This window comes from Mesoplodon bidens, assembly GCF_964165515.1.
Source record: "Mesoplodon bidens genome assembly, chromosome: 10".
Classification (NCBI taxonomy): Eukaryota; Metazoa; Chordata; class Mammalia; order Artiodactyla; family Ziphiidae; genus Mesoplodon; species Mesoplodon bidens.
The window spans coordinates 13,310,803-14,464,235 of NC_138172.1; the positions used below are offsets into that span (position 1 = coordinate 13,310,803).

Here is a 1,153,433-nt window from a genome sequence, read left to right on the forward strand (position 1 = left end):
AAACCTCCTACACTGTTGGTGGGAATGTAAATTGGTACAACCACTATGGAGAACAGAATGGAGGTTCCTTAAAAAACTAAGAATAGCGCTACATATGATCCAGCAATCCCGGTCCTGGGTATATATCCAGAGAAAACAATGGTTTGAAAAAATACATGCACCCCAATGTTCATTACAGCGCTGCTTACAATAGCCAATACATGGAAGCAGCCTAAATGTCCATTGACAGATGAATGGATAAAGAAGATGTGATACATATATACAATGGAATACTACTCAGCCAATAAAAAAGAATGAAATAAGGCCATTTGCAGCAACATGGATGGGCCTGGAGATTATCATACTAAGTGAGTAAATAATCAGACAGAAAGACAAACATCATATGATATCACTTATATGCAGAATCTAAAAAAATGATACAAATGAACTTATTTACAAAACAGAAACACTCACAGACTTAGAGAACGAACTTATGGTTACCAGGGGGAAATTGTGGGGTTGGGGGAAGGGGTAGATTGGGAGTTTGGGATTGACATGTACACACTGCTATATTTAAAATAGATGACTATTCATGGAAAAGACTGACAAGTACAGGTTTCTGGTAACTGACTATACTGCTGAACTGAATGAATAAGCATTTTCAGAACTCTAATGGAAAACTGATGAACTCATAAAAGTGCTAACAAAAGATCAAGATGAAAAAAAATTAATTACATGGGACTGAGTGAACTGATGAGGATGATTATAATTTTTGTGACTTTCTGTTTGAAATAGATAGATAACTGACAAGGACCTACTGTTTAGCACAGGGAACTCAGCTCAATATTCTGTAACAACCTAAATGGGAAAAGAATTTAAAAAAGAATGGATACATGTATGGATATAACTGAATCACCCCACTGTACATCTGTAACTAACACATCATTGTTAATCAACTATACTCCAATATAAAATAAAAATGAAAAAAAAAGAAAATACAGCCAATTCTTGATTATCTGTGTTAATGGAGGTGAACAGTAGCATTGATAATCCGATATGGTGTGCAAAAATCACCCGGTGGTTGATTACATTACAATACTTTAAAAATTACATGACATTTTAGTAGCTAATTATGTACTATTTATGTACTTTTTAGAATTCAGCATCCCTGCAGCATATTTGCAGTAAGGTACGGGTGGCAGGAGAGACTGGGAAAAGGTTCATCAGGATTGAAGGCTGCTTCCCAGATGTGAATAACCAAAAATTTGACGGTAGGAATAACTCAATCATTATTTTAAGATAAAAGCTTATGGCAGCTCCCACCTCAGGCTGGAAGAATTCCAAGCTCACCTGAAGATGAAATTTATCACCCATGTCTTTTGCCCCCATGGAAAGATGCTGTTTCGTACACAGGGTTTGTGGGCTTTATAAAAGCTCAGGAATGCTGAGAGAATCCACTTATCTGGCAAAATAAAGTCTCCTTTTATACAGTTAAATCACAGGTGGACTATCCACACACAAAATGAGCATCAGAGTAAGTGCTGGGAAAGATTAAATTAGCAAAGCAAATAGACACTTTTCTAGTGCTTCTCCTTCAGAATCACTGTGCAAAAATCCCAAGCAGTAATACATTCCCCCTGCACTTATTAACTGGTACTAGGGGTTGGGGAATCCTGCCTGGAGGGCTAAGCATAGAAAGTGTGCTGCTTAGACCTTCTTAGCATTTATTATCCCATCTTCTGGAAACATCATCTCAATTTTCCATTAACAAACTCTCTCTCCCCTATGAGTGCATGATCGAGATGCTTGGGCAGTATGACACAAATTGGATCGATCAGACTCTTCTAGGAATTTGGATACTGAACAGAGTGGCATCAAAATCAGAAACAGAGCCAATTCATCCCCACAATAGCTCCCCCAAAAGACTTTGCAAAGTTCCTGCAGGCTTGATCCTCAGAGTGGCCTGCTTCTTATTCTCACCAAGGCTTGAGCATTCAGTGTCTCCTTGGCTCATGTTATCTGACCAGGGTCATTCCTTTTTGTTTGCTCAGGTTATCCAGAGTTGCTTCTGTTGCTTGCAACCAGTGAGCCTAACCTGCAACAACCATGGAAACCAACAAATCAGACACGTTTGGGTGAAGGTGTTTACGGGGCACTTTTAAAAAACATCTTGAGCTCGGTCAGACTCAGCTAATCCAGGGCCTCATTTATCAGATGATGAAGCTGAGAGATTAAAGGACTTTTTCAAGGCATCAAGTTAGAAGCCAGGCCTTCTGACACTTTCTGCCACCTTGCAAAATAGTGACACTGATTGGTTCACTAGGGCACACAGGTAGGCAACTGATGCAAAATGCTACTTCAAAGACCCCTTCGATCAATTAAACAATGATTATTTATTGCAAGGCACTGTGCTAGGCACTATGGAGAGTACACGGAAGATAAGACCAAAGTCCCTGCCCTCAAGGAGCTTACAATCTACTTAGGAAGACAAGGCATACATACAAGGAAAATTAAGTAACAATACAGGAGTTAAGTTAAAATGCAAGATAACAGTACAAGAGATTTCCAAAAGTAGTACCTGATTAATTACTAAATGAGGGGTATCCACAGGGCTTACAGCTCATTCAGAGGAAGAATGTCAGCAAGGACTGGAGTGTGGGAAGGCTTCACAGACGAGCCTACCCTAGGACAGTGGGGATTCAGGTGATAAAGGACAGTGGGGTGTATTTCAGGAAGGGGCAGCCAGATGCCCGAAAGGCACAGAGGTGAGACCAAAAGCAAGCAGTGTTCAGGGGCCAGTGAGGACTCTGTGTGGCGGGGTACAGAGTTAAGTTGTTATTAGATTAAGAAGGGCCTCGGGCTTCCCTGGTGGCGCAGTGGTTGAGAGTCCACCTGCCGATGCAGGGGACACGGGTTCGTGCCCCGGTCCGGGAAGATCCCACATGCCGCAGAGTGGCTAGGCCTGTGAGCCATGGCCGCTGAGCCTGTGCGTCCGGAGCCTGTGCTCCGCAACGGGAGAGGCCACAGCAGTGAGAGGCCCGCGTGCGGCAAAAAAAAAAAAAAAAAAAAAAAAGAAGGGCCTCAAGTTTAGATTCTATCCTTTTAGCAGCGGGGTTGGGGAAACTTTAAAACAACAGATAGCCTTAGATTAAATACAGAAAAGACGTAGCTAATGTAGAGGATCTACTCAAGTTTGATCTTCAGGACATTTATTTGTGGATTTTTGTCCCTCTCTACCTCCAAAGAGGATTTGCAATGATGTTTTCAGGGTTGTCAATTCCAAAGGAAGAGCTCTGGGTCATCTAGCTTTGGATCGTGACCAGAGACTTCTGAGTCCCTCTATGATCTCAAATTATAACTAGCACAAGGGTGAGCTAACAAATTCCCTGACAGGCAGGCAGGAAAAATGCTCCCAAAAGACAAGTATCTTTACAAATGACAGAATATTTATTAACAATACCTTTAAAAAGAGATTACATATACTAGATCACTGGTAAATATCATTTACACTGGGGTTGGGAACTACCTGGGGTATCATTTTTTTTCATTCATTTTATTATTTTGTTGATTTTTTTTTGCATGTGATTTAAATGTTGTTTTATTTTAACATAGAAGTAACCATATCAAACTAAGAAAGGAACACAGCTTGAAATACTGACAATATTTTTTTCCAGTTACCACCCTAGTTTTTACACAAGTGGAATCCTGATTATGACTTTATTGGATAAATATAGCTAGAAGGTTGAAAAGTTAAGGAAAACTGACAAATTACAGGCAAATGTGAGCTCTCTGAGAAAGAAGAAAAGGTGGCAGTGTGTTTACATGTGAAAATTTTTATAGAAAATTTCATTGCCTTTTATATGCACTGTTCCACTAGTGTCAGCTTACAAAACCTCCCCCATTATTACAAATAGTTCTTTTCATAAGAATACAGTTTTGTTGATATTGTCATTTTCCAATGTGTGATTTTAAGACGTAGAAGATGAAGCTTGTAAAGCAACGAGGCTACCTATTGCAAAACAGGAGACTCATCGAGATACCACACCATTGCACTAAAGATCTTTGATAGAGTCATGAAAAAAATTCTTTGTGGCAGCTAGTTGCTGAAATAGGAGAGATCTGCCAGACTCCATACATAATTTTGATTCAAAAGAAGGGCTCTATTATTAAAGAGATACACGTATTATCTATAAGAAATTTTGTAAAGAAGTTACGAATCCATCAACAGAGAATTACCCTTTTAGTTGTTAAATGTACATTCAAGACAGATACATTTAAAGATAGTAAAATTATTTTTTATCCTTTGAAAGACATGGTTGACTCTATTAACTTTTGGTCTATGTTACTACAGGATATTTAATTTCCAATGTCATGTCTAAGATAATGCTACTACTACAAAGACAATGTTAACTGAGTTGACGGAAAAGAAAGTCTTACCGTAGGATGCTAAATTCAGGGATGGGAATATTGCACAAGGTGCCTCTTGGGCAGTTAGTTTAGGTTTTGAGATTGCAGCCATTCCTGAAACCATCTCAGGTTGTGTTGAACAACAGAATTCACAACAGGGCTGGAAAGCATATTGTACATGGCAAAACGACTTGATTCAGTACATTAGTCATCCCAAGAGTCATTTCCATACAGCAGCCTTGAGTTGCAGACCAAATCTTCAGCTGTTCTGCCACTAAACCCTTATAAAACTGTACAAGGAATCTGCAATGTATTTACCAAGGTGAGTTTCCAACTCTGTCTTTAAAGGAACTATTTTCAAATAATAACCATATGATTGTGTTGCCCATAGCATTTTACAGCAGAGGAAAAAAATTAATATCTACATTTCATGTTAACTTTAAAAAATTCTATAAAACACTAAATATATAATAAAAAATATGCATATACGGACATATGTAAACTGCTTTGGTAACATCATATTACAGATGTCTTCAGTGCATTGCAGAGTTTCCAAAGAAACTTCAGACAAAGCTAGATTTGCTTTGAGGAAGTACTGTAGAATGCCATTCCTAAAGAAGCAAAAAACATTTTTTTTTTCCAGTAATAAGATGTACTTGAACAACAATATTACTTAGTACTGGGTGTCTTCAAAACAACTAGCTAAATGTTGCTTATATTATAAACACCAAGTCCTTTAGAGAACTGTTGTCATAAACTGGACCTGGCTGTGAGGGAGATCATGATCGTACTGATGGCCGACAGCGTGCATGCGTTGGAAGTGGATGGCCCCGCTCCTCTTGCATAGGCATCTGGAGAGAGAAGAAATTTACTCACCCTGGCGACAAAGGGAGGCGGGGCCCCAGGGCTTTTGGAGACAGAAGAACTATCTGAAGTCTACTGGAAATGACCATCTCTTGTTGACTTTTTTAGTCTCAGTTCTATGACTCCCTAGCTATGAACCTGGGAGCAGGTGGTGGACATCTCTGGATCTCTGTTTAAGCATCTGTAAAAGGAGGGTGTCCCCCTCTAACATGAGAAGAAACTTCAATATGACTGGTAACATTACTGATAAATACTATGATATCAATGATGCAGCAAAATAAATATTGATGTTCCCTTTCGAATTCAAGCTTAATGCTGGGCACAGAGCCACATGACACTTAATTCCTATAAAAACCTTGAGGACCTCTGGTATGGTTATCACACCATTTAACTGGTAAGGAGATGGGGGCCCAGAGAAGTAAGATAAGTCTAAGATTACCCAGTTGGTAAATAGCTGAATTGGGATTCCAACTCATGTCTGTCTAAACATACCTCTTTTTTTATTTTTTATTTTTTGCCCAACAAGATAATCTCAATTCTTTTAAAACTTTTTCTTATACATCTTACATTTTTTCACAGTAAGAAGTTACCAACTGTGATTTGAGGTTTTATCGAGATCGTAAGATCTCTGACCAACAAAATGGAAAACCTCTTGAGAAAGAGATCATATTTTGCTCACAGTTACATCCTTATCATCTAATAATTTTACCAATAAAATTGCTTAAAATGTTTTTGTAATGAATAAAACCAAGAATCATCAGTCAGTCTTTAAAAAAAAAAATCCTTGCAATGATAAGCAAGTATGAAGTCAGATTTAAAGAAAGTGAGATAAATTAACCCCAAAACAAATTCTCATCTTGTGTGTTTTTGGCCTGGAGATAATATCCACATCTCACCATAAATCTGGTTCCTTTCAACAGAAGTTAGAGTCCTCTTCTGATACGTAGAAACCAATTCTCCCCAGTGTTTTAAAAGACAAAAATGCCTTTAGTGTTTGTATGCAAAAAAGGTGCAGTACCTGGAAACTGGCAAATTACTCCTGAATTCGGAGAATGTCTTGGGGCAGCCTTGGTTTCCCACCTGAAGTCCTGTTCTATGTTCATTAACATTAACAAGTGCTTATTCAGAAGAATGGTGAAATGACCATTAAACATTTTGTTTTCCGATTTGAGGCATCCAAATTTTATAGATGTAATTAAAATGGCTTAGTGGATGCTTTACTAAAACTTGATATCAGCAAGAATAGTAGACCCTTTCCTCATCTGAAAAATACTATGATGGACACTTGGCAAAGGGGCTGAAGCTCAGAACTCTGTAGTGAGGGTTGCCCATGATTTAAAATATCGTATCTCCACTGGTGGCTTGAAAGTTCATATCTCCAGCCTTCACCGAACCCCTCATCTCTAGACTGTTAAATCCAAAGGCCAATGAAAATCTATACTTAGATACCTAATGGCAATCTTATTTTTTTTATTATTGTGGTAAAATACACATAATGTAAAAGTTACCATTTTAAAGTGTACAATTCAGTGACATTAAGTTCACTCCAATGCTGTACAACCGGGACTGCTATCTAGTTCCAGAACTTTTTCATCATCCGAATGGAAACCCAGTACCCGTTAAGCCACAATTCACACCGCTGGCCAGTCACTACCAGCCACTAATCTGCCTCTATGGATTTGCCTGTTCTATTTTTTTCTTTTAATTTCAAATAAATAAAATCATACAAAAAAACAAAAAAATAATATGCTGCTGAGATATTTGCAAACATAGTATTTGAAAAGTAAGTTGAATGTGTTTGGCTCAGAAAAGAACACACTCTTCTACAGTCTTTGTAAACAAAGATAACCTTGACTATATGTAGACATGTGCATTTATGTATATATGTTACATACACATGTTCAAAATAAACAGTGTCAAGTTCAAAATATTCTCAGCCAAAGACATTATATTGTGTCACCACGGACAGGTTTCCAGAGCTTTTTAAAGAACGTTTTGCTTGTTCTTCCTGAGTCATGCTTTTAACTTTCTAAGCTGTAATTTTGGGGTTATTGTAGATGCAAACTACATGGGTCCACATGGAAAAGCCTGGGTGACTGATTTGGGGCTGCTTTAACCTGATTTTTGATTGCCAGCTGATTAAATCACTCAAAACTAGTCAAACTGTCTTCTGCACAAAACTACCTGAGATCAGCAAATACCAGTGGTCTGAGGAAGGGGGATGGCATCGTCCATTTTTATTTTAGCCTTTTTTTTTTTTTTTCGGGCTTAATTTCACCCTAGCCCTGACTCACTGGGAAGCTTAGGAGATAGGGCAGACAGGGAGAAGGGAGGCAAAAAAGACATTCTTACTTGATATCTTTGGAATTCGAATCTGTTCACTGCTGCTGCCATCTCCTCCATCACTGAATGGCTTAATTTCTATTATATAATCTTCATCAAAAGGCAAAGAAAGCTCCACTGATGTTTCATTTGTTTCAATGACAGATGTGCTGCTTTGTCTGCTCCATCTGTACAAGACCTGCCAATATGGAAAGAACAGGTATCACCTGCTGTCCTCACAAAGGCCCCAAGGATGGAGCATTCCTTCACTTTCACCTCTGGGCACCGGTGAAATGCAGGGACGCCGAGGTTGTCAGGCTGCCCACTTGCATTTGGAAGGCTCATTTGATAGCGAGGGGCATGTCTGCAGCCACCACTGATTTCATTATGAGGAAAGAGTTTAAAGCGTTGTGCAGCATGGCAGCGGGGCTAGCATGAGTCTGACGACGTGCTGTGTGGCCTCATGTAACCTCTGGAAGGTCAGTTAACACACATGGAGAAGGTGGATGTACAGAGCTCAGTTACACATGAGGGTCTTTGGCATGAGCACAGACTTGGCTGCTGTGTGACCGCGGTTCACTTACTTTCCCGCTCTGAGCCTCACTGCCCACATCTGTAAAACAGGGACAATAACACCCACTTTTCTGGCAACTCTTCACGATTGCACAGGATTGAATAAAATGAAAGGCTCAAAGGAAGCATGTAAGAAACAGTATCTATGAAGCCTTAAAGGGAACAAAAGGTACAAATACACACGCCAAAGGTTAGAAGCAAAAAGTAAGGCGTAAAAATCAGGCCAGGGCTTCCCTGGTGGTGCAGAGGTTGAGAGTCCACCTGCCGATGCAGGGAACGCAGGTTCGTGCCCCGGTCCGGGAAGATCCCACATGCCGCAGAGCGGCTGGGCCCGTGAGCCATGGCTGCTGAGCCTGCGCGTCCGGAGCCTATGTTCCGCAACCGGAGAGGCCACAACAGTGAGAGGCCCGCGTACCGCAAAAAAAAAAAAAAAAAAAAAAAAAATCAGGCCAAAAGTTATCATTGTTATTAATCCTTTGGAAAGAGGACATTTCAGAACAGGGAGAGCATCTCTGAAAGACAAGTGCTATAACCCCCTTTTCCTCCCACTGGACCTCTTTTTGAGCTACACAGAAAAGAGGGGATGTTATGGGGCAATTACTGTCACTCTAGAAGTGTCTGTACCTTCAACAGTGCCACTCATGTAGCTTCAACAGTGCCACTCTTTGTTCCCCTTCTTGGTTTCCTCTGGGTCAGAGACTAGGCTGGTAGTCCATGTGATGAGATGGGCAACTAGGTCTCTTGAAAATACATTCACCACCTGGCATTGCCTACTGTGGTCACCAACAATTCCCACCAGGAACAAAAGATAAAGGCCCAGAGAGGTGCACCTGCCTTTCTGGATATGATAATTGTGACGAGAACTGTCCCACAAATACTTTCTGATGTTTACAATGAACCAGGCACTCTATTGACATGACCATATTTAACTGCCACAACGACCTGACAGGAAAGGCACGGTTATTCTTTTCTGCAGATGAGGAAACTGAGGCCCAGAGATGTCACAGAGCTGGTGAGTGGTAAGATGAGGGCTCCTAAGCCTGTACTCTTGAATCACCATAACCCATCATTTCTCTTGACAATAAAAAAAAAAAAAAAAAGGGTTGGGTAACATGAATGGTTCTGGTCCTGGCTGTGTGTTAGAAGCACCTGGGGAGCTTGTAAAAAATACAAGTACTGCAGGCCACTGGTTCTCAACAGGGGCGGGAGGGGGGAGGACCAGTTTTGTCCCCGGCGGCATCTGGCAATGTCTGCAGACATTTTCTGTTGTCACAACGGGTGGGTAGGTCCTGCTATAACGCAGAGGACAGTCCCCACAACAGAGAATTATCCAGCTCAAAGTGGCACCAGTGGGGAGGCTGAGAAATCCTTCTCCAGCCTCGCCCCAGCCCTCCTGAGTCAGGCTCCATAGCAGAAGGGTCCAGCCCGTGACACATTGTTAAGAAAGATCTTCAGGGAATGTTCATTCAGGGAATCATGAATGAGATCAGGGTTCTCCAACCTGAGCGTGCATCAGAGTCGCCTGGAGGGCTTATTAAAACACAGAACACCGGGCTCCACCCCAGAGTTTCTGATTTAGTGGGTTTCAGGTGGAACTTGAAAAATCTGCATCTCTAAGAAGTTCCCAGGCAACACCATTGCCTCTGCTCCAGGGACCACACTTTGAGAACCACAGGACTGGCTTCTCTTTCCCTAAGACCCACTGTAAAATCTGATTGGCTGAGGTCAGAGACATAGGGTTACCCTACCATTGCAAAAAAAAAAAAAAAAAAAAAAATCAAACACAAGTGAAATTCATAAAATTCCCTTAAAACAGTTTAGATGCCATTTGTTTCCTGGCATTTCATCACCTTTATTTATGTCTCTCTAATACAAGGTGGAAAACACAATTTCCTTGAGGTAGAAAGATTCCTAAGTGTCCCCCTTCCTTCTCAGAGCATCAGTTGTATCACACTCAGCATCCCCTCACTAACGATCAGGCTCAAATAAACCCGGAGGCACCTTCAGGACTGTCACAGTATCTCATCAAGGCCCTTCAGGAACATGAGCTGCCTCATGGGATGCAAGGGCACACCTGGCTTTGAGGAATAAATTGCTTCTTTGACTCACCTCTGCCAGAGCACAGAGGATTCAACTAGTTTCAACTGTAAATCCAAAAGAAAGACTTCCAGGAAAAAAACTGCCCTTTTATCAGCATTGCTTATCAGTCTTCTAATGATGGGGACTGCAGTGGCACCTAAATAAAGGCCTGTAAAACCTTTATTTACACTAAACACTTGGTTCAGCTGCTTGACTTAAAGGCTGTGTTTGCATTTCCTATAATCCAGGGTGGAAGACACGGAGAAAGAGTGAATTTGTGGGAATAATGATAATAGAATCAAACATTATTGAATGCTTACTATGTGTTTGAACACTTTATATTCTATGTGCTAATACAGGTTACCCCTTGAGGTAGGCACTGTTATTATTCTGATTTTAAAGATGAGAAATCTGAGACCTGGAGATGTTTAGCCATGTGCCCGGGGTCTCATGGCCAGTAAGTGGGGGACCCAGCATTCAAACCCAGGCAGTCTGGGTTCACAGCCTATATTCGTAACTAAGACCAGCTTGGCCACCACTGTGGGCAACTTGCTTCTCTTCTGTGGTCTCTGTCTTCATGAATGCAAAACAAGGGGGGTTAGATAGTAGAAAGCTCGTGGCCCATGGGTAACATTTGGCCTGCATATTTTAACTATTGGGCCCTTAGTGGTTTTACGTGGTTTTTTTTTTTGAGTTAGATGTCAACATGTAAAAACCAAGAAACTATACATGATAAAGTTTTGGGTTCTACTAAAAACTGGAAGATATGGCCACACTGGTCTACATTCCTGTCTGGCAATAAATGGCTGGAGCTGAGAAGCTGCTGCCTATCCTGGACCATCACAAGCTCTGTAGCTTATCACAGTCTCCAACACTTCCTATTGTGTCACACTGGCATGTGTCTACCTCAGGACCTTTGCATATCCTGTTCACTATGCTTGGAACACTCTCAGAGAGCTGCCTATCTTACTCTCTCCTTTTTTCACGGCCCAATCGAAATGCCACCTCTTGATAGAGCCTTTCCCTGTGCTTTATTTAAAATAATGTCTCTCCTATCTATCCCATGGCACTGCCTATTCCCTTCACTCTGAGTTATTTCTCTTGGTAGTACTTTATTACCACTTGATCTATTTGTTTACTGATGGCAGGCAGAATAGCTGAGTGGTTAAAAGGTGGGACTCTGGATCCATACTGCCTGTGTTCAGAGCACAGGTCTTCAATATACTAGATGTGTTAACAACACTGTACCATATACTTGAATGTTGTTAAGAAAGTAGATCTAAAATGTTCTCATCACAAACAAGGAGCGGTAATTATGTGATGGGATGGAGGCATTAGTAAATGCTATGGTGGTGATCTGTTTGCAATATATAAATGTATCAAATCAACACACTGTATACCTTAAACTTACACAATGTTATATGTCAACTGTATCTCAATAAATCAGTGAAAAAAATACTAGCTATGTGAATTAGGCAAGTTACTAAACTCTATGCCATGAGTTCTTCATCTATAAAACTGGGGCTAATAACCGCACCTACTTCATGGGTTATTACAAAATTAAGAATTAAAACAGTGCTTGGCACGTATACTGACAGTATTTATTGAAAGGATTAAGCTAACTTAATCCCTTTACATAACCTGTCTGGCTCTGCAGACAGTTTAGTTTGTGATACTGAAACCAGACGCCCTCTTTTTAGCTCAAGTATCATAAAGTAGCTTGACACTTTGTGCTGAAAGAATATTTTGCACCTTAAACTTTCTAAAGTCAACTTCTTTTTGAGACTATTTATGCAAGCAGAAATCCCACGAATCTCGACAATTTAGGTAGAAAACCAAAAATACACACACATACACACAGATGTCTAATTTTTACAGAACTATATATATCCCTGAACATTAACATTGTATATGTAGCGTTTCAATATCTATAACCAGTTACAGTGAGATTCCTTGGGATCTAAATGAGGATGTGTAGGGAGTCTGGCTCCTCCAGTCCCGGGCCTAAAGGGCAGGGAAGGAATTGAGTCGAACTGGAAATCAAGAAGTCACAAAGGGCCCTTTACTACCACCTGGTCTAACCTTGTTAATCCTCTTTCCTCTACTGTCAGCACATGTGGTTTCTGCAGCATTTCACACACTTCGTACCCAGCCATGAGTGATGCTTCCTAAGGCATGAAATTCCCAACTCGGAGGTGCCACTCTATTTTTCACAGATATAGTTTAGATCCAACATGAAAAACCATATTTGGGGGAAAAAAAAGAGCCTAAATCCATGGCTCTTGTTGTGTTGTCCTTTTATTTTTTTTCTGAGATAGTCTGTTCTTTCCTTGATTTCTGAATAGGACTCTATCTTAAGCTGTGGTGTCCTTTTTCTTTTTTGTTTCTTTTCTTTTTGTTTCTTTTTTTTTAAATTAAGTCTGTGGTTGAGCCCTTGTGACGAATATATTAAACAAATACATTTTGGATCCCCCCCACACCAAATTAGCCTATATCATCCGATCTGCTGCTCACATCTGAAAAGGTTCCATGCTCTCCAGCTGTAATTTGTTCCAATGTTTTATTCTAGTTCTATAGAAATAAAAAGTTTCCCCAATCCTCCGTGAAGCCCCAGTTCTTTTCTGGGAGCTGAATACCGTCGTGTTGGTCTTATACTGCTTGATTCCACCACACCTGCCCGATTCTGTGCTGCTCAAGGGAATCTTCTAGATGTCTGCAAAAGTGTCTGTTGAGTTTTTAGAAAATACATAAGAAGGGCCTCCTTGGAAAAGTGCTACCAAGACAAGCTCATATGAGAGTTTCTGAGAGGGGGCAGGAAGACAAAGAAGTAGCAACTAAATAATACTCATTTTCCAAGTTTTCTTCTAAAACCGCCTAGAATCTTTTAGACCCAGTTCACTGAAATAAAATTCAGCTTGCATACAGATCCCTGCCCTGTGAAAGCTGAGGGCGCTTCAAGTCACTTTACTCAATGGCCTTCAGTCTTCGCATCTGCGAAATGAAGGGCTTTGGCTGGATGATCTTCGGGATTTCTTGCCCGACTAACATTTTGCTTGGTTCCCTGAAGTACTTTAGGCAGCTCCCTGCCTTTCAAATTTATTTCAGCACCAGCTTCAACATGAGCTTAAAATCTAGTAAAAGGTTCACTCATGGAACTTGTGCCCTTCCACAGGGACTCCTAAAGCTTTCTGAATTTTTATTGTGTTTTCTCTCTCTGTTCTACTGGGCGACACTGGAAGCAGGGAGGAAGACTTTCTCGCTCCTGTTTTTTTTGCTTGTTTGTTTTTTCAGTCCTCCTTGGTTTGGTTAAATTAATTCATCCCAGATCACATCTGCATCTCTCTCGTGCTGTGTTCAGTCCCGGCAGTGTCAGCCTGGGTCAGACCCCAAAGTTGCAAGGTCTGTCTTCACTTTTGCCTTCTTTCTTTACTTTCTTTTGAGTCTACTCTCTCCTCTCTCGTCTTCCAGCCTACCAAACCCCACATCTCTCTCGTCTTACGTAAAACTGATCAGATGAACTCTTTCCCATTATGTCGCACTAAGAGGCTAATGATTTAGGAGTTCAAGAAACGAGGGCTCCCTTTAATACCACCATAGTGAATGCATCCGTGGCTTGAGAAATCATGGGGACCACTCAGGCACTGTGCTCGTGAGGCCCACAGTCTGGGGATTCACAATAAGTCATCAGCCAATTACAATTACCCAAGAGGATGGAAAGTACTTTAAAAAAAATCTGACAAATAGTGAGAGCTCTGGCCATCAGGGAAGGCTTCTCATCTTAGACCCGAAATATGTGTGGCTGATTAAGGATGGAGATGTAAGAGGCGGCAGTCCCAGGGAGATGGAATAGAGGTGCAAAGGCTCAGGGGAAAAGGAAGATACTGGAAGATTTCTCCTTTAATAAAAGAGAAATGCAGTCCCAGAGAGGTTACATGATTTACCTAAAGTCACATAATGACTAGAGCACCAAAATGGGGTCGTTTTTGCTCTATTCTGTAAGACCCTTCCAGAAAGTTTGCTTTTACAAAGGGATTCAGGGAAAGGTCTGAAGATTAGTTCTTAGGGAATGTTTCTCTGCTGGCAAAATACAAATCACTGTGCCACATGGATGAAGGAAAAACAGTCCATAGCAGTGACGGTTTCCGAATCCCTCTCTAATCATATCACCTAAGGCTCTATGGCCGATTATGTCAGCTCCCAATTCCAGCCCTGGCTTTACTAACTGTAACTAGTGCCTGACAGCAGTCACTATGCTACTCTCAACAGCTGCATCCAAAAAATGTCACCAAATAGCAGCCTGCAGGCTTGATGCATCCTGCAGACTAGTTCTGTTTGGCCTGCCTTTGCATTGCCTCAAATGTTGTTTAAAAGTAAAACAAAACAAGATACTTAAAATGCCCTTTAATTGTGGCACCAGGGCTACATCCATTTTCTTTTCTAGTTCTTTAAAGTCAGGCTAACATTTATGGGATCAGGCAAACGAATGTCCTAAAAAATCCTTGTGTATATGTATGTATATGTACGTGTGTCTATGTGTGTGTGGGTGTGTGTGTGTACACATACCCCTAACAATAGGAACATGAACAAAAAAGATTAACCATTAGTAATAGGAAGAAGTTACTACTGTTGATTAAAAATACAATCAAGACAAGCACAGAACAAAACTGACAGTAGAAATGTTTAAAATGTGGTTCTTCATGATTTTTTGGAGACCCAACCACAGGGTCTTTAACTATTTCTGATTGTCTCTGCCTGAGCCCGAAGTATAGGCGATTCTCTAAATCCTGACCAGCTGTCATGGGCTGTTGACAAAACTCAGACCAAACCACTTTGGTGTTTGGGAGAAAGAGGCTGCCAGAGCGCTGTCAGGGAGAGTGAGGACAGGGTTTTGTTTTGTTTTGTTTTTTTGCGGTACGCGGGCCTCTCACTGCTGTGGCCTCTCCCATTGCGGAGCACAGGCTCTGGACGCGCAGGCTCAGTGGCTATGGCTCACGGGCCCAGCCACTCCGCGGCATATGGGATCTTCCTGGACCGGGGCACGAACCCGTGTCCCCTGCATCGGTAGGCGGACTCTCAACCACTGCGCCACCAGGGAAGCCCCGAGGACAGGGTTCATGAGAACAGTGTGTCCCCACTAACAGCAGGAGTAGGTGCCTCTGCAAAAAGAAATTACCCACTTTGTATCCTTTTACTTCCGACTCATTATCCAGGGCCTTCACTTGATCCCAATTCAGGATAATTTTGGAGTCCGATGAATTCCATATGATGTTTCCGGGGGGTTGACTTGGCGCTGTAAAAATTTAAGATATACGAAGTCACAGATTATTAAGTCTCAATGGATTCTGAGGAATATCTCCTTCCTAGAATTCGAGAGTGGAGGCAATTTAACGGGCTATTGCACGGATATGTGTCTTCAAGGTCACTAAAATCTGATGAGATACAGCATTGCAAATGGAAAAAAGATTCAGTTGGTCGCCTAACATTTATAGCTAAAAGAAGTGGCCCTTCCCAGTGAGGAGAAAACATTTATCTTTCTGTCCTCCGGAGCAATGAATTTTGCATGGTATTCGGAAAGGTTCAGTTAAAATGCTAAGGTAAATCTGAATTTCCATAATGACACCAATTAGTATGCAAATGATCACTGGGAGGTGGGGATGGGAATGAACTTGGAATATGTTTGATGAATCTCTAAAATATATCTGAGCAAGAATGTTCTTACGTGGCTTTCTGGTTGTCACGTTGACCGTCGCACTGGAGGGGCCTGTCCCTGCAGAATTATATGCCTTGACAGCTAAATGATACAGAGCGCTGCCTTTTAAGTTGGTGATTTTTGTTGATGTCTGATTTCCTATTGTTCGTATTTTTCGAGCATTTTCTTCTTTGTCATCATGTCTCCAATATTTTACCTGAGAAAATAAAAAGGAAGACCTTGGATGTCATACCTATCGGGGATATCTCCAACGTCATCAGGTGATTTTTTTTTTAATACAAGATTCTTATGACAGAGTTAATTTTCTATACAGCAAGTCGTAAGCAGAGCTTTCAGAACCAAGAGCTTTGTGCGTGCTGAGAAATTATCGATAATTAAAAAGGCCCCCTTTTTGTTCTTAGCTTCAGAGTGAGATGGTAAACTGGCACAGTCATGGTTGGGTATTTCTCCCTTTTTCCCCACCTTGTTTTGAGCCCAAGTGATCCTTGGTGTATCAGAAATCAAAGCTCATTTTGCCAACCACCTTATACATGCTTAGACCTGCATGTATTTAGGCAGAGTTCTCTGGAGAGTACCATGGAAATGGGTAATCTCACAGTGGAATGCTCAGGGCTTCCATTCATGCTCCTTTAGAAACAACTATTCTCTAAAACAAATGCCTCTAAATGGAACTTTAGGTCTTTTTTCATCAGAGGGTGTCTAGAAAGTTCTCATTGAGGGGTAGGGACCCTTTCCCAGAACCAAGGCACCTATCTCTTGCTTACCTCATACCCTTGTATCCGACCTCTATTCTTTTCCATGGGGGAGGCCCAGAAGACTTCAACGTCTGTTGCAGAAAGACTTCTGGCAAAGATGTTGGCTGGTGCTTTGGTGGGTTCTGCAGATAAGTATGGAAAAAGTTATGACTCTATTAGCTGCATCAGAATAGGCTTCTGGATGCAAAGGCATCTTATGGGCAAAGAATCAATGATTATAGAAGAGTCCTTAGTGATTATGATCCAAACCCTCATTTTACAGAGAAACCATCATTAACAGCTGGGAGAGGATGGTGATGGAGATGGTGGTGAAGAGACTTTTTCAGTCTTTGGCTTCTAAATTTAGGGGTAGGTGGAAGGGAAGTAACCCAGGACACTTAAGTTTAAGCACCATGTCTCATAGCCAGCAATTTATTTAACACACATCCTTCTTAATTAGCATTTGTCCTAGGTGAGAGTCGTAGTCACTGGTTACGAAAATTAGACAGAAAAAAGGAGAGTCAACTGACGTGACTAAGTTTCAGGAGGGCCGGGTAACGGTTCAGTTCTGCACAGCCAGCTGCACGTCTTACAAGCTTGGCTGTACAAGTCATTTATGCTTTCTGGGCCTCAACCTCCTCAGCCGCAAAGGAGAGTCTGGACCCAGTTTGTCCCCTAAATTTCAGTTCTTTTTGCCAGATTTTTGCCAGAGCTGTGTACCATTTTTATGTAAAGATTTTCCTTTCAGTGGTCTTTCTTAATGAACAACCTAGGCATGTTGTGAGTTGTAACATAAATGAAATCCTGGTTTTGATTTGATAGCTGTATTTTTTTCTGATGCAATTCAAATCGATATATAAGTATTAAATAATTTTAAAGGTTCATCTAGTACCATTTACAGTCAACTTGTGTGCTCCCTCTGGAATGCACATTATGTTCCAGAAAATGGTGTACATGGAGACCCCTAAGGTTTTGTCTATTTATAACAATGTATGATTCTATTTATGTGTTAATTCATTCAGTATTTATTAGGGGTCTGTGTGTCATACACGTTTTGACACTGGTGACACAGAGGTAAAAAATAAATAGCCGGCCCTCAAGAAACACACCTTAGTGAGAATATAAAACTGAAATTCAAAATTCATAATACATTGAGATGAGAATTATAACAGAGCAATGTTAAGACACAAGGAAAAAGAGAAGCACCTCACTCCGCGGGCCTGGGGAAATTAGAGAAGACCTCGGTTATTTGAGTTGAGTTTTGAAGGATGACCATGAGGTCACAAGGTGGGCAAAGCAGGGAACATTAAGAGAAGTTAAAGCATATACTAGGGGCTCAAGCTTGTTTGGATAATTGCAAGTCCTTTGGCTATGGTTGGAACATGGAGCATGCAGGGAAGAGGGGCAGGAGTTGAGGCAGAAAAGAGAGGTGGGGGCTAGATCATGGAGGACCACTGAGTCTAAGGGGCTGACTTCTTTATCTGGACAGAAAAATTTATTGCATCTTCACTTACTCCAAGTCAATGACTCAACTTTTAATATGGTCTCATTCTGAACATCACCTTTGAAACAATGAAGGCAAACTCCAGTGGAAATGAATACCATTAGGAGAGGTATTCTGAGAGCAGGGATAGCACAGAGGCAGTAAAAATGAGTGAGAACCCCTAAACATGATAACACCGGAGATGACAATGAGAGCAATCACACTGCTTTGTGACTTACTCTATTCTTTAATAACAGAATAATTTTTGAGTACAATATGACTTATGAAAAAATCATATTGAGAGGAAATACAAATTATATTTTGGCATTCACTTAAAGGCATAAAATAAAATAGAATTCTGTTGAAAGTAATGTGATATATACATAGACATGAAGATCTTATATGGTACTTGAGATTTTGGTCCTTAGCAGTGGAATTAATGAAGGATAACCATTTGTTTTTATATACCATGGAGTTGCTGTCTTTCTAAGAGATTGGTGGTAGATAATGAATCATATTTTTCATATTACGCTTTTCTTGATTCAGGATATGCCTTCAGTTTATGGGTAGAGTGCTAAATTGATGGTACGTCCTAAAGTCAACATCTCAGAATTGAAGAAACATCATACCTTCTTCTGCAGAATACACCACCGTTGTGGGACTGAAAGGGCCTTCTCCTTTATTGTTGAAGACACCCACTTTAACCTCGAAGGGAGAGAAGGGATGCACGCTCTCATTCCTGAACACGTATCTGGAGGCATCCGCGGAGGCCAGCACGGTCAGCATCCAGATCATTTTGCCATAAGGCCGGAAGGCCACCACGTAACCAAAGCCTCTGCCGTTCTGTAATTCCTCAGGGACCGTCTGGGAAGAAAGGGAGGTGGTCTTCAGAGGCCGCAGTACTTTGATGCAGATGCTACATTGTTTTATTCCACTCCCCACCCCCACACACGCCCCTGTGTTCACGCTATCTTATTAGGGGCTTTGCCGAGAGTCTTCAATTTGGGACTTGCCATCAGTCTACCAGAGATATTCAGGGGGGATTGAAGCAGGGCTAAAAAAAAATCAATGAAAACCTGCAGTGGAGAGCCTGGCTTCCTGATGGAGGAGACCCAGCTCTGAAACTGTAGGAAATGACTGTGGAAGACACTGGACAGTTGATCTAAAAACCAACATTCCCAACATGTACCATCTAGTAGGATCCTTCCTCTAGTGTCACACGGACACTCATTGAAAGAGCTCTCACCAAAGAAGTGGGGACCATCCTGGGTCAGGCAAGATCTTCCCTCTCAGCCCGGAAGAGCTGGGCTGGAAGGGGTGAGTGGTTTCTCTCACTGCTGGGGCTCTGGTTAAATGACAGATTTAAACTTCCATGGCTGTTGCCTAGAATCCTTCAAAATCATTGTGGACTCTTTCTGAAACTCTGACCTCCTCTCTCAAAATCAATTTTTAATAAAGTGGTGACTAACACACCTCTACGTTGGTGAAAAAATACTTTACACAAGAGGGCTCCTGCAGCAAAGCCAATCTTAGGAAATTGTGCTGGTACACGGAGTCTATTGTGGGTAGATGTTTTAAATCAATTGGCCTTGCAGTAATTCAGGAAAAAAAGAAAAACGGGTTTTCTCTAAACCAGCCTTCTTTAATGTGCATATTATACATATATACATTTTTTCTTATGTTGTCTTCCCTTTCATGATTGTTTTTCCTGTGATCAACTGAGTTAAAACTTGACTCCACAACTGATGGGCAAGCGCCATCTTCTCCTGCTAGCCATTCACGAGAGAGGGAGTGTTAGCGCTCAAAAGGAGTTTTGCTGTTAAAAACAGAGAAGGCAGCTTCCCATATATGTTTAACACGGAGTAAAATAATAAAATAGCCTAGGCTAATGTATGTTCCTTTCGTTCTGCGATTCATTTACCTCCCAGGTTATAACCAGTTCAGATTTGCTGCCTCCGCCTCCACTGACGTTAGCTGGGGTGACTTCGGGGACTGTACAGGAGACAAAACAACAAGTCATGTCAGGTGGCAAAGGCCAAGAGGGCCAGCAAGGTTGCCTGGCTGAGGTGACTCAGTTTAAACAGATACTCAGATGCACACAGCTTTGTCTTCTGAGATCAGAAATCGTATGGTCAAGGGTCCCGAAGCATCAGCTCGCGGAAGTGAAACATACCCAGGAAATTGCTATTAGTCACCTCTTTCCCATTCAACAAGAGGCACACATGTTATCTGACATGACTGAACAATGATTCAGCTCCACCCCTAGAGGCCAAAGTTCAGGGGGATGAGGAAAGGACTGAGGTTCTGGTTCCAAGGCTTGGGTAGGCGTTTATGAACCACGTGGCGGTACACAAAGAAGTGATGACACACACTCTGCCTGTGCAGAGCTCACAATCTAGTTGGAGGGTGGGAGCACATGCAGGACGATTACAGAGCGATGTCGACAACCAAAAACAGTGCAGCACAGACAGAATGGAGGTGTGCGGAGGCCTCCTGAAGCGCAGGCTGGGCTAATGGCTTCTCGGAGGAAGGTGAGTTTTGAGCTGGGTGTTGAAGGAAGCGGTGGACAGAGGTTGACCCCTGGCTCACTCTGCTTAACCTCTTTGACTCCCAGTTTTCTCTGTAAAAGAGGGCAAATTATGGTAGCTTCCCCCTCAGGATTGCTGAGAGGAATTCATTAAATTACGATTTTGGAGGGGAAAAGGAAGCATGGGGTTCCTTCCTATAGTATCATCCTATAAATGAAAGACTCCAGACAGAATCTAAAAATGTCCGGCTGGGGTATAGATTTGGTGACTGGGAATGTCCCCTTGGATAAAGCCAACGAAATAGAGCCAGACGGATTTTTGTCCAAGAGTAGGGTCAGTTTCCATTTGCTCTGGGGCCTTGCTCTTCCTTCAATAAACATTTGGCCTCATCGCAGCTGGGACCTTTACACACACCCACACTAGGCCTCCCACTCTATGTGAGACAAATACAAGGGATGCAGATGAATTTATGTCGTTCTCTCACCGTGCTCACCCAAGCTGCGTACACAGAAGCTCCTACAAACTACCGACCAGGCTTGCGTGAATTACTAAGATGTTTCCAATCTTAGCTTCTGGGAAGGGTTTATACCCTAAGAAAATCTTACTGAACATTTCTGAAGAACTTATTCTTTGCCACTTGACATTTCTGTGAGTTGATTTCATTTGAAGTGTGGGTGTGCATTAGAAAAAATAATAATCCTGGTAGGAGAGTCTTGGTGGCAAAGGAACCAGTGAAGAAAGACGTGGTGTTTGAGAGAACAAAGCAGAGTGTCTCACCCTGTACCAGGGAACCCAGTGAAGAGTGAGAACGTAACTCTGGATTGAAACTCACTGCTGGGACTCACAGAGAGAGAGAACAAACTAGTGGTTACCAGTGGGGAGAGGGAAGGGAGGAGGGGCCATGTAGGGGTAGGGGAGTAAGAGGTACAAACTATTATGTACAAAATAAGCTGCAAGGACATATCACACAGGGGAATATAGCCAATATTTTATAATAACTATAAATGGAGTATAACCTTCAAAAATTGTGAATCACCATATTATACACGTATAACTTATATAATATTGTGCATCAACTATACTTCAATAAAAGTTAATATATAAAACTAAAAACAAAAACACCAACAAAATAATGAAACTCCCTGGTGGTAAAGCTGAGCATCTATTGGTCTGATTTCTGATGATCACAGTCACTCAGGGAAGGGTGGGCTAGCATAGAGCCTCGTTAGGGCTGAAGAGCAGGGAGATTCAAAGCCTTTCCCTAAGGAACAGGAGCTCCTGTATCCTTGGTGCTACTCACGGGCCTCTTCTGTCCTCCGCTTCTCAGAGGGCTGACTGGGCTCCCCAATCCCAATCACGTTGGCTGCAACTGTGCGGAATTCATATTCGACCCAAGGGTTCAAACTCACCACAGTTGCTGTGAATGTCTTCCCATCAATGAGTTCTGGGACTGAAAGACATCAAAAGGTGAGCATGTTTCATAGGATTCCATGTTAGGAAGATAGGAACTTCTATCCATCATCATCACTATTACCGTGTTCAGGGCATTGCTGCAGGTCTGAGGGTAGCTGCACAAACAGCCCTTGCAGGGAGATAATCTCAGACCTCTCTGTGCCAGACTAATAAACTCAAATCACACACCAGCAGATGACATCACAAAAGACAATCTTCAAAGCCCAAAGCTACTTGACCATAATCACTGTTGTTCTCACCTCACATGTTTTTCAGCATTTACTGTATGGGGCTGGGCATATCGTTTAATTCTTACAACTATCCTATGAGTAAGGTGAAATTATTCTCTTCATTTTTATAGTTGAGGAAAATGTACCACATAAAGGTCAAGTGACTCGCTCAAGGTCATAATGGATTGCACCTTTGTCTGACTGCATGGCTCAAGCTCTGTAACTTATTATAACAATGGAGTAATAATGTTATAAATCCACACAACTACTGTTAATGAACTGTATTAGCATATCAAAAGAAAGAATCTGTAAACATAAAAGGAACGGCCCATGAAGAACAGAAAAAGAGTCAGAGAGGCAGAATTTCATAGTGTTCATCCAGCAGGACTTGGGGAAGGCCTCCCTTCACAGAGGACAGGGCCCCCTGCTTGATGCCACAAGCCATTGAGCTCTGGACTTGGCTTCTATGCTTACTGCACAACCTTTTGGGTTTTGAATTAATTACTATGAAGATTTCCCAATGGGCCCAGGAGACTCAGAGGGACGTCCCCTGTGACAAAGCTGAGGGCCCTGTGACTAGGCTTCAGTGGCTTCTAGCCTCCTTGGGGCCACACTTCCCTCCAAAGGTGAAGAAAGTGGGTTCTGGAGTCAGACAACCTGGATTCTAACCCTAACTCCACACTCAGTAGCCAAACGACCTTGGGCAAGTTGCTTCACCTTTCCATGTCTCGGTTTCCTCACCATGAAATAAGGCTAATAACAATATCTATTCACAGTGCAGTTGAAACACTCAAGAAAAGCACTTAGCAGAACATATGGCACATAGTAAGGGCTTAATCTATTCCAGCTGTTTTCTTTTGTAAACCATCATTATTATCTTCATCAGAATCAGCATCTTCATCCCACTCTTTTCCTTCATTATATTTATTCAGCAATTTATTTTTTTTAAGTATCACAATCATTTCTGTATGGGGTCATAACAATTCTTATTATTCCCATGTAACAGAAGAGGAAAATGAAGATGTATAGATATCTGCTGATTAGCAAAGTCAGGACTAGAATTCTTATCTCCTTAACTTCCAGATTTTTCCTTTCCTTCCTTCCTAAAACACTCCTGTGACTCAGAAGAAAGTCAATGATTCAGCTGGAAACACAGAAATCCATTTCAGAGGTTAGACAAGCTAAAATGGAAAGACTAGAAGAGTGTGTAACTTGCTTTCAATAACTACTTTTTTGTCCATATTTTCCTCAAACGAAACGTAAATAAACTAACAAAATGAGTCAATTTGGAGGCATAGACAGCAGCAGGGATGGTATGGCCAACACATGTATTCTTTAATTTTACAAACTCTCATGCCTCTTCATGCCCAAATATATCCACCTAAAAAAATGGGCAGCAAGTCAAGAGGCTCCACGCAGCCCTTAAATACAGGTTTCTTGAAAGCAGTGTACAAACTTTACAAAGACTGTGATTAAACAGTAACATAATCCACTGTTTTTCAAAGTGCCCCACTAGTGGTACACATAGGATTTTAGGCAATGCACAGATAGATGATGCATCTTATTTTTATAACTAATGTATTTTAAAATGTGTGTCAAAAATATAACACAACAGACCTACTATCATTTCAGACTTATTGCTTAGAACAAATTAACAAACAAACAAATATGAATCAGTAGAAAGAAAAACATAAAACAATAGTATACTGGTTGAGGTATAGGAAACACTGCCATAAAGTCTCATCTGTAGCTGTGTCTGAATGAGAACCTAGACGCCTCTCGGCTTCTGCCACAGAGCTGTGTCCATTCTGCTGAGTTTCAGAAGCCCCTGTGAGACACCAGCACCAGGCATCCAACATGGTACCTGTATTAACTGCTTGCCAGCCCACGGAGAAGGGAGTCCTGGCTTGAATGACATACATGGTGATGGGGCTGTGGTTGTCAGGCCCGGGTCTCCAGGAGAGCTGAGCAGTGGTGTCTGTAATTTCATCTATGGTCACAGCCTCTGGGGGGCCTGGAGGACCTGAGAAAGAGCAAGACCCTCAGAAGTTGAGCAGAGTGTTCAAATGTCCAAGGATGTGACCACTTTGTTGAATGGGGTGCTGACCTATTCAACCGTTGATTCATCCACCCACAGATTCATCACTTGTCAATTCCTTTTTTTTTTTGCGGTATGTGGGCCTCTCACTGTTGTGGCCTCTCCCGTTGCAGAGCACAGGCTCCGGACGCGCAGGCCCAACGGCCATGGCTCACGGGCCCAGCCGCTCCGCGGCATGTGGAATCTTCCCAGACCGGGGCACGAACCCGTGTCCCCTGCATCGGCAGGCGGACTCTCAACCACTGTGCCACCAGGGAAGCCCCGTCAATTCCTTTTTGAATAGCTATTAGGAGCCTGGCTTTCTTCTAGGCTCTGAAACTACAGAGATGAGCGAGACATGGCCCGGCCCCTTCCTTCCACGGCTTCACAATATAATAGGAAAAACCAGTAGGTATATATAGAATTATAATAGAATATTTGTTCTAGATGTGAAGAGAGAATATTGGGGTACCACCAGGGCCCAAATTCATTAATCCATCCATCATATATTATAAGTTCCTACTACGGTTGGACACTGTTATCTGGGGATATAGTAGTGGTAAGTGAAGATTGGAGCCTTCTGGAAATGGTCATTTCTACCCCTGATGATGTGAGCGAAGATGACTTTAGAACTTTGGGGGTCTCAGTGCTGCTCTGTACATTCCAGCTGCATTGGAATGTCCACATAAAATGCCAGCACACACTTGTGTGCCAGGGAACTGCTGTGAAAGTGGCTTGTGTGCAAGAGCCCCAAGACTGTGCCTTCCTCAAAGCGGTTTCAAAATCGGGTTGAGAGTCGAAGGACCACATTGGCAGTTTCTGTAAGTTTCATACCTGTATTTTCCTCCTTCTGCTCTGGATGTGCATTGTTTCTGCCATTGTACTCAGACCATCGAAACGGGAGGAAATCAGTTTTAAAAGAAGGCTTGCAAATCATAAAGAAACAGAGGGCTGGAAAGTGGTTGGTAAGCAAACACAAAATAACAGCAGAGCCAGAGCAGAGACTCAAAGCTGTCCTTGATTCCAACATGAAACGCTCTTAGCAGGCGGTTAAAGGCATTTCTAACAAGTGACCACCTGGGCAGAGAAGGTGAGTGTGAGGGACACATAACGACACAGCTTGTGTCCATTAGACAGGAGTAAGGAGATCTTCCTGGAGGGGATGTGCTGAGGCCCGGGACAGCAATCACATCTTCTTCCAAAATACTACGGGGCCACGGCACAGGGGCAGGGAAGGAAGAGACCTTTCGCAGAGTGCTGAGAGGTTAATGGCAATTTCTGGAAGTAACACTTTGTTCTGGGACTTACTTCCGTACCCTTTAAGTGATGCCCTAAATTTCTCTTTCCTTTTTTAAAAATCGTTTCTTATAGACCCACAGATGAGACTAAATTTACCTTCTCCCTCCTACTCCTGAATGAAAGGTCTTCAAGTCTGTATGCTGGCACTGATTAATTTTCCACAGTGACATTTCAGCATGTCAGTCTAATGCCACCTAGATAGAAGTGAGGTAACCTCTGGTCTTCAGGACTCTTATTAATCAGAGAAAAGTCCAGAAGACAAAATAATCTTTTTTTTTTTCTCACCAGCTTTCTCATCTTAGCATTCCCATCCTTTTTTAAAATAGATGCTCCTTCCATGGCCTTTAGAATCAAAGTACCACAAGGAGAGAAGTGTTCCTCTCCACATTCCTCAATGAATTAAACTGATAGAGGAAGATCTGAGCCCACTGTTGGCAACTAGGAAGAAGGACATGAAGGGGTGGCATGAAGTTGGCCACTGGGGGTAAGATGGTACTTTCACAGCGCGGTTTGCTGTTTGTTATGTCCCTGCTACCAGCCCCACCCAAGTGTAGATATGCTACACCCTACAGAATGTTTACCACCTTTGTTTTGGGGAAGTTGGGTCTCTCTTTCAAAATGACAAAATGAGCAAATGTTTATCCTCTGAGCGAAGTGTTAACATGGTCTGGGGCTCAAACAGTTTGTGTCACAGGCAACAGCAGAGGGAATGCAGGTGTTACACCTGCATCCCTGTTTCTTTCTCAGGGAAGGGTGGCCTTTCTAGCTGCTGTTCGAGTGCTCTAGATTAAATAAAGTAAATATCAGAGAATCAAGGAAGCCAGAGCCAAGACTCCAAGCTTTACTAGTTTCAGATACAAAAATCTCTTACAGGTCAGTGAAACGCATACCAGCCTTGCCTCTGCAACACGCAGAAAAGCTGAAAGGGCAGAGCTAGGAGGAGGTAAAACAAAAGATTATGGTTCAACATGGTATATTAATTTATTGGCTTTATTAACTGATCAGGCTAGAGGTTCTTTTAGACCGCATGTGCAAATTCCTCTTGGTATTTAATGTTCTTTTCTGTGAAATGAAATATACAGTATCATTTAAGAAATTCAACTATTACTAATTTAAATATTTATTAGTCTAATTTATTGGTGTTTAAACTGCTGATCTGAACATTATCCTATTGAAACAGAGGATACATTTTCAACAACAGAATTCTTTTGGTCCCCAGTGGGAGAGCAGACCAGCTCTGGTGTATTTTAAAATGGAAATAAACCCGGTCCCGTAGGTTATACTATAGGTAGCTCTACCCAGGTTGGAAGTTCTTTCTCTTCTCTGGCCCTTATTCCTTCCATTATAGAAAGGTTTTTAAGGCGATTTAAAGGGGAACCAAAGCAGACCTGATGGAAAAGCTATTTTTCTTTAACCTCTCTTGACAATCAGTTTGAGTTGCTAACTTCCACACACCTCTCCCCTCATGTTATGCCCACAGGATACAGCAACACTTTTTGTGGCTTCCAATAATATCTTATTCTCTGTGTACTCAGATTCATCCTGCCTCCAAATCTGATAACCCCTGGATTTGTTTGCTTGCACTCAAAATTCTGCTGGCCAAAGATTCCTAAACACCAATAGTTAGGGTTCAAATGAAGGAGACACTGGCTAAGAGATTATTTGGATGTTCTGATTTGGCTTTACATTTAACTTTAGCAAACTCCTGAGCATGCATCAGTTTGACTCTGGCATGTACACTGGTTCACAAAGACTTGAACTTTAATTAAAAAATAGTCCTTAAAAGTCCACTTACTGTTCCTTTAAACATTGGTTTGTTGAGGCTCAGCCAAGTCATTCACAGCCATTTGGATGAAGTTAGGCCATGTCTGTCATATGCAAGAGAATCTCACCAATGGTGTTGACATCAGTTTTGACATCAACTTCCTGCTTATTTACTATATCCCAGGCAGGAAATATTTCCTTATAAAGCCATATTTTAGAAACTGGACAGAACTATTAACTTTAGGGGAAAAAAAATGGGAAAAACTGGTGATGATTTTACTTAAGCCACTGTTACATCAGTGACCTAACTCACTACAGTAAGTCCCCTACATGCAAATGAGTTCCATTCTGAGAGCGAGTTCATAAGTCCAATTTGTTCCTAAGTCCAACAAAGTTAGCCTAGGTACCCAACTAACACAGTCAGCTATATAGTGCTATACTGTAATAGGTTTACAATACTTTTCACACAAATAATACATCAAAAACAAACATTAAAAAATAAAGAAAACATTTTTAATCTTACAGTACAGTACCTTGAAAAGTACAGTAGTACAGTATAACAGCTGGCATACAGGGGCTGGCATCAAGTCAACATGCAAGAAGAGTTACTGACTGCAGGAAGGAGAGGAAGTGGGAGATGGTAGAGTTGAAAGATTGTCAACAACAGGAGATAGAGGGCAAGCTGTAATTTCACTCACGCCTGACGTTGATGGAACGCAAGTTTGCATCTTTGAAAGTTTGCAACGTGAAGGTTCGTATGTAGGGGACTTACTGTAATTTGGCTGAGCCCAGATGAAACAGCAAAAGGCACAGTTTGATCCTTCTTTAAGCTATTTGCTTTTCTTAATCTAAAGTTATTCTGTTCTAGTTATTCTGGTGTTGAACTCCAACACTATAAATCAGACTACTGGGAGCATTTATAAGAGTTATTTTCAGTACAGAGTAACTGAATTTGCTCTGCACTTTCTGATCCCCTACGAGAAATAGCTGCACACAAGACTTCTGTAGACTCTTAACCACTCTTTACAATGTTTACCTTCTATCGTCTTTTCCCCTGTAATTCTAAACCACTGAGGTTTTTAGAACTCTGTGCAGGAGCAGATATCACGAATATATTTTAAGAACAAAACCCAAAATTCCCATACCTCTCACAATCAGGTCAGCAGCGGCAGACAGCTTGTCTACACTTGTCTGGACCATGCAGACGTATTTCCCAGCATGCTTCAGCTGGATGTTTCGGATCATCAAATCACCAGCTGAATCCTGCTGATAAAGTAGGGGAAAGTGGCTACAATTACTTTTTTTTTTTTTTTTTTTTTGCGGTATGTGGGCCTCTCACTGTTGTGGCCTCTCCCGTTGTGGAGCACAGGCTCCGGACGCACAGGCTCAGCGGCCATGGCCCACGGGCCCAGCCGCTCCGCGGCATGTGGGATCTTCCCGGACCGGGGCACGAACCCGCGTCCCCTGCATTGGCAGGCGGACTCTCAACCACTGCACCACCAGGGAAGCCCTACAATTACTTTTTAATGAGCTCTAAATATCATTATCACATGAAGGACACTGTGAATAACGGATTTATTCTACACTGGCTGATGAAAACATTAATGATGCAAGCCGTGGCCTATTAAAAATATATGAGCCTGCCTGAGAGATAAGAACAGCAACATCTTCAGAACACACCTAGGACAAGACCTCAGGTGTCTGGCTTCTCTGTGTCTCTGGAGCAGTTTGCCATCCATGTTGGAAGCACTTAAACTTACGTAATAAAGCGGCTGCTGACCTACTCCTGTGGGTTTCTTCAGATATGCCCTCAGACTACAGCCTTCGCTGGCACTGCAGTACTTGGGAACTCTTTTTTTTTTTTTTTTTTTTTTTTTTTGTGGTACGCGGGCCTCTCACTGTGGTGGCTTCTCCTGTTGTGGAGCACAGGCTCCGGATGCACAGGCTCAGCGGCCATGGCTCACGGGCCCAGCTGCTCCACGGCATGTGGGATCTTCCCGGACCAGGGCATGAACCCATGTCCCCTGCATCGGCAGGCGGACTCTCAACCACTGTGCCACCAGGGAAGCCCCTTGGGAACTCTTTATTTGGAAAGGGGAGGCAAGCCCACATTTGGAAGCATCTGTATTTTACTGCACAACCCTGTCTTATAGGCATCATTCTGACTGCTCCCAGGTTTGAATTAATGAATTATGAGGACCAGACTCTCCAAGGAAATCTTGCATCACCTAGTGTGGAACAGTGCTAATTTGTTTTCCAATGCCAAATGTATGTTTGATCAGCAGATGAATAGGACTAATTACATCCCGGTACGGATGTCTATGTGCCCTAGAAATATTTCTACATCATTCACCAGCACGGTACTTTTAATAATGTGGGGTGATGCCTCCACAGGCCATCACAAAGCTGGCATTTTAACTGAAGAACACTGCTACACCTTGGAGTTCGGTTTCAGAGCTCTGTTAATCAAAAACTTGGAGAACAGCTGCTTGAGCAAGCGAACACCCAAGGGTTCAGAGTCAGGAAGCTATGCTTATTTCTAAACCTTGATGGATGACAAGATAACATAGGTTATTTTGGCCCTATTGTTATTCTTCTAAATGACAATAATATTGGATAATACTTAATGGTACTTAATATCTGGCAGGCCTATATTACACCAAATACTGACATGTCCTGTGAGGTAGGTACTTTTATTATCCCTACTTTACAGATGAGGAAACTCAAGCACAAAGACATTATTCCTCTTGCCTAGAGTCACTTAGCTGATCAGTGGCAGAACCAGAATGTGAGCCCACACAGTTTCAGGCACCAGTCCCTACTCGTTACCAGACCGCTGTACTATCAGCTGGAAAGATCTTCTTCTCATTCTAAATGTGTACTTAGTTTCCCTCCTTGGTTTCAGTACAGCATATTACACATTTACCCACGGCAATGAAAGACACAGAACTGCTAATAGTTGTAAACAGGATTAGAAGAAAGGCAAAAGCCTATCATCAAGAGAGAGCTGAAGTTTTGGGACTTAGTTGTCTAGGGCTGATCCCTGCTGTGTGACTTCCTGTGAATCTCTTAATGTCTCTGGGCCTTAGCTTATTGACCTGTGAAAGAAGGATGCATTGCCTACTGTGCTAGAATCTAATGAGATTGTATGTGTATCTGAAATCCTGAAAACTGTGAAGCACAGGGTAAATTTAAACTAGTATTACGGACGGCTACGATCAGTTTTCTTTGTGAAACAATTATGTCAAAGACATTAAATCTAATTCAAGGAGAGCTGTGGTTTTTTTTTTAAACCTGAAATCTATTTTTCATTTATAACACGGGTTCTCATCCAGATTCTACTATTTACTAATCAAGTCTTATAATTGCTAGTAAAATAGGATAATTGCTACCATATTTCACAGAAATTCTGTGAGGATTAAAGAGCTGATATATGTGAAAATGCTTGATAAATGATTAGGCACTTTGCAAATATAAGGTATCATCATCATCATGATTATTAATACTACTTTACCTAAGACATTTCATGTGCTAGGACTTTGAACAGAGGCTTAAAACAAAAAATATGCCTCACAAGGCGGTATATGCAGGGAAAGTGGGAAGTCATAGTGGTTTAAAGGAAATGGCTACACTATCTCAATAATTTGTTTTATTCAACAAGGACTTGAACGTCAAAGAAACCAGTTGTAGCCAGCAGATTTCAGAGCACAGCAATCCATTAACAGAATTTTATGACTGTGTGGTTTGGAGCGTGCTCTCCTTATTTGCAGATTTTGACCAGATTTGTGTTTTTAATGTAAAAGTGAAACAAAGAAAAAATAAAGTCGGGATTGAGGTATGAGTCTCACAGAAGGAGACCCCAATAACTTTCTCTTTCCCTTCAAAGTCATACAGACCAAACTGTTTACTGAGATCTACATTTATGTTCCTACCAAAGAGAACAAAACAGCACTGTTGTCTGCTCTGTTCCTGACCGAACACTCAGAGCCGCTCAGACGACAATGAAATAATAACTCTTCCAAACACTGCAATAGGTTGGCTCTCCCAAGCATCTTCTGTACCATACTGACACAGGAAGTAGAAACTGAGAAATGGGCTTGACTTCAGAATTGCTTCCTTACCTCTACTGTTATCCAGTGCTAATCCTATAGACGCTAATGATCCTGGTGGCTAATACACTTAGCTCTCACAATTTGTAGCCTTGTCCCGCATTTTGCAGTTACTTCTTAGCAATGGTTGATTGGTGCTAGTACTGGTATCACAAAAGAGACAAACACTTCCCATACAAAAGGCTAATGAGAGTGATTCCATGGACAGAGGTCTCGACAAAAGGTGGTCACTAGTGCTTGACTCCATCACGGGTATCTCCATCTGTGCCTCAGCCCTGGCTGATGTGCAGCCCGTCCAGCATGAAGTGCGTATCTGTCTGACTGGCAGGACATCTATTTTGATTGCCCAAGCATCTGTTCTGATTGGCTGGTGCCTGTGCCATTCTGAGAGATAATATTTTTATTTTTTATTATCTCTTATGCCCAAGACATTTATTCTAGTCTGAAAACAAATATTCTGCTTAATCTATGAAGGTTTTCTCAGTATATATGCTCATGTTATTAGAATTAATTTTACCCTTCCTTCAATGAATACAACCGTTAATGTTTCTCACATACTTCTTGTGGTAGGCATTGGGCTATGTAGTTTTCTAGACCTGAAGGTATTTAATATCCTCAATGCCTTTGTGAAGTAGTTAATATCACTCTCACTTGGGCACAGTTATTAGGCTGAACCGTATCAAAGTGGTTCAGAATGGTTAATAATGGCAATTTCATCCAGCCCTCCTCAACCAGGACTCCGAGAGAGAATTACTAATGACTCGAGTCATCCACTGATGTAATGAATTAACTTCTGTCTCATGCATCTAAAATGGTACCAGTTGTATATGATCCTTGGGAGAGTTGAGAAAATAGTTACTCAAATCATTTTTGGTGTTCTGTAATTCAGTGGAGAGGTACTGTCTGAGAAAGGCAGCAAGAATGTAAATAAGAGGAATAGCACTATCTTTGAGAGGAACATAGGCCCTCCACATATCATACGGATAATTTGTAAGCCTTAGTCCATTTATTCCCAACATAAGGGATGGGGGTAAGATGAGGTGAGTAAATCAGATTCCTGTGGGACCATGAGGGATGGGAGGGCTTTTCAACACAGACTCATGTTTATATTCTGCTGTCTTTGATTGGACTCCTCCATGATAATAGCAGCCAGAATGAACCTATTTTTTTAATTGGACTACAGTTGATTTACAATGTTGTGTTAGTTTCAGGTGTACAGCAAAGTGAATCAGTTATACATACATATATCCACTCTTTTTCAGATTCTCTTCCCATACAGGTCATTACAGAGTATTGAGTAGAGTTCCCTGTGCTATTCAATAGGTCCTTATCAGTTATCTACTTTATGTATAGTAGTGTGTATATGTCAATCCCAATCTCCCAATTTATCCCCCCTGAATCTTCATTACTAATAGGAGAGTAGGGCTATGTTAGGGCAGAACAATTTTTTTTTAAGATTTTTTTGATGTGGACCATTTTTAAAGTCTTTATTGAATTTGTTACAATATTGCTTCTGTTTTTTTTTTATGTTTTGGTTTTTTTGGCCGTGAAGCATGTGGGATCTTAGCTTCCTGACCAGGGATTGAACCCACACCCCCTGCATTGGATGGTAAAGTCTTAACCACTGGACCTTCAGGGAAGTCCCAAGGGCAGAAAAAATATTTTTGAGAATGATTGTGATAGATTCAAACTGTTTCCAGAGTTAACCTCTTCCTGGTGTGAGAGTTCAATGATACTATGTGTATTTTATGGAAAGTTAAGGCATTTTGAAAATTCAACGATTAGAATTCAAATTATCTGGAGATATTAAATAATCTGATCAGACTTTCAGATTCATGAAAGAGAGCCCTAACCTCACAATGATAAGTCTTCTACAAGAGCCAAAGGGTGTTTAATCAGCAGCCTAAAAGCATCTGAGTAAACTGTCCTTAAGCTATTTTCTTCATCAGGTTCAATGGCATATGGTACAGTATGGGGCAGAGACTTTGGGATTTGAAGTTTGAAGCTGATTTCTGCAATTTAGTAGCAGTGAGGGCCAGGCAAGCCATATAGCTCCCATTAGCCTCAGTTTTCTCATTCATACACAGTAATGAATAACTAACCTATAGGGTTAAGGATTATGAGGATTAAGAAAAGGCATGGCCTATAGGTGGCTCAATGAGCAGGGCTGCATTCAACACACAAAAAGGAGCAGATATTAACCAAGAGTTTTTGGAAATAAGGTGTTTGAACAAAAGTTAGTCTAAACAACTCGTCTGAGTCAGTTTTGAGAACTTTAGTTGCTGACTGCATTTCCTGGGGATAGTTTGATATTAATACTTACCCCTCCGACTCTTTCAAAGTGGTCCCCGTCTTTGTCAAAGTCTATCAGGTGTCCATTAAATGACCAAGTAAACACGATGTTTAGCGAGTGATCGTGGGTTACCTGGCATGGCAGAACGATACTTTCTCCAACAGTGACATCCATACTGGAAGGGGGTACCATTACCCTTGTTGGATCTGGAGAGTGAAAACAAAGCAAAACAACAAAGCCTGTGAGCTGGTGTGGAAATAAAATGTAGAATCCAAGTGCTGGATGAAATACTAAGGAGTTTTGCTTTATTTTGTCTTAGTCTGTGCCCGGCAAACCTTAGTCATCTGGGAAGCTCAGAGTCGGGCCAGGAGGTCATTTTTAATATGAAAAGATGAAAACACTTATTATGTCAACCTTCACAGAGCAGCAGAACTCAGCTGGGGAGCACTAGGGTTAGCTCTCTTGAGACATTTATGGAAGGGCCTACTGCTGGCAGACTGCTCTGAAATTATCTCTTCGAAAAGGTTTTTAGATCTCCCCAGTTTCACTAGAAAGCAATACTACAGCTGAGTGCAAACAGGAAAATCCATGTTAATTTGAAGTTTGTTGGGGGTTTTTTCTATTATAAAAGCGATACATGTTTAGTATAGGGAATTTAGAAAATTCAGGGAATTTGAAAGAAGGGACCAAAACAAAACAAAATCCTACTTCATTTCTGACTGTCCAGATAAAACCCCTATTTTCATTTTAGTATAATTTCCTCCTGTCTTTTGGATTCATAGTTTTTCAGTTGTCTTGTTTTGCATTATTGTAAACATGCTACACATGTGATTTTCCTTTTTTCTCTACTTAATATAGGCTTACACCTTTATCCACATATTTTTATAATCTGCATAATATGCTGTTAATAGTTTCAATCACTTTGAAACTAGTACACATTTTAGCAAATTTTATTATAATGATAAATAATGCTGTAATGAACACCACTGACAAAATTATATGTATATATAACTTTTTTTTATTGAACAATAGTTGATTTACAATGTTGTGTTAGTTTCTGCTGTACAGCAAAGTGATTCAGTTATACATATATATACATTCTTTTTCAGATTCTTTTCCACTATAGGTTATTACAAGATATAGAATATAGTTCCCTGTGCTATACGGTAGGTCCTTGTTTATTTTATATACAGTAGTGTGTATCAGTTCCTCCCAAACTCCTAACGTAGCTCCCACCTTCCCCTTCGGTAACCATAAGATTGTTTTCTATGTCTGTGAGTCTTTCTGCTTTGTAAATAAGTTCATTTGTATCATTTTTTTAGATTCCACATATTAATGATATAATAATATTTGTCTTTCTCTGTCTGACTTTACTCATATATTACTTCTTTAAAATAAGGACTACTAATTCATTTTTAAATTCACCCTTTACATTACAGTTTTAATTGGGAGCAGAAAGGACTTGCTTAGCCAACACAGTTTATAAACTCAAAACTACATTCACACATAGGTAGTCTCTTATTTCTCACTGAAATAAGCTTTCATAAATGGTATCAGAGAATAAAATGGTGAAAAGCAATCTGAGTTAAATAAAAAGGTCATAAAAATGCCTAAAGAATAAATTATGAATTCAGCCATATTCCAGAAATTTCTCTGTACTAAACAAAGTCAAACAAAACCAACCAAACAAACCATAATAAAGAAGACAAATCAAAAGCAAACAAAACCAATATAAGAACAATGGTTAATCCCCTTCAACATTCACAGGATTGTGTTTCACACGCTGTGTGGCACATAAACATTTACTGAATGTAGCTCTTAGATTAAAATCTCAGCTGAGAATTTTGTAATGGAGTCTCATAGAAGACTTTTGATTGGTCTTTTTTTTTTCCAACAACCCACCCACTAAAATTTCCTCCTTAAAGAGAGTATTTAAAACAGTTTTTCTACCCTTTTATCTAACTGAGGAAAGCAAACATCTCAGGTTGTTAAAAAAGGAAAGTCTGTGTCCATAAATAGATTATAATCTAGTGGAGGGATATATTTTTGCTGTTTTCTGAAAGTAGGTAAAGCTCATGATGAGTGGACTGGTGTGCTTTTAGTCACTGCTGAACGAATGATGTCCATGAAATGAGAAGCGAAAAACAGGTATTTCTAGCTAAGAGGTAATGGGAGACAAAACTGTTTGTTTCAAAACCTGAGGCTTTTTGCAAGTCACATAATCAAAATATACTCCATTGGTTAACTGACCCACAGGAAAAGATTCAGACTGAGATTTTTTTAATGAGCGAAGGAGTTGAGAGCAAATCACCTTAGAATAATGCTAAGCAGAAAATCTAGGAATAGCTCCATTTGACTTAACATGTCATTTATCATTTTTTAATTTAAATTTTCACCTATAAAATGAAGATTGGAACATATAATTCCTGGACAAAATGATATATGTCTATGGTTTGTATTTGGCAAGATGTCACCTTATTCTATTTTAAACAGCTGTCCACTGATTTCACAATTTAGATTTTCATTTTAATGTACCTTCATTCATTTGTTGATCTATCTACCAAGCACTCATTAGGTGTTATAAGGATAACAGTACCCTAGTACCAAGAAAGATTTAAAAAACTTATTTGTAAAAACTAATTGAGCCCCTCACATTCTAGATACCATGTTACACACTTGACAAGGATTGTTTCATTTATTCTCAACAAATACGTAGTATTATCGGCCCTATTTAACAGATGAGGGAAACTGATACCTAAGGGTGGTTGAGGAATTATCTATTGTGCTAAGCTGACTCCCTTCATTTAGCTGAAAACATGATATCCATTCACAAATCATCCATGCAACAAGGCTAAGGGCATAATATAGCAATTTGCACTCTTGATTATGTGTAGTCAGCTGAGGATATGTAAATGCAGAAGAAATTCAAAGAAGGCCATGGGGTGAAGATGGTTTCAGAGGGCTTCACTGCAAGAGTAATCAAGTTACTGCCTTAGAAGGTAAAAAGCAGTGATGATTTTACACCTAAAATGCTGGCTCTAGCTATATGCTTACACATCACACTGATGAGTGCAGAGTCAAATATCCAGGTTCAAGTCCTTAAAAATGTCTTGCAGTTGGCACCTACCCTAAAGCCTAGAGTCATATACAACTCTGGCCGACATTTTTAATTGACATTTGTTTCCTAAAGAAATGTTCATCTCTTTATGCACATGTAGCTATCTGGGACAGATTTTATTACTGGTGAACTCAGTTGCCTGTTAACCAAGGACCAGAGAAATGCTCTAAATCAAGGATTATGCTGGTACAGTTGCTGTGCTGACAGCTGCTAATTCATTACCTTAGCACTTGTCACCAATTCACATTTTGAGCCCTGAAGTACCAAGAATCAATGCAAAGGAAGTCAAGCACTGTACACACACCAGAGAGGTCTCCTTGGGACTAGAGAAGATTAAACTAAAGAGGTTCAAAACCTCATTAGCTACTTGGTTATCTCAAATTGTATGCTTGTTCAGTACTCCTGTTTTCTGTGTTATGAATTCTGATGCTTTATATTTGATGATTTTCTTGAAATTTGAATACAAACACTGTACACAAATAAACAGATGGCTTCTTCAAAACAAAACTGTCTCCCCTCCTTTGGTTTTAATTCATTAAGATCAGGAAGAACCTATATTTACAACTTCTGTTCTGAAGAGTCACTCCAGCTATTGTTCTGCGCACAGAACTCTCAAAGGCAATTAGAAATCAAGATGTGAATTGATGCCTGGGTTTGGATGTAATTAAATAGCAACAATAAATAGGACCAACAACACTTAAACTTTCTAGCTTGTGGTTGGTTCATCCCACGGAGAATGATAAATTCAGAACTCCAGAGGACTGATGCTCAAAATATATATATATATTTACCAAGCACTTAACCCTCCTAGAGTAAAAAAAATTCTTTTATGCTTTATAGTGTTTTCTATAATATCAAGAGGTCAGAAAGTGAACTATGCTTTGTTCTCAAGGTCAAAACAATGATGGAAGGGAGATTTAATTATTAACCACTCTGTTAATGATTAGGTCAACAATTAGATGCATAATTTCTTACACTAACAATGAAATATCAGAAAGGGAATGTAGAAAACAATAGCTTTTAAAATTGTATCCAAAAAATGCCTAAGAATAAACCTGACCAAGGAGGTGAAAGACTTATATTCTGAGAACTATAAAACATTAATGAAGTAAATTAAAGAGGATTCAAAGAAATGGAAAGATATCCCATGCTTTTGGATTGGAAGAATTAATTTTGTTAAAATGGCAATACTACCCAAAGCAATCTACAGATTTAACGTGATCCCTATCAAATTACCCATGACATTCTGCACAGAACTAGAACAAGTAATCCAAAAATTTATATGGAACCATAAAAGACCCAGAATTGCCAAAGCAATCCTGAGGAAAAAAATAAAGGAGGAGGCATAACTCTCTCAGACTTCAGACAATACTACAAAGCTACAGTAATCAAAAAAGTGTGGTATTGGTATAAAAACAGACATATAGATCAATGGAACAGAATAGAGAGCCCAGAAATAAACCCACACACCTACGGTCAATTAATCTTCGACAAAGGAGGCAAGACTATAAAATGGGATAAAGACAGTCTCTTCCGCAACTGGTGCTGGAAGAGTTGAACAACTGCATGTAAATCAATGAAGTTAGAACACACCCTCACACCATGCACAAAAATAAACTCAAAATGGCTTAAAGACTTAAACATAAGACATGACACCATAAAACTCCTAGAAGGGAGCATAGGCAAAACATTCTCTGACATAAATTGTACCAACGTTTTCTTAGGTCAGTCTCCCAAGGCAATAGAACCAAAACCAAAAATAAACAAATGGGACCTAGTCAAACTTATAAGCTTTTGCACAGCAAAGGAAACCATAAAAAACAAAACAAAAATAAAATAAAGCAAAAAATAAAAACCCGCAAAAAAAAACCCCACAAAAAATGAAAAAACCTACAGAATGGGAGAAAATATTTGCAAATGATGTGACCGACAAGGGCTTAATCTCCAAAATATACAAATAGCTCATACAACTCAACAACAGGAAAACAAACAACCTGATTGAAAAATGGGCATAAGACGTTAACAGACATTTCTCCAAAGAAGACACACAGATGGCCAGAGGCACATGAAAAGATGCTCAGTGTCACTAATTATTAGAGAAATGCAAATCAAAACTACAATAAGGTATCACCTCACACCAGTCAGAATGGCCATCATTAAAAAATCTACAAATAACAAATGCTGGAGAGGGTGTGGAGAAAAGGGAACCCTCCTACACTGTTGGTGGGAATGTAAGTTGATGCAGTCACTATGGAGAGCAGTATGCAGGTTCCTCGGGAAACTAAAACTAGAAATACCATATGATCCAACAATCTTACTCCTGGGCATATACATGGACAAAACTATAATTCAGAAAGATACATGCACCCCTATATTCATAGCAGCACGATTTCCACTCCATCGACATGAGTGGATAAAGAAGGTGCGGTGTATATATCATACTACGTGAAGTAAGTCAGAAAGAGAAAGATAAATACCACATGATATCACTTATATGTGGAATCTAAAATATGGCACAAATGAACCTATCTACAAAACAGAAACAGAATCACAGACATAGAGAACAGACTTGTGGTTGCCAAGGGGCAGTGGGGAGGGAGAGGGATGGAGTGGGAGTTTGGGGGTGGTAGATGCAAACTATTACATTTAGAATGGATAAACAACAAGGTCCTACTGTATAGCACAGGACACTATAACTAATCTCCTGGGATAAACCATAATGGAAAAGAATATTAAAAAATGTATATATGTGTATAACTGAGTCATTTTGCTGTACAGCAGAGACTGGCACAACATTGTAAATCAACTATACTTCAATTAAAAAAATGTAAAAAAAAAACCTCACATACATTTAAAGCATGTAATAAAAATGTGGACTCTAACATCTTAATGTTTTTTGTAATCTCTTAAGTTTAGAGTTTATTTTTTAAAGAAAATTATCTCTCATATTGAAGAAACACTTTGTGTTCACTGTACTTTCTTTTCCTATTAATTTTAGCTAATATTTAATGTTTAATTTTCATTTTTGTGTTTTCTGCTTTACTCAGATTGCTTAAGGAGAACATGTATACTTTTATAAAAACAATTATTTTTCTTAAAAGAAATCTGGCTGCACATATTCCAAGATGTTAACATTGATCAATTCTGAGGAGCATGAAAAAAAAATTAGATGCATGAATTATAACATATTACTCAAGTCATATTATATTCTGACTTTCACTGTTGGAAGAAAAGCTTTCTGATTTCAGGCTTTTATTATCTGTAACAACAAGTGCCTGTAGTTTGTAGGATAAGAATTCCATTTTGATGTTGCTTGCCTTTTATTACATCAACCCTTCCATTTCAATTTATAATTTCTTTACCTTTCCCTCACAGTGCCAAGATATTCACTTGGTGCCTATCAAGGAAAGTGTTTAAAATGTGTGTTTTAGTCATCTTCATTCATGGGAGGTATACATCTCCTTTTGTTAGTGAATTTCTTTTTTTTTTTTTTTTTTTTTTTTCTTTTTTCTTTTTGCGGTATGCGGGCCTCTCACTGTTGTGGCCTCTCCCGTTGCGGAGCACAGGCTCCGGACGCGCAGGCTCAGCGGCCATGGCTCACGGGCCCAGCCGCTCCGCAGCATATGGGATCCTCCCAGACCGGGGCACGAACCCGTATCCCCTGCATCCGCAGGCGGACTCTCAACCACTGCGCCACCAGGGAGGCCCTGTTAGTGAATTTCTTAACTGTAATGGTTTTGATGATGCCTTGCAGTCAGGTTGTGTCTTCTTTTTTATATTAAATTTTGTAGGGAAACTTTAAAAAATGGGATCCTTCAAAAACAAGAGTTAGTGAAAGAGCTGACAGTCAACTCACCTCAAATGACACTAAAGGGGACTGGATAGAGAACTATTTTTTTTTTTTTTTTCGGTACGCGGGCCTCTCACCGTTGTGGCCTCTCCCATTGCGGAGCACAGGCTCCGGACGCGCAGGCCCAGCGGCCATGGCTCACGGGCCCAGCCGCTCCACGACATGTGGAATCTTCGCGGACCGGGGCACGAACCCGTTTCCCCTGCATCGGCAGGCGGACTCTCAACCACTGCGCCACCAGGGAAGCCCGAGAACTATTTTTAATAGTCGTTAAAGGCCACAACAAAGACAGTTGATTAATGATCACAATCAACCTGGAGGGAGAATCTCTAGGGATGAATTTAAGCTCTCTCTGGTTGGTCATATTTTTTTTAATAAAAACAAAACCAGTTCTGGATGTACTATTTTTCATCGATTTTGCATAAAACACACATAAGAAAGGGATACCCTACACATGAGATGAGACTCAAAGTTCCCAGTGATTTCAAGCTGGACCAATTCTTTATTTTAGGATGAGATCTAGTAGGGGTAAAGCAAAAAGCTACACTTATAAAATCAACTACATAGGTTCAGGCTGGGGGAAAAACTGGGTTGGCAGTTCACATGGAAAAGACTTGAGCATTTCAGTCTCAACACGGTCCATGCTGCTGCCAAAGAAAGCTAACGCAATCTTAGGCTGCATTTAATAGCATGTGGTATTCCATCTTAGAGAGGTAAAAATCCCATTATATTCTTCATTAATGAGACCACAGCTTACTAGGAACATCCTTTGGATTCAGTGACAGATTAGTCCACCTAGGTTAGTGAAGGAGCTAATAAATCTATAACAGTTAAAATAAATGAAAATGTTTGACAGGAGTAAGAGAAATGAGAGGAGACATGAGACTGGTCTGCAAATATGTGAAGGGCTTATAGGCAGAAGATGAATTGAGCTTATTTTGTGTTGTCCCAAAGTAGAAAGCAACAGTACCTACAAAGAGGCACAGTTCGGCTCTACATAAGAGAGAACTTTCCAAATAATCTGATCTTATCAACAGGAAAATGGGCTGCCTCAGGAGAACATGCATCACCATTTCTAGAAGTATTCAAGTGGAGGTGGGCTCCATCAGAGAGGGTGTGTCAGGAGACACTGAAAGCCAGCCAGGGTAGATGAAGCCTATTATTTCTCCAAAGAGTGTATGAATCCAAACCACTTTCCCAATGTTTTCCTGACCACTCTCCTCATGGGTGATCCTTTCCTTGTGTAAAGCTTGTCAGCATTAACTGTCTGTTCTATTTCTTCAACATTAAGCTTGAGCACTGCTGTGGAATATCACTGACATATATCCCATTTCTCCCTTGTAATCACGTTCCTGGGGGTTGGGGACCACATCTTACACTTTTATAAATCCCCTGTGCCTAGGTCTGTCCCTACTCATGAGAGTCGGTTAAAGATTGATTGGGTGATGACCCATGAATGGTAGTGTTGGTGACTAACCAAAGTAGGGACTTGAACCTTGACATGCTGTAGACTGGGAAGCTGTTGTGCTGCATTTCTTATTATTTATCCTGACTTAAATTGACTACTGAACAGAAAAAAGTAGCTACCTAAGGGCTCAATCACTGTGCAAACTCTGACCTTTTGTCTGTGCTCATTGCTGATTTTTGCCTCCAAGGCCATATTTAGAATTTTTTCTTGCTTTTAGAAAATAATTCATTTGAAAAGTAATTTATTTAAAAAATAATTTATTTTGAAATAATTTCAAACTTATAGAAAAGTAGCCAGAAAAGTACAAAGAACTCTTACACCTTCGCACAGACCCCTCCACTGTTAAAATTTTATTGCATTTGCTTATTTCCTGTTCTTATATATAATAAAGATATGTAATATATATATGGTATTACCTATAATTTATATTTACTTATTATCGTTAGTCTTTTTCTGAACCTTTTGAGAACAACTACAGACATGCTATCTAATGGGTAGACATGCTACCCTTAAACATTCCAGTGTGTATTTCCCCAAACAAGAACACTTTCTTAAGAACCAGCACAAAATCCTCCGAATAAGGAAATCAACCCTGGCACATCATCACTATGCAATTCAGGTCCCATTCAAAATCTGCTAACTTTCTCAGTAATGTCTCTTTATCTTTTGGTCCAGGACCTTACCCAGGAATAAATGTTGCAATTAATTGTCATGCTTCTTTAGACTCCTTCTAGTTAGAACATTTCTTCAGTCTTTCCCTACCTTTCAAATCCTTGACAGCTTTAAAGAGAACAGACCTTACATCTTGTAGGGTGACTCTCAACCTGGATTCATCGGATGTTTCCTCATGACCTGATTTAGGTCTGTATTCTCAGCAGGAACAACACTGAAATGCTGTGTGGTACCTTCAAAGTGTGTCAAATCAGGAGCTGTGTGATGTGATGTGAACTCATCTCAACACTGACCAATGACCATGATAACTCTAATCACGGGTCATGCTGGTGTCTGCCTGGCTTCTCTACTTTGTATTTAGCATTTTCCCCCTTGCAACTGATTAGCATTTTGTGGGGAGGTATTCCAAAATTACACCAATATTTTGATGCTCATCAAACCTCCACCTCCCAGCCTTAGGATCCACTGAAGACTCCTGCCTGAAGCAACCACCTCTCCGATGTTGCAAAATGGCAAATCTCCATCATTTCTTCTACATATACTAGATGACATTCTACTTTAAAAAAGAGCTTTCCTGGGACTTCCCTGGCGGTCCAGGGATTAGGACTCTGCAATTCCACTGCAGAATGAATATAGAAAATGTATCACTTTACTAAAACTGAAACATTCTGAGTTCCGCATTTCACACCTGGGTGAAAATTTAAGTCCATACATTTATAAAATACCTAAGGCATTATTTAAAATTAATTAAGCTTTTGGACAATAATTCATTATTAAACAGAATAAAATTTAAACCTAAATTGTCCAATAATAGATGAATGGATAAAGAAGATGTGGTATGTATTTACAATGGAATATTACTCAGCCATAAAAAGGAATGAAATTGGGTCATGTGTAGAGATGTGGATGAACCTGGAGTATGTCATACAGAGTGAAGTAAGCCAGAAAGAGAAAAACAAATACCCTATATTAATGCATATATGTGGAATCTACAAAAATGGTACAGATGAACCTATTTGTAGGGCAGGAATAGAGACGTAGATGAAGAGAACAGACCTGTGGACACAGTGGGGGGAGGGGAGGGTGGGACAAACTGGGAGATTAGGTTTGACATAAATACACTACTATGTGTAAAATAGAGAGCTAGTGGGAACCTGCTGTATAGCACAGGGAGCTCAGCTCAGTGCTCTGTGACCACCTAGGTGGGTGGGATGGGGGGAGTGGGAGGGAGGTCCAAGAGGGAGGGGATATAGGTATACATATAGCTGATTCACTTCATTGTACAGCAGAAACACAACACTGTAAAGCAATTTTACTCCAATAAAAAAATTAAATAATAAATAAACAAACAACAGAGATTAAGGCCAAAAAAAGGCATTACTTAAAATTAATTAAGCTTGTAGAGAATAATTCATTATTAAATAGAATAAAATTGATTAATATTCTAATTCTTCTTCTCTGCTAGGTCATTTGGCTCTACATTTGAGAGCAGCTATCGAAACAAAACAACAGCATAGCTTCCGGTTTGTTCTTTTTCTCTGACTTACTTCTTAAAAATCCATTCTGTCAGGGAGTCAGGTAGGAAGCAGGGAAGGAGGGGGTAGGTAAGGTTATCCTTGAGAAATGTACACTACTTAGTTAAAAGTCCTTTTCAGATTGCTCCATTATTGCTACTTTTGAGAGTATGAATTCTTCTCTTTGTTGTATTTGCCAACTATCTCTTATGGTGGCAGACTTCCTCACTGTCTTTTTTTTTTTCCCCCTCTGGTTGTGGCGAGCAGGGAATGCTCTTGGTTGCGGGGTTGCGGGCTGCACATTGCGGTGGCTTCCCTTGTTGCAGAGCACGGGCTCTAGGCGCGTGGGCTCAGTAGTTGTGGTGCATGGGCTTAGTTGCTCCGTGGCATGTGGGATCTTCCCATACCAGGGCTCGAACCCGTGTCCCCTGCATTGGCAGGCACATTCTTAACCACTGCGCCACCAGGGAAGTCCCCCCTCACTACCCTTCTAATTTTGGTTTGGAAGTTCATCTTGTAAGAGAGTTTTTCCTTCCTCATGAACATTCCTCCCTATGTGTGGTTGCAAAGCCCTGAACAGGTTATGGGAAAGGTTTGCGGTTTACACCCCATGGGGGAGCAAAATATAGGGCATCCCACCTTATATTGTACAGGCCTGGCTCTTGTTTCCTTAAGTGGCCTTGCTGCTCACTCTGGCCATAAATAAATTCCCTTTAAAAGTTCTTAAATCTGAGAATTCCCTCTCCCCTACCCGACCCCTGTTTCCTGGCAGGGAGCCAAGATCCAGGCCCTGACTTAAGGCTTAGGCAGCTTTACCTGCCAAAATACCCTGATGAAATAAAATATATTCAGTGTATAATCATCTAGATAAGATCAGGCATCTAAGTATTTGGTATTTGTTTCCAAGTCTCCATTTTGGTTATAATTACTACTCTTTTCGAAATCTTTTAGACACTTGATTTCTTTTAGACATTTACTTTTCACTTAGATTTGTTTTGTACTGAGCAGCTAGGCCTGTGAAATGAGAATTTAGAAAATTTTAAGACAAACGGAGGCCAATTCTCTTTGTTTATCTTATCTCTCTTTTTGTTAACACAATTTAAATCTGATTTTGTTGAGTGAAAAAGTGAAGGGCCCAATGATTTTGGCCAAACCAATGATTTGGCCAAACCAATGATTTTATCTTGGCTGAAGACAAGGAAACCTTCCCAATTTTGGTGGTGGAAAAACCACAGCAACGGCATAGGGCACTTCAATGAGTCAAGGTTTTTAAGCAATCCATGCCAAGAAGCACTGCCACGTAGTACTGTGACCTGGTTCTTTGAACAACTTGTGCACCTTGACAAACAACATTGGAAGAAAACATAAGGCAAATTCTGACCCCAGTCGGACTGAGCAGAAACTGGAGCCTTCTGTAAAGCAATTTACAAATCACCCCTGAGCAGAATGCTTATGGATCTATTTTCAAGGACTAGGGAAAAAACACAAAGCAGAGCTGTTTAATAAGCCTGACTGCCACAAATGGAAACTGCTACACACGAGTCAATTGAGGGTGGCCAGGTATGGTGCTTGGGAAACAAGCAGTCAAATGATAATCAAACTTATTAGATTTGCCTGGTCAAAATGTGTAGCATAAAGCACCTACTTAATTATGCAGACTGCTCTCATGCCACCCGGTTGCCTTTCAGGCTTCCAAGTCAGTTACAACTATTAATGATGACTTTTTGTTTTGTCTTGTTTTGTTTTAAATAACCAAATTATCATTTATCTTAAAATCATTCATGGTCATCTTGTTTGCTCTTTTTTTACCTGCCACCAGGGCAAGCCAACCTCCTGGGTTTGGATTTGTGCCATGTTTTAGAAGCAAGATTCTCAGTTGGGATGTCTTTCGAAATGGAAAGAATTGTCTGCAGGTGTGTAAGTGTCCACTATGAATAAGAATATTCTGCAAGCAAACTAGAAGCCATAACAGAGGTATAGTAGGATATGCTAAATTTGTCCTCTCATATTTTCTTTGTGAAGCCTTTCTTTAAGATTTAAAAGGAACGATCCAAACAGACTATTAGAAAAGACTATTCTCATTGACAAATTAAATAAATTGCATCTTCAAGTCAAGATATAATTAACATTAATTACTCTATGACATTTTTGGGATGGTGATTGAAGATGAAAAGGAATGATAAATGGGAGTTACAGGTATCTTTTAACCATGGAGAAACATTTTCATTATATAATAATTCGAATTTTTCTTTTTGAGATGGAAGGATTATAGGCCTGTTGTTTTGCAGCTACTACACATGAGTAACTCTCCCTTATGAGTCACTGGGCAAAAAGTTACAAAGAAATCCCATTAGTGTCAGTGAAAAAAAGTAAATCCCATCGCATGCCATGCATAAGAATGGCGAAATGAGGTCTTTGCTGATTAAAGGAATATATAATTGTACTTGATGGGCATCTGGCTGTATCTACCGATACAAGGTAAGAGAATATTTACCTAAACTACAAAAGAAGTGAAACGTACATCATGAGGCAAGGGCAATGACTTCCACAAACAATGCATTCCACTGTCATTATATGCAAAATAACAACTAGTGCCCCATTCTTGCGTTTGCTACACGGGGAAGCATTAGGATCTGGTCAGTAGGTGGTGCCAAAACCACAGCAGAAGGAAAAAGCATTGCGTCTTTCTGTTTATCTGGCTCCTGTCAGCAATTTTCTACGTGTTTTCAAATTCCTCCATTTAAGAACGCTGCAACTTGGAAAAGAGGCAATAATTCTCATCCTCTAAAGTGGTATTTCTTCGTTTGCCTACCGATGTAAGAGAAGGTCACCAAGGAGTATATGACGCTTAAAAAAGAAGGTATGACTATCTTTGTGGACATGACTAGGCCCCTCCCTCTATGTGGTGCAGGAAGGATTGATGTATAAAGCTTTCTGCACAACAGAATCAAACAAGCCACCCACCCTAGCACCTGGGCCACTACTGACTAGCTTGTTTGGAGGCTTGTCCATAATTCTAAGTGAACTTTTTCCTGAAACCCTTCAGGATGGACAACTATTAATAGCTCCCAGGTCCCTTCAACTGCTGAGATCTCCTGTGTGCACGGCAGGTAAGACATCCTGAGTTTAGCTAACTAACCGATTCCTCTCCCTGTTGCACTGCCTGCTTCAGAGTGTGATCTGTATACACATTCAATGAAATTTAAAGGAAGAAGAGGGAAAATGGGGTGAGTCCTCAATGAAGATTTCATTACTGCTCTTCACTGGAGGAGAAACAGGCAACTACCTGGGAAACACACTCCTGTCGAGAAGAACTCGTTTCTGGGGTAGATTTTGAGGGTCATTGCACGTTTAGTTCAATCTTCCACACCAGAGACAGGGAAACTTTTCTTTCTATTGAGAGTTGCTGACCCAAAGAGGGAAAAAAAATCAGCGAAGTAGAAAGCGACTTAGTTTATTTTCAGAGAGATGTTTACAACTTTTCATGTCTTTTCAACTAAGTACAGGGAACAAAAAACTCTAAAGGTACATCAAATAATTTAAAACTTACAACTAATATCTAAAAAGGATAGTGGAGATGAGGTCGAGTGGGAAGGCAGGGAGATGGAGAAAAGATGAAAACACAGAGAAACAGCAAGAGAGACAGAGGTAGAGAGTGGCAGAGTTGCCTTCTCCACAAACACCAAAGAGACTCTGTGCTGAATCAAGGACACAAACACCAAGAGGAAGGCATGCAGAGGCAAAAGAATTTTTGGAAAGTGAAATAGCAGTCTTTTGTGGAGCAACAAACATTCCATCCTTTGGTTTTTAGGCTATCAACAGAGAAAATCTTTGTTGGGAAAGATGCAGCTTTGTAAATTTAGTCATTTACAGATAAGTTCTGGAGGGGAGCGAAATCTGCTACCTTGAAATGTGTCTCTTTGGCATGAAGATTAATTTAGGCAAATTCTTTTTAAGAAACAGAAGACTCACAAAGTCTTTTTTTTTTTTTTGGCTGCACTGTACAGCATGTGGGATCTTAGTTCCCTGACCAGGGATCGAACCTACGCCCCCTACACAGGAAGTGTGGAGTCTTAACCAATGGACCACCAGGGAAGTCCCAGAAAATCTTTCTTTTTACCTCCACCTTAGCTGCCTAAGGAATTTAGATAGAGTGCCTGTTTCCAGAATAGGGCCATCACCAGAAATATCTGCCAAGAATACGGGCTAGGTGTGGTAGGGGAAACTCGGCAGGGCCTAGAGATCAGAGCCGCTCTGTGTCCCGGTGTCTCTGCCTGGCCCAGCAAACATTTGTGTACCAAACATTTGCTTTTCCATTTCCAGGTCCACTGCCTTCCTCCTCTTTGAGTCCCAAACCAGTACCCCCACCATCCTCTTTTGTTCTTACCTGAAGATGGTATTTAAAGTGAGGGTTTTGGCCATTTGGGGGGGTTATTCAGTTTTCCTGGGTCTCTCCCATGTATACCTATGGTTAAACTTCTGTTTGATTTTTCTCCTGTTAATCTGTCTCATGTCAATTTAATTCCTAGACCAGCTGGAAGAACCTGAAAGTGTAGAAGAAAATGTCTTCCTTCCTGAAAGTTGCATCTTGCTACTTGCACCTAAAGTGTGCTTGGAATTTAAGTCAGAGTTCTAGTTTGACCCAAAGTCCCACATTTTCTACATATTCATTGATTGTCCTCTACAATGACAACTGGACTTTGCCGTGATGATTACATGAAGCACTGAAGTGTTAATACCATCTAAATATACTGAGTCATGATCAGCATTAAAAATTGGTGAGATGGGCTTCCCTGGTGGCGCAGTGGTTGGGAGTCCGCCTGCCGATGCAGGGGACACGGGTTCGTACCCCGGTCTGGGAGGATCCCACGTGCCGCGGAGCGGCTGGGCCCGTGGGCCATGGCCGTTGGGCCTGCGCGTCCGGAGCCTGTGCTCTGCAACGGGAGAGGCCACAACAGTGAGAGGCCCACATACCGAAAAAAAAAAAAATTGGTGAGATATTTTAGAAAGGGATTTATTAAGGGCAAAAAGAGAAATTGTTTTCTGGCTAGGTCTTGGTTAACTGAAAAAAAAAATAACTACTTCCTCATTCCAGAAACATGTTAATTACTTGAATTAAAACCAACAAACAACCCCCCTAAAAGTAAATGTGTGTGTGCATGCGTTCAAATGTCCATTCTTCAAATCCTTTTAGACTTTACAGGGAATGTACTCATTTCCTATACTATCCATTAGAATCTAACAGCTCCTTTCTGGTAGGGAAGATAGTATGGCAAGACACCCAGCACAGGTTATAACAAATACAAACACATTATTTGTATGACTCATGCCAAGTCCCGAGGGTGTCTCTCTGGGCTGTGGTGCAAAAGAGTGAACAGAGTTTTGCAAATTGCTGCAGCATCAAATAGACCAAAACTCACAGTGAGGTAAATAAGAAAAATCAATTCATTCATTCATCCAAGCAAGCAAGATATATAAAGCACATGACCCTTTACATTTGGAGATCATTCTACAGTTTACAAAACAGTTTCTCACCCATTTCCACAGCTCTCTTGAACCTTAACTTAGACTCCACTGGGAGTTATTTCTGTATTACACAGAAAAGCAAACAAGCTCACAGAGGTCGTCTTGCATTTGGCCACTATACCAGGATACACTACTTTGCTTAACTCCAGAGAGGACCATTTCTGCAATGTTACCTTGTGCAACACAGCAGCCAACAGAATGCCCTGCCATTTCTTCCCAGTCTGGAAGCTCCCAAACAATGTTGGAGGAGCAGAATCAAGCTGGATGCTCATTTCACTGCAAATACGCCCAATCCCAGAGCTTGCCTCGGAAATGGCACCTGGGAGTTATTTCTCATGGAGTAAAATACCTTCTTTGAGTAATTCTTTGATGTTGACATAGGTTTGGCTAAAAATGTCAGCATGATAAAATGTATAAAACACTTTATTTAGTGCCTTAAAAATCTCATTTCCAGGTTTGGTCATACATCAGTGATTAGGTACATAACCATCAAGAAGTCATTCGACATCTGAGCTGTAGTTTTCTCATCTGTAATTTCGAAGTGATGGTATTTGGCATCCCAGGATGACTATGAAATTCAAACTGGGTTAATGGATTTTCACATGCTTCATAAACCATAAAGTTCTACCTGAGACACTATTATTACCATTACTATTGATGCCGAAGATTTACTTGGGAAATAAAGGAAAAGGAGAGACCTATTTTGAGGATAAAAAGAGGGTGACATTCTAAGGGAAAGAGCTCACTGTTGTAAGTCATAGTTCCAAGACAGCTGCTGGCTGCTTAATAAAAGCCAGTGAAGATGACAAAGTAATTTCTGGTTCAAGCATGAATGCTCAAGTACAGGTGTTTATGTTCGATTGCCAGATGCTTCAAGCTAGCAGCTAAATCCAAAGACACTTCATGCAACAACAATATCCTGGCTTCTCAAGTCAGAGCACTGCATAAATGCACATCCCAAAAGGAAAGGATGTCACTGGAAAATTACCCGGGAGGAAGAGTAATTGTGAAACTGATGAGAAAGATGGCAAATTCCACAAGAATCATTAAACTACTGGTTAGAAAAGGAAGTAAAACATGAATAGGGAGGGACTCTCCTGGTGGTCCAGTGGTAAAGAATCCGCCTTCCAATGCAGGGGATGAGGGTTCGATCCCTGGTCAGGGAACTAGGTTCCCACATGCCGTGGGGCAACTCAGCCTGTGCGCCACAACTACTGAGCTCGTGTGCCTCAACTAGAGAGCCCGTGTGCCACAAACTACAGAGCCCACGTGCTCTGGAGCCCGCTCCACAACTAGAGAAGAGAAAACCCGCACGCCGCAACAAAAAGCCTGCACACGGCGATGAAAGATCCCACGTGTCGCAACTAAGACCCGACACAGCCAAAATAAAATAAAAAAATTTAAAAAAAAATTTAAAAAAATCATGAATAGAGAAAATGCAGCATCTATAGTGTTGGGTGATAAAAAGATAACACTGCTGTTTTCTAATGATGAAGATGACCACCCTTCTCGATGCTGGAAGAGGCTGCATTCATTTATGATTTTTGGAAAGATTTTTGGAAATCTGTCAACGGAAGATTTAATGTGGGTGATTTAACAGAAATTGTTAAAATGTTTACCTATATTACTCTAACCGTAAGTTAAGACTCTAGTGTATTTATCAAGATGATAAGTAATGTGTTAATGTAACCTTCTCCCTTTTGCTTTGTGGTTATCTGGTAAATAATTTATCTGAGGGGGGAAAAAAAGAAAACAAGTAGATTTATTATGGTGCCTAGTTCTTGCTGGCTGGAATTATCATTTCAGGTTCTCGGTGAAATGGTGATGATCCATGCTGGCCACAGCACCATCCTTGAATACCATTATCATCATCATCATTGCAGCTTACATACATTATGGAATATATTTACATAATGACAAACATTATATTTACCATGTGTCAGGATCTGTGCTAAACACCTGCATTTATGACCTCACTAAAATTTAAGCATTGTGAGGGCAGGGAACATACCTTTCTTGTTCAGCATAGATACCTTGTATGTAGCATAGTTAATGTCAAAATAGGCGCCTGATAAATATCTGTAGCGGTTAAATGAATCACCAGCAGTTAAACCTCACTACTCTGCGATAGGTCTCATTATTATCACCATTTAATATACAGTGAACTTGAGGCTTCCCTAAAGAGGCTAAATATATTTCCCAAGGACACAGACCTAATTAGAGGGAGAAAATAGGTATTCAACCCCAGGGCTGGTTGACTGGAAAGCCCTATATGTTACTGATTTCCATTCCAGTATGACTGCAGCTTACTGCTCACTTTAATTCATTTTGAAAGAGGCGTTTGGGTGGCTGCCAATGTTTAGGTATAAATGAGCTTTGCCTCATTCTCTTTTTATTTTGATAGAGTGTGACATGATGTGTTGGAACTAGAGGTGGTTGCAGGAGTGAAGTCATAAGAAGGAGGAGGAAACAAAGGAAATCCAATGGAGCCCAGTGAGATGAGGTGAGAAAAGGATTCAAGAGAAGAATGGCAAGAATCAGCTCTGGAAAAGCCAGAAAGGAATCATTATGCTTTATTTCAAATGCTCTGAAAGGTAGTAATGTCCTAGTTATTTATAGAAACCAGCTCCATAAACGAAGGCTCAGCTCAAGAGGAGGAAAAATATATGGATATAAAACATTTCCAAGTTAAAAAAAATCATTGCCACATATTATATATTGGAAAATTGGACTCCTTGAATGATGGGCAATTTTGTTTACAGATTAAAAATGTGAAGAGTGGAGCCAGACTACCTGAGTTTTAATTCTAATTCAATCACTTACTGACTGTGTTGATCCTAGGAAAATTATTTCATTTCTCAGAGCTTCAGTTTCCTCGGATTTAATGGGAATAAGGACATATACCTGCTACTTTGAGGATTAAGTGAGTAAATTAATATAAAGATTTGGAAACTGAGCTTGCCACATAATGTTAGCTATTAGTAAGACTCTAGCAAAAACAAAGATGCCTCCATATTTCATTCTGAGTAAATGCTAAAATCCTTATCATGGCCAGTAACACCCTACCTGACCTCAACTGACACTTTTATTGAAGACAGAAATCTGAAGAACCTCTTTCAGGTGTAAAGCTAAATACCTGTACCATGCATATCCAAAATGAAAACTGCTGTGTAGACTCCAGACAAGAAAAGAGGGTGTAGATTCTAGGTAGACAGCTGCATGTACAGACAAGAAGTGGTTAAGAAACTGAGCTGCGGAGTCAGAAATATCTGGATGCAAATTTTATCTCTACCACTTACTAGGTGACTGATTGTGGGTAGGTCACTTGACTGTAAGTCAGTTAATTTGTTTCCTACCTTTAAGTAGTCCTGTGGCTACGTGTAATAGGACTAAAACATGTTAAGTGTGTGATACAAACTATCTCTCATCATCATCACCATCTTCATCACTGAGCTTATTTGTGCCTGGGTTCCATGCATTGTAACTGCAAGAACTTTCAGAGAATATCAGCTTCCTCTAACATGTAGAGATTGGGGAGGGGGAGAGCAAAATTTAGTGAGAGAAAAATGTCCCCATAAATCTCCAAAGCAATACAGTGGGTCTCTAAGTTATGACAAAAATCTGCCTCAACTTTACACGGAAGCAAAAGAGAAAGCAAATTGACAGCTACTAAAAATGATAACGGATGCTCAAAACAATTTGCTGCTAGTGGAAGTATCATAAGGAAATTATCATTGTACGTAGACATTTCTTTGCCAGAACAGTGTACAAACACCCAGATAAATAGCACAGGTGCTGTCTTGTTCACTTGCCAGGGCCACACACCAAGGCTGAAGACATTCCCCAGAATGACATCAAGTCAAGAGATTATCATGCTTGTTGTATTCACATTCCAGGACCTCCATTAACTCTCTGGACATCATCAGACACTGTGAAAAATGCTGAAGACAGGACAATATGACCCTGAGCTGAGAAGATTAATAACCGGTGAATATCTAAACTAGCTCACTGATAGTTTGATATGCTGATTTCTACAGCTATCTTAAATGGATTATTTGAGTAATTTATGGGCCATGGCCAAAAATATACTTTACTGGGGGACACAAAAGGTCTGAGCAAAGCCTAGGTGAGTGCCATCTTTAGCTTTTAAATACAGAATCTTTTAAAATCTTTGTTTTCTCCTCTTGTCCTCTATTTCATAATTTTCCAGAGGCCAGAAATCACGCAAGCACTAAGCATCAGCACAAATTCCCAAAGACACCGTAAGATTGCTCACCACACAGGGTCAGCCTGAGGCATACTGCTTGACTCTGTACAAGTGATACATGTGGGGAGGTGCCGTACCAAACTTTCAAGGGAATTCCACTCTTCGACAGAAGTCAGTAGAATCAACTAGTCATCAAGAGATCTGATTCCAATCCAGAGATGAACTTACATGATGCTAAACACAGAGTTAGAATCCTCATCATGTTAGTGGCTGAGTGTCACACACTCAATCCCTATTTCTTTCACAAGCTCAGTCTAAATCATCATGGCTATACAGATAACCTAAGAACAGTGGCAAGTGACTCTTGAATAAATCAGATAAATTACATAAGTCTCGATTTCACAGGGCTTTCCCTTTCTATCCTATTTGACTATAGAGAGAAGGCCAAAAGTAATTTACATACCGGGATGATTTTATGAGAATAGAATAATAAAACAGCAACAAAAAGTCATCACTATGATTATGTGTCAGTTACTGTGCTATAGCTTCTCTCCGTAAGTGACCTCATTTCCTCTTCAAAATAACTCTGTTAGGATTCTGGGACCTCTCTAAAATCTCTTTAAACAGTAGCACAGGGATTGTTTACAAAAGGGCATAAACTGTAAGGATAGAAGAATGGTTGTGGATGTTGGGAAGCCACTGGATGGTCAGCAGACAAGAAGCCCTGATCCTAAGCTGGCAGCGGGGAAACAGAAGGAGCAGCCTGACTTACTCTTTAGACTATCCCCCCAAGATCCAGGAAGTGGTGGCCTCAGTTGCCACCAGAAGTGCAGGTGATGGAGCACTGGATGAATGTTGTTTAGAATTAGTTAAGTCCCCAGTTACTTTTCCTTATTGCATGCAGCCAGATGACTAGCTTCCCTGCCCCAGAAGGATGCCGAGATTTTACTTTCTAAGCAGATAACAGAGGAAGGTTTCTGAGCCAGAGGATACCAGGTTCAAATGAGGGTAGCAAGGATTTTGTGAACATGTGTCCTGTGAATGTTGGGGTTCCCAGCTCCCTTCCTCAATATGGCTCTCCAAACACTGGCAATGAGATATCTGTCTCTAGGGACTGTGATGAATTCAAATGCAAACACCTAAAAATATTGACATGGGGAGGGGTTTTCTCCCTAAAATGGCTCAGTCATATTGAACTCAGAGTCAATAAACTTGACCCACAGGTTCCTGGCTTCAAGTTAGCATGTTAGTGCCTCCCTCTTCCATATGAGCCGACAACTGATAATCACTAGATATCTGAGGACAGCTTCTAACATCAACGATCAAGTCCAAGGCGAGTACAGAAAATCTATCATTAATATTTTCAGAGAAACAAGAGAGATTGAATTCATGCATAGACAAAAAAAACTCCCAATATCACAAATTAAGGAACATTCAGAGACTAAAAGAGAGTTGCTAGAAATTTAAGCCATGGTAATTGAGAGGTAAAGGGTAACTTGTCTAAGACTAGTCTCCTGTGGGCTGGCCTCCAGGAAAGGAGGAGAATTTTTGCCAGGCTCCATGGAAACTAGCCATGGCCTAGCATTTAAGGCAATTAATCCTAGTCAACTCTAACACTGGGCCTCTAGTCCCCAATAATGTCAGTGTTCTTCCCCAATCGTGAACACTGAGGTGGTGTTCCTGCACTAGCTCACACACTAGGAACCACAAGGCTTGGCCTCTGTTCTGCAAAGAAAGTGTGCTAAGAAAGAAGCCATGCTTCCATAATCGTGCAGTTTGAAGCCCTACAGCCCAAGGTTCAGCACCCCATTTTGTCATGTGACAGTTAGCTTACTTCATTTCTGTGGGTTGCCCTAGAACGCTGTGGACAACGGGGGACTTGTATTCCTACTAGTGCTCATGTCTCCGTGAATTTCTCCCTGGGAATGCTGCTTCAGCAGGTGTGATGTGTGTGCAGCCTGGATATTTGCCTCTGTTAGCCTGGCAGTGGCTGAGATGAAAATTAGTTGGAAGAGAAATCGGAGGAAAGTTTCTGGAGGATAGAGCAAAAACAGAAAGAGATAAAACATGGGAAGAAGGAAAGAGAAAATTACAGGAAAAAGACAGGAGAGAAAGGAATTCTTAATAAAAGAAAACCCCCGATTTCCCAGAAGAAAAGGACATCTGTTTCCAAATTAAATAGGCCCACTGAGTATCAAACAGAAAAGAGAAAATTAGATTTCACACCACATCACTCTACTGTAACATTTCAGAATAATGGAAATGAAGAGAACAATCTGTAAGTGTCTAGAGAGAGACAGAGAAAAACAAAACCAAAAACAGGTCACATGCAAAGGAACAGAAGTTAGAACTGCTTTGGACTTTTAAACAGTAATGTTGGAATTTGGAAAGCAATGAATCAATACCTTCAAAATTCAGAAGAAAAACTACTTCTAGCTTAGAATTCTATTCCCAGCCAAAGTATCATCATGTGTGAGAGTAAAAGAAAGAAACTTGGAGAAAGCAAGCTGTTTTTCAGGAAACCAGTGTAGGATATGCTTCAAAAAATGAAGGAATACATGAGATCCAGGAAATAGGTGATCCAAAATAGGGAAGAGATGATAGAAGTTTCCAGGAGGATAGAGGATGGTGAAGTAACATCCTAGAAGGATAGTTTACAGTAAATGTTTAATCACATCTGAAAAGTTTTTTGAAAGCTGGCCAAAAGTTTTGGGTTCAAATTTATGTTATAGAAATTACTGTATAGAAACTACGTAAATAAACAAAAAGATAGTAGAGAAATAAAAAATATGTGAAAAGAAAATATTCAATAAAAGGAAATTAATCATGGTTTGTTCCATTGCTCACTTGGGAATAGCTTTGCATAGTCATAATTATGTAATCACAGATTCATTATCTAACCAGGATTATGATTTGTTTATATTAGGAGGACATGGACAATAAGAAGGGTATTATGTAAGTATGGGGTATGTGAAAGAGAGCTAAAAACTCATTTTCTACAGTAAGTCAAAAAATAATCCCTAAAATGGGAAAATCAAGCCATAGCAAAGCAAGCATGTTATTTAAAGATATAAAAAGCCATACAAAACCAAAAAAAAGTCCCCCCAAATGAAAGTGGTTACCTCTAGGAAAGGGAAAAAAGGGAACAGGAGAGTTTATCTTTCTCATATGAACACTCATATATAACCCTGGAGAAAAAATTAAAACTGAGAAAACAAAATTTTGTCAGGTAGACACTGCTATGCCTATTTCAAAGATGAGGAAACTGAAGCTCAGAAAGTCACACAATTCGTAAGTAGCAAAGGGGAAATTGTAACCCAGATCTGTGGTTGTTCTTAACTAGGATGGTGAACCTAATTGCCTCTAGAAAGGAAAAGTCCTATCATTTTGCAGATTGTCTTTTATGCGTCAGGTTGTAGGCTAAGTGTTCTGCATAATGTACCTCACTTAGGCTCATGATAACTTGGAGTGGTGGGTATTTTTCCCGTTTTACAAAGGCAGAATCAGAAGCTTTGAGAGGAAGTGGTGAGATCTGGATTCGAAGGGAGGTTTCAAAGCCCATGCTAAGGAGCCCATAGCACTGAATATTTTAATCCTTCCCATCACATTGAATAAGGTGGGGATATTGTCAGTCTTTATGTAATATTCCTAAAAAGTTTTCTCAATGTAAGCCCTGCTTCTTTGACCTGCTATTTTTGAATCAAAAATTCAACTCTGATGTGTTCGTTTTCTTTGGAGGATCTGTACCAGCTAAAATGTTACCTGACACATTTCTCATTCTGTTACCTAACGTTCATTTAGAAGAAAGGCCGTTTTCTGCTTGACTCACTATACCTCCAAACAAAGATTTCAGTGTGGCACATTTGCATTTTCTCTAAACTGACAACAGAAAAGGATCTTAGTGCAGGCAGAAAACTGTCCAAACTTGATGTAAGATCATCCTTCCCAGGAATTAACAGCTCTCCTCTCCTAGCAGGAGCCATTGCCTCAAATACGGAAAAACACACATTCTCTACATGGCTGAATAGTAAGTGATGGTTCATCTATATCACCAAGGACTCTCCTCCGAGAATCCAGAGGAGGAGTACACCACAGAAACATCATCAACCCCAAATATCCCAGTTACTTAACATTACAAGGGTCAGTTCTGGCTTATCTGTGTTGTCCAGTCTCTCAACAGCATTCTACTTTGGATGAAAAACTATATAATAGTCTACAGATAATTCATTGTTGCCTCCATTTTTGTATGCGGGAACTGAATTGACTGCATCCCCTACTCTTTTCTTGCTCCCATGCCAACGTATGTGTTACCAAGCCAGTCCTTTGTAATGGAGATGGGCAAGGTGGCATCTTACCTTCTTGGTATTCTCGCTTTCTAACAGGGTATCAACCAGAAAACAAGTACGCATTTTCCTAACTTAATGCATTGTTCTACATACCGTTTTAAAATAAAGCTGACTTAACTTCCAAGATGCTTTAAATTAAACCAAATATGACGAACGACAGCACCGTTTTGGTCGGATATTACAGATAACCACGGGCAGATCCAGGTGACATCTGTGTAAGGTATTGATTAAAAGGAGCTGATATCCATCTTTCCAAGCACAGAATAATCCTCTGGCATTAAAGAAATGATGGCAATCTTACAGAGAAGGTTAATCAGATACATGGGAAATCACATCTGCTCCTCGAGAAAGTACAAGTCACGCAGAGTTCAGTCAGACACCAGGCATCCCCACCGTCCCTCAGAAAACAGAATTCAAGGCAGGCGGATCCTGGTTTGTCAAACACCTAGTACAAAACAAGACATTCTGCAGGTCTGAACAGTTTTGCCTGCTGAGAGCATTGATTTGTGGGTTTTATAATGCATGTGCCATGGTAAACAACATAAATATAAGAAGTAGATAAAAAATGATTTCCTTTTTCTGAGAAGAGAGTGACTAATCTCTCAGACCTCAGTGCTGCTACAAAAACACTGCTGGATTTTTGGCACAGCCTTAGGGAAACTTAGTGAGACACAAATTTAAGCACTTTGAGACACTGCTCTTGAATCACTGTAGTGGAGTTGATGGGGGGCAGGCAGTGAAAGGAATACAAGCACAATGCTACTGACTGTCAATTAAAGGTACCTACTAAATGCCAGGGGCTGTTCCCTGCTTTACACAGAGAATTTGAATCCTTACAACAGAGGCACTTTCCATTTTATAAAGAAGACACTAACACTCCTAAAGATTTATTTTTTTAGGTCAGAGACCTGCCCAGAAGTGTTGGACTTGGTACATGAAACTAGGCTTTCAGACACCAAAGCCCATATCCCTTTCACTGTGCCCCATTGACTTCTATTTTCCCCTAGTCTGTTGCTTATTAATTTCCTTAGCCATTGCTTTAATAACGAGAATTTGCTGAGCTCCTTTGGGAGGCAACATGAAAGAGTAGAAGGAAGAAGAGGCTATTGTGCCTTAGCTTGGATATGTAATTTCCTCTTTCTAGTTTCCTCTACAAAAAGAAGGGGCTGGAATAGATGATCTAATCTCTTCCAAGGATCTCAACGGGTTCTTTCAATTGGGTCAATTCATGAACAGACTGTGAGAATAGGCTGATTTTAACATGCTATAAAAGGAGTCTTAGTTAATGTGGTCTATTCCTTCGCTCGTTTGTTCATTCATTCATTCAAGAGATATTACAGAGCTTCTAATATGGGCAAGGCAGGTGCTAAAGACAGTGGTTACGGGTCAGTAGCTCCGATCCTCATGAAGCTTACATTCTAGGTAGGGTGATGGATGATGGGCTTATAAGTAAACAAAACCAAAAAATATGTTTAGATGTTGAAAAAGTGTTTATGAAATAAATGAATAGGGACCATGATAGAGAATAGGAAGAAACTTCTTTTGATAAGATGGTTAGAGGAGATTCCTGAAGGAGATCTGAGCTCTGAAGGATGACAAGGAGTCAGCCACAAAGTGGAGTTAGGAAGTGAGGTGGTAGGAGGAGAACTTTATGATATAGAGAAAAATGATCCAAATATCTCATATTATTATAAGAAAGACAAAGACAAACATGCAAGCATACTTGCACGAACACACACACACACACACACACACACAAATAGACCCTACTTCTGGTAGGTATTTACATCATCAAAGCCCACTGGCAAAACAAAAACAAAAGCAATAGAAAACACATAAATACATAAATAAATGAAATGGATTCACCTTGTCTTTTAGATGAGGAAACTGAAGCTCAGAGAGATGGTGCATTTTGGTCCTGGTCACCCAGGCTGAGAAACTAGATAGACAAAAGTTAAGGTTGTTTAATTAAGCCCACTGGGAGCAGACTCTACCATGTACTATAGCATTTAAGGTTTGCCTCAGTCAATGTAACTGGTGGGATTTATAATATCCAGAGTCCAACACACAAGTTCTCCTTGTGTCTCACCAAGATGGCCTCAGGTAATCAATTCAACCCAGTGACACAGCCAGCAATGTTAGCTACTGCTCCAGGCTAGCTTAGGGGATTTCATAGGAGATTTTTCTAGAGGCTTCAAACTTTAAATTGCCAATCTACACCATAATGACAATACTAATGACACCTAATATTTACTATGTTTACCACATGGACAGGTAGTGTACTGAGCATTTGAAAGAATTCTCAGTTAATTTTCTCAACATCTTTATGAGGTAGGCACCATTTTTATTTTCATTGTATGCTTATCTGACTCAAAGACTCAGAGATAGTAGAGTATAATGGAAACAACAGTGGACATTGTGTTTTAAGACTGGATTCTGACCCAGGATTACTATTTGCTAGCTGGGTATCTGAAATATGTCACATTACATTTCTGAGCCTCAGTTTCCTCAATTTCCTTAAAAAATGGGGAAATAAAATTAGTTTCTATTTGCCTCACTCAGTCAAGATGGTGTGTGTTCTGTGTTATGTGAAGTGTGTGAAGTGGCCAGTATTATTTTCTTGTAGATACTGAGTCACCTCTTCATTTATTTGAATAAAATATTAGTGGCAGATGACACAGGAAACCACCCAAGCTAAACTGTGTGAGCAAAGCCTGTAAGTGCATTTTGTCTACAGGACCCAGCGGGCATGGATCTAAGAAATGTTAAGTCAGTCAAAGTGCTAAAGAAGGATAGCGGTTGGCTCCCTTGCCTCCTTGGAGCAGTCTCTCAGAGTTATTTGAGACGCTGTCTCCCTGGGCTTGAAGTCCTAAGAATGTCCGCTGAATAAAACGTAACTCTCAACTTAAAAAAACCAAAAAACAAAAAGGATAACGGTTGGGAAGGAAGGCAGAGGGATGGACTAGGATAGGAGCACATAAGTAGATTTAAGTTTATGATAATAATCTAGTTCTTAAGTTGGTCATGGGTCTATAGATATTTGTTATTTTAATACAATAATAAAAAATTCAAAGAAGAGTAATAAACATCCAAGGGAAATAAACGCCCATCATTATTGGCTGTCAAATAGTTGGGAGTTACTTCTTCACCAGAAAAACAAACTATGCCTCATTACTCATTGATTTACCAAAATTTACTGAATTGTATGCTTGGCATTAGAGATTCAAAAATGAAGAGTAATCAAGGGGGAGTCATAACTAGATTGTTACAAAAATGTAATAGGTGAAACGAGAGAGATATTCACAAAGAAATATGGGAGTAGTATCAGGGAGTAATAAGGATAACTCGCCATGGATGGTGCTGCGACCAAATGAAAGAGAGCACTCAGGAGGAAGTGCTAGAGCTAAGGGAGAGGAAAAGAGAGCTAACATGGCAGAAATGCTTTATTTGTGAAGCCAAGTATGTAGAGGCATAGACAAGATGTTTGGAGAACATGGCTGATTGGTCAGGTGCTGAAGCTCTCAATTGGTGGGCTGTGAACAGTAGTCAGAGAGAAGAGGAAAAAAATATTTGAATGCTGATATGTGCTAATGAATGGAAATACATATCGAATAGTCTTCCCAACAATCCTGTGTAATAGGGTCTGTTATACCCATTTCACAAGTTCATTCTGAACAGCTTGGAAATGATCATGCTGGGATTTGAACCTCATTTGTCTCTCTGCAATGCTTGTATTCATCCCCCTTTAATATATTAGTAGAGAAGGAAAGAGGTGGACCATATTGGACATACCAGAGACCTTTTCTACCCAGTTACTCTGCTGTTAATATCTGGCATGGTGTTACAGCACTAGAGAGGAACAGCCCAAGATTCTGCAGAGCTACAGCAGATGGAAGACATGGTGAGAGTACTTCTCCAACCATGTCTTCAGGAGCAGAGTGGAGGGCTGTGATCAGAGTAGAAGCAGGATCAGGAGAATCACCTAAGTAACTGAGAATCATAGAGCTGGTGATCCCTGAGAATGTGTCAAGCTCTAGGAATTATATGACACCTGGATATCAGAGTTGGTATATTTATTAGTCCTTTTTCTTTTTCTTTCTTTTTTTTTCAGTGTCCAAAATGGATCATAACTTATTTTTTTCCTTTTAAAATTGAGATATAATTCACATAACATAAAATTCTTCTTTTAAAGTATACAATTCAGTGGTTTTTGTATATTTACTTTTGTGCAACCATCACTACTACCTAATTCCATAACGTTACATGACCTCAAACAAAACAAAACAAAACCCTGTGCCTATTAAGAGTCAATCCCAAGTCTCCCTTCCCCTATCTTCCGGCAAAAGCTAATCTACTTCTGTTTTCAGGAATGTGCCTGTTCTCAACATTTCATAGAAATGACATCATACAATACATGGCCTTTTGTGTTTGGCTTCTTTCACTTAGCATCATGTTTTCAAGATTCATCCATGTATCAGTACCACGTATCAGTATTTCATCTATTTTTATGGATTAATAATAGTCCATTGTACGGATAGACCACATTTGGTTTATCTGTCCATCAGATGATGGACATGTGGGTTGTTTCTACTTTTGGTTATTATGAATAATGCTACTATGAACATTCATGTACAAGTTTTCATTGCTTTCTCATACATCTACACAGGGCTCTGTTTTAAAGTCAGTACGTAAAACAAAAGTTTTATATACTGAAAATTGCCCTTAAAAATCAAAACATTATTCAAATGTGCCAGTTTTCTCACCAGCTCTCTCTTTGGCTATGAGTCTGTTGACATGGCTGGCTTGTGTTTGGTGGCCATAATGTAAAAAATCAACATGTAGTCAAACACTGCAATCCCATTCAGTGCTGTGAAGTGATCATATTTTCAGAAGTATATGAAGATTGAGGCACACTTAGCTCAGGGTCCTTTCAGATCCCAACCTCGTGACCATGCATGGATGGACTGGTTGATAAAACTGCCCACACCACATAATTTTCATTTTTTCTCTTTCCTTCAGGGATTATAGCCTGAACTAAGAGAAAATAGATGTTTATACAATGCAAATCTCCTGCGCACGAAGATTTCATCTCATTTTCTTTGAGAGCCCGAGTGAGAGCACCTCTGGATAGATTTTTTTTGTTGTTGCCATTGAGTGAAAAAGAAGTTGGCCATTAGAGGGCTTTCATGCTGTATTTCAACTTAAGCACTTCTTTATCAAACCACAGAACTTCAGAACTGGAGGAGGCCTTAACTCTCTCTATTCAAGGCTCCTCATTTTACAGGTGAGAAAACCAGAGTCTGAGGCAATAAGATCCAAGTAGTGTCACCCAATTGGCCACTAAGAGATCTAGGACCAGAACCCAGGGGATGGCAATCATTCCCACATTCACAAAATTTAGAAAAAGTAAGCCATACCTTCTCAAGTTTTTTTTTTTTTTTTTTTTCCTGTTCACAACCTTTATAACCCAGCACGTTGTCTACTGTTTCCTTCTTTCTCACTCTCTTTTTCTCATGCTAAAGCTGAACTCTAATCCACCTCCAGGCTGGCAGGGGTTCCAAGAAGACAAGTTAACCAAGGGAAAGAGCTATTTTGCTTATAATTTATGGCTTTTCCTTTATACATACAGAGCTTTCCCAAACATACTGGCACATTAATGACTGCAGCTGGAAGATGGCACCCTGATTTTCTGGAGCTGAATCTTAGCACCAATTTTGTCATTCAAACACAGTAGTCAAATCAATTAGAAATATTCATGAATATGAGAAAATGAGTTTGTAGGTATTTCACGACCACTATTTTAGTACCATTAAGCCACATCTTCCCTATTTCTTTGGCAGTTGACAGGAATCCTCAGTCAGCAGATAGAGAAAGCAGAGTCTTTTTAAAGACAGGGCTAATTTTTTTCCCGGTGAGAGGTGACAACCTGCCTCAATTTGCTTCAGATTTCTCAAAGATAATGACTTATGTTCTCTTGTCCCAATTAACCACTGGCTGCTCCTGAGAAGAGCGTGTACATTCAGATAACTGAGTTTCTATTCCCACTGATAACCTCCTGGTAGAGATATGGGAGTGAAATGCAGATTTGGAGTAAAATCTTATACAGAATTATAAATAGAAAGATTTGAAACATTCCCTTTTCCAGTCTTCTTTCGCTTATATTCCCACCATGGTCAATTTATATCGACTTAATAATTTAATAATTGGAAATAATCAAAAGGCTGGTCTTCCCCCCAGAGTCATGAGACCCACTTAATACTGGATGTCAAATGCTTACAGAGGTCCTGGCAGTATCACCAAAGTGTGATTTAGAGGTATGAGACAATAATGAATAATGAGGTCTGGGGTCAATTTAGAGAGCACATGCCCCCCTGTTTAAAAGCATTCCAATTCAAAAGTTTTAAACACTCTCACAGCCAAAGAAAACCAGTCTGTGGGTTCAAGTAAAGTCAGCCATGACAGCTACCAGTTTGCAACCTCTGGTCTACAGCTGACTTCTAGAGACTCTTGGTGTTTCCTAATACTCCTCTTCTCTCTCCTCCCCTGCCTCAGTCCTTCTCATTCAGTGGTGAGTCTGGGAAAAAGCAATAAAGAATTTCTGGTTCCATGCCACTCTTTCTCCTGCAAGTGTGAAGGAAGAACATACAGTTGTTTGATTCTCCATGTTGCAAGTTTCAAGGGAGAGATCTGATGTTGTATAGCGGCACAAGTCTACCCAATTTGGAGTTCAGTTTTAGGAAGCCCACCATTGCTGTTTACCCAGTCACATTCTTTTCTATACGCTGTATGAGTTACAAAGCTGACATTTGATTGCCATCTGCCTGACAGCCTTGGCTTACCTCTCAAAGGGTTCAAAACTCAGGCAATGAACAAAGGTATCATTTACTGAACACTCTCAAATTGCAACATATAATTAAAGAGAAAATTGATTTTTTATAGGACTCTATTTTAAAAATATACTATTCATAATTAGCAGAATAACCTTTTCAACCCATGCTGCACTGCTGATTATGGATAAATTCATGCTGGGAGAAAAAAACAGAAAGAGTCTGCCATAAGAAAATAAAGTCAACGTGACAGAATTCAACTTAGTGGCAAAATTTTTGCTCAGGGCTAGAAAAACACACAGGGCAGAAATAAGTTTTTAAAACCATAAAATCAAAGAACAATAACATTTCAGAATTGGGAGGTTCACATGGATCCAGGTTTACAAGGTCACCTAAGTAGACCATGAAAATGCTAAAATGACTAGGAAATGCCCCTTACAGGCCACTCAGACCACACACTCCCACCTGATGCATGAATTCTTTATGCAGTGTTTCCCCGGAGTACTTGTCCAGTCTGGAAATGAACATTATTGATAATAGAAAAATCGTTAGTTTCATCTTCTGCATGGTCTAATTATTTGAAACTTTTTCATCTTATTGAACACAAATAATATCCTCTGCTCCAACATTTATCACCCATCTATTCAGGGACTGTCTTTTGATACCACATAGAGTTTGATAGCTCTTTAAATGTTTGAAAACATTGATTAGCCCTCCCCTTCACCCTACCTAAATCCTCTTCTTTGGCTTAACCTCCTTCATCTGTGTCTCCTATCACCAGCTCAGTTGTCTTCCTCTAGGCTGATTTTAAATTTTAATGCCAATCTCAAAAACAAAACACAATCCTCCTCCAGTTATACTTTCATCAGGTCTACTGTAGATTTTTAGATTGTCCCTCTCTTGTTTCAGGTCCTCTATTAAGGTATAGATGTAATTTGCTTTTTTTTTTTTTAAAGCATAGAATATTGTTAACTCACCTTTAACACACAGCCTCACCCTAAAATTTGACTCTTTCAACCTAGTTTTTGGAGACAAGTGAAAATCTTTACATTCGCTACTATTAAAATTAATCTTGTTACATTTGGTTCACATGATTACCTTTTCAAGGTCATTTTTGGATACTGACTTTGTCATTTCATCTATTCCCTAATGGTTCATGTGATCAGAAAATGTACTCAGCATATTATTAGTAACATCATGTGTCACTGATAAGAAATTCCAATAGGAAAAGGTTGAGGAAAGAGTGCAGAGGGATAGTTCAGGATCTCCCCTCCAGGTTGACATGAATGCCCTAATCAACATTTTCACCAGTCCTCCAAATTATCCTCTAGTATCCTCTCTCCATCTTACCCACACAGGTATCACAAGAGAGTCTTTTTAAAGGCTTCTTCCTGATGCTATTTTGACTAGCAGGAGAAAGAAACGTATTTATAATAAAATAAGGCTAGTACTTATTTCTTGTTCAAAAATCTATGCTGGCAGAAAGCTATTAATGACAAAAGAAGTATAAAACAGTGTGTATAGTATAATCTTTAGTATAATCTTTTAGTAACAAGGATATTTATTTACAGGTTAGAAGACAGACATAGGGACTTCCCTGGTGGTCCAGTGGTAAAGACTTTGCCTTCCAGTGCAGGGGTTGAAGGTTTGATCCCTGGCTGGGGAGCTAAGATCCCACATGCCTCAAAGCCAAAAAACCAAAACATAAAACAGAAGCAATGTTGTACAAATTCAATAAAGACTTAAAAAATGGTCCACATCAAAAAAAAAAAAGACAGACATAGATTTAAACATACACACACACGTATATACACATACACATATTTCATATATATGCATGCCTAGATGTAATTCTGGAAGAAAACATAAAGATTATGTGGCTCTCTCTGAATGATGAGATTATCTTTTCCCCTAATATTTCTATAAATAATATGCATTATCACATACTTTAAAAATAATATTAGGGCTTCCCTGGTGGCGCAGTGGTTGGGGGTCCGCCTGCCGATGCAGGGGGCGGGGGTTCGTGTCCCGGTCTGGGAGGATCCCACGTGCTGCGGAGCGGCTGGGCCCGTGAGCCGTGGCCGCTGGGCCTGCGCGTCCGGAGCCTGTGCTCCGCAGGGGGAGAGGCCACAGCGGTGAGAGGCCCGCGTACCACACACAAAAAAAAAATAAATAAAAAAAATAATAATAATATTAAAAATCCTATGTTGGTGATAACTGCTTTTCTTTTTAAATTCTCTTAGAAGATGTAAAATTTCCCCTGAAGTTGGTGTCAAGATCATTTAGGTACAGTTGATGGAACCTGTTTTCTTTGCATTGAAAAGAAAATCAAAATGTTTGCCTCTCTATTGTCCACAGTTGCTGAAATGTGATTGATAGTGTTTCATGGGCTGCCTCTCTGGAAGTGTTCTCATCTCATCTTTCAAATGTATTTTTTCTGAACTTGCTGGGGATTTTCATTCCTCTCATACATTAGATAAATTTCTTCTGCCTGCAATTACCTTTATATTTTTTAACCTGGTGAACTTATTCATCTTTTTTTTTTTTTTTTTGGCTGTGTTGGGTCTTTGTTTCTGTGTGAGGGCTTTCTCTAGTTGTGGAAAGCGGAGGCCACTCTTCATTGCGGTGCGCGGGCCTCTCACTACCGCGGCCTCTCTTGTTGCAGAGCACAGGCTCCAGACGCGCAGGCTCAGTAGTTGTGGCTCACGGGCCTAGTTGCTCTGTGGCATGTGGGATCCTCCCAGACCAGAGCTCGAACCCGTGTCCCCTGCATTGGCAGGCAGATTCTCAACCACTGCGCCACCAGGGAAGCTCCTCTTATTCATCTTTTAATTTCCAGTTCAATGATTATCTTCACTCCCCTAGTTAGTCACTCACTCTGTTTTCTTCCTTCCTTCCTTCCTTCCTTCCTCCCTCCCTCCCTTCCTTCCTATTCCTTTCATAGTTTGAACACAACTCTATTTCTTGGCTATTGGTATGCATCCTTAGACTGTGAGCTCCTAGGTTTTTGACCTTTGATGTATGCAGGTATTCCCTGGGGAACTTACTAAAAATAAAAATTCCTGGGTTGCACACCTGGAGGTTTTTGTTCATCAGGTCAGGGGTCCAGGAATATGCATTTATTAAAAACAAAAAACAAAACAAAAAAAACCCCAGACAATTCTGTGGCTTGTGGTCCAAGGCTCACAGTGTCCTAGAGGGAGAGAGATGGCTACATATTTTGTGTCTTTGACTATTCCCTTATATTCAGACTGCATCAGTGTCCCCTCATCATCTATACTGGTCTTTATAATTTAGTTTCTTTTGTCTTATCCATCAAAAAGTATTAGCACAAATAGCACCAGATGTTTTACTTATGCTGTGGGCAGAGACAGTGGAGATAGATGTTATATCAGAAGAGATGTGGGCTAGGCTTATAAGAGTAGGTATGGAAGAGAGGGCACTTCTGACTGGACTCTTTGGATCCCACTCTTTTAGGCCGAGCCCAAGCTTGACTTTTATTTATAAGCAGTTCTACTGCTGAAGAGAGAGAAAGTTTGGGGGGGGGGCGAGTTAATATGATAATACGGGGCATGTTTTCCAGTTCGGGAAATTTTCAAAGCAGATGTTGCTAATCTTCACTAAGGAACATGTCTTGCACTTCTGCACACTGATTATAGAACTGCTAGAAGGCCATGTAAAAATCCACTGTTGTTCTAAATGTTCTGCTTACATTTCTTCTCCCATAACCAGTAGCCTACTTTCAGCTCTTCAAACGGCTGCATAAAAGAGACAACCATTTTAACCTTTTAGAAATGGATCTTGCTGGAGTAAATCAGAGAGAGTTGATGGAAATGTTAATTAACTTGTTTTCATCTTGGTCAGGTTCTCTATTTAACCTAAAGGCCTACACAGTCTTTTGGATGGTTTTCTCAGATTTGATTGCCTATGACAGCCAGAGAAAGTCAATCATGGTGTGGTGAGGTTACTTGTTTGGGAGGGCAATACCCCTCCTGCCTCTGGCATAGAGAACAAATGCCAAGAAAGGAAGGTAGGTGAGTCACTCATGAATTATTCTGACACATCTCTTTTCTGGTTCAGGGTTGGTAATAGACCAAATTTTCCTTTTCAAGGTTGGGAACCAAGTGTTGGCTTCCCCCATGGGGCCGCCTCTAAAATACAAGGAGAGGGATGATGTGAAACACACACACACACCCCTCTGCTTATGAGAGAGCACATCCCTATGAAACCGGTCTGCATGACAAAACATTATCCTCAAACCACAGGGAGCTTCAATATTTGGGAACAGAAGATAAAAGTGCTTAATTTTACTTTCCTCCTTATTTATAACACAATTAGCCATTCAAAATCCATTTCAACATTGGACATTATAAAAAAGAAAACTCACTATAGTTGAAAACAAACCACATGGATCTTGAAATACTTTATCACTGAAAAGCTCAATGTAAACCATTTTTTTCCTTCAGTAGGGGACTAGCTGTATGGCAAGATATAAGAGGACAGACGTAACTTAAAGGATGTATGTGAGAAAGAGAGGGATTTTTATTTACGTATTTGAAAAATATATAACTTTAATAATGCTGGGCATGTGTTCAGACATGGTAGCAGAGGTAGGTCAGAGATCTATGCTTTTTAATATCAACCTCCTCTCAAGTAAGGATTTTATCACATTAATAGCTAAATCATACTGATTGTAAAACAGCTGAAATGAGGCATTTAGTATGGCCTATGACAGCCGTGAAGAATGAAACGTGAGGTTTTCAGGGCAAGCCAGATGGATATCTTCAATATACTTCTTATTATCTGCTTGTGGTAATAAGTTCAATTAAACTGAATCAGTACAACACAAGTCTCTTTGAATTGCAGGGAAAGCAATTAATTATGTGCTTCACACTTAATGAAGCCAAAAAGTCATATTCTGTTTGCCTTTTTGTTTGTTTTGTTTATTTTGATTGGTAAGTACTCATTAGGAAATAACCATTTATTTCATTCTACAGTAGGGTTTTTTCCTTAAAAGAAAATACTTGGATTAAACGGGTTAAATATCACTAGGAATAAGGTCTTCTCTTTTCTACAATGTTTAGGAGAGAAGGAGACAATCAGAACCATTCTCTGGATGATTTTGACTATAATATCTGACCATGTAGAGGAATTCTGACCCGAGGTTTTCTTTTTAACTAGAGATATCACACATGTAAAACTACAAAAAATGTTTACCGATACTCATATTCCCATTTCTAGAATTAACAGTGTTTAACATTTTTCCCATAGATCTCTAGCCTTTTCCCCCTCTGAATATACATTAAAAATTTACCCCCCAAAATATTATCAATACAGCTAAAGTCCTTTCATGTAACCTTACTCCAGATTCCCTCCCTCGCAAATATAATCACGAGTTAGCACTTACGTTGAGCATGTATTTGTATGTTTAAACATTATATGGTATTATTTTTATCACTAATTCTCTATTAAATCATATTGCATGCATTATATGAAATACTACCAAATGTATTATTCTTTAATTTGCTTGCATTTTTTTTGTCATTGCAAACAACATAATGAACATCTTTGCAAGTCTACCTCAGAACATGTGTAATTTCCTCTAGAGTAAATACCCTGAAATAGAATTGCTGGGCCAATTTTACTAGTTCTCCCCAGTGTCTATTGCAGGTCACATTCCTACTCATACTGTGTGAGTACCATTTTCTTCACATTCTTACCAACAAAAGGTTTGGTTAGATGTCTATCTTTTGCCAGTCTTATATATATAATGTCATATCACACTGGTACTTTAATTTGCATTTCCCTGATTACTAATGAGGCAGACAATTCTTCAGAATCTTGTTGATACACACGATGTCTTTTATACTAAAGGCAAGTACATGAAAGCTGCTTTCAGCATAGAGGCCTTCCTAGGAAAAGGGCAGAGTTAGCGTAGAGAAGCACAATAGTTAAGGAATTATGTCTTCCCTCTGGACCAAGGATGGAGAAATGACGGGTAGGATGGAGTCAGGGTAGACTGTCCTGACACACAGTCTTAATAAATTTAAATCTCAACAGTATAAAAGGAGAGAAGCTCTTTTACAGAGATGATCAGACAAGAGGACGATCATACCCATGATTGATACTGCTAAAGGCACACTATTTACTAAATCTATGTGGCCCTCATTAGGGCTCACAAGAATCTCAGGGGAAATAATTATGCTCTGTTTCATTGAAATCTTGGCTTCGTGTCTTTGTATAAAGAGAGTTCTAGGTTATGTCATGCTCCGTGAGCACAGGAAGAACAAGAGGCACAATCATCTACACTTTCTTTAGGCTTCTATTTGAGTTAGCTGCTACAAACTCCAGTGTGGTAGGTCTTCTCACATCTAACAGGATCTAGTACTGAAATGTTCCGGCCACTGTTACTCTACCAGTAAATCTAACATAATTAGCATTTAGCACTTCTAACAACAAACTTTTCCTTCCTATTCTAGATGCCTTGGGTCAGAATTTGTGTCAATCCTATTAAAAAGGCCCTTAATTATCATCTCGAAATAACTGGTTCCAGTAGAAGACATCCAATTAGGTTGAAACGTATTCTGTTATAAGGGCCCGACGTTAAAAGCTTTTGTTGTGGGTTAGTAGCCAAATGTCATTGTTGGTTACTGATTTCTGATTGATCCTCAGTCAAATATGGATAAAGCCTTGAATAACTTTACATAGAAGATGTAGGCTGCTTCAAACTCATTTTCAAAAAAGGTTCCCATTGAAAAGCCTCTACATTATCGTGTCGGTCATGCCATGCCTGGAAAGGCTGATATTTCTGAATTTCCTACAGTTTAAACAGAAGAACAATTTTTTATAGTGCACTGTAGTAATGTTGCAGAAACTCTTTGGTGTTGGTAAGAAAATTCCTTTTTGTCTGCTACCTGTATGTATAGGATAGTATCTTGTCTTCTAAACGTAAGTAAACTCTTGATGGAATGGACAATGAGGACTAATTCTGACAAGGAAAAAATGAATTAAATGTTCAGGAAGCCAAAGGAACATCTTCACTTTGCAGGGTTACAGAATGAGAACACAAAATAATCTCTTATTAGGAATATATATGGTCTTAGTTAAATACTACTGAGAACCCTTTTTCTATCAAAGACAGTTAAACTACAAGTTTATTTTTTTCTTAAAATAAAAGTAATTCTGTGCACTGAATAAAAATTAAAATAAACAAAAGAAATATACTTATACATTTATTCAAAATTTTAAAAAAATTATATTAAATTTATTTATTAAGAAATCTTTTAAAATCCAGACGGAATCAGGATAAAATTTGTATACAGAAAAACTTCAAAAGAAAAAAAAAGAACAAATTATTAGTAAAAGACCAACCTGCACCTGAGAGATGTGTATTCTACATGTTGGACAGTTCAACTGATTTAGGCTGTGACAGTAGGAAGTTCAGGAAGAGATTAATATCTTGGAAAACCTCAGCTGCCATGTTTATATGCTCAGCTGATACACTTTAGGATTCTCCCTGGCATAACAGTCTGGTTCTAGCAGTGTGAGGGTTTCTCAATTCCTGGAGAGTCAGAGTGAGCACACTGTTCCAGTGTCTGACAAGGTTTTATCCTCCACTTTCTCAGTCAGTGATCCAATTGCCTCTCCTCTGGATTTTCACCTTACATCCCAGTACTGAGATCAACCCTTTTGATACTGGGGTGGGGCTAAGGGCCTGGGAAAGAAATCTCCCTACCAGTTCCAGCTTGTAATCAGACTCAGGAGATGTGAAAATTTCCAGTTGTGTTGTCACCTGACTAGGCTACACCTTGGAACAAATTTTGATGATCTGTCTGGGGAAGGAAAAGGTTATCAAAAGAAAGGATTAGTAAGTATTTTTCTGTAAAGGGCTGAATAGTAAACGTTTTAGGCTTTGCTGGTCAAGAGGCAAAACTGAGGATATTATGTAGGTACTTATATGATCTCTGTCATGACTGCTCAACTCTGCTGCTGTGCAAAACCACCATCATTAATATGTAAACAAATGACACAGCTGCATTTCATTAAGATCTTATTTATGCACACTGAAATAAGAACTTCATAAAATTTTTACATATCTGAAAGTATTATTATTCTTTTGATTTCTTTTCAACCAGTTAAACATGTGGAAACCATTCTTAGCTGCTGGGATGTACAAAAATAGATGGCTAGCTGGATTTGGCCCATGGGCCATAGTTTGCCAACCCCTGAAAATGCAGTCTTCTGAGACTTTGGTGTGTATGATGAGTTTATTAAAAATGTAGTGTTTTCAGGTCTCATCCCTAAAGATACAGATTTGTTAGGTTAGGGGTGAGGCATTGGGAATCCACTGAACTTCCACTTAGTAGGTGGCATGTACAAAGTTCTTTGATGTAGGATATGGTTTCTCAAAGTATGGTCTGGAACCACTAGCCACAGAGTTACTCAAGGTCACTTTGGATGTAGTTCAGCTTATAGCCGTGCATTTCATTTTGAGCCCTGGAGGTGATTAATAAGACCTAGGGTTGCTATTACCATAATTATCTTGATGAAGTATATCCAAGACAAAGAGAAGTCACTCATCTTGAGGACTGCTACTTAGAAATATCCGTTATAGGAAACCTGTACAGTAAAGACACTGTGTCATGCAAAATGGCATGCCTTTAACTCTGCTCTAGAGATAAAAATGAATTAGTAAGTACAATGCTGCATGGAAATGTGGCCTGCCTTCCATATAGTTCTTAACAATGCTCACAATCGCTAAAGCACTTCTTCCATGAAAGGTCAAATATGATGCTTTCTGTTAGGATCCAAGGGTCTGACTCGAGAACTCTTCTTGCTTAAAATGAAATAGCAAACCAAAATTCGAAATAGATGCTAACTAGCTAAAAAAATAAAATCAGTCAAGTTTAGAAATTCAGATGATGGGATGATAATCAAGAGCCCCCTGGGCACCTGTCAGAATTCTGCAGTTTGGAAGCCTGCCCATGCATAATCTGAATATTTCTCCATTTTGTGGTTGCCTGCTAGAGATGTATTTTAAACCTACTGTACCTGCTGTAGTGGATTTGTCCTCTCTTTCCCTGCCTCTACTTACTGTCCCTGTGTTTGACAGTATCTTCAGCTTCTCTCCAAAACACTGGGGTGGGGGTTGGGGGAAAGAGAATTGGATTTTAAAAGCGTTGTTAATGACAGAATTATTGTAAAACGGTTAGAGGAGATGTGTTCTCATGTCTGACCTTCACAGTGTTTTAATCTGAGACATTGGAGGAGATCAAAACGAATACAAGCACATTTTAAGGTTAGAGTGCAACTTCTCTGATAAATTAGTCCCTTTGTAGATCTCTAAATTGAATTAAAACACAGTGCTCCATCTATTTTGGACTAAACTGCTACATTTACATTAAAGGTACAGCACTCAAGTATTCTGATGTGAGATTCAGGACCTGGCACAGTTCATACGGAGTTCAGAATGGTTTTCTCTGCCTTTATCGTGCTTTACAGGGCAGATTTCTAAACTGTATTTCTCCATTTATGTTAATGTCCTTCTCGGAGACCTGGTGGTCTGGGTGCCCCTCTGCACACGCGTGTCCTTCCCATTAATGCTAATGGGAGTCAGAACCAAGCAATGGGAAATAAATGTTCTCTCAAACATCTTCTGACCTTACCCAGGTAACAGGATTAACCCTGTGAACATATTAACCAGATAAAGCTCGTATTTCTTTGTCCCACCTCACCTGGAAGAATAATATAAGAATCAGAGGGCCTCTGTGGAGAAAGTGACTACAGTTGAATACCAGAAAGAACTCTGCTTTGAAACAAATGAATTCCCCCAACAATCAGGTGGGGAAACATCATACTTTGACTTCACAGTTCCTGCCTACCTCTGCCTTCCTCTTTTCATAGGCCACCAGGCTCTTCTGGTCCCATCCTTCCCACTCTCTCATCTATTACAAAATCTCAGTTTTTAAAGTACTCATTTGTACAGGTGAATCTATTTGCAGGGCAGGAATAAAGGCGTAGACATAGAGAACAGACATGTGGACACGGGGGGATGGGGAGGGTGGGACGAATTGGGAGATTAGGTTTCACATAAGTACACTACCATCTGTAAAATAGATAGCTAGTGGGAACCTGCTATATAGCACAGGGAGCTCAGCTTGGTGCTCTGTGACCACCTACATGGGTGGGATGGGGGTGGGGTGGGAGGGAGGATAAAGAGCAAGGGGATATACGTATACATATATCTGATTCACTTCACTGTACAGCAGAAATTAACACTACGTTGTAAAGAAATTATACTCAAATAAAAAAAAAATAAAGTACTCATTTGCCTCATCAAAAACTAGTATTTTCCGAGCCCAATCCACCAGAGGGCAGACAGCAGAAGCAAGAAGAGCTACAATCCTGCAGCCTGTGGAATAAAAACCACATTCACAGAAGGATAGACAAGATGAAAAGGCAGAGGGCTATGTACCAGATGAAGGAACAAGACAAAACCCCAGAAAAACAACTAAATGAAGTGGAGATAGGCAACCTTCCAGAAAAAGAATTTAGAATAATGATAGTGAAGATGATCTAGGACCTTGGAAAAAGAATGGAGGCAAAGATCGAGGAGATGCAAGAAATGTTTACCAAAGACCTAGAAGAATTAAAGAACAAACAAACAGAGATGAACAATACAATAACTGAAATGAAAACTACACTAGAAGGAATCAATAGCAGAATAACTGAGGCAGAAGAACGGATAAGTGACCTGGAAGACACAATGGTGGAATTCACTGCTGTGGAAGAGAATAAAGAAAACAGAATGAAAAGAAATGAAGACAGCCTAAGAAACCTCTGGAGAGACACAACAACATCTGCATTATAGGGGTCCCAAAATGAGAAGAGAGAGAGAAAGGACCCGAGAAAACATATGAAGAGATTACAGTCGAAAACTTCCCTAACATGGGAAAGGAAATAGCCACCCAAGTCCAGGAAGTGCAGAGAATCCCATACAGGATAAACCCAAGGAGAAACACGCCAAGACACATAGTAATCAAATTGGCAAAACTTAAAGACAAAGAAAAATTATTGAAAGCAGCAAGGGAAAAACGACAAATAACATAAAAGGGAACTCCCATAAGGTAAACAGTGGATTTCTCAGCAGGAACACTACAAGCCAGAAGGGAGTGGCATGACATATTTAAAGTGATGAAAGGAAAGAACCTACAACCAAAATTACTCTACCCAGCAAGGATCTCATTCAGATTCGATGGAGAAATCAAAAGCTTTACAGACAAGCAAAAGCTGAGAGAATTCAGCACCACCAAACCAGCTCTACAACAAATGCTAAAGGAACTTCTCTAAGTGGGAAACACAAGAGAAGAAAAGGACCTACAACATCAAACCCAAAACAATTAAGGAAATGGTCATAGGAAATAGATAATTACCTTAAACATGAATGGATTAAATGCTCCAATCAAAAGACACAGGCTCGCTGAATGCATAAAAAAACAGGACCCATATATATGCTGCCTACAAGAGACCCACTTCAGACCTAGGGACACATACACACTGAAAGTGAGGGGATGGAAAAAGATACTCCATGCAAATGGAAATCAAAAGAAAGCTGGAGTAGCAGTACTCAGATCAGATAAAATAGACTTTAAAATAAAGAATGTTACAAGAGACAAGGAAGGATGTTACATAATGATCAAGGGATCAATCCAAGAAGAAGATATAACAATTATAAATATATATGCACCCAACATAGGAGCACCTCAATACATAAAGCAACTGCTAACAGCTATAAAAGAGGAAATCCACAGTAACACAATAATAGTGGGGGACTTTAACAGCTCACTTACACCAATGCACAGATCATCCAAACAGAAAATTAATAAGGAAACACAGCTTTAAAGGGCACAATAGACCAGATAGATCTAGTTGATATTTATATGACATTCCAACCAAAAACAGACTACACTTTCTTCTCAAGTGCACACAGAACATTCTCCAGGATAGATCACATCTTCGGTCACAAATCAAGCCTCAGTAAATTTAAGAAAACTGAAATCATATCAAGCCTCTTTTCTGACCACAATGCTAAGAGATTAGAAATCAATTACAGGGAAAAAAACATAAAAAACACAAAAATATGGAGGCTAAACAATACATTACTAAATAACCAAGAGATCACTGAAGAAATCAAAGAGGAAACCAAAAAATACCTAGAGACAAATGACAATAAAAATACGACAGGCCAAAACCTATGGGAGGCAGAAAAAGCAGCTCTAAGACGGAAGTTTATAGCAATACAATCCTATGTCAAGAAGCAACAAACATCTCAAATAAACAATCTAACCTTACACTTAAAAGAAACAGAGAAAGAAGAACAAACAAAACCCAAAGTTAGTAGAAGGAAAGAAATCATAAAGATCAGAGCAGAAATAAATGAAATAGAAACAAAGAAAACAATAGCAAACATCAATAAAACTAAAAGATGATTCTTTGGAAGATAAACAAAATTGATAAACCATTAGCCAGACTCATCAAGAAAAAGAGGGAGAGGACTCAAATCATTAAAATTAGAAATGAAAAGGGAGAAGTTACAACAGACACTGCAGAAATACAAAGCATCCTAAGAGAACACTAAAAGCAACTCTATGCCAATAAAATGGACGACCTGGAAGAAATGGACAAATTCTTAGAAAGGTATAACCTTCCAAGACTGAACCAGGAAGAAATAGAAAATATGAACAGACCAATCACAAGTAATGAAATTGCAACTGTGATTAAAAATCTTCCAACAAACAAAAGCCCAGGACCAGATGGCTTCACAGGTGAACTCTACCAAACATTTAGAGAAGAGCTAACACCCATCCTTTCTCAAACTCTTGAAAAAAAATTGCAGAAGAAGGAACACTCCCAAACTCATTTTATGAGGGCACCATCACCCTGATACCAAAACCAGACAAAGATACTACAAAAAAAGAAAATTACAGACCAATATCACTCATGAATATAGATGCAAAAATCCTCAACAAAATACTAGCAAACAGGGGCTTCCCAGGTGGCGCAGTGGTTGAGAGTCCGCCTGCCGATGCAGGGGACACGGGTTCGTGCCTCGGTCTGGGAAGATCCCACATGCCGCGGAGCGGCTGGGCCCGTGAGCCATAGCCGCTGAGCCTGCGCGTCCAGAGCCTGTGTTCCACAACGGGAGAGGCCACAATAGTGAGAGGCCCACATACCGCAAAAAAAAAAAAAAAAAAAAAAATACTAGCAAACAGAATCCAACAACACATTAAAAGGATCATACACCATGATCAAGTGGGATTTATCCCAGGGATGCAAGGATTCTTCAATACATGCAAATCAATCAATGTGATACTACTCCATATTAACAAATTGAAGAAGAAAAACCATCTGATCATCTCAAGACATGCAGAGAAAGTTTTTGACAAAATTCAACACCCATTTATAATAAAAAACTCTCCAGAAAGTGGGCATAGAGGGAACTTACCTCAACATAATAAAGGCCATATACGACAACCCACAGCAAACATCATTCTTTTTTTTTTTTTGCTGTAACGCGGGTCTCTCACTGTTGTGGCCTCTCCAGTTGCTGACCACAGGCTCCAGACGCGCAGGCTCAGCAGCCATGGCTCACGGGCCCAGCTGCTCCGCAGCATGTGGGATCTGCCCAGACCGGGTCACGAACCCGTGTCCCCTGCATCGGCAGGCGGACTCTCAACCACTGCGCCACCAGGGAAGCCCCAAACATCATTTTTAATGGCGAAAAACTGAAAGCATTTCCTCTAAGATCAGGAACAAGACAAGGATGTCCATTCTCACCACTATTATCCAACATAGTTTTGGAAGTCCTAGCTATGGCAATCAGAGAAGAAAAAGAAATAAAAGGAATACATATTGGAAAGGAAGAAGTAAAACTGTCACTGTTTGCAGATGACATGACACTATACATAGAGAATCCTAAAGATGCCACCAGAAAACTACTAGACCTAATCAATGAATGTGGTAAAGTTGCAGGATACAAAATTAATGCACAGAAACCTCTTGCATTCCTTCCAGCAAACAAAAGCCCAGGACCAGATGGCTTCAAACAAACAATCTAACAAAATGCAAATCTCTTGCATTTTTCACTGAAGATGAAAAATATGAAAGAGAAATTAGGGAAACACTCCCATTTACCATTGCAACAAAAAGAATAAAATATCTAGGAATAAACCTACCTAGGGAGACAAAAGACCTGTATGCAGAAAACTATAAGACACTGATGAAAGAAATTAGTGATACAAACAGATAGAGAGGTATACCATGTTCTTGGATTGGAAGAATCAATATTGTGAAAATGACTATACTACCCAAAGCAATCTACAGATTCAATGAAATCCCTATCAAATTACCAGTGGCATTTTTTACGGAACTAGAACAAAAAAATCTTAAAATTTGTATGGAGACACGAAAGACCCCGAATAGCCAAAGCAGTCTTGAGGGAAAAAAATGGAGCTGGAGGAATCAGACTCCCTGACTTCAGACTATACTACAAAGCTACAGTAATCAAGACAATATGGTGCTGACACAAAAACAGAAATATAGATCAATGGAAGAGGATAGAAAGCCCAGAGATAAACCCATGCACCTGTGGTCATCTAATCTATGACAAAGGAGGCAAGGATATAAAATGGAGAAAAGACAGTCTCTTCAATAAGTGGTGCTGGGAAAATTGGACAGCTACATGTACGAATGAAATTAGAACACTGCCTAACACCATACACAAAAATAAACTCAAAATGGATTAGAGACCTAAATGTAAGACCAGACAGTATAAAAATCTTAGAGGAAAACACAGGAAGAACACTCTTTGACATAAATCACAGCAAGATCTTTTTTGATCCACCTCCTAAAGTAATGGAAATAAAAACAAAAATAAACAAACGGGACCTAATGAAACTTAAAAGTTTTTGCACAGCAAAGGAAACCATAAACAAGACGAAAAGACAACCCTCCGAATGGGAGAAAATATTTGCAAACGAATCAATGGACAAAGGATTAATCTCCAAAATATATAAACAGCTCATGCAGCTCAATATTAAAAAAAACAAACAACCCAATCAAAAAATGGGCAGAAGACCTAAACAGACATTTCTCCAAAGCAGACATACAGATGGCCAAGAAGCACATGAAAAGATGCTCAACATCACTAATTAGCAGAGAAATGCAAATCAAAACTACAATGAGGTATCACCTCACACCAGTTAGAATGGGCATCATCAGAAAATCTACAAACAACAAATGCTGGAGAGGGTGTGGAGAAAATGGAACCCTCTTGCACTGTTGCTGGGAATGTAAATTGATACAGTCACTATGGAGAACAGTATGGAGGTTCCTTAAAAAACTAAAAATAGAAATACCATATGACCCAGCAATCCCACTACTAGGCACATACCCAGAGAAAACCATAATTCAAAAAGACACTTGCACCCCAATGTTCGTTGCAGCACTGTTTACAATAGTCAGCTCATGGAAGCAACCTAAATGCCCATCGACGGAGGAATGGATAAAGAGGATGTGATACATATATACAATGGAATATTACTCAGCCATAAAAAGGAATGAAATTGGGTCATTTGTAGAGACGTGGATGGATCTGGAGACTGTCATATAGAGTGAAGTAAGTCAGAAAGAGACAAACAAGTATCGTATATTAACGCATATATGTGGAACCCAGAAAAATTGTACAGATAAACAAGTTTTCAGGGCAGAAATTGAGACACAGATGTAGAGAACAAACGTATGGACACCAAGGGGGGGAAGTGGCGGTGGGGGTGGTGGTGGGATGAATTGGGAGACTGGGATTGACATATATATGCTAATATGTATAAAATGGAAAACTAATAAGAACCTGCTTTATAAAAAAATAAATAAAATTAAAAAAAAAGAAATTTGTGCAGATGTGAACCAGATCACAGGAACAAAGAGAAAAAAGAACTAGCATTTTCCTACTATACACTAAAAGAAATAATTACTTAAATTCAAAAAAACCAGTTTAACTCTGGATTGCCTAAAATAATCTGTTATATCATACATGCGGAATCACTGTTTACATTTTACTAGAAGGCAAAAAATGAAGTGTTAAGTTTCTTAACATGGAAAGAAGTTACTATGTCAGCAACATTTATATCCACCCAAGTAAGGAGGCGATCATTGTGCATTTCATCATTGGTGTCTCTCTAAGCTTTGTACCATAATTCACTACAAGAGGAGCAGCAGGGAACTCTATGCATGGTTAAGAATGTTTTTATCCTGGGGCTGGTGGTACTCCTGGGAGATGGACTCTGATGGGAAAGAGAGGACTTTCCTTTCTGCCAACTATTTTGAGAGCTGAGGAAGTCAGGTTTATAAGAAGGATACTAACCAAACACAGGACATAACTTATTCCTACATGTGAAAATACCCCAGTTTCAACAATACATAGCAGCATATATATGGCGTCTCTGCTCAGGTGTTCATAGTCTTTCACAGTCTCAGTCATGTCTTTGTGGCAGGCTCCCTTCTCTTTACTGATTCTCCTAATGGGTGGAAACTTCATGAATTTCCATTTCAATAAGATTTAGATGGTATGTATAGCCATTTTGTTAAAATACAAACAACAACAGCAAAGCAACTACTAGTATTTCCTAAGTGCCAAGCACCATGTTAAGCGGTTCACATGGATAATCTCAGTCATCAAAACAACCCGATGAGGTCAGCACTGCTATTATCCCAACACAGGTTAATTATCTCATCCAAGGTCACGGAGCCAGTAAGTGGGAGAAATGAGATTCAAAGCCAGATCTCTCTGACTCTAAGCCCAGCCTCTTCATCACTACTGAAGACTTCTGCCTACTCTTCTCTTTTATCTCCATAACTAGCAAATCATCTATAGTTAGGTGTCAGCTCTGTCACTGATCAGCTCTGAAACCTTGCGGTTCCTCCTGGTCCTAGTTCATCACTAAGTCTCCTTTTGTAGCTGAGAAAGCTATACATTAGCAAAGACGTCTAGCTGAAATTTTGTTTTACAAGTATTACTAACTTCTTTTTCCTCTGCCCTGTGAAACAGAACGAACACATAGTCACATACCCACACTATTGCTCTGAGTGAATAATAGGTTGAAATAGCTGGAGTCCATCCAAATACAGATTTACGTCTGACTCTTGAACTTACAGTTTTCTATCTGCATAGACAAGTATGTCTATGATAAAAAGGCTTCCATAAGTGGCAGTACTTTTCCAACTTCTAATGACTCCGAAATATGTAATTAGGTAATTTTTAGTTTTCTCCTTTAAATTAAAATAGAGGCAAATATTCTTTGGGGGATATTTTTATTTGCCTTAGGCTATCTTACTTCACAGAGGGAGCTACAAATGGGCAAGAGGGAAATAATCAATATGCTATAACACATCTGTATCTATTATAGAGAAACAGGAAAAATGAGTAAGATTTCCTGGCACAGTAGAAAGAACCAGGGAGAATGCAGAATCAGGATTCCTGGGTTCACATCCCTCTTCTGCTACTGGTGACCCTGAGAAACTCACTAACCTAAGCTTTATCTTCCTCAGTCAGATCATTGCCAAGATCCCTGACTCGGGGGCGAGATATAAAGTGATAGAAATGCAAATTAAATGTAAATTAAAATCTCATCTTTCACAATTCTTACTTGGTACTTTCAGCCCATCCCATCAACCTGGTGTTGGAATACACTTACATCCTGTGCCATGCCAAGAGCATAAAGGACTTTCTGTCTCTACTAAAAAGCACCCAGGCTAAGGGATGTGGAAAATTTTATTTCTTTAGAACTGACAGGGTTGGCTGGGTGACTGAAGCAAAACACAGGGGTGGTCAAAGCCCTTTATTAATATAATAATCCACATCCATACCCCTGATAACCAAGGCAGCTCTTTTAAAAAATTGCCAATGTCATTGCTTAAACAATGTTAGCTAAAATTAGTATTTGAGCCGTGGGTTTTTAATTTGTTAGCACAGTGTTCCTAGACATGAATTCCAAATCTATAGAGACTTGAAAGAAATTTAATTAAAGGATTGAAGATAACATTAGTTATAATGCTATCATAGCTACAATGGCTGTAATTCTCAAAACTGTATTGGATAATTCTGAAATAAGATAGCTTTTCAGTCATATGCATCACCAACAGTTCTCTAAGAAAGATTAATCATATCATGTTTTCCATGATGAATTAATTTAACAACACAGTGATATCTGTACCTATTAATATGAAGGATGTCACTTCAACAGATTTCATTATTTGAAATGAGGACACACATATTAATCTATATGTTCTCTGGGTTAGTAATTACCTTTTACTACCAGGTTTCCAGTACTGCTAGCAGTTCCAAAATGGTTAGTGGCTATGCAGGTATAACTTCCAGCATCTGATTTAGTCACATTGACGATTCTGAGACTCCCGTCTTCAGAAATGGTCATTCTGAAATCAAAGCAAATAAACCCAAAATGGTAAGTTTATCCCATATGACCAACTGGAAATTATTTCTGTCATTCTGTCATTTTCAAACGATTAAATCATGGCTACATCACTTGACAGCTTCATCTTTAGGATATTCATCTACATATACATAATTAGGACGCATGACTTAGTACTTTTAATACTTTTCTTGCTAATATGGTCTCAACAGTCCGTTGGAATAACTATTAGAAATAGGAGACAGGTTGTAACTATTCTCTCTCCTTGGCAGCTCTAACCACATTATGCAAAGAGAAGGCTTACTGTAGATCACCGTTAGTCTTAAAACCGCTGAAGAATAAGAAAAAAAAAATCCCTTGATTGGCCACTTTATGCATTTTCATTGAAAGTGTTTTCTTCTAGATGAGAAGGCTTAAATTAAATGAGTTATTATTAAGCATATTTCTTTCTGAAATATGTCAGGCAATACACTTTTAAAAAGATGTAAAAACTGAACTTAAAAAATTAAAATATTCCACAACATGGTATGACTTTGGCAAAATAGCAAATGTAGATGGCACATCTCAGGGCCCACAGTTAGGGACAAATATCTACTACCAGGTGGGAAGGAAACACTTTCACTGACAGACACAAAACTGGAACAGGAAGGATTCCAGAGAACCCTGTTTTAAACTTGACTACAGCTGAAGGGAGAGATGCAAAGATGAATAAGACATACAGCATGGCGTAGAGGCTAGCTGGAGAAACAAGAAATGTACACAGATGGCCCATTCAAGGTAAATGCTTGTTGAATCTTCACTGTATCTTTCAAATCTACCCACTTCTGTCTATCTCTTCTGCTCCCTCTTTTTCACCCAACCCTTCATGACAGCCTCTTAAATGATCTGTCTATTTCTACTCTTGTCCCTCAAATGCATTCTTCAGTCAGTGACCAGGGGATCTTTCAAAATATAGATCAGATTACGTCACACCCCCCAGGCTTAAAGATCCTTCTTTGGCTCTGAGTTGCACTCAGAAGAGATTCTTTCCTAGAACCTACAAAGCCTAAGGGATCTGGCCTTTGCCCTTCTCTCGCCTACTTTATTTCATCCTAATCTTTCTACCCTTTGGTGAACTCTAGTCACACTGGCTTCTGCAAGTTCCTAAAGTATCTGAACCCCTTTCCCACCTCAGGACCTTTCTGTCTGCTGTTCTGTCTGCCTTGATATCAGGGCATAGCTGTCACCTTCACACCCTCTCAGGACCTCAACTTGGAGATAGCTGTTCCTTATAGACTTTTCCTGACTCACATTTCTAAAGTGAATTTCCCTTTTCCTGTTATTCTCTTTTCCTGCAGCCACTTTATTTCCTCCCATTCAACACAATCCAGAAGTTTTGTTTACTAGTTAACTGTCCCATCACATGGACTATCAGCTTCTCTGAGGGCAGGGACTGTGTTTGTTTGAGGACTCAATCTCCTGGATCTAGTACACAGGACCGACATGTAGTAGATGCCCTGTAAGCATCTGTTAAGTCATGGAGTGAATAAGTAAATAAATATCATAAAGAAAAATCAATATTATGTTATAGGAATTCAGAGTCACTGAACCACTTGGCGCTAGTTCCAACCTTAACAGAGTCCTTCACAAAAGGACTAGGATGGGCACAGCCTTACTTAATAGAATTTTGGCTAAACATTTTAAAATCAAGGGAAGATTTAGATGCACTGGATCGCAAATGCTGCATATACTTTTCTCAAAGGCTCTTAGGGATAGAGAAGTGACAGCCTTCCTGACGACCCACTCCAGGTTCCGATTCAGGCTGATGAGACAGTATGAAGGTGTGAGAACTCTACAAAGGATGCTGGCATCAGAAGGATGGGTGTTCAAATTCCAGTTCTATCAGCTCTAGCTGTGTGACTGGACGGAGGCAACTTGCTTAACTTTTTCAGCTTTAGCGTCCTCATCTATAGAATAGAGCCGTAGTACCAATCTTCTAGGATGACAGTAAAAACTTATGTAAGAGGGTCAGTGAGATTTCTGGTAGTTATTAGGTAGTAGTTCTCTTTTATCTTCAAAACTGTCCTCTTATTTAATCATTGGCATATATGGGGAAAATGGGACACCATTCTCTTAATATAGTTATTAAATCAGCCTGCTTCATGCACTCCACCTATCACATGTGACAACCTGAAGGCATATACGAATTAACTGGGTCATCCCAAATCAATGTACAGGATACAGACAGGGAGGCCCTTTGTTCATTTACACCATAGATATACACATAACACTTGCTCAATAAAGAACATATGATACCCCATGAGCCAAAGAGCAGAATGTACTTACAAAAATAGTGGTGATTAAATCCTAATTACCTCAATAATCACAAAAATAGCTTTAAAGGAATTAATCATATTCCCATTTACAAAATAATTTGCTGGAAACTGTGAAATGTTGGCATACGAGAACTCAATAAGGAGGGTGACATTTGTGTTTTCGACATGGAGTCTTCTTCCACGAAGTAACATAGGCCTACGGTGTATTAAACACTCTGAGGGGTGAGCTGACTCTTTCAAAGCACCAAATTTATACCATTTAAAATTCCCCAAACCTAAAAAGCCTGTATCACACTGCATACTGTATAATGCCAAAGGATATGAATAAGGAAACAAGCACAGGATTTGTCATCAGATGACCTGGGTCCTAGCCTTGACCCCGATACTTGCTAAGTGTAAGACCTGGCCAAACGACTTATGCTCCAAGACAAGGTTTCTCAACCTTGGCACTACTGGCATTTTGGACCAGAGAAGTCTTTGTCCTGGGGAGGATGTTTAACAGCATCTTTATCCTCTACCCACTGTACTCCAGTAGCTCTGCCCCTCCTCCCAAGTCGTGACAAACAAAAATATCTCCCAAATATTCCCTGGGGGCAAAATCACCCCAAGTTGAGAGCCACTGATCTACATCAGTCTTTATTTTTTAATTACACAGGATACTATGAGGATTATCTTATACAACAGATAATATATGTGAAAGTTTCTATTAACTGTAAAGTGCTGTACAAATGTTTTTCCCAGCGTCATTTCCATCCGTGCATCCCTAATTTTGGTATTTCCATTGCACAAAAGGCACCCAACATATTATGGCTACTCAGCTATGGGACCCAGCTAGCTCTTCACAACCTCTCACAAGGCTCTTCTTTTCCTTTATGGAAATCCACTGTTTCCTCAAAACTTCCCTGTCCAATTTCCTATGGGTCTCATGAAATGAGAAAGGAAATTTATAAACTACTGTACTACCCAATCTTCAAGATTTCAGTGCCTCACAGGGGTTTAGTGTTTTAATCTTCCCATTGTTTTTCACAAAGAGTTGAACAAAGAGCTAAGCCTCCAGTGCTAGAGTTCCAGACAAGGGAGAAGATCAGTGAAGGAGAAAATTTGTAGAAGAATTTGTAATTTTTAGTAGCTGTCATTAAATCACATCATACTTCTACTTCTTCCTAGGGATAATCCAATTGTGGGTGCAATATGAAGCTGGGAGAACTGCTCTTTTGGGAAATTCAACCACTTCCTTATCTGAGCAATGCAGTGTAGTGAATAAGAACATATGATCTGGAACTCAATTGTTTAGACTCAAATCAGGCATGTACCAGTTATAAGCTATGTGACTTTGTGTAAGTTAATGTCTCTGTATCTAAATTTTTTAATTTGAGATAATGTAATAATAAAAGTAACTATATCCATAGGGTTGTTGTAGAGATGTGCAGTGCTCAGAACAGTGCATGGCACATAAAATGCACCATGTAAGTGCACTAGCCAAATGCTCTATTAACTAAAGCTCTGTTCCCTCCTAGATCCATTGTTTCAGGCATTAATAAAAGCCTCTGTTAAGACTAAGACTACTCTGCAGTAGTTCTTTCCCTCTGAAGTCTGGCAACACATGATTATGCTTAAGGAACACACGGGTGACCACAAGTTGTCATGGAAAGGGATGAAAAACTGGGCTCATGCACTTGTAGACATCTACTATCTACCTCCTGTATACCAGGCCTCTATAAATCAGGAGGACCTTAGATGGTTATATAACTAGAAGTGATTCCACTGTGTTATATACCATAACGCACACATTTCTATAAATGTATAGAAAAAGGGGCATTACTTTTTCCAGTGGAGAAGCTGTTTCCCATACTATCTAGAGTATAAAGATGGGCAAGGACGCAGGAGGCCTGGCCAATCAGGAGACCCTATTCTCCTCTCTGCAGTGATTGGTTTAGAAATAGGCAATTCACCAAAATCAGGAGCTATTTGAGGAAACCACCTTTCTGCTGAATTGTTAAGTCCGGAGATGGGCGTCTAGAACCGTTGGCAGTCATTTTGCCTGTCAAAGAAATCATGTCTTCAAGAAGCCAAGCAAAGATAAATAGAGCCCAAGAGACACAGAGAAAAAGAGAGGTAGAGACCTTATGACATCTTTGAACCCCTGTTTCCATCCATGCCTGAAGGCTGCAGTTTCCTTTGGATGCTCCGGTCATACGAGTCACTAATTTAAGATATTAGAAATTGGGTCCTAAGCCCTTATAACCAGACGAATCCAATCGCTTAAAGTAATTACCGAACTTGTTCAGGAGATAGTGGCAGTGAACGTGGAGAGGAGGGAATGGATTCTGCAGATGATTCTGTGATGCCACCTCTATAGAACTTGTTGCTAGAAGACTGATTAACTCCACTATGGAGGAATAACCATGGGGTGCTGAGTATGAAAAAACTGACATCAGCTTCTTCAAACCCAGCTGTAACATATACCATTTATTTCTGCAAATAAAAGCTAACTATACAATGACCTATTGCTTTGAATCTGCTTTTTGGGAATTTGATGAGGGATGAATTAGCTACAGAGCTAACATTTGGCCTTGGGGGCTAATTCGGATGAACCCAAAGAACTTCTGAACTGCACCTCAATACTAATATTTAGATACTTGCTTACCTTCAATTTGGATCCTATACCAACTTAGAAAAAGTATTTTTCACCTAATACTACTGCATCCATTTTTGTTCTATGAATAAAGTGCCTAAATCTAGTTCAAGGACGGTTTCATTTTCATGTCTGTTTCTTCATGAGGTTTCAAAGTTTCTACTTCATTTTTGTTTCCCTATTTCAGACTACTGACTGACCTGTAGCTATTAGCTTAATATGAACTCTGACTCCTCCTAATACTCACGCATAGTGATGGAGTTAGATAAAAAGAATTGAAAATGTAAATCTGTTTCTGGCTTAGAACAGAAAGGTTAACCTTGACCTACCTGCAGGCTCTTTTTAAAACATTGATAAGTATCAGAGAAAAGTCAAAGATGATAAATCAGCAAGCAGTAAAAATAAAGGTATGACATAGGACTTAACTTTCTCTACATGAGAAGAGGTCATCTAATTCACAATATAATAAATTACCAGTCACACAGAGAAGCAGTTGTTCCTCCACTGTCATTTGGAGACTTCAGATCCATAGTGGCTGGGAGCATATTTGGAATTATGAGACAAATTGAATCTCTCTTTCTCAGTATGAGGCTCTGGGTTACAGCCATTGAAGAGCTGACCTTGTCAGTCCTATAAATCTAAACCTACCTGGGGACATTGGACCTTTAAACATGCTGATCTTTTCTTTTTGGGGGCTTTAGTAACAGAGGACAAAAACTGCCAACTCCACAATACGCTATCACCCTACAGAGGAGGGTTATTCTAAAATGGCGACCTATGATTTTCTGGGTAATTCTCCATGGAAGCTCAGTTGCTGATGACAGAGGCAGCATGTCCTCGCCTGCCTCTGAGTCATAAGGAAACATTTCCCTTATAAGTAAATCCCTTTAAAGTGCAGCTTAGAAAATCACTTCTCCCCTTCTGCCAAGGGAGGAATTACGGATTAATAGTTTCCTTTCAACAAACAATGGAAGTATCAAACTGTTAAGTTAAATTTAATATTACCTTTAATATTGTTAGATCATGACTCACTTAAAATTTTACGTAAAAAAAAAAAAAAAAAACCTCAAAGGGTCACAACAGGTTGCCCCTTTGTTTTATACATGATGAGTTCCAGAAAACATGTTTGGAAGTTGAAAGCCTGACTGTCAAAGAATCGGTTTACACGTTACACTGGGAGTGAACACTGGGGGAAGGTTGTGGGGAAGGAATAGTTAGGGAATTTGGGATTGACATGTACACACTGCTGTATTTAAAATGGATAACCAACAAGGGCCTACTGTATAGCACAGGGAACTCTGCTCGATGTTATGTGGCAGCCTGGATGGGAGGGGAGTCTGGGGGAGAATGGATACTTGTATATGTACGGCTGAGTCGCTTTGCTGTGCATCTGAAACCATTACAATATTGTTCAGCTAAACTCCAATATAAAATAAAAAGTTGAAAAAAATTAAACAAACGAAAAAACCTCAAACATCGTCAACAGAAGCACTGCTACGTCTCAGCTCAAGCAAACTGACAGGATGGTGGGGTGCTGTCACAGGACCCCTGGTCCCAGGAACCACAGGTGATGCCCTAGAATGAGGAACTGCCTAGCCATACATGCGTTTGCTTCATTCTGCAACAAAATTTTCTTTTAAACCAAATAATGGGGAGAGTTCATGTAAAAACTCATTCCTGGCTAATTATGGCAAATGGAAAGATGGGGTAGTCCTGCAACACTTCCCCTCGGGCACCAGTGGGCTAGAGGAAAGGAGGGGAAACTCCTTTAAGCAGCTGGTGGGCTTTCTAGCTCCCACCATCCCTGGCTTGAACAGCTCATTAGTGTCTCTACCTCACTCCTGTGGCCTTCTGAAATTACTTTAAACCTTCATGATATGCTGAGCTAATGGGATAGGGCTTGGGGGCAGCCTTTAGGTTTAAGGGCACACTTGCTTCCCTCTTGGACTCTCCCCACCCCAGACATCCCATACAGAACAGAGCAGTGGCGTTCGAGGAGAAATTGGGCTTTGTATTTGTTTCCTAGAACTGCCACAGCAAAGTATCACGAACCGGGTGGCTTAAACCAAGAGGAATTTCTTGTCCCACAGTTCTGGAGAGCAGGAGTTTGAAATGAAGGCACTGGCAGAGCTGGTTCCTTTTGGAGGCTCTGAAGGAGAGTCCTTCTTGCCTCTCTTAGCTTCTGGTGACAGTCAACCATCCTTGGTGCTCCTTGGCTTACAGATGCATCACTCGAATCTCTGACTCCATCCTCACAGGTAGTTCTTACTGTGTGTCTCCTCACATCGTCTTCCCTCTGTGCATGTGTCTGTACCCAAATTTCCCTCTTCTTACAAGGACCCCAGTCATTGGTTTAGGGACCATCCTAATCTTGTATGACTTCATTTGAACTTCAGGTAGATATGAAACTTAAGGGACATTCTTCAACTGATTATAAGTGTTAAGAACGGAAACTCACCAGAATTATTGGTCTAGGTTGAGCAAGCAGCTTCAGGGCCTACTTTGCAGCCATCAGAGGATGAGGAGAAGGGGTGATGTGGGGGGTAGAACCATCATACGTGGTCTCCCCAGTGCATCCACTTCCCTTCTCCAGGGGCCTGGCCCTTTTCCCCAGGAGTAGCTAACAGAGACTTGAAATTATTGCTCTTTAGGTGGTAATAAACTAATAATCACATGTGGTGGACATATATACACTACCAAATGTCAAATAGATAGCTAGTGGGAGGAAGCCACATAGAACAGGGAGATCAGCTCGGTGCTTTGTGACCACCTAGAGGGGTGGGATAGGGAGCGTGGGAAGGAGATGCAAGAGGGAAGGGATATGGGGATATATGTATACATATAGTTGACTCACTTTGTTATACAGCAGAAACTAACACACCATTGTAAAGCAATTATACTCCAATAGAGATGTTAAAAAAAACAATCACATGCAGAGTCTGAAGGACAGTTTGATGTGGTAATGGATAATATGTAGAAGGGTAAAAGTCCAAGAGGAAAACAAAGATTAAGGTCTACCTCCAATTTCAATTTTTTCTTTAATTAACCCAGTTTATTTGTTGGAATCAAGTAGTACTTCCATTCTATCTCTTCTTTTTTGTCTAGACGATTAATTAGTATTTATTTTGATGTTAAAATTATGGTCAAAATTAGGTAGAGGAGATCTCTACCAAACGGTGAGCTACGGTTTTCTAAGTAGTTCTGCATAGAAGCCAAATTGCTGGAGAGCAGCCGTATCTTTACTTGTCCTTGAGGCAATAGCAATACAAAATAGTTTTAGAATACGACACCCATGAAGTAGTCAAAACTTTGAAGGAGTGGAGAGGTGGTAAGAGGCAAAGATTTGTCTTTTCAACCTATCAACTAGAGAATCAGCCTGTGACCAACAGACTTGAAGATATATGGACTCAGAGCTATCCCTGGCTTTGTGCCAGTTGAGAAATAGGAAAAGCCTGGCAGGTTAACTGGCATTGGTATGCTGTAGACATCAGCAAAACACACTGAAACACTGCTCTGAAGAAAAAAAAAATAGGGCTTGTTTGGGTTTGAATTTGGCTACCTATTTTCTAAAATTCAAAAGATATTTTAATTTTTGTGATGGTTAATTTTATGGGTCAGCTTGACTGGGCTAAGGGATGCTCAGATAGCTAGTAAAACATTATTTCTGAGTGTGTCTGGGAGGGTGTCTCTGGAAGAGATTAGCATTTGAGTTGGTGAAGAGAGTATAGATTGCCATTGCCAATACAGATGGTCACCGTCCAATCTTTAGAAGGCCTGATAGAATAAAAAAGCTGAGGAAGGGAGAATTCGTTCTCTCTTTGAACTGGGACACCCATCTTCTCCTGACCTTAGATGTCCGTGCTCCTGATTCTTGGACCTTTAGGCTTGGACTGGGACGTATGCCTACTCTCAGGCTTTGGAACTCTGAATGACGCCACCAGCTTTCCTGCTTCTCCAGCTTGCAAACGGCAGACCGTGTGACTTCCTGCCTCCATAAATCTGTGAGCCCACTTCTATAATAAACCTTCTCCTATATATCCTATTGGTTCAGCTTTTCTGGAGAATGCTGGCTACTACAACTTTTAACTGGAATTTGCTTGAGTTTATATACTTAATTTCAAAAGATGCATGGAAATGCTCAGCCTGACTGGGGAGAATGAATTATCCTGGTTTATGAAAGAAAGACTTTCGTAGTAATGCGCAATTTATGAAGAGTCAACTGAGAGCTCTAGGAGATGGCTTTCCTCCCCATCTTAAGAATAAAGGATGCTTTGGATGACCAATTTAAGTGAAGGTCAGTGGGAAGAAACTTACTCTAAGGGTGGTTTCAGGCCAGCCTGTCATTGATATTTCTGTGTAATGTCCAAGGCAGCAATAGACATCGCTATTGAACAGACACCCTGGTGATAAAGTTCCCTTAGAGATAATTTGCTTTCTGTCGTCAGATTCGAATTTAATAAACCAGTGAGCAACCTGTGTGCTTCTGCCTGCAGAACAACTGGCAGTTCAGAGCTACTGCCCTTGCCTGCAGCACTGCTGGAAAAAGAAAATAAACTCATGTTTGTTTAACCTGGTTTGATCCGGCTCTAACTTTCTCTGAACAACAATTTTAAAAGATTCATAAAATAACCTGGAAGGATCTATCTGCCCAGGGCAAGATGAGTATTTAATATTGTAAAGTTCATTTTAATTATTCTTTATGACATGGTGTGTGGATGAATGGTGTAGGAAATACATTTCTTGGGCAGGTAAAACTTTGTAATTTTCTGTATTACAAATAACACTAAGAATACCATGTTTGGGGGAGAAGAAATAAAATACAGGACATGGTTTTGTCTAAAATTTGTTTCTTAAATTGCTACCTTTCATTCAGGTAGTACTTCTCGGTGTCTCTATTAATATAAGACTTAGAATTCCTTTTTTCCAGTTTCTTATGACCTGAGATAATTTCAAATAAATTTACAAGGCATTGGGAAGATAAATGAGGTGGGGACAGGAAGGTAATATAATATTCTATTTTCTGTACCTCTATGTATTTTTATTAAAGCAAGAAAATGAGAAAAAAACTTATTATTAAACTACAGGCACTCAGGAAGTTTTACATAACAACCTCTTGGGACACTAGAATAGTTTAATAACCAAGTGCAGCTGTCTTTAGAAATCATTGGAAATAAAGAAGACATACACAGAAATGGACCAAAGGACCCAGAGGAATAGCTGTAAATATACTCAGTTGAGTGTTGGGCAGGGCAAGGTGTGAAAAAGCTTATTAAGCACCTACAGTGTACTACTGGGTGCTGTTGAGTGCTTGCACTTATCACATTTAATCTGCACAACAATCCTGAGAAGCGTTATTATTCCAATTTTTCTGTTGAGAAAAATGAAATCCTGAGAAGTGAATGAAAATGTCCAACTTTAGTTAATAAGGGATGGAGTATAGTTTCTAACTCAGATCTCACTACAAAGCCTGCACTCTTTCTACCAAGCCATCCTGCAGGGCTGGAGGGCCCAGGAAAGAAACGAAACAAGAAGCAGAAGAACGTTATAACCACGTGTGAGAGGTTTTCCTTAAATTTGCCATTAGATCTTTGATTATAATTAACTACATTTTTTGGCTTTTTCATTTTACTTTTTGAAACTGCTTTTTCTAATATTGAGAAATGTGTGTTCACACTATTGTCTCAAAGCAGAAGCAAAAGAAAAGAATGTATAAAAACACAGCAAAGTTGTAATCGCAGAAGGTTCCTTTACTGGGAAGTGACTAAAATGCCTGGAAGACAATGTTAATTATTAATTAGAAAGGGAGGGTCACTATATAGATTACATAATTTAGTAAGGAGAAGAGGCTTCTACAGCACAAATAGGTATACTGGCTATGCTGGAGAAAAACATGTTTTAATTTGATTATGTACCCAACTTTCAACCCTTTGGGAATTGCAGGATCATGGTTTATGTGCTTCAACCCCTCAACCCAGGACTTTATAACACTGTTAAGAGAGAAAATCAAAGTGGAGTCTCCTAGTTCCTGCAATATCACGATAGAACCCCACTATCAGGGCCCAGCAACAATTCCGTAAGTCCCCCCTGCCCTGCACATGAGCGGCACCTATCAGTTTTTGCCTTCTACAAAAGAACATAAACTCCTAACTGTAGCACCGTAATGGTCATACAATCCAAACTTTCCCAAACTCCCCAGCATGTTCCCAGTTTTTGTCATATTCATGTACTACCAGATAGCTTGAATCCTTGCTCCAATATTTATTAGACACGTGACTTGGGAAAGTCTCTTTCCCTCTCCGGGCTCCAGTTTGCCATCTCTAAAATAAAAATAACAGCACCTCCATTTCACAGGGTTTGTGAGAAGGTTATGTAAAAATACCCATGAAACGTTTATAACTGTGCTGGTGCATAGTAAATACCTAATAAATGTTAGCTGCAATGATCATTTTTACTATTATTATTTTCTGCATCATTATCATAATTAATAGTCACAATATTTTCTTTAAATGGCTCAAAGTTTAAAATTAAAGTAGTTAAAGGAAGCCAGTATCACTTGTCATAAATAGATGCTAAAGATAAAAATAAATATGATAAAAACATACCTAAGATATCACATTCTACCTGGGTGTGCTTATCTGCCAGGATACTGAACTGACAACCTGCTTTTTCTTTGGCAAAAGAGGTATTAAGCAGGATTTCAAAACTGTTCAGACACAGTAGGACCAGACTGACTTTCTCCCTGGTGGACTCAGGAAAGACAGAGAACTACGTGGTTCACTGGCATTCATTGTCTGTATACTGTGTACCGTCCTTGGAGAGGCACAAAGTCTTACACTTTGTGAAACACACACCTATTTCAACCATGTTCCCAGGATCAAGTTCCTTTTACAATATTATGACCAAGTGGGCCATCAACCTGTGTTGGGCAGGTCCCATTACTGCAAATTCATGACACTGCAAGGTTGTCCAATCTACTCACATGGCATTTGTCATATACTGCCTCAATATCCCATCACCCCACCTACCCAAACAATTTCCAGAAATCAGGGCCCAGGTCTTACAATTCTTTCTGTCCCCTTACTATTTCATATACCCCTTTATGTACAAAGAGGTACACAGTAAATATATTGATAATTGGATGAAAATTCAGTCTTGAGAACTGTAGAGACACTAGTGACACCTCCTTGGATAAAAACCTTGATTTCTAACCTTTTTTGGTGGGTGGAAGTCAGAGATCTCTTTAAGAATAGGAAGCAAATTATAACATTCTCCCTCCCCCCACCAAATGCAACTACGTACATTGTTTTTGAAAGTTCATAAGCCTCCTAAAGCTCCCCCTGACCCATGTCACAAAGCTAAAGAGAAATCATTGCCCTGGAGTAAATAGAGATGCCATAAAAATTTTAGTCATGAAAGTGTGTAAACTGTATTACTGTTTTCTATAAAGCTCAGTAAAAAGACTCTACATGCTGAAGTTAATATCGGGTATTCTCTTTTCCAGGGGAGTCATTTGTATGTGCCCTGTACCTGCAAGTCTATTTTGCATTGGAGAAACTTCCACGATCAACCCGAGTCCTTGCCCCAATCTTCTTTTCTCTCAACAAATACTCAACCAAGTGTCATGTGGAAAATGTACACAGGAACCTGGTGGTTATACTATTTTTTCCTCCCTGGCTGGAAAAGAAAGCAATTTCTTTTCAAGGAAGTCTTCACTCTTTTCGGACGAACCACCGAAAAAGAACTGTGAAGTCACATAGGTAATGGGTTCCAGTAAATAATTCTCATGATGACAGAACATTTAAGGAATTGATATATGGGTCCGCTTCTACTTAATAGCCAAAGTCTGCAAGGACCTTTTCCTAACTCCAAGGGGAAGCTGATGACAGAAGAGGGGAAGAGCTTAAGAAAGAAGCAGGAAGCTCTTATAATTAAAGGTGTCTTGGGGACGGACAGAAGATACTAATTTAGATATGCCAGTGATAAGGGGAGTTCGATAAGGATATTGCTGGGGCGGGTTTTGAAGAGAACAGATCATCGTGAATCTGACTTACTTAAAGTGAAGGACAGGATAATATCTGAACATATTTGTACTGTATATACATACAAAAGAGTTTTCTGGCAAATCCTCCTCTAATAATCAGCACACCACATTTCTTGGAAAATCTGGTAAATGAGGCTTTTGCATAAATGTTAAACTTGAATGATGAAAGGAATATAGCAGCCCTGAAAATACTGATAATCTCAAGCAACAAACCAAATGTGCTACCATTCTTTTTCAAAGAATTCACAGTAGTGAATTATTCAAATTGGATATCTCTAATCATTAAAAAATCAGACTGGCTGATATGAGCCCCAGCACTTTTGAAATCCTGCTTAATACCTCTTTTGCCAAAGAAAAAGCAGGCGTCAGCTCAGCATCCTGGCAGATAAGCACACCCAGCTAGAATGTGATATCTTAGATATGTTTTTTATCATAGTTATTTTTATGTTTAGCATCTATGCTTTTTTGCTTTGCTTTGCTTATGTGTCCAACATCTCAGTGATGCAGAATTGTTAGACATGTTTGCCTTGGGAGATGATAAGATTCAGATAAAGAACTTACTAGAAGCTTTTCCTTGATTGTGTGCCTGGGAGTGAATAAATCAGTGGGGGTGTGTGTGTGTGTACATCTATGAGTTCAGTCCAAAAATGAGGAGCAGAATGATGATTAATATTTATGAGTTAGAGTGATATGAGAAAACTGATGTGAATAGTAAATTCATTTTTAAAAATGAAGTAACCTGAATAACAAGTGATTTAGGATATTCGCTTTGTAGCGGTCAAATAGCAGAGGGAAACAAAGTTGAAAAGAGTATAAAACATCAGGAGGTCTGTATAATTAATCAGCAATCCTACAAAGTATGCCATAAATTAGAGCTACAATTACACTACTGTGCTTGGAAAATTTAAGAAACTGGACTTTTTATATAAGCACTCAGACTTAATTTTAAAAATCGAGCTCTAGCATAATGTAAAGTGCACTTTAGGAAATGTGGCTAAAAGAGTTGATGCTTCCATCGCTGCTATTTACAACCTAATTTGCAAGTTTTTACAGCACCTTAATAGTTATATTGCAGTTAAGAAAGAAATAGGGTTGCCATTTTTGAAGATCCTGTCAAGAAATAAAACTTTAAAAGGCACTGGAAAATAAAGCTTCTCTGGATGCTAAAATTTACTACGAACAATTTTCCTTTTTTGAAACTAAGTATAAAATTTACTTTTAAAATATAAGTTGTATCTTTGCAATTTTCAACTTCATTTCTTTCTACAGACAATATACTCCAAGGTATTCATTGTACTAAATTATTTATTCCAAACATTCCGGAATTTTGCATTGTTTTTCCGTTACGGGTAAAGATTTGTATAGTTTGAAAGAAAAATGTTTGCTGAGTGTAAATTACAACACGCGTGGGGTTCCTTGCCGGCTTATGTTATACCACTGAAATGATTCCTGGTCATTCACTAGGGTCACTTTTCTGAGAAAAGGGCATTAAGAGAGGCCCTACACAGGGGAAGACTCTGGTTGCAACCTGTTTTTGACTTTCTACACACATCCAGCCATTCTCTATCATTTGCCCATGTAGCCTCTCAGAATAAGCCCCAAATTATCAGCTTTTAAGTATACTAGTCATCTTCCTAATTTTGGTAGCCTTCTCAAGCAATAAAATAAGTAAACACAGAGTCCTTCATTCTTAGTCTGCTCTATGTTTTAGCCTAAATATAATCAGGCCACAGATATTTCCTGAGCAACTGCTACATAAAAGGCACTGTGATAACCACTACAGGGGATTCAAAAGGAAAGAAGCAGCATTTCTCTGATCAACAAGTTCTCCTGTGGAGTGGACATCTACTGTATTGCCTGCCTAGAATCCATTCCTGTTTGTCTAGTAATATCAATAACCCCCATTTTCCTTTGGGGATCCATGTCTCCCTATTCTCAGACCACAGAGTTTGGTGGTGATAACACCATCCTCTCAGTACCAGGTTGTTCATGTGACTCAGGCATGGCCAATGAGAGTATCCCATGCTCTTGGTTAAGGTGATTGGTTCAGGGGTAGGCATGTGACTTACTCTAGGCCAATCAGGGGAAACGAGTGTTATCCTAAGACACTTACTAAAACAAATGGAAAAGAGGTAAGCATTTCCTACTGGGGTTACTAAAATGGAAGATGATCTGTCAAGGGTCACCTCTAATTCATATCGGGGAATAGCTTGCCTGAGAAAGAAACCAAGAGAAATCACGTCTTGAAGATATTCCTCCAGCACAGAGACCAAACTCTGGAGTTTTCAGGTACGTGAACCAGTAAACTCTCTTTGAAGGGTGATGAAAATATTCCAAAACAGGATGACAGTGATACTTGCAAAACAGCAAATTTACTAAACCTCGTTGAATTTTACACTTAAGATGGGTGAATTTTATGGTATGTAAATTACACCTCCATAAAGTTGTTTAAAAATCCATTGTGTGCCAGTCTGAGTTGGGTTTCTGTTATCTGCAATCCAAGGAGTTGCGACAAATACACAGTCTTACTGGTGAGAGTGTGGACAGAAAGGAAATATTTGTATGGCAAGAGATGATGCATCAAATGGTGAAACACCAGAAGGGGTCATTATGGGTGCTTAGGCTGATTATAACTGTCCACTTCCTTATCTACCTCCTCACCAGACTCTGAGCTCATGAAATATAGTTCTTTTCCTCTCTCTGTTCAAAACCTAGTGCAGGGATGACTCAGAGACACTATAAACACGTTTGTTCTGTCGTAGTGGCAGTGGAGCTGCTGGGAAGCTGTTCTTGTGAGAAGTGGCTTGTGGAAAGAGAGTGATTTCAAAATGACCTTGATTGTATGACACACAAGAGGAAGTGTTTGGCTTTCCTTTTGGTACCTCATCAGAAAATGCTTTTCTGCCTTAAAACAATATCAGTCAAAGTTTGTCATTAGCTCTATGTCTGTTTCCCAGAAAATTCAGGCAAAAATTATTTGACACAAAGAAGTCTGAACCTGTAAATTCATCCTCCCAACTGGGCAAATTCCCTGGATAACTGCTAAAGTTTTCACCTTGCTTTGTCTACCTGGGGACAGAGTTCTTTGTAGGGATTATATAACCCAATACATTTAGGTTGGCCCCTCCACATTTTTTCTCAGCAATGAAGCATTTCTTTAGCTGTTTAGGAATACATTCCAAAGTATGAAATGATACATTCAGATATTTATCTTACTTTGGAGGAAGGAGGAGAAAAAAAGCCTATTGTAATCAACTTCCAAGAAGCTTAGAAAGTGATTTTCCTGTGAGAAAAAATACATACATGCTCACAGATTCTCTTCTCAGTTCAGCTGCTGACAAACGTCTTTGGAACTGTTCTTGAGATTCATGCAGAAAAACAGCAAACGCAATCTCAGCTTATTTGTTCCGGCTGATAACATCTGAAGAGAAGCCCAAAGGCATGGCCTTTTGAGATAAGGCAGACTTCCCCAACTTCCAACTGAAAACATGCATGGTTCAAGGACAGATGACGGACTCTGCTTTTAAAAGGGGGCACAACTTTGTAACTTTTATTTGAAGGTAAATCTCATCAAAATCGTTGTCATGGTTTTTCATAAACTTCTCTGAAGCAGGTATGTAGAAAACAATATGCCTTTCCTCCCAAACTTAGCCTTTTAGAATGTGTCCACGTACATACAAAGTTTGACTGAATTCACCACTCACTTACTGACTTACCAGGGGCATGTGTACAATTTCCTTTTCTGAAAAATGATGGGGTTTGATTTAGTGTTTTCTGGCTTGGAACATTCATAATCGTGTTGCCAGTCAATAAAAAAATTCAGACACTTCAGCGAAAGGAAAAGCGATTTGGCTGATTGAAACAATCTGCCTATGTAGAGGACATAATGTCTTTTATTTTGCACATTTTAAACTAAATTCTAAATATCAGCTGTTTTTAGGAAAGCCATCCAAAAACCATATCCAACTTGGATTTATACCAGCTGTTAATGATAAGAAAATAAAGTTAACTGGAAATTTGTACTTTCCAAATAATGAAGAGCCAAGATTTTTAAAAATTGTGTATATTACTGGTTTAATTCTTCTTTCATTTTTTTCCTCCTTCCTTTCTATCTTACATTCATTCAATGTCTTTGAGTGCTTACCAATCATGGTAGGTTCTTGGGCAATAAATTTGAATGGGAAATAGTCCCTGCCTTCAAGAAACTCACAGTCTGGCTAAAAATGAAAATCTCACCACCATCACCATCAAAAAATAAGAGATTAGACAATGTGGTTTCTTTCCTGAAGGGATATATATATTTGTAGGATATACTGAGAACATTTGGCAGAGGTGCTGAGAGGGAATGAATTGTGAAAGTTCTTTCATGGAGATAAACTGATTTTTAAAGGATATGTAGGAATTAGATACATACATGAAAAGGACAGTATGTGATAACAGAACCTCATTGCCAGGCATTAACTTGAGGAAGAAAGGAAGCTGGAGGACTCAGCAAGGGACCAGGTCACAAAGAACCTGTATGTCATGCTTGAAACAAAGATTTTATCCTGGGGACAAGGACTTCAACCATGGGAGGGATACCACTGGATTTGCATTTTAAAAAGATCACGCTAGTGAATGAGTAAGGAAAATGAATCTGAGAACAAGATGGAACCAGTGGAACCAGGAAGAAAGCTCCTGCAAGAGTCCAGGTGTATGCTGTCCAAGAGATAGCCACTAAGCATACGTGGCTACTTATATTTAAATTAATTAAAATTAAATTAAACTTAAATTTCAGCTCCTCAACTGCATTAGTCACCTTGTGAGTGGTCAGTAGACATGTGTGGTGAGTGGCTGCCATACTGGACAATGCAGATATGGAAAATTTCCATCATTACAGAAAGTTCTATTGGATGCTGCTGGACTAGACAAGAGATGAAGTGGCTCTAAACTAGGCAGCTGTGGCCAGGATGGCCTAAAACAGCACAGGAGGAACAATTTCAGAGGAGAATTATGTGAACAAACATATGAAATGGATATGAGGAGGGGCGTGAACAAAGGTTCAGACGTGCTTGATTGCAATGAGACAAAGGATGTGGAAAGATGCTTTGTACGGTGCTGATGACCTGCTGCATTCAGGTTTATTAATTATGACCATGCAGGTAGAAGATGATGTCTAAGGTAATGCCTTAATTCTAGAGTTACATTTTGTAAATATGGTATAGTTTAATAGAATCAATGAGCATTGGAGTTGGAGGGGCCAGTCATTCATTTTACATATCAGAATATAAAGTGAGACCTTTGTCTCATTCACTGTGATATCCCCAGCCCCTATTATAATGCCTGATGTGTAGAGAAGCATAAATAAACTCACTGTGAATGAATGAGGCCCAGGCGTGATGTGAAGCAGTATATAAGGTGGAATAACCATGGTTCCTGAAGTGAGAAACATGGTTAAATTTCCAGTTGTGTTATGAATTAGATGTTGAATCATAGGCAAATTATAAGTTTTCTAAACCTTGGTTTCCTCATTTATAAATGAAGCATTGGGTCACTGTAGGGATTAAAAAACTAACTTACAAAATATTGCTTTTTTTTTTTTTTTTTTTTGCCTGCGGTACGCGGGCCTCTCACCGCTGTGGCCTCTCCCGTTGCGGAGCACAGGCTCCGGATGCGCAGGCCCAGCGGCCATGGCCCACAGGCCCAGCCGCTCCGCGGCATGTGGGATCCTCCCGGACCGGGGCACAAACCTGTGTCCCCTGCATCGGCAGGCGGACTCTCAACCACTGCGCCACCAGGGAACCCCAAAATATTGCTTTTAAAACTATGAAGAGCTTCACTTGCATAAGATTGTTTATTATTATTATCCAGGCTTATCTAGTTCCTTACTCAAAATCTGGCTGTGGATCAGCAACACTGTCATATCTGGGTGCTTGTAAGTAATGCAGAATCTCAGTACCCAGCCTAGAGAGTCTCTATCAGAATCTTTATTTTAATAAGATTCCTAGATATTTGTATGTTTCTTAAAGTCAGAGAAACACTGAACTACTTACTACCAGACTTGGTATTTCAACTCAAGCCTTCCAATTCTTAGAAGACAATGAATGAAGCATCAACACAATTACTAAGCCAATTTGGTGGGAAACAAATGTATTTGAAGTGTGATTTATTCACATTGGATGTTCATAACTGATTGATGGCCCTAGAAAATTGCTAGACTCCAGTCTAATTTTCTTATGTAGATGCCGTCTTGGTGGTGGCTAAATTTCTCCAGTGAGATTGCTGACTACTTGGATGAGGACAGGGATAACATACCAACTTCTTCTCCAGATGATACAAAGGTGAGAGGGAAACCTCCCATATCGTGTATCAGTCAGGGTGCAATCAGAAGGCAGAAACCACATTATGCATGACAGAATTAAACTCCCAAATGATCTCTACCATCTGGAATCCTGGGCTGAAGATAATAATAAATGACATTTAATAGGGATAATTATAAATATTTCTATGAAGGTTCAAAAATATTAATAATGAAAATATGATATTCTTTCATTCATTAAACAGACATGTTATAAGAAACTACTGTGTGGCAGGCAATGTACTGGAAAAGCCTTGGTGAGCCAAACTGATGAGGTCTGCCGTGATGGAACTTAAATTCTTTCGGAGAAGACCATTTATTCTATGGATGACTATTCTCACATTCACTAATTCAACAAATATTTCTTGAGCATCAACTGGAAGCCCTATACTCTTCTGGGTATTGAGCACACAGCAGTAAATGCGACAAATAATGTCACTGCTCTCCAGGAGCTGACATTTTAGTGAAAGGAGAGAGATAAGAAACAATAAAGCATATATATGAATGTGGTAATTTAGATCAGTAATATGTGCCAAGAATAAAATACAGACATTAATAAGATAGATTTGTGTGTTCAAGGAACAGAAAGAAGGCTAGTGGGAGGGGAGAGGAGGGGGTAAGATATGACTTTGGTTGCTAAGGCTTGAGCCAGGCCGTGTAGTAAGAAATTTAGATTTTATTTCTAAACCAATTTGAAGCTAGTCATATGCAGAAATGTAAAATTATATCATAAAGGCTGCTATAAAGGAGAAGTACACAGTATTATAAGAGTTAATAATAAGAGGAACTGAGTCTAAGTAAGTGATGATGCCACTGAAATCTGAAGCAAAAGTAAGAGTTAACTAGGCAAAAACAGAAAACAGGAGAGTGTATTCTAGATAGAGGGGAGAGAGATGATCACAACAGGGGAGACATGGTGTAAATTAGAGGAACAGTGAGGAAATTAATTACTATATTTCAGGTGACCTAAACTCAGTCTGATACAATGGAATGATGAGGTTGCCAAAACTGTGAGCATAGTCGTGGGCTGCATGAATAGATATATGGCATCCAGAACGGGGAGGGAATAGTCCCACTCTACTCTGTGCTGACCAGACTGCAGCTGGAGCTAAGGCACCATCATTCAACAGCCTTTGAAAAACTTTACTGTGTTTATTTAGGACATATCGATGATGCGTGGGAAGAAGGGGGATGGGACTCTAAGCCTCTTCATGTGAAAATGAAAGAACGGTGCTCAACATTTGTTGTTGTTTCTTGACTACTTAGCATCCTTCTCCCCTTATAATAGCACCTACATTTTCTTTTGAGGACATCTTTTCCCACTGGATTTGACCTGGTGGGGCTGTAGTCAGGGGCTCTCTCTTCCCCTGTGGCCTGGGACCTATGCTACAATGGTCACACACAACCACTTTCCCCTAGAATAGCAGGACAAAGAGCCTGAAGATGGTTGGAATTTATTAAACTCAACAGTGGCAGCCTGATCAAACTACCCCCATAAAGAAACAGCAGAATCTGCATTTCCTGTTTCCTAACCCCAGAGAACCAACTTGGGCCCACTTAGTTTCAAACTTGCTTTTTCCATGGATTTTCTAAGTCCTCCATATCCTCCCAGTAAAATTCTTGTTTGCTTGAGTTAGCTAGAGTTATTTTTGTTAACTGCAACCAAAGAACACTGATACATTTAGCTTTGGTGAACAAAAGACTTGGGTGAACCTGGGGACAGGAGAGCTGGCTGTTTCCAAACATTTCTGTTTCAGAAAAGAAAGCTTGGATTTCTCCTACACCATACCAGGGAGCTGGCTTAGAACTCAATGATAAAAACTCTATTTATGGATAAGCATCTTAATAAATAAAATTTCCCTAAGGGGTACAATTCTCCGTGAAAGGCCACCAGGTTCTATTAGTTGAGGTATTTTTAGCAGAAGGGAGCTAAACAAGTTAGGCTTTTCTTAGAGGGATTTCAAGAATGGCAGGGGCGGGGTGGGGGGAATAGTTGAAATTATTTTTATAAGGTCCAGAGATTCAGTAATTCTCAGGGTTCAAATGACATCTGTCATATAACTTAAATTTTCAAATGTAATTTTTTTGGCATATTTCTTGCCAGTATACTCTCCCCAAGCTTAAACAGACTTTGATGGAGAAAAAAAAAAGGCAATGGATTCTTATAGGAAGTGCAATTAAAAGCAAAAATACAAAAAATTCAAGTATCTAATGGACTGAAAAAGTTAGGGCACGCTTTCTAGACCAATTTCCCTGTATAAAATGCTTCTCAAAGGTTATTCTGAAAAACAAACAAACAAACAAAAAAACGTTATGCTGTGCACATGGCTTTGTTTTCACCCTCAAAGCATGACACCGAAGCTAAACTGCAGCCTGGTAATTTCATTCTCTCCAATCCACATTTTAAGTGTTTGAGAGAGTGATAATAGCCTTTGCTTCCCCAGATACTAAGCAGGGTAGCTTTGCATGACTGAAAGGATGGCTGGTTTCTAATGACGTGGTTTGGTTCAGAGGTGGGCATGGTACCTTCAGCAGGAATTCAATAATATTTAATGTAGTAGGCACTGAGGCAACTAAAAAGTATTTTTATTTTTACATAAGGTATGCCCTCAAGGGTTGTCATTTTTTATAATGAAGATATTCCTGTAGTTGCTGAAAAACTACTGTGTAAGACACTATTCGCTGTATTATCAAATATCTCTCATATGAGACTCTGTATCAGTTACCTATCACTGCATAGCAAATAGCCACCAAATTCAGTTGCTTAAAACAACAAGCATTTTTATTGCTTATGAGTCTGTGCGTTGGCTAAGTGTTGGCTGGAGTGACAGGGGTGACTGGGATTGTGTGTCTTTTCCTCATCCAGAAGACTGCCCTTATCTTATTTGCAGGGTAGTGACAAGCAGCCAGGGAAAAGCTCTAATAGGGCAACCACTTTTAAAGCATTTGCTTGCATCAATTTTACTAACATTCCACTGGCCAAAGCAAGTCACATAGCCAAGCCCAGAGCCAAGTGGGAAGGCAATGTCAAAGGGCATGAATGTAGGCAAGTGTAAAAACCTGGGGACATTGCTGCAACCAATCTACTACTGGATTCAAATAATAATTGAATTGGCTATATAATTGGCTATCAGGAGAAAGTTGTCTCTTTTCAATAACATTTTTCAGACAATGAACCTTAGTAGCTCACTGATTTCTCTTTTGGCTTAGGTTACTAGAAAGCTCAAAATATTAATATGTATTTATCCAAACCACTACTAATATATGCTTCTCCCTTCTTGTACAGGTCTAATTGTTCTATTTGAACAGTCTTATTGTATATAACTTGTAAGCTACCTCAAGTATTTTTTTATTTGTTTCAGAGAGAGATTGTATATTAACAAAAAGTGAATATATGGTCATTGTCCATTAAGTACCTATAGACATCAAAATATCTGTGGACAAAAGAAGAGAGAGAAGCTTTCTTTTTGAAAGGGGCTTTAGTCATTATTACATATTACATTCTCCTGGTTCTACTGTGAACCAAAGTGACAGCTATACATCTCAATAAAAGTTTTTCTGGGAATTACCTCAAACCAATTTCCACTAGGGATGTAGCCTCTTACAATCTCCACAGGTTCAAAAAGAGAGGTGTTTTAAAATTCCGAACTCACACCGAAGAAGGTGACAGATGTAAAGAAAATTCATCCAAAAATGAAGTTCTTCATTTCATTTTAGAATATTTCCTCTAAAGATATCATGGGACAGATTTTCAAAGGACTTTGAAGATATAGCGGCAGTGTTTCATATCCATATGATTTGAGTCCAGGAAATATTACCTGAGCCTTGGCAGTAGAATTTGAAATGCTGACTTGAAATATTTTCATTGAAGTTATACCAACATTAAATAGAACTAGAAAGTTATTAAAGCTGGTTTTAACATTTTCTTATATATTTCCTCTGAACTGACGGCAAACTCTCAAAGCTAGTGAGACAAAGAATTAACAGGTGTTAAAAATATTTGGGGGAATTTACCTCTGGAAGACACCAGAGGATTTTTACAGATTCCAAATTATTTTTGAGGAGTTGAAGATTTCTTTGTGATAAATCGGTCACAAATCAACATGAATCTGAAAATAAAGGATGAGCTCTCCCAACTAAATGAAGAATAGGCTAGGTATTCAATTTAATGGTAAGGAAATGATTGAAATCAAAATAATAATTAGACTGTCTATACCAATTCTAAAACAAGGGATACCTCCTCAGTGATTTTCACACAATAGGTTGAGAGGTATCAATGTGAAAAGGGCTATAAAAGTTACAATCAATCTGAAGAATTCACAAACACCTTGTGTAGACTTGAGGACTTTCTGGTTTCATCACAATGAAATATGGTTAGGTATTTATAATTTTAAAGAGCTTTCCACAGAAACTCTATAGATATTACGGACGTAACTTAAAATATATTGCCTTCTGAAAACTTGCTCTGAAAATATCACCCACCTCCTCCTTTTTAATATATTTCCCTCAGAAGCGAATTTCATTGACCTAAAAGGACTTCAAAGGATTCTATTCTATTCTTCTTCTTTTAAAAAATATTTTATTTATTTATTTGGCTGCATCAGGTCTTAGTTGTGGCGTGCAGGATCTTTCGTTGCGGTGCATGGGCTCTCAGTTGTGGTATGCGGGCTTCTCTCTAGCTGTGGTGTGCGGGCTCTAGAGTGCGCAGGCTCAGTAGTTGCAGCATGCAGGCTCTCTTGTTGTGGCACGTGGACCTGAGAGCGCATGCGCTTAGTTGTCCCATGGCATGTTGGATCTTAGTTCCCCGACCGGGGATCAAACCTGCATCCCCTGCATTGGAAGGTGTATTCTTAACCACTGGACCACCAGGGAAGTCCCTATATTCTTTTCTTGATGTCAAATTATCATTGTAATTTCCTGTAATGATATTTATTCCTGTGCAGGAAGGAATAGTTTATAGCTAATGTTAAGGGCTTATATATTATACTCAGTATGATCCAGGGGAAGGCTCTAGCACAGATGCTGAGAACTTTGATTTCAATTAATGCCTCAGTTGCTCTCTTTATGGGCATGTCTTTGTCTGTAGGTATGCGGATACCCAAAGGACTGCTGATCTTTCTGTTTCCTAGGGGCACAATTTTTGTCTAACAAATCATTTGGGCAAATTAACTAGTCAGTACAATGGCTGTTTCATCTTTATGCTCGTTGCTCTACAGTTATGTAGGAATTTAGAAATTCGTAAAATCTATATTCCTCACGTTTGTGGAGAGGGTAAGGAGACGTATTCCTTGCATTTCATGAGTCAAGTGGGGAAACTAAAACTAGACCCCTCTGCCTACTATTTTTTAATGGTCCTTTTAACTTTGGAATGTTTTATAAGACTTTTCATGGCAGATTTGCTTTCTTGATTAGTTTTGCTTTAGCCAATATTAAAATAAGATTGCACTGCTAGAGAATCAGCCTGCTGTTATCTACCACATGCCCCTTCAAAATATTCCAGGTGGGGCTTCTCTGGTGGCGCAGTGGTTGAGAGTCTGCCTGCCGATATAGGGGACACGGGTTCGTGCCCCGGTTTGGGAAGATCCCACATGCCACGGAGTGGCTGGGTCTGTGAGCCATGGCCGCTGAGCCTGCGCATCCGGAGCCTGTGCTCTGCAACGGGAGAGGCCACAACAGTGAGAGGCCCGTGTACCGCAAAAAAAAAAAAAAAAAAAAAAAAAAAAAAAAAAAATATATATATATATATATACACACACGCACACACATATATATATATTCCAGGTGATGGGAAGGGGGAGAGGGACTATGGTTAAACATTAGTTTTACAATCTATGACTTCTTATGGTGAGAGAAAAAGATCAGAGAACAAAAGCCAAGATTTAAAAATCTAAACAAAATTGTCCAGAGACAGAAGCTTAAAATTAGTACCAGACACAGAGGATGAAAGCACTAGAAAATTCCATATGGTATTGTTGTAATTACTTACTAGACCTAGATTGCATGACTATAACGTTATTACATTGCAAGATTAAACGCACTGAAGCTATAGGTCTTTGCTATCCATCCTAGGCGTGAAACGTTCCAACTCCAATACATGAATGGTCCTTCCCCTCAGTGCAAACAGGAGGAAGGAGTCAGGCATTGTTGGCCCTATTGATTTGGGTGACGCATGTTCTCTGAACTACATAGAGGGACTCTCCGTAGACTGAATGAAATCCAAAGGTCAGAGAAAAAAAACTGATAAATATAATTGCAATTTCCTTGCAGCACCATATTTGATGACAAGACATTTGACACTGTGACAATTTAATATGTGGAAAGGGGAGAAAGACCAGACATACTGTCCATCTGTAGTAATTGATGTTCTGCAAGTTCCCACTGGGCACAGGGGGACAATGCTCATAAATAGCTTCTTTATGTAACCCAAAGGGAGAAGGTGAAAGACCTTGTTCATTTTGGTGAAGCTTCCTCTTTCTCTCTAGGAGACAAGCTGACATGATGACATCAAGCAGAGGGACCAGAGGAGGCTGGGTGATGTGTAGGCAATCAAGATAAGGTTTCTGAATGAAAACTCAATCTCCCTTAGGTCAGCCTTACTAGGGTGCAATTATCTTGTATGACATCCAAATGTATCTCCATTTTGGAAAGAATTAATATCTATTTTAGAAAAGGAAACATGGGGATGAGTGAGTCAGAAATCCTCCATTCACTGTGTATTATGGAAACTAAAAGCTGATTCTAAAGTTATCAATTTAATTTGGAATTACTTAGTGCTTAGATAAACTGCTCTCACATTTTTTTTTATACTCCAACAAAGATGTTAAAAAATCTATTTGAAAATAAATATAAACTTATAGCTATAGTCCCAAAGAAATAGTGAGCCAAGGAATAAACGTATACATTTCACTGTGCTTAATAAGTATATTAACATTTCAGTGATCCTGCAAATAAAATATAGTAACCTGTTAGAATGCTTAAATTCTTGTGACTGACATCCCATGATTTATAAATTCATATATATCAACAAATAATGTAGAATATTCCCTTGAATTAAGTTACTAGTCTATAATGGTTTGGAATAAGAAATTAATATAACTCTCAAAACTGAAATATCAAAGTTTATCAATGTTTCATGAATATTTCTCCTCTAATAAATATACTTCTAAGGTCTAAATCTACTATTGGCATTAGTGTTGTGCACCCATAGAAATCTGAGCAATTGGCAGTGTCATGTACTAATCTGTTAAATAAAATTAATGTTTTAAGATGGTATCATGCAGCCCAGTTTGCAAAGAGTTCTTCTGAGGTGTTTTACAATATTCTGCTAAGGAAGCACTGGTCATGAAGAATGAACTAAACAGTGTTATTTATTTCAGTGCAGAAGAACTCAAGTTTTTCTATTTCTTAACATCGTGGTTTGTAAAACCAGAAGGATGTATGAAATAAGTCCTGCCTCTTGATCTGTAAGAGAAAACTTTTAAGTGTTGATTTCTTTGATACATGTAAAAGATTGAGATATAGCTGCACCTGAAGTAGTTAATCATACAAAAGGACTATTTCAATATATAAAGGGTTAATGTTCTGTGTAGGAAACCAAAAATCAAGTACTAATGGTCAGAACCAAAGCTAAATGAACTTTCGCTGGGCATGAGGATAAACTTGAAACATTTGCAGTTGTTCTGATTCATTGTGATCAAAGTCTTTGTTCTATTCTGTTCTCGAAAATGTTTTCTTAATTTCTAAGTTTTTCTTTTAGCCCGAAACAGTATTAGAGAGCATAACAACTTCTCAACAAATGTATGATGAATAAATTAATACACAAACTAAATGGAATAGCAGATAGGGAAGAGTGAAAGAGGGACCCCATAGTGTGTGTCTGGAAGAATGGCGGTACCACTGGCTTGAGCAGTGGAGATGCTGTAGGGGGTAACAAATTCTTGCAGAATGTCTTCTCAGAGAATCAAGCAGTAAGTCCTGAAATTCGAGACCTAAGCCCTGCCCTCGGAGACAATATTGGCTTGGTGCTCTCACATTTTTATCTAGAGTCTTAGCATAGTACCTGGCACATGATGTTGTTTCTAAATAACATTTAAATGAATAGATTGATGAATTAATGGCTCCATTAATCAATAAAATCCTGCAGGTGGTTTGGAGAACATTTGTCGTCTAAATCAATAGGCCCAACAAAGCTTGATGGCTTTCCCCACCTTTCACTGAGGGGAAAGATGGTTCACGTTTTGGAGTCAGAACTGTGCACCACTGGCAAGTAAGCAAAGACTGAGGTAGATGTTCAATAGCCTACTTAATATACTCCTCTGAAGTTTGTAGAAGTCTGGGCTACAGATAAAGCTTGGGCTCCCTTAGAATTTAGAGAGCTTATAAGGCTGAGAATTAGATGAAGACAAGACACCTAGGAAGAGGGAACAGATAGATAAGAGGCCTAAACACTGGGTCCTGGGTCACTTTGGAGATTGTAGAGATGAGAATACAACAGACTCAACTAAGAAGGAGTGACTACAGTGTAGAAAGAAAACCAGGGTTCTGGATATCAAGTAAAACAAGAGTTTCACTCTGGGAGGAGTGATCCACATCTGTGTCCAGTGCTACTGAGAGACCAAGGTGAAGACTGAATCCTGGCCATTAGATTTGACAATCCATGGGTCACTAACCTTAACAAGAGTGGTTTCAGGGTGTGGTGGGGAAGGTGAGGGCAGCCTGGTAGGTGATGGTGTCCCACATAGAAATGGGGTACATTGGGGGACACATTTAAGGGAAGGGTGAGATGGTGAGATCAGCTATAGATGTGGTGAGCTTGAGATCACACAGGATATTGATATGATGGTGTTTATGCTGTTTTGAAGTCAAATAAATCTACAAATGAACTATGGTTTTGCCACTTACTCATCTGAAAGGCTATGGGTAAGTTAGTTAACGCTGATGAGCGTCAATTCAGTTCCTTCAAGTGTAAAAGAGCACAATAATAATGAGCTGGAATGTTCTGGAGAGATTTATACAAAGTATACACCTAGCACATATTAGTCACTTGAAAAATGCTAGCTGTTACTGTAGTCATGTTGGTGGAGATGCCCAAAATATGACTGCTTGGAAGTTCCCAAGGTTATTATTATAATTCTCATTAGAATCCTAGAGATTTGAAGTGGCTGATGTGAACTGCAGTGAGTTAAACAGCATTTCTCAGGAAGATACTGAGTTGCCTAAAACTTAAAAATACTTAGAATGAACTGACAAAATCACATAATGCCACAGGATCTAGCCATTAGAAATGAAAGAAATGAAAATATGTTCTGTACTTACATTATGAAATGATATCGACTGTACGTTTTAAATCGAAAAGTCAAGTTATAAAACAGGTATAAGAGAATGCCATTTTTGCAAAAATGTGTATAGGTTTAAAATCTATAGAATGAAACCTCCACGGTGCTTTACCATTTCTAAAGCACTTTCCCCTTTAATGAAGTCTCACCAGAACTCTGTAGGTATTTAAGTCCATTCTAAAGACAAGAAATTAACTGACTTGCTCAAGGCCACAGAGATGGTAAAACTTGGCCACTGATTCCATTCCCCAAATATAGTCCTTTTCATATCAAATCATGTCACTGCAGTAGCCTCAAGTTTCGAGAGTCTCTGGGACTAAGAGTTCAAAATACATGGGAAGGTGTGAGCCCAGACAGGCTCCATGGACATCTGCAAAACCATCTAAGGCTTTTAGACAAGGCTGTTCTGGGAAAAAGTAGTTCTCAAGCTCTTTATCTTTCTCCTCTCTTTGTGAGGACTTTTGTCTCTGCTTTAGTAGAAGCTCCCTATAACAGGGGCCGCAGGATTTCTCTTCAGGATTTGGGGCTTCAGGCCCGGGGTGGCTGCCAGGCCTTTCTGTGTTGGGTGACTTCCAGAACCCACCAGGCACCTGGGTATAGGGTTGGAAATCCCCTGGGTCTTGTTGTAGCTGTTGTTAAATCTGTCAAGTGTCCTTTAGTTCACCCAGTCATCTAAGTGCCCCCAGCACAGGGATCCGTGACATATGTGGCTAGTTTGCGAGTTAAAATCCACGCATGCCAAAACAAAACTACTTTCTAAAATAGTGTTTAGAAGGTGAAGTCACTAGAGGCATACATTCACACATATTATGATTTTGACTCTTGCAAAAAAACGAGTTGCAATGAAAGGAAATAAATGGAACTGTCATAGGGAGATGAGTCACATTTGCTGTTCTGACATACACATGAAGGAATGAAACTTTGTGGGAAGTTATAAATAAATATATTCATTTAGTATCTATTACATGCCAAATACTGTGTTAAGAACTTAAGATACCGCAATGACCAAGGCAGGCAATGTTGTCCTCATGGGGCTTACAGTCTAGTGTAGGAAGTGGACTCTAAACCACTAACTGCAGCTTCAAATGCTCTAAAAGCAAAGTGCATGAGCTATGAGAACAGGGATTTAGACCATCCTGGGATTCAGGAAGGTCTCCATGCAGAGTTGAAATCAATTCATCCAAGAATACTGGAGTATCTCTTCTTCCTCCACACCCACAAGGTGCTGGGGGGGCTTAAATTACAGCCTAGGTGAGGGGTCCCATGTTGCCTTTGATATTCTGCCCCAATGCCATCACAATGCTGTCAGGGCGACGGGCACTCATTTTGCTGAAAGAGGGTCTATTTCAGCATCTCTGGGCTCAAGTGCACTGCACGGACATGGGCAAAGTACCCTATCTGGATGTCACTGGGATGGGAAGCTGCTCATCATCACAGACTATGGCAGGTCTAACTGCTGAGCACAAAATACTTATATAACAAGATACTGATGTGTTAGGGGTTTCCCAAACTCATTTGGCATGTTCAACCCCATTGTCCAAATCTCCTTCAGCGAGAATCAATGAAGCAGAGAAGTTCAATGATTCATCCTGGGAGGATACAGATGCCAGACAACCTGAGTCTGCACAAAGGCAGCCAAAAGGTTTCATCCAAAGTATTTCACAGACGCCAGTGTAAGAACCAGAATGCTGAGCACATGCCCACGGCGGTGGGCAGCGTCACACTCCAGTGCGTGCTCTCCTTCTAGAGTAAAGAGCTCTCTGGAGGGCACGCATTTGTTTTAATTCCAGGGAATCCTGCCACTCCGCACGCTCAACTAACGCCATTAGTCCTGGACAACATACTTAATCAGGCTGGTAACTAGTTAAGTTGAATGCAAATGCCTTTGTGAAGCACAATGCTTCAAACTGCCCCTCATAGGTTTTAGATATTCAAGATAATAAGTTGTCTAGTTCAAATGGGATAAGGTGTAATCATTTTTAAGAACTAAGATAAATACCCAAATGATATTAAAAGGTTGCTTCTTATTTTTCTAAGGCAGATTTAAAGGAAAAAAAATCTTGTTACAGATAATCCAGCTGTTTGCTTATATCAGTTAGGGATATGGGGTTTTAAGTAACCCAAACAGACCTTGGTTAACTTATGCAACTCATTTGAAGGATATGGAGTAGCTTACAAACTGGGGAAGGAACTGAACAAAAATGGCTTGGAGAGGATAGAGATTAATAGTAAGTAGCTCTGGGGATGTAGGGAGTAGAATCTAAGGAGGAGTATCCCCAGGGAGCTGCCATCAAAGGACTCTGCTCTAACTTTGTTCTGCCCATAGGAAAGTTCTAATTCCTGAAGAGGGAGAGAATCTGGTTGGCTCAGCTGTGCCCGCTCATACCTCCACCCACTGGATAGAGAGGGCAGAGCACTGGGATCAATGAATTAGGGAGATGGCGTGAATGTGGAAAGGTACTTCCTGAGAAGATATTATGCTTTTTTTTTTTCATAATATCCGAATTCTTTCTGATGTTATCTCATCTATGAACCCAAGAGAAATCTGCCTAATTTACCATCACTCTTTTTGGTTTGCATGACAGGAACAAGGTCTGTCTGCAGAAGTAGCATGTCAGATGCGATGCAGGACAAGAGGAAGCCAGACGCTGAAGATCAGTGAGGTGTATTTCAGTCCAAGGGAAGAGCAAGTGCAAAGGCCCTGAGGCAGAGAAGAACTTGATGTCTTTGATAAACTATTTACAAAACCAGTGTGATTACAACTAAGTGAAAGAGCTGGCAAATGTACATACCTCAAAATATAAAAAGACTTTGTTGCTAAAAAATGTTAACCTCATCTCAGCCTTTAGCAAGTAGTAACATCAAAGATCACCGATCACAGATCATCATCACAAATATAATGAAAATGTTTGAAATATTGTGACAATTACCAAAATGTGACACAGAGACACGAAGTAAGCAAATGCTGTTGGAAAAACGGCACCAGCAGACTTGCTTGATGCAGGCTTGCCACAAACCTTCCATTTGTAAAAAAACGCAGTATCTGCAAAATGCAATAAAACAAGGTACACCTGTACCTTGAGCACGATGCTTAAAATCACTGAGTCTCAGTTTATTAGATCTTCTTTACAATGGTCTAGTACATAACCCAAATATCCTCAGGGAAAGCTGTGTTTTAGAATTCAGGATTTCTAATATTAAGAATCATGGGCTTCCCTGGTGGCGCAGTGGTTGAGAGTCCGCCTGCCGATGCAGGGGACACGGGTTCGTGCCCCGGTCCGGGAAGATCCCACATGCCGCGGAGCGGCTGGGTCCGTGAGCCATGGCCACTGAGACTGTGCGTCCGGAGCCTGTGCTCTGCAACGGGAGAGGCCACAACAGTGAGAGGCCCGCGTACCGCAAAAAAAAAAAAAAAAAAAAAAAAGAATCATACCATGGCACATAGTTTATTGTAGGTAACATTCCCCCAAAAGTCTGATGTGGCATCTAACCATCCAATACATGATTTAAACACAATTTCTGCAATTAAACACAAGATAAAAAAACCAATTAAACAGAAGATAAAAAAAAAGTTTATAGCCTCACTTTCATGTTGCCACCAGATGAGTTTGCTACAAAACTGCCAAAAATAGACAAATAAGTAAGAAGAAAAAAGGAAAAAAAAAAACCCTTCTGTTTTCAGAGCATTTTGGATCTCTAAGATACAGATACAGGACTGTGGCTCCGTGCCTGAAGGTAACGGTGTTCCTTGGTCCTGGCACTAAGGGAGAGTCAGTACATACTTGATAATTTTCCCTTTTCCATCACTTACCCACCCCCCCATCTCCCTCCAAGTCCTAATATCCAAGTAGAGCAGAGTGAAAACGAAGCACTCCTGCTGAGGGTTCTTCCTTATTTGTTCCACTCTGCATCATGAACTTCAGAGTTCCTTCCTATCCCTGGGCTCTGTGGGCTCGAACAAATGTGTAGGTTTGCAGATCACAGAGCCTGTCAGGTCTACAACATAATGGGACCAACTGGGAACACGACCGACAACCAAATCCCCCAAAGAGAACAAGACTTTCTAGAGTTTCTAGGTCAGAACCTACTCTAAGGTGAGCCAATGAAAGCTCCTTTATATAGTAACTTGTTTAATTAAGATAACAGATGTTACTACTATACGAGTCCTAGTGAGCCACTATTTAATTGGACACTCATTCACAAGGCTTGTGACTGGTAAAAACCAGTTCAAACAACCATTTCCCTTGCATGAGGTTTTTTTTTTTCTTTCTTCCTACAATTAAATTGAATAAACAATGCACCCAGGGCCCATCGGTTTAAAAGAGACAGCTTTAATGGCACAGGAGTTTAACATGAGCAATAATGTTAGAATAGAATAATTTCCTATTTAAAAGGCAAGTTTAATTCTCTTTTTTATCTATCAGGCAATAAGGCTGACAATCAGCTGCTCAGGAAAAACAGCCGAAAAAACCCCTCACCTGGGGTGTTGTTAGATATCTGATATTTATAACAGAAGAGAGGTCTGACTGTAGCTTTCACGTTCAAATTTTAATATACTCTGGAAAGAGGGATAATTGACAACCTGTCATGCATGTCAGTATGACAGAGGGAACAAAGTCAAAAAGAGGAGGAAAAAACACCAGTAGATTAGCAGAATCACCAGGGAAGACAAAATACAGAGATTCTATTATTTAACCATTCATGGGAAAATAAAAACAACACTGTGCTAGATAGCAGGAAGCAGATTCTTGTCCAGCCTTCTTCGGCTAGTCTCAGGGATTCCAAACCATCTTCTTCCTCCAAATTATCACTGCTAACATAAAGGAACAGAACTAGATCTAGATTTACAGATGCCATTACCTATAGGGTTTAGGTGGGTAATATACACGGACCAAGTTTGTGAGAATGTTTTCATGATACACTCTGCTTATATTTGAAAACAAGAATTTAATTATGAGCATAAGAAAACACACTCTTTTTCTTTTTTCTTTTTTTTTTGAAATGTGTGGCCTTTTTGGCCAAGCTTTCTTTTTCTCATTTTTGATAGAGAAATAGACACCATCAGTATATTACTTTTATTTTAAGTCTACTGTAAGAAAAACAATAATTCAAGAGCAGTGATAAATGGCCAACTGACATTACATCTTAATATGGGGTACGAGGGTTGTGTGGCTAACAGGAGATTTCATGCCCTTGCTAAAAGGATAATTGTTTCTCACCTCTGGCCAGCTCAGCTATAGACATGCAGGCTGGTTGACATAGATGATCTAGTTTTTTCAAAAATAAATCAGAAATCTGATTTATATGACATATTCCAAATTTTAATGGTTAGAATCTAATTAAAAAATGTAAACATAATTCTGGATAATGTCATGTGTTTGCCAAAGAAAACCTTCCTGCAAGTTGAATTCATTGAATCTTGGCTAGATGACTTTTGGGATCTTCTGATGGTATCTTTCTGGGATTCTAAATCCTACTCTTGCTATGAAGTTTTATCACCAAACCAAGAATGGGAAGGGGTTTCTTTAGTTTGGACACACTATTACATGAGCATGTATGTGCCAACAGTTGTGGGACCTGCTATGAGTCACCTAACCCCTGTGTTCTCATAAATGTAGATCAAAAGTGCTGGTGCTGGGGAACCAGTGATTCCCACAGACTGGGAAGCCATGCATGACAGCATATTCTGGAGGGATTTTTTTCAAATCATGTCCTGCCTGAGATTCTTATCTATCATATGTTCCTGGGCTCCCTCCCTCCTTTGCTTTCCATCCCCTGTTCCTCCCAGTCTCCATTGGAGATTCTCACTGCAAATAGCATAGTAAAGGCTCTGAGAAGGTTTGAAATATAGACATTATACTTGCTTGATCACAGAATACTGCTTTATATAAAATGTGTCACACACCACCCCCCACCCCAAGAACTAGCTTTGAAAAATACTGCTGTAGATACTTAAAACTTTACCCTTGGGTCAAGCCTCTCCATTTAAAAAGAATAATAAATTAACTATTCATTCATTCATTCTTGGCCCCATCTCACATAACTGAATTTACTAACTTGCCTATTATCACTACATAACTTGACAAATGTATAAAAAATATAAGGCACATCTATGAAATCTTGTATCTACTATAGTAATTGTGTCTCATGGGGAATATTTTTCCAATATTTCACTATCAGGTAAAACAACTACTTTAAATCTTACAAATACTACAGTTCTTTTAACTAATTATGTTTCTCTCTTTGCTTAGGTAGTAAGACAGGTATATCCAAATCTGTGAATTATACAGAATGTGTTTCCATGTACTAATTTCACTTCTGACATTTTTGTTTTCTACTGATTTCCCATTATTCCCAATCTCTAAATTACTAACTTTTATCTTTTCTATTGCTTGTATTTTTTTAAAGCAGCCTCAAATCCTTTGTGAAATGAGGTACACTGTAAGTTTACTGATTCTTTTCTCCATTTATTCAACAATTACTGATTCAACTCCTCAGCACTATTCCTGTACTAGTGCTGGATAAACAGTGGTGAATGAAACCAGGTCCGGTCCTACCTAGCTTACACACCAGTCTGGGAAGATAGATAATAGGTAAAACAGACATAAATATGTAACCTCAAATTCAGAAAAATGCAAGGAGGAATTGAAGAGGAAAGCAGGCACTGGAGATCTAAGGAAAAACAAGATACACACGGTCTTAGATATTTTGTCACTTTGATTAGTGAAGGGGAGGATACTGAAACAAAAAACAAAAATAATACAGTAAGGAACCAGATCATGCAGTGCCTTTAAGGTCCTGGTCAGCAGCTTCTGTCTTAAGGGTTAGTGATAAGATCTGAATTATGTTTCAAAAAGACCATTGTGGCCATGGTACAGGGAGCAGGCTGGAAGGGGGTGAGTATGGTACAGGGCAACTGGTTAGGAGATGTCATGGACTGACTGTTTGTGTCCCCTTGAAATTCATATGTTGTAATCCTAACCCCCAGTGTGATGGCATTAGCAGGTGGGGCTTTGGAAGATGATTAGGTCATGAGGCGAAGCCCTCATGAATGGGACTAACACCCTATTAAGAGACCCCAGAGAGCTCCCTCCGTCTTTCTGCCACGTGAGTTTAGAGAAGACCGTTGTCTATGAACCAGGAAGCAGGCCCTCACCAGACACTGAATCTGCAGACACATTGATCTTGGACTTCCCAGAGCCTCCAGAACTGTGAGAAATAAGTGTTTGTTGTTTAAGCCACCCAGTCTATGGTGTTTTTGTTATAGTAGCTCGAGTGGACTAAGACAGAGGCTACTGGAATAATCCAACAAGAGATGATGGTGGTTGGATGAGGGCACAGACAAAGCAGATGGAAAGGAGACAGATTCTATATATTCTCTGGAAGGAGAATTACCAAAATTTACTAATGCATTGGATATGTGGGACGTTGGAAGAGGAAAATCAAAGATGATTTCTAGGTTTCTGGCTGGAACAACCAGAGGGAGATGGGGTAAGCAGGAGAAGAATGGGCTTTAGGGTGGAGGCTGGAGGCTGGAATGAGTTCTCTTTGGGGCATGTCAAGCCCAAATTGCTCAAGCCTAGACTGAAGATGTACATTCGGGAGTTGTTAGCACAGATGGAGTTTAAAGCCATGGGAGGAGGTAGATGAGGAAGATGAAGATACGCTGACCAGAAAGATCCAACAGAAAGTGAAAGCGGAGGGAAAGTTTGATGAGGAAGGAAAGAACAGGGGTGACTGAAGGTGTGAGAGTCCTTGAGTAAACAAGAAAGGGGAAGAAGAATTTTAAAGTGCATTGTTTGTTCTGAGTCAGAACATATTGAATTCAGCTGAAAAACATTTTTCTTGGTGTTAAGAGCAGGCAGTTTCATTTTTTCTGTAACAATTTTATGCATCCTTTGGAACAAACCACCTCTTTTGGAATAAAACCCTTTCGAGCAAATCAATATATGGGAAAGTCAATGTGTGTGGAAGCAACAGAAAACATAAAAAGCACAATCCAAATCTTATCTAATTTCTATCACATTGACACATAGATGTCATAGATGCCAGTCTAGGCATCTTTCTCTCTGAAGCACACCAGCACCTCCCATGGCCACACTTTCATAAGATGACCTTGACTCTCATTTTATTGAGATCATGGTCAAGGCCATATTCCATGAAATTCCTCAACTCCCTCTTTCACACATTTCTCTGTGCCCTCACCTACCCTCCCTTCCTCCCCACAGTCAGAGGAGACAGGTTCATCCTTCTTTCCCACAATAATTGATTTCAGGTCCGACACCCTCCTTGAGAATACCTCCCCTCTCTTACATTGTTAACTCCTTCTTTACCTTGGTGTGATTCCCCTCAGCTATAAATATGCTCTAATGTCCTCCATCCTAATAACATCCTTGCCACAAACATGTCACTTCCCTCCAGTGTATCTGATCTTCCTCTTTCCATTACTTGACACCAGCAAAAATCAGTTACTGCATCCAGTCGCTGATCCGGCCAGAAAAACTTTTGCTCTTATTGAAAGTGTTTATTTCAAAGTTACTTTTCACTTCATTAACACCACTCCAAATATAGTTTGAGGTCCTGATTCTTTATGACCTCTCAGTGATACCCGACAGTGTCAAAGACTGCCATTTATGACACTTTCTTACCTGGGATTTACAACACCCCGATTTCCTGTTTCTCCTCTTAGTCTTCTGATGAATGTTTTGGGATTTCTTTTTCTCTTTCATGCACTTGACAGTTTTGAAGAATCTATCCAGAACTCTTTTGTTTTCCCATTTTTTCTCAATTAAACTTATTTACCATCGTCACTTCAAAGAAGATGAGCTAGAAAGCTGTGTTTCTAGTCTTCATCTCTCCCATGAACTCCAAACTGGCACTGCCAACTCTGAGCTGTGTTATGTCCCGCAAATAATGATGTGCTGGTAAATGTTTAACAACTGGCCCTCTATGGAAAAGAATGTCCTGATGTGTGCTAATTTCCATGGTGTAAATACTCCCGCTATGGTCAGTGTCAAGCTACCAAGGTGACATCACTGAACATGGTCCTGAGGAGAGTTGTGCACGTTTGGCTCTTACGAGCCCGTCCAAGTGGAGTCCAGGATACTTTCTCATGATAAGCCTTTCAAATTCAACACACTGACGCTGAACTCATCATGTACCAAACTGGTTAGTCTACTTCCAGAGATGATAAGTAGGCATTAAAAACCCCTTTTTTATTATTGGTCAAAGGATTCAGGCCTATTTTTGCTATATATTTTGCAGCCATTTGGGTAGGTTATTTTGCTTGGAGGGAGGAATACATCCATCAAGTAACTTATCTTATACAGAGCTGCTTCCAGCATTGCTGATTTACTTCACATGATAACTTTTAGAGGTATGGAGGGTTAAATAATTTATGCTAATAGTATCAATGATTTGTTTTATTTAAAAATGTAAAACTCTTATGACATAATTATGTTTCATGTGGGAAGGACACTTGAATTACAACCCATTTCTTATTCTGGGGAGAGGAGGAGGAATTGTATGCATTAAAACACACACACACACACGCACACAGAGCAACTTTGTTTAATAGAGTCTTTTATCCACTACCTGGGTTTCTCATCAGGCAACCTATAATTCCACTATAGGTACCCTCTAGGTGCCATATGTTGTAATTATATAGAGAGCCAAATGTTGCTCTAATTAGATCATTTGGCAAAAGGGATTTAGAAACACCATGATGGATATTTACTAGTAGAGATCTAATTAACTCTGGCATGTCTGTGACTGAAATATGAGGATAAAACTGCACTATAGAAATATAGGTTCAAACATAGTGCATGACACTAGACCTTCAATATTTCTACAGCATCTACACGGTCTAGCAGATACTATTTCTAGAGATGACCAAGTTAGGAGGAACCCAAATTACCTGCCTTGTCTCTACTGAGGAGGCACAAATATTGTCTTTCTGGTTTTAATATCCAGTCACATCACTTCAGTTCTAATTGCTCTCAATTACATGCCACTTTGGTTGGAATATTTTCATGATCATGTAAATCCATTTGACGATACAGAGCTATTTTCTCTGAGCAAAGGCACTGCTGAGGTAGTTCGAGGATTTAATTTACCTCTTCTCCAAGAGGCTTACATGGTTCTAACCCAAGCCCTGAAAACAGACCATTATGCCTCTTTCCCCAGGAAACTAGAAAGCCATGGATCTGAAGGCTGCCAATTTATTATTGAAAATACGAAATGAGTAACAGTAAAAGCTGCTTCTGGCCAATTTATCTGTATTAAAGGCATCAGCAATATTCCAGTTTCAAAAGGGAGGTAATGCAAGCAGAGCTTTATTTTTACTAATAATTTATTGGCTGACCACCAGATTCCATGCTCTCTTTAAGTAGAGAGAAGCATCTAATGCTGGTTCCTTCTTCAAGCAAAGCTGGTAGAGACATGGCTTCTGGAATAAGTGAGACCTGGATTTGAATCCCAGCTCTAACACTACCAAGCTTTGCAACCTTAGATAGGGTGAAAACCCTCTCTGGGCCTAGATTTCCTTATCTAAAAGATGGGATTAATAATAGGACTGATCTCATTAAGTTTTTCTGAGGACTAAAAGAAAACACATTTAAAGTGTTTAGCAGAGGGCATAGTAAAGACTGAAAAAAGCTAGGTAATATTACTCACAAATGGGAGAAAAGCGATGGCCACAAGATAACTAGGAAATACAGGAAAAGAGCCAAAGTAATCAGTATCCTGAATCCCCAAGGATTCCCAAGGCACAAGGTTTATTCGTGAATGTACTAGTGACATAAAGGGAGATCAAAGTCTCATTTCAACTTAATAACTAGAGATTTCTGAGCTGTTTCAGAGCCAAGACAACTCACAGTGTTTCTGTCACTATTATTTTATATCTGTCAACATTATTTCAAAACGTTAATCATCTCTTGTTAAGAAATCTGAAGCATCTCCCTACTGATTATTCTTCCATTTCTTCCGTCTAAACTCGACCGACACCCAGTCTCCCACTTGGCTGGACCCCTCCTGACTTGCTCACATCTGTCCCTTCATCTTGCACATACTCGAGTTCCCACACGGAGACCTCCCGCTTCCCCCTCTGCCTATGTAAACCACTTCTTTCACAACTGCTTAAACTCCAGTTGGAAGCCAGTTCTGGCAGACCCTGCCTAACTCGGAGAGTTTCTTCTCTGTGTGTTCCCTAAGCACTGCCGCCTATTTCTGTTTGGAAGATATTATGTTAATTTGTACTTCACTGGTGGTTTCCAAATTGTTTCATGTGTGTATATATTGTCATAATAGCTGAATTTTATAAAACCCTAGGAAGCGAGTCTTGGGGTTTCTATCTCCTCTCTCCTCCTTCAACTGAAACAGGCCATTTATCATTTAAAAAATAATTTTTATAATCATAAAGTGAAAATGGAAACCCCTCTGCAAAACAGTCAGTGTAAACCACAGATGCTTAACCTGGGATGAAGAGTTCCCATCGCTTCATTCTTTTACTGGTTTTCTAGAAATTTAGGGAAGAGGATCCAGAAATACACTTCCCTCTCCATCACCAACATTTCTCACCTTTTGGGTCTTCACTTTGCAAGTTGCACTCTGCTGATTTCTCCAGGGAGTTCAAGGCTTTGGGGGCATTAAAAGAAGTTCCCTCTAGCAAAATGTGGGAGCCACTGCTCTAGAGACAGAAGGGACAGCATTTAGGTCTCCAGCCAAATTTACTTCCTCTTCACTTTGCATTTGATGGACCCAGTAAAAGTGACAATTTAATCAAAACGTAAGTCACAAAGAACAGGTAAAAGACAGCAAACCAAAATAAAACCAAAATAAAAAAGCCAGGCAAAGGGAGAGTTGTGTTACTGGAAGATGTTTTAATACCCCTCATTTCTAGAAACATGCCATGAGTTGGATCGAGGGACACAAACTTTTTCTGTAAAGGGCCAAATAGTAAATATTTGAGGCTTTGCAAGCTAGGTGGTTTCTGTTGCAACTACTCAACTCTGCCGCCCATGTAGCACAAAAGCAGCCTAGACAATTTGTTAATGAATGAGTATGGAGCCGGGTCCAATAAAACTTTATTTGTGGATGCTGAAATTCGAATTCATCTTATTTTCATGTGTCACAAAATGCTATTTTCCTTTTTATTTTTTTCCTATCTTTTGAAAATGTAAAGCCATTCTCAAGCATGCGGGCTGTGCAAACACAGGTGGAGGGCTGGATTTGGCTGTGGGGCTGTAGTTTGTCAAGCACTGGATAAGAGAGTTTTGGGCAAAAAGAACAGCTTGTTGAAAAGCATTGTGGTAGGAAGAATAAGGCCATTTGAAGAAGTGACAGGAGGTCCACGTGGCTCAAGAAGTAAGATTCAGGGAGAGTAAGAGAGAGCAGTTAGGACAGTGTGGCTGGAGCGTGACCAGTTTAGGGTTTTGTTGGTCATGTGATGGGCTGTCTGTCCTGAGGTTAACGGGAAGCTATTAATATAGTGCCCCACCTGGCTGTGCATTAGAATCACCTGGGAAACTTAAAAACATATTCAGACTCCTGGTCTCATCTCAGAATTCCTTAGAAAGAATCTTTGGGGACAGAGAGTGGGATTCTGTATTTTTAAATGTACCTCTGTTGGTCCCAATGCAGTTAGATCAGCACCAGCCTGCAGACCTGAATCTGGGAACTACCTGTGGATCTCTGCTTGATGGATGGAGAGACCCTAGGAAGGTCAAGTGAGCTCCCAGATGGGTGCACAAGAAGGCCCAGCAGATGCTTTCTGAATACACACATCGAACACAACTGATCAAGGATGAGAAACAATTTAAAAAGAGTGCAGAGAGCTGTGCCCAAATCACTTCCTAACTCTGTCTGTTCCCCAGTGAAGTACCAGTTCCTCAGCCTGCTTTTGAGAAATTTTCCAGCCTGATCTCCCCCTGTTCAAAAATTCCTCTGTACTTTCCTTTTGAATATGTTTTATTCCTGCTGCTCCTTTCACTTAAATATCCCATCACCATCTTCTCCACTGATCTCCTCTAAGAATCAGATGATGCAGGATGGTTGGTTCATTCATTTCGTACAAAAATCCTAAGTATCTACGGTATTCTAGGCATAGTACCAGGAGTGGGGGCGCTCGTATGCTCAAACACACATGGCATCTTTGCTCATGGTCATTCTAGCCTGTTATGGGAAATAAACATTAATAAAATCATACCCATAAACACAAAATTTATAACTGTAAAGAGAAGGAAGAAAGGAAGGAAGGAGAGAGGAAAGGATAGAAAGAAGGAAGAAAGGAGAAAGAAAGAAATCCATACTCCCAACTCCCAGGCAAACCACTATTTTGGTGGACTTCCTTCCAGGCTTTTTCTCTGCATGTTTATCAAAATATGACTATGTATATGCGTGTTGAGACTACAGAATGATATTTTATATACTGTTAAAAAATAAAATTTATACCTGTAAAAGATGAAAAGTCTCTTTCCTTTAAACCACTGTAGAAATTTTTTCCCTTTCAAAATGACACCTGTATGGTGTTAGGTAGTGTTCTAATTTCATTCTTTTACATGTAGCTGTCCAGTTTTCCCAGCACCACTTACTGAAGAGGCTGTCTTTTCTCCGTTGTATATTCGTGCCTCCTTTGTCAAACATAAGGTGACCATAGGTGCGTGGGTTTATCTCTGGGCTTTCTATCTTGTTCCTATTGATCTATATTTCTGTTTTTGTGCCAGTATCATGCTGTCTTGATTATTGTAGCTTTGTAGTATAGTCTGGAGACAGGGAGCCTGATTCTTCCAGCTCTGTTTTTCTTTCTCAAGATGGCTTTGGCTATTCAGGGTCTTTTGAGTCTCCATACAAATTGTAATATTTTTTGTTCTAGATCTTTGAAAAATGCCACTGGTGATTTGATAGGGATTGCACTGAAGCTATAGATTGCTTTGGGTAGTATAGTCATTTTCACAATGTGGATTCTTCCAATCCAAGAACATGGTAAATCTCTCCATCTGTTTGTGTCGTCTTTGATTCTTTCATCAGTCTCTTATAGTTTTCTGCATACAGGTCTTTTGCTTCCTTAGGTAGGTTTATTCCTAGGTATTTTATTCTTTTTGTTGCAGTGGTAAATGGGAGTGTTTCCTTAATTTCTCTTTCTGATTTTTCGTTGTTAGTGTATAGGGATGCAAGAGATTTCTGTGTGTAAACTCAAAATGGATTAAAGACCCAAATGTAAGGCCAGACACTATCAAACTCTTAGAAGAAAACATAGGCAGAACACTCTTTGACAGAAACCACAACAAGATCTTTTTTGACCCACCTCCTAGAGTAATGAAAATAAAAACAAAAATAAATAAATGGGACCTAATTAAACGTAAAAGCTTTTGCACAGCAAAGGAAACCATAAACAAGACGAAAAGACGACCCTCAGGATGGGAGGAAACATTTGCAAATGAAGCAACTGACAAAGGATTGATCTCCAAAATATACAAGCAGCTCATGCAGCTCAATATCAAAAAACCAAAAAACCCAATCCAAAAATGTGTGGAAGACCTAAATAGACATTTCTCCAAAAAAGACATACAGATGACCAACAAACACATGAAAAGATGCTCAACATCACTAATCATTAGAGAAATGCAAATCAAAACCAGAAATGCAAATCAAAACCACAATGAGGTATCACCTCACACTGGTCAGAATGGCCATCATCAAAAAATCTACAAACAATAAATGCTGGAGAGGGTGTGAAGAAAAGGGAATCCTCTTGCACTGCTGGTGGGAATGTAAATTGATACAGCCACTATGGAGAACAGTATGTAGGTTCCTTAAAAACTAAAAATAGAACTACCATATGACCCAGCAATCCCACTATGGGGCATATCCCCTGAGAAAACCGTAATTCAAAAAGAGTCATGTACCCCAATGTTCACTGCAGCACTATTTACAATAGCCAGGACATGGAAGCAGCCTAAATGTTCATTGACAGATGAATGGATAAAGAAGATGTGGCACATATATACAATGGAATATTACTCAGCCATAAAAAGGAACAAAATTGAGTCATTTGTAGTGATGTGGATGAACCTAGAGTCTGTCATACAGAGTGAAGTCAAAAAGAGAAAAACAAATATCATATATTAGTGCATATATATGGAATCTAGAAAAATGATACTGATGAACCTATTTGTAGGGCAGGAAAAGAGATGCAGACGTAGAGAATGAACTTGTGGACACAGTGGGGGAAGGGGAGGGTGGGACGATTTGAGAGAGTAGCACTGACTTATATACACTACCATGTGTAAAATAGATAGCTAGTAGGAAACTGCTGTATAGCACAGAGCTCAGTGCTCTGTGACGACCTAGAGGGGTGGGATGGGGAGGGTGGAAGGGAAGCTCATGAGGGAGGGGACACAGGTACACATATAGCTGATTCACTCTGTTGTACAGCAGAAACTAACACAACCTTGTAAAGCAAATATACTCCAATAAAAAAAATGACACCTGTAGAACCCTGTTTTAAATTATGTTCATAATCTCAAATGTGTCTTATACGGAGGAAGGGTGTGACAGATGTCTACTGAATTGAATATATCAGGGATGTGATGTGCGAAGTTCGATCTCGTGGAAGATCTGAGTGAGGGCTGGTTGCAAATAAACCAGTTAAGAAGTTAGTTTAACAGTTGCAAAGTCTATACAAGAGATAATAAGGGTAGAAACTAGGACAGGGGCAGAGGACTGACCGACAAAGAAACAATGAACGTGGGAGACAGCTAGAAGGATTTTACCAGGTGTTGCCTTTAGACTGGGGACCTTATTTTAAATACTTCCACATAAAAATTCAGTTCTCTTGCCAGCATATCCTGAGGCATAACCAATACTGCGAGCATATGAATAGAACAGGTGGCAGGTAGTCCCTGCCTGAATTTGGATACCACTTTAAATTCTGACCATAAAACAATATGACATAACTATACTGAGGTAGGAAAGGCTGGTGGCTGAGGGTTAAATTCATGGAGTCTCCACAGGACAGGGTCTGTGTACCATTACAGCCATTTAAAAACAAATGTCTCTAAACTCTTCTGCAACTGCTCTTCAGGGGAACTCAAAGCCGTAACTATTTTATGCATGGCTCTAGGAGAGACAGACGGAAGGAATGGGGGAAAGTTCCAGGTCTGAACTGGAGAGCAGGATAAGCTCTGCCTATTTCCATGACTGCACATGCAAAATTTAAATGATATAGTACTGCCAGTAAGCAGGGCAACAGATTCTATCTAGAGCAATGATGCTCAAGTTGCTTTGATGTTGTTTTGCCTCCAAGACAGGATTTCCATTATTATGGAGATGAAGTGCCTCTAATTATTGCAATAACATAATTGTTCCCCAGGGCAGAATTCCTAATAACAGAGTTGTATGCCTCTGCAGCCCCTGTAAGAGATATCCTGAGGGCAGGTTTCTCATTAAGAGCACATATATAGACAGGTTGCCTCCAGAAGGGAAACAGAATGCCTGAAGCAATAAACTTTCCTTTCCACGCAAGGACTGCACCAGCCTTCTGGGCAAATACCTGCCATCACATTTGCTCTGCCTCCCAGACTGCCAGTGTCTTCAGACCAGAGTTTCATACCTTATAGACAACATGGAGTTTTGCTGCCCTGTGCTGGGATTTTCCTCCACGTTTTACATGCATTTCAACTCTCCCAAAGGCCTTTGGGAAGAGAGGCAAATTAGAGCCATGATCTAATTTCACCTTGGATGAAGACTTCAATGTCTCTAGACAAGACATATGCATTTTATTCCTATTTGGGTTGAACAGTCTCATAGGATGTTAGACTTGCTCTGATTATACCGTGGGGTCAGGCAAACATAAACATATATTTCAGTCTGGGAAGGAATGCCTAAGAATATGGATAATTATACCATTTTATTGTCTTCAGAATGTGTCCACTGTGGCCTCAGCATGCTCGCCCAAGGTGATGTTAAGGTTCCTAGGTCCAGCACTCATTTTTGAGCCATTATTTTGTCGGACCGCTTGGAAGCACCAAGCGCTTGCTCCTTCTTGAAACTTTCTGCTCCCTTGGTTTCTGTTTACTACGTTCTCCTGGTTGTTCCCCCACGTCTCTGAATTCCCACTCCAGTCCTCCCAGTGGCCTCTGCTTCCACCCATTCTTTGCATGTGGCCGTTCCTCAAGGTTCCTTCCTTTGATTCACAGGTGTTCTCATTCTACAAAACTCTCTCTGGATTCACTTCTCCACTCCATGGCTTCTTATCTACTGGTGACATCTAGGTCTCTGTCTTTACTCTCCTCAACTCAGACCCATAGTTCCTGTTAGACATTCATTCACTGAAAACTTACTCTATACCAGGCATTGTCCTAGATGCTAGTGTTACAGAATTGGACAAAACACAAAGGGCTCCATGTAACCGTGATGGTCCTTCAAAGTAGAAGAGAGAAGCAGAAGAGGAGGTTGAAGTGCTGTGTTGTGAGAACTCGACTGGACTGCACTTGACTTTGTTAGCTCTACACCACGTGCCAAGGAATGCAGGTGACCTCTAGAAAGCCAGACACCGCGTCTCCCCTAGAACCTCCAGGAGGAACATGTGACTTTAGCTCAAGAGGAACTATTTCAGACTTATGACCTCCAGGGCTGTATGATATTAAATTTGTATTGTTTAAGCCACACCCCCCCCACACACACACACGTCTCTGTTTTCATGGAATTTACATTATGATTAAATGGAGGATGGAGAAAACAGATAATAAAACAAAAAAGCAAATATGCAGCATGTTATATGGTGATAAGAACTATGGAAAATATAAAGCATGGAAAGAGGATGGGGGCGGTGTTTACAATTTGAAATAGGTTAGTTGGGAAAAGGCTTTGCTGAGAAGGTGGCACTGAATGGGAATTCCAATCTGAATGTGACATCGCCACTTACAGGCACCTTAGATTTAACGTGTTAATACTAATGTCTTTATTTTCCCCTCTCAAACTTGTTTTTTCTCTACTCAGTATTGTGGTAAATGGCACTGCCATCTACCAGCTGCTCAAGTTAGGATCCTAGGAGTCATTTTCTTTTTTGCTTCCTTCTTTCAAAAATCTTTCTACTTAAATTTAAATTCTACTCTTTAATAGCTCATCTATCTGTCTTCTCTCCTATACTCTCAGAAGACTGACATCATTGAAGTCCTTTTGATTTCTGTCCCAGCCTACTGCCTGCAACTGGTCTCTGTACCTGCCAAATCTTGTTCTACTCTGATTCTTTCTCCATGTCATGGGCAGAGCAACCTTTCTGCAGCACTTGTATGACTGTGCACTCCCTTGCATAAAATCCTTCAATTCTCTCCCAGAATTCAAGTCTAAACTCTACAGACATAAAATTCAAGGCTTCCACAATCTATTGTTGGCCTACCTTTTCCAATGTTCCATCTTAATATATCACCTTTATAACATACACCCTAGGATTATTGAAAAACATATTGCTATTTTGCTACTGAGCCCCCTGCACTGTTCTAAGAGCATCTTTTTAAAAAATAAATTTATTTATTTATTTTTGGTTGTGTTGGGTCTCTGTTGCTGCACTTGGGCTTTCTCTAGTTGTGGCGAGTGGGGCTATTCTTTGTTGCGGTGCACACGCTTCTCATTGCGGTGGTTTCTCTTGTTGCAGAGCATGGGCTCTAGGCACGCAGGCTTCAGTAGTTGTGGCACGCGGGCTCAGTAGTTGTGGCTTGGGGGCTCTAGAGTGCAGGCTCAGTAGTTGTGGCACACGGGCTTAGTTGCTCCGTGGCATGTAGGATCTTCCCAGACTCGGGCTCGAACCTGTGTCCCCTGCATTGCCAGGTTGATTCTTAACCACTGCGCCAGCAGGGAAGTCCTCTAAGAGCATCTTGAGGGCTGGGTTTATGTCTCCGCTTTCTCTCTGTCCTCAGTGCCAAGCAAAGGGCTTAGCATGTGGCAAGCATCCAATGAATGTTTCGTTCATTGATCAAAATTTGTGTTGGCTAGTTTGACAAAATAGTCCTGCTGCTGTTCTGAAACCATGCCTGTGACATGCAGGCTGTAAGTTTCAGATTCTTTTCGGAAACATTCAGCAGCATATCTCTACTTAGTTATTATCCATTAGCTTGATATAATGTATTAGCCTAATGTCTAAAAGGAAGCAGAGAAATTCTCAAGGATGAGTAAGAATAAGAAATCATTATTCACACATTGTTAACTAGAATAACATTTCACTCATTTCTTCAGCTTCAGTGAGAAGCAAAATACTTTCTCTAAGTGAATTTTCCAGACAACTAGATTTACCCCTTTAAGCACTAAGTTAATTTTTAAAAATAATCACTGGGAGGGAGTGGTCTTTCTATGATGTACACTCACCTGCCTTACTAATCTAAGCTCACTGAAGATAATTTTTCCTCTTTAGGGACATAATAAAACAATAATTGTCGTTGTTTGCTACAGAGATAAAGAAAGATATTTATTCCCTTATTAATACTGCTTTAATTCCAAATAGCAGATTTAATTCTGGCTTTCAGAAAGACATTGAAAGAAATGCTTAAGACAGTGAGAGGATGCCAAATAATGTCATATGAAGATGATCAGGGACATTTGGGCTTGGAAAAGAATTGAAAGAGGACTTGAGAATAGCTTGTTAGAATACAAGGGGAAGAGGGGTGGTGGAAAAGAATTAGATTGTTTAGTATAACTTTAGAGTAGAAATTACAAGGATATTGGTTATAAAGAAATAATCTAACAATTAGTTAGGTCTCCATCTTAGACGTAGCCAGGGAAGGTGAGGGTCCAGCCATTGTGGGGACCCCTGTCCTGGAATGGAGGCTAGGCTCCATGACTAGAGTAGGAATTTGACATTACTGCCTGCCTAGCATCCATTTATTCTTTTTCTGGTTGTAGGACCCTACATTTCTTTGGAGAAACCCCTGTCCCATTCTCAGTCCATGAGGTCTGAGGTGGCGCTTCTCCAAGGGCCTCGTAGGATAAGCACACGATCATGTGCTTCTAATCAGTGCATCATACCCCCTTGAATGTTACTGGTTCAGGGAAGATCACTGACCAAGGCAGGTTTATTCAATTTCATGAACACCTATTCTGGAACTGTTAGAAGAGAGGGCAAGCATGGTGCTGCTGGCAGCCATCCTACCACCAGGAGAGGACAACCCATCAGAAAATGGAGCCAACAAAGAGGAAGGCACTGGTGAGAGACGAAGAGAGCCATCCAGTCCTGATGTCAACGTGTAAGCACCTGAACCTGGTCACACCTCAAGTCACAGCCCATCCCTGGTCTTCTTAAATGTGGAGCCAATGAATTCCCTTTTGTACTGAAGCCAGCTCTGAGTTGGGTTTCTGTCACTTGCAATCAAGAGTCCATCCAGGTTGGTTTAATGGTTCCCTATAATTCTAGGAGCCTAGGTTTTTATTAATGATTCTGTTATTTCTATATTTTGATGTTTTTGTTTGTAATAGATCAACTTCAACCTCATCTGTCTCAAATGCCTTCTGTCTAGAAACTGAAAGTAAACAAAATTATCAACTTTATTCAGTTAGTTGGCTTAATTGTTCAATTAATCCAAATGATGCCACTGCTTTGGTGGCAACTAGAGGCCTCTCCTGAGAAGTAAAGCACTTGCACCTTTGTGACAAGTCATCCCTGTTTTAAATGTCTGCTATTGCCTACACTCCGATTGCTGGATAAATATACAAGAAAACAAGAAATGATTTATGTTTATGGCTATTCTGCCTACACAATAGCAAAGCTATAAAAATTAAAGATTCAATCTTTCATTTAGATGATTGGTTTAATATAGATAAGGCCAGTGTAAATATGATTTAAATTTCTAAAGCCTTGAAAAACCAAAGTAAGGATATACAAACATATTTTAAAAATTGCTCACATGTTAACATTAAATCAGTATTTTTGAATCCATACCCACTGAGATAATTATAATACCACCATATAAGATCAAAATGTAAACATTTAAAAATGTTGCTTCTTATACTTTTATTGTAAACTCATTTGTAGGCAGTTGATTAGTTAAATTTGAAATTAAAAATCACTTAAGTAGCATTTGGCAAAGTCAAAACATAAGCTCTAGGGAGAACATTAATAAAAAGTGGTGCTTGATCACAAATTTTGCTCCACTGAAACTTGGTTTATATCGATATTTTGTAATTGAGATGAATAATCTTTTATTCAAATGTTAAAGGCCATCATTAAGAAGTCTACAAGTAACAAACGTTGGAGAGAGTGTGGAGAAAAGGGAACCCTCTTGCATTGTTGGGAATGTAAATTGGTGCAGCCACTATGAAAAACATTATGGAAGTTCCTCAAAAAACCAAAAATAGAGTTGCCATATGATCCAGCAACCCCACTCCTGGGCATATACCCAGACAAAACTATAATTCGAAAAGATACATGAACCCCCTATGTTCATAGCAGCACTATTCACAATAAATAGCCAAGACATGGAAACAACCTAAATGTCCATTGACAGATGAACGGATAAAGAAGACGTGGTACATATATACAATGGAATACTAATCAGCCATAAAAAAAGAATGAAATAATGCCATTTGCAGCAACAAGGATGGGCCTAGAGATTATTATACTAAGTGAAGTAAGTCAGAAAGAGAAAGACAAATACCATATGATATCACTTATATGTGAAATCTAAAAATACGATACAAATCAACATATCTATGAAACAAAAACAGACTCACAGACATAGAGAACAGACTTGTGGTTGCCAAGGGGGAGGGGAGAGTGGGGGAAGGATGGATTGGGAGTTTGGGATTAGCAGATGCAATCTATTATATACAGGATAGATAAACAACAAGGTCCTACTGTACAGCATAGGGAACTATATTCAATATCCTGTGATAAACCATAATGGAAAACAATATGAAAAAGAATATATATACGTATAACTGAGTCGCTCTGCTGTACAGCAGAAATGAACACAACATTGTAATCAGCAATACTTCAATAAAATTTTAAAACATCTTTTATTCAAATGTTACTGCTTTTTGATTCTTAGGATCCCACATCTCAAAAAAGAATTAGGGCTAACAAGTCAGTATATTAGAAAGTATTACTCAACACTGGACACAGTCAAAGAATTTTTCCTTTTGTGTTGTTCTAACAATGTCAATCCTTTCCTAAAATAGGAACTCTAAAATTTTTCATTTCTGAATTCTACATATGATTGCTTTTGTTCACTTATCCACTTAATTATGCTTCTCCTTTATCACAAAAAAAGAGGAAAATGGTGGAATTTCTTCTCTGCCAATGAGAAAATAATGGTAATATCTTTCTTATTTTTCACACTTTTCAGAAATTACAGGATGTTCAGCTGAGATTATGTCTTTCTCGTAACTTAAAAACCAGCAGCCCATGGAGTAAAGTTGGTCCATGGATGTGTGGACCATATTGTACTAACATTAAAATTTTAAAAAGGTGCTGATGATTAAAAATTAAGATAGTTCAAATTAAATTCCTTATTTCTAGTTTCCCTTGAAAAATGAGATGGTGGGGAGGCAACGGACCTGCATCTCCATTTGGTGGCAAAAATATGCTAGAATTGAGTGGCAGGTGTCTCCCTTGGATGGGGCACATACTGAAGTCCCCACCATTCCCCTTTCAATTACACCTGGCCAGCTTTTGGATTCATTTACATTAGGGAAATCAACCTATCTGTTTAATACATTGTGAGCGAGGTAGCAGGGAGAAATAAAACTGTGAGAACACAGCACCCATGGAGAGAAAAAGTGCTAATACTGATAGTTTGGGTCATGCCTGGTAACACTGGAGGTGGAGGTGATAAATACCAAGACTTGAGCAATGATGGGGAGTTTCCTCGCTTTAAAGATACCTTTAGTGCCACATAAATGTTGAAGCAATATTTGAACCCCATTAATCAAGTCAGAAAAAAAAACAAAAATTGGAGAGAGATAAGCTTTGTGGTAAGCTAAATGGTAGAAACAGTCAATTAAATTCACTTATTAAAAATAATTCTTGATAGTGATATATCATTTTCCCAAAGTTAATTTAATCAACTTATAGCAATGATTAAGTTATAGCAGTGGTAAACAATCATTAATACTGTTCAAAATGTTAGGCTGTCCCTTTTCTTCTAGGCACATAGTAAGACTGGATTTCCCTGCTGGGTTGAATTTGGGCAGAGCCATGCGACTTGTTTTGGTCACTGAAACATGAGTGAAAAAGAAGTGTTTCACTTCTGGGCAGAAGCTTTAAGAGCCCATGCATGTTTAGCCACCCTCTTTCTTCTGCAATTCGAATGTTCCAGAGAGTGCTATTCTACCAGCCTAAACTTTAGAGGGCAGCAAAGCCCCCAGCAGACCCCTGGTGTGCGTGCAGTGTGGATGAGAAATTTCCTTTTGTTGTTTTAAGACACTGCAGGCTGCTTGTGACAGTGGCAAAGCTTATTTGCCTCTCCTGGATTTTGATCTACCATGTTGCTAGAGCTTCATTCATTCACGTTTTTTTTTTTTTTTTTCCAGAATGTGGGCCTCTCACTGTTGTGGCCTTTCCCGTTGTGGAGCACAGGCTCCGGACGCGTAGGCTCAGCAGCCATGGCTCACTGGCCCAACCGCTCTGCGGCATGTGGGATCTTCCTGGACCAGGGCACGAACCCGTGTCCCCTGCATCGGCAGGCAGACTCTCAACCACTGCACCACAAGGGAAGCCCCATTCACGGTTTTTGACATGTCTGTCTCTTATCCATATTATGAAAAAAAAATTTTTTCTTTATATCATGGTTATATTAAAACTTTAAAAATGCAGCCTTAATCTAAGCAATACATGTGGTACATAAAATAAGAAACTGTGCTCTCAAGTTCCAACTTTGGCTCCAGATTTAAATGCCATGCCAATAATTTGTAAACTATACTGCTTTCTTGATATGATAGAAATCAGAGAGAGATGTATATTACAAATTTAATATATGTGAATACACCATCTATAAACCATATCAGGTTTGTTTGCAAAAATCATTAATAAGGACAACATCATCAGTGCAATGATCTACTTTGCATATGCAAATCCAAAGGTGTACAGGTATAAAGTTGATACATACACATTTTTACAGCCTTCCCCAATTGCATCTTTGAGTACTTGACCTTTAGCATCCATGAAAATCGTTATGTATAGAGCTGGTAAATGTGATCTGATGTGGGACATGGACTCATGTGCAATTATCATTTTCCAACAGATTGAGTAGATTACGGAAAGGGGTGGGGAATATATTTTATGGAGGTGACGGCCAAGAAAAGGTCTTAAGAGATACCTGCCATCTGTCACAATGTGACCTAAAACCCCAACAACCCCTGTAATTACACTGTATAAACAACATGCCTTCTAAACGTAATTCCCTTACAATAGGAAACACAGGTGACGAGTTTAGATATCAGAAAGAAAAAAAAAACTTTTCAAAAAAAGTTTCTTTTTGGAACTCTGTTTCACAAAGCCATGATTAAAATGATCAAAACCATCCTATTTGAGAATGAGTTTTGGAATTAGAGACATTTAGCTCCAAAAAAGGAGAGACTAACAAGAGACATACTAGCCACTGCCAAATATCTGAGGGGTTGTCATCACAAAGAAGAACTGGATTTACTTGTTTATACAAAAAGGAGTAGGATGGAGAAAAGTGGGCAAACCTACAAAAATAAATCTTAGGCTAAAATAAAGAAAGATTATTTCTAGTTGCTCATCTTTGGGCAGCTCCAACAGCCTTCAGGAGGGATCATGTGACCTCTCTGTGCAGGAAGGGCTTTCTAGAATCTTAATATCAAGAAGGATTATAAAGACCAACTAATTTACCACCCTTTTCCAAAGCTTCAGTTCTTTGATTAACAGTTAGTTCACGAACAGCAGAGATTAAATTCTTCCCTCTAGGACTATTAATAACAGACTTATAAATTATTGCAGGTTAATCAAATATTAAAAATATTTCAAGATAATACCTTTCATTTTCTCTTAATATGTCTCTTCCTTTCTTCCAGGTGTAGGCAGGTTTCGGAGAGGCTTTCGGCTTACACTCAATGACAACTTCACCTCCCACTTTGACAAGAGTTACTCTTTTTAAGAGGGCTCTTGAAAAATCTGGGCCCACAGCTGGAAGAGAATATAGAAAATAGAATAATGAATTATTATGGAAGAAAAAACCCACTAGATCATTCTTTATAGCTTTTTTCTTTCTGTAATGGACTTACTGCTGTCTTGGGCATCGAAGGGAGGATGCTACTTTTTTTTCTGAAGTAAAGGGAGTAGCACTGGAAGTTTTGATAGATTATGAAAAGTTGAGCTGTAATTTGTATATGGTAAAATATACCAGCTGCAAGCACATACAGCTTGATGCATTTGGTATACTCCAACATGAAGATCAAAATACAGAACCTTCTATCACCTTATTGAGTCATTCTTTAAAAAAAATGATTCCATGTTCAAATGAAGATAAATTTAAAAATTTCAGGGAAGCAAAAGGGAGAGACAAAACAAAAACCCATAAGGTATTTTTCTGATTGTGTAGACTAAAGCTTTCCTTCATTGATAGTTACCACCTCTGCTCTTTTCCATAGCACTCTGTGCATGTCTCCATCAGAAGATCTGCTGAAATGTCTATAGCATCACCATGTGTAAAGCTTCTCCTTAAAATCAACGACTTGGTTCAGCTTTCCACTACTACTGCCCAGTGCAATGCTTGGTTCTTGCTGGATAAACTGTGACTTGCTCTTACAAAACTCTACTCCATCCTCACTTCCAGTATTCTAAAAATTCACTCATGTTGACATCAAATATGTAGTTATGGGGATATAATATTAAATAATTCTTTCTTTCCTAAAACAAAAGATATACATCTGTGTCCTTACAGAAATATAGAAGGGGCCTTTCTGAAAAATCTCTATTTTCTTCTGCATTTATTGAATTAATACGTTTTAGGATATGTTGTGAGCACAGATTCATCTCCTGGAATCTTAATTTTATCGTATTTAAAATCCCTAACTCACTGCCATTTGACCTGATGGAATTTAAGATTTCGTACCATGCTGAATGTGAAATTTAAATGCTAACCACAAATTACTTAAAAGAGGACAGGTAGTGAGTGTGTATTATGTAGGTGGGGAGGACGGGGGTCAGTTTTTTTAAACGTACTCAAGCCGTAAGCTGGTGATTAAAAAAAATAAAAGCAGGCTTCAGCAGAAGCAAGGTAAACCTTTATTAAGTGCTTTTGTCATGGAAATACTTTCAGTGTCTAGAAAGAAAGAAAGATGGAAAGGTTACTTTTTAATGGGGTGATGCAATGTACACATGGGGCTGGTTTTACTATGTGAAGGTTAAAGTAAATAAATGAATCTAGCAGGCAATTGATACTTCAATCTGTGCTCCTTGGATTCATGAGGGGAATCTATAATTCAAAGAGTAATTCCATAATGATAAATGAAATTAATAAGTAGAGTGCAAGTACAAATGTTTTTGCTATAATTAGATAAATGCATTCCTTGTATGATCTGCAAAATCACATAATAAAAATTATAGGGTTCTCAAAAAGATAAGGTCAGGACAGACGTACTCGATATTTATGTAACAGGAACTAACAAAACTAATAACAAAAACAATAAACATTCTAGTAAATATGTTAGCATGACTAAAAAGACAGATTAAATTCCTAATAGATAAATACTACAAAAAATACAGGACTTTAGTGTGTGTGTGAATGAAGACAGCTTGATGAAACAAGGAAGCTGGAAGAGAGAAGAGTTGAGATTGGTAAAGTATAAAACAAGTACAAAGTGCAGAAGAGAACCACACTCTGAACATCGCTATGTTAGAGTACGTGACCAAACTCAGTCAAGAGGAAAATGTGGGCTGAATGGGAGTCACGGTCAATGTGCTTTCTGCCTTGGCTAGCTGTGTTGACCTGAGTTACTGGGCCTTGTGCTCGGTTGCTGGAACTAGTGACATACATGGACAAAGCCAGCATCTGCTATACTGACCTCATTTGCCACTCCCACACATGCTAATTTTCAACACAGAGAAGTTACTGTTTTTTTTTCTTTTTGGCCTCACCACATGGCATGCGGGATCTTAGTTCCCCGACCAGGGATGGAATCTGTGCCCCCTGCAGTGGAAGCACGGAGTCTTAACTACTGGACCGCCAGGGAAGTCCCACAGAAAGGTTCTTGTAGCAGAATAGACTCACTCCCATCTTATGGAAACACCTGAACTGACACATTAATGTAAAAAAAAAAAAATCAAGTTTCTAGAACATTTTACAAAAGGGTATTGTGTGAAATAGTTACAAATCTGTAACATATAAAAATTCCTTCTTAAAACTATATCTTTCTACACATTTTATCACTTTAGGCAGACATTTTTCATCTGTTCAACAGGAATTCTGCAGTTGCATTTAAATGAGTTACATAAATCAAACCATGCACAACACATGGGTGTATTTGTCAAAAAACTATGTATTGCATTTACGCTTTGAAATAGCACGATATCAGCCACACAGAAGGCAGAAAACACACATTCCAATGTCAAAAGAATTTGTACTGTACTATGTATGTGCATATTATCTTTTGGATATCCTAGAGAAAGACTGCCTTTGAATGTCTTTCACTAATAAAAATGGAATTATAAATTTAAATCTTTTCTCTTTGTCTACTTCGTTTGCTTAATTTATTTCTAGTGTTATCAAACTCTGAAAATCTATCAGTTGCCACCATAAGCTGCAATGCTTCCTAGGGCAAAATTGTTAGACCTTCATCTGTTTTTGAATACTTGATCCATTAATGGATGTCTTAATACTCTGCCATTTTGTGATCATCTTTCACACTTGAGATACCCTAAAGCTTGTGGGATGACGCTCTTTCATGTCTGTACCTTATATTTATTCTGATTACTAACCAGGAAAGTTAGTAATCAGGAGAGGAGAGGCTTGAAGGCAAAGTAAAAGGACCCTGTTAATTTGACATTCACAGAGAATCAGGTTTTAAAAGTTATTGGTAAGGTCCCAACAGGGCACTGTTAGAATCCAACCTTTGGTGGCACTGGAAAAAGTGAGTGCACTTTGAAGGTGAGATTTCAGTGGGTTCCTAGTAGTTCAGAAAAGATAAAACCAATTGTCAAATTACCCACTTGAGCCTGAGAGTAGCACCAATCCTGGGAAATCCTCTTTTGCTAAATCTAATACACTTCAAGGACAATATTTCTTACATGGGCGACTAGGGGGCACTGCTCACCCAGTGTTGGAATAATCCATACTACAGGACCACTTCCCTGTGGGAAATCAACTTTTTATTATTTATCAATGATCTTTAATTCATTAACATTACATTACCTAGGAGAAGCATCATCCGGCTGAGAGAAGTCTTCTATGCAATTCTCAACTGTTTGTTTTTACTTAATTAAATGGTTCTTGGTCACATGTCAAGGGTATTTTAAGTGGCCAACAGAACCCTTGAAAACTGAAGTTGTGCCTTAGGATCATTTCTCAAGAGAGATAGTAAGAATGATAACTCCTTAATGGGATGTGCAGTGGCAGTCCCATCTGGGAGATAGATGGGTGTGATGTGTTACTCTATTATTGAAGGGGAAAGGATAATTCTGTGTGCCTGTTCTATCATAGTCTGTAGACACAACATTGGGAACACTGCCAGTTGATGGAGACCATTAAGGATGGCTCTTTTAGAAGTTCAGAATTTCATATTATTTTAACTTTTATTTATTATCTTTATTACCTCATCATTCCATAAAAATAAACCCAGAGTACATATATTCATTCAAGTATTTCCACCACTGAAGAGATAGTGCTGGTATCAGATACTAAAACCCCAAACTTCTCCTGGTTGCTGGGTAGGTAACTAGAAAGCTGGCTATACTGGAAATATTCTTCTTTCTAGGTCCATCATTTCAGAATGGCTGATGCAAAATCAGCCTCTCTGATTTGGGATGATATTCACAAGGAGACTGTCAAGAAATGCTGAAGTAAGAGTTTTCTGTTCTAACATCAACATAATGTGTCCCTTCTAAGTCTCTAATACTCTGCCCTGCTGGTTTTGGTCTAATTCACTGAACGTCCCGTTTCCCCAGGGCTCCTCCTACCATGGTAGCTCTTGTTGATGGGCTCCTGCTCTTTCGGGAAAGTTATTATAAAACCAAACAAATAATATTTACAGTCACAAGGTTGCTTTGCAGATTAAAAAAAAAAACATGTATTGTACATATAGTACTTAGCTCAATATTGTCCCAGAGTAAGTCCTTTATACCAACTCTTCCCCGCTACTATTTCTACTATCACCACCACCATTTTTAGAGCATTTTAAGTTTTGTTTGAAAACAGAAAAAAAACTTTTTATTTTGAAATAATTATAGATTCATAGGAAGTTGCAAAGATAGTACAGAGAGGTCCTGTGTATCCTTTACTCAGGTTCTCTCAGTGGTTACAGCTTATGTGAGCATAGTACAACATCAAAACAAGGAAATTGATCATGGGTACAGGGTGTAGAGTTCTATGTTATTTTATGAAATACTTCGATGTTTGTACCTTCCACTGAAATAAAGATACAGAATGCTTCCATCACCACAAAGCTCTCTCTCATGCTACCCTTTTAGAGGCACATCCAACCCCCTCCTGTCTGTCCTCTCCCTATGCCTAGAACCCACCATTCTGTTCTGAAACTCTATAGTTTTGAGAATATATATATATATATATATATAAAATCATACATTATATGATCTTATGGGATTTCTTTTTTTCTGTCAGCATAATGCTCTTGAGATCCACCCAGGTTGCTAGGTGAGTTCCTTTCTATTGCTGACTAGTCATATCTTATATCTTACCCATCCTGGTATGTATGAGAAATTCATCTTTACTGTTGGCATTTCAGGCACTATGATAACTGACAAATGCTTTTAAGCACAGGAACCATTTCAGGATCTTTCAACACTTTCTCTGTCCACAAGTAGCATGCAGATTAGCCCTTTTTTCTTTTTATAAAGGTTTGAACGCCAAAAATTAATTGTGTAGACATAGGTGGAATCTTTCTTATTCAAAGAAAAAGATTTTAAAGCCATTTTAGAACGTCATTTCTTATACAATAATTAACATGTTGATTGAAAATCATTCTTACATGTTTTAAAAGCTTTAGCTGCTAAACCCCTATTAACCTCCCTTGAGCTACCCTATCTGTATGACGATCATAAGACAGTATGCGTTTTTAAATATCTGGAAGCACTTGACCTTGCTATATCAGTCCAAATTAGTGACATTCCATTATACTTGGCACAATGTCCTAAACACTCACACATATTTGTGTCCTTGGTTAAACAAGTAGTGTATGGCAGTACAATGCCACATTTGATTACGAGTAACTTTGTCATGAGATCAAAATCTTTGTTGAATTTTATTTATTTAAAACAATTTTTTTTGGCTGTGTTGGGTCTGTTGCTGCACGCGGGCTTTTTTCTCCAGTTGTGGTGAGCAGGGGCGCTACTCTTCATTGTGGTATGCAGGCTTCTCATTGCAGTGGCTTCTCTTGTTGTGGAGCACGGGCTCTAGGCGTGCGGGCTCACTAGTTGTGGTGCGCGGGCTTAGTTGCTCCGCAGCATGTGGGATCCTCCCAGACAAGGCCACGAACCTGTGTCCCCTGCATTGGTAGGCGGATTCTTAACCACTGCGCCAGCAGGGAAGCCTCTATTTGTTGACTTAACAGAAGAGGGTAATTAGACTGTGAGAGTTCTGGAATTCCAGTGGTTAAGAAATGGTAGTACTTGTTATTAGCAATTACTAGCTCATCAGTTCCTTGAAGGAAGAAACTATGAATTATGGATCTTGGACTTAGCACAGTCCTTGGTACGAAGTAGATGTTCGATCAGTATGTGCTGAATTAATGTGTGTTGTAGGAGAAAACTCAGGAATTAAGTTCCAAACAGGAAATTCCCTTCTCATGGTGCTTTGGCTGGATATCACAGCCCTGTCTTTTATCCAAGTGGGGCTGTAAATGGCTTCTTGAACTTCCTGGCTTGTGTATAGGACACTCTGTCCTCTCTGGACCTCAGTCAAATGAAGCAGAATTACCCAAGAAACAATCTGGGCTGTTGATACGGTTGTCCCTTGGCATCTGCTATCCACAGGGAGATTGGCTCCAGGACCCTGAAGGTACCCAAATCCGCAGATACTATAGTCCCTTATTTGAATAACATAGTGCAAGGAATACAGCCAGCTCCCCATAACTGGCGGATGCAGAGTGCTGGCTGTATTCTCACACCACGTGAACTGGTGTGATGGTAGATGTTTAACAACTGGCTCTCCAAGCAAAACAAAACACCAAAGAACTTGGTTTCCGGTGCTTGCCAATTTCTGTGGTCTAAATACTCCCATTAGGGCTGAGCTCAGGCTACCAACAAGAAGTCACTGAACGCTGAACTGAGAAGGATACATCAACTCAGCTCCTGCCAATATGAACTAGCTCCAGCATATAATATCCTTTCCCTGCTTCCCTAAAGCACATACTTAGGAGAAGGGTACAGGGCAAGTGGGCCCTGGGAGTTCAGCTTTCCCCAGATTTGGGTCTTTCTCTGAGGCAACACACGACTGTCTCCCCTTTCCTCCCGGGTACTCCCTGACAATCCAGTGGTGAGAAGATGGGAACTTCAGTTCCCTTCCAATTCCTTTGATTGGTTCACTCCGTTTAAAGAATCTGTATCCTGGGGCTTCCCTGGTGGTGCAGTGGTTGAGAGTCCGCTTACCAATGCAGGGGAAATGGGTTCATGCCCCGGTCCGGGAAGATCCCACATGCCTAGAGAGGCTGGGCCCGTGAGCCATGGCCGCTGAGCCTGCGCATCCGGAGCCTGCGCTCCGCAACGGGAGAGGCCACAACAGTGAGAGGTCCACGTACCGCAAAAAAAAAAAAAAAAAAAAAAAGAATCTGTATCCTGACACTTCGTGAGTAACAATAACACAGCAGTTTTAAGGGCTTCAGCTACACGTGCCCTGACCTAGACATGCAGGCTCAAGAGAAACATACTGCAATGTGGACAAGCGATGTTTAAATAGCCCAGCAGTGACTGATCTCTTGCTTATCATGTTCCTTCAATAAGGCACTTAACTGAAGGAGTTTTTTGCTTTGTTTTTTTGTTGCTTTTTTTTTTGCCTTTGCACTATGCTTATTTTCAACCACATTCAAAAGGCTTTATTAAAAGCAACATGCCTCATACTAAGTACAAATGAATTTCTTCAGGAGCCCAGAAGAGCCAATGTCTGTTCATGTTGGGAAAAAAAAAGCTGGAATGTTGTTGGCACAAACGCTCTGTTTCTAGAAGAAATTGTCTCACATGATTAATAGAGCTTTTGTCAATACTAGGTTTAATCATGGAAGCACAGATTAATTAGAAGTAGAGTGGTTATACCAACAAATCATTATTCCTCCCTCCAACTCCTACTTGCTTTTACAAGTTAACTACTCTGCTGGGATGGCTTAAGACTGGATAACAAAGGGTTCTATAGAGCAGATCTTAGATGGGGCACCTAAATTTAACTGATCATAAGAATCACTTGGGGCTTCCCTGGTGGCGCAGTGGTTGAGAGTCCGCCTGCTGATGCAGGGGACACGGGTTCGTGCCCCGGTCCGGGAAGATCCCACATGCTGCGGAGCGGCTAGGCCTGTGAGCCATGGCCGCTGAGCCTGTGTGTCCAGAGCCTGTGCTCCGCAACGGGAGAGGCCACAATAGTGAGAGCCCCGCGTACCGCAAAAAAAAAAAGAAAAAAGAATCACTTGGAGGTCCTCCTCAATTCTACCCACCATGAAAGGGGGCCTGAGAATTTAAATTTTACTATTTTTGCCACTAAAACAGTGATCCTCAGAACAGAAGCACTGGTGATCACCTGGGAGCTTGTTAAAAATGCAGACTCTCCAGGCCCCACCCCAGATCTGAAATCAGAATCTGAATTTAACAAGACCCGCAAGTAGTTTAAAAATGCATCAAGGTTTGAAACTCACTGCTAAATCTTTGTGAACACCAATTCTAACACTCCCTGGGTCAGGCTACTAAAAGAGAATCAATTTGTTGCCAGAAAGTAGTGGAGAGAAAAAATATTTCATTTATTTATTTATTCAGTAATTCACAGAGACTTGCAGCAGATAATGGTAAAAGACATAAAGTAATAAATACATCTAAAATATGGCTGATGTCAAACATAGGAAAGGTAGGAAACTATCTTACTAGACTTAGTACTGTAAAGTGAGCTACTATGAAGCCAAAACAGACAAGTCAATGTGATGGGCAGAGGGAAAAAGAATATATTTCTTTCTAACTAATAAAAAACAAAAACAAAAAACCAAACCAAACCAAACTACATAATTTTTTAGAAGACAAACTTTCCTCCTGATTCTACACCTTAACAATTTATTGGAAATCCCTTTATGTAAAGGACTAAGGACTTTGGAATGGATAATGCCTTCATAGCACTTTTACAGAAAACTCAGACTTCGGTGGAAGCATAGTACATCCGGCCCTCAGTATACATAGCTTCCGAAATCTACAGTTGGTTGAATCCAACAAAAATGAATTTGCAGATACAGTGGGCCAACAGTACATGGGATTAAGACTCAGTGATGCCTTGGGCTGCATTCCTGAGTTATATTTTAAACTCTAACTCACTGAAGGCATTTCTTTGGGGGAAATGACATAAGGAATTGTCATAATATTTATCCTTCAGATTTCAAAGTCTCCCTTCAGTTGGCTTTAAGCCACTGAAGGGAGACGCCAAGAACATCTAAGTATAATCCTCACATGGCAGCCAAAGTCACTCTGTGGGCCTAATTCTAACTCACCATCTTGGTAAAATGGGTCCTTTAAGACATGGTTGGAATCTCTGATGCTTGATATTCTCTTCTGCAGAAGGACTTCAGTTTCAGAGTCCTGATCCAAATCAGAAGGTTTGCCAGGTAGACCATATTCAACTTAAACAAACAACAACAACAACAAAAAAACCCTCTGTTCAGGCTAGATCTCCTATTTTAGGATCGTGGTTTTCCAAGTGCAGTGTTGGACTGGCAGCATCGGCATCACCTGGGAACTTGTTAGAAATAAACATCCTCAGGCACCACCCCAGAACTACTGTGTCAGAAACTCTGGAGGTAGCGCTCAACAATCTGTGTTTTAACAAGTCCTCCAAGTGATTCTGATGCATGGTAAAGTTTGAGAATCAATACCATGGGAAAACTTAATTACCTTCTGATCTAATCAATTACAGCAGTAGTTCCCAAACTGTGCTATCCATTGGAACCACACCTGGGCGGCTTTAAGGAATAAAGGGTCCCAGGGTCCTGGGGTCCCAGGCCCAGGGATTGAATTAGTTGGTAGGGAGGATGGTAGAGTATTGGGCTCTTAAAGAACTCCCCAGATGACTGTCATATGCAGCACAATTTGAGAACCACTGAAATGGGGTTTTCTGGTGATTGTGCAGCTGTCTACATTATAAGCTTTTGGTATGGATACTAGTTAAAAACAGCAACAAACAAACAAAACACATCTTACTATATTGCTACACTTTTAGATTTGCAAGAAGTTTTCACATGTGATCACTTTTAGTTTTGGCAATGAGGAGTAGCACCCTCATTTTACTGATAAATGTAGGCTTAGCAATTTGTTCAAAGATACCAAATTTGCATTTGAGATCCGAGGGCATAGCTTCCCCTTTTCGTGATGAGTTATGCAAAGCTCCTGCCTAGATGATATTTGGGTAAGAAAGGCGTCCGTCCTCTCATTGGATGCTGATCACACTCAGCACATTTGATTATTTTGTAATCTGGCTCAACGAGGCAGTTGAGAAATCAGATGCAGATGAGCACTTGTGGAAGTCCCTCTGAAATAACTTTCAGTTGAGACTTAATGTTTTTCTCATTTGTGAGCCAATCGTTTGGACGAATGCCAGATGAACCAGATAATTGCGCAAGCCCGCACCTCACTTTAACTGGACTATCAGTTCCTTAACGGCATTGGAATGTCCTGCCAGGGTCTGATGTTCTCCACCACACGGGCCAGGAGAATCCCCACGGTCCTGAACCATCAGACGCAAACTCCTCAGGGTGAAGCTACTTCTATCCCTTACACAGTCTTGGCAAAGTCAGGTCACATTCAAGACCACTTGAATGTGAAGACACACACTTGCTCTTTGGGATAGTTCATCCCATTTCAAAATCAAAGACACTCTAGTGACACTGCTGGTTATGACCCAGGTAAACTGGACCCAGTACCCAAGCATCTTGCTCTAGCAAATCCCTTGCCTTCTGTACAGAATTGTTGGTTCCCTCACTCAGATTCTTTTTTCTGGCCCCAGCTGCTGCGAGCATTGGTTGTCTAACACCTCCAGCTGACCCCTTCTCTGGGAAATTGACTGGGAGGTTTTGCTCCATCTGCCCTGCCATCGCTACCACCACCTAAAGGGCAGTCCAATGAATAACTGATACAGAGATTTTTTTTAAAGGCCAGCCTCCTTGCCTCAGGTGGGAATAGCTCTGAGATGCAGTTTATACTCTAGACATCCCCTTCCAGGATGCAATATAGGCGAGACTTCATCTGAGACCATGTCCCTGCTCAGCTGCCCTCCATCGCCTCCCTAGCTTGCTTTCTCTTCCAGGTTTTTCCCAGAGGACACTCCTCCAGTGACTCATAGGTACCTGAATCCCTGCCTCTGCTTTTGAGGGCTTAGGCATCCTCTATCTTTACCACACGATATATATAGAATGACATTAGTATTCTGTTGGAGCAGCATAGAAAATGTCAAGTTTAGCAATTCAGTCAGCATTCCCTAGAACCAATATGATCATCTACCTAAGTGGACGCAAACATTAAACATGAATAGAAATATTTCATTAGAAAAGTTACTTTTCAATCAATAAAATACCTAGTTTGGTTTTTTAAATTATATTTTTTATAAAAGACTCAAATTTCCTCAAGATTATAAGAGTCTATTCACTCTAACTCCAACATGCCTTCATGAGTGGAGAGAGAGATGCGATGATGGTATGACCCAGGGAATTTTTTCTGTGTAGCACCCCAGGGATGCCCATGAGCATATGTCACACCAGTGGATCTCATCCATGACCTAGGCTAACACAGGAGAAAAAGTCTGGGAACAGTTGCCTTGAGGAATAATCAACTATCAATTGCACCCCAGGGATGCCCACGAGCATATGTCACACGAGTGAATCTCATCCATGACTTAGGCTAACACAGGAGAAAAAGTCTGGGAACAGTTGCCTTGAGGAATAATCAACTATCAATTGCAATAGGTCAGTCATAAACAAGGACATTTCTATTTGATGTACTCATTACCAGGCCTACTCTAATATACTGACCTCAAGGTAAAAGTCTCTCTATGGCATTCACCCACCCGGTGAGTAAATCACCCAGCACCTAGGTTAATTATTTAGCAGTTTTAATCCATTAATTATAGATATGTTACCTATACATTAAATACCCAGACAGACACATAAAATAAGACCAAGGGAAAAGCCTATTAAATATATGCTTCCTAACCATCTCTTATTCATGACTTTAGGGCTATTAGCCAGCATGAAAAGGAGTCTCCTCTCTAGCACTGGAGGATGCTTAAATTTGATCGATAGCTGGAACCAACCTCCATTTTTTCTTCCTCATACTGAAGTATCTTGTTTTCATTTTGTTTCTTTGTTCATTGCAACCTCTCTAAGATTCTACTACAGGTAATAACTACTCAGTTATTTGATCCATAAGAGTCTAACTATTACCATTTGACAAGAAACAAAGTGACTTGTGAAACACAATCGTATTAGAGCTTACCCAAGTTAACCAATATTGATTTATGTCTATTTTTAAATAGTCAAATGTCTTCTCCCTCCTTCACTTCAGATGGACTCTACGATTCACCCATTCAATACTTAACTGCCCTTCAAGTCACCTGGAATATACTAGTGTGATTTTTTTTGGGAGGGGCAGGAAAAATGTGATATTAAAGAGGGAGCTTCTAACTTGCTGTTTAAGATCCTCTAAAATTGGCCGTTAAATAATTTTTCCATCTTTCTCTTTCAAGTTTAAAGTTTGCCTGTACGCTTTATGTATTTGAATCAAAAATTCTGAAAAACATTCAGGATTCTCTATGGGCAAGAAACTATCCATATGTTTTATAACTTTGAACCTTTGTTCAGGCCATTTCACTCTATTCTGCAATGTTCCTGGTCCTTTCCTTTTTTCTTTTTTTTGCCTGTACAAAAATTATTTTTCAAAGCTCATCTGACTAGCCCAGTCCATTAGCTAAAGTCTTTTCTGAATTTCTGGAAGACTTACTATTTTCACCACTTGCTTGGCCTGTATCAGTTACTGACATGCCTTACCGTTCTCATACTCAACAAGGTTGAAATCGGGGGTTAAATAACCTCTCAGGCATTTTTATCTTATCTTTACTGATCTTGCTTGCTGATCTCAAGGGACTTAAGAAGACTCAGATGAAGAATTCATTTGGAATTAGTTCCAACTGGAAATGATTTGAAATAAACCCCTGAATGTAAGAGTTGAAGCAGTGATTACTACCTCACAGGCCTTGAACCCTGGGTAGGGGGAAGGGAAAGGATCTGGTGAGGATCTTGGGATATATAAATGTAAATCATAACATACATATATAGAGATAGATATAGATATGGATATATAGAGATGGATGTATACACACATACACATCTCTACATACTGTTATGTTCAGCTGTGGGTACGTGCTCTTGATAAAAATCATTTAACAGCCTTTCTCACTTTTGGCTCTGCTTTTGGGACTTTAGTCATCCTCTATTTTTATCCCATGACTATGTCGCATGATTTCCAGTCATCTGTTACTGTCAAATTTTTTCATTTTAACTAAGGGACCTACAAAATCTTTTAAAATTATCACGGCATCCCCAGACTTAGCAATTGGCCAGCACTCACTTAGAAGGTTTCAGGACTATGTGATTCATTTCTTAGGCCACACACCCTCAGTTTTAGCTGTTCTTCTAACCAGCTGACATAGTGTTTAATAGATAACACACTTCTTTCTGCAGAACATCCGAAGCAATCTACCTTCGTGAACTGCGCTCCACAAGAATCGGCTCTAACTACCAATAATCAGAGCCCATTTGGCCATGGTGGGATCATTGTACTTGTCCTGGAGGAAGCTGGAATTATTGTTCTCAATATTTATAGGGTGGGAGATATATGTGTTTAGGTCATCCTTACAGCAGGCCAAGCCAAGCTGATGATGACTCCGGGAGAAGAGAATTCTCCTAGGCCTCTTTGAGAAAGACTGCAGCCTCGTGAACTCTCACAAATTCTTGTCTTTGATGGGATGTTGGTTCAAGTAAAGAATTTGGTGAGAACAACAATTATGGAAGCTTTTCTATACGTTTTTACCTTGCAGAGGGTGGAAGGACATTCAATTTGGCAGCAACTACTTATGCATGTCAGATCTACAGTCCAGGCACCGAGAAGTGCTTTACAGAAGGGCAAGTCAGGTCTCTGAATATGGGAAAATTATCAGGGCTTATGGAATCAGCTCCCTTTGTGTGCTGCCTTTCTCTTATTTATAATCTTTCAATTATGTTCTAAGAAGAACTGTTGCTTAGATATTTAAGATAAATTCTGAAGTCAGAGTCAAGATTTTTCTACAAGACAAATGCAAGTTGATGGCCTGGAGTTCTTGTTTCCTTGTTTTTTTTTTTTTTTTTTTTTTTTTTTTTAATGCCCATAGGTTTGTTAAATCACTTAAGTGTGTTTTCAATGATTTACTTAACTCATTAATTCATTTTTTAACAGTCTCTCAACTCCTTCATCACTTAGTACAGTCGTTCATCCTTACATTCATTCATTATTTATTGAGCACATACTTTGTGCTTCAACATTGTATTAAGTCCTGAGGATTAAATAATGAGTTAAACCAAATATGGTCCACGACATCATGGGGAAGTTAAAGGGCAGTTAGAGAAAAAGACAGAAAAATCATATAAGCAAATGTAAAATGCAACAGTAGCATGATATATGAAGAGGGGACAGAAAAGCACTCTAGGCAGAGGAAACAGTGTAGACCAGTGGCCTGTGGAAGAAGGGAGGGTGGTGAACATGCAGCACAGAAAGCTCAGCATTGCTGAAGAGAAGAAGGAAAGGGCACATGGTGAAAAATGGAGCTGGAGGGGCAGACCACCAGTGCATAGCCTGGAAAATTCAGAGGTGAAAGAACAAGATGCACTTTGCTGGCTGTTCAAATACACCTTTCCACACCAAGTCCGCTCTTCCTCTCTCCAAGCCCAATCAGAGTGATAGCAACAGACGCCAAAGCATTTCATAAATTTCAGTCAATTTAGAAGAGGGGTTGATAGAGGAATAAAAATGAGCACCAAGGGAACTGCGCCACCCATTGTCAGCATCAGGAGAAGCTGATTTAGAAAGTGGTCTCTTCTTATTGCTTACAGAATGCATTACTTGTTTCTTGAGCGATATCTTCGGCCTAAAGATTTCTTCACCCCTTTTTCTTGGATTGAACGTTTATGTTTGGCAGAGGACATGGTAGTTTAGTGATTTTAAGAGTTTTTACTTTTTTTCTTTCCAGTATAAAGACTCACCTATAACACTAAGCTCTGCGCTGGAAAAGATAACTCCATGTTTATTTTCTGCCACACATTGATACATGCCAGCATCTGAGAGGTTCACTATTGTTATGTTGAGTGTTCCTTGCTCGATATGAATTCTATCCTGTGAAAGAAAAGAGGAACACAAAACAATGACCTTCTACAACTGAGACCTTAAGGCAATTTTGCTGCATGTGATATCAAAGGGGCTTAATGGGAAGAAAATAGCTATCACATAAGCAATTTACATACCATGATCTATTTATCTGTCAACTAAATTTGTGGCAGGTCAGATGCTAAATGGAACAACCCGTACATCACTTGGTAAATGGAATTTAAATTGTAGGACTCTCTTGAGCTCTCATTGATTTAACAGTGAAACCATTCAGATTAATATCCCCTCTAAATAGATGAACTTGAAATTTAAAATGCTTTTTTTACTCCAAGGCTTTGTGCTAACTGTGAGGAGTGGGAAATACAAGTAAGTTTACCTTTTAGAGTAGTTAAGACACTCTGATTATAATCAGGCAACACTTTGAAAGTTAATAGGATTGTAATCTTCTTGGATGAAGCAGAGACAAATATTTAATGTCAGCCAAAATTTACTAAGAAAAAGAGTAGGTATTAATAATTTAATGTTCCCTTACTCAATTGCTATCGGGGGCATGATCTAAGCTTAGGACCATCTGCTGGTAGCCAATCTGAAGAAAGCAAAGTTAGTGTACGGTACAATAGACCATCCTCATTCATGAGCCTGAGGCTACGTAACTTGAGGGGTCAATTTTTATAAGTACCCAAAAGGATCTCCTCTTCTCCAGAAGACCTGCCATTTAAGAAAGTAAAATATATATAGACATACTGGTTTTCTGTTTGCCCCAGGGTTGTGATTTAGTTGGGTGGATACCATATTAGGCTTTGATCAAATCTAAGCATCCATGTTCTCTCTCTCACCTTAAATAAAGGGAAGAAAATGCCAGTTACCTGGGTACTTACACTCTAGCAATTAGAGTTTGGCTTTTAGAATTGAGAGAATCATGGGACCAAAAAGAGTCCAGCAGTGACAGGCAGAGGTGTGGGTGGCAGGGTGTGGACTAGGCTCATCACACCAGTCCGTTTCTGCAGCTGCACACACCACACTGACGTCCTGGCCAGCGCTCAGAGCAGCTGCTCTTCTCTGGGGGCTGATGGGGGAGGAAACCTGAGCACAAAAAACTGGCTCTCAACTTGGGGCCTGAGGAAAATGTCAAATTTCAGCGAACATTGGACTTCAGTAGGAAAATTAAACTAGACACAATTGTTCCTCATTCTAAGGTCCCACCTTCACTTATTTTTATGGGCATTATTCCTTCAGTTATCTCTTTGAGCATCCTTAACAGACTTATTCCGATTTCTGTTTTAGACTGTTCTACAGGTTGGTTATCTTTCTAAAAAAATTTTTTTTGCATATGGTTTGGAATATTGGTGTGCAGGCTTATTTTGAAAAGGAGTTACTTTTGTCTGTCTTTTCCCCTCTATTTAGCAGTTTTGTGGTTGCCTCCACCTCACCCCCTGGGCCGCTGGTCCAGAAGCAGAACTACTCATGGCTTCTCTCAGGTCCTGATCTGGGAGGATGCTTGGACTACTGCAATTCCCATCCACGGCCAGTAGGGGGCATAACCTGGTACCTTCTACCTCTCTTATGTCACAGAGTCCTATTAAGCCAGGCAGCAGTTTGTTTGCATTTGCACTTAAGCCTTAGCTACAAGGATACTGTACCCTTGTCTCCAGAGAGGATTTTTTTATACCTGAGCTCTCAGCTACTACTGCCTGCTTCAGGGCCTATAGGCTGGTGCCTCCAGCCTCACTCATCACTTTTAGTTTTTCTTCTATTTCTGTTGCATTAGAGATGTTAGTCTCGAGCTTGCATATGGCATTGTTAAACGTCTGAGGCAGAGTGGGCATTTTCCTGGTGAACATACTGGACCATGTTGTCCACTAGTCGCCTCAGACGGAAGACGATAATAAAACCACATTGAAGGGGAGAATTTGGATGCTGAAAGGTGTTACTCACTCATTCTTGTCTAGCATACACGCAAATTTGTGTCTTAGCACAGTTACATGTTCCAGACCTTCAGCATAATTTTCCAATTGTAAAGCCAGAGATGTTAATCTCTGAAGACCAAAGATCAACAATAGATGCTTAACAAGGTTGAACAAGGCTGGAGTATCAGATTTATGTACAGTTTGTGTTTATCAACTGCATTCGCTTTCACTTTTTCCACTATTTATGGCATTGGGCTGCATATAATTTTGGAGACAATTGGTCATTTTTCTGTTTCCATAGCAACAACACCAAATTCAACATTACAGTAAATATTAAGACACAATTATCATCCATTTGCTTACCCAAGTTAACAGTGGTTCACCATTTTTCAGCCACCTGTAGGTAGGTTTGGGCCTTCCATTGGCTTTACATTCCCAGAAGACATTTTCTTCAATGGCCACATGAATGTCATTTATTTTTTGAATCCAGTTAGGTTGAGCTACAGCAGTTCACAAAGCAAAGACATACATTCAGTGTATGTTAAATCCATGTTTATCATATGCAATCAAGGGACAAAAATAGGCTTATAATAAAATTCCTTTTCCAGAGGTTACGCAAATTATAAAGCTGGGTAGAAGTTCAGGGGGTGCTTTTAGAAAACACCCCACCCTATGTCCAACTCTGAATGTCGTATTTTTGCAGCCCACGTGGCTGGTTCTTTCATTACTAAAGGCAGAATGAATAACACTACCATGAGTCACATGGTACAATTAACTGACCTTCCCCCCAAATATCTATTCTTCCTTTTTTCCTTTTAATAAGAGAAATCTCCCACCACCAGCCTACTACTTTTAGCTGGGCTCATGTTTTTTCTAGCTACACGCTGCATTTCCAAGATTCCTTTGCAGCTGGTGGTAACCATGGGCCTAAGTTCATACCAATGATATGTGGTGTGTGTGAAAGTGATGAGAGCAACTTCCAGGTGACTGACTTAAAGATACGTGTCCTGGACTCTCACTGCCCTTCCCCACTGATTGCAAAAAGTAACAACGGAAGCAGCTTTGGGCTCAGAGATGAAGCTATGTAGGATGAAAATGCTGACCTGCCAGCCTCAGACCTTGAATGGCCCTGTGGAGGAAAGCAGCACCAGACCCACCTGCCTAATTTTGGAGAGATACATGTGAGAGAAATAAACTTCTTAGTTAAGGCACTATATTTCTGGGTGTCTCTCACACACATCCCATGGATACTTTTTGTGACTCCTTTCTCCTTCAAGGCTATCATCGTTTTCTATTATTGACTTCTTTCATATCGATAGAATGTTATCCACAAGCGTATGGCCCTGGAAGTCCAAATCTCTGATGAGTCCTGGTTTTTGCCAAAACCTTCTCAGGAAATCAAGTCCTGCCCACAATCTAACACAGGAATTCAAGACAGCACTTAATTCCCACACTGCCCAATGCCCTCTTCCACCCTCCCCACCAAAATTATGCCTAATTTTTCATGCTTCAATTAAGGTCATATTTTCTTTCCTTGTTCTTAAGGGAGATAAAGACAATGTTAACCTATGTTCCCTAAAAAGTCTTCATCAATATCAAGCCTTCCCTAAAGCACAATTCGTGCCATTGGTAACTATAACGGCAAACATATTTAGGCAGAAGACCCTCAGCACAAAGTTCATGCAGGAGAGAAGCACAGCTGTCATTCTGGAATGTTATCTTCTAACAAGGCACTTCCACAGGATAATGCCTACCAATGTAAACTTAACAGTCAAAACTGGTATCAGTATTTAATTAGAAGATGCTACTCAATATTCTTAACTCATCTCTTTGCTGACTTGACCTCAGTATCTTTATTCAGTGAGGCTACTGATCATCCATAATTTAATTCAAAAGGAAATGACTAGTATTGAGGCCAAGCTATCTTATCTTCCCAGCAATAAATGAAACTGGAAAAACACTAACAAGTCACTTAACCAGCAGAGGTCTCTAGGTCCCTGAATAAATGCTGCTTTCTCCTTTTATCCATCTATAAGCAATTTCATGTTTTTCAAAGAGCAAAACACAATTTGACAAATCCTCTACTGATGGGGATGATGCATTGCTGCATATGCGGAGAGGCTGAAAGGGTCAACTTTCAAAAAAGTTATAACATCAACAAGTATTAACTTGAATGAAGGGTTATAACCTTTATCCTTGAAAGAGCTTCAAGCCGACCATTTTTCTTTATCTTCCTGCTGCTAATGCAAAGGAGCTCAAAAGGTAGACACCTTTTTAGTACTCTGCCTGGAAAATCTGATGTGTACTCCTGATAAGGCTAATGGCAGTTGTCTGCCTTACTTCACATTCAACCTGCTGAATATTTACCCCCCACAGAGTTTATGAAAACAAAGCAAAAAAGAAAAGCTACAGAAATCTGTGTGGAATATTAACAACTAAGCCAAACTTTTCAAAGAGAGTGAGGAAGAAAAAAAATGGAAGGGCAAATGTAACTTATGAAGCAATGTCAAGTTGAAGTTCAAAAAGGAAACATCAAAACGATGTGCAGAGACAGAGATTTCAATGTCATAGATTTCCTGTAACTCTTGGGCTTATTCATTGCTTTCTTTCAAAAATACAGAAAGCTGGAAGCACTACCTTGCAATCTCAAAAAGGAGATGGGGAAGGGAAGGGAGGGCCTTGAGAGGATTTTGAAAAGACCTTGCAAAGTTCTAACTAATTAAACACTTCTGAGGGCTCATTCTGTCTCTTGCAACAGGGTTATGGAGGTTAAGGTGCTCGACAGGAATGCTCCGTGGTAGTGATTTGTGCTGGGCAAGGTGAAATCGACAGCAAATTCAGCCTTTGGGAGACATCATCAGGTACTATCCTTTTTTTTAAGTAAAATTAATTCGTGGAAACCAAATTTGAATGGTTAAAAACCTATTCCTCCTGAAGTAAAATGAATTCATATATGCCAAATCTAAAATGATATAAACATGTTCCTCTTGAAGTCAATATCTGGACATGGGCCCAGGGGGTCAGGATTGGAATATCATATTATATAAATGGCAAAGAATGAGATAATGTTTTTTTTTGTTAACATAACTGCAGATCTACAGGGCAAAAGCCCACACAGTGAAGGTTTCTCCTGCCACTCACTTAGATTGGATGAATCATCTCTAAGTGGGTGAGTTTTTTGTAATAGAATAGTCCTGTGCCTGATGGAAATTATTCATATCTCTACATAGGTCTTAGGGTCACCCAGTTCAAAGTCCTTGGATGACAAATGGTTCATTTTAGTGCATAATAGAAAATATTGTTTCCTGTAACTTGTTTTTGATAATGTATTTGGGTCCATTGTATTTATCACTTAATATCTAGGTTCGACTACATTTTATAACTCCATGTCTGAAAAATAGCTCCAAGGAAGGCTTGAACAGGTTGATTCAGCCCTATTATTTCAGAAAGAAGGTTATGTCTAAATGTCTTTTGGGGCATTATATATATAGATCCCAAATACTAAACAGAATTAATCATATTCACATATTAAAACAGGACCATCTGTTTTGGCCATTCATGTTCTTTCAAGGTTTGAATAGAAGAATCTCTCCTCTAAAACATCTTTTTTTTTTTTTTTTTTTTTTTTTGCGGTACGCGGGCCTCTCACTGTTGTGGCCTTTCCCATTGCGGAGCACAGGCTCCAGACGCGCAGGCTCAGCAGCCAAGGCTCACGGGCCTAGCCGCTCTGCGGCATGTGGGATCTTCCCAGACCGGGGCACGAACCCACGCCCCCTGCATCGGCAGGCGGACTCTCAACCACTGCGCCACCAGGGAAGCCCTAAAACATCTTAAGTCTTGTTCTCAAGATACAAATTCAAATATACAGTTAAATGGTTGTGTTTTATTTGACCCTGTGACACTGTTTGTTAGTCTCTTGGATAAATGAACAAGCTCTTCATTTCAATCTTTAGTTCAATAACTGCCAGAAATGACCTAAGTCAATGTGTATTCCAGCCACTGGAATCATGCAAGCATCTTATCCAATAACAATTTATATTGCAGACAGATATAATTTGAACTTAGTGGTTAAACAATTCTCAGACATATCTGGCTCTCTCACTGTCCAAACCCAGAAATTTCTGATAGAAAGAAATGCCATCATGAGCCTTAGACCTTAGAAAGTTAAAATTTTTAAAGAAAGGATATAATGGGGAAAAACAATTTAAATTGCTATTAGGATGATGACCTGTGGGCATTCAAAATTATTTCTGGTTGCTTATACAGTCTTGGAGAAGATGAATCATGTCCAAGGAATGCAGAGGTCTGGCTAACATTACTTAAGAATTATACTGTTAGTGAGCTCTATGAACCTGAGGATAATTACTTGGCTTCAGTTTACCATATATATAGTTGCTTCCCAAATCTTTATCTCCAGCTGGAATTCTTATACTGTTGACAGAATCATTGAGATACTGTCAATATCTGTACCTTGAATCCAACATTCCCAGTATTGGCACTTTAACTATTCCTTTTCCAACCTTACTGTAGAGAGTCTTCTAATTTATTGTTATAGTTTCCTCTTAAACCCTCAACTTCTCATTTGCAGAAGTCACTAAAAGGAAGGACGAGCTTCACAAGAAATACTCATACTGTGTTCTGTGCTAGGGTCCAAATTTGATCTCCCCTCATAATCTCCAGTCCTCTGACTTCAGGCTCTCATCCACTCCCCACACAACACCAGCAACCAATATCCTAATGAGCAGCGGTCCCCAACCTTTCTGGCATCAGGGACCGGTTTTGTGGAAGACAATTTTTCCACGGACTGGAGGTGGGGGATGGTTTTGGGATGATTCAAGCGAATTACATTTATTGTGCACTTTATTTCTATTATTATTATATTGTAATATATAATGAAATAATTATACAACTCACCATAATGCAGAATCACTGGGAGCCCTGAGCTTGTTTTCCTGCAACTAGATGGTCCCATCTGGGGGTGATGGGAGACGGTGACACCCGAAGTGTGTTGCTTATGTCCAGTCTACTCCATAAGATGCAGCTTAATTGTCACTTGCCACTCACTGATAGTGTTTCTGCAAGCAACTGATTTCTTACGGTCTCTGTGCAGTCAAACCTCTCTGCTAATGATAATCTGCATTTGCAGCTGCTCCCCAGCACTAGCATCACTGCCTCAGCTCCACCTCAGATCATCAGGCATTAGGTTCCATAAGGGGCGTGCAGCCTAGACCCCTTGTACACTCAGTTCACAGTAGGGTTCATGCTTCTCTGAGAATCTAATGCCTATGCTGATCTGACAGGAGGTGGAGCTCAGATGGTAATGCGAGCGATGGGGAGCGGCTGTAAACACAGGTAAAGCTTTGCTCACTAGCCTGCCGCTCACCTCCTGCTGTACCTAACAGGCCACGGACTGGTACCGGTCCGTGACCGGGGGTTGGGGATCCCTGCTAATGAGGGTTTTCAAATTCAGTTCTATGATGCTCAGAGAATTCTTGGGAGGGACGTCCTTCAACTAGGACAGCCTTGCTTTGTTTTAAATATTGAAAATTTCATGTTTAAAAAAGTAACGTGACAATTTAACAATACATACATGTTGAAAAGTACTATTTTGAGGTATCTAAATCTTGTCCTTTTGTAGAAAGAGCTTTGAATTTGGAACCTGGAGATTGAGCGCATACATTTTCTCATTTGAATCAAGGGATGGCTGGACTTGGTGTCTAAAGTCCCTTCTGACTTTAATGTGCTAAACCTTTAATTACCTCTTGAACCATCTGAATTCTTGGATCTCCTGGGTTCTCTGTTAATTACTGTTTCACTCAGACTTTCCTATTTGTGATCTCTTCATCTCTGTGTAAGTTGCACTGTACTTTTACTCCTGGCAATGGCAGAGGAGGTGCCACCAGGCCAACTGTCTCACAGGTAACAATAATAAGCCACAAAGAATATAAAAACCAACAATGTGAAGGCACGCTTACGGGTAACCAAAAGCAGGTACGTTTCTATTAATAGGTACTCATTAATATATAAAACAGATATGATTGTAGGAAGTAATCCATGCATGAGATAATGGATAGAATGTGCGAATGTGCTTTGCACACTGTAAATGTTGTACAAATTAAGAGAACATTGCCATCATTTCATATTTTTAGGCTAATATTTAAAGTACTCTGTCATCTGGTTCTACCTAGTTCTCTCACTTTCTGTCCAAGTATGCCCAGTGAACACACAGCTCCTGTCAAATGAGGGTCTTCTTTGTTCTCAAATCCAATAAGCCAGCTCCTGCCTCATATATTTGTTCAAAACAACTTGTGTTTTTGGAATGTTCTCCTCCCCTTCATCCCTACCCAGTGTTCACTCTGCGGAAACACTTCCTCCACGAAGCCTTCCCTGATCTGTCAACTGCTATCCTTCTGAACACATACAGCTCATAGGGCACGAACAGCAAAACTGTTCTGTGCCATCATGTGTATTGTTTTTGAATGGGTTGGTTTAACTCTTTTTTTTTTTTTTCTTTTGCGGTACGCAGGCCTCTCACTGTTGTGGCCTCTCCCGTTGCGGAGCACAGGCTCCGGACGCACAGGCTCAGTGGCCATGGCTCACAGGCCCAGCCGCTCCACGGCATGTGGGATCTTCCCGGACCGGAGCACGAACCCGTGTCCCCTGCATCGGCAGGTGGACTCTCAACCACTGCGCCACCAGGGAAGCCCTGGTTTAACTCTTTTACTGCTACCTAATTTCTATAAGAACATACGTTTTCTCTTTTCTTCCTGGATGTGTTGTAGTCATTTCAGAACTTGAGAAATGAATCAATGAATAAAAAAGGATTGGAAATTAGCCATATGTTCATGAAAAAGGTCTTAAGGCTGGTTCACTAAGCCCACTGCCACCCAAACAAACCAAGCTATTATCTAGTTTAACACAGACTAATTTCTTTATGTTTATTTTTAATTCTCAACTCGGTCACTGCCTACTGTTTCTCTGAATGTGCTCTTATTGGGTTAAATACATTCCTTTCTCCATCCCCCTATTCACCTTCTAAAGAGAGTACTACCAATCACAGACACTAAAGTACTGACATAATACCTCTATCAGCATCACTTTATATGTGCTATTTCTCGACCTCATAATAACCTGCAAGTTAAGTGTCATTGTCCCCATTTTACAGATGAGGTCCAGGGACATGAAAGTCCAGATTCAGAAAGTGGCTCAGTTAGGACTGGTACACAGGCCTTGCTTGGCTTCAACATCCGTGCTCGCCTGACAGGCTCTTAAACTATGCCCCTACTGTCAATGGAGAAGGGAGTATTCTTTTGGACCCATGGTTCTCAAAGTGTGGTCTCAGGACCACTGGGGTTCCCCAAGTCTCTTTCAGAGAGTCCATGAGAGCCTTTCTTTCTACCTACACATCTGTGTGAGATCAGATTTTCTTTGTACACTTCAACCAAAACAACAATCGTGACAGATTAAATACAGAAGCACATACCAGAATCTAGTTTTTTCTGCTAAAATAGACATTAAAGGTATTTGCAAAAACCTAAACAACATCCCTCTTTTTTGTTTGGAAAAATACAGTTTTCTTAAAATACATTAATTATGTTAATATGCACTGATTATACTGTTGTCATTTTAAAATAAAGTACTCAAATTCTCAGGATTAATTTCTAATATGCTATATACTGGTAGAAATAACCCACATAAGCAAAAGTTTTTTGGAGTATACGATAATCTTTCAGAGTGAAAAGGCGATCTGAAACCCAAAATTTGAGGACTCCAGCTTTAGAGAAGCATGGAAATTTTCAGATAAATGAATATATGTATGCAAAACTTGCTACAAGTAAATTTAAACAATATTCCTTGATAGATAAAAATTGTAACAGTTACTTCTGCCTTCTGTGATGACAGAGTAAGGGAATGGAACTGCATTTCACTACATTGTCTTTGATGTGACTTTTTCTTCCCTGGTCTGAAGCTTCTCATGGGGTAAGGACCCTGTAACCCTACTCCTGTATTACTTCCCAATGACCATTATTTAAATATGTTTCAATGTGCACCCCTTGAAAAATTGCACCAACCCACTTAATTGGAACTACCAGCTGAAGTGAAGGAAACAAAAATTGTTGACTATCTGAAGTGACACTCAAGGAAACTGAGGGTCTCGATATCAGTTCTGTCTAGGACAGTTAAGCAGATTACAGCTTTACTGCAAAATTACCTTATCTGCTGTGTTCATTTTTTGGTCACTCAATCCTTTAAGCCACTTTGTGGGGCTGAATATTATCTAGTGATCACATATACATAGCACATCTGTGGGGAAATTAGTATGAGATGCTACACGATGCTTCTGTATTCTGACCTTAGAGATAACCCAACACCACGTGCAGTGTCATCATGGCTACAGTTTTGCCTTTAGAGCCAAAGGACCATTGCCCACAAGGTCTAGACATATAGCCATAGATGTAAGTTGGAGAGGAAAATAAAAAAGAACTCTTTTGGACTCAATAATCAGGTGATCACCTTGGAAAATAGGAAGTGAATAAGTCAACTGTTCAACTGGATGTTTTAATTTATGACTTTGGTTGTGGAAAATAAGCAGAAGAAGTATCTGGATGATTGATGAATTTTTTTCCCCTTTACCTATTTTATTAAAATGTCTTATTGGCAGGAAAAGGAACACAGAAAGAGCAGTTTTAGTCATAGCTCTGATTCTCGCTCATTCTATCACCTTGGGTAAGTTATTTTATGTCTCTGGGACTTTTTCTCTTTTTCTTTTTTTTTTTTTTAACTTATAAAAATCAAAGAGAAGGGCTTCCCTGGTGGTGCAATGGTTAAGAATCCGCCTGCCAATGCAAGGGACATGGGTTCAAGCCCTGGTCCAGGAAGATCTCACATGCTGTGGAGCAGCTAAGCCAGTGCGCCACAACTACTGAGCCTACGCTCTAGAGCCCGCAAGCCACAACTACTGAGCCCTTGTCCCACAACTACTGAAGCCCACGCGCCTAGAGCCTGTGCTCCGCAACAACAGAAGCCACTGCAATGAGAAGCCCACGCACCACAACCAAGAGTAGCTCCTGCCCACCACAACTACAGAAAGCCCGCGCGTAGCAACGAAGACCCAACACAGCCAAAGATAAAAATAAATAAAATAAATTTTAAAAAATCAATGAGTTGGCCCCAGTAGATCCTTCCAGCTCAAACATTATAGGATTCTATGAACAACAGCCTGCTCACCGCTCAAATATTATATTCCCTATTTCCTCATGGTGAAGATGATTTTACTCTCTTAACACCCGTTACATATGGGAGAAACTGAACAAAAGGCATTAAATATCAGGCTCCTTTAGTTCATGCTTCATTCTTCTAAATGATGTTACTCTGTTGGTCTATTTGTGCAAAAAGGAAGTGACTATACAGACATAATGAGGTGGAAAGATGAATAATTATCAAGTGAATTAAATCCATTTTATACTTCCCTTTCCTTTTTTCAAAGATAATTACTTTAGCACCCTCCTACTTTGTCTATGTAGACTGGCCATAATGCTTGATGTGACAGCAAGCTGGTAGCTTTCATGGGAAGCAGGAGCACCTTTGCTTGCATGTAATTTAATCTTAGGATTCACTCTACCACTTGAAAACAGCCTAGCACGAGAGCCATGGTTCTCACACTGTGGACTCCAGACAAGCTGCATAAGCATGACCAAGGAACTTAGCAGAAATACAAATTCTCAGGTCCCACCCTAGTTCTACAGAGTCAGAACTTCTGGGGATAGAATGCAGTATTCTGTATTTTAATAAAATTTTCAGATTACTCTAAAGCACACTGAAGTTTGAGAACCTCTAGCATGAAGGAACAGGCATAGAATTTGGAATCTAGCTCTACATAACCATGTAACTTCAATCAGTAACATTTTCTCTTTGGGAATCAATTTCCTTATCTATAAAATGGCTAAGTGTAGGAATGACTTGGGAGTGTCTTACTCATTCTAACTCCAAAATATATGTCAAGCCTCCATTTATTTTCCTTCTTTGAGTCCTAGCCACCAACCTCTCTCACCTGGTTGGCTTCTTGACCAGTTGTCCTGCTTTTACTCTTGGTTCCCTATAATCTAATCACCACAGAACAACCGGAGTGATCTTTTAAAAGCATGAATGTGATTGAGTCATTCCCCTGCTTAAAATCCTCCACTGGTTTCCCGTTATGATCAGAATAAATCCCAAACTCTGTGGCTGGCTTACAAGATACTGCATCATCTGTCACCCTCCTATGTTTCCAAACCTTTTGCCCTTTCTCACTATGACTAAGTTACACTAGCTTCCTTGATACATCTCACAATGCAGTGTTAATAGCAATGTTAAGTAGTTTCCTGTCTCAGGGGCTTTGCAGTTCCTTACCTTCTGCCTGGAATGTACCACTCCTTGAAAGCCTGGCTCTTTTGCGTCCTTTAGGTTTCAGCTCCAAAGTCAAATCTCAGACAAGTCTTCCCTGACTACCTTATCTTATGAAGCCTTTCTTCTGCTCCTAGTTATTTGCTATCATATCGTACTACTCATTTTCTTCACAACTCTTACCACACTATGAAATTTTCTAGTTCGTTTATTTGCTTAATAGTAAATTGCCCATCAGCTTCTAGTAAAAGACAAGCTCCTTGAAGGCAGGGATTTGTCTTACAACCCTAAGTGCCCAACATTGCCTGCCATATGGTAGGCAATAAAAATTTCTTTTGAACAAATTAATAATATATTAAAGCCATTTTAGAAAATGTCAACCTTTAAGTAACAAAGATCTGTAGTATTTTAACCCTGAATATATAACAGATCTATTTTTAGGAAGTTTTTTATGCTGAAAAATATTTGAAAGAGCAGATTAAAATTAGACCACACAGACAAGTATAGGTCATGGCAAAATAAATTGGGAAAATGGAGATGGGTAAAAATATTTTATGTCTGAACTAGTTTCAGTTCTTCCCATATCCCAACCACGAGTAGCACATGCTAACCTAAAGACACAGCCACAGTGGAAACACACCAACCAGGAACAGGGGCTTCTATCATCCTGACACAGGGAACATAGGAGCAATGGAACCATGCCCAGCAGGTCTTTGGAGGAAGGTAAAAGGGTTTTAGGGCAGGATCAGAAAAATTGCCATTTTGTCAGGCCAGAACAGAAGTGAGCACACCTGTCCGTGGCTGTTCAAGTGAAGAGTTGATGAATGGGATGCAGCAACTTGGAACCAAAAAGGAGAAGCAGGTTTCTAAGCTGAAACCCATGGTTTATAATCCCTGAGCACAGCACATATTAATGTTGTAAGAAATTTTCTTGTTAACAAAGACAGAACATTCATGGATAAGTGACTGGGGCTACTTTCTCCCCTTTTGTGAAATATATGGTGACTTTAATGATAATAACTCATTTAACTTGGAGATCTAGGCAGCTGGATATCAGAAACACAGCACTGGACAAACCCACTACAGACCAGAAAAAATATTTAAAAAGAAAGAAAAAAAATGACAGCCAAGCACTTTTGTATAATTAAGCTCTCCTGTGACAATGAAAACAATTTGATAATTTCTGTGTCAACTAGCTGATACGCTAGTTGAGGATAAACAAAAGAATAAACATAGATGCAAAAGCCCAGCACCATGAAAGTCAACTTATTAGACAAGCTTCTAACACCAAGGGTGGTTGACAACTGAGGAAAAAGCTGAGTTATCTTCAGAAAGTAGGCAGATTTCATTCTGCTTTCTTCTCCATGCATGGATGCAGACAACTTCATTTAAAAGGGAAACACTGTTAGGACCTGATTTTCATCTCCAGGCAGGATCCCTGAAAAAACCTTTCACTATACAAGGCTGGAGGCCAGTGACAAGGTTGATTCTCCAGAACAGTAACAGTGGACTCTTCTATTTCTGGTGCAGGAAATCTCTGACCTACTAGAAAGCACTATGTCAACTCCTGGTAACAGACTATTTCATGCCTTTTTAACATAGTGAAACAGATATTTCACTTCAAAGAAAAACATGAAAGTGAAAAATGACTCAATCAATTATTCGAGCAACACAAGTAACATTTAGGAACCACCGCCACTGGATGGAAATATCTATCCAACTAATTTTAAAAAAATTGGTCATTTACCTAAATATTTTCAGGTTGTTCCTACCTGATACAGGAGAAATAATTATTACACTGGAGAGAAAAATGTACCCTAAACACTTAAAAAAGACAGCAAGTGCATCTCACTGAACAAATCTGTAACCTTCAGTCTTATGTTTTTCCAGCCAATGAACTGTGATGTCTTTTGCTTTTCAACCAATCAAATAAGGTATCAACCATGACAGTTTATGAAAGAGCAAAGATCAAGCATCAAGTCTGTCATCTGGCATGAGTAGAGTTGGTCCTTTATTGTTGAAGGAAGATGGGTGATTAAAAAAGAGTGCATATTTATTCAAACAACTGGTGCTGAAGTCATCACGTGAAGCACTTGGTAAAATCATGTGTGTTCTTCCACCAAGTGGGCAATGTCAGAAGTATGAGTCCAAAATGCTGAGGGTCAATGGGAGAGGTTGCTGAAGGCTAGCTGATATTCAAAATCTCCGCCCATTTTCTAATCATGCTTCTAAAAAACCTTACATGATTACTGAACAAAATTCTTTCCCCATATCTTAAAACCAAAATGCTCTGGAAGAAGAATTGATGAAATAAATACACTTTCATGGTATTAGTTACTTCAAGAAAAAGGAAGGTTTAAAGCCTTTGCTACAACTTGGCCCTGCCTAAAGAACTGCTCTCAGCCTTTTAATATACACTGTTGTTTATTTAAGCCATTCTTGAATACTTATCAATCTATAATATTTATTTTCAATATGCCAGACAGATGGGATTCAGGCATGTTCCAATTTGGGAGAACTCAATTTGCTTTCAAAATGCCTATCCAGTGAAATCCCTTTCTGGATTTCAAATCAATACCCTAACAGGGTTTCCAAGATAGGCTCAATTGATGACCACTTGCTAGAGGTTTTACATTTATATTATGTTTGGATCAATGCCGATGATTCGATTGGAATAGGAGCAGCTGCGCGGAAAAAGTCTTTGGGGTGAGAGAGATTTGTCATGCTCTGCTCTGGTAAGAACTAAATTTGGACAATGTGCATTTTGAAATGTTCATAGCACCATATTAAATCACTACCAAATAGGAGCAATTACAAAGGATTAACACGAACTCCAAATCAAAATTCGAATGAAGAAAAGCAGAGAGCTTTAAAAAAAAAAAAAACAAACAAACAGGAACAGGAATAGCAAAACGTTTCCTGTGTCAGTTTTGCAGCTTGATGGCAGGAGAGAAAATAGGTCCTCTGCAAGTGTGTTCACACTAATTTCTATGCCCCAAACGTATCAGCCTATATCTTCCATCCCTGCCCCCCATCCTCACTCTCCCCACCCAGAATCACCCAGGGCATGCTAATTAAGCAGCAAACCAAGGGTTTTACACGATCCTATTTCGAACAATCCTTCTGAAAAAACCTGAATGCACACCTCCCAGCTTACAATGTTAATACCAGGAAGGTCAACAAATGATAAACTGGAATCACAGTCTTACCAAAGAAAGTCAGCTGTCCCCTTGCTATGTTTTTCCCTCTTGAATTTTCAGCCACACATTCGTACCAACCAGCATCCTCCTGCTGAAAATTGGGGATTTCAAGAATTCCATTTGACTTGTGTCTTCTGGCTTTCCTTGCTATTGGCTTTCCATCAGCTCTTCTCCAGATAATAGTTGGTACTGGACTGATAGCAAGAAAAAATGGGAGTGAATCAAGTTAGAGAGACTGTTTCTTTTATTTGAACCTAGGCTGCTTACAATCCCTTCCTTCTTACTTCTAAACATTATAAGCTTGCACTAGACAGTGTTCCCCAAATGTCATTTATTCACATATCACCATTAATGATTTTAGTGATATTCACATCTCCAGTATTATTATATACTTAGTGTTTTCCTTAAAATCAAATAACCTTAAATAAGTTAATCTATATCGTATGCAATATTACCAATGAAATAAAAACAGATTTTTATATGCTTCTTCTATTTTTTCTAGTGCATCTGTTTCTTTTAAAATCATAAATATGAAAATGAAAATGTCCATGCACAAATGGGGAGAATTAAACATGCCTTCCACTAAGGTGAGGTCCAGGCCCCCCTCTCCTTGAAACTGGTGGGTTCTTTGGCTACCTGGATTACTGAAATAAGGCAGAAGTGATGTGTCAGTTTCAAGGCTCAGGGGATACGAAACTGGCAGCTTCTACTTGCTGCCTCTTGGGACACTCTCTGTGGAACCTTTAGGAGTCCATTGTAGCAGTCCATTAGGAGGGTGGTTTCAGGAAACTCTACTTAAGTAGTGAGATAAGGAAAGAAACAATCTGTGGGGTCTTTAAGTACTCTCAAGACATCTATCATCCTCCAGCCGAAACTGTTAGGATGCATCTTTTTTTTTTTTTTTTTTTTTTACATCTTTATTGGAGTATAATTGCTCTACAATGGTGTGTTAGTTTCCGCTCTACAACAAAGTGAATCAGTTATACATATACATATGTTCCCATATCTCTTCCCTCTTGTGTCTCCCTCCTTCCCACCCTCCCTATCCCACCCCTCTAGGTGGTCACAAAGCACCGAGCTGATCTCCCTGTGCTATGCAGCTGCTTCCCACTAGCTATCTAGTTTACGTTTGGTAGTGTATATATATTGCAAGGGCATCACTGAATCTGCAAATCAATGGTTTAGTGAGCTAACCACAGCTTTTAAGATTGCGGCTTCCTAGTAGGGGATACAATTGTTTACATATTTATTTTTTACAAAAACACACACAGACAAGTAATTACACTAAAGACTTGCTAATCTTCTCCGGAAAACCTGAGACGGTATTTAAAAAATTAGAGCCATCAACTCTACTATACTTATTTTAGAGGAATTTAAGTTCATTAGGCAGACACTAACGCGAAAGGCAGAAAGGGCTCTATCAAAAGTACATTATGGGTGTCTTTACATGTGATGAGATAGACATTTAATACGTGCCTTTACAAATAACTGTACTTAGAGATAGTCTTTCTGCTCTTAAGCGGGCCACGATGATGTGTTTCCGCAGCTGGATGTGCATACCCAAACATTTCTGTGTAGATTGGAGGAGCCCAATTTGGGGCCTTTGTTTTCATTCTAGTGCCATTCAAGCAGCGTGAATAGTGTGTAATTCATACCCCCTTTGAAGTGGGAACAACGTAAATTTTGCTGTCTTCCTCCACAGAAGATTTTTCAAGGTGTCACCTTGCAGAGTTCACCAAACACATTTCTAGCCTATCCAGTTACCTTCTCTCATCTTTTCTTTGAATTAAGTTTCCTAATATATATATAAATATATATTTATATACAATAAAAAACAGGACCATCTTCTACTGTTTGGCAATCTGCTTTTAGTCTCTTAGTAATAAACCATGGGCATTTTCTAGGTTTCACATGTTGTTTTACAACTTGACTTTTAATGTTGGTACAGTGTTCAATCCTACAGCAAGGTCATAATTTATTTAACGGGGTAAGTTTTCAGGACATAGAAAATGATCACTGTATATTTCAGCACCAAAGTAAAGATACTACTGCAGCGTATACTACCATGACTTGAAAACAGGAAAACCAAAAGAATCCTTTCTTTAGAGCTAAAAATAAAATTGAAAAAAAAAGGAACAGCTTTCTTCCATGGTTGCTGTAAAACACAAAATCATGCTGACACAGGGGTTGAGCAAAAGTTAGTGTTGCTGCCTTAGCCAACATTTGGGTACAGGAAAAGGATGAGGAGTTAGCAGTGGGTTAGCCAGATAGGTGGGGTTGGGCATAGAGATTCACGTGCATCATTAAAGTACATAGATGACCAAAAAATTCTTATTTCAGATGACAGTTTTTATCACTGATGCCAAACCTTTCCTGCAGGGTTACTGGCAAAATCTTAACTGATCTGCTTTTCATCTCCCTTATGCCCTCTGACAGATACTGTAACGGAAAATCTAACTGGTTCCCAAGTAGGCTTATCTAAGAAGACTCCACAGATTGAATAATAAAATTGTGAATAATTTTCAGATGACTTTGTAAAATAAAGACTCTCTTAGAGAATATCAGGTCTTACCAATCTCTAGCCAAAGCAGAAGGAAATCGAAATCGAAAGTAGAAAGAAGATGCTATTGCTTACATGTGGAATCTAAAATATGACACAAATGAACTTATCTATGAAACAGAAACAGACTCACAGACATAGAGAACGGTCTTGTGGTTGACAAGGGGGCGGGAGGTGGGGAGGGATGGATTGGGAGCTTGGGATTAGCAGATGCAAAGCAGTATATAGAGAATGGATAAACAATAAGCTCCTACTGCATAGCATAGGGAGCTATATCCGATATCCTGTAATAAACCATAATGGAAAAGAATATATATATATGTATAATTGACTCACTTTGCTGTATAGCAGAAATTAACACAATACTGTAAATCAACTATACTGCAATAAAATAAAATTTTCAGAACAGGAGAAAGAAGAGACGGGCAATTTAAAAGGAAATACAAGACAAGTTTGATGCATATTCCGTAAACTGGGACCCGAATGAAAGTCCACATTTTTCCAGTCAACTTCACAGTATCTCAAATGAAGGCCATTGTTTTCCTAACATTCTGGGTTAGACAACATGTACATTACAGGTCATTGTAATAGAACAAAGCACTTTTTCAGAACTGCCCATTCTCCTCTCCTTTGTGGCCATGTCCATCATGGCAGCCTAATCCCTCTCGTTCCATGACACATCCCCTCTCCATGATGAGAGGGCAAAATCAAAGATGCGCACACAGAATCACAGCAAGAGAGGCTTGGCTTGCTTTTCAGTTACTTCAGAAACCATCACGGCGAACAGTGCAAAGAAAATTCTACACTTGCCCAAGCTGGAGGGAGGACAAGGGAGAAGAGAAACCAGAACTTACTTTCCTAACGCAAAGCATTCCAGCTTCACTGTTGTTCCTTTTGCAGTCGGGACCGTTTCTGGGAACTGCACTTCTATTTTTGGCTCATATTCACCCATCACCCCTGTGAATAAACAAAGGAGCTAAGTCTTGGAGATTCTTTTAAAACATACACAAGTGTTTTTCTGTTAACGTAGGATGCTCCTACACATCACTGTGTGTGCAATTAGTTCCTTCCTTTAAAACGGCTCCTATCTCTTAACAGCCGTGAATCATGGCTTCTCTCCCAGTTACTGCTACAGAAAAATTTGTATCACAGCACCACACCATCTGCCTAGGAGTAAATTCTCCATGCATACCCCATTGCTTCTTGAAAATACTTTAAAAAAAAAAGTAGTCATGGAAGAAAAAGAGGAAGGGGTATAAAGTCCTAGTCACCAGGAATATATTAATTATTTTTTTGGAAACGTACTGCAGAAAATTTAAAATACATTAAAATAATATGTTCATGCTTTATTGTGTCTATATAAAGACAATTTCTGAGTAATCATCACCACAAATTACTTTTCTTTCACTTTTGAAGGTCAATCTGAATTAGTCATAAATTGGTATATGCAAGGTAACACAAAATTCTTATATTTTTAATATATTCTGAAACAATGACAAAAGAACAATAGGAAGTAACCATTGAAAACAACCTTTAAGTTATACCCACCTTGCCAATGGCAGCAATGGCAGGCTTACTTTGAAGGTCATATTCTCCCACTTTTCCATATCCTGGAAAATTACTGTACAATTATAGCCAAGGCAGCACAGCCGAACAAATTAAGTCCACGCTTTATAACTAAATGCTTATGAATGATTTCTTATCAATACATTCTTGACACTGTCTACCACTACTCTAATTGTTTTAATACATTTATTTCTATTCAATTTCTAGTCATTTCCTGTGGTCTCTGATTCAACTGTGCCAATATAAAGTTTGAAATTATCTAGCTTACTAAAACATGATAGGATCCTCCATTTCATCTCTTCTTTAGGCTTCCCACAGTTAGAGGGAAAAGAGACTGAAGGATTCAGATGGAAAGGTTAAAAGTAAGGAACAGATGGGGACAGGTACAATGACTAAGAGAAACAGTTCCATTCATTTTGCAGAGGTGACCCTCTTTATCTGCAGCTTCACAGTTTGGGAAGCAGCAATGGGATTTCCTCAATGTGTAAAAAAGAAATCAACCCCAAGTGACAAATGATGCATTAGTCTAGCTAGGTTTGCTGTGACATATGTCATCAAAAGCGCAAAGTTGAACATAGCTGTTCGTTTTTATCCTTTCGTAGACTGACAGGGAGGAATGGATTTGGAAGACACCTTTGAGTTAATTTGGTTCAGTATTCTTAATCTTGGCATTCATGGATGCATACTTTTCTGCAGAAAGGACCCATACCTAGCAACCCATACTAGAAAGGACCTTAACCCCCGCAAAATGAAAACCACAGTTCTAGTCTGTCCCTGCCTTTCACAAGCAAGTCTGTAATCTCGAAGGGGTTAAACTGTTTGTCTTTAGTCCCACAACAGACTAGTATTCAAGGTTGCAACTCTGGTCCCTGAGTCCTCATCTTAATCTTTTACTATGGCCTCTGGCCACTGCAGGAGTAACACTCCAAAACTAAATTCCAGTACATGAAATCCATGCTTGACACGTTCAGATACAAAACCATTCCCCCCTTTCTGGTCAGTCTCTGAGTCCTCTTGCACTTATGTTTGGGTTTGCCTTCCCTTAAGCATGTGCCCTCACAGCAGGACCACAAAGAGACAGGGCTTGCTAACGCCCGCATTCGCACACTTCTGCTCAACTTGCTAATAAACAACCCATACAGCTGACTCACCATCCCATAAATATCAGTAGTATGACTTGGAGCTCAGGAACAACTTAACACCTCTGAGTGCTGTGTGTGTGGCTGTGTACCCCGAGAGCAGTGTTAATTAGAAAAACAACTGCCTTGAGAGAAAGAGGTCTTTGGTCCTCCCGGGAAATCAAGACAAACTACATTGCGGTGTATTGTGAGTGGAAGGGAGATGAAATGATACGGTTAAAATACGGAGGGTCAAGACTGTCTCAGCCATGATCAGGTTTCCCCCCTACCCCCTCGTTCTATCAACATTACATATAAACCTGGTTCCTGTAATCCAACTATGAAAGGATCATCAAGGATCAAAAATGTCTCACACATCCTTGTCCTGAGCAACCGAAATAGCACTTGCTCAGTGTCCCAGGTCCCCTCAGCTATTATCTCCTCAACCTAAAATCCCACCTTTTATGGCCCCGATTCAAAATCCCCTCCTCCAGCCTGCTGTACCCCTTTCCTTAGTACGCCCTACACTCTGTAGCCCACAGCAGTCTTTAAATGACCAGAAAGTATCAAATCTCTTTTGCTTCAGTTCTCACTGTTTCCCATGACTTACTGTAAAAAACATGTAATGATTTTGTAAACTGACTGAGTCGGGCAACCATCAGCATAATCCAGTTTTAGAACATTTTCATCACCCCAGAAAGACCCCTCATGCCTGTTGACAGTTAATTCCAGAACCAATCCCAGCCCCCGGCAACCACTAACCTGCCTTCTATGTCTATAGATTTGCCTCTTCTGGACATTACATATAAATGAAATCATACAGTGTGTGGTCTTTTGCATTCGGCTTCTTTCTTTCTTTTCTTTCTTTTCTTTCTTTCTTTCTTTCTTTCTTTTCTTTCTTTCTTTCTTTCTTTCTTTCTCTCTTTCTCTCTTTCTTTCTTTCTTTCTTTCTCTCTTTCTTTCTTTCTCTCTTTCTCTCTTTCTTTCTCTCTTTCTTTCTCTCTTTCTTTCTTTCTTTCTTTCTTTCTTTCTTTCTTTCTTTCTTTCTTTCTTTCCGTCTTTCTTTCTTATTTTTACTGCCCTAGATGCCAGGAATACAACTGGGAATGTAAGGGAGGAAAAACTTTTTCCCTACCTTTCTAAAATTCTTTTGGCTTATTTATTAATTAAGACATTAACAGGAGAAAAAAACAAATTTAATTTTGTACATATGGGAGCCTCACACAGGCATGAGAGGGTCAAAGACAGGCAGGCAGTTAAAGCTTATAGGCCATCCTGAGCTAAGGAGGAGGGGGTAGGGATATGGGTCTTCAAAGGGAAGGAAGACAACTCACAGAAATACGGGGAAAGCAAATGTTTGGTAAACAAAGTCTGTTATGCCATGCAGAGACAATAGGATAGAGTTAGGAATTTGAATACACAGGTCCACTGAGCCCTCCTGAGTCTACCACACCTAGGCCATACTCTTTGTAGTTATCTCTGGTAATAGCTCTCTTTCTGGACCAGGCCCTCTATCTAAATCCTTCTTTTTTTTGTTTTTTAATTTAATTTACTTATTTTTTATACAGCAGGTTCCAGTTTATTAGTTATCTATTTTTATATATATTAGCATATATATGTCAATCCCAATCTCCCAGTTCATCCCACCATCACCACTCCCGCTGCTTTCCCCCCCTTGGTGTCCATACATTTGTTCTCTACATCTGTGTCTCTATTTCTGCCTTGCAAACTGGTTCACCTGTACAATTTTTCTAGATTCCACATACATGCATTAATATACGATATTTGTTTTTCTCTTTCTGACTTCCTTCACTCTATATAAGTCTCTAGGTCCATCCACGCCTCTACAAATGACCCAATTTTGTTTCTTTTTATGGCTGAGTAATATTCCATTGTATATATGTACTGCATCTTCTGTCGATGGGCATTTAGGTTGCTTCCATGACCTGGCTATTGTAAACAGTGCTGCAATGAACACTGGGGTGCATGTATCTTTTTGAATTATGGTTTTCTCTGGGTATATGCCCAGGAGTGGGATTGCTGGGTCATAGCCATATTCTTCTTAACTGCCATCTTGTCTTGCCTACCAGTTGGCTCCTCACTGAACAATTTTTTTTTTTTTTTTTTTTTTTTTTTGCGGTACGCGGGCCTCTCACTGTTGTAGCCTCTCCCGTTGTGCAGCACGGGCTCCGGACACGCAGGCTCAGCGGCCATGGCTCACGGGCCCAGCCGCTCCGCGGCATGTGGGATCCTCCCAGACCAGGGCATGAACCCATGTCCCCTGCATCGGCAGGCGGACTCTCAACTGCTGCGCCACCAGGGAAGCCCTGAACAATTTTTTAAAGAACATCTCTTTCAAAGATTTCAACCTTCTGAAATATTTTGTTTATTTGTGACTTCTGTCTTCATCACAATGTATACTTCTCATGTTTAGTTCTTGTGTTTAGTTCTGTCTTCCATCCAGATTGTAAACCCCATGATGTCAAGTAATATGTCCATCTTTTTCATCCTTGCTTTTATCTTTGTCTCTGTACTTAATAGGTGCTCAGTAAAAAACTGCCATGAAACATTTTACAAATAAACTTCTGGGTGCTCTCGAATAACATTGCTGTTTTCTATCATCTTTATAGCTATTTATACATTTGTCATCTCTTCTGTTGTACTTTTACTTCTTTGAGGAATGGAAGTACTTCTGATTTTTTTCTGTTCCTCACAAATCTTAGCTCAGTACAAGGCATATGGAAAAAACTGTGATATGTAGGAATTTGTGAAAGGGAGAAAAAGATGTAGAAATGTGGCTCTTTATACTGATACTGGGACACATAATAGCCATTAAGTCAAACATGGAAGTCTTCCCAGGCATGGAAGTTGTTTTTAAGTATTATCATGGCTCTTGTCCAAGTTCACTAACTTCAGATCATGTTTCTCTAAAATGAGCTGTGTAGGTTGTTTATGTGGTCACATGGAGTGATTTCTGAGTGGACACACAGTGGTCTATATTTATGGCTATAGGAACCAAGTAATAGAGTTATCAGTAATGGTGAAGATTAAATGGTATTTATGGCAGTAGTTATAGGACATAAAGATAGGGATCAGAGGTGAAATGGCATGCATTTCACTGCTCTTTAAAGAATTTTTATTGTATGTAAAGACTGTCCTAGTATTTAAGTCATAAAAAAATGAAGGAAGACATTTTCTTCAATTACATTATGAACATTTTTTGGAACACCTGTGAAGCGTTCCATTTAATTTGATTACATCTTGCACAGGCTACATTTTTATTTGACTATTTCTTTCATTTCAACTATTTTGGCCTTTTTCTACATTAAATTTAAAAAGCTGTTGCCTTTTTTTATTTTTTAAGAAACAAAAGGCCCCTTAAAAGAGGAGCATATTTTTCAAGTCATTCCTCTGACCACCTGTACACTTTTGAAATTAATTGGTCTATAGCTGCTCTGGTGATTTACATAATAATTAGGCAAAAAGGGTGAGGCCATTGATGGAATTGCTCCAGAATCCTTTTTTCATCTTCAAACTATTTAGGAAGTCGGGAAGATATAAAGGCCTAGGTATGTGTACACAACCAAGGTACAGCTGAAGTAAAAGTGCATACAATATTGTCAGGATCAACCAGGATTTATAATCTCAGCAATATTTCCTTTCTCCTGACTGAAATATATACATTGCCTATAGAGAAAACTCTTGCTTTCAATTCTAAATAGAGATACCTATAATTTTAAACATAAGGTGAAAAAAGTCTTAATTCATTAAAATGCATTGTCAATATTTTCTATTCATTGGAATGAGAGCGCCGGCTGCTATAACAGTAGTGAAAGTTATATCACTTAAAATTTCATACATCAGAGTCTTCAGGAGTCAGGGGCTTAGGTGTATTTACATTCCAATGAATTCAATAAATATTGATTTAACACCACCTATAGCAATGGGGTTACGATGTGCATACCACAGACCTGATCATTATCTTCACGACATTTGTAGTTAACCTTTTCCAGTGCCTTGCGTAGTGATGTGGCATATGCAGGGAACAATTAATTGTTTATGGAATAACTGAGTTTATTTCCTAAAGAAGATATGCTATAAATTTCTAGGTGTTTTTTCCAAAACCAGTGTTCCTAAACTTTAAATCACCTGGAGGGCTTGAGTTTCAATTAGTAAGTTGAGATGGAGACTGAGAATGTGCATTCTCACAAGTTCCCAGGTGATGCTGATGTTTCTGGTCCAGGGAATGTACTTTAAGAACTTCTGTAGCAACCACGAGGTATTGAGCCAAAGCAAGAAGTTGCACCGAAGAGTAACATACATCATGCGCTAGTCACTGGGAGATGACTAGTAATGCAGAGTCACACCAGCCACGATGCCAATCAAGAGCCTGGATCCTGCAGACGACCTTGTGGCAATGATTATCTCCCTTTCAAAGCCTGAAAAATTATTAAGGCTGATGCTGATGTCTGTAAGAACTAGAATGTGACAGAATAACTGCCAAATTATAGAATATAAAAGAGAAATCAGCCACACACCGCTCTTGTTTAACTACAACTTGCAGACAGCTGTCTTGGCAGAAGGAGGCCAGTTTGCAGAATTTTGTGCCTTAAGATTTTGCCAACACCTGCCTTAGCTGGAATCTGCAGTTGTAAATTAAACCACAGAAGGGACTTCTACCAACTTCTACAGAGTGGGATTTTCTACTGAAGAAAAACTGCAAAAACTGTCCTATGAAAAGTTCCCACATGGCCTTTCTTGAGGAATGAATCATATGATATATATTCCATTTATCTAAAAATATTTGGAAATATCTGATTAGTCATACACATTTCTTTGGCTGAGTTCACTATTTTACTCTTTTAAGAAAAGCTTGTTTTGCCCTGGGTTGAAGGAGACATTGTAGGATCTAGGGGACTGTCCATGGAATCTCCACCACTACCCAGCCCCTAATCAGTGAATTCCCGTTCGAGGCAATAATTGTGCAAATAAGAACTTCCCCAGTGCTGGAAAAGAGGAATAAGACACCTGCGGGTGTATCTCACTTACACTTGGGGTTTTAATGTGACTTCAGAAGCCTGTGGGAGGTGAAAACAAACCCCATTATTTGACCTCAATCAAACCTACATCTCTTTCCTTCCTTCTCAATAGTTAAAGTGCAGAGATAACCTGAACTATTCCAGAAAGGTGTCTCCTATGAAGGTAGAGTAACTATTTATCCTTGCTTGCCTGGGACAGTCCTGGTTTACAACAAGTCCTGAAGTAATTTGCTAATAGTTTCCAGTTTGGGCAATTAATTATAAAGCCACCATCTTTTAGGTGAAAGAAAGCCGACTTTTGTCTTTTTTTGACGAAGTACTTTTATATTGATCCTACTAAAAAGTTCTTCATATTGTGAGCTAAACAACTCTCTCTCCCTCATTTTTTATGTCTTTCTTATGTATGTATGTATGTATTTATTTATTTTTGGCTGCATCGGGTCTTAGTTGCAGCACACGGGATCTTTGTTGAGGCATGCAGGATCTTTCGTTGCTGCATGCGGGCTCCTGTCTAGTTGTGGCGTGAGGGTTTTCTCTTCTCTAGTTGTGGCGCATAGGCTTCAGGGCACGCAGGCTCTGTAGCTATCACGTGCGGGTTCCAAAGCACGTGGGCTCTGTAGTTTGTGGCATGCAGGCTCTCTAGTTGAGGCGCATGAGCTCAGTAGTTGTGGCATGGGCTTAGTTGCCCCGTGGCATGTGGGATCTTAGTTCCCTGACCAGGGATTGAACCCGCATCACCTGCATTGGAAGGTGGATTCTTTACCACTGGACCACCAGGTAAGTCCCTCTCCCCCAAATTTGTACATGGTGGTCCTAGTTCAAGTCTTTGGAGCCACAAAGAACAAGTCTTGATGGACAGTCTTAAAATATTTAAAGATATTATCCTGTTGTCAGAGATTGGCAAAGTTATTTTTTGCATAGACACAGATAGCAAGGATTTTATTTAGGTTTTGTGAATCATGCAGTCTCTGATTCAACTCTGCCATTGTAGCTGGAAAGCATCCATAGACAATATGTAAACAAATAAGCATGGCTACTTTCCAATAAAATTTTATTTACAAAAACAGTGGTGGGTTATATGTGGCTCATAAACTAAGGGCTGGCTAAGTCCTGGCTTAGAAGAAATGGGGAAGACAGCAAAGTTTGAGAGAGTCAACAGCATCAACAAACTATAGAACTAACAAGATTTCAGCAAGCTTGCCAAATGCTGAATCACTTACAATTAAATAGAGAATGTAATTAAAAATAAGATACCATTTACAATAGCAATAAAAATTACAGAGAATCTAGGAGTTAGCTAAGAATACTCAACATTTTTATGGAAAAAAATGTTAAACTTTATTTACAAAAGCAGGCCACGGGCCAGACTGGCCTACAGGAGGAAATTTGCCAGCTCCTGGTTTAAACAAACACTGTATCCACTGCCTGGAATTCTTATCCTTCCTGTTAGATTGGCCAACTCTTTACGGAAGCTTGAGCTGATTCCCAAGACCAGGCCAGACTTCCTTACACACAAACTTTGATTGTCTGCATAATCTCACTGCACCTTCACTGCTCCTTGGTAGCTCTTACCACAACTGAAGCTTAAATAATCCTGCTTTAATTCTCCATCCTCCCCAGTCTGGCTCCACTCCTGCCTTAGGTTGTAATTAGGCTCCTAAGCTAGACTATTATCTATGAGGACATAGAAGAATTTTGTATCCCTAGTGACAAGTATACAACAAGCACTCAATGAACATTTCTTGCTTAAAGGCACAATCAAACGAATGCCCAAGTCATCTGTATTCTAGGCTGGACACCTCTCCTGTCCTCTTTCATTTCAAATCCCTCTATCTGTAAATGTGTTTCGTAGAACCCAATTCAATAATTCCAATAAGGATGAAACTTTAGACCTTTTATTAATTTGGAGTTCTCTAAAACTGCAGGCTCCCAGGGGCTCTGATCACATCTTTTTATTTTACAGTGTACTATACACAACGGATACCTCATAGATGCTTCCTAACTGAATAGTGAAATGACCATCTAAGACCTTTTGGCTCCCACGGACCTGAAATGAATCTGACTATGCTAGAGGTCTAAAGCTGACTGACAAGTTCCTAAGCTTGTCAAGGTTTCAAAATATCCAGATCATTGAGACACTATTAAATCAGATTAGCAATGGCAGTTTAGCAAAATATCTCACATCCTTTAGTCATTCAGATGTTCTTCTCATAAAACAAGTTTTATGCCCACAGATCCTCAAATGTGATGTTGTCAAGAGAATTAAATGAAAGACATGATCGCTGTGACAAAGCCACACGAAAGTTGCAATCAGAAGTGAGAGTAAAATAAAGCAACGTGTTTTGGGACAAACTCTAGGTCTTAGGTAATATAAAATTACATGCAAGTCAAGGGCACATCTCTCTGCCTGTTGCCTGGCAGAAGTTTCATCCTTGCCAGTCTAAAGGCTATATCATCAAAAAAAGGTTGTAGATCAAGTTTATAATCAAAAAGAGATCCTCTTAATGCCTAGGTTTTTAATCTGATGGCTAAGTTAATTAAATGGCCTACAATTGAAGCTGATCTATTCAAGAAGACCCATTGCGGTTGTTATTGCTCACTTGAGGATCTAACCCAATTTGGGGCAATATTAGGAAAGTTTACTATGAACAGATGGTAGTGTCATAATGAAGACTACATTATACTCCATCGATAATCCAGAATACTCTAGAATATTCTAGTTTTCTCTTTTCGATTTTTTTAGTCTTTGGTCTTAAATTTGGAACATTGAAGGGAATGTAGTCTTCTGAGCCACTAGGAAATCCAATGGCCACAGAGGTGAAGGTTCACAAAATGACCTGTGATAGCCTGAAAGAGTGAATGCACCTAGTTTTGCATTCAACTAGGATTGGTTGTTAGCACTAAGAAGAAATCTGATCCAATGAACAGCATCTGTGTGGTGAGTTGTATTTGATATTATGTGGCCTGTACAAATGCTGAGACTGGAGTAAAGTAAGGTAGAGAGTTGTGACTGGCATCTCAGAAAACAACTAGAAGGACCCTTAGATATAACTTATTATAACTCACTCATTTTTATAGCTAAGAAAACTGAGGACCAAGGAAATGGCATGATTTGTCTCATATGAGTTAGTGGTAGATCTGGGACTACACTTCAGAATCCTATAACTTTTTTTTTCTTTTTGACTTTTAGTGCTACCCTTCTTTTACTGCATCCTAGGTGGCGCCACAGCAAACAAGACAAAGCTGGTTGGCACCGATGATGGACACTCTCAATCCTATGTTCAGCACATCTGTTTCTGTCCCATCTTAGACTGCTCTGAAACTCTAGGCTGCTAGAGTTATCAGTTGGTCTCTTGTCCAGTAGGTTAAAATTTGATTTATGTTGAGAAGATTAAATGCTTCAATGCTGACCTTGTTCAACGTTTTCATGGCTAAATAAAATTAGGCTTGGGGAAATGGGTCAGGATTTAGAAAAATATGGTCAGTTATTTTGTTATATTGAAAATACAAATTTTTAATAATTTAAATTTACAATGAAGTATAATAAACATTCAGAAAAGTGTTTTACATTTTAACTTCTAAAGACAATATACATAGTGTATATAAATACATGTATATTTATACACACACATCCTACATATATATGCTTATCAATGTATAAAAATATGGGGATGGAGGAAGGAAAGAGAGACAGAGAGAGAGAGAATGTGAATTCTAAGATAGGATAAATCCTTTGTTTCCTGTTCCCTAGTAGCTCTTCTATTGAGAGTTCTAATTAGTGGTAATATTCAAAAATATTTAACAACCAATGTGCAAAGCAAAGAACCATCAGACACACACTGGCTGTAAACTGCTCAACATTTGTCTTGGTTCTAATAAGCAAAATAAGGAACTGCCCAACCAATCCCCAGCCAGGCTCAAGGAAAACACAGAAAAAAGGCAAAGGCCATACAGTAACTTTTCATGCTCAGTTACGTACCTGTTTATGTAAAGTACATGAACAACCTCACAGACCTGATCTCATTTTCCCAAGACTGTCCTAATTTTTGCTAATTTTTAAAATCTTTAGCCATTTTAGAGCAAGTCCGGGGTAATAACTAAAGACAGAAAACGTAGCCATTATGATTATCATCTAAATCTATGATTTCTCTCATGGTTATGCTCCTTGGGTGGTCCATTACCTTTGTTTATGGAAATATAGGTACAATTCTTTGAAATTTGTGAAGAAAGCACACAATGGAGCAACCTCATCATCAATAACCAGCAACTGGGTTAATATTCATCCTTGGACTACTTTAGTATCTGTGGTAAAAATAATTATGATATATTTTTCTCAATTAAATCTTTTTCTTTCACGGTACCAATGCAACTGGTGCACTTTCCCACATAATGAGTTTTATTATCATTTCAAAGCAGACTTGAAAATACCCAGATAAGGGAATTTGCTGGTGGTCCAGTGGTTAAGACTCCGCACTTCCACTGCAGTGGGCGCGGGTTCGATCCCTGGTTGGGGAACTAAGATCCCGCATGCTGTGCAGTGTGGAAAAAAACCTAGATAAATAAATATTAACTCTAATGTAAAATTCTCTCACATTTGTCCAGCTCTCAGTTTTATAGTACTTCCTCGTGATGAACACTACAAATAACATACAGGTTTTAGGAGAATTCCCAAAATAAAATTTGCAAAATCATAATGTAAATATATAAATCCAGAAGCCAAAAAATCTTTTCTGAACCTCAGTTAAATAGCATGGTAACTGGAGACTAAGAATTTGATCCCACTGCTGTCCTGACTTACTTCTCTGGTCCTTAGTTCCCTTCTTTCTCGAAGAATAAAGGTGTAAAATTGGGTGATCTCTAAGTGCCTTCTAGATTCAATAAAATGTGAATATCCCTTTCACCAAACATTTTTCTAAAACAAAAAGAAAATCTCTAATCATTGAAGAAAGATGAGAAAACACAGAGAAGCAGAAAGAAAATAAATTAAGAACGGAACATTTTACCACTAAAAGTTAACTGCTTTAAAGTTTAACACTGTTAGCCTGTTGGAGAGTAGGATTCCAGCTTTCTCTGTCATTCTCCACATACATTTTACAAAACAAGGATAACACTAACCATTCACTCTGTAATCTGTTTTTTTAAAATATAATTTGTGGAGCATATCTTAGGTAGGGAAGTTACTGATGTACAAAACAGTACTGCTGTGTTGTCACTGTTCAAAGCAGTTTACCTATAATTTCACACACGGAGTAAGCCTCTGAGGTAGGTACTGCTATCCTCATTTGACTGATGAGCACACCATGAGGTGAGGTTAAACTGATGTCCAAGGTCACGTCTCTAATTAGTGGTGGGGCTGGATTCCACCCAGGGAACCTGGCTTACCTCCTCAACACCCTGCCCTACATTTCAGTCACGATCTGAGATGTAGGCAGGGGTGAACCATGTGAAGAGCTGGGGAAAAGGGAACAACAAGTATGAAGGTCTCGCAGAGCCACAGTGTGCTGGGGGAGAGAGCTAAAGAGGGTCAGTGGGATCAACATGGAGCACATCGCCCTTGGATCCTGATAGGAACATGGACTGATGGCAGTTGTCCGCTGTTCACTTCTGACTCACTGTAACCTTTGGGGCTGGAAACAGTCCCAGTCCAGACTGCTTAGTTGAAACTCTAAAGAAATAACCTGAATACTGAGGATACCTAGCTCTTTAAGCTACATCTGCACTTAGCAAGGGAAATGATCAGCCATGCCAATTAGTTCAGCGCAGGCAAAAAGCTCCATTGCCTTGCTTATCCACATTTTGGAGGCAGAAGGAGGCTATGAAATTTTGAGTGAGCTTCAATTATCGAGATGCTTATACAAATTGTATACTCACCTTGCACTTAGCAGTCTAATATACAGTCACTAAATACCAGATTGTGCAGAACGAAAATTTCATTGATTTTACTCTCACAGTGTACACTTTAACAAGAATGTCATTTTTATTTTGCAATCTCTTCTTGATTTACATTTCTCCTTTTCTCTTACGTCCAGACAAGAGCTAATTAAATAATCTATTTTGTGCTTAGTAATACAGTTCGAGCAGCCACTTTTTTTATGTATTCCAGCCTAAATGGGAAAGACATATTATGAATTTTCACCATGCAGCTCTCATGGAAATTAGAAATGAATGGGCATTAATTGCTGAAGAATGAGATCCTTAGTCTGCTAATTTTGTGAGAAAATATTCTAATAAAACACATTTGTCATCTCTATGAAGATATACTAGGCAAGTCGAGATAAATCTAAAAGCCAAGCAGAAGGCAGAGTTGTGGCCAACTTGTGTCACCTAGGAAGATTATGGACTTCCTGTGTTCCTGAATTTTTGTTCCTTCTCTCTGAAGCAGCAACTCTGGGTGTTGTTTCTCCTGGGCTGTGTATTAGTGCATCAAAGTCAATATTTGACTATATTTTCTCCTTGATATACCAAAATGGATAACACCACCGAACAGACATTTTGGCATAAGCGTTATTATGGGCAGAGGCCAGAGGGGCTGTATTTTTAAATAATTCAGTACAGAATGCCCCTGGAACACATATCTCAAAACAGATTTTTTTATCCTTAGATCTAGAGAGACGGCACTGATAGCTTTTAACAGAATCTATCCTTTGCCTACCCTTCTCGTTAAACCGATGAGATTGTTCAGTTTTATTTAATGTAACTCAGCCTAATGCAACATAGTCATTTAACATTTGCCATGTGGCAAGCGCTGTGCTGCACCCTCGCACCAAACTGGTTGAAAACTGTGGTCTGTGCTTGATCACATGTCAGTGTCAGCAGGGTGGAGGAGGGCAGGCTGACAAGTAAATATGAATATACCAGATGAAAATTATGATAGAGAGATGGACAAAGAAGCACAAAACAAACAATTCTTTCTGTTGCCAAGGGAAAAGTCATGCTTTTGGCTTCATAAATAATGACTAAAATAATATTCTGAATTTCTCCCTTGTAGACCTGTTCAGTAAAACCATTTCAGTAAATGGCATTCCCATCCACCCAGGTACTGTGCCAGAAACCTATGTGTCATCCTCGATTTTCTCTTTCACCACCTCCCACATGCAATGCATCAGCAAGTCCTGGCAGCAAACTGCAAACTATATCCTGAATCCATCCCCTTCTCTCCTCTCCACTGCCACCCGCTAGTTCAAGCTGCCATCGTTTACTGAGTGAATTATGGCAACTGTCTTTAACTGGACTTCCAGTTTTGACCCTCACTTTTTTAAAAGTCCATTTTCCACACAGTAGCTAAGCAATCTTTTTAAAAAACATACATAACTCTCTTACATAAAACCCTCAAATGGCTTTTCATTTCACTTGAAATAAAACACAGTCTCCAACTTCAACTCAAACCACCCTCTACCCTGGTCATTATGCTCTATAAGGCTCACATTCTCTTTGCTCTCTGAACATACCAAGTGATTTATTTTTAGGCCTCAGGGCCTTTGCATGTGATGTTAACTCAGCATGGAAAGCTCCTCCCTCTGATCTTCACAGGACAGACTTCTTATCATTCAGGTGTCAGCTCATGTCATCCCTTCAGAAAGGTTTTGCATGACAACCCTGTCTAAAGTAGACATTCCGCCCCACAGAACCTCTGTTTCATCATATTCATTTATTTATTACTATCTAAAATACCGCATTTTGGGTTTTGTTTATGTTTGTTTGTTTGTACCTGTATCCTTTGAACAATGTAAATGCCATGAGAAGGGGTCTTATGGTTTTTGTTCACGGGCGCCCAGAGTAGTGACTGCCACATAGCAAGTGTTAAATGAACATATGTTAAATTTATGAATAAGTAAATGAATGATTGAAATCTACATTATTTGCTCAAAAATTCAAGCTTGGTCTACGCTGTAAGGATGCTCAGACTTTCTCTGCAGAGGTGGTTTGAGAAGGCACCCGATACAGCATAGTTGAGGGGGAGGGGTCACACAGACATAACCTCCTGGAGAAAGTAATATATTTGAAGAAACTGGAAGGACCAGTATAAGTTAGTCAAGAGACCAAGAGAAGGAAGAGCATTTCAAGAAAAGGGAACAGAATACATATAAAGACTCATTGTGAACGTACAACGACTCATGGTGGGGAAAAGGCGTGGTGCTATTAGAATTTGGCATACAAATCAGCAAGATTGTCTTCAAAACACACATGATGAATTACCATATACTGTTATGTCATCCATCTAAGTAAGTAAAGTGAAATTCATATATTTTCTTGAAATATTCGTACCAAAGTGTGGGAAATTAAAACTTCTATCTCAAATAAGACTTGACATTCTTGCATTTCACTGTGGTTGGAACTATGTCTTCAGTATCATAAATCCAGAAGTTATTTGGATAATTTAGAACTTCTCTTTGGACACTGAATACTAAATTACATAGAACTGATTAATGAGCTAATTGTTTAACCTTCTACTTCATTTTGCCTGTGTATACAATTTAAGTGGAAAGAAACAAGAAATAGATTCCTTTGTTATTTATAGTCACCTAAATCCACATTCCATTCCTGTTGAGATTAGCAATTAGATTTCTAATTAGTCTTCCAAAATGGATTCAAGGGTTTATTTCTTACATAAGTGTAGGAAATATAGGTACTGAATGTAGAAGGCATTAAACTTTTCTTAAATTTAATTGACACAGTCAAGCTTTGCATGCCAATAACATAACAACCTCCTGAACTCAACCTATGATCACAAAAAGCAGAATTACGAAAATGCCTTTGAAAACTCACCATCATTTCTCAATATTAGCGGTGTGGGTGGCCCCAGGACCTTTTGGTTTGTTACTGTATTTGTAACCACACAGGTATAATTTCCAACATCTGATTTTTCTACTTTGGCAATATACAGATTCCCAGTCTCTTGAGAAACGAAGCGGCGATTATCCTGATAGGAAGGGTATTCATTGAAAATCCAGGCATAGCTCAGCTCTGAAAGCAAAAGGAATCATCATTACAAATATGTCTTTTGTAAGAACTCTACTGTGCTCATGAAAGAACTGGTCAAGTTAAAAATTCATATTCCTGCCCAGTGGTCTTTTTTCAGCGGGCTAAATATCAATAGGAAGTAATTACAGTCCCTTAAAGCATTTATAGTCTTCCTACCATCAGTCAGTAAGATTTTACTCCTATATGCCTAGAAGGTACACTGATAGCCGATTAAGAGAAGTCCAATCTCTTTAAATCAAGGGAGTAAGTAAGCATTTATAGTTTGCTAAGCATGTGCCAAACACCATGTAATTACTTACAGAGCTAATGCTCAGATTACAGACCCAGAGAGTCTACAATCTTGATATACCCTGGAAACTATTTAGATCACTTCTTTCAACTGATAGATAATAATCATAATAGTACATCACGGTACCACATACTTGCATAGTACTTTGCGGGTTTCCAATACACTTTATAGTTTTCCATTAACTGAGAAACTTTGGCACAGAGGAACAAAGTAAAGAACCTGAACTCAGCCCTAGTTAGAGAAAATTCTGAGTCTCAATCCAGTCTTTTCCCAATGCCTCTTACTCTTGATGCAAATTCTTACTCCTTTCTCACTTGTGAGGTTGAACTCCTCTCCCACTATTTTAGTGAGATGGGGATTTAATATTGTAGCAAATACTCACTAAACATACAATGACTGGTTGCCTGGTCCCATAAATGCAAATATGTATTTTTAAAAAATAAGCTGAAAAAATTATTACATACGTAAGGGAGTGACTATAAAGTAGCCATCAAAGAGCAACCTTCTCACAAACACTTATTCATCCCAGAACGCCAGTGGGATGAGTGTAATAGGCAGTCATACTTGAAAATATTCCTTTGAAATATCTAACTTTTCTTAAGAACTAGGTGAATGTTTTGTGAACGAGCACGTTAGCCCATGCTTTCAATTTCAGAAAAGAAACCTAAATGACAGCGAGTTTAAATGATTTGCTGCAGTGAACTACTGTGCTCTGAGGAAACCAAACTTCTTTAGCTCCAGGCATTCCATGATTCCTCTCTTTAAAGTGTGATCCCCAGATTTGTTCAAAGCTGGAGAAGTGATATAGTACCCACTGGCACTGATTAGCCAACATGACCTGTTTTATTTTCAAAAGTTATTTTAGGCAGGAAGAGGAAGCAACTAGAGGCAAAGGGAGTCTCAGGTTTCAGAACTAGTTGGCTGTGTTCTTGTATGCCGCTCTTTAATATGATCCTGGCCTAAATTCTAAATGTATGGAGTGTCCTTGGAAAATGGCAGAAAGGTCACCTCAGCTTTGTATAGAGAATACTAACTATTGGAAAAGGCACTTGTTGTTTAGTACTTCAATGAGTCCCCAGTTGTAATTGGCCTCAATAACTGAATGTGCAACAGGAAACATATTCTATCTTAATAACCCACTGTTTACATACAAAGGAGGGGTCATGCAGATTTCTTTCCCTTTATCACTGGATTATAACATTTCCGTATGCATTATTTTAGAGAGATATAATTATGTTTATATGAGAATAGCTAATCATTTTATTTACACATGTGCATGTAATTATAAATAACCGCATGCTGATGTCAAGAGGATACTCAGTGTAAATAAACAAGTGCTTCCTAAAAAGCTAGTTACTTCCTCATGAAACTAAAATCTGGGGGAGGAAAGGCCCCTCTAATAGGTCATGAAGAAGTACAATGTGATATGGCAATTTCCCATAAAAACAGGAGATTTAACAAACAGCACAGAGCAATGTACTCCTCTCTCAATTTGGTATGTGAGTTTCAGGAAAACAAAGTAATCTCTGAGCTTCTCAATTTTCTCATATGAACAATGAAGAGAACACTGCTTATCCCCTAATTAACTATAGGAGAGTTTTAAGCATAAATTAACATATCCAAAGTCACAAGGTAGAAGTTAGAAAGTAATTTACCAGCAAAATATTAATTAACACACACTTCTCCAAGGAGAGTTATAATCAAATATATAAACTGTGTATATATATTTTTTCCTGAAGATATTTTTCAAAACTGTTACTAGTGGCTAGTGCCACAAGGCTTTCTTAATTTTGTAGAAGGACAGTTTAGTAACTAGAAAGTTGTATGGACCACACATATCAGGAAAAAAGACATCTGCTTTGTTATTTTCCTAATTGGAGTAAAAAGAAAAAAATGACGAGAAAACCAAAACTCAAACCTGTATTCCATAAAGAAAGCCATTTAAATTTAAACACTCTCCCTTTCAATTTCTTAATCCATCAAAAGGGGATAATTAATAAATGTGATACAGGTATGTGGTGACGATCAAGTTACGTGAAAGCCCTCTGAGTCATAAGCACATCTGTATCATTAAAAGTTAATCATTTTTAAAGTAAATATAAGAACAAAAGTCAATTAACATGCTGTTGATCTATTTAAATTATTTTGGTTTCACTGCTTTTGTTACTTAGTGCTTTAGTAGGAGATGCAAACAACTGTAAACATATTCTGCAGGATTTTCTAAACTGTGGTCCTTGAAATATTAATTCCCTGTTAACAGAAGTTCTCTACACCCCCATCTACCTCAAATTTAAAAAGATTACATGACCAAATGACTTTAAGAAGCACTGGATTAAGTGAAGTTTAACTGATTTAAAAATGTTTCCTTTCAGGACTTGCAAGAGGTCTTTAACATGCCAATGTCCCTCAAATTTCTTAGAGAGTATGTAAGCCATGCAAACATTTGATATAGAACTGCCTCCCAACCCCTCCACCCACACACTGTTTTTCTAAAAATTTATTAAGATGTCCCAAAACCTAGGTTGGGAAACCCTGAACTAATGCAATGATTTCAATTCAAGAAATGGTAAGTATAATATAAAGATTATTAACTGTATTACTTCAGTTCTGGGGAAAGCCATTAAGGTACAATAAACAACAGAAAACAACAAAATGTTGAAATAAAGTTGCAATAAGTTTCCAAAATTGTAATAGTAATATAACACTGTAACCATTTCCAATGCTGTAGACAAAGGAACAAACCATAGTTCTGAAGACAAGCCTCAAGTGGATTGTGCTAAGGATGGTAACTAACTAACATCAATTCAACATGCAACCTTTGTAAAATACTGTTGAGCCCCAAAGTGCAAAGGTTAGCCAAAGAATCTTGGCTGGTGCACTGGTGAGATCACGTTGAGCTAAACGCTGAGCCCCTTGAAGGGGGAAAGTCTCTAAAAATGATATTAATTTATTTTTCTTCACAGTAAAGAGCACTACCTGGAATACTGTATTTTTATTTGCCCACAACAATGAGTAATATAATATAATGATAATGCAGACATCAAAGCAGGGAAATATGTAGTAAGGCTAAAAATTATGCAACATATAACTTGTCTTATCTGTTCTTTTTAAAGGTATGAAAGAGGAACAAAGCTGAAGGCATCATACTCACTAAATTCAAACTATACTACAAGGCTGAAGTAATTAAAACAGTATGGTATTAGCATAAAAACAGACACACAGATCAATGAAAGAGAATAGAGAGTCCAGATATAAACCTATACATACATGGTTAGTAAACTTACTACTAAGGAGCCAAGAATATACCATAGGGAAAGAACAATAATTTGGTAAATGACATTGGGAAAACAGGACAGTCACATGCAAGAGAATGAAACTGGAACACTACCTTGAACCATACACAAAAGGTAACTCAAAGGGGATTAAAGATTTGAATGTAAGACCTGAAACCATAAAACTCCCAGAAGAAATAATAGGCAGTAAGCTCCTTGACATGGGGCTTAGAGATGACTTTTTGAATCTGACATCAAAAGCAAAAGGTAAAACAAGCAAGTGGGACTGCATCAAACTAAAAAACTTTTGCACAGTGAATGAAACCATCAATAAATTGAAAAGGCAACCTACTGAATGGAAGAAAACACTTACAAATCATATATCTGATAAGGTGGTTAATATCCCCAAAAAATATAAAGAACTACAACTAAGCAGCAAAAAAAAAAAAAAAAAAATCTGACTAAAAATGGGCAGAAGCTCCCTGTTGGCTGTTTGGCCTGAGGCAACTCAGCACTGGAGCCCTCCTGGCTCTTTTTACTTTTTTTTTGAACATCTTTATTGGACTATAATTGCTTTAAAATGGTGTGTTAGTTTCTGCTTTATAACTAAGTGAATCAGCTATACATACACATACAACCCCATATCTCTTCCCTCTTGCGTCTCCCTCACTCCCACCCTCCCTATGCCACCCCTCTAGGTGGCCAAAAAGCACCAAGTTGATCTCCCTGTGCTATACTGCTGCTTCCCACTGCTTTCAGTTTTACATTTGGTAATGTATATATGTCCATGCCACTCTCTCACTCTGCCCCAGATTATCCTTCCCCCTCCCTGTGTCCTCAAGTCCATTCTCTAGTAGGTCTGTGTCTTTATTCCCATCCTGGCCTTAGGTTCTTCATGACCATTTTTTTCTTTTTCTTTTTTTTTTTAGACTCCATATACATGTGTTAGCATATGGTATTTGTTTTTCTCTTTCTGACTTACTTCACTCTGTATGACAGTCTCTAGGTCCATCCACCTCACTACAAATAACTCAATTTCATTTCTTTTTATGGCTGAGTAATTTCCATTGTATATATGTGTCACATCTTCTTTATCCATTCATCTGTCGATGGACGCTTAGGTTGCTTCCATGTCCTGGCTATTGTAAACAGAGCTGCAGTGAACATTGTGGTCCATGACTCTTTTTGAATTATAGTTTTCTCAGGGTATATGTCCAGTAGTGGGACTGCTGGGTCGTATGGTAGTTCTATTTTTAGTTTTTTAAGGAACCTCCATACTGTTCTCCATAGTGACTGTATTAATTTACATTCCCACCAACTGTGCAGGAGGGTCCCCTTTTCTCCACACCCTCTTCAGCATTTATTGTTTGTACATTTTTTGATGATGGCCATTCTGACTGGTGTGAGGTGATATCTCATTGTAGTTTTGATTTGCATTTCTCTAATGATTAATGATGTTGAGCATCCTTTCATGTGTTTGTTGGCAATCTGTACATTTTCTTTCAAGAAATGTCTATTTAGGTGTTCTGCCCATTTTTGGATTGGGTTGTTTGTTTTTTTGATATTGAGCTGCATGAGCTGCTTGTAAATTTTGGAGATTAATCCTTTGTCTGTTGCTTCATTTGCAAATAATTTCTCCCATTCTGACACCCGGCTCTTTGGTGGGGCTAATGGTGGACTCTGGGAGGGCTCACACCCCGGAGTACTTCCCAGAACTTCTGCTGCCACTGTCCTTGTCCCTGCAGTGAGCAACAGCCATGCCCTGACTCTGCAGGAGACCCTCCAACACTAGCAGCCACGTGGCTGACAGGGTCTTGGTGCTCCGGCCGGGTGTCAGGCCTGTGCCTCTTAGGTGGGAGAGCTGAGTTCAGAACATTGGTCCACTAGAGACCTCCCGGAGCCATGTAATATCAAATGGTGAAAGCTCTCCCAGAGATCTCCATCTCAATGCTAAGATGAAGCTCCGCTCAACAACCAGCGAGCTACAGTGCTGGACACCCCCTGCCAAACAAATAGCAAGAAAGGAACACAGCCCCACCCATTAGCAGAGAGGCTGCCTAAAATCATAATAAGGTCACAGACACCCCAAAACACACCACTGGATGCGGTCCTGCCCACCAGAAAGACAAGATCCAGCCTCATCCACCAGAACACAGGTACCAGTCATCTCCACCAGGAAGCCTACACCACCCACGGAACCAACCTTTTCCACTGGGGGCAGATGCCAAAAACAACAGGAACTAAGAACCTGCAGCCTGTGAAAAGGAGACCCAAACACAGTCAGTTAAGCAAAATAAGAAGACAGAGAAATATACAGCAGATGAAGGAGAAAGGTAAAAACCCACCAGACCAAACAAATTAAGAGGAAATAGGCAGTCTACCTGAAAAAGAATTCAGAGTAATGATAGTAAAGATGATCCAAAATCTTGGAAATAAAATGGAGAAAATACAAGGAACATTTAACAAGGACCTAGAAGAACCAAAGAACAAACAAACAATGATGAACAACACAATAAGTGAAATTAAAAATTCTCTAGAAGGAATCAATAGCAGAATAACTGAGGCAGAAGAACAGATAACTGACCTGGAAGATAAAATAGTGGAAATAACTTCTACAGAGCAGAATAAAGAAAAAAGAAAGAAAAGAATTGAGGACAGTCTCAGAGACTACTGGGACTACATTAAATGCACCAATACTCGAATTATAGGGGTCCCAGAAGAAGAAGAGAAAAAGAAAGGGTCTGAGAAAATATTTCAAGAGATTATAGTTGAAAACTTCCCTAATATGGGAAAGGAAATAGTCAATCAAGTCCAGGAAGCACAGAGAGTCCCTTAGAGGATAAATCCAAGGAGAAACATGTCAAGACACTTATTAACCAAACTATCAAAAATTAAATACAAAGAAAAAATATTAAAAGCAGCAAGAGAAAAGCAACAAATAACATACAAGGGAATCCCCATAAGGTTAACAGCTGATTTCTCAGCAGAAACGCTGCAAGCCAGAAGGGTGTGGCAGGACAAATTTAAAGTGATGAAAGGGAAGAAACTACAACCAATATTACTCTACCCAGCAAGGACATCATGAAGATTCGACGGAGAAATTAAAACCTTACAAACAAGCAAACGCTAAGAGAATTCAGCACCACCAAACCAGTTTTACAAAGAATGCTAAAGAAACTTCTCTAGGCAGGAAACACAAGAGAAGGAAAAGACCTACAATAACAAACCCAAAACAATTAAGAAAATGGTAATAGGAACATACTTATCAATGATGACCTTAAATGTAAATGGATTAAATGCTCCAACTAAAAGACATAGACTGTCCGAATGAATACAAAAAAAGACCTATATATATGTTGTCTACAAGAGACCAATTCAGACCTAGGGACACATACAGACTGAAAGTGAAGGGATGGAAAAAGATATTCCATGCAAATGGAAATCAAAAGAAAGCTGGAGTAGCAATTCTCTTACCAGACAAAATAGACTTTAAAATAAAGAATATTACAAGAGGGCTTCCCTGGTGGCGCAGTGATTGAGAGTCCGCCTGCCAATGCAGGGGACATGGGTTCATGCCCCAGTCCGGGACGATCCCACACTGTCCCGGCCGCGGAGCGCCTGGGCCCATGAGCCATGGCCACTGAGCCTGCGCATCCAGAGGCTGTGCTCCACAACGGGAGAGGCCACAACAGTGAGAGGCCCATGTACCACAAAAAAACAAAAAACAACAACAAAAAAAACACTATTACAAGAGACAATGAAGGACATTACATAATGATGAAGGGATCAATCCAAGGAGAAGATATCACAATTGTAAATATTTATGCACCCAACAAAGGAGCACCTCAATACATAAGGCAAATGCTAACAGCCACAAAAGGGAAAATCAAAAGTATCACAATCATAGTAGGGGACTTCAACACCCCATTTTCACCAATGGACAGATCATCCAAAGTGAAAATAAATAAGGAAACATAAGCTTTAAATGATACATTGAACAAGATGGACTTAATTGATATTTATAGGAAATTCCAGCAAAAACAACAGAATACATGTTCTTCTCAAGTGCTCATGGAACATTTTCCAGGATAGATCATATCTTAGGTCACTAATCAAGCCTTGGTAAATTTAAGAAAATTGAAATCATATCAAGTATCTTTTTCAACCACAATGCTATGAGACTAGATATCAATTACAGGAAAAAATCTGTAAAAAATACTAACACATGGAGCTAAACAATACACTACTAAATAACCAAGACATCACTGAAGAAATCAAAGAGGAAATCAAAAAATACCTAGAAACAAATGACAATGAAAACATGATGACCCAAAGCCTATGGGATGAAGCAAAAGCAGTTCTAAGGGGAAGTTTATAGCAATACAATCCTACCTCAAGAAACAAGAAACATCTCAAATAAACAACGTAACCTTACACCTAAAGCAATTAGAGAAAGAAGAACAAAAACCCCTCAAAGTTAGCAGAAGGAAAGAAATCATAAAGATCAGATCAGATATAAATGAAAAGGAAATGAAGGAAATCATAGCAAAGATCAATAAAACTAAAAGCTGGTTCTTTGAGAGGATAAACAAAATTGATAAACTATTAGCCAGACTCATCAAGAAAGAAGGGGAGAAGACTCAAATCAATAGAATTAGAAATGAAAAAGGAGAAGTAAGAACTGACACTGCAGAAACACAAAGGATCATGAGAGATTACTACAAGCAACCCTATGTCAACCAAATGGACAACCTGGAAGAAATGGACAAATTCTTAGAAAAGCACAACCTTCCAAGACTGAATCAGGAAGAAATAGAAAATACAGATAGACCAATCACAAGCACTGAAATTGAGACTGTGATTAAAAATCTTCCAACAAACAAAAGCTCAGGACCAGATGGCTTCACAGGCGAATTCTATCCAACATTTAGAGAAGAGCTAACACCTATCCTTCTCAAACTCTTCCAAAATATAGCAGAGGGAGGAACACTCCCAAACTCATTCTACGAGGCCACCATCACCCTGATACCAAAACGAGACAAAGATGTCACAAAGAAAGACTACAGGCCAGTATCACTGATGAACATAGATGCAAAAATCCTCAACAAAACACTAGTAAACAGAATCCAACAGCACATTAAAAGGACCATACACCATGACTAAGTGGGGTTTATCCCAGGATGCAAGGATTCTTCAATATATGCAAATCAATCAATGTGATACAGCATATTAACAAATTGAAGGATTAAAAACCATATGAGCATCTCAATAGATGCAGAGAAAGCTTTTGACAAAATTCAACACCGATTTATGATAAAAACCCTCCAGAGAGTAGGCATAGAGGGAACTTACCTCAACATAATAAAGGCCAAATATGAGAAACCCACAGTCAACATCATTCTCAATGGTTAGACTGAAACCATTTCCACTAAGATCAGGAACAAGACAAGGGTGCCCACTCTCACCACTATTATTCAACACACTTTTGGAAGTTTTAGCCACAGCAATCAGAGAAGAAAAAGAAATAAAAGGAATCCAACTCAGAAAAGAAGTAAAACTGTCACTGTTTGCATATGACATGCTACTACACATAGAGAATCCTAAAGATGATACCAGAAAAGTACTACAGCTCATCAATGAATTTGGTAAAGTAGTAGGATACAAAAGTAATACACAGAAATCTCTTGAATTCCTATACAGTAATGATGAAAAATCTGAAAGAGAAATGAAGGAAACACTCCCATTTACCATTGCAACAAAAAGAATAAAATACCTAGGAATAAATCTACCTAAGGAGACAAAAGACCTGTATGCAGAAAACTATAAGACAATGTTGAAAGAAATTAAACATGATACACACAGACGGAGAGATATACCGTGTTCTTGGATTGGAAGAATCAATATTGTGAAAATGACTGTACTACCCAAAGCAACCTACCGATTCAGTGCAATACCTAACAAATTGCCAATGGCATTTTTTATGGAACTAGAACAAAAAATCTTAAAATTTATATGGAGAAACAAAAGACCCCGAATAGCCAAAGCAGTCTTGAGGGGAATAAAGGAGCAGGAGGAATCAGACTCCCTGACTTCAGACTATACTACAAAGCTACAGTAATCAAGACAATATGGTACTGGCACAAAAACAGAAACACAGATCAATGGAACAAGATAGAAAGCCCAGAGGTAAACCCACACACCTATGGTCAACTAATCTATGACAAAGGAGGCAAGGATATACAATGGAGAAAAGACAGTCTCTTCAGTAAGTGGTGCTGGGAAAACTGGACAGCTACATGTAACAGAATGAAATTAGAACACTGCCTAATACCATACACAAAAATAAACTCAAAATGGATTAGAGTCTTAAATGTAAGACCGCACACTATAAAACTCTTAGAGGAAAACATAGGAAGAACACTCTTTGACATAAATCACAGCAAGATCTTCTTTGATCCACCTCCTAGAGTAATGGAAATAAAAACAAAAATAAACAAATGGGACCTAATGAAACTTCAAAGCTTTTGCACAGCAAAGGAAACCATAAACAAGATGAAAAGATAACCCTCCGAATGGGAGAAAATATTTGAAAACGAATCAACAGACAAAGGATTAATCTCCAAAATATATAAACAGCTCATGCAGCTCAATATAAAGAAACAAACAACCCAATCCAAAAATGGGCAGAACACCTAAGTAGACATTTCTCCAAAGAAGACATACAGATGGCCAAGAAGCACATGAAAAGCTGCTCAACATCACTAATTAGCAGAGAAATGCAAATCAAAACTACAATGAGATATCACCTCACACCAGTCAGAATGGCCATCATCAGAAAATCTACAAACAATAAATGCTGTAGAGGGTGTGAAGAAAAGGGAACCCTCTTGCTCTGTTGGTGGGAATGTAAACTGATACAGCCACTATGGAGAACAGTATGGAGGTTCCTTAAAAAACTAAAAATAGAGCTACCATATGACCCAGCAATCCCACTACTGGGCATATACCCTGAGAAAACCATAATTCAAAAAGAGTCATATACCACAGTGTTTGCTGCAGCTCCATTTACATTAGCCAGGACATGGAACCAACCTAGGTGTCCATCAACAGATGAATGGATAAAGAAGATGTGGCACATATATACAATGGAATATTACTCAGCCATAAAAAGAAACAAAATTGAGTTATTTGTCATGAGTGGGTGGACCTAGAGACTGTCATACAGAGTGAAGTAAGTCAGAAAGAGAAAAACAAATTCCATATGCTAACACATATATATGGAATCTAAAAAAAAAAAAAGGCAGGGGGCAGGACAGGAATAAAGTTGCAGACCTACTAGAGAATGAACTTGAGGACACAGGGAGGGGGAAGGGTATGCTGGGACAAAATGAGAGAGTGGCATGGACATATATACACTGCCAAATGTAAAATAGATAACTACTAGTGGGAAGCAGCCGCATAACACAGGGAGATCAGCTCGGTGCTTTGTGACCACCTAGAGGGGTGGGATAGGGAGGGTCGGAGGGAGGGAGACGCAAGAGGGAAGAGATATGGGGATATCTGTATACGTATAGCTCATTCATTTTGTTATAAAGCTGAAAGTAACACACCATTGTAAAGCAATTATAATCTAATAAAGATGTTAAAAAAAGGGCAGATCTGAACAAGTATTTTTCCAAAGAAGACATATTGATGGCCAACAGGCACATAAAAAGACGCTGAACATCGTTAATCATCAGGAAGATGCAAATGAAAATCACAATGAGCTATTATCTCATATCTGTTAGAATGGCTGTTATCAAAAGGATAAGAAATAACAAGCATTGGAGAGGGTGTGGAGAAAAGGGAACCCTTGTGCACTGTTGGTGGGAATATAAATTGGTGCAACCACTATGGAACACAGTGTGGAGGTTCTTCAAAAAATTAAAAATAGAACTTCCATATGATCCAGCAATCCCACTTCTGGGTATTTACATCAAGAAAACTAAAACACTAACTTGAAAAGATACCTGCTCCCCCACGTTCACTGCAGCATTATTTACAATAGCCAGGTATAGAAACAACCTAAGTGTCCACTGGTGGATAAATGGATAAACACATCATGTATAAATATAAATACACACACACACACACACACACACATACAGAGAATGGAATATAATTCAGTCATTAAAAAAAGGATTATGGGCTTCCCTGGTGGCGCAGTGGTTGAGAGTCCGCCTGCCGATGCAGGGGACACGGGTTCGTGCCCCTATCCCGGAAGATCCCACATGCCGCGGAGCGGCTGGGCCCGCGAGCCATGGCCGCGGAGCCTGTGTGTCCGGAGCCTGTGCTCCGCAACGGGAGAGGCCACAGCAGTGAGAGGCCCGTGTACAGAAAAAAAAAAAAAAAAAAAAAAAAAAAAGGATTAAATCTTGCCATTTGGGACATCAGGGATAGACCTTGAGAGTATTATGCTAAGCGAAATAAGTCAAAGAAAGAAAGATGATTATCACATGATCTTACTTATATGTGGAATCTAAAACACAAAGCAACAAACCAACAAACAAAGTTTATAGATATGAAGAACAGATTGGTAGTTGCCAGAGGCAGGGGGTGAGGTAGTAGGAGAAATGGGTGAAGGTCATTAAAAAGGTAAAAAAACAAACTGAATTTATAAAATCTTAAAACAAAACTCTCTAGCAATTCCATTACCTCAACAGAATGATAGCTATCGTTTGGAATACCTTTTCAATTCTTGCCTATATGCCTATAGGCTTTCCATGATTTTAACCATAGCTTAAATATTATTAAAGAAAAAAAAAAAAGGGAATTCCCTAGCGGTCCAGTGGTTAAGACTCAGCACTTTCACTGCTGAGGGCCCAGGTTCGATCCCTGGTTAGGGAACTAAGATCCTGCAAACCACACAGGACGGCCAAAAAAAAAAAGTGTTTTTTTAACAAAGCAAAAAGCCCCAACAACCAAACAAAAAATATGACAATTCTGAGGCCTAGAAAAGGTAAGAGAGTCAGACTGGAGAGTCAGAAAGTGGCAAAACAGACTACATCTTAGTCCTTCTACACTCCCATTCGAATGCTCCCTCCCAAAGCAGTAAAAGCTCTTGAAGTTTGAAAGCAAGGAGTTAGTATTGTTATATTACTCACGAGACAATGCAGTTTTCCCCTAAGAACCAGTCTATTTTCATCAGAGCAGAACATTAATTCACTGGGTAACATGAAATGCTATCCACATTCTGAAAAAATAAAGCCAAGTAAATAAAACAAAATAAATGCTCATGTGCTGCAAAAATGTATCCCACTCCGTCTGATTTCCTTAGGGACTTTCATGCAATATTTATACTTGTTCAAACTTGACAGATTTCTTCTGATAAGTTCTCACACACTAATTGCTCTGGAAGTGACAGACAGTTCCTGTCTCATTGGCAATTTTTATCAACTGAGTAAACAGATACTTGGAATGCAATATTTAATAGATTGTGAGGTTTCTGATGCTCAACTGAAAAATACTGAGACTGGTTAGAATGTGATAGCTTTTAAGGCAGAAGGACCTAGGGATGGTTTTCTAAGTCGTAGCATCTAAGTCTATAGGAAATTAACTGTGAAACATCACCCTCTTAATTGGTTCCTTTTTCCATATCTTTGGGCCAACAGCGAAGGATGTTTGTTTATTATTTTTAAAAGAAGACATCAATCAAGGAATTTTCTAATTCAGGTACTCATTGAGCAAGTTTACCCTCTGATCAGAGTCCTCAAGATGAATGCTCTTAACTTCACCTTGATGCTGCCTAATTTCTTTCTAGAGTTATATTATGTTGCATGACATTCTGAGTCATATCCCAAGGGGTAGCAAAGATGTCAGTTTTCAAAGATACCTTTCTTAATCCTCAAAGTTTTAAATTTGAAAGGGACCTAAGTCCAACCCCTGTGATTTTACAGATCAGGAAGCTGAGGCCTAGAGAAATTACATGCCTGGATGACAGGCACCCATTTGATAAGTGGGCAGAAATGGGATGATGGGGTGGTTGCAATATTCAGATGAGCTGGTTCTGTTAGCAAGCCATATGTTCCTCTCAGGATTTAATCTGGAGCTAGAAGAGATCACTTTTCTTTATCTGTAAATTTAAAGAGTAGAATTAGATAACCTCTAAGTATCTTCCAGCATTAAAATCCCATGATTCTATAAGCACACCATCAAATCCAACACCCTGTTTTGACAAATGAAGAAAGTGGGATCCAAAGAGACTCAGTAACTTGCTAAGATTCACAAAGGTAATTTATTGGCAGGTCAAGAACTAGAACTTTTATATACACATACACACACACACACACACACACAAACAAACAGGCATACACACTTATATTTGAGTTAAGCTGTGCTGTGTAGAAGGATAACTGACTTGATAGTCAGGAGACCTGGATTCTAGTCCTTGCATTGCAACCAATTTGGGCTTTGACAGTTGTTTCAACAGCACGAGAGCCTCCTGATCTTTAGATAGATTTATACGCACCTCTCCCACTTTTTGCACAGTCTTGTGAGGTTAAATTTCAACTGAGATATGATTCTAAGCAAGTAGATGTGATAACGAAATAGGTTTTGAGAATGCAGTCATTGGTTTACTTGTTGGCCAAATATTTACCTGGCATTAACCATTTACAAAACCATGGAGCTCAGGGCTAGAATGGAGAGCAGCTAGAAAGACAGGGATCACCATCAGTGAGTACTCTGTGTGGGCAAAGAGGCAGAGAGCATAACTCATTGGAAAGATCCCTGAATTTGGTGTTAAGAAACACAGACTGAGTCTTGGCTTCAGTGTTTCTCAGCTAGAAAGTAATTTCTACTTCTCAGTTTTCTCATCTGAAAAACAGGGATAATAAAAAGAACACCTGTCCTGCTAGGTGGACATCAACTATGTTAATTTAAGTCAATTTTTTAAAGATTCTGCTGTTTTTGTTTTGCTTTGTTTGTTTTTGCTTATAAACTGATCGATAAGTCATTTGTCTTCCTCTGACCTGAGGAGAAGGGAGACATTATAAACTGTGAGTAATCTCATTAATTCCAGAAAAAAAAAAGAACTCAGCGAGGAACCTTAAACACAAAGCGGCCCTAGTGATTATGCACCATAAACAGGTAGTGGGAGAGTCAAAGAAAACAGTGTGTTTTTCTATATTGAAGTGTTATCCCAAGAGGGGGTGACTGATAGACTTCTGACTTCTGAAAGCTGAAGCCTCTGGATGACACCTCTAATACTAAGACGCTAAATGATCAGTACAAGTACATTTGAATAGCATCTTGGGAAATAGGAGTGGAGGGGAGGTGTCTAAGAGGAGCTGAAATTGAAGGGCTGGAATAGGACAGATATTGTACCTCTGTTAATTAGAAGATGGACTTACGGGTGTTTAATAGCTATGGTAATGGCCACAGCCCTTGACAACTTAGGTTGCTGAAATCATGGCTGTGGCTGAAAGGACCTCCGTTATAGATGCTCTGTGTCCCAGAGAACTGGGTTTAAACAAGGAGCCCATCATCAAGCAGGACCTCCCAGGGTTCAGACACTGTTTTGCATTATTCATTAGTGCTGAGTGGAGTAGGGATGGCATATATGTATCACTTGGGACCAGCAGGTGCCATGCCTTCTCTCATGGCAGACACTGAAAATTGACTATGCCAGACACAGATTCACAATCCTCAACGCAGCGCTTCAGGCTGTTACCTCCAATCAATTCATGTTGGCACATGAAGTCAAACCTTTTTACCATCTTGGCAAAAGTGATTTAGGGGAAATGAAATGGTGACCATGTGAGGCAAGGATTAGATAAGACCCAGTGCTAAAACTCATCCAAACTCGTGGCAAGCCTTTCTAAAAATAAACCTCCTGACTAAGCCTCCTGACCACTCACTGCATTCAATGATTTTTAGTACACGCTCTTTACTCACTCAGATGTGGCAGTGGAGGTATGGGGAGTAAGATGGAAAAAGAGTTTTCTAGTCATGTATACAGCTCTTGAATATTGCTCTTGTGTATGGCTCACGATTTCCCCCATTTTATGGGTGACTTCTTGGTTTTTTGTCTCTATTTTATTGGGAAATTGGACATTTTTTCTGGAGTATAAATTTTCTTTAAACATTTTTAGATGGAAGTTTAGGAATTTAACTTGAAGGCAATTTAACACATTGTTCTGACAAAAAGCCAGAAATGAGTATATGATGGAACAGTATAAAACTCACACAAATTTAAAGGTAAAAGGAAAAACTTCAACAAAATCTGTACTTTGCAGTGGATTGCTTTAGGATATGCTCCCAGATTCCCAGGGGCAGATGCTGACTCTCCTTTGCTCTCAGAAATGGATCAGTAAAGAAGTTTGAGAAATACTGCCTAGGCCTGGAGTCAGCAAACTTTTATACTCCAAGGGGAGAAGCCCTATAATTTTTAGACAGAATAGCATCCTTTCTGTTAGCATACTCAGACTCTTGAGTGGAGGCAGGAAAGTGATGGCACATGAAATGGATTTAGCTTACAAAACTGTGTGTGTCTTTTATGGCTAAAACTGTTTTGAAAACACTGAAAATCAAACAGACATCTAGATAATTAGGGTTTTCTTGAAACTCAAACACAGTTCTTAAATATCAGGCTTTGAGAGGAATCAGGGGGGTTCACACAGCACCCACTGCTCTAGTGGGTCCCCAGCTAGAGTGAGCTCCAGAATTATCAGAAGGGCTTGTTACTACACAGAATGCTGGGTCCCACCTCCAGAGTTCCTGATTCAGGATGTTAGGATGGGGACCGAAAATCTGCATGTCTAACGGGCTCCCAGGTGGTGCTGGTGCTGCTGGTCTGGAGACCACACTTGGAGAAACACTCCTTTAAAAGGCTGACTAAATTAGGCTCTCATTCTATCAGGGAAACAACTGACAGAGCTGAGCACCAGCTTCCCACTTGGAAGCAGGCAAGCGGTCTTCTGTTTGCCACAGTCTCTACCAATCCCTACTGTACACCAGGCCCATATTACTCAGTAGGCAATTTAGCTTGTGAGCTCTGCTTTGGTATCTAGAAGGAAAGACAAATCAAGATATGGGAGTGACCCTTAGTTGTGTGCTTTTGTTAGCATGAGAATGGTACTGGAGACCATAAACACAAGCTAACCTGAGTATTTTGATGAGATGAAGGTGGAGGTGGTGCTGAAACGACACAGAATCAATATCAGAGCTTTGTGTGACTGTAACAGGGAATGGTCCAGCCTGCTCACTGTGGTCAAACTAGGAAGGCCACAGCACAGCTTGAGTGGACTATGATGGGCAGATGAAAATACTGTTCATTGGGGATTACAGGATTTTTCTTTCAGTTATTTGTTAAATATTTAGCATTTAAAGCACTCAAAATAGCACCATATTTTATGAAGAGCTCAAACAACAGCCGAAGTTCATTTGAGAAGTATTAATCCCGTGAAGCATAGATACCCTTCAAAAGCCAAGTATAAAATGTGAAAACCACATAAAAGTTGACGAGCTCATTGCCCAATTCTAGAAAGAATACCACTTTTCCTGGGGTAGTGGGAGAACAGAACATCAGATGACAAAATTCTTTCAGCTTAATATTTATGCCCTCTTCATACAATGCCCTCCCCCAGATCCGAGATATTTCTAGAAGGTGTAAATTTCCTACTGCAGGGGGAAGGGCAAATGCAATCAGCATACAAGTCCTGTTTTTTGCACCCATGGCTGTCTCACCATTACCTCTCATTGGCTTAAGGACATTCATTTTGCCAACTTCAGGCTGACTGCCACTCCACACCAACCCACACACAACTGCCAGATTAATCCTTCTATGGAACAACTCTAAATCAGGCCCCTCCTTTGCACACAAGTCTTTTGTGAGCCCTGATGCCTCTTGGATTAAGTAAAATGCATCAGGCTAGTATTCAAGTCCTTCCAAAGCAGGACTCCATATTATCCAGTCTTAGCTTTCCACACTTCTTTACATGTAGATCTATATTTGGGAGAGGATTCCTCAAGCTAAACTCTACAAAACTCCAGGGAGGCTGAGGAGGGGCAGCCATGATTAATTTATTCATACAATACATCCTTATTCCCTCAGGGATCACTTTTTGATACAAAGATGAGGCACCAAGGGAAGGCTCTGCCCACCCTGTTTGGCTTTAAGTAGAGAGCTCTGTTGTATATCTTTTGTGTGATTTGCACTTCTCAACAAAATTGTATCTTAAGGAAGGTTCATACTGCTAAGTAGGTTCATTTAAGGTAACATGGAAAAACAGTCACTGCTCCCCGGAGAGTCTCCCTGCTGAGGCCAGTGCGCTGTCTTCCCAGGATTCCCTTCCCACTTCTGCTTAACTCAACCACTGCCTTCTGCAAAGAAGCCATTTTCTGGCCTGGGAAATATAAGTGATCTCTCCTCAACAACCAAATAAGCATGTGTGTCTTTTCTGCCTCATAGCAACTGCACATTCTCTCACATATTAAAATGTTTTTCCCTTATGAGAATGGCTCAATTGCTTGTCTCCTCTCTGACTACCAAACTTGAGTACTATTTGTGCACCAGAATACGTATGGCAGGAAAACACAGGTTTCACTTTGGTCCCTCACATTCTGGAAGCAACTCAGGTAAACATTAGTTGAATTGAACTGAAATTCCAAATGTCAGAAGTTTCCTAGAGCCACAATTTCATTACTGAACTCGAGGCCCAGAGTGCTAGTGAGAAGTAAGTTAACTGCAAATAAGAGGCTACAAGACTTTCATCAGACCACTGATGGCAAATCAAAATCACTGAAATCAGAGAAGGGCAAAAACTCTGTAATATCAGAGTCCATATGTTTTCAGTCAGAACGCATAAGGCCTTTCCCTAAAAAAGCTTTCTTTTTCTGTTTTTTTTCTGACTCTCGGATGCAGTTTACTAAGTTTACAAAATGGCAGAAAGAAAAGATGACTGATTCATAGTCTTTCGAATATCCGAGAGTGAGAAAGACTCAGGAAAAGCAGAGAGGTAAGCATGCAGGGGTGAAGCTGGCCCATACGACTTAACAGGCTAAATGACATATACTGAAGAAATGACTTGAGTTACCAGATGATGCCTGTGTGCCCTGGCCAGATTACGGATACTCAAAGTTAGCAGTAATCCCTGGACTAAGATATTTACATGCACAAGAAAGGTAAACCTGGCTCCAGTGAGCCAGATTTTCCCATCTACCTTTAAGTAAGGTTACATCTTATAAGTGTAGGCTTAACTCAGAGATTATTGGTTCCTGCCACTGCAATAAAGCACCTCATATGAGGGGCTCTGGTTTTCCAGTATATATAAAAGCTATGTTTAGATCACACTGTAGTCCATTAGATTTGCAATAGCATTATATCTTAAAAAATGTACATACTTTAAAACGAAAAAATATTAATACTTTATCCCTAAAAAATTCTTACCATCATCTGAGCCTTCAGTGAGTTGTAATCTTTTTGCAATTGTAACATCAAACATCACTGACCACAGATCACCATAATATATATAATAAAAATGAAAAAGTTTGAAATATTGTGAGGATTACCAAAATACGATACAGAGATAGAAAAGAGCAAATGCTGTTGGAAAAATTGTGCCAATAGAACTTGCTTGACGAAGGATTGCCCCAAACCTTAAATTTTTAAAAAATGAAATATCTGTGAAGTGCAGTAAAATGAAGTGCAATAAAATGAGGTAAGCCGATACATTAGCAGAACCATAACTTGCTTAATTCTTTACATTTCCAAAACACTTTGGTATCTATTATCTCATTTGTTGGCTCTGACAATTTTTGGAAATAAGTAGGATAAAGATTAGTTCTGGGGACTTCCCTGGTGGCACAGTGGTTAAGAATCCACCTGCCAATGCAGGGGACATGGGTTCGAGCCCTGGCCCGGGAAGATCCCACATGCCGTGGAGCAACTAAGCGGATGTGCCACAACTACTGAGTCTATGTTCTAGAGCCCACGAGCTACAACTACTGAAGCCCACATGCCCTACAGCCTGTGCACCGCAACTACTGAGCCCACGCACCGCAACTACTGAAGATTGCACGCCTAGAGCTCGTGCTCTGCAACAAGAGAAGCCACTGCAATGAGAAGGCCATGCACCACAACAAAGAGTAGCCCCCTCTCACTGCAACTGGAGAAAGCCCGCGCACAGCAACGAAGACCCAATGCAGCCAAAAATAAATTTTAAAAAATTGCTGTTAAAAAAAAAAGGATCAGTTCCGTTGGAGACAGAGGAAATGTAAGACACAGGAAAGTCAAGGGATCTATACCAAGACCACAGAGAGAACCAGTGGAATTAGTCTTGGGATTAAAACAGACATCTCTTAAGACTGTGGCAGAGATTTCTTTTTCTGTGCTACAAACCATCACAACCACAACCTTCAGATTAACTGAGCCAGTAATGTGGTGGTCCAGGGGTTATCATGACTGATGCTCCACCCCGTTTGCTGACAGAGCTGCAGTAAGGATTGTGGCAAGGATCGTGACAATCTTGACTGCTTTTGTATTCCACAGTACCTAATCCCAGAGCTGGCACTCAGGAGATGCTCAGAATTTCAGAGAACTAGCTGACCAGCTAAATCCTGAAATATCAGGATGTACACATCAAGTGTATCATCAGAATTTAAAGACATGCTCTAAGAAAAGGCTGCACCAATCATCATTAATAGAATTTGTGCTTTCTGTCACAGCATAATCAAAATCTGTGTTATTACTTTAAGCTAAGCCATTTCTGGTGACAGAGAAAAAAAAAGAAATATTCAATGTGGGAACTGAAATACATTCACAAGAATGATGAAAAATTTTGAGTAAATGGTAAAAAAAAAGTCAATTAAACTATAATTATTTACATTTTAAAAGGATTCAAGCAGTAATATGGTTAGCTGAACAAGCTTTCAAGCAATATCAACTCCCACACAACTCAGCAATACACAGCCTTTTCACCAGATTATTAAACAGTTCTACACCCTTCTCAGTTAAAGATGTGATCTAAAATTCAAATAACTGACATTTAAATTCTGAACATAAATTAACTTTAACTCAATCAAATTTATCAAGAAAATACTATTTTTCACTGGAATCCAAGATACTTTTTCTTGTCTCTTCCCTTTATCTTGCCAATGTTGAAGTGAAACCCATACCAAAGCATTCAGCTTGGTGGTCTATTAAAAATGAATCTGTCCTTCCCCAAAGAGAAATATTTTCTGTTTTTATTTGGACCTTTGAAAACAAAAAAAGTTTTGTACTGACTGAAATGGTCAAGTTTTGCTTTGAGGTGTGGCGGACAGGACCAGATGAAAGATTTATCACTCATGAGTTAGAGTTCATTATCTGGTTTGCCACGAAAGGCACTCTTCTTCTTCTTAGCAATATTTCTTCACTTGGTTCTCATAGTATGGAATCACCATTCCTCAAAGGCTAGTTATAGGAATGAGGGTGAATCATGAGGTAAACCAATCATATTACCTCACCTCCCAAGGCACAGTGACTGGTCCAGTAAGGGTCATATGACATAAGCCAGCAAGCAGAATTTTATAAAATTCAATCTGAGCACGAAGGGCTTTTTTTTTCTCAAGTTTCAAGACTCAGTCTGTGAGCAGAGTCCTCCATGCCCGTGTCTAAGGTGCTCCTGACAAGCTGGTGTGAATGGGTGAAAGGAAGACTCAAGAGGTGACAGGCAGAGCAAGTGAGTGCACGTGGTGTTGAGTTCCTTGAGAAAAATCAACTCGGAGGAAACATTCTTGCCCTTCATGTAATCTTCTTTCTCTTAAAAATCAATAAATTGTTCATTAAAAAAGAAAAATTCCCCAGGGATACTGAATTCCTGTCCCCTGCAATCAAAAGTGTCTTGGCTAATATGAACTCTTGGCATTTCTTTTCCTTCTTAGAGATTTACCATACCTCCTCTCCCAAATTTAGTAATGGCTTCTTCTTACCATCCTTCATTAAGTCCCCTCAGAACGTCCTTTGAAAAATACTTGTTTACTAATCTACCATCCACCCACTACCACTTAAAACTGTTCTTTAAATTAGTGACTCTTAGGAACTGTGGATTCTTACCAATGACTCTTCTATGTCTTTTAAGGCAATAAAACAAAGACCTGCAAGAAAAAAGGCAGCTTCAAGAAAACTTTTCAGTAGGAAAAAAACAAGTGATGATCACTGCCCTCTATGTGATGTTTAAGCAAACCTGTGTGTGTTTGTTTTTTTAAATAAATATTCTTCCCTCAGGTGTTTCAGAGTATTTTCTATAACTGGTCAAGTATCTACCCTAGTATTTGGAGTTAGACATACCTGGTCCTGAAACCCTGCTTTGCCACTTCTGTGAGACCATGGAAAGTTACTGATCTATGACTCAGTTTTCTCATCTGAAAAGTGGGGATAATAATACTTACACTTCATAGGTATTTGAGAGGATCAAGGGTAACTTGGTAAGCAAAGTGCTTAATTACAATTAGCACAATGTCCAGCACATACAAGCACTCAATAAATGTCAGTTAATATTTGTTGTTATTATGGATAAGGCAAAGATGGTGACTAGAACTGTCTGATAAATTATATATTCATTCAAATTCACTCTAAAGATACATTCTAAATCATCCACTTATATTAACAAATCAGATCAGGATTTATGATTAATAAAGCTACACTGACATCTCAGTATATTCTTTCTTTTTCTGAAATTATTTTCACTTATGTTATTTATTTGATTCATCTCTAGGAGGTAATATCTGCTTTCGGGAAAGGAAAGTGAAGGACAGAGAGAAAAATGACTTATGAAAACTTAGCATTAAACAAAGCTAGCCCAGAAAATCAAATCTTCTGACCATTTGTAGAGTGCTAGTATACTATGCCAATAAGAGGAAATAGCAAAATCATAACTCAAAATTAATATGTTCTCTCAGTTTCTAGAAACTGAGATCAGAGAGAAGCTGGGGAAGCAATGACAAACAGAGCTCTGTGGGTAATAAATACTGCACTGGGGAAACTTAGCATTAAAGTTAAAATCAGAGCTCATGTATTACAGATTTTAGCTAGAATTACTCTGGAGAAAATCTGACCAACACTTTCCTTTTCAGAAGCAGGGAGAGGCACCTAGAGGGGTTATCTAACTTTCATATTTTTTGCTTGTTTGTTTTGCTTTGCTTGTAGTTAGTAAGTGATTAGGGTAGGACGTGGTATCCATGACATTAGTCTTTATACCTATTCTTCTCTTTTCATACAGTGTAGTTGAAAGGCGGGAGGGGAGGAGGTGTCCTCCACCTAACTTTGTGATCTTGGCCAAATCACAATCTCTCTAAGCCTCAATTTTCTCGAATGTAAAGAAGGGATAACCCTTACCTTAGAGGCTTGATGACCAAATAAGACATCTATGTGAAAAGGATTTGTAAACAAGAAAACACCAAGCCAAGGTGAGAAATCATTATCACACGGGCATAGTGAATAGATTTCACCTTGACTACAGAGCCCTGCCTGATTGGTATTGGCGATCTGGAATGCTGTTAGGGTTTTGAGGATGCACTGGGACCCACAGGAAAAAGGAGTCATAATAGATCTGGGATGCTCCCATGGGTACAAGAGTGGAAACTGGGGACACATGTAACAATATTTAGGCTGCTGCCCCTGCGTAAATGTGTAGTGGCTAGGATGGGGAGGGGGAAGTCTTTAATTAAGAGACTATGTTCTATGGCATAGTTTTCTTTACCTCTCTGTTCCCACAAAATGTAAAATTCTGTAAAATGGAAATTACCAAATTCAGTGTTGTCTTGAAGATGCAATTAAATAGTATATGCAAAAGAGCTCAAGAAACTGCAAAGCAACCTCCAGTGGAGATGGATTAATACTATTATAGCATAAAAAATTACACATGCAGCCATATCTTACCCATAGAAAATAACTCCTTTATGTGTATGAAAATAAAAGTTAATTACCCCTCCATAATACAGGCAAAACAATATGAAACTGACATTCTTAAGTGAATGTTAGTAAAAATATTTTGCCCACTTTTTCAATTTCTAGCTTTTTGCCTGTCACTTTAAATTGGCTAAATGTTTGACAGATGTTCAATAACTGACATAGCTTATCTTCCTCTCTCAGGCTCCTTTCCTACTCAATTGCCAGCATTTCTAGTCGCTATAGCAACTGTAAACATTAATGATTAATTCTAACATGCCAAGGGGATTTAAACACATTCTTTCTTAAGGAAAGAAAGGAAAAAAAAATCTATCCATCTCTGGCAAGATGGAAAATATTATATGATTTAAATTCCTTAGTTATAGCGTTTATTAAACACACAAGCCTATTTCTATAGGTAGCATAGGTAATGAGTTTTATTTTCTCCCATTTGACTAACAAAAGGAATTGTGGGGAACTGAGAAACTCAGTTTTCTCTCATGTGAAGGAGAAAGAATTAGTCTGGATAAATGATAAATAAAAGAGCCTGAGGGGGAGCTTTGAAAGCAACCACCTGAGGTCACATGATACAGAGCATTGTTTCACAGGTATTTGGGTACAAGTTTAGGTCCTTCCACTTAAAGCCTCAGTGGTTTCAAAAGTAAAATTGGGATGATGGTATCTATCCTACCCACACATGTCACCCTCAACTGTAAAATATACAAAATACATGGTATCATTACTATCATCTGTGAGAAAGTAAGTAATAGTCTACCCTTTGGAGGAAACTAAAAATAAATAAAAAGAGAGTAGCATTGACAACATTTATTTCAAGCTGTTGGACCATGGGCCAGATCTGTATAATAGTTGTGTTCTATTTTCCATGCTTATGTTATAAATTTTTAAAAATTGATTGCTAACAGACAAAAATTGAAATATTTCATATAGAATTCCACATTATGGTTTCTCATGAAAAACCCTAAGATCAGGCAATACTAAGCCTATATTTCTCCAAGGCAATAATTGGCTTGAGATGAGCAGTCGCTGGCATGTTCGAGTGGGGCACATGAATCTTGGCCAGACATTCTTACTTGCCTGGGGCTTAAAGACAGAAGAGGTTTCAAAATCTGGCTGAACCTCTTATATACATCACATGCATTCATAAAATAAACCTTCCTGACTTCTATCAGTCCTAACCACTTTGTATTTCCTGGTTTTCTTGTGTGAAGCAGGAGGCAGCTAATACCTGTGCCCGACTTTGGTGGACCAGCACCGGATAACTGCTTCTGCTCCCACTGGTGACTAAACAACTCCTGAGGTCCAGCGACTCACTAAGGCAAGCTTAAAGGGAAGAAGCCATCAAAATATTGCCTTTCTTAATGGGCAGAAAGCCTCAGTAGACATTTTTCCAAAGAAGACATACAGATGGCTAACAGGCACATGAAAAGATGCTCAACATCGCTAATTATTAGAGAAATGCAAATCAAAACCGCAATGAGATACCACCTCACACCAGTCAGAATGGCCATCATTAAAAAGTCTATAAATAACAAATGCTGGAGAGGGTGTGGAGAAAAGGGAACCCTCTTACACTGTTGGTGGGAATGTAAGCTGGTGTAGCCACTATGGAAAACAGTATGGAGGTTCCTCAAAAAACTGAAAACAGAGGTGCCATATGATCCAGCAATCACAGTCCTGGGCAGATATCCGGACAAAACTATAATTCAAAAAGATACAGGCACCTCTATGTTCATGGCAGCACTATTTATAATAGCCAAGCCATGGAAACAACCTAAATTTCCATCGACAGACAGATGGATAAAGAAGATGTGGTACATATATATATATTGGAATACTACTAAGCCACAAAAAATGAACTGTCATTTCCAGCAATATGGATGGACCTGGAGATTATCATACTAAGTGAAGGAAGTCAGAAAGAGAAACACAAATACCATATGATATCACTTATATATGGAATCTAAAATATGACACAAATGAACTTATCTACAAAACAGAAACAGACTCACAGACATAGAGAACACACTTGTGGTTGCCAAGGGGGAGGAGAGGTGGCAGAAGGATGGATTGGGAGTTTGGGGTTGGCAGATGCAAACTGGTATATATAGGATGGATAAACAACAAGGTCCTACTGTATAGCACAGGACACTATATTCAATATCCTGTGATAAACCATAATGGAAAAGAATATAAAAAAGAATGCGGGCCTCCCTGGTGGTGCAGTGGTTGAGAGTCCGCCTGCCGATGCAGGGGATGCGGGTTCGTGCCCCGGTCCGGGAGGATTCCATGTGCCGCGGAGCGGCTGGGCCCGTGAGCCATGGCTGCTGAGCCTGCGCGTCCGGAGCCTGTGCTCCGCAACGGGAGAGGCCGCAGCGGTGAGAGGCCCGCGTACCGCACAAAAAAAAAAAAAAAAAAAAAAAAAAAGAATGCATGTATATATATATAATTGAATCATTTGCTGTATAGCAGAAAGTAACACAACATTGTAAATCAACTATACTTCAAGAAAAAAATCTTGCCTCTCTTGATGTCTAAGTTTTTCCCTTTAAAAATTATTGTGGCAAAATATACATAAAAATTACCATTTTAACCACTTTTATGTATACAGTTCAGGGCATTAAGTATGTTCAAACTGCTGTACAACCATCACCATTATCCATCTCCAGAACTTTATCATTATCCCAAACTGAAACTCTATATCTATTATGTCTGTCATTCAACAAATATTTAATGTGCTCTTACTACGTGCAGGCATTCTTCTAGGCACTACAGATAGGGCAGGACATACACAGCAGGGGTACAGTTCTACGGGAAACAGATTTCCCAAATCCTGATCATGTTTCCAGGATGGTAGATCTTGCGGTTCATGGAATTCACTTTCTTTATCCTGCAATAACTGTTTGAGGACGGGATCCTGAACTGTAACCTTATCTTTGAACATGGTAACAACCGGACATCATTTGTTCTTGTTGCTTTGCTTCCCCCCACCATGTACCCTCATCTCCATTTTTCATCAGGAACTATTTCTCCTCCCACTCTCAGTAGATGTTATTATATGAGTAAGGCCGATCCTCATTCTGGCTCCAGGAATGGGCACGTGTTCTAGGCCTGCTCAATCAAATAACCCTTCAGTTATCCTAATTACTTTAGAGATGGGCATATGACTCAAGGTGACACATCACAGGCACTTCTGAAACTTTTGCTAAATTTTGCAGAAATTATTGGGAATGCGGCATTCTCTTTCTGCTAGCGTTACCGTGAAGTGAGAGTCACTTTGAGGAAAGTCAGGCCAAGAGATGGAGAGACAGATTCCTAACACTATCATTAGAGAACTAAAATCCAGCTGCCTCTAATGGGAATTTTACACCAATAGATTCTCATTTTTGTTTAAGCCCATATCATTTGGATTTTGGCCCTTGCAACCAAAAGGATCCTGATTAACAGAACAATTAGATAATAGACGTAGTATTAAAGAGTGTTATATAATCTTAACAAGTGTCCAATGGCCAGTTGTATGGTGACTTCTGGAAATCTGTTCTCAAAGTTTACCTTCTAAATTCTCTTTAAAACAAACTTATTCCCATTGCCCCGCCCTAGTCCTGCTCCTGTTCTAATACATCCTTGGCATCTCTGCTTTAATTCTTCTTCCTCAGATGTGTATGCAGCCTCACTCTAATTGAAAAACATGTTATCTAAAAGCCTATGCTAAGATTTTAGATGCAATGTCACATCTACCAACTGTTAGCCATGTGATCTTGGGCAAGTCACTTCAACTCACTGAGCTGTCTGGCCATTAAGTCCACCTGTGAGAGCATGAGGATGAGGAAGGAGGCAGGTAAGTATTCCCTAAGGTATCTCTGTAGTTGATCTCTTCTGATGGATGGTGGTGAAGATTCAGGAGAGACGTGAGGGGTGGAATGAGGGAAGGTCCTTCTCACTAAAAGCTCTGAGCACAAGCGTTCACTGTTCATCTGGTATTTGCTAGGTGGTCAGGAACTAGCACACTGTGAGTTGGCACAGGAGAGACACAAATGACAGTCAACCACAAATGGCCTGGTTATCCTGCAAAGAAGAGCATGAGGCTGCAGCAGGGTCAGGGCTAAGGTCTGCAGAGCTATTTTCAACTGGCTTCACAACACAGAGCTATCACCTCCTGACGTGTCAACTTTAGCTCTAAGGGACAACAAGATACATATAATTTTAGCGTTCTTGCCACCCTTCACATCACTAATTGCTGGGTGAACACTGATTAGCTGACTCTTTTTGATGATGCAGACCCTAGATGCACTTGTTCAGCTTGTGGTAGAACTTCTTTTGCTCCCCATAAGCTTCTCAACCAAGACTTGTTGAGCAAGGGGTGATCTCAGTCTTTAGCTGACTCTCTGCTTGTGGATAGTTGCATGGAGCCCTTACTGACCTCTAAGGGTAGGGGTGCCAAGGTCACAGTTCAGCTATCAGAAGAAACGGCCAAGTCTATTTCTGGCAACACTTGTCTTTTCTCTCCTGAATATGATAAAGAGCTGAGAAAAATAAGAGTACAATAAAAAGATTCAGACCGGAGAACTATGGTCAACAAGCTGAGAGTATGTAAGAACAGGACTCCATATAAGAGAAAACATAAGCACACATTCTATAAAACAACATTTACAAAATGTGTGCATGGAATACTGCTTCAATTGAATTTAAAGTGGCATTACATGATAAAAACGTGGACAAATATGTTTGGGAGATACTGGGTTGAAAAAAGTTGGGTACATTTATTCACTACATTTTTCCTAATCTCGGCACTGTAAAATCTCCAAAAGATTTGATATGCAGTATTTACCAAATCAGGGAACAGCCTGACACCCTCTTAAGCTACAAGAGTTGGTCACTGGAGATGAAAAATGGCATTTCTATTATCACAATGTCATAGTCATTCAGGAGCTATTAAGTAAAATATATGATTAGGTCAGCAGTCTTTATTTAATTTATTTATTATTTTTGGCTGTGTTGGGTCTTCGTTGCTGTGCACGGGCTTTCCCTAGCTGTGGTGAACGGGGGCTACTCTTCATTGTGGGGCGCAGGCTTCTCATTGCGGTGGCTTCTCTTGTTGCGGAGCATGGGCTCTAGGTGCACGGGCTTTAGTAGTTGCAGCACATGGGCTCAGTAGTCGTGGCTTGTGGGCTCTAGAGAGCAGGCTCAGTAGTGTGGTGCATGGGCTTAGTTGCTCCGCGGCATGTGGGATCTTCCCGGACCAGGGATTGAACCCGTGTCCCCTGCATTGGCAGGCGGGTTCTTAACCAGTGCGCCACCAGGGAAGTCCAAGGTCAGCAGTCTTTAGCTGACATTTATTTTGAAAAAGCTGCATTATAAAAGATCTAAATAAAAAGTGTGGGAGAAGAGGTTCAAAGAGGCAATAAGTCTAAGAATGAAGAGCATGATTGATCCTTAAGTAAGACACATCTTAGTTCTCAGCAGGTTAGTTCTAAGTCATTTACTCTCCTTAAGTCTCATGCGTAAAATGGGAATAATAATTTACTTTTCTCACAGGATTGTTCTGAGTATTTCACCTCCTTTGCTATTCTCGACATGTCTGTAATGGGATTATAATCTCTACTTTCGAAAACTGTTTTCAAATAATGTAAAAACTCTCTTATCTTCATACACTGTTGGATCCTAGAGTTGGTTGGTTAATTGAAAAAGTTGGTAGAAGTGTGAGACCATAAAAAATTCCATATTTACATCTTAAACATATCATGCAATTAAATTTACATAGTTTATCTATTTATATAGTTTACATATATTTATTATTCATTATTTAAATGTTTATTTTTCAGGAAATTAAATTTATTATTTGTCATTCTTTTGACATAGAACCAAATGCCCCTTTGTCTTTTTATTTTTTATCCTTTTAAAAAAAGTTTAATACTGACTTGGGTTGTTGTTATCATTTTCATATAAACTACACTCATCACGTACAACCTGCCCTCATATCCTGTGTTGATTTCCTTAAAAACGGACTTGTAAAAATATATTAGTAAAGAATCCTACAAGAGTTTAATGATTCCCCCCAAACTCTTATAATTGTCTTGCCCACAGCATCTTTATTTTTTACTGACTTGCCTTTATTGAGTCTTCCCCAAAGGATTTCCTGTAGTTTTTATGGAAATGGAAATTTTTTCCTTTTCATGATATTTCAGCACTTTATATAATATTTAAAGTACATAATTATAAGTACAACTGGCATAAACAAGTTTAGGACTAAAAACAACTGATTCTTGGCAAGTATGCAACTCAACAGGTAGGAACAGAGAGATACACGTTTACCTGAAAGTAGCCTTCCAGCCACGAACCTACAGCTTGCTACATGGAACGATCACTGTGTATCACAGAAGGAATGAAGAGAATCTGCTTATCCAGAAAGTTAGTTAACGGACGGTGCTTTAAAATGTCATATTCTGCTTTATTGCCCCATATACAGACTCTTGCTCATTAGACCACGTAACTTTATCTCAAGGTCTCTGCAAAGGCTGCCTAGAGAGGCACTGCAGGTTGACTTCTAATTGTGGTTGGTACCACTAGGGGAGACTAATGTGGGACTTTACAGGTATGATCGCAGCTCAATGACAGATGAATGTGGAGAAGAGCATTTTTAGGTATCCCTCAACTGCATAATATTGATGATTGTCCAGTCCATACACAACAGAGCATTTCAAACTTTCCTACTGATGTATCCCTCATTGAGGAGTAGATCAACACACACTTCTGAAGGCCCAGAAACAAATCCTGAAGCACTTCCCCTGCAAGTCTGGAGTGTTTACATTACTTACTTATTCTACTTCAGAATGCCATGGCACAATATATTGATGCTGGATTTAACATAAAATGTTTTAAAATATTGCCATGAAATTCCTCAAATCTGTTAATAAATATAATTCTCAGGAATGAGCATTATGTCACACGGTGTCAAACACTATTAGGAAAAAAACCAAAAAACAATGAAAGACATGGTACTATTTTAGAAATATCAGGGAAGGAGTAAAAATGAGCATGGTTATGAAATGAGAGAAGGCGGCCAGCCATGCTGGTGTCTGGGGAATGAGAATTTAAGGCATGGAAACAGCAATCACAGAGGGCCCAATACAGGCAGGGGCACATTTAGTGTCTTTGAGAAACAGTCTATGGCTAGAGCCCATTGAGACAGGGGATGGTGATTGAGAGGTAGCCAGGAACCAGTTTATGGAGGCTACTAGCCAAGATAATGGTTCTATATATTTTTTTCCTGAGTGAGATATAAAAGCCTTTGGAGAGTTTTAAGCAAGGAAGAAACATGAGATGACTTATATCTCAAAAGTATCATTCTATGTCTTATAATAAGAAACAGCTGGAGAGGGACAGGAGCAGAAGCAGGGGGACCAGCTAGGAGGCAGTTATGAAAGTCCAAGATGGATATGATGGGAATCTGGATGAGGGTGGCAGTGGTGGAGGTGGGGAAAAGTGGCTAGATGTAGAGTATATTTCAAAGGTACAGCAGACAGGATTTGTTAACAGACTGGATGGAGGTATAGGAAAAGAAAGAAATTAAGGACTATGTCTTAAGTTTCAGTCTTGAGCCACTGGCTGAATGGAGTGAGTTGCTGTTTCTCACGACTGGCAAAACTCTAGGAGGATTAGATTTAGGAAGAAGATAAATGCTCAGGTTTGGTCATATCATCTTTGAGATAACTATTAGGAAACCAAGCATGCTAATGACAAGACAATGGATACATGAGTCTAGGATTTAGGACGGAGGGGTGTTGCAGATAGACATTTGGGAAATACGAGTATAAAGATGGCAGTTGAAGCCATGAACTGGATGACATGACTAGGGCGTATGCACATATAGGGGGTCCTGAGCCTGAGGATGCTTATAATTTACTTTAAGAAGATGACAGGAAAATGAGACAAAACCAGGAAGGGAGACCAAAATGTTAAGCCAGTGATATAAAGGGGGTACCAAGAGAGCTGTAGCCCAAAGGCCTAGGGAAGAAAGTATTTCAAGAAATTTAGAGTGATCAACTGTATTGAGGGCTGCTGACTGGCTGGATAAGACGACAACTGAGAATTTACCATTGGCATTAGTACCCTGGAGATCACTGACGAGACTATTTTTGCGCAAATGTGGAGAAAAGTCCTGTGGGGCTGGGTGCAAAAGGCAGTGAAACAGAAGATGTAGAGACAACACTTTGGCGAAGTTTTGCTGCAAAGGAGAGCACAGAAACTGGGTAGTGAGGTCAGAGGAGTTTCTAATTTATTTAAGATGTGAGACACTGCTACATTTTTAAATGCAGATGGGGAAGATGCATCAGGGAAGGAGAATATACCTAATGCAGGAATGAGGAGGAAAACAGTGCCTAGAGCAAAGTTCTTGAGTGAGTGAGAGGGGAGAGAATCCAGACACAAAGGTGACCCTAAATAGGAACCCAGAGAGATTCTGTGTTTGGGTTTCAGGGAGGGAGCAGAAAGTACCCATCACTACAGCCATTATACAGGACAAAGAATCAACACCTCTTAGCTGGCTACTGCAACTACCACTTTCTTTGTCTCTGCACACACCCCTGCCCTGATGCAGCCATTTTCTGCACTCTTCAAAAGAGTTAATTTTCAAACTATAAATATAATTACCTAAAACCAAATGGCTTTTCATTGCACTTACGTTACAGAACAAAATTCCTTACATGGCTTCATCAAATCTTAGTAAGAACATTTTAAATGTTGAATGAAGGCTCAATATCTTCTCTTAAAATTTTTTTAAAATTAATTAATTAATTAATTTTTTTTTTTTTTTTTTTTTTTTTGCTGCGTTGGGTCTTTGTTGCTGCGCATGGGCTTTCTCCAGTTGCGGCGAGCGAGGGCTACTCTTCATTGCAGTGCACAGGCTTCTCATTGTGGTGGCTTCTCTTGTTGTGCAGCACGGGCTCTAGGCGCCTGGGCTTCAGTAGTTGTGGCACATGGGTTCAGTACTTGTGGCTCACAGGCTCTAGAGTGCAGGCTAAGTAGCTGTGGCGCACGGGCTTAGTTGCTCCACGGCATGAGGGATCTTCCAGACCAGGGCTTGAACCCGTGTCCCCTGCATTGGCAGGCGGCTTCTTAACCACTGTACCACCAAGGAATTCCCTCAATATCTTCTCTCAATGAAAGTGGTCTTGAAAAAAATGGGGGGAGGCAGTTTCTGTAATTTTTTGTATGTTTCAACAGAAGAAAAAAAGGTCCCTCTGTTTTCATATCATATATTACAATGTGACCTAGTTAATCCTTTAAGAGCTAGCTTTCAACATCTTTGATCAGCTTCTTACTGTGATATGAAAGATTAGATCCTGTTCCTAAGACACAATCTCCCATTGAACATTTCCTTGGTGAAATGTTTAATATTGTGGCCAGTGGAGGAAAATGAAATTTCTACAAATGCCTGTGTTATCACGAATGAGAGCATTTCTAATAACTGTGAGGCATCATCACTTTCAACCTAGACCCTTCTGTTCCTCATGGATACACTTTTCCCACATAACAAAGAGCCTCTGGGGACTTCCCTGGTGGCGCAGTGGTTAAGAATCTGCCTGTCAATGCAGGGGACACGGGTTCGAGCTGTGGTCCGGGAAGATCACACATGCCGTGGAGCAACTAAGCCCATGAGCCACAACTACCGAGCCCGCACACCACAACTACTGAAGCCCATGCGCCTAGAGCCTGTGCTCCACAACAAGAGAAGCCACCGCAATGGGAAGCCCATGCACCGCAACGAAGAGTAGTCCCTGCTTGCTGCAACTACAGAAAGCCCGCAGGCAGCAAGGAAGACCCAACGCAGCCAAAGATAAATAAACAAACACATAATTAATTAATTAAAAAAAAAAAGAAAAAGAGCCTCTGACCCACAAAAATTAAAAAGATTTCTTCGAAAAGGATTCAGCAAATAATCAAATCCCTAGGCTACTGGCCAACTGTAGATTTGATACTGGAGCCAGGTTGGGAGTTGATAAATTCCTTTCTTCATTTCTGGCTAAAGAATGGAATCCTTTACTTGGTCTCCATAAGACTGCTGATGAAATTGTACCAGGAATATAAAAATGAAAGTAATCCTAATTTCCTTCATTTGTAAGTAAATTCTATATCACACTACCTTGTCTTGGTGATGATGGTAGAGTTGGCAAAATATTTTTGTGTGTGTGATTTGTGTGATTGTAGGCTATAACGGTATCACAATATGAAGCTGTTTCAAGGACTGTAGCCTCTGTAACTACCCTGGTAATAATCTCTGCGGTGTGTATTAACATATCAATGCTCTGAAAAACTGGACTGAAAGTCAAAATCCACTCAGATGTAACATTTCGGGCCCAGTCTCTTTGGGTGATGCAAACAAAAGCAGATATATTGGTCTTTGTTGGGAAATCTTGTCCAATAACAAGATTGGCATCAATCATTTATAGTTTTGAAAGACTTTTGACTATTTTACACTCACTCTTTGGTTTCACATGATAAAGCACGATAGAAAAACTGAGGGAAGAGAAACAGGGTCCTTGGCATTGAGCATATGAGCAGGAAGTATCAATTAGATAATAGCAACAAAATCATTAGAAATATCTTCTCACTTGAACTTAGGCAAGACTTTTACTTTACAGACGTAGCTCACACAGCTCATTGCTAGAATACTAGAACACAGCTCTTTTATTTTCTGGCCCAGGGCTCTTATTATAGTACTCTCACTTGAAATTTGGGAGATTTAACTTTTAAAAACTCTGGACTTCTATCCTTTTTAAAGGAAGAAGGAAACGAAAGAGACTGAGGAGGAGGGGGTAGAAGAGAAGGAGGAAAAAAGGAAAAGAAAAAGAAAGACCTGAGTCCACACTCCCATATGCCAGCAGTGGGTTCAGTGTTAAAAACCTTTCTTCTTCTCTATGGACAAATTTATCTCGGGTTAACTTTCTGGCTTGTGACCCCAGAAACCTGATGAAGGTGAAATGTCAGTCGTGTGACCAGGCAACGTTGTTATGGTAAAAATGACCCAGGATTGGCACCCTGCATCTGGCTGGGAGGAATGCAAATGAACTATTCATAAATATCTGGTGTTGGGCTTCCCTGCCTGTGATGATTTTCACCACTGGGCTTGTTCCTCTGCAGAACTTTGGAAGATCTGCCAATAGAAATGTTACAAGATATCTTTTTAAGACATGGGCCTTCTAAGTCAGGAGGCTCCACACTTAACTGATTCTTAATTGTTTGCTCTTAAAATATCACTTGGAAAAGAAATAATTAAAAAGAAAAAACTCCCTGGAGATATGTGTTTGGACTATTCCAGGATGCCCAGTGAAGAGAAGGGTCTGGCACAGCTCTGCTGGCACGTCCTGGGTCCTGCCCTTAAGTACCTGTTGCTAAGTGTGATCCACAGTGATCATGTCATTTCAATTGTCTAGTCCAGCCTATGAACACTCTTGGGTGAACTGTAGATATAACCAGGTACACCTTTTTGATGAAATGTATGCTCTCTAGTTCACCAGAGTCGTCACCATTCCCTATCATCTTACATCTGGCTTGCTCTAATTCAGTTTCAGTGTGACCTCTGAAAGTTTTCGAGCCCAGTTCTAGATTCTGGGTGGGATAATTTCTTCCTACAGTAACTTGACAAGTAACCTGTCAAGGGAAGCACTGAACCTCTCAATATTTATGAGCTTTAGAGAAATAAAAATCACTCACCTACAGGAGTCTAATATATTTCTGTTTTGATCACCTCTTTGTTCTTTCTTGTGTTTTCTGCAGAAAAGCAAAGACCTGCCATCCTGGCCCAGAGGGTTCCCAATTTTCTCTTTCCAGCCCCTAGTTTTTACCTGCACCTAAGGTGAATTAATAAGCACTCCAGCCAAAATCTTACAGGCAATTTTGACTTACTTCAGAAAATTCTTTTTTTAACAATTAATTGGAGAATAGGTCTTGACAACATATTTATCTATCATATCCTAGAACAATTCCATAGCAGACGTGGAAAGAAATAATGTTTTCAAAATAATTGCGCTCTATCTCCAAGGATTCAACCTAACAATTAGAAATATATCTTTTAAATAAAATTTAGAATGTGTGTGTCACTGTGGGTGTAGGGTGTTTTTCTTTTCTTTTTTTTTTTTTAAACTGGTTACAGGCTGTCACCAAGCTAGAGGAATGAGACCATTAGCACGACATTCATCATTCAGTATTTTCAGGAACTTCATTTGAGAGAACAATCTACCTGCTTTAGTTTTTATGAACCCCCTATGAGTTACAGACGCCAGATGTCTTTTCTCTGGCCGTCTCTCTGATGACAAGCATAGTGGCACATAAAAGGAAAAGCAGTCGGTGTTGGGGAGGAAACTCACAGCTTACAGCGGGCCAGTCCATTATTCATGGAGAAAGTCACAGGGTAGTTAATGTATGGATGTCAGACTTCCCAACTTTCAGAGAGTTCCCTTGGGAAGTGGTGCTGACAGATGTGTTGAAGGCAGAACTGCAAGCAGAGCGGGGTAGTCAGCAGGGGATCATTAGTCTGCTTCAAGAGCTGGGGCTCCTGAGTGATTAAGAGGTAACAGCTTACAAGAGCCATGCATAAATTACACATCCCAGGGTCAACGCCCCAAATTCTTAATTTTTTTCTTACAAGGCATAGGGTCTGAATGGCAAATAGATCCTACTAGTCTGTCAACAAAAACCTTTACAACTTTAATATTTCTCATACTATCTATAAAAGCCAACTGACTCTTTAATTAATTAATCCTGGACTGTCTCCCAGCTTCTGTTAGAAGAGGACTGTATGTGAAAGGGTGTCCAGGAGAACACTTTCATGTGCTTGTAACTCATTTTAACGACACTTGTTCACCGCAAAGATGAAAGCCATTAAAGCTAGGATTAGGGAGGATTACTTTTAGTCTTAGCCAGCCCTGTCTTTTAATGAGCCCATTCATTCTCAACCTGAAAATTTCAGTATAGTGAAGGAGAACAGAATACGTCACCTCAAAGCGTGCCATGCTGGCATATTGATTACTTGGCATTAAAGTTACTTAAGAAACAGTCCCTGCAAGCAAGACACTCTGACCCTCCTTTGTCCTCCTGAAAGCAGGAAATAAATCTCCCACGTGAAAGGCACCGTCTCTCTACCAAAGGTAGAGATCATCCCTTATCACCAGAGATAGGGAATTTAGGGCCAAGAAGGATGTATTTAACCAACTTTGTTACTTCTTCACTAATTTACTATCCTAGGCCCAAACTTCTTTGTCTTGTCAATTCTTCACAAGTTTATTGTTCTTTTGTCTAAAAAGTATAAAAGCTCCTTGTTTTGGTCACTTCTTGGAGTCTCATATTTGTATGGGCTCCTGTACACACAAAATTAATTTTTTTTCTCTTGTTAATCTGTCTTAGGCCAATTTAATTATTACCAGCCAAAGAACCTAGAGGGAACAGAGGAAAAGTATTCCTCCCCTACAAGAGCTACATGAAAATTTCTACACCTTAAACTTTATGGATCTACCCTGACATAAAAGCAGAAGTCACACGTGGTGCTTAAGGGGGGAGCACCTAACATGAGGTTTATTGAATGAAGCCGCGCATGGTCAGAAAACTGGCTGAACATCATTCTCGGCTTTACCCTAACATCCTCAGCCCTGAACCTCTGGATTTAATTCAGACTGGATCCTTAATTGCTTATGAACTGTCTGGAACGCTGGTACATCACAAGATAACTTGTGTGGATTGCATTTTTGCTGTTAAAGATTGCTGCTGGGGGGCTTCCCTGGTGGCGCAGTGGTTGAGAGTCCGCCTGCCGATGCAGGGGACACGGGTTCGTGTCCCGGTCTGGGAGGATCCCACATGCCGCGGAGCGGCTGGGCCCGTGAGCCATGGCCGCTGAGCCTGCGTGTCCAGAGCCTGTGCTCCGCAATGGGAGAGGCCACAGCAGTGAGAGGCCCGCGTATTGAAAAAAAAAAAAAAAAAAAAAAAAAAAGATTGCTGCTGGGTACATGGGATTTTGTGGAAAATAAAAGGAGAAGGTCTACCAGTGGAAAGCAAATTTGGTATGGTGTCTTCTACAAAATAAACCATGACATATTTCAGATCACAGCCACTTTCAGGCTTTGGACCACTGACTCCCCCTGTCCCCCCACCCCCCGCCTCTGCCATATTTCACTGGTTGATTTTTAGCGGCAAACGCTGCGTTTCCCCAGCTGAGATGAGTACGGAAATGAAAAGAGAAGCTATGTCAACTTGAATTTAAAGTTTTCTGACCTGAAAATGAACTAGTCCTCTTAGCATAATGTACTCCCCTGCAAGCAATTCTCGTAACTAGGCTACAGTGCCATTTGGGAATGGGGGTGTTTATTTTTTTCATTCCCTGCAGAAAGTCAAATCATCTGAGCATTGATCAGTGCAGATTTAATGCACAACACTGCACATTTGCCCCAGTAACACAGTGAAGGTCTGCCACTGGAGATTCAAAACAGCTCCAGGCAGAAGCAAAGCATATTACTGCCAACCCAGGCATTTTTAGTGATAACCATCTCTCAAGGCAGGGTAGCAAGGACAGCTATTAATAACCGGAGTGATTTTCAAAAGGAAAATAAGTAATAAAATAGCTATATGTCTGCACATCGTAGAAACTCCTCCATGCAATGCAAACATCTTCTTGCCTCAAAGGCTGATACAAAAATACTTTTATGGAGAAGGAAGTAATTAACAATGGAGGATCATCTAAAATCTGAGCTGGAAGCAACCTTGGAGATCACTAAATCCAACCACATACTTGTATTTTTAAAGTTTTTGTTATGGAAAATTTCAGACACACACCAGTTACAAAAGTAGAGATAATGGTATAAGGACCCCTCTTCTACCACCCAGCTTCAATAATTATCAACATTGTTTCATTCTTGTCTCTTTACTCTCTCTGGGTGTTGGCTATAATTTAATAGGACATAGAAGTATCTTTCTACAAGTCATTATATTGTTCTTATATAACTTTTTGTATTTTAAATTTGGAATATGGGAAGAATTTAAGCAAAACTCTTTTTGGGTTATCTGTACTTTTAAAACTTTTTGCTCCTTTTATATACATACCCAAAAATGGTTGTTCATAAGGTGTTGAGGAACTTCCTATTTACTTAAACAATGTCTCAGGGATTTTGCCATTTATAAAATGGCTGTATAAGGCAATTATATCACCAGGTTGTTGTAAGAATTACATTAGTGAATTTATGTAAAGCTTTTAAAATAGTGCCTGAAATATATTATCCATTATATGTGTTACTAACATTCATAAGTGAGGCTACCTCCCCCTTTTGCTGTCTTTGTCAGGTTTTAGTCCCAGTGTTATACCCATTTCATAAAATGAACTGACAGCTTGTCTTTTGCTCTGAAACACATTATTTGGCAAGGGAATTACCTTAAAATTTTGAAAGAGTTCTTTGTAAGATTTATAGGCCAGAGTACTTGGAGAAAGTAATTCCTGACAACTTTGAATTCTTTCCATGATAATTAATCTATTCAGATTTTCTGTATTTTCTTGGTTCCATTTTGTTGCTTATATACTCTCAGCAGATTGTTCATTTCATCCAGATGTTCAAACGATCACAGGGTTGTACCTAGTTTTCTCTTATGATTTTAAATCTTATATACAAAATTATATGCTCTTTTTAATTTCTAATTTTGTATATAGTCATCCCTTAGCTTACCATCTGTGAGGAACTGGTTCCAGTATCCCCCCTTGGATATCAAGGAAATCCGTGGATGCTCGAGTCCCTTATATAAAATGCCGTAGTATTCGCATATAATCTAGGTACATCATCCCGTAAATTTAAAATCATCTCCAGATTACTTATAATACCTAATACAAGGTAAATGCTACATAATTAGTTGTATACACAGGTAAATGCTATATAAACAATTGCCAGCAAGCAACCAATTCAAGTTTTGCTTTTTGGAACTTTCTGGAATTTTTTTCCATGAATATTTTCGATCCTTGGTTGGTTGGTTGAATCCGAGGATGTGGAACCAGTGAATACAGGGGGCTGACTGTATTTGTACTCCTCTTCTTTGTTCTTGATTTTATTTGAAGAGGAATACACTTGTATTTATCTTTTGTCTATCAAAACTCCTCTGTGCTGTTTCTATTTTCTCATCCACTAATTTCAACCTTTGTCTTCCTTCTGTTTCCCTGAGGTTTGTTTCATGTTCTTTTTTAACTTCATGAGGTGAATACTTAGTTTACTCATTGTGATTTCCAGAATTCCTTGCTTAATAATGAATTTAAGGTTACTGACTTGCTTCAGAGTAAACTTTTCATAAATTTCGTTAAGCGTAGATCTGTTTTCATTTCTTCAATTTTGAAACGTCTATAAATTATGGTTTTTATTTCTGTTTCAACCCAGGAGATACTAGAAAGCAGACTTGAAATTTACACGAGTTGATTTAAAAAAAAATTGTGGTTGTTCTCATTGTGTAAAACTGATCTATAGCTAATCTCTAGTGTAACTACATTATGGCAGAAAATAAGGCCTGATCTGTACAATTTCAACTTGTTGAACCTTTTCTTTTTTTGGCTTAATATATAACCAATTAAAATAAGCATTATATGGGCAGCACAAAAGGAAGTACATATTGTATTATTACATTATTCAAAGTTTTGTATCATTATTTCTATTTACTTAACTATCAAGTTACATCACAAACGTACTTTAGTAATTTCTCCTTGTATTTCCAAATGTTGAGTATTATAAATTTTTTTTTTTTGTGCTGTACGCGGGCCTCTCACTGTTGTGGCCTCTCTCGTTGCGGAGCACAGGCTCTGGACACGCAGGCTCAGCGGCCATGGCTCACAGGCCCAGCCGCTCCACGGCACGTGGGATCTTCCCGGACCGGGGCACGAACCCATGTCCCCTAGCATCGGCAGGTGGACTCTCAACCACTGCGCCACCAGGGAAGCCCGAGTATTATAAATTTTGACCCTATGTTTTGCGATGTTTAAAAGAATAAAATTGGAATGCCTTCCTTGAGGTTTGTGTATTTAATAATAAAAAGTATCTTTTGCCAAGTTACTGTTTTTGCATATGAATAATAATTGGTCCTAAACTAATAATTCTACCCTCTTTTCTTTTACAGTCTACTTTATAGAGTTTATTTGAAATAAATGCCATCATACTTCAGTTAGATCACACAGATTTTTAATTCAATTGTATGCTCTCATTAAATATAGAAATTATAACTATATTTTCTGCCACAAGTCATATATTCTTATATCTGTCATCTTTTTTGTATGTGTATTTTTTATTTATGCTGTTTTTCTCATTTTTCCTTTTGGCCTTCGCTTTAATAGATTACTATTTCTTTGATTGAACTGTCTCCAGCAACTTGGAAGGTACACATTTTGCTTTTATATCTATCTACCTAGATTTCTATTTCCATTAATTATTAAAATAAAGAATACATTTTGGCTCCCTCTCAAAGAGGAGAAAGTACAATAAGTGTGTCATGATATAAAACAAAATGGTATACACATATATACTGGTCAAATATCTTTATCAATTACATTGATTATATATAGATTAGATCTTTACTCCCTAATTGCCATATTTACAAAGTTTCCTGGTCATTATACTTTCCTTTTACATATTAAAAAACAAAACAAAACAAAACAACTTTAGTTAGTCATGCTTACCACTAATTCAATTTTCTACAATGTTCATTTGGCTTTTTACTGAGTCTGCATTCCAGATTTTAATTCTTTCATTACTAATTTTTGTTAGCGCCCTTTAAACCCCAGTTAGTATCAGAGTCAGGTCTCTCTTCACATGAGCATCTTTGTTTCACAGATTCCATGGTTTCTTGTGCTTGACAGAAGGCACAACAGAGATGCATTTTTTAATTTTATTGTATTTTCTTAAGACATCTCTTTCACATGCATTTCTGGTGTCTGTTTTGTTTTGCATCCTCAGGCAATAGCTGACACTTCCCCCCTTCCACCCCTCCCCTCTTTTTTTTTTGCCGTATGCGGGCCTCTCACTGTTGTGACCTCTCCGTTGCGGAGCACAGGCTCCGGACGCGCAGGCTCAGCGGCCATGGCTCACGGGCCCAGCCACTCCGCAGCATGTGGGATCTTCCCGGACTGGGGCACGAACCCGTATCCCCTGCATCGGCAGGCGGACTCTCAACCATTGCGCCACCAGGGAAGCCCAACCCCTCCCCCTCTTTTAACACTGAATATTTTCCTAGGTCACCATGGTGGAGTAGTTTTTTTATTTAACTCTGTCTATTAACATTGGTTGTAATTCTATCCAGGTCTTAGCTTCACTAACCAAAAGTGGGTGTATCCCTTTATTCCTCCAAAAGTGTGTGTGGGGCAGCTTCCAGAATTCCTATCTGAGGAACTCAGATGGAACTTTCTGTTGCTTCAGTTTCCACCTTCAGAGTAAGCTGGTATCACCCTTTTGCTATGTCCACACCCAATATGCCATGTTAGCCTCTTTCCCTATAAAGTATTAGCTAGAATTATTAATTTCCAGGTAATTTTTTGGCGGGGAAAGATGGTGTATGGCATGTATGTGCGTGTTGATAAGTATGGTAGAACATTTCCTCTGGATTCCTTAGAAAAATGTTTCCTTTATAACAAGCGAACACCTAATTTTTTAAATAGGTGTCCAGATTTAATACGTATTTCATAGAGAGATACAAAGTGGCTATTGCGGCTACTGCTGAAAGCTTTTAAAGATAACCTCTCTATCTCCCCGTGTTGTCAATTTAGTTCTTTAGTTATTAGTCTTTAGCCTGAATGTTTGTGTCCCCCCCAGAATTCATATTTTGAAATCCTAAACCATAAAGGTGATGATATTAGTAGGTGGGGCCTTTGGGAGGTGATTAGGTCACGGGGGAGCATCCTCCTGAATGAGATTAGTGCTCCCGTAAAAGAGATCCCACAGAGCTGCCATGTTCCTTCCACCACGTGAGGACATAGTGAAAACGTGCTTGTAATAAACCAAGAAGAGAGCCCTGACCTGATCATGCTGGCACCCTGATCTCACACTTCCAGCCTCCAGAACTGTGGAAATAAATGTCTGTTGTATATAAACCACCTAGTCTGTGGTATTTTGTAGTAGCCTGAACGGACTAAGACTGTCAGATGGTCACTTCTCAACTTGACCTGTGCTACAACTACAGGTAATTGTTCAAGTAAATTTTTAGTGGTTACCCTCTGTTTCTAGTCTGATTAAAACATTGCTTCTTTCTTTGTTTTTCATAGAAAGCTGGGTAATAATAAATCAGTCTTGGCTTCCAAGAACCCATTTTAAAACTGCCTTCCACTCTAACTTATAACCTATCTCACAATGCTACTTAAAACAATCTTTAGCAATTCCTAATTTCTTTCTGGAAAAACACCCAAATCATTACCACCACATCTGACCCTAGTTTCTGCCTGTATCCCAACCTGAGACTTATCCTACTCTCTCTGCTGCTCTGGAGGTCCCACCACACTGCCTTTCTCTCCTGGCAGGCAATCTCCCAGACTTATGCACTGTTCCATCTGTAATACTACTCCTTCTTTCATCTTTCAAAATCTAAGCTCCAGAGCTACTTCTTCAGAGAAGCCTTCTCCCAGACTACATCATGTCCTTCTATTCTACATGATCAGATCATTGAACCCAATTCTTCTCCCACCTCACAACCAAAAGCACACATCCCAGTGTGATTTTCTGATTACCCTCTTACTCCCCAGCAGACCTGTAGGTCCCATGGTAAGAGGAACCACTGTTTTTGTTCGCTCCTATATCTGCCATGTCTACTAAACGCCTGACATCTGAGAGTTTCTACCAAAGTTCGATGCTTTCACTTTTAAAAAATAATCTGTTCTCCTCAACCTCAATATCCTGATTTACATACTCCACTGGGACCCAATCATAAATCTCATTCATCACAACAGTTTCACTGAAGTAACCTGGAACTGCACATTGAGAAGGAATGCTGGCTTGCAATATACTGAACAAATTCAAAAGGCAGCAACACTTATAGAGAAGGTGTAGGGATGTCTTTGTTATAGTTAAGTGTTGATTTCAGAGGTGTGTCATACTGGCCTCATTTTGCAATAAGTGGGAACCACAAAGGGAAGAAATACATGATACTTAAATCAGCTACAATTTATTCTGAAAATCCCATTTACCTTCTCAAAAGGCAAACCTGAGTTTGCATGAAATGATAAGAACTGGGGCTTCAAGCACCTATAAAACTGAAGTATTTTGGCATTTCCCAGGTGTTTCCTATTGTATGTGCTGGTTTGAGGGAAAAAGAAAGTGTACAAATTCAAAATTACTTCACAAAGTAGAGATTCTTTGGATATTTCTGAGATGCTACATTAGCAACTGCAACTATCTTTCCAGCTGTGCCCGCCATACGGATCTATGAATTACTGCGGAGTGTCGTTATAACACAACTGCTTCCCAGGGGTTCATTTTGACGGTGAGGATGGTGATAATGTGTTAACCTGTGACTAGGCGATGAGAGAAAAACAGGGTGTGTTGCAGTTAGAAATGGGAGGAGCTTTCTTGGCTTGATACGATACGGCTGCCCACTGTCTCATCAGCAGCCAGGACCCACCTAAAATATCATGAACATTCTCCCAGCAAGCCTCTGAACTAAAGATACGACATTTCTTTTAGTTCATAATGTAGGCAGAGTTGGTCTCTCTGTGAAAGGATTACTACTTCATGTGAAAATTTGTGTTTATTCTATATGTCTCAAATGCCAAAATCGTTAGCGAGTATAGTTAACTCAGATAAGCATGATGCGTAAAACAGTTTTTCACCCATACTGTTTGTCCTCGATGAACAAGAGACTTCATTAAGTCATTTCCTTTTAAATCAGCAGCTATAAATCCTACCTTTAGACAAAATGCCACCATCTATTCCTTTGCCTATAAAAGTGAACTTTACTTGTCCAAATGCACAGTGTTGTCTGGTCTTTGATTTGACCGACTCCAGGTATTTTCTTCTTAAATGTCTGAAAACTAAACTGAATGAGTTAAAAAATGTATCAGAAAAATGGCCAACTTTTTTTTTTAAGTTTTTTCAAAAAATTATTTATTTTATTTATTTATTTTCGGCTGCTTTGATTTTCGTTGCTGCACGCGGGCTTTCTTTAGTTGCGGCAAGTGGGCACTACTCTTCGTTGTGGTGCATGGGCTTCTCATTGTGGTGGCTTGTTGCGGAGTATGGGCTCTAGGCGTGTGGGCTTCAGTAGTTGTGGCACGCGGGCTCAGCAGTTGTGGCTCAAGGGCTCTAGAGCGCAGGCTCAGTAGTTGTGGTGCACGGGCTTAGCTGCTCTGCAGCATGTGGGATCTTCCCAGACCAGGGCTTGAACCTGTGTCCACTGCATTGGCAGGTGGATTCTTAACCACTGCACCACCAGGGAAGCCTGCCAACTTATTTGTGCCATCACACTCAGAGGATCAAGATCCCTGACAGTGGTGAATATTCCATTTTTGAGACTTCAATTTCTGATCTCCCAACCTGAGTCTCTTTCCAAATTTCCAGGACTCAAGCAGCATTTCCTCATTCTATGTACTGCACCATTATCCTGCTTAATTCAATGTAACATCATGATGTACTGACCTGACAAAACACCGATTTGTTGCTGAAAATGTATCCAAAGGGCTGCTCGTTTCTTTTTCACCTGAAAAGATGAGATTCATATTTCCAGTGGACATTAAAACAAGAATGCTTGCTATATATCCTGCAGTGATTGTCCACTGGATTATTTATGAAATGCTCAGCCAGGTTCATGTTGTTAAAAGATCACTGTTGATCATTTGTTCTGCTCTGGCTGGAACATCCCTGGTAGCACTCTTAACTGGGTATGTAATGTGTTTTTCACATCTCCAGACTCTTCACCTCCCAATTAGCACTTGGGTTTCCACATAGCATCATCCCTCACTGCTTTCTGGGATAGGACAACTCCAAAAGGGAACTCTGCATGCAGCTGAGCTTTGTTGAATGATCACAGTTTGTAGATCATTTTGCTTTTATGGATCAAATCTCATTTTCCAAATGCCATTTCCTTTTGGTGCTAATGTGTCTGACCCTCACTCTGATGGATCAGTGGTCCTCCAGTTCTAAGGATCAAATCTGGAGATAATCACTTTGATTTTTTTTTTTTAATGTTTGAAAAGAAAATAGAGACCTTCCCAACTTGAATTTAAATCTACAATACAGTGCCTATCATTAAATTAAGTACAGAGTAACCATCAGCAGAGAAGCTGGGTAATTAGGGCCATCATTAATTTACTAAAATCCGTGGTTTCAGCCAAATAAAGAACATGGAAACATCTGCATAAAAGCAAAGAAGGAAAAAAGAAGAGATAGAAGAAAATTCTTGCAATGTATTTCTGGTTTTTTTCTAAACTAAATGATCCTCTTTAGGCTACTGAACACTAAGAAATTTAATTAACTGCTATTAACTAGCTAAGTCTATTTCTAAGTGCTACAGCCTGGGACTTGCTATAGATGCAAAAACAGCTTAAACATCTCTCTTACTAGAACTGAAAGCAGAATGAAGGTAGAAAGTATACAACTGCCACTCCTGGGGAACTTTTCTTTGAAAACAGACCAGCAATTCTCTATACAGGTTAAGAAACTGGGGGCTCAGAATTATTCTATGACCAGGGAATGTTTGCCGTCTATACAAACTCATTTCTTCTACTCATAAGTATATAGTTGTTGACATCTAGGCTTTCAAAAGTAACGTCATGGAACCTTCAGATTGTTTTAAAGAGCTGACAGGAAAATTCAAAGGCAAAAGTATGCTGGTAGCCTCACAGAACATGCTTAACTAATTCTGGAGATAACTGACATCACAAATATTCATCTCAGTTCTTCTTGTCACATCTAGTGATGGAGAAGCTCACCATTCTTCTAGAAATGTGGAGCCTGATTTCTCCCTTTTGCTTCCCTTGTTGATTCCTTCTTTGAGCTACGTGGCTCTCTCACGGCTGAGAGAAATGGAGCCTGTATCTGGTGTGGTAAGGACAAAAAATCTTAGTGGCCTCTCCTCCCAAACATGAAACACTCCACCAGGCCATTTAGGTTAGACAATTTTATAACAAGTAGTCCCTGATCAATGTGGCTTTTTTTTTTTTCTCAGTTGGTGAAAAAAGGGAGGTTTAATGAACGGAGAAAAGCATCATCTTCCAAATTGTTGCCCATTACTCTACACTGATTAAATCACTTGTGTGCTATAACCTCTGCTGGTTGGCAAAGTGGGAAAAGAAAAAAGGGAGGAACTGGCTCAATAACTTTCAGATAAAAGAATCGAGGTTTGTATTTTTCAAAGGAACATGGTAGAGTCAAGGAGCATCAAACAGGATTGCTTTAAGAATATTTAAAACAAGATTTAAAAAAAACACCTAGTACTATGGTGTTGATGAACCTATCACTAACTAAATATTAACCTCTCCTCACCGAATTTCAATAGATGTGCATTCAAATGAATATATAATATCTTGGGCTTAGAAGTGGAACTCGGAATGCATTTTCCATAGAAATAATATCATACAAGTTGGTTTACCGGAGTTTGATCCGTAATATTCTTGAAGACTAGAACAGTTGTATTATTTCAATGCTGCTCCAACCAGCATTTTAAACATTATTTCCCGGGATCCCACATCCAGAAAACCTCTTCTCAATCACTGATCTCCAACAAGGTCACTCTTAACTTACTGAACACCTGTGGTTCTAAAATTTATTCGTAGGAGATAGGGCATCTCTCAGGTAAGTCACTTCTCAGGTGACATGAAATGGGCATCAAAGGGCAGCTATTTCAGTGGTGACCAAACATTAATGGCTCAAGATCCTAAGATCACTTGTTATTTAAGTGTCTTAAAAACTGAGTCTATTTTTGGGCATCTTCCCTCACTCCAAAAACACATACACAGAACGAGATGATTCAAGTGCAATGCCGGCCCTTCATCCTGATGTGCACGTTCAACCATGTCCCCACTATAACCAGAAAAGGAGATTGGTACCACACTTAGAAAGGGACCCTTCTTATAGCTTTTCATGGCAATTAAGTGACTGTTAAATCTTATAACCATCTAAAAATTTCAAATTTTGCTCTTTTAAAATTGCCATACAAAATAAGCTGAAGATTATGTTCCCTAGTCTCTTAAAAAAAACTCCGCAACATTTTAAAACCCTTAGCTCCTCTGAGGCCCACTTAACGCTTTGCTTCTTCTAAGGAAATGAATGGAGCCCAGGCGCATACTGTGCACACTAATGCAACATGCAAACATAAAGAATTACATGGGGCTTGGCCTCTGAGAAGATGATTGGCAGAGTTCATCTCAATTGTCATGCTGAGTCTTTAAGAGCAATTTTCAAATGTTAGGAGAATGGCTAAATCAGCATTTTAATAAAGCCACAATGCCAGAGCATGATGAGTTTATGTTAATAATAGATGCATATTCCAGATGAATCTCTTGGAAGATATATCTGAAAAATATTTGCCTACTTAAGATTTGTTAAATGAATGTAAATCAAGAATCATAATATGTCTTCAAAGACATTCGATTTTCTGATTTAATTTTAATTCCAGGCTTAGGCAAATGAAAAAATCAAACCAGGCCTAATTAATAAAATCAGGAATGTTTGGATGTTTGAATTTTGCAAACTGGTGCCACATTTATTATGTCTTTAATCCTTACAACACACTGGGGAGATTTAAAGGACAAAGATAAATTCCATTTGGCTGGCATAATGCTGTGTGAGGATTTGAGAGTTATACTGGGAACCGAGATATGGAGGAGAAGAGCATGAAATCTCGGTGAGAGAAAGTAGAGGAATAAGTTGGAAGTGGAGGGACTGCTTCCTGAGGAAGGTGGTCAGTTGTCTAATCAACAGAGTGAGAAAATTAGAACCTAGCCAGGAAGATGTCAGTATCCAAAGGCGTCTGATATGGTAGGCAGGGCCTGGTAACTAGACTACCTGGAAGTTGCAGTACTCAGAATCCAAAGGATAGTGTGTTATGGTTTGAGGTTTGGAGCTGGATTAAAATGGAACCTGCATGTACCTTTGGGTGAAACATGAAGGCAAAGAGCTAAACTGTCTGGACTGCAGTGGAATGGGTTGGTATTTGGAGCTAATATGGATGCCCCTGAAAATCTAAAGTTATATGAAATTGGTAAGCAGTTTGGGGCAGGCATGGGAATAAGGCATGGAGAGGGGAATTAGGCACTCCTGCCTTATTCATTATACATTCTTGACTAGCATGTAGATGTCTTGAAGATTATTCTGGGCATAAAGGATGCTCATTTTAGCAGAGCAAGATTAGTTGTGGCCCAGTGACCTGTCAGCATAGTTTGGACTAATTAAGAAACTGGTGAGCCGGATTCTGAAGGTGACATCTTGATGCCGGAAGCTGAGTATGTGTGGGGAGATAGAAAAAGAATAGGGCTCAGAGAAGTTACATAATTGGCTCAAGTAAGTTAACAGCAGCACTAGGATTAGAATGTGGGTGTCCTAGTTCCATGCTTTTACCTCTGTCCTACAGCAAAGACAAAATATCCAGCTGAAATAACCATGCTGTGGGAGGGCGTGATTGATTTTTTTAAGACTATAATATTCATGATATGTCTAGATCAAATCAAATTTCTGGGCCCCTGGAGATGTTTGCAAATCGAAAGGTTTTGCTGGGACAAGACCTACTTGATTTTGTAGGGCAGACACACAAGTTTTCCACCCTGGCTACATATTCGAATCACCTGGAGTGCTTTCAAAACTATGAATGATGTCAAAGGAACCAATCTCAAAAAAAAATCAGATTGAATTGATATGGGATGGCACCCAAAGAACTAATGCACACAGAGTACAAAAAAGTAGTTGTATGGTTGTCTCCTGACTATAAAAAAAAATGGGGCACATTCTACGCAAAGGTAACTACTAGACCTGCCATTGATTAACGTGTGACCTCACTTAATCTCTTTGCTTTTACTTTCTTATCTATGAAACACGTCCTTATTTCTTATAGGATTATTGTAAGCATCCAAAGATAATATAAAGTAAACTAAAGATTATAAACACCATAAGGGACTCTACAGATGCTGTTATAAGGTCCCTGAGTCTGCGGCCGTGCGAATGGGATCTAAGTTTAACGGGGATGTGTTCAGCGTAAAAGCATCCAACGACGACAATTATAGCTAGTTTCTCTATAACTCATAACAACGAAAATAATCTCAGAATCAGAATCATGTGGGTTTCTGTTTTTATACTCTAGGAAGGCATACTTTCTCTAACAACGACATAGTAAGAGCTGTCCGAATGTAAAATGCTACTTCTTCATGTGAATACCTGAGAAAATGCCAGCCTTTTCTTAGTTGTTCACCTCTCTTAACAACAATGACAAAAATATAGGAAAGCCTGAAGTGATTACATTTTATTTTAAATTCTTTTAAATATGAATTGGACATAAAAAACGTTTAACACTTCTGCTTGGCTTTGATGTGGAAATCAAAGTACTCCACCTCAGCAGCGTGAACCTGGGCTGGTTTTGTAGAAGGTGATCAAAGTGGGCGCATCTTCAATCTGGTTCTGCCTCAATCTGTTCCAGTCAACTGGAACAACAGTTTTGGGGACCCTGCCCTGGGTTTATGGAATCAGAATATCCGTGGGCAAAGGCCAGGCACCTGTGGCTCTAACATGCTGCCCTGGTGATGCTCCCGCTTCTTGGACACCTCTAGCCAGAGGTGCGGAGTGTGGGGGGAGCATAGGTGAAGCTCAGGGCTTTTCAAACTTTAATGTGCACATGAATCACTTGGAGATCCTGTTAAAGTTTGAATTCTGATACAGTAGGCCCTGTGTGGCACCCAACACTCTGTCTTTTTAACAGTCTTCCAGGTGAGGTAGATACTTCAGGTCCAAGGACCACATTTTGAGTAGCAAGGATCTGGGTGACATATAAAAGGAAGGTGGAAATGAAAACATCCCTTGGTGAACAGTTCATGAGGATTTCACTGGTGAATAAGCTGTCATGTTTTAGTAAGCTAGGAGGAAGAATCTCAAAGTACCTCACTTCTGTTCCTATTTAATGAGTGGTTGAAGAGCACGAATTCCTGCTGCCAAATGACCCTGGAGTTGATGGAAAGCATGGTGAAAATTCTAGATCTCAAAATACTCTGTTTCTAATCTAAAGAAGCATCATAGACAACCAGAGCCCCATCATCCATAGTGATTTCTATTTTTTGGTGTCTGTGTTAAAGATTTAGTAGTACAATCTATGAGACGACATCACATCTGAATTTGTACCTATTAACCAAGAAATGACAAAGACGCTATGCATGGTGATTGGTAGAGCACTGGAAATACGTGCTGACGGACATGCTTTTCAAAGTAGATTAATTGCTGCTCATTTCTATGTTATCCTAAGAAGGTCTGACACTGCACAGCTTTTGAAATAGGACATGCAGCATCCCTTACAATGGATTTCATGCCATTACCCAGTATCCCACTGATACAATAAAAGGCTGACTCATTTCCTTTCCTCTTCATGATCTGTTACAATAGAAACTGGGATACCATATGCTGGGTTTAAAATGCTCAGTATGTCCAGCGGCTCTTGGCGATGCTGCCAGCTTTAAGGTGATTACAGCCTGGAGAAGCAATGAGCAAATCACTGCCGGACAGTTTGCATTGGAGGGTTTTGAGTAACTGGGGAGATTTCATCAGATAATCATTGACTCCACTGCCCCAAACTGATGGATGTCTGTGATGCTCTCTTATAACCTTCAATACCCACCTTGTTTTCTTGCAAATTTCCTTGCCTTGCCTGCCTTGCCTACAGTATTACTGAGCTCACAGTTTCTAATAGAGCCCATAATGAGAATATTTATTTCCTTGTCTTTCACCATCAAGACTGTCAGGAATGTCAGCACAACTCAGGGAACTGGATTTCAGAGCTGCTGACTGCTGCCAGTGGAGACAAGCAAATTTCAGTAGATGTCTACAGAAATTTTTAATATATTTCTGAGTGGGAAGGGGAAAGTATTCAGGTTCATTCATTGTGGAGCAGCACAACAGTGCTTCTTGTGTTTTGCCTTTCCCAAAGATATCATTATACCAGGGAGTAGTGGGGTATTTTTTTCTCAATATGCTGTAAGATTAATTTTCAGAGTTGCTGCCATGTTATGAAAGATTAATGCTGTGAAGGTAGCCTGCAGGAGAAATTAGCAAAATCTTCCTTTCTTATTTGATCAAATTTCATAATAAGAAGAGAACTGTTAATGTGAGTGAACATCACTTTAACCTAAATAGATGTCCAGTTAATTGCTCTCCGCATATAAAGGACAGGACTTCAATAATGCACATATAGTTTATAAATACGTTTAGTTTTTATTCAGCAATTATTATGTAATGATAGAACTAAAAGGGATCTGAGAGATTTCTTTTAATCTCTTCATTTGAGATAAGTAGAGATAGAGAATGTGAACATAGTAGCCCAATATCAAACAATGATTTGAAATAGAGCCAGGACCAGAATTCACGTCCTGGACTCCAAATTGAATGCTTCTGATACTAACTTGGCAAGAAAATTAAGTCCTAAAGAATAAACCCATTTCTCAGAAGACAAACTCCTGAAATCTAATCTGGATTCTCTGCCAGTCTCAAACACCAGAAACCCTAACAATTCCATCCCTCCATCCAGACTTGGAGGGGTGCCTGCCTCTTCCACCTGCTTATCTATTCACCGTGCTTGAAATGCAAGCCATGTAGCTGTTTTACTAATTGTTATTTCCTGCTAAAAACTTAGCTGGGGCATTAGGTGAGAAGGAAAAGTTAAAACTTCTGAAGACAGGACAAAAATAAAATGGTGCTTTCAAATTCTCAGTTTAAAATATTTTCTTTTTCCATCATATGTAAAGTCAAATGGAAAATTAAGGTAATAACAAGGAGAGCAGGTATCAAACTAAATTTTAGCCAGAGTGACCACAAATGGAGTTTATCAATCTTGTCAGCACAAACTGTAGTGAAATCCTAATAAATATCACTAACTATTAAACCTCCAACCTACCGAACTCTGTATGTGCAGAGTCACCTTACAGTCATCATTAGTCCTTTCTGCAGACACTGCAAACTGCCTACACATCATCTCTCCGCATTCTCCCTTATTATCAAAATTATGATGTTTTAGGGCCATTACATATCTGTAGAAAATACTTGATTTTTGTGTCTCTTTTGCCACTGGAGTGATCAATGAAATGTACATAAAAGTCTTTGGGCAAAGCAAACCTTCCATAATACAAAAGCAACTCGAAATGAATAGACTTCTGACATTTGCCCTGCCCTCTTCCCATTTCTACCTTTCTGCACTGCACATTTGGTGCCTTAGCCATGCCCCATGTTTAGGACTTCAGAGAAGGATCAAAGAAAGGGCTTGGGTCCTGGGAGATGTCCCCCCAAAAGTGGTGTCAGCTTTAGACCACATACCTTTGGAAGTCTCGTGTGTGAGAACAACACAAACCCAAGTCCACTGAAGCCAGTGTTATCTGGGTTTTCAGGGACTTGCAATCAAATGCATTCCTAACTGATCTAGTCATTATGCGTCCTTACAAAGTCATCTTGGATTCTGTGGTCAAGGGACTTTGGTTCTGGGTCTGATCCCTTCCCAGACCAACAATGAGATGAAGTGAAGCAAGGCCATCTTTTAATACGATCAAGTTGGAAGAAGTGCTGGCGGTTTTACCTACGTGGCTTTACCAAGCAACAGGATTCTGATTTTGATTGACTCAGGTATCTTTCCCCTTGAGCCAGGTAGACAGCAGGGGGATGGAACATTTGTACAATCTGATATTTTCCTATCCTAACTATGGGAGGCACTGACGATGCTTCCTCGACACAGAGGGACTTTGGGAATCTCTACAAGTGACACTGTCCCCCCTGCTAATGCCAAGAGGGTGAACAATCAGCAAGAAAAATAGCAGCCAGTGACGTGCACATTTCGGTGCAGAGTTACCTCCAGAATGGGCTGGTGGGCCGCACAGCAGTACCATCCCCTGACCTTGGCGGACAGACACGGTGCTTCTCGTTCTTGTTTTAAAGTTTTCAAGATCTGTTGGGAGAAATAAAGGAAAAGGAGTTTAAAATTTAAAGTCCTAAGACATTATGGAAGACTAATACTACTTCAAAAGAGGATAGTCTTCTGCTGAAAAATAGCCTTTACAGCACCCAGATCAGGGAAATTCAACTTGACTCTCTTCTTGCATGATATTGTCCCATCCTCCATGACTCTATATCTATACTGTAAGGTAGCTACTTGCCACATGTGCTTATTTAAGTTAAAAACAGTTACAATCAAATAAAATGTATGAATTCAGTTCCTTAGTCACACTAGCTGCATCTTAAGTGCTCAAGAGCCACACGTAGCTACTGGTTTCCATACTGGACAGCAGAGAGAGAGAGAGAACATTTACATCAGTGCAGAAAGTTTTATTGATTAGCACATGTCTGGATGGAGTAAGTGACCTCTCCAACTCTATCTGTAATTAAATATCATTATCAGGATGTAAATTCTTGTTTTTTGATAGTCAACTGTTTACTTCACAAACAGTTCCATTATATGCAATTATGTTTGTTACTCTATATATACCTAGAATATGACTATCTCTGTCTACACACACACACGCTACATACAATGTGTAAACAGACATACATACACAATTGTTTTATAAAGTTCCTGTGTATTTTTAAATACTTATAAGGTACTGTCCAAGGTTCTGTTTGGAATAAAGTTCCCCCTTCTCAAGGAGGTCAAATCTGGTTAGAAAGATAAGACATTACAAGCCCAAAGATCACAGTTGGAGTCAGTAAATACACAGTTGCCAATAAAAATGAGTTAATATAAGAAATATGTCTAATAAAGTGACAGACATATTATTGTTCAAAAAGATTTTTCTTTCATCCTTCCAAATGCAAATCCTCTCAGCAATGATTGTTTTAAGTGCTATTTCATTTTTTGTTGTCTGAAACATTTGATGTAATAACCTGTTACCAGATTTGAGGATTATTCTAAGCCAAGTATGTTCTGTAGGGTTGCAAGCCCTGTAACTGTGCACATCAGAGTTCAGTAACATTTACTGACTATTTCCTCCATTTTGGCCATTTTGGTAAGTATTTTATGGTGATTATTTCAAGCGATCCTGACAACAATTATATGAGTTAAGTACCATTAATATCCTCATTTTACAGACTAGAAAAGAGAGGCACTATAACATTTGTTAAAGGGTACAACATCAGGGAGTAATGGAGCTAGGAAATAAACCTGGACAGCATTGCTGCAGTTATAAAATGGAATGTTTCCACACTCAGGCTTGGTTTCAGGGAGTGTTCACAGGGTTAAAAATAATTTATACAGCGAGCTAATCCCCTTGTGCTATGTGGCTGCTTCCCACTAGCTGTCTATTTTACATTTGGTAGTGTGTATAAGCTCGGTGCTATGTGACCACCTAGAGGGGTGGGATAGGGAGGGTGGGAGGGAGATGCAAGAGGGAGGAGATATGGGGATATATGTATATGTATAGCTGATTCACTTTGTTTTACAGCAGAAACTAACACACCACTGTAAAGCAATTATACTCCAATAGAGATGTTAAAGAAATAATCTAGGGCTTCCCTGGTGGCGCAGTGGTTGAGAGTCCGCCTGCTGATGCAGGGGACACGGGTTCGTGCCCCGGTCCGGGAGGATCCCACATGCCGCGGAGCGGCTGGGCCCGTGAGCCATGGCTACTGAGCCTGCGCGTCCGGAGCCTGTGCTCCGCAACAGGAGAGGCCACAACAGTGGGAGGCCCGTGTACTGCAAAAAAAAAAAAAAAAAAAAAAAGAAATAATCTATACACATACATGTCTTCATTACCAGCTTCTTCTAGAATTAGGCAAATTTAAGCTAATATATTATTGCTTTTATTAATTAAAACATATACAAATTTGGCTGCCAGCTCAGGATACAGACATGAAAAGAAAGCTTCTGCCCTGTAGGGACTCAAGAGTTTGGTGGGCAGGACTGACAGGTAACACCTAATCAGGGGAATCCAAAGACTGCTGAAGTTGAGGTGTGCAGAGCGACACCTTGAGGACCCACACGTACTTAGTGCAAAACAAGACATGACTACAATTTAAGTTTTGATGTAATAAAATTCCTTTTATTATATTTCTGATGTAATAAAATTCCTTTTATTCCATGAGTACCAGGTGAGGCTAGGACGTGGTTTTTTCTTCTCTTTAAGGAAATGGTTTGAGAAGCCTTCGAAAATGATTAAACTAGAGATTTAAAAAACTTCATTATGGCATTAATACTGTAAACCATTATCCCTAAAAATGATACTGAATCATTCTAAATTGTCGCTTCTGCATAGAGGTTCTTAAAATAAGTTATCTAAGTTTTGGCAAAGACATCTCATCCAATCTCCAGAGTTGCATGAAAAATTAAGAACTGATGGATAATAGAGATCAAGTCTTATCCAGGCAAAATCCACCTTGATTCTGACTAGAGAAAGAGCATGAGGAAATGGGAAAGAAAATGAGAAATATATGCAATGATTTTTTAACTTGTCCTTATTGAGTTTTAAAAACTGCATTCCTGTTTATTTCCCTATAGTTTATGAGTCCATGCAGTTCCACAGGATTTGGACAGTTAGAAAAATTGCATTTATCTGGTATTTGAGATAATATTTCGATAAGATTCTTAGCAGTTAAGTGAAATAGATTCCAGATGGTAAACCCTACCTACATAGTGAATGGAAATATTGCATTTGGGCAGATCTGAGTTTGAAAATCATCTCTGCCATGTATTATGCAAGGTTTAATTTTCTCATAAATAACACGAGATGTAATTAAATATAATTTATTTTGAAATAAGAATGATGGGAAAAGATTAAATGAGGTAATATTTAAAAAGCACAAAGTCTTTCCTGCTACAAGTTCGGTGCTTACTATATGTTTGTTCTGTTCACTGAGGAATAATGTAATCCAGTGGCAAATCATACCCCTATTATTCCATTTAAGAAAGGGTTTTGAATAGCAAATGTACTCTAGAGAGAGGTGAAGAGGCTGGTCAAAGGCCACCATATTTATGCACATGTTTAAGAAAAGATTGCATGTCCATTATTGGTCTTTTCAGATGTAATTATCCATTCAGATCCTAATTGCTAGCAGCATGATAATTTTCCAAATTAAAGAACTATGTGTGTGTGAATGGGTATTTTTTTGAAACTTGGACATGGCCAGGCCTTTCCCAGAAATATTCTCATATATATTATCTTATTTAGGGTCATTTTATCTCCAAGGACTTGGTACTACGTAATGATCAGTAGCAACAGGCATTCCAAGTTAGAATACATTATAGATAATGTTATGTCATCATGACCGTAGCACTCATAGCAATAATTGGATCTACTTGCAAAATGTATTGAGTTCATACCATGTGCTAACAAATTTTCACACAGATCTCATTTAATTCCATTATAGTTTTAATTCCCAATTTTCAGGTGATGTAACTGAATTTCAGAACCTTCTTCACACACTGAGAAAGTGGCCAGAAGAATACAAACTCATCTGCCTCTCTCCAAACCCACCACTATCAAGTACCAGAATCTATAATTTCCCCACTGACTTAGTGAAGCCAGTGAAAAAGGGCATTCAAACTGGTTACTTCACATCCTAGGGACCAAAAAAAAAAGTTTGTTTGAATGAATTTTATGTTCTTCAGTGAATATGTAAGAAAGTCCACATTTCAATGCACAATGCGATGAGTCGGTACATTTGATTCCAAATTTTCTATTCCTTTGCTTTTCCTTGCGGGTGATCACTTGATGGGGGATTTTAAACATCAGGTGCAAAGGATGGACTGGAACAAGGAGAAAACAATCAGAAACCACCGTAATGAAAAGCAGGATTGGGCCTCCCTGGTGGCGCAGTGGTTGGGAGTCCGCCTGCCGATGCAGGGGACACGGGTTCGTGCCTCAGTGTGGGAAGATCCCACATGCCGCGGAGCGGCTGGGCCCGTGAGCCATGGCCGCTGAGCCTGCGCGTCCGGAGCCTGTGCTCCGCAACGGGAGAGGCCACAACAGTGAGAGGCCCGCGTAGTGCAAAAAAAAAACAACACCAAAAAAAAAAGAAAAGCAGGATTGCTGCATTTTTAGGGAGGTAGCTGAACCATGACACTTGGGTAGTATTCCCTTTAGCTCCGTGCAGCTAGTTACTAAAGGTAGTTGGATAAATGATAGTTACTAAAGGTATCTGAATAAATGATGTACTCGTATGACAAGGAATTAATATCCATGTACTGTGGTTTCTCAAAACATTTTTTGCAGCTTTGTATATGGTTCATTGAAAAGTGACTTGTAGACTTTTTAATAAAATGAGTGACCATACATTAGGGTGTTGACTTCATTCATCAGCATTTTATATAAATTTTTCCAGAAATCATGGGCTAAAAAATGCAGTTTTGTGGCAGATGTGTTTTCCTATCATGTTTTTCTGTGAAAACAACTGTCCTTTATTCTTCTGTAGAATACAATATTAGCACTTTATTTTTACATGAGGTTTTAAAAAATACACTATTACAGTACTTGGAATGTGTAGCTCATTGAGAGCTTAGAGGAAGTGCTTTAGCAGCTAAATTCCTTGAGGAGTAAAAGTGTACAAAGGTCTTAAAGCTGCAACATGAGATAAATAATAAAAGCCTTAATATAGGAAAACATTTGGAATTCAGGCCACAGAGTAAATCAGAGAGTGAGGGGGAAAAATCTCCAGATATTTACTGTCTGGAAAGTTATTAAATGTTTAGAGCTGGGGATGAGGTAGTCTACAAAAAATACCTGGATGGGTTGAAAGAAAACAAAATCGAGGGTCCAAGATATTTTTTGAGAAGTAATAACAGTAAATAAGAAAGGGTAACTTTCTTGTCCATCATTAAGGGACTGCCCATCACACTTATGAACAGGAAGAGTTAAAGCCATCCACGGGGTGGAGCCCGAGAAGAAGAGCATAAGAAATTCAGCTTTAAAATGGCCAGGAAAGGTTAATGAGATAGTAACATACATCATGCTTTGTCAAGAATCCACAGAGGGGCAGGAGAAGAGGAAAGAGGAAAAGTGATACAGTAAACCATGCAAGTAATGCACATATTTTTAATGCATGTATTATTTACTACAAGTTAAAAAAAATACCTATTCACTTTTTTCCTGACTTGGGTAGACCTAGATTCTATTAATTCTCACAGGGTGACTTTAGAACAAGAAATTGTCAGTGACAGTTGCCTTTGTTACTGCTTCCTTCAATTTTGAAAGAAGCAATCAATAAAAAAATCAATATCAGCTTGGAAAAATGGTCAAGTGATATATTTGTTATGAATATGCTTTCCATAATGATGATTGCACTATTTATTTTAAAAAGAGGTATTTGGGGGGCATAACTTTAAAAACCAGTTATCATGCAGCATATCTAAAATTATGTCTTGACTCTGCCATTTGCTCCTTGAGTGTGTACATATGTGGATCTGCATGGCTTCTTGGATTCTAGGGACTCAGAGTGACAATAAGTCTAACTTTACAAAAACCTTATGAGTTGCAAAGTCACATTTTTGACATTCTTTCCACACAAGAAGGAAGAAATCATGAGGGAGACTGGTATGGCTGACGGGTTTTTCCTGTGAGAGTGTATACAGCAAGAGGAAGAATTATTTAATGGTTTAGCACACTGGCTCTGGAGTCAGAAGGACCTGAGCACAAACTCGGTACTCTCACTCTTTAGCTGTATGATGTGGGTGAGTACTCTCCTTGAACTTCAGTTTCTTCATTTCTAATATCAGAAAAATAATTCCTATCTCATACGGCTCTTTAGAGATTAAGATCATGAATATAAAGCACTTAACACAATGACTGGCCCAAAGTCAGTAGTCTGTAGATGCTAGCACTATCATGATCATTTCTGAGCACCACAGGAAAGTCTACAGAAAGTGACTCACTGGGGCAAAGCTAGTGATTCCAAACTTCCACCAGATAAAGTAACAGTAGAGTAGTCAGGTCAATCCCACTGTGGCAAAATAAGCTGATAAGACTTAAAACATCTCTTCTTTTGCTGGTCTTAACTGTGTTTTCAAGTCTAGACTGGTGCTAAAGTAAGCCAGATACCTTATCCTTTGCAGTGCATGGAGTGTACTCTTCATGTGACTTAAAATTAAGATATACTCACATATACTGAGTTCAGATAATTTTCCTTAAGAAATTCCTATGATGGTATATTCTGAGCAGGTATAACTTTTTTTTTTTTTTTTTTTTTTTGCGGTACGCGGGCCTCTCACTGTTGTGGCCTCTCCCGTTGCGGAGCACAGGCTCCGGACGCGCAAGCTCAGTGGCCATGGCTCACGGGCCCAGCCTCTCCGCGGCATGTGGGATCTTCCCGGACCGGAGCACGAACCCACGTCCCCTGCATCGGCAGGCGGACTCTGAACCACTGCGCCACCAGGGAAGCCCAGGTATTACTTTTTAATGTTAAGGTGGGAAATATCATTTTCATAAAACAGTAAAAACTGATGTTTGTATATCTTTATAAAGGATACAAAATATTGTTATTTTAACAGAGAAATAAAAGACGAAACATACTATTTACTGATTATATAAATTTACTCGTTGCACTTAAAATTTGAGGAGTTTATACTGTATACCAGATGTAAATAGAATGGATATAAATGGAACTGGAAAATATATATATATATACATTATATGTTTGTCTTGCTTTTCCTGTCATTAATTTTTCCATCTGTTTAGCGAAACTTTAGCAAATAATTTTTGAGTTCCTCTTTTCCTCCAAGTATTGGTGTCAGCCATTTTATCTCTCCAACAACTAAGTAAAACAAAACAATCAAAAACCTATGGATATGCTCAAGATCTGACATTAAATATCCCAATTTGTTGGCAGTTTAAAGGAAGGGACCAAAATCTGATTCTAGGTAGCTGTTTGACTTTGAAAAGAAAAGCCAATCTCTTTCCTGGAGATCTTTGTATAGATAACAAAGGACCTTATCAATATTCCTAAATTAATGTACACACACTTTACAAATGACTCAGTTATAAAAATTGTTTATGACTTTCTTCTTTCATAGCCTAATGCTACTGCTATCGACATCCCTATGAAAATCCTTAGAGCACTTGTTTCAAAGTGGAAAAGGAAGAACTCATGGGAGCTCTCCCAGGTGCTGATTCTGACCCTCACAATGTTTTCCCTGTGTCTGAATTTTTCCTCAACCTCTTTAGTCATATCAGATGAAAGTCTATAATTTAGGGATTACTTTGGAATTATAGAAATGCCATTTTAAACCCATATATGGCTGCAAATGCATTACCTTGCTATGAGTCACTTACAGTGAAGAATTGATTAATTCAGAGATTGTTTCCTCTTAAATAAATAAGAGCAGTATGGATTCTTTGAACGTGAGTTTTGATTAACCAAAAAAGAAACAAAGAAAATGTAATCTATGGAGTAATAAGGAAGGCAACGTAGGGCTGAGAAAGCTCAAGAAAGGAATAATGACTTAAAAATACTATTAAATTTGATTTTCTTCACAGGTGTTTCTTACTGAAAGAGTTATGTACCAACAAAACTATCTATAAACAATACTAGTTTCTCACTCAAAATTCTTTACCTTATTTTTTTGTAGAAGAGCTGAAAAGGAAAAAGAAAATATATATATAGGATGAGAAAGGTGTGTGCAGATTGCCAAAGACAAATTTGTCTGGGGTCAGCAATTCCGCATTTAGCAAGAGGTTACTCTCCTCTTTCTCTTCCTGCACCACATTACTACATCACTTTTTCTTTCCAGTAACAAAACCTAGGCAAGACCTGAAAATAGCATAATGAAGGTTACCTGTTAAGGAGGCTTCTGTGGGCTGATTTGGAAATTTAATCACTTTTGTAAATATTAACTCTTTGGGAGAAATGTAAGGCCAGTTTCAACTAACTTATGTAAAGAACACAATTTCTCACTTTCCATGCATTCATTCATTAAATCCTCACAACAACTCTATGATGTAAGTATTATTACTGATTCCACCTTATAGAAAGAAAAAAAATCCATATCCAAGATCACAGTCCTAGTATAAGGAAGAGTGTGGATTAGACCCCAGCTCTTCTTTGACCCACAAGTCCATGTATTTAGCCTCTATTCTATACTGAGTTAAATACCAGGAATGAAACAACACATGTTGATATTCTGGTTGACTATTTGAGACTCATATTTTTTTTACCCCTCTGCTATTATTTTCTTGACTTTACAAGAAAATAAAGGTTGCTTTGCTGCCCTTTTCCCTGTAAGTGTACCACTTTCCTGATAGCTGTTTTTATTTCTGATTTCAGATTTTTTTCTTTCCTCATTGCTTTGACATACTCTATTTCACCTAGACCTTCATGCTATTTAAGAAGCCAAAGAACAACCCAGTTTCAGATGTTTGAGTTTCCCTGCATGTTCCATAAAAGTGTGCACCTACCAGACTCATGAGGTTACTGTGATTAGTACAATCTTCCATCATAAATACTGTTGTTCTCCTTTGGAGACAGGTGCCCTAAAACACAAGCTATTATTACCAGCATTTTTCTCTACAGGAGCACATCTCCTTTTGCATATCATCCTGACTCAGGAGTGTTAATGGTTAGGCATCTGCATTCTCTATCTTTGGTTTCATACTTACACAACACAAAGAGAAACAAAAGTTTCAGAAAACCATTTGGCCTAGAAAATTTTAGAACAAAATATGGACTCTTTGCTGAGCTCTACAATAGCCCTTAGGGATCTGATCCTTGCCCAGGTCCCCAGTCTCATCGCCCGTTAGGTTCCCCCTTACTTATTTATACTGTAACAACCATGTTTTGCTTTCTGTTCTTCAAACACCTTAAGGCTAATCCTGTTTCAGGACCTTTGAACTTACTGTTCTCTTTGCTTGGAATGCTCTTTACCCATCTTTTAGCTTATCATGCTCATTCTTTGGGATTCAACTCAAATGTCACCTCCTCAGAGTAGCCTTCGCTGAGTTTTAATCTGAAGTAGCCCACCATGCAGCTCCGGTTACTATCTATCACATAACCTCTTTATTATGTCTTTCATAGTGATCATCACCAACATCTGCGATTACTTTGTTCATTTATATAATATTTGGTTTATTGTTCCTTCCCCCTCGCCCCACCCCAAAATGAAGGCTTAATAGAGGCAGGAATCTTTTCAGTCTTTATCAGGCTATATATAGCACAGTGCCCAAAACATGTCTAATACATATGATGTGCTTAGTTACTATTTGCTGAACACTATTCCCTTTCCTGCTTCACACACTGAGGTGGTGGTCAGGGGACTTGCTGGAGTAGGGTGAACCTTCTTGTAATATTTGTCCATATGACACACTGTCTTCCAGCATCTTGGCTATGATGGACCTTTGTGTGCTCAATGACCAGGGATGTTCTAAAAGATAACTTTAAGAAAAGGTCTTTAATCAACTGCACCAAGCCACCTACAATGCCTTAAAATGAAATTTAAAATGAAAGCTTAGAGGCACACTAAGATTGGAATGCAAGCAGCATATGAGACAAATGCATTGCTTGGCAAAAGAAACACTCTCTCACCCACTGACACCTGCCCCAGGGAACATTTGAGATGAGGAAAACATGAAAGGACATCATGCAAATTGCACAGGCTTGTTGCTCTTTGTAATCAGGGCTGTTATCAGCTAGTCAGGGAAATATCCTATAATTATCTGTTCTTCACCTAGTGTGAGAGTTCTACAACTTGATAGACTTATGATCATTACAGTTTTGATGGAAAGAAATGTGAATCTTCATTTCGAACTTTTACTTCATAGGCTTTTTTTCTCCCCTCTGAAAATTAAAATCAGAAAGTTGTCATTCATTGCCCAAGGCTTCCTAAGAAATGGGCGACCCTAGTGGGCAAGTCAGATATATTCAAGTAACATTAGAATAAATATTCTCTGAAGAAATGCTGAAAAGGCACTGCATCAAGAGGACATCGTAAAGCTGCTAATCTACAGGAAAAACTTTGGGGATGTATTACTGGATGGAGATATATGGGCCACAGATCATGATAAAAACCCAGAGACCACAACTCTACCAGCCAAACGATTTGTCATGAAAAACCTTGCTTTAAAGTGAAGGGAAATTGCTTCATCTCTGACTTTTTCAGTCCATTTCTTTTCTTTTGTTAAGCTTTCAGGGGTACAAGCCTGAGTAATGAGATGGCTACCGAATTTGCCTAACACTTAATGGCAGTGGATACAATCTCTGAAGGAAGAGGGGCAATTTCTCACTCCTTGATCATATATAAAATTAGGTAGATGTTCGTATAGTTAAACTGGCTCTTAATTCTATCCAAAAAAGTAGGCATTTTCCCCAAGCAGCTTGGGAGGAAATTACTCTGATGGTTAACTTTAAAGGGAGACGCAAACTTTACTAGTATTTCCCGACACCAATGCTCTGCAGAACTTTTGCTTTAAAAGCAAGTAGAAGACTCCTCACTATGTACTCAGTTGTGGATTTCTGAACTAATAAAATAGGGATTGGTGACTCATAACGAAAAATGCCAGTCATGCTTAAATTCATTGCTCCTAAGAAATTGGACATGTTCTGCCATACAGCTATTTGGGGGAAATCAAAGCTTTTGGAAGTAACAGGTTTGTTTAACCACTGGCTCATAGAGGGCTATTTCTTTTCTCTTTTCCTTCCCCTTCTCAGAGTATAAAACATTTCTTGGGACACTGGATGCTGAATTAGCTGTATACTGGTTAAAATTTTTTAAGGGCATAAAAAATGCTGTATATGGATGAAATTCCCGGATGAAGAGCAGCTGTTATTTATGTTGAATTTAAGTTGCTTCGGCAACTCCAACCATATATTTTTATCTCATTTAATTACAGTTTTGAAAATAAAACCATCATCAAATATACATGCAAGCCATGTGTTTATTCATCATCTATTTAGACTTTGCTATGGGGGCTGTTTCACCGTTCCCTTCACAGAGAGAAATCAGAGATAAGGCTGCACTGTGGTAAAACTGCCAGTTTTTGGAAATGTCATCACTCAAGCACCTTGCTTTTAAATACACCCTGAGAACAAATAGAGATTCATTCAATACCTACAATAGGCCTCCAATGAGCATCTATTATATGCCAGCCACATTTTAGGCACTGGGGTTACATCATTGAAAAATAAAACAAAACAGATCTCTCCCCTTAAAGAAGGTAAAGTGGGTGAAAGGACCATAAACAAAATAAATAAATCATGCACAGCATCTTTGAGGGTGATAAGTGCTATAAAAAATAAGTTAGGGAAACAGGATTGGGAACTGGCATAAAAACTATAAAAGAGGAAGATAATATAAAAGTAGGATCTTGCTACTTTCCATCCCACTTCCAAATGTGGAGAAATAAATCACTCTCTCTCTGCCGACTCAGCTCCTGGCGCCCACGGAGGCTGCAGAGAAGGGCAAAAAGTAGTGTCAAGCGACACAGCTGTCCTGATTTAGTTTTGTACTTTCTTATTTATAACTGAAGTTGAAGTTTCCTTAGTTCAGGTAACACTTGAGGAAACTAATAAATAAGTATTTTCATCTCCCATCTAAAAGTTTCAAAGAGTGCTAACTTCTTGGTAACTGAGGAAGTGAGAGAAACAACTGAGCAGGCATACTAAAATATACACTGATTTCCTAAGGGAAGACAATTACCAAACCAGTATTGTGATAACTTATGCTCTGCTTTAGATACAGTTACTGTTTTCTGCCTCAGAAATCTTACAAAGCTAGAAAATTTTAGAGGTGGGAAGATATTACTGTCCGTCTTAGTCTGTTCAGGCTGCTATAACAAATATGCCATAGATGGGGTGTCTTATACAACAGACAGTTATTTCTCACAGTTCTTAAGACTGAGAAATCCAAGACGAAGGTGCTGGCAGACCTGGTGTCTAGTGAGGAATTTCTTATAGGTTTGCAGATGGCCGTCTTCTCACTGTGTCCTCACATGATAGAAAGCAAAGAGAGAGGTAACTCTTCGTGTCTCTTCTCATAAGAGAATTGACCCATTCAAGAGGGCTCCACCCTCATGACCTAATTACCTCCCAAAGGCTCCACCTCTTTATAACAGCACTTTGCCAGGGGGTGACGGTTAGAATTTCAACATATGAATTTTGGGGGAGACGCAAACATTCAGTCCATAACAGCATCCTTTCTTCAATCTGAACTCCCTCCCTTGCCCCCCTCCCTTCTTTCCTTATCTCCATCAACATAATTTATGGTACCATGTGTGGTGGATGCTGTGGAGAATATTATGGTAAGTTGAACATGATGCCTGACCTCAAGAGGTTTCCAATTTCGATTAGATAGGCACATAAAGAACTCTACTGCAAGGTACAAAGGAAGTAGTCAATTCTGTAGAGCTGTAGAGAGAAAGAGCTATGGGAGTTGATAAGAAGTACTTTTTGCTGGGGTGATTCATCCAGTCAGCATTTCAGCTGCACAAATGATGGACCCAAGTATATGGATCCTGGATCTGGGTTTTAATTTAAGTCAGTGCCCAGGACCTGTTTCCTCTCCATCTCTATCTCAGCCCTGCTCATTCTCGCCACTTTCTCTCCTACAGATCAAAGCTCACAGACAGCACAGGGCACTGCCTCACTCCTACTCAAGGTGTGACTGGATTCTTATGAGAACTGTAGCATCAAGTATGTCCAGGTCAGTTGCTCAAACCCATCAAACCTAGACTCTGTCAACCATTGAGACTACTGGTTTTCACAGGAGACAAGCTCATATGCAGCTCTAGCCTTATCTTCAGAGCACTGACGTGCCATCTTTCCATCTTCACAACATCACTCCTGAGGTCATTTTCCAGCTCAACATCTCTGGGTATATCTCTGCCTCACAACTTTAAGGCTAGGGTTTTGAGAATATTTCAGCACAATCCCCACTGTCACAAGACACTCTACAGCAACTTTACAACCTCACTGTGGCACCTGGATTTCCACAGACTTCTTTAAACATTGTAGATGAAGCCTACATCTGTGTATAAGGATGTTACACAGCACAGCAAGTGACAGACCCATTTTTAAATGTCCCTAAAGTGTGTGTGTGTGTGTGTGTGTGTGTGTGTAGTTGGGTGATCTAGTGAAGGTATTACAGATCACTGCTGAGGCATCCTGGGACTTAAGTGATGATGCAATGCTCACATCCTTCTTGCTCAGTTGGAAGTTTGGTACTAATTCAGAGGTGGCTCTGCGTTGCAGTAATAGTAATAGTAATGACAGCTAAGATTTATTGAGTGCTTACTATGTACCAGGTACTATTTTAAGCACCTTTCAGGTATTAACTCATTTAATCTTCTCAACAATACCATGAAATAGGTACTATTTATTCCCTTTTATCTATGAGGAAATGGAGGCAAAGAAAGTGAAATCATTTGTTCAGTTTCACACTGATAATAAATAATAATGCCAGCATTCTAAACCCAGGCTTGGGATAACCTGATAACCAGATAACCTGATGTTCTTCTTTATTTTGAATTTTTGTCAATCTGGTATATAAATGGCAATCCATGATTTCTCATTTGCATTTCTTCAGTTACTAATAAAGCTGTTTGGTTTTTTTTCATGTTTATGGGCCACCCACATTATACCATTCTTAAACTGCCAGTTCATGTCTTTTACCTAGTCATCTAGTGGACTTGTACGTACTCTTACTGATTCATTGCTGTTCTTTACATATTTGGGACCTTCTGTTTGTCAGTTTTATATATATATATATATATATATATAAATATATAAATATATATATATATATTTTTTTGCGGTACATGAGCCTCTCACTGTTGTGGCCTCTCCCATTGCAGAGCACAGGCTCCGGACGTGCAGGCTCGGCGGCCATGGCTCACGGGCCCAGCCACTCCGCGGCATGTGGGATCCTCCTGGACCGGGGCACGAACCCGTGTCCCCTACATCGCCAGACAGACTCTCAACCACTGCACCACCAGGGAAGCCATGTCAGTTATATTTTTATAATTATCTTCTCCTAGTACATGACTTTCTTCCCCACTCTCTTTCTATTATTTCTGATGAATGGAAGTCTTCTGAATGTATCAGTCTTTGCTTTAAGCCTCACATTCTTAGTTTCTTACCTAAGAATCTCTTCCTTATCCCAAAGTCATAAGGATATTCTCTGCTATTTTGTTTTCTAAAAAGATTAAAGTTTTGTCATTATCATTTAAGTTCTTGTACTCAATCACAGCACAACACTATCAGGTATCAACAGGCAGTTCTCAGCACTGATGGAACTATGTCCTATAAAATTGCTGCAAACACTTATTTAGTGAATACCGTACTGTTGTTCTGAAGGGAATTACAGGGTCAGGTTTCTATGAGTCTCTGCTCATAACATTTTCATCCACCGATCAACACATAACCTTGTATTATGTGTGTTTATATTTAAATACACCTTTTAAATATATAATGTTGATTCACTAACATTAACTCAATGCCAACAGCACTGTAACTTATGCCTGAATAAAGCTTACCTAACACACGTATTTTCTCTGTAAGGCACAGCACGGCCTTCTCTAGCTTAGGAACACTAGACAGTACTAAAGTACTACACTTTGGGCTATTTTAAACAGCAAAATCACCAACAAAGAGAATAAAAATGCAAAAAAAAAGGCACTAAAAAGACTGCAAAAAGAACACTGTTTAATTAATGCACAGAAATCTCTTGCTTTCCTATACATTAATGATGAAAAATCTGAAAGAGAAGTTAAGGAAACACTCCCATTTACCACTGCAACAAAAAGAATAAAATATCTAGGAATAAACCTACCTAAGGGGACAAAAGGCCTGTATGCATAAAACTGTAAGACACTGATGAAAGAAATTAAAGATGATACAAACAGATGGAGAGATATACCATGTTCTTGGATTGGAAGAATCAACACTGTGAAAATGACTATACTACCCAAAGCAATCTACAGATTCAATGCAATCCCTATCAAACTACCAATGACATTTTTCACAGAACTAGAACAAAAAAATTTCACAATTTGCATAGAAACACAAAAGACCCCGAATAGCCAAAGCAATATTGAGAAAGAAAAACGGAGGTGCAGGAATCAGGCTCCCTGATTCAGACTATACTACAAAGCTACAGTAATCAAGATAGGATGGTACTGGCACAAAAAAAGAAATATAGATCAATGGAACAGGATAGAAAGCCCAGAGATAAACCCACGCACATAAGGTCACCTTATTTTACATAAAGGAGGCAAGAATATACAGTGGAGAAAAAACAGCCTCTTCAATAAGTGGTGCTGGGAAAACTGGACAGCTACATGTAAAACAATGAAATTAGAATGCTCCCTAACACCATACACAATAATAAACTCAAAATGGATTAGAGACCTAAATGTGAGACCAGACACTATAAAAATCTTAGAGGAAAACATAGGAAGAACACTCTTTGACATAAATCACAGCAAGATCCTTTTTGACCCACCTCCTAGAGACATGGAAATAAAAACAAAAGTAAACAAATAGGACCTAATGAAACTCAAAAGCTTTTGCAAAGCAAAGGAAACCATAAATAAGATGAAAAGACAACCCTCAGAATGGGAGAAAATATTTGCAAATGAAGCAACTGACAAAGGATTAATCTCCAAAATTTACAAGCAGCTCATGCAGCTCAATATCAAAAAAACAAACAACCCAATCCAAAAATGGGCCGAAGACCTAAATAGACATTTCTCCAAAGAAGATATACAGATTGCCAACAAACACATGAAAGGATGCTCCACATCATTAATCATTAGAGAAATGCAAATCAAAACTGCAAGGAGATATCACCTCATACCTGTCAGAATGGCCATCATTAAAAAATCTACAAACAATAAATGCTGGAGAGGGTGTGGAGAAAAGGGAACCCTCTTGCACTGTTGCTGGGAATGTAAATTGATACAGGCACGAAGGAGAACAGTATGGAGGTTCCTTAAAAAACTAAAAATCGAACTACCATACGACCCAGCAATCCCACTCCTGGGCATATACCCTGAGAAAACCATAATTCAAAAAGAGTCTTGTACCACAATGTTCATTGCAGCACTATCTACAATAGCCAGGACATGGAAGCAACCTAAGTGTCCATCGACAGATGAATGGATAAAGAAGATGTGGCACATGTATACAATGGAATATTACTCAGCCATAAAAAGAAACAAAATTGAGTTACTTGTAGTGAAGTGGATGGACCTAGAGTCTGTCATACAGAGTGAAGTAAGTCAGAAAGAGAAAAACAAATGCTAACACATATATATGGAATCTAAAAAAAAAAAAAAAGAATTGTCATGAAGAACCTAGGGGCAGGACAGGAATAAAGACGCAGACCTACTAGAGAATGGACTTGAGGACTTGGGGAGGGGGAAGGGTAAGCTGGGACAAATTGAGAGAGTGGCATGGACTTATATACACTACCAAATGTAAAATTGATAGCTAGTGGGAAGCCGCCGCATAGCACAGGGAGATCAGCTGGGTGCTTTGTGACCACCTAGAGGGGTGGGATAGGGAGGGTGGGAGGGAGGGAGATGCAAGACGGAAGAGATATGGGGATATATGTATATGTATAGCTGATTCACTTTGTTATAAAGCAGAAATTAACACACCATTGTAAAAAAAAATTATACTCCTATAAAGATGTTTAAAAAAAAAAGAACACTGTTTATAGTATGAGAGCTGAACCAAGAAGGCAAAGAGTCATCTTGTTCTATCTCAGCAGGAAAAGGGTGTGTAGGGTGACTCAGTATTTTGCTGCTCTGCACCTGTCCATGAATGACCATGAATGACCGCAGGCTGGATACTTTGTAGGCACTCGATAAATGTAATAGTAAAATACTTAGTATCTTACACAGAGTTTAGACATGGGTGATACCAGACATTTTATGCTCTTAGGCCATGTTTCAGGTAATATAATAATTATGAAGAAGACGATGACGACGATGATGATAGAAATAATTTAGCGATGATGACAATCATAACATTAAAACTATTAGATGTTGTAGTTATAATAAAAGTAGCAGCAACAGGACCAATGATGATGTTTCCTTATATTTTTATAGCACTCTAAAAAATGCTTTATTTTTGTTGAGCTTTCTTGAATTTGGGACCACATTAATTCTGAAAGGCACCTGAACTCATATATGCAAATGAATATAGTCCTTTAACATGGAGTGCTTGGGATGTGCATATTTTTTTCCTCTAATTTTTTTATCATAGTAAAATATATGTAACATAGAACTTCCCTTCTTAAATATTTTTAAGTATACAGTCCAGTGGTACTAAATACATTCACAGTATTGTGCAACCACCATCTCCGTCTATCTCCAGAGCTCTTTTCATCTTGTTAAGCTGAAACTCTACCCGTTAAACAATAACCTCCTGTTCCTCCTCCCACCAGCCTCTGGCAACTGCCATTCTACCTTCCGTCTCTATAAATTTGTATAGTACTTATTTTTAACAAGTAAACAAAAATCAACATTTTTACTTATAATAACTCATTGGATCATTAAAACATCTCTCTAAAGTAGGAGGCGACAGCATTAAGTATTAACTGTACTGCACAGAAGACATTTGAAATTCAGAAAAGTTAAGAGAGTTGCTCAAAGTTAAACCTCTAATAAATGAATGATACAGTCATTTCCAGATATTGGCTACTGTAACAAATGCTGCAGTGAACATGGAAGTGCAGGTATGTCTTTCAGGTCCTATGTTCATTTCTTAAGTATCATTCAACAGCTGCATGGATAAAGAAGATGTAAGACATATACATATATACAGGTATATGTATATTATATTTATATAAAATAGAATATTATCCAATTTATGAGACAAAAGGAAATCCTGACATTTGTGACAAAGTGGATGGACCTTGGAGCATTATGCTAAGTGAGATAGGTCAGGCAGAGAAAGACAAATTGTGTATAATATCACTGACATGTGGAATCTAAAAAAGCCAAATTCATAGAAACAGACAGTAGAATGGGGTTTACCAGGGACTGGGAGGTGGGAGAAATGGGGAGATAGATGTTGGTCAAAGGATACAAATTTCCAGTTATAAGATGACTAAGTTCTGAGGATCTAATGTACAGCATGGTGACTATAGTTAACATTACTATATCATACTTTTAAAAGTTTTTAAGACAGATCTTAAATGTTCTCACCACAAAAAGAAATGTAATTATGTGATATGATTGATGTGACAGGTATTAGCGAACCATATGGTGGCAAACATTTTGCAATATGTAAGTGGATCATATCAACATGTTGTACACTTTAAACTTACATGATGTTGTATGTCAGTTACATCTCAATAAAGCTGGAAAAAATTAGTAAATGATCTGAGACTAGAATTCAAAACACTTTCAGTGAAGACTGCAAGCTCCTTGAGGGCAAGAATGACATCTCGCATTGGTTAGGCTCTAAAAACTTATCTCGGTGTTCTGATGGAGTGGACATGTCATGAAATATTGCACTTAACTATGATGATGATGAAGGCAGTGTTGCATTGAATTAAAGAGTAGAAACCTGGTATTTTCAAATAGGGACCCACTTTTTTTGAATGCTCTATTTTCCTCCCCCCAAGAAGTCTTCATTATTTTACCAAAATTCTTTAGAGGGAACAAAAACGATCTGATGAAACTGACACATTGTGTCTAGAGTGATATGTTAGGCTATGACGATTCAACAATCTGGTTCAGCTGTGTTATTAATATTGCTCTTCCCAATTAGTGTTAACTGGAATATTTTAATTGGTGTAATGTTTTACTACCTTCACAGCTTGAGCGAGGTAAGGTGGAGAGAACAATTTTTCAATAACGAAAGCTAACAGAAACTACCCTGATCTTACTAAGTTCCATATGAACATATTGTGACAAACAGCACACACTCGCTGTACTAGAAAACACGATGAAAATCACGTTCATTTGCTCTATTCTTTTAACATATGTTAATGCAGTGCCTAATATAGGCCAATCCCTGCTCAAGGGGCTTGGGACACAGCAATGAAGAAATCAGACAAATATCCCTACGCTTGTGGAACGTACATCTAGCCAGGTGAGGCTGGATGATAATAAACATGATAAATTTTAAATTATGTAGTGGGTTAGAAAGTAGTGAAGCAGTGGGAAAAAGAAAACAGAAAACCAGAACAGGGTAAGAGGGATTGGGAGAACTGGGAGGAGGGAGAAAGCTGTAATTTATAATGCGCTCAGGGTGAGTCTGAGCAAGATGAGGACAAAGAGCTCCAATTCTGATATTTAAAGGAGTTGAGGGATTTAATCAGGTAGTTATTTAGGGGAAATCATTCCAGGTAGAAGAAAAGGCTCTGAAAGTAAGGATACTAAGCATGTTTTAGGGACACCAGGAAGCCAGCCTGGCTGGAGTGTAATGAGTGAGAGAGGGAGCAGTTGGGAGATGGAGTCACGGATATACGGGGGCAACCGTGTAGGGACCCCTGGAAGGTCCTTGGCTCCTATTCTGAGCCAAAGTGGAAGCCACAGCAGGTGTCTGAGAAGAGTGACATGGTTTGACTTACGGTTTTGTGGTTATTCAACTCAATTCCGTTCAACCAGAATGACTGCCTATTACCTCCTGGGCCGAGTGCTAAGAAATGAAAGATGTAAAGATAAATGAAGATAAAGCCACTACCCCTAAAGAGTCCCTCATCTTGTAAGGAAATGTGGACAATTACCTGGTTCAAACGGACAATGGCAAGAGCTTTAGCAGACGTGTAAACAAACTGCTATGGGATCACAAAGGAGAAAGCAAATTATGTTTCTTTCAGGAAAAAAATATAACAACATGGTATATAACATTCAGTCTTGACCTGGAAAAAAATTAAGATTTTAAGAGGAGAAAAAAAAAAGAAAGAGAATGACGGGGTAAAGGACAGCTTGCACAAAGATCAAGAGGCATTAAATATATGTAGTATGGTCATGGAAGGACAGTCAGGTGTCTGCACAAAAATAAGAGGAATGATGCTAGAAAGGTAGGTAAGGGTCATAGTGTAGACATTGTTACCACCCTGGAATTGTATTTTGTTTCCCACGGAGTAATCTAATAAAATAGAGATGGTTTAAAAATGTTTTGTGGTTAGTTGCAAAAGGTAAAAAATTATATTTATCTCTTAGAGATTTACCGTTCACGGTGCAGAAAAAATCCACAGTAAAGGGATTTGCTTAACTTTATTAAATCGATTATTTCCTAAGTTTATTTGAGTCTGTACACTTTGGAAGTGCCTCTATTAACATCCTGTAGAACCGGAGTTCACCAATTTGAGAAACATTCTTACAAACAACAATGGATAGAGCAGGAATTTGAGTGTGCAGTAGGGGTGATGTCGTGAGCAACATGATAGTTACCAGGATTTTGGAAAGTTAACTCAACTTATGGAATGGTCTGAACTCTTAACTTAAGGACGAACGCTTTGGGGGTATAGCAACAGAATAGGATGAAGCTAAAAATATATACAAAGGTATTTGCCCTCCTCCATTTAATCTCTTCCAGAGAACTTTAAAGAACACACTGTCTTATATAAGGACTTAAGCAATTAACATTTCTTCTGATAAGTCTTAAAGAAAGAAGCTGAAACACAACGCGAACTGGTAATACTTATTCATCTTTATTCAGAACACTGGTACTAGCCTAAATTTGATTTCATTGAATTAATGTAGCAGTGAGAAAACTTGGGGGTATATTTAGCTTGTGTATTAAGTACGGATTTTATTTTTAGATTCCAGCTTTTAATTTCCATTTTTTTTTCCTCAGAGAAGTAAAGGCGCATTAAAAACCATACTATGGAATTAAAACGGATATTGAAAAGTGAACTTAATCAAGTGGTATTTTTAGATCAGGGGAGGCCAAAAGATTCTGCTTGATTGGCTTTAAGAAAACTCAAGTTCATGCCAACCATGCTGATGAGTTCTTCAACTTTCCACATTTTGGTTTCTTGAAAACCTTCAGATATAATTCTAAAAGTGACATCTCTTAATAACTATTTCAGTAAGAACTACAAGGAAGAAGGAAGGTAGTTCAATTTGTTCAAGTTATGGTGTAGCTTAAGTCCCTATTTTTTTGTCCAAAACCAAGTACATAATGAAATTGAAATGCACTTGGATTTACTTTAAAAGAAGAGAACAAACACAAACTTAACTCCCTACGTCGAAGCTTCAAGAAACCACTAAACAACAGTTCTATAGTGAGAACAAAACATCCTGTTGTTTCCTCCAGCTGTTTCTGTGATTAATGAAAGGATAAGAAAAGTAATTATCAGAATTCTGATAGAGTGGTCTAACTTCTCTACAGTAATGAACACATAAGAATTAGGTGTAATGAAAAGATTACTTTGCCCACAATCAAATTTTACATAAATCTGATTAGTTTTTGCATTGACCATACATATTCTTTTGGATAAAAACACAAATTTGAATCAAAAGATACCTTTCTATTACTCAAAAATAAGACTGTTACGAGTACTAGGAGATGTTTCATACCTATTTAATAGAATTTATAATAGGGGTCCCCTCCCCGAAGGGATTGTCCCCTGAGTTGTGGGGAGAAAAGGTACTGAGATCCCACCAAATTCCAATTATACAAGTTGCTCTCCATTCTTGAGAATGGGAAAAAAAGGACACATGTGATGACCTTTGCACCAGACCCTGGAGAGAGGGGAGGGGGGTGGATGACTGAACTAATGCCATCAGGAGAATATCTGAGCCCTTCACCCCTCACCCACTCACTATCCCCAAAATCTTGTGTTGCACCCAAATCTTTTTTAGCTTTTTATTTGAGTGTAAGATTAAAGTGTCTGCCTGCTAGTTCGAATTTTGATATTTAACCTGCCTAATTGGGGTTATTTGTCCATGACTATGATACTTTCAAAATATTAACCCTTTTCATGTAAATCATTTAACTATACCAGTGGATTTGATGATTCTTTCTGACACCAGCAGATCATCATACTTGCAAAATGGAAATGTGGGTATCACATGGGAATCTACTTAACCTTGAACAAAGAATTACAGCATTCCAAATTTTCAAATGACTCAAGAGATCATTTATCTCCACTCCCAAAGAAAGCTGAGGCTGAGAGTTGTCACGTGATTTGCTTTGAGTGCCCTGTTTGTCACAGAGCTGGGATTAGAACCCAAGTTGACATTTTTCCTGCTTTTCCATTCCACGATGTTGTACAATGCTAATGTTTCTTACATTATTATTAAAGTTCATTTCTGAGAACAATGATTTTTCTATGAACAAAAAGGGGATTTATCATCAAATGAGTTTGGGATTTACTACTTCCTGTATCTCCTTCCTGGGGATATACAACGCACATTACAGCATCAAAGTCTCTCAGAAGTCCTGCAGAAAACAAACCTATGAACTGTTCATTGCTGATCTCTCCTGAATCAGTGTCCTCCGAAGCATACATTGAGAACAGCTACAGTGGAGCATCACGCTAATTTTTCACTAATGGATACAGTACCAGACATTATTTGCAGAGGGTGAAATATTTCTGTGATGATATAGTCAACTTTTAGGATCAGAATCTATAAACCTGAGACATGTTTTTCATTATTTGTCCCAAAATATTAAAAGAGGTGAATGGACAGGAAAATATATCTGAAAGTATGGCAGATATGAAACATGCTAAATTTTTCTATGCTGTAAACTTTGTGTCATAAATTGACAAGAACAAGATGTGTGGCAGTGCGCATTTTTATTTCGTATTCCCAACTAGTCAGAGCCTACCAGAAAAGTGGGAGGCAGCAGCTGGTCATTCTTCTTAGATATGAATAAGTCTCAGAAATGTATGAGTCTTCTTCGTGACTCATACATATGAGTGGGTTACCTGAATGTTACTTGAGTCCATTCAACTTCCCAGAACCTGGAGCTCATGACTTTGCTATTCTCTCCTTCTTGTATATTCAGTAACTGTGATCAAGGCAAGAAGTGGTTACCTTTTTCCTTGTTATTTTTCCTATGCTGCATGGAATGAGACAATGCCATACTGGTAGCCACAAACGAGGTTATCACAAAGGTCTGGAAATTTGAGAGTTGAAACAAGTATATCAATCTTGGGAACGAGATAAGAAATAATACTTTTAAAAAGTCCCTTAAATAGCAGTGATCAAGAACTGAAAAGAAAAATCATTTAGGTTCTCAATAACTGCAACTACATCTGGTTAAACTATACCACCCCATATTTCATGAAGGTAATTACCAATAATTAAGGGCCCCAAATCCCAAAGTAAAGCCCCAAATCCCTTTTTTACATTATGGATGGAAATAAGCCAAATGGTTATGGGAACAAGCGAGAGGTAGAAAAACTTAGGAGCAAGGACAAAACTTGCTCTTGGACCCTTTCTGACAAGATTTCACAGGTTAATAAGAGAAATTAGTGGGCTTGCTGGATAGATAAGATGAATAACCAGCCTTCTTAAAGCTATGAAGAAACAAGCAGAAGTATGTTAGGAACTGAGAGTGAAATGCATGACCTCTGTTTCCAGCAAATACACCTATTTCCATTTAGGATGAAACTAATTGTGAAGTTTTTTTCATTTGAACTCTGGCATCCTGTTTACAGCATTTTATACAAGGTTAGCTTTCTTCGTTTCATTGCCCATAATGTGGAAATAATTCAGCAACGGCACTTAGTGCTCCTTGGTAACCATAATGAAAAGAAGAATACTTCCCCAAGGAGGTTCCATGTCTCAGGTCATTGGTGGTGTGACAGAGATGTCCCTATCCTTTATGAAGGCTACGCTCTGCTTTGCAAATCTTTATTCACCAGGGGAATGATCCTGTGAACACTGGCATTTCAGAACCTATGTTATAAAAATGCACAGTATACACACACCCCTATATACACCTCTATATTAATTTTGTGGGATTTACTGTTATTACACTCATTTTAAAACTAAGAACCTAAACTAAGGGTCTCTCTCTCTCCCTCTCTCTGGGGATGGAAGATACGCAGTTAAAACAAAATACCCTTTAATATTAGAAGTGAGTGGTAAGTGAATGGAATTGGATGTGACAGGTGTCTCTTAGCAAGACGGTTTCTGTAGCTGATTGCTCGTGAAGGACTTCCACATTTAGCTGAATAATGCTATCCAAATCCGAGTGCATTTGTTACTTCAGCTGGCTCTCTAGCATTTTTGCTTAGGAAGCTCACAGCCAGAATTAGTACATATTCAGTTGCAAGCTAAAAGATGCATGTATCAATTGGTTTTAGATATTTTAAAACCATCTCACTCAAAACTAAGAGCAATATTTATATTCATGCAAATTAATGTTATTTCTTTTTAGCCAGGATTGCGGATCCTCAGATGACCTAGCTCTGAAATAAAGATTGTAAACAGCCATGATCACCAAAGTAGTCAGGTAGTAGAAATTTTTATTGTTTGATTCCAGTGGTCTAACATTTCTCACTGCAAAAAATGTCCAATTAGCATCCATACTGGAAGAGCATCGGGATCATCTACATTTATGGAGACCAGGTAGAGTGGGCTGAATGATGCTCCAAAAAAAGGATATGTCCACATCCTAAGCCCCAGAATCTGTGAATGTGACTATTTGGGAAATGTCGTTAAGGATCTCCAGATGAGAGGATTATCCTGGATTACCTGGGTAGGACTTAACTGGTGAGTATCTTTAATAAGAAAGAGGCAGAGGGAGATAAGACAGACACGCAGAAGAGAAGGCTATGTGAAGAGGAAGGCATGATATGGCCACAAGCAGGGGGAGGACAGGGCAGCCACCAGGGGCTGGAAGAAGCAAGGAACAGATTCTCCCCTAGAGCTGCCAGAGGGAGTACATTTGTACCACACTTTGGACTTCCAGGCTCCAGAACTGGGAGAGAACACATTTCTACTGTTTTTTTGTTGTTGTTGTTTTTTGTTTTTTGTGGTACGCGGGCCTCTCACTGTTGCGGCCTCTGCTGTTGCGGAGCACAGGCTCCGGACGCGCAGGCTCAGAGGCCATGGCTCACGGGCCCAGCCACTACACGGCATGTGGGATCTTCCCGGACCGGGGCACGAACCCGTGTCCCCTGCATCGGCAGGCGGACTCTCAACCACTGCGCCACCAGGGAAGCCCTATAAAACTCATTTTAACACTAATCTCAGAGCAGTTAAATGACTCATCCTTGTTGAAACAGGGAGCCTATAGGGACCCCACCCTTGATCTTCCTTTTTTCCCTTCGTTATTCAATATATAATATGATTAGGACACTGTGATCATCACCACTCTGCTGACGTGGAGTTTACAGTCTAGCAGGGAAGATGAATATTAAGCAACTAAATCCAATCTCACTTGAATTTTATAATTAAACAAGAGTAATAATACCTGTAACTTCTGCAAATTGATGCTGGCAGACGCTGATTATCATTAAGTATTTATCTATTTCATGTATAGAATTTACATCAAAGATAAGATCACTTTCTCTGGAAAGGAAGGAAGTCAAGAAAATGTAGGAGTTACAGGTGGCAGGAAAAGACAACTCATTGGCCATCCTCTGAACTGCTTTTCTGGAAGGTAGACAGGTCTCTGACAAATACCAAACTCACTCTGCTACAGTGGAAGGCATTTGATAAATCCATACAGTACTCACAGAAAGCAAAGTGATCTTCCTGCACTTAAGACCTGGAGGCTGGTTTCCTGCACTTAAGACTTGGAGGCTGGTTTGCCTGCCATGTTAAACAGAAAGTTCTCAAGCAGAACACCTCCCAGTAAGCTTGTCAGCTGGGGGCCCGGGTCACATGGAGCACACCTGCCCACTTAGTCCCTTACTCCACCATGCCTGCCCGGCTCCGCTCCTCTGCCTTCTGGGGATGTTGTGAAGTGACTATCCCTGAAGATCTCTCAGAGAAAATGTAGCAAGCATCTGTCCTAGATGTCTGGGTCATAAACCTGATGGAGGCACTGAGCTGGCACAGCTGATCTCTCCAGATCTATCGTGGCTCGATGCCACCCTTTTTAGCTCACTCAGCCACAACGAATCCCTTTAGATGGCCCGGAATACCAAAGAGGGACGCAGCAAAACGGCAGCATTTAGAAGATAAGAATCTCCTAAACTCAGGTTCAAATTCTAACTTTGCCCTTCTTTAGTCTTAACCTTGGCTTTCTCGTTTTTAAAAGAAGATAATGATTTTTTCCCCCTACATATAAAGTGACATTATGTCAGTAAATTGTGTAACCTGGCGTCTGGTGAATGCTAAGTGCTAAATGGCAGCTGCAGCTATTATTATATTCACCATTGTTATCAAATCCACCTTTGGAAATAAAGAGTTACCTCACCTGTAATCTCTACCAAATGGCTGAAACCATACACACTTCCCTAGTCTGATGGAGCCAGAATCACAGGTCGGGTTCAAAGTGAAAAATTCACTCTTCATCTTGCAACCAGATATATACCTTTCCAAGTCTCTTTGAGTTAGTTTCTTTTCCCCTTTACCACTCTGCACTGTTCTTTGGGATCCCTCTGTTTTGTATCAGAAGGAAACTTCGGAGTTGCATCCACCTGGGTAACTGGGTCAGAGCTAAGACCTTTCAGGTATGGCAATTTAAGAGTGATGATGGTACAATAATAGTAACTACACACCATTCCACATTTCACACGGGTCATATCTTTAATCCTTGCAACTGCCCCATGGATTAGTTGTTGTTATTATTATCCTTATTATTATTTCACAGATGACGAAATATTCAGAGTAAGGGACCTGCCTAGAAGCACACAGTTATTAAAAGGAGCCAAACTTGGATCCTACACAGTCTGGTTCGAGAGACTTCCTTCAAATGGTCAGGCAAATTCCTAGGCATCCTGTGTCAGTATAATTAAGACTAGATGGATACAACATCACACACAGTGAAGATCTACCGATTACACATTGAGGACAATCTTAAAGGCATAAAGAGATAAATATACGTGGCAGACAGACAGAATCAGAACACTTTTCTCCCCTTTCTTGTCATGTCTCTCAGAAAACTGATACGCTGAACTTTGTAAAGACCTATGTCTCTGAGAATTTTATTTTTTTTAAAAAGGAGAAAGTTTTTTGTCATTTCTTAAGCAACTACAGTGGTTCTGTTCTCCTGCTGGCCTTGGGAATTCGGGCAAGGCTTACCTGCCAGCTGGAGGGATGGATGGTTCTAACAAAAGACCTTTGGATACTGAGCTTAATGGTTTTTCAACTTAAGGGTTGGCATTCTAATGACTTCTTTCTTAGAGCCTTGAGGATGAATGCTTTCTAATTTGACCTTTGGAATAGAAGTTTTGGATACTATTACAATTTAATTGCAAAATAATTTTAAAAGATATAGCATATTCTCCAAAAGATGGAGGAGAATCATTAGCCAAATAATGGTGTTTAAAAATCATCCTGTCACAGATGCTTCTTTTCTATATGTGTTTTTGGAACATCTGTACTCGATAAGAATGTTGTAAAGAGGTATCGGTATCGTTTGAGAAATCAATTATTTATATCTCCACACTCCATTTTATCCTTACATTATGAGGTAGTGAATATTGAATCAATTTATATTCCATTGGGTTAAATAATCCCCAATTGTATCATACAGTGAAATGAATGGGTGCATGCAATTAGGGAGGACACAGGACACAGAAGAAAATTCGCATTTCAGAAATCCGTTTCCCTTGAGTACCTCCATGACTTCTCCGCTCCCAAGTGCCCACTGGCACTTTTGCATTTGCCCTATTGTACCTCATGCCCGAAGAAAGAGACATTATGAGCTACTCTCTCACCAAAGAGTTTCCTTGCCAGTGATGTGAAATTCATTAGGGATGCTGGCTAGTGTCCTGAGGAAGGAGGAATCTCACCTCAATTGTCCCCAAAGTGGGAGACAGTACATATGCCAAAACTGTTTAGAATTAGAAATAGAAGGGGTAAAGAAGAGCCCACCATCACCCATCATCTAGATGCTAGGAAGCAAGCCTCCGGAGTAGGGAGCACAAAGGAAGAACGGGGGAATCATGCCTGATTTCTGTAGAGAGTGCTGCTTTACCAGCTGAGGGAACAGTCACATGTACTTTATTGACAGCCTACATTCCCCGCCCCCCATTCTGATGCCTGGGCACAGAGGCATGCTGGTTCATAAACAAAGTGGAAAGAAAGGGACTCTGAGGAGATGTCAGAGCTCATACTTCAGGCCTAGAACAACCTGAGAAGCACTGAGGACAATGCCAGGCAGAAGAAGAACCTGATATAAGTTATCGAATAAATGAATGACTCTGTGTTCTGGCAGGATCTTCCTTACACCATCACTGCAGAAAATCTTTTAAATAAAATAATAAGATGAAATTTTTGCACATACCCCTACATATACTAACCGGTATTTAACAAACTACATAGGGGATACTTTATTGGCTCTAATTTAAATTTTAAATGCAAAAATTGAAGCTCCTTTTAAAACAACAATAAAAAAATTATTATAACAATGAGTATGCATTACGAAGATGGTGGTTCTTATTAATTTCAGTCAATAGCTAGAATTATTATTATTATTATTATAGCAGCTAATGTTAATAGAAAAAGGCACACTGTTATGTTTAATGTATGGGTACTAGAGTCTTGCTAGCAGAGTTCAAACCCTGGTTCTACCACTTACTAACTGTGTGATGCTGGGTAAAACACTTAACTTCTCTGAGCTTCATTCTCCTCATCTATTATGTGGGGATAATAAGATTTCTTACAAATTTGTGTGAAGATTAAGAGAGTTAATACATGTAAACTGGTTACAATAATGCCTGGCACAAAGTAAGTGCTCACAACATACTAGCTATTTCTGTTATGATGATGACGTGATAGTATTATTATTACTACTATTATTGTTATTATTATTTTTACAATGTGGCAGGACTGTGATAAGTACATTCCATGTATTAGCTAACTGAATAACCCTATGAACTATGTGCTACATCAGCTCCATTTTACAGATGAGGAAAACAAATGGAAAAAGTAAATAACTTGCCTATGGTTAAACAGCTGATACGTGACAGAGACTGGATTTGAACTCTGGGAATTTTGGAACCTGCAACTCAATCATTACAAGATGTTGCCTTTTCTGCATTATCTAGTGAAGGGTGCAGACATTTATCCAATAAACACCATGGCTTTCATATCAATAATTCCTGTATATAAGGACTGCTGTATGTCTCCTCAATTTACTTCTCAAAAGGTATAATAATCCTGGTCATATGCCTTTTTAAATTACCCTTCTCATAATTCTTATTAACATAAAAAATCAATTTTTTTATTTTCTTGAAAAGCTGTCAAGTTTCCTTATTCCTTTTAACCGTCAAAGTCAAACTGCACATTCATTTTATACCATGTGCCTACTGTTACATCAATTTCTGATACAGTTTCTGCCTGCATGAGTGTTGGAAAAAAGTTCAAATAAAAAATAGAATTATTTGAGTGAATTACTAAGGCCACTCACTGCATTTGAGGTTAATATCTTATTTTTGGCCACAAGACTGACACCATATTTTGTTCTCCTGGAAATATGCCCTTGCTGATCGGTGATGGTATTCACCATACAATTCAATTGCACTTCACGGAAATGGAGCTCATAATTTTTAAATACAGGAAACCATATGCAAAAGTGTGCTTTTTCTTGAGGCCAAGCCACTCTTAGTTCCCTAGGACCTATTTTCTTTCCTGAACATGATTAAAACTCTTGAAAGAGATGAGAAAAGTTTTGACAGTTACCAAGATTATTCGTTATTTCAGGCGAACAGGAGGTGGTGATGAGGGGTGGAGATCACTTCTTGTCTTTTAGGTCTAAACTCAAACATCCACCTCAGCAGAGCCACCACTTGGGGTAGCAGAGATTATGAAGGATAGTTCTGTCATCTGAGAGGTCTTCCTGATCACTCACTCCCAAGTTTCCTTCTAGTTCCCATCTTCACAAACCAGTTGTATTTTCATTATAGCATAACTTCTGTATTAAATGATTGTTTGTTTATTTGTTCTCTCATCTTCTATTTGGCTTCATTCTAGGATATAAGCTCCATGAAAGAAGAGAACTTACTTGCCTTATCCATCGCTGTACAACTATGGGACATAGCCAATCTCAATAAATAGTTACAGAACAGATGAATGTGTCCACCTCTATGATTAGATGGAGGAAAAAGTAAGAACCTAGGGGCTTTGGGGTCCCGGGACAAGTAAGCTAAAATGTGAGGGCTGATTCAAGCAGGAGCTACTCAAGTTTAACCATCCAGGTACACAAAAAAGGGACTCTTTGTAAAAATCTCTAGCTTCATGCCAGCGCTCCTTTCAACTCTATAGGAAAAGGCAACTAGTCCTTATTGAATGCCCTCTGCGAGCCATGGCATTTAGTTCATAAAAGCACTGGGTGAGGTGAGTCATAATCCTTTCATATAAGTGGAGGTGACGCTCAGAAAGGTTAAGTAAGTGGCTCAAAGTGAGACAGCTGTGAAGTCATAAGCAGAGCCGCGATTTTAATCCAGTGATGTCTGCCACCAAAACTCTACTCTTTCTAGGTCATGACAGTGCTTCTAGGCTACTTCCTTCTGCCTGACTAACAACTATTCTTTCAGTGAAAATACTGCTGGGTTTCCTCTGGGTTCAGGTCCTGTTTCCCATGGTATCATCTCAATTCTGACTCATGTATCAGTATGATTCAGCCTTCAGTGAGATATTTTAATCAGGCCACACATATTAATGGTAAATCACACCTAGAAGGAAGCTTAGAAATGATGTAGCTGTTGAACCCTCTGATTCTGCAGGTCAGAGAGAATGAAGTACAGGCAGGTAAATGCCCTGCCCAAGGTGATACTCTCACCTACGCAAAAAGATCAGAGAAGACAGCCGGGTCTGAGTTTCTTTCCTTGTTGAGAGGTTAAACAGATTGCTCACGTTGTAAACCATCTTTCCTGCCTGGGTGGATATACCAGTGTACATTTGATAAAAGATATCTGAGAAATGGCTCCTAGAATTTAGCATGGGAGATTCCATAGTGGGCACAAAACCATAAACGCACCAGAATGAAAACCAAAATATTTCGACATCAGTGTAAAGTCACTCTGTTCAGGGCAAAGTTTGGCCTGAAATGTAAATCGCACAGTTAATAGTTTGATGTCCTTTCAGCACTAACAGACTGCGTTCATCATATTATCTTCTTTCCCTTTTGGACACAGTTTCTGTTTTTCAAGCATCAGAGTATGCTTTGTATTGACTTTGAGTATCATTTCTACCACTTATTAGCTGTATGGCTTCAGGCAAAGACCTTAACCTCTCTGAAATTCAGTTTCCTCATCTGAAAAATGGGGCTAATTATATTTTCCCTATAGCGTTTCGAAGATCATATGTACAAGCTGGAGAAAGGTGAGAGAATCGGCCCAAGGTGTGTTGGGTCTGCTGAACAAAATGATTAAAATGTTTTCAAAACACTGATTGTGATAAAAAAAAAAAAGAGCACACACGTGTGTTCTTCTGGTCTGGCACAATTTTCACCTCTTTCTTTTGATATCTATCCCCCTCTTCCATCCACTCATGTTACCCACCTGGACTGTACATGAGTCTGAGTTTCTAACTCCTGAGGGAACAGTAAAGAGTGTTGGCTGTTATTATCCCAATTTTCTAAATGCCTACAAGTAAATATTTCAGCAGGTGATGAGATGAATACAGATAATCTACATAATCTAAATTTTGAAATCACAGCACCATATTGTCTGTTCTCTGACAAATATACACCCAGAAGACCAGGAAGGATTATGATTAATAAAAGAGTATATTGACCTTTCCAGAGGAATTATGCATGGCACCTTTATAACAAACACTGTAAAATGAAAAACAGCCAAGAAAATTGCAGAGTTTAACCAACTAGAGAATGGATTCATTATGAACATTCATTAGATGTCAACCTGGTGGATTAGGAACAGTAGTAGTTAGCCTGCAGTGATCGAATGATATTCAAAATGCCAGGAATGAATTTTTTTTTTTAAAGTGCCAACTATTTTCTAGTCTTGAGTTCAAATGCTGTCTTATAACATGGGATGCATGAGATTGGTTTCAGTTTTTCTAACCACTGGATACATTTCAGCACTAAATATTGATATTTTCAAGTAATCTAGAGAAAAATCTTTAAACGTTTAAAAGCCTAAATCCTACAGAGAAAAATCACAATTATCTTCTAACTACTTCCTTTGGTTCCTACTTTTCCCTTTCATTCCTTCTGATCCTTAGATTCCCATGTAAACCTCCATGTTGTACCTCTGGCGGTAAAGAGGGGACACCAATGTGCAAACCATAGGTATGACGGGGGAAGGGTGACCCACAAGCCCTAATAATAGCATCTGGACTTCAGCTGACAGCTGTGACCTTCTTCAAGATGCAGTGCCTCTAAGCCTTCAACCGTTCTCGCCTTTAGAATTAGGAAACTGGACCAGTGGTCTTAGGGATCCCTTACATAGCTCAGTAAATATATGGATCAGGGCAGGACACTCAACAGAAACACAAAACTGATTTCAGGTCACCCTTTAGCCCTAAGATTATGATCTCCCTTGAAAGCATTTCATACATATCAAGTTGCCTTTCCTCACCCCAGGGCTTTAGGATACATGCCTTCCTTTTCTTTTCTTTGTTATGCATTAAAGAGCAGAGAGATAAAGAAAAGTAGCAGCTTATCCTGGAAGCCACAGGGAATGAGCACTAAAAAGATTTTCAAAGTAGTGTTATTGGCTTTCGGTCCCCAAACTGAACCATGACACCAGGTCTCCTGTCTGCACAGTGGTGTATCATGACTTCCTAGAGAAACGACCAGAACTTTCTGAGACTTAAGCTAATTCTTTGTAAGTGAGGCATAACCCTTTATGAACTGTCTACTCCTACCCATTAAAAAAAACCCACATTCAATAAGAAGGTAGGAACCAGTTATGGGTATGCATTTTCAGCTCTTTATTGCCACTAAGAAACCATTTACTAAAAAGCTGCTCCATGGAAGGCAGAGTAAAAGGGTTAATACAGTGTTCCCAGGCATCTTGCCCACTTCATACTTGTATCTTTAGGATACAGCCTTGATCTGATTTGCAGAATAGTATTATTGCTTACTCTTTTTTCTATTTTTTAAAAGTCTTTTAAAGTGTTTTATATTTGATTTGTTAACGATGATAAACTTAGAAGAGTATTTTTCCCCCTACTTTCAAAAGGAGGTTTCAAATGAAGGTTATAGAAGACTAAAGAATACAAACAGTATTTCCTGAATTCAGCAAGTTTGAACTCACAGGAATTAAGATTAAAAGCACCTTTATTCCTTGTTTGGGTTTCTGGCAGATATTTTATTTCAACTGATCTTATGGCATATTGCTTTCTTTTCATTTGAAGCCACACACTCCATGTATAATTCTTTCTATTTCTCACTTTTCTACTCATTTGTGATTTTGGCAGGATCATATTTAATGTGCCTCCTGTTTTCCAGAGCTCCTAGACAGTGTCATGTGCTTAGCTGGTATTTAAGTATAGATCAAAATATTTTTTTACTTTACCTGGGCTTGAAATTTTGAGAGAGAATTAAAATCAGCAAAGAGTTCACACTGACTAAAATTCATAATGCAGGAACTCTAAAGAAGATTATTTAATTTTGTATGATAAATAGCATCACCATTTACTTTCTCAGGAAATGAAATATATTATTACAGATATGAAAGTGGTACTCTTTTACTAATGCGAGAATAGAATTTTAAGCACAAGGGTATACATAAGGTAGAACAAGGACTACAAACACACTTGCCTATAGGGGTAAAAATAAACATTAAATGAGTGAAATGGGCTGGGTTTAACTGCATATTTCGTATAAGATCAAAGTGGTGGAATAACATGTCTCATCAACAGGAGCTCAATGGCAGCCATGGTTGCTAGAAATTCTATGTCTTTAAGAGAAGCTTGAAATCCTGATTACTTTCTGGAGGAAAAAAAACTTAAAAAAAAGCCAGAGTCTTTACTCTTAGGCCGAACACCAAATCAAAACATATAAAAGAGAACATACTCACATCGAACACACAGAGGGTTGGAGGGTCCAGAGCCCTTTGGAGATTATAAATGTGTTTACTGGATGAATAGAGCGGGTGTGAGAAATCAATTTCAGAGAAGCTAACAGGCATAAATGATCTCTTACACTGAAAATGTCCATGTAGTCAGGCACTAAATGTCTAACATTAGAAAAGACATTAATAGTAAGAACACGGTGCTTACTATAGCTTGAATTAAAATATTTAGAATCATTCTGCACCTGCACTTGGCCCTCACAATGCAGATTTTTTTGGCAACCAGTTTTCTCTTATTCTCATATAATACTCTCATATATAATACTCATACTATGAGTCAGACATACACACCAACATTTTTGCTTCTGTCATGTGTTGCCCACTACAGTTGGTGGGATTAAGATTGCCCCCATTTCTTTTACAGACGGCCAAGAAGCACATGAAAAGCTGCTCAACATCACTAATTATTAGAGAAATGCAAATCGAAACTACAATGAGGTATCACCTCACACTGGTTAGAATGGGCATCATCAGAAAATCTACAAACAACAAATGCTGGAGAGGGTGTGGAGAAAAGGGAACCCTCTTGCACTGTTGCTGGGAATGTAAATTGATACAGCCACTATGGAGAACAGTATGGAGGTTCCTTAAAAAACTATAAACAGAATTACCATATGACCCAGCAATCCCACTACTGGGCATATACCCAGAGAAAACCATAATTCAAAAAGACACATGCACCCCAATGTTCACTGCAGCACTATTTACAATAGCCAGGTCATGGAAGCAATCTAAGTGTCCATCGACAGATGAATGGATAAAGAAGATGTGATACATATATACAATGGAGTATTACTTAGACAAATAAAGAAACGAAATTGGGTCATTTGTAGAGATGGTGATGTATCTAGAGAGTGTCATACAGAGTGAAGTAAGTCAGAAAGAGAAAAACAAATATTGTATATTAACACATGTAGGTGGAATCTAGAAAAATGGTACAGATGAACTGGTTTGCAAAGCATAAACAGAGACACAGATGTAGAGAACAAACGTATAGACACCAAGGGGGGGAAGCAGGGGTGGTGGTGGTGGTGGTGGGATGAACTGGGAGATTGGGATTGACATATATACACTAATATGTGTAACATGGATAACTAATAAGAACCTGCTGTATAAAAAATAAATAAAATTAAAAAATTCAACAACAAAGAGAGACTGTCCCCATTTCTTTAACAGTGGTATCAGTAAGTGTTTAATCTTAAAATAATAATGGTCAGCTGACTCTTCAAATCAATGAATAAATTAATGAGTTTCTCATATCACTATTTAATTTTGGTATGGCCTATTGAGAGTAAAAATCACAGTAATTTGAAGTAATATATTGCTAATCTACCTTATTAGTCATTAATCCTTATGAAGGCTTTTATAAATATTTTAAGAATTTCCTCTCCTGATTTGAAGAGTTAACAATAAAACAAATAACTACCATAACTTACTGTGTGGTTTCTAGATACTTCAAATACATAATCCTGGACCTAAAAAGTCACATACAGAACATTCTATCCAACAATAGCTGATTACACATCCTTCTCAAGTGTACATGGAACAGTTTTTAGAATAGAACATATGTTAGGCCACAAAACAAGTCTTAGCAAATTCAAGAAGACAAATCATACCAAGTACCTTCTCTAACCATAATGACATGAAACCAGAAATGAAAAACAAGAGGAAAACTAGAAACTTTATGAATATATGGAAATTAAACAACACTCCCCTGAATAACCAAAGGATTAAAGAAGAAATTAAAGGGGAAATAAAAATGTTTCTTGAGATGAGCAGAAAATGGAAACACAATATACTAGAACTTACAGGGTACAGCAAAAGTACTTCTAAAAGAGATCTTCACAGCAATAAATGCCTGCATTAAGGAGCAAAAAGATCCTCCAAAACAAACTAACTCCATACCTCAATAAATTAGGAAAAAAAGACAAACTTAGTCCAAAGTTAGTAGAAGGGAGAGAATAATAAAGATTAGAGCAGAGATAAATAAAATAGAGAAAAAGAAATGAAAAGATTAACCAGACTAAGAGTTGGTTCTATGAAAAATAAACAAAACTTTTAAACCCTTAGCTAGATTAACCAAGAAAAAAAGAGAGAGGACCCAAATCAACAAAATTATAAATTAAAAAAAAATGACAGCTGACAGCATAGAAATACAAAGAATCATAAGAAGTTACTGTGAACAACTATATGCCCAAAACATGGACAACCTAAGAGAAATGGAAAAATTCTTAGAAACCTATAACTTACCAATACTGAATTGGTAAGAAATAGAAAATCTGAATAAACCAAATACTAGTAAGGAGATTCAATCAGTAATCAAACATCTCCCAATGAAGAAAAGCTCATGACCAGATGGCTTCACCAGTGAATTTTACCAACCATTTAAAGAAGAATTAACACTAGTCTTTCTCAACCTCTTCCAAAAAACTGAAGAAGAGGAAAGGCTCCCAAACTGATTTTAGGAGGTCAGAATTATCCAGATACCAAAGTCACATAAGGGCACTAGTAGAAAAGAAAATGACAGGCAATATCCCTGAAAATATAGATGCAAAAATTCTCAACAAAATACTAGCAAACTGAATTCAGCAGCACATTAAAGGGTCATTTGTAATGATCAAATGGGATTTATCCTCAGGATGCAAGGATGGTTAAACATATGTAAATCAATCAATGTAATACATCACATTAAAAGAATGGGAGAAAAGAATCATATGATGATCTTCATAGAGGCAGAAAAAGCATGTGACAAAATTCAACATTCATTCATGATAAAAAAAAACTCTTAACAACTTAGGCATAGAAGGAACATATCACAACATGATAAAGGCCATATATGATAAGCCCACAGTTCATATCATACTCAATGATGAAAGGCTGAAAGCTTTTCCTCTAAGAGCAGGAACAAGACAGGGGTGCCCACTCACACCACTCGTATTCACCATAGTACTGGAAGTCCTAGCTAGAGCAATTGGGTAAGAAAAATAATTAAAGACATCCAAGTTGGAAAAGAAGGAGTAAAACTTCTCTATTTGCAGATAACATGATTTTATATATAGAAATTCCTACAGGCTCAATTAAAAAACTGTTAGAACTAATCAATGAATTCAGTAAAGTTACAGGATATAAAATTAACATACAAAAATCAGCAAAGATGAATTTTCTAATAAAGAAATAAACCAATCTCATTTATAATAGCATCAGAAACAATAAAATACTTAGGAATAAATGTAATCAAGGAGGTAAAAGATCTGTACTCTGAAAACTGCAAGATACTGATGAAAGAAATCAAAGAAGACACAAAAAAATGGAAAAGTATCCCATGTTCATCGACTGGAAGAATTAATATTGTCAAATGTTAATACTGGGCTTCCCTGGTGGCGCAGTGGTTGAGAGTCTGCTTGCCGATGCAGGGGACACGGGCTCGTGCCCCGGTCCAGGAAGATCCCATATGCCGCGGAGCGGCTGGGCCCGTGAGCCATGGCCGCTGAGCCTGCATGTCTGGAGCCTGTGCTCTGTGACGGGAGAGGTCACAACGGTGAGAGTCCCATGTACCGCAAAAAAAAAAAAAAAAAAAAAGTCAATACTACTGGGACTTCCCTAGTGGCGCAGTTGTTAAGAATCCGCCTGCCAATGCAGGGGACACGGGCTCGATCCATGGTTCAGAAAGATCCCACATGCCTCGGAGCAACTAAGACCATGTGCCACAACTACTGAGCCAGCGCTCTAGAGCCCGCATGCCACAACTAGTGAAGCCCATGCACCTATAGCCCAGGCTCCACAACAAGAGAAGCCACTGCAATGAGAATCCCGCGCACCACAACGAAGAGTAGCCCCTGTTTGCCACAACTAGAGAAAGCCCATGTGCATCAATGAAGACCCAATGCAGCCATAAATAAATATATAAATTAATTAATTTATATATTTATTTTTTTAAATGTCAATACTACCAGAAACCATCTATAGATTCAGTGTAATTGCTACAAAGATTCCAATGTGTTTTTTTTTACAAAAAAGAAAAAACACTCCTAAAATTTATATGAAACCACAGAAGAAAATGAATAGTCAAATAAACCCTGAAAAGAAGAATAAAGCTGGAAGCATCACACTTCCTCATTTCAAGCTATACTATAAAGCTATACAAATTATAACACTATGGAGGGGAGACCTTCAAGGTGGTGGAAGAGTGAGATGTGGAGATCAGCTTCCTCCCCACAAATACATCAGAAATACATGTACATGTGGAACAACTCCTACAGAACACCTACTGAACGCTGACAGAAGACCTCAGACCTCCTAAAAGGCAAGAAACTCCCCACGTACCTCAGTAGGGCAAAAGAAAAAAGAAAAAACAGAGACAAAAGAATAGAGATTGGACCTGCACCTCTGGGAGGAAGCTGTGAAGAAGGAAAAGTTTCCATACACTAGAAGCCCCTTCACTGGTGGAGATGGGGTGGGGGTTGGTGGGGGAGCTTCAGAGCCACAGAGGAGAGCACAGCAACAGGGGTGCAGAGAGCCAAGCAGAGAGATTCCCAGAGGATAGGTGCCGAACAGCACTCACCAGCCAGAGAGGCTTGTCTGCTCACCCGCCGGCATGGGTGGGGGCTGGGAGCTGAGGCTCAGGCTTTGGAGGTCAGATCCCAGGGAGAGGACTGGGGTTGGCTGCGTGAACACAGCCTGAAGGAGGCTAGTGCACCACAGCTAGCTGGGAGGGAGTCCGAGAAAAACTCTGGAGCTGCCCAAGAGGCAAGAGACCACTGTTTCAGGGTGCGCAAGGAGAAGGGATTCAGAGCACCGCCTCAACAAGCTCCAGAGATGGGCGCGACCCGCAGCTATCAGTGTGGACACCAGAGACGGGCATGAAACTCTAAGGCTGCTGCTGCAGCCACCAAGGAGCCTGTGTGCAAGCACAGATCACTATCCACACCTCCCCTCCCGGGAGCCTGTGCAGCCCGCCACTGCCAGGGTCCCGTGACCCAGGGACAGCTTCCCTGGGAGAGTGCATGGCGCGCCTCAGGCTGTTGCAATGTCATGCTTGCCTCTGCCGCTGCAGGCTCGCCCCACATTCCATACCCCTCTATCCCTGCGGCCTGAGTGAGCCAGAGCCCCCTAATTAGCTGCTACTTTAACCCCGTCCTGTCTCACCGAAGAACAGATGCCCTCAGGCAACCTACATGCAGAGGCGGGGCCAAATCCAAAGCTGAACCCCGGGAGCTGTGTGAACAAAGAAGAGAAAGGGAAATCTCCCCCAGCAGCCTCAGGAGCAGTGAATTAAATCTCCACAATCAACTTGACGTACCCTGCATCTGTGGAATACCTTAATATAATATGAATCATCCCAAAATTGAGGCAGTGGACTTTGGGAGCAACTGTAGACTTGGGGTTTGCTTTCTGCATCTAATTTGTTATTTCTGGTTTTATGTTTATCTTAGTTTAGCATTTACAGTTTATTATCACTGGTACATTTGTTTATTGATATGGTTGCTCTCTTCTTTTTTTTCTTATATATATAGATATATGTCTATTATTTTTCCTTTTTCTCTTTTTGTGAGCGTGTATGTGTATGCTTCTTTGTGTAATTTTGTCTGTATAGCTTTGCTTTTACCATTTGACCTAGGGTCTGTCGGTCCATTTTTTTGTTTTATTTTTTTGTTTGTTTTTTTAAATATAGGTTTTAGCGCTTGTTACCATTGGTGGATTTATTTTTTGGTTTGGTTGCTCTCTTCTTTCTTTTTTTTTTCTCTCTTTAATTATTTTTTAATTTTTAAATTTATAATATTATTTTTTTATTTTAATAACTTTATTTTATTTTATTATTATTTTTTCTCCCTTTTCTTCTAAGCCGTGTGGCTGACAGGGTCTTGGTGCTCTGGCCAGGTGGCAGATCTGTGCCTCTGAGGTGGGAGAGCCGAGTTAAGGGCACTGATGCACCAGAGAACTCCCGGCTCCACGTAATATCAAACGGCGAAAGCTCTCCCAGAGATGTCCATCTCAATGCGAAGACCCACCTCCACTCAATGACCAGCAAGCTACAGTGCTGGACACCCTATGCCAAAAAACTAGCAAGACAGGAACACAACCCCACCCATAAGCAGAGAGGCAGCCTAAAATCATAATAGGGTCACATACACACCAAAACACACCACCGGACATGGTACTGGCCACCAGAAAGACAAAATCCAGCCTCATCTGCCAGAACACAGGCACTAGTCTCCTCCACCAGGAAGCCTACATAAACCACAGAACCAACCTTATCCACTGGGGGCAGACACCAAAAACAGCAGGAACTATGAACCTGCAGCCTGCAAAAAGGAGAGCCCAAACACAGTAAGTTAAGCAAAATGAGAAGACAGAGAAACACACAGCAGGTGAAGGAGCAAGGCAAAAACCCACCAGACCAAACAAATGAAGAGGAAATAGGCAGTCTAGTTGAAAAAGAATTCTGAGTAATGATAGTAAAGATTATCCAAAATCTTGGAAATAGAATGGAGAAAATACAAGAAACATTTAACAAGGACCCAGGAGAAATAAAGAGCAAACAAACAATGATGAACAACACAATAAATGAAATTAAAAATTCTCTAGAAAGAATCAGTAGCAGAATAACTGAGGCAGAAGAATGGATAAGTGACGTGGAAGATAAAATAGTGGAAATAACTACCACAGAGCAGAATAAAGAAAAAAGAATGAAAAGAACTGAGGACAATCTCAGAGACTTCTGGGACAACATTAAACACACCAGCATTCAACTTATAGGGGTCCCAGAAGAAGAAGAGAAAAAGAAAGGGACTGAGAAAATATTTGAGGAGATTATATTTGAAAACCTCCCTAATATGGGAAAGGAAATAGTTAATCAAGTCCAGGAGGTACAGAGAGTCCCATAGAGGATAAATCCAAGGAGAAATATGCCAAGACACATATCAATCAAACTATCAAACATTAGATACAAAGAAAAAATATTAAAAGCAGCAAGATAAAAACAACAAATAACATACAATGGAATCCCCATAAGGTTAAAAGATGATCTTTCAGCAGAAACTCTGCCAGACAGAAGGGAATGGCAGGACATATTCAGAGTGATGAAAGGGAAAAACCTACACCAAGATTACTCTACCCAGCAAGGATCTCAGTCAGATTCGACGGACAAATTAAAAGCTTTACAGATAAGCAAAAGCTAAGAGAATTCAGCACAACCAAACCAGCTTTACCACTACTGCTAAAGGAACTTCTCTAGGCAGGAAACACAAGAGAAGGAAAAGACCTACAATAACAAACCCAAATCAATTAAGAAAATGGTAATAGGAACATACATATCGATAAGTACCTTAAATGTAAATGGATTAAATGCTCCAACCAAAAGACAGAGACTGGCTGAATGGACACAAAAACAAGACCCACATATATGCTGTCTATAAGAGATCCACTTCAGACCTAGGGAAACATACACACTGAAAGTGAGGGGATGAAAAATGATATTCCATGCAAACAGAAAGCAAAAGAAAGCTGGAGAAGCAATTCTCATATCAGACAAAATAGATGTTAAAATAAAGACTATTACAAGAGACAAAGAAGGACACTACACAATGATCAAGGGATCAATCCAAGAAGAAGATATCACAATTGTAAATATTTATGCAGCCAACACAGGCACACCTCAACACATAAGGCAAATGCTAACAGCCATAAAAGGGGAAATCGACAGTAACACATTCAGAGTAGGGGACTTTAACACACCACTTTCACCAATGGACAGATCATCCAAAATGAAAATAAATAAGGAAACACAAGCTTTAAATGATACAATAAATAGCATGGAGTTAGTTGATATTTATAGGACATTCCATCCAAAAACAACAGAATACACTTCCTTCTCAAGTGCTCATGGTACATTCTCCAGGATAGATCATATCTTGGGTCACAAATCAAGCCGTGGTAAATTAAAGAAAACTGAAATTGTATCAAGTATTTTTTCCGACCACAACGCTATGAGACTAGATATCAATTACAGAAAAAAATCTGTAAAAAATACAAACACATGGAGGCTAACAATACACTACTAAATAACCAACAGATCACTGAAGAAATCAAAGAGGAAATCAACAAATATCTAGAAACAAATGATAATGAAAACATGATGACTCAAAACCTATGGGATGCAGCAAAAGCAGTTCTAAGGGGAAGATTATAGCAATAAAATCCTACCTCAAGAAACAACTAACATCTCAAATAAGCAACCTAACCTTACACCTAAAGCAATTAGAGAAATAAGAACAAAAAAACCCCAAAGTTAGCAGAAGGAAAGAAATCATAAAGATCAGATCAGAAATAAATGAAAAAGAAATGAAGAAAACAATAGCAAAGATCAATAAAACTAAAAGGTGGTTCTTTGAGAAGATTAACAAAATTGATAAACCATTAGCCAGACTCATCAAGACAAAAAGGGAGAAGACTCACATCAATCAAATTAGAAATAAAAAAGGAGAAGTAACAACTGACACTGCAGAAATACAAAGGATCATGAGAGATTACTACAAGAAACTATACGCCAATAAAATGGACAACCTTGAAGAAATGGACAAATTCTTAGGAAAGCACAACCTTCTGAGACTGACCCAGGAAGAAATAGAAAATAGAGACAGTTTAATCACAAGCAATGAAATTGAGACTGTGATTAAAAATCTTCTAGAAAACAAAAGCCCAGGACCAGATGGCTTCACAGGCGAATTCTATCAAACATCAGAAAAGAGCTAACACCTATCCTTCTCAAACTCTTTCAAAATATAGCAGAGGGAGGAACATTCCCAAACTCATTCTATGAGGCCACCATCACCGTGATACCAAAACCAGACAAAGATATCACAAAAAACAAAACTATAGGCCAATATCACTGATGAACACAGATGTAAAAATCCTCAACAAAATACTAGCAAACAGAATCCAACAGCACATTAAAAGGATCATACACTATGATGAACTGGGGTTTATCCCAGGAATGCAAGGATTCTTCAATATATGCAAATCAATCAATGTGATACACCATATTAACAAACTGAAGGAAGAAAACCATATGATCATCTCAATTGATGCAGAAAGCTTTTGACAAAATTCAACACCCATTTATGATAAAAACCCTCCAGAGAGTAGGCATAGAGGGAACTTACCTCAACATAATCAAGGCCATATATGACAAACCCACAGCCAACATCATTCCCAATGGTGAAAAACTGAAACCATTTCCACTAAGATCAAGAACAAGATATGGTTGTCCACTCTCACCATTATTATTCAACATAGTTTTGGAAGTTTTAGCCCCAGCAATCAGAGAAGAAAAAGAAATAAAAGGAATCCAAATCGGAAAAGAAGAAGTAAAGCTGTCACTGTTTGCAGACGACATGATACTATACATAGAGAATCCTAAAGATGCTACCAGAAAACTACTAGAGCTAGTAAGTGAATTCGGTAAAGTAGCAGGATACAGAATTAATGCACAGAAATCTCTTGCATTCCTATATACTAATGATGAACAATCTGAAAGAGAAATTAAGGAAACACTCCCATTTACCATTGCAACAAAAAGAATAAAATACCTAGGAATAAACCTACTTAGGGAGACAAAAGACCTGTATGCTGAAAACTGTAAGATACTGATGAAAGAAATTAAAGATGATACAAACAGATGGAGAGATATACCACGTTCTTGGATTGGAAGAATCAACATTGTGATAGTGACTCTACTACCCAAAGCAATCTACAGATTCAATGCAATCCCTATCAAACTACCACTGGCATTTTTCACAGAACTAGAACAAAAAAATTCACAATTTGTATGGAAACATGAAAGACCCCGAATAGCCAAAGCAATCTTGAGAAAGAAAAACCAAGCTGGAGGAATAAGGCTCCCTGACTTCAGCCTATACTACAAAGCTACAGTAATCAAGACAGTATGGTACTGGCACAAAAAAATAAATATAGATCAATGGAACAGGATACAAAGCCCAGAGTTAAACCCACGCACATATGGTCACCTTATTTTTGATAAAGGAGGCAAGAAACACAATGGAGAAAAGACAGCCTCCTCATTAAACCCACGCACACATGGTCACCTTATTTTTGATAAAGGAGGCAAGAATACACAATGGAGGAAAGACAGCCTCCTCAGTAAGCGGTGCTGGGAAAACTGGACAGCTACATGTAAAAGAATGAAATTAGAACACTCCCTAACACCATACATAATAATAAACACAAAATGGATCAAAGACCTAAGTGTAAGGCCAGACACTATAAAACTCTTAGAGAAAAACATAGGCAGAACACTCTGTGACATAAATCACAGCAAGATCCTTTTTGACCTACCTCCAAGAGAAATGGAAATAAAAACAAAAATAAACAAATGGGACCTAATGAAACTTAAAAGCTTCTGCACCACAAAGGAAACCATAAAGAAGATGAAAAGACAACCCTCAGAACAGCATAAAATATTTGCAAGTGAAGCAACTGACAGAGGATTAATCTCCAAAATTACAAGCAGCTCATGCAGCTCAATATCAAAAAAACAAACAACCCAAGCCCCAAATGGGCAGAAGACCTGAACAGACATTTCTCCAAAGAAGATATACAGATTGCCAACAAACACATGAATGAATGCTCAACATCATTAATCATTAGAGAAATGCAAATCAAAACTACAATGAGGTATGACCTCACACCAGTCAGAATGGCCATCATCAAGAAATCTACAGGGGCTTCCCTGGTGGCGCAGTGGTTGAGAGTCCACCTGCCGATGCAGGGGACACAGGTTCGTGCCCCGGTCCGGGAGGATCCCACATGCCGCGGAGCAGCTGGGCCCGTGAGCCATGGCTGCTGGGCCTGCGCGCCCAGAGCCTGTGCTCCACAACAGGAGAGGCCACAACAGTGAGAGGCCCGCGTACTGCAAAAAAAAAAAAAAAAATCTACAAACAATAAATGCTGGAGAGGGTGTGGAGAAAAGGGAATCATCTTGCAGTGTTGGTGGGAATATAAATTGCTACAGCCACTATGGAGAACTCTATGGAGGTTCCTTAAAAAACTAAAAATAGAACTACCATACAACCCAGCAATCCCACTACTGGGCATATACCCTGAGAAAACCATAATTCAAAAAGAGTCATGTGCCACACTGTTCACTGCAGCACTATTTACAGTAGCCAGGACATGGAAGCAACCTGAGTGTCCATCAACAGACGAATGGATAAAGAAGACATGGTACATATATACAATGGAATATGAGCCATAAAAAGACACGAAATTGAGTTATTTGTAGTGAGGTGGATGGACCTAGAGTCTGTCATACAGAGTAAAGTAAGTCAGAAAGAGAAAAACAAATACCGTATGCTAACACATATATATGGAATCTAAAAAAAAACAAAAAAAGCTTCTGAAGAACCTAGTGGCAGGACAGGAATAAAGACACAGACGTAGAGAATGTACTTGAGGACACGGGGAGGGGGAAGGGTAAACTGGGATGAAGTGAGAGAGTGGCATGGACTGATATACATTAACAAATGTAAAATAGATAGCTAATGGGAAGCAGCCTCATAGCACAGGGAGATCAGCTCAGTGCTTTTTGACCACCTAGAGGGGTGGGATGGGGAGGTTGGGAGGGAGAAACAAGAGGGAGGAGATATGGGGATATATGTATAGCTGATTCACTGTGTTATAAAGCAGAAACTAACACACCATTGTAAAGCAATTATACTCCAATAAAGATGCTAAAAAAATAAAATAAATAAAAAAATAAATACCAAAACCCAAAATAAAACAGAAAAAAACCACTATGATAGTAGCATAAAAATAGACAAATACACCTATGGAGTAGAATTGAAAGCCAAGAAATAATCTCAAGCATAGAGTCAACTGATATTTGGCAAAGAAGAATAGTCAATAGAGAAAGGACAGCTGCTGGGAGTTCCCTGGTGGTCTAGTGGTTAAGAATCTGTCTTGCAGTGCAGGGGACATTGGTTCACTCCCTGGTCGGGGAAGCAAGATCCCACATGCTGCGGAGCAACTAAGTCTATGAGCCGCAAGGAAGAGCCCACATGCCGCAACAGAAGATCCCGTGTGCCAGAACAAAGCCCGAACACAGCCATACATACATACATACATACATACATACATACATACATACATACGTAAACATTTTTCTGAAAAAGGAAAAGACAGCCTCTTTAATGAATGGTGCTGGGAAAACTGGATATTCACATCTAAGAGAATGAAACATATTACAGCACTCACAAAGATTAACTCAAAATGGATTAACATCTCAGATATAAGACCTGAAACCATGAAAGTACCAGAAGTGCACCCTAATGTTCATTGCAGCATTATTTACAATAGCCAGGTCATGGAAGCAACGTAAATGTCCATCAACAGATGAGTGGATAAAGAAGATGCGGTACATATATACAATGGAATATTAGCCATAAAAAGGAATGATACTGGGTCATTTGTAGAGACATGGATGGACTTAGAGACTGTCATACAGAGCGAAGTAAGTCAGAAAGAGAAAAGCAAATACCGTATATTAACGCATATATGTGGAATCTAGAAAAATGGTACAGATGAACCTGTTTGCAAGGCAGAAGCAGAGATGCAGACATAGAGAACAAACGTATGGACACCAAGGGGAGAAGGAGTCCGGGGGTGGGATGAATTGTGAGATTGGGACTGACATACATACACTAATATATATAAAATAGATAACTAATGAGAACCTGCTGTATAGCACAGGGAACTCTACTTAATGCTCTGTGGTGACCTAAATGGGAAGGAAATCCAAAATAGAGGGCATATATGTATACATATAGCTGATTCTGTTAGTACGGCAGAAACTAACACATTGTAAAGCAACTATACCCGATTAAAAAAAATAGGAGATTAAAAAAAATTACCAATAGGAAACATAGTGCATTAAAGCTCTTGATATACATAAGAATAGAAACATAATGGGTTTGCTTTGCTAATAAATGTATGTTTTTGTTTAAAAAAAAAGAAACTCCCAGAAGAAAACATAAGGAAAAAGCTCCTTGACATATGTGTTAGTAAGGATTTTTCAGGAAATTACAGCTAAAGCACAAGCGACAAAATAAAAAATAAACAAGTGGAACTATATCACACTAAGAAGCTTCTGCACGACAAAAGAAACCATCAACAAAGTGAAAAGACAACCTATGGGATGGAAGAAAACATTTGCAAACCATATATCTGATAAGAAACAACCCAAGTGTCCATCAATGGATGGATGGATAAAGAAGTCATAGTACATATATATACAATGGAATATTACTCAGCCATATAAAATGAGGAAATCCTACCATTGCTACAACATGGGTGAACCTTGAAGGCGTTATGCTAAGTGAAATAAGTCAGACTGAAAAAGCAAATTACTGTATAATCTTACTTATATATGGAATCTAAAAAAAAATCATAGACAAAAACATCAGATTTGTGGTTACTAGAGGTGGGGGCAGGGATGGAAGGAGGGGGAGAACTGGAGGAAGGAGGGGGAGAACTGGAGGAAGGTGGTCAACCGGTGCAAACTTTCAGTTATAAGATAAATAAGTACTAGGAATGTCAGGTATAACATAATGAGTATAGTTAACATTGCCATATGCTACACAGGAAAGTTGTTAAGCAGGGTGACCCTCACATCACAAGAGAATTTTTTTTTTCTTTTTATTATATCTCTACTAGATGATGGATGTTAACTAAACCTATTGTGATAACCATTTCATAATATTATGTAAATCAAACCACTATGCTGCATACCTTACATATATACAGTGATATATGTTAATTATTTCTTAATAATACTGGAAAAATACATAATCCTCTTTAGTCCTCAATGCAAGGTATGTACTATTAAACACACTCTTCTGAAGGGAACACTGGGGTTTTGAGGAAATTAAATGACTTATCCTAAGTTAGCCACATCTGCTAAGTGAAAGAGCTACCACATGAACTCTGACCAGTCTCATCCCAAAGTTTCTACTCTTATAAATGTCTCTTTTATTCCAACATAATTATTTTTAAAATAGTAAAATTGATTTCTAATTAATAACCAATTGCCAGAAAAGAAAGCCATTAAATATCTTTCAAAGTCTCAAGTCATTTCAACATGTTGATGTCAATAAAATTATTACTCTACCTCCCTGCCCTCCCCCACAATAAAAATCAAACATGGCTGGCTTGCTTTCTGAAAATTCTTTCATTGTCAGTTATATTTAAAACAATTATTTTGTTGAGCATGTAATCATCTGAAGTAAATAAATGCCACTATGGGGCATTAAGAGACTAACATAGTAAAGAACCTGAGTTGCAATTATAATTTGTTTCTTAGCAACTAATAGCGAAAGTTATAAAGTTGATTCTAGCACATCTATACAAGGCAGCATTACAGCCTTGGGAATACTGCGACAGGCCTTAACAGTATAATGTTGTGAGTAATTTGCTTTTGCTACTATCATAGATAAATTACTTTGGACCTGCTTGGTCAAAGCCCTCAAGAATTCTCATTAAAAGTCAGCTATTATTGTATGTGTTGTTTTCGTCCCCTTTCTTTCACATTATACTGAACCCAACTCTATTGGTTATTCCATGCATTATAGTAAGCTGAAAAGAATCAGCATGATAAAAACAGCTTGCTTTAATAACTAGGGGAAAGGAGTTCATCACTATAATAGTTACATTTCCTGTCTGAAACAGCATTTATTAAATGTAGTCATGGTTAGAGTAAATTAAAATTTTTATAATGGATATGAGTGAGAGCAGTAGGGATTTTAAAGGGTGTTATATGCTGTAAACAGGGAAAAACAGTAGTGAAAGCTGAGTGGTCTTAAGTCTGAGAGCTTAGGAGATTTTCAGGCACACTTTGCTTATTTTTTTAAGTTAAAATATATTGACCTACAATATTATGTTATTTTCAGGTGTACTACATAGTGATTTGACATTTGTATACATTAAGAAATGACCACAATATGTCGAGTAACTATCTTCTGTCCCCATACAAAGTAATTACAATATTATTGACCATATTCCTTAAGCTGAATATTACGTCCCTGTGCTTATTTATTTTATAACTGGAGGTGGGTACCACTTAATTTCCTTTGCCTATTTCCTCCACCCACCACCCCACTCCCCTCCCTCCCCTCCACCCAACTTGTTCTCTGTACCTGTGAGTCTGTTTTTGTTTTGTTTGTTTTTTACATTCCACATGTAAGCGAGATCATACGGTATTTGTCTTTCTCTTATTTCACTTTTGTCTTTTTCTTATTTCACTTAGCATAACACCTTTCAGATCATCCATATTGTTGCAAATGGCAAGATTTCATTTTTTTAATGCCTGAGTAATATTCCATTGTATATATACATACTATGTCTTCCTTATCCATTTACCTATCAGTGACAAATTGGCTTCTCAAAGATCATACTGGTGGCTCACATTTTGGGAATATAATTTAATTCATTTCGCTTAGAGGAATCCAATTCATCAAATTTAAAATCTTTAAAACAATTGTATCATGGTTATCTTTTATACATCCGTGGAATACAGATGATACGAAGTATTTCGAGGATAGATTTTTCTTAAAACTAGAAGCTAGGTACTATCTATCAGGAAAACCAAATACTATTGCATTAAGATATAAAGTCAGAGTAATAGGTTAAGTCATTGAATGAGAAATATTTTAAGAGCTTTCATAGAAAAAAAGATACAATTACACAGCTAGGCATGTTTGGAAATATGCCAGTCATATTGTGAAGAGTTTATGTTGTGTAAAAGGACATATATTAGATCTGACTGCTTGCGGATGTCTGGGGCAAGATTCCTCCCAAATAAACCAAGAGTTCATGACTCCTGTCTGTCCCACTGATATGCTGTGTGTCAGAAAGCCTGTAACTGGGGAATAGCAAAGCCCACTCTCCTGGTTACTTGTGAGGTGACTCAGTTTATAGGAACTAGGGAAGCTGACAGTAACCTCAGTAACCTGAACTATCAGTTGGTCTTCCTCCCCTTTGCTGCTGCCAGAAAGGGTCAGGTGCACCCAGCCAGGTGTCAGATAGATAATTGATGCCAGGCTCATTAGTTAAAGCACACCTTTACTCAGGCAAAGACTGATAAGCAGCAATAATCCCTGGTAAAGGTTCCAAACACAATATTAGAAATATCAGTTGAAGATGTTTCCAGTGGTAACCATGAGTCACTACCCTCAGCCCCTCTTGACTGAATTTGGTCTCTACATCATCTGCCTAAAAGATCAAATGAAAGGGCTACATCTATTTCCAGTTGGCAAACATGCATAACCTAGGTCTTTGAACCCTATGGGGTCAGCAAAATCTTATTAAATAAAACTTAGTGCAGTGGATGCCTACAGGTAATTCATCATATATTTATTGAGCACTGACTCTCCAGCACAAAGCCTGAGCGCTAGGGAATCAAAGATGAGGAAGGCAGTCCCTTCTCTCAAAGAGTTCATTCTATCAAGTCTACTGAGGGGAGAGGGCATGTCCTATAAATGTGTGCCACAACTATGCTATGAGATAAGTGTGTACAAAATGCAAGCCACAAAGTAAAGCGGTTAGTTCTACCTAAAGAGCAACACTTCAGTCAACAAATATTGGGACTTCCCTGGTGGCACAGTGGTTAAGAATCCACCTGCCAATGCAGGTGACACGAGTTTGAGCCCTGGTCCAGGAAGGTCCCACATGTCGTGAAGCAACTAAGCCCATGCACCACAACTACTGAGCTTGTGCTCTAGAGCCCGCGTGCCACAACTACTGAAGCCCACGCGTCTAGAGCCTGTGCTCCAAAACAAGAAATGCCACCACAATAAGAAGCCCGTGTATGGCAATGAAGAGTAGCCCCCACTTGCTGCAGCTAAAGAAAGAAAGCCCACGCACAGCAATGAAGACCGAACGCAGCCAAAAAAATAAAGTAAATAAATAAATAAATAAATAAGTAAATTTAAAAACAAATATCTGTTAACTGTCTTGTGTGGGTCAGGTCCAATGCTAGGTGTTGGTATCATAGCAGTGAATATAAAAGAAAAGGTACTTGCTGTCATGTAGCTTATATTATAGTAAAGGAAACAATCAATAACTTAGTAAATAAGAAAAAAAGGAGATGATCACAGAGTGTGATAATAATTGCCATGGTGGATATTTTTTAAATGTTAAAGAGATTAAATGGTAGGAAATGGCTTTCTAGAGGGTCGTCAGAGATGGTGTGCTTCTGCGGGAACTCTTCATGCAAAAGAGTTTTGTATGGGGAAGAGGGTGATGACAGGAGTAAAAGAGGAATGGGAGAAATGAAGTTTGAAAACAGATCTGTAAGAATGAACTGGCTGGAAATAAAAACACGAAGCAGTATTTGACTTCCAAAACAAGCTAAAGCAGTGCCCTACAGGAGTCCACGTGAACTTTTAATTGTTATAGTCACTGTACAAAGCATATGGATCATATCATACGAGATTAATGCTCTTAAGATGCAAAAGCAAACCATCACTTATGCCTGCTGGAAAGCCATTACTGTCCCACGGAGCACATGATGAATAAAGAGCGCCGGCAGGTTGCTGAACTTCACAAGCATAACCAGTCTTTTGCAAAGCTGAAACAGCCATCTCTGCTTCCGAAGGATAAGGACTGGTCAGTCCATGGTGGAATGGAAATTGACAAAAGAATCTTGGGAATCTTGCAAGAACAACAGGCTGTTTTGTAAACTGCCCCCCCCAAAGCATCTTTTTCATGTTCTAGATGGTTAATGAAAATGAGAAAATAGTATTCAATAAACATCTTGAAGCCAAATGACGTTGCCTTGTAGTCTATGGTCACATCTTGGTTCCTAAACTCCTCTAACAGTCATCCCTCTTGGAGTCTTTACAAATGAAAGCAGAGAGATACTTGCTAGTCTGAAGAACTGAAGGTGCTGCCTCACCTCTTCCCCTTCTATGTCTAGTACACAAGAACGAAGTCCAGAGCTTCCTGAAGGCTTTCTAAAACTCAAAATATATAATGTATCAGTTTCGTCTAAATGTTCTCAAGAGCTAATAAGAGTGGACAGTAAGCATTATTTTTTAGTCAATGTGTAGAGAAAAGGAGTCCCTCCTTCACTTGATGGGCACAAGCAGAAAATGAGTGATTGGTTACTTTGAAGGTAGAGGAGAGAAAGGAGATACAGTAACTTAAGACTCATGTGGAAGAGAAATGAAGGAATTGCTGTGGGGATGGTATGTTGCTCAGAAAACAACAAGCTTGGCAGTGAAAATGGAGCCTGGGAGGTGATGCTGACTCATATTTTCTGAATTAGCATAAGTCTTGGTCAAAAGCCTACTGAGCTGAGATGAAGTCTTCATCATGACGTAACACCAGAGCTTTGGTAGCACCTAAACCTCAATGTCTACAGGTCGTTCAGAAAGGAGGACACATTTTCTATCCACAGGTAAGGAAATCAGTGGTGTAGACTTACTGCAGCACATTCTTAAAGCATGTATTTTTCATTCAGTGACTTAACCTATTACTATGACTTTGTATTTTTTTTTTTTTTGAGGTATGCGGGCCTCTCACTGTTGTGGCCTCTCCCGTTGCGGAGCACAGGCTCCAGACGCGTAGGCCCAGCGGCCATGGCCCACGGGCCCAGCCACTCCGCAGCACGTGGGATCCTCCCGGACCGGGGCACGAACCCGTGTCCCCCGCATGGGCAGGCGGACTCCCAACCACTGCGCCACCAGGGAAGCCCTATGACTTTGTATTTTAATGCAATAGTATTTTTTTCCTGATAGTACCTAGTTTCTAGTTTTAAGAAAATCCTGCAGCAGTCTCATCTTCACTCAGAATCATATGTGCATCACCTTTCTGAGGTCTTCCTCCAGTTTCCAGGTATCCTCAAATAATTCTGCAGCAGTGTAGCATGGAAAATACCCAATACATATGTTTCATTCACTGCTCTACCTACTTATAAGAGCAAAGTGAGAAATAAAACTTAAATGAGTTAATACTGTCATTGAATGAAAACGGTACAGACTTTCAACTTGAACTAAACTTAAATAAGTCAGTACTACTATTGGGAAAAAAAAAAACTGTGTCTTTAGGTTTGTTCTTCTGCCTACTAAAATATGCAAACTTCTGTCAACTTGAAAAAAATCTATATATAAAGCAAAACTTCCTTTGACTCTATACTCCTTTTAGCTATTTCTCTCTTTTTCTCTTCCCTTCCCTTGGTGCACCCTTGCTTCCTCTACTTTATTTCCCATTCACTCGTCACCCCACTGCATCTGGATACTAACCTCAGCTCCACCTGAAATCAGTGGCAAAATCAACTCTCTATCACCAAACTCAGCAGGCATTTTTTAGTTCTTTTCCTATCTGATTTCTCACTTCTCTTGCTGCACTGGACATTTTCAACCTCCCTCTGAAACTTTCTGCTCTCTGCCCTCTTCTACCTCCTAATCCTTCGTGGATTCTTTAACCTTCCCCTTCCCTTTAAACACTAGCGCTCCCCATGGTGATCTTGGCCTGCTGTTCTTCTCTTTCTTTTTTAGGCAATCGGATTCACTCTCATGATTTTAATTCTAACCTTTAAGCTCATGTCTACTTACTGTAAATCTTCAGTCCTGTTTGACGTATTATCCTCATATATCCAACAGTCTGATTAGCACAGACATATATACTTGAATGTCATATGGAAAAAGTGACTGTACATCCTAGTTTTCCCTAGATAGTTGTGGTTTACATGTATTGTCCTGGCAAAATTATTAATAATGGCCTTTTTCACATTCATAAGTACCCAAGTTCAGATGATAAATCATATGACTTGGTATGTCTTAAAATGAATTTGCCTTATCTGTCTCCAATCCTAACCTGCTTCCAGACTCAGTCAGTGACACCCCACCATGCAAAACAAAACTCTCAAGTCATTCTGTACTCTTCACTCCCTCTCCCCACACTTACTCAAACCATACACCAAACCCTGATGCTTTTACCCCGTAAATATTTTGTATAATATGCCTCGTCTAATACTTCTGCTTTTGTCTTAGGACAGACTCTCAACATTTCCTGCCTGGAATATTAAAAAGTCATCATAAGTGTTTGTTTAGGCTCTGGCATTCCAGCTCCCTAAATGTACACTCCAAAATGAAGCTAGAGTAATACATTTCTGAAACGCAAACCTGATTATATCATTCTGCTGCTTAAAATTACCTTGGAAATCATCACCCACCAAAAGACTAACTCGTCATCTCAAATGAGGCCCCCCCATAACCTGGCCCTCACCTCTCTCTCTGACCTCTCTCCTGGCCTCCCATTCCCCAATTCATGTTTGACAGCCTTGATATATGGAGTGTTGCCATGCTCCATGCCTATCAGTGAAGAGTCAGGCTTTCTTGTCTTTGCAGCTCATTTTGCATGAAACATCCTGCCAACACTGGGCCTCTTTAACTGTCAACCATCTGTCAAGACGAGGCTCAGTCACTGTCCCTCTTGGGGAGTCTCCTGGGCACTCCCAGAATAGGTTGTATGTTGCTCCTTCAGGCTTCCACAACATACTGTGTACACCACTGTCTTTTCATTCACCGTATAATTTCCTGGAATACTTTATTAATACCTTATGCCTTTCTCTCCCATTAGTGTGCAAGATCCCTCTTTGTCGTGTTTATTCCTTTCAGACATTTCTTCTTTAGATCTTTTTCTATTGTCTTTTTCCAACAAGGCATGTCCTACTTTTAAAATTGGAAGAAAATATTCCCTTATACTTTGTTTTGGTGAATCTTTTAAAAGAGCCATTGCTACTAATATTATCCTTATTAAAGAGAATGAAACTGAGGCACAGAAGAATAAAATGACTTGACAGAGTCGGGTGGCATATGTGAGACAGAAGAGACAGCCATATAAACTGTGTGGGCAACTGCCCACCATGCCACTCGCTTGTATAACTTCCCATTTGCATTAAAGATGGGGCACCCAAATCTATTTTATTACTTAGCTTCAATTTTCCCTAGTTTCACAAAAGGGAATCTTTTTTCTGTATTTAAAGATATCTATTTTTCACACAACATGGTTGTGAACTCAAGCTAACTTCTTCATCTGATGCTAAGCCAAAGAAACAGTTATTTGTACGTTCTGATCCTGGTGGAAAAAAGAACGGCATGCCTTTTTCCAACGTGGGCACCTAGTCCCACAACTTCAGGGAATTTTGAGGGTAATTTTAAGTACTGTATATACATTTTGCTTTCAGTGCTGACTTTAAAAACAAATTCCTGGAAGATGTGTGAGACTCTACCATGCTCTATTCCAGAACACTCCTGCTTCTAGACACTACTGGTGCAGGAGAAGCAGTATTTTTCAAGCACAATGGCTTCTCACTCTGAATTTTTAATAGAAAAGCAAACCCCCCACCCAAAAAAAAAAAAAAAAAGGAAAACACATGGTCTACACTGGCTGTGTATGCACGGCTCGTGTTTCTGGGAGTAATTTGTCGTGTCTGGAAGCAGAGTCCCTTAGCCGTGCCTCAGGTGGTAACAGAATGCCACTGAATGTTTTACCAACTAGTGAGTGCTGCTTTTAAACTCTTGCTATTCCCACTGCATCAGCTTTTCAAACAGCAGTTCTTAACCACATGACACTTGAATTTTACATTCCTTTGCTGAGTCCAGTCTACTGATTATCTCCGGATCACTTCTATTTTGCTCATTTTCCACCCTCCGTAGGGCCAGTGTAGTGACACATGTAATACCTGTGCAGGAAGAAGTGGAAAAAAGGAGATAATGCTCTGCAAAAATGGGCAGGTTTCAAGATTCTTTGTCTTTTATGGAGCCAGACTGGTGAGGGATTCTACAACACACTTCCTCTCTTGGGAAGAAGGAAGATGGTTGCCCAGGTTATAGGATGGGGATGTACCTGGGAACAAAATGCAACAGTGCCTTATCCTAAAGGGTTACAAAGTTCCAACAGCTGCTTCCAAAACTAAATGGAAAGAGAGGGAAGAGAGGCCACCAGACAGGATATAATTAATCTAACCTTGAAAACAAGACATAACACAGGTGCTGAAGTACAAGAAATGAGCTCCAGGGAGCACTACAGAGGCTAGCGTTGACTCCTGGAGACAGTCTGCTTCTCTTGCTGGTACTTTCAGTCTGCCGGTTGGGATGCTGACTCTGCTCATGTTTTCTAAGGGTTGATACTGCCAGCAAGAAGCATTTTACCTGCCACCCATTCTATCAGCTCATGTTGCTTTTAAAAGCACTGGTTCATAGTCTTTTTTTTTTAAACATCTTTATTGGAGTATAATTGCTTTACAATGGTGTGTTAGATTCTGCCGTATAACAGAGTGAGTCAGCTATACATATACATACATCCCCATATCTCCTCCCTCTTGCGGTTCATAGTCTTTTGTATTTAATGGGGCAAGATAATTTTTTTTTAAGAAGGGAGGTGTGTGAAACCAACATACATATTTCTAAGTATATTTCTAAGTAAAAACTACCACCACTCTTACTACCATCTTCCACCATCCTCAATTCATACAAGAAAGAATTTTTCAACATTAAAAATTAGAGGAAGGTTATAAAATCAGGACAAAAACAAGGTTTTTTTAAATTGTCTAAGCTCTGCCTTTTTAAAACAATATAGTTTGGGGAACCTGTATTTGAAGGTATAGCCCCAAATATCTTTTTCACAAAATAATGACAGACATCAGACACCTCACAAGTAAAGATCCATTGATTTGGCTTAAGAAAGGAGCCCATTTTAGATCAGCTCACTGCTTTGTGTCCACCTAGAGGGGTAGGCTAGGGAGAGTGGGAGGGAGCCGCAAGAGGGAGGAGATATGGGGATGTATGTATATGTAGAGCTGATTCACTTTGTTATAAAGCAGAAACTAATACACCACTGTAAAGCAATTATACTCCAATAAAGATGTTAAAAAAAAAAAAAGAAAGGAGTCCACTTTAAATGAAAATAACAATGTGGTGTAGTGCAAAGACATCAGGACTTGAAGTCAAAAGTCTGAGTTTTTTTCAGGACCCCGGAGGAAGATGGCGGAAGAGTAAGACGCGGAGATCACCTTCCTCCCCACAGATACATCAGAAATTCATCTACACGTGGAACAACTCCTACAGAACACCTACTGAACGCTGACAGAAGACCTCAGACCCCCCAAAAGGCAAGAAGCTCCCCACATACCTGGGTAGGGCAAAAGAAAAAAAGAATAAACAGAGACAATAGGATAGGGACGGGACCTGCACCAGTGGGAGGGAGCCGTGAAGGGGGGAAGGTTTCTACACACTACAAGCCCCTTCGCGGGCGGAGACTGCAGGTGGCGGAGGGGGAAAGCTTCGGAGTAGCGGAGGAGAGCACAGCAACAGGGGTGCGGAGGGCAAAGCGGAGAGATTCTGGCACAGAGGACCGGTGCCCTCAGGCACACACCAGCCCGAGAGGCTTGTCTGCTCGGCCGCCGTGGCGGGCGGGGCTGGGAGCTGAGGCTCGGGTATCGGCTTTCAGTCGGAGCGCAGGGAGAGGACTGGGGCTGGCGGCAGGAAGAGAGCCTGAAGGAGTTAGTGCACCACGGCTAGCCCGGAGGGAGTCCGGGGAAAGGGTCTGGAGCTGCTGAAGAGGCAAGAGACTTTTTTCCCTTTTGTTTCCTGGTGCGCGAGGAGAGGGCATTAAGAGGGCTGCTTGGGGAAGCGCCGGTGACAGGCACGAGCCGCGGGTAAGGCACGGACCTCGGAGACGGGCGTGGGCCGCCGCCGCCGCCGCCGCCCGCCCGCCGCGGCCCGCCGCCGCCGCCGCCGCCGCGGCCCGCCGCCGCCGCCGCCGCCGCCGCCGCCGCGGGGCCTGTGTGCGAGCGCGGGTCACTGTCCGCCCCGCCTTCCGGGGGGCCTGTGCACCCCGCCACTGCTGGGGTCCCCGAGACCCGGGGACGGCTTTCCCGGGAAAGCGCACGGAGCGCCACGGGCTGCTGCAACGTCACGCCGGCCTCTGCCGCCGCAGGCCCGCCCCACACTGCGCGCCCCTCCCTCCCCTCTGCCTGAGTGAGCCAGAGCCCCCGAATCAGCGGCTCCTTTAAACCCGTCCTGTCTGAGCGAAGAACGGACGCCCTCCGGCGACCTACGCGCAGAGGCGGGGCCAGGTCCAAGGCTGAGACCCGGGAGCTGTGAGAGCAGAGGCAGGGAAATCTCTCTGTGCAGCCTCGGAGGCAGCGGATTAAAGCTCCACGGTCCATTTGATGTGCCCTGCGTCTGTGGAGTGCATGAATGGACAGCGAATCATCCCAAATTGAGGAAGTGGACTTTGAGGACAAGATTTAAGACTTTCCCCCCTTTTCCTCTTTTTACAACGAATTATTCCAAATTAAGGAGGTGGACTTAGAGAGCAAGATTTCAGACTTCTCGCCCTTTTCCTCTTTTTACAACGAATTATCCCAAATTGAGGAGGTGGACTTGGAGAGCAAGATTTTTTATTTTTCCCCCTGCTCTCTTTTTGTGAATGTGTATGTGTAATCTTCTGGGTAAGATTCTCTCTGTATAGCTTTGCTTCCACCATATGTCTCAGGGTTCTATCGGTCCGTTTTTTTTTTTTTTTTTTCAATAATTACTTTCTAATTTTAATAACGCTACTATATTTCATACTTTATTCTATTTTACTTTACCTGCTCTTTCTTTTTTTCCTACTCTCCCTTCCTCCCTCCCTCCCTCCGCTCCTCCTTTCCTTCTTTCTTTTTCTTTCCTCCCTCCCACCCTTCTTCTTTCCACTTTCTTTTTCTTTCCTTCCTCCCTCCCTCCTGTCTTTCTTCCTTTCCTTTCTCCCTCCCTCCCTCCTTTCTTTCCTTCTTTCTTTCCATCCTTCCTCCCTCCCTCCCTCCTTTCTTTCTTCCTTCCTTCCTTCCTTCCTTTCTTCCCTTCTTCCTTTCTTTCCCTCTCTCTTTCTTTCTTCTACTAATTCTTTCTTTCTACTTTTTCTCCCTGTTACTCTGAGCCGGGTGGATGAAAGGCTCTTGGTGCTGCAGCCAGGAGCCAGTGCTGTGCCTCTGAAGTGGGAGAGCCAACTTCAGGACACGGGTCCACAACAGACCTCCCAGCTCCACATAATATCAAGCAGCAAAAATCTCCCAGAGATCTCCATCCCAACACCAGCACCCAGCTTCAGTCAACGACCAGCAAGCTACAGTGCAGGTCACCCTATGCCAAGCAACTAGCAAGGCAGGAACACAACCCCACCCATTAGCAGAGAGGCTACCTAAAAACATAATAAGGCCATAGGCACCCCAAAACACACCACCAGACGTGGACCTGTCCACCAGAAAGACAAGATCGAGCCTCAACCACCAGAGCACAGGAATTAGTCCCCCCCACCAGGAAGCCTACACAACCTACTGAAACAACCTTAGCCACTGGGGTCAGACACCAAAAACAACGGGAACTACGAATCTGCAGCCGGCAAAAAGGAGACCCCAAACACAGTAACATAAGCAAAATGAGAAGGCAGAAAAACACACAGCAGGTGAAGGAGCAAGATAAACACCTACCAGACCTAACAAATGAAGAGGTAATAGGCAGTCTACCTGAAAAAGAATTCAGAATAATGATAGTAAAGCTGATCCAAGATTCTATTTCCATGATCCATAATCTTGGAAATAGAATAGACAACATGCAAGAAACAGTTAACAAGGACCTAGAAGAACTAAAGATGAATCAAGCATCGATTAAAAACACAATAAATGAAATGAAAAATACTCTAGATGGGATCAATAGCAGAATAACTGAGGCAGAAGAACGGATAAGTGAGGTGGAAGATAAAATAGTGGAAATAACTGATGCAGAGCAAAATAAAGAAAAAAGAATGAAAAGAACAGAGGAGAGTCTCAGAGATCTCTGGGACAACATTAAACGCACCAACATTCGAATTATAGGGGTTCCAGAAGAAGAAGAGAAAAAGAAAGGGACTGAGAAAATATTTGAAGAGATTATAGTTGAAAACTTCCCTAATTTGGGAAAGGAAATAGTTAATCAAGTCCAGGAGGCACAGAGAGTCCCATACAGAATAAATCCAAGGAGAAATACACCAAGACACATATTAATGAAACTGTCAAAAATTAAACACAAAGAAATCATATTAAAAGCAGCAAGGCAAAAACAACAAATAACACACAAGGGAATCCCCATAAGGTTAACAGCTGATCTCTCAGCAGAAACCCTACAAACCAGAAGGGAGTGGCAGGACATAATTAAAGTGATGAAGGAGAGAAACCTGCAACCTAGATTACTCTACCCAGCAAGGATCTCATTCAGATTTGATGGAGAAATTAAAACCTTTACAGACAAGCAAAAGCTGAGAGAGTTCAGCACCACCAAACCAGCTTTACAACAAATGCTAAAGGAACTTCTCTAGGCAAGAAACACAACAGAAGGAATATACCTACAATAACGAACCCAAAGCAATTAAGGAAATGGGAATAGGAACATACATATCAATAATTACCTTAAATGTAAATGGACTAAATGCTCCCACCAAAAGACACAGAGTGGCTGAATGGATACAAAAACAAGACCCATATATATGCTGTCTACAAGAGACCCACTTCAGACCTAGAGACACATACAGATTGAAAGTAAAGGGATGGAAAAAGATATTCCATGCAAATGGAAATCAAAAGAAAGCTGGAGTAGCAATTCTTATATCAGACAAAATAGACTTTAAAATAAAGACTATTAGAAGAGACAAGGAAGGACACTACATAACGATAAAGGGATCGATCCAAGAAGAAGATATAACAATTGTAAATATTTATGCACCCAACATAGGAGCACCTCAATACATAAGGCAAATACTAACAGCCATAAAAGGGGAAATCGACAGTAACACACTCATAGTAGGGGACTTTAACACCCCACTTTCACCAATGGACAGATCATCCAAAATGAAAATAAATAAGGAAACACAAGCTTTAAATGATACATTAAACGAGATGGACTTAGTTGATATTTATAGGACATTCCATCCAAAAACAACAGAATACACATTTTTCTCAAGTGCTCATGGAACATTCTCCAGGATAGATCATATCTTGGGTCACAAATCAAGCCTCGGTAATTTTAAGAAAATTGAAATTGTATCAAGTATCTTCTCCGACCACAATGCTATGAGACTAGACATCAATTACAGGAAAAGATGTGTAAAAAATACAAACACATGGAGGCTAAACAATACACTACTCAATAACGAAGTGATCACTGAAGAAATCAAAGAGGAAATTAAAAAATACCTAGAAACAAATGACAATGGAGACACGACGACCCAAAACCTATGGGACGCAGCAAAAGCAGTTCTAAGGGGGAAGTTTATAGCAATACAATCCCACCTTAAGAAACAGGAAGCATTTCGAGTAAACAACCTGACCCTGCACCTAAAGCAATTAGAGAAAGAAGAACAAAAATACCCCAAAGCTAGCAGAAGGAAAGAAATCATAAAGATCAGATCAGAAATAAATGAAAAAGAAATGAAGGAAACGATAGCAAAGATCAACCAAACTAAAAGCTGGTTCTTTGAGAAGATAAACAAAATTGACAAACCATTAGCCAGACTCATCAAGAAAAAAAGGGAGAAGACTCAAATCAATAGAATTAGAAATGAAAAAGGAGAAGTAACAACTGACACTGCAGAAATACAAAAGATTATGAGAGATTACTATAAGCAACTCTATTCCAATAAAATGGACAACCTGGAAGAAATGGACACATTCTTAGAAATGCACAACCTGCCAAGACTGACTCAGGAAGAAATAGAAAATATGAATAGACCAATCACAAGCACTGAAATTGAAACTGTGATTAAAAATCTTCCATCAAACAAAAGCCCAGGACCAGATGGCTTCACAGGTGAATTCTATCAAACATTTAGAGAAGAGCTAACACCTATCCTTCTCAAACTCTTCCAAAATATAGCAGAGGGAGGAACACTCCCAAACTCATTCTACGAGGCCGACATCACCTTGATACCAAAACCAGGCAAGGATGTCACAAAGAAAGAAAACTACAGGCCAATATCACTGATGAACATAGATGCAAAAATCCTCAACAAAATACTAGCAAACAGAATCCAACAGCACATTAAAAGGATCATACACCATGATCAAGTGGGGTTTATCCCAGGAATGCAAGGATTCTTCAATATACGCAAATCAATCAATGTAATACACCATATTAACAAGTTGAAGGAGAAAAACCATATGATCATCTCAATAGATGCAGAGAAAGCTTTCGACAAAATTCAACACCCATTTATGATAAAAACCCTGCAGAAAGTAGGTATAGAGGGATCTTTCCTCAACATAATAAAGGCCATATATGACAAACCCACAGCCAACATTGTCCTCAATGGTGAAAAACTGAAACCATTTCCACTAAGATCAGGAACAAGACAAGGCTGCCCACTCTCACCACTCTTATTCAACATAGTTTTGGAAGTTTTAGCCACAGCAATCAGAGAAGAAAAGGAAATAAAAGGAATCCAAATTGGAAAAGAAGAAGTAAAGCTGTCACTGTTTGCAGATGACATGATACTATACATAGAGAATCCTAAAGATGCTACCGAAAAACTACTAGAGCTAATCAATGAATTTGGTAAAGTAGCAGGATATAAAATTAATGTACAGAAATCTCTGGCATTCCTATACACTAATGATGAAAAATCTGAAAATGAAATCAAGAAAACACTCCCATTTACCATCGCAACAAAAAGAATAAAATATCTAGGAATAAACCTACCTAAGGAGACAAAAGACCTGTATGCAGAAAACTATAAGACACTGATGAAAGAAATTAAAGATGATACAAATAGATGGAGAGATATACCATGCTCCTGGATTGGAAGAATCAATATTGTGAAAATGACTCTACTACCGAAAGCAATCTACAGATTCAATGCAATCCCTATCAAACTACCAATGGCATTTTTCACAGAACTAGAACAAAAAATTTCAAAATTTGTTTGGAAAAACAAAAGGCCCCGAATAGCTAAAGCAATCTTGAGAACGAAAAACGGAGCTGGAGGAATCAGGCTCCCTGACTTCAGACTATACTACAAAGCTACAGTAATTAAGACAGTCTGGTACTGGCATAAAAACAGAAAGATAGATCAGTGGATCAGGATAGAAAGCCCAGAGATAAACCCACGCACATATGGCCAACTTATCTTTGATAAAGGAGGCAGGAATGTACAGTGGAGAAAGGACAGCCTCTTCAATAAGTGGTGCTGGGAAAACTGGACAGGGACATGTAAAAGTTTGAGATTAGATCATTCCCTAGCACCATACACAAAAATAAGCTCAAAATGGATTAAAGACTTAAATGTAAGGCCAGAAACTATCAAACTCTTAGAGGAAAACATAGGTAGAACACTCTATGACATAAATCACAGCAAGATCCTTTTGGACCCACCTCCTAGAGAAATGGAAATAAAAACAAAGATAAACAAATGGGACCTAATGAAACTTCAAAGCTTTTGCACAGCAAAGGAAACCATAAAGAAGACCAAAAGACAACCCTCAGAATGGGAGAAAATATTTGCAAATGAAGCAACTGACAAAGGATTAATCTCCAAAATTTATAAACAGCTCATGCAGCTCAATAGCAAAAAAACAGACAACCCAATCCAAAAATGGGCAGAAGACTTAAATAGGCATTTCTCCAAAGAAGATATACAGACTGCCAACAAACACATGAAAGAATGCTCAACATCATTAATCATTAGAGAAATGCAAATCAAAACTACAATGAGATATCATCTCACACCAGTCAGAATGGCCATCATCAAGGAATCTAGAAACAATAAATGCTCGAGAGGGTGTGGAGAAAAGGGAACACTCTTGCACTGCTGGTGGGAATGTGAATTGGTACAGCCACTATGGAGAACGGTATGGAGGTTCCTTAAAAAACTACAAATAGAACTACCATATGACCCAGCAATCCCACTACTGGGCATATACCCTGAGAAAACCATAATTCAAAAAGAGACATGTACCAAAATGTTCATTGCAGCTCTATTCACAATAGCCCGGAGCTGGAAACAACCTAAGTGTCCATCATCGGATGAATGGATAAAGAAGATGTGGCACATATATACAATGGAATATTACTCAGCCATAAAAAGAAACGAAACTGAGCTATTTGTAATGAGGTGGATAGACCTAGAGTCTGTCATACAGAGTGAAGTTAGTCAGAAAGAGAAAGACAAATACCGTATGCTAACACATATATACGGAATTAAAAAAAAAAATGTCATGAAGAACCTAGGGGCAAAACGGGAATGAAGACGCAGACCTACTTGAGAATGGACTTGAGGATATGGGGAGGGGGAAGGGTGGGCTGTGACAAGGCGAAAGAGAGGCATGGACGTGTATACACTACCAAACGTAAGGTAGATAGATAGTGGGAAGCAGCCGCAGAGCACAGGGAGATCAGCTCGGTGCTTTGTGACCGCCTGGAGGGGTGGGATGGGGAGGGTGGGAGGGAGGGAGATGCATGAGGGAAGGGATGTGGGAACAGATGTATATGTATGACTGATTCACTTTGTTATAAAGCAGAAACTAATTAAAAAAATAAATAAATAAACTTAAAAAAAAATAAAAATAATAAAAAAAAAAAAAAAAAAAAAAAAAAAAAAAAAAAAGTCTGAGTTTTGATTCCGAGATCTGACACTTACTAGTGGCAGGGACTTGAGGAAGCTGCTTCTCATCTTGAGTTACTCATTCCACAGTTGTACAATGGGGATGATGATGATGATAAATCATACCTCATGGGGCTTTTGTAATGACAGAAGTTAATAATAGATTTGAAAGTGCTTTCTAAACAGTAAAATAGTATAGACAATTTAGCTATTAATTATTTTTCCAAGGCATAACAGTGGTAGCTTAGATTATCAAGAAGAAAGTGAAGCAAGCCATTGACGAAAGGACCAAAACATATTCTGTGGAGTGACAGTTTCCTTGGCTTTACAGTCTTCAGTGTCAAGACAAAACAGGGAAAATCATCAGAATTATTTTGGAGGCAACCAGAGGGCAAGCTCCTCCACATTTATTTCCTGAGCTCTCTACAGCTGGCTAAATGAGACTGTGCCAGCAAACCAGTAAACACCACACCAATTTTCTTTTTTTTATAAACACAATTTCAGCTAAAAGACATTTCATAGTTAACAAATTGAATACTGAGCCAATTAGCCAGATCACCTACTTGCTAGCTGTAGCAACATTGGTTTTGTTGAAATATTAATTATCTAAAACAAGATTTCCTGCTTAACCTTCAAAACAAGCTTAAAATGCACTATTTTACATCACTGCCAAGGTTAAGAGGAAGATGTTTATTATGTGATTATAATTTATATTCCTGGATTTACCATTCATTTTAGAGGCATCAAGGCCACCTGGTCAAATGAAGGATACATGTGTGATGCTTAATTTCCAGTAGGAAATGGCAATGACACTCAAGGTGATAAATATGAAGGCTCCACAGATGTAATACATTCCTTCATCTCTAAGTGCCACTCTTTGCCCAAATTACCTACATTTCAGCAAGTTAAAAACCTCAACTCATGTAACATTTATACACAAATGTTTTCTAGCTTCAACATTTGGTTGGCAAACAGTAAATGATGTCACACATCTACTGCTATGTAATGATATTTTAAGTTCTTCTTCCCTCTAACCAATTAAAGAAAAAAATGCAAAAAATACTAAGAGTGAAAGCTATTTAGTTTAAGAGCTTTTACTGAGTGTCTGCTGCCTGTGGAGCACTGTATTACATGCTGGGCTATCAGGACAGGGAAGCCACAGAGCTGCCACCAGTAAACTCATATTCAAGACTTTGCTCCTTATCATTATTAAGACGTTGGTCATAGAGCAAATCAGAGAAAGAAACGGGATCAGAACCCAGTGTCTGTTACTCCTAGTTTGGTACTCTCAGGTAGGAGCATTTCTCCAATGGGCCTTGCATTTTCCACCATGAAGTATTCCATGGACTAATTATTATCTCTATTATCTGCCAAAGGGACCACTAAACGAATATTTTAAAAAACAGCTCACTTACAAGAGGCAATAAACAGCACTCCTATAAACTTCATGTTTTTTTTTTTTTTTAGAATACACTAACTAGGCCCTGATTAGCTGTGGCAAACAGTGGGTCTATTTTATAAACCAAGCGCATGACAGCTGTTCATCAGGAGTGGTCGTAACAGCCCTCTGATCAAAAAGTTACATGCACACCAATCACCTGACAACAAAGGAAATAAAGTCTTTGGGAGATCTCCTCTCTCCTCCTGCAGAACAACATCTCTTCCCGAAGCAAAGCACGTTTATCTTTGTCTCTGAGGTTTTTTTGCATGTAAAGGGTTAAAATGTCAAGGTTGCCATCCCTACTAGCATCTCTTTGGGACCCCTGCTTCCGTGTAGAGTAACTTACTAGTCTGCTTATCCAACAAAAACGTACTGAACAAAGCAAGGCACTGGTAAACTTTCTAGTGGGGTTGATGAGCAATAGACAAACTGGTAGATACAATTATAGACTCTTATTAGGGAAAATGTAAAGAAAATCAACAGGATATTGAAAAGATAGGACTGAGGGAAGCCACTTTGGCCAGCATGGCAAAGGTAGTTGATATCAGGATCTTGCACCAAAAAAGCAAAAATGACCCTTATTGTGACTTTGGACTTTAACTCTGATTTGGAAGAAGTGGCAACAAGAGATGCCTTGTACCATCTCATGGGGGGTTAGGAAGGGGAGCGGGGAGTAAAATTTATTGCTACAGACAGGAGATAAAATTCTGGGAGGTTCTTACTTTCCATTGCCCAAATCCCTAACCTCTTGAAATGTTTTCTCTTTTGCTGGTGGTTTGTCCTTTCCAGCACCCAGTATTGTTAGTTTCTCCATGTAGAGTACAGTGCTGTTGTTGAAAAAATAGGCACTAAATATTTGTTTTGATCAGGTTTAAATTTAACACATGCTTGTTTACTTCTTGGCTAATGAAGAAGGAATTACTGAAGAAGGAATGGGGTTTCTCCAGGTGGCACTTGCCTTATAAATCTATGGGATAACCTCTGAGGGTACCTGTTTACTAGAGACAAAGACAGAAAGACAGAGGACCTTCTACACAGCTTTTCACAGATATAAAAACTCTGCGTAACATAATGACATTTAATGACATCTAATCATATTTAATTGACAATTAATAATTTAAAATTATTAAGTGAAATTAAAAACACAAATGAGACTATTAGGAGCAGAACCTGATCAGCCATCAACGTCATGAAAACAAATAGCTTCACTTTTCTCCTCTACACCAGAAACTTGGCAGATATTTCCTAATTCTTAAAACAACCAAGTGAGGCAGGGAAACCAGAAAGAACATCCATCAGCAGCATCATGTGAGCTCTGTTCTCGAGCACTATCATGACTTCCTTAGCATCTTCAATCTTATTCTCTCATCTTTTGCAGAAATTTGGTGTTGAAAAATAAGACTAGTGATATTGAAATCCTGAACTGCACTCAGTGCGGTCTCTTACTGGCCAAAGAACAAAGCACAGCTTCACCTTTTCACCCACGGATGCAGGTGGAGGTTGGTTAACAATATGACATCCAGAAAAAAAAGAGTCCGGCTCTTTTACTAGTACCACACTCCAAACTCAGTTTTGAGTTTCTTGGCAAATTGTTTCCTCTGATGGAGATGCATTTTCACTTCAGTAGAAATAAAAGAGAGACAGTATGGTGTAGTGATTAATCAGGCAAGTATTGAAGTCAAATGACCTGGAATCTGCTCCTGGCCTTTCAACTTCCTAGTTGAGTGGACTTTGGCAAGTCATTTAACTTTTTCATACCTCTGCTCTCTCCTTTGTAAAATGGGAATATCAAGAGTACCAGTGTCTAGAGTTGAGATAGGATTAAAAGACAATTCATATTTGACTGCCTGGCACATGCAAATCAGGTAAGAATTGTTAGCTCCTGTTGTTATTACAGGTGGTTGGTTGGGGATGTGTGAACTGATGATTAGACTTACAGAAAGCTCCCACTGTACTGAACATGATGTAGATTTCAAGGCACTGAGCATGTTTTACAGAAGCACATATATGAGAATTTTTCTAATCTTTAGCCAGTAAACAGATATACTTCAAGGTCTTGAGGTAAAATGCAGAATAAATAAATAATCTTCACTCTACTCACTCCCTACCACCATCTTCTACTCTGCTGTATTCACCTCTTTCTGCTCTGTGTACTCCAGCCACACAGGTGGGTCTTATTCGATTCCCCTAAATGTGCCACATTCTATTCTACCACAGTGCCTTTGCACATCCTGTATTTTCTGTCTGGAAAATGCTTCCTCTTGAGTCCTTACATATCCTTCAGATCTCAATTAGAGTCCCTTCCTCAGGGGAAATTACCATCTGTCTATGTTCACTTCCTTTGTTACAAATTGCAAAGTACCAAAAGCATTTTTTTCCTGTTTACCTCAGTGGATGATTACATATTTCTTGTGTAATTACTTGATGAACACCCCCTGCCCCCTGTTAGAATGTGAACTCTAAGAAGAGGGACTGGGTCCTGTTTTCTTGCCTTTCTCAGCAAAGAGCGGATAACTCCAAAAAAATTCTGAACTAATGAATGTCATATACAGCCTATGTTTTCTCCTCTGCTGAAATGCCTTGCTCTTTTCTCCATACCCCTCCATTTTGCCTCTCCTTGAACAACTGTCTAACCAACTACCTTATAAACAAACACCACTTTCAGGCCATTGCTCCATTCCCTCTCTGCTGCTGCTTATTCTGTCCTTTGTTCCTTAGAAATCAAGACTTCAACCTTCCTAATACTCACCACACTTGAGGTTACTTGTCCAATATCTGTCTTCCCTGTTGGATGTAAGTTTCATATTTGTCTAGTTCATTGATGTGCTCCTGCTCATCTAACACAGCACTTACTACCTAGTTGGTATTCATTAAATATTTATGGAAAGAAAGAAAAACAAACACACAAAGGAAATCTCCACACTGAATATTGATAACTCAATTTTTTGCAACACATGTACTTGGATGATGTGGTGGTACTTCCCAAAGGTACTTAATTTTTCAAATATGCAGGAGGATTAACAATTTCCTGATAGTATAGATAATTACTTAGCAGAAATCTCAGGTTGTGATTACTGAGGTTGAATTATATGCAGGATCAATGGTTGTTTAGAGTATAATGAAGCTTAGTATCTTAGAGAGAGCAATTGCTAACTGTTTTTGAAACCTTGGAACATCTACCATGTTTAATGCTCAGTAAAATGTAAAAACATGAATACAGTTGGATTTGGAGGGTGTACACCGACCAGTGACAGGACCAGACAAAACCACCCTAGTACCGGAGCATTTGCAGATGAAGTACCAGAGCACTTGTAGACAAAGGAGATAAGAAAGCACAGCACTCATGTGTTAATGTACATTCTGCACATGAACAGGTGAAGGCATGTTGATAAACATACAAATTATATTTCCCTGGCATATTTCATTCTCACAATTTTAAAATACTATCTTTATGCTTCTTCTGAGGACACTGGTGTTGAGAGGAGTGTGGAAACTTTCTCAAGGTCACACAGCCTTTCGGTGGTAGATACAGAGAATGTCAGGTCCAAAGGCAACGTGGGGGTTGAAAGGTCTAAGCAAATTTAGGAGAAATCACTTATTATAAATTACTCTAGTGGAGATAAGAAAACTGACATTTCAAAATAAACGCTGGGTCAGTAGTATTCTCTGTTCTAAGAAAACCCACTAAGGACCATTTAAGGTGTGCAAATATACACCAATTACCTCCACACAGTTTTTGGAAGAGTTAGAAGTGGAGATGCGCTGGCCAATGTTAAATGGTCTGGTTGCTTATTCAGTAGTTATCTTAGGACTTCGATGCCTTACAGAAAATTATTTCTCTGTGGATTTAGAGTTTCCCTGGCCTGTAAGATAGTGATTGCTCGTAAGAAATTGTAAGCATTCTTGCTTGAGAGGTTGAGGAAAACAGAACTAAGACTCTGAGGAGTAAGGAAAAAAATGAGTTCTTCCTCAAATTTGAGGAACCAGTAAATTAGGTTTTCAAGGCTCCAAATGTGATGTTATTTAAGATTACATAGCTCAGAATTCATCGATTTTAAATTTTATATAACACATCCAAAGGCAATATGCTTTGTTTACAGGAAAGTAAGATGGAGTCTACAGTTAATGTGATATACGCATCATATTTCTTTGATCTTATGATGCTATTAATGGATACTTCTTGATTTCAAAACTTGCTATAAAGCTACAGTAAATAACACAGTGTGGTACTGGATAAGAACAGACATACAGATCAAGGGAGTAGAAATTAACTTATACTTAGAGTAAATTGATTTTTGACAAGAGTGCACGACCATTCAATGGAAAAAGAATCATTTTTTCATTAACGGTTCTGGGACAAACAGATATCCACATGCAAAAGAATACATTTGAGAAAATTTAAAAAGAATGAAGTTGGACCCCAACTTCAACATATCCAAAAATTAACTGAAAATGGATCACAGGCCTAAACTCAAGAGCTAAAACTACAAAATATTTTATTAGAAAACATAGGAGTAAATTTTTGTGACTCTGGATTAAGCAATGGTTTCTTAGATATGACATCAAAAGCACATGTAACATTGTATATATGTGCCACATCTTCTTTATCCATTCATCTGTTGATGGACACTTAGGTTGCTTCCATGTCCTGGCTATTGTAAATAGAGCTGCAATGAACATTGTGGTACATGACTCTTTTTGAATTATGGTTTTCTCAGGGTATATGCCCAGTAGTGGGATTGCTGGGTCATATGGTAGCTCTACTTTTAGGTTTTTGAGGACCCTCCATACTGTTCTCCATAGTGGCTGTACCAATTCACATTTCCACCAGCAGTGCAAGAGGGTTTCCTTTTCTCCACACCCTCTCCAGCATTTATTGCTTGTAGATTTTTTGATGATGGCCATTCTGACTGGTGTGATGTGAATACCGTATGCTAACACATATATATGGAATCTAAAAAAAAAAATGGTTCTGAAGAACCTAGGGGCAGGACAGGAATAAAGATGCGGACGTAGAGAGTGGACTTGAGGACACGGGGAGGGGGAAGGGTAAGCTGGGATGAAGTGAGAGAGTGGCATGGACATATATACACTACCTAATGTAAAATAGATAGCTAGTGAGAAGCAACTGCATAGCACAGGGAGATCAGCTTGGTGCTTTGTGAACACCTAGAGGGGTGGGATAGGGAGGGTAGGAGGGAGACGCAGAGGGAGGAGATATGGGGATGTACGTATATGCATAGCTGATTCACTCCGTTATACAGCAGAAACGAACACACCACTGTAAAGCAATTATACTCCAATAAAGACGTTAAAACAACAAAAAAGCACATGTAATAAAAGAAAAAATAGATAAACTGACTTCATCAAAATGAAAACTTTTGTAGTTGAAATGACGTCATTAAGGAACTGAAAAGACAACATATAGAACTGGAGAAATTATTTGCAAATCATGTATCTGATAAGGAACTTGTATCCAGTATATATAAAGTAATGTTACAGCACAATAATGGAAATCCAAATAACCCAATTAAGAAACGGGCATAAGATTTGAATATATATATCTCCAAAGACAATATTACCAATAGTCAGTAAACACATAAAAAGTTTTTCAATATCATTAGCCCTTAGAGAAATGCAAATTAAAACCAGAGTAAGATATCACTTCACACCCACTATGACAGCTAAAATAAAAAAGACAGGCAATAACAAGTGTTGGTAAGGATATGCAGAGATTGGAACCCTCATACACTGTTAGTAGATTATAAAATGACACAGCCAATTTAGAAAATAGTTTGGCAGTTGCTCAAAATGTTAGCATAAAGTTACCATTTGACCTAGCAATTCCACTCCTAGGAAGATACCTGAAAGAAATAAAAACATGTGTCCACATTGAAAAACCTGTAAATCAATGTTTACAGCAGCATTACTCAGAACAGCCAAAGAGTGGAAACAACCCAAATGTCCAACAACTGATGAATGGACAAACAAAATGGTATTTTTCCATACAATGGCCTATTATTTGGCCATATAAAGTAAACGAAGTACTGTTACACACTACAACATAGATGAGCCCTGCTAACATCACGCTAAGTGAAATAAGGCACAAAAGGCCACATACTGCATGATACCACTTATATGAAATGGCCAGAATGGGCAAATTCAGAGAGACAGAAATTAGGTTAGTGGTTGTCCGGTGCTGGGCGGAATGAAGAATGACTGTTAATGAGTACAGGGATTCTTTTTAAGATGATGAAACTGCTCTGAAACTAGACAGTGGTGATGGTTAAAAACTTTGTGAATAGGTTAAAAACTAACTAAATTGTACATCTTAAACTGTTGAATTATATAGTATGTGACATATCTTAATAAAACTGTTACTGAAAAAAGATGGTACTGGAAGTCAGAGGCAACACTTTAACGAATTTTGTTTTTAAAAGAGAAACACTAAAAAAAAAAAGTACTCAGTTCAGGGAAATAGACTATTTTAGAGGAAACAGTACCTCATAGGGTAGTAAAGGCCAAGGCATTTCTGTTTCTCTTATATTTTTACATGGGCTGATTCATATATTCATTCAGCTTAATTTATTCCATAAGGATTTATTCAGCACCTATTCATAAATACCTGCCCTCTGGGTGATAACGTTTGAATACAATAGGAGAAAGTAATCGCTGAACTTAAAATTAAGGAAATCCATTTGTTGACTCCCTCACATCCCCTAACCCCTCTTAAATAAATCTGGGCTGCTTAAAAGATAGTCTATAAGGCATAATTAAACTAAACTTTATGAGGTCAAGCTAACAGACTGCTCACAGCACAAGACTGCATTGAATTTGGGGTGGGAGAGAAGTAAATGTTATGAAAAAAAAGAAAAAAACAAATTTGAAACGCTAAAGATATACAACAATGGAAATATTTTGCAGCAGATCAACACTGTAAATATCATTACTGTGTACCCTAAATACACATATCAGGAATAGATTACTGGCTGGCAGCACCATCCGTCAAGGGTTTAGCGGCTAGTACAGAATTGCATCTCTGGTAAAATATCTAACAGAATAATTTAGCTCTTGGAAAAACACAGACACACACACACATGAACTCACACACACATGCACACACACCTTATCATCATGCTCCTGAGTTTGAGACTTAACCTCTGAACCCTAAAGCATTTGTTCTCTCCAGGGACCACATATTACAGCTGTGAAGTAAAAAACCAGCCAGCATGGTGCATAAAATACATGTCCACTAGGAGCCAACTGGCTTGTTCTGATTAGAGGCGACTCAGTGAAAGGTGCTGATTGGGAAGACAGCAGAATCGGGCCCTTGATAGCACAGGGGCTTCCTTCTGCAGCCAGAAATGTCATAACACGAATCGTAACAATGCATGAGAGGCCACAGCAGAACTGTTACAGACACAGGTTGGTCAGATACTCTAAATGTGATAATAGCTAGTTTCTAGGACTTTAGAGTGCCAGACAAAAAGGTCAAATTCAGGGAAAATGACCTAGAAAGAAGAAGTCCAGAGAGAGGGTCTAGGGGCCAAAAAAACAACTCAGAATCACTTCAAATCGTTACACTATGGAGAAAGGGTCAATTCCACCTATTTTATACCGGGCTATTCTAAGAGATGGGCAGAAATGTGCTGGCAAAAAGGAAAGCTTACTCTGAACTTCCGCAGAGTACTACTTTTTTCCAGTATTTCATCAAATCATACTACACAAAGATTAAAACCCCTTTTATGCTCCCCAGAGGAAAATACAAAGCGTGACACAAAACTTGCCCAGATTATTCCACATTTAATCAAGGTCGTCCCTCTCAATACTTTGCTTCCTAATACAGTTCAGTTACAAAAGTACCTGACCTCGGTCTCACTCCTAGGTGGTTTTATTTTTTCCTTGATGGAGGTGGTCAGGAAAGAAAAGAACTGTGCATACGTTGGTCTACTAGTTTCTTACCGTGGCCATAAACAAGTTACCACAAATTTGGTGGCTTTAAACAAAAGTAACCTATTCTCTCAAATTCTGAAAGCTATTAGCCTGAAATCAAGGTGTCGGCAGGGCTGTGTTCACTGCGAAGGCTCTAATCCTCCCTGGGCTCTTCCAGCTTACGATGGCCATTGGCAACCGTTGGTGCCCCTTGGCTTCTTCTCTCCAACCTCTGCCTACATGGTCACAGTGCCTTCTCCTCTGTGTGTCTCCTCTTTTGTCTCTTGAAAAGTCCTTGCCATGGAAGGCAGCTATGCTAACGATGATACCACCAACGCCTGGGCAAGGACCTTGCCATGGGATATAGGGTCTAAATGCTTAACTCTGGATGATCTCAAGATCTTTAATTTAATTACATCTCTAAAGACCCGCTTTTCCAATTTGTTCCACAACTGCGTTTTCACTCATCATTCGTTGCCTCTTGGTATAATGCAATTTTCCAAAGCGTTTTCCATTTTTGCCAACAAAGTCTTCCCATTGACAGGTTCTAGGTGGATGTATCTTGTGGTAAATTATGATTCTAACCACTACAGGTGGTCAATTAGATTCTGAATTTGAACCATAATCTCTCACATAAAAACTCTTGAAAAAGAATGCAATATGATGAGAGTGTTCTCTAGGTCGACACCTTCTCCCATTCAAAAACTGCTGCCTCTTTCAACTAACTGGTGACACCTAACTGATGGTAGACAAAACTTCACATTTACAGCGCAGTGAGGGTCAGACTTGATCCTCATTGTCTAAAAACTAAACTTGAAAAACAGTCAAACAAAATTATTTTAACATTTAGTGACTGAATTATTCACAACAATAAAACAAAAAGGGATGACATTTTAGTAACATTACTTAAAAAAAAAAAGATACGAAGTGTTAATTGTTCTTAACTTGGTGATTTCTTTTAAAGCCCTGACTCATCAAGCCTGTATAAACACCTCTCTGGTCCTGGTTGCCAATTTTAATGTGTTCTGTATTCTTAGAATGCTCCTGAATTTTAAAAAATTCTCTATACTTCATTGATTTAGTCATGAACTACTCTTTGTCACACCGCAAACTGGACTGTGGGGATGACTGAAGGAAATATACCTAATAAACGAATAGCTACAATTAACTAGCATCTGTACATTAACAGGTTTTGTGGAAGAGACAGAAAAAAAAAATACAAGTGAGAATAATGCTGTGTACTTGTGAATTTCAACTCTTTGTACCACATATCGCAACTGTCCGCACCACTAAGAACCAACAGCACACCTATGTACTAACTAGTTCTGCATTATGAAATTTTCAACAGACACCAATTGTCACCAGCATTCTTTTTAGTACTATGGTAAGTGGCAGACAATACCTACTAAAAACATTATTTCAGAAACTCAGCAAGTTTTGGTTTGAATTCTTCTAACTATTCAAATGAGAAATTTTTAATTCTTTTATGGAGGATCAAAGCCCTCCACTGATAAATGTTAGCAGCTTTTCAATTCAAATACTTCTTAGTTGATCAAGTTTTAATTGATCTAAATATTCACAAATTATTTATCCAAACAGTCATCCATCAACATTTTATTGCTCAGAAACAAAAGTCTGCCTATTTAAGCAGCCTTCCTAATTAAAAATCAGTCAAGTCAGTCCTGAATTTGGCCATCTATCAAACTCCCAGTTATTGTTCTGATTGCACATTTTATTCTTTGGTTATGAAAGATAAACTAAACATTAAAAGCAATGAACATTTGAAATTTACTGTGAATAACTGTAATGATCAAGACTCAAAAACCAGGTTGCTGGGCTTCCCTGGTGGCGCAGTGGTTGAGAGTCCGCCTGCCGATGCAGGGGACATGGGTTCGTGCCCTGGTCCGGGAAGGTCCCACATGCTGCGGAGCAGCTGGGCCCGTGAGCCATGGCTGCTGAGCCTGTGCGTCCAGAGCCTGTGCTCCGCAATGGGAGAGGCCACAACAGTGAGAGGCCCGCGCACCACAAAAAAAAAAAAAAAAAAAAAAAAAGCCAGGTTGCCAAAAGCCCCAGTTGGAGTATAGTCAAACATTCTAAATTTAATATGTTAATCTTTATTACCACCATCACCACAATTGTCAGAGGGTACCTAAGTTAAGGAGAACTCAGACAAGGCTTACTTTAGTACCCATTAGAAAGATATTTTTCAATGATGTTATCTGATCAGCTACTGTTCATCAATGTGATATTTTCACCATAAAAACTGTTGACTGCACATAACTGATAAACCAAAATTAACCTCAGAATGGATTGGTTTATTGAGTTCTTTATATATATATATATATATATATATATATAGAGAGAGAGAGAGAGAGAGAGAGAGAGAGAGAGAGAGAGAGAGTCATAGAAGACCAATATGGGGTGGTTTTTGCACCTAAGGCTCCCTTTCATTTATCATCTTCATCTTTCTTCTTTTTTCTTCCTTTTCCTCTTCTAGTCCCTTCCTCATAATACAAGCTCGGGAGGTACATATGCAGGGTTTGAATAGAGTGTACCAAATCTAGTTTCTTTTCCCACCTCATGCGAGGTACCAACAGAGATCAGCATATCCATCACTTCCTTCAAAAGAACACCACCTTGCCCACAGCCAAGACCATGCCATTTTCCCTACAGCAGGCAGGCGACTTGATTTTGTTAAGTGATTTAATTTTACCGTAAGCAATTTGGAGGTACTTATGTATGAATTATAGTCATCCCCAGCAGGAGATGAGTAGTATTAAGTCTTCTGTTTTGAAGGTCTGAACTGTTATAAAACAGCTGAACTTCTTCCAGGAAGAAGTCCCCAAACAATGTTTATGAAGCTATCAGTTTGACAGGCTAAAATCTGAGTTATTGGATTAGTCTCTTGGAAGCTCTTCTTAACAATCTACATTTAAAGTACATCTTTTTTCACATGTGGGGGAGGAATAATACAGGAGTAAAAAAACTTATAATAACATGTCATTTACTGCTTGGGGATATAAAGTTTGCCAACTCACAGTTATTTATCATAAAATATCAATATTCAGAATGTTTTACAACCTACTAGCAATAAACTGGAAATTTGCATATTAACTTTTAGAGCAGAAATATTGTTCTTAATTATTCTCATATGGAACCTGAAACCAATTATATTAAAATTAGAGCCACAAATGTATGCATAATTGTGGTACACAACATTATGGTTTTAGATATTAACAGCAAATCAACATTCTGACAGCATCAGGACGCTGTAACTAAAAAATTAAAAACAAACTAATGATGGATGTACTATATGAAAGGTTGTAAACACATTGAAAAATCCAAGTTTGTGTCTACAAAAGAAATTTTTTATTAGTCACCCAAATCTATAGTTTGAACATGAATTCCATGAGGAAAGTGTAGTTTTAGCTGTCATGAGGAACTATGCATGTCAAATGCCATGTAATGAGCATCTGCTCAAAAGTCAGGTAGCCAGATTCCTATGCTGGGTCCTCTCCCTTCCACTGCAGCCTTGGTGAAAATTATCCATTTCACTAAATCTGCAGATTCTTTACCTATGAAAGAAAAATAATGCCTATACTTCCTTGGGTTATGTTGAGAACTAAATGGGATAATGCTTCCAAAGTGCTTAGCCTAATCTCCGACCTAGAGTAATCAAATCATAATAAAATTATAACAATAGCTAACAGTTATTAACCCCTAATGTGTGCCAGACAATGATCTAGGAATTTTAGGCAATATTAATTTATGCGATCTTCACAATAAAGGAGGTAGAGTTATTAACCCTATTTTATGGATAAAGAAACTGAGGCAGAGAGAAGGACCTTGTCCCAGGTCACAGGGTTACAGGATAAATTGAATTTCAACCCAGGGAATCTAACTCCAGGGCTTGTGCTCTTACTCCCTATACCTAAGTGTTTAATAAAGGTTAGTTATTATTCTTGTTTTAAAAAGACAGAAAAAGGAGGGGAAAAGAGGGGAAGAGAAGAAGACAGAAGGAAAATACAGAAGCAGTTTTTTCATCATTTTCTCATGCTAGGAATTATTCTGGGCTTTTGCATATGCTTTATAATTTAAACTTCATAACACCCTAAGGGGGAAGTATGGTTATCCCCAGGGCTCTGATGAGATGTCTCAGTTCTAGCAACATTATAAGACACATAAAGTGGAATGGAGCAATGGACAACATTCCATTCTATCTAAACTTAGGCAATATAGTATCTCAGTTTCTCAAGCCCACATTCACAAATTTTTAAAATAGTGACTTGGGTATTTTATAAGCGTGTAAGTGTAAATTACAACTTAAAAAAATCCACATCTATATGTCAGTGAACAAAATTGCCTTGTTGCCTAATTGTGTAAGGTGATTCTCAAGCAGATTTGGATTGGGATGCTTGGCTGGGAAGTGGGTAGGTAGGGTGACAGAGCTGTAGCACTGCATTCTGTATAGACACAGCCTCTGAAAAAATCCCCACCATGAAGCAGTGAAAGTAATGAACTGAAATTCCTTCTACTGCTGGCCTTATCTTCTGATTCAGGTATCTATGTAAGAGTTAAAGAACATTCAACTTGCTTTACCCCTTGTGAGAAGGGGAGGTTAAAGGAAAGCTATTCCTGAACACTTCATTGAAGCTATATATACTCTCATGCCAGGTTTTCAGGATACAAGTAAACTTTGATGGCATATTTTAACATATGATGCCCCAACACACACCCTTATCTGGAAGTAGGATGTCAATTGTCTTCTACACAAACTCAAGGTGGAAATACTTGCATCTACCTCCAAAGCACTCCCAAAGGACTGCCAGAAAGTCCTTAAATGCAGTGGTTCAACTCGTACCCCAAACATGGCCTGATGACTTTAACATCCAATCCTTATAACTTATTCATTTATTCAACAACTATTATTGCAAGTTTACTAAATGCCAGGCACTGGGTAGACCCTGGTAAATTAATCAATCAAGTTTGCTAGCCCAAGGTGAAACAGTGGGACTAGATGGTAGAAGGGGCATTGGTAGTCTACTATTAGAAACAGGCTAAGTGACAGAAAGAGAAGTGATTGACCCTGGCTTAATATTGCAAGGGGACTGAAAACAAAATGTGCTCCAAATTACATTACAATACTCTATGCTCATGAAAATGTCCACACCTTATCAAGAGTGACTTCAATTATGCTATGCCTGTTTAATCAAGGAAAGTTTTCTGTCCTAAGAAAAGTGGGGGTAATTCTTAGAGGTATCATCTCCATTAATTAGATTTTTTGCTTATGTGAATTAATTCATTTTTTAAATGCTAAATACAAGAGATTATCAAATTCTGTCTACAAAAGCAGTATGAAAATATTTTTAAAATAAATCATAAATGATGTCTACCTTATAAAATTATCCTGTGGATAAAATTACAGAAGGTATATAAATGAGATTTGAATGTTAGATAAAGATGAAGGGATTTTTTTTCTTATAAATCAAAGTGAGTCTAATGTAGACATAAATCAAGGTACGCTGGATTAGGAGCTGAAGCTGCCATTCCTTGGTTCTCACTTATTCATTGTGTAAATAACAAGTAATTTAGTTACTTCAATCTTCAATTTATTTATTTTTTTTTAAAGATATAGGCCAGGAAACCTTTAAGGTCCATTTCAGCCATAAAATCATATGATTAAAAATGAAGAAATATTCTTACTTGCGTATTATAGTGCAGTAAGTATTGTCAAAAGGCAACATTTTTTTTCCCTCAGTGATTATGAAAATGCTTGGGAGAAAGCAATTACTCAGTAACATTTAAAAGATGTCATTGTTATGCTCCACCTTACATCACTGAAGAAAAATATTTTATTCTAACCTATTAAAGATGATTTTTGAATAGAGGCAATGTCTTTTCATTTTTTTTTAATTTAAAAAGGATAGAAAAGAAAGGTCTAAAAACTATATGTTAACGATCAAAATGCTAAGACTCCGGAAAATGACTAGAATAGAAAGGGTGCGGGTTTACCAAAAAAAAACACCCTCCCCCAAAATAACTTTATACATATATTTTCTTTATTGTGTCACTGAATAGGCAATAAATAAAGCAATTTGTTTATTCCTACATATAAATTATTCTAGACTCTGGAGATATCAGGATGGACAAGATAGTCTCACCTCTCTTAGAACTTAGATTCTATCATAGAAGTCAAATAATGAGAAAAAAGGAATACACAAAATCATTCCAGATCATAGTGAGTCCTAATGATTGAAAACGAGGTTGTTATGTAGAAAAGTAGAGGGCAACCAAAAGGCAGGCAGAAGACAGGAGAAGAAATGGAAGGAACTGCTTCTTAGGTTAGACATGGTGATATGGAAATTTTCTCTTAGGAGGTCACACCTAAATTGAGAACTAAGGATCATAGGAAGTGAGCATGTGAAAGATCAGGAGAAAAGCAAATAAGGCAGAGGGAGTGAAAGTATCAAGGACTGGTGCAAAAGATAGTTTGTCATTTTTGAGAAATGAAAACAAGACCATGGTAATGAATTTGAGATTTAGTCTAAGTGCAGTAGAAGGCATAAAGTGGCAAAGTAGAATGATCTCATTTACATTTTTAAAAGATTACTCTGGCTATTTTATGATAAATGGTTAAGGAAGATCTAGACAAGATTCACAGAGACCAGGTACAAGTGGATGTTGCAGAAACTGTACATCTTGATTTCAGCAAGGCATTTGGCAAAGATTCTCATTACTCTAAGAACAAGTAGGAGGTTCAAGTAGAGTATGTATGGGTAAATTTGTAGCTAATTGAACACGAGTAGGTGAAGGATATTGATTTATAAATTTAATCTCATTTTATTGGACATTCTCTACTGGCAGGCTGCCCTGTCCCGGTCAACATTTTGTATCAATTATTTGAATGGACACACGCTTATCACATTTTCTCTGACACTGAAGTAAAAGGATAATCAATGTCAGATTTTAAAAAAAGATTTAAAACAATTTCAACTGCGATGGAACAAAGGGTCACAACTCAGAAGGTGAATTTAATAGGAGTAAATATAAAATTCTGGATTTAGGTAATAAAATAATACAATTGGGTAGCTCTGGATTAATAGCTATTCATGAAAAATCAATCCTCTAATTTTATATGAAAAAAGTTGAAATATGAGACTGGAGGTTTAAAAAAAAGTGAATATCAATGTCAGCCCTATTCATCAAAAGAGAAGCTCACATCGTGGGATACTACTGTTCCCACTGTCCTCTGCAAGGTCAAGGCACACGCATAGAGTTGGGTACATACATTTCTATAGGGTCACAGTTTAATAGATAATTGAATAAAATTGTGTTGTGAAGAAGATGGTTGTGGATTGAGTACCTGGAGAAGAAAAGAATTATGCGACAAGGGACATGAACATATTTTCACGTGTCTGAACCTAACCAGAATCATAGAGTAAGCACTGGGAGTGAAGGTGATAGCCCAATTTAGCCCAATTTTAAGGAAGAGATATTGCGCTTGTTTTTGTGCTTTTCAATAACTACAGCAATCACGGGTCAGGATGCTTTGTGATGAAAAGGTGAGCTCTCTATCTTCAGAATTTTTCAAGCTGAATGCTTATCAGCTGACGATTCTGAGGGTGGCAGGATGTTAGGCGCAGGAAGTGGGATAAGCAGGGTGGATTCCGAACTCAGGCACCTCAACCACAAAACGAGTGGTATAGCTTTTACTTTGGCTAAACTCTTCTATTTAAATGACTATCCCTGCATATGAGATTCTATCTTTCCAATATTTTTAGTAGTAGAAATGCCTGGACTTCTACAAAAGGAGAGCCTTAAGAGTTAGTAATTTGTTTTTGAAATGTCATAAATTAGAAAAGCAAAAGGTTGTTAATGCTATGTTAATCTCTTTTCTGTTCCTGTTATTGTTACTGTTTTTTAAAAAATTTCCTACGCTGTGAAATCCAAAAATCGATGAAGTACAAGAGTAATTGAATACAGAGATTTCCCTACTCTGAGAGTCTATGATTATTTTCTAAAATGAATCCAACAAAATCTATTTGTTAAAAATATAGATACCACATTTGTGTTAAACCAAAAGAAATAAACACTTTGGTTCTGTAGCACTCAATCAGACATGTCCTCCTATTTTTCTGCTCACCTTAGATTATTTGGAAGACTACTGCAGAAGACATTCACAAAGAAAATAAGCCTGGTATCCCATATATACCTAATACGTAGAAAATTCATTTCTCAACTAATAAAAATGCCACCAAACAGCAATAAGAAATTAAGTACTGAATATTAGGTATATTTGATATTGAGTTTCTGGAGAGGATTTTGTTAATGAGAATATCCTACAGTGTTACTGCCAACAGACTTTGTAATTAGGAAAGCTTCGACATTCATGCACTGCTATATGAGTTGGGATTTTACACGAGGAAATACATAATCATAGGCAAATACATAAACCCTTAAAAATACAGCTGAACATCAATCCTTCAAGGTGTCTATACTCAAATGTGTACTCACTGCTCTTGCCTGTGGATTTTATTTTCAACTTGCTATTTCTAAATTCCACTATCTTTCACATGCTCATGAACTTTCATGAGCTGGTAGTCTTAAAAGATGGCAATTTGTTTTTTAAATGTTCTAAACCAGAAATATAAAAGGTAAAGCTTTGATTGCCTCTACTTTTTGTTTTTTGTAGTTGCTTTTAAAATTTTCCTTTTCCTTCAAATAAGAAAAAGTATTAGAGAATTATAGGATTAAGAGACTACCAAGCTTTTTTCTTTTCCAACTGTGAGCTTTATGGCTAAATCGCTTGTCACATTGACTATTAACTTACTGGCAATTCAACTGCTTGCTTATACATACTCTCTTTAAAATGTGTGTGTGTGTCTGTGTGTGTAATTTGTTGTACATGTAAACTTATATGTGTATAAATTTGAGTGTATGTGAATTTATGTGTATAGAGCATCATATAACCAAATTATCATACAGTCAAACTATCTCAACCCTTATAAAAGCAGAAGAATACATCTTCCCATTCAGATTTACAGTTTACCCTACAATGAAAGATATTTTGCAAATATGAAAAAAGGGTAAAGAAGATCAACATGACAAAGTAAAATCTGTTTGGTTTTTTAAGATAAGCTGTTTTAAAGGCTGATTGGTACAAGGCACAAAAACTCAAAGTCACATTTGCAGCAGGATATAATTGCTACTTACAAGCAAACTGAAGCTTTGCTTCTCTGCTAACAATTGTTCCAAATGAGTTTGTTGCTCTGCACTGGTACGTTCCAGCGTCTTGGGTTTTATTGGGGTTATTGATCAACAAGCTGCCTTCAACAACACTGTAGCGGAAATCCATACCAATGTCAACATCTGTTCCATTTAACTTCCACCTATAGTATAAAAATGCCAGTAGATAAAGCCTTGTAATATTAATCAATAATTCTGAGTTGTCTAAAATATATAAAAACTATGAATCACATGAAATATCATCTGTGACTGATTTTTAACCATGGTAAAAAAAAAAAAATTAGAAAAGCTCTACCCAGCAATGGTGTCAACATAGATCCATAGATGTGCTTTAAAAGAGCAGGTCCTTTTAAAGTAAACAAGATATTAAACTTTTAACACTTGTCTTTGTGACTACTTACAATGCTACAGACACTTCCCTTTTTTTTTTGGGAAATTTCCCATAGCATCTTGTACAACTTCCTTCAAACAGCACTCCTCAGTAAAAGTCCTTTTTCTGGTTTGCCGTCATTCTTTATTTATTTATTTTTTTATTTTATTTTATTTTTTTTGCTGTATGCTGGCCTCTCACTGTTGTGGCCTCTCCCGTTGCGGAGCACAGGCTCCGGACGCGCAGGCCCAACGGCCATGGCTCACGGGCCCAACCGCTCCGCGGCATGTGGGATCTTCCCAGACCGGGGCACGAACCCGTGTCCCCTGCATCGGCAGGCGGACTCTCAACCACTGCGCCACCAGGGAAGCCCTGCCGTCATTCTTTAAATGGGTCTATACAGATGACAGAATACACCATTTTCCAGTAGATTGCTGAGTATCTGATGAAATTGCAGAGTTGCTTTGATTTGGTCCTTAATATGACTGAAATGGCTGACTACAAAGCAGAGGAATTCCATTGATCTAGAGTTAACTTAGGAACCAAACTAGCCTTCACCAGGGATCACTTTGAAGATCTCCTTAGCTACCAGCACTCAAACATCAATCAACCAGCCCAATAAACTGTAGATCAGGCCATTAGGTAACAGACACAAAGAGGGTTTTCTTGCTTTTCTGTTTGTTTACTTGGATCATCTATGTATCTGAGTATAAGGCCTGGCCCAATAAATTAGTTTTAATGGGACTCACACATTTAAACAGAAAAGCTTTAGTAACAAGATCTCCTTTTTTTTTTTTTTTAAACAGCCAATAACATTCCAGAGACTTTATTTTAACCAAACTGCATTTCAGTAAGTTGTTTTAATACGTACAAACTTTTGAACTAATACAAAACAATGATTATCTTTTTTTCTCTTCCTTCCCCACAATCCTACATAAAGTATCAGGTAATGAATATAGCATATTCGGAGTATCTGAATTATCAACCGTCTCCTAGTAGCGTTCACACTGGGAGGCCAAAAATAAGGCAACACTAGACCATAAAGGAAATTGATTGGAAGCAATAACAGGCATAAAGAATGAGAAATAGTGATCTTACTTCCTTCAAACGGTAAAAAAACACTATTTAAATGTGTGTGTGAATATACATACTCATTGTGTTTCCTCTTATAACATTCTGGGGTACTAGGGCTGGTATGCATAACGCAAAAGGATTTAAATGAAAAAAATGAAGGCCAGTTAGTTTCAAGATTTTGGACACTGGGTATCATCAGAAACATATTTAAAGAATGAGTGCTTTCTTTCCACCAAGACGTCTCTTACACTTCAAAGTCAATCTTCAACTACACCTCTTCTAATGAAGTCTTCCTCAATATTCCTAGTCAGGATAAATCAAAGCTTCCCCCAAACTCCTACAGAATTCTCCTTACTTGTTTAGGTAGGAATTCTGCCTTCACCTTAGATAATTTGCCTATACCACTCTCGTAGTCTCCCTTTAGTAACCTAGAACTTGACACTCAGTGTGCTCAATAAAGACTTGTGGTATTTCACTAAATATTTTACTTCTTGGCTGGATATTTTAGCTTTGAGCATACACAATTTAAGAAGCATCCTAGCCCACCACAGCACAGCAGTGTACGTTTGTTCACATCTATGTCTTTGAAAGGTGAAAATATGGAAACATGAGGCGTGGGAAAGGTGGGCCAGATCAGGAAATGGGACATAGCTCTTTATGTGTTTTTTTATAAGAAGATGGGTATTAGAAACTGACATTGTTCTTAAGCTTGACAGTAATTCTGTGTTCTGACACAGACAAGAAAGTAATAAGCAATAAAAAGAGAACGACTGGGTTACATCCCAGCAGGTCTATATGCTCATTAATCTCCAGGGCTGACTGCCTGCCCTAGACATTTTTTTGAGTCAGCTGGTCACATCTCTGTCATAACTCTCACTTCAAATGAGAGTCGAGCAATTTAATATGACAAGTATAAGAACTCAAAGAGGAAATTGCAATCTAATGTGAGCTGCAGAGAGTGGAATTTAGGAATGGGATCACGTGAGCCTTTTTAGAAAAGTCTTCGTAGAGATAATGAGAACACTTCTGCAGGTTTGTCTACACTCGTCATCTCAACCAGAATGCTCTGCAGAAATTCCATTAATCTACTTTATTACCCGTTTTTACATACAAATAGCAAAGGAAAACGGAATATTTAGAAAATAAGGTGCTTGTTGTGAAACGCAGTTGAGTCTCCATTACACAGCACTATACCAAGTTTTATTGCGATGCAGTCACTGTTCATTCCAACTGAATGTGCACTGTGTTAAGTTCCTTATTCCATACTGAAACAGTCTTGAAAACATTCACAATTCCTGGACAGTCTTGAAAACATTCACAATTCATTTTCAATGTCTGAAGAGTCTTTTAAGAACTGGTAATATAGAGGCGATGCTCATTTGACACAAAGAGATTTTCCCAAGGGCCAGGACATGGGTGAGTCTTGTAAGCTGATTTCTGAATTATTCAGGGAATCACAACCTCATTCTCTCCAGAGAGTGAGGTTGTGCATGACCAAACACTGATACTGTGAAGCTCTGTAAGGTACCATTTTTCAGACCTTGCTGGGAAGCTGTCTATGGGATGTGTTGTAACAAAACCCTCTCTCTTTGTTCACTGTTTCAGCTTGGCACTGAAGAAGGGGCAGGACCTTTCTGACTTGAAATTTGTTGTCTGCAAACCAAGCTGAATACAAACTTCACAGCAAAAGTATTTCCACCAAGTACTTGACCATTCTTTCCGTCGGGAAATGGAGGCTGACAGCCATAAGTAATGTCACATGTCCTTCAGGAACTTTAATACAAGTAAAGTGGGCACAAGTCAAAACTTCTTAAGTTTTTCTGGGTCTGGGTCAATCCTTTCAAAACTGAGGGGCAGGAAACAATGAAAAGAGAAGGCTCCGTTCAGGGAATAAACACAAAGAAGAGAGGTCAGTCGGGGCATCTGAGGGAAAACCTAATGGCGAAGATCCCCATGAAGAACTCACCTTGAATTTCTCCTAGGGGTTCCTCCCCTCAAAGTCAGCCTGAAGACTGAAAAAGTTCAGCCAGAAAGATGTTTGAAAATACCTGATATCTCCATTCTTTCTGTTTTTCTTTCCTTCTACAAAAGGGAGTTTTTAGCTCCCAGGTACCAATCAGCTATTTCATCACAGAGAAACTACCAAAAGTATAAAGGAAAGTGAAGTACACTGCAACCAACTGCTAGTGCATTTGATTAGAAGTTTTCTTCTCAGCTTTTCCCGGCAATCTTTAAAGACATAATAGGTTTCTGTTCCTCTGCTTGTTTTAAATAACAAAGCAAGCCCCTATATCTAGAAACACAATGTTACAAAAGCAATGTTAATTAAAGGTCAGAGTTTGGGGAAAAACAAAGCAGCAACCTGCCAAATTCTGCTGCAAAATTTGTTCTCATTTATGGCTAACATCTGAACTTATACTTGGCGATGTACTAAAAACTGGGGCCATTTAACTCATCATTTATGTATGTAGGCACCTTTGCCTCTTGCATTTATTTATTTATTTTACTACGTAAAGCATTTAAAAATGTTTGATTTAGCCTTGAATTCAACATATTATAGGGAGAATAACTACATATTCTGATTTATCCAGGACGTTGCTGGGTTTACACCTGTCCTCCTGGAATAATTATTAACAGTGGCCTTTTGCTCTCAGAAGTGTGCTGGTTTGGATGATAAATTACATGTTCACCCTAATTATATGGTCCATTAGAGAGTTTTTTTTTTTCTTTCTGGAATGTACTTCCTTTTTTTATCCCTATGACAAAAGGTCTTTAGCCCTCCAAATTCACTTAAATATCTCCTTTTCTGTGAAACTTTCTCTGATACCTTCCCTCTCTATCCTGAAGCAGACTTTCTTTCCTCCAGAATGCCCTAGAACTTGGACATGAACAGTGCAGCTGCTTTAATGTAGTGGTTTAAACAGCTTTCCTAGAGGATGTATTTTTCAGAATACTAATATATATCCTAGTTCAAAGCAGAGATACCATGATGGAATCTTGGTTAGAAACTCCGTAATAACTCACCCCAGGTAATTCCTGAGTCAACTCCTTGGACCCTGGAATTCACAGTTTGAAAAACACTGGGGTGGTCTGATGAATAAAGGTATGTTTGATGAATGAATGAGCACACAAGCTAAACTCTAAAACAATTTCCACTACGTTAATACCACCATCCTGTATGGGATGTCCCTTGCCCTCTGCCAATTTGAAAACTATCAATACCTACCTCAGTTCAAATTCCACTTCTGTGCCCCCCGGGCGACTCCAATTTCCTCCTCCCCTAAACTATGACACATGTGCCATATACTCTTTTGGTTTTTACATACTACTACATATTGGTTATTAGCTTAAGGTTTTCATCATTAAATCTGAATAGAGGTAAAATAATATTTATAAGATGTATGTAAATTATATAAAGAATCTCAAGACAATAAATATCTGTGTTTAAGAAAAGGAATATTATTACTCTTGAAGTCTCCTATTTCCATTTTGTTTCCAATCACTTTTGTCTCAATGGTTAATTATAATCTTGAATTTTGGCTTTTTCATTCCTTTGAATTTATGATTTTATCATGTATGTTAGTATCCTTAAACAACTACTCCATCTTACCTGCCTTTGAACTTAGTAAATACGGGATTATAAACTTTGCATTCTTCTATGACTTGCTTTGTTTACTCAAAATTACGTTCCTGTGATCCATCATGTTTTTGTAGCTATAATTCATTCATTTTCACTGTTGCATGGGGTTACCGTGTATGAATATGCCAGGTTATATTTATGTATATTATTTATATTATGTTAAATTTGCTCTTCTAAATTTCTGTCAATTTGGTGGGTTTGAAAGAGTGTGTCGTTTTAGTTTTAATTTGTATATTTTAATATACACTGATAATCTCTTTATATGATTAATGGATATTTGATATTCTTTTCTAAGAAGTGTCTGATCAAGTCTTTTGGAAATGTTTTTATTAGGTTACTTGTTTTTTACTTTTTGATTTGTGGAAATTCTTTAAATAGTTTACATATTAATCCTTTGCAAATAATACGTATTAAACATATCTTCTCCCAGTTGGAAACTTATAATTTTACCCATCCCAGTATATTCTGCTAAACAGAAATTCTTAATTTTAGTGAAGTTAAATATTTTCTTCTATGATTTGTGCTTTTTGTCATTATTGAAAAGTTTTTTCTTCCCTCCAAAGTCATAAATATGTATGCCTATTTCCTTTTAAAAGTTTTGTAAATTTCCCATGTTGGTCTTCTGTTCACTTGGATTTGATCTGTGTGAACCCTGTGAGGTAGGGATACAACTTTATTTCATTTTTTTTTAACCACATGGATGATCCACTGTGCAGTATATATCTTCTCAATTTATTTCTAATATTATCAGGACTTTTAACTTTTCTTTTTTAATCTTCACAATACAGTATTGTTTTTATTATTTTTATTGTTTAGTGCAATTGATTTTTATATGGAAATATTAACCTTTACCATTTGTGTTACTTATCATTCCTTCTTATATCTAAGACAGTATACCTGGGATCATTTTTATTCTGCTTAAAGTATATCTTTCAGCATTTTCTTTAGTAAGGATCTGCTGGAGTCAAACTTCAGTTTCTGTCTGTCTGAAAACACATTTACTTTCTTCTCCTTTTTAAAAAGTACTTCTGCTATACAAAAATTTGACAGCTAATTTCTCTCAGCATATTGAAGATTCTGTCTTCTGTCTTGATTATTTTGTTGCTATTGAGAAGTCAGCTGTTGGTCTGTCATCTCTTTGAAGGTTAGCTGTATTACAACTTTGGCCTATTTTTATGATCATGTCTTAAGATTGGTGTTTTGCTGTTTCTCCATGATAATTCTAGACAGGGCTTTATTTTTATTTGCACTGCTTAAAATTCACTGGGCTTACTTAGTCTGTAGCTTTGAATGTTTAATTACCTTTGGGAAATTCTTAGCCTTCTCTTTAAATATTGCCTCTGCCTCATTTTTTTTTTCCTTTCCTTATGGAACTGATTAGATATGTGTAAACATTTTCTCTTAATCTCTTTTTTCTCTCTCTCTCTCATATTTGGATAAAGAGGAACACCTCTTTATCCATTTCTGCTGCTTTTAGACGATTTCTTCATATATATCTTGCACTTTACTAATTCTCCTTTCAGCTGCGTCTCATCTGTTATTAAAACCACTTAACACCAAGGTTTGAAACAGGCAATTACTTTTGCTTTTCAGTCCTTTGGGAGGCAAGGCTACTTCTTATTACATTCACGGTAAGAATGTAGCCCTTGGGTCCCAGGTCTATTCTGGAAGGTGTTCTCATGTTAGACTCTCCTTCTGGTTGAGTCTAGGCTTTGTCTTGTGACCCTAGTCCCCTGTGAAACTGCAAAATCCAAAGCTGCAGTTCACATAGTTCTTCAAGGTAAAAACTGCTTTCAGTGTTCACTTTTCTTCCCTGGGTTCAAAACCCACTTACTAAATATTTCTTTCTTTCCTACCAGTTTATTGATGCATTTTAAAAAAGGTATTTAAAAAAATATGTTGTTAAGTAATGTTAAGGCTTTCAGTGAGATAGTCAATCAGGATATTTAATTCCTGGTACTGCCAGAAACAGAAGCTGGGTACTAAACTTTTCATGAACACGAGCATCTCTTTAGCATCTCAGGATATCCAGTGATGCCGATCTAAAAGCTCTTTATGTAATCAGCATTCCATAAATATTTGTTGTTTAATAATAGAAAGTATATGCATGAGAGCACATGCTTTTAAGTCAACAAACCTGATATGAGGTTTTGGATTCCCTTTAACTTCACAACTGAGCTTCACTTTTTTCTCCTCAGAGTCCAAAGGGAACATTACATGACTTGGTTCTTGAATGAAAATTGGGCCATGCAGTGTGTAGTCATCTGAAATAAGAAGAGAAAATGTCCAAAAATGAACATCTTCCAAATAGGGACAATGACAGGAAATAACAACAAAATGAAAATAAAAGAGGTAAAGTAACAAAAAAAATACACAACAGATTCGTTCCAGCCTCTGGATGAAATTTCCCACTGAAGAATAATCTTTGGAATTATGAAGTGGAGATATGGACTCTCCTATTTCATATTGACGACTTATTTTTACCAACAACTTCCAGACACTGAACGGCTTGGCATTCCCTTTTCTCTCCTCCACTTCTTATTGTTCCACCGGTCTTTAGCCTGGCCTTTTATGCTGCTGTCATCCTGGAAGACTGTCTAATGTCACAAAGTTAGAATGTCTCTGCTCTGTAATGGGATACTATAGTTGGAAGCAAGCAATGATGATTTCGTAAATACATTAATAAGGAGAAGCAGCAGTGTACGGCTAAAATATGTACAAAACTTTCTTAAATTGGATATGTAGGTAAATAAAGAATAACCTAGAGTTCATGATTCTCAAATTATGTGTGGTAAATTAACAGTTTGTTTTTTTTCAACCTGTTATGGACCCATAGATGGATACTTGTGCAAGTATCACACAGCTGGGACTGACTAAGCACATGAGTTCAGTAAAACCCAGACTGGTCTATACCAAGTTCAAAGAGGTATGAGTTTCTAAATTCTTTCTCTCAGTAACAGAAAGTAAATGCATAAAACTTATTTTGTCATGGAGCAGCAACAAAGCTCAAAGAATGGAATAATCCACAAACTAGATTTGAAGTAGCAGTGTAGAGTACATATGCTTCTATAGTAAACACATAATAAATATTGGTCAAAAGGCACCTGACCACGCATACCATGAAGGTGGTTTTCATTCTTTACAGTCTAGTCCCTTTTTTCCTAGAAGGCTTTTCTAGACCCTCAGGTCTTCCTTTAACCACATGATTCACAAATTATATCCATATTTCTCTGTGGACACATCTTCTTCTACTAAATGCATTTGTACCTTTCTTTCCCCTTCTTTGGACTGTAAGCTCGAGAGCATGACTGTATCTTACCCATTTTTGCATGTCTTGTAGTAATAACTACAGTAGCTTATACATCAAAGATGGTCAATAAGGATTTTTTCTATCTGATGTATTTTTTCACTTTTTAATGTATTCAGTCAGCTGATTTAGGCACTGCCTAACAAATTTTGAGACAGAGGGCCAGGGTCTATGATGTAAAGTGATACTGAGTAGCGCCCTGGAGCTGACAATCCATTTTCCCCTTATATGTGATTATTTTGATGGCTGTGAATTTTAACTGCTATCCTGGAAAACCTTCATAACCAGCTTTCTGTTGATAGGTGATAGGATGAGACTGAACTCATTCAGGTGAATCAGGACTGAGGAAAAAGAAGAAAGCCGATTTGGGGATCTAGGTGAAACATGGTAAAGTCATTTCTTTTAAGGTTTTTAATCCGGGCTTTAAAAACTCCGCATGTTGAGGTTGGGATAGAAGAAAAATTAAGGACACAAGAAAATCAAACAGAATTTTAGAGGAATGGGGACAGCCAATGACCTTGTTGAGAGAATAAGCAGGATATGGGTTCAGAAAGACTAGGAACTGAGGTTCAATGCCTTGTGTCAGCTACTAACTCCATGACCTATGGAGAACCACCTAGTCTCTCTATGCCCCAATTTTCTCATCTATAAAATAACAGCGTTGGACTCACTCAGTGGTTCTACATTGGTTACGGGTGAAGAAGAAGCCATGAAAACTTTCCCATAAACGCACATGCACATACACATGATATTTGCATTCAAAGATGTCATGAATTATATTACTACCACCACCCTCTCTCCTCAGTCCATGTATACAATCTCAGGCTAATTAGAGAGTTAAACAAAGAAAACAGTATTTACCAAAGAACACAGAATAAAAGCACGGAGTAAAAGTACACAAAAGTATTTTTTTTTAAAACACTGGTCGTTTAAAGCTAGATATTTCAAAACCTGCGTATTTACATTTCAGATTTTCAATGACAGTTATTTTCAAAACAAATTTAGATACTGGTCAACAGTTAGCTCAATTCAATCTTGAAGAATTAGGTGAATTTTTAGCATATTTAGTTAAGTGACAAACAATACTCATCAAGATCACTAACACAGCAGCAAGTTTGGTAGATTTTTCTTTAAGAGAGAAATATATTTCTATTGTTGTCTCAATTCCAAAATTATGTGTGTATATATATATAATATCAAACATTGCAGTTCATTGGTGTTCCCTGATTTGAATTTCATACAGAAATACACAGTCTGTTACTAGTAATTCCAAATAAGAATAAAACATAATAATGATTATCCAGGATGCAGCTGAGAGACTTTGGATTAACATCTGTACTATTTCTCAATGTATCCATGCCATATTTAAATAACAAAAAGGATATTTTTTCTGTGTATTTTGTAACAAGAATTGATAATAATGATGCTTTGCATTTGCTATAAATGACACATTTCATCTGAAGTTTTTATTTTCTCTTGGTTAACCAAGCTCACTGCCTAGAAATTAACATTAGCATAAAGGGACCAGCATTTCAGTTCTCATCTAAGGAAATCCACAGCCTTTCAAGCATGAACTATTTGGTTTCACAAAGATGGAGGGAGAGATTTTAGAAAGTTGCTATCCAGGTGTAGAAAACAGATATCCTAACTTTAATACCTTTAAGACCAGGGTTACCAATATTTTAAGAAAAATGAGTTAAAGAGTTGCTTTATTTCCTCCAAACCTTGAGGTGCCTGGGTTAAACAGCCCTGAGACTGACATTCTCAAATGCAACATGGAGCAAGGCACCACTAAGTTTGTTCTATCCGTGTGTAGGAGCCACAAAGTGACTTTCAAGTGGCTTGAAGGTATACACAAAACACTTTGCATTTGCTATTTTCAAAGCTGAGAAGATTAACTTCACCCTTTCCTTTATCACAGTAAGTTGTCCTATGCAACTAGTGGAGTGGCCGTGATTTTTCAGCCTGTGAGGTAAAGGAGCATCTCAGAAAGCAACAGAGGAAAGGATAAATAAGCCAATACACCTCAGTGTTGGTCTGTGGGCCACCTGCATTGTAATTACGGCATGCTTATTTTTTTAAACCCCAGTCCAGACTGACTAAACCAGAAAAATCTGGGGTCCATGAATCTGCCTTTTAACCTGGTTCTCTGAGGGATTCTTTTGTACACTGAAATTTGAGAAGTACTAACACAGACCCTTCTGATCCGAGCTCTCCATTTCCTAAGAGCAGAACACCAACCAACACTGGCTTTAGACCCACCCTTAGCCTTTCTCTCTTAAGCAAAGTTTAACCAACAAATTCTTGTTTGAAAACATTTACAGAAGGAATTTTAGCACATGTTTGGACTAATAGTTGAGAGATAAGAAGCCAGGAACAGAAAACTATAAAACTGACCCACACAAAGAAAATGGATGGACTTGTCAAACTCTGGGACTAAAGCTGTATAAAATAACCCTTAGAACAATCATAGTTCAACTCAAGAAGCTAATTGTGAGAACCCCCAGGGCTGCACCCCATTGAAGAGGTATCCTCAGGGAAACCCACTAGTCCACCTCCCTGTAGTAAAATCTTATCTTCACTTGATACACACAACATTCCTGCTATAACCACCCTTTATTTATATGTAATGAATCTCATCTTCTTTAAATGACAGGCTGTTCAGATTGATGTTTTTACTTTGGGATTACCAATAGGGTGAAAAGTCACGGTGGTGCTCCCCTGCCTTGGAGAAGTTAGCGGAATGGGCTCACATTGTTTTTAGGGATCTCTCAGGAAAGGAGAAGGCAAGGATCTTTCATGCTTCCGGGAAGTCTCAAAAATCATCGTTAAGAAGAAGGATGGGGGAAGCAGCCAGGTAGTCAGAAACGCAGATATAATCTCATAGACGCCAGACCACTGATCTCAGCACCAGCTTGGGGGATTTAGTGCAAATGCCGATACTGGTACATCCTGATTTTCTGGGTTCTCCCCTCCTTGACATCTAACTGCCAATCGGTCGCTAGGTTACCTCTAGCCCCACCACCCATGATCCCTAAACTCTATCCCACAGAAACTCTCCAATTTTTATTCAGGGATAAGCTTAAAAGAGAAGAGAGAAGATCTATGTTAAAGAAACCCTGCTTTCATGCTTCAATGAAGAGTGGGGAATGTTTGGATCTTCAGAAAAGAGTAGAGATTTCATGACCAGAAACTTATTTAGGTTAAAGATCAGGCTACTCTAAACCTTTCTCCCCTTTTGCTCAAATATTGATTCAAATAAATTTAATTTAAATATTAAATTTAAAAGTTAAATTAAATAACTTTTAATTTAAATTTTTAAAGTTACTGAAAAACATTGCTCTCAACCAGCAATTCTCAAACTCCTTTTCCCATCTGATTCTTCTCTTTTTAGAATCTATTCTGGGGAGAGATAAAACCAATGTTTGTCAGCCAACTTCTTCCTGTATCCTCCTGCAAGCAGCCCAGAAATAAAATGTAGTGCCAGGGCTACTCTTCAAAATTTTAGATTATTGAAAGAGATGCAGAATCACAGAATTTTAGATTAGAAAAGATTATTTATTCCTAAATGTATTTTCCCAGATCACAGACTAAAACTGTCCTGCATCTGTAATAGAAAGAAAAATGATTTTCACCTAAGAATAAAATAATACTCTAAGAAAAACAGTAATAAAAACACATTCTACCACTAGATGTGAGTGAAATCACGGATGTCCCAAAGCTGCAGATAAAATAAGTGATAGCTAGATATCACATTCTATCTGCAGCTTTGGGACATCATTGATTTCACCCTCTATTTTATTCTTTGAATTAATTTGGCCCATTTCTGCATGTCTCCAAAGTTCTGTCCCAGGCAAGCAGGATGCTGCTCAGTTAGGCTACCAGAAGCCAGACTGGGCTAAGGAATTAGAATGGATAGGGCCAGCATGAACTTTTCTGTGACTGACCAGAGAAATAAGACTGAATCTCAGGTGATAGTAGACTCAGGGAAGCAAGACAGAGGCCTGAGTATCAGGTCCCAGGGAATAAGAGTAGAGCAAACTCTGGATTCCAAGTGAAAGGTCAGCAAAAGATAACATGCATAAAGGAGCAAGTGAGAGGGGAGGTAGAGCTTAGAAAAAGCCACTGCTGCTAAATATAGATTTTTTTTTTTAAACAGGGATCTGTGAACAGTCCTAAAAGGTAACTGAGATGGGAAGGAAAGTCATTAAGCAGCTGAGCCATATTAGACAGCAGGGATGAATTCAGGGTAAATATTTCATAGAAGATAACTTAATAAAAAAAATAGTCAAGCTATCTCCAAAATAATTATTCTTCAAAGTGTGGTCTAGTAACCTCATGCACCAATACCCCCTTACCTGGGGGTGCTTGATAAAAGGCAGATTTCTGAGCTCCTGCCAGACCGACCCAGCACCTCTGTTCATTACTGTGCATTCTGCAGCTGGAAAACTGGTACTTTCAATTATGAATTGAGCATAGATAACTTTCAGCCCTAGACCAATTAAGGACACCAATGAAGAAAAACAACCCTGCAGAGTTTTGTTCTGTGTGCTAGACTACTCCGTAGCTACCATGTGGGATGGGGTAAAAGGTCGTGTTTTGCAAGCACAGCCCTTTGGTCAATGTGCTTCTCTTCCGCTGGAAATATTTTTCATCTGTTGCAAACTCCGTGACACAACTCTGCTGGGAAAGGACAAAAATGCAGTACTATGATTTCATCCTAGAAAACTAAAAATACCGGATTCAATTCTACTTGTAATTGCTGTGGAGTTCCCAGGCGTCACACCTGAGGGTTGTTTAGGCCCTTCATCCTCATGGCAGGTTGAAAGTACTGCCATAGCAGCCAAGAATCTAGGACTATGATATACAGTCAATTTTCCTACAACATCAAATAGGTTGTTTGATTAAACACCTGGTCTTCGGCAGAAATGGCAACGATCTCATTTCGGGAAGCCAACTCTAGGAGACCTAATGCAGAACAACAAGGGCTTGAAATATAAGCTCAGAACATGAGCCCATGGATTTAGATGAGAGTTTTATCTGGAGGGCAGGTGGACTGTTGCATTCGGCACACACAGAAGCATCCTGACACGAACCACAAAGGCTTTGCTGTGTTGTGTCTTTTACTCTGCATCCTGCAGAGCCCTTGATCAATCCACAGAGTAAATGCTGTGTGTGTTTGTGCGTGTGTGTGTGTTCACGGGTGTGTGAGTGTGTCTGTGTGTGTAATCAGGGAGAACAACGCTGCCTTATTGGATTGCAGAGCAAAGCCATGCCACGGGGGACAAGGAACGGGTAGTCCCGCTAAGCTGGTTTGTTGGGTGTGCTCCAGTGTCATGGTCATATTTCGCTTTTTCAAGGGGGAAGCCCAATGGGGAGAACCAAATGTTCCAAGAAGGGCACACACAGGGCCCACTGTATCTAGCTGGCTGTGAGCCTTCTCCTCCAGCTTTTCTAATGATCGTGGAAATTCATTTTGGATAAAAAACTAAGGTCAGCAGCATCTCCGTGGATCCAAATTACTCACAGAACGTATGGGCAATAACCTAAGGAAATTCAGAAACAAATGAAATACTGTAACAGTGATTTTCCCGAGTGTAAGAATTCCTTTAAAATTGAATAAAATTGAATCCACTGATCATAGAAATGACTGGACAGCTGTCAAACGATCATTACAAATACGATTTACTGTTGTTCGTCCTTATAAAATAAATAGCAGGGGATGTTCGAAGGCCCCACACAAGGGCTTATGTGTGAAATTAGCCTACACACAGCATTTTTATTGAATAATTATTCCATTTGGTTCTATCTGGTTGTTCAGTTGAATGGAGCAGAGGCAAAACAGATACTAGAGGAGACAGACATTCCTACTTAAAGGATAACACATTTTTTTCGTCCGTTCTTGCTTCCACCTTCCTTATTTATTTTTTTGAAAGACATCTTTATTTTATTTTTTTTGGCTGCGTTGGGTCTTCACTGCTGCGCATGGGCTTTCTCTAGTTGTGGCCAGAGGGGGCTACCCTTCGTTGTGGTGCGCGGGCTTCCCATTGTGGTGGCTTGTCTTGTTGCAGAGCACGGGCTCTAGGCACATGGGCTTCAGTAGTTGTGGCATGTGGGCTCCGTAGTTGTGGCTCACGGGCTCTAGAGTGCAGGCTCAGTAGTTGTGGCACACGGGCTTAGTTGCTCCGCAGCATGTGGGATCTTCCTGGACCAGGGCTCGAACCCATGTCCCCTGCATTGGCAGGCGGATTCTTAACCACTGTGCCACCAGGGAATCCCCCACCTTCCTTATTTTAACTCCCTCAAATGAGCATTTTAAACAGCAAGCAACAGAGAAGTCTACTGACAGATGGTATATGTTTTGAAGGCAGAAAGTGAAAGAAAATCCAAACGAGAGGTGAACTCTTCTACTCTTTCTTTGTCCTCTGGTTAACAAAATGATGCCACTGCTATCACACATCATGTCACACATAATGATGACCTAGTCGTACATAATGCCAGAGCTTAGAAATGATGGGATGTGGGAAAGCATGAGGAGATAAAAGTGGTCTCTGCTTAGAGAAATTCTATGTTGCTGGAGGAATGGTCTGTAGGAGTGGAAAAGAACAGCAAGGGGAGCTGTGTCAACACATCCTACTCTGACCCTGACCTCAAACTCTGACCCATTTCAGGGGCAATGGATTCATTACTCCTTAAAAAAAAAAAAAACTGGGAATTTGGGGTTGGTACATACAAACTATTACGTTTAGAATGGATAAGCAACAAGGTCCTACAGTATAGCATAGGGCACTATATCCAATCTCCTGGGATAAACCGTAATGGAAAAGAATATTAAAAAAAGGAACATATATATGTGTAAAAGTGAGTCACTGCTGTACAGCAGAGATGGGCACAGCATTGTAAATCAACTACACTTCAATTAAAAAAAAAGTAATTGGGTGATTTTGATGTCAAGCCTCAGGTATGAAAAGAAAGATGACTTTTCAACAAATGCAAATATTGTGCAGCTCAACTGGAGGCAAAAACTGACCTGAGCTGATGTGAGGCTATATATAGCTTAGCATGAATATTCATATTTTTTTGCTACAGAATTATAAATGTGTTTGATTATGGAGTGCTGACCCAGACTCAGCTGGGGATGTTACATAATACTGGGCATGTTTTGTGCACCATATTTCTTTTCTAAAATCAGAAGGATTCTTAATTATCAAACATTTTGACCCAGTTTCTGATCAGCATTCTCAGGCCTATATACTATAGTCATTTCCAATGTGACATATAGAGGACATACAGAGTGTAAAGAAGATACCATCCTGCACTCATGGCAACCACCCTGCCCTCATGGAGTGTTTATTCTAGAAGGACTGACAGACAATCAGAAAAGTAGAGCTAACTTTATATTTTTAATTGATAGACTTTATTTTTAGAACAAATTGAGCAGAAAGTACATGTTCTCATATATCCTTTCTCCCCTGCTCACAGCTTCTCCTATTATTAACATCTGAGAGGGAGGTGCAAGAGGGAGGGGATATATGTATACATATAGCTGATTCACTTTGTTATACAGCAGAAACTAACACACCATTGTAAAGCAATTATACTCCAATAAAGATGTTAAAAAAAAACCTTGCTAGGGCTTCCCTGGTGGCACAGTGGTTGAGAGTCCACCTGCCGATGCAGGAGACACAGGTTCGTGCCCCGGCCCGGGAAGATCCCACATGCTGCGGAGTGGCTGGGCCTGTGAGCCATGACCGTTGAGCCTGCGCATCTGGAGCCTGTGCTCCGCAACGGGAGAGGCCACAATGGTCAGAGGCCCGTGTACTGCAAAAAAAACAAACAAAAAAACAAAACAAAAAAAAAACCTTGCTTTAGTGTGGCACATGTGTTGTAACAAATGAGCCAACTGATACATTATTATTAACTAAAGTTGATAGTGTACAATAGGGTCCACTCTTTGTGTTGTATAATTCTATGGATTTTGGCAAAGGTATCGACCTAAGATGTATGCACTATTACTCTATCACACAGTTTATTGTCCTAAAAACCTCTGTGCTCCACTATAGCTAACTCTTTAATTTATATTCAAATATATTACTACTGACTCATGAGAACAAATAAGAGTATAAAACACATATGTATATAACTGATTGGTTTTGGCTAAAGAAGTCTAAATATCTGGGTCGCTAATTCACTTACTATTGCCTCCCTAGTGACATGAGTATATAGTGAAAATCTATGGCTTTTGCCTGCTCAGAATCCATCTCTCCTCTCTAAGGTAAGAGCACTCCACCCTTTCTTTGGTGAACCACTTTCTCAAACCAGGTGGTCTGGATAGACTAAAATCCTCAGTCCAAGTCAGGAGGAGGTAACCCAGGCCTGGCCAGTTAATATTACATTTCCCTGACTAAATTATGGTCCCCATGCATAAGATGTAAGTTTGGCTAATAATGCTGTTTCAGAGCTTTTCATGAAACTACTAGGGCAAAAATCCCTTTTAGAGCCTAGAACTGCTTGGTGGCAGGAAGCATGGAGCTTCCAAAGATCCCCACATAGACAGCCTAAAAAAAATGAATGATGCCAAAAAAACAATAATGAAGCTAAAACAAAACCGAAGGATGGAGGCTGACTGAGCTTTGATGATATCAAGATTTGGAGCCAGTTCTGTCCAAAGCAAGATTTATTCCTAAGATGCCCAGATATGTGAGCAAAACGACTGCCTTTATTTAAGCCAATTTGAGTTGTTTTATCAGCTGCAGATAAATGACCCCTAATTGAAACTGTATTCATAGAAAGTACATATCAGTTTATTCATGGGTTTAATTCATGTTATTGGTCTTCGTTCTCTTCTTTCTATTTCCTTTTGACAACTGTCTACATGCACTTGTATGTAAAAATGCACACAAATAGGCTGTCGGCAATCTGGCAGGCAAAGATTTTCTCTCTGTGGACCTAAAGTTCATTTTTATGCCTCCACCTTCACCTGGTCAGTCCCATGATCAACAGCACCCTAGAAGTCTCCTCCTTTGAACTGCACCTCTTCTGATTTCTGGATATCTATAGTGAGCCCCAACAAAACATGTCTTTCCCATGCCCTTCCCCATCACAGGACCCTATTTCTTATTGGAAAAAAATATATATATATAACTATATGTTAATCACTCCCCAAAGTCTTAGCTTCCAGTTGAAATTCATACACTTTAATGGGGGCCTTTTCAGAAGATCATTAACCTAAAACAGTGGTAATACTCCTAATATGTTTTATATTCTTTGTGTGCAAAAAGAGGCTCCTGGGACACTTAAAAATTAATATAGAACTACATTCTGCTCCCCAAATTCTGATTAGATAGATTTGGAGGTGGGGCACAGGTATATGCATCTGAATCCTGCACGTCAGGTTATTCAGATGCATGTGTTCTACAATCATGAGTCACCATTTAAGAAAGAAAAATGGGGGGCACACCAGCAACACCAGCAGACTGTTTCAAGCACCAGGTGGCTGCTACAACTGGTAACCAACGAAAGAGAGATCTTGCATTTGTGTAGCTCTCAAATCAAACGCTGGAAATGCCTCTCTTTTATGCCCTGGGTGAGTGGAGGATCTCCCAACCTACATGCTAACAGGAATAAATTCTTCGGTGCAATAGGAGGTGTCAATGATTGTACCAGACCTGCTTTGGCTTCCGATGCTTTCCTTATCATGTATTAAGAATATTATTATCCAGATTTGTCCAAGCTTCTGCACTTTCCCCAGCTCTCTCTTCAAGCCCCCCACAGCCAAAGTACCCTCCTTCTCAATGAAAAAAACTATAGCCAAAGGGTTGAGGTTGTCTTTTCTGCCCTCAGTCATAATTTCACACTTTCTTGGAGACCATCTGCTTTAAGCCCTTCTGGGGTGAACTGCTGGTGTTATTATCTCCTCAATGACACCCTAAGTTCCCCACTGCCTTCCCTGACATTAAGATGCCTGAACACGGAACACCTGCAGGCAGTACTTTCATGTTACATGCACCGTGGCTTTTCAAGGAATATTAATGAACCTTTGCACCTGTCTCTTCAGCAGCTGAGGTACCCCATGTCGGTCTTTCCTTAAATGTTTCAGGTTTTCAATTTGGCACATAGTGAATGCGTCAGTATGTATATATATATATATATATATATATATATATATATATATATATATACACACACACACACACACACACACACACACACACACACACACACGTACATACACTGGGAAGCGTGAAAGGGAGCAATCTGAGAGCTGTTCAAGCAAAAATCTAACAATATATTTCAAAAGGAAAGATCCACTAAAGCTGAATTTCATATGCTTCTCTTTCTGGTGTGTAGGTACTTTAGTGATTTTGCATATCGTTGCTTAGGAAACAAGGCTGTCATTGTGTCCCTGATGAAGTTGGGGAGGAGAAAAAAATTCAGATTTAGTTCATGGCAGGCAGTGGGCTCCAAGCATGAGCCTTCCTGGTGGGACGTGGGTATTTTAATTGAAAGTTGGTAAGGAAACCCAAATCAGACTTAGGTTTTACCTCCCTCACTGACTGAATCCAGAAGTCCTGCTAGAGAAGGATAAACACAACTACAACCACTCAATTTAGGCAGAGATGTGCTCCGCTTTGGCAAAAAGATGTTTAGGAAATCACAAGTCAACTTCTACCTTCCCTTCTTCAAAAGGTAACACGTGTGCCTCCTATTTAGAGACACGCGGAATAATGAAAATAACAACTCTCCATCATAATAAGGCCAGGCTCTGTGCTGAATAAAAATACTAAGTAGGCCTTGTCTCACGCTACAACAACCCTACTGACAGGTCCTATGCTCCTCCTCACTTGCTGACAAGAGAGAGAGAGAGGCCTGGAGATAACCCACCCTTATAATGGGTGTCAAAACAGGGATCTGAACATGGTTTCTTCTTCTTAGAGCCCAGTACTCAGCGGCGCTATGATATACACTGGCAACTGCCCTCTGTATGTTACCCCCAACAAATAACAAAGGAGATTCTGATATGTTGAGTAAGAATAGTATCATTAAATGTGAGTGGTTTCAGATTTTTAATCCAACTCCTTTTTCGAGGCAAGGAAACAAAGGTTTTCAGAGGTTAAGTGGGCACACAGATACTCAGTGATGGAGCTTGAACCAGAATCCTGATTCTCTGATTACTAGTGGAATTTTTTTGTAGTACCATAGGTTCCCTCTAGTTTACTATTTGGATAACAGTAGAATTAGTCCACTTTTACCTAGAAATATAGTGGAGAAAAATGACAAAGTCATCCCTTAGGGAAGGGGATACTCTATTTTGTCAATATTTATGTCTTGAAACTTCAGTTCAGGAGAAAATAAGTGAAAGCCTGTTGCTTTTCAATAGGGAGCAGAAAGGATAAATGAATTCATCATATGCTATACTTGTTCCTAATTCTTTCAAATTACAAAGTTGTTCTTTTGGGGAATTACCAGTATATTGAGGTATGGAAAGGATATTTTGTCCTAAAGTATCCTCTATAGAAAACTTTGTAAAAGAGGGGATTCATAACCTTTCAAAACAACAAGCATAAAATGTGCATCTAATTATTGGCCATTCTGCCTTTTCTATGTCATTCTGTCTTAAGGTAAAGTGGCATGCATGCTGATCCGGGCAAACACAAAGCAAAAACTCCTCTGTAAAGGGATAAATGGCAGTAAAAAAAAATGCCATTGATGTGAATTCACAGGCTTATCAAAGGGAGGAAAAAACGTTTCCTTCACTTTCCAAAGACAATGTAAAAAGCATGTCCATTAAATTGTTGGGCGCTTTGAATAAGTCATCCACCTGTCTGCTTCATTTCACTGACAACTGATGCTCAAATTCCTTCCCACAGACCTGCAACCAGAGAGGAGGTGGGTGACCATGACCTTCTCTGTAACAAAAATACCTGTTTGCTTAAGCAATACAGCAACTAACCAGGAAGTAACTGACAGGGGATACTGGATTATCATCTTTCATTCATTCAACAAGTATTTAATGATTCCCCACTATGCGCTAGACCATGTTCAACACACGGAGGATAGACAGGGAAGTAAATCAACACACTGCCCTAAGAGAGCTCACGCTCTAGATTGGGGAGGCAGACCCTAAGTAATTTATACAGTGTGTTGAAAGCTGATTACTGCCAGGAAGTAAAAAGAAGGGGCACAGAGTCCAGGTACAGTACTGCAATTTTAAATAGGGTTGCCAGCGAAGTCCTTTATGAGAAGATGATATCTGATGTAAGGCTTGAAGGAAGTGAGGAAACAAACCAGGAGAGTACCTGGGAGATAAACACTGCAGGCAAAGACTGCAGTGACTGCATAACTCCTGGGGCAGTGGGAAGGTACTTAGCGTAATAAACACTTTCCCACTTTCTCTCTCTCCACCTCCTGGTTCCCTGCTCTCCACCCCTCCACACACATATATATACACACACACCCAGTGTACATGGAGCCCAGGAGCAGAGGGAACAGTAACAGGAGACAAGGAGGAGAGGTAGCAGCTATACCACCTTCCAGCTATACCACCTTCCACCTATACTACCTCTGGAAGCTATACCAGAGCTACCCTCTGCCATATTTCTGGCAGTTCTCCAACCTACACTGTGTAAGTGAAAGCAGGTATTATTGCTATATCCTCAGTCTACAGACAGACAAGGTAAGACACACAAAAAATCCACTTGAGGGACCCTGGTACTACCACGATGTTTCTTTTTCTCTCTCAAGGAATGCAAATGGAATTAGGAAACTGTAATTCTTGACCAATTTTCTTAGGTAGAACATGCCAAGATCTGTACGTTACTTACAGTATAGGAATTAAAAGCATGGGCTTCAGACAATACTGCCCAGATTAAATCTCAGCTCTACCTGTGGGTAACCTTTAACAGTTGCTTAGATTCTGTGCCTCTGCTTCCTCATTTGTGAAACAGTAGCACATATTTTATAGGGTTACCTGTGAGTGTTGAGTGACTTAATATTTTTAAAGTGCTAAGAACAGTGCCTGGCACCTAATGAGTCCTACACAAGGAAGGAAACACAAAATGTCTACAAATTCCCTGTTTCAAGTCTCTGATTTGGGGAGGGGAGTATTGGAAATACAAGGGAGAGAATGAACCCTGTCCTCTGCAGTCCAGATGCAATAACAATTTTCTGAATGTAAATCGCCAAGGACATAAATTTTTTTTTTGCCTCAAGAAAAGTAATAAAGTGGGTCAGCACATATTGCTCCTCTTATCCCCCTGCCCGACCAAATTAGTAGTCTGGATGGTTCGATAAACACTCAAGTATGAGCTGCACACAACTCATCTTTAATCTTCCCCCAGGTTTCTGAATGAATGATCCAACATTCAGGCTTAGAATACTTGTCTAAATCAAAGAAGGTCGTCTTCAGAAAGGGCTGAAAAGAATAGGGGCAATGTCCCTGTTTAAAAGGGAATAAAAGAAATATAAATCCCTTTGATTGGTTTCTATCTTTTGATGTCACGGCATTTCTATCCCAATGACATCAAAAAAAGCAAAGTATGATATGGAACAAAATTAGGAGACATCTCTATTTTTGGCAGGCAATAAAGCATCCCCACCAATGAAACAACCTTTCTTTCTGCTCCCCAAACATTCTGTACACTCCGATACTTAGCTACCCAGAATATGATGATATTTTATTTACTTGCCTATTGACTGTAAGTTCTTTCAAGATAGGAACTTCAGTCAATGTGGTCTTAGTTCCCCAGACTTTATCTTTCTTTCTGACATGTTGTTGATATCTAAACTATCTCTAATGAATGAGTTAGTGAATGAAGGAAACAACTTGCCAATGATAATAAGGTGGTATGTAGCAGAACCAGGGTGGAAAACTAAATATCCTGATTGCTTGTCAACTACTATTTACAACAGAACTTGGTGCTTCTGGAAGACCTTTTGAGAGACCTAGATAAGGCTTATTCAATAAAGAATGTCAATTTTTGAATTTTCTATGAAAATTGACTTTTCATTCACTTTTAAAATAGAGTCTTATCTTTATAAAGTCTGTTTCTAATGACCTTCTATAGAGGTCACTCTATAGAAGAATTCCTTTCCATTCATTCATTCATCTGCTCATTCATACGATGAGTTTCTTCTGAGCATCTACTCTGTTCCACATGCTGAAGATACAATAATGAACAAAGGTAGATAAGGTTTCTCCCTTTGTTCATTAAACATCTATTCACCACTAACAAGTTGATGCTTAGTCACTTAAACAAACAAACAAAACACAAAACAAAAAACCTGATGTGGACAGGCCTAAGGCATCATCTAGTCCAGTAACTGGTTCTAACCATTTTCTGAGTCACAGAACACATCAATAAGAAGGTAGAGAGGAATTGATATCTACACAAACTTTTACATAAAATTTTGGGGGTTACCAGACAGACTTCCCTGAAGACCATCTGTGGATTTCAGGTTTAAAATCCCTGATCCAATCTGGGTCTATCATTTCATACATTGTGTGTGTGCGTGCGTGTGTGTGTGCGTGCACGTGTGCATGCCTGTGCTTGTGTGTGCATGTGTGTGTGTCTAAGCTTACTTTAAGGACACAAAGTAAAAATGTTTAGCTCATATTACAAACTTCATAGCAAAATATTAACTATAGCTAAGTCTCTAGGGTATTTCAGAGGATTGAGAAATTGCAAAAGTGAAAATAAAATGTTTTAAGTGGTAGGGAAACAATAGTTAGAGAGAATTTGTTCTCTTTTAGTAACAAAGTAACAAGAAAAATTACTTCAAAAATTACAACTCTCATTTAAGTCTTCTGTACCCTCGGGAAATCAACAGTGAACTACTGGTTAAAGTGTAAGCTAATCTCATGAAAAAGATTGAGTGAAATACAACTATTTTGTCTGGGTAATAACTGCCCTCAAATGAGGAGGAACCATTCATTACCAAACTTTTGGGATCTTGACCCAAATTGCATACTGAAGTAGGATTTGAGCAATTGTTAACATTTCCTCAAAGATAATTCAGGAGTTGGCAGTTGACAGTTGAAAGGCTTTTACTCTTGGCAAAATATCCAGCATGTAACCGAGGTATTTATAAGCCTTCCACAGATAATTACTGAAATGTGTGAAATACTTGGCCAATACACATAGGGGATTCCATGTGCTATCAATACAGCAAAAGCTACAGGGTCAGAAAAAATAACCATGAAAATACACGCTTTTGGCGAAAATATAAATGAGGCTATTTTGGTAAACTGAAGAAAGGCTAGTGATGATTTGAAGGTATGACTATTAAAACAATAATTATAGCCAACCTTTATGAAGCACTTAAAATATCATGGGCCATAGAACATCAAAAAATATTTGCAAATCATATATTTGATAAGAGGCTGGTATTCAGAATATGTATAAAAACTCTTATAACTTAACAATGATAAGAGAACCCAATTTTAAAAAATAGGCAAAGGATTTGAATGGACACCTCTCAAAAAAAGATATACAAATGGCAGATAAGCACACAAAAAGATGTTTAACGTCACTGGACACTAGGGAAATACAAATCAAATGAGGTATCATTTCACATCCAGTAGGTGTTATACATATTTAAACAAAAAAAAAACAGAAAAAATCAAACGTTGACAAAAATGTAGAGAAACTTGAAACTTCAAATATTGCTGGTGGGGATGTAAAATGGTGTAGCTGCTATGTAAAATAGTTTGCAGTAGCTCAAAAAATTAAGTGACCCAGAAATTCCACTCCTAGATGTATACCTATGTCAGAGGTCTCCAAAGACACCCCAGGTTCAATGATTTGCTAGGAGGACTCACAGAACTCAGCACATAGTAGGACTCACAGACAGGATTCATTACATCACAGTGTAAAAGGTTATGGAGCAAAATCAGCAAAGGGAAAAGGCACACAGAGTGAAGACCAGAGGAAACCCGGGGCAAGCTTCCAAATTCCTCTCTCAAGTTGACTCACACAAAAGCAATTCATTTTGAATACACCTGTGAAATGTTGTCTAACAGGGATATTCATTTGCCATTCAGTCCGCAGAGAGTTTTTATGGGGCACTGGTCATGTAGGCAGCCTCTGCTCGGCACATACTAAATTTCCAGATTCCCAGAAGGAAAATGGGTATCCAGCATAAAACATATTGCTTATATAAGCAGTTTAGGAGCAGTAAGGCATTCTTATCAGTTAGTGTAGGGCAAAACCTACAAAAATGTGGGTTCCCAGATGCTAGTCAAGGGCTAAACTTTTATGCCCTCCTTTCCAACAGAGCAGGCAGGCCTGCTGAGTTACCTCTTTTCTGTGCAATACCCAAGAGAATTATGGTGACAGTTGCATACACTGTGAATATACGAAAAAACATAAATTTTGTACTTTAAGGTCATTAAAATTGTGAGTTCTACCTCAAATGAAAAATAAAAACTTAGCAATGTTAAAAGAAGATATGTCTATTTGGTGTACTAGATGTAATTGATGTATTAAAAATGTAATGAGGACTGCTATGGACTAAACTATGTTCCCCGTCCCCCCACCCCATAATTCATATGAAGCCATAAACCCCAGTGTGGCTATACTTGGAATAAGGAAGTAATCAAGCTTAAACAAGAGTAGAGCCCTGATCTGACTGAATTAGTGCCCTTATAAGGGGAGACACCACAGAGTTTGTGTTTTCTCTCTGCCATGAGAGGACACGGCAAGAAGGCAGCTGTCTGCAAGCTAGGAAGAGAGCCCTAACCAAAACTGAATGAGCCAGTACCTTCATCTTGAAATTCCCAGAATCCAGAATTGTGAGAAAATAAATTTGTGTTATTTAAGCCACTCACTTTGTTAAAGTAATCCTAGCTAAGACAGGGACTATGCAATATACTTTACATAAAGCATGTCACTTAATTCTTAAAACAATGCTGTAAGAGAAATTCTATTCATGTTTCCTTTTTACATTTGCTAAAGTAGCGAGGTAGAATTTAAAGAAAGGTTACCTGATATTAAAAATCCATGTTCCATCATACTCTGTACTGTCTCAAATTATAATGATACTGTGAAGAAATTTCCAAATTATGAGAATATATAATATAAAATAGGCTCATGTTTAAAATTTCCTTTGTATATATAACTTACTCATTTATGCATGTATTTTCACAATACCTTTTCCTTTATTATATTTCTTTTTGGTAACCACTTCCTTCAGAAACACCCAATTCCACATTGAGCACACAAAGGTAGTGCTTCATTCTCCTCTTGTTGGAAATCACCACAAAGCAACAAGTAGCATGTAAAAAGGAAGTGAAAACTCTATCCCAGACAAAACCAGGAAATATCTGTGGAAATCTATGGAACATGATACAGTTGATTCTTGAACAACATGTAGGTTAATCCATGTATAACTTATAGGTGGCCCTCCATAACTGATTCCTCCATAACCATGGGTTCAACTGATAAAAGACCTTGTAGTACTATAATATTCACTATTGAAAAATATCGGAGTATAAGTGGACCTGTGTAGTTCAAACCCGAGTTGCTGAAGGTAGCAGAGGGCTGCCAAATCTGTTGGAGTCACCTAGGAACTCAGAAAGGTCCTGAAAGAACCTGATAATCTCAGACAAAGCAATAGAGTACAGCTCTCCAAAGCAAGTTGCCCAACCAACAGTAACTTGTTTGGAATAAAAAGATGTTTTTATGGACTGAGACCAAGGGTATTCTGGAACTGGCTTTGTAGAAAATCTCAAGAAATGAGGAAGGTGAGAATGAACATGAAATCACACAGAAAACATATATATGCCAAAAGTTATGTTTTGGCAGCAGAAATGACTGTATTTTGAGCAGCACTATAGGTATTGATTTCTGTTGGCTAGAGAGAATTAAAACCTAAAAAAAACATGACAAAGATAAAACCTTGAGTCAAAAGGAGAACCCTTGCTGTATGGAATACAGTACTGGCTTTTTACAGTACTAAGTGGTTAATAAAGAACTCACACTATTCAAAGATGGGTAATGTAAAAAAAGAAAACAGCACAGAACATATTGAATGAATTAAAAACAGGAGAAATGGAACAGCAAAAGTAAATGGCAGAAAAAAGAACATGAACCCAAAATACACTGCCACAGAACAGATGAAATGTGATCAACTATATTATCGTATATTAAATATCTTAATAAAGCAATAACCTTATAAAAGATAAACTGGTTGCAGAGATTCTAAAGCTCAGGGAAATAAGGTGTGACATCAGAAGAAGAGGAATATAAGCTCAAGCACAAAGATGTGGAATATGTTAAAATCATTATGGACACAAAAATGAAATTAGAAATTCTACAAAGGAGAAAAGGCATTGTTAATATAATAATAGACTAAGAAGATGGAAAGGAAAACAATGAGAAACTGAAATAGAAGTGAGTTAACAACTGAAAAGGAAAAGCATGAAAATAATAAGATTTATGGTTACTGAAGTACAGCACTTTCAACATGTGCTTAGTTCATACCCTTATGGAAGAGAACTGTACCACGGAAACAAACCAAATGATTCAAAGATGTAAATAAAAAAAAACTTCATAAGTAAAATTAAAGTAAATAAATATAAAAGTAAAAAGCATTACGTGTCTCAGAAACAATTGGCCCAGAATAACGAACACAGGTATGTACAAAGTACAGTATAGTCACTAGATAACCATTAAAAAAAAAAAAGATCCTTTAAGCACTGAAGCAAATCACTTAGAAAGTCTGCTTCAGACTTCTCTAAAGCAAAATTTAACGTGAGGCACTGAAGACATTTGTAAACACCTTAGAGAAAAAAAAAAAAGTGTGATCACAGAATTTTATACCCAAACTGTCATTTGAATAACAACACAAAGGTATTTTAAAATGTGCATAATGTAGGAAATCTACTTTTCATAAGCCTTTCTTGAAGAAACCATACCAGTAGCCAAATGACAGAAAAATTGAGAAAATACCACAAAAGGACTAGAGGTGAATATTGAATCCTTATAATTGTAGGGTTAATACTAAAACAAATGAGAAATTATACACAACAGAATGAAATGTCACAAACTTGACAATGCAAATTCTATAACTACCAAAATTTGGCAAAGGGGGGAAAAAGTGGGAGGTAGTGGAAGTACACAGATTTCCTCATCTTTTACGTTCAAAAGATATTATTTAAAGGTAGTAAGATGTGAACATTAAAAGATATAAGGAAACTATATGAAATTATATAACATTAAAATGAGACATTGGAGGGGACAGTGGGAAGGAATCAAGAGGCAAAAATTTAATAATTCTACTACTGTTCACAGTAGGGAGTCCAAAAACACCTACCTTAAGAAATGAATGATTAATTACATTATATAGCATTATCATCATGAAGATAATGACCACACCCAAATATCAAAATAAATATACCTACCAAAAATAATCATCAACTACATGTGGAAATATTTTTTAAAATGATAAAAATGGGTACCATATCAAAATATGACAATAAAAGCAAACAATTATTTTATGTGAAAGAAATACTGAAAGATACTCCCAGTATGAATCACAAAGCAAAGTCTAATGACTTCCTAAGTAAAAGCATCACAACTTGTTAAAAATTACAGGATGGACAAATGTATACTCAACAAATGCAAGTATAAAGAAATCAGAGGAGACCATATTAGTCGTAGACAAGGCAAAACAAATGAATCAAAGGAGAAATCCTTACAAGGACAAGAGTTCCAATCCACAAAGAAGACATTGTTGTTATTAATACATATAAAAAGAACAGCAGCAGCATTTACATGGAAATAATGTAGGAGATATAGGGGAGAAACAGACTAAAACAAAATCATACTAGGAACCATTGATTTGTCTCTTTCACTCTGTGACAGTTTAAATGGGGAAAAAATTAATTAGATAGGATTCTAAATGAAATAATTCTAAGTCATATCTACTTGAGATAGATAGATCTATATCTATATAAAAAATATGGCCAACAGAGCAATGAACTTCTTTTTATGTGCCATGTAACAGGTGTAATTGACCATAGTAGTCACACAAAGCTAAATAAATTTCCAAATAAAATAACAGACTAATTACAAACTAGAAAAGAAAAACACTTGGAAATTTAAAACAAGCAGTGATTAAGGAGAAAATTAAACTGAAAACTGGGGAATATTTTCAGAATGACATAGTAAAATATCACACAAACCTATGATTCAACAAAAGCAATGCTTAGAGGAACCCATGTTCTTTAATATAATGAAATAAGTATGTAAGTAAAAAGCAAAGTAAAAGAACAACAACTAAAAATGAAGGGAAGAGAAAAGTAAAAATCAATCAGAGAATAGAATAATGGCTCAATTCATCTAATTTAAAGAAATTATAAAAGACTTAAATGGTTAAACAATCTTATATAAGAAAGGAATAAAAGTCCAAAAACACCAAATAAAAAAATGAAAAGCCACGAACACAGAGCAGAGAAAATTAAAAGAATCCAAAGAGATTATTTGTCTCAATTCTATGCAAACAGATGATCAGTAGGAAAGTATTAATGTTCAAAACTAACTCTAGGGACTTACCCTGTGGTCCAGTGGTAAAGAATATGCCTTCCAATGCAGGGGACGTGGGTTTGATCCCTGGTCAGGGAATTAAGATCCCACAAGCCGCGGGGCCACTAAACCTGCACGCCACAACTACTGAGCTCAGATGCCTCAACTAGAGAGCCTGCGTGCTGCAAACTACAGAGCCTAAGCACTCTGGAGCCCGTGCGCCACAACTAGAGAGAGAAAACCTGCACTCCACTAGAGAGAAGCCCAGGCACCACAATGAAAAAAAAAGGTCCTGCATGCCTCAACGAAGATCCCTCGTGCCAAAACCAAGACCTGATGCAGCCAAAGTAAAAACAAACCCAAAAAACTAACTGTAGAGGAAGTAGAAAATCTAATTAGGTCAGTTAGCTGAGTAGACAGAAAGCTGTCCAAGAACTATCAAAAGAATCAGACACAGATGGATTCACAAATTCCACAAACATTTAAGGTGTCCAAAGCTATTTAGCAGTTCAGAAGCTAATAAAATGAAGAAAAGTTTCTAAATTATTCTTCTAAATCCTGAGAAACATATATACCATAATTCAACAAAAATAGCTCAATCTCTGTCTCTCTTACTCCTTCCTGCCCTCTTCCCTCCCCTCCTTTCCTCCCCCCACAACATACACATACACCAATCTCACTTTTGACATTCTACTAAATTCCAGTTAGATAAATGTGCAGATGAGAAAAATGTGTATTCTACTTCCCTTAATTTCAAGGTTACCTTTGAACTAGTTTAAAACTAAATTCATACTATATTCCCTTGGGTAAAAATGGGGACTTTGACTGACCTTCCTCATTTGAAACTGTATTCAGAATGTTTAAGTTTTATACATAATATGTATAAAGGACTCCATAAAATCCAGAATATAGAGCCGATGAATGGCAGCATTTAGCAACAAACAGGGGTCTAAAGCACTGATTATTTCAAATTGAATTCTGTATAAGTAAAATCAAGGCTCACCAAGCCAAACCTCCATGAAATCTGATGCTTGGAAGAGGGCTAAGAAATATTTAGCTGAATTTGATTCTTACTGTAAATGTTCCTTTTTACTCTGAGGTCACAATTATGTAATTTAAGAGCCACATCTCCTCTGTAAGAGGCCTTATAATTATCTCATTTACATTGTCTTATTATGTGGTACTAATTTCATCTAATTAACCAGTCACAAATTGAACAGATCAAAATTGCTCAGAACTACAGCAATTTTCTTCATGACTAAACAATATACCATTGTCAAAGAAGATTAACAGGTAGATTCACAATGTTACTTCTGCATTTTTATCTCTGCTTTCTTCTACATACAAACACAAAGCTAAATCTGCCACAGGGATATGGATGCAAGGAGGTGGTGGAACTCAAGAGAGGAATGAAGGAAATAATATGTATATACAGTATGATAAAGTTTAGGTGAATATTTTGATCTAGGGTCATTTTCTAGTGATAATTTTGTTGATTTGAACATATAATCTTTGTCTATATGTAGGAGAAGCCTTTATGAAATCTATGAAGATTTCTCTGTAAAGTTTATGAGCACTTTTAATTACAACAGAATCTTTGTGCTATGGGATGAACATTTGAGATTTGGATTTTTGTAAGTGATCCCAAAGTTCCACCTCACACCTTGCGATTTTGCTGAGGCACCATTTTAAACTGGAACCCTTGAGAGATCAGTAAGCAGATTCAACACTCACTCAGCATTGCCATGTGGCTTTTCTAGCACCCCATCATGCACAGAATAAATACAAGGTTTAGACTAAACTTCATTTCTTTGTAGAAAAAAATGCCACCCCGAAGTCATGCTACTAGGTATTTGTGAATTTAGAGATTTCCATGTGTCAAAGGTCTCCTCAAGCTTAATAATATATTCTATTAAGAAGTGTGTTTTTATAAAAGGCCATGGTTTTCCCCAATAATCTGAGTACTGTCAATTGTTTTCCATGCATTTATACTATTTAACCTCATCCTCTATCAAACCTGCTACCTCAACACTGGGACTGAACATCAGGCTGCCCTCCTGGTAATTACTCTGGCCTGCTCTCTTGGTGAAGATTGATCCCTATAACAGCGTTTTCTTTGGGGCTGAATACTTGTTTGACTTGGCTTTGTCTTTGGACTACAGGTCCCATGCCTTTGGCAATGTGGCCTTACTCCACAACTGCAAGTTAAAAGATGTTATCTTCTTCTCAAGCTCTTAGGTTCCTTTTTGGCATAGCATCTAATTCCCTGGCAGTCCAACTAGTGATGAAATGTCTCTAGTCTGAACCCTTCTTCACTTGGCTGTTCACTATATAGAGCCCGGCCATCTCCTAGAGCTACATGCGTATTTGTCTGTAGAACAGTGGGAATAACTCAGTTTTAGAATCATAAATGATTTAAATCCCAGCTCCTCTATTTGCCTCATTTTCTATAGAATAGTATTATTATAATACTACATTATATTCAATATAATAATATACAATTATATATACTAATATACAATAATATTATTTCTTTATAATTACATTTCTTTATAATAGTACAGCCCTCCCTTGGTATCCACAGGGGATTGCTTCCAGGACCACCCCACTCCCCCTCACAGCCTGTCTGGCAAGTACCAACATCTGGGGATGTTCTTACAGTCAACGCTCCATATTGTCAGAAGCGAAACCCACACATGACACAGGGGGCCAACTATATTATCAATTATACATATTTTTTTAAAGGATTGTTTTGAAATTTAGAAAACAATCAAGTAAGAGTCTGAGCACCCTGTGTGGTGTGCAGTGGTATGACTATCTAATAGAACTTTATCTCACTATGGCAAACTAGCACATTGCTGGACTCTCAGCAGATGTCAAATAATAATTTATTCTGGTTGCTATACATTTGTTTTGTATTAAAAGTATAAAGACATACATGGAAACAACCTAAATGTCCACCAAAAGATGAATGAATAAAGAAGATGTGATACATATATACAATGGAGTACTACTCAGCCATGAAAGAATGAAATAATGCCATTTGCAGCAACATGGATGGAACTAGAGATCATCATACTAAGTAAGTCAGAAAGAGAAAGAAAAAATACCATATGATATCACTTATATGTGGAATCTAAAATATGACACAAGTGAACTTATCTATGAAACAGAAACAGAATGCAGACATAGAGAACAGACTTGAGGTTGCCAAGGGAGAGAAAGGTTGGGGAGGGATGGACTGGGAGTATGGGACTAGCAGATGCAAAACTAGTATATACAGAATGGATAAACAACAGGACCCTATTGTATAGCACAGGGAACTATGTTCAATATCCTGTGATAAACCATGTGAAAAAGAATATGAAAAAATATATATATATAACAATCACTTTTCAGTATAGCAGAAATCAATGCAACATTGTAAATCAACTATACTTCAATAAAATAAAAATTTAAAGAAGTATATAGACATATAACAACAATTCAAAGAAAACAATCTTTTTTAAATGACATGTAGTTCCACCTCAAACAGCTACTTTTGGTATACTTCCTTCAACTGTTTTGTAATTCAACTATAATAATAGTTGTAATCACAATGTATGTAGAATTTTCTATCAAGCTTTTGTTCTGATAAGTACTTTCCATCCTTCTTCAGAGCCTCAATAAACTGCATTCTAAATGGTTGTGTAATTCAGTAAATGCTGAGTGATTACTCATCTGTCATTAATAGCCAAAGCAGATCAACCATGAAGCCCTCTGATGAACTATGCTATGAATAACATATTTTAAAGTTCTTAATACAATGAAGGGAGAGGTGAAAAAAACTGGTTGATACCTGTATGCTTGAAAATATTTGTACCCAATGCACATAGGCTCTAACTGTCACTAACTAGTGAGAGGACTGGGCAAGTTCTTTATTATCCTTAGCAGTCTTTGGACCCTTATTATAGAATGGGCCGGAATTTATATTCTTTCAAAGGTTCTTACCTTTGAAGTTTTATAATTTTATTATGATACATTTATTATGGTCCCAGTTCTAACACTCAGCAGTTGGGTAACTGGACCAGTTCTCTAGCAGATGAAGAGGTTATACTAAATGAGTAGTTTTCTTTCTGTCATGCTAATCCTCTCTGTGGTTAGCAATTCTAATCTGGACAGTGGTGCTGATGGTGTCCCCTTCCTACATCTTCAGGGACCTTGCCATCATCCTAAACTCCCTCCAGTTCTAGATATTCTTCCTCTTTCCTCTTACAGAAAAGTTGACGACCCTTCAATATACGAAGTCTCAAGTCCCTTACTAAAGCTGGGCCAAAGATACCTATTGTGGTGCTGGTACGGTATTTTACTCCCTTTTAAATTCATTCCCAACATTTAAAATAAAAGTCCAGACTTAGCGCGCTCTCTCTCTCTCTCTCTCTCTCTCTCTCTCTCTCTCTCTTACTCCTCTTCCTCTTTCTCTGCTATGTGAGGACACAACAAGAAAGCAACCATCTGCAAGCCAAGAAGAGAGCTCTCACCAGAGCCCAACCACACTGGCACCTTGACCCCAGACTTCCAGCCTCTAGAACTTACGCAGGCCTCTCACTGCCATGGCCTCTCCCGCTGTGGAGCACAGGCTCCGGACGCGCAGGCCCAGCGGCCATGGCTTGGAGGCCCAGTCGCTCCGCAGCACGTGGGACCCTCCCGGACTGGGGCACGAACCCGCGTCCCCTGCATCGGCAGGCGGACTATCAACCACTGCGCCACCAGGGAAGCCCTGAATGTGGATCTTGATGTTTGAATATGTTTTAACCTTGCATGATGTCTATACTAACAATGTATGGGTTGTTTGATAAATAAATATTAAAAAAAAAAAAAGTCCAGACTTAGAGCTCCTCCTAAAAAACTGGCATCTCTTATCACATTGGGCCAGCATTTCTACTAGGCAGAAACTGGCTGGAATTCAGTAGATGCTGACCACTTTGGATGAGCCATGCATTCTCCAAAGTCTGGACCACAGCCTCTATGACCACCTATTATCATCTACCTGGTAAGTCACACTCATTTATTTCCTTACACAGGCATCGGGATTTGTGACCCTGTATTATGTGTAATACTACTGTGGCTGAGGAGATCATCAAAAACTGACAATGACTTTGAAGGCCAGTGCTACAAACAGTTCATTTAGAAAATGTCAGAACACTTCAGGCTGATTGACCTCCACTTAAATCCAATCCCAATTCCACTGGTTTCACACTCTGCCATTTCACTGATTAAATGCACACTGTACCTGCTTGGTAAAGCTGACTTCTCTGCTTTGAAGATTAGGGTCAAGTACATTTTCATACTGTAAGTAAAAAGGGAAGAGACTGGTCTTCTTGAGAGGGAGCACCTCCGAAGAGAATGTCTAGAAGGCCTTTGCCACAAGCAAAGGGTAAAAACAGAGCTGTTCTGGGTGTTTACTTTGCATAAGTAGTCACTCATGAAGCATTTTCCTTTCTGACAAACTTTATGAAATTATTCATCAGAGGTAGAAATGGCCTCAATTAGATAAAAGAAATGGAGCATTTAATTAATTTGTGACAAAACCACGGGTGGCCAGAAGAATAAAATCTTATCCAAAATTAATTGAAGACAGACCACAGGATTGGGTGCTTTTCTCCATATTAAAAAATGAATGCAATTGACACCTTTTAAACATTTGTCCTTTATCCATCTTGTAACAAAAAAATTAATTTCCTTAGTCAAAGCTGGAAAACCAAAGACCAGGTTACAACTACATAGAGCTTTCAGGAAAAGGAAATTGCACTAGTTAAGGAAACAAGAAATTTTAATCCTGTCACTATTAAAATATAAAAGCCAGAATAAAATTACCACAATAATGCACAATTAAAATTATTCCTGACTGGTTTTTCTTTTCCCTTTCCAGTTACTACTTGTTTCTAGCCAAGAGAAGCAATCTGGAAACTGCTTTATACATACCCCATACAAGATGGATGCCATAAAAATACTGTATTATTTGGAGTTTTCCGAGGTCTGTACAATGAGTAATGAAAGTACCCAAACCAAAATTACTCTCACGGACTACACATGAACTAGAAACCCAAACCACTCATATGTAAAATACATGATAGTGATGCAATGAAATACTCACAAGGCATTTTTACAACAGTGTATTTACTAACTGTGGTTCTAACTATAACATGGGCCAAATATTATAGCTGGGGCTAGCAGTTTAGTTTGTATCAATGACTCTTCCAGAAAAAAGGTAACAATATCTACAGTGATGATTAAGTATGTTAACAAACTGGGTGGGGGATTAGCAATAAGTAATAATTGAGGAAACATGCATTGCAGAATTTAAATAATTAATTATTTAAAATGTTTTTAATATTTGAAATTGTTCATCTTACAGAACTGGAAAGTAGGTTGGTCTGGAAATCTAGTGTAAGACCTTGGCCTTGGCCTAACTATTGATACATACACTTGCTATAATTCCCTGGGTTGAGGCTCAGCAGTTCCCATCCTTGGCAGCATATTACAGTAACAGGAGAGCTTCACAAATCCCTGGTGGACAGGATGCACATAACCAGTCAAATCATAATCTGGGAATAGGACCCAAGCATCAGTATTTTTTTAAAGCCAATGTGCAGCCAAGGTTGAAAATCACACCATAATGCTTATAAATTCAGGCCCCTTTTAAGATTAAACAAATAAACAAAAACCCTATGAATAAATTTTATATTCTAAAAGGATGGTTATCTCTATCAATAAAATTAGGCTTGTCTGTTATAAATGCAATATGCATTTTTTGCTGGATTGTCATCAAATGTTAAGGCTATATTTGTGATGATCTGGTGTAAAACACAGCTCCTGTGGTCTAAGCAAAACAAAATTCACCGGGTGGGAGGATGGGGTCTTTGGGACATCTGAAAAGAGATATGCCACCTTTTATTCTGAAGATGCCAGTAGTAATAGCCATTGAAAGAATATGTACACACCCTTCTGCAATGCAATATCAAGCATGAAGCCATCCATACACAGTTGGATTTACACTTAACGTCTTATCAGAACATTTTACATGAGAAAATGGAGAGGTTATATATATAATATATATATTAGATATATACCACCAACAAATATATATATTTTTCCAAACTTGTTTGTTTGCCTATTATAAAATGGTAAGATTTTTACAACAGGAAAAAGTTCTATGATATTCTCCTGGAGCGCATAGTTCTGTGTGTGTGTGGACTGCCTTTCCAGGAAGATTTCCAGACCTCAGGCTGTGAATGAGTATTCACAGGGTGGGACGCAGGCCACAGTGCTAGCACCTGGGGCCCATGCCTGTATGTTCCTTTATTAAAACTTCCCACTTCCGTCACTGATGGCACTCGCTCATGTCACAGAGCTTCAGCACAGCAGTGGAAGGTAGAGTAATACTCAAAAATCTGGAGAGTCTGCCCCCTCCAAGAATGGGCAGAGTCTCCTAAGGAATCCTTCACTGTCTCCCCTCGCAACACTTACAACCATTCCTTGTAAATAATATGGGTTACCTTACAAGTACTATTTGGTTATAAATGATTACTTTTTTTTTTTTTTTTTTGGTGGTACGCAGGCCTCTCACTGTTGTGGCCTCTCCCGTTGCGGAGCACAGGCTCGGGACGCTCAGGCTCAGCGGCCATGGCTCACGGGCCCCGCCGCTCCGTGGCATGTGGGATCTTCCCGGACCGGGGCACGAACCCGCGTTCTCTGTATCGGCAGGCGGACTCTCAACCACTGCGCCACCAGGGAAGCCCTAAATGATTACCTTTTGTTGGACAGTCCTTTCCTTCTTGAAAGTCCCATCATATTATTAGCAAAAGAAGATATTTTGTCATCATTACTGTGCTTTTTAAAGTATGTAATGAAGACCAGAATGATGGTATATTTGAACTTCACGTCACTAGCTTTCATTTTTAAGTAAATGGTAACTATGTGATTAACCCATTGCAATTGTGAAATATAAAATAAGACAAGACAATCTTAAGACTAATGTATTCAATATTTGATTAGCACTCTAACCTGAAGCCAATTTGTTCTCATTTTGTTTCCTCAGTTTCCAGAAGAACCAAGAGGAGAATGGGCTGGCATTATATAAGACGAACTACCTTCTTTGTCCACCATATTTCAATATGACTATGTAGTAAGTAAAATAAAAATATTAAATTTATTGAATTATTTCCATACTTATTAGCTTTAATTATGGCTATAGTGGGACTTCCCTGGTGGCACAGTGGTTAAGAATCCGCCTGCCAATGCAGGCGACACAGATTCGAGCCCTGGTCTGGGAAGATCCCACATGCCGCGGAGCAACTAAGCCCGTGTGCCACAACTACTGAGCCTGTGCTCTAGAGCCTGCAAGCCACAACTACTGAGCCTATGTGCCACAACTACTGAAGCTCATGCACCTAGAGCCCATGCTCCGCAACGAGAAGCCACTGCAATGAGAAGCCTGCACACCGCAACAAAGAGTATGGCCCCTGCTCGCCGCAACTAGAGAAAGTGCACAAGCAGCAACGAAGACCCAATGCAGCCAAAAAAAATAATAATAATTAATTAATTTTAAAAAATTATGGCTATGGTAATTCGTTTTCATTTGAGCACGTGAAATCCAGTCAGATTTATGAAAATTCAGACATTAACTTACATAAAAGTGTCAAACAATATTAAGTTAAAAAAGGATACAGTAACAAAAATCTATAAACTTTCTTCCCTGCCACTGCCAAAGAAGAAATTCTGGTGTGCTGGCAATAACAGGGGACTTTCAACTGGAAAACGTGATTTACAGATCTGGTTCTGCTATTAACTAGCTGAGAATTTTTACACGTCTATCTGTGTTGTCTCTTTGGAATTAAGAGGGTTGAACTAAATTATCCCTGAAGATTTTTTGAATTTAATTTTCCATGATTTTAAGGAAAAAGAAAATAGTATTTATCAAATGGTAGGTGAAGTTTTATTTTATAACTAAACACACACACATATATACAATCTAGTCCTTCCCTATTTCAAAGATTCTTCCAGGTACTTTGGAAATACTAACTCACTTTAATTTTATTCTAACCTGGTAAGTTATGTTTTACAGTTGAGGAAACTGAGGCACAGAGACGTTAAGGCATTTGCCCAAGATAATATCAGGAGAGGTGGGAGTTGAATCTACGCAGTTTATTTCTGGAGACTATATGATCTTTTATTTCCTCCCCCAACATTGTATGTACAATTTTAAACATGCAGAAAAGTTGAAAGAATTGTACATGGACACCCACCTACCCATGGGTAGGCTATACTCACACTATACAAGTATTCTTTTCCTATGGCAGGTAAAACTGAATAACCACAGGTAGATCACCTGAGTACAAACTGCTGCATTTTTACATGCAATGAAATCATCCAGACCACTGCCCCGATACTATGGGAACTGGGTGAGGCACTGGGTCTGATGTGATGACACGAGGCCTGATCATCTTCTGTGAAAAGTGAATTGCAAATGTTGACTTCAGAATCAAACAACAATAACACTAAAGACCAAAAGAACCACTTCTACCTCACTGATTTATATTTCACAGTACTATATAATTAATGAAACATCTACAGTTGTCATTTATCTTAAGAAAGTGCACTGTTATTTTTTCAGCAATGACAGTGGAGTATTGTCTGAGTGACAGATATCAAGCAGATTTCACTGATCATAATGGTGGGCATAAAGCAGACAATGGATTAGCACAAAAATGACATCCATACATTATGTATTATGTCACCAGCTTTCCCTATTATATAAAGCATACTTTCAAAATGGACTTCTATAGTCATTTGGCTCTTTTACTAGATTAACAGATGTCTCACCTCCACCAAAGTAGATAAAAACTTTACACTTAAGGCTTTATACAGCCTATATACTGCTGAAGTTGGAGCAGTTTCTTTACAACTCAGATTTAACATACACCTAATCCAGTGCTCCAGTGATTTCTGATCCCATCGTCCCTCATACAGTCTTTGGGATACAACTTGAGATGGTTTAAGGAAAATGAAAAGGAACATAGTCTTCTTTTTTTTTTTTTTATTAGTTTCTGCTTTATAACAAAGTGAATCAGTCATACATATACATCTGTTACATAGTCTTCTTAACACTTAAACTTCAGCTACCATTGTCTATAGCCAAGCCTCTTGTGTCTCCCTCCCTCCCACCCTCCCTATAGCATCCCTCTAGGTGGTCACACAACACCGAGCTGATCTCCCTGTGCTATGTGGCTGCTTCCCACTAGCTATCTGTTTTACGTTTGGTAGTGTATATATGTCCATGCCACTCTCTCACTTTGTCCCAGCTTACCCTTCCACCTCCCCATATCCTCAAGTCCATTCTCTAGTAGGTCTGTGTCTTTATTCCCATCTTGCCCCTAGGTTCTTCAAGACCATTTTTTTTTAGATTCCATATATATGTGTTAGCATATGGTATTTGTTTTCCTCTTTCTGACTTACTTCACTCTGTATGACAGACTCTAGGTCCATCCACCTCACTACAAATAACTCAATTTCGTTTCTTTTTATGGCTGAGTAATATTCCATTGTATATATGTGCCACATCTTCTTTATCCATTCATCTGTTGATGGACACGATGGACACTTAGGTTGCTTCCATATCCTGGCTATTGTAAATAGAGCTGCAGTGAACATTGTGATACATGACTCTTTTTGAATTATGGTTTTCTCAGGGTATATGCCCAATAGTGGGATTGCTGGGTCGTACGATAGTTCTATTTTTAGTTTTTTAAGGAACCTCCATACTGTTCTCCACAGTGGCTGTATCAATTTACATTCCCACCAACAGTGCAAGAGGGTTCCCTTTTCTCCACACCTTCTCCAGCATTTATTGTTTGCAGATTTTTTGATGATGGCCATTCTGACTGGTGTGAGATGATATCTCATTGTAGTTTTGATTTGCATTTCTCTAATGATTAATGATGTTAAGCATTCTTTCATGTGTTTGTTGGCAATCTGTATATCTTCTTTGGAGAAATGTCTGTTTAGGTCTTCTGCCCATTTTTGGATTGGGTTGTTTGTTTTTTTGAAATTGAGCGGCATGAGCTGCTTGTAAATTTTGGAGATTAATCCTTTGTCAGTTTCTTCATTTGCAAATATTTTCTCCCATTCTGAGGGTTGTCTTTTCATCTTGTTTATGGTTTCCTTTGTTGTGCAAAAGCTTTTACATTTCATTAGGTCCCATTTGCTTATTTTTGTTTTTATTTCCATTTCTCTAGGAGGTGGATAAAAAGGAACTTGCTGTGATTTATGTCATAGAGTGTTCTGCCTATATTCTCCTCTAAGAGTTTTATAGTGTCTGGCCTTACATTTAGGTCTTTAATCCATTTTGAGTTTATTTTTGTGTATGGTATTAGGGAGTGTTCTATACAAAGTTCCCGCCTTATAACAATGGGAAACCATCAATGCATTTTTTAAAGTGAATCTGATTGTATATAAATCCACATTTTAGTAATTTAGAGACACACACACAGATACACAAACACAAAGACACACAATGCAAGGTCCAAACAGGAGGCTAGCTATTCATGCTTTTTCTAGGTGTATATAATGCTCATCTCTAGAATAAAGAATAAATCCCAGACATCACTTGAATAGTGAGAGATCTAGGCCTCTTCCCAAGGGTGGCTGACAGGAGAGGGCCCCCAGTATTCTAGCACAGCGGTTCTGAATATGGTTTTCAGACCAGTAGCAGCATAACCTGGGAACTGAGAAATGCAAATAATTAGTACTTCCCCCCACCCTGGAAGTACTGAACAGAAGCTGTGGGAATGAGGATAGTAAGCTGTGTTTTAACAAATCTTCCAGGTGAACCTGATGCTTACTAAAGAAAACCATTATTCCAGCCTGTACAATATGAAGTTCTTCCAGCAAAGGACACCAGTCTTGCCACTGTGCTGATGAACCAATTCTATCCACTGCAGCCATACTATTTTCTCTTCTTTTTTAAGCCATTAGAGATCACTTTGGTTGTATTTTTTCATATACATGTATTTATTTTATTTATTTATTTTTGACTGCGTTGTGTCTTTGTTGCTGTGCACGGGCTTTCTCTAGTTGCGGTGAGCAGGGGCTACTCTTCGTTGCAGTGTGCGGGCTTCTCATTGCAGTGGCTTCTCTTGTTGCAGAGCACGGGCTCTAGATGCACAGGCTCGATAGTTGTGGCACGAGGGTTTACTTGCTCTGCGGCACGTGGGATCTTCCCAGACCAGGGATCAAACCCATATCCCCTGCATCGGCAGGCAGATTCTTAACTACTGCGCCACCAGGGAAGCCCTTTGGTTGTATTTTTTAAATCGCTCTTACTTTCACAGTGTTATCCTATTTTCTATCCCATTATTTTATCTTCCTTATTGTCATTAACTTTAAGGGGGGTTTTGAAGTAGGAGTATATATAAGAGAGAGTGTGTTACAGTTAACTTCAACTTGGAGAAAAAGCTAGTTCATTCCTTCCCATCTCTTCTCCTCTTCCCCAATAACTGTATGGAGATTTTCCAAATTCAAGTTTCCTTTTTCCTGCTTTCTTTACATTTGTTACCATATTAAAAAAAAATTGTAGTAAAATACCTAACTCTTTCATTTTTTGGGCTAATAAACACATGTAAACCATATTTTTTCCTCTTAGAATGGCCTTTGCATTTTCTGTTAATTTAGATATACTGTGTTGTCATTATCACTGGTTTATAACTAACTGTGATTGCAATTTTGTTTTCTCCTTTGATTCAATGTTGAAGTTTAATAATAACTTTGTGGTTTGGTTTTTATTTGCAATTTCTAATTCTGTGCCAAGATAATGTAGATTGTACAATTTTTAGATTTCTAGATAATAGAATTTATTAAAGATTTCTTTGTTGCATAGTATATCTTTTACAGTTAAGAACTAGTTGTTACAATTGAATCAATATGGGCAATTTACATCCTTGAGATTTTTCTTTCTAGTCAAACAATAATAAAACCCTTTAACTAAATGCATTTCTTATCAAATGAGCTAATGGATATGAAAACTATAAACAAATTATGAAATGCTAGATTTTTATCCATTTCATGAAATCTGTTATATTTTGATTTGTCTAACCACTGCAATATATACCCTTTTATTGTATGATATAATTTAAATTAATTTATTCAATCACTTGTTCAATCTTAGCTAGGTACCAGGTACTATATCAGGCACAGATGATATAAATACGAATAAGAGATTACTCCTGTCCTCAAGGAGTCTTTAGTGAAAAAATAAAGCCATGTGAAGAGTATAGAAAGTGTTATAAAAGATCATATATATATGGAAGATCTTAAGCAAGTTATTAAACGTTATCTCTGCCTCAGTCTCTTCATCTCTAGAATTAGGATAACAACTTACAGCAGCTGTCACAGTGGTGTATAAACCAAGACACAAAAGCCTCCGTCTACAAAGGGGTGAGCACTGGCATATCTTTCAAACTAAGTCAATCAGATATTATTCTAAGATCTTGGATCCTGAGCAATAAGACAGAGATAGGAAAACTGTAGCAAATTTTAGAGCCCAATCATTCCATTGGCCACACGGTCCTTAGAAAACTCGATTGTGATGTTACCGACACCTTTCACTCTACTCTGTCTCCAATTTTCTCTGAATCTGGCCAAGATCTCCATAATTTCTGAGAACTCCTCCTAACTTTTCAATGAATTCCTTTTCTGCTTAAATGATCTGGAATCAACTTCTGTTACTTGTATCCTCAGAATCCTAAATAATCAAGAAATTTTGAAAAATGATGTTTTATTTCCACAAGTAAAACAACTGTGAAAGGGGAGTCACAAGATTAGGACTGAAATCCTAGAGTGTTTAATTTACTGGGTAAATTGTTAACCTTGCTAAGCCCTAGTTTTCTCATCCATAAAAAGTGGGGTAGTCCTTGGATGCTATCACTCATGTGTTGCCCTATGAACCATTTCTCAGGATGCTCTGGATGTTCCCTCTTCATCCCCCAACTCCCTACATGGCTCCAGGGGCAAACCATTCACAAAAGTCACTTCCAACAAAAGTTGGATAAAGCAGATTTCCAAAACATTTGAATTACAGCTCAAATGCCATTTTATCCATGATATTCCAGGCTGAAGGTGAACATCACTGTATTTTCAATAGCAATTGTCACGACTTTGTGCCATGTTTCCTAACTTATGTTTTCCCTCATTTCTGCCTGCACTGGACCATAAATTACACTGAGGTACCATCCCTATCTGATTTATCTCTCATTTCCAAGATCTAGATTAGTGCCAATCATCAGTCCTTACTCAATAAATATCACAGGAATTTTTTTAGAATGGGTTATTCCTACCGATGGCTACTCCATGGATGCTAAGTGAGTGTCTGTACCTAAAAGGAAGGCCCCAAGGAAAGGTCATGATGAGTTTTGTTATGCTCCAGTGAGAATGGAAGAATGAGTATCAAACATTACTTAACAGATATGGTTCTATTTAACAGAGGAGGATGTGGGTATAGTATATTACACAATTATATCAAAGACGCACCAAATCAGTGGTGAAAACAATACTATAGAATACTCCTTTGTGTTTGTAAACAATTGCATCTGATCCCACATTCCAGCCACTCTGGACATGCTGTAATATACAGGGACAAAAACCAAAACCAAAACCAAAACAACAATGAAATAAATCAGAATAACCAGACCAAACATTTTCATTCAGGTGCATAAGTGAAAATCATTCTTATTGCATCCTATTACTAGATTCTTTGACAGAAATTGTCTGCTAAATGGAATTTCTTTCATTTTCATCGAAATTTATGGCCAATTTGAGGGAGAATTTAATTGAATATCTCATACTGTAGGGAAAACTAATAACTAAACTGAAGTGAACTTTTGGAATTGAGCCACATAGATGATAAAATCCTTTCTCAATTTTTTTTTCCCCCAAGGGAATTTATTTTAACTCTATCTCAGTGAATCAGATGACAGGCCACTTTCAAACCAACTTACAAACAAGTATTTCTACAAGGCAGAAATCTGTCAAGAGTCCCCCCTTCTGGGAATGTGAAAAGAGAAGTAGAATAAATCCAGGAAGAGGTCGAAGAGGGGCTAAGAGTCAACTTGTTTACACTGTTGGATTTCACATTTGCTCGCAATCCAAATCATGCATCCATTGGCCCCTCTTTATTACAACAATAACACTGTGACTCAAAAGCACCTGGAATTCTTGCCCCGTCTCTACCACCAACTGCCTATGTAACCTTAGGGAAGGGACTTAACCCTTCCGGATCTCAGTTTTATTAACTCTAGGAGAAAAGAACTGGGTATGATGATTTTATAGTTCTTCAATCTCTAATTTTGTCTTTATAGTTTTTTAATCCCTAATTTTATCTTTGAAAATAATAATCTCATCAGGGGTTTGCAATGTGATGGATTTCACATGGGCACTAAATGTCCAGTTCAAGAGTTGCACTGGTCTATGGTACCATCCATGTCTTACTGTGTCACCTCTTTGTGGCTCAGCAGCACACTGGATGAAGGAGGGGTGGCTGTGCTAGGCAGAGGACAGGTTCCCAATCACACACACTCAGAGGCGTAGACAGCTTGCCACTCCATCTACCTGGTGCAGCATTATGAGAGGAGGAATCATCTGTTTCATCAGCTCACCCAGTGGCGGCAGCCTGTGTGGATGCTCCAGATTTGTGTGGAGATGAGCTGTATAACCCCAACAATGTCTACAATGCCAATAATCAACATATTTCTTTTGAAGAATCAGGCCCACGAGGCCAAGCTGTACAACCATTAACATCTTTAGGCAATAAATGTTATTCATTCAGAGCCCAGCAATGACCCAAGAGGCCACACTGGTGAAATGACTATTCGCACATTGCTGACTTCCATTCCAAATGGGTGCAAACCCAGTAAATAAGGTGTCTGAAATTCACCTGAAACATACTGAACTAACCGTTTGGACACTTGTACCACCACTTCCAACTTTGGAGTGAATAGCGGACTGATTCTAAGGGCAACTGAGTTATTCTCCAAATGTCATTTCCAAATAAATACCAAAATCAACCAAAAAGGCTTAGGTGTAAATCCATTCTCAATTTACACCTGACTTTTACAAGTTCAAGTGAGCTGTATTTGAAAATGTCAGGTAGAATTCTTTTATGAAGTTGCAGACAACTTTTGGGAGGACAGATCTAGTCTGAAGTGGTATTTGACAATCCAGGTGCAGCATTCAGAGAGGAGCTGAGCAAGGAACAGCCAAGTGCAGAGGAGACAGAGCAGCAGGTGTGAAACCCTTGCAGAAACACGCCAGACATGTCTTCCTGCAAATTTACAATGATAGAAATCGCCACTCCAAAGCCTGCCCCAAAAGTCGTAGACCTTGGTAACCTCCAGTTATAAGCCAGAGGGTGTATTTTAGGGCTGACTGATTAGACTCAGTTTTTAAAAGATTATCATCAGATTCTCCCAAGCATTAGGCATTCCCCTAGTTTTAAGTTAATCACCTTGGATGAGTATGCTAACAATTCCAGGATACTAAAATTACGTATAAATGATTATCATTACATGTTTTACTTTTTTATATCTTAATGGAATGCTCAAATTCCATGGTTCATAGACATAAGACCATGAGTAAGTAACTTCAACTCTGTCAGTAAGAATTGAAACATATGTTCCAGTTGTACTGACTTGGAAATGTATGCAGACATCTGACTGGCAAAGCACATGGCAGTCAAACTTCATGTTTTTTAAAAAGTCATCACCACAGAGAGCAACTTCGTATCTGTAAAATGGGCAGAGGGAGAAATACTCTCTCTGTGGACACTTCTAGCTCTAGCCTCTTGGAACGCTGCCTGGTCAGTAAGAAACCAGTTAATCTCTAAAACAGAAACTCTCAAAGTGCTTTGCAAATTTCCAATTTTTAGGCAGAGCAAGAGGCTTACTCAGAGGCCCAAATATAGAAAGGGGAAGGGAAAAGGGGGGAGAAAATTGAACATTTAGGCTACGCACTGCCCTTATATTTTAGCTTATTCAAGTCTCCCTAAGCCATGAAATATATTCCTACTTTACAAATACAGAAAAGTATGGATTTTCTAACTTACCATGAAGTAGTATACCCCCTTATAGCCTCTCTCCTGACTGTCTCTATCCCATGATGACTTCTGCCACATCTGAGCATCTCTACCAGTGGCTGTCTGAATAGGTCATGCCTTTTTCACTTACAAGTGTGATGGTTAATTTTATAAGTCAACTTGGCTAAACTGAGGTGCCCAGTTGTTTGCTCAACCATCAGTCTAGATGGCTATTGCTGTGAGGTAGTTTTTAAGGTGTCATTAAATTTTTTTTTTTTTTTTTTTTGCAGTATGCGGACCTCTCACTGTTGTGGCATCTCCCGCTGTGGAGCACCGGCTCCAGATGCACAGGCTCAGCGGCCATGGCTCATGGGCCTAGCCGCTCCGCGGCATGTGGGATCTTCCCGGACTGGGGCACGAACCCATGTCCCCTGCATTGGCAGGTGGACTCTCAACCACTGTGCCACCAGGGAAGCCCAACTTTTTTTTTTTAATTTACTTTTATTGAAGTATAGCTGCTGTACATTATATAAGTTACAGGTGTACAATATAGTGATTTATAATTTTTAAAGGTTATACTTCATTTATAGTTGTAATAAAATATTGGCTATATTCCCTCTGTTGTACAATATATCCTTGTAGCTTACTTTATTCCTAATAGTTTGTACCTCTTACTCCCCTACCCCTGTCTTGCCCCTCCCTCTTCCCTCTCCCCACTGGTAACCACTAGCTTGTTCTCCATACCTGTGAGTCTCCTTCTCTTTTGTTATAGTCGCTAGTTTGCTGTATTTTTTAGGTTCCACATATAAGTGATATCATACAGTATTTGTCTTCCTCTGTCTGACTTATTGCACTTAGCACAATGCCCCCCAAGTCGATCCATGCTGCTGCAAATGGCAAATTTTTGTTCTTTTTTATGGCTGGGTAGTATTCCATTGTATATATGTACCACATCTTCCTCATCAACTGATCTTTTGATGGACACTTACGTTGTGTCCATATCCCGGCAACTGTAAATAATGCTGCATGAACACTGGGATGAATGTATCTTTCTGAATCAGTGTTTTTGTTTTTTTCAGATATATACCCAGTAGCGCAATTGCTGAGTCACATGGTACATGTATTTTCAGTTTTTTGAGAAACTTCCACAATGTTTACCACAGTGGCTGCACCAATTTACATTCTCACCAACAGTGTATGAGAGTTCCCTTTTCTCCATGTCCTCATCAACATTTGTTATTTATGTTCTTTTTGATGACACCCATTCTGACAGGTGTGAGGTGATATCTCATTGTGCTTTTGATTTGCATTTTGCTGATGATTAGCTATGTTGAGCATCTTTTCATGTGCCTGTTGACCATCTGCATTTTCTTTTTGTATATGGTGTTACAGAATGTTCTAATTTCATTCTTTTACATGCAGCTGTCCAGTTTTCCCAGCACCACTTATTGAAGAGACTGTCTTTTCTCCATTGTATGTTCTTGCCCCCTTTGTCATAGCTTAATTGACCATTAAGTGCATGGGTTTATTTCTGAGCTCTCTATTCTATTCCATTGTACTATGTGTCTGTTTTTGTGCCTGTACAATATTGTTTTGATGACTGTAGCTTTGTAGTATAGGCTGAGGTCAGGGAGCATGATTCCTCCAGCTCTGTTCTTTCTCAAGACTGTTTTGTCTGTTTGGAATCTTTTGTATTTCCATACAAATTTTTAAAGTATTTGTTCTAGTTCTGTAAAAAATGTCATTGGTATTTTAATAGGGATTGGCATTTAAAACAGTAAACTCTGAGTAGCAGATTATTCTTCATAAGGTGGATGGGTCTCATCCAATCATGAAAAGGCTTTAAGAGAAAAAAAGACTAAGAATTCTCTCTCCAGACTGCCTTCAGACTCAAGACGGCAATATCAACTCTTCCCTGAGTTCCCTGGCCTGCAGAATTCAGACTTGCTTGTCCCCATAATTACATAAGCCTATTTCTTAAAATATGGGTTTCCCGGCTATCAAAAAGTAGAGCATTCCTGTAAAGACTTGTGTAAGCTGAAATGGTGTAAAGAGAAGAAGCAGTTACCTTAGGGCACATCGTGCTAATGGATGCACAGATTAAAATGAGATAAAGCACAGATGCTCACAGACACAGTTTGAAGCTATGGTGGCTTAGTGCTATGATGCCCAGTGTAGTTGCTGGGGAAGGAGATTGGTGGTGCCACTCTGGCTACTCTGGGTACCAATTCCATCTATAGGCTCACTGCAAAAGAAATGCTGAACACTATTTTCACTTTTTTTTGAAAAAGAAAAAATCCTCTTTGGATTTCTTTCAGTTAGTGAAAACAGGTATTAAGTGGGTCTTTTGTACAAGCAAAGTGGTGTAAAGTGAAGTTTCCAAAATCAGGAGATACCTGTAAATATCTTTCTCTCTGTATATACATGTATCCCATTGGTTCTGTTCCTCTGGAGAATCCTAACACAACAAGTGGCAGAGAACTCAACCAAAACTGGCTTTAAAAAAATCTGTTGTCTGACATACCTGCAAAGTCTAAGCTCTACTGTCTATTTTCTATATTTGTAGGTGGGCTCCCCTTTGTGGCAAAAGAGACGGTCACTGGCCATTGGGCTTACATTTTACCATGTCAAACGTCATAATCAGTGGGCACTTCTTCCACAAAGACTCAGCAACAGTTTGAGGAATCAGGAAGACTGATCCTGTCAAACCTGGGTTTCTTTTAAGTGTTTTGGGGGGATGGTCAGGGAAACCCCCATGAACTAAAAATAGGAGATGGCTAATTGTCCAAAGGAAAATTAAAATGCTATCACAAAAGCAGAGGAAGTGGATAGTGGGCAGGCACACCACAGACACCCCCTACACAGTCCAGGGCACTTAACTAGTACTTAATACTGCAGGCTATCTTTACATGAGCACCTACATTATCTCTTTAAATAAACTATAAAGTTATTAAAAAGACCACTTCTTAACAGCTTGTTATATTTCCTCTGGTCACTAGTACTGTGAGTTCTAAATTTTCTACCCTTGTTCTTGACACAAATCTAGATGCAGGAACTCAAACACCATTCATAGATTGCACACAGTGAGCTTTGTGACGAGTGATATATAAAATTGAGTGAAGAGAAATTTTTTAAAATTCATAAACCTCCTTTTCTAAATACTGACAAAGACTATACAATATGGCTTAGTCCACTCATAGCAATTACTTACCTAAATGGCTATCTTAAGTTGGAAAGCATCAAATAGAGTTTGATTTCTGGGATGCAAATAATCCATGGGACACAAGTCTTCTGAAATAGATGAAAACCTTCCTCTCAAATATCAATAGTATAAGAATCAAATCTGCTAGTTTATTTAGGTAAAAGAAGTAAAGAAGCATCCCCAAATGGCAAACCTCCTTACTAAGACACTTGAAGCAACTTACTATTGATTTATAACTATACCTTTTTACAACACACACTATATAAAACTCTGCTTTGCAGAAACTATTTATTACATTTCTGGTCATTATGATCATGTCATTATGATCATCAATGCTGATTCTTTATGACCCCTTGAAAAGCTAATACATTAGTTATAGTCCTTGGCCATCGAGAAAAAATTATAATTTCCAACAAGACAACTGTGGCAAAACTCAATAAATAAAAAATCAAAAAAATGTCTTCATACACACACAAACATATATACGTATACACACACACACACACCTCATGAGCCCTCTTTTCTGTCATAATTCATTCTTAAAAATAACTATAGTGTCTCCAAAATCTCCACCCACGGTACTCATTTCTTACCTCAATGCCTTAACTCCTGTTGGTTCACTTCCTACATTTCACCTCCCGGCTAATATTTGGTCATCATTTCAGATTCAATTCTGGGGACATTCCTCTAAAACTACTTTCTTAAAACCAAGATTGGACTAAACTACCTTCCTGAGTACTCCCACAGTACCCCTTGCTTATTGCTAACATGATTTGCAATATCACATTGAAATAATCTGGCAAAATCATTGTCCCCCTGCTGCTGTGCATATACTTTTGGGCAGCAGGGGTTATGCCCCATTAATCTTCTCTACAATACCTCCTCAACCAACCAATATCCCCCATCAGATGTCTTTCACAAGCCCTGTTCAAAATAAACTGAGGAGGAGGGTTTGTGGAACCGACAACAAATGTACAAGGAAAAGTTATTCATTTAAAAAGAACCAGAGGGAGATGGGTTCAAGATGTCAGAGTAGAAAGACGTGCACTCACTCCCTCTTGCAAGAACACCAGAATCACAACTAACTGCTGAACAGTCATCAACAGAAAGACACTGGAACTAACTAAAGAACATACCCTACATCCAAAGACAAAGGAGAACCCACAATGAGATGGTAGGAGGCGGGCAATCACGATAAAATCAAATTCCATAACCACTGGCTGGGGACTCAAAAACTGGAGAACACTTAAACCACAGAACTCCACCCAATGGAGTGAAGGTTCTGAGCACAACGTCAGGCTTCCCAACCTGGGGGTCTGGCAACAGGAGGAGGAATTCTCAGAGAATCAGACTGTGAAGGCTAGTGGGACTTGATTGCAGGACTTCGATAGGACAGGGGGAAACAGAGACTCCACTCTTGGAGGGTACACACAAAGTAGTACGTGCATCAGGACCCGGGGTGAAGGAGCAGTGACCGCACAGAAGACTGAACCAGACCTAACTGCTAGTGTGGGAGGGTCTACTGCAGAGGTGGGGCATGCCTGTGGCTCACTGCGGGGACAAGGACACTGGCAGCAAAAGTTCTGGGAAGTACTCCTTGGCACAAGCCCTCCCGAAGTCCACCATGAGCCCAACCAAAGAGCCTGTACTCTCCAGTGCTGGGTTGCCTCAGGCCAAACAACCAACAGGGAGGGAACTCAGTCCCACCCATCAGCAGACAAGTGGATTAAAGTTTTATTGAGCTCTGCCCACCAGAGCAACACCCGGCTCTACCCACCACCAGTCTGTCCCATAAGGAAGCTTGCACAAGCCTCTTAGATAGCCTCATCCACCAGAGGGCAGACAGAAGAAGCAAGAAGACCTATAATCCTGCAGCCTGTGAAATGAAAAACACATTCACAGAAAGACAGACAAAATGAAAAGGCAGAGGACTATATACCAGATGAATGAACAAGATAAAACCGTGGAAAAACAACTAAATGAAGTGGAGATAGGCAACATTCCAGAAAAAGAATTCAGAATAATGATAGTGAAGATGATCCAGGACCCCTGAAAAAGAATGGAGGCAAATATCGAGAAGATGCAAGAAATGTTTAACAAAGACCTAGAAGAATTAAAGAACAAACAAACAGAGATGAACAATACAATAACTGAAATGAAAAATACACTAGAAGGAATCAATAGCAGAATAACTGAGGCAGAAGAACGGATAAGTGACCTGGAAGACAGAATGGTGGAATTCACTGCTGCAGAACAGAATAAAGAAAAAAGAATGAAAAGAAATGAAGACAGCCTAAGAGACCTCTGGGACGACATTAAACGCAACAACATTCGCATTATAGGGGTCCCAGAAGGAGAAGAGATAAAGGACCCGAGAAAATATCTGAAGAGATTATAGTCGAAAACTTCCCTAACATGGGAAAGGAAATAGCCACCCAGTCCAGGAAGCACAGAGAGTCCCTGGCAGGATAAACCCAAGGAGAAACACACCGAGACATGTAGTAATCAAAATGACAAAAATTAAAGACAAAGAAAAATTATTAAAAGCAACAAGGGAAAAATGACAAATAACATACAAGGGAACTCCCATAAGGTTAACAGCTGATTTCTCAGCAGAAAGTCTACAAGCCAGAAGGGAATGACACAATATATTTAAAGTGACGAAAGGGAAGAAGCTGCAACCAAGATTGCTCTACCCATCAAGGATCTCATTCAGATTCGACAGGGAAATCAAAAGGTTTACAGACAAGCAAAAGCTAAGAGAATTCAGCACCACCAAACCAGCTCTACAATAAATGCTAAAGGAACTTCTCTAAGTGGGAAACACAAGAGAAGAAAAGGACCTACAAACACAAACCCAAAACAATTAAGAAAATGGTAATAGGAACATACATATCAATAATTACCTTAAATGTGAATGGATCAAATGCTCCAACCAAAAGACATAGACTGGCTGAATGGATACAAAAACAAGACCTGTTTATATGCTGTCTACAAGAGACCCATGTCAGACCTAGGGACACATACGGACTGAAAGTGAGGGGATGGAAAAAGATATTCCATGCAAATGGAAATCAAAAGAAAGCTGGAGTAGCAGTACTCAGATCAGAAAAAATACACTTTAAAATAAAGAATGTTTTAAGAGACAAGGAAGGACACCACATCATGATCAAGGGATCAATTCAAGAGAAAGATATAACAATTATAAATATATATGCAGCCAACATAGGAGCACCTCAATACATAAAGCAAATGCTAACAGCTATAAAAGAGGAAATTGACAGTAACACAATAATAGTGGGGGACCTTAACACCTCACTTACACCAATGGACAGATCATCTAGACAGAAAATTAATAAGGAAACACAAGCTTTAAATGACACAATAGACCAGGTAGGTTTAATTGATATTTACAGGACATTCCATCCAAAAACAGCAGATTACATGTTCCTCTCAAGTGCACACGGAACATTCTCCAGGATAGATCACATCTTGGGTCACAAATTAAGCCTCAGTAAATTTAAGAAAATTGAAATCATATCAAGCAACTTTTCCGACCACAACACTATGAGATTAGAAATGAATTACAGGGGAAGAAACGTAAAAAACACAAAGACATGGAGGCTAAACAATACGTTACTAAATAACCAAAGGATCACTGAAGAAATCAAAGAGGAAATTAAAAAATACCTAGAGACAACTGACAACAAAAACACGATGATCAAAAACCTATGGGATGCAGCAAAAGCAGTTCTAAGTGGAAAGTTTATAACAATACAATCCTAACTCAAGAAACAAGAAAAACCTCAAATAAGCAATCTAAACTTACACCTAAAGGAACTAGAAAAAGAAGAACAAACAAAACCCAAAGTTAGCAAAAGGGACAAAATCATAAAGTTCAGAGCAGAAATAAATGAATTAAGAAACAAAGAAAATAATAGCAAAGATCAATAAAACTAAAAGCTGGTTCTTTGAGAAGATAAGCAAAATTGATAAACCTTTAGCCAGACTCATCAAGAAAAAGAGGGAGAGGACTCAAATCAACAAAATTAGAAATGAAAAAGGAGACGTTACAACAGACACTGCAGAAATACAAAGCATCATAAGAGACTACTACAAGCAACTCTCTGCCAATAAAATGGAAAAACTGGAAGAAATGGACATATTCTTAGAAGGTATAACCTTCCAAAACTGAACCAGGAAGAAACAGAAAATACGAACAGTAATGAAATTGAAACTGTGATTAAAAATCTTCCAACAAACAGAAGTCCAGGACCACAGGGCTTCACAGGTGAGTTCTATCAAACACTTAGAGAAGAGCTAACACTCTTCCTTCTCAAACTCTTCCAAAAAATTGCAGAGGAAGGAACACTCTCAAATTCATTCTACGAGGTCACCATCACCCTGATACCAACCAGACAATGACACTACCAAAAAAAAAAAAATTACAGACCAATACAACTGATGAATACAGATGCAAAAATCCTCATGAAAATACTAGCAAACAGAATCCAACCACACATTAAAAGGACCATAAACCATGATCAAGTGGGATTTATCCCGGGGATGCAAGGATTCTTCAATATATGCAAATCAATCAATGATACACCATAACAAACTGAAGAATAAAAACCATATGATCATCTCAATAGATGCAGAAAAGCTTTCAACAAAATTCAACAGCCATTTATGACAAAAACTCTCCAGAATGTGGGCATAGAGGGAAGCTACGTCCACAGATTAAAGGCCATAGATGACAAACCCACAGCAAACATCATTCTCAATGGTGAAAAAGTGAAAGCATTTCCTCTAAGATAAGGAGCAAGACAAGGATATCCACTCTCGCCACTATTATTCAACATAGTTTTGGAAGTCCTAGCCATGGCAATCAGAGAAGAAAAATAAAAGAAATCCAAATTAGAAAAGAAAAGGTAAAACTGTCACTGTTTGCAGATGACATGATACTATACATAGATAATCCTAAAGATGCCACCAGAAAATTACTAGAGCTAATCAATGAATTTGGTAAATTTGCAGGATACAAAATTAATGCACAGAAATCTCTTGCATTCCTATACACTAACTACGAAAGATCCGAAAGAGAAATTAAGGAAACAATCCCATTCACCACTGCAACAAAAAGAATAAAATAGCTAGGAATAAACCTACTTAAGGAGGTAAAAGGCCCGTACTCAGAAAACTATAAGACAATGTTGAAAGAAATGAAAGATGACACAAACCAATGGAGAGATATACCATGTTCTTGGATTGGAAGAATCAGCATTGTGAAAATGACTATACTACCAAAAGCAATCTACAGATTCAATGAAATCCCTATAGAAGTTACCAATGGCAGTTTTTACAGAACTGGAACAAAAAATCTTAAAATTTGTATGAGACACGGAAGACCCCAAATAGCCAAAGCAATCTTGAGAAAGAAAAATGGAGCTGGAGTAATCAGACTCCCTGACTTCAGACTATACTACAAAGCTACAGTAATCAAGACAATATGGTACTGGCACAAAAACAGAAATATAGATCAATGGAACAGGACAGAAAGCCCAGAGATAAACCCACACACCTATGGTCAACTAGTCTATGACAAAGGAGGCAAGGATATACAATGGAGAAAGGATAGTCTCTTCAATAAGTGGTGCTGGGAAAACTGGACAGCCACATGTAAAAGAATGAAATTAGAACACTCCCTAACACCATACACAAAAATAAACTCAAAATGGATTAGAGACCTAAATTTCAGACTGGACACTATAAAACTCTTAGAGGAAAATATAGGAAGAACACTCTTTGACATAAATCACAGCAAGATCTTTTTTGATCCACCTCCTAGAGTAATGGAAATAAAAACAAAAATAAACAAATGGGACCTAATAAAACTTAAAAGCTTCTGCATAGCAAAGGAAACTATAAACAAGATGAAAAGACAACTCTCAGAGAGGGAGAAATTATTTGTAAACAAATCAATGGACAAGGGATTTATCTTCAAAAATATATAAACAGCTTATGCAACTCAATATTAAAAAAATACAAACAACCCAATCAAAAAACAGGCAGAAGACCTAAATAGATATCTCTCCAAAGAAGACATACAGATGGCCAAGAGGCACATGAAAAGATGCTCAACATCACTGATTATTCTAGAAATGAAAATCAAAACTACACTGAGGTATCACCTTACACCGGTCAGAATGACCATCATCAGAAAATTCACAAACAACAAATACTGGAGAGGTATGGAGAAAAGGGAACCCTCTTGCAGTGTTGGTAGGAATGTAAATTGATACAGCCACAATGGAGAACCGTATGCAGGTTCCTTAAAAAACTAAAAATAGAACTACCATATGATCCAGCAATCCCACTACTGGGCATATTCCCAGAGAAAACCATAATTCAAAAAGACACATGCGCCCCAATGTTCATTGCAGCACTATTTTCAATAGCCAGGTCATGGAAGCAACCTAAGTGTCCATTGACAGACGAATGGATAAAGAAGATGTGGTACATATATACAATGGAATATTACTCACCCATAAAAAGGAAAGAAATTGGGTTGTTTGTAGAGACGTGGATAGACCTAGAGACTGTCATACAGAGTGAAGTAAGTCAGAAAGAGAAAATCCCGTATCGTATATTAACACATATATGTGTAATCTAGATAAACTGTAAAAATAAACCGTTTTGCAAGGCAGAAATAGGGACACAGATGTAGAGAACAAACGTATGGACACCAAGGCAGAAAAGTGGGGGAGTAGTGGTGGGATGAATTGGGAGATTGGGATTGACATGTATACATTAATATGTATAAAATAGATAATTAATAAGAACCTGCTGTATAAAAAAATTTAATTTAATTTAATTTAAAAATAAATAAATAAATAAATAAAAAGAACCAGACAGGTATATTCTCAAAGTTTATCTGTTATACTGCTGAGATATGCCACCTTGGGAAAGTCACGTGCATGTCTGGGATTTTTGGTTTTTCATACAGAAATTCAAAGGATAAGATCAGTGATCTCTTCCACAGAGTAACTGTAGTTGCAGACACATGTTATTAACTGCAGATGACCACTACTTAGATTTAAGGATCAATTAGCATTAAAAGGCTCCTAGACAAGTGTCAGGAAACTGCAAAAATGTGACATGATTAGGATATATCCATTTGATGACCATGAGAACAAAGATAATAATCTACTGGCATGACCCTAAGAACAAAGATAATAATTTTCATCACAGTTAAGCAGGGTCTGCCTAATGTCACTAAAATATTCAAAGAGAAAACCAAGGCAAGGGCATTCCTAAACTCAGGCTGTAGGCAAATTTACCTTGGATTAATTTGTGAATTTCACTGATGTTTTCTTCTGGTTCTAAAGACTTTTAAAGAAAATCTTACAAAATCAACCTTTTGATATTTTATTTAAAACTCAACTCATACTTGGAGGGAGCTTTCTGGGATAATGTTCTGTACCTTGATTGGGGTTTGTTTTACACAGGTGCATGCCCTTGTCAAATTCAAGGAAGTGGCCACTTAAGATCTGTATGTTTCACTGTATATAAATTTTGGCTAAGTATTTAGGAAGAAGTGTATGCATGTGTGTAGTTTACTTTGAAATGCATTGGAAAAAAGAACCAATGAATGAAAAGGGGAATGGATAGATAGAAGGATGGAGAGAGTAAAATGTTACAGATAGAATCCAGTTGATGGGTATACTGGTGTTTGCTGTGATATTATTTGAAATAATGTATGTTTGAGAATTTTCATAAGAAAATGATGCAAAGATTTTCAAAAAAAAATTAAAATCAGGAACAGACATTTACAGAAGTACCACATTTGTCTTTTGAGACTATCATATTTTTTAAAGAAGTATTCTAACCTATGGTGAAGAAATGCAAAAAGATAAAAATGAAATGTCTTTTACTGATTTTTTTACACATTTTAATTCAGAAATTTTCTATAAGGATATTTCCCTTTCTTGACAGAGTCATCACAGGATTAAATAAAATGGTGTTTGTATGTATCAGTGTGTGTATGACAAAAAAATATTTACTAGAGAGTATTAAGAAAGATACCTTCTCAGGATATGTGGTTGCAGGATGTTTTAATCAAAGACATAAACAGCAACAGACCTCAGAGTGATAAATTTAAAATCAAATTTTCTGTCATATTAAGAAAGAGGCAAAGGGAAAAATAGAAGATATCTAAGTGCTCAAAACATGGATGGAGCTCACATTCCCTTCCTCCTGCCCCGATCCTCAAGGCTCTGATATTTACATTAAAAAAAAAATGAGCTATTTCAAGGAGAAAGCAGGCTGGTAAGAAAAGGGAAATTATTGGAACTGTGTGCAGGGAGGGCAGAGGTAGTGGAGGGAAAGCACTGGGCACTGTGGGTTTTCATCGCTTTTCCAAAAGGGGAACATCAAACTCTCTTAGAAGCAAAGCTGCTTCTTGCCAACCTTTCTTCCTGCTATTTGCAGAAATATTTAATCAAGGGATTGCATCTTCAAATATTTGTGAATAAGCAGACAGAACTGCCAGTTACCTAGCGAGAAACTTAATACTTCTCTTGGGTCCAAGTGTGCCACTTAACTTTAATCTAAGCATCTGAGATGTAATTTGTGCCACATACTACATGAAAATCAACTGGATCGCATTCTGCTGTTCAACAATAACACGGGTGCAGAATGTTGGCACTCATCACCCCTGGATACTCTGCAAAGCAGTAAGAACAAACATCATCCTCTCTAGCTGGAAGGTATCCACTTGTCTAATATGATGACACACATGGTGTGCTAAGGAAGGTCATAAATATGTTTGTGATGGCAAACAGCTCCGGTGATAGCTTGCTTAGAAACAACAAGAAAAACAAAAGCTCTAATAATTGTTTATTTTAACTTGCAGTACCAAGAAAATACATCTAACACTCTTTTGTTAGCGAGACAATTTGTTAATCAAAATACCTATGTTTAAACTTATCCATATGTGCTACTGTCGTTGATAGCTATGCTAATTAGTGTATTCCCTGGAGGCAATGGCTTTAGGTAAACAGCCTGATGAAACACTATCTTGGAAGAGATATCTTGGAAGACCCTGCAGTTAATAGCTTCTATTACTTTCCAGTGAGTTCCTCATTCTCAGCACCCTAGAGGAGAGAACTCCTACCTTGATTTCACCCAGCTTGGAAATGAGATCATGTGATCCTCAAGCCAGCTGTTGACCTAACAGTCCTTGGGCTACCACTGCACAGTGGGAGGAAAATGGAATCATTTTCTTTTTCTTCTTCTCCTCTGCCTCCTCCTTTGTGTCCTCCTCCTCCTCCTCCTCCTCTACCACTACCACCACCACCACTTCTTCCATCATAAGCACCACCACAATCATCATAGGTTATAAATAAAATTACGTTTCTGCCTCTTTGTTACTAGACCATTGTAAAAAGTGTTGGGTAGTTTTTCAACAAACTTTGAGGACACGCTATGGGTGACATGATTTAAAATAAAGTCGAGGAGGCACCGAAGGAATCAGCTTTGAGATGTTCTTGAGGAATGCCTTAAAGACACGGTCACACATTCTCCCAAAGAGCTGTAACTTTGATAATACTATAAGTCAGGATAACTGCCAGTAGAGACAAGTTATGCATATGAATACCTGGCACACATAAAAAAATAAACAATGATTTTGAATGCAAGACCCACATCAAAGATAACAAGGGTAAAGGTGATTATTTGTGATGGAGGTGATTCTCACGTGGTCTCCCCTATATGGTATTCTCTAGGGCAGAGGTTGACAAACATCTGTAAAGGATCCGATTGTAAATATTTTAAGTTTTGAGAGCAAGGGTCTTTGTTAGAACTTTGCAGCTAGAGTGTGAAAGCACTCAGAGGCAAAACATAAAGGAATGAATGTAACTGTATTCTAATAAAATTTTATTGAAGGACACTGAGATTTGAATTTTGTAAAATTTTCATATATAATGAGATATTAATATTATTTTTCATTTTTTCAGGCATTTACAAAATTGTAAAGCTATCCTCAGCCCGTGGTTTGTACAAAAATAGGCAACTGTTAAGATTTGCCCCTTTGGCCATAATCTGCTGACCCCTGCCCTTGGCTGAGGAGCACAGGGATTTATTACTTGATGATGGGTAATCCCTTCTCCTTGGTGAATGAAGAGGATTTGATAAGGATGCTTAAAAACAAAAGGACCTCTCATGGACTGAACACTGACTATTCACCTAAATTGTGATGTTGGCAGTATTACCCGACTTGTGGATTAGAAAATAAAGCTTGGAGAGTTGAAAACCTACCCAAGACCACATAGTTAGCATAGGGGTTCGTGTCTGGACTATCCCAAAGATTATGTATCCCACTATGCTAATTGGCTTCTCTGAGAAATAATGAATTGAACATATTTGGGACATTTCCCCAGACTACTTTGTCTCTTGGTGAGTATATTCACTTGAGGAGAACACATGTAACCAAAAGTAGAGCAATTTTGTTTCTTATTCCCTGTCCCAGAGAAGGTAATTTAACTAAAACGGTAGTTGTAGCAAAATATTCACAAGCTGTAGGACACACACACTACCTGCTGACAGAATAGAAACTTTATTTGGAAAACCTATTGCTCTGATAGCTCACCAAAGAAATTGGAGATTGTAAAGAAAAAAAGGGAAATTATTAGCTAGTATGAACATCATAGGCTGTTATGACTACTTTTCTGAGTGTTCAGGTTTTCCATGAGCAACAGAAATAGAAAGTAGTATGGAGACATATAATCTTAGTTCAGTGGCAACACACACACGCGCGCGCACACACACACACAGACACCTCACAGGGCATGCCTGACTTTTCATAAAGAATACACATGAAATAGTGAACTGATAAGAACTTTCCTGTATGTTCTGGAAGAAGGGAAGGAGGTGTGGGTTGCTCAGTGTCTCTACAGAAACCGATGAATTTTCATAGCAGTGTATACAAGAGAGGAGGAGAAGGGAACTGGGGCCAGGACATTGCATTAAAAACGCAGACTTCTTATATCAGCCTTTCCACTGCTAATCCCAGACTGAATTTCAGAGAGTTCACTTCATCCTGACCTGCTGAATCACCATCCTCCCACAGATTTAATTCTCTCTAGTATTGCCCCGCCTCATTTTTCCCTCTCAGAAATGGTTCCAAATATCTCTAACCTGATCCCATTAAATAAGGGATGGAGCAGGGTTTCTCAACTTCAGTCCTCCTGACATTTAGGGTTGGATAATTCTTTGTTGTATGGGTATTGCTCTCTGCATTGGGGAATGCTGAGCAACAGCAGATATGGTCAAATATCTCCTGAAGAAGGGGGAGGAGACACCTCTTCCCCCATTCCCCACCCTTCTCTCTCTCTCTCTCTCTCTCTCCTAAAAGAAGTAGTAAAGAGCTTGTGAAAAGAGGTGGTCTCTAGCAAGATGCAGACAGATGCGCTGGGGCAACAGTCATAAACAAGATGAAAGATGAGATCCCTTTGGACTGGGGAGGGGATGCAGTTCTGTGGGAGCAGAGCATCTGCGGCAAGTCGGCGCTCCCCCTACCAGGTTACTCCGGGATGTGCCTAGGGAGGTGCTATCCAAGGTACTGATGCTATAACTTTAGCTGAGATTCTTTTTCTAGAGGCCAAAGGAGAGCTGCCACATTGCAAGGAACCATCTGGGCTTTGACAGAGACTGTCAGTGGCAATTTTAGCAGACCAGCATTTAGATATCCTTCCCCATTTCCTGTGTTCAACTTCAGAGGCTGGATTGGCTCCAGTAAGAATGGAAATGTAATTTTCTCACCAAACTGGCAAAGATTGGATGGAGCTTCATAGCCAGAAATAAGTTGCTTTAAAGCAAATAAAGAAATGAAGTCTTACACACTACTGTTACATGTTTATGTCTGCAAGTTGCAGAACTCTCTGTTGTGTTAAACTTCCAGTCTCAATTGTGGATGATTTAGTATAGAGTCCTCAGATGTGAAGAGGTTCAGATAAGCCTCTCCAAAAGGTTCCAATTTGGCATGTGAACTACTCTCAGCTTAAGGCAATAAAGACCTGGCAGACTCAAGGAAAAATTTTCTCTCTCCCTTGACTATTTAAAGGAATTTAGATAGGGGGCCTGGCCCAGAAAAAGAAAAAGTACCAGAGATAACTTTTTATCTGAATGACCTATCTGTATGGCAGGACAAACATCTGCTCTGCTTATTGTCCTGTGAATTACCCTCCTCCTCTTTTAAGGCCCCTATCCCCACCCTTAGCTCAGAATGGCATACAAGATTCAACTGCCCAACTTGCCCTCCTGTCCTATATTCTTATGGGACCCGTACATACATAATTAAATTTGTTTTTCTCCTGTTACCCTGTTTATCGTTAATTTGATTATTAGACCTAGCAAAAATGTTTCCTTCCCTATAGGTGCTATACTGAAACTCAATAAGGATTATATCTCCTCATCTTGGCTCTGCTCTTTGTTTAATGGTTCCCAGACTGCCAACTTTTACAATGTTCTCAACGCCTAACTCTCACTAGTGCCTGGGCCACAGAAATGCTTAGATCACTGGCCTGGACTCAAATAATGGCTCCAGGCATACCCAGTGAGGGTTACAAAGACCCACAGGGGGAATAAGGTTGGATAAATATTTCACTGGGTAAATGTGTGTTTTCTGAAAGTCTTGCAGCTGGTAACTGGATGGGACTATTCATGCCTCTAACCTTGTTGAAGAGTTAACTGTGCTAGATGGTTCCTCATTATCAGGTTGCCTGCACTCATCTGCTATTTTAATCTTGCTCAAAAACAGAAATCGTATACCACTCCAGCAAATAACCCTGTCCTCCCACCAACAGCAGGGAGCTGTGTGCATATGATATATTTCTTTTTGTGTATATACACACATCTGCAATTATTTTAATTCTATGTATTCAGGATGATAAAACACAGCTTGGGTAATCAGTAATTGGCTGGTATTGAGCCTGGCATGACATACCTTTCATACCAAATGATTCCTTTGATTCTTGGGTGGAGGGCGGTGCCTGTGGCCCTTTTAATTTGGCTGCATTGCAAACTGTGTTGGGAAAAAACCCAATGTGATCCAAAGGAAAATACTAAGGAAATAGCCATTTCTCTCTCAATAGATAGAAATAAGCAGATTATTTTTTTAAAGGCACTGTTCAAAGCACAACTGCAATAAGTAAATTTACAATCCCTTCAAAAATCTGTATATCATATATTCATATTCAATAAGATATCAAATTAGTTACAGGTTTTAACTTCATTTTTGGTGTCTCGACCATCCAGATATAAATACAAACTTTTCCGTTCAATTAAGAGCAAACATGTCAGTATATGTTAATAACTAAAGATTCCAAGGTCTGGGAACCATGTGACCTGAATTCTCTCCTTCCCATGATGCGAACTTACTGCCAACTCTAAGCTAGCCTCTGCCCCACCTCTCCATCTGCAGAATGAATGGCTGACTAAAGAGCTGCTAAGGTTTCCTCCTACTCTAACATTGGATAGTTGCATCTCTCTAAGGATGCAAACAATCCTACGGAAAAGCCACACTTTTAACTCCCATTCAATTGTAAAATAATTGCCCATTCAAGGACTAAGAGAATGAAATCAAAAGCAGAGATATGTGTTTACAATTGTCCATCAGAAATTGCAAATTCAAATGTTTACAAAGTGACTGGCTTGCATATAAATGTGTGAAGCCAAACGTAAGCGAATAGCGGGAACTTTGGGGAACCAAGGAGCACATTCCCCGTCTGTAAAAGGCAACTTGTCAGCTCCAGTCTACTGCGGCCATACAGGAATGCAAGTCACCATACCATCAAGAGAAGTCAGAAATCCAGACTTTTCCGTTAGATGTCCTGATATTTAAATGACTGAAACTCCCTGTGGACAAACTCTAGTAGGCTAAAGGGAAATCACAGTTTCTTATTAAAAGCTCATTCTCTTCCCAGATAAGGTCACACCTACCTTGGCTTCAATTAACACCTCTAGGCTAAGGACTCCCAAATCTCTAAGATCTCTAGCTTGGCTCTCATTCTTAAACCTCAGGCTATATATTTAATAACCTTCCAGGCATCTCCACTTAGATGCCATGAAATCTAAATTGCACCAATTTGCATACAGTTAGTTTTTTCCCCACAGCATTTAAGAACCCAGTTGTGGGCACAGTTAACATGGGCCAAAAAGAGGAAGTTCAAAGGCAGTAAATTTGGATTGATGTAAGGGTTAAATCCTGCCAGAAAGTTGTCTCATTCTCAGGCTGCAGGCATCAGGCATATTGCTAGTTTCCCCTACAGCACTCACCTGCTGTTTTAATAAATGTTCAAAAACAGGAATCACATACCTTTCCAGAGCAAGTATCTTTGTCCTCCTACCAATAGCTGGGGAACTAGTTTACTGTATAGGATGTAATTCTCTTTATAGATACTCCTATTTGAAATTATTTTAATTCCATGCACTTTGGGATTAAAATACAGCTTCGGTAGTCAGGAACTGGCTGGTGTATTTTCTCCAAACAAAAATCAGATTAGTCTGTGGTTTGGGTTTTCTCCTGCACAAAATCACAGGGTGTAATACTGCTAACTGAGGTTGGAAATTGGAATAGAAACACAATTGTGAAGCGTTCACTGATGTAAACCAAAACCACCACCATCTACTCTTTAATTCTTTTACAATACGATTTAAATAACAAGGGGCTCAAACAGAGGGAAAACAAGGCTTTAATCTAGCAAAGAAAACATAGATAAGTCTCGTATTTTAAGAAAATAAACAAGCCCACAAAAAGCAGTTAGGTTTTCTCCTTTAAATCACTACAATGGGGACTTCCCTGGTGGTCCAGTGGTTAAGACTCTTTGAGCTCCCAATTCAGGGGCCCAGGGTTCAATCCCTGGTCAGGGAACTAGATTCCTGCATGCTGCAACTAAGAGCTCGCACACCACAACTAAAAGATCCCACACGCGGCAACTAAGTCCCAGCGCATCCAAAAAAACAAATATTTTTTTAAAAAACCACTATGATGATCTATGAAGCTTATTTCTTAGATTCTAAACCTTAAAACTGTTTCTAAAATTATCAAAACAGTGACATTTTTGGAATGACACTTCTATTTTTATGTCTTGTCTTAGAGTAAGACCAAATGCTACTAAATTTATGGGATAGTGCTACCTCTTGATGTGAAATAAAACTAGATGAAAACATGCAATGGGGGAAGAATTATACTATTTCCATTGGTTTCTTCAGAGGTTTATATGCATTCTTGTATTTTAAGATTATTAAAAAAATTTTTTGGCATAAGTTAAAGGAAATGGAAAGGGGTTAGGTCACCTAAAGTATTCACTCTCTCACTACTTCTCAAAATGTGATGCTGAAGTTACCTCTCTTTCAATGTCTTTTCTTCAGTTCTGCAGTAAGTTACTGTGCATTTTTATCCCCATTACTTGACCTGACAAAGACGGTTCACGGTGTAGACATTTTTAGGTTAAAGACCAGATGGTAGATAATGTATATATAAGGAAGAAATGCCAGATTAATATGACAGATGTTTATGTATATTAAAATAACCAAAGCTAATTGCTATGTAAAGAGCTAATTGCTAAATGAATGTAGCTTCCATTTCACAAGAATGTATGGCTAATCTTTCTTTTCCACAAGCTCTGACAAGTACAAATTATCATACTGATTGCTGAACAAGGCAATGGCCTGGCTAATAACACTCCTAAAGGTATTTCTCCTCTGCCTGTCCCAATTCATCTTGCCTGAGTATTTCTGATCCTTCTTTTATCATTTTAATCTGTACAATGATACGTTCATACAGATAACAAGAAAATCACATGGATATGACTTTTTGTTAAATTATTTTATTTATGACCATTATAAAGAAAAAAACTTGTAAGCAATTTAAAAAATAATTTAGGGGAAACAGTATTCAAAATTGAAAACTTTTTTCCCAAAACAAAATTAGCTGATTACCATTGTTTGGATAAATCTAGGTTTAATTTTGTCTGACTTGTTCAGGGTCCATTCTTCATCCCATGATTTATACTGAGATGTCTGAACTCTGCATTACATGTTAAATACGTGGGACAGACATCAGACTCTACTTCAGGTCACGCTGGGAAGGAAATAGGAAAAACAGGTACTTGGGGTTCAAAGCTTATTTTAAACCCACTTATACAACTTTCTACAATTTCTCCTTTTTTGCCTTTGGCTACAAAATCCATTGTTTTCATATTCCCTAGCTGTCCAGTATTCTCAGTTGCAATGTTTTGGTTAGGCTGATCTATTCTGCTCCCTGCCTTCTCTCTCCTTTGTCCTCAATGGAATTCATTCATCTTCCTCTCCCCTTGAAGCCTTGCTAAATGACTGACTTTCAAATGCCTAAATCACACAGAGTGTTAATGGATGTTAATGGCTTCCCCAAGTATTTAAATTTTAAATGGAAACTCTTATAGGTACACTAGAAACCAAAAGAATAAATATTTAATAGTGTGAATTGTAGGAAAAGTAAAGACATTTTAGAGCCAGCATTCTCCACTAGTCCTCATCAAATGAAAGTCTACCTTTAAGGTAGATCCTATAAATGATACATAAACGTGAGTTTTTTCAGTTTGGATAGAGCAATGGTTGCAGAGTTTAAGGCAGCCTCAGGGATCCATGCCCAGAGACTCTGTTTTAGTAGGTTTATGGGAGAGCCCAGAAATCTGTGTTTAAGGGAACAACACAAGAGGTTCTACAGCAAGTGGTCCTGAGAGTACACTATAAAATACCTGCCACCTGAAAGGCTACTGGAACATTCATAGTCAAGGATGAGAAGGGCAACACCTACAGCTGCCACTTAGTTGCATCGTTCAGTTACCTTTCCTCAAATATCAAAAGGGTTCAAAAGAATCATTATTTTACTGGGTTCCTCTAAGGAATAAACAAGTTAATAATATATCATTGTTGGCCATCATCACCATCAACGTCATCATTAACATCAATAACAATGGAAAAACACTTGAAGTGTGTTCATATGTGCTATGCTCTGGTCTAAGTGTTTGCATGTATTGACTCATTTAATCTTCAACATGTGGACATATATTCAGAGGGACTAACTGAACTATGTTCAAGCATCAGCATATAACTATATTCCTATGATTAAAAATTAGTATCAGGAAAATCACATCATCAACAAAACTCTTAAAAGTTGCTGGCTGGGACTGTGTGTGTGTGTGTGTGTGTGTGTGTGTGTACACAAGAGAGATACGTGCATTTGTTCAGGGTCTATCAATCTTGTCTTGACTGTTTTTTCAAGTCAGCAGCCTTATCTTTACTTTTATTCCACTCAGTCTCTTGTCATTTTCCCTTTCTGTTTGAAAATAACTACACCCAAGTCTGCAAAGCATCATCTTTCTTTTCCACTTCTTGTTGTAAAGAGTTTGTGACATTCTGAGAGATGGACATGCTATCACAATAATGGTGGATTGTTCTGACTTATAGGGAATCTAAGGAGAAAAAATGTCTCCATACAGGAAAGTGACAAGACAGACCTCAGTTGCTCTGAAAGGTGGGGTCAATGACTGGTACAGTCTGTCCAATCTCTCCTTTGGTTTCACAGAATGCCAAACACACACCTGGATGCTGGCAGCAGAAGGAAAACCACCTTATGAAGGATAAGAGCAAAATTTGTTGTTGCTAAAGCCCTAGAATGAAACTAGGAAGACTGGGTACTTTTGCTTAATTAAGATTAACAGTGGCTGAAAGGCAGGTCTTTGGAAATGGACCCATGATATAATATGGCACAGGGTGCAACTTTCAGTACTTAGAGACTTGACATCCCTCCCTCACCTTTCAATCTAGATCTTCTATTACCCAATTCCGGGTATTGAAACAGAGCTACTCCCCATTTTCTATACACACTTCATGCATTTCACCTTGGTGTTTTTACTCACCCACATACAATTAATTCCCTTTGCCTGCTTCCAGCCTAGTGCATGTCTAGATTCTACCTACTCATTAAAGTAGGCGTTTGTAAGCTAAATGCACACAGACTGGCTTGGAGAGAATCTATCAGTTTGCTAAATTGAATTACAATGTACTTGTGAATTTTGGATCTGAGAAACAATCATTTTCCTCAGATGATGAAAGAGATCTCTGACCTCCTCACCAAAAAAGTTAAGAAACACTGCAACCTGGAACCGAGATCATGGGTCACTTCTTCCATAAAGATGTCCTTGATTTCTTCAGCCTGCAGGTCAAGGTCAATGGTTAGAATTTCCTTGAGGGCAAAATCAGTACCTTTATTGGCCTGAGTCCTCTAAGAGATCATAAATGTTTAATGGTCAAGGAGTACATTTTCTTTATTCTAGAATCTCACTATCTGTAGACAGTAGGGACTCATGTTCCTTAACTTGTACTTTATATTTCTGTATCATTTATCAGTAGCTTTACACCTAGTGGAGGAAGAGCTTTACACCTATGTGTGAATGGATGAAAATTCATATCGAAAGAACAAACACAAACACATTCAATAAACAACTAAGAAATATCCCATTTGCCTAATATTTTAAGTTTGCTATGATACTTTCAAAGGTGAATTTACTGGTTCTCTTGGTATCCAGAATATATTTTTCTTGTCCTTTTCCAAAATTTCCAGGCATTTTTCAATAACAACATTGTACATATTTTTGACCATTCTAGTAATTCAACAGTAATTTAGGATGAAGCAAATTGGTGGCAACAGGAATGAAAATGGTAAATCCATTTAAATGAGTTTATACGATCACCTGCCATAGACTCTGAGTGATTCACGCAAAGAAAAAACTTACACACACACATGCGCACACACATAGAGAGAATACATACATATGTACACATACATAGGTGTGTGTGTGTAATTAATGTTCATCACACGTCAGAGAAGGTACAACCACATATTAAGATATTAAGGATGGGGTTTTTTGGAAAGACACAGCTTGAGAAAGGAAGGCTGCTGAGAAACATCTACTTGTTTCTGGACCCCTAGTCACAGGAAGTCTGAGATCTCTCTACCCTCCTCCTCCCCACCTTCTCAGTCAGCCCACACGTTTACCCATCACTCCCAGACTCTGCTGCCATGGCAGGTAACTGCAGAGCCCACATGTCCTTGCACAGCTGGTGGGACCACATGTACCCTAAAGGGACATGGTTGGGGCATAACAAAAAGCACTTAGAAATTCTACGTAATTACTCAGTAGGCTAATCTCTGTCTGAACTTCTAGGTCACAACTTATATACCACACTTTTGGCAATTTCTAGCATCCTGACCCATGGTATGGCTAGAACTGTTATCTGACATTGTTATTAAGCTATACATTTATGTCTTGCTTCCCTAAGCCAGATTATAAAATCTGAGTGAAGGGCCATATCATGTACTTTTCCCTATTACCTTGAATACTTAATACAAGGCTCTAGAAACATTAGTGTCTAAAAAACCTTTAAAACTGTAGCTTTATTTTCTAAAACTGTTCTCTGTACATTTTATAGTTTAGTCATATGATATCATATCCTATTTCCTTCATAACATACAATTTCAAATATCTTTGTTTTCCTTGTTACAAAAGCAATATTACCACTGTAGAAACCGTGGTTTTTGTGGAAAACAAAAACATATGCAAAAGAAGATGGAAGGTCTTTGTAAACCTACCACCCAAAGGTAATTAATGATAGCAAATTAGCATATTGCTGTTATTTCCTTTTTCCCCCAGGGTATATTTTCACTCTTATAAAACTGGTGTCCAACTTTCCATTCAGATTTTCATTATGTTATATACATATTGCATTCCAAGCACCTTTCCATGTCATTAAATATTCTTTAAAAACATTTTTTAGCAGATGCATAGCTCTTCACTATAGAAATTCTGTAATTTAATATGAACCTTCATTTGTTTGTTTAGGCTGTTAATTTGTTAATTATGCTGTGATAAAGAATTCTGAACATAAAGAATTGCTCACACCTCTGACCATTAAATAGATTCCTAGAAGAGGAAACATTGAGGCTTCTGATGTGTACTGCCAAATGGCTTTCCAGAAAGTGTCCATACCTTTGCAGTCCTGCTAGGAGCAGAGAGAATGCCTGTCTTACTGGATCCTTGTCAGGATTGAGGACCACCATGTTTTCCAATCTTTGACAATGTGATAACATCATGTTTATCAATATTTATGCACCTGATCTTTGCTCATCTTCTGATCTCTTCCCAATATGCCCTTTCCCTAGTTCTCCACTTATCCAAAACTATCTGCAAGGCAGATTTCAAATAACCTCTGAATTTTTAAAGCCTTGTCCATGTTGGCAGATTTGTTTTCTCTGTGTTCTCATAGAGGTGTGTTTCTATCTCTTTTACAGCATGTATTACCGTCTGGTTTATATGATATTTAATTGTATGACTTTCTTCTCCACCGTATTATAAATCTTTGAAGGCAAGGATTAGATTTTACTTATCTATTCCTTGCTCCCAGAACCTAATACCACAGTATCACTGGGAGTTCTCTGGCCGTCCAATGGTTACAACTCAGCACTTTCACTGCCGGGGCCCTGGCTTCAATCCCTGGTCAGGGAACTAAGATCCAGCAAGCCACATGGCTCGGCCCCCAACAAAAATACAGTATCACCGAGCATAATGGACACTTAATACTTTCAAAAAATGTCAAATATCTTGCAGTTTCTTGAAAAAATATTTAACAGATTATTCATTAAAAATTACTTAGTGTCTACTCTGTGTCAATTACTATTAAACAAATGACAAATAAATGATAAGCAAAATTAGAAATGACCTCTGCCCTTGAAGAGACTTCATTTTTTCTGGGTGAGGCAGACAATCAAATAATCAACCAAATAAACTGCAATTATAATAGGGTTGACTGGTGCCAAGGAAAGGTATATAATTTAGCTGTGGAAGGTTTCTCTCAGAAAATGATACTAGAAATAAAATCGGAGAGTGTGGGAGGGGAAAGAATGGGAAGGGGGAACCAAAATCTAACACACCCCTCTCCTAATCTGCTCCTGGATCTTTCCTTCCTCTAACCAGATGACCTGTTCAGAGTGACCTCAGTATCATCCCCCACACACACAAAAATTGGCAAATCCATTCTAACAAGTATCCAAGGACCCTTCCAGAATAGCTTCACTATGCCTATTGCTTTTAGGATCGAATTTTACCTATAATCCTCACACTTCCTTGCCCCTCAGAGACTACACATAATGCACCGAATGACCGAAGTGCATTTGTTCATTGTCCTTCAACTGAGGAAAAAATGCTTCTTACTTCTTTGTCTGTTCAACAGGCTGAGTCTCTGTCCTATTCAGTATGAGCTGCCACACGGACACAAAACAAATCAATATGCTCTACTCTCAGCCAGGGATTCAAGGTATTCCAATAATTAAGCAAAAACGTGTGTGCAGAAAAGGCAATATCCTCAACGATTAGTGCTAAATTTAATTAATTACCTCTAAAATAAAATGACACATAAACTTTGTAATTAAGAATAATTCTTAATTAAGGAACATTTGACAGATAGGCAGGAAGGAGGAAAGGGATGGAAAACGGCTGATTAAGATGGGGAATTAAGCACCTCATTGAAGACATTAGCAAGCCCTGTTGTGTGTTTATTTAATTTTCAGGGCATTCAACGAACTGAAATTTAAAACAGATATGGAGGGCATTTCAATAAAACACATGTGGCCTTTTTCTGTTTAATGTAAAATTGTACCTTTGCAGCTAAAATGACAGCTGCACTTTTAGTCCCTTGATCACCCAACTAAGGAAAGGGAACCAGCTGGTTGGGGAGTTACCATATCTGTTGACTTTCTAAGGCATGAGAAAAGCCATATAGCCCTAAAGACTTAATGTGGGCCTGCCTTATTAGATATGTACTTCTTTTCCTATTATAGGCATTGAATGAAGTTTCTTAGCCACCTCATGTATCTGACATTTGGAGGAGCTGAGTTGTATATTGAGCTATTCCATTACATGCTGATAAACCAACCATGCAAAAATGGCCTGGGGAATCTTGGATAACAGAAGATACAGCATAGCAAGATACAGTGTTGCAAAAACCCATAAAGGTTATCTGCAAATATGGCCTCTCTGTTCTAGGACTGTTTCTTGTGGTTACTTCAAATATAACCCCCAATCCCCACCCCCGTTACAGCCACCATTTCCACTACCATAGAGCAGAGATCAAACAGACAAATAAAAAAAGACAACTAAGGGGGAAAAAAAGTGATATAAATCAACTTGGTTTGGTTTTTTGAGCATCTATTGAGATAAAGTTGCACAATCTGTAAAATTTCCATTGTAGAGAGAAGTTATAATCAATATTCTCAAGGTCAAGGTAAGCATAAATGTGACAAAGGATAGATAAGAATACATACATATATATGTATAAATATAAATATATATACATATATATACACATATACATATATATCCAGGGTTGAATAATAATTTCTTCACAAGTTCATGGAATTCTAGACTTTGAAGTGCTCAAAAATCTATAAAGAGTAACTTAAAAGATTAATTAAAAATAATCATTTCTTTTCCCCAAATTATACTAAAATATAGTTATTATAGTAAGAATAATAGTAAGTATAATAAGATCATCATCACCATGCTATAGAACAGGCTACTAAGAGAACATGTACTCTTATTTTTTTCCACTTTAAATCATTAATAGAAAAACCATAATCTTTTAGAAAATACCTCTGGTAAGCTTTTTTGGAGAAAAACACATTGCTCTGCATTTCCTAGGTTATTACATACTAAAGAGATTTGGTGACAGCTGGTATTCAGGTTCTCTGCTAACAGACTCATCAACTGCTTTACATTCCCATAATGTAAAATACACATTGGTGTGCTTATTGCAAATTCTACAGTTTCTCAATTTTTTGATTTGCACATAATAAGATGCATTGTAGAAAATCTGTTATTTTTTTTCTAACATTCACTCCTTGTTGTTCCAAGTTTACGAATCAGCTATTTTAAAAGTTCTCTTTGATTTCTCATTGACTAGAGTGTTTGCCTGCTGCCACCACCATCTGCTGGGAATTTGAAGTCAACTGTTTAAAATGCTTAAGACAAAAAACTCACAATGAACCATGCTGTTTGATGATGTTCAACCTATCTTCATAAAGACTGTATTACTTCCCAGTCATCCAAAAGAGCTCTTGTTACGATTAAACCAGTCAAAAGTTTATGTGTGTATATGTATGTATGTATATATATATATATATATATATATGTATGTATGCTTATATATATAAGTTTACACATATATAATTATACATAATTATATATATAATTATTTTCATGAAATTGATGCTAAACGTGTGGTATATTATGACTTAATTTTTGTGTGTGTGTGTGTGGTACGCGGGCCTCTCACTGTTGTGGCCTCTCCTGTTGCGGAGCACAGGCTCCGGACATGCAGACTGAGTGGCCATGGCTCACGGGCCCAGCCGCTCCGTGGCATGTGGGATCTTCCTGGACAGGAGCACAAACCCGTGTCCCCTGCATCGGCAGGCGGACTCTCAACCACTGAGCCACCAGGGAAGCCCTAACTTACTTTTCATGCACAATTTCTTCTCAGTCGAGAAGGTATTTGAACCTCTCAATTGAACCTGGTGTGTTAATTTCTGAAAAGTTATCACTTGTTACTGGATTTAAGTTGTTTGATGTGAAGGGTATGCCTCAGATAGACACTTAGTCTAAAAACCCAGAATTCCGCAGACTGAAAAGTTTATGTGCAAATGACTGAAAAGTCCATTTTGATCCCCCTGATCCACACAAACATCTTCCAATTAAGGACAAACACCATATACCATTTAAGAATGTTGTCCAATTAAGGTCTTCTCTGAAAGATCAGCTGTCTCATCATTTTCTCTCCACTATTTTTTTTTTTTTTTTGTCTGCATTGGGTCTTCGTTGCTGTGTGCTGGCTTTCATCAATTGCAGTGAGCAGGGGTTGCTCTTTGTTGCGGTGCGCGGGCTTCCCATTGTGGTGATTTCTCTTGTTGTGGAGCATGGACTCTAGGTGCACGGGCTGCAGTAGTTGCAGCACACAGGCTCAGTAGTTGCGGCACATGGGCTCAGTAGTTGTAGCTTGTGTGCTCTAGAGTGCAGACTCAGTAGTTGTGGCTCACGGGCTTAGTTGCTCTGCAGCATGTGGGATCTTCCCGGACCAGGGATCAAACCCGTGTCCCCTGAATTGGCAGGCGGATTCTTAACCACTGTGTCACCAGGGAAGTCTCTCTCCACTGTTTTTTTAATGTGTCTGTTTAATTATGTTTCTCAAGACTCCAGAGAGGTTGAAAATTGTGTAAAGATCATCAGGAAGGTTTCCGTACCAAAACATTTTCTTCTAAACACTGTAACCTTTGAAAGCACTATCAAAACCCCTTTGTACATTCAGTTTCCTTTCCCTGGAATTCCTAATTTCTGCCTGGCCAAATCTTGCTCAACCATTCCTCAAAGTCCATCTCAAATGAGATTGCTCCATGAAGCCATCCCTATGCCCCCAAACTGTATGAGTTAACCTTTGGTTTTATTGTCTGGGTGTCTGTTGCTCAGGTTCCAAACGTAAGTAAGATACTACCATCACTTTGGAGGGAAGCATAAGGATGGGATAATAACATAGCAACAATTTATTCAGGAAATCATAGTCCAGTGTATTATATAAGAAGGAGTCTCTAGGGTTAAACCTTGTGACTTTAAATCTTGGGTATTTTATCTGAGTAACATGCAGCTAGTTACCAAGTTGTTTAACCTCTCCAAGACTCAAGTTTTTTATTGGTAAAAAGAAGAAAATAGAAGACTGAGATAATGGATATGCTCAGGAGAAAAGTGCTTGGTTCAAAGAAAGCATCCAAGACATGTTAACAAGTAGGAAGAGCAGTGGGAGTCAGTACTGTAGTTATCAGTACTGTTCTCATGACCCAGGTCCTCTGCTAGGTGCCTTCATGCCTGTAACTCTGAATAATTCCTCAGAATGACCACTTTACCTATTTGTTCAATGTGCATTTACTCAGCAGGGACTATGCACCACACATTTTTCTAGGATCTGGACAACTCCGAGTCCACAGTCTTTCTTGAACTCATGGAAAGGTGGGAAAACAGACCATAAGGTAAACATAAATAAATGAGGTAATGAAAGATAGCGCTATGCAATATGATAGAAAGAAAATAGGGGAATTGAGTACTTTCTGGCCAGCTGTTGGGAAGGGGTTATCCGAGAAAGTGACATTTAGGTGAGACCTGATTTGTGAGAAGGAGTCAGGCATGTGAAAGCCTGGAAAAAGAATATGAGGAAGAGAAAAGAGCAAGGACAAAGGTCTTGAAGTCTGAAAAGGCCTGGCACATTTTGGGAATGTGGCTAGGAGACTGAGTCAGAGAGAAGATAAGGTGATAAGGTAAAGAGAGGTGGGCAGGGCCAGAGCAGGTAGGACCCTTTTTAAAACATGGCATGAGGAATTTGGACTCGTGACACTAGTTTTTGTTTAAAAGGCCACTTTTTTATATGATGACATATATGCAACAAATGGGATAAGTACTTAAATTATCTACTGCTTTGTAACAAACTACTCTGAAACTGAGTGTTGAAAGCAGTAATGATTTATTATCTCTCACCATTCTTTCATCTAAGCTCACTTATGTGGCTATATTCAGCTGCAGTATCAGCTGGGCTGGAAGGTCTGAGATGGCTTCACTCAATGTCTGGCAGCTGGTGTTGGCTGTTGGCTGGGTCACCTCAGTTCTCTTCCACATGGCCTCTCATCCTCCAGCAGGCTAAAGTGGCCTTCTTTTCAGTGGTCACAAAAGAATGTTTCAAGAGGATGAAAGTAGAAACTGCAAGGCCTCTTAGAGCCCAACCTCAGCAGAGTTACTTCAGCTGTATTCTACTGGCCAAAGTAAGTCAGAGAGTAACCAAAGTCCAGCCCAGATTAATGTCCACCTCTTGATAAGCTGAGCAGCAAAGTCACATTGCAAAGGAATGAGTACACCTGGATGACAAGAATTCATAATCATAGGTTGCAATTTATCTCAACCGTAGTGGTCTAGTGGGTCCAGGTAAGGAATAATGGTGGCTTAGACATGGGTGTGATGTTGCAACAAACATAGAAATAGTGTACACAGCTACCTGATAGGGCTCTTTTGTATGCCTATTTTACTGTCTCTGCAATGAAGCTTGTACAGGTTAAACAACTTCCCAATGTTACTAGTTATTGAAGCCAGGTATTTAAACCCAGGTACTCTGACCACGGAGTGTGCATTCTCAGTTAAAATATTCAACCATTTCCCACTATATTGACAGGAGAAAAAAACAAACAATATCTTTTAAAAGAAGACCTACAGATGGCCAAAAGGTACCTGAAACGATGCTCAATATCACTAATTATTAGAAAAATGCAAATCAAAACTACAATGAGGTAACACCTCACAAAAGTCATAGTGGCCATCATTAAAAGTCTACACATAATAAATGCTGGAGAGGGCGTGAAGAAAAAGGAACCCTCTGTACTGTTGGTGGGAATGTAAATTGGTGCAGCCACTGTGGAGAACAGTATGCATCCTTAAGAAACTAAAAATAGTTACCATGTAATCCTGCAATCCCAATTCTGGGCATATAACCAGAAAAAACTCTAATTTGAAAAGATACATGCAACCCAATGTTTACAGCAGCACTATTTACAATAGCCAAGACATGGAAGCAACCTAAGTGTCCACTGACAGATAAATGGATAAAGAAGATGTGGTATATATATATATAGTGGAATATTACTCAGCCATAACAACGAATGAAATAATGTTATTTGCAGCAATGTAGATGGACCAAGAGATTATCATATTAAGTGAAGTAACTCACACAGAGAAAGACAAATATCATATGATATCACTTATATATGGAATCTAAAAAAAAATGATGCAAATGAACTTATTTACAAAACAGAAATAGACTCACAGGAATAGAAAACTAACTTATGGTTACCAAAGGGGAAGGGCCGGGGGGACAAGAGATAAATTAGGAGTTTGGGATTAACAGATACACACTACTATATATAAAATGGATAAACAACAAGGACCTACTATATAGCACAGGGAACTATACTCAATATCTTGTAATAATCTGTAATGGAAAATAATCTGAAAAAGAATATGTATATATACACATGCATATATACATATACATATACAAGGACCTACTGTACAGCACAGGGAACTATATTAAATATCTTGTAATAATCTATACTGGAAAAGAATTTGAAAAAGAATATATATACACACACACATACATACAAATATACAGTATATATATATATACTGAATATTCAGTATATAAATACTATATATATACTGAATATACAGTATATATACACACACAGTCACTTTGCAGTACACCTGAAACACAACATTGTAAATTAACTATACTTCAAAAAAAATGGTTAAAAAAATCTCTGAAAGATAATATGGGGGCTTCCCTGGAGGCGCAGTGGTTGAGAGTCCGCCTGCCGATGCAGCGGACAAGGGTTCGTGCTCCAGGCAGGGAAGATCCCACATGCCGTGGAGCGGCTGGGCCCGTGAGCCATGGCCGCTAAGCCTGCACGTCCGGAGCCTGTGCTCCGCAACGGGAGAGGCCACAACAGTGAGAGGACCGCATACCGCAAAAAAAAAAAAAAGAAAAAAAAGAAAATGTATATTAAAAAAAAACAAAACTAAGTTTTAGGGAGCAACCATTTTTCTTTCTAGATCATAGTGCAGTAAGTGCAGTATGATCATTACTGATTTTTCCCAAAGTCATTGCTGATTTATTTTTATCTGTGTTACCACTTCTTCTTACTATGCACTATGATCTAGAAAGAAAAATGGTTGCTCCTTGAAACTTAGTTTTTTTTTTTAATATACATTTTCTTTTTTTTTTTTTTTGCGGTACGCAGGCCTCTCACTGTTGTGGCCTCTCCCATTGCGGAGCACAGGCTCCCGATGCGCAGGCTCAGCAGCCATGGTTCACAGGCCCAGCCACTCTGCAGCATGTGGGATTTTCCCGGACCAGGGCATGAACCCGTGTCCCCTGCATTGGCAGGCGGACTCTCAACCACTGTGCCACCAGGGAAGCCCTTAATATACATTTTCTTAATACCAGTTCAAAAATCAGGTCTTACTTATAATGACCTATTTGTAGAATAATAAACAATGGCTCTGAAGACTTAAGCAATTCTACAAAAACAAGACTCTGAACGTAAATTAAAACCCCAAGGACATGAAACCAGTTATTCTAATACCAAAAATAGCTAGGAGAAATCTAAAAAGGAAGAGTATTAATTGGCCTGGATAACAAGATGAATCATCATTCCTCTTCTAGGAAAAGTCATGAGATAAAGCCCCGTGAATTTACTCTGTAGTTAGCTATGATGTGTTACCATTGCAGGGTAGAGCAGTCTGACCTTTAGGAGGGCCAGTTATCTTCACCTGCTCATAATGACAGGTTATACTATAACTTCAAAGTATACATATATAAATGAATAATATCCTTTATGAGGGAGATGAAATCATTGAAGAATTAAAGCAGTGCCACTACTGACCTTCCTGAAAAGGCCAATGACAGCATCCATCCTACTGATGCCACATGCCATCTGTGTAAGAACAGGACAACATTACAATGTTAGGATGTGGACAGAAATACGTCCTCCATACCCCATCTTTATTCCTCACATGCCAAGTATCCAGCTAGAGAAGGATGTGGTAAATTATTCAGTTCTACCCCACTGGAATTGATTGAGAGGGTAGATTAAGTCTCTACCACCATACCTACCCTCCCATTCCCTCCTGAGAGGCCCAGGAGTGGTCACCAAATCAGGCTGAGGCTTTGATCACCAGGATTTCTCCCACCAGAAACAAAAACTGAGACTTTCAAATTTTTTCATGCAGCTTCTCCCAGGTGACCAGGAAACAAAAATTACAAACTTGCATAAAAGAGGTTTAACCTTGCTTCAGACATGCCAAGCTCCATTTCTCAATGTCAATCTCCAGAGATACTGATTCTGAGTTTCTGTTTGTAGCTTTATTGCTACATATGATCATGTTGAAAATTCAAAGAGGGTTGTGTATAATTCTATTCCCTGTTCTGATTTAGTCTATTATGAGTCTGAAAATGAATTTAAGTTTTGAAAACACATCAACAGAAAAGATACTCTGTTCCTTAAACTACTAAAGCTCATGAAAACATCTTGAAAAAATCGACTAACACAGCTTCAAAGACCTGAGTACCACGCTAACAAAAAAAGTAGAACTTGCACAAAGCTGGGTTAAGAACAAGAATGATGCAAGACCATCTGAATTAATATTTGCAACACTAACAAATGAGATTCTCTTTTGAAATCTAAAGGCCTGCAAGAAGGGTGTCCTACATCACCAGCCTCTTGAGGAATTGTGGATAAACACAAAATAATTATATCCCAAGAGATGAAATACAGCTAGTTGTCCCCGAGAGAGCCCTTGTTTTGATGTTAGAACGAAGAATGGGTGTTACTGGTATTTCAAAGGAAAACCTCCCCAGAAGCAGGCCACAATAAAAACTGACATACAGATTAAAAAGACAATTAAATATTAATGAAGCTAAACCCACTTGCAGATCAAATGCTGATGAAAAGAGACATCTTTCTTCCAGAGAAACTTGGTTTCACTCATCACGTCCTATTACTTTAAAACAACAAATCTGTTTGTGTTATTGCATACTATAAGCATCACATTTTCGATAACATGGACTTGACCTCTGCAAAGCAAGCTGGTTACTAAATAATGTATAACTGTGTTATTTGTGCCACTCCAGGAAAACCTGGAGAATATCTTGGAGGAGAATTTAAACGTAAAATGACAAATGTTTTTCTCTGATAAGTTTAGGTGGGTTCACTTTGGGTCCCAGACACTACTGAGGGTGTGGTTCTGATTATCTAACCCTGGATAATAGGAGGCTACATGTTTATAGGTAACTGCAATATTTTCTAAGATAAATTTGACATTAATCTTGATATTAAAAGTCTTTTATTATAAACAGAACTTTCCCAATGTACTTATCATAAATCTCAATGCTAATTTACAGATGACCTAGACTTAAGAAGGAAAAAACATGGGTGGTGATCTCAGTACCTTAAGAATATGCCCAATTACAAATAAAAGTCTTTTCTACACAGAAATTTAAATATATTTCTGGATAAAAACAAACACACAAACAAAAACATGATTGGTTTAGAAATCACAGAATTTTACCCCCAGAAGTTTGCTTAGAACACATATGGGTATTTATTGTACCCAAGACTTTGTTGTTCCCTTTTTTGTTAAATGAAAGTTTTATTGAGATATAGTCCACATACCATACAGTTCACCTGTTTAAAGTCTAACATTCAATGTTTTTTGTATAGTCACAGAATTGTGCAACTATCACCACAATCAATTTTAGAATATTTTCATCGTTCCCCCAAAAAGCCCATTAGCAGTCATTCCCCTTTCCCCTCTACAACCCAACCTCCCCACCCTGCATCCTGCCCTAGGGAACAACTGATCTATTTTCTATCTCTGTAGAGCTGCCTATTCTGGACATTTCATACAAATGAAATCATACAACCTGTTGCCTTTGTGACAGGATTCTTTTACTTAGCATGATGTTTTCAAGGTTCATCCACGTCATACCAGGTTTCAGTACTTTATTCTTTTTTACTCCTGAATGATATTGTACAGATTTACCACATTTTGCTCGTCCATTCATCAGCTGATGGACATTTGCTGTGTTTCCTACCTTTCTTTCTATAGTTCTTTCTTCTCTTATTTCTCTTGGTAACCATTTTAGTGTCTTCATGCACAAACTCTTCTTCTTCCAGCCTTTTAAATTCTGCCTTGCAGGCTTGCGCAAGCCTTTGGTGTTTTCTTTCTCTTTGCGATGGCATTTACTCTGAATGCTTCAAGGAAACCTACATGTTGATAAGCCTCAAATCACAAGGTATAAAGACTTTCCTCCTGTACTTCAGACCCATATAGATTTCTACCCACTTATTATCTTTCCCTCCTACTTATTATCTTTTCCAATATCTAATTAATTTAGCCAGATATTACCCAGGAGATATTCTAGACTCTACCTCCTTTTTTCCTCACTTTTCACATTCAGTGGGTCCACAAGTCATGTATATTTTACCTACTGCTATTTCTTGAATCCATCCCTATTCCATGTCATTAATTACTTGTTAGTTCATCATTTATCCCTAATTCTACAGCCCTAACCTCTTAAAATCCAGTTTTTCGGACTCTAACACTTTTTAGGTTCTTTAATAACTTTCCATCATTGAAAAAAATAAACTGCAAGCTCCTCAGCAAGGTACAAAATCCTCCCTGGTCTCATCTCTGTTTATTCCTCTAACTTACCACTCACACGCCTCTTCACAGGTGGCCTCTCATCCGGTCACATCAGACTGCTTTCCCTTTATGCCACTGGACAGTTTATTCCCTCTGCCTGGAATGCCCTTTCCTCTTCTTCTGTTGCCTAATTTCATATTGTTCGGTGAGGCAAAGACTAGTTAGCTGCTTAACAAACCTTCTTCTCTTTCTTCCTGGACCCAGAGCTAGACCACACCTGCTGTGCAGTCAGGCATGGCCATGTGGCTGAACTTCACTATTGGCCCATGGGTCCTTTCAGACCTGGATTATAAAAGCCTCCTGTACAATGTTCCTGTCTCTCTTTTTCTCTCCTCTTGTCAAGTGACTGGATGTTGATGTCCGATGATGCCTTGAAAGTCCCATTTGAAGACGAGCCTGGGTCCCTGAATGACTACATGAGCCACAGCTGTTCCAGCCACTCTCCTCCACTGAATCTTTACGTGAGTAAGTTCTCATCTACAAAGCCTCAGATTTCAGGGATAATCCAACTCTTCAACAAGCAGATGCTCATAAAGGCTTTTTCATTTCTATCTCCACATGCCTCCTTTTGTGCATCACACTACCTGCCAAACCGTAACGTAACGGCAATCTACAAGTTTACCTCCTTCCCCATCTGGCCTGTGCACTCCACCAAGTCATGGGCTGGGGCTTTGACCCAACATCATCCACAGTATCCGGGGTGTATACATACCTCTTATATTTGATAAGTATTTGCTGAATGAGTTAAAGTTACCCTCACACATCTTTCCCCATGTCTGTTCTGCAGGAATTTTTAACAGAAAGTGGGGGGAAAGGGAGAATTTCTCCAAATTTGGGAAATGCTACGTTAAACAACTGAAATGTTTCTCATAGGCCTTCTTAAAACTTCTGTATACTAATGAGCATCATCAAAATGATGTAGTTTGCTCCCAAAATTATTTGATCACAGGCTTTTTTCTCACGGAACATCTTAAGAGGCGAGCGATCCACAGAGCACATTTTGGAAAACAGCTGACCTTGACTAATAATATAAATACTGCAAAATCTTGCATAGAAACTCTGAAATGTTTTATTTCAGTCCTAGATGCATAAATCACAAGTCAATTTGAATATTCATGGGCTGAAGAGTTTCTGGAGTATTCACGCCAGAGCCTCTCTTCATTTGGGGTCTGTAGCTTTCGGAGATGTTTCTGCCATGAGTACACGTGAAGAACAAGAACTAGGATGCGAGGCTAAGTTAAATCCCGCCTCTTTACTTCCTTTGTTTTCTGAGTCTGGCTAAGAGTGGGCTGGAAGGGTTGTAGCTATTGGCTCAGCCACAGAGAAACAGTTTGGGAGTCAGTATGAGGAAGTGGAAACTTATTTTGCTGGCCCTGTACCTCAGTGCTCTCAACTATAACAATCAAAACATGTAAAGAGTTTGGAAGAGTGCTTGGTCAACAAATGTTCTTTACGGTAGTTATTAACAGGAAGAACACTGGTGGGAGTCTCCTTGTGGTGACCTTAGACAAGTCCACTTACCGCTCTGGGCTTCAGAGCATCTTTCAAAAGCAAAGAGTGGGATTAAATTTGCCCCGGACTCCTAGTCTCCCTTTGACTTACTGGGCTTCAGTCCTGTTTAACTTCAGTCTCTGCCCTTGAGCAAATCATGTTTTTGTGTCTTTCCCTTTTGAAGATGCTAAGAGGAAGCAATCAAGTCTAGATTATTATCACTGGTGTAGACAGAGTCAAGGATAATCCCCCAAAGAAGAAAATTCAGTGTCATTTTAATTTAACCTTGCAATTTCCAGTGACTTTGGGGACTTAAATTCACCTTCCTAATTTGCTAGATACTATAATTTTAATTGCCTGGTGGACACCTATTGATGACAGCGTTAAAACAGGCCTGAAGCAGACCAAATACAGAACCTCTCTCATAGACAATATAGCCTTGGATTCTTAAAAGCAGTGTGCTAGTTTGCCAGAAGCACAGGTATTCAAAGTAAAATGCCCTGGCTATCTAAGTTGAACACATGCTGTTTATTTTACATAGTTTGCTGCTTTATCTCCACACACATGAAATACTTGTTTGATGTAATAATGTAGCTGAATCCAACACCCCCAGCATTAGTATATCGTTCTTAAATAAGCCCTGGTAGACTGAGAGCTTTCTTTCTTTTAAAAAATGTTTCGAGTATACTCCTGTAGTTTTGTTATCATTTTTAAACCATCTCTTAGCACTTAGAAAACCAGTAAGTGCTGTGGCTTTACAGTTTTCAGGATGTTGGATGCTTTCAGCTGAACTGAGGTCACTCCTCAGATTGACTGTTCACTGACAGAGCAGCTTGGGAAGAAATGTAAATTTCTCTGGCCAGGAGGAAATAGATATTTGACAAAGCCCAGTGACTTTGCATCAAATTGTCATGCCATTTTAAAAGCCAATAAAAGACAAACACAAACAGGATTTTACCTACAAAGTATGTGCAAAAATGAAGCTGTTCAAACAATCCTTGAGGAGGTTTCTAGCTCTATATATCTGAACAAAAGCAACATTCTGAGAAATTCACATGTTGCCAGGTTTCATATGTCTCTCAAAAAGATTATGTACATTGAGGATGACTTCAAAGCATTATTCTATCAAAATAAAACAATCAAATAAATACTTGGGCATGTCAAATATATACCAGATATTATGAAAAGTCTTAAAGGATGAAAAAGAAAGAATAAGAAGTGTCCTTGGTCTCAGACTGACCATCTTATACTTAGGAAGCCAAGACAAACGAGTGCAAAGGTAAATAATAACAACTAAGGAACAGGTTGAACATTAAATTAAAAGATATTACAATTCACTAATGATTGTGGGCGTTAAGAGAAACTTCATGGCAGACGCGGGTGATGCCTGCAAGATACTATAAAGATACTATAGATTTACTCTGTGTTCCTTTTTCTAAGAAGGTTCTTACGGAATTTTATTGTGCAATAAAGAGTACGAACTATGTGTCATTCTAATAAAGACATTCTCTCTAGAACCACTGTACTTAAAACCAAATACAATTCATGAGACCTGAAATATTTGCTCTGTGTATGTATATGTGTGTGTGTGTGTCCACAGAAGTTAAAAAAAAAATTACCAAGCAGCTATTTAAAATCATGGATATGGGATTTTCAGTTGATCCTCTTTTGGGTTCAAACCTTAAAAACCTGAACATGCTCTACTGGAGAAAGTATGGATTTTGTTATATAAAAGGCTTGACATTAAGAGTAAGTTACCTAGCCTGGGCAAGTCATTCCACCTTTCTTATTGTCAGTTCCCTCAGATAAATAAGTATAACAACATTAACTTCTCAGATTAAATGAAATAATGAAAATGTCTATAAGAAGAAAAGGATGGTACAAATGCTTATGATTCTGGGGACTTAAGGAAATGGGAAGGATGGTACTTGTCAAATATGAACTGAGGGGCTTCCCTGGTGGCGCAGTGGTTGAGAATCTGCCTGCTAATGCAGGGGACACGGGTTCGAGTCCTGGTCTGGGAGGATCCCACATGCCATGGAGCAACTAGGCCCATGAGCCGCAACTACTGAGCCTGCATGTCTGGAGCCTGTGTCCGCAACAAGAGAGGCTGCGATAGTGAGAGGCCTGTGCACCGCAATGAAGAGTGGCCCCCGCTTGCCACAACTAGAGAAAGCCCTCGCACAGAAGTGAAGACCCAACACAGCAAAAATAAATAAATTAATTAATAAACTCCTACCCCCAGCATCTTCTTTAAAAAAAAAAAAAAAAAGAACTGAGGTAACAAAATAACAATACAAGACAGCTAGATGGAATGGACTTTATTCTTGTGAACTTCAGTAAGTTGTTTTACTTCTCTGAGCTTACTTTTCCTCATCTGTAAAATGGGAGTATCCCTTCATAATCACCTGATTTAACCACAGTATTAAATGAGATGATATAGATCACGTACCACAGCATCTGGCCCCTAGTATATGATTAATATGTCATACCTATTTACTATTATTACTCTTCCAATCATTTCTGTGGCAAGTCATTCTCATGGATTCAGTTATATCTGATGAACTCGATTCAATTGCCAAGAAAATTTGGAACAATTTGCTAATGTTATTTGTTAATTTTATGGAAACTACAGTGCAGCTCAATGACCTTTTAGAGTTTTATTTATATTTATTCACTTTCTCCCCTGAAATTAAAAAAGTCCTTAGTTCTAAAGAGGTTAACAAATTTCCCTTCTAAAAATACTTTTTTTTTCCTTTTTGGCCCTCAAACTCTTTGCATTGGAAAGACATGCCATTTTGAATCTCTCTATCCAGATCACAGAGCCATAAACATACACATCCGACTCATGACTCACCCATCTGAGAAACCACACGTATACGCCCTCTGCTAACTAAATATGCAGGTTTACAGAATGCATATTTAGAAAAAACTAATTTACTTCCTGTGCTCCCTGTAGCCCCATCATGTTTTCATGCAGTTGGTCCAACTTTCAATTCACAAAAGCAAAACCTCCTTAGAACCAAAATAAATACTAATCTTAAATTCAATGTACCCTGACAGCAAATAAGTTTGCTGTGCTTACTTCAGCATGAATAAAATGCCCGCAAGGGGACTCCACATAAGAGTATATTTACAAGTTCCATTACCCACTGCAGAGATTGATGTAATAAACCTATAATAAAAAGCCTCACGTTATAGATTTCTCTAGTGTTTCTTATCAAACAACCTATATTATCTTGGCTGTGTATTCAATTTAAAATAGGTTTTCAATAAGTGCCTCAAAGCTAGAGGTCATTTTCACTTTGTTTTCTGACATACAGGAATGTTTACAGATACTTTCTGCCCCCAGAATTGGAAAAATATGCTTGTCTGCTCAAGTACTTCATGGCATTAACCTATATATTTATTTTCAGCCTTGAACAGTTTTCCAAGCTGTAACAGTTGGCTGTCCCATTATCTAATTTACTTTCACTGCCAAGGAGGAGTAGATGAACTGTTCCACATCACATCAGAGCAGCACTGTAATCTCCAATTATTTTGCCGTGTGTATACTAGATATTTCAGAGCTTGTTTATTTGAATTTCCGAGTATCTGACCAGAACTCTCCATGAGCTGTGCTCCTGAAGGATGAGGCAAACCACTTACATGAAACTGGCAGTCCTTCTACCCCAGAAAAAGGAAGCTAGATGGGAAGGTATGAGTAGAATACTTGAATTCCTATCCACACTGAGTTCCAGTTACTACTATCTATCCACACTGCAAAGATTTTGCTACACGAAGCTATTCTTGCATACAAATCCAAAACATTCATTAGTTAGACCCACCCCTTTGAGACTTGTTCAATTTACTGTCCCATTAAAATTGTCAAAATGTATCCATTCACTAATTCATCCAACAAATACTAATTTAGCCTCTATTATATTCCAGGGACTGTACTCTAGAGTTTGGGATTCAAATGGAGAACAAACAGATATAGCTGCTGTCTTCATGGAATTTATAGCACATGGGAGAAACTGGACATTAATCAGTCATAATGACAAACCCTCGATTACAACAGAAAAACATGCTTTGAAGACAGGACAACACAGGGGATCTGATGATGCTTCTGTGCAACTAAACCTGGGATTAGATCAAACTGCTTTTTGCATGGCAGAAGTACTTTTATTCTCAGCTTACTTTTTATCCATTTGAATTTCTCTTCAATTTCTTGGACTTTGAATAGATTTTCCAGTCTTGAGATATGATAGGTATTCTCATCTACTATCACCCAGTGAAATAAGACTATATCTGCCCTTCCTTATAACTTAAATTATAATTATTCTATTGTTATTGCTTTTAAAATTCCATAGGATCCTTGGTCCTACTCTTCAACATCCTTGCCAGATAATTTTTGCTACAATCCTGACAGCTCCATGATAGAAAAAAGAAAACAGCACCAATAAACAAAACAACACTCTTCTCCATTCCAGAAAGTCCATCCTATTTTTTAGATAAGTCAAATCATGAGAAAGTAAATCCTAAATCTGAGGTAGAATATATCTTCAGTTTTCACCATTTGTCCAAGTTCTAGGGCTACTGCAAATAAGTCAGCCTCCTCTTCTATATGATGGTCCTTCGAATTTTTGAAAGTTAACAACCCAGTAGGATTACCCCAAACCAAGAGTCGAAAGAAACTTGGTAACACTATTACGATTTGCCTATTCATTTCATTAGCATCCTCTGGCAAAGAGGCACAAGACTACTACATGTCCAAGTATTCAAGTTCTATCATTTCAAATGGATCTGGCCGTGTATAATCCTTTGTTTCAGCTCTTTAGACTCCTTTTCCTTTCTGTGTTACAGACAAGTCAGGTATCTCAATACAGAGCTGTATTTTTTCAAGGTGAACTGCCCTGCATGTCGGAATACTGGGGAGCAGGAAACAGAACCAGAGGAGAGACCACTACATGAATATGAGCTAATGCTGCAGTGCATTAAACCGAAATCAAGACCCTTAATTCAACTTTTATGAGAACAGTAGAGAAACTTTCACTATCAATCTCATTCGGAGAAAGGTGAAGGGCATACAGAACCAAAGAGACAGCTTGTCATTAAAAATGTTAAAAATAGGGCTTCCCTGGTGGCGCAGTGGTTGAGAGTCCGCCTGCCGATGCAGGGGACACGGGTTCGTGCCCTGGTCCGGGAAGATCCCACATGCCGCGGAGCGGCTGGGCCCGTGAGCCATGGCCGCTGAGCCTGCGCGTCTGGAGCCTGTGCTCCGCAACGGGAGAGGCCACGGCAGTGAGAGGCCCGCGTACCGCAAAAAAAAAAAAAAAAAAAAAAAAAAAAAAGTTAAAAATAGAAAGCCTGGTGCACACACTGGGTGGTGCAATAGTGCACACACATTCTTTAACAGACAAGATTTCTCTCTGCAGTTACAGCTATGAATCTCCCAAGTCTAACATCCCTTAACTCTCTTCAGAGTTAATGGTTCAAAAGGCAATGTAAGCTTCTCATTAAGATTCTGTACCACACTGGAGGGAGGAAGACTAAAAAAAAGATTTTCTAAATTCCCTGAAATTATCAGGATTCATATCATTTATGGGTTGTGACTCTTTTAGAGAGAAAGTGACCATGAGTGACTTTGCGCTTTGGGTAGACCATGAATTTCATCAAAAACAATTATTTAGGGAAAAATTTTCAAAGCTATCTGTCTTTTAGGGTGAGATGCTAACTTGCTTCACAAAATTCTCTGCTTTCTAGGATGTAGGCTGCATGTAGGATGTCAATGGGTCAAATTCCTCCCTGGCATTAACTGGGGCATAATATACAGCACATTAATATCTACTAGAGCAGATAATAAGGAGAAGCAAAGAAGTTATGACCCAGACCTTCCAGAAAGCACTGCTAGATTCCTATTTATTTTTACAAACCTAAATCCAGGTCTCCCACCTGGACTTACTGGGGTTAGAAAGAAAGGACTGGGGGAGGAGGAGGTGACAAATGAAGCAGCCTGTAAGAAAACCACCACACTCTTCCCAAACATTCCTTTTCTACCCCAAAGACCGATTCTTCAAATACATATTGCAAGGAAGGGCTGAATGCTTGTAATGACTAAGGTCTGAGAAAAAATAACATCATTTTTTGTTCATTTTCAGAATTAATACCCTCGGGCTGGCCTCATGAAGTCTTTTGGAAAAGGGAGATACAAATCATAAAAAAAGCATGGGGGGTGGAAAAGGAATAATGATTTAGTGATTCTAAAGCATCTACTTTTTTTAAATTCAAATTTTCAAACTTTATGCAAGTACAAAATAAGTCACCAATTGGGACGTTCCTGGTGGTCCAGTGGTAAAAAATCCACCTTCTAATGCAGGGGACGCAGGTTCAATCTCTGGTCGGGGAACTAAGATCCCACATGCTGCAGGGCAACTAAGCCCTCACCACAGTTACTGAGCTAGCGCCTCAACGAGAGAGGCTGGGTGCAGCAACTAAGACCCAATGCAAGGAAGGAAGGAAGGAAGGAAGGAAGGAAGGAAGGAAGGAAAGAAGAAAATAAAAGTCACGAATAGAAAAGTCCCAACAATCCATTTGTATACATTCTATAAAAATTGATGGAAATTATTGCAAGATTAGGCTAAAGAAGTATATTCAAGCTATGTTTGAAATGAGACATTAAACTTCCATAATCCTAAACAGAAGTAATGTGCCCAGTTCCCTATGTACCAGATGTTTTAACCCATGATAAATTATTGTAAATACAGTATGAGACAAGCTAGAGCCTATGTACACCTGCCAATTAGCTGCCCTTCAGCACTAAAAACAAAAGCAAAATGGTAGCATAAGAACTGTGCCGCTGGTGTACACCCCTTTCTAGTTCCACAAACAGAACCTTTTGCTTTATGCTTTTCATCAACAAATTCATCTTTGGGATTTAAAATATATTGATGGAAAAAGACATTTTCATGACATGACAACAGCCAATAATTGTGAGAATGGTCATCTCCTTCCAACACATGTCCACTTAAAACAATGTAAGTACTGTAAGTGTTTCACGACACTTTTAACTGAGAAGTAATACATGTGCTGTAAAGTCAACACATACACCTCAGATTTTAGGCTATTTTAACATTATGGTCACAAAAAATGTAACTTTGAAAGTAGCACAATAATTTAAATTATTAAGAATCCTTTTAAGGTCTTACAATCTGTATACTTTTAAGAGGCTTCCAACTTTAAGGGGGTTTTCTTAGACAATATTCTCAACAAACAACAAAGTGGTTGGCAAAGGCAACATAACTGGTGGTCAGGATGAATTCTTTTTTTCAATGGTCTTTCCATATCCCTCTTGAATTCTCGTAGCTCAGCTTTGGGGCAGAAGGAGTAGATAAAGCTCATCCCCTGAACAGAAACTCAGCAATTAATTGCTTACAGGAAGGAAAGCAAGGCCTTGGGGAAATTAGCAAACATACATCTGCTTATCAGGTTAGTTTTAGCTACCAAGGACAATAAAACAAAAGAAAACAAAGCAAAAACAAAATAAGCAACCAAAAAACAATAGCAAAAGAAAAGAAAACAAAACATGCTCTGCTTTTCTATAAGTACCTATATTCTTAACCTTTCTGTTTACCTGCTGCTAGTTGTCCCTATGTAGCCACTCATAACTCAGTCAAAACCACATCCTGGATTTGGCACAGATGAACTGGTCCCTTGGTCTTTAAGGAAGAGGAAACTGCAAAGAATTAAAAGTTCATTTATCTAGTGTCCATTACATGCACGTGCATCAATTTACACTAGTAACTGATGGGAAAGAAAGGAAATGAATAGTCAAGAAGACTGTTATTCAACCTTACGGTTACCAGGGAGGAAAGGGAGGAAGGGATAAACTGGGAGATTGGGACGGACACATACAGACTACTATATATAAAATAGATGATTAATAAGGACCTACTGTATAGCACAGGGAACTCTGCTCAATACTCTGTAATGACCTATATGAAAAAATAATCTAAAAAAGAGTGAATTTATGTACATGTATAACTGAATCACTTTGCTGTACACCTGAAACTAACACAACATTGTAAATCAACTCTACTCCAATACAAATTAAAAAAAAAAAAAGAAGACTTTGCTTGTTACTCAAACCCTAAAACAGCTGGAAGTTATACAAGGAGTTTGGTATAGACTATGGAGGTTGAAGGCAGAGGTTTCAGAGAGAAAACAGGAGAAAGAAGAATACTTCAGGCTAAATCACTTGACCTACACAAATGCAAGGAGCAAAGTTTGGTGGACTTAAAGGCAGGAAATTTGAATTATATTCTCTGGTTCATCAGTTACTAACTTTTTCATCATAGATAAGTCACTTGTTTCTCTTTCCTGAGGCTCAGGTTCCTCATTTGACAATTCTCTTAAGATATTTCCTATGAACTGAAGATAAAATATGGAAAAGTGCTCAATCGACAGGTTAGCTGGTAGATACCACCAAAGGAGCAATTTTTAAAGAAGTGAATTTAGCAGTTAAAAAGGTAGTTTAAAACATGTGTATTGAGTATGAAAGGAATGTGTTGAGATATCAATATAATTTAATAACTGATAAAAATAAAAAAATAAGCCCTTTTGTAGAGTGAATCACAATTTTTTAAAAAAGCGTTCACGGGGCTTCCCTGGTGGTTCAGTGGTTGAGAGTCTGCCTGCCAATGCAGGGGACACAGGTTCGTGCCCTGGTCCGGGAAGATCCCACGTGCCACGGAGCGGCTGGGCCCGTGAGCCATGGCCGCTGAGCCTGTGCATCCGGAGCCTGTGCTCCGCAACGGGAGAGGCCACAACAGTGAGAGGCCCGCGAACCGCAAAAAAAAAAAAAAACCTTTCACACATATTTTCTCATGTGAATTTAAAAACTTTTTTGAAACTGTATACAGAACTGATTTATGAGCCACAGAAGAAAATTAGCTTCATTAATTTTTAGTCACAATTCATTTTTCGACCAAAAATGGTGTTTCCCAGCATGAACACGGACTTTTATCCTGACTTGGCTCTGAATACGTTTCTAAAAATAGAAAGGTAGCTGTTGCCAAAAGTGAAATCCGACTTCAAAGGACAAGGATTTACCAGCAGTTTTAAATAATCAGAGGAATAAAACACAAGCCATAAAGAAAATTCAAAAAGAGAAGATCCATAATAAATGTTTTAAACAATAGCAGAAGTGCGATAATAAGTATGTAGTTTGGGAAGCATACTTCTTGGATGGAGAATACATTCACATGTGAGAAATCGAGTCAACCATATAAACAATGACTTAACTTACTAATGCATGGGTTCCACTGGGACCTGTATTACTACTTCCTTCCTCCACATCCTTGGGCAAGTCTTTCTAATCTTTGGGCCCCTGCTCAGGTTTCTTTGCTAAATCCCTCGGGTCTAGAAATAATAGAACACCATCTGGGAAGTTTTCTATCTCTTCACTCCCTCTCACATCCCACTAGTAACCCCAGGCTGGGTTAGATTCGGGTTGGATGCTATGCTTCATTGTAGCTGCACTGTAGTCAGTGCTCAGTTTCTGTCCAACACTTACTGTATTTCAGGGGGAGTGTGTGTGTTTAGATTAGCAGATCTGCGATGGAAATGTGTGGCTTTTTAGAACACACTCCCAGTAACTAGTGTGGACCAAGAATGTTGCCGGCCACTTCAGTAAACAAAGGATGTTGCAGCCACCAAGCCATCAGCCACTGCAGCTTCCTGCTCTGACTATGTACCCTGAGGGGATACAGAGTGGAGAAAAACAGGATACTGACCCTAGATAGTTAAGGTGCATAAGAAAGGAATGATCTCACTGAGCCCAGACTCTTGAGTCTTCCCATACATAGAAAAGCGCTAAATTCATTAACTTGAGATATCTGGTTTTTCTTCAATTTACAGTAATCTCTTGATGTTCCAGTAGCCCAGTTTTTGTTGCAATAAGTTTGCCTATCTACCCTGGCTTCTCCCTTATCTCTTCGGAGCCGTCCCTCACAGTGATCTGAGAGCCTGTCTCCTGGACCTATGTCCTCAGTGTATCTGCCGAATAAAACACAGTTCTCCACTGTTAGGTTGTGCATTTTTTTCAGTTGACACTAGCATAGGCGCTTATTAAATATGTGTTTTGTGAATGAATGTATGATGAGATGAAGTGTTTTTCTCTCTCTTCTGCTCTTAACTTTCTTTGGTCTTTTTTTTTTTTTTTTTTTTTTTCTGTACGCGGGCCTCTCACTGTTGTGGCCTCTCCCATTGCGGAGCACAGGCTCCGGACGCGCAGGCTTAGCGGCCATGGCTCACGGGCCCAGCCGCTCCACGGCATGTGGGATCTTCCCAGACCGGGGCACGAACCCGTGTCCCCTGCATCGGCAGGCGGACTCTCAACCACTGCGCCACCAGGGAAGCCCTCTTTGGTCATTTTGATAACACTATCCAATCAGGGGAAGAGGTGGATTTTATTTCAACCTAACATCCAGGGTATATGCTAAGAGGAGGTCATTCTTGGAAAAGGGTGGTTCCACACAAATCTGATAGAACTGAATGGCTGACAACCTACATAGGTGGCCCTGGAGAAGAAACTGTATTTTAGAGAGAAGGAGGGAGTGAAGGCATTAAAGAGATGCATGGATCAAAGCTACAAAGGGATCACAGGAAGAACAAAGGAATGAGAGAGAGTCCTAAGAATTCTACCCCCCTCTCTAGACTCTCATTGTAAGAGAGGAGGCTCTAAGAGATGGGATAAAAAGGCGGGGAGGGTGGTAGAAGGAGGGAGCAGTTAAATAGACTGCAGTGGCCACTTGGACTTAAATCCTTAACCTGCTAGGTTAGAAGACATAACAAAGGAAAAGACTGGAAAGGGTCTAATAATAGGATTACAAACAAGTTAGTTGTTCTTTAAGATTCCTCCAGCCTATAAAATGCCAAGCCTTTATAGTCTAACCTGTAAAAGACTGCTCATCTTCCAAACTGAAATGATGAAGAAGAAGCTGGTAAAGTTTCCCAAATATCTGTGGGCTATTTCAAAGTACACATAGGATACAGGCATTCAAATAAAATAAATGACATTAAAATTACATAGAGATGGTGGTTCCAAAGGCAAAGTGGTATTTTACAGGGAAAAAAAAATCTTTAGAGCATTTGCTTTGAATTTGTTATACATACTCTGAATAATGACTGGGAAGGGTTTGTATTTTGAAATGGGTATACAGCAGAACACAGTAATTTGCTTAAATGTCAACTGAAAATTACAGTTTTCTTAAAATCTAGAAAGAAACGCATCTAATTGTAAACTTATTGCTTCAGCAACGAGGTAAGTGTCTTTCCTAAAGTGACCATTAAAGCCATTTAATATTAATAACTGCCAAGTAACGAAGATTGTAAAACGGAAAATGGAATTAATATTGCTTTTTCAGTAAGCAGAAAGCTGGTACCTGTTTAGCAATTTAGAAGTTACAAAATTCTTTTCCCTATCCTGGTTTAGTTTATATCTTTTTGTGAGGATATGTGTTCCCTTTTACAGATAAGTAAAAGCAAGTCTTTAGAGGTGAAATGACTTGCCTGAGTTTACATAATTCCTATATTTGTATAATATCAGTAATTCTATTTGTATAATATGCAGCAAATCTGAAGTGTAAACCCAAGTCTCTGGACTGTAAATGTTATCATCTTTCTATGGCATGAGTCTGACACACATGCTAATTATCAGAGGAAAAAAATAATAAACATGTGGTGTTGAAAGACTAACTGTAGCCACAGAAACTGGACAGAGATTTTGAGATAAGGCATAGATTACATATGCTTTTAAATACATTCATCCTGGTAGGAGTCCTGAAGGCAGAGCATCAGGATAACTGCCATACGTAGGTCAAGTTCTATCTTGGGGCTATGTGCTGAATTATGTTCCCCCCAAATTCGTAAGATTGAAGCTATAACCCCCATAACCTCAGACTGTGACAGACTAGGTGACAGGGCCTTTGAAGAAGTGATTAAATTAAAATGAAGACCTTAGAGTAAACCCTAATCCAACTGACAGATGTCCTTAAAAGGAGAGAAAATTTGGAAACACACAGAGGAAAGACCTTTAAATATACAATGAGAAGGCAGCTCTTTGCAAGCCAAGGAGAGAAGCTTCAGGAGAAACCAGACCTGCTTACATCTTGATCTTGAACTTTCAGCCTCCAAAACTGCGAGACAATAAATTTCTGTTGTTTAAATCACCCAGTATGTAGTACTTTGGTATGGCAGCCCCAGTAAACTAATACACTAGATAATAGAAAATGATAAGGAAACTCTGATATGTGTGCATATTCTTTCAAGAGGGTAACAATGATAGCAATGGTTAACTCTTACTGAGTTCTTACTATGTGGTAGAAAATATTCCAAGGGTTTAACATGTACTAACCCCTATAATTCTGACCACGATTTAATGAGGTAGGTACTCTTTATTTTTCCTAATTGACAAATGAAGAAACTGAAGCATCGACAGACTAAGTAACTTACACAAAATGCTTAGCCAATATTTGAACCCAGCATCTAGCTGGATTTATAAAAATGATCATTAATAAATGTTCACTGAGTTTCATAAAAATATTATTGAGTCCTAGAAATTGAGACTTCATTTTAATACCATTCATGTATCTTTAGTACAGACCAGATACAACTGTTTACAAAGCATCTTCTACTGCCAGCTCCATCATAGCAGATACCTTCACATGCTATGCCATATGAAATCACAGTAATTCTAGAAGGTATTGATACATTACATCTTATACTTTCTTATTTTTACAGATAAGGACACTGACTCTCAGATAAAGTCAGCTGCCCAATATCAAAGTCAGCAAAAGTAGAAAACAAATATTAGGCCCTGGTTGGTTTGAATCCCAGTGTCATACATTTTCTACTGCAGTGATACACCACAGTAGTTGAAATGATACAATTGAAGAATTAGTATAAATCATCTTTGGAAGACATGTCATTTTTGCATGTATATGTCTCTGTGTTTAAACATACTCTGAAATGTGAAAAGATGTTAGAGGATGAAAATCTGGGACCTGACTTTTCCTTGTTTTGAATAATGTGTAGTAAGGCAGGAACTAGCTTTATACCATCCACTTCCCTGTTCACCATGAACAACAGGCAAACCTCAACTTTGTGATTTTTTGGCTAAGGACATTTTTAACTAAACTCTTTCACATATTCCCAGTAGACAATGAAAAGAACGCTGGGGCCCAATTTTTAAATGGAACATCTTGAACAAGTCACAGCAAAGGAAAATTTGAGTCCTTGATCATTTAAGTCCTTGATAATTTAAGTATTTTACTACTAATGTGAATTCAACCCTGGCAAATTAAAACAGGAAGAATTAATTGGATATGCAAATGAGATTATTCAGTATATAAATCTAATTACATACCAATTTGCTTTAACAGCATGAAAAAAGAATAAATTGTTCTATGTAAATTGATTGTCTTAAATAACTACCTGTAGTCCAACAAAAATTGTCTTGGAAAAGCTATATTGTAAGTGCAGACATCTAAGTAACATAATGTTCTTCACAGATCTTGTCACAAGAATCTCTTTACAATGAAGCCTGCTTATACTCCTGATGTACAATAAGGTATTATCAGGTTTCTAGACGTAAGGAAATAATGTCACAACTGGGCTTTTTCCCCCCAGAGCACAATAGATTGATAAGACACGTTGATTTCTGAAACACTTATTGCTTTCACACAGACTAGACTTGAAATCTGAGCAATTTACACATCGAAAAATAAGAAAGAAAAATGGGTGAAGTGTGCCAGTTTTTGTTAATTTAGCGGTGGCTCTCAAATCTATTTAATCAAATGCTTCCAATACGATAGAGCAACCCCCCTCTACCACCCATCTTTAAAATTATTTTCTTTGTCACTCAGTTTAGGCAAATGAGTTTTGAATACTTAACTGGGAAAGGAGGCATTAATTCATGAGGCCTGTGTCTTGGGAATAAGTAGAGTAATACTAGATGTTTGCAAAATACCAGATGAGGGGTTAGCTGCTTTTTTCCCCATTGGGAAGCGCCACTGTGTCTACCGCCTTATGCAGCACTGACATACAGCCCAAACAGAAATATCAGGCCAGTCTTCTCAGGGGTTAGCCACACTAAGACTGGGTCCATTTTCAATGACTCAGATCAAAGAGCTCAAAGGTCCTAGTTTCTGTGACTCTCCTACAGACAGATCACAGAGGCCATGGTGAGTTAAATTCATGGATTCATCCTGGGGAATCCAATTTCACCTTAGTCTTGTCTTCTCAGGTTTAGACACAGGTATTTTGCACAACAGTGGACAAATAAAGCATGTATTGGAATTGAGTGGTAGACAGATAGATAACTAGATAGATAGAAGAATGGAAGGACGGATGGATAAGAGACAGATGGACAGACAGAATGAGCATAGCAAGACCGGTGTAATTTCCCTTTGCCATCAGCATTCATCCTTGGCTCTAAGAATCAAGAGAGGTTCTAAAAAGAGTTCATAAGATAGTAAACATATTAGAAACCAAAATCTCGGTAGCTGGTGTAAAGAAGGCTGCGGAGCAATTTGTCCAAAGGAGACTTTTCTCCTACTGCAGTGTGAGTACAAGTGTTGCTGAACCCCTCTTCAATCTCTAAAATAAAAATCAGCAATGATAGCTGGTACTGTTGTTAAGAGGCTCTCTGCCCAAGTTCTTTTCTTTGGGGAGATAATTAGAAATTACCCTAGGGGATTCCTTATCTACTCTTCCCTCCCTGGCAAGGAGGAACACCAAGTGGGGAGCAGGGCACAGGAACAGATGTCCTGGCTCCGTGTTCCTGCTCCCTGGCTATAGTAAATGGAATCATAAAGAGGGATCTAGGGACTCCCCTGGTAGCACAGTGGTTAAGAATCCGCCTGCCAATGCAGGGGACATGGGTTTGATTCCTGGTCCAGGAAGATCCCACATGCCACAGAGCAACTAAGCCGTGCGCCACGACTACTGAGCCTGCGCTCTAGAGCCCGCAAGCCACAACTACTGAGCCCGTGTGCCACAACTACTGAAGCCCACGTGCCTAGAGCCCGTGCTCCACAAGAAAAGCCACTGCAATGAGAAGCCTGTGCACCCCAATGAAGAGTAGCCCCCACTCTCCACAACTAGAGAAAGCCTGAATGCAGCAATAAAGACCCAACACAGCCAAAAATGAATGAATAAATAAATAAATAATCTATTAAAAAAAAAAAGAGGGATCTAAGTTAATGATAGTGTCGAGGGATGAACCTGAAATCAGGGGCAGGCTGACTGTGCCCTTAAGCTGAGAGGAATGGAAGACACAACGGAGTGACCAGGGGAAGATGGGTTCAAATCTGATAAGAACAAATGAATTTGAACAAAAAGAAGGAAGCAGCTCCCAGAGACGTTCCCTAAGCTAGCATGTAGAAGTGCAGCAGATTTTATAAGATGTCCATGACCTCAGATGAGGGCAGTCAGGGATACTTTGAAAGAGACTCAAAAGCAGTGGCCCAGGGCTTCCCTGGTGGCGCAGTGGTTGAGAGTCCACCTGCCGATGCAGGGGACGTGGGTTCGTGCCCCGGTCTGGGAAGATCCCAAATGCTGCAGAGAGGCTGGGCCCGTGAGCCATGGCCGCTGAGCCTGTGCGTCCGGAGCCTGTGTCCCACAACGGGAGAGGCCACAACAGTGAGAGGCCCGCGAACCGCAAAAAAAATAAAAAATAAAAAAGCAGTGGCCTGGTCTCACTCTACTCTTACTAACATAGCTCCAAACATATAAACCAAAATGGTGACAATTACATCACCTCTTTTATTTCCTTCCTGGCTCTTATCACTATCTCAGGCCATTTATATTAACTTCTTTATTATCTGTCTTCTCCAGATGGAAGGTGAGCAGGTATTCCTGGCCTGTGTTTTTACTCCCACATTCTCAGCATCTAACCCAGTGTTTGCATTGTAGGAGCTCTACAAATGCTCAGTGCGCAGAAGACAGGCATGCATGCAAGTCACTGGATGAGAGAACACAGTTTGATAAGATTCCAGTAGCCAAGCACTATGAGGTCACTTGAGGGTAAGAGATTAATACATGGGGATAAAAAGGGCTCCATGGGGCCTCCCTGGTGGCGCAGTGGTTGAGAGTCCGCCTGCCAATGCAGGGGATACGGGTTCGTGCCCCGGTCTGGGAGGATCCCATATGCCGCGGAGCGGCTGGGCCCGTGAGCCATGGCCGCTGAGCCTGCGCGTCCGGAGCCTGTGCTCCGCAACGGGAGAGGCCACAACAGTGAGAGGCCCGCATACCGCAAAAAAAAAAAAAAAAAAAAAGGGCTCCATGGTGATGATACAGCTCAGCTTGCTTTGTTTAAGCACTTCCTATGTGACAGGTATTGTGCACAGTACTTTAAAAGGATTATTTCAATACAATCCTATCTGCCCTAGGAGGTATGTACTAATACCATCAACCTTTTCCAGAAGCGGACACAGGTTTAGAGCAGTTAGGTCACTTGGCCCAAATCATACAACCCACCTGTTGGTGGATTTTGAATTGGTATCCAAGCAATCAGAATGTATTATGCCTCTTGGGTCTTGAAGTACAGGCAGGGTTTTAAAAAAATAGAGGTAACTGAGGAAGGAATATCAGGGACAAAGACAGAAGGACAAAAGTAGGTAAAGTTTTTAATCTTCTAACTGCAGAAATAAACATATGTGCACTCACGGAACAGGAGGAAAGAAGTTGGGGGGAGGATTAGCGAGAGACAGAAAGGCTAAACATATTAGATTTGGCCATAATATAAATATACACAGGAGATGTATATACATACCTGCTTCTAAGTATGCATACCTGTATACTGGAAGGTATTGGTACTGAAGAGAACCAATATATTCTATATAATTTATGTGGCTTACATGAGGAAAGAGAGATCTTCTTTCCCCATATTTTCACGAAACATTTTGGGATCCACCAATGTTAAGGTGTGAAAAAGCATGATATAATTAAATATATTATTCAACATAATACAAATATGGCTTGCAATCTGACTGGCTGTTGAAGTTCCATCTGTCAATACGGGCTATAACGTAATCCTAGCTTCTAAGCAATTTTCCTTGCTGGCATCAAATAATCTCCGGCAAACCAGCAAAGAACAAAATTTTAAAAATTCACCTCCAGGATACCAAATTGTAATTCATCATGTTACAAACTTTGCCACAAGCTGGGGGGCTATTTAATGAGAACTGTAGACAAGCGCCATCCTGAGGACGAAGTAGAAAAATATCAATAGAAAAGAAAATATGGACCAGTCTTAATAGTAAGTCTGCAAACTGTGGGGGGGAGGGGGACTAAAGTTGATGAATTTAACATTCTCCATGACAGAATTTATCTGCATTTATTTATTTGGCCTATGGCAAGATGGTTTTAATCAGATATTTCCTGCAGTCATGAGGATTAAAATAACCTAGATATTTTAATGCCAAGACTGATTTCTGGACAATCTAAGTGTTTCTTCTTTTCATGTCTCTGTGAAATATGTGAATAACGTGTACTTCCTGGGAAACACCAACAGAATATACACAAATCATTTCAAATGCATTTACAGACAAATTCAATAGGTTTTTAAACACTTGCATGCCACAGTGGAACTACCTATCATAATTAACGTAATAATTTGGGAACAATCAAGCATATGACAACATTTAATTTCATCCATCATTAAAATGTGATGGAGAGGACCTTCAAGATGGCAGAGGAGTAAGACATGGAGATCACCTTCCTCCCCACAAATATATCAAAAATACATCTACATGTGGAACATCTCCTACAGAACACCTACTGAATGCTGGCAGAAAACCTTAGATTTCCCAAAAAGCAAGAAAACCCCCACGGACCTGGGTAGGGCAAAAGAAAAAAGGAAAAACAGAGACAAAAGAATAGGGATGAGACCTGCCCGTTGGCGAGGGAGCTGTGAAGGAGGAAAAGTATCCACACACTAGGAAGCCCCTTCACTGGTGGAGACGAGGGGTAGCTGGGTGGAAGCTTCGGAGACACGGAGGAGAGCACAGCAACAGGGGTGCAGAGGGCAAAGCGGAGAGATTCCCACACAGAAGATCGGTGCTGACCAGTACTTACCAGCCAGAGAGGCTTGTCTGCTCACCCGCCGGGACGGGTGGGGGTTGGGAGCTGAGGCTCAAGCATCAGCGTTTAGATCCCAGGGAGAGGACTGGGGTTGGCTGCATGAACAGAGCCTGAAGGGAGCTAGTGCGCCACAGCTAGCCAGGAGGGAGTCCGGGAAAAAGTCTGGAACTGCTTAAGAGTCAAGAGACCATTGTTTCGCGGTGCGTGAGGAGAGGGATTCAGAACACTGCCTTAACAAGTTCCAGAGATGGGCATGAGCCAAGGCTATCAGTGCGGACACCGGAAACAGGCATGAAACGCTAAAGCTGCTGCTGTAGCCACCAAGAAGCCTGTGTGCAAGCACAGGTCACTATCCACACCTCCCCTCCCGGAAGCATGTGCAGCCCGCCACTGCCAGCGTCCCGTGATCCAGGGACAACTTCCCCGGGACAACACATGGTGTGCCTCAGGCTAGTGCAACGTCATGCTGGCCTCTGCCGCAGCAGGCTCACCCCACATTCCATACCTCTCTCTGCCCCCGGGCTGAGTGAGCCAGAGCCCCCAAATCAGCTACTCCTTTAACCCCCTCCTCTCTGGGTGAAGAACAGATGCCAGAGGGCAACCTACAGGCAAAGGCAGAGCCAAACCCAAAGCTGAACCCCAGGAGCTGTGTGAACGAAGAAGAGAAAGAGAAATCTCTCTGTTCATCCTCAGGAGCAGTGGATTAAATCTCCACAATCAACTTGATGTACCCTGAGTCTGTGGAATACCTGAATAGACAATGAATCATCCCAAAATTCAGGTGGTGCACTTTGGGAACAACTGTAGACTTGGGGTTTGCTTTCTGTGTCTAATTTGTTTCTAGTTTTATGTTTATCTTAGTTTAGTATGTAGAGCTTATTATCACTGGTAGATTTGTTTATTGATTTGGTTGCTCTCTTCCTTTTTTTTATATATATTTTTTCCTTCTCTTTCTGTGAGTGTGTATGTGTATGGTACTTTGTGTGACTGTGTCTGTATAGGTTTGCTTTTACCATTTGTCCTAGGGTTCTGTCTATTTTTTTTAGTATACTTTTTAATGCTATTAACATTGGTAGATTTCATTATTGGTTTGGTTGCTCTCTTCTTTTTTTTTAATTACCTTTTTATTATTTTATTTTAATAATTCTTTTTATTTTTTATTTTAATAAGTTTATTTTATTTATGTATTTATTTTTCTTTCTTTCTGTATTTTTTCTTTTCTCCATTTTCTTCTGAGCCATGTGGCTGACAGGGTCTTGGTGCTCCATCCGGGTGTCAGGCCTGTGCCTCTAAGGTGGGAGAGCCGAGTTCAGGACATTAGTCCACCAGAAACCTCCCAGCCCCTCGTAATATCAATCAGCAAGAGCTCTCCCAGAGATCTCCGACTCAATGCTAAGACCCAGCTCCACTCAATGCCCAGCAAGATCCAGTACTGGACAGCCCCTGCCAAACAACTAGCAAGACAGGAACACAACCCCACCCATTAGCAGAGAGGATGCTTAAAATCATAATAAGTTCACAGACACCCTAAAACACACCACCGGACAAGGTCCTGCCCACAGGAAAGACAAGATCCAGCCTCATCCACCAGAACACAGGCACCAGTCCCCTCCACCAGGAAGCCTACACAACCCACTGAACCAACTTTACCTACTGGGGCCAGACACCAAAAACAACGGGAACTACGTACCTGCAGCCTGTGAAAAGGAGACCCCAAACAGACTAAGTCAAACAAAATGAGAAGACGGAGAAATATACAGCAGATGAAGGAGCAAGGTAAACACCCACCAGACCAAACAAATGAAGAGGAAATAGGCAGTCGACCTGAAAAAGAATTCAGAGTAATGATAGTAAAGATGATCCAAAATCTTGGAAATAGAATAGAGAAAATACAAGAAACGTTTAACAAGGACCCAGAAGAACTCAAGAGCAAACAAACAATGATGACAACACAGTAGATGAAATTAAAACTTCTCTAGAAGCAGAATCAATAGCAGAATAACTGAGGCAGAAGAACATATAAGTGACCTGGAAGATAAAATAGTGGAAATAACTACTGCAGAGCAGAATAAAGAAAACAGAATGAAGAGAATTGAGGACAGCCTCAGAGACCTCTGGGACAACATTAAACACACCAACATTCAAATTATAGGGGTCCCAGAAGAAGAAGAAGAAGAGAAAAGAAAGGGACTGAGAAAATATGTGAAGAGATTACAGTTGAAAACTTCCCTAATATGAGAAAGAAATAGTCAATCAAGTCCAGCCAGGAAGGGCAGAGAGTCCCATATGAGATAAATCTAAGGAGAAACAAGCCAAGACCATATCAATCAAACAATCAAAAATTAAATACAAAGACAAAAATATTAAAAGCCCCAAGGGAAAAGCAACAAATAACATACAATGGAATCCCCATAAGGTTAACAGCTGATCTTTCAGCAGAAACTCTGCAAGCCAGAAGGGAGCGGCAGGACATATTTAAAGTGAGGAAAGGGAAAAACCTACAACCAAGATTACTCTACCCAGCAAGAATCTCATTCAGATTTGACGGAGAAATTAAAACGTTTACAGACAAGCAAAAGCTAAGACAATTCAGCACCACCCAACCAGCTCTAAAACAAATGCTAAAAGAACTTCTCTAGGCAGGAAACACAAGAGAAGGAAAAGACCTACAATAACAAACCCAAAACAACTGAGAAAATGGTAATAGGAACATACATATCAATAATTACCTTAAATTTAAGTGGGTTAAATGCTCCAACCAAAAGACATAGACTAGCTGAATGGATGCAAAAACAAGACCCATCTATATGCTGTCTACAGGGAACCACTTCAGACTTAGGGACACATACAGACTGAAAGTGAGGGGATATAAAAGATATTCCATGCAAATGGAAATCAAAAGAAAGCTGGAGTAGAAACTCTCATTACAGACAAAATAGACTTTAAAATAAAGACTACAAGAGACAAAGAAGGACACTACATCATTATCAAGGGATCAATCCAAGAGGAAGATATAACAATTGTAAATATTTATGCACCCAACAGAGGAGCACCTCAATACATAAGGCAAATGTTAACAGCCATAAAAGGGGAAATCGACAGTAACACAATCATAGTAGGGGACTTTAACATCCCACTTCCACCAATGGACAGATCATCCAAAATGAAAATAAATAAAGAAACACAAGCTTTATATGACACAGTAAACAAGATGGACGTAACTGATATTTATAGGACATTCCATCTAAAACCAACAGAATACAATTTCTTCTCAAGGGCTCATGGAACATTCTTCAGGATAGATCATATATTGGGTCACCAATCAAGCCCTGGTAATTTTAAGAAAACTGAAATCGTATCAAGTATCTTTTCCAACCACAATGCTATAAGACTAGATATCAATTACAGGAACAAAACTGTAAAAAATACAAACACATGGAAGCTAAACAATACACTACTAAATAACTAAGAGATCACTGAAGAAATCAAAGAGGAAATCAACAAATACCTAGAAACAAATGACAATAAAACACTATGACCCTAAATCTATGGGATGCAGCAAGAGCAGTTCTAAGAGGGAAGTTTATAGCAATACAATCTTACCTCAAGAAACAAGAAACATCTCAAATAAGCAACCAAAACTTCACCTAAAGCAATTAGAGAAAGAAGAACAAAAAAAAACCCCAAAGTGGAACTTCCCTGGTGGCGCAGTGGTTAAGAATCTGCCTGCCAACGCAGGCGATGTGGGTTTGAGCCCTGACCCGGGAAGATCCCACATGCTTTGGAGCACCTAAGCCCGTGTGCCACAACTACTGAGGCTGTGCTCTAGAGCCTGTTTTCCACAACAAGAGAAGCCACCACAATGAGAAGCCCGCGCACCCCAACGAAGAGTAGGCCCCTCTCGTGGCAACTAGAGAAAGCCTGCGTGCAGTAACCCAATGCAGCCAAAGATAAATTAATTAACTAATTAATTAAAAACAAAAAACAAAAAATAAAAAACCCAATGTTAGCAGAAGGAAACAAATCATAAAGATCAGATCAGAAATAAATGAAAAAGAACTGAAGGAAACAATAGCAAAAATCAATAAAACTAAAAGCTGGTTCTTTGACAAGATAAACAAAATTGATAAACCATTAGCCAGAGTCTTCAAGAAAAAAAGGAAAAGACTCAAATCAATAGAATTAGAAATGAAAAAGGAGAAGTAACAACTGACACTGCAGAAATACAAAGGATCATGAGAGATTACTATAAGTAACTGTATACCAATAAAATGGACAACCTGGAAGAAATGGACAAATTCTTAGAAAAGTGCAACCTTCCAAGACTAAACCAGGAAGAAATAGAAAATATAAACAGGCCAAGCACCAGCACTGAAATTGAAACTCTGATTAAAAATCTTCCAACAAACAAAAGCCCAGGACCAGATGGCTTCACAGGCCATCTTCGGACAAATGTCCATAAATGGACATTTCTCCAAAGAAGACAAACAGATGGACAAGAAGCACATGAAAAGCTGCTCAACATCACTTATTAGTAGAGAAATGCAAATCAAAACTACAGTGAGGTATCACCTCACACCAGTTAGAATGGTCATCATCAAGAAATCTACAAACAATAAATGCTGGAGAGGGTGTGGAGAAAAAGGAACCCTCTTGCACTGCTGTTGGGAATGTAAATTGATACAACCACTATGGAGAACAGTATGGAGGTTCTTAAAAACCTAAATATAGAACTACCATATGATCCTGCACTCCCACTACTGGGCATATACCCTGAGGAAACTATAATTCAAAGAGAGTCATGTACCACAATCTTCACTGCAGCACTATTTACAATATCCCGGATATGAAAGCAACCTAATTGTCCATCGAAAGATGAATGGATACATACACCTCTTACTACGTCTAAATCTACATTACTCTATTTGGTGAAAATGATATTCCAATGATTACCTCCGAAGCTTCAGTATCCTTAATTCTGAGAAAGATTTAGGTATGTTCAGTACTATACACTTAAAATTTGGGGAGACAGTGTACTAATACACAGTAAAAAATTTTTTTAGTATTTGTTCTTTATCTCATTCTGTTAACTTGTAATGTCAATTGAAATATGCCCTGCCCCTTGCAGGCCTTGTTACCTAAAGCTGTATTTTGTTTTTTAAAAGGCTATATTTACTTAATTTTTGTTTTTTAATACTTTTCAATATATTTGGGTGTAAAATAATAGTATCATAATTTGAAAACAAGGCTCAGAGATCATGTTCTTCCCCAATAGGTAATGTTTTATCTTAAAAAAAAAAAAGTTGTGGCACATATATACAATGGAATATTACTCAGCCATAAAAAGAAATGAAATTGAGTTATTTGTAGTGAGGTGGATGGACCTAGAGTCTGTCATACAGAAAGACAAATACCGTAGGCCAACACATATATATGGAATCTAAAAAAAAATGGTTCTGAAAAGCCTAGGGGTAGGACAGGAATAAAGACGCAGATGTAGATAATGGACTTGAGGACACGGGGAGGGGGACGGGTAAGCTGGGACAAAGTGAGAGAGTGACATTGACATATATACACTACCAGATGTAAAACAGACAGCTACTGGGGAGCAGCCACATAGCACAGGGAGATCAACTCAGTGCTTTGTGACCACCTACAGGGGGAGTATAGGGAGGGTGGGAGGGAGGGAGACCCAAGAGGGAAGGGGATATGGGGATATATGTATATGTATAGCTGATTCACTTTGTGATACAGCATAAACTATCACACCATTGTAAAGCAATTATACTCCAATAAAGACGTTAAAAAAAACCCAGTAATACCCAATTTATAAAAATAAAAAAAAAGTGATGCAGTTGTTGCATTTGTTTTTAAACATGTACTTGGAGTTGTGTATCAGATTTATTTAATGAATACAGTAAATTGTAATGAACAATCTGGTAGAATTCTTCTTAGGTCTGTGACAATGCAGAATTGAGAAATCAAGAAAAGTCTGCATGACCACCTCCAATTTTTCTTTTTTCTCTTTAATTACCCTATCCTCTTCCCTCTTACCCCCTGCCCAGCACTCTAATGCTGCCTGAGGTCAGGGAGGAAATTGGCCTGACAAATGCGGAACATTTAAAAAGAGGTCTTACAATCCTTACGAGGACATACAATCCTAGGACTTGTTATTAGAATCATTAATAATTCATATAATTAGAATTATTACAAAGGACCCTCTGCTTCCAAAGTCATTCAACAATAAAAGAATTAGCCATCAGTAATGGAAAATTTGATGCCGAGAGCTGAATAGTGATGTTCCTATTTTTGTTCAAGAATCTTCCTAGTGTTGGTCATATACACATACACTGTGTGTGCTTGTTATATGTGTGTATATGTGTTTTATATACCTACTTGCACACGCACTCAGATGTAAGCTGCCCCTGGATATCAAAGAGCTGCCCTTGATTCTATTTATATGTCAGTCATTGTTCAGCTTTATATTTGTTCCCAAGTAATATTTACCATCACCCAATCTTCCCTAAGAACTTTACCAGGTAACCACTGGTTCTTAACTACATTTTTTTTCTTCTTTCACATCCTAGTCTTTCCACAAACCCACCGTTTCCTGATTACATAATCCCGGCCAGACTTATTTCTGTACAAAAACTGCATATCACCTTTTGGTGAAAAACCTATTCTTTCCATGCTAATCAATCTATAAACGGCCTTCCAAATCTCTGAAGACAGAATATTGTTTCCTAAGGAGTACAGCGTTGTTATAGAATTCAGCTTTTGCTCTGCTGTCTCCACAGTAGTTCTCACGCACAATAGATATGTTAAGGTTTGCTTCTGTTACTCAATTTAAACTCTTCAACTTGTCACACTTTACCATCATGTAATGAATTTTCCAAACACTGTCATTTCAGAGTTCAGAAAGCTTGCATGGAAAGAAAAGCATTGTCAGATCATTCTCTTACTTGCTTGTAATCCTTTAGTCCCCAGCTACACCCCCTTTAAGTCAGACAAAAACAGATTTTGTTTTACATGTAAATGTTGATGATTTTCATTGTATTTTTGGTTCATTGAATTCAATTACCTAAGTTCTTTTAAAAAACCAAGTGTGTATTATGTGCCTTTTTGACAATTCCAGCTCTAGCAAGGGGAGAGGAGGTGGAAGTCAAATAGCTTATTTTTTCCTTAAGCTATTATTTTAAAAAATGTCCAAACAAGCAGTCAATTTGGTCTACCATTCAGTCATTTGGCTTTATCTGCACAAAGGGAGATAACTGGTAAGATTCTCTTTTCCCTTCTGTATTCCAACCTTGCATCGAAACAGCAGTAGTAACAAACCTCCCTCCTCCCCCAACAAAACACTAATGTATTAAACTTTTCCAGAGGCATTTACTTCAGATAGTCTCACCCATTTATTCATGTATTAATTCAAGAACAATTTACTGAGTGCCTGCTTTGTGGTAGGCACTGTCCTTGGCACTTGGGATACATGAGTGGATAAAACAAAGATGTCCGCCTTTGAAGAGCTTATATTCTAGCAGGAGGGAAATACAATAAGCAAATATAATCCATAAAATATATGGTAGGTGAAAATTCTTATAAATATCATAGAAAAAAGAAAACACGGAACAGGATAAACAGACTCATGATTGTGGAGGGAGGTAGATAGGACCACAGGTGTGGTTCAAAGGGGTATGTTATACATGTTAAGACGACTTTATCACTCTCACCACTTAGGGTTTTTGGAGCTCTGTGCCAGAAATGAGGATGAAAGCCATATACATAGATTTCTTATTATAAGTCACAATATTACACTGAGAGATTTTAAGCATGGCCAGCTGAAACATGTCACTAGCCATCACGCTCTAAAAGGATTGAGTCACTAGCTACTGCTAACCTTTAACACACTCTGAAAGGAGTTCAGGGTGGAGATCAGGAATGAGGCACCCTGTACTCTGGGAAAACTGGCAGAATAGGCCTTCAAATAGTTGGATATTTCCAGGAGAAATTTTTTATGGACTTGGATTCTTGCATCTTCCCATACTTTGGAAACACTAAAACCATTAACTAAGATACCTGTTCCCCGTGAGTAGCAGCAACCTTCTACTGAGATGCGCACTTGGTTGCACGGACTCCCTTTGACAAAATGAAGTTTATACGGACCTCCCGACCTACCTGGTTGGAGAAGTGCCTTAGAGCTATCTGAGAGGCTGTCTCCTGGGCTATAGTCCTCAGTAAGTCCCCATATAAAACTGAAACTCACAACTCTCCCTTTGTGTGTTTTTATTTCAGTCGGCAGCATGCATGGAGTCACGATAAATCTGAAGCCAAATGAGAGTGAGCAGTAAGGCAGAGGCCAATGGAGGAATTTATCTAAAGAGCTAGAAGTTAAAGTCGAGCTTGAGGAAAACAACAGCTACCATTTGCTTAGTTTTAACATACCCTGTGTAGGTTAAAAAATGGAAATTACGCACTGCATTTACAAATAATTAAAAATAGAGAGAAGTGTATGTGGGAGTATTGTTAATTCTAAAGCAACTGCCCTTGAGATACTTAATACTGTGTTGTCCTTCAGCAGAAAATGCATTTGAATGAAATAGAAAATGGTCTTCCAAACACCTGATGCTTTTAAAAACCTCATGCTTGTGATTCTGTTAGGATTTTATCAACTTGTTTGGATGTCACTGTTGATATGAGGAGTAGGGGGGCAGCTGTAAAATAATGAACAGGTATGAGTTTAGGCTGGGGATTTTGGAAACTGCCCAATAACAAAATACATTAAGAGAAACTTATTTTATAAACCACTTCATTTCCAGGTTAACTCAGAGAATTTAAGGAGCAGAGATAATCAATTCCTGGTTTTTCTTCTCTTTGAGGTGAACAGATCCCTATCAGGTTGCAAACTCTAAGACTCTGGGAAAATGATTACACAATCCCTAAAGACTATCAACATTCTATCTTCTGTAAGTTAAATAGGCATATTTAATGTGGTTCAGCAGTAAGAGAGGGGACAGAGAGGAGAGGGGATGGAGTACGTCCTGATGACAGGAAGTACTGAGAGCATCTGGGATTAGCTCTTTTCCTGTTTCTGTGAGGGGTGGAGGCAGTTCCCATCAAGATTACAGATTATCGCAACCTCTGAACATGGCCAGAGGAAGCTAGAGTAGGAAAAGAACAAGGCAGTGCTGGGTGGCCTCCAGCTTGCATGTCCTTCTGTGGGCACTTTCAAGGGACCCCTGGTGGGAGTTTCCAAAACAATTGGAGAACAAAAGGGCAGAGAATTGAGATACAGTTATTCCATGGGGAAGGAGTCGGGGGATAGAGGTTATGTACATACAGATACATCAATGTGTCTGTAGATATACAGAGACAGAACACCTTTTTTTGACTCAAATTGTTTTCAAACTACAGTTTAATGGAAGATGAGGCATGACTAAAATGTTAATAAAGAAAAAAGTGTATGGGAACTAGAAAAATTAAGAGAAAATAACTTGATTGCAAATTACATTTTGATACCTCACACGTTCCTTTTTTCTAACTTGATTTATCTTTCTTTGGAGATTGTCAGATTGACCCATCAAACATAACAGGCTTTGTTTCAAGGAGATACAGAGGGGAAGGGATTTTAACAGTTATCCACAGTGGTGGTATTAAATAGGGAAGTAAGGAATGAATAGGTTTCAGTTTAAACTTAGTGCAACGATAATGTTCAACAGAAAAAATGTTCCATGAAATTAAAAAATTCCCCTGGGTGGTGCAGAGGAATATGTCTTCCTGATACAAATTTAGTTACTACATAAAGTGAATCTTTTCAATCATGGAGTGGCTTATGCCATGTCTTTCCACCTAAAAGAATATCATTATCTCCCAATTCTAGATTTTTTTTGTAATTCCAAATGATTAATATATGTAGTTATTTACAGAGTTTTAAAAAATCATACTATTTTCTCTACAAAAACCCAGCAGTGAATATTTTCTGAAACAACATTTTCTTAGAAAGGAATGCTTATTTTCTATAATAAACACACACCACTGGAGACACACATACTTCTTGCTACTTAAGAGAATCTTTTTTTAAAGTGTAATTCTTCAGCATTGAGACTTTAAGAAGTGTTTGCATTACAGACTAGTTCAAGTGGAGTAACGTCTAAGAGAAAATGCCACAGAGTGAATGTTAATGTATTTATACATAGAGGCTAATACATTTTTCATTTGACTACAGAGTGGAAGCGAATACATTTTTGTAGCGAAACTAATACATTTTTCATTACTTAAATGCATAGTAGCTGGTTCCAGAGTTACTAATGAATTTACATGAGATCCTCCAAAGAACTCAGAAACAATTTAAATCGTTTTCAACCACTATGTTCCCCTGGTCATGAAAAGCAACTATTGTAAGGGGTAGGTATGATTTGTAGAGAGTAGGTAAGCATTTCTTTATCTACAATATCAACAATGTCTGAAGGTAATGGCACTTAACGGTAGAAAATTCATGTTTCCACTATATTACTTGACTCTGAGTGTCGCATTTCTTCTTTTCATTTCCTGACAAGTGACAGAGCAGATACTTTCATCCCCTTTCTTTCCTTCCGTACAGGGACATAGATTTTGAGGTCAAGAGCTAAAGACCAAGCAACTTTCTGAATTAACCTCATGCCAGCAAGGTTATAAACACAGTGTTTCTGCCTTCGAAAAGACTTTTACAGGCTGCAGACTACTGTGATTGCTTGCATGACACCTCCTATTTAGCTGTTTTTATGATTACATTATCATCACCAAAAAAAGAGAGATAAAAGATGTCTTCAGAAAAATCCCCACCTAATTAAAACAGACTGAATTTTCACAAAGGATTGAAGCCTAAAATCAATTTTGAATTTCTCTACAAACATGAGAAACCAACGTGTTTATGGCACCAAGTCCACTAGCCTGAAATCTTCACTCTTAACGTTAGGCACAACAAATATGTCATCACATTTGTTGAAATCTCTGTATATTAAATATATACAGGAACAGAATTGGAGACACAGCGATGAATGTGACTCATGAAGTGGGAGAAAGACACAACTGTTTTGTGTGATAAAGGCGAACCCTCTTGATGATGAATCTAATGACTAATGAGTGGGCTTGGACCCTGATTGCTCTGCACAACTTTGCAGTGAAGTGGGGGTGATGCACACATAAAGCACCATGTACAATACGGTAGGTGGGATACAGCTAGGGTTTACATGACCAGATTCCTATGTACAGATGACTGAGGATTTTACTACCTTAAATCACTTTTTGGACTATAGAAATAATAAATATACAGAAGAATAATTTTAAAAAGGAACCTGAAGCAAAAGGTAGCTACTGTACAGTGTTAAATTCAATATACTTTTTATTACTTGCAGTTTTTCCGTCAACATCAACATATACTAATTGAGAACTTCAGGCAGTGCAGCTTGGTCAGTTAAGAGCATTTGTGGTGTTTAAATGCTCATTTTGGCGCTCATTGGCAGACTGAACCCTGGCAATTGACTCAACTTTTCTACCCCTCAGTTTCATCACTCCTAAAACAAAGATGGTAACATAGGTCTTGTTCAGTGTCATGAGAACTACTGCTGCAAAGTGCATACAGTGTGGATGGTCCATAGAAAAGTGCTAAAGCGTGATTCTGGTGTATGAAGGAGCATATTTTACGTACAACATGGCCACTGAGGATAAGAAAAGTACTTCGTCTAATGCTCAACAGGAATTTGCTCCAGTGTTAAGGGGAAATTCAGAAGTGTTGGATTTACTGAGAAGTAATATATCAATCTCCAACACGTTCCTTTCCCAAAAGGTTCTGAAAAGTAATTTTGTCTCTGCACTGTTTTTAAAAATAAGGCTCTGTATAAGATATGATTGTACCGTGTGGGAAATGCACCTGATAAGCACTAGGGGAATTAAACAATTAATAAAACACAGTCTCTGCCTTTCATGGGATTATAGATTAGGAGAGAAGGTAAACACAATGCAGCTCAACAAGAAAGAAATAATTTTTAAACACAGCACAGATTTCAGATTCTTGTACACTGGGTTTGAATCATATTTTACCTAAGGCATCTTAGTTAACCTGATTTCAATATTCTCAGATAAAAAAATATAAAAATCCAATTATTTATAAGTTAATCCCTTAGTATAGGGCCTGGTACATTGTCAAAACTATGATTAAGACACAAGAACCAGCATGGAGCCAGATGGTGGAGGAGTGACCAACATCAGGCTCTGGACGACCAATGGGTTTTCTAGAGTACATGGTAACTCTTAGGGGTATTTTATTTTCACTGAATTATGCATAGTTTTTAGTGTCAAACTTGTTTCCTTCGTACAGTGTATATGAACATCCAGCTAATCTCTGGGGGTTACTAAAACATTTTGTAAGGTTCACTGACAGAAGCATTCTGCTAACTGCATTCTGCTACTACATAATAAATGAAGTCTCTCAAAACTAAGTATTCACTGCAATAACCTGTCACACTGTATGGATTTTAAGCTTCGAGTGACTGTTTACCATTTTTTCATTCCCCTAAGCTAGATTCCTGACCCTAGTAACCTAGGCCTCCTAGCAGTCAGTAATGACAAATGTGGAAATAAACCATAAAACACTGCCTGAGAGCCATCACCCTTAGGAAACACCTTCAAGACTTAATTAGCTTCTGGAGAAGGGATGAGAAACTTGGCCTGATAATACTACTACTCCCACATCAGCCAATATGGATGAGATCTGATGGGAATACAAAGAAAATCTTTTGTAACTTGGTCAACTGGTAATAAATGAGTAGAGGGCTGATAAGATGAAAGTAACATATACCATCTCTTAATGAAGTTGAGAACTTGCTTGATCAAGTGCAGAGAATAACTGTGTCTTTACCCAGGTACATCTTGTGCTAATAAGACTCCTGTACTGAGAATATTTATTTGATTTTAAGTTTTATACTTGTTTTAAAAAGGGAAGTTACTCAATAAATCCTAGTGTTCCTAAGATTTTATTAAACACATGGCATATATAAATATTTACATATAAAAACATGCTCCTAGAGATATGTCATATTAATTTCTCTCAAATTTTTCTATAATTTGAAAGACTTAACAATACCAAGTTATAGTTTCTCAGCATTATTTATGCTTTACATATTAATAAGGGGTTGGAGTATACTGGGGCTATCAAGCAAAGATGTCAGTATACAGCCAGGGATTTGAAGTTTTTTCCTTAATTTTTTTTTAATATAGATAGTGAATGTGTTAGTAATATATGGATGCAGAGGTAGCAAATATTTTAGGCTCCTATGGTCTCTTTTGCTCTTTTTGCAACATCTCAATTCTGCCATTGTAGCATGATAGCAGCCCTAGATAACATATAAGCCAATGAGTACGGTTTTGTTCCAATAAAGCGTCACTGACAAAAAACAGGTGTAGGGCCAGATTTGGCCCAAAGCTCTAGTTTGCCCAGCCCTGATAAATAAAAAAGATTACTTAGTAGAGGATAAAAGTTATCTTACAGAGAAACATACAGAAAAATTTCCAGTTGAGTTCTGGGGAGAGTAGAGGATGACCACGGATAAATAGGAGTTTGTAGCATAATTTCAACCCAGAGTATCATGGCCTCTGTAACAATCCACAAGTACCCCCTTTAGGAAAACCATAAAACAAACCACAGCATCAGGCATCATTTGACTTGAAGTAATTCAATTATTATAGAGTCAAGCAATTTCAGGGATGACAAAAACCTGGAAGCATGTGTCAGGAATCTTAGAGGCCTAGAGGAGGGACTATGCACCCTGTCAGCTCATCAAGGAGGGCAATGTTATAACCTGGGCCTTCTGCTTCGTATTAAACTTACAAAGTCTTGTCAATAGACCAAACAGCTGGAGTACCCACAGGGAGGACAAGAAGTCAGTCTATGAACCTGGGATGGAAAGGACTAAGGTCAAAGGCCATTAATAGAAGACAGAGAATCTAATTCATAAGTCAAGCAGTGATAATCTGCCCTGGGAAAACAAGGTGTTTTCAAAATGTTTATTTTAAAGTTAGGTGCTGTATTATAGTCTGCTACGGCTGCCACAACAAAATGCCACAGACTGCATGGCTTAAACAATATAAATTTATTTTCTTGTAGTTCAGGAGGCTAGAAGTTCAAGATCAAGGTGTGGACAGGGTTGGTTTCTGGTGAGGACTTTCTCCTAGGCTTGTAGATGGCTATCTTCTCTCTGTGTCCACTCATGGCTATTTCTCTGTGCACGCATCCCTGTCACCTCTTCCTCTCCTTATGAGGACACCAGTCCTATTGCATTAGGGCTCTACCTTTATGACCTCATTTAACTTTAATCACCTCTATAAAGATCCTGTCTCCAAATATATTTACATTAGGGTTTAGGGCTTCATTATGGAGAGGAGACAATTCAATCTATGAGACGCCCATTTGGATATATTACCTTAAGATATAATTTCACTATAGCCAATGATAACTGACAAAATTAAATTATTCTAAGGTCCATAGTAGCAGTAGCTGGATTATTATCTTAACAGTTACGCTAATCTATTTGCCACATAATCGGGGAATATTTTCTCAGGAAAAAAATTATATCGTGAGTTAAAAACTTTTTGATTTTGTCCAGTTTTAAATGAGCATAATAAAGAAAAATTATTTTGTGATTTTTTATAGCACTTTTTGATATGTCCAGCTCTGAATTATCACAGGGAACATGATTAGGTGGCTTTTAATAAGGCAGTTACTACTTTGTACAAATCAGACATGGAACTACAGGTTGAAGGACATTCAACTGATTTTTAAAGATTCAGATCTGATTTCTTTCCAGTTTGAGAGAATAGAGAGCCATGCTCTCATTTCACTGACACTGATAAAGGCAACTAGGGAAAAAAATCCCACTTCATCACTGCCTACTGATGGCAATCAGAGAAATTTGGAAATATTCTCTCAATAGTCACTTAGATTAGAACAAAACTACATTGGATATCCATTGCATTCTATCTGGAGTGGAAAATAATCTCATGAATCAATCCTTTTCAAGTCTTTACTTTTTGTCCCAAGATCAGAGCATTGTGGAATAGCAAAATTGGTCTCTGGAGCTAATACCCTTAAGGTGCCCTACTGCATCTCCCAAACATGCAGCCACAGCCTTCTGGGCCTGCTATTCTGTGTTCCTGATGACTGCTTCCTACCTGCGGCCTTACAATTCCTTTCTTGTCCAAATTTTCTCTCTTCTATGCTGTTACTTTGGAAAGCAGCTGATAAACTAATTTCTGCTAAAAGGGGTACTAATCCAACTGTCTTAATATGCGGAGCTTCCTCAAGGCATTGGTATTTAGGGAACCAGGTTTAACCAATGTATGGGTGAAAATTGGTGAGTTGAAGGCGCACACTAGGCCAGTGTTAGACATACTGCCAGCTACAGAAGCCATTTCAGTCACCTCTAAAATTACACCATTAAGCAAATCCCTCATCAATCTGTACACAAAAATGTCACATCCAGGATAACTCAACAGTGTCAAAAACTTGACAACTAAAACTTTTATGATTCTAAAGAGAGACATTTGATGAGAGAACAAAAACTAAATCAGTATCTTCAATTAAAGCCTGCAAGATGTTAATGAAACTGTTAATTAGTATTGCAATTCATAGTAAATTTATTTTAATTAGTAACCTGTGATGTATTTGTGAAAATGAAAAAAAAAAACATGCTGGCTAATGGATACATCACTCATACGGAGGTAGACCCTGCTAGTAAAGGAAGTCCACTGTCACCCTAAAGTCACCAGATTAAAAAGGTTAAACGTACTTAAGAAAATGCCACCTTAATGAAATTATATGCTAGGAAAAAAACATAACTTGTAAAAAGACTTAGTAGAATCCAAATCAGAACTAAGTATCTCCCAATTTAAAGTAAAACACATTTTTTTAAAAAACAGCTGACTATGTGGAAACACTGTGAAAAGAGTTGTACAACATAAAAAAGATGCAGTATATACAGTTCTTGTCCTCAAAGGAGAGTGACCAACTTGTCCCAGCTGCCTGGAGCTTGAGTTTAGTATTGAGAGTTCTGCATCCTGGGAAACTCCTCAAACTCAGCCAAAGCAGGATGGTTAGATCCTGCCTTGACAGTATGTTTAGACCAGCAGGAAGAGGAGGCATAAACCAAATTATACTAAGTAGATGAGCAGAGTGGGGATTAAGGACCAAGTATAAACTGGATATAGACACTGCAAATATTAAGATTATAAAGGAAATGCAGATGTAATTCTGTGCATCTCCCTTGAATCACGCCCCAGTCACATGGTAACTGTGAGACGTGCTATCCAGATGTAGAAGCCCAGGCACATGCCTCCCCTCCTTATGACAGTCTTTATATCTCTAGCATCTAGTATATTTGAGTAAAAAAGGGTAACCTAAACTCTGTAAGTTAAATGAGAGGTGGACACCACAGAAACATTACAGTTTTATTACCTAAAGATTCTCTTTAAATAATCTGGGTAGTCACAAGCAAGTTTCTGCCTTTACCCACAGTGCAGCCACAGATGAAAACTGTAAAAAGCTGTAAATCAATGATAGTACAATAAAAAAAAAATTACAGAAAAAAATGTAAAAAGAACCAACTCCAAGACAACTCTTTCCTCTTCCCTTGCGTTATTATTCCTCTTTTAATGATAGAAAGAGTTTTATTTGATCCATTTCACTATTAGGAAAAGTAGACTGTGGAATTTTTATTTGATCCATTTTACCATTAGGAAAAGTAGATTGTGGAATTTTTTACACAGGGCAGGAGGCACAATCATACGGAAAAAGCTTAACAGGCTCAACTATAGTAAAACTAAGTACTTCTGCTCTTCAAAAGACTCCAAATAAACTGGAAGAGGCCAGCAACAAACTACAAACTGGAAGACATTTTACATACACATATACATATACCTGGCAAAGAATAGTGTCCAGAACTTCTTCAAATTATGAAGAATACAAATAATCTTGAAGAAAAGTATCTAATGACTTGAATTGGCAATTCACAGAAAAAACATAAGTGGTCTATAAAGAAATAAAAATAAAAATTCCAAATTAAAATCATACTGTGATACTATTTCAAACTTAACAGATTGTTAAATGTGCAGAAGTCTGACAATATCAAGTGTTGGCAAGAATGTGAAGGAACTGATACAATTAGACACTGCTGGTAGAAATTAAATTAGAACAATCCTTTGAAAAACAATTTTGAATTATCTGCATTTCAAATTATCTTTACTGTGAAGGTAAAGATACACTAGATTCAGTAATTCTTCTTAGAGTCAGGGACAACAGGGGACATATATGGCAGGATTCATAGTGGCACTTATTGTTACTAGCAAATAAAAAGGTTATCAGTAGTAAATGGATAATAAATTGTGATACATCCATTCAGAGAAAAATGAGAGAAAAGAGAAAATAAAGTAAAATGAATTATAGCTAACTGTAATGGTATGGATGAATCTTAGGAACTTAAACTGAGTGAAAAAAGGAAATCACAAATTTCGGTATGACTCCATTCACATCAAGTTTATATTTATTTGTAGATATGCGTGATAAAACCATAAAAGCAAGCAATGGACTATTAAACGTAATTCAGGCTGGTGGTTACAACTGTGGGGAGGAAAGCACCTGGGATCATTGAGAAGCATTCTGGGAATTTCCAAGATAATGGTAATGATGTTTTCCTTAAACTGTCATTAGTACCCGTTACATTGTTATTCTTTATAACTTACATATACTTTATAAGTATTCCTGTATAATGACCCAATATTTACTGAAGCTAATTTTAAAAGTAGAATATAGGTTGATTATATGATAAGCTATCATATGAGTTAGGTACCAGGATGCTCCAAATGACCGAGTCTACTCTTGTGGCATCCTGGGGTGAGAGGGCATGGGTTTTTAGGGACCTACTAAATTTTTGGAGGATGAAGATGGTGGTGGGCAGCAATTCTTATTATACACATAATTATAGTATTAAAAACAATACTGGTGATTTTGTATTAAGCACTATGTATTTATAACTGTTTTAAGTGCTCTAAGTACATTGTTTCTTTTATCCTTCACCACAACCCTATAAATTAGGTAATGTTATTATTTCCAGTTTTATAGATGAGAAAACTGAGGCTTATAAAGGTAAAATAGCATATACCCAACACAACACATCTAATAAAGTAGTAGCTAAAATTGACATCTAGGAATTCCACTTCTAGAACCAGGACTATTAATCACAATTCAAACTCCACCTGCATAATGAAAGTAAAGGTTAATATGGAGGTAGATTACTATTGATTAGTCTGAAAATCATGCCACGTTCCTGGCTTAGCATCCAGGTTGCAAGATTTGATAAGTCAAAGGTAAGGCATTACTCCCCAAATTAATTTTTATTCACGGTAGATGCTGATGTGGCAACACATATCACATTGAATATATCCAAGTATAACTTCTGCTTCCTCAGACATTAAAAAAAATTAAGCCCTTTAGAAGTCAGACCTTATCTAACATTAAAAACAATACCTACTGTAAGAGTTCGTAGCTTTTTTATGTGCTATGGACCCTTTTGATACTTAAGTGAAAACTATGGGTTCTTAGAATAGTATTTTTTGGACATCAAAAAAACATATATACAGAATTACAGAGGCAACCATTTATAATGAAATGATTATAAAATATTTTAAGCTTGTGTGATAAAATATACATTTCTAAGGTGACTATAATAACTACAAACTTTCAAAGTAGTGAATATCATAAAAGTATTTTGAGATATTTGCAATAACTATTAACATGATATAAATAAATCAGTGATTTCTACTGGTGGTGAAGGCACAGTAACTGATCGTAACTCCATGATTATTATCTACATTCATAACTGAAGGGAATGCTAAATTTCAGTGACAGGTGAATGAATACAGAATTGGGATTTTTGTTTGTTTGGCTTTGTTTTGTTTTTTCCCATCTGTGGCCACTGGTTAAGAAACCCGGGTGTACTGTATCTTACTCTGCTTCTCTAGGCTCACCTCCCTTTGACTGACTTGGTTTTCCCAGTCAGGGACAGTGTGCTCCTCCTTGTACTGTTTCATTCAGGCTGAAACAGATACCATTGTTTTTCACTCTGTATCCCCAAGCCCTATGATGTATCCAAGCGACTGTGCTACTGCAGTAGTTCCCATGCTTGCTCTTTCACCAGGGAGCAGTTCTATGATTCATCATTCACACCACATAGCCCTCTCTGCTAAATAGGAGTTTGACAAAAGGCAGAGCACTTTGGGAACCAGCATTCATCATGCTTGTTTGCTCAAACCTGATTTATGTTTACCTCTCCCCTGACCTCCCCTGCCCCCCTTCTGTCTAGTTTCCAGTAGGAAGCTCCACAGTAACAGCTAAATATCATCCCAAAGCCTTGGTAAAATGGCCACGTGGTGGAGGAGGATTAATAGCGCACACCACCAGAATATCTGTGCACTGATCCATAAAACTCAGAAATGATTGTGGAGCTTCAAGATGAGGAGTTAAAATGACAAAAATATATGGACCATGAATGGGCAAAACAAGGAGGTAGGAAATCAGGAAAGAAAACATGAGAATAAAAATGGAAATAAAAGAGGATTAATCTCAAAAAAAGATTTTTCAAGAAGCTAATGTTCAAAAAAAAAACGCAGCTAATATTCAGTATTTACAGACACACCAGATTATCATCCTTGAATGAGGTGAGTATGAAGGGATTTCATCGTATTTGGGTTAGCAGAGAAATATCTTTCTACAACCTTTGCATCATTTCTTAAGGTGAAAGAAAATTTGCCTTCTAAAACACAGCATGGATCTTTAATTTCATCCACTCCTTTACAGGTAATTCTTTGATAGCTATAGAAAAATTACTAGTTATAAATACAGAATTGATATTGGGTAAGAAAAAGAAAACAGATATGTGTCCCCACTGTCCTCTTCAAACCTTTTCACACTAGGAGATCCAATCCTTAAGAGCACTTGTTCTGGAGTCAGAGTGCACTGGGCTAAAATCCTAGCTTTTCCATTCTGGCTGTGTGATCTAGGGTGAGATATTGACCTTTCTGAGTTTGTTACTTCATCTATAAATGGATATATTAAAACTCTCTCTTTTACGGTTATTGTGGAATAGGAATGTATGTAAGGGATTTCTCAGAAGGTGTGTTACGTATTAACACATTCAATAAACAATAATAATTATATTAAGTACTACTATTCCTCCATAATTGCTCACATGTTCCAGGTTTTTCAGCAGTCTTCCTCTACTGCAAAACATACTTGTCCTACATCTATACTACTCTATACCTCAGAATCAGAATTGATGACTTTCCCAATATAATAAATTATACTAACTGAATGCCCTTCAAAAGAAAGATAAATTTTTGAAATCATTACCCCTCTCTGATGCCCACGACAGGTCATTCAACATCTGCATAAAGACTCTTAGTTATCGGAACTCATCTCAACGAATCTTTATTGAGCAACAGTTGCTTTAGCCACTGCTAGTCCTGCAACTTGTGTGATTTTTTTAAAAGGGTTACATCACGTTTACTGCGGCTAAGGGTCTCCTGGTACCACCCCGGCAAAGTGAAGTCCTTATCTTCTGTCTAATGAGGACTACATTTACAGCTCAGATTCCCATCTAGAAGTTACTCTTTTCTACCAAAAAGTAACAAATATAAAAATCCCCTCCTCTAGCCACCGCGAGTATAGAACACACCATAAAAAGCAGAACCTTGAAACAGCAAAGCAAAAGGCCGACGTGCAGATCAAGAGTGGACTTACAGAAAAGGGGTATTTTCTAATAATTAGGACAGAAGTGCAACAAAATGCCTCAGCACTCTCTCTGACAAAGGATCCCTTAATGAGAACTTCATGCGCTTAAATACGCAGCGAGCCTGAGATTTTACAGAGCAGGACACGAGCCTTGGTATCCAGTTGTGACATGACAGCATGTAATGGTCTGGAGCAAGTCCCGTTCAGAGCATGGAAAGGGTCTAAAAGATAAAATCACACCTAACCAAACAATTTTTAACAGAGGTGCTCTGGAGTTTGAATGTCTTGTTTCAAAGGAGGGATAATGATATGGGGTTATTACAGAGGCTAGTGATGTGTCTATTTTGTCTGTAAGTGAGGGTTTCAGATTTTCTAAAATCCTATTAATCCTATACAAGGACTTTCTTGTGTAAACAGATTTTTCACTTAAATCCAAGCAATTATAAAGGATTAAATCCAACTTGTAGGAACATTTACTGAATCTTTTATCAGCATATTAAAGGTATAGGGTTATTATTTCACTCCACAAGTCCTAAAACTTAGATTTCCATGACTCTTGATAAATTAATAAATATCAAATTCAAAACCACCTTCTGCATCACTAGAGTAGCTCAGCTAGAGTTGTATTAAGAGAAAGTCAAATATGATTTTATATAGTACGGCGTTGCCCTGCTTTCAATTACTCAATCTTAGTACAACCAAATGAATGACCGGCTTACAATTTTCAAAGCTCCCCAGGGACTGGGAAAGATAACAAGTCACTGCTTGAGTACACATTTAGAGCAGAGCGATACCCTTATAACTAGAAAAAAGAAAACATTATACTCTTTTTTATATTGGAAAAAAAAACAAACAAAACACCAGGTACAGAAACAAGAGCATTGTTTCTATCAAAGAACAAGAGATTCCAAAATTGAAAGGGTTAAAGCTATCAGCTCTGAGTACTTCTGGGAAAATGAAGGCATAAAAAATGCTCTGCACTTGTGGCCAGAAAAGCTATAAGCAGTCACAGCCCTGGTAGACTGTCTATGTTATGTTATTAACATGTCTGATCAATACAAAAAAAATTTCAAGGAAAAAGTGTTTGTTCCCTCATATTCTTCATCAGCACATAAAAAGCCTTCTCTGTAAGGATATAAAAAGAGTCATGAAATAAAGTGTGTGATCCCTAGAACTAGATTCAGTATGATTTGTCCTTTTTCATTACTAAACCAAATGGTTCTTTTGATGTCAACCATTTTACAACTGTGACCCAATGACCACACTTGGTCTCTAATAAGAAATTGTGAATGACTTTAAGAGATAATAGAAGCAGGAAATCAAGGTAGACACGGATGCTGCACATGTTTTCCCTGTAGGTGAAGAGTGGAATGTTCTTTATCTATTCCTCAAGCTATGTGTTTGAAAATATTTACTCCCCGTGTGGTTCCTATGTTGCATCTGTGCCTATGAATCAATATATATTGCTACTAGGGGAAGCCCCATATTGGTATTTTTAGTCAACTACAGCTGGTAGCAAGAGCCCAAGAATAGCATGTCACCTATATTATTATATTTGATCTTGATGACAACTCTTTGGGGGATATATAATATTATCTCTTCCTTTATACTTTATTTCTGCACATATTGAACATGTACTTCTGAGGTGACAGAGAGTATCCTCAACGATACTGGAGATACAAAGATAAAAAGATGTGGTCCCTACTGTTAAGGTCCCTATTGTTATGGAAAGACAGTGAACAGAAACTCCCAGGCAATGTGACGTGGCTACCATGTTGTTATTATGAAGACATACAAGAGAGGCACCAGGACAGCCAAGGAATTCCTTCTCTATTTTATTGATAACAAGTTCAAAGAACCTAAATAATTTCCCAAGTTCATGCAATTATGTTAGAAGAATGATCATTTCTAACCCAAATCTCCAGATTCCAAACTTACTATTCTTCATACAATACTAGGTGGCCAATGTGTCTGACAATATCTTACAATTTTAAAAGAACTATTTCAGAGCAAACTCGTATTTATTATTAGATTGGGACTATCACATGAAACTTTATTAGGTCTTACTGATGTTAAACAACTGAAGCCATATGATATGAGCAATGGTGATAATTTGCATTGCCACTTACTATTTGGGGCACCTTGAGCAAACTAATTTCTCTGTGCCTTACTTTCCTAGTTTGTGGAATGGGGCCAATATAAATGCCTATTCCACAAGTTGTTGTAAAAATCAGATGAAGAAAAATATATCTCTAGCTTAAAATGTACCTGAAACATAGAAAGTGTTGATTTTTATTATGATTATGATTTTTATTTGATACTTCTATTTGGCATACCACAATCTAGCTCTTGAAAATTTCAAATAATTTCATGTGAATGTGTTCAATGTGACACATATTTTTGATATGAACACTTATCTAAATTTCAACTAAAAATGTTTGTCCATTTCCTAAGCTACTCTTTGAAAATGACACCATCTCAGCAAAGAGATTATAACTGAGAAGAAATAAGAACATTATCGTTAGGGAAAGAACATTTGTATTCCTCAGATTAACCATGAGAGAATGATCCCTAGAAAGAAATAAGGGCATCGTGAAGAACTAGGATTTTTAATTTTTGCCAAATAATATAATTACAGAAGAATCTGTGTTACTTAAATACTATTTAAGGAATAATTAACCCCAATCCTTGATTCCTCCTGTCTAGAATCCTGTTTTCGATGTTAGTTTTAGCCAACTCATGGAAATATTTTAGAAGAAAAGCATACCAATCCTTTTATAGGTCATTTCTAAAGGTTAGGTACATCCCAGCTTCCCCTACAAGCTAAATTCAACACCACCATGGATAAATTTGTCCAAACTTTAAAATTTCATGTTTTCTAAATATACTTTGGTGATGATTGTACAACCCTATACATTTACTAAAAAAAATTAAATTTTACACTTAAAAAAGTTAATTTAATGGTATGTAAATTATGCTTCAATAAGGATGCTTTAAAAACTCACTTATTCTTTCAGCAGGTTTTTAAAAATTATTTTTTGCATGTGGAATTTAGTCAACACTCTAAGTATATTATTTTTTGAGTGAAATAGTTCAGGAACTTCATTCTGCTGTCTTAATCCAAGAGAAATATCAACAATTTAGTTTTTAAAAGGGCTGTTAAAAATGTAAAGTGTTTTAAGACACATATCCCTTTACCTCCCTCAAAACACACAGAGGACTTAAAGATGTACAGATGTGAAAATGATCTGGGGCAATTTAGACACAAACAGATTAAAGATTCTTTCATATCATTACTGACACCTGCAAGGCTTAATTAAGCTGAAAGTCACCGACTTCTGCTCAAAATGCTGACTACTGGCTTGTTAATTGGTTTCTTTTCTCATTGATTAACAACTTATGCAATACCCTGTTATAAATGGCTGTAATGCTTGCCTTGTTTCAGAGCTTAATTAATATGATATAGACTATTTAACAATTGTGTCCTTGTTTGATTTATGAAGCAAAAGCAGAGTATTTTATTGCTAACTCCAAATAGTGACGTACCAAAACACATTTTCAAAGCAAGCCAAAGCTGATACTATAAAACTTTCTTTATCTTTTAGGGAAACTTTGATGAAATGAGCCATCACTGCTTGTCATGAACAATCAATTAATTTCTCAGAAATCATGTTGTCAACAAATTTTCAAGACAAATGTTTAAATAAATAAGTACCCGTCAGTTTTCAGTCATCCAAATTATACTTTGCAATGCACTGTGGAATTAATTAAAATAACTGTGTGGACACGTCTCTGCTTTTTTATATGCAGATGACTCACAAATCTCTATCGCCAGACCTAGTTTCTTCCTGGAACTCTAGGCTGTTGTACCCAACTGCTTACTTGGTATCTCCACCAGGATGTCCAAGAGGCACATCTGAATTAATAGGGCCAAAAGAGAACTCCTGATTCTTCCCATCACCTTTCCCCAACAATCTCGCTTCCTACCCATCTCAGTAGAAAACAATTCCTCCCTCTACTCTGTAGCTTAAGCCAAACATCTAGAGAGTAATCCTTTCTCTCATTTCCCTACTTCCCATGACATCCCAAATCTGTACGTTTTGTACATTTCACTACTACCACCTTGGTCTTATCCACTGACATCTGTAACCTGGGCAACAACCTCCCAACTGTACATTTAAAAAAACATTGAAGTGTAGTTGATGTACAGTATTATATAAGTTACAGGTGTATAATATAGTGATTCACAATTTTAAAAGTTATACTCCATTTATAGTCATTATAAAATAATGGCTATATTCTCTGCATTGTACAATATATCCTGTAGCTTATTTTATACATAATAGTCTTTACCTCTTAATCCCCTAGCTGTACTTTGACTGCTTCCCTACGATACTGTCCCCACCCCATCCAGTATGTGCTCGTCACTTCTCAACATGGAACTTTCCAATGGCTTCCCAATGTGCTTGGAATAAATATCTTTTTACATTTGATTACACAATTCCCCATGATCTGGCCCCTGTGGTCCTCTCTGACCTCATTTCCCTCCCTCCCTCTGCTCCCTGCATTTTAAGTTCATTCCCACCTACAGGTCTTGGCACTAGCTATTCCCAGTGTTTAGCCAGCACCTCCTTGGACTTTCACATGCAGGCTCCTTCTTTTCATTTTCTTTTCATTTAGATTTCAGCTTAAGTGCCACTTCCTCAGAGCGAACTTACTTGACCCACCGAAACAGCCACCCATTTGACTGTTATCAGAGCACTTTTCACCATGTAACTTTTTACTGTTTTTTTTCCTAGTTGACAAATTTGCTTATTTTTTCTTTCCACAACAGACTGTAAACTCTGTAAGAACAGGAACCTTAACTGTCTCATTCTGTCCTCTATCCACAATGGTTAGAACAGTGGCAAGCATAGAGAAGGTACAGTATTTTTTCTTTTTTTTGGTTGAATAGCTAGGTGTCTGGATAGATTTTGTGAGGTTTATTCAATGTAGAGTTACTCTACACTGGTTTTCTTTCCAAAAAGACAAACATGTAAGTTGCTGATCAAACTTTTTTTTAACAGCGAACTTGTTCTCTATTCATCCTTAAGGAGAATGCTTATGATACACCCAGGAAGGATAAAGGGTAAACTTAGGCAGATCTTGATACTACAGTTGAGTTCTCACCTTATGTGTGCATTATATGCTAACATCAATCTTAAGGCAAACGTCTGAGTCACAACTATCCCCACAAAATGCCTTTTTATTGCCCATGAAGTACAATGGGCAATAAAGTCTTGAGTATACCACTTTATAAAGTACTATGAATGTAAAAATGTGAAATAAAATTAGTGCTTTAAAACACGTTAGTGAATAAATATGTGGTAGAACTCATTTGCCTACCTGACCACTGTTTACTCCCGTTCCTCTTTTCTGACAGAATCTAATGGTTGGCCTTATGCATTAGAGAATAAGGGCCCGCTCCCAAGCCAGTGATTGAATTATGGCTGATCTAAGCAAATCATCATGGTATCATTTTCCTTGCCAGGGACTGGTTTGGGTGTGTGATGCAATTTTGGCCAAGAAGAAGTGAGGAGAAACAGGCTGGGGGAGTGTCTGGGGGAAAGTATCACCACTGATAAAACATAAGAGAAGAAACAGAATGTTTTCCACTGGACCTGGAGTCTCCATCTGAGCTTAGAAGTATGGCAGCAATCTGAAAGGAAACTAAGTGGTCATTCTCAGAATGGCACAGCAAATTAACAGGGGGAAAAAACCCAAAACCTTATGCCACTGCACTACTGATCTGCAGCTATCGGCTCCTGTTATAATATGTAAAATATATTTTAAGCATATTATATTTTTAAACATATGCTCATGGGCAGCACCCTAACATGCTTCCTTTAGTCACACATGAAATGAAATGGGATCTACTGAGTCACCAGCTGATTCGCTTCTCCCATCTCAAGGTCACTCAGGTTAGCACTCTTCGTGTCAAAAAGTGTAAGAAATTGCTCACGTTATTTAAATTGCTATTTCTCTCATCCTTCCCTTTCATTTTAAGTTTGTATGGATGAATTTGACTAAATTAAATGTCTCCATCTTGGGATACTACTCTATTTCCATCTGTAATAAAGGTATCATAAAGTACATGTTAATTTCTTTAACGAGTAAGAAATAAGAAATGTAGCTTTTCACATGAAATCCCTAATTCAAATAACCCAGAAGATATCTTTTATCTGCATCACTCTACTGGACTGAAAGCCACATCTTCCTCACTAAATTCCCTTAGCAATTATAACATTCTCCAGATTGGTTCAAGATGGCGGAGTACAAGGATGTGCTCTCACTCCCTCTTACAAGAACACCAGAATCACAACTGACTGCTGAACAATCATCGAAAGGAAGACACTGGAACTCACCAAAAAAGATATCTCACATCCAAAGACAAATGAGAAGCCACAATGAGATGGTAGGAGGGGCGCAATCACAATAAAATCAAATCCCATAACTGCTGGGTGGGTACTCACAAGTGAAGAACACTTATACCACAGAAGTCCACTCACTGGAGGGAAGGTTCTGAGCCCCATGTCAGGCTTCCCAATCTGGGGGTCCAGCAACAGGAGGAGGAATTCCTAGAGAATCAGACTTTGAAGCCTACTGAGATTTGATTGCAGGACTGGGGGAAACAGAGACTCCACTCTTGGAGGGCACACACAAAGTAGTGTGCTCATTGGGACGCAGGGGAAGGAGCAGTGACACCACAGGAGACTGAACCACACCTACCTGCTAGTGTTGGAGGGTCTCCCGGAGAGGTGGGGGTGGCTGTGTGTCACCGTGAGGACAAGAACAATGGCAGAAGTTCTGGGAAGTACTCCTTGGCATGAGCCTTCCCAGAGTCCGCCATTAGTTCCACCAAAGAGCCCGGGTAGGCTCCAGTGTTGGGTCGCCTCAGACCAAATAACCAACAGGGAGGGAACCCAGCCCCACTAATCAGCAGACAAGCAGATTAAAGTTTTACTGAGCTCTGCCCACCAAAGCAACAGCCAGCTCAACCCACCATCAGTCCCTCCCAACAGGAAACTTGCACAAGCCTCTTAGATAGCCTCATACACCAGAGGGCAGACAGCAGAAGCAAGAAGAACTACAATTCTGCAGCCTGTGGAACAAAAACCACATTCACAGAAAGAGAGATAAGATGAAAAGGCAGAGGGCTATGTACCAGATAAAGGAACAAGACAAAACCCAAGAAAAACAACTAAATGAAGTGGAGATAGGCAACCTTCCAGAAAAAGAATTCAGAATAACGATAGTGAAAATGATCCAGGACCTCAGAAAAAGAATGGAGGCAAAGATCGAGGAGATGCAAGAAATGTTTAACAAAGATCTAGAATAATTAAAGAACAAACAAACAGAGATGAACAATACAATAACTGAAATGAAAAATACACTAGAAGGAATCAATAGCAGAATAACTGAGGCAGAAGAACGGATAAGTGACCTGGAAGACAGAATGGTGGAATTCACTGCTGCAGAACAGAATAAAGAAAAAAGAATGAAAAGAAATGAAGACAGCCTAAGAGACCTCTGGGACAACATTAAACGCAACAACATTCGCATTATAGGGGTCCCAGAAGGAGAAGAGATAAAGGACCCGAGAAAATATCTGAAGAGATTATAGTCAAAAACTTCCCTAACATGGGAAAGGAAATAGCTACCCAAGTCCAGGAAATGCAGAGAGTCCCATACAGGTTAAACACAAGGAGAAACATGGCAAGACACATAGTAATCAAACTGGCAAAAATTAAAGACAAAAAAAGTACTGAAAGCAGTAAGGGAAAAAGGACAAATAACATACAAAGGAACTCTCATAAGGTTAACAGCTGATTTCTCAGCAGAAACTCTATAAGCCAGAAGGGAGCGACATGATAAAGTGATGAAAGGGAAGAACTTACAAACAAGATTACTCTACCCTGCAAGGATCTCATTCAGATTTGATGGAGAAATCAAAAGCTTTATGGACAAGCAGAAGCTAAGAGAATTCAGCACCACCAACTCAGCTCTACAACAAATGCTAAAGGAACTTCTCTAAGTGGGAAACACCAGGGAAGAAAAGGACCTACAAAAACAAACACAAAACAATTAAGAAAATGGTAACATCATATCAATAATCACCTTAAATGTGAATGGATTAAATGCTCCAACCAAAAGACACAGGCTTGCTGAATGGGTACAAAAACAAGACCCATATATATGATGTCTACAAGAGACCCACTTCAGACCTAGGGACACATTCAGACTGAAAGTGAGGGGATGCAAAAAGACACTCCACACAAATGGTAATCAAAAGAAAGCTGGAGTAGCAATTCTCATATCAGATAAAATAGACTGTAAAATAAAAAATGTCACAAGAGATAAGGAAGGACACTACATAATGATCAAGGGATGAGTCCAAGAGGAAGATATAACAGTTATAAATATATATGCACCCAACATAGGAGCACCTCAATACATAAGGCAACTGCTAACAGCTATAAAAGAGGAAATCGACAGTAACACAATAATAGTGGGGGACCTTAACACCTCACTTACACCAATGGACAGATCATCCAGACAGAAAATTAATAAGGAAACACAGCTTTAAATCACATAATAGAACAGATAGATTTAATTGATATTTATAGGACATTACATCCAAAAACAGCAGATTACAGTTTCCTCTCAAGTGCACACAGAATATTCTCTAGGATAGATCACATCTTGGGTCACATAATTTAGCCTCAGTAAATTCAAGAAAATTGAAATCATATCAAGCAACTTTTCTGACCACAACACTATGAGATTAGAAATCAATTACAGGGAAGAAGAAGTAAAAAACACAAACACATGGAGGTTAAAGAATACGTTACTAAATAACCAAGAGATCACTGAAGATATCAAAGAGGAAATCTTTGAAACGTCGAAAACACGATGATCCAAAACCTATGGGATGCAACAAGCGCAGTTCTAAGATGGACGTTTATAGCAATACAATCCTAACTCAAGAAACAAGAAAAATCTCAAATAAACAACCTAAACTTGCACCTAAAGGAACTAGACAAAGAAGAACAAACGAAACCCAAAGTTAGCAAAAGTGACGAAATCATTAAGATCAGAGCAGAAATAAATGAATTAAGAAACAAAGAAAACAATAGCAAATATCAATAAAACTGAAAGCTGGTTCTTTGAGAAGATAAACAAAATTGATAAACCTTTAGCCAGACTCATCAAGAAAAAGAGGGAGAGGACTCAAATCAATAAAATTAGAAATGAAAAAGGAGAAATCACAACTGACACTGCAGAAATAAAAAGGATTATAAGAGATTACTACAAGCAACTCTATGCCAATAAAATGGACAACCTGGAAGAAATGGACAAATTCTTAGAAAGGTAAAACCTTCCAAGACTAAACCAGGAAGAAATAGAAAATATGGACAGACCAATCACAAGTAATGAAATTGAAACTGTGATTAAAAATCTTCCAACAAACAAAACGCCAGAACCAGATGGCTTCACAAGTGAATTCTTTCAAACATTTAAAGAAGAGCTAACACCCACCCTTCTCAAACTCTTCCAAAAAATTGCTGAGGAAGGAACACTCCCAAACTCATTCTATGAGGCCACCATCACCCTGATACCAAAACCAGACAAAGACAGTACAGAAAACGAAAATTATAGACCAATATCACTGAGGAATATAGATGCAAAAATCCTCAACAAAATATTACCAAACAGAATCCAACAAGACATTAAAAGGATCATACACAATGACCAAGTGGAATTTTTCCTAGGGATGCAAGGATTCTTCAATATATGCAAATCAATCATAGTGATAAACCATATTAACAAGTTGAAGAAAAATCATATGATCTCAATTGATGCAGAAATAGCTTTTGACAAAATTCAACACCCATTTATGATAAAAACTCTCCAGAAAGTGGACACAGAGGGAACCTACCTCCACATAAAAAAGGCCATATACGAAAACCCACAGCAAACATCATTCTCAATGGTGAAAAACTGAAAGCACTTCCTCTAAGATCAGGAACAAGGATGTCCACTCTCGCCAATATTGTTCAACATAGTTTTGGAAGTCATAGCCATGACAAGCAGAGAAGAAAAAGAAATAGAAGGGATACAAACTGGAAAAGAAGAAGTAAAACTGTCACTGTTTGCAGATGACATGATACTATACATGGAGAATCCTAAGATGCCACCAGAAAACTACTAGAGCTAATCAATGAATGTGGCAAAGTTGCAGGATACAAAATTAATGCACAGAAATCTCTTGCATTCCTATATAATAATGATGAAAAATCTGAAAGAGAAATTAAAGAAACACTCCCATTTACCACTGCAACAAAAAGAATAAAATACCTAGGAATAAAGCTACCTAGGGAGACAAAAGACCTGTATGGAGAAAACTAAAAGACACTGATGAAAGAAATTAAAGATGATACCAACAGATGGAGAGATATACCGTGTCCTTGGATTGGAAGAATCAATATTGTGAAAATGACTACACTACCCAAAGCAATCTACAGATTCAATGCAATCCCTATCAAATAGCCAATGGCATTTTTTACAGAACTAGGACCAAAAACTTAAAATTTGTATGGAGACACAAAAGACCCCAAATCACCAAAGCAGTCTTGAGGGAAAAAAACGGAGCTGGAGGAAGCAGACTCCCTGACTTCAGGGTATATTACAAAGCTACAGTATTCAAGACAATATGGTACTGGCACAAAAACAGAAACATAGATCAATGGAATAGGACAGAAAGCCCAGAGATTAACCCACGCACTATGGTCAACTAATCTATGACAAAGGAGACAAGGATATACAATGGAGAAAAGACAGTCTCTTTAATAAGTGGTGCTGGGAAAACTGGACAGTAACATGTAAAAGAATGAAATTAGAACACTCCCTAACACCGTACACAAATATAAATTCAAAATCCATTAGAGACCTAAATGTAAGACCGGACACTATAAAACTCTTAGATGAAAACTTAGGAAGAACACTCTTTGACATAAATCAGAGCAAGATCTTTTTTGATCCACCTCCTAGAGTAATGGAAATAAAAACAAAAATAAACAAATGGGACCTAATGAAACTTCAAAGCTTTTGCAAAGCAAAGGAAACTACAAACAAGAAGAAAACACCACGCTCAGAATGGGAGAAAATATTTGCAAATGAATCAGCGGACAAAGGATTAATCTCCAAAATATACAAGCAGCTCATGCAGCTCAATATTAAAAAAAACAAACAACCCAATCAAAAAATGGGCAGGAGACCTAAATAGACATTTCTCCAAAGAAGACATGCAGATGGCCAAGAAGCACATGAAAAGCTGCTCAACGTCACTAATTATTAGAGAAATGCAAATCCAACCTACAATGAGGTATCACCTCACACCAGTTAGAATGGGCATCATCAGAAAATCTACAAACAACAAATGCTGGAGAGGGTGTGGAGAAAAGGGAACCCTCTTGTACTGTTGGTGGGAATGTAAATTGATACAGCCACTATGGAGAACAGTATGGAGGTTCCTTAAAAAACTAAAAATAGAATTACCATATGACCCAGCAATCCCACTATTAGGCATATACTCTGAGAAAACCATAATTCAAAAAGACACATGCACCCCAATGTTCACTGCTGCACTATTTACAATAGCCAGGTCGTGGAAGCAAGCTAAATGCCTATCGATGGACAAATGGATAAAGAAGATATGGTACATATATGCAATGGAATATTATTCAGCCATAAAAAGGAACAAAATTGGGTCATTTGAGGAGATGTGGATGGATGTAGAGACTGTCTTACAGAGTGAAGTAAGCCAGAAAGAGAAAAACAAATATCGTATATTAACGCATATATGTGGAACCTAGAAAAATGGTACAGATGAACCGGTTTGCAGGGCAGAAATAGAGACACAGATGTAGAGAACAAACATATGGACACCAAGGGGGGAAAGTGGCGGTGGGGTGGGGGTGGGGGTGGGATGAATTGGGCCACTGGGATTGACATGTATACACTGATGTGTATAAAATGGATGACTAATAAGAACCTGCTGTATAAAAATTAATTAAAAAATTCAAAAAAAGTCCTCTACTTTGTGCAACTAGTATTAATATATGTCATATCTCGACTTCAAAACTGTTGCCAAAGCACCTGCGTGTGCTCCAATTCCAAAAGCATATATACATTTTGGTTATATTAAGTTGAACAGTAGACTTCAAATGGAACACATTACAGTGTTCCTAGCCATTAAAATGTTATCATCTGGGCATATGGAATAGAATCTTTGTGGATGCAGCTTTACAATATTCCAGCCCCTATGCAGTCTGAATAAAACTAGGCCACCTAGTAGTTCATCTCACTATAGGTTTGGTGCACTTAAAAGTGAACCTCACCTGACGTTAAAAAATGTAATTAAAAATATTAGAGTCATCTGTTTAAGAGATGCCACAGGGGCAGTCTGTTATACTACAGAGAGCCAAGGCACCATGGCCAGTCTCCTCCAACCCGTATTTCCTAAATGTTCATGACAGCCTCATAACAATGTGTTAAAAATCAACAGAAATTCAAGCACCCCTTCCAGGTCAAATAACTTCCTGCATCATATACTTGAAAATGTATTTTCCCCCAGTTATTAGTGGAATACAATGTCAATTTCTTTTTGGCAGTGGAAAACACCACCACATTCTCAGATAAAACACTCTACAATGTTCATAATAGCTGTTCTCCCACTTGGCTGAATGTTTATAATTTTTATCTGATATCAGTCTTATAAGATATACTTAAATTTCTCAGAAAAGCAAACTAACACAATTTTTTTTCGTGTTTTCTTCTCCACCTACGGCTTGCTGTTACATCAAGGTTTTGTACACTCACAGGACATCGATCCACCCCCACAACTGCAAAATGCACAAAGTGTGAGGTTTTACTAGATGACAAGTTGTTATGAGTTTCTTCAAGTGCTGAAATATGATTCAGTGGAAACAACTGCAAAAAAGTTGAGGAGAGCAAACACACACACGTAAAAAGCAGTGCCTCCAAAAAGAGATGTTAGAACTGATTAACTGAATCATCTCTGAAGGCCACAGACTTAAACTTTATCATGCATAGCAACAGTAATTTAAAAATAGTCGCAGGTTTCTAAAGACTTAGAAAAAGTACCTTCAGGATGGTTACCCAAGAAATAAAATTATCTCATTATGCAAATAAGGACTAAGGTATCAGAGATGCTCTTTAACATTTTGGGTGTTTTTCCTTAGTAACAGAAGATTACAATCACTACAGTAAGAAAACTCTCCTAGACCCTAGGTCACTATGCAAAAGGCAGTCAATTTCCTAAAGGTCCAGTAGAAGCAAAATGATCACTTCTACATTTGGAAACAGCACCCTTGATAAGAAGAGATGAAGTGAATCCTGAATATTCTTATAGGAAATGCTCAAAAAGCTTAATTCTTCCAATCCAGGAGCATGGTATATCTCTCCATCTATTTGTATCATCTTTAATTTCTTTCATCAGTGTCTTATAGTTTTCTGCATACAGGTCTTTTGTCTCCTTAGGTAGGTTTATTCCTAGATATTTTATTCTTTTTGTTGCGATGGTAAATGGGAGTGTTTTCTTGATTTCATTTTCAGATTTTTCATCATTAGTGTATAGGAATGCCAGAGATTTCTGTACATTAATTTTATATCCTGCTACTTTACCAAATTCATTGATTAGCTCTAGTAGTTTTTCGGTAGCATCTTTAGGATTCTCTATGTATAGTATCATGTCATCTGCAAACAGTGACAGCTTTACTTCTTCTTTTCCAATTTGGATTCCTTTTATTTCCTTTTCTTCTCTGATTGCTGTGGCTAAAACTTCCAAAACTATGTTGAATAAGAGTGGTGAGAGTGGGCAGCCTTGTCTTGTTCCTGATCTTAGTGGAAATGGTTTCAGTTTTTCACCATTGAGGACAATGTTGGCTGTGGGTTTGTCATATATGGCCTTTATTATGTTGAGGAAAGATCCCTCTATACCTACTTTCTGCAGGGTTTTTATCATAAATGGGTGTTGAATTTTGTCGAAAGCTTTCTCTGCATCTATTGAGATGATCATATGGTTTTTCTCCTTCAACTTGTTAATATGGTGTATTACATTGATTGGAAGAATCAATATTGTGAAAATGACTCTACTACCGAAAGCAATCTACAGATTCAATGCAATCCCTATCAAACTACCAATGGCATTTTTCACAGAACTAGAACAAAAAATTTCAAAATTTGTTTGGAAAAACAAAAGGCCCCGAATAGCTAAAGCAATCTTGAGAACGAAAAACGGAGCTGGAGGAATCAGGCTCCCTGACTTCAGACTATACTACAAAACTACAGTAATTAAGACAGTCTGGTACTGGCATAAAAACAGAAAGATAGATCAGTGGATCAGGATAGAAAGCCCAGAGATAAACCCACGCACATATGGCCAACTTATCTTTGATAAAGGAGGCAGGAATGTACAGTGGAGAAAGGACAGCCTCTTCAATAAGTGGTGCTGGGAAAACTGGACAGGGACATGTAAAAGTTTGAGATTAGATCATTCCCTAGCACCATACACAAAAATAAGCTCAAAATGGATTAAAGACTTAAATGTAAGGCCAGAAACTATCAAACTCTTAGAGGAAAACATAGGTAGAACACTCTATGACATAAATCACAGCAAGATCCTTTTGGACCCACCTCCTAGAGAAATGGAAATAAAAACAAAGATAAACAAATGGGACCTAATGAAACTTCAAAGCTTTTGCACAGCAAAGGAAACCATAAAGAAGACCAAAAGACAACCCTCAGAATGGGAGAAAATATTTGCAAATGAAGCAACTGACAAAGGATTAATCTCCAAAATTTATAAACAGCTCATGCAGCTCAATAGCAAAAAAACAGACAACCCAATCCAAAAATGGGCAGAAGACTTAAATAGGCATTTCTCCAAAGAAGATATACAGACTGCCAACAAACACATGAAAGAATGCTCAACATCATTAATCATTAGAGAAATGCAAATCAAAACTACAATGAGATATCATCTCACACCAGTCAGAATGGCCATCATCAAGGAATCTAGAAACAATAAATGCTGGAGAGGGTGTGGAGAAAAGGGAACACTCTTGCACTGCTGGTGGGAATGTGAATTGGTACAGCCACTATGGAGAACGGTATGGAGGTTCCTTAAAAAACTACAAATAGAACTACCATATGACCCAGCAATCCCACTACTGGGCATATACCCTGAGAAAACCATAATTCAAAAAGAGACATGTACCAAAATGTTCATTGCAGCTCTATTCACAATAGCCCGGAGCTGGAAACAACCTAAGTGTCCATCATCGGATGAATGGATAAAGAAGATGTGGCACATATATACAATGGAATATTACTCAGCCATAAAAAGAAACGAAACTGAGCTATTTGTAATGAGGTGGATAGACCTAGAGTCTGTCATACAGAGTGAAGTTAGTCAGAAAGAGAAAGACAAATACCGTATACTAACACATATATACGGAATTTAAAAAAAAATGTCATGAAGAACCTAGGGGCAAAACGAGAATAAAGACACAGACCTACTTGAGAATGGACTTGAGGATATGGGGAGGGGGAAGGGTAAGCTGTGACAAAGCGAAAGAGAGGCATGGACATATATACACTACCAAACGTAAGGTAGATAGATAGTGGGAAGCAGCCGCAGAGCACAGGGAGATCAGCTCGGTGCTTTGTGACCGCCTGGAGGGGTGGGATGGGGAGGGTGGGAGGGAGGGAGATGCATGAGGGAAGGGATGTGGGAACAGATGTATATGTATGACTGATTCACTTTGTTATAAAGCAGAAACTAATTAAAAAAATAAATAAATAAACTTAAAAAAAAAAAAAAAAAAAAAAAAAGCTTAATTCTTTGTTAAAATCCTGGGAGAAGAAAATTAAAGGAGGATTCCAGTTCCTTGTCTTTTCTTTAACAATCTGCTTTAGAGCTATTGCAAACCAGTATTTGTTCCCTGATGAAAAATTTGTAATACACTTGTTATGTGACACACACTTTCCCAGGTGGGTAAAGCAGTAGGGACAATAAAATCCCTATATTCTTGGAGTGTACATTCTATGGAAGGAGACAGACAAAAATCAAACAAGTAAAGGCACAAACATACTAATACGGACTACGGAGAAAAAGTGGGATGGGGGTGGCACACCACATGGCAAGTGCTTTTGTAAAACTTGGTATTTTATATTTACTTATAATACGGACGCTGCTTTACCCAGTCAACAGACATTTAAGTACCTAACAAGTACCAAGAACAGGGAAGGTCTAGGGAGAGAGAAATCAATAAGACATTATAAATAAATCAAAAGGAGAAAGATAAACATATATTTTTGTTTGGGTGAACATGTTCCAAATTAAGGTGAAGACAATAAATTTTTGTATGAAATCAGTGATGACATTTGTATAATGAAACAAAATGATGCCGTATGTAAGGCTATGCAAATCTAAAATTACAATTTTATTTATAGTAAGGGAGATAATTTATTTAAAATTGAAAAACAGAAGAGTTTTAAAAAGAGAAAATATGATTTTAATATAAATATACTATATATTATAGAAATACACACATATATAATATAGAAACATGCCTACAGGAAATATATTTAGCATTTAATTTTTCAAGCCCCAAAGATTTATTTTCTTTAGAAAGTACAATGAGAAGAAACTCATTTATAGTCCTTAATTTTTTTCACATCTTTTATTTTTACTTGAAGTACAGTTGATTTACAATGTTATGCCAGTCTCTGCTGTACAGCAAAGTGACTCAGTTATACACATATATACATTAGTTTTTTATATTCTTTTCCATTATGGTTTATCCCAGGAGATTGGATATAGTTCCCTGTGCCGTATAGTAGGACCATGTTGTTTATCCATTCTAAATGTAATAGTTTCCATCTAGCAACACAACATTCCCAGTCCATCCTTCTCCTCCCCTCCCCCTTGGCAACCACAAGTCTGATAATCCTTATTTTTTAATTAACTTACTTAGATATAAGTTAGAGAGTTACCCTACTGAACTTACTGTTCTTGAGAACTATCTCTATTGTATAAATACATATAGCTGTTTCATTGTTTTGAATTCTGTATTGAACGTGCCAGCACACGAAGCATACATATTTATTTTCAAGAAAGCCTAGTAGAAAGATGAGCGTTTCCATAGAATGGCTCAATATGACTTGGCTAAAGTATTAGAGGGTTTCTTAAACCTCTCTTGTTGATTATTTTACCTCCGAAGATGATGAAAGGAGAGGAAGACTAGACTTTATCGGCTGTCAGCATCCCCAGGCACTCCCATGTCTAGAGAGATTATTTGCGTGGTGAAATCTCCCAAAGGTGGAGCAATAGGGAATCAGATAGTTCGAGCCACTATTTCCTTTTCCATCCATTCTACTCAAACAAGTGGGTCTTTCTGAGAGTATTAATCATGCTCAAATCAAATGGTTTATGCGGTGGGCTAGGGAAAAAGCTTTAAGTATTTTTCTCTGCCTGAATTTCTCCAGCTCACTCGGAATACAGATGTTCACCTGATGTTGACTTCCAAACTACATCATCATCTCATGTGATTATTAAGTACACAGTCGAAATAACACCTCACATTTCACTACTGTCAAGTTATTTCAGACTCTTGGTTAGATCTTACAACAAACCCTGTGATTGTACTGAAGAGTCAACCTAAACATTAAAAGTAGAGCATCACATCTAAAAATGATTCAGTCACTCACCAGAAAAAAAAAAAAAGATTTTATTATGTGCTTGAATGGTATAAAAGCACAGGGGGAAAAAAGCATCAAATTGATCAAGATATGGCTTGTGGGAAAAGTAACTATAAAAAGACACTTTTTTTATTATTTAATATTTTCAATTATTAAATACTTCTATCCCACAGAAATGTTCATAAATTACTATGACACCCATGCACTCAAAAGCCAGATTTAAGAGATGATAACATTTACAGATTAGTTTAAAATATATCTATCTCTTTTTTAACATAGCATTTTAAAATGACAGGTTCGGCTAAGGCCTTCTTTATCTCTCCTACCTGCTTTTTTTTTTTTTTTGCGGTATGCGGGCCTCTCACTGTTGTGGCCTCTCCCGTTGCGGAGCACAGGCTCCGGACGCGCAGGCTCAGCGGCCACGGCTCACGGGCCCAGCCGCTCCGCGGCATATGGGATCCTCCCAGACCAGGGCACGAACCCGTATCCCCTGCATCAGCAGGCGGACTCTCAACCACTGCGCCACCAGGGAGGCCCTCCTACCTGCTTTTATTCCCAGAAGTTTTCTGAAACTTGTATGTATCATTACCATGCATATTTTTATACTTTTATTAGCCATATATTGATAGGTATGTGTATTTATGTATATACAAAGAAATAAAATTATATGTATCATATATATAATTTTGTATTTCTAAATGTATATAAATAGCACTGCATTTCTATGTTATTTTGAAATTTACTATTTCCCCTCAATATTATATTTTTGCAGGTATTCCCATTGATACATGTAGCTCTAATTTAGTTATTCATGATGCAGTATTCGACTATATGAATAAAGAAATTATGTATTCATTTCCCTTCTGATGGACCGTTAGGTTGCTTCTGTCTCTTTGCTATTAAAACAGTGCTATGGTGAACATCGGGTACCTGTGTTCTTGTGTACTTGCTCATGTTGCTCTTGGGCAGAAACCTAAGTATCTAAGAAACCTAAGAAATCTAAGTATGTACATAATCAACTTCAGTGGACTGTTTACATTCCTCTACAATATGAATGTAACCATTTGTACTCTATTCCTCACCCACATGACAGTTTTTTAGCAAAAGCAATAGGTTGAACCAGATACCAAAAGAAAAAGTCCTTAGAAGAATATATAATTTATTTAACAAAGCCCATACAATTTACTCAACAAGAGAGGCGGCAGTGCAATAGGAGAGGAGCTTAAAATTATTTAGAAAAGCTTGCCGTGGGAGCTTGAGGAGGGCTGACAGAAGTGAGCACAAGAAGTCACAGCCAGGAGCCAAAGGACAAAGTAGAAGCAGTATCTATAAAACTCACTGGTCTGGAGATCTGAAGAGTCTGAGGTCATCACTTTTCATCAATCTAATAACAAGGGTGAGGCAAAGGAAAAGATTTGGAGTACGGCTCCCCTCCATTTAAATGATGCGTGAGTGTTAAATATTCAGGAAAACTTTCATTTAAATGGAACACAAACTTGTTAAAGATGCAGAGCTTATAAGGGCAACCCATAGCTATTTGGGAAGTCTTTTTCTAAGGATCATTTCATTCACTAAGAATGCTGAATGGTGCACGCTTAGAGGGGCAAATATTTATTTCACTTTAAAAAACAAAAGGAATAGCAACTGGTTCTGCAAAGATAAGAAAAGGATGTGGAATTAGCCATAAAACAATAGCCTCCAAAATGGTCTCAAGGCTAAAATCCCTTTGAAGTCCATTTTGCAGTAGTCAGGGCAAATTCTTATTAAAAGGGTAAATCAGGTAATAAACTCAGTTTGAAACCTTACAATGACTCCTTATGGCCACAGAATCACAACCATGTAAATTTCTTACCCTGGCTTAAAAGCCCTGTGTGACCTGGCCTTTGTGGGCTTCCCTATCAATACTGAACCATCTTCTACCTTCACGTTATGTTTAAACTACAGAGACTATAACCTTTCCATCCTTGGCTAAGCCTAAGGATCCTTGCAGTACAGTGTGTCTGCTTGAGGGCTCCCCTTCCATTCCTCCAATCTCTGATGTCTGCTTCTCTTCGCTTAGGCCTCAGCTCTCCCAGGCTTACCTGATTACCTGTCCGACGTAGCCACTTAAGTCACTCGTATCCCCATGTTAGAATTAAACCCCATGAAAATTCAGTCCCTGCAACCCCAATTCTTGGAACTGCACTAGCCCGTGACGGGTTATCAGTTAGTTCCATAGCACAGATCTGTGGCATCTATAGAGTAATAATTACCAGGGTAATCTCACATCTCCCAGACAATCCATTAAGAAACCTGAAGGCTCCACGTTCAAAATGCATCCAGAATCCATCCCTTCCCCTCAATGCTACCACCCCCATTCCAGTCCAAGCCAACATCACCTGACATGGATGACCATAGCAGCTGCCCAGCTGTGCTCCTTGCTTCCACGATTGCTGTGCTACAGGTTATTCTCCACAGAGAAGCCAGAGAAATTCAAATCATGTCATGACACCCCTTTGCTCAAAGCCCTGTAACCCTCCCTTCTCTCTCAGAATAACACTCAGATTCTTTACTGTGCCTCCAGGGCCCTTCGAGACCCGACACCCTGCTGTGTTCTCTGATCAAGTCTCCCACTTCCTTCCACTGTCTGTCTGACTCACTGCACTCTGCAGACTCTAGGCTCTGTCTGGTCCTCAAATGTCCCCAGCAGCATCCTGCCTCAGGGCTCTGAATTCACTCTTCCACTTTTCAGAAGCCTTCTCCTACTGATAATCACGGATATTGATCCCCCTTTCTTTCTGAAGTCTCCACATTTATGCTTATCAGAGAAGTTTTCCTTGAAAAACCTACCCTGCTTTATTCTTCTTCTTACAACTTTTTACCACGTGAAATGTCACAAATTATTTGTGTATTGTCAACACTGTTGGAATATAAGATCCATGAGATCAGGAATTTTGCCTGTTTTTGCTTTCTGCAGTTTCTCTAAAGTTTAGCCAGTTGTCTGACTCATAGGAACTCAAAAAATATTTGCTAAATGAATGGGGGGAATAGGCTTTATTCTGGTTTCCAGGATATGCAAAGATCAGAGGAGGGTTTTGGAAAGAGAGGTCAAATCAGGGAAATCCTCTACATTCTTTTTTAACAGACTAATGAAGCTCAGATGTACTAAGAGGTTTATACAAAGTCACACAGCGTGGTAGTCATGAGGAACATCTTGCTAGGCACAAGGTAGGATTCTACTTTCTTTGCCTTTGACCACGTGATTTGTGCTGGCAGATGAAATGTGACAGAAGTTATGTGTCATTTCCAGGTAGAAATGTAAATAGCCTCAGTGATTTACATTTCCCTTCCTACTGTCCATGGTGTTTAAAGCAGGTGTTAAGAGGAAGCCTCCACCAGCCCAGGTCCCTGAATGAATCAATAGTAGAGGCCCCTTGGCGACAAATTCCCTTGGAAGATGTACTGTGAGTAAAATACACACATTCCCAGGGTTGTGTCATTGAAACCTTTTTATTGTAGCACAAGCTAGACTATGTGGCTTATCCCAAATAATACACACAGCTACCAACTGGAAGAGATAGGACACAAATCCACATCTCCTCCCTATCATTCTAAGCTGCCCTGTGATAAGATACAGAGCTCTGTTAAAGAAGGAATAGATGAGCCCATAATGGGCTGTTTGTATTCAACTGGAGCTCTCATATACACCTCATTTCATTTTCAAGCACAGGAAATAAAGAAAAAAATCTTTAAGCCATAAGACGTGAAATATAAGTCATTATTCAAAAGTTTCTGAATTCAATATTTAGAAACTACTATCTCTAATACTTACATGTTCATTTTTTCTATTTACCTAATCCATTTTATTCAGACACTGAAATCAGCAGAGCACCAGAATTATGTTCCATAGGGTTTTGTTTCTGTAGAGATTTGATTATCTGCTTCTCGCACCACAGAAAAATCTCTATAAACCTGCACTTGCATAACATTACAAGAGGCAGACTATTTCTAACGATTTTTCCACACTAGGAGATCCTAAAGTACCTTCTCAATCAAAGACAGAATTTCATGTTGTATGCTTTCAACATAATGAATACACTGTATTTCTAATTTTATTAGTCTTCGATGTTTGGCATATAGGGAAAGGTCAGTTACTCTTTAATTAATCCTAAATATTATTCCCTAGTCATATAGAGTAATAAGATTGTTCCATCCAAAATGAAATATAAAAATAAAAAATTCTTGACAATGATAATTTGGCAGAGAAGTGAGAAGCACAGAAACATGGGAAGGGACTCAAGAATTCCAGCAGGCATTTTAAACAACAAATTATAATCAAGTAAGTGAAGAAACAATTTCGCCCCATACTCATATTCACTCATGTTCATTCAGCCACCTAAACCACCTTGGGATTTAAACTTTCAAACAGTTTACGAGGTTGCCTTCATATGATAGGACATACTCCTGTATGAGCTCACTGAAACCTCATTTACTTAAGCCTTCTTTTCCCCCTAAGCCAAAATGTAGGACACCATACTCAGCAGGCAAATTTGTGCTTCATAAAGAAAGTAACTGGGGCTTCCCTGGTGGCGCAGTGGTTGAGAGTCCGCCTGCCGATGCAGGGGACACGGGTTCGTGCCCCGGTCTGGGAAGATTCCACATGCCGTGGAGCGGCTGGGCCCGTGAGCCATGGCCGCTGAGCCTACGCGTCCGGAGCCTGTGCTCCGCAATGGGGGAGGCCACAACAGTGAGAGGCCCGCGTACTGAAAAAAAAAAAAAAAAAAAAAAAAAAAAAAGTAACTAGTGCATTAGTCTTCTCTCTTGTTTTTGTTATATTACTACCACACAGCACCTGTAATCTGTGGATGACATGCTCTCTATTAATACGAATCCCATAACTAAAATAGGAATGGGGTAGAATCCCAAAATTGAGGTTCTGAATATTTTATCGCTTGAGAAACAAGTGCTCCAAATCTCAATAAAGAAGAGATTTTAGACTTCTGCTGACAGCTAACTCAGACTTGAGGCAATGGAGAACCTCATCCAACTTATACCCGATGCTTGTTTCTCCATTTAATTCCCTCAGGAATTTGATGTGTGCTAGAGGATTGACCCAAGTACACTCTCTAATGCAGTTATGAATAATGCTGATGTAACTTCCTCCAAGGAATTATTTTTCTTTGACTGACGAGTCGAGGGTTCTCTGGCGTTACAAACTTTTAACCAAAGGAAGTTTGATGAATGCTACAAAAGATGGCCATAATACAGAAAGTGCTGCAAGCAGAGCTGTTAAGTAGTTAGATGGTCTTTCTGGGTGTCTTCTGACCCTATGCAATAATACCACACATTGGTCTAGCTGCTCACCATCATCTTTGAAGTTGCAAACAGGGTTTATTTTAAAATACCCAAAAGGATGGAGAAAATGACATCAGAATAAAGAGGTCATAAACTTGGGACTTATGGAAAATAGATTACCAGAGGACTAACAATGGTGATACTGCATGGTGGTTAACAGCTCACAGATTCTGGGTTCAGAAAGACTAGTTTTGAGTTAGTCCTCCACCATTTACCAGCTGTATGATCTTGAGAAAGCATTTAAACTCTATAAGCCATAGTTTCATCTTCTGTAAAATGGATAAAATGGAACCCACAATGAGTATTGGTGCCCAGGGGTGGTATAGAAGGGCTTTAGCCAAAACTCCAACAATAACCCCTATATGTGGATACCTCCTAATCTCTGAAATGGACAATTGGTATTTTCCTAGTCTTAGGTACAGCATGACTGAATGCATTTTTTTTTCTTTGTGCAAAAGCTATTTATTACTTTAAGCACGTTATTTCAGCTATGGCTGAATGTATTTTTTCAGGAAATTTATATTGATCCAAAACATATACACCACGTAAAAATAATGTGCTTAAAATAGATATTCAGCTTCAAAACAAGTCTACTGTAGTCTATTCTAAACCCAGATTGCCATCATTGATTCCTTAGTATATAGAATATCTATAACTGCCAGTGACTAACCCATTTTGAAAATTAAAATGGGATACTGCACGTAAAACATTTAACACAATGCTGGATACATAGCAAATATTCAACAAATACCAGATGTTATTATTAATAATGTATTTTGTTATACACATTTAAGTGTATTTTTCTTAGATTAAAAATTACTTTGAATGCCAAGGAAAGAAAAAACAACCTTGTTCTCCCATGTGAAAATGCCTTTTAAATGGGAAAAGTTGTTACCATTAGTAACAGCTTGAGGAAAGTTGTTCAGCTACAAAACCAAGGAAGTGGATCTTTATCTCCCCATTTATGTATATATGTTGGGACAACATTTGTACAAATGTCATGGCTGTACATGCACAAATAAATACATCAACTAATTGAACTGATTTGTAGGGTCTTAGCTGCCAGGAGCTATTTATATTTATTTGCCTTTAGTGTCTAACTTCACTGAATTTCTATTAAAAGATACATAGATTTCTTGATATTTCTGAATTATAGAATAAAAGTAATACACACACAAAATCAAGGAAAGAGTGCTGGCTTCATTGCATTTCAAATACCATATTAAAAAATATATGTGTGTGTACATACGTACATATACATATACATACTTACAATAAATTCAATTTTAGCTAGAACCATAAAACTGAAATTGGTTCCTAAAAATTCCAATCATTGGTGATTAGAATGTTGAGAGGCAGAGTTTGCTTTGATTTTTTTCTCTTTTCTCTCTAAAGCATTTTCTCCCTCAAAATAAGCCAGAAGACTTCCTGTATGATAAGGTTTAGGTGATTCCAAATGTGCAATTGTATTTGCTAATACCACTGCAGTTTACGGAGTGTGGAACCACTCAGACCTCCTAACATTGCCGACTGGGCTCAGTGATAGGACTAACAAGGTTGTCTGGTGACACAGCAAGTAAAAATTAAAATCAGAGGAGCAATTGCGTTTGCTACTGGGAGTCACTAAATGGAGGCGGAAGAGAGGCACTAAGACGCTGCCAGGCTTCAAGCACCTGCTGAATTCAGAGTATGTCGCAGCCTCAACATAGCCTGTTAAGGGAAGGTCGTAAAAGAGGATTACAAAAATCAATTCTTGAGGCGACCAAAGCATGAATAAAAATTTCAGCAGCTGCCTGGTTAGAACGGATGGATGTAAAAAAAGTTCATTACGGAGGAGGGGAGAAGAAGAACTGACAAAGTGTAACACTTTCAACACAGTATTTTTCTTGTACTTTCAAGTCACAGGATGAGATGGGGGTAAACAATGGGACTGCTGAACACTATCATGTCATTCTCTGACAAGTGAGACTTGATAAAGTCTGATTTTCCCATCTGTAGCCTCTTGATGCACAAGCATCTTTACACTGGGGGACCGTTCGGATTGAGTCTGAGCTCCTCTGCGTTGGTACTTTCATAGACACACAGCAGTGCTTCTCAGATGCTGGTCTTCATGGCTTCAGGATGCTGGTTCTTTCTTTTGCACCCGTCCGTGGGAACAGCTGGGGTGCCATCAGTCACCAGATATACCATGTTGCTAAAGCTCTATGCTGAAGTTGATCAAAATTATGACTCAGGGGCCCTAAGTCAGGACAAAAATGCTTTAGCATTTTTATGAACTTTTGTTCAGGCTCTCTCGTTCAAGTGTAAGGTGCTCCTTGTCAAAGACCTTTGAAAGCTCCTAAAACTTCATTTAAAGTGTTAATGCTGAACTTAGAAGAGACATGACAAATTCAGAAGAGGCACTGTCCTTTCCTTTGCATCCCAATGTTTTGGTTCTTATTAAATTTATAACAAAGGACTGACCTTGCTATAATTTTCATGACAGTCTCTGAAATCTTGGTAAGAAAAAGGATTAGGAGAGTAGTAGTAGGTGCAAAAGAATGGAGGTTGCCTTGCAAATGCCTTGGAAATCACAGGGATTGCCAAGCATAGCTGCCAAAGAATATGCAAACTATGCCTGGCGGTGACCTGGTCTTTTATCCCTCTCCCACTACAAAGCTCAAGACATTTTGTTCAATGATCTCCCTAAATAATCAATTTCTGAGTTCATATTTACTATGTGTGGAAGTCAGATAACCTCAAAGAAGAAGATATTATCAGGGATGTTTCCCTTAACATTTAACTATGTCCTGTACGCAATACCAAAAAAAGACATGATTGGTAATCAGATGTGTAGCCAATTCACTGTTAAATTCAACATCTGATCATAAAAAAAAGTCAGCACATAACATTTATGAATTAAAATTATATCTGCAAGATGGTCTTACAACTTGTGGACAGGAGGCAGTATCAAACGGTGGTAACAAGCACGGGGACTTAGAGTCGTACCGCCTAGATTCAAACCCTGCTCCCGCATGCAGAGTGATGAAAGGCAGACGATTGAACTTCTCTAATTGTAAGTTTCCTTAGCTGAAAAATAGATGTAATAAAAGAATCTACCTCCCAGGGATGGTGTACAGATTAAATGAATAGATACACACACATATACAAGCATGTAAATATTGGGTTGGCCAAAAAGTTCGTTCAGGTTTTCCCGTAAAATGTTATGGGAAAACCCAAATGAACTTTTTGGCCAACCCAAAACATACCTGGTTTGGTTCTTTACTACCACCAGAGTAAACACCCTGTAATTATTGCTGTTACTATTGTTCATATTAGGATTATCATTGTGAACATCATCTTTTTTACCTAAATGAAAACACAGAAAGAATTTGGAAGACAAGAAACGTCCATTTTATTAGTCTTTTAAAATAAAATAAATATGCCCAATGGATAAGCTATAATTTGTTTAGTAAATTAATTTGCATGTAAATTAATGTGGGGATTATTCATAATTCAATATGCTTCTCACCTGCTTCTCTGGAAAGAAATATTTATATCAGGGTGGTTACAAGGTCTATTTTAAACATTTAATCCTATCTACATCCAAAACGCAGGACCCTTAAAATATTATCAGTAAGTTTAACATATCTACATAGGTGTTCATTTATTGCTTTTAATTAAAGCTTCACGTGAAGGCACAGGCTTTAGTCCTATTTTTTATTCAAAAAGTTTAGACTCTGAGAATGATGTCATCTCATAAACTCCTAAATGGGAAAAAACATGACAGTGCTTCATTTGTTTTATCCAGTATTAGTGCAATGCCACTCACCTAGGACAGAGAATGATAAATAATTCTCATGGTTATTATAGTGAACCTTCCGCTAAGTAATGAGACTCCGTCTAAGAGGTGACCAGCTTTGACAAAATGTTACACCTGCCTGCTTAAGGATCATGTAAATCTACTGTTGTGGTTTGAAAGAGCAGTACTGTCTGAAAATAAACAAAGAAGCTCACTTGGTGTCCATGGACAACATGCCAACTAGGATGGGGGCTGCCCTACTCTCTCCTAGTAGGAGAGGCTGCACCCGAGCTCATGCTCCACGCAGGGGAAACTACACCATCGCACAGGGCCTTAAGGTCTCTGGGAGCTCAGACCCAGGATTCTAGAACTCCTACAAATGGCTTGCCTGGGGCCAAGCAGCCTGCTTATCCTTTACTGACAAAGGTAGATCATTGGAGAGAAGGGGGCCTTGATGGGAACACAAACCCGCATTGCAGTCTCAAGGCAGTCAGGTTCTAACTTATCTTTTGGTTGGGTATGGAGGATTAGGGGATCTTTGGCTTTTCTCTGTGCTAACTCTTCACCTATGTGACTTTCCTAATAATTCCTATTCTCTAGTCCATGATGTGTGACATTGTGGAATATGTCCTGAAATCTATGTGGTAGATGTAGATTCAGATGGGACCTGCCATAGCAACTATGAACAATATCATCTTTAAAATGCCCAAAACAAATCACTTTACTATAAAATTTATAGGCATTTGATATTAATAGAAAGAATGCATCACAGAAATACTTAGTAAATTGTGTAATACTGGCCAATGTTTCGAAGGAGTTAATAAAAATATGCCATGAAATCGTAAGACAAGCAAAGAAAGTATAGTATCACCATTAAAGGATGTACTATTCCCTCTAAAGTATAACTCAAATCATATCTCAAATTCTGTATTTTACCTGGTTAAAGACTGGTCACATACTCAATGTGATATGAAACTGTGTCTATATGATAAATATTTCTTCTTTAAAAAGTTTATAATTTTTCCAAATATAGTCAGTTCTTGAGTGTTTCCACTCATAGGCTGAGATCAGAGACAAGAAATTTGCAAAATTCATCACACTTATCTTTGAAAGAGTAAGGAAAAAACTACTCTAAATACACAAGTAATACACACACACGGTTACACAGAAAGACACACAGACACGTACACACACACTTTTCTTCTGATCTAATACTAAATAACTCTCCAAGCTCCACACTATTATATCCTGATCAACCAGATACTCCAGGGAAATCATCTTTTACCAGATTATTTATTTAGGAAGAACAAAGAATTTGCATATTTTCATGGAATCAATGGATATATAAATATTACCTCATCCACAGAATTGGCCTAAGGGATCTTGATGAGTAATGTTTCAAATTTTCAAAAGAAAACAGCTTCTCAGGAACCCTATTCAACATTACTCCAAGAATGTAGCTCTCCAATGAAATACAGACTGAGAGTCATTAACTAGGTAAGCAAAGTGATGCATTATGTTCCCAAAATCATCTCCCACTTTTGAAAATTTATCTTGAATATGTGACCTGGTCAGCACCAAGCATAGTTTGCAAAATTTATCTTGAATATAGCTAATACCATTAGCTATAAGGCAAAACTGGCTTTAATCATTCAGTTTAGAAGAACATGAAAGAAATCCATCGACCCACATGTTCCACTTGCTAAAATATCTTCAACACATCTAGATCTTAGCCAACGCAGAACATTCTTATAGAACCTTAATCTGTCCACCTAAAATATGACCTATTCTTTCTATCAAAAATACCCAATCCAGATTCTAGGATGAAATAAAAATGTGTCATCACACAGACTTGAAAATCAGTAACTACTGCCTGATCATTTCAGGGGCCACAAACTCAACTTTCAATTCAGTTCTACAATTTACAAGTGATGTTACTATGGGAAAGTGTTACTATGGGAAAGTTCTATCTAAGCCACAGTTTTCTTATTTATTAAGCAGGGTTGATCTCAGTGTATCTACCTACCAGGATAATTGAGAAGATCAATGGAGGCAGATACATTCAGCTGAGTTTTTGTCATATTGTAGGTGCTGAATGAACACATGGTAGAGACTACCATGTGGTAGAGAGAAAGTTTCATAGTCAAGAACTATTTGAATGCACATGGCATTCCACTGTTATGTTATTTACTTATTGGCCATAATTCTCCACACTGATAGTCAGTCAATAACCGCCAAAACATAAAATTAAATCAAAGAGAGTTATAGATTCTATTGTACTTGATATATCAAATGGATGTTTTAATATATTTAGAAAGTGTATAGCCCATATATTTGTTATACTTCTTATTGTGTATATTACAATTCTGCAGGCATATACAATATGTGAGTTCAGAAAATGTTGAATGAGTGCCATGTATGCTCAAATTAGGAATCATAGAGGAAAGAAATCTCCTTAAAGATATCCAAATTCAAATTCAGACTCCCCATTCTGACACTGCTTCTCTCCCCAATATAGTGACCTAATTACAACCACTCAGTATAATATAATAAATACCAAAATAAATGCGGACAAAGCATCTATTTTGTTATGTACAAAATGTATTTCCTAACATCTGTGTAAACATTTCTAAGGCTGCGAAAACCTTAAAAATAAACACTTTATTTGCTACCAACACAGAATGGACCACTACAGAAAATGGTTAAACCGATCGTCTCTTTAAGAGAAGTTCAAACACATATTTTGAATGATATTTGTATTTTCCTAACTTTTCTTCTTTAAGAATGATGGAAATCATGTAAAGACAAGTAAAGTAAAGGTTTTAAAGACAATCACATGTGTTTTCTCATCTACTGGTGCAATATTAATTGCACTGAGGTATGGACAAGATGACTAAAAGTTGGGGTCAGGCTAAAAAACTTCAATGATTGCTTCTCTTTCTCTACTGAAATAAAGACCAGGTTACTATACATAGCATTCAATGCTCACCTTTCTTCTTCTTCTTCTTCCCCTACATGACAGCCCAATGGGGATCTTGTTTTTCTTTGTTTATTCTTTAAACACCTCATTCTCTTTTCCAGATTCAGAAGGCTTTCACCTGCTTTGTTAAAATTCACAAACCTACTCATATTGAAAGGGCAGCTACAATAGCACCAAACCCTACATTCCTAAGTGAATCCTAATCTCCTTGACACTGCCAACTTCCTGACTTAGCACCAGAGAACTTGACCTGTGTCTCATTAAGGGCCCTTGTCAGTTGATATTATGCTTAATTGATCATTTATTTAAAAAAAGTCAAACATGTACAAAGTTCCAGGCAACGTGATCATGGAGATACAGCACTGAATTCTACAGACACATTTTCTCTTTACGTGAAACATACAATTGTAGAGACACACAAGTAAGTTCGTACAGACTGAAATAAGAGCAATTAGTGCATGTAAACTGTCATAAGCACTGTAATGATTAAGCAGCAGGTTAATTCAGGAAACAATGAAGGATGCTCTTTATGAAGGGCCATGAGGAAACTTTTGGGGTGATGGATTATTTTACTTGCAGTGATGGTTTTGTAGTTGTACACATATGTCAAAATGTATAAATTTGTACATTTTTTAAATGGTGAGTTTGTTACATGTCAATTATACTTCAATAAAGTTTTGTTTTGTTTTAAAGAAAAGAGAGACCAGTGGAAAGGTGCTGCTTTAGTTTCATCAGGTAAGTTTCTCTAATGGAGAGGGATTCAAGTGCAAAGTCAAAGAATAAAGCCAGTCACAGAAAAACAAGGGGAAAGACCAAGACAGAGTGAACAGCAGGTGTAAATGTCCTGCGTCAGGAAGAGATTGACTTGTTTCAGTTATGGAGAGGTTAGAATTCCTAATGAGCCTGGGAGAGAGTTGCATGGGAAGAGGTGAGAGAAGAAGGCAGGGAAGCATACATAGGACACAGGCCTCTAAATTTTATTCCATGTGCAGTAATAAGCCACTCAAAGTTAAGAAACGTGATAAGGTAGATTTATGCTTTTAAATGATCACTTTGGCTGCTATGTGGAGAATGGAACAGAAATGGGGAAGAGTGGAAGAGTGAGCATGAGAAGACCAGTTAGAACTGTTCTACGTCATCTCCATAAGAAGTGGTGAGAGTCTGCCCCACTGTGGGAACACAGGAGATGAAGTGGATTGGGGTGGTTTTAAATTCTTTGACGCTCCTCCTTCTGAAGGATGGAGCCTAATGCCCTTCCCTATAGTGTAAACAGAACACAGGGACTCACTTTGACAAACAGAATATGGAAGAAATGGCTTTCTACCACAATGGCTTGCACCTAGGCACTGCGGCTTCCTTTTGCTTTCTCTCTAGGCCATTTGCTCTTGGAGGAAGCTGAGGGCTCTGCCATGAGGATACACAGCAGCCACAGAGAAGCTCTGTGTGGAGAAACAGAGGCCTCCCTCCAAATGCCAGGATGAGCTTGCCAGCCATGGATGTGACTGAGCCAACTTGAAAGTGGATCCTCCAGCCCCAGTCAAGCCTTCAGAAATTACAGCCCCAGATGACATCTGACTGCCACTTCCTGAGGTTAGAACCCCCCAGCTAAGCTGTTCCCAAATTCCTGACAAAAAAAAAAAAAAATCGCACGAGACAATAAATGTTCATTACTACTTTATAAAGAGAAAAAAAAAGTTGAGAATGACGCTAGCATTCTTCTAATGCTTCCATTATCCAGATATCTTTGTGGGTGGGGAATGAATGGCTTAGATAGTCCTGCCTAAGGAGAAATTACACTAGAAGACACACATTTAAAACATTGGGCTTATTATGATAACAGCAGTGGATGGCTAAAAACAGAAACAAGATTGTACTTTCACAGATCACTGAACTGAAAGGTACTTCAAAGAATGTTAAAAATAAGGCACTGAAACCAAAGAAACTCTTAAGTCCCACTTGTAAGAGGCAACTGGACTCCCTCAGACTTTAAGAATGGTTTCTGTGTTAAATCTCATAAAACTAATACCGCAGCACTCTGTCAAAATACCATGTGCTTAAAGGGCCTCTAATCACAATAATATTATAAGCCAGGCGGTCCCTGTTCCAGGACCCCATTCAGAGGTTAGTCCGGCCTCTTTATGTCACTCATTGTGTGATATTCTGGATAGGCAGAGGTAAGTAAGAAGATGGGCCCCATTCTTTCTATTTAAAAAACCTTTGAACATCATTAAATAGAAATATAAAGGCAATATAACAGTATCATTACATGTCTTAGCCCACAATTGATTTATACTAATTTTTGCATAATACATGGGGTCAAAAATACAATTATTTCCACATATGAAAAATAAATCATGAAGAGAACATAATCTCACATAAAAATATGATTTACCTGAATCAATACTGCCAGAGTGCATCTGATACATCATACTGGGGTATTACATCTATTTTGAGGGTGAGAGAATGTCAAACTTCTATATTAGCATTTCCCAAAATGTGGGATGCACAGCACTGGTATGAGACATAATTTTTACACTGTACAGAGACAAGGCACTAAATAATACTGACTCACTCCAGAATAAATTCATTCCTTCTTCAATTCTCTTTGATTTCTTCTGATTAAAATAAAGAAGAAAGTCTGAGTTGATGCCAGCGTGTCTTAAAAACCTGTCTAACATTTGACAGTCTTATTTTTGTGGAGAAAAATCAGGACTCGGAATCAGAGTCATCTGAGAACAAGCCAGGCTTTCATGCATTTGTTTCTATAATATTTACTTTTATGGTTATTTTTTACTTGTAACAAATGATACTGCTATGACGAAGTTCTTTTGGTAAAAAAAAAGAGTTAATAAAAATGGAAGTAAATATCTTGTAATAAAGTATAAAATAATAGAAAAGAACCTGAAAAGCATATATATATACATATACATATATAAATCATTTTGCTGTACATCTGAAACTAACACAACATTGCAAATGAACCCATACTTCGATTTAAATAAATAAATTTAAAAAATGCTGGCTAAAAAAAATTGGAGTAAATAATAATACTCTGTATACAAGGAGTATACAGATTGAACAGAAATAGATGATCACTGAAATGTGGGTAACACTAGCCCAGAAAACTAATTTTGTTCCATTCCATTATTTACTTATGCAGAATCTCAGGTTTTAAGTGGCAGAGTTATTTACTTAAAGTTATAAAACTACAAAGTGGCAAATATTGTTCTAGATTCTTCGGATTTCTATTACATTAACATAATAAAAAGGTAAGAACAAACTTCAAGAGTGATTTCTTCTCTGTGTATTTAAAAAAAAATTTTTTTTTTTTGTGGTACGCGGGCCTCTCACTGCTGTGGCCGCTCCCGTTGCGGAGCACAGGCTCTGGACGCGCAGCCTCAGCGACCATGGCTCACGGGCCCAGCCACTCCGCTACATGTGGGATCTTCCCGGACCGGGGCATGAACCCGTGTCCCCTGCATCGGCAGGTGGACTCTCAACCACTGCGCCACCAGGGAAGCCCTAAAGTTTTTTGATCTTAGTGTTTGTTTTTCCCTCAGTCTACTGCAATATAACTGACCTACAACACTGTATTAATTTAAGGTATCCAAAATAATGATTTAATACATGTATATATCAAGAAATAATTATCACTATAAGTGGTAATTACTTTCATTCATTAGTACGCATAGTTACATTTTCTTCAAAAGTGATTCCAAATCACTGAACAAAACATTTATTCATTTACTTATTTATTGAATTGGGGATTAATTTAGATATTATGAAATCATAAGCAATTATAAAGTAAAATTGATTGATAAGCTCCTTTTCCCCTTCCTCAACTTTTTTTTTTTAATTTATTTTTTTATACAGCAGGTTCTTCTTAGTCATCAATTTTATACACTTCAATGTAGATATGTCAATCCCAATCGCCCAATTCATCACACCGTTCCCCACCCCCCTGCCGCTTTCACCCCTTGGTGTCCATACGTTTGGACTCTACCTCTGTGTCTCTATTTCTGCCCTGCAAACCGGTTCATCGGTACCATTTTTCTAGGTTCTAAATATATGCGTTAATATACGATATTTGTTTATCTCTTTCTGACTTACTTCACTCAGTATGACAGTCTCTAGATCCATGAACGTCTCAACAAATGACCCAATTTCGTTCCTTTTTATGGCTGAGTAATATTCCATTGTGTATATGTACCACATCTTTTTTATCCATCCGTCTGTCAATGCGCATTTGGGTTGCTTCCATTACCTGGCTATTGTAAATAGTGCTGCAATGAACACTAGGGTGCATGTGTCTCTCTGAATTATGGTTTTCTCTGGGTATATGCCCATTAGTGGGATTGTTGGGTCATCTGGTAATTCTATTTTTAGTTTTTTAAGGAAACTCCCTACTGTTCTTCATAGTGGCTGTATCAATTTATATTCCCACCAACAGTGCAAGAGGGTTCCCTTTTCTTCACACCCTCTCCAGCATTTATTGTTTGCAGATTTTCTGATGATGCCTATTTTAACTGGTGTGAGGTGATACCTCATTGTAGTTTTGATTTGCATTTCTCTAATAATTAGTGATGTTGAGCAGCTTTTCACGTGCTTCTGCCCATCTGTATGTCTTCTTTGGAGAAATGCCTATTTAGGTCTTCTGCCCATTTTTTGATTGGGTTGTTTGTTTTTTTAATATTGAGCTGCATGAGCTGTTTACACATTTTGGAGATTAAACCTTAGTCTGTCGATTTGTTTGCAAATATTTTCTCCCATTCTGAGGGTTGTCTTTTTGTCTTTTTTATGGTTTCCTTTGCTGTGCAAAAGCTTTTAAGTTTCATTAGGTCCCACTTGTTCATTTTTGTTTTTATTTCCATTACTCTAGGAGGTGGATCAAAAAAGATCTTGCTGTGATTTATGTCAAAGAGTGTTCTTCCTATGTTTTCCTCTAAGAGTTTTATAGTGTCCAGTCTGAAATTTAGGTCTCTAATCCATTTTGAGTTTATTTTTGTGTATGGTGTTAGGCAGTGTTCTAATTTCATTCTTTTACATGTTGCTGTCCAGTTTTCCCAGCACCACTTATTGAAGAGACTGTCTTTTCTCCATTGTATACCCTTGCCTCCGTTGCCATAGATTAGTTGACCATAGATGTGTGGGTTTGTCTCTGAGCTTTCTATCCTGTTCCATTGATCTATGTTTCTGTTTTTGTGCCAGTACAATATTGTCTTGATTACTGTAGCTTTGTAATATACCCTGAAGTCAGGGAGTCTGCTTCCTCCAGCTCTGTTTTTTTCCCTCAAGACTGCTTTGGTGATTTGGGGTCTTTTGTGTCTCCATACAAATTTTAAGTTTTTGGTTCTAGTTCTGTAAAAAATGCCATTGGCTATTTGATAGGGATTGCATTGAATCTGTAGATTGCTTTGGGTAGTGTAGTCATTTTCACAATATTGATTCTTCCAATCCAAGGACACGGTATATCTCTCCATCTGTTGGTATCATCTTTAATTTCTTTCATCAGTGTCTTTTAGTTTTCTCCATACAGGTCTTTTGTCTCCCTAGGTAGGTTTGTTCCTAGGTATTTTATTCTTTTTGTTGCAATGGTAAATGGGAGTGTTTCCTTAATTTCTCTTTCAGATTTTTCAACATTAGTCTATAGGAATGCAGGAGATTTCTGTGCATTAATTTTGTATCCTGCAACTTTACCAAATTCATTGATTAGCTCTAGCATTTTCCTGGTGGCATCTTTAGGATTCTCTATGTATAGTATCAGGTCATCTGTAAACCGTGACAGTTTTACTTCTTCTTTTCCATATGTATTCCTTTTATTTCTTTTTCTTCTCTGATTGCTATGGCTAGGACTTCCAGAACTATGTTGAATAATAGTGGTGAGAACGGACATCCTTGTCTTTTTCCTGATCTTAGAGGAAATGCTTTCAGTTTTTCACCATTAAGAATGATGTTTGCTGTGGGCTTGTCATATATGGCCTTTATTATGTTGAGGTAGGTTCCCTCTATGCCCAATTTCTGGAGAGTTTTTATCATAAATGGGTGTTGAATTTTTTCAAAAGCTTTTCTGCATCTATTGAGATGACCATATGGTTTTTATTCTTCAATTTGTTAATATGGTGTATCACATCGACTGCTTTGCATATACTGAAGAATCCTTGCATCCCTGGGATAAATCCCACTTGATCATGGTGTATGTTCCTTTTAATGTGTTGTTGGATTCTGTTTACTGGTATTTTGTTGAGGATTTTTGCATCTATATTCATGAGTGATATTGGTCTGTAATTTTCTTTTTTTGTAATATCTTTGTCTGGTTTTGGTATCAGGGTGATGGTGGCCTCATAGAATGAGTTAGGGAGTCTTCCTTCCTTTCCAATTTTTTGGAAGAGTTTGAGAAGGATGAGTGTTAGCTCTCCTCTAAATGTTTGACAGAATTCACCTGTGAAGCCATCTGGTCCTGGAGTTTTGTTTGTTGGAAGATTTTTAATCACAGTTTCAATTTCATTACTTGTGATTGGTCTGTTCATACTTGCTATTTCTTTCTGGTTCAGTTTTTGAAGGTTATAGCTTTCTAAGAATTTGTCCATTTCTTCTAGGTTGTCCATTTTATTGACATAGAGTTGCCTGTAGTAGTCTCTTAGGCTGCTTTGTATTTCTGTGGTGTCTGTTGTAACTTCTCCTTTTTTCATTTCTAATTTTACTGATGAGTTCTCTCCCTCTTTTTCTTGATGAGTCTGGCTGATGGTTTATCAATTTTGTTTATCTTCTCAAACAACCGGCTTTTAGTTTTATTGATCTTTGCTATTGTTTTGTTTCTATTTCACTTATTTCTGCTCTGATCTTTATGATTTCTTTCCTTCTGCTAACTTTGGGGTATTTTTCTTCTTCTTTTTCTAGTTCCTTTAGGTGTAAGGTTAGATTGTTTGAGATTTTTCTTGTTTCTTGAGTTAGGCTTGTATAGCTATAAACTTCCCTCTTAGAACTGCTTTTGCTGCATCCCATAGGTTTTGGATTGCCGTGTTTGCATTGTCTTTTATCTCCAGGTATTTTTTGATTTCCTCCTTGATTTCTTCACTGATCTCTTGGTTATTTAGTAACGTATTTTTAGCCTCCATGTGTTTGTGTTTTTTACATTTGTTTCCCTGTAATTCATTTCTATTCTCACAGCACTGTGGTCAGAAAAGATACTTGATATGATTTCAATTGTCTTAAATTTACTGAGGCTCGACTGTTGACCCAAGATATGATCAATCCTGGAGAATGTTCTTTGTGCACTTGATAAGAAAGTATAATCTGCTGTTTTTGGATGGAATGTCCTATACATATCAATCAAATCTATCTGGTCCATTGTGTCCTTTAAAGCTGTGTTTCCTTATTAATTTTCTGTTTGAATGACCTGTGCATTGGTGTAAGTGAGCTGTTAAAGTCCCCCACTATTATTGTGTTACTGTGGATTTCCTCTTTTATAGCTGTTAGCAGTTGCTTTATGTATTGAGGTGCTCCTATGTTGGGTGCATATATAATTGTTATATCTTCCTCTTGGATTGATCCCTTGATCATTACGTAGTGTCCTTCCTTTTCTCTTGTAACATTGTTTATTTTAAAGTCTATTTTATCTGATATGAGTAGTGCTACTCCAGCTTTCTTTTGATTTCCATTTGCATGCAATATCTTTTTCCATCCCCTCACTTTCAGTCTGAATGTGGCCCTAGGTCTGAAGTGGGTCTCTTGTAGACAGCATATATATGGGTCTTGTTTTTGTATCCATTCATCATTTGTCTTTTGGTTGGAGCATTTAATCCATTTACATTTAAGGTAATTATCGATATGTATGTTCCTATGACCATTTTCTTAATTGTTTTGGGTTTGTTTTTGTAGGTCCTTTTCTTCTCTTGTGTTTCCCACTTAGAGAAGTTCCTTTAGGATTTGTTGTAGAGCTGGTTTGATGGTGCTGAATTCTCTTAGCTTTTGCTTGTCTGTAGACCTTTGATTTCTCCATTGAATCTGAATGACATCCTTGCCGGGTAGAATAATCTGGTTATAGTTTCTTCCCTTTCATCATTCTTAGTATATCATGCCACTCCCTTTTGGATTGTAGAGTTTCTGCTGACAAATCAGCTGTTAACCTTATGGGAATTCCCTTGTATGTTATTTGTCATTTTTCCCTTGCTGCTTTCAATAATTTTTATCGTCTTTAATTTTTGCCTATTTGATTACTATGTGTCTCAGCATGTTTCTCCTTGGATTCATCCTGTAATGGACTCTCTGTGCTTCCTGGACTAGGTGGCTATTTCTTTTCCCATGTTAGGGAGGTTTTCGACTATAATCTCTTCAAATACTTTCCCTCGTCCTTTCTCTCTCTTCTCCTTCTGGAATCCCTATAATGCGCATGTTGTTGTGTTTAATGTTGTCCCAGAGGCCTCTTAGGCTGTCTTCATTTCTTTTCATTCTTTTTTCTTTATTCTGTTCCACAGCAGTGAATTCCACCATTTTGTATTCCAGGTCACTTATCCGTTCTTCTGCCTCAGTTATTCTGCTATTGATTCCTTCTTGTGTAGCATCCATTTCAGTTATTGTATTGTTCATCTCTGTTTGTTTGTTCTTTAATTCTTCTAGGTCTTTGTTAAACATTTCCTGCAACTTCTCGATCTTTGCCTCCATTCTTTTTCCGAGGTCCTGGATCATCTTCACTATCATTATTCTGAATTCTTTTTCTGGAAGGTTGCCTATCTCCACTTCATTTAGTTGTTTTTCTTGGGTTTTGTCTTGTTCCTTTATCTGGTACATAGCCCTCTGCCTTTTCATCTTACCTCTCTTTCTGTGAATGTGGTTTTTGTTCCACAGGCTGCAGAATTGTAGTTCTTCTTGCTTCTTCTGTCTGCCCTCTGGTGTATGAGGCTATCTAAGAGGCTTGTGCATTTCCTGATGGGAGGGACTGATGGTGGGTAGAGCTGGCTGTTGCTTTGGTGGGCAGAGCTCAGTAAAACTTTAATCCACTTGACTGCTGATGGGTGGGGTGGGTTCCCTCCCTGTTGGTTGGCCTGAGGCGACCTAACACTGGAGCCTACCTGGGCTCTTTGGTGGTGCTAATGATGGACTCTGGGAGGGCTCACTCCAAGGAGTACTTCTCAGAACTTCTGCTGCCAGTGTCCTTGTCCCCACGGTGAGCCACAGCCACCCCCCCCCCCCCGCCTCTCCAGGAGACCCTCCAACACTAGCAGGTAGGTCTGGTTCAGTCTTCCCTGGGGTCACTGCTCCTTCCCCTGGGTCCTGATGTGCACACTACTTTGTGTGTGCCCTCCAAGAGTGGAGTCTCTGTTTCCCCCAGTCCTGTCGAAGCCCTGCAATCAAATCCCACTAGCCTTCAAAGTCTGATTCTGTAGATATTCCTCCTCCCACTGCTGGATCCTCAGGTTAGGAAGCCTGACGTGGGGCTCAGAACCTTCACTCCAGTGGGTGGATTTCTGTGGTATAAGTGTTCTCCAATCTGTGAGTCACCCACCCTGCAGTTATGGGATTTGATTTTACTGTGGTTGTGCCCCTTCTACCGTCTCATTGTGGCTTCTCCTTTGTCTTCAGATGTGGGGTATCTTTTTTGGTGAGTTCCAGTGTCTTCCTGTCGATTGTCCAGCAGCTAGCTGTGATTCTGGTGTTTTCACAAGAGTGAGTGAGAGCATGTCCTTCTACTCCACCATCTTGGTTCAGGGCCCCTTTTCCTCATCTTGAATGCTACTGAATAGAGCAAGTCTATGAAATCATAAGGGAAACACAAGGAATACAGAGCACCAACTTCAAACTTGACTCTATTTCCAGTTAGATAAATATTATGTTAAAACCAAGTTTTTGTGCAAATATCACACCACTGGGGAGACAAGCAGTCCCAAAGAGGGTGTCCAAGAACTCTGCCTAAGAGAAACAAGAGGAGAGGGGAGAATTCACTTTTACTTGACAATTTTTATTTTACAAAGATCACTTGTGTGCAACTCCTATTTGCCTGTCTTAGCAGAAGTTCATAACTTTTCAGTGAAATCCTACAGAGAATATCACATCAAGTTCTGGCAAAAACTGTTGACCCAGACAAATACTGCTGCATTTTTATTTACTCTTTTGCTCAGAGATGGGAATTTATTTTGGTTTTGCTTTGTTCTTTGAATTATCGTTATTCCCATGGGGGGGCAGTATTTTATTCTGTGGATAAGACTTTGTTAGAGAATCTCACCCTTTCCTTTAAAGGAAGCACAGAAGATAGCATATACAAAGTGCAAACTGCATCTGCATATATGAATACATTAGCCTAGTGAGTTTTAAACAAATAAATTAAAACTTTACTCGTTTCAACACAGAGGGAGGTGAACAGCTGGGAGTTTGAAGGAGTGTTTAAAGACAATTTCATTAGCTTTACATCTGTATTCTAAGCTAAGATATAATTAGACTGAGAAAGTAAAGGAAGGCAGGAGGGAGGGAGAAAGAACAGAGCAGGAGTAGGTCAGAGGGAGAGATAGTGACTATTACCCCAGGGGGTAGAGAAAAAACAAAGAGACAATTCGAAGGGATATAAAATGTGGGGAACTAGGGGAAAGATACCTCCTGGGAGAGAAAGCAGGATCACTACACTGTGACTGCATACAAAATATAAAGCAATTTTGGGAGGTAACATCTACACATTTTAATCTAGTTTTCTCCAGAGTAACGGGTTAACCAATAACTAGGGAGGAAGATGATGAAGCGCTAAACTGCACAGACACTGGGGGAGGGACAGAAAGGTTGAGTTCCTGCTCAGGAGACGACCTACAAAAAGAAGAGTGTTGCTCCAGAAGGTCCCTGCTAAGGTCTGAGGCTGGTGTTGACCAGGTGAGAGTAGGAGTAAGATACCTGGTATTGGTGAAGCCACTCCTGCATGATCTTCAGCCACTATGATTTAGTTGCCCCTCTATAATGCAGAAATGATATTAGCCATCTTAGGTCCAATATAATTTATATAATGTATTTAGAGGATTTAGAGGAGACAGGTGAACAGTAATTATTGCTGTTATTATTATTATCATCATCATCATCAGTAATGAATAAGTTGCCCAGGACTCTATGTAATGTTTCAATGGTAAGAAATGTGAACCATCAGGTAAAATAATAATTATTAATAGTTAATAAAGTATTAGATGGGTGATATAGTAGTCTCTATTTCAAAAATTCTCTAATTCATATATTAGCATACAGCCCGAGAGAGTGGGTAGATATACAGTAATAAAATGCTTATAAACATTTGTATCTATATGGCTATAGAGAGAACAAGATACAGATTTATTCTTAGAATAATGTAATTACATAAGAGAAATGGTCGTCAATCCTGCCTTCTTTTCCTTCCCTACCTACAAAGGAGGTTGTGACCTGCCCCCTTCTTAGTCAACTTCACAACAAAATTAAACAATATCACTTTTGACCTTTCCTCCACAGTTTTATTCATGATAGGCCAGATTTTGGCATTCTCTCCTTCTCTCTCACTCCCACTGTTCTCTTCCCTCTTTATTCATACTATGTAATTCAGGATCCACTGGAGTCTACGAAGTAGACAGAAGTACATCACTTGTATTGGGACTCAGTGGTAAAGGGGGAAGAAGGTTATGCCCATTTTATTATTATTACATCTGACTACAGGCCAGTCACTGTGCTAAGTATTTTACACCTAATTTCTCAGAGAATTAAGCAATTTCTTCTATTTCATACATTTAGTAACTACACTTAGAGAAAGGTTTTGAACCCAGATTTATCTCAGCCCCAGGATCATGGTGCTTTCCACTATAGGTTGTACCAAGGAAATAGCTTCTGATATTTTAACATTGTGGTTCATTGAGAAGAATAGTGTATTTTGCCTGGATTTCTCACTTAAATCTGGATTTAAGTTCAAGATTTAAAATCAAGATTATAAGCGCCTTAAACAATGGACTAAACCACAAATAACTTTGTATGCCCAACATCTATCACCACATAGCATGTAATAGATGCTTAGTAAATAACCAAATAAGTGAATAAATGAGTAAAGAATGTGTAAGTATTTTCAAAGAAATAAAAAGTTCTAACTATCTTTAAGAAAATAATCTCTTCTCAAAATTTATTTGCTGCTGTATCAAAAGTCTATAGGGGATTATTAGACAACCTACTAAAAACCACCATCTCCAGTGGGAAAACAGTTGACAAAGGCAATCAAAAACTTTTGTCCTAAACACCTCTAATAATAAAATTCCATGTCCATTTACATAAATAGAGTTTAGACTTGTTATGACGTAATAACAAGAAAACAATTATCAAATCGAAATCAGAAAAAGTTATTATTATTGTGAGAAAAGTAAATCAAACCTTCTCAATTTAACCCTTGCTCTGAAAGTCATTAGCCATGTGAACTTGGGCAAAGGAATTAATCTTTTTGTTCATTGGTTTTCAAATCTGCCCAAGTAGAGACAGACTGGATGAGAGCACAACTTTGACAGCCTGTGAATCTCTGACTGTGGAAGTAACGTATTTGCTGCAAGGGATTGCTATGTTCACCACTGGCCTAGCCTTCAAAGTTCCCTAGAAAGAGTAATGCTTTCTTCTGTAGTATCTCAGGTTGATCGTAAGTGGTTTGTTTTGACATTTGTTTCCACATCAACAAGCAGAATACGTTTCTAGCTGTGTTAATACCTTTCTGGTGTAGATGTCATCTAAGTGGAAGCACTATAGCTGAAACGAGGGAGTTTATATTGATTTTTGTTTCCTTTTACTTAACTAGTTCAAGCAACATATGCATTACAGCCTTCATACCTTTCAAATAATATATATGACATCATGCTTCCCTCAGGCACTCTTAATCCAGGCAACTGCCTTCCCTTTTTGTATCAAAAGTATTTTCAAGACTTTGGTCTGGGACATAACCCTCTGATGGGGTGTGTGGTAATCACATAGTCAATACTATGGGTTTTTAATTTTGGCCCCCAGGGTGTCTGGTACAGACAGGGAGGAAATGAAAAGATGTTCTGCTCCCTACAGATGCCGATATGGGACAAAATTGAAAATCGGTGAAGTGGTGAAGTCAGTGCACATCCTGACTCCTCAAGATCCCTCTCACAGCACAGAAGCTCTCCTTCTTCCTTCTCGCTTCCAGAGGGATCCAATATGACACCTCAGGTGAGTTAAAGTCAGAGGGTTCATGCTCCCAGGGAGGTATGTCCCTCATTCTTTTTCACTTATTGCAGTAGTTGCCCTTTGGAAGTGGAAGAGAGACGAGGCCTGGAGTTTGAGAAACTTGGACTCGGATTATGCCACTAATTATCTGTGTGTCCTTGGTCAGTACAGTCAATTTGTCTTTAAGATAAGGTATAGGTTTATAATCCCGTGAATCATGTCTGAGGGAAGCTGGCTCTAGGAACCCTGACTTCCTGACAGCAAGACAGGCTCTCTCAGGAGGCAGTAACACTTGTGTTAGTTTTGTTTCTCAGAAGACTTATTTCTTGTTAAGATATAATTCACACAGTATAAAACTCACCCTCTTAATATGTACAATTAAGTGATGCCCTGGTTGGAATGTTTGCGTCCCTCCAAATTCTGTGTTGAAAACTCATGCCTTATGTGACATGATGTGATGGTATTAGGAGGTGGGGTCTTTGACAGGTGATTTGGTCCTGAAGACAGAGCCCACGCGAATGGGACCAGTGCCTTTATAAAATAGACTCCAGAGATCCCTTGCCTCTTCCACCATGTGAGAACACAAAGAGAAGTGGGCAATCTGTGATTTGCAAGAAGTCTTTGATCAGAAACTGATCAAGCTGACATCTTGATCTTGGACTTCCAGCCTCCAGAACTATGAACTGCTGTTTACAAGCCACCCAGTCTGTGGTATTTTGTTAAAGCAGCCTGAACAGACTAAGACAAGTAGTTTTTAGTATATCCATAAGGTTGTTCAACCGTCATCATTAGATAATTCCAGAATATTGCACCACCCTAAAAGAAAACACATATCCACTAAAAATCACACCCTAAACCCTCCTAAGTTCTGCTCTGGTTCACTCTATCTTTATGGATTTACCTATTCTGGAGATTTCATATAAATAGGTTCATAGAATATGTGGCTTTATTCACTTGGTATAATATTTTCAAGGTTTATCCATGTTGTAATATCAGTACTCCATTCCTTTTTATGGCTGAATAATATTCCACTGCATGGGCATATGGCATTTTGTTGATCCATTCATCAATTGATGAAAATTTGGGTTGTTCCCACTTTCTGGCTATTGTGAATAATCATGCTATGAATATTTGTGTATAAATTACTTCTGTTTTTGTTGATACAATTTGCAAGCTCTCTGGAAATACTTTTTAAAAAATCCTCTGGTCTTCCCTGTTTCACTGTTTTTGCTGGATATAAGACAGTGATTCTTTCCTCTATGAAGGCATCTTTGAGGCCCTGTGGTAGAAAAGGGCACAGTACTTGGAATATGAAGACGTAGATTTGAATACTGGCTCTGTTGATTTCTAGATGTTTTACCTTGAACAAGTTCCATAGCCTCTCACAGTCTAATTTCCAAGACTATAATTTTAGAGAGGATTAGTGACGCCTGACCTCCAGCGTTGTTAAGAAGGTTAAACAAGGGCTTCCCTGGTGGTGCAGTGGTTGAGAGTCTGTCTGCCGATGCAGGGGACACGGGTTCATGCCCCGGTCCGGGAAGATCCCACATGCCGTGGAGCGGCTGGGCCCATGAGCCATGGCCGCTTACCCTGCGCGTCCGGAGCCTGTGCTCCGCAACGGGAGAGGCCACAACAGTGAGAGGCCCACGTACCGCAAAAAAAAAAAAAAAAAAAAAAGAACGTTAAATAAGAAGGGAATGGAAAAGCACATAGTAGATCCACAAAAGATGTCAGTTAAATTTATTCTTTCATTTACATCCTATTTATTGACTGCCTGCTCTGTGCCATGTACTATCCCATATACCTCTTAAAACCAATGAATAAAACAAATATTCCTACCTCTATAAAGTTTAAAATCTGCAAGGGGAAGCATTTACCTTATTCTTTGAATCAGCAACTTAGTGAATTTACATTTTGTACCTCTCCCATCTACACTTATCCCCAGTCAACTTCCCTTTGGGGCTACTAGCCAGGGTTTCTACTTCTACAGAGACAAGAAAAGGAGGGAATTATTCTCAGGTACAGTTATAGGTTAAGAATTAGTAGGTTAGTTCCTCTATCTTCAATGGCACTGCTATCCAACAGAAATATAGTGTGAGGCTCATATGTAGTTTTAAATTTTCTAGTACCTACATTAAAAGAAAGTAAAAACAAACTGGCAAAATAAATATGTTTTATTTAACCCAACATATTCATTTCAACATAATTGATATAAAAATTACTAATGAGGTATTTTATATTCCTTCTTTGTAGTAGGTTTCCCACATCCAAGGGCAGAAGTGCAGACACAGAAAAGAAAGCAATGTAAGGATGGACACAGACATGAGAGTGATGTATCTAATACGAGCCAAAGAAGGCCAAAGACTGCTGCCACAGCCAGAAGGTAGAAAGGAGCAAGGAAGAATTCTTCCCTAGAGTCTTCAGAGGGAGCATGACCCCACCAACATCGGATTTCAGACTTCTAGCCTAAGAATAGTGAGAGAATACATTTCTATTGTTTTAACCCACTCACGTTAGCGGTAATCTGTTACAACAGCCCTAGGAAACTACTACAGATTCTGGTAACTCAGTTTGGACTGGCCACATTTCAAGGGTGCAATAGCCACATACGGCTAATTTGAGCACAATTTTTAAGTCTGTAGAGGAGCAGTCCTCTGTGGTCATTTTCCAAAACCTTGCTTTAGAAATGAGAACCTTTGAGATAAATCTTAATTGAGATCTGAAGGGGTGAGCCCTCTGCCTTAGAATCATTTCTTTCTGAAACAAAATAATCTGTTACCTTTCTTAAGGCAAAGGATTCTTGATTACTCTAAAAAGACAAAACATCCCAGCAATCCACTAGGGGTTTTGCAAAATAAGAAAACTATTTTTCTTTTATCTCTCTAAGCACAGAACTCACACCTTATTGTTCACCAAAATGATCAGTAATTGTACTCTAGCTGTAGGCTTAGGAGACATTCCTCCTTTATTTTCTGCTCTCCAAAGATGCTGCAACGTAATTCTATTTCCCTTTAAAATTAAGGAATAACATCTTTTTTGCGTTCATTACATCACAAAACAGAGAAAGAGCACAGGCCAATATCATACCTGTTAGTGGTTCACAGGCAAGGAAACAAGGCTCAGCAGAAAAATTAAATCATTTCAATACTCAGGACACCTCTTCAACATAAAAAGCCCTTCCTTTGTATCGTCAGGTATTCAATAAGTTGCCCTGAAAGCCAGACTGACTTGAGTAAAAAGGCAGCATATGTACCGGGGGAAGAGTAAACCACTGGGTTATGAATCAGAAAGCCTAAGTTCCAGCTGATGCCATTGATGTCAGGAATATAACCTTGAGCAGATCCCTGACCACTCAGATTCTCATATGTAAAATTGGAGTAATGACAATTTCTGCCTGACTTGTCTCTCAAGACCGTCTACTATGACTCTCAAGCTTTTGGAAGTATCAGTCTCCTGGAGGGGGAACGTGAACTCACCTCCAGAGATTACGATTCTGTAGGTCTGGCCTGGGGCCCAGGAACCTGCATTTCTGATAAGTTACCGGCTGATGCTGCTCATCCATGGACTACATTTTGAGAACCACTGGTTTGTAGTATTTTACAAGATGGTAAGCCCCATGATGACAGGTACTATGTGTCAATAGATATCATAGCATAACTGTTAGAGACCCTGGCTTTTGAGCTGGATAGACCTGTATGAGCAGGACCTGTATGAGCTCTAATTCCTTGGGCAGGTCATGTAACTCCTTATCTAGGAAAAGGGTTGTTCTGAGGTTAAATGGGATATTGCATTCAAGAATGTGATACTACATCTGGCACAGAAATGTTCAATAGATGTTTACTCTTAATGTTATTATTGTACCTGTCTCTAGCCCTAACAGATTTGTTAAACAGACTGTTCAGCAAATATTTTATAAACTAACAAGTGCTAAACAAATTAAGGGCATTAGTAGGGTGGTGTGGGGCTACATCCTCATCAAACTCTGTTCTTGCTACAGATGAAATACGTGGTTAACATCACCAATGGGAGTTTGGGAGGAGAGAAGAATGGAAAGGAGTCTGCTCGAGCCCACTCCATCACATGCATGAGGGTCTTCTATGTGCTCCTTTCTTTATCGTAGTTGTTTTGTTGTTTTTTTCTAGCAAAATGCATTCAAAAAATCTTCCGTCATTTTTTTTTTTTTTTTCCGGTACGCGGGCCTCTCACTGTTGTGGCCTCTCCCGTTGCGGAGCACAGGCTCTGGACGTGCAGGCTCAGCGGCCATGGCTCACGGGCCCAGCCGCTCCGCAGCATGTGGGATCTTCCCAGACCGGGGCACGAACCCGTGTCCCCTGCATCGGCAGGCGGACTCTCAACCACTGCGCCACCGGGGAAGCCCCTTCCGTCATTTTGAACCACCAGATCCTTCTCGTTTTAGAACCTCTAACTCTGCAACTTGGTAAATTTCTAGGAGGCCCATCATAGACACCTCCCCAGCTTTTTCCCAGTGCCAGGCCCCCAGATAGTTGGCTCCACTGGCACCTGTCCCAGGCGCCTTGCTGCCAGGAGGCAGACCCTAAAAGTTGTGGCTGCTAAACATGCGTATGGATGCCCCCTGGCTTGTTGCTGCTGGTGGTGATGATGATGATGATGGTGATATTAACAGCAAGTAACACTTAGTTCATGTTACTAAGCCAGACATCTTCCTAAGTGCTCTATACATATAAATAAGTTTAATCAATTTAGGTATTTATTTTTCAGAGAAGCTTATCATTATTATTATATCCCTATTTTATAGATGAGGTCGCATCTGTAAAGGTGGGGGAAGGGCGACAAAGGTGCTATGAACTCTGCTTCAACCACTGAAGAAGAGCGAGACACCCGTGTGCTAAGAAGCTGATAGTGGTGGCATCAGCAGCAGCAGCAGTGCAAAGACAGAGATGATCTTTCACTTAGAGCTAAACTACATTCTTAGAGAGACGCACAATCCTAGCACTGGCAGGTCCTCCAATATGGGCTAAATGACTCAATGAATGACAGCTCACACTCAGTGTTGACTGCAAGGATCAGACACTGCATAAGTACAAAGAACATATACATGATCTCAATCCTCATAAACACCCCAATAAACACTTATTTTGTCCATTTTATATGTGGGGAAAAAAAAGCAACCCAAGACTTAGGGGGAGAAAATAGCTTCATCACACAGCTGATAAGTGGCAGATCTGTCTATTTCATTTCAAAACCCATGCTCTTAACTTCCAGATCCACTTCATCTCCAGGTGGTAGGAGATGCCACGGCTATTCCTTCACCTGCCCTCAACCTCTGAGGCAGTATCATTGATCCCACATTTCAACCAAGCATTATCACATTAGCTGATGTTAAATGCATATAATGTTTGGATTTTTCACTTGTCTGTTTTTCGCCCATCTTCCTAATTTATTTCATTCAACAGAGTTCAATCTTTTTTTTTTTAATACAACATGTCCCAGACTCTATCAGCAAGGGAGTTTTATTTATAGTTAAGACAACCAGGCTGGCTGAGCATGTCTAATGAAGCCATTAATGACTTTGCTTCAGGAGAGGTCTTAAATTGAATATTTCTAATAACTTTTGGTTTGTATCACTGCTACTATATGTCCATGCCAGTGGGGATATAAAATTGCTGCCAGTTTCTCTATTTACCTCAACATCCTTATTACTGATTAATATTTTCCCACCATGAAATGTATTTAAGTACTTAAATTGATATTCAAAGGGAGTTTTCCATTTGTTGTTTATTATTTTTTGGGCATACTTCTCCCTATTCTTTTCCTGAATTTTCTTCACTGGAGTCACTGCTGTTTAATCTAGTTATTAGCTTTCTTCTTGCTAAATCTTTCTACTACCTTGGCTTCATTTCATGGCCATGGTTTTGAGACAGTACAGAGAAATAGGAAATCCATTCTTTGGCTGCAGTCAGCACGACTGTAAATGCACTGGCCAGCCAGTTTCTTAGAAAGAGAAACAATAAAATAAAAATTCAGTACAGAACTAGGCTTTGCAGTAACTGCATGAAAACTGACATTTACTCAACTCTCCTTTGATCTTAATTGAACACTTGTTACTTTTGCAAAAACAGGCAGTACTAGGTTTAATATCTGTCTGGAATTGTGAATTATTTGAGAGTTGTCTGTTCTTCTATTTATTCTGGGGAAACATATGAGAGTCTTGAGAAGTGAAATACTGTTCCTGGCTGCTGTGCTGTGAGGCCAAGCTTTGAAACTCACTTCTGTGTTCTCTGCATTCTGGTGGGGCTATATGGGCATGATGTGGGGAGCGGGGGGATGTTTTAGGGCGGGTCCTGAGCTTTGCAGGAATGTTTGATTAAGGAGTAACTCGATAAAATTGTGCTTATCGAGTTCTACTATCAATATGAACAAATACTGGAGGTTCCTACTGTACATGTGTGCTCTCTGACCCTAGAATAAGCCAAAACCATCTATGGCCTATGTTAGTCTTAGTGATAAGACACTTCCTAAGCCTAAAATGCCTTCTGAGGACCACTGGGCAGTGTCTCCACATGCTCTGACTGTTGGTGGTGGCCCCTGGTTTGCATTTCTTACTGTCATAGATTCAAGCTTCACCCCTGTGATTATTCAACCCAGGCCTCCTCCTTGCTCCAATTTTGAGAACACTCACTAATCCCAGAATACGCCTCACGTGAATGACACAGGACACTTTCTGCCCTGCCCACCCCAGATGCAGCTGTAACAGCAGCAGAAATTTTGTGAACAGATCAACAAAATGCTTACATTTGGAGAGGATGTACTTTCCCAAAAAGAAATAACTGCTGAAGTTGGTAAACTGCACCACAGAGATGGGAATAAATTTAGCCTCTCTGAAACCAACATCTACTGAGACTACATCAAACATACATTTTTTTTTCACCCATTCACAGAGGGTTTTTAAATGTTTTCACACCTCTTGTTCCATATGAACATATGGACCAGCCATTTTATTCTTTTCCTCAAATCTGCCAATGTGAACAGAATCAGTAACACACGGTAAGGCATAGGATCTGTGGGAAATTTCGTATTAGATGAATACAGTTTCAGGCTTAGCTGTAACCCTTCAGCATATATATCTGCCTTTCAAATCACGTGTTTAGCTAGAACTATACATTCTTAGAGTTAGAAAGAACTTTAGGGACCATCTGTTCAACACCCTCATTGTACAAAGGTGTAAACTGAATCCCAGAGAGGCAAAAATGACTTATTAGCCACCCAGCAGCTGGCTAATAATAAAACTAGTAAATAGTAAAGCAAGTAAAAGACTAAAACTACCTGGTTGCAGGACCTGGATAATACTTCCAGGCATATCTATGTAGAGGCAGGCGTGCATGTACTCACATAAGTACTTACATGCATGTACACATATGGATCCACATCACAGTCAACACCTCAATCATCTCTGTCAAAACCATGTTTTCTGTCTGGTTTCATCCTAATTACTGATATGACCAATACTGGGCTGCTTTTCTGCTACTAATTGGTGTGTGCATGTTTTTGGTTTGGATTCCCCCAAAAGGAGAGCCTGAGAGAAGGACCTGGAAACAGTTTATTTGGAAGATAATTCCAGGAAGTAGGAGTGAGAAGGAGAAGGTAGAAGAGGGTACTGTGGGCAACGGGGTTTCAGTCTTGCTGGGGACCTCAAAGGAACTGTGTAGAATGTGCCTAGGTATTCTCCTTCTAAATGGCAGGCCCTGAGACCTTTATCTACTGATTCTCATGCCCCATTGTGTGAGGACTGCACTGAAGAAGAGAGTTAGTTTCTCATAGTTCCCCTTCCTTGTGACTTTACAGAAAGGCTTGAAAAACAAAAATACAGAACAGGGACAGTCAACCCAGATGTGGTTGAAAGCAGAAATGGGCGAGGGGATTGGGAGATTTGGATTGACATGTATACATTAATATGTATAAAATGGATAACTAATAAGAACCTGCTGTATAAAAAAATAAAAACAAAACAAACAAACAAAAGAAATGGGCAAGGGCGTGCTGCACCAAGAACAACTGATACACAGTTCAAGGCACAATAACCACTTTTATCACTTCATATATTTCTATCTAATTTAAACAACACAGTTGTATGTATTAGCCTCAGAGGTGGCTGGTTCACTGCCTTAACATGAAAGGGACTACAGCATGCCTTGTGTCCAGAGTACAGTTTCAAATTGGAGACTGGGTCTCTCTCTCCTTTCTGGTCAGTAGGCAGCATTTGTTCATTTGACATATGTTTATTTATTTAGTGAATGGCGCTATGTACTAGGCATTTTGAAGATGCTGGGCATACAGCAGTGAACTAAAAAGATAGAAATGCCTGCCTTAACAAAGCTTCAGTCTGGTCAGGAAAGACATTTCACATAAAGACAAAACTTATAGTTACTCATATACTGATAAGAACTCTGAAGAAAAATAAAATAAGAAGAGGGGTATAAAATGTTGGTGAAAAGAATTATTGCTGGGCTTCCCTGGTGGCGCAGTGGTTGAGAGTCCGCCTGCCGATGCAGGGGACACGGGTTCGTGCCCCGGTCCGGGAAGATCCCACATGCCGCGGAGCGGCTGGGCCCGTGAGCCATGGCCGCTGAGCCTGCACGTCCGGAGCCTGTGCTCCGCAATGGGAGAGGCCACAACAGTGAGAGGCCCGCGTACCACAAAAAAAAAAAAAAAAAAAGAATTATTGCTTTTTTATTTTATTTTATTTATTTACTGTGGTCAATAAAAGCCTTACCAATTAGGTGGCATTTGAGCACAGATCCAAAGAAGGCTAGAGGGCAACTGATGGGAACATATAGGGCAACAGCATTATTGGAAAAAGTCAGTAGGAAGATCCTAAAGTCTATTTACTTGGCACTGTGTCTAATAACAAATAAACACTAAGTGCTTGAAACAGACTTCGCAACCTTGTGGGCTAGGAACAGCCTCTCCCCGGAAGACCACTTTGATTTGTTTCATACAGCCTTTTTATTTTTATTTTAAAATTAATTTGAGTTGGTTGGCAGTGTTAAATAATTAGGAGATTTATTAATAAAAACTCAAAAAACTGGGAGACCTGGCATATAGGACCAGAGCAGTGCACTGGTTGGTACTTTAATGGGACATGTTTGGTCCAGTTTTCTGCAGTCACCAGCCTTCCCTCTTGTCAGCAGGAGTCACTTTTCCTTTAAGAATGTTTCATTCATTTGTTAGCTTCCTTGCTCTTCTAGGTAGTTGGGTTATGTGTTCCCTGTTACTGTGTTCATCAGTAGTTTTTTCTGTCTTCTAATTAGTGTCAGAGACTGAGTCTAGCTTTGGTAAGAGAGAACATTTCCATTGTTCCATAAATTACTAATCAATTCCTTAAATGATTAGCAAACCTTTCAAGGTGCATCCCTTGCACGAGGAACCTGTTTATATATTTGGATCTTCTATCTTATTTAGGGAAAAAGATCAGGAAAGAGCATATTTGAGATTCACTAATTATGATAAACATAATAGACATAAATTATTTTCCTTGTCAAAAACTCACCAAGAAATATATGACTAAGGAAGTATAGAAAAGGAAAAGAATGAATAGTTAAAGAAATCTGTTCAAATCTGTTCAAAATTCAGTGTCGAGTGCTATGTAAATTAATAAAATCAAGACAAATAGCAAGAAAACAAAAACATTAATTAAAGCTTGACTTTACTTCCACTGAAGGAGGCATATGGTAAGGGAATATTAATGCCATGTAAACCAGTTCACAAAAAAGACTCACCAAAAAATCAATATACTGATTTCCTACAAAAAACTAAGTGAATAAAAAAAGACACAGATACACATCTTGGGTGAAAATTCCGAGTTTTTCAAAACACCACTGAGGAGATTAATGGCTTCCTTGATTTTCAACCCCTTAATTTCTGATATCTACTCAGCACAGTGAGTTAAATAAACACATTGCTTTGGTCAAACACTGAGAAATCGATTCATTATGTTATGCTTTAGAGAATATGTTTCTCCCAGAGTCAAGAGAAGTTAGAGCCAGCTTATCTCAGTTGAGGACTTTGGGGAGGGTCAAGGGTCATGAAAAGACTGGAGAAAAAGAAAGGAGGCACAGAGCCTGAGGCACTGGCTTGGGGAGGGGGCGGAGATAAAGCTCCTGACCAGATGAGGGAGAAAAGTAATAGTTCTAAAAGAGACAGCTAGATGCCAACATGTCCATGATCAGGGAATGGCGAGGATGCTATGAACCTAACTACGGCAAGAAGTTTAGGATTTGAAGGTAGGGCATTCTAAAGTTTGTAAGTGGATGGGGGTTTACATTTAGAAAAACGCAGAAAGAGTGTTTTCACTCAAGACAGTCACAAGGCTGTATAGTGAGCTGGTCAAAACTATGGAATCTGGAGTTAGTCAGCTTTGGGTTGGAACCTTATTTTCTCTACCACCTCCTGGCTTGGTGATCTTGGGTGAGTTTCTTAACTTCTTAATGCTTCAGTAAAAATATTAATAATAATAGTGACAAAAGTAAAAATAAAGAGTAAACACTTCCTAGTGATCATGAGACAATGAAATAAAAGTACACGGAGTGCTTAGCATAGTACCTGGCATGAATAAGTGATCCATACATGTAAGCACTACCGTTACTACCTTTAATTACTCAACAATTGCACATAATCTGCCGTATCAAGCTGTTGGTCAATATAGCTATAGAACACAGCTAATAGAGTTCTGTGTCTGTCTTGCTTAGGAGTATATTCACAGATATTAACACAGAGCTGTCTCCTTGTAAAATACTCAATAACATTATTTGAATGAATGCATGAATCAAGGTCATGATGATCCAAAAAGTTATTTTTTGTTTTATGTTGTAAAAACACAGATATATTCCAGGTGTCCTTCTTGGACTTGACACTCTGAATAACAAAGCAGGCGAACTAGACTCATTTCAAAAAGACCTGGAAAGACACCCACCATCCCAACCTGGAAACCAACTCTCAGTGCACGCTGGAATTAGGCAGCATCAACAATGAGTTATGTATGTCAGCTGGTAGGCTCCTATCTTCTAGAAAACCAAGAAAGTAATAAATAGCATGTTTGAACTTTTTAAAGCCCTTGTCTAGCAGGTGACCATGAAAGTATGGTAAAAGCCTTGTGTCTATGCTTTCTGGCTCCTGCTAAGCTAGAGGTGTATTGACATGAAAAAGAAAGTATCAAAAGACGGAGTGATACCAACAAAGACATTGAAAGAGTCACCCAGATACACTTCCATACAATGACATCAAAGTAGGCAATACTCTGTATTATCAGTTTTATTGCCCAATATCTCTGTGCAGTTGAGCACTGGAATGAGCAAAAATAACAACTTTCAAACTAAATAATGGCTCAAACAACTCTAAAAGGACCAGACAGACAGGTGAAACACCAATGTCTAGCTTTGGATACAACACCACGGAAAGAGGCACTAAAAGACTATCAGGAGACAGTATTCAGAAATGTCAGCAAATGCTAGTCATAGTAGTGCGCACTCTTACGATTTTATCATCGCCATCTAAAGTGAAGGCCCGCTTTTGAATTAGTGTGAAATACAGTGGCATTTTTAAATCAAAAAGTTCTAAAATGACACTCTACCTGCAAGGCACAACATGAATGACTGCAGCACCAGCAGTTCCCATGGCAACCTCATCTTCAGTTTCTGAGGTCAAAGGAGTTTCAAGTCCAATAACAAGTGAATAAAATAGCTGTTTCTTTTAAGTTGCATTCAACCTTTAATCTGTGGGAGAGAAGAGACATTACAATGAGATTTGGGAATACTTCTCCTTGTGCCCTCTGAAAATTTATCTTTAGTTGAGTACAAATAAAAATGACTTCTGGAAAACTACTCTTGAAGAAGAGAAAGCATGTTAAATTTTGAATATGAAGCAAATATGGCTCCTTTCCTTCTTCCCAATAATACCTGGGTAGAGACTGAAGCTGGTAGGTCCGTGTGGCTACTGAGTGCAGGTAAGAACAGCTTCTGATCAGATGTGAACCAACCCTTTCCAGTCCCTTAGTTTCCAGGCCCTGTTCTTATTTATTTTCCAATTAATAATACACCCAAAATAGTGAATACAGAAGAAATTCCACTGAACAAAACAGGGCTAGCATTGGTGGACTTTAAGGAGAAATTCTGAAGTCTTAGAATGGAGTTACATGTGTGAAAAATTATAACTACCCCATCAATTCAAACATTTTTCCCCCAATGCTCCATGTTTCATCCCCAAAATGCAACAGAAATGTGCAGCTCCAGTGCCTACAGAGAAAAATCCTACTAAGTATGAGTAGCTGTCTACTAGGTTCTTTTGGACAAATCTAGAGCATGAGTAAGAACAGTCATTCTTCCGTTAGCCAGGAATCTTAAAACAGGAGAACTCCGTGGTGAAGAGAGGCTGCTTGTTCTGTGTACGATGTACAAAGCAGGTAAGCAGATGGGTGAAGCAGGCAGCATTCACGGGCCCTTGGGAGGGCAAGGGTACATTCTGTCTGAAGGGGCAGGCACCCCCCCAGCTCATGCTGATGGCTAACATGTGGGGCACAGACCTAGGGTTGCAGGAGCACTTACAACTTTTCAAAGAAAAGTTGAAAATATTATTGTATTTTGAAAATCTCCCAAGTTTTAAATGTTGGAAACCACTTCAAAAGATTCTTTTAAAACATTGAGGGAGCCAAACACCACCAAATTGTCTTCAGGTGCCACAGTTTTGCAACATGACCTCAGTGAAACAGAACTAACACTGTGCTTGGCTTGCTCTCATCCACTCATCCCTTCTCCCATCCATCCTGTGAGCCAGCCATGGATTTATGCATCTAAGGAGTGCCTTTTGCTTGCCAGACACTAGTGAGGCAGCGGACCTGCCAAAATGGAGATCCCAGCTGTATGTAGCCGTAAGAATCTCCTATTCCAGTGGGGTCAGTTACCTGCAGTTTCATAAAACTGCAACACAACACGCCATTTTGAAGGAAGGAGGACAGTTTCTGGACTTCATAAAGGAGATGAGCTCCTACTGGTGTTTGAAAGATGAGAATGATGCTTCTTCCTATCCATTGTTTAACCAAATAAGGGAGAAATCTAGGAAAGCAGAAGACACACTGTTTATAGCTTGGGCGGTAACCAGTTGCCAGGTCCTGGTTATGTACCCCACCCCGTCTCTCTCCCAAGGTTGTTTCAAAAGAAACGTCCTGGTTAAGTACATGAAACCTCTTTGAAAACCACACAGCACCATACGAATGCTAGATATGATTATTATTGTAGCCCTGATAGTTTTTAAGCTGATGATAACCTGGGTCTTCTGCTCTCACTGCCACTTACCAGGAAAACACTGAGCGAACACAGGTTTACATGAGAGCATGGATCAACATGGACTAACATGAGCTCCTCAATCAAGGGCTCTTAGCATTAACTGACACCACGTGGTCACTCAGAAGCCTTTATGTTTACCATGAAGCGAACAGAAAGTGAAGAACCATCATTAGAGAACTCGTCTTTCTTTTGCATCCTTAAATAGCTCAGTTTCTGATTAAGCCAGACTAGATATGCTGTAAAGACAAAAGGGACTCTTAACTTCTGATGTGCTGATGTGGCTGAAAAGTGGGCCGTGCCTCTAACTGGATATGTTCAGATACTCTTCTGACATGCATGGTGATTAGGCCATTTTAGATAAACAGGATGTGCTGATCAATGAAAACTATTAATGTCTTTAGCAAATGATCAGGGTATTAATAATTAATTTTGCGACAGAAATGTCATCTCAGACCAGCGGATTGATCTATGTTGTTAAGCAGTTTCTTGAAGCAATTAAAATTATCTTAGAAAATGTATCCAATTACACCATAAAGATTTAATTCAAGATAGGATGCTATTTACAGTGTGTGTTCTGTTAAGAGCTGTAGATTTTTAAGGATGAAGGATTTCAAGAACCCGACTGGCATTTATTTACATCCAGGTAGGTAAGGCTCACATTCACTAATCAGAAATAATGGGGTCGTTGATAGTAATTCGTCTAGTGGGCAGTCGTAACCAGAGCACAGGGTTTTCTGAAGGGAGCTGAAGATTGATGAATCTCATGTGGGACTGTGGTGCAGGATACAAAGTTTCATAATTTCCATTTTTCTGCCAGAACCAGAAAGCAAGCTGTGGGATGAGGCGAGAGTTATGGCAGTAATAGATCTCCCCTGCAGCCTGGAGCTCTCTCTGGTTTACCCTAAGGTGGCTGTAGGAAAAGGTAGTGTACTCAGCACTAACTGTGGGACCTTGACCAAGAATTAGACTCGTAAATCCTGAGGAGGGGGCCACACAATGAAACAGGACTGGGTTGCTTTCTCTGGCTGAACCAGAAGGATATGAATAATTGAGAATCCCACAGTTTATCTGTACACATTACTCCACAGCAAAACTCCTCCAGCCTCCAACACTTCAAACAATTCTTATATAGCAAGACTCATGCTAAAGAACTCAGTCTAAAGTGTGTAAGACAAATCATGATTTAGTTCTTCCTTAAAAAATCTTGCTTTCCAAGAATCTACATGCAGGGTCTCATCACATAATGACTGCTTTTAGCACTTTGCTAAATTAAAATTCTGCTGGTATCCAAATGCTCTAATTCAGCTCAACAAATAAGCAGGTGTGCTTACTGGGGGCAGGGACAATGCTAGGGGTGGAGGTGCAGAGGTGATGGAGGTAAGAGCCCTGTCCTCAAGGAGCTCACTGTTTACTTGGCGAGAAAGGCGATTAAACCAGGCATTACATTTCTGTGGGATTCACGTAATAAGTCTATTAAGGACAAGGTGCTAAGGATGCTAAAGGAACATCACCTAACTGAGCCAGGGTGTGGGGTAGGGCAGGGGCTTCAAGAATGCTCTCCAAAGGTGCTAACAGTTCGAACTGTGTCTTAAAGGATAAATAAGAGGGAGGAAGGAAATTCTAAGCCAAGTGACAAGGGCAACTGACAGGCATGAGAATTTAGAGAATCTTCAAGTTACTGCAACACAAGAAAATGGAAGGAGCACAATGGGCGGACTCACACCTGTGCTCTAATCTTGGCCCTACATTCTCCAGCTGTGTGGCTCATCTGTAAGATCACAAGAATACCCATCATCCAGGCTTACTGTAAGGATTAGTGAGAGGGTATGGAAGGCACCAAGGTCAGGGCCTTGACACTTAGTAGCCACCCTTGCTAAACATAGTACAGCACTGCCTAAGCCAGGTACCTGATCCCCAAACAGCCTTGAATGTATATTAAAGAGTTTGGACCTGAATCTGAAGACTAGGAGAGGGTGGAAATAACTTTAAACAGGGGGAAGTTCTGAATAAACTTGGTTTCCCTGTATGGGGATCTGCTTTACATGCAATCCCCAGAAACAGAGAATATCTATTTTCCCCATTGCTTGTCTCCTCTGCTCAACAGGTGAACTCTAATTATGAAGTATACTTCCAATATTCACCACATTTTTCAAAACCTCATGGCAGTAAGACAGAGTGGGAAAACACTGGATTTGGAATTAAGTGAATTGAGTTATTTCTTCTTGGTTTTGCCACTGGTTATCAATTTTGGGGAAGCCACAACCTTTGTAAACATATTTGCTTATCTATAGTTTGGGACTCATACCATGAGCCCTATCTTTCTCACACGTGGTTGTAAGATTTAAGTGATCTATGTTTTGAAAGTGAATATCAATTATTCTTATTGTGTAGATTCTAATTCAAATCCCCTCCGAGATTTTAAACTTTACAAAGGTAGTAATATTTGTTTTTTCATAGGTATTTAAGAGGCTCATGGAGAATTACATGGCACAGAGCAGGCAGTCAATAAATAGTATGTAAATGAAAGAATAAATTTAACATCTTTCATGGATCTACTACGTACTTTTTACATTCCCTTCTTTTTTTTTTTTTTTTTTTTTTTTTTGCAGTACGCGGGCGTCTCACTGCTGTGGCCTCTCCCGTTGCGGAGCACAGGCTCCGGACGCGCAGGCTCAGCAGCCATGGCTCACGGGCCTAGCCGCTCTGCAGCATGTGGGATCTTCCCGAACCGGGGCACGAACCCACATCCCCTGCATCGGCAGGCGGACTCTCAACCACTGCGCCACCAGGGAAGCCCTGCATTCCCTTCTTATTTAACCTTCATCACAACCCTGGAGGTCAGGTATCACTAATCCTCTTTAAAATTATAATCTTGGAAATTAGACTATGAATGGAACTTGTTCAAGGTCAAACATCTAGAAATCATCAGAGCCAGTATTCAGATCTAGGTCTTCATACTTCAAGTACTGTGCTCTTTTCTACCACAGCAACAGAGATGTAAATAAAGCAATGTGTCTTTAAAGGGGGGACATAAAGTTCTGGTGGTAACCCTTCTAACTCTGCTTTTCATGTTGCGCTTCTGCAGAATAGAAGCCAGATACCAGGGAGGAGAGGTACAGATTCTGCATAATATTCATAATGCTAAGTAGAGCATGGATTTCAGAGCTGAGCCCTTGTCAGAGGACTGCATTTCACTAGTGTGAATTCAGAACTCCTTGTGAGAGCACAGCTGGGAATGCTTCTTTCCCTCTAAATGTAAGAACAACAGGAACATTTGTTTTCTTCCTAATTATTATTTAGGATGCAGCCATTCTTAAGGCAAGAATTTTAAAAAGGATCATCCACAGTTCCCAGTGTATAGTTGAGCATTTTCTAACTCTACAATTAACTAATAAGCGGTGCAGTCAGTCATAATGGCAAGGAAGAAGTGAGCAGAACTGAAAGCAGGAGACACATTCAGTTTCCTCAGAAAGCAACCCGACAATCATTTCAAGGGAAAACGGCATATAGTCAAATCTTAATATTCAGTCAGTCAACAGATATTTATTGAGTGCTCATTATTCAAATGGTAATATGCAGAATGCAAAGAGTCAAGGTCAAGGCCTCTGCCCACAAAAGGATGACAACTCAGCTGGGTAGAAAAGATTACTGACTATATAACTTAGTTTATATGCCAACTTAGGGGTACAAATAATCTATACTTTCTATCCTTATGGTATCTGGTCTACAGGTTCTTTTTGGATAATGAAAATTCATAGCAATCAAATTAGCTTAATAGACTTTCTCCTTGTACCAGCTTTTTACTCTATCTTCTACAAGAAACATATTTCCATGTCTATTTCCTTGAGGTCTTCCCTACTTCAGTGGAGACTGAAATAAGTAGTCTGCCAGGAATGTGAAAAAATATGTGTTGCTTGGTTTCTCTTTGGATTGCTTGTCCCAAGCATCTGAAAGTATTAAGAGGACAGTGTAAAGAAGATATAAAAGGGACTGGATAATACATTTGGAAAACTGCACTTATTAACCAACAGGTAGGCACGCGTGAGATGGAATTCCTTATGTAGATGGTACCCAGCTACTCAGTGGCTGACTGGGACTCTATTTCCATCATAAGATATTATAGAGGACTTTGAGGACAGAGGGTCAGCTAAATGGGGACAATTAACCCCATTTTTAAAGGCTTTCTAGGCAAAATGGTGTCTCCCACTTGTAGCAATTCTAACCAGAAATATGATGATTACATTAAGACACACTCTGGCATAAAAGCCAGCTAGCCAACATCTTATCAACTCAGTCACTGAAGGATATCTTTTAGACATTCTGAGAGCCAAAAGAATTCTACACACTATCTATAAAAATCCCATATTAAAGTTTCTTAGAATATATACGCACTACCACTTTCTCAACAAACTTTCTCCTTATAAAACCTTATTCTCCTTTGATGTTAGACCTTTACACTTCGCTACTCAGGAGACCATCTTAAAAACAAGAACTGAAGTCATTGCAATAATCAAAGTGTGTTATTTCAAAAGATCACTGGATTGAGATTCAGAACAACTGGGTTCGTAGCTCAGTGCTGTTATTTACTTGCTGGGCAAGTTTCTTTACCAATAAAAGTGGTCTGGATCAGCCTGTTTCTAAAAATCGTTTAAGTCCTGTTGCATCATTACATCGGAAAAACGGTGTGTATTCAAAAGACTTAATTCAATAAATGAATGGTGGTCACTCTGCCTTTGTCATCACCAATTAGACATCTCACAATTTCTCAGATGATATCCCCTTCTCATGCGTCAAAGTTGTCTGAGATACACTGCTTTTAAGTTCTATGTATGGTGCCGTTACTGCAATGTAATCCCAGGCCACAAATACATATTCACCATTCATAGTCTCCACCAGGTAATCACTTACCGTACTACTTTCCAAAGCTGTATTTAATTTTTACTTTTATTAAAGTAATACATAAACATAGCTTAAATACCTACTCCTACTCCCCTCAGATAACTGCTTCCCAAGGAAAATAGGTTGCCTTTCTGATATGTATCGCAATCTTCACAAAAAAAATGCTTATAATACTATATCTTGATTTGGGGGTCTTATGTATTATTAGCTTCTCTTATGGATGACAGTAATTCAGCTTTCTCATATAATCACTCCCAATGACAGTCACACATACACAACACACACACAAACGCCTGGTTCCACTGTTGTCCAAATTTAGTTACATCATTTAATTTGGTTAATAATTTTTCAACTGAGTCCCAGAGTAAACTGCTTATGTTTCCTTTCTGTAATAGTTGGGTTTTTTAAGACTTAATAATTTCCTCTTTATTTGCTAAGTATATATTACAGATTCATTCTAAACATCCTACCATATCTAATGCTTTCATTATGTTCAAACACACCTTGTAGCCCATCAGCTTTAATAAGTACTTATTTAGGACATGTAGATACTGAACACTTTTACATTTCAGTTGAAAAACAAACAGATATGGTTCGTGTTCTAGCACCTTTTAGATGAAAACAGAAAAGCCTTGCATTCAAAGATATAATTAAATATATTATGCAATTATTCATATATGAAACTTACATATTTGTGAGTTTCCAATACAACAGATGTAATTAAAAAGCAACATAAAAGGATATGTGATTAAACAACGTTGGAGGCAAAGTAATGGTAGAATGTAATATGAAATAACTGAGGAGATGATAAATAATAGATATCCCTTATGAAGCACTTATTATGTAGTAGTCCCTTATTAAGTATTAACACATATACTCTTTAAAACAACACTTTAAGTAGACAACAATATCATTTTAAAGGTTAAGTATGTTGTCTTTAGTTAGAGCTGAGAAGTAATGGATATAGGACATAAACTCTGAATATATTCCCCAGAAGTTTACTGAAGTATATTTTACATACACTGATAGGCATTCTTTTTAGTGTAAAGTTTAATGAGATTTCAAAAATGTATGTAGTCATATCACTACTATACCACCAAGATGTAGAATATTTCCATCACCCTAGAAAGCAACCCTAAAAGTTTAACTTCAGAGTATAGATCCATTCTTCTGAAATTCTCCCAAATAGTTATAACACAGGCTTATTAACTGTAGTATGTATAAGATACATGTTTTTTCTTCCTCTTATTTAGACTGCTTCTCTGATACTTCATCTTCCCTTTAGAATATCATTCCCATATTAGTATACTCTCAGTACAACAGAAATGAGAACAAAAGTAGACCATAGCAGAAGACAGGAAAAGACACGGCACCTCCATGGCCCCTTCCCAGGGAAAGCACTGCTAACTGAGCATGGCACCTTCTCCCACTTAGCCCAAGGGCAGTCCCAGAATCTTTTCCAGGTAGCATTTCAAGCAGGCACAACAAAATCAATACGGTTTATAAGTAACATAAAAACTTATTTGCCTTCCCTATGGTGGTTGAAAACATCAGCTTTAGAATCACACAAGCCAGCTTTAAATCCCAGCTCTACCATTTAGATGTTGTCCTTGGGCAAGTCATTTAACCTAGGTTAGTCTTACTTTTCTCTTCAGCAAAGTGACGGTGATGATTCAGGGTTGTTGAAAGGAATATAAGAGAAAATCTCTTTAGTTGGATTCTGCTAAAAAAGTTGAGCATGGCTTTGAGAAGGTAAACTTGTTGGGAAAAGAAGGTGGACAAGCAGTGGAAGCACCTGGCTTCAGGAGACACATGGATGCAGGAAGCTCACTGTGACAAAGGGGAAAAACCCATGACCCATTGCATTCCCTCCTGAGCATCAGAGCAGAGTGCGTGGAGGAACCTGGGGAATTTGGGGGTGGGGGAAATGACATTTCCCAGAGACGCCAGTCTTAGTCTTGCTTTCTGGGTAATGGGAAGTAAACTCTGCAAACTTTCTTAAGGCTGCTACCAACAGAGCAGGAAAGAAGCATTCTTAGCAATCATCTCACGTTTGTTTTCCTTCTGCCCACTGGTGTGCTGCAGAGTGCCAATTCTGCTAAACTCCCACATAAATCACTGGTAATGAAGCATGTTGCACATACAGACAGCAACAGGAATTTTTTAATCACCTAAACCAAAGAAGAGCTAAAGGTAAGCACAAAACACTCTAATACTTAATATATTAGGTGTCAGATTTAAAGTGGAAAGAACCATGTGACTTTCAGAGCTTTTACATGGATGCACTTAGTGGGGAAGTAAAGCTACCAGTATATTCATCACTATGCACAGCTTGCTGATTGCTTGGACAGCCAAATCAGATAGGTGGTAGCCTAAAAAAGAGTCTGTACCTACTTAATCAGAAGTAGAAATAAGGGGCTTCCCCGGTGGCGCAATGGTTGAGAGTCCGCCTGCCGATGCAGGGGACACGGGTTCGTGCCCCAGTCCAGGAAGATCCCACATGCCGCGGAGCGGCTGGGCCCGTGAGCCATGGCCTCTGAGCCTGCGCTCCACAACGGGAGAGGCCAGAGCAGTGAGAGGCCCGCGTACCGCAAAAAAAAAAAAAAAAAAAAAAAAAAAAAAAGAAGTAGAAATAAGACTGCAAACATAAATGCACAAATTATGACAGGCTATAAAAAATAAACAGGCTAAAATCATTTATCCTCTGTACTTCACTCACAAATTATTAACTAAATTTCTACTAATTGACATGCCACATGATACAGAAGTGAATAAGACACACAAAGTCTGCCCTCATGGAGCTTATTTTATTCTACTGGCGGTATAAATAACACAGTGCTCTAGGGGGGCTTGTAACAGTGGACAACCAGGTAACTGTGTCAGTAAGAATCAAGAGTGTATATGACCTTTGGAAACAGACCTACATTCAAATCTTGGTTTTCTATATCCAATGCCTGAAATGTTTTGGAAAAGTTATTTGGATGCTCCAATTTTTTGTCTATAAGATGGAGACTGCCATCTACATCAGAAGTGCATAGGGAAGTATGTGAGCTAATGCATGTAAAATGGTTAGCACTCTAAGACAGTCTTAACATGGACTTTGTCTTACCTAGGGGAAGCTTAGAAGTCTAAGTGGAGTGTGGGACATGAAACTACCCTATTCTTTAGTGAAGTGGTAAAACAGGATTTATATTCATAGCCTGCCATCTCACGAAATGGTAAACAAATTGTACATTCTAGATCCTTGCTATTATTTATAGAAATAAATATATTGGAACATTATCTAAATAAAATTTGATGAATAAACACAGTATGTTAGACCCTTGATGTCACAGTAGACAAAGTCCTGTTGTCATGGAGTTTGCATTCTAGTGCACTTTCCAGTTTATCTGCCCATGGAACTCATTTTCTTGAAGAATAAGCTAAATTCCTATAGGCACACCTCGGCATCATTGTCATTTGGTCTAGGACTGCATGCAGATGATAGGACGTTTCCAGATCATCTGACAAACTCTTTTGAATTCTTCTTTGGTATCGAATAGTTTTCCAGAAATCCACTGCATATTATACAAAACTATTTAAGCAAGTGCTTGCCTCCGTTTTCTTGTTTTATTTTATTTTTTTGCACCCTGATCTGTATCTCAGGCATGAAAGATGATAGAGAGAGAAAACGACAAGCTTTTTTCTTGAGTACATACTACATCTGTTACTATCTAAAGATTTTACATGAACTATGTAATCCTCACAGTAACTTGAAGAGGTAGGTATATCATTATTCCCATTTGTCAAAGAAGAAAGTGAGGCTTGGAGAGGCAAGTGAGTCAGTTACTTCTTTGGTATTCCTTCCACTGCTTTCTCTTAGACCTGTAAGTGGCTAACTTCTTCTCAGCATATTGTATCAGGGCGGATAGTGGTGATATTCCAAAAGAAAAATAGAGGAGACAGCTGGTAAACCTGTGTGTGAAGGATGCCTTTCTCTACATTGGTGGGGATATGTCATCATCAGATACAAACTAATGAGACTGAATTATTGCATATGGATCCAGAATCATTAGCATGCCAAGGGACACTTTCCCCCCTTATAAGAACAGCAGAAATTGCAAATGTGACAGTTTAAAAAAACGTTTTTATAGCCCTTATCAATGCATGGTTATTCATCAGTTAGTTTAATAGTCAAAATAGGTAGAAAGTGATCAGTGTGCTCTTTGTTTAATCAGGCTGACTTAGGCCAAATTGAGCAAACATTAGTTGGTTCTCAGGGAATGAGATTTCAGGCCTGGCCTGTCACATATAGAGCAGATGTCCCTGTAGTTCTGGGTGTGAGATGAGCACATGCGGCCAATCTACTTTAACCATTCTACTTATGTTCTTATTTAAAATGTGATAGAGTGATCATTTCCAGTTATAAAGTGGCTTTTATCTGAGAATCTCCAAAGGACAGTGTATTAAGTCTACACTGTTTGGGATGAGGGTTAGGTTCCAGTATTATAATTTTTAGGCAGGGAAACTGAGGTATAAAAGAGTATAGGGAGTATACAATACTTAGCAAATTAAGAATAAATACATGCGTCTTTGTCTAAAGCTAAGACTCGGGGGAAAAGAATAATTTGACATGAGGAAACTTAGCCAACTCCCTCTTAACCAAGTGATCAAGGCTGACATCACCAGTGCCAATTCATATTGGCCTCAAGTCCCCTCTGCCATGGAGCACTGAGGGGGACACAGTATTCGTGTGTGGTCTCCTTGCAAAGAATGCCTAAGCTCAGTGTGACCATGAGAAAACATCAGACAGTTGAGTAAGGTGCTAGAACATAACTGACCAGCAGTCTTCAAAAGTGTCAAGATCACCAAAGGAAAGACTAAGGAATTGTCATGAATTAAAGGACAGTACAAAGAAATGAATATTGCAAACAAGGTGGGATTTTGGATTAGATCTTTGAAGAGAAAGAGGACATTAGTAGAAAAACTGGTGAACCTTAAATAAGGCTTGCCGTTTCATTAACTGAATGGTACCAATGTCACTTTTCTGCTTTTGATCACTATATTATGGCCATGTAAGATGTTAACACTAGGAAAACCAGAGTGAAAAGGAACTCTGTAGCCCTTTTTGTAACTTTCCTATAATTATTTCAAAATAAAGCTAATACTGCATCAACTATTTCCTAGCCTGAGAGTAAAATTTTGAAAAAAAAATCCATTTTTGGTTTTTATAACAGTGGATTTATCCTCCTTGAAAGTTATGGGCACACATAATGCCAGTTTAGACGTTATATTTAGGTACGCCACATCATTTCTAGAGAAAGTTCAATGATCATTAAAGTGTGCTCACAGGAGACACATTGGTCAGGGGAAAAATGATGTAGGAAAAAAAAAAATGTCTGGATGCCCAGGCTGCAATCCATCTTGACAATACTGACTTTCTTCCAATTTAATTGAAATTAGACTGCTGAACAGACAAGTTAAGGTATGAAGAAAAAAGTTCACTCTGCTTTTCTTAATGAAGAAAAAATAAAGCCAGAATTCTTTACTTCTTGTATGCTAAAAACACAACACCCAGGTTTTCCCTAAACTTTTAATTTAGTATCACTGTGAGCTCTTTGCAATGACATGTGAGATCTATGTAGAGACAAAAGTATGAAGATGGGAATACTTGTAATACTATATCATATTTTTTCATGACATCAAACTTCCTCCCTAAATTAGCAGTCTAGGTCTGCTGTTGGTAAAACAAAATGTAGCAATTCTATTTACCTATGGAAACTAAGACATAGTTGAATTATCTATGAAAACATTTTTGAGAATATAATTCTAGTAAGTGATAACTTCAACTTTGAGGTTATTTCAGAGATGAGGCAAACAACAAAAGAATGATCTAAATAGTTGTAGTTACTTAGGAAAATTCAAGTCCATGACCTATGTTAAAGTGTATTCCTGCACACAGTTCAAGTTTTTATATTATTGCCTCCCAGCCCTTCACTTACTACACCTCAGCTGCAAGTTTCAGGAAAGTATTTTCAAGTGTAGGAAGAAACTTGATGAACTATGTCCTCCTGCTGCCTACGTGTATATTACTGTAAGTATATGTAAGTTCTCATCTGACCCTCGCTAGCATCACATTTCAGGCTCAGACTGTACCTCAAGTTACCTTAGAGAAGCTCTGCTAGAGGAAAACCAAAAACTACTTGGGAACCAGGAATCTTGAAGGATGAGAAAGAATAACCTGCATAAATACAATGAAATAGCCTTCCAAGTGTCTAGCTGAGCGCAAGAAGGCAGATTTTCCTAATCAAAAATGAGTATTTTTGTATGTACTTTAACTATGTTCCTAGCTCACAGTAAGCCCTCAAGTGGGGCGGTAGCAATGGTAGTGGAAATGCATCAGGTTGTAATGACAGACTTGTGTTACTTCAAAGCTCTGGCACCAATTCCGCCCAAGAGATGCTACTTTCTCCTGAGTTCACACAATTGAGGAATGAGTCTGGAGCCACGATGAGCATGCTCAGAGAAACCAGGAAAATAATCAGAGGAGAAATGTATTGCTTCTGTTTTGTTGATATTACTAGGGACTCCAAGGAAGCCCCTCTTTGATCCAAATCCCCAAAACCTTAACCCATGGCTTTGTCCCACTACTTTTTAACACCTGATCCTCCATTACAACCACAGAACTCCACAGACCCTTCAGTTTGGACGTCAGAAGTTGCATTTCTGAGCAATGTTAACTAGCCAGGATAAAATATAGAAACAGTATATAAGTCATATACATTATATATACATATATATGTGTGTATATATATATCTGATTGTGAATATATATTGATTGTGACATACATACTATATATATACACACATATGTATACAAACACACACATATATGTGTGTGTATATATATAAACACACGGGATATCTCAGGGTCCAGTTGTCAACACAGAATAATTTGTTCTATACAAGAAAAGAGTTTTAAAAGAAAAAACCTTCACATCTTTGTAAGTACTTCACTGTGCGAAGTGGACATATTTCACACATTGTTATTCAGTACACACAACATTATGCTACATTCTAATTGAGAATAACTTCCAGAAATACCTCATGCATTTGTAAATGAACAGTGCAGGTGAACAAGGACAGGCAGGGTGTGCAATTATTCCTGTGTATATTTATATGCCCACCAGTTCTGTTGTCTTAAAACAGACTTAAGGGAAAGCTCTTCTAGGTTAATTGCTGTTGCTAAGGAAAAGGCCCAGGTTTGCCTTCACAGTTAATCATTTCCTTCAGGTGCAACAATCAGGCTGGCCTCTTGGGATCAACTTTTGTCTAAAGACAAATGTGTAGTAAAGTCTCCTTTCATTTTTCTAAAAATACTTATTATTCACTCTTTAAATTTTTTCAATATCCCCAAATAAAGAGAGTTTAATATTTCTAATAGCAACCAGATAATTTCAGGAAAAAATATTCTCTGGCTCTTGGTTTCTTAACATAACATAGGAGGCTGGGCAGCATGTTACCTGTCTGAAGGAAGAATGTGAGAAATGGGTCACCAATGGCAGATTCCCTGGTAAAGCTATAGGTCAGCTTAAGAAAAGTCCCACATCTGAGCAGCCCAGATCCCTTTGGCCCATTCTCTACATTTCAGCCACAGCTATGTTACCAGAATGTAAATACGATAGAGCCACATTCTCCAACTTTCCACTTACCTTCAATACCTTTACAGAACCAGGAAAGACCTGCTTAATTCAAACTCCCACCCATCTCTGCAGCAGACATCTGTCTTAGAGCTATACTGCATGACAGCTGGATAGGTCTGGCAATCTTGCCTATCTATCTCTGTTCCTGCTTCTTCCCCACTTCTCTGTAGCTAGCTTGAAATTTATACGTAGATGAACTTCCTCTGAAAGTCTTCTCTGACCTCTTAATTATCATTTTACTTCTCATACGTGCTTTGACAACATTCAGAATTTCTCTTATAAGAGCAGTTATCATATAGTATTATAACTTTTGTCTTTATCCTCCTTTGTTATTATAAATGCCCAGAAAGGAGAAACAAGGTCTGTCTCATTCATCCATGTACTGAGAAAGTAAGCCCAAAGTAAATATATCTTGAATCAACTTAAACTGTAACGCATTTAATTACTTAGAAGAAGGCAGAGTAAGTCCAATAGCTCAAATTGCCAGCAGGAAGTAATACAATTTGAACCTAAAAAAAGAATAATCAGAAAATTACTCAGAATTAGTTAAGAAGGTTAGGACTTTACCCTGGCTACTTTTGTGGACAAGAGTTTGTGGGTTGTCTTGGGAATTTAACAAGATTTCAATAAAGATACGCCTATGATAATCTATACAGATAGTTAAATTATAAGTTTGGAAACTTGCTTCTAAATCACAGATTCTCAAATATGTTTAAGAGTTAATATGATAAGAATAATTCCAAGTTTCCATCTGTTTGAGAGGAGTGAGCTAACCAAAGTAGATGGATCACTTTATTCCAAGACTTCTCATAGACTTCAATAAGATGACATGGAATTTATATAAAAGAAGAAAGAGGCATTCCAGGTGGCGTTGCCTGGAGTTAGTTGACCAGAAGTTCCTTTCATCCATGAACACATCATGGGACAAAAGTTCTTCAGAACTCACTTTGGTATATGTCTGTCATCTACAGAAAGGTCTGGCAATCTAAGGGCTGCTCCCAGCTCAACACCTGTTTTTGTAAACAAATTTTTATTGGAACACAGCCAGGCCTGCTCATAAATGTATTGGCAGCCATATCTATAGCTGCTTTTGTAATATAATGGCAGGGATGGATAGCTGTGACAACAATCATTTTGCCTGGAATTAAAAAAAAAATACTTGCTACCTAGTCATTTACAGAAAATGCTTGCTGATCTCCAATTTATAGTAATATTTTGTTCTTTCTTAACCTTCACTATAAAGGTCTCCTCTGGGTATAATTAGGTTTAACACAATCAGCTGGACCCACTGCTGCTGTTTTATACAAAACTGTTGTACAAATGCAGGCTGAAATGATCCATGAAACTGGAGAGCATCACATTTTCCCTAAATGCTGAGCTGACCAGCAGTATTTTCTAAATTGAAAGGTGAACTAAGCAAAATATCTTTGGATTTTCTGCTTCAAATTCTAATTAGAAACTGTTTAATACATATTCTTAAACTAGCATATTAAAGCTTACAAATATAGACACATTTACCATAAAGAAGTCTGAAACAGATACCCTAAAATATTTTATGGGTAGATAAGTTATTAAAACACTGACATACTGGAAATTTTACTAACGACAACTAAACTTTTATTTGATAATTTGAAGAAATCACGCTGGTATCCTAAAGTACCTAAAATACTTAATTATAAACATTTGTTTTGGTCACACAAGACTAGAGTTGAACAACATTTGTGATCTAGACTTTATCTAAATGAAATATCAATTCATGTACAGTACATGGAATAGTTAGATGATTTGATTTTTTTATTCCCGTTTGGTAGTTAAAGAAAATACACAGCTTTAATTCCTCGTAGTAATGAGAATTCTGTTTCTTCAATTGTTAATCCATACATTTAAAGTAAGTCAAATATTGGGTTGGTTCAGTACACATTCAACATTATTTTGTGAGTTGCTAGAATCAACCTGTTTCGTCATTAGTTTAAAAGAAAAGAGTAAAATGGAAAGAAAGAATTCAGTTAACAGTAACTTCTGGTGATAGACATTTGCAGAAATACAAGTTTTCTCTTTTTCTATAATTCAGCAGAATCAGTCTGAAATTCAGTTTCTCATTTGCTTTTCTCCTCATCTTTCAGCCTCTATCTCCCAAAAATATATGACAGGTACTGCCACTGGGTTTTGGCTCTGCTCTCTTTCTCTCCCTGCGTGTTTAAAACCATCACATTTGAAAACTGATTCCCTTGGAGAAACTGTTAAATGCCTTTTGGCTCATTTTAGGAGCCAAAGTTGGTATTTTTTTTTCCTTGTGGCAAGAACACTTAACATATATGGGTTTTTTTTTTTTTTTTTTTTTTTTTTCTTTTTGCGGTATGCGGGCCTCTCACTCTTGTGGCCTCTCCCGTTGCGGAGCACAGGCTCCGGATGCGCAGGCCCAGCGGCCATGGCTCACGGGCCCAGCCGCTCCGCGGCATATGGGATCCTCCCAGACCGGGGCACGAACCCGTATCCCCTGCATCGGCAGGCGGACTCTCAACCACTGCGCCACCAGGGAGGCCCATATATGGGGGTTTTGATAGTTATTATGAGGCAGCCCTTTGACTAGAGTTTCAAAATAAAGAACTTTGGTTTCCATGTTTCTGTTCTTGGGATAGATGGCCAAACTGATTGTACATAACACATAAATTCAGCTAAATGTGCTGTGAAAAAGAAGAAAAGCAAACCCACACAACATACATATAGAGATAGAATATTGTAAACAGCACATGCCCCAGAATGAGGGTTAGTTGGGACATACAACGGAATTCACTATTCCCATGGGAGATTTTGGTTCTCAATTATCTCTCATATTGTGAGCATTCCATCGGGGTGAGTATGATTCTTCCACCTATAGATGCAAAAGCTTTATAAAGTATGGTTCCTAAACACAAGCCAACTGCTTCAGCTGGTGTTCAACCATTAACTTGGTCATCTACCCCAAAACTAGAAGAAAAACACTCTGTATAGAATCACTGTGTGCTGACACACTGGTTTCCAACAGGGTGCCATAATTTTCCAGGTTGAAGCATACATCCTTGGGAGGTCAAATGATTCTCAAGAACACTGGGTAAGTGAATGGCAGAGACAAGATTGGAACTCTGGTCTCCAGACTCCCACTCCCTGCTCCTCTAGTGCCTTACAGTAATTTGCATTCCATATAAGACCGTCTCCAGTCAAATTCCCACTGACTTTGCCAATCACATTTCCCAGCCTCCCTGGCATACAACAGTGCTGCAATCAGATTGGGTTTTCCATGCATGAGCTTGCGGCATATTATACTGTTTCTATACTTTGCTTTGACTGTTTCCTCCATTCCTCCACCTTTTAAAATAAAATCTCCTCAACTGTCACCCTCCAAACAGTTAAGTTATCCAAATTTCCACAGGTCAAAGTTATCACTTAGGCTTTGAATAATAAAGCACCTTTTCTGTATCATTACTGTACTCCTTATTAAATCCCAACTTGCATTATAATTGCATGTTAACTCCTTTATTAGGATGGAAGCTCCCTGAGGTTAGGTGGAGTCCAGAATTTGATAAGATTCTGCATCCCTCACAACAGGCTCAGAACCCTGTCTTACACGCCATAAGTACTGAACCTATGCTTACTAATTTACAAGGGCAGACAAATGTATCTCATCACTAGCAAAAAAAAAAAAACCTGACATCTTCATTTTCCAGAATTTATTCTTAAACTATCTTTAAAAGTCAAAACAACTGGAATTGTTCTACAAAGCGCTCTGAAATTCTCCCTGAACATCAGCATTGCTAAAATACTATTCTAAGTGGTTTCTACAAAAGCACTTGAATATGCTTGCTTTCTGTTTTATGTCTGTAAAAGTTCCATAAGTTTTAATCCATTGGGGCTTAGATACATGAATCCACTTAAGTGGGGCTTGGTGCTCTTTATTCTGGCCTTACTTAAGATTCGATTCACCTTATGTATCTTTTCCTTCCTCACTTTACATATTGAGAAAATCATTCTCCTTCACTGAATGGACAATGAAGACAGACAGTTTTGTCTTCGTAGTCAGAAGGGAAGGGTATCTTGTTTTGTCCTGAATCAAGTAACAAGAAATTCTGAAGATCTATTTTAGTCTGTTTTCATTTCCTCTCTGATGCTTTACTGTTTCTCTAAATAAAACAAAGACGATATTTAGGTTGCAAATGTGGGGTTCTATTAATAACTAAAGAAAATAAATTTAAAAAGCTGTTGTAAGCCAGTGATTCCAGCTAAACTTGGTTATTCATGATACTTGTAGAAAATCCTCTAAGAGAAACTGAGATATAAATAAAGACTTATAAAAGAGCACATGATCAACATGTATCTGTACATCTCCAGTAGGGAAGATATTTTTTTCCTTTCCTGCATTATTTCCTGCATTATTCAAAACCCTCACATTCCTCATAAACTCATGTTCATGTTCCATGACACGCCTCCTGATATTACTAATGAAGAGAATGGCTACTTCTTTTTCTTTTTAAACGTTTCTGTGATCATTTCAAAGTAATATTAGTGATTTAAGTACTTTTTTTCCCACTTTTGTCCTAACATAAGTTAGGTATCAGTTTGTATATTTTTGGCCATCGTAAATCATCCTTATCCATTACCATCCTGGTGTAATAAGGGAGAAGACTGTGTGGTGTGTGTGCGTGTGTGTGCGTGTGTGTGCACGTGCATGTGTGTATGTAAGCCTACACACACTCATGCACATACACACTTACACATGCATACAGTCGAACACTTTGCTTCTCCTACCATCTACACACATTTTGGATTTTCCAGCTGAAGTCCTTCTCTACTAAAAATGTTGCATCAGATGTCAAAAAACACACCATTTCTTGATTAACACAGATCTCAGTTAAGAGATACCTTTCTCTGCTTCTTAAGGAATCAACACAAAACCTGAAAACATGCTCCATCAACCACTGGAGTAAAGATGAAACTCACAGGTTTTGCTTGTTCTACACCTAGCACTCTCATTTTACAGTCGCTTTTTTCTTTGTCTTCTCTAGATGTCCTTAATCTGCAGGTCCCTATTAAAAATTAATTTTTACCTTGTGGATTTGTGGACGTTTGGGCAGTATCATGAGAAACCTGATTATTAATAAGTTATCTTTACATGAGAAGAATGAAATCCCACTTTGTTTCACTGCCCTCTAGATGTAAGACGTCTCCAAGGAAAGTCCACAGCCCTTGGCTCCCACACCCACTCTGGTGACTTCAGTTACTCCCTTGGGCATATGACTCTTGGTTTCTCTAATTCAGTCTCTCTGGAATTCTAGGTCCCAAATTTCTAAATGCTTACTGAGTAAATTCCCTTTGAATCATCTCATTCCAATTCACTAAAAATCATCTCATAAACAACTTGTGCTTTCTTCCCCATGAACCAGCACTTTCAAGAAACACCTATTTCAGTTAAATCTATACATTCTTTGAAGTTTGAAGACATGGGGTTATTGGTGATTTCTCCCAATGTTTTCTTTCCAATTCCCTACACCTCTATTTCCTACATCCAATCAGTGACTAAGCCCTTCCATTTGCATGGCTTAAATTTATCTTATATGCTGTGGTGAAGATTAATCAATATTACATGGAAGCTATTAAGTATTCAATAAAAAGTTAACTTCTATTATCATTAGACCTAACACTTAAATTTCTCTGCTTTCACATTTGTGCAGTTTAACACCTTTCCTGCTTTGGACTACATGTCTAAATCTTAACAATCCTTGGGGAATCTGTTCAAATTATGTTTCTTCCATTTATGTTGGAGGCCAGGATAGTACATGGCCATATCTCCTTCTTCTAGTCTCCTGGAGCATTTGTTATTTCTACTATTCATTCCATCAAGTATTGCTTCGTGACATCATCTGTATTTAACTGAACATTCTTCATCTCTTACATTGGTAATTTGTTTACAATGTACTCATTTTCTTTCCCCAATTATATTGTGAGTTTTTCGCGAGGACAAGGGATGGTCTATATTGTCATATTTTGTGTATCCCACCAAAATGTCTAGCAAAGTATATTTTTAAAGCTGCTTAAAATCTTTTGTTGATTTCTTGATGACTACTAATATTCTCTTCAGTTGTTTTTGGTGGGATTGACCTTGTATAAAAATATGCTTGGATGGTCACAGTCCACTTACGATTGCACGAGAATAATCTTTCTTCCCAACTTTTCCAATGAGGACTAAGGCTTTGAGAAGTATGTTCCCATCATTTACCCAATACACTGAACTCCACTCCATGAATACTTCTAAAAAACGGGACCCTGGGGCAATCATGAATCCAGGCATGTAGCATCTCAGAGTCGGATTTAATCTGATTTATTAGGATTATAACATCAAATTTATGATTCATGAATCTGACTTGTAAAAAAAAAGTATAACTTCTATATCAAGAACATATTTTGAATTTATAATTCAATGCATTAGCTATAAGGGTTCTCTTATGCATCCTCAGAGGAAAAACAGGGCAGATACATAAGAAATATGTAAGGCTGGATGCTCAGCAGAGAGAGGCTTGTCCCTTCCTCAGCTCCATATCAAGCCAGCTCTTCACTGAAACAGAAAAACACAAGTCCACAGGGCAGACAACAATGAGATATTTCTTTCTTAATGTTTGTAGGTCAAACACTTAAGATAAAACCACTGTGTAAATGCTCCACAATATAGGAAAAGGATGTATTAACTAATGGAGAGAGCACCATTCTGTTTCTTAAGGCAATCTCAGACCATGAGTGAACACAGCAGAGAATCTCCCATAGTCTGCCCTGTGAACTCTCTACATACCTAACTTTATACAGAGGTAGTTGCAATTTAACCAATAGAACTGTCTTACGGGGCTAGAGAGAAAGATGGCGGAAGAGTAAGACGTGGAGATCACCTTCCTCCCCACAAATACAGAAATACATCAACATGTGGAACAACTCCTACAGAATACCCACTGAACGCTGGCAGAAGACTTCAGATGTCCCAAAAGGCAAGAAACTCCCCACGTACCTAGGTAGGGCAAAAGAAAAAAGAAAAAACAGAGACAAAAGAATAGGGACGGGACCTGCACCAGTGGGAGGGAGCTGTGAAGAAGGAAAGGTTTCCACACACTAGGAAGCCCCTTCACGGGCGGAGACTGCGGGGGGCGGGGGAGGGAAGCTTCGGAGCTGAGGAGGAGAGCACAGCAACAGGGGTGCGGAGGGCAAAGCGGAGAGATTCCCGCACAGAGGATCGGTGCCGACCGGCACTCACCAGCCCGAGAGGCTTGTCTGCTTCCCCGCCGGAGTAGGCGGGGGCTGGGAGCTGAGGCTCCAGCTTCGGAGGTCAGATCCCAGGGAGAGGGCTGGGGTTGGCTGCGTGAACACAGCCTGAAGGGGGCTAGTGCGCCACAGCTGGCCGGGAGGGAGTCCGGGAAAAAGTCTGGACCTGCCGAAGAGGCAAGAGACTTTTTCTTCCCTCTTTGTTTCCTGGTGCGCGAGGAGAGGGGATTAAGAGCGCTGCTTAAAGGAGCTCTAGAAACAGGCGCGAGCCATGGCTAACAGCGCGGACCCCAGAGACGGGCATGAGATGCTAAGGCTGCTGCTGCCACTACCAAGAAGGCTGTGAGCAAGCACAGGTCACTCTCCACACCTCACCTCCTGCGAGCCTGTGCAGCCTGCCACTGCCAGGGTCCTGGGATCCAGGGACAACTTTCCCGGGAGAACGCATGGCGCGCCTCGGGCTGGTGCAACGTTACTCCGGCCTCTGCCGCCGCAGACTCACCCCGCATCCGTACCCCTCCTTCCCCCCGGCCTGAGTGAGCCAGAGCCCCCTAATCAGCTGCTCCTTTAACCCCGTCCTGGCTGAGCGAAGAACAGACGCCCTCAGGCGACCTACACGCAGAGGCGGGTCCAAATCCAAAGCTGAACCCCGGGAGCTGTGCGAACAAAGAAGAGAAAGGGAAGTCCCTCCCAGCAGCCTCAGGACCAGCGGATTAAATCTCCACAATAAACTTGATGTACCCTGCATCTGTGGAATACCTGAATAGACAACGAATCATCCCAAATTGAGGAGGTGGACTTTGGGAGCAAGATATATTATTTTTTCCCCTTTTCCTCTTTTTGTGAGTATGTATGTGTATGCTTCTCTGTGAGATTTTGTCTGTATAGCTTTGCTTTTACCATTTGTCCTACGGTTCTGTCCGTCCGTGTTTTTTGTTTTGTTTTGTTTGTTTTCTTAAAAAAAATTTTTTTCTTAATAATTATTTTTTATTTTAATAACTTTATTTTATTTTATCTTGCTTTCTATTATTTTATCCTCTTTCATTCTTTCTTTTCTTCCTTTTATTCTGAGATGTATGGATGAAAGGCTCCTGGTGCTCCAGCCAGGAGTAAGTGCTGTGCCTCTGAGGTGGGAGAGCCAACTTCAGGACACTGGTCCACAAGAGACCTCCAAGCTCCACGTAATATCAAATGGCGAAAATCTCCCAGAGATCTCCATCTCAACACCAAGACCCAGCTTCACTCAACGACCAGCAAGCTACAGTGCTGGACACCCTATGCCAAACAACTAGCAAGACAGGAACACAACCCCACCCATTAGCAGAGAGGCTGCCTAAAATCATAATAAGGCCACAGATACCCCAAAACACACCACCAGACGTGCACCTGCCCACCAGAAAGACAAGATCTAGCCTCATCCACCAGACCATAGGCTCTAGTACCTCTCCACCAGGAAACCTACAAAACCCACTGAACCAACCTTAGCCACTGGGGATACACAACAAAAACAATGGGAACTATGAACCTGCAGCCTGCAAAAAGGAGACCCCAAACACAGTAAGATAAGCAAAATGAGAAGACAGAAAAACACACAGCAGGTAAAGGAGCAAGGTAAAAACCCACCAGACATAACAAATGAAGAGGAAATAGGCAGTCTACCTGAAAAAGATTTGAGAATAATGATAGTAAAGATGATCTAAAATCTTGGAAATAGAATAGAGAAAATGCAAGAAACATTTAACAAGGGCCTAGAAGAACTAAAGAGGAAACAAGCAATGATGAACAACACAATAAATGAAATTAAAAATACTCTAGAAGGAATCAATAGCAGAATAACTGAGGCAGAAGAACGGATAAGTGACCTGGAAGATAAAATAGTGGAAATAACTACTGCAGAGCGGAATAAAGAAAAAAGAATGAAAGGAACTGAGGACAGTCTCAGAGACCTCTGGGACAACATTAAACGCACCAACATTCAAACTATAGGGGTCCCAGAAGAAGAAGAGAAAAAGAAAGGGACTGAGAAAGTATTTGAGAAGATTATAGTTGAAAACTTCCCTAATATGGGAAAGGAAATAGTTAATCAAGTCCAGGAAGCACAGAGAGTCCCATACAGGATAAATCCAAGGAGAAACACACCAAGACACATATTAATCAAACTATCAAAAATTAAGTACAAAGAAAACATTTTAAAAGCAGCAAGGGAAAAACAACAAATAGCACAAGGGAATCCCCATAAGGTTAACAGCTGATCTTTCAGCAGAAACTCTGCAAGCCAGAAGGGAGTGGCAGGACATATTTAAAGTGATGAAGGAGAAAAACCTACAACCAAGATTACTCTACCCAGCAAGGATCTCATTCAGATTTGATGGAGAAATTAAAACCTTCACAGAAAAGCAAAAGCTGAGAGACTTCAGCACCACCAAACCAGCTTTACAACAAATGCTAAAGGATCTTCTCTACACAAGAAACACAAGAGAAGGAAAAGACCTACAATAAAAAACCAAAGACAATTAAGAAAATGGGAATACAAGCATACATATCGATAATTACCTTAAATGTAAATGGATTAAATGCTCCCACAAAAGACAAAGACTGGCTGAATGGATACAAAAACAAGACCCATATATATGCTATCTACAAGAGACCCACTTCAGACCTAGGGACACATACAGACTGAAAGTGAGGGTATGGAAAAAGATATTCCATGAAAATGGAAATCAAAAGAAAGATGGAGTAGCAATTCTCATATCAGACAAAATAGACTTTAAAATAAAGACTATTAGAAGAGACAAAGAAGGACACTACATAATGATCAAGGGATCGATCCAAGAAGAAGATATAACAATTGTAAATATTTCTGCACCCAACATAGGAGCACCTCAATACTTAAGGCAAATGCTAACACCCATAAAAGGGGAAATCGACAGTAACACAATCATAGTAGGGGACTTTAACACTCCACTTTCACCAATGGACAGATCATCCAAAATGAAAATAAATAAGGAAACACAAGCTTTAAATAATACATTAAGCAAGATGGACTTAATTGATATTTATAGGACATTCCATCCAAAAACAACAGAATACACATTTTTCTCAAGTGCTCATGGAACATTCTCCAGGATAGATCATATCTTGGGTCAAATATCAAGCCTTGGTAAATTTAAGAAAATTGAAATCGTATCAAGTATATTTTCCGACCATAACACTATGAGACTAGGTATCAATTACAGGAAAAGATCTGTAAAATATACAAACATATGGAGTCTAAACAATACACTACTTAATAACCAAGTGATCACTGAAGAAATCAAAGAGGAAATCAAAAAATACCTAGAAACAAATGACAATGGAGACACGACGACCCAAAACCTATGGGATGCAGCAAAAGCAGTTCTAAGGGGGAAGTTTATAGCAATACAATCCTACCTTCAGAAACAGGAAACATCTCTAATAAACAACCTAACCTTGCACCTAAAGCAATTAGAGAAAGAAGAACAAAAAAACCCCAAAGTTAGCAGAAGGAAAGAAATCATAAAGATCAGATCAGAAAGAAATGAAAAAGAAATGAAGGAAACGATAGCAAAGATCAATACAACTAAAAGCTGGTTCTTTGAGGAGATAAACAAAATTGATAAACCATTAGCCAGACTCATCAAGAAAAAAAGGGAGAAGACTCAAATCAATAGAATTAGAAATGAAAAAGGAGAAGTAAGAACTGACACTTGAGAAATACAAAGGATCATGAGAGATTACTACAAGCAACTCTATGACAATCAAATGGACAACCTGGAAGAAATGGACAAATTCTAGAAATGCACAACCTGCCGAGACTGAACCAAGAAGTAGAAAATATGAACAGACCAATCAGAAGCACTGAAATTGAAACTGTGATTAAAAATCTTCCAACAAACAAAAGCCCAGGACCAGATGGCTTCACAGGCAAATTCTATCAAACATTTAGAGAAGAGCTAACACCTATCCTTCTTAAACTCTTCCAAAATATAGCAGAGGGAGGAACACTCCCAAACTCATTCTACGAGGCGACCATCACCCTGATACCAAAACCAGACAAAGATGTCACAAAGAAAGAAAACTACAGGCCAATATCACTGACGAACATAGATACAAAAATCCTCAGCAAAATACTAGCAAACAGAATCCAACAGAACATTAAAAGGATCATACACCATGATCAAGTGGGGTTTATTCCAGGAATGCAAGGATTCTTCAATATATGCAAATCAATGAACGTGATGAACCATATTAACAAATTGAAGGAGAAAAACCATATGATCATCTCAATAGATGCAGAGAAAGCTTTTGACAAAATTCAGCACCCATTTATGATAAAAACCCTCCAGAAAGTAGGCAGAGAGGGAACTTTCCTCAACATAATAAAGGCCATATATGACAAACCCACAGCCAACATCATCCTCAATGGTGAAAAACTGAAACCATTTCCACTAAAATCAGGAACAAGACAAGGTTGCCCACTCTCACCACTCTTATTCAACATAGTTTTGGAAGTTTTAGCCACAGCAATCAGAGAAGAAAAAGAAAAAAAAGGAATCCAAATTGGAAAAGAAGTAAAGCTGTCACTGTTTGCAGATGACATGATACTCTACATAGAGAATCCTAAAGATGCTACCAGAAAACTACTAGAGCTAATCAATGAATTTGGTAAAGTAGCAGGATACAAAATTAATGCACAGAAATCTCTTGCATTCCTATACACTAATGATGAAAACTCTGAAAGTGCAATTAAGAAAACACTCCCATTTACCACTGCAACAAAAAGAATAAAATAGGCATAAACCAACCTAAGGAGACAAAAGACCTGTATGCAGAAAATTATAAGACACTGATGAAAGAAATTAAAGATGATACAAATAGATGGAGAGATATACCATGTTCTTGGATTGGAAGAATCAATATTGTGAAAATGACTCTACTACCCAAAGCAACTACAGATTCAATGCAATCCCTATCAAACTACCACTGGCATTTTTCACAGAACTAGAACAAAAAATTTCATAATTTGTATGGAAACACAAAAGATCCTCAGTAGCCAAAGCAAACTTGAGAACGAAAAATAGAGCTGGAGGAATCAGGCTCCCTAACTTCAGACTATACTCCAAAGCTACTGTAATCAAGACAGTATGGTACTGGCACAAAAACAGAAATATAGATCAATGGAACAGGATAGAAAGCCCAGAGATAAACCCACGCACATACGGTCAACTAGTCTATGAAAAAGGAGGCAAGGATATATAGTGGAGAAAAGACAGCCTCTTCAATAAGTGGTGCTGCAAAAACTGGACAGGTACATGTAAAAGTATGAAATTAGAACAGTCCCTAACACCATACACAAAAATAAACTCAAAATGGATTAATGACCTAAATGTAAGGCCAGACACTATCAAACTCTTGGAGGAAAACATAGGCAAAACACTCTGTGACATAAATTACAGCAAGATCCTTTTTGACCCACCTCTTAGAGAAATGGAAATAAAAACAAAAATTAACAAATGGGACCTAATGAAACTTAAAAGCTTTTGCACAGCAAAGGAAACCATAAGCAAGATGAAAAGACAGCCCTCAGAATGGGAGAGAATATTTGCAAATGAAGCAACTGACGAAGGATTAATCTCCAAGATTTACAAGCAGCTCATGCAGGTCAATAACAAAAAAAATCAAACAACCCAATCCAAAAATGGGCAGAAGACCTAAACAGACATTTCTCTAAAGAAGATATACAGATTGCCAACAAACACATGAAAGAATGCTCAACATCACTAATCATTAGAGAAATACAAATCAAAGCTACGTTGAGGTATCACCTCACACCAGTCAGAATGGCCATCATCAGAAAATCTACAAACAATAAATGCTGGAGAAGGTGTGGAGAAAAGGGAACCCTCTTGCACTGTTGGTGAGAATGTAAATTGATACAGCCACTATGGAGAACAGTATGGAGGTTCCTTAAAAAACTAAAAATAGAACTTCCATACGACCCAGCAATCCCACTACTGGGCATATACCCTGAGAAAACCATAATTCAAAAAGAGTCATGTACCAAAAGGTTCATTGCAACTCTATTTACAATAGCCAGGACATGGAAGCAACCTAAGTGTCCATCATCAGATGAATGGATAAAGAAGATGTGGCACATATATACAATGGAATATTACTCAGCCATAAAAACAAACGAAATTGAGATATTTGTAGTGAGGTGGATGGTCCTAGAGTCTGTCATACAGAGTGAAGTAAGTCAGAAAGAGAAAAACAAATACCGTATGCTAACACCTATATACGGAATCAAAGAAAAAAAAAAGGTCACGAAGAACCTTTGGGTAAGACAGGAATAAAGACACAGACCTACTAGAGAATGGACTTGAGGATATGGGGAGGGGGAAGGGTAAGCTGTTACAAAGTGAGAGAGTGGCATGGACATATATACACTACCAAATGTAAAATAGATAGCTAGTGGGAAGCAGCCGCATAGCACAGGGAGATCAGCTCGGTGGTTTGTGACCCCCTAGAGGGGTGGGATGAGAGGGTGGGAGGGAGACACAAGAGGGAAGAGATATGGGAACATATATATATATGTATAACTGATTCACTTTGTTGTAAAGCAATTATACTCCAATAAAGATGTTAAAAAAAAAAAGAACTGTCTTACGTGGGATCCCTAATCGATGAAGCTCTGAAGTCAACCAGTGCCAAGTGGCCCCTAACATCTCCACATAGTGAAGTCCAGAGTCAAGCCCATATTCACTGTTATCTCCTCTCGGGCCCCAAATCCCCCAGGGCTCCCACTAAATGGAACCCAATACTAGGAAGGAAAGACTTAACTACACATGGACTGCCTCCCTTATTATTTGTTTATCAAATGGTTCTCGGCTAGGTTCTATTTTAAAAGGTTGCTTCTGAATCTGAGTGCTTTAAGTGAACAGCTCTGTCTTTGCCAGATCACTTTTTCCAACAGCAGGTTAGGTGCTTAGCTCTTTACTACAGCTGCAATAGGATCGGGGTTCTACCCCTTGCAGGTCAAAATACATCCTGCCTTATTTTTCAAATTAATGGTAGCCAGTGAACCATATATTTTGTATAACTGACAAAAAAACAGGTTTCCCAGAGCAACTGAGACTAATATAAATTATATGGATTTATTGTGGCATGTCCTACAACATGTCCACATGTATAATCTGGCTGTGACCTTTCATAAAATTAGCCTGTGTTAATACTGATGATTTCCATTCCAACTCTCCTAATGCACATTCACTGGAGTGATAAAAGAATGAGTGGAAATGTTTCTTTTCAAGGCTATCATTGGTACAACACAGGTGTGGTCAGCTGTCTTCTGATTGCCCGGTTCCACAGAGAACACTGAATCCTTCCTAATTCCTGACCTGCTATTCAGCCCAGGAAACATGCCACTCACTCCCCGGGACACCTAATAAGACTACATTTTGACTTCTCCCATTCGACTCAAGAGGCAATTTTCCCGCTTCATGTATGAGAGAAGAAAAAGTGCCACAAAGCATCTCTAAGATGGCAGAGACCTCATACGGGGAGTTGATCTTGCCACCATGAAACTAATCTAGAAACATCTGTATCAATCTCCTGCAGAAATAAATTTTCTGGAGCTCTCAATCTGATATACAGTGAAATTTGTGCTATATCGGCTATTGCTAGGCACGCTGTTAGGAATAAAAAGAAAATGCAGAAGCTTAAGTGCTGTGCTTGGGAGATTATTTCTTGTTTATGTTCTTTCTTTGCAAATTTTCTAGTGCTAGTTCATTACAGAGATTTGGGCTCCCCTCCTCTGCTACTGTGTCTTTGCTGCTTCTCTTCCTTTGGCCTTAAACCATATGTCACAATCAAACCTTTTAATCTGGGTCTGTGAAGGCCTGTTTTGCTTATCTGACTATTAGAGATTCTCTAACGTAGCTGCAGGCTTCTTACTCATCCAGGAGATAAGGCTCATGGTGGAGAGGTCAGTCAGCTGTGGCTATTTCACCCCAGTCTACTTCTAGCATCCTTGCTGATCTTATCTAGAAGAATTACTCCCCATATCATTTTACCTGCTGGTATGTTTAGGCTAAAAGTAAGAAATGATGTCACCCAAGTGGGATTAGATAGCAAAGAGCACAGTGCAACTGACCCCAAAGTAGTTTGCTACCTACAGGGAGTGTATCCTGCCCCGTCACTGTATACACTGATAGTTAGTTTTAATGACATACGTGTTGTCTCCACATTATTGTTTTTAAATACTTGGAAACACCTGTGCAGTGACCTTTAGTGTCGCAACTCAATTCTACAGAGATAAGTATTAGAGTTGCCAAGGTCAGTGACCCTGCCTAATGGCATCGTGGACAGCCAGTCAAAAGGACGTCTCTGCTCACTGCAGGCTAATTAAGAGTTGAAGGAGGCCTGTAACACAGTGGCACCCGCACAGCCCCCCTCAGCACAGATTTTTGCCCTTGGCATTCTGAGAACAAGCTGACATGTACTCTGGTAGATGCTACTGTGCTTGCTTCAGCAAATTTAAGTGACTCTACCCTCTGCCATTCACTGCCAATTAATTTTAAACCAAATGTCTGGGAGAGGTGATATCAGGTAGCCTAAGAAAATTATATGTGACAAATGTAGGATGACTAGTGTCATGAACAGTGACTGGTCTTAAAATTCCGAAGTTTACCTTCTATTGTACTTGTTTCAGGAAGAGGAAAGTGATGCTAAGTGCTTTGGGGATTCTCTGTTAACCCTGCTTATCCTGTCCAATTCCTTCATATGGAAAGAAAGTATTTTTCTCTTGACTTGTTTGCAAAGTAAGGTTAATAGTATACATTGAGAAGTTTTGTTGGCATAGAAAAGTGATAAATACATAAATGACTAGGTGGTTTAATACTATATACCCTCATTTCACTCCAGGAAATTAAGTATACAAACAAATAATTTGCCGAACACCTTGAATCTGGTCCAGAGTCCCAGAAGATAGCCGTAGAAAGCTAGAAGGCTACTAGATGATAATATAAAGACATGGGGTCAAGTTAAAGAAAAAAATCTTGTAACTCTCAGTTTCCTCATTTGCAAAATAGATGCTTCATAATCTTAATTTACAGTTTCAATATTTCTATACTCCCAAATAAATTATTATGGGTACAATCATTAATTGACATTATCAACTATATCCCTTCTTCTGACTTTATTCTTTTATCTATATCCACTCTGTTAACAGGAAAATAAAGTTAAGTAAGCACAGATTCTAAATTACTTATATAAAGCTTGGATCAAGAATAATGAAATACGTGAAACATTGTTACAAAAAAATTCTACTTTTCCTTGTAATTGGCCTTGACTATTTTTTGACCTGCTATTACTTATTAAACTATAATGTTCATGGAATTGGCTACTTTATTAACTACATTACTATATTATGTCTGAAAAATATTCACATTTAGAATTTCTATAGACAGTGGACATATCACATTGAAACATCTGCCATTTTTTATAAGACCAGTGAAACCATTTACCGCAGTAAGTAGGATCCTGTGACACCCAGTATCTGGAGTAGAAGCAGAACAAATACAATTTTACCCCTCACACTCTTTCCTCCTCTCTGCTCTACAACCACACACCTCTACTCTCTCAGTTGACAGCTTTCTGTTTTGTTACAAAAGGAATTAAGACTCAGTGCCCATGAGACACGTGGTTCTAAACTAGCTGTTGGTAACCCAAATGAATGGTGCCAAACAACATGATGCAGCTCCAGGTAACTAGACTTTGATGTGATACATTTTAAAATGTAACTGCATTTACCCTCCAGTTTATTACTAGTCATAAAAGAAATAAATTTCCAAAAGGAGGCAAAAAATTGAATGGCTGGTAACTTAGGCTGGCTTCTTTGGATGCGTCTTATAGTGCTCAATTTTTCTAATCATCTCTTAGTTAGTTCAAAACATATTCACTGATACACACACTGATGATGCAGATTATGGCAGATTATCTCTTCCTCTGCCATTTTAATTTTATTTAATAGATGATCCGTATTTGTTTGAAGACATTTTCTCAATACAGTTATTGGATCTACAAGGAAAAAAATTAGAATAACTCTAAGTTCCCTCCTAGCTCTAAGCCACAAGTGTTGAGTGATCAGTGGCAATTTACAGTATGCAAAAATAGCACTTCTTGACACAAACTGCTTTCATTCACTCATATCAGCTATCAGAAGGAAAAAAATCCACACTATTTTATCTCTTAGATTCTACATCATCTTTGAAGTATGTAGATGTTCAGCATCAGAGAGAAAAGCTGGGAATCTCTTTACTTATAAAATTAATTTCACATCTTTTTCTTTATGAAGAAGAAAGATAAAAAGAAATCATGTTTGTGAAACTAGAACATCTTATTGATTTTTGTATCAGGCCTATGTGGTGAAGGACAAAAAGTCAAACTTTGTTTTTTAGTGTAAATAACATGGACTTTTTATATTGAATTTCTTTGGGGATTTATACCTAGGGCATTTCCAAATACTTTTGTTCTCAAGATTATTATCTCAGGTGGAGATTAAGGGAAAAATAATGAAGCTGTTGAACTAGGAAAAATCTCCTTTTTTTTCAAGACACATCTCTGAAAAGAAGTTAGTACCAACTGGCAGGGATTCAAAGACAAAATATGATGTTGCAGAGATGAGGCAAGCTGAGGTTCATATGAACAGCTAAAGCATTCAAATGATAAAGTATACAATACATTCAGAAAATTGAATTCTTATGATTAAAATTTAGCATTAGAATTGAATCTTACCCCTATATTACTGTTTTCTATCCTACTGGTTTATGCTAATTTTAAGACTTAATTGCCATACTAAATTTGTCAATTTCACCGTTATTTTGCTTATAAATAGTCCTTAAGGAAATAATTACTGGAAATCAACAAAATGTCATAACCTTTAATCTATTCTTTAAATAGATATTCTTCATTTAGAATAGTCATGGGTACTGTAGCATAAATTCCAAAAGCTTAAAGCTATAAGGAAATGTTTAATAATGGGGAATTGTTCATCAATAATACTTAGACCATATACGTTTTAATTTATAGAGTATTTTATGGTAGTTCAAAATATTTCATAAAGGTAATATGAAAACAGGACATGCTTTAATATATTAAATAATAAATTACAGGGTTTCCTTGGTGGCGCAGTGGTTGAGAGTCCGCCTGCCGATGCAGGGGACATGGGTTTGTGCCCCGGTCCGGGAGGATCCCACATGCCGCGGAGCGGCCGGGCCCGTGAGCCATGGCTGCTGGGCCTGCGCGTCTGGAGCCTGTGCTCCGCAGCAGAAGAGGCCACAACAGAAGAGGCCCCAACAGTGAGAGGCCTGCGTACCGCAAAAAAATAAATAAATAAATAAAAATAAATAAATTATAGAACATTGTATATATGTGTATCAGAATTAGAAATATGTAAAATACATATGCATATGGGTAAAAACTAGGTGTAAATACACAAAAATGAACTGCCATTAGGGATTATATTTAATTTCTCTGTTAAATTATTCAGTCATGTTTTTATAAGTTAGCCTAGTTAAGAATTTAACTATAACATATGTAAAAGCAGGTGCTATGAAAATTAACATGAGCAACAGTTAGCTTCAGATCTAAACCAGATTATAAAGTCAGTAGTCTGCAGAATTTAATCTTTAATGTAAGTTAGAGACAACTTATTACACTAAGCTATATTTTTGTGAATAGATTAATATTTTTTAATTTGGGGAATAACTATATACTAAAACTGCTAGAAATAACATATACACATACCTATTGACACGGAAAAATATCCAAAATGTATTGCCAAGTAGATCCAGAATAGTTTATGCAATGTTCGGGAGAGAGATTAATCCCATTGTTTACTGTGATAGTTTATTAGGGCTGCCTTAACAAAGTACTACAAACCAAGTTGCCTGAAAAAAATAAATTTATGGTCTCACAGTTCTGGATGTAAGAAGTCTGAGATCAAAGTGTTGGCAGGGCCATGTGCCTTCTATAAGCAGTAGGGCAGGATCTGCTCCAGGCCTCTCCTGGAGCTTCTAGTACTTCCTTCCTTGGCTTGTGGCACGATACCTCCCATCTTCACATGGAATTCTCTCTGTGTGTCTATTTGCATCCAAATTTCCCTTTTTTATACAGGCCCAGTCTACTCCAGTATGACATCATCTTAAGTAATTACAGCCTCAACAGTCCTGTTTCCAAACAAAGTCACGTTCTGATGTATTCGGGGTTAGAATTTCCACATATAAATTTTGAGGGGACGTAATTCAGCCTGTAACTACTGGAGTGAGAATGAAGGAAAGGAAGGGACTTTCATTCTGCTGCCATGGGGAGAGCTTTTGGAGATGCACACTCAATTCCTTTTTGCTCTGCTTTCTCACTTCTACAGGAGATGAGGTACCTTAGCTGAAGAGTGAACTCAGGAAGAGAACATTAAGCTCACCCTTTTTAACTCCTTCTGTCAGTTGGCCTGTTTTCAAGTCCCTTGGATTTTTCCTTGAGAGGTAAAAATATGACATTGATGAAGGAAGGAATGGAAATAAACAGGCAAACAAATTCCAAGTGGTAAAATATATGTCTAAATATTAACTATATTTAATATGGGTGGTGGCAATACTTGTGATTATATATTTTTATTTGTATTATTTGCAATACATTTCTTGTACAACTTTAAATTAGAAAGCAAGATACTCTTTCCCTCCAAACATATACGTGTATCATAGGCAATAATTATAACTAATAGCTATTTAGTACTTACTTTGTGCCATTCAGTGTTGTAAGTGATTTATATGCAATAGTATTTATGATGGGTGGGTATATGGATTGATAGATAAATGGATGGATGGATGGACAGATGGTAATTACACTTCATCTTTCTAAACATTCTCATGATCTTGGTTCCTGACACCAAGATACTTTTAGGGGACAGCTAATGGTAAAGGTGAATCTGATATCCTGGGTCATGAGGTATCAAAATCCCCTAGAAGTGTCATAGTCTGCTTCAAGCCAACACCCTTGCTGAATAGTTTGGACAGAAAACACTTTTCATCAGATATAAGCTAGATATTTATATCGAGAAAATATAAGGCAAGATGGAGGTGAACAAGCAGATTTGAATAGTTGCCACTTAAAAAGAAGTTAAAAAAAATACATGCTGGTCATCAATGGGGAAATTATAGACATAGATCTCTCACAAGTGTAAGGACTCTGAGTTATATATTCTGATATTACTGTTTAGATTTCCTACACACTATCACAGATCTACCAACTCTAGTCAGTATCTTCTATCCTAATGGATTCACAAGAACCTCTGTGACTCAAGCAATTACAAGTCTTTGAGACAGTATTCCTGTTGTCTATGCAGCCTTGATATCACCACCAACATACTGCATGGCAATACACAGGGCACAGTTTCCTAAATTTCCACTACAGAATGCATGTGTGTAAAATACAACTCTCCCCTGAAATTTAAAAATCCACGGCATCTTTACATACACTACATTAGCATGCAGTACAGACTCCAGTTGGTTGACAGGATTCAATTTTGTTCTACTTAATATGCACAAAAATCCCACATGGTAAATATTGTTTTTTTGTTTTTTTTCTTGCGGTACGCGGGCCTCTCACTGTTGTGGCCTCTCCCGCTGCGGAGCACAGGCTCCGGACGTGCAGGCTCAGCGGCCATGGCTCACGGGCCCAGCCGCTCCACAGCATGTGGGATCTTCCCGGACCGGGGCACGAACTCGTGTTCCCTGCATCAGTAGGCGGACTCTCAACCACTGCACCACCAGGGAAGCCCATAAATATTGTTTTTTTACTTATTTTTACACAGGAGACAACGAAGGTGCAGAGAGATTAAGTAAATTTCTCAAAGTCCAGGGGCCACACACTGGAGCCAAGGTCTGAAGTTGGTGTAGGATTCTAGAATCTGGGCTCTTCAACACGATATTCTGTAACATCTACTTACATGATGTCAAATGTTTCACTACTGAGACAGAGAAAGAAAAGAGCTATTTCCACTGACCTAGAAAATTTTGCTGCGCTTTGATATCTTAAAAATATACTCATTTAAAATTTTCTGGGATCAAACTCAGTGTACTACTTTGATATGACCTTGCCTCAGTGGGGTCAACTGCTTTTATGATATGTATTTGAGAACGCTAATTTAATATTTTCATCATAGGATATTGATTTTTCAGGTCAAGCTCTTTAAAAACAGTGAATTAAATAAAAATCGGTCTCAGCTTATGAAATCAAATATCACTACCAGTCGTTGGGGGAAGTATCGTAATGATTTTAGCTCTATGAATCTGAGTCAGCCTAAAAGCAGTAGGATTAAGCTTAAAAACAGGCATGGGGGGGCTCCCCTGGTGGCGCAGTGGTTGAGAGTCCGCCTGCCGATGCAGGGGACCCGGATTCGTGCCCCGGCCCGGGAAGATCCCACATGCCACGGAGCGGCTGGGCCCGTGAGCCATGGCCGCTGAGCCTGCACGTCCGGAGCCTGTGCTCTGCAACGGGAGAGGCCACAGCGGTGAGAGGCCCGCGTATCGCAAAAAGAAAAAAAGAAGAAAAAAAAAAAAAACAGGCATGGGGGCTTCCCTGGTGGCACAGTGGTTGAGAGTCCGCCTGCCGATGCAGGGGACACGGGTTCATGCCCCGGTCCGGGAGGATCCCACAGGCCGCGGAGCGGCTGGGCCTGTGAGCCATGGCCGCTGAGCCTGCGCATCCAGAGCCTGTGCTCCTCAACGGGAGAGGCCACAACAGTGAGAGGCCCGCGTACCGCAAGGGAAAAAAAAAAAAAAAAACAGGCATGAAGGAATGCATTTGAGTAAACTTTGAACCAGTTGAACTTTGTAGATCTGAAATTTACCCATAGATCTAGATGGTTTTTAAAAGATTCCCTGATATATAAATGTCACCTTTGGTAGATGTAGGCCTGAACTGCTTCACCCTTAAACCCCTGCCTATGTGACACAGTCCTCCAGACAGTTCTCTAAAGGAAGTGAAGGTTCAAGTGCAAGTTGCTGGCACTCAGATCTTTCGTTGACTGCTTTTCCTTGTGACACAGAAAGTTCTATTTGTTTTTCTTGTTTGTCACTAATAGCAGAACAGTGAGCTTGATCTCTGAAGAAGAGACTTCAAAAACACAGCTTCGGGAAAGTGGACGATTTTTTCTATGTCACCAGGTTGCCCAGCAGTGCTAGATTAGCTCTTTCGAGATCGGTATCATAAATGCTGAAATATGTTATTAAAAGGCATATTTTTAACTCCACCTATCTTGAGAGAGCCTCTTGACCACACATGGACATACAAATGTTTTCACTTCTCATTCAAATGTTCGAAAACTTAAAAGAAGAAATAACATCGACATATAAAATAATCAATCTTAGAGGTTTCTCTCTGAATTCTAAAAAGAGAAGGAGGACTCCTTTTAATAATAACATCGAGTAGCAGATGAGAATATAGGAGTCCCTGGAGTGAAAGGGAGCTGTCCTATCAACATATGAACTGGAATGTGATTAATTACTAAGAACTGTGAACAAGTAGCAAGCAACTGTCTGGAGAGTCAAGGGGATATCCCTGGCTCCACATGAAAGTCTGAAGAGCTTCTTAGCAATGGGTGAGAAGAATGAAAACTTGAAAGAATACTGATCGTTTTAGAAAGAGCAGAGAAAAAGCCTATGATTCAAACGTGAAACCTAGAAATAAGAGGAGATAACAGAAAGAGACGCCTATTCGGAAAGAGAGGAAAAGCAGGAATTCTTCCATCAAAAAGAGATAGCTTCGGAAAGGACTGGGGACAGATTTAAAAGGGAAAGACAAGGCATCCAACTGTAAGGGAAGATACGCTATCAGGAAAACCAATAAAGTTGCTCTTTTTTGTTGAAGTTCAAATAAAAAGGCATCAACTGGCTCTTAGAAAGACACACTGACAAAATTATCTTTAAAAAACTGGACAGGTATTTTTATTTAAAGCAATCCTCAAGAAGAGAGTAGAAAGGGACATAAGAAATACCCAGATCCAATTATTATTATTATATAGACAAGGTATTTAAAGATGAGGCAAGGCTGGAGAGCTTGCTTTACTGAAAAGGTAGAATAGGTCCAAGCATGAATCCCCATGTCCCCAACACTGATTTTCATTTCAGATACCTAAATCCTTATTCTTGTACATGTCTACACAATGACCCAGTTCTACGCCCATCAATTCTAAATATGTTTCTAAAAGGAGACAACAACAACAATAACAAATGCAAACAAAAAGAAGGTTTTTCCTCATTTGGTATCAGTCCCAAAGAGTGAAACTGCAGCTTTTAACAAACATTTCTGAGGTGACAGGATAGGGAACAAAAAGGAGGCCAGTGTAACCAATTAAAACTTCAGAGGACATTTGGATAAAAACTGGAAATGAGGCCGAGGCTCTTAGGTCATGGCCCTCAACTGCAGAACAGTGCCAAGGGACTTGGGATGACCATAAGGAATCCAGAGTTCACATCAACAATGCACAGCTAAGATCTCTGTTCAACAGTTTCTTAGAAAAAGCACCAATCCCTAGTAACCCACTCTGAAGCTAGAAGCAGCCTTATTCTAAAGGAATGCCACAACTCGGATCATCTTAAGTCATCCAAACTTCTCTATTTTCTGAGAAAGAAACCCAAGTTCAGAACAGTTAATGTCACATGGCCCAGGTCACAAAGGAAGTCAATCGTGGAAACAGGTCTCAAAACCTACAGGTCTGTTGCAGTGATTACACAAACCAACTGATCACTGGTACAACTACCGATTTCACAAATCCTGCCCAGGTAGTACCTTCAGTACACTTGAGTTCCACCTTTTTTTTCAGAACAGTATGATCTCCTTTCCCATAGTCTTCTCACCCCATGGTGGGTATACATATATGTGTGCAAATATTAAACAAAATAAACTTTAGGACAATATAAATTTTCTCTATCAAAATAGAAAGAAGTGGCTTATGAATGTAACAGAAAGAGTATGAAGACTATTATAGTCATTCTTTTAAGGAAGTAAACAACCATTTTACAGTGAATAGTTGCTCTGATTTCCACTTATGTTATGGTAAACCAAGTAATGTAAGCGGACCATATTTATGCTTGGATTCCTTTCCTCCCAGTTACCTATGTACAAAGCAAGAAGTTTTAAAATCACAATTAACCCTTGAACAACACTGGTTTGAACTGTGTGGGTCCACTTGTATGTGGATTTTTTTCAACAGTAAATACTACAGTACTACATGATCCATGGTTGAATCTGGGGATATGATACAGAGAACTGCGTATATGGAAAAACCACTATATGGAGGACTAACTATAAGTTATACATGGATTTTCAACTGTGAAGGGTCAGCATCCCAACCCCCACATGCATTGTTCAAGGGGCAACTGTAGTTACTTTTATAAAACTGTATTTCCTTCGTCAGTCAACTTCTAATTGATGACTCATTTAAAAATACAGATGTTAAAATGGCTCCTACTTTGTATTTTTCTTTAGTATGAACATATGGGCCAAATGAAAGACCTTGTCCCTTACACTTGTCAGAAGACCTAGATGAAACTCTCTGACGAAATGGAGAAATACCAGCCTCTTTTACTTCTCTTAATGGTAAATGTACAATCTGCCAATAAGTAGGAAGATTCACAAGTACGCATAACCAAACTGGCAACAAGAATACAGGTTGTTGAAACTGAAGATGTAAAGAAGTCCAGTGGGAGTTTACAAGTCAGTTATTCTCAAAACATGACTCCTGGCACATATGGAAACAGAGCACTTAAAAATCTTCTCTTTCCCCAGCATTGTAATGCTGCCTCTGGTTTAAGTCTTCAACTCGCATAACGCTGAGATTGTCTCTTACAAGATAAAGCGTGAGAGCAAACACTGCCATGGGTTATTTCTGGTGGATGTCAGGGACATCACATGAATCTCATTAGGAATATCAGGACAGATTTTTACTTGAGTCTGAATTTGTAAAATTGCCTGTATTATCCATGCAAGGGCATTCCTGACCACTAATAACGGGGGAGATAATTCCACTCATTAGATTGAGTCTTCACTTCTAGAGACAATACAAAAGGGATCAAGAAAGGTCAGAAACCTCAGGAGAAGAGTCAGGGAAGAGTCAATATTTTCTTTTTAATTGAATAGGCAGGTTAAAGGCTGAAACAATAAATGGACATTCAACAGTGAGTCATTATACTACCCTCACATTTGGGACTGGGAACAGTGAAAAGGTACCACATTTTTTGGTTAGTGTAGTAACTGATTGAAAACCAACTATGGGTAACAGCTTGGATCCCTAAGGACTTACTGCTTCCCACATTGGAGGGATGGAGGGACAACGGAGATGGAGAATGTACCCCATTTGTGCCCCCACTCTTCCCCTAGACTAGGCTGCTGTTAATGAATTCCTGACTATTCCTAAGCAAAACTTAACAAATCATGCCTCTTGCTACTACCCCTTCCCCACCTGAGCTCTTCCTCTTGCTTTCTTTCTCTGGTGGTGCAGAAAGGCCCAAGGTGACAGGAGAACACCCTGAAGGTAACAACTTGTCCCCTTTACTTCAAGAAAGAAAGGGGTACAATCTCAAGACCTGCTGGTGTTTCCAACTGACAAGTGACAACACTAAAAGATGAAAGCCTTCAGTTTAATGTCATCAACCATACCTTCACTCCTTGGGAAATTAATTTTCCTAGACTCAGCAGCCATTTTTTACACATCTCCAATCACTTCTGATAGTAAAGATAATCCTTTTCCATACGGGTCATCCATGAAAACGACATAGCTGTTTAGTTAAATTGCCATAGTAAAATAACTTAAAACACAACTAAAAAACAAGGGAATCTCTAACACATGGTTAGAACAACTGAAAACTTCAGGATGGTTCATGTCCTTTCATTGCCAAATGTCATAGGGGATTATTCCCAAATTATTTCAGAAGGTAAAACTTGGAGTAACCCATTGACTAAACCACATTTCTCAGATTATATGATATAGTCCTTTAAGAATACTTTCTCAAGGGAAAAAAAATTGCTGTAAATAATCATCTCAAAATAACAAAAGGAAAATGCAAATAGCACCTATATAATAATGCCACTATATAAGAAGTAAATCATGAGAAAATTTGAAGCCAAGTCCCAATCATTGTGGTTTTAAGAAGGAAACAAAATGTGCCAGTAAAATAAAGAAGTAAATTGACAATGGATTACACTTGGCAGGCAGGCCACGATGAAACAGGATTTTATTTACTTATTTTGAATGAATTCTAAGCCAATGCATATTGTGATGAAAATGTTGGTGAAGCAGCAACAAACATGGGGGAAAAAAAGCCCCTGCTGCTCTCCTATCAGTGGATTTAATGCAAACTTTCTGAAAATCTACACTGGTGACAGCAGAAGGTAATGATTCTACTGTCAGGGAAGAAGCATGATGATACAGCCCAGACAAGGACGTGAGGGAAATCTAAAGCACAGCGTCTCCACTTTACAATGTTCACTGATGAAAATATATCAACTGCAAATTGGTCTTCCACTGCAGTGTGGCCAAGAAAGAAGCAACTTAACTGGAATCAAATCAGCAGCTGTTAAAGGACTAGGATATCAAGATATTCTGGTATTGCATTTTGTCAGTGATGCCATCATGGTGATCCACAGCATGACCTTTATGGAGTGGTCACCATTACCAAGTCACTCTTAATGAGTCAAGACAACTGATCCAGCTTAACAGGAGACAACCAATTTAGCTCATGCAACAATCAACGTATCCTGCACAAGAAGGCAGGTCCTTTAAGACCTTTTATAGCCAGGGAGAGGTGAATGTCTGAGAAAACAATTGCTAAAAGGGAGGGGCTGGCAGCCTGCAGCACAGAGGGTCCATAAGTGCAGCTTCCGGGACTTTTTTTTTCTTGTTTTTCTGTGTACTTTATACGCCTGTGATGTTTTACCTCATACCCTGGGAAGTCTTTTGTCTTGTTTTAATGCATCTTAATTTTAATAAGATCCTCTAGACACACATTTATTTGCTACTGAAACTTAAAATAGCACATCAAAAATTTTTTATTGCAATTCAAAGTTCTGAAAACCAGAAAATAGAGTTAAGGAGCTCTGTCTTAATCATGCCCTATCCAAGCCACCCAATGTTTTAAAATACCTCTTGCAAGAAACGTTATGTCATTTTATTGTGTTTGTTGATTGTATGTAGTAGGCACTGTATGTATTATAGTACAAAATCTATTTATATTATGTATTTTCTGCTCTATGTAAATATCAAAATCAATAAATAGCTTATAATACTCAAGGTAGGAATAAATTATTGTATTATAGGTGAACTGTAGACTCAGGGATTTTTTAAAGGTTAATACTGAAATATTAAGTATTCACTATTTAACTCTACCAGAGAGGTGACAATATATTTACCCAAGTAACACAGTTACTTCACCACCACCTAGATTTTTCAATAATCACCACACTATTGTCCTCATAAAAGTGTTCTGGGAAAATTATGTTTGAAATAAGTCAGTAAGGTATGACAATCTCACAAAAATCAGTTTTGGTTCCTTAGGTTAAATTATACTCGTGTCATAGCCTGGTTATATCAATATCATTGCTGTCTGGGTGTTTGTTCATTTGTTTTAATGGGAGTGATTTGGTATCTAATATACATTAGGTTCATTTTATAGGTCAATGGAGCAAGTGGCCACCAGTGTAGCATAATATAAATGATATCCTGGTTTTTGTGGGTGGGCATGACAGGTAATAACTGAGAAGAGAAAATGAAAACTTGAAAGTACATATACTGATTACAAAGAGCACTGAAAAAGTTTATATTCAAATAGAAGTGAAAACTGAAACCTTGGAGTGGGGGAAATACCAGGAAGAGACACATATTCCAAAGAAGAGGAGAAGCAAGGTTTCCTACATCAGAAAGAGCTGTAGAAAGAACTGGGGGCAGAATTAAAATGGGAGAACAAAGTACCCAACTCTGAGGGAAGAAATGCCATCAGAAATACTAACAAAGTTGTTCTTTTGTGCTGAATTTCAGTAAGTAAAAGCACCTTTTCGGCAACTGGTTCTTAGGCAGATACACTAATAAAATTTATGTTTCTAAATTTGACAGCTATTCCTGTTTTTAAAAAATTATCAAAAAGAGCCATAAAGGACATAAGAAAAATCTAACTCTTTTTATTATATAGACAAGGTATTTTACAGATGAGATAAGTCTGGAGAGTTCACATTACTTGCAAAGACAGAATAAGGTCAAGTAGGAATCCCTAGGTCCCCAACACCGATTTTCATGTCAGACATTTAAATCTTTATTTATACACATTTCCACACAATGACCTAATCTGCCGACCACCAATTTTAAATATGTTTATAAAAGCAGACAACAACAACAACAACAAATGAAAACAAAAAGAAAATTTTTTCTCATTTACTATCAGTCCCAAAGAGTAAAATGGCAGCTTTTGACAAGCATTTCTGAGGTGACAGGATTGGGAGCAAAAAGGAGGCCAGTGTAACTAACCAATTAAAACCTCAAAGGACATTTAGATAAAATTGGTAATAAGATCGACGCTTTTAGGTCACAACCCTCAGCTGCAGAACAGTGCCAAGGGACTTGTGATGACCATAAGGAATCCAGACCTCACATCAACAATGCACAGCTAAAACCAGAGGGCAGACAACAGAAGCAAGAAGAACTAAAATCCTGTAGCCTGTGGAACAAAAACCAAGTTCACAGAAAGATAGACAAGATGAAAAGGCAGAGGGCTTTTCATCATTCATGTACCAGATAAAGGAACAAGATAAAACTCCAGAAAACCAACTAGATGAAGTGTAGATAGTCAACCTTCCAGAAAAACAATTCAGAATAATGATAGTGAAGATGATACAGGACCTCAGAAAAAGAATGGAGGCAAAGATCATGAAGATGCAAGAAATGTTTAACAAAGACCTAGAAGTATTAAAGAACAAACACCTAGAGGAATGAAAGAACAAACAGAGATGAACAATACAATAACTGAAATGAAAAATACACTAGAAAGAATCAATAGTTGAATAACTGAAGCAGAAGAACAGATAAGTGACCAGGAAGACAGAACAGTGGGATTGACTGCCACAGAACAGAATAAAGAAAAAAGAATGAAAAGAAACAAAGACAGCCTAAGAGACCTCTGGGACAACATTCAACGCAACAACATTTACATTATAGGCGTCCCAGAAGGAGAAGAGAGAGAGAAAGGACCCAAGAAAATATTTGAAGAGATTATGGTGGAAAAATTCCCTAACACGGGAAAGGAAATAGCCACCCAAGTCGAGGAAGCACAGAGAGTCCCAGGCAGGATAAACCCAACAAGAAACACATTGAGACACATAGCAATCAAATTGACAAAAATTAAAGACAAAGAAAAATTATGAAAAGCAACAAGGGAAAAACGACAAATAACACACAAGGGAACTACCATAAGATTAACAGCTGATTTCTCAGCAAAAACTCTACAAGCCAGAAGGGAGTGGTATAATATATTTAAAAGTAATAAAAGGGAAGAACCTACAACCAAGATTACTCGACCCAGCAAGGATCTCATTCAGATTCGACAGGGAAATATAAAGCTTTACAGACAAGCAAAAGCCACCAAACCAGCTCTACAACAAATGCTAAAGAAACTTCTCTAAGTGGGAAACACAAGAGGCGAGTAGATAGATAGTGGGAAGCAGCCCCAGAGCACAGGGAGTTGTGACCGCCTGGAGGGGTGGGATGGGGAGGGTGGGAGGGAGGGAGATGCATGAGGGAAGGGATGTGGGAACAGATGTATATGTATGACTGATTCACTTTGTAATAAAGCAGAAACTAATAAAAAAATAGAGAGAAGAAAAAAAAAAAGTCACCTGGGATGTGAAAAAAAAAAAAAAGAAAAGAAACAATTGTCCAAACCTGGGCAAGATGATTCTTTGGGACACTAGTCCACCATCTTTTCAGTCTGCTGGGTTTCCAAATAAAGTTGCTATTCCTTGCCTCAAAAAAAAAAAAAAAAAAAAAAGAGGAGAAAAGGACCTACAAAAACAAACACAAAACAATTAAGAAAATGGTCATAGGAACATACATATCGATAACTACCTTAAACATGAATGGATTAAATGCTCCAACCAAAAGACACAGGCTCGCTGAATGTATAGGAAAAACAAGACCCATATATATGCTATCTACAAGAGACCCACTTCAGATCTAGGGACACATACAGACTGAAAGTGAGGAGAAGGAAAAAGATACTCCATGCAAATGGAAACCAAAAGAAAGCTGGGGTAGCAATACTCATATAGATAAAATAGACTTTAAAATAAAGAATGTTATAAGAGACAAGGAATGACACTACATAATGATCAAGGGATCAATCCAAGAAGATATAACAATTATAAATATATATGCACCCAACATAGGAGCACCTCAATACATAAGGCAACTGCTAACAGCTATAAAAGAGGAAATAGACAGTAACACAATAATAGTGGGGGATTTTAACACCTCACTTACACCAACAGACAGATCATCCAAACAGAAAATTAATAAGGAAACACAAGCTTTAAATGACACAATAGACCAGATATATTTAATTGATATTTATATGACATTCAATCCAAAAACAGAAGATTACACTTTTTTCTCAAGTGCTCATGGAACATTTTCCAGGACAGATCATATCTTGGGTCGCCAATCAAGCCTTGGTAAATTTAAGAAAATTTAAATCGTATCAAGTATCTTTTCTGACCACAACGCTATGAGACTAGATATCAATTACAGGAAAAAATCTGTAAAAAAATACAAACACATGGAGGCTAAAAAATACATTACTAAATAACCAAGATATCACTGAACAAATCAAAGTGGAAATTAAAAAAATACCTAGAGGGCTTCCCTGGTGGCGCAGTGGTTGAGAGTCCGCCTGCCGATGCAGGGGACAAGGGTTCGTGCCCCGGTCCGGGAAGATCCCACATGCCGCGGAGCGGCTGGGCCCGTGAGCCATGGCTGCTGAGCCTGCACGTCCAGAGCCTGTGTTCCGCAACGGGAGAGGCCGCAACAGTGAGAGGCCCGGGTACCGCAAAAAAAACAACCAACCAACCAAACAAACAAACAAAAAATACCTAGAGACAAATGACAACGAAAACACAACGATCCAAAACTTATGGGAGGCAGCAAAAGCAGTTCTTAGAGGGAAGTTTATAGCAATACAAGCCTACCTCAAGATACAAGAAAAATTTCAAATAAACAATCTAACCTTATACCTAAAGGAATTAGAAAAATAAGAACAAATAAAACCCAAAGTTAGTAGAAGGAAAGAAATCATAAAGATCAGAGCAAAACAAAATGAAATAGAAACAAAGAAAACAATAGCAAATATCAACAAAACTAAAAGCTGCTCCTTTGAGAAGATAAACAAAATTGATAAACCTTTAGCTGGACTCACCAAGGAAAAGAGGGAGAGGACTCAAATCAATAAAATTAGAAATGAAAAAGGAGAAGTTACAAAAGACACCACAGAAATACAAAGCATCCTAAGAGACTACTACAAGCAGCTCTATGCCAATAAAATGGACACCTGGAAGAAATGGACAAATTCTTAGAAAGGTATAACCTTCCAAGACTGAACCAGGAAGAAATGCAAAATATGGACAGACCACGCACAAGTAATGAAATTGAAACTGTGATTAAAAATCTTCCAACAAACAAAACTCCAGGACCAGATGGCTTCACAGGTGAATTCTATCAAACATTTAGAGAAGAGCTAACACCCATCCTTCTCAAGCTCTTCCAAATAATTGCAGAGGAAGGAAGACCCCCAAACTCATTCTATGAGGCCACCATCACCCTGATACCAAAACCAGACAAAGATACTACAAAAAAAGAAAATTACAGACAAATATCACTCATGAATATAGATGCAAAAATCCTCAACAAAATACTAGCAAACAGAAGCCGACAACATACTGAAAGGATCATACACCATGATCAAGTGGGATTTATCCTTTCAGTATATGCAAACAATCAATGTGATAAACCATATTAACAAATTGAAGGAGAAAAACCATATGATTACCTCAATAGATGCAGAAAAAGCTTCTGACAAAATTCAACATCCATTTATGATAAAAACTCTCCAGAAAGTTGGCACAGAGGGATCTTACCTCAACATAATAAAGGCCATATATGACAAACCCACAGCAAACATCATAATCAATGGTGAAAAACTGAAAGCATTTCCTCTGAGATCAGGAACAAGACAAGGATGCCCACTCTTGCCACTGTTATTCAAAGTAGTCTTGGAAGTCCTAGCCACGGCAATCAGAGAAGAAAAAGAAATAAAAGGAATACAAATTGGAAAAGAAGAAGTAAAACTGCCACTGTTTGCAGATGACCTGAGACTACACATAGAGAATCCTAAAGATGCCACCAGAAAACTACTGGAGCCAATCAATGAATTTGATAAAGTGTCAGGATACAAAATTAATGCACAGAAATCTCTTGCATTCCTATACACTAACTACGAAAGATCCTAAAGAGAAAATAAGGGAACAATCCCACTCACCACTGCAACAAAAAGAATAAAATAACTAGAAATAAACCTACCTAAGGAGGTAAAAGGCCTGTACTCAGAAAACTGTAAGACACTGATGAAAGAAATCAAAGATGACACAAACCAATGGAGAGATATACCATGTTCTTGGATGGGAAGAATCAATATTGTGAAAATGACTATATTACCAATAGCAATCTACAGATTCAATGCAATCCCTATAAAAATTACCAATGGCATATTTTACAGAAGTAGAACAAAAAATCTTTAAATTTGTATGGAGACACAAAAGACTCGGAATAGCCAAAGCAATCTTGAAAAAGAAAAACAGAGCTGGAGGACTCAGACTCTCTGACTTCAGACTATGCTACAAAGCTACAGTAATCAAGACAATATGGTACTGGCACCAAAAGAGAAATATGGATCAACGGAACAGTATAGAAAGCCCAGAGATAAACCCACGCACCTATGGTCAACTAATCTATGACAAAGCAGGCAAGGATATACAGTGGAGAAAAGACAGTCTCTTCAATAAGTGGTGCTTGGAAAACTGGACAGCCACATGTAAAAGAATGAAATTAGAACACTCACTAACACCATATACAAAAATAAACTCAAAATGGATAAAGACCTAAATGTAAGACTGGACAGTATAAAAATCTTAGAGGAAAACATAGGAAGAACACTCTCTGACATAAATCACAGCAAGATCTTTTTTGATCCACCTCCTAGAGTAATGGAAATAAAAACAAAAATAAACAAATGGGACCTAATGAAACTTAAAAGCTTTTGCACAGCAAAGGAGGCCATAAACAAGATGAAAAGACAACCCTCAGAATGGGAGAAAATATTTGCAAACGAATCAACGGATAAAGGATTAATTTCTAAAATATATAAGCAGCTCATGCAGCTCAGTATTAAAAAAACAACCCAATCCAAAAATGGGCAGAAGACCTAAATAGACATTTCTCCAAAGAAGACATACAGATGGCTAAGAAGCACATGAAAAGCTGCTCAACATCGCTAATCATTAGAGAAATGCAAATCAAAACTACAATGAGGTATCACCTCACACCAGTCAGAACGGCCATCATCAAGAAATCTACAAACAATAAGTGCTGGAGAGGGTGTGGAGAAAAGGGAACCCTCTTGCACTGTTGCTGGGAATGTGAATTGGTACAGCCACTATGGAGAACAGTATGGAGGTTCCTTAAAAACTAAAAATAGAATTACCATATGATCCAGCAATCCCACTACTGGGCATATATCCACAGAAAACCGTAATTCAGAAAGACACATGCACCCCAATGTTCACTGAAGCACTATTTACAACAGCCGGGACATGGAAGCAACCTAAATGCCATCAACAGACGAATGGATAAAGAAGATGTGGTACATATATACAATGGAATATTACACAGCCATAAAAGGAAGGAAATTGGGTCATTTGTATAGACGTGGATGCATCTAGAGACTGTCATACAGAGTGAAGTAAGTCAGAAAGAGAAAAACAAATATCGTATATTAACGCATATATGTGGAACCTAGAAAAATGGTACAGATGAACCAGTGTGCAGGGCAGAAATAGAGACACAGACATAGAGGACAAACCTATGGACACCAAGGGGGAAAGTGTCCGTGGTGGGTGTTGGTGTGATGAACTGGGAGATTGGGATTGACGTAAGTACACTAATATGTATAAAATGGATAAATAAAAATAAAAATAAATAATAAATAAAATAAGATGCTTTTATAAAACTGTATTTCCTCCAGTAGTCAATTTCTACTTGGACAACTTCGATTTTTAAAAAGTACAGATACTAGGAATGGCTCTGACTTTGATATGTCTTTTCCAAGTATGAAAATTTTAGCCATATAAAGGATTTGTCAAAAGACCCAGGAGAAACTATCTGACATACTGTGAAACATCAGGTCTTTTTACTCCTCCAAACTCTAAGAATTATAAGAACTACTGGAATGGAGTACTCTCAGTCTCTCTAAGAATATGTTTTGGTAGAGAACTGAGAAATTGGGAGAGAAAGGACTGTTGGGAGGGGAAAAGCACATGAGGGCTGAGTAATGGAGAGAACCATAGTTCCAGGCATGGGTAAAATTTGTCAAAGGTGTGGGTGAGAGTATAAAGAAAAACTTCACTAAAATAAACAGTATATACTGCACAGTTTTGTCTTGTGCTGGCTCTCATTCTTAACTGACGTACTTAATTGACTTGTAAGTCACATTGTAAGAAACCTGTCTTAAGACCATTTTTTGGAGTAGCAATAGGGGTGGCGGTATAATGTTAATTTCTATCTCCATGTGACATTGTACATATATTCCATCACTGCTAAAAACAGAATTGAATGATATTGCTTAACCATTTCCTTCATTACACAGTGTATCTGTCATATTCACCTCTAAATACATATTTTCAATCCTTTTAGAAAGTAGACACTCGATACTGATTCTGTTCCAGATCACTTGTTAGTAATGATACTTATTAAATGGAAAACCTTGGCCTTGTCAAGATGAAAAGCAAATAAAACATTAGTGACAAGGTTTGCAAAGTACAAACCAATGTATATTTGTGCTTGGTGTTCAACAACGTTAAATCATGCACAATAAAGACATGTCAGTAACTTGCATTTTAAGTAAAATATTTGCATGTTTGATTTTGGAGCACACTGAATGAAGATTACATACATGACTTTCAGAGACATATATAAATTTTAAAATGTTTTTGACTAAACATTTACTGACAATGTTCAATTTACTAAACAATATTTAGTCAGTTGCTTTTTTGCACTCTTTCATCATTCAGGTCAAGGAAGATAATTTTGTGGCAGTGGCAGTATCTTATCTTTATTTTTTCCTTTCAGAACACTAACATGTTTATATCCTTCCTCTAACCTATTTTCAATTGGAAAAAGAAAAGGTAGTCCCAGTAGAATACCTGCAAAACATCAAATACACAGGAGTGGTAATCAAATGCAATCCAAACAGCCTTCCAAGGTGCACACTGCATGAATAACATCACTCTCCCCAGTGCATTCATTCAGCCTCCTTTCTAATAGGTGTTCTGATACTGGTCATCACATTCAATGATAGTAAAGATCTATTTCCAATATGGGCATGATTTACAGTCTTGACTGGCACTTCCAGGGATGAGAAAATACAAGCTTGATACCTTTTTGCATCTATAACTTTTGGGTTTTACAGATGGTTGACAAAGCCCACCCAGAGTTTTCTTTATTGCCATGCAAATATTCTAAGCACCCAAAAGCCTGAGCTGGGATTCAATTAGATTTTTTCCCCTGATATACTAACTAAACTTGTTTGTCAATATACTATATCCAAGTTGCATGGGTTTTGCTTTTAATAAGAGGAAAGGACATATTCTTTGTTTCGTTTTTTATAGACAATTTAACTTCTTGTCTTGTATTCAAATCCTTAATCATTGGATGGTGTGCCACTATTGAGTTTGGAGGAGAAGGACTAAAGCTTTAGGAGATACTTATTTTCTAGAGAGTAAAACACTGAAGAGGTAGTTTAGATGAGTAAAACGATTCATTGAGAAAGAATTTTACTTTAGAGCATTTAACATATTACCTTTAAAACTTCACCAAATTTCAGGGTTGATGAAGTTTAAACATATTAGTTAAAAATCTTCAGTTTGGACCCCAAAATGACACTCCCAGGTATACGTCCACACAAAAACTGTAGTCAAATGTTCATATAGGCATTATTTACAATAGGCAAAAAAGTTAAAACAACCCAAATGCCCATTAACTGAAGAATGGATAAATAAAATGTGGTATATCCATGCAATGGAATATTATTGGGCCATAAGAAGAATGAAGTGCTGACACATGCTACAACATGGATAAACCTTTAAATCATGATGCAAAGTGAAAGAAGTCAGTCACAAAAAATCACATATTGCATAATTCCTTACATATGAAATATCCAGGATAGGCAAAACCATAGAGACAGAAAGTAGATTAGGGCTAGGAGAGGGTTTAGGAGAAATGAGGAGTGACTGCTAATAGGTATGGGGTTTCTTTATGGAATGATGAATATAGAGTTGACCCTTGAGCAAAATGGGTTTGAACTGTGTGGGTCCACTTGTACTCAGTTTTTCAATAGTAATACTACAACACTATACAATCCACTGTTGGTTGAATCCATGGATGTGGATCCTTGGATACAAAGAACCAACTACAAGTTATATGCAAATTTTCAACTGCATGGAGGGTTAGCACCCCTAACCCTCACATTGGTCATGGGCCAGCTGTATTCTAAAATTGATTCTGGTGATGGCTGAACAATCCTTTGAATATACTGAGAACACTGAACTGTACTTCCTAAATGTGTTAATTATATGGATTATGAATGAATAACTCAATAAAGCTCTTTAAAAAATATCTGGTTGAGAATTTTTTCTTTCTAATTTTCACAGTCTTTTCAACAAGGTCATACATTCACAGTGGTTTTTAACAAAAGAAATCTTTAAAATAGAGAACTGATTTTTTTTTAATTTATAAAAGGAGAATTGCTTTGATGAAAGTTGAAAAAGGTAGTTATTCACCTTGATTTCTAAGTACTCAGATGACTACCTAAATATCCACCTATTATCTGAGGACTCTGGGTAAAATAAGGGTTAGGAGACCTACACTGATCATGATATTTGCACCTCTTGGAGACAATCTCCATGCTGTTGTTTACTCTCTGTTGACTTCCTGATCTGAAAACCTCCTCATATGACTCTGGATTTTATTACAGGGGTAACCTTTTGTAAGTTCAAAGCCAAGGTCGTGTCCCCTCAGCTCAAATCCAGTCCTGAGGCATAACTCTTTTCAAGAAAAGATCCTTCCACACTTGCATCACAAAGACTCTGACACATGTCACAACGAAGCAACTTCCATTAAGTTGCAGCAATGAATGTCCCTTCATTTGACGGACTCTGAAAAATTGTTCTATCTTTCCCCATTCCCATGACAGCTGTCACCATGTCATATATAGAGAAAAGTTTAAAAAAGAAAGGCCTCTCGCTTTCCCGACAGTTGTCACCACTAGCGATAACACAATATGCAATGTTACCAAGGGGAAATAAAACACTGTATAAGAAACTAGACACTGCCTATATTGGAAAAGCCCACATTTTACTTTCATAAATCATAGGATCAAAGGGAAACAGTAGTATCATTTATAATATTTCAGAATATCCCCTATGGAGTATATCTGTCCTGTCTCCAGTATACATCTCAATTCCTATGGTTCTGGAGAGAGCATCTATCCCAGATAAAGCATTCAAAATATTTCACTTCACATGTCTTTAAATAACTAACCACAAGACTTGGGTGTCAGGGAAAGATGTATCAGATCAATTTAGGACGGAAGGCAAAGATTTAGGGCATAAAGCAGTGTAACATAAAATGAGGCAAAAACTTTTAACTTGACAGGTTGATAAACTTGTTGATCTAATACATTTTCTTTTCTGATTTCAAATAACAATACAGTGATAAAAAGATGCCCAAGAAAGAATTCCTTAGTTATAAAATCCAGTGTGGGTGGAAGGAGGAGTTCAAACTGGTCTTTACTCTTATTATTCAAATGCAGTGCAGACCCTCCCAACACTGGCATCATTTGGGAGCTACTTATAAATTCAGATTTCAAGCCTCACTCCAATCCTGCTGAATCAGAATCTGCATTTTCATACTTTAATGTCTGAAAAGCACTGTCCATGCTATTTTCCCACTCGTGTCACTATTCAATGTTTGGATTCTCGGGCCATGGAAACAATTAATTTCTTACTAGTTACAGCTATTAAGTAATATTGACATGAGAAAAGAAATGTAATGCAACAGAATACATACCCTACTGTTAAATTAACTAAAAGTTCAAAACATCAGATTTCTCATGTGACAGCTATGCTAAAGCCTTAATACTGAGGGCAGGTTAAGAGATATTCTAAATCAATTGATATCTAAGACTACATCATTTGTTAAGAGTCTCTATGGAAAATGAAACAAGCTTGTTAATACTGACTACAGATCTTTAAAATACTCCATCAGTTTGATGCTGAGGCAGTTTGAGGTTGATGCTTACGCAAATGTGACTTTGCCTAAGAAGGTGGTGTTTCTAGATGTTGAAAAGGAAGGGGCTTGTATTGTGCTGGCAGGTAATGTAATGTGCTTTGAACTGGCCAGTGACGTATTTCATGTATGTAACAACTGCTTAGGCAGGCCACATGCATACCCAATTCAATGATGTCTGCAGAGGATCTGCCTGCCCGGTGATGGTAAAAATAAACCCTTGAGTGCTCTGTGTTTAATTAAGGAAGCAGATTTGGAAAGCCATTGAGCCTTTAGGCTCTTACCATTAAGAATCATCCCGTTCATCACTTCCTAGGATCACACGAGGTCAGGACCACTGTACCAAAGCTCAGAGACAACATTCTGTGGTGATTGAAGCACTACTACTTCTGTGCCTCTGAAAAAAAAAAAAAAAAAAAGACATCAGATGTCCACACAATTAATCACTGAAGAGTGTTCAGCCCTCAGAAAAAAGACAAAGCTGTCATCTCCTCAGTAAATCCCTCTAACTGGCTATTTCAAAACTTTGGTAAGCTCCCAGGTTACCAAAGGGAAGTTAAAAGGGAGAGAAAAGTCAGTAGCCTTGGGGAAAGAATCGATAAGGCAGACAGGCACTATATATTCTAGTACCTATTTTCATTTTATACACTGAAATGAAATAGTGCACCAAGAGCCCCTTTTCACTTAGTTGGCATAATATTTACTTCCTAATTATCATCTTTAATACTAACAGCACTTTGCAGTTATAAAAACATCTTGTTCCAAAAAGCTCAAAATGTTTCCTTACATATCAATTCAACTCTGCTTAAGACCATGTCTCAGGGAGGGATGGCTGTACCCATACCAATGGTATAAATATAGTTATAAATAGGTTTCAAATTAGTCAATTAGATCAACTCCATCATTTAAGGTGGGTGGAAAGGAAACATCTAAGAAATAAGTGACTTGTTGGGTAGATAGAAGTCCAGCTTTATTCACAGAAGTGAAAAGAGGGGAAGGTCTGCCTTGGTAACTTGGGTGCCTAATTACAAAAAGCTACTCTCAAACAAACGTACAAACAAGAAGTCTGCTTCAGTGATTCAGCTATTTTAGGCCAACATAATTCTGAGTTCACAAAAACATCCAGAAAATTGTTTTGTTCCTTTACTTCATATGGCCTGTATAGGATCAATTTAAATACCACAGAAGTACTCTTAGCTGGAGAAATGAGCCAAAAGAGCAAGAGGAGGCAGTGGAGATGCAAAGAAAAGCCACCAAGGTCTCCAGCATAGCGTACAGAACCTCTCCTTCCCTCTTCTTCACAGATTTTGCCCAGTGAGAATGGGCACACTTTGATAAGGACAGCGACTTTCTGTGTGTTTTATTCATCGCCGTATCCCTACACCCTAGAGCAGAATGAGGTAAATAGTAGATAATTTTTAAATGAATGAATGAATGAACTAGGCTGGCAATCATGAAGATGGGCCCACCTGCTGATTCTGTCAGCTGCACGGTAAGCAAGAAAAATGCGAATGCCTAAACATCAAAGCATTGTGTTCCTTTAGCAGATACAACCTGCAAAACGTCTGTTGTAAAACTACATAGCATATAGGCTGTGTCCTTGAGGGGAAAAACAAGTGAAAATTAGACCATCTTTTCTAATGTGATGTGACGTGTCTAATCTCACATAATGCAGATGTGACAGGAGCATCTGCAGGTTTCCTCTACCTGCCTGATTAGATACGTGCTCTGTGTCTGTGCAAAGTTTTTTTTGTTTGTTTGTTTGTTTGTTTTGCGGTATGCGGGCCTCTCACTGTTGTGGTCTCTCCCGTTACGGAGCACAGGCTCCTGCCCATGGCTCACGGGCCCAGCCGCTCCGCGGCATATGGGATCTTCCCAGACCGGGGCACGAACCCATGTCCCCTGCATTGGCAGGCAGACTCTCAACCACTGCGCCACCAGGGAAGCTCTTATTTTTTTTTTAAAAAAAAGGAAATAATCATCAACGTATCCCTTTCAACAGTAGTGTAAATCATGTTTGGCAACGTTAGTGCCAAATTTAAATACAAAAATTACACGTTAGTAAAACCAGTCACTGTAATTGTAGTCTATCAAACTGAATAACAGGTATATTAGATCTACTTATTTATTGAATTCTGTGTGATTAACACCATACTTATGCCTGTAAAATAATGAGTTCTTAAATCTGACCCCTACAAATTGACAATCTGGAGACATATTAGGATCTAAAGAAGCTTTGTAGGAATCCTAACACATTTTGTTCTAGTCTCCTCTTAAATTCCTTTCTAAAAGTGCATAGAATAACTTATACTAGAGGATGTAAATTACAAGTATAGATTTGAAAGCTGTCTCTAGCTTTGAAACACTGAAAAAATAAATAGAGGTATTTAACATGGGTGACGTGTAGCAACACTGAGCACACAATCTTACATGGCACTGAAGAAGGATGCTTATGCACTATCCTCAGCCAACCCTGTGGATGCTCTATTTTCTGACATCTGGTCTACCTCACTCATTTATGTTTTCAGCCTGGTATCAACAGGCCCTTTCTTTGGGCTTTCTGGCTCTCAGTAGCTTTCTAGTATTACGGCATGATCATAGAATCTAGAGAGAAATTCAAGGGTTACTCTCTTGCCAGAGAAAGAGCACCATGGTGTTCTGGAAATTCTACGCTCTATTCCTAGTCACACTGCTTACTAGTTTAGATAAACCCCTAGCCCTAATAGAAGAGAATCAAACAAGACAATCTATAGAACATTTCCAGACTTAACATTCCATGGTTTCTTGTCACTGTTTCCCCATTTGCTAGGGTGACCATTCTTGACCTATGACAGGGTCACCTGCATGTCCCCATTACAAGTTCTGCTACATACGAGAATGCCTTCTAAAATTGTTAATCAAAAATACTTTTAGAAAAACAGTTTTATCAATGTAGCCTTGCCCTAAGCAATTATATCTGTAAAATAATATATTTTATTTCCTAGTTACATATTTTTTTCTTTTAACATATCCATTAAAAGTATCTATCTATATCCTAAAGTCATCAGACATTCCATCAGCGGTATTTGCTTCACACTCTGGAAAAACTGCCATGGGGAGCCCGAAGTTTACTAAAATGGATATTTTAGAGAAATTATCAGAGTCTTAGCCAGACTTTCAAACAGGTTCCTAACTCTCTCTTTCAGATAATTTTGATATTGAATACCTTCAAATACAAACTCAAGAATGTTTCCCAAGGGAAATATTTTAGTCTATCATTTTACATGAATATCTTGAATATTACTCACGTGTTATGAAATTAATTTGGAAAAAAATACCACTGTAACCAATGTATCATTCAGCCATACCCCTTGATGAACATCAGAAATTTGCAGATTTTAGCTTTGTTGTATATACACACACACACACAGAGACACACACAGACATACACACACACATGCACACACACCACTTAGCTGAGAAACTGTTTTTCTCCTAATAATTTAGGTAAGAATGTTTAAAAGTAAAGTCATTTTTAAAGCTTTCACATCTCTTAGAGGTACTCGCATGCCACAAAAGGTACTTTCAACAAGAAATATAACACTACAGGAGAGGTTAACGACAGCAATCAACTGAATACCCTGGTGGATTCCTGCAGGGAGAGGTAGAAGGGGGACTCCAGGGAAGGACTGTGTCAGTCTAAATGTGCTGCTTTTCTTTGCTCTCAGCACACAGCCAGACAGCTGGATGGGAGGAAGAGTCACACACCTTAAATTACCAGATTCACAGTTAACACACACATCATAAAGATGTCAGAGACCATGTTTGAACACATGATTTGTTCTCTTCTGGGAGATGGTGCTTGTTTCCCCACCCGGGGTCGAGCATCATGCCTACCAACCTGAAAGGTGCACAAACGCATGGAATTCTAAGCAGCACGAGGCAAAGTTCTTGCAAATGACTGTGTATAATTAGTGACGTGACTCATTTAGAGTCTCCTGTCCGGTAGAAAAGGGCATTTATCTGACTGCTCCAGAGATCTAAACATTTTACTCTGGATACGATGCTTAGTAGAGTAAAAGTGAGGTGAAATGATTTCAAGAAGTCCTTCCATGTCATGGCGCATCACGCCCCACAATAAGAACGTTAAACTTACTTGTGAGCAGTTGAAGTGATTTAATAAAATCAAACTCCTAAAACTTCCTGGTCACCTCTCCTGGTATTCTTTAAGGTCATACACATAAATGGTGAGCGGGTGTGTGTGGGGGGGGAGATAAGAAACACAAACATTGATAGGAGAATCAAGACAATTCACTAGCAACCTGTATGGACAGCTACACAATGTTTATGAATACTTACCACATGAAACATGATACCCATATACGCTATTCCAGAAGTCCTCACTAAGTAAGACAATTCACACTGATGCCACAGTACACACTCCATTTACGATAATTCTATTTTTAAAACTTGTTTGGGCAGTTAAGAGCCAAAGGCATTCCTTTTTGTCTGTGTCTCCTCACTGATTTAAATTTCTTAATCATTTGCACAGTAACTTAGCAATACCTATGCCAATTAATTTGGAATTAGTCCCAGTGCCCTGACACTTGGTGCTTTTTCACTCACTCATCACAATACCCTCTTTCCTCTGCTTCCTTATTTACAATGTTTGTTTGTTTGTTTTTGCAGAGCACTCAAATTTCTACCCCTTGATACAGGGTTTCCTTCTGGCAAGCCTTCAATCTCCCTCCTCGAGTCCCCTGTGCCGAATGCGTGGCACAGTCAGCTTCTCTAAATTCCGTCATAGCCTCAGAATCTGTTGCTCTGCATTTTATATCTAACCAAAGAAATACTTTATTCCCTTGCAGCTCCTTCTGATATGCTCCCTTCAATACTAAATCATACTGGTCCTTCCTAGAAACAACAGAGAAATTTCATGCTGATATGCAGAAAGACTCTCATTCCTACGCTGGAATATAAGCAAAGACAGGAAACCATGAACAAAACCTACTGCCACATCTGAGACTGATTTACAACTTTACTTTTTTAACTATACAATAAAACAGTCTGATAAACCACTGGAGCTATTAACTAAGTGATACTGAATTGAACGTCTCAAGTCATCAGATCCACTGGTTTAAAACCAAAAGTAGTGCCCTTGAAGCTGCCTGGTAACTTTATAATCAGGGATTTGAGAGCCACAAATTATCAGACATATCTGTCACCATAATAGTTTTTGCACAGAAATAGTACAAAATCATTTTGGTCATGGAAGGATGCACAACTATAAAGCCGAGGAATTATTCCATGTTACTGATTCTACTTACTAAAGGGCCCGCCACCTAAAAAGTCAGGATATCTACCCAATTTTTTGAGATTTGGAAAATTAATTTTGTACTCTGCATGATCACATCAAATACAGTCTATGAGTTCAATAAGGAATAACATTAATATTCAAAATAAGCCACATAGACAGAGATTTCTTAATAGTAAAACTTGAGAGAAAAATTAATATTCCAACTTATATTTAAAAGCTGTCCTAACACTACCCTTTTCTGGAATAAGCAGCAAAGCCCACCCAAGCTATTGATGTCACAGAATGGTCACTTAAAATCCATCTCATAAGTACTCACTGGATGTTAAGATATATACATATAAATGTTGTCAAGTGTTAAGTAGAATATTAGCCTGCAATTATTTTGTGCCATTCCAGCTATTCAGTCAATGTGTATGCTCATTTCATTTACAAGTGAAAGAAACAAAAAACACTGTCATCCTTGCATTACAAATATCAATTCTGAAATTAATTTAGCTTCTTCCAGTACTTGTAGTGAAGATGATCAAACAAAATTTACTCACAATTGGGTCTGAGTACATCAAAAAGCCCCAGAATCATTAGTGATGGTTCAGTAACTTCATCATTTGTCGATTTTAACTGACAGTCTTATCTCGTAATGAACAGTTCTGAGAGTACAATAAACATAGAATGAAGAAAATCTTCCATGAAGTTTTTTTCTTTTAACGCTCTTGGATGCTACAAAGTTGCCTGCATGATTATGCTGTCAGGTATATATTTCATACTAAAATCATTTATGGCTTTTTATTTTCCATACCATTTAACAAGACTGTCATTTTTCATGGAAAAATAAAATCCTTTGGTGAACATTTTTTCCCTTTTTAAAAATCAAGCTCTTTAATATCCTGCAAAACTGAAGTGGATTCTCATTTGTGAAATTTTGTTTTTGTTTTATTTTTAAATTAAATGTTGTCAGCTGAATACATTAGGATGAATCCTGCTTAGTCACCTTCAATTTAGAATATAAGATAAATTATTCTCTTACTTTAAAAATTAACATGGGAAATCTACACACACATATATACACACCCATAACTTTCAGTGTGCCTTCTGCACACACCTGCCTAGGACTAAGTAAACATAATACACAACAGAGCAATGTATCAGTGTATCAATTATACCTCAATGACCTCTCATAAGAAAAGGTGACAAACAAACAACTTATGCAAAAGAACAGGCGATCCTAACCTTGTTTCTGTTTGACTTTAGAATAAGTCACTAATGAAAAAACAGAGGAGGGAGGCAGGAAAAAAGGGAACCAGGGACAGGGTAGAAAGACAGGGAGTGGAGACAGAAAAAAGAAGGAAGGAAGGAAGGAAAGGATAGAGGGAGGAAGGGAGGGAGGGGAAGGGAAGAAAAGGAGGAAGAAAGAAAAACAAGAATCCAATTCGTTTTGGATGACAATTATATCACATTTTGCCCAGTCCCAAGGCAATTTGAAGGGCTATCAGGAGTGAGTGAGAGGCTAGGATGAGGTGTCATGAGATCATGGATTTTCCTAACCTAGAGAGTATCTTAGAAATCATACCATTTTACAGGGGATACTGATGCACAGAGAGGCGGAGTGCCTTTTTAGAGCTTGCACAGCAGCTGAAAAGAGGTTAACTTAAGTGTCTGCTGGGCCAGGTGAAAACATAAGGAGCAGACACTGATATTGCAGAGTCGAGGTTTACTAACATTTAAAATCATCCCCAAATTTTTTAGGTTATTAAAGTCATGCTTTTTCTATTCAACCATATTCACTGTTGAACGTCTCGTGGAAAGAGTTTACAGACCTTCCGGCTTCACCTCATATTTGCGGGTGCAACCCATTAAGCAAGGATAGGGTGCAGTCTGTATGTAAAAAGGACCTGCTGACAAATGCTGCTGAGGATGCTGTGAAGTTCCCTCTGTGCTTAGCCCAGCAGCTCTGGGACAGACATGACAGTGAGCCAAGGGCCCAAAGCACAGCTGCCAGGGGGCTCTTCTCTCTTGCTGTGCCCCTTCTCACAGCATTCTTTACTTTGTTCAACTCTAGCAGCTTCTGGATGCTGAGGGAGCCCTGAACTGGGAACAGCCTGGAAATTATCTACAGGGCTCGTTTGGTGGATTTGTACTCACGCTTGCAAATGCAGAGAGATAAACCCTTTTTACATACAAAATGCAAGACTTTTATTATCTTTTATAGCAGTTAAAATTTATTTTGAAGGCCAATCAAATCACCATGAGTTTAAAAGCCTCTATTACAAGGTATATGTAACACCCATCTGGCCTCCCCATCTGTCAAATGACCAGACCCTAAACTAACCCCTGAAGCATCCAATCCCCTTTTCTACAGATTAAGCATAACTGAGGATACAGTGTCCCAATTTTTATTAAATAGTTAAAATATTTCTAAATAATAGGAGCACACTATAAATCTTGCAAATACCTCTTGTAGCTTTGAGGTGACCAGCCGCAAAAAAAAAAAAAAAAAAAAAAAAAAATTTAACATCACAGGCATTGACATTTCTAAATGTTTGAATGGAAAGAAAGAAGTCAAACTTAACTACTTCAAAGAATACCTCTCTACAAAGGGCAAAAGTTCCTGCCTAATACACACACACACACACACACACACACATATACATATATATGTGTATATATACACACACATATATATAGAAGAATTCAGGAGTCACACACAAAATTGAAATTCAAAAGAAAACAGCACGTACTAAATTATTTAGACACAAAACAAACGATTGTACAAAAATCACTGGACCTTAACTACTTCTATTTCTGTTCCTTACATCATTTTAAATAAGATCACACCTCTGTGAGATCACATACTTGCACTAGTTAGAAAAACACAAACTATTATTTTAAATATAGCTGAGACTTCCTCAGTAACCATCACTCACACAAGTCAGCTCAGTTTGGGAAGAAGGCATAAGGCCAATCTTTTGCTTAGGGGAAATGTAACTAACCATCAAATCCACTTGCCATTATTTCAGATTTCCATATTTCAGACCCTTAAACACACTTACTTTTATCCAGAGAACAGAATTCTCCTCAAGGACAGCCCTGGGACTGTTGGCTACCCAGAGGTACCACGGCCATTCTCCTTTTGCTTCATCTTGCCAGATGTTAAGTGCTCTTTATTGGTTTGTTAACTTTTCCCCTCCAAACCTCAAGCTCTGAAAATGCCTGTGCTCATGTACACAGCCATCTATTTTGAGTCTTCTCCCCCTTGCATCATTCCCCTCAACAAAATCTAATGAGAACATCCTCTGTCCTCACCAGTGAGACACTTTGATACTTCACAGCCTGTGGTTTCTCTCTGCTTTGAAACTTACTGCCTATTCAGAAAAATTGTATTTCCACTCCGGAAATTGCAGGATCCTCTGGCTCCACGGACTCAAGCTCAATGAGGGCACTTTGATTGCCCTTTGCAGATAGGAATGATTCGAAGTTCACTTTGGTCCACCTCAGCTCTGGCCATTGGTTCAAGTGGTTAAAGCCTCTTATATTCAAATTCTATTCTTACAGCAGTTCAACTATTCTACTTTCAATCCAGGAAGAAAAGTGTGGTTTATATTTAGGTTAGGGGAAACCCAGACCAAAAATCTGTATATCCTTTTCCACAGTGATAATGATCTTTAATTTCACTAAGCCATTGATCATTTGAAAGACACCATGCAAACATTGTTAACAATATTAATTTCTAATATCATTTTTATGATGAATTCATCTTGCATACTAATTTGATAGGTTGCATTTGGAGAATATGAAAGATAAATGAACCCAGAGCTGAACTGATAATTTTTGCTTTTTTAAATTTCACATCTCCATAAAAAGTAGTGCATTCAAAAGCAAAAATGGGCTAAACATAGACTCTTATTTTTCAGTACCATCCCTTAGAATGAAAAAAGACACATATACTTTATATTTGCAAATATTCCTAATAGTTACCCCCACCCCTGGCAAAGTTTCTAAATAGCATGCAACTGAAAAACAAGAGAAACTTTCCTGTTTCTGCATTTCTTAGTAGCAGGAGAGAGCCACAAAATAAACTATCTTAAATAAATTATGGAAACACTGACACAAGCATCTTTTATACAGAAATGCAAGTAAAATGATCTCTTTACATATATGCATTACTTCTACTTACATTTTTCTCGCAATGGCCAGAGATACAGAAGATAAATATATGCTCTAGCCATCCTGAGCACCACAGACAATGCATGTATGCTTCCAAATTTCAAACAAAGCCAATAATTTTTAACTTCTATAAAAGCGTTCTAAAAGGTCTCTTATTTCCTTGTATGAATCAATTATAAAAGAGATCTGACAGAAACAGCAAGCTCCAAACAGATTACACTGTCTCACCAGCTTGATTCAACAAAGAGCGATGGAACAGAAAATCAAATGCAGCTTGCAAAGTCACATTCACATGGAGCTGCAGGGAGGAAGAGGGGGAGAGAAAAACCTGGTACTTACAGACTGCAAAGTAAAATGTCCCAGTTTCGCTTTACATGTTACAGCGAATTAAACAGAGATTTCAGCTCTCAGCAAGTCCCGGCTTCCACTACACTGATCATCCACGCAGAACAGGCCCTTATGGATTGCTTAGGCAGCTGGGAGATAATGGGACCATATTCTCATCTGGGACTAGAGATGCTGAACTGCTCTCCGCTGTGCACTGCATGGCTCTCCGCCAGCATTAATCAAGGAGGACCCAGCTTTGTGGCTGTGTTCCCCAAAGGATCGACATAATTAGCGCATGAATCAAAGACGCACACTGGGAGAATCACACACATCTCTAACTGGCTCTGCTCACATCAACCTGATTAGGAAATCAACTTGGTTCCCCGATCAAATGTGTTCAACCTTTCAAAGATATGCAGAGACTCGCACAGCTGTTTACAGATTTCAAGGGTGGGGGGTACAGTTTAAGGCTTCCTTCCCAATGGACAATTTATGTAATTCCTCAACTATAGAATATAATTACACGGTTGTTCGGTATATATGGTGGGTTTGCCCTGTGATTTGGTTTGTCTGTTAGTGTTACTTGCGGCTCCCAGGAAGCTTACAGGCTGCAGCATTGCCCCTCTGGATTATATGGGACACGTGTGCGTACATTCTTTGCAGATCTAGACTTTGGGGAGACTGGTTAGACTGAAGATAGTCTCTCTGGGGGCATTTTATGTCTCCAAATGTATGTTTCTTCTTGAGTCCTAGAAGTCCAGGGCATTCAAAGCAGAGGGTTTGGCATGGAACTCAGGACACCAAGTATTCAAAAAGGAACTGGCAATGTTGATTCCGCTTGTGTAACTGGAATAACACTCTTCTTTACTCTGCCTGCATGGTGATACAGTCAGGAGTTGCAAACTAGTAGCCTGTGGACATGCTTGGTTCGGCAAGAGAGAGATTTTAGAATTTGAATGTGAACATTTTTAAACAGAACATGTGTTCTGCACTTTACCAAACCTGTGCCAACTCCTGCTTTTGCTCATATACGCTACCTGCCAGCCCTTGAAGATATTTGCTTATGTAAATTTGACCTTAGTTAAGCAAGTGTGGGTTAGAGATGTAAAACTTTCCATTTCAGAGAAAGGAGACATCTCGTGTCACTCATCAAAGGCTGTGATTAAGGCACCCATGTGATAATTTAAAGTTCCAACACACACAAAAAGCTGCTTATAATTAATAGGCCTGTGTGATAAAGACAGGGCAGATATTAGGAGGAGAGAAAAACTGTTCTTATGCTCATCTTGCTACAAAAATCATATGACCTACAATACGACTGCACCTCTCTGAGCCTTGTTTTTCTTATCTATACAATGGGGCCTTGGTCTAGATCTCTGAGGACTCTTGCAGATAAGACAGTCTACTATTGTTCTAAGAACTAGAAAGTGGATCTCCTATAGAATAGTGTTTATACTTCATAGCAGCGACCTGAGGAACGGGAATGAAATAAATGTATGCTTTTTTTTTTTTTAAAACTGTCCTCAATTGGGAGGTCTCTGTTACCTTTGAGGGTCCCATGAGAAATTGGCTAATACGCAGCTGTTTTAGAGAACTAGAGGCAGCATGATCTATGTGAGTAAATTATAAACGTGTAAAAGGAAAAAAAAAGGCCAGCCAGAAGATGGTTTTGGCTATTTCTACACACACTATTTCTGCCTGAGAGTAAAACATCTGGATGAAGAGCCAAAAGTCTGGTCAAAATGTTTTGTCTTCATGGTGTCCATCACCAGATACTTTGATTTGTGAGGAAAGAGTCTTTTTATATTTAAATGGGATTATTCCGGCTTACTTTCTTACACTCCTACTATCCAAAGTAAAGAAAGATAGGGTTTCTCTTCACATTGTCAGTCACGCCATCTTTTGTGGGAAAATTTGTATCATCAAGGTCAAGACAATCCAAACTGTCCCAGGGTTTTGATACTGGTCTCAGGGAATCACAGAAAAATGGACCCACATTTTCCTGATGCTTTACTGAATAACTAGAAAAATAACTCACCCAAAGGACACAAGATTTTGCAAAAGATGCATGCTACCAGATCTTTCTGTGTCCATTACCAACTCATTCCAAACTAGATACAAGGCCTCAAGTAGACTCACTATCAATAGTTAATAGTGACAATATACAAAGTGAGGGATGATGAAACAGTATAATTAAACTTAAAAAAATTCACCAGACTTTTGAGTAATTTTGTGTTGGTTCAATACATTTGTTTTTGCAACTATTTTCAATCCAATTTCTTTAAAGTAACCCATTTAAAAAAAATTTCTTGGGGTATTCTTGCAAATTGGTGTAACGTAAAATGACTGGCACAAATTTCATGTTTGTTATTTTTATCTGGCTCATTATTATTGAGACTTTAGCACATCTACTTCACGCGACTCATGTGAGGTGCGGACAAAAACAGGTTAATTAAATAGCAATTGTGCGTCTCAGTTATATTAGCAAACGTATTGCTGCAGCAAATGAAAACAGGAGCAAATTAAAATACAAACTGTTTATTCAGTGGTACAGTCAAAATAAATAGTTTAATTGGTTTTAAGTTGTATTCAATCTCTCTTTGCCTGGTAATTACTTTGATTCATCTTTGATTATGGTATGTGATAGATTCACTTTGACATCATGTGATTTATACTTGTTTCTAATGGTAGGTGATAATTACTAACTAAAAATCTCTAACTTCCATCAATTCTTCATACATTACTCCCCAAGGCATACCATTTAAAATATGGTTTATAACAAAAGCCTAAATCTGGAAAATGTCTGTTTTTTTTTTTTATTTTAAGGTCAAAGCCAACATTAATGGCAAAATAAATATAGCAAAGAGAGGGAGTAAATGACCAAAATGATTAGTAACTGCAAACAAAAGAGACTGTCTTCATAAATACAGTAGGGCCTGATATATTACCCCAGAATGTATTTTGGAAGCCAAAAATATACAGTGATGGTTTTAGACTTTATGTGGAAACTCCAAGAAAGTGCATCTCTTTGGAATTGTGAACAACCTACATTTTTAACAACACTCTTGTCAAGGCTAATAAGGACCTGGGGAATGGGGCGCTTGAGGTCTTTTTCTGGCCACAACACGAGATTCAGCAAGTTAAATACAGTTCTGAGCTTCAGCAAATCTAGGGGAAAAATGAAAGTTATGGCAGTAATTTCCCAACAGGTTGAGGCTTAATATTTTTTAATGCTTTGGAATCTTCAGCAGTAACTCACCTGATGTGCATATAAGTGCTCATTGCTTCTTCTAGAAAGTATTCATACTTCCTATTCCTTGCCTCTCTCACTAAAAGTCAGAGCCAAAAGCTGAGACAACTGACATTTCTCCAGCTGAGAACAAATTTTCAAAGGAATGGACAGTTCAGAAATCACTGCCCCAGGGCACCCACTGGAATGACACTCTAAGCAGCTTGACCGGACTTCCTTTTCTAACTGAAAGTGATGGAGCCAGTAAGAAATTAATCAAGAAACAAGCCCCAAGTATGGATCCACACGAGAAAGTGTGTAGCCATATTCATTTTCCAGGAAGTAATCAGACTGCTGTAACAGTAATCCACTGAGACCAGGGTCACAAAATTAAAACAACCTGTAGAGAAAATAGCCCATTTTGAAAATTACATCACAATGACATCAAATTGACCTATAAGCTAGATTGAAATGCAGTATGCCTCAATATTTATCTACCACCAACTACTCAGAAGTTTGGAGCCATCGTTAGCAAATAATGTCAGTTAATTTAAGGTGTGCATGCATGGGCCTATGTGTTTATGTGTGTGTGTATGTGTGTGTGCATACGTGTGTGTGGAGAAAGACAAGGAAAGAGAGAGAGGAAGAGAGACAAAGTGTAGACAAATGGTTTTGCAAGTGGTATTGCTCATTTACTTTTAGGGGTAGAACTGATATATCCTCATTACACTGGCCAAAGAACACATACTGATTTTCTTACCACCAGAGAACAAAAATTCTTTTCCTCAGAAGATTCTGATTTTTCTTCCAACAAAAACGGGAAGTTTTAAAAGACTAGTTTCTGATTGTCACAACTCAGGGGAGGGGGGTAAGTGGCATCTAGTGGACAGAGATACTGCTAAACAGCCTGCAATGCACCGGACATCCCCTCCCTCAAAATGATCTGTCCCACATCTGAGAAACCCTGACCCAAAGGAATCTTGATGGAGTCCTCATAGTTAGAATTCTTAAGAATTCAGAGCTAAGATGAAAAACTGACCAAGTTTAAATGGTGTTGCTCTAAATATAGCTGCAGTAGCAAATGGACTGTTTTGCCTTGAACGTTACTTTAGACTTCCCAGTATGCTTTCACAAAAATTACAATATTCAGTACAAGAAGCTAGTCCAAAAGCTGAGAAAATACTGTAATTCCAAGTCTATTAGTGCAAACAAACGTGGGCCTTAGAACAAATGGCTAGTGGCATGACGCAGTGAAAAAGTCAAGTCAGCACAAGCACCCAATATGGCCCTCGGCTCCCTCCTCCTGCTTCTCACAAAACCAAAGAGAACTGAGAAAAATGAATCTCAATCCAGCTCTGTTACTCTCTCTTGCACCCCCACCATGGAAACCAATGAACACAAGTCTATGGCAAGTGGACGGCCGTGTAATTCCACACATATTTTTTTCTTTCTATCTCTGCGATTCCCCCTAAACAGATGGGTATCCTTTTGTATGTTCCCATTTCAGGAATGTGATTTCACTCCTGAAATAGATAAGACTTTTAATACAGAGTTGGGATTAAACATGCCTCAAATATGCTTCAATTCATGGACCTTCCTGAGGAACTCAGTTTTAAGACCTCTTTTGCTTACTCATTCAACAACAACTTATTAAGCACCTACTAAATTCATTGTCCACTTAAATTATGGGGGAGAGAAATCAAATCTCTCAGCATCTGCTTTCCTTACAAACTTCATGCATTTATATGGTATCCCCTACATCATCCCGTCTGGCTCAGAAAAAGTTTACTGCATTTCTCATCATCCACTAAGATTATTATTATTTATAAACAGCTTTATCACTAATGACTCCAGCTCTAGTGCTGAGCTCTTCTGTCGGCTCCAGGGAGGGTAGGCGCTAGGTAGAAGGCAGGAGCTTTTCATTTTATTCTTTGGCATCCCTTCCATCAACTGCAAAAAGCCTTGTTGTGGCTTTTACATGAGATGAGTCACAGCTCACCTTTGTTTCTTAAAGGGAAAGTGTTTCCCCTTAGATCTGCTGCAGCTGGAACAAGATGAGAAAAAGGTACCCATAGTATGGAGACTGGCAGAAACAGAGCAAAATCCAAAAAGTTCTGTACTTGGTAAGATTACCAATGTTACTTTAGGAAAAAAGTGAGTGCCTGATTAGAATGGGCTAAAACTATTCTTATATTTTATGGATCAAAGAAAAGGAGAATAAGATGCCTGCTTTCCTTCCTACCTGCTTTGAGAAAATGGGTTAAAGTTTTTTTTCCAAAATGGACTGATTCCCAGATACAGAGGAGTAGACAATTTTAGAACACACGTAAATCAAAGATTAAGAGAGAGTTCGAGATTCTCTCTAGAAATTTTAAAAGCTGTTTTCAGGGAAACTTCTTTTTAAATTCATGCCCTTCTATCCTCTGTATCTATATGATGGAGAAACACTACTAGCAAACGACAAATGTAGGGAAAGCAACCTTTTATTCTAGGAATCTAAAGTTTATGTAATCTATATGATATAGCCACATAATCATATGTATCTTTAAAGTATACCTCTGTTCTTATGCTAGGTGATTATTTGAGACTCTGCAATTTTAAAACAGTATGTAATTTTATGGGGTGGGGGATATTACAGATTTATTCTGAGCAGTGAACAGTACAACAGGAGGAAGACTTTTGTCCAGAGACACAGTTTTATTCTGCCACGGCCCATCATTATTTTGAGAGCTTATTATGTGTCAGAAACCACTATGCACTTTACATGGATTAATTGAATCTTCACCGCAACCCTATGAGTTAGGTGTTTTTACTATTCCCGTTTCATAGATGAAGACACTGAGAACCAGAGATATGAGTAAGTTGTCCAAGGGCTCATAGCTCATAAATGGCATATTTTTTTTAAACTTTATTATGTAGAACTTTTATTTTTCACTGTTGACATTTTTTTTCCTTTTCCAATCATGTTCATAACAGAAAATGTTCTTAACTGTGTTTGCCTACAGTAAACCAATGGTTCTAAAGTTTGAAATTTTAAAACAGGCTGATACAAAATAAAGCAAATGTATTAAACCTCAAAATTGGTGGGTAGCGTTGATCTAAAATAACATACAAAATGTAATAATTTTAGATAAGATTATAGAGCACTATTTTCAACTTGATCATCTGGACTTCCATCTGCCCCAATTTTTTTTTTTTGAGTTATTTCAAACTTAGAGGAAAGTTGAAAGAATGGTACATTCAATACCCTTATATTTTTGACTAGAACTAATGTAAACATTTTGATGACTGCTTTCTGTTTTTAATTGCTCTTCTCTCTCCTTTCCTTCTTCCTTCTCTCTGTTATATTCATTTTTTCCTGAACCATTTGAAAGTAGCAGACGTCCTAACACTTTACCCTTAAGTCACTTTAAGAATTCGCCAAAATTTTTTTTTCAGTATTACTGAGGTATCATTGACACATAAAACTGTAAAATATTTAACCTGTATAATACAATAGTTCACCAAACAATGTTTTTCCAAAGAACAATGACTTTCACCTATATAACCACAATGAGAGTAAGGAATCCAAGGAGCGTAACACTGATAAAAAACTATCACTTACTACATACTCTCTGGTTAGGTGACACTGAGTTCTCGGTGCACTGTGTTGGGAGGTACGTATTGTCAATTTATACTGTTACTGGCAGTATTAAGTTTGATCTCCAGATTTCTCTGTTATAAATGTAAAAGTATCATTTTACTTTTGTAACTAGTAATATTTGGAGAATACATCATATATGTCATTTTCTCAAACAGCTTTCACCTGCTCATTGTGGCACACATTGATGAACCTTGACTTAATTTTCACAACCATGGTTAGAAAATACCTGGATTCTTTGACCTCAATAATGTGTCAATTTATTTTCTTAAAGGATCCCAACCTACTCACTCTACCCTCTCACACAACATCGAAGTGGTGCTAATGGATGCCATCAGGAAATTTCTGCAAGTTTTCTCAGAAACGGAGGCCAATGATAACACATCAAGCTCTTCATGAAAATGTATTACCAGCTCCAGAACATATAAAGGTGGGAAGAAAAATATAAAATTAACCATTTTTTTGAGGGCAAGAGGGAAATCGTCCAGATAAATCTGGATATCGCTCTTCTTAGTGATGTCTTAAGTTGAATAATGAGACATCCCCCTTCATATCTATAAACGCTAAAAATACTACACTTATCAGATTAGGGTCACTTTCAGCTTCTGCAGAATGCACTCTATATTTAGGAGCCAAAGAGTTCCTTTCAGACATTTTAAATTGTGCCATTTATTGATCTCTAAAACCACTCTGTTTTGCTGTAGCATTTTTCACCTGAAAATGAATAAAAAATGAAAAGCCCTGGTTGAAATCCGTTCTCCACAGTGATGTCAGCGTGCCCTTTCCAAAATAGAAATCTAAACATTATCCTCCTCTTTAAAATGCTTCAAAGGACCCTATCAACTCTCTGGTCAAACCTAAACACAACCAATTCATACCTGGTCCCCACTCTAATGACCGCCTCCCTCAATGATTTGTGCTCTCTATTCCATTCATCAACTAGGATTTTTTTCCTCTTCCTTCCTTAAAAACTTCACGCTACTTTTCCCCTCCATGCAAATATATTCTCTCTTTGTCTATAATGCTACTCTACCCGAAACCCCTTCATCAGGAAGTACTTCTAGTCTTTTAGAGGTAGTTCTAACTATCAAAGTGCAAGGGTGAACACTCTGGAGTCAGACAGCCTGGTAGCCTAGATACTCCACTTACTAACTGTGTGAGCTTGAACAAGTTACTTAACTTCTCTGTGCCTGACTTTCTATATAACGGTGATAATGATAGTAACTATCTTCATCACGTAACTATCCATCTATTTATCTCTCTATCCAATACATTCATGAATCTAAAAAGAACTATTTCAGGATGAAGCATTTCTGAACCCATTCTTCCTCCTCCCCCACCCCCCAGGACAGTATCACTGTCGTCTTTGCGCTCACATGATCTTCAGGCACACTGCTCTGTAATTATCTGGTGATACAACTATTTTGTCTACTAGAATATGACCTCCTCAAAAGAGCTATGACGTCCTGTTCAATTTTGTTAACCCAGCATCTAGCTCAGTGGTGTAGCTCTATAAATGTTTAAAGAATTAATGCTTTTTTAACATGCGTGGCAGTTACAAAGCCATGCAACAATATGGTTTTCATCAGGTTCTTATATCATTTGACAATTCAGTCATGGGTACTAAAATGACAGGAGTAATAATAATAAAAGCATAGTCATTAAATTTTATGAAAGAGCTTTCACATCAGATTCGGACACCAGCGTTCTATCTTGGTTGTTTAGTAGTCAAGTATACTCAGGTAAGTAAGTTGACTTTTCTGGGAAGTTCTTTTTTCATCTGCAAAATGAAGGACAAGTTCTAGAAACATGGTGGGCTAAAACACCTCCTTTAAAGAGTCATAAAAATGCTGGTTAAAAGGATAAAAGAAATACACCAAAATTACATGTATGCACATGTGTATAGCAGAGCCTGAGAGGAAAAGAAACAAAACAATGCCAAGACAGAGTAGCAAGGTTAAGCTGACAACTGAGGGCCTATGAGCCCTGAGAGCTGGCTGGGATGTCAGGCCACACATCTCTAGGTGTCATTCACATAGGATATGATGTGAACTACTTCCTGAAACTGTGCAAGAAAGCATCTCTGGGGGCTAGAGAATGAGCTGTAATACATGACAGGAACAGAAGAGGCATAAAACTGAAACTTTATTGCCAAAAATGCAATCAGTATTTATTTTACTAAGCACCTATCAAATTCCATGTATAAGTATTCACATGTATTTGTGATAACATATATAAAAATAAAAATAGAAATAAGATGGAAATATTCAGTTAACTGGTTACTTATTAGTACCTCACGATCTAAATAATTTTTCCTAACATTGCCTTACTATATTCCAGTGGGGCATTTAAAATTATTTTGTCTGTTTCTAATTCAAAGGACAAGTGGTTATTTGTGGGATAGAGAGAGGAAGAGAGAACAAGTAAATAAACGAGTAAGTGAAATGATTCATTCAACTCATCCTTATTATCTATTGGGTGCAAATCAGTGAGCTGGTTTTAGCCACATTTAGCAACACAAATGGACAGCAACAATTACGGAGTTATTATCTCTGGGGAGGGAGACAGCAGATAAGCAATCAGTAATTAAATTAAATAATTAGAGATTCTTTTAAGAACTCTGCAAAAATTAAAAAAAAAAAGAGTCCTAAGATAGAGAATACAAATTTTGGCTCTTTGTTATTCATCAGAGTAGGAAATATCAGAAAAATATTAAAGAAGTAATCACTAAAAAGCAACGTTAATAGAAAATATGTGAAATTTTTATATTCCACAGTGCTGGCCTAACTTTACCTGGGTCTTGTGAAAATAACCCCACTCCATCTCCCAAATCCCTTCTTACTAAAACGGCTTAGGTTTCTACCTGTGTACACTCATGGACAAAGGGCATTAAAGTGTTCACTGCATGTGTCAATGGCAGAATCACCGACAGCAAGATATGAAATGTACCAAATTCTCGATTTTCCAAAGACAAGCTAATGAGCTAAGTCATTTGGAAAGTGAAATGTTAGGGGAATGCAAACTGCAGGGTACAGATTTCAGATGCTCTGAGGCCAGTTCACAGGGATCACGTGTGTCAAGCTAAGGATTTTACATGTGATTTAATCAGGGATGAGTGTTCATAGAAGTTTTTCTACAACTGGTGAGAAGAAAATGATGACATAAAACAGTATCAGAGGAACACTATGAAATACAATATGTAAGAAGAGGGAACACTTAGTACCCAGGAACAAGTTCCCATTTGGATGGGCAATGGTAGAGTAACACTCCTGGACTTTGCCCATGAGATTAGAAGGATCAGAACATAAGTTTATCAGTTTCCTCCTCTATTCTTACTTTGGCCCTACCTTCAGAAATGGTGTTTTCTGTTCTGTCTGACCACACAGCACAGAGCCTGCCCCTTTGAGAAGGGGGCCAGGACACTAAAGCAGTCCAGGTGTGCATGTAACTGGGTGAATAAATCTGTTTAATTCAGGGGTAAATTATTAGTACTCTACTTGTCAACAGATCTATGCCATGTTTTTAACTTTATCAGTAATAAAGGTTTATTTTTATTTCTATCAGTCTGACTGCTAAGTATGTTTCTCAATTAATTCTGAACTTTATAAGTAAAGAAGAGAATTATTCTTAAGCCTCCTAAAGTCCCGAAACAGGGTTTTTCCTAGAATGTCTAATAACCCAAGAAAAATTAAATAAGCTGATTAAAAGCAACCAAGTATAATTTAACCAAAATTTCAGATGTCATCAAGAATAAATGGCTTTCTTACTGGTACAATTTTGTAGTGCCAATATATTTTCAGATGGCACGAAAAAGTTGAGTTTGTGTCAAAAGGAAAAAATTGATTAACTTTCCTTTGTTTTATACCTACTACACAGAAAGTATAGTATGGTAACAAATGGTATCTCCTAGGTAGAAAGTCTTTTGTATCTTTTTAAACCTAACTTCTCTGAGCAAACCCAAGCACAGATCTAACTCCTATTGTCATGTACATAGTAAGGGACCGCAGACCAAGTGACAAGACGTGCACTGCAGTCATGCACTGCGGATCACCATCTGCTCCCTTTCTGGGCCATGTTCCAGTGGCTGAACTCTGGATCCAATTTGAAGCCCTTCCTATTAAATTACTTTTGAGGCTGAAGTTTCCTATATTTTAGACCAGGCCTTTATAAAAATGTACTGTATATACCACTAAAATAAGCAAATGTTCTGAAAAATTTATTCATCTAACAAGCATATGATAGATAAGTCATAGGATTAAGTGGCTAGGGATTTAATACAGGTCTAGACTTAATACTTGCTTTTCAGGATAGAGAAATATAAAACCCATAGATATGCTTTTTAAGAGAGTTATTTATGAAAGTCCAATGGGAATCTAGAAAAGGGAAAGATTATTTCCTACTTGACACTTTAAAAAATGCTTTGGGGAGGAAGTGGTGTTAGAAATGAGAAATTGAAGGACTGTCAATTTTAGCCATTCAGAGATGGTTACTAAATGATGATTATGATGTTGAAGGTAGGCTTTCAAATAATATTTTGTAACTGCTCTACAACAGAAAGGGCTTTTCTCTAGATAAATATCATCTTCCTATTTTGGACACTGTCTCTGAGTTCTAGATTCTGCTGAGGATTTAAAGGACTTTCTCCCTAGGAAAAAAAAATGTATCCACAATTACAGTTTTTCATAAAATATCAAGGAATTCACAGACTTTCAGTTAAGAAACCTTGCTTTAGATCAAGAGAATATTATTAATGGGAAACATATTGCATACAAATAGTATTTTATACTTTTTCAAGAACTACCACATTATCACAGTATGAAGAAGTAAGAGGGCTATTATCATTGCCTCTATTTTTCAAGTAAGAAAAGCAAAATATAGAGAAATCAAGCAACTCTTCCAGTATTATCAGTTTCTTTGGGAGTTCCTGGGATTAGGCCAGTGTTTATTAAAATGCCTCCCTAGGGCTTCCCTGGTGGCGCAGTGGTTGAGGGTCCGCCCGCCGATGCGGGGCACATGGGTTCGTGCCCCGGTCCAGGAAGATCCCACATGCCGCGGAGCGGCTGGGCCCGTGAGCCATGGCCGCTGGGCCTGCACGTCCGGAGCCTGTGCTCCGCAAGGGGAGAGGCCACAACAGTGAGAGGCCCACGTACCACAAAAAAAAAAAAAAAAAAAGCCTCCCTAACCTATGGGAATTCCACTTCTCTTAGCATCATTCATTTGAAACTTTAGAGAAATTGATTCAACTATATATGGGAGGAAAATCAAAATACTGGGTCGGCCAAAAAGTTCCTTCAGTTTTTAGGTAAAAATAAAAGACACATTTTTCATTTTCACCAAGAACTTTATTGAACAACATATCCACCCTTTTGTTCCACTACCTTCTGCCCTTTTTCAGGCAACTTCATAATTCCATCTTCCCAAAACTTTTTATCTTTTTGAGGAAAGGACTGTTCCAGGTGCCTTTTACAGTCTTCCAGGGAACCAAATCTTTTCAATTAAGAGAATTTTGTAAAGACCGAAATAAATGGAAATCCTAAGGTGCAATGTCTGGTGAATATGGTGGACGAATCAGAGCTTCCCAGCCACAGTTTTTGCCTGGTCACCAAAGAAACATGCGGTCTTGTGTTATCCTGATGGAAGATTATGCATTTTCTGTTGACTAATTCCAGATGCTTTTCATCTAGTGCTGCTTTCAGTTGGTCTAATTGGGAGCAGTACTTGTTGGAATTAGTCATTTGGTTTTCCAGGAGGAGCTGATAATAGAGGACTCCCTTCTAATCCCACCATATACACAACATCACCTTCTTTGGATGAAGACCAGCCTTTGGTGTGGTTCATTTCACTTGCCCCATGATTTCTTCCATTCCATATTATTGTACAGTATCCACTTTTCATCACTCATCACAATTTGTTTTAAAAACGGAATATTTTTGTTACGTTTCAGTAGAGAATTGCGTGCGGAAATATGGCGATGAGGGTATTTTCACTTAACTTATGTGGAACCCAAACATCAAAGCTATGAACATAACCGACCTGGTGCAAATGATTTTCAGGGCTTGATTTGGATATTTTCAGTATGTCGGCTTTCTCCCGCATGGTATAAAGTTGACTGTTCTCACTTAATGTCTCAATTTGATTGCTATCAATTTCAACTGGTCTACCCAACCGTGGAGCATTGTCCAGCGAGAAATCTCCAGCACGAAACTTCGGAACCACTTTTGACACACTCGATCAGTCACAGCACCTTCTTCATACACCGTGTGTATCTTTTTATGTGTTTCAGTTGTGTTTTTACCTTTCTTGAAATAATAAAGCATAATATGCTGAAAATGTTGCTTTTTTTCTTCCATCTTCAATATTAAAATGGCTACACAAAAGTTCACCAATTTTGATAAGTTTTTTAAAATGCACGCTGATATGACAGCTGTCACAATACAATCAAACAAAATTGTTTTGAATGAAGTTAAAGACAACTAAGCACTATTAGAGACATCTTAGGGGAAAAAAAATGAACAAACTTTTTGGTCAACCCAGTAATAATAGTTCAGGTGAAAGAAACTCATTTCTCACTTGAAGGGAAAGAATCTTAATAAGCCATACAGGGCTGGTATTGCAGTCCCATAGTCTTCAATTAAGAACCTAGGCTGCTTCTATAATTTTCCTCCACTATTCTAGCTTGTTACATTAATCAAGATCACCACATGGTTCAAGGTAGCTACAAGAGCTCCAGCCACCAAGCCTGATTTCCAGGCAGCAGAAAGAAGGAAGTGGAGTGGAGGACAAGAAATCTCAATTCCCAGTTAAAACATCTTCCCTTGAAGAGACCTCTTGGAAGTCCTCCCAAATATTTCTGCTTGTATATAATTGGACAAAACTTAGTTACATGTAATAAAAATTACAACATTTTATCTGGGCACATTGCTGCTCTAAATAATACTGGTGTTCTGTTATTAAGTAACAAAGGAAGAATGGATATTGGTTGGCAACCAGCAGTCTCTTCCATAATCACTACCCAACACTAATTACTCAAGCCAACAATGAAACTCTAGTGGCAGAAATCACTGAATGAGGATTCTGAAGATGGGATTCTGTTGATGAGAAGATATCAACTAGATCCCTGTGTGGTCTGTGTAAAATGAGGGAGGCTAGAGACTAGAATGTCTTTCAGGCATCCTCCAGCTTTGAGGTTTTAGGACAGCAAAACTGTTACCTTATCACCTTACCTCCCAAGGAATGGTATTTTTTGACATGTAAACTATCGCCACATCTGGGAATAGTCTAGTTTAGATTCTATTAGAGTAACAGAATAAGACTATTAGAGTAGCCCCATTGAATCATTTTAGAGCAGATATTCTTTTCTTTCTTTTTTTTTTTTTAAATAAGGGGAAAAAGAAAGAAAAGAGAACAAGAAGGAAGTTCTTGTTCTTTTGGAAGTTGAATGTGGATGGCAACTTTATCTCGGTACCAATAGGAAGTAAAACACTCTGTAAATGATCTTGATATTTGGGGCAGGGGATGGAAATTCACAATTAAAATGAAACATTCATGCTTACAATTTAAGAACTGTAAGATACTAACAGTAAAACATGCAGCTGTTTATAAGAACTACCATCTATGCAAGTAAAATATTCAATCAGTAAAAACAGTCCTCTTAATGCCCCTAGGGTAATCAATTTTTTATGTTCATAGAATTAAATCTGTGTAACAATATAACCATCAAGTCTTTGTACAATCTTCCTATAAAACTTGATAGACTGAAAGGAGTATAGACAATACGGTTTGGATTACAAACCACCGCCGCCACACTTCAGATTTGTTAATTAGGGTACCGGCCTGAGGTTGTTTCTAAGCATTATCAAGGAAGACAGCTAATCCAAGTTTATCTGCTTTGTTCCTCTCCTTCATTTATTGTAGTTTCTTAAATAGAAGGACCCAGAGTGTCATAAAAGGGAATTAAATAGAAAACTAAGTAGAAAATGTAATAATAAGCTAAATGACTAAGATTCTTCCTTTCAATTATTTTACCAAAGAGGAAAAATATTTACTAAGGACAATGTGGTCACCTATGTAGCTGTAAAATATGGGAAAGCAGAAAGGAAAAGAATGGCTAATCTCACCTCTGAGATCTTTAAAACAAATATACCTGGAAGCAGAAACTGCTCTCTTATTCTGCCACCTTGGAGCACTGGACAAGATCCCCCATTCTCTACTGCATACAACATCTCACTTCCAGTGCCTTCAGATTGTTTCTGAACACATGAGATAAGCCTCCATGACCAAGCCCAGCCACCAGACCTACTATCTGGACCTATAATCTCTGAAATTTGGGATGCATTTAGAAGGAAGGACTCACAAATGCTATAAAAGAGGCGCTATAATTTTAAAAGTGTGTAAAATATCTGCAAAGCATATGAGCCATCTCTTGCATCAAAGTCAAACAGTATTTATTAAGCACCTATTATATACAAGGCACTATGCTAGAAACCCAGAAGGCAACATTCCCTGCCTTCAGGGGTTCAATCAAGTTTTTGCTGAGTAATATTACAACAGTGCCTAAAGATTTTTTTGGGAAAAAAAACTATCAATAAAAACCAAAACAACATGATAGAGCCTAAACTGCCATATTTTCTGATTTACAGGGAGGTAATAAGGTATCAAAAACTTAAAACACTCCTTGTCTGAGAAGCTTACAGTATACATTTGTGAGACAAACAAAATAAAATAAATTAAATTAAATAAATAAAAATAAAATAAAAACTTGTGAATGATTTGCAGATAATCACAGAGAGAATCCCAGTGTAAAGCACCAGAGTGCAATAAAACCATGACAGGCAGTCTGCTTGGTGAAGGAAGAGTCACCTTCTCATTCTTTAAGTGAATTTCTAGTCTTACAAAAGGATTTGGAGTTGGGGAATACATACGTGTTTTGAGGCATTTCCGTCATACTAAATATCAGAGGCCATAAATACTAAAACTGTAATTAGAGGGATTTTAAACACACAGGAAAAGACAGGTTGAATGAGATAGTTCAAACTAAATGATGCAAAGTTTAAAAACTGCTTATAGCCTAGGAGAGTCTATAGCGATATGAGATAATAGTATGTCTTTTCTTACATATAGGCAACTGCATCTGCTTTCTCCCAGTATTTTATTGTGAAAGTGCTTACACATTCACAGAATTTTTTTAAAAAGGGCAATAATTACCAATTTGCCCACCATGTGGATGCAACAACTGTTAACATTTTAACACATGTGTGTACACATATATATATTTTTTTCATTTGTTGACCCACTGGTAAGTAAGGCTCCTAATAAGGAGGACCTGCTAGTAGAAAGATTTTTGAATCTGTTATTCTTTTATAATTTAGTTCTTCAATATTTAGAGCCAACCTTATTTTTATTGGCGATGGTAAATGGATGCATGTAGAGTGGATTTACTGATATCACAATAAGTTGTTTCTGAATACCTACCATTTACTGGGTGCAATGGAGGGTAAAAGAGATATATTAGACACAATCTCTACCCTTATATGGCTTCTTTTATTGATTCTCCAGAATCAATCAATCAATCGGTTGATTGAGGCTCTGAAGTTTATTTCTTGCTTCATGTGAAAGATTCTACCCTCCCAGAAGCACTGAATTTTTGTCCTTAATTTTTTTAATAGGAAGTTTGTATAAAACAGAAGATAATGTCTCAGTATCTAGATCAGTGATGTGAAAATTGATTCTATCCTTAATTCATGTCCATGTTTTAGTGTGAGATTTTTCCTCCTAAATACAATTTTCATTTACTAAAACATACAAAGGAGATACAGTGATTTGTAACTACAACATATATTCCAGGGTTCAAGCTATTTTCTATATATTTCTATAAATAATGTTGCTGGCACACAAATACAAAACTGTAAATGAGTTCTGTATTAGGGTAAAAGAGTATAAAGCAGGCATTTCCACCACACCAGAATATATGTGCTTTTGAAAGACCTCACTCTTTGCAAAATGATGCACTAAAAATATGGCTTATGGGAAAAACAAATTTGAGGTAGACCATTGAAAACCTATGCAACTTTATAAGCAGCACATAAGCAAAGAATTAAGGGCACCTCCTTCAAAAACTATCGTAGGTAAACTAGGCAGGCAGCTGAGCATGATTGGAGACTGACTAGGTGGTAAGCAAAAATACAGAAAACCATGAGACGGGGCATCAGGGTTTCTTGCACTGAGACAAAGCAGAATAGCAATGGGCTTAGGGTGCGTAGCACTGATGCTAAGGTGGGCCCAGGAGGAAGTGTAGCCTGCCACAAGCCCAAAGACCTCCTTAGATGTAAAAAGCCCCTGTTGCAGATAAAGGCTTTTTTCCCCTTTTTCTTGTTCTTTTCTTTAGAGTGGTGAATGCTCTTGTCTAAGCACCTGTTAGCTGAAGGTTTCTTCTTTCCTGGTGAAGACAATAATCCTAATCCTGCCACTTCAGCAACCTTTGCCTAGGAAAATATCATATGATCAATTATGACTTCCATGTTCCCTTATTTACTCTTTTCTTATTGCTGTTTAGAAACACATATAACATGGCAGGACAGACTGTGTATTTAACACACATACACACACATATGTTCTATTTACAACAAAGGTCAAATCAGCAAGGTGGGTGGAACCACTATTGTTTAGAGTATTCCTTGGTCCTTAGAGGGTATATTCTTTAGAAGAAATGAGAAAAACAAATGTGGAAGGCTGGAAGAAAGGAAAAGAAGGGAGAGGGAGGAAAAAAAGATAAAATTCCATCATTTTCTAAACAGCTGAATATGTGGCTTAGTCTAGGCAAAAACACTATACCCTATATAAGTAGCTTTAAAACTTAGCAACACGTAGAAAAGGCATTCTTAAGAGTAACTGATATAACCAGCATTATTTTAGAGTGTGGAGGTTCTAAAATGAGTACATAATGCTTCCTACACTGGACCTATGAAGATGCTCTTCAAACTCCTTCAACTCCACAGAACATGGTACTTTGGAAACTAAGAAATAACTTCGGTGTTTGTCTTTATTTCAATTGTAGGAAATGGGAAATTTCATCCAGCAGGGAAGATAAGGTTTAGCTTAAGGGGATGGGAAAATAAACAGTGGGTGTGGGAGTGCCAGTTTCCTTCCTTCAGAGGTACCCTCCCCCTCAATTTCATTCAAGTGAGGAAAATCTGATGAATGATGCAACTTCACAGTTTTGTTACTCAAATCTTGGGGGGGGGGGCTTGAGAACAGCCTTAATCACTACGGTGACTTCTATTAGATTCAATATGAAAATTCTAGAATGCTTAAACATCTAATGTCTTTTGTTGAGAGGGCAAAAATAGTTTTCAACAAGTTTCTTATCCTCTCAAGATTGGCAAAACCTCCCAGATGATCTGTTAAACTGAGCTATTTCAATATTTCACCAAAAAGAAAATGAGTCAATACATGCTAATGTGGAAAATATTTCAACATAAAAACTCACTGGAAAAAAAGAACTGCAAAAACAAAGCAAGGCTGGATGCCAGGAAAATATGTGATGGAAATCAGCATGTCTCTGTAGAGCTATGCAAAGATGAATGGTTTGGATTCTATTGTATTATTTATCATTCCTTTTTATCTATGATTCCAGACTATCTATTATTAAAAATGGAGCCTACATTCAATTTAAGTAACATTATGTTGGTTGCTTTTTTTCACTTGTAAGCATCCATTTCAACTGAAGGGAATGGTAATGCACTAATGCAAGGAGATGTCTATGCATTGCCATTGCATCTACTATACAAGCTCTGAAAGTTCAGACTTGTTTTGCACATTTTCCCAGCAAACATGAACTTAGATTTTTAATTGCTAAAACTTTGCATCTAAACATCTTAGATAATTACCAATAGTTGTGCTTGAAGGGTAAGTGATTATAAAATGTGTTGGCTAATGCCCAAGAAAGTAGATCTGTATTAGGGATAAGTATAGATACTTTAATTACTTTAGGGTGTTAATTGGCAAGGTACATACAAGGAAGGAAAAAGAGAGAATCTAGAAGTGTCTTTTTAATCTGTGCTGACCCACAGGTTTGCTAAACCTACAATCAATGTGCAGTCTTAAAATGTACTGAGCCATAATTTAACTTTACAAATTTATTTGTACAACAACAGATATAACCTACTGGTACGTTTGCTTTTGCAAAAATTAATTTACTGCCAAAGGCTGATACTGTTTCTTTCCAACTCTCTGAATGTGGCAAATCCCATAGTATATTAGAAACTGAAAAGAAAGTATAAAAGACAAATTCTCATGTATTCCTAAAATTACAATGACAAAGGAGGAAAGAGATCAATACCAATGCAACGTCTAGCCAAAGGCTTTTATACCTTCTTGAAGTCACAGAATCTATTGTAGGAAAAAGAGGGAAAACTTTCACCAAATACTAACAAAGTTTTTAAGTGCTTATATGCATTTGCATTATAATTATACACAGATACGGATTTTATTTTAGTTTGAAGTACCTGAAAATGCTGATATTATCCTAGGCAATAATTTTGACTGTGAGCTCCTTAAAGACAAGGACTATGTATTTTCATCTCTAAATCCCCTGGCAACAAATACTTGTACTGTACATGGATGGATAGATGGATGGATGCAGGGATGGTCTTTTGGTAGGTTGGTTGCATGGTGGAAAGGGAGAGAAGAAGGTAAGCTGCTTTACAAAGATGTAACTTTCCTTGTTGTTACTTTTTAAAGTTAAGTTTAAACAATACCTCATCCGAACCTCACCAAGTAGTGGCAATACGTGTAAAAGTCAGTGCATTGGGGCTCTATTTACAATAGCCTGGAGGTGGAAACCACCTAAGTGTCCATCATTGGATGAATGGATAAAGAAGGTGTGACACATATATACAATGGAATATTACTCAGCCATAAAAAGAAACAAAATTGAGCTATTTGTAATGAGGTGGATGGACCTAGAGTCTGTCATACAGAGTGAAGTAAGTCAGAAAGAGAAAGACAAATACCGTATGCTAACACATATATATGGAATTTAAGAAAAAAAAATGTCATGAAGAACCTAGGGGTAAGACAGGAATAAAGAGAGACCTACTAGAGAATGGACTTGAGGATATGGGGAGGGGGAAGGGTAAGCTGGGACAAAGTGAGAGAGTGGCATGGACATATATACACTACCAAACGTAAAATAGATAGCTAGTGGGAAGCAGCCACATAGCACAGGGAGATCAGCTTGGTGCTTTGTGACCACCTAGAGGGGTGGGATAGGGAGGGTGGGAGGGAGGGAGACACAAGAGGGAAGAGATATGGGAATATATGTATATGTATAACTGATTCACTTTGTTATAAAGCAGAAACTAACACACCATTGTAAAGCAATTATACTCCAATAAAGCTGTAAAAAAAAAAAAAAAAAAAGTCAGTGCATTGGGGTAAAGACGAGCATACTTCCAAATAAGCTGGGAAAGGAGTCAGGTTCAGAAATGATATGCTTATATAAACTAAAACTATTTTTAGAAATAGAAATTTCACCAACAAAAAAACACCAGGTGGCATTCAAAAAAGAAGAAAGTGAGAAGAAGGTAGGCAGACATTTGGTAGTCATCATTTCAACAAGGTTGCAAATTTTTATCTGATTTATATAAAGAAATGATCTCATAACTTGACTAAAAAAAACCAAACAGGACAATCTAATAATGTTATTTTATATAATCTTGGAATGTCATGAAAAGTAGTTTGGAGAACACAAGGGCTGTAACTTTAATTTCAGCCACCCTCCAAATGGTCAATTTTTACCCATTCTGATAAGGTGGTTAAACTGTCAAAGGTTCACCAATGATCAGAAATCAAAGCTAATCCATTCCTTTACAGCTGCATCCAAGTGAAAATGTGATTTGGAAAATAAAAAACTTATGTAAACATCAACAATCACCCACAAGGTAAACCCAGTTACAAGGGTCACTGCATTCCAGGGGAGCCCAAGCATTACACCCTGATCTAGTACCAGAGGCCATTTACAGTTCTTCTTAATGCAGATACAATTTATAAACTACAATTTATTTGTACCCAAAACAACACTATTTAGTGATGGAATTGTATTTATTGTCATATCAGGTTAGCAGGTTAACAGCGCTAGAGTAATGGAAAATGAAATTCAAATGTTGAAAAGGATTTTGTTGTGTACTCAGATGAGTGTCTTGACAGCAGTCACTTCAAATAGCTTCTTCTTCTACAGGTTAAGAATTTGAAGGCAATAACCTGAACGTGGACAGTTACCATCATCAAATGTTATGCTACCGACAGGAGCTTTTTAGAAAATTCCATTTCCCCATTCTATTAACATCCATTAGACAAGGAGAAAACTTTGATCCAAATCCCAATTTTCCAAAACCATTATGAGACAGATGGTTCAGGATAAGTTACTAGTCGCTTGTTACTCAAAAAAACGGGAAAAACTGTCCTTGCACGAATGGATTTCTACCAGCACGTGATGCACGTGTTAATTTGTTGCATTAAACGGGAAAGGCTTAAAATTAACTTGTTTCCCAGGTCAAAAAGATAAACAGCAAAGGAAATGGCAACAGCAGGCAAAATTATTTGAATATTAATTTTAATCTTCTCAAGAAGGAAAAGGAAATGTATGTTCTTTTTGGATATTTCAAGGGAGAGACAAAACAAATATGTTGAAATGGTTGGGACTTTCTAGTTATAGACTGTTGCCAAAGTAGTAGGAAGATGGAAAAAATGACCAAGGACTTAATTCTTGCTGGGAAGTAGGGGAGATCTGAAGGAGAGAACACACAGTTAATATAAGCTTCCATTAGTGGTAGAGAGAGAGGAAAAAAAAATCAAAGCCACTTGATAAACCTGTGATCATGATTTTACGTATTAAAAATGAATGATCAAATAGAACTAAGTGCTAAATAAGAAAAGACATCTATGTATCAGTGAACTTAAATTTTTCATTCATTATTTTTAAAAATCTAATTTGAGAGTCACGTTTATGGCACGCATACACTCTGTGAAACAGCTGAAAGGTGGACTTTCAACTCCCTGATCCCCAGATTTACATGGTACCTCAGACTACCTGAGATCTCCTGTGTGTATCACCCTTGGAAATAAGAAAACACCAAGTGTGTACCTTTCTTTGTGCCAATGCAATTTCGTTCTTTATAATAACGGGGTTTCAAGTCAACACATCATCTTTTATATTTTTCATTAACACATGTTGACTCCTTTTTCCCCCCTCTTCAGATTATTGAATATAAAATAGCAAACAATATCTGAAAGCATACTTCTAAGATAGAGTGTTTTCTATAAAACATCCTCTTCTCTATCAATGCCCAAGAGATGATTTCAAAGTAATTTAAAAATAGATTATGTGTTTCAGCAACATCTCCTGTTTATTTTCTGGCCTACTAATAGCCTTTTATTAAGCAGCTGTTCCTACTGAGTTTACTGTCTTCTTGCTCGAATGGCCATAGCCCATGACACCTCAGCATTTTCACACAGCTCATTAGATGGAGCACAGTTTAGAATACAGTGATGGAAATTAGTCCCTCCCAAAGGATTAGAGCTAAAATAAACCAATCCTACTATTGGTCAAATCATCTGTGATCCCCCCCACCAAAAGGCATAAGCTATGTATCTCTTTGCTTTTGCATTTTTACTTTACAGAGTTTAAGAACTATATCCTGTTTATAAGGAATTCTAAAGGCAGATCATAGACTTTAATGTTGAAAGTATGAGCTCTGAATTAGGACTGCTTCAAAACTGCGTCTGCCACTCACTCACTATTTAACTAAGGCTCACTAAGACTCAGGTCTGCATGTGCAAAATGGGATAAAAATATTCTCTGTTTGTAGGGTTGTTATAAGTATTAAATGGGATAATGTATATAGAGTATTTTATACAGAGCTTCTGACATTGTAAGCACTGGATTTTATCACTTTATATAATATCATTATAAATAAAATCATTACTATAATCATTATCATCATCGTGTGAACATAAAGCATGGACTCTCCAGATGGGCATCCTTCCAGCATCTACCAAAAACCTAATGTACCATTTATATTGGAAGCCTCCCTTTTGGCCTGAATCCCCTCCTAGATTTTCTGGGACTCTCTTTATAACAGGCAAACACATTTTTTTTAAGGGTAAAGCTACTTTAGAAGCCAGCTGCTTATACCTCTTTGCCTGCCTGAGGAAGCCAACTTGTGTCAGACTTTACGTTTATTTTTGTTAAATTTCATCTTACTGGTACTAGCCCAGCTTTTCAGGCTGTCAAAACAATTTCAAATCTTGGTTCTGGCTTCTATTCTATTAGTTATCCCTCCTAGCTGTGTCATTCACAAATTTGAAAGCATGTCTTCATCCAAAACAGTTGACAAAATATTGATGAAGCACAGCCAAGTACAGGGTTCTATGGCATATCCCCAAAATCTTTCACTTTAGGTAAGATTGAAAATAAACATTATTAAAAATAATTTAATAGTGAAAAGACATTAACAATCACTGACTATGCTAAACAGTATTTTTAGGGTTTTTTTTTAAAACAGATTATTGAGGTTTAATTTATACAACATAAAATTACCTGTTTTAAGTGTACAATTCAATGATTTTTAGTACATTTACGGAATTGCATGATTACCACCGAGTTAATTTTAGAACATTTCCATCACCCCAAAGAGATCCTTTGTGCCCATACACAGTCAATCCCCACGTCCAGCTCCAGACCCAGGCAACCAAGAGTATATTTTCTGTCTCCCTACATTGGCCTTTTTTGCACATACCATTTAAATTGAATCATACGACACATTTGAGTCCTTTCACTTAGCATAGTATTTTTGAGGTTCACCCATGTTGTAGGAGGTATTAATAATTTGTAACTTTTATTGCTAAATAGTATACTATTTTAGGAATATACTATGCAAACACTGTACACATATTACCCCGCTTTAACACTTACAGCAATTGTAGGAGGTAGATGCCACACAACGGCATTCTTATAGTGAAGATGAAGAACTTGAGGCTTGGAGAAACTAAGAAATTTACTCACAGACTAAGTGTGCTGTGGAAAAGCCAAAATCTGAGCCCAGACAGGCTGACTCCACTCCAATATACTTAACCTACCCTGCCTCCAGTTTCATGAGAATTCTCAGGCATTTGAGAAAGTACATGCCCACAATATCAGCTAGACTACTCACCATTAGCCACATTTTCCACAAGGATGCCATTCAAACTGCTGCCCCATATCTTGCTGAATGACAATTGTCCTGTCCAAAAGCTGTCCTTTAGTGTACCAGTCACGAAGATAAGGGAGATTAATTTTGTGTGACTTATTTGGTGTAAATCCAAGCGGATTCTCAGTCCATTTAATACCTGTGCTTTCCAAACAGAAATTTTGGAAGGATTTGGAAAGTACTCTAAAAATCCAATTACAAATTATTTATCTATTTTTAAATTGAGGTATAGTTGATGTGCAATGTTACATAAGTTTCAGCTGTACAACATGTTATTTACAGTTTTTAAAGGTCATACTCCATTTATAATTATTATAAAATATTGGCTATATTCCCTGTGTTATACACTATATCCTTATAGCTTATTTGTTTTACACATAATAGTCTGTACCTCTTAATCCCCTAACCCTATCTTGCCCCTCTCCTCTTCCCTCTCTCCACTGGTAACTACTAGTTTGTTCTTTACAAATGTGAGTCTGTTTCTTTTTTATTATATTCACTAGCTTGTTTTATTTTTCAGATTCCACATGTAAGTGATATCACACAGTATTTGTCTTTCTCTGTTGGACTTCACTTCACTTCACATAATGCCCTCCCAGTCTATCCACGTTGATGCAAATGGCAAAATTTCAAATTAGTTTCCAAGAACACCTTTAATACATTTTATAGTCAATATTTCAGAATTTCACAGGTAACTACTTGAAATATCTTTGAAAAAAAGACTTGATGCATTTTGCATAGCACACATTAAGGGCAGGAAACCCAGATAACCAGACTGTCTAGATTTAAATAGTAGCGCAATTTTGGACACGTTACAGAACCTCTCTGGGACTCAGTTTTGCAGTATTTGACATGGAGGTTAAAAAGGATGCATGCATCGTGAGTGCTGCTTTGAGGAGTAAATGAGTTAATACCTGCAAAGCACTTAGAATGGGACTCAGCACACAGTACGTACTCAATAAGTTTAGGTCTTATTATTGCTGATGCTAATTTTATATTATTATTGTTATTAGGAGGCAGAGAAGTACATCCTGAAGCACAAATAGCTTTAATCATGGCAGTTAAATAAGCAAACCAAAATAGGTATCAATAAAAAAAGAACTGATACGGGAAACTGGGGGAAGGGAGTATATATGGAAGACCGTGCACATCTATGGACTATCATGGGTCAGGTTTTGAAATAAAACAGAATGTGAAATGTCCCTAGAGAAAAACAAATAAGTAAACTGCTTCCATTAAAGCTAAACTGTGAATACATACTTTACTTGTGTTCTTGAGCTCACTAGATCCTATTGCACACGGAGTGATGCAACACTAATGTCACATCTTTACCCCCTTGAGTAGGAATACCTAAGAATTCAAATTATAAAGGGGATATTAACTTCAGTGTATAAGAGGTTAGTGACTTAGTTTAAACAATGGAATAAAATAAATGGCATCTTTTTTTTTCTTTGAACTCAATTCTTTGTCAACATAATAGTGGTGATTGAAAAGAGCACTATAGTGTTTCAATAAAGAAATAGTATTTCCCACCATATACTCATTTTTTAAATCCTATTTGTCCATCTTGTACCTATTGCATTAAAAAAAGAATTTAACATGATGACAATATCCCCAAACCCATGGGAAAATATTTGGCAAAATCTTTCAAATCCCATTAACTTTACAGATTTTTATACTTAAGCAATTTAGCCTAAGGTAAAATATCTCTCTCTAAATAAGAAAATCTGCTTGCATAAAATATTCAATGCTATTTAAAATAGAAAACACTGAAAACAATCTAACTATCCAAAAAGTAATAGGTGAATTTCTAAGTAAATTACTTTGTCATTAGTGGATAGACTATAGTGCAGCCATTAAAAATAATTACACTGTCCATGCTGGATGTGTATGATGAAATATTAATGTTAAAGCTAAAAACAGAAACTATCTGAGCTATGGAAGCAACTGTCAAATTATGCATCCATGTAGTCAAGGGTTAGAAGGCAACATGGTAAAATGAAAACAGTTGATTTGTTCTAATTATATTAGATAGTGGGCTTCTCACATGCACTGGTATAAAGCAGACTTAGGTTAAATGTAGTTTCCTTCTCCTGAAGTGGGTGTGAGGCTGATGGTTATTTTCCCTTAGATTTCCTGCTATGATGATGATGATGATGATGATGATGAAGATGATGATGACCACCACTGTCATCAGCATCATTACCGTATGGTTTAGGGTTAAACAGGCTTAACATTAACTACCAGATCCTTAAGGGTAATTTTCTTAAGGTCAGTCTCTGAGGAAATTAATATCTACTTTTATAATAGAAGTCAAATAAAAAAAAGGCTTCAATTCATGGAAAATTATAAATACATTTATTCAAGTAAGTTTGCCTATTCCAAATAAACATTTAAATTAATCCATTATTAATCATAAGTTTACTGAGTTCTTGCAAAGCGCCAGGCACTCAACTCATGCCCGAACATGAGACTGAGCCAGAAACATGGGTCTATTGTCTGGTGGGTGATGGAGAAAAATATACACACAATTACAATCTATGTGATAGATGCTATGCTAAGGGAAGCCATAGTTATGAAGAGCAGCACAGAAAGGGAACATAATCAAGGCTGGTGAGTTGGGAAGGTAGAGAAGATACCCCAGGATAAAGCCCCAGAGGAAGGAACCTCAGCATATGAAACCAGAACAGGAAGGAGGAGTTAAGTAAATAAGGGGGACTTGAAAAATGAGAGCTCAGTTACCCAGTAACTTTCTGGCTGAGGAGAAAGACCAAAGGCAAGGAAGGGCACTTATCTCTGTAGCACTGCTGCCCAACTCAACTTTCTCTGATGATGCGAATGTTCTAAAATCTGCGCTGTCCAGTAGGGTAGCCACCAGCCACAAGTGACCAATGAGCATCTGACATAAGGGTCGGGTGATCCAGGAACTGACATTTTAATTTCATTTGATTCTAATTAACTTAAAATTAAATAGTAAGAGGTGGCTAGTAGCTACATTATTGGAGAGCACAGCTTTGGGGTAACTAAAATAAGTTCACTGTGACTACGGCAAAAGGTGTGGGATGGTGAAGAAGGCGCGAGGTGGCAAGAGGCAAGGCAGGTGGAGGCTTAACTCCCTAGGGATGTGTGTGTCATGTGATGTGGAGGGTGCCACCACAACCATGGTGTAAGGGGAAACGATGTACATGAGGTTAAGCAGTCATCCATGGAGGCCAGTCAACAAGGCACTTACAGACTGAGATACCCACCTCACCTTACCGCTTCCCTGCTAATGATACTCTGAATTCTGCAGACGGAAATAAGCAAAGCTGACCTACTTAATACACTGAAGTGTGGGCAGTTATGGTGGGATGTGGAGGGGAGGAAAGGAAGAGTATTTTGTTTGTATGTTTTTGTCTATACATTTTCTAGAATTCTACACAGTTGGAATTTTTTTCATTTCTCTTACACTGATGTCCCAAACCACAAAAGGATGCTCTGCTTTGAACCTCCCTCCAGTCTCCTAGATCATTCCTGTTATGTAATGGCAACTTATAACCAAGAATAATGCAGTGATTTCATAATCAAGCCTGAACTTCAGAAAAGTTTCTATTGAACATGGAATTGAAGAAGCCAGGCTAAAGGCAAGGAGACCGATCACCATGCCATCATAGTATTGATAAATTAAGAGAGAAATACTAGAGGTTTTAACAAAGTAGCAATATATTGTAGACCCTCTGTATTTGCAGGTCAGGCATCCTCATTCAACCAACCGCAGATAAGGTACTATGTTTAAGACCTGCTGTTGTTTGAATTTGCGGACGTGCATTCTGCAGATAATGAGGGCTGAAAACTGGATTTGAGCATTCGTGTATTTTGGTATCTGTGGTGAGGCCTGAAACCAATCAATTGCAGATACTGAGGGACCACACTGTATCAGGGATGGACCAAACAGCTACAGTCAAGAATTTGACAGGAGATGTAACAGACAGACTTGGGATTGACTGCATGTGGGCAGAGAGGTATAGGGAATGATAAGCAGTGATACCCTGTTCCAGCTGGACCAGAGTAGATAGTGGTACCACTGGTGGAGATATAGAATTTAGGAACTACCATCATTGGATCCTGATTTTGCTACTTCCTAAGTGGGTGACTTTTATCAAGTCACTTAACTTCTTAGGGCCCATCGCTCAATTAGGTCAGACCAGATGACTGATGAGATCTGTTACCTGATTTTAGGGGTATATTTCCAAAGACACGTTTGTTTTTTATTATCAAACACTTGAATCAAAGACAACTTGTTTTTCAAAAAATGTTAGTCAACAAAAAATAGTATTATGTGCCATGTCTCTTCGCTTGATCTCAATTTTGACTGTGGATGGGAGTCTATGATTCCATTTGTTGGTAATTCGATATGCTGAATTATATACCTAAGCTATAGACATACATACATGTCCTGGAATACACCCTTTTGTGTAGCAATAAATAACACTATGTTCTACAATAAATCATAAAAGAGTCATAAATGAGAAATGACAAAGCACACTATCAAAGTCTCCCCTTGGCGATATTGTTTTTGCACAAATTCTGTATTTATTCTACCTTGCTTTTCCTTAAGTAGTGATAATAGTGTCTACTATGATTAAAACATATTTCATATCAAACAGAATTGTCCCAAATCAATTTTCACAGCTACTTGAAGTCCAAGGTATTCAGAAGATGGTAACTTTCATATTCAATCTGAGCCATATCCATCATTTATCTTGATAGAATGAGTTTTAGGAATGAAATTGCAGAAGTGGGAAACACACAGACACACACACAAGGATGTGTGGATCTGCTCTGAAAGTTAGATAGATAAGAATGATTGTGGGGTGGTTACTACTTTTTGTATTTAGAAACTTTCTAGCTTGACCTCCCATAGCCCCAAATTCTTCACTGGAGTTGCTCAGAATGAGCCCTCCAGAAATAGACAATGTAACAACGAAGGAATCTATGCTTTTGTTCCCCCTACCATAAGGACATCGAGACAGATGACTAGTTAAGCATAATGATATAAAATAGAGCTGTCGTAGTTCTGTCAATGTAAGCTCTCTGGATTTGAATTTTCACCTCTACCATTTACTAATGGTCTGTCTTGGGCCAACTGCCCAGCCTTTTAAAGCCTCATCCTCCTCATCTGTAAAAGGGAATTATGAGCAGAATCCACCTTATCACATTGCTGTGAACACTATCTGTCTACAGATCTATCTACCATATTATTTATGTACTAATAGATCTCATTACATACTTCATATTTTTTCCATCAATTGCAGCCATTATTTATTAATGCTCAAATTGTCCCATTTTAGGTCAATGGGGAGCCCTGCACGTTGACTCTTTATCCTTTGTTATTATCCCCTTTGTCTTTGATAGCTTCCTTGTTTTCTAGTTTGGCAAAAGACCTCGGTTATTTTGTATGTTTCCTAGAAGTCAGGAATATTCGTTTGCTTTGTTCACTGATATATCCAAGGTACCTTAAAATATTCTCAATAACCATTTTTTGAATGAATGAATTAATTAGCATGTAACACATTTTCAATAAAAGTTATCTATTTTTATTTGTCATGGTATTACAAGAATTTATGCCTCAAGAACATAAGGATGTAACTCTTTCAGTTCAATTTAATTTAGTCACTTGCTGAGGCCTTGCTGTGGGTACCCACCCCCCGCCCCGTGCACAAATGTTTTAGCTGGTATGAAGAGTATAAGTACTGTTAACAAGCACAACATATAACTATATTACAAGGTAGATGAAAGGAACGTAAAAGGATTAAAAGAGGCAATCAAACTTTTACTGCACCTCAAAAATTCTTTAGTTCTTTCTATACCATCTTCCTTGTATTAGAATTAGGGGTTTCTAATGTCAAACGTGTTTCTGGGATAAATCTTACATTTCTTCTGCAGTGGAAGAAATCTGTTTAAATCTTCATTTCCAATTTTATTTTTGCTTTCACTGCCAAAGCCCTGTACTGTCTTTGACTTCCTTTGTTTTTCAACTTTTTCTCAATAGTAATTTAGTTTTAATCACATAACCACCTTTCCTGTACTCGACCATTTCCAAAATAATTTTGTTTACCATTTAAGTAAAACTCGCCCTTAATTTATCTGCTGGAAAGCTGAGGAGAAGCTCAGGATTCTTTCCCTTATTCAAATTTTAAACAGCTAAAGAAATACTTCACATCTGTAATGTATCAAAATTACTCAAAAAACCCCCCATTTTGTGCCACATCTGAGCTTTTAAAGCAGACTTTCAAACATATATTGATTGCCTCCAGCTTTGCCTAGAATGAGGCAGTTATAAGTGTTCTCAGAAGGTAAAATCCAAGATTCTAATACAAGATGCAGTTAAGGTCAATGAAAACTTCATTGGCAGACAATTCTGACACCATGTCCTACTAATGCTTAGAACATTCAGATGAGAGATTTCTTAATTTGCCATGCTGGCACTGCCATGATCACCTCATTCTGGAATACTGTGAACCAACACACCTCTGGAGGGACAGATGGCTTCCAATTCAACAAGTCTGATGATTTACAAGTTTAACATTTATGGAGGACAATCACAAGATGAAGTGAGCATTATTCCTAGAATTAACAATTTCAGAAGGGAAATGCTAATTTTTCCTCATTAAAAAGAGAGAACACAGATGTCACTCACTTCCAAGAGAAAAAAATGACTGTAGCTCTAGAGCATTCTATCCTTTTAGGGAACACAAAGCGGGAGGTGTGAAGCAGAAATCTAACCCTCTGCCATCTTCCCTCTCTCTTCATGACAGATAGATTTATGTGTATTTTTCTCCAAATATATATGGTTAATTAACACATTTATGTTCTGCATCCCCCCTGCCCCAATTTAGGATTTTCTTTCATTCCTTCCTGAATAAATCTAGTCTGGCAGTCTCTAGGAACAAATCCTGGTTCTGTCAATAACAAAAGTGTAGCTCCTTGAAAACCGCAATCACTTTCTGGGACTGAGCTGGAGACTTCCTTTTACTTATCTGTACGATGAGGGGACAGGATAACCTCTTCGATGTTCCGTGTCTTTTTAGTCTTTGGCTCAAAATGGTCTGTACCGTTTATGAATTCCTATAGCTCTAGATACTGGTACTACATTCATTCAGAAAAATGAATTCAGCCAATACTGTACAGAGAGTCTTGCAGGGCAAGTTAACTTTCAAGTACACATGCTAGCCCTTCCCTTTCAAAAGTGGCAGTGCCCTGAGGGCAAAGACTCTATTTTGTCCTCCTTGCATTTTTGTGAAGCATCTAACCCTAAACCTTACATATATCATCAGGTGCTTCCTCAATACCTGTGCAATGATTTGCTGATGGACTTATCACTAAACTTTCTTCAGTTCTACTTGGGAGGCTGTACATATAGGCAGGACTCTAAATGTGCTATGCTCCTAAAATGAGAGCCAGAACAGGTCAGTTTTTAATCCAAGCTCAAGTGGGCAAGAAGAAACATTTTTTTCTCATGGGTAAAGCTGTTAGAGCAGAGTTCTTCAGAAGAACATAACGGGGAAATAAGTGATGGGGCTGGAAAGTCTGTTGGCCTCTCATGGTAGCAGAGCAAGAGTGCTGGGAAAAAGTCCCAATATTAAAACAGGATCAGAAATGAGAGTAGATGTGAAGTTAAGAGGAGCATTTACCACTCATTCCAGAATGAACAAGAGTTTAGAGAAGAAATAAGAAACACAAAGGAATAAGCTGTATAATCTTATCTGTAGACAAAATACATTGTTGGAAAGTGAAAAACTACCCAATACCCATGTTTGCTAAAAATAAGTGACATACACCTAAACATAAAAGAAATTCCATAGTACTTTGAAAAGCAATGCCACTCCCATGCAATACATTTATACTAGTGAATAGTTATACAGAAACATTTCTCTCAATCTTTAGTCAAAAATGTCAGCTCACATATTAACACAAATACACCTTGTACGTACTTCCACTAGGTGAGTAAGGAGACTTTAGATGAGTAACTCAGTGAAACTGAATTTAATTTTCCCACTAAGACATAAGGAAGTAGATTCTCACATAGGGCAGGAATTTAAACATTTGACTTTTCTACTGGGCCCATAAGCCAACAGATATGAAACAGGGGATCAAAAGAATGGAAGGTCTATTTTTGCATTTGCTCAAAAAGTACACTTAGTTTCTATAAAGCAACTGAAACACTGGTTGAAACATGGGCATTACCTCCAAACAGCAAATTTTATATTCTGATTACAATATATGGTCCTACCCAAATGAGGCTCCAACCTGACCCAGTGTTAGAAGATTCCTCTAATTGTATGACAAATCTACGTGAGAAAAGCAAAAGACTATTGCAAATTATGTGGTGCATTTTTCCTATTCAACATTATTCTAAAAATTTTAGATTGTAAAAGATGCATAGTCCAATAGAGAACAGACTCCTGGCTGCCAAGGGGGAGGGGGTGGGGGAGGGATGGAGTGGGAGGTTGGGGTTAGCAGATGTAAGCTTTTATATATAAGATGGATAAACAACAAGGTCCTACTACTGTAGAGCACAGGGAACTATATTCAGTGTACTAGGATAAACTATAATGCAAAAGAATATGAAAAAAGGATGTGTGGGTGTGTGTGCGTGCGCATGTGTATATATATATGAATCACTTTGCTGTACAGCAGAAATTAACACAACATTGTAAATCAACTATACTTCAATAAAAATATTAAAAACCGAAAAAAAAAGCATAGTTCATGCAACTGGGAGTAGATTAGATTAAGAATAAGCTATCATGTTGGTTGTGACCACTGTTAGAATGAGAGTACCTGCTAGAAAATAAAATGATCACTTGCAGGTTTTCCCTGACTTTGTCAGTTGCTTAATAAAATCACTCACTGTTTTCTTGGTTAGACTAGTTCCAACTTTAAAAGTAGAATATTAGAAATAATTGCCATATATAAGAGGCAAAGAGCTAAGTAAATGGTTATTAGTTTACACATTAGAATATTTTTAGGAATGACACGGTATTTCTCAACTTAATAAAAAAAGTAAAACTTAGTTAAGTTATCAGGATTTGTGGAAAATTGTCACAGTAAAGAGAAACATGGGTGGTTGGTTAGCTAACTGTCAGCCTATCCTTTTCTGTGATAACTGAATTCCATTTCTCTTCAGAGCAGCAATGAATTCAGCCACAGTGATGATCTATGACTGGGCTGGGTCAGTTATGGCAATCTTATTTCTCTTTCCCAGATACTTACATACCTGGACCCTTCAAGCTAGAAACAGCTGTGAGCTGGTTTTAACTAATGAGCTTTGAGCAAAGTTTTACATGGGAGGGGTGTTTTTAGGGAAACATTCACTTTAAAAAAATAAAATGATAGGAATAAGAGAGAGCTTAATGGTGCATCCCTTCCCCATTTTTTCCTACTTTCAACACTGATATGATCCCTGGAGTAATGACAGCCATCTTAAGACCATACACTGAGATGCATGAGAACTAAAGGCGAAGCCACAAGAGCAGAGAGGAAAGAAAGAACCAGTCCAGGTCACTGATGACAACAGTGAGCCTCTGAGTTAACCTTGGACCCACCTAACCCAGAGTCTTTCAATTAAGTGAGGATAACGTAACGTTTAAGGCACATATTCTGCAGCCTGACACGTTTCTAAACAGTACAGTCCTCTCTGCAGAATCCACCCACAAGAGCCCATCAAAGAAGTCTCCATTTCTCAAATGTAATACATCCCATCTCTTAGGTGACACCCTAGTGGCCTGCTCTAACCATCTGCTTATCTCATATGCTTGGTGATACTCTTTTTGCTCTGTATAGGAAAGGGGTCACAGACCCAAACTAAGATATGCCCTCTGCCCTAGAAATGTATTCATAACATGCGATATGAAACACACAATTTCATGGGGCTTGGGGAGCTCCCTGAACCATCCATGGTCTTCAGAGAGGATCCACATATAAGAATCCTGCATTTATATGATTTCTTATGTCTTTACTTTTTTTTTTTTTTTTTTTGCAGTATGTGGGCCTCTCACTGTTGTGGCCTCTCCCGCTGCGGAGCACAGGCTCCGGACGTGCAGGCTCAGCGGCCATGGCTCACAGGCCCAGCTGCTCCGCCGCATGTGGGATCTTCCCGAACTGGGGCACGAACCCGTGTCCCCTGCATCGGCAGGCGGACTCTCAACCACTGCGCCACCAGGGAAGCCCTGTCTTTACTCTTAATATTGCTTTTTGATTAATTTCATTTCATAAGATAGATAAAATAAATGCCAACTTTGGTCTTATTTATAGAACTCTTTGTGCTCCAGTGTCTTAAAAAGGACTGGACTCAGTTGACAAGGAGCAGCAAAGTGAGGGAACTATGTCTGGATGGTGACTTAGGAGAGACTGAGTCTGGGCATGATTCTGTCCCCATCTTCAGAGTGACCAAGGTCACTTTGAATTTCAGGTCCCTCATCTATAAAATATGGAAAATGATACCCAGTTCATCTAACTCTTTTGAAAAGTATAGTGGTATCACTGGGTGCTGTCTGAATGGTAGATTAAAGGTAGAGTTTTCATTAGTAGGAGGGACCAGGACACTGCAAGGCCAAGTTCAAGTCTGTCTCTGTCATATCTGATCTCAATCAAAAAAGAGGATTCTGTTCTGCTCTTAAAAAGCTGGTTTTGTTCTATTTAAAGGTTTATTCATTTATTACATAATTATTGTTAAGAATAATATTAGTTATTATTTACTGCAATACCTCCATCTACCAGGCATTCTACCCAGAACTTTACATATATTATTTTATATTACCATCACAAGTCAGATATCACAACCCACATTTGAGGGAATAGTGGCTCAGAGACATAGAGTCACTTATAAAGAGTCACACAAACACAAGTAGAAGGACTGGGATACGGACATAAGTCCATCCTACAATGGAAACCATTCTCTTGGTATAATGTTAAAATGCATCTCACACATAGAACTCAATTTTACTAGGACCTAGCTAAAAAGTATGTTGGAGATGGTTGGGAAGTGAAGTTGTAACTGTCCGATGGCAAATACAATTAGCATTCACAGTTTCCCAGGCCTTGCATCTAGAGGCCAAGCTACAGCAAGGGCCGATGCATACGCTAGCTGGAAACTAAATTTTGGATTCAGAAAGTAAATGTATTAGTAATACTGTGCCAATTTAGGCATCTTATCAATATTCATACCCTTGGTATTTCTGAAGCCAGGGTCTGACCAGAATTTTTTTTCCTCAAAAAATAGCATAACTTTAGCCTACCATCCAATGGAAAAATATGTATTAGTAATATTGTAAGACTTTTTAAATGAGGCAAGACTGGCATTTACTCCATATGTGAATACTAAAATTAGATCAGTGACTGAGAGCTTTGGCAGCTGGAAATGGAACAAGAATCTTTTTTTTTTTTTTTTTTTAAGCAAGAAATAAAGATTTGGGACTTTGTTAAAAAAGAGATCTCCACTTCCTCCCATGATAAACATAACAGCTGGAACGAAAACAGTTAACGTTGACTGCTATTAAAATAATTAATATATAAGTGCCATTTTGTTCACACAGTATGTTCATTTTTGGTAGAGTCTTACATTAAGTAAATAATTTAATTTTGAGATAGAACACATGTCAAAGCAATCCAGCTTTCACATGGAAACAACAGTCAAAATGTGTGTAAAATGCCCCTGTAAAATGACCAGTTACAGCTATGACCGGCAATGTCAAAAGCGATATTCAGAGATACCATAGCAACAAGAGTTTTCTGCTATAGCAGCAAAGTCACAGTCACTAGGTGAAAGAAGGAATCATTCTAGATACTTTAAAAATTTACTTAAAAAGTACTGCCTCCCGTGAAAATTTCTTCATTCATTTTGAATTCCTAATTTTGTTACTTAACGCCTTGAAGGGTTCTTCACTCTATGTAAGATGCATATATCTCGGTAAAATATACACATACAAGTTGAGAGCAGCACAGAATTTGAGGTTTGGCTTCACACGTGCATACTTTAGTTCCAAGAAAACAGCCTTAGGTGTTCAGGATTTTTAGAGTCTATTTGCTTCACAAGCGTTTTGTCTTTTGTTTCATGTACTCAAATTCTCTTATAATACTCTCTAATGGACTTAATATTTCAATAGAACGATGCATCCTAATATGAATGCCCATTTTATTTATTTATTTTTTTTTTACTGTTAACAAATCCCATCTCAAAGTAAGATAGGAAAGATACAAGGATGCCATACAAGGCAGGAGCATGTGACCTTTTAAGTGCCATGGGCTGCTTCAGCAATCTAGACCCTCCAATCAGAGTGTTTCTGAATGATTTTGACATAGAAAATGTGATTACAAAGAAAATCATTTATATTGAAAAAGACATAAAAATATTTAGAAAGCAATCTGTGATAATAGTAATGTGTGCTTCTTAATGCATAAAAAACATGACACAAGAGCAGGTCTAAGAGCTACTGTAGTTTTCTGAGCAGTGACAGACATAATTGATAGCTTAAACTACCTCCTACACACGATACAAAAATGTGTAATTTCTATGTGGCAAAGCCACAGGTGCTACTGATAGTACATGGTTTATGGGCCCTTTTCATGATTGGAAGAAAAAACACATTTTGGTTAGAGGATAGTGAAAATAAAAGTGTACTTTTTTTTCCTTCACCCACTCACCCAAGTTCACAGACCCTCTGAAGTGCATCCAATGACCCTAAGAGTGAGGGACCCTGACCCAGAGAATCAGAGTTAGACCCAATGGAACAATTATTGAGACTTGCCAAAAGTTCTCCTAATAGCCCAGGAGTTTCTAGAGAAACAGTAGCTCAGTTTTATCCCACTCATGGAACCACTGAAATTCCGGAAATTAAATAGTAATTTACTGGTTGGCACACATTAGCAGGATTGGGTTGAACGCCCATTTAAAATGATCGAGATACACCTGCAGTAATTACCGCAGTGAGACTAGTGAAGCCGTCCTATGCTGATGACTTCATGCAGTGTTGGTTTAGTGCACCAAAGCTTGAATTCCCTGGTATATCCGACAGACAGCCTACTACAGAGTACTTGCACACTTGATGCTTTTGACCTTGCTCATAACACAATCTGAACACATGCACCAAGTCGCTTTTAAATAGTAACAATGAAACCTTCCTCCCCAAACTTACCAGTTATGAATCGCATATTCAATTTTAGGTGAAATATTTCATATCCAAATGTTAACTAAACTACATAAGTAAACTATAGACCTGTGGAACATCAGAAAAGAGCCCAGATACTATCTGATCCATCCCACAAACAGTTTTCAGGTTTCAAGAAATAATGGACATTTCAAGTTTAACACCTGCATTGCTATCCTATTAATTTTTACTTTTTAAGAAACCAAAGCAAACATCATTTACATTTTTCAGATCTTTGCTAAAACTAAAATGAAAGGAAATAAACTGCAAAGAAGTTTTTTTCCCCTAAATTAATGAACAGTTAATCTTTGTGGATGTCTGTGCACGAAAGTTCTCATTAAGAATCATGCCAACAGATTACTAACATAATCTCAAAAGTAGCAGTTACTAAGTAAAAGAAGCTTTTTTGTTGTAATATATAGTATAATGGTAAAATATAGATAACATAAAATATACCTTTTAACCATTTTTAAGTAGAGAATTCAGTGGCATTAAGTCACACTGTTGTGCAAACATCACCACCATCTATTTCTGGAACTTTTTCATCATCCCAAACAGAAACTCTGTGCCCATCATGTCATTTTTTTTTTTTTAAAGGAACACATGTAAGAAAAAAAATTTCTTCTCATCCTAATCTGCTCCAGAATCTAAATTACAGGATTTACAAGGTTATTAGAGCCTCAAAAGGGAAGTTATTTCTAGGTGGTTTACATGCAGAGCAGGAGAATGAATAAGTGCAATTGCCACAAAGCAGCCATCTGTCTTGGGATTCTCTGCTGCCTTGAGAAGGAACCAGCAAATGGAATACAGGATACTTCCTTTTCCTCTAGGGCAGAGTTTCTCAAGTATAGTCCACAGTCCTGGGATCCTTGATAAAATGCAGTTTCCCAGTTCCAACTTGAGACCCAGTAACTCAAAGCCTCCTTGGGAGGTGTGTAGAAGCCCGAGAGAGTACCATGTGGTCCCCAGGTGACTGCAATCCACATCAAAGTTTGATACATGCTGCTTGCCTGCCTCTCACTCTTTGTCCCTTCCCCATGCCCCTCCCACACATTGCCCAACCACCTCCACCCATGAACAATACCTCTTTGTGTCTTCCCTTTATTCCTAAACATCCCTTTAGGTCCCTGTCTGATGAGAGAGGCAATGATTCAGGTAAAGGGAATTAAGAAAGTTTCAGTCTTAAAGCAAACCCAAAAGACTAATTCCATAATAACATTTAGAAATAATTTATCAAAGGAAGAAGTAACTATGCATTCTCTTGCTTGCCACATTGACAATCCTGAACAAAAAAGAACAGGGCATGTATATTAAATAGTTTTCTCCAGTGGCGAGTTCTGTTTAGTATAATCCACACATAATAAACTGCTTGAAGTGCACAGAGAAGTAAAACTTTTGACTTCCCAAATATCTCACAAAGCAAACTTAGAAGTTACCAATGTACAGAGCTTCGTGACTATGCTATATTTTCTCAATAATCTGTGGGTTGAAAACCTTAGGGTGTTCATTAGGAAATATACCTCCAGAATATTAAAATATCCCATAAGTATTTTTTATGCATACTCACCACCTCCCTGTTCTGTGATCCACAGCATGTTTTGTAAGACCTCACTAACATTCATGCTGTGTTTTCCTTATTAGACTACGCGCTATTGGAAGGTTGTGTGCTATGTATCTTTCATAGTCTTTGGGCAAAAACACACTTGATGATGAAAGAAGGTGAACACTAAGATCTGTGACAAAAGGACTTCTTGTCAAATGGTATTCAAGCCCATAACTTGAACCTCATTTTAACCAACTCGGCCACAAGACAAAATGAGGCAGAAACCACAGTAAAAATGCAAGTACCAAGTCATTACTGATAGCAGCCACACTTGATTCTAAACTTGCTCATTTCCCCAAATCCAGAGTTACAGTACTTACTCAATTGGCTTATTTCTTATTTTTAATAAAAGATGTATATTTTACTTTGACTTTTTAAAGCTTTATTTCTAAGTTGACTTCATTTAAAGTTGAAGGATATTCTTAAAAGGATGCTAGTGGTATACACTGCCTTTTGGAAGAAGAAGAAGAATGGATAAAAATATGGTGCAAATGAATTCTTTTATATATATATATGTATGTGTGTATCTTAGATAAAAGTTCCAGTTACAAAATGCCTTTATGTAGTAAAGATGTTTGAAGTTAATAAAACTAAACAAAATATACAGCACAATGCGTCCCTTAGTTTTGACCTTCACTGGAGATCTTTCATTTTCTTTCTCACATTAGACAAGTTACTTAATTATAGAAGCTATTTCAGGAATAATTAAGAACTCCCCTTTCAGAAGCAGCGAAGTAGTTTATGTGGTCATCTTTAGAAGGTTATAACTTGAATGTATTATTTCTCGGATGGTTAACCTTTTGGGTAGGCAAGAAAAAAAATGATGGTATACATTTCATTTATGACTACCCAACAGCACCCACTATTTATTAAATGCCAAGAAAGAGTATGTGCGTCTTTTCCAGTTACAGAACATGGGAGATCCAAGCCCTCAGTCCAGCTTGCCATGTGGAAATTTACACTGAGTGTACAAGCAGGGGGTTGGTTCCTGAATTTAATTTGAGTTCTACTAATATAATAGGGCATTTCTTTTAAAAACAGCAATATAGTGGAGCAGTTAATTACAACGTTGAGCCTATGATCTTTAGGAGACTACCTAGGACGGTTAGGGCAAAGTGCTAATGAAGTCATCATAAGTGGTTCAGTATAAGTTAGAGACAGTTAATTTCATGTAGAAATCAAATTTGGTGTAATGGTCTGAGAAGTACAAAACAGCTGCCTACAGTTAGGGGTGCAAACACAGTTTTAGAGAAGATTGGATGGGAGAACGAGCAGTTCAAGGCATTCTGTTATTAGGCCTGGAAAATGAAGCCTAACACAGGTGTTTCTCCTGGTTCTAGGGCATAAAAGTCAGCTTCGCACATGAAGGGAGTGTGCTCTTCTACCCAGGGACACGGCATCTCATACCTTAGTACCGGACACCCAGAAGCAGGGTTAAACAAAAAGCAGTTCATTCCCATTTGACAAATATCTTTCACGTAAATCAAACAGCATAATTTCATATGAAGGAAAGTTGTTCCATCAGCTAAAAATTTATACTGCACCCTAAGGATGGTTTACGTCCCTCTAACTTTAGTAATATAAATTGGTAGATCCTCACTCAAGTTTTTATTTCAGCTGAAGGAGCTGAAGTTTGGTTTCATTTTCTATGATGTGTTTTCATTCCACAGGCATATTCTCACTTTAAAGTTTTATCAGTTGCTTTCAAGTCAAGTATTTTTTTTTAAATGTCAGCCTATTTAACAGACATAGTCTTCTATTTCTCCAGTTGTATCTTTGTCTTCTGCCTTTTTACACTTCTATTCAGACAGGATGCTTTCTTTTTCATCATCCCTGACTGTATACAGTTAAAGTTACAAAGACATGTGGGGCTAGCAATTTCATTCCTTAAGAGTACACAGTAAGGGAATGGTTCCCAAACACAGCTGAGTCTCAGAAACAGAGAATTGTACAGTACAAACTGAAATGTGCTTTAAACATAAGATGTATACCAGATTTCAAAGACTTAGTTGGGGGGGGGATGCGAAATATCTCAATAATTTTTACACAGATTCTATATTGAATTGATACTATTTTGGATAAATGGGTTAAATAAAATAGATTATTAAAATTAATTTCACTTGCTTATTTTTCTGTTTTCTAATGTGTCTGGCATTATGGTTCTGTTGGCCAGCACTGCTATAGATAGTGCTATAGATAGTGAGAAAGCCATCTAAGAGAACACTGGGTCTGGCTTTGTACAGATAGCTATGTAGATGCACATGAATGAATTTGGAAGTATACCACATAGACTTGGAAGTGTGAGGAGACAACAGCAGTAATAATAGCTGGTATGTAAGCGTGCTAAGTGGTTTACGAGAATATTTCTATTTGATAATCAGAACAATTCTATTATGCTCATTTTACAAATGAGAAAGCTGAGAAGTGAAGTAATATCCCGAAAGCAACACAGCTACGTGTGGTACGACCAGGAATCAAATGCAATTCTGTCTGACTCTAGAACCTGGGCTTCTACACATAAAAGAAAATCGCATCGCAGTCAATAAAGCCTATTTCTGGTGTTGCCATATAATGCCTCTGTGTTCTAGCATACTATTCTCTCCACCTACCATCCTACCCTTACCATTATTTACCTTCTTATATCCACCTTATCTGTCAAGATACTGCTCTAGTTCACAGGAGTCTGCCATTCTCTGAAATTTCTATAATCAGTAGCACCAGCCTAAGGGTTCACGGATTTTTATTTATATCAGGTATGTTAATTCTATTTACTTATCAGTTTCATGAAAGCAGAAACTGTATCTCATATCTTTTGTGGTCTCCACAAAAGCTAGTACATAGTAAATAGACTAAAATAGCTATTAATGGAAAACACAGGGAAGGAGTTGGGGCAGAAGAGGGGGAGAGGCAGGTAGGCAGGCAGTTCTATGCTTGATTACCTGGATGATAAAAAATATAAAACCTTGGTAGGAATAATAAGGAAATTCCCTCTTGCTTGGAATGTATGTCCCAGCCCCTCTAAATAACTTTTACACTGGACTCACGCCCAATTCTGATTAGCTAGTAACCAAATATAAGATTTGCACAGTTGAAGATTTTGGACGAAATTCATGGGCAATTATACTTGGAAACTCTTGTAAGAAATATGCAATGTAGGTATAAAAATATTTTTATTCCTCTTTTTAATTTTGTCCAAACTTGCTGCCTAAACTGTAATTGAGCTACAGTACTGATAAAAGGCACAGTAAATCTGCAAAATAGGTTTGTTGTAATGAAAAGAAAATGTCTGAAACACCAGCTTATTTCCTTTCCCAAATAACATGTTGAAGAACAATGTGGCTACTTTTCTTTACTGAAGCCAAAATCACCACTAGTCATCAGAGTGCTACTTTTATCATCTTCCCCAAGTGCTTTGCCTTCTTTAATAAACACACCAATTTGTGTTTCCACTGTAATAACTGATATCCCACCATAGGCTCTTGCTGGGCACAAGACTAGTTTGTATCCTCATCATGCACCCAACAAACTGTAATATTCCAACCCAAAATTTCAGTCATGATAAAAGACACACCAAACTAATCATGCACACTGGAGGCTATGTTCTGTTTTCCTAATTTGGGAGAGTGTATTATATTGTATGCTTCTTCACAGATCATGTGGGTGGCATACATAGTATATTCTAGAAGCCAGAACAGATTTATAACATTATTGATACTTTATAGGAAATAATTCTCTGTTGTGAGGGGCTGTCTTGTGCACTGTAGGATGTTTAGCAGCATCCCTGGCCTCTCCCCACAAGATTCCAGCAGCATCCTCTTCGAGTTGTGACAACCAAAGATGTCTCCAGGCCCTGCAAATATCTCTGGAGAGGGAGGAAAAACACTCTCCTCATTGAGAACCACTGGGTTAGAATACAAACTCTGGCACCAGACTGGCTGGGTTAGAATCGTAGCTCCTTACCTTTGCAGAGGTGTGACCTTAAGCAATCAGGTTAGTCTCAGAATGCATAAGTTTCCTGATGAGTAAAATGAGGATAACAATAGTACTTTCCTCGAGGTAGTTGAGGTGATTACATAAATGAGCCTAAATAAAGCATTAGGAAAGTGCCTGGAACATAGTAATAAGCACTATGAAAGATTTAGTTGCTGCTGTTGCTGTTGTTATTGTTAGTATTTTAAAATGAAGACACAAGATTTAGTCTCAAGTCTGTAGCTAAGTAGTATGTCCACTTGGCGAGTCACTTAACAACCAGTTTCAATTTTCTTGTAAATAAAATAGCGGGTAGACCAAATGCCAGTTAGTGATGCAGTGTAGCATAGAGGCTAAGAGTTCAGGTTCTGAAATCAGACTGCTCGTGTAGGAGTCCTGAATCCACAACTTAGCACCTCCGTGGCCTCGGAAAGATCACTGAACATGCCTAAAGTTTATGCTCTCATTCCATGAAACCTGGATAATAAAACCCCAACCCCACAGTGTTCATGTGAGAATTAACTGAGATGATGTAGATAAAAATCTCAGCAGAATATTCAATAACACTGTAAATACTCAATATAACAGTAGCTACTGTTACACTATTAGTCTTTCTGGCTTTTAAAGTATGGATAATTATAAAAGTGAGGGGAAGTAAGTCATTTGAAAGAGTAGCCTGGGGTTTCCCTTGTGGCGCAGTGGTTAAGAATCCGCCTGCCAATGCAGGGGACACGGGTTCAAGCCCTGGTCTGGGAAGATCCCACATGAGGTGGAGCAACTAAGCCCATGAGCCACAACTACTGAGCCTGTGCTCTAGAGCCTGCAAGGCACAGCTACTGAGCCTGCGTGCCACAACTACTGAAGCCTGCGTGCCTAGAGCCCACGCTCCACAACAAGAGAAGCCACCGCAATGAGAAGCCTGCGCACCACAACACAGAGTAGCCCCCACTCGCGACAACTAGAGAAAGCCCGCGCGCAGCAACGAAGACCCAATGCAGCCAAAAATAAATAAATAAATTTATAAATAAATAAGTAAGTAGCTCAGTGCAGTATGTAGGAAGGAAAAATAAGACCAATTCACTTGTGTTTATATAACTTTGCTTCCTATTATGTCTAGAGTACCCTAGAGTAAATACAGAAGCCTTTTTACCTCGATACTTCAAAGGCAAGGAATAATGACCTTTGAATATGGGCTTTGCGAGTCCTCAGAATATGTCTAAGGTGGGCTACTATCCTTTTAGGATAGACAATCGCAAGACTATACACATGAATTCCACTCATCACCCAGAAGGGCACGGGCTCACTAAATTAGACAAGGATATTCTCTGATCGGGGCCATCAAGAATCGGTTATCAGCTTAATGCCTACCTACTCTACAACTGGAAGCTACATGAAGTGCTCTCTTCCTCTCTCACACTGCTGTATTTCCAGTAACCAGCATAGTGTCAGACACAGAGTGGGTAGTACACCATAATATTTACTGACTGATAATTTTCAGAACCAGTGTTCCAACCCCTGCCAGAATCTCTGGGAGAGATGCTAAGCATTTGTAGTAATCTAATCTACAGGAAAAGGTTCTCCTTAAGCCCTATTTAGGGGGACTATTCTTATCTGTAATCTTTAGAGGCTAGTTAACCCTGTCTGATCTTTAGAGACCAAAGTTAACCACGGATCATTTTTTCACTTAAGATGGGTAAAACCGTCATTTTCACCAATGACAACTCCGAAGAACATCAAGAAAGTGAAGATGATTCAGTAGTCATGTGCAACAAAGATCTTCCTCCTTAATATCTGAGTCACAAAGGGGTTCCATTCATAGCCAAGTTCCAGATTTCACTGTACTGATTGCGGCACCGAACATTCATAGGATCAGGATATTACTGTCTACGAGTTCTGGAATACATACATTCATCTCTCATGATGTGATGGGAGATTTTCAAGGTGGAAACTGTCAGAATGGCTCAGGGAACAATTTCTGGAATAGTGTCACTTAGAAGGTAATTATAAACTTGAGGAACAATGAGATAGTGTTGAGCTGTGAATACCAGAAAAGGTCATACTGATTTGACTGTGGCAATAAACTCTACCCTGGATAAGAAGCCCAGGCTATTTCTATGATCAGGGTGACCTACCAGACAAAGTGAGAGCCCTTTGACTCTACCCTCGATGTATTAAAGGCTTGTTAGAGAAAAATGTGGCCATAACTCAACATAGAGCTGGATGGCCAGACTGGTTACATCTCACGTGGCAACCCTGACCAGCAACAGTGACCCTCTCGAGGGCTATACTGAGAAATATTATGAAGCCATATCTGGGTTTTGCAGGACAGAATACTGTAACAAATTAGTGATGGCTGCTAGAAATACAGGGCAGAGGAGTAATAACAATTAAACTATTTATTTCCTTTTTTTTGGCTCAGACACTGAAGTGAACTCAAAAAAATCAGATCACCTCCTTACGGTCATCTGTTGCCCTGTGGACCCAATAGTCGGGGTTATTCAGCCAGAAAGGACGTGAACCCAGTTAGCCTTTTTGTAGCAGTCAAAGTGGTCTAATCAAAGACTTACATTTTTAGAGCTTTGAGCTGTTTTTAGTACCATTTCTGGAAGGCAACTCCTTTTCTCTCTGCATGCCAACCTGCTACCAGCACAGCAAAGTAATCTTAAAGGGCAAGACCAAGGTGAAAAGCCTGATTGGCCAAACCTCTACAGTAGCTCTTCATCTAGCCGATTTTACTGTTTAAAATTTGAAATACCACTGATAAATTGTTCAAAATATATTTGGCTTTGGAGACGCACTGCAGATTGAATACTGACGAGATGGCAGACGCAATGTAAAGGGTAGGGGCAACTTTGAGCGACTGTGTATCACCTGTGCATTTTTCCAGTTTTCTGCTTCTTTTGACTGTCTTCAGAGGCTTCATGGCATGGGTCTCTAGCTGGAAAATCCGAAATGAATATCTCTTTTTAAAGATGGATATGACTCATAAAATTAGGGGAAAAAGAAAGGTTGAAAAAGTATAGTAGTACGTTTGAATCTACAAGGGAATTGTCCTCATCTATGATTGCTCCTAGGAAAGTGTTAACATCGCTGTTGGTATCAACAAAGGGGGAGATAGATCATCATTCAGGCATTTGCTGAGAGTACAAGATTAATACAGGTATTATGTATAGGTAATTTTCATAACCACAGGGTATCCATTTATCAGACTTGAAATGTATAGAGGAAATCTGAATCTTCTCAGCTTCAGCTAAGAATGAATGCCGTATATACACATACACTCATATACACACACATTAAAAGTGGTATGTGAGGCACACAGGTAGAAAGGAAGAATTATAGAGTCTAACATACAGATGAAAGATTCACTATTACCTAAGTCACTAACACAAAGAAAATGTGCTTAGGGAGGTTTGATAGCAAGGCTGATACCCTGCATTATAGTCACGAGGCCAGAAATTTATGAGAACTACTGTCACTTCATTTGCATTGTCTTCCCATCACAAAATCCATTTAAAAAGGAAGCCAGAATGAATATCTGCCTCCATGAAATAATCGTAATAAAAACAAGAAGACCATTCATTTCGCTTGCCTTTATCCCTATATATAAAGAAATCACAGACATTTATGGGCAGTAAATTGGTGGGGAAAAAAATCTATTCTTGAAAAGCTCATTAGTAAATTGTGTAGTTTTAAAAGGCGTGTCCACCCCCAGGATGATCACTATCAACATCTTCTAAGAGGGAGTAAATAGATGATGCCTAATTAATATATTTAGACTTAGTGAAGACATCAAAACTCAAGTATACACACCTGACAATTAGGGATTTCTATTCTAACACAAAGTTTATTGAAAAAGATAAAAGAAAAAGCTTAGCTTGACTTACACTATAGGTCTGTTATACACAAGAAAGACATGTATCTCAGGGTTGGGCAAAATACATTTCATTTTTTAAAAACATTTCATTTTATCACTTAATATTAACTTATATTGTTATAAAAATGGAGTCTTACATTACAACTTTATCATTTGGTTTAATTCATAGCAGCTTAGTGAGATTAAAATGTGGTCAAATGCTATTAATGTAGGCACATCCCTCAGATAATAAATTATACTGAGCAAGAGACTGTGCAATTCAATACTCAAACTGAGAATCGCATAGAACCTCTGGTTTCCAATGCTGTTGTTAAACTTGATAAATGTCTTTCCATCCCTACATGTCACACCTTTGCAAATGAAGTTCTAGTTCTACAACTGGAACCTTGTTACTCTGCGTAACTCAAGGCTGGTGGGGGATGTTTGAGCAGGATTCTGTCTGAAATAAGTGCAAAGCAGACATACTTCTGTAGCCTAGGTGGTCAAACTCTCCCAGCTGATAGCATTAAATACACCCATTAAAATAAATGAAAAATTCCCAGGATGGTCAAGTGGCAGAGTTTTTTGCATTTTCCAAACTGAGAATGATCAGTAACAAGCTGGTTATCATACTTGGGTTGTACAGTTATCTTGACAGAATGGCATTGTGTAATTCAGTGAGCATGTTCTGGCCCAAAGACATGGAAAGTTCTACATTTAGGTTAAGAAAATCAACTGCATAAACCAGCACAGCAAAATGGAGTTCTGACTTAACAACAGATCCTAAGAAAAGCGCCTGGGAGTTTTACTCCACCCCAAACTCAGTGGTAGATTCTGGTATGCATCTCTAAATGAGCTAAAACTGAACCTTGAGGAAATAAATAAGACTCTGAACACTACCAATGTCAGAACATACCTGGAAGGTGTATTTGGAAATATATACACTGCATTTTTCCATAAAAGAAGTCATAATAAAAATTTTATATACTTCTTTACTGTTTGGATTTTCAACATGCATATGTACTGTGATTTTACTTGATTGTTTAATGGCAACAGAGAGATGCTGGGTTGTGAAACCTGGGGCTTGTTTCTTAATTTGTTATTTATTATATAATTTTTATTGTTAATAAAAAACATAAATATTATTTTGAAAAACTAACACCTAATAATCTTTCAAGTGCAACCAAAGTATCAATAATGGTAGTGATGATGGTAACAGTAAAAATAAATTACTCCTGGAATATTATTAACCAATATTGGATTCCACATTTTAAGAGGAAACTTGACAAATCAGAGTATGCCCAGAGGAGACAGGAAAGGGTAGTATCAGGGAAGGGACAGCTAACACAGCTGTAGGTGTTAAGTCTGAAGGTAATAAGATACAAGACAGAAAAAGCACAGTGTATAGACTCTGGAACTTTGATGCTAAGATTTGAGTCCCAGCACTAGGAGTGTGTGACCCAATGCAAGGTATGATAACCTCACTGTACCTTAGCTTCCTCAACTATAAGCCAGGTATAATAATAGTATTCACCTCACAGGGTTCTGAGAATTCAAAGACGTCTTACACATAAAACACTTGGTTCAGTGACTAGCACAAAGTAAATGCTCCAAAAGATGTAGCTCCCAAAGAATCCAAGATAGTTACTCAAACAAATACTTGTACATGAACGGTCAAAGCAGCACTAATCACAGCAGCCAAAAGGGAGAAGTAACACAAATGTCTATCAACTGATGAATGGATGAAAAAATTGTCATAGAATATTATTTAGTCACAAAAAGGAATGAAGTGTTGAAACATGCTACATCATGGATGAAATCTCAAAAACATGATGTTAAGTGGATGAAGTCAGACACAGAAGGTCACATATTGTATGATTCCATTTATATGACATATCTAGAACAGGTAAATCCAAAGAGACAGAAAGCAGACTGGTGATTGATAGGGGCTGGGGCATGCAAGGAGAAAGAATAGGGAGTAACTGCTTAATGGGTACTAGGTTTTATTTTAAAGTAATGAAAATACTTTAGAATGAGATAGAGGTAATCTTTATACAACACTGTAAGTGTACTAAATGCCAGGAAATTGTTCATTTAAGAGTGGTTAATTCGGGCTTCCCTGGTGGCGCAGTGGTTGAGAGTCTGCCTGCCGATACAAGGGACACAGGTTCGTGCCCCGGTCCGGGAAGATCCCACATGCCACGGAGCGGCTACACCCGTGAGCCATGGCCGCTGAGCCTGCGCGTCCGGAGCCTGTGCTCCGCAACGGGAGAGGCCACAACAGTGAGAGGCCCGCGTACCGCAAAAAAAAAAAAAAAGAGTGGTTAATTCTAAGTTATGTGAATTTCACCTTGATAAATACTTAGATAACATTCATAATAATAAAAAAGGTTAAACTGTTGATATATTACTTTTCTTCCTCCCCTTCCTCCTCCATGGATGGGGAACTCACTCCCTCACAAGGCAACCAATTCCATGTTCTGGGAGGTTTGCTGTCATCAAAGATCTGTTGGGCTTCATGGACTTCAGCTCATTTCTCGGCTCTATCTGCTATTAGCTGTGCAGAGTTGGCAAGTTACCATGTCTCTTCTGTAGAATAGGAATGCAAGTGCCTGTGGGATCAGTCTGTAGTTTGCATTAAAGTAAATACATTGCGTCTAGTACAATGGACAGCACATAGTAGGTGCTTACCAGCAACAAACGCAATCTCAACTTAATAGATCTAAGTGTTGACACAGATTCGGGGTGGCAGTATTGTAAGAGAGAAAGAAGAGGGGCATGTTTAGAAGTTGCGATGTTTCTAGTGGCTAAATTTCATCGCTAATTAACGATTAACTGTTAACAGTTAGCTCTGCTGACGTATGCATCAACGGCCCTCTCCCAAAACTTGATTCTAGTTCTCCCTCTGGGGCCACACAGTAATGCAATTCTTACCCAAAAGGACACCCTTCAACAATGACTACTTGAAAAGGCAAGAAACACAGACACACCTGGCTAAGCACACAATTTATTAAATCACTGAACTTAATTTTCCATACATTTTGGAGGTGCCCTCCTTCCATCACTGACAAAACAGTAAAACCTTAAGAGTAAAAATATCCTCCTCTCCTCTCTTACTATCAGAGCAGTTCAAGATTACTGAAGAGATTTCTGGTTATGGAAGCAAGGGTGTTTCCCCTTAAAAAACAAACCAAGGAAGGAATCAAGGGCCTGTTTCTCCCTGTTCTGCCTCTCTTCTTTGCACGGTCCTTTCAACACTTCAACTATTTACACTGCCCTCTTTGGATAATGATCATATTGGAGGGCTGACATTTGCCCAGAGTGGCTGTTACAGTCCATTGCATGTGTTGTCCAAGGCTGTAAAACAATCGATAACCCCAAATGAAGAGTAATGGTTGATGAACCTTCCTTAATGATATTACATTTGCCTATTGCTTCCTGCATATTTGTCTGCCACAGCCCTTGCTGCATTCAGCTGCACCCCTTTCCTGGAAGAACTCACATATCCACTCTGAACTTTGTGTGAGTCTCATGCATATCCTCTTCTGAGCAATCCAGCCATGATTAGTTGCTTACACCATATTTGCTGGGTTTATTTTTGTTTCTAAGATGGATGAAGTGTGCTTGTTATTTAGTGAAGTAGCCATTGCTTTTAGTTATTCATCACCAAATACACTCAAGACTCTCCTTTCTTTATTTCCAAAAGCCGTAGGACATCTCTCAATGACTAGCCCATCACTCACACTCCTGAGTGTAATGGCTGTATTTTAAAATCACTCTAGGATAAAGGTGATCCAAAAAGTTTTTTAAATGTTCACACATTCAGCAATGAAATATTAACTGAGTATCAAATTAATATCAAAGTTAACATGGGGCAGAGATAAGACCATTCAAGGACTAGAAAACAAATATAAAGATTTTGGAATTAGAAATACCTACACTTTAACTCGGCTCTGTCATTTACTTGGCATGTGACAACAGAGGAATTAATGTCTTTCAGCCTCAGATTCCTTGCTTATAATAAGGGGCTGATTATATCCACCTTCTCACAATGATACAGGATACAGAAACACATACACATAAATCACTTAAATACTTTCCATATTTTCTATATTCACTCTTATTAAAGTATTTAATTTTTCCTCCATATTTTCTATATTCACTCTTATTAAAGTATTTAATTTTTCCTATCTCTGCCTCTGAAAAGCTACGTGATCATGAACATGGTATTTAAAATGAACCTCAGTTTCCTTGCCTTTAAAGTGTTCTTGATGACACTTTGCCTCACTATGTCATTTATTTCTTTTAAAATGAGGTTTTATATGTGGAAGTGCTTTATGAACACCAAAACAAACAAAAAGCAGCTATCAATACTTTTACTGAAATTTCTGCTATTTTTTTCTTGATTATTCTCTTGAATTTTAGTGGCAAATAAATGAACTCCTTTTTCCTAAAAAAGAGTTTTAAATAGTATTTATGTTTAGAATTCACATCAAAGTTCACTATACGTAACAAATTAATTTGAAAAGTTCTAGACATTTTTTTGATTCTAAACTCGATGATTCTGACTTGAATGACTTTTTTTTTCTTGCAGAGTTAATCACGTAATTACAAACTAGTAGATTATTTTATGCAAGAAGATTCTTCCACAAATTAGGTAACTGTCATTTATCATTATCATTTCTTTTCAAAACATATCAAATCTTACGATCTGTTAACATTTGCTTCAGTGCATATCGATTTTATTCCCCTCAAATGAACATTATGAATAATTACAAAGACCTAATCAGGAAAAGTTAAAAATTCATTGTATAGTACAACCATGAATATCTGCAGTGATCAAGGCCAGTAAAAGAACAACAATAACAACAAAATGGTAATGTTTTAGAGCTCCTAGAGAAGAGGGAAATAGGCTTATTTGGGGTCATGCCTCTTTTGTATGCTGGGGCTTCATGGGAGGAAGAAATAAACTTGGATTAGAGATTGTTTCTTATATACTCCTCCATGCTAGACTATTTCCCTTCCCACTCCATCAAGTGCATAAATAGACATGATTGATTCTGAAGGGACAGAAGCCTGACATTCACGAAAGATAACTACCAATTCAGTGAAAAACATAAGATGGAAATACAGATGCTTTTAAGTTTTAGGAACCTCTGTCCATACTCCTTTCCGCCTAAAAATATTTTGTGGGCTAGAGGAAAATGAATCGCAAGCTCATACTGTAATTATAGATGAGGACCAATTGGTACTTTGCAATTCCTAGGCTGAAACCGTGCCAGACTAAGTCCCTTCCCAGACAGAATCTCACTCTAAAGAGACCAGAAACCATATAAGGACAGGACTACTCCAGCAGAAGGTGGGTGGCTGCACAGAGCCTGCATGAATTCACAGCATACATGCACAAAGTAAGGAACACTTGGTACTCCCACAATAATTAACTTTGTACAGTGCTAAAGATCAACGGGATCCTGGGAACATCTGTGCAACCGCCTCATTTTACAGAGAAGAACACTCGGGCCAGGGCAAGTAAAATGACTTTCCCTGTTCAAAGAGCTAATAAATAGCAGAGCCCATACATCAGCTTCTGGCTCCTGTTCTCACTTTGCTCTCTACACAATCCTACTTCTCCATGTCAATGCTGGTTAGGTTTTTCTTTCCCAGTCTCTGTGAATGTCATGTACCTGATTTGCAGGCCCTAAAATTAAGAATTTGACTAGTGATAACTATGACAATTCAGCCAAGAATTAATCGTATTTCTCTTCCTCTATAAGCATGTCTTATGTAGAACAGAGATTTAATTCTTGTCCAGAATTCCTGTTTGAGGCCTGTAAGGGAATGAGATAAACTGCTTAAAATTCACACAAATATCTAGCACATTGCTGTGGTGAGTCTAAAAAATGCTGAACAGATTTTTCTACTAATTTAAAGGATTTACTGGAGCTGAGAAGGAATGTTATGTATAAAATCAGGGTACAGTAATTAAAGGACAAAGAAATGGAACATTTCATCATAACAGAAGACTCAGGAAAATATGTACACTAAAGAAAATATGATACATCAAAATGGTTATTTTAAAATCATTATAGAGTCTATATATTTATATGGCTATAGCCAACTAATAATTATGACAAAATTAACATTGATAAAAATAAAAAAAAACCAGAAATTAGTATATAAAATACATATATATAAGATAGGTACAAACATATATATAAATAGCTTGATAAAAAAAAAAAGAATACTGATTTTAACCCTCTGGGGTTAATTTTAAATAAAAACCCTAAAATCAAACTGTTTTAATATGCAAAATACCTCATTTCTGCTCATTTCAAATCATAATGAAAACATATGAAGCTTGCTAGTGATGCCCCAGATTGTATAATCCTACAAAAGACATTAACAGAAGCTCTAAAAATCTAATTAAATTTTAGAGTGCTAGTAATGTCGCCATAAGGCCCATGTAAGCTGTTATCTACATTAATAAAAATTAAATTCAGACTATACTCCTAACTGAATAACAATATACCTGGTTTCAAGGTTATTCTTATTTCCTTACTTAAGGATATTTCTTCTCTGTTCTCATAAATAAAATTGATTAATCATGAAGGGGAAAACCAAATACCTTCTCTTCTACCTCCACATTTTTCTCTTAGGCCACACAGAAGGGAATGAACATCCTTACCACTTTGGGGGGCAGAGCTCACACATTGGCATCTCTCCAGCCTTCCCCACTTGCTCCTCCCAAGAAAGGAAGGGCTCTGTAATCTGTCTTGTGCTTTTTCTCTTACAACATGTGTGCTGGGCTCAGCTTGGTTCTACCCTCCTTATGTTATGCTGAGATGACAGTCTACCATATAGAGACCCAGCTGGGTCTTTTCTCTCTTTGCTGCAAAATCAGGGCCTGCAACTGTTTTGGCTGAGTCAAGGTAGACTCTTCCTGGGACAGATTTCTTTATTTTATTTATTTATATTTTTATTGGAATCTGGTTGCTTTATAATGTCGTATTAGCCTCCACTGCACAACAAAATGCAGCCATCACATACAGATATCCCCTCCCTTTTGGACTTCCCTCCCATTTAGGGTACCACAGTGCATTAGGTAGAGTTCCCTGTGCTATACAGTACATTCCCCTCAGTTGTCTATTTCACACATAGTATCAATAATATATCTGTGTCAATCCCAGTTTCCCAATTCCTCCCTCCCCACCTCTTTCCCCTTTGGTATCCATACATTTGTTCTCTACGTCTATATCTCTATTTCTGCTTTGCAAATAAGATCATCTATACCATTTTTCTAGATTTCACATATATGCATTATTAAACGATATTTGCTTTTCTCTTTCTGACTTACTTCACTCTGTATGACGCTCTCTAGATCCATCCACATTGCTACAAATGACCCAATTTCATTCCTTTTTATGGCTGAGTAATATTCCATCGTACATATGTACCACATCTTCTTTATCCATTCCTCTGTCAATGGACATACAGGTTGCTTCCATGTCCTAGCTATTGTAAATAGTGCTGCTATGAACATTGGGGTGCAGGTGTTTTTTTTGAATTATAGTTTTCTCTGGGTATATGCCCAGTAGTAAGATGTTGGGCCATATGGTAGTTCTATTTTTAGCTTTTTAAGGAAACTCCATACTGTTTTCCATAGTGGGTTTTTTAAAATTTATTTTTATTTTATTTTTAACATCCTTATTGGAGTATAATAGCTTTAAAATGGTGTATTAGTTCCTGCTTTATAACAAAGTGAATCAGTTATACATATACATATATCCGCATAACCCTTCCCACTTGCGTCTCACTCCCTAGACCCTCCCTATCCCACCCCTCTAGGTTGTCAGAAAGCACCGAGCTGATCTCCCTATGCTATGCGGCTGCTTCCCACTAGCTATCTATTTTACATTTGGTAGTGTATATATGTCCATGCCACTCTCTCACTTTGTCCCAGCTTCCCCTTCCCCCTCCCCGTGTCCTCAACTCCATTCTCTACTAGGTCTGCATCTTTATTCCCATCTTGACCCTAGGTTCTTCATGACCATGTTTTTTGTTTTGTTTTAGATTCCATATATATGTGTTAGCATACGGTATTTGTTTTTCTCTTTCTGACTTACTTCACTCTGTAGGACAGACTCTAAGTCCATCCACTTCACTACAAATAACTCAATTTCATTTTTCATGGCTGAGTAATATTCCATTGTATATATGTGCCACATCTTCTTTATCCATTCATCTGTCGATGGACACTTAGGTTGCTTCCATGTCCTGGCTATTGTAAATAGAGCTGCAGTGAACATTGTGGTACATGACTCTTTTTGAATTACGGTTTTCGCAGGGTATATGCCCAGTAGTGGGACTGCTGGGTCGTATAGTAGTTCTATTTTTAGTTTTTTAAGGAACCTCCTGTTCTCCATAGTGACTGTATCAATTTACATTCCCACCAACAATACAGGAGGGTTCCCTTTTCTCCACACCCTCTCCAGCACTTATTGTTTGTAGATTTTTTGGTGATGGCCATTCTACCCGGTGTGAAGTGATACCGCTTTTGGTTTGCATTTCTCTAATAATTAGTAATGTTGAGCATCTTTTCATGTGTTTGCTGGCCTTCTGTATGTTTTCTTTAGAGAAATATCTATTTAGGTCTTCTGCCCATTTTTAAACTGGGTTTTTTTGTTTGTTTGTTTGTTTTGCCGTACGCGGGCCTCTCACCGCTGTGGCCTCTCCCGTTGCGGAGCACAGGCTCCGGACACACAGGCCCAGTGGCCATGGCTCACGGGCCCAGCCGCTCCACGGCATGTGGGATCTTCCCAGACCAGGGCACGAACCCGCGTCCCCTGCATCGGCGGCAGACTCTCAACCACTGCGCCACCAGGGAAGCCCTGAATTGGGTTCTTTTTTTTGAGCTGTATGAGCTGCTTGTATATTCTGGAGATTAATCCTTTGTCAGTTGCTTCATTTGCAAGTATTTTCTCCCATTCTGAGGGTTGTCTTTTCGTCTTGTTTATGGTTTCCTTTCCTGTGCAAAACCGTTTCACTAGGTCCCATTTGTTTGTTTTTGTTTTAATTTTCATTACTCTAGGAGGTGGGTCAAAAAAGATATTGCTGTAATTTACATCAAAGAGTGTTCTGCCTATGTTTTCCTCTAAGAGTTTTATAATGTCTGGTCTTACATTTAGGTCTTTAATCCATTTTGAGTTTATTTTTGTGTATGGTGTTACGGAGTGTTCTAATTCCATTCTTTTACATGTAGTGGGACAGTTTATCTTTAATTCAAAGCTGGGAATGGGAGGACTTTGGTCCAGGCCAAATTCACTTGTTCCATTTTAGCAGAGAGCTTGTACACTGGGAATTACTCTGTCTCCATTAATCAAACCTTGAGGGGTATTTGGCCACTTAGTTCCCTTTTCAAATGGGAAGAGCTGGGACAGGAGTCAGGGTGTGAGTAACAAGCCCTTCACCCCTCCAAAGAATCACACTGACAAATTACCATATTACATCTGCTAGCAAACTACCATTGCACGGTGCATATCAAGAATCAACACTGCCCCCACAGCTTTTAGAAGCCCAAACACGTCTCCTCTTCTCCCTCCACCCCTCATACACACACCTGACTGATACCTTAACATACGAAGAAAATATACAACATTTAAAGTGAATTATAGAGGGACTGCCTGGAAACATCAGTTTTTTCTAACTCATTCTCTGAGAAGTCAGGTGGTTTCTTTGTTTTTCTCCTATGTTTGACTATATATCATGGTCTTATATTCAATCATTTATCTCAGGTCTTAGGGTACAGTTTTTCTCTATCTGCTTGGTCTCTGGACTTGGGGATGGGATCTCTGAACCCATTCCTGCAGGCTCATTCCCTGATCGCTGCTCCCTATAGACTGATGTACCTCTTCTTGGTCAATAAAACTATTTTTCAAATAATGATCCTGAAAATAACAATGCCTTTCCCTTATTTTTTTCTTCTGTCTTTGAAATCTGACATGTCCCAAACATCACCCTAGCTTGGGAAAATGTGTAAAGGTTTCAGGTTTTCCTTAGCTCCTAACATCACCCTTTGACCAGGGAGTTATATAGGTAATATGTGCTCTCTCAAACTGTGATCTTTTGTTTAGAAGTGAAAATTAGAGTGACAGTTGGAAAAAGAAAACACAGTAACTTGGGTTACACTGGAAATTTAAAGTAAAATCAGCTGGCAATAGGAAGGCAGACTTATAAGGCTGGGTACTGATGATAAAACAGCACCTCATATTTATATGGTACTTCATTTTCACATAATGCTCCCATATACATTCTTATCTAATCTGCATACCAACACAGATTAGATTTGACTCATGTCACTTAATAGATGAGGACATCTGGGCTACTGGACAGCCAGAACAGACTTAACAGAGGAAGTAATACATTCTATAACCTGTCAGAGCTGGTGCTCAGTAATATTCGTTAAATGGATAATTGTGATACAGCTGCCACGACTATGGTAAATAGAGATTTGTGTATGTTGTTTGCCTAATATCCATTCAGAGAAGTATCTCTTCCATCTCTATGTGACTCTGAAAGAGGAGAGGGTGTCAATGTAGAAGGTCTAGTACATGACCTAGAGTCGTCAGTACTCCATGCCCTGGTCAAAACGTCAGAGATCTTTTGGTCTTTAATTAATTGATTTATTTATTTATTTTTGCTGTACGCGGGCCTCTCACTGTTGTGGCCTCCCCCATTGTGGAGCACAGGCTCCGGACGCACAGGCCCAGCGGCCATGGCTCACGGGCCCATCCTCTCTGCGGCATGTGGGATCTTCCCAGACCGGGGCACGAACCCATATCCCCTGCATCGGCAGGCGGACTCTCAAACACTGCGCCACCAGGGAAGCCCTGGTCTTTAATTTAGATGGTGGAGAGAAAGAGGGTAATCCTCTAATGCATTTGAGTTGTGCAACTGAAAAGTCCTATTATTATACACATCTCCCTATCACTCCTAATGGTAGAGGACAGTGTTCCAATGACCTGGGTTATTTTCCCTTCCACCTGTATATTCATTTGTTCCCCTTCCTGAGAGATGAATATACCTATCCAGTGCTCTGGTTCATGGTTCCCTGGTTATTCAGATTCTGCTTAACGATGCTTTCTATTGATCCCTATATTACCTGCCCCATACTCCTGACTAACTCCTCTTACATGTCCCTGAATTTTAACTCACCAGAAGTCTTTGCTGCCTGCTCTGAGCGTGGCTATATTCTCTCCTTCCTAGAGGACAGTAAGTCCACTTGATGGCCTTACTGTTAGTACCCATGACCCCATGAGCCATAATTCTTCCTGCATTTTCATGCAAAACTTTCTTTCAGGCACTTATTTTAGAGGAAGTATATTGCAGGGATTAAGGGCATTTGCTTTTATTTCAAACAGGCCTGGATCTAAGTCTTGACTCCATCTTTTATGAGCTAAGTATCCTTCTGTAAGCCACTTACCTAGACCAAACCTACCTCTCTTCATTCCTGAAGTTAAGATAATAATAGTATCCACCTTTAATTTGGATGTTGAGGGATTGAAACCATAATGCATTTGAAGTATATATGACAAATCCCAACACATAATAAGGACTCAATAAATTAATTTGAACATATTTGTTGAGTGTAAAAATTATATATATATTATAATCATATATATATACATAATATATATATCTCAAGATATATATATATATATATATAATTACTATATACGTATGACAGTGAAGTATGCCTCCTATATTCTACAAGGTCTTGAGAGCCAGATTAAACAACACAAAAATGTTCTTGTGGACATTACATTATAATAGTAGACACAGACAACAAATAAGCACACAAAAGGTTTAATATAAATATATAAATACAATATATTTAAATATGAGAGAAGTTAATCGTAAACACTGATTTTTAGGCTATTTAAGGAGTTAGTACTTCTGCTACACTGATATGGACTAAACGATTGACAGAAAAATAATTATTATATACTTATTATAACACTAACTCTTAAAGAGACTAGATAATTAGAATATGACAGATTTTATGACTGGTGAGCAACATTTCAACCCACCAGCCATGTGCTGAGAAGCTACTATATTCAGGACAATATGCTGAGGCTCTCTGGATGGGGAAGGAAGGGATGTTAAGGTAAATTACACCTAAAAACAACTGATAAGGAAATAAATGTGAAGTAGAGGCACATGTAATGTGATGACTCAGGAAAAAAAAGTAAGAGTCATCATTACAGAAGTCTATTAGGTAAGGAAAGCATATGAAACCTCACCAATATTTTCTTGAACTGAAAGATGAATTATGACCTCAACCAATGAAGAACCACCAACAAAGTCATTCTGTGTTACAAAAAGGTCTTGATATGGGAAATAAATTTTAGCAGCAAGAGATTAAAGGCAGGGAGAATAATTATGAGGTGATAACAGTAATCCTGGAGATAAATTACAGAGTCCAGAACTCAGATAGTGGCAGTAGTGGTAGAGAAAAATAAACCGAAGGGACAGTGTTTTTGCAAATTTAAGCTTTAAAGGTTTTCATGTTGTTGGTAAGAGAAAAGCACACAGTGCTTTTACTTTTAAAAAGTATACCATCACTGTAATAAATTGAAATGTAAAACACCATAAAAACAATTATTTTGAGAGGCATAAGTACCTAAGTTCCTTACATACATTTGGATAACCACACACACTTATTTAAACATACATAGATAAAATATATATATATACACACACACATAAATATTTCTACATACTGAACAGACAGCAAGGTTCTAATTACCACTGTTTATCAAACATTATTGCTCTGACTTAGATACATGGCTTTTATAGCAGTAGTTATTTTCTCCTGTTTATTGACTAACAGACATAATATATACACAGAGAGACACTGGTATCCCTTCAGTGGCTTGACTCTCTATAAAGTGCCAGATTCCCACATGTGTTTTAATGTTTATTTTATTATGTATTTATTTATTTTTGGCCACGCCCCGTGGCACATGGGATCTTAGTTCCCCGACCAGGGATCGAACCCATGCCCCCTGCACTGGAAGCACTGAGTCTTTACCACTGGACAGCAAGGGAAGTCCCCCCACATGTATTTTAATACAGCTGTCATGTGTTCTTTTAGTGTTACTGGCCCTTCCAAGTAAAATAACATTTTGGATACAGTAAAAGTTGGCCGTGATTAACACATGCAATCATTTAAGTACACCGACCATTATTTTTAGTACCTTGTGCATGTCCTTACAAATGAGACACTAGCAGTGACTTGCTCGTATTATAATTAGGTGGAAGTGCTCCTGCAGTAAAAAATACACTAGGATTCTAGGTAACTTGAGCCAGACAACCTGAATTTGAATCCTGGTTCCATGTCCTAGTGAAGTAAGTCATCTTGGGAAAGTTACTAAAAGTCCTTGTCTAAATTTTCTCTTTTATCAAAGTAAATAACAAGTGTATACAAGTAATATACATGATCATTTTATGTTGAGTGTGTGTATATATAAGTATAATATATATTAAAATATATAAATATATATATTGAGAGGGAGAATATATAAAAATCTTAGAGTAATCCTTATTACATTTTAAGCACTCAATATGTTATTATTTTCTTTGTTGTTACTACTACCACTACAGTTTTCTGTGTGATCCTAGGTAAGTCAAAGAAAATACGATAATCTGTTATTTTCCATGAGCAAGAAAGGTTTCAAGATTCTAGGTTTGGAGGCAGTCTCTTTCATTGAGGATTTTCCTCCAGGTTACTTGAAAAAGGCTTGGTGACACAACATTGACAATAATTGGTGAAGTAAGGGCTATAAATACAATCTCTGATATGACAAAGTTTCTGCCTTCCAGAGACATACAGGACATAGAACTTAGAAGGGAAAAGACAGATTTCCCTAATAAGGAACTATATAGGTCAAATCCCAGGGAGAAGACTGGGGTTGGCTGCGTCAGCAGAGCCTGAAGTAGGTTAGTGCGCCACAGCTACCCGGGAGGGAATCCAGGAAAAAGTCTGGACCTGCCTAAGATGCAAGAGACCATTGTTTCAGGGTGCACGAGGAGAAGGGGTTCAGAGCACTGCCTAAACAAGCTCCAGCAACAGGTGCGAGGTGCGGCTATCAGCACGAACACAGATGGGCATGAAATGCTAAGGCTGCTGCTGCGGCCACCAAGAAGCCTGTGTGCAAGCACAGGTCACTATCCACACCTCCCCTCCGGGGAGCCTATGCAGCCCACCACTGCCAGGGTCCTGTGATCCAGGGACAACTTCCCCGGGAGAACACATGCCGTGCCTCAGGCTGGTGTAACTTCACGCCAGCCTCTGCCACTACAGGCTCGCCCCACATCCGTACCCCTCCCTCCCCCCGGCCTGAGTGAGCCAGAGCCCCCGAATCAGCTGCTCCTTTAACCCCGTCCTGTCTGAGCAAAGAACAGATGCCCTCAGGCAACCTACATGCAGAGGCGGGTCCAAATCCAAAGCTGAACCCCGGGAGCTGTGCGAACAAAGAAGAGAAAGGGAAATTTCTCCCAGCAGCCTCGGGAGCAGCGGATTAAATCTCCACAATCAACTTGATGTACCCTGCATCTGTGGAATACCTGAATAGACAACAAATCATCCCAAAATGAGGAGGTGGACTTTGGCAGCAACTGTAGACATGGGGTTTGTGAGTGACTGGCTTCTAGTGTATGTTTATATTAGTTTAGTATTTAAAGTGTATTATCATTGCTAGATTTGTTTATTGATTTGGTTGCTCTCTTCCTTTTTCTTTTATATATAGATATATACATATTTTTCCTTTTTCTCTTTTTGTGAGAATGTTTATGCTTCTTTCTGTGATTTTCTCTGTATAGCTGTGCTTTTACCATTTGTCCACATGTTCTGTCTGTTGTTTTTTTGTTGTTTTGTTTTTTTATAGTTTTTAGCACTTGTTATCACTGGTGGATTTGTTTCTTGCTTTGGTTGCTCTCTGCTTTCTTTTTTATCTCTTTCTTTTTATTGCTTTTTAATTTTTAATAATTTTTGAAATATTTTATTTTAATAACCTTATTTCTTTTTATTTTCCTTTTTTCCTTCTTCTTTCTTTTTTTCTCCCTTTTCTTCTGAGCCGTGTGGCTGACAGGGTCTTGGTGCTCCGTCTGGGTGTCAGGCCTGTGCCTCTGCGGTGGCAGAGCTGAGTTCAGGACATTGGTCCACCAGAGACCTCCCAGCTCCACGTAATATCAAACGGTAAAAGCTCTCCCAGAGATCTCTCTTAACGCTAAGTCCCAGCACCACTCAACGACCGGCAAGCTAAAGTGCTGGACACCCTAGGCCAAACAACTAGCAAGACAGGAACACAACCCCACCCATTAGCAGAGAGGCTGCCTAAAATCATAATAAGGTCACTGACACCACAAAACACACCACCAGATGCGGTCCTTCCTACCAGAAAGAGAAGATCCAACCTCATCCACCAGAACACAGGCACCAGTCCCCTCCAACAGGAAGCCTACACAACCCACTGAACCAACCTTACCTACTGGAGGCAGAGACCAAAAACAATGGGAACTACAAACCTGCAGCCTGCGAAAAGGAGGCCCCAAGCACAGTAAGTAAAGCAAAATGAGAAGACAGAGGAACACACAGCAGATGAAGGAGCAAGATAAAAGCCCACGAGACCAAACAAATGAAGAGGAAATAGGCAGTCTACCTGAAAAAGAATTCAGAGCAATGACAGTAAAGATCAACCAAAATCTTGGAAATAGAATGGAGAAAATACAAGAAACATTTAACTAGGACACAGAAGAACTCAAGAGCTAACAAACAATGATGAACAACACAATAAATGAAATTTAAAATTCTCTAGAAGGAATCAATAGCAGAATAACTAAGGCAGAAGAATGGATAAGTGACCTGGAAGATAAAATAGTGGAAATAACTACTGCAGAGCAAAATAAAGAAAAAACAATGAAAAGAATTGAGGACAGTCTCAGAGACTTCTGGGACAACATTCAGTGCAGCAACATTCAAATAATAGGGTTCCCAGAAGAAGAAGAGAAAAAGGGACTGAGAAAATATTTGAAGAGATTCAGGTTGAAAACTTCCTTAATATGGGAAAGAAAATAGTCAATCAAGCCCAGGAAGCACAGAGTCCCATACAGGATAAATCCAAGAAGAAACACACTAAGACATATTAATCGAAATATCAAAATTTAAATACAAAGAAAAAATATTAAAAGCAGCAAGGGAAAAACAAGTAACATACAGGGGAATCCCCATAAGGTTAACAGCTGATCTTTCAGCAGAAACTCTGCAAGCCAGAAGGGAGTGGCAAGACATATTTAAAATCATGAAAGGGAAAAACCTACAACCAAGATTACTCTAACCAGCAAGGATCTCATTCAGATTTGAGGAAGAAATTAAAACCTTTACAGACAAGCAAAAGCTAAGAGAATTCAGTACCATCAAGCCAGCTTTATAACAAATGCTAAAGGAACTTCTCTAGGCAGGAAACACAAATGAAGGAAAAGACCTACAATAACAAACCAAAAACATTTCAGAAAATGGTAATAGGAACACACATACTGCTAAATAGCTTAAATGTAAATGGATTAAAAGCTCCCACCAAAAGACACAGACTGGCTGAATGGATACAAAAACAAGACACGTATATATATTGTCTAAAAGAGACCCACTTCACACTTAGGGACACATACAGACTGAAAGTGAGTGGATGGAAAAAGATATTCCATGAAAATGGAAATCAAAAGAAAGCTGGAATAGCAATTCTCATATCAGACAAAATAGACTTGAAAATAAAGGCTATTATAAGAGACAAAGAAAGACACTACATAATGATCGAAGGATCAATCCAAGAAGAAGATATAACAATTGTAAATATTTATGCTTCAACGTAGGAGCACCTCAATATATAAGGCAAATGCTAACAGCCATAAAAGGGGAAATCAAGAGTAATACAATCATAGTAGGGGACATTAACACCCCAATTTCACCAATGGACAGATCATCCTAAATGAAAATAAATAAGGAAACACAAGCTTTAAATGATACATTAAACAAGATGAACTTAATTGATATTTATAGGACATTCCATCCAAAAACAACAGAATACACTTTCTTCTCAGGTGCTCATGGAACATTCTCCAGGATAGATCATATCTTGGGTCACAAAACAAGCCTTGGTAAATTTAAGAAAATTGAAATTGTATCAAGTATCCTTTCTGAGCACAATGCTATCAGACTAGAAAAAAAATATGTAAAAAATACAAACACATGGAGTCTAAACAATACACTACTTAATAACCAAGAGATCACCAAAGAAATCAAAGAGGGAATCAAAACTTACGTGGAAAAAAATGACAATGAAAACACGATGACCCAAAACCCATGGGATGTAGCAAAAGCAGTTCTAAGTGGGAAATTTATAGAAATACAATCCTACCTCGAGAAACATCTCAAATAAACAACCCAACCTTACACCTAAAGCAATTAGAGAGAGAACAAAAAAACCCCCAAAGTTAGCAGAAGGAAAGAAATCATAAAATTCAAATCAGAAATAAATGAAAAAGAATTAAAGGAAATGACAGCAAAGATCAGTAAAACTAAAAGCTGGTTCTTTGAGAAGATAAACAAATTGATAAATCATTAACCAGACTCATCAAGACAAAAAGGGAGAAGACTCAAATCAATGAATTAGAAATGAAAAAGTAGAAGTAACAACTGACACTGCAGAAATACAAGCGATCATGAGAGATTACTACAAGCAACTCTATGCCAATAAAATGGACAACCTGGAAGAAATGGACAAATTCTTAGAAAAGCACAACCTTCTGAGACTGAACCAGGAAGAAATAGAAAATATAAAGAGACCAATCACAAGCACTGAAATTGAGAATGTGATTAAAAATCTTCCAAAAAACAAAAGCCCAGGACCAGATGGCTTCACAGGTGAATTTTATCAAACATTTAGAAAAGAGCTAACACCTATCCTTCTCAAACTCTTCCAAAATATAGCAGAGGGAGGAACACTCCCAAACTCATTCTACGAGGCCACCATCACCTTGATACCAAAACCAGACAAAGGTGTCACAAAGAAAGAAAACTAAAGGCCAATATCACTGATGAACATAGATGCAAAAATCCTCAACAAAATACTAGCAAACAGAATCCAATAGCACATTAAAAGGATCATACACCATGATCAAGTGGGGTTTATCCCAGGAATGCAAGGATTCTTCAATATACACAAATCAATCAATGTGATAAATCACATTAACCTATTGAAGGGAAAAAACCATATGATCATCTCAATAGATGCAGAAAAAACTTTTGACAAAATTCAACACCAATTTATGATAAAAACTCTCCAGAAGGTGTGCATAGAGGGAATCCACCTCAACATAATAGAGGAAATATATGACAAGTCCACATCAAACATCATTCTCAATGGTGAAAAACTGAAACAATTTCCTCTAAGATCGAAAACAAGAAAAGGTTTTCCACTGTCACCACTACTATTCAACATAGTTTTGGAAGTTTTAGCCACAGAGAAGAAAAAGAAGAAAAAGAAATAAAAGGAATCCAAATCATAAAAGAAGTATAGCTCTCACTGTTTGCAGATGACATGATACCATACATAGAAAATCCCAAAGATGTTACCAGAAAGATACTAGAGCTAATCAATGAATTTGGTAAACTAGCAGGCTACAAAATTATTGCACAGAAATCTCTTGCATTCCTATACACTAAGATGAAGAATCTGGAAGAGAAATTAAGGAAACACTCTCATTTACCATTGCAACAAAAAGAATAAAATATCTAGGAATAAACCTACCTAAGGAGACAAAAGACCTGTATGCAGAAAACTATAAGACACTGATGAGAGAAATTAAAGATGATACAAACAGAGGGAGAGATATGCCATGTTCTTGGACTGGAAGAATCAACATTGTGAAAATGAGTCTACTATCCAAAGCAATCTACAGAGTCAATGCAATCCCTATCAAACTACCAATGGTACTTTTCACAGACTAGAACAAAAAATTTCACAATTTGCATAGAAACACAAAAGACCCCGAATAGCCAAAGCAACCTTGAGAAAGAAAAACGGAGCTGGATGTATCAGGCTCCCTGAATTCAGACTATACTACAAAGCTACAGTAATCAAGACAGTATGGTACTGGCACAAAAACAGAAATATAGATCAGTGGAACAGGATAGAAAGCTCAGAGATAAACCCATGCACACACGGTTACCTTATCTTTGGTAAAGGAGGCAAGAATATAGGACAGAGAAAAGACAGCCTGTTCAATCAGTGGTGGTGGGAAAACTGGACAGCTCCATGGAGAAGAATGAAATTAGAACACTCCCTAACACCATACACAAAAATAAACTCAAAATGGATTAAAGACCTAAACTTAAGTCCAGACACTATAAAACTCTTAGAGGAAAACATAGGCAGAACACTATATGACATAAATCACAGCAATATCCTTTTTGACCTACCTCTTCAGGAAATGGAAATAAAACCAAAAAGAAACAAATGGGACCTAATGAAACTTAAAAGCTTTTGCACAGCAAAGGAAACCATGAACAAGAGAAAAAGACAACCCACAGAATGGGAGAAAATATTTGCAAACGAAGCAACAGGGAAAGGATTAATCTCCAACATTTAGAAGCAGCTCATGCAGCTCAATATCAAAAAAACAAACAACATAATCCAAAAATGGGCAGAAGACCTAAATAGACATTTCTCCAAAGAAGATACACAGATTGCCAACAAACACATGAAAGAATGCTCAACATCACTAATCATTAGAGAAATGAAAATTAAAACTACAATGAGACATCACCTCACACCATTTAGAATAGCCATCATCAAAAAATCTGCAAACAATAAATGCTGGAGAGGGCGTGGAGAAAAGGGAACCCTCTTGCACTGTTGGTGGGAATGTAGAGTGATACAGCCACGATGAGAACAGTATGGAGTTTCCTTAAAAAACTAAAAATAGAATTACCATGCGACCCAGCAATCCCACTACTTGGTATATACCCTGAGAAAACCATAATTCAAAAAGAGTCATGTACCACAATGTTCACTGCAGCTCTATTTACAATAGCCAGGACATGGAAGCAACCTAAGTGTCCATTGACAGATGAATGGATAAAGAAGATGTGGCACATGTATACAATGGAATATTACTCAGCCATAAAAAGAAACAAAATCCAGTTATTTGTACTGAGTTGGATGGACCTAGAGTCTGTCATACAGAGTGAAGTAAGTCAGAAAGAAAAATAAACACCATATGCTGAAACATATATATGGAATCTAAAGAAAAAAAAAAGTTTCTGAAGAACCTAGGGGTAGGACAGGAATAAAGACGCAGAGGTAGAGAATGGACTTGAGGACACGGCGAGGGGGAAGGGCAAGCTGGGACGAAGTGATAGAGTGGCATGGACTTATAAATACTACCAAATGTAAAATAGCTAGCTAGTGGGAAGCAGCCATATAGCACAGGGATATCAGCTTGGTACTTTGTGACCACCTACAGGGTTGGGACAGGGAGGGTGGGATGGAGACGCAAGAGGGAGGAGATATGGGGATATATGTATATGTATAGCTGATTCACTCCGTTATAAAGCAGAACTAACGTACCATTGTAAAGCAATTATACTCAATAAAGATATTAATAGTAATAATAATAAAAAAGAGCTATATAGTATTTCATTCCTTTTTATAGCTGAGTCGTATCCCATTGTGTGTGAGTATGTGTGTGTGTGCGCGCGTGCGCACACCGCATCTTTATCCATTCATCTCTCGATGGACGTTAAGTTACTTCCAAGTCTTAGCTATTATAAATAGTGCTGCTATGAACTTTGGGGTATATTCCATTTGCAGCAACATGGACGGACCTAGAGATGATCATACTAAGTGAAGTATGTCAGACAGAGAAAGACAAATATCATACAATACCACTTAGATGTTGAATGTAAAAAATGATACAAATGAACTTATTTACAAAACAGAAACAGATTTACAGACATAGAAAACAAAATTATGGTTACCAAAGGGGAAGGGGGAGAGGAATAAATTAGGGGTTTGGAATTAGTAGATACAAACTACTATCTATAATACAGATAAACAACAAGGTCATGCAGTATAGCATAGGGAACTATATTCAATATCTTGTAATAACCTATAATGTAAAAGAATATGAAAAATAATATATATATGTATGTGTATATATATACATATATATATGTATGTATGTATTACTGAATCACTTTGCTGTATACCAGAAACACCACACTGTAAATCAACTATACTTCAGTTAAAAAAAAAAGACTAAATTTTTTTTTAAGTACACTAGAGTCATAAACACTGACAGAAGGTATTTATTCAGCCCTATGTATTTAGTGGTGTTAAAGGAATGGGTTCAGGAATCATGTGGAACTGGTCTACATCTAAAGCCTACGTCTTACTAGGTATATGGCCTTGGGGTCAATGCTTAACTCCTCTAAATCTCAACATTATAGCAGTTATAGAACTTTACAGCAGAGGCTCTTAAGCCAGTCTGCCAGTCAAACTTTTACTCATTATCTGTGTGACTTTGGACAAGTGTCTTAACCTCTCAATGATTCCTCATTTGTAAAATGGAACTAGTATTAGCTACATTTTATGGGTTGTGATGGTACTTAAATGAACTAATAGAGATAAAGACAAAGTTGTAATCAGTACATAGTAAGAACGCAAATACACCTTAGTGTGATTGCAGCTCTATTCACAATAGCCCGGAGATGGAAACAACCTAAGTGTCCATCATCGGATGAATGGATAAAGAAGATGTGGCACATATATACAATGGAATATTACTCAGCCATAAAAACAAACGAAACTGAGCTATTTGTAATGAGGTGGATAGACCTAGAGTCTGTCATACAGAGTGAAGTAAGTCAGAAAAAGAAGGACAAATACCGTATGCTAACACATATATATGGAATTTAAGGGAAAAAAATGTCATGAAGAACCTAGGGGTAAAACAGGAATAAAGACACAGACCTACTTGAGAATGGACTTGAGGATATGGGGAGGGGGAAGGGTAAGCTGTGACAAAGCGAAAGAGAGGCATGGACATATATACACTACCAAACGTAAGGTAGATAGATAGTGGGAAGCAGCCGCAGAGCACAGGGAGATCAGCTCGGTGCTTTGTGACCGCCTGGAGGGGTGGGATAGGGAGGGTGGGAGGGAGGGAGACGCAAGAGGGAAGGGATGTGGGAACAGATGTATATGTATGACTGATTCACTTTGTTATAAAGCAGAAACTAATAAAAATAAATAAATAAATAAATAAAATAAAACCAGACATATCATGACCTGGACTTTTGACAGGGGTCCCCAAATTTCAAACAAAAGAAAGAAATCCTTACATTTTAAACCTACTTGCTGGACCATTTCTGAAAAACTTACAAATGATGAAGCTCCCCCCGCCCCCCAGAAAGGATCTGCAAATGTTGGCAAAATTGCTAAGAATGGCTTTTTTTCAGATTTCCCCGTGGAGAGCTGTCAGTTCAAGGTGCATTCCCAGTCCAACACATGCTGAAACTAGGGGTAAGTGGAGAGCTTATCGCATCTTAAGTCAAGTGACAGAGACTCACTAAGGTCTGATGCTCTAGACTCAGAGTCTGAGAGCCTGAATTCAAATCCCAATTCTATCACATATTTGCTTTGTGATTAGGGACAAGTCCTTTACTTCTCTAAGGCTCAAGTGTACATTTATAGAACAGGTGTTAACTGCTTTTGTTGGTGGTGTTGTTCTTCCCCTAAGTATTCCTTGCTTATCTACAATACAACAGTTTACTAATCTATGACCCTTAAAAGTAAAGGAAATTAGAAGGAAGGTAAAGAAAGATGATGCTTCTTCCACTAGGCTACATTACACTTGGCTCTCTCCCACAGTTGCAATGAGGAGAGTTTCCTCTACCTGCCTTAGCCCGTCAAGACATATTTAGCACTGTCATTTTCAGGGCAAAAAATGATGAGAGCTCAACCCACAAGATGCTGATAGCATGAAGCAAAACATATGCTGATGTGACTCATCTAAGTATCAAACCTCGGTAAACTCAGTGTGTTTATTTATAGCAGGAGGTGCTTTACACTCAGAGAGACTAGCCCCAAATCAGGTTCTGAACTCAATTCAAGGAGCAAGGGTGAAGGTATGAATGAGCTGCAGGATAACGTACTTGAAGATGAGAGTTTACTGAATTTGAGTGAAAGGAATCAGGGAGAGAATGAGAAAATAATTGGTATGAATAAAGCCAACCTTTTAAGAAAGATGATAGTTAAATGAGACGGTGACAAAAAATTCTCTAAAGCCCTGGAGGCTATGGGAGAGAAAAACAGATTCTGCATTCAAGTCACATTAACAGCACACAAGTGTGGCACGCTCACTGTGGCATGCATACAGCAGTCTAGCTCGGTATGCTAATAAAAACAGGAGTGGGAAGCAGCCGCATAGCACAGGGAGATCAGCTCAGTGCTTTGTGACCACCTAGAGGGGTGGGATAGGGAGGGTGGGAGGGAGGGAGACGCAAGAGGGAAGAGATATGGGAACATATGTATATGTATAACTGATTCACTTTTTTATAAAGCAGAAACTAACAGACCATTGTAAAGCAATTATACTCCAATAAAGATGTTAAAATAAAACAAAACAGGAGTGCGCACAGCAGGAAAAGGGGCCTATTCTCTCTCTGAAGTAGGAAAATGTACAGGAAAGAAGACTTCCTACTGAAAAAACGTCTCCCCCTTCTCTGGCTAATGTCACCCTTCCCAGTGGTCTCTTCAAGGTCACAGGGCATTTTGAGATTCAGATCTCCAAGCAGAGCTGGGAAATTCGGGAATTATGGATTTAAGAACTCAATCAAAATAAAAATAGGAATAAAATTTTCATTCATTTATCTACCTAAGTGGGTCACTGAACAGGTAGTTGAGCGTGTTCTACATAGCAGGGTCTCTTCTGTGTACTAAAGGAGAGAGAAGAAAGAGCAGGATATAGTTACTGCCTTCAAGAACTGCACAAGCAGATGAGGGAGAGACATACAAACAATGTGGGTAAGCCTGACTTCTGTGCAAAGCCTTAAATTGATATTTGGGACATCCCTGAGTGTGAAGAGAGGAGGATGTGGTGGAGAGGGGTGGGTTTTGGAAGCTCCACTCAAATACACTGCCTGGAAAATACCAGGAAAAGAGTGCTAGCTTTAAGATGAACAGGATCAAGAGACAGAAGTTAAATGTTAGAATCATACAAAAATAAATGCAAACAAAAATTACTCTATTATTATTATAATTATTCATGAAGAATCTAGTCACAATCGCCAAGTCCTTATTTGAGCTTATATCTGAAAACCCTATGATTATTTTTTAGAGATAGTCCAAGAAAAGTAAGGAGAACTATAAAACTTAAGAATAAAAATACTGAATCAGGCTCCCTGACTTCAGACTATACTACACAGCTACAGTAATCAAGACAGTATGGTACTGGCACAAAAAGAGAAATATAGATCAATGGAACTGAATAGAAAGCCCAGAGACAAACCCATGCACACATGGTCACCTTATCTTTGATAAAGGAGGCAAGAATATACAATGGAGAAAAGACAGCCTCTTCAATATGTGGTGCTGGGAAAACTGGACAGCCGCATGTAAAAGAATGAAATTAGAACACTCCTTAACACCATACACAGAAATAAACTCAAAATGGATTAAAGACCCAAAGGTAAGGCCAGACACTCTAAAACGCTTAGAAGAAAACATAGGCAGAACACTCTATGACATGAATCACAGCAAGATCCTTTTTGACCCCCCTCCTAGAGAAATGGAAATTAAAAACAAAAATAAACAAATGGGACCTAATGAAACTTCAAAGCTTTTGCACAGCAAAGGAAACCATAAACAAGATGAAAAGACAACCCTCAGAATGGGAGAAAATATTGCAAATGAAGCAACGGACAAAGGATTACTCTCCAAAATATACAAGCAGCTCATGCAGCTCAATATCAAAAACACAAACAACCCAATTTAAAAATGGGCAGAAGACCTAAACAGACATTTCTCCAAAGAAGACATACAGTTTGCCAACAAACAAATGAAAGGGTGTTCAACATCGCTAATCATTAGAGAAAGGCAAATCAAAACTACAATGAGGTACCACCTCACACCAGTCGGAATGGCCATCATCAAAAAATCTACAAACAATAAATGCTGGAGAAGGTGTGGAGAAAAGGGAGCCCTCTTGCACTGTTGTTGAGAATGTAAATTGATATAGCCACTGTGGAGAACAATATGGAGGTTCCTTAAAAAACTAAAAATAGAACTACCATACGACCCAGCAATCCCACTACTGGGCATATACCCTGAGAAAACCATAATTCAAAAAGAGTCATGTACCACAATGTTCATTGCAGCTCTATTTACAAATAGCCAGGACATGGAAGCAACCTAAGTGTCCATCGACAGATGAATGGATAAAGAAGATGTGGCACATATATACAATGGAATATTACTCAGCCATAAAAAGAAATGAAATTGAGTTATTTGTAATGAGTGGGTGGACCTAGAGTCTGTCATACAGAGTGAAGTAAGTCAGAAAGAGAAAAACAAACACTGTATGCTAACACATATATATGGAATCTAAAAAAAAAAAAAAAAGGTTCTGAAGAACCTAGGGGCAGGACAGGAATAAAAACGCAGACATACAGAATGGACCTGAGGACATGGGGAGGTAGAAGGGTAAGCTGGGACGAAGTGAGAGAGTGGCATGAACATATATACACTAAGAAATGTAAAATAGATAGCTAGTGGGAAGCAGCTGCACAGCACAGGGAGATTAGCTTGGTGCTTTGTGTCCACCTAGAGGGCTGGGATAGGGAGGGTGGGAGGGAGATGCAAGAGGGAGGAGATATGGGGATGTATGTATATATATATAGTTGATTTACTTTGTTATACAGCAGAAACTAACAGAACATTGTAAAGCAATTATACTCCAATAAAGATGTTAAAAAAAGAAAAAAAAAGAATAAACCTCCTACTTAGCTATATAAAGAAAAAACTTCAGGCATCAAGACACTGATTTCTTCTGACAAAAAATAATCTAAAGATTTAAATATTATTTTTAAAGGAGGGTTATTTAGATAAAATGTGTGTTATGTTCTGCAACCATATTATTTTACGCCTGAGCATATTAGCATATATATGGATCCATTAGAGAATTTGGTCACAACTCATATTTTTTAAATCTAAATTTAGTGCCTTTAAATCACATAGATTTCCAAGATACTTCGATTTTACTAATTAAACATGTCTTAGAAGTCAGAAGCTCTACCTTCTGCTTTTTTTAAATCTCAGTTTCCCATGTGTAGACAACCATAGCAAAGATTTTTAAAATGATACTCTTATAATGTCCTGATTTTACTTCTTTTTTCCAGACTAATCAAAAACCACAAATGGCTGTTTTATTCATACTTTCAAGTAGTAGCACCTGGATTTGATGGGACCCCTTGTTACAGAGGATTCACAAGGATGCTCAGGTCTCCTCTGCCCAGCAAGGAGGCTGTCACCAAGCCCACAACATACACTGGGCTCCAGGGCCCTGATGAAGGGGGATTAACCAAGTTATGATCATTCTGTCTGTCCCATCCCATTGTTTTAAGAGAGGAGATATCTGATCCTCTGACCTCTAAGCCGGGGAATCTGGCATACCATTATCCTTTAGGATATCGGATGGAAATACAAGTAACCTTAAGTGGACAGTCAATCATTCTCAAGATGTCAAGCCAATCAGATTTTTTAACCTAGGGAGAGGATGAAAAAGGGTGTAACGTTCAAGGCACGAGGCAGAGAAAATTGTAATTACCTAGATGTAACAAGTTTTAAACTTGCTCCTGTCAAAGGCAACAGATGCAGCACCAACTAGCAACACGTATAACTCTGATATTAGAAAAGCAAAGCAAAATAAACTAGCAAAAAGCTGTTTTTAACAGACTCACTGAAAAAGAGCAACAGGGCTGTAGGGCCATTAAGCCATTTGTCTGTCCATGCATCCATCCACCCATCCAATATTTACTAAGTGTTAGTCTTCAGGGCTGAAAAGGTAACTGCAGATCCCATGCTTATATGGCTGGCATGGTCTAACAACAGATGAGATATGATGTAAAATCCCACTGAACATAAAAAACAAAAGATGAACTTACATCAGATGACAAGGCCTAAGTGATTTGTTCCCTGTCAGCCTCTACGGTCTCCATTTCTACCACTTTCCCTCATTCATCAAACCCAGTGTCACTGACCTTCTTTCTCTTCCTCCAGGATAATAACCGAGTCCCCTTCAGGGTTCCCCTTTTGACTGGAGAACTCTTCCCAATGACCTTCACAGGATGGGCAGCTCCTTATCATTCAGTTCTTGGCTTGGCCTTTCCTAACCAGATAGCCTAATCTTCCCATGACCTCTCCTCCCAGGTTATGCTCCATTTTTATCCTGCTTCATTTTATCTTCATAGTCTTTTTCATTACCGAACATTATAATACACGTTGCTTAAGTTTGTGCCTTTCTTGCTAGAACGTAAGTTTCACGAGGCAGTGGTTTTTATCCATTTTACTCACAGAGTATATCCACTTAATGGTACGTGATACAACATAATCATTAGAAAAATACTTGATGGAAGAAACTAGCACAAATATATATATATAATTACAAGACCATGAAGGAAAGATAAATGGTTCTACTGAGGTATAAAATAAGGTTATTAGAGCTATCTTGGAAGAGACTAAAAAGAGGTTTCTGAGGAAATGCTGTTCAAATTTAATCACACGTTTGTCAGATAAATTATGTAAATCAATATGGTCCTTCATTGCCTAAAACCTAGAAGGAAATAAGATAAACTACAAATGAATCAACTTATACATAAATTAAACTGGTTAGTGAAACTAAAACTGACTGCTTAACTAAATGAAGAGAAAAACAACAACAACAACATGGAAACACACCCCAGGGTCACTGCTTTTTGTCCCTTCTACAGATGAGCTGGTCTGGAAGGCTGGTCTCTAAGCAGAGGACAGGTCTTCCAAACAGGTCAGAGACCCAGCTTCGGTGAGCTGATTAGGTAAACACATAAATGCATATTTAAAATTGAGCTCAGTGATATATGTCCAAAATTCCTTTGGAATGACCTCAAAATGATAGAAATACTCTCTCTTACTGAACTACTGTGATTTTTAAAAAATAAATTTATTTATTTTATTTACTTATTTTCGGCTGTGTTGGGTCTTTGTTGCTGCATGCAGGCTTTCTCTAGTTGCAGTGATTGGGGGCTACTCTTCATTGCAGTGCGCGGGCTTCTCATTGCCTTGGCTTCGCTTGTTGTGGAGCATGCGCTCTAGGCATGCAGGCTTCAGTAGTTGTGGCTCGTGGGCTCAGTAGTTGTGGCTCGTGGGCTCCAGAGAGCAGGCTCAGTAGTTGTGGCACACGGGCTTAGTTGCTCCGCGGCATGGGGGATCTTCCGGACCAGGGCTCAAACCCGTGTCCCCTGCATTGGCAGGAGGATTCTTAACCAGTGTGCCACCAGGGAAGCCCCAGAACTATTGTGATTTTTGATGATTTGTCTTCATTGCTATAGAAGCTCAATACGAGTTTTAAAAGAGGCTGCAGACCCTTAAAAACTAATGCTGAGATGCTACTAGAAGGGCAGTCACCCTAGTGGTTTAATGAGAGACAAAAACCACTGAAAGAGAAAAGGATGAGTGTGTAAGTGTGAGAAAAGAAGGGAAGGAAACTCAGTTGTCCTTCAAGAAACTCGAAGCCCTGCCTGACAAATGAGTCCATACCATTAATTTCTGCATCATTTCCTACTCGGTGCTGCATAGGTCACCAGGAACCAGAAAGGAACCAACTTATCCACTATACTGAAGAGACACTTCTATCAAAAGAAACTCTTCCCTGAAATGTCTTCGTTTAAAACCATCCCTCTCTTAGAGAATTCTCTTAACTAAATTACTTTTCCAAAAGTAAGCTCCTACTATCGTATAAATTACTTTTCCTAAGTATTTTATTAAAAAGAGTCAAAAGTGTTTCCTCCCCGCTAAGATATATTTCTTCAAAGTGTAGAAATCTAGTTGGGAATTAAACTTGGAAAAAAAAAAACAGGGGCACCCTCCTTAACCATTTCAAAACTCGTAATTTAAGAATCGTATCAGTCACACTATGATGGTTAACTTTAGGTATCAATTTGACTGGGATAAGGCATGCCCAGAGAGCTGGTAAAGCATTATTTCTGGGTGTGTCTGTGAGGGTGTTTGTGGAAGAGGTTAACATGTGAATTGGTAGACTGAGTAAAGAAAATCGCCCTCACCATTGTGGGTGAGCTTCATCCATTCCACCGAGGGCCTGGATAAAACAAGAAGGCAGAACAAGGAGGAATTCACCCCTTTTGGTTCCTGCCTGCCTTCCTGCTTGAGTGGGGTCATTTCATCTCATCTCCTCCAGCCCTTGGACTGTGATTTAAACCATCAGCTGCTCTGGTCCTCAGGCCTTCTAACTTGAATTGAATCACACCACTGGCTTTGCTGGGTCTCCAGTTTCCAGAGAGCAGCATGTGGGACTTCTCAGACTTCAAAATCAATCTCTCTCTCTTTCTGTATGTGTGTGTATGTATGTATGTTTATGTATGTATGTATGTGTGTGTGTGTGTGTGTGTATATTTATTTATATTTCCTACAGGCTCTGTTTCTCCTAATACACACACTTAGAAATAAGCTTCTGAATCTTATCTATCACTGAAGTAGTAGTAGTGGATAAATCACTATTTAAATGACACTATTTAAACTACCCAGTTAGTTTAAGGTCCATGTAATAGAATAAAACTAACCAAGCTGGATATTACCAAGGTCCTAAACTATACTGCATCTCCTTTTTGGCTTAATTCACAAAGCTTCTAAGATAAACTATCCAGATACGTTGGGGGCAGGTCAATCACAAGTTTATGGTAATTCAATATTTAAGAGATATGAAATAAAAGAATTAGAGAAAACAAAAAAAGTGTTGGAATTCTGCTTCTGTTCAAAAAATGTCTTAAAATTCAGCAAGATGCTTTGTAGATAGTAAGATAATCCTCAATATTAGCTAAGACCTGGGTTTCCTTCATCTTATACTCAGAAACAATTCATTTTATCTCTTGGGTTATATCTGCTTAAATCTTTATGGTCTGTAAGCTACTAATTTTTTTTTTTTTTTGTATAGGGTTTTGCAGTTCCAGGTGATTGTAGAAAGGCAGCAACGTGATGAATTCCATTCTGGAAATTGAGTTAGATTTAACAAAAACATAACAGAGACAGAAGGCAAAAATAATGATAATAATAATAATCAAAAAATGACACAGGAACTTTACACTTTCACAAGATTGCAGAAAGATCTGACTTAAATATATACTCAATTTTTATCTTGTAAAACTTACTCCAACATGTAATTTCCTTGTAAAGAGATTTTTCTTTTCATGCATAGGAAAATTACCTAATATTTCTTTAGAAGGCATATTAAGTACTAGTACATAGCACATTAGTCATTGGAAAGAGGAAGCAAGCTAGAGATGAGAAGGGAAAGTACTGTACTGGTAAGAGCCAGTTCTACATAAAGGTTAATCAGAAATGAAAATAAGGCCTTAGGTAAAAGAGCATGTTTTCATAGTTTTCTATTTGTATAAAAATTCACTTTACATAAAGCTTTTCTTTAAACTGAGACCCACCTGTTTTGTATATTGCATGCTTGATGACAATTTCTCAATGGCTCTACTGTGCCCTGCTGCTGTCCCATGCTGCCAGGGCCCCTGAACAAAATATAATGTGGAAGCTCTGGAGATAAGCCTTCCCAACTCCTTTCCTATAGGCAATTACTAGCAATTAGTCATGCTGCAGAGCTAAATAACTCCCTCTCTGCACCTGCAAAAACGATGTTTGAATGCCACAGCTGAATCCACTGCAGGACTCAAAATTAAATTTAAACTGAAAATCTAGCCTAATACTTTATTACCTGCTACTCTCAGGAATAGGATATGAGGAAGAAGAGGCCTCCAAAGATAATATTTTATCTTCAGTTTGTTAGAATACTTCCCCAGGAATAAGAGTGTCTTTTACGGACAGATAATATACAGAAATATAGTTGTTTCTCTTGGGCCCTATTGTAAGCAACATTAATTCAATCAGATCACACAGATTTGGGAGGCTTAAATAAGACACCTTTCCTTCCTTGAAAATGTTACTTTTGAATCACATATATTAATACGTGCTTATTAATGGATATCATATTCTACTCATCTCAATAAAGGGCTTCTTGGGGGCCCCCCTTGAATTTATTCAAAGGCCTCACTTATTTACTTATTAAGTTATTGAATGTAAAATATAGCAACTAATTTTGACCTCAAGAGTAATATTTTATAAATGAATTGAAGACCATACAAGTGAATGGTGCCTGGAATACACAGTAGACACACTGTATCATTAGGTACCAGTTCCACTCCTGAATCAATCTTTAATCAAGCACAGGGGTTTGAACTAGTTATCACTTAACTGTCTTCTATACCTGTTGAGTGGAAAAATGAATTAAAAGAAAAGATTTCACAATGTTTGGCTTTGTAACACACAGACATCCAATTATTCAAAGACACACACTCTATTCTCAAACACACATATACACACATCAATTGGTCCTTTAGCATAACTGGCTCTGACTTACTTGGACATGTTAAAAGTGAACTCAGGAGCTGCAGTTCTTGAGAACTATGGGTGATTCACAAATGATCTGCTCACAATATTTATCAAACTTGTATCTAATTAAACAATGGCACACAAAAACATAAAATCTCATGCACTGGAATTTGAAGATATACAAGGCATTTTCAAGTACCATTAGTTACTGGATCTGAGGTCTGTGTGACTTAATTCTTCAGCAAGTACGTTTGCCAACAGGAAACTGAAAAATGAGCTGGACAATCAACAAATATGACAATGCCAAGTATGTCTCTGCAAATATAATATTATGGTAAGAAAAGAAAACTGCTTTTCTGGGTTGGAAAAGTTCTGTGCACTCCTCTTTGGTTTGGTTTATTAATCTCATTTATTTATTGCTAGAGGCTTTTGCTAACGCTAGCTTTGCCACTACTAAAAGGCTAAAACTTAAAAAAAAATACTTCTAAATTATTTTTTTTTTCAAGAGGAACCACTTTTAAAATAGTCAGATTGTTGTGCTAAAGAGTGAACCTGAGAGTCTCAGTGCCTGACTCAGAGTTGAGTGCATGAGGCACTGGAAATGGAGCATCACAACCAGGCCCCCTGAGATGTACGATGCTTCTGTATGTGGCCCTGTTTTACTGTTCTTCTCTTCTGCATAATCCCATTCACTCCTCATTAGCTCTCCAATTCAAACTTGTCATCTTCCTCCATTTTAGAATGTCACACACACACACACACACACACACACACACACACTGTCCAAAACTTTCAAGAAAAGTCAGATGACTACAATTCAAGTTAAGGCAGCACCTATCTCCTCCAAAGTTCTTCCTATGATGCTTAATGTTTATAATCTTTCACATGAGAAAATTTAAGTGAGAATAGCACCCCAATTTTTTTTAAATCATTTCATTATAATACTAAGTAATGAACACAGTGAATCAGAAACGTGCTGGTTTGCCATATTCAATAAAGCAGTGATTCTCAAGCTTCAGTGTGCATCAGGATGAACTGGAGTGTCTGTTGAAACAACTGGACTGGTCCCTTCCCCAGTTTCCCATTCAGTAGGTCTAGGGTGGGGTCTGGGGAGCTGCATTTCTCACAAGTTATCAGATGGTGAGGATGTTGCTGGTCTGGGGCTCATACTTGGAGAACCACTGTGCTGAAGTTCTAATGCTCTAATGCAGTAATTCTCTTGCTTTGTTTCAACTTCCCAGGAACAGGAGGCACTGCAAATTCCCACCCTACTGCCAGAGATTTTTTTAAGTAAGTCTTAAGTTTCTGCAATTTTAACAAACATCTCAGGTAACTCTAGGGATGGTGGTCTAGGAATAGAGAGATCAGTGCCACAGTCTACTCTGGACTGTTGTGGTTTACACTTGCTATCTCAGTGTCCCATCTAGGCAGCCCCATCTACTTTCTCTCTAAAAAGTGGAATTGAAGATTCAGTATATGCTTATCTTATCTGTGAACCATAACCTGAGAAACACTGATGCAGAGGTACACCAAATCAGTACACCCATTTTAAGACCCTCTGTCCACCCAGTGAGAACCGGAGCTGCAGCCCCCATACCTTAGCCTGCCATTCCTGCAAATACCATTGCGATGCTCATATGCCTGCTGTTACCTGCCGGTACTGCAACTGCTCATCCAGCCAGTGACCCACTACTGTACTCTGAGCTGAGTGTTTCCTGAAATGTATGTTATTTACTGAACGGACACCCCACTTTCTGCCTTTTACTTCTTATTTTGGCCAATAATTTCAAACAGAAAGTGTGAATAAAGTATATTGTTTGAACTAGCCACAAAAAATAAACAAGCAAAACTGAAAAATAAAAGAATATCTTGAAAAATTTACAGCTCAGAACACCTTTAAAGAACTGGTGAAATATATATAGGGTAAAGGTAAGCAGGAAGCTTAAGTAATTGTGGCAAAGCCTGACCCTGCGAATGTCAATATAAACATAACCACAAAAAAGAAGCATTAATAAATGGAATATAAGGTAGGCAAAACCGACTCTGGTTGGAAGCACATCATCTCATAGGCTTTAAACATATCGCAAGTTCAAATTTTGATGCTGGGAATGGATCTCTTAATGCTTACAGACTAAAGACTGTAAAGATCTCATTGAATGCTGATTTGTTTAGGTCCCCCCAGTAGATTAAGCATGCCATTACCTCCAGACATTTACACTAACTCAACCCTAACCCACCCTATCGCCTCCTCCGTTGCCAGTATATATTTCATGAATCTTCAAAGACAGAGGTGATTAAACTTCATGCTTCAAAGTTTCTCTAAGTGCGTACTAGAAGCCACCTGCATCATAATCATTCAGGATTTCCATCTTTCAAAAATTGTTTTAGACTGCAAGGCAGGATTTTAGAATCAGAATGTTTGGGAATGAGCCTGGATGCCTACATCTTAACCAATACAGAGGTGATACATATGCACATTACATTTTTTAGAACTTCCTGTTAGGATTTTCTTTCTTCTTTTCTTTTATTGCTTTTATTTTATTTTATTATTTTTTTAACATCTTTATTAGAGTATAATTGCTTTACAATGGTGTGTTAGTTTCTGCTTTATAACAAAGTGAATCAGTTATACATACACATATGTCCCCATATCTCTTCCCTCTTGCATTGCTTTTAAGTGGATGGGCCTCTGCAACAAAAGGGTATATGGGTTCAGAAATTTGGAGTGTGACTGTTGGCAATGATATGTTTTAAATTTTACAATATAAAGAGCTTTACATAAAATATGCATTTATGGCAGTGAAAAACTATCATTCACCATGTTGTGAAGAAATAATTCAAGTAATTGAGTCTTTTAATAGACATTATTTTATCTTTCAGCATTTTATTTTAAGAAACATTAATGAAGTAGGTTTCTTTTCTTCTAAAATGTGCAGAAGTTATTTATTTGTATCTGGTGTTTCTTACACTCAAGTGAGTTCCAAGATGAAGAAAACTATGAAATTGTCAATTAAAGAGATTCAATTATCAGAGTCTCCCTTTTCCTCGCTAGAATTGTGACTGGGGAATGCACATCTCTTAAATATGTCTGGGCACTTTGCTAATTAACAGGTTCCATTCATATGACAATAGGTAGAAATCAGAGCAAAAGTTAAAGATGCAGAAATATTTAACATCGTATGTCTCAAGCGATCTCCACATGAACTAAACATTCTACGTAACCCAATTTCAAGCTTCACATAGAACCACCTTCCTCCATTTAAGGTTTAAAGTTGGCGAAAATTAATCTTAGCAACACTTTATTCTCCTATCTGATGAAAATGTAATTTAACATGAAGACCTGTAAACTCTAGGTCTACCATTTTATACTTCAAATAAATCAATCTTAAAAATCACTTAGCCAATTCCAAAGGGAAAGAAAGTATAGTTCTAAAGAACACTCTCAGGTTAACGAATACATTTCATTTACAAAATGCCAATTTATGGCCATATCTATTAACCAAGTGGGAAAAATATATGAAGCTGCTTAAAATAAAATATATATAAGACACTAAACTACACAGCAGAGATGAAAAACTACAGTGAGAGTGTGTGTGTGAGACATATATCCAGCTCAGCCACAAGAGTTGAAAGCACTATAGTTTGCAGTTATCAGTACCATCAAGCTCTGAGATCACAAAGGATTCCTTTGCAACACTCTGGGTCCAAATTCACAACACCAGAGGCCAATAGAAAGTGATTTTAGAAAAATTCAATAAGGTAATAAAAATCTTGGAAAACACTTAAGAGTAAATACTAAAATGACACATTTCCCGCTGCACAGAAATGCTGCTCACGGCCTCGTCTGATTAGAAAGGTCATCATACTTTAGGACTTTAAGCAGGTGGCCTCCCCTCCAGGTTGCCATCTGCAATCCCATCCATCACCCTTCCCATCTCATTTACCTATCCCTGTGAGAGCTCCCTGGAGCTCTCTACTTACACCACGGAGAGCACTTTGTACAGTATCTTCCTCTGTTCACTGTGAGAAATTACAAACTAAGGACCATATTTATTTAAAATCTGTGAATCCACAGCTGTGAACTGAGTTTCAGCCTGCCTCATAATAAGTATGCACCCGATAAAATGTTTGTTGAATGAATAATTGTTGAAATATTCAGCTGAAAACACTGGCCAAAGGATGAAGTAATAATTATTGGCTCCAGCTACAGCTCTCTCAAGGCAATTCAATTCAATTCAAACTAATTTAATTCAACTTCATTCAACAGGCATTTAGGAAGGGTCTAGCCTTTGCCTGTAATAGAGATATGAATGGTTTTTGGACCTGCATTATCTCTTCAATTGCCTTAACACTTTACTTTGCCAATAAAGGCACAGTTTAGCTTTACAACCAGAAATTAATTACAAGGGGGTGGAAATCATAGTAGTGCTCCAAGTTTTGTGGGAAGAAAAGAGTAAACGGATATAAAATGTGTTCTCTAAAATTCTGTAGATATTGTACATAGCATATATTTATGTATAGGTCCTCTTAATAACCTACTAGTTTTTCTTAAGTGGTCTTGAAGGACAAACATCTGTTGCATGTTAGGAATTATCTTTTCTCCTACACATTTAGAAGAGTACTAGAACAGCAGTAGTACTCCTTGGAAGAAATGAGAAAACAGTCACTCGAATTATTTCCTGTGTTTTGTGGTTGTGTCTAACGCCGGTAAAGGCAGTCTGGCAGTGTCTCTATTACAGATTGCATGTAGATGTGTATCTATGTATAATTTTTCATAACTTACTTCAATGAATCGGTAATTAACTGATAGAATTAATGGTGTTTAGCGGTATACACAACCATGGGGATAATTCAGGAGATTTAGTATTAAGCTCTTTGATTTGACTCTCTTAGATAATTTGCTCAATTCTCCATATCACACATCTTAAACAATCACTAGAACAGATTCCAGGGGAAATTAACTTAGAAAAACTCCTTCCTTGAGATGGTTTAAGAGAGGGTCATTGTCCTTTGGCTCAGGATTTGAGACTCCACATAAAACAATGACTGCTTTCATGTTCACAACTAATGAGATTCCACAGGTGTAAAGAGGGCTTTCTATCAGGAGAAGGAAGGCACAAACTAAAAGTACATAGGATGGTGCTTCAAATGAATTCAGAATGAACTTTGTGGAGGAAAATGACAGTAGGTCTTTGAGTCAATCACAAAATTGACTCAGAGGAAAAAGCCCTGTGTAATGACAGACCTCCACTACAAAGTGCATTCAACAAGAAAATGATTAGATTAGGTCATCTTTAGAGTTTCTGCCATATCTAAGATTCAATGATTGCAAGATAAAGAATTCCATTCTTAGAAATTATAAAACAGACTACGATCTTTCACTGTCACCATAAGGGCTGTGCTTTCAGTACTTCCGGGTTGTATTTCCTCCCAGATAATGCACACACCTGTGGCTGAGATCCTTGTTCAATTTCACCTTGTTTCAATCCCTGGAATACTCCTAATTCTTCCCTAGCTCAAGACTTACACATGCCTCTCCCTTCACTCCCCATAAGCGACTCTAACAATGAAGTCTCAGCTTAGTGCCACCTCTTAAGAAAGACTTTCCCTGAATATACCAAGTAGACCTTCTCTATTCCAGTAATTTCATTCACAACATCAATCTCTATTTGTGACTTATTATTAACTATTTGTTTGTTTCTTCCAGTAGAATTGGAGCTTACAGGGTAAGGACCGTATTTGCATTCCCCAATATCCAGCATACACAAGATGCTCCATATATATTTACTGGATGCAGGAATGCAAGAGCACTTGGATGGAGAGAGGGGAAAAAAAGGAATTCAGGTGACATTTGGGTATGGCCTGGACAATGACAGATGTTCAGTTACACAAATCATGTCCAAAAATTGAGTTGAAGATCAGTCGGACTAGGCCTCCTGAGTGCATCAGAAATGAACACATGAAGATGTACTAACTTCAATAAAACCTGGCTCATTGCTTGTGCAATGAAACTTACTGACTGATTTTTCTGGATGGTTTGCCATTTGCAAAGCATTACAGATTAACTACAGTCAATCAGATAGACTGGATCATCTGGCCTATTTCTTAAGAAATACTCTATTCTGTACATTTTTATTCACCTAACTTTTTAGTGTTTCCATTGTTTTGACTTCATAAACAGCCTCCTTGCTTGGTTAGGCCTGATTCAGGCTTCAGATGTTGGTGCAAAAACTCCTTCCTCAGGAAACCATCCCTGACCATATAATTACAGACTCTTCTAACTCTCTGTACTTTTCCTACATAGTAATAAATGTGTATATTTATATATTTCTTTGATCAATTTCTGTATACCTGAGCTCAGGGCCAGTATGTCTCTTTGTTCTCCACTGTATTCCCATTGGCAACGGTAGTAACTTGTACATAGAATGAGTACCATTAACATTTGTTGAATAGATTAATTGGATAATTATGACTCCACATACCTGTTTCATGGATTTTCTTCTTTTAAAAAGCCAATTATAAACAATAACAGAAAATTCAGTTTCATGCATGCCTTTTGTAGAATAATGTAAAGTAGAGCTGCATGTATCAAAATCCTATTTTCAATGCTCCACATCCCATTCTTCTGCAAAGAGGAAGAGAATTCTCTTTCAAAACTTATTCTTTGCATCTACATACATATATAAAAAGATGGACATGCTTTTTATTTATTAAACAAAGAGTATCCTCATCTGCGTATTATTCTACACGTTGCTTTTCTCGTGGACCTGCATTTCCCTTCATACCAGCACATACTGATCTGCCTTATAATTTTAATAGGTTTATACTATTCCACTGTAGGTGTGGACCATACCTTTCAGGACTCTTCCCCTATTTATAGATACTTAGCCTATTTATAATTCTTATGTATGACAAAGCTGCAATGAATATCCCTTAAAACATTTCATTATACACATATTTAATGTTCTTGGATGATAGAGTCTTAGACCAAAAAAAATGCCAGGAGAGTATTGTTTTTTCTCTAAAGGTGTACTACATTCTGGATGGAATGCTCTATTTATTTCACAAGATTTTTAAGTCTAAAAGGTGGATATGTGAGGCTTTTGGCATCATGATTTAATTCTAATTTTCATCAGCAACTTGGAGACCCCACAAGTTGTTTAGATGAGTCTCTATTATAATTTGAACACATCTGTCTTTTTCAGCTACCTTGGACCCCAGGGGGATGGAAGAAAAGCTCAACCAAAAGAAACACGCACGTTGAAATAACAACACACGTAGAGTAATGTGAATGTACTTAACCCTTTCCAAAACCCGATTAGGATCATCTCCTGACACAACAATTATCGGTAAATCATTTCTAAATATAATGCACCTCTAGCTGAGGCAAACTAACTGAACATATTTTTTTAATTTGCGCCCAATAATAATTGAAAAGCAAAATATCATTCATAAAAAATAGTGTATTCCAACTAAAGGACATAAACTATTCCCTTTATGAGACTTTTTGACAGGATACAAAAATCAAATGGTAAGAAAAACAGTAAGTATTTTTCTCATTCTAATGTAGGACAATAAATCTGGTACCAATTGATCAGTGTACTCCACACAATTTATGAATGGTGAAACTACCCAGTAGGAAGTTTTATAATAGAAAGAATGTTTGAAAAAGAAGAAAAAAGATGACTGGGTACAGATAAAGCTGTAAACCTTGAAACATCCATAGAGGAATCTAATGACTATCAAAGAAAGTGAAAATTCAATTTTAAGTAGACAAATACTGGGTTTATATCAGCAAAACCAGAATAAATTTTTAATTGACATATTTTCTCTTTTGTAGCAAAAATAAAGGTACATTTTAGTCATGTTTGTTTACTTTTGGCAAAAAACATTCCACAGAGGCAGTTTGCAGGAAACTAAAGTTTCTACCGAATCTTTCAGAAATGACTAACTTGTTTGAAGCATGAAGATATGTGTCTGAATGAGCATGATCAATGTTCATTAAATGAACTAAACTGACAGGTACACAAAATGGCACCACATGGTTGTGCATCTGAGCTTTCTGTAATGAATAAATGGAGCGTGTGATCCCAAAGGCAGCTGTACCAGCCATAACTTTGTATTTGATACTTGACTGCCTTTAGGAATCTGTTTGTCAAAAATCATCTATTTGGAAAAGAAAAAAAATAAAGAAAGACAAAAACTTGTGAGGCTTTCTAGAGGGCAGTTACACACAAGCTTCCCAGGAACACTACTTCTAGGAGTCAGATTGTTCTGAGATGAATCCATTATTTATTTTATTGGTTTATTACTACTGGAGTTCATTCAAAGTTCATTTCACTAAAAATAATGGCACCACCTTACTTGCTAAAATCCAAAGCTGCTGTGGAAAAGACAGCAATGCTGCTTTTCCAGTTTGGCATGGAAATTCAGATTCAGAACCAGAAATCCAGAACAGGTGGAAGATAGGGATGAAAGAAATTTAGTTCCTGGACAACACAGCACTCATTAATTTGCAGGAAATCTCCTATCTCATGACCTGATGGTCCCTCCATGCCTACAAATGATAAAGCATCCCTTTGAAACCATGTCACTTTCAGACACTAGAATAAAACAGGATATTAATAGATCTCCCTTTACATCAAAAGATCTCCACACTGTGACGATGAGATAAAGCCACTCCTCTAAAATTGTGAATAATTTTGAGGATGTAGAGATGCTTATGATATGCTAAAATAAATTCCTGTATCCAATTTTAGACTAGAAGTACCAAGAATCTATAGGGAAGAAGCTATCTGCAGTGGAAACCAGCTTGCAGAACAATAGCTTTAGATTATAAGGACTTGATGCAAATCTTTATCTTCCTGATCCTGGCTCTCGGGAAATCAAAACAGAGCTCACTATTACAATACATTTAGAATTTGCCATTGAGAAGATGTCTTTGTTTTTTAGGGACAGTGAAGAACACAACATCTGTTTGGGGGTGAAAGAGGGAACCTTGGCCACTATCAAATTCAGACCTTCCATTCTATAAAAAGCTGCAGAATGAGCAGAACTAAAACCAAAGGGTCTAGATTAACACTGCTTCTACAATGGAGAAGTTTGGAAAGGGAAGTGCTTGAATGGAACTGGGGTAGGAGCTCAGGATAAAGGGTAGAAAAGTTCAGTGGGTAACACAACTTAGCCTAAAAATGTGATCTGCATTCCCCTCTTTTTTGTTCCCTTGGACAGCGTTCCTCATGTGCAATACCCCTCCCCAAGTCTGTGTAACTTTATCCACGGTGAGAGCCACCTGGTGACTGCTTTTTTATTCCACTGTCAGAGAATAGAAACAAAGCTGTCCATATCAGTTAAAGAGGTCAGACTAGATAGTGGCTAGGAACACAAAATCAAGTAAGTACGCCAGTGTTCAGATGCCAAGTATTATAAATAATATCTAAAAGTCCAAATGCTCTTTTAGCCTCTTACTTGCTAGTGTGTTGTTAAGAAAATTATATAATCTCTCCATGACTAAGGTTTCTCATTGGTAAAATGGGAACAACCATTCTTTCTCAAAAGATGGCCATGAATATAACGTCAGATAATGACTGTGAAGTGCTTAGCATTCTGCCTAACAAGGTAAGAGTCCCATACTCAGTAGTTATATTGTAAATGAGTTTGGTCTTGGCCCTATCTTTGATGTAGAAATGTTAGACTTCAGTGAGGACACGCATCCTTCAACAAAACGCTGAGTGAGGATGTGAAAAGGGGCTTCAAGTACCGATTGCCTAGTGCTGCCCATTATAGCGCAGTTAAAAAAAGGAAATTAAGATCAACATATGAAACCCTCTTAAGGACACCCTGAAGCTCACTCCCTACCGCCTCTTGATAACAAGGTACTGATTATTATAGGATGTTTATTATTAGGGGGATGGGAGATGGCTGAACTGGGACTGGAATATGAAAAATGTACCCTGAACTAAGAGCTGGTTCTATAAACCCTTCCAAGATGGCTTGCTCTTGCCAGCTGGGGGTGGGATGTGTCTTAGTCTGGGTTCTTCCAGAAGCTGACTTTGAAACAAGTATTAGAATAAAACTAATTTATTCAAAAGTGCAGGTAATGCTAGGAAGAAAGTGAGGAAATGTTACACAGGAGTAAAAACATCCAATAAATAATATTTTATAAAAGCAGCTAATACAGTGGGCAATCCTGCACAGAAACTCTGCAAAGTGGTGTAAAACACATCTTGCAGGTTATCCTGCCTGAGGGGCAGGGGAACGAGGGTACTTACACAGCACCATTTGAGAGTCACTAGCGGAGGGCTACTTCCAGGGGATGTTAATTCTCAGCACTGAAAGCTCAGTTATACATATGGGCAGTGCAATTTCCCACAGTTCCAAGAAGACAGACCTTAGGAAAAAGCTGTAGGTAATAGGGGTTGGAGGTCTTCAGGAACACAATTAAGTGTCTGAGGCATATAGGCAGAGTGCTGACAGCACTAGATACAGGAGGTCATAATATCTACTTATGCTATGCCCTGAAAACAGGTGGAATCAGGAACAGATTCCAGCAAATTTCCTAGGACTCTACATGCCAGAGTATCTTCCAGAAATCATGTGGCCCAGTGACCACAACTTCCAGCAGAATCAACATCTCAGAATTATTCAACCTGTAACTAAAAATTACAGTCACGCAGGGCAGTGATTACAAACATTTAATGTTCTGAAAACATAAAGGAAATAAATATTTGAGCTGATGTGTGTGCTTATGTTTGTGTATATGTGTGAGGGAGAGGGGAATAGGTAGATCCCAGAAACCACTCACACGTGTATACACAGTTACTCCTTTAAAGATCTGGCAAATGCATTTAATACAAGAAGGCATTTGGTTATCTGTAAATTTCCTTAACGTATCCTCTGCTCCTCATCATCTTCTGCATGACAACTTATTATGCTTGTTAGTAGAAGTTTTAAAAATTGGTTCAAAATCACATTTTAGATTTATTCATGCAATGTTATTTGTCATATAAACACTTTATCTTTTAGTTGCAGACTTTTCTATTTACTATGTTATATTATGTCATCCACATTACATTTTACTAAAATGCCAGCATTTTTTCAATCATTGAGCTGGAAGGCACTTAAGGAGATCAGTTTATTGTATCCCCTATATAGGAACAAATAAATGTTGGACATATCCTAAACACATGGTGATCTCTAGAAATATCCCAACTACCACCCTAAAAATTATAAAATCTTAATAAAGTTGAAAATCATAAGGTACAGAAAGCTGTATTTAGAGTGAAATGTAGATGATAACCATTCAAGCTTTTCAGCCAATGGAAATTTGGGGTACATAATTCACATCAGAAGCTTATTTGTTATATGATTAATTACTTGCAATAATGGAATATTCACTATTATTCAAAGCAGCTTATTTTTTCCCCATTGTTGGGAAGATCCAATTTGTAGAAATCCTTTTTAGAACTTGAACCATGTGGCCATTTACCTTCTACCTATTAATCCTAGTCCTGAATCCTGGAGCAAACTTAAATCTACTTTTATGACAAAATCTTAAAAAAAACCCGTTATCTCTTTGTGTTTCAGTGTCCTTGTCCTACAGTAAGATTCATTCTTCTTTCACCCTATGGATCTAAGACTTCTTTCATCTCCTGGGATCTCCTAAACTCTGTGATACAAACATCATGCACTTTAAATCATTCCTTTCCTTCACAATGCAAGCCAACACTGATTAAAAATGATATTGATTACTTTCCTCAATTCAATGTCCCAGACATCATTTTATGCATTATTTCTTCTTAATATAGTACATCCTGCCCTCTATATATCAGAAATGCTGAACGATTTCCTCTTGCTTAAACCCTGGATGTGCATTACAGAAGTGGAATCATTTTACTGATTCTTTAGTTCAGCTTTATCAACAGCTATTAAATACACAAATGCAATTGCCAAATTATAGCTTTATGCTGACAGTGGATCATGTTAAAAGGCATGTAACAGGACAGTAAGTAAACATTAGCTACTGGGGGAAATTCTACTATAGCTAATGGTTTAGTAGTCATTTTAGTACCTGGGCTATAAGCCGTTTTGTGTTGTGAACTGCTTGTCTTAGTTAGCATTTGTAAATGCCCTCCACATATTATTTTCAAGAGGTTGCTCTAATCTCATTTTATTAGTTTTTTTTACAATCACTCCCCAAGGGGCCTGTTGGTAAGTTAATAATATGAGGGATGAGAAAGGGGCAGCAGTTCACGGCCTTGCTCAAAACCCCGAGTAGAGCATCAAACAGTTCAGTGCAAACTCACTAGTTCTGAATTCAAAGCTGGAATGAGGTTACCGTTTTTGAAACCAGCTCAAAATGTGGTTGCTCATGTCCTTGGTTGGCTCATGATACAGTAGATAGTGGACTCAATTGAAGGAACTAGGTTTTACTCCTGAATTTGCCACCAACTGTCTATTTGACTACAAGGACCAATAACTCGTGGACTGAAACAGCTCTGACACCGCCCACACCCACCACTCCTTCCAGTGGGCTTCTTCTCATCCATCCACAAACTTACGTTTGCTTTAACACGGAAAAGAGAGGATAAAAGGAGAAACAGAGAGTATGTTTTATGGAAACGGAATGCAACTCTGCCTGATGCAGGGCAGATAAATACCCCAAGGGAGTAGGCAACATAGCACAAACCTAGTAGGTAGCTGGAGCCATTATAACCTGTCTGCCAGCCCTCAGTGGAGAAGGGTAGTTATCAAACTATGAGGCTTCTGATAAGAGAAGCAAATCTGATGCAGGAGTAAGTCAGGATACCAGACAGCCCCTTGGTTTTTTATAACTCAAGTTACACAGCCTTTTCAGAATGAACAGTGGTAATTGGAAACTCAAATGAGGAAGCATGATGGAGTTCACCAATATACAGTCCATGAAGGGAGCATACCAGCCCTACTATGGGCAGCCTCCTAACTTTGGTACCTCAAGTATTCTCATCTGTAACACAAGATGGTTCAACTACCTACCAACTATCATTTAAGAACATTTTTGCACAAAGGTTATTTCACATATGCCACATAAGGCAGATATTCCTATTATCTCCGTTTTAAAGATGCAAAGTCTGAAGGCATAGCTAAATGAAGTAAATTTCCCCAAGGTCACAAAGGCAGTACATGGCAGAGTCTGACTATAAAGGGACATCATCTATAAAGTCTGAAACTTAATGATCCTATTCTTTTTGGAGGATACAGGTGGTCCGTGATATGGAATGACCTTATGAGGGAATCAGATTCTAACTTACAGAAAAGTTCTCTTTCATTATATAAAATCATTATCTGCCAAATATATTTTAAATTTCTCTCTCCACTAGATTGTTCACTCTGTAAGGACAGGACACTGCAGGTAACCTAATAGTTATACAATAGCTGGTGACTGACTAAATAATTCTCACTTCCAAAGTACCTTATATTTGAAATCCATCCAGTAGTTAAGAATATTACAGTAATATGAACACAGGTTATAACTTGGGTTGTTAAGCTTCCAGACTTGGTAGTGAAAGAGGAGAATGTGGTGAAATCCAGAGTTCTAATGAGACAAGGCCAACATTAATTAAAAACAGTATTCAAAGAAGAGGTGAAAATAAACAAGGCCAACAGCAACGACATATAAGTGAAATATCAGAGTTTTAGGAAGTTTATGAATTTATTATGTTATTAATACAAGGATAAAAGAAAAAAAACATGATGGAAAAAGGAAAAGCAAAGGAATTTAGTGCAGCAGACCATCAAAGCAAAATGCTGCTGAGACAGAAAAGTACAGCAAGCAAAACGTACCTCCTTTCTCACACTTACTACTGGACTAAAAATAATGTGGTATATTTAATCCATTTCTTCTCTTATAAAATGACCCATCACATTCCTGTCCTTGAAAATGTTATGACTTTATAAAAGCACCTAACAATTTCCCACACCTGGTTAAGCCCAACGAAACACTGTACTATTTCAAAGCTGATCCATAAACTGCAATTCTATAGAATTCATATAGATTACCGGGAGGCTCAAGCTATTACAGTTCTCTCATTCAGAGAGCGAAGGTTTGATGTGAGCAAAACATTATAGGGCCTTTACAAGCCAACACAATCAATACCTTTACAAAATACACTTGCTGCTGGAATGGTCATTCGTGCTGAGAAGGCTAAGGATAGGGGCTACACGACAGGCAGTAGACTCTCTTAGGATGAAGGCATTTAATACTATGATGTTTGACTAGGTGGCACTCTTCTTTTTTTTTTTTTTTTTTGCGTTACGCGGGCCTCTCACTGTTGTGGCCTCTCCCGTTGCGGAGCACAGGCTCCGGACGCGCAGGCTCAGCGGCCATGGCTCACGGGCCTAGCCACTCCGCGGCATGTGGGATCTTCCCGGACCGGGGCCCGAACCCGTGTCCCCTGCATCGGCAGGCGGACTCTCAACCACTGCGTAGGTGGCACTCTTTTAAGTCAACAAAGAAATCAGAATACCTCATCCACAGGAAAAATATTGGGGTGCTCTTGAATGAGTAACCAACATAGTGATTAAACCTATACTTGCATTATACTTAATATATTAGAAGTAAAGATTCAGATGAAGAGGAAACTGCTTCCTGATTTTGAGATACTGGGAGAGTTTTCCAACAAAATTCACTCAACATTTATCATTTTCCTCTTTATGTGTTTTCCTTTTAATATATGTATAAATTATTGCTGGTTTTAAGACAGAATTGTTGAACTTACATTCCTAAGTCTACCTGATCTAAAGTGTTCTTTTTTTGTGCTATTTTTGTCAGGTCTTTGCATTAATGTAATGATGGCTTTATAAAAATAATTTTAAAGATTTCTGTCTTTCTCCATACGCAAGTAAAAATTAAATTTTAAAAGTCTGTTCTTTGAAGGTACAGGCATGATAATTTCTTGGAAAGTAGTTGTTGAAAACTTCACTGATTTCTTCTACAGTTAATGCTTTGCTCAGGTTTTCCTTTTTAATCTACTATGAGTATATTCTTTTATTTCTCATTATATAAATAATGCATAATCACTATACAAATGATACAATTACAAAGAAATGTTTTAACCATTTGAATTCCCAGCAAAAGACAACCACACATTAATATTTTAGTGAGAATCATTTTACATATTTTTATTCATATGTGCCATTTTTGTTGTCATATTCTTTTCAAGTATTCTTTAAATTTCACTCTCCTTTTAAAATCTTATAAGTTTGTTTCATTTATTGAAAAATATTTATGTGGGGCATAAGTGCAGGGCCTTATGCTAAGTGATACAGAAGAAACAAATTAACACCTAAAATGTGCTCCCCAAAGAGGTTACATTCTCAGAGCAGGGGATGAAACACCTACATAAATAATTCAAGTAGCATCTCTGGTACCTCAAAGGCACCTACCAGCCATCTTACACTGTTGGAAAACCTTGAAATCCCACAGACCAGGGAAGTCTTACATCTACCATCTTCCAGCCACACCTCCATCCCATCATCTATCATTCATATGCTGGAGGCACTGTCCCTAATGCTCATGGTGAGAGGGAGACTTAGGTCTCTGTCATCTTTGCTACTCAATTAGCAACACTAAAATAGATTCTGGATGCCAATGCAGAGATTAGGCTAAACACTGAGTTGTTAGCACCAAAAATGCAAAATGTTTGACTGAAAAAACCCACAGCTGTAGCTGTCAATAATAGGTACTCAAAAAAAGGAATTTAATTTAATATTTATATACTCAGGGCTTTATACAGAAATCTTTATAGAATGAGAAACATATTAAGAAAAATTTATTTTTCAAAGGTAAATAATTTAGGAAGACACACCTATATGTTCAACAAATTTGATGTTTATCTTTTTTTTTTCATACCTAAAGCATTCTCCCAATATCAAAAGGCTTAGTGATTCAAAAAGGGAAGTTTGAGTTTTCTTTTGTTATTCTTAGAAGTAATGTCTGGATTCTGAAAGTAAGCAGTTGAGAGTGATTCAATCAAGACCATTGTTGAAGTAATTTAAACTCTAGTGTCTCATTATTTGTAGTCAAGAAGGAATTTCTCTATGGTTGTTATCATTCACTTTGGTTTAGCTAAAGTAGAGATACAAGAGCCAAACTGAATGAAAATATTTAGCCTTTTGGCAATTTCGGTTACAGAAAATAGTCTATAGGTTAATTCACATACTACATTTTTACTATGTGAAGTTATACAGGATCATATGGAATCTTGTATATATTTTGAATAAAAATGACTTGTCTGCTTGGAACAATAGAAATAATAGCTATCATATGTTAAGTGCTTATCTGTTCTGAAGGTATAGTCTAACTCAGTCATCATAACAACTTTATGAGGTCGGTTCTAGTGCCATTGTTTTTACAAATGAATGAAGTGAGATCCAGTAAATTTAAGAAAATTCCTCCAAGTCACACAATAGCAAGCAGAATATCTATGACTCAAATTTAGGCAGTTTAATTCTAAAGCTTTCTATCTTAAGTACTATGCAATCCTGTCTTGTTTTAAATTACAAAAGTGTATACTTATGATGCATTAAGTGCAGCAAAGAACCTATTACCAAAGTATCATCAATTATTTAATAACTCAGTTAAACTGTATCAAATATTGCTGCATAGTGATGAGAGAGTTCAATGTTCTCATTAAAACACATACATATACATATATATGTGAGAGAGAGAAAAATGAGTAACCTATGAATCTACAGTAAAATGAATAAAATGTAAAATACTAAAAAACTAATAAGCAAGTAATATGAACATTCAAAATAAGGGTAAATGCATAAATTCATATGGAAAAGAGACTAAAAACAGAAAGATCTAGAGTTGAAACTGTGTGCACGTAATGAAAACATCAGGGTATGGAAATGAGGAAGAACACATATTATGAAAGCACTGACTGTCCATGGAGGGTCTCTGATTAACTGCACTGAGTGAGTATTTAGTAAACTCTAACGCTCTCTCTAAACTTGAATACAGGAAAAAATGCAAGATGTCATCCATACTTGAACAGATGGATTATTTTGAAAGTTCAAGTTAAATGCCAGAGAAACACTACTCCCCCCTCACCTTAGTTCACTAAGAATGGTCTCAAATCTTACAAAGTGTATGAACTCAAGCCTGTGGACTCGACTCTTTCACAGCTTATAGAGTGAAAGTTTTATGCTGCTTCTAACATGGTTACTTGCTTGATGCCACAAAGAAGATCAGAAGAAGAAAACCAGGAGGCTTAACTGACAGTAGGGAGTAGAAGGTTGAGTTAATATAATGATATATGATAGAAGCCTGAGCAGAAAGCAGCAAAAGAACTATAAAAAACAACACCATGCAATAATCAGTTTCCAAATGATTCATAAAGATGACCACATACTCAGCTGGGAAGATATAAAACTGCATAGTTGACTTTAGAGATTTTTTTGATATAAAATAATTTAAAACAATTCTGACACTTGAAAAAGGGATTCTTTATCTTTAGCCCCTTCCCCTTGATATTATGTTGAAAAGGTGTAATTACACTAGCATTTTCATTATAATGCTAAACCAACAATAACCTAAGTATTTGCTAAATGTTTAATGAGAACATATCTCTATGAAGAACCCAACAACTTGAAGTGAAATATTATTAATTCATCAAACATGACTGAGTATGTATTAAGCGACAAAATATTCAAGAATCTCAGAAACCAGGGAAAATTTTAGTCAAAGGGCTCCCAGTTTAGAAGTAGGCAGGATAGAATATAAAAAGAAATATAAAGAAGGCAGATGGATCGTCACTAGAAGAGGAAATTCTGGCTGGTGGTACAACAATGCCATGAAGATAAAACAGGTAACTGAATCATATGCGTTAAAACCTGTGCTTGCTAGGTAATTTCTGAGATTTCAATAATATTCAAACACAGTATTTTTAAAGAATAACTTTCATAGAATGACAATTAGAAGAGTAAACCACTACCCCATGTGGATACATCCAACTGACGAGAAAGTTGAGGACGAATATACACGTAAATATGCTTCAGAGGTATCCATCACCAGGAGAGCGGACAAAGAATTGTGATATTTTAAAATGAGAGAATAACATACAGCAATGAAAGGAACACATATAACAACATGAATGAATCTCAAAAATTATTATGTAGTGCTAAACCAGCTAGATACAAAACGATGTCAGATGCATCCTTTATTTCACTGTCTGTATATAAAGTTCAAGAACAGGCAAACCTAGTCCATAGTGACAGAAATCAGAAGACCAACTGTCTCAGGGTAGGGAGGCATTGACTGATTGGAGGTAAAAGAGAACTTTTCCCAGGTAAAGAAAATATTCTCTACCTTAATCTGGGGGATGATTACATGAATACACATAAATGGGCTAATCTAGTCTTTCATTTTTGATTTCTCACTAAAGGATATGTATTCTAACACAATAATATTGAAAATATACCTGAAATTGATTTTCATTGTTGATACATTCTTTAGAACCCTAGTAACCTGGCCCTGACTTTCCACAGCAGTTTTATTTTGGCCACCAGCAATGAAACTGACAATATAATATATGAGATTATGAGAGAGAATATGAAAATAGGAGAATAAAAATGTTATCTTCAAATATCCTCTGAGAGGATAAAAATGGAGGATTACCACTACACAACTGTCAAGAGAAAGGATTAATTTTAAACCATTTTCTACTTCCACTGCCTGATGTGGTAAACTTGGATGAATAAAAGGCCACTGCCTTTATTCATTAATTTCAGAAGATTGTTAGAAGACGGAAATCTTTTAGAATTATTATGCCTCTGTAACAATCTTTATCTAAAAACTATGACTCTTAGAGAATAGTCTGTTCTCTTCTAACTGTAAACGTTGTCAGAAGGATGAACTAGAGAAGAGCTGTCAACACAGAGTTTCAGTGTCTGCCCCACAAAGTTCATTTGAGGGTCTTTTATCTTCTTACATTTGTCAAGATACCATTTCATCAAAAGAACATGATTGAGATCATTTCTCATTATATACAAATATCGGATCATTATGTTGTACTCCTGAAACTAATAAAATGTTATATGTCAATTATACCTCAATTTTTAAAAAATAACTTGATTTAAATTAGATAAAGAGAAATGTTTAAATGTACGTCACTGACTTCTGAAGTTTCTCTCATAAGCCAACGTGGGTTTGATGAATGGCTATAAATAAAGCTAAAAATGACTAAGCTATGATATAGCTAACCTCCCCAAATACTGAAATATTTATCAGTGATACAATGGGTTTCCCTTCATGATGTGGTGACAGCAAGATATCAACAAAGCCCCACTAGTGAATTGTTTTCTGTAGAAACTATCAGTTCAGAAGTCAAAACAGCAAAAAGACAATGCCTCTGTAGGAATGTATGTATATACATATATACACTACCAAACGTAAAACCAATAGCTAGTGGGAAGCAGCCGCATAGCACAGGGAGATCAGCTAGGTGCTTTGTGACCACCTAGAGGGATAGGATAGGGAGGGAGGGAGATGCAAGAGGGAAGAGATATGGGGATATATGTATATGTAAAACTGATTCACTGTGTTATAAAGCAGAAACTAACACACCATTGTAAAGCAACTGTACTCCAAAAAAGATGTTTAAAAAAAATTAGACTATAATATTTTGAAAAAATGTAATAATATAAAATAGTAATATTAAATTACATATTATAAACATAGATATACATAATTCTATAAATATACAGTTGAACCTTGAACGACATGGGTATATACTGCACTTACATGCCAATCCTTTTCAAAAAATGTACTGAAAATAATTTTGGAGATTTGTGATATTCAGAAAAACAGAAAAACACTGCAGACAAACCATATATCCCAGAAATATTGAAAAGATTAAGAAAAAGTTAGGAATGTCATGAATACATAAAACAAATATAGATATACATATAACATACAAAATATGTGTTTATCAACTGCTTATGTTATTGGTAAGGCTTCCAGTCAACAGTAGGCTATTAGGTGTTACGTTTCGGGGGAGTCGAAAGTTATATGCAGATTTTCAACTGTGGGGGGGGGTTGTTGGTGTCCCCACCCCCATGTTATTCAAGGTCGACTGTATGTACGTATTATGTACATACAGAAAATATATGTGCATGTTTCTTTCAAAGAGAGAATAGATATCATGATACATGTTTGATCATGTCTTTGAAATTCATATTGAAATACGGCCTAAACATTCTTACAGAAATGAAATAAAAGAGATTGAAATGGGATCTGGAAATAAATGTGACTACAAAGTTATGATTTCATAGTTATGAATTCATTTCTTATATATTTGAAATTATTATATGCAGCCATTATAGCAATATTGAAAATGTATCTTTAAATTCTCAGAACTTTATAAAAGGTACAGATGTTTTTATTAAATAAAACCTCCAAGATCAGTATGCTTTAATTCCCTAGGATTCAAAACATTTTAGAAGATGATCCTAAACCTATAATTTTGTTCCCCTTAAATTCTGGCTGTATAAACACAACTATGGTTCATCTTCCTTTAATGATACAGATGTGAAAGACAGTCTCATAACATGCAGACCTAACCTGACTGATTAGCTGAAGAGCAGAATTCTACCATACAAAATCTGCTGTATATGTACAAAAATAAATTGCAAAGTAAGCCCTGCAAATAACCTCTAAAGCTTAATTTTTTAAAAGTTATGAGAACTTGTGTAAGTCATCAACAGGCATGTCCTCTATTTCACCATTTCTACAACGAGAAGACTGTTCTAATATAGCCTCTTATAGAGGGTGTGGAGAAAAGGGAACTCTTCTGCCCTGTTGGTGGGAATGTAAATTGGTGCAGCCACTATGGCAAACAGTATGGAGATTCCTTAAAAAATTAAAAATAAAACTACCATAGGATCCATCAATCCCATCCCTGGACATATATCTGGAGAAAACTCTAATTCAAAAAGATACATGCACCCCAATGTTCATAGCAGCACTATTTACAATAGCCAAGACATGAAAGCAACCTAAATGTCCACTGACAGAGGAATGGATAAAGAAGATGGTGTGTGTGTGTGTGTGTGTGTAATATATATAATGGAATATTACTCAGCCATAAAAAAATGAGATAATGCCATTGGCAGCAACATGGATGGACCTAGAGATCATCATACTAAGTGAAGTCATACAGAGAAAGACAAATATCATACAATATCCCTTATATGTGGAATCTAAAAAATGATACAAATGAACTTATTTACAAAACAGACTCACAGACATAGAAAACAAACTTATGGTTACCAAAGGGGAAAGGGCAGGGAGAGGGGATAATTTAGGAGTATGGTATTAGTAGATACAAACTAGTATATCTAAAATAGATAAACAACAAGGTCCTACTGTATAGCACAGGGAACTATATTCAATATCTTGTAATAAACTATAATGGAAAAGAATCTGAAAAGGAATACACACACACACACACATATAACTGAATTACTTTGCTGTACACCAGAAACTAACACAACATTGTAAATCAACTGTACTTCAATTACAAAAAATTAAAAATAAAAGCCTCTAATATCCTTTCTACTTCAAATCCATGAAGACAGTGACTTCTATTATCACATTTTATTCTATGATGAAACTACATTCACTTACTATTGATAAACATAATATTTTTGTCCTATGGAAGAGTTATAATACATATTGATATGTCAGTTTTGTTATTTATTATTTCTCACTTTTCCACGGGGTCTTTCTGATGGAAGAATTGGGATCGTCTGTTTTCACAATTTATTAAAATGAACTACATATCAAATATACACACTGAAGACTCCCTTCATCCACTCTCTATTTATTACATAAACCATGACCATAGTTCCAAGAGTGGCTCTCAGTGCCCTTCCATTAGCAAACTGCTGGCCTGACTCACTAAATGAGAATTATAAATTATACCTCTTACTACTTTTTTTCCTAAAGTACATTTTCCTAATATTTAATTTATAAATCATTTCCCAGATGTGTTAGTAATAAATGGTTGTAGGCGGCAGACAGGTCTCCAACAAGTACCATGCTTGCTGTTTACTGGGAGGCCTCATTAAAAAGGCATCAAAAGAAAGCAAAATAAAAACAACCTCGTGAACCTTTGTAATTGGTCGCAAGGGATATGTAACTCTGAGGATATCAATACAGAAATGCCCTAGTCCAAACTCCCTCTTAGGTTTTACAAAAAATATTTCTTTGCTGTTATAAAGTTTCTATAAGGCAATTGCTTATGATCAGAATGAAAACAAAGCAAAAAAGTAAGTGCCCTGTGATTTCAGATATTTTCTCCCTAAAGCATATTTTAATATAATGACCAGTCTAATCCTTTTGAACTGCCAAGCTGCTCATAAATGAAGTAATTTTATTTTTATTTTTATTTTTTTGCAGTACACGGGCCTCTCACTGCTGTGGCCTCTCCCGTTGTGGAGCACAGGCTCCGGACACGCAGGCTCAGCGGCCATGGCTCACCAGCCCAGCCGCTCCGCGGCATGTGGGATCTTCCCGGACTGGGGCATGAACCCATGTCCCCTGCATCTGCAGGCGGACTCTCAACCACTGCGCCACCAGGGAAGCCCATGAGGTAATTTTAAACAAATGTGTTGCAAATGTTTAGCATGCATGTAAAAGTGGAGGGATACATATGTACATTATATACAGAACGTAAACACACATATTAAAGTGGTATGGTCAACACATCAGTCAACAATTTAGATGTTAAAACAATTTAGACATATCACATATGGATTATTTTGTGAAGTGAAGATTTATTAATCTTTTAATTTACCAATTTTTAAAGTACTGGGTTTTCTTAAAGTGAGACATTCTCTTATAAAGATGGGGACTTTTCATGACTGCATTTGTTATATCCATCAGACCTCAAATTTGACATTTTGACTGATTTCGATTATGAATTTCAACATAGCACACTATTTTCACCTTCTCATGACCCAGAGGGCGAGTATTATTCCATATGATGGATGAGGAAGCAAGTCCAACAAATGTGGCCAAATAACACATGCAGCTAAGATTACTAAAATACAGATACACCATCAAATCCCACTCCAGTGTTCTTTATAATTGTTTCATGTTTTTTTCTATGTTTTAAGGCATCCTTCCATATAGCAAGATAGATTCATAGCAGTTATGTTGCAAAAGTTATTACATCTTGGTTGATCCATAGATCAAGTGGTGTATAAAATGGATTTGCAAAGAAAAAAATAAAGAAAATCCTAAAAGTATGTCTATATTTGGGTTTCTTGACAACTGATTCATCTCAGTAGTTTTTCCTCTTTGTTTTGAACTAAACAAGTTACAAGTAAAAATAACTTCCTTTTTTATGGACCTTCTCTCCAGATTCAACTATGCCTATTATGTTATAAATCAAACCTATTTATCACTGCCAGCTTCAAATAATAACACATAAAACTAAATAAATTAATATTTTAGACACTTAATTTTTAGTATCTGTTTTATGCAAAAAAAAAAGAAAATCTAATGTGAGATACTGGAATCCAGAGCACTGGATTCAATTATTTTTTTTGCCTCATTCTTCGTTTACCTCCTGGCATAAGCATTTACAAATTTAATTGCCCATTCACAAGTAAGTTATGGACAATAGTATCACAAGTAATACTCTGGGTAGGAGTATGAACATTTATCTTGCATACTGTCTATATTAGTAGTATATATAAATTTACTGATCAGTTGACTAAATGTAAACTTGTTCTTATATTTAGATATTTCTCTTAGGAAAATAATACATGTTTAAAATAATATGTAAAATAAAACAGAAAATAAAATTTACCTGTTATCCCACTACCCAGAAATAATCAGGCAGCGTTTTCTTACAATTCCTACCAGTTTTAATTTAATCATTCACCTGTTATTGGACATTTAGTTAACCATTTGCTACAATTAATAACACTGTGGTGGACATTTTCACACAATTTCTTGGCAGACTCTTCGGTTATTAAATTTATTAAATAGGACTGACAGATTATTGTTCATTTCCCTTTTTATTAAGAATTAACAAAATATTTACCTGACCATCGACTCATACAAGTATAGAAAATAGTGTTTAGAGCAATAGTTGCTGAGCTGAGATTCGAGTAAAAAGCTGCCCTGAACAGAAACAAAAGGCAATAGGACAAATACTATATGATTCCACTTATATAAAATATCTAGAATAGGATAATTCATAGAGACACAAAACACAGCAAGGTTACCAGGAGCTGGGGGTGGGAAGGAATGGAAAGTTGTTGCTTATTGGTTTTACGGGTTCCCTCGGGAGGTAAGGGAAAATTTTGGGCATAAATACTGGAGAGTGTTGTATAACACTGGGAACATAATTGATGCTACTGAATTGTACACTTAAGAATGATTAAGACGGCAAATTTTATGCTATATACATTTTACCACACTTTTTAAAGTTTCATTAAATTTGACACATAATAATTAAAACCTATCCAATTCACTGAAACTTTAATCATAAATATGTAATAATAATAGCAAGTTTTTGAGTGTATACTATATCAAAGACTCTGATAAGTGCTTACCTATTGTATCCTATTTAAAACTCACAATAAACCTATCAGTACTAACAACAGGAAAACTGAGGCTTAATGAACTTAGGTAGTTGTGCATGGTCTCACCAGAATCAAGACTTACACCACATTTGTATGACTTCAAAGCCATTGCTTTTAATTATTATGCTGTCTAAATGACATCTCACATGCTTTGTCTGTTACAGCCTCTGAACTGTTAGGCCTATTTTACAGATAAGTAAAGTGAAGCTCAATGAGGTTACATGAGTTAATTCAATATTACAAAGCTAGTATATGGGAGAACCTAACTTTAAAAAAAAATTATTTTAGACTACAAAATGGCCAATATAGTACAGAGAGTTCTCACATACTCTTCATCCATCCTCCCGAAAGTTAACCTAAATAACCATAGTGCCATTACTAAAACTAGAAACAAACTACAAACTTTATTCAGATTTTACCAGTGTTCTCACTAATGCCTTTCTCCTTTTCCACGATATAAGGATGTAATGAAGAGAACTGTTAAATAGCTTCGTACAGTGTCCCTCAATTTAGGTTTGCCTGATATTTTTTCATGATTAGATGGTGGTTATGTATATTTCTCAAGAACAAAACAGAAGTGATATGTCCTTCTAAGGGTATCATGTCAGAGGTACATAATGTCCATATGTCTCATTATTAGTGATGTCAATCATGATCATGGTTCTTTTTTTTTTTTTTTTTTGTTCTTTTTTTTTTTACAACTTTATTGGAGTATAATTGCTTCACAATGGTGTATTAGTTTCTGCTTTATAACAAAGTGAATCAGTTATACATATACATTTGTTCCCATATCCCTTCCCTCTTGCATCTCCCTCCCTCCCACCCTCCCTATCCCACCCCTCCAGTCGGTCACAAAGCACCGAGCTAATCTACCTGTGCTATGCGGCTGCTTCCCACTAGCTAGCTACCTTACGTTTGGTAATGTATATATGTCCATGCCTCTCTCTCGCATTGTCGCAGCTTACCCTTCCCCCTCCCCATATCCTCAAGTCCATTCTCAAGTAGGTCTGTGTCTTTATTCCTGTGTTACCCCTAGGTTCTTCATGACATTTTTTTTTCTCAAATTCCATATATGTGTGTTAGCATATGGTATTTGTCTTTCTCTTTCTGACTTACTTCACTCTGTATGACAGACTCTAGGTCCATCCACCTCATTACAAATAGCTCAATTTCGTTTCTTTTTATGGCTGAGTAATATTCCATTGTATATATGTGCCACATCTTCTTTATCCATTCATCCGATGATGGACACTTAGGTTGTTTCCATGTCCTGGCTATTGTAAATAGAGCTGCAATGAACATTTTGGTACATGACTCTTTTTGAATTATGGTTTTCTCAGGGTATATGCCCAGTAGTGGGATTGCTGGGTCATATGGTAGTTCTATTTTTAGTTTTTTAAGGAACGTCCATACTGTTCTCCATAGTGGCTGTACCAATTCACATTCCCACCAGCAGTGCAAGAGTGTTCCCTTTTCTCCACACCCTCTCCAGCATTTATTGTTTCTAGATTTTTTGATGATGGCCATTCTGACTGGTGTGAGATGATATCTCATTGTAGTTTTGATTTGCATTTCTCTAATGATTAATGATGTTGAGCATTCTTTCATGTGTTTGTTGGCAGTCTGTATATCTTCTTTGGAGAAATGTCTATTTAGGTCTTCTGCCCATTTTTTTTTTTTTTTTTTTTTTAAGTTTATTTATTTATTTTTTTAATGGTTCTTAAGAAGGAACACTTGGTTAAGGTAGTGTCTGCTAGGTATGTCCAATGTAAAGTTATAAATTTCCCCTCTGTAATTAATGAAGAGTTATGGGTAGATGCTTTTTGAGTAAGAAAAGTTTTCTTTTCCTAAAACTTTCATCCACTACTTTTAGCATCCATCATTGGTTCTTGCCTACAATTATTATCATGGTTTTCTAATGATGATGTTCCATCTTCTTTATTTCTTGTATATTTACTAACTGAAATTCTTCCATAAGGATGGACTGTGTCTTCTCTGCTATCTCTCTATCTATCTATTTCAGTATGGGCTCATAATTATTTATTTTACCCTGTGGGTTAAAACTCAGTCTTATACTTATTTATTGGGTTGCTCTAATTTTCCAGCTTTGGGAGCCCTTTCAGGTTGGCACCTGTGTCCTTTGACATGACCACATCCTTTTAGAGCACTCCCTTACTTTTGGTGCCAAAGATGCTCCAAGCTCATCTTATAGTCTCTCTGCTCCAGCCCTGGAATCAGCCACTTCTCCAAGGAGCCTGGAGACAATGGTATTTAAATACCAAGATCTAGGTTCTAGGTGTGCTCTTTGCTACTGGAGTTTTATTGCTTCCAAGCCCTCTTCAGTAAACAAAGCTTGGAAATATATGTATTATACTGACGAAGAACCCAGGCGTTTAATCAAGGAATTTTCACTCTCCCTAACAATCTCCTCCCCTGTCCTGAACTGGTTTCTAGTTTGGTAAGATTCACAAATCAGAAATGAATAAGGAAATAATAATGTCAATTATATAAATAATTAAAACAGCAGGAGTAAAATAAAGGCCTGGTTCTCTGTATTGCGTTAAGGACTAGCAGATGTTCTTTACACTGAGAGGAACTCTAATATACTTTCAACTACAGGTCTCCTGCACCTGAGAAAAGCTCTTAAGCTCGGCGCTCTTGTTTCCTTATCTATGAAATGAGGATGATTATCTCTATCCCCTACAGATTTCATGAAAATACATGCTATTATAATAAATGTGAAGGTACTTTTTATACTCTAAAATACATGATTTTATGGGCATATTCTGTTCAATATGAAAATGCTTAAGAAAAAAAATCACTAGGATATGACAGGCAGAATTCTATGTATGTCCCTCCAAGATTCTCATTTCTTGGTTATTCCATCAAACATGAATCTAGGTACTGCTTAGAAGGTACTCTGCTGATGGAATCAAGGGTATTTATCAGCTGACTTTAAAATAGGGAGGTTATTCTGGATAATCAGTGGGACCAGTGTAATCACATCAACTCTTAAAAGCAGGAGACAGAAGAGCCCATCAGATGTACTTGAATAAGAAGATGAGGCCTGAGAAACGAGGATGAAGGGGAGGGCTGAGAGAGGTGTGAGAAGAACCTAACCCACCATCTCTGCCTTTGAAGACTGCCATGAGCCAGGTATGTAGGTGGATTCTAGGAACTCAGAATGACTCCAGGACAAGAGCCAGCAAGGAAACGGGGACCAGTTCTGCAGTCACATGGAGCTGAATCCTGCCAACAGCTTGAATGATCCTGGAAAAAGATTTTCCCCTACAGCTCCAGGAAAACAAAAACAAAAAACAAAGACAAAAAATTTGTTGATCCCTTGCTTTCAGTCTTGAGAGACCGTGAACAGAGATTCATGCTGTGCTTACACTTCTGACACAGGAAAACTGTGAGCTAATAAGTGGGTATTATTTTAAGTCACTAAATTTGTGATAATTTGTTAGAACAGCAATGAAAACAAATATATCAGGTTTCTCCGGAAGAAAAATGATTAAGAGAAATGAAACAATTATTTTCATAATCTATGTCAACCACAGAGCCTCATACATAATGACTATTGTAAATTGATAACAGGAATAATTTGATTTAAGGAAATTGAGAAAGTATTATATGGACAATCTATGCTTACAGGGTTCACTATATAATTCAATCAGTCTCTGTTTGAGACCCATATGAGTCACAAACCTACCTACACCAATTTTCTAGAGAGCAACATGATGATAGAGCAGAAAGAATTCAAGATTTGGACTTGAAATTGATCATAAAATCTAATCCAGGCTGTATCTAATCCAATCATTAGCCAAGGAACCTTTGACATTTCATCACCTCTAACCTTGAATTTCCACATCTTTAATATGGGTATATGTCATACTGTGTCGGTTTAAGTGACATAATGTAAATTAAAGTTCTTTGAAAATTGAAAATATATAAACTCTCGTCAGGTTGGCTACCTTATTTGCTGATTCTCAAAAACTGAAAAAAATAATTGCTGGTGGTCAGATTAGTTTACACTGTTAATTTACTAAGACTGATTCATAATTACTCACTATAATGATTATCTCACTGTATATTCTCCTACTTTGAGGTTATAAATTTACTATATTAGGAGGTAGTTTGTTATTTGTAGTTAATAAAGGTAAGAGGAATGGAGGAACGGAAGGATGAAGAATGACATTATGGTAATCCCAAAGTTTCCAGTCAGTAGAAAGGACACTAAATTAAGAAAGTAATTTTTAAAATTGCCCATGTTCCTTATAACGGGCTGAATTGTGTCCCCACAAAATTCTTATGTTGAACTCCTAACTCCCAGTGCCTCAAGGTATGACCTATTCGGACAGAGGGGCACTGCAAATGTAATTAGTTGAGTTCATACTAGGGAAGGGTGGCCTCTAATACAAGAGGACTAATATCTTTTTAAAAGAGAAATTTGGACACAGACAGACAGACAGACAGACACACAAAGAGCACCATGTGAAGATTAAAGCTAAGATCAGGGTGCTGTCTCTACACACGCAGGAACACCAAAGATTGGCAGCAAAGCACCAGCAGTTAGGAGAAAGTCCTGGAGACGATTCTCCCTCACAGCTCTCAGAGGGAACCAACCCTGCAGAAACCTTGATCTCGGACTTCTAACCTTCAGGTCTGGGCAACAAATATTACTGCTGTTTAAGTCACCCAGTTCATGGTACTTTGTTATGGCAGCCTGAGTAAATGAATGCACTCCCCCACTCAAGAGAAGATACCCAAGGAACTACTGCAATTATAATTATCCAGCAAAGGGTATGAGCCACTTAAACTTTCAAATTCCTTAAGTCCATTTAATTCTTTAAAAAAACAAAAACAAAAAAAAACCTTGAACCATGAAGAAGGTGGGAATCGTTACTGTATTTCACAAGAAACTAATGGATGTAAGATAATTTGAGAAGCTTGCTTAAAATCAGAGATGATGGAGGAAAAGCTTGAATCTGAAACTTTTAAGTTTGAATCCACATCTTTCTCTATGCCGTTTGGTCAAAAATTTTTTTTCTGAAGAAGAAATGGTTCCTGTATTTTATTTTATTTATTTATTTTTATTGGGTATAGTTGCTTTATAATGTTGTGTTAGTTTCTGCTGTACAACAAAGTGGATCAGCTATGTGTATACATATATCCCCTCCCTCTTGGACCTCCCTCCCACCACCCCTCCATCCCACCCCTCTAGGTCATCATAGAGCACCGAGCTGAGCTCCCTGTGCTATACAGCAGGTTCCCACTAGCTATCTGTTTTTTTTTTCTTTTTTTTGTCACTCTTTTTTTTTTTTTATTAGTTTCTGCTTTATAACAAAGTGAATCAGTCAAACATATACATCTGTTCCCACATCCCTTCCCTCATGCATCTCCCTCCCTCCCACCCTCCCCATCCCACCCCTCCAGGCGGTCACAAAGCACCGAGCTGATCTCCCTGTGCTCTGCGGCTGCTTCCCACTATCTATCTACCTTACGTTTGGTAGTGTATATATGTCCATGCCTCTCTTTCGCTTTGTCACAGCTTACCCTTCCCCCTCCCCATATCCTCAAGTCCATTCTCAAGTAGGTCTGTGTCTTTATTCCCGTTTTACCCCTAGGTTCTTCATGACATTTTTTTTTAAAATTCCGTATATATGTGTTAGCATACGGTATTTGTCTTTCTCTTTCTGACTTATTTCACTCTGTATGACAGACTCTAGGTCTATCCACCTCATTACAAATAGCTCAGTTTCGTTTCTTTTTATGGCTGAGTAATATTCCATTGTATATATGTGCCACATCTTCTTTATCCATTCATCTGTTGATGGACACTTAGGTTGTTTCCAGCTTCGGGCTATTGTGAATAGAGCTGCAATGAACATTTTGGTACATGTCTCTTTTGGAATTATGGTTTTCTCAGGGTATATGCCTAATAGTGGGATTGCTGGGTCATATGGTAGTTCTATTTTTAGTTTTTTAAGGAACCTCCATACTGTTCTCCATAGTGGCTGTACCAATTCACATTCCCACCAGCAGTGCAAGAGTGTTCCCTTTTCTCCACACCCTCTCCAGCATTTATTGTTTCTAGATTTCTTGATGATGGCCATTCTGACTGGTGTGAGATGATATCTCATTGTAGTTTTGATTTGCATTTCTCTAATGATTAATGATGTTGAGCATTCTTTCAAGTGTTTGTTGGCGGTCTGTATATCTTCTTTGGAGAAATGCCTATTTAAGTCTTCTGCCCATTTTTGGATTGGGTTGTCTGTTTTTTTGCTATTGAGCTGCATGAGCTGTTTATAAATTTTGGAGATTAATCCTTTGTCAGTTGCTTCATTTGCAAATATTTTCTCCCATTCTGAGGGTTGTCTTTTGGTCTTGTTTATGGTTTCCTTTGCTGTGCAAAAGCTTTGAAGTTTCATTAGGTCCCATTTGTTTATCTTTGTTTTTATTTCCATTTCTCTAGGAGGTGGGTCCAAAAGGATCTTGCTGTGATTTATGTCATAGAGTGTTCTACCTATGTTTTCCTCTAAGAGTTTGATAGTTTCTGGCCTTACATTTAAGTCTTTAATCCATTTTGAGCTTATTTTTGTGTATGGTGTTAGGGAATGATCTAATCTCAAACTTTTACATGTCCCTGTCCAGTTTTCCCAGCACCACTTATTGAAGAGGCTGTCCTTTCTCCACTGTACATTCCTGCCTCCTTTATCAAAGATAACTTGGCCATATGTGCGTGGGTTTATCTCTGGGCTTTCTATCCTGATCCACTGATCTATCTTTCTGTTTTTATGCCAGTACCACACTGTCTTAATTACTGTAGCTTTGTAGTATAGTCTGAAGTCAGGGAGCCTGATTCCTCCAGCTCCGTTTTTCGTTCTCAAGATTGCTTTGGCTATTCGGGGTCTTTTGTTTTTCCAAACAAATTTTGAAATTTTTTATTCTAGTTCTGTGAAAAATGCCAGTGGTAGTTTGATAGGGATTGCATTGAATCTGTAGATTGCTTTGGGTAGTAGAGTCATTTTCACAATATTGATTCTTCCAATCCAGGAGCATGGTATATCTCTCCATCTATTTGTATCATCTTTAATTTCTTTCATCAGTGTCTTATAATTTTCTGCATACAGGTCTTTTGTCTCCTTAGGTAGGTTTATTCCTAGATATTTTATTCTTTTTGTTGCAATGGTAAATGGGAGTGTTTTCTTGATTTCATTTTCAGATTTTTCATCATTAGTGTACAGGAATGCCAGAGATTTCTGTACATTAATTTTGTATCCTGCTACTTTACCAAATTCATTGATTAGCTCTAGTAGTTTTTCGGTAGCATCTTTAGGATTCTCTATGTATAGTATCATGTCATCTGCAAACAGTGACTAGCTATCTGTTTTACACATTGTAGTGTATATGTGTCAATCCCAATCTCCCAATTCATTCCCCCTCCCCATGTCCACACGTCCATTCTCTACATCTGCGTCTCTATTTCTGCCCTGCAAATAGGTTCATCTGTACCATTTTTTTAGATTCCACATATGTGCGTTAATATACGATATTTGTTTTTCTCATTTGCAGAGGTGTGGATGGACCTAGAATCTGTCGTCTGGTGAATTTTCATTTGGCTTAATTCCTCATACTTACTCCTAAACTCAGATGGAAGAAACGGTCAAACAAAATTGCTCAGGAAGCTCAGCCCTTAGACTGTATGTTTAGTACAGGATAAAATCCCATTAGGGGACGTAGGGGTCAGGACCCTGAAGGAAGGTTACACCTGTCCTGATGAGGCCGTCTCCACAAGCCCGTCTTGATCAGTTTGTCAGGTGCAGTTCAGCAGAGCTTATGTCACAGATCTCATCTTTGTCTGATTCTGTTTTATTAGATAACTGCCAGCAGCTGTTCTTTGCCCCAAGAGGAGCTTTAAGGTCCAGCAGCTGTTCTTTGCCCCAAGAGGAGCTTTAAGGTATTTTAAATTCCCAGCAAGGTCCTCTGAGAAATACTCAGAATCCAGGTACCCATTTGCCAGTGAACAAAATTGCTTCTGTAGGATTAAACTATTCAATTCTTGAGCTTTTGGTTAAAATTCACCTGACAATGCACTGTGGGGAACAAACAGCTACACTTGTGTGGTGAAAGTTTTAACCTCTACAAAGTGTGCAGCCTGTTTGAAGCGCAAACTACTATCAACTATAGAACCAATGGATTTAGGATCCCTGAAGAAAACATCAAACTAGGTGTATCGTTCATTCTGAATAAGAATGAAACTCTATTTCTTATTTGCTTCCCTCCCATTGAATTACTCGAATTGTCTCCATCCCTCATCCCACTTGAGAAAACTAGAAAAAACCCAAAATATCAGAAACCTATTATTTAACAGAAAAAAATGTTCTAAGTTGTGAAATAATTTACACATGAAAGCACATTCAAATGAAAACTATCTTTTGTTATCTTAACTTCTGGGGTGGTACTCCAAAATAGCCACTGTGCTACATTATCCACCAATATCTGAGAGATGTCTGAACGGCAGCAGGGAACAGTTTATCTATCTGACTCAGAGGAAATAAGGTGCACTAAAGTGGACGTTATACAAGAAGTCAGGAGGCCCAATTTCTGTATCTGGCTCCACTATTAACGGGCTCTATGACTTTGAGAGGCCTTTTGGAAACTATCTCCCCATTTGAGTAATGAGCTAATGATCTCCGAGGTCGATTTCTAATCTAAAATTATGAGATCCAAATAATGTAACTGACTCTCCAAAACCTATTAAGAAATAATTCTTGATTGTGATTTTGGCCAATTTGGAGAATAAACTAACTCTAAATACAAGGCAGGTCAAAGCGGGAATAACGAGATCGTTTTTATCACAACATTTGGTATATATCTTAAAGCTGGAAAGAGAAGCAAAAATTAAAGTGAAATGATTATTTTTCATGTGCTATGTTCTATGCTAGTTTCTCCATATACTAACCCCTATCCTTTAAAAATCCTATGAGAAAACTATAAGAATGTGCCCCCAAAGGGGGTCATTTTAAACCAGGGGAGAAAAAACGAGGGTGGTATTGTTAGAACCTGAAAATTGGAGCACGGGTTAGTGTTACTCCTATTATGAACAGCATAATCCAAATTATGTCAAAGTAGTTATTTGAAAACTTGGAATAAAAGCCATTACAAAGTTAGTTTCTTTGCTTACAGGCACAAAATATCACCAAATCTTTCATTTTAAAAATGATAACAGGCATGATTTTTGTACCATCATTCAGATATAGTCAGGTAGAAAATAATATTTTATTAATATTTTGGCAATATTGAATTGTTGCTAAATCTACGATTTACAACCTCTGATTTACTGAACTAGCATTTAGAAGCTAAGCTCTATTACTTACTTCCCTACTTATCTACAGAAACACAATCATGCATCAAGTGGCAGGGGAAGGTTTGATGGTAAGCACATGATTCTGAAACCTTGTAATATACTTTAAGAGAAGAACAGATAGTATGCAAAAAATGGAGAAAATTTCAAAATAATACAGGAAGATGTTTCTGGTTTTGTTGCAGTAGAAATGTTTAAAATAAGAAAAGTATTAAAACAGAAACAGACTCACATACTTAGAAAATAAACTTATGGTTACCCAAGGGGAAAGGTGAGGGGGAGGGATAAATTAAGAGGTTGGGATTAACATATACACACTACTATATATAAAATAGATAACCAACAGGAACCTACTGTATATAGCACAGGGAACTCTGCTCAATATGCTGTAATAACCTAAATGGGAAAAGAATTTGAAAAAGAATAGATACATGTATATGTATATGTATAAATGAATCACTCTGCTATATGCCTGAAACTAACACAACATTGTTAATCAACTATACTCCAATGTAAAAGAAAAGCTTTTTAAAAAGAACAGTATTATTTCATGGTGGTGCTTATCACGAAAGTTCTATGAAGAAGGCAGGTCTTGAAGGAGAAAAGGTTTTACTTTACTTTCCAGGTAGAAAACCTGGAAATCCTAACAGGAGTGACTTTCAACCTACAGAAGTTAGTTATATAAATACTTCCTTGGAAAACCCAACCTCATAATTAGTCTCAGTTTGTCTGCCCACATTAAATTATATTACATCATGTACACAGTTACATTTCTCCTTGATGTATTTCATAACTAATAAAATCACTCATACCTATTGATTTGAAGAAAAATGGGAAAGTTACTCTTTACAAGATTTCCACCACAGCATGATTATGTGGTGAGCTGGTAATGACAGAAACCATTTGATTTTTACTCTTCATTAAAAATAAATACACATTTAAATAAGATTCATGGTTACTCTACTTAGAATCCATATACCAGACCAAATCCATTACCACCCTAAACTAGAATTAATTGCAGGGATTTTTTGGAAAAGCAGAAGCCTTCCTGAAATACTAGGTGAATGCAGTAATAGATTTATTGAACATTTACTATATGTAAGGCAAAAATTAAGTATTTTATATGAATTCTCTCATTTGATCCTCTCAATAATCTAATGAGTGAGGTGGTTTTAATATCTTCATTTACAAATAGGGAAAACAGAGGCTCAGAGAGTTTATGTAATATGCAAAGGCTAGAAAGCAGCACAACTTGTTTTCAAAAACAACTCTAGTCCACTCCAGTCTGAAATCACAGATGGATCCTAAGATATCCATCATGAAAAAAAATCCGCTACATGAACACAGTCTTGAAACTATGGTCACAGAAGCGACCATGGCTCAAACCTTACATGAGTAAAAAAAAAAAAAAAAAAAAAAAAGATTTAAAGAAAACACCAGACAGGGTGTTAGCAAGTGAGCAAGCTTAAAATGCTTATCCTGGCTTAACATGGTCAGCGAAGAGAAATCTAGGGACAAACCCTAGAGACTAACCCAGGGCAAGAACAATTCAGGAGAGAAAGTGATTGCAGATATGGAACAACAACAGAAGGGTCTCCAAGCAAAGTTTTACCTTTTTTCCCCACCTTCAACGGCTTTCTTAGTATAATGCCTGGGTAGATCCACAGGATGCTCTCTGCATATTGCTTTTTTTTCCAAAATGCTGCCCTGTTCCTAAGTCCTTATTGATTTTTAACTTAGCATCTGTCACTGGGCAAATTTACAATTTAACATTCATCTAACAAACCAACTTCTGAAAAAGCCTGACTCCTACACTCTATAGTTTCACTGAAAATCCAAATACACAGTCCAAATCTCTGGCAATGGAAAGTAGGGAATCAAATCGGGTTAGCAAAATGGAATGGAGAATGAGCCCATCATCTGTGATCAAATTTCATTTCCAAGAGTTTCAGGGAATTCTCAAGTTTTGGTAATATGCTGCCCAAAAGTGATGGGCCAGAAACTGGATCTTGGAAATGCTTTGGTTATAAAGAGACTTGTTTTAATATTGAACCAAATCATAGTCTGCTCAATACAGTCTTACTAAACCTGCCCGTAGTAAATCTACTTCTATACATTTTTTCCCCTGTAATGGCAATTTAATGGGTCAACATCACATACAGAAAATAAAGTCAGGAAAATATTACTTTTTTTAAATGGTAGCTGTTGGCTAGTAGTGGAAATGGGTCTAAATTACATACCATATTAGTAGTACCTTATTATCAGTTAAACAATTTCATGTAATTTCATGACATTAGGAGCATATTTGCTCCTAATTTTGCATCAACAATTTATTTAAAACATAAAATGAATTATTTCACCCTAAAGGAGAAACATTTTTTATTCTTGTTCTAATGCATCCTACAATTATGTGGCATCATCTCTTTTCATTCAGGAAACTCTTTGGATATGTATGCTATTGTTCAAGAATACTTAAAATTATAGGAATTTTCATAATTTTTGATGCACTGTTATTTATCTTTGAAATGCTACATGTCATACCCTGGTCTCTCTGGCCTAACCAGGAAAATCATCTCTATTTTTAATACTTTAATGTCATATAGGTTCATGCAAAATGTTAACGTCATTATGTTAAGAACTGGCTATACAAAAGTAACAGCATAATCAAGGTGCTTTTATTTCCTAGGTCATTTTCACATTTAGCCATTTTTATAGAATGAATTAACTCTCTATTTTCCTGCACCAAACTTAACCTCATAAAATTATTTTTAAAAACTGTAATCTGTTTTAATTTAAGTCAAATAGGACTAGCATCACTGCAGTGTACTCAAAGTAATAAAGCTACTAACTAGCTATTAATAATATGAAAGTTTGCACAGATTTAGCAAAATATTTCTAAAATAATATCTTATATTGGCTAAGCTAGAGACACATAACACATTTATTTTAGCATAGCTAACCATAACATATATTTCTACCTTATTAAAATTTATATTGATAAAACCACCAATTTACAATCATTGGCTAGATCAGAGCTTTGGTATAATTTCCTTCTTTAAATTGTAATGTTGAACAGTTGTGAAAATGTAATATCAGTTAGGACTGCTGTTGTCTGAATTTGATACAGTCAGTTGTATGTATACTTGGAGAGCACACTTCTGAAATATTCAGAAATTGCTAAAAAAAAAAAAAAAAAAAAACCTGCACGTAAAATGAGACTAATCTTATGTTTGCAAAAAAAAAAAGAACAGATTTTAAGCTCATTTATTTTTCTGCAGAAGTTTTTAAAATAAAACATTACATATTAAAGAGAGAACCAAAGAAGTCTGGGAGGCTTCATCAAGTATTAAAGCTAGGGGCTTCTCTGGTGGCGCAGTGGTTGGGAGTCTGCCTGCCGATGCAGGGGATGCGGGTTCGTGCCCTGGTCCGGGAGGATCCCATATGCCGTGGAGTGGCTGGGCCCGTGAGCCATGGCTGCTGAGCCTGCACATCCGGAGCCTGTGCTCCGCAACAGGAGAGGCCACAGCAGTGAGAGGTCGGCGTACCGCCAAAAAAAAAAAAAAAAAAAAAAAAGTATTAAATCTAAGTATCCAGCAAAAAAACAAAAAGGATCATACAATCTTAGTTCTTGCTTCTTTGAAGAGCTATAATTCGTACATGAAAAACACTGTACTTACTAGGTCAGATGTCTGCTTTCAGCAAATACTGAACTTATCTTTAGCACAAATTCAATCTTTGGTGCATTATTTATTTCCTCCTTAAGAGCAGCAGAGATGCAAGATGTTCCAAAGCTTTGCTTTCAGACAGTTTTCTTGAACCACACTCTTTCACGTCCTGTTATTTGCTTCAGCATCTATGAAACAACTCCATCCTTCACGATAATCAAAACCCTTGAAGCAATCCACATCTGCTTCCTTATACTGAATTTCAAATCTACTTGCAAAGAAAAAATCCTCCTCCTTGCTTCGTATTTTATTTCAGAAAGTTTGATGGGTTGAATAGTCCAACTCCCTTTAACATACCACAGAGCACTAAATGGTAAGAATCACATTACTGCAGCTCCTTAGATTATAACTGATAAGGTGAGCCTTTTACATTTATATGAGGTTCTGAGGAGCTGATGCCATACCGGTTCAATAATTAATAATTCATGGAGCCAAATTACAGCCTTAGAAGGAAACAGCCTCTTTGACTAGTTCTTTCATAATCCTCTGATTTATGTATGACAGCAGAGAAGAGTTCTAGGAGAGGTTAATAAAAAAAAAAAAATCCCAGACATAACACTTGAGTTTTTAAAATTAGTCCTGCCTTTGCACAAGCTGGGTTTTTTGTGGCATCATGGGAGTTCCACCTCTCTGAGCACAGTCAATTCAAAGGGATAATCATATCATTTTAAATGACCATCTGGCTACTGAGGATGTCCAGGGAAAAGTAAGGGATGCAGGAAGTTGGGGGAGCAGTCAGTAAATTCACTTTGAGGGCACTTTGTACCGAAAAAGGGGAAGATTTCACCCGGTGTTCCTAAAAAGTAACCTTTGACAGGATTTCTGAGAAGACATTTCAGGTTCAAAGGTACCCTCTTTCTCATTACCCATCACTCCTGAAAACAGATCAGTCAGGGACACAGTCACCATTCATATGCTATGTGTAACTGTGTTTTTTTGTGCTCATTCCCCTATGAATATTTGGCTATACACAGTCATTCATACAAGCAATTCCTTCAATGCCTGAGCAATCCATAATCTGTAAGGCTTAGTAATTTTAAAGAATAGTTGTATCAAGGAATAACTTACATATTCTAAACTGTACAGATCTGAAGTGTACAGTTCAATCCATAGTCCTATGAAGACACAGAATATTTTCACCACTCCCGAAGCTCCCGTATATTTTTTCCCAGTCAACATCCTGCTCTCAAAGGAACTTACTTCTTTCACTAAAGACTATGTCACCTACTCTAGTGTTCTACCTAAATGAAAACATACAGTATGTATTTCTTTCTGTCTGGTATCTTTCACTCATCAAGTTTTGAGATTCATTTATGTTGCTGCTTGTTTCTGCTGAATAGTATTCCACTGTCTGAATATGCAACCATTTGCTTACCCCTTCCTTCTGTTGAGAGACTGTCCCCAGTTTTTTGTGATTACAAATCAAGCTGCTATGAACATTCAGATACAAGGCTCTTTGTAGGCATGTTTTCATTTCTCTTGGATAAATTTCTTTGCATATAAACATAATTGCTAGGTCATAGGGTATATTCCTTTTAACTTTTTATGAAACTGTCAGACTGTCCGAAGTGTCCAAAGTAACTGCATCATGTCACATTGCCACCTATCATGTTGGAAAGTGCTAGCTGCTTCTCACCCTCACCAATGTTTGTGGCTGCCAATTGCCTTCATTTTAGCCATTTAGTGAGTATTTAGTGGCCATATGGTCTCATTTCTCCAACGACTTATGATGTTGAGCACTTTTTTCATGAGCTTATTGGCAATAAGGTTCAGTCTTCACTGTTAATAAAGTGCGTTTTGAATTAGTGATAGATCCAGAAGAGATTTTCCACATAGGCCTAAGACTTAATTGTCTTTGAACCGGCGCATCTAATGAAACACTGTCATTCCATTCAGCTAGGTATAGCCCCTGCCCCTGTGAGCCGATACTGTTCCTGTTAACACGGAAACCCTAAGCCCTACACCTACTCATTCCCTACTTCTCCTTTTATTTTGATTTGATGATGCTACGTCTTTTGGTCATTTTTTCATTCTCAATATTTAAAAATAAGTTCCGTTGTTTATAAATTGACACTCTTTGCAAACTTCTGCCCATTAGCATACCTAAAAGTTTAGCATCCACTGATGGATAGCATCCATAGGTAATCCTGACCAGAACTCATGTCTTGATTCTTTCTTTTCTTACTTGTAAAATGCGAATAATAGCTTTCTCTTAGGGTTGTTATGAGAATTAAAATAGACAACTGGTACCTGACGTAGCTGGACCCCTTGATAGCAGCAGAGGTAAGGAGGTGGTAGCAGTTATGACACCTGCTACCCAATCTGCAGGTGATCTCAATTCATACTGATAATTCTTTTGAGTGAACTAGTGGATTTATGGTGATTCTTTCCTGTATTTCACTTGATCTCTTCAGGCATATAATTTATCATCTGCCAGCTTCAGTGATGATGATGATAATACTTAACAATTATTTATAGTTTATAAAGATAATGGAAAAAAGAAGATAACGTGATGCGAAATCTTCACTATTATTGCACTTGATATAGTCTCATAGAGTAAGTCAGATCCATACACAAAGTTTTGATTATTTTATTAAGTGCATATTTGCTGACAGAGTAAAGGTAACTATTTTTCTTTACCTACACAAGTATAGTAAAATAGACAAAAAGGAGTATAATCCATATAACTCTATGAAAAAAAATGTACCAAAAGGAATGGCTGATTTCTATTTTTCATACACTATCACCAGGATGAAAGAGAGCCTCAAGAGTGTGTGGGAAAATGATGTATCTTACAGGTTCAGCTGTGCCCCCCACCCAACCCCACATACCAATTCATCTGCTTAAGTCCTAAGTCCCAGCATCTCAGAATGTGACCTTATTTGGGCACAGAGTTGCTGCCGATGTAATTAGTTAAATTAAGATAATGTCATTAGTGTGGGCCTTAATCCAATATGACTGGTGTCCTTACAGAGGGGGAAATGTGGAGACAAACACACATGAAGAAAGTCAGTGTGACAATAAAGGCAGAGATTGCCAAACCAAGAACTCCAAAGGTCCAAGCCAACCACCAGAAGGTAGCAGAATGATATGGAAGAGGTTCACTCACAGCCCTCAGAAAGAACCAGCCCTGCCAACACCTTGATCTAGGCTTTCTAGACCTGAGAAACATAAGACAATAAATTTCTGTGTTTTAAGCCACCCAGTTTGCAGTACTTCATTACAGCAGCCCTAGCAATGGGTAAGTCAAGAGTTGCAGAATGAGAGGCTATGGGAGTATCGATGTCATGTCTCCTAGGTCATGAAGACCTTGTGTTTATTTCTACTCTGAGCTTAACAGGCATAATTACTAGTAAAGCAACAGGAGATACTTAATGACTAGGATTTGTTGACATGAGGGTACAGAGTAGAGTTTCCAAAGGAGGTGTCGGAGGTAATAAAGGGGAAGGAAAAGGAGCTAAGTCATATCAAATCACCCAATCTCTACCAGGATAGAGCTGGTTATGGACTTCCTGAAGAGGAATCTTCATACAGGGACAAAGTGACACTTGTTTTTATTTCCTTGATACTAACTTGTCCTTTGACAAGGTAGCCAAATGTATCTGGGAAGGCTGAGAAACAGACTGGTAGAATTTGATTTAACCTTCTGATCTGGGGTCATGGAGCAGCATTTTTCTTGGCTCAGCCTGACTAGCAGGGTGCAGTGTGGAAGAGGTTTAGTTCTGTTCTGAGCTCCCTAAGAAAAGCCACAACAACTCTAACATCTTAACTGAAACAAGTTGAATAAAAACTCACTCCAACTACTTAATGCTGTTGTCCTAACTTGACCCACTGAACCAGCAGACTGAGAACGCCTACGTAAGGGGCTTAACTCCACTTTTCCAAAACTGGTGGGTCATTCCAGTTTTACAATAAGCTCTCATGGGTCACAAACTCAATAAAAAAAAGCTAACGACTAAAGATTTTATGATCATAAATGATCTTTGATTCTCAACTACTGGTTTATGGGAGAAGCAGTTCCAAGCTCAAAATGCTTGCTGGGGTCATGCAGATGACCAGTATGTACAATGATGTGCAGCCAGTTAGCTTTTTCAATCTATGAAGGCATCACATGTAAATGTCCTTTGTGCTCCAGCCTTGATTCATGCATGATACTATCCAACAAAGTAAGGCTCAATTCTCTCTGATATACCTACTTTTGGAGGGGCCATGTTGGTAGAATTTTCAGGTGTAGAAAGGAACAGGGGTTAGAAAGCAGAGTTTGCCTTGGTTTTGCTTTCCTCTTGCTCTCTAACAGTGGCCAGTTACTTCACTGTATTTTTCACCGAACATTATAGCTTTTCCATTTTTCTTAGGATTTGTCATGGTTTCATCTACTGAACTTGATAATGACTCTCAGCCATGTAGGGCTGAGATAATGCAATTGTAAAAATGGCCATAAAAGGGCCTAGCATGGATTTAGTCAGGAAACAAGGAGTCAGATGAGCTCAAAATAAGCACACACTAAATGACTCTAACACACTCTTATTATGTACTCTGTTTCACTTATCTGCTTCAGTAATTTTGGATTGGATGCTTGTTATTATGTTCGAAGATATGGAAGGTATCCAACCCCATGAACAAAGGTATTCCTTGGATAGTAGCCATTTTGTCATGTTAGCATGACACCCACAGGTTGTATGGCAGGGAAGGTCAATACTGAGGCCATTACAGACTAAACCTGGCTCCCATATTACAGTCCAGCCATTCAGAATCTGTAAGGAACACCCGGAATTAGAATTTTAAGCCAGATATTAACCATTATGAACTCTCCTTTGCATCTTTTATTTTATAACCTAAAAAATGTACTTAAAGAACAAACTATCTTCTGGAAGAAGGAAATGCCTTTTCAGAGTCTGCACTATTTAAAAGGCATTCAAGTAAAAGCTTGGGTTTAGCAACTCTCTGAGCAAAATTCCCCAGGGCAAGAAATAAATAAAACATCATTATTTAGAAATTAATGAGGCTTGATGAAGTCTCAGTTATGTGTCCAGCATTATATTTTTGTAAAACTATTCTCATTCTACAAATATTAATTTACACCGAAAAAGTAAGGTAGAAATAAAATCTCTGAATCCTATTTAGGTTATTCTTTAATCACTAACTGCATGGAGTTAACTTGTTTGTTACTCTCAAAGTAGAACTCATAAACTCTTTAACAGACCTACAATGATCTCAATAGGAATACAAATCTTTGGTTTTCACATCAGTTTAATTTATAAACAATTAGAACATGTGTTTTTCTTAAGCATATTTAAGGTTTTAATTAGAGTGAGTTAGTAATTGAAATTGTCTGTAGTTACTTTGTTAAACTTTGGATGCAGTTTTCTTGTTTTAATTTTGATAATTTCAAACTTAAAGATAGTTTCAATAATAGTATAAAGAATTACTGTATGCTCAAATCCCCCAAGATTGGCCAAATTTTAATATTTTACCATATTTTCTGTATCATTTCTATTCTCTGACTTTCTGTCACACTCTCTATAAACACACACACATACACACACATATTTTTTCCTGAAACCACTGACAGTAAGTTGCAGACATAACAATTATTTAACTGTAAATAATTTAGTATATATTTCTTACAAGTAAGGACATTCTCTTACATAACCACAATAAAAGTATCAAAATCTGGAAATTAACAATTATATAGTAGTATTACCTAACATAACTATTACTCAAATTTTTCTAATTGTACCCATAATACCTTTTAGAGCAAAAGCAAATCTCAGATCCTATACTCCACATGCTTGACGGGTCTCTCTGTCTCTCCCTCTCTCTCTTTCTCTATTTATTTATTTATTTATGGTTGTGTTGGGTCTTCATTGCTGCATGCAGGCTTTCTCTGGTTGTGGCGAGCGGGGGCTACTCTTCGTTGCGGTGCGCAGGCTTATTGTAGTGGCTTCTCTTGTTGCAGAGCACAGGCTCTAGGTGTGCATGCTTCAGTAGTTGTGGCACAAGGGCTCAGTAGTTGTGGCTCGTGGGCTCTACAGCGCAGGATCAATATTTGTGACTCAAGGGCTTAGTTGCTCTGCCATATGTGGGATCATCCCAGACCAGTGCTCGAACTCGTGTCCCCTGCATTGGCAGGCGGATTCTTAACCACTGAGCTCCAGGGTAGTCCCTTGATGGGTCTCTTTAGTCTCAGTTAAGATAGAACAATTCCTCAATCTTACTTTGTTTTTCATGCTCTTGAAATTCTGAATGTCATGGACAATTATATAATGTGGTTTTGTCTGATGTTTCTTCATGATTAGATTCTTCCGTGAATTTTTTTTGTATTCTCCTCAGGGTTACGTGTTAAGAGGCACATGATATTGATCTGTCTCATCACTGATCATGCTAACTCTGATCATGGGATTAAGATGGTGAATGACAGATTTCTCCACTATAAAGTTTCTATTTTTCCCTTTCTAGGCAATAGCATATGTCAACAAAGAAAATGCATAGGGCCCATTCTCTCATGGAATGTACATTTTATCAAGGGATGTAGACTGTAATAAAATGAAAAAAAAGTAAGGGAGGGAGAAAGGAAAGAGAAAGATAGTGAAGGAGGAGAGGAAGAAAGAACAAACAAGCAAGAGATAAATTCCAGGAGCAGTAAATGCTAGGTGAAAATTAGAATAAGACTATGAGGTTTAGAATAAGGACAGTTAGAAGAGAGTTGATGCAAAGCCTCCCTGAGGAGGTAAACATTTCCTCAGTGAACAAAATAGTGAAGGGGCTCCAGCCATGTGAAGGTCTATCAAGGGGGAAGAGTATTCCCGACTGAAAACAGGAAATTCAACAGACAGAAATGAGGAGCAAGAGTTAAAATCAGATTGCTTAGGCAGATTTCCAATCATGTTGAGACTATGCAGGCTGTAGCGTGGAGTTTGGATTTTATTTTGAGAGCAAGCCAAGGAGTGAAATAATTCATGTTTTCCTTGGATAATGAAGTGTAGAGAGTTGTAAGAGCAGAGAAAGAGAGGCCAGTATGGGCTCATCTGTTTGCAACATTGGGTCCCAAGCTCTTCATCCACTGAGAGTGTCACTGCACTGGTTGCAAGAGAAAACAGTTCTCATATACCTATTTTCTATGCATTTTTGTAGCCAGAAAATTCAATTATGAAAGACAGATTAACTATATGTATGTAGTGATTATGGTGTTAATAATACCTGGAAACTTTGAACTGAACATATCTACAACTCATAAGAAATATTTCCAGCATTTAACTCTCCATTTTAAGTGCCTTTTGCAGAGAGAAAATTTTTTTAATGTTTTCCAAAAACATATATTATTTAACTTCTTATATTTTAAACTTTTCTCGACTAAATTTGGAATGAAAGCCTTTGCCAAAATCCTAATAACCACACTTAATTAAGTCATTACATGGAAAGCAAAAATCATGGACCCTAACTATTGTTTTAACCATGTTTTCAGAAAAGCTGACGGTACTCTTCTAGAACCTCGGAGCTTGCGTGGAGCAGTAAAATTTTAAAATAAATTTGGTTCACACTTTGTTCTTGGGAAGATCAAGTCTTAGTTGTCAGTCTTCTGATGATACACATACTTCAGGTTTAATGGGTGGAACATAACAAATAATTAATTCCATTAATGAGGAATAATGGAAGTGTATCCCTTAAACCTAGCATCGCAAATCTTGCAGGAAGAACAGCAAAGCAAAACAAGAAAATCTCTGAAAATTGGTTTTTTGGATAAGAGCTTGGAAATAAAAAGTGAAATTCATCCAGCTAGCTACCTTTAGGTTTATGATAATTAAATTCCTTATAATTTTTATAATTTTCAAATTTGTCCTTTAAATATTCTACCATATTAATCAAATAAGGTTCTTTGTCAATAATAAAACTACTTAAAATGGAAGAGGGTATCTTTATTATTTATTCATTTATTTATTTCGACATCGTAGTCAAAATAAAACACAGAAATTATACTTCCTTTGATAAAAAATAAATTCACAGGAGCATCGAAACTCTAAGCCAATTTTATTTTTAAATGTTTTTCTTTTTACTATTAATAAATATTTGCCTTGAGAATTGTAGACATAACCCACCAGATTAACATATATTAAAAGTGACTACGGGGCTTCCCTGGTGGCACAGTGGTTGAGAGTCCGCCTGCTGATGCAGGGGACACGGGTTCGTGCCCCGGTCCGGGAAGATCCCACATGCCACAGAGTGGCTAGGCCCGTGAGCCATTGCCGTTGAGCCTGCGCGTCCGGAGCGTGTGCTCCGCAACGGGAGAGGCCACAACAGTGAGAGGCCCACATGCCGCAAAAAAAAAAAAAAAAAAGTGACTAACAAACCGTTTGTAAAGACATTACTTCCACTGTCTGGTAGAACCACAATTCCTGGATTATCAATAGCATTTTTAAGAGACAAATAGCAAAAGAATGGACTGAGTCACAACTAAGTAATTTTTATTATAATTATTCATATTTTTAAAATATTTAGTTAACTTAACCTAATGTTTATTTAACATAAGGATAGGTTTTATGACTTTGAATAACTCAAGATGACATGTAAAATGAACATTTATTTGTTACCATAGCAGAATGTAATAACTGACATTGGAAGTCACTGCATAACATAAGGTTAGCAAGTTCAAAACTCTAAAAGATACCTCCTCCCTTGTATGTAGCTTCCTGGAATAAAGATGCAAAGCCAGGAGATGGAGAAAAAAGCAAAAGCCAGATATTCATGGATTTGCTACATATATGACTTCTGTAACTTTTATCCGTCTCCTTTACCAACCACCTGTAAACAGGTCATCTTTAAACACTCAGTTGCAGCTATATCTTACCTCAATTTGTTGTGATAATTATCTCCTATGCTCAAAGTAATCTTTAAATTATCAATTTATCTTTATCCTATTCACATATTTTAGTTAGAACCCACCCCTAAAGAATAAGATAAGCTCTCCTTTTGTATCTAAAGAGGAAAATATACCCTTAGCCATCAGTTTTTTAGCTAAAAGCTACAAACATAAGTATCTTTGCAACTTTCACATATCTCAGAAACTTTCTAGCTTCAAGCATGTGAAGCTAGAAAATTATTCCTCTTTACATAAAGTTTTCCAAAAATTATTGCCCAAAATGCAAACATCTTTTCCAACAAATATTTTAAATGCAACATAAACATACTTTGCAAGCACAGATTTAAACTAATTTCCACAAACCACACTATTATATAGTATTCTGGGATATTGCTGGTGATGTAAGCTGGCTACAGATGGTCACAGCATTCTTTACTGTCTTAAGTGGTTACAGTAAAATAGCCCCACAGAAGGACTATGAATTGTATACCTCAATGTTACAAACTTACCACCTGGCCAATCTGCTGCCACCACACAAAGGTTGAGCAGGAGCAATGTAATTTGGGGGAAATAATCCAGTAATAAAGAAAGCAGAAACTTAATTACATAAACATTTGTTCTTCCCTTCCAGGGACCGTGCTAGGCAATGAGATATGAAGATGAATAGTACATAGGCCCTTCCCTGAGGAATGCATGGTCATATAATGATACATATATATGAACACATGCATTGTGACAGGCCAATTAATAAACAACATGTGCAAAGTATAGTAACATAATTACTGTAATATGGAGGGGAGGTGATTACCTCTTTTGAGCATAAAAGGTTTTTCAGAAGTGGTAGCTGAGCACACATGCATTTATTCATCCACTTATCAAATACTGATGAAGCATTATTATGGGTTAAATTGGGTTCCCCAAAAGAGACGTTCATGTCTGATACCTGTGAATGTGACCAATTTAGAAATAAGGTCTTCACAGGCATAATCAAGTTAAGATGAGGTCATTAGGGTGAGCCATAATCTACTATAAGCAGTGCCCTCATAAGAGAAGGAAAATTAGGACATACATACAGACACAGAGGCAATATGTTCTACTGATGGCAGAGGCAGAGACTGGAGTTCTGCTCTCACAAGCCACAGAATGGCTGGGGTAACCACAAACTAGAAGAGGAATGGAAGGGTCACCTCCTAAAAGTTTCAGAGCAACCTGGTCCTATAAATACCTTGATTTTTTTTTTTATACAGCAGGTTCTTACTAGTAATCTATGTTATACACATCAGTGTATACATGTCAATCCCAATCGCCCAGTTCATCCCACCACCCCCGCTCCCCCACTTTTCCCCTTTGGTGTCCATACATTTGTTCTCTACATCTGTGTCTCTATTTCTGCCTTGCAAACTGGTTCATCTGTACCATTTATTCTAGATTCCACATATATGCGTTAATATACGATATTTTTCTCTTTCTGACTTACTTCACTCTGTATGAGAGTCTCTAGATCCATCCACATCTCTACAAATGACCCAATTTTGTTCCTTTTTATGGCTGAGTAATATTCCATTGTATATATGTACCATATCTTCTTTATCCATTCCTCTGTCGATGGGCATTTAGATTGCTTCCATGACCTGGCTATTGTAAATAGTGCTGCAATGAACATTGGGGTGCATATGTCTTTTTGAATTATGGTTTGCTCTGAGTATATGCCCAGTAATGGGATTGGTGGGTCATACAGTAATTCTATTTTTAGTTTTTAAGGAATCTCCATGATGTTCTCCATAGTGACTGCATCAATTTACATTCCCACCAAAAGTGCAAGAGGGTTCCCTTTTCTCCACACCCTCTCCAGCATTTGTTATTTGTAGATTATCTGATGATGCCTTTTCTAACTGGTGTGAGGTGATACCTCATTGTAGTTTCGATTTGCATTTCTCTAATAATTACAGATGTTGAACAGCTTTTCATGTGCCTCATGGCCATCTATATGTCTTCTTTGGAAAAATGTCTATTTAGGTCTTCTGCCCATTTTTGGATTGGGTTGTTTGTTTCTTTAATATTGAGCTGCATGAGCTGTTTATATATTTTGGAGATAACTCTTTTGTCAGTTGATTTGTTTGCAAATATTTTCTCCCATTCTGAGAGTTGTCTTTTCATCTTGTTTATAGTTTCCTTTGCTGTGCAGAAGCTTTTAAGTTTCATTAGGTCCATTTGTTTATTTTTTGTTTTTATTTCCATTACTCTGGGAAGTGGTCAAAAAAGGTCTTGCTGTGATTTACATCAAAGAGTGTTCTTCCTATGTTTTCCTCTAAGAGTTTTATAGTGTCCAGTCTTACATTTAGGTCTCTAATTCATTTTGAGTTTATTTTTGTGTATGTTGTTGGGCAGTGTTCTACTTTCATTCTTTTACATGTAGCTGCCCAGTTTTCCCAGCACCACTTATTGAAGAGACTGTCTTTTCTCCATTGTATACCCTTGCCTTCTTTGTCATAGATTAGTTGACCATAGGTGCACAGGTTTATCATTGGGCTTTCTACCCTGTTCCATTGATCTATATTTCTGTTTTTGTGCCAGTACCATATTGTCTTGATTACTGTAACTTTGCAGTATAGTCTGAAGTCAGAGAGTCTGATTCCTCCAGCTCCGTTTTTTTCCCTCAAGATTGCTTTGGCTATTTGGGGTCTTTTGTGTCTGCATACATATTTTAAGATTCTTTGCTCTGGTTCTGTAAAATATGCCATTGATAATTTGATAGGGATTTCATTGAATCTGTAGATTGCTTTGGGTAGTACAGTCGTTTTCACAATGTTGACTCTTCCCATCCAAGAACATGGTAGATCTTTCCATCGGTTTGTGTCATCTTTGATTTCTTTCATCAGTGTTTATAGTTTTCTGAGTACAGGTTTTTTACCTCCTTAGGTAGGTTTATTCCTAAGTATTTTATTATTTTTGTTGCAATGGTGAATGGGATTGTTTCCTTAATTTGTCTTTCTGGTCTTTCGTTGTTACTGTATAGGAATGCGAGAGATTTCTGTGCATTGATTATGTACCCTGCAACCTTACCAAATTCATTGATTAGCTCTAGTAGCTTTCTGGTGGCATCTTTAGGATTATCTGTGTATAGTTTTATGTCATCTGCAAACAGTGACAGTTTTACTTCTTCAATTTAGATTCCTTTTATTTCTTTTGCTTCTCTGACTTCCATGGCTAGGACTTCCAAAACTATATTGAATAACAGAGGCGAGAGTGGACATCCTTGCCTTGTTCCTGATCTTAGAGGAAATGCTTTCAGTTTTTCACCATTGAGAATGACGTTTGCTGAGGGTTTGTCATATATGGCCTTCATTATGTTGAGGTAGGTTCTCTCTATGCCCACTTTCTGGAGAGTTTTTATCATAAATGGGTGTTGAATTTTGTCCAAAGCTTTTTCTGCATCTACTGAGATGATCATATGGTTTTTATCCTTCATTTAGTTAATATGGTGCATCACATTGATTGATTTGCATGTATTGAAGAATCCTTGCATCCCTGGGATAAATTCCACTTTATCATGGTGTATGATCCTTTTAATGTGTTATTGGATTCTGTTTGCTAATATTTTCCTGCAGATTTTTGCATCTATATTCATCAGTGATATGGTGTGTAATTTTCTTTTTTTGTAGTATCTTTGTCTGGTTTTGGTATCACAGTGATGGTGGCATTGTAGAATGAGTTTGGGAGTTTTCCTTCCTCTGCAATTTTTTGGAAGAGTTTGAGAAGGATGGGTGTTAGCTCTTCTCTAAATGTTTGATAGAATTCACCTGTGAAGCCATGTGGTCCTGGGTTTTGTTTGTTGGAAGATTTTTAATTACAGTTTCAATTTCATTACTTGTGATTCATCTGTTCATGTTTTCTATTTCTTCCTGGTTCAGTCTTAGAGGGTTATACCTTTCTAAGAATTTGTCCATTTCTTCCTACCTGGGCTCTTTGGTGGGGCTAATGGCGGACTTTGGGAGGGCTCACGCCAAGGAGTACTTCCCAGAACTTCTGCTGCCAGTGTCCTTGTCCCCACGGTGAGCCACAGCCACCCCCCGCCTCTGCAGGAGACCCTCCAACACTAGCAGGAAGGTCTGGTTCCGTTTCCTATGGGGTCACTGGTCCTTCTCCTGGGTCCTCATGGGCACACTGCTTTGTGTGTGCCCTCCAAGAGTGCAGTCTCTGTTTCCCCCAGTCCTGTCGAAGTCCTGCAACCAAATCCTGCTAGCCCTCAAAGTCTGATTCTCTAGGAATTCCTCCTCCCGTTGCCAGACCCCCAGGTTGGGAAGCCTGACCTGTGGCTCAGAACCTTCACTTCAGTGGGTGGACTTCTGTGGTATAACTGTTCTCCAGTTTGTGAGTCACCCACACAGCAGTTATGGGATTTGATTTTACTGTGATTTCACCCCTCCAACTGTCTCACTGCAGCTTCTCCTTTGTCTTTGGATGTGGGGTACCTTCTTGGTGATTTCCAGTATCTTCCTGTTGATGATGGTTTAGCACTTAGTTGTGATTATGGTGCTCTCACAAGAGGGAGTGAGCATACGTCCTTCTATTCTGCCATCTTGATCCAATCTCCAACACCCTGATTTTGGAATTCTAGCCTCCAAACTGTGAGAGAATAGATTTCTGTTGTTTAAGCACTCAGTGTGGCGCTGTGTTACAAAAGCCCTAGGAAACTAATACAAGCATCTACTATGGACAACACATGAAGAGTATTACTCAGGAAATGGTAGTGAAAAGAACAAAGACTCAAGATGCTAAAAGGTTGTCCTGGGCAATAATATAAACAAAACCCAAGTTATGGACAGGTGTTGTTTATTGGGAGAGTTGGACGTGATTTGATATTACTGTAGAAAAAAGTGGGATGATGAGGCTGGAGAGGAAGGCAGGCCCAGATCCTAAATACTCTTCTTCGTATTTGTGAAGAGTGTGGGTTTAATCCTGTTAATAACAGTATGATTTATGGTTGAAGTTAGGGAAATAGTGATATGCTTATATTTTCAGCAGGTCACTCTGCTAGTAAGATAATCAATTTGGGCACTAGCAGAAGGAGAGAGACCAGTTTGGAAGCTACAGTTATAGGACAAGCAAGAGATAAAATGAGGATCTGAGTGATGGTGGTGGTCGCAGCAAGGACTTTCAACTCAAATTGATTTCAAACTTAGAGCTACAGAGAAGAGGCTATGGGGGACCAATTTTCTTTATTAATTTTTAGGATATTATTTAAGGCAATGGTGCTAGTAAAAGACAACAACAACAAAACCCCTCAAAAATAGATAAAATGATAAGTAAAATTTAGTCCTTCCATTTAGAAATGAATAATGTAGAGATGACACTGACACACATGTACACAAACATGCTGGGTCGCTCCTGGTGTGGGAGCCAGAGAGAAATCTAGATGAGAGAGCTGCTTGAAATGCTGGACTAAAAACCAGGCAGATGTGAGCATCCTATTTGAGTCTCAAAGCAGAAAAACTTCACAAAGGGACTGCCCCTAAATCCTGATTTATCTGGGCATTTGCAGTTTACTCTGACTTAGGGTTTGTTTTCTGACAAAGTTACTATTTCCCAATCTGTTGTGTTTTTAAAAACCATTAAAATAAACATAATAAATATATATCTCTTTGGCATTCTCTGACAGTAAATCTAAATTGTAAGAAAATTCCCCTGCTTTTTTCTCCCAATGTAATCTAGCAGATGGATTTATGTGGACATGACTTTGGAAAAGGAAAGAAAAGAACTTAGATGGAAACATACCTCCACTGGACTAGAGCAACTGAATTCAGGGTTCACAGTACTTACCCTCCACTTGGTCAGAATGATGAACTTACATAACAGTCAGTCAGTACACCGAGGCTGAGGCGTCTGTTTAGGCTTGTCTTGTTTAATAATGATGCTAACAATAATAATAGTGGCTAATGTTTATTGAGCCCTTATCATGTGCCAGGCTCCATACTATAAACTCACTGCATTATCTTATTTGATCTACCCAGCAAACCAATAAAGTAGGCCATAATCTTATTCTCATTCTATTGATAGGGAAACCATACCTCAGGAAAGATAAATAACTTTTCCAAGTGGTGAATTAAGGATTTGAATGTACTTTTAATCATTAGGTTATTACAGTCAATCATAGGTACCAAATGTCTATAACACATTTGTGTGTGTGTGTGTGTGTGTGTGTGTGTGTGTGTGTGTGGACAGAGAGATAAAAGAGGCGGGGGGAGTGGGAGGAAGAGAGAGAGAGAGACGAGGAGAGGGAGGAAGGAGAGAGGAGAGAGAAAATAAAATAAGTTTACGGGCTCTTGACAAGATTTTGCAGGATCAAAATTCAAATCCAAGTCCATCTCTGTTGTGTTACCTGGGACAATTTTCCTCATCCCTATAGACCTCAGAATGTAAAATGGGGAAAATAAATAGTAGGTACTTTGAAGGGCGATGGGAGGATTAAGAGTTACTATATGAAACCATGCATAGAAAGCAGGTAGAAAGTACTATGTAGCTAGTGTTATCATTTTCATCAATATCATCATCATCATCATAAGTAATTACTCGATACTGCTGATATTTAAAAAGGAATTGGACAAATACACAGCAGGGGTATTATTAAAAGGATTCACAGGCTGAATAGGTAATTGGGTAAGATAATCATTATCCTGTGAGTTAGGATCTGTAATCATATAAGTCTGGGAAATGCTACATGACATAATCCCTTCCTGCAATTTCAAAAGTAATGTCAGGTCTATCAAGAGTTTCAAAGGTCAATGAAGCTGTTTCTCTTGCTTTTAACTCAGAATTTCTGAGCTCTGTCAGACTGTATGACCCTTCATTGACTTTACACTTGAGTAGAACCCACAACGTTGGTGTTATTTTACACATATTATATAAAGTGCCTAATCTGGAGCCAAAGAGAAGTGTTCCTTATTTTTGGTTCTAACTCATCAGTAATTCAAAATCAAATAACCATCACTTAAAAGAGCAGAACTGAGGTGCAAAATAAGCCTTTTAGAGAATAGGGAGCATTTCTTAGACAGTGTTCCTGTTTTACTGGTTATGGTTTAGATGGAAGAATATCTGGGGTAAGAAACCTAAACATAACACAAAAAGTGTGACAAAAGAAAGTTAAGCCACTGTCAATAAAGCATATACTGGGCTTTTAAAGTAAAGTTGTACAGTGATCCAGGTTTAACATACCTCTACCTGAAATCACAGTCATATATGTACCATCTTCATAAGCAAATCAAAATTATTATGTGTGTGAAACTCGCTTTGCTCCCTTGTGTGCACTGTCTTTGCCACAAGATTCAAAAAGAACAATATGCTTTCTTGACAGTTTGAAATTATACCTTGTAAATGTTACACAGCTACCTTGCTAGGAAAATTTCAAACTACTGGCAAAAAAAAAAAATCATACTATATCATGTTTTCTAAATATTTCCTATGAGCTAAATACGTTTTCCAAATATGCTTTTACAAGAAGTGGATCATTTCTTCAGTTATATAATCAAAATATTACTATAGTTAAGCCTTTGTTAAAGAATGAAGACAGTCTACAAATCATTTACAAGTACTAATTTTAACTTTGATATAACAAATCTCAAATTCTTTAAATTTCCAACCTAACCTACAGACCTTGAAGGAAGCGACTATTATGTGTTATGTGCCAGATACTCTCCTAAGCACTTTAACACATTTTTGTCATGTAATTCCCACATGATCCATATAGTCCCACATTATACAAGAGAACAGTATAGCTCAAAATGTTTACATTGTTCCAGGTTCTCCCGACTAGTGAGTGGGATCTACTGAAGAGACCTAAATGAAAAGGGTCAACCAGATCTTCTGAGTCTAAGTCTAACCAAGAAACATACTATACTAAAGCAAATATCGGGCACCCTCTCTCCCTGGAAAGGAAAAAGAAGGCCAAGGTTTAAAAATTCTGACATAATTGGTACTCGGGACACCAGACCACAACAGCATTGAATTGAGAAGACAGGCAACACATACAAAACACAAGGGAGCAGGTCAATTATAAATCAGTGATCCAGAATCACAGAGTTGCTGGCAGTCTTTGAAGCTACAAAGAAATGTCTATCTAATCTGTCCTTCTGTCTTTTAGGTTTCCCATTTTGCAGATGGGGCTACTAAACTCTAGAGAGTTATTTATTTAGTCTAATGTCAAATAAGATAAAAAGAGAGAACAAAAACAAACAACATAAAGCATGCATGATCAGCACGTGAAATCAGGGTATGCTTAATTTAGTAATAGTCAGTACAGTAAATGAATCAGGTAAATTGGCCATTCTGCTAGATGTCCACGGGGGTAAAGTGAGAATATTTACTTAGCCCACAGAAGTGATGCTCAAATAAACTAATTAAAGTTTGCAAACTATTCTGCAAATATACGATGCTCCGAGAGTGGTAAGCATCATTACTATTCAAATTAATACCAAACCTCCCCCGTTCCACAAAGCTATATAAATGTAAAATAGATTTGTTTCATTTTCTTCATCTATTTCCTGTCTCCAATCTTCAACACCTGATCTTAGGGCTCTTTAATATTTTATCGAAATGCCTTAAAGAATCAAAAGAGAAAAAACAGATCCCTGAAAGTGAGAAACACCAATGCAACCCCCAATGTCATCACCAAGGCTGAGATATATAGGCAATATACAAATTTCACATAAAAAAATGAAAGGGTGCTTTGGAAAACTTTCACCCTATTTTCCCTAACTTCTATAAAAACACAATGGACTGAGGAAAGGGAATGACTTTGTTTTTTTAAGTTGATCAACATTTCTTTGAGAGCTTATGTTATAAGAGGGATAATATCATTAAATTCTCACCAAACCCTATGAAGCTGATACTCTTATAATCCACAATTTTTTAAGCTAACAAGGAAACCGTACCTCAGAGAAGTTACACATTGTTCCCAAGGTCATGTGGCTAAATCAAGTGGTAACAACAGATTCAAATCCCAGCAGTCTGATTTCAAAGGTCAGATTTTAACAATAAATAAATGCTCCCTCCCCAGTGTTTTCTTTTATAAACATCTACTTCATGTCCGTAACCAACAATTTATACCAACATAGCAATTAGGTAACAAAACTAAAAGAGGCCTGTGACAATCTTGCTACAATGTCCTCCTTTTTTAGACAAGGATACTGAGGTCAACCACATTAATAAAATTAGGTACTATAAGAAGTTAGGGGCTTCCCTGGTGGCTCAGTGGTTGAGAGTCCGCCTGCCGATGCAGGGGACACGGGTTCGTGCCCCAGTCAGGGAAGATACCACATGCCATGGAGCGGCTGGGCCCGTGAGCCATGGCCGCTGAGCCTGCGCATCCGGAGCCTGTGCTCCGCAACGGGAGAGGCCACAACAGTGAGAGGCCCGCGTACCGCAAAAAAAAAAAAAAAAAAAAAAAAAAAAAAGAAGTTAGTAGCAAGAGGGGCAACAGAACCCAGAACTTGTAACCTTACTATTTTCCCCTCTACAATAGGCAGAGCTGCAGGTTTCTTGAAGAATTTTACCCACAATGATAACCATTTGGAGAGAAGGGAGGAGGGAGGGAGGGAGGGAAGAAATGAGGGAGGGGAAGGAAGGAAGGAAGGAAGGAAGGAAGGAAGGGAGGAAAAAGAAAGGAAAGTAAAAGAAAAAAATGGGCTTTATGGTCAGATTGTTAGAAAAAGCCTGACTCCTTTATGCTGCTTTGGCTATTATTCCATAATCCCATTTGAATGATCAAATATCATATGCCTATTGTATAAGAAAATATGCTTGGCAATGGATGGGAAGTACAAGAAGCACAAGCGATTCATCTGCCCTCATTTAACCTACATGACAATGGAAAGAAAAACTGTTATTGTATGGAGAGTAATGGAGATTGAATAAAGCACCTTAGAGTGAAAATTTTATGGAACTGTAGTGTAACATTTCCATTCCTCTAGTATCAATAATAAAAGGGCAGCACTCTTACAGAACACTAATAAAAATAATGCAGATTCTCCTCTTACTAAGGTGAATATAAAGGGCAGGAAAAGAAAAATTAATGCCATTACCAAAATTATTTGTAATCCTTCCCCTCTCAAAAAGAAAGAGACGCTGAGCCTGACCTCTCAAGTTCCCACATGCTTTATCTGAATTTTCAGCCTTATTTCTCTTATACAACACATAAATTAAATTAGCCGTTTTCTCTGATGCACTGTGAGAAGGCCAATGGGCAGATGAACTAATAATACAGTCCCTAGTCCAATGCCTAGCAAACGGGTTGCTCCCAAAACATACTGAATGAAAGAATGAGGGAGTGTAGTAAAGACTGCTGTCTGCCCACCAAGATCCATTTACCTCTTTTTCTAGGATACTATTCTAGATGCTGTTTCCCAGCTTCCCATACATAGCCAAAGAAGGCCACGTGACTGAAGTTCAACCAAGGTGAATGAATGGAATTAAGGGCCTGTCCTATAAAGCCTCTTGCTAGCTGCTCCAAGTTCTTTTCTTCATCCTGCTGACTGGAAACGTGAGGCTCAGAACCACCCTGAAGGCACATGCTGAAGAGGCAGAACCCTCGTCTGCCTGGATCCCTGAACAACTACATAAGTAAGATGACACCAACCTCCCCAACTCCTGGACATGGAACCACCCTAGATTTTTGAACTTGAGAACTAATATTCCATTTTATTAACTCAATGAAATTTGGGTCCATTTGTTGCATCTCTTTCTCCTACCTAAATTAATGCAATGGGTACTCACAGAACTCAAGCCCCAAATCACATTTTGGCATCTAGGTTTTACACAATATATATATTCCAAATAACGAAAGAGCTTGCAACAGCTCCCTTTCATACACACGACACACAAAACTATGACGTGACCACAATAGCTGGTGGGAGCTCACCTTTTACTAACACTTTCCTTTAGAAAAAGAAACCTTTGCATTGACATTTTGTTTGTTTATTAAAAATATTTTATGCTGACATACATATTATAAATATTCTGGGCAGCTTCAGTTTTACTGTCTTCTTAGCTATAATGGCGCTCTTTTTCCAAAAAAAAAAAAAAAACCTCAAATATAAAATTAGTGTGATAGTGTACACAGACAATGAAAGCTGCCTGTCCTTTCCCGTGAAGGTGTCACGTCTCCAGAGAGGAAAGCTTTACTAGTGCCCAGGGACAACACATCTCGCGGTGACTTAACGATCTGTGTGTGGGTGAAGGAGATAGAGAGAAAGATTGTGCCTTGCAGGTACAACCCATCATTCTATTAATACTCTGTATAATGAAGCACAGTTCAAGGTGGCATCTATATTAAAGACAGTGTGCTACGCATGCTATTTGCATCCTATCCTAGAGTGGAGCTATCAGAAACACTAATAACACCTTAATGTTAAAAAAAAAAAGAGTGGATATTGTACCTGGAAACTGATACGAGAAGAGATCTAGGTCATTTTCTTTTTGTGTTAATACAGCTGGTGCCTTAAAACCATCTCAGACCTGTACGCTGATGATAATGAGTCAACACATGGTCAGCAGACAACCAAGGTGAGAGCAGAAAGCAGACACCAAAAGTTGGAATATTACAGCATATTAAATATTAGGCATATAATTTTTACATATGAGTGCCTCCTTCCATAAAACTATAGAGAAATTAAGAAAACGTGAAAATTGAGAAATAAGAATTCTTGAGGTAAAAAGACCTAAAAAACAGCGACAACTCTGTGGACTGTGCTTAAAAACACCTTTATCTCAGAGACTGCCTGGTGATACACAAGTACCTACACTTCAAAGCCCACTTCACACATCACCATCTCTTTGAAGACTTTCCTGACTTGCTCCTATCTTCCCCATCCAAAAAAAGAAAGGTAATCTGCCTTTCGTGTGCTCCCAATATTCTTGGTTCTCCTCATAAGATAAATCATCAGTCATCATCACCACTAATATACATTGGGCAATTACTAGGAACATACAAACAGGCAAATGTTCTGGTTTGGATTAGAGATTATATAATAAGAATTATTGTTTCAATTAAATAGTCCAATAGTAAAAGTTAGAAGAATAGTGCGAAACAGAATATCAATTTCTATCTGATGCATGGATTACTGATAACTTCAAATTTAGAGTGGAGGCCCTAAAGAAGTTCTGGGACTACATGCCTTTATTCAACTACTAACATTCTACTGTCACTCAGGAACAGAACAGTAGGTAGTTATCTCACATTTCCTTAGCTTTTGTGAATTGTAGAACACAGCTTTCCTGGAAGGTGGGGCACCCTTCTATGCTTCAATAAATAGCAAAGTAAGAAGAAAAAGGAAAATACACCAAATGTTAAGCTGCAAGGGAACAAGAGACATTTTGTAGAACCACCTGTGTTGTTTTTTTTTTTCCAATTGATGTATGTCAGGCTGGTATAAAAGGGGCGAGTTGAACATCTGGACCGAAACCAAGGCGTTTAACATTTCCAAGCAATTCACAGGCATGGATGATTTATGATGCTATCCTGAGATTTTTATCATGTATCCTCTCTACTTTATGAAATGTGGACAGGCACATAAACCTGGTGACACTTCATGACATAAAAACAGTGACTGAAGACTGACAAAGAAGAAAGAAAAAAAGAATCATTTTCGTTTGGAGATGTTCCAAACAGAGCAGGTCCCTGGGAAGATGAGTTGAATTCTGTTCCAGCCACAGCACCTTTCAGCACTGGACAGAAGCTTTGTGTTTAAGCAATCATGGGCTTCCTCTATCTCTAGAAAAAGAGGAAAAACATCCGTGACTTAACTGATGTATCTGTGTGGCCTTTTTCTTTAGAGAAGCTGAGCAGTCATATTACTGAGTACTGAAAAGCCCTGAAGAAAACAAGGCCACTGTAATAAACTTTCTATCTTCAAAATGACCCATCTCGTTCAGTTTGGGCCAAAAAAAAAAAAAAAAAAAAAGGTAAGAAAAAAGGCAAAAGCAAAAAAGTGAGGGGGGGAAAGGTACAAAGACTTTTGGCATACCAAGGAAAACAGAAACAGCATAACATTTTGGCAAAGATGAAGCTTGTTTATAAATAATTTGTCTTACAGATACTCTCTGTATGAAAAATAATGCCCCTAAGGTAGCGATTTCTATTTTGTGGCAGAGATATGCCATATATTTAGAAACACTAGAAACTGTCTACTGTCATCAACTTGTTGATTAATTTCAAACAATATGCAGTCTCAGTAAAACTCTTGTGACTGGAAAAGATCTGCACCATGACTTTTTAAGATAACACATTATATGTATACTGTCAGATAGATTTTCATTTTTTAAAATATATCACTCAATTTAACAACAATCACTGTATTTTGAATTTGCTCAAATAAGTAACAGACTTTGGCATAAAATGCTATCCTATGTCTATATATATAGGTCTAGCATTTTAGAGAAGTCATTTGTCTTCTTATTTATTTTATCAATATTTCAACCAGTGACACTTGATTAGCATCAGAGCTCAAAGAATATGATCTTTTATTTCATCATTAGATAACAATTTAAACATTCATTTATATTTTCTGTATTTATGAGAGTTTTGGCTTTTGAGACTTTAATTTTCTCATGGTCAATCATGTTTAATGACTAAAGCATAAATATTTTATTGCTTCTAATAATTATTTCTCATTAGAAACATAGCCTTTTTTTTTTTTTTTTTTTTTTGTCAAAGAAGCCCTGGCACTTTAGAATGGTCCATCAGGAATGTATGATGTCCTTATGTACACAGAGATAAAAGACAAGTGAGCAATAGCTCTGGGCATTTCTAGTTACGTGATAGTGCAACAGACTCCAAAATACCTACTCTATGAAGAATACTGGGTAGTTAATGATATTCACCAGTAACATTTAAAAATTAAACTCTTTTTTTTAAAGTCTTTATTGAATTTGTTACAATATTATTTCTGTTTTTTATGTTTTGGTTTTTTGGCCACAAGGCATGTGGGATCTTAACTCCCCCACCAGGGATCGAACCCGCACGCCCTGCACTGGAAGGTGAAGTCTTAACCACTGGACCACCAGGGAAGTCCCTACGTTAAACGCTTTAATATCAACAGCTGATATGACATCAAAAGGGAAAAGAACAACTCTTCTTTCTAGTTATTATTAGAGTTAAAACTGCATCAAGAAGCATGGAAGTCAACTTCACTATAGAAGGATTTGAAGAGAGCATTCCCTGCACAGCCTATTTGTACTACGTGAAGCTCTATCTGTGAGCCAGGGAAGGGAAATCCTGGATGTCCCTCCCAGGCCAATTTACTCCGTGACCTATAGATAGAAGGTTGTAAATGAGTGTTCCTGAATATCACCTTCTACCTCAGGAGCCCATTTTCCTTTGCTGAATTAGACACTTACCTTACAAAAGAACCCTTTCCCTCAGGGGTTCTAAAATAGAGCTGCTTAATTATGCATGCCACGCACCCTGGAGAACAAAAGTCCTCCCAATCATAGGAAAGAAATCATTATTATTGATTAAAATGTCATTTCAGTGAGAGATCAGGAACCCCCAAAAAGATCATTTTTGCTTTCCAAATTAAACCTAAAAAGTTTAAACTGTAAGTAAAATGCCATTCCGTGCTACTGCAACGAATTTCCAATAATAGTATCTGCTTTATAGTGGTTCAAAAACATTGCCTTAATCAGGGTGACCTTTAAAGAGCTTTTCTAGAACTGAAATCCTTTAAAATGCTTTGGCATGCTACTATTCACATGCAATCTATCTACCCAAATATAATTACAAAAGCTTTAAAATCACAACTTAATATTTGCTCTAGACACCAATTATTATTTTTGTCACTTCTCTCAAATATTAGAGTTCTGTTTAGAAGCCATTAAGAGATTTAAAATTTTAATACTTGCTTATACTAGTTTAGAATTGGCCTAAACGCTAAAAATTGTGTTCTTGGGGTGGGGGTGGGTTAAACAAAAAACAAAACTTGCTTCAAGATACCAAGCAAATATGGGGTTGGCCCAAAAGTTCGTTCGGGTTTTTCCCTAACATCTTCTAAGCAGTGTATCCATTTGGAAGTGTTTTGCATATAATCATGACATCCATACTTCTCTAATTCTTACTTTGGTTTTCAGTGTTAATAAAACACTTCTACCTACTTGAATCCTTTTGAAAATTACACCATTCCTGGGAAGTACAGAAGAAGAGTCTTCTATTTAAAAGATGAGGAAATAGGTTCAGGGAGAGAAATTTCATTCATATCTAAGTAGCAATATTTATTTCATCAGCCAGTACCCTCAAGGAGTAAGACTCTGCCTCAGCCATGCAGGGCCTAACACAGCTTTTCTGATGTTCACGAAAGATCAACATTGCTTCCCATATCTGTAATTACTGGATGAACCTTTGAGATTAAGTCCTCTAACCTCAGTGTTCCATCCTATCTTAAATTGGGTGTTGGGAAGGATTATAGAAATAAAGTGATTTTTCCAAAGTCAAACAGTTTATTAGAGCCCACCTGACACTAGACTCCAGATCTCCTGACTCCCATTCAATTGTTATATCATCTCCTGCCTGTTTTCTCCTTTTCAAGAACTGAATAGATAAAAATATTCCAGTCAGACTCTGAATGCCAGCTAGCCAGTTCTGAAAGGTAATGGAATTGTCTTGGAAACATTTCTTTCCTGTCTAAACACGTGTTTTACAAGACACTAAGGATTGGAACTGGATGTCAAATTTCAACTCTGTTTCTCATTGCAAGTTTCTGAAGTACAAATACCCTTCTTTTATGGACCTTTCAGCATGGCACATGTCACATACTTTAATGAACAGGGAAGAATGTACAAATTAGCCATACCGTTTGCTGCCTTTTATATTCTATATCCGATCATATATTTCCAGCCAGAATGTTCCACAGTCTTTTAGTTAATCAATCACATAAAACCATTATTTTCAAAACTCATCACACAATTATCATAGTTCTGGGTATTCAGCAAGCATTAAACATCATTTATGCCGGGCTTCCCTGGTGGCGCAGTGGTTGAGAGTCTGCCTGCTGATGCAGGGGACACAGGTTCGTGCCCCGGTCTGGGAAGATCCCACATGCCGTGGAGCGGCTGGGCCCATGAGCCATGGCCACTGGGCCTGTGCGTCCGGAGCCTGTGCTCCTCAACGGGAGAGGCCACAACAGTGAGAGGCCCACATACCACGAAAAAAAAAAAAAATCATTTATGCCTCCTTCATATCACTGCTTCAGTCTTGCAAGTCTTAAGCCTCTGAAGCATATGTCTCCAACATACATGCATACATACATACCTAAATAAATAAGGCTACTGCAAGGGCTTGTCATAACTCCACTGAGGGTTTAACAAAAGATTATAATGAGAATGATCATGTTTATGCAACTTTCCTACTCTAAGCAGAAATATAAATCTTTATTACCAGAGCCTGTATCATCGTTTATACATAAAAACATGATGACTGTTTATTTAAATGAAATGAAATTGTTCTTCTCTAAACCAAACAGCACAAAGTAATCAGATGCTGGATCTAATCTGGTTTTAATTCCTCCACTGAAAACATTATTTGTATACTTACAGGACTTGGCCAACTGCTGTATTATAAATATTACAACTACAAGCACTTGATTATTTAGCATGTTTCCCAATCATCACCTGCCAAAGGAAATTATTTGATAGAAATCAGCATCACATTAGCTTTGAGCTTCTGTGAGGACTGAGGGAAGATTTTAACAGACATGAATATTACAATTTGTTCAAGTCCTTTTTTAGTTCCTTCATTCATTCATTCAAAAATATACGTTACATGACTACTATGTGCAATGCACTGGGGATACAATCCTTAGCACAAAAAGCAAACATACCATTTCTCTATCTTCATGAATCTTAGCCTACTGGGGGAGCAAAAAATAATGATTAAACGACACAAAAACTGGGACTTCCCTGGTGGCGCAGTAGTTAAGAATATCCCTGCTCATGCAGGGGACATGGGTTCGAGCCCTGGTCCAGGAAGACCCCATGTGCCATGGAACAACTAAGCCCGTGAGCCACAACTACTGAGCCCGTGAACCACAACTACTGAAGCCCATGAGCCTAGGGCCCGTGTTCTGCAACAAGAGAAGTCACCGCTATGAGAAGCCCGTGTACAGCAACGAAGAGTAGCCCCTGCTCGCTGCACTAGAGAAAGCCCACGCGCAGCAACGAAGACCCAATGCAGCCAAAAATAAATAAATAAATTAATTAATTAAAAGAACAAAAAACACAAAAACTTTTCCTGACTAAATATTCATTCACTCAACAAATATTTATTGAGAGCCTACAATGCGGAAGGCATTATTTCTAGACATCTGGGTTACATCAGTGATCAGGCAAAAATCAGTGCCCTCTTTGCAGGCATCTTCCAGGATGCAGAGGCAGATGCCATGACAACTGCTGGAGAAAAAGAAGAAAAAGTGGAGAAGGAAAGAGGATTCAGAGCATTGGAGTTGGGAGCTGTAATTAAAAAGCATGTTAAGGATGAGTTTTACTGAAAGGCGACCATTAAGGAGACTTTTAAAAGGTATTAAATGCCTTGAAAAACTATTACAAAACAGAGGCTTGAAAGTCAGGCAGGGATGTGTGAGCCATGAAAAGGGTATGGTGTTTATGCCAAGTGTGGTGGGAAGCGAACTTTATGGAAAATTTGAGTCATCATGGATGGTTCAAATTTCTGACTCCTTTGATAAAATGGATGGTGGGATTATTTACTGAGTTAGCAAAGAGGGGAAAGTATAAGAAGTAAAGCCCTTAGATGTCAGTCCTTTTACCTACAACTGTGGCATCCAGAATACTGAAGGGATCAGAAACCACTATACACAGGCTCCCATTCCCATCTCTAAATTATACCCAAACACAAATAAGGAAGTCAGATTTGAATTCTCGCTCAATATAAATATGACATCAGGAAAACCCCAAGAAATGCCATAACTTTCCCTATGCCTCGGTTTGTTGCTTTCAAATCATACTTTTCAGGAGAGTGAATCCTATGGGGAGGTGGGGTCTTCACAAATGTCTGCCTGAGCTTCTTTCATAGAAAAAGGTGGATGTGGAACCCAGCACGTAATTTGAAAAACTGGTCTACATCCACCTCCGAGTTGAGAAACACTGGGATAAACATCTAGAATGCTAAAACTCTAGGAATCTGTGACAAAAACACATCGACACTGGTAAGCAATAAATCAGATAACCCATTCACTTATAAAAAGTCAGAGGAGAGCTGTCTTTGAGATCACCACCATACTCAGAATAAAAGAACTATTCTGTTAACTATAGCACCACTTTCTCTGATAAAAAATATGCAAATAGGGGCTTCCCTGGTGGCGCAGTGGTTGGGGGTCCGCCTGCCAATGCAGGGGACGCGGGTTCGTGCCCCGGTCTGGGAGGATCCGACATGCCGCGGAGCGACTGGGCCTGTGAGCCATGGCCGCTGAGCCTGCGCGTCCGGAGCCTGTGCTCCGCAACGAGAGAGGCCACAGCAGTGAGAGGCCCCCGTAACGCAAAAAAAAAAAAAAAAGCAAATAGTCTTTAATCAAATAGTCTCATTAAGCAGTTATCCTTCCAATATTGTCAGATCAAACATGAACAGAAGCAGTAGGGGGCATTTCATCACTCAGTCACCTTGCCCTCCTCTATCTGTGCTCATTTCATTCTTTTGGATGTCATTGAACTTGACTCTGGTAAACTGTAACCCAGTTTTTCTGTAAGTAATTTTCATGACCATTTTATGATTTCAGGAAGACCAAAACAAAGCACCAGAGTTATGAAACAGTTCTCTTCAATATAATATTATTAGTGAGCTTTAAAAAAAAAAAGTTAATGGATTTAAGCATACCACAGGATAACATTGGTCCTGTATAAGTATTTTTAAAGATATTAAATATCACAAATGTATTTTCTAATATCAGGTCTTTAGATGTGGGTAACTAACCTCTTTTCTGGCTTTAGGCTGTAAATCCAGTTGTGTGTATTAAAGAGAGCAGAGAGAATGCAAAGACTAAAAACAAACAAACAACAACTGATTCCTATGTTCTAGAATTAAAGGTGATGTCTCTACTCAGTTACCCAGGGCTGGGCACTTTGCCAGTAAGGCTGTATATTGGGGCTAGGTGCCTACAATCTCAATGAGTTCACAGTCTCTATAGGAAATTTAGTATGAAAAGAGACTACCAATATGGACAATTACACTCTGTATCAAAACAGTGGTCACAGTATAAATAGACCCAGACGTTCTCAAGAGGGAAACAACATTTTACTTAGGAGAAATGATTAAACCACCACTCTATTATGGTGGATAAAAGAAAGGAAGCTAGTTCCAAATCAATGCAATTTTTTTCTCTTTCTTTCCTTAACATCTGTGACAAGCATTGTGGTTTCCACCATTAGATGCTAGACAAGGCTCTACCTCAGAGAGGGAACCTGTGCTTTTCTGAAAATGTAAATATCTTTCTAATTTCCAAGCAAGAGGAAGGAAGCATCCAGTTTCTAATATAGCCTGGACATTCTGATGCAGGGGTTCACATCCTGAGGATAAAGCCGTTATGTGTAACACGGGCCATTATATTCTGTCTAAAATTAAGAACATTTGTGATTTCTGGTAACTTTTCTAATTGCTTCAACTTTGTGATAGTCTCTGTTCAAAGGAGACTTCCTTGGAGAACTTCTTGCTCTTCATGTCAGAACCTGCCATTTGATACTTAGAGGGAAAAATGTAGGTTGCTAAATAATAATGGCTCTGATTTTTCATTTTAATTAATGCAAGAACAAGAGTAACTGTATAATTAAAAGACCAAGAGGAGCGAGTGAAATTCTTCTTGCCTGCCTTGTGAATAGGAGTTTAAGATGCTAGCTTTCCAAAACTCAAAAGAAATGGGGACAGCATTTATGTTTTAAAATCAGCAAATCACTACTTTTACTGACATATTTCCATACTTTGACCTGATGCTTAGCTCAACACACAGAGGAAAGTTTAATTTACCATCCAATTTTACATTAGCATTTTCCTATTTGCTTCTTTATAATGTTTGAGGTATGACTGTGAGTTAACCGGAGAAGAAAATCTGTTTCCTTATTTTGTAGACATAACCTTACACTTCAATATCACAACAGTGATCTCCTAAGACAGTCAGAGATTTTAAAGTTTTGCACTTCAGTTAAATTACTTATTTCTCTTATTATTTAAGGAAATGTGAAGAATCCAGTTCATTCATATTTTATATCTCAAACAGCCATCTGTAATACACAGAATTCATAGATATTAGGAAACAGGCTTGATAACAGGTTTAAAAATGGCTTGAAAATAATGAATTGTCCATTAGCTCGTATAAATTTGTGGGTTATCACAATAAATGATAAGAGAACTTGGAAATAAAGTAAGTTCAGAAAGGGTGGTTCAAGTGAAAAACTGGTTTTGAGTACAGCTGACATAGGTACATGTGCACACACAATCATATATAAATTCAGACTATGAAAACATAGATGAAGGAAATCTCAAAATAAGAGGTAAGAAAAAGAGAGGTAATATGGCTATTATCAGCATATTTTTAAAACAATGAATTGTATAATGTCACAGTGAATCATTGAGTAGGTTCTTCTTTAAATAAATCTGGAGGTAAGTTCTACAGAAAAATAATAGTACTTATGAATTCTAAGGTGAATTTAACAATACCAAGTAGAGCCAAGAGGGTTAAAGGTTCAAATTTTGAGTCATTTTAGGAGTTTCAGATAAAACAGTTTCAATGGGTCCTATCCCTATGTTAAAAAAGGGAAAGACTCAGCTAAAGCCAAGTGAGATTATTCTACCAGTGGAAGGATATTCTATTCCCACTTATCCACATAACTATAATTAAGATTGTTACATTTTCAAGGATAGTTTGTTTCTTTATTTTCTTGAAAATAACCTAAAAATATGAAGGAGAGGAGGATAATTTAAGCTTTCAATACAGCTTTAGTAATGTGTCTTTATTTTAACGAAAAATCTGGAAAAGCAACTTATACATTTTACATGTGCCATCCAAGAGGGTTTCTCCAAACATAATAAAATGTGACATCTAGAAATACAGTAATTTTTCTTTTACAGATCTGTGTATTTTCTATGATTTTTTTTTGTTTTTGTTTTTTCTGCTAAAAACTACTCTTTTCTTATATACCATTTGGTCTTCTATCAGGACAGTCCTATACACACACACACACACAGATGCTTAATAAACATTATTAGAAAAAAAAAGTTAAATAAAGCCAGATCAAAGAGGTCACATATATTAAATTTGACTGAACATCACACAAAGTGCATTTATCCTTATTATTTGGGGTTTCCACAAACTACAGCTTAGCATGAGTATTTTAAATTTAACATGTTGGGATACAAAATATTAAACATGACCTTCTTTAGCCATTAAAGAAATTATGCAAACATAATCAAAAAAAGACTGCTGACAATAAACCTCAGGAAGACATGGCTCTGAAGTCAAGTTTTAAGAAGAGACACAGACCTTGTCAAGGTAGATTTTGTCCCCTTTCCTTTGATTTTTTTACAGAGGGAAATTATAATGCCAAAATGTATGTTAAGAATGAAGGTTTCATTGCCACTCTGAGACTGCCTAGGAAACAGAAGGCTGTTTATTGCACTACATGTTGAGCCCTAAAGATTAAGAATTTGTGTTTCTACTGAAAATGTCTCCTTCTTCCCCAAAGGGAGCAGCCTGGGGACTAATAGAGCATTCCAAGTTAATATCCAGTTTTATACATCAGAAGATGAGGCTCAGAGAAATTCCTTATAAGAACTGGTCTCTCATCTTTGTATCTGTGTGGTCAATATTTGCAGGACTTCGAATTTTCCACATTAAAATTCATACTATTAGTTTCAACCTAATGGTCAAGTCTACCAAGAAATACCTGATACCTCAGGAAAGACAAGATGGTGGAGTAGAAGGACATGCTCTCACTCTCTCTTTCAAGAACCCAGAAACATAAATAACTGCTGAACAATCATCAACAGGAATATACTGGAACTCACCTAAAAAGATAGTCCATATCCAAAGACAAAGGAGAAGCCACAATGACAGGTCAAGAGGGGCGCAATCACAGTTAAATTAAATCCCATAACTGCTGTGCGGGTGACTCACAAACTGGAGAACAGTTATACCACAGAAGTCCACCCACTGAAGTGAAGGTTCTGAGCCCCAAGTCAGGCTTCCGAACCTGGGGGTCCGGCAACAGGAGGAGGAATTCCTAGAGAATCAGACTTTGAAGGCTAGCGGGATTTGACTACAGGACTTCGACAGGACTGGGGGAAACAGAGACTGCACTCTTGGAGGGCACACACAAAGCAGTGTGCCCATGAGGACCCAGGGGAAGGAGCAGTGACCCCATAGGTGACTGAACCAGACCTACCTACCTGCTAGTGTTGGAGGGTGTCCTGCAGAGGCGGGGGGTGGTTATGCATCATCATGAGGACAAGGACACTGGCAGCAGAAGTTCTGGGAAGTACTCCTTGGCGTGAGCCCTCCCAAAGTCCGCCATTAGCCCCACCAAAGAGCCCAGGTAGGAAGAAATGGGCAAATTCTTAGAAAGGTATAACCCTCTAAGACTGAACCAGGAAGAAATAGAAAACATGAACAGATGAATCACAAGTAATGAAATTGAAACTGTAATTAAAAATCTTCCAAAAAACAAAACCCAGGACCACATGGCTTCACAGGTGAATTCTATCAAACATTTAGAGAAGAGCTAACACCCATCCTTCTCAAACTCTTCCAAAAAATTGCAGAGGAAGGAAAACTCCCAAACTCATTCTATGAGGCCACCATCACCCTGATACCAAAACCAGACAAAGATACTACCAAAAAAAAAAATTACAGACCAATATCACTAATGAGTATAGATGCAAAAATCCTCAACAAAATACTAGCAAACAGGATCCAACAACACATTAAAAGGATCATACACCATGATCAACTGGGATTTATCCCAGAGATGCAAGGATTCTTCAATATACACATATCAAATCAATGTGATACACCATATTAACAAATTGAAGAATAAAAACCATATGATCATCTCAATAAACGTAGAAAAAGCTTTTGACAAAATTCAACACCCATTTATGATAAAAACTCTCCAGAAAGTGGGCATAGAGGGAACCTATTTCAACATAATAAAGGCCATATACGACACACCCACAGCAAACATCATTCTCAATGGTGAAAAACTGAAAGCATTTCCTCTAAGATCAGGAACAAGACAAGAATGTCCACTCTCGCCACTATTATTCAACATAGTTTTGGAAGTTCTAGCCATGGCAATCAGAGAAGAAAAAGAAATAAAAGGAATACAAATTGGAAAAGAAAAATAAAACTGTCACTGTTTGCAGATGACATGATACTATACACAGAGAACCCTAAAGATGCCAACAGAAAACTACTAGAGCTAATCAATGAATTTGGTAAAGTTGCAGGATACAAAATTAATGCACAGAAATCTCTTGCATTCCTATATGCTAATGATAAAAAAGCTGAAAGAGAAATTAAGGAAACACTCCCATTTACCACTGCAACAAAAAGAATAAAATACCTAATAATAAACCTACCTAGGGAGACAAAAGACCTGTATGCAGAAAACTATAAGACACTGATGAAAGAAATTAAAGATGATACAAACAGATGGAGAGATATACCATGTTCTTGGATTGGAAGAATCAATATTGTGAAAATGACTCTACTACCCAAAGCAATCTACAGATTCAATGCAATCCCTATCAAATTACCAATAGCATATTTTACAGAACTAGAACAAAAAATCTTAAAATTTGTATGAAGGCACAAAAGACCCCGAAAAGCCAAAGAGGTCTTGAGGGAAAAAAATGGAGCTGGAGGAATCAGACTCCCTGACTTCAGACTGTACTACAAAGTTACAGTAATCAAGACAATATGGTACTGGCACAAAAAGAGAAATATAGATCAATGGAACAGGATAGAAAGCCCAGAGATAAACCCACGCACCTATGGTCAACTAATCTATGACAAAGGAGGCAAGAATATACAATGGAGAAAAGACAGTCTCTTCAATAAGTGGTGCTGGGAAAACTGGACAGCTATATGTAAAAGAAAGAAATTAGAACACTCCCTAACACCATACACAAAAATAAACTCAAAGTTGATCAGAGAACTAAATGTAAGACCGGACACTATAAAACTCTTAGAGGAAAACATGGGAAGAACACTCTTCGACATAAATCACAGCAAATTCTTTTTTGATCCACCTCCTAGAGTAATGGAAATAAAAACAAAAATAAACAAATGGGACCTAATGAAACTTCAAAGCTTTTGCACAGCAAAGGAAACCATAAACAAGATGAAAAGACAACCCTCAGAATGGGAGAAAATATTTGCAAATGAATCATCGGACAAAGGATTAATCTCCAAAATATATAAACAGCTGATGCAGCTCAATATTAAAAAACAAAAAACCCAATTCAAAAATGGGCAGAGGCCTTAAATAGACATTTCTCCAAAGAAGACACACAGATGGCCAAGAAGCACACGAAAAGCTGCTCAACATCACTTATTATCAGAGAAATGCAAATCAAAATTACAATGAAGTATCACCTCACACCAGTTAGAATGGGCATCATCAGAAAATCTACAAACAAAAAATGCTGGAGAGGGTATGGAGAAAGGGAACCCTCTTGCACTGTTGGTGGGAATGTAAACTGAGAACAGCCACTACGGAGAACAGTATGGAGGTTCCTTAAAAAACTAAAAATAGAATTACCATATGACCCAGTAATCCACTATTGGGCATATACCCAGAGAAAACCATAATTCAAAAAGACACATGCACCCCAATGTCCATTGCAGCACTATTTACAATAGCCAGGCCATGGAAGCAACCTAAATGCCCATCGACAGATGAATGGATAAAGAAGATGTGGTACATATATACAATGGAATATTACTCAGCCATAAAAAGGAACAAAACTGGGTCATTTTTAGAGACGTGGATGCACCGAGAGACTCTCATACAGAGTGAAGTCAGAAAGAGAAATACAAATATCATATATTAATGCATATATATGGAACCTAGAAAATGGTACAGATGAACCGGTTTGCAGGGCAGAAATTGAGACACAGAAGTAGAGAAAAACGTATGCACATCAAGGGGGGGAAGCAGCGGGGGGGGGGTGGTGTGACGAATCGGGCAATTGGGATTGACATGTATACACTGATGTGTATAAAATGGATGACTAATAAGAACCTGCTGTCTAAAAAAATAAATAAAATAAATCTTAAAAAGAAAAAAAAACAAGTATGTTAAGAATGAAAAGAGGTATGGATTTTACATCAGAAGCCCAGAATTTAGGTCCTGAATTTTATTCTCTTATGGATCACTTATTAAAAAAAAATTTTTTTTGGATGCAAACTGACAAACTTGACTTGATGAATTTAGCTTCCTGGGCTTTCACTTAATTACAAAATGTGAAGATGTACAGATTCACTTCTCAGGAAAGGATATAGTCAAGAAAGGAATTTGCTTCCCGAAGACAGAGAGAAATCAGTACAGAAAGCAGAAGAGTAGAACTGAGGGTTAAGACTCAAAGAATAAGTTGAAAATATCATATAATCAAAATTAACTTCATTCATTATGGAGTTGCCCTGTTGGGAATGGAAGTAATTTACCTTCTCTCAATAGGCCCAACATGGAAAGATTTTTATGTTTTTGTTTTATTTTACCCTAGCATTGGAACAGATCACTGTTTCTTCACAGAACACTATACCTAGTTGACTTCTGACTGGCATTTAAGGGTCACATTGCCTAACAATTATTAATATTTACACTCTAGAATCACACTGGACCTGGCAAGGTGGTCACATGGGAACTAGAAGAGCAGAATCTCATCTCATCTCATCTCAATCTCGCTTCGGTGAAAAGCATCACTCACTCATGGGAGGTAAAGAGCAAATGTCTGCACTTTACCATCTCTCTCTTTTTTACTTTTTCTCTCCTTCCATCCCCTCTTTTCCTTGTTCCTTTATTATTAACCAGTAGAGTAGAATTTGAAAAGACTAATTTGTGTTTAACGTAATGACACATCAATAAGATTAATATGACTAGGCCTGAGAAACAGTGGAAAACATGATCAGAACAGAGATGACAACAGCACATTTAGCACAGATGATGGAGAACAGTGAACGGTAAGATGAGACTCTCTATTGCACAGATAATGGTGGGAATTTTTATCCACATAAGGATCCAGAGGCAGATGAATCTTCAGAAACAGATAATGAAGTACAGACCAAAGAAAATGTGAGACTAAACCAAATATGGTCACTCTGCGCTGATGAGAAGAAATGCTGGATAAATTATTACCTGTACTTACTACAACTGTTTCAAATCCCTTTGTGGTCTTTTCTCCCATGATAAAATAATAATACTAAACTAAATAACTACCACAGGATCTCTCAAAATTAGATATTTAGAAAAGTGCTTAAGTCACCAGGTGAAATACACACAATATGCAGACCTACTAGAGAATGGACTTGAGGACATGGGGAGGGGGGAAGGGTAAGCTGGGACAAAGTGAGAGAGTGGCATGGACATATATACATTACCAAACGTAAAATAGCTAGCTAGTGAGAAGCAGCCGCATAGCACAGGGAGATCAGCTTGGTGCTTTGTGACCATCTAGAGGGGTGGGATAGGGAGGGTGGGAGGGAGGGAGACACAAGAGGGAAGAGATATGGGAACATATGTATATGTATAACTGATTCACTTTGTTATAAAGCAGAAACTAACACACCCAAAAAAATTAAATTTAATTAAATTTAAAAATAAAGAACATTTACCTGCAAAATCTAGGAAATCAAAAGAAAGTCGCTGTGTTCAATTAAAGAAATAAAATAAAATAAAATATTGTAACTTCCTTATCCCCGAAGGATAAATAAATGGTTTGAAAAAGGTCTCCACTACAAAGTTAAATTGCAGCATTATTAAGAGTATTTTGTGGACTATAAAAATAGTATATTTGAAGCAGAATAAACTACACACACACACAGAGGCAAAAAAGGAAGAAAGAAATTGCAGGGCTTGGTATTGTCATGGCAATGGCCTAGATTCACCACAGAGTTGTCTCTCTTAAAAATAGTAACAATTTTTTTTTTAACTTTGTTGGAATCATTAATAGATGCTTTCAATTAACAGGAAACCAAGATTCATAAAATCAGATTCTGCATAATTTTTCCTTTTCCTTGCAACTTCCAAAACAAAATGCAATACACTCTCCATTGACATCATTTGCTTCTTAAGTAAAGCTGCATTATATAACAATTTAACTGTTCTTCGGGGATTCAACTAAATTAAGAGATCTAGAATGGCTGTATTATTGAAGAATGCCAGAAATGATGTAACTCAGGCTAACATTTGACAGTTTGGAAAATGGAAATTTTATTGTCATCACTTTCAAAGATTGCAGTAACACCCCTTCCTCCTCTGACATGCCAACACTTAGTGGTTCTTGAAAACAGCAAGTGTAGAAACTATGATAGTTTACTGGGTTCCTATCTGATCCTGTTCTAGGCACTGTAAAAATATTCTGACAATTCCTCTGAGAGAAATACTTCCATTTTATAGAATATGGCTCAGAGGATCAAAAAGTTAAAGTTATACCGCCAGCTAGTTTCAGCACTAGAGTTCAAACCCAGGGCTATCTGATTTCCTAACTTAGTTTAGTAGAACTCTTCCATGTTGCCCACAAAACACAAGGTTACGGAGTAGCACTGAAATAGGATAGCACCACATCCAAGCAAAGCTCTGGTCCTGAGACGGCCGGAACATAAATTTGCCTAGTCTGTTATAAATGTTCCATTATTCAGTGATCATTAAGAAGTGATCATAAAATTGGAAATATTCATTATGCATATTTATTTTCAAATAAATACGCATTATTTATTTTCAATTTGTAGGAAATCACCTACATTAAAGCTATAGATTATGTGTTCCCTTGCTATTTATTGTTTCAGTCTTCAGCAGAATTACTATATTCCACCCTTTATGAAGCTTCCTGTCAATACCACCTTGAAGAGGACTTTAAATTATATAGAAAGCTACTCTGAAGAGAATGCGGACCAGTTTTTTGCATATGCACAGAAGTCTATAAAAAGAGGGAAGATGTTAGACTTTGGTAATTTTTGGTGACAGCATAAAGGTGCAGTGAAAAGAAAATACGGTTTTGGAGTCAGACCCATGTGGATCTAAACTGCATCTCCCAGGAGTTGTTAACAAAGACCCCCTGGACAGAATTTTCCCATCTTAAAAAAAAAAAAAAAAAAGAGGCAAAATCGTATCTGCTTCACATGGTTACTGTAAGCTCAAAAACAAGACATAAAAATCACCTATCTCCTGTAGTATATACAGAGAAAAGAGAGTTTTGGGAATCAGAGAGGTTAACTTTCATCACATCTTTACCAGTTACTGGCTGTGGGATCCCAAACTAGTAGGGTCCCTTAAGATCTGAGACCTGATTTTCTGATTTTTATGCTAAAAACGGCACTTGCCTTAGAGGAAGGATAGCTGTGACATGCTTAGCTGAGTACTGACACTTGGTAAACAACCAATAAATGTTAGTTCCCTTACCTGTTACACAGGAGGCATTTGAAAGATGCTGGCCTCCTTTTGGTATCACATAAAGTGATGTTTTACCACAAATGGATTAAAAACCAGGTTCACTAAGGGAGAAGCATAGAAGAGGCGAGACTTGGACATCTATAGATGAGAGAATCCACCAGGCCTTGATTGGTTCAGGTACGGACACCCACGGCCCTTCCATCATTAGAGTATTATAAGAGAGGCTCCTGTAGAAACTTAGAATGTAATGTTTTCTAAATGTCTATATTAGGCGTTAAATGTGAATCTTAACATAGTCACTCTCTTGCTTGAAAGTCTTAAAAGTCGAATCTTATTTTTAGAATAAAGTTAAAAATTCTTTACATGGCCTTACAGTACCTAGGTTGATCTGGGTCTTGCCTAATTCTCAAGACACTCTCCTTAACTGCTATGCTTGGTCCTACTTGACCCCTGACAGTTCTTCGAGTGCACTGAGCCCTTTCCTACCTCCCACTTTGCCTGTGCTGTTCCCTCTGCCTGGGGTTCTTCCTTGGCTTTGTCAACTCTCACTCCCTTTTTCTACTTAAATGGGAACTTTTGTCAGACCTTTCTAACTCAGGTCCTCCTACAGTTCTTAGATAACCCCGTGTATCATAAAACACTCATCTAAATTTTAATTTAATAGGCATTTCTATAATTATTTGTTTAGCATCTCTCTTGAGCCCATGAAATTATAGACTTAATGAGAGCAATGCCTGTGTCTATCGTTACAATCAGTGCTTGAGTGTACACTTACAGAACAAAGTCACTAATGTTATGGTCACACAATGTTAATCGAGGAACTGTTTCTTCAGCTATTTTATGTGAAAATGTTTTTATTCTATAAAAGAAAAGATTCAGTTCTGTTTTATAGCAGAGCATGCAATTTCCAGCCTAATTATTCAGCTCTTATTCCAATATAGTTGCATACACACACTGGTTAATTATTTTCCCTTTTATACTGAGGCATAAACCTGTAAGCTAACATCTAAGTCACAGAATGACCTTAGGTATAGTGTACAGCAGGGTTGCTCTGCCTTAATACTACTGATATTCGGGCCACATAATTTTTTGTTGAGGAAGCTATCATGTGCAATGTACAATGCATCATGTACAGTGTAGCATTCCTGGTTTCTACCTATCAGATACCAATAGCACCTACTCCCCAGCTGCAAGAACTAAAAGTATCTCTAGATATTGCCAATTATTTCCTTGAGAACAAAATTATCCCCTGGTTGAGTACCACTGATGCAGAGTATCTGTGTAAAAACACAGTCTTTGCTCTGATGAGTTGCAAACCTACGTGGGGTGGTGTTAATACAGGTATACAAGAATAACTGAGACACACAAAAAAATGCTATTAGACTTAAAAAAGAATCTCTCCTTTTCCAAGGAGTTAGCATTTCATTATGTATTGTCTCACGCTAATTTACCATGGCCATGTCAATTCTTAATCAACATTATAAACTGCTTAATAAAAGCAGTAATACCTTGCACAGTACCCACCAAAGAGCCCTGGGGAACATTCACAACCATCAGCACTGTGATTATTATTATGCCAGAAAAAAAAGTGAACACCACACCAGGCTTTCAGGAGAGGTAAGTGTCGAGCATTCAGAAAAGGTTTAAAGTCAACTTTCAGCATTACGCAAGACTGTGTTCACGTTTCATTGGGCAAACACAGAAGACTGAAACACTGGGAAAATTATATTTTTTCAGTCTTTTCAGATCAATGAAAGATGAAATAGAATTGTTTTGTTTTGTTGTGGGGGGGAAATAAAATTCTAAAGATTCTAGAAACATTATTGACCTGATGAGTAAAACATTTTTTACTGCTAAAAATTGCAGTACAAAGTAATCATTAATTCTTGCTCTAAATAACCCTCTGTTAGAAGTGCTCTGTGTCTTGTCTCCTACTTACTGTTCACCATCCTGTTCCAATGTCACCTCCCCTGTGCTCCAAAGAGGACAGGCCTAGTCAGAAGGTATAGTGAATATCTGTTCACCTAGTTTTCACTCTGCTCTGTTAAATCCCTTCAGGCAAGGCCTGTGTTTATAACTATACTGCACAGTACTGAGAATTTCAGAGGAACTCCAAAATATCTGTGTAACAAGTGAATGAATGAGTAAGTGAGCAATGAAATATACATGGTTTATGTTAAGCACATGCTAGTTTGGGTTTGCCTCAGACTTAACTGGAGGATGATGATTTATTATAGATCATAATGATTAAACTCCCTTGATGTTTGTGTAACTTCTTTCTGGAAACATAGCACCTAAGCTCTTAGTAACAGACATTCCTGCAATCCCAGAGAGGGGCTGCGAAGTGAACATGCGGGTATCACACATTATAATGTATTTCAATGTACATTATACATCATAATAATTACATAATTGTATTCACTCCACTCCAACCAGACAATGGGACCAGCTACAATTGAGTCAACTCTATCTGTAAACTCATGTCCAGCTAATTAAATGGTACAGACCTGACTGACGTATCTGTGTGGCATCAAATCATATAAAGTCACTGTTTCATTATGTCACAGGGCTGGCATTGGTTGTTTAAAAGCCGCAAATAAATATTTATCACAAATAAATATTTATCACAATTTTACTTGGATGGGGTGAAAAGGCCCAGAATAATCAGATGACTTGATACAAATATGGCATATTCATAAACCCACCAGTAGTACCTAACAGCAACTAGAAGGAAGGGGAAAGTACCTCTTCTCAGAGGCTCATGGAATTGCAAGAGAGAAAAATGCATGCTTTTAGACACACACCCTATGTCTGGACCAGCCATATTTGTTCATTCACCATATATTCTGGTTTTAAAAGGGATTTACTCTCCTCGATTAAGTACCTATATAGGGACAAAAATATGATTTTTACAAAATTCAAAAATCCCCCTCCAATACCCCTCCAATATATAACCAAGAAATTGATACTAATAATACCATTATAGCTGCATGATGAAAAATGTCTACGCACATTAGTGCTGATTTGGGTTGCTATTATTTATCATTAACTCTCATTTATACATGCTAATAGATGAAGCAATTTGGGGCATATGAAATAACAGATTATCAAAACTAATTTTTAACTGGTTCTGGAAAGCATGCTTCCTTTACTTTTCCCACAGTAAGTTTACACTATTAATTGTCCAGTTACAAGTAAAACTTATTTCACTTATCCAAGAGTATTCTAGGTGCCTGAGGTAAATAAATAAAGAGAATTATCATTTTGCTACAACTTGTTCTTGGAGATATTAAATGCTTCACGGAATAAGAAGAAAAGAGTATTTCCTAAGAGCTTAGCATGCCAAGTGCTGGTTAAATGCTTTTAAATATGCTGTCATTTTACCCACATTACCCTGGAAGATAGATATTACTATCTTCATGTCATAAATGCAAAAACTGAGGCTCCAAATGCTAAGCTTACCCAAAGTCACACAATGACCAAAACATGTTATTACCCAAACTGCTAAGGGGACTGTGATATCCATCTTGAATAGACAGAAATACTGTATCCTTTTTGCATATCTTTTTATCCAAAGATAAAACTGGTAGAAACCCAACGAAAAGATTGGCCCCAGCAGACTTTCTCTCATCCACACTAAATAAGAATGTTGCATGGGGGGTAAATAGATGTTCCCAGACCACTGATTCTGCTACACAGTAGGTTTAATAATCAAATGGGAAGTGCAGAAATCATGCATTTTATTGCACAAAAGACAGTCACTGGAGTTATTTTAAAAACCTCTAACTGAAATATGGTATATTCTGAGAGTATTCTTTCAGAAATATATTGACTACCACAGTATTTTTAATTTACAGATGTTAAAGCATGATACCAAATATATACAGGATTAAGAAGATGATGGCGATTTATAGCAGTTAATCAAAGCTAAACTACATGTTGCAGGATCATATAATTGGAATTATAGACAATTTATTTTTGCTTTGAGAAAGGATACAACCCACTCACTGGAAAGGTCCTTAATAAATCTGAGCTTTATTCTCATCAGTCCCCTTTAGCCCAAGTTACTCATCTTGTTGCTGAAAATACACTCCCAGGTGTCAAAATTTTAGTATCTATCAACAATCTCTCTGCATCCTGGGCTTTGCTTTGAAAAAGCTTGGCTGATAAACAGATAAATCTTTCTTTCTGCGTGCATGTTTATATTTCCAGTACCTGCTTGAGCTGAAAACCAGACAGTGACAATGAATCAGGGCTATGAATGCAGCACTTTTACTAAGTGAACAAAAGAGCACGGAATCAACATAATAAATATGAGAGTCCCTGAAGTTGTTAGAATCAACAGAAATTAGTTTTTAATTCCAGCACTGCTACAAACCAGAGCGTCCTTATGCAAGTTGTCTCACTACACTGATGTTTGTTTTGTTCAGGTCTCAAATAAGAACTTAGGATATTCTCTTATGTTCTGAAAAATCCACCAATTGTGGATGTAAAAAAAATATATATATATATATATATATATATATATATATATATATATATATATATATATATACACACTAATGTTTTTGTTACTTGAAGCATGATCCGTAGACCAGCAGCATCTAGATCACCTGGGAATTTGGTAGAAATTAAAGTTTCAGGCCCTACCTGGGAAAGCATCTGCATTTTTAACAAGATTCCAAAGTGATCTGTAGGCACATTTAAGTTTGAAACGTACTGGTCTAGACATCAAGTTGTAATAATAAACAGGCACCATGTCATCTAGTCTGCATAAATCTGATTGTGTTGACAGTCTTGGAATTTTTAGTAAAAATATGAAAATCATTGAGGGTATTAAAATATCTCTTGTAAAAATTGACTCTTCAGATTTTAACAGCTAGACATCACAAAAAAGACCTCTCAACCAAAGGACAGGATCTACATCCTCCCCTAACTGCTGTGGCTGAGACGTCCAATACTATGTTGAATAAATGTAGTGAGAATATCCTTGTCTTGCTCCTTATCACAGAGGAAGAGCTTTCAGTTTTTCACCACTGAGAATGATGTTGGCTGTAGGTTTTTCATTTACAGCCTTTATTATGTTGAGGTACTCCCTCTATACCCACTTTGTTGAGTTTTTATCATAAATGGATGCTGAATTGTGACAGATGCTTTTCCTGCATTTACTGAGATGATCATATGATTTTTACCCTTTGTTTTGTTAATGTGATGCATAACATTTATTGATTGGTGAATCGTGAACCATCCTTGAATCCCTGGAATAAATCCCACTTGATCATGCTATATTATTCTTTTAATGTGTTATTGGATTTGTTTGCTAATACTTCCATGAGGATTTCTGCATCTATGTTCATCAAGAATACTGGCCTGTAATTTTCTCTTCTTTTATGGTGTCCTTGTCTGGTTTTGGTATTGGCATAATGCTGGCTCCATAAAATGTGTTTGCAAGGCTTTCCCCCTCTTTAATTTTTTGGAAGAGTTTGAGAAGTATAGGTATTAAATCTTCCTTGAATATTTTGTAGAATTTGCCAATAAAGCCGTCTGGCCCTGGGCTTTTGTTTTTGGGAGACTTTTATTACTGTTTCAATCTCCTTACTAGTAATCAGTCTATTCAGATTTTCTATTTCTTCATGATTCAGTCTTGGAAGATTGTACGTTTCAAGGAATTAATTCAGTTCTTCTAGGTTGTCCAATTTGTTGGGGTATAATTATTCATAGCAGTCTCTTGTGAGTCTTTGTATTTCTGTAGTAACACTTTTAACTTCTCCTTTCATCTCTAGTTTTCTCATTACTGTTGGTTAGTCTAGATAAAGGTTTGTCAATTTTGTTTATCTTTTCCAAAATGCCACCCACCAGCACTGGTATTAACAAGGTAATTCGAGATCACATAAATGGCTCCCAGCAGTGACTGTGTCCCCAAAGAGTATTGCACCTGGTTCCTTCCTCCCTGGCAGATGCTTCAAGATTAGTAGGTGGGTCCCTTTTACATATGATCCATGCACATGATTTTATTCATTATTTCTTTGTATTTGTAGATGGGCATTGGTCTACAGTAGCCAAGTCCATGATGTTTTCAAAACTGGAAGTCTGTAGCATCAACTTTCTAATCTGTTAGAAATGGTGCTCTAACTATATTATCCACAATGATCTCACAACTCTATGACATATCTCTCTATGAATTACTGGGAAGAAGAACCAGACTGAGTAACAGGTCTCCTGTCTTTTTTCCACTTTGTTATTAACCAATTGTGTGATGTTAGAGAAATCATTAAATATTGTTGGGCTTAAGTTTCCCAATCTATAAAGTTAGAAGTTGGGACTCAATGCCTCAAGTAAATGGATCCTCTTCTCTACAATAAGCAACTTTAGAACTGGCAAGTTTTTTGGAAAGACCCTACTTCATTCCCAGTATTCTAACATTTAATTATTCAATTATTTCTAATAGAATTTTTTTAACATACATTACTGAAAAGATTACATCTTAAGCCCACTTGGTTTGTGATATAAGTGTGTGAAGAACCATCATGACTTTTTAAACCTATGGATTGAATAAAATTACAATTGCTATTATAAGGGTCTCAAGAGGTAATATGAATATAAAGTGTTTGTTGATTGTCATAAGACACTTTTTCAAGAGGCCTTCTGAAGTAGCATGCCTTATTATTTCATCGTATGGAAAAAAAGAATTAGGGTACATCTTTAGCTAGTCATGTTTAAAATAAGACAAATGGTAGCTTGTCAAAATTTCAAAACAAAGTCTTGAATTTAGTATATTCAGTGCAGAATCCCCCTTCTAACTACATGTGTAATGAAAGAATGTAAACTCCATAGACCACCCAAAACATAGTGTAATTCCCTTTAGAGTATCATCTTTAAAAGTCATGTCCAAACCACTCCCAGGATTTGAACATAGAAGTCGAAGATATCCTAACAGATATTACCCAAAAGCTAATGATTTGCTGTCAGTTCTGTCTTAAGCACATATATTTTAAGGAAAAGATAAAGACATATCTGTCTGAAGATAGTACAGAAAATTTATTAAAAATTCAGGCTTCAGGGCTTCCCTGGTGGCGCAGTGGTTGAGAGTCCGCCTGCTGATGCAGGGGACACGGGTTCGTGCCCCGGTCCAGGAAGATCCCACGTGCCGCGGAGTGGCTGGGCCCGTGAGCCATGGCCGTTGAGCCTGTGCGTCCAGAGCCTGTGCTCCGCAACGGGAGAGGACACAACAGTGAGAGGCCCACATACAGCAAAAAAAAAAAAAAAAAAAAATTCAGGCTTCAGGAGACCAATGGACTATATGCAAACTATTAGCATAGTTCTGATTTTGCAAGCACATGACTTAGATAATGTTACCTCAGTGGAGATATTCAAATACAAAGTGGAATAAGATCTCAGAGTGCTGATGGACCAATATTCTGAACTGAGTACATTGAAACAAACAACCAGAAACAAGCCAGAGTAATATAAGAAGCTTAAACTTGGGGATCAGTGCAGGGAAAATGAAAGGAAACAACAGCCAACTTTATCTGAAAAGGATGAAATATCATACAACAGGAGGATGTTAACATATCTCTGGTGAGTCTGTTGAGGGCGGGGCATGGAACAGTCAGAGCAATCTACTGTCCCCACTGAGATCTATTTTGAAGTGAGACAGGCACTTGTCTCAAAGGTCAACGACTGAATGTGCCCTATAGACGTGGTTGTGGTTATTTTACCTTTTAATCCACCTTTGAAATAAGAGATTAGAGATAAAATGAAAGCTAACTGGATCCTTGCTGGAAGAATGAACCTTTTTAAAGGAGAGCTGTAATTACAGCTGCCTTCAAGGTAGGTGGATGCCAAATCTTAGGGACGTGCAGGATTAACCGCATTGGTAATGACAGAACCTTAGGTATCCCCAGCAGTGTTCTTAAGAGCTTGAAAACCAAGGATTTGGAGAGCAGGTGGTTGGACACAGCTGCTGAATAATCCTCTTAACCTCATCTGTACTCCACAGGAAGAAAAGTAGCAGGAAAACAAAAACCTTCACCAAGTGGTTGATGGCAGTGAAATAGAAGGAGCATCGAAAGTATACAAGGACAAATTTGTCCGAACGCTAATAATTTTGAAAAAAAGGGACAGGCAGTTGCTGTAGAGCTGTGTACAAGTATAAGATAAAGATGTAATAAGTATGGCTACATAAAAGATACAACAGGGCTTCCCTGGTGGCACAGTGGTTGAGAGTCTGCCTGCCGATGCAGGGGACACGGGTTCGTGCCCCAGTCCGGGAAGATCCCACATGCCGCGGAGCGGCTGGGCCCGTGAGCCATGGCCGCTAAGCCTGCGCGTCCGGAGCCTGTGCTCCGCAACAGGAGAGGCCACAGCAGTGAGAGGCCCGCGTACCGCAAAAAAAAATAAAAAAGATACAACAGAGTAGGATGTGGGATTCTAGGGGTGGTCCTGTCTTCAAGGGACATCTAAAGCTATTATTCACTGAGGGTCTAAATCCCTCTTAATGTCTCTTTATTAATTTTTTGCCCAGGAAATAGCTAGAAATGAATAGCTCTCAGTCAATATTTAATTGATGCTTATAAATTAAATTTAATCAGGAACTAATCTAGATGTCTCACTATCCAAGGAAAATTTAAGCAAAGCCAATGCAACAAAGGGAAATGAGAAGCAAAGCAGGCAACAGGCACCAGACTTTGTGAGAGAGAGATATAAAACTTTACTATATTAAGCAATTAACATTCTTGATTATTATAGTAGAGCCTAACTAATCCTGATTAACACAGCCCCTGCTCCCCACAAAGCATGAAATAAAAATTGTTTCGGTGCAATGTAATGGTTCTATGTCTTAGTAATTCTTTATGTTTAAAAGTCCCTATATTGAGTTTACCTGAAACATATTGACTATTGAAACTCAAATTCTGGTTATTGCATAGTTGGAGAACTGTATAGCATCACTCCTACCATGAATGTGAGATCATTTAACGTTCAAACTAGGAAGAGGAAACTCCTAGAGCATAGTAAGTAAAAAAGAGCCCCAGGTAACATCCAGGCCAGAACTTTCATTTTACAGTTGAGAAAACTTAGGCTCAGAATTGTTAATGACTTGTCCAGATTCACACTCACACCAAATAGCAGTCCTGAAGTTCAGAGTTGTGCTTCGTCCACAAAGATGGCGAGTCTTCATCGTGTCAATGGTGAGAATTTACTTTCCCCAAAGTTTTTTTTTTTTCCTCCCTCAAGTGAAGGAGGATGATCTTACTTCCCCTAAAGAACTGAATGACATTTAGTTGTGCTCAACAGAAATGGGAGAACACAGGAGACATGCTTTAAACCATAAGCAGTCCTCACCTGATGATGATGATAACGGCTAATCGATTTTGAGCACATATGATGTGCCAGGCACTTTCCTAATCTTTATGAACACATTTTCATCTTCAAAATTTAAAAATGTAACCCAAAAGTAGGTTCTAACATTTTCTTCATTTTTTAAAATTAATAATCTTAATAACAGGAACTGGATGTTCTTGAACTTCAAGTACCAGTTAAGGGGTTACGCACACAGGATTGAAGAAATGCAGCCACCAGGGTGATGTCAGAGCAGCTTGTTGCACCCAACCTCTTACCTTCCACATGGAGGTAAACTACTAACCGGAACTTTGTGTATGAGAATCTGCCATGAGGAGGAGACAGTTGTGCTGAGCTGCTTTTGCCCAGCACTGCAGACAAATCACACTTGGCTGTAAAGAAGCTGTTGATTCCTTACACGGTTTCTGTGGCATGCCAGCTCCCCTTGCCAGTCTGCTATTCCTTATCAAAGAGCCAGGAGTTCCAAGTGAGGTGAGAACCCCACTTGACAAGCAGACATAAGCCATTTGGGGAAAATACAAATTAAAAGGCTCCAAGATAGAAATAGAAGCATTAGCAGCAGGAAGTGTCTTGGGGATACACTGTGTCAGATTACATAGGGGAATTGAGAGAATAAGTGAGTCACAGCCTCCCAGTAGATAAACTGCACTGTGTCAGTAGGTGGGCCGCCTTGGAAGAAAGCTGTATTAGCTATTTAAAGGTGCCAGCACTGATCTTAATGCCCTCAAACTAGCATCTGCTTAGCAACATCCTTGAATTACGCACAGTTTGCCCGTTTCTCAAGTAGCTTTAGCATTTGTCCTAACTTCTAACCTGTGAGTCTGGAATTCCATCATAATGGAATTTTATCTATGTGTAATGGTAGGAATACAGAAATAAAAAGAATTAGAGAAGTTTTGCCTAATATCTCCCAGTCATTCAGTCAATGACTTAAAACTACGATGTTGATTTCAAGCAGTCTTGGTTTTTAAAAATAGACAGTATCAATTTGCTGTCATAGGGCACATGTGGTCAATGTCCAGGCCAAGAAATCTCAGTTTTAAGAAAGAGAGAGCCCCTTAAAGCAGGCCAAGCAAAAAGTTTACTGGAAGAATACAAGGAATCTCGGAAAACCTACTGCTACAAAGTACAGCTAGACTAAAATCACAACCAACAGGGCAGGTGCAAAGGTGCTACCCTTTCTCTATTTCTGGGACCACGTGGTCACTCAGCTCTCTCTCTCTCTCTCTGCCATGTTGTTTTCTTTTCTCTTTTCACATTCTTCTTTCTGTGTTAGTATGTAGTCATAGTCAGTTTAAATAGCCCAAGATTAGCATGACCCACTGGTTCCTTTGCTCAGGTCTCATCTAGTCTCTCTGTCCTCCTCAAAATCCTCAAAGAGAAAAATCTCCTGCTCCTATCAGTTTGTGGTACAAGGAGACACCCAGAACATCCTTTCAGCCTGCGCTGTGGCACTTGGATATTTCTAAGCGAAAGGGCTGCATACTCAGCACACAACCCAAAGATTTTTTTTGTATTCAGCAAATTGCTTTGAATGTTCAGTTCTGATCTGACTCAAATTATAGCAAGGACGGGGCTTATCCCTGGTTAATGTATAATATGAGCACTTAACACCAGGGGAGCCACTTCTTCCCTGCCTTCTAAAACTCCCATCAGTAGTTGCCTGTATGTTTTTTTACCTTGTTTCACTTAGTGCTTCTTGACTGCTAATCCTGTATAAAAGAAAATTCAATCCAAGATTCAGGGTTTCCATTTTCTATTGTTTAATCCATTTCCAGCTGTTGGGAAAGGGAGTGGGAGAGGAGTTTCCATTAACTTATTACAGGCAAAGTACTTTACCGTTTAGAGAGTTCAAGATGGTGGCATAGGAAGATCCTAAACTAACCTTCTTCCACAGACACAAGGGAGCACCAGCTACATGGAATAATTCCCTCAGAAAGAGACCTGAGAACTAGATGAAGAGCATCTCCACAACAAAAGGTAAAAGGACAGCACTGAGACAGGTAGAAGAGGAAGCCATATGGGCTCACCAAGGAGAAACTCACATGCCAGCCACAGCAATCCACAGACAGGAGTGATTACAAAGGTGGGGTTATTTTCCATGGAGAGTGAGGGATTCGAACTCCACATCAAACACCCCAATGGCTAGATCCTGCACAACAGAGATGAGCCCCCAAAACCTCTGGATTTTAAACCCAAAGGGGCATACGCTCAGGAAAACTAAAAAGCTGCAGGGAACGGAAAACCTGCTTTATAAAAGGCTCATGTGCAGAATCACTCAACATGAAAACCAGCACAAAAACACTGGATTGAAAAGTGCTTGGGCGGTAGGTGAAAGGAACCCACTTAATAATCTTGAAGCATCTGCCCGAGAGGCAGGTACCAGATGGGATGCTCTTTGGAGACAAAGTCACTGCTGAGAGCCATTTATGTGATCTCAAGCCACCTCAAGACACAGTCTGGAATTCTGCTGTCTGCACCAGGTTCAATGTGCCCCCTGGAAGAAAATGAAACTCCAAGCCTTTGCCAAGCTTAAGTATATGATCTAAATGTATACTACTCATGAGGTGTAGGAAATTAACACTGGTCTGGGACACTTTACATTCCAGGACCTTGGTAAAAGCAAAAGCAAAACTAATTTAGGGGTAAGTTTTCACAATACAGGGTCCACAGCATTCCCACGGGGAAAAAAAAAACCATACCTAATGTGAGTTCACAATACAAAATGACAAAATATATGAGAGAAAGAAAAAGCTATCACAAAAATGAATCTGCTAGCACAGTAAAAAAAAAAAAGTGCAATGTAAGCACTAGGAATAATAAAAGATCATGAACATGAATAGAAAATAAGAGTTTGGAAAGTGATACAAAGGAATTGAACCCATAATAAAACAGCAGAACATTATAAAAGATACACAGAAGATAAACGAAATAAACCAAATAGAAGTTCAAGGAAAAAAAATAATTTAAAAGCCAAAAGACATTTGGTATTGCAATTAAATGCTTTTCACAAGTATTGCCCTTTATTTCCAAGCAAACGTTAATACTGTATTTCTTTGCCCTCTTTGTAGTCATCCATGGCCTTGTGACTTCTTTTGCCAATGAAATGTAAACAAAGTGACATGTGTCCACCCTGGGAAAAAGCTTTCAGGCTTAGCTCACGATCCCACAGGCTCTCTGTATGTTGCCTCAGCATTTATGCAATCATTTCCTGACAATGACTCCATCAACATTGGTCTCTGAGTAAATAAAATGAGCAGAACCCCCATGTTAACTTGCACTGGGTATGTAACCTGAGGGAGAAATAAACTTCTGTTGCTTTAGCCCGTAGGACTTGGAAGTTGTTTGCTAGTGCAGCATCAACTTGCTATTTTGACCGATATAAAATATTAAATAACAGAGTAGACAATGATGAAGAAAGGATGTGAAACTTGGAGGAGGAATCTGAGGGATTTTCTCAAAAAGCAAAATGGAGATGTAAAGAAATAGAACATTTAAAAGGATAGTTAGGCATTATACATAGGAGAAATAAATGGTCCAAAATATGTCTACTTAGATATGTAGAAAAGGACAATAGAAAACAAAATGTTAAGAGCGTCAATATTCAAATAAATGATCAATGAGCATTTTCCAAAATTGAAAACAAGAACATGTCTTCAGGTTGAAAGTAAGACATCACATGAGAAAAACTAAAAAGAAATGCATAATTGGACAAATCACTATGAAACTTCAGAACTCCAAACAGAGAAAATCTTAAAAGGAAACAGAAAGAAAAAGATCACATATAAAAGATTATCAGTTTGACTAACAGAAGACTTCAAAATCTGCAATAAATAAAGAGTAGAAAACAATAGAACAATATTTTCAAAGTACTGAGGGGAAAAATTTGGCAACTAGGAATTCCCAACCTACTTTAATATTACTCAAAAATAATGGTAAAAGAATGACATTTAATGATAAAGAGAATTTACCACTAAAAGAACTTGCTAAAAGAAATATTTTGTGGGTGTGTTGAGTAAAAGGAACTTGAACACAAAAGAGCAGGATGCTAAAAACAGTGATGAACAATAAATAGGTAAATATATAGGGAAATCTATGTAAATGAAGCCTTAACTATATTAAATATAACAATTAGAATCACTAACTGCGAGAAAAATCAAGTTGAACTAAAATACTATGTGTACAACAAAAACTTGGAACTTTGAGTGGTACAATTAGAGTTAGAGAATTTTAGGTTTTATTTGAGAACATTGTTAAATTTGGCATTGTTAAGTTTAAAATTAAGGGAGCCGCCTACAAGCAGAAACAGAGTAAGAAATCTGAAATAATGGGAAGGAATAGTAGAATAAAAGAAAAATTTGTTCTATTAGAATACAGTAAAGGAGAAATATACAGAAACAAAAAAAAAACCTCACACAAAATATGCTGACACAAAATAAGGTGGTAGGAAGAATGTAAAAATAGTTCAAGATTCAAAATAAGTGGGAACTTTTCAACTCCCTTGATAAATGAGAAAAAAATATTAGATGGAAAAAATACAGCTATATGCTACTAAAAGGAGACACACCTACAATGACCTATAAGGACTGAAAACAAAGTAGAAAAGGAATCCCTGGTGAAAACTAACTTAAATAAGGGAGGAATAGTAATCTTAATATGATATGAAATAAATATGATGTCAAAAAGCTTTATTCTGAACAGAAAGAGGATCATACCCTAATATCAAAGGGTCAATTCATTATGTGAAAAGAAGTCTGATGCCCTTTGGAGAGAAGCAGCCTACCCAGGGTCACATAACAAGCTAGTCTGGATGCAGAGCTATCAACTGTGCTTCTTTATTGTTGCATCCTCTTCCTTTCCTCATAGCACCTAACACAATTAGTACTTTTTCACTTGTTTATTACCTGCCACACCTATTAGGTATCAAACCCAGAATCCGAGGCTACATGTGTATTTGGTCACCATATTGCCAGGTCCTAAGGAAGATGCTGGTGTACATACTTGCTCCGAGAACAAATGATGCAGTCTCAGGCTATTCTGGCCACTCACCATAGCATAATCCTTTCCATTATCCATAAGGAAAAGCATAAAGCAGCCACTGGATCAAATGGAGCAATTCATACATTTTTTTCATCATGAAGATTAAACACTTCTGCTTAATGTTACAATTTATAGTATACTTCACTGAATAACTCTATTATCTTCTATATTCCCACAGTATGATTTTAATTTCAATTTCCAAAGACAAAGCCAAAGGTAAAAGCATCTCTACCGTGTTCTAAAGGGAAAAAATCATAAATAATAAAAATGATGGACAATTGAATCATACATTTTCAGGCAGCAGTTTATTTTCTTATTGGCAACAGCCTGACTTGAATTCAGAAGCACATGCACAGACGGATTTTAATATAAGGCCACAGGGATGTGTTCTCCTAGTTCTAGCATCACCTTCACGGTATGTTAATGCTCCTCTCTCAGCACAGGTAATGTTACCTGTGCCAGGGAAGGATCTGTTGACTACCAAGAGGAACACAGGAAGCATAAAAATCATGTTTCTCTGTTAAATATTTCCCCGCTATATCAAAAGTCTGTGCGGGGCTGATTAAATTCATTAAGCACTAGCAGATATTCTAGCTGTTCTTTTCTTTCAGGCCCAGATGCCCGCCGCACCCCCCCCAAAAAAAAGCCAACTTTGGAACAGTTGACTCGCCAAAAATCTAGTCGAGTTGCCAAAAATCTATAGCCTAATACTTACAAGCAAATAACACTAATTAAAATACACCAATTACATAATATTATAAATCAACTATACTTAAATTCAAATATATATATTTAAATATCTATATATATATATATGTGTATATAGATATAAATTATAGAGGAGCTGTTTTGTAATTGGCACCATGGTAAAAACTTGACATTTGTTCTTCCTACCTCTTACAATAACCCAACAAAATGGCTATTAGTGCCTTTATTTTATCATTTGAGGAATGTGTGGCTTAGAGAAGTTGTAATTGATAAATTTTAAAAATGAACCCATCTCGGTCTGACCCCATCATTCATAACCATTGTATTAAATGATGAATTCTTACAATTAGAAATCTGACATGGTCTTTGGCTTTGGAGGACACAGCAGGACTTTTAGGAAGACAGTGTATATTGATTTGAGTGACAACCCAAGGAACCTGCTTATTTTGTTACACTGCCTAGTCGCCATATCTGAAACAGAAATTTTGTCATCCTAAAACATGAATTTCATATTCTATTACTTTATTGAGAAATAATTCATGTACCATAAAATTCACCATTCACTGCACAATTCAGTGTTTTTTAGTATATTCACAAGATCATGCAACCACCAGCACTATCTGATTCCAGAACATATTCATCACCCCAAAAAGTACCCTGTGGACCCATTAGCAGCCACTTCACATTATTCTCTGCCCTTAGTTCCTGGAAACCACTAAAATGCTTTCTGTCTCTATCGTTTTTCCTATTCTGGACATTTCATATAAATGGAATCATACAGTACGTAGCCTGTGTGTCTGGCTTATTTACCTAGCATAACATCTTCAAGGTTCATCCACGTTGTAGTATGTATAGATACTTAATTTTCCTTATCTATTTTAATTAATATCACCTAACAAAAGATGAAAATTATTTGTACCAATCCAGAAAAAAAGAACTAACAATCTTCTTCCTTTTTCTCTGTGTGTATAGGTTAGGTGGAATTTCGCGGTTTTTACAAAGCAACTTTACATGATGCAAGTCCATACACAGTATCATAGTCTCTATTTCTCCATTTTACAGATGGGAAAAAAGAGTCTTGAATAGATTAGTTTATCTGTTCAAGCATTTGAGAAGGAAATTAAGCACAGACTTCTGAACACAAAGCCAAAATTACTTTCACGTAGTTGACAGATATATGTTAGCAAGAACTAAATGGCTCATCCAGCCACCGAACCTATGATCTTTGGTTCATGACAGACAAACTCTTAGAAGCCAAGTTAAGCTACCACATACCATCAATTCAGGTGTCTGTGTAGGTGAGGACATTGAACTCAAGTGCCTGCCAGGGCCATATAGGTAGTAAATGATGGGGCATGATGAACTGAAGGTAGAGGAAGGCACCTGCTGCTCAGGTAAACCCCCTGGCATCTGGGAATGCAGGCTCAGGGTAGAAAGATAATCTGATTCCTTCTAAGAGAATCTAGAGACCATCATTTCATGTGAAATCTAATTTTCAAGTGTTAGCAACAAATTAAACTTTTTCTTTTTCAAATTAAAAGAAAAAACGAGCAAACGCGTGAACCAGAATAACCCTGTTTTGCAGCTGTTCTGTTCCACAGGCTACTGCTTTTACAGAAAACAAAAAGCCAGGGCACCAGAGGGTGTCAGAGCCCTCCTTCAGACAGGGCCAAAGGAGGATCAGGAAAATTTGAGTGAAGGTGACCTCCTGCCTTTCAATATTAATTCCAAAAATGTCCAACAACTTAAACCTTTAAAGACAGAAGAATTGGAGCAGAAAAGATGTCCAGAAAAGAATCCTTCATTCTTTCCATTAATAATTACTAAGGACATTCTTTGTGCATGTACTGCTAGGTTCTAGGAATACCATCATGTACAAGAAGATGTAATCACTGGCTTCAGAGTCTACGGTGGGAGAGTAAGATAATCAGGCAAGTAATTACAGTACACTGTGATTATCATATTGTTCACATCAATGTTAGCAGCAGAGGGAAGCCTAATTCAGGCAAAGGAAAACATAGAAGGCTTCCTGGAAGAGGTGAGTTGATCACACAAAGATAGGAGAAGTAAGCAGGAGGAGGTGAATCAACTATTCCTGGAAGAAGGGACAGAATGAGCAAAAGCAAGAGAAAAGATGGTATATTTTAACAATTTAAAGAAATTCAGAACCTATTTTGTAAAGTGTGGGGTGGGGGAAAGAAAGAAAGGTAGACAGGTAAGCAAGAACCTAATAATGTAGAATCTTTTGAAACCATGTTAAATGGCTGGAATTGATCCAAGGAAAATAGGGAACAGTGGCAGGTTTACAGGTGGTTTTGGTAGTTGGATTAGCTTTAGAATGTGATTGAAGAAGATCAATCCTATTGCCTTGTGTGGGATGGATTATAGCTCAACAAGTCTGAGGAGGTAAACACAGAAGTTCACAGCAAGTCTGAAAACACTTAGAATATCTTGGAACAAAGCCAGCACCATGAGAAGAAGCCTGGCTCCTACTGGGAGGATTGGCGACCATAGAGAGCATGTCTCCCCCAACTAACCTACAAACTGATCCCGACACACAAACACACCCAGCAAGACTGGGGAAACCTGTTTCGTATCAGAAGACCTAAGCAGCTGACCTGACAGACTTGTGAGAAATAATAAATGGTTACTGTTTTTAGCCACTGAATTTTGGGGTGGTTTTTTATGGATTAATAGCTAATTGTTAAAGGATATCTTACTCAAACTTGGCTTATGAAAATCATCTGAGAAATCAAGTGAAATAAAATTTTTTCTACATATTATTTCAATAGAGGTTGTTAAGAAAATTCCCTGAGAGTCAAAAGCATTCACTGATATTTACCCATTGTCATCAATCCCTATGCTGAATGACTCATATTTTGATTATATCGTTTGGGAGACAACTGGGCCATCAGGAGATAATTATTGCATCTTTTAAAGTATGTGAGCATTTTATTTTGTGTATAGCAATGCAATGAGATCTTCCTCTACCACTACCCTCCAGGTTAGTATTTTTCCCCATTTATGTCTAGTTAACCATAGTTAACTTCACGATCACTCTTGTTTCTTTTAAGGGCCAGGTACTATTATGGATGAACTATGTCCCCCAAAATCATATGCTGAAATCCTAATCCCCATTAACAGTGAATGTGACCTTATTTGGAAAAAGGGTCTTCGCAGATATAATCAAGTTAAGATGAGGTCATATTGGACTAGGGTGGGCCTTGATATAAGGACTGGTGTCCTTACAAGAAGAGGGAAATTTGGACACAGACACACACAGGGGAGGAGGCCATGTGAAGACACAGATTTATTTGAGTGATACAACTACAAGCCAGGGAACACCAAAAATCGTTGGCAACTTCCAGAAGATGGAAGAAACAAGGAAGGATTTCTCCTATAGAGCTCTCAGAGAAACCACAGCCCAGCCTACCCTTTGATTTCAGACGTCTTCCCTACTCAACATGAGAAAATATATTTCCATTGTTTTAAGTCACCCATTTCATGGTACTTTGTTACAGGAGTCTTAGCAAACTAAAACAGTAACAGTTTTATTTTTTTAGACCTGTATGTTTCATAAAGGAAAAAACTGCGTGCACCATAGACAGTAAGTTACAACAGTCATGTTTTACCCCTAAAAGACTTCAATTTTAGGATCTAGTTAACTTAGTATTTTGAAGATTTGACTGAAAACGACTTATCTGTAAACCATGGGCAAAAATGCAACAACCTTCATTTTATTCCCAGGACTCTCTCCATGATGCCAAATTCTGAAGTTTTTGAATTATCAAATTAATCTGAACCACCAAAAATCAAGTATCTTCTCCAGAAAGGACCCAGAAAGGTCTCAACTTCCTATTTTCAAGGCTTAAATTTATATGACTTCACTACCTTCATTAACTTCAACCCTAAGAAAAACATCAAAAATGATCTCATGGTATGACTCTCTAAGGAAAGGATCTCAATGTTTCCATAGTAACTAAGGATGCTAATCAAAGGTGAAATGAATGTAAGAAAAAATCTTCCACGTGGGAAGCTTACCATTTAGGGCAGTTCCTGGGGCCACATGCTGTGGAGTTACTATATGTCAACAATTCCTAGAATAAAAAAAACAAAAAATATACAAATAAATACATTTTTCAAGGATCAATATTCTTATACATAGCTGATGCTTAATTATTCCCATTCTAAACTTAAACTAGAAGGAAATAAAAATTAAATACAGTTGGTGTGGATTTCCAGCTTGGTATAATCGCCTAGATTAGGAACCTAGATTAGGAGGTTGGGTTTTTTCTTTGCTTTGTGTCTCACTAGCTGTGTGCACTTTCCGGTTTTTTATGTGATTTTCTTTTTAACTTAAAGTATTTAAAAAATTTTTTAATTTATTTTTATTGAAGTAACCTTAATTATTAACATTATATGTTTCATATGTACATTATATTTCTACTTTTGTATACCCTACCAAAAAAGTGTGCTCACCAACAAAAGTTTATTTTCCATCTGTCACCCTTTAACCATTTTGCCCTCCCCATGTCTCCCTTCCCATCTGGTAACCAACTTAAAAAGACACATGCGACCCTACGTTCATTGCGGCATTATTTTAAATAGCCAAGATATGCAAACAACTTAAGTGCCCATGAACAGATAAATGGATAAAAAAAAAATTCATATACAATGAAATACTTCTCAGCCATTACAAAAGGTGAAATCTTGCCACCTGCAATAACATGGATGGACCTGGAGGGTACTATGCTAAGTGAAATAAGTTAGAGGGAGGAAGACAAATACTGTATGACTTCTCTCATACTTTATATATAGGATATAAAAAACTAATAAACAAGAGAAACAAAGTAAATGAACAAACCAAATCAAACTAGCTGTGTGACTTGCCGTGTGACTGCTGACAAGTAAGTTCACCACTCTATCCCTTCTTTGTTAGTTTACCAGCTCTTGGAGCCTGTGACATTCTATGGTATTCAAATTCACTAAGAGCAACCATTTCCTAACAAAATATGTTACAAAGTGATTTTAAATAACGAAAAGGTAAGCCATGAACTAGGAGGTATCCTATTGTTTTTGTTAAGTTTTATAAATATGTAAAATGAAGGTAACAAAAACAAAAGAACTCTTCCAGTAAATATGGCATTATATCTTCTCTTAAATCCACCAAGTTAAACTTTAATTGCAAAATAATTTTCTACCTGGGAGTACTCTTCCTTGAAGTAATAGTTTTTCTAAGGAAAATATATACATGATATTACTAAGAGTAAATGTATATATTCGTAGCTTCATGTTTATGTATATGTGTGTATCTGCTAACCAAGCTCCTACTGTGGTTAACTTTACTTCTGAGTAAAATGATTGTCTTTTAATATTTTATAACTGAAAATATCATTTTATGTAGATATATATAAATTAGCCACTCAAAAATATATTTAACTATAATATTCTCATCTAATTTACATTTAAACAGCATATTTGACTGGGATAGAAATATAGTATTTCCTTGACTAGCCATAAATACCTTATCACTTCTTAATCTTATGCTATCCCCTGCTGGGTACCATAATAGTTCATCACTTTATTAAGTACCTAACTACCTTTACTTTCAGGTTAGTATCAATAATGTCTGGAAGGTAAGAACCAAACATGTGTTCTTTATATTGTTCATATGTTAAGAATGTAATTTTTTTCTTTCCTTTCTTACATATTCTCCAAAAATAAAGTGCCACAAATTATTCTAACAAATCTAAGGAGGTGCTTCCTATGAAATAGAAAAAAATGCTATCAACTTAACCATGAATCATAACTATATCACTATTTGTTTTATTTTAATATGGTTGGTCACCAGCCGTATATATGTGTATGTGCCTCAAAGCCTGACTATTTTCTTACACTAAGGATACCCACTGGTAAGAAGGTAAAGCTCTGTTTACAGCTGTTGGCACCATTTGCAACTCCAGCTTACATATCAGAAACAACAGCTAAAATGAGAACTATCCTAAAAACAAAAATGAAAAAACTTTGGTCAAGGTTTCATTCTTTCTTTTCAATTATTACTACAATCTTGGCATATACATATATATATATATTTTTTTTTTTTTCTTCACAGAATGAAAGTAAGGATTACATTTATCCACTGGAATGACACAGACTTGAAATGAAAACAGACTCTAACTTTATTCATTAAATTATAATTATGTTCCACTTGTTTAAAAGCACAATCTCTGAGAAAGCTGCCTGGGATGGGATATTGGTTCAATTATTTACTAGCCAGGGGAAGCCTCAATTTCACCTATAAGATGGGGAGAATAATGTTATTCAGCTTCAAAAAACAACTGAAAAGTAAGTAACATAATGCAATTTAGTATTCAGTCTACTACTTGGCATATGGTAACCAGTAACTTGATATTAATATTAAGAGTTTCTCATCCATTATGAATAGTTCATGACAAATGAGTATACACACAAAAAGCAAAGTCAGCACCTAAAAACAACACATACTTCAAAGAATTTCCCCATTGTCTAGAACACTTAGCACTAATCCCACCCCTTTGATTTTAGGAATTGCTTCCTGAGGGAAACTTGGTCAAAAGAATTTACCTGTTGGATGGGCTAACATCATGAATACCTTTATGAGATTTGTTAGGTGCCACCAAGCAAAGAATGATGCCACAGAGAATGGAGAGCAGGATGGAAAGGTTGGAAAAGTAAGGAAGAATATCTGAGATTTACCCATGAAGGCCTCTGAACGAATGTCTGTTTCTAAAAGAACTTGCCCTACCCATAGTTCCTAAAAAGGAAAGCCACATGCACTATGTGATTCACCCTAATTGGCTACAGCTTGGAACCACTCATGAACACTCAACCCATATTAAGCCAGTAAGAGTCTCTCATAGATGTTGAATTGCAACAAGAGGTCCAAGCATGTAAAGGTGGAATAACTGGCAAGGAAGCCACTCTGTGGAGAGAATTGGGGAATGAATCAGACATTCTGAGAAAAGAGAGAGTTGAGATAACATATACCCTTACTCCTCATCCCCAAGAGAAACAAGGGAATGAAAATAAGGTAAAAGGGGTGAGAAGTAGCCACATCTCTTCACCTTTCAAGTCAAGTCCGCATGAGGTCAGGTTTTATCTAGTTTTCTGTTCTGAGAGGGCCGTCGTTTTTGCCTGGCATGTGGTTTCAATAGCACTTCTATTTCTGTCAGCTAGAGCAGGTTTCTGCATCTTAACTAAACAACTGCTTGTCAAGAAATAAGCCCACTGAAGGCAAGCTTTCCATGAATAATATCAAGTCCCATCTTTGTGTCTAAAGAAACTAAGGGAAGCATACAGGTGAAAAATAGACTGATAGAAACAAACAAAAATCAGTCCATCATGCTATCCATTTATTTACAAGGAAATCCCCATATACAAATTTTCATGTCTCCTGAATATGAATCATAGTCAGCTATTCTTTACTATGATAGGCCAATAGTTTTTATGTTTGCATTTATTCATTTAATCAAAAATATTACTAGGAGAAGAAACACAACAAGGTCCCTTACATCATAGGGTTTGCTGTCATCATAAATTTACTACTCTACCACCCCCCAAAAAAACAAACAAATCATTTAAATAAATGTAACAGAGTAATAGATTAATATTTTTGAAATAACTCTTTTAACAAAACTATAGTATTTCCAAACTGGATCTCGTGCTCCTGTTATATTCAGCATGACAACAATCACAATATATTTATCACCCACACCACACACAAACACACATCATTTATCGTGGGGAAACAGTTACCTGTCTTAATTTGTCTTGTTCTTCAAATTGCAGCTGCGGAGCCTATTACAACCTGGTCTAAAACATGTGCTCTTTAAATGTGTGCTGACTGAATGAATGAATCCAACTTAAAAACTAAGTTATAGTAAGGGATGCACACTAAAAATAAGTTCAATTTCCATAGTGTATTTTTCATGGCTGGTCTTAAAAAGAAATTTCTATTGGTGCCTAGGTAGATACTGAGAAGTTTTTGATTTAATAATTAGGAAATGTTTTTTCAGTCCTTATTGGAAGAAAAGTTGACTAGCCATATTCTCATCAGGGGTAAAGTGACTTAGTTAAAACTTCTCTTCAGATGTGCCAGCATACACAGAGAAAAATCAGGTGGATAGACATCAAAGTCCATTCCTTGAAATGGTGTAAAAGTACAGGAATTATTCCATACCACCTTTGTGCTGCTTTACACAAACAAAGAAACCATGCATCTATGCACTGATTGTATAATAGCCTCTCCCTGGACAAGAACATGAGGAAAGGTTTTCATTCCATTCATCTTCTTTAAGTTCAGCTTCCTTATGCATAAAATGAGCATAATAATTATATTCCCACCTTACACTGTTTTTATAAAGGCAGAATGAGATAATCTATGTACAGTGTCCAGCTCATAATATGCACAAAATATTTAATTTTTAAAATCACTGAAAATTTATATTTTCCAATATTACCATCCATGTCATTTACCTGCTGTTGTAATAATTTTAAGTTATGTTTAAATTTTAATGATGGTTTTTATTATAAAAAAGCACATGTGAGAATAGAAGGGACATTAATACATGAACAAATTAATAAATGGATGAATCTCCCTCGGCTAAAAGAAAGACTGGACAAATCAGAGTTCTGAACAAATCAGCTGGTGTCAACACAAATGCACTGGCTATATCACAATACAAAAGAAACAGAAATCCATGAATGACCATAGACCTTCCTGGCAAAAAGCAACTATAAAGAGGCAGCAGCTGGTAAAGCCTGGGTCAAAAAGGATCATTTTACTCTAGAGAACAAAATGTCCTGATCTAGACCTTTCCCAATACTTCAGAACTAAATGTTGTGTTGGTAATTTATTCAGGACAAAACAATCCTTCCCAAGTGACAGGTAAAGGAATGAAAATAAGTCTCATGAAAATGTTAAAAAAAAACCTGAAGAGACATCTCTAATTGTTTCAGTTCTCACAGATGTAGGATGCAAAATTAGAAGGGAGAAACAGGAATATTTTTACTCAGTGGGCTCTTTCACCTTCACTGGGCTCAGATAGGTACGTATCTAATGATAAACGTGTATATGATCACGGCGGTTACAAGTCTATGATTGCACTGAAGCCTCCTGTGCAGTATGCCTTTACATAATCAGTGGATAACAAACACATGGGCCCTCAGGTCAGATTCTAAGCTTCACCACTTTCCTGCTACATGAACTCAAGCAAGTCATTTAAGCCCTACCATGTCCGTTTCCTCAGTTGTAAATGAGGAACAACATTAACTACCTTGCAAGGTTCTTGTGAAGATAAAACGATAGAATGTATGAAAGCTATCAGGCATACAGCAGGTATTCAATAAATGATGTCTGTTTTTACTGCTTTGTTTGAACATGAAGATAGCATAAGGTGAAAGAGATGCCGTTCAATGGCTGTCCATATTCTCAAAGGCCATTACGTTTAAGGTGTTTCTCCTTACACATATTCTATTTTACTTAAGTTATCGATGGCATTTTCCATCACTGAATCAGCAGGTATTTCTCATGGGTGTTTACTTCCTTCTCAGGTACTTAAAACCCAGCCTGACCTTTCTGTGAGAGGTAAAGGTCATGTAGACATTAAATTACCCATGTTTACTTCCAGAATTTCCATTAGTTTGGCTTGATATAATTTAGTATTAATATCTGGGTTATAAAACTAATACTAAGAAAGAGATTACATTTAAATGCATTTTCCAGTGGGAAGTGGGATGGATTTCTAATCGTGCTGTCTAGCTACAAGCAAACAAATGGTCATTTGATTCTTTTGTCATTATCATGATGTATAATATCGACCACAGAGATCACTAATGGGTTCCCCCCCCACTCAACGTAAACAACAATACAACATGATACATAACAGGCTTTAGAGTTATTAAGAGATAATCACATCCTTGGGACTTTCACTGGGCACAGTAAGTGGCACTGCTAAAACACGATTATCTCTTGATAACAAGGGTACTTGCAGTTTTCACAAAGTGAGAAGAAAAGTCATTACTGTAGGGAAAATGTGCATTTATTTTACTGAAACATAAAGCTAACAACTTAAGCTAAAAAGGAGTGGCTCTCCCTGAGATGACAATATTACACAGTGTAGGAGGCTTCATATCAAGGTTACACAGGCACCGTCATCTTTAAGAGTCTGGCTTGAAAAGCCATTTTCTGGAAGCCTAATTTCTAGGGTCTTGTCGACAAGATAAACAGGGCTGGGAGATGCTTAAGGGCCTAGAGATCTACGAATCTATTTAAGACAGAAAAGGGACTGAGAAGAGCAATGGGAATGGCTTATACGGCTTATCAGTTGTAAGGTTAGGGACTTGAGATTCTGAGCTTCTCAAGTTGTCCTGATGAAACATAATTAGGCCAGCTCACCTGAGGGACTAGAGACATATGTTCCAGTCTCCAGGAGGTCCCAGGACAAACAACCAGTGACATCGAAGAAGGGAATGGCGGCAAGTGGATTTAGAATTAGGACAGTAGGAAAAAGACACAGGCAGGAGTCTTTAGCACTGCTCTCAAGGATGGAAAAAAGTTCATACACAAGATAAGGATTTACTTGAGGGTTCTAATCAGCAAGAAAACTCTATTCACCTAAAATTACTCGGAATGGTGGTATTTTCTGGTCTCCCTAACTCACAATAAATAGACAAAATTTACTTTTCTTGAGTCTCCATTTACTAATCAATAAAATGGGTTTTTAAAAAAGGCCTCCTCAGAGTTACTGGGAAAAGTAAAGAAAATATTGAGTTTGAATGTACTCTGTAATTATATAACAACCTATATTTGTCAGATATTATTATTTGGAGAGATTAATTACATAAATATTAAAAATGGGGTGAGAATACATAATTTCTCAAAAGTTCTGCCAGTGATGTGACCTAAGTTTATTTTTATGAGATAATACTAGTAGAGAATACATAATATTAATATTTTATTGTAATATGCTTGGAACTGTAAGCTTGGCATTTTGTCCCATAAGATACTATCCTGAAAACATCTAAAGTCTTAAAACATGTGCAAAGGTGTTACTGATTTTAGGAGTTTACAGCATAAAAGAGCCAAAAATTCTATTGCTCTAAATCAGTGATTATCAAACAGAGGCAATGTTTCAGCAAAGTATGGAGATAGTTTTGATCATCATAATTGGGGGAGGGGGGTGAGGGTGGTTTGCTCTGGCAAGGTGGATGACATGGATATTGCCAGACCTCCCACGATGCACAGGACCCTGTTCCCTGTCCTCTTTAAATACAGACACTTACTGTTATCACTTAACTCATAATTTGAATGACTTAACCTCATGAGGCACCCACATCTACAATTCAGTGCTGTGAAAAACTACCTCATCAGCCTCAACATCCTAGGAATAGAGATGGAAAATAATTCTCTTCAAATTATTGAAGTCCATATCCAAATGCAGGCTTTTTAGCCCTTTAAATTTCTATTAAGAATAATTATCAGAAAAAAAAAAAGGGCTTCCCTGGTGGCGCAGTGGTTGAGAGTCTGCCTGCCTATGCAGGAGACATGGGTTCGTGCCCTGGTCTGGGAAGATCCCACATGCCACGGAGCGGCTGGGCCCGTGAGCCATGGCCACTGAGCCTGTGCATCCGGAGCCTGTGCTCCGCAACGGGAGAGGCCACAACAGTGAGAGGCCCGCGTACTACAAAAAAAAAAAAAAAAAAAAAAAAAGAATAATTATCAGTTTGGCTAAATCCCATTGTCTTTCCCCTTGGGAAACCACAGGGGTAGAGTCAATGGGTTGGCAATCTGCAAAACCAGAAAATGAAATTTGCAAGGGTTCACCATTATCACAAAAATTTGGCACAGTTGTAATGACAACCTGTCACTCTGCATTCCCAAGTCATATATAACTCCAATGCTTGACATTCCACCATATCACATTATGTGATGTGATATTAAAATATATTGGAATTTGGAATTTTATATTTCCTATAAGTGCATGCTACTTATCTCAGTTTTACCACCATAGGGGGAATAAAATATCTATATTTCTGCCCAACAAATGGAAGACAAATTAAATGAAGCAAAAATTGCAGAAAGTAACTATAGATGTTAGAGTCCAAATATTTTCACATGGATAACTTCATAAACCTTAAGATGAAATACAGCATGGAATAGTGGTTGAGAGTGCAGAATTGGGCTTTCAGAATTCAGATCTCCACTGTCTACCTGAGTGACCTTCAGCAAATTACTTAAACTCTCTGTGCCTTACTCTCCTTGTGTATTAAACAAAGGTATTATTCCTATTTGCTTCATAGGGCTGCTATGATGATTATATAAATTAATATTTAGAAAGTGTTTAGAATCCCTCCTGATACACAGTAAAGGCTATGACCTCTTTTTTTTCCTTTTTTTTTTAATAAAAAGAAACACCTCGATAAGGCAGAGTATATTACCCCATTTTACCTGAGAAGTAACGTAAGCTCTATGAGTGTTAAGTAACTTTTCCCAGATTCACTCTTTCCTTGAGCTTGCTCAGCACTGCCCTGTTCTCACAGCTGCATGGACCTCAGTGTGCTGTGTGATTTCTGTGTGAGATCTCAACTCCCTTGATCTCAACATATCAAGTACACAGCACACAACTATACATGATGGATGACATAATGGAGAGTGGGGTGAAGGAAACAGTCTGGAGGCCTGAGAGTCTCACAATCTGGTCCCTCCAGGCAGAAAATTTGTTCATAGCCATAAGTGGCTTGTATATAATGGAAACCATGGTAAGGGCTCTGAACTCCAATTTCAACCTTGATAAATAAGGATTATAGGGGATCTCAGTTTTCAAAAATATGGTCATAGGATTTCTAGGGGTACACACCATTATTTTTATTTTCTGAACATTTTAATGTAAATCTATGTGTATTTATTTTATGTTTATATAAATATTTATATATTTATTTGTATTTTTTTCCATTAATGGTAAGTTTTCATCTATTTGTATTACTGATATAAGCATTCTTCAGATCCACAATTAGTTAAAAATCCATTAAATTTGTAGAAAATCTTAAGTAGACAATAGTAGAGATGGTATGCAGCTATGGTAAGAAATATGATCCTGGTACATAACTGTCCAAATGTGGGGAATACTGGTACTTGAAAAGGGAAATCCTATATGAATAATTAGATCTATTAGCCTAGAATAAGGAGGGTTTCAAATACTACCCTGCTTTTCACTAGGAACATCGATTTATTCTGGGTTTCTGAAGGAAGAGTACTACTTCCCACCAGTACACTTGAGAATGTGTGTTCTTTTCCATATCTCTTGCTGTTCATGGTCCAGAAAGAGGTCTATGTTATGGTTCTTTTTAAAGACAAAAGCATTAATTGCACAACACCATATCTTGGAAGGGAAAGGCATCCAGAACAAAAGGTAAAGTACAAAGAATGACTTGGTTTTCTTCCTTAAAGAGGGAGAGACTTGCTGATGCAAAAAGACCAGTGCCATCTCAACAAAGGGCTACTGAACTCTAAAGTGAATCTTAAAGCTCAGTATGTATTTACAATATCATCGAATATTTTGTTATTACCATGAAGAATGAAATAGTAACTAAACAGCACAAAGGGGATGAAAGAAGTAATATTTTAAAACTTACTGAATTGAGTTACACATACAATAATTTCCAGGATTGATTCCCTGTCTACTTTTGAAGCAAAGAGCCATGAATTTGGAAATCCATGCACAAGTATGTGAAGAATGCAAACATTTTCCTAGTCAGTGGCACATTTCTTTAGCTTTCTTGAAAAGAAACTTAGCACTTTACACACATAGACATGCACACTTTGATTGTAAGGATTGTGTAAATCATACCAACTTGAAATTTCCCCAGGTCACTATAAATCAGTTATGACTTAACTAAACTCCAGGGTAGGCACTGCTACAATTGAAACCATTTGAAAAAATTATCTTGCTGTCCTGCATTTTTGTAGATAGATAAATGCTTTATATATAGTCCAGGCCCAAGAAAGCTTAGTGAACTAGTAAGAGAACAGGCTTCTGAGTTAGAGTTCTGGTTCAAACCTAGCCATCTCATTTACTCCTGTATAACCAGAGGCAAAGGAGTCTCTCTTAGCTTCGATTTCTACATTTGTAAAACAAAGGCCATAATAATGGCTCAGCACCCAGCACATGGTATTAATTCAAAGACAGTGGCGGTCACTCCTATCCTTGCTTCAAGGGAGGCCCTACTCCCTAGTTCTGTCCTTGGAAAGAGATCAAATCACCTGAATGAGTTCTCAGACTGAGAAGATTATCCAAGTTAGGGCTCAATTTCCCCTCATAGTTGCTATATGCTAAAGTATATTTCCTTGATGGTTTCCTTAATCCCTAATTATTTGAACTTTTCACTCTGTACCATGTTATAATTTTCAAAAAAAAAAAAAGTTCAAATACTGTAGGAGAAATTCCATGTTTTTTTGATAGCATGCTTCTATTAGGAAAAACACAAAAATAATACTTCTAAAGATGTATTTTTATCTCTAAAGTATATAACTGTACTATTAAATTATATATATGACATTTAAACACTATCTTAAATGAAGGTCTCCTGTTTTCCCACCCTCATATGGATATACAGTTGACCCTTGAATAATACAGGTTTGAACTGTGTTGGTCCACTTAATATACAGATTTTTTTCAATAAACATATAGTTCGCCCTGTATCACTGTGGATGCGGAATTAGTGGATATAGAAGGCTGACTATGGGACTTGAGCATCCACGGATTTTGGTATCTGGGGCAGGTCCTAGAACCAATTCCCTGAGGACCCCAAAGGACAAGTAACTGTATTTGGCTATCATCCAGCATGCATCTGACCACTGGTAAGTCCCCTGTTGTAAAGAAAAACCTAAATACAGGAACAATGAAAGGCTTCCAATTTTGGCCATTTCAGAGTAATGAGCACCACACTTACTTTAGTCTTGTAAACTGCTATAAAAGTGAACAAAATACTGAGGAAACTGTTTCCAGGTGTTGGACAACAGAGAGCACAAGGCTGATCTCTGAGAGAAAAGAAGCACATGATGTCAGCTCTTCATGCATCCCGACTTGACTTCTGTTGGCACCTTCCCAACCACAGCAAAGGGAAGTGATGCCCACACTGGAAATGTGGTCTCGCTGGGTAAAGTAGAGACTGGAGTTTGGGGCTGTTTGGAATTTAGAATTTCCAGGATAGGTAATGAAAAGGAGGGAGCTTCACAGACAAGGATCTGTTGACATCTGTACAGGGGTCCACTTGAGCTGTCAACTAAAAACTAAAATGCACATGCCAAGGGCAAGATTCCACAAGGCCTGGCAGAGGACAGACACTGGGGCAGCTTGAGATGAACATATACCATCTTTCTCCCAGGGCTGGAGATGTTGAAGATCCAAAAGCCAGAGTAGAAAAAACTTGATGAACACCCCAGGTATTCAACTGAGACCCTAAAAAGGTACACTCTTAAATTTACTGAGAACCTCAAAGAGCTTTTATTTGTATGGGTTATGTATATCATACTTACCATATTAGAAATTAAAACTGAAACTTCTAAAAGTAGTAATTCCTTTAACAATCAGTATATTACACACTAACATAAACAACATGTCTTATGGAAAAATAACTAAATTATCTGAAGAAATACTGAGAAGAGTGGCATGGTGGTACATTTTCACAAATTGTGTTAACATCAGACTCAATAGCAGAATAACTGAATTCTCCAATTTGTCTCTGCATTCAGTCTTATTTACGTGTTATCACATGCCAGGCAGCCTCTGAAAAACTCTACTGTACCCCTGTGAAAGACTGAGAGTGACAGGCAAATACCATCTTAGTATTGTAATAAAAATAGCTTGGATCTGACCGGCCACCTGAAAATCTTGGTTATCGCCCTGACCAGGGTTCCCTGGATCAGACTTTGAGAACTACTGTAAGACGATGCCTTGGAAACAGAGAGAAGCAACACCTCACTTAAACAGAGAGATAAAAAGAAAGAATAAGAAAATACGTATGAGCAAAATTTGGGGGGGGGAGTTTTCATAAAGCAATCTTCAGCTTAATTTCCTCTCCTACAGAGTAAATAAAAGATCTCTGCTTTGCAGGGGAATCACTCTTCGTGATTGTTTTCAGGGTTGGGGGATCAGTGAGGGTAGGCTGAGAGGAGTGGGTAGGGATTGGGTAACGCAGGCTGGTTCATCCCCCTGGAAAAGCGCCTGGGTCCAGAGAACACGTAAGACACAAGCAGATCCAAACACTTTTTTTCCCTGAGTTTAATCTATGGACTTTTGAGGGCAGGCTCAAGGTTCTCAGGAGCCACCTACCTCTGTCGTGGCAACAGCCTGAGAGAAGCAGAGGTGGGACACACAGACAGACACCTACTGAGAGCACAGTGTGAACCCCTGGATTCAACTATGCCTAAACTGAATCCAGGGAATGTCAATTATACAATTAAAACTGAAAGCAAAAGACAGTATCTGGAAGAAAGCACATTCCTGGCCAAAATAGAGAAAGCCGCAACTTAAGTTAGTGTCTTATGCTTCTGGACTAGAAAATGGGAAAGTTCTGATAAAGTTCATGCCACAGAGAAAACGTACATCTGGTGTAGTACATAATATGTGTGTGTGTGTGTGTGTGTGTGTGTGTCTGTGTGTCTGTCTGTCTGTCTTAAGAGAAAAATACTACAGATACATTGTCTATTTTCTCCATCATTCCTCTCCTCTGCCCCCACCTTCTGTTCCAAAAACTTAAGCTTTCTCAGCCAGGCCAAAACTGAGGCCCTGGAACTCCACACCATACTCTCTACACAGTGCTTCTCAACTCAGCACAATATTGTCCCTTCCCTACCAGAGGACAATGGACAGTGTCTAGAGACATTTTTGATTGTCATGACTTGTGGAGGGGGTGTTACTGGCATCTAGTGGATAGAGCCCAGGGATGCAGCTAAATATCCTATATTGAACACGACAGGTCCCCAGAACAAAAAATTATCCAGTCCAAAATGTCAACAGTGCTAACACTGAGAAGTTCATCTTAAGGAAATAACCTTGGTTTGAGAATTTCTGTTTTTCTAGGCTAGCACTCTCTGAATTGCCAGTGTACTACCTAGATTTCTAAAAACACCCAGACAATATTATTAAGCCCAGTATTAAACTTAACTATTTCCCGAAGCTGTTTGTATTCATACTGTATTGTTCAAACTATTTTAATTCGAGTCAATGCACTAATGGGAGTATACACAGATACATGAGTATATATGTGCTTGCTTATTCAAATCACGGTTTCAATGTCATACTTACTTTGACCACAATGTGCCAGGCCAAAAAATAAAATAAAGCATCAAAGAAACTTAATTTAATGGATGGACTATTTGTTTAGCTTCAAAACATGTTCATTTGGTTTGAGGCATGCTCTGACAACAAAAAGAATGGGTGATCATCGCTACCGAGGAGCTCTGAGAAATGGAAGAAAAAGAGACATCTAAATGTCTATACACATAGACTTAATATAACGTGAAGCAGAATGACACTTCATGGGAAAACTCTGAGCTTTTGTTTACCAGCTTCCATGAACCTCCAGGAGACCACGGCATGCAAATATGTTCTCCCAGATCCCACAGTTTCCTTCCATCCATTTCAAAATCCTCTCCTGGCTGTCTTTCTCTCTCCTTGTCATTTACAGTCTGTGCCCCAGAGACAGGCTAACGGGGCATGATTCTTACCCCATGATTGTTACCCCAGCCAGCATTCCTATAGGACTCTTCATCCTGTAATCATCATTGTTCCAGCAGTGCATGTCTATGAAATTAACATGGAAGAGATTGATTCTTCAGGTATGTGCTTGCTGCTATTGACAGTCAATCCAGATCACTCCCTCCGAGGCAGGACAGCTCAGGCACGAAAAATACCTTTGCTTATCAAGCTGAGGCTCTGTGCCCGTGAGATGGCAATTTTGGGCCCATATGACAGCAGCCAGAATGAGCTAGGGCGCTCAGGAGAGTGAATTTTGGTAACCCTGCAGTATTCCATTAATCTGAAATCCACTAATCTGAGACCTCAAATTTTTCTCCATTTTAAAGCCCTGATCCATTTACAACATTACATAAACACAGCTAGTACTTCAATTAAAAAAAGACATTGCTGGCAGCATGTTTCAGGCATTTAGATTTTCAGTATCTTAGGATATAAATTTTGTTTTTCATTTTAAAATATATATTTATGGGCCTCCCTGGTGGCGCAGTGGTTGAGAGTCCGCCTGCGGATGCAGGGGATACGGGTTCGTGCCCCGGTCTGGGAGGATCCCATATGCCGCGGAGCGGCTGGGCCCGTGAGCCATGGCCGCTGGGCCTGCGCGTCCGGAGCCTGTGCTCCGCAACGGGAGAGGCCACGACAGTGAGAGGCCCGCATACCGCAAAAAGAAAAAAAAATAATAAATAAATAAAATAAAATATATATTTATTGTGATAAAATAAATTTAAAGTAAAATTTGCCATTTTAACTATTTTTCAATGTATGATTCCGTGGCATTAAGTTACATTCACAATGTTGTGCAAACATCACCACTATCCATCTCTAGAACTTCTTCATCATCCCTAAAAGAAATGTTATACTCATTAAACAATCACTCCTCAGTCCCTGGTAACCTCTATTCTACTTTCTGTTGCTATGGATTTGTCAATTTTAGGACCTCAGATAAGTGGAATTTTCTATCAAAATTTATCCTTTTGTGGGACTTCCCTCATTGCACAGTGGTTAAGAATCCGCTTGTCAATGCAGGGGACACGGGTTCAAGCCCTGGTCTGGGAAGATCCCACATGACGTGGAGCAACTAAGCCCATGCGCCACAACTACTGAGCCTGAGCTCTAGAGACCGCGAGCCACAACTACTGAGCCCGCGCGCCTAGGGCCCATGCTCCACAACAAGAGAAGCCACCGCAATGAGAAGCCCGAGCACCGCAACGAAGAGTAGCCCCTGCTCGCTCCAACTAGAGAAAGCACAATCTAGCAAGGAAGACCCAAGGCAGCCATAAATACATACATACATACATACATACATAAAAATACCCTTTTGTGTGACAGATCTCACTAGCACTTTTTCAAGGTCCATCCATGTTACAGCATATATCAGAAGTCCATTCCTTTTTAAGGTTTGATAATATTTCATTATATGGATATATTACATTTTGTTTACCCATTCATCTGTTGAACATGTGGGTTGGTTTTACCTTTTGGCCATTCTCAATAATGCTGCTAAGATCATAGGTGTAAAAGTAACTGAGTCCCTGCTTTCTATTTAAATTTTGATTCATTTTTGCTCATTAAAAAGAAAAAAGTACCTGACAGCTGTGAAGTGTTACAAAGTAAGATAATCTAGTGTTCTTTTTTTTTTAATATGATCTTATGTGACTCCTTGTGGCACAGATAGAGATAATTTTTACAAATATGAACACTGCCACTTGGAGAACTTCAGTTATTTTCCAAAGCATATACAACAAATAAGTACAGTTGTTGGTAATATTCTTTCATCTTTCTATGGCCACCCAAAATACCTGGTCCTTATCAGCAGATCACGAACATGGACTTTGAAGAAACAAATAATATTCCATTTCAAAGCAGCTTACTACATCTTTGGTTAAGTTAAAGTGAAGGTCAAATCACTTCACTATATATCATAAGACACTTCTCTCTCTTTTACCACAAACAGCTAAGTGACAGAGCAGAGCTAGATAAAATGATTCTGAAGTTTATGTGACCACAAATGTCCTTCTTAACCATGTCAATATATTAATTCCATAGTTCCATGAATGGAAAACTGAGATACTAGGTTGTATAAAACCATGACTTCAGAGGCAGGTATGTGATGAGGCTAAGAACAAAAGGAACATAAGTTTAAAGCTGATATAAATAAAAATACTAACAAATACTAATGGTACTGAAAACAAAGATTGCTAAATGTTACAATAACTGCATACCCAGGAATGAAATTTTGGAAACCTTATTTTAAGAGAACAGCTCTTCTAATTTAAACAATTGCAGAACTCTGCATTTTTAAGATGTTTACTAAGTCTTGGTCACTCATGTAATATTACTTTATTGAACTCTCATGGCCGTTCTTTGGGGACAAACTGTTATTTCCATTTAAAGCTAAGGAAACTAAGAGTTTCAAATAACTCTCATGGGGGCACATGGCTAATGGTAGAGGTGAACTTTGAACTACTATCTATGTGACTCCTGAGATAAAGCTTTTTATGACTGTGCTATCTGCAACTGGTCCAAACCACATTTCACAACTGGGACAATGCTTCAAGCAAATATGTGTTTATGAGGGAGATAAGAATTAACGTGCCTTGTCAATTAAAATGGGTCCCCTCAGAGCTATGAGATGGAGCCCGCTCAGCCTGTGTTTGACAGTTCCCGCATTATCTGGTATTTCTCCATTCTGAGAATTTAGCAACCCAGCATGGCTCCATGTGGATTCATCTACCGTTTCTTTTAGACCTCTCCCCTGAGCTTCTAACCTTGGCTGTTTCACTGAAATATAAATATTTTAGGAGTGAAAGATATCTAGAATGTTCTAAAGAGAGTTTCACTGTTGCTATTGTAATTATTCTTAATTATCACTATTGTTCCCTTTGGAGCAAGTTAACTCAGGGAGCACTTATGCAATCTGCCTACAGAAAATCACTGAGAGTAAGCTATAAAGGAATTATCAACCAAATGTAGACTCCTGTGTTTCTTTTTCCTATGCACCGGCAGTAACAATTTTAGAAGTCAGCAGTATACATGGTTTGGAGTTCACACTGATATTTGCTTCAGGATAATTTATGGCATCTGAAAACTGACACAATCAACTTAGAATGGTAGTCTTTATTAACATGGTAAATTAAAATGGAATAGTGACTGATGTATTGAGTAAAATTAATGTGCCATTAACCTTAACTATACCAATAAAGTTATCTCATGAAGGTCAACTACAAGAACATTTATCCACCTGGGATACACAGCAAATATATATTAACTCGATGTTAATGTGGAATGTAGATGTTAAAAGGGAAAGGCAATTGAAACTAAATATTAAAACCTTGGTTGAAATAAAAATCATAAATGTTGACACATAAGCTGTATGAGTTCAGGATTCCCTATCCCATATCATCACTGATGTTGTTTCCTGTAATTTGTGTTGATGAGTTTTAAGTAGCTGGGACCAAAGTTTCTTTCTCTAAACCACATTAATACATCTTAGTTACGCTGACAAAAAGCAGAACATTTTTAAAGCTTGAAGGGTCATGAGAGACAATTAAGTTCCACCTTCTCATTCTATACATGAGGAAACAAAGATCTAGAGATCCTGAAGCACAGAGAGAGGAACAGAGCCTCAGTCTAACTCTCACTCCGGAATTATACCCCCTACAACCTGCTTGATTATACCCCCTACAACCTGCTTGATTTTCATTCCAGCTTTCTCCTTGCTAAGGCACTTTCTCTCCTTTTTTTCTCTAACTGTGACAGATTGTAGAAGACCAACACTTTTTTTTTGTTTTTTGTTTTTCTTGGCTGCGTTGGGTCTTCATTGCTGTGAGCAGGCGTTCTCTAGTTGGGGCGAGCAGGGGCTACTCTTTGTTGCGGTGCGCAGGCTTCTCATTGCAGCGGCTTCTCTTGTTGCAGAGCACGGGCTCTAGGGGCGCGGGCTCAGTAGTTGTGGCACACGGGCTTAGTTGCTCCATGGCATGTGGGATCTTCCTGGAACAGGGATCGAATTCATGTCCCCTGCATAGGCAGGTGGATTCTTAACTACTGCACCACCAGGGAAGTCCCAAGACCAACTTTTAAAGTAAGTAAAATAGAGGTAATAATGCCTAATAAATAGATGTATTATGATGGACAAACCAAATGTTCTTGAAATCTTACTTGAAAACTGTAAAAAGTTATATTTTATATTCATAATAGGAATAATTATATAACTATATTATTTTATTGCAAATATAAATATATATATTTATTATAAAAATAAAAGTAACTTTTAAGCCATTGAAAAAGCTGAACTCTCCTTTGAGAAGTCTCTTCTTTTTTAAGTAGCCCATAAGAATATAGGCTTTGAGACCAGGAAAATGTGGTTTCTAGGCAAGTCTCACTCAACTTACTGGCTACCATTCTTGAATATCTCTGGATGTTCTAGATGTCTAAAATCATTAACAGTAATATTTCTCTTATATGGTAGTTGTGAATATTAAATAATATATATAAAATACGGGACAATACTTGGACCCTAGGATACATTTGATAATTATGGATAAATATTAATTTTCATTTCTCTTCCTTTTGAATCTTCCCTCTTTCCTTTGAATATGTACAATTAAATTGCAAAATTTTAAATAGTACTAATATGCAGGCACAAATCTGTACTTACAAAATTATTTTATTACAATAAAGAGCTACTTAGTAAGCTTCTCTACAACGTAAACAGAGAACTTAAAGATACAAAACAGTAAGTAAATCTGCTCACTGAAATGGTACCACACACCCCTAAGCATTCTCAATTAAAACGAGTATGTGGATCCCGGGGGAAGATGGCGGAAGAATAAGACACGGAGATCACCTTCCTCCCCACAGATACGTCAGAAATTCATCTACACGTGGAACAACTCCTACAGAACACCTACTGAACGCTGACAGAAGACCTCAGACCCCCAAAAGGCAAGAAACTCCCCACATACCTGGGTAAGGCAAAAGAAAAACGAATAAACAGAGACAAAAGGATAGGGACGGGACCTGCAACAGTGGGAGGGAGCCGTGAAGGAGGAATGGTTTCCACACACTAGGAAGCCCCTTCGCGGGCGGAGACTGCGGGTGGCGGAGGGGGAAAGCTTCGGGGTAGCGGAGGAGAGCGCAGCAACAGGGGTGCGGAGGGCAAAGCGGAGAGATTCCCGCACAGAGGATCGGTGCCCTCAGGCACTCACCAGACCCAGAGGCTTGTCTGCTCGGCCGCCGGGGCGGGCGGGGCTGGGAGCTGAGGCTCGGGTATCGGGTTGCAGTCAGAGAGCAGGGAGAGGACTGGGGCTGGCAGCGGGAAGAGAGCCTGAAGGGGTTAGTGCACGACGGCTAGCCCGGAAGGAGTCCGGGAAAAAGTCTGGACCTGCCGAAGAGGCAAGAGACTTTTTCTTCCCTCTTTGTTTCCTGGTGCGCGAGGAGAGGGGATTAAGAGTGCTGCTTAAAGGAGCTCCAGAGACGGGCACGAACCGCGGCTAAAGGCGCGGACCCCAGAGATGGGCGTGGGACGCTGGGGCTGCTGCTGCCGCTGCCAAGAGGCCTGTGTGCGAGCGCAGGTCACTGTCCATGCCCCCTTTCCAGGGAGCCTGTGCAGCCCGCCACTGCCGAGATCCAGGGACGGCTTCCCCAGGAAAGCGCACGGAGCGCCTCGGGCTGGTGCAACGTCACGCCGGCCTCTGCCGCCGCAGGCTCGCCCCGCACTTCGTGCCCCTCCCTCCCCTCGGCCTGAGTGAGCCAGAGCCCCCGAATCAGCGGCTCCTTTAAACTCGTCCTGTCTGAGGGAAGAACAGACGCCCTCCAGCGACCTACACGGAGAGGCGGGGCCAAATCCAAAGCTGAGACCCGGGAGCTGTGAGAACAAAGAAGAGACAGGGAAATCTCTCTGTGCAGCCTCAGAAGCAGCAGATTAAAGCTCCACAATAAACTTGATGTACCCTGCATCTGTGGAATACATGAATAGACAACGAATCATCCCAAATTGAGGATGTGGACTTTGAGAGCAAGATTTAAGACTTTTTCCCCTTTTCCTCTTTTTACAACGAATTATCCCAAATTGAGGAGGTGGACTTTGAGAGCAAGATTTAAGACTTTTTCCCCTTTTCCTCTTTTTACAACGAATTATCCCAAATTGAGGAGGTGGACTTTGAGAGCAAGATTTACGATTTTTTTCCCCTTGTTCTCTTTTAGTGAATATGTATGTGTATGCTTCTGTGTGAGATCTTCTCTGTATAACTTTGCTTCCACCATTTGTCCCAGGGTTCTATCCGTCCATTTTTTTTAAATTTCTTTTTAATAATTACTTTTTTATTTTAATAATGCTACTGTATTTTATCATACTTTATTCTATTTTACTTTATCTTCTCTCTTTCTCTTTTTCCTACCTTCCCTTCCTCCATCCCTCCCTCCCCCCTCCTTTCTTTCTTTCTTTCTTTGCTTCCTCCCTCCCTCCTGTCTTTCTTTCTTTCTTCCTTTCTTTCTTCCTTTCCTTCCTCCCTCCCTCCTCTTTCTTTCTTTCCTTCCTCCCTCCCTCCCTCCTTTCTTTCCTTCCTCCCTTTCTTCCTTCCTTTCTTTCTTTCTTTCTTTCTTTCTTTCTTTCTTTCTTTCTTCTACTAATTCTTTCTTTCTACTTTTTCTCCCTTTTATTCTGAGCCGGGTAGATGAAAGGCTCTTAGTGCTGCAGCCAGGAGTCAGTGCTGTGCCTCTGAAGTGGGAGAGCCAACTTCAGGACACGGGTCCACAAGAGACCTCCCAGCTCCACATAATATCAAGCAGCGAAAATCTCCCAGAGATCTCCATCTCAACACCAGCACCCAACTTCACTCAACGACCAGCAAGCTACAGTGCTGGTCACCCTATGCCAAGCAACTAGCAAGGCAGGAACACAACCCCACCCATTAGCAGAGAGGCTGCCTAAAAACATAATAAGGCCACAGGCACCCCAAAACACACCACCAGACCTGGACCTGTCCACCAGAAAGACAAGATCAAACCTCATCCACCAGAACACAGGCACTAAGTCCCCTCCATCAGGAAGCCTACATAACCCACTGAAACAACCTTAGCCACTGGGGACAGACACCAAAAACAATGGGAACTACGAATCTGCAGCCTGCAAAAGGGAGACCCCAAACACAGTAAGATAAGCAAAATGAGAAGACAGAAAAACACACAGCAGGTGAAGGAGCAAGACAAAAACCCACCAGACCTAACAAATGAGGAGGTAATAAGCAGTCTACCTGAAAAAGAATTCAGAATAATGATAGTAAAGATGATCCAAAATCTTGGAAATAGAATAGACAAAATGCAAGAAACAGTTAACAAGGACCTAGAAGAACTAAAGATGAATCAAGCATCGATTGAAAACACAATAAATGAAATGAAAAATACTCTAGATGGGATCAATAGCAGAATAACTGAGGCAGAAGAAAGGAAAAGTGAGGTGGAAGATAAAATAGTGGAAATAACTACTGCAGAGCAAAATAAAGAAAAAAGAATGAAAAAAAGAGAGGACAGTCTCAGAGACCTCTGGGACAACATTAAACGCACCAACATTCGAATTATAGGGGTTCCAGAAGAAGAAGAGAAAAAGAAAGGACTGAGAAAATGTTTGAAGAGATTATTGTTGAAAACTTCCCTAATATGGGAATGGAAATAGTTAAACAAGTCCAGGAGGCGCAGAGAGTCCCATACAGGATAAATCCAAGGAGAAATACGCCAAGACACATATTAATCAAACTGTCAAAAATTAAACACAAAGAAATCATATTAAAAGCAGCAAGGGAAAAACAACAAATAACACACAAGGGAATCCCCATCAGGTTAACAGCTGATCTCTCAGCAGAAACTCTACAAGCCAGAAGGGAGTGGCAGGACATAATTAAAGTGATGAAGGAGAAAAACCTGCAACCAAGACTACTCTACACAGCAAGGATCTCATTCAGATTTGATGGAGAAATTAAAACGTTTACAGACAAGCAAAAGCTGAGAGTTCAGCACCACCAAACCAGCTTTACAACAAATGCTAAAGGAACTCCTCTAGGCAAGAAACACAACAGAAGGAAAATACCTACAATAACGAACCCAGAACAATTAAGGAAATGGGAATAGGAACATACATATCAATAATTACCTTAAATGTAAATGGACTAAATGCTCCCACCAAAAGACACAGATTGGCTGAATGGATACAAAAACAAGACCCATATATATGCTGTCTACAAGAGACCCACTTCAGACCTAGAGACACATACAGATTGAAAGTAAGGGGTTGGAAAAAGATATTCCATGCAAATGGAAATCAAAAGAAAGCTGGAGTAGCAATTCTTATATCAGACAAAATAGACTTTACAATAAAGACTATTAGAAGAGACAAAGAAGGACACTACATAATGATCAAGGGATCGATCCAAGAAGAAGATATAACAATTGTAAATATTTATGCACCCAACATAGGAGCACCTCAATACATAAGGCAAATACTAACAGCTATAAAAGGGGAAGTCAACAGTAACACACTCATAGTAGGGGACTTCAACACCCCACTTTCACCAATGGACAGATCATCCAAAATGAAAATAAATAAGGAAACACAAGATTTAAATGATACATTAAACAAGATGGACTTAATTGATATTTATAGGACATTCCATTGAAAAACAACAGAATACACATTTTTCTCAAGTGCTCATGGAACATTCTCCAGGATAGATCATATCTTGGGTCACAAATCAAGCCTTGGTAAACTTAAGAAAACTGAAATTGTATCAAGTATCTTTTCAGACCACAATGCTATGAGACTAGACATCAATTACAGGAAAAGATCTGTAAAAAATACAAACACATGGAGGCTAAACAATACACTACTTAATAACGAAGTGATCACTGAAGAAATCAAAGAGGAAATCAAAAAATACCTAGAAACAAATGACAATGGAGACACGACGACCCAAAACCTATGGGACACTGCAAAAGCAGTTCTAAGGGGGAAGTTTATAGCAATACAATCCCACCTTAAGAAACAGGAAACATCTCGAGTAAAAAACCTGACCCTGCACCTAAAGCAATTAGAGAAAGAAGAACAAAAAACCCCCAAAGTTAGAAGAAGGAAAGAAATCATAAAGGTCAGATCAGAAATAAATGAAAAAGAAATGAAGGAAACGATAGCAAAGATCAATAAAACTAAAAGCTGGTTCTTTGAGAAGATAAACAAAATTGATAAACCATTAGCCAGACTCATCAAGAAAAAAAGGGAGAAGACTCAAATCAATAGAATTAGAAATGAAAAAGGAGAAGTAACAACTGACACTGCAGAAATACAAAAGATCATGAGAGATTACTATAAGCAACTCTATGCCAATAAAATGGACAACCTGGAAGAAATGGACAAATTCTTAGAAATGCACAACCTGCCAAGACTGAATCAGGAAAAAATAGAAAATATGAATAGACCAATCACAAGCACTGAAATTGAAACTGTGATTAAAAATCTTCCAATAAACAAAAGCCCAGGACCAGATGGCTTCACAGGCAAATTCTATCAAACATTTAGAGAAGAGCTAACACCTATCCTTCTCAAACTCTTCCAAAATATAGCAGAGGGAGGAACACTCCCAAACTCATTCTATGAGGCCACCATCACCTTGATACCAAAACCAGGCAAGGATGTCACAAAGAAAGAAAACTACAGGCCAATATCACTGATGAACACAGATGCAAAAATCCTCAACCAGATACTAGCAAACAGAATCCAACAGCACATTAAAAGGATCATACACCATGATCAAGTGGGGTTTATTCCAGGAATGCAAGGATTCTTCAATATATGCAAATCAATGTGATACACCATATTAACAAATTGAAGGAGAAAAACCATATGATCATCTCAATAGATGCAGAGAAAGCTTTCGACAAAATTCAACACCCATTTATGATAAAAACCCTGCAGAAAGTAGGCATAGAGGGAACTTTCCTCAACATAATAAAGGCCATATATGACAAACCCACAGCCAACATCGTCCTCAATGGTGAAAAACTGAAACCATTTCCACTAAGATCAGGAACAAGACAAGGCTGCCCACTCTCACCACTCTTATTCAACATAGTTTTGGAAGTTTTAGCCACAGCAATCAGAGAAGAAAAGGAAATAAAAGGAATCCAAATTGGAAAAGAAGTAAAGCTGTCACTGTTTGCAGATGACATGATACTATACATAGAGAATCCTAAAGATGCTACCAGAAAACTACTAGAGCTAATCAATGAATTTGGTAAAGTAGCAGGATGCAAAATTAATGCACAGAAATCTCTGGCATTCCTGTACACTAATGATGAAAAATCTGAAAGTGAAATCAAGAAAACACTCCCATTTACCATTGCAACAAAAAGAATAAAATATCTAGGAATAAACCTACCTAAGGAGACAAAAGACCTGTATGCAGAAAATTATAAGACACTGATGAAAGAAATTAAAGATGATACAAATAGATGGAGAGATATACCATGTTCCTGGATTGGAAGAATCAATATTGTGAAAATGACTCTACTACCCAAAGCAATCTACAGATTCAATGCAATCCCTATCAAACTACTACTGGCATTTTTCACAGAACTAGAACAAAAAATTTTAAAATTTGTTTGGAAAAACCAAAGACCCCGAATAGCCAAAGCAATCTTGAGAACGAAAAACGGAGCTGGAGGAATCAGGCTCCCTGACTTCAGACTATAGTACAAAGCTACAGTAATCAAGATAGTGTGGTACTGGCACAAAAACAGAAAGATAGATCAATGGAACAGGATAGAAAGCCCAGAGATAAACCCACGCACATATGGTCACCTTATCTTTGATAAAGGAGGCAGGAATGTACAGTGGAGAAAGGACAGCCTCTTCAGTAAGTGGTGCTGGGAAAACTGGACAGGGACATGTAAAAGTATGAGATTAGATCATTCCCTAACACCATACACAAAAATAAGCTCAAAATGGATTAAAGACCTAAATGTAAGGCCAGGAACTATCAAACTCTTAGAGGAAAATATAGGCAGAACACTCTATGACATAAATCACAGCAAGATCCTTTTGGACCCACCTCCTAGAGAAATGGAAATAAAAACAAAGATAAACAAATGGGATCTAATGAAACTTCAAACCTTTTGCACAGCAAAGGAAACCATAAACAAGACCAAAAGACAACCCTCAGAATGGGAGAAAATATTTGCAAATGAAGCAACTGACAAAGGATTAATCTCCAAAATTTATAAACAGCTCATGCAGCTCAATAGCAAAAAAACAAACAACCCAATCCAAAAATGGGCAGAAGACTTAAATAGGCATTTCTCCAAAGAAGATATACAGACTGCCAACAAACACATGAAAGGATGCTCAACATCATTAATCATTAGAGAAATACAAATCAAAACTACAATGAGATATCATCTCACACCAGTCAGAATGGCCATCATCAAAAAATCTAGAAACAATAAACGCTGGAGAGGGTGTGGAGAAAAGGGAACACTCTTGCACTGCTGGTGGGAATGTGAATTGGTACAGCCACTATGGAGAACAGTATGGAGGTTCCTTAAAAAACTAAAAATACAACTACCATATGACCCAGCAATCCCACTATTAGGGATATACCCTGAGAAAACCATAATTCAAAAAGAGACATGTACCAAAATGTTCATTGCAGCTCTATTCACAATAGCCCAGAGATGGATACAACCTAAGTGTCCATCATCGGATGAATGGATAAAGAAGATGTGGCACATATATACAATGGAATATTACTCAGCCATAAAAAGAAACGAAACTGAGCTATTTGTAATGAGGTGGATAGACCTAGAGTCTGTCATACAGAGTGACATAAGTCAGAAAGAGAAAGACAAATACCGTATGCTAACACATATATATGGAATTTAAGAAAAAAAAATGTCATGAAGAACCTAGGGGTAAAACAGGAATAAAGACACAGACCTACTTGAGAATGGACTTGAGGATATGGGGAGGGGAAAGGGTAAGCTGTGACAAAGCGAGAGAGAAGCATGGACATATATACAGTACCAAACGTAAGGTAGATAGATAGTGGGAAGCAGCCGCATAGCACAGGGAGATCAGCTCGGTGCTTTGTGACCGCCTGGAGGGGTGGGATAGGGAAGGTGGGAGGGAGGGAGATGCAAGAGGGAAGGGATGTGGGAACAGATGTATATGTATGACTGATTCACTTTGTTATAAAGCAGAAACTAATAAAAAAAAAGAATTAAAAAAAATTCCTAAGGTAACATGAACAAATGATTTTTCATTACCATAGAAAATCATGCCTTTTTGTCCTCACCTTCTAGGAGATTCCACTGTGTTCTCTTAGTGTAGTAACAATTACAACAGTTCCTTAAACAGTTGAGTAACAACTACAACGGCTCCCAATGGTATGAAATTGTATTCTAGGACAAGGGTGTTTTTTAGGGTTTCCATTCTGTGGCAACCAACTGAGAAATCTTCCCATGGGAAAAGGTGCATTCTAATGCCTATAATAACCATTAAATTTCACACCACAAAGTTGATTTCTTCCAAAGAAAACCTGTGATACCGACTCGCCACCAAGTTTAAAACACACCTGCAACCTTCCAGCTCATTATACAAAAAAAAAAGCCATTTTTCACTACCACTTAGTTTGAACTGAGCACGTGGCTAAATTTGAGGTTAGCTCGACCCAAAGATGGACCCTGAGAAAACCAGAGCAGTCTCGCAGGGGAAAGCCTGAGAAGTTCCGACCCGCAGCCAGGCCGCCCTGGACACCCTTCTCCCGCCATGCCGTTTGCCCCCACCTGGATCCGCCGGAGCAAAGGGGCCAGGCCGCCTCTTTTGGATGGCCTCGAGGCCTAGGCGCCAAGGGAGGAGTCCCGGGCCTCTCTCGTCCACAGCGTACCTGGGGCCACACGCGGCTCTGGGCGACGCCAGACGGCAGAGCTCCCGGTCTCCACGCTTCCTTCATGGTGGTCCTTCCGGACGCAGCCCGGCGAGGGCTGCCGTCAGCTCCTTTGTCCGAGGGAAACGGTTCACGCCAGAAGCATATCAACTCTCATGCCCTGCGTTTAGGGCGGGCAGCTCTGCCCGTAGGCCCATCTCGGGCTCGGGAGGCACCGGGGTTGACCCGAAGCCTCGCGAGGCCTCGAACTCGCGTGAGGAGATCACTGCGCAGCTTCTCACTTCCGGCCTGCGGGCCGCGCGACTCCAGGCCGGGCCTGAGGAGCCGAACGCTGTGTGGGTGCGTGCTGCCTAGGCTGCTGGGCAACCAGGGAACTGAACCTAAGCCTACTGAAAAGCGGACGCATCCCAAAAGTGGGGATCCCAATGACTGAGCGTGAGTTGAGAACCTCCTGGAAGAGTTCTCTTCCCTTCCCCCACCACGAGACCCTTCCGCCATTCAAAGTCACACCAAAACCCATTATTCTCCATATCACATACTGAAAATGATTTTATTTTATCCATTTACATTTAAGTTGATATAAACTTGTCCGGAAAAGTCAAATAATATGCTTTATATTAGCTCAAACATTTATTAAGAAAACCAGATTCCATAAATAAGCACAGACAATAAGTTAAAACATATCACAAACTGACCAGTATGTAACAAGAATGCTTTATCTACACAAAACATCCTATTTCACATGTTTGTTCATTCTTCGAAAGTGCTTCTGTTCTCTGGGTTTGGATTTGACCAGCACATGCAGAAAGAGCTGATTGTGTTTTCTCTGTACAAAGTTGCAGGGTTGTAGATGTCCGAGTGCACCCATCGGTGGCCAGCAGGGGCCGGGGCGGGGGGAGGGGTGGCCGAGGGGCACGAGGAACGACAGGATGACCACAAAACAACCAAGGGCACAGAGCAGCAAGGAGAGAGAAACGGAAAAAGGAAGCAAACAAACCCCAGTCCTGAAGGATCCAGAAAAGAGATGTGGCTTTTGCCTTTACAAAAGGAAAATTTTCTTACATGTTTATTTTATTCTTCCTTATAAAGACTTATCAAAATGGGTAAGATCACCTTTTCATCACATGACTGCTTTAGTCCACTCCAGCCACCCAATCCACTGTTAGGTTCCTCCTGAGAAGCCTTTCCCTCAATACCTGCACACAGTTGTGCTTAAGAAAATAAAGGAAAGATGAAATAAAAGCGTTCTTTTGCAAGCCAAAAAAAAAAAAAAAAAAACCGAGTATGTGCAGCTCTCACATTAGGAGGAGAGGAATACACCAACATATGGATTAATCTTAGAAGTGCTTCAATGGAGAAGAACAGAGCCATCCTACTCAAGGGAGAGCAATGCTGATGTGTTAAAAGACACTTTGCTACATCCCAGGTACTCTGACAATTTCTGATGGAGGCAGGGTCAAGCTCTTCTGGTACAAGTTACCTTTCTGATAAGGATAATTTTAATAATGTGTATTTCCAGCACATTAGGTCCTTCAGTATATACAGGATGTATATTCACATGATGATATGTCAGCATATTCAAGCTGTCACTTTTAATGTACCAGATCACACTAAGACTAACACTCAAATTAATTTTGACTTAAATCGAGAGAAATACAAAACAACGGGGAAAATGAAGTTAAAAGACGAAGTGTTCTGAATTGAGTCCTAGAGGACATACCAAAGACATTCGTACTGTTGATGCGAAAGTAAGATAACGCTTTAAAACAATATTACTCTTCTCAGAAAAAAGGGATGCTAGCTTCCTGGGCCACAGACTGAGGGCTAGCACATCAGTCTTTTTAAAGAAATTACTAGCATGCTGTGTTTGGTTTACTGCCTCCCACCTTGCACCTTACTGCCTCCCAACTGTATCAAAGCACAGAGTGTAACAGCTCCAATTTCTTTCATAGCAGCCACACTGTGTGAGCAAAATTGACAGATTAACTAGAAGAAAGCTTCCGACGTCACTAGAAACTATGACTGCCCATTAGAACAGAATGGTAGACCAAAGAACACACGGGAAGGAATGCCTTGGTGATCCACTGCGCCAGCACCAGTTACGATCTGAGTGTGAGTAGGAGAGGGTCCATCCAGGAATGACAGTGCTGCCCTGCACTCACTCTGGGTGAGGATAAAGATCTGGATAAGAAAAGTAGCTACTGATTTTTCTGAGTATTTCAGCTATTATTCTGATGAATCTTCTGGTTGCTAGCTTATACTAAAATATAAACAACATACATATCTGTTTCTTACATAAATTAATGAGGTTAAGCTAAAATAAACACCAACTACTTCACAAACAAGTAGCACTGTTAATTGAGTTCAGAAACGTACATTTGTCTTTTTGATGATAATCTGTCAGGTGTAGATTCAGTGGGAAGCACTATACCTCACATTCATACAGAAACTATACAGTGTGTTTGAGAAATATCTGCCATGTGGTCCATAGAAATAGGGAAGACTGCTATTATGACACCTGTTTTAGAAATGAGTGACTTAGAGGTCTGAGAGTTTAAACGTAGTGACTAACAGCAGAGGAAATAAGGAAAGTGGTAGTGTGCCTGTTTGTGGGATGAAAGGAAGGTGTGGGGAAGAGGAAAGAAGTCCTGAAAGAGAAATCAAAGGAAGATACACACTGGCTCAACCTCAATGTAATTTGCAAGTATTTTTCCCTTTTTTGAGTTACTTACTTTAAAAGTTTGTATCAATACACCTTTAAAAGATAACTATGGATAAATTAAACCTTTCAAAGGGCAACTGCAATGTTCACGTTACTGGGAAGATGTGGTATGATATGCGATGATTTACATTTTATCTATGGACGAAATGGATAAAAACAACCTCACAATAGACCACAGCTGATGCCTCTGTTATGGAGCATTCCCTCAGGGAAAGGGCTGTCAGAATATTTACCATAAACTGGAGTTTTAATGCGTCTGTTACAATTATTTAAATCATCAGCAATCTACACTTTAAGACTTTTTCTCCAATCATTTAGTATAATTTGACCTTCTAGACTTTAAGTAAGACAGATGAGTAGGGGGTATGCCTCAAATATATCTTGAAAGGGAATGTCCTTTTCAAACTGAAATTTTACTGTCAAACAGATGAATTAATACATACAGATCACGTATAATGAAAGACTTTAAACATCAGAGTGTTTAATATCTACTTATTGAAAACTCACCAAATATTCTACTGATATTTTTATCTAGCAATGTATCTATCTATCAATGTATCATGTTACTGGTTTCACCAGTAACATGAAATTATGATGCAAAAAAAGGGAAATATGTCATATTAAAAAGATAAGCCACATCTTCAAAATTAATTACTAATAGAGCCTAGAGTTTGCAGGTGGAAACTCAGAGTCACACAAACTAAGTGATTTACCAACAATCATCCCTGGTAATTCCATAACGCGAATCGAAGCCTCCTGATTCTTGATTCATGAATTCTTCTGTTATATAAGGAAAATCCTAATTGGCTAAAAATAGGCCAGTTCAGTGTATCTCAACATTTTTTCTAGTTCTATATTTGAGGAAAATTCTCACTGTATCCTCACATGGGGTTAGGGTTCTCCATAGGGTCTCTTTATAAGCTCACTGCTATCATTCATGAGAAATCTACCCTCATATCCTCATCAATACCCAAAAGCCCCATATCTTAATACCATCACCTTGGGGGTTATGTTTCAACATATAAATGTTGAGGACACATTCAGACAAGAGCATTGCGCATGCCTCTAGTCTGACAGAGGTTTCAGAATCACCACCATCAACACCAAAAGCACTGACTTTTATTCAGTGTGTCAGGCTCTGCACCAGGTGCTTCTAGATTATACCACTTCATAAAGGACACTTGTTAGTTTGCCCTCTATTTCTGTGCTCTGAAACAATTATGTAACATAAAGTACACATTTATCATTAATTTGAAGTGGTTTATCCATTAAGATGGCATTCCAGTGTCATCCCACTGGGGATAACTATGACAAGTTTTACATTTTTTCCAGATTTTAATTATTTTTTTAATTGGGTCAATTTATATAATTTGTATTGCTCAAAAAATCATTCATCTAACATTTTTAATATCTTCTGTATTGATATAACCCCCTTATAATTATTAATCCAGTGTATATGTTTTCCTTATTTTTTGTGCATGAGACATTTGAGCAATTTATGTATGTCTTGATTTTTAAGTCACAGCTCTCAGATTTATCTAATTTATTTTCTGGTTTTGCATTATTTAATGATGTTTTCATTATTTTCTTTACTCTTATAGCTTTATTATCTATTTTAACTTTTCAAGTTGGACATCAACTTAACTTCATTAATAATATGTCATATGATGACATTTTATTTAAAGCTATGTATTTGCCTGCAAGTACAATTTTGGCCCTACTTCACGGGCTTTGACATGTAGTGCTTTTATTTTTGTTATGTGCTTAATAGTATGTGACTCTAATTTCTAATTTTAGTTCTTGTTTTATCTATGTCCACAATATATGAAAACAATCTCAGTCATAAATACATACACAGAAACAGGCACACAAAAACAACAAACCAAAAACCCAGATGCTTGCACCTAAAATACCTGGTTTAGGTCAACTCATCTGAAAATACAGGTTTCTGTAACATTTGAGAAAAAAATTAGTTTATTTTCCAAAAACTATGTTCTTTGTACTTATGATGTGATTTGTATTACAAAACACATATATTCCAGAAAGCACAAATTTTGTTATTAGAAAGGACTGAACCATTTGGGTCACATCACCTTTTACATGAAGAATCACGAGTATTATATTACACAGATTTCAGGATCTACCAGGATGGATTTCCTCCTGGCTTACTGGGATGCAGAATTTCCTGTAGATCTTTGTAACAAATTAGCTGATAACTAAGAGGTTCAAATCAGCCAGAACAGCTAGGTTATAGCCCAATATGATTAAAATCAAGGCCTTAAAGCAATTCATTTCTGATTCATGCTCTATGTCTAATGCTTGTTGGCAATGTTTGTTTACCACAATTATTCAGGGGCATGAAAGAGAGTATCAACAAACATTTCCAAAATCTCCACAACAGTGAGAAGGGAAACAAATTAGGTACTGGTTTTTAAAGCTGTTTTAATCCAAGTGTGATTCATGTCACTTCTATTCATATTCCATTGGCCACAGCAGTTGGTCTGGCCTCATTTTTGGGAGAAGTACAACCCTACCATGTACCCAGAAAGACAGTAAGAATAAGAATATTGCATAAAATTCATTCTTTACTTTTCCCTTTAGCTTAAAAAACAGTTTTTTCTCATGGCATGAAACCCTCACATTTTTCATACACCCAAATCGATGACTATTTCTTAAGTGCTTACACTATACCAGATACACATCCCTGATTAAGAATCCTCTGAGGGGCTTCCCTGGTGGCGCAGTGGTTGAGAGAGTCCGCCTGCCGATGCAGGGGACACGGGTTCATGCCCCGGTCTGGGAGGATCCCACATGTTGCGGAGCGGCTGGGCCCGTGAGCCATGGCCACTGAGCCTGTGCGTCCGGAGCCTGTGCTCTGCAACGGGAGAGGCCACATCAGTGAGAGGCCCGCATACCGCCAAAAAAAAAAAAAAAAAAAAAGAATCCTCTGAATTTCATACCTCTGGAAAACATCTAAGGATTGCCTGAAATATTCTGTTATGTTTAGATGAAGGGCAAAGAGTTTTAACAAAGAAATATAATTGCTTGGAAAACGTATTTCTATTCAACTACTTTTCATATGAGCAATTTTCCAAATAATTTTCTATTCATACGGCTTTCCAAAGTATTATAAATGTGTACCAGCCTTTGCTCTGACATAATAAACTTGCTGTACAGACGCAAGACAAGATGCACACTCCTCACTCCCCTGAGCATATCAGAGCACTGAAGAAAACCTACTGAAATGCTATTCCTGCTGAGTGACCAGGAAGAGCATCAGTTATCTGTTCTCACAGGTGCACAGCTGCACTCTCTGACAAGACTGTTTCAAGTAACACTCCGTTCACTACTTTTACTGCAGATGATGAAAAGTAGAACGGCAAAGAGTTATTAAAAGCCTCAATAGAAAGAAAACCCAACAGTGCCTGTGTCAGTGAAAGGCCTCTCTGATTCTTGTCAAATACGTTTCTGTTTGATATATTTCTTCAGTGGTTCCAAGAAAATAGTGAAGTAAATTAAAATCAATGTAAAATTACAAATCAAAATCTCAGGTTGACAGAAAGACAGAAGCAAGAGCATTTCAAATCAAGGGAAAAAATACATCACCGACTCACCCACAGTGCATTCCTTTCTGAAGAGACTATGACTCATTCCTGCTGCTATTGCTAGGCGGGACAGCTTGAATCAGGAATGGAGAAACAGCTTTCAATTAGAAATTCATTGAAATTTGTCAGATTCATTAAGACATTAATGTCACTTCAAGGGGGAATGGTAGGTATGTTTTTGATTCAGTCTGCCTCTCTGTTTCTGATATTTTCATTCTAGGCTACATTCCTTAGCTGTTATTTTTCATTCATTAAGAAGGAAAAAAGTGTGAAAAACAGGAGGATAAAGTCAAGGGAGGCTTTCTGTTTATAAATCAAACGTGAAAATTTCAAAACACATTCACTGCATTGAAAAACAGGTTGAATATCTATCATTTGAGAATTAACCAGATTTGTGCACTTGAGCACTCACAGTAAGAACATTTTACAGCATTTCAACGGCAATCCTTTTATTTCTATAGGATAAGATAAAACAAGTGGGAGCAGAGACAGAGCAAGTCCTAGACGGTGGAGTGTTAAAAGGCTTTCATATCCACAGATAATCATGGTAACTTTAGTTAAAGTATCAAGGGACACCTAAAGACACACAGATGCTTAATATGCCACTGGGGTATGAAAGAAACCATTTTTAAAGGGAGCAAGTAGTGGTCGAACATTTGCTAAAGCTGATGGCATCAAACTAAAAATAAGGCTGTTATATGATGAAGCAGTATGTGCTAGGGTGAAAAAGTGGGAATGCAAATCCTTATGCTATAAACGTCTCTCTAGTAGCTTTGTAAGTCATAGAAGACATTACTTTTAGAAATAGTGAATGACAGACATTCTGCATTATTCACCCCTGAATATTCTGTACTGATGGCAAAAACTTATGTAGAAGTTTCTTCAGGTAGTTCCATAGCTCCACGGTGTCATTCATGATCAGAGCACCACAATGTCATTCATGGAAATGCATCTCTTTAAGAGTGGGAAACTTGAAAAGCACCTAGAAATTTAGTTGAAGACAGGCAAAAGCCAAGTCATTTGACTGTTATGTCTAACACTTGTCCCTTTTATCACGAAGTCTCAATCCAGAATATATTTCCCATTCATGCAGTTGGTTCCCAAAACTCTAAAATTCAGAAGCTATTGAGGTGTTTAATTGGTTTATGATAAATTTTTCACATATTCCATCTGGCAACTGAAATATGTTAGCATAAAAAGAGTTATGACATGAAAGTACCCACATACTATCAAGTGTTAATAAAAGTTAATTTTTACTGCTATTGTTTCAAACTATTTTATAGGTAAGCAGGATTTATTTAAGTGTGTTAAGACAACATACAGAAGCAAGAATGCCAGACTTCAGCTGGTCCAGGAGACCTTCCAAATATGGAAAACACAGGCGGCAAATGGTTTCTCTTTGACTCTATTTGCACAGTAAATATAGCTTGTTCGATCCACAACAATGCATTTAAAATCTAAATTAGTTTCCAAAATTTTAAAATTGAGTAAAACCAAAAAAATTCACAATTCTAACTTCTTTTGGCATACTGGAAAAACTGACATCACTAGGACTCCATTCTGTAATGGCACTACCTACCTAAACCAAGTCGGGTATTCTGTTGAGTTCCTGCCAGGTGAAGGCCTGGACTGCAGGGAAGATAACGGAAATGGAGAAATAAGTAGAGTCACAAACAAAACTGACATAAGACACATAGAAAACAAATAATAGAGAGAGCACCAGAATCATAACTAACTGCTGAATAATCATCAACAGGAAGATGATGGAACTCACCAAAAAAGATTCCCCACATCCAAAGACAAAGGAGAAACCAAAATGAGATGTTAGGAGGGGCACAATCACAATAAAATCAAATCCCGTAAGTGCTATGTGGGTGACGCACAAACTGAAGAACACTTAAACCACAGAAGTCCACCCACTAGAGTGAAGATTCTGAGCCCCACATCAGGCTTCTCAACCTGGAGCCCAGAAACAGGAGCAGGAATTCCCAGAGAATCAGACTTTGAAGGCTAGCAGGATTTGACTGCAGGACTTTGACAGGACTGGGGGAAACAGAGACTCCACTCTTGGAGGGCACACACAAAGTAGTGCACACACAGCAAACAGGAGGAAGGAGCAGTCACCCCATAGAAAACTGAAGCAGACCTACCTGCTAATGTGGGAGGCTTTCCTGCATAGGCGGGGGTGGCTGTGGCTCACCGTGGGGACAAGGACACTGGCAGCAAAAGTTCTGGGAAGTACTCTTTGGCATGAGCACTCCCGGAGTCCACCATTAGCCCCACAGAAAGGCCTGTTGTCTCCAGTACCGGGTCACCTCAGGCCAAACAACCAACAGGCAGGGAACTAGGCCCCACCCATCAGCAGACAACTGGATTAAAGTTTTACTGAGCTCTACCCACCACCAGTCACTCCCATCAGGAAGCATGCACAATCCTCTTACATGGCCTCATCCACCAGAGAGCTGACAGGAGAAGCAAGAAGAACTGCAGTCCTGCAGCCTGTGGAATGAAAACCACATTAACAGAAAGATAGACAAAATGAAAAGGCAGAGGACTATGTACCAGATGAAGAAACAAAATAAAACCACAGAAAAACAACTAAAGGAAGTGGAGACAGGCAACCTGCCAGAAAAAGAATTCAGAATAATGATAGTGAAGATGATCCAGGACCCCGGAAAAACAATGGAGGCAAAGATCGAGAAGACGCAAGAAATGTTTAAGAAAGACCAAGAAGAATTAAAGAAAAAACATTTAGAAGAATTAAAGAACAAACAGACAGAGATGAACAATACAATAACTGAAATGAAGCATACACTAGAAGGAATCAATAGTAGAAAAACTGAGGCAGAAGAATGGATAAGTGACCTGGAAGACAGAATGGAGGAATTCCCTGCTGCGGAACAGAATAAAGACAAAAGAATGAAAAGAAATGAAGACAGCCTAAGAGACCTCTGGGACAACATTAAATGCACCAACTTTCACATTATAGGGGTCCCAGAAGGAGAAGAGAGTGAGAAAGGACGTGAGAAAATATCTGAAGAGATTATAGTCGAAAATTTCCCTAACTTGGTAAGATAATAGCCACCCAAGTCCAGGAAGCGCAGAGAGTCCCAGGCAGGATAAATCCAAGGAGAAACACGCCAAGACACATGGTAATCAAATTAACAAAAATTAAAGACAAACAAAAATTATGAAAAGGAACAAGGGAAAAATGACAAATAACATACAAGAAAACTCCCATAAGGTTAACATCTGATTTCTCAGCAGAAACTCTACAAGCCAGAAGGGAGTGGCATGATAGATTTAAAGTAATTAAAGGGAAGAACCTACAACCAAGATTACTCTACCTGGCAAGGATCTCATTCAGATTCAACAGAGAAACCAAAAACTTTACACACAAGGAAAAGCTGAGAGAATTCAGCACCACCAAACCAGCTCTACAACAAATGGTAAAGGAACTTCTCTAAGTGGGAAACACAAGAGAAGAAAAGGACCTACAGAACCAAACACAAAACAATTAAGGAAATGATAACAGGAACATACATACTGATAATTACCTTAAATGGGAATGGATTAAACGATCCAACCAAAAGACACAGGCTCACTAAATGGATAAAAAACAAAACCCATATATATGCTGTCTACAAGAGACCCACTTCAGACCTAAGGACACATACAGACTGAAAGTGAGGGGATGGAAAAAGATATTCCAAGCAAATGGAAATCAAAAGAAAGCTGGAGTAGCAATACCCATATCAGATAAAATAGACTTTAAAATAAAGAATATTTCAAGAGACAAGGAAGAACACTACATAGTTATCTAGGGATCAATCCAAGAAGAAGATATAACAATTATAAATGTTTATGCACGCAACACAGGAGCACATCAATACATAAGGCAAATGCTAACAACTATAAAAGCGGAAATCAACAGTAACACCATAATACTGGAGGACTTTAACACCTCACTTACAGCAGTGGACAGATCATCCAGACAGAAAATTAATAGGGACACACAAGCTTTAAATGACACAACAGATCAGATAAATTTAATTGATATTTATAGGACATTCCATCTGAAAACAGCAGATTACACTTTCTTCTCAAGAGCAAATGGAACATTCTCCAGGACAGATCACATCTTGGGTCACAAATCAAGCCTCAGTAAATTTAAGAAAATTGAAATAATATAAAGAATCATTTGTGACAACAACACTATGAGATTAAAAGTCAATTACAAGGGGCTTCCCTGGTGGCACAGTGGTTGAGAGTCCGCCTGCCGGTGCAGGGAACACGGGTTCATGCTCCGGTCCGGGAGGATCCCACATGCTGCAGAGTGGCTGGGCCCGTGAGGCATGGCCGCTGGGCCTGCAAATCCGGAGCCTGTGCTCCACGGCGGGAGAGACAGCAGAAGTGAGAGGCCCGCGTACAGCAAAAAAAAAAAAAAAAAAAGTCAATTACAGGGAAAAAAACCATAAAAAACACAAACACATGGAGTCTAAACAATACATTGCTACATAACCAAGAGATCACTCAAAAAATCAAAGAGGAAATCAAAAAATATCTAGAGACAAATGACAATGAAAACATGATGATCCAAAACCTATGGGATGCAGCAAAAGCAGGTCTAAGAGGGAAGTTCATAGCTATACAAGCATACCTCAAGAAACAAGAAAAAACTCAAACAATCTAAGCTTACACCTAAAGGAACTAGAGAAAGAAGAAACAAAACCCAAAGTTAGCAGAAGGAAGGAAATCATAAAGATCAGAGCAGAAATAAATGAAATAGAAACAAACAAACAATTGATAAACCATTAGCCAAACTCATCAAGAAAAAGAGGGAGAGGACTCAAATCAATAAAATTAGAAACGAAAAAGGAGAAGTTACAACAGACACCGCAGAAATACAAAGCATCCTAAGAGACTACCACAAGCAACTCTATGCCAATAAAATGGACAACCTGGAAGAAATGGACAAATTCTTAGATAGGTATAACCCTCCAAGACTGAACCAGGAAGAAATAAAAAAATGAACAGACCAATCACAAGTAATGAAATTGAAACTGTGATTTAAAATCTTCCAACAAACAAAAGTCCAGGATCAGATGGCTTCACAGGTGAATTCTACCAAACATTTAGAGAAGAGCTAACACCCATCCTTCTCAAAATCTTCCAAAAAATTGCAGAGGAATCAAAACTCCCAAACTCATTCTATGAGGCCACCATCATCCTGATACCAAAACCAGACAAAGATTCTACAAAAAAAGAAAACTAGAGACCAATATCACTGATGAATATAGATGCAAAAATCCTCAACAAAATACTAGCAAACAGAATCCAACAGCACATTAAAAGGATCATACACCATGATCAAGTGGGATTTATCCCAGGGATGCAAGGATTCTTCAAAATATGCAAATCATTTAATATGATACACCGTATTTATGAACTGAAGAAAAAAACCATATGATCATCTCAATAGATGCAGAAATAGCTGTTGACAAAATTCAACACACATTTATGATAAAAACTCTCCAGAAAGTAGGCACAGAGGGAACCTACCTCAACATAATAAAGGCCATATACGACAAACCCACAGCAAACATCATTCTCAATGCTGAAAAACTGAAAGCATTTCCTCTAAGATCAGGAACAAGACAAGGATGTCCACTCTCACCACAATTATTCAACATAGTTTTGGAAGTGCTAGCCACAACAATCAGAGAAGCAAAAGAAATAAAAGGAATCCAAATTGGAAAAGAAGATGTAAAACTATCACTGTTTGCAAATGACATGTTACTATATATAGATAATCTTGAAGATGCCACCAGAAAACTACTAGAGCTAATCAGTGAATTTGGTAAAGTGGCAGGATACAAAATCAATGCACAGAAATCTGCTGCATTCCTATACACTACCAATAAAAGATCAGAAAGAGAAATTAAGGAAATAATCTCATTCACCATAGCAAAAAAAAAATAAAAGTAAATAAAATACCTAGGAATAAACCTACATAAGGAGGTAAAAGACCTGTACTCAGAAAACTATAAGACACTGATGAAAGATATCAAAGATGACACAAACTGATGGAGAGATATACCATATTCTTGGATTGGAAGAAACAGTATTGTGAAAATAACTCTACTACCGAAAGCAATCTACAGATTTAGTGCAATCCCTATCAAATTACGAATGGCAGTTTTTACAGAACTAGAACAAAAAATCTTTAAATTTGTATGGAGGCACAAAAGACCCCAAATAGCCAAAGCAATCTTGAGGGAATAAAACGGAGCTGGGGGAATCAGACTCCCTGACTTCAGATTATACAACAAAGCTGCAGTAATCAAGAGAATATGGTACTGGCAGAAAAACAGAAATATAGATCAATGGAACAGGATAAAAAGCCCAGAGACAAACCCACACACCCATGGTCAAGTAATCTATGACAAAGGAAGCAAGGATACACAATGGAGAAAAGACAGTCTCTTCAACAAGTGGTGCTGGGAAAACTGGACAGCTACCTGTAAAAGAATGAAATTAGAACACTCCCTACACCATACACAAAAATAAACTTAAAATAGATTAGTGACCTAAATGTAAGACCGGACACTATAAAACTCTTAGAGGAAAACATAGGAAGAACACTCTTGAACATAAATCACAGCAAGATCTTTTTTTACCCACCTCCCAGAGTAAGGGAAAAAAAACACAAACAAACAAATGGGACCTAATGAAACTTAAAAGCTTTTGTACAGCAAACGAAACTATAAACAAGACTAAAAGACAACCCTCAGAATGGGAGAAAATATTTGCAAATGAATCAAGGGACAAAGGATTAAACTTTAAAATATATAAACAGCTCATGCAGCTCAATACTAAAAAAGCAAACAACCCCATCAAAAAATGGACAGAAGACCTAAACAGACATTTCTCCAAAGAAGACATACAGATGGGCATGAGGCGCATGAAAAGCTGCTCGACATCACTAATTATTAGAGAAATGCAAATCAAAACTACAATGAAGTACCACCTCACACCAGTTAGAATGAGCATCATCAGAAAATCTACAAACAACAAATGCCGGAGAGGGTGTGGAGAAAGGTGAACCCTCTTGTGCTCTTGGTGGGAATGTAAATTGATACAGCCACGATGGAGAACAGTATGGAGGTTCCTTAAAAAACTAAAAATAGAACTACCATATGACCCAGCAATCCCACTACTGGCCATATACACACAGAAAACCATAATTCAAAAAGACACATGTACCCCAATGTTCATTGCAGCACTGTTTACAATAGTCAGCTCATGGAAGCAACCTAAATGCCCATCGACAGAGGAATGGATAAAGAAGATGTACATATATACAATGGAATATTACTCAGCCATAAAAAGGAACGGAATTGGGTCATTTGTAGAGACTCGGATGGACCTAGAGACTGTCATACAGAGTGAAGTATGTCAGAAAGAGAAAAACAAATATCGTATATTAACGCATATACATGAAATCTAGAAAAATGGTACAGATGAACTGGTTTGCAAGGCAGAAATAGAGACACAGATGTAGACAACAAACATATGGACACCAAGTGGGTAAAGTGGTGGGGCGGGGGTGGTGGGATGAATTGGGAGATTGGGATTGACATATATATACTAACATGTATAAAATAGATAACTAATAAGAACCTGCTCTATAAAAAATAAAATTCAAAAAAACACATAATAAAAGGGCAGATATAAATCCTATCTTATGAATAATACCATTAAATGTAAAGAGATGAAAAGGTAGAGGGCTTCCCTGGTGGCTCAGTGGTTGAGAGTCCACCTGCTGATGCAGGGGACACGGGTTCGTGCCCCGGTCCGGGAGGATCCCACATGCCACGGAGTAGCTGGGCCCGTGAGCCATGGCCGCTGGGCCTGTGCGTCTGGAGCCTGTGCTCCGCAGTGGGAGAGGTCACAACAGTGAGAGGCCCGTGTACCGCCAAAAAAAAAGAGATTAAAACGTAGAGATTTGCAGAATGGATTAAACAAAAAAAAAAAACATGATCCAATTGTATGCTATCTACAAGGGAAACAATGTGGATTCAAATGCACAATAGGTTGAAAGTTAAAGGATGGAAGATGCTATACCCTGCATATGGTAACCAAAAGTGATCTAGACTGGTGTTACTAACATCAGGCTTTAATACTTCAAGCCAAAAATGTTACTAGCAATAAAGAGGAATATTTTCTAAGGAAACATGGCCAAACTACCAGGAAAATATAATAATTAATAAATATATATACACTTAAAACAGAGATCCGAAGTACATAAAGGGAAACTGAGAGAAGTGAAAAGATAAATAGACAATTCAACAATAGCTGGAAACCTCAATAGCCCTCTCTTTCAGGAGTGGAAACAAAATTAGAAGGCCAACAAGAGAATGGTTGATTTTAACAACACTATAATCAAACTAAACCAACAGAATCTATAGAACACTCCATCCCAAACCAACAGAATACATATTTGTCTCAAGTGCAAATGGAAACATTTTCTTTGACTGTAAGAGGTCTCTAAGCTATTTAGTACACTACAGACTATATATAGATTATAAAAGGTCATGAAACAGGTTTCAAAAATTTAAAAGAACTGAAATCATAAAAAAAAAAGTCCTCTGACCACAAAAGAATGAAACTGGAAATTAAGAACAAAAGCAAATTTGGGAAATTTGCATGTATGTGGAAATTAAATAACTCTCCCAAAATAACCAGGAGCTCAAAGAAGAAAGTACAAGAGAAATTACTTTGAGATAAATGAAAATGAGGACACAATATGGCAATACCTACAGAATGTGGATGAAATAGTGTTGGAGAGCAATTTAGAGCTGTAAATGCCTATGTTAAAAAAGAAGAAACATTCAAATCAATAACCTGACCTTCCAAAGTAAGACAGTGGAAGCACAAGAGCAAAATAAACCTAAAAGTTACCAGAAGGGAAGAGATAATGAGGACTGGACACAAAATAAATTAGAGAAGAGTAAAACAATAGAGAAAATCAATGAAACCAAAAGTTGTTTTTGATAATAAAATTGACAAAACTTCAGCTAGATTGATTAAGAAAAAACTGGAGAAGATTCAAAATCTAGACCAGTCAAAAAAAAGTGGAGAAGATTCAAAATCCTAAACTTAAAAATAAAAGAGGGGAGACTACATCCAAACTCCCATATATTTTTTTAAAGTGATTGTAAGGGAATGCTATAAATTCCTGTATTCCAAGAAATTAGATAACCTAATGAAATGGATAAATTCCCAGAAAGACATAAAACTACTAAAACTGCGTCAAGAAAAAATAGAAATTCTGAATATAACCACTAAAGAAATTGAATTAGTAATAAAGGAATTCCGACAGAGAACTCCATGAACAGAAGGCTACACTGGTGAATTCTACCAAATGTTTAATGGAATGCTCTAAAAAATATATATATATAAGAGGTGGCAGCACTTCCCAACTCATTCTGTCAGGTCAGTATTACCTTAATACCAAAACTAGTTAAGGACACCTCAAGAAAAGAAAATTACAGATTAATACCCATTATGAAGATCAACAACAACAACAAAAACTTCAACAAAATACTAACAAACTAAATATAGCAAGGTATAAAGAGAACCCATGACCTAGTGGGTTTATCCAAGGAATACAAGGTTTGTTAAATATATGAAAATTAATCAGTTTAATATACATATTAATATATTAAAGGACAAAAGCCACATGATTACTTTATAGATGCACGAAATACATTTGACAAAATGCAACACCCTTTCGTGATAAAAACACTAAACCAGGAACAAGGAAAAGAAAGGATTTTACTCAACCTGTTAAAGGGTATCTACAAAAAACCCACAAGAAACAACATACTTATTAGTGAAGGGATGAAAGCCTTCTTTATATGTTCATAAACAAGACAAGAATGTCTGCTCTTGCTATTTCTATTCAACACTGTACTGGAGGTTCTAGACAGGGTAATTAGGCGAGAAAATGAAATAAAATGCATCCAAAGTGGAGAGGAAACAGATTTGAAGATGACATGATCTATACAGAAAATCCTATGGAACCCACTAAAAATATCTATAAGATCTAATAAAATATCCAAGATAAATAAAAAGCACGTCCACTTAAAAACTTGTACACAAATGTTCATAGCAGCATTATTCATAATAATAAAAAATGGAAGCAATTACAATGTCATCAGATGATGAATGAATAAACAAACTGTTGTATACGATATGATGCAGTATTATTAATCCATAAAAAGGAATGAAATACAGATACTTGCTACAATATAAACGAAAATGAAGCATAGTGCTAAGTGAAAAACCAGACCCAAAACTCTACATATTTTATATTATTTACGTAAAATGTCCAGAATAAGCAAATTCATAGAAGCAGAGTATAGATTAATGATTTCCAGGGGCTGAGGGAGAGGCAAGCGTGGAGTGGCTACTAATGGACCCTGAATTTCTCTTGGTTAGGAAAATATTCTGGAATTAAACAGTAGTGATGGTTGAAAAAGTTTGTCAGTATCCTAAAAAACACTGAATTGTACACTTCAAAAAGGTCAAGTTTATGTTATATGAATGATATTTCAATATAAAAGAGGAAATCCACAAAAATATTTTTATGAAGGTATCAGTGTAATTTATGAATTAGCCTGCATAAAGCGGAAGGACTATGCAAGAGGAATCTAATATCTGGCAGCTAGCACATCAGTACAGGACAGCAGAGAAGCTGAATCTGGCAACTGGTAAAGTGCTTTACTTAGATATTAAACATTAAGTTGATATAAAATAATAAGCAAAAAAGTATACAGAAAAGTCACTACCAACCAAAAAAATTTTTTAAAGCAAAATGCTTCCCAAAGATTTCCCTGAAGCAAATATATTGTAAAAGAACTTTCAATTAATTCCCAGAGAGGAGCAATTGATTTCAGCTGTCAAATATGTCTCTTTTCTTTAAACAGAGTCCATTCCCTAATATGTACTGCCAGGCTGGGCTGTTAACTACCCAGGCCAGAGTAGAACCAGAAATTTCTAACACTGATAATTGTGGGAAATTTGTGATCACTCTGTCCCATTCATACAGCTACTTTCCAAGTGTCAAAACTTGGAAACATTGGACAGCTCTGAGTATAAGTGGAAGGTAAAGGCCATAGCAGCACTGGGGAAATGGTCCTATAAGTGAATTCTACCTGCACACAGGGAGCTAAAAATAACTTTCTCATATCATACTTATTAGTCTTCTAATCTCTTTAGAACATCAGTTTGACTCTTTTGGTTGTTTAGGAATAAATAAATAACTGCATAAGTTTCCCCATTGGTCAACCAACATTTTTTTATATAGCATATTTGATGCTTTTGAGAGATACAATTTCAACAGGTTATCACAAAGAGACACAATGGTCTCAAGCCACATACCACAGGTTACAACAGAAAAAGGCCCATTCTGTTTACTCCTGTTAAATAAACACGCTGGGGATATGGGGAATTCTCTGATATATCATTTGTTGGGTCAGATCACATAGTATGATAAAACCGACTTTCTGCCTTCATTATTTTCCTAATTACCAAGGCCAACAGTGTTTCATCTAAATTATGCCGTGAATTCAAGCAAGAAGGTGTGAAGTGTCTTTCTCATATGTGATATAACACCTCTTCCCTCACCTCGGTCACTCTTTAATCATAATCAATGCCAAGGATCACGTAAAAATCAAAAATCTACCAATAGACACTGGCTCTAAACATACTTCACTGCATCTAAATGGTGTAGATTAATAAACTAATATTTTCCAATGAGATATTTATAATATGCAGTTAATTTCTTTCTCTAAATATACTAACTCACTTTAATAACAGGGAAATTGAGCATCATAACTAAACTACATAATTATTACATAAGTCATAAAATAAGGAATTTAATTTGATGTGAATGATGAAATTAGCAGGCATATAAATCTGAACTTTAAAGAAAATATTTTATAAGAGAATTTTTCTATTTTACACAGTAGCTCCCAACTTCCCATTACAGATAAATGAACAGATCATGTCACCAAATGGTCCTTTCTTGATATTACTATCTTGTACATCTCATCGAAAAATAGATAGACTGAATATCATTGTGCATCTCACCTACTAATATGTAATCAAGATTTACAGGAAACTTGAATAACACTCAACTAAAGGTGCCATCATCTAATTTCTTTTTGAAAAGGGTAACTCCAAAAGTGATACTCTATTTTAAATGAAATATACTTTTTACACAGTATTCTAAGTATCCAATCTGTCCTGAAAACTCCAGTAAGTGTGACTCTTGAGGTAAGGATTCAACTAAAGAGAGATGAGAGGGCAGACAGAGGGCAAGTCCATGTGCTCCTACCCCATGCTCACTTGCTGTATTCACTTCTCAGAGGATCACAGCTAGGCTAAATCAGCTGTGCCTTTCGCACTCCAAAACCTTAAGCTCAGAGCTGTCCTTTGTGGCGGTGTTGAAAGAGTCAGCTGAGCTGTCCAAACGGTTAGGGTTGACTTTTATAACCACTAGAGGTTTTTTGTACCTAAGTAATGAGAGAGGTAGCAAAGATGTGTGGTTAAAACAACATGGATTAACATCCATCAACTAATAAATGATTAAATAAAATGTATATCCATACAATAAACTACTTTTCAAAAAATAATGAAGTATTGATAAATGCTGCAACATAGGTGAACCTTGAAAGTAATATTATGCTACCTGAAAGAAGGTAATCATGAAATGCCACATATTGTCTGACTCCATTTATGTGAAATGTCTAGAATCAGAAAATCTATAGAGACATGAAGTAGATTAGTGGTTGCCTGGAACTGGGGGGGATAGTAAATTAGGGGAAAAGATCAGTGGTTGCTAAGGACTACAAGGGTTATTGTTTGTTTGTTTTTTTGTTTGTTTTCTTTAAGAGGGGGACAAGAAAAAATTCTAAAATTGACTGAGGCAACAAATCAATATAATTATTATTCATTGTTAATATACTAAAAATCATTAATTGCACAATTTAACCAGGTGAAACGTATGGTACATAACTTATATCCCAACAAAATTGTTATTTTTCTTAACAAGGCCATGGATTTATGTCACGGCTCTACCATTCAAGAGCTCTGCAATGATGGGAAAGTGACATAACTTTTCTCAGCTTCAGTACATTATCTGAAAGTAGAGATGGTAACAGTATCTATACTTCATAGTTTTGAAGACCAAATAATTTTTATATATGTAAAGCATTTAGGACAATGTCTCACATAGTAAACATGAGCTGTTACTACTGCTAACCAAAGCATCTTCTTCCAGGGTATCTCCTGAAAGCTGATGGCTGCCACTGTGTGTAACACATGTGTCAACAAAAGGGCACCTCATTGTTCAAAATTCCATTCACTTGTTTATTCTTAAATATTAATGGAGTACATACTGTTTGCTTGGCATTGTTAGGTACAAATAAAACTCTAGATGGACTAATAAGCTTATTGATGAGACATCCCAGCATTTCATTAGATGCTCCTTCTTATGGGACAAAGTGACTAATACATCCTTAGCCTCTACAGTGGGAAGAAACAGTGGGTTCAGTGGGAAGAAACAGGGGGTTCTCTGTCCTTCATGAACTTCCCATGATAAAAATGGATGGAGATGGAGTAACTCTAGATGAAAGTAAGGCAACTATGATCTGACTCTCAGGTTTTCTGGGAGGGGAATCAATTTTAGAAAGTAGGACTCCATTGCAAAAATAAGAGCTGTAGTGACTTTAGCTAGGGTACACCAATTAATGCAAACTAAGATCTTCCTGTAATATATTTTTATTAATTTATTTTTAAGTTGCATAATCAAATTACTCAAAGCTTTAGAAAGTAAACAGTATGCTTATCCCACAACAATTCCTCACAAAGGAAAACGTAAAGAGTAATTAGCTCAATTCCAATTTAGACAGAATAAAATATATACACACTGGTGTGATTAATAACAAGTGGCTCCAACTGCTTACCTCTTATCAATTTCAGACTACAGTTTGATGTTTTTAGTGATTTTTGTCAAGTAGATTGCTAAAATGTAGAAACTAGGAGTGAATTTTTAAATTTAGTCATTATCATATGGCTTAGAGATTTTTTTTAAAAAGACAGGCCAAGCCAGCCTGAATCACAAGTTTGATGGCTTAAGGGACACATCCAATACAAGTGCTTATAGAAGCCAAAAGTGGATTCCAGTCTGAAGTCTGACATGAATGCTCTATTAGAAATGTGCATCTGACTCAGCCAAACTCAGGTTTCATGCTGTGTTCAAACAACTCTCTATTATTCCCTATATGACTTGCATCCTTTTTCTGTGATTATGATTTCTGCTCAAGGCTGATAATCAAATTTCTTACAAATCAAAAGGAATAAAACATAAGGTGAAACTGTTAAAAACCAGCTATCAACAAAAAGGTCAAGGCCTCCGGCATGAAAAAGGGAAAAAAACCCCACTTATTCTCTGGTCGGGGATTAGATTTATTCTTGATACAGAGCAGAATCATTTACAGCCACAAAAAAATTTTTAACTAGTAGTAAAGCATATTAAAAGCTCTCTTGATTCAATTTTCCCTGGCATTTATTGTGCTTTATAAAATATCTAAATGTCAACCAGATTTATAAAAATGTATTTATAACTTAATAAATGGCTAAAACAGATTATTCATAAACATAAAATTATGTAGGCCATAATAATCTAAATTGATACAAATTTGTTTTCCTCCACATCACAAAAGTAATTAGTGTTTGCTTACAAGTTTTTTATTTAATAGTAATGGGTACTAAAAATGCATCTGCATCTGCATGCATTTGAGATTTCAACAATACTACTGTACAGTTAGCATTCAATACGAGAACATTTGGTGGATTTATGTATTTCAATTTGCAATGCATCAATGAATGGTCAAGGACATATCAAGGAGGGCTTAGCCCAAATCCGGATTTGAGGAATAATACTAATAATATTTTGAAAATGATTATCCACTAAGTTGTGCTTCCTGCAGGTGAATCAAGGTCTTATTTGAAAGCCATCAAACGGGCAAGACTTCATGGTATTTTCAGGTTTCTCTGATAAAATGTTTTATTTTAAAAAAAAAAAGGTTCACTGACTGACTATCGTCTGATCCTTTCTCTGAGGTAAATGAAAAGAGCAAACAGTTATAAATGAGAATGTTAGTTCCACCATTTGGGTTCAAAATAAACATCCACTGTTGCTGCAATTTTCAAGGCCCCTGACTTCAAGGAAAAAATTATTGCTTAAGATAAAAACTGTGATACTTCCCAAACAATTCTACCTATTTTGAGAAACTTACACAAGCAAATCTACCCTGAAGTTTCAGGTACTGATCTTTTTACTGACGCCATAATCTTCACATTCTATGACACAGAATATCATATAGATGAAATCATACAGTATGTAGCCTTTTCAGAACGGCTTCTTTCACTTAGTACTATAAATTGAAGTTCCCTCCATGTCCTTTCATGGCTTGATTGCTCATTTCTTTTTAGCGTTGAATAATATTCCATTGTTGGGATATACCACAATTTACTTATCTATTCACCTACTGAAGGACACCTTGGTTGCTTCCAAATTTTGGCAATTATGAATAAAGTTGCTATAAATATCCATGTGCAGGTTTTTGTGTAGATATAAGTTTTCAAGTCCTTTGGGTAAATATTAAGCATGATTACTAGGTTACTAGCTTTTAAATTTTGAATGTAAAAGAATTTGAAATTCATTCTCCATTGAGTTTTACAAGAGAAAGGGACAGACAGAGGTACAGAGAGACAGAGGGATAGGAGAAAAAAGGGAAGGGGAAAGGGAAAGAGGAGAACAAATTTTAAAATACCCATTTTTTTCAAGGGCATTTTGAAACATACAGAATGTAATTAGAGAACTACTTTCTCAGAATGCAAGGTTAATTAGATAATTAGTTGAGCTGAGCAATACATGAGGTACCGCATGTTTAAAAAATTAATATACTTATTCTAACTAAGTAATTATAACTGCAGGGACAAAAGCCAGGTTTGAAAATAAGCCTGTTAAATACCAAGAAAAAGGGTGAGACTAGATTTTAATTTGACTGACAAGATGAAGACAGCCTTGTCAGAGGAAGTTAAAATTATACATTTATAACTATCTTTAGACATAAAATAGAATATATATTTTATATATTATAAAATGATTTATTACTAATTATGTTCTCTTTTAAGGATCAGTTAAATGCATTCATTTATCCACTTAATGGCTCATTCATTCAAAATCAACTTAGTGTTCACTTTGTACCAAGCACTGTCTAGCTGCTAAGCACACATCCCTCAATATAACACTCAAAATTCACTGCTCTCATGAAGCTTAAATTCATGTGTAGATAGCCTAGAAATAAAAGTAACTAACAAGAGAAGTGTACAATATTTTATAAATCCATAATCCCTTGGGGATTAAATGGGTAGGGTTAAATCAGACAGAGGTACAAGGAAGTTGCAATTTTATATGTGGATCAGGGTAGGCAGCACTTAGAAGGCTGCAACTGATTAGTATCTTTTTTGATTCATTTTTTTACCGCATTCCTTTTTAAAATGGCAACATAAACTCTTAACAGAATCTTCAAAAAATCCTGTAATTTTCACAGTAATTGTTAAAGCATCAAAACATTTAACATCATTTGACAATATTCTATAATATGATTTATACAGATGATTTGATTTCCTTCTGATGGGAATTTTAAAATAAAAATAGAAAGTGTGTCCTACATTCTTTTTAGATGCAAATTATATAGCATCCTGTGTACCTAACAGTTCCAAATAAATTATCTGATACCTCACATTAAATCTGGAAAAATCTCACTAATGAATCCATTGGAAGACATTATAGCTGACATATAAAGCACTCTTAAGCTGAATTTATATTGTGATTTAAATCAACATTTTGTCAATAGGATCCTCAGATGGCGAGAATCATATAAAAGTTCTCAACTCCCAATCAATGCATTCAAAATCAAATTAATGTCTACAATCAAAGGCATGAGTGAAGACTTTATTTCACCATTCCCCTAACCAAACTTATTCAACTCCACTATGTTTAGAGGGGAAAAAAAAAGAGGAGTGACATGATTTACCAATACAATGAACTCAACAGAACTTTTACAATAGTAAAGCAAATATCTTCCAAGACAATCTAAAAGGCTAGTTTTTCCTTAAAGTCTAATTTTCTACTTCATTGGATTTATAGGTTTTTTAGGGGAAGAGGTAGTAACAGAAACTAAACAGACACCCTTCTGTATACACTAATTGTCAGCTGCAGTATCTGTGGATCATTTCACTTTCCTTCTGCCCTTTGTTCTATAAAATCTCAAAACTGTTGCCATTTCTATTTGACTAAACTGTCATGGTAAATTGTCAACATTTATACCTATGCTTCCTGAGACAAATCATTCTTCTCAGGCAGAACCATTTGAGCTTGGTCTCCTCCTTTTAGTCTTCAAATATTTATCACTTTTCAATGATGATAAATCATAGTGGTATCAGCATCTTTTTCTAACAAATTTTAATGCTCTTCAGTAACTTCCACAGAAATAATTAGAAACAGTCTGTTCTTGACAAGCATTTGAATTTTTTTTTTTTTTTTTTTTTTTTTGTGGTACGCAGGCCTCTCACTGCTGTGGTCTCTCCCATTGCGGAGCACAGGCTCCGGACGCACAGGCTCAGCGGCCATGGCTCACGGGCCCAGCCGCTCCGTGGCATGTGGGATCCTCCCGGACCGGGGCACGAACCCGTGTCCCCTGCATCGGCAGGCGGACTCTCAACCACTGCGCCACCAGGGAAGCCCCTTGAATAATTTTTTTTTTTTTTTTTTTTGCGGTATGCGGGCCTCTCACTGTTGTGGCCTCTCCCGTTGCGGAGCACAGGCTCCGGATGCGCAGGCCCAGCGGCCATGGCTCACGGGCCCAGCCGCTCCGCGGCATATGGGATCCTCCCAGACCGGGGCACGAACCCGTGTCCCCTGCATCGGCAGGCGGACTCTCAACCACTGCGCCACCAGGGAAGCCCCTTGAATAATATTTTTAGTAAGAAAAACTTGCAAAGCTGTTTTAGACTGAAAAAGACACAACTCCTCTACCCTCTGTTTGCCACATAACTGCAGCTCCTCACGTCGCCACTCACAACAGGGGAAGGCTAGCTCCCTAGCTCCCGAATCAGGTCTGGCTTTGCCGCTTGCTTTGGACAATAAAGCATGGTGGAAACAACACAGCACTAGATACAAGGCATCCTGTATCTTGTGTTTGAGGTCTTACCTAGTTACCGTGTGAACAAGTCTACGTAACTGGCTGGGTGATGAGAGATATGTGTCTTAGGTGCCACCACTAACGGAAGCAAGTCAACTCCCAGAAACAGAGTGAGGTGACTGGCAGTGCCTTCAAGACCAGAGGAAATACCAGCTGAACTGAGCTCAAATTGAAGATCCCCAAAATTGTAAGCTGCATAAACAGTGTTCCAAGCCACCCAGCTTTAGGGGTGTAGTACAGCAATGGCCAACTGGCACAAAATCAAGACTAAGAGTACTGTTTATATTTTCAATCAATAGTTCAACCAGATTATAGGATTACAATTAATATTTCATAAAGACATTAAAGTGAAAATGTTTAAATAAATTGCTACTCCTGCTGATTATTTAAAGAAATATACTCATAACAAATACATAATGGAGTGACACTATTGCTAATAATATTAACAGCCAACACATGTATAACGTTCAGTATGTGCCAAATAATCTATTGACACATTTACTATCAAAACCACCCTATAAAATGTGATATTATTCCCAAATGAGGAACCTGTAACACAGGTTAAATAACTTGTCCAAAGTCACATAGCTTGTGAGTGGTAAAGCCAAGATGTGAATTCAAGTAATAAATACTATTCCATTCTGCCTCTTAACAATAACGATTGGGACTTCCCTGGTGTCACAGTGCCAATGCAGGTGACACGGGTTCGAGCCCTGGTCCGGGGACACCCCACATGCCGCGGAGCAACTAAGCCTGTGCGCCACAACTACTGAGCCTGCGCTCTAGAGCCCATGAGCCACAACTACTGAGCCCATGTGCCACAACTACTGAAGCCCGCATGCCTAGAGCCCATGCTCTGCAACGAGAAGCCACCGCAGTGAGCACGTGCACCTCAACGAACAGTAGTCCCCATTCACCGCAACTAGAGAAAGCCCACATGCAGCAATGAATGCCCAACGCAGGCAAAAAAAAATTATTTAAAAAAATAATGATAACAATAGTAACAATAATAAAATGACAAAATGTTAGTTTACCTTATAATAATAGCTAAAATTTATGGAGTGATTTACTGCCTGGTATTGTGCTAAATTTATTACATTTACTCCTCAGAGAAACAAATATTACTATTAATATTCCTATTTTTAAACAGCTAACAAAGGCACAGAGAGATAGTTAGTGCTGCTTCTTGTGCTGGAAAATCTTTTTAAATATTATTATAAAATGGATAATTTACACACGTGCCCCTTAAAATTTGGTACTGTAATCAAGTCATCAAGAAAATCCACCTTGAAATCACAATGCAATACCACTGAACAATCACTAGAACAGCTAATATTAAAAAGACCAACACTACCACACATTAGTGAGGATGTGTGAGCAAACAGAACTCCCATGCATTGCTGGTGACAGTGTAAATGGTACAATGAATTTGGAATACATCTTGGTAGTTTCTAATGAACATGAGCATACACTTACCCTATCCTTTAGCTATTGCACCCTTAGGGAAATGAGTGGATGCGTCCACAAAAAGACTTGTACTGGATATTCACAACAGTTTTACTTCTAGCAGTCCCAAACTGTCCATGGATAAGAGACAGGGAAAATATATTGTGGCATATCCATATAACAGAATACTCTCAGGAATTTTAAAAGATCAAACTACCTACACATGCAATAACATATATGAATTTCAAAATGTTATGCTGAGCCAAAGAAAGCAGATGAAGAGTACATACTATATATCAATATTTCCATTTATGAGAAATTCTAGAACACTAAGAACATTCCGAGGTGTAATAAATATGTCAGAAAAGTGACTGCCTGTGGTGGAGTGGAGACTACGCCTGAAAAGGTGCACAGGAGAACTTCCTGGAATGATAAAGGTGTCCTGTATCTTTATTTGAGTGGTGGCAAATGGGTATCAGAAAGTCAACACACTGTAAACTTTAGATATGAGCATTTTACTGTGTGCACATCAAAGTTGAAAAAGCAAACGAAACAAAGCTGATCATTCTCAACTTACTCAAGTTAACAAATACCTATGGGGTACCTACTATGTACTTAGCACTGTGCTCAAGGCAATACTGAGTAGCAGAAAGAAATCTTGCAAAAATCTATGCTATTAATATGTTCATCGGGCTTCCCTAGTGGCGCAGTGGTTGAGAGTCTGCCTGCTGATGCAGGGGACACGGGTTCGTGCCCCGGTTCGGAAAGACCCCACATGCTGTGGGGTGGCTGGGCCCATGAGCCATGGCCGCTGAGCCTGCACGTCCGGAGCCTGTGCTCCGCAATGGGAGAGGCCACAACAGTGAGAGGCCCGCGTACCACAAAAAAAAGTTCATCCATTGTGAGAAAGAAAACTCAGGGGAAAATCCAAGAGAAAAATAATCTGCTGCTAAGATATGTGCGTCAGACAAGTGTTGTAGAGGTGACAACACAAATACCACTTGTCATAAGTGAAACGGGGAATAAGCATTCACGAGACATTGTGTTTTAAGAGTTAATGATGTGACAGATTAACATTTTACTATCTTTTTTAAAAAGTCATTAAAACATTACACTTTGAAACAAAGCAACCAAGTAAAATCACTTATATCCCCAAAGAATTCTAGAGACCTCCAAATAGTTTATCATAAAGACGTCAGTTAATCCCTTAATGATTTCACAGCACCTGATATCCTGTGGTAAAATATGGGATAAACAAAAAGATATCTTACCATCCGTTCAACAATCATAATTAAAACTTCCTACTGAGGCTTTTTAACCCCATTTTGTTCTTCAAATATTTAAAGGAGGAGTGAATAAGCACCAGTGGTAACTAGGGTGACTCTGCTAGTCTAATAGCATGTCAAAAGTTATTCATTATTTTAAAATGATGCTACAAGATAAATTCTTGAATAGTGAGAGGTCTCCTCCACGGATTGAAGTTCTTCCATAAGAATCACTGAACAAGAATTTATTGAATGCCAAGACTATAGATTCAGTGTTGGGGAAGTTAACATGCTATTCAAATATACTCTCTGCCACCAAGAAAAGTAATGTACTTGGGTATACAGGAAGGGTAAAACATGTACACAAATGGAAGCAAAGGAACAGTAAAGAATGAAAATCATCCTATTTGTAATGATGGGGTCCAGATACCTTAATGTCTAGGGATGCAATCATCCAAACATACAGCTACGGCATGAGTCATGATCAAAGTGCACCAAAACTCTCATCCTATATAGCTCTATTTTTTTCAATAAACGCAGCTCAATAAGAAAAGTGATAGGATTTTACAATGTAAAACTTTAATAAAAATCAGCCACAGATCATAAAAAAATTCCATTAGTCCCCTGAGTTTTCCTTTGGAAGAGCTTGTCACTTCAATAATAATAAACTAAACAAAGCTCAGACCGAGAGTTTCTATTTAAAGGAAAATGAGTTGTTTCCTCCAATCTGATCTATTTGAAGTCAGAAGTATTTTATTGCCTATCTCCGCAGCTACCATCCCAAAACACTGTACATACACCATGGTCTCATGCCTGCCTAAACTCCTGATGCCTTCACATCAATACACGTATCTTTAAGGTGGAGCGCAAGACCCCATGTAGTCTGGCTCAGCTCTTCCTCTTCAGTCATCTCTTCTCAATTTTGATTCAACAAGTGATTTCAGTCATACTGAAAATCTTCATTCTCTTGGGCATACCATTATTTGTCCACTTACTCCTATTTCATATATAGTCTCTCTCTACTCTGGATTTCCTATATAAAAATCATCATTAATGATTTTGCCTATAATTGCAACCACAGAATTTAAGTACTCCGTAAGTTACACGTATAAATGAAAAGATGAAAGGCCCCCAAATTAATACTATAAAACACAATTCAGTGTGATGATATTCAAGTCATAATGCACCAGACTAAAACGAGCAGTTTCTTTAAATTACTATGCATATGTCCAGGGTCCATCTGGCTTTCCCCTTCCTGTGCTGTGACCAGGAGGCTCTCTCTAGGTTATGTAGCCAGGATAATCCTAGAGTCACCTCATTTGCTGCCCTTGTTTTGGGGATCATTGTTCTACCCTGCCTCTTCTGTTCACTGTCTAAAAGCTGTTGTTTCATTGTTGTTGTTGTTATTTTCCATTTCTGGTGTTGTTATATTAGGCAGAAAGGTAAGTCCAGCCCCTGTTACTCCACTATGTTAGATGAGGAAGTTACAAGATCTCAGAAAGTGCCTGGCTCAGAGGTCAGACCTCAAGGTACTGGAGAGTTCTAAAACTCTGAAAACAACACTTTAAAGTTTCCAAATAAGGTGGTCTTAATTTTCCAACCAAACTTCCAGATAGAATTATGTTACAAAGAAATATTCTCAGTAAGTTATTCAGCCACTATTGTGACAACTTATACATCAAATGACTATTCTTATAAATGCAAAAAAGTTGAAGAAAATTAGAAAGAGGCTCAAAACTAAAGATAGTCACAAGAGGCCCAAAAATTGATGCACAGTCTGGTCTTCATTATCTTATTTTCCTTTTTATTTCCATAGGATGAGAAGCAAGGCTTGGAGGTGGTAGAGCTGCCTGAAGTCAAAAATCCCATGTGGATTTGAAAAGACCAGAAAGATCATCATATGTGATTCAACTACCCTCCGCTACAGCATGTTCCACAGCTGTTGACTAAAAGCAGATGCCTTCATGCCTTGCTTTTTATTATGAACAACAGCATTTAATGAACATCATAAATGTTCCAGGTGCCATGCTATGTGCTTTACATATTATATCAAATTAATCCTAACACCAACTCCGTGATGTAGGTACAATGATTATCCCCATTTCACAGCTGATAGAACTAAGCACAGAAAAGTAAAGGAACTTGTGTAGGATACCTCTATGCAATGGAAAACCTAGGTCTGACCCATGCTGATCATTCTATACAAAATCATGACATTTAACCAGCTCATGTTTAGAGGACCTGGTCTCCCATTCCCCACAACTCCCTCACCTGACCTATGCCTGTCACCCCTTCATTTAAGTTTATCCACTGCGGCTCCAGTCTTCAACTGGCCCACCTTCAGATCAGTTATGCTTCCACCCTTTCCAAGGAGAGGATCTTCATGAATTTAACATAAACTGCAATTTTCAGAGAATACAGAGAAAACCCTTACTGAATCTGTTTACGCCAGTGTACACCTGCCCCTGCTGAGATCCCAGCCTCACTGCGGGACTTCCTCATCACGTTCATTCTTTTCACCTGCTTCCTCCTGTACCAGTTTCCACCTGTCATGAGAGATCACTTGCTGTAGAATTTGTGCTACATGCCAGCTCAACTGCTAGTCTTGGCTCACTTTTTCTAGTTTTACCTCTCTGACCTACTTATGTTTATGATGAGAAGCTGAATTTCAACACGTTAAAAAAAATGGATGTCACTGTCCTATTCCCCATCAATTTGCAGAAGTTTTACCTAAAAGGAGTCTGAACTTGGATAAAACTGGGCAAAAGTTAATGGATGATTTCCTTTTTGCATCTTTATAATAGCTTATAATTTCTCATATATAAATATATAAATACATGAATATAATATGTAAATTTATAAATAAAAGCTATTTAAATGTAGAATGTGTTATCTTACAAAATAATTAATCCCCTGTCTTCAGTCTATATTAAGCAAGCACTTTTCAGGAATACGGGGCTAGGTAAGGTCCACTCACTAAATAGGGAGCTGGAGCAAATGATTTATAAGACCTTTCCAGCCCTCAAACGGTTCTGTGTACCTTTAACCTCACTACTATATTTAATGCTTGTATATACTGCAATGCAGTATATACTTCATTTCACTCCATTCCTTGAAATTTCTAGCTCTTCTTCCACCTTCCCTACATTACTGAACAAACAAGTTACTTAACTTGAGTAACAAACTATTTTCCTTTATTTATATGCTCATCTAACATTTACCAGCTCTCTTCCAACAAGTCCAAAAAATGAGTTATTTTCTTTAATTCTGGTTTTCAGATTCATATTTCTCTTACTGTCCTTCTACTTATTTGATAACAATGCATTTGTGATATATTTTCTGTTTTATACTTACTATGGATTAATCTATTCCATTCCAAACAGAAGCTATTTGAAGGTCCCTGAACATTGCAGACATTCCCAGTTTCTTTAACCTGCCTTCATAACGATTTCCTCCCTTCCTTGTTTTCTTTTCAAATCCAGACCACCTTATTTCTACTAATATCTCCTCTAATTTATTTGCCAATTCTGCTGTCAATTTTCTCACTGCATTATTAGAGGTCAATGTTTCTGTCAAAATTTCCAGTGACTGAAATCCTCTGTTCCTCATATTTCTTTATAAAATTAATACAACCAAAATGAGATCTTAATTCTCAACTTATTTAAAATTTTATTAGCTTTTTACTCTTGTAATATAATTTGAACATCAGGAGATGAATATAAAGTTTACTAAGTTCACTACCAATTATAACCAAATTATAAACATACAGCCAATTTCAAACTCCATGTTTACTAATGTGCTATTGTAAAATAGAACCTTTTTTTCACACATTACATCCTAGAGCTACCATGGATAGAATGGTATAAAGTCCCTTAGTTGTTCAACTTTATGGATTCATATTTAATTGCCAAGCTGGAAATAGCCTTAAAGGTAATCTAGTTCATCTATCATCAAATGATAAAATCATCTCTACAATAACCTTGCCAGGTGAATGTCCAGTCTCTGAACAAAGAGGTCCAAAGAAAGAATATGCCATAAACCTCCTCACAGGAATGTTTGTTTTATGACAGGTAAGACATTCCTCATCTTTAACCTACAATTCCCTGTTTTATCTTGACTATAATCAAAACATTCAATCTACACTGATAGCCCCTCTAGTGTTTGTATACAAAAATGCCATTCCTGAATTTTAACTCATCTAAACTAAACCTTCCCTGGTTTCTTTCTCTCTTTTTTTTTTCATAAATGAAGAAGTACAACTATCTTTACTTGTAGTCAATATGATTGCTCATGAAGAAAATTCTAGGGAATCTACCAAACAACAACAAAAAAGTACTAGAATGAAAACAAATTTAGTAATGAGGCCATATGATACAAGTTCACTGTCCTTTCCTGTTTTTTTTAAACACTTCTCATGACACTGTGATTAATCTTTTCTCCATATTTTAAGCATTCTCTAGTTCTCTATGTCCCTTTCAAAATATGTTACCCAGAGTAAACTAAACATATGTTCAATTACATCCTTGGATAATCCCAAGATATTTACAGCTTCCACTATGTTCTATGAAAAAGAAGTGCTCTATTGTAAATGTAAATATATGTATAACCTAATCAGCGGTAATGCATCCCATTCACACATTAAGCAGATATTTTTACTGTAACACTCATCTAATCGAAACACCAGTCCTATTTCAGGGCAGTTGTCCTACTTAGAGATTGCAATTTTTATCTTTTTCCTGTTCTTTTTATATATCTTGACAAGCCTTGTTTAATAACCATGTATTTTTAAGCTAACTGGACCCTTTACGGTTAGGATTCTGATATTTTCCATTCAGGTTTCACTATATTTTAAGTTACTATACATTTGAAGAAAGGAAAGTACTCATCTTTCTAATCAGTAAGAAAAATGATGTATAGACCAAACGTAACATCAAAATACAGGTTCACAATGTTTTTAATAGTCTAGTACATATGTGGTTGTATGTATGAATGGGTGAATATATACATATATATAGAGAGAGGGATGGGTGGCAATTTCATACAGAGAGATATATTAAATTTAATAGTTAGAATTTTAAAGTAACAGAATTCATCATGATATGATACCTTATTCTTGCTTATAATATTGGCAAATAAAAAGAAAAATGCCTCCCCAAATTGGCAAGGATGCAGCTAAACTGGTTCTTTAATTCAGTATAGACATGTAAATTGGTACACATTTTCCTAATGGAAATTTATTAATCCATTAAAAGCATAAAATATATACACTCTTTGGTTCAACAATTATGCTTCAGGAATTTACCCTCAAGAGATAAAAGATTAGTTAAATAAACTGTGTATATCCATAAATGGAATAATTGGCCATTAAAATGGAAAATAGTGTTTCCTGAGATGGAAGGTGTTCATATTATAAAACCATGTGTAAAATACAGGCCATAATACAGTTGAAAAATACATAATCGTTTATTTATGTGACTATTTAAACAGGAAAAACATACCTAGATTGACATCACCAAAATGACATTGGTTATAATCCCGTGGTATTAGAATTATCAATGACTAATTGCCTTGGTCTGTTTATCTAAAATTTTCTAGTTTTCTCAAGTGAACACACACTGTTTGTGTTATAAGTGGAGAGTAAGCAATGATACTTTTGAATATAAGGAAGTGTTCACTTGGTTATTCCTCCTACATAGCAGTATATTTAGAATATAAGAAATAAGAGGTATGTTATAGGAAAAGAATGGGAAAGAAGGCAAACTGTTAGGCACCCCAATGCCCCAATGCCATCTTATGTTTCCACTTCAATAATTTTAATATGTGTTTTTTTGGTTTTTTTTTCACGGTACACGGGCCTCTCACTGTTGTGGCCTCTCCCATTGCGGAGCACAGGCTCCGGACGCACAGGCTCAGTGGCCATGGCTCATGGGCCCAGCCGCTCCGCGGCATGTGGGATCTTCCCGGACCGGGGCACGAACCCGTGTCCCCTGCATCAGCAGGCGGACGCTCAACCACTGCGCCACCAGGGAAGCCCTAATATGTGTTATTAATGAAATTATGTTATGACAGAATAAGCAATTTCAATGTCATTAAACAGATTTATCAACTGTAATTGAACCAGATAAACTATTTTTTAACCAGCCCATTCATCTAATTAAAGCCTATTTAGTATTTTTTGCAGATTAAGAATTTCTTAATTATGACCTTTTAAATATGTATCAATATTTGTTACTCATCTTGCAGTACTTTTCTAGGTGCTACTAAATTCCATATTCTACTTGTTTGCCAATTGTTAACATCGCTTTCTAATTCCATATTTTGTGTTTGTTGTAATAAAAGTAAAACCTAATTTTTATGTAGACTGAGCCCTTTTCATTTTTTATATGTTTTATTTATATGTTTTATTTATTATTTCTCTTTAAATATACTTTATTATTTAAAGTATACCCTGGTAAACAAACTGGCAGACATAGTATATGTAAGAAACTAAAATTAAAACTATCCTATTACCTACCTCCTAAGATTACAACCAATGAAGCATTAACATATTTTTCAAGACTTATCTGTGTGGTATAATTTGAACAATTTTAATATTAAAAATTTCCTATACTATATATTTATGCTCCTACCTAAGGAATATTTTGCATATTATTAAATGTTTCTTCAAGATTATTTTCATAACTCTCAATACACTGTGTATGTAGATTAACTCTTCTGCTACTGTCAAATACTTTACTACTGATAAAAATGAACACCCCCAAAGATGATGCTGGCTCATTTTAATAGCTCTATTGCAGGAGTTAGGTTTCATTAACTATGTAAATAAATTATTCTACAATAGAAAATTACAATTGCATAGGAGAGGAAAAATAATTTTCCCTCTACCCTTATGAGTTATTGGTCGAGACCTCTGTAATAGAGCACAGATTAACAAGAGAAAAGCAAACAGGTTTATTAGCATGCGTACCTCATGTGTTCATGGGAAATACCCAGGAACACTGAGTAACTCAAAGAGGTGGCTTAGAACTCTGACTTATATAATAGCATCTCCATTAAAAAGCAATCCATTTGTGGACAAATGACAGGACAAAGGAAAGCAGTTTTAGGCTTTCAAAGATGGCAAACTCGTAGGGTAACGAAGTAAAGATAGATAAAGGCTAGTCTGAAAAGTCTGTTATACAGATTCCTCTGGTGCCATCTCCAGGTCAATAGAGCATAAAGTTCTCAGCTAATTAACTTTTGTCTTTTCTAGTAGAGAGGGGAAGAGTGACACCTTTGAAAACTTATCTCCTGCTTTTAGGCAAACAGGCATAGTGCAGGGGTCTTTTCTTGTATCTGCTTCTTCTCAAATGACTACAGTTCAAAATAATACTTATGCAAAAGGTGCATATTTGTGAAAGGCATATTCTGCTATCCTTCAATAACACAATTATATAATAAACCCCAACTGTGATGCTATATTATAAATTCTTTGAAACTAAACCTCATATAATTGCTTCATTTTAAGCAATCATGAGAAGATGGTAAAAATAAAATTAATGAAAAACATTAAGAAACTTTTTTCAAACCACCTTTCATAAAAGGTTATAGAGATGAATGAGATAATTATTGCAAGATATCCAAAAAGTGTAAAACTGCCTTCCAAACCAGAACAAGCTAAGTCTTCAAACGTATATTATAGATGGACCTAAAGAAAAATATATTTGCAAATAACTTAATTGGTTCTGCATTCTTGCAACTCAATTAAAAAAAAAAGTTTATGTCCTGTTCTTAACTTTTGCATCATTCTTGGAGTTGCTTCCTTTGTTTTTCCCAGCCGATAGCCATCATTCTAATTTCTTCCCAACTGTTTCCTCATTTCCTTCCTTTCCTTCTACCTAAACCTCATATAGCAATCTAACACCCCGGCTCTTTTTCCCTCTTTGGGTACTTATTCTATTTGCCTCTCTTTCCTTTTTTCACTTTGCCAACATGCCCTTACTATTTTACCTGTTTTTAGTTTCACATTTGCATTGGCAAATAGCAAGAGATGAACTAGATAAGTAAGAAGCAGATTTCAGGCCAGGCAAAGGGGCAGAGAACACATGAGCATCAAATGAGCATATGAAAAATTCATAACGGGAAATATGCTTTCGTAGCTTTTGTAGGACTGAAAAAAAAAAAGTTCTAATAGTCTCCCTTGAGCAGAAATGTGGAAGTTGTAGGAAAACTAAACCTTACAAACTGAGCCAAAAATAAGGACTGAAAGCTATTTCAATTATATTTAGGGAAGGAATCACTGGGCTCAATGAAGAAATAACTAACCCTTCCTGGATAGAAAAATGAGTTAAGGTGAGATGAAAGCTCTTACTGATCGTGTTATCCCCTCCTTACCCACACCGTGGGGAAGTCCTATACCTCCTTCCAAAAGTAGTTGAAATAGAATCTCTCTGGCAAAAGGTCTCTTTACAACCATTCAGCTATGAAGTGTCAATTACCCTCTCTTCTGTACCTCACTCCTCAAGACATGGCACTTAATCTTTGTGAGCATATTCGGTGACAGATTTGTGAATACATTATTTTCCATCCACCATTCAATGGCTTATTATCTGCTTTTATTTTGTGGGGGAGAGGGAATCCATTCATGGAAATTGGAACACCCATTAACTTAGCATATAATAAAGGTTGTGCTAAGTGTTTCTTATCCAAAAGCATTCCTGCATTTAATGTTATTATTATTTTGCAGTCGCTCATATATGTTTATCAATTATACTGAAATCTAGACTTGATGATGCTCTCAATGTCAAAGCATTTCCACTAATTCTAATGGCTTTTTATTTTTATACCCTCTGTTCACTATAACATCTTTTCACTTTTTACTGAGATAAATGATGAATTTTCTGTTAGGTTAATACTATTTTGAAGTATACAATTCATTGGTTTTTAAAATACTCACAAGCTCATGCAACTATCATCACTATCTAATTCCAGAACATTTTTATCACTGCCAAAAGAAATCCCACTCAGTGGTCACTCTCCATTCCTCTCTACCCACAGCCCCTGGCAAATACTAATCTCCTTTCTGTTTTTATAGATTTGCCTATTCTCCACATTGCATCTAAATGACATACACAAGATATGGCCTTTTGTGTCTGACTTCTTTCACATCACATATTTTCAAAGTTCATCTATGTTATGGCATGTATGATTATTTTGTTCCTTTTAATGGATGACTAATATTCCATTTATGGCTATGTCACATTTTGTTTACCCATTTAGTGGGTGACGGACCTCCAGATTGTTTATGCTCTTGGGTATTATAAATAATGCTGCTATGAATATTTGTGCACAGGTTTTTCTTTAAAAATAGATTCTCAATTTTCTTGGATATAAGGCCTTCTTGAAAAGAACTCAAGATACTTAAAACCAGCATTTTAATAGTCAATGTGATAGCCTTGCTTTGTTTTGTTATGTTAAATATACATATTTGGTATGCCATTTTTGTCCAAATGATTCATCAAAACAGAAGGAGGGGAAAAAAGCATCAGACAGGCCATAGACTCATGAACAACATACACTACAGAATACAACTAAGGACAGCACATTACAGCACAGACTGGCTGACAGTGATCACAAAATTGTGTGCTTGCTCTCTTTGTCAAAGAACATGGAAAAATACATACTGTGTAACGAGTCATTTGATATATCCTTATTTTAAAGAACATAGCTTGGAGATGAATGGAATTACATCCAATCGGCAATAAACAAAAGTAATTAAATGTCTGTCACCACTGATACACTTTCAGTAATTTTCTAAACGTTTACTGCATGTAACCAGCCTTATAAAATTCAGGCCAAGCACCTGACAACCGTGTGAAACAAGCATTCACAAGAAAATAAATTGTAAAATAAAAGTTTATATTCATGATCTTTCAGACAATAATGTTTATTATTCTCAACATATTGAGGATAATATGTATAGGAAAATAAGAAAATTTCAAAGGGTTACTGTAAAAATGGAGCAGGCATATAGGTAAAAATACAGGCAAAAAATGAATGGCTGCTGGGGAAAATGTGGGAGGTTAAAAGCTGATGGCTTATTAAAATTTTAAACACATGAAAATCTTCGTGTCAGAGTCAGTAGAGTTGCCAGCCAAAAGTAAGTGAGTCAAGAATACCCAATCTCCACAGAACGATAGGACACCGAACAGCAAAGTTACGCGCTTGACAAATGAAGCAACTAACACAGTTACCACTAAAATAAAAGCACAAAAAGGGAAGAGGAAAATAGCTAATGAAACAGAAAGCTGTTAGCCAAACCTTTTTCCAAGTAAATATGTGAGATCCAACTACTTAAGCTCATCAAGAATTAGGAAAAATAGAAACCTATCAGATGGCACATGATGACACTGCCAGGTGTGACAGAGAGCTTCAGGGGCCACAAAAATTGCTGTATTCCTTTAGGGAGAGCTTGAAAGTAGCCAGAAGAGATAGAAGACAGCAGTGTACAGTAGACAGAAGAGATTACCAAACACTTTCAGTGCATTGTAGAGCTTAGCTCCTGAAGAATCTTTAGTCTTGAAATGCTCCACGGAGAGTAACCAGCTGAGATAAGTATATAGTGGACAATCACAGTGCTGGGCATTTTATTTATCCTCCCGACTAGAGTATATGGTATGTACTGTCATCACTCCTACTTAATCGACGAATATACTGAGGCTCAAAGAAATTAAATAATTTGGTTAAGATCATAGTACTGACTGACTTCAGATCCTGAACTCAACACTACTATCCATGCTAATGGACTAAAAGGTAGCAAAATATGGTAGAGGTACACCCACTTATCACAAAACCCAGTAACTGTTAGACATGTTTTTTTAACATCTTAATTAGAGTATAATTGCTTTGCAATGGTGTGTTAGTTTCTGCTTTATAACAAAGTGAATCAGCTATACATAAATATATATCCCCATATCTCCTCCCTCTTGCATCTCCCTCCCACCCTCCCTACCCCACCCCTCTAGGTGGTCACAAAGCACTGAGCTGATCTTCCTGTGCTATGCAGCTGCTTCCCACTAGCTATCTAATTTACGTTTGGTATTATATATAAGTCCATGCCACTCCCTCACTTCATCCCAGCTTACCCTTCCCCCTCCCCGTGTCCTCAAGTCCATTCTCTACATCTGCGTCTTTATTCCTGTCCTGCCCCTAGGTTCTTCAGAACCTTTTTTTTTTTTTACATTCTATATATATGTGTTAGTGTATGGTATTTGTTTTTCTCTTTCTGACTTACTTCACTCTCTATGACACACTCCAGATCCATCCACATCACTACAAATAACTCAATTTCGTTTCTTTTTATGGCTGAATAATATTCCATTGTATATATGTGCCACATCTTCTTTATCCATTCATCTGTTGATGGACACTTGGGTTGCTTCCATGTCCTGGCTATTGTAAATAGAGCTGCAATGAACATTGTGGTACATGACTCGTTTTGAATTATGGTTTTCTCAGGGTATATGCCCAGGAGTGGGATTGCTGGGTCATATGGTAGCTCTATTTTTAGTTTTTTAAGGGACGTCCATACTGTTCTCCATAGTGGCTGTATCAATTTATATTCCCACCAACGGTGCAAGAGGGTTCCCTTTTCTCCACACCCTCTCCAGCATTTATTGTTTGTAGATTTTTTGATGATGGTCATTCCGACTAGTGTGAGGTGATACTTCATTGTAGTTTTGATTTGCATTTCTCTAATGATTAGTGATGTTCAGCATTCTTTCATGTGTTTGTTGGCAATCTGTGTATCTTCTTTGGAGAAATGTCTATTTAGGTCTTCTGCCCATTTTGGGATTGGGTTGTTTGTTTTTTTGATATTGAGCTGCATGAGCTGCTTGTAAGTTTTGGAGGTTAATCCTTTGTCAGTTTCTTAATTTGCAAATATTTTCTCCCATTCTGAGGGTTGTATTTTCGTCGTTTATGGTTTCCTTTGCTGTGCAAAAGCTTTTAAGTTTCATTAGGACCCATTTATTTATTTTTATTTTTATTTCCATTTCTCTAGGAGGTGGGTCAAAAAGGATCTTGCTCTGATTTATGTCATAGAGTGTTCTGCCTATGTTTTCCCCTAAGAGTTTTATAGTGTCTGGCCTTACATTTAGGTCTTTAATCCATTTTGAGTTTATTTTTGTGTATGGTGTTAGGGAGTGTTCTGACTTCATTCTTTTACATGTACCTGTCCAGTTTTCCCAGCACCACTTATTGAAGAGGCTGTCTTTTCTCCATTGTATATTCTTGCCTCCTTTATGAAAAATAAGATGACCATGTGTGTGTGGGTTTGTCTCTGGGCTTTCTATCCTGTTCAATTGATCTATATTTCTATTTTTGTGCCAGTATCAAACTGCCTTGATTACTGTAGCTTTGTAGTATAGTCTGAAGTCAGGGAGACTGATTTCTCCAGCTCTGTTTTTCTTTCTCAAGATTGCTTTGGCTGTTTGGGGTCTTTTGTGTTTCCATACAAATTGTGAATTTTGTTCTAGTTCTGTGAAAAATGCCATTGGTAGTTTGATAGGGATTGCATTGAATCTGTAGGTTGCTTTGGGTAGTACAGTCATTTTCACAATGCTGATTCTTCCAATCCAAGAACATGGTATATCTCTCCATCTATTTGTATCATCTTTAATTTCTTTCATCAGTGTCTTATAGTTTTCTGCATACAGGTCTTTTGTCTCCTTAGGTAGGTTTATTCCTGGGTCTTTTATTCTTTTTGTTGCATTGGTAAATGGGAGTGTTTCCTTAATTTCTCTTTCACATTTTTCATCATTAGTGTATAGGCATGCAAGAGATTTCTGTGCATTAATTATGTATCCTGCTACTCTACCAAAGTCATTGATAAGCTCTAGTAGTTTTCTGGTAGCATCTTTAGGATTCTCTATGTATACTATTATGTCATCTGCAAACAGTGACAGTTTTACTTTTTCTTTTCCAATTTGGATTCCTTTTATTTCTTTTTCTTCTCTGATTGCTGTGGCTAAAATTTCCAAAACTATGTTGAATAATAATGCTGAGAGTGGGCATCCTTGTCTTGTTCCTGATCTTAGTGGAAATGCTTTCAGTTTTTCACCATTGAGAACAATGCTGGCTGTGGGTTTGTCATACATGGCCTTTATTATGTTGAGGTAAGTTCCTTCTATGCCTACTTTCAGTAGGGTTTTTATCATAAATGGGTGTTGAATTTTGTCGAAAGTTTTTCTGCAGCTATTGAGATGATCATATGGTTTTTATCCCTCAATTTCTTAATATGGTGTATCACATTGATTGATTTGCATATATTGAAGAATCCTTGCATTCCTGGGATAAACCCCACTTGATCATGGTGTATGAGCCTCTTAATGTGCTGCTGGATTCTGTTTGCTAGTATTTTGTTGAGGATTTTTACCCCTATGTTCATCAGTGCTATTGGCCTGTAATTTTCTTTTTTTGTGACATGTTTGTCTGGTTTTGGTATCAGGGTGATGGTCACCTCGTAGAATGAGTTTGGGAGTGTTCCTCCCTCTGCTATATTTTGGAAGAGTTTGAGAAGGATAGGTGTTAGCTCTTCTCTAAATGTTTGATAGAATTGACCTGTGAAGCCATCTGGTCCTTGGCTTTTGTTTGTTGGAAGATTTTTAATCACAGTCTCAATTTCAGTGCTTGTGATTGGTGTGTTTATATTTTCTATTTCTTCCTGGTTCAGTCTCAGAAGGTTGTGCTTTTCTAAGAATTTGTCTATTTCTTCCAGGTTGTCCATTTTATTGGCATAGAGTTTCTTGTAGTAATGTCTCATCATCCTTTGTATTTCTGCAGTGTCAGTTGTTACTTCTTCTTCATTTCTAATTCTATTGATTTGAGTCTTCTCCCATTTTTCTTCATGAGTTTGTCTATGGCTTATCAGTTTTGTTTATCTTCTCAAAGAACCAGCTTTTAAACAAGGTTATGCCATCTCTTATGTGACCAGGAATGACTTCTCTAACTTTGCTTGTTAGGTCACAGCTAACTTTTAGTGTTCAGTCTCTCTGTTTCATCCCATCAGCATGTCATGAACTGTCAAGAATGTGGAAAATGCCACCCAAATCTCAGCTTTTCACTAACAGAGCAAGTAGGTGCCACCTCTGAAAGGCTGCTTCTGTTACTCCAGGACTCTGCTGGAGGTTGATGCCAGTGTGATGTGCCTTCCCCAGATGATCGGAACAAACACCATGTGTGTCATTCTCATAATGTTTCCAACTTCTGTGAAGAACTTAAATTAAATGGGGTTGAGGCTTTTAGACCAACTTTGCAGGATCTGGGGCTCTTAAGTACCAAACTTCATACAGAAATTCTTATAAACTGACAAAGAAAGTAGGCAACAGAAGCTAGGTTTTTCCATGAAAAACAGTAAAGTTTAGTGTCTCCTTTTTTACTTTTGATATTTCACCATGTTCTCTAGGGTTGTGACCTTATATTCCTAGGAGGTCAATAGCTGAAGACCGTATAGGATACTGGCTAAAAGCATGGTTTCTGGAATCAGACGGCCTGCATTTCAATTCCAAGTGCCACTAGCTGAGGGACTCAGAGCAATGAGTGTTACTCTCCAACTGTATCCTCAACAGTAAATTAAGGTTTTGCAGCCTGAGTCTAAAGGGTAAAGTCAAGAAAGGAGGGAAAAGAGGGAGATGTGCCTTCTTTCTTTCACTTTCTTTCTCTTGCTTTTATAATTAGCTTTCAGAGAATCATAATAAACAATCCTTGAAACATACCTTTAGTCAAGAGCACTAGATTCATAACTATGCTTATAAATGCCTATTGATTAGTCCAGTATTATACCTGGTAATCAAGAAAACATGATAAAAGGAAGAGAACACTTGCAGGTCATAAAAAATACATGTATTACGACTGCATCTAGGGATATTTTAACAAAAGTGCTGCTTATTTTATTTTATTTTTTACAATGCATACCCTGGTTTATAAAGGCAGGCACTGTTTCCAAAAATGTCCTTTTAATCTGATTTGACAAAATAAGCACCGAATTCAGAACCAAGCATCGCAACTCATTATGTTCTTTTGGCCCCTTTTAATACAGTGCAGTTCCTTCTCCAGACATTAACTTGTTGAAGAGATCAGGCCTGCAATCCCACAGAATGCCTCACATTTGTTATTTGTCTGGTTGTGTCTGTATGATGATGTCTAGTTTGTTTATTCCCTGTTTCTCCTGATGATCGGATATTAACAAAACTTTGAATACATCATGGATACTGTCTGTTATAGCCTGCATTATATCAAGAGGCATATATCTGACTTACTACTGTATTACAATGAAAACAACCTAATTCCTTCATTGTATATTTTTTCCCTTTGGAAAGTTTTATGTTTAGTTCTACCTTGATATTATAAAATTATCTGGCTCCCCATAAAGCAATTTATTAAAAATTGCTGCCCCTTACCCAAATCAATAATTTCTTTTGGATGTTTTTATTCGTTTCCGTTAGTTGCTTTGTTTCTTTGTATTTGTTTACATTTGAACAGGGAAAAATCTACTTGGGCCAGGCTTTTTGCCAACATAGAAGGTAAACACAAGGTTGGCAATTTCAATTGTCAGGTCTAAACTTGAATTTTAACTTGATGGGCATGATCTCTCAGCTCGATCTGCAAAGCTTGCAGGGATTCATTTCCTTCTGATACTAACCTAAGGATAAACCAATAGCAGAGGTGACCATCTATCCAGTGTTTACCAATATACACCAAACACCAGACTTAGTTCTTACTTATTAATCCTCACAATAATATTATGAAGTGTTTTATCCCTATTTTACAAATGGGAAAACTAATGCACAAAGAAGTTTGGCAACTTTTCCAGTGTTCAACAGCACATAGTTATTTTGGAATTCAAAATCATCCTATTTAACATCCTTTCTTTTAACTACTATGTTATAAGTATATTTTAAATGTCTTCTTTGAAGGGGACATGTATACAGTATGTACAGTATTTCTCTTTCCATAGCTATGTATGCCTGCCTTTCTCAAACACTGCCATTTATCTCAAACATGTTGCTTTCTGAGATTTGTACTTTCTGCATTAAAGTAGAAATACATGAGCTGACCATGATGGGGAGTGAGGACAGTGGTATTCTAGCTCTGATTATAGGTGGTACCCCATTCAGGAAGGGTCACATACTTTTCTAGTAAATTTTTTCAGTGTATAACAAGATTGGTATATTATTGTTCAGTTTACTTTCCTACTTTATCCATGTCCAGCTGGTATATTGGTGTTCTCTAGGATGTGTAGACTACCAATGTACTTCCTAAGCCAATTCCAAGACTGAGCTATTATTGAAATTTCCTCTACTGATAATTACTATTTAGTGACATGGAGAAAGTGAGGCTAGTTTGATTTTTATTTCTTTACAGATTATCTTTATGTTTGGAGGAGTTTCTACTTGAGTTATAAGCTCTTCTCATTCTTATTTATAATCTTGCTGCCAATTTGTCTATTTCTGTGTACCTCCTTAAACATTTAATGAAAATTTGAGAGATAGCCCATCAGAAAACCAAACTGTGCTGCCATATTCACCTAGAAAAGTCCTGTACAAACTTTCAAAGTCGTCACCTTCTGAAGTGATTGGTCTTCAAATCTAAAGTCTCTCCTTGATTTACAATTTTCTTTTAAAAAATTTAAGTCATTATCCTGTGCACTCCAGTATTGTGCTGGTTCCACTGAATTAGTCAGCCATGCAAGGATGGAGAAATTGACAGATAAATTCAATAAATAGCATTGTGCTGAACTTGCTGAGTCTCCAAACAAGAAGGAAGTAAGCACAAATGAGCCATGTAGGTGTATCCCACCTACAATGGAGGGGAATCAACATCCCCCAGGCAAGAAAAGGACAAACCAGGAGGAGGAAAAAAGCAAGCAGTATATAATACTAGCTTCAGTGAGAATTCTGTGAACAATAGGGACTAGAGGCGAAGATGAATAATTATGCAAATATGTGCTCTACAGAGGAAAATTCAAAGTTTCTGAAAGGTATACAATAATACCCAGCTGTGAATAGTGCCAAGAGGGGAAGACCAGAAAAGGAGGGAAAAAAGCATAAAAATATTTTTACGGCAGACAGAGCCTGTTGAAAACTACTTTCTTTTCTGTATTTTTCTATAAACTGTTTAGTGGGAACATTTGTTCAGCTTCAAGGAATGTCTTTAAACTAAGCAACAACTTACACATGTACAATAACTTTAAAAGTCACTCTAATATTTGAAAAACTAACCCAACAGGCATTTTGCTCATTATTAACTTTGCTGATAGTCTGCCAAGATGTTTACACCACCTTTCTCCAAAAAGAAAAGAGAAAAATATAAGTAATGTACTATATCATACTCTCACATGACTTGGGATACAATAATTTTATGAACCCTCACAGCCCTTAAAATTACCCTGGTGAAATAATGGATTCTAAAACATATAGCTCCTTCCTTCTCTCTTGCTTTTTTGGGTCTGTTTTTTACCAAACCTACCAATTTTTTTCACTTTTGTTGTCATTTATTTATATAATAATCTTTTTATACATATATAAAAAGGTAAAGATTTACACCTTGGGCTATCCTGAGGCACATGGATTCTTTAAAAGCAATTGTATTGATCTATACTATACCACCTAATTATGGACTAGAAATGATTCTAATAAAAGAGCAAATAACTTTAGAAACTGACCAACATTTAGTTCAAACAAAAGCTATTTATTGGGACTTCCCTGGTGGCGCAGCACTTAAGAATCCGCGTGCCAATGCAGGGGACATGAGTTCGATCCCTGGTCCGGGAAGATCCCACATGATGCGGAGCAACTAAGCCCGTGTGCCACAACTACTGAGCCTGAGCTCTAGAGACCACGAGCCACAACTACTGAGCCTGTGTGCCACAACTACTGAAGACCGCGCACCTAGAGCCCATGCTCCACAAGAAGAGAAGCCACCTCAATGCGAAGCCCACGCACCACAATGAAGAGTAGCCCCTGCTCGCCACAACCAGAGAAAACCTGCGGGCAGCAATGAACACCCAACACAGCCAAAAATAAATAAATACATAAATAAATAGATGAAAAGCTATTTATTGAGAACTTTTATTTGCAATGCATTATGTTATGGGGATCAAAAAATAAAACAGTACTACTTTATGAATATTTATCATTTAACTGACCCATTATTTAAAAATTGTTAAAATATAAATCAATCAGGCAAAGAGAAATGAAGGAAATAATCCGTTTTACCATCACATCAAAAAGAATAAAATACCTAGGAATAAACCTACCTAAGGAGACAAAAGACCTGTATTCTGAAAACTATAAGACACTAATGAAAGAAACTGAAGATGACAGAAACAAATGGAAAGATATACCATGTTCTTGGATTGGAAGAATCAATATTGTCAAATTGACTAAGGTATTTTTCCTCCCTCCTTTCCTCAGGCTATGTTTTCAACTTTCTTTCTCCAAGATCCATACACTTGGCCTTCTAATGTGCTGAGGGTATCATTCGAGACAGATTTAACAGAAGAAAAATGAAGTGATTCAGTATTGGTCAAATTTATTGATGAAGGAGGGAGGGTAGCTATAATACCCCCACCAAAAAAAGTTTTTAATTAGAAAAAATAATGGTATTTCTCTAGGTTTTATGAGAAGTAAAGAAACAGGGATCTTAAAACAATTACAGATTTGAAGAACAAGTAATTTCCAGGATGATTCCTTGATTTGTGGATGGAGATTTGAGTATGGCATGGGCCTCTGTAGATTGGAGAAAGAATGGAAAATCGTATCTACTTTCCTAAGACCCAAAATGGAATGTTTTCTTTCACACAAATCTCCAGGGGATGCTTACTGCTATGTTTATGTAGAACAGGAAAATAATGCTAAACCCCCATTAGATGCAGTAAAGGAGAAAGAAGATTTTATTTCTTGTATACCTAGTCTGAAGAGAGACACTATTATCCTATTTTACATGGGGAAAACTGACCTGAATAATAAATGACAGAGCTACAATTTAAAATCAGTTTTGTTATGCCTTAAGCACAGGATTTTGGTGTGTTGTGTTTTTTTTTTAACTTTTTATTTTATATTGGAGTATAGCTGATTAACAATGTTGTGATATAAAAAATGTTGTGATAGTTTCAGGTGTACAGCAAAGTGATTCAGTTCTACACACACATGTATCTATTCTTTTTCAAATTCTTTTCACATTTAGGTTGTTACATAATACTGAGCAGAGTTCTGGTTTTGATTCAATACATATTAGTATTAAGAGGAAAACAGTAAAGTGGGGAGCTGACCTTCACACTGGTGTATCCAGGAGTTCCTTTATCTGACAGGCTCAGTCAATTAAATTTCTAGGACAAACAAACTTGAGGATTCAAGCAATTGACTTCCAATCAAGGAAACCCTGTTTCCATTTATATACCATCATCTTAAACTCCACTCACTCATCAGTCATGGTAGTCACCACAAATGAGATCAAGAGGTGAAGTTAAATGTCTCCACGTAAGACATCAACAGTGCAAGTAAACCAACTCAAAGGACACATCCAAGCAATATGTCTTACTGTTGTTTTTAATGTAAAGAAAGCTGAAATGGGCCTTTTATCACCTCCCTGGGTAAATATAAAAAATATAGATCTAAAAATTATATATGTGTGTGTATATATATATACACATATGCATATATACACACATACAGATATATATACACAGACACGGAGAAAGGAGGAAGAGAAAGAAACAGAAAGAGAGAACAGAACTGAAGGAGATATTAAATGTCTTCATAAGGCTGCACAAAATCAATTATAAAGGGAAAATGAAGAATACAACAAATAAATACTTTTTAAATGGTCACTGAAAAATTTTGTAGACAATCTAACAGTATCATGGTTTACTGCTATTACTGTAATTTTTTTAAAAAAGATCTTTAATAAGATTTCAACTTTAGCATGGCATCCCCAAATCTGTTCAGTGTATGATTTCCAGCACTGAATAGGGTAGTAAAATTGGACCACTAAGGAAATTTTGAGGTTATGTTTATTTTTATTTTTCCTCCTAGTTTACTTAATCTATGAGAAAGCTTTACATCCTATATTGATATTTTTTTAAAAATAATTTTCATTCCTGCCTGAGGATGCAGAGAGCTATCTAGCGTTAGGCACACACAGCTTCTCTAAAAAGACCTAACAGGGCGCTCTGATAGGGCTCCATCTGTGCCCTGAAACACATTTCAGCTCCCGCCTCAACTGCAACCCCATTGGTTTCCTGTGATTGGACCACACAATATTACAAAAGTGATGACTGGGAGTCCAATCACCCCCTCACCCTCACAGGAAGGAGACCAGAATCACCAGGGTGGGAGTGTGATTAAAAGAACTAAAAGCAAAAAAAAAAAAAAAAAAAAAAAAAAGAACTAAAAGCTGTCTAAGTGTTTCTGATATTCTTAAAATATTCCCTCCAATAAATGAATGATCACACTTATATTGTGAATAATTTGAATCCAACTGTCTAGATGAGGAGCTCAAGTACACCTATGAGAAGATACTCAACCTCATTAATATTTAAATAAGAGTAGATTAAAACAATAATGAGATTTTTAAAAACTAGCTTAGAAGTATTTGCATATACTTTTATTGGTAATATAAATTGGTATGCATAAGAACGTTTACCAGAGTGTAGGTTTTAGTGCATTAATCATGAAAGATAAACAAAATACACACCCACACATATATATATGTCTGTAAGAGATTGTCATACATCTATTCAGTGGACTGGACCATTAGAATAATGAAAGTCAGTATATTTTGACAATGGAAATGTGCATGATGCATTCTTGAGTGGAAAAAAGTACAAAATTCAAACTTCATTTATGTAAAATGAAAGAAGTAGTGAATATGGAAATTCAAAAATAATATCTGGAGGATATTAATAATATTAATGATGGTCATGTTGAGGAGGTGAGATTGCAGATGATTTTATATTTTTCCTGTTTTGCTTGACATATCTACTTGACATATCTGTATTTATCATAGGATTATAACATTTTAATATTTTTCATGATAATAAAATTCTTTTTTTTTTTTTTTTTTCTTTTTTTGCGGTACACGGGCCTCTCACTGTTGTGGCCTCTCCCGTTATGGAGCACAGGCTCCGGATGCGCAGGCTCAGTGGCCATGGCTCACGGGCCTGGCTGCTCCGCGGCATGTGGGATCTTCCCGGACCGGGGCACGAACCCATGTCCCCTGCATCGGCAGGCAGACTCTCAACCACTGCGCCACCAGGGAAGCCCTTTTTTTTTTTTTTTTTTAACAGATCTCAGGTATCCTTTTATTTATTTATTTATTTATTTATTTTGTGGTACGTGGGCCTCTCACCGCTGTGGCCTCTCTCGTTGCGGAGCACAAGCTCCGGACGTGCAGGCTCAGCGGCCATGGCTCACAGGCCCAGCCACTCCACGGCCATGTGGGATCTTCCCGGACCGGGGCACAAACCCGTGTCCCCTGCATTGGCAGGCGGACTCTCAACCACTGCGCCACCAGGGAAGACCCTAAAATTCTTTGATGATTACAAATCTAGTATCATACTTAAAATACCGTTTTGCAACCTGTTAACCTGTTTTTTTCTACTTGACATCTTGTGAACATGTTCCATATTTTCAAATATTCTTCAAAATATAGTTTTTAATGACTTTAGTATTCATTGTATAATACATTAGTTTTTAACTATTATTTAGTTTTCTGATATGGAAAGTAATTACATGATATGATTCTGAATTACAGTTATTTATTGAAGAACAAGTTCAGATGGTGGTAGAAGGTAAGGTGCTCAAGTTAAGGATAGTTGGCTTTTAGAGATTATTATATTAAGTGAAATAAGCCAGACAGAGAAAGACAAATATTATATGATATCGCTTATATATGGAATCTAAAAAAAATTGATACAAATGAACTTATATACAAAACAGAAGTAGACCCACAGACATAGAAAACAAATTTATGGTTACCAAAGGGGAAAGCTGGCAGAGAGACAAATTAAGAGTTTGGATATACACACTACTATATATAAAACAGACAACCAACAAGGACCTACAGTATAGAACAGGGAACTATACTCAGTACTTTGTAATAATCTATAAGGGAAAATAATCTGAAATATATATAACTGAATTACTATACACCTGAAACCAACACAACATTGTAAATCAACTATACTTCAATAAAAAAATACTTAGGCTCCAAAAAACCATTTGCTGGGGATGGGACCCTACCGGGTGATTCTGCTGTAGATCATCTCATGTCCTGGCTCAGAGGCACTGATATAATCAGGATAGTCTAGGAAGAAAAAATCTAAATTGACTACCTACTTGCGATTATACTATTCTTTTCCTTAACAAGATTATCTAACCAATGATTTTTCTATTAAAATAATAATGGTGAATAATTACATACCACATTACTAATATTAACTCATTTCATCTTCATAATAATCCTTTGATGTAGGTGCTATTATTATCCCTATTTAACAAGAAACAGGCCAAAAGAGTTTATATAAGGGGGTAAAGATAACACGGCAAGTAACTGCAGAGATAGAAACTGAACCCAGCACTATGGCTACAGATTCCATGTAATTACTTTCTTCAAAATTATGAGCAAATTCACAAAATATGAGGCTCATTCAAGAACATATACTTAGTTATCAGGGGATCCAAGATCAGAACTCAGGGGTAAATTCAGGATCTTTCCATCACATTTCACTCTGTTTCAGCAACAACAAAATTATCTGGAAAATGAGATTCAAGCAGAAGAGGAAGAAAGACACACTTACTTGTTCATATTTCTAGTGACTGCAAGTTCAGTATATAAACAGGTTGATTATATACAGACATAAATAAAACATTTTGAAAAATGGTATGATTTTTTCCTACCATCTACATTCTTTTTGCTACCATATATCACCAAAAGCACATAGGTCCCCAAGTTTTAAGAAGTGGCTGAATTAATATTCAGCTTTCTATAAAGAAAATCAGAGTTGTTCAACCTCAGAAATAATTATTTAAGACACAGCAGATACTTCAGCCTATAAACCTGTGAGCTACTGATAGCCCACATATGTAACAATGGCTGGTTTGCATTTCAGGAGGCAGCTGGACTATGAGAAATTAGTAGAACACAAGGAACTGAGCCATGGTCTGTCCCTCCCAGGACCAACGAAAGAAATGTCATCATCCTGGGTAGTTCTAACATCCATTTTCTGTCAGTGCATAGTTCAGTCTTCCTCAAGCAAATCACATGGTTAATACTAGCAAGTGATCACAATGAACCATATTCTTGTCACTGTGTCAATAAGTATGGACACAGTGCCCATGAATATACCTCGCCAGCAGTCCTCCTAGAGCCATCTGTGAAACATCTTTGAAAGTGAACTAAGTGGGATCCTATAGGTCATAACAAGTACTCCTGTCCCATCCCCACACTTGAAGTCAAATGACATTTTTACACATATTCCTTTACTTCTCTGTCCCCGAATATATAGAAACTAGCCTCCCGCCACCACCACGACTACACACACACACACACACACACACACACACACACACTTTAAACCTGCTATGAAAAGAGGATCAGTAAGTAAACTGAGTTCAAAGCTCTACTACAAAAGTACCTTTACTTCCAAAAAAAGTCACTTAACTTCTTAGAGTCTCCCTTTCATTATTTTGAAATAGAGAGTTAATGCTATAATCTATCCAGTCTCTTTTCTACCCCACAAGTTACAGGCTTAATGTAATCCATTACATCATAGACATAGGGTATACTTAACCAATTTCAGCACCCCATTGACCAAGGTATAATTCTTCAAGATTCTCATTTTTTCATGATCTCCCTTTCCACTCCTAAATGGCTACTTAAGGCATTTCAAGTGGGTAACATCGAAATCCTCAAGTATTTACAGCCATCTAAACTGCTCCTTTGGTGTTTCTTCCAGAGATGAACTAAAATGGCACCATTTCCTGTTTGTCATTCTTAGCCTGGTGAGCTAATCAGTCCATAGCATCCAGCAAGACTTTGGCTCTGATATTGTGAACAAAGTAGTGATTTAGAGATGCTGAAATGCACACTGTAGAATCGCCAAACTATGGAAATGCATCCCACAGAACATATAATTTCCAGAATATAAATGAATTAATCAGTAGGCTTGCCACCCACATGCCAAAAACATCCCTGATTAAATTTAATGTAGTGAGTTTGTGCAATCACCACCAAACTAACCATCGATTAAACAAAGGCCTCTGAGTGCTAATTCTTTTAATGTGCCATTTACTTCTGCTCTTGTCTGAAGGGCATACCTTTGAAAACAATGCTAGTTTGGGGCACATATCTACATTTGGAATTCAGTCTGGGTTTATTTCTCAAGGCAGCCCAGCTCTGTTATAGGAAGGGCAACTAATGCATCAGACATTTAGACAGATGCCTATTTAGTTAATTTGTCATAGTGGCACTAAGATTTCTCAACTACCTTATGGACAGGTTGAGAAACCTGTTTACCACAAAGTAATTAGTCACCTAATTTCCTCTCTGCATGTATAAACAGGAGAGAACCAACTGCTTTTTACCCCAGAGATAAAAGTTAAAGGTTGAAATATACGTAAGATTCCCGCCTACTCTGTCCTACACATCTGAATTTCAGGCATAATGGTATTTGCCTGCCCATGGATGATAAAGGAGTAAGAGAACTGTAAAATATTATAAAGAGACTGAGATTTGTCAAGACTAGCTCTTTATTTTCCTCCCAGACAGATATACCTAGATAGATTTAGATATCTCACGTATTAACTAGAATCTAATTTATATAGCAAATCCACTTGCAGACTCCTGCTGTAATTTAACAATATTGCAGTTCAGACTGCATGTACTGTGTTCCTGGTATCCAACAGGTACCATATAAAGGAATCAAATTCCTGCTCTCAAAGTAGCTGAAAATTTAGTGGTAGTAAATGGGGAGTAATATTTCTGGACTGAAAATGTATCCCCTGGTAATTTATCAAAGACTGTCTCTTAAGTCCTGTGGAGTCATGCTCATGTAAATACTGGACATTCAAAAGTATATTTTTAAGAAACAAAATTGAGTTATTTGTAGTGAGGTGGATGGACCTAGAGTCTGTCATACAGAGTAAAGTAAGTCAGAAAGAGAAAAACAAATACCGTATGCTAACATGTATATATGGAATCTAAAAGAAATAAAATAAAAATGGTTCTGAAGAACGTGTGAGCAGGACAGGAATAAAGACGCAGACATAGAGAATGGACTTGAGGGCACGGGGAGGGGGAAGGGTAAGCTGCGACGAAGTGAGAGTGGCATGGACTTATATATACTACCAAAATAGATAGCTAGTGGGAAGCAGCCGCATAGCACAGGGAGATCACCTAGGTGCTTTGTGACCACCTAGAGGGGTGGGATAGGGAGGGTGGGAGAGACACGCAAGAGGGAGGAGATATGGGGATATATGTATATGTATAGCTGATTCACTTTGTTATAAAGCAGTAACTAACACACCATTATAAAGCAATTATACTCCAATAAAGATGTAAAAACAGAAAGTATATTTTTAGACTTAAAATAAAGCTGAGTGTTAAATATCTAATCTTAATCCATAATGAACATATAGGACTGCTGTCTGAAGTCAAAACACTATTTTTATGGCCCTATTTGGCCCTAAGAGGTCTGGCAAACATTCTCTTAGACTTACAGAACAGCCCTATCTGTATATCATGGAGCAACTATTTGAATGCATGTTTGACTGTGCACCAAATCTAGTATATTGAACACATAGGAAAATGTGTTCAGGCTAAAAATGTTTATGGCCCCTTCTCTCACAGCCCACATCTATCTCACGATCAATTCCTGTGGACCGTACCTTCTAACTAATGCTGCTACATATCCTGAATATGATCACTTCTCATCCCCTCCACTGCTAGAATCCTCGCCTGAGACTCAAAAAGTTCCAGAGGACAAGACAACAATATATAAATATATAAGGACTATTAATGTGTAAGATGGAAAGCCTTGGTCCTATGTGACTCCAGGTGGCAGAATCAAAATCAATAAAGTGGTATTTTTCAATGTACATAAGAAAATCTAATACTCTCCAAAAACCTAATAGGTTACCTTAGGAAGCAATGGGTTTTTTCACATAGCTGTTGAGGAATGTATTAGAGAGGGGTCAGCATGGTCAATTAAGAATGAGAAAGTAGGGAAAGGAGATAGATTAGAAAACAGTTCCAGCCAATCCCAAAATTCTATGCTTTCAAATTGTCACTTTCCCATGAAGTTCATGAGTCATAGATGAGATAGGACTGTCATGTATAACATACACGGCATGTTTATAATGGTGTAGAACCATGAAATAATATCCTATTAGAATTTTGGATGCAATTCAAATATTCTTTTCATTCCAAATGAATCTCTCCTACTTTGATTTGTATACATCATTTCAGGATTTCACAAACCAGCTGTGAAACTGCTGATTTGTCTTCAGTATGAATTTCTTTGTTAGGAAAGAAAATGGCTCTTTGAAACAGTCCTCTTCCTATGAGAAGAGGAGATACTTTTGCTTCTTTTACAAACACATGCAGGTCAATTCAAAGGAAACCCACTTATTCCTAAGTGGCTGTATCACCTCAGGAAATGGTTCTTTCAGTGGTTGTTATGCTTAATTTCTATACCACACAGCCACATTTGGCACAGGAGACAGAAAAGGAGGTGAATGGTATCTTTTAGACACAGGCAAAGTTCAGTCATCAGAAGTTCTTTACATCCCTGAAAGGGAAATTCCCCAAGCACCATCTTTGTTTCTTTGAGACAGAGAGATCCATGACAATAAATGCATTTAATTCTTAACTGACTTCCCTTTAAAATTCTATAATAATAAGTGTATCACTCCACTGCTTGATTATATTTGAGGAACCATAAAAATAACTTCGGCAATTTCATCTTTGGTTTTAGTACGTGAGAGCCCATACTCTTTTGGTATCTAAAAACCCCAAGCCAAGCATACTGCTTGAGTGTGGTGGCAGCTGTTGCTACTACATATGACCTTCCCGTGCTGAGAACTCTCCAGCAATCCTCTGAGAAGTCTCCAATATTGTCACATTTCTAGGAAACTCAAAACAGCAATGTTGTTCTTCACCAATGAATCAGTTTGCATAGAAGGCATTATACATCCTTCAACAACAGAGCTCAATAAATGAAACATTTAATTAACCTGATCCCAGGACATTAAGGCTCCGTGTCTCAGGAGTATGGGAACCTCAATCACAGTTAACAGCCCTTATTTTAAAATCCTTCAAGGGGACCAAATCTACTATCGTCTCTAGATATCTCTACTACTTACCATCCTACTATGGTAGATTTTTTTTTTAATTGGAAGAATCAGAAAGCTGTCAGAGCAAAAAATAACAAAAGCAGGTTTTAAGAGAACAAAATGAGTAGTGAAGAGAATTATTTTCTTATATTGATATGTCTTAAAATTTAAGTCTGAATGTCATTTCCAAAGAGGAATCCACAACATGCCTTGATAAATGGTTGTATCACAGTTACCAGTTTGAGAAAAACTCTAGTAATCTGACTACAGTACTTAGCACATAAGAAGTTAAATAGTTATTGAAAGAATAAAGATTGATTGAGTACAACTGTTTTAAACTTTAAAAAATCAGTCTCCTTTTTAGTTGTATTTCACATTAAAAATACTCTTTGTGTGCATCTTCAATGACTATTTATTCACTGCTTTGGTGTCGCAGTAAGTTAAGACTGATAACACAAAATTATTTTATTATACTAGTCCCTGTCCTCATGTAGTTCACAATCTACTCAGCAATATTCTCAAGTGGAGGATATATTAAAATTACTATTTGTGGGGAAAATACTGCTAGTCTTCCTCCATAACGCAGAAATTTTAGCTCGGCACAGGGCCACAAGAAGAACTATATCTTCCAGTCTTCTTTGAAGCTACACATGACCATATAACTAAGTGCTGATCCATGACACTAACCAGAGCACTTGTATGGCAACTACTGGGAACTTCCCTTAAGAGAAAATAATTGCTCCCTTTCTCTATTATGCTGCTTGAAATGTGCCTATGACACCAAAGCTCCATCCACAAAGATGATGTCTTACAAAGCCTGGATCCCTAACATCCTGCAACACTGTGACAACTTTGGACTGCCTACTTTGACTTTTACTCGATAAGGAAAAATCAACTTTTATCTCATTTAAGTCTCTGCTATTATGGATTTTCTTTCTCTTGCAGCCAACTCTAACTCTACCTAACATTGTATGAAGAAATGTTTTCTAAAGTTCTAATGGGTCTGATGGTATAGTTATCAGAAAAAGTTCTATAAAAATGCATTTGAAAAATAAAATAAACATGGAACTGCAAAAGTATTTCACATCTTTGTATACCTCACTTTTGGAAACCTCAAAAATCCTCTGTGCAGGACAAGGACAGATGATAGAATTTTCATTTTAAATAGAAGAACATGGCACAAAGAGGCTGTAAGACAATTCCAAGCTAATAAAACCTGCTCTTCACTCAGGTGCCTAAATGGGTTGCTTGCCTTAGTCCAGCATGAGCATTTTCATTCCCCTACATAAAACCCCTCCATAAAATTGCAAAAAAGTGTAAGTGGGCTCTGGTAGTGTTCTGTTAGTCAGAAAGTGTGCTGCACAAAATGATTCTGCAAAAAAAATAGCTTTTATTTTCCTGAATTATATCATGCAGATGAAATTGCAAAGAAAGAAAAAATTATCTGGAAAAACTGGTCCAGTTGGGGATACACAGCTGAAAACAGATGAAACTTTTTTAGGTATCCCTTCTATATTTATATAGCCTGAGTTTTCAATAAATGGAAAGCGTTGTGCAGAAGGGTTAGAAATATATTTGCAATTTTCACATTAAAAGTGAAGGGAAACATACAGGGAATAACTAAATGGAAAACTCTGAATATTGCTGAGGGGAAAAAAATGCATTTTACCAGCTGGAGAAAGACCTGGGTAATAAGTAGAGACAATGTGATTTGTGAGGCAAGTTGCAAAAGGCACTCTATGGGAGAGGAAAAATAAAATGAAGATGACAGCATGTTTGGGACCTACTGGGCAAAAATAAAATCATTTTCAACATGCATCCCACACACAGACACTCAGGCAGATCTAGTTGATCAGTTCTGACAAAAACAAAAAACAGTATAAGTGGAAGACGTCTAGCTTCTCAAGGTACACAGTTCTGTCTGAAAATTAAACAACTAACTTCCACATCTGAGCAATACTCCACTGCCAGGCAAGAGCAATGAAGAGAGCTTGTCCTACACTGTTTGTTCTATTCCATATAATTTTTGAACGGATCCTCTGCAGCTTAGAATAGGTGGTGCTGGTGCTCAAGCTTCTATCCCAGATGGTAAATGCAGCAAGTTACATTAAAATAAAAAGAGTAGAAAATTCTTGATGGAGGAGATGCTCACACTCTTCCCTTGGACTGCTTTCTCAAAGCTCCACCACTGAAGCCTATAATATAATGTATGAATGGGTAATTTTAATAACATCTCATATATGAATATCAGCAGACTTGATAATAACAGTGTGAGCCATAACATGTTCATGCCATCTCAGAGGACTGGTAGATTCTTACTCTGAGTAGTAGACAAACCAACATGTAGACCTTTAAATTTAATTGGCACCTTCTATAATTTCATTTCAACAAAGCTAATATAGCATAAATGCTCTCACTCTGAATAATAACTTTGAGTCACTACATACCAGCGAATACCACAAATAGGAGTAACATGCAATAAACCATGTGGGAAAAAATTAGGGATTTTTTTTCCCATCTCCAAATGTGGTGTGCTCATTTATTTTGACAACGGCAATTTAGTTTTAATTATTCATCATATGGTGGTGAGTGTGCTGCAGGATATTTCATAAAGTAATGAAAACTCAAATCTATAATGGGAACTCCTGTTAAGGGGCAACATAATATTAAATACTTGCTTAGAATAATGCAAAACCAAGGAATTTATAGCAGGCATAGGAGTGAGTGAGCTTTCACAAGGCAGTAACAGTAGGGGGCCAACTTTTGTCCTTAATACATCTGCACTGTTTTCTCTTACGCCTCCTTTTCTCACCCACATCAGTGAACTTTTATTGTTCTTAAAGCTCATCCTAATAACACCTTGAATTTAAAGAGTATTTCTAAATTTACAAAACATTTTCCCATCCATTATCTTAATTTAATCCACAGGTTCTCAACCAGGGGCAATTTTGCTTCCTCTGAGAGGTAAAAATTTTGTCATCGCCCAAAGACAACTTTGGTTGTCACAACTAGGAAGGTACTACTGGGTAGAAGCTACTGACAAACTTAACAAAACACAGGGCATCCTCCCACAAAGAACTGCCTGGCCCCAGATGTCAGTATATGAGGCTGAGAAACCCTGATTTAATCCTACAGCTACATTGTATGGTAGAGTAAACGAACTGCTACCTCCATTTGTGGATAAGAAACTGAGGCCCATCAGTCTTTAACATATATAAAAAAAAATTAACTATGGCCAAGTACTTTCCTTATATTTCCTAAAACATTACAAAAGTCCAGTGATCTGTGGAAAAAGTGGGAAAGCTTGGTGATGAGAACAAAAAATTTTGAAAATAATAGAGCAAAGTTCCCGAAACCAAGGGACAAACAAAACAAAGAAGTATGGGAAAAAGGGAACTACCTGCAGGTACCACAGTGCAACAGAGGGGAATGAAAACAAAATACCTAGATCTGGGTCCCAGGCCTGCCACTCACCCATCAGATGCAGACTTAACATTTTCAACTCCGAGCCTAGTTCCCAACTTGTAATATGATGATTACTCAATAAGAATACATATGCAAAGCTCTTTATAAAACATAACGTGCTGTCCAAGTGTTACTTATTATCATCAACATTAGAGACAAATTTCACTGTTGTCTCCTTGCTTCATTATCATCTGGTTAGTACAGTCCTAATTTGTGTTCACATACTGACTTAAAAAACTAGATTTAGGTCCAAAAGCAAGCACATGTGCAGATCCCATAAAGATATGGGGGGGGAGGGGATGCATGCAGAAGAGAAGTTAAAAGAAAGGGGTCTCAAGTCAAAAAGTCTTAAATTTAGAGAGACTAAACAATCACTAAATAATCAGCTAACTATTGCAATATAGCTTTGGGTGAATTATTTAACCTAAGTCTCCATTTCCTCATTTGGATAATAGTACCTGTGCCTCATAAGGTTATAAGAACTTAATGAAATACAAGAAGAAGAACTGTGTCAGAGTATACAATAATTTGGATAATATTGGATATTTGTACTTGTGCCTCATTTGGATGATAGTACTTGTACCTCATAAGGTTATAAGAACTAAATGAAATACAAGAAAAAGAACTGTGTCAGAGTATACAATACCTGCTGTGATATTAACAACCATAGGGCATGATATATATTAATAACAACCATCATGTGATATATCTGTATGTTTTTTGAGAATCCCTCTTAGGCCCAGCAACACCCTGAGGATCTGTGAAGTAATGGTGGATGAAATGGACAAGGTCTCTGTCCTCATAAGCCCCACATTTCAATGGGGGACATGAGCAAATCAATATATGAATAATAAAAATAATCAAAAATAAAAAATTTTAAAGGTCAGGAAATAAGGTTAAGACATGAGATGCTAATTCAAAATATCTGTTAAGCCAAAGATTAGAGTTTCCAGAAATGATGTGAGAAACAGACTGTGTGAATAGAATTATTAAATATAGGATTTGTGATCCAGGATGTTCAAAGCCAATTATAGTACGGGTTGTGAGTTCACAAACATGAGCAAATAAAGTGCATCTAGCAGGAGGATATGATTAAAAAGGTAGGAAAACTCTCCCATTGTTTTCTTAAGGAAGTATTTCATCCTAAAATAAAATATTTCATCTAACAACTATCTAGGCCTACTTCTTACTTATTAGGAAGTATCTAAATGCTTAATAAGACAAAAAAATTAAACAATATTTTTGCAATACTCAGTGAAACTTCTTGAATCAGAATATCAGAAAGTAACAAGACATCTATCAGCTATGCAAATATAACTGAAAATGTTAAATTAATAAGAAATCTTGGCATATTATGGTCACACTGATTCCACTAAAGAGGAGATTAATAGTAGAAAGCTGTATTCTGCTTCAAGGAAATAATTCAATTAAATAAAAATTCACGAGCAGAGCTTTTAGCAGTGAATTTATCAAAGGCCAGATAAAAGAAATTCTAGAATTAGGGCATAAATCATACGGCAGAATATTGGTGGTTTTGCTTTGTTACTAAAATGTAGTATCACTTTTGAATTTCTGATCTCATTTCTCATAGACACCATAACATCAACCCCTATCAAAAACAAAAAATTTTTAAAGGAAATAAGGCTACTTCTTTCAGAAATAAAGTTACTGTTCATTCTAATGGGCGGAAAAATAAGGCAGCAGACATGGAAGTAGTTTAAACACGTTTAAAAACACTGACAAATTCTTCAATATGTTTAGAATAATTACATAGCACAAAGTACATGGGAGATTTAGAATCTAGTCACCTTGATCAACTTCAATTAAAAGAAAACCAAGCTAGTAATTCTAGACTCTAGGAATGCTCTTTGGATCTTAAATTATTTTTAATGGCCTTTATATACTCAAAGCAATCATGTAACTACTAAATATGGGTCTTTTTCTTTGTGCTTTGCATATATTATCTACTATGCTCTTATGAATATAATAGTCTCTGTAACAAAACAAACTAAAAATTAAATTAGCTAGCTTAGAAGTGACTAAGTAAGAAAACAACACACCTGGCAAGCAAAGAAGTAATAAATAATTTAAGATAATCTTTTCTCTGAGGTCTTTAGATACTAACAGTATTGATGACTTTAGCAAGAACCAAAAATGCTTTGGAAGACCACTGAATCATCAAATACAATTATCAAGCCAATCTGTACTTAAAGGGATTCAGCATTTTTATCACCTTATTCAAGTATGTGAGTTAAGTTCCCTAGCGGATGGGCTTTTAATCATCAGCCATGTTAAATCAACAGTTTAACCCAGAAAAAGAGAACATATTTTATAAGAGCCAAAAGGTAAAATCAAAGTGATGTTCTATGATTTGACCATTATTACAAGCAATACTGTTTCACTTTCAATGAACGCCTTCCAACTTTTTTTCCTTTTTCTGGTTCATATGTATGGAACATAATCAATGGAAATGTAAGAAAGGTAAGGGAAGAGTAGAAGGTAGTTTTTATCTTTATTGATATATAAATACCATGAATGTATGGAAACATGTTTATGGAATACCATAATGTTATAAATTAATAAAGCAATAATAAGGTCCCAAAGGTGATATACAAAAATGTAATAAATGTAACGTAAACACTTAAATGTTTTGCTAAAGATTCATTTGGAAATAAGTCCATTTTATTTTCAACATGACTTACTGTATTAAGTTATGATCAAAAACCTTTTCAAGAGTATTTTTACCATTCAACTACCTTGGAGGGAAAAATAAATTCAATCATTTCATTAGCGACTGTTGGCTTTAATAAGTATACTCCCTTCATTCATTAAGTCAGTATGTATCTAGTACCTATTAAATGCCAAGCAATATTCCACCTCCTATAAATATGAATGTAGAGTGTATGTAGAAATCATCACAGGTTACAATGCCATACATATTGAGATGATGTGAATTAGGTTAGGCCAATATAAAATCAAATCAGTGAAACAGTTTGATGTGCTCACTTTCCTAAGGGTTGGTTTTTATTACATAAAATAGATTGGATAAAAATATATCAACTAGACAGCTAGTTAAAATGGTAAAACAGCCTCCTCTTTTTACTCTCTATGCTCCAGGGAATTGCTTCAAAGAAACTAAACCAACTTTATTTTTCCGTGGAATCCATTGTGTATAATATACAGAAAAATATGAAACCTGCCTCCACAATACATTACAAATCAAGAAAGATTAGTAGTACTAACTCAGTTTTTAAAATTGAACAGTATCTTTTTTTTTGCCAACTTGTAACCCTAAGAGAAGAGACTACATAGTATTTTATAACTAGAGCTAAATTAAATAATAATTTATTTCCTGGCTATCCAAAAATTCCCTAATACAGAAATGGCAGTGGACCTATGAGGAAGTAGATGGAAGGGCAAATTCATTCTTTCAATTTATTATGAAAATCCCGTTAATGACCTGATTATGCAAGGACATATTTCCTAAGGGACCGTTAGTGATGTAGCCCTGAGAGCCCTATTTCTAAACTTGGACCTCTAAATGTAAGTGAGAGTGGTCAGCATCAAATGGGAACACAAAAATCAGAAGAATTGAGAAAAATGAATCTAAATAGATATTCCTTCATTCACTTGATACCCAACTTTGCTGTTTCCATTAAAAAATACTTTGGGAACAAAATGTCATCGTATTTTATTAGCATTCCTGGAGCAAATATTTAATATCCTAGATGGCTATGCTCAACTTCCCAAATGTTAATTGATGTTATTACAAATTGCTTGTGGCATATTCAAGGTGTATCAGGAAATTAACGACAGAGCTTATAGGACAGAAAATACATTTTAATAACTGGTCAGAAGGATCATTGTTCGCATTATCTTTTCTATGGTAAATAGTTAGACATTCCTATTTGGAATTCTGAAAATATTTAGATAATGACACTCTGTAAATAGGTGACAAGGCAACATTAGCATTGTAAGCAGAATTTCTCTTCCTCAGATTCATGTGTAATATTTACAAGTGCCATTACTAACTATTCTTTTAAAATAATTTCTTCTGTTCCTCTATTAACTAGAACAAGAACAAAATCAGTGAAAGTTTCTATTTTAAAGAATTAGGAATTACACTGACCACTGAGTATTATATTCTGGGTTTCCATGATCACCGTCTATTTGTGTCTTCGTTTGGGACACGTTAAGAAGAAATGTAATAGTTTTGGGGGGATAACATTTAGTATGTTTTAAATATGGTTATGCAATCCAAAACCAAATGAACATGAAAAAAGAGGGATACAATGCAAATTATTTCACAAGCAAAGGTTCCAAAATAGTTTTGTTACCTTTATTTCCCGCTATTATCATAGAATCACCTTTAATTACAGAGCTCTCAGCCATCATAACCTCAGAAGTATATAATAATGAGAAGAATTAATAAAAATTAACAATAATAGTTCTCTGAAGAAGACAGAAATCTGTGAAAGCCCCCAAGATTCCTGCCCCTTGGTATATACCACTTTTGTAACCCTCTCCCTATTAATGGTATGAACATGATGGATTTCATTCCTTAGATTACACTACCTTATATGACTAAGGGGACTGGATTAAGGCTCCACATCAGTTGGCTTTGAGTTATTCCAAAGGGAGATTCTCTTGGAATCTTGACCTCCAGAGGTAAGAACTTAAAAGGGACAGGCTCCCTTCTTAAAAGGAGAGATGTCAAGTGACAGAGATTGTCGTCTTGAATATGAAGAAGTAAGCTGCTGTGTTGTAAGGTGCTTACAGAGAACATCACGTGGCAAGGACCAGAGGCAGCCTCTGGGCGCTGAGGACAGTCTTGACTGACAGAAAGCTACCAAGGCCAGGGGCCCAGACCTCAGTCTCACAGTTCCAACAAAATGGATGCTGACAACAATCTTAGGAAGTTTAGAAACAGTTATTTCCCTAATTCAGCCTCCAGATGAAGACACGGCCAGCTGATACTTCCATCTCAGCATTATGAAACCCTGAGCAGACAGCCCAGCTAAACTATGCTGGACTCCTGGTCCAGGGAATTTACAAGATAATTAATGTGGTTTATTCTAAGCTTGTTTTTCTGTGGTCATTTGTTACACAGCCATAAAAATATAATACAGATGGGCTATCATGTATTGATTATTTTCGAAGACTTTGCAGGCATTGTGCGAAATCCTACATTGGGCTGGCCAAAAAGTTCGTTTGGGTTTTTCCATACTGTGTTATAAAAAAATCCAAACAAACTTTTTGGCCAATCCAATATTTATTATCCCAGTCAAGCCAAATTCATAAGTTAAACATTATTATCAACCCTATGTTACAGATGAAGTAAAAGTTTACAGGGTAAATATCTTGATGAAGGTCACACAGCTAATAGAGATGACAGTTGCAATTTTAACACTCACCAACACTCCATTCTGCTCTCCCTGTGAGAAAGAGCACTGAGGCCACAGTCCTAAAACCTGGGTTCCAATTCCATTTTGCCATGAATTAGTCATGCCATTTAAAGGAAAACACGGATTCACCCTCCTCATCCCTGATCTACTAATTGAAGACTAGTTCATCCTCCCAAGTCCTTTTAAATCTAAGATTCTCTCATGAAATTAAAAGCTTATATTCTTAACTGGCCACACAGAAATTAGTGTAGTTTTACGTAGAAAAGTTAAATTACAAGGGCCAGTGACGAGATACCTTATTTTGTCAAGAAGCCACTTTCTCTCTATGAGACTCAAAACCCACACTGAAAACATTTTAGGGCGATATGCAAGTCCCTGGAAAGGGATGAGGAGATACTAAGAGATGGTTTATTTTAAATTCCATTTTGGCACACATCCCAGCTAAAGTAGACATAGAAATGATTCAAAGTCCCTCTGCAGGAATCTTGAAAAGAAAAAAAATCTATAAGTGAGGCCCAGTAACAACACTCATTATGTAGAGGATAAGGTCGAAGTACGCTTGCAGCTTTTTCAAAAGAAAATATCTATGGCAAGGAGTACTACGGTACTGTGAGTGGAAATCTAAACCACACTTTTGTGGGACAATTTCTCTCACCCGCTGACTTTCCACGTTTAAGGATTTCTGTTTTCTTGACTTCCTTCCAACTCATTGGATCTCAACGTATGTTCTTCCACGACCCCCTTCTTCCCCCTCCATTCACCTCCTTGCCCAATCTATTTCAAATGCTCTGCACACTTGTTCTTACCAACCTCAAATGTCTGAACTTGACCCAATGAGCTAGATCCTTTGCCCCAGCCCTACCAGTTCTACCATAAAAAATAAATGAGCCTGTCTTCTTCACCCATCTATCTGCTCTCTTTCATTAGCACTAACTGATCTGGGAAACAAATAACATTTGTATAACATCTGTATTCATGAGATGCCATACAACTGGATTATTATCTCACTGCTGAGGTCTCAGCATGATTTGGACCACTCTGCAATAGACCATTCATGTGCAGTGTTCTCTGGATGTGATACCATAAGCTTGCTTCCAGTGACTCAACTCTTCATTTTTCATAGCACTTCTTTACCTCATGCACAAAACTGTTCATCAATCCCTCTAAATAGCTACCTGTCTCTTGGTTATTTAAGGCCCTCTGCCATTTTTTAAGGTAGCTTATTTAAAACAGTAGATGATTCTGGTTTTCAGCAACTAATATTTTCAGTCCCATTAGAAAATCCCCCATGCATTAGGAGGGCTCAAGGGAATACTTTCACCATCTGCATCTTTGCTTGTTCCACACATACCTCATTTCCCCATTACAACAAATCCTCCTCCTGAAATTTAGCTGGATTTTACCACATCCAGCCAACACAAATGTCAACAGGCTACAATATGCTATGTTATGGTGTCAGGAGAATACATGTTGTTCTGCCACTTTAACAAGCTTTTCCCTTTATGTATCTACCAAGCAGCTATTCTCAGTGTTAACCTAAGAGAGTGCTCAAGCTTATCATCCAAACTTCCAGATATGATGAATGACCAAGGCAAAAAAACACATTTGTTAAGGAAGTAGCCCTTATAAAGCTTGTAAAGCTTTGATTGATCATGTTTACCCAATGGATACAAATGTTATTGGCCTTTAAAAAAAACTGGGGGTGGGGTGGGGTATGTTTTGTTTTCCTGTCCTTTCTGAACATGGCTTTTTCCGACCAGCATCTGCTCAGGCTTACACAATGGAATGGTATGGAATAGTGGTTACCAGTGATTTTGTATAAATAAAATTGATTCCTTTTTTCTAGAATGTGTGAAAGTGGTCTACCTACAAGTAAGGAAATGTTCCATTTCCTTTTCAGGGCTCTTTGTTGCCTGTATTATTTGGGTATATACAAACTAAAACAATTTGTGTTAATAAACCAAAATTCTTGAGTTTGGCTCTGGAGCCAAATATTAACTAGCTTTCTAAATCATCTTTAGCACCCTATTTAGCCCCCTCTGTGCCTACAATAAAAATTCATCCAGCTAATCATTCAACAATTATTAATTGTGTGCCTATTACGGGGCAGAAAATTTTACAGGTGCTCAGTTTGTAGCACTAAACAGTTCAGTCTCTGCTCTGATGCCAATTACATCCTAGGAAAGAGACAATAAATAAATAAACACCTCAGTGGGTGAAAAGTGCTATGCAGCAATGAGAACAAACAGAGGAGGTACAGACACTCTTCTAGAGATGATGAGCCAGGAAGGCCTCTCTGATGAGAAAATATTTGAGCAGAAATCCAAAGAAGTAAGGGGCCCAGCCATGCAGATATCTGAGGGGAAGATCAATCCAAAAAGAGAGGACAAGTGTATAAGCCGTGAGGAACTTGAAGAGAACACTGAATATTAATGTGCGTCAACACTCTTGCAAGACTTTAGTAAGGCATGTTAATATCTTCAAAGTACCACACTGTCTGCCACTTCTCTGTCTAGATTCGGGTTGCTATTTGTTCCCCAAATATAACTCAAAACGGAGGACACTGTAAAGCACAGAATAACTGCTGTCACTCAACTAATATGTACAAAACAACTCATTATTATTTGCCCCACAGCTCAGTTTTAAAGCCATTTTATCATAGAGAATACAGTCCTTAACAATTTCCCATTTAATCAAAAAGATACCTAATATGACAAGAAATCCCCAATCCAGATTACAACATCAGCCAAAGAGAAAAACAGCCATTTCCCCTGCAAAACTGATTTCAAAACTATCATCATCCATCATCATCAATCACAAGAGGCAGCTGCTTTGGCAGCATTATTTTAAGTCCGTATTTAACGAGATGACAGCTTAACCTTCTCAGGAGAGCAGAGTAATCCCTCCTTACAACCCCAACCGAGTACAGAGAAGCAGATTTGCTCGAATGTAGAAACTGGCTTTCATCTGATTTCATAAACACACAATGGCATTTAATGATTTAATAGGTACTTAGATTTTTCTTTTGAACATTCAACATTCTATCAGGGCTGGTGAGGCCTGTGTAACTCAAGGATTACTGCAGTCACTACATCAGCAAGAACTTATCAACAGAATTGACTGTGCACGATGGCCAGGGAGAAAGCTATCCACACAAATGTACCTTCCAGAGCAAGAAGAGACACTTGCCTACATACATAGCAGAACACAATGTGCATGTGCTTCACACATGATAGACATTTCTTTCCCCATCCTATGCTTGTATTTAACTGACCTCCTCCTCTCACTGTTCACATCCATGCCCCAAAGCTTTTCATAGCTCTATGTATATATTTATACTACTTACTCAGCCTGCAAGGACCATCACCAACATCTCTATATGTTCACATCCCAGCCATAGTCACTGAGGAAATTTCATCACCAAGCCCTTCCATAAAACTATTCCTGGAACCCCAGAGAGAAGTAATTTTGGTCTTCTCTGAATTTCCCGTCAGGCTTCATTCTACACCTCTTTTAGGAACTCATCTTGTATTCTATCTGATAGTGAAGTCATTTGCTTGTATCTATCATCTTGTTTTTCCTATTAATGAAAAAAAGTATTTATGGGCAATTATAATAGCAGTGTATCTTTTTACTTACTAAAATAGTCTTTCCCTATTACAGTATTACAGAGGTATGTGGTAAATTAACAAATGCTACATATCCCAATTATGTTGCCCCTTCAAACAAATATCCTCAGTTAAAAACATGCCTTCCATCATTTCCATCATAGCTAAGTGCCAGAATCAAAGTAAGTATCTATGAAAGCTACTTAAAGCAAATGTCAAAAACAGCAGTTCCATTATGCACAAGAAATTTTTTAAATATAATGGCAAAAAAGTCTCCCTATTAAAAGTTTCCTTTCAGAGTAAGAGGTATTAGGAATTTTTTTTTCATTATGATTCCCACAACAGCTAGCACACTGCCTTGATGACAATTTGTTGAATGAATAAGTAAATGATTGCATGATTATGCGCACATTACTGTAGCTCAGACACAGAATGTCAGAATTTCAGGGACGGGAGATGGCTGAAGGAGGAGCATGTCCAAGATAAGCAGGGAGTACAGGTTGAATTATAGGAAAAATGGAAAGGAAATAGATCAATACTGTTGTTAAACAACATCTTAATAGAGAATATGAGGTTAAGAATCGTATCAGTACCCAGGGAAAATAATTAGGATTATTGACAATCATTAGCATCCAGGAAGGTGTTCATCTAGAGAATGGGACAGTGTAAGAATGTGAGAGTGTGGGCGAAAGAAAGTACCCACGCACACACATGCGTGTGTGCCTATGGGCCTGCCCATTGCTGTGAAGTCAGAGGAAGGGGTGGGAGCAGAAGGCTAATTCTCAGAAGGCACCTCTCTACTTACTACTGAGATGCGTGCACTGAGTCATAAAAAAATATGAAAACTGCAGCATAGCTAGACAGCTCGTGATTAATGATAGGATACCTAGTTAAAGGGAGCTGAAAAGTATATCGTTTTTCATGACATAAGACCAATGAGACTCAATTAATAAAATGAAATATTAAGTTAAATTTAGAATTTTTCACCACACAGTAATTTCTCTGAAGAAAAAAATATGTGCACTCATTTTTATTGTTTCCGAGTACAACGGTAGGAGTTTTAAAAACATCTACAGGGTAAATTACTAAAACTCAGTGCTCACAGCAATTTTCTTTTGCCTACTTCAACGTCTGTACTTCTGAAGAACAGTTACAAGAGTTTCAATGCACTATGAGCTTTTAAGAAATTAATTATAGCAGGAGAATCACATGCAGATACAGTGTGCACACTGTCATTGCCTTTTTCTGAAAATATGAGAACTATCATGTGGGAACCTATCGATTGTGAAACTTCTCAACCTGCCTATCTCATGCATCTTCACGTGCCAGAAAGTACCTGGCACAAAGTGGCTACTCAGAAAGTATCTGTTAAGCTGTGTTGACTATTTCATCAATTTATCTATTTTTCTCTAACATTCAGATTCTAAAATGGCAGCTTAAAAACACAAATCAATTGGGGATTCCCTCAGCCTCATTTCCTCCCTATCAAGCTATTATTAGTTTATCTTCTGTTAGATCAGCAACTCCCAAAATATGTTCTATGAAATACTGGCTATGAGTAGGGGAGTGGGTCCTATCCTCAAAGTATGTGAACATGTATCTTTGAAAAAGGAATATATTTTGAGCTTTAGAACTTCTTAGTTTATTTAATATACATACATACATTGTGTATATTATGGTAGGTGGATTAAAATGTATATAATACATCTCAATTTGACTTGAGAATACTTTTCAATTAAAATACTGTATTGGGTTGACAAGACCTTTTCATACATTGAACATGAAATATCATGAATTATAAGGCTTTCAGCTTTGTCTCAAATAACTTCCTGTAGGCAACCAGCATATCTTAGTCTTTTTGATTGCACAGTCTTTTTGAACATAGACCATAAGGAACGTCTGTAACATGATTACTTTATAAGATAAGAATTTGAACAATGTACTTTCCACATGTCAATTCTAAAAGTTTGAGGAATAACACAACTACAAATTTCGGAATATTTATTTTGACCTTATTTTTGAGAAAGGCATTACTTTTTACTTGTCCATACTGGACTACACTCTGTGTCTCATTCATTCCATTTTGTTCATTTATTCACCTAACATTAAACCCTCAATACACCCCACGCATGGGCCAGGAAATTGGTCATATAAAGATGAATATAAAAGGTTTCTGCTCTAACGGAGCCCTTGTTTCATTTGAGAGAGAAAAATAAAATAACAGTAACTCAAAGCAGAGTCTGCCAACATGAGCAACAGATGCACACACTTACAAAGTAAGACCAACTCTGCCTTGGACCATCAGAGAAAGCTTCCAAGAGGTAGGCCTTCAAAGAAAGAGTTCACCAAGTATAAGAGGACAGCCTTTTGAGAAGTATAACACATCCAAAGAGAGAAACCCCATTTGCTGAGGCGTGGAAATAAAGAAACACAGAAACTTAGAAGACTGAAGTGATGAGGCAAAACTAAACCATGACCTGCTTGCCAACTAATTAATTTAGCTGAGAACTTTTGTAAGAGCAAATGTTACAGATAAGAGGGCTCAAATCTTCCATCTTTTGTCTCCAAATTACAACCATACTTGGGAATGTCCATGTGAGTAGACTTGGACTGAATTTCTGCACATGCTTAGTGTTTCCAGGAAAAGTTCATCAATTCCTCTGGGGCTGGTCTCTCGTGAAATTACGATGACCTACAGGCAGTGATTCTGAGATGTACTGTATAATTAGTCTCTCACAATGCTTACTAAAGAAGAAAGGGTAACATGTCCAAGTCCCTCTTTACCCATACCTAGTATCGATAATAGAGTACACGAAGATTCAATCTACTATTCAAAGTACAATTTTTTTTATCTCTGCCAATTTAAATGATGCACAGTTATGTATTTTGAATTTGTCATCTGCCTAGAACTTGGTGAAGAATTGTCATTAATAAGAATCCTCCTCTAGGGCTTCCCTGGTGGCACAGTGGTTAAGAATCCGCCTGCTAATGCAGGGGACATGGGTTCGAACCCTGGTCTGGGAAGAGCCCACATGCCGCGGAGCAACTAAGCCCGTGAGCCACAAATACTGAGCCCGTGCTCTAGGGCCCGCGAGCCACAACTACTGGGCCCGTGTGCTGCAACTACTGAAGCCCACGCACCTAGAGCCTGTGCTCAGCAACAAGAGAAGCCACGGCAATGAGAAGCCCGCACATTGCAACGAAGAGTAGCCCCCGCTCACCACAATTAGAGAAAGCCCGTGCCTAGCAACTAAGACCCAATGCAGCCAAAAATAAATAAATAAATAAAATAAATTTATTAAAAAAAATCCTCCTCTATGCTCACTTTTTCATTACCCCTTTTCAATTCACCCTTCATACCTTCAATCTTTCCACCAATCTGAAATATTAGACATATGCTTTAAGGATTTCTTTTTATAATCTTTCCCCCATGATTGGCCTGGGTTCTGCCTCCCTTTCCAGAACACCAATGTCTTAAAAGCAAAAAGAGGAAATTTAATTCTAAAGAGAACAAAGACTATATGTTGCTTATCTCTTCTTCCTCCGAACCTAGCATAACGCTTAATATATGCTCAACAGTTGATGACTATTAGATGAATGCACGGATAGATGGATGAATGAACAAGTGAACGAGAGGAAAAAAGACAGGGGAAGGGATAAAAGGACAAGTAGAAAGAAAGGAAAGGAAAGACAGAAAAGAGGAATGGGAAGTAGAATAGAAAGAAAACTTCAATTATATCAATAATTTTATCTCTATGAGTCAGGACTTTGAATTGAATAACAAAGACCCAACTCAAACTAGCTTAAGTAAAAGGGTAAATTATTGGTTTCTGTAGCTCCTAAATACCCAAGGATATAGTTCAAGGGACTGGACAAAGTAGCAGGAAACAGGACCTGAGAAGACAGAAGTGGGGACTCAGCTCTTCCCAGACTCTTTCCCAGTCTCCTTGTTCACCCTCTTGTCTGGGTACCTTGGTTTAGCTTTATCTTATGGACATTAGCCTCCTTCCTGTATATAGAGCTCCCCATCCTCATCTTCATTCTCCTCATCCTCTGATGGTCCTTTTTAGAGTTTAGGCCTACACTTATTCTAATCCCTTTGTCCAGAGGAACAGGGAACTGTGAAATGGTGAAACTTGGCACACCGGCCCATGAATTTTTATCAGAATTGCTATTATATCTGTTATAAAAGATACAACTATAAGTATATAACTGTAAATTATGCCATTGCATTTTGGATTACAGATGTTACTTTATTTTTGAAATTATGCATAGAGATAATAGACATTAAATATTAGACTAACATTTAATAAAAGAATAGTATGGTTTTGTAATCAGCTTTGAAAAAATATCACAGAGTTCATAACAACCTTGGCTGTATCTGAATAGTATATAATTTCTTCCCTACCAATCTCATGGTGTGACATGAGGATCCAATAAGATGAAGTATGTGAATGCATACAGTAAACTCTATGAAACTACAGTGGCCATTAGAATTGGCAATTTTGCTGTTTTTAAAATTAAGTAAGTATTAAGAAACAGAGCAAGAATGGTCAAAGAAAGCATCTATCGCCCTATGATTTCTACCAAAGATGTCCCTCTGATCTTTGATAAAATAAATATTACTCATTTAATTCCCTTTTAAATAACTGTGTTCTCCCCAGAACCAACATACATTTTTCATGGTCTCTTGCCCAATACCTAAGACCATGCATGCAGATGCATTTTTTTTTCCTGGTATTTCTCAACACTTAGGAACTCTCTTTGCATTAAATAAATCATGTTGTGAGATGATTTATCCAATGAAACAGAAAACAAGAGGATAAGTGAGATCATTTTAAAAGTAAGAAGCAAAAATTATTGGCCCACCCACTCCAAACACACCATGTGGGAAAAATCAAGCCTGAACCTCTACTACCTTATCTGATGTACAGTTTTAATTTTACAAAACAATTCAATCAAAAGCATGATTTGTGCCAAAGCAGGGAACACAGGGAAGAGAGGTACACAATCAAATTGGAGAATGGACACAGAATCTGTTAGTCACAAGGCAGCAAGATAGAGATGAGCTACAGATGGAAGGACAAGTTGACAGCAATGACCTTGAGCAGCAAGTTCTGACTAGAGGGCATCTGGATGGCCTCCTGGAAGAGGCAGGAAGGAGTTCAACTAGACATAGAAAGATAAGTAGAACTTTGACAGGTAAGGACTGGAAGAAAGGGGTATCCCTGACAAAGGAAACTGAATTAAAGAAGGCAGAGAGGTAGGATCAAACACTGGGTGAAATAGCAAGTGACAAGCAGCAAGAGTAGCAGGAACATGAAATGATGGTTAGAAAAACTGAAAAGTAACCATGGAAGATTCTCAAGGTCAGCATTATAGCTATCTATCCAACAGTATACTCAGCAATAAGATGTAGGTATTAAAAATGGAATGAATTCACTAGAATACTTATGATATTTACCACTTTCCTAATTAGTATTATACTGGCCTCTTGAAATAAGTATATCTAGCTGCTCTATTTATATGTTCTTATAATTCCAATAAGTAACATAAAATATCCAATATTTTAATTGTTTATTTTTAAATATTTCCCTTAAAATTTGCTTCTACTGATTTGCATTCCTTTTAAGGGAAATAGCACATTTATATGTTACCTTTGCCAAGGCCATGCTGAAAACCACCATTTGGCATAAAAAGATATTTTTACTAATGGCATATAATCAAGCATGCACTTCATTAGTCATGAAAACTTACTGCAAATATTCAACAGCTATGTAGCAGTTGCAAAGAAAACAATGAACTTGATTTCAAACTGTAATGCCTATGATTTGTATCATAAGACACAAGAAAATAATTCCTGAAAAAAGAAAGATATGCAATGAAGGTTTTATTCCTATTTGATTTACAAATATTTAAAATATAGTTTTTTTTTTGTTTTTTTTTTTTTTTTTTGCTTTATAACAAATTTAATCAGTTATACATATACATATGTTTCCATATCCCCTCCCTTTTGCGTCTCCCTCCCACCCTCCCTATCCCACCCCTCCAGGCGGTCACAAAGCACCGAGCTGATCTCCCTGTGCTATGCGGCTGCTTCCCACTAGCTATCTACCTTACGTTTGGTAGTGTATATATGTCCATGCCGCTCTTTCACTTTGTCACAGCTTACCCTTCCCCCTCCCCATATCCTCAAGTCCATTCTCTAGTAGGTCTGTGTCTTTATTCCTGTTTTACCCCTATGTTCTTCATGACATTTTTTTTTCTTAAATTCCATATATATGTGTTAGCATACAGTATTTGTCTTTCTCTTGCTGACTTACTTCACTCTGTATGACAGACTCTAGGTCTATCCACCTCATTACAAATAGCTCAATTTCATTTCTTTTTATGGCTGAGTAATATTCCATTGTATATATGTGCCACATCTTCTTTATCCATTCATCCGATGATGGACACTTAGGTTGTTTCCATCTCCGGGCTATTGTAAATAGGGCTGCTATGAACATTTTGGTACATGTCTCTTTTTGAATTATGGTTTTCTCAGGGTATATGCCCAGTAGTGGGATTGCTGGGTCATATGGTAGTTCTATTTGTAGTTTTTTAAGGAACCTCCATACCGTTCTCCATAGCGGCTGTACCAATTCACATTCCCACCAGCAGTGCAAGAGGGTTCCCTTTTTTCCACACCCTCTCCAGCATTTATTGTTTCTAGATTTTTTGATGATGGCCATTCTGACTGGTGTGAGATGATATCTCATTGTAGTTTTGATTTGCATTTCTCTAATGAGTAAAGATGTTGAGCATCCTTTCATGTGTTTGTTGGCAGTCTGTATATCTTCTGTGGAGAAATGTCTATTTAGGTCTTCTGCCCATTTTTGGATTGGGTTGTTTGGTTTTTTGTTATTGAGCTGCATGAGCTGCTTATAAATTTTGGAGATTAATCCTTTGTCAGTTGCTTCATTTGCAAATATTTTCTCCCATTCTGAGGGTTGTCTTTTGGTCTTGTTTATGGTTTCCTTTGCTGTGCAAAAGCTTTTAAGTCTCATTAGGTCCCATGTGTTTATTTTTGTCTTTATTTCCATTTCTCTAGGAGGTGGGTCAAAAAGGATCTTGCTGAGATTTATGTCATAGAGTGTTCTGCCTATGTTTTCCTCTAAGAGTTTGATAGTGTCTGGACTTACATTTAGGTCTTTAATCCATTTTGAGCTTATTTTTGTGTATGGTGTTAGGGAGTGATCTAATCTCATACTTTTACATGTCCCTATCCAGTTTTCCCAGCACCACTTATTGAAGAGACTGTCCTTTCTCCACTGTACATTCCTGCCTCCTTTATCAAAGATAAGGTGACCATATGTCCGTGGGTTTAACTCTGGGCTTTCTATCCTGTTCCATTGATCTATCTTCCTGTTTTTGTGCCAGTACCATACTGTCTTGATTACTGTAGCTTTGTAGTATAGTCCGAAGTCAGGGAGCCTGATTCCTCCAGCTCCGTTTTTCGTTCTGAAGATTGCTTTGGCTATTCGAGGTCTTTTGTGTTTCCATACAAATTGTGAAATTTTTTGTTCTAGTTCTGTGAAAAATGCCAGTGGTAGTTTGATAGGGATTGCATTGAATCTGTAGATTGCTTTGGGTAGTAGAGTCATTTTCACAATGTTGATTCTTCCAATCCAAGAACATGGTACATCTCTCCATCTATTTGTATCATCTTTAATTTCTTTCATCAGGGTCTTATAATTTTCTGCATACAGGTCTTTTGTCTCCTTAGGTAGGTTTATTCCTAGATATTTTATTCTTTTTGTTGCAATGGTAAATGGGAGTGTTTCCTTGATTTCACTTTCAGATTTTTCATCATTAGTATATAGGAATGCCAGAGATTTCTGTGCATTAATTTTGTATCCTGCAACTTTACCAAATTCATTGATTAGCTCTAGTAGTTTTCTGGTAGCGTCTTTAGGATTCTCTATGTATAGTATCATGTCATCTGCAAACAGATCATACACCATGATCAAGTGGGGTTTATTCCAGGAATGCAAGGATTCTTCAATATACGCAAATCAATCAACGTGATACACCATATTAACAAATTGGAGGAGAAAAACCATATGATCATCTCAATAGATGCAGAGAAAGCTTTCGACAAAATTCAACACCCATTTATGATAAAAACCCTGCAGAAAGTAGGCATAGAGGGAACTTTCCTCAACATAATAAAGGCCATATGTGACAAACCCACAGCCAGCATCGTCCTCAATGGTGAAAAACTGAAACCATTTCCACTAAGATCAGGAACAAGACAAGGTTGCCCACTCTCACCACTCTTATTCAACCTAGTTTTGGAAGTTTTAGCCACAGCAATCAGAGAAGAAAAGGAAATAAAAGGAATCCAAATTGGAAAAGAAGAAGTAAAGCTGTCACTGTTTGCAGATGACATGATACTATACATAGAGAATCCTAAAATATAGTTTTTAATACCTGGCACTCACGATGATAACTAAGTTTTCTTAAATGAAGTTAGTGTTTTAGTAAGCTTTGCTGCTTGTCCTTACCATTTTCACAGATGAGCTATATTTTTTCTCAACAATGAATAACTGATATGTAGGCTGATCCATATAAAATTGACACCATCTTACCATTTTTCACCTACAAAGATGGTAATTTTTTAGATTTAACCTAAAAGATTAAAATTGTAGTATCGTAGAATCTTAAAGTTAGAAAAATGGTCTGAGAGATCTAGTGGATCCTTTGGCCTGGTTCATAAAAATCCCCTCTGGTATAAAACAGCAATCATTTGATATCTGCTGTTGGAATGCTTGAGGTAAGCTTAAAATAATATATGAATGGGAGCAAAAAGAAGCAGTCAATGAGAACAAGCCCAACACTCACATGGATCCTTCTACTTATTCACTGACTTCATTTATTTTTTTTTAATAAAGGAAAGGAAAAAGGAAAAAACAAATGTCAAGCAAATATCTAACTTCACAATAGAAAAGGTGCCTGAACATTATTTAGAATTTTTTAAATGACCAGATAAAGGATATGAGGGCTTATTCTTCAGACTAATATATAATGCATTTATATTCTAATTTCAAACAAAAGTAACTAGAATTAGCAATCCCTAGTTAACACTCTTTCATCTAAGTATCTTGGAAGAATCAAGTGAATTATTCAAATCTAGAAAAGGAAATCACTAAGAAAATAGATATTTTAATGCTGTTCAGCCTGCAACCTATACAGGAAGAGAAATCAGACAAAAGATAACCCTGAGCTAACAAGGTTTTAAGGGATTCTTTCAAAATGAGAGATTTTTCAAAATGAATCAATCCTATATCTCCATGTCAGGTGGGACAAAAGGGCACAGAGGGAGGAAAGCCTGCCTTCCTAGATCCACCCAAATCCCCGAATTCAGTAAGTAAACAAAAATACTTCTGACTAGAGAATCAATGAACCTTTCTACACGATTATCCCAATAAATGAATTTACCTTGCCCTGTCACCTCTTAATTCATAGCAGTTTTACCAATATGAAACTATTCACCTCTAAACTTCAGCTTTTTGAAGTAAGAAATGAAAGTATTTCAGGAAAAGAAGGAGCCTAACAAATCATGATTTGGCACACTAACCATACAAATGAGGAAAGTGAACTTTAGGGAAAATGAATTGCTCAAGATCCCACAGCTTGTGAGAGCAAGCACAGTCTCAAAACACTTGACTCAAGAACCCCTGGCTCACTACTTCCTGTGATGGCCCAACATAGTAGGACACCATCCTCTTTGTTGTAATCTGGTCATTTTTGCTATGGGATTGGCTAAAATGTGTCTGTGCATGTATCTCTGTGTAGCTTAGAAAGGCATTAATACAGTTAAGACTCAATTTTATACTGATTAATTAATCGCTCCTAAATGGTCAGTAATCCTTTTTAAGTCTAAAGATCTTTCCCATAAATTAAACTCTGTAATGCCACAGGATCATCTGCAATTGGGTAACCAAATACAAATCATGTAATTATCATGGAACTACCAAAGTACAAATTGCTAAAACAAACTGATAATTCTCCAGTATATGATGTATGCACTAAACCAGAAGGAACGAAGACAGAAAACTTTGTACAAAATATAAACGTGTTAGGTTGAAAATCAACAAAGATGATTTTTGAGATAGTTTCTATTAAGAACAGAACCATTTGATCACTAACATGACAACATATAAAATAATGTTTACAGGGGTAAGTTGTGTTCCAAAATGCACATTTTGGTACTATTAGAATTTAACATAGCAAAAATATAAATTTCATAAAATGTGAAGATTTACAGCTGAATAAATAAGTGAAGGAAGACAAACAAATGCATTGCCTATTATATTTAGTTATTCAGATAATAAATTTCAGATAGTTAACTTTCCTACTTTAAAAAGTATAGTTTTTAAATGCATTGATAAATGAGATTAATAATAAAATGTTATTTGTAAATGAATTTTGAGGGCCACATATTACATTTAAAATCACCTCCTATCTTATGGTTTAATATAAAATCCATTGCTACTGCTTTCTTATATTTACATAAGCTACATCCCATAAGTCATATGGAAAAGTAGCCCCAGTGAGTGTCAACATCAAAACTTTTCTACAATTCCTCAAAGATAAAATATATTTATATATTATATTACACATATATTTTTATTTAAATAAAATGGCACTTACCCCCAAATGTTATTCGTCTCAAGTTCAATTGCATATCACCTACAAATAAAGAAATGGATTTTAGAATAAAGCATAAACCTAGACTTTTTTTTTAAATAATCAGTTGCATTCCAGAGGCATCAATGGTGTTAGAAAAAAGTCTCAATGGCACGTTATGTGAGAAAGGTTTTCTCAATTACAGAGAACCTGATTTTACCAAGATATTCCTTAAACTGTGTAGTAAGATACCCTGATTAGCAAGAAAAGTGTCACCGTGAATCCATAAAAAAGGCCAACAGGGGCTTCGCTGGTGGCGCAGTGGTTGAGAGTCCGCCTGCCGATGCAGGGGACACGGGTTTGTGCCCCGGTCCGGGAGGCTCCCGCATGCTGCGGAGCAGCTGGGCCCGTGAGCCATGGCCGCTGAGCCTGCGCGTCCGGAGTCTGTGCTCCGCAACGAGAGAGGCCACAACAGTGAGAGGCCCGTGTACCACAAAAAAAAAAAAGGCCAATAGGATGATTTATATCTAAACATCTGAAATGAGAAAGATACTGATAAGGCAATATGTTTAAATAAGCTAAATTAAGTATTTGATTTTCATATTAAAGTCAAAACTCTGTACCATTTGAAATTAAAGGATAAATTACATAAGATCATAAAGAGCAACAATTAATACTCATTCCGTATAAACTACATGAAAACAATTCCCTTATCCTTTCTTTAAAATCACTGCCAAATTTTCAGAATACATTTTTTAAAACTTGAAACCTAATTTATAAAAGTAGGACAAATGGTACAATTATAAAAATTTTAAATAGTATGAAGGCTGTCCAAGATTTACAAATCCTCACTTTTTTACCCTCAAAAATTATACACTAAACGTTTCTAAATTTAAACTCCAGGTGATACCGACGATAGTTTGGACTTAACACAAAAACATATTTATGTTTCTTTGAGTTCTATATTGCCTTCATACTTTCTTTTCTGAGCTCTAGATCCATGCAGCCAATTAACTACCTGACATCTCTATTTGGATACCCTAAAGGGATGTCAAACTCAATGTGCCTGTATACAAACACATGACTTCCTATACCAATCCTCTCTCCCCACTAAGTGGGCCACTAAAGGGCCCACTTCTAGAGTTGATAGCGAATGGCACCACCATAATTTAGCAAGCCAGAAAGTCAGGAGTCACACATACCTTCCCTTGTCTCTCATCGCATCAATACTCAATCCACCACTAAGTAAAGATCATTTCACTTCACCCACCTCTCCCCATCTCTACCAATAGTTCCCTCAACCTACCATTACCTCTCACCTGTAGTAGCAATGAGCGCATTCTCACTGCATTATCTCCTGACACCGCCTATGCCTTTGCTATCCATTAGCCAGTATTATCACCTCTCCCAACCCAAACCCTCTTAAGATGCTTCAGTGTCTTCCAATTAGTCATAAAAATAAGACCACAGTCTTTAATTGGCCTACAAATCATTGCATCATCTAACCTTTGTCAAATATTCCCAATAGCTCACCTTTCCCCACCCTCTACCTTGCTCTCTGTACCCCAGATACACTAAAGTGTTTTCAGTTGTAGAAATGAGCCATGTTCTTTCTTATCTCAGGGTTTTTATACATACTGTTCTGTCATGTTCTTTCCTTTAACCCATTTCCACCTACTCATTCTGTGGAGCCCCACTTAAATTTCACTAAGAGAAACCACCTCTAACGCCCTAAGTCAGGTTCTCATAATATTTTATACTCTCACAGGACAGCATTTGCTTCTTCAAAGCTTTTATCACAAACTGTCTTTGTAATTGTGTCATTTATGACTACAGCCCTCACTGAACTTTAAACTAAATGATTATAGTATCTATGTTGCAGATCCCTGGTGCCTAGCATAAAGCTTCATATCCAATATATTAGTGAGTGAAATTAAAATGAATGCCTGAAAATGATAGTTTGGGGCTCATCATTTTCACATTCCATTCATACCAAAGTGTGTTGCTATAAAAGGAACACAAGCATGCTGTGTTCCTGAGGAAAATATTTAAGATTATTAGATTATTATGGGGCCCCAAAACAAAAGGCATGGGGTACAATAATGACCTTTATAAAATGCTAATTGCTTTTTTGCTTTTTTAATAAACCAACATTAGTTACTCTCCAGATGTAATTTGAAGAATGGAATATAGTTGGTGTGGAAAAATTTATACAGAATAAAAGAACTTTATTTTTAACTTCTTTATTGGAGTATAATTGCTTTACAATGGTGTGACAATTTCTGTTTTATAACAAAGTGAATCAGCTACTGGTGTGTTAGTTTCTGATAAATAACAAAGAGAGTCAACTATACATATACATATATCACTATATCTCCTCCCTCTTGCATCTCCCTCCCACACTCCCTAGATGATCTCCCTGTGCTAAGCAGCTGCTTCCCACTAGCTACCTATTTTATATTTCGTAGTGTATATATGTCAATGCCACTCTCACTTCATCAAGCTTACCATTCCCCCTCCATGTGTCCTCAAGTCCATTCTCTACATCTGCATCTTTATTCCTGTCCTGCCCCTAGGTTCTTCAAAACCTTTTTTTTTCTTTTAGATTCCATACATGTGTTACCATATGGTATTTGTTTTTCTCTTTCTGACTTACTTCACTCTGTGTGACAGTCTCTAGGTCCATCCACCTCGCTACAAATAACTCAATTTCCTTTCTTTTTATGGCTGAGTAATATTCCATTGTATATACGTGCCACATCTTCTTTATCCATTTATAAGTCGATGGACACTTAGGGTGCTTCCATGTCCTGGCTATTGTAAACAGAACTGCAATGAACATTGTGGTACATGACTCTTTTTGAATTATAGTTTTCTCAGGGAATATGCCCAGGAGTGGGATTGCTGGGTTGTATGGTAGTTCTATTTTTAGTTTTTTAAGGAACCTCCATACTGTTCTCCACAGTGGTTGTATCAATTTGAATTCCCACCAACAGTGCAAGAGGGTGTCCTTTTCTCCACACCCTATCTGGCATTTATTGTTTGTAGATTTTTTGATGATGGCCATTCTGACTGGTGTGAGGTGATACCCCATTGCAGGTTTGATTTACATTTCTTTAATGATTACTGATGTTGAGCATCCTTTCATGTGTTTGTTGGCAATCTGTATATCTTCTTTGGAAAAATGTCTATTTAAGTCTTCTGCCCATTTTTGGATTGGGTTGTTTGTTTTTTTGATATTGAGCTGCATGAGCTGCTTGTATATTTTGGAGATTAATCCTTTGTCAGTTGATTCATTTGCAAATATTTTCTCCCATTCTGAGGGTGGTCTTTTCGTCTTGTTTATGGTTTCCATTGTGGTGCAAAAGCTTTTAAATTTCATTATGTCCCATCTGTTTATTTTTGTTTTTTATTTCCATTTCTCTAGGAGGTGGGTCAAAAAGGATCTTGCTGTGATTTATGTCACAGAGTGTTCTGCCTTTGTTTTCCTCTAAGAGTTTTATAGTGTCTGGCCTTACATTTAGATCTCTAAACCATTTTGAGCATTTTTATGTGTATGGTGGTAGGGAGTTCTAAATTCATTCTTTTACATGTAGCTGTGCAGTTTTCCCAGCACCACTTATTGAAGAGGCTGTTTTTTCTCCATCATATATTCTTGGCTCCTTTATCAAAGATAAGGTGACCATATGTGTGTGGTTTATCTCTGGGCTTTCTATCCAGTTCCACTGATCTATATTTCTGTTTTTGTGCCAGTACCATACTGTCTTGATGACTGTAGCTTCGTAGTATAGTCTGAACTCCGGGAGCCTGATTCCTCCTTTTTGCATCTATGTTCATCAGTGATATTGGCCTGTAGTTTTCTTTTTTTGAGACATCTTTGTCTGGTTTTGGTATCAGGGTGATGGTGGCTTCGTAGAATGAGTTTTGGAGTGTTCCTCCGTTGGCTATATTTTGGAAGAGTATGAGAAGAATAAGTGTTAGCTCTTCTCTAAATGTTTGATAGTATTCGCCTATGAAGCCATCTGGTCCTGGGCTTTTGTTGGTTGGAAGATTTTAAATCACAGTTTCAATTTCAGTGCTTGTGACTGGTCCCTTTATATTTTCTATTTCTTCCTGGTTCAGTCTCAGAAAGTTGTGCTTTTCTAAGATTTTGTCCATTTCTTCCAGGTTGTCCATTTTATTGGCATAGAGTTGCTTATAGTAATCTCTCATGACCTTTTGTATTTCTGCAGTGTCAGTTGTTACTTCTTTTTCATTTCTAATTCTATTGATTTGAGTGTTCTCCCTCTTTTTCTTGATGAGTCTGATTAATATTTTATCAATTTTATTTTCTCAAAGAACCAGCTTTTTGTTTTATTGATCTTTGCTATTGTTTCCTTCAGTTCTTTTTCATTTATTTCTGATCTGATCTGTATGATTTGTTTCCTTCTGCTAACTTTGGGGTTTTCTTGTTCTTCTTTCTCTAATTGCTTTAGGTGTAATATTAGGTTGTTTATTTGAGATGTTTCTTGTTTCTTGAGGTAGGATTGTCTTGTTATAAACTTCCCTCTTAGAACTTCTTTTGCTGCATCCCATCAGTTTTGGGTTGTCGTGTTTTCACTGTCATTTGTTTCTAGGTATTTTCTGACTTCCTCTTTGATTTCTTCAGTGATCTCTTGGTTATTTAGTAGTGTATTGTTCAGCCTCCATCAGTTTGTATTTTTTACAGACTGTTTTCCTGTAATTGATATCTAGTCTCATAGTGTTGTGGTCGGAAAATATACTTGATACAATTTCAATTTTCTTCAATTTACCAAGGCTTGATTTGTCACCCAAGATATGATCTATCCTGGAGAATGTTCCATGAGCACTTGAGAAGAAAGTGTATTCTGTTGTTTTTGGATGGAATGTCCTATAAATATCAATAAGTCCATGCTGTTTAATGTATCATTTAAAGTTTGTGTTTCCTTATTTATTTTCATTTTGGATGATCTGTCCATTGGTGAAAGTGGGGTGTTAAAGTCCCCTACTATGATTGTGTTACTGTCGATTTCCCCTTTTATGGCTGTTAGCATTTGCCTTATGTATTGAGGTGCTCCTATGTTGGGTGCAGAAATATTAACAATTGTTATATCTTCTTCTTGGATTGGTCTCTTGATCATTATGTAGTGTCCTTCTTTGTCTCTTGTAATAGTCTTTATTTTAAAGTCTATTTTGTCTGACATGAGAATTGCCACTCCAGCTTTCTTTTGATTTCCATTAGCATGGAATATCTTTTTCCATCCCCTCACTTTCAGTCTGTATGTGTCCCTAGGTCTGAAGTGGGTCTCTTTTGGACAGCATATATATGGGTGTTCTTTTTGTATCCATTCAGCCAGTCTATGTCTTTTGGTTGGAGCATTTATTCCATTTACATTTAAGGTAGTTATCAATATGTATGTTCCTATTACCATTTTCTTAACTGTTTTGGGTTTGTTATTGTAGGTCTTTTCCTTCTCTTATGTTTCCTGCCTAGAGAAAATCCTTTAGCATTTGTTGTAAAGCTGGTTTGGTGGTGCTGAATTCTCTTAGCTTTTGCTTGTCTGTAAAGGTTTTAATTTCCCTGTCAAATCTGAGTGAGATCCTTGCTGGGGAGAGTAATCTTGGTTGTAGGTTTTTCCCTTTCATGACTTTAAATATGTCCCACCACTCCCTTCTGGCTTGCAGAGTTTCTGCTGAAAGATCAGCTGTTAACCTTATGTGGTTTCCCTTGTATGTTATTTGTTGCTTTTCCCTTGCTGCTTTTAATATTTTTCCTTTGTATATAATTTTTGATAGTTTGGTTAACATGTGTCTTGGTGTGTTTCTCCCTGGATTTATCCTTTATGGGACTCTCTGCACTTCCTAGACTTGATTATTTCTGTTCCCGTATTAGGGAAGTTTTCAACTATAACCTCTTCAAATATTTTCTCAGTCCCTTTCTTTTTCTCTTCTTCTTCTGGGACCCCTATAATTCGAATGTTGGTGCATTTAATCTTGTCCCAGAGATCTCTGAGGTTGTTCTCAGTTCTTTTCACTCTTTTTTCTTTATTCTGCTCTGTGGTAGTTATTTCCACTATTTTATCTTACAAGTCACTTATCCGTTCTTCTGCCTCAATTATTCTGCTACTGATTCCTTCTAGAGAATTTTTAATTTCATTTATTGTGTTGTTCATCATTGTTTGTTTGCTCTTTACTTCTTCTAGGTCGTAGTTAAACATTTCTTGTATTTTCTCCATTTCCACGATTTTGGATCATCTTAACTATCATTACTCTGAATTCTTTTTCAAGAAGACTGCCTACTTCCTCTTCATTTGTTTGGTCTGGTGGGGTTTTACCTTGCTCCTTCATCTGCTGTGTATTTCTCCGTCTTCTCATTTTGTTTGACTTAGTCTGTTTGGGGTCTCCTTTTCACAGGCTGCAGGTACGTAGTTCCTGTTGTTTTTGGTGTCTGCCCCCAGTGGGTAAGGTTGTTTCAGTGGGTTGTGTAGGCTTCCTGGTGGAGGGGACTGGTGCCTGTGTTCTGGTGGATGAGGCTGAATCTTTTCTTTCTGGTGGGCAGGACCGCATCCGGTGGTGTGTTTTGGGTTTTCTTGCTGTTTGGGAAGTCTGAGGTTTTCTGCCAGCGTTCAGTAGGTGTTCTGTAGGAGCTGTTCCACATGTAGATGTATTTCTGATGTATTTGTGGGGAGGAAGGTGATATCCATGTCCTACTTCTCCGCCATCTTGAAGGTCCCTCTCCAGCCTCAGAAGTTACATTTTATAGACCTTTCCCATTTGCTACATGCTTCCAGATACATGATATCCTTTGAACATGAAGTCAGACATTTACTGAGTACCTACTGTCAGTATCTCCAGATGACAGATACAAAAGTACAGTAAGAGAGGATCAGGGTGTTGCCCATGTGGTTGCATTGCTAATAATCAGCAAAATGAGACTTTTTATCTCCAACCCCTGTGTACTTCCTGCTCAATTACAAAGCCTTGGCAATGATCCAGATGATGTAAACCTTACAATTTCTCCCACTGAGACCATCTTGTAACTTCATGATGATGATATTGCTGCCGCACAGCATTTTCACAATACTGTGGGTGATTCATACTATCTTCTAGCTATGGAAGCATTCACTCAGCATCCCTTAAACTCAACTCCACCAACCTCAACTTCCCAAGCCCTTCTCCACTGAATTAGAATGGGTCTTTTCTGCATCTCCTATCACAACATTTTCTGCACTGAATTTTAAACAGGTTTACTAACACATCTACTTTAACTAAACTGTATGTGCCTTGAAACAGGACGGTGCTCAATGTTTATATTCCAGCACCAGGTGCAATGCCTTCACCACAGTGGCCACCTAAAATCTGGATAGTGAGTGGTTGTGTGCAACAGTTAATAAATGAATTGCCCAAGAACATGCATGATACTAGATGCTCCTATGACTTCTCAAGCATCAAAATTTAAAATCAAATGAGAGCATTTTGTTGAAATCTAGTTCTCTAGTCGGCATAGTAACCATTAATACATCATATGCTTATCATATAGAAACAAGTTAAAGGACTATGAAATTTGCACTGGGGAGATTATTTTTAAGTGGATATACAAAGGCACAAAAATACAGAAAAACAATGACAGGAATTAATTTTTTAAAGTTAGAAAAATAAAACAATACAGGACAATTTTAATTTCTTCAAAATTTTGACAGACTTATTTTAAATATTTACTGTAGCATGTTCAAACACAGGCTGCCATATACTCTTCCTAGATAGCTATTTGGGGTTCTCTGTTTGTGACTGCATCAAAGTTAGCTTTCATATTAATAAACTGCTTAATCTAAATAGCTTTCATGTTACCCTGTTATGCACATCTGTTCACACCTGGATAAATGTACAAATTGATAATGTTAACATCATTAAACCTCATGCAATTCACAGTAATCATTCAATTCAAGTTCTAGTCAAAAGGCAAAGAGAACAGGGAAAAACAAATCATTTTTGTTTCTGAAACACCCAGACTTATGGGTCTTCTTGGCCACTTTGCTCTTTTGTTAGCTCTGAGTGAGCTCTAAGACAGAAGCCCTTACCAATGCCACAAAGAAGCCAAGATGAGTAACTCATTTTTTCCAAATACCTATGGCCTTTTTCCAAGCAAAAGTAAACTCAGAGCAATACTGTTCAAAGCAAGTGAACAGGTTTTGTCAAAGCTTCAAGCAACAAGAAAGACAAGTATCTGGTCTCCACTTAGCATAAACTTGAATCTTTTGCGACCGAGGTAGTACTGAAGATGCAATAACATGCTTTTCTGGTGGAGAGATGGGTGCTACTAAATAAGCAAGAGAATAGAAGAGGAAAAAAAAGACAAAGGCAACATGGTGTTTGTGAAGGACACACTGATAAAATGACTGAACATCATTTGGAGTAACTGATGAAGATTAAAATACAATTCCTTTATGACAAAGGCAATCAACAACGCATCTGCCTCATGCTAAAGAAAGTAATTTTACTTCTTCCTAACTCTAGGTGCTATACCAGTCTTGTCAGCTATAAGAGGGCATTTAATAAATGTTCCTATCAGATATATCAGCATGAATCCCTGTCAATGACTTCTTGGTCCAGTGTCCAGAATAAAGTCACTTCTATAAGTAGTTCTGTATATAAATGTGGTAAGCAGAGAAACTCAACAACCTGACGAAGTTTGTTAATCTCTGCTAGATGCAATAATGACCTTTTAAAAAATATCTATTCCCAATTCTCTGGCCAAAAAGTAGGTTGTCATTTCAGAATCTAAAAGCTACCTGGCCAATTATCATCTGAAAATAAAGAAAACGTGTTAGATTCCTAAATGAGCAAGAAATCATATGGAATAACAGGAGTGGGGAGGAAATACTGCCAACACTAATTACATCAGGTATATTTTCCAGGTAACTGTCCTTGTTTGCTTTTCTTCTTTTGTTGCACATTCACTTCTTGTTCAAACAGGGCATGGATAATTTTGAGAAAGGAGAACTCAGTAGGCTCAAACCAAGGAGTTTGGATGAACGTTTCCAATAATTTCTTGGAAAAGTCATTTCTCTAATGAGCTTCTTCATCTACAAAATTACAGGGGTGAGCTAGATGACCTTGAAGTCTCTGCAAGAAATAGTAACTGTGATATCCAAGATGATTCTACCATACTGCTGCTTTGTTAAAAGGTTTATTAGAGAGAACACTGAAATAAGCACCCAGAAAAATGATCTGAAGATTCTCAACGGATTTCATTTCCCCCGCCGGCCACACCTGTCCTCAATCACTGCAGATAACGCTTAAGTTAAGTGATATTATTCAAAATCAAGTACTACATACTGAATTGTATCTGCCTCATTCAGACAGGCTATCTATATGATAGTGCATATAACCATGAGGGAGAATGCAGAATATATCACAAGACTGAAAGAAAAAAAAAAGGAGGCAAAAGCTTTTTAATCGACCACTTAAAAGGTTATGTAGAGGCCAGGCCACAAGGTGAAGGTATGAAGTATGTTTCTAGTACAGAAAGCTGTCTACTAACAATGAAATACTCAATATTCTTAAGATTTTTTTGAGTGAGGAGTCTACAGCAGATTTCAGTCCCGGATCAGTTAAGAATCTGGTATGTAAAAATAAAAGCCCATCAATTCTTAGCATCCCTTTGGGGTTTCTGTGGGTATATGTTTAATAACTGTCATATCTCAAAACAGTTCAATCTGACCCCCATTTAGTTTAAAAATATAATGATAGTGGCCAGAGTTATCAGCTATGCTTTGATGATTTGAATGCTCCTAACTGGTGCAATTAGGTGAAATTAACAATTTCTTAGTGAGAAAACAGATTTGTATCTAAAGGGCTCAAACCACCTCAGAAAGGCGAATAGGGCATTTCATAAAAGTAGAATCTATCTGCCAAGGTCAAAAAGCTCCTGTATCTCTTCCTCAATTCAATTTTTCTCATGACTTTCCACCCCCAAGGTTGTCTCACTTAAGACTTGTTGATTCCCTGGCAAGGCTGTTTTGAGATACAGAGTGTGATAAGAGCTATGGAAAGGGTATGATCTCAATTATAATAGAAAACACCAATGGAAACAAAACTTTTTCACACTTCATGTTTTCCATCTATCAAATTGGCAAAGATCAAAAGTTTTACACTGTGTTGATAAGTGTGTGGTATAACAGACGTTCACATACATTTTTAGTGGGTGGGTCCATTGGTACAAATTCTGTGGAGAATTATTTACCAGTATCTATAAAAAGCAAAAAGGCTTTTTTTTTTTTGACTCAGAAATGCCTACTCTAGAAATATAAAGTCTAGGAATATACAGTCATTGGAGCACTTCTTCCTGGTTGTAATAGCTACCTGATAGGGTTATTGTTAAGATTAATGAAATAATTTATATGAAGTGTACAGAACAAAATTTGCATTTTACTGGTATTAATGGTAAGCACTGATAAAACTTAGTTGTTCATGTAATTGTTACTAGATGATGATGTTCATGTAATATTATTAGATGATAATACAAGTCATTTTTTGACATACTACAAAATTTCAGAGAAGTAGAGGACAGCCTCATATTCATTAAGGTTAAAGAAAGCAAATACGTGTACTACACATATCTATATCTAGAACATGGTATTTAAATGCTCTCTGGTAAGCCCTGTCAACTGGGGAAATTTCTTTACAGAAAAGTATAATTTGCATATAATCATGTGTTAATTTCATAGGACTGTTTTATATTGAATTAATAAATGTCTAAAAGATTAGGGAAAAACACAAAAACCTTGTAATCTGGATCAAAATTATCATAATTTTATTAGGATATAATTGTTTGAATGATTTGAAGAGTAGCTTAAATATTTTCTGGGTTTTTCTCTTCTTTCTGTAGCTAAGTGACATTCTAACCATTATCAACCATTCATTTTAACTAAATGACAAAGAGAGAAAAAAATGTGAACTAAAAGCGTGTTCATTTGACATTAACCCAAAATACCAATTTGCTTCTCATGAGCCTTGGATGTTGCTGAGGTGCATTTGTTAAATTATAACAGCAACTTTTCCTCAGGAATCTTCTAATTTTGTTCCAATCACTGGAGTCATGCTTATCTATTTCCTTGCACAGATATACTGCCTCTTCAGAGAACTCTTGAGAATAGAAACTCTGTATCCGATGAGTGAATATCAAACAGTGAGATGACTAGCCAGTTAGGTTAAAAATATGAAAAGACATTTAAATCTAAACATAAAGGAGATCATGTGAATAATAAAATATGGGGGATGTAGAAGAATAAATTAGGAAAATTTCTCCCCTTCCTTTTCTCAGAGCTTTTCCATACCCAAGCAGGAAAGCTGGGTCATACTATCCTACTGTTTAGAGCTGTGCTATCCAATATGGTACCACTAGCCAGATGTGGCTACTGAGTGCTTGTAAAGTAGCTAATAAGAAATGAAAAGAAAGTGTAAAAAGTGAGTGTAAAGCATCTTATTCCTAATTGTTTTAATACTGGTACAGGTTGATATAATATTTTGAACACAATATATTTAACAAATTTCCACCTGTTTCACTGTACTTTTTACTGTGACTTCTAGAAAACTGAAATTATATTCTTGGCTCACAGTATATTTCCATTGGACAGTACAGAACTAAAGCATTAGTATCTATGACATATGTATACGCCACATGTTCCTTTGTGTACACTTGTATTTTGATGGTTCCAGTAAGTAAGTCGGTCTCTAAAAGGGAAGAACCCATGTATCTGTACAATCTTATCTAGGCATGGGAAAACTGCTTGGGTTTTATTTGAGTCCAGCTCTTCCCCCTCAAAACAAGGCCCTACCCAACATGGTGTTGCAGTCAGAAGACTTGAGTTTCCACCTGGGTTACGTGGGCAAATCACTCAAATCCCGAGTCCCTTGTCTTAGGTATAAAATACCAGTCTTTCTAGCCATGAGCACTGCTGTGCAAATCATTTCAGGTATGTATATAAGAGAACTCTTCAAGTCATACTCATTATGGTCCTTGAAGGGGTATTAACATTTAGTTTTAGCTCAACAAATGACATACTTAACAACTGATCCTTTGCAGTCCACCTAAGTCGCAGCAGAAATACCACACCTTTGCTTTCAGTCACACTGCTGTGTATGACAGAGGCAGCTGATCCCTAAGTCGTAAGTTAGACTGTCCCATAAAGATTCTTTTTCAAAGCAAGTGAATCGAGTGTGGATCTCTGAAAAAGCTTAATAACTATGATCACAGTACTAGAATTAAGAGTAAAGATACCATGATGATGTATTGCTGATAACAACTGACTCTTTCACACACCCATGCATTCACTCATCAAACATTTGGAGAATGCCCTACAACCACAGCATGAGAAAGATCAAGCTTTGGAGTCAGAGATACCTGAGTGTTAATTTCAGCCACGCCTGAGTGTTTTATATTGCCCTGTAAACCCTGTATTATTGGAATAAGTTATTAAGAGCGGAAGGTTTTTAGACAGTTAATTAAGTATTATTTGTAAAAAAAAAAAAAAAAAAAGAATAGCTCAATTCCTGGCACATAGTATTCAGTAAAGGTTAACTAAAATAATAATATTTAGTTACTGTTCTTGATACTGAAGATACTGTAAGACACAGGCTCAGCCCTGGCATTATATAGATTATCATCTATCAGCTGTATCTAAGGAAGTCTGTAAGAATGGATATTTTTAAGAATCCAGGTAACTATATGAATTTCAGCTGTTATTCTGATACTTAGCACTGTGTAATGACAACCTGAATTCTCAGAAGGTCCATTCAATAAGCCTAAGGGATTTTGCCAACTAAAATGCAGTTTACCTTACCGGTTTCATGTAATAAGTCTTTCAACACAGGATTTCAGGAAACTCTTGAGAAAACCTCTTCTACCAGGCTTAAAGTTAGCCTAAGTACCCTATTAAATAGACCTCTTAAACCATTTTTTAATAACACAGAAAACTGATCATCATCACAGTCTAATGCAACAATCATTTATTGTGACCCTCTAGTTCAGCAAGGGAGGTGAGAAATCAATGATGGAAAACATCAATAACTTCTTGCCTCCTTCCATAAACCTAGCTAAGTAAGCTCTTACCATGAACAGCCATCATCTTTGCCAAGTTATTTTTTTTCTGCAATAAATGAGTGAGCAGCAAGGATTTCCACAGAAAGGCCTTAGGGGCCAATTCCCCAAGACTGCTGTATTAAAGTTCTCAAAATAAAAGTTGCACCAACTTGTAATCATTTTTATATATAGCAGGATCCACACTGACACAGAAAACTGATTCTACCATCTACTATGAAAACAGAATACCAACCTCCCTTTTGTAGATAGCTACAAGTTGATACGGCGTGTCCAAAGTTCCATACACTGGAATGACTGCTTTTAAATCAATCAACCAAATGGTATTTAATAACTTAATTAAATTAGAACACATAACCCCATTTTCAAAAGACTTAAAATATTTTTAAATAGATCTAAATTATAGGCATTTATATATATTACAAGTTGTTACAGTTCAAGACGGCCCTCAAAACACAATTCTAACCAAGTCAATGACTTAAAAATCAGAGCCTCAGTGTCCTGATCTGTAAAATGGAGATATTTGTATAGAAATTACAGTCCTATTAGAAATCACAGTCTTATTATTACTACTGATGTTTTATTTTCTTTATTGGCTAGGGCAGGGGTCTGCAAACTTTTTTGTAAAGAGCTAGATGATAAATATTTTCAGCTTTGCAGGTCATAAAATCTGTATCAGAACTACTCAACTCTGCTATTGTAACATGAAATCAGTATGGACAATATATACACACAAGTGTGGCTGTGTGCTGATAAAACTTTATTTATGAACACTGACATTTGAATGTCATAGTTTTCACATATCATGAATTACTATTCTTTTGATTTTTTTCCAACCATCTAAAAATATTTTTAAAAAGCATGCTTAGTATGTGGAAGACACACAGAAGTGGAGAACTAGACTGGGCCAATGGGCCATAAATTGCCAACCCTTTGGCCAGAAGACTCTGATCCAACCTTATGTAAATTGATTATATATTTAATTAGCCAAAGAGTTTTTGGAAAAAATCACTTATAACAAATTGAAAATTTCTCTACCTACAAAACCATGTTATTTACATTTACTTCAAATTCTGTTGAACATTTTTGGGGAAGAAAATACTCTGTATTCACTATTTAATCACCTTCCACTTTATAGATCTTTTAGTAGTATTTTCTCTCTAATGTAAAAAGTTCAACTATGGTACTTCAAAGCATTGCAAACAAATTTATTTCCAGTGCTTGTTAAACATATTGCTTATTTTCCTTACTAAATTAACTGTGGTTTGTGAAACAAATAAATCCAACAATACAAGATACAAAAACAATTTCAATAAATAGGTCTTCATTTACTATTTAATCTCCTTTCTACCACTGACTTAAAAACATCTGCCAGCAAGATGTGTAAACACCATATTTCTCCAGTTACACAATGTTAATTATAATGGAATTACACCACCAAGAAATTCTTAATCATGTTGGCCACTCTTCTCCATGTTCTTATTACTCACTCCTAATCCATTAAATCTGTGCTGTAGTATTAAAACGGGCAGAAGAACAGGGAGAGAGAAGATGAATTTGATTTGGTCAAAAGGTGAAGGCATAATAATTTAGTTGAATAAGTTAAGCGGGGCATCGACTTTTTATCCCTTTATTTCTTATGCTTTTAATGCTGGATTATATGTAAAATGAATGAAAGACTGTGAATATCAGGCCAGTTACACTGAGACAATCAAGCAAACCGACTATGGCACCAAACGACATGCTGTTGAGGTTCATATTAGTTGCTCTTGTGACATTAACTTAGAGTTTAAAGAGATTTACCAAGCATTCCTAATCTATCATTATCTTATAATCCACCAATTTATTTACCTTGTTGAACCTAATTAGAATGAAAAATAAAAATGTTAGGGATGCAAAGATAAGTAAGTCAGAAACCTTTGTAAATCCTCAGAATAGGTTTCTGTTTTGTTTTCTGAGTCATGGCATCACATCAGCCCCCAAACAATTAACACAATATCCATGTTACCATGGATGCACATATCTACAGATAGTTAAGTACACAGATAATAACAGAAGACAGCATAAAGCACGGATTAAGACCACATGCTACAGAGCCAGACTGACCAGTTTTGTAAGCTCAGCCATTTATCTATCCGTGTGATCTTAAATAATTCACTTATCATTGTTTTCCTGAGTTTCTCTGTAAAATGGAAAAAAAAATAATCATAGCCACCACAGAATGTTAGAAGGATTAACTTAATATGCATAAAGTTTTTATAACATTGTCTGACACAAAGAACTATCTAGGGCTTCCCTGATGGCGCAGTGGTTGAGAGTCCGCCTGCCGATGCAGGGGACACGGGATCGTGCCCCGGTCCGGGAAGATCCCACATGCCGTGGAGCGACTGGGCCCGTGAGCCATGGCCGCTGAGCCTGCACATCCGGAGCCTGTGCTCTGCAATGGAAGAGGCCACAACAGTGAGAGGCCCACGTACCGCAAAAGAAAAAAAAGAACTATGTAAATGTTAAATAAAGCAATGGCTAAAAAAGTATTACTGAATAATACTCTATTACCATTTCCTTATAATATTTGCATTTTGATGGGTGATTACTACACGGCTCTTTTTAGATCTCTATGAGAAAAAAAAATCATAAGAACTTAATAGCCCCATCGATGATAAATGTTTGCCAATGATACAGGTGAAAAGGCAATCTAGGGTTGTTTGCCTCAAATACCACCAATGTCTGACATAATTAATGAAACAAAATTACAGGGCAACAGGGCACTTACTTCTAAAGCACCTATTAATGAAGAAGCCTTTAACCAACAGTATAGACTCGGCCACTTAATTAGCTCCTGCTACATAAAGTGGTTACCCTCAATCCAGTGTTTTCTTTTCTTCTAAATACCCCTATGACCTACTGCCTCCAAACTCCAAGGTCCTCATCAATAAACCTGACAAGATTCTTTTTTTATTTTTACTTATATATTTATGTATGTATGTATGTATGTATTATTTATTTATTTATTTATTTAATAGTTGCAGCACACGGGCTCAGTAGTTGTGGCTCGCAGGCTCTAGAGCATCAGCTCAGCAGTTGTGGTGCACAGGCTTTGTTGATCCGCGGCACGTGGGCTCTTCCCAGACCAGGGATCGAACCCATGTCCCCTGCACTGGCAGGCACATTCTTAACGACTGTGCCACCAGGGAAGTCCCAAACTTGACAAGATTCTTAACTGAGCCCCATTTAGCAGCACACCACTTTGCTAACTACCATAGAGAATGTCAATACACAAAAGAGACAGCCCGAACTATCAAGGAGCTTACAATCTATTTAGAGAAACAAAGTATAAAAAAGTGAGTTGATGGCAACATAAAACTATACAAAAAGGAAGTAAGAACCCAAAATGCAAACACGGGTGCAGTGCTTTAGTGTCTATACAGTGTTCTCACCACTACAGTAACTCATTCTGTGCCTCCATCCCACTGTAGACCAGCAAGTTAAAAAAAAAAAAAAAACTGCTATCTTGGCATTACAGACTACCAAGCAGAGCCTTGGGAAATCTAACTTGCTCTAAGTCTTACAATTACAAACAAAACCATAGTGCAGAACCTAGATATTCACGCTCACATCCATGATTTTAAGCTACAGCGCTCTGTTCCCTGAAAGGAGAGACCCACAAGATTCCAGCACTCTGTGATCACTTCCTAGAGAGAGGGTGTGAGCCAGTTCATGATGAGTGGTCAGAAGTGGGCATCTGACCAAAGGGGAAGGTCACTGCAAATGGGAAATGGTGTCAGCTCAATGAAGTAAAGAAAAAGTCCAGGTCAACGGCTTTAAATGAAGCGTTTGGAGAGGAGGTCTGTGTTGGCACAAGCAGAAAAGTCATTAGCTAGTATTCTGTGTTTCCTATTGGCTGTGCAAAAGATGGGAGAGAAGACTGGAGTTTTAAAGCAATTACATCAGGCATTATTAAGCTAAATTTCAACTCCACCACCTCTAATGCGTATCTACCCCTTTATCTCTTGAGACTCTGATATGACCTACACACTCAGTCAATCTGATTCACTTGGGATCCCCAAAGCAATTGCTACCCCATACTGAAGGACAGCAGGCACTTGAGTGAATCTTAAGGTACACAGTACACTTATGATGTTAGAAGCATTGTGCTAAAATCTTTCACATCATGTCATTTAATCTTCAAAATAACCACAGCAGCTGTGTCAGGGTCCCCAAGACTACTCCTAAAATCAAAGACTTGCTAGAAAGATTCACAGGGATCAGCTTCTAAGTTGCACTTATGTCTAAGATTTATTACAGTGGTGTAGTAGGAATACAAAGCTGGATGATAAAGAAAAAAAAAAACCACAGGCAGAGTCTGGAGTAATCCATATGCAAGTTTCCTTATGTGTCCTTCCTCCCATCAGGTGGTCACACAGAGTGTATACTTTCCTAGCAATGAAAATGCATCAACACGGGTGCAATATTTCTGTCCAGGCAAGCTGATTAGGGACTCAGTGTGGGCACTGTTTATTCCATTTGTAGGAGGGCTGGTCACATAGGTACACTCTGCTAGAACTACCAAAATTCCATATGACTCAAAGACAGCAGGTGTTGAGCATACACCACATTATTTGTACAGACAGTCTAGGCATAGTGATCAACTCCTGTCAATTAAAAAAATTATATTAGTACCAGCCAAGATCTCAGATGTCAGCCAAGGGCCAATCTCACATGCATCCCTCTTAGTATATCAGACCTGAGACTCCATTCCTAACTCTTTCCTACACAAGAGGCAATTATTATTGTTTCATGTAGAAGAAGTAACTGAGTTACAGACATTATTTAACTCATCTAGGATCCTAGAAGTTCTAAGTGCCAGACAATGTGTCATAGCTTGAGAGCTCCTGAAACAGACATGCCACAAGGTTATAGGCTAGCTGTTTTGTTTTAGGAGACATCCGGGAAACTGAAGGGCTACTTGTAGGTGGGCACAATGATAGCCAGGTGTGGAAAAAGGCAGGCTAGCAAGCTAATCCAAGGATCTGTAGTTAAATTGGTTACCATCGTGGTTAAGCAGGAATCAGTCCCACTGTGGTACAGTGTGAAATGAACTTCAAGGTTTTCCACTCAAAATACCGACCAGGGGAATATCTATTTACTGGTTGTTCATCCCCTATTGGTCAAGGTTTTCAGGAGCTATTAACTCCTCATAGTAGAGAAATCTTAGGGCAGAAAGCAAAAATCCCAGAGGCAGAACACCACCTGGTTTTGCAGCAAGGGTGGGAGCCAAAATCTGCATCCAGAGAATGAAAGATAGGGTATAAAAAGAATAAACAGTCTGTATTAAACCTCAGGCAGTGTGACTCCCCATGCTATCTATACCTGAGTCATCATGGTGGGTTCTGTCAGATTCCTTTAGAATGGATTAGAAGTCCCTAAGTAGCTTTCAAGGATTAAAAAAAAGAATAAACATTGTGGACCAATGTGACAGTGGTAACTCCAGCTTTTGCACAGCAAAGAAAGTAACAGAGTAAAAAAATCTGTCTTAAAAATCCCACGCACCTCAGTTCAGCATTCTTTACAGAAATGCTATTTGTTTAAGGCCAGCAATTGTTGACATATAAAGTTTTGCAGAAAGTCTGACTCTGGCTCAGTCAGGTTTCTGTTCATTACCCTGGGAGATATGAAGGTTTTATTTATATATTTATACATATACAATCAGTAGTTTTTTAACATTTTCCAAGGGTTGGAAAATCTCCCTCACCTAGTTCCAGAATATTTTCATCCCCCTACAGAAGAAACTATATAAATTCACTCCCATTTTCCATTCAAAATCATTTGCAATTTCTCCTCCTCCTAGCCCCTGGCAACCACCAATCTATTTTTTGTCTTTATGAATACGCCTATTCTGGAAACTTCATATAAATGGAATCATACAATACATGCCTTCTTTTACGTAGCATAATGTTTGCAAGATTCATCCATGTTATAGCATTATCAGTACTTCATTTCTTTTTATTTCCAAATAACTTTCCATCATATGGATATTCAGTACTTGTTTATCTGCACATCAGCTGATGAACATTTAGGATGACTCCACTTTTGCACTCTCACGACTAATGTTTCTATGAACAGTGTGGCTTTATGTTCTCATTTCTCTTGGGTATATATCTAGGAGGGGAATTTCTGGGTCAAATGATGACCTTATGTTTAACATTGAGGGATAGCCAAACTGCTTTCCAAATAAGCTATATTATTTTACAATCCCACCAGCAGTGTATGAGGGTTCCAATTTTTTCCTTCATCAACACTTGTTTTTGGCAAATACAAATATTTGGAGGCCAGTAATTTCAAAATCAATGGCTTGACTAAGAAGCTTCCTAATTATTTATATTCAGTATTCCTAAATACGTATTATGGAGAAGGTATGACATAATACCTTCAAATAAAAGGTACTGACATAATACCTTCAAACAAAAATAACATGCCATCTAGTAGTTGTTGTCATAGTGGGAAAACAAAAACATCCTCACCTATATACATAGTAAGTGGCAGATGGAGGTAAGTTTTCACAGTAATTCCAAATGGAAAGATCAAACCCAAGAAGGTGTGATTTGAGGATTACTTTTAGAGTAGGATTTGGGTGGAAGTAAAAGAACATAACAAAAGAGAAAGATAGCTGTTATGACTGTTTGCATCCCCCCAAATTCATATGGTGAAGCCCTAATCCCCAATTTCATGGTATTTGGAGGTGGGTCCTTTGGAAGGTAATTAGGTTTACATGAAGTCATGTGGGTAGGGCTTCCATCATGCGATTAGTGTCCTTGTAAGACTAGAGACACAGACAGACACAGACAGACCAGTGCTAGCTCTCTTCAACATGTGAGAACACAGGGAACAGGTGGCCATCTGCAAGCCAAGAAGAAGGCTCTCACCAGAAACCTGATCTCCTAGCACCTTAATCTTTGACTTCCCAGCCTCTGTAATTGTGAGAAATAAATGACTGCTTAAGCAACCCAGAATATGGTATTTTGTTATGGCAGCTTCAGCTAAAACAACAGCATACCAGATGCAGGAAACACTATGAGTGACAACATAGAAAAAAGAGACGAGTAGTTGTATTTACCCAAAATCAAGTAGTGAAATACTGATCAACTTATTTAAACTTGTGTCCTGAACATGGTGAAAACAATATCCTCCTAGTAGATGGAAAGGAAATGGAAAGAGAACCTAAAACAAATTAGATGTAAGAAGAAAGTTGTCATTGGGAAATAAAGAGAAGCATGGTATGAATTTGGCAAAGCTAATTCCATTAACTTCAAGGTCTATAATTCTGAAAAAAGCTATCAAATATTCTCTGATAAAAGATGGCATAAGATCCAGCTTAAAACCATAAAAATAATGCTAAAGGCAGTCTCAAATGTGAATAATGATTATGAGTTATAAGTAAATAAACAAAGCTGTTACAAATTACCCCGCCATAATTAAAACAAAAACAAAGTCATTATTTTGTATTAACTTTTATTGTTGATACGGGCCAAAATTAAGGAATATTCCAAGAAAGTGTACCTTAAAAGACAGAGAGAAATGACTTCAAAGCTCTAGGAGAAGAAGTTTAATAGACACTTCAATTGATAACTGGGGACAACTAAATAATAAATAGGAAAAGAATGCAATGGCCTAGAAAATCCACTATAACCCAAATAGTAGACTTTGGCAAAGCCAAGCCATATAACATTTTTCAGTAACAGTTGGTAAAGGCATACAAGAGCAAAGAAAATTTAAATAAAGAAAGTAAAGTTCAATTCACTGAGAGATTCTCTGTTTCATATACATTTTCAGAGATATTTTTCTGTAACTGGGATACAAAAACTCAAAAATATCTTAGACATATATGTTTATTTTTGGAGCCCTACAAAAGGTATTTAACTATAGCCAAGACAGATGATTGTCCCAAGTAAGGAAATGGTTCAAATATAAATCATCAACTCTCTTCCTTCAGTTCCTGTTAACATCAAGCTAGACATATGAAAATTAGCACTGCAACAACTCACCATTTCTATGCATCCAGGCATTTATGGAAGATCAGATCTGCCTCCTGGAAATGTGCTGAGTATTAGTATCTGCAAGCCCTGGGTAAACCTAGGGGACAGCTGAGCCCAAAGCCTCATCACGTCTTTAAACACTTAACGCCTTCAACTCTAGCATTCACTTTAACAGATGCTCTCACATCCCACATGTCAGCACAGCTTCCTACAACCCCTATACATAGAAAACACGATGACACATCTTGGTCATAACTGATAAGCAAAATTGGAATTGCTAGAGGACCATCTGATAAGCCACACCTAGCATGATGAGAAATGGAAGGACCTCATTCCTGATAGGAAAATACGGGGGAGAAGCATGGTGGATTGTGACCAATCCTCCTTGGTTATATGTAACCCTTTACTCTGCCTTTACATCAGGGGAAAGGATCCCTTTGGTTTAATACAATAAGCATGTGTTTCAGAAAAATATACAAGGTAAAGGATTAGTGATAATGGAATTTTACAGTTATATGCCACCAAATATTTAAAGCAATTTACAAATTACTTATTTTCTACACATCCGGGCCTGGGCATGTATCGGAAAACAGCTATTATTAGACTTATATTTTGAAAGAAAGTTACAAGATGTGTACCTGTTCCCAATTTCTTTAAAAAATAGAAACATACCATACTATCTGATACCAAAATGCAGTTCTATAAACTTTCTATTTACCTGAAACTGGTTAGATCCTTAAATTGGGTTGTACATTTCAATTATTGTGTTCTTATCTCCCCTTGACTCCTCCTTAGAAAGCTGTGGTTAAATTGATGGTGTCTCTTCCTAACTTTAGCTACATTCCAACCTCTTTCATATCTCTATATACTCTGGACCTGCACCTCTGGCTCCCTATAATCTCGTCCTCCTTGATCTCTGCACGCCTGCTTTTCATATCCTGTGAAACTCAGCTGAAACGTTTTCTTCTAAAAAAACACTGGCTTTCCCCATCACACTAATTAGTCTCTACCCGTGTAACTCAGTCTATGTAACCCACTCTTCCTTCCCTTTCAGCCACAACATTGCTATCACTGTACCTCTTTCTTACTTTGACAATATTTTTCTCTATTTGCTTTTACATATTTAGTTATTTGTCTGTTACTATCTCCCCCTGTAGACTTTAAGCTCCATGAATGGTAGATCTATATTTAATTTATTTACCACTTTCTTTGTGTACCCAACATCTTGTAGGCACTCAAATTTTTTCAGTTAATACATACATGTTCATCTTCACATCTGGATTGCTACAAAAAGTTAATTATGGGTCCATGAAAAACCTTCTGTTTTCTTTATGCACTGCTATATTTTACAGAATTTCTAAAATGAACACATGTATTTGACTTGTGAAATCAAGAAAAATATTCTCTTTTTTGAGGGTTGCTTTCCCTTTATAATGCTATTCTTAGGGCTTTGGTTTTCTGATATACTCCATATATTTGAGCTAAAAGCAGTCATTTACTGCTAGGTGATCAGAATATAGGTATTAGTCACATCTGTGGAGATGATGTTCACACAGTAAAGAAGATATTGAAATATCTGGTAGTTCTGGTAATGATTATGACCTTCAAAACGTACTCAAGGGGGAAAAAATAGGTACCAAACAATTGACAGTTTTTACAAAAGATTAGAGCAAACAGCATGAAATCACTTCCAGAAATGACAGCAATCAATCGTTTTCTTAAATGGTATCAGTGGCAGAGTCCATACAAGAAAACAGATTGTTTGGAACTAGATCAGCCCTCCAGGCCAGGAAGATGCCAAGAGAAGGAGCCTGAAAGTTATGACAATAAATAAAGAGCAACCATCTTACAGTACAGACAGGAAGGAAGCCCAAAAGAAGATAAGAGGGGTTGCTGAAGCATGGGGACCAAGAATCATGCCACAAAAAAGCCCAGTAGCATCAACATCCCAAAGAAGCAAACTAAATTTCAGGGGATGAACTTCAATCCTTGGAAAAGAAACTTTAAGAAGTTGGATAGGGCTTCCCTGGTGGTGCGGTGGTTAAGAGTCCGCCTGCCGATGCAGGGGACACGGGTTCGTGCCCCAGTCCGGGAAGATCCCACATGCCGCGGAGCGGCTAGGCCCGTGAGCCATGGCCACTGAGCCTGCACGTCCGGAGCCTGTGCTCCGCAACAGGAGAGGCCACAACAGTGAGAGGCCCACGTATCACAAAAAAAAAAAAAAAAAAAAAAGAAGTTGGATAAAGTCCACATCCTACATTTAATGTCGGATCCTAAAGGAATAGGCTTTGAGACAGAGCAGGGTGTTCTACTTTTCAAAATGTGAGTCCAAGAATATTTCGTATAAAAGAAAAGTCTCATTATTTGAAATAAGTCACAAAGCAAAGGCCAGACTAGCAGCAAGCATAATCCACCCATGAGCTACAGAGCAGTGGGTTGTAGCTCCCTCAAACCTGCTATGGAAGGGCAAGGTCTATTCAAGAAAAGGAGACGAGGCTGAGGCTGCAAGGGTTTCAAAAGGTTGTGGCTCTGTGGTAAGAAGGGTATGTGGACTGAAACCACTCAGGGCGTAACATCAACTATATAATCAAAGTAAGGGAGCTCGTCAACACTTGGTGTGAATGTAAACTGGTACTACCGCTTCAGGAAGCAATTCGCCAACGTATCTAGTAAAACTGACACATGTACCGTACAACTCAATGATTCAACATCTGTGGGGGGATGTCCCCAGAGAAACGTTTACATCAGGAGGATGTATGTACCAGGAAATTCACTGCCACAGTTAAAGTGGAAATGTTTAAAACTGAAATGCCCACATGAGAACAGATAGACATCATGATCCAGTCACACACTAGACTATTATATTACATTTAAAATAAATAAACTATTATTGATGTTGATATAAAATATAGGGAGAAAGAAAGCCATTAGCCAAAGGATATACACTGTATCATGTTTTTAAATTAAGTTTTAACACAAAACAGTGTGTGTATATAAATATATATATATATATATACATATATACACACATATATTTAGTTAAATAGATGTGTATAAAAGTATAAATACTTGAATGGGAAGGAAACACATTTACTTCAGGATATGTAATACCTCTGAAGAGGTGGGAAGGAGGAAACTGGGATGACGGGCTTCATTTATATCTGTACTTTAAGGATTCAATTATATCTATAATTAAAATGGATCTAAATAGTAAAATATTCAACTGTTTTCAAAGGTGGTTAAGGATACATGGATATGGATTAGTATTGTCTTCTACAATATTATTTATCTTTAGAATATTTATAACATTTTTAACAATTAAAATGGTAGAAAATATTTTTCTTGCAGAGCTTCCTCTTTTCTACTGAACCCCATTATTTTAAATCTCTATTAAGTAGGATTCCCAGATTACATTTAACAGCACGGCAGAGTATGTACACTGAGATTTATTATGTACTTCCTGGAATGCAGCCTAAGCCCCTACTCAGGTAGAAACGCTCTCCTACCTAAGGCTTTGACAGTCCTCACATGATCATTGTGGCTGATTTTATGTGATGGTTTTCATGGACTCTATGCTATTTTTCTGACTTTGTGAAAACTTTTATGTTATCAAATTTCATGTTAGGAAGATTCATTCTGTAATATCAACTCATAATGTCAAAATTCAGTCATGCGTAATTTCCCTCTCCTTGGGTCTGAGACACCGTCTGTCTTACTACCATTACTAATTTTTGAAAGGAAAAAGGAAAGATGGGGGAGGGGCTAGCATTATCCCTTTCAAGGAAAAAAGTGACGGACATTTATAAAAGCTCAATACTAAACAAATGTAAATCTGATCAATTGTCTGATCATGGTTGACTACCAGGAAGACACCATTTAGGATTCATCACTATAATCTACACATCAACTGTCCAAATTCAGGGGAATAAAACACCAGTTGACCTGAAGTGCTAGATTATTTGGGGATGTAGAAATAGAAAGACTTCAAATGAAGTATTTGTACTCGTATCCCCAGCTTAAGCTGCATTGAACCAAATTTCCACACTCAGGACTATTTAAGCCATATTACCCACCTTATCTCTAAGAGCAAACCTTGAGCAAATATACATTTTAAAAAATCAGTCCTATCTTTGAATCGTGGAGACCACTTAAGCCCAGGTTGAAAGTGTGCACAATTTGTAACTATAAAATGAGAGTGAAACAAACATAATATTCCACCAGATAACATGATGTAATGAATCATAATAAGAAATAAGCCTTCTAGTATTTTCTACCCGCATTTCTGAACACAATAAGGAATGTAGCATGCCGATGAGTCCATTCCACAAAAAAAATTTTCAAAAAAAAATTTTTAAGTCCACTGGTATAGTTTGTTGCTAACCTCATCCCACCTTCTGTAATCTTAGATGTGTACAATGTAAGAAACTCACAACAACAAAAATACATCCTCAATTGATTCACTTTGCTATTTTGTTAATTTCCCTGGGAGCAAAAAGTTATTTCCTATGAGAAAGATGCTGTCTCATTTCACCAATGGACCACTTAACTGTCCAAAAACAAAACCTGCTTTTCATGGGGAGAGCAGAATTTGGTGACTGGCAATTGGGAAAGCTGATGGGAGCCTGGAGAACATTTGATCTGTTGGCAACAGAAACCCTTACATTGCACTGCACATCAGCTAAATTTGAGGCCTCAGTAACTTGAGCTTATCCATTAATGATGATTGCTACTTCTCAGTGGAGATACACTGTCGAAAGTACAGGTGTAGATCATTACCGCTTTTTTTTTTTCCCAGAAAATAACACACATCTGCTCACTGTAAAGTAATTTCTAAATGGTAATTAGAACTTAGCACTGGGGCTTAAATAACAAATGGAATTTTTAGGACCTGGCCCAGAAAGAACAAGTGAAATCTCAAGTCCTGTGTTATTTCACAAGGCTTCTTCCAGAAAGCAAGGGGTAAAACAGAAGGAGCACCTGACAAGAGCTAAGAGCCTCGAGTTCATAGTCCCTACTCCCCACCTGAGCAGCTTATGAAGCTGGGCCATACATCTCATCCCTCTGGACCTCAATTTCCTCATCCATAAAATGGGGAGGTAGACTAAAGATAACAAACTCTCAACTCCAACATTCTACATGTCCCATGACTTTCAGATACGTTAAAACAGTAATTTCAGTCAGTAGGTCAGGTTCCCAACTTGCTAAACACCACCAGACAAACCGCATCATTAATGAAATTGATGCCAGTACTAGCCAGATATAAAGTTTGAAATGGAAAAATTCATGATTTCACATGAGGAACAAAATGTGTATTAATATGCTAAGACCTTGGATGATCTCAAAGATTCATAAAAATCCCCAATGAACTGTGGGTCACATCTTGAGAAACTCTTCTCAATCAAAATTCCTCAACCTGAGTTACATACAAGAAACACATGGGGTGAATTTTAGAAATATCTCTCCCTTAACTCCCACCTCAGATCAATTAAACCAGAATCTTGGTGTGAGGGTCTCTGTCACTGCTTTTTTTTTTTTTTAACATCCATAGTCAATTCAAATGTTCAAAGACTGGAAAGCACTGTTTTAAACCAAGTTAAAATTAATGAAAAATGGGGTGGGGCACTTTAAGGGCATTCCAGAAGAGCTTCAATATGAGAAAGGAACATTTTTAAAGCATCAGAATGCCTATGAGATGTAAAAAAGGCAAGCGAAATTATTAACATGGGGAATTTTTTAAAAGATATCATTAAACAGAAGGTCAGAAAGCTGGCTTTAGCTATCCGTAAGTCCACCCAAAGAGGGTACTTCACTGAATCAATGAGTGCATATGCTCATTTCATGACTGACCTATGTGGAAGAATGTTATAGAAGTGTAAATGAGGGGCTTCCCTGGTGGCGCAGTGGTTGAGAGTCCGCCTGCCAATGCAGGGCACACGGGTTCGAGTCCTGGTCTGGGAAGATCCCACATGCCACGGAGCAGCTGGCCCCGTGAGCCACAATTACTGAGCCTGCGCGTCTGGAGCCTGTGCTCCGCAACAAGAGAGGCCGCAATAGTGAGAGGCCCGCGCACCGCGATGAGGAGTGGCCCCCACTTGCCACAACTAGAGAAAGCCCTCGCACAGAAATGAAGACCCAACACAGCCATAAATAGATAAAAATAAATAAATAAATAATAATTAAAAAAAAAAAAAAAGAAGTGTAAATGAGTCTGTACCAATTCTAATGGCAGTAGCGGGGGATGGGGGGGTTCCCCACACTGACAAACACTTCTCAGGATATCAGCTAGGTGCCCTACAATTCAAATCAATTCTGAGACTATCTACCCAGAGACAGTATCAGGTTCCACAGGTTAACAGGTCGGTCCTACAAGACTGCCTCCTTCCCCACTTCACGTGCAAATCACAAACCCAGGCTGTTACCTGTGCTTCTGACCAACAGGCTACAAACTGGAGGTTCCCAGACCCCCTCCAACTCAGGATGTCAATGTCAAGCCTAGGTTGTTACCTGTACAACCCTGTACAACTTTGTTACAAGTATAAACTAGAGTTTCCCACAATCCCCTGCTCTGGTTTGGTTAATTTACTAGAACTCAGACAAACGTTTCAACTTACCAGATTATAACTCAGGAACCACCAGATGCTCCACACGCATAGGGCAAAGTATGGGGAGAGGGCACAGAAAGTCCATGTCCTCCAATCACACCATTTCCCCAGCACCTCCGAGGGTTCAACAACCCACAAGCTCTCCAAACGCTCCCCTCTTGGGTTTTTATGGAGGCCTCATTACATAGTCATGATTGATTAAATCACTGGCCAATAGCAATTGAGTCAACCTCCAGCACCCCTCCTGGGAAGTCAGGGGGCAGGACTGAAAGTTCCAACCCTCTAATTACATGGTTGGTTCTCCTGGCAACCAGTCCTCATCCTTAGGTGGGATCCAAAATTAACCTCATTAACCTAACAAGAAACACCTTGATGTACTTAGTACTTAGGAAATTCCAAGGGTTTTGGCACCTGTGAGTCAGGAACCATGGATGAAGACCAACCAAATATATATGAGAAATGAGAAATATATATTTGGTCATCTGAATAGCCAAATATATACTTTGCTTATAAATCAAAATATTTCAAATATGTTTCAATAGTTTTAACTAACAACCAAGAAAAAATAAATTTTAAAAACAATAAGAAGAATTAGCTAAATTGTTCTTTTAAACTCCTTGTGAGTGGTAGTTATTAACAGACAAAATGGTGTTATTGGATAGGTTTTGGAATGCCTTTAGTATAGGAATTAAAAACAAGAGTTGATTGTAATCTGTCTGAGAAAACATACACATAGTTCTCTATGTGTATGGTGTTAATGAAAAGACAAAATCTATATGGAGTGTAGACTGGTATAAAATTACACATGCACATGAGTGCATAATATTCTCAGAACCAACAGAAAAACAACAAACTAAAGCAGCAGTTACTACCTTACTCAAGAATCTTCTGAAAACCCCATTATCAGGGAAATTGTTTTATTGCTTAAAATATGACAAATAATAAATATTAGTTGTCATTATCATTCATCAATTCATTCCTATTTGCTTTTCTATTATGTGTTTGCTTTTGGGTAAAAAACAGTTAATAATAAAAAGCCTTTGCTTCCAATGAGTTTTTGATGTAATGAAGGAAGTGGGGAGATTCAAACGGACAATTAAAAGATGATAAAGCAGTAAGAACAAAGAAGGGGCAACTAAGATAGAGATGAGGAGTCTCATCACACAGAAGGAGGAAAAAAAGTTGAGGCTCTAAATAAATTAGTAATATTTAGTCAAGTACAGGGATGGGGTAAGGAAAAGAGGGCTAACATGTTCATACACCCAGTAAGGACTTGAGTGTGCCAGGACCTAGGGTCCTAACTCTAATGAACTGCATTCATCACATCACATGTACCTCCTCAAAGTTCATTCTGCCTCCCCCTTTACTGAGCCCTCTGCCATTTTGTTCCACCTCAGCCTGTGTGGCTGTTGTCCAACTTCACGTCAGCACACTTGATTCCGCCTCCTGAGAGCCAGATGCCACATGCCCCCAAATCTCTGCCACCCCCTGTTAATTTCATATTCAGACCACCACAGCAAATGTGGAATCTGGCTTCCTAAGCAGCTCCTCAGGGCCAGATGATGAAACCCAGAAGCATGGGAGGGTTCACCAATAAGAGGCCTGAGAGAGCTGGAGGTGAACTCTCTCTATTTTCCTTCCACTAATGAGATGTGTTTTTCTTTAAGCTGTGTTCTTCTTGTGTTCACACATCAGATCACACGTGATCTAACCACTGTCCCTGCCAAGCAACTGTCCTTGATGTTAAGCAGATTATAAATCAGTGGGCACCCTGGAAATGCAGCACCTTTCTGCTGCCCCTTCTCCTTGTCCTCACTGCCCTTTTCCTCACTCTTGCCACTATGGAATGGCACCTCCCAGTAAAGCCTGAACACTTTGTCTTAGGCTCTGTCTTTCCAGGAATAAGGATAACACATGAGTTTTTCTTTGTAACAATGCGGGCAACTTTAAGTTTTCAATAGGAGACAAAGATATTTATAAGATCTATTACAAAGATCACATGGGCTGTGGATTGGAGGGGAGTCAAAACTGAGGGAGTAAGACCAATAGGAAAGCTAATTTGACAAAACACCCAGAATTACCACAGCAATCCTGAGGAAAAGGAACAAACCTGGAGGCATAACCCTCCAGACTTCAGATGATACTACAAAGCTACAGTAATCAAAACTGCATGGCATTGGCACAAAAAAGACATATAAATCAATGGAACAGAATAGAGTCAAGAAACAAGCCCACACACCTACAGTGAATTAATCTTTGACAAAGTTGCAAGAATATGCAATGAAGGAAAGACAGTCTCCTCAGTAAGTGGGGTTGAGAAAGCTGGACAGCCTCATGTAATCAATGAAATTAGAACATACCTTCATACCATAAAAAACCTCAGAATGGTTTAGAGACCTAAATATAAGACATGACACCTTACAACTCCTAGAGGAGAACACAGGCAAAACATTCTCAGACATAAATCATAGCAATATTTTCTTAGATCAGTCTCCTGAAGCAAAAGAAATAAAAGCAAAAATTTAAAAATGGGACCTAACTGAATTAAAAGCTTTTGCACAGAAAAAGGAAACCATCAACAAAATGAAAAGACAAGCTATGGACTAGGAGAAGATATTTGCAAATGATGCAACCAATGAGGGGTTATATCCAAAATATACAAACAGCTCATACAACTCAATATCAAAGAAAAAAACAATCAAAAATTGAACAGAAGACATAAATAGACATTTCTCGAAAGAAGTCATACAGATGGCCAACAGACACATGAAAAGTTGCTCAATATCTCTAAATATTAGAAACAGATGAATGGATAAAGAAGATGTGATACACACACACACAGACACACACACACACACAATGGAATACTACTCAGCCATAAAAAAGAATGAAATACTGCCATTTGCAGCAACATGGATAGACCTAGAGGTTATCATACTAAGTGAAGTCAGAGAAAGACAAATGTCATACGATTCATATATATGTGGAATCTAAAATGATAGAAATGAACTTAGTTACAAAACAGAAAAAGACTCACAGACATAGAAAACAAACTTATGGTTACCAAAGGGGAAAGTGGGGGGAGGGATAAATTAGGAGTATGGGATTAACAAAAAGACACTACTATATATAAAATAGATAAACAACAAGAATTTACTGTATAGCACAGGGAACTATATTCAATAGCTTGTAATAATGTATAGTTGAAAATGATCTGGAAAATGTATATATATATTTATATGTAACTGAATTACTTTGCTGTATACCTGAAACTAACACAGTATTGGAAATTAACTATTCTTCAATAAAAATTTAAAAAGAAAGTTAATTTGGAGATTTAGGGAAAATATGATTGTGGCTGTGATTACATCAGGAATAATGCAGGATGCCATCACCCCCTCCAGCTCTCTGCCTGGGAAGTTTACTTCCCTACAGAAAATATAAAAAAAGTTTTCATTGCCATTATGAAATATCGTGTGTGTGTGTATATAATTTTATGAATTATTCAAGTTACATTTTCCACATAATCATAGACATCTTTTCATGTAGGTAAACATAGGCATAAACTTCTTTACCAGTTCCATATATCCTACTATGTAATTACAGCATAACTTATTGAATTCTTTCAGCCATGACTTATTGAAATGAGACTCCAACAAATATCACCAGATAGACAGACACAAGGACACAGATATCTTCATGGACCTCTATATAACACACTAAAAGTAGAGATTCTGGGCTGAAATGTATATCAGTCAGGAAAGGCTAGGTTATGCTTCAGTAACAATAACACTACAAAATCTACAAAATGAAATTAAATTAAAACTCAGTGGCTCACACAAAATTTTATTTGTCACTCATACCACACATCCAACATGGGCCTATGCATCAACCTTAATAGGAACCCAGGTGACAGAACAGCTCCAACTGGAGCACTACCTGTTGTCTTGATAGGAGGAAAAGTGAACACAGGAATTGCACACTGATTCTTTTTTTTTTTTTTTGCGGTACGCGGGCCTCTCACTGTTGTGGCCTCTCCCGCTGCAGAGCACAGGCTCTGGATGCGCAGGCTCAGCAGCCATGGCTCACGGGCCTAGCCACTCCGCAGCATGTGGGATCTTCCCGGACCGGGGCACGAACCCGTGTCCCCTGCATCGGCAGGCGGACTCTCAACCACTGCGCCACCAGAGGGAAGCCCCACACTGATTCTTAAAATTTCCCCTACAAGGTGTACTGATGACTTCTGCTTTAGGATTTTAGCATTATCAGTAGAGCTACAGCAAGTTCTAGTGGAGGACCCTGCATAGAGCGAAAGTCAAAATTATAGCCATTCGTCTCTCTGGCTAATCTCTTCATCAGGAAGATACCATGTTCTCCAGGGTAAATCACAGTAAGGTGCACCCAGCCCAGGCAGTGCTTAAAAACATGGACTGTGAGGCAGACCTGGCATTACCGTAACTCACCCAGATGATATAAGATATTATTTGAACTTTAAGCCTTAGGTTCTTACCTATAAAAAAGGAATACACCCTCTCATGGAAGAGACTGGCTAGTTTTTCAGTAAACTTATTTCCTTTCCCCATTGCACCCATGGCTGGATTACATTTCCCAGACTCCCTTGCAATTAGGTATAGCCACATGACTGAGCTCTCACCACTGAACATGGATAAAAGGACAGATGCCTTTTCCATTGAAAACTATTCTTTCTATCCTCACCTTCTTTCTCCCTTCTTGTGTCAGATGCAACAGAGAATCCAGCAAAGGATTCGGAAGCTCTGTGAAAGGGTGGACCACAACTGGAAGAGCACATGTGTATTAAACTGTTAGGTGAAATAAAAATATCTATTCTGTGGTGGTTGTAGCTTATGGCATTTAGCCTACACAAACTATGTGCTCCTGTACTAGGGTAGTTATAAAGATTACATGCAAAAATCAAAAGAAAAGTCTTATCACAGCATCCATAAACAGTGCATATTAAACCACTACTAGCTATGATTTTCATCACTGTTCTGATATTTACCAATTGACACATCTGTATATTTTCACTCTAGTCAGTGTCAACTTGCGTAGACACCATAACTGACCAATAAACATATTTAAACAAAACGGACTCTAAAAGTCATTCTTAATATCACTGTCTTAATATCAAATACAAATACTGTCCAAGGAAAAACTAACTATGGCTTCTTTCTTCTTTTAGTAAAAATCCAATCCTTAAAAATGTTATTTCAGGGTAAAGGAGTACTCACATTGATTATTTAGAGAACACTGGCACGAATGTATATTGATTTTTAGGTTTTATAATGAAATTTGCTTGATGTGGTTTCCTTCACAAATGAAATGAACATTGACCTGCTTGATTGCATATTGACAGTAAAATCATCCTTAGAGATGGAAGCCTTTGTACATATTGTCAAAGAAAGTTAGACATTATGAGTGGGCTCTTTCATAAGTTGACAGTATTAGCTCTGACCCTAACTGTGACCTTTCCTTATGGTTTAGGCAGAGCAGGCAGAGACAGATTACCTCTCTTCTTCCTCACTTTACTTCAAAATAGTCCTGTTTCTACACCTTACTTGGGAAGAAGGAGAAGGCGAGAGGGCCCATGGAAGGAAAAGGTATGTCATAAGAGCTTACATCTGTCAAAAAAATACTGGTGAAATATTCTCACCTGTCAGTAAAAATAACTGCCTGCTAAGAAACAGTTAGCAGGAATACTGCTGGAATAGCTGGAATACTCTTGTAAGTATTCATCACCTCCCTACTTTAAATGCAAAGTGATGAAATGTATTCAATTGTTTTGCATTTCCTCAAAATGAGACTTTTGTCTCTCAGAATTGCTGATTGCTTCCTTGGTTATTTGCATAGGATACACCATCTTATCCACTCAGTACAGAAGTTTACTTAATAATCGTACACTTCTAAAAAGGATGAAACAACCAGTTTTCCGAGAACTGCATACATGTCACTTAGCTGAGACAAATATTACTTCTGTTTCATTCTGTGTTTCTAGTATTATTATTTCGACTCCAGAGAAAAAGAACTGAGAGACTGTTTTAAAATTGCATAAGCACACTCGTCATTCGTTACTGAATGGCTACTTTGAGGCTGACATGCATCAGGCTCTTGAAAACAAGACAAGATATAATCTCTGCTCTCTGGGAGCTTATAATTGAGTAAGAACTTAACCGGGTTGTATTTGAGGCCCAAACTGGTTTCAGGAATATACAAGTCCCTACAGTTCACGTCTCATGTCCCTGGTGGAAGTTTCAGTTGGAGAAAAACTACATGGCTCCTACCATGGTCAAAGAAATGTAAAATTAGGTTGGAATATCCTACTTTAAGTCAGGGATCACACTTTTCTGAATTTCATAATCAGGAAAAATTTTTAAATAGTGGTATTTAGGAATTTTAAAAACATTATTATTAAATAATATATTGAATATGACAGAAAATCATCCACATAATAAAAAGTGGAGTAACAAGGCTAAAAAAGTTGTTTTAAACTCAACAGGCCATAAGAAAAGACAATACTAAAATCATGTTAAAGATAATTCATTTTGACATGAACTTTCCTCACCAAAAAAAAAAAAAAAAAAAAAACTCATGATTTGGAAGAAAAAAACAGTGACTATTTTAAGCAAATCCTAAGTATATCCCAATCTACACCTATCTACTACAAATGAATAAATACTTAAATATAAATGAAATAATATTTTTAGTGAGTTTCAAAGTAGGTTTCACGTAATTCTATACTGACAATTATGAGACATCCATCTGTTATTCAGACGAGAAGTGTTGTCATAACTCAGCTTTCTGAATTATCCACTCAGCAAATTACTATTTCAAACTCCAACTGTTTCTTCAAGAATTGACAGGGTTGCTATTTCTCTGAACATGTCAAATTTATCCAAAGCGGTGCCTTGCCTCCTTGGACAATCATGAAACAAAAATTAACACACTAGCATTTTTCTTCTGTGCCCTAAGTCTGAATGGAAAAAAAAAAAGTTTTGAAATAATTGTTCTTTCTTAATTTAACATTATTTACTTAAGGACCACATTTATTCATTTTAAAGCATGTGTACAGTTTTTAAAGCCACCCAGAAGTCTTACTTTGCTTAACCAACAAACCAGCAAGCAGCAAACTACAAAAGTACAAAACTTCAAGAAGAATCTGTGAACAAATTCTACAATTGCAAAAGAAAGAGTTTAATTATCTATTTTTAGGATCAAAAGAAAAGCTTATATTATTTTTCTGTGTAGTTGCATATAACTTTATTAAATGTGTATAGTAACATCAAAGGCATTAATTCATCGTTAAGATTTGAAGGCATTGTAAGTTTCTGAATAATTAAAAAGATGTATGCAATTTTTTGCTGAGTAATGAATATGTCAAGAAATATGAATTTTACTGCACCTATTTATTAAGGTCTGTACATCAAAGATCTTAAAAGTTAACCACTTCTCTGCATTTCTTTGTATTTACAAGTGCTCCTCATGGGTTATAACAATGAATGAATTGTTAAACCTCAATTGTTAAACCTTAAATTGTTAAAAACCTCAAATACAAATTATAAAGTTTAATTTTCTATGAAATTTAATAATTTAAAAATGACAATTTTTACATTCACAGGCTAAACCTTTGAATATATAGATTTAAAATATACACATACCATTCATATACATAAATATATGAAGAAATTGCAAGAGAAAAAAAAAAGACACTTGGGGAAATCTTGTTTTCTATTTTAACTATATATCCAGGTCCACATACCGATTCTGCCCTAACTGGCTAAGCAACTCTGGGCTTGTGATTTAAACCTATATGCTAGTTTTCTTATCTATATAAAGGGGTTTTGCCCAGTATCCTATTTATTGGCTAGGAAAAGGACTATAATTGACCTGAATTGGACAATTGTAAGGCATTAACGGGGTCAAGTCTCCTTTGGATAGAGTTTTCAAGGGGCTTCTAAGGTCAGGACACCAAGATATGTTCTGACTTTTTTCTCTCTCTCAGCACGACTGTCTGGGATAATGAGCTGACACAATACGATCCCTCTACCTACGTGTATGGTAGACAGTACATGCACCTGTTCTAGAATGAACCTGAGCAGGTCCAACTAGATCAAGTACAGACTAATTATCCCAGAGACAATGAATTCTTCCATGTGGTCCATCATATTAGACTTCAGTTCTATACTAACTGGTTAATATAACATTAAGGTTAATATAACGGACTCTATTTTGCTTTCTTTTCCTTTCTTTATATATCTATTCCTCTCAGAAATATGATAGGAAGGAGACACTTCTTGGACAGACAGACTATGAATATTATTCACATAAATGGCCATCACATCATCATAAAGATAGCACCCCATTTTTCAGTGTCTAACTATAAAACCTAGCATGGTGTCTTGTACAAAATGTGGTCTGATACATATTCCCTCTATAAGGTAAGAACCAGATAGTCCTTTTGTAATCATGTAGTCCAAATATTTTCATTTCACATACTGGAAAATGTTCAATACAAGGACACAATAAATGAGCACATTCCTGAGTCCTAGATAGGAAAGCATTAACCAGTGCTACACTTAGGTTAGTTAGATAAAATAAAGGCATTAAAATTATTTTTGGTGGTTAAAATGATAAGTATTATGGCTCCACAGAGATACCAATAAAATATAATAATGAACACTTTTATTTTTATATGAACCATTTTAAGGTACTCTGACTAGTTACACCTGAGATTCTCATACTGGTTTCTGAGTTAGGGGAAAACAAAGCTGACATAAATTAAGTAGGTTGCCTATTGTTGAATAGTTAGTAAGCAACCTCTCTAAGTGCTAGTCAATTATGTAAAAGGCAATGTATACATATAGGAATACACATTGTATATATTTTTGCAACTATTCACCATGCTTTACATTAGCTCCTTAGACACTACTCATCATACAGGTGAAAGTTTGTACCCTTTTACCAACCTCTATTTCCTCCATCCCCCAGCCACTGGCAATCACTTTTATATTCTCTGCTTCTGTAAGTTTGACTTTTTTATTTTAGATTCCAAAAATAGATGATACTCTGCAGTATTTGCCTTTCTTTACCTGGCTTGTTTCACTTAGCATAATGCCTTCAAGTCCCATCCATATTGTCACAAAGGGTAAGATTTTCTTCTTTCTCTCGTCTGAATAATAGTCCATTGTGTATATACATATATACATATATGTATATATGTGTATATGTGTATATATATACAATTTCTTTATGCATTCATGTCTTGGCTATTGTGAAAAATGCTGCAATGAACATGGAAATGCAGATATCTGTTTGAGATATTGTTTTCATTTCCCTTGGATATATACCCAGAAATGAAATTGCTGTTTCACATGGTAACTGTAATTATTTTTTTTAACTTTGAGGAACCTCCATACTATTTTCCACAGTAGCTGAACCAAGTTACATTCCCATCAACAGTGCACAAGGGTTCCCTTTTCTCTACATACTCGCTAACATTTGTTATTTCTTGTCTCTTTGATAATAGCCATTCTAAGAGACGTGAGGTAACATCTCACTGTGGTTTCAATTTGCATTTCCTTGATGATTAGTGATGTCGAGCACCTTTTTTTTTTTCTCTTTTTTTTGCGGTACACAGGCCTCTCACTGTTGTGGCCTCTCCCGTTGCAGAGCACAGGCTCTGGACACGCAGGCTCAGCGTCCATGGCTCACGGGCCTAGCCGCTCCACGGCACGTGGGATCTTCCCGGACCGGGGCACAAACCCATGTCCCCTGCATCGGCAGGTGGACTCTCAACCACTGCGCCACCAGGGAAGCCCTGAGCACCTTTTTAATGTACTCATTGGTCATTTGTATGTCTTCTTTGGAAAAATGTCTATTTTGTTCCCCCTGCCCATTTTTAATTGAATTGTTTCTTTTTTCTATTGAGTTTTTTGAGTTCTTTATATATTTTGATAGTAACCTCTTATCAAATATATGACTTGTAAATATTCTCTCCCATCCTCTAGGTTGTCATTTTGTTGATGGTTTCCTTTGCTGTGTTGAAGCTTTTTAGTGTAATGTCAATTTACGTTTTTATTGCCTTGACTTTCTTTTTTTTCTTTGAATTGGCTCTATTTAAATATAGCAGCTATAAATCTCAGGCTGCTATTCAGGCTGCATCCTACCTGACCTATCACCAGCATCTGACATGAATGGTCATCCCTTTACACTTTATTCATTTGGGTTCCAGCATACTGCACATTCATGTTTTTCTTCTTATTGCACTGTTACTTGTGTCTGATTCTCATTATATTCAACAAGCTAGTGACAAAGAAATAGTGGCAGCTCTCCCTTTGGGAAGAATCTACCATATGAAACACCACAGAATTTGTACACTTCCTCCTGTTCTCCACAGAACCTCTCTAATGAACCGCTTACAGACAGCTCTCTCCTGTCCTGTTGGCTACTCTACCTGCCCTACTCCATCCATTCATTATCGGACTTTCTTGCCTTTTATCCCCTATACTCTGGACCGTCGTGCCTCTTCTTTCTTGCAGTCTTTTGTGATACCAAACCAAGCCATATAAGATGTAATTTAATAAAATCCAAAGAATTACAGAATGAAGACATCCCATGGAGTGTAGATGCAGAATGACTTCTAATGGTGTCGGCTTCTAATGCTGGGTCAATGTGCCTGGGAAACTAGTTAGTACTCTTGGCTTTTGGTGTCAAATCCAAAAAATCATTGGCAAGACCAATGTCAAGGAACTTACTGCTTATGTTTTGTTTTAGGAGTTTTATGGTTTCAGGTCTTACGATCAAGTCTTTAATCCATTTTGAGTTGATTTTCTTGTGTACGATGTAAGATAGGGGGTCCAGTTTCATTCTTTTACATGTGGTTGTCCTATACCATTTATTGGAGAGATTTTCCCTTCCTCATTGTATATTCTTGGCTTTTTTGTTGTAAATTAATTGACCATATATGCCTGAGTTCATTTTTGGGCTTCCTATTTTGTTCTGTTGGTTTATGTGTCTGCTTTTATGCCAATACCACACTGTTTTGATTACTATAGATTTACAATATAGCTTGAAATCGGGAAGTGTGATGCCTCTAGCTTTGTTCTTCTTTATCAAGATTACTTTGGCTATTGGAGTCATTTGCCATTCCATTGAAACTTTAGGACTGCCTTTTCTATTTCTGTGAAAAAACATCATTGGAATTTTGATAGGGATTGCAAATAACCTGTAGATCACTTTGGGTAGCATGGATATTTTAACAATATATTAATTCTTCCAACCCATGTACACAGGATACCTTTCCATTTATTTATGTCTTCTTCAATTTCTTTCATCAATATCTTACAGTTCTCAGTGCACAGATCTTTCATCTCCTTGGTAAATTTATTCCTGAGTATTTTACTCTTTTCTTTTTTTTTTTTTTTTTTTTTTTGGCTGCATTGGGTCTTCATTGCTGTGCATGAGCTTTCCCTAGTTGCGGCAAGTGGAGGCTACTCTTAGTTGCCGTGCACGGGCTTCTCATTGCGGTGGCTTCTCTTGTTGCGGAGCATAGCTCTAGGTGTGTGGGCTTCAGTAGTTGTGGCGTGCAGGCTCAGTAGTTGTGGTGCATGGGCTCAGTAGTTGTGGCTCACAAGCTCTAGAGCACAGGCTCAGTCGTTGTGGCACATGGGCTTAGTTGCTCCGCGGTGTGTGGGATCTTCCCGGACCAGGGATCGAAGCCGTGTCCCCTGCATTGGTAGGCAGATTCTTAACCACTGCGCCACCAGGGAAGTCCCTATTTTACTCTTTTTGATGCAATTATAAATGGGATTTTTTTTCTGATAGCTTGTTATTAGTGTATAGAAATGCAACTGATTTTTGTATATTGATTTTGTATCTTGCAACTTTACTGAATTTGTCTATTAGTTATAACAGTTTTTTGGCAGAGTCTTTAGGGATTTCTATATATAATCTCATGCCATCTGCAAATAGAGACAGTTTTACTCCTTCTTTTCTGATTTGGATGTCTTTTATTTATTTATTTATTTATTTATTTTCTTGCCTAACTACTCTAGCTAGAGCTTCCAGTACTATGTTGAATAGGAGTGGTGAGAGTGGGCTTCCTTGTCTTGCTGTTGATCTTAGAAGAAAGCTTTTAGCTTTGCACGACTGACTATGATGTTAGCTGTGGGCTTGTCACATATGATCTTTATTATGTTATACATATTTCCTTTATATCCAGTTTGCTTAGTATATGAGTGTGTGTGTCTGTGTATTTTTCATGCACAGCAATGAAGACCCAATGCAGCCAAAAAAAAAAAAAATTGTGATTGTTACTCAAAAAGGTATGATCATCCCCAGATTAAATAAGCAGCTAATAAATTGGGGAATAAGCAGTTTCGCAGGTCAGCAGATTACATTTAAAGTCCAAGTGCCACCATTAGCTAGCTATGTGACCTTGAGCAAATTACTTAGTTTCTCTGAACCTTACATTTTTATTGTCTGCAAATTGAAGGGAATGAATTTTCAGTGATGCACAAACACCAGGAGAATGGTGTAAAAGAATGCATTTCCTGAGACTTTGGAAAAACCTAAATTCAGTGGGTTCTAACACTCCCCTCAGGTTTCAAATCCATTTGGGTACGATTCTTACTCTCCATCAGGTTTCAAGTCCACTTAACGAATTGACCCTTTCTACTTTAACATCCCTGCATGTAAACTGAAACTCAAGGTAAATGACTTGCCCAAGGCCACAGAGGTAAGTAGTAACAATGCTGAAATTAGAACAAATACTTCTAACCCCCATTTCCGTGACTCTTCCAAGGAAAATATAAGCAACAACACATTAATCTGATTATCCTGCTACTTTAAGGACTAGGAGCCTTGACATCAGAAAACCTTAGAAATATGCACTGTTTTTCTCCAACCAGACAATGTCTTGGGATCAATATATATCCTTCAAAATGAAAAACTGCTTAATGGCTCCTGAAGATAGAGGAAGAACGAGAAGCTGCTCTCTGAAGTGAAAAAAAGTCATATTTCCTTCAAAAAGCAAAAGAAAAATGCATGTAGGATAAAGTCTCATTTTAACAAGTGAACCTATTACATAGCTTAAGAACTCTATTCTTCTAGTTGGAGATACTGAAAATAGCCTCCCCTATAATATTTAAACCACTTTAATATATTTTACACTTAGCAGGTGTATAAGTTGAGAGGATTGAAATAGGAATTTGTTAGAGGATTGTAAGAATTTGTTAAATGAAGAAAATCATGCATTATCAGTATCAGCATATTACTATGAACGTGGCTGTCTACTGATAGATCCTCTCTATAAAAGTCTAGAACTTTTAAGTCATAAAGACTAAAAATGAAAAAAAAATCATTTTCTTGCCATTAGTATATGCCAGCTGAAGGATTCTCAGGCTTTACATTCTGAGGTCACCTCCTAACACTTCATTCTTGGGTACTTCTAAGCTATCTTCTGGACCTGGCCATCATTCTTCGTAAGCAGACCTTCTGAAAATGAATGAATCTCTTGATAACTGGTTATTTTTAGCAACACTTTGACCAAACTTTAAACAGTCAATGCCTGGAGTAAGAAAGAACCTGTATGTAATTAACAACTTTGCTAATTCTCTGTATTTTAAATTCTGCATTTTTAATTCTCCTCTTGTTTACTTGAACTGTTGATTAAGTGATGGTCTGCGAACTGATGCACGCATTCACCTAGCCATTGACTACTTCAATGACTGCCTTGAATATTTACTGCTGCTTAAGTATTTTAAACTTCTACCAACATTATCTTGTACCCAATTAAGAACTCACTGAGGCAGTTTTTTTTAACCTCTCTTTCATTGTAGGGAGTGTTCTTAATTACAGGAATGGCTTGCTTGTTCCTCTCATTTGGAGGCATTAACTTCCTGGAGGGAGGCAACCTGCCCTGTGGGAGGTTACTAACAAGAGCTTGGTGCAGAGCAAAGCAAGGAGTGGATGCTCAGTGCTTGAGATGGAAGGCATGGAGAACTGGCTACTCTATTCATGACTCTGCTTTCTCGCCAGCTTCTTTAATGAATTCCCTTGCCATTTCTCAGGGGAAAAGGTAGCACACTGCCCCTAAAGTCTCACGTTCTCCCACCCACCATTTTCTCTTAAAAATAAAAGTTTACTTCGCAACTCATTTCCAATGAATTTTATCATCACTTTTCTGCAACACAATTTAAAATTGTAGCTATTGTAGTGTCAAAAGAAACCTGGAAGCAAATTTTTTTTAGTTCTTCTCTGCTACTCTACTGAAGGCTGATGGGGCTACTGCCCAAAGTACTGCACTCAAAATGCACCACGTTCATTCAGGACAAGAAGAGAAGAGATCATTCTGATTACTCAACTGCAAGAATATACTGTGTTTACTCCAACATATATTGTAAAATTGTGGCATCAATAAAACTGTGTATAGAATTTAAAACCTCCATCCGGCTTTACAACATATTATTTCAGTAAATCCTCACAATCGCCCTGTGAGGAGGGTAGATGTCTTCAGGGTTTCTTAACCTTAGCATGATTGACATTTGAGGGCAGAGGATTCTTTGCAGAGGCAGCTGCCCTGTGCAATGTAGGATGCATATCATCATCCCTGGCCTCTACCCACTAGATGCTAATAGCATCAACTCCATACACAGTGTGATATTTAAAATTGTCTCCAAATATTGCTAAATGTCTCCAGGGTTTGGGGAGGAGGGAATGGTGGCAAAATCACCCCCATTTGGGAACCACTGATGTATCTATAATTAGGATTTTATGAGGGGCCCATCACTAGAAACATTTAAGTGACTTACCCATGTTTACAAAGGCTTTGATTCCTTTCTTCACTTAGCCTCCACAAACCATCAGTAAATATTTAATTTGACCTCAAACATATCCCCAAATCTATCCACCCATCTTCACCTCTATTACCACCTAGACCTATGAACAATCTCTTGCTTTGGCTGGTGCAATAATGTCCCATCTAGCACCCTTACTATTTCTTCCCCCCTCTCAAATCCATTCCCCACATTCCACATGAGTAATACTTTTACAACAAACTGAATATCAACACTGTGCAGCTTGAAACCTAAGATGCTATCCCAATGCACTAAAAATAAAATCCAAACATTCATCTTTCTTATCTCTCTGTCATCTCACCCTCACCCAGGACACTGGTCACAGTGATCTCCTTCACATTCTTAGAATATGACAAGTACATTGCTGCCTTGGAGTCTCTGCATAAACTATTCTCTCAGTCATGAATTCCTTTTCCCTGACCTTCATGGCTGATTTCGTTATATCTCAGTTAATTAACTACCAAACCTAAAATAATAATTTACACATTTCCTATTTTAATTCTCTGCATGCCATTCATTTGATGTTTGTCTTTTGACAATTTTCATGTGTTATCTATCATCTGTCTTCTCCATAAAGTGCAAACCCTAGGACAACAGGGATGTCTAGTCTGTATCTTGACTGTTTTGTTCACTCCTATATTCCCAGGGCTGGAAACAATCTGGCACAGAGTAGGCACTCAATTAATTAATCATGTTGAATAAAGGTATTAATGACTAAGGAGTCATGGAGTCAGAACCAGAATCCAGAGGGCTCTTTCCATTATACTATTAAAAAACAGTCATTTCAAAGCCATCAATTCATAAAAATATTTATAACAGAAAAAAGGTAGGGACAAGAGGATAGTAGGTGAATAAGGGGGGACTCCCTGCAGTGGAAAAGCTCACAATCTATGGGAGAATGTCTCCCTACCTCTCTCTCTCTCTCTCTCTCTCATACACACACACACACACACTTTTTTTTAAAAGCACACGAGAAAAACGTCAAAACAACGGTACGGACGCAAAACAGTGGAAGAGAAAGAAGTAGAGGGTGGGATCACAGAAGCCTGTATTTAGGAGGTGAGCTTAAGCTGCATCTTGAAAAAAACATAGGTCAATATGTGTTTCAGCCAACTACAGGCTGTCAACGCTTTGCCTTTAGGACACCTGGATTAATAATGCCAAGTGAGGGGTGCTACCAGCTAGAGACTGAGCTAATTATGCTGCTTATATGTTTGCTGTAGGTATTCTGACATCTTTTGGCCACGGGCTGCAGGACCCGGAGAGACACTCCTTTCTTGTGTCAGTGAAATGTGATTCAGCTTCCCAAGCCATGTCTTTGCGTGCTTGCTCAGAACAAAAGCTGTCATCTGCGCTGAACATCGCCAGTGTGCCCCTCAGATGGGATACTGGAACAGCCACTGAGTGCGATGAGAACATAAAACCGGTATCTTTTGTGATCAACATAATTTAAGAACTTGGAATCTGTGACAATAATGACTAAAATGATAAGAGCTGGTTTTCAAATAAAGCGAAATGGGAAGCCTGGAAAAGAAATAGCTTTGAAAATGAAACTCAAAATGAAGCAAATTAAGTCTCAAGTACACTCTATGCCAGTCCCTGATGCCTGTGATGGGTGGAGGGAGGAGTAGAAGTGTTTTATTTCTCTGACTTTTTTTCTACTTGACTGACTCCATGCCAATTCAGAGGTCCAAAGCTATTCATATATTTGGATATTTAGAAATAAAAATGGGGGGGGTTAACTAGAATAAGCATTTTGTGATGCAGATAGGATATATCCACTGTATGCTTTCACAACCATAAGTTAAATTATTATGGGGTTAGTACAAATCTGCATGGTATAAACACTTTCCTATTCTGCATGTACTGGCTAAAAAATAGCCTCATACCAACTTGAAAACTGACACCAGTTTGAATTCTATGTGTTATTCTGTTTGAATATTAAAAATGAGTCATCCAAAGGCATTATCTTCTTTTGCTGTGATGTGAGAAAATATGTATTTCAAATGGTAATAAAATTGAGAGCAACCAAGTTCACAGGATAAACCTAAAATTTTCCAAAGCTAAAAAGAACATTGTTATAAGACAAATACATCTTCCTCCTTGTATGACAGGAGTACAGATTTATGGTTCTGTATGAATTTGTCACAAGTCAAGAACCCCATGTGGGAAACCAAAATCTCTGCTGCACTATTCCCTCAAGAGAATTCACACATTATTGAAAATGCTCTATCTTCAAAAGTATGTACTTACCAGCTTCCATCTTTTTTTCACAAGACAGATACTCTTTACTTAGGAAAGCATTAAAAGATTGGAAAATTTATGCCAGAAAACTCTAAGTTCAAATCCAGATCTGACCATTGATGACATATACTAACATGAGACAGTGACCAAATCTCTGAGTCTCTGGCTCCTCATCTATAAAATGAAGAAATTAACCCTCGCGCTTAAGTATTATTTTGAGGATTACCAGGAAATGCAGCGTCACCATCCTGGCACATGGTATTCCCTCAATAAGTGTTAACTGTAGAATAATTCAGACATGCTCTTTCTTGATTTTTCTTTCATAAAAAAAATCAATTAATTCAAGCTAGGAAAACCAAGAAGGAATGAAAAGGGAATAACAGTGCTTTGAATTTTTAAATGGGCAGTTAACCTCCACTATATACACAGGATGAATCCAGGTAAATAGCATCCATGGAAATCTATAAAAAGCAGTAGAGGTCTAGGAGCCAGTTTGAAATGAGAACTAGGGAAGTGATGCTAACTTGTGAAGATTCCTTAAAAGTTGCTATAACTTCATGAAAGGCTGTGCTTCAATTTACTAGTGGAAGAGGTCCAGTGTACGAATCTTTCACAGGTTAGAAGTGGATCACTGCTCAGAGCACAGACAAGACAGGAGTGATTCACAGAGAAGACATCACAGTCAACTACGCCATGAGTTTCACAAGAAGAATTATCACTTGTCTCTATCCCTTTATGCCTGGCATATGGCAGGCACTAGTATTTGTTGAATGATAAATGAATGATACCAACGAAAGTAATGGAAAAGAAATCAGAGATCAAGTGCTTGAGTAGATGCTCAACAAACACTTTCTGTATTGAACAAATGAATGAAGTGATGAACAAATGATACAAAGATTAAAGGAATGAACAAACGAAAGAAGGTTCCTTTGAATCTACCAAGCAGCCAATGAATAAAAGAACACATATGTTCCAGAAGGCCTACCAGTGAAATAATTCAAAGTCCATAACAGAAATCAGGATTCATGGTAGGGTTCACAGGAAAGCAAGAATATCAAGCTGGCCATTTCAAAAATTACTCTGGGGCTTCCCTGGTGGTGCAGTGGTTGAGAGTCCGCCTGCCGGTGCAGGGGACACGGGTTCGTGCCCCGGTCCGGGAGGATCCCATATGCCGCGGAGCAGCTGGCCCATGAGCCATGGCAGCTGATCCTGCGCGTCCGGAGCCTGTGCTCCGCAACGGGAGAGGCCACAACAGTGAGAGGCCTGCGTACCGCAAAAAAAAAATTACTCTGGCACAATTTTTGGTCTCTCCATCTCCAGCCCTTCAGACACATACCTCAGAATATGTCTTTCCAAGTAAGACATAAAAGCTAGGTGCCTAAAAAATAGCAAAGTGGTGTTAATTCCAGCCTGTTTTCTTTACAGGATATAATTTACACATGATATAGCTCTATACAAGTTAGTGTCTTCTAAGGCTGGGTCAGATACTACTGATTACAGGGCCTACAGAAACTTACTTATTCCCATGCCATCTCTAGAAATTGGGGGACATTTATACTCAAAAGGAGATCAAACAAACACGAGTACTTACTAAAAGCTTAGCAACATAGCAGATAATACCACAATTCTTCCCGACATTCACTGAGAAAGTTGACTTTTTTATTCCCTGACAATTAAAGAACATGTCTGCAAGACAGTGATTTTTCTCTCCAGAACTAAGTTGGTTCACAAGAAGCTTCAGATTATTTCAAGCCAAACTAGGTGATTGTCACTATAAGTATTATCTTGAAATATTAGGAAAGTACTCACCCGTTTCTGAACGCAACTCTCCACGAGTTGGACAACCACGTGATTCCTAGAATGACACCTGTCAATGGAGGGCTTATCTGATAATATGGATCCAGAACTGTTAAGCATCTAAAAAGTGTCAGTTACTTCCTGTCCTATATAAGTAACTAATACTTAACAACACATGCTAATTCTCCTCCCGTATTTTTTTCTTGTAGGTGTTAGTATTATATATTGCATCAGAATAACAATTATTTCCAAATATTAATATATGACAATGAAACTTTAATTTTACAAGAAAGTCAATTTCCTGACAAATCATATTTTCTATTTACAATGTACATGCTATTATTAGAGTAGCATCATGAGTGAAAAAGATGGCACTCAAGAAAATATAAACAGAATCTGTTCAACATTTCTTAACATATATACTCCTTCATGTTCTCTATTTTGTTTTCAGTGGGAATCTTTAAATTGTCTCATCTCAGCAATTTGTACTCATTTGTTTTACCACATTTCTTTTGACCCATTAAACAAAATCACCAATAAAACTAGCATTACTAGAGCATAATCTTCCCCTTCTCTGAGTCCTGATTTGAGAAATTTAGGGTTGATTCTAAAGGTACATCTGTATTTTGGAAAGAAAAATTAAAAGGAGTAAAACTGGATAACTACCTCCTTGAATATTCACCTCTAACTTAACTACATGGGGTAGGAAACTACCACATCCTGGTTCTCATAACTCAACCACAGATTTCTTAACTTCTTTTTAAAAGACTTTTTACATATCTCTATTTTAATAGCAAGAAAATCTCAAACTTAACATGAGGGCCCTTGTGTAGGACATACAGCTAGTTGCTTATCCATTGGACATTATCCTTTTCTTACCTAGAGGAAGAGCATGGGTTTTGTTTGAGAATTTACCTATTTCTTCTCAAACTCAAGGATGTGAAGAAGGGATAAATCCAAATTTGTCTAATCCAGGGAAGCAAAGTGGTCCATCTGTTGTACAAATAAAGCTTTACTGGAACAAAGCCATGTCATTCCTTTACACATATCTCTGGTTGCTTCTCCGCTACTTTGGCAGAATTGAGTAACTGCAACAAAGACAATATTGCCTGCAAAGCCTAAAGTATTCACTAACTGACCCTTTACAGAAAAAGTCTGCCACCCACTGGTGTAACCTAATCCTAATTGTCTCATTCCACTCACCAGTGACTAGTTTGAATAAATGCATACGACACAATCTTATCCAATAAGATATATGGAAAAGTCGATGAAAACTTCTGAGAAAAGTTTCCTTACTAATCAAGAGAAACACACACAAAGAAATAATCCCTTTTCTTTTTTTTTAATGTTGATATGGCTGCATACTGTGGCTAAATTTGGGACAACCTGTTTTTCGTTTGTTTCTTTGCTTCCTTAATGGGAGAAAAACTGTATGTTGAAGAAATCTGAGTGAAAATAAAGAACTTAGTCCCTTGATGAAGTCAGTGAAACACTAAATTAACCAAACTTAGAGCCTGCTTATCCCAGAGCTTCTTCTTAGGTATAATAAAGATGCTAATTTTTAAGCCTGATAGGTTAGGGCTTACTTTTACCTGCAGCCAACAGCTTCCTAATAATATTCTCAGATCGTGGAATGTCAGAGAAATGACTGGCCGGGAAGAGACCGGAGAATATATGTGAGTAGACTAAGGAAGTAGCTCCTCTGAAAAGACTATTTTATAATATAGGATTGTAAGAATGATGGAAGATCCACACTGCAGAACAGAGTGAGAATTCTGTATTTATTACACTTTAAAAAATTCTACTCTAAGTAATTAGGGCTACTTACCAATAATCTATTATTGCAAAGAGTCATTGGTATAGCTATGTATTTTCAAACAAAATGACAGATTATTTCACAGCTAACTAGGAGAGAAAGTGATTACTAAATTTATATTTACTTTAAGATTTTCCTACCAATGTAATAGTATGATTTAAGTCAATTTCATTTAACATGACACTCATTCAACAGATTTTACTAAGCACCCACTATGCGCTAGGCATTTGAGATACAGCAAAATACAGCAAAAAAGACCTTGTTCTTGAGGAGTTTATATTATAGCAGAGACAGACAATAATCCATAAAAGTCAATAAGCAAGGTAAACAGTATGATAGAAGGTAACCCAGAACAGTAAGGGGGACTGGGACTATTAGAGAGACTCCTGGGGAGAGGATGCAGTGTCCTCTCCTAAATAGGGGTGTCCAAAGACATTAAACAGGATGTAGTTTGAGCAAAGACTTGAAAGAATTAAATGTGTAAAAGAGTAAGTCAATTAGAGAATTCAGAGAACGAAAGTTAAAACATGGGCCAGGGCTTCCCTGGTGGCGCAGTGGTTGAGAGTCAGCCTGTCGATGCAGGGAACACGGGTTCGTGCCCCGGTCCGGGAAGATCCCACATGCTACAGAGCGGCTGGGCCCGTGAGCCATGGCCGCTGAGCCTGCACGTCCGGAGCCTGTGCTCTGCAACGGGAGAGGCCACAACAGTGAGAGGCCCGCGTACAGCAATAAAAAACAAACAACAAAAAAAACCCCATGGGTCAGTGCCTGGCATGCTCAAGGTCACTGTGGCTGGAACAGAGTGAGAGAAAAAGTGGTAGAAGAAAACATTAAGGGGCTACATCCTGTAAAAATCTGTAGGTCATTGTAAGGACCTCAGTTTACACTCAGGGTGAAATGGAGGGTCACTGCAAAACTTTGAGCAGAGAAGTGCCATGATTTCACACACAATTTAAATAGATCACACTTTGTTGAAACTAGACAATGCTGATGGGCGAGTGGGCAAACATCAAAGCAGGAGAACGATGACAAGGCACTGCAATAGCCTAGAGAGATGATGGTGACTCAGACAAGGGTGATGAAAGTGAAACTGGTAAAAGACTTTCCATTTCTGAGTGTGTGTATATGTGTGTGTGTGTTTGTGTGTGTGTTTCTAGTTTTTAAATCTTTTTAACTTGCAGTAATTCCAAACATACTGAAAGTTGCAAGAATAGTAAAGAACACCTCTAAACCCTTTACCCAGATTCACCTACTGTATTATTCAACAGCTTTTTAGGGTTGCTGTAACAAGGCACCACAAACCTGGCGGTTTAAAACAACAGGAGTGTATTGTCTCACAGTTTTGGAGGTTGGAAGTGTGAAATCAAGGTGTCAGCAGGGCCACACTCCTTCTGAAATCTGCAGGGGAGTGCTTCCTTGTCTCTTTCTAGCTTCTGAGGGGTTGCTGGCAATCTTTGGTGTTCCTTGGTTTGCAGCTGCATAAACACCAATCTTTGCCTCTGTGTTCGCATGGCCTTCTCCCTTTGTGCCTCTGTGTCTTCACTTGGCCCTCATCTTATGGCTTTCTGCAGGCCCATAACGGGCAGGGTCTGTGGGCTACCCAGCCCACTGACGACCCCCTCAGCCTTCTGGATCTGCTCTGGACACTCAACAAGTCCTGAAAGGCCTCTGCCTGCCTGGTCCTTACACTACGTCATCCCCCATGCCTGTCTGCCCCTCTTGGGGTGGGGCCTCCCATTCCTGCTGCCTTCAGCTCTACCTGGCCCAGCTGGCACCTCTGTGGGGTAGAGATGCATCACAGGCCTTGGGTCAGGTTCTGCTCCTTTGTGGGACATTTTTCAGCTCTTTGCTATTGAATAAACAAACCTGTTCTGGGAAAAGAAAAGTAATATTAAATCAGGGGCCCATACTACTCTAGGACGACCATATCTTAAATAATTACATATGCAATAACCCCATTTTCAAATAAAGGCACATTCCAAGGTGCTAGGGGTTAGGACTTCAACACTGGTAAAAGAATCTAAAAAAGAGGGAATATATGTATATGTATAACTGATTCACTCTGCTGTACAGCAGAAAGCCAACATAACATCGTAAATCAACTATACTCCAATAAAAATAAATAAAAGGGATATTTCCTATTATACCTGTAGAACAGTTAATAACTTCATTGAACTAAATATGTATACAGAACTTTAATCTAATCTGCTGGTTGTATTGCTATTTTGTTAATTCACCTATTAGTACGCCTTATACTTTAAGATCCAGGCTATATCTATTTAGTCATCAAATATCTTTCATCTCTTTTTATCTGTAAAAGTTCTCCAGCCTTTCTTTTACTTTTATGATACTGATATTTTTGCAGAACAAAGTTGATGGGCCATTTTTATAGTCCTTTATATCACCTTAATATTATCTTTTCTAGAGTTTACATTCATTCAGACTTAGAAGGCAAAGGTGTTTCTATATGGGGCGTCCTAAGGTTTTAGGGCCAATCGGGGTCAGGTTATTTTATCATTGACAGTGGCAGAGATGATAGTATGTGTGGAGGAAATTCTCCATATGGAAAGAAATCCTGCAGTGAAGGAAGAACAGATTAGGGGCACGGCTTGAAATCCAAGAATTTTGGAGGGGACAGCACCTGTGGAGAAGATTCTGTCACAGGAGAAACTGGGCAAAGAAAGTAAGACAGCACTAATAAATGCTCATCCTATGAGTGGGAAAGGTTTAGATGTCCTCCCATGGCCAATGCAACAGAAAGAGAGGGAAATGAGGAAATCAAAGTAAATACTTTAGATGGTGTTTGATTTGAGCAGTTAGTGATCTTAACAGTGATGCTGTAAGTGTTTCAAATCTGTTACAGGCCTGGAACACATGGCAAACACACACACATATTTTCTCTCACTATTTTTTTTTAATATTGGGAAGTGTTTTGGGGGAGTTTTGGGAGGTCTCAGGGCAAAGCATTCTGAGAAGGACAAGAATGGCAAACAATGACTGAGAGTATTTACATGATCTGCTATGGGGGGTACTCACACCATTCTCCAGCTTTTTTTCTCTTCTAGCACCTTTAACACAGGCTATTCTGCTTACTGATTTGTTGTGTGTGTGCAAATATAACATTTTGGGTAAACTCGAAGCAGGGGCATGGTGAGAGTTGAGGTCTATGTCTGGGTTAATGCAAGAAAAAAATATACTACGTTGGGAAGACTGAGATGAGAACAGAGGAGATTCTAAGGGAGTGAACTGCTGAGAATTAGTAAAAATTTCTGGGAAAGCTCCAGATTTTCAAGACTACTGAATTGGTGAAGTTAAAGCCACAAATGGGGCTTCCCTGGTGGCGCAGTGGTTGGGAGTCCGCCTGCCGATGCAGGGGACACGGGTTCGTGCCCCAGTCTGGGAGGATCCCGCATGCCGCGGAGCGGCTGGGCCCGTGAGCCGTGGCCGCTGAGCCTGCGCGTCCGGAGCCTGTGCTTCGCAACAGGAGAGGCCACAACAATGAGAGGCCCACATACCGCAAAAAAAAAAAAAAAGCCACAAATGCCAAGGAGTAAAGATCAACGGAGCTAATATCTGGATATATGTGGAATACACAGAAAATTCTACTAAGGTGTGGGCTTGTATGTGTGCATGGGGTGTGTACGTGTATATGTATATGCATACATATGTATGTATATTTGGTAAATATGTATATGTGTGTACATATGTTGTGTGTGTTGTGTGTATGTATATTTAGTCTTCCAAGTCCTGACCCCAACACATACCAACATATACAAGCTGAAAGGTGGAAGTTGGAAAATAACAAGGCCCAGAGAAGGCTGTAGGGATTTAATAGGCTCAGGATGGGTGGTGGAGATCTGATAGGAGAAATAAGGGTGGTGGTGGATGGTCTGTAGGTTCATCATGTTTTGTCTCCCCCCCAACCCTGGAGACCCCTTTGTGATTCTCCCATGGTTCTGAGATGTGGGCCAGAATTCTAGGATACAGTATTCATGGTCAATACCCAGTTAGTAAGGAAGTAGAGTGCTACAGAAAATGGAGAATACCTCTAACCTTCCTGAAGAATTTGTTTTGAACAGGGAAATGTGGAAGCAACTTGTGTATCACCTTCAAAATAGGCTCAAAGAAGAAGAGAGGGGTCAGCCTTCAGCATCCGAGACTGGCACCAATGCAGCCTAGAGGTTAATTACCAGGAACCTCACAGATGAAGAAGCAACAAGGACTCTCACAGCTCTCTGTGATAAAGGGCCAGAGAAACAAGGATCTCAAGAGGATTGACCTGAAGCATCCAGTATTCTGTTTAGAAGATCCAGATAATTCTAGCTAAGGAATAACCTGAAGAGGGGTCCAAAAATAACCTATCAAGGGGCTCAGAAAGCTATCCAATGAAGACTCACTCATGGGGCTGGTGCTGAGGGAGAGACAAAAAAGGACTTGATGAGTCACTCAGGGAATTTTGGAGTGGCCCAAGGGAGAATACCACCAGAAGCCAAACATCTATTTCACTTGCTTTCATCAGTGGCAAAGTGGGCCTACTTCTGAAGGTCCTTGGATTCATAAAACTATGGTATCAGATGAGAGAGGCTCAAGCCTGGCTTTTTCACCAAGCTATCTTTCCTCACTCAGTCATCCACATTTCAGGGGAGATTCACTCAACAACTGAGCTAGGGAAAATGGATAATCAGAAAAAATGAAATACCAACCCTGGACCACCCACTCCTAGGGGTGAGCAAGTCCAGAGGCATGAGGTGCTCCTGCTTTGATATTTGTGGTGGTCTTGCATAGACTCATCAGGCTAGGGAAGGCAGCAAATACATTTTAAAACCCTCATACTTTGCAGAAGAGAAAAACCTAGCAGAGTATGACTCAGTTGGGGGCCAAGAGGGTGACCCAGAGCTAACTATAAGTTGAGTAACAGCAGACCATGAACCCAAAGATAAGAATGAAAACTGTGCCCCAGGAGACTCCAGCCATAGCATAGGTGTCCTCATGGAGTAGAGATATGGAAGGTAGTGTTAGAGGTGCCTTCAAGGGCCAATGTTTCCAAAGAGGTAGTATAATTAGGGCTGCAGAGTCCATGATGCCTCAAAGGAAAAAACTGAAGATACATTCTGAGCACCATTGAGCTAGGAAGCTTCCAGACAGTAACTGGAAATCTGAGTAGTTTATGGGCTCTAATAACCAAGGAATGCCTCATTGCATCATGACTGTTGGTAATCCAAAACCTAGGGAAACCACACCTTAAACACCAACTTTCTTCTCAGTTGAAGCTCAAAACACGGACTTCCCTGGTGGTCCAGTGGCTAAGACTCCACGCTCCCAGTGCAGAGGGCCCAGGTTCGATCCCTGGTCAGGGAACTAGATCCCACGTGCTGCAACTAAGAGTTCGCATGCCACAACTAAAGATCCTGCATGCCGTAACAAGGATCCTATACACAGCAACAAAGATCCAGCGTGCCTCAACTAAGACCCGCCCCAGTCAAACAAACAAACAAACAAATAAATAAATACATAGCAAGCTCAAAACAAGGTAAAGCCTAAAAGTGAGGTTCATAACTTGCCACTGAAGTGCTCCCTGTCTCGGGTACTTTGGCTGCTAATGGCTCATAGCCCCATCCCCATAGCATGCACCCTGGGAATATGGTACCTTCCCAGGTGTTATATATTCACATAGAGGGGACAGCAAGCCCTAGGATCGCAGAAGCATGGACCTCCTAAGTTTCAGACCCTAAGAAAGATCTAGGATGCCAATTTAGACCCATCTGAAGAAAATGAGGCATCCAGCAGCCAGTAACTAGGAGACAATCTAGAAGGGAATACAAGAAGGGTGACCTTCCACAACGAGGGAAAGAGCCAGCCTGTGAAGGACAAAGGAATAGCAGAGACCCTGCTGAGCAAGATATCCCAGTTTCTGCCCCAAAGGGCATAGGTTCCTCAAAAAATGAAATTTAGAGAAGTATGAGTCATCTGTCTCTGTGGAATCATCCAAGGGAAAAAGGGAAAAGTCAGTAAGGTGCCTTGTAGAATGCCAAGTCAGTTCCAGCCTCTGGGCAGAGCCTAGGCCCTGTTCAAATCAGAGCTGTGTTTGGCTAGTGTGGTCCCCGAAGTGTAAGGGCACACATCAGTCATAGGCCTGGTTCTGGAGAGGAGACTGGGAGGAAGGCATAAATTTCAGGCAAGATAGCATGGCCCACACGTGAAAGAACTCCAGGCTCAGGCAGAGCCGAGGGCTGAACGATCCTGCCAATGCAGACCTTCCTCCTTTCTTAAGCAAAGCAAAGTGCTAAGTGCCACATCATGCAGACTTCAAGCAGATTCTAAGGATCGTGATTTTTTTAGGAAGAACAGTTGGTTCAGAAACAGGAATTGATGTCCTGGAAACATTGAGATGGTCAACTGTGTCTGAGGCATCCTATTTCCACGCTTCCTCAGGAGCCTTTGTCCCCATTCTGGACCTACCAGTGGGTGTCCAGGATGCAAGATGTCACACTCACCCTCACCCCTGCTCTGGGCTCTGTGTTTGGGCCTAGCATTTCTAGTCTGCCTGAAAATCCTCCTGTGTTCCCTTCTAGAAGGGAAATAACTGTCAATGGAAATTTTCAGTCCATGTGAACCAAATGTATTTCACTAGCTTGTTCTCTGAAAAAGACAGTCTTTGTATCTTCTATCCCAAAATATTTTTTGTCCAATTACATTTGTTTCTTCTAATGAGAGAGTTATCTCTTCTATCTCTGCTGCATTTGTAGTCAAAGTTTATAGTCTTAGTAGCTTGGGCTGATTATGTAAGCATCATTCTCAAATATGACATTCTATGCAAACCTTTGATTGCATAGCCATTATGTCCCATTATATACAGTCCAGACCTGAAAGAGCCATTCTCCTTCCAAGGGGGCACAAAATTCTTAATTGATTTGAGCTAAAAGCTGACAAATACACAAACAAATAAAGACTAACAAACCAGATTCTCTATTGCCTCCTACCCAACAGAGAACAGGTCTCTATAAACCATTAATCTACTTACAGACCTCACCAAATGGTGAGACCATAACACCAAATTGCCAGTCATTCTTGACACTAATGAGAAATAACTTATCGGGCCAAAAATAAACCCCAAACAAAACAAGCAAACAAAAAGCATAAAATTACTAGAGAAAAAAATAAGACGAGAAAAACAAACTCCGCAAAATTCTGTTGTCCCTCTGGGAGCCGAGAAAAGACATGAGGTAGGCTTAATTTTCCCATGAAGTAAGTATATTTCTCTTGTGAAAAAATTTACCTGACTCTGTCTGTTGAATCCATTGGATAGCTCAAAACTTGAAAAATATAATTAATTTTTTTAAAAGTTAAAATCACAATTGTCATAAAGATATAAGATTGACAGCTGTTAAAGATTTTATTTTACTTATAATAAGGGAACTAGTCAGATGCTATAACTGTTTGTTTCTTGTTCAAGTTGACCCTTGAACAACATGGGTCTGAACCTGCATGGTCCACTTACATGTGGATTTTTTTTCAATAAACATAGTACCTGTATTCTCATTTTCCAGATCTTTAACTAAATGTGGGAACAAGTTTGTGTTCAATTAGAGATCACAATATGCGGAATCAAAAGCCCTAGGGTTTGAGTCCTGAGTCTTTGAAAACTGTTTTCAGTTTCCTGCTCTTGGGTGAGTCATTTATCAATTCCTTTGTTTCTGAGGCAGAGATAGCGGCACATAGATTTTCAACTATGTAGGGGATCAGTGCCCCTAACCCCCACATTGTTCAATGCTTAACTGTATTTTGAAAGTAAATCTAAGGATTCCCTGAAAGGTGCAATGCATGTTGTAAGTTACTGAACTTAGCAAAAAATCTTCTTTAAAGAAGATGTGGGGGCTTCCCTGGTGGCGCAGCGGTTGAGAGTCCGCCTGCCGATGCAGGGGACACGGGTTCGTGCCCTGGTCCAGGAAGATCCCACATGCCATGGAGCGGCTGGGCCCGTGAGCCATGGCCGCTGAGCCTGCGCGTGAGGAGCCTGTGCTCCGCAACGGGAGAGGCCACAACAGTGAGAGGCCCACGTACTGAAAAAAAAAAAAAAAAAAGAGAAGATGTGAATTAGAGCTAAATTATTATTTTCTTATCATATGTATATAGCTCTTTTTTCTCTACCTTTTTTTTTTTTTTGCTGTACGCGGGCCTCTCACTGTTGCAGCCTCTCCCGCTGCGGAGCACAGACTACGGACTCACAGGCTCAGCAGCCATGGCTCACGGGCCCAGCCGCTCCGCGGCATGTGGGATCTTCCCAGACCGGGACACGAACCCGTGTCCCCCGCATCAGCAGGCAGACTCTTAACCACTGCGCCACCAGGGAAGCCCTCTCCACCATTTTTATAGTTGATTTTTCAGTATTTGTGAACACCAAAGGCACGTTCAATATATTTAAAACAAAGAAAAGAGCACCTGCTGTTAGGAACAGTCATTTTAAGTTGAATAAAATCATTCACGAAGAAAAAAAAAAAAACATGCTGGGCTAGCAGCTTTATCTCAAAAGTACCACAGTTATCAACCAAGAGAAAAACAAACTTATGGGGACATTTTGCTTAGAAAATAGCTCCCAAATTACCAATAATTGGATTATAGGAAGACATGTTTGCTTTTATTAATGTTATAATGAGTTACATATGCAATACCTTTTTGGCTGATTGACTCATAGTTTTAAACATTACTCAGATAATTCATAACATATACAATGAACTGCAGATTCGGTAGCTTTTTTGCTGGCCATCCCATAATTTTAAATACTAGTACAAATCGTTCATAATAGTTTACAATAATAGATGGTAGATATTATATATTGGTTGCTTATTAATGAGAATATAAAATAACATAACTTGGGATCTCCTATTTAGTAAGAAAGGAATAAACAAGATACACCTAATATTATATCTCCAGACTTTATTAAAGATGATTAACAACGTTATATCATCTCTATTCAGTTAATATTGTGAATTTTTTTATGGTCTTGCACTTGAATAGCTACCAACAAGTAGGTAACAATAGACAGGTAGGTGGCTAAGTAGGATAGGTAGGTAGGTAGATGGATAGATAGATAAATAGACAAATTTGAGTAAAGAAAAAAGAAAGTACAGTTGATAACTGAGTTTCCACTTATGAACAGCTATCACTGGCTGCATCCTGAAATAGGCACCACCTAGTGTACTGGCTGAGAATTCCAGCCTCAGCAAAACTATCCAAAACACTCTGGAGCATAAGTGTTGACATGGTGGAACATCATGTAATTGATGACAAAATTACACTTTGCTAGAACCTATTGGTTCTATTATTTTGTTTTCTCAAGAATCATCATTGTTGGAATCAATTTTCTGTGCTTACTGTCAATGCCTAAAGGCATTTGATACCTATTATTGCAGGGGAACCAGCAATGACACACAGACCACCAGCTAAAACTGGTTCATATTATTTGTTTATCTAGTGTTCTACCAATATTTTGTATATGGAAATGTAACCATCAAACCACCAAAACAGGTGCTATTTCTATTTTCTTTGGGAATTTATGTTTGATTAGCCCCTACCATGTGTTCACTCAACCTATGACCAACAGGACACATTTTTTTAATAGTCCAGTTAGAAGGAAAATATGGTAGTTGAAAAGAGAATGAAAATTACTAATCCATCAGTGATTAAGACCAACTTTGGCTTTTTAATATTAATTGACAAGCAACCAGACACTTAAAACAGAATCATCTACAAAGCCACCGAATTTTTTTTTTTTTCGGTACATGGGCCTCTAACTGCTGTGGCCTCTCCAGTTGCGGAGCACAGGCTCCGGACGTGCAGGCTCAGTGGCCATGGCTCACGGGCCCAGCCACTCCGCGGCATGTGGGATCTTCCCAGACCGGGGCACGAACCCGCGTCCCCTGCATCGGCAGGTGGACTCTCAACCACTGCGCCACCAGGGAAGCCCAGCCACCGAATTTATACAAGGAAATAATACTGGATTATTAGTCAATAGACTAGGAGCCCCACACTAAGTATAATATGACAAACAACAATTAACTTCACTTCCCTGTGTTTTCACTTTTTCCCCCAAAATAAACCAAATATTTGCTAGTGGAGTTTCACTCAAATGACTCCTGGTTCTTGACACATTCTACTGAATATAAATTTTCAGAATTTCTAACAAGTCACCTGCCCCTTTAAGCTTGGCTTATCAGGGACACCCCATCATCTTTCACTACCCATATATCTGAGTAACAACAGATTGGCTAATGGTCTTTAAACATTTGGCAGCTTCTAAAACCCCTGGGGGTAGCCAACTTTGTTTTCTAATTACTGTTGAAGGAATTATGCACCAATTAGTGAGTGCCATTTTCAGCACCTAATATATTTTTTTCAGTAATGCATCAGTCATTTCAAAAATGAAGAGAAAATGTTTTACAACAATTATGGCAATCTCCCAAATAAAGGTTTTTGGAAGGTCATGCTGGAGTCATACTAGCCAATGGTTTTTCAAGTTCATTTTAAGCAGAATCGGTTTGTTTTAGCAGATAAAGCATATTTCACTGATAAACTAAAAACAAAGAAGTTTCCCACGTAGTTGCCCTCAGTACAATGTTAAACACAGTGAGTCCAGCCTAATCATGAGCAGTAGCCAGATGGCTAGGCAATATTTGACACATGACTTATCTGTCAATGCTCACAGCCACGTACTCAGTTCACTCTGGATTTGACCTTGATTGTCTACAGACTCCGTCAATCACAATGACATGTGATTCTGCAATCCAAGGTAAATTTCCTCTATAACTACAATCAGATGGTTGCTAAGGCATTGCTGTCAGTCACTGAGTTATCTCCAAAGGTAGGCTTTCTAGAAGTGTGCACAACAGGCAACAAACTCAGTTAAAATGCCACTGAAAGACAATTTATACTATTTGAGATAAATCTGCCAGAGCTAGCTGTCAGGAGAGTCCAATTCAAGGAACTGAATTGCGGAACTTAATTCAGTGGATAAGGAAGGTCAAGAGTAAACCTAAGAATCATATTAATCAACTAATCAAACAACCAACCTTTTTCTAATGAAGCCTGCTACACAATATTTAAGGAAGTATGGGTCATTCGAAATCCTTTTGCTAGGACCACCAATGAGCCAGTGAACCCAAAATATGTGTCTCTTAATGGAAAACCAGGAGACAAAGTTTGTTATCAAAGAGAGACAAATTTGGATCCCAGTTTACTATTCGCTGTACAACTTTGTAAGGTAAAACCTTCTGAGCCTCACTTTTCTAATATGTAAAATGAAGACATACAACTTACCTTGCTGGGCTACCTGAGAATTAAACTAGGCAATACTTGTAAATGTACTTAGCATCATATATAACCTAGGAAATACTTCATAAATGTTAGTTCCATCCCTATCTTTTAGTAAACATTGAATACAAAAAAAATAGGAATTCTTTTAGGCTGGACATATATTTCACCAAATTATGAAATATAAACTGATGTAATACATATAAATCAGAAAGTAAACTATACATTGTGAGCCATATTTCTACCATGTAGATATGATCAATATAATCAATCTACCTATACTATCTAATTCAGTAGCCATAGCTACATGTGGTTATTGGGCAACTGAAATCTGGCTAATCTTTTTTGGCTTAGAACAATGATAAATAATTATTATTTCACACAATTTTTTTGCATCAGGAATCTGGATGCAGCTTAGCTGGGTCATTCTGGAGGTTTCAGTCAAGATATTATCCAGAGGTGCATCTCAAGGCTTGACTTAAACTAGAGGATCTTCTTCCAAGATGACTTACTCAAATGACTAGCAAGCCAATGCTGGCTTCTGGCTGGATGTCTTAGTACTCTGCCATATGGACATCTCCATAGGGCTGCTTGAATACCCTTAAGGCTCCACATGGCCACTGGTTTCCCCCAGAGAAAGTGATCCAAGGCAGAAACTGCAATGTCTTTTTTTTTTATTAAGTTAAGTTCATATATAAGTTAAGTATAGTTCATATATAACATAATATGTTACATGTCTACAGTATAGTAATTCATAATTTTTAAAGTTTATATTCCGTTTATAGTTATTATAGAATATTGGCTATACTCCCTGTGTTGTACAATATATCCTTGTAACTTGTTTTATACATACTAGTTTGTACCTCTTAATCCCCTATCCCTATATTGCCCCTCCTCTCTTCCCTCTCCCCACAGGTAAGCACTGGCTTGTTCTGTACATCTGTAAATCTGTTTCTTTTTTGTTATAGTCACTAGTTTGTTGTATTTTTTAGAACCACATATAAGTGATACCGTACAGTATTTGTGTCTTTATCTATCTGACTTATTTCACTTAGCTTAACACCCTCTAACGTTGTCCATGTTGTTGCAACATCCACGTTGTCGCAAATGGAAAAAAATTTCATTCTTTTTTATAGCTGAGTAATATTCCATTATATATACGCATACACACACACACACACACACACACACATACATACATACATACATATATATGTGTATCACATCTTCCTAATCCATTTTTCTGTTGATGGACACTTAGGTTGCTTCCATATCTTAGCAATTGTAAATAATGCTGCTATGAACATTGGGGCGTATGTATCTTTTCAAATTATTGTTTTTGGTTTTTTTTTGGATAAATATCCAAGAGTGAAATTTCTGGGTCATATGGTAGTTCTATTTTCAGTTTTTTGAGAAACTTCCATACTGTTTTCCACAGTGGCTGCACCAATTTACACACCCACCAACAGTGTACGAGGGTTTCCTTTTCTCCACTACCTCACCAATATTTGATATTTGTATTCTTTTTGATGATGGCCATGTTGACAGGTGTGAAAAAACTGCAGTGTCTTTAATAACCTGGTCATGGAAATCACACTCCTTTATTTCCAAAATGTGGCTAATCTGAAGAGATGTACTGTAAGCAAAATGTGTAACAGATTTCAAAGACTTACTACAAAACATGTAAGATAATTCATTAATAACTTTTACACTAAGTATTTTTGAATTAATGATGGTTTAAAATAAAATATACCATTAAAACTAATTATACCTGTTCCTTGCTGATTTTTACGTGACTACTAGAAAAATTTAAATTGGATAGGTAACTCACATAATATTTCTGAGGGACAGTGCTGGTATATATATATATATATATATATATTTGATCTTTAATGGATGTCTGAATAAACATGTTTGGGAGCTATTTTAGGACTCATACATGTAGCTTGCCCCACTCTAAACAAAGCCTTTGAAAATTAAAATACACACTGAATATGAGTAGGTGAATATTAAACGTTTTGAAGAAGTAGTGTGAGAAAAATAAAAGTTCACTGTAAAATCGCTAACGGTGGTGTTGGACACAAAAAACACATTGCCCTCAATGACATTCATAGTGTATACTCTTAATGGGGTAATATTTTTTGTTACAGGAGGGAAAGCATTCATCCATGCTGAAAGTTGAAGTTTATTATCTCAACTTCATTGGATGTACAAGGAATCCTATTAATGAAATCTAAGTTTCTCCTCTCTTTACCAATTCATTGCATTTGAGGTGTTGTGGGAATGTCACCCTGACAGCTCTACTTTACCCACAAAAGTGAAGACCAGGAAGCAACCTTTCTTCTTTTCAAAAAATAAAAAAATTAGTCCCATGTATAATTTTTTTGACCAAAAATATTTTAATCATGTGAGTACTTAATAAGGTACAAATAATTATGTGCAATTACATGATAATTACTTTCAATGTAATTACTATGCCAAGACAGCTTTGTTGGATATGATCAGATGGTTACTGGTGAACTGCAAATTAATTGATAACAGGACATTTAAAATTGCAAATGATCATGATTACCTTGGAGTACTATCAGCACATCAGAAATGTGAGTAGATTGGCAGGAGGATCAGGGATATTCATTTAACAGGAATGTCACAGAAAAAGTAAGATGAGATCATAAATCTACCTGTCTCTGTTCCAAGCTGAAGGATGTTCTGTGCCTGCTGGTAGCAAATTTTTTGGCCTTATTTCACTCAATATATACACAGCTTATTTGGGTTAGTCTATCGATCAGAGTTTCTTCATATATGCATCATCTATGTGGTGGTCTGTGTTGTGTATTTAAAGGCATCTAAGTAACAAATCACATTTTTAGAGATGGAAGATAAATTAACAGAGTATCTATATGAAAAAGGGATACAGGTGATGAGAGAGATAAAATGTGTACAGATCACACTGACAGTGAGTGAGAGAACTAATTTCTAACCTCCTCATATCCAGTCTAGGATTGCATTACACTCAAGTTTCCCAATCCTAATTCCTTTACATACTACTTCACGATGTTACCATATTTATATACTGACCCTTTATTACTTATTTAATAATGACTCAAGCCTAATGTAGTTCTCTATCTTAATCTCATCCTAAACATTAATACCTGAAAATTTATTATTTTCAGGTCAATTACATTTTTTGCTAAATCATGCTAAAATGAAACATGTCTATTAATACAAACACTATGTTCTGTAGTATTATTCAGTATTCTGTGGAATGCGTACCACACTTTGTGAAACACTATCCTATATCACACTCCCACTGTACGCTAGAATGTATCTGTAATTTCTTAAGGTTAAGAATGGCTTAGAGGCAACAGCCAGCTTTACCCACCACCAGTCCCTCCGATCAGGAAACTTGCACAAGCCTCTCAGCTAGCCTCAACCACCAGAGGGAAGACAGCAGAGGCAAGAAGAACTACAGTCCTGTAGCCTGTGGAACAAAAACCACATTCACAGAAAAATAGACAAGATGAAAAGGCAGATGGCTATGTACCAGATGAAGGAACAAGATAAAACCCCAGAAAAACAACTAAATGAAGTAGAGATAGGCAACCTTCCAGAAAAAGAATTCAGAATAATGATAGTGAAGATGAACCAGGACCTCGGAAAAACAATGGAGGCAAAGATCGAGAAGATACAAGAAATGTTTAACAAAGACTGAGAAAAATTAAAGAACAAACAAACAGAGATGGACAATACAATAATTGAAATGAAAAATACAAAAGAAGGAATCAACAGTAGAATAACTGAAGAAGAAGAACGGATAAGTGACCTGGGAGACAGAAGGGTGAAATTCACTGCTGTGGAACAGAATAAAGAAAAAAGAATGAAAAGAAATGAAGACAGCCTAAGAGACCTCTGGGACAACATTAAACGCAACAAAATTCCCATTATAGGGGTCCCAGAAGAAGAGAGAAAGAACCTGAGAAAATATTTGAAGAGATTATACTCGAAAACTTCGCTAACATGGGAAAGGAAAGAGCCACCCAAGTCGAGGAAGCACAGAGAGTCCCATAAGGATAAACCCAAGGAGAAACGTGCCGAGACACATAGCAATCAAACTGGCAAAAATTAAAGACAAAGACAAATTATTGAAAGCAGCAAGGAAAAAAATGACAAATATACGAGGGAATTCCCATAAGGTTAACAACTGATTTCTCAGCAGAAACTCTACAAGCCAGAAGGGAGTGGTACAGTATACTTAAAGTGATGAAAGGGAAGAACCTATAACCAAGATTACTTTACCCAGCAAGGATCTCATTCAGATTCAACAGAGAAGTCAAAAGCTTTACAGACAAGCAAAATCTAAGAGAATTAAGCACCACCAAACAAGCTCTACAACAAATGCTAAAGGAATTTCTCTAAGTGGGAAACACAAGAGAAGAAACAGACTTGCAAAAACAAACACAAAACAATTAAGAAAATGGTAATAGGAACATACCTATTGATAATTACCTTAAACGTGAATGCATCAAATGCTCCAACCAAAAGACACAGGTTTGCTGAATGGATACAAAAACAAGACCCATATATATTCTGTCTACAAGAGACCCACTTCAGACCTAGGGACATATACAGACTGAAAGCGAGGGGATGGAAAAAGATATTCCATGAAAATGGAAATCAAAAGAAAGCTGGAGTAGCAATACTCATACCAGATAAAATAGACCTTAAAATAAAGAATGTTACAAGAGACAAGGAAGGACACTACATAATGATCAAGGGATCAATCCAAGAAGAAGATATAACAATTATAAATATATATGCACTCAACGTAGGAGCACCTCAATACATAGAGCAACAGTTAACAGCTATAAAAGAGGAAATCGACAGTAACACAATAATAGTGGGAGACTTTAACACCTCACTTACTCAAATGCACAGATCATCCAAACAGAAAATTAAAAAGGAAAGACAAGCTTTAAATGACACATAGACCAGAGAGATTTAATTGATATTTATAGGACGTTCCATCCGAAAACAGCAGATTACACTTTCTCCACAAGTGCACACAGAACATTCTCCATGATAGATCACATCTTGGGTCACAAATCAAGCCTCAGTAAATTTAAGAAAACTGAAATCATATCAAGCATCTTTTCTGACCACAATGCTCTGAGATTAGAACTCAATTACAGGGAAAAAAATGTAAAAAACACAAACACATGGAGGCTAAACAATATGTTACTAAATAACCAAGAGATCACTGAATAAATCAAAAAGGAAATCAAAAAATATCTAGAGACAAATGACAATGAAAACATGATGACCCAAAAGCTATGAGATGCAGGAAAAGCAGTTCTAAGAGGGAAGTTTATAGCTGTATCAGCCTACCTCAAGAAACAAGAAAAATCTCAAATAAACAATTGAAACTTACACCGAAAGGAACTAGAGGAAGAAGAAAAAACAAAGCCCAAAGTTAGCAGAAGGAAAGAAATCACAAAGATCAGAGCACAAATAAATGAAATAAAAACAAACAAAAGGGCTTCCCTGGTGGCTCAGTGGTTGAGAGTCTGTCTGCCGATGCAGGGGACACATGTTCATGCCCCTGTCCGGGAGGATCCCACATGCAGTGGAGTGGCTGGGCCTGTGAGCCATGGCTGCTGAGCCTGAGTGTACGGAGCCTGTGCTCCGCAACGGGAGAGGCCACAACAGTGAGAGGCCTGCATACCGCAAAAAAAAAAAAAAAAAGCAAAGATCAATAAAACTAAATGCTCATTCTTTGAGAAGATAAACAAAATTGATAAACCTTTAGCCAGACTCATCAAGAAAAAGAGGGACAGGACTCAAATCAATAAATTAGAAATGAAGTAAGAGAAGTTACAATAGACACTGCAGAAATACAAAGCACCCTAAGAGACTACTACAAGCAACTCTATGCCAATAAAATGGACAACCTGGAAGAAATGGACAAATTCTTCAAAAGGTATAACCTTCTAAGACTGAATCAGGAAGAAATAGAAAATATGAACAGACCAATCACAAGTAATGAAATTGAAACTGTGATTAAAAATCTTCCAACAAAGAAAAGTCCAGGACCAGATGGCTTCACAGGTGAATTCTACCAAACATTTAGAGAAGAGCTAACACCCATCTGTCTCTAACTCTTCCAAAAAATTGCAGAGGAAGGAACACTCCCAAACTCATTCTATGAGGCCACCATCACCCTGATACCAAAACCAGACAAAGATACTACAAAAAAAGAAAATCACAGACCAATATAACTGATGAATATAGATGCAAAAATCCTCAACATAATACTAGCAAACTGAATCCAACAACACATTAAAAGGATCATACACCATGATCAAGTGGGATTTATCTTAGGGATGCAAGGATTCTTCAATATATGCAAATCAATCAATGTGATACACCATATTAACAAAGTGAAGAAGAAAAACCATATGATCATCTCAATAGATGCAGAAAAAGCTTTTGACAAATTCAACACCCATTTATGATAAAAACGCTCCAGAAAGTGGGCATAGAGGGAACCTACCTCAACATAATAAAGGCTATATATGACAAACCCACAGCAAACATCATTCTCAATGGTGAAAAACTGAAAGCATTTCCTCTAAGATCAGGAACAAGACAAGGATGTCCACTCTCACCATGGTTATTCAACATAGTTTTGGCAGTCCTAGCCACAGCAATCAGAGAAGAAAAAGAAATAAAAGGAAAACAAATTGGAAAAGAAGAAGTAAAACTGTCACTGTTTGCAGATGACATGATACTATACATAGAGAATGCTAAAGATGCCACCAGAAAACTACTAGAGCTAATCAATGAATTTGAAAGTTACAGGATACAAAACTAATGCACACAAATCTCTTGCATTCCTATACACTAATGACGAAAAATCTGAAAGAGAAATTAAGGAAACACTCCCATTTACCACTGCAACAAAAAGAATAAAATACCAAGGAATAAACCTACCTAGGGAGACAAAAGACCTGTATGCAGAAAACTATAAGACACTGATGAAAGAAATTAGTGATACAAACAGATGGAGAGATGTACCATGTTCTTGGATTGGAAGAATCAATATTGTGAAAATGACTATACTACCCAAAGCAATCTACAGATTCAATGCAATCCCCATCAAATTACCAATGGCAATTTTTACAGAACTAGAACAAAAAATCTTATAATTTGTATGGAGACACAAAAGACGCCGAATAGCCAAAGCAGTCTTGAGGGAAAATAACGGAGATAGAGGAATCAGACTCCCTGACTTCAGACTATACTACAAAGCTACAGTAATCAAGCCCAGAGATAAACCCACACACCTATGGTCAACTAATCTATGACAAAGGAGGCAAGGGTATACAATGGGGAAAAGACAGTCTCTTCAATAAGTGATGCTGGGAAAACTGGACAGCTCCATGTAAAAGAATGAAGTTAGAACACTCCCTAACACCATACACAAAAATAAACTCAAAATGGGTCAGAGACCTGAATGTAAGGCCAGACACTATAAAACTCTTAGAGGAAAATATAGGAAGAACACTCTTTGACATAAATCACAGCAAGATCTCTTTTGATCCACCTCCTAGAGTAATGGAAATAAAAACAAAAATAAACAAATGGGGCCCAATGAAACTTAAAAGCTTTTGCACAGCAAAGGAAACCATAAACAAGGCGAAAAGACAACCCTTAGAATGGGAGAAAATATGTGCAAACGAATCAACGGACACAGGATTAATCTCCAAAGTATATAAACAGCTCATGCAGCTGAATATTAAAAAAACAAACAACCCAATCCAAAAATGGGCAGAAGACCTAAATAGACATTTCTCCAAAGAGGACATACAGATGGCCAAGAAGCACACGCAAAGCTGCTCAACATCACTAATCATTAGAGAAATGCAAATCAAAAGTACAATGAGGTTTCACCTCACACCAGTTAGAATGGGCACCTTCAGAAAATCTACAAACAACAAATGCTGGAGAGGGTGTGGAGAAAAGGGAACCTCTGGCACTGTTGGTGGGAATGTAAACTGATACAGCCACTATGGAGAACAGTATGGAGGTTCTTTAAAAAACTAAAAATAGAATCACCATATGACCCAGCAATCCCACTAGTGGGCATATACCCTGAGAAAACCATAATTCAAAAAAACACATGCAAGGGGCTTCCCTGGTGGCGCAGTGGTTGAGAGTCCGCCTGCTGATGCAGGGGACACGGGTTCGTGCCCCGGTCTGGGAAGATCCCACATGCCGCAGAGCGGCTAGGCCCGTGAGCCATGGCCGCTGAGCATGTGCGTCCGGAGCCTGTGCTCCGCAAGGGGAGAGGCCACAACAGTGAGAGGCCCGCCTACCGCAAAAAAAAAAAAAAAAAAAAAAAAAAAAAAAAAAAAAACACATGCACCCCAATGCTCATCGCAGCACTATTTACAATAGCCAGGTCATGGAAGCAACCTAAATGCCCATTGACAGACGAATGGATAAAGAAGATGTGGTACATATATACAATGGAATATTACTCAGCTATAAAAAGGAACGAAATTGGGTCATTTGTAGAGACGTGGATGGATCTAGAGACTGTCATACAGAGTGAAGTAAGTTAGAAAGAGAAAAACAAATATCGTATATTAACGCATATATGTGGAACCTAGAAAAATGGTACAGATGAACCGGTTTGCAGGGCAGAAGTTGAGACACAGATGTAGAGAACAAACGTATGAACACCAACCAAGGGGGGAAAGCGGCTTTGGGGTGGGGGGGGATGAACTGGGAAATTGGGATTGACATGTATACACTGATGTGTACAAAATGGATGACTAATAAGAACCTGCTGTATAAAAATTAAATTAAATTAAATTCAAAGGTTCAAAAAAATAATAAAATAGCAGGGTTCCCTGGTGGCGCAGTGGTTGAGAGTCCACCTGCCGATGCAGGGGACACAGGTTCATGCTCCGGTCTGGGAAGATCCCACATGCCGTGGAGCGGCCGGGCCCGTGAGCCATGGCCGCTGAGCCTGCGCGTCCGGAGCCTGTGCTCCGCAATGGGAGAGGCCACAACAGTGAGAGGCCCGTATAACGCAAAAAATAAATAAATAAAAACTAAATAAATAAATAAGTAAATAAACTAAAATAATAATAGTAAAAAATAATGGCTTAGAATAGCACTCTGCACTTTAGAAAACAAAACAAAACAAAAAATTATAAGCACCTTTGTGTAGAGCAATCTATTATACACTAACTCAGTGCAAAGACATATGTGTTACTACCCTGGCCCTTGAGAAGCTCAAAGCTCTCATACAATGCAAAAGGCTTACAGAAATACATTCAATACCAAGCAGCATGAAAGGCATGCTGTAAAAGTGGTGTGTCTTGGTACAGAATTTCACAGGTCCTTGCTATATCATTCCTGGCTGAAGTGAACAGTAATGACTTTTCAGTGGAGGGAGAAAATGAGCTGGGGCTTGAAGGATATTCAAGTTTAGGAATGTCAAGTAAGGACACGTAAGGCAGAGAAAGCAAATACAATATCCATTTGACAGAAAAAAATTCTTTCTATCACAAGGCATGTGTGATGGTTCAATTTAATGCATCAACTTGACTAAGTTATGGTGTCCAGTTGTTTGTTCCAACATTAGTCTTGATATTGCTGTGAAAGTATTCTGTAGGTGTGATTAATATCTATAATCAGTTGAATTTAAATAAAGAGATTACCCTCTATAGTACGGGTGGGCCTCATCAAATCAGTTGAAGGTCTTACAAGCAAAAACTGAGGTTTCCTGGAGAAGAGGAATTCTTCCTAAAGACTGTAACAACAAAATTCTGCCCGTGTTTCCAGTCAGCCACTCTGCCCTACAGATTTCAAACTCAAGATTATAACATCAACTCTTGTCTGAGTCTCTAGGTTGTTAGCCTCTTCTACAAATTTTAACCTCAAGACTTCAACACCAACTCGTTTGCCTGTGTTTCCAGCCTGCCACCTTGCCAGTATCAGACTTGCTAACTTCCACAACTTATGTGAGCCAACTCCTTAATATATTATATATTTAACATATATATTTTATATTCCTTAACATACACACATGCATACACACACACACACATAAAAACCTATTGGCTCTGTTTCTCTGGAGAACCCTGACTGATACAGTATAGTAAAAGTTAAAAAATCCAAGAATACGTGGAAACCCTTGAGAAGTAGATTTGGAACATAGAGCAGAGGCATGCTGAAGAATTCAGATGTGGCGAGGAACTCATGGAGAAGCCACTGAAGAGGAGAGGAGCAGAACAATCCATGAGGTGCTTTAGAAAAAAATATGTCAGTAGTATTCTTGATGGATCAAAGAGAGAAAAGATACTAGATATAGAGAAACCAGGTAAAAGAAGGTTATTATCAACACTTAAAAGTTACTTGCATTACTAGTGCTAGTAGACTAGTTTATTTTATATTTAAAATATAAACTAGAGACTAGTTTATTTTATATTTAAACTCACTTTTAAAGCAACATATCCCCCAAACTATATAAAATATCTTAAAATATACCCACTGAATTTAGAAAGCAAACATAAAGGGGATTATCTTTGTCCAGTTTGCCCACGGCATATCATACTAATCTGGTAACATTTTTTTTGAAGAATAAGTCTTATACTAATTACAGTCATTTGCAAAGATCCTCCATTATTGTGACCATATGGGCATGCCACCAAAACTGCTTAAGTGGTATTTTTTAATTAATGTTTTAAATTTAAATACCTATTTTACACTTGTCCTAATCAAGAGAATCTAGGAAACCATGGATTTGCCATGCTAATTATAATTCCCTAATATACATTATAATAGATATATAATGATTAAAACAAGAGCTAATCTGAAATCTGTCATCCAATATAACCATAGTACCACTAAGTGGTATATATATATTCTACCTAGGAAAACTCCATAAAATTAATAAGTAAATTTTAGATCCTTCAGTTACACTCCACCATTCCTCACTGAGATAGTGGTATAAGATGTGCCACATGAAGACCTTACTGACTCTTGTTTTCTGTAAAAGACAACATCCCCTTACTGCTGAGAGATCTGTCCATCCTACAAGGCCTATCACTGGCCAGAGGGTTAGTGCATGTTCTGGTGATTTCAGGAAGTACAGCAAGTACTTAAGCATGGAAGCTACAGGGAGGCATATCTAAACTCAACGTATAAAGTCACTTCTATCACAGAGATTATAAAATGATGCTACATTAGGGAAGGTTTTTTTTTTCAGATACAAGGAAAAAGCCACATTTTCTAGTCATTTCAGTCAATGAGGTTTACTATAAAGATAAATGGGTTGGTAAAGAGCCAATAATCTTCTCCAACTTCTAGTAACCACTTTGTTTACACTGACTTCAGGCTGTGCTCTCTGCTTGCCCGTGGTATCTGATTTCTGCCCTCTCTCTGCACCTTTCAGCTTCAGTCAACCCACTTTCTGCTCATTCCCTCTGGATGATCTCATTGGGTCAGTATTTCCATGAAGAATTGGGCACACCTGTTAACCAGAGCTCTTGCCAAGCCACTATTTAAAGATCACAGATCTCTGGAGGCCATCTCTGGTTCATTAAACCTTGGTTAATTGGTTAAGTCATATGGTATCAAGCACGACTGTGCAAGCTAAATCCTCAGTATGGCATTTAGGGGACTCTTCCCCATATTTTTCAATTGATTTTCTCACCTTTCTCTGATGGAGTTTACAATCTAGTTAGATTTTTTAAATATCTGTATACAAACATATACAAGAGCAGGCCATTTAAAACGCATGTCATAATAGTGTCGTTCCTCACTGAAGTCAAGGGAAATTACTTTGCTAAGGAGGAGGATTATAAACTGGGTCTTGAAGGATTAGTGATTTTGAAGCTTAGAAGTGTCAAGTTAGGATAGCCTAGGCAAGGAATCTCACAAAATAATTCAAGGCCGCAGAGAAAAAGTAATCTATCAGCTGAAGTTTAAGAGGTCATCAAACATTCTGAGGTTTCCTAAAATAGGACAGTTAACCTGGAAGGTGTCTTTTATGACTTGTCCAGTACAGACATTATTTTTATAAATTAAAAAATATATATAATTTTTATATTTTTGATATATATATTTATAGGGGAAAATAGTCTAGTTTTCTCATCCACCTCCATCAGGGATTATTACAGTTTTACCATCAGGTGCTCAATCTAAAGGATCAACTGTACCCTCACTTTCCATAGAAAAGACAGCAATGGTATATTTTGGAATAAACAAGTCACTGCACCCTTCTACCCTAAAAGTAAAAACAAATCAATGTAGACTTTACCAGTCCTTTACAAACAAGTGTATGCTTGATGACATTTGCTTAGCTTGTAGCTAATAGTGGCCGCTTAAGTGTATTCGAGAGATGCAGAAACCTCTCACCTCAAGGTCTGCACATTTCTAGTTGACTCAAAGCCTAGTCAACAATAAAAGAAAATAACACCAGCAGCAACAACAGCTACCCTTTTTGAGACGTTACTTCTCCAGATTCTGTGTTAAATGTTGCATATGCATAATCTCATTTAATGTTTTTCATTTAATTCATTTAATAACCCCATGATATAAACCATTATTATTATTTCTATTTAATGAATGAGGAACCAGACAGTTCAAGTCAAACCAAATTCTCTCAGAAAGTAAGTAGTAGAGTTTGGCTTTGAACTGCCAAGGACTTTTATCTTATTCCTACATCTTACCTACCATGGTGTATCCAACTTCAAACCTTGGTTCACACTGATCCACCTCCCAGGAATATTCAGTCTATCCCTTGATAGCTATTAATAGCTCTACAGCCCACAAGAAGCTCTGCTCAAGATTAATAAACCATCACTATGATAAAAACATAAATAAAGTACTGTGGAAGTTCTGAGGAAGGTGTGTTTAGTTCTGCAGATAAACTCTAATACAGGTAAATTAGGTTACAAGATGAAAAATCATTGATTATTCAGATTCCCAGAGGCTTTATCGCACTGGCTTCCCACCACTCCATGTCTTGCTAAAGTACACCAACCAGCTAGTACCATCTCTAATCAGCAAGTTAGTAGATTATGCCTATGTTGACATTTCCATTCAAGCCAAATGGTCTGTTTGCTCAGTTGATCACTGTGTTCTCATTAGGAGTTCTTAGCCTATCAAAATCATATTTGATGAGTCTGGCAAAGTACTCAACTGTATTTGTGTTCTCTTTTGTTCTAACGCTAATTGCTGAATATTTTAACCACCCTTCTGATGAACTGAAAGCCCCAATTTAGACATCCAAACAAACCAATCATTTTTCTGATGACTGATATCAGCACAAACATAATCTACCAATTTGCAGATCACTGATAGGCTTTTTGATCTGTACTCCCAATGATACCTGTCACACAAGCTTAAAATCTTAATCATCTTTGCTTTGCTTTTCTTTTGGCCCCTACATGCAATCAGTAACCGAGTCCTGTTTTCACTTTCACAATCTCTCTCATTTCCCTCTTCTTCTACAATTCTGTTTTCTCTACTACCATTCAGGTTTTTATTATCTCTTGCTTGTCTATCCAAATGTCTATCTCTTGCTTGTCTAACTTGTTTCTAGCTCCAGTGTCTTTCCCCTACAAGTGTCTTTCCCCTATACTCTACGGCTGGAAGGAACAGCTGTCCTGATGGACATCTCTATACCTGTCCTTCCCATACTCAGAAACATTTGAATTTTCCTATCCTCTAGCAAAAAATCTGCAACTTACTTAGCCAAGTATTTACAGGCTCACATGGGCTGGCCGTTTTAGCAACTGACTTTCTAATCGTTGTTAATAAATTCTCCGATACTTTCTAAGGGGAAGACCAACTTATAATAAAACTTGACTTAGTTAAAAGCTTTCCCCTGAATGTACCAAAGCAGTGGTTCCCAAACTTCAGTACCCATGGAATGCTTGTTAAGACACAGATTCTGGGGGTAGGATGCAGCCGTTTCTGATTCAGTAGATCTGGGATGAAGCTTGAGAATTTCATTTTTTAATAAGTTCCCAGGTGCTTCTGGTCCAAGGACCTCTCTTTGAAAACCACTTGTCTAGACTACAGCATCACAGACAATATTAACACCAAACACATCAAGAACTTGATGCGCATAATACAGTAATTCAAGTAAATACATTATACAAATGATCTGTTCTTGTCCTCTATGGTTTTCGTTGTAGCTAGAGACTGTTTTCCTCATAACTGTGAACACACACTGAGAATAAGCATGATTTACATGAGCTTTGGAATGTGTCAACTGGAACACCTCTAAGAATTACAGTTTGCCCTAGGATTTTACTTAACATACAGGTAGAATATAGACTGTAACTTCCCACTGAATTTCTTACCTAAAATGAAAACAGCTCTACTTTTTCCAATTCTTAAAGCAGTGAATGCTCACTATAAACATTCAAATAATTTAGAATTTTAACTATATAAAATAAAGCTAAAAATCTCCACTCTGTCATTTCAGCCACTGTATTCTTAAAAGTTTGGCTTTCATTTTTGCAAATATTTTTTTCTTTACACAAAGGACAGACACAAACATGAAGACAAAGGATTACAAAAATGAGATCACAGATTATACCCTATTTAGAAACTGTTTTTTTCCTCTGAAACTACAGTGAATATTTTCTAAGTCAATACATACAGACCCACCTTATCATTATTTAGAGTCACTTAAACATTCTTTTGTAAGAATGTATTATTTTAAGTACTGGTAGACATCTAGGTGCCTAATTTTTTTGTGGGGGGGGCGTGTAATCAAAAATATTCCCATTTACATATACCTTTGTGTTTATGGAGAACTTCTGTCTTGTTGAATTTAAGTTTTTAAGAAAATCTGACTTAGCTTTCTCTTCTTTTATAGTTCCTGGATTTGAATCATACTAATGTAAGGGATTTATTAGAAGTAGGTCACTGTGTAAGGGAGATAGGGGACTTTCTTAAATATATACATGAATTAATAAGCCAAAATAGTTTTTAAAAAACTGCACAGTAAAAAAAATTGTGCACATATAGATAGCTCAATAGAAACAAATTATAGATAGGAATTTAAATGTTTATTAAATATGTCATATATATGGATTGATAACTCAACAGATACTGCAAGAAAAAAACACTTGTTTTAGTAGTTAGACTTATACTTCAAATGAAAATATATATATATTAGCTTGAAATTTAAATATAAAAATAATCACACACTACAATAGGAAAATATGGAATATTTTTAACTTTGAGGGAAGGACCTCCTTAGTATGATATATATATGATAGCTCTACTTTTATTTTTTAAAGGAAACTCCATACTGTTTTCAATAGTGGCTGCATCAATTTACAATCCCATCAACAGTGTAGGAGGGTTCCCTTTTCTCCACATCCTTGCCAGCATTTCTTATTTGTAGACTTCGATGACAGCCATCCTGACCAGTGTGAGGTGATACATCATCATGATTCGGATTTACATTTTTCTAATAATTAGCAATGCTGAGCATCTTTTTCATGTGCCTGCTGGCCATCTGTATGTCTTCTTTGGAAAAATGTCTATTTAGGTCTTCTGCTCATTTTTTGATTGGGTTGTTTGTTTTTTCAATATTTAGTTGTATAAGCTGTTTGTTTATTTTGGATATTAACCCCTTGTTGGTTGCATCGTTTGCAAATATATTCTCCCATTTTGTAGGTTGGCTCTTCATTTTTTTGATGGCTTCCTTTGCTGTGCAATAGCTTTTAAGTTCAATTAGGTCCCATTTGTTTACTTTTGCTTTTAATTCTCATCTTGGGAGAATGGTCTAAGAAAATGTTGCTACAATTTATGTCAGAGAATGTTTTGCCTCTGTTCTCTTCTAGTTTTATGGTGTCATGTCTTTTTTTTTAATAGATCTTTATTGGAGTATAATTGCTTCATAATACTATGTTAGTTTCTGTTGTATAACAAAGTAAATCAGCCATATACATACATATATCCCCATATCCCCTCCCTCTTGAGCCTCCCTTCCACCCTCCCTGGAGGGTCGTCGCAAAGCACTGAGCTGATCTCCCTGTGATATGCTGCTGCTTCCCATTAACTAACTATTTTATATTTGATAGTGTATATATGTCGATGCTACTGTTAGGTCTTTAAACCATCTTGAGTTTATTTTCATATATGGTGTGAGGGAGTGTTCTAATTTCATTGATTGACACATAGCATTCCCATCATCACTTGTTGAAGAGGCTCTCTGTTCTCCATTCTATATTCTTGCCTCCTTTGCCACAGATTAATTGACCATAGGTGTTTGTGTTTATTGCTGGGCTCTCTATCCTTTTCCATTGATCCATGTGTCAGTTTCTGTGCAAGTACCAAGCTGTTTTGATTACTGTAGCTTTATAGTACAGTCTGAAGTCTGGAAGAGTTATGCCTTCAGCTTTATTCTTTTCTCTGATTGTTTTGGTAATTCTGTGCCTTTTATGTTTCCATATAAATTGTAGGGTTATTTGTTCTAGCTCTATGAAAAATGTCATGGGTATTTTAATTTTCTTTACATTTCTGATTCTTATAAGCAAAGCTACTTGTTTTGTTTATCTTATAGCTTGCTATATTACTAAGCTCATTAGTTCTAAAAGTTTCTAAGTAATTGTAAAGCTTCTATTGAAGAACTCACAACAGTAATCTGAAAATAGTAATAATTTGTCCCTTCCCAATATTTATTCTTAATTTTGTTTCCATTTTACCTTCTACAACCTTGAGAGCATTGTTGACTAAGAGCATTTATAAGGAACATGTCTGTCCTGTTTCTGACTTTGAACAGGAATGCTTTTAGTGTTCACAATGAACTGTCATGTTTACTACTATTTTTCATAGATACCCTCAATCTTAATTATGCTAAGAAATTTTCTTTTATTTTTTCTTAGTTGGCTAAGATCTTTATTGAGGAATGTCTATTTAATTTTATCAAAAGGCTTTCAACAAGTATCAACATAATAATATGGAATTTATCTTTTTAATATGTTGTAATGAATTATATTAACATACTTCTGAATATTGAACTCATCTTGCATTTTTTAAATAAATGTACTTGATAAGTTTATAGCATTCTTTTAATGTAATGAAGACTGTGATTCACCAATACTTACATAAGCAATCATAAGGAAACTGGTCTATAATTTTTGTTATTTGGTGCAGCCCTTCCCAAATGTGACAGTATATTTTTATGTTAGCTGCTCAAAATATGGACTTTACCTAAAATAGAAGGTGTTCCCTCTTAATTTAGGTTTTAAAATTCTGAAATATTTTAAATCACTTAGTAATGATTGCTTCTTAAACTGCTTCTAGCACTTAACTATATAAAGCCGTTTGATTCTGTGTGTTTTGTAGAAATAAAGGTAAATCTAAGACAATATTTTTCATTTTTCCCCCTAGGAAATTCATTTAATTGGGAATTTTTCTTTTCCTGAAAAAAACATTGATACTGTTTTTTTCCTCCTCAAGTCACCAATTTTGTTTGCATGTATATATCAATAAAATCACTGACAATTTTAAAAATTTATTACATATCTATGGTCCTATACCCTTTAAATTTAATAATACCTGTTAGTGGACTTCTCATTTTTTCTGAATCAGACATGATAAAACTTTTTTGATTTTACCAGTCTTTTCAAAACATGAGCTTTTTTTTTTTTTTTTTTTTTGCGGTACGTGTGCCTCTCACCGTTGTGGCCTCTCCCGTTGTGGAGCACAGGCTCAGGACGTGCAGGCTCAGCGGCCATGGCTCACGGGCCCAGCCGCTCCACAGCATGTGGGATCCTCCCAGACTGGGGCACGAACCCGTGTCCCCTGCATTGGCAGGCGGACTCTCAACCACTGCGCCACCAGGGAAGCCCCATGAGCTATTTTTAATTCTATATATTTTGTACGTAAACACTTCACTAATTTCTGCCTTTTCAATTACTAATTTCTCTTCATTTGTTATGTTTGTTTTCCAGCCTCTTAATTATTTAGTTTACCTAATTTCAGTCTTTTATATTTAAAAAATGGAAGCAGTAATGTTTGTAAAAAATCTTTGAGTATAAAACTGACCAAATATCAAAATATTAAATAAGTATGCTTGGTGAGTTTTTTTTAGTTAGGATTTAGTTAGGATTTAATTTAGTTAGGATTACCTCTTCAATCCAGGAGCCATTCTGAAATTTTTTTTTTTTAATTTTCAAGTAGTTCCACTTTTGTTACTTGTTAATTTATAGCTTTATTTCTCCCGAATTAGAGCATGCAACCAGTAAGATTTTTAAATTTTTAAATGTGCAACTTCCTTTAGATATATTATATAATCAATGTTCATAAACATTCCACACTTTTTAAAGAATGCAGATGTTATATTAGTAGAGTATAATTTTTAAAACATATCTTTGCAATAAATCTTAATTGAATTATAATATTCAAATGAGTGATTATCAAGTGAGAAAAGAGAATCAGCACATATTACAATAACCTAAAAGCCTTATCAAAATGGATTAGTACGGATGTATAAACAAACAAGTGTTTTGTTCTAAAGCTTTATTTTTAGTCACCAATTTATTTTAAGATTGAAATGACATTAAAGAAGTAAAAGTTTATGTTATCAAAGAAGAGGTATAGGGCCTCCCTGGTGGCGCAGTGGTTGAGAGTCCGCCTGCCGATGCAGGGGATACGGGTTCGTGCCCCGGTCTGGGAGGATCCCATATGCCGCGGAGCGGCTGGGCCCGTGAGCCATGGCCTCTGGGCCTGCGCGTCCGGAGCCTGTGCTCCGCAACGGGAGAGGCCACAACAGTGAGAGGCCCGCATACCGCAAAAAGAAAAAAAAAAAAAAAAAAAAAAAAAAGAAGAGGTATAAACTTAAAATTGTAGAAAACATGTGTATGATTTATTTAGGATTTCTTTGACAGTCCAATTCTAGGAGATGTGTTAAAATTTCCTAGTCCAGTAGCAGTTGCGTTAATTAATCCTTAGATTTTTAAGATTCTAATTCATCATATTTTAATGCATGTTTTTCAGTGCATGAAGGTTTAATGCTACGAATGTTTAATGCTACTATATCTTGGTTAATGGTTGAATTTTCATCAATAAACATAGTCCTGTAATACTTTAATACTTTATTACTTTGAAGTGTACTTTGATATTGGTATTATTCACTCTCAATTTCTTTTTTGGTAGTGGTGGTGGTGGTGATGGGAGGCTCTGTTATAATTTTGCACACCGTTTCATTCCATGAGTTGACAACCATTTTTGAGCCACATGCTCAACCATGCCAAGTGTGGCTGATATAATTATGAATAACCCTCTGATTATTTTGTGCCATTTTCTTTAAATGTGTTGTCTCTTAAACAGCATGTTACCTTTTACCTAATATAAGCATATCTGTTTTGTAGTTAAGATTTTACTTACTCACTTTAGTCATAACTTGTATATATTCTATCACTTCATTTGTTTTTGTTTGTTTATATTTTATTGTTGTTTTCTTCCCTCAAATTTCTACTCTATTACTGAAGTTTTCTTTTTCTCTTTGTTATTTTCCAATCTGTAGTCATCATGGAGATCCTCATCTTATCTCTTTTGCACTGTTAGTTATCTTAAAATACATAGGCATACCTCGGAGACATTGCAGGTTCGGTTCCAGACCACTGCAATAAACAAATCTTATACTAAAGCATTTTGTGTTTCCCAGTGCATACAGTAGTTATGTTTACATTATACTGTAGTCTATTTAGTGTGCAATAGCATTATGTCTAGAAAAACATTGTACATATCTTAATCGAAACATAATTTTTTGCTAAAAAAGGCTAACAATTTCTAAGCCTTTGGTGAGTTTTAATCTTTTTGCTGATGGAGAGTTTTGCCTTGATGTTTATGGCTCCTGACTGATCAGTGTTTTGAGTGCTAAAGGCTGGGGCAGCTGTGGCAATTTCTTAAAATAAGACAACAATGAACTTTGCCACATTGATTGACTCTTCATTTCACGAAAGATTTCTCTGTAGCAAGCAATGTTGTTTGATAGCATTGAACTCACAGTAATCTCCTTGCAAAACTGGAGTGAATCCTCTCAAACTCTGCCACTGCTTTATCAACTAAGTTGTTGTAGTATTCTAAATCCTTTGCTGTCATTTCAACCATCTTCACAGCATCTTCACCAGGAGTAGATTCCATCTCAAGAAACCACTTTCTTTGCTCATCCCTAAGAAACAACCCCTCATTCTTTAAAATTTTATAAGGAGATTGGAGCAATTTAGTCACACCTTCAGCTTCCACTTCTAATTCTAGTTCTCTTGCTATTTCTACCACATCTGCAGTTATTTCTTCCACTAAAGTCTTGAACCCCTCAAAGTCACCCATGAGTGTTGGAATCAACTTCCTCCAAACTCTTCTTAATGTTGATATTTTGATCTCTTCCCATAAATCACAAATGACCTTAATTGGCATTTACAGTGATGGATCGTTTTTTAAGTTTCCAATTTACTTTGCCCAAATTCATCTGAGGAATCTATGGCAGCTATAGCCTTACAAAATGTATTTCTTAAAGGCTAAGACTTGCAAGTCAAAATTACTCATTGATCCATGAGCTGCAGAATGAATTTTGTTCCAGCTGACATGAAACACAAACTAATATGGTACATCTCTGTCAGACCTCTTGGGTGACCAGGTGCAATGTCAATGACCAGGTGCAATGAGATTTCAAAGGAATCTTTTTTTCTGGGCAGTAGGTCTCAACAGTAGGCTTTATATATTCAGTAAACCAGTTTGTCAACAGATGTGCTGTCATCCAAGCTTTATTGTTCCATTTTAGAACACAGGCAGAGTATATTTAGCATATTTCTTAAGGGTCCTAGGATTTTGGGAATGGTAAATGAGCACTGGCTTCAACAGAAAGTCACCAGCTGCACTAGCCCCTAACAAGAGAGTCGGCCTGTCCTTTGAAGCTTTGAAGCCAAGCATTGACTTCTCCTCTCTAGCTATTAAAGTCCTAGATGGCATCTTCCTCTGATATGAGCTGTTTAGTCTACATTGAAAATCTGTTGTTTAAAAGTAGCCACCTAGGGCTTCCCTGGTGGCGCAGTGGTTGAGAGCCTGCCTGCCGATGCAGGGGACACGGGTTCGTGCCCCAGTCCGGGAAGATCCCATATGCCGCGGAGCGGCTAGGCCCGTGAGCCATGGCCACTGAGCCTGTGTGTCCGGAGCCTGTGCTCCACAACAGGAGAGGCCACAACAGTGAGAGACCTGGGAACCACAAAGAAAAAAAAAAAAAAAAGTAGCCACCTACATTCATTATCTCAGCTAGATCTTCCTACATTCATTATCTCAGCTAACTTGCTGCAGCTTCTACATGAGCACTGGCTGTTTCACTTGTACTTTTCTGTTATGAAGACAGCTTCTTTCCTTAAATCTCATGAACTAACTTCTACTAGCTTCAAACTTTTCTTCTGCGGCTTCCTCACCTCTCTCATCCTTCATGGAATTGAAGATAGTCAGGTCCTCACTCTGGACTAGGCTTTGGTTTAAGGGAACATTGTGGCTGGTTTGATCTTCTATCCTGCCCACTAAAACTATCTCCACATCAGTAATAAGGCTGTTTTGCTTCCTTATCATTCATGTGTTTGCTGGAGTAGCACTGTTAAGTTCCTTCAAGGACTTCTCCTCTGCATTCACAACTTGGCTACCTGTTTGGTGCAAAAGACCTAGGTTTCAGCCTATCTTGGCTTTCGACATGTTTTCCTAAGCTTAATCATTTCTAGCTTTTGATCTAAAGTGAGAGACATGTGGCTCTTCCTTTCACTTGAACACTTAGGGGCCACTACAGGGTTATTAATTGGCCTAATTTCAATAGTGGTGTGTTTCAGGGAATCTGGAGGCCTGAGGAGAGGGAAAGAGATGGATGGACAGCTAGTCAGTGCAACAGTCAGAACACATACAACATTTATCAATTAAGTTCCCCATCTTACATGGGTACAGTTTGTGGCACCCCAAAACAATAGTAACATCAATGATCACACACCATCGTAACATATGTAATAATGAAAAAGTTTGAAATATTGTGAGAATTACCAAAATGTGACACAGAGACAGGAGGTGAGCGAATGCTATTGAAAACATGGTACCAACAGAGTAGCTCAGTGCAGGGTTGCCACAAATCTTAAGTTTGTGAAAAATGCAATATCTGCAAACGGCAATAAAGTGAAGCACAATAAAATGAGATTTGCCTGTATAAACACACATACATATTTCTCCAATCTCAATAATTACACTATCTCTAAGAACTCCCCTTTAAGAACAAGGCTAGGAAATCACAGGCTTCTATTTCTTCACCCTGTATAACCTTTTCACCGCAATATTCACAAATCACCTAGTTTCTTCTGAAAAAGCTAGGATTTTAGTTTTAGTAAAAGAATTATTTACATTATGTTCTTTCTAGTTGAAGACCCTCTATATTAAACCCTAAACCATTACATTAATATTCATGATGACATTATCAACAATAATTTAATTATATATTTTACTGGATTCATTACTCACAGGTTACCAAATGAGGCTAGGTATCACATCACTCGAAAAACTTATTAAAAATACAGACTGCCGGGTCCTAGCTCATAGATTTACATACTCCATCCCTAACTTTGGACTCTAAGAATCAGTATTAAAAGTCTCCTCATGATTTTAATGCAGTCAGCCCACGGCCAGTCTTAGAGCAGCATCCGTGAACTATATATCATGTCCTCCTCCTTCACGATCCATTCTGACGCATTTTCAGTTTGGCTATAGTACTTCACTGCTTCATTATGTTTCCCCTCCCCTCCTTTTTCTTCTTTCCTTTTCTTTTTTTTTTTTAAGGAACGATACATTTGTAGATACTTGGAGTTCTTTCAAGTTTCAGAATGTACTCTTTCCCTTCATATATGAGAAAGGGTATCTGGTTAAAGAATACCAGGGTTGCAACCCTTTCCACCCAAAGTTCTGAAAAGAATATTGCACTTTCCACAAGCATTTTGTGTTGCAGATGAGAAATTAGGTAACAAATTCTTGTCTCTTTGTAAGTAACCTATTTTTTGTTTTTGTGTCATTTTTTGTAGGAATTTTCTCTTTATCCTTGGAATTCAATGTTTTCACTATGATATGTCTAAAAGTTTTTATTTTCATTAATCTTCACCAGGCTGTGGTGAGTTCATTTAATGTGAAGTCTTTAAGAATGAGTCCGGCCTAGTGGAAATGGTAATCTATTATCTCTCCTCCTTCCTCATATCTTTTCTCTATTTCTAAAATGCCTATTATTAGCTATGAGTTGAGCCCTAGGACCTACCCTTCGTGTCTCATCTTCTCTTTTATAAACTGTTTTTTTGCTTGCAGTTATGTCCATTTTGCCAGACTTCCAGTTAACTAATATGGCTTCCAGGAGAATCCTTTCTGATATTTACCATCTCTACATATACTTGGTGTTTTTTCCTGAAAGAATCTTTTTCCTTTAATTTTCAATTTCCCCTTTTTTTCATGGTGGATTTTGATTGATAAATGCAATAACCCCTGTGACTGACTGAAAACTTCAATTGGTATATCATTATAGTCCTTGTCTATATAGAGCTTTAAACTTTCTCTAAACAGTTGTGGTTATGGGCTTTGACAGGCCACGTGGCCAGCAGACAGCAAGAGGAACGTTCCCCATTCCCTAAGTTTGACAAATACCCCTGAGTCAATAAACAGGTCACAACAGCTCTCCCATATCTCTCTCTGCATGAATGGGTGCCTCAGACATCCCACAAAATTTCAAACACATAGATGGGGACCCGTATGGATTTTCCAGTTGTGAGGCATAGTTTTCCCTTTACTTTATGTGGTAGGAAGTTGGGAAAGAAGAAAAGTCCAAACAAAATAAAAACAAATAAAACCTAATTAAGTTGCACATCATGGTGTTACCTCCAATTTGTTTCACAGTGAAAAGATTATTTTAAGTTCTTTGAAATCCAAACATACGTACAATGTGTGAACATATGTGAATTAAAAAGGAATATTTTTCAATACAATGAACAGAATTCTGAACAAAAAATACTTAATTCTCGATCAAATGGGAACCTCATGGTAATGAACAAACATGAGTATTCAAGTGCAAATCAAGTTGACATCATAATATGCTCAAATGAATAAAATGCATATAAGAAAACTACACTAAATTATATGTTTTGTTTCTTTTATCCTCATTCATGCCTACATTATGTTTAGTCTTAAGCCTAGGTTTTCAGTGAAAAAGAATAAAACTAACCGAAAAATAAAATATTGGAGATATTTTTAAAAGTGCAAGATCATTATCTTGTGTACGAATGGCAGTGGTTCTACCTTAATTTCAGATGCAAATATTCTAACCAATCAATTGATACCAAAGAACAGATACAGACTATTCCAAGTTTCTATTAAAAAGCGACGAATTTAGTTCACCTAAGCAGTTTATCTGATTACTGTCATTGAAAAACACTGTGCTCGTGGAAACAACAAGAAACAAGAATTCCTCAATACTGATGAACATACACAAACCTCACAATTCAAAAGTTAACTATACTGACTCCTGGTATTTGATTATCTTATTACTTTACATATTTGGGGTAGGAATGTATTCTATCTGTTTTGTTTAGAAGAGGCAGCAAATTAGGCTCAGAGAATGAGACTGTCTTTGCCAATATTTTAATTAAACACAGGTTCACTGTGGGAATTACAATAATTTCACAAGCCAATAGCACACAGGGTAATGTCTCTTGAAAAAGAAATAACACTACAATCCAATGATAGATTAATCACACTATTGTTCCAGGTAAGGGGGGATGAAAGGAGTAAAGACCAAATTTAGTTTGAGGTGTATCTTTTTTTTTTTAACATCTTTATTGGACTATAATTGCTTTACAATGTTGTGTTAGTTTCTGCTGTATAACAAGGTGAACAGCTATATGTATACATATATTCCCCATATCCCCTGTATCTTTATAGGAGTTGGTAATGGGGAGAGATGCTTGACCAACCTAGAGCTGACTTCCAGCTGCCAGTGCAAAAATAAAAGTTCCTCGTTGCTAGAGCACGTTGCTAGGGAACAATGGCACTGGTGTTGGCAGCAAGACCATCCTCCTGAGCCACTTAACAGCTTTTGCCACTGCTGGTAAAAGACTTGTCTGTACCAAGGCAGGAGCTAATGCCCCAAGGCATGTAGATCAGCAAAGAGTCACCTTACCCAGACCTCAATTCTCAGATTATCCTCACAAACTCTGGGTACTTATAATCTACGTCCCCTCACCAGAATGGCTTCTCTAATTGTTTTTACTGATAAGCCCCTAGTGGGGACCCTCAGCAGCTGAGCTACTAACTGCTTATCGATTATACCAGAGGAGACGATGACATCATGACATAACTTACAGCATTCTTATATCAAAACAACTTTACCTCTAAAAACAACTTTTTTGTCCATAAACAATTGGATTTAAAAAAAAAACACAAACTTCATTTAAATCATAAACAATGGATTTGAAATTATATCAAACCAATTCACAACATTATACTAATCATAACCAAGAAGTCCTCTTTTCACTTCCTTCTCTGCGATTCTGTGGTTTATAAGAAATATACCTCACCTTCATCCATCATTCCTGGCATAGACCTCCCATAACCCTTGGAATTTCCCAATAAGAGCACTGGAGCATCTTTGGTTCTAACATTTAGTCTATGACTCTGGTTCCTAATCAAAGCTCCTAAATCTCTTGAAATTTCCTACATCATAGAAGTATCTTTTTTTCTAATGAGGCAATTCTTGGTGGGTTACTAAATAGTTCCTGATAGGGACCAATTATCAGAAAAACCAAGCCATGATTAGAAGTTTAGAACTTTCAGTCTCACCCCCCCATACTCAGAGGAGGGGAGAGGGACTGGAGATTTGAGTGAATGACTGAGCTTGCCTACATGATGAAGCCTTCATAAAAATCCCAAAAGTCTAGGGATTTTCCAGGTTGGTGAACATATCCACGTACGTAGAGGGTGGCACACACTAAGTCCATAGGGACACAAGCTCCTGTGCTCAGGACACTTCCAGACCTCCCCCTACGTACCTCCCCATCTGGCTGCTCATCTGTAACCTTTATCATATGCTTATTATATAACATACTGGTAAATGTAAGTAAGTGTGTCCCTGAGTTCTATGAGCTATTCTAGCAAATGATGAATCCAAGGTTGGGGGGTTGGGGTGTCATATGAACCCCTGAATTGTGCCAAGTCTGACAGAATTTGTGGGTAACCTGGTGGCCTACTACTTGCAATTGTTTCTGATGTAGGGGCAGTCTTGTGGGACTGAGCCCTTAACCTGTGGGTTCTGCACTAACTCTGGTTAGTGTCAGAACTGCACTGAATTATAGGACATTCAGCTGGTGTCAAAGAGAGTTGCTTGGTGTGGGATTAAAAGAAAAAATATCCTCACATATGGTGTCAGAAGCGTTGTGAGTATGGTGGTGGTGTAAGACTAAAGGAGAAGTGTATTTTTCCTACACACTCTCTATTGTGTGGTCCACCATGTGGATATTCTTCTGCCAGAACCCAGAACACCCTTGTGCTTCAGTTGCATCAGGGAAAATTCTGATCATATATCAACTTTGCTCCATCATTAATGATATCTGAGCCCAAGACAGAAGTGGAGTCACTCTTTCTACTTCCTTCTGCCTCTGTTAACACACTGATCACACACCAGGCTCCTTCACTGTACCCCTTGTGTATCTCCTCAGATCTCTCTTCACCTCCACTCTCCCCAGCCTATCACAAGCCACCCTCTTTCCTGAAGAGCTTTCTCTGTTTTGAAACTTCTTCCCTCCACCCATTTTTTATATAGCACTAAAATGATCTTTATAAAAGATCTGGCTAGGACTTTTTTATTTATAATCGCCTAATAACCTTCCATTATCTCATAATAAAGCCCACATATTTTAACATGGCCTAAAAATTCATGATCTAGGACCTCTTCCTCTCCAGCTTCATCCTCCAGTATCCACTTGATTCAGCCACAAGTATTTCCATCTATTCCTAGAATTACAATGTTTTTCTCTTCCGGCACCTCTGCACGTACCTTTGAAGAAAGCTTCAAAACTCAAAGCTGGGCTTCCCTGGTGGCGCAGTGGTTGAGAGTCCGCCTGCTGATGCAGGGGACACGGGTTCGTGCCCCGGTCCGGGAAGATCCCACATGCCGCGGAGCGGCTGGGCCCGTGAGCCATGGCCGCTGAGCCTGTGCGTCCAGAGCCTGTGCTCCGCAAGGGGAGAGGCCACAACAGTGAGAGGCCCGCGTAACAAAAAAAAAAACAAAAACTCAAAGCTTTCTGCCCTATTTGCCTAGCTAAGACCTCCTCATCCTTCAGAACTCCATGCATTGGCTGCCTTGTTTTACTCACTCATAGCAATTAGTACTCATTTTTATCATTTACCACAGCCATAAATAAACAAAAATATGATTGGTTGTTTAGCATCTATCTCCCACCCCAAAACTTAAGCTCCATGAAAAGAGGGGTGTCCCCTCTGTTCCCAAATGTCTGCTCAGGATCTAGCACAGAAGCGTGTACAGAGGAGAAAGGTGCTCAATACATACTTATTGAATTTATAAACCAAATATGAAGATGGCATCAAGGGGAATGGGGTGCAAACTTAATAATACACACCCATGTGCACCGCTGAACCACACAAGACACCCCCAGCAAATGACAATGCATTCCAAGCCCCTACTGAGGAAGCTGTAACAGACCTCAAGAAAGCCTTTAGATAGTTTGGAAGCACTGCTAGAGCTATGTGATAAAATAAACCTGGGTTGGTGACCAGAACATTGATTATGCCAGTGACAGCAGTAACAGTGACAGTTTATTGAGAACTTAGTATGTGCTAGAGAATGTGTCATGCAGTTGGCCTAGATGCTATCACTTCTTCCTCATCACAATCCTGTGAAGTGAGTACTACTATTATCTCCATTTTAAAATCATTGAAACTAGGGCTCAGAAAATTTATTTGGCTTGCCTGAAGTCACAGCAAGATAATTAATATATGGTCAGCCAGCCAGGACACAAACTTAGTTTGTCCACCTTCAGATCCTAAGCCCTTAACCGCTATGCAGTACCATCTCACCAGTAGCATTTGCACGACCTTGGCCAAGATGACCCTCCTACGAGGTTCACCATGGCCTTTTGAGTAAAAGGAGGGTGTTAGACCAAATGACTGCCCAAGTGCTTTTCACCTCTAACAATCAACAGAACGCATATTTATACAGTTCCAGAAGGAACCCTGTGAGACTGACATTCAATGATAAAAATTTTTTTTTAATTAATTAATTTATTTATTTATTTATTTATTTTTGCGGTACGCAGGGCTCTCACCGTTGTGGCCTCTCCCGTTGAGGAGCACAGGCTCCGGACGCGCAGGCCCAGTGGCCATGGCCCACGGGCCCAGCCGCTCCGCGGCACGCGGGATCCTCCCGGACCGGGGCACGAACCCGCGTCCCCTGCATCGGCAGGCAGACTCCCAACCACTGCACCACCAGGGAAGCCCGATAAAAATTTTTAAATTACAATTTAGTAACAAGTCCTTCCCATCCCACTTTAGCTCTTCCATAAACAAATTAGGTAACTCTGCATTTGACTGAACTATTATTTTTCAAGCAATTTTACTAATCCAAGCATAAGAAATTGGGGACATAGAGGGGAAAAGAAAGCAAGGAAAATAAAAAGGTCTGAGTGAGCTTTGGAGTTCAATAACAAGGAAAAGGAAATAAGCATTTTTAATTTTCAAATTACATAACCAGCCAAGGCAGGTGGTACAAGGTTAAAGACAAATGTGAGCTACGTTTGTCAAAGGATTAAACTAAACGTTTTAAAAAAAAAAGTCAGGCTGTGTCAAACGGATCTTATTATTGTTCAGATAAAAAAAGACCAGAGTGGGACAAACATAATCCATTTAAACGCTGCTTTAAAAATGAAATAAAGTATTTTTAACGACTGCTTACAGATCTCATTTCCTGCAAATCACCTACAAAAAAATGGCTCACCTCACACAACAGAATACTTCAACAGTCCTCAGAAAAAGCCAGTGAAGGGGGAAGTCTCAAACACCTGGCAGAAAGGTAATCCGTTTAATAAAAAATCCATGGGGTAAAATACCTTTCATGAGGAGGGTCTCAAAACCAACCTTCTGATGTCTTTTGCATCCTTTCCCACTGCTCTGAGGACCTACAATCCTTTCCCAATGCTCAGGTAAAACTGGTTTGTATCACCAGATGAAAAGCTTGATAAAGAACCCGAGATAGGTCAGGACAAGAGAAGACAAAGGATGCCTAACAATTTTGTATTTTGTTTTGATATTTAATTTTTTAAATATTAAGAAAGTTCATAAGGAAGTGTTACGGGCATAGATATGGCAAGGTTTGGGCATATGTTGAAATTAACTGTTTTCTTTTAAAATGAAAAAAACATGTTCAGACTCATGAGAGCAGTGTGTTCATACTGAGGAACAAAACTCTTAGGGGAAAGATCTTGGTTAAAAGTATCAATTCTGGAACATTAATCTTACATAACCATCTCCTTGATCGAATCTTGTCTTGTGCTAAGACAGTCAATCAGCGCTCCAGGAACAAGATGTAGTCTTGATGCCAAGAACACTGATTGTGATCTGAGATCATAATCACCCACCTCTCTTGCCTCTCAGGATTCCCACACCATGCATTAGGCCTCAGAGGTTGTGAGCTGAAAGTCCCTGGGCCAAATGTGGCACAAGGTATGTCCTGTCCAGCCCACTCAGTGCTGCCTGCACTGACTTAGGCCATGGAAAGAATGCTGGATTATTTCCCAATATTCTAAAATTTGCAGATTTAACCCCTACAAACAAATAAACAATCAAACAAAAACCAATGGATACTTTGCTTCTCTTGAAAAAGAGAAGATCTAGAAACAATGGGCTCAAATTCCCAAATGGCAAAACCAGCAGCATATGCTGCCTGTTCTCCAGCCTTCGCTGCAGACTCAACCACTCACATATCCTATAACTAATCTGATTCTCCTGCTCTTTGTGGTCCCTGCTGGCAAGGACATTTTCACTTCTCTGTATCAGTGATGATTCACTTCATTGAGAGACTAGGCTCTTTTCAAATGTGGAACAGGAAAGAAGATGAGGATAATTGGCCCAGATATTCTCATCTAAGTGGCCAGCATTTATGACGGTTGTCTTTGGTGCAACGGCTCACTTTGAATTTTTCATAATTCTTTTAGCAGTTGTTGCGACCACAATCACATGTGTATGGTAAGAAACTGTTAATTAAAAGCTTTGATTTCTCTATTATTTATGAAATGCATTTTAAGAGACACTGAGTATGTATGTACTGAAATATTAATGCACAAATAATAAAGGACAGTAGACTTTTGGAAACATACCTAAACTTCTTACATTAATACTTTTGGAAAACACTCCCCCCACCCACTTTGTCTGTCTTTGTGTTGTAAGCTGCACTTTCTGGAACATTAAATTTGATGTGTAACTTGGCCACTCTGTCCTACTTGCCAGGGTTGTTGAAAAGCCCTTCATTTCCATTTCCCATGTAGGACAGCATGTTCAAGATTAAAGAACATGTGAATTAAATCCTGGCAACTTCTACTGAATTGAATCCAAACACTAGTCCTTGTAATTTAGGGTATGAGGTTGAGGCTCCACTGTACTTTCAGTATAAGTGAAATCATCTTCCCTAATTTGGGGTTCTTTTCATTCATTCTGATAGATTCCTGGGAGTGATTTTATGCAAATGTGTGCTTATTCAGCCATGTTTCTTTATTGAAAACAATGATTTATTCTGCACCTACTCATGAAAGACAATTTCTGAGAAAATCTGAAGGGAAAAGTTTTTAAGTCAGCAACAATAATTCAAGATTAACTGAAAACATTCATTTAAAACTATAGCTAAGTCAGTTACTGCAATGTGGAATGAATATATTTTAATATATAAAGCTAACATTTATTGGACACCTCCTATAAGCTAGCATTATCCTAGGACATCTCACTGGATATTTCACTTTATCATTTCAACAACCAATTTTTATAAATGAGGAAATAGGCTTAAATCTTTTTTTTTTGTTTTATGCTTTATTTTTTTATTAGTCTCTGCTTTACAACAAAGTGAATCAGCCATACATATACATCTGTTCCACATCCCCTCCCTCCTGTGTCTCCCTCCCTCCCACCCTCCCCATCCCACCCCTCCAGGCGGCCACAAAGCACCGAGCCGATCCCCCCGCACCACGCGGCCACCCCCCACCATCCATCCACCCCACGCCCGGCAGTGTATACACGTCCATGCCTCTCCCCCGCCCCGTCACAGCCCACCCACCCCCATATCCCCAAGCCCACCACCAGTAGGTATGTGTCTCTATTCCTGTTTTACCCCTAAGTTCTTCATGACATTTTTTTCTTAAATTCCATATATATGTGTTAGCATACGGTATTTGTCTCTCTCTTTCTGACTTACTTCACTCTGTATGACAGACTCTAGGTCTATCCACCTCATTACAAATAGCTCAGTTTCGTTTCTTTTTATGGCTGAGTAATATTCCATTGTATATATGTGCCACATCTTCTTTATCCATTCATCCGATGATGGACACTTAGGTTGTTTCCATCTGCGGGCTATTGTGAATAGAGCTGCAATGAACATTTTGGTACATGTCTCTTTTTGAATTATGGTTTTCTCAGGGTATATGCCTAGTAGTGGGATTGCTGGGTCATATGGTAGTTCTATTTTTAGTTTTTTAAGGAACCTCCATACTGTTCTCCATAGCGGCTGTACCAATTCACATTCCCACCAGCAGTGCAAGAGTGTTCTTTTCTCCACACCCTCTCCATCATTTATTGTTTCTAGATTTCTTGATGATGGCCATTCTGACTGGTGTGAGATGATATCTCATTGTAGTTTTGATTTGCATTTCTCTAATGATTAATGATGTTGAGCATTCTTTCATGTGTTTGTTGGCAGTCTGTATATGTTCTTTGGAGAAATGTCTATTTAAGTCTTCTGCCCATTTTTGGATTGGGTTGTTTGTTTTTTTGCTATTGAGCTGCATGAGCTGCTTATAAATTTTGGAGATTAATCCTTTGTCAGTTGCTTCATTTGCAAATACTTTCTCCCATTCTGAGGGTTGTCTTTTGGTCTTGTTTATGGTTTCCTTTGCTGTGCAAAAGCTTTGAAGTTTCATTAGGTCCCATTTGTTTATCTTTGTTTTTATTTCCATTTCTCTAGGAGGTGGGTCCAAAAGGATCTTGCTGTGATTTATGTCATAGAGTGTCCTGCCTATGTTTTCCTCTAAGAGTTTGATAGTTTCTGGCCTTACATTTAGGTCTTTAATCCATTTTGAGCTTATTTTTGTGTATGGTGTTAGGGAATGATCTAATCTCACACTTTTACATGTCCCTGTCCAGTTTTCCCAGCACCACTTATTGAAGAGGCTGTCCTTTCTCCACTGTACATTCCTGCCTCCTTTATCAAAGATAAGGTGACCATATGTGCGTGGGTTTATCTCTGGGCTTTCTATCCTGTTCCATTGATCTATCTTTCTGTTTTTGTGCCAGTACCACACTGTCTTGATTACTGTATAGGCTTAAATCTTAAAAAGCTTATCCAAAGTCACCCAGGTAGTAAGCAATAAAGTCAGATTTGAAACCAGAAATTATGCCAGAGATTGTTAATTTTTTAATTTTTACCTTGTAGAGGTAATCCCCAATTTATACACACAAAACATACGAAGATTCCTTTCCCATTCATTGTACCCTGTAAGAGTCTGCAGTTTTACAACTTCCTCTACTGATCTTTATATACCAGTCCTTTGGCAACTTAAAACCCGCTGATCCGAGGAACTCCTTCTCCAGTGCATCCTTTCCTCAGCTGGTTCTGAGTGATCCCACCAAGGCTAACCACCTCTCTTCTCCCAACCCCAATAAACACACGTGCCTTGTTCTTCCTTCTCCCTGGGATGCACATCTTCTCCAGATATTTTCATATCACCTACCTTAAAACCCTCTTCCTCTAAGAAGCTGTCATCCATCAGTCTCACCCCATTCTCACTTTTATTACCCACCAGGCCTTATGTAATCTACTTTATTATACTCATATGTGTTTACTTCATGCATTTCACTTTTTAAATATTTTCTTCCATTTTCACAAGTGTAAGAGTAAGTTCATATCAGAAAGCAAAACTTCTCTTTCTTTAAAAATCTCTTTGGGAAAGTAATGAAAGAAAAATGCCTCAAGGAGATAGGCAAGAAGAAAAGCAGGGAGGTTACGAGGAAAACTAGAATGAAGAGGTTCAGATATACAGATGTGAAGTTTTAACGATCCCAAAATGACTGGCAGACATAAGATAAGCACCCCATAGACATAGGCTTACCTATTCCAAAATAGCCAGGTATTCACACCAGGAGGGCATAAAATTTAACCTCTCAATACACATCATGGAAATTTGGGCAGCCTTCCTCATGGTTTCACTCAACTGCAGAACTACCAAAACAGGGACCAGAAGATTCGCATAGCTTTATCCTAACCCTACCACTATGTAATGCTGCGATCCTGTGATAAGTTACTTGACTTCTCTCAGTTTCCATCTCCTCATCTATAAAACAAGCATTCATTGAGAGTCTACAATGATTCTTACAAGCCAATGGAGACAAAGGCTTCTCCAAATCAGGGTTCATATGCAGTTGCGTGCTCATTCTTCCACATGCATAATGGGCAGGAAGTCCTCCTAGGACAATCACACCAGGAAACAGAGCTGACCACTGTCAGTGCGTACTGCTGCCTCATGGTGGCGCTGTTTACGGAGGCTGTGGAGGAAGCTGAGCTATTGCTGCAATGGGATCTCCAGAAGGGCTCCGCATGCCACTTGGAGGACAATTTCACTTCCTGGAGGCTAAGCTCATCAAAGATGCGTAGTTCTGGGGCTTCCAATATTCTCATGACTCAGATTTTTTAAATTTCCACAAACAGCCACCGCCCAGGTCCCCAGCCGGTCATGGAAGCACTGGCAGGAATGGCTCTGGCATCTTCCATCTTTCCAAAATGCCAACTCTTTTCCTTCAAAGATCACAAGGGTTTTTGCTTTTCGGTCCGACTGTACCCCTTCTAAGGCAGCCCTGCTACCAGCCTGCCGTTAGGGGGAAACTCGCACATATGCTTCTAAGGGGAGAAATTCTGGAATCTCTATCGATGGAGAAGAGAAAAAGCAAACCCAAGTAAACCACCCCCCGTAGGACCTCACTGACAAAATGTAATTATGAAGCATGTTAAATGTTTTGGTGAAAAAGTAAATGTGTGATGAAAAAACAATAGAGGGAAATCGAATGTAAACTGGAGGGTCAAAGAAGTGCTTTCTGAGGAAATGGCATATAATCTGAGATCTTAAGGATGAATAGAAATTGCCGGGGGGCACCTGAGGAAAAATAAACCACATGCGCAAGGACTCTGGAGCAGACAAGCCGTAGATGTGTTTGAGAAAATAAACAGGCCAATACAGTTCATGGTGGAGAACAAGGTGGGGAGTGAGAAGATGAACCTGGAGAGGAAGGCCAGGTCCAGATTGGGTGGAGCCTTGGACTATGTGGTTCCCAAGACCGACCCTCCCGGACTCAGTGTCCACTGGCAACTTAGCACAAACAAATTCACTTAAAAATAGCTTTCAATCAAGTCAGGGAAAAGAGAAGAGTCAGGTCTTGTAATACAAAGGTTATGGGGGTGTTCTCTGATCTTAATCACCAGTTGTCTGAGCAGCGGATCCTGGGGGGCCCCAAAGTCTCTGTTCTCAGAAAAGTGCCCTCCCAGGTACAAATAATCTGTATTCACATGTACTGTGGTAACGGGTGCCCCAGTTTTTCATAAAAGATAGAGTCTCCATATTCAGAAGTTGATGGGTCAGGTGTCTGAGGCAAATTTCCACTGCTGTACAGGAATTAATTAATGCAGTCAGGTAAGAGAAAGAGAGAGAGAGAGAGAGTTGGGGAATTCAGGTTTAAAATTAGCTTTCTGAACATAATGAGAAGATTATGTATAAGGCTCACTGGCTTTTTTTTTTTTTTTTTCCTGGAAACAGTCTTTCAGGAGAAAGATAAGTTACATGAAAATGACTGTCAGGATGCCAAAGTCTAAAACACCAAAACAGTTAACAAATCTTGGAAAGATATCTGAACCAAAAGAGACAGATGATGGACGAGGTTTTGTTATTGTCAGATTTAGGACATTAGCTGTTTTGCTATCTATCAACTCTATTTACCACAAGCAGGACTTTTTCTCTGGGCAGTCCCATGTAGATAGAAAGATTCTAGTGACTTCATTTCCTTTGTATTTCTGGCTATTTCATGGATCACACAGAGGATGATTAAATGGCTTTTCTGTATTGTTTGCTAAATTTGACTCTTCCCACGAATTGGGGGTGGTTCCCATGGGAACCTCTGGACATGGTGTAAGAGCAAAACAGATCACAGACAATCATTGGAGTCTCTACTGAAAGCACACTTGGCAAAATACTTTATTGGCCATTTCTGTATAAACAATTCTCTACTACATATAAATCCGAGATCTAAGAAAGTAAAAATGTGTTTTGTTGTTGCTTAATCCTCATCCCAAATAAAACTCATGGACATTTTTCCATTCAAAAAAAAGTTATTTTGCAAACAAATTCAGTCAAGGACATTATACCAGAAACTGCCACTAATGTCATTTGAGCAAAATAGGCCAGTGTCGCTGGAATGGCTCAGACTGGAATGGAATTTGAAGGAGAGAAAAATTATCATATTTTTCCATATTTATCCATAGACAACACAAATTATTACTGTGAAACACAGCAGAATGTAAATTTTATAAACTAACCAACATAACATCATATTGCTTCAAATGGGCATTATTCATGTAGATAAGGTACAACTGGAAATAAACTATAAAAAAAACTCTCATGTGCATTTGTCACTTTCATTTGATCACAAAAACTTTCTAAAAATCTGTAAGCTAGAGATCCCACACTACTGTCCTTCTAATAGCATTACCTCTTTGTAAAATTTATGCATGGCTTTCCACATCTACAACTCTAGCCAAAGCCAATATAATCTCTCACCTGGGAAACAGAAATGGCCTCTTTTTTTTTCTCTTAACAGATCTTTATTGGAGTATAATTGCTTCACAATACTGTGTTAGGTTCTGTTGTACACCAAAGTGAATCAGCTATACATATACATATATCCCCATATCTCTTCCCTCTTGAGCCTCCCTCCCACCCTCCCTATCCCACCCCTCTAGGTCGTCGCAAAGCACTGAGCTGATCTCCCTGTGCTACATGGCTGCTTCCCACTAGCTAGCTATTTTACATTTGGTAGCGTATATATGTCGATGCTACTCTCACTTCGCCCCAGCTTCCCTCTCCCATCCTGTGTCCTCAAGTCCAGAAATGGCCTCTTAACTGCTCTCCCCAATTTTCACTTCAGACCTTTCTCTATACAGCAGCCAGAGCAATACTAAACAGACAAACAGATCACTATTTAAACCCTCCGACTACCTCCCACCTCAGTCAGAATAAAATTCAACACCTTTACCATGGTGTACCATTCCCTTTGTGAAAAGGCCACATTAATCTCATTTTTATCCCCTTTCCACAATTTTTCTCACAAACTTATTTTACTTGCTACATAGAATTCCTCTCCTCCTATATTCACATTTAAACTCACTCGCTTGCACCTCCACTGTGCCTGTGAAACTGCCTTTATCAAGGTCAACAATGAACCGCTCCCCCCAAAATAAATAAGATACAAGGGTATAATGTACAACACAGGGAGTATAACCAATATTTTATAATAACTTTAAATGGAGTATAATCTATAAAAATATTGAATCACTATGTTGTACATCTGAAACTAATGCAACATTGTTAATGAACTATATTTCAATAAAAAATAAAGGTAATGAGGTTACCAACGCCAATAACCAATACTTAGTAGTCATCTTTGACACAGTTGATCACTTCCTCCTCCTCCATATTGTTTTTGTCCACTTACTTTTTAGGCAATCTGCTTTTCTTCTGCCTCACTGGTTGTTCCTTTTCAGCTTTTGCTGCTGGTTCCCCCTCTTCTTCTAGAATTTTGTAATGATGCAGTAACGCAATCTTTGGTGACCTTCTCTACTCCATTCACTCCCATGGTGATCTCATTTCATCTTGAGGCTTTAAATATCATTAACATGCTAATAACTCCTAAATTTCTGTCTCCAGCCCAGACTTCTTCTGAGCGCCAGACTGTTACCTCCAAATCGCTGTTTTACTTCACTGCTTAGATGCCCTATTGGTGAGTTACTGCCATAAAACTTCTGCATAACATATCGCCTCAAAACTCAGTGACTGGGGGGACTCTACTCAATACTCTGTAGTGACCTATATGGGAAAAGAATCTAAAAAAGAGTGGATATATGTATATGTATAACTGATTCACTTTGCTGTGCACCTGAAACTAACACAACATTGTAAATCAACTATACTCCAATAAAACCTAAAAAAGAAAACTCAGTGACTTATTACAGCAGCCATTGATTCTCAAGGATCTGTAGGTTAGTGAGGGTCTGATGATCTAAGGTGGGCTCAGCGGGCAGCTATGGTCTAGCTGCACTTGGCTGGGTAACTGCCTCACCTGCACTCACTGGAGGACCGAGTCAGAAGACAACAACTATTGAGGGAAAACTCTTCTCATCATGGCGACAGAAAGCTCTTCTCACAAGACGCTGTGCCCAACCCTGTGAGCACATTTCAACCCCGTTTCATCTCACCGCTAATGACCCACTGGCCAAAGGCAATCACACTACCCAGACTAAGTCAGGAGGGGGGATACAGTGTACCCGAGGTCACAAGGAACAGTAACCACAGTGTGTAACAGACGTCTCCCACTTTACGTCTTCAAGCCCACCCCATCCAAACCTGCTCCAGCTCAAGTCTTTACCACGTTAATCTTTTATTTGTTCAAGACCAAACACTTAGAGTCATCCTGGACTCCTCTTTCTCACACGCTCCACTTCAGCCTACAAAATATATTCAGAATCTGACAAAGTCTCACCATCTTGGCCACCTCCTTCTATGAGCCATTAGGGTGTGTCTCCTGGTTCACTCCAATGTTCTAGCAGGTCTCCCTGCTTATAGTCCCCCAGCCCCAGTCCATGCCCCTTAACTCACCCCCCCAAGCTGGCCACTCATTTCATTCAGAGTCAGAATGAACTCCTGACAGTGGTTTACAAGACCCTGCATGGTATCACTGATTACCTCTCCAAATGCACCTCCCACCTCTTTCTCACTCACTTTGTTCTGGTATCAGACACTTCCTTGAGGCCTTCTGAACAAGCCAAGCCTAATGCTTGCTACCTACCTCTTCTGCACTAGCTCCTACCTAGGCCTGGAAATTTCTTCTCCTAGATACTCACGTGGCTGACTTCCCCAGCTCCTTCAATATTTTGCTTGAATATCGTCTGCTCTGTGAGACCTGTCTTGACTGCAGTATTTTAATTTGTGGCCCACCCACTCTAAACCTCCACACTAATTCTTTTCATATCACTGATGAGCTAATACTCCACATAACTTATTTATTATGCCTGTTTATTGTCCACTCTCCCCCAACACCCTCCAAAGCCCTAGCCTGACAAGATGTGCCATGAGGGGAAAAAAAAAAGGTTTATTTTGTTCACTGGTATATATATCCCACACACTTGAATAGCACCTGGAACCCAGAAGGCTACAGAAATGCATTCAGTCATGTATTGCCATTCTCACCCAGACTGAACTCCTTCTTGCCTCAGAGCCCTGACACCTGCTGTTCCTTCTGCCTGGAACCATCTTTGCCTCTCATCCTTCAAACCTCTGCCCACACATCACTTCCTCAGAGAGGCCATCTCTGGTCACCTCATCTAAAGAACACTCCTTCTTGCCTCTTTGTCCCATTTTCCTGCTTCATTTTCTTTTTTTTTTTTTTTTTTTTTTGTAGTACACGGGCCTCTCACTGCTGTGGCCTCTCCCGCTGCGGAGCACAGGCTCTGGACGCGCAGGCTCAGCGGCCATGGCTCACGGGCCCAGCCGCTCCACGGCATGTGGGATCTTCCCGGACCGGGGCACGAGCCCGCATCCCCTGCATCGGCAGGCGGACTCTCAACCACTGCGCCACCAGGGAAGCCCCCCTGCTTCATTTTCTTCATCATACTTTCACACTTTGAAAAATATCTAATTGATTTGTCTGCTTATTACTGTATGTCTTCTCCTACAAGGGTGAAAGCCCCATGAGAACAGGGACATGGTCTATCTTACTCATCACTGTCTCCTCAATTCACCTGGAACAGTACCTAGTGGGTCAGTAAGAACTGAAATAGTTCCTTAATAAATCAAGGTCCCTTCTCAAAGGGAAGGCAATACAAATCTCATCCACCTAATGTGGAAGAAAAAAGGTAACTGCATTGAAGGGAGGGCAAGCCTTAAGAAATTAAACAGAGGGAACATGAGTTTTGTGGTTAAACAGAATGCTCCCAAGTTCAGTCATTCTTAAAAGCTATAGGAGAGTGCACAATGCTTCCAAGAGAAGCACACTTGAGAACTACTCTAGGAGGAAAACCAAGAAAAAGCAGCTTCTGGTGCTCACTTTAGGTTAACTATTTTCCTCAATAAGAAAACATGCATAAAATGAACAAGCAAGTTATTTGATGTTTCAAATGATTAAGTGCAAGCTGGGATAGCTTTGAAGTAGCTGCCACATAATCCCCAGGGGAGGATCTGTAGACAAATATCCACACTATTCCTTGGAAATAGATTTCTCCAACAAGGGGGAAAAAATAGAAAAAAAATATGTCCCACACAAGGTAGAGACACATGCACTTTCACATTTCCAAAAAAGGCAAGGAAACAAAGAGATGCTACTTTTCCAAGAATGTTAACACATAGAGCCATGTTAGGAATTAGTTTTAGAATACATTACAAATAACAATAACTAATGTTTAGCTGGCATTTTTAAATTATTTTCTTTCTTATTAAAACCACTGTTATCAACCTTTATTTCCCACAATCACCCCATGAAGTAAATACTTCTATCACAAGTTCAGAGATGAGGAAACAGGAACAGATAGTGTGAACAACTTGCCTGAAGTTACTTAGCTTAAACCCAGAGAGTTTTGCTCCAGAGTGTATGCTGTGAACCCCTGTGGTAAAAGCTTCTCAAAGGGTAATATCAGTATAAGGAGTGCTTACAGTGAGCTGAGTATGGTGCTAAGCACTTTGTAGATATTGGCTTATAAATGTATATGAATCAACCTAATCATTATTTTCTGAATTCTAATCCTGCATGTCCACATACCTTACAACATGAAAAAATGAACAAAAGCTATGTCACTCTGTTCCCTATTCAGTTTGCACTGAGACCCAAATGTTTGCCTGATAACCTTGCGGACATCATTTTTAGCTATTGGACTAGCATGGGCCAGGCCTCTGGTTCTGTAATCAGTACAACAAAGTAAAAACACACAAGTTGACCAGGTAACCTACAAGGCAGCTGGTTCTTGCCATTTTACGAAGCACTAAAATAATTTTATATTACAGGGAAAATTCACTGCATCAACTTATATAAATATAAGCTTTACTATTCTTAAAAACCATGGGCTTAACAGCCTTTGTATAAAAATACACATAACCTAGGTTAGCATCTAAGTGGCAAGCTGTTTCAGAGACATCAAATACAGTTACAGAATTTCAGACAGAGTTTCTTATGATCTAGGGATATGCTACTTTCTTACTATGAAGGTCACCACCTTAAGCACATGGACCTGAAAGGTGCTTTTAGGGTAGAGCAATAACTATATTCCAGTGCGGCCTCTGAAGTAAGCATTAATCTCAAATTGATAATTAACGGTCCCGTGACACACTTCTCACTGTATCCCTCCACAGACTAAATGTTGCCATTTCACCTACCTTCACAGGTGTGCCATGCTCTGCCTAAACACAACCAAGTGGAAGTTGTACACCCCTCACAAAAAAATAAAACCACTGTCTACTGTCCTGAGGTTTTTACTATATCACTACTCTTTGCACTGCTCCATCACTTGACCCAACTTGAGGACTGCCATAAGGTAGATGAACGTTTCTGAAAAGATGTAAGAAACTACTAGGTGACCTGAAGGCTTAACACAATGTGAAACCTGCCTGGTTTGCTCTAAACTACAAAAACAAACCTCTCAGATTAGAGCAGAATCAATAAAATAAACCCAGTTCAGTATAATTAAAGAAAATCTACAATATTTTAGTATTTTGTATCAGTAATGAGAATTAATAGACTCAGTCAACAGATACACACAAAAAACCACTGGAGGAAGCAGGTATAATGTTTAATTGGCATCCAAAGGTAATCAGCTAAATGTTAAAAAGTATTAAATGTACATCTCACAAAAAATTACATTTGTCCTTGATTTTTGCTTTTCTCTGATCCACGTTATTAATACATCATAATACATTATATATACCACATATTGAAACTGGCCCAAGACATCTAGACATATGAAAGGAGAGATATTAACATTCACTGACTCATTTAATTTTGTCATCACCTGACAATTATTAAGTGCATTTATCAAGCCTCATAAGAATTATACAAACTGGATCATTTTACGCTACCGTCATAGCCCAAGAAGCGGTGTATGTTTAAAGCCCAAATTGTAAAATTGGAATTAATCTTACAACTATATTTGTGGCATTTTAATATTTTTTTATAGTTGTGAATTTGTCTTTTTATTTCTGCACTGCTATATACATATAATTTTTTGAATTACATTTTTATACAGCAGGATCTTATTAGTTATCTATTTTATAGACATTAGTGTATATATGTAAATCCCAATCTCCCAATTGATCCCACCACCATCACCCGCATCCCGCTTTCCCCCCTTGCTGTCCATACGTTTGTTCTCTACATCTGTGTCTCTATTTCTGCCTTGCAAACTGGTTCATTTGTACCATTTTTCTAGATTCCACATACATGCATTAATATACGATATTTGTTTTTCTCTTTCTGACTTACTTCCCTCTGTATGGCAGTCTCTAGTTCCATCCACATCTCTACAAATGACCCAGTTTTGTTCCTTCTTATGGCTGAGTAATATTCCATTGTACATATGTACCATATCTTCTTTATCTATTCGCCTGTCGATGGGCATTTAGGTTGCTTCCATGACCTGGCTATTGTAAATAGTGCCACAATGAACATTGGGGTGCGTGTGTCTTTCTGAATTATGGTTTTCTCTGAGTATATGCCCAGTAGTGGAATTGCTGGGTCATATGGTAATTCTATTTTTAGTTTTTTAAGGAACCTCCATACTGTTCTCCATCATGACTGTATCAGTTTACATTCCCACCATCAGTGGAAGAGGGTTAGGGTTCCCTTTGGGTTAGGTTCCCTTTTCTCCACACCCTCTCCAGCATCTGTTGTTTAAGCAGCTTTTCATGTGCCTCTTGGATATCTGTATCTTTTCTTTGGAGAAATGTCTATTTAGGTCTTCTGCCCATTTTTGGATTGGGTTGTTTGTTTTTTTAATATTGAGCTGCATGAGCTGTTTATATATTTTGGAGATTAATCCTTTGTCCATTGATTCGTTTGCAAATATTTTCTCCCATTCTGAGGATTGTCTTTTCGTCTTGTTCATAGTTTCCTTTGCTGTGCAAAAACTTTTAAGTTTCATTAGGTCCCATTTGTTTATTTTTGTTTTCATTTCCATTACTCTAGGAGGTGGATCAAAAAAGATCTTGCTGTGATTCATGTCAAAGAGTGTTCTTCCTATGTTTTCCTTTAAGAGTTTTATAGTGTCCGATCTTACATTTAGGTCTTTAATTCATTTTGAGTTAATTTTTGTGTATGGTGCTAGGGAGTGTTATAATTTCATTCTTTTACATGTAGCTGTCCAGTTTTCCCAGCACCACTTATTGAAGAGACTGTCTTTTCTCCATTGTATATCCTTGTCTCCTTTGTCATAGATTAGGTGACAATAGGTGTGTGGGTTTGTCTCTAGGCTTTCTATCTTGTTCCATTGATCTATATTTCTGTTTTTGTGCCAGTACCATATTGTCTTGATTACTCTAGCTTTGTAGTATAGACTGAAGTCAGGGAGTCTGATTCCTCCAGCTCCGTTTTTTTTTCCCTCAAGACTGCTTTGGCTCCTCGGGGTCTATTGTGTCTCCACACAAATTTTAAGATTTTTTGTTCTACCTCTATTTTAAAAATGCCATTAGTAATTTGATAGGGATTGCACTGAATCTGTAGATTGCTTTTTGGTAGTATAGTCATTTTCACAATATTGATTCTTCCCATCCAGGAACATGGTATATCTCTCCATCTGTTTGTGTCATCTTTGATTTCTTTCATCAGTGTCTTACAGTTTTCTGAGTACAGGTCTTTAACCTCCTTAGGTAGATTTATTCCTTGGTATTTTATTCTTTTTGTTGCAGTGGTGAATGGGATTGTTTCCTTGATTTCTCTTTCTGATCTTTCGTTGTTAGTGTATAGGAATGCAAGAGAATTCTGTGCGTTAATTTTGTATCCTGCAACTTTACCAAATTCATTGATTAGCTCTAGTAGTTATCTGGTGGCATCTTTAGGATTCTCTATGTATAGTATCGTGTCATCTGCAAACAGTAACAGTTTTACTTCTTCTTTTCCAATTTAGATTTCTTTTGCTTCTGATTGCTGTGGCTAGGACTTCCAAAACTATGTTGAATAACAGTGGTGAGAGTGGACATCCTTGTCTTGTTCCTGATCTTAGAGGAAATGCTTTCAGTTTTTCACCATTGAGTACGATGTTTGCTCTTGGTTTGTCGTATATGGGCTTTATTAAGTTGAGGTAGGTTACCTCTGTGCCCACTTTCTGAAGAGTTTTTATCACAAATGGGTGTTGAATTTGTCAAAAGCTTTTTCTGCATCTATTGAGATGATCATATGCTGTTTATTCTTCAGTTTGTTAATATGGTGTATTGCATTGATTGATTTGCATATATTGAAGAATCCTTGCATCCCTAGGATAAATCCTACTTCATCATGACATATGATCCTTTTAATGTATGGTTGGATTCTGTCTGCTAGTATTTGTTGAGGATTTTTGCATCTATATTCATCAGTGATATTGGTCTGTAATTTTCTTTTTTTGTAGTATCTTTGTCTGGTTTTGGTATCAGCGTGATGGTGGCCTCACAGAATGAGTTTGGGAGTGTTCCTTCCTCTGCAATATTTTAGAAGAATTTGAGAAGAATGGGTGTTAGCTCTTCTCTAAATGTTTCATAGAATTCACCTGTGAAGCCATCTGGTCCTGGACTTTTGTTTGTTGGAAGATTTTTTTTTTTTTTTTTTTTTTTTGCGGTATGCGGGCCTCTCACTGTTGTGGCCTCTCCCATTGCGGAGCACAGGCTCCGGACACGCAGGCTCAGCAACCATGGCTCACAGGCCCAGCCAGTCCACTGCATGTGGGATCTTCCTGGACCAGGGCACAAACCCATATCCCCTGCATTGGCAGGCGGACTCTCAACCACTGGGCCACCAGGGAAGCCCTGTTGGAAGATTTTTAATCACAGTTTCAATTTCATTACTTGTGATTGGTCTCTTCATATTTTCTATTTCTTCCTGGTTCAGTCTTAGAAGGTTATACCTTTTGAAGAATTTGTCCATTTCTTCCAGGTTTTCCATTTTATTGGCATAGAGTTGCTTGTAGTAGTCTCTTAGGATGCTTTGTATTTCTGCAGTGTCTGTTGTAACTTCTCTTTTTTCACTTCTAATTTTATTGATTTGAGTCCTCTCCCTCTTTATCTTGATGAGTCTGGCTAAAGGTTTATCAATTTTGTTTATCTTCTCAAAGAACTAGCTTTTAGTTTTATTGATCTTTGCTACATTTTTTTGTTTTTATTTCATTTATTTCTGCTCTGATCTTTGATTTCTTTCCTTCTACTAACTTTGGGTTTTGTTTGTTCTTCTTTCTCTAGTTCCTTTAGGCATATGGTTAGATTGTTTATTTGAGATTTTTCTTGTATCTTGAGGTAGGATTGTACTGCTATATACTTCCTGCTTAGAACTGCTTTTGCTGCATCCATAGGTTTTGGATCGTCGTGTTTTCATTGCCATTTGTCTCTAGGTATTTTTGCATTTTCTCCTTGATTTCTTCAGTGATCTCTTGGTTAGTTAGTAACGTATGGTTTAGCCTCCATGTGTTTGTGTTTTTTACGTTTTTTCCCTGTAACTGATTTCTAATCTCATAGTATTGTGATTGGAAAAGATGCTTGATATGATTTCAATTTTCTTAAATTTATCGAGGCTTCATTTGTGACCCAAGATGTGATCTATTCTGGAGAATATTCCGTGTGCTCTTGAGAAGAAAGTGTAATCTGCTGTTTTCGGGTGGAATGCCTTATAACTATCAAATAAATCTATCTGGTCTATTGTGTCATTTAAAGCTTTTGTTTCCGTATTTATTTTCTGTCTGGATGATCTGTCCACTGGCATAACTGGGGTGTTAAAGTCCCTCACTCTTATTGTGTTACTGTCGATTTCCTCTTTTAGAGCTGTTAGCATTTGCCCTATGTATTGAGGTGCTCCTATGTTGGGTGCATATATATTTATAATTGTTATATCTTCTTCTTGGATTGATCCCTTTATCATTATGTAGTGCCCTTCCTTGTCTCTTATAACATTCTTTATTTTAAAGTCTATTTTATCTGATATGCATATTGCTACTCCAGCTTTCTTTTGATTTCCATTTGCATGGAATATCTTTTTCCATCCCCTCTCTCTCAGTCTGTATGTGTCCCTAGGTCTGAAGTGGGTCTCTTGTAGACAGCATATATACAGGTCTTGGTTTTGTATCCATTCAGTGAGCGTGTGTCTTTTGGTTGGAGCATTTAATCCATTCACATTTAAGGTAATTATCGATATGTATGTTCCTATTACCATTTTCTTAATTGTTATGGGTTTGTTTCTGTAGGTCCTTTTCTTCTCTTGTGTTTCCCACTTAGAGAAGTTCCTTTAGCGTTTGTTGTAGAGCTGGTTTGGTGGTGCTGAATTCTCTTAGATTTTGCTTGTCTGTAAAGCTTTTGATTTCTCCGTCGAATCTGAATGAGATCCTTGCTGGGTAAAGTAATCTTGGTTATAGGTTCTTCCCTTTCATCACTTTAAATATACTGTACCACTCCCTTCTGGCTTGTGGAGGTTCTGCTGAGAAATCAGCTGTTAACTTTATGGGAGTTCCTTGTATGTTTTCATTTTTCTCTTGTTGCTTTTAATAATTTTTCTTTGTCTTTAATTTCTGTCAGTTTTATTACTATGTATCTCAGCGTGTTTTTCCTCGGGTTTAACCTGCCTGAGACTCTCTGTGTTTCCTGGACTTGGGTGGCCATTTTCCTTTCCCATGTTAGGGAAGTTTTTGACTATAGACTCTTCTAATATTTTCTCGGGTCCTTTCTCTCTCTCTTCTCCTTTTGGGACCCCTATAATGCAAATGTTGTTGCATTTAATGTTGTCCCAGAGGTCTTTTAGGCTGTCTTCATTTCTTTTCATCCTTTTTTCTTTATTCTGTTCCATGGCAGTGAATTCCACCATTCTGTCTTCCAGGTCACTTATCCGTCCTCCTGCCATTGATTCCTTCTAGTGTATTTTTCATTTCAGTTATTGTATTGTCCATCTCTCTTGGTTTTTTAATTCTTCTAGGTGTTTGTTCTTTAATTCTTCTAGGTCTTTGTTAACATTTCTTGCATCATCTTGATCTTTGCCTCCATTTATTTTCCGAGGTCCTGGATCATCTTCACTATCATTATTCTAATTTCTTTTTCTGGAAGGTTGCCTATCTCCACTTCATTTAGCTGTTTTTCCATGGTTTTATCTTGTTCCTTCATCTGGTACATAGTCCTCTGCCTTTTCATTTTGTCTATCTTTCTGTGAATGTGTTTTTCGTTCCACAGGCTGCAGGATTGTAGTTCTTCTTGCTTCTGCTGTCTGCCCTCTGGTGGATGAGGCTATCTAAGAGGCTTGTAAAAGCTTCCTGATGGGAGGGACTGGTGGTGGGTAGAGCTGGGCGTTGCTCTGTTGGGCAGAGCTCAGTAAGACTTTAATCTGCTTGTCTGCTGATGGGTGGAGCTTAGTTCCCTCCCTGTTGGTTGTTTGGCCTGAGTGATCCAGCACTGGAACCTACAGGCTCTTTGGTGGGGCTAATGGCAGATTCTGGGAGGGCTCACGCCAATGAGTACTTCCCAGAACTTCTGCTGCCAGTGTCCTTGTCCCCACTGTGAGCCACAGCTGCCCCCTGCCTCTGCAGGAGACCCTCCAGCACTAGCAGGTAGGTCTGGTTCAGTCTCCTCTGGGGTCACTGCTCCTTCCCCTGGGTCCCGATGCACACACTACTTTGTGTGTGCCCTCCAAGAGTGGAGTGTCTGTTTCCCCTAGTCCTGTCAGAGTCCTGTAATCAAATCCCGCTAGCCTTCAAGGTCTGATTCTCTGAGAATTCCTCCTCCCGTTGCCAGATCCCCAGGTTGGGAAGCCTGACGTGGGGCTCAGAGCCTTCAGTCCAGTGGGTGGACTTCTGTGGTATAACTGTTCTGCAGTTTGTGAGTCACCCACCCAGTGGTTATTAGATTTGATTTTATTGTGATTGCGCCCCTCCTACCATCTCACTGCGGCTTCTCCTTTGTCTTTGGATGTGGGGTATCTGTTTTGGTGAGTTCCAGTGTCTTCCTGTCGATGATTGTTCACCAGTTAGTTGTGATTCTGGTGCTCTCGCAAGAGGGAATGAGCACACATCCTTCTACTCCACCATCTTGAACCAATCTCTGCTCTTACTATTTTTTTACTATTATTTTTTTCAGGGATAAAATCCCACCACCAATCAACTATATGGAATCCATGAAATACTTCAACTTGAGTCAGACTGTACATGCCTTGAGACAAGAAGAAAAAGGACCCTACGCATTTTGCTAAGTGAAATAAGTCAGAGGAAGACAAATACTGTAGGATATCACTTATATGTGGAATCTGAAAAAGTCAAACTCACAGAAACAGAGACTAGAATGGTGGTTACAGGAGGCAGTGGTAGAGAGCAGAAGGTGGGAAAATGGGGAGATGTTAATCAAGGAGTACAAATTTCCAGTCACAGGATAATTTCCAGGGATCTAATGCACAGCACTGGGATTACAGTTAACATTACTGTATCATATACTTGAAAGTTGTTAAGAGAGTAAATCTTAAATGTTCTCACCACATATGAAGTGGAAATTATGTGACATGATGGAGGTGTTAGCTAACACTACAGTGGTAATCAAATTGCAATATGTGTGTAAATAATCAACACATTGCACATCTAAAACTTACACAATATTATATGTCAACTATCTCATTAAAGCTAGAAAGAAAAATTTTTAATTGGTAGATTATTTTATTCAAGGAATTTGCCCATTTTGTTTCCAAATGCGTTTGCATAGTGTGGAGATGATATTATGAACAACAAAATGGACATATCTACAGATAAAGTTGAGACTAAAAAAGAAAAGCCTTAGAAAGGAGCTTCAGAAATACCACTGTCAATGGAAGTAATGTGGGAGTTAAGGGGGAGTCGATTACTAGAAGAATCACAATAAAACTGGCAGTTCTGAAAGGAAATCAGAAAATAGGAGCAGTTTTTAATGAGTAGAGATGGACAAGAATAAGGGTCTTCTACATAGAAAATAAAGGCACAGAGACTGGAAATTGAGAGATCTGTTTGGGGAATGACAGGTCATCTTGTCTGATGAGAGTAGTTAGTATGAAGAACAGATTAGAAACTAAAAGGAAATAAAGCTCCAAGTGTGGGCTGGACCTGTATCATGAAGACTTCAACTCAGGCTGATGAGCCTGTGACTAATTTTTTTTTTTTTTTTTACTTTTTGGCCACACCTGCCAAGCAGCAGGCATGCAGGATCTTAGTTCTCCAACCAGGGATGACCCTGCACCCCCTGCAGTGGAAGCGCAGAGTCTTAACTACTGGACTTCCAGGGAAGTCCAAGCTGTGACTAATTTGAAAGACAACAAGGAGCCAGTGAAATGAGGTGGGAAATAACATGATTAAAGCTTTGATTGAGAAAGACCTTACTGGCACCACTACATGAAAATGGGCCAGGAAGGTTAAAGAGTGGAGACTGGAAAAAAAATGTCTTAGAAGGTTTCCAAAAGGTGGTCATAAAAAATAATTAACAAATACAAGTAGTCATTTCCATTTGTGATACATAAAATTAACAAGTCCCTAGATTCTGTTCTGGTTCTTGGAATACTCAATGTGGGTCTGTTAAAATTACAAGATTTTTATTTTTTTTGGTTGTTGTTTGTTTTTATTGGGTGTTTTTTAAGCCCAAGATATGAAGGAGAGACATAGTTAAAATCATATATAGTCTAAGAATCCAATAGAATGCAGGTATGCCCAAACAACTAGATATTTTCTATCATACTATGGAATAATAATTAATGGCTGAAGTTTGAACTTTAAAGGCAACAGAAATGGACATTTGAGTGTCTACTCAGTAACCAACCTCACAACGTCCTGGCCAAGTATTCATCATTTCACTGGTTAGGTGATACACAACTCATATATACTAGGTAAGGACCAAACCAGGGTTATCTGACTAGAAAAAAATCTCATTTAAGCAAACTACAAACAGCAGGTTACAACCATATAGTGGGTCAGGATCAGCGTATAGTTTGAAATGGGATAAAATACAAAATATCAGTGAGCACTGATATTTTGGGTAACTACTATTTTAGGAAATGTTAGTTTCATATATATGTATTTGTATGTGTATATTTAAAGGAATAGTATTTATTCAGGGTCATAATAAAGTAGGTTTGATAGCTACTGCACTCACTACAAGATGCTCAAAACACAGATGTTACTCAGCTTCCTTTTGGGAATAAGTAAATGTTTACTCTAAAATTCTAACAGCAGTTACTCTAAGTTTGCGTATGAACTAATACTATTAAATTACTCCCCCAAATCACAGTAAACAAAATCAATAATTAATATTAATATGAAGTCTTGGATTCCTAGACAATGCTCAAATATAAACAAATGTTACTACTTACTTTTGAAATAAAATAATCATAAATACACAGTGTAGCAAGTTTACCTGTTTTCCAGGTGACTTCTAAGTTTATGTTACATAACTGCTTTCTTAAAATGGTTAATTATCAACTTTCACAAGTGTTAAAAAAAAAAATGCCAAGACTTCCTTCTTAAATAATAAGAATTATTCTAGGGCAGTAATTAGAACATCCTGGGTTTGTATCCCAGACTATCATTCTAGGCGGTAGGACCTTAATCAAATTACTTAAACTTTCTAATCCCCAAATATCCTGTATTAAAAGTAGGAATGATACTACTTACCATATAGGTTTGTAAGGACCACGACGAGAAACCACACGTAAAGGGCAGAGCAAGAAAGCCAAGCTCTTAGAAAATGCTCAACAAATGTGACTGAAATTACATTTCATGTTTAATGGTTGGCATGATTAATTTATGCAAGAAGCCAATTGTTGCTTTCAGTAAATTTCATACCAGTTAAACTGAGCGTGAGGCGAATGAATCACAAAAGCTAAAGTTGTGAGGATAGTTCATCATTATTCCTGATGTTTTCCCAATTTATCTGCCCTTTCCTATCAGTCTTCCCACTCTCTGTTAACCTGGAAAAATTAAAAGCTCTATCTCACCTAGCCACCCTATTGTGTTTCATGTGATAATTTCCAAACCTGCAAGTGGCAAAGCTTTCAGTCTCTCTTCTGGAGGATTAACAGCATTAGCAGCATGACAAGGCCAAAGTTGCTACTCCAGCAAACGACCAGCTTCACTTTAAAATCCCCTAAATGGTTTGAACTGCCGTGGTGTGATAAATGTGGGACTGCTTTATAAAGAATCACTTAACAGTGGTTTATTTCTGGAGGGAAACAAAATGCCACCAGAACTAATTTGATGAAGTGACAAGAGAACACAGATTTTAGTTTTGGGTCACAAACTCTCTTCACCCTTCTGCTACTATATTTCCAAATGAGAAAAGGAAATTTGAGGTTAAAAATGACTCTCTGTAGGGAGAAAATTATGAAAAATAAGCCCAGAGCACCAGAGGTTACCTCCACCTGCACATCAACTCTCATGAGAGAACCCTCTTCCCCCACAAAATGGTTCTAATCCACACTGCTTTCCTGGAAGAGGGGTCAGGATGTATAATATGGTGCAAAAGTCTTATGGTGGTTGCTTATCTTCCATGCACATGTATTCCTATTTACATAAATAAAATTAATCTGGTATGAACAGAGTGACTCCAACGTTGAGAAATTTCTCCATGGACATCCTGGGCAGATTTTTCTCTCTTAGCAAGAGGATAGCACACCAGCCAGGCACTGCCTTGTCTTCAGGTCCTCAATTCCAGGTTTAACAATGAGCTTCACATGAGGACCTGGGGTCAGGAGGATGAATACAATACAGCTCAGAACTTCAACAACCTGTGTCTCCTGGTGGCCAAGTTGAATCAACTATTATAGGTAGGCAAGTGACATACATATCCCTCAAAACCACCCTTTACCTCCCTGTCCTGAACTCCTTGATCTGTGTGCCCAGCCAAGGCTGACCATTCTGCAATGGGAACCATGCTTAGGCAAATGTGTGTCTGTCCCTTCTAGAACCCTTATGAAACCCCGTAAGTAGACACAAACAGAGATGCCATTGGTTTATGTGAACTGTCATGAAACAGTCTACAGAAATTTTTTCAGGTAAAAGGAACTCATGTTTTATATACCTAGTAGCCAGGGAATCATTTTAAGGTTGGAGACTTAGAACCTCCCATGTCAAGAAGAATCCCAGGGCCCTGGACGTGGGCAGTGGTGAAAAGCGAAAAAAGAAAAAGCTTTGCTCACATCTGATTTTAATTTATCTTCTTAGCCCCACCCATGGCTATAACTCACAAAAAGGGGGGTTCAGAAACCCTATTTCTGCCTTACATCACTTGCCACTACAGTTCAAGTACATATGCCTCAGAAGGCCTAACTAGTAACCAAAATATTATGGTATAAATCAACTGTATTGCCCATTAAAATTACTCATGGCTGCCTTTAATTGGCCCCTTCACCTTTGATGGCTCATCACAAAGCAAGAGCTCAAACGCTGGAGGACACAGTATGTCCGTTTGGTTCCTGATTCTGCACTGAGCTAACAACAAAACCTCGTGTCATCTCTTAACCACAAACTCACTTTCCCATCACATAAATCAGAGATAATGATAGCTCATAGATCTGTGGATTGGATGAGTGAGTGTTAATAAAAGACTGGGAGCAATGGCTAGCACAGAGCATGCATTTAACAAATGCTAGTTATTAATAAAATTGGCAGAGTGGTATAAGAGAAGGAGTAAAACTTTAGACTTTGATGATCTTGGCTCAAAACTGCATTCTGCTGGTTACTCTCTAAGCTTCAGATTCTTTGTCTCTATAGTGGGAATATTTTCACCTATTCCAAAAAGTTGTTTTAAAGACAAACAAAAAAATGAATATTATTGAACCCAATACAGTTATGGCACATAGTTTATGCAAAACCAGAATCGAAAATCTTTGCTTTAATCTCACTAGCAACCACAACACTTGTGAAGGTAACTGTGAACCAAATCCACAAACGAAAGAAAGAAAAAACATATATCCAAACAGAACAATTTTATTAATTAATTTAGTCACGGTTCATTCCACATCACAAAGAAAATGGGAAACCTTAAAAATAAAAACAAACCAAAAAACCCCTCCAGTCTGTAAAACGAAGAAGTGACGATGCACCACAAATCATGAAATGGTCAGAAAGTCTGTGGCCGTAGTGCAGTGCAGTGAACCATCCCCATGGAGTGAGCACCGCGCTCTGAGTGACCTTGATTGCTTATGCAATGAAGGCACAAAGCAGGACATACATTTGAATCTAGTTAAGAGAGAAAAGAGGTAAAGGCCACAGAGCATTCATTTTGTTCTTTCAGAGGAAAGCCGAAGTACAGTATAGTTTCACCACCTGACAGTTGCAAAAAATAGAGGCAGCTCATTCACAAAACCTGAAAGCCACGTGAAAACTCGCTCCCCAGTTCCCTCCTAACAGCTTACATGATATGCCTGAAGTGCTGCTGCTTCCCTTTCTCTTTACCGCTCCTCCTCCATGTTCCCTCCCCACCCTCCTCCTCTTCCTCAGACTCCTCCATGGCAAAGCCAACTCTATAGTTTCTGAACTGGTAAGGGAGGGGAAGACTAAGAAAACTGTACTGGGAAATGAAAGACTATCCAAAAGCAGGAATGCAAAGGGCCTAGTTCTAAAATGAGCAGAAAATGCTGGTGTATTTTGGACAGATTACAAAATACTTTTATCAAAAACTATTATTTGGGGCTTCCCAGGTGGCGCAGTGGTTGAAAGTTCGCCTGCCGATGCAGGGTATGCGGGTTCATGCCCCGGTCCAGGAAGATCCCACATGCCGCGGAGCGGCTGGGCCCCTGAGCCATGGCCGCTGAGCCTGCGCGTCCGGAGCCTGTGCTCCGCAACGGGAGAGGCCACAACAGTGAGAGGCCCGCGTAATGCAAAAAAAAAGAAAGAAAAAAAAAAACCTATTATTTGCAATAATCAGATGTAGACACAGATGCCTCCACAAATACTGGGAAAAGATGTATGCACCCACACTGCATATCCTCTGCTTCCATTTTTGGCTGTATGACCAGTGAAGATAGCCCCATGGAAAAGCAAAACAGTGTCCCAGAGGCTTATGTGTGGACCGTTAACATGCTGATGACAGAAACAATTAAGGTGTCATAAAATGAGTGCGAAATGTATCAGGATGAAGAAATATGTACTGACGGTAGTGAGGTCTAATGGCCAGCAGCTTGAGGTTTGCAGACTCACCCTCGGTTCCTGACTAAGCCCCTAATGGTCGGTGATATAGAGCATTTCAGTCTTTATTTTTTACTGAAGCTGGATTCATAAAATGCATGCATCTGCCAAAGGCTTTACGCTTTTTGGAGGTAATCACCAGAACCCCATGTAAAAAGAATTTGATAGTGAGAGTCCAACTGCCTGAGCACAAAGATGGTATAATTCTGCTCGTGGTAAAACTGAGATCAGTGAAGTTGACTGTGTAGTTGTCAGTCTGAGACTCTGAGAGCCGTATTCTTCTAAAGGATGCATTCAAGGTTAATTTCAAAAGGCTCAGTGAGCTTTCTCTGGTTTTTCAACTTCATGCCTGTATTTGTTTCCCACTGCTGATGTGACCAACCACCACAAACGTAGTGATCTAGAACAACAGGAAGTGATTATCTCACAGTTCTGGAAGTCAGAGATCTGAAATGGGTGTCACTGGGCTAAAATCAAGTGTTGACAGGCTGCGTTCCTTTTCAGGGGTCTAGAGAAGAATCCATTTTCTAGCCTTTTGCAGCTTCTGGAGGTGACTCTCAATCCCTGGCTCATGGTCCTCCTCCATTGTCAGAGCCGAGCCAGCAATTGCATCCCTCCAAACTCTTCCATCAACACAGCTCCTTGTCTGACTCTAACTCTCCTGTCTCCCTCTTCCCAGGGATGAGGACATGGACATCTTTGGTGGGAGCCATTATTCTGCCTATCATATCACCCCACATGACAACTTTGTAGAAAGCTGTCTGTTATGATGAAGAAAAAGCATTTAAAATGCTAAGGGGCTCTGCCTTTGAGAAATATCCCCCCAACTCTTCCAGCAACTAGTATTCCAGCTGAACACAATGCTAAATAGTATCTAATTTGAGGCTCCATATAACCCTTTACCTTCTGGATTATATACTGAATTTTGGTCTGGCTGGTAGATGATCAAACTTGGGAACTTTAAAGGAATGAAGCTGCAATTCTTAACAAAAGCAGAGGGTACTCCTGTCTCAATCCAACAGTCAACACACATATATATATAACAGACCTGGGCGTATACAAGTAGAGATCAAATGAACAAGCAACACAGAAAAAAAGAAAAAGAAGACAGTATTATTCCAAATCCAAAACATAAAGTTCAACGCATACTCCAGCTTGTGCTAACATGCACAGGACCCAAAAAGAGAAGCCATGCTTTCACGTACACCTAACTCTGATCTGGGCAACAGAGGTACTCATCTTTTTGCTAATCATATAAGAAGAAAGATGTTTTCTCCCGAGTCAGTAAATAAATATTTTAAAAGATGTGTTTTTTAGGTGTTATAGAGTTTTGTTGAAAGGAAAAGACTGTACACATCTACGATAAGTGCCCGATTGATTGAGAAAAGGAAACACCAAATGAAAGCAGAGTGGCTACACCAAGGTAAAGGGTACACTTTGGCAAAGCTATTGCCCAGCCCTTGGTTCTGTAACACAAGTGCTTTAACATTCCCCAACCAAGCTGTCTTGCAGGCGTGCCCTTAAACTCAAATTTCCATCATCACCCCTTCAGAACTTCACTGACAACTTACATCCACTTGTGTTCCCCATTTGTGTTAAACTTTCAAGGTAGTTCTAGGTAGTTCACAGTTTCAACATTAGATTGCACTACATTCCTTCTGATGACATCATATCTCTGCAAAGGCGTATTCATACTATTGCTGTGACAAAACGTGCTGCATGAAAATCAACGTGGACTGGAAAGAGAGTGGCAGTGTCCAATCTAATTCCAATGTCTGAGAAGTCATTCCCCTGCCCAGCTAAGACATATTCATAAGTAATTATGGTCAAGACTGGAATAAAAATATTTTTCTTTCAATTTGTATTTTTTTCAAACAGAATAATTTTTTTTCAAATTACATTAGGACATAAATACTTGTTAATTTGTTTCAACCTAACTACTTAATAAAGGAAACTATTGGGCGTTTCCATTGGCATGAGGTGCTATGAAAACACTACTGAGGTACTAAGGGCACCGTGAACGAGGAAAGTTGGGGAACCTTGGATCTATGCTGTTTCATTTAAGGTAATGTTTGCAAATACTCGCTTTCCTGTTTAGTTAAAAAAAAAAGTACCCAGAAGGCCACATCATCATCTGTTAAAGGAAAAAAGATGCAGTACCCAAATCTCTGTCTAACTCCTGCTTTTCAGAATACTCTCCTCCTCTCCTCTTCCCATAAAACCATATGCATGATAATTCTTTGGCTGCCAAGCATCTGAAGCCTCTTCCTCTTTGGGGAAGTTCCCACCATAAGAAGGCGTATTGGGAGGTATTCAGCCCATTAGCGAACCCAAAAGAGCTGGCTACTCACTTTCCCAGCCTCCCTGCAGCTTGAAAACAAGTGCCTGACACGTGCTCAGCCAAAGAGATGCACTGCTCCCTTGACTGTGAATGGGGTCCAGAGAAGGAAAGAATAAGGAGCCGTGCGAACACTGCAGCAAGAGGCAGCAACGCTCTGTCTCCAGGGACCAGGGGAAGGGGTACCAGCAGAAGGTCCAGTGTCCAGTGCAGCAGTCAGGGCTGAGCAGCAGCCATGGGTGTTGATGGCACTGCTACCCTGGGAGGTTGTAGCTGTGGGGACACCTGCCCGGCCTCCTTGGATCTTGCCATCCTCTAAGACTGACTCTCCAATCTTCCTGCTGGACATAGTATCTCTAAAAAATTCATTTCTTCCTGCTTCTATCATCTGCAGCTCTTTTCTGTCACTTACGAGTAAAGTCAGGATGAACACAGTTCCCCAAACACAATCTTCTTTGCACAGAAGATTCATAAACCTCCCAATGTGATAGTTACATGAAAGAACACACAAATAGAACTTAAGCAAGTGCATCGTTTGCAGGAAACAAAACTCATTTTGAGTCAAGCATCTTTCCAAAGAATTCCCCCATCAATTTATCACATATGGGGAAGGAAAATGTGCAAAAATACAGAGAAGACATCTTGATTTGGAACACTGTACAGCTGCAGAGTTAAGCCGCTGTCCACACATCTCTTTGTCTATAGTGGCAAGGCAGTCCCATTGCTGATACCTGTGCTTAGTTCATTTAGAAGGAGACCTAAATCACTTTCTTTTTATGGGTAAGGCTGACATAACCTTAAGTAGAGCAATACGAAATGTGCCACTATAACATATGAAATTGACATTTCATGTCCATTTTAGGTACAGCTAGATGACCTTAGTCTAAAAGAGCCATTTTAAGTGAGAGTCAGAGTTTTATTTTTTGACATATGGATGCGACGGCTAGAGAATTTATCTAGGTTATATCTGAACTCAAGTATGATCTACACGATTATTTTGATTCAATGGCTTTAGACACTGTGAAAATATTTTTCCTCTCCCAGGTTCTAATTTGTTATGTCACAGATGTCCTATTTAAGAACTTTTTTTTTTTTGCATTTCAGCAATCATATGAAGCAGGATGACATGCAACTAGTCCTTCAAACTGATAATCCATATATTTCTATCTTTACTCATTCCATGTTGTTGGATAAGAACAGACTTCACAATCATCTAATTCTTACAGTACACTAATAAAAAAGCAAACACAGGCAATGCTGTTCAATGGTGTCTGTAATTACATATACCATAAAGTGTACTGTCCCTGTTTATACATCTGGAACACTCTAGGATTTCTTCCTTTCTTTCTTTTTTTAACCAAGGAAGCACTGTTACCCTTTAATTTTCTAAGTATTATACTCTCACAAATTGCTATCACACCACTTCTCAAATATAACTCTCTAAAATATAAGAAACGCCTTAAATAAAGCATTAATAGAGAGAGCCTGTGCATTTTGTTAAAACTCGCCAAAACACAAACATACAGAAATGGAAGAATATTATGAATATGTTCACAAAGTCTAAGTAATGGAATATGAAAGACTAATCCATTGAAAGTTATTACTTGGGTACAACACTTTCTCTCTTATTGAAAGTTTCTTCTAATAACTCACTGTTCCTTTTAGTAATTTATTCAGTTGTCAGTGAAAGGAAATATAACACAATCTGGTATCATCAAAATGGAAATTTAACGGTTTACATAACTGAATTCTGGGGCTATACTGGCTTCAGATACAGCTTCAACCTGGAGCACAAATGATATGATGTGTCTCAGCTCTGTTTTCCTTTAAATTGAATACCTTTTTAGTCAGTGCCTCCTGTCAGGATGGCAAGATGACGGCCAAAAACTTGGGGTATTTCCTCACACCTCCAGCTACAGAAAGCAAAGAAAGAAAAGAGTCTTAGAACTAGCATCAGTACACCTGAATGGATCACCTGAAGTCATCGGTCCGTACTAGAAAGAGACTCAAAACCAAATGCCTCTGAAACCATATGGCTACGTCACAAACCCAACCCTAGAGCCAGGGATGAAGCCAACATCTCACAGACTAAGGAGACCAAACGTGAGGACAGGGTATCCCTGTGAGAAAATTAGTAAGTATTTACCAGAAGGCGGATGGAGAATGAACTAGCCTTTCTCTCCAATTAGACATAAGTTCCAAGAAGCCAGGAGCCATTTTCACTACTTATGATAACCCCATTCATTCTGAACAACAAATCTGGACACAGATCAGGCAATTAGAGATATGGACGATGACAATAAACAGTGTAATTTAAATCACATGGTTTCCATACTACTCCTTCATCTGCATTGACCAGCTCCACCCCCGCAAACGTAAGGCTCTGCCTACTCTATTACCCCATCACTAGCCCTGGAGAGGCAAAAATATATGCTGATTACCCCACTCTTTCTCTTGACTCTTCGTCCTAGTGACAACAGTCCCAGAATAGTAACGTACCATCAAATTCTCTCTGGATCATTGTCTTGTGTTTCCAGTTTTCAATGTTCAAGAACTACCATTAGGTCTTACAGAACAGAGGAGATGTACTATCTTAAATCTGATACTTATGCATTATTTTTTAAGACTATAAGATACATCATACTTGTATGTTATATACTGCCTTCAGGAAGAATAATACTCCAATGAGCGTGCCTTTTTGCAAACTCCTGATGTTCATTAGAACCACTACTCTTCTTGTCCCAGGCCTTTATCCTATGTTCTTTCCCTCTCCTCCTCCTTATCTCATCTGGCTTCCTCGAGGGCCACACAGGCCATCTCCAATACTCTCTGGACCGGCCTGTCACCACCATTTTTAATGCTGATTCCCAGAACGTTTTTTCAGAATGAAGTATTTCATTGCACTTCACTAGATCAGAGTTTCTCAACCTTGTCGCTACTGACATTTGAGGCCAGATAACACTTAGTTAAAAGGGGATGTGACAGTTCATTTTATGTGTCTACTTGACTGGGCCACAGGGTCCAGACATTTGGTCAAATATTATTCAGATTATGTCCGTCCTGGTGTTCTGGATGAGATTAACATCTGAATTGGAAGACTGAGTGAAGCAGATTGCCTCCCCTAAAGTGAGCAGCCCTTATCCAATCAACTAAAGGTCTGAATCGAACAAAAGGGCTCAGTAGAAGGGAAAACCCCCTGACTCGGACTTACACCATCAAGTCTCCAACTTGCCAACTGCAGATCTCGGGACTTCTCAGCCTCCATGATTGTCTCAGTCATTTCCTTTTAACAAATCTTTTTAGATAGAGATAGAGATAGAGACAGAGATGATAGAGATAGAATAGAGATAGGGAGATATATATGTGTATATATAGATATGTATATATGCACATATATATACACATACATAGATATAGATATATAGATATAGATATAGATATAGATATGCATGTCTCCATATAGACATCTCCTTTTGGCTCTGTTTCTCTGGATAAACTTAACTAACATAGGAGCTCTCCCCTGAATTTTAGGGTGTTTAGCAGCATCTCTGGTCTCTACCCATTAGATGTCAGGAGCATCCCCCTAATTGTGACAACCAAAATGTCTCCAAACATTGACAAATATCCCCTGGGGATAAAACTGCCCCTGGTTGAGAATCACCGCACCAGAGGTTACAATTGGAGACACCATCAGGACAACTGGGGACATAAAAATGTCTTAGAAATATCACAAATTTTCAGCAGTGATTACACCATCATTCACAACATGCAAGTGTTTCTTAAATTAGCAATGTCTCCATGCTCTCTTCTTAAAGCTTATCTATGCCTCAGGCTAGATCTTGTCACCCATCCAATGTGCTACCCTGTTTATAAAGTAATGGTTCTCAGACCTGGGCTGGGTATGAATTCAAATCACCTGTGAGGCTTGCTCAGCACACCTGTGCTCTGGAAACTTCGATTTAACAAACCTGGTGTAGGGCCAGGGACTCTCTATTAATCAAAAGCTTCAGAGGTGATCCTGGCACACAGCCCCAGTAGAAGCACAATTGTCCTAAAACGGCAGCAAGGATTGAGAGGGACGCGACCTCCAGGAAACCAAACACCTCTAGATATAGCAAGTATCCTGCCTCCGAAAAGAAGTCAGGGTGGGCCTCCCTCACCTCAGTCGTTTTTCCAGTAAGTGAAGAAAGATCATGAAATGTCTTGTCACTTCTGTGAGCTAGTTCTTCAAAGGATGTCAAATGTTTTTAATTCCATTAGTTCTAAAAGGATTATATTTCTTAGCAGAGGAATAGGCAAAATCATAGAAAAGAAATACAGGCTTTATAAGACACATACTCAATTTTCATAGTAAAATCATGAGAAAACAATAGGCCTTAAAACTGATTCTGGAAAGTGACTTAATAAATCAAAAGACTGTTAAAGGACTTAGCTGGTGATAAATTTGAAAAGGAAAGTAACTCTAAATTGAATAATTTATGGACTCAGACATACAAGTAATTTCCTAAAATTCTCTAACAACAGTTCAAGCCGCAGTACATATATATTTACTTTGCCAAATTAGAATATAAGTTTCTCATTCTCAAGGGCTTTCATGTGTTCATTTTAACACTACAGAAAATCAGTAAATATTATGGATAATGTAACTATATAAAACTTTTCCTCCAAGTAAAATCTATGTACAGCTAGGAAAAATACAGAAATCAGAGGTTTTTAAAAAAGCTATGGAGAAAGCTTGAGTTAATTATCTTTTGAGACTAGATCAACACTGGAATATGTAATTTGTTCTTCATTGCTCTTTGCAAAATACCATTATCTTCTAGTCCCCTTTGCTAGCGACAGTCACAAAATGCATGGAGACTTTAAATTTGATGTGACAGTTACACTTAAGAAATCTGAAGAATGACACTGGAAAACTGACTTCACAGAAAATGTCCTTTGATTCCGAAAAAAAACCATAATATAAAGAAGACAATCCATGTCATCATTTTCCTTCTCTAGGGAGAAAATGAACTAAGTAAAGCTGGAATTAATTACACATAGGACGGAGTGAACCCATTAGGTGACGATGTGTCAACCAACCCTTAGTTGCTTCTTTCTCTCTTCCCCGACCCCTCCCATTCAACCTACTACAGATTGCTCTGGTGTTCCAGTGTCAAATTCCTAATTTCTTCCTCTTTGCATCCTTCCTACTTCTTTCTTCTTTTTTTGTTTCCTTATCTGCTTGCTTGTAACACCACCAAAGAACCAATTTCTCTTCAACAGTCACTCTGGCAGCCTTTCCCAATTGTTGGGAAGCTCTTCGTCCAAATGTTCTTTGACTCTTGCTGTCAATTTTTCAAAATCCACCCCATCTTATTTCCCTTATAGTCTCCAGACAAAGAGTCTGTAAAAACAGAGAAATGGGTGCTGTCATCTAGAATGAGGATCCATCAGATGGTCTAAGCATGGTTACTGTCATAACAATAAAGGATGGTTATTAGAGAAAACCCCATCCTTTATGAAAAAATAAATATGAGTGAAAAAAATGCAGAATTTTTTAAACTCCTGCAGTAAGGAGAAAGGATGACCACCTTGGCTGCCAGCCAACCACAAATACTCTCTATACTTGCCCAGGGAGTAAAGAATGATCACTATCCTCATCACAATGGCATATTATAACGAAAACTCCAAGGATATTAGAGAGAAAGGCCTTGGTTTTGAGGTTGTCAAAACAATTATAATAAAACAGCTGCTCACCTTCATTTGAGGAATTTAACACATTATCTCTCATCTTTACAACAAACCTCTTTGGGATATCTACTGCTCTATAACGCACCACCCAGAAACTTCATGACTTATTGCCATGGATTATTATTTCTCATGTTTCTGTGAAAGAGCTCAGCTGGGCAGCTGTCCCTTGGGGTCTTTCAAGCAATTGTAGACCGATGGCACTTAAGACTGAAATTATCTGATGGCTTGGCTAGGTGGGGGTATCCAAGATAGTTCACATATCTGGCACATCGGTTGAGAATAATGGAACAGCAGCTGGCTGGCCAGGAGTGGCTCTTTCTCCATGTGGCCAGCTTGGGCTTCCTCACAGCATATTGGTCAGACTTCTAACACAGTAGTGGCTGCCCCCAGAGTGACTTAGTCACAGAAGTCATGCAGCATCACCTTCACTGCATCTACTGATTGCACAGGGCCAGCGCAGATTCAGTGTGAGAGATGACCACACAGTGTAGGAAATACCAGAGGCAATTTGGGCCACCTCAGCTATCACAAAGCCTGCTGGGTAAATGGGGAGAAGTATTATTTCTCTCAAATTACAAATAAGAAACAGACTCTTTGATTCCAGTTCTGAGATCCAAGATCTAGAAACTGTCCAAACTGGGACAGGAATCCAAGTTTTCTGATTTTAAGGTGTCAAAGTCAAAATGGATTATAATTAAAAATGTAAATCTGATTTTCATGCAAATGTTAATTTCACCTGCAATTAATTAATCATCCATAGAGTGCACATTTCAGGGCAGTCTGCTATCCCACATTAATCATACCTTCTTTTGCTAACAGCCATCAATTTTCCTTTAGGAATGCTGTTCTATCCACACTGGATACAGCATACCCTGCTCCACCCTAGCTAAAGGCAGCATGGGCTCAAGTATTTTCTAACCCTCTGGGATCTGAATCTTAAACAGAGTGGCAAAAGGCCTACAATGTTTGAAGCACATTTATTCTACTGGCAACGTCCTGGAAAGACTGCCAAATAGTTGTTATAAATAAGACCCATCCTCTCCCCCAGTTATCCGCTAGGCCTGGTACTCTGGCCACCCGATTTCTTTCCTGTGAATTCCCTTTGTGCTAATTAAGCCAGAGTCTACGGCCCGCAGGTCAGATACACCGACAACCAGGCATGTAGTGTCTGGGATACGAAGCATACTATAGCGGTGGTAAGCACCACTTTGGGGTCTAACTCAACTTAGTTTAAATATGAATCTGCCACTTACTGGGTGTGTCCATATTTAGGCAAATTACTTAACTTCTCTGAAGCTGCCCCTCATTTTTAAATCAAAATTTAAAATGTCATCTTCTTCAAACAGTTGCAATGTTTAAAAGAGACAGTACAAGTAAAGCACAGTGTATAGTTCATAGCAAGGTCAGGTATGGTTAGGTATTATGTTTAATATTATAGGTCCATAATCCCTTATCTGCCATTCTAATATTCAAAAATCTCTGAAAACCAAACCCACTGTCAGTAAAACCTGACTTGAGCTGAAATGGAACTCTTTGTGATGTTTAATCCCATTCAAGTGACTATTTTATGCCTCACTGTGGAAATGTCAGTATGTTTAGGTGCTGCCTGTGATCCTATGGGAATGCCACATGGCATATTGCACAGGTAGCATATTATCTTTCTAAAATGTAAAATTCTAAACCACCTTTAGCCCCAAGGGTTTCAGATAAAAGACTGTAAACCTGTAAGTTATTATTCAAGAAATTTAAAATAAAAACCATACACATTGAGAACAGTGTCTAAGGAGAACCATGGGTGATCCTATAAAACTGGAACTATTTATAAAAAACCAGAAATTATACTGGAGCCAATTCAATAACAAACATTTTATACTGAACTAACGCTGCTTATATAGGCAAATTGTACCAAAGGAACAAATTTACATATAATTGGATAAGCTACTTTACAAATATTGCACTTCTAGTTAAGGCATGTAATTAGAACTGCATCTTCTGGCTTTTTAATTTAGTGTGTGTTTAAGAATTATATTTTATTACCTGAATTAAATACCATTGGTTCCACACTTGTAGGTTTCTCACAGGCTTGCTGTTCACTCACACTGTATCCTCTTACTCATAGTGAATTGGATAAATCAGAGGTTTAAATTATAATCCCATCCTGGGACTGCAGCATTTGTTTATACTTTCAGATCTGGCTCTCAATGGTCCAGAGCTCCAGAATAACACACTAAACCACTGCAGCATCATTTCTCTAGGGTTAAATTTTTAACTTTAGAAGAAACACTGTGAGGCTCGATTTTTAAAATTAAAATGGAAGGTTGAGGATATATGTGTGCAAATCCCTACATGACAAAAATAAAAATTGTAATTCAAACCAGAATGATATATAGAGAGCTTTATTCTGTCAGATAATGAGCAAAAGCTATGAAGCACACTATCATCTTTTCCACTATAGTTCCTTTTTTTTTTTTTCCTTTGCCTGCATCACGCAGCTTGCAGGATCTTGGTTCCCCAACCAGGGATTAAATCCGCGCCCCCTACAGTGGAAGTGCGGAGTTTTAACCACTGAACTGTCAGAGAAGTCCTCACCACTGTAGTTCTTTACATCCTTTTTAAAAAATTCTTCCTTTAAATGGATTCTAATTCACAGTGCAAATTTTGGGGCATGCAAATGATATACACCTATACCAGGTTCAAAAAACCTTTACTTTAGAAAACATGTTTAGCTGCCCAAACTGAAAGACTCATTCATGAAATCACCAATATAAATTTGTTTGAAAGGATCTATCTGTTCACATAAACACTGATATGAGGGATGTCATTTTCTGTACAATTTATTTAAGTAGGTAAATGAAGAAACTGAGTTATGTAAAACCAGGAAGTGTGCTCAAGGTCATGAAGCTAACTGCCAAGCAAATGATGCAAAAGACCATTTCTTAAAAAAAAAAAAAAAAAAAAAATCTGACTTTAATAAACAGGGCGAAGGGCTTCCCTCCAAAGTCTCCAGCATATTTTCAGTTTTCATGAATTTTTCAGAGAGCATCTGTTTTTAAGTAAGTAGAAACATACCCAGGGAACATAAGGCCCATTATAAGAAATTAAAATCAAAGTCCGGAAACATGCTCTACTTCTTTATCTGTGTGCGAAAGCAAGTTTAATACCATCAACATTTGATTACTTCTGAGAATAGACGAGAATGCAAAATAGCATATCTAAAACAACTTTCTTTATCCATCCCACAAAACTACTGCTTTCTCACAGAATCACCAAGGAAGCTAAGAGTTCTTTTGTTTCTCATTACAAAGAGCTGCATACAAGGACCATGGAAGGTCTCTGCATACAATGCTATTTTCTGTAGGTTTATATCAGCATTTGCAAACAATGTTCTATGGGCTCTTGATTGGTGCCATAGGAAAAGAAAGAAAGAAGAATTTTGTGGTATTTTAAAATAATAATAAAATAAAATAAATTTAAAAATCTTGGGAAATCCAGGGTAAAATAAACAGTTCGAAGAGCTTTGTTTTATTTTGTTTTCCTTAATATGTTCTAATATATATTATAAATTGACAAAAGATGCTTTTCCCAAATATGTATCCACAGAAAATTAGGGTTTGTTCTTGACATTGCACAAAGTATTTTTGGGTAATGATTCTCTGTAACACATCATAATCAACCCACTGATCTAAGATTCCTATAAAACCAAAATAGCGTATTTTTGAACATTTCTACATGCTGAGATGGCCTATTTAATTTGGGGCCGTTCCATTCAGTTGCCTCTCTACGGTTTCCTTTAGTATGTCTTGGTTCTTACCTCTGTGCAAATGCAAAACAGATCATCTTCCACTTGAAAACCTTTCCTGTGTATGAAGACATCTAATGAAACCCCTTGCACAGAATTTCTACCACTAAAAGCTAAACATCCTAAATTCTTCATGGTTTGGGAGGCCCTCATTAACCAGACTGATCTCATGATACCTCCTTGTTTGGGAGATACATGCAGTCGTGTAGATCACAGTCCTCAGAGTGGGATCAAGTCAGCACAGGATTAATAATGAGCCTGTTTTCCCAGGGCCTGAGCCTTGGCTCTGCCATTCACTATCTTTGAGACCTTGACAAGTTAGCTAATATTTTCTAAGCCTCACTCTACTCACTAGTTAAACAGCAGTAACAATAGTTCTTGCCATCATGAAGCTTCTGTGAACATTACATTTAAAATACTGAATCTGCCCCCAAAAAGTTTTCAGTGAATATTAGCTAGTATCAGTATGTCCATTTTGGAAACATGTGTTTTCTTTTAGTCAATTTATAAAAAGTAAAATTCACCAAGTACTCAACAGTGACTGGCCCAGGGCTGTAAATAGCAGGTAAATGGAAGAGTGAGGAAAGAAACTGCCAGAGGATTAAAAATAAGCCACAAATTATCTGCAAACAGATAAAGCCTTGACCGCATAATAGTTACTGAACAGACTCTATCTTTGTCTTCCCATGTAGTAACATGTCAATTTCTTTTAAGGGTTTCAGTGAAACACACTTTACAAAAGCTTTCAGTGTGAATGAGAAATGGGGGTGTGGAAACAAACATCTTTTAACAACACAGACTTCAACTTTTTCCTGCTCTGCTTGAAAGAGTGTTACTCAAACGAAGAAAAACTCAGTGTCAAGTTATTTTCTACTCCTGGCCTGATGCCACACAGCTTTGAGCTTGCTTTTGGCTATACCAGTGGAGCTCACAATCTTTTAATTTAGCACATGACTTATAGCTCCCTGTAGCACATTTTAAACACTGGCAGAGTTCTACAATAATGATGAATGGGGCTCCACTTAGCCCAAACCTCTAGCATCTTAGAGCAGTTGAACTAAGCTTGGCATATATTTCCAATATGGATTCTGATCCTTCTATGATTGGTGAGATTGAGGAGAACTCTTGGCAGTAGTATAAGAAGTAGAGACTCAAATTCTCTCTTAAGCAATTTCTTTGATATTTTAGGAAGGTCCTTGATTTCTAGAAATCAATTTAAAAAGTAAATAGAAGAAACAGACTAGTTTCGATCATGGAAGGGATTATGGAGCATCACATAGTTAAATCCCACTATTTTAGGATCATGTTACTACTCTCTCCCTCACTCCACCTAATGTGATCAAATATTGAGTTATTTCCTAAATTTAAAAAAAAAAGAAAAGAAAGAAAGAAAGGAAAAGAAAAGGCATCCACTAGGTTCTGAAAGATGATTCACAGAAAGGTACTTCTCAGAGTTCTCTGATGTACTTGTTATCTCAGATCATGAAGCTACCCCATCATCAACACATATTGGGGCTGTGCTGGACACCTGATAAAGGACAGCTGATCACCACAGAGCAGCCAGCAGTCTACCAAGTGGCCCCTAACAAGGGCACTGCCCCCAAACTGGGGAGATGGTGACTTAACCAATTCAGTTTCTTCTCATGAAAAAAGAGTAAGCAATTCATAGGAATGAGGAAAAAAAACCCATAGACCACACAGATGAGAAAGAAAGAGTAGGTAAATCATATTAACTGTGCCACAGTGAAATAGAGACCCATAAACTGCTAATGCCCCTTATCAGGTAAACATCAAAAAAAGATCTCACATAACCTCCTAGTCCTAGACTTCCCTGTCTTGGTGAGGTCTAAGTGTACCACGGTTGTGTAGCTTTCCCAGTATTCCAATCAGAACCTTCCATGAGAAAGATATTCCTCTCTTCTTCATTTCTGCTTTTAACCTTCTGATAAACCCCCGTTACTTAACAAAACCTAGATAAATTTTCACTGCTTGTAACCAGCGGAGGACAACGCACATGTAAAAGGAAGAAAGCGGCTCCTTGATGAGTTTCCAACCATGTTTAAAGTTACCATCTCCCCTCCTCTTCTCAACTTCCAGACACATGTTAAAAAAAAAAAAGACAACAGAACCCATATGGAGTCACTTGTGCTAAGCCCCATGTCACCAACCAGAGACTTAATACCTAACTTAATTACAGTTTCAGCCTCTCCAAGGAATGGAATCTTAAACAAGTCAATCTGGAATCACCTGGTCAGCACTAGTGGTTAATCCACTTGATAAGACCCCTACCATCCCCTAAAGGAAAGTGACCTTGCCACAGCTAATCCACTTTTTGCTGGTATAACTTCCTTGTTCCCTCTCACTGCTGACTATAAAAGTCTTTTTTTTTTTTATACAGCTTGGATCTCCTTTCTATTTGCTAGATAGGATTCATGAATCATTGAATAAAGCCAATACGATCTTTAAAATTTACTCGGCTGAATTTTTTTTTTAACACACAGCACTTAGTTTTGTATATCAAATTCACCTAAATTATTATTCCATTCAAAACAATTATGTGCTTAGGAGCTAACACCATCAAGTATACTGGCTATAGAACTGCAAGGTGCTCAATAAATCTTATTAGTTAATGATTAAATAAAGTCCACAGGACAAAAAAGTATTAAATCAATATTTCTTAATTATAAGACATAAATCTACTAGAAACACAGATCTCTACTTCTTATTACCCAGAAAGTACAAGAAAAGGTGTCAGATAAAGGAACCAAAAGTAAAATTTACTCAGACCTTTATTTACTGAGCACTTTAATACTAGGAACTGTATCAAACTGAGGCACACAGAAATGCCACATGCATTGGGAATACAGACAAGGAAGAAACGGTCAATTATCTCACACTCTAATGAGAGATATGAACAAGAAAACATCATAACACACAATGGAGATGCTATGATTCATTTACCACCCTACCAAATTAGAGTCTGTGGGCTCTAACTAGACAGAGATCAGTGAGCGCCTAAAAAGTGTTCATTGGTGGACACTCCATAAAGGCATCAGATGTTTAATATTCAGACACTCAAAAGGCTATATCCACAATTCCACCATCAGGGGATGCTTGTAATAAGATACACTATGGGAAGGGCTTCTGATAACAACATAGAGTCACAATCGATGTCAAACATACCCATCAGAAGGGAAATCCTAACTATAATAGAACTTTTAAAATTAACACACACAGGAACTTCCCTGGTGGCGCAGTGGTTAAGAATCCGCCTGCCAACGCAGGGGACACGGGTTTGAGCCCTGGTCCAGGAAGATCCCACATGCCGCAGAGCAACTAAGCCCGTGCGCTCCAACTACTGAGCCTGTGCTCTAGAGCCTGCAAGCCACAACTCCCGAGCCCACGTGCCACAACTACTAAAGCCCGCACACCTAGAGCCTGTGCTCCGCAACAAGAGAAGTCACTGAAATGAGAAGCCCGCACACCACCACCAAGAGTAGCCCCCACTCACTGCAACTAGAGAAAGCCCTCACGCAGCAACAGAGACCTAACGCAGCCAAAAATAAATAAATTTATGAAAATAAAATAAAATAAAAAAATAAAAATAACACACATAAAACCAAAAAACTGAGGGACCCAGAAGTCTTAATGCAGACAATAGCTTTAAGAAATGTGTGACTTAAAAAAGAGAAAATAATCTATTACCAAGAAAGCCACCATGACCTAAAACTGACCCAGTTAAACAACATAAGTAGTTGACCTCCGTGGCACGGTTAATGGAGGTGACAAAACAAGTGAGAATGTGCTGACCTCTTCTTTCTGTTACCCTGCTCATACTTTTTGGATAACTCCTTCCCCTCTCCCCTACTGCTTCACTTCTCCAAAATCTGTCAGTGGGTTGGGAATTTTACCTGGCTTCTTCTGACAGACTCTCAGACAGGATATGCTGCCAACCTCTTGTAAGTGGTTTTTCCCTGACCTGCATTCTCTGTGTCAGCCTTGCCACAGGCAGATTCCTCTTACTTGCTCTTCATGCTTTGAGGGCCTAGGGTTTCGTTTTCTGGTTTCTTTGTCTTTGTAGAATCGTTAGATGTTTACCTGGATTCTTGGCTTTGAGTAGCCCACATCTTAAATTCTTTTCATCTGTTTATATCTTTAAAGATTCAACCAGGGCCTAATTAAGAAGAATTGATTTGGTCATGTAGCTTCTTCACTGCTCTTAATTGCTACACATTTCAGTTTTACTTAGAGTTGGGATGACCTTCCCTATGATGTCAAGCTGCCTGGTGATCCCAAATGCAGTTCTGATATGTTAAGTGCTGCAAGACAGAGCTGTAAATCTGAAACTCTAACACTCATCCCCTAGCCCCAAAACACAAAGTAAATTTCTAAGGAAATTTCCAACAATAAATCATCCTATGTCAGCAACTAATTACAGTCAGTGTAGTGCAAGAAAAAACTACAGCATCTCAATAAATCTTGTGAGATGTCAGTTCAGAAACGTTAGGTTGTGGGTGTTGCCAGGGGACACAGCACTGCTGGATTCAGGACTAGCAGACTATCTATAGCAGGCATATTAGAGGGATACTAAGCAGCAGGGGTACAAAAGCTGGACCAACAAAAGATAGGGATTCTTTAGACAAGGCACTGCCTAAAATTTCCAGAATATTGATAACAAGGACCTTTTCAATGCACAAAGATTAGCAGAGTGATTCTAATGGCCAACTGAAATTATGCAAAATAAAAGGGAAAAAATCCTATGGAAGTAGGTATCTCTACATCAAAAATACTGGTGCCATGTGGAGGACAGAACAGAGACTTTAGAACTGAAATGGCTGCCCTGCCAATTATTAGTTATTAGGCTTTTTCCTGAAATTCCTGCTCTACCAATTATTAGACGTAGAGAGGCACTCAGCCTCTCTGAACTTATTTTTCCACAACTGTAAAGTGCAGATAATAATGCCCACCTTGGAGGGTTGTTGTAAAGAGTAGAAATAACATAGGCAAAGGTTCTGGGCATATTGCTAATGTTCAACATATGAGAGCTACTATTCACTGTTAACTTAATATACCTGATTGCAAGTTCTCCAAAGATCAGTTAGGTATCACTTTGGTAACCAAATCCTGAGGCTGCCCTAAGCTAAGAACATATATTCTTGGCATCTTCTATCCGCTGCACAAAATCGAAGACCAATTTTGACTGCCCAGTCACGACACTGTCTTACCTGTAGCACCTAATACCTCATAATATAACCTGCAACATTGAAGTGAGAGGCCTTAATGAGCTCTTATAGCTGGAAATGATAGAAACAACAACAACTATGACCTTGCACAAGAATGCCCTAATATAAGCTGTTCTGCCTGGGTACATGATCGTTTGTAAGGTTTTGTGAAAATTGCTAACATTGATTATAGAATGAACTTCTGTGAATCACTAAGGGGCTACTACATCATTTCAAAAAGGATAAAGAGGGCTTCCCTGGTGGCGCAGTGGTTGAGAGTCTGCCTGCCGATGCAGGGGACACGGGTTCGTGCCCCGGTCCGGGAGGGTCCCACTTGCCACGGAGCGGCTGGGCCCGTGAGCCATGGACGCTGAGCCTGTGTGTCCAGAGCCTGTGCTCCGCAACGGGAGAGGCCACAAACAGTGAGAGGCCTGCGTACCGCAAAAAAAAAAAAAAAAAAAAAAAAAAAAAAAAAAAAAGGATAAAGACATTATTTGGAGAATGTAAATTGTGATCGTTTCTTTGGAGGGCAATCTGGAAATAACAAATATTAAAAATGCAAAATGCACTACTTTTTAACTAAGAAATTCCAATGCTTCTTCCAGGAATTTGCTCTACAGATACACTCACGTATGTTTACAAAAATAATGTTTAGAGTAGCAAAGGCCTGTAAAGAGCATAAATGATGGTGACCAGGGGTCTAGTATTATGGTCTTGGTATAAGGGAATAAATATTCTGAGTCATCATTGGCAAGCAAGGGATAGCTATGCATAGGCTGATGTCAAAGATTTATCTTTAAGTAAAAAAAGGATATTCCATGCCATTGTTTTTTTTTAATTTTATTTATTTATTTACTTATTTTTGGCTGTGTGGGGTCTTCGTTTCTGTGCAAGGGCTTTCTCTAGTTGCGGCAAGCGGGGGCCACTCTTCATCACGGTGCGTGGGCCTCTCACTATCGTGGCCTCTCTTGTTACGGAGTACAGGCTCCAGACGCGCAGGCTCAGTAGTTGTGGCTCACGGGCCTAGTTGCTCCGCGGCATGTGGGATCTTCCCAGACCAGGGCTCAAACCCGTGTCCCCTACATTAGCAGGCAGATTCTCAACCACTGTGCAACCAGGGAAGTCCATGCCATTGTTTTTATAGTAGACAGTCACATATCTGTTTTTATTCAATAAGTATCTCAATATATATGTGCTCATATACATTAAATATCTCTGGAAAGACAAATAATAGTGGCATTGCCTCTAGGAGAGAGAGCTAATAGAAGGTGACAGAAATGAAGCTTAGTTTTGACCAGATACCCTTTTATACTATTAAAATGCACACTCACAGACATATAACCTTTCGGAAAAATAATTTAAAAATACAAAGTGTTGGGCTTCCCTGGTGGTGCAGTGGTTGAGAGTCTGCCTGCCAATGCAGGGGGCACGGGTTCATGCCCCGGTCCGGGAAGATCCCACATGCCGCGGAGTGGCTGGGCCCGTGAGCCATGGCCGCTGAGTCTGCGCATCCGGAGCCTGTGCTCCGCAACGGGAGAGGCCACAACAGTGAGAGGCCCGCGTACCGCAAAAAAAAAAAAAAAAAAAAAAAAAAAGTGTTATAAAGGCAAAGTGAAATTGAAAGTTCAGACATTATCCAGGGAAATTCAACAATATTAATAGCCTGTCCAAATCAATCAAGGTCCCAGACCCTACTTCTTCATCAGTACCAGAATTTTTTTTCTTTTAAATAACATGGATAATTACCTTAACTGTTCATTTGAGTTTGGATGAATTTTTCAAGATATGAAATGAAAACTCTGCCAAGTTGAAAGTTTGAGACTTGCTTAAATTATTCAGTGAGGGGCTTCATATACAGCACAAGTTCTAGAGTTCTATTTTACAATTCTACAGAACTGGAGGACGCACATATCCAGGCACCTAATTTTTTACAACTGAAATGATATATTCACCATATTCAGTGCTGTACTGACTTCTAAGCTTTTGGTAAGGATTTGATTTAAAAAAGAAAAAAGGGAGAGGAAGTGGGGGGAGAAGCAGGGAAAGGAGATGAGAAGAAAATAAACAGTCATACAATTAAAATTCCAAAAGTCAGTAAGCCTAGAGTTTCAAGTGACTTGAGATACCGAGATAGCCTCTTAAAGTATGGAGAGCCTTCCAGACCAACAATGTGACACTCTAAGATCTATGATCTCTAGACAAGTATCCATGAGCTAGACTTAGACAGCAATCCATGCTCATGACGGCCATATTCATACCAAAAACAGAAAATATTTCTCTATTACCTAAATGCCTCATGTATGGTTTAAATAATACGGAAGTTAAACATATTGAAAAACTGGTTAAATGTAATATCTAAAAAAATAACTAAATAAAATAAAATAAAATAAAAATAACTTATTTTTATTATATGTATTAGTTATTTAACACTTTTTTCCGTCTCCCCTACCAGACCCTAAGCTCCATGAAGCAGAATGCATGTCTGTTTTTCTTTTTTTTCCTACCCACATGACCTACCTTGCCCCTAGCACAGAGCAGCGGTCAATATGTATAAGTAAAATGGATGAATGAAGTGAATTGTAGGATATTTCATTCACTTTTTTCTAAATTACCCTACTTTGACTAGAAGACCAAAGCCATACCTGAAAACCTGTAATACCACAAATTTGCAAGGAGTGAGAAATGCCATTTTGAACTTTCCGTGCCCTCACTTACTCTCTATGACATTTATGAAATGGCCCAATTCATGGGGACACATCATCAGTGTTAGAGAGGGTAGAATTTGGTGCCATCCACTGCTCATCATTCTGCAAAAGTATGATGGCAACTGTGGACAAGAACATCCAAGTCAATTATTTGAAAAACAATGGGAGAACCTTCTTTAAACAGGGAGAAAAAGAAATCTTGGTGTAGTAGTCAAGGTTTTCCAGAGAAACAGACCAAGAGAATGTGTGTGTATGTATGTGTGTGTGTTTACACACAAAATATATATGTATTAGAAAGAGAGAGAGAGAAAGAGATTTATTTTAAGGAATTGGCGCATGTGATTATGGAAGCTGACAAGTTCAAAATCTGCAGAACAGGCTACAGACACAGGGAAGAGCTGAGATTGTACCCTGAGTCTAAAAGCAGTCTTCTGGTAGATTGCCCTCTTCCTTGGGGGACGTGAGTCTTTCTTAAGGCCTTCAACTGACTGGATGTGGCCCATATTATTGATCTGCTTTATTCATAGTGTCCCTATTTAAACGTTAATCTCATCTTTAAAAGTACCTTTATAGCATCATCCGGATGTGTTTGACCAAATATCTGGACTGTGGCCTAGCCAAGTTGACACATAAGATGAAATCACTACACTTCATTAAAAAGACTCTGTACTGTCGTTTACACATTACTCAATTTATCTTCTCTGGGAAAATGAAAGACATGCAACTGGAAACTTTATCTACTTGTCATAACAAGATGCCCAGGCATGTACTTTTAAAAGGAAATATCATGTTCTGGGAAACTAATAAGCATGCATTTGGACCCATACATAAATCCCCTTAACTGAGTTTTATTGCCAGTGGTCAAAAGCACTCTTTCCCTTTGTTTAGATTTGTGGCCAGAGTAACAAAAATCTACCAAACTCAATATTTTTTAGAATCTTAGCAATACTTGGAAGGCTAGCTGTAAGAAAAATATATTTATACATTGAATTTTGAATATTCAAATAAATTCAGAATAATTAATATAACATATAATTTACATACACAAATTACCAATCTATTATAACTGCAAAAATTCTACTTACATTCATATACCGATGTTTGTCTGAAAATCTTCCTATTTTAAAATGGTTCTTAACATTTGGTATGTATTCCCAAACCCCTATAGTTTATGAAGATGCACCATCCTCGCAATAAAATGTAGTTCTGAAAGCAATGTGCATATGCTTAGGTCTTTTAACCATATACTGATCACTAAATATAAAAATCTCTACTTCAGTGATGAATCCATACTGGTTAAAAGCTTTAGCTCACAGGCAGGCAGACTGGGGATATGACATCAGTGTGGCCATTTCCTACCTGTGTGAACTGAGTTATTTAATAACTGATAACTGATTTTCCGTTATCTCATCTAGGACCTAGAGGTCATCACAGCACCTAACTCATAGTATCATTATAGGTTTAAATGAGATAATATAATAAAGGCATTTAGCAACTTGCCTGATACATTGTGCATATATGATTAACATTACTCATTCTGATTAAAATTTACTTAGAAAGCCCATGTATATATATTTTTTTCTCGTAAAATGTCTCCAAGGGCTCCAACTCCTAAAAAGAAGTTTCTATCATAATCAGAAAAAAAGACATTTGAAAACCTACTCTAAAAAATATGACATGAGACATATAAATTGAGTAAAACTACCTGACAGGTGTGAAACAAAATAACCTGGGTGATAAGGAATACATACTAGGACTAAATGTCCCAACACGTATTCCAAAGAATATACCACAATATCTATGGTCTTCAACCCTGCTGCATTTAATAAAACCATCTGGGAAGCTTTATAAAAATTATATTACCCAGAACCCACCTTCACCCCAAACCAACTAAATCAAATAATTCTAACGCACTGCCATGGCTGAGAGCCACCCCACTAGATGTTTCGTAGACCATCTTTGCACTGGGGAGGGAGGTTGTTTTTCAGTTCCTATAGACTGAATGTGTATGTCCCTTCAGAATCCATATATGGAAACCTAATTCCCAATGTGATGGTATTTGGAGGTTGAGACTCTGGCAGGTAATTAGGTTATGGAGGCAGAACCATTACAAATGGGATTAGTGTGTTTATGAAAAACACCCCAGAGAGCTCTCTTGCTCCTTCTTTCATGTTACGTTACAGTGAGAAGATGGCTATTTAAGAACCAGAAAGTGGGCCTCACCAGACACTGAATATGCTGGCACTTTGATCTTGGACTTCCCAGCCTTCATAACTGTAAGAAATAAACTTCTGTTGTCTTATAAGCCACCCAGTCTATGGTACTCTGTTACAGCAGCCTTAAAGACCTTAGTCAAGTAAATTTCAGAAACGTATTTTCACAAGGCACATAAAGATGCTGAGAAATTCTAATGTAAGAAAACCTATTTAAAAGCCAGAATTTCCTAAGCTCAGTCCTGCTGAGATTTTTTTTAAAGGGAATCTTATTTATATCTTGAACAATTAGTGTTCTGCAGAACATGCTCTACTTCCCAAACCTGGCTGAACATCAGAATCACATGGGGAGCATATTCAAAATACAGTATCCTAAACCTCATCTCCAGGGATTCTTATTCAGTACCTCTAGAGTGGGGCTGTGAATCTTTACTTTCTTCTAAAGTGCCAGGTTTTTCTGAGGATCATATTTTGTAGCAATTACCCCAGAGACTTTATATTCACTCCCATAATCATGGCCTCCTCTTCCACTTCCAAGTTGAAAGTAGGGAATGGGTCTTTATATCTCACACTAGGCCTCCTGCAATGCCTTGCTTCTAACAGAAGATCAACAAGAGTTTAGTGGTGCATGACTATATATGAAAGAGTATTAGAAGATCATCAGGCTTGGGGTGCAACTCAATTATGAACACCAGGCCCAAGTTACACTCAGAGACTTTTACGCTCAGACTCCTATAAGGCACACGGGACAAAGACTAAGCCCATAAATACCAAGAGTCCTGGTTCCCAGAGTTAATGACAAGTTTGCAAGGTGCGCCCACAAATCTATGCTTTAGCTCCTTACTGTGATAACAGAGCCTCCAGAAACACATTTGCACAAAAGACATTAAGCACTGACTAGACCAAGAAGGGAACTTTCAGCTGCTGATTTTATCAAACATCAGAGAGTACTGGCTGATATGAACTATTCAGAGAAGAACAAGCTTATTAAGAAACACCATGGCATCTGCAGTTGTATGAGATGCTAGAACTCCTTCTGAAAAAAAACACTCACCCAAAACTGAAAGCCAGAGATAGGCAGGGGGATTTACACACCAAATTCCCAGCCAACTTCCCCATCCTGCAGAACATCGGCATGAGAGTAGTTACCGTAAACTGAAGAAAATGCCATAGGCTCTCCAAGGGGATGACTTTTCCAAATTCCTGGAGAGGCCTCAAACTAATGAGTAGTGCACCCTGAAAAAATAACCTTTGTGTCTGTGCTTCAGAAGTTCTTGACAGAAAGATGAGGGCATAACACTATAAGGCATGTCGCAAATAAGAAGCACCTCCAAACATTTCCAAATACTAGGAGAAACTCTTTACAGTCCTTGGGTTGCAAGCAAGAATAGTGACCTCTGAGAACCTAGGGAAGAAGATACTCTATAAAAAGGATATAAGGAGATCATAAGATAGAAGAGAGAACGTGGGAATCAAACAGCTCCCAAATTCCCCAGAAGCAGATACCACTGGGCAGTCTGGCCAGGACACTGACACAGTACAAAGAATAACCGCTCCAACTCTTTCTTCATCCTTGTGTTACTTAGCTCATGATTCTACCTATGAGGAGAGAGGATCTGATAATCCATGCATTCAGAGGTGCTGGTCATATGCCTGCACCTTTCATATACTGGGATGGAGGAAGGGCCAGCTGAAGAAAGACATCCTGGACCACTTCTTAGTGGGAGGGTGGGCTCTGGATTTATCAACCTACAAGACCACATACAGTGGAAGTGATTTTACTCTTAGGAAAGTAAGCTTGTTCAGGTGAATTAAATTTTTAAAATATCCAGTATCAATGGCTACTACTTGAAATGTTGTCAAACAGCATTAGTTCCCCTTTAACAATGTCTAAGGACAGCAAATGTTATTAGCAAAGGAATGTACCATAGCCATGGGAGAGAAATATGGAGTGAAGCCAGAAAATATGGGGGGATAGCAGATGGGCACTGGTTACCTTGCCATGTAAACCTCCGACATCTCAAATAAAACATTTTTAAACGGAAAAAAAAAAGTGTCTTGTACTCAATTGAAATTGTACATTTGGAAACCTACTGCCAGAAGACAAATCTCATGCTACAAAATAAAAGCATTTAATTACCTTGTGTAATGTTTTTTTTCCATTATATGTTTAAGAACAGTTGCTATTTGCTCACTTTCTTAGTTTTCTAATTTAAACCCCAAATTATTTACTAATCCCTATGTATACTGGACTTAAATATGAAATACATTAAACAAGTATAAATATTTTATATAAATAAAATGTGAATGGACTTTTGTACCCAGTTTACTGTAATCTTACATAATTAACATGATCAGAAAATAGGAAATAAGAAATATTCATAGGTCAGGCACACATCTAAAACCTTAGACAGGTTACAGATGCCACTCAACACACCACCCCCAACCCATTATTCAGATTTCCACATTAAATTTGGATGAATTTTTCAAATTTAGCAATCTGACGTCATTCCAGCCCTTTAAAATTGTGTAATGGCTTTCTATGGCCTAAAGGATACAGCTCAATTTTCTCTTATTCCCCAACGATGCTACATTATACAATTCTATGATGCACTAATCACACTATCTTTGTTTGTTCTTTGCCCAACTCTTGGGGCATCATTCACATTCTGGTCTATGGTGAAGATCCTGCCTCCACCCTCCTACATCCCTAAGGTCCACTTACACTCTGCTCTTTGCCATTCCCTGAACACACCATTTCTCTCATGACCTCATGCCACTGTACACACTATATCCTTTTTCTTAAGTGTTCTTTCCAAACCCAACCTGCAAATTCTGTCCATCTTTTCACTTTAACTCAATTATCAATTCTTCCCCATAATCTCTTTACAACTGCCACCATAATATCCCACGTCACATTGCAACCTGAGTTTTCTTTTCACACCAAGCAATAGCTCCTTAAAAGCACATTATATGTGTCTCTTCATACACAAATATATATATGTATATATACACATATGTGTGTGTATACATATGTGTGTGTGTGTGTATATATATATGTATATATATATAGGCTATGTAGGAACTCACTAAAGCCTGATCAATTACAATGATGGGTAAGACGGTAGATATTGTACTCAAGATCCTGACCTCAACATAAGCAAAAATGGCTTGAGATACTCTACTGTTAAGAGCTTCAAGAAGAACATGATGAGGACATGTTTCCAAGAAATAAAACCACTTCCCTACAATGATTTCTAAAGCATTGTCTATTCCATTCACGTTGACCATATTCTACCTGAATTTCTGATGTTAGCTGCAATGGATGTGAGTTACATATCTATATATTTTATCTACCCATCTAGATTCTGATCATCCTTTGGCCAAGCGCTATTAGCCTATTGTACCTCTCTTTAATCCTGCAGTATTGGGTCCTTAATATATAATTAAGCATGTTGAGTATATGTTTGACACTTAAAACTAGCAGCAGGGAACCAGTTGGTTCAGTTAGTTAAGAAGATGATGTAAATCTTAATTCCCTGGTGGTCCAGTGGTTAGGACTTGGTGCTTTCACTGCTGAGGGTGTGGGTTCAATCCGTGGTCAGGGAACTAAGATCCTGCAAGCTGCATGGTGTGGCCATAAATAAATAAATAAGTTTTTTTTTAAGTAAAATAAATAAGAAAATTATATTTTTAAAAAAGAATATGAGGTAAATCAATGCCTATCAATCTTTAATGTGAACACAAATCACATAAGAAAATGAAGACTATGATACAGTAGGTGTGATGTGGGGGCCAAAGTTCTGCATTTCGCACAAACTCCCATGAAATACTCATCTATGGACTACAATGACAGTAAGGTCTTGTGCAAATTACCCATAGGAATGATATTCTGTTCTGAACTACACACCGTATACCTACCCTATATACCTAGGCCTCGCTAAAATGGATGTTCTTAGTCAATGAGAAGTAGGGTACACAACATCAATGATCAATAGCAAACTCAAATAATCCTTATTGATGGATAATTCATTATATTATTTTCAGATATAAGAGAAAGAGCCCCTCCACCCCTTCAGTTACTCACTCCACGTAATTCAAATAATTGCAAGTGGTGAAATCCAGCAGTGTAATTATGTTTCTGTAGCTTTTTCTAACATCTGAAAGCCCAAGAAGCCAGAAATGGCAGGAATTCTACCACCATTTCCACTGAAAATGTGTACTTTAGGACATTCATGAACACTTGGTCTGGTGCTCCAAAGAATCAACTAAAAACTGTGATACATAGTTCATTTGGGAAATAATCTAACAGCAGAGAACACCAGGGCATGAATGATTAGAAGCCTGCAGTCAAGCCAATTTCCATACAAAGCCCAAAACTTAGATTCTATAGGTTATAAATTAATAGATGGAAGTCTGTCAATGAATTAAGATCCGGATGTGAGTTAGCTTAGTAGATAGTGGGTGGGGAGGGATGTAAACACAAAGAAAAACAGTAAGTTCTCACTGTATGTGTTAGAAATTACAAAAACAAATATAAAGGTAATTAAAATATCTAAGTAATGAGGTTAAATGATGAACTATAAATAAAACAATATATAAGTAGCTTTGAATTCCAAAAACACAGTTTGTAGGTTTACACAGTAAACCTACAAACAAGGAGGAAGTAGAGAAGCATTCAAAATAAAATTACTAAAAATATTTCATTATATACAAACACATGGAAAATAAAATAACAGTAGCTTGTTTCTCTTCAAATACGTAAAACTCCTTCATTGCAAGCATATTAGTAGTATACCAGTCATTACTGTTATGCTTGCTAATTTTGAAATTCAAAGCACCCATAAAGAGACTATGTGGACTGATATTCTCCCAAGTAAACAGAAATTCATTCCCCAATACTGTCAGTATCACACATTTTTAAAAATTATATAAACCTTTTAAAAATTTTCAATCACATTTGACTGAGAGCAACTGTAAACATTTTTATATTTCTACTCTGTCACATGTCAGCATTTCTTTTTGCAGCATGGTAAGATGGGCTATAGCTGAAGTAGAAAGAATACAGATGAGAGCCTATTCAGTAATTCATTCTTTATAATAAATAAGACTCTTGACCATAGCCAAAACCATTTCTCCAAAATGAAATCTCAAACAGTGCTAATCGCATCTCAGTCCTGATACAGTGGCTCTCTGTAATGGTCATCCATAAAACAACGTGCTATGGAAAGGATGCCTTCTCCTGTTTCTATGCAGCCAAGGGAGATCACATTGTCTATCCATGGATAAAGACACAGGAACAAACATACATCACTTTACTGAGTATTTTAAAAGAATAACATCTCAAATTTGTAAATCATAACTTTCACATATTTCATCAACAACATAGATATCATATTGAATAACTGTATGAGAAGAATAAGATCATAATGATAAACTCAACATTTTTAGGGATAATCTAATTATGTGCCTGGCACCAGGCTATGTATATATAGCATTAGCTCATTTTAGTCTTCACAAACCTACAAGAATACCCACATTACACAGATAAGAAAAATGAAGCTGAGGGGTGTTAAATAATTTTGGTCTAATCTTACAAATATACAAGTGGTAGAGCCAGAATTTGAATCATCAAATCATTTTCAATCACCAAGTCTACCTACTACCTTTCTTTTACATCACATAACACAGTGTTTCCATCTGTGGAGACTGAATCCCAACCTATAACATGGAATTCATTATTATGGGGACTGTATTACATTATGTCCCTTTTCTTAAGTGTTAATCTTAATATATTGATTTAAGGAGCTACATTATAAGAAAATTACTAAAATTTGTAAAAGCTCATTAATTCAGAAGAAGACTGCTGCTTTGAATAACAGTAATGTCTAAAAGAAAAGTACTAATTTCAGTTACAACACAAAATATAAACTACAATATAGTAGTAAATTGTTACTAATAAAAGAATTGAGTAGAGTTCATGGAAATACGAATTCACAATAAACCCATGTTACATAGAGCACATAAATACTTTACCACCACCTTAACAGTATCTAGAATTGTTGCAATGTCTCCAGTTCTGACAATTAGGTTCAAGAAAGAAAATAAAGGCAACAGACTAGGAATTTTTAGATAGGTTCTAGTAAATGGTAAATGAGAACTTGAAATGTGCTAAAGAAAATAAAAGGAACTTTTTTATACAGTAAAGATCATGTACTCAGAGTATAGACTTTTGAATGAAGTTTATAGTACCACAGGCAAGCTAGCCAACCTTCCACAACTGTAACTCAGAAATCTTCACAAACAGGATGCTGCTGCAAAGCATATCACAAATACATGTGACAATATTATCAAAGAAAGTTATTGTCTATTTCTACTGTACCTCTCAGTACCCCAGTCAGGAAGTAGGGGAGGGGGAAGCTGAGAAGAGTGAAAATGGATATGACACATACACACTATTATATATAAAACAGAAAACTAATAAGAACCTACTGTAGAGCACAAGGAATTTTACTCAATACTCTGTAACGACCTATATGGGAAAAAGAGTGGATATATCTATATGTATAACAGATTCACTTTGCTGTACACCTGAAACTAGCACAACATTGTAAATCAACCATTCCTCAATAAAAATTTTAAAAAAGAAAAAAAATGGATATGAAATATCCGTACAGTTCTCTCACAAGAAGGGGGGGAGGGAAGAGCCCTTCAGAGCCTCATTCAGAACTATTCAAACCATTAAATATAGTTTGAATGGCTTGTATATTTGATTTTTTCTACTGCACAAACGATAAGAAAAAGTAAATAGAAATGGCTAGTTCACCAAAGCAAGGGATCATATATGACCACCTGAAAGGCAGAGGAAAGCAGACAGAGGTCACTCGGCATAGGGACTTATGTTTCACCAGCACCTGATGGGATCCTGTTGCACAGTCTGGTATAACATTCATTGCCTCAACAAATATAGAAAGCAGCTGTATGTACCGTGTTCTATATAAACTTCCAAGAGTATAGTATAGGGCTAATTTGCTTAGTGCTTAGAATGTATTGTGTGCACTGTACAAAAGTATTAAACTCACATCATTTAATGTTCACAGCCTCTCTGCAAGGTAGGCATGATCAACTTCAATTTACAGATTTTTAAAAGTGCCTTGTAAGGGTTAAGAACATGTTCAAGATCACACAGCTGGTGACAGAACAAATCCAGGTGGATCTGATTCAAAGGCCAATCAATGTTCTAGTCTAAACTACTAGACTATGTTCATCACAGTGATCTGTGTCAAGAAGTAAATCATATTTAGCTGCCTGTTTAAAGGGGAAAGTGATATAGTTTTACATGGATTTCCACTTTTTAAAAACCACTATTGTTAGACTAAAGACAAACCTCTATTTACTTAATTCCAAGAATTCTAGATAACCATGTTCTTGCTATAATTTTTACTAGGAATTAGAAACATGACTTAAGTAAATATTCTCTCTTTAAGGATGTCATTCACCTAATTAAATACCGTAAAAGTACTGCTTGGACTCCCAATTAATTCACTGATCTGCATGGAGTCTAGAATCAATAGCTAGCTAATAGCTAATCAAATGAGTCACTAAAGACAAAAATATCCACATTTATGTTTGCTAGTTGAAGAGCAATCATAATACAGATGACAATATAAATTTGTACCACTCAAAATGATGGCAGTGTGCCTAGAATCAAGCCCTATAGGGGATTTGAGTCACGCCATTTTTTGTTTTATTTTTTTCTCCTCCAAATGGGACCCATTTCAGCATAAGCACACTGGTTAACACCTGTCCTCATTAGAAATTTCCATGACAAACCTAAAAGTGATAGGTAACATGAATTATCAAAGTTATATTAGTACAATTGTGCAGGGTACAAAGTACTTTATATACAAAAGTTTAGCCCAAAGGTGGAAAAGCTATTTTATTGTAGTAAAAACAAAGGAGACTTCTGGATACATTTTTTAGAACCTCAAATTCATTGTGGAATCAGGAGTGCTGCCATCCTAACCCTCATTTTCTCATGAACCAAATTCCCTTCCCAGAAATGCACCACTTTTATTTAATTAACAGTAAAAAAAAAAAAAAGGCATTTTAAGGATTATGAGCTGAAACTGACCCTGCCTAAATATGGAAAATATTTTCACTTTCCAAACCATGAAACTTATTGATTCTGGCTTTAAATAAGAAAGAAAAATAAAACTCTGTCAAAACAAAAAACTAATCTTGCAGCCAACTCTTACTTTTTCAAGTTTCAAACATCAGAAGATCTTTGCCAAATATTTCCTAACCACTCTCACTGACTTGTTTGCTCCCCTTATCCCAAACTCCTGTAATATCATTAATGCTCCATGAACACGTATATTGAGTTTAATTGTCCTTTTGGTGCCTATCATGTTTTATGCAAGAGATACTCCAATATAAGTAAGATTAGTCAATTAAAAACTGTTTACTAAAAGCTTACTAGGCTTTTCTAAGTACTAGGTACTAGTACTAAGTACTAGGATGTACTAAATACTTTGCATGCAATATTCCACATAGTCTTCACAAACTCCTGCACCTTTAGGTACTACCCAAATTTATGGATATGTCCATCAATACACTCAGTGAGTTAATTTACCATGTCTTTTAAATATCTGAACAAGCCTACAAAATGCATATTATCCCATCATACAGCTGATGAAACAGAAACCTAGAAAGGTAGGTAATTTGCTATCACATACAATAATACATCTAGTACATAATGGATTCAGGACTGGTAAGAAATCTGTCTCCAAATTTCAAGCTCTTATCCACTGTCTCAAGAAACTCACATGGTACTGAGTGACACGTTTAGTAACTTTACAACGTAGTAGGTATGGCAATGAACTTGTCCCAATTTGCCCAGGACTTTCCAGATTTTAACAATGAATGTCCATAGAAAAGAGACTTCTGGTTGCCAAGGGGGAGGGGGGAGGGGAGGGGGAGGGATGGACTGGGGATTTGGGGTTGGTAGATGCAAAGTATTACATTTAGAATGGATAAACAACAAGATCCTAAGGTACAGCACAGGGAACTATATTCAATATCCTGTGATAAACCATAATGGAAAGAATATTTTTTTAAAAAGGGTGTATATATGCATATAACTGAGTCACTCTGCAGTACAACAAAGATTGGCATGACATTGTAAATCAACTATACTTCAGTTTGAAAAAAAGAAAAAAAGAAAAGACAAATACATTCTAAAAATAAAATAGATGAACTAGAAAAAACAAACAATGAATGCCCAGCACACTGGGGACCTCTCAGTCTTGGGATAACTGGGAGAGCTGGTCACTTTCATGATAGGTATTATACAAGTGGCATGAAAAACAACACAATAGGAATATGTACAGAGAAGGGAGCCATTCCTTACTCCTCAGTAGTATCAATAGAGGCTTAACAGAGTGACATTTGAGTTGAGACTCGTGCAAAATATAGTAGACATGGTGGAAAAAGACAGCAAGGATAGACCAGACAGAGAGGCAATGTAAACAATGGCCAAGTGACTGAGTTCTGCCCAGTGGAATGTGGGCAGGAGCCATGATAACCGTTCCCAGGCTGAGCCTAAAACAAGTTCCTCTGAAACCTGTCAGGACGCTTCTCTCCTCAAATGCCATATACCTTGTCTGAAAAAAGAGGACTGTGGGGACTCAGGAGAGGACAAAGCCACAAAAGGAGGAGGGGCCTGATTCCTTGAATGACTCCATGGAAAGCCACTGCTGTGCTGTGAGCACTGCACATGGGCAAGAAGTATAAAGATTTTTCAAGTCACTGAAAATTTAGTTTATCTGTTACAACAGCTAGAATTAGCTTTTCACAAGGCCTTATGGGACTCAGCTCTTTGGGAGTCTAAAAACATGAGAGTAAACCTCTCCATCTCTCTAACGCCATTAAATCACAAGAAGGGGCTTGAAAACACACACACATACAAATGGCATGGATGTGAGGGATACTGGAAGGGAGACAAATTTAGGGGGAAAAAAGCAAAATAAAACAAATTTCTGAGGACAAGAGGTTCAGGGAAAGTTAGAAGGAAATGAACATGGGCTTTTGAGAGTTGATTGATAAGTTTACAGTACACCTGCCTCCCTACATGGTGGGAAGATGTGTGTCTTCTCATTATAAATTGTGAAGATGCCACAAATACATACTGAACAAGAAGAAAAAAATGAGTTAATAATGTGGAAGTATGAAGTGTCCTGGCAACAAGTCCACTCTCACTGTGACCACCTCACATTTCCACTGTGGCCACTGGAAACCAAAACTGTACTAGGTGTTTTTGTAAAAGACAAATGCATAGGAAAGATGAGATGAGGCAGATTCTCTAATGTAAGTGGGACAACAGGATGAGAACAACAAGAGGGGTCACTTTGTTCAGAGGATACTAGGATAATAGCTAGCGGTCCCTTCACTCATGCAGGAAATACTGAAACCGTTTTGCAAAGCTGAGCGAACAGCAGGAGCCTTCTTGGGAGCTGGGGATGTTGATGAACAGCAATGCCTTTGATAAAAAGGAAGGTGAGGAGAGAATGCTTTAGTTGTGAACTTACCAGAAAGGATATTTGCTTGGGCTAAGAGATGAACAGGAGTTTAGCTTCACATACTGCAGCATAAAAGTGGTAGCCCAGGTTCCCTGGTGGCGCAGTGGTTGGGGGTCTGCCTGCCGATGCAGGGGACATGGGCTCATGCCCCGGTGCGGGAAGATCCCACATGCCGCCAAGCGGCTGGGCCCGTGGGCCATGGCCGCTGAGCCTGCGTGTCCGGAGCCTGTGCTCCGCAACGGGAGAGGCCACGGCAGTGAGAGGCCCGCGTACCACAAAAAATAAAAATAAAAAAATAAAAAGTGGTAGCCCAGGATTTCCAAAATGAAAGCTTAAAAAGAAGGTTAAAATTCAGGGAAGAAACCCTGGCAATATGTTTATCAGAAATGAGAAAGCATTTAGTTGGCATGGAGAGTGGTCTTCCTTTAACTATCTGCTCCCGATCCTGGTAGGTATTCAAGATAAACCAATATCACATGTAATTCTGCTCCAGTATATTTCAGATTAGATGCAATCTTTTATTTTCTTTAGGATTTTTTAATTCTCCTCCAACTTTTTTTTATATAAATGAAAAGAAAAGGTGGTCCAATGGCTACAATAAGAAAAACGTTGCAGCAAGAACAAAAAACTAGTATAGTGAAACTGCTAGGAAAAGCAATTCTAGAGCCGTACAACTTGGTTCAAATCCCAGCTCTGCCACTTGCTGGCTATGTTGGGCAAATGATTTAGTTTCTCTAAGCCTAATTTACCTCATCTATACAACAGACACAATACTAATTCCTATCTAGGGGGGCAAAGTGCTTAGAAAAGTACCTCAAAAATAATGAGCACTATGCATGTATTAGCTGTTTCTACCATTTGTTCTTATATCTGTTCCAGTTCTTCTGCTAAGAAAACCGGGGATGGGGTGGGGGGGAGGGGAGAAAAGAGAAGTAACATTTATTGAACATGGAGGAAATATCACATACAATAATAGAATGTCAGACAATGATGGCTATTCCCCCAAGCCTTTTTTCTCCTTCCTGAAAACACAGCTAAACTACATTTCCCAGACTCCCTTATAGTAAGATACACACATACATAACTGAGTTCTGGCCAATGGAATGAATGCAAAAGTGATATGTATGACTTCCACGTCTGGGCAGTTAACACCCTGCAAGTCTTTCTCCTTCCAATGGCTTGATGCAGATGAACACAGTGAACCTGCTAAAGGTGGCAGGGACACAGAATGCATGAAGGCTGGATCTTCAAATCACACCTTGGAGGAGTGCTGCTAGGATCATGCATTATGGAACTTTACATGAATGAGAAATACATTTGTTGCATCTGAGGCAGTACACTTTGTTTCGATTCATTTGTTATAGCTTTTAACCTACCCAATCTAATACAGCCGAGCTCTACACCTATAATCCTATGTATAATACCTACCATGCTGCTTTGAAATAGATGTTATTCCAATTTTATAGCTAAGGAAACAGAGGCTCACAGAAGTTATGGAACTATCTTGCCCAATATCATTAATGTAATAAGTGGTAGGGCCACATTTAGGTCCAGGTTAATCTGCTCCAAGGTAAATGGGCTTTCTACCCTCCACACAGTAAATACTGTAACACAAAAAGTATCCTTCCTTCACTCACTCATTTACTCCTTAGTTTCCTCACTTTCTGACCACTGGAATTTTAGTCTTTCAATGAAAACTTCATTTTTTTTCATCTGTATATCTAATTTGGGAGGTCTAGGAAGACCCCTAGATCACATTCATCTCTTATGCCTCATTTCATCCACCTATGAGTCCATGACAGGGAAACAAGTATTCCTAACTCATCTGTTACAGGAGACACAGATTCCTAGCAGTTTTGCAACTGGCTACAGTATAAGAGATGATAAATGAGAGAGCCACAGATAAGGAGAGAAAGGTAAAAAACACCAATCCATCAGTGATCTCCAAAGCTGGGCAAGTACACTCTAGGGGCTGTGCAAAACAATCCACTGGGATACAGAAAAAGAATATCAGAACTTCTGTTTCATGATTTTTGCTTAACTTATCCTTTAGTTTCTTTCTGGGTATGTTTTATAAGTAGTATATCAACATAACAGTACATGTGTGTAATTTATAAATAACTTTTAGTGCTGAACGGTCAAATTTTCTTCTGATAGTACATAATTTAAAAAATATGAAGACCAATAAGTCTAAGTTAATAAATCTGGTTTCCTTCACCAGACTTAAAACACTGTGTTATGGGAAATGAAAACAACAAAACTCGCCACATCTGTGTATACAGACATCTCCTAGCTTACCCTGTGAAGTAGATTAATTCAACTAAAATCATATAAAAGCATGTTTTCATAAAAGATTAAGTTCTTTATATAAAAAGAAACACTGAAACTAATGTATATTATGTCTATGTCTTCAAATAAAACAAAGAAGAATCAAACAGGTTAAAACCATGATCATACAAACTTGGGAAAAGAGTCAGAATTATAAAGGGGAGTTTTCTGTTGAGAAATTTAATTGTCCAGGTTATCTTTATTTTTTTAAGACCTAACTTGAAGTAACATGTCCTATGTATCTTTCAGGAAAAAAAAATCTAGTTAAAAGATTTAGTGCTGAAAGGGAAAAAAAATTTGAAGACCTACTTCTGAATAAAAACGAGAGAGCACTAGGTAAAATAAGTGGATGATTTAAAAACAAAAAAAGCCAACTTTATTTGAAAGGCTTGTTCTCTACCCACCCTTAATGACCTACCAATATGAAATGACTAGGGAAAAAGGCAGTAAACTGACTGGAGGAGACAAAGTCCCCCAGGTCAAAGGAAATGAAAAGTGTTTGTATAAAGGCTGCGAATAAGGAAACTTGCCTCCATTGTAATTTCCAAGTGGCTCTGACCAGCACCCTTAAACAGCAGGTCACGTCTCCTATAGTCTTAGCCCCTAATTTTAAAAGGTCAGTTTTTCATGCTAGCCAGCAAACTTGGCAGGGTCCAGACTGAAAAATAATCATGGGGCTTACCATCATGATCCCTCCCCATCAATCCAGAGCAGTGGAAGTCAGTTTAAACAAACAAACAAAATCAATGGCAATTTATAAAGTGGCAAAAAACAGCATTCCCATGGAACTTGTTTTTGATCCTTATCAATCTTATACTCTCACCACCCCTTGTGTTGATTCACACAAGTCTTGAGTGAAATCAACATGAAGATAGCAAGAATAAAGTCATGGGTGAAATGTGAGTTTTCTCATCAACGCTGGGAAAACTACCTCAACGTGCCTGCCTCCATGACACAACGTTCTTTTTCACCCACTTGGGCAGACACAGAGAAAACAAACTTGCTAATCAGTCCGACTGGCAGTGCTACTGCGTGGACCTGCCCGGATGGAAATCTACAGTCTTCATGCTCTTGCCCCTCTCCCTAAAGGACATAAACTTCAAAATACAAAAATAAAAGCACATTCCAAATTACTATTTAAGTGTCCAAACAAGTCAGCTATGTGCAATTATTCCTTGAAATACCCAGTTCCCTTCACAGTAAACTGCAGGAGCTTCCCCAGCAATTAAAAGACTGACAAACATGTCCCGCCCCTATGTTGATGCCGGTAGGAAAACTAGAAAAAGTTCCACGAGCCGAGCATTCCTCCCAGGAGCTCCTCCCTGCAAAGAATCCTCCAACACACCGCAAGATCCAACCACACCTCCACGCAGACCACCCACCCAAGGTGATCTGTCACACTGACTGGCCCTGCGACCACCTCCGCAAGCCTCTTCGCTCCAAATCTGTAGACCCCAGCCAACGACCCAACCTCCCAATCTTCGCGTTGCACGAAGCCGCCTCCTTGCAGGAGCTCCGCTGTGCTGCAGAATGTTCCCATGCATCAGACGCCCTGAGTGGTTCTGAGAGATTCAGGAGCCCACGTCCTCCTACCCTCACCTCCACACCTTTCATAAACAAAAAATATATAAATACGCGAAGCACACTGAGAAGAAATGCACGCAGGTTCTGAGCCCTCCTTTCCAGAAGGAGAGAGAACCCGTTGGTGTATGCGGGCCGCCCGGCGCACATCTCGCTGATGTCTGGGTCCGGAGGGGAGACGAGGCTGTTGCCTTGGCCTTTCAAAAGAAACTGCAAATCCCCCAGAAGTTGCTGAAAAATTAACGCTACTCCCCACAAGCTCCGTCGGCAGCGCGTGGCTGCACCAGGTACGTGCCACAAGAACGGGGACCTGGTGGATGTGGTTCGCCGCTGCACCCCCAGCGCTTAGCACTGGGCCTGGCACACAGTGCGCGTCCCCGAAAATCAGTGTCTATTCTCACACGGCTTCTTCCACCACGGGGATCCTGATCTTTTAGTCCCTTCAAACCTCAGCCCAAGTTCGCCTTCCTCTACCGTGGGCTGCAGCTGGGCCCTCGGAGCCCGGGGTAACAACATCAGAGGGAAACTCTCTCGCCAAGAACCGTGCTCCGGGGCCGAAGGCGCACGGAGAGGGGGCTACAGCCTGAACCCGCCGGAGGAGCTGATTTTAAGGGTTCCCGAAGCATTACTGGCTCTGGGCTCCTTGTTTTGCGGCTGCCTCGCAGCGCAACAAACTTATTTTCTGACTAAAAAGAAGAAGGCTTGCCGTGAGGTGACGGCGGCGTCCTCGGTGCCCTGCCTCCTCCGGGTTCAGGGCGCACGGCGTCGGCTGCCCCGACCCCGCAGGGTAACCGGCTCAAGGCGGTTTGGCCCACAGCCCCTCTCCAGCCCGGCAGGAGGGGGAGCCCCGAAGAGACCTTCTCCACCTGGCAGCCTCCGAGAACCATGCTCTTTCTCCGAATCCGAGAGCCGGGGTGCCCGGGGCAGCGCTCACCCGGGCTGGAGCGGACCCCGGCAGCTCGCGCCTCACTTACCTCAGCACCTGAGCGCGGAGCCCGCTATCGCTTCGGGTGCGGCGCCGGCACAGTCCGACGGTCCCAGTGTAGCGGCGAAAGCGTCCTACTTGCGACCAATCCTGGTGTTGAAGCCGGTGCTATGTCTGGTGCCGCGCTCCCCTCCCTCCTCACGCTCGCGGCTGCTCAAAAAACCCGGCGCGACGGAGTTCAGGCTGCCGGCGCCTCAGCGTCGAGGAGGGTGAGACGCGTGAGGGAGACGAGAGGCGCGAGGAGGGCGGGAGCCGGCGCGCAGCCGAACTGAGCATGCTCAGTGCGCGGCCGGCGGAGGCGCGCGCCCAGGGGGCTGCGCGCGCCCAGGGGGCTGCTCCTGCGCAACCCTGTCGGCGGGAGAAGAGCCCTGGTCCCCGCGAGCGGAGCTGTGAAAGGGCACCTCGCCTGAATCCCAGGCACCCGAAGACCATCAAGCCGATTACTGAGCAGGCGTGTAGAGGATGCGCAGCTTAGCGATGGGGAACAAACCGAAGCGATGCAGCCTTCCTTTGCAACCCGAGTATGGGGGGGCGGGGCGCAAGGAGGCGCGACCAGGTTCGGTACCCAAACCTCTGGCCTCGGGGAGACGCGGGGCCTCATTAAGGCGCCCTGGCCAGGGAAGCACTTCTGCTTTGGAGCGGCGGGGGGGTGGGGTGGGGGTGGACCCTAAACTTGAGAAGTCGGAAGAGGGGGCTTTTGAAAGGTTTTACCTACCTGTCCTTAGGGGGAGGACATTGGCCAGACAGGCGGCGTTACCGGCCTGGAGTCTCACCCATACGAGGGGGCTTTCACGCTGGGGGTTGGGGGGGAGAGAAAGAGACAGAGACAGAGAGTAAGAGGAAACGGTTGCCATGAAATAGGTCCGAGGATCCATTTGCAGTGTGTGCGGGCACATTGAAAGCTTTGTTATGCAGAAACATGTGCTTTGGACAGTGACGTTACCATGGTCATTCTATAGTATGCATCTACTGTTTTCTCGCAGAAATGGCTCTTTTCGCCCCAACTCCAAACCTCAGGGTAACCGTAGAGATGGGCAGCGATGCCCAGCCCCTCAACAACGCTGTGAAAAGTGAGTCTGACAGGCAGAGGAAAGCCAGCCGACTCGAACTCATCTGGAATGCATGTCCAGAAATCCCAATAGAGCCCGGGTTCCTCTCCCAGGGAAAAAGCCCCAGCGTTTGCTGAACCCTGGTCTTCCTGAGTGTCGCTCAGCAATTCAGAGCTACATAAACAACTTCTGACCATTTACACGATCATGTAAACCTACCCTGACATCTCCATTATAGGGAAAAGACGTTAACTGGAAAACTATTTTTAAACTACTGTAGTAAGCAAACACCCAACTCCTACGAATATATGCAGCTGCCTTGTTAGTTCACACAGTGTTTGTTTGTTTTTTTGGTTTTGGGGTTTTTTTTAATTCCTGTTCAGGAAGTGGGCAAATTCAAACATGGTAGTGGGCATTGCTGTGGTCAAAATTTTCACCACTTGAAATTCCATGGCATTCCTTGTTGCTCTAGTTAATGCTAAGGAAAGGAGTTTTTGTTGTTGTTGTTTTTCCCAGATTTCTGGATTGCTTAACCTTCGAAAGAAATTTTAAGCTTTTTCCCTCCTTGTGTGGTGTGTTTCTATAGTAGAGGCACTTTCGCAAAATGGAAATGTTGATAATGCAAATATATTACATGGCAAATAACTAGTTAAAATGAATTGTTTCTCCTCTCTGAAGGCTTTTGTGTTCCTGACAGAAACATTACTTCTAATTTTTTAGATTGATTATTTTTGTGCACCTAGTCAATTAAAAAAAAAAAAAATATATATATATATATATATGTGTGTTTTTCAGTAAAAATATATGACAAAAAATGCCTGGCCAGGGGCCTCCCTGGTGGCGCAGTGGTTGAGAGTCCGCCTGCCGATGCAGGGGATATGGGTTCGTGCCCCGGTCTGGGAGGATCCCATATGCCGCGGAGCGGCTGGGCCCGTGAGCCATGGCCGCTGGGCCTGCGCGTCCAGAGCCTGTGCTCCGCAACGGGAGAGGCCACAGCAGTGAGAGGCCCACATACCGCAAAAAGAAAAAAAAAAAAAAAAAAAAAAATGCCTGGCCAGAAATTCTCCAGGAAATATTCATACATATACATGCATACTCTTAACATGTTTAGGGAAAAGTGGTATTTTAGGCTCAAAACAAAATTTCAAAGAAAAAAGAATAAAGCAAGCCGTCATGTTCTCCCAAGGAGAGTACAAACTGAGGCAATTTTTAAAGTTCTGTGAAGATTTTGGGCAAAATCCCTTAACAGTGTTTCTGAATTTCACATTTAGATATTTTGTTTTCATTCTTTCCTTTAACCCTTCTTCCCTGCCTGTTACATGCTAGGCATTGTATTCTAGCAGGGGCTGGGAAACAAAATGACCAAAACTTAGAATCTGCCCATAGTTCATCATGTAGTTGGGAAAACAGACATTATGTATCAGGAGAGATAGATCTGGGTCATGTTGAGGGAATGTCAGTAAGTGTTATGATGAGAGAGACATTTGTTTTTTCTTTTCACCAACAGGGCCACACGGATCAAATGCTAAGCTTGATCAGCACCTCCCCAACTTTTTTTCCCAGAAGAACAGCCACAAGTTTAAAATGCAACAAATAATCCAGTCCCTCTTTTCCATCCCACAGAAAAGACATGAAGCTTACTGCCTGCCATCTCTGCCAAGAAAGGAAGCTTCTCACTAAAGCTCCCAGGATTGGGGAGTGTTCCTGGGAGAACCAGCCCCTGCCAGGAGACAAGAATGGTTTATTTTGACGACAACATCCTCACACATGTGTCCCCGCATATCCGGGACTGGCCGGGTGTCAGTTTCTTGCTCAGGGAAGTTGTCATTGGGATTCTCTGAGGGGAAATGTTCCAAACGAATCAATTAACACTGCCAGCAGCAAGTTTAATACCACTGCACTGAGTCCCTACTCTGTATCAGTGCATGAATGAATTACTGGTGCTCACGTATTTTGCAAATAATCATCATTATAAGGCAGTGAAAAATTTCTCCTGCCCATTGGCCTAGGTAGCATCTAAGCAGAGACCCTCAATAACCCCCTATTTACCCCCCAAGGTAATTATTTACACACGTATGTGAAGTTTTGCTTCAATACAGTAGTATCTATGTGGACACAAGGTCACCTCTTACACTCATTAAACCAATCTGAACAGAGTCTGATAACTCTTAAGGGAAATCAATGCTGAAAATGCTTTTGACTTTTTGGAGACGTGTGGAATACAACATCAGGTTAGACTCAGCATGCAACAGTTCTGAAAACTCCGGAAAGGGCATTTATCTGCTCCTGTTGCTTCTTCCAGGCACATCATGAGGATTTGGTGGAAGCGGCTTTAATATAAGAGGCAGAAAGAGGAAGAGCATCACAGGAAAAGAAATATGTCTCTTCCAGACACATCTGATTTGATTTGACTTTCTTATACCTTGCATCCAGTGCCATTTAAACAAACTCACAAACACCACCCTCTTGGTCCCAAATGACTTGAATAGGGTCATCCAATGGCAAGAATGCTTCAATCAGATAACACATACCTTAGTTTTATAATTAGTTGTTGCTTATTTTTAGTGTATTAGGTATCTGGATAAATCTTCAGGTGTGAAGCAACACTTGTATCCTATTCCCGTTTTTAAAACTAGTTCAAATTCACTTTAATCAAGTGGATAAAGCAGTACTTTTTAAAGAACTGTGTCATGAAGAGTTTTGTGTTCAGTGCTGAAATAGAGTAAAATAAAACAGAGCTCAGGTAAGGACTTTCAGACTAGCCTCCCTAAGGCTCCTCCTGTGCAATTGTTTTCGGTGACTGATGGATGCTTGAGCTTCAACCTAAGGACATCAGAACAATAATGGCCACATAGTAAGATAATGATAATTAGCAGACAAAAGCACAGTTAATTGCCATGAAGGTTGTGATACAGACTGACAGAGTCAGAGTAAACTAGAAGCCTGACACCCCAGCCAAGACTCTTATAAACATAGCAGTTAGACTCCCACTGAATTTAAGCATGATGAACTGGAATTAGGAATCAGTCAGCTGTGCTCCCCTCCACACTTTTCCAGATTTTATTAGATCCTTTATGCAAAATGCAAAAATAAAAGTTTCAGAGGACTTTGCTTTGAAAAAGTATTTACAGGTGGTTTTCATTGTTTGCAGTAGTTATGCTCTATAAAGTCTCTGGGAACCCTGAATTAGTGAATACTAAAACCATTGCTCCTAGGAGAAATAAAGAGTTAGGTTCCTGTGAGCCTCTGGTGACAAAATTTTCATTAACCAATCAATAGAAAAAAACCTTGTTTTATGTGCATTTCTGCTTAAAGGCATCGCATTATTGTTGATTCATTAACATTGTACTCACAGTCAGCATCACTATAACTCATTCCTGAACAAAGCTTGTCTGACACATGTATTTTCTCTGTAAGGCACAGCACAGACTTCTTGCCCTTTGGAACACAAGATAGCACTTTGGCACTACGCTTCGGGCCGTTTTGAATGGCAAGATCTCCAATAAAAAAGCACAAAAATGTGCCAAATAGACTGCAAAAAGGAGACTTCTTTACAATTAATAAATAAAACAGGAAAGCAGAGCATCACCTTCTTAGACTTCAACTAGGAGAGTGGGCAACTTAAATTTCTCACCGTTCTGTGTGTGTCCACAAATGACCACAAAGGTGCCACAGGTGCTGACTTTGGGGTTACAAACAAATTTCAGGAAGTAGATAAATTTGCAAATATGGAATCTGAATAATGAAGATGACTATACCAAATATCCCCTTTAAATGGCTAGCCACATTAGTCCATATGGTATGTGATTCAAGTTACAGATATTCAGTTTACATGCAGTCATTTTGGAAATACATTATTGAGAGGAAAAAAATTATATTTTGTACTATCAAAGGCTGTCTTCTGCCAGTTTCCTCAAACAAATTATATGTTACAATCACAGAGGAATTTTCTGTTTATTACAGACCACGGTCATTTTGTGTTTATTTCCAAAGTGGATTTTGGAGTTTTTGTTGCTATTGTTCAACATGATAATTCATGCAGTTGTTCACAAAGAAAGATGACTTCAAGAGCTAGGTAAAGTTAAGAGTAAAGAGAGAGGAAGGTTAGTGAAGTGAAAGGTGTATCTCTTTAGGAGCTAAGAAAATTGGAGTTCTGGTCTCGGCCCAAGAACGTCATAATCTTACATGAGACGTAAAACAGACAATTATCTCTGCAGAAGGCTAGATTCAGAGGAAACAAATCCATGGGCTGAAATGAATGTCAGATTCTAATAATGGATTTTTTGTTCTATGAAAGGGATTTGGGAAATAAATAGTTTGTATATGAATCCTTTAATAATATTGTTAAAAGTTTAGATTTGAGGTCTCCACCCATGCTAGGAAATTTTATAAGATGGTCCCCAATAATCCATGCTCTCTAGTATTCACGCCCTTCCTTAATTCCTTTCCTTTTAACTGTTGGCTACACTTACTGATTCACTATTACTGATTCACTGAAATGATGGATGTCACTTTCAAGATTAGGTTACACAAAGACTGTGGCTTCTATCTTGGGTACTCTCCCTCCCTCTCTCTCAGATTGCCAGATATGATGGGACTCAGTTAGTCTACGGAAAGGCCCCCATGGCAGATAACTAAGGCATGACAGCGTTCATTAGAAGTAGATCCACTGAAGCTTACCAACAGCTATGTGAATGAGCTTGGAAGCAGATTCTTCAGTCCCAGGAAAATCGTGAAATGACTAAATCACTGGCCAACAGCTTGACTTTGATTTCATGGGAGACCTTCAGTCAGAAGCACCCTCACTAAGAGGTACCTAGATTCAAGATCAGTAACATTGATTAATTAATGTTTGTGCATTTAAGCCCCTATGTTTTGATATAATTTGTTGATAATTAGCTAATACACCCCACAAGATATTCTGATTTAATAAGTTTGGGATGGAGCTTGGATGTGTGCATTTTACGAACAAACCAAGGGATTCTGATACATGTGGTTCATGGACTACACTTTTGTAAACCCTGGTATTTGGTGATGAAAGAGTTACAAAAAATTTAGAGTTCATCAAATCATACATCTTTCATATTTCTAAACAATCAATATTATACTCACAGAAGAATAATTATAGATTTTCTTAAATATTTTCATGTTGTAAATATTGTTTTAATATCATTTTCTTCACTTACAATGTGCCCTGAAATTTTTTCCTATCGTTGAATACTTTTCAATGCCATAATTTTTAAAAGCTGTTTAATACTCCACTTTAGAATAAACTACAAATTAATCAATTCTCCATCAATCGTTGAACATTTAAATTGCATATGGTCTCCCATGGTAAACTTTTTGATAAAGATATTGAAGTTAACTTTTACACACACCCTTAATTATTTGTTTAGAATAAAGTATTGTGATTTTGCTCATTCTTAATTATTAGATTCTTTTGGATAGATAACCATTACCTCCAAAAATCAAAGGTAGGTGAGAGCTCTAGGTCTTATTCTCAACAAACACCTTCAAAACAAAGTAACAAATTATAATAAAAGAAAATTCAAGGCTAAATTCTGTGTAAGAACATAGCAAGGAGACATAAAAAAGCATCATTCAAACTGTAAGCTCAACAAAGCACCAGCTCTCTATCCTACAGGCTCTGTAATAGCCCTTTGAGAGAGATTCACTAGCGTCAGTGCAGCAATATTGCAAGGGCAGGATTCATTTAACATTTTAATTGGAGTTAGGCAACAAAATCCTCTGGAAAGTGATCAACACAGAAACGATTACAATCATAAGCATGGGACACAATTCCTAAGAATATAGGCTATTGCTCTCACAAGAACATAGATTCTTATGTTCTGCAAGAGCAAAACTCACTGCAGTATTTCTAGTAAAACTCGTATCTTGAGCACCACTCATTTCACCACCGAATAATCATTGCTATCTTCAATTATGTCAATTAGCAAAGCTTTTATCATTGATCTTAAATAAAGTTAATTGGATCTCATGTGGTTTTCTGATAAGAGGCTTTCAGATGCTAACTATCTACGTCTGGAATATGCTCTCCTGATTAGAGAAATACAAATGTTAACAAACCACAGCAAGAGGGTAGGGAAAACTAACACACACACACACACACACACACACACACACACACCCACACCCATCAACCATACATCACACCACTATGCTAACATTTTTAAATAAAGTGAATGCAACATAGAAAAGTGGTGCACATTTTTAATATGATGTTGATCCCTTTTGCCAAAGTTTATGTCAACTTACTCTCTCATCAGTAGTATATTTTCCCAGTTTATTCCATACTTGCTGAGTAATATCATTTTACCTATACCTTTTCTAATTTGTGGACATAAAGTATTTCTCTTTTTTCTTTTCCTTGTTACTAGTGAGGTTCCATATTTACATATGTTTGTTATATGCATCTTATGAAACGCCAGTTTGTGTTCTTTGTTCGTTTACTTATTTGCCAAAGTTTTCATAATATTGAAAATAAAACTTTAACTTTGCAAATATTTTTGTTTGCTTTTTAAATTTAGACACATACACCTATTTTACCTTTTTCTATAATTAGATTTACTGCTTTTTCCTTACATTCTTTTTTCTAGCTTTATTGACAAAAAGTTGCAGCGAGCGGGGGCTACTCTTTTTTGTGGTGCGCGGGCTTCTCATTGCAGTGGCTTCTCTTGTTGCGGGGCACGGGCTCTAGGCATGCAGGCTTCAGTAGTTGTGGCTCAGGGGCTCTAGAGCGCAGGCTCAGTAGTTGTGGTTCACAGGCTTAGATGCTCCGTGGCATGTGGGATCTTCCCGGACAGGGCTCAAACCCATGTCCCCAGCACTGGCAGGCAGATTCTTAACCACTGCGCCACGAGGGAAGCCCAAGAACTTTATTCTTATAATTCAGTTCAATTAATATTTATTAAACACTTATTATGTGCTAAGCACCCAATAAAGCAATGGGAAGATATGATATACACAAACAGCACAAATAGAACCCTCTCTCAGTTCTTAGTCTGTGGTTGGAAAAAGTTACTATAGTTCATAAACAGTTAATAATTACTTAGATTCAGTATATAACATGTTAGAGTAATTATTTTGGATTAAGTGATATTTCTATAAATATATATTTATATATCCAAGCATATCTATTTTTCTACCTGTATAATGTAAAATACCTGCTTCTTGAGCCTCTAATTCAGTGTGTTTCCAAATGTGGTTAAGGATCTTTGTATCAGAATCACTAGGGGGTGCTTTTTAAAATCACACTCCTGGATCCATCCCAGAATAACAAAATATTAATCTCTTTTTGTAAGGCCCTTGGAAGCTGCAAAAGCACCCAAATGATTTTCATGCACATTAAACATGGATATCTGCTACCTTAAGTGTATAGGTGTTATTTAAGTCTTTCACAAAGAACACTTATAACTTATTTTTTCTTGAATACTTTACCGTTTTTCAGGACTTCAATTACCACTTTTAGTAAGACAAATATCAGATCTCCGTATTCAATCTAAATGTCTCTCCTGAGAACTGGACCTGTATGTCCATTTGTCTTCGGAAGAAATTCATGTGGATGTTCCACAGGAAAGAATGTCCAAATCTTACCGGTTGTCTTGACTATTCTCCTAACTCATTCCCCATTTATTCATACTCCTTTGTTGCCCTCAGAGTGAAAGGTCTTATTGTACATTGAGCTGCTCATGACAAAAACATGACCTTTATCCTTCACTCCTCTCTCCTCTCCATTATTTCATTCAATATTTTAATGAAATTAAAAGTCTGATTCAGTAGACTTCACAAATATGTCCCAAATTAACCCAATTCTTTCCATGTTTACTGACATAATACTAGCTCTAGGTTTCTGTTGGCTAGGGAGTAAACTTACTAAAAGCAAACAAACACTCTCAGCTTTAAGGCTCTCGTATCTGTGACCACTGAATCAGAATGACCAGACATCATGGCTAAAAATTCATACACTTACCTCATATTTATTCAATTGTAGTTATGGGAATAGAGCCAGGAATCATTTAAAAATAAATATTTCCAGGCAATTATCATGCAAATATAAGTGTGAAAACTTCTGCTTTTAGAGCTGGACACTTTCCCTAGAAGGGTTAATTGTAGGGTGGTTGAATAGCCAGAAATAAAAGAACTCTGGCACTCAAAGAATTTCAGATGTGAAAGAAACCAGAGAGATAATGTACTCTAACCCACAGAGGGAAAGCTGAGACAAATATGATCACCCGGTTGATTAGTGACAGACTCAAGAAAGGAAGCTAGAATAGGTGACTTCCAATCAAGAAATCTCCATGTTACTATGCTGCTGCCCTCTTTTCAATATATTCGAAGTTAGAGATTATTTTAGGAAAATTATTTAGTCAAACTAGAATTTGGTAATGATATAAATCACCCAATGTTATCTCTCATGTAAAATATATATCTTATTCACATTTTTTTTGTAAAACAAATGCTTAAGCATTTCGTGGTCAAGATATCTAAATGCTTCTAAAGAAGACTGGTGCATATTTCTTATTAAAGGAAAATTTGTACTTTGTAGGTTTTTCAATATAACCCTCAAGTGCATTTACAATCATTTTAATTGTGAGGCAAGACTTTGAATTGGAAGCCCCTACAGCTTTTCTACTCAAAGAATGCAAAGAAACTTTGAGATCTAGGTTTTAAGAAGTCATCTACCTAGAAATCTTTAAGGAAGAATATACTTGTTTAACTTCATTATCTAGCTCCAAACTTGAAATTGCAGTTTAAAAAAAGTAATAGATTCTTTCCAATTATTAAAGAGACATATATTTCAGAAAAGAAACGTTTAAATGCCTTATTAAAACTTGTTCAAAATGTCTTGCATAAACAGAAAAAAAGTTTCAAGTTCGAACAAAAAACAGCAGTCTCAGGAAGATTTGTGAAACTCAGACTATATTAGCACTTTAAATTTTCTTGAAAATCTCTAACAAACTTTTGTCCATGGATTAAAGAATGTGAAATCCCATCAGCATTAAATTTATTAGGTAGATTGCATGAGACCGGAGCTAAGTTTGGGGCTTTCTCAGTGTTCCTTCTCAACATCTCTGTGGGAGTCAAATTCAGCCTTATATCTGTGGTTTTCTTAGGGAGAGAGGAGTTTCCTACCATCCTCCAGTGGTTTCAAACCTTTACTTTCTCTCACTATAAGATTCTGTGTGTCTAAGGGTTTCCTACATCCCCCATGTGTAGTTGGCTTTTGCTTCTATCCCTTCCTGGGAACCGGAGAATTTTGTAAAATGGCCACAGCAGATTAAGGATTTTAATGTAGTGGAGGAAAGGATCTGGAGATGTGGGTCAGGTTTCCTTCCTGTGTGGCATTAAAAGTTCCCTGTCTAGTGTTCTGTTTGCCCATAGTCTTTTGTACAACACTCAGGAGAGGTCTAATGAAAAGAGTTTGCAGAGAGCAGACTCCCATTAAGATTGGGGATCAAAGTTAACCTTAACTCTCAGGCTAACCACACCTGTCATTTAAGAATTCACCAGAATATTAGCAGTTTTCTTGCAAACCACTTTAATGGCAGCCACTTCTTCCTCCCTTGCTCTGCCAAAGGTGGAACAGTTCATTATGTCCAATCTCTTCTTGGAGGAATGTGGCACTTCAGGAATTCAGTTCACCTAGTTGTATGCATCTTTGGTCGCTCATGGGCTCAGAAAAAAAGTTATGATTTTGTAGTTTATTCACTGTCTTCTCATTCTCTTAACACTGTCTTTTGCAGAAAAGATGTTTTTAATTTTAATGAATTCCAACTTACCACGTTTTTCTTTCATGGGTTGTCCTTTGGGTCTTGTATCTAAAGAGTCAACAAATTTAAGGTCACCTAATTTTTCTCTTATGTTATCTTCTAGGGTTTTTATAGGTTTGCATTTATTTATAGTTCTGTGATTCATTTTGTGTTAATTTTTGTGAAAGGTTTAGGGTCGATGTTTAGAGTTTTGGGGGTTTTTTGGGCATTTTGTCCGCTTTTTCCAGTACCCTTTGTGGAAAAGCTGTTCTACATTTTTAAATTCTTTTTTTTTACACTGTAATTAAATTTGAAAAAAAATTTGATTGGCCTGTCATTGAGTTAACTGAGCCTTTCTTTCTCTTCATCCAATATTTTGTTGTGTGTCCAATGAGTTTGCATTTTTGAAATTACGTTTTTCAAATCTAGAATTTCCAGATATTCTTTAAGCTTTGCACTTTGTCTTGAAATTTTCCATGTCTTCTGTCGTTTGGTCCATCCATCTCTGTGTATGCTTTAACCCACTTATAAATTTGTCTGAAGGGCTTGTCTACTAATTCTTACATCTGGCTCATCTGTGTTTATGTCTCTGTTGTCTCCTTTTTCTCTTGCTTATGAATCATAGTTCTCTACTTCTTTGCAAGTCTACAAATTTTTATTCTGTGCTGTACATTGTGGATTTTGGACATTTTTTTATTTTGTTATTTTCCTTCAGTGAATGTTGAGTTTTATTCTGGTAGTTTATTGACCATTCATTTTAATCATATTGAGGCTCAGTTTTAGACTTGATAAGATGGATTTATTTCAGTTTGCCATTAGCTCTACAGTATTGTTGCTTTTCTTGGATATGTTCCTTACTCTTAAGTAATGAACCTTTTGGGGTTTCAATGGACAGCCCAATGTGTTTATCAAGCACCTTTAAGTTGACAAGATTTTAGCTCGAAACTCTGTGTCCCTGACATCAGGCAAATACTGAAATCTATGTTTAGATATTTAGCTGCCCAGATACTGCTTTATGATTGTTTTACCCAGCAGTTTAGGACTTAGCCAAAGATAGGAGATAAATCTGTAATCATATTTGGTATTTTGGACTTATCCTTCTGTATTTGAGTCCTTCTGGGGATTTTCCCCTCAGTTTCAAGCCACTGCGGCAGTTCTGAACTCCAGTCTCTGTCTCTTTAGCCCTGCCTGTTTATGCTTGATTTCTTCCCTGTTTGTCATAGTGAGCTGGGATGTGCCTTCAGGGAAAGTTCAGGTAAATATGGAGTTCACCTATTGTGTTTCTCTTCTTTTATACACTTACAGTTGCCATCTGAGGGGAAATTAAACTCTGTCCTTAATGAATACAGAATTCCTCCCTTCCCAATTATAGTTATCATAAAGTCCCTGTCTGACAATCGCAATGTCTCAACAATCCTGGATCTGTTCTTATGGTCTGTTTTCTTTTCCCTTTTGGTGTTTGGTCATTTGGTTTTCTTTCCTAGTATGCCTGGTAATTTGGGGTGCTGGACATTGAACATGAAAAATTGTAGAGTCTCCGGATGATCTTATCTTACTCTAGGAAGGATTAATTTTCTTCCAAGAACATTTAAAGTACAAGTATGTTACTTTAACAATCAGTGAGTAAGATATTCCAAAGCCATATTTCAGATTGTCAGGCTGAGTTTAAAGCTGTATTAAACAATCGTGTTAACTCAAGGTGAGGAAGAAGGAAGTGTTCACTGGGAAAACATTTGGATCTTATATGATTCTGAATAGGTTCATTTTAAACTGCTACTACATCTGGCACTGGCTATGTTTTATGTCTTCTTACAATTATTAAAAATATATTTCACAGCACTTATTATCTATAAAATATAGCATTTGAATTCAAGTTCTAATAGAGAAAAAATGTGCCTCATGCTCATCTTAGAGCACTTATACCTTCTCAGACTGTAGGTGTCAGGAGACTTGGGGAGCTGAAACTTCCTGAGAAAGAAAATAGTGCAGCAAAATAAGTTTGAATTGGATTTTTAAAAATAGCCTAAGTAATTTAGCTAGCCAGCACTGAACTCCCAAAGACAATTTACGTATTCTGAAGCAAAAGTAGTTTACTGAATTGAACATGAATAAATGAAATGTCCAGGTGATCGGTTTATAATTTTCCCTAAAAATAAGATCATTCCTTCCTTTAAAAATCTCATTTTTTTTTTTTTTTTTTTTTTTTTTTTGCGGTAGGCGGGCCTCTCACTGTTGTGGCCTCTCCCATTGTGGAGCACAGGCTCCGGACGCGCAGGCTCAGTGGACACGGCTCACGGGCCTAGCCGCTCCGAGGCATGTGGGTTCTTCCCGGACCGGGGCACGAACCCGTGTCCCCTGCATCGGCAGGCGGACTCTCAACCACTGCGCCACCAGGGAAGCCCTAAAAATCTCATTTTTTATTGGTTTCCTGAATACTCATTTCAAAATGGGGCTTATGTTATTATGTTTCTAAATTTGGTAGGCTAAAAAGTTCCATATCAGTTGTTTGCCAACTTCAAATATTGCTTTTTACTGAATGTGCAATGTGTAAGATCAAATTTGATCTGCTCTAGTTAAAGCAGGGATGAAAAAAGAGCCAGTTTATCTGTTAAGCAGTACAGGCCTAGGGCCTACAAGCTTTTAGCACCTTCAGAAGATTTGAGAATTGAAAAACATGTCTAGTCTCCAAAAAAAAAAAAAAAAAAAAAAGGCTCAAAATAGAAATTAATAAACATTTCATTGAATATCTGCAAAATATATTTTGTTAACTACCCATAAAAATATCATCAATTTCATCACTTAAGAGAACACTGTATGGATTAGATTTTTCTCATTTTGCAAGAACTCCTGAATATGTATTATGATTCCTAAGAAATCATAGACAATAAATTAAGTTCCTCACAACCATGCAATTTCAAAAACAAATTTATAAAATTATTTACAAATTTTTATTTACTTTGTAACATAGGTGCATTTTATTGCTTGATAATATCTTTGAAGAGGAGGTCTTAAAATCGCAGCTGTGTGTTTCTTCAACCTCCTTCTTTCTGCAGAGGTTAAAGAGATTGCAACTTGAAAATCACAGTAGTTAGTTTTCTCTCAAGCCTCTCTAAACTTGTAACATTCGTTATAAGCTTAGTCTGTCTCAGGAATTACAGATTTGATTTTGCACAGTGAGTAAGAAGGAACTCTCAGTAGCTTCCATGTAGTTTATTTCATGGTTAGGATTGTGAATGGCAATATATAATAGCAGGTATATAAGTTAGGAAATATTTTAGTAAAGAAGTGAAAACAATTCCTGAATGATTTTCAAATTTTTCTTCAATAGCATTACTTTAGACATTTAAAAAAAAAAAAAAAAACTAGGCTGTACTGAGAGAAGATATTTGAAACTCTGGACTCGCCACTTCTGCATCAGCTCACTCCTTATCACCTTACAAAACTTATGGGAAACTTATCTTACAGAAACTTATGGGAAGTGAACCAAAGTGCACACAAATACAACTGAACTTTTTAGATAAAATACGTTATTTTATCTTATCATCTTATCTTTATCTTTATCATTAAGGAAGGGATTTCCCTGGTAGTCCAGTGGTTAAAAATCCGTCTGCCAATGCAGGGGACACGGGTTCGAGCCCTGGTCCGGGAAGGTCCCACATGCCACGGAGCAACTAAGCCCGTGCACCACAACTACTGAGCCTATGCTCTAGAGCCCACGAGCCACCACTACTGAGCCCACGTGCCACAAATACTGAAGCCCTTGCTCCTAGAGCCCGTGCTTCACAACAAGAGAAGCCACCGCAATGAGAAGCCCACGCACCACAATGAAGAGTAGCCCCTGCTCGCTGCAACTAGATAAAGCCTGCACACAGCAATGAAGATCCAATACAACCATAAATAAATAATAAAAATAAGTTAATTATAAAACAAAACAAAACAAAACATTAGGGAAGTAACAACACATAGCATCTGGTTATATGTTATGACACTGAGTTCTGAAAAAGTATAATCTCTTGAGTTTTTAATTGAATGTCCTAGAAGCCTTTTTTTTTTCTAAAAGCCTCTTATATGAAGGTTATTCTAGTTCAACAAGTCAAGAGCAGCACATTTTCTTAGCTAGTTTTAAAGTTATTATTGAAGAATAGTGTTGTCCCTTTTTTAGTTCAGTGAGAAAGGGTACACTCTCTATTGCAAAACAAAAACAAAAATATTAGAAACCTTTTTTTTTGAGAAATTTACAACCCAAGATACCATGAAACAGACTTAGCTAGAAGCATTTGCTGTTTAGTCTTGGTAATTTAAGCTCTGAATATAATTTAAGCATAATGTGTTTGTTGAGAAATTGTACCACCTCAGGAGAATTTCACATTTTTAACAAATGTTATTGCTGTGCAGGGCCCTTTTGTATACGTTAGCATTTGACTTATTGTTAAAAACCTGACCCTGATTAGGACCATAAAACCTAAGTTGCTTACTAAGTGCACCCTTTTATTCCTTTGGAGGAATGATAAAAATACACATGTGGATTTATTTTTCAAAGAGCTGAGCATGAATGTATTTGTCCTTCTTCTTAATATTGACAGAATACTGTAGTCCAGTGACTTTGCTGCAACCTATTATTACCTGAATAAGCCTTATTTGTTATTCATAAGCTTTCCAGTGCTTACTACTTTATCATTCTTTTAAACTTTTCATTGTGTATAATTGCCTTTTAAATGTTTTCAAATAAAACTTCTTTACTTATCATTTCTATTCTTTCCAAAATCATTCCCTATAGTCAAGGTGAATCATTGCTACCCTGCTTTTTACTGTTGCGTGCTAAACAAGCATATTTTACTGTGGCCTATGGGACTGATGTCATTTACTGCTGTTCTAAGAGAAATATCCAAGACCACTGAAATTAGTCTTAGAAGGATTGCTGGAAGACTACTTTTTGGTATGTACAGAATTTTGCAGTATCTGCTTCTACTTGTGCTTGCTATAGATCACAAAGTGATTAAATTGATGGTATATAGATTCATTTCTGTATTGAGAACCCTACTGTGACAGAGACCATTGTTTGACTACATTTCTCTCAAAATACAGGGGCTTTTCATGCAGCAAGTGTGATAGAACAGGCTTTAATTTTTCTGCTTATTTTATTACTATGAATATATTGAAACATGAAAGCTCAAAAAATTAGGTGTCTAGTTGCCTTGGTTCTAAGGTACAAAGAACTGAAATTATTAGTATCTACTTTGTATAGAGGAAAGAAAATAAAAGGTCTAATCCAATCAAATAATGAGCTATTGTTTGATATTAGCTATTCAAATCTGTCAGAAGATTAGATGTGTGGATGCTGGATGCCAGGGCTGCTGCTCGAACACATTCTTCCCATGGACCATTGTGGCGTAGGAGCACCAGAGGAAAACCGACTTCCATCTTGACCAAATTTCCTGGGTTTTTGTGCATCTGCTGCTAGTTATCTTAAACATGTAAAGAATCAGGGAAATGAATCTCCAGGGACCATCAGACCCACCGTGAATACTAGCTGGGTCATCACGAAGGCAATGAAGGACTCTTAGGATGTGGTCTTGGATCACTGTGTCTTGAAAGTTGAATAGTATTCACAAGGCATTGGATTCAAGTAGGAGGTTTGAGGTAGGAGATAGCTGTGCCCCTGGGCCAGACAGCTGGTGTTTGTCAAGTGGAGTAAAACTGAAGTTTGTTTTCACACAGACACTCCAAGGACAAAGCTAGTGGCAGAAGCTGAGCTCTGCTGAAGTAAAGAGATGAGGCGCCCGCTACTGAGGTCAAGGAAAACTTCCCTGTCTGCACATGTGCAGGAAGACTCCCTGGGGGGCAAAAAGGGAGGGGGCACCACCCCATAATAAGTGTGGACATACCTCCTACAGGCCTTTGCGGTGAGATCCATCTTAGCAAAAAATTGCACACGCATGTTGGGGAGGGTCCTGGGACGAGTCAGGTGTGAAAAAAGAAAAAGATCAAAAAGGTCAAATGTAAACAAAGAGCCAGAAGGACTGTCCTGCCTAAGTGACTTAAATCACCTCCTCACTGCACTCCTCATTCAGGATGTCCACACTCCTCTCTGGGTATGTATTCTGCCTTGCTTCTGTCTTAAATAAACAAACTGTTTGTCTGTGTACTCTCCCACATGTTATGCTGTGTCTCTAATAATAAACTTTGTACCTGTTTTTACAGTTTTTGCCTCCTTGAAACATTCTTGCTTTCAAATGGTGTAAGAATCAAGGAACTTGGCTTCTAGCCTCCAGCCCCTGGTGGACTGGCGGCTAGGTCAATCCCTGGAGAGGGAAATAAGATCCTTCTTCAAGACTACTGTGCCTCTGAGAACAGGTTCATGCAATACACATCCTTAGCAAGAGTTCATGCAGTTGAGGCAAGGTTGATTACACATCTCATGAAAGCCACACTCTCAGACTACTGTTGAAATCTCCTCTTACTTCAGGCCAACAATCAAGAACTGCTTCCTCGGCAGAAACAAAGTCTACTGAGATAAGGCACTAAAAACTCAACCTGGACTGGAGATTCTCCAACTTAATCAGGAAAAGGGAAAGGTGGGGTGGGCTACAAAATACAGAAACAAAAGTCAGCTTGTCACCTAACATTGCAATCAGGCTAGCATTCATTTGCTCATTCATTCATTTATAGAAAAATATTTGTTTGAGCATCTTGTTACATACCAGGCACTGCTGGGACAGTGGTATGGAGTGATGTCTGCTTTGTCATTGCAACTCCAGTACTAACTGGTTTTATGTGCTTAACACAGTCCTTGCCTTTTAGTTGCACGGTATGTATTCCAGTGACTGCAATATAAGACAGTCTGTTAGAGAATCATTAAAAATTAGAAGTCACTTCCAAATATTATGCTTCCAATACTTTAAATATTTATTCCTCTTCTCCACCTTTGGCTTTTTCTGACTTTCAAACAGAATTTTCTATTTGTCTATTATTCTTCCCATTATACTCGTATTTGAAAATCAAATCTCATATCACAGTGAAACCCTGGCAATCACAATCAGGCAGTAGCTCAAATTTAGATTTTTGATGTCGTCTTCAAATAAGATAATATATAATATAATATCCCAGAAAGAGTGACAGAATTGAAAAAAGAAACTTTCATCAGGCATTGTTAAATGTAAACATCTGAAACATAATTTTGGTCACTCTGCTTGGCATTTCTTAATTTTTAATGTCAAGGATGTTAGAAAATGGTAATGTTCTGGGTTTCTCTTGACATCTGAGGTGTCTGAATGGATCCCTATGAGTATTTATGGATAATATTTATATCTTATGTTTTCATGTAATTTTGACTGTGTTGGTTTCTATGATAAAATCAATGGCTTATTTATTTCTTAGTGATGGTTATTTTGACTAGAGTCTGTTACCAATACAAAAGTAGGCATAAAAATCTACCAGTCTTGAGAATCCTGAAAATAATAAGCATTACTTGTTGGGCTCAACAGTAACGCTATTAATGAATTGGGAGGCCTAATGTGTTCTGTGGAGTTATTAGAAAATTAATTAACCATATTTTTGACCTATTTAATATCAATTCCAATTATTGTTTCCTCTGTCCATTGGTCAGCAAGCTTCAATATTACTATCTTTCAGTATAGATGGTGGGCTTACACTTATGATTACAGATGAATTTTGTACATATTACAGTTCTTACCTGATGCCCCAGATTGAACAATCTTTTGTCTTAATGGCAACCATGACCAAACCATGAGATCTCCATTGGACAGTCATATAATTTTTCCTAAGAGAATTAGCCTAGTGGCTCAGATATCTGTACTTGCTAGAATTCTTGAGAGGTTCATTGGCTCCAATTACTTATGTATATCTTAGTCCATTTATTAGGGTATGTGTGTATATGATACCCTTTTTTAGCAATAGACGTTCTTTGTGGGATGGAGGAAACATGTATGTTTATGGAGCTGCCTCTACAGCACTTTAACTTTTTAAATATCAGTAACAGTAATGTGAGAGCATAATAGTTGGAAATCTCCTGCCCTTGGCAACATTCACAGTCCTTCCATCTGCGTTCATTTTCAAGTATTTAACTCAGATTATCTGGTTACTAATCTAGTGCTTTGAGACATTCTGGCTCCTTTTGGTAGAAATACTTCATTTTGACCTTTTGGTTTTCTCTCCACCTCTTGTATTTTTTTCTGTGGAGCACGCTGGGGTAATTTTTGGAGAGCCTAGCTGATAATTCCTTGGCAAAGAACACCAGTCTGAATATGCTAAAGATGCTAAAATACAGATTGCATATTCAAATGACTGTGACTTATATATGTGACTTATATTCTAGTTATTTTACTCCCCAAGCTCTTAATAATAATGTTCAGGGACAAAATCTGTTTCTCTTTTGAACTTTGGAAATAAAAACCAACATTTACATGCAATTTTTTAAAGGCAACATGTTGGGTGAGCAAATAAAGCAGATTTAGTTGCTCTTAAATCTGTATTGGATTGTTTTAACAACTTTACTAATACTAAGATTGCTAAATTGCTGATGACTCTCCATTTATCTTTTGTTCTAAAGAACTTAGGGTGGCACGTGTTTATCTTAAAATACTTTCAAAATAGGAGATGAAATTCACATTGTTGCATAGGCAAGTAAATAATATAAACATCACTAACACAGTAATGTATGATTACTGATGATAAATTGCATTTTTTATAGTTTAGAAAATGATTATCAAACATTAACTTATATTTTGATAATCATCATGGGCAAAGTCCCAGCACTGCATAAAGAATTGATAGACACAAAATCCACTTTCTGATCTTAAAGATAATTTACTCCTTTTTTCCTAGTAAATGTATAGATGACTTGAAAATCTATTATCTCAATTTTTCCATATGATTGCAGTGAAATCGGTAGGGTGCCATCTCTATTCCACAAAAGGTAAAACTATGCTTAAGATAAGTAAAAGTAGTCTCATTCTGCTAACAGTCTAGAAAATTCCCTAGCAGATTATTCTCCTTTGGAGGGAAGGATTGGATATTTTAGTAATTGAGAGAGAATTTTCTGAAAACCACTCTAAATAAAGTTCTTTTGTGGACCAATGAGAATACACATATTATCCTAAAAAGATTTCAATCTTTCAAATTTTAAAACAAAACAGGTGAACAAAACCACCAAAGAATAACCTTGCTTTTCTCTATTATATAGAAAAATGGCACTAAAAAAAGATGCCTGAAATCTTAGTGTTCTCTGCTGATTCCAAAATCAGCTCTAGATTCTGTTTTAGTTTGGGTCATTAGACTATATCTCTGGAGAATAATTTCACTAGAGGTCTCTTTGGATTAAAAATGCATCTTGATGACACTTTTTCATTGCAATGAACAATCAAATTAGTCTGTATGTGATCCTTTCCAGAATGCATGTAATAGAATAAATTGATATTTACAACAGCTTCTGATTAGAGGCAGACACACCCAAAATCTGCTGCTCTTATAGCAAAGATGAATATCGACATTTCACTTCTATGTCTACCAGGGATTCAGAAACGTGATCGTATCTCAGCCATCTTGTTTTTCTGGCTATATATTACTGCATTGAGTTGCCAGATTTCATTCCGAGGTTCACAGTTGGGGCCCTTGATCATCACTGCCCGCACTCACACCCTTCCCTTCTCTGTGCTGTCAGAACCAGATTCTTTCTCAGTGTTCTCTTGGTTGGGAGATGATGTTACACTTCACTAAATAACTCACAAATCTGTGCGCATATCTAGGGATCTGATGCCAAACTACTTTGCAAGCATTTGAGGAGCATCAAGATTTGCCCCAACTCTGTCTTCTACCTTAGGTAGAGTGCAGGAGCATGGTGTTCAGTAATCTAAAGGCACTCTTCCTCACCCAGAACGGTAGCAAGCCTAGGTGTTTTCTGGATAGCCTAATACTTTGACAACCCTTCAAACCAATATGCAATAGATATTTCTTCAATATTGATTTAAAAGATAGTTTGAGATATGTGTAGGAAACAGATGGAGTTGGAAGACCATGGCTGTTTGAGGTTTTCAGTCTCTATTTCATTTTCCCGAATAGTTCTCCTTTGGTGACAAAAAACAGCCCCCAATCAGAAATACAAGACTTCCTAGTTAACCACACTGATTTTCCTTAGAAGACACCTTGGAGGTTCCTCTTTTGTGAGCACATACCTTGGAGCTTTCACCCCCATCCCTTTGTGACTCACCAAAGTAGTCTCTTCAAATGAGCTTTTACTCACAAGGAATCTGTTAAAAAATTTTTTCTCCATCTCATTTATATTTCCAGATAATTTTTTATTGCCTGGTGAAGTTTCAAGGCCCTTTATAAGTGGTACTCCTGAAGGCTAACCCATAATCCCATTCTGCCCTCACCGCCAATTAATTTCCTTATCAGCCTCAAGCTTCCACAATTTGCAGGAGACACAGATTATTGGTAAAAATATTTCAGTACAATCCAATCCTTTTCATATAACAATAAGTGGAGGTGCCAAGAGAGGAAATTGTTTACCCAGGGTCTGCCAACATTTGTAGTGTCAAAAGTCGATCTTCTGATCCTAGGTTAGTACTTGTTCAATGACTCTAATTAGATTAAAAAATTATGACTGAAGGAAATAAAACAAAAGCTATCACATACCCTTAGAGGTTTAAAACAATCTTATTAAAGCGTATGCAGGATCCCTCTTGATATCTTAACCTGTAATTTAGATTCTCTAGGACATATTTCGGGGCTTTAAATATACTTTAAAATTTTCCCTTTTCCCCTCTGCCTGGGAACCCCTTACATCTTTCATCTAGTTAATTTCTATGATTTCCTGTATGTCATCTCAGGTATCACTTTCTTGAAGAATCTTTGTTTTGACTCTATCAAAATTTTTTTATACCCTAATAGTTCTTCTGAGTAGCACTCATCTCAACTGTAATTAATAGTAATTTATATTTGTTTAACGTTTTGTCTTGTATATGTACTGCAAACTCTGACGAGATCAGACACCATATCTGTTTTGATTATTTCTTCTATATTTCTTTTGAAGATCATACCAGCTTTGGCCACAGGTTTTGACTTATGACCCAGGCTCCATCAATGAGTCCTCATACCTGTGTAATTGATCTGGGGAGTGGCATACAATCCGTGGTGGAATTGTCAAACTGTAGGCGGTGAGGAAGATAACATTTGTCCTCCTGGTTGGTAGGATGTAATCCCAGAATTATCTAATGCCCTGGATCCATCCTCCTAGGAGCAGCTGGCCTGAGTGAGTGAGATCAATGTGCATAAACAGGGAAGAGTGTAAAGAAAAGGGAGGAGGGGATGGTGAAGACGGGAAGGAAGGGAAGAGAAGAAAGGAGAAGAGAAGAGCTGTTGTAGTCTCCGGACCAAGATATCCCCAAGAGGGCTCCATTTCTGCCCCTGCCATAGTACAGTTAAATGAGTCAAAGAAGCAAATTTTATTTATTTTTTGTTTATTTTGCTTAACCTAGTATGAGTTGAGTTTCTTTCTCCTGCAACCACATCTCTAACTAATTATTCACTGTATTTATAGCATCTCACAGACACAGTGTCTCACACACACTGAATTCTTAAATAAAGAATGAATACATGTATATTTTTGGATTTGATTATGAAAACTAACCATCAAAAGAATGGTCACAGGAGTAAATGGTCACAGGAGTAAATGGTCACAGGAGTAAAATGTTCTTTTCCAGGAGGATCTGAGGTTTAATTCTGACAAAAAAAATCAAAGATTGATACCAATTTTATTTTCTATGACAAGGTCTTATTTTCAATTTTCTAATGTTTGTAGTGAGAAATAAAAGGAATAGCAAATTTCCAATGATATTTTCTGTGTACTCTGTAGAAACTATTATCACATTCCTGAAAATCATATTTTCACCTCCAAAGGTGTATTTCCATGGTTTGTTTGGTAGCATAATGGTTCCAGTGTGTGATTCACACTTTCAAAATAAGCCATGCCACACTTTGCTCACGTGCCTTTCCCTCCTAAAAGTTTTCACCTGCAATTGCATCTTTTAAAGGCATGTTTGCTACCTTTTATGGTGTGAAATATAAATGCCAAGGAAAAAACAGCTAGGAAGGGAAAATCAGGCCTGAAAGCTTATAAGTAAGACCACAGAAATCCCTGATAAAAGGTTTGGTCCTATATTCTCTTTTGCTTTATAATTCAACTCAAAGAGCAGTCAACAAGCCACCATATCAGAAGACCAAAATGAGAAATTTTGAGGGCCACTGCCCAGAGACAATTTCCTAAATAGATTGAGGAAAAGAAGTGTATTACAACAGGTTTATGTGACTGAGATACACAGTAGGAGCTTCCTGAGATCACAAAGCTTGAAATCTCAAATCCCCAAACTTTTCTGTCTAGTGGCCTGCATGGAGAAAGGATTGAATCTGCCTGTGGTTTCTGATTTACGTGCACAGTTAGAACATCAAGTATGTCATCTTACAGGGTTTGAGGTTTGTTCATACTCATTTTCAGTGCCCAGAATTATGTTTTTCTTTGGTGAGTAGAAGAAAATTTAAAAAAAAAGAAAATTATCAAAGAGAGGTTTTGGAAGATTATTTTATTTATGAAAAACAACTATAGTTGAAGCTATTATTTTTTTAACTTATTTAAAAATTTTTAACTTATTTAGTTCAAAATTCACCGGATGGTACCCACCCCCTGATTTGAAAAAACAAAAGAAAAGAAAAAAAAAAGAAAAGAAAATCTCTAATCAAATAGAGTGCTTAAAATTAAAAGAAAAGAAAATAATTAGAATATACTTGGAGGACAAGGAAAGAGAACGGTGACTGGAAGCCAACTCTGGGCTTGTCCTGTTTTTCTTCACAAAACTCAACTCTAAGCCTCTGGACAGGGAAAATGATAGGATACCCACTTCATATGCTTGATTAAAAAAAAATCATCTTGTGATCTTATCCCCATCCAGTGTCAATAAATAATGTTGACTTAACAAGCAAATGCTGGGGAAACGATGCACATTTAGCACATTGGACAACGTCAGCAAGGGGGTTAAATATCTGAGGGATATTTGTTACAGGTTGGCTCTAAGAGGCATTTTGCAGAGCAGTGGAGACTGTCGTACACTGGAAAGCCAATACTCATCTGAAGTGGACAGGCGGTATAGAAAGCCAGCCAACTGTGGCCATATGAAAATGGGAAGGAAGGCTTTCTAGATCTTCTTGGGCTTTTTCTTTTTGGTTCTTTGCTTTTCAAGAGAAGTCAGAAATCTGGAATTTTATGTGAAAAACTTCACACTATGATTACTTGACATAACTGATTATACAATATTGGGAGTTAATTGAATTTTTTTAAATGTGGGATGCATAGTATATAATTAAGGATTGAATATGATCTATGGGTCACAACTTTATTGACATCTGATTTCTTTGTATTTTAATCACTCAACTGTGTAATTTATTCTTCCAGCTCCCATCAATTTCTCTTTAACTGATTCTCAATTCTACTTTGACATGTATCCAAAGTCGTTGTATGGGAATGACTTATGATTTAAATTAAGTTTATAGAATTTAGTGAACTTTTCCTCATCTGTATAATGGGAATGTTAATAGGATAAAGGTTATTTGGGGCCTTAAATGAGTTAATGTACACCAACCCCTGTACCTTTGTAAGTGATAAGTGCCTTTACTATAAGTCTATATTGAAATACCCAATGCATATATACAATGATTTTTCCATAGAGGATGCTTTTAAAATATGAATTGATTGATTGATTGATTGGTAGATTGGTACATTTATGGCAAAAAATACCCACTAAAGAACTTTTCTCAGCCTATTCCACTTGTATATGAACTAACAGTAGAAGGATGTGATTGAAAACAGTAAGATTTTAGTTTTAGTTTCTGATAGCATGTGAAAGCTTAATTCTTGAAATAATTATAGTATAAACATTTTCACATTAAATAAAATATGTCTAAATAGCTTCATAAATATTTAAACAGTTAATCTACAAAATCCCACCTGTGATCTCCAGGCAGCATAATTTGAAAGCAGGAGCATTTTCTTAGTATCATGTACACCATTAGGACACATTATTTATACAAATGCAATGCCCTTCTCAAGCCACCTAACCCACTTTCCATTCACTGAGACTATAACTGGTTCTCTGGATCTGTAGCTCAAACGACTAAAGAAATGACAAAGCCGGGAAGGCAGCTTTTTGCAGGGGTAATAAAAATGATAAGTAGAAGTTTTTCTTTTCTCAATGACACAGTGAATTTAGATATTAAGGAAATCAACTCCCCTTTGAAGATTATTTTTGTCAACTTTAAAGTAAACGGATTGACTCAATGATCTCTCTCTTCTAGTCTGAAAAACCTGTGATTATAGTAGTAATAGCAGATCCATATAATCGTAATTATAAAAACAACACATTTTTCCCCCCTTTTCAGGTCCATTGGGGGGAAAAATGTGTAGTTAGCATGCAGAAATACATGCTCCTTTCCTTCAAGGAGCTTAACATTTAAGAGGGAATGTCTACATACGGGAAAAGTCATACAAGAAGGAAACACAGTCTGGGGAAAATAACAGAATGTAAAACATTTTTCTATTTTTCCTGAAAAGACTTCGTATCAAAGCTAAAATCTGAAGGCAAAAAGAAAAACTTTATGGAACAGGTTCATTTAGGAAAAAAAAGAAAAAAAACTTGAAAAAGGGAAGTAACAGATTGAGTGGCTAGAGGATCTGAAGAAGGAGCAAATAATTTAAAGATTAGTGTATGATTTTAGGAAAGAGTAGGAAGCAGAGAAGAATAAGAAGTGAGAAAACTCTGCTTACACAATTTTTTAAATTCAGAGATGGACAAGGCAAAATATAGTGAGGATACACTGAATTCTTCAGAACAGTTTGAGTCTACAGTCCAGTGACTACTTCATTTTTCACCATCAGGAAAGAGTTGATTTCTCTGTGTTCTTCTCTACAGAAATCAGGTGAGGAGTGTTAGCCTATTTTCACAGGCTAAGAAAACATTAAAATATGGCAGGGTTTAGTGTTAAATTACTCATGTGAAAGCCAATTGTCCTAAAAAGTAATGCTATAAAAAAGTTCAGGTCGGGCCTCCCTGGTGGCGCAGTGGTTGAGAGTCCGCCTGCTGATGCAGGGGATACGGGTTTGTGCCCCGGTCTGGGAGGATCCCATATGCCGCGGAGCGGCTGGGCCCGTGAGCCATGGCCGCTGGGCCTGCGCATCCGGAGCCTGTGCTCCGCAACGGGAGAGGCCACAACAGTGAGAGGCCCACATACCGCAAAAAGAAAAAAAAAAAAAAAAAAAAAAAAAAAAAAAAAAAGTTCAGGTCCTATGGAAATCGCTCCAAGCTCAACAGAAGTATTTTAAAGTCCTGGTAGTATTTTTCTAATATATCAGGGCAGTGGGAATGACATTCTTTGATCATCAAAGAATCAAAGGGCACTGGGAAGGACATGGCTTTACTCTACTGAGTTTCTCTACCTCATCATATGCACATTATATTTGGAAGATACTGAAATTTAATTTATAAACGTTATACACTATCATAAATGTTGCATGTAATATAAACATGTGGATGCATCTATGCATGTACCTTATGAATGTAAATTGGCTGCAGGTTCATGAGCTCAAAGTTGTCCTGCATAGTTATTAGAAATACAAAGAAAAATAGAAACACACTAGTAGGAGATGACTAACTTACTCAGCTCATGACACATCAAGTAGACAAACTTGACCTAAGAAACACAACTAACAAGGTTGATCTAACAATATTTGGATGAGCTTCAGTTTGCTACAAAGGGAAACAAATATCTTTTTTTTTTTTTTTTTTTGCGGTACGCGGGCCTCTCACTGTTGTGGCCTCTCCCATTGCAGAGCACAGGCTCCGGACGTGCAGGCTCAGCAGCCATGGCTCACATGCCCAGCCGCTCCGCGGCATGTGGGATCTTCCCGGACTGGGGCACGAACCCGTATCCCCTGCATCGGCAGGCAGACTCTCAACCACTGCGCCACCAGGGAAGCCCTAAATATCTTTTTTTTTTTTAACAGCACATGAAGCATTCATAAAAATTAGCCAAGGACTGGACTATAAAGTAAATTTTGATAAATTTATAAAAGTAGAATTAATACAGACATTATTTCCTGACCGTGGTGCAAGAAAAGTATGAATAAATAATAAAATTTGTACAAAAAATTCTTTCACTTGGGAATATAAACACTCTATTTTGACTAACTCTCAGTTCAAAGAGGAAAAAACAGAACTGAAGAATATTTACAAAAAATGAAAATAGACCTGATATCTATCAGAACCTAAGGGACACAAAAGGGAAACTTATAATTGTGAAACTTATATTGATATTTTTTAAAAAGAAAAAAAATGAGGAAAAATAAATTAAGCATCAGACACAAAAAATAACATAAACTGAAGGAATGAATAAGTGTGAAATTTATAATAATGGTAAATTCAAGAATAAATTTTTGTGAAAACTTCCAGACAATACAAGTAATGTGCTCATTAAAAGATTATGGTAGGAAGACAAGTAAATGAATAAACTACTAAATAATCTAATCAAGAAAAAGGAAAAGGAGGACTAACATCAGCAAGATGGTAGCCTAGGAGGTACCAATGCTTGTCACCTTACAAAAACAATGATTAAACAACTAACCACCAACAAAAATAGCTTGAGGAGAGCTCTGGAGTACACTGGAGAAACCGGAGTAACCAAATGGAATGCAAAAATGGAGGATGGCATATAGAAAAGTGTAGGAAGAATTCAAATTACGTCACTACATCTCCCAGTCCAGCACAGCTTAGTGCCAAGAGGAATCCCTTCAGCTGCAACCTCCCCGCTGTGGGGTAAAACAAGAGCAGCTTTTGCCAGTGATGTAGACACACCAGCTTTTGACGATAATGACCCATGCAGTCTTCATCAACACTAAGTCCAGTTGACAGAGCTGCCCAGAGTTCACACTGCTGCATCCCACTGGAGAAGGAGCCACCACTGCCCCCCTATTCCAGGCTGCAGATGCCACCCCTCTGTGACCCCAGGCCTAGTGCCACTGTGCACACACCACGCACCTCAGTGCTGCTATAGCTCTGTGCATGCCCATGACACAGACACTGGTGCTGCCACTGTCCTGAGCATTCTCACACCCAGCTCCAGCACTGCCCCCACTCCATCTGAGCCTGTGTTCCAGTTCCTAATGCTGTTGTTGCTGCATGCATACTCACATCCTGGATCCTGGAGCTGCCACAGGCATGCCCATGTCCTGGTCCTCAACGCCACTGCTCCATGCATGCCTCTGCCCTGGACACTAGCACCTCTGCCATTTGTACACTCAAGCCCTGGCCTCCAGCACCAAAAGACTTCCCCTCAGCCATGATTTTCCCGTGTGTGTGCAAAGAAGAGCAGGAACAGCCTTTGCCACTGAGGACCCCAGTAGCCTTCGCTGCTGCCATGCACATCTGTAGCCTTGGACACCAAGGATCCCTATATCCTTCCACAAAGGCTGACCTCAGCTAATGGAGCTACCCAGAGTCTACACTGCTGTACCCTTCCATCACCCAGAGCTGAAAACACTGCACCCCAACCAGCAGGCTGTCATACCCACCTGTAAGTGAAAACTGTTCCCTACCAAAGCCCATCCATAAAGTCTGAAAGAGTTGACTGAGGAAGAGGAAGGTAACTGAAAGAGAAAGACTGAGGTCTTCATATGCACAGACATCAATACAAGGATACGAGAAACATGAAAAATCAAGGACACATGATATACTCAAAGGAAAACAATAATTTTCTAATAACTGACCCCAAAGAAATGGAGATTTATCAATTGCCTGACAAAAAGTTTATAACTGGTATGACAGAAAAGACACTGAAAGAAATCTATTTAAAAGGCAGATCAATACTTAATTGGTTTTTTTAGGGATAAAAACTAAAGTGTCATTGAAATTTTATATTGAAAAATAAAACTAAAATTTATGAAAAAATGAATTTATCTAATTTAATAAAGTGTAGGTTCTAATTTCAATTATATATTAATTTTTTAGCAAGGACAAAAAATGCATCAAATGTTGATTTCTTTTTTTCTCATATAAAATTTCCAACAACAATAGTGATAACACAGTATACCATTCTTTACTTCTTAGTTAACTATTCCGGGAAAATCATAATGAAAGTCATTTTTGAAGAATAATTTGGAGGTGTCTCAAGTTTTCAGAAATTTCTTCAAGGGTTCCTCTTAGTCCTTTGGGTCACAAAGCATTCTTACTTGAATTGTCTATTGTCTCTCTGTCCGCATTGATTTTTCTCTTCAATTTTAACTGGTTTATCTCTGTCATATCATCAATGGGTTTGCCTGGAGTTGCCGAGTTCTCCATAATTATCTTAAATGACTTATTGATATCTTGCATCTTGTACAAGATTTGCAATTGTTTACTGCATGTTAACAGACTGACCTACAAATACACTGATGATAGTCACAGATACACAGAATAAGTTGAGAAGAATGTTTGAGTGGAGGTTAATTTTCCAAATGGTCAATTCATTACTGAATACTGTTCAGTGATCACTTCTTTCTTACATGGTAGCTACAGGCTTGGGCTCAAATAAATGTTCTGATAATGAAGACTCAGAAACAATTTAGTAATCTGGGAATAACCTTTTTACTGGAAATTTCTAGAGAATGAGTGATTCTTTTACACATTGACAATGCATTTTATATAAAATTGCTCAGACCCAGAGAAATTTACAACTCTTCATTTCCCCTTAATTTGATTACATCAGTGTAAAAGCCTAGTAGTGATAGGAAAAAACTACCTACTAAATCCAAGAGTAAAAATGTCATGTAGGCTCTCACAATGATTTTCTCCACTGATGATCCCTTTTCATAAATAGACTCTGAAATTATTTATCTATGATACCTCAAATTTCAATAATAAAACTGCTCTTAAATAAAAATGAAATAGAGACATATTTTATCATTGCAATACTCACCTTCCAAAGTAACAAGCTAACCATTATCTAAATGGTTTTATTTTCTAAATCACCATTTATTTTTATTTTCTGAAAATGATGTGAACAAATGTTATTTTAAAATAGACTCCTAGAAACACAAATACCATATGATATCACTTATATGTGGGATATAAAATACGACACAAACGAACTTATCTAAGAAACAGAAACAGACCCACAGACATGGAGAACAGACCTGTGGCTGCCAAGTGGGAGGAGAGAGTGGGGGAAGGATGGATTGGGAGTTTGGGATTAGCAGATGTAAACTGTTAGATATACAGAATGTATAAACAACAAGCTCCTACTGTATAGCACAGGGAACTATATTCAATATCCTATAATAAATCATAATGCAAAAGAATATGAAAAAGGTTGTGTGTATATATATATATATATATAAATAACTGAATCACTTTGCTGTACAGCAAAAATTAACACAAGATTTGTAAATCAACTATACTTCAATAAAATAAGTTTTTAAAAAAGACTCACAATAGCTACTCCATGATGCTTAGACACTAAAAAAGAAAAAACAAAACTCCTAACCCGTTAACATTTAATTGGAATCATGCTTTGAGATTTTAAAGGCCCCTGCATTTGCAAGCATTGGGCTTTGAAAAAAAGAGTAAAAAGATACTTTTCAGAATTCCAAAGTATAAGCTTTAAAAATAACATGGGGGACTTCCCTGGTGGTGCAGTGGTTGAGAGTCTGCCTGCCGATGCAGGGAACACGGGCTCCTGCCCCGGTCTGGGAAGATCCCACATGCCGCAGAGCGGCTGGGCCCGTGAGCCATGGCCGCTGAGCCTGCGCGTCCGGAGCCTGTGCTCCGCAGCGGGAGAGGCCACAACACTGAGAGGCCCGCATACCGCAAAACAAACAAACAAACAAACAAAATAAAAATAACATGGGAAGATTGTAAGAGTCAGCAAAGAATTTAAACTATAAGCTACAGAACAAGGAAAATGTATGGTGTGGTCACGTACTTCCTGCCCAATGTAAGTAAGATTTTTGACTATCTAGAAGCAATGGGATTTACAGTGGGATGAGATAAGAGTGTAGACGCTAATGGATGCCTAAGAAGGGGATTCTTATTCTAACTTTTCCACAAGTTTGTGCGGGGGACATTCCAGAGCAGAAAAGCTTATATCATGGAAGACAGACAACCTCTTACCGATGCTTGCATCCAGAAGACACTGAAGTACCAGGACATTCGAGTAGTAGTAGAATAGCAATGACCATAGGAGATTTCTAGACCTGAGGGCAGTTTAAATGTCTCAGTCAGGTGTGGAGAAGGCAGCTAGCAGTCCCTGAACTAAACAAGGATCAGTACAGAAATGGACAAAAAGAAGCCTCAAGTTCAGACCAGAGGTATAGAGGCATGGGCTTTGCTGATAGGAAGCAGGAAAGACAGGGGCTGGCCCTCTAAGACTACGTATTGACTCACACCTCGACAGAGGCAATGAGGAACAAAGGCAGCACATGGAGCAAAAGCCAGGATGGTGTAATATGCCCCTGCTCTACACGTAGGACTCACACTATCATGGAAGAGTGGGCAAGAGGAGGGGAAGGGGGAGAATCTTATATTTAATTGAGTATTTACCCAAAAGTGACTGAGTTTTAAATAAACAATGATTGAAACACTTTGAATTAAATTAACAAGTGTAATTATTTTCAGTAATTCACTGAAATGGGAAATCATGAGCTACGTTGAGTTCAGTTACTGAAAAAATAAAATTACGTATTTTCTGACCAATGTTGTCCATATAAATTTCAACATCACCACATGTTGACTTGACCCAGCAAATCTCCATCTAGGAATTTGTCCAAGAGAAACATATGCTCACACAAATAGGCAAGGATTTGTGTGTAAGAATGTTAATTATAGCTTTTAATTTTATGGTAAAAAGCTGGAAGAAATCCAAATAGCCAGGTTACAGGGATTTGTGAAAATGAATTGTGGTATATCCATTGTACATAGAATAGTATTCAGCTGTCAAAAATAGATGCTCAGGAATTAGCATTTTGAGGGACTTTATTGAAATTTAATTGAGGTGATTTGGAAAGTTACAATGAGAATGTAAACCTTTGGAATTTATTATGAGTGAATTGTATTTATTATAAGGTGAATTGTTGACTATCATATAATGGAATAGATAGCCACAAGTAGACTTTTTTTCCCCACATCTTTATTGGAGTATAATTACTTTATAATGTTGTGTTAGTTTCTGCTGTACAACTAAGTGAATCAGCTATATGTATACATATATCCCCATATCCCCTCCCTCTTGAGCCTCCCTCCCACCCTCCCTATCCCACCCCTTAGAATCCTCTGTTTAAAGAAAGCTGCTTTCACATATGTACTGCATTAGAGAGTCTTTATTTTAAATGTACCAACCTATTTGAAATAGTTACTTCTGCTTGAAAACTTTGTGATCAGAGGACATAACCTTAGCTACTCATTGCATCATTATTTTGAATATGAGAGAAGAGTATTAAGATGTTCTTACTTCATAGGATTGCTGTGAGATATCAGTAGGTTTTATTTAACTGAATTACAAGTAAATCCCCTAATGCTTGGGGAATAAGGGGTTCTGTTTAATTAAATATTTCATTTTACTCAGAGTTATCAAATAAGCCATACATGGTTTCAACTTTAAGGTATTTGAAAAATGTTTTTTAAAAAATGTAGTAAGAACAAAAACTGGAATAGAACATACCTTACTTTTTATTTACTTTTAGAACCTTATAGTGTTTCAGAGTCAGGGGAAAAAACTATTAGATACCAACCAGAGAGGTACGGCACATAGACTGAAAACCATTTAGCCTTCTTGAATTTACCTACTGTATTACTCTGCTAGGGCTGCTATAATAGAATACCATAGGCTTAAACAATAGGGATTTATTTCTCACAGTTCTGCAGACTAGGAAGTCCAAGATCAAGACACAGGCCAATTTAGTTCCCTGGTGAGAACTTTTTTCCTGGCATGCATATAACTGTCTTCTCACTGTGTCTTCACAGGGCCATCGGGGGAGGGAAGGGAGCATGCTCTGGTCTCTGTTCTCCTTATAAGGACGATAATCTCATTATGGTGGTCCCATCCTCATAACCTCATCTAAACTTAATTACTTTCCAAAGGCCCTACTTCCAAATATCATCACATTGGGGGTTAGGCCTTCAAACTATGAAATTTGGGAGGGACACAATTCAGTCCATTGGACCACTTTACAAAGGGGAGAACATCAGCCCAGAGAGGGAAGAAATTTACTAGCCTGGAATTGGTGAAGCTCAGCTGAGCCCCAAGGCTCCTGATTCCTGGTCAGTAAATTCTCTAGTACTTTATCAGACTCTCTTGTAGGACACATTTCCCTTTCTTGTTTACTATAGTTATTTGCCCGTAAGTCACATTGATACTACCAAATTGTAAATTCCCTGAATAGTGAATCCATGTCTACAGCATCTATTGATTTGATGTCCATATATTATTTTATTTTTCATAAAAATTAAGTGTAGATTCTGGAAGGCTGTTGTATTTCTGAATTTTCTAGTTGTTGTGAATTCAAATATATCAAGATTTACTGAAGTATTTTCATGATATATTTTATCCGTATTACTTTTGTCATATTGAAATTTTATATAGTCTTACATTAATTAAATTTTCAGCAATAGCATTTATTATCCATTATATATGTCTATTCTCCATGTTGCTAATCACTAGTGTTATAATTATGAAATGGAACTTTTCCTTATGTGGTTTTGGTTATATTATTTTTCATTAAAATTTAGCCCATATAGAAGGTGTATGGAACATGACAGTGCTATACACTGTGTCTCTTTGGTTTACTCCTTGGACATACGCTTTACATACAAAAGTTATTTCAGTTCACCATATGTGATCCATATTTAAATGCAGAAATGGAGCCTCACAGGAGATGTATCAAAATAGCACATGCAAACATTTACTATTTGTGCTAGTAAATGGATCTTTAGCAGAAAACTCAACAACTACCATATGCAGCAGCTGTTATTCAGTGGACCAAAAATAACATCCTGGAACAATGCAAGCTGCAGTTTCAGCATATTTGAACCCCATCCACCTACTTTCCAAAATCCATTCAGATGCCTAAAAGGCTCTTCATTTGCAATTAACCATTGTAATTGTTCTGACCCAGAAATGCTAGGTAGGGAGAAGCACTCCAGGAAAAGATTTCCTGAGCTATCAGGTAATTGCCAGTGGGGGAAAAAACAGTAAACAAATTGTCTATTCTCCAGGATAAGTTTTGGAACTCAACACAAAATATTTTTTTAATAATCCTTGGATGGTCAATAGGGCTGAAACAATACCTTGTACAATTTAAGAATATCAACCAGTTTATTAATCAGATGTCTCTCTGAAATACCACAAAACGGCTGTTTCCTTTCCTTTTTTTTTAAAGCACATCTGTTTTCGTTTGTGAGTATACCAGCATTTTATTTCTCTATCTATCTATCTATTTATTTATTTATTTATATCTCTAACATCTTTACTGGAGTAAAATTGCTTTAAAATATTGTGTTAGTTTCTGCTGTATAACAAAATGAATCAGCTGTATGTATACCTATATCCCCATATCCCCTCCCTCTTGCATCTCCCTCCCACATCCCCTATCCTACTCCTCTATGTGGTCATAAAGCACCAAGCTGATCTCCCTGTGCTATGAGGCTGCTTCCCAATAGCTATCTGTTTTACATTTTGTTGTGTATATGTCAATGCTACTCTGTCACTTTGTCCCAGCTTACCATTCTCACTCCTCGTGTCCTCAAGTCCATTCTCTATGTCTGCGTCTTTATTCCTGCCCTTCCCCTAGGTTCGTCAGAATCTTTTTTTTTTAGATTCCATATATATGTGTTAGCATACAGTATTTGTTTTTCTCTTTCTGACTTACTTCACTCTGTATGACAAACTCTAAGTCCATCCACCTCACTACAAATAACTCAATTTCATTTCTTTTTATGGCTGAGTAATATTCCATTGTATATATGTGCCAAATCTTCTTTATCCATTCATCTGTCGATGGACACTTAGGTTGGTTCTATGTCTTGACTATTGTAAACAGAGCTAAAATGAACACTGTGGACTCTTTCTGAATTATGGTTTTCTCAGGGTATACGCCCAGTAGTGGGATTGCTGGATCATATGGTAGTTCTATTTTAGTTTTTAAAGGAATCTCCAAACTGTTCTCCATAGTGGTTGTATCAATTTACATTCCCACCAACCGTGCAAGAGGGTTCCCTTTTCTCCACACACTCTCCAGCATTTATTGTTCGCAGATTTTTTGACGATGGCCATTCTGACCATTGTGAGGTGATACCTCATTGTAGTTTTGATTTGCATTTCTCTAATGATTACTGATGTTGGGCATCCCTTCATGTGTTTGTTGGTAATCTGTATATCTTCTTTGGAGAAATGTCTATTTAGGTCTTCTGCCCATTTTTTGATACGGTTGTGTGTTTTTTTGATATTGAGCTGCATGAGCTCCTTGTATATTTTGGAGATTAATCTTTTGTCAGTTGCTTTGTTTGAAAGTATTTTCTCCCATTCTGAGGGTTGTCTTTTCATCTTGTTTATGGTTTCCTTTGCTGTGCAAAAGCTTTGAAGTTTCACTAGGTCCCATTTGTTTATTTTTGCTTTTATTCCATTTCTCTAGGAGGTGGGTCCAAAAGAATCTTGCTGTGATTTATCTCATGGAGTGTTCTGCCTACATTTTTCTCTAAGAGTTTTATAGTGTCTGGCCTTACACTGGGGTCTTTAATCCAGTTTGAGTTTATTTTTGTGTATGGTGTAAGGAAGTGTTCTAATTTCGTTCTTTTACATGTAGCTGTCCAGTTTTCCCAGCACCCCTTATTGAAGAGACTGGCTTTTCTCCATCATATATATGCCTGCCTCCTTTATCAAAGATAAGGTGACCATATGTGTGTGGGTTTATCTCTGGGCTTTCTATCCTATTCCATTGATCTATATTTCTGTTTTTGTGCCAGTACCATACTGTCTTGATTACTGTAGCTTTGTAATATAGTCTGAAATCAGGGAACCTGATTCTTCCAGCTCCGTTTTTCTTTCTCAATATTGCTTAGGCTATTTGGGGTCTTTTGTGTTTCCATACAAATTGTGGAATTTTTTGTTCTAGTTCTATGAAAAATGCCATTGGTAGTTTGATAGGGATTGCATTGAATCTGTAGACTGCTTTGGGTAGTATAGTCATTTTCACAATGTTGATTCTTCTAATCCAAGAACATGGTACATCTCTCCATCTGTTTGTATCATCTTTTTTTTTTTTTTTTTTTTTTTTTTTTTTGTGGTACACGGGCCTCTCACTGTTGTGGCCTCTCCCGTTGCAAGTACAGGCTCTGGACGTGCAGGCTCAGCAGCCATGTGGGATCCTCCCAGACTGGGGCATGAACCCGCGTCCCCTGCATTGGCAGGCGGACTCTCAACCACTGCACCACCAGGGAAGCCCTTTTTCATTTATTTCTAATCTGATATTTATGATTTCTTTCCTTCTGCTAACTTTGGGGTTTTTTGTTCTGCTTTCTCTAATTGCCTCAGGTGTAAGGTTAGATTGTTTATTTCACATTTTTCTTGTTTCTTGAGGTAGGATTACATTGCTATAAACTTCCCTCTTAGAACTGCTTTCACTGCATCCCATAGGTTTTGGGTCATCGTGTTTTCATTGTCATTTCTTTCTAGGTATTTTTTGATTTCCTCTTTGATTTCTTCAGTGATCTTCTTGGTTATTTAGTAGCGTATTGTTAGTCTCCATGTGTTTGTATTTTTTACAGTTTTTTTTCCTGTATCTGATATCTAGTCTCATAGTGTTGTGGTTGGAAAAGATACTTGATAGGATTTCAATTTTCTTAAATTTACCAGGGCTTGATTTGTGACCCATGATATGATCTATCCTGGAGAATGTTCCATGAGCACTTGAGAAGAAAGTGTATTCTGTTGTTTTTGGATGGATTGTCCTATAAATATCAGTTAAGTCCATCTTGTTTAATGTGTCATTTAAAGCTTCTGTTATTTATTTCCATTTTGGATAATGTATCCATTGGTGAAAGTGGGGTGTTAAAGTCCCCTGCTATGATTGTGTTACTGTCAATTTCCCCTTTTATGGCTGTTAGCATTTGCCTTAGGTATTGTGGTGCTCCTATGTTGGGTGCATAAATATTTACAATTGTTATATCTTCTTCTTGGATTGATACCCTGATCATCATGTAGTGTCCTTCTTTGTCTATTGTAACAGTCTTTATTTTAAAGTCTATTTTGTCTGATACGAGAATTGCTACACCATCTTTCTTTTGATTTCCATTTGCATAGAATATCTTTTTCCATTCCCTCACTTTCATTCTGTACGTGTCCCTAGGTCTGAAGTGGATCTGTTTTAGACAGCACATATATGGATCTTGTTTTTGTATCCATTCAGCCAGTCTATGTCCTTTGTTTGGAGCATTTAATCCATTTACATTTAAGGTAATTATCAATATGTATGTTCCTATTACCATTCTCTTAACTGTTTTGGGTTTTTTATTGTAGGTCTTTTCCTTCTTTTGTGTTTCCTGCCTAGTGAAGTTCCTTTAGCATTTGTTGTAATGCTCGTTTGGTGGTGCTGAATTCTTTTTGCTTGTCTGTAAAGGTTTTACTTTCTCCATCGAATCTGAATGAGATCCTTGCTGGGTAATCTTGGTTGTAGGTTTTCCCTTTCATCACTTTAAATATGTCCTGCCACCCCCTTCTGCCTTTCAGAGTTTCTGCTGAACTATCAGCTGCTAACCTTTTGGGGTTTCCCTTGTATGTTATTTGTTGCTTTTCCCTTATGGCTTTTACTATTTTTTCTTTGTATTTAATTTTAGATAGTTTGATTAATATATGACTTAGTGTGTTTCTTCTTGGATTTATCCTGTATGGGACTGTCTGCACTTCCTGGACTTGATTATTTCCTTTCCCATGTTAGGGGAGTTTTCAACTATTATCTCTTCAAATATTTTCTCAGTCCCTTTCTTTTTCTCTTCTTCTTCTGGGACCCCTATATTTTGAATGTTGGTGCATTTAATGTTGTCCCAGAGGTTTCTGAGGCTGTCCTCCATTCTTTTCATTCTTTTTTCTTTATTCTGCTCTGTGGTAGTTATTTCCACTATTTTATCTTCCAGGTTCTTCTCCCTCAGTTATTCTGCTTTTGATTCCTTCTAGAGAATTTTTCTTTTCATTTATTGTGTTGTTCATCATTGTTTGTTTGCTCTTTAGTTCTTCTAGTTCCTTGTTAAATGTTTCTTGTATTTTCTGCATTCTATTTCCAAGATTTTGAATCATCTTTACTCTCATTATGCTGAATTCTTTTTCAGGTAGACTGCCTATTTCCTCTTCATTTGTTTTGTCTGGTGGGTTTTTACTTTGCCCCTTCATCTGCTGCATATTTCTCTGTCTTCTCATTTTGTTTAACTTACTGTGTTTGGAGGCTCCTTTTCTCAGGCTGCAGGTTCATAGTCCCTGTTGTCTTTGGTATCTGCCCCCAGTGGGTAAGGTTGGTTCAGTGGGTTGTGTAGGCTTCCTGGTGGAGGGGACTGGTGCCTGTGTTCTGGTGGGTGGGGCTAGATCTTGTCTTTCTGCTGGGCAGGGCTGTGTCCGGTGGTGTTTTTTGGGGTGTCTGTGAATTTAGTATGATTTTAGGCAGTCTCTCTGCTAATGGATGGGGTTGTGTTCCTGTCTTCTTAGTTGTTTGGCCTGGGGTGTCCAGCACTGGAGGTTGCTGGCCGTTGGGTGGAGCTGGGTCTTAGCACTGAGATGGAGATCTCTGGGAGAGATTTCACTGATTGATATTATGAGGGGCCTGGAGGTCTCTGGTGGTCCAATGTCCTGAACTTGGCTCTCCCACCTCAGAGGCTAAGGCCTGACACCAGGCCAGACCATCAAGACCCTGTCAGCCACATGGCTCAGAAGAAAAGGGAGAATAAAAGAAAGAAAAAATAAATAAATAAAATTAAATAATTAAAATTAAAAAAAAACAATTATTAAAATAAAAAAATTAAAAATACTAAAAAAAGGGGAGGCAACCAAACCAATATACAAATTCACCAATGATAACAAGCAATAAAAACTATACTAAGATAAACATAAAAATCAGAAACAAGTCAGTTGCCGACAGCAAACCCCAAGTCTACGGTTGCTCCCACAGTCCGCCACCTCACTTTTGGGTTGATTCATTGTCTATTCAGGTGTTCCACAGATGTAGGGTACCTCAAATTGATTGTGGGAATTTAATCTGCTGCTCCTGAGGCTGCACGGAGAAATTTCCCTTTCTCTTCTTTGTTCGCACAGCTCCTGGGGTTCAGCTTTAGTTTTGGCCCCATCTCTGTATGTAGGTCACCCTCAGGCTTCTGTTCCCACCCAGACAGGATGGGGTTAAAGCAGCGGCTAATTAGGGGGCTCTGGCTCACTCATGCCAAGGGGAGGGAGGGGTACGGTAGTTATAATTGGAATGCAGGGTGAGCCTGCAGCGGCAGAGGCCAGCGTGACATTGCAACAGCCTGAGGTGCGCCGTGTGTTCCCCCAGGGAACTTGTCCCTGGATCACGGGACCCTGGCAGTGGCGTGTTGCACAGGCTCAGGGAGGGGTGTGTGTGTGTGGTGTGTGGATAGTGACCTGTGCTTGCACACAGGATTCTTGGTGGCTGCAGAAACAGTCTTAGCATTTCATGCCCTTCTCTGGTGTCTGAGGTGATAGAAAAAGGCTCTTTTCTATGTAACGTATTTTACTTGATCAGATTTTTTGGTCAGTTGAGTTCATCAACATAGGTATGTGTTATTATTTGTTGGAAGATAGTTAAAGTAAGATATTCCGGGAGCTAATTTTTTATGCATTGTGAAAATAATGCAGAAAACTCTGATGGTTGTCACAATGGCAGTGGGGAAAGCAATGCTCAGGAAATAAGGTCACTGGCTTAGAAATTCAGCTTTATCACCTGCTTTTAAGCAAGGTCCTTAGAAGCCTCAGTTTCATCTCTTACAAAGTGTGATGATAATAATCTCTATTTCTGATTATTTCAAAGGGTTATTATATTTTCAAAAAACCCACAAGCCTAGACTAAAAAATAAATTTGGCTTTTGCAATTTTTCTTATCACATTCATCAACATACACCTCTAATTTGTGACTTAATGTCATCTATAGTTTCTTGGGTTTTAATATAATTTAAATTTTATTTAGAACACAAAGCTGATTTTTCAATATTTGCTTTTCCCTTAAAAAATGTTTTTTTTTAATTTGTTTTATTTATTTATTTTTGGCTGTGTTGGGTCTTTGTTGCTGCTTGTGGGCTTTCTCTCGTTGTGGCGAGTGGGGGCTACTCTTCGTTGCGGTGCACAGGCTTCTCATTGTGATGGCTTCTCTTGTTGCGGAGCACAGGCTCTAGGAGTGAGGGCTTCAGCAGCTGTGGCACGTGGGCTCAGTAGTTCTGGCTCATGGGCTCTAGAGTGCAGGCTCAGTAGTTGTGGCGCACAGGCTTAGTTGCTCTGTGGTATGTGGGATGTTCCCGGACCAGGGCTCAAACCCGTGTCCCCTGCATTGGCAGGCGGATTCTTAACCACTGCACCACCAGGGAAGCCCTAAAATGCTTTTATATTTTCCTCTAAATTATAAATGCAAAATAGACCTTTTACATGGCACAGATCTTTTTTAGATCCCCTTTTCTCTCTCTATACTTATGTTTGCATGAGGAGTTTTTGTTTTTTGTTTGTTTGTTTTTATTAAAGTGTGGTTGATTTACAATATTATTTTCAGAGGTACAACACAGTGATTCATACATGAGAAGTTTTTTTAACCTGTCATCCTATTTTCCTACTGAAATTTCAGTTTTCATTTGTAATATCACCTGGAATTATCTTGCTTCATTTCCTTATTTTGAATTTAACTACAATTTTGGATGATATATTTTAATACTTTGAGGGTGTAAGCTATCTTCAATCCATTTAATAGAAAGAGGTAGGTGTAAATAAAATAAAGCATCCAAATAAAGTGGAAGACCATGAATTCATGAAACCCAGGAAATAAATTGTCTAATTTACTTCCACCAAATTAGACAATTCAGTTTTTTGCAATTTTAGTAATGTAAAAAAAGAAAGAAAGGAGAACTGTTACATATGTACACGTATATTTTTGATAATCATCTATTTGCCTCAGGAGTATATTTCTGATATTATAAGATATACTATAGGAGCAATTACTTTTATAACACATGCAGTGTTTGATGTACTTGTCTAACTGAGGTACTATTATTATCATTAATTTTTTAAGTTATGCATGGCAAGGTCAATTTTATAGAATAGTACTGAAGAGCTGTATCAATACTCAAGACTTTTTGTTTCCTTTAGTAGAGAGAAGGTTTAAAAAAATTGTTTTTCATTTCCTTAACTCAGAATATGTCAAGCTACAAATAACCTTCTATCAACTCAGAAATGATCCCCAGTCCTCCCTGGCCGGAGAGCAGGAGCCAAGCTCTTCAACAAATTTAGGTGCTGCCTAAATTCCTTTTGACTACCACTATGCTCCCATCCACTAATGATTAAGCTGCTTCTCATAATTACAATCTTCCCTGACTCAGTTTGGCCTAGTCATTGGAATATTCCCTCTACTCCTGATTCTCTTATTTCAGCTAATGATACCACCAAGTCTTATAATCATGCTGACTTGAAATTACATAGTCAGTTTAATACCGCTTTTCTGAAACCCTGTACTTCCATCCAGTCAATTTCCAAATTAGGTACATTCTATCCAGTCAATTTCCAAATTAGGTACATTCTATCTCCACAAAGCCTTTAACATTTTTAACCTTCCTTCTATTCCTGCTGCCTACACCTCAGTTCAGACCCTCATTGCTTTCCTACCATATGTACTATAATAACCTGGTAATTGGCTTCTCCACTTCCATCTCTCTCTATTCCAATCCATCTTGCACACGGCTGCAAGATTAATCTTCCTAAACTGCGTCTGTGGTCACAGAATCACAGACTCTCAAGATAGAAGAGAACTTAAAGGTCAGCTGATCCAACCTGCTTTCTTTTCTTTTCATTTCTTAATAAATATCAAAACTAGATATATGCACTGTGTTTTATTATAGAAGTGGTTCGGGGTTAAAAAAATTAAATGGTGCAGAATGGCACAAAATAAAAAGCAAAAATCTTACCCCTCTGCCCCAGTTTTATTTCCAAGAAGCAACTGCTGTTTGTACTTTTAGTTTTGTTTTTTGTTCCTCTAATGATTATCATGAAAACTTCATATAATGTAGTTATAACTTTCTTTTTTAGATGTCATAACCTTTAACACTATATCTATTGACTTCGTTATGAGATGTGAGTAAATTGGTGCATTTACTCCTTTTATGTACCTTTTAATTTTTGTTAGCTTTATTATTATCTACTTTTTCATATTCTCAAGCTTTCTGTGATTTAAATTCTGTACTATAACTACAATTTAAGTCCTCAATGCTCTGCATATCTCTTAACTCTGAAAAGCAGAAAAAACTCCAGCATTTAAAATGTTATGATTTTTAAATCATATCACTGTAGAATCAGTAGTGTAGTTAGAAACCTACAAAGGGAAATGAGAATGAGCAAAATGATATAGGAAGAGGGTGGTCACATGGAGTTGAGCAGGTTGTGTCCTGCACAACAGCATCTGGCCAAAAGGGTGAGAGTAAGCTAAGATCCCATGCACTACCCTGTGCACCTTAGTAAGAGGCTATCATTTTTTTTTTCCAATTTCCAAGAAAGTTTTCTGCATGCTAGTTGAGGTTCTAAGTGGAAGGAAAACAAGGTGAATACAAGGTCACCAACACCAATGAAAATTTCAAGCGAGAATGAATGATACAGAGTGTCAAACACTTGAAGAAACTAAATAAGAAGAGGGTTGTGGTATTTCCCACTGGTTACCAATAGCTTACTGATTATTGGTGACCTTAGCAAAAGCTGATATATTGAATTCACCTGGGTGAAAGTCAGGCTTTGGTGCCTTGATGAAAGTGTATTAAGGCAATAAAGCCTGAGAATAGAGACAAATCTTTCTAAAAATTTAAATGTCCAAGTGAAAGAAAAGTTGACTGAAGGATATTCAAATCTAACAATTTTTGTTTGTAATTTATTTTATTGCTTTTGTGTTTAGATATGTCTTCAGCTAGTTCATATATGATTTCATATTTAAAATATAATTTTAAAATCTATGTTATATATTTTCATAGATGATATTATATAAATCTTTAATTTGAACTGTTTATAAATGGTTAATTGTACTAATAACCCCTCTTCTCTCTGCTGAGCTGGAACATCACCTTCATCATATAATCAATTTTGACTTTGGGGGGACCATTTTTCAGATTTCTCTCTGTTCCCTTAATTCTAATGCTTTTATAGAACTTCCAGTGAAATATGACTATGTTGTCTTGAGGAGGGTATGTCTGATGTTACCTGACCATATGACAATTCAGAAGTAATTTTATTCCTTTTTAACTTGAAGACATGCTTAGGTTTTCCTAAAACTAAACTAAACTAAAAACTAGAGGTTTTCCAGATTCACTCTTTTCTGGTCATTTCTATTTTGCTCCCTTCCTACTATCAGCTCCTCACCCTAGAATGCAATGCCTACCACCACTGGGTGTCCTCCACTCCTTCTGCCATTATGTATTCCTGGTAGTTGAAAAGATATAAAAAGAGACATTGAGGTGAGAAATGTAGTAGTAAAGTAGCCTTAATTTCTAGCCCTCATGTAGTTAGAAAGAGAAAGGAAAGGAAGGTAGATGGTGATGATGAGTTTTCTAGTAGGTAAAAATTACTGATATTTGAGGAAGAAAACATTGGAAATTTCCCCCTAACTTTTCATTATACTATATGGCTTGGCTTTATTACCACTTATGAAAAAGAAAATTCCTTCTGCTTCACGACAGATCTTAGTGCTCATAAAAATTCATATATTTTTATTTGTAAATATTTAGATCAGCAGTTGGTGACTAATTTGATGCTTCACATCTACCAATATACTGCTTCAAAACTGTCAATAAGTCTCCCATCTCTTAAGGAACTAGAATAAAGCATTCCCTGCCCTGGAGCCTCTACAACATTGCCCCAACTTTATCTTATCTGTAGTCTAATCTCTTTGACACTCCTTTCCTTTGTTACATTCTAGCCAAGCTGCTTTTATCTCCTTACTTGCTCCCTTCACTTTCCTGCCTCCGGGATTCCTGGCATCTCATTCCCTCAGCCTGCAATTTCATTCACTTTTTAAGAGAAATCTTCCTTCACTGGTCATCTTCACAGGCTGTCAGATGACACTGACATGAGTGTATGGTCTTTATCTACACAGTGTGACATTATCAAAAGTCTTTGCTATAAAAACAGCCATTTAGGAGATGTCCTCATTTTACTTCCCCCTTCTGTTCCTCAGAGAAGTACTGCTCCGAGTTGGTGCCAAACTTCCAGTTGCTCTGAAAGTCACCTAAATGACAGAGGTGACATTTGGGAGTGCAGAACTCTCTTCAACTGGCTTTATAAACCCATTTTAAAATTGTCAACTATTGACATCTAACAGCTTGGCAATGAAGTGTTTCTTGAAGCCTTGATGAACTCAGATTTGGGATATAAAATCAATTTCAAGAGTTTGGTTGAAGAAGGGGCACTAAAGCAGTAGCCTGGAAACTGGGGGAGTGAGAGCAGCATGGTGCAGAAAAAGTTAGAACTAAGCATCTTCGTTTGGAGTCTTACATAACGGTTCAGATCTTAGCTTAGCGTGCACTAGGTATGTGATCTTACACAAGTTATTTAACCATTCTGAGCTTCATTTTCCTCATCGCCAATGGCATGTTTAAGTTTAATGAGTGAATGGAATATAAAATACCTAGAATAGTGTTTGAATTAATGTCATTATTATTATCACTGTCACAGATCTGTACTGTATTGCCATGTGACTCCATATATATTATTTGACTTTGCAAGGCTTTTGTTTTCTTTTCTATAAAATTAAGAAATTTGTCAGATGATTTCTAAGGCTGCTTCCAGTTTTTAAACTTTATTTTTTTCCAATGGGTAGAACTGGTAGAATAATGTTTAGTTTGTTTTCATTCTTGTGTGTTTGTAACCCTGACTAACAAATCTTAAATCTTCAGAGCCATATCTATAATAGTTCAATACCAGTTCTATGACAGACCACTCATTAGAGTGTGGCCTGACAAAATTTCACAACATAGTGCCTTCTGGCCTGCTAGTCAATCAATGAGAAAGTGATCTTGTTCTTTAGATTCGGGAGACTGTGACATCATTCATTAAGGCAACCAGATTTGCAGGCAATGGACCAATTTTACCTGTGTATTTCCAAAGTTACCTACAATCGTGGCCTATTGTACGTAAGTGTCATTTAGGAGCAGGTCCTTGAGGAAGGCTCTGTTCTACCCGCAACACGTCTCTGGCTTATAGTTTAAATGTGATAGAACATTAAGGTGGAACTTAGAAGTGGGTAGGATAGGAGTATGCCAAGTTCAGCATTATTGTATTCTAAGAAAACTCACCAGACTTTTCATCTCTCTGAAACGCACTTAAACCTAGTGTATGATTCATCTTTCCATGCTGGTTGGAAAAAAGCTACTATGACATTTTAAATAATGAAGCCCATCAAAATGCTAGGAGATACTTAGATTGGTAAGTAGGAAGACTAATTGTGTGACCTTTGGAAAGTTGCTAACCCAACATGTGTATGTTTCTTCATCTATTAAAATAAGGGGTGAATTCAGATGGTCTGTCTCTGAGGCAGAAATTCATCTATCTCTTTGAAGTTCTCATTTTCAAGGTTCCACCAGAATTATGTGATTTGTGTGTTAAAAATGCACATTTCCAGATCCCAAGTCCATTTATTCTGATTAAGTTAATAGAGAATGAGGCCAGAAAATATGTATTTTTAACATGTATTTATGGGATTTAAGATACAGGCCTGCAGTGATGACTCTGGTGCCGATGATGCTGGCATAATAATCTCCCTTAATGGGTCAACTAAATGTGCTATGACATAAATCTTCACAGAACAGCTTTCTGAAGTAGGTACTCTTTTGGTAATTTTACATTTAAAGAAATGGGGTCATAAAGAATATGTAGTTAATAATTACAGACATACAGTTAACAGGTGGAAAGAACGAGGATTTGAGTAGACTGACCAAAACCAAATCCTGTTGCCTTAACTTCTACTTTTTATTGCCTTTCTGGGTCATGGTAAAGTTAGCCTTAGCTGCCAACAGGCCAGTCTTCATTCCTCTATTTTTGATAGACTGGATGTGGAATTTCAAAACCACCTAATTTAAGTTCATTTGTTCAGGCCTCCATGCTTGTGACTCTGAACTAGCTGGGATGGTGCCATGGTTGTTAATCTTGGAAGTGTAGGGAATCACAAAAGCGGCTTTCGCTCCTTTCATTCAGAGCAACTAGGGCACTGCAAGGACCCTATGGTGCCTTTGTATGAATTAGAGAAAGGGACTTCCTCTGGGTGACCCAACTAAATACCACCAGGGGTAGGACTAATCTCAAAACTTCTTGGTTCAGACTGAGGCAGAACCACCAGGTTTGGGGCTTGGGAAGCAGAACTCAGGTTGAATTTAAGTTCTGACTTATGCCACTGACTGGGTGCCTCGTTCAGGATGTGTTCAGGGCAGATGTGCCCTGCAACCCCTACAGGGCTGGAGCATCTAATGTCTCTGCCCCTCAGTTTTCCCTTCAAAGTCCTATACTTGACGTTACAAAAACGTCCTATACTTGACGTTACAAACAAAAAAGGAGGTAGGAAATGGGGAAACATGAAATTAACTTAGAGTCCTATATGTGGATGTCAACAAATAAAGGGCAAGCACATGCAGGAAAACTGAAGTCTATCCCGGGCATAATTTATCTTTGTCAGGTGTCAGTGGACCTGGCCTTTATTTGAAAGCAATTTAATTAATGAGATTATGGCCCCTAAAGTTCTTCACTGCTGAAGTAAAGGAATCCATACATCCTAAAGTCTTGCATAGATCTCCTCCTCCCTCCCACCCCCAGTTTAATATACTTCTTAAATACCAATCATTGATCATTCCCTCATCAGAATTAAAAAACAAAACAAAACAAAACAAAAAAACACCTTAAATTTATGTTTGGATTTAAAGAGAAACAAAACAAAATAAAACACAGTTGATGGTGGATGAGTGAAACCATATCAAGGTTTCTGTTCCAGGAGATTTGTTTGTCAAATAGAACCCCCCAACCAAAAACAGAAAGGAAAAAAAACACCTTACTTTGATGCTGTTCAAAAGCCCTGGGCAGTTTCTACCCTATTTGTATTTCTGGATTCTTTTTTTCAGTCCATCTGTTTATTTTCTTTTGAGCCATCATAGCAAAACAGAAAGCCAGCTTCTGAGGATCTGAAAGCAGGTAGGATTTGGAAATAATTTGAAAAGTATAATGATAAATTCTCAGAATAGAGGATCTCAGATTGTCTGATACTATAGGCATTTAATATTTCCTTTACATTTATGTACTATTTGTATGAGGGAGAATTTGTTTGTAGCGAGAAAATCTGAAATGTTCAAAATCATCTGAGTTGAGATCTTTAGGGTTTTTTTTTTTTTTTTTGGTAACTGTGAGACATAATTTTGGATCTTTAAAAATATGGGAGGAGTTTTCCAAAATCCTACTAATAAACTCCCAGGTTATAACATCAAACCTAGGAGATATATTCTAAACTTTCCTCTTTAAGTGTCCAAATATTTGATGCTGATGCATACATCTTGATAAATCAGATAATATAGACTTTTATTTAAATAGTAGCTTCAATCCAGATTGCTGAAAGTGATAACATCTAGAATACAATATATTTAAAAGTCCACATATTTCCCTAGGAATGAGGGGAAATGATGGTAACGTTATCTTGCATTAACTTTCATTTGACATTTTTTAATGACAGAATTTTGACATAAAGTCTTCCTTGCCAAGAATCTGAGCAAATGTCCCTGGTCTTCCTGGACTTCTGCCAAAAGGCAGTGCAGCTTTTTATGACTTGCCTCAACACACAGGGACAATGGTGACCACCATGGAAATTTTACACACCACTTTCATTATGGGTGAGCAGAAAGACTTCAGCCCACTCACATGTGGAAGGCTAGGGGTAAAAATGAGCCCATTCCCCAATCAGATATGCATCATCATTTCCAATTTCTGTGTACTGAAAACCCAGAGCATTACTGACACTGTAAGTTGGCATGAATAATGGCTGGTTCTGTACATCCTGCTAATGGCTAACACATAAAACAGATTCTGTCTTCCAAGTCAGGGTGTCTCTGAAGTGACAGAAAAAGACATGCATGGATGAATAGATAACTCCATTTTTAACCTATGGACAATTAAACTTTAGCATTAGTCACATTAGCTTAGGTTCTGTTGACCTCCAAATCTCAGTCACTTAATTCAATGAGTTTCACATAAACTCTTATCCCAGTGCATACTGGGCAGCCATCCTGCACCTTGTAGCTATGCCATCTGAAACACGCAGCTTCTAAAAACACTGCAGAGAAAGAGAGGAATGGATGAACTAGCTCAGCCCAGACATAAAACATGTCATTTCCTGTCAGCATTCATGGGCCAAACTAGATACGGGGCTCCAGAATAATTGCTGGGAAGGCTAGGAAATGTAGAGAAGTGTATGGAATAATTGGTGAGCACTAAATATTATGCAAAAACTACCCAGTAATAGTCTGAGGACTTCATACTAAAATAGAAAAAAAATTTTAATGAAGAATATGGTTTTGCATAACACCTGAGGTTAGCCTTGGATGCTATTTTCTCCTGGTGAAATCTTAAAAGAAAATGAAAAGATACATGGACTTTATTGAGTTTATTTCTGTGCTTTGGGCAGAGCAATCAGCCATTAATTTACTTTAGCAGTCTGACTGAAATGAATCTGTTTACTTATACTAATACCCAGCACTTGAATGGAATAGTATTAAGAGCTTAAGCTCTAGGGACAATTGCTCAGATTCAAAACTTGTCCCTACTGCCTGCTAGCTGCAGTATAGGCAAGCTGTAGAACCCCTCTGAGGCCAAGCTGCCACACCTGTGAAACAGGAGTAATGATGCTAATAAAAGAGCAGTTCCTGGGCTAACGTAAGAAGTAAATGGAAGAGTGGTGCATAGTACAGCCTTTGACTCATAGAACGTACTCCATAAGCCCTGGATATTTTAAATAAGAAAAGCCAAGATACTCATTTATTCTGTTGCCTTAGAGTTCCTTGTGATCAGTGTCAGTTAACTAGCTATGAAAACTAGCTAGCAATAGTTGTTACTGGACTATCCAAAAGTTTGTGCCCTATGCATTTATAGCAAGAGGCATAATACTGAAATAAATGAAGAATCAGAGAGGGGCTCCACAGAGGAACTTGTTAATTCCCTGAAGATGAAAAGTTAAGGGATGTATCTCACAGTATTTTAATACTCTCAAAATAGTTAACTCGGGCCTCCCTGGTGGCGCAGTGGTTGAGAGTCCGCCTGCCGATGCAGGGGATACGGGTTCGTGCCCCGGTCCGGGAGGATCCCATATGCCGCGGAGCGGCTGGGCCCGTGAGCCATGGCCGCTGAGCCTGCGCATCCGGAGCCTGTGCTCCGCAAGGGGAGACGCCACAACAGTGAGAGGCCCGCGTACCAAAAAAAAAAAAAAAAAAAAAAAAAATAGTTAACTCATGCCTGGCAATCAAGTTTTCTTAATGTTATTACTGAATGAATAAATGAATGATAGTTGGATAGTATCTTTGATAATGTCTGCTATTGAGAGGTAGCCCGAAAGATGCAGACTAATTTCCTTGTGCTATAGCCACACTAAATTTTGAGCTAAAATGTATACTTTTCAATGCTTTAAACTTTTCTCTGTATGTTTTTTAATTAATCATCAAATTTCACAAAATTTATTTTTCGTCAAATAATTAACTAGATACTCCTTCCATACAATATTTTATAAAGAGGTTATAGTTATTACGTCTAACTTGTTTTTATTTTACTTTCACCTTAGAAGCCTTCAGTGAGAGGAGCATATCAATTTGAAGATGCTATTCCAATATGATCCCAGTTAAACTAAATTGATGAATTTATCCGCTGAGATTTATTTGTGAATGGTTAAATTATTTGGCTGGCAATAAGCTATAGCATTTGAGTACCCCCTTTTTGTATATCTTAATTGTATATAATGAAATGTTTTCTGGAATAAGCAAACTTCATGCATTCTTTCTATGCTGCCTCTACATCAGAGGCATGTTGTGTCAGCTGACAGGGTTCTTCTCACCACTTGGATGGCGGTGAGTGTAGTAATCAGTGACAAGGTCTAGGAAGGCACCAGAAGTCAACTTCTCCTATGTCACTGGAGGCTACTAATGTGAGTTTCATCTATTCATTTATTGATGTGAGAATAGCTGATACCAATTAAGCACAAATGGTTCCAAATGCTAAGAATACATCCTCTAATGTAAAAATAAATCAGCAATTATATTCTTTGAAAACATTCACAACTGAGCACATTCCACTCTAACTAACGGCATTCATATTAATATTCATGGGCCATGGGATAACATTGTCCATTAAGCAGATCTTTATTTTAGAGCATGCATAAGAAATGACAGTGAAGAAACTTTCTTCAAACTGCAGAACATGTTAACATGGTCCAGGTTTGAAAATGAATGCTGTAGTGGGGTAAAGTCTTAATTATATAAGTTCCACATGATAGACAAATGGCTGTTAGATATTAATCTAGAGGAACTCAGGAAACAAGAAATCACTGGGGATCAAATAAAGGGCAAAAAACTTCAACAGACAGTCAGAAAAGCCTAGTATAAAATTGAAGCAAAAAGATGGCATCTGCCAAGGTAAGAATCTTGATTAAAGTTGTTCAAATTATAAAGTTGCTACAGTCCTGAAAATCAGCTCCCAGAAGCAACTGCTGTGTTCAATGCTTTGTTGTCTCACCAGGCTGCACTGGATACTGGGGAGGCGGGTGGGGTGGAGGAAAGAGCTTTACAACTAGATTATCCTGAGTTTGAAATTATCATCACCTTCTGCCTTTCTTACTGTTGGTAAAAATTGGGTGTTACTTAGCTTCTTTAAGCTTCCAGTCTTTCTTACCTGAAATAGGAAACAAGAGATATATGTCCAGCATTAAGAGTCATATGATGGTGTACGATAAGTGCCTGGAAGAAAACATAGAAAATAGGAACAGGTTAATCATGATTATGGTTTTCATCCTTCTGAATCCTCTTTTAATTACTGCGAAGCAGAGGACGTAATATCATTCCCACAAAACTAACAGTTGCAGGCTACTGACTTCCCTGCTTAGAGCCTTTGCTCTCCAGATTACCATAGTTACTATGTGATGTTATTAATTCATTTACATTACCTACCTATTTCCTATAGGCATATGAAGGAGTTACCCTCATGTAAAATCATAAATAAGTGTTGATCAGGACCTTAGTTATTACAAAATTCAAGTGAATAGAAAATGAGGCGACTTGGCAAAGTGCTTTGAACATAGTATTAACAACTAAATGATCCTAGTGTCTCAGCTAAAATCCCCAAGTCTAACAATCATTTTGCAGTTTCTAGTTCCATAATCATTTTTCCTATGTTGACCTCTTCACATAGAATTTGGACCAGGAAGAAACTTCAAGACTGCCCAGTGTGTACTATTCATTTGCCAAGTGAAAAAACTGAGGCCCCCAGGGGAAAAGATCTTAGCACGGTAAGATCACATAGTGTCAGAACAAGGAATAACCCTGGTCACCTTATTGACTGCTTAAAGTTTTTCCAAGTACATCTCTAATTTCTCCCTGAATGAGTTTACAAACAAAACATTTAGTATTTTACCTGGCACAGAGTCAATACTCAATAAAAGTGAGTTGTTAGAATTGTTATTTACATCTCTTTCCTTTGTTCACACTGTTTCATGAACCTATGATGTTCTCTTCCTTCTGCTTAATCACGGTCTGACCTGTCCGTCAAACTGCACTTTGGACTCTTGTTTCTGGTCACTACATATTCAAAACTGGCTCTTTCCTTTGTGAAGTCCAAGAGCGCTCAGTCTTCCTATCTCTTCTCAGCACTTAGTCTACTGCCTAGTGTTGTTACTAAGTTTCTTTTTTTTTTCTTTTCTTTTTTTTTTGCATTACGCGGGCCCCGCACTGCTGTGGCCTCTCCCATTGTGGAGCACAGGCTCCGGACGCGCAGGCCCAGCGGCCATGGCTCACGGGCCCAGCCGCTCCGCGGCATGTGGGATCCTCCCGGACCGGGGCACGAACCCACGTCCCCTGCATCGGCAGGCGGACTCCCAACCACTGCGCCACCAGGGAAGCCCTAAGTTTCTTTCTTATATGTGTATTGCTCAACTTCCCAACAACACTTCAATTCCATTGGAGGGTGGAAGAATCTTCATATTGTGTTCACCTACACAGTGCAGTGTGCTCAGTATTTTGCTGATGGACTGTAAGGTGTGCACTTCTAGTGTTCTGAGGAAAACATCATAAAACTTGTGCCAGCTCAGTAACCTGTGTCCCATGTCCTCTACAGCTGAAAACACCAGAGCATCACAGTAAAGTTTTGGCAAACAAAATTTTAAGGTATCTAGATAGAGAACGCTATTATTTTTTTCGAGAACTGCTAAGGTTGAAATTTACAAAGCACAGTGCCTATGCAACTGCCTAATAAAGAGAATATAAATTATTTGCTTCATTCATTTCAGAGGCTAGATGTCCTATCAGAATTACAAGTATCATCACACTGGCTACACACCTGTCAACGTTTAGTAAGTGGGTCATATTTCTAATGTAGAAGGTGAACATGAGAACCAGAAGTAGAATCTGGTTAGGAATAAAAATAGAGCCCACCACTAAGAGATGTCGTGAAAATTAAATGAGATACTGAAATAATTCTTATAAAAATTTAGCATGGTGCCTGGCACCTGTGTTTCATTAATGTTAGTTGTTCTTGTTGTAACTGTTAAGACATGACATCACGACAAAGATGAAGGCATTATATCAATACTTGGGTATTTGTAATCAGTGTTAATACAATTGCAGGCTCAGTAGAATAGATGGGCCCAAAAGTCAGACTGTAAGATATATTTTAAAAATGAACGGCGTAGGGACTTCCCTGGTGGCTCAGTAGTCAAGAATCTGCCTGCCAACGTGGGGGACACAGGTTCGAGCCCTGGTCCGGGAAGATCCCACATGTCGTGGAGCAACTAAGGCCATGCGCCACAACTACTGAGCCTGCACTCTAGGGCCCGTGAGCCACAACTATGGAGCCCGCACGCCACAACTACTGAAGCCTGTGTGCCTAGAGCCCGTGCTCCGCAACGAGAAGCCACCACAATGAGAAGCCCCTGCTCACCTCAACTAGAGAAAGCCCACATGCAGCAATGAAGGCCCAATGCAGCCAAAAATAAACAAATACATTAATTAATTAATTTTTAAAAAAATGAATGGGGTAGGAGTAACACAGAGCCTGAGAGAAAACTGTCTCTAAAGAATTTTGATGGTTGGGAGAATAAGAAAGAAAATGGTGAGTTTATGAAGAAGAAGGGCTGAACTGGAGTCCATTTACAAATTCTGGCAAAGACTTAAGAATACCTTTGAGAATGTAGATCAGAGCCCCAGCAGAGGGAGAGTTTGAAGATAAATGAGAGGATAGCAGGGGAGGAGGAAATGCCTATAGAACTAAAGCAATTTCTACATCAAAGAGGTGTCAGAGGGAAATGGTGACACATGCAAACACCCTACCTGCACATACATCCACTCTTGGAAGAACACTGAGGAAGTAAAGTGATGGAAAGTGAATTAGGCCAGGTGAAAGGTTCGGTAAATTCACTGAGCTCTCTGAAGCGGTGCCATGTATATTCACTGTCCTTAATAGGCACATTGAGAAGATTTCAAGTGCACCATATTTATGATCTATATGCATGTAGAGATATATAGTATAGAAAGATGGACAGAAAACCTATTTCATGCGAGTTATTTGCTCTTTTTTAGTCAATAGAGAAATTTGCTCTTTTTTAGTCAATAGAGCAGGGCGACTAAGATTTCAAAAGATATAATTCACACTGTTGATATGAAAATGTAACTGAAGGGAAAGTGGATTTCTGAAAATTTGAAATGTGAAAAGTTTCTGTAAATGATTGATGATGTGTCCTTTTATCTTACGGGCTCCATTTTGTATTTTAGCATGAAAACCTTTGTAAAACAAGAACATCCATCTACAGTATACTTTATTTTATGTGAGGTATAGTGCTCATTTGTTATTTTGCTTGATCAGCCTCCATATCTCCTATTTTTAGGGACAGCTCCTTGGTTTCCACCTTACTCTCAGTCCTGCAGTTCACATGGGGCTGATCAAATCCCTACCTCCTAGGATATTCATAAAACCCAATTTTAGCTAGACATAGTCCTAATTTGATGTCTCAAGTTTGGGAATAAGATTTATTCCTTTAACTCTTGCTGGAACTTTTTGCAAATAGGTTAACACTCTACAGAAGTGTTAAGCTGGTTGAATGTAGAACTCAAATTGTAGGAGCTACCATAGGAAAAAAGCCTTGCTGAGAATAAAGTCAGCACGTAATTCTTCTTAAATTTGTTGGAGCATCTGGATTCAGCTCTGCCTGAAGAATGTCCCTACACTTAACAGTGATATGGCCAAAGCAGTTTGAATTAAATTTATATCATTTGCCAACAAAGAATATTTACTAATAAGTGAGAGTACAGATTCTGGTTTCCAAACCATACAAACTCATTGCATTTTTTTTTTTGATTTTTAAAAAAATTGAAGTACAGTTGATTTACAATGTTGTGTTAATTTCTGCTGTACAGCAAAGTGATTCAGTTGTACATATATATACATTCTTTTAAAAATATTATTTTCCAGTATGGCTTATCACAGGACATTGAATATAGTTCCCTGTGCTATACAGTAGGACCTTTTTGTTTAGCTATTCTATATACAATAGTTTGCATCTGCTAACCCCAAACTCCCATTCCATCCCTCCCCACCTCCCCTTGGCAACCACAAATCTGTTCTCTATGTCTGTGAATTGGTTTCTGTTTCATAGATAAGTTCATTTGTGTCATATTTTAGATTCCACATATTAGTGATATCTTATGGTATTTATCTTTCTCTTTATGACTTACTTCACTTGCACGATAATCTCTAGTTCCAACCATGTTGCTGCACATGGCATCATTTCATTCTTTTTTATGGCTGCAAACTCATCGTATTTTTTTTATCAACCACCTTACTATTTTGCAACCCTATGATCAGTCATTTCAACTACATTCTCATCAACTCTAGCAACCTAGAATGTCTCACTTATTTGACTTTTGACCAAAACAATCTTTGACATTGTCAATCCTGTATATAAGACACAATACTGCAAGAGTAGAGCAACAGATTAAAAAAAAATCCTATTTGCTTTAGACATATAACTTTCCTTTTGACATTATCCCCAAGAGATGGAGCATAAAATTGACTTATTTTTAATTATCTTTTATGTGTAAGATTATGTTTTGAATGCAACTATATTTGAGGCAGCACAATGAGGCTACATGGCTTTTATATAGGCTATACTTATAAACAAATACATGTAATTAAATGATACCACTGTTTTCATATAAAATGAAAAGAAGATACAGTAGGGAAATGAAATAATGGGCAATTTGCAACAACATGGATGGACTTGGAGGGTTTATGCTTAGTGAAATAAGTCAGACAGAGAAAGACAGATACTGTGTGTTATCACTTTTATGTGGAATCTAAAAAATAAAACAAACTAGTAAATATAATAAAAAATAAATAGACTCACAGATACAGAGAACAAACTAGTGGTTTTCAGTGGTGAGGGGCAAGATTCGGGTAAGGGATTAAGAGGTATAAGCTACTATGTATAAAGTAAATAAGCTACAAGGCTATATTGTACAACACAGGGAATATAGCCGATATTTTATAATAACTATAAATGGAGTATAATCTTTAAAAATTGTGAGCCACTGTGTTGTACACCTGAAACATATAATGTTGTAAATCAACTACACCTCAATAAAGAAATAAATATAAAAAAATAGTGGGCAGTCAATTGTGCAGGAGGAAAGTATCAGGAGAAGTTGAGTAGGGAAAGTAGATTTTTAGCAGAGTCTTGAAAGATGAGTGTATATTTTGCAGATATCAGGCCACCTGATGTGTATGGGTTGTGTGTCTAGGGATGTTGGGAAGGCTTCAGGATGATCAGCCTTGCACAGAGTATACATTTCAAAGATCTCTAATAAATTAAATTAAAGTAGTTATAAACATGTTTTCCATTTTTAATGAAAATTCTATGTATCAAAATGGCTTTAAAAAATAAACACCCAAATTACTTTAAAAACAAAGGGACTGGGGCCTCCCTGGTGGCGCAGTGGTTGAGAGTCCGCCTGCCGATGCAGGGGACGCGGGTTCGTGCCCCGGTCTGGGAGGATCCCACATGCCGCGGAGCGGCTGGGCCCGTGAGCCATGGCCGCTGGGCCTGCGCGTCCGGGGCCTGTGCTCCGCAACGGGAGGGGCCACGGCAGTGAGAGGCCCACATACCGCAAAAAGAAAAAAAAAAAACAAAGGGACTTTGTCTTACTTCTTCTTTCAACCAAACAAAGGATAATGTTTTGGGACACCCCCTTATGTATAGTCCTGTGCAGTGTGGTGGAGTAGGTGGATTATGAAAGCCATGAAAGACTCAGGATCTAACCCTTTGTTGAATGTTAGTAGTATTCCAGAAGTAACACATTTGCTTATGTTATTGTATTAGTTCAGATTCTCATTGTGAGAAAAATGTATGAAGTATGAAGCACATAAAGAACACTTTCCCACTACAGGAAAAAACACATAATTCTACTTGTGAAGTCTATGTATTTATATACACAAATGCAAGAAAGAGTCTATACTACTGCACCTCTAAGAACATAGCACTACGTCTACCACAAAAGAGACTAAATAAATATTTGTTGAATGCATAAATAAATAAAATAATGCTGTTTTGTCATTCTTGGACTTATGCCATGGAAACAGTATGTATGCAAATGTGTCTACAATGAAATCTTTTGGTTCCTTCCGTAATTAAAACATGTTGGATACACTTTAAGGAGGCACTGAATATTGAATTTTGCCTTGTGATGAATTGTGTTTTAACAAGGTGGTAATATACTTGAAAACATAACAAAGCTGTACTTACATGACACTAAATATCCTAGATAAATTCTAAAAAGTTCGATAACAAATAGAGACACATAGTTTACCATAGCCAGACATAAGGATATTGGATGGCATGGATAATTGACTGCCTTTTGAAAAACAATTTGTCTAGATGTTTTGCTGAGTATCATCAGAACCAATTAGCACTTTTTCTTTTAAAAGAAAAGTAAAGAGATTCAGAGTGCTAACATGGCCCAGTGGTCAAATATGGAGAACGTAGGAATTCGGTACATAATAAATCTAAATACACTTTTCAGGAATGGCCGAGTTTGTGGTGACTGTGATGATGGTGATGATAATGATAATGGTGATAAGGATACTGATTTGACACTAGTGAATCTTAACTGCAATCCACCTTACTTTATTCTGCTTTCCATCTTGCAGAGTCAGGTAATGGCACAGACATTAAAATCAATTTTCTTGTTGACTAGATCCTAGGAAAAAGAGCTCCAGGTGAATTTTAACTGTCTAATGACAGATTTTATGACTAAGGCATTATGAAAACTGCGATCAAGGTACAGGACCAATGAGAGAATGCGTGGTATAAAAAGCCAAACAGCTTTATGACACATCTAGTACAGGTATTTGGGAAAATTCAGCTTCTGCTTCTGCTTGGTGTCCTGGGGTGCATGAGAATTCCAGTCTTTCTGACTTCAATTAACCTCTTTTACAAGTGAAGCCAAAAAGAAAGAAACATGAATAATAACTATTGCAAAGAAATATTTCAAAGTCATTAAATGCACATTAATAATCTTGGGAATATATAATTTTGTAGGTGACAGATACTATTTTTACACCTGTTCTTTAGAGAAAGAATAAGTTTCTCTTCATTAAAGACTAATGAGTGACATTACATTTAAGTGTTCACATTAGATATGCTTCTTTGAATTTAATGATGGGGCAATGAGGCCTTTAATTAAATACTCAAAACTCTCCACTGGGAGAAACAAAACAAATTTATCTGCAATTTTAAAAAATAATGGAATCCATCTGTTATATAATAAAATTTAAAAATTTGGGGTATTTAGCCATATTATTATAGCACCTTTGAAAGCTTAGTTCTTGATACCCTAGTTTATTGGCATAACAAAGTAAGTAATATGGTAATTTGTGCTTATTACTTTTTTGTTTTCTTTCCATACCTTCAAAGTTCACTATGGAATACTGAAGAATTCCCTATAACACTTGGGTTGTTACTGTTACGGGCTCAGTATCCCACAATAGCGACAAATCTTTAAACAATAACTAAAAGAAAAATAATTATAAGATTAAAGATTGCTATCTAGAAATTGGATTATAACCAGTTTCCTAAATTATTCGATCTTCCTAAATTAAATTTCCCCTATTTCAGACCACAGTATGTCCATTTACCCTATGCTAGAATTCACTATGTATTTATTAAAAATATAAAATATAATTACAGTTATTAACATTTTTAAAATATTAAAATAGGAGCATAATAACGTTACTGGATTTTCCCAGTAAGTCACGCTTAAATGAAATCATTTCTTCCATAGACTCTGTCATTTTAAAGGTTTTATAATTTCTGGAAAACCTGGAAGAGAAAAGCAGTAGTTAGGTGCAGCATAGTTAAGACTGCAATAAATCGATATATCACTTGGTATATTTACTGAGTACTTAGTTTCGTTCTTAGCTCCTGCTATTGTCTAGTTTAGTTAATGGTCATCATTTTGACAAATATCAAAGAAAGACAAAGCAAAATGTCATTTCTTAAAAAGGGAAAGGATTAAAACGCCTTGAAGGGATGAGGAAGAAAAAAATAACTCACAGTCCATTTTGATGGATTTATGATAAAATCTTTCATTAGTCAAAGGCTTGGGAAGCCTACTGATGTGGGATTAGATACAATTAGATGAGACTTAAAGCAGATGCTACAAAGCTTATGTGAGGCTGCTAATTATTGGTGGTTGACTTTTGCATTTTTCATGGAGCTCAAGTCTAATCTAGGGGCTGCCTTTATTTAACAGCTTTACTGAGAATTCATATTAATAAACAACAGATCCTGGAGGCTTTTTTTCAGCAGACCAATGAAAGAGATTGGGGGAAACATACTTTTCACTGAATTTCGGAAGATGCCATAATTTGGTGACCATGTGACATAAATAAGAAAGAATCTTATACCTTCATGCTTTTGTGAATAAGAAAGAATTATCTTGAAATATTTTGATGATGTACTATGGGATGTAAAAAAAAATTAAGGATTACTGATTTTCTATTCATACTCTTAACACTTATTTACCAAGCACCTAAAGTGCCAGGCGTTGTTCTAGGATCTGAAGGTTAAGCAATGAACAAAAGAGATCAAGTACCTAACTTAGAGATTTGGAACACCAATACCAAAACTTAATATTTGACTATGCAGTTCTTCAAAATTTGCAATATTTATTTAGTTATTTTTGTTTGTTCATATTCTCTCTGTTTTGGCTAATATCTTTTGTTCTATCTTTCAGTTCACTCATTATTTTCTGTATTCTTTCCATCCTGCTGTTGAATCTATCTACTGAGTTTTTATTTCAGTTGTTTTGCTTTACAGTTCAAACATTTCCATTTGGTTCTTTATACCTTTTATTTCTTTGCTGAGGTTTTCCATTTCTTTGTTGAGACTTTCATGTGTTTAAAGTGAGAATTCTAATTACTCAGTGGGACATCTAAAAATTAAAAAATATTTTTTTACAAAAATAAAATGTTTACATTTTATTACAGATTCTTTGAATTTTTGTCAGGTAATTTTAACACCTCTGTCATCTACGTATTGGCATTTATTGGTTGCCTTTCTTCATTCAGTTTGAAATCTTTTTGGTTCTTGATGTGTTGGATTATTTTCATCTGAAACCTTCACCTATTTTCCTTAGATTATGAGATGGGATCTTATTTAAGCCTTCTGTTTTAGCTAGTTTCCTCTGATACTATAGTGGCAGGAGAAGGGGTGGCACTTCCTAATTTTAACTAAGAGAAGTAAAAGTCTAGGTCCCCCTTGCTCTCTGGTTGACACCTGATGGAGTGGCAGTATCTTTACTGTTGGGTGGGGGCAGGGGTACAGGTTCCCCTCTAGGTGTCCACTGGTAACTCCCTGGCTTGGAGGCGGAAGAGTGCCATCTCACTGAAACCACACTGAGATGGTCTCTTGACACTGTGCAGTAGGCGTCTTCTGATACCACTGAAGCCAGTGAGTGGGGCATCTCATTATTTCTGGGTAGAGGTGCAAGTCTAGACTTCCCACGTGGCCTCTACTGATACTGCAGTGTTGTAGGAGCAGTGGACCTCCTTACCGCCTGATGGGGGTGAAATTCCAGGCTCCCTACTCGGCCTTCTCCTGGTGGCGGTGGTGGAAGGGGTGTCGGGGTGCTGTGTTACCTTGCGGTGAACATAGAAGACCCACTCCAACTTTGCTGGTGTGTGTGTACATGAAGCTGCAGAAGTAGAGTGGGCATTATCTAAAATTTCTCTGTCTTGTTAGGCTGCCCCTTCCCTGGTCCTTTGACTTCTGAAGAGGTTTTGTTTTGTTTGCTTGTCTGCACTTGTTCTTTCAGCTACTAGCTTCTTCAGCCCAAAGAAGTCTGAGCTATATGAGACAAAGAGAAAACCCAGAAACCTCATTATCATGTTATCCCTTGGATCCTAAGGTACACAGCCAGTCTGCCCTCTCCCTGCACCCTTAAGAGTCTCCTTTTACTTGTTTCACATATAATTAGCAGGATATTGATTGCACATAGTGAAAGGAATAGGGAAATGTATGTCTACTCCTTCTTTCTGGAAATCAGTTTTTTAAAAAAAAATCTGAAATTACTCTAGTTGTAGCAGGGAGACAAAACAGTATATATTAACATATTTAGCCTTATTTTACATATATATTTGAAAGTATATTTTAAAATAATTACATAACCATAATTTTTTTTTTAAGTTTTAAGTGTATTGTGCTACAGAGATTTCTATAGTTGTGTGTGTGTGTGTGTCTGTGTGTGTGTGTGTACCTGTATGCATACGCACATACATTTTTATTTTGGGGGAATATCTCTTTTGTTATTATTCTTCTTCCACCACTGAATTGTTCACAAGTATTCATGTGAATGTCTTGATACTTCCCCCCCAAAAATGACACTTCAGTTTTATTACACAGATCATGAATTATTTTATAGTTTCTCTTCTTGTATCAGATTGATTATCTACGTTATTTCCCTTCTGGCATATATAAGGCATAGTCCTTAATCAAACATTACTATTTATATTCTCTCATTACTCTTTATATAGTTTGCAATTATTCTCTAATTAAATATATGTTTTCCTATCACACTATTTGCATCCAATAATATTTTGTCTAGTTTATTCTGGTTAAAATCAAAGCATTTTTTGACCTAACAGAAATACAGAGAATAAAAATAAATGCTATGTATGTGTTACTTACATATAGTAAAAAGATTAAAAACAACTCAGGATCTGTCCTACAGCAAATCCTGATGCTCTTATATATTTAGCATCTCTGGATCAATGCTGTTTTTGTAAATAGTTTTATTGAAATATAGCTATTCTTAACATATATGTATTGTCTACGGCTGTTTTAATGCTATAACAGCAGAGTTGAGTAGTTCAACAGAGATCAATGGATCCTAACACCTAAAACATTTACTATCTGGTCAGTTAAAGAAAAGTTTGCAGAGGATTATAATTACTAAAACTTCTAGAGAAATAAAGTGAATATAAGCAATATGCATCATTTCTGAAGGATCCCTGATGCCCACATATGATAACATATTTAAGAATGTGTGTTCCTCTTAACATTTAATGCTAGGAGAAGAATGTCAGACTAATATAATGCTATTATACATACAGGTGGCATTACACATTGCAAATTTAGGAGAATAAATAATAATATCTTCTCTTAGTATTTTGCTTTGGCTTTTGTAGGAATATTTCCCTTTTTATTTCTTCCTCTTTTCTGGCAATCTTTCCATGTTTCTTTTGCATGTGTATCTACTTCTATCAGTCATTATATATAGTTCCAGAAAGTCCTGGACTTTATTTCAGTTCTTTTCTTAGGCAGCTAGACCCACAGAAACAACTTCATTTGACATGTACTCATGTGAGAACTAAATACCTGTAGCCCAGACCTCTCTTTTCAGATCCATACTTGTATATTCAGTTGCCTACTAGCATTCACCAGATGACCGGTGTTAAGGCACATAAAAATGAATACATTGAAGACTGACCTTACCAGCCCTCATCTCCTGTGCACCCACTGCTCTCTGTCTCAGTGGGTTGCCTCACCATCTATTACTTTGGACAAGCCAAAAACCAAGGAATCATCTTTTGTCTGTAGTGTTCTTCAAGTTTACTCATATTGTAGTTATGCTATTTGTTTTCATTTGTTTTAATCTGGCTTTGGTGTTCTTCACTAAATTAAGTGTTCATTCTATGAATATTCTAGAAAATTCACAGCAATTACCACCAAGTATTTTCTTCTTAATTCTCCCTTTATTTCCTAGTTGGGATCTCTACTTATTCTGTTCTCCTTGGCTTTTTCCTATTTTCAATTTCATATTCTCTCTTTGATATGTATAGATCTTCTGACCTATCTTGTAGTTTAAAACTCTTTCTTCTATAATTTATAATCTGCTGTTTAATTTTTTTGTTTTCAAGTTAATACCTGTAAGTAATGTTCCATTCATTTTCAAGTGCATCTGTTACTTTTCCATGCTAAACTACTTTGTTGTGATTTCTAGTCCTTCTATAATTTTTAATTTTAAACCTCATTTTGTTATTTTTTTCCAAATAATTCTGTTATTTAAGTTATTTTATCCAGCTGGTTGCATTAGTCCCTCATTAGAGGTTGTTAACTTGTTTTTAAAAAGATTTTAAGTTCCTTTTAAATTGAGATTGTGTCTTTTATGATGAAAGTTGTGCATACATGGTATTTGTGGAAGTGTCTGATAAGTGGTTTTACATTAATTTTTTTATGTAGCTTCTTTGGCCAGGTATCAGAATTTTTCTAGGCCCTTTAACATGGAGGGCAGGGCATCAGTGTCGCTGCTTTATACAAATATACAAATTCCAGTTCCTTGGAGGAGCTGGAGTCACCGCATTAGACAGAACCAAAATATATTATCACATAGCTATAGCACCAGCAGATTCAGAGACCATCTGTTCTGCCATCTAAAGCTAATTAAATTTTTAAAAATCTGAGCAATTAAGAAACAACCGTCAGCCTAGAGTCTGAATCAAGAATAATTTGATAATAAAAGCTACAGCTATTACAAATACACCTAATTAGGAAGTACCTGAGTAAAAGTTTACAAGTCATTAAAGTAGTATTGAAAGAGTGAAGTATGGTTGATGGATATTAATGGGAAATTTTACCAAGGGAAAACTGTTACCTACAGCATTCTATTAGACTAATGAGTCTACACTGTCTAGGAAGGAATAGCACACAGATTTTTAAATTTTTATTTTATTATTTTTTTTTATTTTTGGCTGCATCGGGTCTTTGTTGCTGCGTGCGGGCTTTCTGTAGTTGTGGCAAGTGGGGGCTACTCTTAGTTGCAGTGTGCGGGATTCTCATTGCAGTGGCTTCTCTTGTTGTGGAGCATGGGCTCTAGGCATGCAGGCTTTCCGTAAGTTGTGGCTCATGGGCTCTAGAGCGCAGGCTCAGTAGTTGTGGCGCACGGGCTTAGTTGCTCTGCAGCATGTGGGATCTTCCTGGACCAGGGCTTGAACCCGTGTCCCCCTGCACTGGCAGGGGGATTCTTAACCACTGTGCAACCAGGGAAGCCCTAGCACACAGTTTTAATAGTTTTAGAGAAAACTCATAATATACTTTTGGACTATTAAATGCCAACATACTTAACTGAGAGTAGAAAAGCAAACAAGACATTTCTTTATTATGTGTTAAGTACCTAAGTTTTATTCTTGGTATAATCATCAATAAAACCATGTGGATTATTTAGTTTTCAATGAATAACAGAATTGCTAAAACTTCTGTTGATGCTATGTAGGTGTGGTGATAAAATATTTTTCATTTAATATAATATTTTTTATGTGTTCAGTGGTTACAGATCACAAAGTATTTTACATTTTCACATACTGTTATTAAACCTTTCTAAAACCTGTTGAGTGAGTAAAGCAGGTAGGATTAGCCTTATTTGATAGATTAAGAAATTGACATTTAAAACGGGTTAGAGGTCACATAGATGGATCTTAATTAATTCTGACGCAAGTTCACTAAGCTTTCTACTACAGTATGCTTTCTCTGTTAATCAATTTATTGATATCTTTATAGGCAGTTAATAAAACTCATTTGAGGAACATTATGGAAAGATTTTTTTTTCTGTAAGAGTAAATTGTGATGAATTCTCTAGCCAACCCAGAGATTGATGAGCATATGCTTTCACAAATTCTTGAAGTGATAATCATATTGTTTTCATAAATATCTAGTCTATGGGCAGAGAGTCTTCAATATAGGAAATGTATAGGTAGGCATTTCTGAGGCTGCAGTATATCAAGGCAAATAAGAGAAACATCCTACCTTAACTACTTCCCTGATTTTCGCTAACATTCCTCAAAGTATGAGTGGACCAATCGCTCATATCATTTGAAAGTGCATTACAAACGAAGACTCTGTGGTCCTTTTCAGTCTAGATTCAGAGGCATTCTGGAAATGTGAAATTTTTTTATGAGGGGTTTCTGTGAAAACTATGCAGAATGTAGTTTTAGAACCACTGCCTTGTGTGAATCTTTAAATTTAAAGTTGGAATGAAATCAAGTGTTTTGCCATCATGAAGAGATGAGGAAAACATCCAAAATCTGATAGCAGTAATATGAACTTTTACCATCATAATTAGGTACACAAAAATCTCAGGTTTGAGCCACTATTATGCCAGGCTATGTGACATATAAAATCAACTTAAATCAGTGCAAAACCTCATATTTAGGAATTAATCAGGGAGTTAGAATAACTCCTTTTGTTCAATATTTGATCCTGAAACCAAACAGCACTGTTATGGCTGACATCAATCCAGAATGGAAAAAAAATCAAGAGTAGTGTTATCTTCTGGTGTGGGCAATTGTCTTCTTTGTGTTTATAACTAAACCACAGGCTTCCGTTTAAAATGGCATCTGGCTAGTTGTCCCTGAGGCAGTCTCTTCCAACTTCGCTCTAAAATACTTATTAAGATACAGGAAAACTTACAACATCACAAAATATTAAGACTGACAGATAACCTATTGCTAGAAAATGGAAGGAATTTCCACTAACTATAAAACCATTGGAATTAGATTGAGGAAAAAAAAAAGGTGGCTTCATGAAAGAGAATAGCCATTACTGAAAAAGATAGGAAGATACTTTATTGTCCTTAAGTCTCTTCCTTTATTTCTTTTCTCCTTTGCTTTCTCTCTTTTGTTATACAGTCTGCCCTCTATATCAAATTTCTAGGACCTTGGACAGCCACTTTCCCTTTTTCTATATACTTGTTGCTTTTATAGGTAATCTCAATAATGTTTGTGTCTCCTTTCCTATAGCAAGAACACAATGGAGTAGGAAATGGGCGTATTTTAAACAGGGATGCACAGCATCCTAACAAAGCAGTATGGTTTGATACAGAGAGTGGAAAAGTTGTGGGAGAAATACATGCAGGGGACTTTCATGTACAGCTTTAATTTAGAGGGTAAGAACTCCAGGGTGTAAATAACTCCAGGGTAAGAACTCCAGGGTGTGCTACCTCTCTTAATTTCAGCAGAAAAGACCCTGGGAAATGGGCCAAGAACTGTGCACATCAATTTACTTTTCATGTGTATACCTGAGAAGATGATTAGATTTATAACCAAATGGACAGTAGCTGGGGCCAAGGGCATCCTGTTAATTGGTATACACTGTAAATAGGATAAATCTCCATTCATACAAGAAGGAAAACAAAACAACATGTGTCCTATTAAAGTCTAATTGCAATACAGGGAGGGGGAAAATAGAATATTGTTAAGAAGCCTCACTTAAAAAAATTATCAAAGAAACCAGAAGAAAGTTAAAATACTTCAGCTTGAATTAAACCCAATATGCAAGAAAAAAATAGTATCTATGAATACATGAACAGTAAGTATGGAGAGTTTTACGAAACAAAAGGGGGATGGACCGGACATAAAACAAAAACAAGATGAGACACATAGACCAATGGCTGAGAAGTTAAGGAGTTGATCAAAATAAGGTAGAGCAAATTAAACTACAAAGGCATAATTAAAATTTGCATCAGAGGCAGTAAAGATAAGAATTACTATTGCAGCAAATGAAATCATTCATGTGAAGCACACAATTGAGATTCTTTCCTGCAAACAAAGGAGAAACACCAAGGGATTAAAAAAAAAACTGCTAAAGAAAAATTGAAGTATATGGAAGTTAGAGAATGGGAATCTAAAATAAGTATTTTGGATTGTCTCAAAGAAGAAACCAGAACAACTGAAATGGAAGTAATCATTAAAGGACACACAAAAAAAAGATGAAAATTTCCATAACCGATAAAACTATGAGTCTTCTGATAAAAATGCTCCATAATATTCCAAGAAAGGGAAATGAAAAGAACCCACACCAAACTGAAAATTCTAATGAGAATAATCAAGATAAATATTCTTAGGAGAATCCAGAAAACAAAACAGGTGCCCATAAAAATAAATAAATAAATAAAAACTTGAATTAGTCTCAGACTTCTCCACTTTAACAGTTACTGCATAAAGGCCATATTTATTGCATAAAGGCACACATATTTCATAAAGGCAAAAATTATTGCATAAAGGCCTCAGAATTTTGATGTTGTAAATTTGAGACCTAAAAATGTAAACCAAATATTCCTCCATATATTAAGTCAACATAAGAACATTCTCAAATAAGGAAGTGCTTAAAAATGTATATTTTATCTGCCCATAAATATACATTTTCTATATATATTTATATGTAGCTCTCTATATATTTCTCTCTGTATATATTATAGGTATCTTTATTTAAAATATGTTTTAGTAAATACTCCAGCTGACTGAGAATAAAGTTTAAAACTCAGGAATAAGGAAAATTATAAGAAATTTAATAAATTTTGAAAACATTTAAATTATTTCAAGTATTGTAAAGTCAAAAACAGTTGATAAAAGGAAATGTTTAATATAATAATAACTTAATAACAATAATTGGGTTCTAAAACCAAATTTTCTCAAGTGAACAGAAGTATGTTTTAAAAAGGCAGATAACTACAAGCTTGTTACATTTCTTTATTTTTTGTGAACAGATAATAAATTAATAAACTGTAATAATTTCATGACACTATAGAGAAAAATTGATTAATGAAGGTTATCATGAAAACAACAAGCAACCATCTAAGAAATTTAAAACTGGAAGAATCACTTTCAAATCCCTGAAGAGGGTGAGAAAAAAAAAAAATTTCCTGTAGAAAAAGATAGAAAACTGAGGCAAATTCCAGAAAGCATAAAATAAGTTTTACTTATGAATATAAGTATTAAATGTTTAACTCTTCTATAAGAAAATTAAGATAAGTGGATTTGGCTGGCAATCTAATATATAACTATATGAGCCACACACAAAAAATGATGAAATTACACTAAAATATTGAAAAAACAAGGAATGATAATAATTTACCCGGTAAACAATAAGGTAATGGGAAACAATTTCAGATAAAGTAGAAAGCAAAAGCCTTATAAAAGATTAAAACGGTCTTTTCACAATAATATAAACATCTGGAGTATCTATAGCAAAGAAAAACCAATAAAACTATAAATGAGCACAGATGCAATTTGGTAAGGAGTAATGAGAGAAAACTTGTCCTACCATGTATTAAAATAGTATGTATTACAATGAATATAAAAATCATTGATTGTAATAAACACCATTTTTATGTACCACTAAAAAGAAAAAAATAATTTTATATTTTTATATTTTTATTTTATATTTATAATTTTATATTTTATAAAATTATTTTATAAAAATAATTTTAATCATCCTAATTTCAGAAATGTTTGCATATGATTAAGTATGCAAATTAGAATTGATGACTTACAGTATGATAAACCTTTCATGATTAAAATGGCATCAATCTAGGCACAAAATATGAAAACAGAAATGTGACAGCACAAATACCCTTGAAATAAATGATTGCATGAATAATATCTTAATAAACCCTATAAGAACTTTAATTCATAATATGATATCCTAAAAGAAGCCTAACAACCTGATTGGAAAGATATAGAGTATTCAATAAATGATATGATGGAAAAATGCATCTTTGATAAAAATGTCATTAGTGTTCACTGGATGAGTATATTTGGTTAGATATAAAACTGATATAAAAAAAGACCAAAGAAAATGAAAGTGAATATTTAAATGACCTTGGATGATTAGGACTAATTATTAAAACACTGGGAAAAAAACACAAAGGAAAACTTTTAACCATGTGAGAAGTTAAAATTTCTGAACATCACAAACACAACAAAATTAAAAGCCAGAAATTGTTTGAACCATATGGTATCGCTATTTCTGTGGGTCAACACTGCCAAGTATTGGCAGTCTATAAGGATATTGGGAGAAAGTTTAAATAATATGAAAATTAAAAGTTGAATATCCTTGATTGATTAAATATCTATAAATTTTAAAAAATACAAGGAGATTAAGAGGTATAAATTACTATGTATAAAATAAATAAGCTACAAGGATATATTGTACAGCACAGGAAATATAGACAATATTTTATGATAACTTTAAATGGAGTATAATCTATAAAATTTTTGAATCACTATGTTGTACACCTAAAACTAATATAATGTTTTAAGTCAACCATACTTCAATAAAAAGACAAACAAATACAGTTAACACCCTAACCAAAAAAAAGTAGGTCGACAATAAGAGTCAATTTCTAGAAGAAATAGAAAAGGTCAGTAAACATAAAAACACTCAGCTTAACATATATTTTAGGTAAAAAAAAAAAACTTAAAAGGAAATATACCAAATTATTACTAGTGGTTTTCTCTGGGTGTTGGGATTACAGATTATTTTAATTTGTGGAGATTTTGGTATAACTTTGTCTTGCTTATACTTTTCTATATTTTTAAAATCATATTCTCAAATGAGCATGAGTTGTTCATTAACATCAGGAACGTACATATGTGCGTGTGTGTGTATGATTGGGATAGGAGCAGATGGTACTCAGCAGAGATAATAGAACATATGAAAATGGGAGGCTGAATGTAAAATGCTTCTGTTGGCTGAGGTTGGAGTGGAGGAAAAAACAGTTACTTGCCTCTCCAAACTCTATACTTTGACAGCACAGTGTATATTCCAGAGATGACAGTGCCTGAAGGGGACTTGATATCACCTTCAACTTAGTAAGATTGAAAGACTTAGAGGACCATAACTGAAGATGTCTAAAAAGAACATATGAGCAAGACTGTGTATCTAAATTGAGAGTGCCAACCACTTAGTGTTAAAGACCATCCCATTTTTTTTCTATCTTTCACACTCTGTCTTATATGGTTGATTTAAAGCAAGTAACACATTGTACGTGTGAAAAATGAGACTTGCACTAATGGAGATGCTGAAATTGCTAATACATCACAACTCCTAATGACTCCAGGTCCCTGAAATTGTGCATATTAATACAACCCTAGAAACTGAAATGCTATCTAGGTCAGTGGTTCTGAAAGTGTGATCCCGAGACCGGCAACAGCATCACAAGGGGATTTGTTAGAAATACAAATTCTCAAGCCTCACTCACACCTACTGAATCAGAAACTCTGGGAGTTGGGTTCAGCAGTCAGTGTTTTAAAAAGCCTCCAGGGGGTTTCCCTGGTGGCGCAGTGGTTGAGAGGTCGCCTGCCGATGCAGGGGACGTGGGTTCGTGCCCTGGTCCGGGAAGACCCCACATGCCGCGGAGCGGCTGGGCCCGTGAGGCATGGCCGCTGAGCCTGCGCGTCCGGAGCCTGTGCTCCGCAACGGCAGAGGCAGCAACAGTGAGAGGCCCGCGTAACGCAAAAAAAAAAAAAAAAAAAAAGCCTCCAGGAAAAATAACAACAACAAGAAACTGTGCCATTAAAAAATGGGCCAAAGAACTAAATAGACATTTTTCCAAGGAAGGCATACAAATGACCAACAGGTACAGGTACACGAAAAGGTTCTCAGTATCACTAATCATCAGAGAAATGCAAATCAAAATCACAATGAGGTATCATTTCACATCTGTTAGAGTGACTATCATCAAAAAGACAAAACAACGGGGCTTCCCTGGTGGCGCAGTGGTTGAGAGTCCGCCTGCCGATGCAGAGGACATGGGTTCGTGCCCCGGTCCGGGAAGATCCCACATGCTGCAGAGCGCCTGGGCCCGTGAGCCATGGCCGCTGAGCCTGCGCGTCCGGAGCCTGTGCTCCACAACGGGAGAGGCCACAACAGTGAGAGGCCCGCGTACCACAAAAAAAAAAAAAAAAAAAAAGACAAAACAACAAACGTTGGTGAGGATATGGAGAAAATGAAACCCTTGTGCCCTATTGGTGGTAGTGTAAATTGGTGCAGTCACATTATGGATGTTCCTTAAAAAAGTAAAAATAGAACAACCATATTACTCAGCAATCCCACTTCTGGATATATATCCAACAGAAATGAAAACAGGATCTCAAAGAGATGTCTTCACTTTCATGTACATTGCAGCATTATTTACAATGGCCAAAATATGGAAGCCACCTAAGTATCCATCAATGGATGAATGGATAAAGAAGATGTAAGATGTACACATACACAATGGAATATTATTCAACCATGAGAAAGAAGGAAATCCTGCCATCTGCAAGAACATGGATGGACCTTGCGTGTATTATGCTAATTAAAATAAGTCAGACACAGAAAGACAAATACTGCATGATATCACTTACATTTAAAATCTAAGAAAGCAGAACTTATAGAAACAGAGAGTAGAATATTGATTACCAAGGGCTGGGGGAGGGGGGTGGAGGAAAGGTGAGATATTGGGCAGAGAGGGTGCCAACTTCCAGTTATAAAATGAGTAAGTTCTGGGGATCAAATATACAGCATGGTGATTATAGTTAATAATACTGGATTATATGCTTGAAAGTTTCTGAGAGAGTAGGTCCTAAATATTCTTACCACAAAACAGAAATGGAAAATATGTGATGTGATAGAGGCGTTAACGCTATGGTGGTAATCACTTTGCAATATATATGTGTATCAAATCAACATGTTACACACCTAAACCTTGCACAATGCTATATGTCAATTATATCTCAATAAAACTGGGAAAAAAGGCCCTCCTGGTGATTTTATTTTTCATGCTAAAGGGACAGATTTATTTTCAGCTAATACATTTTTGGTATGTCAGACCAATTTATATATATATATACATACATACATCTCCGAAGTAAAAAGAATATCAGATTTCACTGGATTCTCCAAAGAAGCAAATGATTATTTCAAAAGCATCATTTTTCAAATAGAGTTCTCGAGTCCTTGACAAGTAGGTATTTTCTATGCCCTTAAGTCTTCAGCTTGTAGATTCACAACTTATTGTACTAAGGATGCTAAGAGGTCTAATAGTAAGTGAACTTTTTTAACCAAGATAGTTTAATGTTTCCAGGTATCAAGAAATACCTGATCTTATCAGTTAATTAGATGTTTACCAAATAACATCATTCAAAATTGCTGTCCTATGAATCATCCTTTGTGAAACATTCTAGCTCCTTCCTTGTCGGGTCAAACAGAGAAAGGGAATAGATCATATTTCAAGTTGGTATTATAGTAGTCAAACCTTTGAAGCTTCTTTTCTTTGGGATGAATAAAAAGGGAAAAAAATTAAAGCTTAATGGAAAATTGTAACATGCCAAATAATGTTGTAATAAATAAGACTTAGTGCTGCTCTTTTCCCATGGGGAATGTTCATAAAATAATCATTGATTTCATTAGCAAAGTCCCCATGGAATACGAAAATCTTGGTTATTCTCTTGAAAAAAATCCTTTCAAAAATTTATAGAAAAGAAGAAATATGGGATGTGGATTTAATTTAATTTTGTTCGATTTAAATTTGGAAGTAGTTGAGGTTTAGAAAAATCTTAAAATTTTCTTGCTCTAAACTTTAAGCTTGTTTCTGACTGATCATTTTTGCACTTCTAGTCCTTCCACTTGGAATGCTGCTGTTCCCCTATCTTTCCATAGCTGGTTCCTTCTTATTATTCAGAATCCATCTCAGGGTTTACATGAGTACCCATTGTAAATTAACAGCTTCACCCCAAATATCACTCTCTAAAGCAACTATATTCATTTTATTGTCTTTGTGAGATTTAGAGCTATTGGAAGTAATCTTGCACACTTTATTGTTGATGCTCTTTTCTTGTTTGTTTATTTATTATCTTATTATTCTGGAAGGTGAGTTCCAGAAAAGCGGCTCTGTCTTGATTGCCACTGTGTTCCTACCACATAGGAGAATGCCTGGCCCATTAATAAACAGATGTTGATGAAAAACAGAGAATTTGATGTTCTGTACCAGCATTTGGCAAACCTATTCTGTAAAGAGCTGGAACGCAAATCTTTTAGGTTTTATGCTCCACGTGGTTTCTTTCATCGTTATGCATCTCTGCCAGCGGTAGTGCAAAAGCAGCCAGAGAGAATATGTCAAATTATGAGCATGACTGTGTTACAATAAAACTTTAGATACAAAAAGAGGACATGGGCTGGATTTGGCCCACAGGTCATAGTTGGACAAACATCATAAATCGAGATGAAAACTAGTTCCCTTCATCAAAGATGTGAGCCAAGTGCAACATGACCTCCACAGAGCACTGTGATCCTTGAGGAGTCTTGGATATGCCCTACTACCAATTACAATACTTTTTTAAGTAAACTTTTTATTTTAGAAGAGTTTAGATTGACATAAAAATTACAAAAGTAATATAGCAAATTCCATTATAACCTGCACCCAATTTTCCCATTATGGTTCATTTGTTATGACTGAAGAGCCAATAATAATGTATTATTATTAACTAAAGTTCACACTTTATTCGGATTTCCTTAGTTTTTAACCTATTGCACTTTCTCTGCTTCAGAATCCCATCCTGGGTACCATATCACATTTCATAATCATGAGTCTTTATACCAATTATTTTTTAAAATATTTATTTTGGCTGTGCCAGGTCTTAGTTGCAGTGTGCGGGATCTTTGTTGCAGCATGCAGGCTTCTTAGTTGCTGCATGCAGGATCTAGTTCCCTGACCAGGGATCCAACCAGGGCCCCCTGCATTGGGATTGTGGAGTCTTACCCACTGGACCACCAGGGAAGTCCCTATACCAACTATTTTTAAGGGCATAAATTGTTATCTCTTGACTTTCATGTTTGCTCATTTCCTCTCTTTCTTCTTTTTCCATTCCTCTTTATTCTCCTTCCAAGTCTGGGCCAAACTATGGTGGTAGCAACTGAGGTTGATCAAAAGGTGCTTAGAAAGGCAGCATAGCATAGCAGAAACAAGCTTGCATTCTGCTCATATCTGTGTTTTTGGCCAGATGACTTAATTCTGTACATATTGGTTTCCACAGCTCTAAGTTAAGAATGCTAAAACTCTCCTGTCTGTTTCTGGGCTACTCTATGTGAAACACTTTGCCTGAAAGCATTTTGCAAACTCTAAAGTACAATTCCCATATAAAGATTACTGTTACTGTGAAAGGTCATAAGTGTGTGGGCAAAGTGCCAATTCTTCCTGACTTCAAGGCTGGAAACTCCTGTTAACTAATTAGCTCAATCTACAGTAAAGGGCAACAGGCAGAGTTAAAACTGGATTTCAAAGCACTTATGCTGAACTCCTAATGATATTTTATACTTCAGACCAAATTGAATAATCATTAGATATTTTACTGCCAAAATAAAATCTAAGCAGATAAAAATGTATGCTCTGTTTAAAATTCATCATGGTGAATGGTAGAATATCATCAACATGGACATTTTACATGGATAGACGCAGTCAAGAGCCAACATGATCTTCTTCCACATATATCAGCATTTCAAAGTGTTACCTGTTTTCCAAGTGTAATGTAAGTAACATAAATATTGATTGGAAAAACCCCTGTTGTGACTCTGAAAGTTGAAAACACTTCAAAGATGCTTATAAATAAATTGGAAAATCAGGTGAGCCTTCATCAGAATTAGCTTAATACTTGCCTTTTTTTCCCCCTTAGAGTCTGCCTGATCCTTTTTTCTTCTGGATCTTCTCATATCACAAATTATAGACTCTTCATTGCAGAGTGAATGCTTGCATTTGACTAAATTAAAGAGTTTGGGCTGTTATTTTGTTTAACATCTGTGCAAGCCCATTTTTGCATTTTGTGAAAACACTTCACTATGATATTTCCAACCATTGTACAGCTTACTCTACCAACTATAATTATAAGTACTTCTCAGTTGCTGTAGAGCAGCACCATTCAACAGACCTTTCTGTGATGGCAGAAATTTTCATCTGAGCTATCCAGTATGGTAGCCACTAGCCACATGTGTAATGTGCCTAGCACAACCAGGGAACCTACTTTTTAATTTTAAAACATTTAATTGAATTAAAATTAAATGTAAATAGGCACATGTGGCTAGTGGCTACCATAATGGAGAGCACAGATCTAGAAAGTTCTTTTATCCTGTGTTTTTAAAAAGGAAAGAAAGTTTAGATAAACCACATTTCCATTTCATTGAAGTCTAGTAACTGTATCTTGGAACCTTGCACTAACTATCCATGTATGACATTTTGATTTGTGCAATTCCTGGAAAATTGCCATAGAAAATAATGTACAGAAAAATTCGGGAATAGTTCCTCAATTTTTAAAACTGCAGAAACAACTACATTGGAAGTTGAATTATCTCTCTCATTCTGTCCTCAAGTTGTTGTTGTTGTTCTTTTTTTCCTAACATTTATTGTTCACTGGTAATTGAGGCTCTTCATGGCAGTCTAAGGCAGCCTGACATAATCAGATAAGGTTGCAGCACACATACAGATAACAGTGAAGTGAAAGAGGTGAAAAAACTTTACTTGTGGTCAAACTAGCGTTACCCTCATCCTTGGGCCACTTATCTCAATTTTTAGGACTTCTTTTTTCTTTTTAATCTGTAAATGAATTTGATGATAGACTGTCTAAACGTGCTCTCATCTGTAAAATACAGTGGCCTGGTTGGCATATTCCACTAATTGTGAATCGTTAGTCACTAGCGAGATTCAGCACAGTATATATCATCCTTAACATAATCATAGCCACAAAATATTGACAACTTGCTGTGTTCCTGGCTCTGTGTTAAGTGATTGTCCTGCATCATAACCTCACAACAATCCTGAAGACAGAAAACTGCTATTATTATCTCTATTTTTCAGGTGAGGAAACTGAGGTGGCCCAGTTAGAAAGCAGCAAAGCCAAAGTTTGAACCCGGGAGCAGGATTCCCAAGCCTTGCTCTCAATTCAGTCATTACGCGATGCTGCCTTGCCAAAAACCAGGTCGAAGGACTCAGGCTATTCCAGCATCTGAAGTACTTCCCACCTTGTCATGGGCTTGCCCCAATTAATTGGTGGTGAATTTAATGTGTTTGAACAAAATTCTCCTTAATATATGAATAGACAGATTAAAAGAAAATAAGAAATGTCAAAACAAATAGATTTTCAAAGAATGCCTCCTTCCATGGCAGCAGTGCCCTAGAAGTAGCAGGCATTGGAAGTAATCTTGCACACTTTGAAAACGAGTCTCCAGTGAAGGTGCTGACATATCCTCAGAGGTCTAATTTATTCTGAATTGTTCTCAATTGCTTTCTATTTGAGAAGATGGCAGCACTCCCAATGGTGTCAAAATAGGCCATATCATGAGTGTTTAGAAAATAAAGTCTGTTACATATAGAGAATTCAGCAGTGGAAAAGCGATAATGGTAGTAATATTAGCTAACATTAATTAAACACTTACTATATGCCAGATATCTATCCTAAGAACTTCATGTGACCGATTTTTTTAAAGCAATGTTATTCTAGAATCATTTCTATGAAGTAACTACTATTATTATACCTTTGTTATAGATGAGAAAATAGAAGCACAGAGAGCTTAAAATAACTGGCCCAAGGTCACTCAAATGGTGAAGGGTGGAGCAGGAATTCCAACCCAGGCAGTCCACATCCATTAGGTTGGGCTTTGTCTCTGTCTGCAATCCTCAATTTGGGACAAAATGCCTATATAGGGACATAGAAGGCTGCCCTCATATGGCCTTGATTAGCAAGTGTATTCCCAGTTATTATTATTTTTTTTTTTTGGCACAAGAGTTTGCCCAAGGAAAAAGAGAGAAAAAATCCAATTATAAAGATGAATGAGGGCTTCCCTGGTGGCACAGTGGTTGAGAATCCATGGATTCGTGCCCCGGTCTGGGAAGATCACACATGCCACGGAGCTGCTGGGCCCGTGAGCCATGGCCGCTGAGCCTGCGCGTCCGGAGCCTGTGCTCCGCAACGGGAGAGGCCACAACAGTGAGAGGCCCACATACTGCAAAAAAAAAAAAAGATGAATGAGATTCAGATTCAACTAAGAGGAGGAAATAAGGACACTTGGACTCTGAAAGATGAAGTAATCTGCTATATATAACAGAATGCTTCAAATTACCAAAAGACTGAATATTTACTGTCTTTTAAAAGTTTTAAAGAAAACATTCCTATTTCTGATGGAAGGCAGTCAGAAAATTTGGGAAAAGGATACACTGAGAAATTACTCAGGTTCTTATGATGCTTCTGAAACAACAACAACAAAAAGTTTCAATGCAACAGTGGAGTTCAGGGACACATATTCTGTGCAATCCGTCTTTTAAGAGATTTCATAACCACCAGAACCTCTAGGAATGAAATACTAGATATAACAATTTCTTAAAAGAAGAAAAACAACACTTTGATAAATTATATGAAGACTTCTATGTGCTATGAATGGAATTAGCACAACTAATAGTGTTTTAGACACTTTATTAGGTTATTGCTCATGACCTTAGCAAAAAAGCTGTACACTAGTAGGCATACAGAACACCTTAATTAAAAACAAATGATACTGTACCTAACAAAGTTTAATCTGACAGGTAAAACATCCAATGTGTGGTGTATTTTATCTAAGTAGTGTTCATTTTCCTGCAGGTGAACAACCAGGCACTCATCAAGTGACAGTTGCTGGGACAAGTTATAGGTAAAAGAATAAATATGTTTGTGTATACAGATGATTTGACTTACTGGAATCTTTGTGGCCATTGCAAAATAGTTAATGCTACAATGTAGACAAAATTACTCAGAAGTAATGTTATTAAACCAGAAAATCTTTGGGAAGTCCTTTCAGAAACAGAATAGAATCCTGAACTGAAATAAGGCCTGATCATTTATGTCTTTAATGAAGATATAAAGATGGAATTATGGCTGGCTTAGCAGAAACAAAAGCATAAAGATCCTGAAAATGTTTCAAAACCAGTTCACACATGATAGATCAAGATGCCTGCAGAAACTAATATAAGAGGCAATGTGGTCAGGTAGGCAAGTCACACAGTAACCTAGTTTCCTCTTACAGAAATTAGAAACAGTAATAACCTTTTGACAGTCCTCACTGCATGACTATGAAAAACAAGAAGGATCATGCAGAAAAAGTACTATGCAAATTATAAGACATATAAAATAATCATTATTATATAGGTGCAAAAAAGAACAGGACCAGTACCTGTAACATGTAACAGTCTATAGGGGCCCAAGGATGCAGGAGTTGGGGAGGGACTATAGTTTCCTGTATTCCAGTTTCTTTTTCTCTTGAGTATCCACTCCAAAATCGTCCCTATGCTTCATAATCACCTCAACCTAGACATGTTTATCGATATCTCTCTCAGTCTCTTTTTTCTGTTTCTCTGTCCTCTTCCCCCTCCCTCCTTGTTGTCTTTGTCCCCCTCCCCCTCTCTCGCCCCCTCCTCCTTCCTCTTCCTCTTCTTCTTCTTCTCTCTCTCACTCTCACTCTGTCCTCAAAAGGAAATTAACCACCAAATAACTCTATAAAATGGCTGAAAGAACCATCAGTGAAACATTCTGGACAGATGATGTTCTTATGGAGGAACAAAGCTAACGTTGAAGCATTTCATCTGCTAGAAAGTAAAATGCTTAAAATCTGAATTAAAATCAGGAATAGATTAAAACTCAAAGATATTGTCGGTGAACTAAGTTAACCCAATTCAAAGAACACGTGATAAAAACAAATCTACCTTCTCCCCAAATTAAAATGTCAAATTTGACTTATAGCTTTAAGTACTAAACTGTCTATTACACTGACAGTTTGGTTTAATGTCAGCATTTAATTATGAAAAAAATTCAGATTATTGAAAACCCTACAAGAACCTAAATCTGAGATAGTTGCACATTGGACTGTACAATTAACTGTTATTAATTAACGTAATCAAGTATGGCAATTCATAAATACTAGATTACGATTGGTAAAAATCTATATTTTCCAACTGTCAGAGACGGGGGAGAGAGCTAAGAAGGTCTCATCCTTTTAACCTTCCTCCCAGGTCAGAAAGGAAGTGTCAGAGTGAACATGTTCAAATGTTTATAGCAAACAGACACAAAATTACCCATCCCGCTTTTCCTGTAAAGTCAGTGAAGTCTCTGTCCATTTAGGACTGACATGACATCATGTTCATAACAATCTTCTAATGGCAGGGTAATTTAATCATCTGGTGAGATTAGGGTAACAAAACTTTCCTAAGCAGCATTCATGCATAAAGTTTAAGACATTGTTCAGAATACTGATCCTTCTAGGTTCTTATACCATGTTCATGCAAGGATGGGAGAATCTCTACATGATTTCCAGACAGTCCACTTTTGTTGAACTCTACCAATTTAACAAGTGAAAGGCCAACTTTAACACCTTTAATGCTGATTACATGATGATTGGACATAACATACTGGTTATTGTAGCTACCTCTGGTGTGTGACTTTTGATTGGACGGGGCCTTCTAAATGTAAGCTAACCGTCTGAAGACTAAATTTCTCATTTGGGTAACTGTTTCTAGATACAGAAACACACACACACACACACACACGCACACAGAGTCTATGCTAAAGTATGTTAGTTTCAGATAACAAAGAATAAACCAATCAGAAAGCAAGGTGATTCATGTAAGTCTGCATAATCAGTTATGACAAATAGGGTGAAACCTAATAAATATCTTAATTGCTGTCATAGCTATCTCTTGATCTTGTTTTTTGGAAAGCACCTGGATTGGTGGCAGCCTGCAATTATTTACATTAAAGCACAAAACTTCCATTTCAAAATTCTCTCTCTGTTTCTGAATATGATTGTTTATAAAATAATAAAGCAATTCCTATAATTTTATCTAATGAATTTCAGCTAAGCTTTGATCAATTTAACAGAGTGGAACATTATATAGCATGATTTAATTAAAAATAACACAACTTCCACAAACCAAGCAATCATGAACATTTTCTCAGAAAATAAATATTTAGGTCATTCAGTTTGATTTCACTGTTTGAAAGGAAAGAGCATCCTGTGCAAGAAATGTTTGGGGGAGCAAATAGTGAAGTTTCTTATTAACTCATATTAATTTTTGACCCTAGAAGTAAACATATTAAATGATTAATAGCTTCGCCAATTTGACTAACAACATATCAGCAAAGCTTTTATGAAAATACTATTGAATTTAGTGTTAGTAACTTTGTATATAATGTGGAGAAAAGCTTTTAAAAATTTTATTCTATTTTCAAAATTTAATTATACCTGAGTTTGACTTTCAGTTACTCTGCTAGTTAGCTCTACTCCCTTAGGAATTTCCGCAGTGTTACGTAACTTTTAAGAGATTTCCAATGAATGTTAGTGGCAACTTATTATTATTGAGTACTTACTCAAGGTACTTGCACTTATTTTATTACCTGGTTTTCCTCCTAATAACTATGAGATTATGATCCGCATTTTACAGATTAGCAAACTAGGGTACAAATAAGTGTGTGAGACCACATAGCTAGTAAATAGCAGCTCTTAGATTTGAATCCATGGATTGTTTCCAGAATCTGTGCTCTTGAAAGCTATTCTATACTACCTTTGACATATATTTAATCAGATTTTTAGGTGAAAAACCTTTTTTGTTTTGTTTACTAGATCCCATTAATTAATGGAACTAAGAATAGATTTGGAGAATTTGAGAGATTGAATTGGCTTTAAATTTAAATAGAATACTACAAACTCTCACCTGGCTAGGGAGATGAGGTGATTTTACAATTTCAAATAAAAAAAATAAACAGAATTTATTTTGGTTAGGGTGTTTTCTCTTACTCTTCTTCTGCAGATTCAGGAGAATGTGGTCATAATTTTCATATCTCATCTGGCCTTGAATTCAACAACAGGTGAGACATCCCAATATTCTTGTATAATTATAACACATAACTACTCCACAGTGATTTAAACAAATTAACAACTTGAAGTTCTTTGGTTTAGAAGTCAAAACCCAAATGGCTGTTACTTCAGAGCTTTTTGATCTTAATGTCTGATGGACCAATTTGCACCAATTTTTTCCTAAGGTATTAAGGTTAAGTCAGGGCAGCCAAGATGTGACCACTATGCTGGAGGAAGCATTTGGCTTATTCAGTAGGTGGCGCTCTTTCTTTCTATCTATTGTACAAATCTTAAAGCCCTAATGTAATACTGGGGAAACAGCTATTGGTGCCATTTCCCAGGAAAAAAAATGTGAAATAGATGACAGGGACAGCTGTTTAATACTCAGATATTTTTATTTTTTTCTTTTTTCTTGAGAAATTACACTGTTAAATTCTAAAAAGTAGCACATTTACCAAACTGTCTCTAAAACCTATCCAAAATTATCTGGCTCTCTACTTCTTTATGGTTTATTCCTTTGTGGAAAATATACACACCTTCCACCTCTAACTAGCTATTGCAGTTAATAAATATTTAATAACATATGTTGAGAGCATGTTGGTAGAAAAAAATAATTTTAATAACATTGAATTCTGAAATGAGAACCGTACTATTATATTTCTGTCCTTACCACTTCACGTACCTATTTATCTTTACAATTAAAAATAAGGAGGGGGCTTCCCTGGTGGCGCAGTGGTTGAGAATCCGCCTGCCGATGCAGGGGACACAGGTTCGTGCTCCGGTCCGGGAAGATCCCACATGCCGCGGAGCGGCTAGGCCCGTGAGCCATGGCCACTGAGCCTGCGCATCTGGAGCCTGTGCTCCGCAACGGGAGAGGCCACAACAGTGAGAGGCCCGCGTACCGCAAAAAACAAAACAAAACAAAAAAAAGATCTTGGGAGTTTTTCAGTGAAAACTATGCTCATGGGTAGCCAAGAACTGGAGAAGAAAAAAATAAATTGTAAATTTGTTGCTAGCAACGTATAGGAATCTTCTTTTATATCTCAATGAGAGAAAAATGTGCACTTATACATTTTTGAATATAAATTAAGCCTATAAAGATAATTATAGACCAGTATTTTTTGTTATTCTTACCTGGATAGTATATTGGAATATATTAAAATAGATCAAATTTGCAGAATACAGAATGAAGTGTCTCCATTCAATATAATTTGGGAAGGGGGATGACATTATATGTACAACTGTCCAGAAACTGGGTTTTATAGGTTCTATTTTGAATTGCAATGTATTATATGTCTTAAAGTATAGTTATTGGGGAATAATCTGCTAAACTCCCGTTAATGCTAATATGGAACATGACTCATTAATCTAAAATATCATAACTAAATCGATACTGATGTACTTATAACTTGATATATAATGAAAAGTGAAAAATAGAAAATGAAAACATCAACTAACTCAAGACAACATTGGTAGTGTAATGGTAACAAGCATACTACAGAATTGCTGGAATTCCAACTTTTCTCATTTAGAGGGTTGCCAAATGTCATGTGGCAGCCAAAGTTCTTAGCAGAATACTGAATTAGAGTCTTCAGTAAGCTCTAGCAGTATGTCAATTTGAGTTTAAGAATACCAAATCTTAGTTACATTTAACGGTACATTGATTAGGTTAATGGTAAGAACCCCTTAGTTCTATTATGCAAAAGTGTAGAATTATACATCATTTACCTGTAAGAACTGAGCGAAGAACTTATACATTTTGTTTCAGTTCAGAGCACATTAAGAGGACTGTGCATTTAAAAATCATATCTATTGAAGGAGATGAGATATGGACACTAAAACTCACCAGAAAAGATGACGCTAAAACTAAAATCCACCAGAAAAGATGACAGTAGAAAGGATGTCTCTATGCAGTATATTATGTATAAGACCAAATATAACAGATATTGTGCATATTAATAACAGTTCAGACCACAGAAACATCATTTCAGTCTGAGAAGTGGGGGCTTGAAGTAGACCTTGAATCATATGAAATATCTGGAAAGTAAAAAAGGAAGGAAGAATCCTGATAGGTAAATATTATGAATCAATGTACAAAAGCCAAGAGATATCCAATTACTAAACTTAAACTATTTATCTTTACAATTAAAAATAAGGAGGGGGCTTCCCTGGTGGCGCAGTGGTTGAGAGTCCGCCTGCCGATGCAGGGGACACGGGTTCGTGCCCCGGTCCGGGAAGATCCCACATGCCGCAGAGCGGCTGGGCCCGTGAGCCATGGCTGCTGGGCCTGCGCGTCCGGAGCCTGTGCTCCGCAACGGGAGAGGCCACAACAGTGAGAGGCCCGTGTACCGCACAAAAAAAAAAAAAAAAAAAAAAAAGGAGAAAGATATATTAATTATAAATTTACAGGAGCGAACCTAAATAACAAAATTACATGGTATTTTTTTAGAAACATGCAAAATGTTTTCAATGATTTTGAATCCTACTAATATTGAAAGATGCTCGTATGTTCATATGACAGTAGAAGAGCTTTCTCAAGGTTGTTTAATTTGGGTATTTCATCATGTCTTTAAGAGCGGAGTACATTACTGAGTTGACAAAGGCAGTAAACTCTTCATACTAAAAAATAAGCCAATATTGTTGAATTATTTAGGGAAAAGGGAATGAAATTAGGGGAATTTTACAGGAGATGGATAAATATTTAAGCCATTCAGTCTTCTAGATGGGATTATTTCATTAATCTTTGTATTACATTGATCACAAAAACATACTGAAGGTTCATCAGTTTTAATTAGTAGGAAGCCAAGACACATAACTAAAATTGGAAGTTATTGTGGTTTCTAAGAGTCAGGTCACTACAAAATATCCCTCACCTCCATCTGAACTTTTATTTTCTTGTAGTAGATACCTTTTCATTTCTGTTTTTTTCCCCCTACTGTTAACTCTCTCCCTTCCCTTTTCCTTCCCTCCCTCCTCCCTCCCTCCTCCCTCCCTCCCTTCTTTCCTTCCTTCCTTCATGAGTACACGTGTGTGTATGTACCCTACATGTAGAGTTCTATCACTCTCTTTTCCAAAAACCTCAGAGTAACCACTATCTTAAAAGTAGTCCACATTATTCTCCTGCATCTTTTATAATTTCTGATATGTATACACTTTAGATACAAATAATTTTACATTTAAGTTAGTTACAGTGCAAAGAGCAGTGCAAATGCTTATCCAGCTTGGTGTGGGAGAAAGTTTTCTGTAGGCCCCTTCTCCTAACCATTGTGCCTCGGCTCTTCCTGTTTTAATTCAATTCCAGTTTTGTTATCAATGCTATGTAGAAACATGTGCATTGACATGCTTGTGTAGAAAAATATGCTTATTAAAATTGTAGAATTAGGGGAAATTTTTCTTTGGTTTTCCTTTTTGTGCACCTGAACTTTAAAAAATTACTCTAGAACAAACATGTACCACACGTGCTGTAATATTTGGGAAAAAACAGTGTCAGAGACTTTAGTGAAAGTAACTAATTTTGTGACACTTTCAAATGTTGCCATTGAATCTTTTAATCTATAAAGGAGAGCACTGATCCCTTAAAAAAAAAAAAAGTTGAATTGCAAAGGCAATAGATTGATGGCTCCAGAAAGTTCAGGTTGATGTTTATCCGGTAGCAAGATACAGTGTCTTATGGTGGAGAGTGAATAAGTATGCCCCTTATCTCTGCAAAAGATTAGAATAGGGCCTCCCTGGTGGCGCAGTGGTTGAGAGTCCGCCTGCCGATGCAGGGGATACGGGTTCGTGCCCCGGTCTGGGAGGATCCCATATGCCGCGGAGCGGCTGGGCCCGTGAGCCATGGCCTCTGGGCCTGCGCGTCCGGAGCCTGTGCTCCGCAACGGGAGAGGCCACAACAGTGAGAGGCCCGCATACCGCAAAAAGAAAAAAAAAAAAAAAAAAAAAAAAGATTAGAATATTTCCCAAAACACAACAATTTACTGAAATGTACCACAAAATTTTGGCAAAACTAGATAAAACCTTTGATGCTCTTTTTTACCTAGTCATTCAATAAACCCTTCTCACAATTCCCATTAAAATCTCTAATGAAATACCTAATGATATGAACAGGTACATAGGAGCACAAGTTTCTCTTGGGTGTACATATAGCTATGAGTGAAATTGCCGACAGAAGTGTGAATATTCAACATCACAATTTAAAACCAAATTTTTCTACAATGTAGTTGTACTAACTTACCCTCCCTCCAGAAATAATTGCTATTGATTAATAACTTTTCTATTGGCAAAGTTCTTCATCTCTACCAACAGTGAGTATACACGATAACTCACTGTGGGATTGATTTGAATTTTCATGATTATAAATGAGATTAGGCATGCTTTCATATGTTCACCCCTTACTCATGTTTATCCCCCTCTGTGTCTTCAACTTCTGATAGTAGGATTTGCCTGTTTTTCTATTGGGTTGTATTTTTGTCACTGAGTTGTAGTTCTTTACATAACCTAGATACCAACCCTTTGTTGCTTAGATGTGTTGTTCTCCCAGTTTTTGAGATTATGGTATTTTGGGGATGAACAGAGTTCTTAGTTTTAGTGAAGTAAATTTTTTCAAATTTATCTTTAATATTTACTGCTTTTTGTACCATTCAATAAGTATTTCCCTAGCCCAAAGTCATAAATATTTTCTTCATTTTTCTCTGAGCATTTTGTACTTGGCCATTTATGTCTAAGACATGTAAGTTATCTGAAACTGAGTTTATGTACATTCGAGGTAGCAATCTAGTATCTTTCCCCCACACATACCATTTTTTCCCCTTCAGTACCATTTTTCCTTTTAATCTGCAACACCATCCTGTCTTTTTCTCAAGTTTCCAAATATAGCATTGGTTTAACTTTGGAATCTTTCTCAGTTGGTGAATTTGTTTTTCCCTGCAAGAATACCACATACTACAACTTTATAATATCTTGATTTGATTAGCAAGTCTCTCCAACTTGTATGTTTTCTTCAAAATTACCTGGGCTATTTTTGTCCCTGTACCCTTTTATATAAATTTACCAACTGTTTCATGAAAAATTTATTGTGATTTTAACTGGTATTGCCTTGATATATAGTTTAATTTAGGCACATTGAATTATTATGATCAATGAAGATGTTATGTCACAATTTTTATTGGTTCTTTTTAAAGTCTTTAAAGAAAACTTTTCATAATTTTCTACTAAAATTTTCTGGGAATTTAAAAAATATTAGTAGCCTGGGTATATTTTGCTATCGTATTGCCAATATAATTAGCATTTTAATTTTAATTACATTTTTCTTTTTCAGAACATCTTAAATATGTTTCTCATATCATGTACTTAATAATTCAACATCTGCAGTGTGAGTAGGTATAATTCTGTTGTACTCTTTCTGTTGATTCTTGCTGGGGTGGTTGGTAAATCTAACTTTTAATTTTTTAAAAAATTTTGAGTTCATATTTAGTGGAACTTTATGTTTGGGAAATGTTTGATGGTTGGATTTAAAGTGCATTGCTTCAGAGGTGTGGCCAAGATGCCAGAGTAGGAAGACCCTGAACTCACTTCCTACCATGGGCACACCAAAATTATGACTATTTACAGAGCACCTATCTATGAGAATGATCTGCAGACTTGCAAGAGAGATTTTCCACAACTAAAGATATAAAGAAGGAACCACAAAAAAATTGGTAGGCGGGGCAGAGACATGGTATAATCAAGACCCACACCCCCAGGAAGGTGATCAACAAACAAACAGGAGGATAATAACAACTGCAGATATTCCCCCCCAAGGAAGGAGGGGTTCAAGCCCCATTTTGGGCTCCCCAGGCTGGGGGTCTGCAAAAGGAAGACAAGACCTAGATTGTTTCCATTTTCATGTAATTCTTTTTTCCATCCCCTCACTTTCAGTATGTGTGTGCATTTAAATCTGAAGTGAGTCTATTGGAGGCAGCATATATATATATTGTCTGGCTCTGAAGGCCAATGAGGCTTGTGTACAGGAGAGCTGGAGAGGTGTAGGAAACAGAGACTCCTTTCTCAAAGGATGCATGCAAAATCTCACATGCCACTAGTCCCAGTGCAGAGGAAGTATTAACAGTTTGAAAGTATCCTGGGTCAGACCCATTTGCTAATCTTAGAGAGCCTCTGGGAGCAGCAGGAGAAAACTGGGATTACCCCTGGGGATATAAACACTGGCAGCAATCATTTTTGGGAACTCATTCTACCATGAGGACATGGTGCTGGCAAGCACCATTTTGGAGTCCTCTCTCTAGCCTATTAGTGTCAGTGACTTACCCACCCAACAGCCAGCCAGCACCAGTTCTAGAACCCCCCAGGCTGAATGGCCAGCTGTGCTGGTACCAGTCCCCAGCCAGCAGTGGGCTGGCACCAGCCCTGGGCCCGCTGGGCCATGTCCATCACTGGATCTGCAGCCACCAAACCAGGCAGGGCCAACTGGGCCAGGGACCAGCCCTGCCTACAAGTTTGCCCATAGTAGTTGACTCCACCACATCAGAAGGGCTCATGTAAGGCATAGAAGGGGCACTCCAAGAGCATATAGCTCTGGTGACCATAGGGGAGTGTGCTACTGGGTCCCATAGGATGAAGGGCCACTTTTTTAACACAGGGAAATGCAACTGATCTACCTAATACATAGAAATAAACACAGAGAATTAGGCAAAATGAGGAGTCAGAGGCATATGTTCCAAATAATGGAACAAGACAAAACTCCAGGAGAAGAACTAAGTGAAGTGGAGGTAAGCAATCTACCTGAGAAAGAGTTGAAGGTGATGATTAAAAACATGCTCAGTGAACTAAGGAGAAGAATGGATGAACAAAGTGAAAATTTCAGCAAAAAGAAAATATAAAGAACCAAAGCTGAAGAATACAATAAATGAAATAAAAAATATATTAGAAAGAAAAAACAGTAGTTTTGATGATACAGATGAGTAGATCCATGATCTGCAAGAGTAGTGGAAAGAAAGCTCAACAGAAAAAAGAAAAAAGAATTAAAAAAAAATAAGGCTAGTTTAAGAGACCTTTGTGACAACACCACTTATAAAGCTAGGAGGAAGGTTAAAAGACAAAATAGTAAAATCACCTATATCCACAATAAGTAGTTAAGGGATACACAAAACAGATGTAAAATATGATGTTAAAAACTTTAAACATAAACATAGGAGGTGGTGGTAAAAATGGAAGATTGTTAGAATGCATATGAACTAAACAGATCATTACCTTAAAATGATCATCTATATCTATATCTATATCATCTATATCTATACCTATATCATATCTATCTATCTATATATATACCATGGTAACTACAAAACAAATACTACAATAGATACACACACAAAAAAGAGAAAGAAATCCAAACATAAGACTAAAGATAGTCATCAAATGACAATGTAAGATAGCAAAAGAAGAAGAAAGAAACAAAAGGACCTACAAAAATAACCAGAAAAGAATGAACAGGGCTTCCCTGGCGGCGCAGTGGTTGAGAGTCTGCCTGCCGATGCAGGGGACACGGGTTCGTGCCCTGGTCTGGGAAGATCCCACATGCCGCAGAGCGGCTGGACCCGTGAGCCATGGCTGCTGGGCCTGTGTGTCCGGAGCCTGTGCTCCGCAACGGGAGAGGCCACAACAGTGAGAGGCCCACATACTGCAAAAAAAAAAAAAAAAAAAAGAATGAACAAAATGGCCATAAGTACACAACTTTCAATAATTACTTTAAAAGTAAATGGAGTAAGGGGATTTCCCCATGGCACAGTGGTTAAGAAACAGCCTGCCAATGCAGGGGACACAGAATTGATCCCTGGTCTGGAAAGATCCCACATGCCGCTGAGCAACTAAGCTCGTGTGCCACAACTACTGAGCCTGTGCTCTATAGCCCACGAGTCACAGCTACTGGGCCTGTGGGCTACAACTACTGAAGACCATGCACCTAGAGCCCATGCTCCACAACAAGAGAAGCCACTGCAACGAGAAGCCCACACACTGCAACAAAGACACAACGCAGCCATAAATAAATAAATAAATAAATAAATTTATTGGACAAAAAGTAAATGGAATAAAATGCTCCAATCTAAAGATACAGAGTGGCTGAATGAATATGAAAATAAGACTTGGAACTTCCCTGATGGCCCAGTGGGTAAGACTCTGTGCTCCCAATGCAGGGGGCCTGGGTTTGATCCCTGGTTGGGGAACTAAATCCCACATGCATGCCCCATCTAAGAGTTCACATGCTGCAACTAAGAAGTCCGCATGCAGCAACTAAGAAGCCTGCATGCCACAACTAAAGAGACCCTGCATGCCACAACTAAGACCTGGCACAGCCAAAATAAATTAAATAATAAATAAATTTAAAAAAAGAAAAGAAGATATACATATATATATATGTTGCCTCCAATAGACTCACTTCAGATTTAAATGCACACACATACTGAAAGTGAGGGGATGGAAAAAAGAATTCCATGAAAATGGAAACAAAGAGAAAGCTAGGGTAGCAAAACTTATATCAGGCAAAATAGACTTTAAAACAAAGACTGTAACAAGAGAAAAAGAAGGACATGACATAATGATAAAGGGACCAATCCAACAAGAAGATATATCAATTGTAAATGTGTATGCATCCAACATAGGTGCACCTTAATACATAAAGCAAATATTAACAGACATAAAGGGAGAAATTGACAGTAATACAGTCGTAGGGGACTTTAACATCTCACCTACATCAATGGTTAGACCAACCAGACAGAAAATCAATAAGGAAACAATGGCCTTAAACTACATATTAGACCAGATAGACTCAATAGATAAATGTAGAACATTCCATTTAAAAGCAGCAGAATACACATTTTTTTCAAGTGCACATGGAACATTCTCCAGGATAGATCACATCCTAGGTCACTAAACAAGTCACAGTAAATTTAAGAAGACTGAATTCATAGCAAGCCTCTTTTCCAACCACGCTGAGCTATGAGACTACACATAAACAAAACAAGAACAAAAACTTGCAAAAAACACATACTTGGAGGCTAAACAGTATGCTACTAAACAAACAATGGGTCATGGAAAACATCAAAGAGAAAATAAAAAATACCTGGAGACAAATGAAAATGGAAACACAATGTTCAAAAATCTGTGGGTTGTAACAATAGCTGTTTTAAGAGGGAAGTTTATAGAGTTACAACCTACCTCAGGAAATAAGAAAAATCTCAATTAAACAATGTAAACTCACATCTAAGAAAACAGAAAAAAAGGAACAAATAAAGCCCAAATTTAGTAGAAGCAAGGGAATAATAAATATCAGAGTGGAAAAATAATGAAATAGAGACTAAAAAACAATAGAAAAGATCACTGAAACTAAGAGCTGATTATTTGAAAATATAAACAAAATAAATAGATCATTAGTCAGACTCACCAAGAGAAAAAGAGAGAGGGCCCAAATAAAGTCAGAAATGAAAGAGGAAAAGTTACAACTGACACCAAAAACATATAAAGGGTCATAAGATATTACTATGAACAATCACATGCCAATAAAATAGACAACCTAGAAAAAAGGAAAAATTCTTAGAAAGTACAGTCTCCCAAGTTTGAATCAGGAAGAAACAGAAAATATGAGCTGACTGATTACCAGGAATGAAATTAAAACAGTGATTAAAAAATCTCCCAATAACAGAAGTCCATGACCAAATGGCTTCATAGGTGTGTTCTAGCAAACATTTAAAGAAGATTTAACACCTATCCTTCTTAAACTATTTTAGAAAATTGAAGAGGGAGGAAAGCTTCTGAACTCATTCTATGAGCACCACCCTGATATCAAAACAAACAATAAAGTGACAAAAAAAGGAAAATTATAGGCCAATATCCTTGATTAACATAAACATAGAAATCCTCAACAAATATCAGCAAACCAAATTCAACAAATACATTACAAAGATCATGATCAATTGGGATTTATCCCAGGAATGCAAGGATTGTTCAATATCTGTAAATCAATCAACGTGATATACCACATTAACAAAATGAACAATAAGACCCATATGATTATCCCAACAGATGCAGGAGAAGCATTTGATAAAATTCAATATTCATTTATAATAAAAAAACTCAACAAAGTGAGTATGGAGTGAGCATACCTCAACATAATGAAAGCCATATAAGACAAACCTACAGCCAACATCATACTCAATGCTGATAAGCAGAAAGCATTTCCTCTAATATCAGGAACTAGATAAGGATGCCCACTCTCACCATTTTTATTCAACATACTATTGACGGTCCTAGCCACAGCAATCAAACAAGAAAAAGAAACAAAAGGAATCTAAATTGGAAAAGTAAAACTGTCACTGTTTGCAGATGACATGATACTGTATATAGAAAATCCTAAATACACCAACAAAAATGATTAGAACTTTGCATGAATTCAGTAAAGTGGCAGGATAAAAAATTAATATACAGAAATCTGTTGGGTTTGTATACACTAACAACAAACTCTCAGAAAAAGAAATTAAGGGAAAAAAATCCCATTTACAATTGTATCAAAAAAGAATAAAATGCCTAGGGATAAATCTAACCAAGGAGGTAGAAGACTTTTACTCTGAAAATTATAAGATATTGATGAAGGAAATTGAAGATGACACAAACAAATGGAAAGATATACTGTGCTCACGGACTGGAAGAATTAATATTGTTAAAATGATCATACCTCCCAAGGCAATCTACAGATTCAATGTAATTCCTATCAAAATACCAATGACATTTTCCACAGAACTAGAGGAAATAATTCTAAAATTTGTATGGCACCACAAAAGATGATGAATAGCCAAAACCAAAGCAGGAGATAATAGATTCCCTAATTTCAAACTATACTACAAAACTACAGTTATCAAAACAGTGTGGTGCTGGCAAAAAACAGAATAGAGAGCCCCCAAAAAGGTATGTTTATGATTATGTTTATATAATCAATTAGTATATGACAAAGGAGGTGAGAATTTACAATGGGGAAAGATAGCCTCTTCAATAAATGGTGTTGGGAGAACTGGACAGCTACATGCAAATAATCAAACTGAACTACCTTTTCACATCATATACATAAATAAACTCAAAATAAATTAAAGATAAATGTAAGACCTAAAACCATAAAACTCCTAGAAGAAAACAGAAAGAAGACATAGGCAGTGCACTCTTTAGTGTGTGGTCTTAGCAATATTTTTTTGGTGTGTATTTCTCCTCAGGCAAGGGAAACAAAAGCAAAAATAAACACTGAGACTACCTCAAACTAAAAAACTTTTGTACAGTGAAGGAAACTATTAACATAACAAAAAGACAGAATGGGAGGAGATACTGCAAATGATATATCTGATAAGGGATTAATATCCAAAATATACAAAGAACTCACACAACTCATCATCAAAAAAAACAGACAATCTGATTAGAAAATGGACAGAAGACCTGAATACATATTTTTCCAAAGAAGACACACAGATGGCCAAAAGACACATGAGAAGGTGTTCAACAGCACTAATTATTAGGGAAATGTAAATCAAAACCACAATGAGGTATCACCTCATACCTGTCAGAATGGCTATTATCAAAAAACAACAAATAACAAATATTGGCAAGGATGTGGAGAAAAGGGTACCTTTGTGCACTTTTCATGGGAATGTTAATTGCTACAACCACAATGGAAAAAGAGTAAGGAGTGTCCTCGAAAAATTAAAAATAGAATTATCATATGATCCAACAATTCTACTCCTGGGTATTTTTTTCCAAAGAAAACAAAAACACTAATTCAAAAAGATATATGCACCCTATGTTCATTGCAGCATTATGTACAACAGCCAAGATATGGTAGCAATCTATGTGCCCATTAATAGATAAGTGGATAAAGAATATGTGGTACGTGAATACAGTGGAATATTACTCAACCGTAAAATGAATGAAATATTGCCATTTGCAATAACATAGATGGATCTGGAAGGTATTTTGCTAAGTGAAATAAGTCAAACAGAGAAAGACACATACCGTATGATTTCACTTGTATGTGGAATCTAAAAAAAAAATCACGGGAACAAATATAACGAAACATGAACAGATTCATAGATACAGAGAACAAATTGATGGCTGCCAGAGGGGAGACAGGTTGGGGAAGGAGAAAGATAGGTGGTGGAGATAAAGAGGAACAAGCTTCCAGTTATAAAACAAATGATTCATGGGAATGCAATTTATAACATAGGGAATATAGTCAATAATATTGTAATAACTCTGTATGGTGACAGGTGGTAATTGATTTATCATGGTGAACATTTTGTAACAAATAAAAATATTGAATCACTATGTTATACATCTGAAAGTAATATAATGTTGTAAGTCCATTATATTTCAATAAAAATATATAAAGTGCATTTCCCCATTATGCCAGTTTCCTATAGGCACCAACAACCTATAACAACTTTCGTCTGAATTCTCTGCTTAGGACTTTTCAGACTTCAAAGCGTGATATTTATCCTGGCACTAAGACACATTGGGTCTTGATTTTTGGTTGAAAATTTCAGGAAAGTTTCCCCATTCTCTAAGACCTTACCCAAAACTAAGATGAACATATTTTTCTTTTTTTTTTTCTTTTTATTTTTTATTTTTTATTTTACTTTATAATTTTTCTTTTTTTTTTTTTTTTTTAAATTTTTTAATTAGTTTCTGCTTTATAACAAAGTGAATCAGTCATACATATACATCTGTTCCCACATCCCTTCCCTCATGCATCTCCCTCCCTCCCACCCTCCCCATCCCACCCCTCCAGGCGGTCACAAAGCACCGAGCTGATCTCCCTGTGCTCTGCGGCTGCTTCCCACTATCTATCTACCTTACGTTTGGTAGTGTATATATGTCCATGCCTCTCTCTCGCTTTGTCACAGCTTACCCTTCCCCCTCCCCATATCCTCAAGTCCATTCTCAAGTAGGTCTGTGTCTTTATTCCCGTTTTACCCCTAGGTCCTTCATGACTTTTTTTTTTTTTTAAATTCCGTATATATGTGTTAGCATACGGTATTTGTCTTTCTCTTTCCGACTAACTTCACTCTGTATGACAGACTCTAGGTCTATCCACCTCATTACAAATAGCTCAGTTTCGTTTCTTTTTATGGCTGAGTAATATTCCATTGTATATATGTGCCACATCTTCTTTATCCATTCATCCGATGATGGACACTTAGGTTGTTTCCAGCTCCGGGCTATTGTGAATAGAGCTGCAATGAACATTTTGGTACATGTCTCTTTTGGAATTATGGTTTTCTCAGGGTATATGCCTAGTAGTGGGATTGCTGGGTCATATGGTAGTTCTATTTTTAGTTTTTTAAGGAACCTCCATACTGTTCTCCATAGTGGCTGTACCAATTCACATTCCCACCAGCAGTGCAAGAGTGTTCCCTTTTTTCCACACCCTCTCCAGCATTTATTGTTTCTAGATTTCTTGATGATGGCCATTCTGACTGGTGTGAGATGATATCTCATTGTAGTTTTGATTTGCATTTCTCTAATGATTAATGATGTTGAGCATTCTTTCATGTGTTTGTTGGCAGTCTGTATATCTTCTTTGGAGAAATGCCTATTTAAGTCTTCTGCCCATTTTTGGATTGGGTTGTTTGTTTTTTTGCTATTGAGCTGCATGAGCTGTTTATAAATTTTGGAGATTAATCCTTTGTCAGTTGCTTCATTTGCAAATATTTTCTCCCATTCTGAGGGTTGTCTTTTGGTCTTGTTTATGGTTTCCTTTGCGGTGCAAAAGCTTTGAAGTTTCATTAGGTCCCATTTGTTTATCTTTGTTTTTATTTCCATTTCTCTAGGAGGTGGGTCCAAAAGGATCTTGCTGTGATTTATGTCATAGAGTGTTCTACCTATGTTTTCCTCTAAGAGTTTGATAGTTTCTGGCCTTACATTTAAGTCTTTAATCCATTTTGAGCTTATTTTTGTGTATGGTGTTAGGGAATGATCTAATCTCAAACTTTTACATGTCCCTGTCCAGTTTTCCCAGCACCACTTATTGAAGAGGCTGTCCTTTCTCCACTGTACATTCCTGCCTCCTTTATCAAAGATAAGTTGGCCATATGTGCGTGGGTTTATCTCTGAGCTTTCTATTCTGATCCACTGATCTATCTTTCTGTTTTTATGCCAGTACCACACTGTCTTGATTACTGTAGCTTTGTAGTATAGTCTGAAGTCAGGGAGCCTGATTCCTCCAGCTCCGTTTTTCGTTCTCAAGATTGCTTTGGCTATTCGGGGTCTTTTGTTTTTCCAAACAAATTTTGCAATTTTTTGTTCTAGTTCTGTGAAAAATGCCAGTGGTAGTTTGATAGGGATTGCATTGAATCTGTAGATTGCTTTGGGTAGTAGAGTCATTTTCACAATATTGATTCTTCCAATCCAGGAGCATGGTATATCTCTCCGTCTATTTGTATCATCTTTAATTTCTTTCATCAGTGTCTTATAATTTTCTGCATACAGGTCTTTTGTCTCCTTAGGTAGGTTTATTCCTAGATATTTTATTCTTTTTGTTGCAATGGTAAATGGGAGTGTTTTCTTGATTTCATTTTCAGATTTTTCATCATTAGTGTACAGGAATGCCAGAGATTTCTGTACATTAATTTTGTATCCTGCTACTTTACCAAATTCATTGATTAGTTCTAGTAGTTTTTCGGTAGCATCTTTAGGATTCTCTATGTATAGTATCATGTCATCTGCAAACAGTGACAGCTTTACTTCTTCTTTTCCAATTTGGATTCCTTTTATTTCCTTTTCTTCTCTGATTGCTGTGGCTAAAACTTCCAAAACTATGTTGAATAAGAGTGGTGAGAGTGGGCAGCCTTGTCTTGTTCCTGATCTTAGTGGAAATGATTTCAGTTTTTCACCATTGAGAACAATGTTGGCTGTGGGTTTGTCATATATGGCCTTTATGATGTTGAGGAAAGTTCCCTCTATGCCTACTTTCTGCAGGGTTTTTATCATAAATGGGTGTTGAATTTTGTCGAAAGCTTTCTCTGCATCTATTGAGATGATCATATGGTTTTTCTCCTTCAACTTGTTAATATGGTGTATCACATTGATTGATTTGCGTATATTGAAGAATCCTTGCATTCCTGGAATAAACCCCACTTGATCATGGTGTATGATCCTTTTAATGTGCTGTTGGATTCTGTTTGCTAGTATTTTGTTGAGGATTTTTGCATCTATGTTCATCAGTGATATTGGCCTGTAGTTTTCTTTCTTTGTGACATCCTTGCCTGGTTTTGGTATCAAGGTGATGGTGGCCTCGTAGAATGAGTTTGGGAGTGTTCCTTCCTCTGATATTGTTTGGAAGAGTTTGAGAAGGATGGGTGTTAGCTCTTCTCTAAATGTTTGATAGAATTCGCCTGTGAAGCCATCTGGTCCTGGGCTTTTGTTTGATGGAAGATTTTTAATCACAGTTTCAATTTCAGTGCTTGTGATTGGTCTATTCATATTTTCTATTTCTTCCTGAGTCAGTCTTGGCAGGTTGTGCATTTCTAAGAATTTGTCCATCTCTTCCAGGTTGTCCATTTTATGGGCATAGAGTTGCTTGTAGTAATCTCTCATGATCTTTTGTATTTCTGCAGTGTCAGTTGTTACTTCTCCTTTTTCATTTCTAATTCTATTGATTTGAGTCTTCTCCCTTCTTTTCTTGATGAGTCTGGCTAATGGTTTATCAATTTTGTTTATCTTCTCAAAGAACCAGCTTTTAGTTTTATTGATCTTTGCTATCGTTTCCTTCATTTCTTTTTCATTTATTTCTGATCTGATTTTTATGATTTCTTTCCTTCTGCTAACTTTGGGGTGTTTTTGTTCTTCTTTCTCTAATTGCTTTAGGTGCAAGGTTAGGTTGTTTATTCGAGATGTTTCCTGTTTCTTAAGGTGGGATTGTATTGCTATAAACTTCCCTCTTAGAACTGCTTTTGCTGCATCCCATAGGTTTTGGGTCGTCGTGTCTCCATTGTCATTTGTTTCTAGGTATTTTTTAATTTCCTCTTTGATTTCTTCAGTGATCACTTCGTTATTAAGTAGTGTATTGTTTAGCCTCCATGTGTTTGTATTTTTTACAGCTCTTTTCCTGTAATTGATATCTAGTCTCATAGCATTGTGGTCAGAAAAGACACTTGATACAATTTCAATTTTTTTAAATTTACCAAGGCTTGATTTGTGACCCAAGATATGATCTATCCTGGAGAATGTTCCATGAGCACTTGAGAAAAATGTGTATTCTGTTGTTTTTGGATGGAATGTCCTATAAATATCAACTAAGTCCATCTTGTTTAATGTATCATTTAAAGCTTGTGTTTCCTTATTTATTTTCATTTTGGAAGATCTGTCCATTGGTGAAAGTGGGGTGTTAAAGTCCCCTACTATGATTGTGTTACTGTCGATTTCTCCTTTTATGGCTGTTAGTATTTGCCTTATGTATTGAGGTGCTCCTATGTTGGGTGCATAAATATTTACAATTGTTATATCTTCTTCTTGGATCGATCCCTTGATCATTATGTAGTGTCCTTCTTTGTCTCTTCTAGTAGTCTTTATTTTAAAGTCTATTTTGTCTGATATGAGAATTGCTACTCCAGCTTTCTTTTGGTTTCCATTTGCATGGAATATCTTTTTCCATCCCCTTACTTTCAATCTGTATGTGTCTCTAGGTCTGAAGTGGGTCTCTTGTAGACAGCATATATATGGGTCTTGTTTTTGTATCCATTCAGCCAATCTGTGTCTTCTGGTGGGAGCATTTAGTCCATTTACATTTAAGGTAATTATCGATATGTATGTTCCTATTCCCATTTTCTTAATTGTTTTGGGTTCGTTATTGTAGGTATATTCCTTCTGTTGTGTTTCTTGCCTAGAGAAGTTCCTTTAGCATTTGTTGTAAAGCTGGTTTGGTGGTGCTGAACTCTCTCAGCTTTTGCTTGTCTGTAAACGTTTTAATTTCTCCATCAAATCTGAATGAGATCCTTGCTGGGTAGAGTAATCTTGGTTGCAGGTTTTTCTCCTTCATCACTTTAATTATGTCCTGCCACTCCCTTCTGGCTTGTAGAGTTTCTGCTGATAGATCAGCTGTTATCCTGATGGGGATTCCCTTGTGTGTTATTTGTTGTTTTTGCCTTGCTGCTTTTAATATGATTTCTTTGTGTTTAATTTTTGACAGTTTGATTAATATGTGTCTTGGCGTATTTCTCCTTGGATTTATTCTGTATGGGACTCTCTGTGCTTCCTGGACTTGATTAACTATTTCCTTTCCCATATTAGGGAAGTTTTCAACTATAATCTCTTCAAATATTTTCTCAGTCCCTTTCTTTTTTTCTTCTTCTTCTGGAACCCCTATAATTCGAATGTTGGTGCGTTTAATGTTGTCCCAGAGGTCTCTGAGACTGTCCTCTGTTCTTTTCATTCTTTTTTCTTTATTTTGCTCTGCAGCAGTTATTTCCACTATTTTATCTTCCACCTCACTTATCCGTTCTTCTGCCTCAGTTATTCTGCTATTGATCCCATCTAGAGTATTTTTTATTTCATGTATTGTGTTTTTAATCGATGCTTGATTCATCTTTAGTTCTTCTAGGTCCTTGTTAACTGTTTCTTGCATTTTGTCTATTCTATTTCCAAGATTATGGATCTGGGAAATAGAATCTTGGATCATCTTTACCATCATTATTCTGAATTCTTTTTCAGGTAGACTGCCTATTACGTCTTCATTTGTTAGGTCTGGTGGGTTTTTATCTTGTTCCTTCTCCTGCTGTGTGTTTTTCTGTCTTCTCATTTTGCTTATGTTACTGTGTTTGGGGTCTCCTTTTTGCAGGCTGCAGGTTCGTAGTTCCCGTTGTTTTTGGTGTCTGTCCCCAGTGGCTAAGGTTGGTTTAGTGGGTTGTGTAGGCTTCCTGGTGGAAGGTACTAGTGCCTGTGTTCTGGTGAATGAGGCTGGATCTTGTCTTTCTGGTGGGCAGGTCCACGTCTGGTGGTGTGTTTTGGGGTGTCTGCGGACTTTTTATGATTTTAGGCCACCTCTCTGCTAATGGGTGGCGTTGTGTTTCTGTCTTGCTAGTTGTTTGGCATAGGGTGTCCAGCACTGTAGCTTGCTGGTCGTTGAGTGAAGCTGGGTGCTGGTGTTGAGATGGAGATCTCTGGAAGATTTTCGCCGTTTGATATTATGTGGAGCTGGGAGGTCTCTTGTGGACCAGTGTCCTGAAGTTGGCTCTCCCACCTCAGAGGCACAGCACTGACTCCTGGCTCCTCAATTTCGGATGATTTGTTGTCTATTCATGTATTCCACAGATGCAGGGTACATCAAGTTGATTGTGGAGCTTTAATCCGCTGCTTCTGAGGCTGCTGGGAGAGGTTTCCCTTTCTCTTCTTTGTTCTCACAGCGCCTGGGTCTCAGCTTTGGATTTGGTCCCGCCTCTGCGTGTAGGTCGCCGGAGGGCGTCTGTTCTTCGCTCAGACAGGACAGGGTTAAAGGAGCAGCCTCTTCCGGGACTCTGGCTCACTCAGGCCGGGCGGGAGGGAGGGGCACGGAGTGCGGGACGAGCCTGCAGTGGCAGAGTTCGGCGTGACGTTGCACCAGCCCGAGGCGCGCCGTGCGTTCTCCCAGGGAAGCCGCCCCTGGATCCCGGGACCCCGGCAGTGGCGGGCTGCACAGGCTCCCGGAAGGGCGGTGTGGACAGTGACCTGCGCTCGCACACAGGCTTCTTGGCGGCGGCAGCAGCAGCCCCAGCGTCCCACGCCCGTCACTGGGCTCCGCGCTTTCAGTCGTGACTCGCGCCCGTCTGTGGAGCCCCTTTAAGCAGCGCTCTTAATCCCCTCTCCTCGCGCACCAGGAAACCAAGAGGGAAGAAAAAGTCTCTTGCCTCTTCGGCAGCTCCAGAGTTTTCCCGGACTCCCTGCCGGCTAGCTGTGGCACATTATCCCCCTTCAGGCTGAGTTCTCGCCGCCAGCCCCAGTCCTTTCCCTGCGCTCTGACCGAAGCCCGAGCCTCAGCTTCCAGCGCCGCCCGCCCTGGCGGGCGAGCAGACAAGCCTCTCGGGCGGGTGAGTGCCGCTCGGCACCGATCCTCTGTGCGGGAATCTCTCCGCTTTGACCCTACCCAGGTATGTGGGGAGTTTCTTGCCTTTTGGGAGGTCTGGGGTCTTCTGCCAGCATTCAGTAGGTGTTCTGTAGGAGTTGTTCCACGTGTAGCTGTATTTCTGGTGTATCCGTGGGGAGGAAGGTGATCTCCGCGTCTTACTCTTCCGCCATCTTACCCGGAAGTCGAACATATTTTTCTAACAGCTCTCTTTAATTGGTGAGCATTTCCTGGTTCACCCTTCATCAGTGCCTTTGGTTTTTTGGGGTTTCCAGTTTTCAGTTTGAATACCTGACCCTACCTTGCACCTTGCATGGACTCTAGGCTATATCTCCAGTAACCATTTTGAGGCATTTTAAAAGCAGTCATTCCAAAAGTATACATTCCAAACAGAAGAGCCTATCAAATTCCCAGGAGTTCTTGTGAAAAATGCAGATTCTGATTCTGTAGGTCTCCAGTAAGGTTGAGATTTTTAATTTCTAACACCCTACCAATGGGTGTTGATGCTGCTGTTCTGTACACCACATTTTGAGTAGCAAAGCTCTGGACCTCAAGGGATTATCATATGTGACTAGCAAAGCTACACCCGCCACCCCTCCCCCATGCTTGCCAGTCTCCGCTGATTTGCACTTTTGTGTTTTTGAGCAGTGGGAGATTTTCCTTACTTTCTTGCCAGCTCATGAATGCACTAAAAAGATGTTTAAAAATCTTTCAAAACTGAGCAGGTTTAAGTGTTTTCTACCAAGAAGGTTTTTTAAGGAATGAAGTTCTAAAAAAATACTTATTTTTTTAGACTTTGTGTCTAGCTGTATGTGTGGAGAATTTGAATTTGTGTATTTGTTTAGATTTAGACCTTTGGATGGGCTTGCTGTAAAAGAGCAGTAGTATTTACATATTACCTCATCTTAGTGTCAGGGGAAATTAAAATTTCTATTTTCAATTCTGTTGATTGTCTGCAAAGCAAAGTCTGGAAAATAGCAGGCAGTAAAAATTCACATTAGAGTTGTTAAGATCTTACAACTTGGAGTCGGAAACATAAGGATCCCAAGTAGATCCTGCTACATTAAAGCTGTGTGACTTTAGGAAAAATATTTTTCGAAGTTTTAGTCTCCTTATCTGTAAAATAGGCTTAAAGGAGTTCTTACCTTAGAGTGTTGTGAGAATTTAGTGATAGACTGAAGCTCTATTATTATAAATGTTTAAGCATTTGCCCTTTTAAGACACATAGGAATGTTTAGGGTAAAGGGACTATTGTGATTATATTAAAGAATGATTACGAGACTTTCTATTCAAAAGACAAACAAAAATAGCACTCAAAATTATAATTTGAATAATGGTTTCAAAATTACCCATTATGTTCATATTCTAGACCTGTGTTGTCCAACATAGTAGTCACTAGCCACATGTGGCCGTTTAAATTTAAATTAATTAAAATCACATATAATTAAAATTTGGTTCCTCATGTACACAAGCCACACTTCAATTGCTCAGTAGACATATGGGCAGTGGTTACCACATTGACCAGGGCAGACATAGAATATTTCTATCATTGCTCTTGACCATATAGATAAAAATTACTGTTGATAAATACAGGACAAAAATATTGTACTATATTTATAGATGTTGTAATTACTGGTTAGTTTCAGTTTTCTTCCTGAAATGACTAATTTTTGTTGCTGTTGTTGCTGTTAACTTGTTTTTAAACGAAGTCAGTGATTCAGTTTATGAAAAGAAAGCTTAAGAAGTAAAGAGTCTAAAAAAAGAGCAAACTGTCATTTCTGAAGTGAAACTAAGCCTTTGTTTTTATACTGTCATCTAATTTTGTTTAGGTTATTCTTTTTTCTTAATGAGAAATGGTGGTTTCAGGGGAGACACAAATATGTGTCACTCGGTTATTGGACCAAGAAGCAACAAACATATTTGTAACGCAGTGTAAACAGGCTTAGAGCAAGATATTTAACTGGAAAGTCAGCATATGACAAAAAAAAAAAAAAAAAAAGAAAGTAACATAAAACCAAATAGTGGGGAAATTTCCAAAGTTTGCAAGGCAGCTTGAGGTGGCAGGAACAAAGAAAGGAGAATTCTTGGCTGTGTTTCTAGCAAAATAGATGATAAATCAAATTCAGGGCATTGTTATCAATTTGACCTGACCTAGAGGAAGTACTGGATTGGTCATTATGGAATTCCTAAGGAAAAGAAAACAGATTTGGAAAATATACCGTTTAGGGAACACCATGAAAGTGAGTGTTGCAGAGATCTAGTATGTTGAGGAGAAAGGCTAAGGAAAGGGATCTTATTCTTAGAGGAAAGCAGTGCACTTCATGATGATTTAATTAAGTAGTTAACATGGGAAAGGGGCTCGATTAATAAAATTGATCCCTAGATCATGTTCACACTTGTACAAAACATAGCTGCTGAAAAACAGGAAAAGATACATTATAGTGTATTAAAGAAAATACTGGAGGGCCTCCCTGGTGGCGCAGTGGTTGAGAGTCCGCCTGCCGATGCAGGGGATACGGGTTCGTGCCCCGGTCCGGGAGGATCCCATATGCCGCGGAGCGGCTGGGCCCGTGAGCCATGGCCGCTGAGCCTGCGCATCCGGAGCCTGTGCTCCGCAACGGGAGAGGCCACAACAGTGAGAGGCCCGCATACCGCAAAAAAAAAAAAAAAAAAAAAAATACTGGAGAGTAACTAGATTTGGACACAGTGAAGTTAATAAGATAATAGCATTGGAACAGTTCCAACTGTCCAATGTAATCATCACAACTATTTGATCGGAAACAATGTCAGTAATGTATTCACATAATCTTGAGCTTCTTACTGCAAACAGATGCATTCCCCAGCTTAATCTTTTTTTTTTTTTTTTTTTTTGCGGTATGCGGGCCTCTCACTGTTGTGGCCTCTCCCATTGTGGAGCACAGGCTCCGGACATGCAGCCTCAGCGGCCATGGCTCACGGGCCCAGCTGCTCCGTGGCATGTGGGATCTTCCCGGATCGGGGCACGAACCCGTGTCCCCTGCATCGGCAGGCGGACTCTCAACCACTGCACCACCAGGGAAGCCCTCCCCAGCTTAATCTTATTCACATCTCCCCCAAAGATTGCTTGATCAAATGATGTAATTTGCAATAGCATAAGAACTGGAATTTATTATTTCAGTGATATCTAGCTATATTCAAATATTCATTAATTTGAAGAGAATGAAACTAGCGACAACAGGATATCCTGTGTGTGCTGATTTATTTTTAATTTCAAACAGTTAATTAGTGGTAGAGAGATTCCAGGTTGCAAATGACTTCATTGAAAACTGAACACCATGTTCCTGGAACACAGTAGGTGCTCAATAAATATGTATTGCAAGCATCCCTTCTTCTGTATTAATACTTTCACTACATATATCATGGGAAGCACTTCAGAGACTAAAGAGAGAGTGCAAATGTGCTTTCACAAAGCCTTCATATCAAGAAAGTTAGCTAACAAGCTACAGAACTAGCAGGGTTCTTCACAAATTGTTAAGTATACATATAGCTCAAAGGAAATTGTATTTACATTTTGAAATTGTTTCATAATAAGAATTGAGTTTGCAACCACCGGTGGTTCTTCTTAGAACTGTCCTATTCTTAAAACATTCTTTATGTTGGGACCGGTGCTAGATCTTATCCACCTTTATAGCTATTCCTTCCTTCTTCTCATATGATCATGGCGTGTCTGTTACACACAATAAGTGCTTATGATACATGCCTGTTTAATTGAAAAAATGGCATTGGGGCTTCCCTGGTGGCGCAGTGGTTAAGAATCCACCTGCCCAACATTTGGCAAAAGCTTATTAAATCAAAAAAAAAAAAAAAAAAGAATCCACCTGCCAATGAAAGGGACACTGGTTCGAGCCCTGGTCTGGGAAGATCCCACATGCCGCAGAGCAACTAAGCCCGTGTGCCACAACTACTGAGCCTGAGCTCTAGAGACCACGAGCCACAACTACTGAGCCCATGTGCCACAGCTACTGAAGCCTGCGTGCCTAGAGCCCATGCTCTGCAACAAGAGAAGCCACCACAATGAGAAGCCCGCGCACCTCAAAGAAGAGTAGCCCCCGCTCACCGCAACTAGAGAAAGCCTGCGCGCAGCAACCAACACCCAATGCAGCCATAAATAAATAAATAAATAAATAAATAAATAAAATTTTAACAAAATGGCATTAAAGGGCTTCCCTGGTGGCGCAGTGGTTGAGAGTCCGCCTGCTGATGCAGGGGATGCAGGTTCGTGCCCCGGTCTGGGAAAATCCCACATGCCACGGAGCGGCTGGGCCCATGAGCCGTGGCCGCTGAGCCTGCGCATCCGGAGCCTGTGCTCCGCAGCGGGAGAGGCTGCAACAGTGAGAGGCCTGCGTACCGCAAATAAGTATGAAAATAAAATATTAATCTTTGTCTCTAAAAAGGAAACTATTTGATACTTAAACGTAATTATGCACAAAATTCCCTTGACTAACAAAATTATTTTCCAGTGATTAAATTAAATCAGAAGACCTTATGGAAAAAGAAAATAGCTCAACCCAGGTCACTCGTCAAGACTCCTGACATGCTTGTTCTGCTTTGTATACTTATATCTACTTTTATGGACTAACCGAAATAACAGTTGTGAAAGATACTCTGGCAATTTTAATCAGTAAATGCCCAAAGTGAATATTCTCATTTTAGCAAGGGCCCCAGGTTTTGAGAAAATTGTTTGATTTCTCAGCTTGATTCAACACGCAGATATTTAGGTTAATTCACTTTAGTCCATGCGAAAATTTTAACAAAGATAATCTGTTTTATCACTTGCAACAAATATTTATTACTGCTCTCAGTAACCCAGTCAAATTAAGAAAATGTAGTGGGTTTCATTTTCTGTGTCACTTTGCTCATTAGTGAGCATATTATCTTGTATAAATGCAAAGATAAAGTGCTTTAAAATTCTACTTTACATAAGAGCAGTAACATTTCAAGCCACTGAAACATTTTAGCAGTTGAAGAGGAAACTCTATCGCTCAATATTCTGATTTTTAAACAAATTAAATAAAATATCCTATTAATATTCTGTCGCATCTTAGAAATATTCAGTAAGATTTATGGTCATTTTCTCACCAGTAGTATGATCTTGCTAGTTTATATATTTATACATATTATATATTTATCATATTAAGGAGACTTTTTTTTTCTTGAGGTCTTGCACCATCAAATTTTAAAAGCCTTTTCATAATTACATCAGCTTGTTATTTTTCACATGCTATAAAATATTTTCTCTACTAGGACAATGACAACAAAAAAAGATTCAAACCATTTCAAAAATTACCATGGAGGCAAGAAAATGTATAAGGTGAATAACATTTTCTGTGTCTAGAAGAAAGTGTGCTGTGTGAAGTATCTTTGTATATAAATGGTCTGAAATCTGATCTGGAAAGAGAAGGCAAATAGGCCAATTGAGCCACAAGAAGTATTTTAATGGAATATTCGAGGCTTTCACAATGGTGCACTGCTGTGACTTTCCAGTCTATTTTGATTATGGACTTATACATCTGTACTTTACACACTAAAAAAGCACGTAATAGATCTTCCAATTCTCTTATCTCAGCCATTTACGTGTGGCTGGTGAGGAATTGAATTGCTGGAGCTGATAATGTGAATAAAAAATATATTGCACATTCAAATAACACATTACTGGTAAAGAAATGCCTTATACTCTGGGAACAGGGCAGAGAAATGAGAGGACCAAATGAGGAAATAAATAATGTTTTAAAATTTGGTGAACATTCCATGAAGTACCAATCAGTTTTGAAAATACACTGAGTATTTAAACTGACATTTTCCCCCTCATTTTCCAACATCCCCAAGTGCCTTTCAAATGCTTTCCTTTCAGTTTTCCAATTGTCCATACACTATATGTGAGGTACTATTGTAAAATCAATTTTAAAAATGTTCTTAAACTTATCCCACAGTTCAAAAGCATCTCCGCAAAAATTATCAAAAATTTATAACGCATCTATTATGATGGTTTAAGTGAGGAAATAAACATAAACCCTTGACTCCTGCAAAGGAAAATGTGCAAGGTGGCTAAATGGTAACTTTGAGTTTTAGGAAACAGTTCAAATACCTATATGTTGACACAAGACAGCTAGGAACATGTTGTACTTGGATAATTATATTAGACATCTGGGCAGAAGAGTTGAGCTAATGTTGTAAGTAAAATACTTAACACACAGAGTAAAAGTGAACTGGAACTTTACTCACTGAGTACATCACAGTGCTCGGTGTCCTGGGCTGGCCTCATGAATTAGACCACTTCCTACCAGGGCTGCTCCATGCTCCCGCATTCAAATCACTTAGGAATGAGCCCTGAGACAGACCTTCCTTACTGTGGAGAGACTATTCCACCCCTCATACTGTGGCAAGTTCCACATATTGACCACTGGCCTGCTGGAAAGAATTCTGTATTAATCAGGAACATAGAAAGCTTATCACTGCCATCTAATCTTATATCTTATGCTTCACTGCCATAATGCCAGAACAAAAAGTCAAAATGGAACATCATAAAGCCAGAAATCCACAGGTTTTCCTTTCCAACACTGACATGAAGGTGTTTCCACAGATGGTGTGGTCTAGCAATATCATCCGGGTGATTGACATGTTTTTAAAATTTTTTAACTTGCTTTTGCACTGGGCTACCTACTGATTGTGCCTGCATGCTTCCACCCTATTGTCAGGCCTTCCAGACACAATCTGTCTTCTTTTTTTTTTTAACAGAGTTGACATGTGACTTGGCAAATTTAACATGCATCATTTCAACTATTCTTGAATGATCACTGATACATAGTATAAATCTGAATCATTCCTGTTACTTCTTACAAGGCATATGTTCCAAGCCAGTCATTTATCCAGCAGCAAACCTGGTCAATAGCCTGAAAAACATCCTCTCAGTGCAGCAATGTTGGCTGCTTCTCTCACTACCTGTGTTGTCACCCTTTTAAGATGATAGTCTGTCTTTTCTTTCTTTTTTTTTTTAAAGGTCCATCAAGTGAGATGTAAAACAATGAAAACTGAAATGGCAGCAAGCTAGGGGTATGATGTTACACACTGTGGATGGCACGTGTCTCTCTATGGATCCATGAATCAGGATAAACTTAACTGTGGTAGCAATTTGGGGATTATGGAGTTTCAGGACATATCCCTTGAAAACTCTGACAAGCTGCTAGCCCTCATTTCCATCTTCAAATCAAATTGTTCCCTATGCACAAAATGCCCCCCTCTCTGCTTCTTTTTTTGCTTTACTTTTCTCCTTATTGTTTTATTTTTAAGTACAAGTGAGACAAAAATATATTATTCCTTTAAAATATTCAAGCAATACATCAATATACAAACAATGTCAAAGTTCCCATCACCACCTCCTCACTCCTACTTTGCTGTCCAGAGACCACCACTTAGCTGTATAATCTGTGTCCTCCAGGGCCCTTACTCAGTTATATGAATAAATTTACTCATAGGTACATACACAACCTTTTTATTTTTTTTACATAAATTGGATTCTAGTAGAATGTAAGTTCTGTGAAAGCATGGATTTTATTCACTCTTGATATATCCAGAAGTCAGAGGAGTGCTTGGTACATAGCAAGCGCTCCTTAAATATTTGCTGGGTGAATATAACTTGCTTTTTCAACTTTCTGCCTTTGTGACTCCCATGTCAGTACCTGGAGTTGGATCCACTTTATTCATTTTTCCACACATATGCATAGGATTCTACAATGTGCGTATAAGATAAATTATTTACCCACTCTAAATCCTGGTTTTCACTCTGAAGTTCAAGCATCTCCTTTGAATGAATCCTCCTCTGTGCACAATGTCTTCTTATTGTATCTGACAATACAGTTATTTTGTCCCTCATTTACATGATATCTTTTGGGGTTATTAGACCCTTGGAAGTGTTTGCCTTAGATTATTTGTTTCTGAAGGGAAGAGACTGTGTCACTTACTTTGATAGAAAGGCTATCCTTGGAACAGAGAAAGCCTAACAGACACTTAAAAATGAATAACCGTGAAGTTTAGGCAATAAGGCACATTGACACAATATCTACTTAGTTGGTGACTGATGTCTGGAGCAACAGTTGTACATAAAATATATTTGGTGGGGAAGATTACTATGACTTTTTATTACATAGTCATAAAAACTATGACTTTTTTTTTTTTTTGCCAGATGGCTTAAGTTGACTATAGTTGCTGAACATATCTGCAGATCTAGAAGAAGGTGGACAGAAAACTGGAATTGCCTCTTTCAAATGCTATTATCTTTAAATATTAATTAATACTCTGTACATCCCACTTTCCTCATTTAGGAAAGTTGACAAGAGCATACGAAATTTTTCAGGTGATAAGAGTTGCCCTTTTGTTTGTAACTTACTTACTGGACATTTTTAAGACACCCCAAGTAATGCTCAACCATATTTGTTAAATTCTGCAAAGATCAGCATTTTGTTTCAGATTGTATTCAAATTAAATAGAAAGTAGGATGATGAAAACTGGAGAAAAGTGTGAACCTTTCTTAAAGTGACATAACACTTGGTAAGCTAAGCAAGTATTTTTTTATGAACTTAAATAATGATAAATCCACACCAAAAACAATATTCTTATCCCGAGGTAAGAGATTGTTTCTGTCGAATAATCTCAAAATATTGCCTTGGTTGTAATTGTTTTCTTGACATAAAAATGATTGAGAATGAGCCAATAAAATTTGTTGCTGAAACGGAAAACATTAAATTAGGCTCTGACTTTCAGTAAAATAGGACCATATGGTACATTTAATTATAAGTTGAGGAGATATCTGAAGTTTTAATTTAAGTATTTTACTTACAACATTAGCTCAACTCTTCTGCCCAGATGTCTAACATCAAGTCACAGTACCACATATAGAAAAACAACGCAAGAGAAAAAAAAAAAACAAGACTGATGAATCATATACTTATTCTGCACATTAAAAAGATGTAAATCTCAAAAAATTCATTAAATGGGGTCATCTCATAATGAATTCTATTTCTTCCCCCCCACCCCAATGTACGTTAATTATGTAGTTTGTGGTGTTGTTGCTTTTGCTTTATTTGCAGTCACATGAATCTATCATGGGATTTGGGATCAGAGCCCTGGGTACAGATGCTTGTCTTGCCACTTCATTTTTTCATTTATTTATTCATTCATTAATCACTCAACATATATTAGTGCCTACTGTGTGCCAGGTATCAGTCTAGACACTGGGTACACAACGGTGAGCAGAAAAAGGCAAGATGCCTGTGTTCTTGGAGCTTAGAGTTCAGTTACTAGGACCTAATTAGCCTTTGACAAATTATTTATCATCTCTGAGCCTCAGTTTCTTTATCTGTAAAATGGAAAAAAAGGATACCTACATCACAGATTTATTTCAAGATTTAAATAGAGCAATCATATATGTAAAGAAAAAGCATTGTGCCTTTTGCAGAACAGATACTAAAAAATGCCAGCTGCATCCCCTAGCCTCCCTCACCCCTTTCCTTGAATGAACAAAGAGATCTTTAATCACAGTAAGCCAGCATCCTCAGAAAACACTGCTGTATTGTACAGCTTGAGGGTGGCATATACTGTCGCAGATGGATACCTTCTTGCTAGGACAATGGAGATTGATGAGGAGAGGAGGGGGAGGCCTGAATGCGGGGCTTCATCAGGCAGTTGATGGATCCTATGCTCCGTGCACCTCTCATTTTGCTTGGTTTGAGGCAAGAGGAGCAGGGCCAGGAACAGCTGAGCAAACAAAGTAATCCTGATCATACTTGTGGTAATGGTGACAAACTCAAAGAAATAACATCAATCATTTCAAGCAATGACTGTCTCCTCAGACTGTGTTCACCCGGACTAGAGGAGGAAAAAAATAAGTCTTCCATTCAATACTCTTGAGTAAAAGCTCTTTTCAACAGGGATGGCTTTGTTGTTCTCTTATTACTCACTCTATTTTATCCCCAATACTCACTCTTCTTGTTCTACCTTTACTTTCAGCATCATAAAGCTGACAGAGCATATGGTAAAACCTATTTATTGTGTGGCTTGTCCAGTGAATTATATTTATTCCCACATTCGGGAAGGTGCCCTAAACAAACACAAGAAGAACCCGCATATCTCTCATTAGATCACCAGTAGGCAGAAACCTTAGCCTTCACTTGAAGAAAGTCCACTCTAGTAACCTGAGGAGCATCTCACCTCCAAAGAATTGAATCAGGATGTTACCCCCAATTGTGGTGAATTATTACTTTATGTTCCTGCTTCCGGTGTTCTAATGCCTGGTGAGAACGTCAACCTTCTCCTTCTAGCTAGGGGAGAGATGCTCTGGTAAGCCAGAGTGGTTGCTGCTGTTGCCTGCCTAGTACTTTTTGCCTGGTTTAACAACACTAGTACTTTATTATTCACAGCATCATTAATTAATTAATAAGACAGTTGGTGATGATATTAAGGAAGCTGGAACCATTTCAGTTTAGATCGACACTACTCAAGACATTGGCACAATTGATGTTTGTTCAGAAATAGTAGAGGATGGCAGGGAATCTGGGAGAGAATAATAGATGGCTAATTTGGACTCAACTAATTAGAATAGCATCACAATTTGGATGGGGAGTAAGTTAGTATTTATATTTTTACAAGTATAAAAATGATTTCTGAAGCAGTGCCACGAAGCAGTGATTCTCAGTGGGGATAGGGAGCTAGAGCAGAATCTGTTACCCAGAAGCATGCCAGGTTTGAAAAAGTATATTCACTACACTTATTTCTTACATAAGCCAGAAAGAAAAGCTGGATAAACTTCCTGACTGGGAGAGATGGAATACATAGAATATAGAGTAAGAAATCAATGCAGAAGGCATGTAGAGTCGGAACAAAAAGTCAAGAAATACTTTGAAAGTAGAAATTAAATGGAAGACTATTTAAATTATTCATGAGAGAAAACTATTTTCAAGAACTTTAGCAGCATGTATTATATATTTTTAAAAGTCCTGGTTACCATGGCTTTTAATAACTGGTATAGCAAAATCTCCCTTTTTATTTTTTATTACTTTTAAGTCTAGTTGGAGAAAGTACTGTAGTACAGCAGACAGGGTGCTATCGAGATGTACTGGCTTTGTTGCTATGCTGCAGTTAAATTCACTGAACGTTTTTGAGAGCATACTGAGTATGTGCTCTAGGGCTTAGGAGAGCCTTACTTCTTCCTTGAACCTCTTTTCTCATTGTAGGTTCCAGTGACTACTGCTGTGTACCAAGCCACCCCAACACCACTTTGTGGCATAAAACACCATGGCATCCTGCTCACAGACGTGGGTCAGGAGTTTGGACAAAACATAGCCTGTATTACTTGTCTCCGTACCAGAAATCTCAGCTGGGTAGTCTCAAAGCCTAGGGATGACTTGAACACTCAGGACAGGAATCTTCCAGAGGCATGTTTAGTCATATGTCTGGTTGTTGACACTGGCTGTTGATTGGGCTGTCAGCACAGCTATTAACCAGAACACCTATGTATGGCCTCTCCATATGGCCTCTCTAGGTGGATCAATCTGGGTTTCTTCACAGAATAGCAGCTGAGTTCCAAGGGCGAGCATCCCAAGAGCCAAATCAAAGTTGGCCATGAAAGATGCATAATATTACTTTAATCACAGTCACACAAGCCTACCTAGATTCTGGATGGTAAAACATGAACCCCATCTCTTTATGGAAGGAATGTGAAAGTCACATTGTAATAGCAGCTGTGAGATGGGAGATGTTGCAAACATCTTTGAAAAATACAGTTAATAAGTTTAAAAAATGGTTGGTGAAGAAAAGCTTTGACTTTTAAAAATGAAGATCAGAATATTAGTGGTTTCCAAGTGGCTGTAACATCATAGGAAATAACTGTATTTCTTCAAGAAACATTATGATTCCCTTCTTCCCTAACACCCAGGAGGTGACTGGTTTTGTTTGGAGTATACTTCAATTATCTTTTTGGGTTGGTGGGGCATAAGGTTTTCAAAAACTCTGGTTGATAACAATACATCTCTTGGTAATTATCTTTCTTAGGAAGAAGTCAGCCTGAGGTCAGCATGGGATTTGCATCCTGCCTCTACCACTTATTACCTGAATAACCTTGGACAAATTATTTAACCTTTCTTTGCCTCAGCTTCCCTGCCTATAACTTAATGGAGTTGTTTTGAGAATAAAAAGGGATAATTCATGTAAAGCAATTAGCACAGTACCTGGAATATACTAAGCACTCAGTAAACAATTGATATTATTATTTAGAAGCATAGCTTAAACTAACTCTAAGTATTTATTTCACTAAGTTCTTAATAAGCATAGTTGTTATTCAAGGCAATAAAAGGGATTTTGATAGGAGGTATGTTAGAAGTGATGAAAGGGGTATATGGCAGAGAAACTGGAGGAAAAATGTTTAAAGAGTATTTTTTTTTTTTTTGCGGTACGCGGGCCTCTCACCGCTGCGGCCTCTCCCGCTGCGGAGCACAGGCTCCGGACACACAGGCTCAGCGGCCATGGCTCACGGGCCCAGCCGCTCCGTGGCACGTGGGATCTTCCCGGACTGGGGCACAAACCCATGTCCCCTGCATCGGCAGGCGGACTCTCAACCACTGCGCCACCAGGGAAGCCCTAAAGAGTATTTTTTAAACTGAAGTATAGCTGATTATACTACTTTCAGATGTATAACAGTGATTCAATACTTTTATAGATTATTCTCCATTTACAGTTATTAGAAAGTATTGGCTGTATTCCCTGTGTCATACAATATATCCTTGTAGCTTATTTATTTTATACATAGTAGTTTGTACCTCATAATCCCCTACCCCTTTTGCCCCTCCTCGCTTAAAGAGTATTTTAATGCAACATTGCTGTTGGTGTGTAGGACTAACAATTTTCCCTCTCTCCACTCAGAATCTTCAATGAAACTTCCATTTCCCATTTACGTGCTGTGTAGTTGCCTGTATCTTGTGGCTACAATAGAGGTGTTGAGTCTTGCTTCAAATGGAGAGAGAAGGAGACAGAAGCAGCCTTGAGAGATCTCGTATTCCCATTCTGTTTATTCTGTAAGAGTCCTTTCATGGCCTACAAAAGGGGAAAGGGTAGGTGCCCCTCAATCTCCTACCCTTGCCACAATCAGAGCTATTATTAGGCTTTTCTCTCCTCTTATTTTTATGTTGTACATAAAAGAGCCCTCTCATCTATGAGGACAGACATTATTTGAAAACCACTGGGTCTACAGATTGCTCCAACTATGATAATTTTGAGACCTTGTTTCGTGTGTTCTTGAATATCACGTTTAAAGTTTTAGCTTCAATATCTTGGAGCTGTATGTAGCTCAAAGTGAGGATTTTATAAGTCAAGTTTTAGATTATTAACAGTACCATATATTATCAAAACAAAAGTTTACATGAATATGAGAATTTGTCTTCCAATAAAATTTGAGGAGAGAACAAAGAGTATGTGAGAATCAGATCTTTTTTTTTAATCAAAACAAGCTCCTCCAAACACACAAACTCATACAAAACTACCACCAAAAGATTTAGCCATATCACTACAAGTGCTTTCCATATAAGCTTTTTTTTTTTTTTTTTTTTTTGCTACACTTAGTGCAATGGCTTTGTTCTGTTCCAATTTAGTTAAACGGCAGCTACTTTCTCAAAATTCCCTTCCTTGTGTGATTTCCAGATTGGAACAAGAGAAATTTATGGGAGATTTAGGAAGTGGAAATGGAGCAGCAGCCAGTTTTACACTGTGCAGGTCAGCGTAGGGTACAGGCCACTGGAGCAACCCACGGATACTGTGGCTGATTCACCAGCTCACATTGATGGTGTAAGGCAGCACCCAGACTCACAGCTAACCAGCTCCTAAACCTCTTCTCCTTTGGTTTTTCTGAGCTCTGGGCCAGATGTGCTCGCACCTGACAGATTACTCACATCATCAAAGGTGAAGGCAGTGAGGGACAAGTGGGAGCGGTCCCAGTTGGTCCTTCCTCTCCCTCATTGCCAGCTCAACACCAACTACAAAGGCAACAACCTTACGTAGTTCTCTTAACCAGTTTCCAATAATTGCCCAAGGTCTAATCTTTTTAGTAACTCCATCCCATGACATCACGATGATGTTACTTCTTTGCTTAAAGCCCAACTGATAACACCTAGCATCATGTTTCTTAGCTATTTATAAGCCACACCTCTACAATCTTTTCTCACTTTCTCTTCTACATATCCCCAACAGCTAAGAAGATTTTATACAGTATATTTTCAATACATTATATAAAATCAAGAGGTGCTGAGATCTGACTCCTGGCTACTTCCTCACTCAACTTTTTATCTTCTTCCACTCCCAGCCTAAATTCCAAACATACTGATCTCCTCAATGAGCCACAAACCTCCTTAAATGGCACTCTCTTCCATCTCATGATGTTGGCAATGTGACACTTTCCTCCTGTTATTTACATGGCTGGCTCCCTTTCTCACTTTGTGAATATTTACTTAAATATCACCACTTAGGAGAGAACTTTCCTTCCCTTCCCTTTCTTTCTATGTGGCCCCTCCAAACTTCCCAATGGTGTCTATGCTGGATTGCCTTTTTTCTTCTATAACATGCACCCAAATTCTTATAATACATTAATTTTTTGTTTAGTATATTATTATCCATCTCACTCACTGAAATGTACATTTATCATGGCAGAGACCTAACCTTGTCTTATTCTCAGTTGTATTCACATTTCCTAACACAATGTCTGAAACACAGCAGCCTTTAATTGGTGAATAATTAAATTAACTAACTAAATTAATGTATTAACATAACAGCCCAGTCATGTATGCACTTGGAATCACTCTATCCCCTTAGAGAACAGAAAATGAGTTTTCAAGTCACCATCCTCCACCTTTGATAGGTAGTAGCTGTGTAAGTTAGAATTGAACTTGTCAGGAGAGCTATCACAAGTTTCCACGTTCATGCCCACATTCTAAGTCATGTTAGAGTTTTGACTTTGGAAATTAAATTTAGCAGTTAGGGTATATATCTCTTCTTTCCCCAAAAGAATTGTCTTTGGAATGAGGTTTCTTCTGATGCAGGTGGTAGTTAAAAAAATAAATCTTAATAGCTATAAAAAACGATCATATATCTTGGTTATGATGTATGACCTAGTCTAAAACAGCCTGATAAAATGATACCAGCAGCCATTGCACATGAGAAAATACTAACAACCCTTTATTTCTTCCTGAATATTATTTATAGACATATGCTTTTATAGAGGCACTGTGTCTAGTTGGAGATGTAAGAAAATACAACTCACCTCCCTGGGTCCACGTAGAAAATGGAAACGGTACTGTCTGATCAACTGTGCTATTTCTGATGCTCTCCAGAGTCACGTATCTAGAACAGAGGCAATAAAAATGAAAAAAAAAAAAAAAAAGTCACACCTACGCCTACTTAGATCCACTCATTCTCTCTTTTTAAAGTTTTCATGTCTATTGCTATTGTCTATCTGCAAAGAAGCCAACTGCCGTTGGACACTTGTTTCAAAACAGAAGGAAGAAAAGAGCTAGCTGCTCTGAAAAGGTAAAATATATGTTCCAACTCTCAGTTAGGAACCTTAATTCACTTCTAAACTACCTCATTTCCCTCCATTAAATATCACATCATTGTGTCTTGAAATTCTCCTTAATATAGTTTACCACATTGATATAAAAAAATTAAGTAAACCTTAAAAAGGCTCTCTTCCATATGAGAGCATAAATTCTAGTAGAGATTCTAGTAAGGAGATGATTATGTTTTTTTCTTATTTACTATTGTGAAACCACAGCCTCATACAGTGCCTTTCACATAACATGTTCAATATGTGTTTGTCAAATGAATAAATAAAGTGTGTCCTTAACAAAATATTACCAATATGGTTCCTTTTTACATACATTTTTTCTTTTCCACCTTCATTTCTACATGAAAATGGAGTGGCAAAAAGTCAGACACTTGCAAAGTCTTGAGAACATCAGCACAGATGTTAGAAGACCCTCTGCTAACACATAACACCATTACATACATGTAGCTATAATAGTGGTAACACAGTCGTCTCTAAATCTGAGAAAACAGCCTTAAATACCTGATAATATGCTTAGCCAACAAAGTGGCTGTGTATCAATTTTCTTTTTTAACACTAAACACATCAAAGAGGCTTAATTCTTCATATCATGGCTCTTTCTCCATTGAAGGTGAAAGAGCACATCAATTCTTCAACAGAACAATTTCCCTTAATTTTCCCTTAACTGAAATTATCTTAAATGTTTTCTCTGACCTCTTTTTTAAACTTTCAGCCTTGAAAATAAGTAGGATGCCTGGTAGACCTAGTCAGAAAGGAGGTGAAGAAGTGGGACAAGTCAGGATATGGCAATTAATCATACCAGTAATTAATCATACCACCTAGGGCACTGCTTCCAAATTTGGCTAAAGATAAGAATCACCTGGAGCATTTAATAGGAAAAAAAAAATACTGGCTGCACTTGAGACCTACTGAATATGCATTGCTAGGGGTAATCTATATACTTGTTATATACCCCTTAAGGATTCTTATTGCCAGCCAAGCGGTGAAGAAGGACTGCTCAAGGTAGCTTAGGCTTGGGGATAAACCCAGGTAGAGGTTACAGGAAGTTGTTAATAAATAATGAAGGACACAGCACACAGAGTACAGATAATTAAGGTAGGCACATCTGCTACACCAAGAAGCCAAAAAGAGATAAAACATGTTTCCCAGCAAGTTACCATGATATAGTGACAATAATTGTGGCATAAGGATATAAGAGTTCTAGTCAGATAAACTAGTTCATTTTTCTTAACAAGAATTTATAATCTTGCATTTCTTGCTGTCCAATACCTGCAAATAGTCATTCTATCGATATTTACAGTTTTAAAATTTGCTTATAGTGATGTGATGAGTTTGAATCTCCTCCTCTGTCAAAGCCAGACAAAATCTATAAGCTAGATCTTGGCTCTGAGATGTTCCCCAGCAGGCTGCAGGGGTGGTGTTGAATGGAAGAATTTTAATCCTATGGTTAAACTGGCAGATACAAGGACTGGACACAGTTCTCAGAAAACAAAAATAAAAGCAAACAAACCAAAAAAGCCAAAACCCAAACAAATGTGTTTTTTTTTTCTAAGCAAGTTAGCAAAACTATGACTCATGAATCAGAGAAATATAAAAAATGACCTAGTTTTTAGAGATCTGTTATGGGGCAGGGTTTAGACTCAGGAATGAGACCAAAACCCAATTATCTGCATATGAACATGCTGAGTTACCAGCATATTACAATTGATTGAGAGTCATTCATGTATTTAGCTGGAGGTTCTTTAATTCCCTGTAAGCACAGGGATGGTGCTAAGGCCTGGCATGACATTGTTTCTACAGGTGAGTATCAAGTGGCATTAGTGCTCAGTGATCAAGGAGGCATGGCCATGGAAGTGTATAGGAGATGTGTTTTTTTGTTGATGACACCAGGTAGTCAGATTTTATTAAGAGAGAGAGATTTGAATAATAAGCTGATCATTGTAGTGACAGACAACCGTTTTGCTGAACTGGAATTTACAATAAAAAGTAGTCAAGGAGAATTCATTCCCCTGGTCCTCCACATCAAAGATTCACTCAAGTAAAGAAGTAAATTCATTCAAGTAACTAACATACTGCTTATTAATTATAGACTTCAAAAGCTTTTATTTGCAAAGTTTAGAAGCACCACTGATGGCCTTAATATGTCTTATTATGCACATCTTTACCTTCACTGGGGAAGAACAAATTTTAACTCTGATCTGCTAGCTAAAAGTATTAAATAAACGAGCATTTTAAATGGATGGTTCCTAGGCCACTTTTTTTTTTTTTGAGTGTGTGACAGGAACAACAAAAAAAAAATAACAGGAGTTTTCAAGAACTCCTTTGCTCTTCCTGGTAAAAGATTATTTGCAGGATTCTCTGTATCATATCCTGTCTACACTAGGCCTTAACTGCACACCGGGAAGGAACCAGGGCTGAAAAAGGGAAACAGACCAGGGGTGAGATCACATTTGCAACAGTAGAAGGTAACTTGTGGCAGAAAATTGAGGGTAAGAGAAAGGAGGAGGAAGAAAGTGGATATTATTAAAAGGAGCTGACACTTTTTGAGCAACTACCATTTACCTGGCACGCTTGTAAATACTGTACAGGTATCAGTTCATTTACTTTCAAGACAAGCCTAAAGGTAGGGTATGAGGCAATATTAGTTATACCCGATATTCTATTCCCCCCTTCTTTCTCATTAAGAGTGCTTCAGTTCTGTTTGGGGTGCAATATTCCAGTGAAAATTACTCACTGTACAAGCTTCCCTTGCAGCAGTTCTGGACAATGAGGTGTAAACGAACACCAGCTGGGGACTTTGGGGAGAGCTTTTACATTAGATACCAGTGTAACTCCTTCCTTCTTCTTTCCTTCCATTGCCTTAAATACAGACATGATGGCTGAAGATGCAATAACCATCTTGTGAAGATGAGAGAATGGCCCAGAAAATTACAAAGCATAGACCTTGACATTACTGAGTTCCCAAACCAAGGCCAACCACCATCTATTATCATACTTCTTGTATGAGAAAAAGATAAGCAGACTTGTATAAGCAATGGATTACCTTTTCTTGCAGCTGAGTTCATTGTTAAATACTACTGGTAGCCATCCTCACTACACAGCTGAGAAAATTGTGTGACATTCAATTTAAATAACTAGCCCAAGTTCACATAGGTAGAAAGCAGAGATAGGACTGATGAGGGGGCTTATCTGGGCTGACTTGAAGAGATGGATTTTAGAGCTTGCACTGGGTGAGAAAAGTGTTTGGAGAGCATCTCTAGAGATTATGTGAGATACTAAGAGTGATATTGTGGGGAAATAAGATATTTAAGAAATTTTGCTTTCTCTTGTAAATATGTTTTCCCTTTGGCATTTCTTTCAGAGAGACTGGGGTACGGATTTAGATAGCCTTTATTTACTTGGTTGTTGGACTATGGTTCATATTTTAATGACATAATACATGAAAAGAACATAGTGCATGGCTAGCATGTTTAAAACTTCAGTAAAATTAGTTGTTACTAATATAATAATGATAATCATGAAAACACTGTGCAGTCTTCAAGCAAACCAAACTGGCTGCCTGTGGGTTAAACAAAGTCCTCTGCTAGAGTGCATTTGTATGGAAATCTTTTATTGACTAATAACAGGAACAAAGATTCAGGTGAAAAACAACACTGCATGCGTAAACACATAACACACACACACAAACACACACACACAGAGCCCATATTTGCTATTCAGTCAGTTGACTGGGTTTATCTAAGTTTAAGAAACGAAATAACTTGAAAGTATCTTCATTTCAAAATTCCACACAAGATCGTATGATTATAATGCCATATTTAATGATACATATTACCTTGGTAAAATCTAAAGCACTGATGATTCAACAAGTATTTACTGAATGCCTATATGTATGAAATCTTATGGATAGCAGCTAGATGAATTAGACAGTATTTCTTCCCTGAAGAATCTCTGAGCCAAGTAGGAGATAGTATGTGTTATAGTATGTTCATACCATATGTTTTACTTTTATATAAGATTCAGATCTGTTCAGTTTTAATATTAGGAAGATTGAAATAAAGATATAATTGATACATTATGGGAATTCAGAAAAGTGAGTGATCAACTATGCTCAGGGATAGTAAAAGTTCTTAGAGAGGTGTTCTCTTTTGAGCTGGAGGTTGAAGGGTACATTATGCACAAATAGATGTTAACAGAGAAAAGATAGGCATGAAATGCATAGTATATTGTACAAACAAGGGATGGAGAATGCTTAGCAAGTGTTCATTGTTTCTTGAAGCTAAATTGTAGAATGTTTGGAAAGATGCACTAGTTTACACTCTTGGGAAAGTTAAGAAGTAGAGTCTTACTTTAGTATAAAATCAGGATTCATTTGGCAGTTGAGGAAAATGACCACATTCATCTTTTAGGAAAAACAAACAAACAAACCTGAGGCAGCAAATGTGAGGAGTTTACCAGCTGAGAGATGAGATGTGGGAACAAAAACCACCATGTTTGTTTAAGCTGTTTCTTAGAGCTGTTTACATGCCTAAATGTTATAGAGGGCCACTATGGAGTCCGTTTTTACCCATGAGAAAACTGTGGCACAGAGTGTTTGAATTACTTCCCCTACATCACACAGGTAGTAAGCAGAAATAAGATAGAGGAGATACAACAGTAAGTATCTTTGAGATGATTAGGGTTATAACTAGTACGATATCAGTGGGACTAATCTAAGAAAGCTGAAGGAAGTTTTGGAAAATTTTGTAGGAATTGACAGGACTTGCAAAGAAAATCCAACCTGACCTGGAGGTTTACATTCTTGGTGAATGTAAACTTGGTGAATACAGGAGAAAATTCATTTTCCTCAGGGGGGGCATCCATTGGGAATGTTTGGACTCAGGTGAAAGGTCACCATAATACAGAAATGACCAGTGTGGAGATAAAAGCCAGTGAATAGGTATGAGCTCAAGTGTGGAACAAGAGATGCAAAATGGAGGAAAGAACCCAGGAAATGAAGAACCGGGGACATTTGGGAATGTTTATGTATAAAGGGATAGGTGAAAGAAGATCCTTAAATATGTCATTGGGTGAATTATTGCTTCCCTTTTTCTATGACATATCATGCATGATGAAGTAGATTAAACACGGATGTTTTTGTTAAGACAGAAAATCATCATGCATAATCATTCAGATTCTTGATTCAGGTATTTTTCTGATTATTTTGTCACCCATGTGCACTTTTAAATTAGCTCTCAAAGTATCTCATCTGAAAATGATCCAATTTTCCAGTGAAAATTGTGGTCTGATTTCCAGGAGAATATTGGCTAAAAATGAGGAAACATCACCCGAATAAAATGAAGATACATTTGCAATAAACCTCATTTGCTCAAGAAAAAAAAAAAGAAAGAAGCCACATTTGTTCTATACATTCATCAGAGTGTGTCATGATGGGAATATCAACAAGAGGAAGCAGATGTTTTGTCCTAATACACCTAACAGTCTGTCAGGGTCACCGTGACTGAAAACAAAACCACGCAGAAGAGCCCTATCCCTCCCTCCCCCATTTCCCCCTTAAAAATAATTCTTGGAGATTGCTGAAGGAACTAAAGCCACCTCTTCCATTTCTATACCGGGCACAGAGAATTTCTCCTGGCCTGGCTTTGAATACTTAATTTCTGGACACATCTGTTCCTCTTCAGGAGTTAACTTTTAAAAGTAACCTTTCACAAGATGAAAGGGAGGCATGAAACATTTTTATTTTCTTGAAGAATCTCATTTCTCTTCTCTCAGGAGACAATTGCGCCTGGGAGCTGTCTGGTTCACATTAAATGTGAGATACTTGTCTCATTTAAAAAATAAGAAAGAGGGAAAACAAGGTGTTTTGTTAAGCAGACACACAACTTAAGCAGATTTTCTTTTAATTTGGGCCAATTAGTTGACAAGGAGAGTATAAGGTTCGTGTTTGTTTTCTTAAAAAATTCTCTACCTAACTACCTACTCCCCAAACATCGTAAATCCCAAACTCATTTTCCAAGTCTAACTTTCATGTTTACCACCTTGCTTTCCAACATTTGTACTGTCTCACTTAAAAAGCAGGAGGAATAATAAGTATAATAATATAATAATAATATAATAATAATATTTATGTAATAATAATGTACATAATAATTATGTAATGAAAGGACCCTTTGTGTGGAGTGTAGTTAATTACAGCTGCCCAGTTATACCTCTAAAGGCAATCCCTGCCTGATATTCTCTCTTCCCTCTGTCCTTTAAAGGCATTATTGAAAATTATTGCAACAAATTGATTTTCATATAATTAGCAGATTCAAATCAGATGATACACCAGATCATAATGAATTTGATTTGCAATTTACACTTCCCCACCATTTGTAATTTAAGAATTTGGGGAACTCCTGGGATAATAATATGCATTGTTTTCACATTAGTCATCCCACATAAATCTTACAGGGCCTACAAGACAAAGAGGGGATTACTGACTTCTAATCTTTACTAGGAAATGTCTGTGGTGGGCCAGATTAGCAGTCATAAAAGTATTGCCTCTTAGGTTTTTTGCTTGTCTGCCTAACAGGAAGTATTGAATAATAGCATTTTTTATTTTAACGTCTTTATTAGAGTATAATTGCTTTAAAATGGTGTGTTAGATTCTGCTGTATAACAAAGTGAATCAGCTATACATATACATATGTCCCCATTTCTCCTCCCTCCCACCTTCCCTATCCCACCCCTCTAGGTGGTCACAAAGCACGGAGCTGATCTCCCTGTGCTACGCAGCTGCTTCCCACTAGCTATCTATTTTACATTTGGTAGTGTATATATGTCCATGCCACTCTCTCACTTCGTCCCAGCTTACCCTTCCCCCTCCCCGTTTCCTCAAGTCCATTCTCTACATCTGCATCATTATTCCTGTCCTGCTCACAGGTTCTTCAGAACCTTTTTTTAAAAATTCCATATATATGTGTTAGCATATGGTATTTGTTTTTCTCTTTCTGACTTACTTCAGTCTGTAGGATAAACTCTAGGTCCATCCACCTCACTACAAATAACTCAATTTCATTTCTTTTTATGGCTGAGTAATATTCCATTGTATACATGTGCCACATCTTCTTTATCCATTCATCTGTTGATGGACACTTAGGTTGCTTCCATGTCCTTGGCTATTGTAAATAGTGCTGCTATGAACATTGTGAACTCTTCTTGAAATATGGTTTTATTTCAAGGTATATGCCCAGTAGTGGGATTGCTGGGTATATGCCCAGTAGTGGGATTGCTCAGGGTATATGCCCAGTAGTGGGATTGCTGGGTCATATGGTAGTTCTATTTTTAGTTTTTTAAGGAACCTCCATACTGTTCTCCATAGTGGCTGTATCAATTTACATTCCCACCAACAGTGCAAGAAGGTACCCTTTTCTCCACACCCTCTCCAGCATTTATTGTTTGCAGATTTTTTGTTTGTTTGTTTGTTTTTTGCTGTATGCGGGCCTCTCCCTGTTGTGGCCTCTCCCGTTGCGGAGCACAGGCTCCGGACGTGCAGGCTCAGCGGCCATGGTTCACGGGCTCAGCCGCTCCACGGCATGTGGGATCTTCCCGGACCAGGGCACGAACCCATGTCCCCTGCATCGGCAGGCAGACTCTCAATTACTGTGCCACCAGGAAAGCCCTGTCTCCTATTTTGGAGATTAATCCTTTGTCAGTTGCTTCACTTGCAAATATTCCTTATCATAACCCTATGAATCAGGTACTATTATTACATTGTATGGTGAGTAACCTGAGACTTGGAGAAATCCATGTTTTGCTCTTGGTCATCTAGCCAGCAAGAGGCAGATTTAGGACGCTAACCCAGTTCTGCCCAACAGTGAACCCAGCTCTGTGCTAGCCTGCCGCCTTAATTTCAGGAGGCAAAGCCACAGACTTGGGAATTCCTCACAGCAGATAGAGCAGTGCCGTGGCATCAGTGAACAACCTCAGAATGGCTGAGGCTCAGTGCCAATCTTTATTCCATGGGTGTAGTCCCATGCTGACTCCTGGTTAGTGAGTGTGCTCAGTGGAGGTTCATGAACACATAAGTCACTGATGGAAACTCGAAAATAATGTACCAGAAAAGATTATTAAGTGACGAATGTTAGGTGTGGGAAAAAAAAAAGTAAAAGAAAAGAACTTTATCTGAACACTAGGTGCCACTAAGAGATTTTAATCCTATGTAAACACGTACACAATGCTCATCTTTAATCCATTATGGTGTGGGAAAGAGAAAAACTGAAAGAAATTGAGGGTCCACTACTACCCCTTGTTATGGTGTATGCAAGGTAAAATTGTAACCTTGACTGTGTAAACCACGGTAAAACCTTACTGTGTTCATGCCAAGTAGATTACTATATGCAGTTCTTTCCTGTCACAGGCATTCTTGTTACCAAAAAACAGAGCATGGCTCTAAGCTGTATGGGTGAGGAACACATGAGGCTGAAACTCATTATTTCTGGTCTCTTTCTCTTTTTCTTTAAACCAAACTCCACACAAATATATGTCCCTCTTGGCCTCTCTCCCTGTCCCCTTTAGTCAAAGAGCCATCACTTTTTACCTTCTAATGAACAGGGGGCCTTGTCTTCAGAGAAATTCAAGAAGCTCTTAAGTTGGTCGGTTTTGTACTTCAGTCATGATAGCCACAAGCTAAAAATGTGTACAGACTGCAGAAACAGGCTCTAGATGAAGTTACTGGAGTTAATAGTGAGGATGCCATTCACACTCAAACCTCACTGCCAAGCCCTTTTTCTAAAATACATTTTGATGGTAAGGAGTCTGCTTTGAAAGCCTTAGGAAGGATGCAGGAAGTGAAGTTTGGCATTAACTCCAAGACATTATTTCTTAAACACCAGAATCACCTGTAGTATGTGCTAAAAGTGAAAATTCTTAGGTTCCTCCAGACAAATGAATCATGATTTCTGGGAATTTTTGCATTTTTAATGCATACTCAAATTTGAGCTCCCCTGCACTGACAGTTGATGCATATTATTAATACTGCTTTTTGTGAACAGTGTTAAGGCAGCCATCAGGATGCCATGTTTTGCTTTTCTGTTAAGACTATTCATTAAAACAACAAAAACAGCAACAGAAGTTGTCAGATTTTTTTCCATTGCATACTATAGGCCAGATAGGTATATGGTAAGTGCTATATGTTCCTCTGAATTCTTACAACATTATAGCCAATTTTTTTCTCATTTACAGGCAAGAAAACTGACACTGAGAAGACACTGTCCAATGTCTCAGAGCTAATCCACAGGAGAGGTGACACTGGGACCAGGGACTGCAAGACTCCTGAAACCATACCCTTAAATGCTATACTCCACATAAACAGCTCACATTTTAAAACACTTGGCAATTTATTAAGAAGAGCTTTATGAAATTATGTCTCTCTCTCCCTAATATATATATTATATATAATGTATATATTAAATATATATATTAAATATATATATATATCTGTCCCAATTTCCTGCTAATATTTGGTCTTTGACCCTGATTCCTGACACAAGTTCCTACCACCTTTGTAGATTCCACATATATGCGTTAAGCTACAACCTTTGTAATTTCCTTAGTGAGAGGTGTCTTTTGTTCTAATGAGGTGACTCCTGGTGGGCTCCTAGATGTGGGCTGGTCACCAGAAAGACCAAGTCATGATTAGAAGCTTGGAACTTTCAGCAGCACCTCCCTCCCAGAGGAGAGGCGCTGGAAGATGAGTTAATGACGAGCATGCCTACATGATGAAGTTTCCATAAAAGTCCCTAAAGTATGGGGTTTGGAGTGTTTCCAGTTTGATGAACACATCCTTTAACCAGGAGGGTGGTGCACCCCAACTCCATGGGGACAGAAGCTCCTGCGCTTGGGATCCTTGCAGACCTCGCCTTACATATATCTTCATCTAGCTGTTCATCTGTATCCTTTATCATATTGTTGGGGCCCAGAGGAGGCTTCCCCCAAATGCGCCTCAAGGCACATTCATTATTTTGACTTAAAGTTACTTAAAAATGGCCAATACAGTATGAACACTCTTACCCTCCTTTCTGTCTCCCTGAAAGCAGAAGATAAACTCATGTGAGAGGTGCACTCCCTGCACCTGTAGGTAGAAGGACATCCTTATTGCCAGAGACAGGGAATCTGGGGCCAAGAAGCCTGTATGAACAATCCTTGGTACTTCAGCTGACTTGGTCTTGGTACTTTACCCCAAGACCAAATTCTGTTTAGATTCTTCACTAATTAAACACCCAAAAGCCTAAGTTTCTTTGTCCTCTCAATTCCTCACAAATTTATTGTTTCTTTGTCTAAAAAGTATAAAAATCTTCCTTCTTTGGCCAATTTTTAGGTCCTATTTCTATGAGACCTCCATGTGCACAAATTAAAATTTCTTTTTCTCCTGTTAAGCTTTGTAGTTTCAGTTTTACTATTAGTCTAGCCACAAGAACTCAAGAGAGGTGGAGGAGGAAATTTCCCCTTCCCTGACAGTATCCTTTATTACATAATAAACTGGTAAATGCAGGTCCATGTTTCCCTGAGATCTGTGAGCTGTTCCAGCAAATGACTGAACATGAGGAGGGGTCATGGGAATTTCTGATCTGTAGCCAAGTCAGTCAAAAGTGTGGGCAGCCTGGGGACTCACTATTTATGCTTGGCCCCTGAAGTGGGGGCAGTTTTGTGGGACTGAGCCCACAACCTGTGGGATCTGCACTAACTCCAGGCAGTTAGTGTCAGAGTTGCTTGGTGTGGGAAAGTCCACACACGTGGTGTCAGAAGTGTTTTGAGTGTGAGAGTAAAGAGCAACAACAGGTTTTTCCTTATATAGGTTTACATACATGGCATACTGATTTGCATCAGAACTGAATGCATGAGGTAGGTATTAATAGTTCCATCTGACAGGCAGCTTTAAAGTGTTCCCACAGCCAGGAATTGGTTTTGCTAAAACCAAATCTTCATATTTCTATCGCCTTAGTTTCTGGCAGCTTATTTGTATCCTTCCCATATCTAGCAGGCCAAGAGCTTTTTGTTACTGTCTTTAAACTAGGCACTATTTTGCTTTACCTTTAGTAGCTAGCTGGCTGCTGAGCTGTTAGCAAGCATTTGGCCTATTTGAAAGCATTTGGTGATGACACCTGAGCCATGCTATTTGGCAGGTGAGAAGAATTGTTAAAGGTAGTAAGAGCAGCCGGAGAAACCTAATAAGGCATTGTTCAGGTTTGGAATAGCCACATCTTCTCGCTCTCTCATCCTTGGAGAAATGATTTCCATTTCATTTTCAAAACAGGAGCTAGTAACACTGATTTTGAAAATAAACTTCAGGGAGAGTCTGAGCCCCTGGACCTCTTTCAAAGCTAGTGTTGCTCCTCTTCTCATCTGGATGACACCAAGTGTTTCATAGGAATGTGCAACATGTACTCTTCCATTTGTAATAATTTAGCATTACCTGAGATATTTGAAAAGGGCTTTATGATCATTTCAGCCCGTTACTTCTCACTAGCCCTGTGGTAATTCAGCATTGAAGTCATCAGGCAGATATTATTAGAGCTATTAATACCAATAATAGTGATAAGTTTAATGCTATTGTCATCTTGTCAAATGGCCTGAACCCCAAGGAGCTGAAAATGACAACCGTCGATCTATAAGTATGAAAAAATGGTTTAAATCACATTCACACTATAGTGTCTTAGGATGCTGGGAAAATGTGCTGCAGGAGATTCAGCTTTGCATGCAAAGCACCACTGTCAGATTCCCCAGATGGCTCACTTAAAAGACATCCCACAGTCTAGAAACAACAACAGCAACAACACTGCACAGGAATCTCATTATAACAACGTCATTGTCACATGCAGATACACAACAGATCTGTGTTGGATACTACTTAATAGAAGTTTTCCCATTACAAGGAAAAGCATTTACAGATAGTCCCATGCAAATACACAAGTGATTCCACTCAGAATATATTTAAAATTTCTAACCGTGGCTTCTATGTCTCAGCAAGACTCATTCTTCTCTTATTAGTTTATCCATTGATTACATGGTTCAGCCTTTCTGATTCTTTAACTCTGAGACTTGTGCATGCTTTTGGACTTCTCAATATGCTTTCCCTTTCCCTGGGTTGCTTTTCCACCAGATTGTTTCATGACTGGCTCCTTCTTATCATGCAAATTCAACTCAAGGGTCCTCCCCTCAGAGGAGCCTTCACTGGTCATGGTAGCTAGAGTCAGCCTTCAATGCAGCTGTAGAACTGTTTCCTTTCTTTCTCATCGTACTTATTAACATCTGAAACTATTTGTTCATGTTTATTTTTGATTTATCCCTCCACTCTGACCACTAGACTACTAGACTGTAAGCTCCGTAAGAGCAGAGAGTTTATCTGTTTTGCTCACCGTATGAGGAGAGATCCTGGAAAAAATTAGGTGCATGATAATTATAATACTTAATACTGCCTAGACCCATAAGCCAGGCACACATTGCCCTCACTGCTTCATGTGTATTAATATATGTATTCCTCACAACAACCCTGTGAGTTAGGTACTGCTACAGACTGAATATTTGTGTTCCCATCAAATTCATATGTTGAAATCCTAACCCTCAAGGTGATGACTTTGGGAGGTGGGATCTTTGGGTGGTGATTAGCTCATGAGGGTAGAACCCCCTTGTTTGGGATTAGTGCCTTATGAAAGAGACCCCAGAGAGCTAGATTGTCCCTTCTGCCATGTGTGATTACAGTGAGAAGATAGCTGTCTATGATTAAGCATGACCTCACCATACCTGGAATATGCTGGTGCCTTGATCTTAAACTTCTCAGAATCCAAAACTGTGAGCAATAAACTTTTGTTCTTCATAAGCCAACCAGTCTATGGTATTATGTTATAGTGGCTAGAATGGACTAAAACAGGTACTATTATTGTTCCCACTTTGCAGATGAGAAAACTGAGGAACAGAGAGGCTAGGTATTTGCCTAAAGCTATACAACAGGTAACAGAACTAGGACTTGAACCCGTAACTTCTGGGTCTAGAAGACAATAGCACAATGAACGTGGGCTGAAGAAATCAATGAAATAATTAACACATAGGAACATACACATTTATACAATATGTTCATACATTTATAGGAACACATACACAGCCATGTATTTACCAAAGTGCACTGCATTTCTAGAAGTTTAAACAAACTTATGCTGATGCATCTACATGGTACATACCTTTTCAGGTCATCTGACTGGAATTACTCATATTAACTGAGAGTGTGGGAGGAACCAAAGAAAGAAAACTCTCAAGATATCAATATTAACCCCATGGTCATGAAGTTCTAATATAGTTGACAAGATACCTAAGTGCTCCAAAGATGTCATAAGGTGGAGTCATTTACAATGCACAAACTAATAATATCCCAAAATAAATTTAAAGTTACAGAAGATAGTTAATCTATTTAAAAATAAATTTCTAGGAATAGCAAGATTTATAACAATATACTTTTTATAGAATTAAATAATCTAAAATTTTAAATGACCTTAAAAAGCATCTCATTCAACATCCCAAATAGTTGCACGATTTGTTGTTATACTATTCAGAACATTTTCATTTGTATACACACACACAGACAAGTGAATATGTATGTAAGTTTTCTCATTTGACCCCCTATATCACATAGAAAGGCATATAAAATGATCCTCATTTTACCAATAAAATTGAGACTCATAAAATTTTGAGTAATTTGGCCAAGATCCACACCACTCACAAGTATGGCTGGAGGAGAAGACTTGGAAGAGAAAATGATTAAAAATTTTTGCATGACTGCTATGTGTAAGCACTATGCTAGATTACATATGCTATTTTATTTAATTCTCACAGCAACAGTTAAAGGAGATCTTATTGGCTGTCCCCATTCACAGGATACAAATCCAATTTTAGAGAAAGAGAACAAATTGCCAAGGGTAACAGAGCTAATTAACAGGAAGTGAGTGAGGAGGCAAACCCATTTCTGACTACAACACAATGAATAGTTGCAATAATGATTCAATATTCTTATGTGCATTTTGTTATTACTAATGAAAAATCCACATTCACAAGGGTAAGTCTTAGTGATAGAGGCATAAAATATTATAGTTGGGAAGAGGACTATGGTAAAAGTGATTTTGGTCAGTGAAAACTATGTAAAGTCAATGTTTTAAAAAATTACTTGCAAATCTTAATTCTAACCATTTAGCAGGAAATAGTCTCTTGTCATCCAATCAATTCCTATTTTTAAAGCCTATCAGCAAAAGAAAAGATAAAGAAAAAAATTAAAACACTCATTGGTAGGAATGGATTTTTGGAATAATTTCTTCATATGTAAATAATTTTCAAGTTAGTGGAATAATTTTTGCTATTTTATCTGAATGTTTGATGAGAAAAATTTTGCTAATTTAAAAGTTGGACTCATGCAGTTCTCACTTTTTAATACAAAAGCAAAAAGCATCATGGATAATTTGCATTTGAATCTCTGCTGTAGAATTTCAGTTATTAGGTTGCTAGGCATAGCACAGCACGACATCTTTTATTTTAGAGTTTAGTCATATCAACTATTTACATATAATTGTATAATATCCCCATATCTTCTTCCCAGCATTAATTCACTATCTATTCCAGTGACTGAGCTTAAAATATTTTTCTCCATTTGATTAAGATACTTAAGATAATACAACAATGCTTTTATTAGTCAAAAGTTGTTTTTTTCTTGGAAATTTAAAATGGATTTTATATATCTATATGGATATATAACTGTATATATATGAATATACACATATTGAGAGCAGCTCTTTTGCCCGTTTTTTGTTTGCCCATTTCTGTTACCCTGTAACCTTAAAAGAACCTAATTAAAGGAATGAGATCACTAGGCAGTTTAACCTAACTCGTGACTTATGCTCTCCTGAATGAGCACCCCAACTTGCCTAACCTGTTGATTCTTTTCCTAGATTAAAATAAGTAAGAATGAAGGATTAAGTAGTTAAGGAATGACTAGCTCTCTACTCCCAACTGTCCCCTTAGCAATCCTGCAGGCAGATCATGTGGGCAAGATAACATCTGAAGAAAGAATTGGTCTGCACGCAATGGAGAATGATGCAGAACCCAACCTCTTGCCTTGATGATTCACTGAGATTCTTCCCCCTCTTTTCTTTTAAAAACTGTCATGGCTGAGCAGAATCCTTAAAGGTGGTCTCAGGACATGAGTCCACCTTCTCCCCAGATTGCTAGCTTTTCGGATTAAAGCATCTTTCCTTTCTACTGACACTTGCTTCTTGATTATTGGCTTTTGAGGGGCGAGCAGCCAAACTGAGTTTGGTAACAATATGGATATTTATATATACATATGGATATATACATACAGATATATGTCCTGATCTTGGCTACTAGGACATTTCTTTTCACAAGATATTAAAATCAACTGGAGATCTATCTAATATCTATCTATCGATCTATCTATCTAACTTAGTCCTTCCTATCATAGCGGTTTAGCATTCCATAAGGAATATACCAATTAAAATGAAATTATTCTATTAAGGAAGGAAAAAATGATGTAATTTCTTTGAGCAATATTTTGTTTTGATTTGAATATATGTACAATTCAACTAACTATAAGCTGTCATTACTTCAGAAAAACGAGTGGTGAAACCATGATAATTGTATAAGTAATATCTTTGTTCTGCTTGAAATAAAATAGTATTATAAATAATCACCATTATCTTCCTTGAAGGTAGAGGCAAAGATACAGACATTATCTTTTAAATTTTATAAACACACACACATCTGTATTGTTAAATAACTTGTATGAAGTCTTACCTGCTGAAATGTGGATTAGTACTTAGACTTTTGAGAAAATCCAACAACTTCTTGCTCCTTAATTCACAGAACTTAAAAAAAAATTCTTTTACGTGTCATATGTATAATACTTTGGACACATATGGGCTGTTCCTTTTTTTTTTTTTTTGCGGTAAGTGGGCCTCTCACTGTTGTGGCCTCTCCCGTTGCAGAGCACAGGCTCTGGACGCGCAGGCTCAGTGGCCATGGCTCACGGGCCCAGCCACTCCGCGGCATGTGGGATCCTCCCAGACCGGGGCACGAACCCGCGTCCCCTGCATTGGCAGGTGGACTCTCAACCACTGCGCCACCAGGGAAGCCCTGTTCCATGGTTTTAATGTTTACATATCTCATATTCTGTCAATTTTTTTTGGAGTAAATGGTTGGAATCTTTTCTTGTGATGAAACTATCTCTATTACCAAAGATCAAAAAGACAGACTATATGGAAAATAAAACATAGAAAATGTACATGAGCTAAAAGCAAATTTTTTATAACAAGAAATGCTGAATACTGGAACAGGTTACTTTGGTGATAAAGTTGGAATTATTTTCTCTGAAAATGATTAGAAATAGGACATGTGTGAATCTCACTGTGGGTCATCTATGTCATTCTATTTCAAGGAAGGGCAGTGATTTTTATTTTTTAATAGAAATACTTTAAACTGTTTGCTTATAGAAATAAAATGTACTTATAAAATTACAATAGAAAAGCAATTGAAAAGAAATTTAATTGAAAAGAATGTAAAGCAAACTTGGAATGCTATATTGGAGTACTACTTTGAATATTTTAGTGCATTTCATCCATGCCCCAAAATACAAGTATATTCATTAATTCATTCATTACTCCATACGTAAACAAAAAAAAATGAAGAATGTTGCTCATTATCCTGTTATACAAAGCGTTAAGTCATGATCCACTGTAATTGCCCACTAGTATTGCACCCTGAGGGAAATTCAGGATGGAGAAAAACAGTATGAAGAATTAGGTGTTTTGCAGAAGGCCCCTAGATAGTTAAGATGCAAATCTAAGGAAGAATTTCAGTGACCCCAGATTCTTGCATCTTCCCATATATGGAAAAACATTAAAATCATTAACGTGAGATATCTGGGTTTTTTTTTTGTGATTAGCAGTAATCTTTTACCAAGATGTATGCTTGACTACATGTATTTCCAAGCAGTCCCCCCAACCCCCCAAAAAAATCGTATATATACTGGCTGCTCCCCAACCTCTTCAGAGCTACTGACAGGCTGTTTCCTGGGCTATAGTCCTTAGAAAGATCCCTGAATAAAACATAACCCACAACGTTTACATGGTGTGTTTTTGTTTAAGTTGTGATATGTGTACATTTATTCCTTCAGCAAATGCTAATAATGCAATTCTGGGTATCAGTCCATATTCTAGTCATTGAGGATAGTGAAAAAAACAAAACAAAACAGAAAAGACCATGGACTGGTAGGATTTATATTCTAGAGTAAGGAGACAGAAAAAAAAAATCGGCAAGCAAATTCATAGTTCGATTGATGATGATAAAAGCCTTGGAGAAAAAGCAGGGCTAGTCAAGTAATGAGTCTTGCTAATTTACACGGGGTGATCAGGGAAGGCCTCTTTATTCAGATGACTGAGGAAGAGGCCTGAAGAGACTGATGCTCCCACTACAAATGACTTAATAATTTAGAGAAAGTAAAACAACAATATAAACCTATGCGACAGCTTCATGTATTAGGAATCCAAAGGAGGCAGGATCATGTCAGGGTTAGACGGAAAAGATCTCCTCAAATCTTGACTTAAATTTCTACTATTCATTTCTACTAGACTCTAAGCTTCTCCAAACCTGTCTATTTCTCTGATACCAACACAATATCCTTCCTATCATAGTGTGTTGAACATAGCATATTTGTAATCTGACACCTGAGATTTTAACCTCTCATATTGAATGCTGCTGTGAGGAATAAATTTTCTATTCAACAGTGGTCTAATACATCTGATATTTAAGCACACTTTCCAAATCTCTCACAGTTTATATATGTTACTATTTTTTGGTTTATACAAACAATGAAAGTTGAGTTTTCCTAGTTAATCTTAGAGAGTATACATAATGACAGTCTTTAGCTTCTTCAGGAGACTTTTATCTATTAGCTGAGAATGAAGCAACTTTAACTTTTGGGTTATTACGAGAAACACCAGCTTTCCCAAGACACAAGATTTGCCGTATTGCATTTCTCCTTCACCATGATTATACAAAAGGGGCGAGGGATAGGATGATGGCTTTAGATATGCACAGTTCAAATGGCTATGATAATACATTGAGTAGTCCACTTAAATACATGAGGTTGTCCATATCTATTATTAAACTTTCTTTAATGTCAATAGTTTTTATTGAATTATTCCACATATACAATTTAAAAGGAAAAAAAAACTTAGTTTCTAATGTTTCATAATAGCAATGGAAGGATATATAAAACAAAGAATGTTGCCCACCATCCAGTTCTATAAACCACTACAGTGCTGACCTACAATACACCCTGAAAGGAATTCAAGGCAAAGATTGGGGTGAGGCACTCTGTGTTCCGAGAATACTGGCAAAACAGGCTCTTAGATAGTTAGAAATACTTCAGGAGAAATTTTTTTATGAACCTGGATCCTTGTATCCCATACTTAGAAAAGCACTAAAACCATTAACTAAGATTATCTGTTCCTCGTGATTAGCAGCAACCTTCTATTAAGATGTGTGCTTGATTGCACATATCCCTTTGCCAAAATCATATATAATACTGATCTTCCTGCCATCTCTTCAGAACAGTTTGTCAGAGCTATCTGAGAGGCTGTCTCTCTGGCTATAGTCATCAGCAAGACACTGAATAAACTTAACTCACAGCTCTTATATATATATACTTTTTTGCATTGACAGATATTAGCCCCAAATACTTTTAAGTGCAAAATTCAGAGCAGATAAACATCTCCCTTTCAAGAAATAAAAGAAACACTGGGATATCAAGATCTTGTTTGTATCTCAGAAGTTTATCTAGATTAGTTACCAGCTTTTCAGGGTAGAGATATTCATGTAATATTTTGGGGTGGTGATTCTGTCATTTGCCTTAGAAGCCCTACCTTTAGTTACATACTTATGAATGCTTCTTATTGGTGGGAATGTAAATTGGTGCAACCCCTATGGAAAACAGTATGGAGCTTCCTCAAAATATTAAAAACAGAACTACCATATGATGCAGCAATTCCACTCCTGGGTATTTATCTGAAGAACCCACCACTAATTCAAAAAGATATATGCTCTCCTATGTTCATTGTTTCATTACTTATAACAGCCAAGATATGGAAAGAACCCAAGTGCCCATCAATAGATGGATATATATATATATATATATATATATATATATATATATATATACAAAATGGAATATTACTAAGCCATAAAAAGAATGAAATCTTGCCTTCTGTGACAACATGGATGGACCTAGAGGGTATTACGCTAAGTGAAATAAGTCAGACAGAGACAAACACTGTATGATTTCACTTATATGTGGAATCTAAAAAACAAAACAAATGAATAAACATAACAAAATAGAAATACAGTTATAGATACAGAAAATAAGCAGGTGGTTGCCAGAGGGAAGGAGGGTGGCAGAAGGAAAGAAATAGGTGAGGGAGATTAAGAGGTACAAACTTCCAGTTGTTAAATAAATGAGTCACTGGTATGAAATGTATAGTGTGGGCAATATAGTCAATAACTATGTAATATATTTGTATGGTGACATATCATAAGTAGACTTTATCACAGTGATCCTTTTGAAATGTATGGAAATAACAAATCACTATATTGTGTAATAGGAAATATAGTGTTGTAGGTCAATTATACATCAAAAACAAACAAACAAATAAACTCACAGAAAAAGAGATCAGATTTGTAGTTACCAGAGGCAGGTGGTGTGGGGAGGGGAATTGGATGAAAGTGGTCAAAAGTTACAAATTTCCAGTTGTCTGATGGAAGAGTGCTAGGGATGTAGTGTGTGGCATGGTGAGTATGGTTAACACTGCTGTGTGTTACATGTGAAGGATGTTAAGAGAGTGAATCCCAAGAGTTCTCACCACAAGGAAAAAAATGTTTCTATTTACTTCATTTTGTATTTATATGAGATGAGGAATGTTCACTAAACTTATTGTGATAATCATCTCATGATGTATGTAAATCAAATCATTATGCAGTACACCTTAAACTTAGTGCTGTATGTTGATTATAATCTCAATAGAACTGGAAGAAAAAAAATAAACCCCTTTCTTTGGTCTGATCTAAAACTCTTCTAATAGTTCAAGTCCAAAATATCATACTCTAATGTAATGAGGGACTCATATTATGTGAGGTGACAGAATGTTTCTGCTCCAATTTATATGGCTGAAGGGAATTACAGATGACATTTTCTCCCACCCACCATTCATCAAGCAAATGAAGTAATTGAGACCAAGAAAGATTAAGTGACTTGACCTGGGGTGGTACAAGTTTTCCATGCGAGTCAGAGATAGAATGTAGATATGTGTTCCTTATTTCAAAGTGCCTATCTAAGTTACATTGAAGTGTAGCCAATCTGAAATCATGGGCAGAAAATTTACTGTGGGTAACATTTCAAAGGGAGATTCCAGGTAAAAGGGGAAAACAAATGTAACATGTAAATCCTGCAGCAGTCAGTTCAAATTTGTCCTTTAAGGTCAGGCAATGGCACTGCTCCATTTCTTATTATCTGGGGGTCTGGATATGACTGAAAAATCAATATGGAACCTCATCATCTTCCAAAGTTATTGAGCATCCTCTGTAAATGTGGTGTTGAAGTAAATGCTCTGCACAGCAGCCTCTTTCACAGTCTGGCCCCAGGGCCAGGGCTGCAATTTCTGCTTGAGATGTTTGCCTCAGACTGGCTTGGTGGCTGTGTCCCAACCAAGTAACATCTTGTTTCCCAGCTAAAATTCTCATCAAAATTCCTTTTAAATTTAGTGATTCCTTATCACCAAACACTATGTTCCCAAATCTTCTAATGCACATACTTTTTTCCAATACTGCTGGCTGTTTATTTTGCATATGTCCTTGCTCAAAAGATTCTTAGTCAAGAGACTTTCTATGATTTCACATGGTATATACTCTGACATATTTGTGCCTGGATAAGATTTCTGCTGCTTATGAAAGTGTTTCTAATCATTATTCATGAAAAAGGTTTAATTGTGCATCACCCAACTAGGATGTACTCGGGGAGTTGAACCCAATTATAACATAAGCAGAAGAAAACATAAGAGCAATTAGATGCTGCAAAAATTACATAATGTCTCCACTAATCAAATGTAAATTAATTTTACATTAGCTCATGCTTTGGATTATCCATGCTCCATTGGCTCCTGCTATTAACTTTTACTATCCATAGATGTGAGATTAATGAGGATTGTTTTTGTTAACATTTGACAAATGTCAAAACATAGATTCTCACTTTCTACCAGTGACCTGTCTCTGATTTTCAGCCTATGCACTCTCATCTCTGTGTGAGTTTTTCAGATCTGATCTCGGTGGGAGTCAGATATATTCATCAGGGTTTTGCAAAATAATGAAATGGAAAACTGTAATGAAAGTGCACATCACTGGTGTCAGGTTTCTTTATGAATTCCAAAATCATTTAGTTCTGTGACTGAGGTTTAGAAGTGCCTTGGATGTGATTAAATGGGGATCAGTACACTCACAGACACTTACTTCTTTGTTGTTTTTTTTTTTTTTTGCGGTACGTGGGCCTCTCACTGTTGCCGCCTCTCCTGTTGCGGAGCACAGGCTCCGGACGCGCAGGCTCAGTGGCCATGGCTCACGGGCCCAGCCGCTCCGTGGCATGTGAGATCTTCCCAGACTGGGGCACGAACCCGTGTCCCCTGCATCGGCAGGCAGACTCTCAACCACTGCGCCACCAGGGAAGCCCCAAACTTACTCCTTTTTAAATGCTCACTTTCTAAAATGTCCCTCTCTTTAGAAATGTGAATTAACATTGTAAAGGCACACTTAAGGCCTTGGAAAGGTCCTTTCACAATCTGGTATGCTACCTACATATGAGGTAGCATACGAGATTATTAAAGGACATTTAATAATCTCCTTTTTCTTTTCTTTCTTTCTACAGCTCTGTTTACCTCAAGGCTGTGGGCCAACTGAAGGAGTTCAAAAGAGTTACGTGGTTAAAGAACATTGTTCACCTTCTGTCAAGAACATATAGCTAGGTTCTTGACCAAAAAGTTATGCTGCTTGCGAAGTTGTAAACCAGAGTTTGAATAATCCGATTAAATTAGCTATAGGTCCTCAGTCATGTAAATATATGTTCTAAGCATCTCCATGTTATGAATCTGTATTTGTATCAGACCCTATTTGATGGTGGATAATGGGCATGCCACATTTTGGCTGACTGAGATTTGTAATAATTTTATATTTTGGAGAAATTCACCATCTTGAGAGTCTTGGCAAAGCCAGAGATGACTTGGTCCCTTCACTGGAAAAACCTGAGCATATTACAGAGTCCAGTTGGGCAGATGCACCTACTTGAGAATTGGACTCTCCAGCTTTTGAATTGAAGAAGCAGAGGCAGTAGAGAACCCATTTTGGTGGCTAGCGGCTGCCTTGTTAGCAGTCATGTCACATTTCTAGGGTCGTTCTAGCTGGGCACCTAGTGCAAGCTGTACCCATTTAAATGGTTCCATGGTATAATGTTGGTGTTGGCCCTAACCATTACCAATATTCCTTGTTCATGCCCAGGTTTTGAAGCTGACTGACTGGACAATTTGTGAATTAGCCACTATCCTTCCAGTACATTCACTGTCTGCTTAAATCATCCAAAGTTGGTTTCTACTGCTTGCAATTTACAGCCCTGAGTACTATTGCTGTACTGTGCCATACATAGTAGTGGATAATTATGCATTTTACATTTTGTTGATAATTTAGCTCCCTACAAGGAGTTTATCAATTCCTACATTCACAGGAATCTTTAGTGAATTTAAAAAAAATCACCGTTTTCTTTTTTATGACATTCTATTATTATATTTTCATCTTGATTCCACTGCAGAGATCCCAGTCTTTAGATTTAGTGGTGCACCATGGGCTGAACTTGCATCAGGGAGGATATAGTTTTAAAGATTTATAATTTGGTTCTATCTTGTTCATGTGTTTGTTTACTGAGCTAAATAGTCAAATGAAGAATCAAATTCATTACCATAGTATTGCTACTACCAAGATTAAACCACCTCAAATCTTGATTTATAATAAAAAATATCCCCCCTGGAGAGACTTTATGTATAATCCAAAGAGAAACAGCATACCTGAGGCAAAGATTTAGCCTTCAGGGTTATATAACTTTATACTATGTTTAATGTGGGGTTTAAAGCTCATGCTGTCGGACAAGAGGTTTTAGACTTCTGAGCAGAAACGTGCTGTACTTCTGAAATGAAGAGCAGTGAGAATACAATTCCCTCTCCCGTCACATTAGCAGCAAGACTTGCTCTTCAAATGTTTCCTGCTGGCTCCCACAGAGCACAGGAAGCAATGTTCTGATGATTAAGCAGCAATATCATTATAAAAGCCAAATGAATAATCATTGTGTTAATGAACTTTATCTCAAAAAAGATTAGTTTTTTAATGTTAAGCCTCTTCCAATATGAAAGGGAAAATGTATTTCAATTCCATTTCATCAACCAGAGATGTTCATAATCTATACAATTTTATATCCTGTCTGCACATGTCTCTGTAGGTCTGCACACACAGTGACTTCCGTGGATGCTGCTGCTGATTCTATTAGATCTCTCTCTGTCTCTAACACACACACACACACACACACACCTCTCCAGGAATAGAGCCACAGACTCTTTCATGAATAAGATAGATTGTATTTGTTAGTAACAAGCAACATGTGGTTTACAAATTAGTAATGACAATTAAATCCCTGAGAATCAAACTTTCCCACTTAAAAGAAATTTGGAGTGCTTCTTTAGAAAAAAATGAGATACTTACTAATTTTCTTTTTTCTTTTTTTTTTTTTTTTTGCGGTACGCGGGCCTCTCACTGTTGTGGCCTCTCCCGTTGCGGGGCACAGGCTCCGGATGCGCAGGCTCAGCGGCCATGGCTCACGGGCCCAGCCGCTCCGCAGCATATGGGATCCTCCCAGACCGGGGCACGAACCCGTATCCCCTGCATCGGCAGGCGGACTCTCAATCACTGCGCCACCAGGGAGGCCCACTAATTTTCTTTTGAAAAGTGATTTATGAGTTTTAGGTCAGGAGTTGTGTTCTGAGGACCAATATCTTTTAAGACACAGAACACTTTTTCCAAATAAATGAAAAAAACATTTGCTAGACAGCAACAGAATAAATGTTTTGTCCTTTGACAATGAACCCAAAATATCAGTGTTCTCTGCTTTCTGTATCTTATACATTCTGAAGGAAATTCCATGGACATAAAATGAGTTCCAATTATTGTTATTATCACTTCATTTACCTCTCTCTTTAGGTGCCACTGAACTGGATGCTAATATGAAAGAATGCTAGATAGGGTTCCTTCTGGGTAGGTGCTCATAACTCAAAATGGGCACTTTCAAACTGGACAAAATCATCCAACAAGAAATACGGAATTTTTAAACACCCCAAGGGAGCTGTCTAGTCAAAAATTCTGCTGATTTTTACCTTAACAATTCTCAACTGCGGTGTCATGGACCAGTGACAGAAAAACCATTTTTTTTTTTTTTTTTTGCGGTACGTGGGCCTCTCACTGCTGTGGCCTCTCCCGTTGCGGAGCACAGGCTCCGGATGCGCAGGCTCAGCGGCCATGGCTCACGGGCCCAGCCGCTCCACGGCATGTGGGATCCTCCCAGACCGGGGCAGGAACCCATGTCCCCTGCATCGGCAGGCAGACTCTCAACCACTGCGCCACCAGGGAAGCCCCATGCATATTTTTTATCTACACTGTAGCCAAGTGTTTTGCAAAGCTTGGTATTAGCATTATTTTAGATGATACATGAGCAAATATTTAATAAAATATGTAATTTTAACTACCTGTTAGAAAAAAATGTATTGATATCAAATTACAATGTGATTTCACGCATGATTTTACCATCGTAAAGATTAGATAAAAAAGTGAATCAATTTTAAACTCACTTAGAAAGGTTATTGAGTAAATTATAGTACGGATGCTAATGCTGACTGGACAAAATCATGATGTTTATATGTGACTGAATGACATCAGAGAAACACTATTTTAACCTTAGTGAATTACTATTTCTGATAGGACTCGATCAAAACAGTGGATAACCATTATCCAAGTTTGAGTTCTCCCCAAACCAAACCTCAAGACAAGAACTTGGATCCTGGCAGTTTATTTGGAGGTAATTCCAGACAGTACAGTGAGGTAGTGGGGAAGAGAGACATGAAGGTGAGGAAAACCATTCAGTGTGCATTAATATTGTGGGCAATTTCAGTCCAGTCCCACTAGGGACATTCTGATAGATGGTGTAGAACACACTAAAGAACTGTCCCACTGAAAGGCATGGACGCTGGGGTGTTTGTCCACAACTTTCCATCTATATCTGGTTGGTGGTCACTCCTGGGGACATTAGGCCTCTGGCTTTTTTTTGTCCTGCCCTGAGGGGACCAGGTGATTTTTGGCAGAGATATGGGAAATGTTACGTGGTGTAGGGACCTCGCCTATACCTCCAGTAGAGTCAAAAGACACGGGAGATGCCCTGACAGCATCTGCTACAACCATTACTCTAAATGCTATAGAATTGATTTAAAATGGTTTTTAAGTGACCAGTAACACATGCCTTAATTTCCAGAGTAATTTTAAAATTGTATTCTAATTCTGGAAAAATTATTCATACCAATGTAGTATAAATGAGGTAAATTTATTAACCAAGCTATCTCCTCTACAACTAGATTGGATCAACAAGAATCTGATTCTATTCATTTTGCATTTTGTATTATAAATGGTGTTTGAGGAATTGGAATGTGATGAGTTAATACTCATATATTCAATATGACCATGAATATTTCCATATCATAGGCTAAAATTTAATTCTGAAAATCAGGGATGAGAGGCAAAATAGATATTTGCAAGGAAAAATAGAAGAAAGATCAACAAATGGTTCATAACTGTTAGTATCCAAAGGGGTTTTTAGGTCATCCCTTTTTCAGTTACCCTCTTATCACCAAACACTAATCCTTCTTGCTCAAGTCCATTAGTATTTATTTTCCTCGGCTGAATCCCAATTCATTTTACGCCAGCCAGCTCTGAGGAGCTCAAGCGCCTAATTTTTAGCTCTGCACTTGCTAGAGTCTGCACCATTACCCCATTGTTCTCATCTGGAAGGTTAATCTATCTGTATTTTCACTCTTTGGGCCTGCTGACAAGAAATAAAGGTTGTGCCCTGAGCCCTTAGTTTTTCAGAAATCTAAATATTAATTGGGATATAAGTGCCTATCTCAGAGGCTCAGGTGAGAAAGTTAAAGTACTGTTTGGAGTTTTTAAATTGATCTGACTTCAGTTGGGATGGGAGTTTGCAGCTGAAGTAAGGGAGGTCCATGAAAGATTGCCTTGTCACTTTAAAATATGCCCTATTTTGCACCACTGTGTCTCCAGCACCAGTCTCTCACTGAGAGCAACAACTGGAGAGATAGGATATGTTTAAAAACAGTAACTTGACTCCTTAGCCACGCTTTGGCAGAGCTCTTCACTATTGATCAGAAATGGACTCGTAGTCTTTCTTCTCAGATTGCAAATCTATTTTTACTCCTGCACAGTTCTGTAGCAAACTCCAATTTAGAATTGCAGTTGTACTCAGCCCTCTCCTCTGAGACACTGGTGCTGATACTCACTCTGGGAACATGTTTTGCTTTACATTCCATAGTACTATCCTTTGTGCAAAAGGCAAAATTGGAGTTAGTTAATTAAAAAGCACTAGAAAGCTGTTGCCTGCACATAGGTCCAAAAGAAATCACAGCCATTCTTAACTGAAAGTACATGGTGGTTCAAATAGGCATCACTTATTTGGTGAAAACTAGAAACTACATGTGAGAAAAAATGCTAACCTTGGTCAATTATTTCTATGGCCTTTTATCTTTAATCTTCAGATCTTCCATAAGGACTGACACTAGTTATGAATTTAATCAGCAATAATAGATGTTCAGTGAGTGTACTGAGTGAGGGAAAGGGTTTTAGGAATTGGAGATAGGGAGATCAATTAAGAATAGTAGGAGGGGGTTCAGACCAGCCCTGCTCACTGTGACGCCTGGAAACACATAGGGAGCTGGGTGAGCCTCACTGCCCCTGCGCGGGGTCAGGAACATGCTCTGCCCTGGCTGGAGGCTCCCTGGCCAGCCGGGGCCTGCAGAGTGCGGGAGAGGAGCATCACACAGACGTGCTCCACTGAGCTCTCCACCCACAGGTCTCCTGGACTAGGCCCCCCATCCAGCAGTGTTTACTTGGTTCTTGGGGTCCCCTGTTCCATCCAGGATTCCCACCCACTCTTCTGCGCTGCTGGCGACATGCTTTGACCCATCATTCAGTTCTCTGGCCCCAGTTTTAGGACTGGAACTCCACAAATGGCACTGACTGTGCATAGAAGGATTTGGCTTTAAAAAAGTCCCAGACATTATCACTCTACCTGGCCTAGCTTGTTCTCTTTTTTCATTTTACAAAAAAAGTACTATAATTTAAAAGTACTAATTGAAATTGATTTCTGTAAAGGAACTTCTTTGTGGTACCTCCAACAAAATAAATGAAGCCACAAGGTCCCAGTCTTTTTAAAAGCAAATTAATTAAAATATTTTGAAGATGGTGAAAGGGACTGATTTTAATAAGACAGGTTAGGTCAGAAACTTTAAAATCACAGTGCCTTTCACCTTGAAACCTGGACCCGGCACAGTGACCTTCACCACTTTGGTTCAGTAGAATATAAGCAGAGTTCCTTAATGCAAAGGAAAGTCTTTAAGGGGCTGCAGCAATGCAGCCGCGTTCATGTAGCAATTCAAATATAAAAGTTCCATCCCGTAATGCCTGACTTTCCTAAAAACACTGACAGCCTCCGTGGGCAGACACAACTTTCTGTCATGTTCCAGCCGCCCTGCGAGTCTGACCCACATCACTGGGAATGTCACAGGGCGTGCGGACGCTGTGGAAGGTAATCAGACCCACATGTGCTTATAAGGAGCCCATCGTGGTTGTTCTCCAGGTAACTAGAAAAGGGAAAACTTTAAACGTCCACCCAGCCCACACGAACGAGTTCACAGGGCTTCCAGCAAAAAGGCTGCTCCAAAGCGTGACGCCAGGATGCAGGGCAGCCCGGGGGTGCCTGTTCACCCGGCATTGTTCCCGGGTTTTCCTCCCTGACTCCTTTCTCCGCGGGTGTCGTGATAACTGTTCCTGCTCCTCGTCCTCAGGCGTAGACACGCGGAGATTAGTCAGCACACCTAGACCTGAGCTTCTGTGTTCAAATAAATACACGCAAAGGCCACTGCCAAACACTGTTTGCAGCCCTCTCTCATAACGGGGTTAGTGATTTAACTGACTTGAGGCAAAATAGCACACCTTATTTTGTGTCTTTTGTTGGATTGATAAAGCCGGTCACCGCCCCCACCCCCTCTTTTTACCCCAAGCTGTGGAGGGAGAGTTGCCCTCACTCTTCTAGAAATGTTTCCCTCGCCCATGTCTCCCCGTATATTTGGTTCTGCTCTTGTTCACGTCCCTCATTCTAAGGCCCAGGCTGAGGGCCTGTCTCAGCCTCTTGATGGGTGGCAGCTCTGCCGGGTCCCCACCTGCTCCTGCGCCCACCGAGGGCCGGTGGCTGCTGCTTGACACAGCAGAGCCGCTTGCACTCTCAGAGAACAAAGGAGGACCAGAGGAGCCTCCAGGACCTGCATGTGGTGACTGTGAGCAAGGACAACTCTCTGCCCTCTGGACACACGTGTCAGGGAGACACAGGGGTGCCCAGCCTGGGTTGTCCTTCTTGCCACATGGGTCCCGGAAGACAGACCTAGATTTCCACGGTCGACCTGGAAACAAACTGTGCCTTCCAAAGCGTGGCTTTTCTAACTCAAGGTTGGTTACATGTTAAGCGTGCTCCTAACTTAGTAAGTTCATTCTCCTTTGGAGGAACTTTCTTACATGTAGTGATTTATAGTCAACAGTGGTGGGTTGCCTCCTGGACACCATTTTTGCGTGCATACCAATTTAGTAAAAATCTTATACTTTGCCTACATAGGCCTTTTCTGCAGAATTTTTAAAGGTACCAGTGTTGTTAAGCATCTTCAGCTCTGATGGGTGAAATGTCTTGCGTACAAAATGATGAGGGAGTTGTTAAAAGTGCACATGGGAGGGGCTTCTGCTCAGAGTGTGTCGGAGCAGCTCTTGTACTTCATGCCTTCAACTCAACAAATGACAATATTCCTTAAAATAAAATGTGAAGTTGTTTTTTAAACAAACAAACAAACAAAAGAATGGTTACTTCAAGTTGCTACAGTGTCCTCATTTGGGGAGGAAAAAGCAGTAAGTTATGAGAAGTTGAGAGACTTAAAAGGAGCATAGAGAAGGGATTCACATTCTCTATGGTGAGCACACATGAAGGGGACTCTTTTGCCTCCTCAGCATGTGAAACTGAATAAGAAAGTTGAATGAGCTCTCTATTCTATTCCATTGATCTATATATCTGTTTCTGTGCCAGTACCCTACTGCTTTGATTAATGTAGCTTTGTAGTATAGCCTGAAGCCAGGGAGCATGATATTTCCAGTTCTGTTCTTCGTTTTCAAGATTACTTTGGCTATTTGGATCTTTTGTGGTTCCATATAAATTTTAGGATTATTTGTTCTAGTTCTGTGAAAAATGTCATGGGTATTTTGATAGGGGTTGCATTAAATCTGTAGATTATTTTGGATAGTTTGGGCATTTTAACAATATTAATTCTTCCAATTCATAGACATGGAATATCTTTCTATTTCTTTGTATAATCTTCAATTTCCATCACAGAAAAATAATAAAAAAATAATTTTAGAAAAGAGCTGAATGAGAGGCTGCAGGAGAGTGAAAGGAAAAAACAAAAAGGCATTCATTCTGGAAAGAATTATATTCCAAACACGAGCCAGGGCTGTGGAGGATATTTTTTCTGAGTCCTTTATCATTTATTCTCTTAACAGTTATTAATCCTTATTATGTGCCGGGAATGTGCTTTGGCTCAGGAACAACGATCAAGATCTTTTGCAAGAAAGCAAAGGGAGAAGTAATTTATAGGTTAAAAGACATGGTAAAGTTGTATTAACTAATCACAACAAATAGGAGATTATTTGTATCCTGATTCAAACACATTTTTAGAAAATTACTAGACAATGGGAAAAATTTGAACACTGACTAGGTATTTGAAGTTATTCATGAAACACTGTCATTTCATTTAGGTTCGACAATACTATTATGTCTAAGTTTTAGAAGTGTCCTTATCAGGCTTCCCTGGTGGCGCAGTGGTTGAGAGTCCCCTGCTGATGCCGGGGACACGGGTTCGTGCCCCGGTCTGGGAGGATCCCACATGCCGCGGAGCGGCGCTGGGCCCGTGAGCCATGGCTGCTGAGCCTGCACATCAGGAGCCTGTGCTCCGCAACAGGAGAGGCCACAAGAGTGAGAGGCCTGCGTACCGAAAAAAAAAAAAGTGTCCTTATCTGAACCTACCATATAGCACAGGAAACTCTACTCAATACTCTGTAATGACCTATATGGGATTAGAATCTAAAAAAAGAGTGGATATATGTATATGTATAACTGATTCACTTTGCTGTACAGCAGAAACTAACACAACATTGTAAATCAACTATACTCCATAAAAATTAATTTAAAAAAGAAATACACCCTGAAATATGCACAAATAGAATAACAACAAAAAAATAAAATGAAATTTAAAAGAAAGATCATGTCCGTGGCTAGGCAGCTCTCAAGTAATATACTGATTACTATACTAAGGCAGGGTCTAGTCTGAGAGACTTAAGCAGTTAACCATCATTTATGTTGGCTTGTCATAAACATTTATGAGCTCTTAGTATGTGACTGGAGTAAACGTGTAATGTAATCCTTCCCAACACCCCTTCCACAGCCTGCTCCCAGGCTCTTTGTTCTCATCTCCATTTCTTAGAGTTGAGGTCAGAGCATGTTCACCTCCCACTTCCAGGCCCTCGCACCAATTCTTTGGGTTTCAATGCAATGGCTATTTTGGACAAGTGTCCTTTCACTGGGTACCTGCACCAGTGGAAAGAAAGTGGTGTGACCCATAAACAAAAAGAATTAAGGCATTTACCAAGTTCTGAAACAAATTCCACTTGAAATTAAAAAGCTATAATTTAAAACCATTTCTCTGTTCCCACAACATGCAAGAGAAACTGCTATCTCACTCAGGTGCCTAAGAGAGGTAAATGTTTTCCACCAACCAGAGGGATGGATTTTAGAAGATGGAATCATCTTGGAAGGCCATTATGAACAGAATATGAGAATTCCATTTCTCAGCATTTCTCCTTTATGAATGTAGGAAAATGGATTCAGAAAATAAACCTAAGCAAGCATTTGTCACTGATAAACCTTCCACTTGTTTGAAAAAAAAGTGGCCATTGTCTTGTAGCCTGAACATTTTTTCCCCTGGATGAACTAAAATTCATTTGCTTTATCTATAGAGCGTAATCGCCTCTGTCCCTTCCTGGCTGGAATTATACTTTAGTTCTGCCTGATTATACTGTCATTCAGATCTGCAATGAGAACAGCAAAAAGAATAAGCAAAATGTTAAACAGAGCTCGTTCTAAAGAACTGTTTCCTAGCCTCTATGTCAGGAGATGAACAGAGAAGCATTGCCCATACAATTATGAGCAAACCCTATTTATAGCACAAGTTCTTCCTCAAAGCATCCTTTTTTTTCTGTTGAAATCACGCCAAATGGCTTAGTGTCACTTGAGTAAATATTGTGCACTTACCAGTTTGGCTTGAAAGTAGTTTGGGAATTAGCTCTTGATCCATCAATGGGCAGCAAGGAAACTGCAGCTACTGAAAGGTCTGCTAACATTCTCCCCTGTAAGCAGTCCCTAAAGTCAGAGCCATTTTCTACTGCAAGAGTTGATTAATGGGAAAAGAACTCTCATGCTAAAATAAAATGTCAATAATTGGGGCACAGAACAGTGTAGCTGGATCAGTTTTAGAAGGCTTGCTCTGTGTACATTACAAAATGACTCATTCATTCATTTGTTCACTCATTTATTCTTTTATTCAAACCATTCCCTGTGGGTTCTAGGATAAGGATGGAATACAAAATGATTATGATATACTCCGTAACTTTAAGAAATTAATGATATAGACTGATAGATAATACTGTCAAAGATGTATTGAACATTTACTTAATAATTTGCTGAATGCTATTTAAAACATTTTTGGTGTTTTTTTTTAATCTAGGTAAAATTGGTATATAAGATTATGTTAGTTTCACATGTACAACATAATACTCTGATTTTTGTATGCATTACAGAGTGATCACTACAATAAGTCTAGTTACCATTATCACTATACAATTGACCCCCTTACTCATTTCACCTGACACCCGATCCCCTTCTCTTCTGGTAACCACCAATCTGTTCTCTGTGTCTATGAGTTTGTTTTGTTTGTTTGTTGTGTTTTTTAGGTTTTACATATAAGTGAAATCGTACGGTATTTGTCTTTTTCTGACTTATTTCACTTAGTGTAATACCTTCAAGGTCTATTCGTGTAGTCACAAATGGCAAGATGCCCTTTTTTTTAAAGGCTCAATAGTATTCCATTATGTATATATCTATATCTATATATATATCACATTTTCTTTATCCATTCATCCACTGATGAACAGTTAGATTGTTTTCATATCTTGGCTATTTTAAAAAATGCTGCAATGGACATAGGGATGCATGTATGTTTTCAAATTAGTATTTTCATAGTCTTTGGATAAATGCCCAGAAGTAGAATACCTGGATCATATGATAGTTCTATTCTTAATTTTTTCAGGAACTTCCTTACTATTTTCCATAATGACTGCACCCATTGACATTCCCACCAACAGTGTATAAGCGTTCTCTTTTCTCTACTTCCTCTTCAACACTTGATGGATTGTTTTATTTCATCCTCACAACACCTTTATAAGGTATATACTATTCTAGTCTTCATTCTCAGATGAAGAAACTGATCCTTAGAGGTGGTATTTACTCCTAAAAACTATAGCATAGTGGGGCAAATGCTATAAGAATGCAGAAGCAGGAGTGATTGATTCTGACTGAGGTTTAGACTACATACTTCAAAGGATGAGTAGTATTTAGATTTCATTTTGAAAGACAAGTTGCAATCTCATCCATGCTCCCATAGAAATTCTAATACAATTCTGTTACAGTACTTAGTATATTATATTTTATTTAATTGTATACATTTATATATTCCTCATGGAGTTACATCTTTACAGGCACCATTTTGACTGCCCAATGCCTTGAACTGTGTTCAAGAAAGAGAAAGTTTTCAATACATTTATTTTGAATGCATACATGAGCAAGATTTCATTAGGTGTAGTAAAGTGAGATTTCCAGAAAAACAGAACAGCATTAGACTTGGCACAGAGATATGAATATAATTGTGTTATTTGAGTAAAAATGAGTATACCCCCAGTTAAATGTAGGGTGTAAGGATTATAACTGGAGGAGAGGTCAGAAAAAGAGAGAGAGAAAACTGGAAAGGCAAGTTGCCTTTTGATTATAAATTGGTTTTTACTTGAACTTGATTCAAAGTCAGTGGGGGAGGTGATGAACATATGACCTGAGCTATGTTGGTAGATTATCAAGCCCAACATGAATTAGGAAAAGGGTTAGTTGGAGGGTGAGATGAAGTTTTCTATCAAAAAGCTGATGGCTGGAATGGAAGTGACTGAATGGAAGCAGATACAGAAGGTGAATCAACAGCATTAATGACTGATAGAATCAAGGTGATGCTTCAGAGAGACAAATAGAGTAGAATAGTAACCTTGGACTTTGAGCGTGCCTGGGAAGAAAGTCTAGCTATTAATGTGATAAGTTTCAGGGTTAGAAGCAGAAAAACTTGGGTTTTAAATTCTCAAAATTCACAAAGAATAGACCAACAAAAAAGCATGTGTCCCAAATTCCTCAGGGTTTTGACTATTAAGTGTCTAAGACATTTCCTGAGCCACTTAATCTGAAATTCTAGAGCAGTCTTCTTTACCTAAAAGATAGACTATCTGGCATCAGCTATCCTGAACATTCATACATAGTCAGTTACATTTTCTCAAGGTCTCTTCTACATGAAAAATTTTTAGAATTCAGGTGAACTCCTGAAGAAGCCCCAAATGTATCCATAGTCTCTAAATACCCTGAGGTGGAGCAGACAGACAATGCTTGTGTCTTTGCTATAAGACTTGTAGAGCAGTTCAACATGTTAGTCTATTGAGCCATCTAGATCCAGAAATTTCTTCGCAAACAGTCTAGCAGATTAGGGGTGTATTAGCTAGCAGAAAATAACAGACACCCTATCTCATACTGACTTGGAAAATAAGGATATTTATGGCTTCCCATAACTGGGAGTCTAGAAGTAGGGCGCATATCAGGATGACCTTGCTCAGGTGTTCTTTCTCTGGAGTTCTCTGGAAACTGCTTTCCTCTGTGTGTGAACTCAGTTGTCAGGAAGGCAGTGAAATGACTATAGGATTTGAGCACATGACTGTGTTTAGATAAAGCATGAGAAACACAAGCTACTGGAAAGAAACCATTCCAGAAAATAGAAGAAAAATTACTCCAAACAGCAAATGTTTCCTGTACTCTCACTGGCACAAATTGCACAATATATGTTCATGCTTGAGCCTATCACTGGAAGTAGGGTGGAATTACTCTTAGGATCTATCAGTGCCCAAGAGAAAAAAGAAATACAGGTTGCTGGTAACGAAGCTATTACAAGGGCAGAGTGAGCAATGGGGTCAGGGAAGTGACCCAGAGATCAGTGACTGCAAGAAGCCACTATTGCCTCTATACCTGGAGAACAAAAAGGGGGGAGAGCAGTGTAACCTGTCACTGGGTAAGAACAACCCAAGAGACCTCTGCTCCACTCCCTTTGCTAGAACCCATTGTCACCTGCAGGTTCTCTTTGCCAGAAGCAGAAAGACAACAGCTTTGTTCTTCTTACTCCTTATTTCCCATCAGGTGGCTCACACTGGCAATACCCATCTGCAGGATAGTCTAAGAAAAGTCATTTGCAAGAATGATTCTGGGCTAAGGGTCTACAGACAAATAATTAGCATGCTCTCAGACCAAATAAGCCTGCACATGAAACCGAGGAGGATGGCAAGTGAGGGTATGATTATAGCAGGTATCAGTTGCCCTGAAGCACATGGGCTATGTGGGTAAGAGACAAATACCTGAATAAAAGTGGGTTTTGTTAGCATGGAGGAAAGGAGGATGGATATTGTGCAGATTAGCAATACCGTACACAATAGCACTGACAATTAAGCCTACGATTCATCTTCAGTGACTAATACAAGTTTGAGAAAAGACCTTTGAAAATATCACTTGAATTGAAATCACATAAATAGTGTGTATCTCTTGATGGTCTGAGAAGATTGCTTTGATTGCTTTTGATTTTATCGGTGAAACACCGCACGTGGACCAAGAGAAACATTCCTATGGGGGATATTGTTATCATTACAACACAAAACCTAAGAGGAGTAATTAATGCATTAACTAAGATCGCCTCATTAAGATGGAATGTGTTAGACATGCTCACACATTCTCAGTAAGTCTGACTGCTTTATCGCTTATTTGACGCTAACAGATTTCCTTCTCTGAGTTTTCACTTCACATTGGCTCAGTGGGAGTCCAAGTATCATCACAACAGAGCTGGGAATAAAGATTTTGTCAACTCTTTTCCTTGATGATCATATCATTTAGGACGAATTCCAAAGGGCAAGACAATCTAGGCTTCCAGTACAGCTGGAGTCCCATGCTGCAGTCCCACTGGACCTATTTCGAGCTGCTTGGCAAAATATCAAAGATTGCTCCATTAACTTACTTCTATCCTTCCTGCCCTCTAGAAATTTCTAGTCTCTATTTCTTGTCAAACAAGAAAGACTTTAAAGGCTTAAAGACTCTTCTTTCTCTTTGGATGAATACAACTCAAATGACAAGCCAACCTTTTATGAAATATGGACTTATCCATATTTCACAACCATTTATGACACCATGTGATCATCCATCTGCTTTTTTGAACTACTCTTGCAATTCCATACTTTCTTTTGGACAAATAATTTCTGACCATGCTCTTGTTCTTTTTGGTTTTCTTACAAAATATGCTTTTTGTCCCTATTTTAATGCTCAAACACTCAATAATACTTATCATAATTGTAATTACATTAATTTTTGTCTTTTTTTAAAAAACTACAAAGAATTGTAAGCTAGTCGTAACAATTAAAAAAGAATAGAGGAATAGAAAATAAAAATAATCTTTTCTTCCCACCCTCAAATTTCTTCCCATTTTTGGAAATCATGTTAAGTTTGTCCTTCTAGACTTAAAAAATTTATTAAAATGTTTAAATATGGGATATTTCAAACATACACAAAAAATTAATGACTGAGTTAATATAAGTTAAGTGTTCTAATAAGTGCCTGGCATATAGTAAGCACTATTAAACTTTTGTTTAAATAAAAATATATCAAGTTACCCAGTGTCCAGATTTGACATGTGTTAATATTCTTCTATATTTGCATCAGATTTCTCTGTTCTTAAAGAGAAATAAAGCATTATAGATTCACTAGAACTTCAGACCCATGGCTTCTTACCCATCTCTCTCTATGCTGCCCCCAGCCATCACCTCTGTCAAGGCTCTCTCTGGACTGTCTCAGAACAGACCTGTTCATAGGAAACAAGGATTGGCAGAAACCTCAGAATCTGATGCTTGGTGTATAGCATCCTCATATGGGTACATATATATATATGTCCATAATCAATATATACTATTGTTTTGTGTATTTTTTAAGTTTACAAAACTGGCACCTTACTGAACACATTATTTTATAACTTCATTTCCCCTCTTCTCATTGTATTTTTGAGATCTCCCCATTTTAACTCATGGAATTCTTGCTTGTTGATTTTAATTTATGTATATTTTTCAATAGTATGATTAAATGGTATTTTATTCACTCATCTTTTGTTGACAGACTTTCAGGTTGTGTAAATTGTTATTACAAAGGAGGACAAAATGAAAATCTTTGTTCATATTGCCTCAAGTACTCATGAAAGGCTTGCTCCAGGGTAAAGACCTAAACATACACTTTCTGGGTTGTAGTATCAGTGCATTTTAAAATTCACGAGGTATTATTAAATTATTCTCTAAATTAGCTGTATCAGTTGCCACTCTCACTGTAAAAGCTTAAGAGTTTTCCTCTTTCTTGCATATTCACTAACTACTGTCCTGGTCAGACACTGAAAGTTTGCCAGTGGTATCTCTTAATAATTTTAGTTTGGCTTCCTTTGACATTTTTGAGGATATTTATCTTTTTTGATGTGTTGGTGGGTGATTTGGCTTTACTTTTTCATAAACTATCCTTTGCTTATTTTTCTATTGGCTCATCTGTTTTTTCAATTGTTTTGTTCACTATTTATTCTTGATATAAATTATTTCTTGGATACTTACATTATAAATATTTCCTCTAGTATGTAGTTTATACTTACTCTGTTTATGGTATCTTTAATTTTAAGGTAGTCAAATTTCTCATCTTTTGCCCATTGTAAATATTTTTTACATTCTGTTTGGAAAGTTTTGAAGCTTAGCTTTTCGACATTTAGCTCTTTAATCTGTCCAGAATCTATATTTGTGTATTGAGTAACAGAGATGCAGTTTTTTTTTCCAAACGAATAGCCAATTGTCCCACCATCATTTATTCCTTTACAACTTTTTAAAAAAAATGTCACATTTGTGTTATCCTAAATTCCCATATGTTCAGCACATTTTTCTTGGCTCTCCATTAGATTCATCTGGTCTATTTTTCTGTCTTTCTTTTCTATTTTACATCTCTCCACTATCGCCATATTCTTTTAATTATTAGATGTTATTTAAAGAATTATTACCTAGATTTCTTGATACTAAAGCTATTCCTATTAAAAATGTTTTTGTTTTTTGTTTCCAACATGTGTATTTGTTTATAGTGGGACAAACTCTTGGCATAATCACACTTCTTTTTCTATGTTTATCAAATACTATGTGTTGAAAAAAAGTTTTCAGTATATAACCCTAAGAATTTTTAGCCTACTCGTTTTTCACTATCCAGGTACAATAGCGAATGAGCTTCACATTCATTGCCTGGCAGGAGGGATGACCCAGAGAACAGATGACCAAAATGATTCTATGAACAGCAGGATCAAAGATTTAGCCTAGACCCAGAGGGAGGAGAAGGCACAAGAAAATTTTTTGAAATTATACATTAGCAATAAGAACCTTCTGTTTTCTCCATACCTCCCACCACCCGCTATAGATTATGTATATACCAAGGGCTGGAATGAGAGTAAATATGAAGTGAAGACTGTTTAGTGGTGGGTCCCCAGGGAAGGGCCACTGAAGCTCAGTTTCTCTTAGCCCTCTTCTTGGTGGGGGTTGGGGGGAGCAGTGATAATAAGAGATGAAAGAAAATCAGATAGACTTGGAATTTGCAAAGGAATCTCCAAGCAGACCCTATGGTAGCATAAATATTCTAAATTTCCTTCATTCCCAGTGTGCCATTAGAATAGTAGATGAGAAATGATTCTATCTACGTCTCCAGGACAATGGGCCCTGCACCCCTTACAAAGTTTCCCAGGTCTCCAGAATTGAACAGGAACAGTAAATGAGTTCCCATGTGCTTAGAAACAGTATGGAAGTTGTTGAAGGACTTAGAAAACTTAACTAATTTCCCCACAGCCTCTTTGCAGCAATAGAACTGCAGGATTTTTTGGCCTTGGTAGCCAGAGGCACCTTCTGGATGGGTGGAAGTCAATGAACTTGTGGAGCCATCTGGTACTGGACTTTTGTTTGTTGGTGGAGAGATACACCATGTTCTTGGATTGGAAGAATCAATACTGTGAAAATGACTATACTACCCAAAGCAATCTACAGATTCAATGCAATCCCTATGAAACTACCAATGGCATTTTTTACAGAACTAGAACAAAACATCTTAAAATTTATATTGAGACACAGAAGACCCCAAATAGCGAAAGCAATCTTGAGGGGAAAAAAATGGAGCTGGAGGAATCAGATTCTGTGACTTCAGACTATACTACAAAGCTACAGTAATCAAGACAATATGGTACTGGCACAAAAACAGAAATATAGATCAATGGAACAGGATAGAAAGCCCAGAGATAAACCCACGCACCTATGGTCAACTAATCTATGACAAAGGAGGCAAATCTATACAAGGATATACCACTTCAGTAAGTGGTGCTGGGAAAACTGGGCAGCTACATGTAAAAGAATGAAATTAGAACACTCCATAACACCATACACAAAAATAAGCTCAAAATGGATTAAAGACCTAAATGTAAGACCGGACACTATAAAACCCTTAGAGGAAAACATAGGAAGAACACTCTTTGACATAAATCACATCAAGAACTTTTTTGACTCACCTCCTAGAGTAATGGAAATAAAAACAAAAATAAACAAATGGGACCTAATGAAACTTACAAGCTTTTGCACAGCAAATGAAACTATAAACAAGACGAAAAGACAACCATCAGAATGGGAGAAAATATTTGCAAATGAATCACGGACAGAGGATTAATCTCCAAAATATATAAATAGCTCATGCAGCTCAATATTAAAAAAAACAAACAACCTAATCAAAAAATGGGCAGAAGACCTAAATAGACATTTCTCCAAAGACGGCATACAGATGGCCAAGAGGCACATGAAAAGCTGCTCAACATCACTAATTATTAGAGAAATGCAAATCAAAACTACAATGAGGTATCACCTCATGCCGGTTAGAATGGGCATCATGAGAAAATCTACAAACAACAAATGTTGGAGAGGGTGTGGAGAAAAGGGAACCCTCTTGCACTGTTGGTGGGAATGTAAATTGATACAGCCACTATGGAGAACAGCATGGAGGTTCCTTAAAAGACCAAAAATAGAATTACCATATGACCTAGCTATCCCACTACTGGGCATATACCCAGAGAAAACCATAATTCAAAAAGACACATGCACCCCAATGTTCCTTGCAGCACTGTTTACAATAGTCAGCTCATGGAAGCAACCTAAATGCCCACTGACATACGAATGGATAAAGAAGATGTGGTACACGGGGCTTCCCTGGTGGTGCAGTGGTTGAGAGTCCGCCTGACAATGCAGGGGACACAGGTTCATGCCCCGGTCCAGGATGATCCCACATGCCACGGAGCGGCTGGGCCTGTGAGCCATGGCCGCTGAGTCTGTGCGTCCAGAGCCTGTGCTCCACAACAGGAGAGGCCACAACAGTGAGAGGCCCGCGTACCGCCAAAAAAAAAAAAAAAAAAAAAGATGTGGTACGTATATACAACGGAATATTACTCAGCCATAAAAAAGGAATGAAATTGGGTCATTTGTAGACATGGATGGATCTAGAGATTCTCATACAGAGTGAAGTAAGTCAGAAAGAGAAAAACAAATATCGTATATTAACTCATATATGTGGAATCTAGAAAAATGGTACAGATGAACCAGTTTGCAAGGCAGAAATAGAGACGCAGATGTAGAGAACAAACCTATGGACACCAAGGGGAGAAAGCTGGGGTGGTGATGGTGGTGGTGGGATGAATTGAGAGATTAGGATTGACATATATACACTAATATGTATAAAATAGATAACTAATAAGAACCTGCTGTACAAAATAATATATAAAATTAAAAAACAAAAACAAAACAAGACAAAACAATAAGAACAAAAAGATCTGAGGGAATAAAGAAAAAAAAAAAGAAGTCAGTGAACCTGCAGAGACCTGTATGGGCTTTTGCCCACAAAACAAAGATAAAAACAAAAACAAATTTGGGGGCTTTAAACTACCGTGTGCTCCCTGTAGCACTACAAACAATAGAATTCTAAATATCACCTGTATTGGGGTTACCTAGAGGTCCCAATGGGAAGTCATGATCACTTTTTTGGTGTCTAATGGTAGTGAGAGGAAGGTGGATTCAGCAATTAACTTTAGAGTGCCATTGACCTTGAATCTCCTGATACTTTCTTTCTCATGAATTTAATCAAATTATTTTATGTAATTATATTTTTAATGACTCACTCCCCAAAAGACTGAAAGCACCTTGAGAGGAAGAATTATGGTTGCCTATTTACCACTCTATCCCTAAGCCAAGCAGAGTGCCTGGTGCATAGTGAATGTTCAGTAAATAATTGTGTAATGAATGAATGCTCAAATCATACACACACACACACACACACACACACACACACACACACAAGGCTCATATCTAATTATAATAGAAAGAGCCCTAGTGTGGGATTTAGGTGTTCTAGGTATAATCCTTATCTATTCACTAATTATGTGTGACCTTGGCAAGTCATAACCTTTTCAGAACCTCAGTTCTTCTGCAAAATGGAATGATTAGATTTAAATCAGTGATTTATGAAATGTCCTTGCTCTGCAGATATTTTCGAGAACAGAATAGGATTAGAGAATGTGTGTGGTGGGCAGGCTTAGTACCTCTAGTTTCTAAATCATTAAGAACAAGATGGGGCTTCCCTGGTGGCGCAGTGGTTGAGAGTCCGCCTGCCGATGCAGGGGACACGGGTTCGTGCCCCGGTCCGGGAAGATCCCACATGCCGCAGAGCGGCTAGGCCCGTGAGCCATGGCTGCTGAGCCTGTGCGTCCGGAGCCTGTGCTCCGCAAGGGGAGAGGCCACAACAGTGAGAGGCCCACGTAACAAAAAAAAAAAAAAAAAAAAAAAAAAAAAAAAAAAAAAGAACAAGATTAATTTATTTTAAATATTAGGCTTAACATTTGAAGAGTGTGTCTGTAGCTTACAAACACACACACACACACACACACACACACACAGAGTACTCAATCGGGGAGAATATCTCCAAGTTTTCTTATGTCTTCTTGAGATAGGCTGGTCTATAACCAGAAAAGACAACAGCGTGTTTCTCTCCATCTCAGCTTTGTAGTAAGTGGTTAAAAACCCTGTAAGCATTGTTAAGAATCTGGATTGTTTAGTCAAGAATTGGTAGAAAAAGAGTTATAATAACCCTTATAAGTAACAGGAATTGCAATAGTAAGCTGGTCCTGTATGGTTCTGTATCTAGAAACCTCATGTATGTTTTCTACTAATCAGAAAAAATAAATAAATATTCTCATAAGTGTCTGATGTGTGTGTTGACATATCTGCAGTTACCTAACTTTTACCATGTATTTTACTAAGACATTTTTTAAAAACTGATAAAATACAGCAGCACTATAAAGTAGATACAATTCTCTTTCCTTTTTATATCTCTTCAGTCAAAATGTTTATTGAGCATCTATATATCCTTGTTAACATTCAATGGAATGGGCAACGAATATGAAAGTAAGGACATACAAACTCCATGCTTTCATGGCACTAATATGAGAATTGAGTGGTGGGGACAGAAAAAAAAAGATAAATAAATTCATAATATACTTCGAGGGATTTCCCTGGTTGTGCAGTGGATAAGATTCTGTGCTCCCCATGCAGGGGGCCCGAGTTTAACCCCTGGTCAGGGGACTAGATCCCACATGCATGCAGCATCTAAGAGTTCACATGCCACAACTGAGAAGCCCACGTGCTGCAACTAAGGAGCTTGCTTGACGCAGCTAAGACCCAGTGCAACCAAATAAATAAATAAATAAATAAATACTAGAAAATATACTTTTAGATAGAGATGGTTCATCACCCTTACTAAAGATATTCAGACATCTCTAAAAAAAATAAAGAGGGCAATGGAATAGAGCATGATGAGGGTGGAGTTGGAGGAGTAGAAAAGTTACATTTGAGAGAGTTATTGGGAAAAATCTGAGTAGAGAACACTTGAGCTGAGATCTGTGTAATGAGAGGGGAATGCTCCTGGAGAAAATGATTGCAATTCCCTGGGCATGAAAGAACTTGGCATTTCTTGAAAACAGAAATAATTAAGAACCTGAGGCATAGATAGTTTGTTTTCTTACAGCTAGTATATGGAAGTGCCAAATGTAACCCAGGTTTGTCTGATTCCAAAACTGTTTCTCTTAAACACTAAGCAATATGGCTTCCCTTTGAAATGGGTTTGGCAGCTCTACAGTTAAAATCCATAGGACACACCAGAAAGCTTCTCAGGATAAAAAGCTGCATGGTTTTGGTGGTGCTGTGAAAACATGTAAAGACTTGAACTGTTGAACATCTGGGACTATTGCAATAGTATTATCTAGTAGCAGTATTTCTTTATTATATATTAAGAAATATCCTGTAAAATCCCTCCTTCCTGCTAACTTCATAGCTGCCAGTGAGATGAGGTACCTTAAGGCAAAGATATGGCCAGGTAATTGGAACTGCAAACTGATAACAATTAGGTCTTTTGTACTTGAAGAGCAGCAAGCAATAATTTTAATTGACAATGAAGTAGGCTGTAACTGATGTCCATGATTTTGAAGGAGAAGAGAGTAGAAGACAGAGGAAAAAGCCTTGGACTGTAATTATGAACATAATAAAAATGGGAAACAATGGGTAAATTTAGAAAATAGGATTAGAAAATTGGGTATAAACCATTATAAGTATAATCCTTAATATATACCTAAGATTTTAAACTCCCAGGGATAAGGAACATGCTATTGGTGCTCCCTTTGGGACAGCACAAACTTATTCTTGTTTTGGAGAGATTTTAGAAATAATTTTAAACAGGAAAATTTGTACAACACTAGGACTTCTGTTTTGATACTTGTTCATACCGCTCTTTTCCATTTTTGAGCTCTAAGGGTTTCATGGGTCCCTGGCTCATTAACTTTTATAATGTGCTTATGCTGTACATATAAAACTCTATTATTACCTAAACATGAGAAATGCCACACAGAATGGTTGCAGAATTTACTGTTTATCACAAAACTATCAAGAAATGCAAAGAATGCTTTTAGTCACTAGCTCTCACTGATTATTTTGTGTAAAACTGAGTCACTTATGTACTGTCCTTGGGCTAGAAAGGAAGAAAATAGCATCTAAGGCAGAATGATACAATCTACATGAAGTAAATGGCTTAATAAAATATCTTCACACTATCTATCATCAGCAATTCTCCAATGATATTTCCTCACTTATTCAAAATATATTCTCTTATTTCAAAATGCATTAATATTTGGAAAGTACAAAAATATATGAAGAAACGAGGGGGAAATATCATTACCGATTGTCAACCAATATTTTTTCTGTGATTACTGTTTCCGGGGTTGAGATGTTATTGCCTACACTCTTCTGTTTCCTGCTTTACAGTTCAATGTGACAAAACCTATGTTTTACTATATCATCACAGCCTTCATAAGTAAAATTTTGATGACTGCACATCATTTTTGCTAATGCTGGATTCATTTTTCTTGATTATTATGACAAACATTGTATCAAGGAGTATCGTGGTGCATAGTTTTTCCATTTCAGATGATTTTGAGTTGACTTCTAAATTGGGCAAATAAATGGTTAATATTTTAAAAATGATATTCACCTCCTAGAGTTTAAAATCTCATATGGCTAGAGTGGCACGTATCAAATTTAAAGTGTGCCTGAAGTACTTGGAGATGGTTTTGAAAAGTGAAATTCTGATTTGGTAGGAATCAGATGGGGCCTGAGATTCTGCATTCTAACAACGTTGCAAGTGCTGCTGATGCTGCTGATCCTTGTCCCACACTTTGATTGGAAGATGCTAGTGATTTTTTCCTAAATGTGTGAGTGGTAGAAATATTTCAAAGTCCATGCATATCCAAGAACACAATGTTTCTGCCATCCAGGAAAGACATCATGATTGGATGCGCATTTTTTAGGTTTATGTGTTATTCTCTGAAAATTCTTTAGAAAGTCCATTCTTTTCTGACATTTCTGTTTTGTAGAAGAGAAGCCTGAGGACACTGGACTTTGTTTTCATTTTTTGTTTGTTTGTTTGTTTTGTTTTGTTTTTGTTTTCATTTGTAGTTAGATAACCTCTTACATTTCCTCCCTGTGTGTTTATAGGGTCATAATTCAAAAATGAATTCAAGCAGCAAGGCCAAGTAAGCTTGTGTAGGACTAATGATCTTGCAGACACTAAGTGTGAACTCCAGATAAAATACAAACAACTATGAGAAGACACTGGGGAGGGAGCAAAAGTGATGATATTCTAGAGGGGAACTGACACTTGCAAAGAGGAAAGAGCACAAGGTGAATTTCTGGTGGCTACGGTTTTTAGTCTGAGGGTAAATCATAATCAGTGTCACACAGGCAATTAAAACTCCAAAAGAAAACTCAGTGTTTTTGGCAAGATGCAGTGGGGGGTTAGAGTTTGAGGAACCACTTCCCCTCGAAGACAAACGGTAGTCCTTCCTGCAAAGGAGATATTCAGAAAGGGAAGCCCCAAGTCTGTGATTTAACTCTACTGACATCCTAGGCTGACCTCTGAAACGTGCCTGTGTGGACCACACTGCCAGAAACTCAGCTAAGGATGAAGGAACTGACATTTTAGTTGCTTCCCTTAGGGGAATGAGTTTAAGAAAAAATTGCATAGTGCTCAGTTTAGTCATCTACTGAAAGGAATTAACAAGACTAAAAAACATGCAGAAGTACAACCATGGTATTGTTTCAGAAGACAATATCAAATATTGTTGATATCAATCTTACCACAAATTGATCTCTATGTTTTATGTACTCCCTATCATAATTCCAGCAAACCTGGTTTTGAAGTTCATATGGAAATGTTAAGGACCTAGAATATCCAGAGCAAACTTGAGAAAGATAAAGTTGGAAGATTATGCTACATAATTTCAAGATTAACATATGGTGATCAAATAATTATTTTACTGGCACAAAGATCAATAAATGTGTTAAATTAATAGGATAGAGAGCTAAGAATTTGATATGTACTTATATGTCTATTTTTTTTTAGACAAAGACATGAAAACCATCCAATGGGAGATAAAACAGTCAACAAATGGTGTTGGAAAAACTGGATATCCCTAGAGAAAACAATATACCTAGATACCTACCCTACACTAAACACAAATATTAATTTGAGATCTATTATAGAATTAAATATAAATAGAAAAACTATAGAGCTTTAAGAGAAAAATACAGGAGAAAATCTTTGTGAGTTGGGTGTAAGCAAAGATTTCTTAGGACACAAGAATCAAAACCACAAAAGAAAAAATGATAAAGTTAGATTTCCTCAAAACTAAATATTTCTCCTCATTAAAAAAAAATCTCACAACTTTGAAATGAAAACATGCATAAAATTTATAAAGTATAAGTAGATAAATAGTCAAACAACACAGAGTTAGCTTG

At 38.1% G+C, this 1,153,433-nt stretch overlaps 1 protein-coding gene across 7 annotated transcripts; it reads right to left on the bottom strand.

Moving 5' to 3' along the window:
• Positions 1–2,353: 2,353 nt before the first annotated feature.
• On the bottom strand, positions 2,354–563,105 carry CNTN4 (contactin 4). 7 transcript variants are annotated; one of them, XM_081245074.1, is made up of 25 exons: positions 562,952–563,105; positions 553,440–553,552; positions 499,860–500,001; positions 331,310–331,436; positions 324,056–324,231; positions 240,592–240,687; positions 186,882–187,079; positions 171,247–171,349; positions 167,842–168,026; positions 154,613–154,749; positions 152,222–152,351; positions 137,561–137,711; positions 83,793–83,920; positions 33,934–34,109; positions 28,647–28,767; positions 24,226–24,384; positions 21,980–22,129; positions 20,073–20,143; positions 18,781–19,015; positions 16,699–16,811; positions 15,944–16,130; positions 15,402–15,514; positions 7,603–7,771; positions 3,060–5,237; positions 2,354–2,833 (listed from the first exon to the last, which is right to left on the bottom strand). In XM_081245074.1, the coding sequence occupies exons 3-24, from the start codon at positions 499,912–499,914 to the stop codon at positions 5,137–5,139; spliced, it is 3,081 nt and encodes a 1,026-aa protein (XP_081101200.1). In that variant the 5' UTR covers positions 499,915–500,001; positions 553,440–553,552; positions 562,952–563,105; the 3' UTR covers positions 2,354–2,833; positions 3,060–5,136. The 7 variants fall into 7 exon arrangements, with proteins under 7 accessions (XP_081101200.1, XP_081101201.1, XP_081101205.1 ...); XM_081245075.1 differs by lacking the exon at positions 562,952–563,105 and adding an exon at positions 562,623–562,730; XM_081245079.1 differs by lacking the exon at positions 562,952–563,105 and adding an exon at positions 561,499–561,752 and having other exon boundaries at positions 28,647–28,764.
• Positions 563,106–1,153,433: the final 590,328 nt, after the last annotated feature.

What these genes read in the sequence shown, in the direction of transcription:
- CNTN4 (XM_081245077.1), bottom strand. Translation starts at nt 499,914, where the DNA reads ATGAGGTTGCCATGGGAACTGCTGGTGCTGCAGTCATTCATGTTGTGC. An exon ending in ACTTTGAAAGAGTCGGAGGG is followed by an intron (nt 28,768 to 33,933) that starts GTAAGTATTAAT and finishes CTACTTTATCAG; the next exon opens with CAGGATTCAGCTGGTGATTT. An exon ending in GCGGAGGACAGAAGAGGCCC is followed by an intron (nt 20,144 to 21,979) that starts GTGAGTAGCACC and finishes TCTCCTGTACAG; the next exon opens with TCCCCGAAGTCACCCCAGCT.